Source organism: Schistocerca piceifrons, chromosome 5, assembly GCF_021461385.2.
Source record: "Schistocerca piceifrons isolate TAMUIC-IGC-003096 chromosome 5, iqSchPice1.1, whole genome shotgun sequence".
Lineage (NCBI taxonomy): Eukaryota > Metazoa > Arthropoda > Insecta > Orthoptera > Acrididae > Schistocerca > Schistocerca piceifrons.
This window is the reverse complement of record NC_060142.1, coordinates 180288384-181441816: the sequence shown is the minus strand read 5'-3', so window position 1 is coordinate 181441816 and position 1153433 is coordinate 180288384. Positions and strand designations below refer to the sequence as shown.

At 43.1% G+C, this 1153433-nt stretch overlaps 1 protein-coding gene and 2 pseudogenes across 3 annotated transcripts; all 3 read right to left on the bottom strand.

Moving 5' to 3' along the window:
- Positions 1-193597: 193597 nt before the first annotated feature.
- LOC124797986 (lachesin) lies at positions 193598-1064799 on the bottom strand. 3 transcript variants are annotated; one of them, XM_047261164.1, is made up of 12 exons: positions 1064320-1064799; positions 696332-696442; positions 514056-514256; positions 426718-426839; positions 410122-410272; positions 374686-374783; positions 338586-338657; positions 294971-295145; positions 265571-265698; positions 255812-256046; positions 200349-200473; positions 193598-194000 (listed from the first exon to the last, which is right to left on the bottom strand). In XM_047261164.1, the coding sequence occupies exons 1-11, from the start codon at positions 1064402-1064404 to the stop codon at positions 200352-200354; spliced, it is 1500 nt and encodes a 499-aa protein (XP_047117120.1). In that variant the 5' UTR covers positions 1064405-1064799; the 3' UTR covers positions 193598-194000; positions 200349-200351. The 3 variants fall into 3 exon arrangements, with proteins under 3 accessions (XP_047117120.1, XP_047117121.1, XP_047117122.1); XM_047261165.1 differs by having other exon boundaries at positions 255842-256046; XM_047261166.1 differs by lacking the exon at positions 338586-338657.
- On the bottom strand, positions 502333-502450 carry LOC124799786 (annotated as a pseudogene).
- Positions 513241-513358, bottom strand: LOC124799680 (annotated as a pseudogene).
- Positions 1064800-1153433: the final 88634 nt, after the last annotated feature.

Below are 1153433 nucleotides of genomic sequence, written 5' to 3'. Positions count from 1 at the left end.
CTAGCCCTGTTAATGACGTGCAGCCACTTACCCTTGGTCCCGGCCATATTTACATTGAAAGGAATAATTTATTGTTCTGGCCTTACCCTTTTCTGCGCTGAAGCTCGCAGTTCTCTTGTTAAAAGGGGTTTCCTGATGCCATTAATCACTTGCTTGGTTCTTCTCCAAAGTGTGTTTCACTTTAACTTGTTTATTCACGCCCTTGCCCATATGGTGGTAGATATCTTTTTGTTAGTTTTCAGTACATGACATTAACTGCAATTGCCTTTTGTTAAGACGATATAGTCATTATTTTCTGAGGATCTCATATTGTATCGTACAGTCATTGTACATCAAGCTTATGTAATGTCCATAAATTCCTGCCGCCTTCCGACTTGAGTGCATGTGTATTGTTCTTTAGTGTGTGCTACCACAAGTATTGTACAAGTGTCGGTCTGAGAACTTTTCAAAATACAATTTCTCATAAACGACTAATTTTAGTTTCTAAGCATTATTACAATCTGTTGTTTGGATAACAGTAGAAGCCCATGACTACCAATTGATTCTCTGAAAACCGCACATCAACAGCACTTTCTACATCCACAATATTTGCGGAGCAAGTTTTAAGTAAGTATACTATCGATGGGTAATTGTGGTATCTTAACACTCGCAAAACCTTGCGAAGTCAGGGCATGTGGCCTGCGCCCATAAAATCGACACGTCAGTTGTTGTGTATATGTGCATGGACAGACACGTGACATGGCTGGTCATCTGTCGAACCTTGTTCCGTTTCTCAGACTGGCACGCTGCTATTGGGAACGCGCTCTCGCACACAGTCCAAAGAGATATTATATTATGCCACGTACCATTTGCAAAGGGAACAGGATTTATTTTGGGTTATCGAAATGTAGAGACCTGCCACGTATTCCTTTCCTGTGCTAACGTTTTCGTGTCAGAGTACAACACGCACGCAACGTTCTCAAATATTTCTTGGGTGTATTCTAATGTCTGTTCCGCCTACAGTTCGTTCAGATACCATAGATGCTGTTGATTGATGTTTTAATGTATGGCTTATATTCTAGACGGTGTTGTCAACATGTTACGTAACTTCTTCTCCCCTCTAATTCTTCGGAGAACCTACTCATTTCTTACTTTTTTAATACATCTAATTTACCAACTCATTCGGATGTATCACTTCTCGAACGCTTCTATTTACTTCTTTTCCATTGTTCCTACAGTCCAAAAGTCACTTTCATGCTATTCTTTGCTGTAGGTGTATATTATTAAAAATTTCTTCCTTAAATTAAGTCTGGTGCTGGACACAAGGAGAATTTTTGCCAGGAATTCATAGTTGCACGTCTTAGGCTGTTTTTGCATGTCCTCCTTGCTTCATCTGTTATGTGTTATTTTCTTTTCAAGGCAGTCAATTCCCTCCCTTTGTGGTCTTTGCTGTTCCTCATTACTTACGTGTTTCTTCGGTTTGCTCACAATGTACTCTCTGTACTCGTTAGACTGTTCATTTCATTCAGTTTGTCCTGTAATTTCCTCTTGGTTTCACCAAAGTTAGAAATGTCGTCAGCGAATCTTATTATTAATGTCGTTTTCTGATGACTTTTTATCCCACTTCTGAACCTTGTTTTATTTTCGTCATTATTTCTTCGATAAGTAGACTGAACTGTAGAGACGAAATCCTATCTTATCTCCATATTCATTCAAGCACTTCATTCTTGGCCACCCAGTCTTATTTCTCCCTCTTAGTTCTTGCAGATACTGAATTTTACCGGTCTTTCCGTAGAGCCTACACCTATTTCTCCCCGCATTTCCAATATTTTGCTCCATTTTACAGTCTATGAAGCTTTATCTATGACGACAAATCTTACGAATGTGTCTTCTTTCTCTTAAGTCTTGCTCTCATTACAGTCACAAAGACAAAACTGTATATGTGAAGACTTCACCTTCTCTATATCGTATCTGATCGTTGCCTAACAGATCTTCATCTTTTGTATTATTTTTGTCAGAAAGTTGCATGCATGAGCTGCTAAGTTCATTACGCAATAGCCGACAGACCTATCTTTCTCGGAATAAGAACGGCTGGAAATTATAATGGCACCAGGAGGACACTTCAGCACCAGCACCGAGTGAGATGGCGCAGTGGTTAGCACACTGGACTCGCATTCGGGAGGACGACAGTTCAATCCCGCGTCCAGGCATCCTGATGTAGATTTTCAGTGATTTCCCTAAATCGCTCCAGACAAATGCCGGGATGGTTCCTTTGAAAGGGCACGGCCGACTTCCTTCCCTGATCCGACGAGACCGATGAGCTCGCAGTTTGGTCTTCTCCCGCAAACAACCCAACACCAGGAGAAAGATTGTTTGCAGAGCATAGACATATATGTCGGTATGGATGCTCTGTTGTTCAGTACATAAGGTAAAAAAATATAATAAATTGTTGTGATTCCTGACAGTTGATTAAAACATCCGCATTCCATTTTGAAAACTATCTTGGTACAGCGAGACTCACTGCCCATCTTTCTCCCGAGCCCTTTTTGCTAGGGAGTCGCCGCGCGGGATTAGCCGAGCGGTCTCAGGCGCTGCAGTCATGGACTGTGCGGCTGGTCCCGGCGGAGGTTCGAGTTCTCCCTCGGGCATGGGTGTGTGTGTTTGTCCTTAGGATAATTTAGGTTACGTAGTGTGTAAGCTTAATCAGTGATGACCTTAGCAGTTAAGATTTCACACACATTTGAATATTTTTTTTTTTTTTTTTTTTTTTTTTTTTTTTACTAGAGAGTCATGACTACTTACAAGTGTTAGCGAATGTCTCATTTTGTGTTTAACTGTATCTGTGATTTCTGTTTCGTAACAGAGAGTGCGTTACAGCATCAAATACAAGGACTACTTGTGCTGGCAGAGACCGCATGCTGCCCTGGACGAATGGTTTCCACGTTACCAATAAATTTTTCCTGGTCCGGCGCGTAAAACTGGGATTTAATTTCGTGCGCTGAGTTTTTTAGCGCCCTTTCCCACGAGCTCGTCCACAGCAGACGGCGACGGCCGGAGGCGGCAGGCAGGCTAGGGCAACGCGCGCGGTGTGGCTCTGTCAGCAGCAGATGCCGCCGCCCGGGGCGCCGGCGTGGTGGGAGGTCGGTGTGGGGGTGGGGTGGGGGTGGCACCGTCGTGCGCGGGTGCCGGTCGCGGCGACGCGCGCCTGAAAAGCTCGCAGCGAGGGCAAGGGGAGGGCGACGCCCTGACAGGGCCACGCCGCGCCCACGGCTACTGCCGCCCGTAATGGAAACTACTTGTCATCCTCCGCAGCCCGGCCCACGTGCCGCAGCGACACAAAACATACATTTAAATTCCCGGCAACACAGTCTTCATCAGCTGAAAGTTGTCGTGGATAGACCAAATGAGGGTAAAACATTACACAGAGTTATACGCGCAATGCGTGAAAGCCTTGCAACCATTTGTGAAGAAGCAAGACACAAGAGAACAAACTGGTAGGTTTCAGCGTATATGTACAACGGTTGCTCAACTTAACGGAGGTCTCATCACTTCGTTGGCTTTATAACAAATATTTTACTGACAAACTTACATCTTAAGTTATTATAAATAACAGCAGGTGCTGGAAATGTAGTCCATTCCTTTCTAAGCACTTGTAGGCACGTTTCACCATGTTCCTGGCTACTCTTGTTAGCTTTAAAATGTCTGTTTCATTGATGGTGTTATTAATGTTCGTCTTAATTTCCTGCAGGGTATATAGATCGCCCATATAAACAATATCTTTTAATTACTTTTGAATACATTGTGGGACTGAACAGTGATCGAAGTGTTACAAATATTTACTATCAAAAACATTCTTGATCAAAATTTATTTATTACGGCGACCGGTTTCGACCACTACTGTGGTCATCTACAGACCAATGAGTAAGGACCTCCTTCTGCTGGAGAACCACTACAAATATTTACTATCACTACAATATCAAATATTTACTATCACTACAAATACTTACTATCAAAAACAGTCTTGATCACAATTTATTTATTACGGCGACGGGTTTCGACCACTACTGTGGTCATCTTTAGACCAACGAGTAAGGACCTCCTTCTGCTGGAGAATCACTACTGGTCTGAAGATGACCACAGTAGTGCTCGAAACCGGTCACCGTAATAAATAAATTGTGATCAAGACTGTTTTTGACAGTAAATATCTTTTAAGTAGCCCTACAGAAAGAAGTCTATACTACTAAGATCAGGGGATCGCGCGGTGGCCACAACCCTGTCGAAATGATTCTAAAAAAAAAATGCTGTGTCATTTCTATGGTACAGTGAACTGTATGGCAAGTGGTGTTGACCTCTTGTAACTAGCGGTCACACTCTTCCTCTTGCAGTAAAACTGTGTACTGTTTGATAAAGTCTTGGTAGACGGCTGCATCCATAGTTGCTTCAAAAAGCAAGGTCCTATTATCCGTCGCCTTGAAAACATACAACATACGCGAATTTTTTGTAGGTTTAGGGGAAACTTAATGAAAGTATGTGGATTGTCAGTAACCCAGGTCGTGTACATACGACTATTAACATACCCATCTGTGAGAAACATTTGATTTAAAATGTCAATGTTGCCTGTAATGAGAGTCTGATCTTTGCCAGTAGTGTATTCTCAGACAGAATTAGCACTGTTCAGCTCACGGAAAAGCTGCATGCTCTATTGCTAATTTTGCAGTTTCCTGCTCACTTTAGTGTCGGCTGAACCAAGTGAACTGTGTTTTTCCCGGCTTAATCTACGCAAAGATTTTTGGGGAGATGTAACTGCTGCTCTAATATCCTGAATGACCTGCGTCGTTAAAATTGTCCCTTCTCTGGCACGTGTCTTGTTTAGCACTTAATCTCTTAATCGAAATTCTTTAGTTAAGTGCGGAATATCACTTTTCACTAGTGTTTCCTTTTTAAATTCCTCCGCGAGCTTTCACCGGCAGACATCATGAGATTTCATAACAAAATAAGTTTCAATAACGAATATACATTTTTCAACAGTTAACCGCATTTTTACGGACAACAAGAGACGATTACGTTCAAAACACATTGCTCAACAATGACTGACTAAACTTAAGTGTGCAGGCAACACACAGCCCAGTCGTACCAATAATATAAACATTATTTGGCCTACGTCACGCCAGTACATGCATTTCAGCAACAGTATTCACTTAGCCACTGAAAGATGGGAGCCTCTTTTAAATTGAACACTATATGAACGATGGACCTTGCCGTGGTGGGGTGACTCCCGTTCCTCAACGATACAGAGAGCCATATCCTGACTACAACCACGACGGAGAGATATCTGTCGAAAGGCCAGACAAACATCCCTGAAGAGGGCCAGATTCCTTTTCAGTAGTTCCGGGCCTGGGGGTGGGGGGTAACTCATCTGGCGTTATAACACCAGCCAACATGGCATCGCTGTGCTGGTACTGCGAACGGCTGAAAGCGAGGGGAAATTATTGCCTTAATTTTTATCAGTGACTTGCAGCTCTACTCTATGGTTAAGTGTTGAAGACATCATCCTGAGTTAAATATTCCACAGGCAAAATAGTCCCCCGTTCGGAACTCTGGGCGGGGACTGCTCAGGACAACATCGTTATCAGGAGAAACTGGCATTTTACGAATCGGAGCGTGGAGTGTTAGATCCCTCAGCTGGGCAGGTAGGTTAGAAAATTTAAAAATGGATGTGAGTAGGTCGGCGTTAGAGATAGGAGAAATTAGCTAAGTTCTGTGCAGGAGGAATAGGACTTCCGGTCAGGCAGGTACAGGGTTAGAAATACAAAATCAAATGTGGGTAATAATAAATAATAAAACAGGAATGTTGATAACCTACGATGAACAGCATAGTGAACGCTTTATCATAGCCAACATAGACAAGAAGGAAGCACTCACAACAGCAGCAGAACTTCGTATGCCCTCTAAACCCACAGACGATGAAGAGATTGAAAAAAAAATGTATGACGAAATAAAACAATTTATTGAGATACTTACAGGAGAAGAAACTTTATTTGTGGTGGGGGATTGAAATGCTATTCTCGGAAAAGAAAGAGAATAAAAATAGCTAATAAATATGGACTGGAGGAAAGGAATGAAAGGGGTAGTCACCTGGTACAATTCTGCATAGGGCATAAATTAATCATCGCTAAAGAGTCAACGAAGACGGTTGTATACGTGGAGGAGACTTGGAGATATCGGAAGGTCTCAGATTGGCTATATAATGGTAAGGCAGTTATTTCGGAACCAAATTTTAAACTGTACGACGTTCCCAGGGGAAGATAAGGACTCTAATCCAATTACTGGTTACAAACAGTATATTAAAACTCAATAAATTGCAAAAAGGAAGGAAATTAACAAAGCAGGACATGGATAAGTTGAAAGAAAAAGTTGTTGTTGAGAATTTCAGAGGGAGGATTAGGCAACGGTTTACTGAAACACAGGAAAGGAATCCAGTGCCTTTAAGGGCAAAATAGTGAAGGTAGCTGAGGAGGAAATATATGTAAAGACAAACCTTGGATATGACAGGAGATTAATTGATGGAAGGAGAAAATACAAAAATTGAACAAATGAAGTATGTTGAAGGGATTTGGATTTAAACGTCCAAAAATTTGGTCGATGGTAAGTGCAAAACGGCTAAGCAGGAATGGATAGAGGGCAAATTTAAGGATACAGCAACATATACTCACTTGACAAAAGTCAGTGGATACTCCCTAATATCGTATCGGACCTCCTTTTGCTCAGCTCGTCAAGGCATGGACTCAGCACGTCGTTGGAAGTTCCATGCAGAAATAGTGGACCATGCTGCCTCTACAGCCGTCCATAAACGAGGGAGTGTTGCCGATTTCGTGCCTTAAATGTCAAATGTGTGGTCAGAGCATTTGCTCGAATTGTCAAGATTAATCCCCAAATCGATCGCGAACAATTGTGGTCCAGTGACGTGGAGCACTAATGATCGATTCAGATGGACCGGAGAAGCCAGTCCGTGCCATGTAAACACAGCCCACACCATTATGGGGCCACCGCCAGGTTGTCCACGGCTTTGTGTGGGCCTGCGCCACTCTCGAACCCAAGCATCAGCTCTTACCAGCTAAAATCGGCGCTCATCTGACCAAGCTACCGTTTCCCAGGCGTCACATGCTGCGTGAAAGTTGCTGGATTTGGACGGGTTACTCCTGTAACCAAAATATCAGATCTGAAGGTGGTGCTAGATGAACCGAAACCGGTCATATGAATAAAAATTTTGCAGTGGAGACGGATTATAAGTAACATTATAAAATTCACTGATTGCTGCTATCCTATCAGACATTATGTCTGTTTTTACAAAATTAAGAAACAAAAATCGATAGACCCGTTGGGTAACCATGGGAGACTCTCATACTTAAAACTGGGTTAAATACAATGATAAGTATATAAATAATTAGCAAGAGAAGTTCGGGGTTTTGGCACGTAGCACCCGAATGCGCCGACCAATCAGAAGAAAGGTCAGTACAATTGGCGGACTCTCCCACTGACCTGGTATGTATTGTACCATCTATCGCTTTACCTCAATCCACTTTTGTACCGTTTGCTACTTCGCTTGTATCAAACTGCATCAAGGAGAGCTTGTAGCAAAATAAAACATTGGTAGCCACAGCTAGGAATATCACAGAGTGTTAAAAGCGAATAGGCAAGTATTGATATTGTTGTTGTTGTTGTTGTGTTCTTCAGTCCAGATACTGGTTTGATGCAGCTCTCCATGCTATTCTATCCTGTGCGAGCTTTTTCATCTCCAAGTACCTACTGCAAAATTCAACTTTCTGAATCTGTTTAGTGGTTTCATCTCTTGCTCTCTCTCTACGATTTTTACCCTCCACGCTGCCCCCCACTACTAAATTGGTGATCCCTTGTGCCTCAGAACATGACATACCAACCAATCCCTTCTTCTAGTCAAGTTGTGCCACAAATTTCTCTTCTTTCCAATTGAATTCAGTACCTCCTCATTAGTTACGTGATCTATCTATCTAATCTTCAGCATTCTTCTGTAGCACCACGTTTCGTAAGCTTCTTTTCTCTTCTTATGTGAACTATTTATCGTCCATGTTTCACTTCCATACAGGGCTACGCTCCATACAAATACTTTCAGAAAAGACTTCCTGACACTTAAATCTACACTTGTTGTTACCAAATTTCTCTTCTTCAGAAACGCTTTCCTTGTCATTGCCTGTCTACGTTTCACTTCCTCTCTACTTCGACCATAATCAGTTACTTTGCTCCCCAAGTATCACAACTCATCTACTACTTTAAGTGTCTCATTTCCTCATCTAATTCCCACAGCATCAACTGATTTCATTCGACTACATTCCAATTCCTTCGTTTTGCATTTATTGATGTTCATCTTATATCCTCGTTTGAAGACACTATTTATTCCCTTCAACTGCTCCTCCAGGTCCTTTGCTGTCTCTGACGGAATTACAATGTCATCAGCAAACCTCAAAGTTTTTATTTCTTCTCCATGGATTTTCTTTTGTTTCCTTTACAGCTTGCTCAGTATACAAAATTGAATAACATCGATGGTAGGCTACAGTCCCTGTCTCACCACCTTCCCAACCACTGCTTCTCTTTCATGCCCTCGTCTCTCATAACTGCCATCTGGTCTCTGTACAAATTGTAAATAGCCTTTCGCTCACCGTATTTTACCCCTGCCACCTTCAGAATTTTGAAAGAGAGTATTACAGTCAACATTGTCAAAAGCTTTCTCTAAGTCTAAAAAATGCTATAAACGTAGGTTTGCCTTTCTTTAATCTATCAGTTTCGCCTCAAGTGTTCCAACATTTCTACGAAATCCAAACTGATCCTCTCCGAGTTCGCGTTTACCGGTTTTTCCATTGGTCTGCAAAGAATCTGTGTTAGTATTTTGCAGCCGTGACTTATTAAACTGACAGTTCAGTAATTTTCACACCTGTTAGCACCTGCTTTCTTTGGGATTGGAATTATTATACTCTTCTTGAAGTCTGAGGCTATTTCGCCCGTCTCATACATCTTGCTCGCCGGATGGAAGAGTTTTGTCATGACTGGCTCCCCCGAGGCTATGAGTAGCACTAAAGGAATTTTGTCTACACGAGAGGCCTTGTTTCGACTTAGCTCTTTCAGCGCTCTTCGCTCAATATCATATCTTCACCTACGTCCTCTTCCATTTCCATAATATTGCCCTCATGTACATCGCCCTTGTATAAATCCTCTACATACTCCTTCCACCTTTCTACTTTCCTTCTTTGCTTGGAACTGATTTTTCATCTGAGCTCTTGATATTCATACAAGTGGTTGTCTTTTCTCCAAAGGTCTCTTTAATTTTCCTGTAGGCAATATCTATCTTAACCCTAGTGATATATGCCTCTACATCCTTACATTTGACCTCTAGCCATCCCTTCTTAGCCATTTTGCACTTCCTGTCGATCTCATTTTTGACACGTTTGAATTCCTTTTTGCCTGCTTCATTTACTGCATTTTTATATTTTCTCCTTTGATCAATCAAATTCAATATTTCTTCTGTTACCCAAGGATTTCTACTAGCCCTCGTCTTTTTGCCCACTTCACCCTCTGCTGCCTTCACTGTTTCATCTCTCAAAGCTACCCATTCTTCTTCTACTGTATTACTTTCCCCCGTAATAGTCAGTCGTTCACTAACGCTCTTTCTGAAACACTCTACAATCTGCGGTTCTGCCCCTAGAAATGTCTTACAGTTTAATACTTGGTTCTCAAATCTGTGTTTTACCATTATACAAGGTGTATCCTAATTAATGGCGTAAGCACATACAGTTAAAAGTACACGAGACTAGAAGCAACAAAGTCTCATTAAAAATAGGGTCACAAATGCATACCTTAAGAGCTACGAGCAATTTTTCATCTTCGATAGTGTGAAGCAAATCTCTTCTACTGCAAGCTCTTTGCTTTCCATATTTTGGGAAGAGATAATATGGGCCAAAACAATACAAAAAAGTCTAGTAAACATGTTCTCTAAAATACATACGTTAAGAGCTATGAGCACATGTTCATCTGCGGTACTTTGGAACACAATTCTTCTAATGAACAAGTGTTCGTAACTTTTAACGCATGCATTTTAGAGCGCATGATTACTGGACTTTTTTTCTTGTTTTCGTCCGTGTCATCACTTTCCAAAATTTGGAAAGTAAAGAGCTTGCAGTAGAAGAGATTTGCTTCACAGTATCGAAAATGAAAAATTGCTCGTAGCTCTTAAGGTATGCATGTTTACTGAGACATTTTTGTCTCTAGTATCGTGTACTTTCAACTGTATACGCGGACGCCTTTAATTGTGACACACCCTGTATAATCTATATGAAACTTTCCAGTGTCTCCAAGCCTCTTCCACGTATATAATTTATTTCGTCATACATTTCTTCAATCTGTTCGTCATCTGTGGAGCTTATACTACTGTGGTAGACGTGGGCTACAATAATGCGTTCATTATGCTGTTCACTGTAGCTTACCCGCGTTCCTATTTTTTTATTCATTGTTAAACCTACTAATGCATTAGCCGTATTTAATTTGGTATTTATAACCCTGCATTCAGCTGACCAAAAGTCTTGTTCTTCCTGCCACCGAACTTCACAAATTCCCACTATATCTAACTTCAACCTATCCATTGCCCTTTTAAAATTTTCAAGCCTACTTGCCCAATTATGGGATCTGACATTCCACGCTCCGATCCGTAGAACGCCATTTCTCTTTCTCCTGATAACGACGTCCTCCTGAGTAGTCCCCGCCCGGAGATCCGAATGGGGGACTACTTTACCTCCGGAATATTTTACCCAAGAGGAAGCCATCATCACTTAACCATTCAGTAAAGCTCCATGCTCTCGGGAAAAATTACGGATGTAGTTTCCCTTTGCTTTCAGCCGTTCGCAGTACCAGCACAGCAAGGCCGTTTTGGTTAATGTTAGAAGGCCAGATCAGTCAATCATCCAGATTGTTGCCCCTGGATCTACCGGAAAGGTTGCTGCCCCTCTTCAGAAACGACACGTTTGTCTAGCCTCTAAACAGCTACCCTTCCGTTGTAGTTGCACCAACGGTATGGCTATCTGTATCGCTGAGGCATGCAAGACTCCCCACCAACGGCAAGGTCCATGGTTCATGATCATATTACAAATGACTTTTATTACCTCTCATCTAATCTCACTGTCTCCACTACTCTCGTTACGTTTTTATGGCTGAAAAGTTCAAAGGCTTTCTGGAAACCGACGAAAAGAGGGCGCAGTTTATGTTGGTTGCATCGGCTATCAAAATGACGGCTCTAATTTCAGAAGTAGTTGACATAATAATACTTCTGGAGGTGTAAACCTTGTGTGTTTTGACTACAGTTTTAAGCAACAGGGTCAGCCTGCTGTAAAATTTCTGGCGATTATTTTGCAGTCTATATTCAGCAACGCAGCTGGCGTCAATGCAATTGGCTGTGGATTTCACCGCCTTAGGTCCAATTCAGCTACGATATATATCATTTAACATATCAGTAAAAGCAGTATCACAGTTTGTGATAAAACACTTCATGAATTCCGTTCCTGGATCTTCGCTGGCTGATGCTGCCACACGTAAGTCAAATACTTCATCCACCATAAGGTCAGCTATAAAAATTATTGTCTTCTTCATCGATTTCTCTCTTTTGCTGCTATACGCCTTCAGTTATCAAATCATCATCCGTGAGACTTACGCAGAAGTGGTTCTCGTAATACCTTCGTATCTCATACTCTATGACGTTTGCAGTTCGCTTAGAAATGTGTTTCTGTGGTCGATCTGATGTTTCGATGAGGTGATACAAGGGCACTGTTTCGGTTTCTGCTATGAAACTGACCTTATATTTGATCTCCAGGCCATTTAACTAAAACATTTTGATGGTAATGATTTTCAGTTTAATTCTCCTTATCTGCGTGAGCTGGTTTGTAAGATTGGTTAATTCTTTTAGTTCTCTAAGGATAATGAAATAAAATTCCATGGTTTTGTTTACTTGATTGTGTTGCTGTCACTTAATTCTTCACCGTCTAGGTTGGAGGGGTTTTACATCTGTTGGCCTCAGTACATTGTTGAAGGCTGTTCGTGTGGGTTTAACGCCACAGATAACGCACAGTGATCTGAGACTGGAACGTAGGTTATATCTGTAGTACGCACTCATTGAATAACGTTATCTGATGTGCACATCCTATCATTTCGGCTGGCCAAAGTCGACGTCAGTTTCTCTGCATCCTTGAGCCGCAAGATTTTCTCAAGGTCGAGTAATTCTTTAAAGCCATTAAAATTCGGTCAGTGGTCTTTCGAAGGAAGCACATTGCTAAAGTCGTTTGCCATAAGTATGCGACATTTTTTTAGAAAGATAAATTCTTTCATTTTTGAAGCAGGTAGCTCGCACCATCTTTTTGCTGCTATATGGTAGGATAGTTTCACAATTACAGCCTACTACGTGCGAAGCAAAAATAGGGCATGCAAATAACATTTTCGTTTTTAATAAGAAATTTTTATGTTAATTAAATATTCCTGTTACTTAATTTTAAAGAAGTAAATACTACAAAAATGCTGATACTACAGCTACTTCTACTACAAAACTGCAATAAAATAATTAACCGATTACCCAACTAGAATTTTGTAAAAACGATTAGAAAACTCCCTTATGTGGACAGCGTTGCGGATGCCAGAATTAAAAACCAAGTTTGCTGAAGTCAGTAACACAATAACACAAATTAAAACAAAAAATTTAAGAAAAACATAACGTTAATTTCCCCTTGATATCTTGTTCATAGTGACAGGTATTTAAGAAAAAACTCCACCACAGAACAGCAGATTTAAATTCCCTAAAAGCTGTTAATTTACGTACGGTCGGTGCGATAAAATTTTATCTTACACAGCCTATTATTATTTTTTTAATTCCATTAACTTAAGTAGTAAACTGTTGAGCTTCTCGCATGTGGGCGTTATGTTTTACTGTTCTGACGGCACAGACGCTGGAAGAAATATAAGTCCTATATGTGCTGTATTACACTCTATGTCAAGAAAAATTCCAAATCATTATGATTATAGCTCGTGTGATGATAAACCATAAGCAGAAATACGTGAATGGCTTCCTCAGCTACTGCGCACTTTCTCATTTCCATCAATAATCTATTGTCCGAACTGTCTTTTTTTCTCTCTCCTCCAAAGTAGTGGTACAAATAAATCTTGCAAACTACAAAAGTAAATTGTGGCGTTTATTTGTTCTCTGTAAAGGTTCTCAGAAGCGTTGAGATTACCGGAGTCAGTTATTTAAGACCAACATATCTAAGGGGTCCATACCAGCATCATGATCTCTGTAATACCTTCCTCATCGGCAGTTCGTAGGTAGACTAACGACAACATATTTCAGTGAAGCAATCCCTTTTATAAAACCACATATTATTCATATGTGTTTCATTTACTGGGCGTCTCGAAACTCAGGTTTACAAGTATCGTCGCAGTTTGCTGTATCACATAAATGCTCGTTTCTGTTTTACAGGTTGTTGATTGGCAAGTGACGTTGTGAACTCTGGAGAAAAATAATATAAAAGAGATCTTCCAAGGTATACAATTGCATTACTGTTGTTTAACCACATTCGTGGTGCTTTACAATTTGCTAGACCACTTCATCATATATCTTGTTACGTGTATAATTTTATTGCAGCTGCACAGATCCAAAAATCATCAATGAGCATTCAGACGACTTCATTTCGCCGATATACTGTTTATGAAGCACACCGTATATCTGGGGAGACGAGAGCAGGTGTAAAATCGGCGTGGGTATACTGTAATAAATCTCACATAATCCACCACAAGCTTACGGTGCTGACATTTTTATGTTCCTCTCGTTTATCTCCGCATTCGACAGCGAAAGCTGGCTGTCGAAGAAGGATTCACAGCCAATTTTTTGATGAATTTATGGAGGCTTTATTAATTTAGTACGGATATAAATCATTACAGCTAAGATTTCACTAGAGTCAATCACTGGCAAGTATTAGGGAGCTGTGTACTACCAGAGTGACAAAATTAAAATTTAAAGTGAAGAAATAATTGGAGAAAATCAATATAAATAACGTTAGCAATGTTGAAACAAACTTTTTAGAAATGTTTTGATATTTCCTTATGTTTCTGTTCTTTCGATCTGTCTGTAGCCGTCTAACCGATAGAAATACCAAACCTAGGACCATCACCGTGGGAGATACTGGCATTGTAGTAGGCAATCGTAAAAGCAGTCACTACCACAGACACGAAAACCGTCGTTAAGCCGCTTCTGAGAAGTAATAATCCATCAGTCTCGACCGACAAGCCACACCTGAGCCATAACTATGGAAGTCAAATTATAGCTGTAGTGACATGCAACGACGGAGCCATATACAGTTTCCTCCTCATAAATTTGCTTCAGAGACTCATTTACTGTCGTAAAGGCACTGGCTAGTGATATCAGTAGCCTTTACAACCACCAATAACGCACCTGTGGCTCAGATGGACGATTATTTTTAATTGAGTTGCATTGTTTTGATGGGAACTGTCATAATTTTAAAATGGGACGCTATGTTTCGGTGGTAAAATCTAATACTGATTTTTGTGGGGACTAAATAACACTTTCACAGTGCGATTATACATTAAATACCTCTACGCTGTGATATGGTCTCATAATGCGCCTACACTAATCTGTATAATAAATTGTCATATATATGACGCTCAACCGAGACGCATAAAAATAAGGTGTTATGCGTAGCTAAGAACTAATGGCGTGTTGCCTGTCCATAAATTTGGAAGCAGTGGAATAAAAAATATTTTTTAAAAATCGAATTGTGTAACACCATAAGATCCTGCTAAAGACATTCTTTAATAAACAACCGGTTTCAGTGAAAGAGAACCTTCCACTGCGGCTTGGGTTAACAGGAAGACTTCCATGGAGTCCTGTGGAGTCACTGGAGGAGTACAGTTTCAAAAAATGCTCTGGAAACTCTTTTGTCTACTTTTTGACATTATACTCCTTCTCCTGCCTCCAAGATCCTCTGAATTTTACCTACGTGGCACGCTGAATGTTCGCATGCAATCAATAATTTTCCAGACACTGGAAGAGAACACTGTGGGCAAAACTGCCGACAATCCTGAAGCTGAGTAGCTACGCAAATCTCAGTTTGGTAAATAGAGCACAGCTCTATACCAACGTCAGTGGTGGCCATCGGCCATACTGAATAGAAGAGATATGAGATCCAGCATTTGAACCAGAATTTAAAAGAGCTTTATTAACTGTCAGTCCATATTCATTGCTCGTTAGATGTTCATTCTATTCAACGGGTTGTGTGTGTGTGTGTGTGTGTGTGTGTGTGTGTGTGTGAATTACACTGAGGACAGCATTGTCATCGGCGAATCCTGTGAATGATACCGTCTCATAATGAAATTTAGTCTCACTCCTGCACCTTTCTCTTATTTTTGTCATCGCTTCTTCGATGTACAAATCAAAGAAAGCAGAGGACACTACGTCTGTTTTCTATTTAATCCTTTTATTGTTCCGTCTTGCTTTTTGTACATCTGTATACATGTGTTGGCTAAAAGATAGTAGAAGCATGGTTATGATTCATACTAGACTACACTGACAGACGTTCCCCGCATTATGTGCCCTCGATATAATGGACCCGTGTCTCAATCACCTTCTCCCACACAGAGATGGACAGTGTCGTATAGCGTCAGGGCATCCAACTTTGTCGATGTGTTTAACGTTCACACTATGGCACGGATGATGTGTTTTCTTGTGTTGTAGCATGTATCACGAAGTGGTTCCTTTACATTGGCGAGAATGTCATGATCGCACGGACACATGTCGAGTAAATAAGGTGAATGTCCAGTATCTCCTACCCCACGTAAGCAGGAGCCTCTTCACACGTTCGCCGTGCGGCATTGTGCATTGTCATGTAGGATGACGGAACACAGTACCAGAGGAAACATTATTGTGCGCTCCGACAACGTACCCCTTCAGTCTTGATCCACCCACGTGGTTCATGTTTCCAAAACTTACTGCCAGGGTGCTCGAACTGGCCTCCCGCTCTATCAGGTAATACACACAGCAAGTGACCCTAACACAGCCATCGCCACTCTGTTTAACTGATTTTCTGCTTTCAGATACAGAGAGAGGATATGCCATATGATGCGCTTCCTTCATGGTACGGCAGTGCTGCAGCTACTTTTTATCCACCCAAATTATTACACGTCTTTCCCAACAGTTTATAGGTCGCAGTATCTTGTATCTCTTTACGCTGAACATTTGTTTTAGAACTGCCTCTCTGGTGCCTTTACCTTTTTTAAAGTCAAACTATACTACTGGCCATTAAAATTTTTACACCACGAAGATGACGTGCTACAGACGCGAAATTTAACCGACAGGAGTAAGATGCTGTGATATGCAAATGATTAGCTTTTCAGAGCATTCACACAAGGTTGGCGCCGGTGGCGACACCTACAACGTGCTGACATCGGGAAAGCTTCCAACCGATTTCTCACACACATGCAGCAGTTGACCGGCGTTGCCTGGTGAAACGTTGTTGTGATGCCTTGTGTAAGGAGGAGAAATGCGTACCATCACGTTTCCGACTTAGATAAAGGTCGGACTGTAGCCTATCGCGATTGCGGTTTATCGTATCGCGACATTGCTGCTCGCGTTGGTCAAGATCCAATGACTGTTAGCAGAATATGGAATCGGTAGGTTCAGAAGGGTAATACAGAACGCCGCGCTGGATCCCAAGGGCCTCTTATCAATAGCAGCCGAGATGACAGGCATTTTATCAGCATGGCTGTAACGGATCGTGCAGCCACGTCTCGATCCTTGAGTCAACAGATGGGGACGTTTACAAGACAACCACCATCTGCACGAACAGTTCGACGACGCTTGCAGCAGCATGGACTATCAGCTCGGAGACCATGGCTGTGGTTACCCTTGACGCTGCATCACAGACAGGAGAGCCTGCGATGGTGTAACCAACGACGAACCTGGGTGCACGAATGGCAAAACGTTATTTTTCCGGATGAATCCAGGTTCTGTTTACAGTATAATGATGATCGCATCCGTGTTTGGCGACACAGCGGTGAACGCACAATACAAGCGTGTATTCGTCATCGCCAAACTGGAGTGTCACCCGCCGTGATGGTATGGTGTGTCATTAGTTACACGTCTCGGTCACCTCTTGTTCGCATTGACGGCACTTTGAACAGTGGATGTTACATTTCAGATGTGTTACGACCCGCGGCTCCACCCTTCATGCGATCCCTGTGAAACACTACATTTCAGCAGGATAATGCACGACCGCATGTTGCAGGTCCTGTACGGGCCTTTCTGCATACATAAAAGGTTCTACTCTTGCCCTGGCCAGCACATTCTCCAGATCTCTCACCAATTGAAAACGTCTGGTCAATGGTGGCCGAGCAACTGGCTCGTCACAATACGCCAGTCACTACTCTTGATGAACTGTGGTCTCGTGTTGTAGCTGCATGGGAAGCTGTAACTGTACACGCCATCCAATCTCTGTTTGACTCAATGTCCAGGCGTATCAAGGCCGTTATTACGGCCAGAGGTGGTTGTTCTGAATAGTGATTTCTCAGGATCTGTGCACTCAAATCGCGTGAAAATGTAATCACATGTCAGTCCTAGCATAAAAAATCTGTCCAATGAATACCCGTTTACCATCTGCATTTATTTTTGGTGTAGCACTTTTAATGGCCAGTAATGTAGTTTTCATTTGACGTATCCTCTATTTTCATTTCCTTTTTTCAACATATCCATCTAGTCAGCATGGTGTATGCATGGGATCCACTACAAACAGTAAGATTGCTTACCCAGTATAGGATCTACGTGCAGCTGCTTCTCGCATTTGTCTCCCTTTCAAGTCTTCGGGATTGTCCGCGTGATATTCTGCCAAGTCTTTTGTTGGGGTCCTGTTCAGTGGCAGCCTGCATTTAAGGAGCAAATACATAGCGCTGTGTGCTTCTTTTGTCCATACCACATTTGTCTTGTCACATCACAACAGTTATTCTGGCAAGTGACTAATGAATTACTACAGGCCGCAAATACAAGCTCATCAACGTAGGCAACAATTCCATTCACGCCAGTAGGAGAGAGAGCGGCTGTTTAAACCTATTGACAGATTTTAAAATCACATGAAGGAATGTACACCACATACCACAATAAGCATTCTCTACCTTTTTTGTTTTTGCGATCCAAGAGATTGTGTTTTGTGCAACGTTTGTAAATATTCTAAACACTTCAGTGCTTTCTAATTCATCGAAGCTATGTGGGGGCTGTTGTTAACTTCTCAGTGACAGAGTTTTGTTGTTTTCGTGATCTCCTGTACTAAGAATAGTTTGTTGCAGCTTTCAGTGCTACTCTATCCTGTGAAAGCCTCTTCGAGTAATTACTCCAACCTACATCCTTCTGAATCTGCTTACTGAATTCACCTCTTGGTCTCCCTCTGCGATTTCCACCCGCTACACTTGCCTCTCATACTAAATCGGTGATCTGTTGGTGTCTCAATACGTGTCCTATCAACTGATCGCTTCTTCTAGTGACGTTGAGCCGCAAATTTCTTTTCTCCCTAATTCTACTCAATACCGTCTCATTGGTTACACGACCTACCCGTCTAATTTTTTGCATTCTTCTGTAGCACCACATTTCAAAAGCTTCTATCCTCTTCTCCTTAAAAATTGTTTATCGTCCATGTTTCACTTCCGTGCACGGCTACATTACATACAGAGACTTTTAGAGAAGACTTCTAAAGACTTAAATCTATATTCGATGTTAAAAAATTTCCCTTCTTCAAAATTGCTTTTCCCACCGTTGCTTGTCTACATTTTACATCCTGTCTACTTTGGCCATCATCAGTTATTTTGCTACGCAAAAAGTAAAACGCATCTACAACTTTTAGCCTCTCGTTTCGTAACCTAATTCCCTCAGAACCACCTGGTGTAATTCGGCAACATTCTATTTTCTTTTCTTTACTACTGTTGATGTTCATCTTGTATCCTCCTTTGAAAATAGTCTTTTCTTCCACCTGCTCCTCCAAGTCCTCTGCTATCTCTGACAGGATTACAACGTCAGCAGAAAATCCCAAAGCTTTTATTTCTTCTCCCTCGACTTTAATCCCCACTCCAAAATTTTATCTGGTTTCCTTCACTGCTTGCTCAGTGTACAGACTGAACAAACTGGAGATAAACTACAGCCATGTCTCACTTCCTACTCAACCACTGCTTCCCTTTCATGCCCCTCGACTCTTGTAACTGCCATCTGGTTTCTGTAAAAGTTGTAAATAGCATTTTGTTCTCTGTTTTTTACCCCTGCTCGCTTCAGAATTTCTTAGAAAGTGTTCCAGTGAACACTGTCAAAAGTTTTGTTTACGTATACATTTGCTATAAATGTAGGTTTGATTTCCTTGACCCATCTGCTAAGAAAATTCGTGAGGTCAATATTGCTTTGTGAGTTCCTACATTTCTACAAAATCCAAACTGATCTTCCCCGGAGCCGGCTTCTACCAGTTTTTCCAGTCTTCTGTAAAGAATTCGTGTTTGTATTTTGTAACTATGACTTATTAAACTGACAGCTCGGTAATATTCACACCTGTCAGCAGACAGAGTCTTACAGTGCGTAAAATTCACTATATCTTGGAAACTATGAGGGTAGAATGAAAAGTGTTGCGTTCACCTTTATTAACTGGGTTTGGATGGGAATATTTTAATAAATCAAACACATAAATAATCCTTAGAATGTGATCTTTATTTACCAAAAGCACGTTTCTACAAAATCACCAGCCAGTTGGATACATTTCTGCCAACGATGAACGAGTTTACTGAAACCGTCACCGACGAAGTCCTTACACTGTTTCCGCAACCATTGTCTGGCAGTTCTCTCAACGTCTTCATCAGAAGCATAAAGTTGTCCCCGCAGATCGCCTTTCACTATCGGGAACAGATCGACGTCAGACGGTGCTAAATCTGGACTGTATGGAGGATGCTGTACGGTGGTGAGATTCAGTCTCTGAAGTTTTGCTGTGGCGGCACGTGAAGTGTGTGGTTTGATGTTCCCGCCTCAACATCTTTCAACTTACTCGCCCAACGGCGCACAGTACTCACATCAACACAATCACCATAAACTGCTTTCATTCTCTAATGAATCTCCTTTGGGGAGACACCTTCTGCTGTCAAGAATTCAATGACTGCACGTTGCTTAAATTGCATTGACCGACCGTCTGCGCAGGGTTCCATACTTTTCATTGAAACAACACAACCGTTCAATGTTAAGGCTTCCCGCCAACTGGAGCTGTAGGGAAGAGGCTACTGAACAAGCCAGTACCTGCCGCATACCAATGCTGCCAACCGTTGAAGAGTTAAGAAGGTGGAGGCGTTACTTTTCAGTCAACCCTTGTAGAAATGTAAATGCGGATGGTTAAGGCATACTTCGTCTGTCAAGCACCATCTTGTACATTGAAACGGAAGGAGGTCTCCTGCCATGGAAGATATGAACTAATTTTCTTTAATGTTCCAGCTATTTCCCCTGTCTTGAAAATGTAAATTTCTGTTACCTACCAATAGCTTGTATTTCATAACGGTTTTAACCTGTAACTGATTTCTAATAATGTTTCTTCTTAATTCGATTTTACTTACCGATAACTGGTGTGTAACTGATTAATAATTTGGCACACAGACTGTTAGATGCAGTACTGACTAGATTTTTTCAATTGCAACAGTATTAAATTTAATACGATATTTTTCCTAAGTATATGAGCATGTTGTACCTTGAAACAGATTTCCACATCTGTAAGAAACTTTACCTTTGCGAAGTAATTTTTGTAATTTTGAAAAAAAGAGAATGCAACATACATAAAGGGAATGCCGTTATTTCAAAATGGAATAAGAAATTAACGTTCAGCTTCTATTAAAAGGTTGGACGCAGGTGCAAGTCAGAAAAGCGGCCCAAGGTGCCACACCCTCCCCCTACTGATGGACGTGAGATCGTCCCGTAACTGGTACAACTTCATTTCCGATCAGAATGTCAAATCAAACATCTTACAGCCGTTTTGGTAGCCCGACAAAATAACAATTTATAAATTCAGAAGGCTGAAAGGCGTTTGATTTGACATTCTGTACTGAACAGCCGAGGTTCTGCAACCATTTGTGACAAGATGGACGTATAGAGTCATTTCCAGGCAAGTGCTGAATAAATATTCCGTACCAAACTCCCTCTACTTAATGCCGAGTGTTTGAGGATACTACAGATTAATTACTCCAGACTTTCCATATTTAAAATAGAGATTAATATCCCCATGCACATATCCTAATCTTTACTATAGCCGACTTACTCGTCATAAGAAATTTAGCAACTATATTAATACTTAAGATAATTCTCATTTTTAATTAGGTTACATGTTTCTATCAGTCAGGATCATCTTCAGATCTAAGTAGCTGAGGGGTGATCGAGGCCTGTAACCTAAATAAAACGTGCAGCTGAGACGAAACAATAAATGAGAATTATCTTAAATTGTCATCTATATTTAATGCATTCCTGAATTGCAGCTGAAGATGAATATTTTTTGCAGTAAACTAGAAGATCATTAGGGCTATTACAACTGAACACCTCCTGGGTGTGTATCGCAAACGTGTTACTTTCCACCATCATACTGGTTTCGCAGACACGCTTTTGCGTAGGAAGACTTTTTTTCGCTGGGTTGTCCAAGTGGCATCACTTCAGAGCAACTAAGGTAAGAGTCGGTGAGTCGTCTTCGCCCCACCACCTAAAAATCAGTAGCGTGGCCTTCTCAGAGATTAAAGTTGGCTGCAGGAAGTACGGAGGAAACACACCATTGAGGCGATAAAACTAAAAGAGACACGCGCTCCTGCCCACTGTGACAAAAGTTCTCATTGAGGCCTTACACTTTTTAGATCTCTAGAACAGTTGGTCGCCACCTTTGTCTGGCAAATACTTGTCTCTGTTACACTGGAGGCAGTTCTGCACAGAATCACACCAATAAGAATCTGGTAGCAACTTGAGTGGTTGCACGTGAGTGCCGGGATCACCGATATTAAGCGTGCAAATAATGCACTGTATGAGCAGGCTGCGCACCAAATGGTGACGCTTTTAGGTAAGTTTCGCCACTTATGCCACCCGCTGCATTTAAACCTCGTTTCTCTCACGGTCAACGATATCTGCCACGTTCCTCTCAGGTTTTTTCCCATAATTTTACTCTTTAGAGCTCCCTCTTATTCTTATTTGGCAATTTTCTCTTCTGCATTATTTTCCCTTGGAGGTTTGGAGATACTACGAATTAACTAGAATTTTGATTGGTGTTATATTTACCATTCTGTAAGGACTACCTCAAATTTTATTGTATTTAATGGTTCATATGCACTGTCCTGTGATATTAATGTAACCACCTGTCAGAAGCCTGAATAACAAATTTCTGCAAAGCAGACTGCTGCAAGACATGGAAGACGAGAGTCAATGAGGCTCTGAAAGGTAACGACAGGGATGTGTAGGCGTGCCGACTCCGATGCCATGATCAGGTGCGCTAGGTTTCTCTGTTGAGGATCCACGGTGCGCACAGATACATCGAGGTCGTCTCACAGATTCTAGATTGTATTTGGTGGCCAGAAGAGTACGGTAATCTTATTTTGATGCTCTTTGAAACACACATGTACACTGGGAGCTGTGTGCCACGTTGCATTCTCCTGTTCGTATATGCCATCGAACCAAACGGAAACAAACTGCATTTAGGGGTGGACTAGTCCCCAAGGATACATACACATTTGTTTTGATCAGCTGCGCCTTTCTTAATGACGAGACCACACAGGGAACCCTACGAAAACATTCCCCAGACTTTAAAGGTTTCAGACGTTTCAAGCCGTAAACCCTAACGGCAATCCGTCCGATGGAGCATGAACGTGATTCGAATAAAAAGGCCACCTGCCTCCACTCAGTGAACACTCATTTGTATCAGTGGCACGCAAATTCCAGACTTCGTCGCCGATGAAGTACATTCTGCATAAGTGCACGAAGTACGCATCTTCTGCGCTGGCCCATACGCAGCAACGTCCGCTGAACAGTCGTTGCAAAGTGTAACGCTCTTTTAAAATATATTTCTGTCTTTTGTTTGCCAATGAATATGAAATGCGTAATGTTAGTTTTGCACAAATTTACTGTCTGGTGTGTTGTTGATCAGTTGGTGTGCTTAATCAGTTTTCACCGTAATCCAAAAAATTAAAGAACTTGGCCTGGAAAACCAGTATGCAATGCTTATAATGAAATCAATTCCTCTGAAATTTACACAGTCTCTCGAGCGCCGAGTCCTATGACGCTGCACAAAAAAACTGACAAAATTCTCTATGCAAATAAACACTGAAATAAATTTTCATTAGCTCTAGAGTCGCAAAGGATGTAATCTTGGTATCCTGTTCTCTCCACAGTAGGCATAGAAAATATTCAGTCTCGTTACAGCGAAGTGCAATAATGGCTGTAAAATAGTTTCATATCAATAATATTAGTAGATTGGTTGATAAATGAATAACCTTGCAGATGTTTAATGAAAATACTGAATATTGGCTCAGCGCTGTGCAGTGCTGCCCCCATTGAAGTGTTACAAACATTAATGCTTTTTCTGATTCTGGCACATTAATAACTTTTTTGACTCTGATTGAAAAATGATTTATTTAAAAAAAATATTCATTGGGTTCAAATAAATACGACATGGAAGAGGATGAGCCACTGATAAAGGAATATCCTCAGACTAAATGCTTCAGTTTGAAAATTGTGTTCAAAATTACGTTTCTTCTTGACAAAATCTGATAAGAAACATTTTACATTAACTTCAATATCAGTGAACTTATCAGCTGTTCTACAGCCCTCACTTACTGTCGTAATCAAAAACACTTGGATTGTTACATGGCAAAAGGTCTGACATTGTTTGACAAAATAGATTCCAGAATTTAACTTCTCTGTATCAGAATTGCAAAACACAGAAAATATTACAAATCGGCTGCACCTAAAAAACGTATACATTAAATATGATGGAAAATACTTAGTTCCTGCATTCAAGGGTCAGCACTGTAAAAATCAGCGAAAGGCACGTTCCGTTGCTCGTTCTTAAAAGTAAATATACAAAATTTTATTACCTTACAGATTTTACCTTTGAGTTACAATGTAAATTCATCACTTCATCTTATAAAAACTTTATTATGCTGCGTCCATAGACCAACAACTAAATTCTACCAGCTAGCCACTAGCTTTAAATCTTAGATCTTACTATGACAGAGTGCAGAGGCAATTACTACTATGCTCCGTGTGCCCCTACTTAAAATCGATTCTGCCACTCAGGCAACACCTTTGGTTCAGTGTTGTCCAAAATACAATCTCTTCTACATATGACAATCGTTTCTGGTAATTTTTCATTAATTATTTTACAAAATTGGGCTCCACGTGCAAGTGGACCCTCAACACAACCCTCCAGTGGGGTTTGTTAAATTTGCCTTACCATTTGGATGTGTACCGGACATCAAACGTTGGGAAAATTTGTACATCAGTATTTGCAATATGAATAACTGGTATTACATAGTCATTACTATGTAATCCTGAAGACAGTACAAATCATTGAGCTCTTGAGCAAACTGGTGCTCTGGTTCATAAGTACTAAATTAAAGTCAGGTCTGTTCTAAATTCATGTTTCTAGGAGATTCATAACAACAGTGAAACTAAGAGTAAAGTATGTCCCTAGTTGTCAAGAAATAATAGGGAAATGGTCAAGAAAAGACTGGTGCATTGCTGAAGCTTATAACTGTGTAGATGTGGCTGCATTATAAAGTCCAATTCTTTGCAGTCTCACATCTGAGTATTAGCTATAGAGGCTGGTCCAGCGACCAAGAACAGTTAAACAAGTCACTGTTGTCTCATTCTGGTGCAATCGTACAGTTGTTACCTGGGACCAATTTATTGACATCCAAAGTTGGTTGTTCTCAGTACATCAGTATTGTGACGATCATCATCATCACTACATTTGAAATTCAAGGTCCTTCGTCTATCTATATTATGGATAGCCACACTCAAAAATAAATGCTGATGTCCAATAGCTCCAATGCCATGAGCAGAGGGAGGAAATTGGATGATGGAAGACGGGAAGCAATAAGGCAGGTAGGGTAGCAAAACATTTCCTAAAAAATGTAGAAAATGTCTGTGTAAGTTCTAAATCAGCCTATAATGAGTGTAGCAAAATGACAACTTCTAGTAAATGGGATAACAGTGAACAGTAAAGATATAATATCTTAATAAAACCATACGTTGGATTAAGCCATAATGCTGTACATTATGACATGTCACATAACTTTATATGGCTCTCAGAGGCCTATGCATAATTCATAATGAGAATACGTAATTCAACATGGCTTTTACAAGAACAAAGTGGATAAATAGCAGTATTATAGAAAAGTATGGCTCTGTGTAGCCTGTTTGAGTACATATTAGACAAACAGCGTCATAAAATCGAAGTATGGCATTGTATGAGTAAAGACACAGTATTTATAGGTTGTATAACACCCTCAGGGCATTATAAATTTCAGTCTAGCAAATGACCTATATCTATAAGAATCAGCATGCCTACAGAGAAGAATATGGGAATGACTGATAAGGGCGGTGCTCTTTAACTGCAAACAAAATTATTAACAGTCAATCGTCATTCGTCTTCAGTCAAGAACTGCTACAGCCAAAGCAAAGAAAATGATTATAGTAAATGCAAGCATAAAGACCAGAGTACTAAGTGCAATATAGCTTATTGACTAGGTAAATTTAAGATCACAGTAAATCATGAGACAAATATGCAAAGATGAGGGCGAATTGCAGAAATAGTGGAACATGGAAATGTGATTATTAACATGAAAAGGAAAGAAGTAGTCATGCATGCTAATGTAAGAAGGCAGTAGCATATGCAATATCATATGAAGTGATGGAAAAATATTTTTAGTTGCATAGCTCCTGTGAGAGTCTTCCACTAACGTCTCCAACCATCTCGAACAAGGTACAACAGATCTTCCTAGAAAGGACACATCATACACAAAACACATATTAACATCATACAATATCATTATAGAAGAATCATCAATATATGAGTATAGTCCTCATATCGTATTGCAGCTCAGGGCATGAACACTCATTATATAATCTAACAATATTCTTATACCTAACACAAAATGAAGAGGAAAAATCCTTAAGCCTAAATCTTTATAGGTAAACAGTCTAATTTACCTAGTACACTAACAGGAAAATGTTTATAAACGCCTGCCAGGAAACAGTGTAAGAAGTGTCAATGGTGTTCAGTAGAGACTTCAGTACACTGGTTCTGCAAAATGTGCAAACCAGATGAGTATATGCAATGGACATGAGTTACAAGGTACACTGATTTCTTAAATATGTAGATGAAAGCAAGTAAACTATTGGCATCATCAAGTGCAAGAGATACATCAAATTACAGCACGACACTGGGCGTAAATGAAACGTGGAAACATTATATAATACGAAGAGTGACTAAGATAACAAAAAATTTAATAAGACCTCTTGAGTCAATAGCATACATTTCCGTATAGCATCATAAAAACAGCACATTAAATCGTATCAGTAAATACAAAATGGCTTCATAAATAAATGCAAATAAGATGTAGAGGCTGTATACAAAAGACACAAATTCTTATTATAAAAAATGTTTGAGTTGCCGTTTGTAGTGGTCAGACCACGCAAGGGATGCGATCCGCTGGACACACACATCAAAATAAATGTTGTTCCTTTCAGCTGTTGTTTTCATGTACACGCGTATGAAATCAGAAAAATGTGCAAGGCCTAAACTTACGGTAAGAGAACGGACCTGCAAGATTCTCCCTACAGGGTTCGTCGCCACTTAATAAAATGCTGAATAAACAAGGAATCGTGTGAACAGGATACCAATAGAATTTGTATAAGAATGGGAAATGCATCAGATAAATAAATCTGTGTTGTGACAGATTATTATGTTCACTCATATGTAAATCAGAATAAGCATATGGAAGCTGGCAATATAAATACGCGCATATGTAAAAAAATTGGCAATTAGCATAGTTCCTGAAAAATATCAAAAATAATTTATACAAAGCTGAAGGGTGGAAAAATAACTAGTTTCTATCTAGCTACTTGAAATGAACCAAAGCAAAAGTTATTCTATAAAACTCTTGACGTTGCTGATGTGATAATTGCATCGTGATTTTCTCGTCTGTAAAGTTTCAGTATCAACCACATTGGGATGGGGAATATTACGTATCCTATAAGGTCCAGAAAATAAATTTACTGCAACGACTTTTTCTTTTGTTGAATAGATAGTGAATGCGTAAAAGTACTTCGCCCTATGCGATATTCCTGGAGTTTACTCACCTGTTTTTGCTGACATTTGCGGCGTTGTGCTGTACGCTTTATATTGTTAAGTGCGATGTCTGTAATTTCATGGTGACGTAATCTTTTTGTAGTAGGAAGAGAAACAAGTTCACAAATTTTGTTAGGTGGATTTATGTTTTTCTACGCTAGATACGGCGAAAGCATGGTAGAGTCGTTAGGTATGGAATTGTTGACGTCCTGAAAATCTGAAATGTTCTTGTCCCCACCAGTGTGCTTGTTGTGACAGTAGATACGACAATATACTCCAATCCCTTTCATGATGGCCTCTAATGTATTGGAAAAAGCATGTTGTCTGGAAATAAAAATGGGTGTAATGTTTCTAACTTCCAGTGTGCGTATCCATGTTACTAATCGAAATTGCGGTCCATTAACGGAGATTACCTTCTGAACATGTCCAACATGAGGCAAAAAATGTTTAGTAAAAGCACTGGAAACGGTCCTAGTAGTGGGTTAAGGTAACTGAGTGAAAAATACAAATTTCGAAGTTAGTTCTACTGCAAGGAATATGTAGCGAAACCTTCATAGTTCCTGGGATGAATCTAAATAGATCAACAGCTGCCATATGTCTTAATTTCATGGGTACAGTGGGGTACAGAGGGTCAATGTGAGGTACTGTAGAGGATATAGCTTTTGACAATTTTTGCAAGTCGTCGAATACGCCTTTTCATATTTGTGAAACAACAGTTCTGTCGTAGTATCAAAAAGCATTTGAGAGGACCGTAGTGGGCGTAGCTCAAGTGTGTATACCAGATTAATTTATTAACAAGTTCTTCAGGTATGCAGGAGTCCAATTATCACTGTCAGGGTGAGCGCGGTGAAACCGAAGTTATTGTGCACCGTATAGTAAGTTCTGATTGTTGTCTGGCTCGTGTCACGCCACATAAGTTTGATCTCTTTCTAGACATCGTCTTTGCTCTGCTCATGGCCATTTCTTTTAATGATGCTGAAATAAAATTTTCAAAAGCTACCTGTTCAATATAGAGAAAGCTGAAATTTGTTTGACGGACATTAGCGGCGATTTTTTGTTGTTTACTGCACAGTGAGCTTGGAAGTACATCTGCTACAGTATTCTGGGTTCCCTGGATGTGAACAATCGTAAAATCAGATACCTGCAAATATAGTGTCCAACGACTAAGTCTGCTCTGTGTGAATTTAGCTGACAAAAGAAACTGAATACCTTTGTGATCTGCGTAGACTGTTGTGTGTCTGCCGTAGAGAAAGTGACGAAACTTAGTGAAAGCCCAAACAACACTTAATATTTCGAGTCCGGTAACAGAATAATTTCTTTCAGCCGATGTGAGGATGCGGCTAGCACACGAGGTATTTTTCTTCACAATTGTACCATTTTTTTTTCTATTTCCTGAAATACATGAACAGCAGTCTTGAAAATGTCTGTAGCAATCGAAAAATTCTTTATCGGCTCAGGATGTGATAGAAGTGGAGCGTTAAGTAAAGCATATTTTAGATTGAGAATATCGGAGTGAGCTTGGTCATCCCACGACCAGATAGTATTTTTACCAGTAAGATGACATAGTCTAGAGGTATCTAGTGCAGAGTGGTGTATGAAAGGCAAAAAAAGTTGATCAAACCGAGGAAGCTGCGAAGTTGTTTTTTGGTAGCAACAGCATGCGAAGAACAGAATTATATTCTGACTAAGAAGATTCTGCAATTAGAATGTCGTCAATGTAAGTGGTGATTCTGTCTTTTAATTCATTTGAAAGAATGGTGATCATCACACGGATGAATGCAGCGGAGGTAATTGTTGTACCAAAAGGCAATTTACAAAATTTGTAGCAGTTACCGAAACAAAGGAAAGCAGTTTATTTTCTACAATTAGGATGCAGTTGAATTTGCCAGAATCCATATTTTGGAGCCACAGTAGAATAGACTGACTTCCCGTGAAATTTTCGCAACAGCTCTTCCAGCGTTTGCATGTTGCATGTTAGTTTGAAAGTGATTACGTTGAGAAAATTTTCTGATATTGTTTACTCCTTGATGTAAACTATTAATTTTCCTGTGTAGCGAACTGTCACGTGCACCAAGCTTCTTTAATGTTTGCTGCACGGACTGATATTCTTGAGATTCAGTAAACGGAATAGGACTTGTATCGTCTGATTTATTTTCAATTTGGTTTTCAAGTGTTTTTGATCTTGCCGATAGCTCATCATATCTTTCGCTGAGCGCAAGAATGTATAAGGAGGTGTTTGAATATAAAGCATCGAGTTGCTTCTGTAGTTTGCGTGTGCTTTTTGTTCATTTTTTTTCAAATCTGCTTTAATTATGTCAGGGCTCTGCACCAGCTGTGTTTGTTGAAGACGGGAGCTCAACGACTCAGTGCCATCTGTGCACCTTTCTTCAACTCTCTGAATTCGTGTGTCAACAGTGGTTTTGATACCAGTAACATCTGTCTGTATTTGGTTCTGTGATTGCTTTACTCCGTTAACCTCGTCTGTAACGGAATTTATACTAGCGTCAATATGGGTTCTAAGACTTGTGAGCAACTGTTGTTCTACTTCCTGTCTTTGTACTGATAAATACTGTAAAAACTGATTGATCTCCTCTGTTTGTTTACGGAGTAAGTCTTTGTATCGCCTTTCTGAGCTCTCAGCGTGAACGTTAACCGAGTGTCTTGCTGACCTACTCTTTCATTAACTGATTGGATTTCACGTGTACGCTTTTTATAGGTTTCGCTACATTGATGTCATATAGCATTAATGTCATCTCTCAAAGGGTTCGTACTGTCTGCGCGTTGCCTGGCCATAGCTTCGGCGAATTTTATTGCAAAGATGTTCTTCACTGGCTTTAATATCTGCATCTACCTGTTTAAAACGGTTTTCAGTCGTTTCTGTGTACGATTTAAGCTCGTGACGTATGCTGAAAAATTGTTCATCGAAATGATTATCAAGTTTAACCATCATTTGCATAGTATTTTGAAGCGTCGCTTCCGGATTCTTTTCAACTGCTGCGTCGGGCGACACTTGTGTAGTGTTTTGTTGTGATATACAAACATGGACGCCTCGTTTGTTGTATTACCTGCATAATTATCGCTTACTGAATCTGACGGATTTTTAAAAACAGATTGAGTACTTTGAGCTACTGTGTCCTCTGACATTCGGACGTACTCTTGGAATTCTGATTGACTGTACAAGCACTGGGAAGTTCATTCACCTGATTCGGTAGAGAATCGTTTTCTGACATCTGCGTGTTAGCAATATCGACCTCAGCGTTTTCCGCTATGCCGGAATCGACAGTCTGAGCAGATGGTAAATTAGGTGAAATCATATTGTCAGGAAACTATACATTACTCCGGGAAGCGGAACTCACGTTTTCTGTGGTGCTTTGGAGCTGTTGCACCGCAGAGTGGTTACTGTCCTGCTCAACGTTGTTGTCAATAATAGGAAAATCGTTTGTTTCGGTACCTCTAATCGTCATATTACGGGCCAGAACGTTGTCACTTTGGCGCGCTATCGTAAATCAAATAAAGAGGACACCGCCAAAGACAAAAATTCAACACTTGAATCAATGAACCAAAAAAAAAAAAAAAATAACAACGCGGAGCATACGAATGCCAATGAACTGCGGAAAAATTCGGTATGAGTTAGCATATTGCTTTGGTCCAAAAAACTTTAACTACTATTATCGCTACAGAGAACAGAATACATATACCTGAGTATTTTGATCTAATAAATTTCACAAAGCAAATGACTCAGAGCTGTCGCCAAGTGTAACGTTCTTTTAAAATATATGTGTGATTTTTGTTTCCCAATGAATATGAAATGTATAAAGTTAGTCTTACGCAAATTTACTGTGTGATATGTTGTTGAGCAGGTGGTGTGCTTAATCAGTTTTTACTTAAACTCAAAATAATTGAACAACTTAGTCTGAAAAACCCGTATGAATTCTCTATAATGAAATCAATCCCTTTAAAATTACGCAGTCTCTTGAGCACCAAGTTCTATGGCCCTGTACAAAAAAACTGACAAAAATCCCTATGCAAATAAACAATGAAATAAATTTTCCTTAGCTCTAGAGTCGCAAGGGATGTAATCTTGGTATTCTGTTCTCTCCACCGTAGGCATAGAAAATATACGATCTTGGCACAGCGAAGTGCAATGCCGGCTGTAAAATAGCTTCATAGAAATAATATCAGTAGTTTGGTTCATAAATAAATAACCCTGAAAACGTTCAGTGAAAATACTGGATATTGGCTCATCACTGTGCAATGCTGCCCGCATTGAAGCTGTTACAAACATTAAAGCCTTTCTGATTCTAGCACATTAACAATTTTTGACTGTGATTGAAAAATGTCTTCTTTAAAAAAATATAGTCATTGGTTTTAAACAAACGCTAGATGGAAGAGGATGAGGTACTGATAAAAGAATGTGCTCAGGCCAAATGCTTCAGTTTGGAAATTGTATTCAAAACAGAATTTCTTCTTCACAAAGTCTGATATGAAACATTTTACATGAGCTTCAAAATCAGTGAACTTCTCAACTGGTCTCCAATTCTCACTTTCTGTCGCAATAAAAAGCACTTGGAATGTTACATGAAAACATGTCTGACATCGTTTGACAAAACAGATTCTGAAAGATTTGTGCTAAGGTCTGATCAGGGTACCAGCTTAATGCCATTGCACAAACGGCATTATTCTCTTAAACTTGATTGCTGAGTCAAATACATGTTTCATTACTGGCAAAATGGAGGAGTGCACGAAACAAGTTCGCAGACGCATTCAGATGCAGGTTTGTTGAATAATTATTGCGGAACAATTTTATCTTTGATACTTTCACTAATTAAAAAGGAAAATATTTTGGTTAGATACTTTCACTTTTAAATATAATTTTATCCATTATACTTTCAATTCCAAAACTCAACTTCTCTGTATCAGGATTACAAAACACAGAAAATATTAAAAATAGGATGTACCTAATTAACGTAGACATTAAATCCGATGGAAAATACTTGGTTCCTACATTCAAGGGTCAGCACTGTAAAAATCAGCGAAAGGCACTTTGCGTTGCTGCATACTTAAAACTAAATATACACAAATTTCATTACCTTACAAATTTGTTGCAGTTGCTTTACCTTTAAGTTACAGTATAAATTCGTAACTTCATTTTATAAAAACTATATTATGCTGCGTCCATAGACCAACAACTAAATTCTCCCAGCTATCCACTACTTTAAGTCTTACATCCTATCTGTAACAGAGTGCAACGGCAACTGGTACTGCGCTTCGCACGCTCCTTCTTACAGTCGATTCCGCCACTGAGGAAACATCTTTGGTTCAGTGGTGTGAAGAATACAATCTCTTCTACAAGTGACAATCGTTTCAGGTCGTTTTCATGAATTATATTACAAAATCGGGCTCCACTGTTGGTAGCCGCTTGATTCAGCCGGGCGGTTAGCTCCTCAACAGTTGTTCGTTTGTTCTCCCGTATCCAACACCGCAGCTGTCGTTCACCGCTGTCATCTATGGTCCATGGTTCACCACAATAGCCTTGGTGTCGGTTTGCGATAGCGCCATTATGCCATGCAAGTTATACAGGTCTTTAATCAACTGTTTCGGAACTGCTTCCACCCTTGCCCCGAAAGCCAACGATCATGTCACCTAGGACGGCAGGTGAATCGCTCCATTTTCGCAAAGTGACAATGGCTGCATTTTTTCCGAGTACCCCCGACACGCGTTACATACCATTCATTGCTATTGTTGCCACTTCCATCTGTGAGCGGTTATTGCACTGGTTATTGCAAACTGACGTCGGACGTAGGCGACCGTATGTAACTCATTGCCTTTTCACCTTTCTGTTACGTGTATGTGGCCTTCCCCCTGTTCTTTAGTCCACAAAAATTTCAAGCCAAAACTCTTGCTGTATGTTCGGTCTATGATTTTGCCAAGACAAAGAGTGGGGAATGAAGCCTGTCTGCCCAAATTATCCGATCTTAATCCGTGTTTCTTCTGGCTGTGGGGTTATGTGAAAGAAATTGTGTTCTGTGCTCCAGTTATGAACGTAGCTGAACTGAAGGCACGCATTGCGCAACGCATTCTGAACGTGACTCCCCGAGACACTCCGATCTGTTGTGAATCATGCAGTTTCTCGATTTCAGCTTGTGGCAGAAAACGGTGGACAGCATATTGAAGATGTCTTGCGCAAATCTCACAACAGAAAAGAATGTAATTTGGTCTTTTATGCGGTTTTCGGTGTCAGGAAAACTGAAGAGAGATATTACCCATCCGATGTGGTACGACTCTGCCGTGGTAAATGGGCTTAACAACAGTGCCATAAATGAAACTTCCTGACAGATTAAAACTGTGTGCCGAACCGAGACTCTAACTCGGGATCTTCGTCTTTTGCGGGCAAGTGCTCTACCATCTGAGCTATCCAAGCACGACTCACGCCCCGTCCTCACAACTAAGCCACGTCTCCGCAATATCCTTCCTTTCAGGAGTGCTAGTTCCGCAAGGTTCGCAGCAGAACTTCTGTAAAGTTTGGAATGTAGGAGACGAGGTACTGGCAGAAGTAAAGCTGTGAGGACGGGGAGTGAGTCGTGCTTGGGTGACTCAAATGGTAGGCACGGTAGCTCAGCGTATTCGGTGAGAGGGATAGCTTCCCTCTGTAACAAAAAAAACTGAGTGAATGGATGAACAATTAACTTGAATAAATGTCTTTGGACGTCCGCCCCGAACAAATACAACGACCAAACACGAACAAAATGAGAAGCCGGCACGGTAACTAAGTGTGTTCGGTCAGAGGGTTAGCTGCCCTCTGCAATAAAAAAACTGTGTTAATAATGGATCATCGATGAAATGAAACGGGTGTCTTGCGACGTCCGCACCGAGCAGTTGCAACGAACGAAAACGAACAAAAGGGTAGAGCACTTGCCTGCGAAAGGCAAAGGTCCCGAGTTCGGGTCTCGGAGCGGCACACAGTTTTAATCTGCCAGGAAGTTTCATATCAGCGCACACTACGCTGCAGAGTGAAAATCTCGATGTAGTGCCACAAATGTTCACTGTGTGCATATTGAGTAGTATTGATGGTGTAACGTGCAACTCGAACCATAGCCATCGTATTGCGATTTATCTGTCATTTGTAGCCGACGTCATTTACGCTAAGACGCTTACAGCGACCTGTAATGGTCAAATTTTCGTTAACTTATTTTTTAATTTCATGACGTTTCCTCCAACTTCAATAACATGTTGTTCAAATTTGACGTCATTGTGAGCAGTGGTACTCTATCTACAGCATTTTGAAACTTGAACTTAAAGTGTAGATACCATGTATAAGGTTTCCTTCGTATTGCAGCCAATCATGTAATTGAAATGTCCACGCAGCGCAATGCAGTGAAATATTCATCTTCTTTTACAATAAGTAGTAGTTGGATTTTACTATCGCTGTAAATGAGACAATATGTAACACTGTGCCAACTACGGTTATCGTATGATGACAACTGTATCTCGAAACGAACCGCTTAGTGTTAATTGTAGACATCCACTGCGGCAGGCCATATGGTCTACCATCGTCCCGCCCCTAAGTACTGGGCAGCGCGCTTGGCAGGGTTGCAACTAGAAAGGAAAATGGAGGCAAAACAAAATTCGTGGTATCACTTAATTTGCCTTAGCTTTAATCTTGGTGGTTATGCAAACAAGTCCGGGAATTAACATATTTCTGGAGCTGAACAGGGCGCGCAGCGAAAGCCACTACTGGGTCGCCATTACGGGCGCGATGTCGGTGGGGCCGGCGCCCGCCCCCCTGCTTAATGAAGCGCTACATTACCTGCAACAAGGGTCCACGATATCGCCGCCGCGGCGCTCTTTTTTAATTAAACCCCGCTTAGATCGCTTTGTTTTGCGATGCGAGGGCCACGCCGCCATACAGTTCTGTCCGGAGGCTACGGTTCAGTCTCATTGTAGGTAACAGCAGTCTCCCAACAGAGCACACCAGGAGAAAATTATGCGAACAGTACTTTTCTTATTCATTAAACTCTTTCAGTTCATTGCCTTGCTGTAATAGCCTTCTGGTACATCTGGGTTGGTTGTTGTTAGAGATTCCTCATAGCTTCCTATATAGAGTGGGTAGGTATTTAACAGATAGGAAGAAAGGATCACGCTAGTTATCAAGATCAACCTACTTGCAGCGGAGGACAATTTATTACTGATATATCACAGGATTTAATATTGGGACCGCTCTTGTTCTCGATATAGGCCCTATACAATTGCCATCGATAAAGCAGAATTACTGCTCTTTCCTGATTATACTAAACTCGTAATCAATAGTGCAATAGATGTGCAAAAATCAGATCGAACAATCAAACGAACCATTCAGAAAAATTATGGACTGGCTATTATTTTTCTGCTACTAGGAGTTGATGTTCAGGTGGCATAACGAGTCCGTGTTTTCATTGCTGTCAACCTGTCAAGAGCAACTAGTTCAGTGGTAGAGTACCTAACAGAGAAGAAGTAGTTCTAATAGGACAAGTGGTTAATATCATGAGAGGTGTGTGCTGAAGCTCACTGTCAGATATTCCCATGAGGGAAAATATACGCAAGTGCAAATTTCACGTATAACAAAGACTGTTACATTGCAACAAATCACTCTCAAACTGTGACGCTTTACATAAGTAACACGTCAGTGTTATATTCTGAAGCGCCAAAGAAACTGGTATAGGCATGTGTATTCAAATACAGAGGTATGTAAACAGGCAGCATGCGCCGCTGCTTTCGGCAACAAGTGCCTAGCGCAATTGTTAGATCGGTTACACTTGCTACAGTGGAAGGTTATCAGGATTTGAGTGAGTTTGAACGTGGTGTTATAGTCGGCGCACGAGTGATGGGACACAGCATAGGCTCCGAGGTAGCGATGAAGTGCGGATTCTCCCATACGACCATTTCACGAATGTACCATGAATATCAGGAATCTGGTAAACATCTAAATTCCTACATCGCTGCTGCCGGAAAAAGATCCTGGAAGAACGGGACCAATGACGACTGGAGACCATCGTTCAACGTGACAGAAGTGCTACCCTTCCGCAAATTGCTGCAGATTTCAATGCTGGCCCATCAACAAGTGTCAGCGTGCGAAACATTCATTAATATGGGCTTTCGGAGCCGAAGGCCCACTCATATTCCCTTCACCACTACACGACACAAAGCTTTATGCCTCACCTGGGCCCGTCAGCACTGTTGAGTGGTACTTAAGATAAGTAAATAAATTAGTGAAATCAAAGTGAAGTAGAAACTAGAAAATAAATGAAAAACTTGGTTTAGTTTAGAGAGTTACATACTGGCAAATAGTGGGCAGAGCAGAAGAGACAATGACCGGAATTCAGCAAGTTCAGAAGCCATCGCCCTCCCCACGTGTTTCTCAGTTGTCACATGTGAGCAAAGGCCCTCGCCTGCATTCCAAGAGCCAATGACCGACGTTAAGAAGATTCCTCGAGAAGCTTTTCAACGTGACAGAAGAGGCAATGAACGTGAAGTCGTTCACCTCCAGTGAACTGAAGTGAATAAATACGAGAGACGCAGTGGGCCTGACAAGAGAGAAGAGTAGCAGTGGTTTTCAGTCAGTTTCGGTGCTGAAGACCGTCATGCAAGAAGAGACTACATCATACACAAACGCACCAAGTCCGCCGCTGTAATGGAATAGCAAGCAGCAGCCTCGGCGCCAGAAGACAGATGTTAAAAGGTATTTGAAGTCTGATTTTTACAAACCCGGGTGACTCGTGAGTATGGGAAGGAGACGGCCTCACATCAGCAGTCACCTGTGAGCTGGGATGAAGATCTGACAGCAGAAGACTGGCAAGTGGGAGTCCGTTGTTCGAGTCCGGGACACTGGCCTTCCCCCACCGCACCACTCCGCTGGCCAACGCACAACACAGGCGGCCGCTTAGAGAAGAGAAACACTGGGACGCCACATCCAAGGTATCACCATCCGATGCACGACTTTCTCTCAATAATTAAACGGGCCACAGCACGATGCGCGTCTCCAGTCAACTGGGCGAGACGGCGACACGGGATACACAGCGTCAGGCGTAATCAGACGCCGCCGCTGCCGCAGAAGAAGGCTTCGCAAACGACACAGCTGCCGCTCTCCGAGCCACAACATCCAGTGTGCAAACAGTTGTACAAAACTTTCAATAAAAGTTATGTTATGTAAAAATGCTGTTTCATTCTACCTCATACCCGAGCCAAGAAAGAACCCACCCTGCCCACATGTTGTTATGAGAGAAAAATTAATTTATTTAGTATTTTCACCCCGACATAACGCTTTAGAATCAAATGTCCTTTGCAGTAATGCTCATCCTGACAATTGACTAGCATCAAAAGAGAAAACCCAGTTACATTTAGTGACAGAAGTGTTACAGCGCCGACATTGGACTGCTGATGACTTGAAAAATGTTGACTGATCGGACGAGTCTCCTTTCAAATTGGGTGCAACGGATGAACGTGTACGGGTATGGAGACAACCTCATGAATCTAAGGAATCTGCATGTCGGGAGGGGATTGTTCATGTTGATGGCCGGCCGCGGTGGTCTCGCGGTTCTAGGCGCTTCTGTCCGGAACCGCGCTGCTGCTACTGTCGCAGGTTCGAATCCTGCCTCGGGCATGGATGTGTGCGATGTCCTTAGGTTAGTTAGGTTTAAGTAGTTCTAAGTTCTAGGGGACTGATGACCACAGATGTTAAGTCCCATAGTGCTCAGAGCCATTTGAACCATTTTCATGTTGATGGACGCTCTGTAATGGTGTGGAGAGTGTGCGGTTGCAGTGATATGGAACACCTGATACCTCTAAATACGAATCTCATAGGCCAGGATCCTGCTGATCACCTGCATTCATTCATGGCCATTGTGCATCCGACGGACTTGAGCAATTCCAGCAGGACAATGAGACACCCCAAACGTTCAGAGTTGTTACAGAGTGGCTCCAGGAACACTCTTCTGAGTTTAAACACTCCCAAAGCTACCAAACTCCCCAAACATGAACATTATTGAGAATATCTGTGAAGTCTTTCAACGTGCTGTTTAGAAGAGATCTCCACCCCACGTATTCTTACGGATTTATGGATAGCCCTGCAGGATTCATGGCGTCCTCTCCAGCAGTACTTCAGACATTAGTCGAAAACATGCCACGTCATGTTGCGGCACTTCTGCGTGACCGCGGGGGCCCTACACCATATTAGGCAGGTGTACCAGTTTCTTTGGCTCTTCAGGTTATTTGAAGTTTGCTTATAAATGTAAGCACAATAATCCATAGTTAACTTCTGATGATTATACGCTTATCAAAATAGTAGCTAAGGAGCAACTATACATTGCGGTAGATGTGGAATGTTTCGTCATCACCTTAGCATCACGAGTAAAGTAAGTTGGTAACAGTATTAACGCTGGTAACGAGAAATTTTCACGACAGATAATCATTGAGTCACAGTTGTAATCAGCACTCTCCTACAAATACACTTCCGTTTATTGGTATGGTAGGGAAATACCAACATTGTAGAAATGAGATTACTTGAAAATCACTGGTGTGATGCACCCTAGAATATTGCTCAAGTGAATGGGGTTCCTATCAGATGGGACTAGAGTGCGATATTGAACATGTACAGAAAAGGGCAGCAAGAATGGCCACATGTTTGTTTGATCCCCTGAGGAGTGTCACTCCTATGCTGACAGAACTGAATTGGCAGACTCTTGAGGACTACTAACAAGTTACAAAAACCGGTTGCAAAGAATGGTTCTAGAAATATATTACAAACCTCTACGTCCCTATGAACAGCTCCCAGAAGGAGCATGAGGATATTAACTACGGCAAACACAGAGGCATTTAGACAACCACTTTTTCCGTACTCCACACATGAGGTGTGTGGGAGAAACTGATAATAACCATCACAATTGGACGTACCGTCTACCATGTACTTCAAAGTGGTTCGTAGAATATAGATGAAGGTGTAAATGTAGAATACAACCACATCAAGGTGAATACTGCCGTTGTTAGTAGCTCGTTTATAGCAGACCTCCACGTTAACAATATTCGTGCATTTGTCGTTATATTAGTTACCCTCTGCGCATGTTCTTCTCAGATGATAACTAAAACAAAACTTCAGCACAAAGGTAAAAGTCTAGCTTTAGAAGCCAGTGACACCAGAAACGGTCAGGCCTTGGTAGCAGTTATAATACATCATTGCATTCCTGTAAAATGTAGTAAGAGTACCCAACTGGCAGTTTCGGCGCCTGCAGTATAACAGCGTCTGCTGCAATTATTCCTCTCGTGTTTCACCGAAGCTGCCGTACTACGTAATCCGTTCTAAGTAATTGAATTTTATTTGGACTCTTCCTTGTTGAAGTTATAGCTCAGCGATCGGATTCCCATTCCATTACTCAATCCCCAGAATGGATAGGTTTAATTTCTTTTAAGAGTATCGATTGGCTGGGTCGAACGACCTCTCGCCGTTTCCCACCTGAGATTACGTACAGGATGAATACAGAATACTGCACCACCCGATTTCTCCGATTCAGTTCGAACGACTTGTATTAAACTGGAATTCCAGCATAGCGGAGGGGACAAAGAAGATACCTACACAAGATTACGAAAGATGTATTACGCTTTTGATAAAAAGCCATTCCCCAGAAATGCAAGAATGTGGTTTACATTATCGTGAATATAGAATATTCTGGTTCTTACAAATTCCAATACGTATAGGTTGTTCTGGTTCTTACAAACTCAAATACGCCTGTACCAAATGTCGCTGTGTTTAAGTGTGATGCTATTATTGTGGATACGGCAACGTAAAGGATTTTTGGTTCTCAAGCTAAACACGTTTACTACAAAAATGAACTCTTAAAAGAATCACTAACAAATATAGTATCTGAAATAACATACATGTGAGAAATTTCAGACGCTTTTAATATTAAGACGGGAGTCACTTTAGGTTGACTCCATTCTTGTTTAATTATTTACCTCAAAAGGTGATCAGAGAATGGAGAAAGTGGCTTACAAATTGGATCGAAAAGCGATATTCGATTTTTTACATTTGCTGATGTTTTGTTAAAACTGCCAAGCAGTGCAGAGGTAGCACGAAAACAAGTACAAGGACTTAAATAAAAACGAGGAAAAGCGGAACGACTAATTCCCCATCGAAAAGCAAAGATAATGACAAACGTTAGAACTGTATTACCAAAATTAGCTTAATATACGGAAGTATCAGAATAACAGGCAAATCTGTGAATATAGAATAATCCGGGCTAGTGGAGGAGAGAAAGAATACACCAGCGCAAGATTACGATAGATGGACTTAATCCAGTTTACATAAGATGTTTATGACAGACAGTGATTCTCTAGAAAAGCACAAGTTCATCATTTCCAGATATTAATTGGGCTAGAAACCACGAGAAACACTAATTTTACGATCAATAAAAAAATGAAAAAGAAACAGGAAAAAAGGAACAAAAATTTGTCAGGAAGTCGTTAGGAAATAGGAAACAGTAGAAACATTTAAAGGAAGAAGGAATACAGAAGTATACAATCATGTAGATTAATTCACATGTTAAATTAAACAAGATTAACGTTCTGCAGGTTCATCCGAAATACTATTCCCAGCAAACTGGCAAATAATGTTGTAAACCATTTTGAAAATTTAAAAGGGAAACACAACCACCTTAGGAATGTTCATTACGAAATTGACATAAATGAGGAACATATTTAAGCAGAATAAAATACAGAAGCACGATGTTTCCAAAGAAACACAGTTCCAGAGAGACAGAAAAGATAACAACAGCAGAAGACAGAAAATAGAAAGTGGTAATGTGAAGGAGTATTGAAGAATTTAAAAAGATAACTTAGTGGCTCACACACAGTGGCTCAAACTTAGTGGCTAAAAGGTGGTCTATAGCTGGAGTGCAAGTTTTAAGTCAGCGTCTACAAGGTTGATGAAAATTCTGTGATCTCTTCAGTGAATCCATTCAGAGTGTAAATCTTTATGTACTTACGTATGGATAGGTGTATGTTTCCAGAAGAGGTACTGGCAGAAGTAAAGCTATGAAGACGGGGCGGGAGTCGCGCTTGGGTAGCTCAGATTGTAGAGCACTTGCCACCGAAATGCATAGGTCCCGAGTTCGAGTCTCGGTCCGGTACACAGTTTTAATCTGTCATGAAATTTAATGTCTGTATGTTCCACATCTCCTCCTAAATCGCTGGACCTATTTCAACCAAACTTAGTGCACATATTACTAACTAGAGAAAAGGGGCGGAAGTGGAGTGAAAAAGTAGTTTAGATCACGACATGCGAATTCAGAGACTGCACTCACTTAATAATTGAGAATGAGAGCACTTAATGACTTGCAACGAATTTTACACCTCATTTTAAACATTTACGAAACATTTTCTCGCTGGCAACCCCAACAAAAAAAAATAATAATTTTACCAGTTACTACATTTTCGCTGTTCATGCAGTAAGACTGCCAAAAGTAAAACGTTTTATTACTCCTTTACTCCTAAGTCTACTCACGAGACATTTTGCAGACAGTATTCACATATGCCACTGACTGTTCCTGTAAAATTGTATCGTTATACGACACATTGTTCAGGAAACACACACATCAACAAAGTTTCGCATCACCACGTCCGCAGAACTCCTGAAGACATATGTTGACTGTGGATATTATATCACAGACACGGTCCCATTGACTTTTCAGAGATGTCACTAAACCCGCACAGAGATGTAAACAACCAAGCATGAGCAGCGCCTATTAGACGGAGAGGGTCCGACAGCCGATCAGTCATTCCACCAGGAAAGAAGTACACGGCTCGTGTTGTCCGAAGTTCAGGCATGCCTAGACGGTCAATACCGCGGTTCCATCGCTTCCGCATTGTTACTCTGTGCCAGGAAGGACTCTCAACAAGGTAAGTGTCCAGGCGTCTCGGAGTGAACCAAGGTGGAGGTTCCCTGATGTTTTGGGGTGCGATTATGTGGGGCCGACGTACGCCGCTAGTGGTAATGGGAGGCGCCGTAACGGCTGTACGATACGTGAATGCCATCCTCCGACCGATAGTGCAACCATATCGGCAGCATACTGGCGGGGCATTCGCCTTCATGGACGACATTTCGCCACCCGACCGTGCTTATCTTTTGAATGACTTCCTTCAGGATAGCAACATCTCTTGACAACAGTGGCCAGCGTGTTCTCCAGACACGAACCCTATCGCATATGCCTGGGATAGATTGAAAAGGGCTGTTTACGGACGACGTGACGCACCAACCACTCGGAGGGATCTACGGCGAACCGCCGTTGAAGAGTGGGATAATCTTGACCAAAAGTGCCGTGATGAACTTGTGGATAGTTTTCCACGCCTAATACAGGCATGCGCCAATGCAAGAGGACGTGCTAAATGGTATTAGAGGTAACTGTGTGTACAGCAATCTGGAGCACCACCTCTGAAATCTCGCAGTATGGTGGTACAACACGCAATGTGTGGTTTTCATGAGCAATAAAAGGGGCGAAAATGTTGTTTGCGTTGATCTCTATTCCAATTTTCTGCCAATCCTGAGCGGTCCATTCGGTATGTTGTTGGGCCCACCTGTGCCGCGTTGCATAATGTCGTGGTTGCAAAGATGGACCTCGCCATGGACGTCGGGAGTGAAGTTGCTCATCATGCAACCTATGGCTCACAGGTTTAGTCGTAACACGACGTCCTCTGGCTGCACTAAAAGCATTATTCAACATTGTGGCGTTGTTGTCAGGGTTCCACCGAGCCATAATCCGTAGGTAGCGGTCATCCATTGCAGTAGTAGCCCTTGGGCAGCATGAGCACTGCATGGCATCGACAGTTGCTGTCTCTCTGCATCTCCTCCATGTCCGAACAACATCGCTTTGGTTTACACTGAGACGCCTGGACACTCCCGTGGCTGAGGGCCCTTCCTGGCACAAAGTCATAATGCGGACGCTATCGAACCGCGGTATTGGCCGTCTAGGCACGGTTGAATTACAGACAACACGAACCGTGTACCTCCTTCCTCGTGCAATGACTGGAACTGTCGGACCCCTCCGTCTAAAACGCTCTGCTCAGGCATGGTTGTTTACGTCCTTGGGCTGGTTTAGTGACATGTCTGAACAGTAAAAGGAACTGTGTCTGTGATGCAATACCTCTGTCAACGTCTATCTTGAGGAGTTCTGGGAACGGGGTGATGCAAAACTTTTTTTGATGCGTGCATCATAGTAAATAGCAGTGAAATCTGTATACATTGCTTCCTTGCAACCTGGAAAAGAACTCCGAATATTGGTTCCTAAGCAGAACTTTATCTATTAAGTCCCCTCTGCAACCCCGAAGTCGAGGCGAAACAAACGCTGCATCGTTGTGAGAGGTACAGAGGCGAGTGAAAGTACCTGCGCTTACCCCAGCTGACTACTGCCAACGACACATCATCATAACACGCCTGTCCTTAAACTTCAAAAGATTCCACCATATTCTAAGAGGGATATTAAAAATTAAAACTTTTCATACTTTGTCAGTGTTTGCTTCAGTATGTTAATGTCAACATTGTAAGGTCTCAGAGTGATCAAATGAATGTGTTATGCAAAATATTGAATTTAAGACCAAATAAGAAGCGCTAAATAATAAACCTCGAAAGCTAAGAATTGGTCAGAATATACAAAAGTATGTCACAATCAAAGCTTCAGTTTCACTTTGATTGGTGTGATGTTTTGGTCAAAGTCGGCGTTTTTACAAAAAACTGAAGGCGCTAAATATTAGACTCAGAGAGATGAAAATTCGTGTGTAACCTCAATTACATACAGGATGAGTCAGCTAACGTTACCGCTGGATATATTTCGTAAACCACATCAAATACTGACGAGCCGATTCCACATACCGAACGTGAGGAGAGGGGCTAGAGTAATTGTTTAATACAAACCATACAAAAATTCACGGAAGTATGTTTTTTAACACAAACCTACGTTTTTTTAAATGGAACCACGTTAGTTTTGTTAGCACATCTAAACATATAAACAAATATGTAATCAGTGCCGTTTCTTGCACTGTAAAATGTTAATTACATCCGGAGATATTGTAACCTAAATTTGACGCTTGAAACCTCCGACGTTCAGTTGCGTGTTGTAACAAACACGGTCCACGGTCGGCGAGCAGCATCTACAGGGACATGTTTACGATGACGACCGTGTTTACGAGTGTGGCTGTAGTGCACTGTTGTGGTTTGGTCTAGCTGTCGCAGTGTCTGCATGTAGCGCTTGCTGCTATTGTTATTCTGCATTCGTCTCCGCACGCAGACCAACTGTAGTACACCGCGTTACCAGACGTCTGTGATAGTGTAGTGTTGTAGGAACTGTGACCATGGTGTATTCGAACTCTGAAAAGGCGGAGATGATACTCATCTATGGCGAGTGTCGACGAACGAAATGCAGCTGAAGCCTGCAGGTTGTTGCAGAACGGTACCCGGACAGAGAGCATCCAACGTGCCGCACATTGCAAAACATCTACCGCCAACTGTATGCAACAGGTATGATCGTAGCACGCAAACGGGTCCGTAACAGGCCCGTCACAGAAGAAGCGGGTGCAGTTGGTGTGTTAGCTGCTGTTGCCATGAACCCACACATGAGTACACGGGACATTGCGAGAGCCGGTGGACTGAGGCAAAGTAGTGTCATGCGCATACTGCATCGTCACCGCTTTCACCCGTTTCATGTGTCGCTACATCAGCAATTACATGATGATGACTTTAATCATCGAGTGCAATTCTGTCAATGGGCATTAACAGAGAATGCGTTGCAGTTCTACCTGTTTACCGATGAAGTGGGTTTCACAAACCACGGGGCAGTGAGTCTACGGAACATGCATTACTGGTCCGTGGACAATCCTCGCTGGCTCAGACAGGTAAAGCGACAGCGACCGTGGACTGCATATGTATGGTGCGGAATCATTGGCGACCACCTCATTGGTCCTCACTTCATTGCAGGGGCCCAAACACCTGCAACGTACATCGCGTTTCTACAGAATGATCTGCCAACGTTGCTCGAAAATGTCCCACTGGAAACGCGTCGACGTATGTGGTATCAGCATGATGGTGCACCTGCACATTCCGCAATTAACACTAGGCTGACCTTTGACAGGATGTTCGACGGGCGTTTCATAGGACGTGAAGGACGCATAAATTGGCCAGTCCGTTCTCCTGATCTTACACCTCTGGTCTTCTTTCTGTGGGGTACGTTAAAGGAGAATGTGTACCGTGATGTGCCTACAACCCCAGAGGATATGAAACAACGTATTGTGGCAGCCTGCGGCGACATGACACTAGATGTACTGCGGCGTGTAGGACATTCATTACGCCAGAGATTGCAATTGTGTGCAGCAAATGATGGCCACCACATTGAACATCTATTGGCCTGACATGCCGGGACACACTCTATTCCACTCCGCAATTGAAAACGGAAACCACGTGTGTACGTGTGCCTCACCCCTCATGGTAATGTACATGAGGGTCAGTGAAAATGACCAATAAAAAGGTGTTAGCATGTGGACGTATTGTGCTGTTCCAGTCTCTTCTGTACCTAAGGTCCATCACCGTTCCCTTTGGATCCCTACGTAATTTGGTGCTCTCCGATACACACGATCGAACAGCGGAGTAGTGGTACTCAAGCGTCAACTTTAGGTTACAATATCTCCGGATGTAATTAACATTTTACAATGCAACAAACGGCACCGATTACGTATTCGTTCATATGTTCAGATGTGCTAACAAAACTAACGGTGCTCCATTTAAAAAACGTAGGTTTGTGTTGAAAAACATACTTCCGTGCATTTTTTTATGGTTTGTGTTAACCAGTTACACTAAACCCTATCCTCACGTTCGGTCTGTGGAATCGATCCGTCAGTATTTGATGTGATTTACGAAATATATCCAGCGGTAATGTTAGGTGACTCACCCTGTATAAAAACCTGATATATGTGAGACCAATAATCTACTTGTATTACGTTTCAAGTTATTTAGTAAAAACTAAATTTGCAACGAAAATGTTCTTATTCAGGATAGTTTAAGTATCTTTTATACTTGTTATAAAAGGTTCTAATTACAGCACTCAATAACAATAATGCTACAACACACCCGTACGAAGTTTCAAGAATGTATCGTAATTAACTATGAAGACAATGAATCTTGAAGAGGCCGTTCAGTGGCCATATTATACTGTCGGCTCCGTCCTAAAAATTGTAGCCGATAAAGTTTAAGTGCAGTCGAGCTAAGACTTTTTCAGTAAGTAAAGCAAACTTAATTCTATTTATATAAAAATTAATAAGATCGTAAATTGTTAAACGACATAGGTATTACTTAATACGCGTCCGAAAAAGGGGCCATTTAGAAACCACTACCTGTGCCTAGAGCGGTATGTTCCATTTGGCGGTCCGCTGCGCCCACAAATAAACACGGCCAGAAAGGCACGTAGAAGAGACACTTCGCGCCGGGATACCAATCTGTACGCGTCAGTCAAACGCCTGTGTGCTCTGTGCCTCGGATGACGACAGAGCCGGTCACCTGCCGAAAGTGTTTTTAGTCAACGCACGAAGTGAACTCGCTTCTGGCCGACTGAAAAAAAATTATTCAGGCTCTTGTAAACAGAGATGGTCGGTGTAGACCACGTGCAGACAGTTTAAGCGTCTTTTCGTAACGACATGACAAAAACACCGACCAATTTGATTGTTTACCTGTTGGCTCGCAAAGTTATAACATGAATTGAGAAACACCTTCATGCTATATAAAAATGTATATAATAATATATAGAGATAAAGGAAAAATTCTCGCCCCTCCACGACCTCCAACCTCTAAAAATGTGTAACATGAATTGTAAAAAACCTTCATGGTTTATAAATATATATCCACCTAAGACACAAAAGTTAAGGCATAGTTCCTAATTCCACGCCAGACCTCTTTTTGTCGAGCATAGTGCTGCACGTCGACATATAATGGTCTCAATAAGTCGTCGGGTGTCCCCTGAAGAAATTACGCTGCCTCTTTTTTTTTTTGTCATCAGTCTACTGACTGGTTTGATGCGGTCCGCCACGAATTCCTTTCCTGTGCTAACCTCTTCATCTCAGGGTAGCAACGGCAACCTACGTCCTCAATTATTTGCTCGACGTATTCCAATCTCTGTCTTCCTCTACAGTTTTTGCGCACTACAGCTCCCTCTAGTACCATGGAAGTCATTCCCTCATGTCTTAGCAGATATCCTATTATCCTGTCCCTTCTCCTTATCAGTGTTTTCCACATATTCTTTTCCTCTCCGATTCTGCGTAGAACCTCCCCATTCCTTACCTTATCAGTCCACCTAATTTTCAACATTCGTCTATAGCACCACATCTCAAATGTTTCGATTCTCTTCTGTTCCACCTAATTTTCAACATTCGTCTATAGCACCACATCTCAAATGTTTCGATTCTCTTCTGTTCCGGTTTTCCCACAGTCTATGTTTCACTACCATACAATGCTGTACTGCAGACGTACATCCTCAGAAATTTATTCCTCAAATTAAGGCCGGTATTTGATATTAGTAGACTTCTCTTGGCCAGAAATGCCTTTTTTTGCCAGTCTTTTTTGCGAGTCTGCTTTTGATGTCCTCCTTGCTCCGTCCGTCATTGGTTATTTTACTGCCTAGGTAGCAGAATTCCTTAACTTCATTGAGTTCGTGCCATCAATCCTGACGTTAAGTTTCTCGCTGTTCTCATTTCTACTACTTCTCATTACCTTCGTCTTTCTCCGATTTACTCTGCCTCTATAGCCGTCCTGAAATACTTTAAGTGTTCCCAGTGCAGGCTTTTGTGCACGAACTGACCTTTCGACCATGTTCCATAAATGTTCGATGGGCTTCATGGCGTACGATCTGGGTAGCCAGATCATTCGCTCCAACTGTCCGGAATGTTCTTCGAACCAATCACAAACAATTTTAGCCCAGTGACATGGCGCATTGTCACCCATAAAATGAAGTTCATGAATGGCAGCAAATGGTCTCTAAGTAGCCGAACGCATCCAGTTCCAGTCAACAGTCGGTTCATTTCGACCCCTTTACAACCCTGTCCATTCCATGGAAACACACCCCACACTATTACGGAGCCATCACCAGCTCGCACAGCGCCTAGTTGACGACGTGGATCCGTGGCTTGGTGGGATCCGCGTTACATTCGAACCCTACCATCAGCGGTCACAAACTGAATTCGAGACTAGTCTGACCCGGTCACGGTCTTCCAGTCCCTGTGGTCTAACCGTTAAGATCACAGACCCAAAAGAGGCGGTGCAGGCGATGTTGTGCTTTTAGCAAAGGCACTCGCGTCGGTCGCCTTGCTGTCAACGTAAAAATTTATCCGCACTCTGCTAACGGCTACATTGGTCGTACGACCCACATTGATTTCAGCGCTTATTTATCGCAGTCTTGCTTGTCTGTTATCATTGACAACTCTACACAAACGCCGCCGCTCTGAGACGTTAAGTAAAGGCCCTCGGCCACTGCGCTATCCGTGGTAAGAGATAATGCCTGAATTTAGGTATTCCAGCACAGTGCTGACACTGTTGATATCCGAATATTGAATTCCCTAGAGATTTCCGAAGTTGAATGTTCCATGCGTCTAACTTCAACTTCTGTTAATTCCAGTCGTCTGGCCATAATCTCGTCGGAAACCTTTCCGCATGAATGACGTGAGTTTCAATGACAGCCCTTTTGCACCTTGCGTACGTAATATTGTCGCCATCTGTATATATGCACACCACTAACCTACGACTTTTTTCACCTCAGTGTATGATAATATATATATACAGGGTGTTACAAAAAGGTACGGCCAAACTTTCAGGAAACATTCCTCACACACAAAGAAAGAAAATATGTTATGTGAACATGTGTCCCGAATCGCTTACTTTCCATATTAGAGCTCATTTTATTACTTCCCTTCAAATCACATTAATAATGGAATGGAAACACACAGCAACAGAACGTACCAGCGTGACTTCAAACACTTTGTTACAGGAAATGTTCAAAATGTCCTCCGTTAGCGAGGATACATGCATCCACCCTCCGTCGCATGGAATCCCTGATGCGCTGATGCAGCCCTGGAGAATGGGGTATTGTATCACAGCCGTCCACAATACAAGCACGAAGATCCTCTACATTTGGTACCGGGGTTGCGTAGACAAGAGCTTTCAAATGCCCCCATAAATGAAAGTCAAGAGGGTTCACGTCAGGAGAGCGTGGAGGCCATGGAATTGGTCCGCCTCTACCAATCCATCGGACACCGAATCTGTTGTTGAGAAGCGTACGAACACTTCGACTGAAATGTGTAGGAGCTCCATCGCGCATGAACCACATGTTGTGTCGTACTTGTAAAGGCACATGTTCTAGCAGCACAGGTAGAGTATCCCGTATGATATCATGATAACGTGCTCCATTGAGCGTAGGTGGACGAAACCAAAATGAGCTCTAACATGGAAACTAAGCGTTTCCGGACACATGTCCACATAACATCTTTTCTTTATTTGTGTGTGAGGAATATTTCCTGAAAGTTTGGCCGTACCTTTTTGTAACACCCTGTATATAGATAAATTTAGTTAGCAACATTCTCGTATAAGTTCTGGACCAATTTACTTCAATTTTTACACGATACTCCCATAAGAATGCAATAATATATAGAGATAAATGTTGTTAGCAAAATTCTGGTAAAGTTCTGGACCGATTTGCCTCATATTTTTACCTGATACACTAATAAACATTTAGGTGCACATAATCTATAATTTGGTGGAACAGCGTTGAACAGATTTTCTAGTAATCTACATCTACATCTACATCCATACTCCGCAAGCCACCTGACGGTGTGTGGCGGAGGGTACCTTGAGTACCTCTATCGGTTCTCCCTTCTATTCCAGTCTCGTATTGTTCGTGGAAAGAAGATTGTCGATATGCCTCTGTGTGGGCTCTAATGTCCCTGATTTTATCCTCGTGGCCTCTTCGCGAGATATACGTAGGAGGGAGCAATATACTGTTTGACTCCTCGGTGAAGGTACGTTCTCGAAACTTCAACAAAAGCCCGTACCGAGCTACCGAGCGTCCCTCCTGCAGAGTCTTCCACTGGAGTTTATCTATCATCTCCGTAACGCTTTCGTGATTACTAAATGATCCTGTAACGAAACGCGCTGCTCTCCGTTGGATCTTCTCTATGTCTTCTATCAACACTGTCTGCTGCGGATCCCACACTGCTGAGCAGTATTCAAGCAGTGGGCGAACAAGCGTACTGTAACCTACTTCCCTTGTTTTTGGGTTGCATTTCCTTAGGATTCTTCCAATGAATCTCAGTCTGGCATCAGCTTTACCGATGATCAACTTTATATGATCATTCCATTTTAAATCACTTCTAATGCGTACTCCCATATAATTTATGGAATTAACTGCTTCCAGTTGCTGACGTGCTATGTTGGGGATCTTTCTTTCTATGTATTCACAGCACATTACACTTGTCTACATTGAGATCCAATTGCCATTCCCTGTACCATGCGTCAATTCGCTGCAGATCCTCCTGCATTTCAGTACAATTTTCCAATGTTACAACCTCTCGATATACCACAGCATCATCCGCAAAAAGCCTCAGTGAAATTCAGATGTCATCCACAAGGTCATTTATGTATAATGTGAATAGCAACGGTCCTACGACACTAACCTGCGGCACACCTGAAATCACTCTTACTTCGGAAGACTTCTCTTCATTGAGAATGACATGCTGCGTTCTGTTATCTAGGAACTCTTCAATCTAATCACACAATTGGTCTGATAGTCCATATGCTCTTACTTTGTTCATTAAACGACTGTGGGGAACTGTATCGAACGCCTTGCGGAAGTCAAGAAACACGGCATCTATCTGGGAATCCGTGTCTATGGCCCTCTGAGTCTCGTGGACGAATAGCGCGAGCTGGGTTTCACACGATCTTCTTCGAAACCCATGCTGATTCCTACAGAGTAGATTTCTAGTCTCCAGAAAAGTCATTATACTCGAACATAATACGTGTTCCAAAATTCTATAACTGATAGACGTTAGAGACATAGGTCTATAGTTCTGCACATCTGTTCGACGTCCCTTCTTGAAAACGGGGATGACCTGTGCCCTTTTCCAATGCTTTGGAATGCTACGCTCTCCTAGGGACCTACGGTACGTCGCTGCAAGAAGGGGGGCAAGTTCCTTCGCGTACTCTGTGTAAAATCGAACTGGTATCCCATCAGGTCCAGCGCCCTTTCCTCTTTTGAGCGATTTTAATTGTTTCTCTATACCTCTGTCGTCTATTTCGATATCTACCATTTTGTCATCTGTGCAACGATCTAGAGAAGGAACTACAGTGCAGTCTTCCTCTGTGAAACAGCTTTGAAAAAAGACATTTAGTATTTCGGCCTTTAGTCTGTCATTCTCTGTTTCAGTACCATTTTGGTCACAGAGTGTCTGGACATTTCGTTTTGATCTACGTACCGCTTTGACATAAGACCAAAATTTTTTAAGATTTTCTGCCAAGTCAGTACATAGAACTTTACTTTCGAACTCATTGAACGCCTCTCGCATAGCCCTCCTCACACTACGTTTACCTTCGCGTAATTTTTGTTTGTCTGCAAGGCTTTGGCTATGTTTATGTTTGCTGTGAAGTTCCCTTTGCTTCCGCAGCAGTTTTATAACTCGGTTGTTGTACCACGGTGGCTCATTTCCATCTCTTACGATCTTGCTTGGCACATAATAGGACTGCAAGAAAGAAAATTCTGTACTATACTGTGCTGTTACGATGTGCATTTTCCTATTCTTTCATGCAGTCAGGTTTAACTATGTTAGCAGGACATTTAAACCAATAGACAAATTATGCGTCCCACATATATTTTTTTTCCTTATATGTAATTTTAAACGAAAATTGTAATCACAGTTGTGTGTTATTCCGTATTATTCATCACAGTCGGTTTCACCAAAAAGACTCGAACGTTGTGTTAATGGCTTATCGCTTTATTACTACAACGGAACAGATATCGGTCGAAGTTTTGTAATACTGCTTGTTTGCAGCTTTAATTGTGAAAAATACTGTCGTTGAAACTTTTGTTCTCACAGATTCAGCAAGTGGAGGGATTCTTCATACCTCTCATACTAATGATCCCAACCGATTTCCCCATTTATTGTACGTGACTTCAATTCTCAGTGTTTTCGTTGCCAGTAACAAAACACAAGGCTCAAGGTCAGCGAGAGGGGGAGAGGCAAGAGTATATGGACAGAGAGGAGAGGAGAAAATTGACGTAGGGAGAGGGAAGGAGGAAATGGACAGAAATTGGAGGGAGGAGGAGGTGAAGAGAGATGGAGGAGGAGATAGAGAGAGGGGGGGGGGGCGGAGGAGGTAATGGACAGAGAGAAGTGGGGAGAAGGAAATCAACATATATCTTGCAATTGTGAAACGTTGCTGGGTTCGCTAGTACCTGGAATGTACTTGTACCACGATTTAATTTGTTGTACGAGGTGGCCTGAAACATGGAAGACGCAACTAGCATAATGTACGGTTTACTGTAGTACAAGCACGCTTTGTTGTTTCATTGATCGTAAAAGTTGTATGGATCGAAGTAAGAAACGCATTAGAGTGGACATTGTCAGTCCGTAACCGCACTGTTATTTATATCTCTCGTCGCACAATAAATGTATCACATTTTCTTATTTCTCAGGAAAAAGATTTGTTGCCTAAACGACTTTGTGTAGTGACAATGGATAAAATTGTGGAAATTGTACTTTGTTCCTCATATTGAGAATTTTGTGATCTCTTCAAATTCTGGAAATGTATGGTTGGAGAACAGCACTATATGTAAGTTAATCATGGAGTGTGTTAACAGCAGAAAAGAGAGCTCAAGTGTTTGAGATGCGGTGCTACAGAAAGATGTAGGAAAGTAGGTGAGTGATAAGGAATGAAGACAGTCATTACGGATTCGTCGAGGAGAGGGACATGCGGCAAACAAACATTGACAAAACGAAGAGACAGCAGAATGGTAGGACGTGTATTCAGACATCAAGGAATAACTTCAGTGGCACTTAAGGGAGCGTAGAGGGACACAGCTTTGAGGAAGACAAAGATTGGAATAAACTCAACAACAATTGAGGACAATTGGTGCGAATACCACTCTGACAAGAGTTTACATCTACCTCACATCTGGGAAAAGAACACATTAGCAACTATTGCACTGGTGGTCGTCATACCACCATACTACCCTATTTATTATTGCATACTTTATTAAATATCAACGATTCTTGCTAAACAAAATATGCTACATTACAACTACTCACACTGCTCCAATCCGTTCACTATGCATATCTTACCCTAACAGTTTATTTAATCTATTCTTTGTACGCTATTCACTCTCATTTCAACAAATTTCATCGGAGTCTTGATGGGCGGCAGTGCGTACCCTATTACATTACACTGTGTACCTGTTACCAGATTAAATGATTCGACATTCGGCCTCTACAATATGCTACCGCAGTATACAGGGTGCTCCACTGATCGTGACTGGGCCAAATATCTCACGAAATAAGCATTAAACGAAAAAACTACAAAGAACGAAAGTAGTCTAGCTTGATGGGGTAAACCAGATTGCGCTATGGTTGGCCCGCTAGATGCCACTGCCATAGGTCAAACGGATATCTACTGCGTTTTTTTTAAAATAGGAAGCCCCCTTTTTATTACATATTCGTGTAGTACGTAAAGAAATAGGAATGTTTTAGTTGGACCACTTTTTCGCTTTGTGATAGATGGTACTGTCACAAACATACGGCTCACAATTTTAGACGAACAGTTGGTTTAAAAGGTAGGTTTTTTAAATTAAAATACAGAACGTAGGTACGTTTGACCATTTTATTTCGGTTGTTCCAACGTGATACATGTACCTCTGTGAACTCATCATTTCTGAGAACGCATGCTGTTATAGCGTGCGTGAGCACTATGGGACTTAACATCTGAGGTCATCAGTCCCCTGGAACTTAGGACTACTTAAACCTAACTAACCTAAGGACATCACACACATCCATACCCGAGGCAAGATTCGAACCTGCGACCGTAGCGGCCGCGCGCGGTTCCAGACTGAAGCGCCTAGAACCGCTCGGCCACCGCGGCCGGCGTGATTTCCAGTAAATAACACATTAATGCAATAAATTCCATCAACCTCAATGCATTTGGCAATACGTGTAACGACATTTCTCTCAACAGCGAGTAGTTCGCCTTCCGTAATGTTCGCACATGCACTGACAATGCGCTGACGCATGTTGTCAGGCGTTGCCGGTGGATCACGATAGCAAATATCCTTCAACTTTCCCCACAGAAAGAAATCAGGGGACGTCAGATCCGGTGAACGTGCGGGCCATGGTATGGTGCTTCGACGACCAATCCACCTGTCATGAAATATGCTATTCAATACCGCTTCAACTGCACGCGAGCTATGTGCCGGACGTCCATCATGTTGGAAGTACATCGCCAATCTGTCATGCAGTGAAACATCTTGTAGTAACATCGGTAGAACTTTACGTAGGAAATCAGTATACATTGCACTATTTAGATTGCCATCGATAAAATGTGGGCCAATTATCCTTCCTCCCATAATACCGCACCATAGATTAACCCGCCAAGGTCTCTGATGTTCCACTTGTCGCAGCCATCGTGGATTTTCCGTTGCCCAATAGTGCATATTTAGATAATAAGATAATGGTTCAAATGGCTCTGAGCACTATGGGACTCAACTGCTGAGGTCATTAGTCCCCTAGAACTTAGAACTACTTAAACCTAACTAACCTAAGGACATCACAAACATCCATGCCCGAATAGTGCATATTGTTCCGGTTTACGTTACCGCTGTTGGTGAATGACGCTTCGTCGCTGAATAGAACGCGTGCAAAAAATCTGTCATCGTCCCGTAATTCCTCTTGTGCCCAGTGGCAGAACTGTACACTACGTTCAATGTCGGCGCCATGCAATTCCTGATGCATAGAAATATGGCACGGGTGAAGTCGATGTTGATGTAGCATTTTCTACACCGACGTTTTTGAGATTCCCGATTCTCGCACAATTTGTCTGCTACTGATGTGCGGATTAGCCTCGACAGCAACTAAAACACCTACTTGGGCATCATCATTTGTTGCAGGTCGTAGTTGACTTTTCACATGTGGCTGAACACTTCCTGTTTCCTTAAATAACGTACCTACCCGACGAACGGTCAAGACATTTCGATGATGTCGTCCAGGATACCGAGCAGCATACATAGCACACGCCCGTTGGGCATTTTGATCACAACAGCCATACATCAACACGATATAGACCTTTTCCGCATTTGGTAAACGGTCCATTTTAACACGGGTAATGTATAACGAAGCAAATACCTTCGACACTGGCGGACTGTTACGTGATACCACGTACTTATACGTTTGTGACTATATTGGGCCATCTATCACAAAGCGAAAAAAGTGGTCCAACTAAAACATTCATATTTATTTAAGTACTACACGATCTGAAGTAGTGCAGCAAGGTATTTGGTTGTGATCCTTCTATTACCTCGTATGAGAGTCTCCGCGCGTTCCAAAATTGCAGGAGCACACCAATACGCTTTCGCCGGCATGCGGGAGATCAGACAAGTTTGCACGACGTCGTTGCGATAATGACAGAGGCCTCGACCAACGTTCACCGAGCTTTTGTTCACTACGAGGCCTTGTAGGTATTCAGCAGGCTCCTATAAATATCTGTGATCATCTGGTTGATCGCCAAAAGAATCAGAACGGCAGCTCTCTACTTTGAACCTACCTCCGTTACAGACGCCATTCTGAAGGCCATGTGTAGTACCGCCATCTATTTAAAATGTAACGAGAAATTTATAATTTCGCGTGCTGTATTAGTCCGATTAGCGCTATGTTTTTAGTCACTGTCTTCGTGAACATGTCTGAAAAGTATCTGTACAATGCTGTGCATATTGGGTATTTACTCTACTGTCAGCTGACAAAAAGGTTACATGGGTTTAGGTACTATCAACGATTATTTGTTTTGTATATAAACAGACTAGATATTCCGCATTATATTTTGTTATAAGAATGGAATAAAATGTATCAAATTTTGACAAATGTTAAATATTACTTTTGGTGAGTGTACTGTGAGTAAAACAAGGGCTTACAAGTGGTATAAACATTTCAAAGCAGGCTGACAGGGCAGCGGTTTTACGAGGACAGATGAGATTGGAAATGCATAGTTAATAGAAGTATAAACTATCCCGAAGAAGCAGTTCCAAAAGTGTTTCGGGAACCGGAGAAAGCACTGGCGTAAGTGTATTTTATGTAATAGGGAATGTACACTACTGGCCATTAAAATTGTTACACCAAGAAGAAATGCGAATGATAACCGGGTATTCATTGGACAAGTATATTATACTAGAACTGACATGTGATTACATTTTCACGTAATTTGGGTCCATAAATCCTGAGAAATGAGTACCCAGAGCAACCACCTCTGGCCGTAATAACGGCCTTGATACGCCTGAGCATTGAGTCAAACAGAGCTTGGATGGCGTGTACAGGTACATCTTCCCATGCAGTTTCAACACGATACCACAGTTCATCAAGAGTAGTGACTGGCGTATTGTGACGAGCCAGTTGCTCGGCCACCATTGACCAGACGTTTTCATCTGGTGGGAGATCTGGAGATTGTGCTGGCCAGGGCAGCAGTCGAACATTTTCTGTATCCAGAAAGGCCCGTACATGACGTGCAACATGCGCTCGTGCATTATCCTGCAGAAACGTAGGGTTTCGCAGGGATCGAATGAAGGGTAGAGCCACGGGTTGTAACACATCTGAAATGTAACGCCCACTGTTCAAAGTGCCGTCAGTGCGAACAAGAAGTGACCGAGAAGTGTAACCAATGGCACCCCATACCATCACGCCGGGTGATAATGCCAGTATGGCGATGACGAATACACGCTTCCAATGTGCGTTCACCGCGATGTCGCCCAATATGGATGCGACCATCATGATGCTGTAAACAGAACCTGGATTCATCCGAAAAAATGATGTTTTGCCATTCGTGCACCCAGGTTCGTCGTTGAGTACGTCATCGCAGGCGCCCCTGTCTGTGATGCAGCGTCAAGGGTAACCGCAGCCATGCTCTCCGAGCTGATAGTTCATGCTGCTGGAAACGTCGTGGAACTGTTCGTGCAGATGGTTGTTGTCTAGCAAACGTCCCCATCTGTTGACCCAGGGATCGAGACGTGGCTGCACGATCCGTTACAGCCATGCGGATGAAATGCCTGTCATCTCTACTGCTAGTGATACGAGGCCGTTCGGATCCAGCACGGCGTTCCGTATTACCCTCCTGAACCCACCGACTCCATATTCTGCTAACAGTCATTGGATCTCGACCGACGCGAGCAGCAATGTCGCGATACGATAAACCGCAATCGCTATAGGCTACAGTCCGCCCTTTATCAAAGTCGGAAACGTGATGGTACGCATTTCTCCTCTTTACAGGAGGCATCACAACAACGTTTTTCGAGGCAACGCCGGTCAACTGCTGTGTGTGCATGAGTAATCGGTTGGAAACTTTGCTCATGCCAGCACATTGTAGGTGTCGCCACCGGCGCCAACCTTGTGTGAACGATCTGAAAAGCTAATCATTTGCATATCACATCGTCTTCTTCTTGTCGGTTAAATTTCGCGACTATAGCACGTCATCTTCGTGGTGTAGCCATTTTAATGGCCAGTAGTGCATTTGAAGAGGATAACATTGCTGTAGAATAACAAGTAAAGTTCTTCCCAAAAATTAATATGTGAACACACACTGTATAACTTCATCAAACTTGTAGGAATATTCCACGATGTTGCACACCAAATTCGACAGTTTTTCAACCGAAATTGGCCTAGAAAGGAATATATAATTAGTCAGAGAAGGCACGTAGTATTTAACTTGCTAGTTTCACATCATGCAAAAGTTACTTTGGCCTTTTAGTTTAGCTCAGCAGCGTATCTATTGTATCATATCATGTATTTTCACTGAAGACACTTGGATAACGCTCGTTGCAGCAGAATTATGTCGAAAAAAATAAGCAGAATTTTTCATATATAGAACCCAGGAAGCGTGGTCGCAGCCACCTGATATTTCATCGAAGCCCGGCAGGTGTCGTTATATCTCGTGGGGTTGTCTGCTGTGGCGAACGGCGACCCCTGTCCCCCTCCCCCAGGCCCCTCCTCTGACCCCCCCCCCCTCCTCCCACCACTGCCAGAGGGAGACGGCGGTGGCAGCCAATAACGTCCAATCAGCGCTCCGTGTTTGCCAGCAGGGCTGCGCTCCTGTTGCTCCGGGTCTCGGCTTGCAGCGGCGGCGACGACCAGAGCTCCGCCGCGGGACCTGAGCCGTGAGCCGTGAGCCGAGATCCGCTGTTATCCCGGCAGCCGGGCCGCCACTGCCGCCCACTGCCGCCCACTGCCGCCGCCTACGGTCGGCTTAGCGACGTCCCGTCGTCGCTGCGGCGAGTCGACTCTCGGGGACAAACCTCTGCTCTGAGTCAACACCGGCCGCTGCCTTTTGCTCCCTGCAACGTTTGCTCAGTAAACATCAGCACGCTGCCAGGCCGCAACAAGGAAATCAAGTAAAACAACGACGATTGACAGGGTCTGGGGTTAGAGAAGCACAAGCTGCATCTTAAAATGTTTGGGAGGACGTATCAACATACAAAAGGCAAAAAGTTATAAACTGCGTCCGAGCACAGGAAGGGAAGTGTCGTAAAACCTGTGTGGCCATATTGTCCGCAGATGCTTTGTAATTGAGGAATGTATTTTAATTCCGTCTTTGCAACTACAAGAAAATGGTTCAATTTTGAGAATACTGAAGGGCGATCTGTTTTAATAGTTAAAAACCATTCAAAAGCCAAGACCACACTTTTTTTTTGGTTCAGGACAACCAGATTCAACAGTCTTACCTTCCATCTTAAGGTCATTAAGAAAATGCAATACATGTTACAACTTTAAACATGGCTGACGTTTGCAGCAACCCTATACACAAATTCGAAAAATATGTAAAAATCTGCCAACAGGTTGCATAGGTTTTCTATATACCTTGGCCAGGTTTCGTCACATCTAAGGGTGACTTCTTCAGAAGGCAAAGTAATTACCTAAAATGAATGTGTCAGATTAAACATCTTATCTAATAAAAGTTTACATTAATGTGAACGAATGTAAAACAAATAGCACTTACATGAAGAACATATCGTCAAAGATGTACAGTGATTTAAGGTATGAGTTGCTCAAGTCATACCTTAAAATATAAGATATAATGTTCTTCAAAAAGTCAAACATTAAAACATAAGTAAGACCGGTGTGGTGTGAGGAGACTGACTGTATGGCAACTAATCACGCTGCCAAGTAAACGTAATGTAGGGCATGCCACAAGCGGGCCACTAGTCACGAGAGCAAAACATATTTGTATATTACACATTTTCTGAAGTAAATCATACGTATAGCCAATAAAGCTTTTAACAAAAATTAATTTTACAAATTATTGAGTTGTTCTTGTTGTTGTGGTCTTCAGTCCTGAGACTGGTTTGATGCAGCTCTCCATGCTACTCTATCCTGTGCAAGCTTTTTCATCTCCCAGTACCTACTGCAACCTACATCCTTCTGAATCTGCTTAGTGTATTCATCTCTTGGTCTCCCTCTACGATTTTTACCCTCCACGCTGCCCTCCAATACTAAATTGGTGATCCCTTGATGCCTCAGAACATGTCCTACCAACCGATCCCTTCTTCTGGTCAAGTTGTGCCACAAACTTCTCTCCTCCCCAATCCTATTCAGTACCTCCTCATTAGTTATGTGATCTACCCATCTAATCTTCAGCATTCTTCTGTCGCACCACATTTCGAAAGCTTCTATTCTCTTCTTGCCCAAACTATTTATCGTCCATGTTTCACTTACATACATGGCTACACTCCATACGAATACTTTCAGAAATGACTTCCTGACACTTAAATCAATACTGGATGTTAACAAATTTCTCTTCTTCAGAAACGCTTTCCTTGCCATTGCCAGCCTACATTTTATATCCTCTCTACTTCGACCATCATCAGTTATTTTGCTCCCCAAATAGCAAAACTCCTTTACTACTTTAAGTGCCTCATTTCCTAATCTAATTCCCTCAGCATCACCCGACTTAATTAGACTACATTCCATTATCCTTGTTTTGCTTTTGTTGATGTTCATCTTATATCCTCCTTTCAAGACACTGTCCATTCCATTCAACTGCTCTTCCAAGTCCTTTGCTGTCTCTGACAGAATTACAATGTCATCGGCGAACCTTAAAGTTTTTATTTCTTCTCCATGAATTTTAATACCTACCCCGAATTTTTCTTTTGTTTCCTTTACTGCTTGCTCAATATACAGATTGAACAACATCGGGGAGAGGCTACAACCCTGTCTTACTCCCTTGCCAACCACTGCTTCCCTTTCATGTCCCTCGACTCTTATAACTGCCATCTGGTTTCTGTACAAATTGTAAATAGCCTTTCGCTCCCTGTATTTTACCCCTGCCACCTTTAGAATTTGAAAGAGAGTATTCCAGTCAACATTGTCAAAAGCTTTCTCTAAGTCTACAAATGCTAGGAACGTAGGTTTGCCTTTCCTTAATCTTTCTTCTAAGATAAGTCGTAAGGTCAGTATTGCCTCACGTGTTCCAGTGTTTCTACGGAATCCAAACTGATCTTCCCCGAGGTTGGCTTCTACTAGTTTTTCCACTCGTCTGTAAAGAATTCGTGTTAGTATTTTGCAGCTGTGACTTATTAAGCTGATAGTTCGGTAATTTTCACATCTGTCAACACCTGCTTTCTTTGGGATTGGAATTATTATATTCTTCTTGAAGTCTGAGGGTATTTCGCCTGTTTCATACATCTTGCTCACCAGATGGTAGAGTTTTGTCATGACTGGCTCTCCCACGGCCGTCAGTAGTTCCAATGGAATATTGTCTACTCCGGGGGCCTTGTTTCGACTCAGGTCTTTCAGTGCTCTGTCAAACTCTTCACGCAGTATCGTATCTCCCATTTCATCTTCATCTACATCCTCTTCCATTTCCATAATATTGTCCTCAAGTACATCGCCCTTGTATAGACCCTCTATATACTCCTTCCACCTTTCTGCTTTCCCTTGTTTGCTTAGAACTGGGTTTCCATCTGAGCTCTTGATATTCATACAAGTCGTTCTCTTATCTCCAAAGGTCTCTTTAATTTTCCTGTAGGCGGTATCTATCTTACCCCTAGTGAGATAGGCCTCTACATACTTCCTGTCGATCTCATTTTTGAGACGTTTGTATTCCTTTTTGCCTGTTTCACTTACTGGATTTTTATATTTTCTTGTTTCATCAATTAAATTCAATATTTCTTCTGTTGCCCAAGGATTTCTACTAGCCCTCGTCTTTTTACCTACTTGATCCTCTGCTGCCTTCACTACTTCATCCCTCAAAGCTACCCATTCTTCTTCTACTGTATTTATTTCCCCCATTCCTGTCAATTGCTCCCTTATGCTCTCCCTGAATCTCTGTACAACCTCTGGTTCTTTTAGTTTATCCAGGTCCCATCTCCTTAAATTCCCACCTTTTTGCAGTTTCTTCAGTTTTAATCTACAGGTCATAACCAATAGATTGTGGTCAGAGTCCACATCTGCCCCTGGAAATGTCTTACAATTTAAAACCTGGTTCCTAAATCTCTGTCTTACCATTATATAATCTATCTGATACCTTTTAGTATCTCCAGGGTTCTTCCATGTATACAACCTTCTTTCATGATTCCTAAACCAAGTGTTAGTTATGATTATGTTGTGCTCTGTGCAAAATTCTACCAGGCGGCTTCCTCTTTCATTTCTGTCCCCCAATCCATACTCACCTACTATGTTTCCTTCTCTCCCTTTTCCTATACTGGAATTCCAGTCACCCATGACTACTAAATTTTCGTCTCCCTTCACTAGCTGAATAATTTCTTTTATTTCATCATACATTTCTTCAATTTCTTCGTCATCTGCAGAGCTAGTTGGCATATAAACTTGTACTACTGTAGTAGGTGTGGGCTTCGTGTCTATCTTGGCTACAATAATGCGTTCACTATGCTGATTGTAGTAGCTTACCCGCATTCCTATTTCCCTATTCATTATTAAACCTACTCCTGCATTACCCCTATTTGATTTTGTGTTTATAACCCTGTAGTCACCTGACCAGAAGTCTTGTTCCTCCTGCCACCGAACTTCACTAATTCCCACTATATCTAACTTCAACCTATCCATTTCCCTTTTTAAATTTTCTAACCTACCTGCCCGATTAAGGGATCTGACATTCCACTCTCCGATCCGTAGAACGCCAGTTTTCTTTCTCCTGATAACGACATCCTCTTGAGTAGTCCCCGCCCGGAGATCCGAATGGGGGACTATTTTACCTCCGGAATATTTTACCCAAGAGGACGCCATCATCATGTAATCATACAGTAAAGCTGCATGCCCTCGGGAAAAATTACGGCTGTAGTTTCCCCTTGCTTTCAGCCGTTCGCAGTACCAGCACAGCAAGGCCGTTTTGGTTATTGTTACAAGGCCAGATCAGTCAATCATCCAGACTTTCGCCCTTGCAACTACTGAAAAGGCTGCTGCCCCTCTTCAGGAACCACACGTTGGTCTGGCCTCTCAACAGATACCCCTCCGTTGTGGTTGCACCTACGGTACGGCTATCTGTATCGCTGAGGCACGCAAGCCTCCCCACCAACGGCAAGGTCCATGGTTCATGGGGGGAATTATTGAGTAACATTTATAAATTGAGCTTCAAACGGGATAAAATAGTAAAAAGTTTGCTACGTTATACCTAGCACAGGTAGAACCAGATTTAAATACGACTGGAATTACATACGTAATGAAGAACATCAGTTCATTATACGACACAAAATTTGAAAAGAAAGCGTGCATAACTAGGGCACAGAGGTCATCTGGTGTCTTAGTAAGGAGCGTAACTTAACAGACGTAAAATAATGTTTCTGAAAAGGAGGAGAGAACCTAGATTATAAGTATCGTAAAACTGAGAGCACTGGTTTAAAAGCATTAAAGAAATTTCTATTTTTCAACTGTACTTGTTCATTCAACATATCATCTTTATTTGGTGTGTGCCCGAAAATTTCAAGTTCTTCCAAGACATCAAGTTTCTTTCTTTCCTCTATGCAAAATCGTCATTTAGTTTAATTCTTTGGGGTTATGCCCTCTGATGAAAAGATGCTCTGTAAATGTTGAATTGTGCACACTAGTGCTTTTATTGCCTAAAAGATGTTCTTTGTATCTGACGTTGAAAGCTCTGCCTGTCTGTCCAATATAAAATGCTGGACATGTATTACAGGAAATTTTATATATCCTGAGCCACGGAAAGGTTCGTTTGAAGCTTTTAGATTATGAATTAAATTCTTTTGTAAATTATTCTGCGTGGAGAAAGCAACCTTGCAGCCGTTTTTTTTTAGTTAACAGACGCTGAATCCTATACGATATGTTACCTAAAAAGGGTATTGACATGTACTTTTTACCATTATTATTAGTTTGACCAGTACCTAGAGTGGTGACTCTTTCTTTAGTTTTTTCTTTAAGGATGTTTTCCACTAGTGAGGGTTCATACATTTCAATACATGGTACATATGTCACTCGAAATGGAAGTTTCTTACAAGAAAATGCCTCTTTTTGTCAGCAAACCCGTGTCCTTCTACTGAAATAAAACATCGTCTGTGACCTCTAATGATATACATTCACAAACCACACTGCGATCCACGCCATTCTGTCCATGATACTGGCCGGGGTACGTGGATGACATGTTGCTCATATGGTCACGTGTCGGGGTCAACGAGGTATACTGGCCCTGCAATGAACTTGTGACGTCACACTAGTCGGTTTGTCAGCCACACTTTATGACGCTCGGCTCCGTGCAGGGACCGCGGTACACCAGCATGTAATTGAAAAGGTACCCACTGAAGCTACACAGTAACATACAGTTCGTGCTAGAAACGGAAAGCTGGCCAGGGTGGCCGAGCGGCTCTAGGCGCTACAGTCTGGAACAGCGCGACCGCTACGGTCGCAGGTTCGAATCCTGCCTCGGGCATGGATGTGTGTGTTGTCCTTAGGTTAGTCAGTTTAAGTAGTTCTAAGTGCTAGGGGACTGATGACCTTAGAAGTTGAGTCCCATAGTGCTCAGAGCCATTTGAACCATTTTTTTTAGAAACGGAAATCAGCTGAGTGACTCTTGATGAAATAGTATCCTTCCCTTCCGTCTCCTTTCATCCAAGGATCTTTTAAATTCCGATTCTAATACTAGATCCCCTATCCCTTTCATATCGACACCTGTTTCTTCTTCTGTCACGTCATCAGACACGTCTTCCCCTCATAGAGGCCTTCAGTGAACTCTTTCCACCTTTCCGCTCTCTCCTCTGCATTTAACAGCGTAAGACCCATTGCACTCTTAATGTTACGTCCCTTACAATTAATTTCACCGAAGGTTGTTTTAAAGTTTCTACACGCTGACTCAATCCTCCTGACAATCATTGTTTTATTTCGATTCTTCACATATTTCATGCAACTATTTCGCCTTAGCCTGCGTTTCCTACTTATTTTATTCGTATGTGACTTGTATTTCCTTATTGCAGAACTTCCTAGAACATTTTTATGCTTCCTTCTTTCGTCGATCAGATGACGTATCTCCTGTTACCCATGGCTTCTTCACAGTTAATTTCCATTTTTGGTCTTAGTTCTAATTTCCCAATCGTGTGATTGCCCGGTTTAGGGATGTACATTCCTCTTAAACTGAACCATCTACTGCGCTATTCGTTATCGTAGTATCTATATCCGTAGATATCTGCAGTCGTATCTTTTCATTCTGTAGTACTTCCCTATCGCACTTCTTTGCGCAGTGATGCTTCCTCACTAATTTCTTAAACTTCTGCTCACTCTGCATCACTACTAAAGTATGATCTGAGTCTACATCCTCCACTGGGTAAGCCTTACAGTCCTGTATATCCGCCTGACCATCATATAATCTAACTAAAATCTTCTTGTATCTTCCGGCCTTTTCCAAATACACCACCTTCTCTTCTGATTCTTGAAAAGAGCGCCACGCGGAAGGACCGCTCGGTTAGGCGCGCCATGTCACTAAACGTGCGGCGCCTCCCGCCGCTGGTTCGACTACTCCTCTGGCATGGGTGTGAGTGTTGTCCTTAGCGTTGAGTTAGTTTAAATAGTGTGTAAGTCTAGGGAGCGATGACCTCAGCAGTTTGGTCTCTTAGGAATTCACACATATTTCAACATTCCAACATTTCTTGAAAAGAGTATTCGCTATTATTAGTTGAAATTTATTTCAGGATTGAATTAGTCTTTCTGCTCTCTAGTTCCTACTACCAAGGCCATATTCCCCATAACCCTTTCTTCTAGTAATGCAGTCCCCCATGACTATTAGATTTTCATTTCCCATTACATACAGAATTACATACATACTTCATCTACTTTGTCTCTCTCTTCTTCTTCTGCTTGCAACTCCGGCATGTATACTTCAACAACTCTTGTCGGCGTTGGTTTGCATTCTGATGAGAACAACCCTATCACTGCTCGCAATAAATAGCTCTCTATACTATCTGCGTATTCAAAAGGAAAAAACATTGGAAATTTGTGTTAAGTTCGTATGGGACCAAATATTCATAAGGAATCGTTCTCCTGTTATACTATTTTCTGCTGCTGTTGATATTACCCTACACTCATCTGATCAGTAATCCTGGTTATCCTTCTCTTTCACTTCGATGACCCCCCATAATATCTAGATTGAGACTTAAAACTTCCCTTTTCAGATCTTCCAGCTTCCTAGCACGTTAAAACTTCTGAAATTCCGCTCCCCAATTCGTAGAACGTTATCCTTTCGTTGGTTATTCAATGTTTTTCTCATGGTCAGATCCTCACAAGTGGAGTTCACAGAGTTCGTCTTCGTTTGTGGGAAATATTCCGACTTCAGAGAAAAGAGGGGGAGGTGAGGAGGTATCTACACTCATCTGTTCAGTAATCCTTGTAATCCTTCCCTTTCATTTCGCTGACCCCCCACGATATCTAGATTAAGACTTAGAAATTTCCTTCTCAGATCTTCTAGCTTCCCAACCACATTAAAACTTCTGAAATTCCGGGCCCCAATTCGTAGACTGTTATCCTTTCGTTGGTTATTCAATGTTTTTCTCGTGGCCATATCTCCATAAATGCACTTTACAGAGTGCGTTTGTGGTAACTATTCCGAGTTCAGAAAAAAGAGGGGGAGGTGAGGATGTATCTGTTGAGAAGTCGTACAGTTAATTATGGTCAGTATCTGCGCACCAACTCCTCTCTGTCCAGAACATCACACCAATGGTGTGCCTGCAAGGAGAATCCCATAATGGCGTGACCGGTATTTTAGCTTCATCTTTACTATATCTTACTACGCAGAATGGATGTCAGTGTCAAGATAAGGAGCGCACACCAATCGCCAGACGGCACGTCGGTCGACGATGATATACTCCCCCTCAACCACATTCGGTGACCTGTGCTGTTTCAGAAAGCCACATATCGCCTCCGTGAATGTCAAGCGCGTTTTCAGTATCGTGGTATGGACGTAGCTTAGTTCGAGGAAAACATGGCGGAAGTAAAAGAAAGGGGACGGGACGTTTAAAAATTGGATAGGTGCTGAGGGAGAGTATAGTGCAAAGGCCTCCTCCAGCAACAGGCTGGCAAAGCACGCAGGACAAAGGAGCCACAGCACCGTTGAGAGATGTCGAAAGGGTCTATCGCTCTGTCAGGGAAATGGTACAGGTCTAAACCGACCCTGCACCACGAGAGGGTGAGGGTCTCGAACCTTATATTGAACAGCAAGCCGTAGCAAACAAATGAACTGAATACTGCTAGAATGCGGCGGGCTATGGATGGTGGAATAGAAAGTGTCTGTGACATACATTTAGATATTGTATCCGTTGTAGAAGATCGAAAGCTTGCAAACGGTGATCTAGGAGCCCAGCACCTACTTCAGACAGTAGGCGCCGGCAAGTGAGGGCAATCGTGCTCCACTGATTTCCGGAATCGAGTACTAAGCTTTGGATAGCAGTAGCTATGGAGCTCGATTTGCAGGTCGTTAAGGCAGCCACCTACCAACTGCTTCGCCATAGGTGGTAACCAATGCTTGTTCTTTCTTCATTAGACAGTTTATATGTCATATGACTAAGGTGTTCCATTAACAAGTATGCCAGTCCTCTAATACGCCTTGTGTTTCATGTAACTGAAGATTTTGGTCTTCAGCACCACATTTCATTTTGTATCTGTTTTTTTTAATTCAAGCATGTTTTTTAAAACTAAATAACACATCCAGTCTGATATCTCCTGTGGGCCAATGTGCTTTTTTACCAGTTGCGATAAAGGACTGTGGTAGGTTTTACTTGGTTATTCCCTGAATGTCAGAACTGGAAACCCTCCGATACACTTCCAACTGGAATTACCCCTGCTCCACTTTCTGTCTACTGAGGATATATGGCTGAATGACATATGTAAAAAATTGAATGCGTATGCCACTTTTTTGAAAGATAAGTAAATAATTTCGTTACGATCAAGTTTATATACACTGCACAATAGTACATTTTGTATTAAAATCTATAATATATGTACTGAAATTTAGCGTATGACTAATATGTTTTTATTGATGCATAAATTATTTTGCATTCTGTGGAATAAACGAAAACTATATGTTCAAATGTGTGTGAAACCTTATGGGACTTAACTGCTAAGGTCATCAGTCCTTAAGCTTACACACTACTTAACTACTACATTATCCTAAGGACAAACACGCCCATGCCAGAGGGAGGACTCCAACCTCCGCCGGGACCAGCCCACAGCGATAACTATAGTTACTCGACGCCACTACAGTGTCCGCCCAAGGCAGCTGAGTGGTTGTTCGGTCAGAGGGTTAGCTGCACTCTGTAATAAAAAAAAACTGAGTTAATGGATCAACGACGAACTGAAACGGGTGTCTTGCGACGTCCGCCCCAAGCAGATACAACGAACAAACACGAACAAAATGAGATTAAAAAAAAAAAAGTGGTCAGCGTGACAGAATGCCAGTCCTAAGGGCCCGGTTTCGATTCCCGGCTGGGTCGGAGATTTTCTCCGTTCAGGGACTGGGTGTTGTGTTGTCTTAATAATCATCATTTCATCCCCATCGACGCGCAAGACGCCGAAGTGGCGTCAAATCGAAAGACTTGCACCAGGCGAACGGTCTGCCCGACAGGAGGCCCTAGTCACACGACATTGTTATTATACCACTACAGTTATTTGACGACAGTCATACTGTACGTACGTTGTTAAACTGGTAGCTACAGTGTTGGAATAGTAAGATTTTAGTTTCACTATTTAATGGTTGTTATGATCACAATACTATGGATAGGCTATTTTTACAATACTGATATGAAGAAGATACCGAGTGGTATGGTTTTGATATCGTCGGATATCCTTTTTTTCTGATAGAGGAAGCAAAAATTTAATAGTTAATCACGTCAGAATCTCTCACACCCATAAAATGTCACATTATGCGAATTTTTAGCTGATTTCCCACAGAATGCGGGCGTTCACTCGACAAAATACGTTTTCTGTAGTTTGTTCCAATAATAGCAGTCAAAATATCAAATTTATTAGCTTATTCATTAATTCCTCTTTCGATGCTCATTAACCTAATGGTCGACACGAACAGAGCGCAATTCATTCTGTAACAGTGATCAAATAAGTAATGATTTGTGCAAACTACGGTCAATTGCGCGAAACTGTTTACCAGTAAACGGATAATAATAATGAGCACTCACAAAATCATCCAGCAACAGTAATTTCGTGCGGTTTGTCGCCTTCCTCTGCAGGTGACCATGCGTTAATATAACGCTGAGTGAGCGCACCCGTCGTGCCAAATATTGGTTCATTTGTCGATACGCGGGCCAAAATTAAACTGATTCCCATTTCGTTCCTTCTCCCGCACTTGTTGCTGCCTACTGTACATGTGGTCTTCGTTTTACGCGCAGGGTAATTCCGTGATCATATTACAAACTTTCATGGATGATGCAGAAGGATAAATGTATCAACTTGAGGTAAGGGACCCTAGTCCGGAAACAACCGCTTCGAAAGGTATAGGCGAAAAATCTGTGTAAGTTCCCACTTAAGCCATCGGCACACGGACCGTGCATCCGAACGTTGAGCGTTGAGCGAGCCGAGTTGATGACGTCATAGTGCGGAATAGAACGTGCAGGGCAATATATAGCAGGTCAGAGCGGTGACCAATGAGATGGTGCAACGCCACCTACGTCACACGCACGCCGTCTCCTTTCGGTACAGAGTTGTGAGGCGCCATATTACCATTCATTTCAAGCCTATACGTATATATGCCGTTTCTGAGCACCAGCAAGTTGAGAATCACACGAAATACCGTTGTTAACTGTGTGATTCGTTTCAATAACATTTGTGGCAAAAGTATTATTATAACTTGTGTGTTGTGAGAGTATGACATTTGAAGGCAACGACACACTGAGGATCCACTAAAACGCATTGTTCTTGGTACAATTTGTTACAATTAAATTTCAATTAGTAACATAGTTACAATTAAGGCTTTTAGCAAGTGGCAACATGGTGGGATTGGGTGAACGCTGTTCGTTGTCAGTTTAGCGTAGTGAGTAGCGTTAATGATTCCCATCGAAATCCATGGCGTGCAGATAGTTCGCGTCTCGCCACATTTAATTTTTTCCCTGACTTTCGTGTAATAGGTTCTCATGCATTATTACTAGTTTAATATAAGTATAGTCTATAGTAGTTGTTATGTAAATATAAGTTCACATTTTTTCGTAAGTGAGTCTGTTCGATTGGCTTAATCTACAGGACAGATTGTGCTACTTGTATAACGATATTTTGCTCTTTTTCCTTTTACGTTTCGTAGTTCACATGTTGCAAAAATTCTGCTACTGGGTATTAACAGCGGTCAAAGTAGGAATGACCTTAGAGTTTTAATAAAATGTGTGAATGGTGAAATAATGCGTGTCTTATGTGGAGAACTGCAATGTTTGTAATACAACTTTTATGAGCCTGTGTTCTTACATGTTGGACGTACTACTTTTGTTTTCGTCATGTGCATCGATATTGAAGTTTTTATTTGTGTATATTACATATAGAACAACGTGACTAGCGTATAGGCAATGGAGGAAATGTGCGATTTGATAGAATTAATGTGGGAATTTTACGCGCGTCATTTTAATAAACAGCGTTTTTTACGAGCTAGAAACATCCCGCAACTGCCGCTGGAGTGCGTTGTGATCGCGTATACCACGTCTCGGCCCACGTACCGTATGTACAAGTCGCATCGTTCCTGAGCGTTCTGCAGCACGTTGAACTCAGCACGCTCAGCGATGGCGTTCGACAGCACGGTCCGTGTGCCGACGGAATTAGCCTCGTGCTGAGGTAAAATTAAGAGCCCCAACTTCCGAACCCAGATCATGAAGCAGAGAATTCCCGCTGAATATTCCTCAATACCCTCAGATAATTTCCCCTGTTGATGGTCTACTAATGTAACTTGATGTCAGAGAGACCGAAGATACCAAGACATGGCCATTATGGACTCCACTTACCTGCAAAAGTTTCACAAGGTGCTACATTTACAAGAGTTATTCAAATGGCACCCACCATCGACAGTGTAGGCATGGCATTGTTGCATAAAATACTGTTGTACCCGTTGTAATATCCTAGGTGTCGTTTGAACAGTGTCCCAGACAGCGGGAATTGTTGCGAGGAGGTCCTCTTCAGTCCTGACATGCGTCTCGTACACAAGCCGTGGCCCACAGAAAGAAATAAAATGAGGTGAGATCAGATGAAAGTGCTCGCGACGAAACGGCCCGCTTTTCAGGGCATGTCTGGTCCCGGTTTTCACGAAGTCTGAGTCTGAAATGAGGTGAGGCTCCACCATGTTTTAACCATATCCACTGGAAAATAACAAGTTGGATATATTCCATGTGCCTGGGTAGCACGTTTCTGATAAACGTAGTGTACACTTGTGAGTTTAAGCAGCCCTAGTACGCAATTATCGACATCGTCTGCCCACAAGGTGACAGATAATCTGCGAGGATGGCTCTGCGCAACCGTGGTGAGTGGATTCTCATCGGTCCAGACGTGATCACTGCTACTATTTAGCATTTTGTCTTTAGCGAAGCAGATTTCATCCGTGAAAAGTTCATACAAATGAAAGTGAGGATCGACTGTATGTTTCAACAATAACCACAGACTGAACCCGACAAGAGGTCAGAAGTCAGCAGGAGTCAAAGCACACACTTTCTGTGGATGTTGGTGTAGCTGTATGCCCCGTATATCACACAATCTTATGGCTTAAGGGCACAAACCCTTTCCTTTTTTAAACAGCTGAAGGCCCCATGATTTAAAACATAACTACAAAAATTTTCAAAAGGCAGAAGGCCCAAAGCTTTATCCAGAAAAATATATTTTAAATGAGGTTGAAGGCCCAAACAGTCTAAGACTTAGCAAGAAAGGAATTTTAAATTTTAAAATGGCTAAATGCCCATTATTTAAAACCCAGCTAAAAGCATACAAATTCAAACCATCGGCTATGAGCCATGATAATACACAATCAAACACCACTAAGAAAAGGTAGCACAGCCAGCGGCGCTCAGAAGTTTCCGGGGTTTGGCCTGAACTTGGAATATTAACGTTCTCTTAGGGAAGACAGGTAGTTGGCCCAACTATATCCGATCCGCCGGCAACCCAACCAAGAGACAGTCAACGGACCCACTGACAAGACGACTTGCTTGCCACCAGACCAGTACACAAGGAACTCCTATGCCAAAACGTAAAAGACGTAGCCGCCCACAACCATGTATGCATAAGTGTCAAAACTACACACACATGTTGGATAGCAACAACACGGAAAGGACACTGCCTGAATTTTACGTCAGCAGCCAGGGCCAGTAACAGGAATGCTGACGGCCACAAGGCAGAAAATTATGCTGGTGCACTTGGACTTCAAACAACCAAAATACAGTTAAACTCCACTGGATGGTGGCCAAACTTTCGCCAACTCGAACACTCGCTGTTGCTCACAGGAATAACCCTCCCCCCTCCCCCCCCCCCCAACAGCCAACCATGAAAACTAGTGGCACAAAGTGAACGGACTGGCTTCGGTAATTAAATCACTGCTAAACTGTGATGTCCTGGGTCGGTGAGCCACCAACCTCATAGCAATCGGAACAGCTCCCACACACTCCGACACTGCGTAGAGACCGCCAGGGGGTCTGGCCCACTGCACCGCATGGAGATTTCCTGGCTGACCCACACCAACCGACTGACTCTGGGAGCCAATTCGCCAACAACATTTAAAATAACCTCTCCATTAACATCACACAAACTACACACAGTTTCACGAACACTGCACAAAGAACTAGACAATGCTAATGGCTCTGACTGTAGAACAACAGCGATTAATGGTTCAAATGGTTCAAATGGCTCTGAGCACTATGGGACTCAACTGCTGTCGTCATTAGTCCCCTAGAACTTAGAACTACTTAAACCTAACTAACCTAAGGACATCACACACATCCATGCCCGAGGCAGGATTCGAACCTGCGACCGTAGCGGTCGTGCGGTTCCAGACTGTAGCGCCTTTAACAGCGATTAATCATGAGTTGGCAAACACAGCCAACCCATACGCGATCGCCGGCCAAATATACGTCGTCCGGCCAGACGACCGACCAATGACCAACCAAAGTCGTCGGCACTCCAATCATGTGTGTGCTGGCAACCTTTGGGCCAGCCATAGCGGTCCAGACCTCACTGGTGCCGCGCCCTGACTGAACTTGTGCCGCCTGCCAACTCAAACACTTCCAGGTCAGAACTAACTGATGGCACGTTCCAAACGACTTCAATGCCCGGTTCGAACTGCACTCCTGGCGCACTCCAACTCACTGGCAGATCCGAACTAACTCCAAACACACGCCAACGGGGAAGCAATAGCAGTCAGCAAAGATAATACGCCAGGGCATATATCGATAAGAGCTGCTACTGCCGCTCATGGGCAGGCAAAGCAGCAACTCAGTGACACAAGTAACTGAAAGTAACATAACGAGGTGACAGTACGGTAAAAACAGCATGTTACATAAGAGATGGCATGAACATGAGCCACGCACGGCTCACACTTTACACTGGGTACACTCCTGTTAGTCAATAGTACACCATCTGTATTGGATTAGTCACTATTCGAACCTCTACACGTAAGTATTCTTCAGCATTGCCTACATTACAATCTTAGTAACAAAAGTACTGGTGCATGTACTCCACTGTAAGAAATTTAGACCCAGTTGTTTTCTGGACCAGTGCCTCCTAACTCAAATTGATACTTTTAACCTCCTCCTTAGTCCCTGGTAGTTTGAGGCATTACGTGGAATCACACCGTATAATTAACTAATTATTACTGTGTAAACTTTAATATAAAATTATGAGTTGGGCTTAAAATCGCACAGTTATTTGCTAGAGAACTGTCTTTATTATCATCCCGTTAAAATGAAAACATATATAGGAACGCGAAAAGTAAATAACCTCATTTACAGAATATGAGGTGCTTCTCCATCAAGTGTCAGTCAGTACCTATCTAATCTCCGTTATTACAGCATATTTCCTATCGAGAAGCAAACCTGTCCTTCCAACAGCCTTCAGAGCCTAACTTCATACGTGCAACTTGAATCAACGCCTGTGCCTAATTTGATTCAGGACGTGATGGAGTGCATATTAGATCCTATATTGAAGTGCGCTCTCTTCTAGTATCATAATGTTGGGCAGATTCCTTTGAAAGGGCACGGTGGATTTCTTTTCCCATTGTTCTAGACTGGAGAAATTATTTTGTGACATCACGTACCAATCAGGTTGCCCCATGTTGGGCGCCAAAAGTGTAGTAACCAACTCGGGAAATTATTTTGTTACATCAGATACCGGTCGCCCCATGTTGGGCGCCAAAAGTTTAATGAATTCGAGAAATTAAATGAAATCAAACACAAAGGGTACAAAATTGAGGGGTTCCTGTATGAGTATAAAAGGTTGCTTATATGTTCAAAACATGAAAGAAATCTATTTATTTTCGTGCTGTTTACACAAAACGAAACAAAATTATAAAATTTAAGGGCCTGTTTGACTGGAAATGGACACGTCTCAGCTATTGAGGGGGAGGAGGAGGGGACGAATCGTCTCTCCATTATTCATTATCGTTCGTCTTATACTGCTGTCGGCGGCAGGCGCCGCGTCGGTACGGCGCGTCGGTTCGTAGCTGTGCTGCACGGGTTGGCTGCCCTCTTTAGCATTCGCGGCTTCGCGGCGGGTCCCAGGTAAGATCTCCGCGTTGTCTGCCCGTCGTCGGTCCCGTGGCCGAAGCTGTGCTATCACGGCGTCGGAAGGCGGATGTTGGCGATGGGTGGAAGACCGCCCATGTCCTCTCGTTTCCACAGTGTCTCCACGACTCCCCCACATTTTACTCCTCATCCATCTCTCAGCTAAACTCCTCTCCGAAACATTTTTCCTTTCGGTGTTGTCATTGGCGGACGAAATTTGTAATGTGGCCCAATGACAGGTCGCCGTTTCATCGCCACGCCTCTCCATCATCATCATCATCATCATCATCATCATCATCAGTGTTCTGCCTAAATGCAGGTTTTCACATGGTAGTTCTCCAGGCTGTCCGGTCTTCTGCCATCCTCTTCAGGTCTGCGTAATTTCCTCTTCCCTTTATGTCGTCTATCACCCTGTATCTCCTTCTTCCTCTCAGTCTCCTCCCACATACCATTCCTTCCGAAGCATCTACTAGCAAGCACTCCCTTCTCAGTGAATGTCCCAACCAGTTCTTTTTCCTTTCTGTAACAACCTTCAGCAGACATCTTCTCTCACCAACCCTTTCCAAATACTCTTTCATTACTCACTCTTTCCATCCAGCTTATTCTCTCCATTCTCCTCCACATCCACATCTCAAATGCTTCTAACCTTTTTTCATCCTCTCGTCTCAATGCCCATGTTTCTGCCCCATATAGTTCCACACTCCAGACAAAACATTTGCCAAGTATATCTGGCTTGGGCTGGCGTGTGCCTCGTGAATTGGCATCTTTCTCACATTCTTAAGATGTTTTCCTGCGTTGCGAGGCGTTGAGAGAGCAGCTACACAACACTTCTTTATAATCGCTCTCTCTCCGTGAGACCTGGACTGACTCATGTTTGGGCTCCATCTCACAATCTGCCGGCGACCGTCATTTACAAGTAACGTCCTCACTGTCGAGAAAAACATCTTCTTAAGAATGTTGGCTTCTTTCAAACGCCTCCTTGCGCCAATTCCCCGAGCTTTTTGTACGCTGCTCCCTGTGCCCGTGGGGTGCTGGAACTGTCAGCAATCCCTGCTTTCTAAGGCACGTAACATGACTGCCACCAGCTCAGAAAAACTCAGATGCTTTTGCGCGGACATTCTTGGCGTTCTGTCCTAATGACTGCAGAAGTCCACGCTTCTCGTTCTCAGACTGGCCTTTTGTATCGTGTCCGTCCTTGAACGAGGTGCGGACGTCGGCGCGAATTCTCACTGTGTGCTTGCAGAATGACTGCACCCGTGGGCTCGCCCCAGCGAATCCGGCCCCTTCCTCCTCCACGGCCCTTCGTATCTATTTGGCGAAAGTGGCTGCAGTATTACACAGCTCCTTGCCATGACTATTAAGCTTCCGATACAGATGGTTGAATGTCATGGCAAAGTGGTCCATCTATGTTCACTCGGCCCGTCGCACACACATTTCAAAACAAAACGAAAATCTTCACGCCCTAATAGTTACACTAACACTTCATTCACTGATGTGGGTTACTGTGATTTTATTACGTTCTCAGTCGTGCCCCAGAATGTAGAACCCAGTCGATCATTTACGTATATGGTTTCCCTTAGTATGAAGTACAAGACATGCCCATGTTTCTGCCCCATATAGTTCCACACTCCAGACAAAACATTTGCCAAGTATATCTGGCTTGGGCTGGCGTGTGCCTCGTGAATTGGCATCTTTCTCACATTCTTAAGATGTTTTCCTGCGTTGCGAGGCGTTGAGAGAGCAGCTACACAACACTTCTTTATAATCGCTCTCTCTCCGTGAGACCTGGACTGACTCATGTTTGGGCTCCATCTCACAATCTGCCGGCGACCGTCATTTACAAGTAACGTCCTCACTGTCGAGAAAAACATCTTCTTAAGAATGTTGGCTTCTTTCAAACGCCTCCTTGCGCCAATTCCCCGAGCTTTTTGTACGCTGCTCCCTGTGCCCGTGGGGTGCTGGAACTGTCAGCAATCCCTGCTTTCTAAGGCACGTAACATGACTGCCACCAGCTCAGAAAAACTCAGATGCTTTTGCGCGGACATTCTTGGCGTTCTGTCCTAATGACTGCAGAAGTCCACGCTTCTCGTTCTCAGACTGGCCTTTTGTATCGTGTCCGTCCTTGAACGAGGTGCGGACGTCGGCGCGAATTCTCACTGTGTGCTTGCAGAATGACTGCACCCGTGGGCTCGCCCCAGCGAATCCGGCCCCTTCCTCCTCCACGGCCCTTCGTATCTATTTGGCGAAAGTGGCTGCAGTATTACACAGCTCCTTGCCATGACTATTAAGCTTCCGATACAGATGGTTGAATGTCATGGCAAAGTGGTCCATCTATGTTCACTCGGCCCGTCGCACACACATTTCAAAACAAAACGAAAATCTTCACGCCCTAATAGTTACACTAACACTTCATTCACTGATGTGGGTTACTGTGATTTTATTACGTTCTCAGTCGTGCCCCAGAATGTAGAACCCAGTCGATCATTTACGTATATGGTTTCCCTTAGTATGAAGTACAAGACATGTACAGACAAATAAAAATCATTACAAATAAACTGTTCATGAAGAACTCTGCTACATTGAACTTGACGATAACGGCGCCTATGTACACAACACAAGACATGCACAAATAAATGAAGATCAAAACAAGTAAACAGTACATGAGGAAAACAAATAACATTGAATCCAATTAACATGGTCATACCGTCACATATGTATATTAGACAAGTCATGCACAAATGTATGAAGACCTAGACAAGTGAACAATACATGAGTAACACAAATAACACTGAACACAATGAACATCATGATAATGTCACAGACGTACGCCAGATGTATGCAGAATAAACATACATTCAAGACGAGTGAAAATCAAAACTAAACCGCTCACATTAATACTGTTTATTATATCGCAGCTGACAATACTATTCATCCATACGATACATAGAGTTAAGACATGTGAAACTACTCGTAAAATGCACTTTTACACAGCAATAATGTTTATAAAAGGCTTGTTTGTCAAAAATCCCAACATGGAACATACATAAGACAGAATTAACTCAAGTGACATAAGAGTTAACCTTAAGTGGCATTGTTTTCTGAGGCCTCCTTCTCGTTTATCAGGTTGCGTAGTGTCAGTTGTGCGAGCCGCGTGGACGGACTCAGATGTCAGAAAGAAATTTTTCCTGTGATTAACTTTCTATTCTCTTAAATGAAGCATGCATTTTTTTTACTACATTCAATATTGTCAGTTGTGCGAGCCGTGAAAACGATCTCGAATGATAATAATGTAAAAACTGATCTTCCGTGTACCTAGCTTTGTAACTCATGACATTATACCCATCCCTTAAATTACAACATGCAAAATAATCCTGACATGCATCAATCAACGGTTCATGCACGGATCCATCGCACTGCATTACAATTAAATACATACAACAAATAAACAAACAAAAATTGAATGACATGGAAATGGCAATGCGCTGGTGCGAGCTGCATGATAATTCCGCTCTAAGGCAAATGTCATTCTGTCAAATGAGAGCGGCTTCTCTCAGCCTTGCCAGGCACGCTCATATCCAACCGTCATATCATCTCTCCTTATTTATTCACACCAAGTGGCTCACAGTCCAGACACACTCAAAAATGACTATCTAAGCACAGAAACTACGTATTAATTAGCAACAGAAAGTCTGTTCACAAGATACAGCGCACTGTCAACAGACATCTACAGTTTTCAAAACCACTACTGCCGTACATTTACTGAGTCACGTACGCTATCAGGCTGCGAGCGTTAAAAAATCCCAACCTCGCTCTCAAACATCAAAAATAGCATAAGAAATCGTTGTTGTCTGAGGCCTCCGCTGCTTCCGAGCGAGACGTGAGTTTTTCTCTCCACTTGAAAGCATGGAAACACCTGCGATCCTCCGAAAACCGTCTTACTTTTCCACATTTTGTGACCGTGGAGGGAATATCATCTTCTACTGCTGGCGAGTAGGCATTAGTACTTCTGTGGCGCACTTTACAGTGCGTATCTGCCACTCCGCAATCACTTTCGCATTTTATACTCCACTTGAGCTTCTCTGCTGGTGTGGGGGCTTCATCCTCAAAGTTTTTCATTGTGTCGGCGCTCTTGTCACGTCATTTGATTGTGGTCTCTTTCCGCGTATCATTATGTTCCTTTTCGAGGTAAAATGGCCTCGACCAGACCAGTAGAACTCAGATGCTTTCTTGCGTAAATTCTTGGCGTTCCGTCCTAATGGCTGCAGATGTCCATCAGTTCTCGGCACGGCACGCTTCTCGTTGTCAGACAGGCCTTTCGCATCGTGTCCGTCCTTGAGGAAGGCGCGGACATCGGCCCGGTTTCCCGCTGTGTGCTTGCAGAATGACTGCACCCGGGGGCTCGCACCACAGAGTCCGGCCCGTTCATCATCCACGGCCGCTCGCGGCGACTTGGCGAAAGTGGCTGCGGTATAACACCATCCTTAAAACAACCTCAGTTGGTACTTCGTTTCTAATTACCTTGATGTTGATGAGACGTTGGACCCTAATCTGCCTTTCTTCCTTTTTCAAGGATTTCAACCAAAAATGCAGACACAGCAAATTATGAACATCACAAATTATGGTCGTTGTTGTTGTTGTTGTTGTCGTTATTGTGGTCTTCAGTCCTGAGACTGGTTTGATGCAGCTCTCCATGCTACTCTATCCTGTGCAAGCTTCTTCATCTCCCAGTACGTACTGCAGCCTACATCCTTCTGAATCTGCTTAGTGTATTCATCTCTTGGTCTCCCTCTACGAGTTTTACCCTCCAAGCTGCCCTCCAATGCTAAATTTGTGATCCCTTGATGGCTCAGAACATGTCCTATCAACCGATACCTTCTTCCAGTCAAGTTGTGTCACAAACTCCACTTCTCCCCAATCCTATTCAGTACCTCCTCATTAGTTATGTGATCTACACATCTAATCATCAGCATTCTTCAATAGCACCACATTTCGAAAGTTTCTATTCTCTTCTTGTCCAAACTATTTATCGTCCATGTTTCACTTCCATACATGGCTACAGTCCATACATATACTTTCAGAAACGACTTCCTGACGCTTAAATCTATACTCGATGTTAACAAATTTCTCTTCTTCAGAAACGCTTTCTTTTGCCCCTGCCAGTCTACATTTTATATCCTCTCTACTTCGACCATCATCAGTTATTTTGCTCCCCAAATAGCAAAACTTCTTCACTACTTTAAGTGTCTCATTTCCTAATCTAATTCCCTCAGCATCACCCGACTTAATTCGACTACATTCCAGTATCTTCGTTTTGCTTTTGTTGATGTTCATCTTATATCCTCCTTTCAAGACACTGTCCATTCCGTTCAACTGCTCTTCCAAGTCCTTTGCTGTCTCTGGCAGAAGTACAATGTCATCGACGAACCTTAAAGTTTTTATTTCTTCTCCATGGATTTTAATACCTACTCCGGATTTTCCTTTTGTTTCCTTTACCGCTTACTCAATATACAGATTGAACAACATCGAGGATAGGCTACAACCCTGTCTCACTCCCTTCCCAACCACTGCTTCCCTTTCATGGCCCCTCGACTCTTATAACTGCCATCTGGTTCCTGTACAAATTGTAAATAACCTTTCGCTCCCTGTATTTTACCCCTTCCACCTTTAGAATTTGAAAGAGAGTATTCAAGTCAACATTGTCAAAAGCTTTCTCTAAGTCTACAAATGTTAGAAACGTAGGTTTGCCTTTTCTTAATCTAGCTTCTAAAATAAGTCGTAGGGTCAGTATTGCCTCACGTGTTCCCATATTTCTACGGAATCCAAACCAATCTTCCCCAAGGTCGACTTCTACCAGGTTTTCCATTCGTCTGTAAAGAATTCGCGTTAGTATTTTGCAGCCGTGACTTATTAAACTGACAGTTCGGTAATTTTCACTTTTGTCAACGCCTGCTTTCTTTGGGATTGGAATTATTATATTCTTCTTGAAGTCTGAGAGTATTTCGCCTGTCTCATACATTTTGCTCACCAGATGGTAGAGTTTTGTCAGGACTGGCTCTCCCACGGCTGTCAGCAGTTCTAATGGGATGTTGTCTACTCCCGGGGCATTGTTTCGACTCAGGTCCTTCAGTTCTCTGTCAAACTCTTCACGCAGTATCATATCTCCCATTTCATCTTCATCTACATCCTCTTCAATTTCCATAATATTCTCCTCAAGTACATCGCCCTTGTATAGACCCACTACATACTCCTTCCACCTTTCTGCTTTCCCTTATTTGCTTAAAACTGGGTTTCCATCTGAGCTCTTGATATTCATACAAGTGGTTCTCTTTTCTCCAAAGGTCCCTTTAATTATTCTGTGGGCAGTATCCATCTTACCTCTAGTGAGATAAGCCTCTAAATCCTTACATTTGTCCTCTAGCCATGCCTGCTTAGCTATTTTGCACTTCCTGTTAGTCACATTTTTGAGACGTTTGTATTCCTTTTTGCCTGCTTCATTTACTGCATTTTTATATTTTCTCCTTTCGTCAATTAAATTCAATATTTCCTCTGTCACCCAAGGATTTCTATTAGCCCTCGTCTTTTTACCTACTTGATACTCTGCTGCCTTCATTACTTCATCCCTCAAAGCTACCCGTTCTTCTTCTGCTGTATTTATTTCCCCCATTCTTGTCAATTGTTCCCTTATGCTCTCCCTGAAACAACCGCTGGTTTAGTCAGTTTATTCAGGTCCATCTCCTTAAATTCCCATCTTCTTGCAGTTTCTTCAGTTTTTATCTACAGTTCATAACCAATAGATTGTGGTCAGAGTCCACATCTGCCCTGGAAATGTCTTACAATTTAAAACCTGGTTCCTAAATCCTTGTCTTACCATTATTTAATCTGTTTGAAACCTGTCAGTATCTCCAGGCTTCCTCCATGTATACAACCTTCTTTTATGATTCTTGAACCAAGTGTTAGCTATGATTAAGTTGTGCTCTGTCCAAAATTCCACCAGGCGGCTTCCTCTTTCATCTCTTACCCCAATCCATATTCACCTACTACGTACCCGTGGTCTAGGGGTAGCGTCTTTGATTCATAATAAAAACGTCTTCGGTCCCGGGTTGGATCCCCACCACTACCTAAATTATGATAAATAATCAGCATTGGCGGCCGAAGAGTTCCCGCATAATAAGTCAGCCTCATTCTGCCAACGGCCTTGTCAAAGAGGGCGGAGGAGCGGATAGAGGTTCAGGGCACTCTCTTGTCCTAGGGGTGGGAAATTGCCCCTAAAGCCGGAAGAATCAGCAATGATCAACGACATGAGGATGCAGAAGGCAATGGAAACCACTGCATTAAAGACACGTAACGTGTATCCACAGGACATGTGGCCTGTAATTGAAGAAGTGTCATGATGATCTCTCCATTGGCAAAAGATTCCGGAATAGTCCCCCATTCGGATCTCCGGGAGGGGACTGCCAAGGGGGAGGTTACCATGAGAAAAAGATTGAATAATCAACGAAAAGATAACGTTCTACGAGTCGGGGCGTGGAATGTCAGAAGCTTGAACGTGGTAGGGAAACTAGAAAATCAGAAAAGGGAAATGCAAAGGCTCAATCTAGATATGGTAGCGGTCAGTGAAGTGAAGTGGAAGGAAGACAAGGATTTCTGGTCAGATGAGTATCGGGTAATATCAACAGCAGCAGAAAATGGTATAACAGGTGTAGGATTCGTTATGAATAGGAAGGTAGGGCAGAGGGTGTGTTACTGTGAACAGTTCAGTGACCGGGTTGTTCCAATCAGAATCGACAGCAGACCAACACCGACAACGATAGTTCAGGTATACATGCCGACGTCGCAAGCTGAAGATGAACAGATAGAGAAAGTGTATGAGGATATTGAAGGGGTAATGCAGTATGTAAAGGGGGACGAAAATCTAATAGTCATGGGCGACTGGAATGCAGTTGTAGGGGAAGGAGTAGAAGAAAAGGTTACAGGAGAATATGAGCTTGGGACAAGGAATGAAAGAGGAGAAAGACTAATTGAGTTCTGTAACACGTTTCAGCTAGTAATAGCGAATACCCTGTTCAAGAATCACAAGAGGAGGAGGTATACTTGGAAAAGGCCGGGATATACGGGAAGATTTCAATTAGATTACATCATGGTCAGACAGAGATTACGAAATCAGATACTGGAATTATAAGGCGTACCCAGGAGCAGATACAGACTCAGATCACAATTTAGTAGTGATGAAGAGTAGTCTGAAGTTCAAGACATTAGTCAGGAAGAATCAATACGCAAAGAAGTGGGATACGGAAGTACTAAGGAATGACGAGATACGTTTGAAGTTCTCTAACGCTATAGATACAGCAATAAGGAATAGCGCAGTAGGCAGTACAGTTGAAGAGGAATGGACATCTCTAAAAAGGGCCATCACAGAAGTTGGGAAGGAAAACATAGGTACAAAGAAGGTATCTGCGAAGAAACCATGGGTAACAGGAGAAATATTTCAGTTGATTGATGAAAGGAGGAAGTAAAAACATGTTCCGGGAAAATCAGGAATACAGAAATACAAGTCGCTGAGGAATGAAATAAATAGGAAGTGCAGGGAAGCTAAGACGAAATGGCTGCAGGAAATATGTGAAGGCATCGAAAAAGATATGATTGTCGGAAGGACAGACTCAGCATACAGGAAAGTCAAAACAACCGTTGGTGACATAAAAAGCAACGGTGGTAACATTAAGAGTGCAACGGGAATTCCACTGTTAAATGCAGAGGAGAGAGCAGATAGGTGGAAAGAATACATTGAAAGCCTCTATGAGGGTGAAGATTTGTCTGATGTGATAGAAGAAGAAGCAGGAGTCGATTTAGAAGAGATAGGGAATCCAGTATTAGAATCGGAATTTAAAAGAGCTTTGGAGGACTTACGGTCAAATAAGGCAGAAGGGATAGATAACTTTCCATCAGAATTTCTAAAATCATTGGGGGAAGTGGCAACAAAACGACTATTCACGTTGGTGTGTAGAATATATGAGTCTGGCGACATACCATCTGACTTTCGGAAAAGCATCATCCACACAATTCCGAAGACGGCAAGAGCTGACAAGTGCGAGAATTATCGCATAATCAGCTTAACAGCTCATGCATCGAAGCTGCTTACAAGAATAATATACAGAAGAATGGAAAAGAAAACTGAGAATGCGCTAGGTGACGATCAGTTTGGCTTTAGGAAAAGTAAAGGGACGAGAGAGGCAATTCTGACGTTACGGCTAATAATGGAAGCAAGGCTAAAGAAAAATCAAGACGCTTTCATAGGATTTGTCGACCTGGAAAAAGCGTTCGACACTATAAAATGGTGCAAGCTGTTCGAGATTCTGAAAAAAAGTAGGGGTAAGCTATAGGGAGAGGCGGGTCATATACAATATGTACAACAATCAAGAGGGAATAATAAGAGTGGACGAACAAGAACGAAGTGCTCGTATTAAGAAGGGTGTAAGACAAGGCTGTAGCCTTTCGCCCCTACTCTTCAATCTGTACATCGAGGAAGCAATGATGGAAATAAAAGAAAGATTCAGGAGTGGAATTAAAAAAAGGTGAAAGGATATCAATGATATTATTCGCTGATGACATTGCTATCCTGAGTGAAAGTGAAGAAGAATTAAATGATCTGCTGAACGGAATGAACAGTCTAATGAGCACACAGTATGGTTTGAGAGTAAATTGGAGAAAGACGAAGGTAATGAGAAGTAGTAGAAATGAGAACAGCGAGAAACTTAACAGCAGGATTGATGGTCACGAAGTCAATGAAGTTAAGGAATTCTGCTGCCTAGGCAGTAAAATAACCAATGACGGACGGAGCAAGGAGGACATCAAAAGCAGACTCGCTATGGCAAAAAAGGCATTTCCGCCCAAGAGAAGTCTACTAATATCAAATACCGGCCTTAATTTGAGGAAGAAATTTCTGAGGATATACGTCTGGAGTACAGCATTGTATGGTAGTGAAACATGGAGTGTGGGAAAACCGGAACAGAAGAGAATCGAAGCATTTGAGATGTGGTGCTATAGACGAATGTTGAAAATTAGGTGGACTGATAAGGTAAGGAATGAGGAGATTCTACGCAGAATCGGAGAGGAAAGGAATATGTGGAAAACTCTGATAAGGAGAATGGACAGGATGATAGGACATCTGCTAAGACATGAGGGAATGACTTCCATGGTACTAGAGGGAACTGTAGAGGGCAAAAACTGTAGAGGAAGACAGAGATTGGAATACGTCAAGCAAATAATTGAGGACGTAGGTTGCAAGTGCTACTCTGAGATGAAGAGGTTAGCACAGGAAAGGAATTCGTGGCGGGCCGCATCAAACCAGTCAGTAGACTGATGACCAAAAAAAAAAAAAAAAACCGTTTCCATCTCTCCCTTTTCCTACTACCGAATTCCTGTCACCCATGACTATTAAATTTTCGTCTCCCTTCACTATCTGAATAATTTCTTTTATTTCACCATACATTTCTTCAATTTCTTCGTTATCTGCAGAGCTAGTTGGCATATAGACTTGGACTACTGTCGTAGGCGTGGGCCTCGTGTATATCTTGGCCACAACAATGCATTCGCTGTGCCGTTTGTAGTAACTTACCCGCATTCCTATTGTTTTATTCATTATTAAACCTACTCCTCCATTACCCCTATTTGATTTTGTATTTATAACCCTGTATTCACCTGACCAAAAGTCTTGTTTCTCCTGCCACCGAACTTCGCTAATTCCCACCATATCCAACTTTAACCTACCCATTTCCCTTTTTAAATTTTCTAATCTACGTGCCCGATTAAGGGATCTGACATTCCACACTCCAATCCGTAGAACGCCAGTTTTCTTTCTCCTGATAACGACGTCCTCCTGAGTAATCCCCGCCCGGAGATCCGAATGGGCGACTATTTTACCTCCGGAATATTTTACCCAAGAGGACGCCATCATCATTTATCCATACAGTAAAGCTGCATGCCTTCGGGAAAAATTACGGCCGTAGTTTCCCCTTGCTTTCAGCCGTTCGCTGCACCAGCACAGCAAGGCCGTTTTGGTTGGTGTTATAAGGCCAGATCAGTCAATCATCGAGACTGTTGCCCCTGCAACTGCTGAAAAGGCAGCTGCCCCTCTTCAGGAACCATACATTTGTCTGGCCTCTTAACAGATACCCCTCAGTTGTGGTTGCACCTACGGTACTGCAATCTGTATCGCTGAACCACGCAAGCCTCCCCACCAACGGCAAGGTCTATAGTTCAAGGGGGGGGGGGGGGGGAGGGGATTATGGCCGTAGAAAGATAATTTAGCAGTAATTATGTCCTATTTCAATTACATAACCCTTTATGAAGGGAAGTTATTTTTAAGATGATAAATGGCATCTGTAGATTCATACACTGAAGAGCCAAAGATATAGGTTCACCTGCCTAACACCGTGTAGGGCCTCCGTGAGTACATAGAAGTGTCGCAACACGACGTAGCATAGACTCAACTAATGTCTGAAGTAGTGTTGGAGCGAACTCGCAACATGAATCCTGCAAGGCTGCCGGTAAATCCGTAAGAGCATCAGGGGGTAGAGATCTCTTCTGAATAGCAAGTTGCAGAACATCCCAGATATGCTCAATAATGCTCATGGTTGGGAAGTTCGGTGGCCAGCAGAAATCTTTAAAAACAAAAGAGAGTTTTTGGAGCCACCCTGTAGCAATTCCGAATGTGTTGGGTGTTGCAATGCCCTGCTGGAGCTACTCAAGTCCGGCGTAATGCGTAAGGAATATGAATAGATGCAGGTGATCAGACAGTATGCTTACGCGTCACCTGTCAGAGTCTTATCTAGACGTATGACACTTGGCCCATATCTCTCCAACTCCACACTTCCCACACCATTACAGATCCTCCACCAGCTTGAACAGTCCCCTGCTGACATGCTGGTTCTAAGGATTCATGAGGTATCCGCTGGATACAGTTTGAAACGAGACTCGTCCGACCAGGCGACATGTTTCAAGTCATCAACAGTCCAATGTCGGTGTTGATGGACCCAGGCCGTGCAGTCATCAAGGGTACACGAATGGGCCTTCGGCTTAGAGAGCCCTTGTCGATAATGTTTCGGTAACACTTGTTGATGGCCCAGCATTGAAATCTGCAGCAGTTTGCAGAAGGGTTGCACTTCTGTCACGTTGAACGATTCCCTTCAGTCGTCGCTGCTCCCGTTCTTCCAGGATCTTTTTCCGGCCGCAGTGATGTCTGACCAGATTCCGATATTCATGATACACTCGTGAAATGGTCGTACAGGAAAATCCCTACTTTATCCCTACCTCGGAAATGCTGTGTCCCATAGCTCGTGCGCCGACTACAACACCACGTTCAAAGTCACTTAAAGGGGGTTGTACTATCTTTCGGTAAAAAAAATCGATTTTTTTTAAATTACACAAAAATGTTGAGCATCCACCCTGCAACGGTTTTTCCGAATACAGAACGTAAATATTTGTTATTCGCGGTTGAACAAAAAAATGCACCTGCCTCAAATCGGCCTTTCTCACATAACAGTTTTTTTCTTTCGGAGGACGAGTTATTGTACCGGTGCTTGGGAGGAAACACACAATATTCAAATAAAAGTTTGAACGCGTGTGTCTGGAAGTTAGCCCCCAAACATTTGCATTCTGCTCCGAAGACTGCGGAGATTGCGACTTTCCTGGCAATGAGCAGTTCAACGAAGGGTATTCAGCAATTCTGAAGACCATGACAACGATGGACGTCACCCTGGGACTCTATGGGACACAGTTCGCCAAGCATTCGGACGATCACCGGATTCAAGCGGCCGAAAACCGCTTGTCACCGGTCGTACGAGCGGCTCTGGAGCAGCGCAAGATAGCCCAGATCAAGTAGAACGCCCTCTATGAGGAAGAGGAAGGACTAGTTTATGGACACGGAATAGCAGATTGAAAGTAAGTTGCATAATGCATTTGTATGTAGTCAAAACTACGAAAGCGTTTTTCTCGAAATGACTTTTTTTTATCGCACGGTATGGTAACTTCAAATCTTCTGAACCGACGGGCATTATTCTTTGTTTCCGACGAATCTAACTAAATTGTCAAGGAACTGTACCACTCTTATTCCGACCCATCAACTAAAAATATTTTTACTTGGCCGACGAATTCGAAAAATCGTTAAAAAAACACCCTTTTCTCAAATGGCCGCCATTTTGTTTCTCATGGTCCAAATAACTCAATTTTGATTTCAGACGAGCCGGCTGACCTGTGACATACCGCGCGTGGAGTTCCACATCGAAATTTTGTTACGTTCCGACGGTACTTGGGCCTTTGGTCTTCGACATATCCGGTCGAAAAAATTTCAGTTTGTAGAAGAAATATCAATAAAAATTTTGATCAAATTTGATATTGGTATCTATAACACATACCGAGAAAAAAAATTCTCAAAGAACATGCTTTTTCGGGCCAAAGACAGTAAACCTCTCCTTAAATCTCCATAACGTGCTATTGTAGCAGGAGTAACCGATCTAACAACTGTGCCAGACTATTTTTATCTTACATAGGCCTTGCCGACTGCAACGTCGTATTCTGCCTCTTTACATATCTCTACATATGATAACGCATGCCTACTACAGTTTCTTGGCGCTTCAGTGTGATTGCTGCTAGATTCTGTATGCAGGACTCACAGGCCTTTGTGAATAGAGCAAGAAAGATCAATATATAATAATTTTAAAAAATTGGCAATTCTCTATTGATTTGTCTGTAGTAGACTGAGACCTGCTTAGCATCAGTAAGGATACAGGGATTAGTGAATACAGGGTTGTCGTGGCAGCATTGAATATCGTAACCTAAAATTCTCCAAACATAAACGACAAATATACCTATTTGAAAATGAAGATAAAAATTGACTTGACGCCTAACTGAGAGACAATCGCCACTCCTTCCAAATTAACAATGTAAGTTTGGTCAGATGTGGCTAGAAGTCAAAGAAACAGTATCAGCAGGAATTGAGAGATATATACGAAATAACGAACGACGGAGCTGATTCCCCGTGGTACACAAAACGGGTCAGAACACTGCTGCGGAAACAATTAGAAAAGCATGCCAAACTTAAAGGAACGCAAAATCTCCAAGATTGTCGATCTTTTACACAAGCTTGAAATTTGGCGAGGACTTCAGTGAGAGATGCTTATAACAATTCCCACAACGAAATTTTTATGTCGAAACCTGGCAGATAATCCAAAGAGTTTCTCGTCATATTGAAGGATACTAGTGGCAAGAGACAATCAATGCCTTATCCGCGTGATAGCAATAGTAGCACTATCGGCGACAGTGCTATCGAAGCAGAGTCGCTAAAGATAGTCTGGCTAATTTCCTTCACAAAAAAAGACGAATCAAATATTCCAGAGTTTGAATCAAGAACAACTACCAATATGAGTAGATATCCTCGGAATAATATAGCAACTTCAGCCAGTTAACAAAAACAAGTCTTAAGGTCCAGACTTATACCAGTTAAGTTCCTTTCAGAGTATGCTGATACAATAGCTCCATACTTAAAAATCATATGCAACCGTTCGCCAAACGAAAGATCCGTACCGGAAGACTGGAAAGTTGCACAGGTCAAACCAATATTCAAGAAATGTAGTAGGACTAATCCACTAAATTACAGGCCTATATCATTAATGTTGATACGCAGCAGGAGTTTGGAACATGTATATGGTTCGAACATTGTGAATTGCCTCGAAGAGAGCTGTCTGTTGACGTACAGTCAACACGGATTTAGAAAACATCGTTCTCGTGAAACACAACTAGCTCTTTACTCACACGAAGTGTTGAGTGCTATTGAGAAGGGATTTCCAATTGATTCTGTACTTCTAGATTTCCAGAGGACTTTTGTCTCTGTACCACACAAGCGGCTTGTTGTGAAACTGCGTGCTTACGGAGCATCAGCTCAGTTATGTAACTGGATTTGTGATTTCCTATCAAAGAGGTCACAGTTCGTAATAACTGACGGAAAGTCATCCAGTAAAGCAAAAGTGATTTCTGGCGTTCCGCAAGGTAGTGTTACAGGTCATTTAACTAAATGTCTGTCAATTACAATTACAAACAAACTGGAAAGAACACATAGTTACCGTTGTAGGGGAGGCAAACCAAAGACTGTCTATTATTAGCAGAGCATTAGAAAATCTAACAGATCTATCACAGAAACTGCCTACACAACGCTTGTCCATCCTCTTTCAGAACACTTATGCGTCATGTGGGATCCTTACCAGATACGATTCATGGAGTACATCGAGAAAATGCAAAGAAGGGCAGCCCATTTTGTATTATCGTGAAATATGGGAGAGAGTGGCACTGAAATGATACAGGATTTGGTGTAGACATCATGAAAATAAAGGCATTTTTCGTTGCTCCGTAATATTCTCACGAAATTTCAATCAGCAACTTCTCTCTGAAAGCGAAAATATTTTCTGATGCCGAGCTATACAGGAAGAAACAATAACCATAATAAAATAGTGGGTATTAGAGCTCGCCGTGAAAGATATAGGTGTTCGTTTTCTCCGCCCGCTATTCTATATTGGAATGATAAACAATCACTGTGAGGGTGGTTCGCTGAACCCTGTCTCAGACACATAAATGTGATTTGCAGAGTATCCTTGTAGATGTAGTGAGAAATATACTAGGGCAATTAAGCGTATTATTCGGCCAAGAAATCGGCACTCTAAAAATCCGGTATCTGCCCCACAAGAAATCAGGCTGAGTGCCTCATTTGCTCATTTTATTCTTTAAATGGAACCGAGAACTTTGCCTTTGAATGGCGCCGTGTGTCTTGTCAAGCAGGTCCGAATTTGTTAGTCTCTCATGCCCTCCTCTGTAATTCAAATGGTTCAAATGGCTCTGAGCACTATAGGACTTAACTTCTTAGGTCATCAGTCCACTAGAACTTAGCACTACTTAAACCTAACTAACCTACAGACATCACACACATCCATGCCCGAGGCAGGATTCGAACCTGCGACCGTAGCGGTAACGCGGTTCCAAACTGAAGCGCCTAGAACCGCACGGCCACTCCGGCCGGCTCTCTGTAATTCGACACTGTTTACAGTTTTAGTGTTCATCTGTAGTTAGACAGTACCATCTCCAGATTGGTACGATATGGCAATAACATACCATAGAGATAGAACAACAGATTTCGTCAGGACATTTTTTCGTTGGTTGTCGTTCAGATACAGTTTAATGTACCTTGCTGTGTAGTGCGTCTTACTAAGTTTAGATTACCTGCAAATTCCGAAGATGTGTACCCAAGAAATGTTTCACTTCGCTCCATATGTCCACAAACAACTACGAACGGGAAGTTTCTCAGGTCAACGGTGTCACGTTTATTGATCTGTTTGTCAGAGAAGTTGTAGACGGAGTTACGAGATTAGATAGACTTGGCAGGCCGTTGTTTTCAAGCAGTGTACAGTCTTGCTTGTTTTTCTGTTATTCTGATTACGTTAATACACCAATGATCGGCAAAGACCACATTCACCCTCTCCTAGGCAGGCAAACGGAGATGTACTAACGAATTGTATTAAGCCTCTCACAACAAGGCAAACCAAGTTGTATTAACGAATGGTGTTCAAGAATCACGAAAGATGAAATTTTTACATTCATTAGTTGGAGGAAATTCTTACACTACTACAAAGCATTATCAGTGGCTATTTTTTCGATTACGCTTTTGCTTGGAGTTAACTTTAAAGAGAACGGTAGCGATCGTTATGCTTTGTCTTACCTTCACATTACTCACAGTACTGACCTCATTGAATTTTATCGATCACGAATGGTCTGCTAAAACAGCGATAAAACGTATCATTAAAGGATATGTCGTATGGTTATGTGGCTTTACGTTATTTATAACTAATTAGCTGAGTGGCCACGCTCTCGTTTTTACAGTAACTACAACAAAATTAATTTCGTAATCATATAGTAGACCTATTGAAAAATTAATTTATTAAGTAGCCGTTTCTTTTCGTACACAATTCAGACAATGCCAATTTTTCGTAGTGACTGTTAAATAACTTTCTTCGATTTACTTCACAAAATGCAACACCTTCTATACTTGTCTCGCTAACCAATGTCCTAGAAGCATGGTCTTTCCGAATGTATCATAACAGCACGATCTTTCCGAATATTCTGAGGTTTTTATTAAAACTGCCATTTGAGTTCTTCTGCTGATATTTCCATAGAAACTTCCATCACCTAACATATATTTCTTTATTTCCAACCGAGCAGTTAGATATCAATTTTCATCGATTTAGCTTTAAAATACGTATATTGAATACAACGAAATATTTCATAAAAATTTTCATCCTGTATTTCATCCTCTTAGGAGTGAATTTTCAAGAATTTTGAAAAATCGTTTTTTAAACCATGATCAACACCCTTTTCAAATTGCAAGTTTCTATCCTTGGCGGTTTGGGCTGAGCGATGATGAGTCAGTGAATCAGTAAGGACATTTCCTATTACGTGTGGGGTTTACAGGAACACAAATAACATCATGTCGATTCTTTTGAGTGTTCTTATGCTATCATGAGATACAATCGATTACTAGATTTGTTTAGCAGACAGTTATAGTTAAAGACTGAAGAAGAAGCATGCTGTTTACATCTTACGTGTTTTGTTACCCTCAATAGCGTATGGGAAACAATGTTCCTTTGATGGTGTATTGGCTCCTGTCACCTATTATACTCATTTGTTTCCGGTTTTTAGTCAGTTTCGTCTCTAATACTTCATCAGTGACAAAAGTACATACGTTAGCAGGAATAATGTTTGCTCATTTGTTTCATGACGTACTCCGTTTCCTTCTGGTAATCTAGCACATTGATAATGCTTTACAAACTCTTTTGCATATTCTGTTGCGCTAGTGCATTAATTCGTAACGTTTTTCCACAAGTGTAATCAACTCAACAGATGAACATAACCGAGAATTTAGTTATCAATAATGTATTCTCCTTGAGTATTCACAGCAACTGCCAACGCCAGTATAAATTGTCGATTACGCGATTGTAGAAACCAAATGGTTTTGAGGCCAAGAAATCGTCGATCCATGTTCGGAACGCATTTTCATCCGGAAAGGAAGTTACTTGAATGTTGTCCGATAGGGAGCCGGGAAGCTGACAATCTGATGCCGCAAGATCATGTAAATAATGTGGGTGCGCAATGACTTCCTAACGCAGTTGGTTCACTGTATATTGCTCCTTCCCAGTCTATCAGAATTTGGGAGGGCATTATCGTGGATTAGGATCACTTCACGCAGCCTTCATTGTTCTTGGAGTGCCTCTTCAAGACGTCTCAGTTGTTGATATCAACGGCTATGGTTACACCTTGAGGTAGCACTTCGTAGTACACCACACCGTCACTGTTCTACCAGGTGCACAACATCATCTTTGTACGGATAGTCGCTGCTCTCGGCTCAACCATTTCTTTGTTTCTCTTATGTTAGCATAAGGACGCCATTTCTAGTCACAGCTACTTATGCAGGATAGGGAAAGGTCGGTGTTGTTGACGAGCCAGTTGATGAGCAGCAAGCAGAGCATGTATGGCCACCCGCTGATAGTAGCGCGTTTGCCTTAGTGCATTTGATACCCAAACATCCGATTTTTGAACCTTCTCCAACGCATGAAAATGTCGTACGGTGGTGGAATGGTCACAGTGCACCGCATTTGCAACTTTTCGAGTACACCGATGTGTGCCATTGTGAATTAATTCAGTTCAACGATCGTCATCCAACCCTGAAGGTTTTCCTGAACGAGATGTTAAGATGATCCTCCTTAGAACAACAAAACCATTTCCATGCCGTGCTCTGTCCAACGGTGTTTATCTCCATACACGGTACAAAGGTTTCTCGCTGCCTCCGCTGATCTCGCCCCTCTACTAAATTCAAACAGATGTGTATGTCGGGACTGTTCCGTTCTCCACTTGTCACTCAATTTAGAGTCCACAGCTCCAGTCCCTATCTCCAAATGACAAAATGACAAGCACAGTTAAGTACAAATAAAGGATGGCAATCAATAAAGAAACCCATTTCAACCGGAATACCATCACGCGAAACGAAAACGCTACTAACTCAAGCACCAATTTAATAATATGTTGGCGACTCTGTATGTTCAGTCTTCTGTCTATTTCCAGAGGCTGTTTAACTACTTGTAGATACGGAAGTAATCAGTTCCTTCTCCAGATTCCGTTATGGTTTCGGATTCACTGTGAACTGAATGTCAGGAAGACACCCATGATCTAATAAACTGTCTGAACATCGTAGCCTCATGGGGCAAGAAGAGTGGAACTTTCGAGGGAGGTAAGGTTAAAAAGCATGCATCTGGTGGCTTCTATGTAACTTTAATATTCGGTGACAAGTGAAAATAAGATAAAAACAAAATGATCGATAGACTTTTTGTAATGAAAGTAAAAGAAAAAGTAAGATTTGAAACAGAAAAATATTGTGATACGTACGTTGCAGAATTGTCACTAGCAGTATATGTGTACAAAAGATCACGATCAACATGTGGACTGTAAAGTATTCAGAGATACGAGTTACGTCAGCCATCGAACGGCAAGATTTTCTCTTGGCCGGCACGCATGCCATCGAAGCCGTGCTCACAACGTGATAAATTCGCCTGATGAACAAAGTACGTTGTAAATAGACTGCGTATGTATGAAGACAAAGATAAGAAGTGTGAGGTAATCCATATCAACAGTGGTTTATCTACACTGATGAGCCAAACCATTACGACCTCTGCCCCGGGCGACATTGATTGCCGCATCGTGGTGTCGCGGGCACGTGATGCGGTAAAAGTATGTAGGCGGAGCAGCGACGAATATGGACGATAGTGAACTAACCAAATTCGTCTGATATGAGCGTAATGGAGCACTTATGGAACGCAGTCTAACGCTATTTTAGCGGCCACAGATACTGGGCCAGGCATTTATAATAATTGTGTGACCTCTGGGGACACATCTTGTGCCACATCCCTACAGATACCTATCAATTACTTCTCGCAGCCATGCCACTCACAATAGCTACTGTATTGTGTCCCAAAAGTGGATCAACACGCTTTTCAACTGTTATTAATGTTCTGGGTCATCATTAAATATCGACAAAACATTCTGAATGAAGTGTGTTTTAATATGTCATAGACCTGAAAATAAATACTGATGGAAGTGTGTATAATTAATGCTATATGGATTTACCACAATGAATGGTTGATGCCATAGTATTTCGAAAACCGTTAATGTCTCAAGATGGGTTCAGCTCATGGCTCGAAATATTTAATCCGATACGATAAGCTTGCAATATTCTAGTTTTGGCCAACAAAAGCTCAATGTGGGACCAGGACAACTGCACAATGTCAACGCTAGTCAGTAAAATAATACTCGCAGTTTTATCAGTAACGAAAAAGGCTGTTTGATCATGACTTAAATGCAAGTGATTTTGACTGACTTAAAAAATTTAACTGCTCTAACTAGCCGCTTCTTTTCTTTGTCGTTCCAATGTTTATCTACTTCTGCAGCTACAGGAATACTCTGCAGGCCACCTTACGGTGCCTAGCCGAGGTTACCTTACACCACGGCTAATTCTCTTTCCTGTTATACGCTCAAATAGAGCGAGGGAGAACGATTGTCTACAAGCCGTAGGAGCCCTACTTTCTCTTATCTTGCCTTCGCTGTCTCTATGTGAGATGTATGTTTGTGACAGTCAGTCGCAAGACCTGCTTGTCTAAACTTTTTCAGTAGAATTTCGTGAAAGAAATGTTGTCTTCCCTGAAGGAATTCGTTTTTAAGTTCACACAATATTCCCGTAACACTCACGTGTAGATCGAATCCACCAGTAACAATTCTAGCACCATGCCGCTTCACTTCTCCGATGTCTTCCTTTAATACGATCTTGTGGTTAACCTAGACACCGTACCAGTACTCAAGAATTGGTCCCCAAAGTATTCTAGCCCGCATCTCGTGGTCGTGCGGTAGCGTTCTCGCTTCCCACGCCCGGGTTCCCGGGTTCGATTCCCGGCGGGGTCAGGGATTTTCTCTGCCTCGTGATGGCTGGGTGTTGTGTGATGTCCTTAGGTTAGTTAGGTTTAAGTAGTTCTAAGTTCTAGGGGACTGATGACCTAAGATGTTAAGTCCCATAGTGCTCAGAGCCATTTTTGAACCCAAAGTATTCTACAGGGGTAGCATTGACAGATGAGCCATATTGTCCTAAAATTCCCCCAATAAAGAGAAGTCGATCATTCACAGTTCCTACAATCCACTTCATGTCGTTTCTCACCCTAGTGACGAAATATTTGTAATCGCTGTGACTGTATCAAGCAGCACATCACTGATGCGGTATCCAAACATTACAGGACTGTTTTGACTATGCAGCTTTTTTCTTCTTCTGTTGTCATGGTCTAGGCCAAAGACATGTTCCCACATCCAACCATCCAGCCATCATTTTCTTGGTCTTCCTATGGATTTTGTACCTAAAAGTCTGAAATTTACGGGTACTTTTGGTAGTTTTGAATATTGCATTCTTTGTAGATGCTCTGGCCAGCTCTGTCGGCTAGATTTGATTTTCTCATTTGTAGGATGTATCCTTAGGTCTGCTCTTATGGCTTCATTGCTTAGTCTATCTAATCTTGTACAGCTCTTAACTTCTTTTATAAATTTCAATTTTGCGCTTAAATTCCTCTTTCTTGCTTTTTAGTAACTGTCCAAGTTTCACTTCCTAATAGCAAATGCCAAATACCAATAACTATTAGTTTATCAAACTTGATTTTTGTGTCTTTTCTCACTTTATTTCTCAACGTTCTGTTGATTGTTCTGAATATCATTTCAGATCAGAGCAGTTTTTTGTCAGTGTCAATTTCACTGTGGTGGCTTATAATACAGGGTGATTCAAAAAGAATACCACAACTTTAGGAATTTAAAACTCTGCAACGACAAAAGGCAGAGCTAAGCACTATCTGTCGGCGAATTAAGGGAGCTATAAAGTTTCATTTAGTTGTACATTTGTTCGCTTGAGGCGCTGTTGACTAGGCGTCAGCGTCAGTTGATGCTAAGATGGCGACCGCTCAACAGAAAGCTTTTTGTGTTGTTGAGTACGGCAGAAGTGAATCGACGACAGTTGTTCAGCGTGCATTTCGAACGAAGTATGGTGTTAAACCTCCTGATAGGTGGTGTATTAAACGTTGGTATAAACAGTTTACTGAGAATGGGTGTTTGTGCAAAGGGAAAAGTTCTGGACGGCCGAGAACGAGTGATGAAAATGTAGCACGCATCCAGCAAGCATTTGTTCGCAGCCCAGGAAAATCGAGTCGCAGAGCTAGCAGAGAGCTGCAAATTCCACAATCAACTGTATGGAGAGTCCTACGAAAAAGGTTAGTTATGAAACCTGAACTACCCGAGGCGATGGATCGGTCGCCAGGCAGCCCGTGACAGAGCACTTCATCACTGGCCTCCAAGAAGCCCTGATCTTACCCCCTGCGATTTTTTCTTATGGGGGTATGTTAAGGATATGGTGTTTCGGCCACCTCTCCCAGCCACCATTGATGATTTGAAACGAGAAATAACAGCAGCTATCCAAACTGTTACGCCTGATATGCTACAGAGAGTGTGGAACGAGTTGGAGTATTGGGTTGATATTGCTCGAGTGTCTGGAGGGGGCCATATTGAACGTCTCTGAACTTGTTTTTGCATGAAAAAAACCTTTTCAAATACTCTTTGTAATGATGTATAACAGAAGGTTATATTATGTTTCTTTCATTAAATACACATTTTTAAAGTTGTGGTATTCTTTTTGATTCACCCTGTATTTCCATGGTAAATTAAGTGACTAATTGGTTCAGTGGTTTCGTTTCCGTTTCTGTTATGGATTGTTTTATATAATATTCCTTCGAAATTTGATTAAGTGTATAGATGGACGTCCTATCGAAGTCTCGCTGTCCAATACAACTGCAACGGCTTCTGAGAAAAGCATCGTATTAAAAAATATGTCAAATTATAATCTCAGGCCCGGGTCAATTTGTTGTTTCCGTGTTTAAGTCTTATCACCAACGTATATATGAACAATGATGGGTGATAAGCTACTCGTCGCCAAAACCCTTGGTTTATCGGTATGTCTTTACTCTTAATTTACTACCTCTAAATAGCCTTTCTGTTACCTTCATTATTTGCAGAAGATTTCTATTTTTATAGAATATGTTACACAAAATTTTCCTATCCTCATGGTCGAAGGCTTTCTTTAAATCTATAAATTCGATGGGTTTTTCCTTTTTTTCTATAACTTCTTTAAGTTTGAAGACATTATCAGTAAAGGCTTTTGCTTTCCTGAAACGATTTTGTTCATGGGATAACAGATTTTCGGCTATAATTTGTAGACGTTGATTTATTATCTTGGCATAAGTCTTATACGCTGTGTCCGCTTATGTTACACCACTATAATTACTACATTCTTTTCGTTTGCCTTTTCTTCATTTTGATGAGACATCTGCTGTCTGCTGCTGTCCATGATTTTGGGATTTGACGTCTTTGGCAACACATATTGCATAAAAGAAGAAATCTAAGCTTTAAAAATAACTCCATATTTGAGTAACTCTGCATTTATGCCGTCTGGTCCTGCAGCTTTCTGGTCTTTTGTTTTTTTCAGGGCCTCATTTAGTTCTAGGATTGTTATGAGATCTCTGCAATATGTTACCCCTTCCAGGGAGTCCTCCTCTAATTCTTTGTTTTCATTATACCAGAGCTGGTTATAGTGTGAAATCCATATATATTCTGGTGTTAGATTTAGGTTTTTTGTCTGTTTTTCAGTTATATTTAAAAGCTTAACCATCTGGTAAGCTATAGGCTGTCTTCCATGGATGTCGGGTTCAGCCGGCCGGAGTGGCCGTGCGGTTCTAGGCGCTACAATCTGGAACCGCGCGACCGCTATGGTCGCAGGTTCGAATCCTGCCTCGGGCATGGATGTGTGTGATGTCCTTAGGTTAGTTAGGTTTAAGTAGTTCTAAGTTCTAGGGGACTGATGACCACAGATGTTAAGTCCCATAGTGCTCAGAGCCGTTTTGATACTTGCCTAAACTAGACAGGCAGAAGTCTTAGCTTACATTTGCAAAGAAATAGAGACATTTGATTTTTTTACTACCTGAAGCTTCACTTTCAAAGTATGTCAGTACTGGTACCATAATCCCACTCCCCAAGTACTATTTTATGACTGCGACAAAAATGCCGATTAGTTTGCTTATGAGATAACTGAGGCTGAAACGCTGCTGCACAAGGCATGGGGTAACTGCTCAGCTGTTGACTGGTACCATAGATGACTGGCTGATGAGGAGTATAGAGAGGAAAATGACATCGCCATGCAAAGTATAACTTTAACCACACCAGTGCCGGGTGTACTTTACCGTTAAGATGAGGTGTTAGCTGCACGAATGACGCAAACACAGGAGAATGAGGTTCTGGAACCCTCCAGTCACTTGGTCATGTCAACAACTGTCCACGGAACAGGTATATCGTCGGACAGCACTGTATACCAACATCGAACGTCCAAACATTTCCTTGGCTGACTGTATACCCGTTGAATTAACAAATTGTGCGTCTCAAGAAAGAAATCATGTTCCCATGCAAATAATTCTGTGTACATACGTAGTGTCCCCTGCAAGTCCAAAATATTTAACATTCTCAGAATTAATTTAAATTACGAGTAAATTAATACTGCCTCATTTACGTGTATTATCATAGACTTCTGACAGTGAAAATGATAAAAAGCTTGTTCAAAATATTCAAAAGTGTGTGAAATCTTATGGGACTTAACTGCTAAGGTCATCAGTCCCCAAGCTTACATACTACTAAACCTAAATTTTCCTAAGGACTCGAACCTCCGCCGGGACCAGCCGATAAAAAGCTTGTTCATGTTTTGTAACAAGTGTTTACTGATAAGAAACGTACATTACATTATTATTTTGTCATTATTTATAGATAAATTTTTCATTATTTTACTGTTAATTTTATGTGTTGTACGATCACTGAGCTAGTTTATGTAGAAGCAGGCCCTTTACAATTTTAAGAAAAACCATTTTTCTTATTAGATAATTCTACCAGATGGTTTCCCTCAATGACTAAAATCCAGAATTTTTAAATATCTGAATATCTGAATCTTTTGTGTGTGTGTGTGTGTGTGTGTGTGTGTGTGTGTGTTTGTGTTTGTGTAGGATATTATCACTGTCTCATTCAGGTTTTAATATTTTACTTAAAACTATAGTGTACAACGTTGCATGTATATCGTAAGTAATTAATTTCAGTCCTAATTATAAAGGATTCCCTAGGTCAGTCTCTGTTTTATTGGCCTTAATTTAAAATTTGTTCAGCGTATGAATCTATTAGCTACCCGAAATAGTTCACTTCTTTTAATGTGAGGCAGCTTATATTGGAGCATTTCATTTTCTTTAATGAACGGTTTTATATTTTCTTTCACTGTCATGTAATTCATTATCATAATCATTGAGAACAATGAAACAAAACACAACTAATTTTGCCTAATTAACAAGCTTGGAGGCTTTGACATGATGTTAATTAAATATTACGCTAGGATCATGAAACTTATTGTGAGCATGAAAACAACAGGCTCTGCCATGAGTTGACCCTGACAGATCTATTAAAAAACAATTATTTTAATTGTTTCTTTATTAGACACAATTGGTTTTACAAATATGTTGTGATACTTCGTCGCAATTTGTCGTTCTATTTTTGTCTCCTGCACAGCACGTCACAATTCAGCAGCAGTTGACAAAGAAGTGGTGATGAAAATTGCCTGTTCATTTGAACTCTCATTTATTGTCCACAGTATTCTTTCTTTTCGAAAATCATGATGTTGTCTTTGCAATTCTATGCGTGTTTGTACTATGATCAGTTTCGAGTAACCAAAACAAATTGTTAGAGCGATCTCTTTATGGCTGTACTGATTACGTTTTTGTCTTTGGAGGCCTGTTTGGGCCCTAAGCCAACGGGAAACGTTCGCATGCGTCGAATGCCGAGGTGTGTTAGCGTCGCAAGATTGTTCACCATTCTCTGCGTGGCTTCTTTCCTTGGTTTTCTTTTTTGGAGGCAGTCAGATCTGTTCTGCTTCTTGCTTGGCTTAGTATCGATTCGAACTGGTTTGGAGTTCCTACAACGATGAAGATTGTGGGCGAGATCTTTTCAATTACTTGCCGTGGTGTCCCATAGGTGGTCGTGCATTCTAAATATGTGAACAGTAATCGTGAGATCACTCAGGCATAGAACTGAAGTGGTTTCCTTCGATGTCGTGAAACGAGGGTTCATCGTTTGCTCAGTTTTCATTAAATGGATGCTGATTCTAGAATTGAACAATATCTTTTCAATCCATTGTATGGTAAATTCAGATTTACCAACTTCCCTGCATTAAACTTATTACTAGAAGCTATGTAGTTCAAATATGTAATTTCATTAGTATTTCCCGTAAACTCACACTGTGTTAGCTACACTAAGAACCAATATGGGCTTGTTGAATGGCTGCACTGTTTTGAAATGAATGTGTTTAGTCCGTTTTCTCTGAAATATTTCGTTCAATAGAAGTAATTTAATTTATTATCTTACGTTATGTAGTTACATGATGACGTTCTGCTCATGTCTGCTGCTGCATATTTCTTCTCATCTATACTCAGATATGGCATGAAACAATTAAGTTCATAATCTACTACTATAGCAAACCATTAGCAATAAACATTCTGTGCTTTGCATGGCTTGAAGTTACAGGTGAAGGAAATTAAGTTGTCGGACCTGTTGTGGAAGAGTGATGATTTCTGAATACAATACGCAGTTTTCTTATATATCAGTTATATGTTCTGCAAATGAGATTACAGCGACGGCCTCAGTATTTGCAATAGTAAGAGGAAATTTTGTTCGTGAATCATATCCTGACCTATATAGTTTAGTGAAGTGTTTAAATAAATATTCTTTTCAAGTCTAAATTCAGTAGCTACGCATACGAGGGACCATTATAACAGCAGGGTATTTGACAACAAACTAAAATCAGTCACAGTATATACCTTTTGGACACGTTTGTGATGAATGATTATCTACCGTTCGATGTTCAAATATCTAGCTATGTAAAATTCATTTAAGTTGCGCCCTCATTATTTAATTGTGTGTGTGGTTTGTGATCACATCGCATTTCGAACATTTTTCAAGGGCATAAATATTAATGTATGATAGAACAGCTTTACCTGACTGCTCACGGTAGACATTTCCATTACACAATGTACGCCATCTTGTGACTTATCATCACAACAGACCAAGAAGCACAAACTTAAAAGAAAAAAGATCATATATATGTGAGACTATTTTTGTGCAATAAGATAACTTTAATTAGTAAGTTCTACAACAATTAAGACTAACACAACACAGAGCAGGTGACAACGAACATTGAAATATTAATTGTTCCCATCACTGTTTCTTCAGTGTTGCCCACAGTGCAGCTGTACATCTTGAGAGAAACCAATTACTTACGTAAAATATACTAGTGGTTTTTTTCGTTTAAGGTCCGATCTGTTAAAATCAAAAATGTTTTATTTGCAACATTTAACAGTCACCGCTCCAACTTGTATGTTTTTCATAAATTTGCACCAACTTTCCACAACCCTTAGCCGCCTGTGTTTTCCGTCAGTTCTCTACGGTAGTTTCCAGTGCGTTGTCTGTGCCAAAATACTCTCCTCATAGCCTAGTCATGAGTGTAAAGAAATGAAAAGCAGATGGAACCAAGTTTGGCCTTTATGATGGGTGACCAAACACTTCCCATCGAGAACGCTGTTGGAGTGTCTTTGGTGCAGCTGCAGTATGTGTCCCAGCATTCTCATGAATATGGACTAGGCCCCACGAAAACATTACGCTTTTCTGAACTGCCCTTTGTAGGCAATTTTATCTCTCGTTTCCTTCCCTGAGCGCTTGCTTCATGAACGAATGTGCGTCCTGCTTCAGAGCTACTGCGCCATTGCTGCACTTTGCTCTCACGCACGACAGTTGCATCATTCTGATTCTCTCTTTATTAAATGACAGCCAGAACTTCACACTTGGTGGGAGAAACTATGGTTTAGGCATCTTTGCGTGCTCATTGTCCTCTCGGAACTGAAACGTTAAGCGATCAAAAGGCATACTAGAGACACCGAGCAAGATATCTGCATACATTTTCGTATGATTTTCACTTTTTCTTCGAGATACTTCGTTTGATTCAGAATGACTCAGTTTTTCAACTTACTTGATATACAATAAGTGAAATAACGTCACATCCTGGTACAGTTAAAACAAATTTCCATTGTGTAAACACATCCCATAAGACCAAGAGATTTGGGAGTAGATATAAGAAAGAAGCAATTTGATACGACATTTTTTTTAAACGGAAGCCGTTATACGGAACGTAATACGTTCCCCTCTGAGCAGCAACAAATTCGTTTACTATGCAGGAAGCATTGCTGGCAGCCTGTTTATAGCGGATTTGTATGCAACTTAAATTATTCCACAATTTCCTCTCTTCCAATTACTGTAATTGGCGTGCCATTTTTGAGGACAGTGTTATTATTGTTCCAATACAATGCTTTAAGCAGAACAATTATTCCATTCCATCCTGATAATTATATTCAGATTTCACACATCTTGCGCACGTGAGAATACATTAACGGAAAATTCGGTTAAAATATAGTACAGATTTTGTTCGGTCGTTTCTGACCAGCCTGTGACCGACTGTACATGTTACAGAGTTGCTGCATAAAGGGTCACCATTAAATGAGTACAAAAACCTATTATGGCAACATACCGAGCATCTCATTTATGTAAAGAATAATTTACACTTCTCACAACTTTTACCGCAGCAACATTTTTCACAAAATAAATTCGTTAGTGTATCAGGTCTCAGTGAAGAGTTGTTTCTCAATCAGTTTTCTTACTTTTGGCTTACCTGCGTCATACACTATCAACGATGTTATATTATCCGTACTTTGAGGAAACACTAGTGGAAACGAAGGAGCAATTTGGAAAAGCGGTTAACTTTCAGGGATGATAATAAAAACTGTAAGGTTAGCCGATGACACTGAAAATCTGTCGAACGATAATGGACTTAAAAGAGCAACTGGCCGGTATGGACTGCCTTGAAAAGATTTTATACGATGAAAATCGAAACTGAAAGATGGGACTCAAAAAGCAGCCAATTGTATTAAGCGATGATGAGGAAATTAGGAAATAAGGGACTATGAGGAGTAGATTAATTATTCTTTTTGGGGAGAAAAATAACTGACGATGGCCGATATAAGGAGGATAGAAAATGAGATGCAAATTGAGATTATATGAGCAAAAAAGTGGTACTGCGTCGATGTGGGCTTGAAGAAAGAACTCCATTGTACTGCTTGACTAAAGGGAAGAACATGTTAATATGACACATCCTGACATATCAACGAATAGTAAATTTGTCAGGACGATTGTAGAGGGTGGTCAAGGTTTCACAACAGTTAGCAGCTTCAAGTGTATGTAGGTTGCGATAGTTGTGCAAAGATAAACAGCTTTACACCGTATAGCCTAGGGTGGAGAGCCACATCAAATCAGTCTCTGAATTGCATACCACAACAATAATAACACGTGTTGCAAAATAAAACAATCAGAATTAATTTTGTTTGCTTCCACGCTAAATCTTCAAACAAAATGGGAAATATTATAGGAATTTATACAATTGCAGACTCGACGCTAATGGTTCACGCTGAATTAGAATACCTAACGTGTTGCAGTTGCAGCCCTTGTAGTCCGCAGTTTGAAGACTTTTTCATGCCACTCTACTCAAGTCTTGATCTCACTCTAAAATTTTTGTCTCCCACAGTTCCCATCACTGCCAAATTGACGATTTACCGATGCTTCAGTAAGTATTCTATTAACAGATTCCTTGCTTCTGTCAGGTAGTGCCATAAATTTCTTTCCTCTATACAGCGTTACTGTACCTGCTCTTCCGATTTTTTGTGTATCCAGCTAATATTGAGCAATTTTTTGCAGCGTCTCACTTTAACACTTTATGTTTTCTTCTTGTCGAAACATTTTATTGTCAATCCTTAGCTTCCGCACGGGACTACAATACATGCAGATATCTTTAGAACAGACTTCCTAACACTTAAATTTGTATTCGATATCAAAAAATTTCTTTCTTAGAGAAACACGTTTCGTGTTATTGTCTAAGTACATTTTGTGTTCTCTCGTCTTCAGCCATTGTCAGTTACTGAGTTGCCCAAATAGCAAAACTCAGTTACTGCTTCTAGAGTCATGTTTCCTAATTTAATTTCTTAAACATCGCTTGATATAATTCAACTACACTGTTACGAAGAACTTAAGAACCGAAATAACTTTCGGAGGATGTATCACAGCTAAGCAACATACCGGGTGATCAAAAAGTCAATATAAATTTGAAAACTGAATACGTCACGGAATAATGTAGACAGAGAGGTACAAATTGACACACATGCATGAAATGATATGGGGTTTTATTAGAACCGAAAAAATACAAACGTTCAAAAAATGTCCCACAGATTGCGCTTCATCTGATCAGAATAGCAAGAATTAGCATAACAAAGACAAAGCAAAGATGATGTTCTTTACAGGAAATGCTCAATATGTCCACCATCATTCCTCAACAATAGCTGTAGTCGAGGAATAATGTTATGAACAGCACTGTAAAGCATGTCCGGAGTTATGGTGAGGCATTGGCGTCGGATGTTGTTTTTCAGCATCCCTAGAGATGTCGGTCGATCACGATACACTTGCAACTTCAGGTAACCCCAAAGCCAATAATCGCACAGACTGAGGTCTGGGGACCTGGGAGGCCAAGCATGGCGAAAGTGGCTGCTGCGCACACGATCATCACCAAACGACGCGCGCAAGAGATCTTTCACGCTTCTAGCAATATGGGGTGGAGCGCTATCCTGCATAAACATCGTACGTTCCGACAGGTGTTTATCATCCAGGCTGGGGATGATGCAATTCTGTAACATATCGGCGTACCTCTCACCCGTCACGGAAGCAGTTTTGCTGTCCAGCGCCATCCATTGGACATTTTGTGGACTTTGTTTTTTTTTGTTCTAATAAAACCCCATGTCATTCCAAGCATGTGTGTTAATTTTTACCTCTCTATCTACATTATTCCGTGGTTTATTAAGTTTTCAAATTTATACTGACTTTTGAATCACCCTGTACTTCGATGAAACGTGGACCATACATAAGAAGAGTTGCTACAGTATAATACAGGAGAAATCTAAAGGAAATGTCCACTGAGACAAAAGAAAATGACGCTATTGTTGAAAGACAATGACTACACTAGAGTCACTTCAATTCAAGATGGCCCCATGGATATTACAAAAGACAGGATATCGTATCTAACGTAAGGGTCAATCAAGAAGTTTGCAACTGGGCTCGTTGTTGCAGTATATAGGCAACGTAGCGTGACTCCGATTCGAGTATATAAGCACCGACACATAGGAAAGGGATTAGTGTGTCATTCGTGTCTTTCCGATGCGCGTTGGTAAATAGGGAAACGTGAACGATGACGGCGTTATTACCAAATGCATACAAACAGGTCCTACAGCTATTGTTTTTTTTGTTGTCTACAGCAGAACAAACACTGACAAACGTCCATCGGAGAATGAAGAATGTATCCGCATGTATCGGGAGCAGCATATGTGTCGAAAATCATAGTTGTGCAGTGTTGCGCCAAGTTCCCTGTTGACCACGATTCGACCCAAGAAGCCGGTCGATCTTGGAGGCAAATGTTGTAACTTAAAAGTTACACCAACTCAAGTAGGAGGCACTAGAGTACCGCCCCTATAGTCCTGATCTCTCTCCCTGCGATTATGACGCCTTCGGTTCCTTAAAAATGTCTTGAAAGGCCGATGATTCCCGTCAGACGATGATGTGCACCAGGCAGTCACGGACTTCTTCACGCAGCAGTAAACGGCGCTTTACCAAAACTGTTGCAGGTTCGAATCCTGCCTCGGGCATGGATGTGTGTGATGTCCTTTGGTTAGTTAGTTTTAAGTAGTTCTAGCCCTAGCGGACTGATGACCTCAGATGTTAAGTCCCACAGTGCTTAGAACCATTTGAACCATTTTTGGACAAAAACTGTGTTTTACCAAACGGGTACCTTCAACCTGTTGCGTCTGTGAGATTAATGGCTGATAGGCATTCCAGTTCAGGACTGTACAGCCTTCGACCGGAAACTTTTTGATCACCCCGTATAGCTTGCTCTGCAAAGTGCTCCCACGCAGGCACGAGGTTGGTAAGGAGGTCTTGTAGTGGAGCGTTTCATTCCTCCACCAGCGCGGCTCATACTGCTCGATGGACGTTGGCGTACTAGGACGTGCAGCAATACGTCTTCGCAATGTGCCCTACGACTGCTCGATGGGATTTACGTCTGGGGGACGGGCAGGACAGTCTATTCGCAGGATATTCCACCAAGCTCTTCGATGCCGATGCCGATGGTCATCCATAAAAATGAAGTCAGTGCTGAATGTACTCCTGAAAAGACGCACGTGTAGAAGGGATATAGTGTCACAGTAAAGTAGACCACAGAGAGTACGGTGTTCAAAGATTATGTGATAATTAGGTCCATACCGTAACACCTGTATCACCAAAACGTTCGTGTTCGACAATGGTCCACGTACTCCGCATATGGCGGCTTCACAGTTGTCTCCATTGTGTCTTGACTCGACGTCGATCTTTTCTTCACCACGGCTTGTAATGCAATGCTGTCTTTTGAAGTCTGGTATTTCTCACACACAGTAAGTGGTCGGTCCGGTTGTGTGTGTTATTTAAGATTTTATCATGTGCTTGTAATGTAGCAACTACGTTTATAAATCTTCTGGCTTTGCGCTCTACCTGTTTCTTGATAACACAACTTCTAGTCCTGTCACAGAAAAGCCAATTATAGCAAATGACTCATATGGCTCTGAGCATTATGGGACGTAATATCTGAGATCATCAGTCCCCTAGAACTTAGAACTACTTAAACCTAACTAACCTAAGGACATCACACACATCCATGCCCGAGGCAGGATTCGAGCCTTCGAGCATAGCGGTAACGCGGTTCTAGACTGAAGCACCTATAACCACTCGGCCACTCCGTCCGGCCCAAGTACAACACTAGCGAACAATGTAAAATACCAAATGGAACCTTAACATGCAGTAAGCGTTACCCTCTGGAAGGATTTTGAAAAGTTTGACCGTGCATTAACCTAACACACAGAAGGTATCGAACCTGAATTCTGTACTATAGCAATTAGTAGAAAGAAGAAAGATTAATTATGTAAGAAATGAAAGCAATAACGCTTCCTTAAATAAAATATTAAATGGTCGCCAGTCTAATCAGACGTAATAAGGTGACAACCTTATTCGCGATGGATTTATTTATGCTCTTGCAAAAGGGACTTCATAAATTCTCTCTTAGTAATGTGCAATGAACACCTACAACAACCTAATGGACTACACAGTGGGTTGCGGTAATTATCAGCAGAGTAGGTTAGCAATCACAGAAATGTAAAAGGGATTTTACCCCTATTAACTACAATCATCACCTCAACCTTTAACTAATTCAACACAAAAAATGTTCCCAAAGACAACACGAGACTACGAGGCACCTGACAAGAGTTCAAGTTTGACTAACACACATATACACATCACAAAGGCAATAGTGTGACACTGAAATAACACATTTCATATTCATTCCACAGTTGTAATGTTTCAGAATCGTGAACGAAAACCAGATTCAAATATATTTTCTCCTGCTGGCAAAAGTTGGGGCCCTTGAACTGTTCCTCCTTTTACTATCAACTATGCACATCTTACAGAAACACTTTTCATTACAATAATACTGTTTCCTCATTGCACTTGATATTAATTATCTTGCAATGCTCTATAACCATTTGCACTGACAATATATTTAATTAACTTCAAAGTGATTTCAAGTTAAAGTTAAATTTCAAATAGGATCAAAATTAAATGCCTTATAGCACCACTAGCGAGGCAAGTGATTTTAACTAACCACAATTATATTCATTAGTACAATAACTTCGATATTTTCAAAGTAAAAGCAGTTTGTAGCAAATTAAAACTTTTCATAAGTTTAATATTATGCGCCTCTTTTACTGGTTGTGAAACAAGTGGTTTTAACTATTAACATTTATGCTCGTTAGCACTGAAACTTAGACAATTTTAAATTAAAAACAAATTATTAGTTCTTCACAAACAGGATACTCGGTCTTAGCATTTTTAGGATAGGACCCTACTTGTGATACCATCAATTGGACAATTTCAGTGGTAAAACAAAAATTTAGCAACACTTGAATTGTTATTGCAAAAACAGACGCAAGCACACTGGTTCATACTGGTATACGTATCTGTTTTCAAAAGCAGTTGAAGCAGTGGCGCAATGGTGGTGACAAGCACGTGGCGGCTATCTGGTCTCTTCTCTCGTGGTTTAATGCTGTATTTCATTTCTTCTTGGCGGTCAGTTAATCACTTTTAAAGCAATTACAAATACAAGAGCACCATTTTACAGCCGGAACCACATCCGAGGCCATTCCATCATAGATTTGATTTCAGGACACGTCACTCGGCACCTGCGGTGTTGACTAAGCGGCTGCTGGCCATTGACTGCCTACCGTGCTCTCTCGCTTGCCGCTCAGATTGACCTCCACTTTCATCTTTTCTTGCGCGCCAAGCCCCTTCCGTAATGGAAGGGGTTCCCTACGCCTTTTATTTCCTTACAAAACAACTTCCTAAGTATGAACCACTTATTTACATACAGTTTTGTTTTAAGAAACAGACATGTTAAATAAAGTTTCATTATTTAAGCACATTGTTAAGTTAAACAGAAATATACACCACACATTTCCATTTCCCTCCAACAATTCAAAGAACGCAACTCGTAAAGCCGAAACACTTATTACACTTAATTACACTGTACCAAGTACTCAAAATCGATAGTGGTGATACACGTACACGTTACGTCTCCCCTCCTGATTTTCTGTTCACTTTTATTTAAAGACACACGTTATTTTTTGGTAATACTTATAATCTAAGAGACTTCATTTCACCTCAAAGAGAGGATCACTCACTGGCTGTCGTGGATAAACTATTTATTTTATAGTTAAATTTGTATACGCGAGAGCACTCGAAATGACGTCACGGGGGTAGACGCTCGGACGTTACGTATAGGAGGCGATGAGTCGATACGGGCGGGAACGCTCGATAGTTAAAGTGGCCGGCAACCCAACGGTTGCGTCATTTGCGCGGAAAAGCAGTGGGTAAGTAGAATGCTCTGGAACAATCTAGGCGTAGGTAGACCTTCCGCCAGTTAAAATGCATTCGAAACGACTTTGTCGAAGGGAAAATCCCCATACTGGCCTACTGAGCGATATCTCGATATCATGAATGGCGTAAAATGGTCCCTGTAGTTTCTTAACCATTCAGGTAAGGAACCACTTATTTCAATATGAGTAGAGGACAGAACCTAATGAATTAGTTTTCTCAGATTTAGTATGCCTATATTCATTTGCAAGAGTTTGCTACTCAAGGAGTGGAGGGGTGTGCCTAGTGGAGAGCCGTATCAGCTTCGGTACTGGCGGGCTCGCAGCAACGAGTCGCAATTGTACTGCCTGCGGCGCAGTATCTACAACACCACTTAGCTAAAAATGTTCATTTCGGGGTTAATTTAGTTCTTTATCAGTATTAATGCTTTTCAGACACTTCTCCGAGCGTCCGATAGAGCATCTGAAAATGGACAGATTATTATTCTGTACTGCTTGCACGAAAGCTACGCGTCGTGTAGGAATTTACCATTGACTTTATGTGCAAGTGCAATTTCTAGGCGCTTCAATCTGGAACCACGCGACCGCTACGGTCGCAGGTTCGAATCCTGCCTCGGGCATGGATGTGTGTGATGTTCTTAGGTTAGTTAACTTTAAGTAGTTCTAAGTTCTAGGGGACTGATGACCTGAGATGTTAAGTCCCATAGTGCTCAGAGCCATTTGAACCATTTTGCACTTTCTAATTGTAACGATTCTTCGAACGCCGGTAGATCCACGCTCTCAAGTCAAAATGCACACAATCGGTACGTGAGTCCTGCGCATGGCCTTGCATTTACTAGAATTTCTAATGTTGTGTCTTCATAGCTTAATCGCACGGATAACGGACTCGTCGCATGTTCGAAGTTCTGATCTTTTGTTCGATGTTATAACGCTCAGGCTAGTTAGTGTTTCTTTCAGCCCCGTATGTTTGTAGCCCCGTATGGCAGTGAAACTTTCATAACGTATTGCTTTCCATATTTATGCATTATTTAAATGTTAAAATGCTTGTGTTCTAGAAAGGGTTGACGTCTGTTGTAGTTCTGTAGTTCTTTTGTGGAGTTCCTGTTTCGTGCTAATGAGAAATATGATTTATTGAAGTTCCTTTAGTAACGCAGAAGTGAAGGTATTCAGCATATGGAGATGACTTCGTGTACTCTCGTCGAAAATAGAAGACGCCAAACACGATCATAATTACCAATCCCTTGCTAATGTAAGATGTCGTATGTAAGAGGACAATGTGTCCCTTAATTAGTTGGAAGAAGATTTCTTACAGGTTCAATCTTTCAGTTTATTGTTAACTTTCTTCTTTCAAACTCTCCTCGTTTTAATATTTTTACTTTTCAATAATCATAGTGTGTCGTAATGAGAATGCGACAACAGGTGTATCCTTCAGTTTTCTGGGATGTACCAGCGGAACGTGTGCACCAAGAAGGTAAATCCACGTTATCGTATAAAATTATGGTCTATTGGGGCCATCAGACAGCGGTCTGATTACTTTACACATGCCGAGCAAGTCGACAAACCTATATGCGCGCTAAACAAACACTTATAATACATATACTCCACGATAACACTATGTGGAATAAGTAATGTGTAGCTATTCACCAATGTTCAGTCTGGGTGTAGCTACTATACAGCAGTCAAACTTATTAGATACGCCAATGCATTAACTGAGAACCGATTTATGCTGGAAAAAAAATTAATTTCAATTATTGCCACCAGGTGTAAATCTCGAGCTGTACACTGTTTGATAAGCCATAACGTGCGTGATCAGTATGGTTATCGAGAAGGGAGACCTTTTGCAATTAATGAAACTGTTTTATTTGATCGGCAAAATTTACAGTGCTGCATTGAGAAAGTATCACCAACTGGAAGAAATGAGGAGAGGCCCGATCTCATCAAATGCGTTAAAGAAGACGATAATGAAATTCGGAAACACCAGAAAGTCTTGGTGTGGAACCTGGGAGAGGAAGGAGTCCTACTACGTTGGACTGACAAGTAGCTGTTGCTTTAACAGACTGTGGGGTTCGTGCCTCGGGTTGTGCCATTGTCATGAGAATTTTCTATCTCACGGTCAACAGCACGGAAAGTTTTGGGGTCTATTTTAACCTGGCACCTGTACAAGATCCAGACGGTGCAGCAGATGAAACCTGATGACCTGTAGCAACTTCACGAATTTGCTCTTCGGATTCTATCACCATCGAAATTGATGACATATGGGCGGACTATATTCTATGGAGTGGTGAGGTTCAAATGGCTCTGAACACTATGGGACTTAACTGCTGAGGTCATCAGTCCCCTAGAATTTAGAACTAATTAAACCTAACTAACCTAAGGACATCACACACATCCACGCCAGAGGCAGGATTCCAAACTGCGACTGTGGCGGCCGCGCGGTTCCAGACTATAGCGCCTAGAAACACTTTACCACTCTGGCCGGCGGAGTGGTGAGGCACATTTTTCGGTACAGTATGCTATGAATACACAGAGTTGCCGAACTTGGGGTACTGTTAAAATGTGGGTTGTGCACGAAGACTATGTCACTGTGTGGTGTGAATTTTTAAGCATCTTTACTCTTGGTCCGTTCATCTTGTTTCGAATACATCCAACGGGTCTGTCAGGTGTTACGTGGCGTCTGCACGTTATCGAGACCTGCTTGTACACAATCAGATTCTTGCTTGGGAGTAGCGCAACTGTGTGGAAACCACATGTCGCCCTCCCAGTGAAAGGTCTGCTTAATGCAATCTTCTACGAACTTGTTAACTCCAGAGGTTTTACAGATGCATGGCCTGCAAGATCACTTGATCTGAACCCATATTTTTGGCTCCGGAGATATTTAAGAAACGCCTTTACCAGGGATAGGTTCCGGCTCTACCAGATCTGAAGGCCAGTATACAGGAACACGTTGCTCCGACTCCACAGACAGAAACTTTTGAGAGCAACTGTTGGTCACGTTGTTTTGCGGATGCAGCATCTCGTTAACGTGCCCATATTGAACAAACTATGTGAGCGGTGGTCAATAATAAAACGAACATTACGCCTTTTTCACTTACTTGACCTTTTCTGGCCAAGTCCCATTCCCAGCCCATTCCACATCGGAACATTTCTATACGCCATTCTTGCATCGATGATGAGCTCCCACACTCCGAGGTGCGTAGGGGGCTATGCGAGAGACCCGCACCGCCGTACTAGGCAAGGTCCTAGCGGAGGTGCTTTGCCATTGCCTTCGTCCGACCGTAATGGGGATGAATGACGATGATGATGAGAGCGACACAACAACACCCAGTCATCTGGAGACAGGAAAAGTCCCTGACCCCGTACGCGGAAAGCGAGAACGTTACCGCAAAACATTCGCATTCACAGCCCCTAATTAGCACTTGGTCGCCAAAATTGCAACTCAGTTTTCCTAGAATAAATCAGTACTGCATTAACGCACTGGAATATCTGTCAAGTTTTGCTGCCGTACGATAATTACAGCCCACACTTGACTTCTGCGAGTAGCTGTATTTTAATTATAACCACCAGATACTTTGTCTGGCACATATTGTATCAGAAGTAAATGTAGATCAGTCGTCGTTCCCTTGTTCCGACCAAGGCTTTTGGAGGACAAACCTCAACATTCTCAGTTTTTCCTTTACTTGACAGTATCGTTTGTTTGGTGTATTATGCCCTATATTTCGGATAGCAATCGTCAACGCAGAGGCCAGGCCATGCTCAAGGACAGGATATCTCAACAAGTTTCAGCTGTTATATCAGCAGTCGGGCGAGGGTGCCGTATCTGAGCTGGTTGCTTGTTTCTGCGGCGCCTTAATGAAACCCTTGCTGCTTAACCCCGGGTGCTTTCGTGAGGTAGGTTCAAATGGCTCTGAGCACTATGGGACTTAACAGCTGAGGTCATCAGTCCCCTAGAACTTAGAACTACTTAAACCTAACTAACCTAAGGACATCGCACACATCCATGCCCGAGGCAGGATTCGAACCTGCGACCGTAGCGGTCTCGCGGTTCCAGACTGACGCGCCTAGAACCGCACGGCCACACCGCGTGAGGTAGGTGCTGTGGGTTAGCAGGACTGCGTGGATGCGTGAAATCTTTACTACATAGTCAACCAACATGTATAGTTTCAAGCGTAGACTACACATTGGGTGATCGTCTTCGCGATCTAAAAGAGGTCTTCCTTAAGCTCAGTTACTCAGTCCAAGGATTTCCAGGTAGATTTGAATCTTGTCGCCATAGATGACGTAGCGAGTGTAAGTGGTGGCGGTGGTGGGAGGGCTGGTGGGGGGAGAGGGGAGGGGGGAGGGGAAAAGTGTAGTCGATAAACTGCGGCCTCAAGAGATCGAACAGCAAACCGAGGGGCCAGTAAATGTAACGTCCTCTAATGCTATTGCTAGATTTACTAACCCCATCTGGCATTTGCTTTGGGGGATGAAGCAGTTTTCTAGTGAGCAGGTTAAACAAGTTGAATTTGTGTTATGGTTGACGGGACGATGTGAATTTGATGCTGATGCATTGTGCATTTCACACACCATTGTATTTCGGTTTCTTTATCTGTTAACCTGTAGAATTTTGAACAAGGTTTTTTCCAAGGCAATGCAGTGGAGGGATCGCCTCGCAGTGTGAGGCGGCTCATTATTCAATTAGAAATTGCCACTCCTGATTAGGCCTGAGTTGGAGCGCAAGCGTTTCTGGCCGGTGCGACAGCAGCACGAGACCTTACCTACGTAAATTGATGAGATCAGGACCTTGGAGTTGAATGTAGCGTAATGTGATGTACTCAAGACTTTATTGCAACATATGAAACCTGAGGATCGATTGCATGTGACTTTTTCCAGAACATCTACCAGCTTTATGGAATTAGATATTTCAGCTGTCGAAATACAGGGGTTGAGATCTGCCGATGGGGCGGGCAGTCGATTAGTTTTTTCAACTCAGGGGTGTCAAAAGGTAGCCGCGGACCTTGCGTTGTGGGAGGTTTAGGCTTGGTTTGTTTCAGGTGTTGAGCTAGCAAGCATTTCGTGCAGTCATGTCCCTTGATGCAGGGTCAACATCCGACCACTTGACGCCACCGATCACCGGCGAGAACGTATACCCCGTGCCCTGCTAAGGGTTGCGCCTACTTTACAGCAATGCGGAATGTGGTGCTTTCTTACTTCTATGCGCAGTTGAACAGTGAGCCTGTATGCGCTCTTCTGAACTCCGAGTGCTCGATTTCACTACTTGATTATAACTGGTAACTCGAATTTAGGAATTTGTGTAGACTGTCTCCATTTCACCCCCGTCACAGAGTTGCCGTGTGGCTAATGGTCAAGAGTTGCTTCGCAGTTACGTTTCATTGTACGTATGTTTTACTTTCCAGCTTCTGTGATTGACCTTCAATGGAAATGAATACTGAACTACTTCCTTCTGGCAGTACCTATAGCTTTAGAGAACCTCAACCATATTCCTTACTTCCTTTGTACTTCCGTATTTAACTTCTTTGCGTACTAATTTTTGCTAATTAGTCTCTTAAGCTTGAGGATAGTCTTCATCAATACTAAATTATGATCTGAGTCTCTACCCGATGTGGGGTGCGCCATAAATCTAGTATATGGTTTTTTAATATCTGCCTGACCGTGATGTAATCTAACTGAAATTTTGCAGTAGTTTGCGGCATTTCCAAGTATAGCCCTCCTCTTGTGATTCTTGAACAGATTATTTACCATTACTAGTTGATATTTATTACAGAACTCAATTAGTCTTTCTCCTTTCTCATCCCTAGTACCAGGAGCATTTTCTCGCGTCACCTGTTCTTCTTCCTCTACAATCGCATTCCAGTCAACCATGACTGTTAGATTTTCATCTCTGTGTACTTACTGAATTACCCGTTCAGTATCCTCATATACTTTCTCTATCTCATCATCTTCAGCTTGCGACGTCGACATATATATCTGAGCTATCGTCATCGGTGTTTGTTTGCTCTTCACTGTTTTGCTGCCAGTTTTGATGAGAACAAGCCTGTCACTGACCTGTTCACAGTAAACACACTCTCTGCCCTGCCTTCCTATTCATAATGAGTCCTGCTCTGCTGCTGTTGGTATTATGCTACACTCATCTGACCAGAAACCCTTCTCTCCGTTCCATTTCACGTCACTGTCTCCTAATATAGACTTCGCCTCTGAATTTGCATTTTCAGATTGTCTAGGTTCCCTACGAAATTTCTGAAACTCCTAGCCCGACTCGTACAACGTTATTCTTTCGTTGGTTATTCAATCTCTTTCCTCGTGCTTCCTCCCTTCTCCCTCCTCACTCGTCAGTTCACTCCCGGACATCCGAATGAGGAACTATTTCAGAAACTTTCGCCACTGGAGAAATCATCACGAACCTTTTTTCAGTCTCAGGCAAAATTTTCCGTGGATACACATTATGGGTCTTTAATGTAGTGGTATTTATTGCCATCTGCAACCTCATACTATTGGTCAAAGCTGATTCGTCCTCCTTCAGGTGTAGTTTCCCACACCAAGGGCTAGATAGTGAACCTATGTCCGCTCCTCCCCCTGTTTGCAACGCCATTGGCAGAATGAGAGTGATTTCTTATGTTTGAAGTTTTTGCCCGCCAATGATGAACGCTTTTTTCAAAATTGAAACTTTCTGGGAAGTTTTGATTAATAATGAATAACGCTACACTTAGACCTTGGCGTAGACCATCGTTGACGTTTCCCTGTGCTGTGCGTCTACCATGGATTGCAACCAAATGGGGTCCTGAAATGAAGTTAAATGGCACCTACCGCTGTCCGGGGTATGAATTGACACGTCTTTGCTGGTCTTCGGGCCTCACTTCGAATTGTGCCTGATCAATGAAGGCAACTCTACTCCAGCCATTGAAATTACAGGCAGATGGGCCTGAAACGCCCCAAACAGCGGATTGATAGAAACCTGAATATCGCCTTCCACATGGGGAGACAAAAAAAATGGTTCAAATGGCCCTGAGCACTATGGGACTCAACTGCTGTGGTCATCAGTCCCCTAGAACTTAGAACTACTTAAACCTAACTAACCTAAGGACATCACATACACCCATGCCCGAGGCAGGATTCGAACCTGCGACCGTAGCAACAGCGCGGCTCCAGACTGGGGCGCCTAGAACCGCACGGCCACCACGGCCGGCTTGGCGAGACAACCACCTTACGTCATTAATAAGTTGTACTGTTCCTCCAGTGATCTGTTTCGTTGCTGTTCGTACATTGATGGCAGATTACGCTTTTGGCGTCGAAATTGGTAGCATGTTTTCAGTAAACGACGTTGGATTACCAAAGAACTGTTGGTTTTAATCGTCATTATTCATGCCGACCAAGGTCGCCAATGTGAGGGTCTTTCAAGCACTGAGACCAGCAGTGTTGGTGGGTGTTATGTTGCTGAAATGGTATCCCAGGGTTCCATGCCATGAAGGGCAGAATATCGTTGACGTACAGCTGTGCTGTAAGGGTTGCTGCAGATTACAACCAAACGGTCCCGCTATCAAAAGAAGTGACGCTCCAGGCCAGCACACCTACTTGTCAGGCAGTGTGGCCAGGTTTGTATATCCCACCGCTGTCGACAGCGTCTCTAGACACGTCTTCGTCTTGTAATCTCATTGATTGGAATAGAATTACCTTCAATAATGAGTCATGTTTCGAACAGAGCCCCGATGACCAGCAAAGTCGTGTATGGAGATGACTCAGACATCGGTGGAATACCAAACCGACTGTCTACATCTACATCTACGTGATTACTCGGCTATTCACAATAAAGTGCCTGGCAGAGGGTCAATGAACCACCTTCAAGCTGTCTCTCTACCGTTCCACTCTCGAACGGCACGCGGGAAAAACGATCACTTAAATTTTTGTGTGGGACCCCTGATTTCTCTTATTTTATCGTGATGATCAGTTTTCCCTATGCAGGTGGGTGCCAACAGAATGTTTTCGCAGTCGGAGGAAAAAACTGGTGATTGAAATTTCATGATAAAATCCCGTCGCAACGAAAAACGCCTTTGTTTTAATGATTGCCACTTCAGTTCACGTATCATGTCTGACACGATCTCCCCTATTTCGCTATAATACAAAACGAGCTGCCCTTCTTTGTACTTTTTCGATGTCATCCATCAGTCCCACCTGATGCGGATCCCACACCGCACAGCAGTACCCCAGAATATGACGGACAAGCGTGGTGTGAGCAGTCTCTTTAGTAGACTTGTTGCACCTTCTGATTGTTCTGCCAATGAATGGCACTCATATTATCTATGTGATCGTTCCAATTTAGGTTATTTGTAATTGTAATTCCTAAGTATTTAGTTGAATTTACAGCCTTCAGAATTGTGTGACTTATCGCGTAATCGAAATTTAGCTGATTTCTTTTAGTACTCATGTGAATAAGTTCACACTTTTCCTTATTCAGGGTCAATTGCCACTTTTCACACCATACAGAATCTTATCTTTCTTTTGCTACTGCCTGTATCCCGCACTGTGCGCAGGGTCGGCAGGGTTAAGAACGGATTTGGCATGGTGAATTTTAAGGGGTTGCCAGATGCCCTTCCTGCCGCCACCCTATACCCCCCAGGACAGAAGTAGTGTACCCCTGCTGTCTGCGTCTAGCGTCAATCGGAAATAGTGTGAATGTGTTTCGGGTGTATGCGAGTCATGGAACTGAGGAGGGACGTGGGGACCAGCCCGATATTCACCAAGGAGGATGTGGAAAACCGCCTAAAAACTACATCCAGGCTGACCGGCACAATGGCCGTCGTCGTTAATCCGCCGGACGGATTCGATCTATGGGCGGCGCGCCTAACCGAGTCCAGGAAAAAGCGCGTTAGCGTTCTCGACCATCCGGGCGGATTTTTTCGCACCATACAGATGTCTTATCTAAATCATTTTGCAAGTCGTTTTGATCATCTGATGACTTTACAAGCCGTTAAATGGCAGCATCATCTGCAAACAATCTAAGACGGCTACTCAGATTGTCTCCTGTGTCGTTAATATAGATCAGGAACAATAGAGGGCCTATAACACTTCCTTGGGGATCGCCGGATATTACCCGATGACTTTCCGTCTATTACTACGAACTGTGGAAATCTAAAAATTTGGAACCAATTTGACATCCCCTGTCGACAGCACTTATTACTTCACGATTATAAAGAGCTAGTGGTGTCTCACAAGAACTATATTTCCTGACACCATGCTGACTGTGAGTCAATAAATCGTTTTCTTCGAGGTACTTCATAATGTACGAATACAGTACATGTACCATAACCCTATTGCAAATCGACGTTAGTGATTACTCCTACTTCCCTTTTTGGGTATTGGTGTGAACTTGAGCAATTTTCCAGCCTTTTGGTACGGATATTTCTGTGAGCGAGTGGTTGTATATAATTGCTAAATATGGAGCTATGTTATCAGCGCACTCTGAGAGGAACCAGACTGGTATACAGTCTGGACCGGAGGCCTTGCCTTTATTAAGTGTCGGCCGTCCTACAGCCCGACAACCAGGTGTGATGGTCTAGGGTGCCATTTCGTTTCATACCAGGACCAATTTGGTTGCAATGCGCGGCATCCTAACAGCACAGAAGAACGTCAAAGATATTGTACGTCCCATTTTGATGCCCTGCTTGGCATGCCATCCTTAGCTAACATTTCAGCAAGATAATGCCCGCCTGCACACTGCGAATGTTTCTAGAACTTGTCTTAACGCTTGCTAAACCATACCTTGGCCACGAAGGGCTCCGGATCCCTTCCTAACTGAGAAAGTTTCAATTATTATGGGCAGCGTCCTCCAACCTGTTCGGTATTTTGGCGATCTAACGCGTCAGTTTGACAGAATTTGGCACGATATCCCTCAGGAAAGACATCTGACAAGACTATCAACAAATACAAAGCAGACTAATTGCTTGCAGAAGTGGACCAACGCATTATTGAACTTGTTCAATTTCTTGAACTCTCCTTTTTAATGAAGCATCTATTATTCCTGAAACTGTAATCATTTAATCATTTGTTTGTCTGTACGTGTACATCACATCTACCGATTTCCGTCCCATTCAGGTAATTCCTTCGTGGAACGTCGATTTTGTGTGTGTGTGTGTGTGTGTGTGTTATAGTGTAATTCAGCAGAATAATGAACGTAGGGAAGTTCCAGCAGTGAAAGATTCCAAAGACGTCCATCTCGTAAAATCAGCAGAAAAAGTCGAAACAATACCTCTAATTGCTTACTGCAACGTCGAAGAGAAGTTTTTTTTCATCATGATGAATGTTTATTGTGAAAAGGAAGAATCTGAATTTGAAAATGGTATGCCTCCAAGTCCCCTAAACGAAGAGAATATATCAGTGAACACGGATCTGTTTATGACTTTGTTGAACAATCACTTCATTCCTAGGACTTGAGTGGAATCTGAGAATCACCTTAATCTCCTCCGCCTGTCTGGCTATTCTAAGCGCTGCTTGCATCCCCACACTAGTTCGCGCTTCCTTCAAGCCCTTAAAAAATTTTGGCAACAGTCTACTTATAGTTTAGTTCCCCACAGTTCCCTACCATCGAGGCGTCAAAGCTACTCGTCTACAGAATGGGCAATCGCGGCTCAGACGGTAAAAATCGAACTTCGTGCACAAAAATACACTCTAGCCGATGGCTGTTGAAAGAGGACTTGGAAGAGACTAGTTTGTTTCAGTATAACAAAGGAATTTTATTTCGTGAGACATGGTCAGCCAGCCGAAAACACACGATCAACGCCAAGATAAATGCACACAAAATGCATGTTTTCCAAAACGTTGCACAGAAAAGTATGCTCCCCCAAACACAATAACTCCGCAAAGACATCGGGAATACACCCATGCGGGGATGAGCGGACGGTGGCTGGAGGGGAGCGGGGGAAATCGTTGTATATAAGAAGGAAAAACGATTGCCCTCTCGTATATATTACAATCTTTCCATATATACTTGAGAAACATGCTTCTCTCCTAACTACAGAGCCCAACTGTCAACCGAGTGAGGAAAGAATACAGCTTGTCAGGGAACGGACTTTTATTGATACTTTAATATGTCACTATATGATGTAAGAATAACGTCAAACGTCTATCTGATTTAATTGAATCAAGTTAGCGGCCTGACCTCGTCTATCCTCTGTCCTCCTAAGAACAGCAGGAGATGTCGTCGCTCGGCCGAAGTCACCAACAGCAATCAGACGCACCGGCAGGGCGTTTCTCCTGCATCCGATAACTCTCTGTACTCGCTTCTCACTTGACGCACTCTGTCCCGGCAGCACCTGCTCAAGCGAGTGATTCTGCAATCAGTAGGAGTGGGGGATATCAAACTGCGTTAAATCTGAAAGTGACCAAAGGTACACTCTTCCTTTGCTGTTTTTTTTTTTTTTTTTTTTTTTTTTTTTGTCATCGGTCTTCTGAATGGTTTGACGCGACCCGCCACGAAAACCTAACCTCTCACGCGCCAACCTTTTCATCTCATAGTAGCACTAGCACTAGCATTCAGCCATTAATTATTTGTTGGATATATTCCAGTCTCTGTCATCCACTACAGTTATTATCCTCTACAGGACCCTCTAGTACTATGGAAGTTATTCCATGATGTCTTAACAGGGATTGTATCGTCCTGTCCGTTCTTCTTGTCGGTGTTTTCCATATATTCCGTCCCTCGCCAGTTCTGTGGAAAACCTTCTCATTCCTTACCTTACCAGTCCCCTAATATTCAAAATTTTTCTGTAGCATTACATCTCAATTGATTCGAGTCTCTTCTGTTCCGGTTTCTCGAAAGTCCATGTTTCACTACCATACAATGTTGGGTTCTAAGAGTACATTCTCAGAAATTTCTTCCTCAGATTAAGGCCTGTGATTGAAACCAGTAGAGTTCCTTTCGCCAGGATGCCCCTTTTGCCAGTGCTAGTCTGATATTTAAGTCTCCCTTGTTCCGTCCGTCACGGGTTATTTTGCTGCCTTCATCTGCTTCGTCATCCCCAATTATGGCGTTAAGCCTGTCACTGTTTTCATTTCTGATATTTCTCTGTGCATACTCTGTACCAATAAGACTGTTCATTCCATTCAGCATATCCTTTAATTCTCTTTCACTTTCACTCCGAATCTGCAAATGGTTATACATTGACTCTGAATTTAAATATTGCAGTTGAGTCTTGTCTCTATTTCTGGCATTTCTTCTCCGATGTATAGACTGAAATGTAGGAAGACTAAAATCCTGCCTTACACCCTTTTTAATCCGAGCACTTTGTTCTTGTTCTTCCACTCTTATTGTTACCTCTTGGTTTATGTACACACTGCATCCTGTTCGCCTTTCCCTATAGCTTATCCCTACGTTTATCAAAATTTCAAACATCTTGTCCCATTTTACATTGTCGAATACTTTTTTCAGTGATCGTGCCTCGACTTTTCTTCAGTCTTACTTTCGATATCAACTGCAACATTATAACTGCTCCTCTGATGCCCTTACCTAAAGCCATACTGATCGTCATCTAACATTCTTCTGGTTTCTTTCCTATTCTTCTATATATTTCCTATAGTGCTCAGAGCCAGCCATTCTATATATTATTCTTTTCAGCAATTTAGATGCATGATTTGTTAAGCTGATTGTGCAGGAATTTTCGCATTTGTTGACTGTTGCCATCTTCGGAATTGCGTGGATGACATTTTTCGGAAAGTCTGATAGTAGATCGCCAGTGTTATTCATTGTACAAACTCACGCGAATACTAGTTTTGTTACCACATCCCCAATGATTTTAGAAATTCTGACGGAATGATTGCTATTCGTTCCGTCTTATATTATTTCAAGTTTCACAAAGCTCTTTTCAATTCTGTTTCTAATACTGGGTCCCCTATCTATCAACTTCTCTTTCTTCTTCTATGACGTCATCAGAAAAGTCCCTCTCATATGACCCTTCAGCGTCCTCTTCACACCTATCCGCTCTCTCCTCTGCATTTAACGGTGGAGTTCCCATTACACTGTTCGTGTTACTGCTCATGCTTTTCATTTCAATGAAGGTTTTTTTGACTTTTCTCTACGGTGAGTTTATGCTTTGGACAATCATTCCTTTCCCAGTTTCTTCAGATCCTTCATGTGTCCATTTCACGTTTGCTTCCCTGCAATTTCTGTTTATTTCTTTCTTTAGTGACACATTTCTGTTCTTCCTTCTTTTGTCGATCAGCTGAAGTATTTCCTCTGTTAGCCGCGGTTTCCTCGCAGCTACCTTTCTTGTACCTACATTTTTCGTTCCAACATCTGTGATTGCCATTTTTAGAGACGTCCCTTCCTCTTCAATTAACTGCCTACTGATTTATTCGTTATCGCACTATCTATAGCCTCAGAAACCTTCAGGCGTATCTCTTTATTCCTTTGTAGTTTCGCATACCACTTCTTTACATATTATTTCTTCCCGAATAACCTCTTAAACTTCGGCCTAGTCTTCATAATTACTAAATTTTGATGTGAGTCTATTTGCTCCTTGGTACCTCTTACAATTCAATATCTGATTTCGGAAGTCTGTCTGAATCTTATGTAACCTGAATAAAATCTTTCCGTAAATTTCGGCCTTTTCCAAGTATATCTCCTCCTGTTGTATTTCTTAAGGAGAGTATTCGCTATTACTAGCTGAAATTTATTCCACATTTCAATTAGTGTTTCTCTTCTCTCATTCCTAGCACCAAGACCACATTCCAACCCTTTCTTCAACTCCTTCCGCTACAACCACGTTCCTATCCCATGACTATTACATTTTCGTTTCCCTTTAGGTACTAAATCTCCCTACCTGTTTCTTCCTCTTCTGCTTGTGACAGCGACATGTATGCCTGAACTATTGTTATCGCTGTTGGTTTGCTGTAGATTCTGATGAGAACAACTCTATCACTGAACTGTTCACAATAGATCACTCACTCACTACACTACCTTCCTGTTAATAACGAATCCTACTCCCGCTATATTGTTTTATGCTTCTGTTGATATTACTCTATTCTCATTCGACCACAAATCCTTGTCTTTCTCCCATTTCACTTCACTGACCATCACAACACCCAGACTGAACCTTTGCATTTCCCTTTTCAGATATTCGAGCTTACCTACCACGTTCAGATTTCTACCATTCCGTGCTCGCATTCGTATAACATTATCCTTTCGTTGATTATACCATTTTTCTCAGAATCACCTCCTTCCAGGCAGTCCTCTCCCGGTGATCGTAACGGGGGTCTAGTCCGGAATCTTTTCCAATGGAGAGATCATCATGACTTTTTCAATTACGGGTCACATGTACTGTGGATACACAATACGGGTATTTAATGCAGTGGTTTCCATTGCGTTCTGCATCCTCTTGCCTTTGATAAGTCCTGATTCTCATGCTTTTTAGGAGCAGTTTCTCACCCCAAGGAAAAGAGTGTGCCCTGAACCTCTCTCCGCTACTCCCCCCTCTTTGACAATGCCATTGGCAGAATGAAGGCGACATCTTATGTCAGAAGTCTTCGTCCGCCATTGCTGATTATTTTTGTTCAAAATTTAAGTGGTTTCAGGGTTCGAACGCAGGACCAATGACCTTTTGATTAATAATCAAAGACGCTACCGCCTTTTTTTAAATTCGTTTTGTTCGCTATAGTTCTCTGCATGTGGTGTGGGCGAACGTCATGACCCCTCTTAAAATTCTTCGTGGAATCTTTCAATCAGTTTTCCTTATTACTGCAGGTAGCCAACAATGTGACCAAACTGGCTGAGCTACCGTATCAGCAACCTCTGGACCACGGGTAGGCCCACAGAATGGCTGCAGAACACTCCTGCTACAATCGCAGGTTTACCATTCTCTAGTGAAACTATGAATTACTCTGACAATATTCTTTGATAACGTTACATTACCTGCCCACAGCAACTAACTGTTACAGATTTATGCCTACATTCACAATCTAATACTTATATTCTGTCGATTAGATGAAATCTGAGAGAACCTTTATTGCTCATGTTACATCCAGATGGGCCTTGACTCAACACGGCACACCAAAGCGGCTGTCCCCTCAAAATCGTGTGAATGTTAATGTAATAACGATCGTTACGTAGCCACTTCTTTATTATTATTATTGTTAGTTTTACTATTGTTGCTATTGTTATAAGCCGAAATAGGACTTATGCATTACTAATAACTTTCTAACTCTAATTCACTGTGGAAAACAGATATAATTACACGAATTTTAAAGTGAATAACGCTGCTCATATCCGCAATGTGATACGTGAGCCTGCTTCGCCGAGAACAGACGGTTGGTTCGTGTCAGAATCGTTGACAAAACAAGCCTAATTCCTTCATCGATGGATTTTAGACTCTCTCTCTTTCTATGGTATTTTAATTTCATTCAACGTCGAGAAGTTCGGTCACACGAATATGTAGTCGAAAAATTTGACGTATGTCATAGCAAGTCTAAACCACAGTTCAATAGGTTTGACTTCTGGAGGCGCTCGAGATGATGGTACGGTATATAAACAATATTAGTTCACTTTCTGTAAATCACTTTAATAGAGAATAGATAACTGGAGTTGGTATCGGGATTAATTGCAGTATGTATCTATGTCCATATGAGTTACAATACATGTTTAGTACTGTCACTGAACACAGTGATAACTGTTTATTACTCTGAATAGTACTGAAACAGTCAAATATCATGTTGCATTTTCTATTAACTTTCGTGCACAGCTCTGAGAAGTGGCACCAGCTCGCTGCTGGATCTCAACTATAGCGGTGTTACTATCAGACAGGCTATCGAAGTGGGCTATCAAAGGCGAGGGTGAGCGCCACTCTGCCGTAGACTTGCAGCACCGGCGGCCTACGGAACCACTTGAGGGCGTTTCTTCCTTGACGCTTCTCATTCGTGGCTTCATCTGACAGCGACTGTCCTTAGCTTGTGGTTCCGTCATATATTGCCAACTTTAACATGTGACGCCACTCTTTGGACGACAGCACGATAATGTTAATGAATTGCCATCTCAGAGAAAACAGGGTATTCACTGCCTCTCGACTGTCAAAATGTATCCAAAGGGACTTCGAAACATTTTGATTTCAAGGTTCTTTCTTTCTTTCGCTTACGCCATAGTCCCGCAGCGATCGCAGGGTCAGCTTGGTTACAAAGGATTTGGCAGTGTTAGTGTTAGGGATGGCCGGATGCCCTTCCTGCCGCCACCCCGTACCCCCAGGACGGAATCAGTGTACCCCAACTGTCTGCAGCTAGTGTGAATCGTGAAATAGTGCGGACGAGTTTCAAATGTCTGCGACGCGTGTAACTGAGGCGGAACGTGGGGACCAGCCCGGTATTCACCTAGTTGGATGTGGAAAACCGCCTAAAAACCACATCCAGGCTGGCCATCACACCGGCCCTCGTCGTTAATCCGCCGGGCGGATTCGATCAGGGACCGGCGCGCCTATCCGAGTCCAGGAAGCAGCGCGTTAGTGTGCTCGGCTACCCTGACGGGAATTTTGATTTCAAGGTTCAGTTTGCTTATAAATCTGCCAGCCTCTCTTGTAAGCCAAAACTTAAAGTATTCGAAAGATGTTTAGAATCCACAAGTGGATCATGAATCCAATCCAAAACTTCAACATTATTTCCAAAATATGTTTTGAAATTCTGCTGCAATAGTACTAAAAGTTCTTTAAAGACATACATCAATATGTTATTATTGTCAATTAGCGATCATACTGTTGGGGCACCTCCTACGATTCATTTCCAATTCTGTGTATCCACAAATTGAAGTTATGAATAAATCCTTCAGTATTAACAATACTAGACACTTTATTATCGTTTTTACCCTGCATTTTCTGCTTAGTTCAATTGAGTGATCGGAAATATCGAAAAGACATGCCAACTTAGATAGTCACTTATCATCTGCAAACAAATCTGTATAGTCATGTCCTCAATAGCAAGAAAAATTCAAGTAATTCATCAAAGTTCGAAGTTCGCGTTAACAATTTTCCCCAAGATAACCATCGTAGTTCTGTGTGTAGCAGAAGTGAAGTGTGTAGTGTGTTGTGATCACATATCGTAAAACAAAATGTTAAAAAGCTCTATATTTAGGGATCACAATTTTATGAAGTTGGCCGACCGGAGTGGCCGAGTGGTTCTAGGTGCTTCAGTCTGGAACCGCGCGACCGCTACGGTCGCAGGTTCGAATCCTGCCTCGGGTATGGATGTGTGTGATGTCCTTAGGTTAGGTAGGCTTAAGTAGTTCTAAATTCTAGGGAACTGATGACCTCAGATGTTAAGTCCCATAGTGCTCAGAGCCATTTGAACCATTTTGAGCCATTTGATGAAGTTCATTTCTCTCACTACTTCGTTGATCACAATTTTCAAAGGAGATGGCGAAGACTTAGCAACAATGCTTCCACGGTGGGTGAGACAATTTGCTTTGTGTCCTTTTCCCACAAATCCGTTCACGCGACCTCTTACTGAAGCGTTTCCATCTGCACAAACACTAATGCAGCCATCCGACATTAATTCATTTTGGATCAAATAATCATTGGTTTCACAATATGGTAGTTATCTGCAAGAAAATAAAAAAAGTTGTACATGACTTGACATGAGAATTTACGATGGCTCTTTATTTTCTCAATCAAAATGTTTTTGCCACTAGACTTGTCAATACCTCCGCAGCTGATAACGTCACTCTTCGAGGACGCCGTGAAATTTCAGTAGCAGCGTCTGAACCAAGGACTATTTTAACCATTTCTTTACACACGGGTATCAACAATGTTTCTGCTGTTTTGTGTGACTTTTTGCCCTTCACAATAAGTTCAGCTACTTTATAGCTAACTTGCTGTACTTTTTATGAATTGCATGCTGACGTAGTCATGACCTTCATTTGCTTTTTATTTTGTTCCAACAACCGAAGAAAATAATTCATATCTTTACTGATAACAAGGGAATGTTCTTTTCAGATATGTCGTTTCAGTTTACTTGGAAAAACAACAGCATTATTGAATTTTTACCTCCAACAACATACCTAGAGATTGGATGTGTTTTGTCATTACAACAAAAATATCGTAAGGTAAACAATTATCACTATACTGCTTTCGAAGTACTGTCTGTTGGTTTCACTTCTTGTGCTCGAGGATGGACCACTTCGAACAATTAACTTATCCATAGCGAAAAACTAATTTAATATTTTAATAGAAAATAGTGGTGTACCAATATTCGCAACACCGCAGCTGTGATAAAAGTGAACTGAAATATTCAAACAGTGGGAAGTCCAGAATTGAATACCAACAATATTGTTGAACTGATATACTGTGTTGTTTTACACTCTGTGGATTCTTTAGCAGCGAATGAAAAGAGCAACAAAGCTTCCGAAGTCGTTATGAACTTAAACAAATTTCAAAACAAGGAATTGTAGGGAAGAACAAATACAGCCAGCCGAGGATACATACGATTTGAATCGTAGGAGAATTACAAAGTAATCTCACCCTAGAGGTGTACTCGGTGTAGTTGTATAGGTGAGAGTACAATTAACTCAAAAAAAGTATAACAGTAATATTGAGTAAATAACTTAATGTTATCAACGTGTATTAAATAATGAAAGAATAAATAAGCACGTTCTTACTTAATGTCGAACAAAACAAATTACATTTAATTGCTTTAAAAACATAAAAGATCGCATTATTTCTAAAATCTAAATCCATTAATTTCTTAGAATAATATCTAAATATTCGCGTCACACCCTTTACTTTGTGGCCTTACGCTAGAGTGCCACTGCACACCGGTTGTGGAACACTGACTTTGGTGTCCAAGGCTAGCTTCAGTTGTGAGAAAGTGAATCACTGACCAATTTCCAATGTCAAAGAATATCCGTTGAATGAAGTAGGGACCTGTGTGACGAATTACACCCGCGGACAATCGGACGTGTGATAAAACTGTGTCCTTTGAGACTTCATTCACTTTGCTAAGAGAGCATCTTTCACTGAGGTTGGATGAAGTGAAACTTCAACGTCGACCATTACGAATTCTAATTTCCTATTATTTATGGATACTAAACAATGACTACAAATAGATTCCATGTAGAAATTAGTCTAATATTTTAGCAGATCAGTCAGCAATTTAGCAATTTAGAATCATAACTGGAATTTCCCCGAAATACTTGAGCTCTTTTAGAAAAAGTGACAGTAAAACAATTTTAAAATATGAACATCTTATCACTTCCTTTAGGCATAGTCATAAAGCACGTTTACTATCGACACTAGTTTCGGTGTTCAATGGCATTATTAAGAATCGGTAATTTTTGAGTGGCAAAGACTGAACGAAGTGTCTATGATATGCGTTCTCATACTCGCTAACGTACTGAGTCTCGCAGACGCCTTATTTTCAACAAGCGTTCATGATCTCACAGCCTCAAGATGGTCAGTTTAGTATTGAAACCCCACTGCAGAAAAAGTGTTCTGTGATTTTGCCAAAAGTAAATAAAAGAAGTGTATCACTTGCTAATCAATTAATTTGCTTCTCTGGTCAAACCAACAAATTATCTCAGAGAAATATATATTAGCAAGAATGACATATCGAATACCACCAGATCAAGTCTGAAACAAATATGTGGATGTAGCAGAAAAGTAAGAAGCTGGAACATCAGAATTAAAGAAATGTTCCTTCGTATGCCTACTACATATCAGGTATTTCCATCATTTCTCGTAGATTTCATGTAGGCAATGGGACTATCTGTAATGAATACAGAAAAGAACGCGATATGAACAAGTTAATGGGGAAATGCATTTAATGAAACCAATTTGAGTAACAGATTAAGAAATGGCAGAATTCAGAAATATTGCTTCGTATTCCTACTTTATATCAGGTTTTTCCATCCTTTGTCATAGATCTAATTTAGGCAATAGAGGCCAGCTGCAATTAACATAGACAGGAATTAGATATTAAGTTAATGGGGAACTGCACTTTATGAAGCTAATTTGAGTAACAGATGAGATTAAGAAATGGCTTCTGCAGCACGTAGAATTAATACTAATTAGTCAAACACCAAATAAATGTCGGGAAGCCGCAGATGAAATCAGACGCTTTCTGTATTCTGTGCAGCTTCCCATTATTTGTGAAAATTCTCCTAGCTGCGTAATGGTGAAGGATTCGTCAGCTTTGGCGTCTTGTTACAGCACTGACTGGAAAGTGGTGCTGCTTTTCAGTGCTTCTAGTCGTCGGGAATATTACACGCTTTGTATAACGTACAAGTGGAGCCGTAGCTCGCGGTGGAGGCTACAAAGGGCTGTAAACGCCCGCAGAGGTGAACTTGCGCCAGAGCGTCAGGCCACCCGGCGCACAGGCGCGCTCGCTGGGCTTCGCGCCAGGTTTATTAGCGGCGCATCTGTTCGCCGCGGGACAAGAGCGACCCCACCGTAAATCTCGCTTTATACCGCGGCTCTCGGTGCAGGATAGCGCTTTCCATTTTGTAGTTTTCGTTCTCCTGTCGCAGCAGTACCGTTAATACTCTTTTTCTTCGTTTCTTTCACAGCGTATGCTCTCTGATCTCCAGCAAACACCAATGTTTTCATTCTGCAGCAGTGTACAGTATTCGCATTTCACAGAGGGATGGGAAATCCAGTGACGAATTTAGTATCTTGACGGAAGATAAAAATAATTTTTAATAAGATAAAAAAGAAAAACATATCGATGACTTCGTTTATTCCCTTGAGGCTATACTTCTACAACTTTGATTTGACATTTTATTATTTTTCTGTTCGTGTCAGGTAACTTTACACTAGTTCATTTTATACAGGGTGTTTCAAAAATGACCGGTATATTTGAAACGGCAATAAAAACTAAACGAGCAGCGATAGAAATACACCGTTTGTTGCAATATGCTTGGGACAACAGTACATTTTCAGGCAGACAAACTTTCGAAATTACAGTAGTTACAATTTTCAACAACAGATGGCGCTGCGGTCTGGGAAACTCTATAGTACGTTATTTTCCACATATCCACCATGCGTAGCAATAATATGGCGTATTCTCTGAAAGAAATTACCCGAAACCTTTGACAACGTGTCTGGCGGAATGGCTTCACATGCAGATGAGATGTACTGCTTCAGCTGTTCAATTGTTTCTGGATTCTGGCGGTACACCTGGTCTTTCAAGTGTCCCCACAGAAAGAAGTCACAGGGGTTCATGTCTGGCGAATAGGGAGGCCAATCCACGCCGCCTCCTGTATGTTTCGGATAGCCCAAAGCAATCACACGATCATCGAAATATTCATTCAGGAAATTAAAGACGTCGGCCGTGCGATGTGGCCGGGCACCATCTTGCATAAACCACGAGGTGTTCGCAGTGTCGTCTAAGGCAGTTTGTACCGCCACAAATTCACGAAGAATGTCCAGATAGCGTGATGCAGTAATCGTTTCGGATCTGAAAAATGGGCCAATGATTCCTTTGGAAGAAATGGCGGCCCAGACCAGTACTTTTTGAGGATGCAGGGACGATGGGACTGCAACATGGGGCTTTTCGGTTCCCCATATGCGCCAGTTCCGTTTATTGACGAAGCCGTCCAGGTAAAAATAAGCTTCGTCAGTAAACCAAATGCTGCCCACATGCATATCGCCGTCATCAATCCTGTGCACTATATCGTTAGCGAATGTCTCTCGTGCAGCAATGGTAGCGGCGCTGAGGGCTTGCCGCGTTTGAATTTTGTATGGATAGAGGTGTAAACTCTGGCGCATGAGACGATACGTGGACGTTGGCGTCATTTGGACCGCAGCTGCAACACGGCGAACGGAAACCTGAGGCCGCTGTTGGATCACCTGCTGCACTAGCTGCGCGTTGCCCTCTGTGGTTGCCGTACGCGATCGCCCTACCTTTCCAGCACGTTCATCCGTCACGTTCCCAGTCCGTTGAAATTTTTCAAACAGATCCTTTATTGTATCGCTCTTCGGTCCTTTGGTTACATTAAACATCCGTTGAAAACTTCGTCTTGTTGCAACAACACTGTGTTCTAGGCGGTGGAATTCCAACACCGGAAAAATTCTCTGTTCTAAGGAATATACCATGTTGTCTACAGCACACTTGCACGTTGTGAACAGCACACGCTTACAGCAGAAAGACGACGTACAGAATGGCGCACCCACAGACTGCGTTGTCTTCTATATCTTTCACATCATTTGCAGCGCCATCTGTTGTTGAAAATTGTAACTACTGTAATTTCGAAAGTTTGTCTGCCTGAAAATGTACTGTTGTCCCAAGCTTACTGCAACAAACGGTGTATTTCTATCGCTGCTCGTTTAGTTTTTATTGCCGTTTCAAATATACCGGTCATTTTTGAAACACCCTGTATGTCAGCAGTACGTTTGGCTCTTCAGTCAGTTTCTAAGCGTGTTCAATGAATTCCAAAATCAGCAGCAAACCCCATTTCTTTCAAAAATCGAAATGCTATGTGTAAAAAGGCTTCACATGTATGATTACAAATGATTCAAGGCGTTGAATATTTGCCTTTAAGAATGTGAGCAACAAACAGCTTAGGAAAAATTTTAAATTATTTTTTACGTTTGTTAGAACTTTAAGTACTGTCATTATGAAGCACTGGATGAATATAAACTGGGTAATTAGCGCTCCATTTTAATCGAAAGCTCATTGTTCTCGCTTCTAAATGTATATGACGTCATATCTCCTGGACGATGTATTGTAAAATGATACAATTTTGCAGGCACGTTCATTGGTGTATCTGAATACTGTCTGAAAATCACGTTACGAATACAGTAAGTGGTAAAGAAGGAAGAGATTAAAACGTCATACCTGATGCTGACATTTACTGCAGAAACAGCGAAATGTAGTAAGCGAAAGCTTTTTCCATTCATCGTTATGGTGGTAATTTGAGCGATAAAAAGTTCCGTTAAGGTTTTCAACTATATGCAAACATACTTGGAGGTGGCATAGTGTTCAGATTTCTCCAATACTGTATGAATGAATGCGGCATATTCGATGGGAGTCAGTTACGTGTCTAAAGACAAACACTCTGTCTCTAACTATAATACTTGTCTTATTGTGTTAAGCATTTAACATAATATTTTACCTTTTAATCAGTGGATTATGATAGCATTTTAAATTCTCAAATTCAGTAAATGCACGAAACATCGAAAACAGATTTTTGTTGCACATGACCCGGGGTCCAGGTCCTGCGTTCGAGGTTCCGGGAGAGCGTTTTAGTAATATGGATTTAAATTTAATATATAGATACGCGAAAATATGGTTTTGATTTTTTTCATTGTTATTGTCATGACCCTCGGTCCGAAAATTCGTCACTTCTTAACTACTGCAAACTACATCCATCTGAACCAGTTTGCTGTGAGCAAGCGTTGATCTCCCTCAAAAAAGGTTTTCTCTCACTCCTCACCCTCTAACATCAAGCTGAAGATTCCTTGCTGCCTCGAGATATGTGCTACTAACCGATTCCTCATATTTATCGAACAATGACATATATACAGGGGGAATCACCTAAAATTTGCTCTGCAAATATTGTGGAAATCGATTGTGCTACTGACGTGTGGTTTTCACAGAATAAAATGGTGGTCAGGTATTCGTACTGCTAGCCAATGAACAGACTTTAATAATATTTATAAACTGCAGTTTTTTTGTGCAAACAAACATTTTTAATATGGAGTAATGCTTGTTGACATCAACAAACAAGAAGTAGGGTACATTCAAATGTCAGTTGTTTTTGTTGGAGGATTCTATTTCGTTTATGTGAGATCGTGTTTTGGACACAGCGGTACTTGTCTGCGCCATGCTTAGTTGCTAGGTACGATGTCGTAATGCTTACTGTGTGACAGTACTAGCAGTAGGTCGTGAGTTTGCGGTGTGATTTACCAGTGCAGAAAAAGGCGACCTGCTTATGGTGTATGGAGGGTGTAGGAGGAATGCAGTTTGTTGTTGTACGGTGTATGCGGCAAGAAATCCCAAAAGACATCAACGATCTAGGAAGTTATTTATCTGCCTCTTCAACCAATTACGTGAAAGTGGTAGTGTAACACCTAAACAACGTAACAGAACGAATCGAGTGACGACATAAGAGGCGGAAATTAGTGTTCTTGCCACTGCTGCAGTTGGTCCGCATTTTAGCTCTCGCGCAATCACACGACAAAGTGGCATGAATCAATCAAACGTCCTAAGCATTCTCCATGGACATAGGTTCCATCCCTATTACATCTCTCTCCGTCAAGAGCTGCATGGAAACGATTATGAGAGCCGTGTTAGCTTATGTATATGGGCGTTAATACGGAATACTCCAGATATAGTACATATCTTGTTTACTGATGCAACCATATTTACCAATCATGGCGAGATATACCGCCGAAACATGCACTATTCGTCTGTCTCGCTTCATCGAGAGTAAATGTGTAGTGTCGGATAGTGAACCCTCAGCGCATTGGTCGGTTTGTCATGGACGTATCAAATGGTTCAAATTGCTCTGAGCACTATGGGACTTAACATCTATGGCGTTACTCCCCTAGAACTTAGAACTACTTAAACCTAACTAACCTAAGGACATCACACAACACCCAGTCATCACGAGGCAGAGAAAATCCCTTCTCGTACAAATTACTTTTAAAACATTTTCTGCAGGTCACACCTCATGGCTTGCAAATATTTGAAAAATGTCAAGTTACGGCCGAAGCTCCTCATAAAATCCTTAATTTACACAACCAGTTTCGTCGACTGAGCACCATCAGGTTGATAAAAGTATCACAGTATCATTTTAGGTGAAATATAAAATTATTAACGTCAGATGATGAAGCCATGAATTCAACATTGTTGCCACATCGTAATATAAATTTCATCGTCAATATATGAAAACTATGCTGGGCAGTGAACTCAGTTATGTTACAAATGCAGCAGGTGTTAACGCTGTGAACAGATTCAGATGATTGTTTATACAGAAAAAAATGGTTACTTATCATCCCGAATGCGACAAGCCAATTATTTGTCTTTAGGCCCTAAACACTTAAGATGTTGATGGAAACTCTCAGAGGTAAGATCAAGGAATTTTCTAGATCGTGATGATAAATTTACGGATGACGTCGAGGAATAAAAATTGAGCTTAAAGGGATTCTTTTCCCGCCGAGAAAATAAGAAATAGGTAAAAAATTATATTTATACCGCAAGCCACATCGGAGGCTGGGTCGGGAAATCTTCTCCGCCCAGACACTGGGTGTTGTGCTGTCCTCATCATCATCCTATCATCTCCATCCACTGCATGTCGCCGACGTGTCGTCAAATTGAAAGACCGGCACCCGGCGAACGGTCTGCCCGTCGGGGTGCCCTAGCCATGCGATTAAATACATAAATAAATAAATTTGCAGTGATGAATCTCGCTGTGCCCTGTGGCAATCCGATGGAAGATTGTGGTCCAGCCAATGCCTGGAGAACGATATATGTCATCAGCAGTAACGCCAACAGTGAAGTACAGAGGAGGTAATGATACAGTATGGAGAGTGTTTTTCGTGATTTGTGTGTAGTCCCCGTAACAAGTACATATTACCAGTCAAATAAATTACAAGAATACAACGCTATTAGAAATGAAAATACGTTTATTCTTGTAGATGTCTCCCAAGTTGCACAAAACACGCGCGAATGGCGCTCTTGGATGGCTGAGACATACGTCCGTTGGCTACAGTGTCTCTGAAGTAACTTTATTCTAACAAATGTATTCCGCTCATTGCTGTTTTTGTGTGGCTTGAGAATTACTTCTGCTCGCTACGATGTCTCGGTAACCACCTGCTCTCTCTTGAAAAAGAGACTGGATGTTCCAGGTACGCGCATCCTCACAGTTACCGAGTGCCTGTCTAGACTGGCCAAACTGAGCTATCCAGAAGAGATCAGGAACGGAGCGAGTACGAGTCTGCTGTTCGGGTTGCATATCCACAACTCCAGGCTCCGTTGTTGGGTTGGGTTGGTTGGGGGAAGAAAACAAACAGCTAAGTCCTCGTTCTCATGCGCCGTTTTTACGTTAGTGCTAACGGGCTTCCTTCATTCCCGCTATAGTTTCGCAAGTACGACCCGCTTGAGAACTGTAACGCTTCGGTCGCTTCGTACTCGTCGACTCGTTGTCTCTTACTGAAACACTCAGGAATACAAGGGGAGTTAATAGAGGAGATGAGTAATCGATGTTGGTGTAAAGCGGCACTAACAGGGCGAAATACCCGTCTGCTGGCATCAGATGTGTGCAGTCCTAAAGCATCGACTGCACAAAGACCGGCGCAGCGCCGCGAAAAGTCATCACGCGCCAGTGGATACAGTGGGCAGATCCACACCTCCAGGAAGACAGGAGTTCAGCACTCCTGACAACGTTGACTGAACAGGTCGTCCATCGCTCGTCGGGCCCAGTTCGACCGCAGACTTCGAGAGCATCAGTCTTGAGTAATAGGAAGACAATACTTAGCCTGTGTTCTGCGAATAGTACTACCGTAAAATTCCACGTAGGAGGCACAAGAAGCACCTCAACGCAGCTCATAACAGGAACTTATGTGTCTTTACTTTTTAGAAACAAAGTTTCCTATTAATTTGAATGTTTAATGTACTGATCATTTTGGATCCCTCCCACCGGCCATCGCAAACTCTCTCCTTCCTTATTTGTATCGCGCTGACTCCCACAGTAGCCGACACAACAAAATGGACTTAAACGAATCCGTGATTTGTGAGACAGTGGACGGCTTCAGACGAAAATTAATTCATGCAAAAAACCGAGTTGTAAATGTGTTCCATTATAGTGAGGAGTGATCTGGAACACGTTTCTCGCTATAGTCCACGCTTTGCAGGAAAAACAAGTAATTTTCGCCCAATGCAAACAATGTGGTTCTGTTCTTGTTTATTCCACCTCCACCATGAGAAAATGTATGTGCTGCGTCAAACGAAAACTGGGCTCAGAGCAACGTCACCGTTATATCCTTGCGACAAAAAAGAGCGCTATTTCCGAGTTCATTTGGTCGTGGAAACTTGCGTTTACTTGCTAACAGCCAGTTGTGTAGATTATCGTTCATTTCTGTAATTTATTTTAATAACTAATTCCATTTAGAGACTGACTTTCATCCTCGTATTTTCTGGTACTGCACTCGGTAACGCATTGAAAGTGTTTATACACTTAAATAGAACAATATTCACTGCTAAATGGTCCGTTGTTATATAACTTGCTTCTGTCATTTAGGCAGCTCGGGTATTTTGTGACATTTCAACCTGCGTTTGTGAATGGCTTTAACGCCTAAATCATGAGTTTCTGAAGTAAATGAATAGTAGTTCAGAGTTTAATAGCAGAAATATCTTGTGAATGCAGCAGAAATGCCACGAGTCTGTGGTTATACTTGTGAACGCTTGTACTCGCTCTCCTTTCTGAACGTATGAGTCCACTTGTACCTGACAACAGGTGACGAGTGGGCAGCGCTGGAGACTTACGAGCCGAGTCTATGTGCACATGGAGACGGCGAGTTCGGAGATGACGTAGGCGTGGTCCATGAGAAATACGGGCACCACAACCAACTTGTGACGTCACAGTAGTCGCCTTGTCCGTCATACTTCGCGAATGCCCTGTTCCGTGCCGGGCCCACAGGTTAAGAGGTACCTACTAAAAGTCCTTCTCGTGTGCTATCGAGAGCTCGCAAGTACTTAAACGCTCAGTTAACAATAATTAAACTCTTCTGAATAGCTGTTCGCGCCCCACCGGAAACGGCTGCTGACACTCGTAAGACTTGCAGTGTCACGTGCTGTGACGTCTGTGCGCGCTGCTGCCTGTGTTTCTCGTGGACCTCGCCTCGCTGGGGAGCTTAACCTGAGTACACGGATCTCATTTCTGAACTCCGCTGTCGCACTGCTTCCACATTTCACTAAAAGTGGCAGAAGTGAGTCAGAGAACTCAGCATATTCACACATCTCCTTGAAAGTGTCCTTAACAGGCTTTTAGCCACCGTAATGATGAACGCTGGACATACACCGTACAAATGTCTGCTGACACTTGTCCAGATACTTGTGACGGTCTATGAGACATTTTGTTAAGCCTCACGGAGACTGGATCCAAGGGGCAATGTTTTTCCATTGTCTGCATATGATGAATGAGATGTGTAAGTCAATATTGTAAATACCATGAAGGCAACATGCTACAAACACAAAATTGCGATGATGTGCGCTATATACAAGGATATTCACGAGATTTCAGGTCGCCACAATATGTATCACGTGTGAAGGGGAAACGCTTACCAGCAGAACAGCAGCAGGATCGTGGACTATCGAGTGTGCGATTTACTGTTCCGTGATACTGCTGCTCACATTGTCTCGATCCCACGAATGTCATGCTAATAAGAAATCGATGGGTTCATTAGGAACATACTCCATGCTGTGCAGGATCTCAACGGCCCCACGCGACCTGCGCCCCAAAAACATCACGACGATGTTCAAGCAGACGATGACTGTTTTATCCGAAAAGTTATTTTTTGACGTAATAACCTTTTTTTACGAAACAATCACAACTGATTTCACCCCACAATGGCATTTGGTGAAGAAATGCTTATGCCTTGTCGAATCCAACGACGATCATTTGTTCACCAAGTGCCACCCATAACATTTGAAGAGGACTATTGTAGGCTGAAAGCATTATTATGTAATATAAATGATTGTGTGAAAAATAAACCAATCTGAACAGAGTGTGGTTCACTCAGCTGCACAGTATAGTACCACTACGTCACATACCTTGAGTCAGGGAACGTACTTACTTGCAGCAAGACGAGTATCCATTCAGACAGGGCAGTGACGTTAGGCGCCTTAAGATCTGTCGGTAAAGCCTCTCAAATACGCGCTGACTGATCCACCCACCCACTCACCTGCGTGTGGGCAAGGTGCTCGCGTTGGGGTCCGTGGTTCGGGTACGTCGGTTCCACTCGTGAGCCACTACCTGCTTGCTTCAGCAGCCACCTAACAGCCCACATTCCGTCAGTGCTGACAACTAGGGTCCACTCCACACACAATTGGATGGGTCGCAGCTATGGCTGGCGAGCGTGTCGGCTGTGAATGGGCGCGTTAAAACGTTCATTTTTGTGACTTCTCTTGATGCGATAACAGGGAGAGCAGTGCCCATAACTATGTGCCCGACAACAGCCCTTGCGAGCGAGTGGCTCCATGTCGTCTTTCCAGACGACAGTTGTTCTGAGTACGGCATCACAATGGACATACACGTATCTGGATACTACGAGGAGAGCGAACGTTTCCATATCACACTTGACATTCTAATAGATTCCGAGCACGAGGTGCTATGGGTACACTTGGATCGCCTGTCGGTTGCATAATCAGTTATTAGTAATGGAGACGTTACATTTATAACATGACAACACCAGTATTTCTCCGCGTATTCGATGTGTACGTGACGTAATCTTTGGAAAAGATAAGGCAAGAACCAATATTACCTGTCTCGTCATCGCTTACCACGACGCAGGCAGTATCTGATTTTGACGTAGTCAGAACTTTCTCTACATCTCTCACCCACTGAAAACATCTGGTCATGGATTGTAGGGAGATGGTCGCATTACTTCTCATCAGCGGCTACGATTGATGATCTCCGGCAAAGGGTTGGCGCAATGTGAAATGATGTATCCGTATCTGTCATTCAAGCTCAGTTTCGTACCAAGCCTCGTTGCAGTCGTTGTTGCTGTCGGAGGGACTATCTCTGCGTGCCATACAGGATGATCCAGTTTCTTCTACTTACGAGTTTTATGCAGGTTTCCCCTACCTATGAATTTTATGCAGCCCACAACGGCTTCAGGAACCACGAGCGAAATTGTGTTCTCTCACTCGCTACGCACTAATTATTGGCCTTAGAGAAAAAATGAGCAGGATGTTCCTACAGGAAATTTAATGTAATTAATTTTTGTACTGTGATACGTTTTCGCTAGAGGCCAGTTCTCCAGCAACAAACGCATTTCTACAAAATTCATACAGAAATAACTCCCAGACACGTTTTTCTTGAATAACTCAAAAACAGTGGCCTCCTAGTACACAAGTTAAATACATTAAGTTTCCTAGGAAGATGCACTGTTCTTTCTTTCTGTGGGACTAATAGTCTGCAGGTAGAGAGCGAAAGAATATGAAAATCTTGAGGGTGGTTTTGGAACCACTGTAGGTTGCATGAAACCAATGGGTAAGACAGCTGAATCACCATGGATGTCGCACCTTATATATTCCACAGCCACCAACAAATCTAATCATGTAATCCTCCTAAGTAAAATTTCGAGATCTGCTATGTTTCCTGCTGTTGTGCCTTTAACAACCAGTCGTGTACCTTGCTTAGCCGAGAACAATACAGTGCAGAAACATAGGGTGGACGATGTTGCGAACGGACCACTTGCTGCACGAGAGCCGGGCTGAAAGGGGCCGGTAACCGGCGGTCAACGGGCGAGTCCACACGCCAGGTGAGAGCTGGGTGTAGGGTGACCAGGCCAGCGCAAACTGTGGCGCGGCCGAAACCCGAGCAGCGGCAGAGTGGCCGGAAGGCGCGCCCACCCCTGGCTAACAGCGCCCGCGCCTGTGCGGCACGCTACCTGCGGCACACGGCTGAGCCACGCTAGTGCGCAAGTCTCTACAACGTCTGCTGAACGAATTTTTCACTCTGCAGCGGAGGGTTTGCCGCTATGAGACTTATTTACTGATTAAAGTGGGAGTCGAGATAGAACGGAGCTATCCAGGCATGAGTCTTTAAACGCACTCGTAGCTCGTTTTCCAAGCTTCCTGCGTTTATGGGCTGTTTCTTACTGACAACTAGCAACTTGCCGAAAATTACACTCACTGTACCCGTGGATGAGGCTCGTAACTTAAGATGCATTAACAATGCACGGAATGAATCAACACTATTAGTCAATAATTATTAGGAGAAGGGAACTTCTCTGCTCACCTCTCCCTCACGCCATACACTCTCAACAGGAGTAGACGTACCACGTACACTGAAAGAAAGAAAAGAAAGAACATTATATGTAGCGTAGAGGGTTGTATCTCGGTACACTATTGAGAATGTCGTCTCTAGCCGTTACTGTATAAGATGTTTAAGATATTTTCTTATTCCACTTTAAATGACAGCATTCACTTTTCATGCACTGCCTTCTTTTTCTGAAACTACAAAAGTTTCTCCAGAAAATTAAGGTTTTTCTAAAGGTGAAAACATGTACCAAGGTACAACATTGCCGTGAACCTACGAACAAATATTCGATAGAAATTTAGACGCGCTGTAATTGAGAACATCTTGTCAGCGCTGCATTTAATAGTATACATTACTACTTCTCAGCAAACTAGTAATAAATTAGTGAAATCGAACAAAGCAGAAGCATTATAAGCCAGTTACAAGTGAAATACATTTTGAAATAGCAGCTGTTGGAAACTAACACAAATGCCCCTTTTGGAGACATGTAAAATTTTTGAGGCATGAATAACTAAGTTCATGTTCCTTGTTCTAAAAATATGTGTTGTTTTACTCACCAAAAAATTCCTTGCCTGAAGAATTAATAATAGCTTCTAAATAACTTTGATATATTATACAGCACTTGTGTCGAAAACGAAATACTCGCAGAAGCTGCGAAAAACACAGGCACATGTATAACAACAAACAAAACTAGCAGAAAATGACGGTGGTCTATAGTCCGCATTCCATCATGTGATTCTAAAATAGGTCACTAGACTGTAGTATCTACCACTAAACATCTTGTATTCCTCGGTACACTATCCTCTATGTACCAAACTCTTCGCTATCTTGTGTGTGTGTGCAAGGCACATAGATCAGTCAGTTGCATGAAGGCGAAACAGTTACTATGGAAAAGATAGCCCGAGTATTACGGAAGATTGTACGTAGGGTATCAAATTAGTAACAATAACTTCAAATAAAACTACATTGAGTCGAAAATAGCGACTGCAGTGGGGGTTTCAATCACAATATAAACACGTGCATAGCCAAACACTAAAGTTGAACTAATTCGTGAAAACGTGTTACCGACGTTACAAGGCCCTTGAATTGTTGCTTTAACTGCAATCATAAATACACATTAGGAAAGAACATAAGAGAATACAATGATAGATTATGAGAAGCAAGAGTGGTCGTGTCGGCCAGATCATGTGGCGAATTACCGATTGGTCGTTATGCATATTAAATTCATGAAAACCAACTACGCGAAACTCTGCGCCCACCATACACCCAGTATGTCGCTTTAATTTTGACTTCTAACACTGAGCCGGCCAGGGTGGCCGATCGGTTTTAGGCGCTACAGTCTGGAACCGCGCGATCGCTACGGTCGCAGGTTCGTATCCTGCCTCGGGCATGGAAGTGTGTGATGTCCTTAGATTAGTTAGGTTTAAGTAGTTCTAAGTTCTAGGGGACTGATGATCTTAGAAGTTAAGTCCCATAGTGCTCAGAGCCATTTGAACCATCTAACACTGACAGGAGTGATCAAAGCCGTTTCGCAGGCCATGTACACTCCTGGAAATTGAAATAAGAACACCGTGAATTCATTATCCCAGGAAGGGGAAACTTTATTGACACATTCCTGGGGTCAGATACATCACATGATCACACTGACAGAACCACAGGCACATAGACACAGGCAACAGAGCATGCACAATGTCGGCACTAGTACAGTGTATATCCACCTTTCGCAGCAATGCAGGCTGCTATTCTCCCATGGAGACGATCGTAGAGATGCTGGATGTAGTCCTGTGGAACGGCTTGCCATGCCATTTCCACCTGGCGCCTCAGTTGGACCAGCGTTCGTGCTGGACGTGCAGACCGCGTGAGACGACGCTTCATCCAGTCCCAAACATGCTCAATGGGGGACAGATCCGGAGATCTTGCTGGCCAGGGTAGTTGACTTACACATTCTAGAGCACGTTGGGTGGCACGGGATACATGCGGACGTGCATTGTCCTGTTGGAACAGCAAGTTCCCTTGCCGGTCTAGGAATGGTAGAACGATGGGTTCGATGACGGTTTGGATGTACCGTGCACTATTCAGTGTCCCCTCGAAGTGGTGTACGGCCAGTGTAGGAGATCGCTCCCCACACCATGATGCCGGGTGTTGGCCCTGTGTGCCTCGGTCGTATGCAGTCCTGATTGTGGCGCTCACCTGCACGGCGCCAAACACGCATACGACCATCATTGGCACCAAGGCAGAAGCGACTCTCATCGCTGAAGACGACACGTCTCCATTCGTCCCTCCATTCACGCCTGTCGCGACACCACTGGAGGCGGGCTGCACGATGTTGGGGCGTGAGCGGAAGACGGCCTAACGGTGTGCGGGACCGTAGCCCAGCTTCATGGAGACGGTTGCGAATGGTCCTCGCCGATACCCCAGGAGCAACAGTGTCCCTAATTTGCTGGGATGTGGCGGTGCGGTCCCCTACGGCACTGCGTAGGGTCCTACGGTCTTGGCGTGCATCCGTGCGTCGCTGCGGTCCGGTCCCAGGTCGACGGGCACGTGCACCTTCCGCCGACCACTGGCGACAACATCGATGTACTGTGGAGACCTCACGCCCCACGTGTTGAGCAATTCGGCGGTACGTCCACCCGGCCTCCCGCATGCCCACTATACGCCCTCGCTCAAAGTCCGTCAACTGCACATACGGTTCACGTCCACGCTGTCGCGGCATGCTACCAGTGTTAAAGACTGCGATGGAGCTCCGTATGCCACGGCAAACTGGCTGACACTGACGGCGGCGGTGCACAAATGCTGCGCAGCTAGCGCCATTCGACGGCCAACACCGCGGTTCCTGGTGTGTCCGCTGTGCCGTGCGTGTGATCATTGCTTGTACAGCCCTCTCTCAGTGTCCGTAGCAAGTATGGTGGGTCTGACACACCGGTGTCAATGTGTTCTTTTTTCCATTTCCAGGAGTGTATAACAATAATGACTGTTTCGTCACCCATAGCCCGGAGTGCAGCGCATGTGGAGCAGGTTCTTCCGGTCTCGCAGTCACCAGGTAAGTGCGGCCACAGAATAAGAGTATTTCTGATATACTAGGAAACGTTTGAGAAAAAGTAACACACGTGTGCTCTGTGCCCAAAGAAATTCGTTTTTCAGATGTAACGCTACTGGTATCAGTATGAAAATTATTGGACGACTGTTCGTCGCTGTACTTACGAGCAACATAGCCATACTTCCCCCAGTACACTGTACTTTTCACAAGTCACAGAAGTTCTTCTACAAACCTTGCTGGACTAACCGTCATGCAAGAAATGAAGTTGTGGAAGCTCGCCTTAGTGGCAGCCTAGGGCATTGTTTCCAGATTCTTGGTTCGAATTCCGAATCGGTGCAAAGTTTTAATCTGCTAGATAGCTTCATAACGACGTACCCTCCACGGCGCAGTGGAAAATTGATCCTGGAAAGCCGGCCAGGGTGTCCGAGCGGTTCTACGTGCTACAGTCTGGATCCGCGCGACCGCTACGGTCGCAGGTTCGAATCCTGCCTCGGGCATGGATGAGTGTGATGTCCTTAGGTTAGTTAGCTTTAAGTAGTTCTACGTTCTACGGGACTGATGACCTCAGAAGTTAAGTCCCATAGTGCTCAGAGCCATTTGAACCATTTCATCCTGGAAACAACCACAAGGCCACAATATCCTTTCCTCCAAAGCTATTAGTCACTCAAGAAATGCCATAGAACTTCAGGTATATTAATGGTGTACGCCTTCGAACTCAGCCGAGTTGTTGTTTCCGCTTTACGCGCAATATCTCGACAATCAGACCAGCAGCATTGTTGTTTTTATGTGTATTCGCTGCCTCGACTTCGGCCGCAATGTCGACCAATGTTGTCTCACCATTTATAGATGATTAGCTTAGCGCCTGCTGCTTCACTGAAATATGCTGTGTGGTCTGCACAGATTTTTGTTTTTCTTCGATCGAATTTTTATGTCGTTCACAAATTGCAACACTTTCATAACTTTTCACGCTAATTGAGGCCATACAAGCATGGTGCTTTCCGAAGGTACTTCTGACCAAAGCCAATACTAGTAGCTGAGGTCCTAGGTTCTTGTTAGCCGTGCCTCTTGCGTTCTCGTGGTGACATTTCCACAGAAAATTTCATCGCTTAACACGTATTTTATTATGTCCACTGAGAAGTGAAATACCAATTTTCAAAGATATAATTTAAAAAAAATTTAATACGAGTATTACGAAATATTTTCTTAAAAGTATTCGTCCCCTAATTCACCCCTTAGGGGTTGAACTCCCAAAAACAGTGAACACTTTTTTTTTTCTCTAATCGAGAAACCATATACCAATCTTTAGCTGCGTGGAGTGGGCGCGTGGTTTGAGGAGGCATGTCACGGACTGTGTGGCCCCTCCCGCCGGAGGTTCGAGTCCTCTCCCTTGGGCATGAGTGGATGTGTGTTCTTAGATAAGTTAGTTTAAGTAGGGTGTAAGTCTAGAGACCGATGACCTCAGCAGTTTGGTCCCTTAGGATTTCACAAACATATGAACACATTTGAACCAATCTTCAAAGGCTTAGCCTTATTAACGCTTTCACAATGAAACATTTTCGTAAGACATTCCACCCCATTAGGGGCTGATTTTTCGTAAAACTGTGAAAGTATATTTTTTATTTGTAACAGAGAAGCCATATAAAATTTTTATAGATTTATCTTCAAAAATGTTTAGAGAATGAAATATTTCCATAAAAACTTTCATCCCCTATTTTACCCCGATAGAGGTTGAATTTGCAAAAACACTGAAACATGCATTTCCTTATTTCTAACCGAGAAGCAAAATTCAAACTTTCATAGGTTTAGCTTTAAAAATGCTTTCATAACGAAATATTTCATAAAACATTTCATTCTTCATCACCACCTTAGGGCTCAAATTCCCAAAAATATTGAAACACGTATGTTTTTATCTGTAACCGAGAAGTCAAATACTAGTTTTTTACAGATTTATCTCTAAAACTGTTTTAGCAGGTCTTCAATAATGATTTATTTTCAAAAAAAATTTCACGCAGTATTTCATCGCTCTAAGGGCTAAATTGCCAAAAATGCTTAAAAACTTATTCCTTTATTTCTGACTGAGACCAAATACTAATTTTCACAAGTATAGATTCCTAAATGCATTAATAGTGACATATATTCAAAAAACTTTTAATCCCTTATTTCACCACCTTAGGGGTGGAATTTTAAAAAAAAGTCCCTTCTCAAACGACGTCTACAGCACAAGATCAACACTTTCACCAAATTTCCAGTTCAAGTCCCTAGCGGTTTGGGCTGGCCGATGACGTGTCAGTCAGCCAGGACATTGCCTTTTATATACGCCCTATGAAGCGGCTTTGTCTTTCAGAACTCGCACTACTATTGAAAGAAATGCACAGTCTCTCAGCATTAAGAAGATAAAAGGTTTTGGTAACTTCATATGGGGCCAAACTACTGAGGTCATCAGTCGCTACTTAATCTAACTTTAACTTACGGTAAGGACAACAGAGACACCCTTGCCCTCCGCCGGAGGGAGCCGCACGGACCGTGACAAGGCCCACTAGACCGCGTGGCTACCCAGCGAGGCATTAAGAAGGTAGTACAGCGATTAAGTAAAGGACTCCTATTATGCAACGCCATCGTTACTTCCAAGGTTTAATTGGCAAACAATCCTAAGAAATTTTGGCGTTTTGTTAAATCAGTAGGCGGATCGAAGCGGACTGTCAGACACTCTGTGATCATAATGGGATTGGAACGTAGAATGACACAGAATAGGCCGAAAGTGTGAAAGTCTTTTTCCAAAGCTGTTTCACAGAGGAAGATTACAGTATAGTCCCTCCTATAAGTCGTCGCACAAACGACAAAACGACAGGCAGCGAAATAAGTGACCAAAAGCAACTGAAATCGCTCAAGAGAGGAAAGGCTACTGAATATGACGGGATACCAGTTCGATCCTGCACAAGGAACGCGAAAGAACTTGCCCACTTCTAGCAGCAGTGTACTGTAAATCCCTAGAGGAGCGAAGCCTCCTTAAGTGTTTGAAAAAAAAAACACAGGTTATTCCCGTTTTCAGGAAGGGTCGTCGAACAAACGCACAAAACCGTGGATATATATCTCTGACGTCGGATTCTTGCAGAATTTTGTAACGTGTGTTAGTTCATGCGTTATGAGGTTTCTGGATACCGAAAATCTCCGCTATGTGAATGAATATGAGTTCTGAGAGCAAAGATCGTATGAAAGCCACCTGGGTCTTTTCGTCCAAGAGACCCAGAAAGCAGTAGATGCAGGCGCCCAGTTATATAACATGCTCCTTGACTTTCGGAAGGTCTTCGATACAGATGAGCACTCCAGCCTAATGAGCTTAGCACGAGCGTGTGGAATAGCAGACCAAACGTGTCATTGGACTGAAGAGTTTCTGGCAAACAGAACGCAGCACGTCATTCTGAACGTAGATGTCTTCAGACGTAAAAATAGCTTCTGGCGTGCCCCAAGGAAGTGTTATAGGACCACTACTTTTACAGTACATGTAAATGGCCTAATTCTGAAATTCAAAAAATGGCTCTGAGCACTATGGGACTTAACATCTGAGGTCATCAGTCCCCTAGAACTCACAACTACTAAAACCTAACTAACCTAAGGACATCACCCACATCCATGCCAGAGGAAGGATTCGAACCTGCGACCGTAGCGGTGGCACGGTTCCAGAACTGTAGCGCCTAGAACCGCTCGGCCACTCCGGCCGGCAATTCTGAAATTCCATGAGGCTTTTCTCGAATGGTGCTCATGTGTACAGAGCAGTCGCAATGCTGGAAAATCGCAGCGAAATGCAGGAAGACTTGCAGAGGATCGGTGCATGGTGTGATTAGTGGGAATTAACCCTCCACATAAACTTTCTCGTGTCACGAATATGTAGACAGAAAGACCCTTCATCCCCGGTTGCGTGATTGCAGAACAATCACTGGAAAGAGCTACTTCCGTAAAACATCCAGGAGCCTGCATATGGAGCGATTTAAAGTGGAACGACCACGTAAAATTCATCGTAGATAAGGCAGAGGCCAAGCTTATGTTAATGGGAAGAATCCTCAATAATTATAGTCTATTAACAAAGGAGGTAGACTAGAAAACCCTCACCCAAACAGTACAAGAAAATCATTGGTCAGTATGGGATCCGTAACAGAATCGACAGAGGAAATAGAGAAAATCCAAAGAAGAACAGCACGTTTTGTCACAGGTTCATTTAGTGAGCACGAAAGCGTCACGGAGATGCTCAGCCAACTCTACTGGCAGACGCTGCAAGATAGGCGTTCTTCACCACGGAATGGCCTCCTGTAAAGGATCCGAGAGCATATGTTCCTCCAAGAGTCAACCAGTTTACTACTTCCTCCGCAATATATCTATCTAAAAGACCATGGAGATAAAATCAGAGAGATTCGAGCTCACATGGAAGCTTACCAGCAATCGTTATTCCCGTGAACCATGCGCGACTGTAACGGGAAAACGGGGAAGTGACAGAGGGACACGAAGTACCCTCCGCCGCACACCCTAAGGTGACTGGTAGAGTATAGATGCTAAGCTCAAGACAAACATAATTATTCTCACACTGCAATGTGTTTATAATGTATCCAGTACAAGATCGCCTATAGAGTCAAGTTCAACATTAATCTGCTGCATCCAGCTCTATGGTTACAGTGTATTAGGGAATCTCACTGATCTTCATTTGTTTCTCAATATTCATGTCTTAGACTGCTGCTTGATTGGCCCAAAAGATAGTTTTCTTTGTTATGTGTCGATAGTTCCTTACATCTTGCTATAAATGTTCTTAGTCTCTTTATCGTGTTTCAGATTTCTTGCTTCACGCATAAATTTGAAGTTTTCCTTTCCTTCTTTATTTGGTAATTCCCTTTCACCATATTCATAGGTAACAACTCTGCCTTTCTCAGATGGCTGTTACGTAGGATGTGATAAAAGTCCAGAAAATACGTCTGGAGCAGCGAGAGCGCTACGGTCGCAGGTTCGAATCCTGCCTCGGGCATGGATGTGTGAGAAGTCCTTAGGTTAGTTAGCTTTAATTAGTTCTAAGTACTAAGGGACTTATGACCTCAGATGTTAAGTCCCATAGCGCTCAGAGCCATTTGAAGAAAATACGTTAAAGGTTCGAACGTTTTTTGGGATAGCATTATGGAGATAGTGAAAACAAACGTCGTAGCTAACATCATTTGAAATTATAGTCAGGTTTTATAGAGGATACGTTACTCATATTCCGGAAATTTCTATTACTTTTTCGTTCTCCGATACTGGAAACCTGCCTCAGAAAGAAACATAGTGGCATTGATAAGAGGAGGGGGAAGCAGAATGCCATGGATACTGACAGGGGCCAGGGAGTCTGTAGGGTGATTCAAAAAAGAAATAACAGATTTCATTTGTTTATTACACAAACCATAAAAGATAGAAACGTATTCCACATGACACAGGATACAGGAAAGTTAAAAGTTTTGACATAGCTGCGCTGTTGTTTGTTTATAGCAACTTGGTGAGTACACTACAACAGAAATCATTTTACACGTTGGTATTTGCGCGAAGTCAGTTCTTTGTTCAAGTACAACGTGCATTCCACCGTCGACTCAGCAAGAAGCCGCCTCTGCTAAAGTAGATTTATGACTGGCATAAATTCTTGGAACTTGGTTGCATATGACAAGGTAAGAGCACTGGTCGGCCACACACGTCTAACGAAAATGTCGAGCGTATCTGATATCGTTCACACGGAGCCCTTGAAAATCCAAAAGACGGGTAGGGCAGGAACTTCAGCTTACTGAAGCAACGGTGTGACGTGTTCTGAAGCGATGCCTACATATGAAGCCTTAAAAGTGGCAGTTACTGCAGCAATTACGTCGCGGCGACTGTGACAAAAGGCACGAATTTTGCATTTTATTCTTCAGGATATGGTAGAAGACACGTTTTCCGAACGACTGAACTTTTCGAACAAATCGAACTTCCCAAATGGCTTTTTTATTCCAGTCTATGATCACAAATGAATTCTTTAGTAGATGACCGGTTTCAGTCTGTAATGATCATCCTCAGATCTTTTTTTTTTTACACCATGTCCTAAAGTGATACGGCCATGGTTTAAAAAGATCTGAGGATGGTCATTACAGTCTGAAACCGGTCGTCGTCTAAAGAATTCATTTGTGATCATAAACTGCAATAAAAAAGCATTTTACAGTATTGGATAACTGTTTGTACACGCGATTATGTCGCAGTTGGTCAAATCGAACTTCCATCTATCGGGGAAAGTAAACCTCCATAACGTAAGATGTTGAGGGTCACAAAATCCTGACTTCGAAGTTGAACTTGAAAGAGACTCACAGAAACTGAATGCGTTTTGTGCCGTTCTGTTCACAAATTTTATCGACCTTTCTTTTTCGCGAAGGAAACTGTGACAGGAATGTCATACTTGGACATGCCACAAACCTGGTTGTTGCGTCAACTTCACAAAGAGCCCAATGATTTCATCTTTATACATGACGGCGTTCCTCCTCAGTTTCACCTTTATGAGTGGCGTCAGCTTCACAACGCCATCCCACAACGCTGGATTGTAAGAGGTGGTCAATAATTTCTTGTTCATTGCTTTTGGTCTCACAGGTTACCAGACTTCACACCTTGCGGTTTTTTCCTGCGAAAGTACATAAAATACAGGGTCTCTGTCGCGCCTACGGCAGGTATTCTTCAGAATCAGAGAAATCGAATTATTGAACTTGTCGATTGAATAAATTCGTGTGTTGAATGAAAGGGACACCGTTCTGTGCGGACATAAAACTCTGAACCTTCCTCTACACAATGACATGTGCAATTTGTTTCAATTTTAATAGTTTGTCTGCAAAATACAATTGAAGTCAGTTCTTTATTTTTAAATCACCCTGTATTCTACCACAGCATTAACGAGCCCTAGCCTAAAGCCAAATTTCTGGGCAAGAGCCACACGTGTGACGCGTTATTTAAAGCCCCTGGAGCCTGCGAGGAAGATGCTGCAGAAGTGCCCCCGCTGGGTATTGGGTCGCGGGATGCCGGTTCGTTTACTCACCTGCTGCGATGCCGCAGGCATGGAGGACCTGTCACCGCAGCCGCGGTTCGTTAGCCAATCAGTGCAGACGACGGCACCGAAGTAACGTGTACTGCAAGGAGCCACCCATTCCTTCCCGAAAGACAACTGAAGTCCCCCTGGACGTGTTGTCAGAGAGATGCCCCGAAACACTAGCATTTAAATTTTCTTCCAGTGCAAAGTTAGATGTACGAGGGACGATCGGAAAGTAACGCACAATAATTTCATCACCAAAAATGTTAATACGTAACTAAACAGAAAAATCATGACTGCATTTTACATCTTTTACCTACTTTTCGAGATAATCACCACTTTTTTCAACACATTTCTCCCGTCAGTTTCAAATTGGCCAGTTCGTACAAGTCGGTTTGGCTGGACTATAACCATCTGTGGACTGCTGATTTCACTTCCGCATCTGTCGCAATCCGTTGACCGCCCAGGAATTTCTTCGATACAGTTCCGCACTGTCGCCTGATAAACAAAGTAAGAGTCTACGGAATATCAGACCAGCTGTGTGTCTGGATTGAAGAGTTTTTAGCAAACAGAACACAGCATGTTGTTCTCAATGCAGAGACGTCTACATACATTAAAGTAACTTCTGGCGTGCTACAGGGGAGTGTTATGGGACCATTGCTTTTCACAATATATATAAATGACCTAGTAGATAGCGTCGGAAGTTCCAGGTGGCTCTTCACGAATAGGCACTTGGTGCAGGGAGTGGCAACTGACCCTTAACATAGACAAATGTAATGTATTGCGAATACATAGAAAGAAGGATCCTTTATTGTATGATTATATGATAGCGGAAACAAACACTGGTAGCACTGGGAGTATGCATGCGGAACGATTTGAAGTGGAATGATCATATAAAATTAATTGTTGGTAAGGCGGGTACAAGGTTGAGATTCATTGGGAGAGTCTTTGAAAATGTAGTCCATCAACAAAGGAGGTGACTTACAAAACACTCGTTCGTCCTATACTTGAGTATTGCTCATCAGTGTGGGATCCGTACCAGATCGGTTTGACGGAGGAGATAGAGAAGATCCAAAGAAGAGCGGCGCGTTTCGTCACAGGGTTATTTGGTAAGCGTGATAGCTACGCAGATGTTTAGCAAACTCAAGTGGCAGACTCCGCAAGAGAGGCGCTCTGCATCGCGGTGTAGCTTGCTCTCCAGGTTTCGAGAGGGTGTGTTTCTGGATGAGGTATCGAATATGTTGCTTCACCCTACTTATCCCTCCCGAGGAGATCACGAATGTAAAATTAGAGAGATTCGAGCGCGCACGGAGGCTTTCCGGCAGTCGTTCTTCCCGCGAACCATACGCGACTGGAACAGGAAATGGAGGTAATGACAGTGGTACGTAAAGTGCCCTCCACCACATACCGTTGGGTGGCTTGCGGAGTATAAATGTAGATGTAGATGTAGACCGAATAGATGAAAGTCCGACGCTAAACGGTCCGAACTATACGGTAGATGCTGGACCACCTCCAACCCAAAATTTCGAGATTTTAAAATGAACTGGAGCAGCGACATGGCTGCGCCATAGTTGTGAAGAAATTTGACATGGTCAGCGTAAGGTTGTGGTGTTACTCACAAATGATACGACGTAGCTTAACCGAAGCTTTAATGTAGTCTGCCGCATCACAGTGGTCCCATCGTCAGCAAATTCCACCAGTATCACACCATGCATATCCCTAACACTGTCACAGGCACTTTCCTAGTAGATGGAGTCACTTCGAAATTTTTTCGTACTGGGGAAACAGCATGTTTCTGCTTCATAAAGGCATGCCTGGTTGCGGGCGTGCGGTTGTATGCCGTCAACTCATCACCATTAACGATTCCTTTCCGAAAGTCCTTCTGCGGCGTATCACGTTAAGTGATCAGAGCTTGTCATCATTCCATGGCCCTTGTGATTGTTTGTTTCTTAGGCACCCGGCGAACAGTATCGTATACTGCAGAATGGAAAATGTTCAACTGCTGTTATCAGGTTTGCAGTTGTGTTTGGAGGTCGTTCGAAATTGCTGCCTCAATGCCTCCGACATTCTGCGGGGTGGCAGCTGTTACCGGCCGTCCAGAGCGTGGTGAGTGACTAAGGGTCACAAGGCACACCATCTGGAGACCTTGCTACTGTCCAGACAGTCATCTTCAAATACGCCACGCACGTCCCTGTGAATTTCACTCGGTTTATGCCCTTTGGCCCACAAATATCGAACTTCACTTTGTTGCTCTTCACAGGTTAACGACAATAACATGTGCGCCACGCTTGTTTCGTAGTTCAGGCTTCTCTCGCTAGAGCTGCACATGTCAGGTATGTAGCGTACACTTCAAACAATATCGTGAAATTTCAACATTCCAGCTGCAGTACTAGGGAGATAAATTTATGGTGCCTTGCTTTCCGATCCTGCCTCGCATGATATAATAAGGTTGTAATTTGTATTGTTTAGCCTGAGGCTTATAGGGGTAGGACACAAAAATGGCATTATTGCGGGAGGTGCATGCTTGCACATAAAGGTACATGATATCCAGGTCTGCCGGTTGCGCTATTGTATTTGAACCGGAACGGCCATTGTGAAATGTATCCAATACAATGCAAATATCAGTCGTCGTCGGATCAATGTTTGAGTGCATTATGTCGGAGCTAAGTTTATTCGAACGTGGGCAAATTGTTGGTAATCGTATGTTGAGTGCTTCCGTAACGAAGGTAGTCGAAGTGTTTGATGTTTGAAGACGCACCATATCGAATATTTATGCCACAGACATCGAAATGGGAAAAACATGATCCGTTTAGTCACTACGCGAACGGAACTATGGGTTAGTGATCATGACGGACAGTCATCGAAGAGCACTCTGACGAAAAATAAGAGGACGGAAGCTTCAAAAGTCACTGAGAATTAAATGTCGCTAACACTTCCAGCATCAAAAAGACACGAAGGGTGAGCCATAAACTGGGACTTGCAGTGCAAGCATAATTCCCAAATCACTCATCACTGATGTAAATGCCTTTAACGGGTAAATATGGTGCCCAAGAAATGAAACCTGGATTGTGGACTAATACACTCACGCTCATAAATTAAGGTAAATTGCAGAATGTGGTGCCACACAACGTGGCACAACACAAAACTGTCGCTAATAGCATAGATACATAGGGAACACACACGACACTGATCTGTAAGTCCACGGTATTGGTGATAAGTTGAGAAAACCGTACCGAAACACATGTGCTACAATACGCCACTGTTTCCTGCGCATGTGCCCCGATATCAATATGGGATATGATCACCATACACACGTACATAGGCCGCACAACGGGTTGGTATAATCTGGATCAGGTGGTCCAGCAGCTGCTGGAGTATAGCCTCCCATTCTTGCACCAGTGCCTGTCGGAGCTCCTTAAGTGTCCTCGGGGTGTGAAGATGTGCAGCGATACGTCGACCGAGAGCATCCCAGACGTGCTCGATGGGGTTTATTTCTGGAAAACCGGTAGGCCACTCCATTCGCCTGATGTCTTCTGTTTAAAGGTACTCCTCCACGGTGGTAGCTCGGTGAGTCCGTGCGTTATCATCCATCAGCAGGAAGGTAGGACCCACTGCACCCCTGAAAAGGCGGACATGGTGGTGTAAAATGACGTCCCGATACACTTGACCTGTTACAGTTCCTCTGTCAGAGAAATACAGGGGTGTACGTGCACCAATCATAGTCCCACCCCAAACCATCAAACGACGACCTCCATATAGGTCCCTTTCAAGGACATTGAGTGGTTGGTATCCGGTTCCTGGTTCACGCCAGATGAAAACCCAGCTAGAATCACTGTTCAGACTATTCCTGGACTCGTCCGTGAACATAATCTGGGGCCACTGGTCGAATGACCATGTACTGTGTTCTTGACAGCAGGCTTTACGGGCTCTCTGTGACCAGGACACAGTGGAATGCACTTTGCAGGTCTCCGGGCGAATAAACCATGTCTGTTCAGTCGTCTGTAGACTGTGTGTCTGGAGACAACTGTTCCAGTGGCTGCGGTAAGGTACCGAGCAAGGCTACCTGCAGTACTCCGTGGCCGTCTGCGGGCAATAATAGTGAGATATCGGTCTTCTTGTGGTGTTGTACACTGTGGACATCCTGTACTGCAGCGCTGGGACACGTTTCCTGTCTGCTGGAATCGTTGCCATAATTTTGAGATGACACTTTGTAGCACACGGAGGGCCCATGCTACGACCTGCTGTGTTTGACCAGCCTCCATTCACCCTAGTATTCTACCCCTCATAACGTCATCAGTATGTGTTCTTTGAGCCATTTTCAACACGCAGTCATTAGTACTTCTGATAACGTCCGCACACATAGTAGCTGCACCGTACTATGACATGCACAAACACACCTGTGCGTATGTGGACTGCTGCCAGCGCAACCGTGCGACGACCGCACGTCAAATACACTGCATGTTCATACCCGGGGCGATTTAAAGCCGCAAACCGCCCATCAGAGCGTTGTTTCACCATGTATCAGCATCATCCTTAATTTATGAGCATGAGTGTAGAACGAACTCCTTTGGCCGGAAGAGTATTGTTGGAGTGCCAACGTAGTTGCCGCTGCCAACCGACCGCGTGGTGAAGTGATGCCGGGGCTGGACTTCGGCTAAGTAGTTTTAATTCGACTTGGTACCACGGTACTATAGGTTTTAGTTTTTAATGTTGACTGTGCCTGACTCTGGCATGTTATAGAAATTTTATGCTTCTGAAGAAGGCTAGATTAATCTCGCTGAACCTGGGTCAAGACCAGAAAATTTTCGCAACTGAGGCGGATTTTTCAATATATTAGTCTGTCACAGTTGCTGACGGGGAATGCAATATGCTAACAATTCTTAGTATTGTTGCACATTGTTTCCGACCTCTGGCCACGTTTACGTCCCGAGAGTGAAACATGGCGAAATTTGGTGATGATTTCTGCAGCCATATCGTGGCATTTATGGGTCTCATGGTTACTCTGCGAGCTCGCATTGCTGCCAATGATTATGTGACCATTTTGGCTGACCAAATCTGTCAAATGCTACAACATTTGCTCCACAATGGTGATTATGTGATCCAAGATTACACGGCGCTCGTTCACACAGCTCGCATCATCCTGGACTTGTACTGTGATCTCGAGGGTGATTTTTCGCATCTTCCCCGGCTACCACAGTCACAACTTCTCAATAGTATTGAGTCCTTGTGGTCTACATTGGAGAAAATGGTGGGTCATGGCTGTCCATCTCCACTGTCGTTATCTGAACTTGCCACTATTTTGCGAGAAGAATTATATAATACTCTCTCGATAACCATACAGGACCCGCAATTATGAATTCTATTTATCAGTTCCGAGACAACTTGCATGGGGGCTTAATTAAATAATGAATGCAAATACTTTTAAATATTTTCGCTGTCTGTCCGGTTACGCGGTCTCGTAACCAGTTGTCCCTGACTGGTATTAGTACGCAATCTGACTGCACAGAATAACAACAAGAAATGAAAGAAAACTTCCGTTAACACAATTAATTAATTAAGTCCCCAGCAACTATAAAACCTACGAAACAACAAAACACAAATGTAACTGTTCTGTGTGTGGAAGTGTAATTCAACGTACACATCTGGCACGGTTCTTCCTCAACAAAACAAGGTAATTTAAGCACCATTTACACTGAAGTAATTTAAAAAAAAAAAACAGAAATACTATAATTGCACATAGAAACCAGAATTACACTCTAATACATGAACACAAGCCAGATGCTTTGTTGACTGAACCTGTGACCAAGAGGCATTGTTATTTAGCACATTTGAAATAAAAAATAAAAGAATTTATTATCTTCATATATATTGACGAAACATACACTCTGATCATTACAACATCCGCAATCGAACAGCATCGGCTGTCTAGCCCATCAGAATAACTGCATACAACATGCTCACAACTAGTCACGGCTACATCGGAACTCCTACTGCCCCCTTCTCAGTATGCACTCTCCACGACGACTTCTCGACAAACACTCTCCACTACCACATCTCAACAAGCACTGCCAGTGGAGGCGGCTGAATAATACTCTTTGGCGCAATCTCTGGCGCTGTGACTCAGTGTAGCTACCTTTCATATGCCCCTCCTCCACGGGCTAGAATTTGATGGTATTTTTGCCAGCATTGGTGGTGAAAATACCACCAAATTCGTCCAAAAAATACAGACAAAAATTAAAAAGTAATATTAATAAGTAAATATCACATAACTAAATACATTTTGGCTTTGCACTAACCCTTCAATAACCTAATATATAAAATACAGTAAGGAATACAAATGCTTGCATACACGTGATTTTACATAATAGTTTACACAAGTATCATTCAATCAATACCACCACGAATGACGAAAAGGTGTAGGTAAGAGTGTCATAACATTTCACAAACAGTAAATACACAAAAAATTAGTTTATACAAATATTCACATAAAATCTTGTCAATATATCGATAAACAAGTAGTTGACAGTTCCAGCAGTAGCACCCAGCAATGGTCATCAGGTGCAGACACCAACGAGTGACATTATTTCAGTAGAAACAGTTCCATCAGTGGCACCCAACAATGTTAAACAGGTGCAGACACCAACAAATGACATCATGTCAGTAGAAGCAGTTCCATTAGTGGCACCCAGCAACGTTGAACAGGTGCAGACACCAACAAGTGACATTATTTCAGTAGAAGCAGTTCCATCAGTGGCACCCAGTAATGTTGACAGGTGCAGACACCAACAAGTGACTTATTTCAGTAGAAGCAGTTCCATCAGTTGCACCCAGCAATGTTGACCAGATGCAGACAGCAACAAGTGATATCATTTCAGTAGAAGCAGTTCCATTAGTGACACCCAGCAATGTTGAGCAGGGCCAGACAGCAACAAGTGACATCATTTCAATAGAAACAGTTCCATTAGTGACACCCAGCTATGTTGACCAGGTGCAGACAGCTACAAGTGACATCATTTCAGTAGAAGCAGTTCCATTATTGGCACCCAGCAATGTTGAGCAGGTGCAAACACCAACAAGTGACTTTATCTCAGTAGAAGCAGTTCCATCAATGGCACCCAGCAATGTTGAGCAGGTGCAGACACCAACAAGTGATATTATGTCAGTAGAAGCAGTTCCATCAGTGGCACCCAGCGATGTTGAACAGGTGCAGACACCAACAAGTGACATTATGTCAGTAGAAGCAGTTCCATCAGTGGCACCCAGCAATGTTGAGCAGGTGCAGACAACAACAAGTGACACCATTTCAGTAGAAGCAGTTCCATCAATTGCACCCAGCAATGTTGAGCAGGTGCAGACAGAAACAAGTGACATCATTTCAGTAGAAGCAGTTCCATCAATTGCACCCAGCAATGTTGAGCAGGGGCAGACAGCAACAAGTGACGTCATTTCAGTAGAAGCAGTTCCATGAGTGGCACTCAGTAATGTTGAACAGGTGCAGACAGCAAGAAGTGACATCATTTCTGTAGAAGCAGTTCCATCAGTGGCACCCAGCAATGTTGAGCAGGTGCAGACAGCAACAAGTGACATCATTTCAGTACAAGCAGTCCATCAGTGGCACCCAGTTATGTTTACAGGTGCAAGTAACAGTCCATAATATTCACTATCACTAATCAGACAGTTCTTCAGAGTTTATCAGCAGAAATTAAACATTTCCAAGTGGCACCCTGCAATGTTGAATAGGTGCAAGCACGAACAACAGTTTGTATGCACACACAATTGTTTTTACAAAATTATTCTCAATGCTCTTACACTAAACATACAAATTATAATAAACACACAAATGATATCAGATAATTGTCATATTAACTATTACAATACACAAATGACAGTAAACCTATAATATTTATGGGTGTCAGTGCGAGCCACAACAAACAAGTAAAATAATATTTAGGAGATAGGTCGGTACCAATTATTTGGGATTAGGAAAGGAAAACACACAAAACACACTCACTCATCTTTCATCCACATTAAGTACTACTGTGTAATTGAATAGTGTTAACTGTGTAAATGCAATTCTGTCCAAAATTTTATGTTCAACTTGTGTATCAAGTAGTAGTGGCAGCAACGTATAACAGTCAATAATAGTTAGTCGACGTCATAGTCATCATGTCAAGACCAATGTTTGCCAAGCCAAATCAAAATGTACGGTTGCTGAACAACTGTCAGTGTGCCAAGATATGCAATTACTTCCTCTCTCCAAAAAAAAAGTATATACTGCTTAGTGATTTAACAAAGTGTGTGTGTAGACAATCTTCCTTCTACTTGAGTGTTCTAGTCTGCCACCTTCATCCTCCTTGTTCCATATAGACCAACAACAACAACAAAAAAAATGCTCCTCACTTACTTCACCTCTTATCCACCAAAACTCAAATAATCATTATTATCACATAATCTTAATACTTCAATAATACCTCTTACGTCGATACATATAAACATCGTCAATATCATTTACCTTACCTCTTGTCCACCAAAACTCCAATAATCATCAACTTCACACAATCTCAATACCTCAATAATACCTCTTCAATACGTCGTTACATATAAACCTTATCACCAATATCATTTCACTTCCATAACAACTCTTTCCTCCAGTCAGTCTCCTCGAACAAGTACAGATAAAATCCTAGTGCAAACCCCAATCCATCATCCCATACAATCCGAAGACACACCGTCCACACACAACCTCTGTGTAATCCATCTGACCCATATCTTCTACCCATTATGAATCAATGGTCTAAACCTAGTGTTGGTATGTCATGTTGTTAGCTTCCTTTCTGATAGCATAAATTTATACAGCTTCCATAAAACCTCCAGCTCATGTGACTTCAATGAAGTTTCTTGTACCAATGTCGTTCGTCGAATTATAGCAGTTTATTTTCTTATCTTAGAAATATAAGGCAATGAGCGTAAGCAAAACATCCAATAGCGAGTAAATATACCAGTAGAGAACAGAATGTCAAGCACAATCCCTACAACGAGGCTCTGCCAAGCAAACAATCGATAATTAATACCATAGTGTGACCTAAACTCCATGTTCGTACACCGCATATCAGCATTTCTATATACCAAATTAAAGAGTAGTTATGACAATAAACAGAATGGAAAAATATGTAATCCATACGCAAAGCAGCAAATATGTATCTTACATAATAAACAGGTCATTAGCATCATATCAGCATAAGCAAATAAATGTTCATATGTAATCTTAATAAGTAAACATGAAGGCGCAAGCAGATAAATCACAAAGTATAGCCTAAATACATAACCATATCAGCACAACTAATCAGGTGACAATTATAATTTAAATAAATAAGCACAGCAGGCACATAATAAAAAAATATGACATCAGTGAAAAAGCAGTGCAGCCAAGCGATGCATAATATACATAAGTAACAACCCTGTTCATTAATAAAATATTGTCAAAATCAGCAAATGTAAGCAAGCACGTCGCTTCACAAGTAAATTCATAGAACATAAAATTTAGCACAAAGTATAAATCACGTAATCGCGAGCAGCAAATTACGTCGAAAATACGTACCTAAGTGGAAATATGTTACCTGAAAAATAAGCTCAATTAATCGTTACCTTTTTAGTTTATTTCTTTCTTCTTCGTAATTACATTCTTCCTGAAATTTTCTCGATAGCAAGTCCTCTTAACGTCGCACACACACAGAATTTACCCGAAGTTCTTAAATATTTTATACAACTGTATCCTGAAAAATACTGAACGTTAATAACATAATTTATCAAGTCACTATAGCTTTATACTGAATTTAATCAGAGAAATGAGACTGTGTACTTGTTTACGGCTGTCAGTGCATTCGCACTGAGCGCTCGATCAGCTGTAGGTACGTTGACGTAGGAAGTAATTGTTTGCGGTCAACGACGGCGCGCAGACTTGACTGTTGCTTTGAGTATGCGCCGCCGCCAAACCACAGCGCGGTATCCTTGTATTCTCTGCATGTTTACTTGTCGCTGTTAGTTTCTCAAAAGTATGTCATTCCACAAAAATTTTAACGTTCAATATATGATATATTCCCTTAGAGCGTCGAGATTTAAGAGTTTCTACTTCGACAGTGTTATCATGACTAATTTTGCGAACTCTATATGGACCGTTATCAAGCAGAAAAAATTTCCGATACAAGCCTTTTCCTTTGCGAGACAAACGGTGAGACTTAATTAGCACCTTTTGACCAACTGACAAGGTTTTTAAACGACCAGGACGTTTAGCTGATTTCTCTCTTCTAGCAGCCGCAGATGCAATATTTTGTAGAGCCAGGTTGACAACTTCCGAATGCCGCAGTTTTCGTGAAGGCGGAAAAGGAACGATTTCAGAAATGCGATTTGTCGGTGCTTTATTTTTTAATATCAATATAGGCGGTAAAGAAGTTGAATCATTAGGGAGTTCATTCAGAATGTCTTGAAAAATATGAAGATACTGATCCCCAAGTTCTGTGATTCTGATGACAATAAAGTCGACACAATTTATTGATTTCCTTCATCCATCTCTCTGAAGCGTTAGATTGAGGGTGAAAAAGTGAAATGAAAATTGGTTTAATCTTACGACGCCGTAGAGTACGAAGCCAAATTTTAGAGCGAAACTGTGATCCATTATCTGATGTAACCTTATCAACATGACCCACTTCTTTAAGAAAATGTTTGATGAAAGCATTAAATACTGAACGATCTGTTGCTTTGCGTAAAGGTATGAAACACACATACACTCCTGGAAATGGAAAAAAGAACACATTGACACCGGTGTGTCAGACCCACCATACTTGCTCCTGACACTGCGAGACGGCTGTACAAGCAATGATCACACGCACGGCACAACGGACACACCAGGAACCGCGGTGTTGGCCGTCGAATGGCGCTAGCTGCGCAGCATTTGTGCACCGCCGCCGTCAGTGTCAGCCAGTTTGCCGTGGCATACGGAGCTCCATCGCAGTCTTTAACACTGGTAGCATGCCGCGACAGCGTGGACGTGAAACGTATGTGCAGTTGACGGACTTTGAGCGAGGGCGTATAGTGGGCATGCGGGAGGCCGGGTGGACGTACCGCCGAATTGCTCAACACGTGGGGCTTGAGGTCTCCACAGTACATCGATGTTGTCGCCAGTGGTCGGCGGAAGGTGCACGTGCTCGTCGACCTGGGACCGGACCGCAGCGACGCACGGATGCACGCCAAGACCGTAGGATCCTACGCAGTGCCGTAGGGGACCGCACCGCCACTTCCCAGCAAATTAGGGACACTGTTGCTCCTGGGGTATCGGCGAGGACTATTCGCAACCGTCTCCATGAAGCTGGGCTACGGTCCCGCACACCGTTAGGCCGTCTTCCGCTCACGCCCCAACATCGTGCAGCCCGCCTCCAGTGGTGTCGCGACAGGCGTGAATGGAGGGACGAATGGAGACGTGTCGTCTTCAGCGATGAGAGTCGCTTCTGCCTTGGTGCCAATGATGGTCGTATGCGTGTTTGGCGCCGTGCAGGTGAGCGCCACAATCAGGACTGCATACGACCGAGGCACACAGGGCCAACACCCGGCATCATGGTGTGGGGAGCGATCTCCTACACTGGCCGTACACCACTGGTGATCGTCGAGGGGACACTGAATAGTGCACGGTACATCCAAACCGTCATCGAACCCATCGTTCTACCATTCCTAGACCGGCAAGGGAACTTGCTGTTCCAACAGGACAATGCACGTCCGCATGTATCCCGTGCCACCCAACGTGCTCTAGAAGGTGTAAGTCAACTACCCTGGCCAGCAAGATCTCCAAATCTGTCCCCCATTGAGCATGTTTTGGAATGGATGAAGCGTCGTCTCACGCAGTCTGCACGTCCAGCACGAACGCTGGTCCAACTGAGGCGCCAGGTGGAAATGGCATGGCAAGCCGTTCCACAGGACTACATCCAGCATCTCTACGATCGTCTCCATCGGAGAATAGCAACCTGCATTGTTGCGAAAGGTGGATATACACTGTACTAGTGCCGACATTGTGCATGCTCTGTTGCCTGTGTCTATGTGCCTGTGGTTCTGTCAGTGTGATCATGTGATGTATCTGACCCCAGGAATGTGTCAATAAAGTTTCCCCTTCCTGGGACAATGAATTCACGGTGTTCTTATTTCAATTTCCAGGAGTGTATTTTGATGTCAATTCCACTGCTACCAAAATGTACGCAAAACCATTAGTAGAACGAACTACTGGACCGAACAAATCGACTGCAGCCATGTCCTTTAATTTTGCTGGAATGATAGGAAACAACGGTGCTCTGTGAGAAATAGTTGGCGGCTTAGCATTTTGACATAATTTGCATTTGGCAAGAACAGATCGAATACGTTTTTCCATATTACTGAAGTAGCAATTTTCTCGTAATTTATGAAAGCATTTTCTGGGACCAAAGTGTACATAACTAAAATGTGTGTACCAAATCAATCTATTAACCCACTCATCAGGAATACAAACTAACCAAACAGAGTTGTCGACCGATTTTCGTTTAAAAAGAATATCATTGCCAACTAGATAATACTGTCTAATCGCTACGCTTTCCTTTCTCCTCCACTTCTCCTTAATGTCCTTCCTGATTGGATCCTTATTTTGCTCGTTAGCGATGTCCTGGAGCGAAGATCAAATAAAATTCTCAAACGCAACACCTTGAATATACATCAAACAGTAATTGTTTTCCTTGCAGTCCTCTTCAGCACTTTGTTTCAAACCCATAGGTGCACGTGATAAAGCATCAGCAATAATATTTGAAGAACCCTGTATGTAAACAATACTAAAATAAAATTCCTGTAGATACAGCGCCCATCGTGACAATCTTCCATTTGTTAATTTTGTCGACATAAGAAATTCCAGAGCTCGGTGATTGGTGTAAACCTTAGTATGTCTGCCAAACAAAAAGATGCGAAATTTTGTGAAAGCCCATACAACAGCCAAAGCCTCAAGATCCGTAATCGAATAATTCTTTTCTGATTTAGAGAGAACACGACTTCCAAATGCAATAGTTTTTTGTACTACAACGCCGTCTTCTTCTATCTCTTGAAATAAGTGTGCACCTAGGCCTTTGTATGATGAGTCCGTCGCCAAACAAAAATCTTTAGATAAATCCGGATGTGACAGAAGTGGAGCAGCAACTAAAGCATCACGAAGTTGTTCAAATTCTGACTGAGCTTCCTCATCCCAACACCAATTATATTTCTTTCCAGATAGTTCACATAAACGAGGTGTGGTCAAATCGTCCAATCTAACAAAGCGTCTAAGAAAATTACAGACACCAAGGAAACTACGAACATCGCGTTTTGTGGTAGGAACAGCGTCTAGTTTCTCTGGATCAGGAAGAATACCCTCTGTAGAAATAATATGACCAAGAAATTTCACCTGAGAACGACCAAATTCAGATTTTTCCAAATTCACTGTAATGCCAACTCTTGCAAAAATACGTAATGACGAATCCAAAATTTTGTTATGCTCGCTCCAAGAACGTTTAGCAATAAGAATATCGTCAACATATGAAGTAATATTGTCACGAAGATAAACAGGTAAAATTTCGTTTAAAGTACGAATGAATGCTGCTGAAGGTACATAAGTCCAATCGGTAATTTCCGAAATTACTTTTGGGTAAAATAGTCATATCCGGTTATTCTTTAGATAGATTGATAGTCGAAGAGTTGTTTTTATAGATGCAAAGAATAGTAAAAGAGTAGGCAGCAGTGCAGAAAACTAAAAGGGAAATAGCACCACAACAGCTCGGGGCCCTGTGCACTCTACGGCACATATTCACTTTGTGTAGCGAATCCCCTGAGGACATTAATAGCCGCACATAATTTCCAGTCTGTGACTTAGTAGCCAATTTGGTGGAAGTGCGTACATAAATTGATCTAACCATGAACATGGATGTATGTCGTTCTTAGAACTGCGAAAGATCTTAAATTTCCGAACAGTTAAGGAGTGTTTATAGTCAAAGTTTTCTCCTCGTGGCGACAAAGACCTACCGCGTCTGTCCCAGTCCGAATGTCGATTATTGCATCTCGTAAATGAAATAAATTATTTTCTTCAAACCCCTCTGCTATCTGTGATTCTCAGTTTCTTCTGCTGTCTTTTCCTACGATTTCGCTTTCAATATGTTTGACTTGCTTTTGTAATGCCTCAAATTCCCTTTTAACGCGTTCATTAAATTTTCCCTGATTTTCAATATGCTTATTTATATTCTTGTACTCTTCGGTTTCTGCAAAGGGCAATGGAGCTGTATCATCTGAATCTCTGTCCCCATTTAAACTAAGACTTGTCAATTTATCTGAAATCTCTTCAACTCTTTCCGATAAGTCACCTATTTCTTCTTTCTGTTTATTTACGTCTTCCGTAAGTGTCGCGACTCGGGTTTCAGTATTGACACATTTAGTAGTTAACTGTTCACACTGTTGTGTTAGGCTATTTATTTTGTCATTTGGTACGGATTCCTCGATTCTTTAAAGTATTTCTTCCTTATCGTGTGCATGTTGTAAATTTAACTCTGAAAATTTCTGTACTATCACGCGATCCCTTTCTTCCTGTTCTCTGTCCTGTTCCTCTTGTCTAATTTCTATTGAAATTAAACTATTATTGTGAGCATTCAAAATCGGTTGTACTTCTTCTCTAATTTCTTTGTTTGATTCATCTTTCACGTTTTTGAAACATGTCCCTATTCGTCAGCTTAACTGTGTTTCCATTGTTTCCATCTCGGTTTTAATTGTTCCTATTTGTGAGTCTAACCGTGTTACCATTGCTTTCATCTTGGTTTTAATTGTTCCTATTTGTGAGTCTAACCGTGTTGCCAAAGTTCCCATATCAGTTTCTAACCGTGATCCCAAATTTAATATCGCACTCATTAACTGCTCCACGTTAACTTGTTCGAAATTCTTTTCGCCCCTAACATTTCCCGTAAAACTAACTTCCTTCGACATAGCCGTAAAGCTATCTGTGTTCGATATTATTCCAGAATCTTCTGTCGTTAATCTCGAATTCTGAAAACTTTTTGATTGTGAAAAATTTTGAACTGGATCCCGGACTATTTTCCTGACTCACTAAATTGGTTTCTACTTCATTATTCATTATACTATTCTCCTGTGTTGGCGAGTTCGCCATGTTAACAATTTCGTCATTCTCAGTATTCATCATTTTTGCCTTTTTCATCGATTGCGTAATCATTTACAAAGCATACAAAACTCATCACTATACGAAAATTACACTCAATGACACTTTATCTCCAACCATACCATTCACACGAAATGCTTCCCGACAAACACGATTAACGAACAATTGAAATCTTCATAATTGCACAAAATTGTCAAACCCGTATACATGACGACAAAAATTAAATTCTGCAAAAATACCATTAGAAGAATGACAATTACCAAATCTACACATGCAATATAGACTACAATTACTAAATTACAAATTACTTCAACAATACTACTACTGTCTGCTATTTTTACTATCAGAAGATTCCAAAGGACGATCCGAAGTAGCGGTCGCCACGTGCATGGGGGCTTAATTATATACTGAATGCAAATAATTTTAATTTTAGTAGCTGACTGTCCGGTTACACAGTCTCGTAACCGGTTGGCCCTGACTGGTATTAGTACGCAATCTGACTGCATAGAATAACAACAAGAAATGAAAGAAAACTTCCGTTAACACAATTAATTAATTAAGTCCCCAGCAACTATAAAACCTACGAAACAACAAAACACAAATGTAACTGTTCTGTGTGTGGAAGTGTAATTCAACGTACACATCTGGCACGGTTCTTCCTCAATAAAACAAGGTAATTTAAGCACCATTTACACTGAAGTAATTTAAAAAAAAACAGAAATACTATAATTGCACATAGAAACAGGAATTACACTCTAATACATGAACACAAGCCAGATGCTTTGTTGACTGAACCTGTGACCAAGAGGCATTGTTATTTAGCACATTTGAAATAAAAAATAAAAGAATTTATAACCTTCATATATATTGACGAAACATACACTCTGATCATTACAACATCCGCAATCGAACAGCATCGGCTGTCTAGCCCATCAGAACAACTGCATACAACATGCTCACAACTAGTCACGGCTACATCGGAACTCCTACTGCCCCCTTCTCAGTATGCACTCTGCACGACGACTTCTCGACAAACACTCCCCACTACCACATCTCAACAAGCACTGCCAGTGGAGGCGGCTGAATAATACTCTTTGGCGCAATCTCTGGCGCTGTGACTCAGTGTAGCCACCTTTCAAACTCTAGGCTTGTTTCAATTCCTATACGTTTCATATATCGTTTATCCATTATAACGCGTTGTGATTTTAGTGCTTCCATACGTTTTTTCCACCCCTTATATTTCATCTGCCTTACAGATTTCACCGGAAAAATTAATGTCTGAATGCGATCACGAATAATGAATGTACTCATTAGTTAGTTTCTATATTAGGACAAATTATATTTAAACTGCCCGGTCTGTTTGTAGACAGCCTGCCAGTCACGTGCTCAACTTGCTATTCTGAGTTTGTGTTTCCCGTGTTGGGCGTACTTTACTACCTGTATGACTACCAGAACGGCATTCGTCATTTTCGACGTCATTATACTGTACATGTATTTCGTATGTACTTGCATATTTCACAGGTCGTTTCATCAGCCGTTACTTAGCCAAACTACAATTTATTCATTTATCTTCCATGTGATTTTTGTTTCGAATAACATTCGTTTCTTCCTCGTCTTACAGCGGATCATTTTCCTCTGACAGGGAAATGGTCACACTGTCTTGCACCTTCCTTAATTAAAGGTACGTATTGTCGCCTTTCCGTGACGATTAATGCCTATACTTCTGTCTTCATAATTTGGTACATACTTATGCCAGCAAGAATCACTGAATTTCTATCTGATAGACGGGAAGATGTTTACGTGTAACTAGCTTTGGTAGCTAATGCTTCTCCAAAAAGCAACGAAACTGATATGTGAATATTTCTGTTATTATTTTACGTTATGTTTTCGAATATCATATCTTCCCGTCCACAGAATGTGACCCGTATAGCAAGAGGAGTGGTGTCGTTATGCTTAAAACGATTTCAGTACATTTCGATCATATTTTTCTAGAAGCAGAAGCGAATTTCTTCTTTGACAAACGCGAATTCTGTTCTGTTCTGACTACAGTACTTTGGATATTTATTTATCCGTAAACAGCCGATATAACTTATTAAAAAAACATAGCGTAAGTTACTTTAAGTTTAAGTAGTGTATAGGCTTATTGAAGGATGACTTCAGCAGTTTGGTCCCATAAGACCTTACCACAAATTTCCAAATTTGTGTGTATGTGTGTTTGTATGTGTGTGTGTGTGTAGAAGTTTCATGATTACATTTCACATATTTTGATGAGTTTGTAATAATTAGTGAGATTATGAGCAATTCTTACTAGAAGATAATTAAAGACAAGTGTATTATCTAAACAAGTACTCTTTTACAACAATCTTTCAATAATAAGCTATGTTACAGACTTTATTTCCTTTTTTTGTGTGTCGAATGCACCACAAAATTAGTCCACACAACTGTTATGTTCTCTGTAAATTCCGCATAACACTGCTGCACTCGGTAAAATCGATGGGACCTGGACGGGAGCCACTTCGCTATGAACTCGAGTTTATCGATGCCGGCAGAATATATTTCTGCAGACACCAGGGAGTTCGTAAGCGCGTGAGAAAAACTTAGGTATGACACAGCGCGTTGCTCTCCTTCTTCAGGCACTTTACAAGCTTGCAGCAAACAGAGAGCGATATTTCTCGAGCAACTGATGTCTTATAAGACGAGCACCACACAAACAATCGTAACGCGCCCTATTCACAGGGAAATGCGCAGATGCGAGGGCTATGACTTATGGGCAAGTAGGTATTCTTGCGCCAAGCCTGCGTCAAATAAATTTCTGGAAAGATGTGAATGGCTCCATAAATCGCGGGCAGACTTTGCAGTGGGTGGAGGAACACTGCCGGTTGGTTACGAGAGAAACTTTTACGTCGGCTGCAGTCCCGGGCAACTTGGTGGAGTCACTCGGTGGTCGTCTGCTGTGTCAACACTGCCGCAAACCTACCCAAGGGGTGCCCATCCGGTGAAAGAAATGCCTCCATCCGTGGTAGACGACTCTCGCTTCCGAAAGTTATTTAGCAATGCGTCAACCTGTCTCCAAAAACACCACATTCAGCAGAGTACACAGGTACAGATGTAACGCATGTAGGTGTAACCTGAGGCGTACCCCAGGGAAGTGCGCAAGAATCTATCTGTTCATGTCATTTATTAACGACCTAACAATCAACTATTACAGTAACCTGAGATCTTTTGCAGACTGTACAGAACTGTATAATTAGTGCTACCTAAAAGACCGAGTAAGTGATACTACGACTTGCGCACCAAGGGTTCCGTAAGAACTTAATTACATGTAGAGGTAGCTTATCTATTCAGTGAATCGAAAATCTCGACGATTGTTGCCTTATCGATATCGATACGGGTAAGGTAATATGTCGACTCATTCCAGAGAAAAAGGGATCTTAACAAGCGTCCACACAGGTAGTCGGTTAATAAATTGTAAAAACTATATTTTTTCGTTTGTATGATTACAATTAGCAATTTTCGGATTTTTTTCCTTTTCTTGTACTCTGAAACCTTAATGTTTGCCATATTTCTTGATTGTAGGTCAACGGGAAGTACCCTAGAGGTTCTGATGAGTGAGTCTGCCAGTATCAAAATACGTGACGTAAATAACCGTATCTTTTGAATGCATAGATTTAGAAAGTTTAATTTCTTACGTCCCCAAGTGTTCAAAGACCTTACTACGTGATATAAATTTCAACTTGATACGTCAAGACTAACCTTAGAAAAAGGTGTCAACAGACGGACAGAAGGCAGTCGGATAACAAACGACAAAAATTACTTTTCGTTTGATATGATTACCGATTAACAGTTTTCAGATTTTTCCCTAACCTGCACTATGAACTCTTGGTACTTGTCAAATTTCTTGATTCTAGGTCAGCGGGAAGTATCCTATAGGTTTTGATGAGTGAGACTGCGAGTATCAAAAAGGGTGACGTAAAATGCTCTAGCTTTTGATTGCTATGACTTAGTGTCTTACATTTATGACACCGCAAAGGGTTGTAGACCATAGAAAGCGACATAAATTTCAAATTGATACGTCTACACTTTCCTGAGAAAAAGGGGTGGAGAACACACAGATAGTCAGGAAACAAATGACCGAAGAAAATGCTTTAGTGTGTTACAAATTAACAGTTTACTGTAAATCACACTTCTTGTCAAATTTCGTGATTCTAGGTCACTGGGATGTATCCTACAGCTTTTGATGAAAGACTTTGGGAGTATCAAAATATGTGACGTAAATGGCCGTATCTTTCAACTGCATTGACTTAGAAGGTTAAATTTTTTACACTCCCAAGTTAGCGCGGACTTTAATATGTGACATAAATTTCAAGTTCATACGTTTATCCTTTCATGAGAAAAGAGGTTTTAACATACAGATGGACGGACAACAAAATGATCCTACATGGGTTCTGCTTTTAACGATATAGGTACGGAATCATAAAAAAGCAGAACAGAAGATATTCACGCAGGTCTTGATAACGCTTCCATGTGGTCGAGTGACCGGCAGCGTCCACAGACTGTTCACAAATATAAAAGTACTCACTTCTTAAAACCCTGTGACATTCGTTATAATAAGTCACAGTTGGAATCAGTCACCTCATTCAGTGTAAGAAGTGGTAAAAAAAGTGGTTTGAGATCATAGGCATTACTGTAGGTTGAGCTGGTGACAGACTTCATTTCATTGGTTTCCTCTCTAAGTGCCAGTTACAATTTTCACACCTCACTTGGGTCACCCGTACTAGAATACTGCCCAGGTGTGCAGGATTCACAACAAACAAGATTAACAACGCGAAAGCTGATTGTATACAAAGAATGCACCACAGATTTTATTGAGTTACGAGACAGCATCAGAGAAGCTCTAAGGAACCATAATTAGAGGACCCGTGTCACTGTACCGCGAAACCCTGCACCATAGTGTTTTGAAGTTTACATGCAGCAATCTCATGACGATCTGTTGTTCGGTCATGGAGGACGACGTGCGACAGATAGACTTGTAGCACAGCAATTTTGGTGGAGGAACAGGAAGCGCGATGTGGAGCAGTATGTTGGGGATTCTGTCCCTTGCGCGTTTATGGTCGGCATTATGGATCAGAAAGTACCACTACAAAGATTACAGGAGGCGACCAATCCGTTCCCTATGTTGGGGATCGATTTCTTCGGACCATTTAATAAAACATCTGCAGAAGATAGGCGTGTTTCCATGGTAATTGATCATTTTTCTCGATTTTTCACAATGGTACCGACGCTTAGTTATTACTAACATGTTTGAAACTAAATTCAAATGTTACGTCTTATATTCATGTCAATTCATGTACAACATTCGGTCTGTTTCCTTTATACAGATAACAGATTAAAAGAAAATAGCAAATAAATAAATAAATGATAATGGTACCGAAGCGAGACTAATGGGCTAGTACCGTGGCGCTGGTGCAAGTAAATAACTGGTGCTAGGTTCCTATGGGACCAAACTGCTGAGATCATCAGTTCCTAGGCTTACACACTACTTAATCTAACTTAAACTGACTTACGCTAAGGACAACAACATACCCATGGCCGAGGTAGGACTCGAACCTCTGATGGTGGGACGAGGGGGGTTAGGGTGAGGGGGGGGGGGGGGGGGGGGGGAAGCCGCGTGCACAAAATATGGCAAAAATCTTGAGTTATTACATTAATTCCCTGTACAAAGACTGGGGCAACTACCTTCCATGTATCCTGTGCGCCTATAAATCCGAGGTCCACACTGAAAGCCGGCCGCAGGTTCGAATCCTGCCTCGGGCATGGATGTGTGTGATGTCCTTAGGTTAGTTAGGTTTAATTAGTTCTAAGTTCTAGGCTACTGATGATCTCAGAAGTTAAGTCGCTTAGTGCTCAGAGCCATTTGAGCCGTACTGAAACGGGCTTGTTGCCATTTGAGGTGGTGTGTGGTAGGAAGATGCCGTCTCCCTTTGACGTCTTGACTCCTAAATTAAGGCCATATAAGGAGGCGGTAAGCAAGTTTTCCAGCACAATGTGAAAAGTTTGGAGAAATGTACAGAAGGCGGATACGAAAGCGCTAGAAGGGGACCGATGGACATTTCGGCAGCGTGCATTGGCAATCGTGATACTAAACAAACGGTTCTGTGAGGCAGGTTTACGACGCTGCTCGCAAGCGAGGAAGCGCAGCCTGGCGGGCACTATAATCAAGTGTTGAGAAGGGTGTGGGGTAATCAGACGCCATGCAGGACACTGATGTGCTGTGGAAGACCCGTACGTTGAACTTAACAACAGTTCTTGGCAACCTGTACTTGGGGGGCCAAAGCAGGCTAGAAAAACCTCACGTTGTGTCATTTTTGTAGTAGAACAGATCATTTTTTGTGATTCCATGGTAAGATACAATAACAGTCGTTCTTCATTCGAGACGGAAATAGCAGAACTTGATCACAGGTAGCTACAGGTTACGATTGTTGCAAGGCTCTCCTTTTAAGCTATCACGACTGTCCATTATAAGTGATATATTGTTAGCAACCTGTCGCATGAAGTTGTGACATATGCTGTTAAACGTGTGAAATAATTTTATGTCAGCCATAGTAGAATTCACAGAAGTTGCACTTGATGCTCTTGATAAAGATGAGTGTGTCACAGGCATATTTTTGGATCTTTCTAAGGCGTTTGATACAGTCGACCACAAAATTCTATTAAATAAATTAGAAGCATTAGGAATAAGAGGGGTGGCTAACGACTGGTTTCGATCATACCTAACACATAGGGTAAAAAAGTAGAAATAACACATACCACAAACAGATCGAAACATTTTGTACAACACTTATCAGAACCAAAATATATTAATATAGGGGTTCCGCAAAGTAGCATATTAGGACCAATACTGTTCCTGATATACATCAATGACTTTCCCAGTTGTGTTACTCATGGTGAAAAAATCCTCTTCGCTGATGACAGCATTATTATAGTCACTGAGAAAACAAGAGAACTCCTTGCCGATAAAGCAAATGAAACTCTCAAGGAAGTTTATGACTGGTCAATAAGTAATAAAGTAACATTGAACGTAAAGAAAACTAGTGCCATGAATTTCAGTTGGGAGAGGAAAATGACAATGTTACATTAAATGTAGATGGCACCTCTATAGACTGGGTAACAAATGCAAAATTTCTAGGAATGAATATTGATTCTCAGTTGAAGTGGTGTGAACACAGAAAGGTACTTCCAAACAGAATGACATCAGCGTATTATGCCCTTAGAATCCTATCATCAGTGTCTAACATGCAGTGTCTTTTAGTTACATATTATACACACTCAATTCTTAGCTTTGGAATTCTTTTTTGGCGAACAAATGCACAAAATATGAACACAATTTTCAAACTCCAGAAAAGAGCTATAAGAATAATAACCAAAAATACTTGTCGAGGTCATTGTAAAGATCTGTTCAGAAGACTGGGAATTTTAACTGCTCCATGTGAAAACATTTCCCAGTCAGTTGTACACATCAAAAATAACATTGGTAATTACTGCACAAACAGCTCGTCCCATGACCATGCAACAAGAGATAAACTCAACTAACATTTACCATGAAAAAATAAACATAAAACTCAAAACAGCATTTTCTACCAAGGAATAAAACTGTTCAATAAATTACCAAAAGAGATTAAAGAAATTGCAAAAATACACTTATTTCAAAAGGCAGCTAAATAGTACCTGTTATGGAATATATTTTATACATTGAAGGATTTTTTTATCTAAAACAGAGTAGGGGTTTGATAAAAAAATGTTATACAAATAAATAATAATAATAATGATTATAAAATATTCAACATTCCACATAACACCTGCACTTTATGTTTTTTCCGTTCTTTTTTTTCCTTTCTAGAAATACTTACCCCCAAGCTCTGCATAGCACAATACTAACACCTCTTCCTCTTTCTGAGCTCAACATCCCACTGATTATGGAGGGATACTGACTCAGTTTTTCAGGCTAGCAAATGGGAAGTTGCGGTACAGAAAATGGCCCAGATATCACCATTGTGTGTGTGTGTGTGTGTGTGTGTGTGTGTGTGTGTGTGTGTGTAGTGAGTGAAGTGTTATGAAACAATGTGTGTATGTTGTGTGCAGTGACTGATGGTGAAATATGAGTGAACAATGTGGCATTACATTGTTTAATAAGTTATTTGTAAAAAAAAAAAAAATATTGTATACCAGGAGTAAATCTTATGATTTTCTCTAACTAGAAGTCGGGAAATATATGCTTATTTTAAATTTATCTAAATTTGTAAATACTTTGACATGTCCTATATCCTTGTAAAAAAAGGTCTACGGATGAATAAAGCTACTACTACTACTACTACTAATGACAGAATCCCAATGGTTTTAGGTTGAGCTGGGATAAGAGGGAATACACCAAAATTTAGACATCACCATAACACTTACTAAAATCCGACCACTAGCACATTCCAAGAGCGTTTGAAAACGTTACTTGCCCCCGTAAGTCAACTTTCATTCAGAAACTACCAAGCTTCTACAAAAGCCAAAAACAAATGATCATATCTTCAGTCACGCATCAGCAACTAGCATATAACCTGCTCCACTTAGCTAGACATTTACCAAATGGAATATACACATAAAGCTTCAGTAACAGGTCTTCTATATTGGTCTGTTTCTCTTCCGAATCTGTTAGTTACACGTTCGTCTGAAACGTTACATTCATTCACATTCCTCCGAAACTTAAATAATTAACACAACCACACAGACATTTAGAATGGTAAACATTTGTTCACATTTAGTTAAAGTAGCAACTACCGGCGTTGTAGTCCAACAAAATCATTTAGTTCTTCACCTTAGTGATAACAAATCACAAGAATGCGGGTAACGGGCAAGATTAGTTGCACAAGACTAATGCAGATCTCAGGACTGTCGCCCATAAACGAAGAAAAGTATCCAAATATATAGAGAAGAATAAGAAAATTGTGAAACGGTAATAAGCCGCCCCCAGTTTTTAACTGGCTGATGAATATCTGTAAAGAAATTAGCGTATGGAGTCAAGCCACACTTCCTAGGCACTACCTAGTTCACGTTCGGCGCTCCATGGGCTCAAAATTTAACACACATAAATAGAACTCCTTAAACTAAATTAAACCAGTGGAAATAAAATGACAACAAGAAAACATTCATGAATACCAGGCGCTCAGACTGACCTCTTGTCTGAAGTTTAATTACACCAAATAAGCAATCGATGAAGTACCGTTAGCCCTGCGTTTACTCTGTTTCGTATGCTACATGTAAATGCAGAAATCCCCGAAACTCCGCAATTCCTATTCCACACTTCGCTACAACACACAGTCTCTGCTTTACTCCGACCAATTGTGAAATAAAACTGACCAAATGCACACTGAAGATTCCACCACAGCACCACTGCCGCGTACCCCGATGATCACCTCCTCTCCACTCGGTTAGTCAGAATTCAAGAACAAGAGACCTCTGTCTGTTCCCGGTGAGTTCCACAGCTGGGCACTGAACGTCATCTATCAGGCGTGGGTGGCGTGGACTCATGCAGCAGAGGCGCGATGTGTGCAGTTGCCCACCGCATAGGGAAATTTTAGCGGTGGTGCGGAGGGCGTCGTTCAAAAGGCACATTTGGATTACCTCGTACTCCAATTCACTAAGTTGAAGTTCTCACCTATTTAATGTACTAGATGTATCTTTCAAACCAATCTACCATTTCAGTCAGGCACGGTCTCTGAAGGCCTTAAACCACTTACCATACACGTAACATCGAAAATATGACCGCCAACATATCTTTCTCAGATGCTGAGTACTTAAACTAGGCCTTGCTTAAATGCCTCAAAGCATATTCCACCGGATGTTCCTGCGTCATTTGACACATCTCATGACAGGATAAAATCTTTCGGGGAAATCTAGAAAAACTAATACTGGATTTGAAACTAACATTTATTTCAATTTTTTGAAGTATCTGGTTCAGGGGTTGGGTTGTTTTTTGCTAAGTTCCTCACGAACCTTCTATAATAATTGCAAAGGCCAATGAACGACTGCACTCCTCATTCGTTTGTGGCAGGAAAATTTTAAACTGTATCTGTAAGACGAGGACCAGTTTGTACGCCACCTTCACTAATAACGTATCCCACATAGTTTACAGGTGTTTGCACAACATGGCGCTTGTATATAGTTAACGTGAAACGTGCCGAAAAGTGTGTATTAAAGACAAACTCCAAACGCTTCACAAGCTCTGGCAAATCCTTTGAATAAATTATATCATCAAGATACATCACATAAGTTTTTGGTTTAATCCTCTCAGTTCCCCATCTAACAACCGGCGGGCTGCCCAAGTTTGTTCAGCCCAAACGGTATGCGGTTGTAATGAAAATGGTCACCCGGCGCCGTAAATGCTGTTTTCAGTCTATCCTTAGGCGCCACATCCAGTTGATGGTACCCACCCCTGAGATATATATAAAGAATCTACACTGACCCAGATTATCCAATCTTTCTATGGTGCTTGGAGTTGGATAATCACCCAAAATGATTCATGCATTTACATGTCTGTAGTCAGAGCAAAATCTAGGTTTCCTTGTTCCATCCACCTACTTCTTCGGCACGACCACTATATTGGCACTCAAGGACTATCATTCGGTTCTATCATCCCACTCTGTAGATGCTGTTCAATAAACCCTTCTACTAGCGGTTGCAATTGTCTTGCGATACCGGTAAGACTTTCTATAAACTGCCGCACTATCGCCTTTGGGTATTCGACGTTATGTCATGGAGGTTGCTGGTAGCCTTTTGCCTGAACAAAATTAATCGCTTAACCTCAACAAGTTTCCCATAGCCGTTCGATGACTTCCGTTGAAGAGACCCCCTTTCTTCGTAACACTTCCGTGTCGATGGTTTGCTTGTGTCTTGTCTCTAGTCTCGACGTATCGAATTCCTTATCTTCCAAAACATCTAGAGTAGCTGTTACTACGCCCTTTGACAGAGTCACCTCTCCTCTGCCCAAGGTATCCACACTAACTGGAATCCTCCAATCCCCAACAATATTAATGACACTTGCCAAACTGCCGCGGACAAAACAATGCGAACTATTCAACTTTGCAATGCCTTAGAGTGGTTCAACCACAAAAAATGTTTCTCTAGGAAAATTGGTATTCAATGAAAATCACGCTATCTTCCCAACACCTGCTGCTATTTCGTCCTGCTGGTCGATCTTTGCTGCTAATATATGTAGTTCAGCTGATCTCACCCTCATGATAGGTGAACCTTGCTCCACTGCCTCAGTTGCAAATGCTTCCCCCAGTAGGAACCAAGTCCCACTGAGCTCTACTGTGTGTCATCAAAGATCAACCCTAGCGTCATGTTTGTCTAGAAAGTCTTGGTCGAGCTTCATTGAATAACCTCCGACTATACATTGCAATACCCCAATGCGTTTGTTGAACTTAATTTCCCCCAACAGAAAACTCCAGTATTACTGTACCCAATGATTCCACGCTATTATCGCCAATTCAACGTAAGCTTTATATACCCTAATTTGTGCAGTGTTACAGTCTATTGGGAATGCCTTTCGGGTGGTTGAGGCACTCCCATTAAGGTTCAACAGCTGCTTCAATTGCCTGTCCTTACCACCTTTCACACTATAGCCTTCTCACGGCCCCACACGCATAGACTCAGGTTGTTCATATTGCTTCTCTTATGATCCTCCCAACTATAGCACCTGATTTCAGCAGCAAACCACCGGTGGTCCATTCTTTACTTTTTTGCAATATCCTCCTCCTCTGTATGTGCTGAGATGTTAAGAGCGACGCCAAGTCCTCAGTGTTTTCCATTCATACCCTCCCCCCCCCCCCCCCTACCCCATGACATCTCTGCAGGTATATCAAGCAGAAAAACGTCTGCTGTCTCTTGCTGCACCACCATTTTAGCTTCTGCATTCTAGGTTTGTACATGAGTCTTTGCATTCAGTTTAGGGATTCTATCCGAGAATACCTCGACGCTCTCGTTGTGCTGCATTGACAACGCATTTAGGTTCTCTGGAAAACACTGTGCACTAGTTTGCTTTTGGTACCGCAGGCATAGTCCAGCGGTTCACTGTTGAAAAAAAATGGTTCAAATGGCTCTGAGCACTATGGGACTTAACTGTTGAGGTCATCAGAACCGCTCGACCACTCTGGCCGGCCCATTGTAAAGGTAGTCTCACCTGTCAATAGGGTGGATGACAGATTTCATAGCACTGTGGTGGCCAGCAAAGTAAAACGTACCATTTCGCGGCTAAATTAGAAAAGAATTTGAATAGCGTGGACTCCAGAAATCCCAGCGCTGGCGGCAGGTAAAGGAAAACATACCATTTCGTGGTTAAATTACAGAACATACGGGAATTTGTAGAAAGGGAGATCCGAAAGAGCTTCACAGAAAAGGAAATTAAAAGACAATGAAACGTATCCTATTGTTTTTCGAGCTAATTGCATTTCATCTTATTCAATGATCAGTTGGTGGCTTCCTGTTAAAATTTAGCTACATTAAAGAAGGATATGGAGGATATATTCAATCAGCAAAACCTACAGACTCTCCGGGAACACACGTCGGTACACAGCACAAACACACAAATTCAGCTAATCAAACCTTCTGAATCGCGTCCTATGAAGTTCATTGCCCTACCAGGTAAATGAAAGGGAAGTCTACAACATTGGTAGCTTGCCGACAATATGATCTCGAGAATTCTCTAAAAGGAGCTACTGCAATATGCATTATGGTCCAGATAGAAGCATTGTCCGTACTGGAGGAGTGTTAGTGGGTCTCCGAGAAAAACGGAGCGTTTTTCAGAATAGTAGATGAATCGGCGCCTACGTCTCGTTCATGTGCGCTCCACGTACAATTCTCTTTGCAACATTTTACTCTGGCTTGTCATGCGTGGGTGTTTACCACCAGCCACCAGGCTCTTCGTCTCTCTGATTCTCCTTTATTCAAGTAATTGACTATCAGACTTACTTAAATTTTTACATCTACATTCACGCCGTGCAATCTCATGTTTCGTGCATGACATAGAGTACTTCACATTGTACCACGTTTAAGGTTTCATTCCTTTCCATATGAGTGTGGAGCGTGGGAAGGCTGAATGCTGAAATGCCAGCTGAGTACGCTATTATTAGTCTAACCCTGTCTTCGCGCCCCCTACGAGGGTGATACGTAGGCAACATACATTACTGGCTATTAAAATTGCTATACCAAGAAGAAAAGCAGATGATAAATGGGTATTCATAGGACAAATATATTATACTAGAATTGACATGTGATTACATTTTCACGCAATTTGGGTGAATAGATACTGAGAAACAACCACCTCTGGCCATAATAGCGGCCTTGATAGGCCTGGGCATTGAGTCAAACAGAGCGTGGATGGCGTGTACGGGTACAGCTGCCCATGCAGCTTCAACACGATACTACAGTTCATCAAGAGTAGTGACTGGCGTATTGTAACGAGCCAGTTGCTCGGCCACCATTTACCATTGGTGAGAGATGTGGAGAACGTGCTGGCCAGGGCAGCAGTCAAACATTTTCTGCATCCAGAAATGCCCGTACAGGACCTGCAACATGCGGTCGTGCATTATCCTGCTGAAATGTAGGGTTTCGCAGGGATCGAATGAAGGGTAGAGCCACGGGCCGTAACACATCTGAAATTTAACGTGCACTGTTCAAAGTGCCACCAATGCGAACAAGAGGCGACCGAAACGTGTAACCAATGGCACCCCATACCATAACGCCGGGTGATATGCCAGTATGTCGATGACAAATACACGCTTCCAATGTGCATTCACCGCGATGTCGCCAAACACGGATGCGACCATCATGATGCTGTGAACAGAACCTTGATTCATCCGAAAAAATGACGTTTTGCCATTCGTGCACCCAGGTTCGTCGTTGAGTACACCATCGCAGGCACTCCTGTCTGTGATGCAGCCATGGTCTCCGAGCTGACAGTCCATGGTGCTGCAAACGTCGTCGAACTGTTCGTGCAGATGGTTGTTGTCTTCAAAAGACCCCATCTGTTGACTCAGGGATCGAGACGTGGTTGCACGATCCGTTACAGCCATGCGGATAAGATGCCTGTCATCTCGACTGCTAGTGACACGAGGCCGTTGGGATCCAGCACGGCATTCCGTGTTAACCTCCAGAACACACCGATTCCATATTCTGCTACGTCATTGGATCTCGACCAACGCGAGCAGCAATGTCGCGATACGATAAACCGCAATCGCGATAGGCTACAATCCGACTTTTATCAAAGTCGGAAATGTGATGGTACGCATTTCTCCTCCTTACACGAGGCATCACAACAACGTTTCACCAGCCAACGCCGGTCAACTGCTGTCTGTGTATGAGAAATCGGTTGGAAAGTTTCCTCATGTCAGCACGTTGTAGGTGTCGCCACCGGCGCCAACCTTGTGTGAATGCTCTGAAAAGCTATTCATTCGCATATCACAGCAACTTCTTCCTGTCGGTTAAATTTCGCGTCTGTAGCACGTCATCTTCGTGGTGTAGCAATTTTAATGGCCAGTAGTGTATATCGTCATTCTTAGATTCCTTACTAAATGCTGTTTCTTGAAAACATTGTAATAAGGCTTTCGCGAGACAGCTCGCTTTTGTCTTCAGGCGCAATTTCAAGTTTCCAGCCTTTCCATGGCCCTCTCCGGTGGGTCATACTAACCAGTAATCATTCGTGCTGCTCTTGTTCTGTCTCCCAGTATCACACCAGTTAATCTAAATTTTCCTTCTGCTTGACCTGTGATTAAGCCGATGTCATCAGTCCGTTTCATATTCCAACAAACTGTTAATTACATCTTGGTGTTTGCATGATTCGACACATTCCTGCTGTGACTCCTTGATATTATATTCATAACATATTACTTTTTATCTTTTATGAAGTACAGAAAGTTACATTTTTGAATATTTAAAAGCAGATTACTATCATTGAACCCGTTGGACTGAATGTTTGTGTTGCTTTTTCCAGACAGTTTTTAATTATAGGTTACTCCGTTATACTTAAAATGTCTGACGTCACTATTAATACTTCCAGCTCCTTAAAAATTCGACACGAAAAGGGAGTGTCCAAACACATTCACCTACCGGAGAACTCTCAGTCCAAGGTAATATGATACTTCCTTCCTATCAAAAAAATTCTCTGTCCATTCATAAATTCCATTAGATGGCTCATTAGATCGTTCACTCATACTGTGGTGTGCCTCTGACTCACGTGCTTTTTGAAAGTCAGGAAATAAAGCCTTCATCTGATTGTACCGATCCAGTGCCAGTAGTGGACAACAAATTCCATAAATCGAAATATGTTTATCCTATTACTCCTCTTAATTTCTCTTAACGTTACTAATATTACTGAATGCGTAATAACTAGGTGTGTGCTTGTGTGCGGATATGTGTGTGTGTGTGTGTGTGTGTGTGTGTGTGTGTGTGTGTGTGTGAGCGCGCGAGCGCGCGCGGTTGTATGTGTACGTGTGTTTCAGGGAGGGAAGACGATAGAAAGAGAGAGAGAGAGAGAGTGAAAGAGAGAGAGAGAGGGAAAGGCAAGGAGAACGGTTGAACATACTAGTTACGAAAGTATGAGTTGCCGTACTTAGTGAAAAAATAACTTGCGACAATCGACTTACTGATCACCTTGATGCCACATTTTCCACTGAGAAAACAATATATTCCATTATGATTATGGCTTTATCTACCGTTGCACTTCAAAATAATTGGGAACGAAACGTAGTTGACACACTACCGAACTGCAAGGTCTTCAGTAGCTGCATGACAAGCTGGTAGTTCTACATATTTGGTAATAGGTGCCGACAAGTGATGATCAACGAGACTGCTGTGTCAAAAATCTACGGCTACCGGTCATTGACTACTGGCCTCATTTTGACTAGATCAGACGTGAGAATGTTCTTGCACGTCGGTCAGCGGGTCTGAAGATGGCGTAATGCATCGCCGAAACCGGTTGCTCAACAAAGTAACAATTCGGAAATTTAGCGGCTCAAAGGTGTTTTGGTTCGACATTCTGTACTGAACAGCTGAGGCCCCGTAACCATCTGTATAAAGATCGACACGCTGAGTTTTATGACTTACAGCTGCCAGATAACCAGTTTCAAAACAAAAAGTTATATATAGTAACACCTTTGCTTGTAAAATAGTGCCGTTTTTAAACTTCACGTAACTGGTACAGAATGGGGAAGGATGCCTACGAAATCCTTTCGTTGGTGGACAAGTGGTTCTTGGTGGCGTCCATTTGTGATATGTTAGAAGTTATAGGTAGTGTGTGGAGCTGGCAAGTGTAGACGGAACACCTACCTGAGTAGGAGAAACGAGTGAATTTTCAAAGGGGATGCGACAGGTAAGCTATAATGAGACAGTTCCTGTTATGGCAAGCAGTTCGTAACATAATTAAAATTCTTACGTCCTTTAAAAGGAATAAAAGAGCGATAAGCATGACTGGAGCCCAGTGGACCATTATCGCTCTTGCTTCTACAAATTCGTATTATCAGCGTTGGCAGATAGTGCGTCATCGAGAAAAGTATTTGACTGAGTATGGAAGTCACCCTTCAGCTTTGGTTTTTACCTGTAAATATCGAGTATAGTCAATTTGTAATTAGTTGCACGTTTACTGATTTCCTGCGTCACTCAGCCGGCTGCGTTAGCTCTGCTACGGCATTATCGTGTCGATTGGGAGTGCTGTCTGCAGTGTTTGCAGAGTTGCTGGAGCCACCCCTAGCCTCGGCGATCAGCACGAGGTTAGACACTTGCTCCGCTTCGAATGCAATACATTTGCCGATGCCGTGACCACGGTCGGATAACCTGCAGGGCTTTGCTAGGCGTCAGTGAGCGGAGCGAAGGGCCATGGGGTGGCCTTTATTAGCGGCATTGCGCAGCACATGACAGCACCAGAGCTGGAAGAAGCGCGGAGGTGGAGTAGACAGTTGCTGCTGAGCAAGTTGTGCGCAGAGCCAAGGGGAAGAGTCTCGAGAAGTTGGTGGGCTGAAGTACGTCCAGCCTTACGCCACGAACAATCAGCGCGGGGCGTGGCCGCTATGTACTCACAATAGGCTGATAGGCTCGTGATGTGGATGCTGTCTTTTCCCAGCCGAACAGAACTGTCATCTTAGTGGAGCCCAAGAAAACGGCTTCTACCTGTCAAGAGGAGCATTGGCTGACTGCCACAGCAGCTGACGGTTGCACTCCAGATGTTTAGTGCTAAATACAGTGCTCTGCGTTGTGTATTGTGGGAAAGAAAACCAGCTCTAATGATGAGAGCAAATTTTTATTTTTTCCCTATAACTTGGCAAAGGTCAGTCCCACAGAGCGCCTCACATATGCTGTGAGCTGGTAACAAAGAGATAGTCCCATGTAAATAAAATTAAATCTTTAAATACCATTTAGAATGTGGTCAGATATACAGGGTGTTACAAAAAGGTACGGCCAAACTTTCAGGAAACATTCCTCACACGCAGATAAAGAAAAGATGTTATGTGGACATGTGTCCGGAAACGCTTAATTTCCATCTTAGAGCTCATTTTAGTTTCACCAGTATGTACTGTACTTCCTCGATTCACCGCCAGTTGGCCCAATTGAAGGAAGGTAATGTTGACTTCGGTGCTTGTGTTGACATGCGACTCATTGGTTTACAGTACTAGCATCAAGCACATAAGTACGTAGCATCAACAGGTTAGTGTTCATCACGAACGTGGTTTTGCAGTCAGTGCAATGTTTACAAATGCGGAGTTGGCAGATGCCCATTTGATGTATGGATTAGCACGGGGCAATAGCCGTGGCGCGTTACGTTTGCATCGAGACAGATTTCCAGAATGCAGGTGTCCCGACAGGAAGACGTTCGAAGCAATTGATCAGCGTCTTAGGGAGCACGGAACATTCCAGCCTATGACTCGCGACTGGGGAAGACCTAGAACGACGAGGATACCTGCAATGGACGAGGCAATTCTTCGTGCAGTTGACGATAACCCTAATGTCAGCGTCAGAGAAGTTGCTGCTGTACAAGGTAACGTTGACCACGTCACTGTATGGAGAGTGCTACGGGAGGACCAGTTGTTTCCGTACCACGTACAGCATGTACAGGCACCATCAGCAGCTGATTGGCCTCCACGGGTACACTTCTGCGAATGGTTCATCCAACAATGTGTCAATCCTCGTTTCAGTGCAAATGTTCTCTTTACGGATGAGGCTTCATTCCAACGTGATCAAATTGTAAATTTTTGACGATCAGCATGTGTGGGCTGACGAGAATCCGCACGCAATTGTGCAATCACATCATCAACACAGATTTTCTGTGAACGTTTGGGCAGGCATTGTTGGTGATGTCTTGATTGGGTCCCATGTTCTTCCACCTACGCTCAGTGGAGCACGTTATCATGATTTCATACGGGATACTCTACCTGTGCTGCTAGAACATGTGCCTTTACAAGTACGACACAACATGTGGTTCATGCACGATGGAGCTCCTGCACAATTCAGTCGAAGTGTTCGTACGCTTCTCAACAACAGATTCGGTGACCGATGGATTGGTAGAGGCGGACCAATTCCATGGCCTCCACGCTCTCCTGACCTCAACCCTCTTGACTTTCATTTATGGGGGCATTTGGAAGCTCTTATCTACGCAACCTCGGTACCAAATGTAGAGACTCTTCGTGCTCGTATTGTGGACGGCTGTGATACAATACGCCATTCTCCAGGTCTGCATCAGCGCATCAGGGATTCCATGCGACGGAGGGTGGATGCATGTATCCTCGCTAACGGAGGACATTTTGAACATTTCCTGTAACAAAGTGTTTGAAGTCACGCTGGTACGTTCTGTTACTGTGTGTTTCCATTCCATGATTAATGTGATTTGAAGAGAAGTAATAAAATGAGCTCTAACATGGAAAGTAAGCGTTTCCGGACACATGTCCATATTACATATTTTCTTTCTTTGTGTGTGAGGAATGTTTCCTGAAAGTTTGGCCTTACCTTTTTGTAACACCCTGGATAGGACTATAATAGGATTAAACATTGTGAATCACAATATGGTTTACCAGTTAGTTACTTCCGCAACCCACTTTCCGTACAATTCTAAGAGATACAAAATACTAAAGCTGGAAAATTCTGTATTTGGAATTGGATGCAGTTCACCTTAAATTTATGGCAGAAATTTTCTGGGATCTACCTCTTTCACTTTTTGAAATATTACACTTTTTCGAAATATTAGAAGCACTTAATATTAAAGTCAGAGTTCTACTTCTGGATTTAGACTATCTTTATCTTAAAAACAGATGCCAGAAGTTTACATGAAGATACCTCGTCCCCTGTTTTAATTATTAAAGGAAACCCCATTTTCTTACTTACATTTTCCGAAACGAATTGGATTAACTGATCTTCGTTATTAAGTCACAAAGCCAAGATGAAAGCATTGTATTCGTTATATGTAATAATGAAGGCGCACCAAGTTTCGAGATAATATTGTAAATTATAAAAGGTACAGAATTAATATAGAGACAGTGCACAGGCCATTATCTATCGTCGCTTCCATTTAGAAAATTCTTGTGTTAAAAATTTAAGAGCTGAGATTGTTGTTAGTCTTTGACTGACAACGATATTCATATTTTTGTAGTCATAAAGGGTGCTGACTGGACCATTGTTGTCAACGCTTGAAGCAGTTTTGAGGCAAGCGTTCCCTTCGCCGCCCGCACCGAGAATATGTAAATAACTGGTTGTCTGCACCTGGGAAGGTGACTCGATCGCTGTCAGTCATATGGGAATGTGCTACGCTCCTCTAAAATCTCAGATGGCATTAATAACGATTGACATTATTGTGTTTCTATAGAACGATATACCGCATATAATAATGAAACTGTGTAACATTGAACTTACTTGAAGTATGATTTTATATGAAAACCCCTTGTTTCGTTCTCCGTCTTCTGTTTTGTGTGCCACCCATCATATTATAGAAAACCGCGTTGCAAGAATCAGAGATAATTCCCCACTTTTAAGGCGAGTAATTACTTTTTTTAGATGGAAACAAAGAGCACATATCGTTTCTGAACTGTTTCGAGTGCTGAGTACAATAGGAAGATTAACTATTGGAAGAACTAATTTCCTGTGTGTTGAACAATGATCATTACTGTTCCATTAAATGAAACCGACTTCTACCTATCGTCCTGATTCCCGACCCTTTTGCATTATTCTTGGGGAGTTAGAACATCGTGTCTCAGTACAGGTGAAATCACAGATGGGACTATGGAATGAGTACTATGGACAGTACGTTCTCCATTACTTACCTGCTGTCCGCAAAACTAGTTTTCAGTCCCTTGTTAAAGGCTGCGATGTCTAAAAATTGCACAAGTCTATCAAACACTTCAACTTACACAAATAGCATAATGTTTTATATGCCATTCCACAGTGTGCGCAGTGAGCTGGGTGTTTTAACCAGCCGCGCTGAATGGCCGCGGGTTTAGATGCGCCATGTCACTGATTGCGCGGGCACTCCCGCCGGAGGTTCGAGTCCTCCCTCGGGCATGGGTGTGTGTATATTGTTCTTAGCGTAGCTTAGTTTAAGTAGTGTGTAAGTCTATGGACCAATGACCTCAGCAGTTTGGAACCTTAGGAAAAAAATGGTTCAAATGGCTCTAGGCACTATGGGACTTAACATCTGAGGCCATCAGTCCCCTAGACTTAGAACTACTTAAACCTAACTAACCTAAGGACATCACATACATCCATGCCTGAGGCAGGATTCGAACATGCGACCGTAGCAGCAACGCGGTTCCGGACTGAAGCGCCTAGAACCGTTCGGCCACAGCGGCCAGCGGTCCCTTAGGAATTCACGCACATTTGAACATTTGTTTTCACCAGAAAATATAATGGCCGGGTTCATTGTTTGAGAAGTTTTGGTTGTTAGTTAAAGGATTGCATGCGGCATGCGCGAATGTGTGCTCTGTGAGTGACAGCAAAACATTGTTAAATTACACTATGTGATCAAAAGTATCCACACACCCCAAAAACATACGTATTTCATATCAGGTGCATTGTGTTGCCACCCACTGCCTGGTACTTCCACGGTAGTCATTAGACATCGTGAGAAAGGAGAATGGGGCGCTCACGGACTTCGAACGTGGTCATACGTCTGTACTCAAAATTTCCAAACTCCTAACCGACCCTACGTCCACTGTTTCCAATGTTATAGTGGAAAGGTGAAGGGACACATACAGCACAAAAGCGCACTGGCCGACCACGTCTGTTGACTGACAGAGACCGCTGACAGTTGAAGAGATCCGTAATGTGTAATAGGCAGAGACCTATCCAGAGCATCAGACCGGAATTCCAAACTGTATCGGGATCCACTGCAAGTACTATGGCACTTAGGCTCATAAGCCACACATCACGCCGGTAAATGCCCAACGACGCCTCACTTGGTGTAAGTAGCGTAAACATTGGACGATTGAACAGTGGAAAAAGGTTGTGTGGAGTGACGAATCACGGTGCACATTGTGGCGATCCGATGGCAGGGTGTGAGTATGGCGAATGCCCGGTGAACGCCATTTATGTAGTGCCAACAGTAAAATTCGGAGGCGGTGGCGTTACGGTGTGTTCGTGTTTTTCATGGAGGGTGCTTGCACTCCTTGTTGTTTTGCGTGGCACTATCAACGCACAGGCCTACATTGATGTTTTAAGCACATTCTTGCTTCCCACTGTTGTAGAGCAATTCGAGGATGGCGACTGCATCTTTCAACACGATCGAGCATCTGTTCATAATGCACGGCCTGTGGCGGAGTGACTACACGACAATAACATCCCTGTAATGGACTGTCCTGCACAGAGTCCTGACCTGAATCCTTTAGAACACCTTTGGGATGTTTTGGAACGCCGACTTCGTGCCAAGCTCACCGACCGACATCGATACCTCTCCTCAGTGCAGCACTCTGTGAAGAATAGGCTGTCATTCCCCAAGAAACCTTCCAGCACTTGATTGAACGTGTGCTTTCGAGAATGGAAGCTGCCATCAAAGATAAGGATGGGCCAACACCATACTGAATTCCAGCATTACCGATGGAGGACCCCACGAACTTGTAAGTCATTTCAAGTGTCCGGATACCTTTGATCACATAGTGTACATGCTGCGAGTGTTATTTCACTGTATTAACCAGAAAGTTTTATTTTTGGTATACGTTGAGCGTAACTTGTACCAAGAATTCATCCTGTCACTTATCCTGTGTGACTTCAGTTGTTTGAGTTACAGTACAGTGTGTTTCATCTGCCCCTAGCTATGGGATTTATGCAACCCACACCACCTTCAGCAAAATGAAGTCTTTTTATAGGAAATTTAAGGCAGTTAAATTTTGTGCTGGGGTACGTTTTAGCTAGCACCTGTAGTTTTCGAATTATTCTACAAAAATGTACAAAGATGACTTTTAACACGTTTCTCTTGAATAACTCGAAAACCAAGGCCTCCAGGAAAAACATATTCCTGTACAAAATTTAACTGCATTAAATTTCCTACAAAAAAAGTCCCGTTCATTTCTTCTGTAGGACTAATAGTTTGTGCACAGTGAGCGAGAGAGTATAATAATGTCGCCTATGGTTTGGAGAGGCATTGCAGGTTGTATAAAACGCGTAGGTAGGGACCGCTGCAACACGCTGTGGAAGAATTTTTGGGATATGTCCATAGGCACTTTGATAGAGCATTGTGAGCTGCATGTTGTAGTAGCTCTCTGGTGATGTTAATAGTAGTAGTAGTAGTAGTAGTAGTAGAAAATCAGTCTGTAGTTCTGTGTTATGTAGCTGATCCTCTCCAAGTCTGAGAACTATTTTGGCATCTAATGTTCAACTTTGGAAGTGGTAACAATAATAACCTCTGTTTATGGCCGAGTATCAGGCATTGTAAATTATTGATCTTGTTGATCAGTTATCTACCCTAGGACAAAGGTTCGATTTTATGTTTATTGCATGGAAGATGTTATGGGTATTAATTGTTTTAAGACCCGCATAAGGATCTTTACTGGTTACAAAACGGTATATCGTGTTGCTGAAGTTGTATTAGAGTTCTGTTACCCAGTAGTATTATTATGATTAGTAAATTAATTGTTAAATTTAGCTCCACGTGTGCTAAAGTCCCTGACCGAAACCCGCTCCATCTAAGTCCTACTCAACAATTGTTTGTATTTAATTAATCTTATTCACTGTCACCTGCTATTCCAACTTACGCTTTCCTAACTGACTCCTGAATACGTTGATTAACTAACTCATACAAAAGTAAATTTTTGACAGTGATTTAGCTGTTGACTCTGATGACCAGTTACACACTAAGGTGACAAAAGTCACGGGATACCTTTTAGTATCGTATCGGACCTCCTTTTGCCCGGAGGGGTGCAGCAACATGACGTGGCATGGACTCTGATAGTCGTTGGAAGTCCCTTGCAGACATATTAAGCCATGCAGCCTCTATAGACGTTGATAACTGCGAAAATGTTGCTGCTGCAGGATTTTGTGCACGAATTGACATCTTGATTATATCCGATAAACGTTCGACTGTTTAAATGTCGAGCGATATGGGTGGCCATTTTATTCGCTCGAAATGTACAGAACGTTCTTCGGACCAGTCACGGACAGTCCTGGCCCGATGACATGGTGCATTGTCATCCATGCAAATGAAGTCCATGAATGGCTGAAAACGGTCTCCAACCAGTTGAACATAGACATTTCCAGTCAGCAATTGGTTCATTTCGACCAGACTATTTCATGTAAAGACAGCCCACACCATTACGGAACTACCATCAGCTTGAACAGTGCCTTGTTGGCAACCGTGGTCCATGCCTTGTCGTGGGGTGCGCGCAACACTAAAACCCTACGACTAGCTCTTACCAACTGACATCGGGACTCACCTGACGAGGACATGGTTTTCCAGTCGTCTAGGGTCCAACCGATATTATCACTAGTCCAACAGAGGTGCTGCAGGCGCTGTTGTGCTTTTAAGCGAAGGCATTCACGTCGTTCGTCTGCTGCCATAACACATTAACGCCATATTTCGCCACATTGTCCTAACGCAAACGTTCGTGTAATGTCCACATTGACTTCTGCAGGTATGTCACGCAATGTTGCTTGTGTGCTATTGCTGTAACTCTGCGCTAACCACACTGCTCTCGGTCATTAAGTGAAGGCCATCGGCCACAGTGTTATTAATGGTAATGCCTGAAATTTGGTATTCTCGGCATAGCCTTGAGCCTGTGGCTCTTGGAATAATGAATTCACCAACGAGTTCCAAAATGGAATGGCAAATGCGTCTAGCTCCTACCATTCCAAATTCTATCCATTCCCGCCGGGCGTTCATAATCACGTCGGAAACCTTTTCACGTGAATCACCTCAATGCAAATGACAGTTCCGCCAACGCACTGCCCTTTTTTCTTGTGTATGCGATAGTCCCGCCACCTTTATATGTACTTATCGCTATGCATCACTTTCATCAGCTCAGTGCACTTCAGCAATAACATTACAGCACCGAAATATTCTCTGTACACGAATTCATTAAACTAACTTCAATCAATTTTGCGATTAATGCAATTTCCAAGGATTAACTGCAGCACATTTTCTTCAGTTTTGACTATTGTCTTACATGCGTTTGTGACTGACTATGCTTACCTTGTGATGGTTTACCGTGCAGTATTCCAGAGCTGCTGCGAAAATTTGAGTGCTACAATGGGTATAATAATTAATTACTCCAAGCAGTTATTTTTATAATTTTTATTAGTTAAGGCAAGGCATAATTACATGTATAATTGGGCATGTCATCCACTGGATGTGCATTGTGACTGTGTAGTGTTTTATTTTCATTTATAGCGCTATTTAAGTACCTTTCCCAGCTTACTGGTTTGAGTATTTTCCCATGAAAATTAAAGTGCAGAGGGGATTGTTAATTATGAACTGCCGACTGTGTCATGTGTGTTGTAAGTTGGTAAAAACACTGTAGCGGTGTAAGTAGCGTTGAGTGGTTTTCAGTTTGTTTATCGTTTGACTGGAAGAGAATATAAATACTGTTCTGCAGTTACCTTTGATATTGGCTTGTGATCTCTGATTCTCAGTAGACGCCGATTATCGTCCGTGGGGAACATAAGTCCGTGTTTCGCCGTGGCGTAGCTGCACTTTCTTACTATGTACACATCCAAATTCTATATGTTGTAGGAGCAGCGATGTATCTTTCATTGCACGACAAATATTAAATTAATGAGAGGTTGTGAAGATACACCTGCCCTCCAATCTCTCTATTATAGTTTTGATTCAAGAATGGTCGGACTCCAGGAAATTAACATATCGTGAGAGTAAGGCCAATTTTGCAACAATCGCGTCGTTTTCACATAAACTAATACATCTACATCTACATCTACATTGATACTCCGCAAGCCACCCAACGGTGTGTGGCGGAGGGCACTTTACGTGCCACTGTCATTACCTCCCTTTCCTGTTCCAGTCGCGTATGGTTCGCGGGAAGAACGACTGTCTGAAAGCCTCCGTGCGCGCTCTAATCTCTCTAATTTTACATTCGTGATCTCCTCGGGAAGTATAAGTAGGGGGAAGCAATATATTCGATACCTCATCCAGAAACGCACCCTCTCGAAACCTGGCGAGCAAGCTACACCGCGATGCAGAGCGCCTCTCTTGCAGAGTCTGCCACTTGAGTTTATTAAACATCTCCGTAACGCTATCACGGTTACCAAATAACCCAGTGACGAAACGCGCCGCTCTTCTTTGGATCTTCTCTATCTCCTCCGTCAACCCGACCTGGTACGGATCCCACACTGATGAGCAACACTCAAGTATAGGTCGAACGAGTGTTTTGTAAGCCACCTCCTTTGTTGATGGACTACATTTTCTAAGCACTCTCCCAATGAATCTCAACCTGGTACCCGCCTTACCAACAATTAGCGTACTCATTAATCAACGGTAAATATTAGCAGCAGCAACGGCTTTGCTATGTTGGCTACACTAGTTTTCAGCCCATCACCAAAGTTAAGCAGTGTCCGACCCGGTTAACGGCTGGATGACTGACTGCCTGGGAACACTGACTGCAGTTTGCTCAGGGATACGCCCACCGCCTTAGTTGTGTCCAATTGCTGTGTTTGTCTTGATAACCAGTAAGTATGTAATGGAATGAAGTGATAGGTAGAAACCTATTGCCGTCACTTACCTTGCTGTAGAATTTCATTAAGGAAGCAACTGAGCTTAACATTGCCAAGCCTAGGTCGCGTCGCCAGCAATTCATGTCCGTGTTCCATGAGAAACTACGGAGGTTTATTCCATCAACAAGAGTATCTCCAGATTGAGTACCGGAGCTCTAGTCTAAGTTACTGACCACTTCTAAACAGTAAAGTAACTTTACGTTACGCTAATTCTTCATGGGTTTCAATCAGTAAGCTCATTAGTGGTTACTTATTTTGTTGGAAGTCCATCTGAAGATACTATGATACATCTAGCACTGAACTTCTTTGATGAATTGATTCAAAATGAAAATGGAATCACTAATTTTCAAAATATTTATTTTACATATTAAACACATTTTATCACATACATCGTTACAAAAATTAATTAAAGAATTACGAATGATATAGTAAATCAGCTTATGTGCATGGAATATTGAAATTTATCAATCTTGAAACAGTGTTGTGATAAACAATATTTGTTTCTTTTCATGCTAGTAACATCAACATCTCAAATAAATAAATCTGGATCACACACTATATTGATTTTATGGAATTATGTTATTTATGAAAACATTCTTGCACTTCTCGTAATGGGTTCATTGAAGTGATTTAAAAAGGGACTCTTAAGAAAAATATGTTGATTAGTCAGGGAATGAAAAGTGGACTATTTTAGTACTTAACTCTTAGCGAAATTTCCCGATCTCAAGAACAATGCACGTTTTAACAAAAGTAACTCCTGCATCACACAAAAACAGGCAGTGCTACTGTACACACATCAGAGTTCAATACGTTCAAATAAAATGGCGATCTAAAAGTAGACTGTGATGTGGCAGAAAAAACTCAAAGAACGAAAATGCTAAGGCACAAATGTCTTCAACTGGTAGTCTCTTGCCCAGGGAGTGTATGACGTAGCATGCAAAAACCTACTAAATTAAAGACGGAGAAAAGCTATTTTTGCTAAAACACTTTTGTCGTTCTTGGATTACAGATGATACAATTCTTCCACTTTCTGCAGAAATATTTTGGGTACACTGTTAGTCTGACAAATGGAGGTTCACAACTTTTACGATTCAGACGACACTGTTATTGTCTTCCTAAGCCATACGATTCAGCACTCGACGAGAAAGTAAACACCACTCTGGTTAGGTACTGCGAAGTGTCGCCGTTATGCACAAGTAGATGGATGCAGGCAGCGGCGGCCGGCGGCGGTGGGAGAGAACACGTAGTTGACCAGCGCCAGCCGCGGTCGCCCCGCTGTGGTAACTATGGATCTTCCACCTTACGTGTTTACCTGCAACAACGAAACCAACCCATTGGACTCACCTCTTGTTGTTGCTTTGTACAAACATCTGAAGACAATATTCGAGGCTGTTATTAACATTAAAGTCGTGCGCTGTAGCTTGCACGGAAAACATTTTGTTGTATAATATCAGCACAAGGCTGCTAAAAGATATTGTTTTACTACATCGAAATTCCTTTAGACACATCGGTTATCATCTGACACAACCTACGTACGGTACAGCAACATCAAGGTACGATGGGCGTTCAATAAGTAACGCAGCACTTTTTTTTCTGAAACCGGGTTGCTTTTCTACATCTACATCTACATTTATACTCCGCAAGCCACCCAACGGTGTGTGGCGGAGGGCACTTTACGTGCCACTGTCATTACCTCCCTTTCCTGTTCCAGTCGCGTATGGTTCGCGGGAAGAACGACTGCCGGAAAGTCTCCGTGCGCGCTCGAATCTCTCTCATTTTACATTCGTGATCTCCACAGGAGGTATAAGTAGGGGGAAGCAATATATTCGATACCTCATCCAGAAACGCACCCTCTCGAAACCTGGACAGCAAGCTACACCGCGTTGCAGAGCGGCTCTCTTTGCTAAACATCTCCGTAGCGCTATCACGCTTACCAAATAACCCTGTGACGAAACGCGCCGCTCTTCTTTCGATCTTCTCTATCTCCTCCGTCAACCCGATCTGTTACGGATCCCACACTGATGAGCAATACTAAAGTATTGGTTGGTGTTTTGTAAGCCACCTCCTTTGTTGATGGACTACATTTTCTAAGGACTCCCCCAATGAAACTCAACGTGGTACCCGCCTTACCAACAATTAATTTTATATGATCATTCCACTTCAAATCGTTCCGCATGCATACTCCCAGTGCTACCAGTGTTTGTTTCCGCTATCATATAATCATACAATAAAGGATCCTTCTTTCTATGTATTCGCAATACATTACATTTGTCTATGTTAAGGGTCAGTTGCCACTCCCTGCACCAAGTGCCTATCCGCTGCAGATCTTCCTGTATTTCGCTGCAATTTTCTAATGCTGCAACTTCTCTGTATACTTCAGCACCATCCGCGAAAAGCCACATGGAACTTCCGACACTATCTACTAGGTCATTTATATATATTGTGAAAAGCAATGGTCCCATAACACTCCCCTGCTGCACGCCAGAGGTTACTTTAACGTCTGTAGACGTCTCTCCATTGAGAACAACATGCTGTGTTCTGTTTACTCAGGATTCCAGTACACCACATTATCCACCACTCTTTTGCCTACAAATCACTATTTTTCAGCATAATCTCCGTTAAATGTGTCGGTGTTATGCCACCTTACTGGAAGGGCCTGTATACCCGCGTAGTACCATTTTATTGGTCGAAGTCGGAGCCAACGCCTCTCTGCATCAATAACCTCCCCATCACCCATGTAATGATTCCCGCGGAGTGCATCCGCTTTTCAAAACACAGGTGGAAGTCGGAAAGCGAGGAACCCAGCGGGTACACATCTTTGATTACCCCAACTGGTGGACAAGTGTATCAGGACTACCAACAGAGGCGTCCAGTTTAGCAGAGAGATGTTTGATTGTGATCTGTCGATCACCTCGAATGAGAGTGTCCGCACGTTCCAACACTGCAGGAATCACAGCTGGGTGCGGCCGGCCGTCAAGCGGGAGATCGGACCGATTTGCGCGACATAGTTGCGATCACAGACGCCCCGCCCAACGACTCACTGTGGTTCTGTACACTCCCATAGACATTCTGCAAGGGCCAAGGTATTTCCGCCAAAAGAAACGCGGTGATAGCTTCTCCTTGGAAGCCATCTTTGCTATAGCCACCATTATGAAGCCTACTTACAGCGCCGCCACAATGCCCCAGAACAGATTGCCCATAGTCTCATCCCAAACTGGCCGAGAAAAAAATGCTTTGCATTACATACAACGCCTCTCGTACAATTTTTTCTAAGAGCAAAGACATTAGATGCAATCATGAAAACCTGCAATCATGAAAACCATTAAGCTCTTACTTTAAAAGTTTTGATTCTGAATATTATATGTCTATAACTTTAAAATGTAATTCATGATTACTTATCGCTATGTACATATGTGGCCTTAGGATTACAAAATGGTTCAAATGGCTCTGAGCACTATGGCACTTAACTTCTGAGATCATCAGTCCCCTAGAACTTAGAACTACTTAAACCTAACTAACCTAAGGACATCACACACATCCATGCCCGAGGCAGGATTCGAACCTGCGACCGTAGCGGTCGCGCGGCTCCACACTGTAGTGCCTAGAACCGCTCGACCACCACGGCCGGCTTTAGGATTACAAGTACGATACAAAAATAAACGAGTGTTACATATGACAATAACTGCATTTCACATTCAGTCATATCATACCCAGCGTACGGCATTACATCGTAAGGTTTGGAACTGAATTTAGGCTCCACATTCCTTCTGTTTATGTACTACTATGCAGAGTTCATAGAACTGCCAGTGTCTGTATGAGTCGCATTACGATATTTACAGTCAGGAAATTCACTCTATACTACAGGGTGATCCAAAAGTCAATTAACATTTGAACATGTAAGACTTCACAGAATAATGTAGGTAGAAAGGTGAAAACTGACACATACGCTTAAATTAGATGGATTTTCATTGAAACCAAAAAACTCCATAGAACAAACAACAGATGACGCTTTTTATGTCACAACTATTTATCTTTTGCAAAGATGATGGCTTTTATAAGGAGTTCTTAGCATTTTGGCTATCATTCATCAACAACTCTGGACAGCATATCAGAATTTAGTATGACAAACAGATCCGAAAGTGTAGAAGAGCATATTAGGAGGACAATCACACAAAATCTATCCTTCAAAAAGAAGTGCGAAGGAAGTTAAATGAAAGAGAATGGCGGTAAGCCATATTAAAGATTAAGCGTAATCCTCGACAGAGTACACCTAAAACTGCAGTTCAGTCGCTGCAAGATTGCGATAACTAATAATTCAATCATCCGTGCTAGGGTTCACTATAGAAGGAGAACGGCAAGGAGAAAATATACGTGAACGGATAGAAAAGGCTCCGTTAGCCAAGAACCACGTTAACAAAGGGTCAGAGTGGTGCAATGATGCTGTATTTAATACTGAGACCACATTCACCGTCTCTTTAGAAGATAGGGGAAATTTATTCGTAGCTACGAATGTGAAGCACGTTCATTTCCGTATTAGAATGATGACAATCAAAATTTGTGCCAGACCGGGGCTCGAATCCGTCTTCCCGCCTTATGCTTAAGCGCTTCGGCTATCCGTGCAGAAATCACAGCCACAACCAAAGTTCCACACGACGTCGTCCTTGCGTCATAGCCTGCTACTCGTACTTGACGTACACTGATGAACATAACATTACCTCCACTGCCCATAGCGAGGTTGAATGCCTCCTGGTCGTGTTACGAGCAAAAGTAAGAAGCGGAAGAGAGACGAATGTGCATTCATTATAGCAAAGATAAGGGCCGGAAGTGCTGAATGCAGTGATATAAGCGGTTCTGACAATTGGCACATTGATGTGGCACTGCTACTGGAAACGAGAATCTCTTAAACGGCGGAGTTTGTCGGCTGTTTGCGTACATTCATTGAAATTTTATTTCGTTGTTAAATTTACATGCGGAAAACACCACTGGAAATATGAACGTGAACGAATATTAACGACAACCTTCGTAAAAGGCTTATTTAGATTTCACAAATATTGAACACGTGGAGTGCGTCACATTGTGTACGTTTTTACGGGTAATATTAATGAACTACGTGAAACGGGACAGACTGGTGTTAGGGAAGACGAATAGAAGGTATAAATTTCTTTTCAAATGTTCTCGTAGAACTGTAGTATGCTCCTTGAGCGCATAATGACTGATACCAGTCGTAGTTGCACATATGTAACTGAACTGTTTGTCTCAACCCCAATTATTTTATTCATTTCCCGGCGCATTACAAAAGAATACGCCGATATTGTCGGTACAAAGAATAAGTGCGAACTGATAGGATTGAGAAAACTATAGCCCGTTAGGAAATAATTTGAACACGAGATGACACAGTAGATCGTACGACCTGTTTACATGGTATCTACTAAAAGACAAACGTTTGCTACATTTTGACAGATTCAAATGTATCTGCTACAAATACAGCACCGAATAATGTTGACTATATCAGTATACTGTTTTAAAGGCAAACGCGACCCCATCAGTGCAACAACTATAACGATATTGTAATTTAAAGCACATAGGTCCGATATGAACTTATAATAAAGAAGCTCACTCGCAGTTATGTAAACACCCAAACAAGTCCTCAGAAGTAAGAGTAACTTTGGGCGTGCCCCAAGAAAGTGTTATAGGACCGTGACATTTCGTAATGTATGTAAACGATACTGTAGGCGCCGGCCGCGGTGACCGAGCGGTTCCAGGCGCTACCATATGGAACCGAGCGACCGCTGCGGCCGCAGGTTCGAATCCTGCCTCGGGCATGGATTTGTGTGATGTCCTTAGGTTAGTTAGGTTTAAGTAGTTCTAAGCTCTAGGGGACTGATGACCTCAGATGTTAAGTCCCATAGTGCTCAGAGCCATTTGAACCATTTTTGATACTGTAGACAACATCGGAAGTGCCATGAGGCTTTTCACAGATGACGCTACGCAGGAAGAAATGCGGAGGATGGAAACTTGCTGCAGAATGTGGCAATAGACCCCCAACATAAACAAGTTGAATGGCCACATAAAACTAATAGCAGGAAAGGTAGATGCCGGACTGAGATTAACTGGAGAAACCTCAGGACAAATAGTCCACTAAAAAAGCAGGTACCTTGCAGAACTCTCGTACGACCAATACTTCAATATAGATCGTCAGTAGGGGATAGATGGAGGAAACATGATGCTCAGAAGAATAGCAGCATATTTCGTTAAACATTCTGTTGGTAAGCACGAAAGCGTCACAGAGGTGACCAATCAACTTCAGTGGCAGACGCTATAACAGAGGCGTTCTGCCGTGCGGTGTGGTTTACTGTTAAAGTTCGGTTATCGTACGTTCGTAGAAGAATCAACAAATATAACTCTGCCTCCAATGTATACCTCGCGAAAATTACAGGAATTTAAAATTAGATGAATTCGAGCCAACTGGGAGGCATGGCGGCAATCGTTCTTCCGGCGAACTATTCGCAACTGGAACAGGTGAGGGGAGAAAGTGATAGTAGTACACAAAGTATCCTCAGCCACGTACCGCAGGGTGGCTTGCGGAGTATAGGTATAGATGTGGATGTAGATTTAAGATATAGGAAGAGAGGGAACGTGAGCAGAGTTATTTTCACTTTGCACTACATGAAGATTTGCAGGACAGAAAAGAGCTAATATTTCCGGCAAAAGCACACATCGAAAATGTTTTACATCACCTCGGTTCCGAGATTTCCGAAACCTGTACAGAAAATTGGAGTTTGTGTTCAACTTACTCGTATAAAATACTCGTATAAAACACAGATGGAAAGGACAGCAACAGGAAGAAGTTGATGATGGCATCTAGACACCCCATAGATCGATCACTACAAAAAATTTGGGTTCCCGTAAACCACCACTGCGGGTACGCCGTCAACCAGATCTGCAGCTAATCTGCAGTTTTCACAGAACGAAAATAGAGGTGTGGAAGTTAATTACATAATACTGCAGCCAAGAATGAAAGGGGATTTTAAAGCACCGCGTGTTTAGTCTCATTAGTATGAAATGAACAGTCAACATATTTTGAATCACAATGTCGTCTTTATACGGCTCTACTGGAAGATTTACAATATGATTATCGTATGCCACACAAGAACTATAAAATGTGTGGTATCTCCATCCACAGAAATTGCGAGTGTGCGTGTTTCTTTCACCAGGTACATTCAATATGATGACCATCAGTTGTAAATTTAGTTTACAAGCTTCTTTGTTTAGCACATAACGATCGAGGCACATTCAGAGAGCGTTTGAGAGGAAAAGTTTGTACAGCCTATTTAGTACCGTGTCTCACATAATCGGGTACAGTCGGTATGTAGTGGTAAACAATAGTCTTTGTCTTTCTCCGCTCGTGGTATTATAAAGGGACAATATAAAGCAATAACTGGATAAAGCTATGCGGACGAAACATGTGGAATATACATTATATACTGGCTGCTACAAAGGATTTCTCGAATCTGGCGGAAATAGTTTTCTGGGAACGAGTATTTGGAAAAGAGGAATTAGATATGTTTGAGTGTTTATGAATCTGGAAGAGGGAGAAGTAGAGGGATGGGGTGAGAGGGAGTAGCTGATAATGGAGAGTAACTGGAGAATTCGCTCTCACCTGCTATACAAGGATCAGAGAGCACGCGGCACCCATTAGGACGACTGCTGCACCCAGCCGGTGCCACAGAGGAGCCGCTTCGCTGTTGGCGTTTGCGATGAGTCCCAGGTCCTGGACTTCAGGTTCTGCAACAGACACACTGTAATGTACCACCACAAACTTAACAACAACTTCCTTTCCTGATGAAATTACAAAATCTGCCCACCACAATTGTGAAAGAACTGTATGATGCTGACCATCATATTCGTATTTATTCATTTGATTGTTAATAGAGGGACAAGCAATTTATTTACAGCCATTTGTTTGCTGTGTAGTGATGTTAACTACAACAATGTCAAAATTTTAAGAACTTGTTTATTCCTTGCAAGACGTCCAAGCATAGGCCTCAATTTGCGAAAGAAATTTCTGAGCCTGTATGTGTAGGGTACAGCATTGTATGCAAGTGAGTAATTTTTTTTGCGGGAGAAAAGAAAAGGTAATAGAATGGAACCGTTTGGCTTTGTAGAAGGACGCTGAAAATTAAACGGTTTAACAGGATAAGAAATTCGGAGGTTCCCCACAGACTCGTCAATATTAGAAACTGAGGAAAAGTACTCTCTAGATGAATGGACAGTTTGTAAAATCTATTTAGACGTCAGTGAATAGCTGCAGTGGTACTAGAAGGAACCGCATAGGGTAATATCTATAAGAGAAGAAAGGTATTGGACTGCAATAAATAATCGGGGGGGGCGTTAGATGTAAGTTCAACACTGAGACTAGGAGGGTGACACAGGACATTAAAATGTATGTTTTAAATGGGTGTCGACGTTGGCGAAGTGGAACATTTGGATTCCATAAATATTATTTTCATTCTTTTAAAAGAAGTTTAGATACGAACAACGAAACACTACGTCTTCAGGCCACGAGTGGCCTACCGGGACCATCCGACCGCCGTGTCATCCTCAGTGGAGGATGCGGATAGGAGGGGCGTGGGGTCAGCACACCGCTCTCCCGGTTGTTATGATGGTATTCTTGACCGAAGCCGCTACTAATCGGTCGAGTAGCTCCTCAGTTGGCATCACGAGGCTACGTTCACCCCGAAAAATGGCAACAGCGCATGGCTGCCTGGATGGTCACATATCTAAGCGCCGACCACGACCGACAGCGCTTAACTGCGGTGATCTCACGGGAATCGGTGTCTCCATTGCGGCAAGGCCGTTGCCCACGAACAACGAAACGGAATTTAGATTTATCATGCATCGGCTCCGGGTACACTTGCTATCGGTCAGTATCTGGTACAGCTTCCAACTTTCCTGAGACTGATTCTGGACCAATAGTTCTGTCAGTGGTGCGGGACAAGCTCGTAGTTATGCCTACGGAGAACGTAACTTCTCTCTATTCTAAGTGCGAAATACACACATCGCGAAGGCGTTACGCAAATTGGTCACAAACTGATGTTCATACAGCTACAGACGAAAAATACACACTTGTGAACTTTGCTGGACAGTGCCTAAATATGTGACACTGCAACGCAATTTCTCTGCGCAGCTGGCACGGGTAGTAAACAGTGGACATGTCGATACCAGGATATAAAGTCTTTGCAAATCTCATTCCTTGTGCTAAGATGGACAGCAACTACCCTTCGTAGACAGGTGTGTGAACAGTGTTCGCAGACGTCGGCATTTCAGAGACGGTATAGACCTCATATCGAAGGAAGGATGGGAGATTAGGGTATATCGTCCGGCCGACACGAGGTCTTTACAGACAGAGCAAAAATCAGCTTTGGGATTATCCGGAAGGCATTCGGCCTTTTCTTTTCAAAGGAACCATCATGGCATCATTTGTCTTATCGATTTAGGGAGACAACTGAAAACCTGAATTTGGATAGCCATCCTCCAGAATACGAGTCCTGCGTCTTAATCACCCTGCTACCCCTGCTGGGCCCCTGTTTGTAGCTCAAGTCATGATCCAAATCCAGAATGGGTCGATAACTAAATGTGGTAAAATACACAACAAATAAAGCTGAATACGGTACGGCCTGACGTTCAGAAGCAACAAATTTAACTGCAAAAATTTCTTAATAAAGTTAGTGAAGTGCAGCTTTGTCTGATAAAGTGGACTCGCAATCCGGAGGAAAGAATTTCAAATCCCCGACATACCATCCAGAATTAAAATTGCCGTGTTCAACCTAAGGCGGTGATCACTGTTGGCACCGACGTTGGAGTTTCCTCCGACAAGCGACGTCGGCCGCGGGTGGCCTGTCTATTTATCTAATGAGTACTGCAGTAAGTGTGCTGTCCCAGTACAACCGATTTCGGTACCCGAACATTAGACTTTGGGCGAACGGTCGGCGGAATTCAAAACAGTTGGATTGTGAGAAATTCATAAACTCACAGTGTTAGTACAGGGAAACGGAAATTGTGGGATCCTGAGGACGGTCAATATATAACAGCGTATATCTCGGAATACATTGTCTGAAATGGCTACTTTATCGCGAACTTGAAGTGCTAAATTGTGAAATAGTTTGTAAAAATTATTTCGTTATTTTTATAATGAAATGTTGTCATCCTGCCGGCCGGAGTGACCGAGCGGTTAAAGGCGCTACAGTCTGGAACCGCACAACCGCTACGGTCGCAGGTTCGAATCCTGCCTCGGGCATGGATGTGAGTGATGTCCTTAGGTTAGTTAGGTTTAAGTAGTTCTAAGTTCTAGGGGACTTATGACCACAGCAGTTGAGTCCCATAGTGCTCAGAGCCATTTGAACCATTTGTTGTCATTCTATTGTCATTTCAGATCTCGAAAACTATTTCTTTATCATCTGGGAAATATATCTGAAGCACAAGAGGTTCGAGTACACTCTCGGGCATAGGTGTGTGTGTTGTTCTTAGCATCAGTTAGTTTAAATTAGTGTAAGTAGTGTGTATGTCTAGGGGCCGATGACCTCAGCAGTATGGTCCCTTAGGAAATTCACACTCATTTGAACATTTTTTTGCGTAATACGATCTGATTGCATTAATAGAAGGATGCAGATGGTTTGCGATCGAATTCAGTTTAAAAACTGTACCCTGCTCATCATACTAGCTCACAGGCCTAGTGTAACGTCCTGTAGCGAATGGTACTCTGCTAGAACTGAAGTTAAAAAGAGGTGTAGAACAACTTCAGTTTTTTGAACAAGGAACCAGACGGTTATAATCAGAGCTGCTCAGAGAGATCCGACGGGAGCTGTAATTATTGTGTGGGAAGGAATCTAGGTAGATATTCTAATGCGTTAATACGTAGGTCCAATTTTGGCCACCAGGTTCAAATCTGGCGTTTTGGATGCAAGAAAGACCTATAGAAATGTTTCCATACGTAATCGATTAGCAACGCGTCCGGGCAGAAAGGTCAAAAAAGTGCGAAAGGTACAATGTTGATTTTGTTATTTACCGCCGCTTACACAGTTTGTTCAATGCCAGCACTGGAGACGCTGACGAGATTTTGTACAACGCCAGATTTGCTCCTGTAGAACTATTTTTTCCATTGTAAATCGGATGCGCATTAACGAATTAGCGTATCTGCCACGTTTCACTGCCATATGATAACAACAACCCACACTGGACCTCTATGAATAGCTGCACTTGCGTTAAAATCACCTGGAACCTTGTTCAAAAAATTTAAGTCATTCGATGTTTTAACTTCAGTTGTATTATAGCGCCACTCAGTAGATGATCTGGCAATGGTGAGGTAGTGTAATGAGCAGGATGCAAGTTTTAAATTGAGCTCGTTCGCAAGCCATCTATATTCTTCAAGAAATTAAGAAGGATTAATTGAATTATGTTATTGCCAGGTTGCAAAAAGCACTTTTCCAAGCTGGGTTTTTTCTTAGTGTCACCAAGTGTCATTTCGAGTTCGTAATATAAGGTTTCTTTCTTCATTCTCATGTATTCGTGAGACTGGTCAGGTTGTTCCAGTAACTGAGGAAAGAATGTATGGCTTTCGTCACGTTCTTCCCGAGGCACATGCAGTAATACATGCAAAATAGCAAAGACCGGGATGAGTGGCTCGTCTCTAAGAACAGAAGCGTTGTAGCACGCACCCCGTCACAAGCTTACGAATGAGGTCGGAAGCAGCGTGACCAAGCTGCCAGTCGATGTTTCCGCGTGACCTCTGGCGATGGCGTCTTGCGATCGTTGCCGGAGCCTTTGTGTCCGCAGCCTAAATCGATTAATATGAATACTGGGATGACTGACCCCTAAAGGACGCAAGCGATTTCCTCCTCAGCACTAGTCCTGATAATCTCGACTTCGAGGGCGCGGTTGAAATCCTAACCGGTTTTTTTCACTCAGTTTCCTATCGCAATAAACACTTGAGAGGTACTTTCTTTGGCACCATTACTGACCAGAAGACGTGAAAGAATCATCTCGAATGTGACCAAAGGAAGCATGGAGCTTCAAGGAACAATTGAAAGAGAGCAATCTGGCAGGTTCGCATACAGAACAGTACATTTTAATAACCATTAGACGTATTGGCACAGATATATTTTTTCGTAGTTGCGACTCCCCTGACAAGGCTCCTAGAATAATTGCTCCCATTTCCGGCTTTGCGGTTAGAGAGTTATACAGCCATCTGGACGGGTCGGTTTTAATTGTTGCGACCAGAATTTATTCCTTGGTAGAAGCACCGAAATGAAGAACGTGCAGTCACGTTTCATCAAACTAAACTGCTATCCCAGAGAGGAGTAGCGGCTTTCGTCTGTTAATGCTGCTTTAACGAAAAGGTTATCGACCTAATGACCACATGCCACTGCGGTATTGTCGGAAAGTTTTGAATAACCTACAAGCTGCTTTCAGTCTAATGAACACATGCCACCACGGTACTCCCGGGAAGTGGTGAATAATCTAGAATCTGCTTTCAGTCGTCAGAGCGAGGTCCTCCGTTCACTGTAACTTTAAAAAACGCAGTCTTCATTTGTTGTTCGCACTTCATAATACACACTCTTATACATTCGTTGTATACATAATAACAATATTATTCGCCAGTAATAAACACATTAATATGTATACTATATAAATATATCAAAATGTACAAAATATATATCTGTGCTTCTGGCTAAAGCATTACTTGAACAATATGTATGAATTATTTCAAAGTATTTTTCTTGCGCTAATGTGTTCTTTTATTAGAGAAATATTTTAAACTGTCAAAAAAAATGTAATAAAACTTGCGTGAACTGTAGCCGGCCACTGTGGCCGAGCGGTTCTAGACGCTGCAGTCTGGAACCGCGCGACCGCTACGGTCGCAGGTTCGAATCCTGCCTCGGGCATGAATGTGTGTGCTGTCCTTAGGTTAGATTTACGTAGTTCTCTAACTTCTAGGGGACGATGGCCTCAGATGTTAAGTCCCATAGTGCTCAGAGCCATTTGAACTATTTGCATGAACCGTAATTTCATATCAACGATATTACATAAATCCGTCTATGGCTGAAACGAATCGGTGTATTTTCACACGTTTTAGAAAAGCAAGGAGCGAAGCTCCTCTCAGGTAACTGAATCTCCCCACTTCTCTTGTCTCCACGGAACGGAGCAGATAATTTGTATAAGTGTGTCTTAGTATATGTAGACATGAGTTATAATTAAATATGTTAAAAATGGATCACATTCTTTTTAGCATTTATAACTAAAAGTTCTCGGCGCAATTATTAAGCTGACATTAATTATGATTTTGTAAAATTTGTTTCAGAAAAATTATCTGGAACCGCGAGCTCAGCAGATCATCGTAAAGAGCAACATTGTGCCAATTGCAGATCTAGTTCATCCAAGGATTTCGTTCTGCTGAAATTATTTCGTACTATTTAACAGTTACCTGAGATTATTTTGAGCAAGCGCAAAGTACGTATGATCTGGCCAATGTCTCCGGACTCTGAATCAGCTGCTTTCGCTTCTATCAGATACAGGCCCCCCAAAAGTGACACTGGTGTTAAATTACGGCTCCTAAACGATAAAAACATCAGGAACCAATTTTCTTCTAATATCGTGGTGCTCTTCTTAGAAGCGTATCAGATGCAGTAGGAATATTGCGCGCTGGCATCACCAATGACCACTGCCCCTCTGCTCTATGATGTAAGAACTAAATTCTTTTAGCAATTTGACTTTTACAAATTTTGCTACTTTATTCAAATACTGAAGCATCAAAAAGAAGAAAAAACGCGTCTGGTGCACTCTTAGTAAACGTTCAGTGGTTTAGAGAAAACAGTAATTGCGTAACATTACGAAACTTATCTGGTATTGCAATCCAAAAAAGAAAATAATTTGTAAAGGCCCCAGCAAACCCAAAACTTGGATTACCTCAGGGATCAAAGTATCATGTAGAAGGAAAAGAGAAATTTTTGTACTATCAAAAACAGATAGCAGCCCTGAATTTGATCACTACTTCAAAAAATACAAGTTAACTCTGAGTCGTGTAATAAGGGAAGAAAAATTAAGGAAAATGACAAACTTATTATGGAATCATCAAACAAAGCTAAGAAAATGTGGAAAACGGTACAGACACTTACTGGAAAGGCGGAAACACACAAAAATATTGTATTGTCACAGGCGGGCAACAAGATCACTGTTCCAAAATTAACTGCTAACCACTTAAATCTCAAAATATGGCCTATCAAATCATTTTTCTGTGAAGTATATTTTTCAATGTGGACTTCTTCCAATCAACTGCTTCAGAACCTCTTTATCAGCTACTTTTATGTCCGTTTTACCTTTTTTAAGCCTTCAACCTCTACAAATATTACCTATCAAATGTCTGTGTGATCAGTCTCATTCTTACTCTACCACTCTCCTTACGCAATTTTAATCATATTCCTTTGCAGTCCAATATTACTGTTGCTAAAACTCGTTCAAATGGCTCTAAGCACTATGAGACTTAACATCGGAGGTCATCAGTCCCCTAGGCTTAGAACTGCTTAAACTTAACGAACCTAAGGACATCACACACATCCGTGCCCGAGGCAGGATTCGAACCTGCGACCGTAGCAGCAGCGTGGTTCCGGACTGAAGCGCCTAGAAGCGCTTGGCCACAGCGGCCGGCCTACTGTTTCTAGTCAGCAGATATTTTTACGTGAATGCTTCTTTGGCCAAAGCAAGTTGGTACAGTAAAGTAGTGCAGAAAGTGTCACTTTCTGTGAGACTTTCCAAATTTTAGAACTGTATAACCCCTTTCAGAGTCTTTTATTGCGTTCTTACATTTTACAACGTATCATTATGAGGTATTATTACGAGCCTACCCCTTTCTGCATTAAATTTTAATAGCACCGACAGTTTCAAAGACGACTAAGTGCTAGCGCTGTTAATAAACTTAGAAGAGGCAGAAACGAAATTTCCATCTTTTCACTATAAATGGTCTCAGACAATTTTAAGATACAGTACAACAGTAAAATAAACTAGCAACAGATTCCTATGATATAAATCTGACAGGAAAGTGAATAGGGTGGTTTTATGCAAAGCTGCTATGTACAATGCTTGATGGCACCACAACACAAAATTCTATAGTTTGTGTAAATCAGACTTGCGGAGCACATGCAATAAAGTTCCAGAAAACCCCTCTATAAATTATTGTGTTTGTCGAAACATATTGGAAAAACTTGAAATAAGGTTATACTCTTCGAGAAACTCTAGATCCCTTTTAGGGAAAAGAATTCGAAATGAATGTCTGCCGCTCTCGAGGACATGCGCTGTGCTATTACATCTCACAGTATCATGTACTTTCAGCTGTATCCGTTTGAGCGATTAATAACGATACACCCTGTACCCCGTATCTATGGGGGGGGGGGGGGGGGCTGTAGTTGATATTGCACAATTTTCTTCAAAGAGGTACGCATTGTAAGTCAAGTAGGCCTACACCCTCTCAAACATCACTCTACACTGACTAAGGACAGCTGTGGCTTACAACGAGCTGCTCGACCACTGAAACTCTTTCTTTCCAACTTCCTACGTAGTTTTTGTGGTAGTTGGTGTGCTGCTAGCACTTCGGAACTCACGAGTTTCATGTGAATTTTTATAACCTCCCTCTGCAATGCTCAACGGTCGCTTCTCATCTGTACATGATGTCCGACAGGTCTTGGTTAAACCGTGATTTTTGCACTTCACAAAAACATCATCAACAGTCGACGTTGACAGATTTAGAAGGTCTTACATGCCTCTGATGGATTTGTTACTCAGATGACATTCATTGACTACTCAAAAAAAAAAAAAAGTTCAAATGTGTGTCAAATCTTATGGGACCTAACTGCTAAGGTCATCAGTCCCTAAGCTTACACACTACTTAACCTAAATTATCCTAAGGACAAACACACGCACCCATGCCAGAGGGAGAACACGAACCTCCGCCGGGAACACACGGGAAATTCCATGACTGCAGTGCCTGAGACCGCTCGGCTAATCCCGCGCGGCATTGACTGCTCTACGTTAGAAGTCAATGAGCGCTCGTGACCGGCCCATTCTGCTGTCTCCGCTTCTCTACTAAAATGTCGTGTGACTAGGGCCTCCCGTCGGGTAGACCGTTCGCCGGGTGCAAGTCTTTCGATTTGACACCACTTCGGCGACTTGCGCGTCGATGGGGATGAAATGAGGATGGTTAGAACAACACCACAGCCAGTCCCTGATCGGAGAAAATCTCCTACCCAGCCCGGAATCGAACCCGGGCCCTTAGGACTGACATCCTGTGGCACTGACTACTCAACTACCCTGGGCGGACTGCTTCTCTACTGACAACACAATACTCTCCGCCTCCTTTAATATAACGGATCTGCCTTTCGTAATATCGTGTGGTCATTCCCGCGTTACGTACGCGTGTCCAGAAATTTTTGATTGTACTATGGATACGTTTGCCTAGCCCTTTCCGTAGCAGCTACCGGTCGATATTTTCCGATCAGTTGCTCCGGCGAGTAGCGTGTAAATAATGCGGTGGGCCTTCAAATGTCACATATAGCGTCTCCTATAAATACAGTAAGTAGCTGTTGTTGATAAATACATGTTGGTTACGGTATGTCCGTGTTTTCCAGTTATCCGTAAGGTTTCTGGTCCGTATTAACCGAGATTATCAGTCGCTTCTCTTTCCGGTATATGTCTTACAACTGAACTCTCCGATACCTTTGCTTGAAACCAGAGGACTGCAACTATTTTTAATTTTTTTGTAGGCATAGTTCGTGTTTATGTTTATGTTAATAAGAATGTGAAGATGACCCACTCAGCATGTTTAGTGTAGCTGTTGTTCGTCCTGCAAATGAGGTTTCTTTCCAACGTTTGTTACTTCCTAAGAAGAGCGGGCTTTTCACGTTATGACCCATTTTAGAGTGAGGCACAGGAGCTAGCAATGGGGCGCACGGAGCTGCAATTGGAAATATTTGGCAGGACATATCCAATTCGAGCAGTTGCCTTAAGACCATGAGAGTCATGCCGTAAACCTTGGATATAAAGGAGGAAGTGTAACTATTTTTTATTTAATTCTGGATAAATATGTCTCAGACAAAATTTTATGTATATCTGGCATTGCCTCAGTCGTTTGGGGTGATCTGAAACTAACGTTATTCTTGAAGAACCAAGTGTGCCGAGATCGTTATGTACGAAATCCTAGTGTATGAGTAAGTATATTCGATCCTGTGTACAAGCAGTGAAGTCGTTACTTTGTTCTACATGTGCAGTTAGCCCATTTCACTCTAATTTAAGATGTAGAACAGACAAGCAGCAGTGAGACGTTTGCCCGATCACACCTTACCAAATCTTTGTTCTTCATCAGTGCGAAGTCTTAGAAGGAGACAATCAGACAAGTTAATCACGGCCCATGTACAACGTATCTAAAACTCGTCGAAATCCTCGATTAACAGGTCTCACGGCCCCCTTGTTAAAAGACGAAACGTGAAATCTCTCATGGCTTGAGAATGCGGGGAGCACTGAATTACCGTATTTCTATTCGAGGCTGTGTGGTAAGAATCCAGCAGCTGATGAACCTTTCCATTTCATCTGTTTCTCTTGCGACATGCAGAACAACGATGCAGCTATCTTCCCTAATGCCGCTATCTCCTTTCCTGGCACAGTTCTTTATACCGTACTTCCGTGGTTCCCCAGCTGAATAAATAGCTTCAACTCAGCAGAGTCAACAGGAGTTAATTCTGCCTGGCGATCGCGTGTAAGGTGCCTTTTAATCATCGCAGACGGTAAAACGAAACGACGGGTAGACGTAGCCAAATCTAAAGCCTGATAAGCGAGTGTGAAAAAAGAATATATTTGTTCGACGAATAAATTTTTTTGTATGAAGTGAGGTGTTCTCCTCAGCTGTTCCGCTGATATTTTAGTGACTAATCTCACCTTTGTTATTCATCAATTATGACTCACCGATTACAGCATTATGTGCCGTAAGATGGAGCCTTTCCGCTTCGAAAGCGATAGCACTTAAAGTGTAAAGTAATAAATACCAGCAGTCAGAAACTAGAAATATCAAGGGAACGAATAGTATTCATTTCCAGCCGAAACATGTTTATCAGCCAATTCCCAATCTCTTTCATCACTATGGACTGATTTTAATTTTTATTTCAATTTTTTTCTTCACATTAATATGTGTTTCAGTGTTAGGCCACTATTGATTATGTAGTATAAACCATGAAAAAGTTGAAGAATGCCTCCATACTATAACAATATCGAAATCCAAGAAATGATGTATCTAACGACAACGGGAGATAAAAGCAATGTATCGAGTCAAAAATACCTACACAATAGCGAGAATACCGACGGTAAGCGCTGTGTCCCTTACTTGTCAGAAAACGTGTTCCAATTTCTCACGATACCCTCTGTTGACAACAGCAATAACGTACAATTTTCCCGTCACCCTCAAACATGTTTTCAGTACAGCTTGGTCCTGTCTCTGCTTTGTTTTTCTGATAGTGTTAGATGTACATCAGCTCTGACACACAACAGTACTGATGAAGAACTTCAAAAGTTGAGTGATATTGACAAGGGATTTCAGCTCGATTCCGTATCTCTGGATTTCCGAAAGGCTTTTGACACTGTACCACACAAGCGGTTCGTAATGAAATTTCGTGCTTATGGAATATCGTCTCAGTTATGTGACTTGATATGTGATTTCCTGGCAGAGAGGTCACAGTTCGTAGTAATTGACGGAAAGTCATCGAGTAAAACAGAAGTGATTTCTGGCGTTCCCCAAGGTAGTGTTATAGGCCCATATGAACGATTTGGAAGACAATCTGAGCAGCCGTCTCCGGTTGTTTGTATATGACGCAGTCGTTTATCGACTAATAAAGTCATCAGAAGCTCAAAACAAACTGCAAAACTATTTAGAAAAAATATCATAATGGTACTAATAGTGGCAGTCGACCCTAAATAACGAAAAGTGTGAGGCCATCCACATGAGTGCTAAAAGCAACTCTTAAACTTCGGTTACACAATATATCAGTCTAATCTAAAAGCCCTAAATTCAACTAAATACGCAGGTATTGCAATTACGAACAACTTAAAGTGGAAGGAACACAGCCGGCCGCGGTGGTCTCGCGGTTCACGCGCTCAGTCCGGAACCGCTTGACTGCTACGGTCGCAGGTTCGAATCCTGCCTCGGGCATGGATGTGTGTGATGTCCATAGGTTAGTTAGGTTTAAGTAGTTCTAAGTTCTAGGGGACTGATGACCACAGATGTTAAGTCCCATAGTGCTCAGAGCCATTTGAACCATTTGAAGGAACACCCAGAAAATGTTGTGGGGAAGGCTAACCAATGACTGCGTTTGAATGGCAGGACACTTAGAAAATGTAACAGACCTACTAAGGAGACTGTCCGTCGTCTTTTAGAATACTTCTGTGCGGTGTGGGATCCTTACCAGATAGGACTGACGAAGTACATCGAAAAAGTTCAAAGAAAGGCAGCACGTTTTGTATTATCGCGAAATATGGGAGAGAGTGTTATAGAAATGATACAGGATTTGGGCAGGACATCATTAAAAGAAAGGTCGTTTTCCTTGCGACGGAATCTTCTCACGAAATTCCAATCACCAACTTTCCCCTCCAAGTGCGAAAATATTTTGTTGACACCGACCTACATAGGGAGAAACGATCACCACGATAAAATAAGAGAAATCAGAGTTAGTACGGAAAGATATAGGTGTTCATTCTTTCCGCGCGCTATACGAGATTGGAATAATAGAGAATTCTGAAGGTGGTTCGATGAACCCTGTGTCAGGCACTTAAATGTGATTTGCGGAGTATCCGTGTAGATGTAGATGATGTAGTACAAGTAAATGTGTTGTGATGTGCTTACCGTCTCTGCCTGAACATTTCAGCATAGCGCCATCGTTACAGTTGTAACGTTATTGGCTCTAGGGAGATGTGGCGTTCAATATCTTGTGTCGCTGCGTTATTAGAAAGATTGATTTTAACTGATGATGATAGTGATGGAGAAAGAGGTATGGAGAACACATTTATTACCATAAAAATAAGCTGGTCAGACAATCTGAAAAGCTTGTAGGGGTGTTGCAGAGTAGGCTGTGCTGAGAAATAATTGTTAAGAAAAAATCCGAAGCTTTGCGCCGTTTCCGAGTTAATTAGCATTGACGTCACCCAAGCAGGCCGTTGCACGCGCAAATTAAAGCGACCCTGCAGAGACGTGTGTCGCGAAATGTGTTTTTCGTTGAGTTTCCCTAAAACCGAAGAAGAAAGTGATCCCAATAATCGACATGGGATGGTAATAAGGATCGAACCCGAGTCAAAGGCAGAGCAGTTTCTGGTACTGTCATCTACTCTACCAGAAGAACTGACATTAACTGTATCTGGCGGGTCGCTTAATTTGCGAGCGCAGCGACCTGATTAGCTAACTTCAATGTTAATTAACTCCGAAACAGCGCAGTGCATCGAATATTTTCCTTAACAATTATTTCTCATCACACCTTGCCCTACAAAACACTTACAAGCTTTTCATACTGAGCATCCTGTATATTCAGATTCAATTGATAGTTACAACTCACTAATAAAAAGGCATACATAATATTAATTTTTTCATTTCATTATTTTAATAACAATATTGTTATGAGGCAGTGCAGAGGGAGCACTCGTGCATCTTTGGCATGGAAAAACAAGTAGAGCCAAAGATGTGTTTCGGATGTGATAGTTGGAGTCCAGAGTGGTAAGTCAACAGCTGAGTGCCCGCTTAGCAGCGGCCATGCGTTTCGGTATAGCCATTGCCGCACGCTTAAGATCTTATTTAATCACCAAGTATGTAAATACTTTGTGAATAACGCAGAGCATATTTCGGGTAGGCGTAATTTAGTTCTGTGTCACATATAAAGTCTTGTGAACTAAACTGAAGTGCCAGAGAAACTGGTACAGGCATCCGTGTTCAACTACAGGGATATGTAAACAGGTAGAGTACAGCGCTGTGGTCGGCAACCCCTATATAAGACAGTGAGTGTGTGGCGCAGTTGTTAGATCAGTTACTGCTGCTACAATGCCAGGTTGTGAAGATCTAATTGAGTTAGAACGCAGTGCTATAGTCGGCGCCCGACAGCATCTCCGAGGTAGCGATGAAATGAGGATTTTCCCGTAAGACCGTTTCACGAGTGTACCGTGAATTTCAGAAATCCGGTAAAACATCAGATCTCCGACATCGCTGCGCCCGGAAAAAGATCCTGCAAGAATGGGACCAACGACGACTGAAGACAATCCTTCAACGTGACAGAAGTACAATCCTTCCGAAAATTGCTGCGGATTTCGATGCTGGGCCATCAACAAGTGGGGTGCGAAACATTCAACGAAACATCATCGATATGGGCCACTCGTGTACCCTTGATGACTGCACGACTCAAAGCTTTACGCCTCTCCTGGACACATCAACGACGACATCGGACTGTTGATGACTAGAAACATGTTGCCTGGTCGGAAATGTCTCGTTTCTAATTGTATCGAGCGGATGGAAGTATACGAGTATGGAGACATCCTCATGCATCCATGGATCGTGCATGTCAGCAGGGGACTGTTCAAGCTGGTGGAGGTTCCGTAATGGTGTGTGGGGTGTGCAGGTGGAGTAATATGGGACACCTGATACGTCTAGATACAACTCTGGCAGATGACACGTACGTAAGAATCCTGTTTGATCACCTTCATTCATGTTCATTGTGCATTCCGATGGACTTGGGCCATTTCAGCACTACAATGCGACACCCCGCACGTCTACAATTGCTACAGAGTGGCTCCAGGAAAACTCTTCTCAGTTTAAACACCAAACCCCCCAGACATGAACATTATTGAACAAATATGGGATGCCTGTTCACAAGAGATGTTCACCTACCTCGTACTGTTAATGATTTATGGACAGCCCTGCAGGATTCATGGTGTCAATTCCCTCCAGCATTGCTTCAGAAGTCAGGCGAGTCAAAGCCACGTCGTGTTGCAGCACCTTTGCGTGCTCGCGGTGGCCATACACGTGTACCTACAGGTGTACCGGTTTCTTTTTCTTTTCAACGTACACTCCCGGAAATGGAAAAAAGAACACATTGACACCGGTGTGTCAGACTCACCATACTTGCTCCGGACACTGCGAGAGGGCTGTACAAGCAATGATCACACGCACGGCACAGCAGACACACCAGGAACCGCGGTGTTGGCCGTCGAATGGCGCTAGCTGCGCAGCATTTGTGCACCGCCGCCGTCAGTGTCAGCCAGTTTGCCGTGGCATACGGAGTTCCGTCGCAGTCTTTAACACTGGTAGCATGCCGCGACAGCGTGGACGTGAACCGTATGTGCAGTTGACGGACTTTGAGCGAGGGCGTATAGTGGGCATGCGGGAGGCCGGGTGGACGTACCGCCGAATTGCTCCACACGTGGGGCGTGAGGTCTCCACAGTACATCGATGTTGTCGCCAGTGGTCGGCGGAAGGTGCACGTGCCCGTCGACCTGAGACCGGACCGCAGCGACGCTCGGATGCACGCCAAGACCGTAGGATCCTACGCAGTGCCGTAGGGGACCGCACCGCCACTTCCCAGCAAATTAGGGACACTGTTGCTCCTGGGGTATCGGCGAGGACCATTCGCAACCGTCTCCATGAAGCTGGGCTACGGTCCCGCACACCGTTAGGCCGTCTTCCGCTCACGCCCCAACATCGTGCAGCCCGCCTCCAGTGGTGTCGCGACAGGCGTGAATGGAGGGACGAATGGAGACGTGTCGTCTTCAGCGATGCCAATGATGGTCGTATGCGAGTTTGGCGCCGTGCAGGTGAGCGCCACAATCAGGACTGCATACGACCGAGGCACACAGGGCCATCACCCGGCATCATGGCGTGGGGAGCGATCTCCTACACTGGCCGTACACCACTGGTGAACGTCGAGGGGACACTGAATAGTGCACGGTACATCCAAACCGTCATCGAACCCATCGTTCTACCATTCCTAGACCGGCAAGGGAACTTGCTGTTCCAACAGGACAATGCACGTCCGCATGTATCCTGTGCCACCCAACGTGCTCTAGAAGGTGTAAGTCAACTACCCTGGCCAGCAAGATCTCCGGATCTGTCCCCCATTGAGCATGTTTGGGACTGGATGAAGCGTCGTCTCACGCGGTCTGCACGTCCAGCACGAACGCTGGTCCAACTGAGGCGCCAGGTGGAAATGCCATGGCAAGCCGTTCCACAGGACTACATCCAGCATCTCTACGATCGTCTCCATGGGAGAATAGCAGCCTGCATTGCTGCGAAAGGTGGATATACACTGTACTAGTGCCGACATTGTGCATGCTCTGTTGCCTGTGTCTATGTGCCTGTGGTTCTGTCAGTGAGATCATGTGATGTATCTGACCCCAGGAATGTGTCAATAAAGTTTCCCCTTCCTGGGACAATGAATTCACGGTCTTCTTATTTCAATTTCCAGGAGTGTATATCAACACTGTTAACTGTGAACAATCTAACGTCTGCCTCTGTTGTCTAACACTTATTACATCGGGTGTATGCCGTTTACAGCTTTGTCCGCTAATTTATTTCGGTTAAGTAAATGTGTTGGCGTACCTGAGCTTTAACTTGGGCTGCCCCTCCGGTAGTTACAGAGCCTTAGACCGCTCATTAGTAACTTTTATTACAGGCTGACAGCTAGAGAGGCGGACACCACGACCTACGTGATGCTTCTGCACTGGGGGCGACATCACCTTTATCAGTCGTTGGTCCCATTCTTGCAGGATCTTTTGAGTGAACTACGTTGACGTCGTAGGATACAACTACAACTACCCCGTGCACTCTGCAACGTACGAATTTTTATAGGCGTGCGTAATTTGTAGCAACACAGAGGAGGGAATAAGCAGAGCGCTAGCGCATGTTTTCGTTAGGCTGCAATCTTAATTAATTTCCGAAACAATTAGTGCCTACCCCAGTAGTGCCCAATATTGTTCAGGCGTGCGCTCTTCCATTGAACCCAAACACAAGATTGGGCAGTTCTTCATCAGTCAGCTTACTACTCATACTGCTGGTGTGTAACACTGTTAACATACATCTGTCGCTGCCGGAAAAACAAACCCCGAGACTGGGGTAAGACTTGCTCAATTTAAGCTAAATAGCTAATAGTAAACTGGTCATTAGTATTGTCAAAAGCAAGTAGCATGAAGAATTGTTCGGAACATTGTCGTCAGGAAAACAGCGATCAACAAAATTATATTAAAATTACTTCAGTAAAACAATCTTGATCACATATGAGTTGTATATGATTCGTTTGGTGACCAGTTTCAGTCTTTTGTAAGACATCATAAGATAATTTTTTTACTCCTTAGTGATATCAGGAGCCGGTTGCGTGTGGAACACAACTCCACAGCAGTAACAGTTTTACAAAATATGACTGTTCACCAGACGGAGTATAGACAACACATGCAATCTGGACTGTTTTATCGAGCGGCCTGCTCCACGCCACAGGCTTCTGCTGTCACCAAAGAACACAAAACTGTGTGATGGTAGTCTTATAAAAGACCAAAATCAGTTACCAAACGAAATTTATGTAACTTCATGTAATCTGTATTGTTTTATTTAAATAATTCTAAAGCAGTGAATGGAATACTTTTCTTTCCAAACAATGGACAAACACATATCGTCTATGTTTCGCTATTGTGTAAATAAATTGACGGCTATATACTACGAGGGTGAGTCAGATGATAACCTTAAATATTTTTTTAAATATTATTTATTGTGCAGAAGTGGCACAAAGCTGTATCACTTTTCAACATAATCTGCCCCATGCTCAATGGAAGTCCTCCAGCGCTAACAAACTGCATAAATTCCTTTAGAAAAAAATTCTTTTGGTAGTCCGCTTAACCACTCATGCACCGCGTGGAGTACCTCTTCGTCAGAACGGAACTTCTTTCCTCCCATTGCGTCTTTGAGTGGTCCAAACATATGGAAATCACTTGGGGAAAGATCTGGGTTGCTCGCTCTCTTCGTTTCCGGTTGGTGGAAGTGAACCCAGGTTTAGTCCCCAGTAACGATTCTTGAAAGGAAGCCACCACCATCTCGTTCAAAGTTCCGAAGAAGTTCTTCGCAAGCATCAACACGTCGTTCTCTCATTTCAGGATTCAGTAGCCGTGGCACCCATCTTGCAGACACTTCGTGAAACTGGAGCGGATCATGCACAATGCGGTGTGCTGACTCATGACTAATCTGTAAACATGCTGCAATGTCATTCAGTGTCACTCGGCGGTTTTCCTTCACTATGGCTTGAACTGCTGCATTGTTCTGTGGAGTCACAACTCGTTGTGCCTGACCTGGACGATGAGCATCTTCCACTAAATGCACACCATTTGCGAACTTCCTACTCCAATCGTAGACTTACTGCTGTGACAAACATGCATCACCGTACTGAATCTTCATTCGTCGATGAATTTCAATAGGTTTCACACATGCACTACGCAAAAACCGAATAACAGAATGCTGTTCTTCCCCAGTTCAAGTCGCAAGTGCGGCGGCCATCTTTATACCGATACTGCGACGGTATGTGTGCATCTCCACGATGCTGCCAATTACAGGCCATTCTGCAAGTTGTTTGTAGCACGCTTACCAACTTACAGGACAACAGCGCGAAAGTTCGATTTGTTAATACAAATTTAAGGTTTTCATTTGACTCACCCTCGTATATAAAGAGAAGTGGGTTAACAATCAAACGGAATGGTAATCCTCTGTTCTGGACCACGAGAGACTATGGGTTTCCTACTCCAAAATACATCACTGGGCATTAAAATTGCTACACCAAGAAGAAATGCGAATGATAAACGGGTATTCATTGAACAAATATATTATACTAGAACTGACATGTGATTACATTTTAACGCAATTTGGGTGCATAGATCCTGACAAATCAGTACCCAGAACAACCACCTCTGGCCGTAATAGCGGCCTTGATACGCCTGGGCACTGAGTCAAACACAGCTTGAATGGCGTGTACAGGTACAACCGCCCATGCAGCTTCAACACGATACCACAGTTCATCAAGAGTAGTAACTGGCGTATTGTGAAGAGCCAGTTGCTCGGCCGCCATTGATCAGACGTTTTCAATTGGTGAGAGATCTGCAGAATGTGCTGGCCAGGGCAGCAGTCGAACATTTTCTGTATCCGGAAAGACCCGTACAGGACCTGCAACATGCGGTCGTACATTATCCTGCTGAAATGTAGGGTTTCACAGGGATCGGATGATGGGTAGAGCCACGGGTCATAACACATCTGAAATGTAGCGTCGACTGTTCAAAGTGCCGTCAATGCGAACAAGAGGTGACCGAGACGTGTAAGCAATGGCACCCCATACCATCACGCCGGGTGATGCTCCAGTATGGCGATAACGAATACACGCTTCCAATGTGCGTTCACCGCGATGTCAACAAACACGGATGCGACCATCATGATGCTATAAACAGAACCTGGATTTATCCGAAAAAATGACGTTTTGCCATTCGTGCACCCAGGTTCGTCGTTGAGCACACCATCGCCGGCGCTCCTGTCTGTGATGCAGCGTCAAGGGTAACCGCAGCCATGGTCGCCGAGCTGATAGTCCATGCTGCTGCAAACGTCGTCGATCTGTTCGTGCGGATGGTTGTTGCTTTTCAAACGTCCTCATCTGTTGACTGAATGATCGAGACGTGGCAGCAGGATCCGTTATAGCCATGCGGATAAAATGATAGTGATACGAGGCCGTTGGGATCCAGCACGGTGTTCCGTATTACCCTCCTGAACCCGCCGTTTCCATATTCTGCAAACAGTCATTGGATCTCGACCAACGCAAGGAGCAATGTTGCGATACGATAAACTGCAATCGCGATAGGCCACAATCCGAACTTTATAAAAGTCGGAAACGTGATGGTACGCATTTCTCCTCCTTAAACGATGCGTCACAACAACGATTCACCAGGCAACGCCGGTCGACTGCTGTTTGTGTATGAGAAATCGGTTGGAAACTTTCCTGATGTCAGTACGTTGTAGCTGTCGCCACCGCCGCCAGCCTTGTGTGAATGCTCTGAAAAGCTAATCATTTGCATATCACAGCATCTTCTTCCTGTCGGTTAAATTTCACGTCCTTACGACGTCATCTTCGTGGTTTAGCAATTTTAATGGCCAGTAGTGTAGAAACTGTACCTAATCATCGGCCAAAATGTTTTTGATGCAATTAATGTTCTGCCTGTACACCTGCTTAGATCTCGGTAGAAGAACAGCTTCTATAAATACTGGATAATTAAAGGAAAAATAGCGTCACATGTTGTGTCCTGATAAACGGAGTTCGCCGCCACCCCGATGGCAAGCGCGGCACTGCTAGCGACGTTGGAAGAAGGTGGTCCCGGTCGTGTGAGGCCGTCATGTCGAAAGCTGAGCCGCCCCTCACCCCTCCTCCGGCCTGCGGCGCCGCCGCCACCTCCACCGCCGCCGCCGCCACCGCCAGTCCCCCGGGAAGGCCAAGTTTTCGGCAAATAGTGCCGCCGAGGCCGCCAGCTCGCCCTGCCCGAGTCGACTTCTGCCAGACTTCCACCCTTGATATCTTACGGCGCTTCACCCCTGAGACCGCCCCGGCAGATTCCTGTGGAAAATATACTTCACTCTCTTCCTTTGTTCCGTCACCGAGAATGAGAAAGCCCGACAGCCAAGAATGTAGCAATGGGAGGATGTAGCGCAGATGTGCCATCTTCAGCGGCGGCTCGCGGGCGGCGGAATTGGAAAGCTCCGAAAACATGACTGCGCCCTCGTTCCCCCTACCTCAGCAGCAGAGTTTTATGGTGCCCATAACGTAAAAACTCACGTTCCAACTCGTAGAGTTATTGGTACCAAAGTAGTCACGAGTTCGTCTCCTGCCACGGGTATGTACACAAAATTAAATTAAGCGTCCTGCTTCTTAACTGCCACGAAGCAGGGTGGTAGACGTATTTGACCACCACATGTATGACCCACGCTCTGTTCTCAGTACTGTCCCCTGGTGGTAGTTGTAAAATGGGGTCCACCGAGCAACCAGAGGACCGCTAAGGGGGTTCTTACGGCTCTAAGTTAACGACAGAGTATCTTGCTATGTACATGCAATCTCCTTCTTCTTCGCTTGTCCCTCCCTACGCGTAGTCCGCATAGCTATTAACGGATGTGGAAGTTAGAAAGTGGCCCGATAATCTTCCCGACACCAATCCAGTACACTATGGGATGGAACACGTGTACCCCCCACTATCTGCGTGTAGTGTTAACCATGTGAAAGAGTGCAAACAGTTTGTTAGATCAGCCACAACCTAAAATAGGCTTCACTTTTTACAGTTTTTCAATAAACAAAAACATCCGATGGCGCAGAGGTGCCGAAACATGTTTGGTAAACATGAAAAACGTGTTTAGCTTAAAAGGCGGAACCTATATCGAGTAATTTGCTTCTTATATGAAGTCTTCACAGGTTGTCAGCCGAGAAGCATCGTCGTCTCGTAGCAACGTTTCGACGGAATGCGTCTCCATCATCTTCAGGCGAAATGTCGGGATATCGCTGCTCTCATCTTTTACTTTCCCCTCTTTGGGGAAGTGTGAGGGGGAGTTTTTCGGCTTTTTCTCCCTTGTATACGTGTGTATGTGTGATTATTTCTGTAGTTTTTTGGTGTCTGTGATATGATTGTTCTGTTTGTGTCCGGTACTTGCCTGAGATAGGCGAGATGATTGGTGTTATATAGGAAGGAACAGGATTAAGGGATTGGGTGTTGGGATTTTCTCTTCGACTTAATCGTCGAAGATCGTCACGCGGCGCTTGTGCTTGTCGCGGGGCATGTCATGCCGACCTAGGGAGTGGATGAGTGCGTTTCCCGATCTGGAAGAACGTTCGTAGAAAGTCCTTGCCAGATCTTGGAAACGCTCTCTCAGGAATGGGATTTCAGCTGCGGCGTGCAGATCGTCTATGGGGATGTCGGGATATCGTCGGTCGCGGGCTAATATCTCTGCTGGACAGCTCTCCGCTTCCCGCCGCCGGCCAATCAAGCGCCAGCGGAAACTCCCGATGCGCCTGGAGCGGCCGCTGGTGGTGGTGGAGGGGGGGGGGGGGGGGGGACGTGTGTGCGGGGTTCGTGTCCCGGCGTCCGTCTCTGTCTGCTCCGTCCGTGGCCCTAACGGAACGTTCTTCTCTGATTTCCATGATTGAAGGCTCCCAGACTGTGCTGAGATGGTAGCCACTGACGCGGTTGATTAGGTTGTCGTGTAACCGTATTTCTATGGACTCTTTGATTACTGAGAAAACTTCATATATGAAATTCGTCGATAAAGCCTGCAATCACATAAAATTTGCTTCGTGTTTGTGAATGGTGTAATTGAGGCAGGACACGGTATTCACCCAGGCACATGTGTAAAACCGCCTAAAAACCACATTCAGGCTGGCTGACACACCGGCCCTCGTCGTTAATCCGCCATGCAGTTTCGATTTGTTGTTAACGCACACGCCTTCAGTTCTCAGTTTTCTGACTGGTTTGATGCGGCCCACCACGAATTCCTCTCCTGTGCCATCTCTTCATTAGCAGATACGATATCCACATCATCATTCTGCTTTGACAGAGGCTGATCCGTCTACACTGCGTTAATTTAATTTGATCGTACAAAGTGTCCTCCCTTGATATCAGTACCTCCATTGTCTCAGCCTGAGAGGTCACGGACGCACCAACGGCCCCTCGTAGCAACAGTATAGTACATTAGGTGCTACATCCGTGGACACCCGCATACCTGCAGCCTTCTCCCAAAGAATCTGATTCCAGTAACGAAAATTTTCTCTAAATCTTCTTAAAGGGCCAAATTATAATCGGTAATGACGACCTCTTGGTCAAACGGTGTCCAGCAGGACATCAAAGATTGATCATTTTCATAGAAAAAATGTCTAGTCATCTTTTAGGTCATACCAGGTGTCTCTCCAGAGAGTTCCTGGGCACAGTTTCTCTGGTATCTTGGCACATATTTGCAATTTAGTTTTTGCATTATGCAAGTTGGAGTGACCCCGATCAGCTACTGCTCGCCACGTCTCTCATGCGACGACCATTGTCAGCAGAATGCCTCTTTTTACTTCCCACTACAAACAAAATTATTTTTAAATCGGAAATTTCTTCTTATTCTATTGTTAAATTATTAAAATAATAGAATTATTTTAGAATAATAGAATGAAATTAAAAAAATATATTCTTTTTATCGATAAGTCTTAATACAGACAGTAAAAGATGAAGAATATAATCAGTATTCCAGTAGCGCTGCATGCTTGGCGGAAGCAATCACCGTGGTTATTCTTCGAGTTTTAAGACTCCTGTTAACATATATCGATAAAAAACATACGTCGCCCTGGACTAACATGTGACCTCTCTGTCGCACAGGCGCGTTCAGGATGACAATCATTGAACTGTATGAAAAAAAAGAAAAAACGTAAATTAGTTACAAACTACGGCGTGCACGCACTTTATTTAGCATGTGTACCACACTACAGATACTGAGATTTAGGCTGTTACATGTTCGATATGCCTGCCATTGTTGGCGATGATGTGGCGTAGACGAATAGCGAAATTCCGCTTGACCCGCTGAAGTGAAGGGAAAATCGATGCTTTCGATAACATCCTGAAAAGCTGTTTTCAGCTCAGCAATGTTTTTGGGGTTATGACTGTACAATTTGCCTTTAATATAGCCCAACAAAAAGGAGTCGCTTGTGTTCGGATCGGGGAAATAAGGTTACCTATGCCAGTGGCCCCAGAGCGATAATGCGGTCCCTAAAGTGCTCCCCCAGGACATCAACACTCTCCTGCTTCCACGGGATCGAGCTCCGTCTCGCATGATGCACATCTAGTCTAAATCGGATTGCTTTGGAGAATGGTAATGATGAAATCATCCTCCAAAACCTTCACGTACCGTTCGGTAGTCACCGTGCCATCAAGGAATACCGCACTGATTATTCCGTGACTGGGCGTTGGACACCACACAGTCACCCGTCGAGTGTGAAGAGACTTCTCTATCGCGAAACGCGGACCCTCAGTCTCCCAAATGCGCCAATTCTGCTTATTGACGAACTCATCCAAATGAAAGTGGGCTTCGTCGCTACACCAAACCATAATATGCATATTAAGTTCCATCTCGCCGTGCGAGCTACCATACGGTTTGAATGTCCTCATGCAACGGTTTAGAAATTATGATGATTTTATGTCATATAGTTCAATAACTGTCACCCTGTAAAATTCTTGTTTAAAAAGCATTTTGTTCGTAATGGGAAACAAACGGACGCTTTTCATCGACAATGGGCGTCTCATGAAAGGCGTGATGAGCACTACTGGTTTCGGCTGACTCCAGCTACACAATACAAATACGAAATCACATATATATGCTGAAACACCAGGGAAAATGCGCTGTATATACCGGTATACTGGGTACAAAGGATATAAGCGCAGAAATTTTTGAGTGGCATCTTCTCCCTCCCCCCCCCCCCCCCCTCCAAACACACATCACCTACTATACGACTTGACATTTGTGTTCGGTCGTAATGGAACCACTAAGCGGACCACCCCAGTTAGTATAGAGTAACCGTTTCGCCTCCTCGCATCAACACTTCAACATCTGACGTACGACCCAGCATTAACGGCTTGCTCTTGCCAGATGTACTTGGAGGTACACCACAACATACAATCAAGCGGCTTGTAATAACAAATGAGGTAAATACTAATTTAATGTTTTACAGTTCACCGTCATCAGTTGCCAATAGAAGTATGTGTATTTATACCCGTTATAGCCATTATGTTGTCTGATACAGTTCGAAAACGTACACAATATCTGTAGGAATGTAAATGATAAGACTGGCAGTTCTCTGGGAGACAGAACTGCCAGAAGAGCGGATAACCGTCGCTCGTGTTTAGCGTTATTATCAGGCCTGGCAGGATAGATAAGGGTCGCGAATAGTGCCAGATGCTGAGTGATCAATGTGGACGGCGTGGAGATGAGACAGCATTATCACATTATCAGCACCTCACAGAGTTTGAAAAGGACCTCGTTGAGGGAGTCTCCTTTTTCCAGCTGGTCAAGTTGTGCAGCATTCAGATTTCGAGGGGCAGGGGAGGGAGGTTACGATGTGAGAATGGCCTGTTGTTGGGCTGTGTGGGGACGTGAGGGCACACATAATCGTCATGAAGATTACAGTCAACCACATCAGACCAATGCCGTCGTCTACTGTGCACGAAGCACATCTCAATTCCTTCACACATGCTTAATATATCCGAAGACAAGTAACGAACAACCTGCAGTTTTCTGTGCCATTCCATGGCATTGTTCGGAGACTAGGGAATTACCTTCTGATGTTAGGCTGCCTTTAACACCGCAACACCAACGGCAGTGGTTCGAGTAGTGATGTTACTCCTGGCGTCCTGATATGGCTGGTACCTTAGGTAATGGCTGGAACTTTACGTAATGGCTGGTAGTGATCGAGGAAAACCTAAAGGCACAATGGTACGTCATGGGGATGTTGCGTCCACAAGTGTTACTTCTGATGCAACAGTACCGTGGTGCCTTTCTGCAATAGGACAACGCTCGTCCACACTACGCACATTTCTCCATGAACTATCTGCGTGAAGTTGTGGTATTTCCGTGACAAGAAAGATCCCCAGATCTGTCCCTGACAGAACATGAGGATGACCAGCTCGAACGTCTACTCCGTCCCACTGGCATTATCCAAGGGCCAGATACAACGGATGTTGGCCAGTTTGCCTCAGAAAAGGGCACAACGTCTTTTTGACACCCTGCCCAAATGAGTCAGTGCTTACATCCAGACCGCAGGCGATCAGCCTTCTACGGCGAAGTGTGCTACTACTGCCAAGTTCTTCATAAATTTGACTCGACACTGTAAACAGTGAAATAAACTTTACATCCTCTCTGAAATCTGGAAGTATCATTTAGTTTCCTCCCTTCCCCCTTCTACCAATACTGTGGCGACAGTGACGGCACCATACTGAACTGGGCCGATATGTTTTATTGCAGAGATTGGAAATTTGTGGTAAGACCTTATGGGATCAAACTGTTCAGGTCATCGGTGGCTAAACTTTCACACTGCTTAATCTAACTTAAACTAACTTACGCTAAGGACAACACACACATCCATGCCCGATGGAGCACTCGAACATCCGACGGGGGAAGCAGTGCGGACCGTGACAAGGCGCCATATACCGCACAGCTACCCCGCGTGGCGATATGATTTAATTTTGCACTGGATGATAATAAACGAAAATTACGCAAGGGATGTTTTTATTTAATATCTTTTAAGTCACTTAACATGAGAAACAGTGGACCAGTAACCCTGAATGAAACAAATCTAGGTAAGTAGTAACATACCCAGGGGAGCTGCAGATTTGAGCATCGACTGATGGATGCTCTCATTATATGCCAAAAGAATGAAATATAACTGCTGCAGTTTGCAAGAAAATGCTGTGAGAGGAAGCAGCCATTTTCATACATTTTAATAGATTTCAGATGTATTGATCATACTTACTATAATTTCCAAAATCGCTGTACATGTTTTGACATTCTCTCATTTTCATATGCTATAAAATTTTATTTACATAGGACCACAGAAGAGCTTATGTACATTATTTTAGGTGTGCCAGTTCTAATACTATACCCCTCCAACCACCTTCTAATCTCTGTATTTTAATATTGGTTAATTTTTTATCAGTTGTCGTAAGTACAATTACAGCTTTATTCTCTACGCGTTATCTTTAATTCCTAGACAAAAGTGTGACATTTAATATAAGTGAAATGGAAATGAGTGAATGGCATAGTTGGCTGGGAAGCCCCAGTCGAAGGAAGTTGGGCCGCCAGGTGCAAGCCTTTTTTTTAGTTGACGCCACACTGAACGAACGATGGTGATGAGGACGAAATGATGATGAGGACAACACAACACCCAGTCCACGAGCGGAGAACAAAACTCGGGCCCCCTTGCAAGGTAGACAAGCACGTTACCATCCAGGTAAAGAGGCTGACTAGTAAAATGGAATAAGTTGTATAAAGTTGCAACTGTACCATTAGCGATAATATTGCACTGGTTTTTATTTGGCTGTATTTTGAATTGTGCTGTTTCTAAAGTTCAGGAGTTAAGGAGCTTTTATTAGATAAGGCAATCTGGGGTGGTTGCCATACATACACATCAAAAAAACTTTTGCATCACCCCCGTTCCAAGAACACCTGAAGACAGATGTTGACTACGGATATTGTATAACACACACAGTCCCTTTGACTGTTCAGAGATGTCACTAAACCCGCCCTAAGATGTGAACAATCGTGCATGAGCAAGGCCTATTAGACGGAACGTGCCCGACAGCCGATCAGTTCCAGTTATTCCACCAGAAATGAGGTACACGGCTAATGTTGTCTGTAGTTCAACCATTCCTAGATGGTCAATACCGAGGTTCGATCGCGTCCGCATTCTTACTTCGTGCCAGGAAGGGCTCTCCACAGGAGAAGTGTCCAGGCGTCTCGGAGTGAACCAAAGCGATATTGTTCGGACATGGAGGAGACACAGAGAGACCGGAACTGTCGATATGCCTCGCTCAAGCCGCCCAAGGGTTACTACTGCGGTGGATGACCACTACCTACGGATTATGGCTCGGAGGAACACTGAAGCAATGCCACCATGTTGAATAATGCATTTCGTGCAGCCACAGGACGTCGTGTTGCGACTCAACCTGTGCGCAATAGGCTGCACGATGCGAAACTTCACTCCCAACGTCCATGGCGAGGGCCACTTTGCAACCACGGCACCATGCAGCGCGGTAAAACAACAAGCCGAATAGACCACTAAGGATTGGCATCACGTTCTCTTCACCGATGAGTGTCGCATATGCCTTCAACCAGACAATCGTCGGAGACGTGTTTGGAGGCAACCCGGTCAGGCTGAACGCCTTAGACACACTGTCCTAGCGAGTGCAGCAAGGTGGAGGTGGCATTATGTGGGACCGACGTACACCGCTGGTGGTCATGGAAGGCACCGTAACGACTGTACGATGCGTGAATGCCATCCTCCGACCGATAGTTCAACCATGTCGGCAGCACATTGTCGAGGCATTCGTCTTCATGGACGACAATTCGCGCCCCCATCTTGTACGTCTTGTGAATGATTTCCTTCAGGATAACGACATTGCATGAGTGGCCATCATGTTCTCCAGAGATGTCCGCCCCGATAGCTGAGTGGTCAGCGTGACGGATTGCCGTCCTACGGGCGCAGGTTCGATTCCAGGTTGGGGACTGGGTGTTGTGCTGTCTTCATCATCATTTCATCCCCATCCGGCGCAGGTCGTCCAATGCGGCGGAACATGCCCTGCAAGGGGCCTCCCGGCAAATGACGCCAAACGCTCATTTCCATTTATTCTCCAGACATGAACCCTACCGGACAGGCCTGGGATAGATTGAAAAAGGCAGCTTATGGACGACGTGACCCACCAACCACTCTGAGGGATCTACGCCGAAACGCCGTTGAGGAACGGGACAGTCTGGACCAACAGTACCTGATGAATTTGTGGATAGTATGCCACGGCGAGTATAGGTATGCATGAGTGCAAGAGTACGTGTTACTGGGTATTAGAGTTAGCAGTGTGTACATCAATCTGGACCACCGCCGCTGAAGGTCTCCCTGTATGATGGTACAATATGCAATGTGTGGTTTTCATGAGCAATAAAAATGAGGAAATGATGTTTATGTTGATCTCTATTCCAATTTTCTGTTCAGGTTCCGGAACTCTCGGAACCGAGGCGATGCAAAACTTTTCTTGGTGTGTTACTATTGATGGAACTGATGGATGGCGCTCCAAGTTTATGTCTTACATTGTTTGCATTACCTAAATGGTGCTTATGAATTCGCTCCCACTGGCGGAAATTGCAATGCATGGTCGCTACCTGTCGTTCATAAGTGGGTGCTAAGATTCTTAACTAGTGTTTCTACACTTTGTAAATTGTTATGAAATGGTATTTATGAACTGAAGCTAGTAATTTACAAGCACTTAATTGCCAAAAAATGTTTGTTACTAGACAATTTGCCTCACGTACCCTAGCGTCATTCAGGGGGCTGTTACAATGTATCACCTTCGACCATTTAAAAGATCAACTCAGAAGTGTTTTGCAAGAAAAGTACTTTTTTAAAAAACATTGTAAAGTGACCTCCATGAATTGTTTACTGATGGAATTGAAACTTCCTGGCAGATTAAAACTGTGTGTCCGACCGAGACTCGAACTCGGGACCTTTGCCTTTCGCGGGCAAGTGCTCTACCATCTGAGCTACCGAAGCACGACCCACGCCGGTACTCACAGCTTTACTTCTGCCAGTATCTCGTCTCCTACCTTCCAAACTTTACAGAAGCTCTCCTGCGAACTGATGGAATTGTTTTACACAATGTAACGATGAAAATGTAACTGTGAACAAGCAAACGCAGCGTGCAGGACGTATCCAGCGGCGTCTAGCGATTTAGTCACTTTGGTTTCTAATTTGCTTCTAGGTGGCAATTTGCACATGTCTCGTGATTGAGAATTTTGCGAGATACAATGTAGCTATTGAACAATTTCATATGAGTGAAATGACAGTGGTGGACTAGGAAAGCCTATCGTACTCGTTATGCTCTTTCTCTAATCAATCGTGAAATATAACAAATTTTCGTATCTTTTGAGACCAGTTTTGTGTTGTATTTTATAGCGTTTGAAACTGACAGAATGTCGAAATGCATAATGCCGTCTTGGAATTAATAAAATGCGTGGTCAAGATATCTGAAAGGCATTAAAGTGAAAAATACGAGGGCTATTTAGAAAGTAGAGAATGATCCGTGACGAAATGGAATCCACAGTGAAAATGCGATGAAGCTTTGCACTGATGTGATAGGGAACCCCACACAGAGTACTTGTAAGTAGGCTGTTTAGGTTGTTATGTTGGTAACGCCACGCAGCGCTCTGTATGAAAATCACTGACTGTGCTGTCTGCAGTCTGTGGCTGGTTGAACTCATTGTTGGAATATTCGCTAGTGTAGTGTTAAGCAGTTGAATGCGAGGAGCGCGTAGCGTTGCGCAGTTGGAGGTGAGCCGCCAGCAGTGGTGCATGTGTAGAGAGATGCCAAAGTTTTGAGAGACTACTATGTGAGCACGATCTGGACGTGTGTCCATCAGAAAAAGGAAATTTGTTTAATAGGATGTCACAAAATTATATGTATATTATTAAGGTAAATACATTGTTTGTTCTCTATCAAAATCGTTCATTTGCTTACTATGCCTGTCAGTAGTCAGTGCCTTCAGTAGTTAGAATCTTTTATTTACCTGGCAGTGTTGGCGCTCGCTGTATTGCAGTAGTTCGAGTAACGAAAGTTTTTGTGAGGTAAGTGATTCATGAAAGGTACAGGTTATTGTTTGTCAGGGCCAATTTTTGTAGTGATTATTGAAAATCAGATTGAGTTGCGCTAAAAGATATTGTGTGTCAGTTTAGTGATGATCAGAATAAGTAAAGAGAAAACTGTCTGAGAACGTTGAGTTTTGCTTAGCTGTTTGAAAATCAAATAAGGTAGAAGTTGACCAGCACAGTCCTTCATAATTTTTCAAAGGGACGTTTCATACTATCCTGCATATCGTACTTCACAAAAATTCTCGGCCGCACACCACAGGAGAAATAAGGACGCTTTGTAAAATTTTCGATGGGAAGCGTGTGATCTGCGACTATGCCGAAAAGTAGGTGGAAGGTCTAGTTAACTGCTCCAAATAAAAGATTTTTGCTTTTTCTGTGGCTTCCATTTCTTGACCGATAGTTCCTTACTTTCCGAACAGCCCTCGTAATTGGTTGTTGGCGGATGAGTCGTGCTACGACTGCAACGCGACTCGGTGGGCACCGTGTAGCACCGTCCGTCTGCCCCACGGAATCCAATGTGAAGGCGATGCCGCGCAGACTCAAGGTTCCGACGTCGGGACGAGAAGACGTACGCACAGAGGCGGCTGCCCAGTGGCTGGAAAGGGGTGGCAGGGGGTGGGGGCAGGGAAGGCGGGGGACTGGAGAGCGGGTGCGGAGGCGGCGGAGGCAGAAGAAACCGAATAAAACGAGCGCCGGCCTGTCGGACGCCACATAACGCAAGCACGTGCGATTAAGCACGAGCCGCTCGCGGCCGGGAAAAAGTCGCGGCAGCGCGCAGCCACGGCTTCTGCCCACACCGCCGCATCACGCGCGCCGTTTCCCTCGCCGAATATTCGCTCAGGGGCGCGCCGAGTCGCGCCGCCTGGCCCGGACCGTATTTCTTTCTTGTTTACTTGCGACATACGGCGCTTCCCGGTGCCGCCTCGCGATCGTCGGTTGGAACTTGGTACACCCTGTTACATCTTGCTAAATATGCTTATACAGGGTGGCGCACGAAATGTGTTACCATTTTGTGTTTGAATATAAATGTTATTGTCAATACAATCTGAAAGGGACATATGCTACAATGAAGAGCCGTCCATGGAGATTTGTTCTAACTCAGCACATGCTCAATATGTCCACCATTTCGTTTCCTAGCTTCCTTCAAACGAACACTGAAGTTAGTGAGTACCCTACGGCACATGTCTTCCGTAATTTCGTTGCAAGCTTGGAGAATAAATCTTCTGAGCTCCATTAAAATTACGTGGACGTTTCGGGAAAATTTTTTCCTTTAGGTACCCCCAAAGAAAAAAGTCACATGGATTGAGATCTGGACTATTGGGGGGCCAATTTTGTCCGTCATTGAAGAAACCTGGAAACCTGAGTAAAATGATCCGCTCGTGTAATAACTCCAACACAGTGGCCTTGCTCCATCTTGCATGAACCACTGCGTGTTGAAGGGCAAGGCAGTAGCAAGAAGCTGTGGAATGAAGCTATTGCGAAGTATGCTCAAATAACGCTCGCTGTTTACAGTTTCTTCAAAGAGAAAGGGTCCAATAAGACCGTGACTGGAAGTTGCTGCCCACGCTCTAATCCTCGGAGCATAATGTTGTCGTTCATGAAGCACTTGTGGGTTTTCAGTGGCCCAAAAGCGTACATTTTGTTTGTTAATCACACCGTCTTAATGCGCCTCGTCTGAAAACCAAACGTTGTTGAGAGTTTCTTCCCTATCCTCCGCCCACTGAGCAAACAGTAGTCTCTGCTGCTTGTGTTCTTCAGTGAGCTTCTGTGCACAGGTCATCTAGTATGGGTACATATGGAGGTCACTTTTAAGAATGCGTTGAACGGAGCGTCTAGATATTCCCAGTTGCACTGCTGCCTTTTTACACGATTTCCCGGGACTTCTCTGTACAGCAACTCGTACTGCTTCAATATTCTCCGGCGAACAAACAGGCTTAGGCAGAGGACTTCGCTTCCAATACTGTTCCTTTCTGTTCAAATTTATCGTACAACCTGTGGATGATCTTCTTGCAAGGGACCCATCGTGTGTTAAACTATTGTCGAAAACGCCTCTGAGTGACAACAATGCTTTCCGTTTCATGAAAAAGTAACACAATCGCCGATCGTTGCTGTGTCGTCAGTCTTCCATTGTCAGCCATTGCTGCTTACTAGTCTCCTAGCGGCAGTATCCTGAATGACACATCATTTCGTAACTCATTTGTTTTTCCAAGCTCTGATGGTACTGCTGTAGAGATCCCAGCGGGATATCAAATGTGCGTCGTAAATTGTGAAAGAAACAATTGGTAACACATTTCGTGCGCCACCCTGTAAATCCAGCGAGAGATGCACGATGAACGACGTATCCAACAGTAAGGTTTCTCTTTGCTCTTTGTTACCACTATCTACACGTATGAGTTGTTTTATTGTTCTTGTGCGGTAACACTTGTATAAAGTCCTCAACCAAAATATTAAATAGATATCGTTTATTTTCCAGTCTTACACGGGAGCATTCCCCAGTGTAAATAAACGGTCTGGATGAAAGCTAAGGGACGTAGGGGGTGCGTATAGGGGGCAAAATAGTGCAGTATATATTTTTTTCTTTGTTGGAATACTTCCGATAGGATGACAGTCAGCTAAAAAACTCCGTCCTCGGAAGGCCCAACAGTACCGACCGACCGCTGTGTCATCCTCAGCCAATTGTACCCACTGGACAGTGATATGAAGGGAGCATATGGTCAGCACACCGGTCTCCCGCCCGTTGTCAGTGCTCGTGGCTGGAGCCGCTATGTCTCAATCAAGTAGCCTGACTTCTTAAGTAATAGAACCCAGTACGTTGTCCTCGATGGTGAGTGTTCATCGGAGGTGAAGGTATCATCTGGAGTGCCCCAGGGAAGTGTGGTAGTTCCGCTGTTGTTTTCTATCTACATAAATGATCTTTTGGATAGGGTGGACAGCAATGTGCGGCTGTTTGCTGATGATGCTGTGGTGTACGGGAAGGTGTCGTTGAGTGACTGTAGGAGGATACAAGATGACTTGGACAGGATTTGTGATTGGTGTAAAGAATGTCAGCTAACTCTAAATATAGGTAAATGTAAATTAATGCAGATGAATAGGAAAAAGAATCTCGTAATGTTTGAATACTCCATTAGCAATGTAGCGTTTGACACAGTCACGTCGATTACATATTTGGGCGTAACATTGCAGAGCGATATGAAGTGGGACAAGCATGTAATGGCAGTTGTGGGGAAGGTGGATAGTCGTCTTCGGTTCATTGGCAGAACTTTGGGAAGATGTGGTTCATCTGTAAAGGAGACCGCTTATAAAATACTAATACTACCTATTCTTGAGTACTGCCCGAGCTTTTGGGATCCCTATTAGGTCGGATTGAGAGAGGACATAGAAGCAATTCAGAGGCGGGCTGCTAGATTTGTTACTGGTAGGTCTGATCATCACGCAAGTGTTACGGAAATGCTTCAGGAACTCGGGTGGGAGCCTCTGGAGGAAAGGAGGCGTTCATTTCATGAATCGCTACTAAGGAAATTTAGAGAACCAGCATTTGAGGCTGACTGAAGTACAATTTTACTGCCGCCAACTTATATTTCGTGGAAAGACCACAAAGATAAGGTAAGAGAGATTTTGGCTCGTACAGAGGCATATAGGCAGTCATTTTTCCCTCGTTCTGTTTGGGAGTGGAACAGGGAGAGAAGATGCCAGTTGTGGTACGAGGTACCCTCCGCCACGCACCGTATGGTGGATTGCGGAGCATGTATGTAGATGTAGATGTAGCTCCCCAATTGGCCACATAAGGGCTGAATGCTCCCCGCTCGCCAACAGCGCTCGGCAGACGCGGACGGTAAGCCATGCAAGTGTTCGCCAAACCCAAAAGCATTTATACTCGGTTAACTGACGGGAACCAGAATTAAGATGTACTAGAAAGTCTATCTAGGAAGAGGTTCAAGATATAACTTATCAGTATTTCACTTGCAATGAAAATTTATGTGTGCGGCAAGATCAAATGGTTCAAATGGCTCTGAGCACTATGGCACTTAACATCTGAGGTCATCAGTCCCCTAGAACTTAGAACTACTTAAACCTAGCTAACCTAATGGCAACACAAACATCCCTGTCCGAGGCAGGATTTGAACCAGCGACCGTAGCGGTAGCGGGGATGGCAAGATCGTAGGTGCATTATATACAGCGTTATTCCAAATGAGTTAGCTAAAAGAACTAGTAAATAATTTTGAAACCATTGACCGATTATTATCCAGGAGCTCTTCAAGCTCGTCCCTTATCCTCAAGTTTCGATCCTACACCTCCGGATATTCCTCCATTTGCGAAAACAGACCGTGACCGCAGTAATAGTGCAAACGTATAGCGGTACGGAACAGAACGTGCTAAGTGCTGCTTGTTCTACCACGAAACGCACCCACCGCTTATTATAAGAAGACGTTTCACAACAGTGTATCACAAAGCTCCGTCTCAGGCAAAGACTATAAATGCATAGTATGATCGGTCTGTGGAAACAGGTTATGTCGCTCAGGTCGCTGTCTGAGATACATGCTGCCGTGCATCTGAGAAGTTTGCTACACACGGGATATTTGTAGAACAAACTTGATGCTCTGGAAATTCCCCGAGCAGGTTTTACACTGTGTACGGAAGACAGTCGGCACGCCAGCTTTAATATTTCACGACATATGGCTACATAGATAAATTAAAGAATTACATACAATACGCATCTATTTCTTGTAAAAATAACAGCCAGTACACACATTTACTATGTTTTTAGATGTGAAGATCATGCACTGAGATAATAACTAGTCATTATGTGAAAGTTTATATATACACGGTGGTCCATTGATAGTGGCCGGGCCAAATATTTCACGAAATAAGCGTCAAACGAAAAAACTACAAAGACCGAAACTTGTCCAGCTTCAAGGGGGAAACCAGATGGGGCTAAGGTTGGCCCGCTAGATGGCGCTGCCATAGGTCAAACGGATATCAACTGCGATTTTTTAAATTGAAACCCCCATTTTTATTACATATTCATGTAGTACGTAAAGAAATATGAATGTTTTAGTTGGACCACTTTTTTCACTTTGTGACAGATGGGTCTGTAATAGTCACAAACGTATAAATACGAGGTATTACGTAACATTCCACCAGTACGAACGGTATTTGCTTCGTGATATGTTACCCGTGTTGAAATGGACCGCTTACCAATTGCGGAAAAGGTAGATATGGTGTTGATGTATGGCTATTGTGATCAAAATGCCCAACGGACGTGTGCTATGTATGCTTCTCGGTATCCTGAACGACATCATCCAAGTGTCCCGACCGTTCGCCGGATAGTTACGTTATTTAAGGAAACAGGAAGTGCTCTGCCACATGAGAAACGTCAACCACGGCCTGCAACAAATTATGGTCCCAAGTAGGTGTTTTAGCTGCTGTCGCGGCTAACCCGCATATCAGTAGCAGGCTCTGTCTCAGGCTGATACTGATCTTCGGCCGGACATGGCCACTTGTCCTGTTCCGGAGGTTGCCCCTCAGTCTGTAAGATCAGGGCGGTCACAGAGGGTGGGCTAACTGGTAGTTGGGAGCTCCAACGTCAGGCGCGTAATGGGGCCCCTTAGGGATATGGCAGCAAGAGAGGGGAAGAAAACCAATGCGCACTTCGTGTGCAAACCAGGGGGAGTCATTCCAGATGTGGAAAGGGTCCTCCCGGAAGCCATGAAGGGTACAGGGTGCACCCACCTGCAGGTGGTCGCTCATGTCGGCACCAACGATGTGTGTCGCTATGGATCGGAGGAAATCCTCTCTGGCTTCCGGCGGCTATCTGATTTGGTGAAGACTGCCAGTCTCGCTAGCGGGATGAAAGCAGAGCTCACCATCCACAGCATCGTCGACAGTACTGACTGCGGATCTTTGGTACAAAGCCGAGAGGAGGGTCTGAATCAGAGGCTGAGACGGTTCTGCGACCGTGTGGTCTGCAGATTCCTCGACTTGCGCCATAGGGTGGTGGGGTTTCGGGTTCCGCTGGATAGGTCAGGAGTCCACAACACGCAGCAAGCGGCTACACGGCTAGCAGGGGTTGTGTGGCGTGGACTGGAAGGTTTTTTAGGTTAGATGGCCTCCGGCAAGTACAGAAAGGGCAACAGCCTCAAAGGGTGCGGGGCAAAGTCAGGACATTCGGGGACCAAGCAGCAATCGGTATTGTAATTGTAAACTGCGGAAGCTGCATTGGTAAAGTACCGGAACTTCAAGCGCTGATTGAAATCACCGAAGCTGAAATCGTTATAGGTACAGAAAGCTGGCTGAAGCCAGAGATAAATTCTGCTGAAATTTTTACAAAGGCACAGACGGTGTTTAGAAAGGATAGATTGCATGCAACCGGTGGTGGCGTGTTTGTCGCTGTTAGTAGTAGTTTATCCTGTAGTGAAGTAGAAGTGGATAGTTCCTGTGAATTATTATGGGTGGAGGTTACACTCAACAAACGAGCTAGGTTAATAATTGGCTCCTTTTACCGACCTCCCGACTCAGCAGCATTAGTGGCAGAACAACTGAGAGAAAATTTGGAATACATTTCACATCAATTTTCTCCGCATGTTATAGTCTTAGGTGGAGATTTCAATTTGCCAGATATAGACTGGGACACTCAGATGTTTAGGACGGGTGGTAGGTACAGAGCATCGAGTGACATTATACTGAGTGTACTACCCGCTCGAGCAATTAAACAGAGAACCGACTCGTGGAGATAACATCTTGGACCTACTGATAACAAACAGACCCGAACTTTTCGACTCTGTAAGTGCAGAACAGGGAATCAGTGATCATAAGGCCGTTGCAGCATCCCTGAATATGGAAGTTAATAGGAATATAAAAAAAGGGAGGAAGGTTTATCTGTTTAATAGAAGGCAGATTTCAGACTACCTAACAGATCAAAACGAAACTTTCTGTTCCGACACTGACAATGTTGAGTGTTTATGGAAAAAGTTCAAGGTAATCGTAAAATGCGTTTTAGAAAGGTACGTGCCGAGTAACTCTGTGAGGGACGGGAAAAACCCACCGTGGTTCAACAACAAAGTTAGGAAAGTACTGCGAAAGCAAAGAGAGCTTCACTCCAAGTTTAAACACAGCCACAACCTCTCAGACAAACAGATGCTAAACGATGTCAAAGTTAGCGTAAGGAGGGCTATGCGTGAAGCGTTCAGTGAATTCGAAAGTAAAATTCTATGTACCGACTTGACAGAAAATCCTAGGAAGTCCTGGTCTTACGTTAAATCAGTAAGTGGGTCGAAACAGCATATCCAGACACTCCGGGATGATGATGGCATTGAAACAGAGGATGACACGCGTAAAGCTGAAATACTAAACACTTTTTTCCAAAGCTGTTCCACAGAGGAAGACCGCACAGCAGTTCCTTCTCTAAATCCTCGCACAAACGAAAAAATGGCTGACATCGAAATAAGTGTCCAAGGAATAGAAAAGCAACTGGAATCACTCAACAGAGGAAAGTCAACTGGACCTGACGGGATACCAATTCGATTCTACACAGAGTACGCGAAAGAACTTGCCCCCCATCTAACAGCCGTGTACCGCAAGTCTCTAGAGAAACAGGTTCCAAATGATTGGAAAAGAGCACAGGTAGCCCCAGTCTTCAAGAAGGGTCGTCGAGCAGATGCACAAAACTATAGATCTATATCTCTGACGTCGATATGTTGTAGAATTTTAGAACTTGTTTTTTGCTCGAGTATCATGTCGCTTTTGGAAACCCAGAATCTACTCTGTAGGAATCAACATGGATTCCGGAAACAGCGATCGTGTGAGACCCAACTCGCTTTATTTGTTCATGAGACCCAGAAAATATTAGATACAGGCTCCCATGTAGATGCAATTTTCCTTGACTTCCGAAAGGCATTCGATACAGTTCCGCACTGTCGCCTGATAAACAAAGTAAGAGCCTACGGAATATCAGACCAGCTGTGTGGCTGGATTGAAGAATTTTTAGCAAACAAAACACAGCATGTTGTTATCAATGGAGGGACGTCTACAGACGTTAAAGTAACCTCTGGCGTGCCACAGGGGAGTGTTATAGGACCATTGCTTTTCACAATATATAAAAATGACCTAGTAGATAGTGTCGGAAGTTCCAAGCGGCTTTTCGCGGATGATGCTGTAGTGTACAGAGAAGTTGCAGCATCAGCAAATTGTAGCGAAATGCAGGAAGATCTGCAGCGGATAGGCACTTGTTGCAGGGAGTGGCAACTGACCCTTAACATAGACAAATGTAATGTATTGCGAATACATAGAAAGAAGGATCCTTTATTGTATGATTATATAATAGCGGAACAAACACTGGTAGCAGTTACTTCTGTAAAATATCTGGGAGTATGTATGCGGAACGATTTGAAGTGGAATGATCATATAAAATTAATTGTTGGTAAGGCGGGTACCAGGTTGAGATTCATTGGGAGAGTCCTTAGAAAATGTAGTCCATCAACAAAGGAGGTGGCTTACAAAACACTCGTTCGACCTATACTTGAGTATTGCTCATCAGTGAGGGATCCGTACCAGATCGGGTTGACGGAGGACATAGAGAAGATCCAAAGAAGAGCGGCGCGTTTCGTCACAGGGTTATTTGGTAAGCGTGATAGCGTTATGGAGATGTTTAGCAAACTCAAGTGGCAGACTCTGCAAGAGAGGCGCTCTGCGCTGTAGCTTGCTCGCCAGGTTTCGAGAGGGTGCGTTTCTGGATGAGGTATCGAATTTATTGCTTCCCCCTACTTATATCTCCCGAGGAGATCACGAATGTAAAATTAGAGAGATTCGAGCGCGCACGGAGGCTTTCAGACAGTCGTTCTTCCCGCGAACCATACGCGACTGGAACAGAAAAGGGAGGTAATGACAGTACCCTTCATGACACACACCGTTGGGTGGCTTGCGGAATGTAAATGTAGATGTAGAATGTAGATGTAGAAAATTGCGCGAGAATCGGGAATCTCAAAAACGTCGGTGGTGAGAATGCTATATCAAAATTGATTGCATCGGTACCATTTTTCTATTCACCAGGAATTGCATGGCGACGACTTTGAACGTCGCGTACAGTTCTGCCACTGGGTACAAGAGAAATTACGGGACGATGACAAATTTTTTGCACGCGTTCTATTTAGTGACGAAGCGTCATTGACCAACAGCGGTAACGTAAACCGGCATACTATGCACCACTGCGCAACGGAAAATCCACGATGGCTGCGACAAGTGGAACATCAGCGACCTTGGCGGGTTAATATATGGTGCGGCATTATGGGAGGAAGGATAGTTGGTCCCCATTTTATCGATGGCAATCTAAATGGTGCAATGTATGCTGATTTCCTACGGATTGTTCTACTGATGTTCCTACAAGATGTTTCACTGCATGGAAGACTGGCGATGTACTTCCACATGATGGCTGTCCGGCACATATCTCGTGTGTGATTGAAGTGGTATTGAACAGCATATTTCATGACAGGTGGATTGGTCGTCGAAGCTCCATACCATGGCCCGCACGTTCACCGGATCTGACGTCCCCGGATTTCTTTCTGTGGGGAAAGTCGAAGGATATTTGCTATCGTGATCCGCTGACAACGCCTGACAACATGCGTCAGCGCACTGTCAATGCACGTGCGAACATTACGATGGCGAACTACTCGCTGTTGAGAGGAATGTTGTTACACGTATTGCCAAATGCATTGAGGGTGACGCACATAATTTTGAGCATTTATTGCATTAATGTGGTATTTACAGGTAATCACGCTGGACCTCAAGCGTACTCAGAAATGATAAGTTCACAAAGGTACATGTATCAGATTGGAACAAATGTTCCAAATGGAAATGTTCAAACGCACCTACGTTCTGTATTTTAATTTAAAAAACCTACCTGTCACCAACTGTTCATCTAAAATTGTGAGCCATATATTTGTGACTATTACAGCGCCATCTATCACAAAGCGAGAAAAGTGCTCCAACTAAAACATTCACATTTCTTTACGTACTACACGAGTATGTAATAAAATATTAGGGTTCCTTTTTAAAAAAACGCAGTTGATATCCGTTTGACTTATGGCAGCGCCATCTAGCGGGCCAACCTTAGCGCCATCTGGTTTCCCCCCTGATGATAGACAAGTTTCGTTCTTTGTAGTTTTTTCGTTTGACGCTTATTTCGTGGGATATTTGGCCCGGTCACGATCAATGGACCACACTATATATATCGTTCACTCGTAACGAGTATGTCGGCCAAAGCGGTTATGGAATAAGAGCAACATTTTTCCCTGACATCTCCATTAACTTACATTTTTTACACATTTAGTGCAACCTGCCGGACATTCATCACACGAAATATATATTCTATTAAGGTTTTTTTACGATACCCTCCTACAGACACACTATAATGTCACAAGCAAAGAGTCGCAGATTGCTGCTCATCCAACCCGTCCCATCGTTTATGCATATACTGAAGGGAGCAGTGCTATAAAGTTTCTCTGGCCCACTCCTGACGATATCTGTCTGCCCTTCTCTGCTTTTATAGCCAGCCAGAGTTCACTTCTCTGCCGGCGCGATGCCTCCATCTGGTGTGGCTCCGTCTCAACTCTCAGTTGGTACTCTCGATACGGACTGCTCGTAGCGTCGGCTCTGGCGCTGCACGGCTTTCTCACCCCCATAAAACCGTTCCTGCGCCCCCTCCCCCTCCTCTCGTTGCCCCGTCTCCATCCCCACAGCCGCTCTAATCCGATGCCACCGGTCCAGCAGTTTCGCTACGCCGAAATATCCCTCCCACGCGCCCGCCTCGTGGACGTTGCGAACGTCACTGCAGAGTGTCCGCTGCATTTGGCAGGTAAATAAATGGGAAGGCTGCGCGCGAAAGCGTCAAGAGTTTAGACAGCACAAAGTGCGCAGGCGGCGGAAGGGAGGGGAGAGAGCAGAGGAACAAGCAGAGGCGAGCGGAGAGAGAAAGAGAGAGAGACGGACAGAGTAGGGGGGATGAGGCGGTTAAGCCTCTGTGCCACAGCCTTCTCACTCTTCCGTCTTCGTTGCACGCTCGTCAAGACGCAGACACGCTAAGCTACTTAGGGAATTCAAACAAGTCGTCCCGCAGTCTCGGCCGTGTCGTTAAGCTGCCGCTGCTACAAGGCCCCGTCGCCGATGTCATCTGGCATTCCTCTCCAGCTCCCTCTTCTTCCGGGTGCTGCCATTCCTTCACAGCTTCATCTAGCGACTTCAGTCGGCATTTTCCTTGCAACCATATCACAGGATTTCGTTGCTTCTTTCACAATGTCCAAAAGAGTCTGTCAAAGCAAGCCTATCATCTGAATTGTCGTTTGACGAGACCACACTCCATGTACCTTCATAACTTATTTCTCTATTTACCAACCCGTTCAGGCGGCGCCCTTATACTGTACCAGAGTTTCAGATGTAGAACATTAAGCATTGAATAATTACAACATTATTATGGTACTGTCACGTGCTCTACGTCTTCCGTCACGGTGTGCCATCTACAGTCAATGATCGGCGACATGCGGATCACCAGCTTGATTCACACAAACACTTATTTCTCTTTTAATAACTTTAGTTTCTGGAAAGTTAGAGGATTTCCTTATTTTTCGAGCGTCGTAATTTGATGGAGCATTCTATATATGTCTATGAGATATAAATCCTTGCTGAGGCATTTAATTGCCTTTAGCGTGGAGTGTTATTTCTTTCTCACAATCCTGGTGTCAAAACAAGGAACTGATTCCTGAATTCACTTGACAATGTCACAAATAATAGTAGTAGTAATAATAATAACTACGAATAGCAGCCTATTTGGCCCAACGCCAGGAGTATCTTGGGGAAAAAGTAACTACGTCAATCCCACCGGCAATATGATATCAAATTTTCTAAAATGAAGTTCTACCAACGATGAGGTCCAGAAGATCGTCAAACAATGGTCCTAAGAAGCGGCGGCCGACGTTTTTTCGGCGAAGATAACAGAAAGCTCCTCCTTCGGCTCACAAAGTGCATTGAGAACAAAGGCGAAAGTTAATACACTACTGGCCATTAAAATCACTACACCAAGAAGAAATGCAGATGATAAACGGGCATTCATTGGACAAATGTATTATACTACAACTGCCATGTGATTACATTTTCACGCAATTTGGATGCATAGATCCTGAGAAATCAGTACCCAGAACAACTACCTCTGGCCGTAATAATGGCCTTGATACGCCTGGGCATTGTCAAACAGAGTTTGGATGGCGTGTACAGGTACAGCTGCCCATGCAGCTTCAACACGATACCACAGTTCATCAAGGGTAGTGACTGGCGTTATGTGACGAGCCAGTTGCTTGGTCACCATTGACCAGACGTTTTCACTTGGTGAGATATCTGGAGAATGTGCTGGGCAGGGCAGCAGTCGAACATTTTCTGTATCCAGAGAGGCCCGTACAGGACCTGCAACATGCGGTCGTGCATTATCCTGCTGAAATGTAGGCTTTCGCAGGGATCGAATGAAGGGTAGAGCCATAACACATCTCAAATGTAACGTCCACTGTTCAAGGTGCGGTCAATGCGAACAAGAGGTGACCGACACGTGTAATCAACGGCACCCCATACCATCATGATGCTGTAAAAAGAACCAGGATTTATCCGAAAAAAATTAAGTTTTGCCATTCGTGCACCCAGGTTCGTCGTTGAGTACACTATCGCAGGCGCTCCTGTCTGTGATGCAGCCTCAAGGGTAACAGCAGCCATGGTCTCCGAACTGATAGTCCATGCTGCTGCAAACGTCGTCGAACTGTTCGTGGACATGGTTGTTGTCTTACAAACGTCCCCATCTGTTGACGCAGGGATCGAGACGTGGCTGCACGATCCTTTACAGCCATGCGAATAAGATGTCTGTCATCTCGGCTGCTAGTGATACGAGGCCGTTGGGATCCAGCACGGCGTTCCGTATTACCCTCCTGAAACCACAGATTCCATATTCTGCTAACAGTCATTGGATCTCGACCAACGCGAGCAGCAATGTTGTGATATGGTAAACCGCAATCGCGATAGACTACAATCCGACTTTTATCAAAGTCGGAAACGTGATTGTACGCATTTCTCCTCCTTACACGAGGCATCACAACAACGTTTCACCAGCCAATGCCGGTCAACTGCTGTTTGTGTATGAGAAATCGGTTGGAAACTTTCTTCATGTCATCATGTTGTAGGTGTCGCCACCGTCGCCAACCTTGTGTGAATGATCTGAAAAGCTATTCATTCGTATATCACTGCATCTTCTACCTGTCGGTTAAATTTCGCGTCTGTAGCACGTCATCTTCGTGGTGTAGCAATTTTAATGGCCAGTAGTGTATTTATGGCTACATCTACATCTACATGATTACTCTGCAATTCACATTTAAGTGCTAGGCAGAGGGTTCATCGAACCACAATCATACTATTTCTCTACCGTTCCACTCCCGAACAGCGCGCGGGAAAAACGAACACCTAAACCTTTCTGTTCGAGCTCTGATTTCTCTTATTTTATTTTGATGGTCATTCCTACCTATGTAGGTTGGGCTCAACAAAATATTTTCGCATTCGGAAGAGAAAGTTGGTGACTGAAATTTCTTAAATAGATCTCGCCGCAACGTAAAACGTCTTTGCTTTAATGACTTCCATCCCAACTCGCGTATCATATCTGCCACACTCTCTCCCCTATTACGTGATATTACAAAACGAGCTGCCCTTTTTTGCAACCTTTCGATGTCCTCCGTCAATCCCACCTGGTAAGGATACCACGTCGCGCTGCAATATTCTAACAGCGGACGAACGAGATATCAATCATTGCCGAGGCATTTACTTGCCCTTAGCGTGGAGCGTCATTTCTTTCTGACGATCCTGCTGTCAAGACAAGTAACTGATTCCTGAATTCACTTGAAAATGTCATCAATAATAGTAGTAGTAGTAATAATAATAACTACGAATAGCCTATTTAGAGCAACGTCAGGAGTATCTAGGGAAGAAATAATTACGTCAATCCCACGGGCGATATGATATCAAATTTTCTAGAAAGGTGTGCTACCAACGATGAGGTCCAGAGTATCGCCAAACAATGGTCCTAAGAGGCGGCGGGAGACTTTTTTTGGCGAAGCTAACAGAAAGCTCATCCTGTGGCTCATAAAGTGCATTGATAACGAAGGCGAAAGTTAATATTTGACCTACACTTAGGACAAAAGTTAGTACGCCCGGAAAGACGACACAGATTCGACGTCGTCCACCATCAGATAGCTTAGTGGCATAGCTACCAGAGCGCCATCTGCGCCTACCATTTGACAGAAAATGCTCTCAGTGTGGTGCAAATGTTTTGAACAAAGAGGCGGCTACGCCACGGAGATGCACTCGTGCTTTGTACAACCAAGTGAGCGAGTTTGAAAGTAGTCAAATTGTGGCCCTCTGAGTGGCTGGATGGTCCTTTCAGAGAATTTCCACGCAAGTTGGACGTGCTGCATCAGTTGTGCAACGATGCTGGTATCAGTGGTCACGTGAACACTCTCATACCAATAGACGAGGTTCTGGACGTCCAGGCAGCACAAAAATCCGCCAGGATCGTCGTATTGTAAGGACAGCAATGGCAGACCGTACAGTTACCACAGCATAGATAAGAGTCCTTGTGAGCCCGGACGTGTCAACACGAACTGTGGTCGATCAGTTATTAGCACTGGGACTAGGAGCACACAGACCTCTAGCCCATCTTCCACTCACGGCACAGCATCGACGTGCACAGTTCGACTGGCACCGTCAGAAGATCGCTCGGAATGGCGCACCAGGATCTGCAGCGATGAAAGCAGATTATGCCTGCACGCAAGTTATCGCCGTTTGCTGGTACGACGTATGTCTAGTGAGTGCCGTCTCGTAGAGTGCTTTCGTCCAAGACATACTGGTCCCACGCCACACCTTGCGGTCTGGGATGTGACAAGATAAAACTCTCGTTCACCTTTGGTATTCCTGGAGCAGACGCTACACAGGGCTCGGTACGAATAGAATGTTGTTAGATTCGTTTTTTGTAGTTCTTGCAACAGGAAGGTGATTTGTTGTTCCGACAGGATAATGCTCACCCACTCACTGCCCATGAAACTTGAGCTGCTCTGCATGATGTGCATTAACTTCCCTGGCCAGCACGAACCCCGGACTTGTCTCCAATCGTGCACGTGTGAGAAATGGTGGGACGACATGGGTTTCGTGCAACTCGTCAACCAACAGCTTTTACATAACTAAGTGAACGGTTGGAGCAGAATTCGCCATCTGTACGATCGACTGGATGTCAGGATCAGCGCCTGCATTGTCTCCCGTGAAGGCTATACCATGTACTAATATGGATGTTTCAGTATGGGACGCCACCTGGTACTCCAGATCTTCTTCTGAGGTTGATCTGTAAATTTGACCATTTCATGAACTTGATATGCACTCTTGCAACGATAAATCTTGAATATATTGCAAACCTCTAAAAGGCAGTACCAATTTTTGTCCAGCAGTGTATACTATAAATCATTTCGATTTCTAAACAACTGACTGCTATTAATATCTAGATATGTCTCGTACTTACCACAGGACCTAAATGGCGAGACGATCATTTTGTGACTTAAATATGGAACAAGTAATGTAAACTGACCTAGTTCTCAACGTGAGTGCGTCGCCACTAAAGTGAGTTTTTATGGTTGTAGTAGATATGGTGGAAGGAGAGCTAACATATACAACATATATAATATAAAACATCTAAAATATATCAAGTGCTGTTCCTCTCAGGTAATTTTCTATAAAAATATTTTTCCCTCTAAGGAATCGTCTGTTTCATGAAACTGTGGTGATCGTATGTTCTTACGAAGGGAGTACAAAAGCATGCTACCCTGTCAGATCAAAAAATTATACAAGCTAACGGAAGAAAAACCTGTAACTCATAGTTTTACGCCTAAAATAACAATTTAACAGTATATCAGGCATACAAGCAATCTTCAAACAGAATACAAGGAGATGATACTAAGCATGCACAGCTACCATATAGAAAGCATACATTTTGTATTTTTTTGAATGTAGAGTAACAAAAACCATTTTTGCTATGCAGACACAGGTAACGACTAGGGCGAGGGTTCCAAAATTCAGCAATGATGTATGTGCCATCAGCGTTACCTTCAGGATAAATCGCGGATTTATTTTAATTTTCTTTCATTTTCACACTACAAATAAATTATTGCAATCTATGTCCGTCTGTAATTTCGAAATTTGTCGCACTACGAAAAATTTTGTTAAATCATCGATTACGATTTCACGATTGTGAAACGTACTGCTTTGAGACACATCTTGAGTAATATGGTGGGCATCCAAAACCTTATCAGATCCTTGTGATGTATTAACGATTTTTTTATAGTCCGCAGTCTAGTCATTTTGAATTTTTCAGGATGTTGTATACGCATAGTTAAGCGAATGCTTATGTATGGTATAGTTTCCTGCCCCAAATGCCTTGTGACTGTTCTGTAAAACGTCTTTTCCCCCCACTCTGTTTATGCAACAGCATTTATTGATTATAATTTGGTCTGTGCTATAGTTGCAATAGCGCTGGAAACGTGTAAATCCGTAGTTAGGGGAATAGTTCCGTTGTAAGTGTTGGCCGAAGCGAATCCTTTTTTCGTGCAAGTTAATCGGATCTGCCAGAATGAGGAAAGGCGAATATCATTATCTTCTGCACAGTTTGCTGTGTAAGCTATGCAGTGAATTAGCAAGCAGCCCGTGGTTTAGTGCGTCTGGTGCGTAAATTGGAGATTCTACTGCCCATTGCTGAGATCTCTCTTTCTCCAAAATATGGGCATTGCGAAACACTTTGAAGACACAGATCAACTATCAGGCGCTTCGAAACTCCGTATTATACGCCTGATTTGCGTTTCTAGCCAAAAGTAAATCGAGAAAATGGGGAAGGTGCACACTAACCACTTACACTGATAAATTAATAACCGTTCCCGACCGTGAATGTTTCCCTCCAATTAGAGATAACTGCATGTGGAGTGACGAAGAACGGTCAAGCATACTACTTCTTCCTCATATCAGATTCAGGAGAATCACAACATGTCGTTGACATTATTCTGAACAATAAAAGATGTAAATTGCAGATTATTATGAAATTGAAACTTTTGAATTTAGCGCAGTCATGCATTAATATGTCGGAGCCGGAACTGTGTCAGTGGAATGAGGGCATCGAAATCGTGTTAATTAATAAGCGTCGGATTGAGATTCGAGAAATACTTGCATTTATATTCATTTATTAAGCTGAGTCTGAAATTGTTCTTCTGAACTTTTTCTGCAACGACCTGTGGGGTACCAATGTACACTCTTTGTACATGATATGCTACTGCGGTTTACGCATTTGTGTGTGCCAAATATCAAGAATGGAGATGTTATTCGTTGGCTAGCGGATGGAAGACTACGTTACTTTCCCTTAGTAATATCTAACAATCGCTGCCAGAACAGTAGTTTAACGAAGGTGTAATGTGACCATAATGTTGGTAACAACCAGTCCTATGCGCCATTTCATGCAAAGTAAATCATTTGGCATTCATATGTGTCTGCATGTGTATGCATTGTGTCTGTTCTTCCGGACACAGCTTTGATTCTTTATATGTAAACTGAAGGTGGAGGAGGGGGGGGGGGGGGGGAGAGAAAATAATGGGGACGGAAGGGACTAGTGATGGCAACTGTATCGGGATTCACGCGGAATCAGCGGGCAACGAGTGAAAATGAGTACTAGATAGGGATTCGAACCTTAGACCTCCTGCCTACTAGGGAGCTGTTTTAACTTACTGCGCCACCGAGACACAGAGCTTATCGGAATTGCTCGGACTGTCTCGGGGTACCCACATTTCCACCTAGCGCCATTTATCCGCTGTTCCTGTTAGTTTCCTCCGTGCTCGTTGTGCTGGGATTCCCGCTCAAGGTTGGACGTATTTGTGGAACCACACCGAATAAGATGGATTCTTTGTCCATTGAGGAAAATCAGTTACATAAATGCGTGGTGTCTGTTCTTTCAGACATGTCTGAAAGAACAGACGGCACACGTTCATGTAATTGTTTCGCCTCAATGTCCGAAAGAACAGACACGACACATTCGTATAACTGATTCGCCTTGATGGACAACGAATCCATCTTCTTCAGTGCGGATGCCAAATACATCTGACCTTCTGCTGGAGAGTAGCGATCATGGAGGGAGTAGACAAGGACTGTGGATAGATGGCGCTGGGTGGGAATGTGGGTCAGCTCAGAGGCGGGCCGAGATGGTCCGCACACTTCCCTTGAACATTATGTCCGGGTGGCCTGGTAGGTCAACGCGCCTGCCTAGTAAGCAGATCTCAGGTTCCCATATCAGTCCAGTACACATTTTCACTCGTCGCCGCTGATTCCGCCTGAAGTGCCGATGCAGCTGACATCACTAGTCGACCCCTCCCCTTTTCATTTTTGCCCCCTCCGACTTTGATTTACATATCATTTGGCACTTCTGAGGGCTCTCATTTCTGACTGTTTTGGATTGCATCTAAATACGTATTCTATGTTGTGTGACATTGTCTCGTAATGAACTATTCTACCCTGGACTGAAATTGCTACATTATAATAAGCCTCTAATATAACTCTCTTTATAGTGAGAATTAAAGTAACAAAAATTTACGAAGGACCAAACTGGTTCCATAAAATGCAATTTAAATTCTCTGAACCTGACAACAGAAGGTAGCGAATTTTTGATGCACTGTTAAAGAAGTAACGAAAGACAAAGTGTTAACAACAGACAATATTTTCCAAACTCTTCTACACTATTCATTACTTGTGAACACTTGTGCTCTACTGTCTAAGGATTATCACAGTTAAAAGTATCATGCATAGCGTCTTAGTGTTTAGAGATGCGCCATCACCGGGGTTGTTTGTGAGGATAAGGTGCTACTCTAAGCTTAACTACACTAACACATATAATGTCGAAGTTTAGTTTGCAGCTCAGCAAGCCTGTAGCAAGTAGATTTAAAGTTCAAACAGCTTTACAGTCGACTTGCATTTCCGTTGACCAACGTTTAGCTACAACGAGAGACTACCGTAATAATCAATGGTGTTAAGAGCGAATCCATTCGTTCCGAAGTCTATCGGTGGGGAACATGATGATTCGAATAAGGTATACCGCCAAAAAGTTCGTGAAATTAGAAGCACAGAAGTTGAAACTTGCTAGAAGATGAAGACTGGGTGCCGGACCAAGACTCGAACTCGGGACCTTTGCCTTTCGGGGACAAGTGCTCTACCGACTTCGTTTTTCGTTTTATTTGGCCGTACCGGACGTCACTGGACATCCGTTGAAGTTTGTTCTTGATCCCTTCACTCTGTTTTTTTATTACAGAGACCAGCCAGCTGTCTGATCGAACACGCTGAGCTACCTAAGCACGACTCAGGAGCCGTCCTCAGAGTTTCAATACCGCCAGTGCCTTGTCTCCTACTGTTCAAACTTGACGGGACAAGGAAGTTCTTATAAAGTATGAAACCGGCCTCTACCAACAAAATTTCAGGGGTCGTTCAGAGATATTTTCTATTTGTTTTGGCTTCAAATAAATAAACGTCATTTGACTTGGGCCTCCCGTCGGGTAGACTGCTCGCCGGGTGCAAGTCTTTCGATTGGACGCCACTTCGGCGACTTGCGCGTCGATGATAATGATATTATGACGATTAGGACAACACAACACCCAGTACCTGAGAGGAGAGAATCTCCGACCCAGCCGGGAATCGAACCTGGTCCCTTAGGACTGACATTCTGTCACGCAGACCACTTTCTTTTTATTTTGTTCGTTGCGTTTGGTCTAAGCCGACGTCACAAGACATCCGTTCTAGTTGATCGTTGATTCCTTTACTCAATTGTTTTTTATTACAAGGGCGAGCAGCCCTCTGACCGAACACGCTGAGCTACCGTGCCGGCATAGCTACCAGGGGCGGACGGCTTCAAATGAACCGTTGTCTCCAGTGGCTTGTTACAAAATACCTGGACTTCGTTTGAATGTCTTAACCCTGTCTGTCTTTACATTTCTACTGAACTAGAAATATTTGAACATCAGTGTAGATGACGTCCGTTTGCGCAATGTGTCCGTTTAGGAAACTGTGCCGGTGGTATCATCGCCACATGCCCGACGCCTTTGAACGCCGCTCGCAACCTTTCCGCGCCGGTACTACAGTGTGGCGCGACCAGTGCCGGAGCCAGCAACTGAGACAACGGTTGCAATCAGGGAGCGACACGGAACAGCGGAGCCCCGGACTGCGTCAAACTATTGCACGACGTGTTCCGGACAGAAGATGACTGTGGTCGCTATCGGTGACACCGATCATCAACCTTTTTGACTTACAGTGAGCTGTGGTGATTGGAGCGGTCGTCGCCCAGGTGAATGAAAACCCGGCGTGTTGTATGTGGCTCAGCTGTGGCGTATATTTAACTAAAACTCTGCGGGAGGGGGAGTTCGAAAACTTGTCATGCTATTCATATGTACTGAATTTAGATGGTTATTTTCGTGTCCCGTCCTGAGACAAATTCTGATAGTTGTGTTTTCTTTGATAACAGTTTGCATTGAGCAAAGATAGAGGAATGAGGAACTGCAGTAATATTAATAGGATCAGTCCATGTGTTATAGTCATCTGGTTGTAAGGCTTTTCTTTGTCAATATAACACATTAAATTCAAATTTCATTGTAAAATTTTTTGGACATATTGTTTTAATTCAATTGTTTCGTGGTTTTAAAAGTGTCAATGGTTATAACAACAAAACGATGCTTAGATGTGTTGTATTACGCCTACCTCCTCACACCCCCAGCCCCTCCACTTATTGCTCTGTAGCATAAACGAAACTGTTCCACTCACTCAGGCTATGTGCTGTTGACAAGAGTAATGCGGACTCTTCTCTCCATCCGCTGGCTTGCATTAAGTAATGCTCGGTTCTGTCTCTGGTTATTTTTTCCAGCTGTGTTCGTTGTGTGTCAACAGTAATGAACAGGAATGTGGATGGCTTTACCGATAATGAGAAGACCGATATGTGCCCCATGTACGGGGTCACTTAATGCAATGTAAGGACGGCATAATGACACTGCCTTGAAAAAGAAGGAATGAAGATTAGGATTTAACGTCCTGTCGACATGGAGGTTTTTAGAGACGGAGCAAAAGCTCAGACTGATCAAGTATGGAGAAGCAAATCGGCCGCCGCCCGTTCAAAGGAACCATAACGGCATTTGCATGGTGTGATTTATGGCATTCACAGAAAACCTAAAGCAGAATGGTCGGACGCGTATTTGAACTGTCGTCCTCTTGAATGCCGGTCCAGTGTGCTAACAACTGGGTCAACTCGCAAGCGTGAGTTGGTTCCGCAAACTCATCACAGTGCTTTTCATGGTCTGAGGATTGCTGCATTTGTCTGTGTTTTGTGTTGTACGTTTTTTCACTGTCGTGAAAGTATTTTCATAGTAACAGCGGATAATAATAATTGTATTATTACCTTGCGACGAGCCACTGGGTTCCAGGGGTCCATTATAGCAAAATACTAGGCAAGTATCTCTGAAAAGTAAACTAAATTTTGTAAGTGGAGTTCGAATTTCTTGTACGTACACGGCGTTCCATTTACCTAGACTACCCTTAATGATTTTTTGTCCAGAAGAAAAATGAAAAAAACGTGTTCAGCGCGTGTTGTTTACCTACCAGGGGCCCATTAACCCATTAGTGGTTGATGGGGCACCTACTTGCCACTAAAATAATATGAAGTTTTGAGCGTTGTAACGTCTACATCTCATACCTGTCTAGTGCTAGCATATAGTGAGTTTCTTTTGGCACTTGTAGAAAAATGCCACGGACTGTGGGGTGGATATATAGAAGGCTGTGAGCGATCAAATGGGGCGGCGTCTATTTATAGTTTCACATAAAATCAGATCTTCTCCATCCAACAACCTCTGAAGTAAGAAACTGTGTTATCTTATCCATCACAGCGATTGTTTTAAAGTATTACTGCACACCTAAGTAATTCTTCTGATCTGCACACAATTTATATGTAGTGCGACATACATTCCTGGAAATTGAAATACGAACACCGTGAATTCATTGTCCCAGGAAAGGGAAACTTTATTGACACATTCCTGGGGTCAGATACATCACATGATCACACTGACAGAACCACAGGCACATAGACACAGGCAACAGAGCATGCACAATGTCGGCACTAGTACAGTGTATATCCACCTTTCGCAGCAATGCAGGCTGCTATTCTCCCATGGAGACGATCGTAGAGATGCTGGATGTAGTCCTGTGGAACGGCTTGCCATGCCATTTCCACCTGGCGCCTCAGTTGGACCAGCATTCGTGCTGGACGTGCAGACCGCGTGAGACGACGCTTCATCCAGTCCCAAACATGCTCAATGGGGGACAGATCCGGAGACCTTGCTGGCCAGGGTAGTTGACTTACACCTTCTAGAGCACGTTGGGTGGCACGGGATACATGCGGACGTGCATTGTCCTGTTGGAACAGCAAGTTCCCTTGCCGGTCTAGGAATGGTAGAACGATGGGTTCGATGACGGTTTGGATGTACCGTGCACTATTCAGTGTCCCCTCGACGATCACCAGTAGTGTACGGCCAGTGTAGGAGATCGCTCCCCACACCATGATGCCGGGTGTTGGCCCTGTGTGCCTCGATCGTATGCAGTCCTGATTGTGGCGCTCACCTGCACGGCGCCAAACACGCATACGACCATCATTGGCACCAAGGCAGAAGCGACTCTCATCGCTGAAGACGACACGTCTCCATTCGTCCCTCCATTCACGCCTGTCGCGACACCACTGGAGGCGGGCTGCACGATGTTGGGGCGTGAGCGGAAGACGGCCTAACGGTGTGCGGGACCGTAGCCCAGCTTCATGGAGACGGTTGCGAATGGTCCTCGCCGATACCCCAGGAGCAACAGTGTCCCTAATTTTCTGGGAAGTGGCGGTGCGGTCCCCTATGGCACTGCGTAGGATCCTACGGTCTTGGCGTGCATCCGTGCGTCGCTGCGGTCCGGTCCCAGGTCGACGGGCACGTGCACCTTCCGCCGACCACTGGCGACAACATCGATGTACTGTGGAGACCTCACGCCCCACGTGTTGAGCAATTCGGCGGTACGTCCACCCGGCCTCCCGCATGCCCACTATACGCCCTCGCTCAAAGTCCGTCAACTGCGCATACGGTTCACGTCCACGCTGTCGCGGCATGCTACCAGTGTTAAAGACTGCGATGGAGCTCCGTATGCCACGGCAAACTGGCTGACACTGACGGCGGCGGTGCACAAATGCTGCGCAGCTAGCGCCATTCGACGGCCAACATCGCGGTTCCTGGTGTGTCCGCTGTGCCGTGCGTGTGATCATTGCTTGTACAGCCCTCTCGCAGTGTCCGGAGCAAGTATGGTGAGTCTGACACACCGGTGTCAATGTGTTCTTTTTTCCATTTCCAGGAGTGTATAAGCCTCAGAAAATTTCATAGAATGTAGAAGACAAAAACATATGATATGTAATAGCCACCTTCGAGTGTTATGTTGAAAACTTATGTGCAATATCTCATGTTTTTCGTTGCCAGGAGGATAAATGCGTTTTATTACTGATTTGAGTCACTTCCATTCACAATCGCAATTCCGATTAAATCCTTCTAAAATTAAATTTTTAACTCTGAAAATCCTAGGTGCGAATGAAAACATGGATCTAGTTAGGTTCAGGGGTTACATGTGTACCACTTCGCCGATTTTCAAAATCGGTCAGCTAAACATTTTTGGTGGCGAAAGTGTATTGTTTACACAAAGAAAGACAGGTTTTGATCTTCTGTACCTCATATATGTGCTAAATAAATTTTAACCATGAAACGGTTAATCAACATATTTGAAATTCTCGCAATTTTGTTCTTTTCTAGGATATCAAGAGAATACGTGCTTTTCGAATAACAAACTATATTTTTTATTCAGATTAGACCTATTCCGTGATTGTTGTGTACTTTTTGCAGCCGGCCGTGGTGGCCGTGCGGTTCTAGGCACTTCAGTCGGGAACTTCGTGACTGCTACGGTCGCAGGTTCGAATCCTGCCTCGGGCATGGATGTGTGTGATGTCCTTAGGTTAATTAGGTTTAAGTAGTACCAAGTTCTAGGGGACTGATGACCTCAGATGTTGAGTCCCATAGTGCTCAGAGCCATTTGAACTTTTTGCTTTTTACGTTTATTTTTATTCCGTAGTCGACTTTATCTCCTCAGGACCCGTTCAGAAACATACCACGCTGTACCACTCACTTGCTGTTATTAAGACCATAACAGGAAACTGAGTCTGACTCTTTTGTACTAGCTTCACAGTGCATGCACCCCAGGGTGGTGTAAACTGTCCACTTGCTGGACGTGACAATAAACAAATGGAAACCTAGGAACGTAAGGGAACATTTTTGCACATTTTCCGCATTTCTACCTTCTCTTTGCTGGCGCATATTGTACTCACACGAACCTTCCACTGAAGGTGGCTGACTGAATGACCGTTGTGTTAGTACAGGACTCTGTGTCAGTTTGGTGTCACTTTTTTAATAATGTCATGTGTACATAAACTGCGCAGTGTGCCACGCTTTTGATCAGGGGTAGGAAGTGGAATATTGACTAAAAAATATAGGACGCTAATTAAAAAAGACCGCTGTTATTCCTTTCTTCGTAACGAAAAGTTTACAAGAAAGGCGTTCGTGCTGGTTAACGTCCCCTTCATAGCTAACCAACATTTGCCTGCTACTTTGTCCCCGTCACAGATAACCAACATTTGCTTGACAGATTGCCTATTTTGCTTCTGGACAAATATTTGCTTGCGTGGGGTCAAGATAAATATACAGGGTATTTCAGAATAGTGTTTTGAAAGTTTGGGGACGGGTTCCTTGCAACAAAACAAGAAAAAAATATCCCTTAAACATCGGCTCTAGAATGCATAGCTACGAGCACTTGTTCATCCTCGATACTGTGAACCACAGCTTTTCTACTGTAAGTTATTTTCTGCCCGTATTTTGAGAGGAGTTAGTATGTAATGAAGCAAGGAACAGAAGCTAGTAAACATGGGCTCTAAAATGCATACCTTAAGAGTTGCAAGCCTCTGTTCAACTTCGCTACAATGAAATACATCTACTGCACAAGTGCTCATGGTTCTTAAGGTATGCCTTTTAGAGGCGACGTTTACGGGACATATTTTTTTTCTTGTTTTGGTGCAAGGAACCTGTTCCCAGATTTTTAAAACTTCACTCTGAAACAACTTTTATAAACCGACTTCCTTAGTTTCCTGCGAAATTCTGGCCTGATCGGTTCCATTACTTATTTATATAAAAATTCGTTATTAGCTTTCAATACCAACGCAGAAAGAACAATATCTGTATCAGGACAAAGTAATTTCCCTCACGACCTCACATTTAGATTGGAATATACAACGTGACTACTGCGTGTGCCTAAACGGCCGTAGGTTTCTGGGTATACCTGCAGCTCACAAACTAGCCCCGTGATAGCGCGCCGTAAGCCAACTATAGGATGGGTGCGCATGCTTTGCTTGTGCCACGCGGCGTTTCCGTTGTTAGTGTCGTGCCAGTACCGATTCCGTAGGCCTGGAGGCGATGCTCACCGGCGCCCCTGGTGTGGAACTGGAACATGTCGGACACCTCGTTCCAGCCGTACCGGTTCTTGGCCTGCACGATAGCCTCGAACATGGAGCCGTGGCTCAGGCCGCGAATGTTGTACGACATGACGTGGGTGAACGTGTCCGAGTCCTGTGGCGGCCGCAGCGAGATGTCATGCCACTTGTCCGGCTGGTTGTACGTGTCGTTCACCTGTGGGCAAAAACGAGAGTTTGGTACTGATGCTATCAGGTAGTAAAATAGAAAACTCACTACCAATAAAATTCTTTTGGGCTGTTGACCGCATTATTAATATACAAGTTTGCCCGACGTTTCGGTCACTGGCCTTCCTCATGGCTTTGTACTGAGACGACGCAACCCAAAAGAATTTTATTGAGAGTGAATATGGCCACACAAGCCTACACTTACATTTAACAGAAAACTAAGTATGAGTGAGTACTGTAGTTTAATATAACGGATGACGTAAAACCGCAGAGTACCGCGAGTTCTTCCTATGTATCCTCCTCAGTCAGTACATATATACAAGGTGGTCCGTTGATCGTGACCGGGCCAAATATCCCACGAAATAAGCGTCAAACGAAAATACTACAAAGAACGAAACTTGTCTAGCTTGAAGGCGAAAACCAGAGGGCGCTAGGGTTAGCCCGCCAGATGGCACTGCCATAGGTCAAACGGATATCAACAGCTCTTTTCTGTAAATAGGAACCCCCATTTTTTTAAATTACATATTCGTGTAGCACGTAAAGAAATATTTTGTGATAGATGGCGCTGTAATTGTCATAAACATATGGCTCACAATTTTAGACGAACAGTTGGTAACAGGTAGGTTTTTAAATTAAAATACAGAACGTAAGTACGTTTGAACAATTTATTTCGGCTGTTTCAATGTGGTACATGTACCTTTGTGAACTTATCATTTCTGAGAACGCATGCTCTTACAGAGTGATTACCTGTCAATACCACATTAATGCAACAAATGCTTACAATGACATCCGTCAACCTCAATGCATTTGGCAATACGTGTAACGACAGTCCTCTCAACAGAGAGTAGTTCGCCTTCCGTAATGTTCACACATTCACTGACAATGCGCTGACACATGTTGTCAGGCGCCGTCGGTGGATCACGGTAGCGGATATCCTTCAACTTTCCCCACAGAAAGAAATCCGAGGACATCAGATCCGGTGAACGTGCGGGCCGTGGTACGGATCTTCGACGACCAATCTACCTGTCACCAAATATGCTATTCAATAACGCTTCAACCGCACGCGAGCTATGTGCCGGACATCCATCATGTGGAAGTACATCGCCAGTCTTCCATGCAGTGAAACATCTTGTAGGAACATCAGCAGAACATTCCGTAGGAAATCAGCATACATTGCGCCACTTAGATTGCCACTGATAAAATGGGGGCCAATTATCCTTCCTCCCATAATGCCGCACCATACATTAACCCGCCAAGGTCCCTGATGTTCCACTTGTCGCAGCTATCGTCGATTTTCCGTTGCCCAATAATGCATATTATTCCGCTTTTCCTTACCGCTGTTAGTGAATGGCTCTTCGTCGCTAAACAGAACGTGTGCAAAAAATCTGTCATCGTCCCGTAACTTCTCTTGTACCCAATGGCAGAACTGTACACGACGTTCAAAGTCGTCGCCATGCAATTCTCGGTGCTTAGAAATATGGTATCGGTGCAGTTGATGTTGGTGTAGCATTCTCAACAACGACGTTTTTGAGAGTCCCGATTCTCGCGCATTTTGTCTGTTACTGATGTGCGGATTAGGCGCGACAGTAGTTAAAACACGTACCTGGGCATCATCATTTGTTGCACGTCGTGGTTGACGTTTCGCATGTGGCTGAACACTTCCTGTCTTCTTAAATAACGTAACTACCCGGCGAACGGTCCGGACACTTCGATGATGTCGTCCAGGACACCGAGCAGCATACATATCTCACGCCCGTTGGGCATTTTGTTCACAATAGCCATACATCAATACGATATCGACCATTTCCACAGTTGGTAAATGGTCCATTTTAACACGAGTAATGTATCACGAAGCAAATACCGTCCGCACTGGCGGAATGTTACCTGATACCACGTACTTATACGTTTGTGACTATTACAGGTCCATCTATCACAAAGCGAAAAAAGTGGTCCAACTAAAATATTCGTATTTCTTTACGTACTACACGAATATGTAATAAAAAATGGGGGTTCCTATTTTTAAAAAAACGCAGTTGATATCCGTTTGACCTATGGCAGCGCCATCTAGCGAGCGAACCATAGCGCCATCTGGTTTCCCCCTGCAAGCTAGACGAGTTTCGTTCTTTGTAGGTTTTTCGTTTGACGCTTATTTCGTGAGATATTTGGCCCGGTCACGATCAATGGACCACCCTGCATATGTTACATCCAACTTTTACCTTTGTTGTAGCTCAGGGAATTAAGTCTACAACGTGAGTCACTTGTTTTCGTTTCTGCAAGCTCCCAGTACGTTTCAAAATCTGCTTGAAGAAAGCTGTATACGGTAGTGGCAGCGTGGGTTCACGATATAAAGCGAATTTCTGTTTGTTTTTAGTAATTTTGAACTAGGATATAACTAAAATATGCTGTAATATGCTAAGATACCTCAATTTGTCGAATACGTTGTTATTTCATCACAAAAAAAGCGATACATTTTTTTCGACGGAGCCCTGCGTCTCCATTCGGCAACGAACTTTACGTTCATAACGTACACTACTACATGAATGTGGGAATGAAGAAGACGATAAGGAAGTTGATGACAAAGATGGCGAAGTTCCAATAAGGAAGCTCTGCCATCATCAACAGCCATCATGAATAAAGCCCAGAACACTCGTATGCCTGAACGTAATATTCTAAATATACCTCTCTTTCACAGAAAATATAAAACTTTTTTGAAATTCTGTAAAAAGTAGGAAAAGAAAGAAAAATATTCTGGTCATGTTTTTACATATGATAATGAAATAATATTTTGAGGTATTTACATAAATATACTTATCAAATGGTTCAAATGGCTCTGAGCACTATGGGACTCAACATCTGAGGTCATCAGTCCCCTAGAACTTAGAACTACTTAAACCTAACTAACCTAAGGACATCACACACATCAATGCCCGAGGCAGGATTCGAACCTGCGACCGTAGCGGTCACGCGGTTCCAAACTGAAGCGCCTTGAACCGCACGGCCACACCGCCTGGCCTATACTTATCCACCTCAGGTGTCATATTATGAATAAAATCCTTCATACAATGCCCTGAAAACATTTTATTAGTAGGATAAGAAACGTATTTGAGTCGAGATGCAGTACATATGCCGGCCTGAGTGGCCGAGCGGTTCTAGGCGCTACAGTCTGGAACCGCGCGACCTGAGAAGTTAAGTCCCATAGTGCTCAGAGCCATTTGAACCATTTTTTTTTTTTTTCAGTACATATGTTACGTGCCTTAATATTTTGGTGAACCACACTAGTTTCTTTTTAATTGAATATTTTATTTGCATTTTCCCAGGGCAAGGCTCTGATCGCCAACATAAACATTTCATTCATAAAATCTAAAATGTTTATAGAGAGACCAACATCATGTAGACCAGTTTTTTATTTTATTGTATAACTGGTTTCAAACAGTTTTCTAGGCTATCCTCGGACCCATTAAATAATTACTGTGCAGCAGTCGTCATTTGGCAAAGAGTTTTAACAGAAAGTTTGCCAACTGCAACCTCAGCTTCGCTGTTACTCGTAAGTGATATATCTGCGAGTGACATAAAAACTGTCGAAACCAGTAATACAATGAAATAAAAACTGACCTGTACTATGTTCGGCCTCTTGCACTAGCATCATTTCCTTTCGAAATACAAATCCATTTCTTAACAGTGAGTGAGATACGTCCATACCTGTTCTACAAGAGACAGTAGTAAAGTTTTAACTATCAGCTCGGAAAAACAAAATTACGTTATTATTATTTTTCTTTGTCTCGCAGGTATATAACGGCAGTTCTAGTACACATTCAAAGGCCCATGCCACAGTACCGCAGCATACCGCTAGAGGGCCCAAAATAAAATGGCGCCGCTCATTCATAAGATGGATTGTCCTGTCGTTATTCGATTTCGACAGCAGATGATGGCGTCCTAGTGGAGTAGGTTCGCCAGAGGCAGCTGCAGCATTTTCACTGCTGTCGACAACGAATTTCCTAACTTCAGTAATAAGGACTACCTCAGTAGACAATTCAGTTGAAGAGGAATGGATATCTGTAAAAAGGGAGAGAACAGAAATTGGAAAGGAAAACATACGTACAACGGAGATAACAGTAAAGAAACGATGTATTACATATGAGATACTTCAGATAATGGACAAAAGAAGGAAGTACAAAAATGTGCAGAGAAATTCAGGAATACGAAATTAAGTCACTTAGGAATGAAATCAACAGGATGTGCAGGGAAGCTAACGCTAAAGCTGCATGAAGAATGTGAAGAAATCCAAAAGAAAATCACTGTCGGAAGGACTGGCGCAGCATACAGAAAAGTCAAGACAACCTTCGGTACAATTAAAAGCAAGTATAGTAACATTAAGAATGCAATGATAATTCGACTGTTAAATGCAGAGAAGAGAGCTGATAGTCTTCTCCCTGAGGCTTTCAGTGTGGTCTTTCCACCGCCAGGTGAAGGCCTCTGTGAGGGGGAATACTTGTCCGATGACGTGTTAGAAGTAGAAGCAGGGATCGAATAAATGAGATAGAGGATCCAGTATCAGAATCAGAATTTAAAAGAGTTTTGCAAGACTTAAGATCAAATAAGGCAGAAAGGACAGATAATATTCCATCAGAATTTCTGAAATCGTTGGGCGACATGGGAACAAAACGACTATTCACGTTTGAGGGTAATATATATGGGTCTGCCGATGTACCGTCTGACTTTCAGAAAAACATCGTCTACAGAATTCCGAAGACTACAAGATCTGACAAGTGTGAGAATTAGCGCACGATCAGCTTAACGGATGACGCATCCAACACACTTCTGACGACAGCGTGGTGGCGATCTGAATAAATTTTCAACTACCAATAACGCTAAAATCACTTATTCATATACGAGTACATGATCGATTTCATCAATTCTCTGTTGTCATCTTGGGATCTAAGTTTAAGTCATTACATAATCTCCTCCTTCGGTATAAGAAGTGGTGGGTTGGGAATTTTCTCTGCCCGCGGACTGGGTGCATGTGTTGTCCTCATCATTTCATCATCATCATCATCATTTGTGACAGTGGCTAAATTGGGCTGAGTAAATAAATTGGACTCTTTGAAAAACTGGGAATTTGTATGGGCGCTGATGGCCGCGCAGTTGAGCACCCAACGAAACCAAACATCATCATCTTCATAGGAAGTGGTGCTCTACAATGCTTGTCCATGTTGGTATCGTGAGTTGTTCTAGAGATCAGCTTGTCAATTTTGAAGGGACAGCTACGTACACACATATTAGTGCACCTATTATAAGTGCTCACTCATCACCACTTTACAGTAAAGAGGTGATGAATGTGGGTACATGTAATCGGCGCAATAATATATGTGTACATTTAAAAACTGACAGGCCGACTTCTATTGTAGCTCAGGATATCAGCTTGGACATGCATTGTAATAGCACTACTTAAGAGAAGATTATGTAGTAATGTAAACATAGATGCGTACATAACAACAGAGAATTGCTGAAACCGATCATCTATATGAGTAAATGATTTCAGTGGTCTTGGTAATTGAAAATTTAATCAGTGTTCATGCATCCAAGTTGCTAACAAAAATAATATACAGAAGGATGGAAAAGAAAACTGAGTTTGTGTTAGACGACGATCGGTTTCACTTTAAGGAAGGTAAAGGCACCAGAGAGGTAATTCTGACGTTGGGGTTCATAATGGAAACAATACTAAAGAAACAGCAAGACACGTTCATTGGACTGTCGACCCGGAAAAAAGCATTCGACGATGTAAACCGGCGTAAGATCTTCGAGATTCTGCGACAAGTAAGCAATAGGGAAAGAAGGGTAATCTACAATATTCACAAGAGCAAACACGGAACAATAAGAATGGAACACCAAGAACGAAATGCTCGGATTAAAAAGGGTGTAAGACAGAGATGTCGTCTTTCGCCCTTACTTTTCAGTATATGCCTAAAAGAAATAGTGATGAAAATAAAAGAAATGTTCAAAAGTGGAATTTAGATTCAAGATAAAGGATATCAATGATAATATTAACTGATGACATTACTATCCACAGCGAAAGTGAAGAAGAATTACGAGATATGCTGAATGGTATGAATTGTCTGTTGAGTACAGATTCTGGATCGAAAGTAAACCGAAAAAATACGAAAGTTATGAGAGGCAGCAGAAATGAGAACAGCGAGAAACTTAGCATCACGGTTAGTGATCACGAAGTAAACGAAGTAAATAATTTTATTTCCTAGGCAGTAAATAATCCATGACGGACGGAGCAAGGATGACATAAAAGGCAGAGGTTCTCTGCAGCAATATATGGAAAACACTGACAAGAAGGAGAAATAAGACGGTAAGACATCTTTTAAGACATCAGGCACTTCCATGCTAGTTGAGGGAGCTGTAGATGGTAAAAACTGCATAGGAAAGAGAGACTAGAGTGTCGGACCGCAGCATACTTGTCGGAAGACATGAAAAGACGAAGGAGGCGGAGTACTTCGTTGTGTACAAGTGCTGCAGTCATGTACCAACAAACAAAAAGAAAAATAATATATGTCTTTATTTTTTTGAGACAACTAAACCTCTACGAATACTCTGATAATAAGTGAATAGTTGTTGTAGATTTGGTGAAAGTTTAGCAACAATACATACTATGTATCAGAGTGATTTACTTCAACATAGTTAATTTTACAAACGCAATTTCGTTCCAAAGTGACATTCTATTCCCTTTTAGAGGCGGCGTAAAAATTAAGTATGAATGAAGTTGGATTTCCGCTACAGAGAAAAGATGGGTAGGTCTCGTGGAAGATACACACTCATGATCACTTGTAGATGCTGATTGCATTTACGATCAGAATACTGCCCGCAACCACTACCAGTGAAACATTTAACACCGATTGCATCTTTATTGTCTACAGGCCCGGATTCAAGTTAAACGCACTTTCACACAGTTGGCTGAATATATCAGCCTAAAACAACGACAAAAATGTTATGTATGTGACTTCAGCAATTTCTTACTTATTCACGTTCGTACTTTTAATGTAAACACGAAACCTCTCTTGAGACTAATAAATATATACAGCAAAGCTGGCAAAATCTTTATTGTATTTGTTTTTCAGTATCTGAGTACCGATACTGTACCGAAAGTCGACCAAACATTCACCAGTTATTGTTGATGCTCTGACTGGATGTTAGACACCGTTATTATTAGGTTTAATTAATTCTACATCCGGCGTCTTGCTTTGGGTTCCCATGGTTTTGCCACAATATTTCAAGTGACTTGGTGCAGCTCCTAACAGGTTACGGCCACCGTCTCACCAACTAGCTGTACTTTGACAGTTATTGTACAATATTGATATAAATCTATGAATAATCATTCTTAATTTAATAACAGACTACGTGATAATACACCTATACTTTCCCAGCGCTCAGTTATCGTACTGTATTATTATAAAACTATGAATAACCATTCTTCATTTACTTACATACCGTTTGTTAATAATAAACTGTCGATTTCTTGTATGTAATTTTCAGAAGAGTGGTTTTGAGAGGGAGCAAGTCCCAAGAGTGGCCACCTTAGGAGTGAACGTGTTTCACCGTTTGCATCACAGTTAAGAACGGCATAGATGTTCTTTTAATTGTTGGGGGGATATTCCTCTGATCATAACTGTGAAGCTCTATCGTATACGAGCGATTTTTTATGTCTTTCAGTCTAAGTAAAGATGGATGACCTCTTCGATAAATGTTCAGCTTTACCAGTTTCCGGCCACTCAATTAGAACAATAATAGACTCTTGCAGGTGAAATGATGAACATAAAATACTTAAATTATGGCGGAAAGCCAAGATTAAATTTGCACCGTACTATCCAGTGTCAAGTACTATCATGAGTGTTAATTATTAGGTTTCCTGCTTATTGGGTGTAAATCGTTATGTTGCTTCGCTCATTGTAAATAACAGATGGCGATTGAAACACTTGCGTTGCAGTCTGTGAGAGGAGTGATTAGCCCGAGCGGTCTAAGGCGCTGCAGTTTGAACTGTGCGGCTGGTCCCGGCGGAGGTTCGAGCCATCTCTCGGTCATGGGTGTGAGTGTTTGTCCTTAGGATAATTTACGTTAAGTAGTGTGTAAGCTTAGGGACTGATTACCTTTGCAGTTAAGTCCCATAAGATTTCACACGCATTTGAACATTTTTTGAGTGATTAGCAGTGGGTGAATTGTGGTTGCAGTACCTCTCCGTTTACTGAGCAGCAGCTTCGCTCCATCGGTTAGTAACATACTATCAAAATCATTGTTTTCTATCTGTAACAAGTATTTTTGAGACCCTTGATGCAATCACATTTATCACGTAAACGCGACGTAAGTGTCTGGGATTTGTGCACAGACATACGTTTATGCAGTCACTTTCGTATTCGTTTTCTCTGAATTATCGACTGGTATTGGTTAACTATCGACTTAACGTCGACAGTTCGCATAACAAAGAACAGCTGTGAGAGATAACAGCTGCAGAAAAGTTGCTGGCTGCCACAGAGAGGAACAAGCGTCGTCCTGCCGTACATAATACATGAGTTCGGCGTTAATTTGAGGCCGCCACTAATTGACTGAAGCTACAACGGCTGTTACCTTCTACAATGACCACAAAAAAGGAAATTTTAACAATTTCTTTCTGAATATTGAATGCATTGCAAATATGTAATTGTCACCATAATTTTCGACGACTGGCGCGTCTTGCCGTTATTCAATGACTCCATTAGTGTCATGCAATCAACCTTCACAACACTGTCGAGAGACAATTGCCCCAGTACTACGAACAGCCAAGTACCTACGTAGCTGGGATGAGACTGCATCAGTCGCGACCGCGTGTGTGAATGTGTGTGTGTGTGTGTGTGTGTGTGTGTGTGAGTGTGTGTGTGTTTTATCAGTTCTTGGAACTTCCTGAAACGTAAATTTCTCTAATGTCATTTGCAATGGAAAGAGAACACCCAGGAAATCTGTGATTAAAGGTACATACTTATGAATCAAAGTCTCATATACCTGGTGGAAAGGGGGGCGTGGCGTCCCCTAGCTCTTAGAGAATGGAAAATATATATTGCAGCCAGATGGTGTTCTTTCAAAAAAAAAAAAAAAAAAAAAAAAGAAAAAAAACGATTTAAAGTCGTTATTAAGTAGGATTTTAACAAGGTCAAGCTAAACAGAAAAATGATCCTTGGAGGATTATCACGTTTTAGAAGGAGAAGTGTGACATGTTTCAATATTTCGTGTTTCTGATCCTGAAGGTTTACTTCACGCCCAAAATTCATGTAAATATGATTCTTTCTGATGCAACACGGACCATTGGTTTCAAAAATTTCTAGACTGCTCTAGAGACTGTTCCCTGTGTCATTGTCATAAGAAAAAGAAAATTTATGACTTGAAGTAAAAGAAAGCTGGTGCTGGTACAGCTGGTGGTTTGCTAGGAATTATTTCACGTACATGATAACTGCAGGCTGTTGCTTCTAGCGAGTTATGACTTACCATGAGGCGACGGTAGAGCACTCGCACCTCCTCGAGCGGCGGGTAGCTCTCGACCTGCCAAGTGAGGTTGTAGCTGTCCCAGGAACGGCCGAAGGGCGAACTGCGGTACTGGGCTGGGCCCGGCCTCCCTGCAGACACACGGAACAGGTGGAATAACACCACACCACGCCTCCACCACCTGTTGAGTCCCGTGTTGTTCTTCGCGCCCTCAAAGCTCCTCCTTTGTTTTCAGAAAGAATTAGGGCGTGAGCGCTGTTCTCCGAAAAAAACGCCTGTCGTGGCGTTTGAGATAGCTTTGGTTTGTGGCTCCCGTTGTCTGCCTCTCGAATCACTGCCGTACTTAGCCGACAGGGCTCTCTTACACTGACAGTAGCAAGATGGTTGGGGGGCTGATGGTATTTTGCGATCACTATTTGAAAATACTGTAATCTAATTAGTAACATTACTTTTCTAGTTTTTGAAAAACGTTTATTGGTTTTAAAGCATTCTTCTACCAGACTCCATAAATGTTTTAAAGTTCTCAGTTACAAGTAACCGAAAATTTGAGGTCTTAATAGTAGATGTCACATTCGAAAATGAATCTCATACTCAATATTTCCAGATTCAGGACCACGTTTAGACTTCAGTATTTCTTTAAAAGATATATTGTGTATAAAAGTCAACAGCAATTAAGGCAATTGACTTTGTTAAATTTGTTTTTGTGTTTATACAGGTTGCTCTAACATTCCCCTTGCAGACTTGTAGGCCGGCCGTTGTTCGAAATGGTTCAAATGGCTCAGAGCACTATGGGACTTAACATCTGTGGTCATCAGTCCCCTAGAACTTAGAACTAATTAAACCTAACTAACCTAAGGACATCACACACATCCATGCCCGAGGCTGGATTCGAACCTGCGACCGTAGCAGTTGCGCGGTTCCGGACTGAGCGCCTAGAACCGCGAGACCACCGCCCGGCCGTTGTGGCCGAGCGGTTCTAGGAGCTTCAGTCCGGAACCACACGTCTGCTACGGTCGCAGGTTCGCATTCTGCCTAGTTCATGGATGTGTCTGATGTCCTTATATCAGTTAGGTTGAAATAGTTCTAAGCCTAGGGGACTGATGACCTCAGATGTGAAGTCCCATAGTGCTCAGAGTCATTTCAACCATTTTTTTTGCAAACTTGCAGAGGGAACTGAATAGACAACATTTTGAACTGGAATCCAAGTCCAGAAACGTACCGTTTCCGTGCTGCAGCAGATCAACATGGTTGAGTACAAGTTTGTAGAACACACCGTCATGATCCTTCTATGTGGCGAAGCTGCCCGTCGACTTTAAGATCGTTATCAGAACCGCCCGACTCCATAGCGTACCCTTTTCGCCATAATCAGCAACGGCTTCGAGAAAGGGCTACCTTCATCCTCTGAAGGCGTGACTGTTGTGCTCCAAGAAGACGGCGCACCCTCGAACAGAAAGAGGTCGTTCTGCATGTTGAAGAGAATCCGTCAAAGAGTACACGAGCACTTTTGCGTGCAATGGATGTTGCTCCCAGCACCGTATGGTATATTCTGCACGACCAACAACTACCTCCACACCACCTCCAAAGGGTACAGTTACTAATGCCAGCCCATTATGCACCATGCGTTGAGTTTGTACGCAGCTCTTACGCCGCTGCATCAGCGAGCCCTATTTGCATGGCGCAATCTCTTCACAGATGAATGTAAATTTACTAGGGGTTTTGTTTTCAGTTCTTGAAAAAGTGAGGTCTGGGCAGACGAAAACGCACATGCCATGCATGTTCATGCATCACAATAAAGATTTGGTACCAAAGTTTGTGCAGGTACTTTGGATGGTCATGTGATGGGACTGTACATGCCTCCTCCCAAACCCGTGGGTCCCATCTACTTGACCTTTCTACAGCAAGTATTGGACGTGTTGTTGGATGCTGTGGCACTGAATGTCCGTCAAGGCACGAAGTGTCAGCGTGACGGCGCATCCGCTCACTTTCACGTCATGTTCGGGAATATTCAGACCATTGATTCGGACACAGATGGATACGTAGAGGTGGTCCAGTCGCGTGGTCTCCACGATCACTGGATTTTACTCCAATGGACTTTTTCCTTTGGGGTCGAATGAAGTATGGTCTATGACATTCCGTAGAGACAGAAGAGGGTCTGATGGCACGATTTATGGTCGCTGTAGGGCAGATTGCAGAGACACCAGCTGTGATACAGGGTGTTACCACAACATTATTCGTAGTTACAATGTGTGTATCGAACTTGGTGGTTGTCACATCGAACCTTACTTGTAGTCGATCAGAATACTAACCCGCCTTTGAAAAGGACAAAAACGGTTTAAGTTCAACTGTACACAAGAGCGTTTGTGAAAACAGATAAAGTTTCCTTTTTGTTTCTTTGATTATTAATAAGTGAAATTGCAAAACAGGTGACGTACTGGGGCACGCCCGCCAAATTAACTACTTGTAAAATTGGTGGTGTTGCCGACATGTATTAAAATGGTTGCAGCACGGAAACGATACGTTTCCTGGCATGGGTTCCTATTCGAAATATTATTTACTCAGTCCCCTCCAGAAGTGCTAGAGGTTTGTAAGGGGAATTTTAGATTACCCTGTATATTACCCTGTCCCCATTAGCAAGTAGTAGACGTTATTGAAATTGTGTTGATATTGTTAAGAGTGTCTTGAAAGGTATTTCTGGACTCTGTTTACACCTATTTAAAAATTATCTTGGTAATATGTCAACAACAATCAACGAATTTTAATTTTTTATGATGGGCATAAAGTAACCCCCTCCCTTGGTAATGCACGTTATGGAAAATGCATTGGTGTAGCTAGGGTTAAGCCTGGAAATTATTTCAGGAAAGTCTAACTGAATAACGGCTGTTGACAAAGCCAACAAATGTCAATTATACGGCATCCTAGATCCGCTCGGTATAAATTGCTGTACTTCGTGCCTTGTCTCACAGCTGCCAATCCTAGCGATCTGTTGTTTGGTTCGAAACTTGTTACTGAAATGCATTCTAGTAACCGTGGTGCCAAATCTTGCACTTGAGCTGTGTGCGTGTTGCTACAGCCATTTTGTATAACATGTGCATGTGAGCATCTTTTAAATGCGCTTTCATAAATTGTACTCGTTACGTGTGATATTTTTATCACAACAGATGATTGGTACGTAAACTAAGAAGTCAATAATACACAAGACGCTCCCACTGCACCGCCGTTCCAGCTCGGAAGTTAACGTTGTCTTTTCCCTCTCCCTGCAAAATACTATCTGTATAAGACTTAGTGGTACCCGCCGCCCTTGTTCCATTCCGCAGAAGTGGGAAGAGATCGATAGGCCTCGTGTTGCTTCTCACTGCTGCAAGTGTTTGCGTATTTGAACTCTTCAACAGGTTTAAATTAAATTCGTATTCATTATTATTTATAAGTACCAGATCTGAACGTGAGGGAATTAGCAAGGTGCTAAACCTTATCACTTCCATGTGACATTTATACCATAGCAGATGATGGTAATGAAACATGCGTTACCAGTTATGCTGCAACTGTTTTCTCCTGTTACCGCGACCCCTGAGCAAGGCTTTGCGACACCCCCCTCCCCCCCCCCCCCCGGGGGGTCGCGACCCACAGGCTGCAAACAACCCTGATGTACAGAATTACGTTATGATTCAGTGAAGAACTGAGAGCGCTACAGACAGCAAAGTGCAGTCCTTGCCATTGTGTTATCGACGTTCAGCGGAGGGGCACAGTAATGTGGGAATACCCAGTACTGTCGGCAGAAACTTCGTAGTACCGTTGAATGTCTTTAATGGGTTCCGTAGCGGAAGCTACTGAGTGCACTTCAAAGACAAAGAGAACAGTTATTGACGTCCATTGCCTTTCAATAATTCTCTCTCACTCGCACTAGGTTCAAGGACTGGCTGGGCGGCACAGTTCGTGGGAAACGTCAGTGATAAAGGTTCCGGAGATTCGAAATTACGTTCTACGATAATTACGCGAGTAAAACGGCGGCGTTGCGGAAGAGTCAGTTACTTGGCGTTTGGAGACCCACGGTTGAAATTCCTGTTTCTCCTCAACTCATCTAGGACTGTGATACGTGTAGGAACTGAAACGTTTCATACTAAAATATTCGTACAGCGAACATTAGATAAGAGGTCTGCACACTAAATCCATCTTGTTGCTAAAACTCTTTCATTGTTACATGCTTCATGTAGAGTGGCATCGGCAGACGTTATATTGAGATAACACATGAGGAAATTAAGCCGGCATTTCAAATGTTAGTGTTAATTCCCGTTGTAATGATTTCTATATGCCCAATGGGTTGAGGATTCATTTTTAATGCCCTTTTAGTGCTCGTATTCAACCTAGACAGGTATTGAGGAGCCACAAAAAATTGTGAGTAACGTTAAGATTTCTTTTCTTTTCGGGTGAACCTCTGAGAGTGCGCTCCGTATCGCTCCTTCTAGAGCTGTGTATATCTGACGAAATAAGCAATGCCTCGGAGTATAGATTCAAGAGTTTTTACTTTTTTCGCAAATGAAGATAGAATGAAATTTTTGTGTATGCCTACGTCCATTATAGTCTGATTTACAATAGTTGGCAACTGACAGGCAAGTACCAATGTAGCGACCAAATAGATTCATACGCACTATGCATCTCTACCCTGTCACGAAGTATGTCAAAAATGTATTCTTAACTTCAGTTAGGGCCGAAGATAACTTTTTTTTAACGAATGAAACCGGGGAAAAATTTCAGACCCGTTACTTCATACCTGAAAAATTACAGAACCCTGAAAAATTTGTACATTTGGTTGAAATGGCTCTAAGCACTATGGGACTCAACTGCTGAGGTCATAAGTCCCCTAGAACTTAGAACTACTTAAACCTAACTAACCTAAGGACAACACACACATCCATGCCCGAGCCAGGATTCGAACCTGCGACCGTAGCGGTCGTGCGGTTCCAGACTGTAGCGCCAGAACCGCTCGGCCACCAGCGGCCGGCCTGTACATTTATTGTCGTTGAATATCAAAATACTTTGTTTCCCTGTAAGTCGTTCCAAAGTTTTGTACCGCATTGCGTATGCTATGTGTATGATAGGCAGGAGGCAAAGGTGCGCACTTAACACTTTTCAGTTTTTTCCTCCTGATTTTCTGGTTACATAAGAATGAAAATTGTGCACAATGCGCCTAGGATCAACTTCACACGATACCATAAGTTCAAGATTGATTGTATGATGTACAAAATTTATATTTAACAAAATGTTACATAAGAAAATGGATCTTTGTCCCCGGCCTGTGGGAAACATCCTATGAGTATGGGTTCAAATACCACACAAAAATAAATTATTGTAAATGTATCAGAGTAAGGAGAAGTACAGCATTAGTCAGGTAATGCCATTATTACCTTGGGAATGTTTTACTGCAGAAAAATCATCACTATCATCTTGATGATCATCGTCATCATTACCTCCATCATCATTATCGTGCTAAACATCAAAACATGACCCTAACATTTCAATGATTTAAATATAAAATACTTTAACACAAGGAAACACATAGTAGGAGTATAATTATTAGTAGTTTACCCATTACACTCTGTATTCTAGTTTCGTCTTCACTGTAGACTCCATGGAGGCGGCAAGTTATAGTTAGATAGCAAAGTTTCAAGTTGCTCAAAAAAAGTTTCATTTGTGCGTTACTGAACCGCATTATCCTCCTGACATTGATTTTCTCCGGTTGCCTCAGCGATGAATGAGCGAACCCAGTATTTTCCGGCCACTTGGTTTCTTTAAGAAACAGGTGTTTTGCTTTTTGTAGACTGATAAGCTAATGTCGGAAGGCCATAGAACATAGAATCCAGATTGATACAATGTTTCACCAAATATGTTTCCTCTGTGTCAAATATTCTCTTAAAACACTCTAATGATGCCACTCATGGGCCGCTTGAAGTCTTTTACGCAAGAGATTATTTCATTAAATCCAAGCCTTTTAGCTACCTTTCTAAGAGAAGATCTATTTTCTATTAGCTTCTTAACCTCCATTAACGTTTTCGAAGGCAACGGCGTAGAGGACCTTTTTCTCTCAATCTCCGTCAAATGAAGCAGAACTGGTCTTATTACTACTGAATAATTCGATGTGAAGTAGTGACCTGTAAGTTAAGATACGTTCAGTATTAAAACCGAAGACAGAGAAGACAAACGTTCTGAGGCAAAGGTATTCTAGCGGATATTTGCCCCAGATAGTTCGTAGGATCTTTTCCCCGTGACGCTTATTTCGGAACTTCTAGTATCAGCTGCCAGATATGACAACTTGTTAAACTAATAACTAAGCTTAAGGCGTGAGTTGTTCTATGCACCTCTACAGGGCCGTCTTTAGTAGAGGGTGCCTCCCGGCGTAGGTATCTAGGGGTTACAAGCCGAGCGCTTTATACCACTTGTAATACGCCAGACTTGAAAATTATTGAACAAACATTCATGATACCTGTAAAAATACAGCCATCAATATTGTTTACAAATACGTCTCATGGAGCTTTCGGCAGAGTTGTGACTTGCGAAGGAGAAGTGGCACAAAAGAAGTCGTTTCGCGTAGGTGGGTGGCGGAAAGAAAGGAATAACTTCACTGCCGTTGCGAAGAGGGGAGATGTGCTACACGAAGTGTTAACGTAACTCATGCTCGGCGTTGCCAGCACAAATCGCAACGCGTAAGTTAACCATGCAGTAATGATACTTTAACTTCTAGCCCGCTGCCTTTGGAAGTAATCGAAAAAAAAAAACAAGTAATTCTGCTTCTGGGTCACAGATCTCATCACTGGTTGTGAAATGTACCGAACATACCATTGAAACAGACTTTCCTTTAGCACTTCATAAACTTGACTTTCAGCTGCAGAGAGTCATTCTGGAACGAATGATAGACTACGTCGGTACATCTACACCTACGTGATAACTCTGCTATTCACAATAAAGTGCCTGGAAGAGGGTTCAATGAACCACCTCCAAACTGTCTTTCTACCGTTCTACTTTCGAACTGCGCTGGGAAAAAACGAGCACTTAAATTTTCCTCCCCATGTGGGTGTGTGCAAACGGAATGTTTTCGGAATCGGAGGAGAAAACTGGTGATTGAAATTTCAAGAGATCCCGTCGCAGTGAAAAAGGCCTTTGTTTAAATGATTGTCACTGCAATTCACGCATCACTGCTGTGGCACTATCTCCCCTATTTCGCGATAGTACAAACGAGCAGCCCTCCTTTGAACTTCTACGATGTCATCCGTCAGTCCCACCTCACGCGGATCCCACACCGCACAGCAATACTCCAGAATATGGCGGATAAGCGTAGTGTAAGCAGTCCCTGTAGTAGACCTGTTGCACCTTCTAAGTGTTCTGCCAATCAGTCGCTGTCTTTGGTTTGCTCTACCCACAACATTATCTATTTGATAGTTCCAATTTAGGTTATTTGAAATTGTAATCCCTAAGTATTTAGTTGAATTTACAGACTTCAGATATTTGTGACTTATCGCGTAATCGAAATTTAGCGGATATCTTTTAGTGCCCATGTGAATAACATCACACTTTTCTTTATTCAGGGTCAGTTGCCACTTTTCGCACCATACAGATATCTTATCTAAATCATTTTTCAATTTGTTTAGGTCATCTAATGAGTTTACAAGACGGTAAATGATGGCATCATCTGCAAATAATCTAATAGGGCTACTCAGATTGTCTCCTAAGTCGTTAATATAGATCAGGAACAACTCTTGCTTGGGGAACGCCGGATATTACTTTCATTTTACTCGATGACTTGCCGTCTATTACTACGAACTGTGACCTTTCTGACAGGAAATCACACATCCAGTCGCACAACTGAGGCGATATTCAATAGGCAGGCAGTTTTGTTAGAAGACGCTTGTGAGGAACGGTGTCGAAAGCCTTCTGTAAATCTAAAAGTATGGAATCAATTTGACATTCCCTGTCGATAACACTAATTACTTCATGAGTATAAAGAACTAGTTGTGTTTCACATGAACGATTTTTTCTGAATCCGTGCTGACAGTATGTCAATAAATCGTTTTCTTCGAGTTAATTCATAATGTTCGAACACAGTATATGTTCCAAAATCCTACTGCAAATCGACTAGTGATATGGGCCTGTAAATAAGCGGATTACTCTTGTTTCCGTTTTTGGGTATTGGTGTAGTGTTATGTTCCCCTACAACAGCTAAGCATTTTAAGACGATACCCAACACCGCAAAAACAACAGAAACTAAACCAATAACTGACAATAACATTCCTTGTCACGCAACTCTCACAACGTGGAGCAGCGTGCTCCTCGAGGCCTACGAGAAAGACAGACTCGGAGCGTACGTCACGAAGGTAGGCCTGAGCTCGCTCGCTCGCTTAACTCAGCAGACTGAAAGGGTACAGTACCGCCCAACATTGAAAATAGGTACAACATACTTCATTATTTCTGTCAGAACAATACATTTTTTTGGTAAAATAACTCAATTTCAATTAATACAGCAAAGCCGGATAGCAGTGTGGGAAAGAATGACAATTTATTTATTTAATTGATCATATGTGCACACCCACAAAGTAAATCCCTACATCCAGTTTGGTGAGATCTGTGAAATGAATGAATGTATGGTCGTCTGCTAACCGCAGATAGTGTATGTGAATATATGATCATCTTTGAGACGATCCTTTGGCCACCTTTGGTGGGACCAAAGAGATGAAATTTACCTGAGCTTTGAGCGCCTGAAATGTGGCTGACCAATACGGTAGCATGGTCTTCCCCCACCTCGAGATAGGTGCGAGATGACCTAGAGAACGGCCATGTTTCAGCACTCTGCCGCTGGATCTTGTGCTGTTAAGACCTGTTTTAGTTGTGCTCCGTAATGACGAAAGAGTGGAGACATGGTATGCATGTGGAATATTTAAGAGTAGTTTGAAATAATAATTTCTCTATTTCAGGAACTTTTGTGGGGAGAATTAAATGTCAGGCAGGTAATATTAATGGGATTGGAGTAATCTTCGGAAGTGACCAACGGTCACAATGAAACCACGTGTAGCAATAAGTTGAAATATTTCCGTGTGCTTAAGTTAAGCTGAATCACTAGCGTGTGTACAATAAGTTGAAATATTTAAGAAATAGCGTGTGTACCATAAGTTGAAATATTTAAGAAATGGCGTGTGCAGGACTTGAAATTAGAGACGAGTACTTCCACGTGGTGAGTACTGTGTGAGTCTCAAACTGTGTATGAGACAAAAGATAAAGAGAAGTACTCGTCCATGGTATCAGTTGAGGACTCGCGTGTGTGATGAATACGTTCTTAATATTTCTTTGCGTGATATGATTCCGTGTGACGCTAGATTTAAACTCTGAGAGAGAATCAAGGTGAGTCGGCCGTCTATCCAGCAACGCCACTTGGCTTGCATTGCACAGGAAGACGTGCATATATCTCCAGAGTTCATAGTAGGAAAGTAGAATTACAAAGTAGGGCAGTGTCGTGTGAAACTGGGATAAATATTAATTGCAGTGGGAAAGCTGAAAGCGATAATGTTGTGACTATTCCCTGTGTAGTATTTCACATTGTAGTGTGGTGTATGTCATGTAATTTGGGTATGTGTGGTTTGCATGGGAGAGTAGCAAGGTAGTTTCAAAAGATTAGTGGGTTATGCTTGTTCCTTCTGTACTGCTCGGTCTGGAGGAAAGTTTCGTGATGATAATTGTGAGAGTCGAAGTGCACTGTAGCGTTAAATAATTACGAGACCATAATATACAGATTCACCAATGTAAAGCCATGCCCACTGGGCGGAATTTCTCATGTGTTATTGTTGTAGATTATAGAATTTGTGTGTTTAGGTTAGAGAATTTATCGGAATAAATAAGGTAGTGAAAAGAAAAAGATTGGTGGACTTTTCCTTCGAATTGTATGTTGTCATAATGTCCCGAATTTATAATGTGTGCGCCATTCATATTCAGTGCGGTGCCCACGTGTTGACAAAAGCCGTTAAATAAAAAACAAAACGAAAATGTGGTATTGCCAGTGCGTAGTGTACAATCAGAGTTCTGTAAATTACTGATAGTCAGATGCGTGTTTCCGTTGCGAATTAATCATATAGGAGGATAACTTGTAACTTAAGTGTGAGTACTAGAGTTCATGTTACTCGATAAATAAGAATGAATCCACTCGCTTGGCAGACCACTCATCTTGCAGGCCTGACTGCTTGATGCCACAGTATGAGCAAGGCATGTGGGTGCCTCTCAAGACAAAATGCGTTTCTAAACCTGTTAACTCGCAGCTGGGCATGTACGTGTTAACGAGAATTTCCTCTTTTACTGGAATCTCGTATTATAAAGTGTTGTTAATTGCTACTCGTACAACAAAATTTAAAATCAAATCTCGACATAAATGGTATAACAGCTTATTTGTAGCATTTAGTCTCTTCTGCGTAACAGTCATCATTTCGTACACGATGTGGTGCCTTATGCAATTGATAGTCATTTTGACATTATTTTAATTTTATTGTACCCCCGTACAGCCCTTAAAAATTATTAGTGTTCCTACGCACTTTCTATCATTGTTGGACTAATAACAGTAAGATTCCAAATAGTGGATTCCAGTAGAAGATGCAATTCTCGTTTGTACATACACACGCAGTTACGAGTTAACAAATGTAGAAGCGCAGTTTATCTGCTGAGATGAGCGAGCGAGCTCGGCCTGCCTTCGTGACGTACGCGCCGCGGCCTGTCTTTCTCGAACGCCTCGGTGCTCCTATGATGACGTATGCGCAGAAAGACAAACAGTTTCGCGATCTACCCATACCACTTGAACTCCCCTGAAATAGAAAACAAATACAGGCGGTACTGTCAGAGAGAGTGTGCAGCTGCGTTGTTAATCACCTGTTGAAATTTGGACTGCATCGTTCGATTGTATCTCCTTATGTACTTTATACTGAAAGAAACTTGCTGAATTCGTGTGGTGGAATGTTAATTTTGTGGAAGGAGTTTGTGTAAAACTATTGTTTCGTGGGAATTAACTGCACGTTACCAACGCGAGTCTACTATAATTTCGAAGATTAAGTGTTGCCTATCAGTGAGGTGTAGAAATAAAACAAAGATTATTTTATTATTTTACACAGTCCGTTATAATAACATTGGGTTTTATTTATAATATGTGTGGAATATTTTATCATATTTTGGTTAGTTGTTATTGGTAGATGTCTGAATCTGCTGGAGGTAAAATGAAACTATCGGGTACTCAAAATTAAAAAAAAAATAAAAACAAGAAAACTGGAGAACGAAGAAGGATTTAAAAAGCTCACTAGCCCGATTGACAGTTTTTTGACTCCGTAATTTCATTTTACAGGTAGTTAACTTCAAAACACACTGTGTGTTATGTGTGCTTCATCTGGATACATTTGTTTCTGGTCGGCTATCAAGGACAACTTGATAGGTAGAGAGACATTTTAGGTGATTTTCCATTTGAGGAAATAAATATGGCCCATGTGCGCCTTTTTTATTGCGATTAGCGCCCCGTCTGCGACAGTCTATTACATGTTCCATGGATCATTTTGCAGTTTAGTAATTCCTACCCATCACCTTTTACACACTGCAGTAACAGAAATTCTTCAGCGGAATAGAAGGAGTGGTCAAGGAGTTACATTCTCAGTTTGTTATCAAATTTTACTGTGCTGTCTATCAGACGCTTTATATCACTAGGTAAGTGATCAAAAATTTTTCTTGCAGCATTGTGCTCTCATTTTTGCGCTAAAGACCACTTTGATGTGGTGTAATGTATGTCATTTTTCCTTCTTGTAGTTACGTATCTCATTGTTTCTTTTGAACTGTAGTGGATTATATACAATAAACTTCATTACGGAATAAATATATTGTGAAGCAATAATCAGAGTGCCTAACTCCTGAAACAGATGTCTACAAGATGATCGTGGGTACGCACTACACATTATTCTTACAGCACGTTTTTGTGCAATAAAGACCTTTTCATAAAGATTACTTTTCCCAAAACACTATTACATATGAAAATATTGAATGAAAATGTGGAAAATATGCCAATTTACTAATGTGTCTACCCCAAGATTTGTAGTAAATCTATGCACAACTGTGGCTGAACTAAGCTGTTTTAGGAGTACCAAAATGCGCTTTTTTTCACTTTAAATTCTCATCAATATGGACCCTAGCAATTTTGAAGTTTCCACTCTATTTATTATTTCCTCATCATGTGTTACACTTATCCTTAGTGTAGTAACTCTAGACGTGCAGAATTGTATATGTTGTGTTTTATTAAAAGGGAGGGTGAGATCATTGGCAGAAAGCCAGTCAATGATACTTTTAAGAACTTCCTTTACCATTCCTTCTGTTTCTGAATGTCTGCTTGAGTTGTTTACAAGATTAGTATCACCTACAAAAATAACTAATTCTGCCTGTTGTATACTAGACCAAAGATCGTTTACATATATGAGTAATAGTAATGGACCTAAGAAGGAACCTTGGGCAACCCCATACGTGAGTTCTCTCGTCAGAATTATGTCCCTGCTTGAAATATAAAGTACAACTTTGTGTATTCTTTTGGTTAGATTTTACGTTATCCATTAGTTGGCTATACCATCATTCCCGTAAAACGTCAATCTGTCTAGGAGAACATTGTGATTCAAATAGTCTAATGCCTTAGAAAGGTCACCCAAAATACCAACCGGCGCAATTTTACTATTTAATGCTTGTAAGATGTAGTGAATGAACGTGTAAATGGAATTCTCAGTAGATCAACCCTTCTAACACCCAAAATGTGATTTGCGAAGTATACTATTGTTGCTAAGATGAAACGGCATTCTAGAAAAATCATCTTTTCAAATTTTTGAGAGATTTATGTTTCATATTAGTAAGTGTTACTGCTTTATATGTTTAATCACAATGAAACAATAACACTTCGTATTTTAAAACAAGTGTAGATGAGGGCGCTAATCGTAATATGAAAAGGACGCATATGCCCGGGCGCAATTTTTAGTTCCTTGAACTGGAAAATTACTAAGTACGTTTAACAAACAGCTAATTATGTAATATAATGTTACACCTATGTAATTAGGTAGCACGCTTGCCAGACGGTACATCTCGATCGTACGACTATCGTGCTGCGAGATATCGATTGTTTCGCAGCGCGCGCAAGGTTATCTACTCTCCCGGGCGATGCTGTTGTGTTTTACATAAAAAACTTATTTTAATCAAACATATGTTGTAATAACACGTTTTAATGTGCGGGGAGTTAATTCTGAGGTAAAACAAATGCTTACGAGCAGGTGCGGTTCTTTCTGCCAAGGTAGAGTTCACTTAAGGGCCATAAAAAATCTATTTAAATTAAGTGCAGCTGCCACACAACACTAAGTTAAAAAAAAAAGCTATCGTGAATAGTACCCTGCTAATATTATCGAGTATCTAATACCGCACCCGGGCTTCAAGGAAAAATCCAGCGAAGGTCCATAGTGCCATCTCCCTTTATTATATCTGCATGGAACTAACACAAATATGAATTTTTTTTGTCATTAAATGCAGTCGAACAAGCCGTTTCTTGTACATAAATCGTTCGCGGTGCAGGTCGGAAAGTGCTACTTAGCAAATGTAAACGTAAACACTCAAGCCTGTGCGTGATAAGATTTTACGCTTTTGCAGTAAAACAGCTTAGTACTTAATAGAGAACCAAACAAATTTATAAGTTTGACTGAAGTGTCTACTTAATCTTTGAAGTTATTCTCTCAGACATAAACATATGAAACGTCCGTTTGGATCTCTGCGAAAGAGTTGCAAGCGTATGTTACGTAAATTCCCATTCTCTGCAATCTTTAAATGAAATTCCGGAATTTTTATAGATGGACCTGTACTGTGTGATACCAGATACCATTTGTAACTCATTTTTACAGCGTCAATTCCGAATGAAAGCACTACTGTGTATCGGGTTTGCGTCTACAGTAAAGATAGAGCCTCAAAAAGTTTCGTCACAGGCATCATGTGACGCAAGGGAAGCTTTTTTTGCAGGCTTTCAAACTACTTTACTTTCATTTTCGATTTTTGTTCTAAATACGTACAGTTATCAGGGAAAAAAGTTGATTAGGGGCATAAAAAACCTAATTAACCATTTAAGATGATTTCCAGAAAAAAGCCATACACAAAATACGCAATCATATTTTGGCTACTTGCCCAAATTGTTGATGTATGGTGTTTTGCATTTTACAGACATCGATAACTTCAACTGGACAGTCACAAGACATGCCTTCTTCAGAAGAGGCATCTGCTTTAGAAGAGAAATTTCCTTCAGGAGAAAAGACTCATACTTCAAATGATATTGTCTTCATTAGTGCCTCGCCTGCCCCACATGAATTAACCGCGACCTTTGAATTTCCACTGGATATAAGATTTTCTGAAAATACTGCGAATGATCCTGCTCGCTGGCCACAAATAATACCCGATAAATTAAGATTATTTTAAACGGAAAATGGACCAGTTCTGATTAAAATATCTATATATCCTGTTGATTGCAACAATACGTCGTTTAACGATACTTATTGTACCAAAACGTTACAAAAAAACGAAATTATTCGCCGTGATTGGCTTGTTTGTTCAAAAACCACAGATTCAGTAAGCTTTTTAATAGAAACATCATTGCTTTTAAAGGTCAGATTGGTTTTAAATATGGGGGGTATTTATAAAGAAATTTAGGAAGGCATGAAATGAGTTCAGGTCACATACTTTCCATAAAAAAATTTTAGATCTAAAAAATAACTTACTAAAAGGTCAAACAGTAGACTCTGTCAATCAACCTCAAACAGATTGCGAGCAAAAGAAGTTGCAAGGTCGTTTTGGAGAGAATGATCATCGAGTTTTTGGCTGGTCAAAAGTTAGGTTTTGGAGGATCTACTGAAAAATTATTCGAATCAAGTAATGGAAATTTTTTAAAGTTAGTTGAATAAACTCCTAACTTTGAAAATATACTGTCAGAACAGATCCTAGGAATTCAAACGTCTCAGCAACGCTTTCTCCATTATCTTGACCATAATATTCAAAACGAATGAATTAATTTACTTTCTGAAAAAATTAAAACTACTATAGTTGACCTTTTAAAACAGTCTTAATGCTATTGTGTGATTCTAGATTGCAGCCTGACATTTCACACATAAAACGACTTACGGTTGTGGTACGGTTCGTTTATTTTAACCTGTCAAAAAAACTTGTTGAGCTAATTTTTTTTAGCTTTTTACCTGTAACTGATACTACTAGACGAAGGTTATCAACCTATTTGTTGGATTTCTTAATATCATGAAATACTGAACTAGAAGATTTACGAGGCTGAGAATATGATAATGGGGAAAACATGTGACGGAAAATATAGACCTCCAGAAGAAAATGAGAAATAAATTCTCTTGATTTTTACGTTCCATGTGCGGCTCATACTCTCAGTTTGGTAGTAAATGATGGCGCCAGAAGCTCATTGCAAATCTCAATTTTTATTACATTGGTCACGAAATATACTTTTTTTTCGACATCAGTTTCACGTTGGGATGACATTAAGAATCAAATACCTATTTCGACATTAAAGCCTCTTTCTAACACACGATGGAAATGTGGAATTGATCCTTTAAGAGACCTTCGCTGAAATATGGATAAAATTTACGATGCATCATATTCTTTTATTGTCAGTGACAAGTACGACAGTGACGCGAGAAACATGACTAGTTCATAGACGTCAAAACTAAATATTTAAAGGTTCATACAGTCAGTTGTAATATGGTAAAAGGTTTTATCAAAAATTAATACTGGAAGCGAAACTCTGCAAAGGTCAGACACTATCCTTTCATAGGCAGTCCAAACGATCGATCTGGTCAAAAAAGATTTAGGCGTATACCACATAGACAGTGCATTTGGGCAACTACTAGTTGATTCAGATTTAACTGCTGAAGATTTAGAATGTCAACCTGAATTCACAGCAACTGCTCGTCCACGTCCTCGGAAACGATATTTTAATCACAAAGCTGTGGGGGACACTATATTACACACAAAAACGAAAATTAAAATAAATTTTTATTTTATTGTTGCTTGTCACAATGATGTTACAATTAAATGAAAAATTCGATTTGTTAACAGAACAGAACAGAACAGGTTTTCATTTTTGTAAAACATTGAAAGATAGAGGGAACTGGAGAGAGACCGAAGAAAAACACGATGTCTCAACCTATATTTATTACAGTAATTTAATATTTGTGTTTCCAAATGTTTCATCATCTTTAAGCATATACACTATGTGATCAAAAGTATCCGGACTTACCCAGAAACATACATTTTTCATATAAATTGCATTGTGCTACCACCTACTAACAAGTACTCCATGTCGGCGACCTCGGAAGTCATTAGGCATCGCGAGAGAGCATAATGGGACGCTCTGCGGAACTCACGGACTTCGAACGTGGTCAGGTGATTGGGTGTCACTTGTGTCATACGTCTGTAAGTGAGAATTCCACACACTTAAACATCCATAGGTTCATTGTTTCTGATGCGATATTGAAGTGGAAACGTGAAGGGGCACGTACGGTGTACAGAGGCCGTGGTGTTATGGAGTGGTCGTGTCTGCCATGCAGGGAACTTGCATCCCTTGTTGTTTTGCGTGCCATTCTCACAGCACAGGCCTACATTCATGTTTTAAGCACCTTCATCCTTGTCACTGTTGAAGAGCAATTCGGGGTTGGCGATTGCATCTTTCAACACGATCGAGGACCTGTTTATTATGCACGGCCGGTGACTGAGTGGTTACACGACAATAACATCCCCGTAAAGGACTGGCCTGCACAGAGTCCTGACCTGACTCCTATAGAAGACCTTTGGGTTGTTTTGGAGAGCCGTCTTCGTGACAGGCCTGACAGATCGATATCGATACCTCTCCTCAGTGCAGCACTCCGTGAAGAACGGGCTACCATTCCCCAAGAAACCTTCCAGCACCTGATTGAACGTACGCGTGCGAGAGTGGAACCTGTCAACAAGGCTAAGGGTGGGCCTACACAGTAATGAATTCCAGCATTACCAATAGAAGGCGCCACGTAGTTGTAACTCATTTTCAGTCAGGTGTCCTGATACTTTAGATCACATAGTGTATTTAACACTTCCTGTGAGGGTAGCAAAAGACGAAAGGTCATTTTCAAAGGCAAAAATTATAAAAAAACTATTTAGGATCAACCACGACCCAAGAGAGACTGAGAAATTTGGCTATCTTAAAGAAAAGTATCGAAGAGAAAGTAGCTTTCAAAACAAACGATATCATTAAAAACTTTACTGACCCAAAAGCCAGATAAATTGAACTTCATGTTTTAAAATGTAAGAAACTTTTCTTACAGTAGGCACTAAATAAAAAAAAATGGAACATAGAAATTAAATGAAGTTGGTTTTTTTTTCCCGGCGCCCAGTACCGTTAAGACGACCCTGTGCCTGTATAGCAGGTATTGCTAATTCCTTGGAATTTTTTCATAGCAGACAGCCGTCGATTACGTGGTAAATACTTTGATCGGAAGACCCTCACGTCTCGAAAACTTCAAAGCGCAAAACTCTAACACGATACATCTGTCTCTTCCACCATAAAAAACCTCTGTTGAAGATACAGGGCTACCACACTACATTCACAAGTAGGAAGAACACGAGATTCGTATCTTTGCCCGAGTGTTCCTTTGCCCTCGCCAATCCTAATCTTCGGAAATCAGCATTTTATTGCAATTAAGTCAATATTTAACTTGTAAAAAAAGATAAAAAGAAAAAAATGTAAAAGTTCTGAAATTCACATGTAGTATTGTTTGCAGTGTTTCTAAGCATGTGAAAAATCTTTTTCTAGTATTAATTGTGGTCGGAATATTGCTTTTTTCCTTGTTGTAGACAAATTACTCGGTCTGAAGAAGTCCACTACTTGAAAGGTAGCACACACACTGCTTTGCGCAGCCGAAGCGCCAACGCAGTGCAGCTCCCATAGTTGTATTGTGGGCGTTATCAGCCCGGCGCATTCACTGACAAATGCCAACTTCCTTACATCGGATTACGGCAACACAATGAGACACTAATACACGTAAAGGTAATAAATATGCAATTAATCAGATGTAACAATACCCTATGTTCGATCGCTGCAAGCACAGAAAGGTTCTTAGTGTGACGTCAGGACGATTTTCGTTTTGTTCTAGACCACATTGAGAACGTTGACCAACAGACAGTTGTCAATAATTTTATTATACCTGCATATGTTCACATAATCGCAGACGGTAGTAAATATAAGGACAATATTGATAAAATAACATAACATATTTACTTCTCGGGGGTAAATGCATGAAAGTGCGGGAGCTTGTCACCAGAGCCCCCCCAGTCATGCAAAGAAAGCTGAGCGCCACATGGCGTGAGGTCAGCATGGCCACACCGCGAAGTGGGGCTGAACCCGCGACACGAGGCAGTTGGAGGAAAGGGCAAAGACGATTTTTGTCAGTCAACGATCAGTTACGGTGCACTGTGGTGTTGTTCTTCATTCCATCAACGCCTGGAGACAACGTTCAGATGACTTCATAAGGGGATGAATCACCGGGAAACTGGAAGATGGGTGAAATAAGAGTGTAGCCGAGGAATTTCATATTGGTCACAGCGTGTTTCACGTGAATGGGAAGCGTTCCGAACAGCTTCTAGAAGAAGAAGAGTCGGTCGATCACTGTCAGTTACCGCAGCAGATAACCGCTAGATTGCGCAACACTGAAGAAAGGACCGAGATCAAGCAGCGGGGGCAATTGCAGCCACATTTAACAAGTCTGCAACGCACTCAGTCTCAGGATCCACAGCCCGCGGGGTAGCCGCGCGGTCTGAGGGGCGCTTTGTCACGGTCCGTGTGGCTTCCCCCGTCAAAGGTTCGAGTCCTCCCTCGGGCATGGGTGGGACTGAACCAACGAGATGTGCGGTCGATTTTAGTCTGTAATGATTCAGATTTGGTTGGAACTGGGAACACGTAAATCTCCTAGGAATATTGTTGAAGATGATCGTTTTGGTGGTCCAGGTGTTACGGTGTGGGGACGGATAATATTGCATGGGTGGCCTACAAATCTTTGAATACGTTATACTCACCGGTCTGCGTTGTTCTGACACTGTATGCCTTCCCCATGTGCTTCTTTTCAGAAAGGCATTAGCCGATGACTTAATTTATATGGCTGACAATGGGCGACTGCATCCAACATCGCAGATGGAAGACGGGGACAAGAAGATATTGGGCCAATGGAGTGACCTGCCCGTTCCCCCGACTTAAATCTCATCTAGCGCATGTGGGTCGCGTTGCGGAGACATTACAACACGCCCACATGCATCAAGGACCATCCAGTAGTTGCTGCCATTATGTATCTTTCGTGTAGTGGTATGTCATACTAACAGTACACATGAAAGCGTCGCAAACATCAGTAGTAAGTCATAACCGGGTATTTATGTTAATGAATTTTAATAATCAGACAAACACAACCCGGTAGCAGAAATAAAATAAAACTAGATATTTAGTCAGCTTAAAGAGTTTTCGCTAGACATTTTATATTGAATAGCCTATGTCTCGCACCCATCCTGTATAAAGATGGCCTTACAGAGACTCAAGTGCAGTTATTGTCTTTGAGTCGAAGTATCATATTTGTTTGACCCGTTGAGTATTTCTTTCAGTTACTTATTGGAGTGGAAGTATCATATTTGTTTGACTCGTTGAGTATTTCTTTCAGTTACCTTCTGTACCATACTGTACGAGTTTTTCCTATGTATTACCCAAATATCATCGAGCTATGTTACTTGGCAGCGAAACATCATGCGAAAGACACTTTCGTCTTTGCTTTGGCACACCTTAACCCCAACAGTCATTCTTATAGCCTCTGTCACCCAGAGAACGGCATTAACTCGAGCCTTTCGTTCATCCGTGAGCGAACACACATCTTCAGAGACTGTCATTTCAGATCGATTTTATATTTAGAGCATTTCGTTATCGTCACATGGTATCCTTGAACTATGTCGGAAAGTACAACCATTTCAATCACATATCCATATCACAGATGAGACAAAAATCCGTCACCACCAAATTACGAGGCGTTGACGGCTTTCTTTCACTGCAGAGTAGAGTTCGAGAAAAGTGACTCCAAAACTTCCGGTCCTAGTTAACAGACGAAGCGGAAGAATGAAGAACTAATTCTGGAAGTAAGCTATTTACGTGTCCACCATTTTATTTGGAGTGTAACACTATTTTCTCTGTTTGATAATCGAATATTTTCACCTCTCAGAGAGTAAACGGATCATTTTCCTTCATTTGACAAGCCTGTAATGAATTGTTTTTCACTATTCGAACAAGTGCTATCTAAATGCTAGCAGCAGCGTCTTTTACATTTTCTGTTACTTTTCATTAACGGTCGACATCGGCCTACACAAAGGCACTCTTTCAAATTCTTGATCAGATTGTATCGGAGTGACTGATGACGTGCGGACCGTTAATCATTTCGTGACTGCAGTCATTCCCCCCTCTCCCCCTCCGCGCTCCCGCTTCCCCTCGGTAGCATTCCTCGGAGGCTAGTTAACGGAACGAACCCCGGACATTGTCGGAAGTCCGTACACGGGAGCAACGAAAAAAATGCCACTGCCAGCGTGAGCGTTCGCTAAGCGAGAGTTATTATTGTCGCCGAAGCCCCTACTAGTACCACTGCCGAACACCGGGCATACATCAACATGACGTCTACACGAGCAGCATAATACGATACGCCGTGGCGTTCATTAATCATCGACAGATGGGTACGGTCGGCCGTTCCATCAGCCGACGTCCAATTATTTTGGTGATAGTGTCGGTACATATTGAAACACGTATTGACGTACGCGCTGCTCCCGCTGTATTGACAAATGCACACACACACACACACACACACACACTTAGCTGAAACGCAAATATATACGCAGTCACAAACACATGCAGATTTATACGTAAATTGCAGTTCTCTTTAGAGCGAAAAGAATTTAGGAGGTGTGAACGGTACAAAATAAGAAGACACTGCGTTCGTAAGTATCGATTCTTTAAAGAAGCTCTATAGTTGCATTTATTCTACAGCGTATCGTACGATATTATCATCCCGAATCTTCCAGATCCGGAGAAAATTATAACCCGAAACTGCACTGCAGTCAAATGACACCACACGATCATGAGTAGGGCCCGGATTTTAATGACAAGTCATATTTTTTTCTGAACTATAGGGTGAATTTTAGAACAATTTATACACAAATCAAGGCACTTTAGTGTCGAAAAATGTATTTTGATTGTGCATATAAGCTCATATTTCAACAAATTTTAGTAATAGGTCACATTGCGGCTAACTTTTGCCAAAAATGCATATACCGTTTTTCTCGTATCTTACGCGACACACAAATAAGAAAATGAATATGTTGCTCATGAGACAATATTTAACATGCTATATATAAAGATAAACAGATAAATTAGTAAACAGCTTTATTTCTCAGGACTGTAGCAGAAAATCGGTGTACCACAACAGTCGTTTCGCGAACATAAAACATTGTTGCGCAGATTCGACATTACGCTCTCAGAGCCAATAAAGGCGGCTTCTGCCGTAATAATCATCGCAGCCGCACAGGTGCTCCCAGTAACCAGTTTGAATACAGGCTTTGCCTTGTTCAATATGCCCAAAGCGAAGTGCTCCGACAGCGTGAAGCTCCGACGATATGTTCGAGAATTTGGAGAGACGTTCTTTAGTACGGATGGGAAAATATTATTTTGTAAACTGTGTGACGATAAAGTTAGTGCAGAAAAGCGCTTTAATGTGCAACAACACTCTAATACCGCTAAACACAACAGCTGTGTGAAACGAAGTGCTGAAAGTAACAGCAGGCAAACGCTGTTATTTGAACAGACAGGTCAATCGTCAACCGTGCAATAATTTTGCAAAGATTTGTGTGAGATGATGGTGTCCTTCAACATCCCATTGGAAAAGCTGAAGAATCCACGCTTCAGACGGTTCTTGGAGAAGTACACAACACATCCAGTTCCAGATGAATCTACACTGAGAATCATTTATCCGTGTGCCACAATGATGTGCTCAACAAAATACGAATTACTATTGCTGAGCAAAAGATCTGGCTGTCGATAGATGAAACTACGGATATTAGTGGGCGATATATTGTAAATGTTGTTGATGGTGCTCTAAAAGTTGATGGCCCTGGAGATATATTCCTACTAACGTGTGAAGCTCTCGATAGAGTAAGCAATTCGACGATTGCTATTTTGTTTTACTACTCTCTGCAGCTACTTTGGCCCGATGGTGTGAAAATAGACAACGTTTTGCTGCTTGTAACTGATGGTGCTTCATATATGGCTAAAGCAGCCAAATGGCTTCAGATTCTCTACCCCAATGTGGTGTACGCCACTTGCCTTGCACATGCGTTGCACAGAGTTGCCGATGTGCAGAGTGAGTTGGGTCGAACTCGTGGTCATCTGGTTGACAAAGTGAAAACCTAATTGCAAAGTGTTCTCCAACGGAATGCTGGGTATTCTACAATGTGCAAAATTAGTGACAGTCTATCAGGGAATGCCTCAACATTTGAAGATACTGAAACAAAGCTGAACTCCAGTGACCTGACTGCCTTTAAGTACGCTCTAGTGACGTCTTGTAAAGTGGAGAGGAGCTTTTCCAGGTACAAAACTAACCTCAGCGACAACCGTAGATCTTTGACTATGGAAAACCTGAAAATGCACCTTGTGATCTAGTGCAACTTTGCAGATACTGAAGATTGACATACGGTATTAAATAATGTAAAACGCTTTAAATACTATGTAGAAATAAAAACATTGTTTTACTGTTTCGATAGATGATCTTTTCACTGTACTTTGTTTTTAGAAAATAAAACATTCAGACATTCAAAAAATAGGTGCAAATTAGCCACAAACCCTACAGAAAGAAAGAACTATACTTACAATATTTTGAGAAGTGAATTTTGTATTACTTTATTGTGATTAAAAAATTAAATAAACACAGAAGAATGCTTTAAATAAACTTCTATTAAGTCATATTTTATTTTCAAGGTCGTATTTATGAAAGTTTTAGGTCATAAATGCTTGCATATTTCACTGTTTTTTATGTAATTAAAATCCGGGCCCTAATCATGAGTTACCGCGAACGCGCTTTGTCTTCCCAACAGGATTCGACGGTCACCAAAATATTACAAGAATTCGTGACAACAGTCGCTACTCAACCTTACACTGAAGCCCCCACGGCTTTTCCACGTGAAACAGACTACTGTCATTCTCCATCAACTACATTCATTACACATGAGTTGGAAGTAGCTATGAAAACTTCTGCGAATATCTCTCCAGGAATTGGTTAAATTCGTTGTGGTATAATGAGAAACCTGCGACACGATTGCCTAACGTCAATGCTAAAAACTCAGAAACGATTCAACGTATCGATTTTTTTTTCTTCACAATTGGTCGTCAGCATTACTTCCCTGCAACACCCATACATGCTTTCCATACATTTTCTAACAACACTAACATGTCACCATAGAGACCATTGGGATGTGTGCTGAAGTAATGTCTGCCTTAAAAATGCTGTCAACGTCATTGTTCTACCTCACTCACTTTTCCTGATGAAAAAATATTCTTGATTTTGACCATCGTTCAAATGTGTCCATATCCTTTTCTAATGTCTAGAGAAGTGATTTTATAGAACATTTGTCGGGCTTTCTTCAATGTCGTTCATAAATAACCAGTGCTTAAGTAGACTCACATCTACATCTACATCCATACTCCGCAAGCCATCTGACGGTGTGTGGCGGAGGGTACCTTGAGTACCTCTATCGGTTCTCCCTTCTATTCCAGTCTCGTATTGTTCGTGGAAAGAAGGATTGTCGGTATGCTCCTGTGTGGGCTGTAATCTCTCTGATTTTACCCTTATGGTCTCTTCGCGAGATATACGTAGAAGGGAGCAATATACTGCTTGGCTCTTCGGTGAAGGTATGTTCTCGAAACTTTAACAAAAGCCCGTACCGAGCTACTGAGCGTCTCTCCTGCAGAGTCTTCCACTGGAGTTTATCTATCATCTCCGTAACGCTTTCGCGATTACTAAATGATCCTGTAACGAAGCGCGCTGCTCTCCGTTGGATCTTCTCTATCTCTTCTATCAACCCTATCTGGTATGGATCCCACACTGCTGAGCAGTATTCAAGCAGTGGGCGAACAAGCGTACTGTAACCTACTTCCTTTGTTTTCGGATTGCATTTCCTTAGGATTCTTCCAATGAATCTCAGTCTGGCATCTGCTTTACCAACGATCAACTTTATATGATCATTCCATTTTAAATCACTCCTAATGCGTACTTCCAGATAATTTATGGAATTAATTGCTTCCAATTGCTGACCTGCAATTTTGTAGCTAAATGATAAGGGATCTATCTTTCTATGCATTCGCAGCACATTACACTTGTCTACATTGAGATTCAATTGCCATTCCCTGCACTATGCGTCAATTCGCTGCAGATCCTCCTGCATTTCAGTACAATTTTCCATTGTTGCAACCTCTCGATACACCACAGCATCATCTGCAAAAAACCTCAGTGAACTTCCGATGTCATCCAAAAGGTCATTTATGTATATTGTGAGTTGCAACGGTCCTATGACACTCCCCTGCGGCGCACCTGAAATCACTCTTACTTCGGAAGACTTCTCTCAATTGAGAATGCCATGCTGCGCTCTGTTATCTAGGAACTCTTCAATCCAATCACACAATTGGTCTGATAGTCCATATGCTCTTACTTTGTTCATTAAACGGCTTTGGGGAACTGTATCGAACGTCTTGCTGAAGTCAAGAAACACTGCATCTACCTGTGAACCCGTGTCTATGGCCCTCTGAGTCTCGTGGACGAATAGCTCGAGCTGGGTTTCACACGACCATCTTTTTCGAAATCCATGCTGATTCCTACAGAGTAGATTTCTAGTCTCCAGAAAAGTCATTATACTCGAACATAATACGCGTCCCAAAATTCTACAACTGATCGACGTTAGAGATATAGGTCTATAGTTCTGCACTTCTGTTCGACGGCCCTTCTAGAAAACGGGGATGACCTGTGCCCTTTTCGAATCCTTGGGAACGCTACGCTCTTCTAGAGACCTACGGTACACCGCTGCATGAAGGGCGGCAAGTTCCTTCGCGTACTCTGTGTAAAATCCAACTGGTATCCCATCAGGTCCAGCGGCATTTCCTCTTTTGAGCGATTTTAATTGTTTCTCTATACCTCTGTCGTCTATTTCGATATCTACCATTTTGTCATCTGTACGACAATCTAGAGAAGGAACTACAGTGCAGTCTTCCTCTGTGAAACAGCTTTGGAAAATACACTTAGTATTTCGGCCTTTAGTCTGTCATCCTCTGTTTCAGTACCATCTTGGTCACAGAGTGTCTGGATATTTTGTTTTGATCCACCTACCGCTTTGACATAAGACCAAAATTTCTTAGGATTTTCTGCCAAGTCAGTACATAGAACTTTACTTTCGAATTCATTGAACGTCTCTCGCATAGCCCTCATCACACTATATTTCGCTTCGCGTAATTTTTGTTTGTCTGCTAGGCTTTGACTATGTTTATGTTTGCTGTGAAGTTCCCTTTACTTCCGCAGCAGTTTTCTAACTCGTTTGTTGTACCACGGTGGCTCTTTTCCATCTCTTACGATCTTGCTTGGCATATACTCATCTAACGCATATTGTACGATCGTTTTGAACTTTGTCCACTGATCCTCAACACTATCTGTACTTGAGACAAAACTTTTGTGTTGAGCTGTCAGGTACCCTGTAATCTGCTTTTTGTCACTTTTGCTAAACAGAAAAATCTTCCTACCTTTTTTAATATTTCTATTTACGGCTGAAATCATCGATGCAGTAACCGCTTTATGATCGCTGATTCCCTGTTCTGCGTTAACTGTTTCAAATAGTTCGGATCTGTTTGTCACCAGAGGGTCTAATATGTATCGCCACGAGTCGGTTCTCTGTTTAACTGCTCAAGGTAGTTTTCAGATAAAGCACTCTACATGAAGTAGAGTCAGAGCAAGCGAAGAGTAGTATGAGTCTTGCTAAAGAACCATATCATTGAAAGATTATTTTGGTCATATTCCCCCAACATATCTCTTAATCCACCTACAGAAATGTAATAACAGTCACTGTATTACTTTTAATTAAAAATGTTGAGACACATAAGAAATTACTGACATGAATATGTTCGTACCGCAAAGTCGTGAAAGAACGGTAGCACGAAAATTTTACTAGGCTCTCCGAATACATCCAGAATATGGCTGCCATCGTAAGGCTCCAGTCGACTGGAAAATATATTACTCCAGTCGTTGGAAAATCCTCTTCGCAGCCAGGGCACTCTGCTATCGACTTTATGGTAATGTTCCTTGGCAGGGATAGCGGTCGGAGCTATCCGACGGCAATCGACGCGATGTGTCTAGCCCAAAACCATCGAGCGGTCGATAGAACGGAAGTGTCTGGCGAAGCGAGCGACAATATTTCATTCATTTACCACTGAGGCTGCTGTCAAGCCGAGCTATGAAAGTTAACTAGATTCCCGAATGGTACGCGCGAATAATTCATTGTTATTGCCAGAACCTGTTGCCCTAGTACCTGCCGTCTAGCTTGACGGTGAACGGAAGTCTCAAAGGTGTTGTGGTCGCTACGCCTCTCAGTGACAAATAACTAACTGACTTCTTGGAGCCCAAAAACGAAAAGAGCGTCTCCTACGTCTGACAGCAGCTGCCATTGTGCCGATTGCTTTCTCCCGGCTCTTTCGATCAATTTAGCGTAAAAGGAGATACATCGAGAGCGCCTTTTATAATCGTACGTCATCAGTCTTTCTGCCTGACTAACAGTTAATCAATGTCTTGTTAATATTCTACCACAGCAAAAGTAATTCTCGCCTGCCCGTCCTGAAGTGTTCACAGTCACCTGTCTTCCGTCGGAGTCCATGAGCGTTTCACCAGTCCACACTTGTCTTACTTTGCAAACATTTCTTCAGTTCATTCATGTGCTTTGAGATAACAAGGGTAAGCCGCTAAAAGAAACCCTCTGTAGGCCGAATAAGTAACAAAATATGCACATGTCTAACTATGACTAGGTGTTAACCATTATTTCAGGCGTGCGTATTTGTAACACTACAAAAGTTATCAAGAAAACTGAATCACTGCAACGATTATCAGCTTAAGAGCACATGTCTAACTATGACTAGGTGTTAACCATTATTTCAGGCGTGCGTATTTGTAACACTACAAAAGTTATCAAGAAAACTGAATCACTGCAACGATTATCAGCTTAAGAATCTAACATGCCGTTAATAGACGCTTCAAATTATGATTCAGCAGAAGCTCAACAATTTCGTTCAGAAATTATGCTTTAAATAGAGTTATGTCAGTAGAGAGAGATGCGTTAAGATCTCCCTTATTCTTGCTGCAGCTGCAAGGTAGCTTCCATTTCTCACACGAAATTTTACACTGGCGGAAAAAAAATCCACCAACTAGAAGACAAACGAAAGTAGGTAGGCGTGCACCTGCATCTGAATGATGACCTCTATTCAAATTTCGGGCTATTCGCATAAGCGTTGTCCTAGAAGCACCACTACGAGGATGCAAATCAGGTTTGCTTGATATACGGGCTGTAACGGTAGAAAGCGTTGATTACCTTTGAGAATGGACGTATGAGCTGATGTTAGTCAAGAATGCCTTTAAGACAAAGAAGTCGCCATTATGAACGGTTCTCTGAGTTTGAACGGGGTCGTGTAATAGGTCTCCGAGAATCCGGATGTTACTTTTGCGATATTGCAGAAACACTTGGCAGGAATGTAGCCACTGTGCACGACTGCTGGCAGCGGTGGTCACGAGAATAAACGACCACAAGAAGACCGGGATGCGGTGGGCACAGGATTAAAGGTTAATCTTTGTAATTTATCCACAGTAATTAATTGACACGCGAAGTCTTTCGGATTCTTTATTAAACGAATAAAATATTACTGATAAAAGTATGTTTACGTTTGTTTTCTGTCAAGACACAACAAATGCGGCATGCATACAGCTTTCTGATTTTTCTGTTTAATTTCTTAACAGTTGTGACTTAAGGAGAGGAACCCCTTTGAACCATCAACAACGATAGTTGAATTTCACTTACGTTGAACTACCGAAAATGAATAGGCAAATTTTATGACGACAAGATATTACGGTATTTCCATTAGAATGGAACGCTTTGAAACTTTTTTCTGTTCCACAGTTTCAATAAGAGATATTTTTTATATAACCCACATAGAATCTCTTAAATAAAAAGTTATTTTGCTGCAGTCAATCTCCATATTTTTTCAAATGCACGATACTGTTATGAAGAAATAAATGCGTGACACTTATGTTACGTTGGCTGCACAAAATCAGACATAGCTCATCAGCAGGCATTTCATATTTGACGGAAGATACTATGGCCCTAGACATCCAGGTGCTCAGAACTGGAAAGTGCGACGTGACGCGACAGACGAGCAACACATCTGCAAAAAGCTTCACAGAATTTTCACTGTGATTTTAATCTCGCGGCCGATCTGAGGTAGAAAAAACAATAGCCCTTGTAATATACATTAAAACTGTACGTAATATAGCTATTAAAACAGGTTTATACTGAGCCTGTGAACTTCAGTGCTACACGTTATACACATTGGTTCTACATTCCTTACCTGGTACATAAAAAGACGGCACACTGAGTCCAATTTCAGTTGTGTTTCGGTGTTCAATGGTGTCATGTCGCACACCAGGCTGATTTGCGAAGACAGTGTAAACCGTCTGGTTAGCATACTTTGTAATCACAGACGTGGTTGATACCGCTTTGAGCTGTTCAGTTTGCCAGGGGATGAAAAAAAGTCGAAACTAGTTGCACAATAATAATAGTTTATCTGATCACAGCCCATGTGGCGATATGAAAAAAGTTCTTTTAAATAGCGATATAGAATTATTCCAAAGGTAAAACTGCTTCTTCACTTACAATATTTTTCAGTAGGTATAAAGACAGAAAAATTTTTAGACCATACCAGTGATAGATATTTACTTGCTATAATAAGTGGATATGCATGACTTGACACAATGTTTACATTTTACCCTATGTCTAATTTGGGTCTGACGAAAACGGGAAGTATTGGCATTTAACGTAAGGCTGAGCTCTCATTTGCCTTGTTTGTGAACGAAACAATGTATTCAGAATATCGAGTCCCTTGGGAGTAAACAAGTATACTTCATCTCAGGACATATTTAAGCATAGGATGTAATGTAACTAGGGCAAAACGAGCAAGTATGTCGAACAACAAGTAGAGAGACTCACCCGAGAGTTCCATGTACTTCTTTGCGCGGCCGAGGGAGTTTTCCGCGACACAGCTGTAGTTGCCGAAGTCGGTGGCCTGCACGTCTCGGATGGTCAGCGTGTGTTTGTTGCCACGTGTCTCCATGGAGCGGCGCTCCGTGGGGTCCAGCATCAGGTTGTCCTGGTACCACATCAGCTGCAACAGAAACCCAGTACGTTACTGGCGAATCTGGTGTAACTGTCAGCTGCTGTACGTTGACGATGACTTCATAATAGGTCCATGCTTGCGTGTGTAAAGGCAACAACTATGAGACACTTCATATGAACACCGCAATTTTTATTGGCTGAACAACCGAACTCTACAATTTAACCAAAACTACCCTTTCCGCTAGTACCATTACTCCGCAACTAGCAGCACTGTTAAATTATAGCTGTAGGGAGCATATACAGGTTGTTTGGAAATTCCCGTTACAGACTTCTTGGACCTGTAGAGGCGAATGAGTTCATAATATTTTGAATAGGAACCCATGTCCGGAAACGTCCTGTTTCCGTGCTGCAGCTGTTTGAAAACATGTTTGATAGGTAGGTATGCAACAGGGTAGTCATTGTGGAGGGTGGATGCGCGGGATTGGCTAATGTCATTTGACCTGGTAACAACCTCATTCACGTGTCAGTGAGTGTTAGAGCAACATGGCTAAGTTTGCAGAATACACCGACATGATCCTTCTGTATGGCGTCCGCAACTCGTTGTCTTGGGGTAGCGTTCTCGCTTCGTGCTCAGGGGGTCCCGGGTTCTATTGCCGACGGGGTCAGGGATTTTTCTGCCTCCAGATGACTGGGTGTTGTTGTGTTGTTTTCATCATCATCATCATCATTTCATTCCATTACGGTCGGAGGAAGGCAATGGCAAACCACCTCCGCTACGACCTTCCCTAGTCGGCGATGCGGGTCTCCTGCATCGTTCCCTACGCTCTTCGGAGTATGGGACCTCATCACCATCTGTATGGCAAAGTTCACGTTAATGAAAAATCTGCTCGTCGCCTTTATCAAGATCATTCTCGACAACGTATGACTCAATCGAATACCCTTTTCGCCACAATTACGCAACGGCTTCGAGAAACGGATACCTCCACCGTGTAGGTGTGACTGTTGTGCCCCAAGGAGACGCCGCACACCCGAATTGGAAGAAGCTGCCCAGCAGCAATTTGAAGAGAATTTTGAAGAAATTGCTTTGGCTATAATGAGTGTAATTGTAAACCAAGTTATATAATGAATCACGCCAAATCAGTTACTTGTAAATGGTGGTGGCGTTACCAACGTGTTTTCAAATGGTTGTAGCACGGAAACAGAACGTACCGCAACATGGGTTCCAATTCAAAATACTATGTCTTCACTACCCCGTATAAGTCCTAGAAGTCTGTAACGGGAATTTCCGAACATCCTGTGTGAATAATTTTTCCTTATTTTATTTTGATATATTCATCATGTTAAATGATAAATGTCAGTACCTTTTTTGAGCAAATACGAGGTAGAGCAGTGACAACTACGAAGGCTGATTATTGACTTGTGGCACGGCTGCTACGTTGGCTTTCGTGTGTATAGACATGGATAAAACATCTGAATAATTTTGTGTGCCGTATAGTGTGGGCTGCGAGAGACAGTGACTGATACGGGGGAAACTAAGTCTGATCTCACCTGCGCAATGGATGCAGATCGGTGGTCTCCTGGTGAAACATTGTGTGTGCCCGATATGAGGCTTGAACACTTCGAGGACTATGCTTTGATCTGATTACGCCTAGAGCAGTGTCTTGTCAATGAAGCAACTGAAACTGCTTCGCCGGTGTTCCGGAATAGGGCATTGCGTAAAGTAATGTACAGCACTCCGTAATTACCTAAGTGCGGAGTATTTCAAATTGGGCACACACTGTTACTGAAGTCCCGCGACATCAAGTTCACTACAATATCTGCGAAAATAGAGAATTCTAATCATTACCCGCAACATATTTTTAACTGATTTTGGGACCTTATTTTCAGCGCAGCGTCTGCAAGTACCAGCATTACGCGTCATCGACACCATAGAATCACGGAATCCTGCAACCAGATCTGGTGCAGTCAAGGCCGATTCTGCTTGAAAAAAAAGGTACGACCAAGCTTTCTGTTACTGATGTAACTGACCATTTATTTTCTCCTTAAAATAAAGTTCTGTTGCAGTCGTAGGATTGTAACTGTAGTCGAAACGGTATTAGAATATCCCTGACAGCTCGCAGCACTGTTGTATACTTTCAACCGACAAGCGCTAATGGACCACAATAAGGAAAAATTGTCTAGTAGACATCAGCTCTAAAATGCATAACTTTCGAGCTATCAATACTTGTCTAGTAGAAGACACGTGTTTCACAGTAGCGAACAGCAACGAGTGCTCTTATTTCTTCAAATATGTACTTTAGAGTCTTGTTTTCGCATGTACTGCCACCTATCAAAATATGGAAACCAAAGACCTCGCAGTAGAAGCGACAGGTTTTACAGTATAGAACTAGATGAACTACTTATTGCACTTAAATTATGAATTTTAGAGCCCATGCTAATTAGACATTTTTGCTTCAATGATCGTTCCGATCATGTACCTGAATACTGATAATTCAGCCGGCTGAAATGGCCGTGCGGTTAAAGGCGCTGCAGTCTGGAACCGCAAGACCGCTACGGTCGCAGGTTCGAATCCTGCCTCGGGCATGGATGTTTGTGTTGTCCTTAGGTTAGTTAGGTTTAACTAGTTCTAAGTTCTGGGGGACTAATGACCTCAGCAGTTGAGTCCCATAGTGCTCAGAGCCATTTTGAACTGATAATTCCTGCTGGGACGCCGTGTATAAGGATGAACAACAACAGCAATGCGTATTTTTCCTCTTACTAATCGATTTTAGATTTATTATTCCATCGTGAGAAAACAAAAACTACCAGCTGATTATGGCCTAACAAATCTAAAGTTCGTTAGAAGTCTACAAAAACAAAAATGTAAACGTTCGCTTGTTCAAAATCATATATCTTCGAGAGCTCAACGTCGATTGCTTTGAAATTTTGACACACTTTACACACGAATACGTGCGTTAAAACTACCAGCTGATCATGGCCTAACAAATCTAAAATTCGTTAGTAGTCTACAAAAACAAAAATGTAAACGTTCGCTTGTTCAAAATCATATATCTTCGAGAGCTCATCGTCGATTGCTTTGAAATTTTGACACACTTTACATACGAATAAGCGCGTGAACTTTTATGTCTATTGGAGCGCCACATGTAACATACACTAAGGTACTAAAGAAACTGGTATAGGCATGTGTATTTAAATACAGTCACATGCAAACAGGCAGAAAACGGCGCTGCGGTCGGCAACGCCTGTGTAAGACAACAAGTGTTTGGCACAGTTGTTAGATCGGTTACTGATGCTAAAATGGCAGGTTATCGAGATTTAAGTGACTTTGAACGTGGTATTACAATCTGTGCACGAGCACTGGGACACAGAATCTCCGACGCAGAGATGAAGTGGGGATTTTCCCGTTCGATCATTTCACGAGTGTACAGTGAATATCAGGAATCAGCAAAACGTCAAATCTCCGACATTGCTGCGACCGGAAAAAGGTCTTGCAAGAATGGTACGAACGCCGACTGAATAGAATCGTTAAATTTGACAGAATTGCAACCCTTCCGCAAATTGCTGCAGATTTCAATGCTGAGTCATCAACAAGTGTCAGCGTGCGTAACATTCAACGAAACCTCACCGATATGGGCTTTCGGAGCCGAAGGCCCACTCGTGTACCCTTGACGACTACACGACACAAAGCTTTGCGCCTCGCCTGGGCCCGTCTGTTGGTGACTAGAAACATACTGCCTGGTTGGAGAGTCTCGTTTCAGATGGTATCTAGTGGAATGGACGCGTACAGGTATGGAGATAGCCTCATGAATCCAAGGACCCTACATGTCAGCAGAGGACTGTTCAAGCTGATGGGCGCTCTGTAATGCTGTGGGGCGTGTGCAGCAGTAGTGATATGGGACCCCTAGATACGATTCTGACACGTGACACGTATGTAAGCATCCTGTTTGATCACCTGCATCCAATCATGTCCATTGTGAATTCCGACGGACTTGGGCAATTCCTGCAGGACAAAGCGACACCCCACACGTCCAGAATTGCTATACAGTGGCTCCAGTAACTTTTCTGAGTTTAAATACTTCCGCTGGCCACCAAACGCTCCAGATATGAACATTATTTAGCATATCTGGGACGCCTTTCAACGTGCTGTTCAAAAGAGATCAACAACCACCTGGTACTCTAACGGACTTACGTACAGCCCTGCAGGATTCATGGCGTCAATTCCCTCCAGCACTTCTTCAGACGTTAGTCAAGTCCACGTCACGTCGTGTTGCGGCACATCTGCGTGTTTGCGTTGGCCTTACACGATATCAGGCAGGTGTACAACTTTCTTTGGCTCTTCAGTGTACACGTAATAATTGTTGGGGAATTCTATTTAAAAATGTAAATGTTGATTTGTTCAAGAGCTTAATTCTTCGAAAGTTCTTCATACCTTGCTTCAAAATTTTGACATGACGTTGCATTCGAATAAGCCGGCCAAAGTGGCCGTGCGGTTAAAGGCGCTGCAGTCTGGAACCGCGAGACCGCTACGGTCGCAAGTTCGAATCCTGCCTCGGGCATGGATGTTTGTGATGTCCTTAGGTTAGTTAGGTTTAACTAGTTCTAAGTTCTAGGGGACTAATGACCTCAGCAGTTGAGTCTCATAGTTCTCAGAGCCATTTGAACCATTTTTTTGCATTCGAATGCGCTTATTTTTTTCTTAATTCATCTAATATACAAAGAAATTTGTAACATATAAAGGGGAAACGTTATTACCAAAAATCTCGAAAAGTTCTCTACCGCTTTACTTCTAATTCCTAAACAGTGCTCTAATGAATTTTAAGTCAGATGTATCTATAAATGATATATAAATATATGTGTAACAAGTAAAGACGAGAGATTGTTAGCAAAAGACTCAGAAAATACTGGACCGATTTACTGCAAATTTTTACACGTTACTCTAATAAACGTCTGTAAATAGTGAAACCCTGTTATCATATAGGATGTTTCTATTTATGGCTCATCAGGTCTGATTAGAATACTACTACAGAATCTGAATTTGCGATAACAATAAACAATGCTGAAGGTGAGAAAGAGAGGAGGGGAGAGGAGACGGGCGGAAGGAAATGGCTATAGAAACCGGAATGAAGGAAATGCATAGAGAGGGGCCAAGAGGGTATTGAGAGAAAGAAGATGAAGGGGTGAGGAGGTGATAGGGGGCAGGACGAGAGGGAGAGAGAGGTGGGACGAGAAAATTGATAGAAAAAAGAGAGATAAGGTGTTGGACTGAGAGAGGGGGAGAGGGAGCGGCAGGAAGATATACAGAGAACAGGAAAAGATTGTCTTAGAAAGGGGGAAGGTTGTGACGGACGGAAAGATGGGTAGAGAGAGAGGGAGCAGGAGGAGATGGAGAGCGAGGGAAGGCGGAGAAGATGGACAGAGGAGGATATAGGAGAAGAGAGAAAAAGAGACAGGGAGAAGGAGATGAGCAGAGATGGGGGTAGAAGGAGATTAGGATGTACTCCTGTACATCCACTTCCCATTCAAATTAGAAATGTTGCTTTCCCTTTCCTTTCTTTTCCAATTAAGCAGATTGAGTGACGGAATATTGCGACCACGAATAGCTAGTAAACCAATAAAATAGAATAAAGTGTATTTATTTTTATTTTCACCGCTACACCAAAAAAAACCATCGATAATGAAACAGTAGCTTCGGAAGCTTTACTAGTCCTCTCGGGATATTTTAATTTGTGGGTGGACCACATATGAGTACGTTGTATTTCTTGTATTAATTGTTGTTGTGATTTACTTTAATAGAAAGAAGATTTTTGTTTCAATACGGGAAAATGCTGTCCACTACGTTTTTCGGATTCACAGAAACTAAGGAGGAAGGACAGAGGCAAACCATAGAAAATGCTTAACGAGTGCCGAACGGAGCTGGGATTTAAATTGGTCAAGACGTCTTCTCGTACCATTGTCCGAAGCACTTAATATCAGTTTTATTATAGTGACAAATTTTGAAATTATGTCACCGATGCCTTCGTTGACTTAATTATGTGCTTTTGTGATAAAGACTCATGCAATCACAAGTGACGTTGTTCTCGATGAATATTTATTTTGTCCAGGTTGAAGTACGGAATAAGGGAATTGCAATACGGAACGGAATGTAGAGTATGCGGCATAAACCTGCTTTTTCTGCAACAATATATCTGACCAAACAGTGAGACCTGATGATTTACAACTGCGTGGATTAACAGATTTTGTAGCGGTATTTGTTCCACTGGATCCTTAGAGCACGTCTTCAAGGTCTCATACTTTAACTGTTGCGCCCTAGAATTAATGTCGTAAATTAATGTCGGCGAGTACAACGCCACGTGAACGTAACCTAGTTTTCGTATTCTCGTCGCTGATAAAGTGCGTGACGTCGACTGCGTCAAAAGTCTGTCTTCACAATTTTACATGTCCTGAAGTTACGTCTACCTAAAATAGAACACAGACCAAGTCGGGCCATTATGTTCAGCTGCATGTGCTACGCCACTTTTTCAGTCTCGTCTGTCTGAATGCCATAACCTGCAAGTTTATTTTTCGTTTATGGTCTCACAGTGTTTCCTTGTTCCATAAAATCTTAGACGAAATTGAGTTCATTGTCGTCGAACTTAAATTAGAGTCCCTGAACTTGTCTATCGTCTTGTAGAAAGGTCGTTACATTATGTAATACTCGATCCTCAGCTCTTCTTTTCTTCTGGAGACTAGAATCTGGCAGGTGCAATTTAGGAAATTCTGGAGAAATATTGCAGCAGATTAGTGCTATAATGTGATTTGTCAGCTGCGTGCACATGATTCAGTTGGAAGACAGTGGACGTTACATTTCAGATGTGTTACGACCCGTGGCACTACCCTTCAGTCGATCCCTGAGAAACCCTACATTTCAGCAGGATAATGCACGACCGCATGTTGCTGGTGCTGTACGGGCCAATCTGGATACAGAAAATGTTCGACTGCTGCTCCGGCCCGCACATTCTCCAGATCTGTCATGAACTGAAAACGTCTGGCCAATGGTGGTCGAGCAACTGGCTCGACACAATACGCCTGCCACTACTCTTGATGAACTGTGGTATCGTGTTGAAGCTGCATGGGCAGCTGTACCTGTACACGTCATCCAAGCTCTGTTTGACTCAATGCCCAGGCGTATCAAGGCCCTTATTACGGCCAGAGGTGGTTGTCCTGGGTACTGATTTCTCAGGATCTATGCTCCCAAACTGCGTGAAAATGTAATCACATGTCAGTTCTAGTAAAATATATTTGTCCAATGAATACCCATTTATCATATGCATTTCTTCTTGGTGTAGCAATTTTAATGGTCAGTAGTGTACAAACCAAACTGGGCCTCCATGAGTAGCTGCACATTAATTATAACCAGCCGGTATGCTACCCATGGTAAGTTCCCAGACAACAAGTGGGAATTTGCTGCATGACATCGCTGTATATCATGCCCCACGGGTAAAGGGAAGGCTGCTAATGGTTTTCCGTATTCCTATGATTACAGGGTGCAGCTACAAGTTGAGCCGTCTTCACGTTTCATTATCAACCCTCCGTTCCGCATTGTCGTATCTAATTAGTTCGTGCTTGCAGACAAGCAATCCAAAGATCAGATATGCAAAGCCGTCGAAACTCCCTGGACAATACGTCAGGGAGTAGCACGCCGTATTGGAGCACCTTGACGTCTGGCGCGTCATGAAGGGTGCCGTTACTCATTACCTGTACTGGGACTTACAAACTTCAGAGCTGCCCCGGCTACTGATGTGTGTGTTTTCTGTACGGCTTGTAGAGCTTCAGCACTCGTCTTCTGAAACCCATAAGGTATACCACGCTTCCCTGCAGTGGGATAGTGGGAAAGAACACAGCGCTAAATATATATTCTTTTTATATTCTTACTCCTCACATTGGTTAAAATAACCATACATTGACGTCTTTCTCTCCAAAACATAAAAATTATAAAAATAAAAAGTCGTAGTGAAAGGTTATACTGATTGAGTCAAAATTCAACTGTCTAGACGCCTTACTCCCTCTTGTCAAATTTCCGCTGGCATTTGCACTGGTAAACTGCTACGATTTCTAAAAGAATTGTGTCAGTCTGATATGAGTTCAGATGCGTGGAAAGCCTGCTTTTTCCATACCTTACTTCATCCATATAAGAACCCACACAACGTCAAAAACTTTTTTTTCCTTATATCGTTTTCGTTCTATGAATGTACCTGTCACTTATGATCGAAACACTAATGCAAAAAGGTAATTTCCAAAACAGAAGTTGTTACAAAAAAACAGGTATCAAACCTTCATGTTAGAAGACAAGCTCATGGTCCTGGAATCGTACTGAAAGTGCTTTTTTAAGACAACTAAATTGGAAAAATATAAGTAAATGCATTAGATGTAGGTGAAAACCGGTTAGTAAAGAAAATTAAATAGAAAACATAAATGTGATTCTGTCTTGATCGAATACAAATTCTGTTTATAATAGGCAAAATTTTCCGGCGAAGTTTCGCCGTCTTCAGTAGGTTCATTTATTTCCTCCGAAAAACATGTCAAGAAATTTTTCTTGATGAAACATAGTTTGATATCATGATATTTGCATTTATAAAATTATTAACAGAAAAAAATATCTATGTTAGTACCAAATGCTACTGTTAATGTGACTGTCTGATAGTTTCAGTACAGCTGGTTTTAGCTCCAGTCATCTACAGTTGATCAAATTTTTTCAGTACTATTTATGAAAATGTTAGGCATAAAATTGAAGTGTTGTCGTTCTTGATTTGCTACTGTTAGACTGTAATAGTGTCGTAATATTATATTCTCTGCCTCGACTGAGTTGGTTGTTTTTTCATTGGTGAACTCCTGGTTATTGTGTTAAAGTAAAAGGTTTCGAAAGCGTTGTGAGCATCTATGGATTATCAACAACCTTTGTAAGCTGATGAGTAGGGCGGGGGACTCTATATGTAAATGTCCCGAGACCATAACGAAAGACGTCAGTACAAGTAAATATCTGACAAACTGTGTTACAGTGCAAGTTAGAAAGCACGGTTTACATATATTATATAGTCTTGAAGAAGCTGAATTAACAACAATTAGGTACTTTCAACTTACATGCACGGGTCCCCATCAGAGGCCTCCGTCCCACTCGCTAATTTACAAAGTTCATTCATGATCAACATATCTCCACAACATTTTCGAAAACTATTACTTTAACCTAACAAATGATCGTTATAGAATAAAACAACAAATCTGTGTTAACAGGCGTTATTATATGACAACAATACTCACACTCTGACAAAAAATACAATAATTTCATTTTAGCCCTAACCTTTTGAAAAATATACGTACCATTGTACTGAAACTTCCTGATCAACTGAAGAAGACAAACTGGAGCGAAATATTAGCTCTACGGAAAATGTGAGACACTCACAGAAACAATATTGTGTAATACTGATTTTTCTGTTAATAATTTTATAAATGTCAGTACAATAATCTCAATATTGCATGTGTTATCGTGCAAATTTTCTTCACATGTTATTTGACAGAATGTATACGAACCCACACACAATGGGTTAAAGAAGAGGAATTTGTGTTTGTTCAATGCAGACGCATTTTTACTTAATCATATAATAGGGAGCAAACACGGTCATAAAGAGAGCTTCAACCACAAGATGAATAAGCCTATTGGATCATTTGAAATATGGTTATTTGAATAAATATCTACTTGATTTCAGTATAGGTAGAGCGTTCCCTAACCAACATCTCTGCTTATTCCTCGTGTATCCCGTTATGCAGGCTTAACAAATTATATGAAATGCTCAGTGTTGTGGTAATAATACAGCAGGGCTACTATTTTATATTTTATTTAGCTGTACCAGTTTCGAGCCATGGCTCATTCTCAAGCAGTACCTAGATAAAATCAATTTATCAGCGCACACACACACACACACACACACACACACACACACACACACACACACACAAAGACAGACACACACAGTGATTTCCCTAATCGTTTCAGGAACATGCCGGGATGGATAATTTGAAAAGGCAGGGCCGATATCCTTCCCAACCCTTCTCTTATCCAATGGGGCTGATGACCTTGCTGTTTGGTGCCCTCCCCGAAAACCACCAGTCAACCAACTCACTCACACACACACACACACACACACACACACACACTATTACAACGACAAACTTCGAGTGGATGTAGAAGATGTCTCGAAGAACAAAATGAGGATAAGAACCAGTGTCCGGAAATGTCATCCAACGACGCTACAGATTGTTGGAATTATATATTATATGCGTCAGCGCCTACATATATGAACTCGTGTCCGGAAACGTCATCCAACGACGCTACAGATCGTCGAAATTATATGCGTCGGCTCCAATATATAATGACTCGGTGATGATATTACAATCAGTCCGGGATGATGGAGAATGATAAATGTATCAGTTTGAAGTAGGGGATCGTGATCCGGAAACAAATGAGTAAAAAATTATAATCACAAATCGTTCTGATACCTCTGAAAGTGGGATACATGTATCGGTACTATCGTTGCTAAGATTGCAGGGTAGGTAACTTTCAACTGTGTGCTGGACCAAGACTCGAACTCGTGACGGTTGCCTTCGCGGGCAAGTGCTCTACCATCTGAACTACCCAAGCACGACTCACGACCCGTCCTCATAGTTTCAATTCTGCCAGTACCTCGTCTCCTACATTCCAAACTTCACAGAAGCTCTTCTGCGAACCTTGCAGAATTAGCACTCCTGTAAGAAAGGATATTGCGGAGACATGGCTTAGCTAAAGCTGGGGATGTTTCCAGAATGAGATTTTCACTCTGCAGCGGATTGTTCGCTGTTATGAAACTTCCTGGCAGATTAAAACTGTGAGACCAAGTTAGAGTCTCGGTCCGGTACACAGTTTTAATCTGCCAGGAAGTTTCATATCAGCGCACACTCCGCTGCAGAGTGAAAAAAACTTGGTCCCAAATTCGAGTCTCGGTCCGGCACACAGTTTTAATCTGCCAGGAAGTTTCATACCAGCGCACACTCCGCTGCAGAGTGAAAATCACATTCTAGGTAACTTTCAACTTTCAGAGGTAGTAGTATTGACCATAAAAAAGTGTGCAGTTATCATGGACTCTAAAATGCATAACTGAGGAGCTTGGAGCACTTGTTCTTGGCTGGCTCTAGGCGCTTCAGTCTGGAACCGCGTGTCTGCTACGGTCGCAGGTTCGAATCCTGCCTCGGGCATGGATGTGTGTGATGTCCTTAGGTTAGTTAGGTTTAAGTAGTTCTAAGTTCTAGGGGACTGATGACCTCAGATGTTAAGTCCCATAGTGCTCAGAGCCATTTGAACCATTGGAACTTGTTCTTGCTACTGTGAAAGACACTACTCTAGTAAACAAGTCCTTATCACTTTTAAGGTAAACATTTTAGATCCCATGTTTACTGGACATTTTTTCTTGTTTGGATCCGTACAACCTTCTCCCAGAATGTGGAAAGCAAAAATCTTGCTGTAGAAGAGACATAGAGGCGTCTGAGCGTCTATTGTCGACGCTCTGTTGTGTCGTTTGGTGTTACGTTTCTGGACATGGGTTCCTTTCATCATACCTTTCCTCAAAACACCTACGTTCCCTCGAATTTTTGGAGGTGTTTTTGAAACATTATACATATGTAATTTTTGGTTGCAAATATCTTTTTATTATAAGATCTTAAATGTTATTTTTTCAGTTACGATTAGTTTTGCCATATTTGTGCATGACTATTACAATGTCGATTTATGTGCCAAGAATATGGTTTCTTATTAATCTTATATCTTTCAGGAAAATCGATTAATACCACTATAAAATTTAGGATTTTCATTTGTTCTGACTTGCTTATCATTAATAAGAATCTGAACAATGTCCTAAATATTGAAGTTTCGTTTTGGCATTTAAAATGTTATCTGCACTTTTTCGTCAAATGCGTGTAGACTTCAATATATTCGAAGAAGTGGCAAGATTAGTGCTACGTCTGCTGTAGTCTGTCGGTATTCTCGAAGGTAAAACAGATCATAGTTGAAATTTTTGTACAGCGCTCTTAAAATAAAACCATCATTATTTAAATTCTTTTCATTTTCTAACCTCTTCAGTTCATTGAAACATAAATTGTCCGGTATAATTTTATAGTATTGATCTATAAGCGTCAATCGCTTCATTAGAGGCATTTATTTCAGAAATTGTTCTTTCCTTTGGTAGGGCCCTCAGCACATGTTCAGCCTAGGTGTGTATAGATAATAAATAAAGTCCTAGATCAGTAAATCATAGTCTGATCAAGTCAAACCACACTAACCTGCAAATTACACGGACTGCGATCGTCCAGTACATATGGTTCTCTAATTCAATAATTTAGCAGGCAGGATGAAATAATAATACGCATTAAATTACTAGAACGTAGCAGTATTATAACACGCAGTATCTAAACATGTATATTCCTTGGCCGCTACTTCAACGTCACTGAAGTAAGAAGCATATTCGGCCTAACCCCTTGCCAAAGAGATGCCCATTAAAATTATTTCTCGTATTATTCTTGATGGGACAAGCCATAAAACTAATCTCATTTAAGAGGCTCTGAATAAATTTTCATTTTTAATTGCACCACTCAAATCTGTTACAACAGACACAAGACCATGTTCGCCGAATTCATGATATTTTTAAAATTAACAAATTAAACAGCTGAGAATTAAATCCCTCCGTCTCAGCTTGGGCCTCATTCCAGCACAAGGAAAAAAAATGACGAGGGACAAAGGTTCTAGCTTGTAATCAATTTCATTCTGGTGAAATGAACAACGCGCACATTAATTATTCGCCTTTAATCAGCGACTAACTTCGTTGCGAGCAGGCGGTGCCCTTTTTCCCTACTCTCCTTATTTAGTTACAACTGAGGAATTTTTGCAGAAAGAATACGAGTGACGGATTAACGAGAGATCCGGGAATTAGCGGGGTAAAACGAAACGACGGCAGTACCTCAAGGCTACCGGGTGCTAGCTTGCCACTCTCATTACGGCGGATTTTCGCGGAAGAAAGAGCCAACTGGCTTGCTACCCGTCCCTGAACTTGCAAGAGACAAGGGGGGACCCTACAGCTCTTCCAGCAGGTACAGTAGCTACATATGATGGTCTCGCCTTTTGTTGACTGCCGTTTTTTATTACGCATGGGGGAAGTACGTGATATACAAATGGGAGCGCGGGACCAACAGAGCGCATAAATTTAATAAGTGAGAGATCAAAGGGCTGCCAGTTAGCTGAAACGAAGTGGTGCTACTTCTATACAATAAAATTAAGTCTAAACATTTCTCGTTTGACTCTGTACTTATTTCGATTGCGTTTTGAACGCACCGAAATCTAAATTAATGGTTGTACTTTAATGTCTTTACGATGTCGTTCAAGGTGGATGCAGATAAATTAGACTTTCAAATACAGTCAGTCAGTCAGAAATATGTAAACTAAGATGAAGTGACATGTGCTAGAGCACATAAGTAAGTTCGTTACGAGTGGTGTTAGCACGCAGTGTTTCTGATATTTGCAATGAGGTATGATTTAAAACATTATATGAGATTTGTTTTTAAAAAGCCTGTTGACACAGTGCCAAACATATGTCATACGGAAAACATTACGAATAATTACAGTCATGAGAAAGAACATATTAAAGAAAGGCGACCTTTTTATAATGCGTCATATTTTAACGTTGTTTCAACCATCGCACTGACACCAAAACAACACTAGACTAATTCGGTACCGCTCTGTCGAATGGGCACGTAAAATTTCCGTGTCAAAATCATTGTGTTACTAACGGGAAACAAATCGTCGCGGCCCGTTGACAACGGGCGTCACGCAGATGACGTGATGAGAAGTATGCAGGAACAAAGCATTGCAAGTGATTGGGAAATCGTACAGGTGACTCCTGTTTTCTCGAGGAGACGAACAGAACTATAGGCCTATATCGATAATACCAGTCTGTTCTAAAATACTGCAACATGTATTACGCAAACTTCTTATGATCTTTTTGGAGTGGTAGGTCACCCCAGAATGAACAGATATGGATTCCTTAAAGAACTATCATGTGAAACTCAGCTCGCTCTGTTCGTTCACAAGATACCGAAGGCAGAAGAACGAGGCGTCCACGTAGTGATTTGTTCCGGGACTTCCTTATGGCTTTCGAGACAGTTCTGCACTTCTGCCTAATGAACAAAGTACGATCATACGGAATGACAGACCAGCTCTTTGACTGGACTGAAGAGTTTCTAGACAAAACTAGTTCGCGTAATATATGTTCCAGTATTCTATAACAGATTGGTATTATCGATATAGGCCTGTTCGATAAAACAGGAGTCCTCCTCAACGGGGAGAAATCCTCATTGTAAAAGTAAGCTCGAGAGTATCATCAGAATCTCTGTGAAGCAGTTCGTGGATTAAGCTGCTGTATTTGGAGAAGCTGCAACGTTAGAAACTCCAAGTGCCACCAACACTCCTAGGCAGTTCTTCGCCCTCCAAAAAACCCGTGCATACAGCATGGTCGTGGTATTTAGGACGTGTGCCACATTGTACAGGATACCTGACTAATAGCGACGTCCTGTCTCAGACTGACAAAACACAAATACGCTGACGGAGAAACGTAGCAACATCAAGGAGTAGTTGGTAGGCGTGTTTTGACATCTGAAAGACGATTTCTATTGAAAAAAAATGGTTCAAATGGCTCTGAGCACTATGGGACTTAACATCTATGGTCATCAGTCCCCTAGAACTTAGAACTACTTAAACCTAACTAACCTACGGACATCACACAACACCCAGCCATCACGAGGCAGAGAAAATCCCTGACCCCGCCGGGAATCGAACCCGGGAACCCGGGCGTGGGAAGCGAGAACGCTACCGCACGACCACGAGATGCGGGCATTCTATTGAAATTTCGCGCCAGTCGCATATGAGTGAGGATAGTAGCGCCACCATGGGGATGCAATTAAAGTTTACTTTAAATGCACGGCCTAAGGGTCGTGAGCGTTAGCTACTTTTGAGACTGGACGTGGTGAGCTGATTTTAGTCAAGAATGCCTTTAAGGTGACAAACATGCCATTACCATCACCTCACTGAGTTTGAACGAGGTCGTGTAATGGAGCTACGAGAAGCAGGATGTTCCTACCTCGATAGAAAGATTTGGCAGGAATGTAGCCACTGTGCGTGATTGTTGGCAGCGGTGGTCACGAGAATGTACGGTCCCAAGAAAACTGGGGTGGGGAGAAACACAGTATGGAAGGGGGAAGAGAGAGCCCAGGGAAAGAATGGAGGAAAGGAGGGGGGCTGAGGATCAGAGTTCATAGGAGGGATAAATGGAGGGAAAGAGGGCATCATCCAGGAGGGGGAGTTGATGGAAGCCACCTTGGGAAAGGAGATGAAGGGTGTAGAGATGGAGGGTAGGGGGGGGGGCACAACAGTGAAGATGTGGCAGGGCGCGGGGATGGGAGAGGAGAGGAGCAACCAGGGGGATCAAGGCGGCGGGAGATGTAGAGTATGCGGATATGTTCGAGGAATAGGAGCAGATGGGCGAAAGGAATGAGGTCATAGAGGATCCGCACGGGGGACAGGAGGCGTATACGGAAGGCGAGGCAGAGTGCATGACGCTCAAGGATCTGGAGGAACTTATAGAATTTGGGGGTGGGGGGGTGGGGAGGCAGGTATCCAGGCGGGACTGGCATAACAGAGGATGGGACGGATTAAGGATTTGTAGGTGTGGAGGATGGTAGAGGGTTGCAACCACCATGTCCGGCCAGAGAGGAGCTTGAGGAGTCGGAGGCGGTTGTGGGCTTTGGATTTGATGGGGCGGAGGTGAGGGATCCAAGTGAGGTGACGGTCAATGATGAGGCCAAGGCAGGTGAGGGTGGGGGTGAGGCGGACAGGACAGGCGCAGACGCTAAGGGAGAAATCCAGGAGTCGGAAGGAGCGAGTGGTACGACCTACGATGAATGCCTGGGTCTCGGAAGGATTGATTTTCAGGAGCCACTGGTTACACCATGCGGCAAAAAGGTCAAGCTGATTCTGGAGAAGGCGATGGGACCGTTGGAGGGTAGGAGCGAGGGCAAGGAATGCGGTGTCATCGGCATATTGCAAGAGGTGGACTGGGGGAGGGGGGGGGGGGTTGGGGCATATCTGCCGTGTACAGGAGGGCAGGCTGAGCGACAGGCAGGCGCTTAAGTACTCGATCGGGGACACCGCTATTGGCCGCTGCAACCACGTGTTCCACTGTGGCGCCCTCACTCTAAATGTGGGCCAGGAGGCGCGCGCCGCCACAGCTTACGGCGCGATGGTACAGAGACCTCTATGGGTCTTCGACGTCCATGATGTCTGGCGGGGATTCAAATTCCGCAGCGCGTGGTACCAGACTGATGAAAGCTGTTTCTGCCTCTGTGCTATTGATGACCATGTATTGATTAGAAGGAGGCCATTTCAGAGGATGCAACCAAGCGTTATGGACTCACTGGAACTACGCCTGTAGTTAGGATCTGGAGTGTGATTTTGTATGACAGCAGGAGCACTCTCGTGGTTATCCCACGTACCCTGAATGCAACATTTGTACTTCAATCTGATGATTCGACCTGATGTGCTGCCATTCATGAGCAGCATTCTTGTTTTGCAATCTGGATAATGCTCGTCCACATACTACTGTTGTAACCCAACATGCCCGGCTCAGCGTCGACATGTTGCCTTGGCCTACTTGATCTCCTGCTCTGCCTCCAATCATCGGACGACAACTCCAGTATCGTGCACAACCAACATTAACCGTCCCTGTATCGATCGTCCAGCTGCAACAGGCATCGAAAACCATGCCACGAAGTGACATCCGGCACCTCACCTCTGTAACACACTTCAGGCACGTTTGCATGACTGCGTTCAACAATCTGGCGGGTACACTACTTACTAATGTGCCAGCACTTCACATCTGCAGTGGCTTATTTCGCATTACATTACATTAAATATTTCTTGGTGCTGCGATTTTTTTTCGTCAGTTTGCGGAGGAGTTTATGTTTATTTTTTAGTTACACAGATTTAACACATTATTTGCGGAACAGACTTCCGTCTCACAATTTTGTGAGGTTACAACAGTATTCTGTACTCATTTCACGGAAGATATAATGAAGGTGCATTAAATTATCTGTGTAGGTGAAAACGAGTTCCCCTTTACTCGGCTTCCGCTGACGCTGTCAGTCGGTCATTTAAGTGGGTCACCTTTAATCAAGAGTCTGAACAAGCCGTCTGATGCAGTGACCACTTTTCAAACATCCACTCTGTTAATGTGGAGCCTCTTCTGTTTAAATGAAAACCGCGTCGTACGATATGGAAGAGATCGACAGCGCATTCTGAAGTGATAAATGGCTCTCCATGTTCGACATGGAGCTCTCGTATCGTGCGTGCCACGTGTCAACTTGGAATCATCGTGAATCTCAGGCACAATCCAGAAACGTTATGCCGGCCGGGGTGGTCGAGCGGATCTAGGTGCTACAATCTGGAACCCCGCGACCGCTACGGTCGCAGGTTCGAATCCTGCCTCGGGGATGGATGTGTGAAGTCCTTAGGTTAGTTACTTCTAAGTAGTTCAAAGTTCTAGGGGACTGTTGACCACAGTGCTCAGAACCATTTTTTTAACCAGAAACGTTATGTTTTCAGCACACATGAACAAATTCAACACAGTCCTTGTTTCATTAGCGTTCCGTTGAAGCCGCATGACTTGATGTGAATAGTATGCTCATGCTCTGCACGATTCTAGAGGGATTCATTCTTTACCCGGTCAGATGAGAAATGCAGAAAATCTTAGTCTGCCACCACTCAGCGTTTCACGTACATGGTGATACAGAAATCGGTGTGCTCACTGAATGATAAAACTGAAGGTACGTCATTCAACAAACGCATTGCCATGTGTGCTCTAGTTTGTTTACTCATCTTGAATCAGCCCTCCACTTCCCTCAAAGACTAAAACCAAATTTTAGGGGAATGATCGCTGACGAAAGATAGTGATTGCACAAAGCAAAGAAACACAACTATTACATTTAGTGAATATTGATCACTGTGACGATAATTTTACTATCATGAAACTATATCATAACCATCAAAAGAAAAACAAAAACAACGGCATTGTCACGTGGATACACCGGCCCTCGCCAGATCACTGAATCTTAGCAAACGTTGGGCCTGTTTAGCATATGGATGAGTAACTGTCTGGGAGCACAGGTTATCGTTGGCTCATAGCTCAAGGAAATGCAAGTGGCTGAAATGGGGTCCATTTCAAAGACTTACACCAGGCCGTGTAGCCATACGAAATATTATTATCGTTATTATTATTATTAATTTTTATAATCAGACTTACGATTTTACCTGTTAAACTTCCTTTCTACCAACTGTCAACAGATGACAGTGCAAAAACGTCGGAAAACACTGGCGTGTACCAAAGAAAGAGTTCCAATATTTTCGGAATAACTGGAAATGATAAAACAGCCGTAACTAAGAATAAGTCGCACACTGGAATAGAGACACCAGAGCACCGTATACCAGTCTGAAATTTATTTTCAGCGCACTCCCCCTGTAAACTTAAACGCTTATCCCATCGTTAAAAAAGGCGTTAAAACCCTGCAGGACAGAATTCTGGTGGCAGCGTTTGAATCTAATGAGTGGGCCTCGGAATATAGCAGGCCTATTTGGTTCCTTACACTTCTGCAACTCATAAGACAGACGTGTGCTGGAGGTAGAGAAATACCCATAGAGAGGGAAAAGAAAGCCATCACTGGATAACCAGATGACCAGAACGTTACTTGTTTGTGACCCATAGCATCTGCCACGTTGGTCCCACTAGATCATTAAACATTGACCGAGAAATACTGTGTATCAGCCACATTCCGTTCGACATGTGGTGCCACCAACCGGATACGTATAGGCGCGAAATTTAAAGCGATATGCGGTATTCCGGCACTTGCGATTTGTTTATTGACTCAGCTTCATATAAAGCGACACGCGTGTTTCCAATTATTCTGCTTCGGCATGGTTTTAAGGACAAACAGATTATTCTATTGCATCTGGGTGCTATCTAGCTCTCTCGGTAAGGATGGCTGATCAGGAAAATTATTGATTCGGTTATTTCCTCCTGCATTTGGATGGGATACAGGAAATATAAAGGCTTCCAGTAGCTTCCAGCATTTTTAAGTGCGCGGCAGAAAAAAAGGCACTCGGTTAATCTAGGAAACCTCCTACGTATAATTCATAGAACATTTATTACTGCACATTTTTGTGAAAGCATTTGTCTCTAATTCATATGTGTACAGTCATCAATATAAGAAGAAAAATTTGATTTGAAAGTGTGATAGACGTCAGTTCCTCTTATGATAACTTTTAAAAAGCTCCAAAGACATATTGCATTGGTACGTGTGACATGTTATGCTGCTGAAGTTATGCTGCTGAACTGCTATTCCGTTGAAGTTACCTTATGAAAGTTGTCTTGCGAAACGACATTTATCCCATAAGAGCTGGTAATGAAATATCATTTGGTCTTTCGGATCTGTATTTTGTCTCATCTCGACTGTTAGTAGTCAGAACTCTTACTTAAAATCAGTTGCTGTCTGAGAAGTACGAATTAGGATGTAAATTTGCAGGCCTTCATGGCCGTTGTCATTAACGTTGCCCGGCCGGGTGGCCGAGCGGTTGTAGGCGCTACTGTCTGGAACCGTGCGGCCGCTACGGTCGAAGGTTCGAATCCTGCCTCGGGCATGGCTGTGTGTGATGTCCTTAGGTTAGTAGGGTTTAAGTAGTTCTAAGTTCTAGGGGACTGATGACCTCAGAAGTTAAGTCCCATAGTGCTCAGAGCCATTTGAACCATTAAAGCTGAAATCTTCTGGGATGTTATGTCGCGTCATACTTCCGTCTAAAATAATCGACGTTTCGACCCCTTTGCTGGGATCTTCTTCAGGATGTTTCAGTGTCCACTATTGGGAGAACACAGTGTTCAGCAGTTGTGGACACCGAAACATCCTGAAGATCCCAGCAGAGGAGTCGAAACGTCGATTATTTTAGAAGAAATATGAAGCGGTCTAACATCCTAAAACATTTTAACTTAACATATTAGGACTAACAGAGGGAGAGCAACAATAATGAGAAGGGAACGTAAAAGTTCAGAGTCTCTCTTAACTGCATTAAATGCAGCAACTAATCACAGTGTGTACAAATGGACAGCAGACCTACCTGTGTGCTGTCCATGCTGTTGTGGGTAGTAAATATTTGTCAAAACGTGACGGCCGCTCAACGTCTAGTAAACAAGTCGGTGAAATAATATCGAGTGGTCGTGCTGGCAATGCTACCTATGTAAGTTTTCCAGTATTCTCATGAACACAGTATTTCTTGTCTTCCGCTAGCGAACAAATTCCTGCCGGTATGTGTCACCGGTGTCGGAGAATAGAACCTGAACAAACAACGCAACAATGTTCTACAGCCATCGTAAGTAATTTCGGTGTGTAGGTAGACTGGCAGGGGTTACCGTGCCACAAGGAATCCTGTTTTATGTGTAGTGACACAGCACGACTCCAGGAAGAATGGTGTCAAAAGCCAGCGTACAAACATTTTCCAAGACTTTGAAGTGCGCCAACAATGGGGAGGCAGTCTGTAATATCGTTTCGTGGCAAATCTAAAGGATAGTTAATTAAATTAAAATGTAATATTTCGTTCCCGTGACATTACAGAGAGAGGGAGAGACAGAGGTACCAGAGGTACATAGAGAGGGAGAGAGAGAGAGAGAGAGAGAAAGAAGATAATATTATTCGTCAGATACTTATCAAGACCTACCTTTAAGAGAAAAAATGTAATCAAATGAAGTTTTTTGATGATTTATTGCAGTACAATCATGCGACAAAACAATGCCGTAAGTGCGGAAATGCATTTTTCATGAGACTATTGGAAAATTTACGTAAGTAGCGTTGCCAGCAGAATCGCTCGATATTAATTCACTGACATGCGCACTAAAGACAGCAGAGTAGTCACGTTTTGACAAAGATGAGTACCTTAGAACAGCATGGACAGCAAATAGATAGGTTTGCCGTCTACTTGCCTACAGTGCGATTAGTTGTCGCATTTAATGCGGGAATACCCCTACAAATGCCAACTGCATTTCTCATGTAAGGTTCTCATATGCTTTCTGTTAATAATTCGCTACGGTCGCAGGTAGGAATCCTGCCTCGGGCATGGATGTGTGAGATGTCCTTAGGTTAGTTAGGTTTAAATAGTTCGAAGTCTATGGGACTGATGACCTCAGATGTTAAGTCCCATAGTGCTCCGAGCCGTTTGAACCATTTGTTAATAATTCTGTACTGTATTAGTACAAGGATGAATCAGCATACTGCATGTGTAGTGAAGAAGATCCTTGAGTCTCTGTTTAGTTTTACGTGTGGTTGATTTGCTCGTCTGTCTGTTGTGCAGCGCTGGACATTCTTATTTGAGGCATAGTAGTGTGAAGTTCAGATCTCCGGAGAAAGAGATTTGTATTTGTGAATTTGGTAGAAACTATCAACAGTATTTTATTATGGAGGGGGAAGCTGATATTTTTCTTCTTCGTATTGACGAAGATTTTGGAGAAATTGTAAATACACTCCTGGAAATGAAAAAAAGAACACATTGACACCGGTGTGTCAAACCCACCATACTTGCTCTGGACACTGCGAGAGGGCTGTACAAGCAATGATCACACGCACGGCACAGCGGACACACCAGGAACCGCGGTGTTGGCCATCGAATGGCGCTAGCTGCGCAGCATTTGTGCACCGCCGCCGTCAGTGTCAGCCAGTTTGCCGTGGCATACGGAGCTCCATCGCAGTCTTTAACACTGGTAGCATGCCGCGACAGCGTGGACGTGAACCGTATGTGCAGTTGACGGACTTTGAGCGAGGGCGTATAGTGGACATGCGGGAGGCCGGGTGGACGTACCTCCGAATTGCTCAACACGTGGGGCGTGAGGTCTTCACAGTACATCGATGTTGTCGCCAGTGGTCGGCGGAAGGTGCACGTGCCCGTCGACCTGGGACCGGACCGCAGCGACGCACGGATGCACGCCAAGACCGTAGGATCCTACGCAGTGCCGTAGGGGACCGCACCGCCACTTCCCAGCAAATTAGGGACACTGTTGCTCCTGGGGTATCGGCGAGGACCATTCGCAACCGTCTCCATGAAGCTGGGCTACGGTCCCGCACACCGTTAGGCCGTCTTCCGCTCACGCCCCAACATCGTGCAGCCCGCTTCCAGTGGTGTCGCGACAGGCGTGAATGGAGGGACGAATGGAGACGTGTCGTCTTCAGCGATGAGAGTCGCTTCTGCCTTGGTGCCAATGATGGTCGTATGCGTGTTTGGCGCCGTGCAGGTGAGCGCCACAATCAGGACTGCATACGACCGAGGCACACAGGGCCAACACCCGGCATCATGGTGTGGGGAGCGATCTCCTACACTGGCCGTACACTACTGGTGATCGTCGAGGGGACACTGAATAGTGCACGGTACATCCAAACCGTCATCGAACCCATCGTTCTACCATTCCTAGACCGGCCAGGGAACTTGCTGTTCCAACAGGACAATGCACGTCCGCATGTATCCCGTGCCACCCAACGTGCTCTAGAAGGTGTAAGTCAACTACCCTGGCCAGCAAGATCTCCGGATCTGTCCCCCATTGAGCATGTTTGGGACTGGATGAAGCGTCGTCTCACGCGGTCTGCACGTCCAGCACGAACGCTGGTCCAACTGAGGCGCCAGGTGGAAATGGCATGGCTAGCCGTTCCACAGGACTACATCCAGCATCTCTACGATCGTCTCCATGGGAGAATAGCAGCCTGCATTGCTGCGAAAGGTGGATATACACTGTACTAGTGCCGACATTGTGCATGCTCTGTTGCCTGTGTCTATGTGCCTGTGGTTCTGTCAGTGTGATCATGTGATGTATCTGACCCCAGGAATGTGTCAATAAGGTTTCCCCTTCCTGGGACAATGAATTCACGGTGTTCTTATTTCAATTTCCAGGAGTGTATATGTTTGTAATTTTTGTAATGAATGAAGTTTATAATTCATAGAGGCTTCTCATGTTGTGCTATCTATTTCTCTATAATCAGAGTTTGATTTCTTAAAAGTAAAACCTACCTTCATGATTCACAGTAAAGTTGTGAACATTTATGGTGTGAGCATTGCACCTTGCCCCACACGAAGAAGCAGATTGGGTGTGACAAAATGAATTTAGAGCAGATTTTGATCCTTAGCTGCTGCAAAGGCTGGTCTGTATTTGCTTTCGAGAACAGCATTACTGCACACACACACACACACACACACACACACACACACACACACACACACACACAAAACGTGCTGAGCAGGAGGTACGTCACTTTTGTTTCAGAGCAGATATCATCTTGCATTCTTGGCCATCCAGTCCGTAGTCAGGCGTCATGTTAGTAAGTATATTAATTTTCAATGATCAGTGTTGCCAATTTCAGACAGTTCCTTTTTCCGACTAGAGCAGCACTTTATTTTTGAGGGTATTCTAAGACTACACCTGATATTAGGTATCGTTCATAATGTGTTTCGGTACTGAGTTTTAGTTGTATAGTTTTCACTGAGCGTACAGTTGATTTCTTTGGCAAGTAATTAGATTCACTTGCTTTATTTCAAAATTTTGCATGTCATTAAGTTTTAAGATTTATTTCACGACACTGCTCAAATGTTCAACACAGGGCCACCCAGCAGTCAGTTTCACTCATCAAGTGAATTCGCTATCTAAAGTACATGTTACATGTCTACATTAGCACCTCCTGGGCTTCTGGAATGCGGCTGCATAACCGATCGGGTCTTTAACTGCCCAAGCTAACCTTCGGATAGAGGATAATAGTATCAGGAAGTCACTGGATGGTTCAACAGTTGTCATTTTCACGCACATTCCATTGCTGGACCATAAATAGGAAAGAAAACTAAAACTACTGTAGAGACCATGCGCTCTTTATCGTAAGTTGCCTTGTAGAACACGCATTTAAACCTTCGAAAAACGGAGGTTTTTGCCTAAAACCAGTGTTCTACTAATTTTTTGAAGCGCTAGTACCTTCAGCATGTCGTTTGAAGACAGAGAGGTCTGGTGGTACTCTGAGATGCCTCTACGAATGTAGTGCATTATAGCAACCACGTACAGCGTTCAAAACAACAATCGGCCTGGAAGTTATGCTACGTGATTGTAGGAGATAGTGAAATGCATTCTTTTTTTATAGTAGCCATGTTGAAGAGACCACGGGCAGAGAAATTAAGTATACCTAAAGCTATAGCAATGTAAATTTCAGTATGTACTACTGCCTTTAGGATTGGTTTCGAAATGAAGCCACTGAAGCACAACGTGGTTTTGACATAAAATTCTTTATGTTTTAGGCCCGTTTTTGCTTGGTATTTTGGACTATAATTAGTTTTAGGCGTTAAGAGTTCATAGAAGTTTCGAGATGCGGGATTGTGATACATCACATGAAATAAAGAGTGGTTGAAAACTGTACTTTTTAGTGGTTCTCCTTAAATCAGTTGATTGTTTACTTTTTACTAATTTCTTTTTGCATTGGTTGCTTACTATGATAATAAAGGCTACTTTTGTGAAAAATTTTAAAATTGTGTTTTTTCGTGTTGTTAAGACTCAATGCGTTAAATGTAGAAAGAAGTACCGTATGCTGATATTTTATCTCGAGAGGTGTAATAACGTTGAGAAACTCTAACGTCGCGTCCACAGCAGCTGAAACCTCGTTTAGGATGCTACGGTAGTGGTATTGTTAGAGAGCATCTTCTCTGTACTACAAGGTATATGGTTGAGATTTCTGACAAGGGTGTCCTCTGTAGTGGACCATAACAAGCGGTGCTCCGTGAACTAGTTCTGCGCAGCTTCTCAGGTTGCCTATTAACGTGTAAAAGCGGCGCTTCGCTTACTGCAGCACAGAAGTGCAATACGCCACAGGTGCTGGGGAGGAGGGGCGAGGTAGGCGGGAGACGCTCGCCTCGGATGAAGTAGCACAGTGTCCAGGCCGACCTCGCTGAGTCAGCGGCGTCCTCTTACCAGCTGGTTGCGCCCATTTCCGGGACGCGATGGGCGCGAGGCTCCTTCGGATGTTCCTCTTTTCCCCTCGGCGTGCTTCAACGCCCGCGGTCGCGGTCGCCGTGGCAGACCGCTCTGGCCGAGGGCGTGGGACAAGGGGCAGTCGAAGGGTCGGGACGGGAGGCTGAGGAGCCGCCGCCCCGAGGATAACGTCCACACCGCCGGACGACAGCTGCCGCTGATGGATCCCCTTCCCGGTGGCTGCGACAGGCCCACGGCCGAACGCAGTTTCCACTGAATCAGCGAAATGCGCCGCGCCGAGAGAATAATCTGCAGCTGACGCACCAGAAACTTGTTCTCTCTGTTGTTGTTGTTTCTCCCTAAATGTAATGGTAATCTCTCACACTTTTTTCTACGTCTACTCTTCTCTTTATCGTAGCAGTAGTCGTTCTCTGCTTGGCTCTGTAGCCAACAAGAAGAACACGGCAAGTACTATAACCCGATATCCCAGAAACCTCGCTCGATGCAAGGGTGATTAAAAATAAGTCAACACGTGTCTCTGCTTATCTGCAGATGCTCCACCGTTTCTGATCAAACTACGGTCAATGTAGACGCCTTTATTGCGCTGAATGTTCAACTGAGGCATTGCAGCTTCACACCTTGGCCCCAGGGTTCGAAACTTGATTATTTTTTTCGTTTCTTGTTATCTAGCCGGCACGAGTGGCCGAACGGTTCTAGGCGCTTCAGTCTGGAACCGCGCGACCCCTACAGTCGCAAGGTTCGAATCCTGCCCCGGGCATGGATGTGTGTGATGTCCTTAGGTTAGTTAGGTTTAAGTAGCTCTAAGTTCTATGGGACTGATGACCTCAGATGTTAAGTCCCATAGTACTTAGAGCCATTTGAACCATTTTTGAACTTGTTTTCTCATTTGCCTACCTACGTCTGTAGAAGTTTATTAAAAGATTTCTTCCTGTCAAGTTAGGGGATACAAGGACGTTATATTAATCGTAAAATTATGATTTCTTTTACATTTGTTGCACAGCATGTAACACACAATACACACTATAAAAACATTATATAATAGATTTATTATATGTGTTTTATGGTCGACTGCTGTTGCTCGCTTTGAGAGCTATTTCGGAAATGATGTGTTTCCCTTACTGATTACCTCAAGAGGACAAAATCAGTTGGGCCGGACATAGCCGATTGAATGCAAAATCCTCCGTGCAGGCTGCAGGAATAAACAGCTATACTTGCTGCCCGACCGAAACGCGCTTCTCGGGATTAAGTACACAACACCATCAACATCATCGGCAAGGCACGCAATAAGAATCAGACTGAAAACAATTTCAGATTTTTCCCATTAATTTTTTGTTTTACATATTTGTGTAGTAATCTTCGGAGGCCATGTGTAGATAGATAAAAAAACTATATAAAACGAAAAATAATGGGTACAATGAAAACTGCAGACGGTTGGAAAATAAGAAGTAATGAGGAGATCTACAATAATATAGAGAAAATATCTAAAGTAGTGGCCAAACGAAGATTAACCTTTCTTGGACATCTCTGCCGAATGGATGGAAATAGACTAACAAAACAAATACTCCTATATTTCTGGAAGAAGAAATCGACAATTGCGTGGATTACAGAAGTAAGAAAAGATCTTGAAAGAAGCAACATCAAAGAACCAGAAATAACAGAAACAGTTTTAAAAACGAAATACTAAATTTGGAAGGCTTTCATAGCAGAAGAAATAAAAAATCGGGAACAACATGGACAGAATAAACGAAGAGACTTCATGGGGAGAAAATGAGGGAATACTGGAAAAATAGGAAACAACAACAAAGGAAGAAGAGGAACTGAAGTTGTTAACGTGATCCTAGTTGGTCAATACGACTGTAAAAAAAACTAAGACCGGGTGCAAAATTATGAACCGACGACGCTAGCCGCTGTGCCAGCACTTCTGCTGAACTAGTTACGTGCTGAACGACATAAAGTACCTTGAAAACTACGACAGTCGTATTCTCAGAAATGGTCGAGCGTCTACGGATAAACCAAAACACGTGTTCCCTTATTTTGACTACTCTTCTACTGGGCTAAGTTTCTGGGACATCGGTGTTATGGGACTAGCGATGTTCTTCTGCTAAGTAGATAACCGGTTAACGACAAAAAGATTCGAGGTACAAAGGTCAGGCTGTCCTAAGATATTTACTTCTTTTATAACTCATCGCTTCTTTCACGTTCAGCAGTGATATGTTAATGAGGAAGAGGCCGAGTTGTACCGCGTGGGAAAGCTACGAAAACAGCAGATTCCTTTAAAGCAGCACTCAGCACCAGTCAAGACAGACGCGGATAGGAAGGGGATGGCGGAGGTGGGTGGGTAAGGAGGTGCCTCTTCGTCATTTGGTCACAAATGCGTATGATTTGAAAACATTTCGTACATTTTGAAATTGAGAAAATTTCTGGCGTGTTCAGTACTATTAATATCAGCATCAGATGTCCAACAATGGAAACGAAAGTTCCCCTTCCCGTTCACACACCATTCACCTACCACTGTTGCTGGCTGCTGGCGTTTCTCACTACACGTGGGCGTGGGGGCTAGCCGCGCGTTATAGGGCGCCATCTCACGGTCCGTCCGGCTCCCCCCATTGCAGGTTCCAGTCCTCACTCGTTCATGGGTGTGTGTGTTGTGCACAGCGAAAGTTAGTTTAAGTTAGATTAAGTAGTATGTAGGCTTAGGGAACGATAACCCCAGCAGTTTGGTCCCGTATAACTTTCTCTACAAGTGCCCAGTTTAGTTGAGTTACGCAGTGAAGCTACTGAAGCAGTTCAGTTCCGTTTATCATAGATGAGTGAAAAGTCTGTATTCATACAGTGCCTGTAATTTTACATCATGCATGCACGTCTGAAGGACATTGTAATGTAAAGATACAGATACTGCTTAAAGGCAGGCATTTTAGTGTGTTCAAAAAAAAAAAAGTTCAAATGTGTGTGAAGTCCTATGGGACTTAACTACTAAGGTCATCAGTCCCTAAGCTTACATACTACTTAACCTAAATTATCCTGAGGACAAACACACACACACCCATGCCCGAGGGAGGATTCGAGCCTCCGCCGGGACCTGCCGCACAGTCCATGACATTTTAGTCATATATATATATATATATATATATATATATATATATATATATATATATATATATATGTGTGTGTGTGTGTGTGTGTGTGTGTGTGTGTGTGTGTGTGTGTGTGTGTGTGTGCGCCTCGACAGCCCTAATTGACGATAATATAAAAATGTTTGTCTCTACCTGTGGGGTAGTCACGAAATGTGCGAGCATAATGGCTCTGGACACCGTGATATGGGGATTTTTGGTTGGTCCCTGGAAGCGCGCATGGGTAACCTAATGGTAAGGTGACCGTTTGATACGGCACAGATGTTATGTGTCACAAATAGCGGACCTCAATACGTATCCGCAAACTGCGAATCAGTTCAGTAATAGCTCAGTTTGTTGTATTACGTAGTGTTCCTTCTTACTCCCTTTTATTATTTGCTGTAAATTTATTTCTGAAGGAGTCACATCAGAAGTGATGACGAGGATGGAAACTTCGACACGTCTCTGCAAGGAATGGTAGGATGTGTCTCACACACAGTTTAGGTATTGAGATCAGTACTGTGGACGATGATGAAGATTTTGACGTAGCTGAAAAAACAGTAAGTGTCTCGAAACCGGCTAGTTGTTGTTGTAGGTCAAGATGTTGATCCCCTCGTGCTACTTGTAGTTCTTACTCCAGACCACAAACACATTGTAATGATGATGGTAGCGAAGTCATCATCAGAAAGATTACATTATTCATAACTCCTCACTTACTCAAGACTGCAAGGAAACAATTTATTTCTTCGTGCAGTAAATGGCTGCGACAGCACTTCAGCCTTGCCGGTTTCTCAACTGTTCAATCTATCCCCGTGACATCATAATGTTCCACGAAAATTCAGTGACCCAGCCGCGTCTCCTAAGGCCATTGCAGAAACAGGAGAAAAATTCATCCTCTCTCTCTACACAAATACAGGAAAGAGTCGTGGCGATGAAACCTTAAATGATATCAGATTTCAGTGTTTTAATGTACTTGTGAGTCAGGCAAGTGATGCTGTCGTATTTGTCCTTGGCACCCACTACTCACATAGCAAGCTTCTAACACTACCGATCACACTCGCGTCTACAAGTTACTCTCGTGTAAAAGTCCAGCTATTGTTAGGGAACAGCTTGGAACCCAGAAACTGGGGTTGTAGAGAATCAAACTCATCCTTCATTCCAGTTCCCTACATACGTCCACCAGCCCCAGACAAGGTATTACTACTGATTTCATGCAACTGTTCTCTAACTAGTGTATAAAAATCCAAGTGTGCGAAGGCTGACTTACACCGCACAATGTGTTAAAGGTGTCGAGGGTAAAGCTGCACTAACGTGACTTGCACGTATTTGTTAAGGTTGAAGGATTTTTTCTGTAGTAATTACATACAAATCTTGTTGGTTCAACATATACTGTGCTATACTAGTTGTGCGGACGTAGTATTTATGTTGATTGTACATTTATAGTAAAGACAAAAATTTTCGATTAATTCAACAAAAGTTCGGAATTCCCCTTCTGATTTCTCATATGAGTTGTATAGGTGTTGTATTTATGATGATTATATAATTATATTTTTGATTAATTGTAAAACAATTCCTAATTCTCATGACAAATGATTTTCACTCCCATACAAACATTAGGGTACATAACACTGAACACGAAACTAGAATGCAGATTTGTTCTGCATCAGCGTCAGCTTTAAACGGTAATTCACACTTTTTATTTACCTTCATATTTTAGTTCTAATCTTAGATTTTAGTGTCAGGAAGTCTTTTCTAAAAGTATTTGTATAGAGTTTAGCCATGTATGCATGTGAAATATGGACGATAAATACTTTAGACAAGAAGAGAATAGAAGCTTTCGAAATATGGTGCTACAGATGAATGCTGAAGATTAGAGGGGTAGATCACGTAACTATTGATGAGGCACTGACTAGAATCGGGGAGAAGAGGAATTTGTGGCACAACTTGAGTAGAAGAAAGGATTAGTTAGTAGGACACGTGCTGCGGCGCCAAGGGATCACCAGTTTAGTGATGGAGAGAAGCGTGCACGGAAAAATTCGTAGAGGGAGACCAAGAGATGAATACACTAAGCAGACTTAGAAGGATGTAGGTTGCAGTAGTTACTCGGAGATGAAGAAGCTTGCACAAGATAGAGAAGTATGGAGAGATGCATCAAACCAGTCTCTGGACTGAAGACCACAACAACAATACATCTTCCCATATGTACAAAAGGCTGTTAGTTCTGGAGAAACAGAAGAAAATTTTAACTGAATTACTATCGATGTTAAATATTATCTTACATCAATGGGCTAATGGTCTTTCGATCTTTCAGATACAATGTCTCTAAAATTGGTTATCTTGCTTAAAACATGCATATCGCCTGCTTTGAGCAAATATTCACTAGAGCTGTTTTTTGCCATAATAGATGTCTTCAAAAAATGAAGCATTTTTGTAAAAACTTTATAATTTAATTAACATTTAAAAACGCACTTGTATTTTCCTCCTTTTTTTATTAGCCTGTAATACTGATTTGTTTCATACCTGTTTATCAGATGTCACCAATGCCCGCAACTTCCTTTTTTATAAAATAGACCTTGTGTCTGAATATTAAGTTCTTGTGTTCAGAGAGTTAGTACCAGATTATTTGCACTAGAAGATGCCGAAAATTTTGGTAATCATTTGGTCAGGACCAAGCTAGTCATTTCATGATTACTAGTAACCAATTGTAACACAGAATCGCTTGCTTTCCTCTTTATATTGTGATCACAGGTAAGTGCCACTTGTCCGCTAACTTAATGGTTAAAGATTGACTTTCTCTTCTCTGTCTCTCATATATATACACTCCTGGAAATTGAAATAAGAACACCGTGAATTCTTTGTCCCAGGAAGGGGAAACTTTATTGACACATTCCTGGGGTGAGATACATCACATGATCACACTGACAGAACCACAGGCACATAGACACAGGCAACAGAGCATGCACAATGTCGGCACTAGTACAGTGTATATCCACCTTTCGCAGCAATGCAGGCTGCTATTCTCCCATGGAGACGATCGTAGAGATGCTGAATGTAGTCCTGTGGAACGGCTTGCCATGCCATTTCCACCTGGCGCCTCAGTTGGACCAGCGTTCGTGCTGGACGTGCAGACCGCGTGAGACGACGCTTCATCCAGTCCCAAACATGCTCAATGGGGGACAGATCCGGAGATCTTGCTGGCCAGGGTAGTTGACTTACACCTTCTAGAGCACGTTGGGTGGCACGGGATACATGCGGACGTGCATTGTCCTGTTGGAACAGCAAGTTCCCTTGCCGGTCTAGGAATGGTAGAACGATGGGTTCGATGACGGTTTGGATGTACCGTGCACTATTCAGTGTCCCCTCGACGATCACTAGTGGTGTACGGCCAGTGTAGGAGATCGCTCCCCACACCATGATGCCGGGTGTTGGCCCTGTGTGCCTCGGTCGTATGCAGTCCTGATTGTGGCGCTCACCTGCACGGCGCCAAACACGCATACGACCATCATTGGCACCAAGGCAGAAGCGACTCTCATCGCTGAAGACGACACGTCTCCATTCGTCCCTCCATTCACGCCTGTCGCGACACCACTGGAGGCGGGCTGCACGATGTTGGGGCGTGAGCGGAAGACGGCCTAACGGTGTGCGGGACCGTAGCCCAGCTTCATGGAGACGGTTGCGAATGGTCCTCGCCGATACCCCAGGAGCAACAGTGTCCCTAATTTGCTGGGAAGTGGCGGTGCGGTCCCCTACGGCACTGCGTAGGATCCTACGGTCTTGGCGTGCATCCGTGCGTCGCTGCGGTCCGGTCCCAGGTCGACGGGCACGTGCACCTTCCGCCGACCACTGGCGACAACCTCGATGTACTGTGGAGACCTCACGCCCCACGTGTTGAGCAATTCGGCGGCACGTCCACCCGGCCTCCCGCATGCCCACTATACGCCCTCGCTCAAAGTCCGTCAACTGCACATACGGTTCACGTCCACGCTGTCGCGGTATGCTACCAGCGTTAAAGACTGCGATGGAGCTCCGTATCCCACGGCAAACTGGCTGACACTGACGGCGGCGGTGCACAAATGCTGCGCAGCTAGCGCCATTCGACGGCCAACACCGCGGTTCCTGGTGTGTCCGCTGTGCCGTGCGTGTGATCATTGCTTGTACAGCCCTCTCGCAGTGTCCGGAGCAAGTATGGTGGGTCTGACACACCGGTGTCAATGTGTTCTTTTTTCCATTTCCAGGAGTGTATATGACGAACGCCAGACGAAGGCGAGGAGGTGACTTAAAAATAAATAAATATATAAATATATATTATTTATTTATTTTTAAGTCGTCTGTATGTGCACGCTAATTTCAGGAGCTACTAAAGGTATTTTGACCTGGTTTTCACTAATAGAACCACTGATTCGTGAGGAAAGTTATTGCATGCAATTTGTAAACATTTCGTACAAATTATCAGAATTACCACGAATTAAATTTAAGATGTGAAAGTGACGCCTCTGCCACTTAGCGAACAGCTGCCATAACTCGAGAGAGTATCAATGCCTTGAGACAGCAGAAGGCGTGAACAAATTCCTGTCTTGTGTGATGCTCTCTTTGTACAGTAATTAGACACCGAAAAGTTATAGGGTCGAATCCCCACTTTGTCACTTTATTTTCACTCGGCCTTTTAATCTAGCATTCACCTCTCGATTAAGTGAGATTTCACCAGAAACGAAACGTGGATCCAGTTCTAGGATACAATGTAGCTTCCCTTGCCCCGACTATATAACTATATAACTGACATCCAGTTGATTACAGTCACTTCAGAACAGCTCCACAGAGATAAAACATTCAAGTCCAGAACATGTGGTTTTCAATTATTTGTGCATAGAGTGATACGCAGCTTGTGATGCAGCTTTAATTCATTTATTTAAAGAAAGTTTTGCAGCAGCCCAGCAGATGACTCGATTTTCAGCTTTCCTTGAGTCATACTTAGATGCGAGAACGATTTTCTGCGTGGTGGCGTAAAAGATATTATTTGTTTGAGCACTTTTACGTTATAAACCAGTCCTCACTGGCGAGAAACAGATGGTCTATTAAAGATCATAAAGACATGAGAACGATATTCTTGAACGACATTGACAAATTTGTTGTGGATGAATACACTAGATTTATAAATACTTCTACAGATGGTTTCAGGATGCATTTCGGAATATGATGACAGTTTGAGACTGTCAGTTTCTGCTTCCCTCAGATTCGCACTATTGGATCACTTCTAATTCTTCTAACAAAGTGCACTGAGTAACTCAACTCTGAAGTATCGTAATAATATGATCAATAACGAAAAGATATCCAGGTTACCGTAAGCCTGTGATGTGAGACTTAGAGTTTGAAATAATCAAATATTTTTAACCAATGGTTTCCTTGTAATCGTTTGAGAACATCTGCATAGCGACGAAACATGCGAATCCAGAATATGTGGTATTTTACTTTTATGCTTCAAGTAAAATGTTTTCCGAAAAATTACTTCAGAAACTTTGCTTTGTTTGCATATAATACGTACTTTCATAAGCGCTGCATATGACAACTTTCAGCTTTCTGCTTTTCTTGAATCAAATCTAGTTGTTGACACAATTCTTGGCGTGGCAAGCGAGAAAGTCTACCATAAAGAGATCACGATAAAGAATTGCGGCAGTGAGTCAACAATGTGTCACTGTTCAAAAAATGTTCAAATGTGTGTGAAACCTTATGGGACTTAACTGCTAAGGTCATCAGTCCCTAAGCTTAAACACTACTTAACCTAAATTATCCTAAGGACAAACACACACACCCATGCCCGAGGGAGGGCTCGAACCTCCGCCGGGACCAGCCGCACAGTGTATCACTGTTCCTACGAAGCTTACCGAGAGGACTGTTGTAACATGAACTACTCATGTAGATCATGTGCGTTTCTTTCTTATTTTTCTTTTTCTTACCACCGCTATCAGCCTCTGATACATACTGAATGAGCCACACACACACACACACACACACACACACACACACACACACACACACACACACACACACACACAATCATGATTCGCATATAATAGTCAGGTTGGATATTTATCGTGTCAGAAGTACAGAAACACGTAAAAAAATGTAAGTGTTGACATAATTTTACACAAAAGAAAAGCAAAAACTGGACACTTCAAGTGCCTTTGGTGTGGCTCTCATAAGGTCTTGCTTGGTGCAGGTGGTTGGTGATGAGGAACACTGAAGGAAATGGCTGTTAGTCTGCTCAACGCCACACTGGCAGAGAACTGAGTCCACAGACAAACCCCAAGTCCGCAGATTGGTCTTGCATCTCGTTCTGTCTGATCGTAATCTTTTGAGAATCTCCATATTGAACACTTCTCCGAATCCCCAGGGAGTAGTTCTTCCTTTGGAGCCATCCATTCTCCCGAATAACGCCATGTTACTGACATAACAATATGCTCCCATACTACAGTGAGATGTTACTCCAAACGCCAGTTCTCCATTCAATACATAATATTCATGCCTCCAGATAACTTTCCTGGCATGTGCTGCTGACATTACGTAATTTATATGACAGTGATGATATTCACTTTCTTGACCTCTGAATTATTTTATTCGTGGCCCTCAAACAAAATAAGTTACGCCAGTGAAGTCGTCTGGTGCTATATACTTAAGGCTACCCGCGTGGAACCGAACCCGGTTGCTAGTATTTACTCAGTAAACTTACACGTATATCCATTATCCGTCCGCTGCATCTGTTTATTCATTATCAGTCCATAACCCTTTTATATTAAACATCAGTCAGGTATGTTTTCGTAATCAGTCTTATTTAAATGTACTTTTGTAATAAGTGTCGATCAAATGTGCACCTATAATCAATCACTTGTCAGATGCGTGTAAATAACAGTCTTAATCGGTTACAATTGCAATCACACATACATTTCGTATATTTCTAACCAGGACGCAAAACTCTTTCTTGGTACTCTTGACTATTAACTCTTCTATTATCACTATGTTACGAAATTCATCTTTGCATTCTAAACTTGACAGTTTGCAATGTACTAGAATATACGTTACGTATTACATGTGAAAGGAGATCGACATAAATTATGTTGTAATCCTTCTCACTTTATTTGTGTTTTGGTATGTCATGGTATGGTTTCGTAGCTGACGGGGGTCATCGTCCAATGTTCATGAAGAAAATACCTTTACACAGTGATGGGCATGATTTCGAGCTTGTTTCCTTAATGTCTGTAAGGTACTGATAACCAGTGGGCAAGGAACATATATGGCAAATCAGTCTATATTTTATGCTGTCCCAAATTAGTGTGGAAACAGCATGTACCCTTTCTGTTCATCCTTAAATAGGTCGGTGAATATGCAAGTCTTTATCTTACATATCGGGAAAGAGCTTAAGTGGGCAGTGTAACACGGATGGAAGAATTTTTTTCCTGTTGTAACTACATTTTGTTTTTATCGCTTGGTGATTAATGGTGCTTCTTAATGTCTCCCCCACTTATTCTCACTCACGCAAGCGAAACTCGGTTCTTACGTGTCGTGCAGTAAGCGTTAATTGCCTGGACTACACGCATGATGCTTAACTTGACCAACTTCGTGCTGCGCGAATATCCTTAGACAACCTGGTAACAGGGAAATGTCGTATCCTCCGGAGCCCTTCGTATCCTACATAACAAATTTATCGCTGCCTCTCTCCAAGTTTTGCAAGTCCATGTTTTGCAAAGAAATATTTGTTGCATATTTAAACAAAATCACACAGTTAGAGAAGATAAGAATTTTTCATTCTGAAAAATTTGATACTTTTTAAAAGTGACATACAATTAAATATGCATAAAGAAAATGTAGTTGGAAAAGGGATATTTACATACCCTCAATTGAATGATTATGCAGCTACACAGAAAGATACATTTGGGTAACAATCCACTGACGTTCCGAGATGACCATAAAATTAAAATCTACTCATTTACTACCGAATCCTTGTAACATACAAAGGTACTGCAGGATCGTCTATTATGCGCCTTAAATACAATTAATTGCAGCCCATCAACATAAATATTACAGACCTTCTAAAATTGAGGGGGAAATTAATTCGTTAGAATCTAATAATTCCATATTAACATAAGGACATTACAATAAAAACAGAATGAAGGACTTCCACAAAGCCGTAATTAAAACAATAGGAATTATTCTGCACAGATTTTAGCCCCCTTGAAAAAATGTTGTACAACCTTAACATATACACAGTGAGGAAAAACACATATGAATAGTTTTGTAATGAAGAAGCGTTCTGCAACCAGAACTTACTCAAGTGTTTGTAATACATATAATTCATAATGTGTGTGAACTGCTACCGCAATAAGTATTGGCACCCAACAACACTCGTTTACCTATGACCATTTCTCTAAGAACCTCAACTACGGCGCTGTCTTCATCTTTTCTTCAATCTTCTTCTTTCAACCATTTATAGATCATTACTATATGGTCTGAACACTGAAATGTTTAAAACAATGTAAACAATAAAACTACCATAACAGTTCTAAATATAAAGCTCTATATGTGAATATCACGCATAATTTTGTGTGACAGAAGTGTCTATATTGCTAGTGAATTTACAGGAGGACGATGTGTGCTACAGTGTTTCTCATAGTTACATCAAGAACTAATGTGGCAGAGCATATTAGGACACGAATACCGTTTTCTTAAGACGCCATATGCTATGGTACATGGACTCTGAAATACTGCCAATTTTATTTCTTGTCGTATCTCTCCTCTCTGTTTGCAGGTAAGTCTTCCTAGCGCATTCAGCGGACGCCGTAGATGTTTCCATCATCTCGACAGGCCCAGAGGGACCAAGCTTCGCCAAACCTCTTTAATTGTCTGCAGGCTGAGTGCTACCACTGCGTACAATTGCCGATCAGTGACAGAAATGTTGAAAAAAAGTCAACAACAATTCCGCAGAACGTCTGATTCAGACAAAGTAATTAGAATCGTTTCAGAATCATTTTATTGGACAATTTTTCTTTGCAAAAATATGTCAGAAGGATAGATCTTCTGCGCTACGATTACTTTTTGTTTACTTGGATTCATAGTCCTGCAATATTTTAGAACTGACGTAGACTGTTCTTAAATGTGTTTATTCATAGTCGTAAGATCTCCATATTATGCCATTCCCAAGTTACAGTTCACAATGAACTGCCTCAATGCATAGCATTTCCTTTTAATTGGACATTGTCCTCAAGTAAAACAGGTTATGCATGAGACATGTAAACACAGTTGAGACAAGGACAGTGCCCACTTATAAGGAACTACTATGCACTGACGCAGCTCACAGTCAGCTGTCACTTAAGAACTGTGTAAAGCAAAGCTATGACCAGGCCAAACATTGGTGTCTTACGTTTGGCACGTGACTTGAATGTCATCACATGTTGTACCTGATACGGTCGTGACAGTCGAAAGTTGTATGGCAACGCACACGATCTCAGTGCACTTTCTCACAATCAAGTCGAGGGACCCAAACGCACGAAACGCAACATCTCCAGGTTCCAATCACTGAGGTTTCCACGTACAACTACCTCACGACACGCAAGTTGCAGTCGTCTCCAGCTGAAAACTGCGATAAGAATAAAACCAATGCGGCCAAAGCGTTGTGTGTAAAATTAATTGACAGGATTTGCCATCGACTATCGTGAATCGTAGTGGCGGATAGATGGGGGAAAAGCTAGCAGATCACTCGCATAGTCCGCTGCTGATCACCAAGCGATAAGCGTCCATTTCATTCTGAATCACAGCCTAGCTGCTAGGCACAGAAGGCAACGTACCAAGCATGTACCTCTGCCCACCGTCCTCCACAGGGAACAGGAAAGGCACACCAACACTGAAAATGCAAACCATGGAGTAAGGTTTGGAGTGATTAGACTCGGTGCGCGTAGAAACAAGCCAGTGGCAGGAACGAGAACGTCGCAGGCGTCATGGAGCGTTGCTTACCGCTTGCCAAAGGGCAGCGTGGAGTATGGAGGTGAAGCGTCTGCCTGGCGGGCGAATGTTTACGCGGGGTGAAATGGTACTGCTGATAAACCTACCGTCGTTTCTCAGTAGTCAAGAGAATGGTAACAAAGTGGCCAATCAGGTGTATCCGGTTTCTCCCGTAGGACAGGTGATCATCAGCAAATAAATAAAACACACTGTCGCCCACGATTCATGTTAGAATGGTTTGCGTATTAGTTCAGAGACATGAAAGTATTTGTACGGATGGTTGATGCCCATATTTACAAAGGCATGAAGACAGCACTAGCGAATCACCATGTTTTATGGGAGGCGATTGAGCAATCATGGATCTGGATTACTGTTCAAAACTTTCGTTGTTCGGTGGAGCTCTTGCACAATGCACAGCTATCACTTCAGCAAAACGGGATACTGCACGCAGCTGAGTGGTCCATTAATGTAGAGCTGGAACCGGGAGAAGAAACATTCTGCCGGCAATGAAGTCATTACAAACGAAAGGAGAATGTCTGGTAGAAAATGAAGCAGCACGACTTGAGATGTTTCATTGCAAAAGTAAAAGCCTTGTGATAAATACCTGGGCCACCATTGCACGTGCCCAAATTTTGAGGATGCCGGCTGCAACAAGGTGTGTCCACCTCATAGTAGCTTTCTTTATTTCTGTTTGGAGGTTTCAAACCTCCTCTGTCACTGTCACAAGACACTAAAGTTCCTTGTGTCATACGCTGACTCATTTATGATGACATTACCATTCTACGTGTACAATTTTTAAAGCACAAGATTTAAGTGCAGTACGTCTCGTAAGAGGAGGACCTCCACACATGTGTTAGTGCAGCCCTGCAGTGGTTAGAAGCTTAGTAACGAGAATAGGGGACTCGGAGACGAAATGACGAGCTGTCAAAACACTTCTTTCGAAGCTTAGTTCATCAGCAGTAGTAGAGAACACCATCAAATCACGTGATTTTTATCTATTATCCTAGTCCAAACATGAATGCACAGATAGAATTCCTAAGAAGGATATACAAGGTACAAGGGCATAATTATAAATATTTTTATATGTAGTACCTTAGTACGCATGCAAAACAATGTGTCGATTGTTTTTTCTCGGTGTGTAACAGTCTTCCGAAAGATGTGTCACATGAGTTACTACTTAATGTTTTCCGTACGGTCACCACTGCGCCACTGAGTGGACTACAACAAGTGTCAGTGTAGACTAACCGTTTTGCATACACTCGTCCACACTTTAACTTCTGACCTGCTGCCCAGAGGAAAATAAGAATTAATGACTTGCTTTTGCTACATGTATTTTGGAGGTACTAACTAACCTAAAAACGTACTACTCCTAAAATTCTTAATCATTAGTCTTCATACGAAGTTAATACTGTTGTTCAGTACACTATCCTCAGTCACAGATTAGTATATCTGTGCTCATGCCTGTTAGAGCCTGCATTTGTTCACCCGGAGGGAAAACACAAAGTTGTATGTAGCACACAGGAAAACAGCTTTGCAAGCTACGTGTAAGCTAAACAATCAGTTAATACATAATAGTGGTTCGTTGGTAGGCCTAACTCGGAATAAAATATTATGTATTTTGAGGTAGGAGAGTACAGAGGGTACATAGAATGTCCACCGACGTGCCTCGAGCAACGTGGAAGTTGGAGCACTGCCAGGTGATGAATTCCAGGTCTCCCTACTGCTGGTAACTGTAGCGTCATGTGACCTCAACATATATGGAAGTCACGTTCACACTCATTCTGTCTCGTATCTGTTTCATAGTTGGACACTGTCGCATTGCGTCTTTTCTTCTGCTGTATGGAGGAAGATCTGTGTCTTGGAGCTGCTTTCAGTGAGATAGCATCTATTCGCCTTAGTTTGACGTGACTGTCTAGGGAAATTTTCTCCAGAGGAATTTACGAACATACTTCTCTCTGTGAAAGCGTACGAACTGTGAATATCATATGATGCGATAAATCTCGCTGTGGTAAGTAAAATAACATGTCTCTTTTCAACTCGAAATACTCTGGATCAATTATTAAGATCTAGGGTAAGCAACGAGTCAATAAAAGATTTGTGGATTAACAAAAATTATTTTATTTTTGGCTGAAAAAATCACATGTATTTCTAGAGCAGTGCCCTCTATTAATAGCAAAATTTCTAAGCACTCAAAGGTTCCATAGTAATGGTGATTTATAAAGTTGAGAAGTAACTTCCAAAATATTTCTTTGCAGAACACCGACTTGCTAAGCTGTGGGAAACGGATAGAGGCACCGATAAATTTGTTGTGCAGGATACGAAGTGCTTTGTAGGACATGTAACTAAAAAAGCAGAGAATTAAAGGATTTCGTAATGATTACTCACCTAGTACTTTACGTAAAAATTTCTTGAAAACTTAATGAAAATGTTTCTAAGTCCCACACCACCTATCACCCACCATGATAGCTTTAACGTCAACTAGTGGGTGGTAGGGAACAAGCTGACTACCTGTTCTAGAGCAATCGCGATTTGCGTTTTAAGTCGAGAAATCTCGTTGCTAGAAAACTGATAAACTGTCGCTCTTTTTGTTTTAAATTTTCCCCCTATTCTGCGTCAACATATGAAACAGAAGTACTACATAAGAGGTACTAAAACTAAAAAATAGCGCCGCTATTAATTTTATATTGGTACTACCTATTGAAGCAACTAATAGAATGAGACTTCAGACATAATAAATAAATGTTTTTCATGAGATAGAGACATCGGTAAAGTTTTCCTCTTTTAATAGACCTAGTTTATGATATCCTCCCAAACGAATTTAGAAGCTTTCCGATGTGGAAAAGTTGTGTTCCCCATCGGCATTCCATGAAGTGAAATGTCTTGTGGTTAGGGCCTCCCGTCGGGTAGACCGGTCACCTGGTGCAAGTCTTTTGAGTTGACTCCACTTCGGTGACTTGCGTATCGATGGATATGATATGATGATGACGACAACACTACACCCAGTCCCTGAGGGGAAAAAATCTCCGACCCATCCGGGAATCGGACCCGGGCCTTTTTGCACAGCATTCGGCCGCGCTGACCTCTCAGCTATCCAGGCGGACATCGGCGTTCCATCATTCCTGCTTTTCGCAGGCAGGTCGTTATCGAATGTGCTGTTGGCACTGCTCGTCACACGAACACACTCTACGCTTCAATGATCTGTAAGGCATGTTCAGATAAACTAAACTGCACTGCACTGTTCATGAAGGCGGGCACTAAACTTTACTACAGTAAAGGTAGAGACTTATCATCTCAAATATGCGTTCTGGACTCCATCTACTTTTGTAGTGTCTCCCATAAATAGATCAAATGCCTTTCCAGTTCACTTTATATTCTTTCTACTTGTTTATTCCTTTATACCAAGAGAAGAACAACTATAAAACGAATTCTTATTACAGCACGTGAAAGGTCCCTGTCATGTGACACTGACTCAGTAAGAGTTTAAAATTAGATTGGATGTGATATTTTAGCTTTCGTATCTATTTCAAAGTAAGTCACATGAACATCGGCGAGCGAAGAGAGAGAGAGCTTTCGATGTACCGTAGTGACTCATTTCTCACGCGCAGCCTGGTGGCAGAAGATGGCTCTTTAGCTGCTGTTCACTATGGCAAATGACTGTCGAACTGAGCGCAGTCCACGACCTCTGATCAAGTGAGATAACGTAGGCTCTGATACAAAGGACTTAGGGAGGAAGCGGTGAACAAAGGGCCACTACAAAGACTCGTGGAGACTCCCGTGAAGACTCATGTATCGGAGCCGTTGCCTGTGACAGATCCTGCCGCCGCTTTTGTTAGAGTACCTCTGGTGACACATTGCTAACGCGAGAGAGTGACAGTTAACTTCATGACTTTTGCCATTACATGTCCTCTCCCAGTTTAAGTATGGGAACCAATTCCATAAATTACTTCACGATATTTATAACTAATATCTTTTCTGGAGTGAGGTATCTTCAGTACACTCGTGGTTCCCTGCCAACTAGGCAGTTTTAATATTATCTTGATCACCCAATTTTCCGTAAATTAACAGATCAAGGCGTCGACTGGAGTTTCTGACCATCTTATTTTGTGTGAGTTCATATGCGGTTTACTATGGTCGTTTATCGGCCGCGTAACAACAAACATTTGGGATATTTTTGCGTTGAGTTGTGTGGTAAACCGTAACTTCCTGGAAAGGAGATCCTTGGTAAATTCGCGATACTGTGCACCACATGGTGGCATTTGAGCCCTGAGCTCTTCATCTTACCAGATAGAGGTGAATAAGGCCAGAATCCGTGCGGCCTTCACGCAATAAGAATACTCTCTCACATGATGTCGGAATGCATGGTTATCAGAGTCAGCATCGAGCAGTGGGAAACCGAGGATTTCGTGGCAAATGTCTGCGTAATGCGTTAAGAGTGAAGCGCCATGTTAGAGTACTAACTGTACAGTGTGAATCGTGTAATGTCTGTTGTTAATTTTGGTCTTTCGTGTAACGTAATTAGAGCACACATTTTTCTCTGTGTGATTAATGCACTCGTATTTTGCTCCTTGTTTGTTTTATTAACCTGCCGTATATTGAAGATGTTTTATGCACTTATTCACCACTATGTCCGCAGTTTTGATTCCGTATTGTTACAACGGACCTTCTATCTAAAGATTAATTTATGAGGTCGGTCACAAAACCATATAGGAAATGCGTAGAACGGATGACACAAGACCTTAATGACCGCGTGGCCAAGACCAAGTTTGTCTATTGCACTATTGTTGGTCACACGGCATACCACAGCATTACTTTCCATCAGGCTAACGAGCCGGTACGAAATGCTCTGCAATCTAGATCACAGGTGACAATTTTCCGCTAACTCCCTAGGACTGCTCGAATGTAGTAAGATGTAGAACGATGGAACACATATTATAGTGGTCTGATCCAGTCAGAAATGTTGTCTGTATGTGCACTTTTGTTTTAACAACAGCAAAATGATTTTTTGCGCTTAACGATCATTATAGTCATATATTTATCAGTCCTTTGCGACTGTATATTCAACATTAGTCACAGATGGTTAAATAATCAATCGTTGTAAGATGTGTTTATGCAGTCAGTATCACTCAAATGTGCTTCTACATTCAACAAATGTGCGTGAATACCAATGTTAACGACTTGTACTTAGATATTCATGTTGTTTAAATAAGAGTAAATCTGGTGTTGGCTCCTGAGGGAGTCACTTACCCGAATGGGGTTGTGGAGACAGGTTTTACAGTGGACGCTACGGCTGGACGGTGATGACTGCAATGTATGACCCTAGGAAAAATATACCTCACATCTATTAGATGTATGTACACCAAGTGCATTTGAGGAGTGGGCTGGTAGCCCCAAAATCGATCGTGACACAGTAAAAATAAACTTAAAATCAGTTTTGTAATCAGAAGCAATTTTATTCCTAATCTCAACTTACGATACGACTGCGTTCCCACTTTCCATCAACGATGGAAAGTTTTAAATTTAAGTAAATCGATCATGCATTCATACACACGATTACAGTCTTGTTAGCATGTGAATTGTTAGACTTGTAAATACGTTTAGTACACCATATCCTCACTCTTAAGGGATTATGTCTCTCTTGAAGAGAATGTCACCGCCGAATTTCTGATTAGGGCCAGTTTTCTATTTCAAACCATTGCACCTGAAATGTAACAAAGATATCTATCTTACGGTATTGTACCACTTTCTGCTGTGTTGCAAGAGATCTTTCATTATTTTATTAAAACTAGATACTATAAGCAATCAGTTGTATTCTGTATGATGTAAATTTCCCTACTTTGTTCAAACTGTGTTTCTCGCAATAAAAATTAGCTGTTTTACTCTTTTCATTGAATATATGTGATAATAATTTCATGCATGTTCTGTGGATGAGATGTGGGGAGCGTTTCGTTATCTGTTCCCGAAAAGAATCATGTTAGTAATATATTTCAGAAGTTATGTCCTTTCACTCAACGGGGAGGGGGGAGAGCAGCTGTGTTGAAAAAGTGTCAAAATGTAGATTCACTGAGATGAAATACCGGTTTCATTTATTGTGTAACCTATTAGGCATCTGATAGTGCTCGTTTTGTAGACAGCATGTTTAGATCGTAAATGTAGTGGTTACTGCTAAAAATAAATATGACTGAATATTTCAGTGTAGATTTTTCCCTCATCTGTAGGTCTGCATGGGAGTAAATTGATAACAGCACTAAGACTAATGTAAGAGAATCTTGTTATTTTGACGGCAGTGAATTGATGACAGGGAGATTTAAGGCGCAAGTCCGGTACACAAGAATGACACTGAAGAAATTCTATCTATTTTTAAAACAATGAAGAATGGTTGTCATGACAAATCTGATGCGGCCATCGCCTACAGTGGCTTAAAATATTAATCGAAAACAGAAATAAGGAGATTTGGACCAGGAATTACATTTCGCCCGCTTTCGAAGAAGAACTAGTAGTTCTCTCTCATTACATATGTCTGTCATCTACAGTATTTGCAGCCTCTATAATCCACCATTTTTAATTCTAATTGGGCTTCAAACCTGAACTACAAATAATATCTGAAGAGTTTGAGTAACACCTAAGAAGCAAAAGCAGAAGGTCATCCTGTATATATAGTGCAGCATGGAAGCTATAGTACTTCTCCATCTGAAAGTCACTTGAGTGTGTCCCTCCAGTGCGGTCCGTGAGGATAAAAGGGTTGTACGCGGAACTGGGAGACACGTGTAGTGAGTCAAGTACTTGTTCCAGCATCCTCTTAGTTCTCTTTAGCTTATATGATTCTCTTCATGTGAGACTCGACATGTACGGGGCTATTCGTTTATTAAGGTCCAGTCGGTCTTGAAATGGAAACTACAGTAAAAAAATCCCATATTTTGGGTAGTGTCTCTAGTATGCCCGTCGATCGTGTCACGTCGTTTTTTAAGTTCTGAGTGCACAATGAGCACATAAAGATTCCTAGAAAATAGCGTCTCCCGCCAAGTATGAGTGCCTGCTGCAGATTCCGCTTGATCTCATGTAGTTCACACAAGGAAACTGTCATGTGTTCTTCTTTCTCGGTCACAAATTGCAGTGACTATGAAGACGCTCCTGCAGCGTTTCCAATGGGAAGTGATTGATCACCGACCTTACAGCCCCGTAGTTTTCATCTCTGGTCACATGAACCGCTGGCCATGAAGACATTTTAGCTCCGACAACGAGCCACAGACTGGCGTAGAGAACGGACGGAAAGCACAGGCTTTTGCCTTAAATTACGAGGGTACTGGAACCTTAGACAAATGTGTAAGTCGGAGTGGCGACTATGTAAAGAAGTAGCTGGAAGGTTTAACAAACTGTTGCAAATAAAATATTTTTTTTATGTTCACTGTGGTTTTCATTCCACGACCGATCGGACATAACAAACGAAGAGCGTTCGTACCTTGGAATAAGGCCATATCCGATTCCTAACGAGTTCCTGCTCAACGACACCAGTGTTAATGTTCTTCCTGATAATTTCATATCATTGTGAATCTTCTCTGTAGTGATTAGTTACTGCTTTAACAATTACTTTTTTAACGACAGTTCTGAAATTTCTGTGTAAATGATTATTGTGGTAAGATTTCTTTCGCGAATCCATAACTTATAATATTGTTCTGAGGCCACATGTCGTCGTCAGTTTATCTGTTCAGTCATTTCATGGTGAGCTCAAATTCATAATGAGTGCAACTGCCTGAAACTCTGATCAGCTGTATTGAAGTTTTTCATATTCGCTAATGATTTCGGCTGCTGACGAAAATTGGCTCTTCGTTTCACTTGTAATGTGTATGAACTACCCGGCCAGAACACATACAAGAACACACGAAACATAGGTTTGCATTACGTACGTCGCTAATGATCCTGATCTCGAAGGGATATTAAACCCAGATTTTTTTTCTTTTTTTTTTTTTTTTTAGCTTTGAGAGATCGCTGCTGCACAATTTGAAGCACCTTAAAGTCTAAATCAATTTAAGGCACGAAAACGTCGATACTACCATACAAGATGTACGGTTACCAGCCGTCACTAACTTCACTATGAAATATTGTCCTTTTTGGAACAAATGTATCTGAAATATGATGTTTCTGAGTTGGTCTACCTCTAACTGGACTCAAACTTCGCCCATTACCTACCGTAAAAAGAAATACAGTACAGCGTCAGCACTTACTTGCTACACTCTCCTGTCCACTCGCACAGTATTGGTCAAAGTTTTCAGTCACCCATGACAACAACTATATATTTTATTTTCATGTACAAACGCATCGCAAAAACTAAATAGACCAACAATATGGTTCAGGTTTTAGTCTCATCGAGTATCCAACATTTCCCCTCAGAAGAGCTGCACAAACTCTTGTGATTCTGGACGTAAGATTTTGTAATGTTTTTCAAGATATCGCAGTCCAACAGGGCAGGAAATCATTCCGTACGTCTTCAACACTAGAGAACCTCACGTTTCTGACCTCGCTGTCAATTTCATAGCGTAAGAGTTTAATGGGATTTAAGTTAGGTGACTAACTTAACCAAATCATATCCTTCGGTTCGCCACATTTCTCTTTTGTATTGAAATAACCTCTGCGCAATTTAGAAACAAGTTTTGGATCATTGTTCTCCTGCAGAACAAACCCACAACCAATAAGTCTCTTGCCAGATGGAGCTGCGTTGTTCATCAGTGTTCTTTGATATCCTTCCTTCTTTAATGTTCCATTAATTCTTATTAGATCACCGACTTTATCACCCGAAAAACATCCCCACACCATGACCGACCCTCCACCATACTTCACCGTTGGCGTCACACACTAATTCTTCATACATTCTCCACGAGGCTGAGGAACTAACACTCGACGATGGCTTCCAACTATTTCAAACTTAGATTCGACCTTGAATAACGCCTTGGACGATTGTTACACGTACCATTTTTTATGTTACTGTACCGATTACAATCTTTTCAGCTTGTCTGTGTAAGAAAGGTTTTTTGACCGCTATCCAGACCCTTAAATTTATTCACGAAGACGGCGTTGCAGTGTTGGGACAGAGATTAGAACCGCTGGCTTACTATTTACTTCCTCGCGAATTTCAGGTGCAGTAAAAGTATGATATTATTCGGAGTTTACCAGATGCCGAACACTTGCAATGACACCAGTTTACTTTATCCGCTGCAACGTATACATCACTGTAGACTGGGCTACGCTACCATTTGTTGCTATTGTCTTATTAGAATAGTCTTCCTGATGCATAGCTACAATTACAGCAGGTTTTTCAAATCCATTCTCCTACTTTCGACCCATTAGTACTTTCGGAGTATTCTGATGCATCAGCTCCATACTTAACAATCATATACAACCATTCGCTCGACGAAATATCCGTGGGACTGATGACCACAGATGTTAAGTCTCATAAAAAAAAAAAAAATATCCGTACCCAAAGACTGGAAAGTTGCACAGGTCACACCAATATGCAAGAAAGGTAGCAGGAGTAATCCACTAAATTACAAGCCCATATCGTTAACGTCGATATGCAGCAGGTTTTTAGGACATATATTGTGTTCGAACATTGTGAATTACCTCGAAGAAAACGGTCTATTGACACACAGTCAACATGGGTTTAGAAAACATCATTCTTGTGAAACGCAGCTAGTTCTTTATTCACATGAAGTGCTGAGTGCTATTCACAAGGGATTTCAAATCGACTCCGTATTTCTGGACTTACGGAAGGCTTTTGACACTGTACCACACAAGCGGCTCGTAGTGAAATTTGGTGCTTACGGTATATAGTCTCAGTTATGTGACTGGATTTGTGATTTCCTGTCAGAGAGGTCACAGTTCGTAGTAACTGACGGAAAGTCATCGAGAAAAAGAGAAGTGATTTCTGGCTTTCCCCAAGGTAGTGGTATAGGCCCTTTGCTGTTCCATTTCTATATTAACGATTTTGGAGACAATCTGAGCAGCCGTCGTCGGTTGTTTGCAGATGACGCTATCATTTATCGACTAATGAAGTCATCAGAAGATCAAAACAAACTGCAAAACGATTTAGAAGAAATATCGGAATGATACGAATAGTGACAATTGACCTTAAATAATGAAAAAGTGCTAAATGGAACTCGTTAAAGTTCGGTTACACGATAAATCAGTCTAATCTAAAAGCCGGAAATTCAACAAAATTCCTAGGTATTACAATTACGACCAACTTAGATTGGAAGGAAGACATAGAAAATGTTGTGGGGAAGGCTAACCGAAGACTGTGTTTTTTTGGCTGGCCACTCAGAAAATGTAACAGACCTACTAACGAGACTGCCGACACTACGCTTCTCTGTCCTCTTTTAGAATACTGCTGCGTGGTGTCGGATCCTTACCAGATAGGACTGACGGAGTACATCGAAAAAGTTCAAAGAAGGGCAGCACTTTTTGTATTATCGCGAAATATGGGAGAGAGTGTAACAGAAATGATACAGTATTTGGGATGGACATCACTAAAAGGAAGGCTTTTTTCGTTGCGATAGAATGCTCTCAAGAAATTCAAATCACTAACTTTCTCCTCTGAATGCGAAAATATTTTGTTGACACCGACCTACATAGGGAGAAACGATCACCACGATAAAATAAGAGAAATCAGAGTTAGTACGGAAAGATGTAGGTGTTCATTCTTTCCGCGCGCTATACGAGATTGGAATAATAGAGAATTGTGAAGGTGGTTCGATGAGCCCTCTGCCAGGCACTTAAATGTGATTTGCAGAGTATCCATGTAGATGTAGATGGAGATGTAATATGGTACGAACCCGACCATGTACACAACCACACTGCTAGATGCAAACAATGCGAAATGATTGCCACACAGACAGCTGAAGGAATGAGGTATATTCGAAAGAAACCGTCCTAGGTAAAAGGCACGTCATTGTTATGGATATTTTCCAGCGCACCTCTTTGCGAACAATCAGTCAGATACACAACAGAGGCGCTTAGACTTTACATGTTTTATTCTAGGAACGAGGATATGATAAATATTCAAAATGAATTTCTTGTTTTAGCCATAAATCAGTAGTGGTGATAGGTGATCGAAAACTTTTGACCTGTAGAGTACTTGTGAAAGAAGATATTCATATGTCGTCCTCGCATTTGAATAAAATATTTCTCTCGTCTAAGCAATGATTTATGGTTCGTCGGACACCCCTCCAATCGTCTTGCACATGTAGACAAATTTTCACAATCCACTGCTCAATTTCTTCACTTTACAGTTAGACGGGAAAATCCAGTTAATTTTCTGTTGAGTTTCTAAGTGCGACGTTACTCACTGGGATGTGAACGCTAATCCTTCATGATTTCGAGGGCCTGAAGGTGTGGTGGGTTTTTCATACTAACTGATGGTTCGTCCTTGTTACACAAAATATCAATAGCTACAACACAGAACGCTAAAATAACATTTCATAAGGCTTGAAAACACTGCACTTAACAAACGCGTTAGAAGGAGGCAGCTGGCGTTGACGTGGACTGCGTTCTCCAGCGGCCGGTTATCGGCTTTATTTGGCTCGCAAGCCGCACAGGCCCTTCACTCAAATGGACGCGCGTAAAAAAGCTACGTTATCTGCAATAGCGACTGTCGAAGAAGAACGGAGATAATCACGAAAGACATTCTACACTCGTCGATGGTTTAAGCAGTGAATTGCTGGTAGAAGAACATTACCAAATGCTGTACAACGGTCTGAGATACATCATTCGTTACCTCAATTGAATTTTCATCAACAAAAAAAAAAAAATTTCAAATCTGTGTGAAATCCTATGGGACTTAACTGCTAAGGTCACCAGTCCCTAAGCTTACACACTACTTAAATTATCCCAAGGACAAACACACACACCCATGCCCGAGGGAGGACTCGAACCTCCGCCGGGCCCAGCCGCGCAGTCCATTACTGTAGCGCCTAAGACCGCTCGGCTAATCCCGCGAGGCGAATTTTCATCCCATTTTTGGTTTTGAATGGATAATAGCTAAGATATAGTATCCAATGTCAGTTATCAATTGCATAATATCCATATTCTCGATGTTGCATAAACTACGAACATTCTGAAGTAACACACAGGTTTCAAGTCGAGATTCGTTTCACAAATTTATTCGAATGGAAGGGGAGATTGTTCTGAAGCTGCTTACCATCAGTGTAAAAGGTATTTCCTAGCACGAACAAACCTGAATTAGACCACAACCCCAGAGATAGGTACATATATTTGTATTTTACAGAAAATATCACAGTCACATTAAGGTTTCTAACCAGTGGAGGAACATTCCTGTCTTTGTAACATTGTAATTATAATAAATTACTTAGACTGAATTTTCTCATTTTGAGAATACTGAAGGAGCGATCTGTTTTTCTTACTAGAAACTTTCAACAGCCGAGATCGCATAGAACGTTTCTTTATCTGAAACAATCGGTTTCGACATAGTTTTCTGTCATCTTCAGATCATACGAAGTGTTTTGTTGTGAAACGTGTTTATTTTACATTAGATCTAACGCCAAGTTGTCATATGCATAAAAATCAGCACATTATAAGAAGTTTGTGATAATTAAAATATTTACAAACATGAACCACCTTGCGCAAAACGCCATGTCCGTACATTATCGCTCACAGGTGCTTGTTGCAACAAACAAACGCTGTACACAGTAGCACATCCGTCTGCATTAGCTCGACATATTCATATGTCAACGAGGCAAAAATCTGATATGTGAGAGTCTTTATTTCACGCTCCGCAGTGTAGCGTAACATAGAATTTCACGCTGCGACGTAACTAGTTTCTTGTCCACGTGCGTCTCATTCTCCCGTGAGAGGATGGGTTAAAGTATTGACGCAGCACGAGAAATGTCAAAAATTCGTGGAATTGAAGTCTCTGAGTCTATAGATACTGCGACAACGAACGAACAGCTCAGCAGGCAATTCAGTTGAAGAGGAACGGACATCTCTTAAAAGAGCAATCAAAGGAGGTTTTACAGATAACCATAGGTACAAGGAAAGTAACTGCGAAGAAACCATGGATAACAAAAATGGGTGTGAAATCTTATGGGACTTAACTGCTAAGGTCATCAGTCCCTAAGCTTACACCCTACTTGACCTAAATTATCCTAAGGACAAACACACACACGCCAATGCCCGAGGGAGGACTCGAACCTCCGCCGGACAGCCGCACACTCCATGACTGCAGCGCCCTACACCGCTCGGCTAATCCCGTGCGGCCATGGATAACAGAAGAAGTACTTTAGCTAATGGACGAAAGAAGAAGATACAAAAATATTCAACGAATTAAGGAATATAGAGATACAAGTCACCTAGGAATGATATAAATAGGAACGTAAGACAAAATGACTGCATGAAAAATGTGAAGAAATCGAAAAAGAAATGACTCTCCGAAGGACTGACTCATCATTCAGGAAGTCAAGATAATATTCGGGCAAATCAAAAGCAAGGGTGGTAACATTAAGATTGGAATGGGAATTTCCACCTTTAAAAGCAGAAGAGAGAGCGGATAGGTGGAAAGAGTACATCGACTGCCTCTATGAAGGGGAGAACTTGTTTTCTGGTGTGATACAAGAAGAAATAAGGGTCGATAGAGAAGGAGGACTTAAGATCAAATAAGGCAGAAGGGATAGATAACACTCCATGGAAATCTCTAAAATCGTTGGGGGAAGTGGCAATAAAATGATTATTCACTTTGGTGTCTAAAATCTATGAGACTGGTTTCTGGAATGTATGAGACTGGCGATACACCATCACACTTTCGGAAAAACATCATACACACAATTCCGAAGACAGCAAGAGTGGCCAAGTGCGAGAATTATCGCACAGTCAGTTTGACAGCTGACGCACACAGGTTTCTGACAAGAATAATATATAGAAGAATGGAAAAGAAAATTGATGATGTGTTAGATGACGATCAGTTTGGCTTTAGGAAAGGTAAAGTCACGAGGCAGGCAGACGTTTCGGTTGATAATGGAAGCAAGACTAAAGAAATATCAAGTTACGTTCATAGGATTTGTCGACCTGCAAAAGTGTTCGACAATGCAAAACGATGCAAGATGTTTGAAATTCTGAGAAAAATAGGGCTAAGCTGAAGGGAGAGACAGGTAATGTACAGCATGTACAAGAACCAAGAGGGTATAAAAAGAGTGGACGACCAAGAACAAAGTGCTCGGATTAAAAAGGCTGTAAGACAGGAATATATTCTTTCGGCCCTGTTGTTCAATGTCTACGTCGAAGAGGGAATGACGGAAACAAAAGGAAGATTCAAAAGCGGGTAAACGATATCAATGAAAAGATTTGCTGATGACATAGCTGTTTTCAGTGAATGTGGAGAAGAATTAGAGGACATCAGAATGGAATGAACGGTCTAATGGATACAGGATATGGACTGAGAGTAAATCGACTACAGTCGAAAGTAATGAGTAGTAGCAGAACTATGAACAGTGAGAAACTTAATATCAAGACTGATGGTCGCGAAGTAGTTGGAGTTAAGAAATTCTGTTACATAGGCAGAAAAATAACCCTTGACGGACAGAGCAAGGTAGCCATAAAAAGCAGACCAACACTGACAAAAAGGGCATACCTAACCAAGGGAAGTCTCCTAGTATCAAACATAGGCCTTAATTACACTACTGGCCATTTAAATTGCTACACCACGAAGATGACGTGCTACAGACGCGAAATTTAACCGACAGGAAGAAGATGCTGTGATTCGCAAATGATTAGCTTCCCAGAGCATGTACACAAGGTTGGCGTAACCTACAACGTGCTGACATGAGGAAAGTTTCCAACCGATTTCTCATACACAACGAGCAGTTGACCGGCGTTGCCTGGTGAAACATTGTTGTGATGCCTCGTGTAAGAAGAAGAAATGCGTACCATCACGTTTCCGACTTTGATAAAGGCCGGATTGTAACCTTACGCGATTGCGGTTTATCAGATCACGACATTGCTGCTCACGTTGGTCGAGATCGAATGACTGTTAGCAGAATATGGAATCGGTGGGTTCAGGAGGGTAATACGGAACGCAGTGCTGGATCCCAACGGCCTCGTATTACTAGCAGTCGAGATGACAGGCATCTTACCCGCATGGCTGTAACGGATCGTGCAGCAACGTCTCGATCCCTGAGTCAACAGATGGGGACGTTCGCAAGACAACAACCATCTGCACGAACAGTAGAACGACATTTTCAGGAGCGTGGACTATCAGCTCGGAGACCATGACTACGGTTACCCTTGACGCTGCATTACAGACACGAGTGCCTGCGATGGTGTACTCAACGGCGAATGTGGGTGCACGAATGCCAGATCGTCATTTTTTCGGATGAATCCAGGTTCTGTTTACAGCACCCGTCTTTGGCGACATCGCATTGAACGCACATTGGAAGCGTGTATTCGTCATCGCCATACTGGAGTGTCACCCGGCGTGATGGTATGGGGTGCCATTGGTTACACGTCTAGCTCACCTCTTGCTCGCATTGACGGCACTTTGAACAGAGGACGTTACATTTCAGATGTGTTACGACCCGCGGCTCTACCCTTCATTAGATCCCTGCGAAACCCTACTTTTCAGCAGGATAATGCACGACTGCGTGTTGCACGTTCTGTACGGGCCTTTCTGGATACAGAAAATGTTCGACTGCTACCCTGGCCAGCACATACTCCATATTTCTCACCAATTGAAAATGTCTGGTCAATGGCGGCCGAGCAACTGGCCAGTCACTACTCTTGATGAACTGTGGAATCGTATTGAAGCTGCATGGGCAGCTGTACCTGTACACGCCATCCAAGCTCTGTTTGACTTAATGCCGAGGTGCATCAAGGCCGTTATTACGGCCAGAGGTGGTTGTTCTGGGTGCTGATTTCTCAGGATCTATGCGCCCAAAAATGCGTGTCAATTCTAGTGTACTATATTTGTCCAATGAATACCCGTTTATCATCTGCATTTCTTCTCGGTGTAGCAATTTTAATGGCCAGAAGTGTAGTAAGAGAAATTTTTGAAAAGATATGTTTGGAGTACAGCATTGTATGGCAGCGAAACATGAACTGTGGGAAAACGAGAAGGGAAAGAAAATCAGAACAACGTTGAAAATTAGGTAGATCTATAAGGTTAGGAATGAGGAGGATCTCTGCAGAATCGACGAGGAAAGGAATAGTGGTAGCACACCTGCGAAGATATCAGTAAATAAAACTCATGGTACTAAAGGGAGATGTAGAGGATAAAGACTATAGAAGGAGACATAAATGATGTAGCATGCAAGTGCTACTCTGAGATGAAAAGTTTGGCAGAGGAAAGGAATTCGTGGCGGGCCCACCAACCAGAAGACCGATGACTGGATAAAAACCTCGAATCTACGTGGACTTGCGTCAGTAGAATAGTCTGATAAGAAAAATAATAAGACACAAAACATTTTGTTCCACGTTTACATCCACAGCCGACTTCCGAACCTTACCTCCCAGGGTGCAGCGGAGTTCAGTAATACTCCAGTGCATGAGGAAAGCATGATAATATTTCAGACGACCTCGAGATTACCATACGTCTCCGAATGAGAAAGTCTATAATGACTTCTCGTTGGTGTGGCATTGTCAAGGGATAGTGGTGCAGGAGTAGGGTTCGTTTTAGAACACGTCGGCTCTCGAAAGGCGGCTGCCTCCCAGCAGTGAAGCCGTGTCGGCGACGCCCAGCTGTGCGGCCGAATGATTCACACGCGTTTTGCGGCCTCGGCCTGGAGGAGCCGGCCCGCTTATTTATCTCTGGTAATCGCCGGTGGGACATTAGCACGGCGGCCGCGACGCGCCGCACAAAACACGGGGCCGCGTGAAATATTTAGCCCGGCGCCGCCACAAGGGAAGGCGGGAAGAGTGTTTTCAGGCGATCTGCTGGGGGCGTGGCGCCCCGCTGGGGAACCCCGCGGCGTTCTGTGTTCGCCGGGGGGCCGCGTTTCACGCGCAGCACAATGGCCGGGACAGGGGGCGCGCTTGTTGCGGCTGAGAGGCCGTAGAGCCGCACGTGTGACCCAGACTCTGCTCTCTTCGCAGGTCCAAACTTCCAACACATCTGCTTCCGGGGCTTCTAAAACGTAAATTTATAAAACGACACTTTTTCCAGCTTCATTCATATTTTATTCCAATATTTATCTTCTTTATGTTCTTGAGGACAATATTATGGAAATGGAAGAGGATTTGGATGAAGATGAAATGGGAGATATGATACTGCGTGAAGAGATGGACAGAGCACTTAAAGACCTAAGTCGTAACAAGGCCCCGGGAGTAGACAGCATTCCATTTGAACTACTGATAGCCTTGGGAGAGCCAGCCCTGACAAAGCTCTACCATCTGGTGAGCAAGATCTATGAGACAGGCGAAACGCCCTCAGACTTCAAGAAGAATATAATAATTCCAATCCCAAAGAAAGCAGGTGTGGACAGATGTGAAAACTACCGAACTATCAGTTTAATAAAGCAGAGCTGCAAAATACTAACGCGAATTCCTTACAGACGAATGGAAAAACTGGTAGAAGCCGACCTCGGGGAAGATCAGTTTGGGTTCCGTAGAAATGTAGGAACACGTGAGGCAATACTGACCCTACGACTTATCTTAGAAGAAAGATTAAGGAAAGGCAAACCTACGTTTCTGGGCCGGCCGGTGTGGCCGAGCGGTTCTAGGCGCTTCAGTCTGGAACCGCGCGACCGCTACGGTCGCAGGTTCGAATCCTGCCTCGGGCATGGATGTGTGTGATGTCGTTAGGTCAGTTAGGTTTAAGTAATTCTAAGTTCTAGGGCACTTATGACCTCAGATATTGAGTCCCATAGTGCTCAGAGCCATTTGAACCTTGGAGAGGAAATAAAAACTTTGATGTTCGCCGATGACATTGTAATTCTGTCAGAGACAGCAAAGGACTTGGAAGAACAGTTGAACGGAATGGACAGTTTCTTGAAAGGAGGATATAAGATGAACATCAACAAAAGCAAAACGAGGAAAATGGAATGCAGTCGAAATGAGTCGGATGATGCTGAGGGAATTAGATTAGGAAATGAGACACTTAAAGTTGTAAAGGAGTTTTGCTACTTCGGGAGCAAAATATCTGATGATTGTCGAAGCAGAGAGGATATAAAATGTAGACTGGCAATGGCAAGGAAAGTGTTTCTGAAGAAGAGGAATTTGTTAACATCGAATATAGATTTAAGTGTCAGGAAGTAGTTTCTGAAAGTATTTGTATGGAAGTGAAATGTGGACGATAAATAGTTTAGACAAAAAGAGAATAGAAGCTTTCGAAATGTGGTGCTATAGAAGAATGCTGAAGGATAGGGTAGATTACATAACTAATGAGGAGGTATTGAATAGAATTTGAGGGAACATAAATTTGTGGCACAACTTAACTAGAAGAAGGGATTGGTTCGTAACACACGTTCTGAGGCATCAAGGGATCACCAATTTAGTATTGGAGGGCAGCGCGGAGGGTAAAAATCATAGAGGGAGGCCAAGAGACTAATACACTAAACAGATTCAGAAGGATGTAGGTTGCAGTAGATATCGGGAGATGAAGAAGCTTGCACAGGATAGAGTAGCATGGAGAGCTGCATCAAACCAGTCTCTGGAGTGAAGACCACAACAACAACAATTTATCGGCCCGATGAGTTTAGACACAAAGCTGCCCTCCTCATGTGCCCAACTGTTATTTTCACATCTTTTGTTATGTTACACGTACCTGTAGATTGCGAATGAACATTTTAAGCAGAGGGTGGTACTCAGTTTGAAAAATTCTTTCGTACTTCATAGACATTTTCTAATGTAACATTTGAGATATGAGTAACAGGCACATGATAATGGCAGCATGCCGCCGAAACTCATCTTTTTCATGAATATTTGAATGAATTACTTGAGTTAGGGAGAAATACCCAGCAGTTTCATTTTGTAAACTTTGTATTGCAGTCGCAAAATCAACGGATTACATTCATCGTCGACCAGTTTCAGTTTAATCTAAGTTTTAAGTGATGTCGTATGTAAAAAGTGCAAAGTTTTTCGGTAGCACTGTAATATTGTCGGAGACGTCACAAAACTTTCAAAAGCAGTTGAACGAAATAGATTGTGTTGAAGAGAGGCTATAAAACGAATATCAATAAATGTAAAACAATGATAACGCGATTTTGGCGAATCAAATAAGGCGATGTTAACAGAATTTGAATTGAAAACAAGATAATAGAAGTAGTGGCTAAGTTTTGGAATTTCGTCATCAAAATAACTGACGATAGACAGAGTTGAGAGCATACAAAACAGACTGACAATTGCAAGTAAAACGTTTCTGAAAAAGGGAAATTGGCAAACCGAATACAAATTTATGTATTAGGAAGACTTTTAGGAAGGTATTTGTGTGGGGTGAGCGAAACGTAGACGATAAGCAATTCAGAAAGGAAGAGAAATTCTATTCGTGAACAGTGCGTAGCGTTGGGCAGTTGGAGGAGAGCCGCCAGCAGTGGTGGATGTGGGGAGATAGATGCCAGAGTTTTGAGAGGTTACTATAAGCGGACGATCTGGACGTGTGTCCGCCAGAAAAAGGAAATTTTTAAAGATGGATGTCATGAATTAATGGATATATATACATGATGACTTTTGGATATTATTAAGGTAAATAAGGGAAGGCGGGGCAAGACGGGGAGGTGGGGTAAGACGGGGAAGAGCTATAAGCTACAGTTAGAGTATTGCCACCTGTGGATAGCTACGTCAACATCATCAGTACTTGAATTTGTTTATTTTTATCCCTTTTGTAAGGGTTTAAAGTTAGCTTCCCCATCTTACCCCGCCTTCCCCTACATTGTTTATTCTCTGTGAAGATCTTTCGTTTGCTAACAATTCCTATCAGCAGTTAGTGCCTTCAGTAGTTAGAATCTTTTATTTAGCTGGTATATTGGCGCTCGTTGTATTGCAGTAGTTCGAGTAATGAAGATTTTTGTGAGGTAAGTGATTCATGGAAGGTATAGGTTATTGTTAGTCAGGGCCATTCTTTTGTAGGGATTATTGAAAGTCAGATTACGTTGCGCTAAAATTATTGAGTGTCAGTTGAGTGATGATCAGAATCAGAGAAAATTGTTTGAGTACGTTGAGTTTTGCTAAGCTGTGTGTATCAAATAACGTAGAAGTTTAACAGGACAGTCATTTATAATTTTTCAAAGGGGACGTTTCAGGAGGTACAGAATCTAACTGGGAAAGAACAACTTCACTAAAAGAAGAAATCGCTTGAGAAGACGAATCCTGAGACATCAATTAACTGTCGATTTTGTAATGGAAGTGCAAGTAGAGGGGTGGGGGGGCTGAAACTGTAGACGGAGACCAAGGCTTGAATACACTGCAGCTCTACTGAGCTGGAGAGGTTTGCACAGGATAGAAGGGCGTGGAGAGCTACTTTAATCTAGCCTTCAGACGGAAGACAAAACAACAACTATAACAGCAACGTGTGTGTGGGTGTGGGTGTGTGTGTATGGTAGTCTTCTGCCTGGTTTGATGCGATCTGCCACGATTTCCTCTCATGTGGAGTCCCACATCCCAAAGTAAAACTTCTTTCTTCCCCCTTCACTGTTCCATTTGCGAATGGAGCATGGAGCGAATGATTCTCGGTATGGTGCAAGCTTTAACTTCTCTGTTTTCTCGTGGTGTACTTTTTGTGTGACGTGTGTGAGATGAAGTAATATGTTGCCAGACTCCCACAAACATATTAATCTGCCTGAAGACCATTCTTGGAATGAGAACGATGTGTATTTCCACTGTTCAACAATTTTAGTTGGTTTTCTGCCCTGCAGTCAGTTAAAGTAACAATATCTTCCATTATAGCGTTCGTGATGGGGAAGAGGTACAGTATTGCAGTCTTCTGCAGTTATACCATTTCGGAAGACCTAATTCTTTCTCTCAGTAGCCGGCCGGAGTGGCCGAGCGGTTCTAGGCACTTCAGTCTGGAACCGCGCGACCGCCACGGTCGCAGGTTCGAATCCTGCCTCGGGCATGGATGTGTGTGATGTCCTTAGGTTAGTTAGGTTTAAGTAGTTCTAAGTTCTAGGGGACTGATGACCTCAGCTGTTAAGTCCAATAGCGCTCAGAGCCATTTGAGCCACTGCCTCAGCCTTTTTTCAGTATGGTCATTAAGCAACTGAATATATGAATTTCTTCTGCTTTCTGACTCAATATAAGATACAATTTTCTTATAATTCTTGTCAAAATGGTTCAGATGGCTCTGAGCACTATGGGACTTAACTTCTGAGGTCATCAGTCCCCTAGAACTTAGAACTACTTAACCCTAACTAACCTAAAGACATCACACACATCCATGCCCGAGGCAGGATTCGAACCTGCTACCGTAGCGGTCGCGCGGTTCCAGGCTATAGCGCCTAGAACCGCTCGGCCACACCGGCCGGCCAGAATTCTTGTCATTTCCGTTAGCAAAATTTACTTTGTATTTCACTGAACGCCTCTAGAATTGTTCTCCTTACTCTTAGTTTTTTTTTTTTTTTTTTTTTTTTTTTTGCTGACTAGGCTCACACATTTAAAAACTGGAAGTGTTACCTGAATCGCTTATGGCGAATGACGGGGTGGTTGCCCGTCTCCTTCCCTATCTCAGCTGTGACTTGTACATCATTTCCCCGGACATCGTCTTCGACAGGGCACTAAACCTTTCCATTTCTTTTACTATCACGCGGGTTAATCCTTGTTACATTTACAATCGCCCTACTACCATATACCTTATTCCAGTTAATTTTTCTTGCAACGTCACATGTAGGATGCTTCGTTTTTCTTCTTTTCCGCATTTTGGACAGGGTAGGATTCATTTGCATTTAACACTGCTCTCCAAATGTATTATTTTCATAAACATTCTCAATTTTATGACTATGGTTGATTTCAGAAGACACGGACGTTCTAGTTTCCTGTGTTACTTGCTTCTTAGATACTACATGTCTCATCCATCTAGTGTTATTCTGCTTTCAAGCCGAACTATTTCACTTTTTCGTGAACGATAAACAAACAATCTGAACGTGGTTCGACGAACTCTTTGGCAGACATTTAAGTGTGAACAGCAGAGTTGTCATGCAGATGGTACCGTATGCCGTTACTTTAGCTAACTACTGAATATGAACAGCGAATATCGGTAAAAAACGATGACAGTCTCTTACCTATGATGATATCCTCTTCTGAGAATAAGTTCTCTTTTTTTTTTGTTTTTTTTTTTTCAGTCAGTCTTCTGACTGGTTTGACGCGGCCCGCCACGAATTCCTCCTGTGCTAACGTCTTCATCTCAGAATAACACTTTCAACAAACCTCTTCAATTATTTGCTGAATGTATTTCAATCTCTATCTTCCTCTACAGTTTTTATCGTCTACAGCTTCTTCTAGAATCATGGAAGTCATTCCCTCATGTCTTAACAATGTCCTATCATCCTGTCCCTTCTCCTTATCAGTGTTTCCACATGTTCCTTTCCTCTCCGATTCTGTATAGAAACTCCTCATTCCTTACCCTATCAGCCCACCTAATTTTCAATATTCGTCTGTAGCACCACTCTCAAATGCTTCCATTCTCTTCTGTTCAGGTTTTTCCACAGTCCATGTTCATTACAATACAATGCTGTACTCCAGACGTACATTCAAGAAATGTTTTCCTCAAATTAAGTCTGATGTTTGGTATTAGTAGACTTTCTTGGCCAGGAATGCCCTTTTTTCCACTGCTAGTCTGCTTTTGATGTCCTCCTTGCTCTGTCCGTCCTTGGTCATTTTACTGCCTAGCTTATCAAAATGCCTTAACTTCATCTACTTCGGGATCATCAATCCTGATGTTAAGTTTCTCGCTGTTCTCATTTCTATTCTTATTACCTTCGCCTTTTTTCGATTCACTCGCAATCCATACTCGGTACTCATTAGACTGTTCATTCCGTTCAGCAGATCATGTAATTCTTCTTCACTTTCACTCAAGATAGCAATGTCATCAGCGAATCGTATCATTGACATCCTTTCACCTTGAATTTTAAATGCACTCCTGAACCTTTCTTTTACTTCCATCGTTGCTGCCTCGATTTACAGAATGAACAATAGGGGCGAAAGGCTACGTCCTTGACTTACACCCTTTTTAATACGAGCACTTCGTTCTTGGTCGTCCACTCTTATTATTCCCTCTTGGCTGTTGTACATATTGTATATGACCCATCACTCCCTATGGCTTACTCATACCTTTTTCAGAATTTCTAACGTCTTGCACCACTTTACACTGTTGACAGGTCGACAAATCCTATGAACATGTCTTGATTTTTCTTTAGTCTTGCTTCCATTATTAGCCGCTACGTCAGAATTGCCTCTCTCGTGCCTTTACCTATCCTAAAGCCAAACTGATCGTCATCTATCGCATCCTCAATTTTCTGCTCCCTTCTTCTGTATATTATTCCTGTAAGCAACTTGGATGCATGACATCTTAAGCTGATTGTGCGATGATAATTCTCGCACCTGTCAGCTCTCGCCATCTTCGGATTTGTGTGGATGATGGTTTTCCGAAAGGCACATGGTATGGAGCCAGACTCAAACATTCTACACACCAACATAATAGTCGTTTTGTTCCTACTTACCCCAATGACTTTAGAAAATCTGATGGAATGTTATTATCCCATCTGCCTTATTTGATCTTAAGTCCTCCAATGCTCTTTTAAATTCTGATTCTAATAATGGATCCCCTATCTCTTCTAATCGATTGCTGTTTCGGCTTCCATCATATCAGAAAAACCTTCCCCCTCAGAGGCTTTCAATGTATTCTTCCACCTATCCGCCCTCTCTTCTGCATTTAACAGCGAAATTCCCGTTGCACTCTTAATGTTACCACAGTTGCTTTTAATGTCACCTAAGATTGTTTTGACTTTCCTGCATGCTGAGTCTGTCCCTCCGACAGTCGTTTCTTTTTCGATGTCTTCACATATTTCCTGCAGCCATTTCGTCTTAGCTTCCCTGCACTTCCTATTTATTTCATTGCTCAGCGATTTGTATTTCTGTATTTCTGAGTTCCCGCAACGTTTTTGTACTTTCTCTTTCCCTCGTTCAATTAAAGTATTTCTTCTGTTACCCATGGTTTCTTCGGAGTTACCTTCTTTGTACATATGTTTTCCTTTCCAGCTTCTGTAATGGTCCTTTTTAGAGATGTCCAGTGCTCTTCAACTGTTCTGCCTACTGCGTTATTCCATATTGCTGTATCCATAGCCTTAAAGAACTTCAACTGTATCTCGTCTTTCCTTAGTACTGCCGTATCCCACTTCTTTGCGTATTGATTCTTCCTGACGTCTTAAACTTTAGCCTATTCTTCATCACTACAATTCTGTGATCTGAGTCTATATCTGCTCCTGGATACACCTTACAGTTCAGTATCTGATTTTGGAATATCTGTCTGACCATGATGTAATTCTGGCTGACCATGATATAATCTAACAGAAATCTTCCCGTATCACCCGGTCTTCTCCAAGTATTCCTCCTCCTCCTTTAATCATTCTCCTCCTTCATTCCTGGTCCCAAACCCATATTCTCCTGTAACATTTTCTTCTACTCCTTCCCTTACAACTACATTCCAGTCCCCCATGACTATTAGATTTTCATCCCCCTTTACATACTGTATTATCCTTTCAATATCCTCATACACTTCATCTCTTCATCTTCAGCTTATGACGTCGGCATGTATACCTGTACTATCGTTGCCGGTGGTGGTTTCTTGTGGATTCTGATAAGAACAATCCTGTGACTGAACTGTTCACAGTAACAGATTCTATGTCCTTCCTTTGTATTCATAACGAGTCTTACTCCCGTCATACCATTTTCTGCTGCAGCTATATTACCCTAATCTCATCTGACCAGAAATCCTTGTCTTCTTTCCACTTCACTTCACTGACCTCTACTAATCTAGATTGAGCCTTCGCATTTCCCTTTTCAGATTTTCTAGTTTCCCTACCACGTTCAAGCTTCTGATATTCCACGCCCCGACTCGTAGAACGTTATCCTTTCGTTGATTATTCAATCTTTTTCTCATGGTAACCTCCCCCTTGGCAGGCCCCTCCCGAAGATCCGAATGGGGGACTATTCCGGAATATTTTGCCAATGGAGAGATCATCATGACACTTCTTCAATTACAGGCCACATGTCCTGTGGATACACGTTACGTGTCTTTAATGCAGTGGTTTCCATTGCCTTCTGCATCCTCATGTCGTTGATCATTGCTGATTCTTCCGCCTTTAGGGGCAATTTCCCACCCCTAGGACAAGAGAGTGCCCTGAACCTCTATCCGCTCCTCCGCCCTGTTTGGCTAGGCCGTTGGCAGAATGAGGTTGACTTCTTACACCGGAAGTTTTCGGCCGCCAATGCTGATTATTAATGAAAATATAAACAGCGGTGGGATTCGAAACCGGGACCGAAAACGTTTCGATTATGAATCGAAGATGCTGCCCTTGGACCACGGGGAGTAAATCTTCCGACGTTTCGGTCCCTGCTACATGTGACCATCTTCAGGGTGTGTGTAAACAGTAACACCCTGAAGAAGGTTACTTGTATCAGGGACCCGAACGTCCGTAGTTTTATATATTGACAATGTGGTCACAAACCCAAAAAAATTGTATTGAATGTGGTACCTTATATTAACTCTTACTGTGTCGACAACAAAGTTTATTACTTTGTCCATACACTCGCTTTCTCCTCTTTGTATCTGACTGGTACGGTAACGAGTACAACGCGGAAAGTTTAGCTGCAATCACTTCGAGCAGTGAGTGAATGCAAAAAATGTTTCCCATTTCACACTGGACAAAACAAAACCCAGTATGTGGCTTCACGAGGAAATTTCGTGCCTGGTTTCTGCTGTGATGCTTGCCAACGAACAGCGGCGTGGTTTAAAGTTTCGTCACTTGGCATTCGCAGACCTTCCGGCATGCAACTGTCAAACACCGGTTCCGCAGTAATATTTGACGCTTCGTTCACTGCTGTCACAGCACAGCGCTCGAAGCAATGTACCTGCAGCCATGTCGCGTGAAATGTTAACGAAGTCTTTGGCGGCAGAGCGACTTCGAATTGTGCCCTGTCCTGCGTGTTCACCCGAGTTCGCAACTCGAAATGAATAAACAATGTTTACCCCGTACTTCGCTGCAGCGTGTCACTTCTCTGGTCACCACTGTGAACGATCAATGCTGCAAGCTCCTATTTACTTTCAAAGTTGAACATTCTGTGTCCATTTTGACGTTCCATATGTAAAAAGCCACGAATCGTGATTGATGCTGACAATATCTATAGAATTATGAAAATATGTTCAGTTTTTGTTCCTAACATTCCATAACAGTCAGTAAAATAAGTTTTGAATATATGTGTGTACAGAGTACGATCAGTTCGGATAGCCGAGCGTGCTGCATGTTAGCTCCAGAGACAGGAAGGAGGGGCAGACGTTGATCGAATCAGAGTCACGGATAAACGGCCATCGTTCCTCGTGCACCCACCAAAGTATGATTGTTTGGTAGTTCTCTACGCTCATCGACGCTTGTGCTAGGCTGACGCTCAATTTCCGCGTTGGAAAATATTATTCATAAACAGTTCAAATACGATAACACAAACAATAAAGTTTCTACTATTTACTCCGTTAAGTTGACTGGCGACTGTGGTGAGAGGAAGGGAAACCGGCCAAAATTAAAATAAACTTGCTAAATCCTGAAACCAGTGAACGTCGTTCAACGAGATTAACCATAAGAAAAATACATAAACTTCATTAACTGTGCCAGTGCTAACTAAGTGCAGGAGCTGTGACTGTGTGATATAATTATTTGTATTTTCTGCAACCAGTCACTATAATCTGGTTCGTTTAACTTAACAAACTGAAAAGCGTTTTAAGAAAGTTTTGCACAAGATAGGCGTTTATTCACACAGAAAATTGTTACTAAAAGATGAAATAGGAATGCGAGGTATCTGTTCTTTCAGGCATATCCGAAACAACAGACAGCACACAAAATCCGCAGCTGTCATACATATTATACAAGGTGGTTCACTGATCGTGACAGGGCCAAACATCTCATGAAATAAGCGTCAAACGAAAAAACTACAAAGAACGAAACTTGTCTAGCTTGAAGGGGGAAACCAGATGGCGCTATGCTTGGCCCACTAGATGGCGCTGCCATAGGTCAAACGGATATCAACTGCGTTCTTTTAAATGAGAACCCCCATTTTTATTACATATTCATGTAGTACGTAAAGGAATATGAATGTTTTAGTTGGACCAATTTTTTCGCTTTGTGATAGATTGCGCTGTTATAGGCACAAACATATGGTTCACAATTTTAGACGAACAGTTGGTAACAGGTAGGTTCTTTAAATTAAAGTACAGAACGTAGGTACGTTTGAACATTTTATTTCGGTTGTTCCAATGTGATACATGTACCTTTGTGAACTTGTCATTTCTGAGAAAACATGCTGTTATAGCGTGATTACTTGTAAATACCACATTAATGCAATAAATGCTTAAAATGATGTCCGTCAACCTCAGTGCATTTGGCAATACGTGTAATGACATTCCTCTCAACAGCGAGTAGTTCACCTTCCGTAATGTTCGCACATGCATTGACAATGCGCTGACGCAAGTTGTCAGGCGTTGTCGGTGGATCACGATAGCAAATATCCTTCAACTTTCCCCACAGAAAGAAATACAGGGACGTCAGATCCGGTGAACGTGCGGGCCATGGTATGGTACTTCGACGACCAATCCACCCTGTCATGAAATATGCTATTCAATACCGCTTTAACCGCACTCGAGCTATGTGCCGCACATCCATCATGTTCGAAGTACATCGCCATTCTGTCATGCAGTGAAACATCTTGTAGTAACATTGGTAGAACATTACGTAGGAACTCAGCATACATGGCACCATTTCGATTGCCATCGATAAAATGGGGGCCAATTATCCTTCCTCTCATAATGACGCACCATACATTAACCCGCCAAGGTCGCTGATGTTCCACTTGTCGCAGCCGTCGTGGATTTTCCGTTGCCCTTTAGTGCATATTATGCCGGTTTACGTCACAGCTGTTGGTGAATGACGCTTAGTCGCTAAATAGAACGCGTGCAAGAAAATCCGTCATCGTCCCATAATTTCTCCTGTGCCCAGTGGCAGAACTGTACACGACGTTCAAAGTCGTCGCCATGCAATTCCTGGTGCATAGGAATATGGTACGGGTGCAACCGATGTTGATGTAGCATTCTCAACACCGACCTTTTTGAGATTCCCGATTCTCGCGCAGTTTGTCTGCTACTAATGTGTGGATTAGCCGCGACAGCAGCTAAAACACCTACTTGGGCATCATCATTTGTTGCAGGTCGTGGTTGACGTTTCACATGTGGCTGAACACTTCCGGCTTCCTTAAATAACATAACTATCCGGCGAAAGGTCCGGACACTTGGATGACGTCGTCCAGGATACCGAGCAGCATACATAGCACACGCCCGTTGGGCATTTTGATCACAATAGCCATACATTAGCACGATATCGACCTTGTCCGCAGTTGGTAAACGGTCCATTTTAACACGGGTAATGTATCACGAAGCAAATACCGTCCGCACTGGTGGAATGTTACGTGATACCAGGTACTTATACGTTTGTTACTATTACAGCGCAATCTATCACAAAGCAAAAAAAGTGGTCCAACTAAAACATTCACATTTCCTTGCGTACTACACGAATATGTAACAAAAAATTGGGGTTCCTGTTTTTAAAAAAACGCAGTTAATATCCGTTTGACCTATAGCAACGCCATCTAGCGGGCCAGCCATAGAGCCATCTGGTTTCCCCCTTAAAGCTAGACGAGTTTCGTTCTTTGTAGTTTTTTTCGTTTGATGCTTATTTCGTGAGTTATTTGGCCCGGTCACTATCACTGGACCATCCTCTATAACTTGAAAGTGGAGGGGGGAGGAAGGACAGGAAAGGAGAGGAACTATTGGCATCAGCTGCATCAGGGCTTAATGGAGAATCAACGGCGACATGTATAAACGTGTACCAGACTTGGACTTGAACCCGTGATCTGTTGCTTACCTTTCTTAGGGAGTCGTGGATCTACTTCTTGTTGGCCCATCTCCTTATCTGACTAAATCTAATTTCAAAAACAAAAGAAACGAAAATCAAATCCGACCCTACTTGGGACCACCACTTTAACCCTGCCAAAAATAAAAGAAAACTAAACTATCCCTCTTCAGGCGTTGACCCTAACTATTGCCAAATATTCTCCCGAGGCTATAGGATCCACTAGTCCAAAATTCGTTTATATTTATTTATCGAGACGATTATAATCAGTAAATGTGTACAAATGAAAACTATATAAAACAGAATGTTACAATAAAAATATGATTCAAAGGGTAAACTAAAATAACTTTGTATAATGAATGCGCTACTGCAACTAAAGGAATATTTCTTCATAAAATTGTGCAACTGGCGTTTCCTATCTCCAACAATGCCGTCTAAAGTATGTACTACAGATTCATGCTGCACTGCTAATGCCTGAATGAATGCAGGGTATGTTGAATTAGCCAATCGCTTTACTTTCGCATTGCCTACAATTCAGGTAATTCCGTCTTCGATGTGATCCTGCACGGTACGCTATACTGAGCGTGGCTCTCCCCATCTAACAGGGAGGTTTACGATAACACAGCGTAAATAATTTGCCAAAAGTTCACGGTACCCTATAGTGCGTTCCAAAGCGTTGTGAGCGTTTTATAGGTACCACCAGTAGTCAAACTCCACTTTCTCCCCTTCACCGAAGATGTAGTCGATTGTCATTTCCTTGAACCATGTAAGAGCATGATATTTGGCGAGGAGAAAGTAATAGTCATGCGGACAGAAAAGAGACCAAGGGTCCATCATGTGTTTACGAGGCAGCTGCGTTAACCACAGTGCACTCAGACACAGTGTTTATCGAAAATACGCCGACTATCCTGGCACTCTCCCTGGCTAACCAACATTCCCACCTAGCGCCACCCATCCACAGTCTCAGTCCATGTCCTCCCGTACGAGGTCGAAAGAAAAGGGCATTCCCACTGAATATTGTACCATTTTCTTCCTCCCCGCTCCACCTTCAGCGCGGATGCACAATCACGTTCGACATCCTGCTGGAAGTTCAAAGAAGCGAGCATGTATGACATATAGGTGGCGCTAGGTGGGAACGTAGGTAAGCTGGTGAGCGTGCTGTGATAGTCCGAGCATTTACGATAAACACTGTGTCCGAAAGCGAAGTGGTTAACGAAACTGACTAGTAAGCAGGATATTCAGAGTTGGAGTCCCGGTCTGGCACACATTTTCACTCCTCGTCGCTGATTGTGCATTAGTTCCCGAAGCAGCTGATAGTTCCTCCCCTTTTCTTTCCTTTCTCCCCCTCCACCTTCAAGTTACAAAATAAAGTATCTTAATCTAAATTAATATAGAACTATTTTATTCACCGTTCGCTGCTGGAGTGGCTACTGGGGTATTGGGGGAGGGGGGGGGGGAGTGGGGGAGGGTAGCTTGGAGCAGAGTCCTGACACCAAAGCCCGTGTGGGATCCAGACAGTCTTGCATGAGTGAGACAAACGACAACCAAACTGTCAGTATCCTTAAAAATGCTATAAATTAGCGATAGACGATACTCATCCACAAGTTGCTAGTCCTCCGTATTGTTTTGAGCGAATACATTACATATATGCCGAAACATTTGTGCCATGAATTACGATCAAATCAGTGAAAGATAAAGCAGTGCAGCAGTATAATTTAGAAGTATAATATTATACAACAGCTCCTCCAGTGAACCAACGATACAAATTAAGCTTTTGGCCATCAAAACTGTAAGTGAAGAACTGACGTATAAAAAGTCTGTCACACGATTATCGCACCGTGGCAGTTGCTGCTAAATTATCTGCATCCCACACAGGTTGTGGTGTCACTCACAACAAACAACGTCACACAGCTCAACGCCAGCAGAAGAAACGACTGGACGTCGATTTTTGGCCAACCACTGACCCCACTTCCTCCTCACAACAGAACAGAACAGTGCAGTTCTATATTACTTCAGCGTAAGATATTTTATCTTTGCATAATAATTCTTGTACGCATAAACGCCTGTTCGAAATCGAAAGATGCTTAAAATGCGTTTCAGTATGTTAAATTAAACGATATATACAGGGCGAATCGCCTAAAACTTGCACCGCAAATATCGCGAAAATAGAAACCACTATTGACGTGCGGTTTTACAGAACGGATTGGTAGTCGGGGACTCGTATTGTTAGCCAATAAACAGATTGTAATTATACTTAATGAATGTATTTTTGTGTGTTTATACATTTCTTTAAATGGAGCAATATTGATACTGACAAATTAAATGTAGGGTAAATTAAAATATCTGTGGTATTTGTTGGAGGAGATATCGTCTGCGAGATACAGTATTTCCAAAAGTTTCCACACCTACACTTGTAAAGAATACACTTGGTAGCACACAGTAAAGAACAACACAAGTTATTACATTAGTTATATGGATTCTCACCAGTTACGAGACAACTGACCATCACAGATCGTGTTCAAAATTACCTCCGGCAGTGGCTATACATGCTTGCAGTCTTGTATGCAACGACTCCTGCACACATGCCGCCATTTCAGCGCAGATGTTTTATCAGGTTGCAGTAATACGTCACTGCATCAGATAGAGTGTAGTTGGTATGTTCTTGTAGACAGCAGCTTTCAGCTTTCCCCTCAGAAAAAAACCTCCAGGCATCAAATCTGGGGAACGGGCCGGCCAAGGTACAGGTCATCGGCCTCCAACGGAACTTTGAGCACTATGAACCGGACGGTCATCTTGTTCGTACCACAGGTTCCTGCTAGTCTGCAAAGGAACGTCTTTTAGTACCTGTGGAAGATGGTCTGTTTGGAGGCTGCGATACTTGTGCATTTTCATTGATCCATCTATGAAACATGGGCCTCTGAGCTGATGGTTCACTATACCATATCACATGTTTACACACCGTTGACGTCGACGCTCTAACCGACAAAGCCAATGGGTATTGTCAACTGACCAATACTGCATTTTTAGGCGGTTTACTTTGGCGTGACTGGTAAATGTAGCTTTTTCACTAGACCAGGTTCTGTACGTGATACATCTGGAGCATTCTGTCTTAATGCCCATGTACAGAAGTCAACACGAATCGTTTCCATGCAGCTCTTGATCGAGAGGTATGTGATGAGGGTGGAACCTATATCGATAGAGAATCCGCAGGTCACTTGCCTGACAACAGAAACAAGAGCATTAATTTTCCCCTCTTCTGTTGTCCTTGTTTCCTTCTGTTACGTAGCACTAGGGTTGTAGTATCACTTTGACACAAATGGCTGAAGAGGTTGGAAAATAATTTCCGAGATGGTTGACGTCTTTTGGGACATCTTGTTGCACAGGTGTCGAAGTTGAGTGACTGTAGGAAGATACAAGACGGCTTAGATAAAATTTCAAGTAGGTGTCATGAGAGGCAGCTACCCCTAAATGAGGAAAAATGTAAGTTGAGTGGGAAGAACAAACCTGTAATGTTCGGTTTCAGTATTACTAGAGCGCAAGTTGATTCAGTCAAGTCTTTTAAATATTTGGGCGTAACGTTGCAAAGTGATGTGATGTGGAACGCACATGTGGTTTGGTAGGAAAGGCAAATGGTCGTCCTCGGTTTATTGGGAGAATTTTAGGAAAGGGTGGTTCACCTGTAAAGGAGACCGCATATAGGACGCTAGTGCGACCTATTCTTCAGTATTGCTCGAGTGTTTGGGATTCGTACCAGGTCGGGCTGTAAGGAAGACATCGGAGCAATTCAAAGGCTGGCTGCTAGATTTGTTACCTGTAGGTTCGAGCAAAACTTAAGTGTTACGGAGATGCTTCGGGAACACAAATAGTAATTCCTGGAGGAAAGGTGGCGTTCTTTTCGGGAAACACTATTGGGAAAATTTAGAGGACCAGCTTATGAATCTGAGTGCCGAACGAGTCTGCTCCCGCCAACATACGTCGCACGTAAGGACAACGGAGATAAGATATTAGAAATTAGGGCTCATACTGAGGCGTACAGATAGTCGTTTCTCCCTCGCGACTGGAAAAAGAGGGGATGTGACAAGCAGTAGTATACGGTACCCTCCGCCATGCACCTTACGATGGCGTGAGGAGTATCTACGTAGAACAGATGTAGAGACATGTACAAGAACGAGCTGAAATCTTCCTAACCCTCCCTACTCCAAGATCACGTCAGCTCTTTCTGCGTTGGTAAATCCCATTGCCCAAGCATGACATACTGGTTGGACTGTCACACACTAACTGACTATGAAGTTGCATTGCACTGAAGGAACACACAAGCACACCGTAAGCAAACATAACAGTACCATACCTAGCAACTACGCAGGTTGAATGGCACAAACTGCAGTGTGGAAACTTTTCAAAATACGATATCTCCTAAACGACTCGGACTAGAATCATGCAACAAACAAGAATGACAATCTAATTCACCCTACTCTTAGTTTGTTAATGTCAGTAGGCATGATTCCATTTAAAAAGTGTATGTTTGCACAAAAATTCTCCTTATTAGTATTATTACAATCTGTTTATTTATTGACAATACGAGCCCCTGACTACCAATCCATTCTCTGAAAACCGCACATCAATAGAACTTTAGATTTTCGCAATATCGGAGGTGCAAGTTTTAAGTGACTCACCCTGCATATGTATTTCAATCCATGTTTTTGTTATAGATATACACACACACACACACACACACACACACACACACACACACACACACAGTTACATTAACAACCAATGTAAATACCAGAATACTGAATTCAAGCATGCAAAAATTCATTCATATATGGTGCTTGTACAGTTGCCGGATGTCAGTTTGTGGGATGGAGTTCCATGCCTGTCGCATTTGGTAGGCCAATACAGGGATGGTTAATGCTGTTTCTGGATAATGACGGAGTTGTCAAAGAATGTCTCACATGTGCTAGACTGGAGACAGATCTGGTGATCGAGCAGTCCAAGGCAATATGTCGACAGTCTATAGGGTATGTTGGATTACAACATCGGTATGTGAGCGAGTGGGCCGGCCGGAGTGGCCGTGCAGTTCGAGGCGCTACAGTCTGGAGCCGAGCGACCACTACGGTCGCAGGTTCGAATCCTGTCTCAGACATGGATGTGTGTAATGTCCTTAGGTTAGTTAGGTCTAATTAGTTCTAAGTTCTAGGCGACTGACGACCTCAGAAGTTAAGTCGCATAGTGCTAAGAGCCATTTGAACCATTTTTGCTAGCGAGTGTTATTCTATTGGAAAATACCACCTGGTATGCTGTTCGTGAATGGGGGCACAAGAGGCCAAACTACCAGACTGACGTACAAATTTGCAGTCTGTGTGCATGGGATGTAGATGTGAAGAACAAAGACATAGAATGTTAATAAATTTTTATTTAGTAAGCCGTAACAGTTTTCACATAAAAATTCGGAGCCATTACTTTTCAGCGCGCCCTCATATATTAAGAACAAATTTTGAACCGGACGAACACTATAACCATACTCAAAAAAACGGAAAAATGGTGGTACATAATTCTCCTAAGTCGACAAATTCTATGAAAGCATCATTTCTCAAGTCTTGCTTCCCTTATCAAGTGCAACGTCAGAATTACCTCTTGGGGCGGAGTGGGGATTGCCTTTACTTTACCTGAATCGATAAGATCGTCGTCTAACAGATCGTCAATTTTCTTTACCGTTCTTGTGCGTGTTGATCATATCAGCAGCTTGGATAAGTCAGTTTTTAAGCTGATTATGGCAGGGTCTCACATTTATCTGCCTATGATAACTTCGTGGTTAGCAGATAATTAAAATATGTAGAACAAATAATTGAAGACAGTGGGGTGCAGGTCTTACTCTAAGACCAATTGTCACAACCTAGAAAATCATAGGATCTGCCTCAACCCAGACGTACGTGGCGTAAGTAATAAAGTAGAAGCGTTTCATCAATTTCATGACGATAGTAAACTTTGACAGCCGTTTACATAGAAATATGTCCCAAACAGTTTCTTATATCTACACTAATTATTTTCCACCTAATCAACATTTATAGTATATTATGAAAACTACCGCTCTGAGTCATCTAGTAACTGCGAACTCTAGGTAACAAAGAGACACGCTATAGAGGCAGCTTAAAAAATCACATTTTATTCAGGTTGGTTGGTTGTTTCGGGGAAGGAGACAGACAGCGAGGTCATCGGTCTCATTGGATTAGGGAAGGACGGGGAAGGAAGTCGGCCGTGCCCTTTGAAAGGAACCATCCCGGCATTTGCCTGGAGCGATTTAGGGAAATCACGGAAAACCTAAATCAGGATGGCCGGACGCGGGATTGAACCGTCGTCCTCCCGAATGCGAGTCCAGTGTCTAACCACTGCGCTATTTTATTCAGGAATGGATCTTGTGAAGGATGCTGCCTTTTCTGGGGTGAAAGCGTATGTCTACTTTCCGCATTCGAAAAGGACACATTTATATGTCTGAATGTTATCTATGGGTGAGCACGCTAACCCCAAATGTGATAACACTCTTCCTGTTTCTATCATTCAGAGTACGTTTATACCCCATTGCTTAAATAAATATGTGAGTATCCCGTGTAAGAGGATCATTTTACCTCATTTTTACATATTTCTGGGTTTACTAATGTTTTACCGTAAGAAAAGTGAATGGTTACTAGTATCTCTGTATGTAAATCGTTGTCATTCATAGAACAATATAGCATGGAGTGCTGCTTAGGACCAGTCTTAGCCGGCCGCGGTGGTCTAGCGGTTCTAGGCGCGCAGTCCGGAACCGCGCGACTGCTACGGTCGCAGGTTCGAATCCTGCCTCGGGCATGGATGTGTGTGATGTCCTTAGGTTAGATAGGTTTAAGTAGTTCTAAGTTCTAGGGGACTGATGACCACAGATGTTAAGTCCCATAGTGCTCAGAGCCATTTTTTTTTTTTTTGACCAGTCTTCGGACCAAAGACCCAGATAACAAGAAGTGGGTGCTTGGATTTTATTGAAGAATTTTCGTAGCAACAGTGTTTCCTCATCAAGTGTTGAGGTTTCTAAGAAGTCTTCTTATAGTATCCTGAGAGGCTGATAATCCCGTGACCCTGGGCGCACCTTTCTGTGCGTATGCTTGTTGTCTCCTGTTACGGATACCTGATATGGATGCCGGAAAGTTTCTCGGGATCCTGCGCATGGAGTTACTTATTCTGCCTCTTCCGCAGACAAACTGTTGTTTTTCAGTAAATTTACAAAACATTTATTGTAAACTGAAGCCTCCCATTGCTTATAGAGACGAACACGGTAAATATTACGACGAGTTAATCAATAACACGAAGACCACAGTTATGTCACTGTCGTTATCCCTTTCAGGAGGAAAATATCGTATACACAAACATCAAGAAACACATTAGCAGTAAACTGTCTCGTTAACAATATTCAATAAATGAGAAAATTTTAAGTAAGATGAAAATTTCATTGTCCCATCAGCCGTCTCTTAACAAGTATAAGTGTTGTTTTGTTCCTTCAAGCACATGCTGACATCATATATCAGCTACAGGATACTAATTACTATAAGTTACTCCGACTGTCACATGGCTTGCTGTGTGCTGCCTTTAGGGTATCTCCTGGATGTGGGATACATCAAACCACTCCGTAAACTTCAAAGAACAGCCCTGAACCCTGTTGCGTGTAAACTTAAACTAACTTAATTATATTATTCGGGCAAATACGTTGAACAGGTCTTAATTAGCATAACAGCGAACAAGCTGCATAATTAAGCTTATTTGGCTTAGACCTCCTCATCGAAATTGTAGAACCTCGTTGAAGTAGTAAAATCTCTTGCTCCCATTATACACCGTATTCATAATTCAACTGAGAGCCACAAAAGGACCTACAATAAAATTCTAACCTCATTAATACCATTCACAGAAACTATTTTGTTCAAATGTGTGCGAAATCTTACGGGACTTAACTGCTAAGGTCATCAGTCCGTAAGCTCACACACTACTTAACCTAAATTATCCTCAGGACAAATCACACACCCATGCCCGAGAAAGGACTCGAACCTCCGTCGGGACCAGCCGAGAAACTATTTTAATAGTACACATAGACAGTATCACCATGAAGCCTTCAGCGAAATGAAAACTTACTGTCTTTTCAAGTGGAGTTTCAGTTCTCTTAGAAGATATGGAAGATGAAAGATTAAATCAATCTCATACGAGATATTCAAAGTGGTTAACAATCTTTCCATAAATTAACTATTATATAGGTCACTAATACATCACAGACTTTGAGCGATTCTATGCGCTACAGTCTCGAACCGCGCGACCGCTATGGTCGCAGGTTCGAATCCTGCCTCGGGCATGGATGTGTGTGATGTCCTTAGGCTAGTTAGGTTTAAGTAGTTCTACGTTCTAGGGGACTGATGACCTCAGAAGTTAAGTCCCATAGTGCTCAGAGCCATTTGAACCATTTGAACCATCAGAAACTGTAAATAGTTTCAGTTCCCTCGTGACATTACTGTCACATGCGCTAAGCGATCTCGTCTCATTTTCCTGCTGCTATTTTGTTGTTATTTTTATTCTGAGCACTGAACATAATTACTCTGGAGGAAAACTCTGTGTTTTTCTCGCTGTCAAGGTTCGCTCCCGCTGTCGTCTCAGGTACCTGTTTGTTAGCAGAAAGCCAAGAGTCGAGCCTCCCAACGGAGATGGACAGTTTTCGCGGAAGTGGAGCTGTAGCCAGCACTGTTCTTTTGTGAGGGGAGCTGACGCCTGTCCTTGCTGAGGCAGAGGACACTGTGCCGTTACTGCTGTCTCCAGAGGATAACTGAGCTTGACATTTCCGCATTTTCTGCACAGATATCACAGGACGAATCGCCGCAGCGCCGCCCAGCCAGCATGGGAGAGTTGGATGCTTTCTCTCCAAAAATTCTAGTGTATCTGATAGAATGAGTCGCCTCCACCACTATGACCGGCATGAAGAAGCCGACCAATCGAGGAAACACAACTCCAAGCCTGTAGGAGCCTCATGTTTGTGAATGTGCATTTTTTATGCCAAGAGTGGGAATCCTCTGCCGCGTACACCTGTTTTTTTTTTCGAGAAATAAGCGATATTCTCGTCCGTCACGTTAGAACAGCATCGACTCGTCCCTCCTTGTAGAATTGTTTGGAAGGTAGAGAACTGAAGAATGAGAACTAAGATTCGTGGCTATTTATTTCCCTGGCACCATCTGGTGCTCATGCACGCATGTTTTGATGATTTTGGCGAAATGTAATGGCCGCAGTCCGTGGTAGCGCGATCCATATTTTAAGCAGCTAGGTACTTACTTGTCCTGATAGAAAGCCTGAGCTGTCAATTTCATTTTAATTAGTGATTTGGTCTTATTAACTTTGAATTTGGGAACTCCCCATACAAGGATACCTTGTAGGGTTCCTCCATGCAGTCTTCCATATAATTTGGTACCCCCTCCCACCCCCCTCCCCTCCCCTGCCAGTGTTAGCATTGTTAAATTCAGTCGTGATTTTAGAGAACCTTGCTCTGTTTCGATACGTTGTGAATTGTGTCCATCAGCTGGGCAAATAAAAATTCGTTATAAGTAGACGTGAGCTAAATTTCCAGATCCTTTAATTCTCTTACAAATTTTTTAATAGCTAGGCAATTCACTAATAACAAATATATCCTCTTGTATACTGTGATGGTGTTATTGTTGTTAACAGTGGCCATACACACCGATCAGTTGCTCATAATTCAGTGAAGGTAATGAAAATAGAAATCGCTTGTCTTGAATGACTATAGATCTGTTTATTGATGAGGGAGAGTTGTGTCGATTTCCACTAGGATTACAACTTTGCCTTGCGTTGTTTCATGATACTTTGACTAACAATCCAACAGTGTTAAAACGAAAGAAGCGACAACATTTTTTATAGCAACGATATGTGATAATGCAGGTCCTCCCGATGAAAGACGACAAACACGGATCTTTTACCCTAAATGGAGTAATATCCAAAAATTAAAAAAAAAGCTTTTCCTTAAGAAAAAGTACCTAATATTTACGCGCACGGAACCATAATTACATAGTGAAATCTCTATTCTTGAAAATAAGTGAATACAATTATTGATTCTGAATCAGACAACATAGATATGTTGCAAAGGGTAATAAACTGTAAGGAACATTACGGTCTAATTTCCCATCGAGCCAAATCAGTAAAGAAATTTCACTCAGCTAGGATGAAGAACGAAAGTAATTTCGGTGGTGGGCTTTTAAAGAAAGGATCTCTGCATTCCGTTAATCGATTTAGGTCAACTATGGAAATCCAGAATGTCGATTTATATAACATAATTGCCCAGTATTCAACACACACACACACACACACACACACACACACACATACATATATATATATATATATATATATATATATATATATATATATATATATATGTATGTAAAGGAATTATTTATCGTTAGACGTTCCGACCACTGACCATCCTCAAAGATTATGGGCCGCAATCGGTGATAAATTCGACACGTTTACAGATACCAAAGCTAAGCATGAGTGGGAGCTCAGATATCAGGAACTCTTTGGAGATACTTTATCTATTCGAGTTCATGTCCTCTGCAGAAGGCCAGTTGCTAAAAGGTGAAAGCCGAATATATTCATCAAAAAATGTAGTCAGTACAGGAGAAACGCATTATGTTACTACAAACTTGAAAGGTGCATCTCATGTCAGAATTGTAGAGTGTCTTTTCCGAATTCATTCATACCGAACGTACATTATGTGCACTAACTGCTGGGCCAGATCGTGCAGTGAAAAACTGCAACTGCATTGTTACCAACAAAGAAGATGGAACATAGCCACTACATTCAAACGCATGATAACAGTGAGAGTGTATTGTAAAATGATAATAGTTTTTGGTGTGTGTATATATATATATATATATATATATATAATGACAGGCCAACAAAATATATGTTAAAGAAAACAAAAAATAACGAATAAACACAGTAACAAAGAGGCGCTATAAACCTAATTAGAAGCGTGTTGACGTAGTTGACTATGGGAACAGGTATCAACGTCCGAATAAATAAGGAAGTTAATAAATTAGTGGAACCATAAATAAATAAATATAAGTAAATAAATATAAACCACTGTTCCAACAAGAAAAGAAAATATACGCCCTGTCCATATAATGATGGACAGCATGTAGACTTTATACAACTGATATCACTAAGCTAGAGTGAAGGTTTGTCATCGATATTTACAGAACAAAGTATTACGATTGTTATGCACCGTTACTACCGTTGTGGTACATACAGAAATTCATTGCTGTTAGAATACCTGTGAACGAAGGGATATTACCTTAGCTCCTTGTATGTCACTAAACATGGTTAACTCAGAAGTAACACACGTAACTGCTCTTGTCCCACGGATACCAATATCTAGATTAGAGTGCCCGATAAATAACAATACCATAAGCTAATGAGTTTTTAAATATGAACGACATCTGTAATAACTTTAACCTAATTGTATAAACATGGCGCGATCACTTTGCGTTGCATTATCGTACTTGTAACTTAAAAACCCTATAGACACCGCGACGATTATTCTTCAGATAATTCTCTATATGGAGATTCTCTTTATCAGTTGGTCTCCGTTTATAAGAGGGCTCTGCAATTTAAATTTGACATTGCTATATCAACTGGGTAGGTACAGTAAAAGTGTATCTCAGTTTTCACGCATGGGAACTGAAATTTTTAGTTTTTCTCACGAAAGAAACTAAAAGCTCTGAATAGATAAATTTCATTATTATTCATACCATACGGAACAGTACGTTATAAAAACTGTCTTGTAACAATTATTCTGAAGGTAGTAATTCCAACATATATTTCAGGGTGAAAACGGAAGTTTGGCTCGTTAGTAGTAGACAACTAATGTCTGTGAACACAAAGAAGATTCATCAGCAATATGGAATTCTACCATTTTCTTACAGTATGTGTTCACAGATTGCATAAATTTTTAAAGCATTTTTAAAGAATAAATTTATGAAGCACTCTTAGGGGAAAGAGCAAAAGCATTCGTCAATACGTAAAGGCATTCGGAACAAGGAATCAGTAAGAAATTTTGTAAATCAGTTGTGACACTTATGATGCAGGAATCATGAAAAAGTATCCATGAGTCCAGCAAATGATATGTGGTCTACTTAAGACAAAACACAAAACAGTAACACTAATAATGTCATACAAACCTCCGGCTGCGGTTCTCCGTGGACGATGCAGACGAGCTGAGCTTCGTAGCCCTCACCAGAGTGAACCCAACTGCGCTCTACCTCGATCTCAGGTGGATCTGCAAAGCAACGGGTACACATTAACGCGCGAATCGATGCGTATGTGTCCTCACTGTGGGCTATTCATCATTCACGTTTTATAAGTACCAAATAACTGGAAACTTTTAGTCCCCATATCAAGAGAGTATGGTTTGGTGCGTAAATGTTAGACGGCAAATCCAAACGTTCCGAGTTCACAATCCTCACATGCAGGAAGTTTTTTTTATTCCCATCACTTATCGCTTCCTACACCTGTGGCAACAGTCTATACATGTGGTTCGATTCCATCTATAACTTGCTATGTAAGTCAGTTTATAGGTATGAAGAAGTCAAGGCATATCGTTGCCTTCAGCCGAACTTTGAACTGACTTACCTAAATAGTTACAGGCAAACCCACGATTTAACGTGTAATACGTACCACAGTGCAACTCGGCATTCTTCATATCAACAAACATCACCAGATGTGAAGAAACTGATAAGTGACAGATAAAAATCCTAGGACTGACCAGGATGGAACCCGATACCTTTGGATTTGCAGTCTGCCACTACATCAGTGAGCTACTGATCGGAGAAATTAAATGCTTTAAGCGAATGTATTTTAGACAGATTCAGTTTCGTTTTAATAGACGTACATTTTGTACCTGTGAAAAGTGTTCTGAAGTTTAAACTTCATAAGGCGCCAGAGACCGTTAATAACTAGAACCATTTCGTGACCCTTGTGCGCAAGCCAGCGCGCCGTTACTTTGCAACAGAGAGGTTTTCCAGCCACCGAATTTCAACACAAGGACCTGTCGAGTAAACCGCCGAAGACTTTCACATCGTTCTGCACACAGACGCCTGCTGAGAAATTCGTGTCGTCCTCGCATCCAACATACCCGTGATAGTGAGGAGCGTCCAAGTGGAAAGAGGCGTGGGCATAGTATTCCTCGTCTCAGACCGTGTCTTCTCAGTATTCTGATGCACAACGTGCACCACGAATATTCCTACATTTATGTAGCAGCGATTGTGTCTAGAAAGTATTATGTTGTGGATGAGATTGGAAGAGGAAGGGTAGGAGGAGGATGAGAAAGAGGAGTAAGTGTTTTTTGTCTGCAGTGGGGGGGGGGGGGAGGATGTAGGAGGAGGAGGGGGGGAGAGAGAGAGAGAGAGAGAGAGAGAGAGAGAGAGAGAGAGAGAGAGAGAGTGGTGGGGAAGGGGAGGGGAGAGAGACAGAGAGATAGAGAGAGAGGGGGAGAGAGCGAGAGAAAGAGAGACAGGTACTGTATACGTTTATTAAAAAAAAACGAGCTTTGCCGTAGTGAAGGCCCACCTGGCGGCGATATAGAGGAGACTGGTTAATCCAACATTATAAGTGGGAGATTATATGACACTTAATATAGTTCAAAATACACTCCTGGAAATTGAAATAAGAACACCGTGAATTCATTGTCCCAGGAAGGGGAAACTTTATTGACACATTCCTGGGGTCAGATACATCACATGATCACACTGACAGAACCACAGGCACATAGACACAGGCAACAGAGCATGCACAATGTCGGCACTAGTACAGTGTATATCCACCTTTCGCAGCAATGCAGGCTGCTATTCTCCCATGGAGACGATCGTAGAGATGCTGGATGTAGTCCTGTGGAACGGCTTGCCATGCCATTTCCACTTGGCGCCTCAGTTGGACCAGCGTTCGTGCTGGACGTGCAGACCGCGTGAGACGACGCTTCATCCAGTCCCAAACATGCTCAATGGGGGACAGATCCGGAGATCTTGCTGGCCAGGGTAGTTGACTTACACCTTCTAGAGCACGTTGGGTGGCACGGGATGCATGCGGACGTGCATTGTCCTGTTGGAACAGCAAGTTCCCTTGCCGGTCTAGGAATGGTAGAACGATGGGTTCGATGATGGTTTGGATGTACCGTGCACTATTCAGTGTCCCCTCGACGATCACCAGTGGTGTACGGCCAGTGTAGGAGATCGCTCCCCACACTATGATGCCGGGTGTTGGCCCTGTGTGCCTCGGTCGTATGCAGTCCTGATTGTGGCGCTCACCTGCACGGCGCCAAACACGCATACGACCATCATTGGCAACAAGGCAGAAGCGACTCTCATCGCTGAAGACGACACGTCTCCATTCGTCCCTCCATTCACGCCTGTCGCGACACCACTGGAGGCGGGCTGCACGATGTTGGGGCGTGAGCGGAAGACGGCCTAACGGTGTGCGGGACCGTAGCCCATCTTCATGGAGACGGTTGCGAATGGTCCTCGCCGATACCCCAGGAGTAACAGTGTCCCTAATTTGCTGGGAAGTGGCGGTGCGGTCCCCTACGGCACTGCGTAGGATCCTACGGTCTTGGCGTGCATCCGTGCGTCGCTGCGGTCCGGTCCCAGGTCGACGGGCACGTGCACCTTCCGCCGACCACTGGCGACAACATCGATGTACTGTGGAGACCTCACGCCCCCCGTGTTGAGCAATTCGGCGGTACGTCCACCCGGCCTCCCGCATGCCCACTATACGCCCTCGCTCAAAGTCCGTCAACTGCACATACGGTTCACGTCCACGCTGTCGCGGCATGCTACCAGTGTTAAAGAGTGCGATGGAGCTCCGTATGCCACGGCAAACTGGCTGACACTGACGGCGGCGGTGCACAAATGCTGCGCAGCTAGCGCCATTCGACGGCCAACACCGCGGTTCCTGGTGTGTCCGCTGTGCCGTGCGTGTGATCATTGCTTGTACAGCCCTCTCGCAGTGTCCGGAGCAAGTATGGTGGGTCTGACACACCGGTGTCAATGTGTTCTTTTTTCCATTTCCAGGAGTGTATGTACAAATGTGTGTGAAATCTTATGGGACTTAACTGCTAAGGTCAACAGTCCCTAAGCTTACACACTACTTAACCTAAATTATCCTAAGGACAAACACATACACACCCATGCCCGAGGGAGAACTCTAACCTCCGCCAGGACCAGCCGCACAGTCCATTACTGTAGCGCCCTAGATCGCTCGGGTAACCCCGCGTGGCACTTAATACAGTTCATTGTGGTTAACTGAACTGGGAGGCCTCGTTCGTCTTGCAGTTGCTGCGTCTGGATAATGACTGGAACCCCCAGTTTGTCGTTGTTAAAGAGTTTATTGACCGGCCAGGTTCCCAATGTTCACCACAATTTATTTGAAGGCTGCGTCAAATGCCGTGATTAGAAAAATCTATAAAAATTTCTTCGTATTTTGTTATTTTCCTTGTCTTCTCATGTTGGCCCCATAGACAGGCTAGAAACTAATTTTTCGGTGTGTCGCATGTGACAGATGGAGTGTGCTGTGTGGACGACTGTCCACGTGCTGGCAGATCTCGTGCAGACAAAGAGTGGCTCAGTGGGATCCCCTGTTGGTAATAAATGTAAGCACTGGCATGCGTCCTACAATCAAGGGGAGCCCCCTAACATCTTGGTGAAAATCGATGGACTGGAACCATATTAATTAAATTTTGCGACTACGTCCTTCGCTGAGAAAAAACATAGTATAAGTATATATCTGTTACTGAACAATTACAGTGCCGTGGTTGTTGCTGTTGTGGTTAAATGGCTTGGTGCGGTTCTGTTAATCACGCTTAGTATTAATTTACTACTTTTTTAGAAGTCTGCGCTCGTTCGACAAAGAGTCCTTTGCTCCGCAGTGTCTGGTCAACTGTTCTGCTTGTTTTTCGTCGGCAGGTATGGTCCTGTTAACAACCTTGACCCACGTGCTGCGGACTTAATGGTGAGAAACAACACACGCCGGAGCATTTTGTCACACGACGTTCCAGCGATACTGCTAAAATTTCGACTCGAGGGCGTTACTGACTGGGTTGCCTCTGACTGCGCCATGTATTTTCTTTGCAGTCTTCTCTCTCTGGGATTTAGGGAGCTTCCTAGTACGTAGCTCTTTTGCATATATCATATTGTTATTGCATGTAGCGAATTGTAAATGGATTTTATGTGGTCAATGTGCACTATTTCGGATGATTGCCTGTATTTGTCGAACAAGAGCGCTGCGGACTGGTTTTGGATGTTTACGTATTATGAGAGCAGCGCACATGTAACGATGCACGTCCGAAACAACACGCACTGCGGCGACTACAGCCGCTGTGAATTACATGAAATGCATTCGCAGTTGGGTCTAGCTCTGAGTCGTGCACAGATAGGCAAAACGATTAGGGCGACCACTCGTGTAAATCGGTAAATCCGTGTTCGATTCCCGGCCTTGCACAAATTTCCCATATACAGCTGATGGTTGTTCATATTCGCAACTGCGAATACATTTCATGTACCTTTGAAATCGATTAGGCCGAAGCCTCCTTCCGCTGATTTCAGGTGTATATGTGGTGTATACAACCTTAAATATTTCTCCACGCCACAATAGCCAGGAGACCGCTTGTACTATAGCTTGTCGCAATTCTTTGGGCGGTTTGAGAATTTTATCCCTAAAACACGGTTTTGATAGCAAATACACTACTAGAAAAAAATTAGTACACCGGGAAATATGACGTCGATTTTGATCAGATGATGACATACGCCACCTGGAGGATAGTAAGATGTTCGTGTGACTAGGGCCTCCCGTCGGGTAGACCGTTCGCCTGGTGCAAGTCTTTCGATTTAACGCCACTTCGGTGACTTGCGCGTCGATGGGGATGAAATGATGATGATGAGGACAACACAACACCCAGTTGCTAGGCGGATAAAATCTCCGACCCACCTGGGAATCGAATCCGGACCCTCAGGATTTACATTCTGGCGCGCTGACCACTCGGCTACGGGGGGCGCATCCAGGTATCGTAGTGGCATAGCTACCAGAGCGTCATCTGTGTCTGTCTTTCAATAAGGAATGGTCACAGCCACGAAGCTCAGTGTGGTGGTGCATACGTGTGAAGCAAGCAGCAAATATGTCACGGAGACACACTCCTGTTTCCTACAGAGGACTGAGCCAGTTTAAAGGGGTCATATTGTGGTCTTGCGAGTGTCGGGATGGTCCTTTCGGAGAACTGGTACGCAAGATGGACATTCTCACACCCGTACACGACGTTCTACACGTCCACGCAGCACTGACGCTCGCCAGGGTCGTCGTATTGTAAACGCAGAAGTGGCAGACCGTGCAGCTGCCACAGCATAGGTCAAAGGGCTTATGAGCCAAGATGTCTCAACACGAACTGTTGCGAATCAGTTATTAGCAGTGGGACTACTCGTACGCACAAATCTATTTCCGTCTTGCATTCACGCCACAGCATTGACGAGTACGGCTCGACTGGTGCCGTCAGAGGACCGCTTGGGACATGGAATGAAGCGCCGTGGCCTTCAGCGATGAAATCAGATGCTGCCTGCACGCGAGTAATGGTCGTTAGTCCGTACAACGTACATCTAGTGAGCGCTGCCTCGTAGAGTGCATTCATCCAAGAGGTACTAGCCCCACCGCCTTTCTTCTGGGGCGCTAACCAGCGCTCGGTATGTGCAGAATGTTGGATCCGTTCATTTGCCGATCTTGCAACAGGAAGGCGAGGTTCCAACGCTCGGTCACACATTGAAACCTAACACGCTCTGTAAGACGTGCAGCAACTTCCCTGGCCAGTATGATCTCCACACTTGTCTGCAATCGAGCTAGTGTGCGATATGATAGGAAGAGAAGTGACTCAATTGGCTCGTTATCCAACCACTCTTACAGAACTACGTGAACAGCTCGAGCAGGTGTGGCGTAACGTATCCCAGAACAGTATCCGGCATCTGTAAGATCGACTGCATCTCAGAGTCAGTGCCTGAATTGCCGCTAGTGGAATCTACACCATGTACTAACGTGGGTGCTTCAGCGTGGGTTGGTAACTGGTACCTTAGAACCGCTTGTGCCGTCGATCTGTAAACGTAACGATTTCGTGAACTCCACATGCACTGTTGCAACAATATATCTTGAGTGAGCTAGAAACATCTGCAAGGAATTAGTAATTTTTTCGGTAGTGTTTATATTTATTAACTTCATCTTTTCTGCCAGTGTCATATATCTCGTTGAGTTCTCTTTAGTTAGTTACTCTACTTAGTTAATTACACAAACAGAATACAGTATTGCTCTGCAGTAGTACATTGCCATTTTTTGAATACTGGTTTCGACGTCTGATCCAAGGATTTTATTTCTCTTTTATTAGGAACCAAGGCCGCATGTATTGTGTTCCTCTCTAACCGTTGTGATCACATGTCTGTTAGGGTTTATCGTTGCACACGGTGCTCTTTCGCATAGATCTACATCTTCCTTTAGCTTCTTCAAGTATTGGACGTCTGTAATAAATATTCCAAGATCATCTGTCTAAGCTTTACAAACTGTGCATGTGTGTCTAACATTCAGACCCGAGCAAGACGAAGAAATTTTGCGGGGTAACGGGTCGGATGATATGAGGAAGAGTGCAATAGATAATAGTCATCCTATATTCCGACATAATGTCTTGGGACAGAATGGGATACCAGGCAAATGTAGCAATGTTATGTTAGCAAGTTAGTAGTGTGTCAGTCCCACATGATTAATGACAAAATTAAAATTTTCTATATTAAACTGGAGGTACATATATCTGAGAAGTCACTATGGAAGCAAGCTGGGCCTTACGGAGAACGAGGGAAGCTCAATAGTGGCATGAACGTAAGGAGACAGTCCCCACGCCTGTTCACAGAACAGCCGCCCGCCCCTTCCCTGTGCAAAGGGACCCGCCAGGCAGTTAGAGAGAGGGCCGGGTTGTGTTTTGAAAGGAACCCTCCTGAAGCTGATCGTCCAAAGTCATACTCTACTCGTTAAATTTCCACGCAGTAAGGGGACAGCAGAGACTGTTTTCAGAGAGCTGTGTGCTTGTGGTCATGAGATGCGTAATGCTTAACGTCAGACTCTCTGATGAACGACCATTGTGGGAAGGAAAAGAGGTAAATTAAAATTCTCTCAAATACACAGGCTGTTAAGGTAACGTGTTATAAAAGTTGAATGGAAACAGAAGCATTAGGGCCCCTTTTGAAGACCGTAAGTCGCCGGTTCCTCACCCTGGTGCTGCAACTGAAAATAGTTAAGGAAATGTAAAAACGGCTGTCACTCGTTGACGTAAATAATTTAGGAGTGGGATTTGTTTGTTGTTGTGGTCTTCAGTCCTGAGACTGGTTTGATGCAGCTCTCCATGCTACTCTATCCTGTGCAAGCTTTTTCATCTCCCAGTACCTACTGCAACCTACATCCTTCTGAATCTGCTTAGTGTATTCATCTCTTGGTCTCCCTCTACGATTTTTACCCTCCACGCTGCCCTCCAATACTAAACTGGTGATCCCATGATGCCTCAGAACATGTCCTACCAACCGATCCCTTCTTCTGGTCAAGTTGTGCCACAAACTTCTCTTCTCCCCAATCCTATCCAATACTTCCTCATTAGTTATGTGATCTACCCATCTAATCTTCAGCATTCTTCTGTAGCACCACATTTCGAAAGCTTCTATTCTCTTCTTGTCCAAACTACACTCCTGGAAATGGAAAAAAGAACACATTGACACCGGTGTGTCAGACCCACCATACTTGCTCCGGACACTGCGAGAGGGCTGTACAAGCAATGATCACACGAACGGCACAGCGGACACACCAGGAACCGCGGTGTTGGCCGTCGAATGGCGCTAGCTGCGCAGCATTTGTGCACCGCCGCCATCAGTGTCAGCCAGTTTGCCGTGGCATACGGAGCTCCATCGCAGTCTTTAACACTGGTAGCATGCCGCGACAGCGTGGACGTGAACCGTATGTGCAGTTGACGGACTTTGAGCGAGGGCGTATAGTGGGCATGCGGGAGGCCGGGTGGACGTACCGCCGAATTGCTCAACACGTGGGGCGTGAGGTCTCCACAGTACATCGATGTTGTCGCCAGTGGTCGGCGGAAGGTGCACGTGCCCGTCGACCTGGGACCGGACCGCAGCGACGCACGGATGCACGCCAAGACCGTAGGATCCTACGCAGTGCCGTAGGGGACCGCACCGCCTCTTCCCAGCAAATTAGGGACACTGTTGCTCCTGGGGTATCGGCGAGGACCATTCGCAACCGTCTCCATGAAGCTGGGCTACGGTCCCGCACACCGTTAGGCCGTCTTCCGCTCACGCCCCAACATCGTGCAGCCCGCCTGCAGTGGTGTCGCGACAGGCGTGAATGGAGGGACGAATGGAGACGTGTCGTCTTCAGCGAAGAGAGTCTCTTCTGCTTTGGTGCCAATGATGGTCGTATGCGTGGTTGGTGCCGTGCAGGTGAGCGCCACAATCAGTACTGCATACGACCGAGGCACACAGGGCCAACACCCGGCATCATGGTGTGGGGAGCGATCTCCTACACTGGCCGTACACCACTGGTGATCGTCGAGGGGACACTGAATAGTGCACGGTACATCCAAACCGTCATCGAACCCATCGTTCTACCATTCCTAGACCGGCAAGGGAACTTGCTGTTCCAACAGGACAATGCACGTCCGCATGTATCCCGTGCCACTCAACGTGCTCTAGGAGGTGTAAGTCAACTACCCTGGCCAGCAAGTTCTCCGGATCTGTCCCCCATGGAGCCGGTTTGGGACTGGATGAAGCGTCGTCCCACGCGGTCTGCACGTCCAGCACGAACGCTGGTCCAACTGAGGCGCCAGGTGGAAATGGCATGGCAAGCCGTTCCACAGGACTACATCCAGCATCTCTACGATCGTCTCCATGGGAGAATAGCAGCCTGCATTGCTGCGAAAGGTGGATATACACTGTACTAGTGCCGACATTGTGCATGCTCTGTTGCCTGTGTCTATGTGCCTGTGGTTCTGTCAGTGTGATCATGTGATGTATCTGACCCCAGGAATGTGTCAATAAAGTTTCCCCTTCCTGGGACAATGAATTCACGGTGTTCTTATTTCAATTTCCAGGAGTGTATATGTTTGTAATTTTTGTAATGAATGAAGTTTATAATTCATAGAGGCTTCTCATGTTGTGCTATCTATTTCTCTATAATCAGAGTTTGATTTCTTAAAAGTAAAACCTACCTTCATGATTCACAGTAAAGTTGTGAACATTTATGGTGTGAGCATTGCACCTTGCCCCACACGAAGAAGCAGATTGGGTGTGACAAAATGAATTTAGAGCAGATTTTGATCCTTAGCTGCTGCAAAGGCTGGTCTGTATTTGCTTTCGAGAACAGCATTACTGCACACACACACAAACACACACACACACACACACACACACACACACACACACAAAACGTGCTGAGCAGGAGGTACGTCACTTTTGTTTCAGAGCAGATATCATCTTGCATTCTTGGCCATCCAGTCCGTAGTCAGGCGTCATGATAGTAAGTATATTAATTTTCAATGATCAGTGTTGCCAATTTCAGACAGTTCCTTTTTCCGACTAGAGCAGCACTTTATTTTTGAGGGTATTCTAAGACTACTATTTCCAGGAGTGTATTTATTGTCCATGTTTCACTTCCATACGTGGCTACACTCCATACGAATACTTTCAGAAATGACTTCCTGACACTTAAATCAATACTGGATGTTAACAAATTTCTCTTCTTCAGAAACGCTTTCCTTGCCATTGCCAGCCTACATTTTATATCCTCTCTACTTCGACCATCATCAGTTATTTTGCTCCCCAAATAGCAAAATTCCTTTGCACTTTGGAAATGATATTTAGTCCACAAACAAAACAGGAACGCAAAGGAAACAGAAAGTTTCAGTTAAATAAGTAGAATCTTGCAGGTAGTGTCCTTGGAGTCTTTTGCGGTGACAAGGTCCAATAAAATGTTCTCGGTTCATAAGCCGTGTCACTTCGAATAAACGCCGGCCGCGGTGGCCGAGCAGTTCTAGGCACTAAAGTCTGGAACCGCGCGACCGCTACGGTCGCAGGTTCGAATCCTGCCTCGGGCATGGATGTGTGTGATGTCCTTGGGTTAGTTAGGTTTAAGTAGGTCTAAGTTCTAGGGGACTGATGACCTCAGCAGTTAAGTCCCATAGTGCTCAGAGCCATTTGAACCATTTTGAACTTCGAATAAACCACTCGAGCTTTCTATAGTGTCTGCGCCATCGCCATCAGGAGTTAAAACCACAGGCAGTACTGAAGAATATGTAAGGATAGAAGCCCTAATGCCTTGCTATAGAACAGTGGCAGTACCATACGCACCGCATGGCAGCGCGACATAAATAATAAGAGCAGCGAGATGATGCTTTTAAGTGGAGGAAGCCACATTCTGTCATACAGAAAGCTAAGGCAGCAGTCAGAGAATAACAGGGAGCTAGAAGAATTTGCGAATAGATTAATGTCTACAGACCGTAATGGAGAGTCTTTGTCGCAGGAATGAAAGCAAAGAATAATTATGTAAAGACGGTCAGACGCAAAATTAATTAGAGAACAAGAGAAGAACTTTAAAGTATGCACAATAGAGGCGTACCATGAGAGAGTACAAAAGCGCGGACAGATGAACAAGAAAACAAAAATTCGCACATGTACACGCACGCACACACACACACACACACACACACACATACACACACACACACACACGAACAGAGAGACATTAACAAGACTCCTCCACTACGCATATCGCTCGAACCAAAACAACCACGCTGAACTATCGCTCACGTAAATCTATAGTTCCTATGATCGTCACGTGACCCTGCCGCAAGTGTAAGTGTAGTGTGAACATTGCGAACAGTTCGAACGAAAGATTTGGACACGCAGATCGCCAGCATGAATCGCATCGAACATTTGTGGGACATGATCGAGAGGACAGTTCACTTACGAAATCCCGCACCGGCAACGCCTTAGAAATTACGTTTGGCTACAGAGGCAACATGGCCCAATATTTCTGCAGCGGACTTCCTTCAATTTGCTGAGTCCATACCACGACGAGCTGCAGAGCTATGTAAGACAGAAGGTGGTGCGACACTTCAAAAAATGGCTCTGAGCACTATGGGACTTAACTTCTGAGGTCATCAGTCCCCTAGAACTTAGAACTACTTAAACCTAACTAACTTAAGGACATCACACACATCCATGCCCGAGGCAGGACTCAAACCTGCGACCGTAGCGGTCGCGCGATTCCAGACTGTAGCGCCTAGAATGCGCTGCTTCACTGTAATGTTATCTAAACATTTTTCTGTAGGAGCTACAGTTTCATTTATCCACCAGTAGTTTTCCATTAATTATTTTTTTTAGCCTTTTACAGTTTACACCCTGTGTATTGCGGCATCTCACGACGTAGCCTTTGTCTGTCCTTCTCCCATGCTGGCTACCTCCTATAGTGCCATGTACGAAACTGGATGGCCACGCTTCGCTTACGTTAGCCGGACGCCTACGGCGAGCATGTCGCGGCATAACAAATGCCTCCACCAACTGGTGCCCGTCCGGCGGGTATCGACGGGCGGCCAGATGTATGTCCTTCCCTCTCCCCCGCTGCCCAACACACCTCCAGCCGCCCCTCATGCGCCGGGACTTATTCATGAGGAGGCGCCTGCAGACGCGTGTATGAGTAATGCGCACTGTCACGGCGGGAGTCTGCCATGCGTGGGATGGGATGGGACGGGACGCGACGGGATGTAGGTCATGTGTGTGCCAACGGTACGTGACGCTAGGCGGCGACTCCGTGCCGCTACCTGCGGGACGCCTATGTTGTCTCTCAGGCTCTTTCAGCTTGAAACCACTGCAAGAAAATTCATTGTTGAAACACCAGCCAGCTATTAGAAAATATCGGAAATTATATCAGTTTCAGCTTCCAGTCTTCTGTAGTATTCCAGAATCTCTTTTCGGCGTTGGCACTCATCACATACTCTATACGATCAGAGGTACCCGTACAGGTATTAATATGCGGTGTGTCCACTCTTCGCCTATCTTAGGCTTTGCTGGGGAAGCTTTCAACGTCTGTACAGGAATGGCAACCCATTTTTCCTCAATGGTCAAACCAGAGAAGGTAGCAAAGTTGTACGCATGGGTCTGAAGTCGACGCTCCAATTCTTCAAATGAGTATTTCATTGGGTTCAGCACTCTGGCCTGGCCAGTCCAGGAATGTTACTGTCCACGACCATTTGGATCGCGATTTTGCTTGATGACAGGATCCGCGTCATGCTGTTGCAGTCACTCCCTCAGAACAGATCCTCTACTGCTGTGCTCACAGCTTATCGACCGCTGGAATTTGAACTACCACAGCTCACCATGCGCTTCGCTACCGATCGCTGTGGCGAGTCCTGGCGGCTTCCCCAAACGTTCTCAACTGGGGAGACATCCGAAGACCTTGCCGGCCAGGGTATGGTTTGGCAAGCACGCAGACAAGTGGCCGGCCTCAGTGGCCGAGGGGTTCAGGGCGCTACAGTCTGGAACTGCGCGAGCGCTACGGTCGCAGGTTCGAATCCTGCCTCGGGCATGGATGTGTGTGATATCCTTAGGTTAGTTAGGTTTAAGTAGTTCTAAGTTCTAGGGGACTAATGACCTCAGCAGTTAAGTCCCACAGTGCTCAGAGCCATTTGAACCATTTTGAAGACAAGTAGCCGGCCGTGGTGGCCAAGCGGTTAAAGGCGCTACAGTCTGGAACCGCGCGGCCGCTACGGTCGCAGGTTCGAATCCTGCCTCGGGCATGGATGTGTGTGATGTCCTTAGGTTAGGTTTAAGTAGTTCTAAGTTCTAGGGGACTGATGACCAGAAGTTAAGTCCCATAGTGCTCAGAGCCATTTGAAGACAAGCAGTAGAAACTCTGGACGTCTGAGGGCGAGCATTATCTCGATGAAATGTAGGTCCACAATGGCTTGCCACGAAGAACATTAAAACGGCGTGTAGAATATCGTCGACGTGCCGCTTGGCTGTAAGGGTGCTACGGATGACGAACCAAGAGGCCCCGTGACGAAAAGAAATGGCACCCCAGACCATCACTTCTCGTTAGGCTGTATGGCGGGCGACAGTGCGGTTGGTATCCCACCGCTACCCGGGGTGTCTCCAGACGCGTAGTCGGCCTGCAATCTCATTGACTGGAGTAGAACTTTCAGTCATTTGTCCCGCTTAGAACTGAGCCACGATGACCTACGAATACATATTTACCGACGCCCCAGACAGTTTTCGGGTAGCAACCCTATTGTCGCTCGTAACAAAGCATAAAAACCAGCAGTAATGGTCTGGAGCGTCATTTCTCTTCATATCAGAACGCCTTAGGTTGTCATCCGCTAGAACCTTACAGCAAACAGGCACGTCGACGATATTCTACAGCCAGTTTTGTTACCTTCGTGATAAGCCATCCTCGGCTCACATTTCAGCTATATAAAGCCCCCCCGCATACGGCGGGAGTTTCTACCTTGGTCACCAAGGTCGCCAGACCTCTTCCCAACTGAAAACATTTGGAGCATTAGGGTCAGGGTCCTCCAAAGAGCTCGGGATCTTGATCTAACACCCCAATTGGGCAGAACTCAGCCCGATATTCATCAAGAAGACATCCAACAGCTCTATCAATCAATGCCAAATCGAATAACTCTTTGTAATGGCCAGAGGCAGACCAACGCATTACTGACTTTCTCAATTCGTGGAGCTCTTTCCCTCAAATAAAGCATATATTTTTTAATGAAACTCGAATCACTTGTTTGTCTGCACATGTACATCACATCTACCGATTTCCGTCCCATTCGGATAATTTCTTCGTGGTGCGTCGATTTTTTATTTTTTTTAGCGTGTAACTCATACCCAAACTCCAGTGTTATCAAGATGTAGAAACGTTAATAATCTTGATCTGCACCGTGTAAGGTGTTTTAACGTTAAGACACTGAATTCGGATTAGAGAGAACGAGAACTGAAATCATAGGCCGACCATCTGGACATAGGCTTTCCATGCGTTCCTCAAGACAAATGCCCGGAAATGGATACAGCTATTTTCCTTCTTTGTTCGTCCTTGGTCCTTGCTTATGTTCCGAATCTATAAAACTAGGCGTCGACGGAACTTAACACCTTAATATCTTTTCCTTTCCGATTAATTTTTGTTATCCTCGATTTTCGCATATCTTCCCACGTGAATGGTGATATGATCGATAGTAATACGTCATTAGCAAGGCAGTTCGTTACGCACTAATAAAATGAATAAACCTTATTATATATGTTTTAATATTACAGTTACTGTTCTGTGATTTCCATTTTGGAAATTCGTGCCTCTGTAATTAATTATAGTTCATAATTTGTTTTTGCAATTTATTTGTGTATTATGACACATTCAATGTTGAAAGAAATCTTGAGTCTAGTTTCAAACACGTACCCAACTCATACAGTTATAGCTGGTGGCGATTTCAATTCGCCTTGGGTACGATGAGGAAAATACATGTTTAAATCCTGAGGTACGCATAAAACATCATTCAAAATTGTGCTAAACTCACTCTCTGAAAAGTGTTTCGAGCAGTTAGTCGAAGAGCCCACTCGAGTGTTAAATGGTTGTGAAAACACACTTGACCTCTCAGCAACAAGTAGTTCTGAGCTACTACGAGCACCAAAGCGTATGCAGGGATTAGTGAACACAAGGTTGTCGTAAGGAGAATGAATACAGCAACTCCCAAACCATTCAAAAATAAACTAAAAATATATCTATTCAAGAAAGCTGATAAAAATCGCTTGCCGCTTTCCTGAGAGACAATCTCCATTCCCCCAAAATAACATTGTAAGTGTAGACCGGACGTGGCTTGAATTAAGAGCAATTGAGAGATTTTTACCAAATAAATTAACAAGCGACTGACTTTATCCCCCGCGGTACACAAAACAGATTAGAACACTGTTGCATAAACGATAGAATTTCGAAATTCTGGGCGGACTTCAATGCGATAATAGCAGTTTCCACAATGAAACTTATGTCCCTAAGCCTGGCAGATATTGCAAAGCGATTCTGGTCGTATGTAAAGTATGCTAGCGGCAACACACAATCAGTGCCTTCTCTGCGCGATAGAAATGCAGGCACTATCGATAACAATGTCGCTAAGGCAGAGCTACTAAACACAGCCTTCCGAAATTCCTTTATCAAAGAAGACACACTAAATATTCAAGAATCCGAATCAAGAACAGCTACCAACCTCAGTAGCTTAGAAGTAGGTATCCTTGGAGTACTGAAGCAACTTAAATCATTTCATAAAAACCATTCTTCAGGTCCAGACCATATACCAGTTACGATCGTTTCAGAGTGTGCTGATGCAATAGCTTCTTACATACTAAACAATGACATGCAACCTCTCGTTCGACAAAAGATCCGTACTGATCACACAAATATTCAAGAAAGGAGTAATCCACTGAAAAACAGGCCCAAATCATTAACGTCGATATGCAGCAGGATTTTGGACTGTACTCGTGTATTGCGTTCGAACATTTGACCGATTGTCAGAACTGAGTGGAGAGGAGCCTGTTTTAGCTGTAAATGTAGGAAACATGCAGCAGTCCTCAGCAGTTAGGGAGCCTAAGTCAGTTGCAAATTCTAACAGAACAAAGACGGTTCTGCTGCTACTTAATTCGCATGGCAGAGGTGTGGGCCAGCAACTGCAGAAAGTGTTAGAGAGTGAGTACTAGGTCACCAGCATTGTGAAGCCTAGTACAAGGTTGGCTCAGGTGACTATTAACATAGGAGAGGATCAGGTAGTGACTGTGGGAGAATTTGGTGATAGTCTTGACAGATACTGGGAGTATGATGTAGGTGGTTACCTGGTAAAGATAGCTACTAAAACTGGTGGCACTAATGTGCACTTCGTGCAACTGTTTCAGCGTCATGATCGGCTCATCGTAAAGCTGCAGTTAGGCGTGTTAACATGAGGCTGAAGAAAGTACTCATGGCGAAGGGCATGGCTCACATTGGAGTGGTACCAGATGAGTGAGTCTATCATTAGATTGGGTTCACAAGGCATGGCCTGCACCCCAATAGGCCTGGGAATGGGAGGCTGGCAAAGCTTACAGGTGACGGTGTAGTGGACGGTGGTGGGATCATTCATGGAAAAGTCCCTGTAGTATTTGGCGTTAGAGCTGCCCGTTTTTATAGATTGAAGCCAGGTGATAGGTATCGTTGCTTAAAGGAAGTCCCTCTAACAAAGGAATCACCTTCAGAGGAGGTCAGGTATGCAAGTAGTGAAGGAAATAGCATATTTCATCAAAATATAAGAGGTATTAGAGATGAAGTTAGTGAACTGCTAATAGGTGTTGACTCTGACATTGATATATAGGAGACCACTTAAATAATTTGACAATTTAAAGGTTTCTTTTACCAGGATATAGACTAGCTGGCTGTTTTTCAATGAGTTCCTTGTGGAGTGGGGGAGTGGCCACGTACGTAAAAAACATATTCCATCTGAGTTCGTAGACTTATGACCGTACTGGACTAAACAGGTACCTGAATGTTGTGCAGGGCAGTTGACTTTAATGAAACTGAACTTCTATCTGTTGTTTTTTATAGGTCCCCTAACTCTGACATCAGAGCATGACCGCTGAAGCCCGAGGGTTCATGATTCACTTTAGGAAGTACCAAAAACTAGTTATATGTGGTGACTGTAATATTAATTTTGTATGTCATTGTGCAATAAAAATGATGTTGGAAGGTCTCCTAAATTGATGCGATCTGATGCAGACTGTGTTTTTTTTCCAACCAGGGTGCAGGGGAACAGTAACATATGTACAGATAATATTTTTATTCATTCTTCATTACTAGATGGGCATTCTGTTAGTAAAAGAGTGAATGCCTTCCAGACCACGTGGCACAAATCTTAGAAATGAAGGTTTTTGTACTCAAACAAATGTTACATGTAACTAGAAACTATGTAGAAAAGCTAATCCAACGGCAGTAGAACGCTTTTTTAACCTAGTTAAGGAACAAGAATGGCAGGATATTTATAGTGCCGATAACATAGATGACAAATGAGGACGTTCTAAACAGGGTGCTAGCATCCAAAGGCAGCCTGCGTGACAGACTAGCGGGGTAAGGATACCATGTAGAACAAAGTGGGAATCGTACCAGAATGTTGGAAGTAATCACAATCAGGCTGCAGTAGCCCGTTACAAACGGTATTTTAAGGTGCTCGGAAATGTTATTATGAAGGAAAAGAGGATGTGGTATGCAAATAGAATAGCTAATTCACAGGATAAAATTAAATTCATATGGTCAGTTGTGAAGGAAGTGTCTGGTCAGCAGCATAAGGTCGATGATATACAGTCAGTTCGTAGTAAAAATATTTCTGTTACTGATCAATCAGATATATGTACAGTATTTAACAATCATTTTCCTAGCATTGCTGGTGAATTAAATAAAAACTTACTTTAAGCAGGGATAATATAACTCTCAAGGAAAATGCCTTTCCGAGATTGATGTCTGAAATACACCTCTCTAAGACAGACAAGGGGGAGACTGAGTCAATAATTGAATCACTGAACACTAAGAACTCTTGTGGTTATGATGGAGTGCCTAGCAGACTATTAAAGTACTGTGCTACATATGTTAGCCCTGTGCTTAGCCATATTTGTAATTTTTCCTTAGAACGGTCAGTTTCCTGAACGATTTATGTACTCAATAGTAAAGCCGCTGTATGAAAAGGGATAAAAGGGATAATGTAGACAATTTTAGACCTATTCTATGCCATCAGTGTTTGCTAAAGTTATTGAAAAGGCTGCTTATGTAAGGATAATTCATAATTTTATCACATAATTTGCTATCAAATGTACAGTTCGGTGTTAGGGGTAGTTTAAGAGCTGAAAATGCTTTATTCGCTTTTCTCTGTGGCGTACTGGAATCTTTTTTGATTTAACGAAGGCAGATGTTCTACTATTTTGGAATAGGTGGAGTAGCTCACAACTGGTTCACCTCTCACTTTAACAACAGACAGCAAAAGGTCATTACCCACAGAGTAGAGAATGGCTACGATGTGAACTCTGACTAGCAGGGGGGGGGGGGGGGGGGGGGGCGGCGACTAGGGATCAGTGCTGCGGTCACTCCTATTCCTTATTTATATAAATGGTATGCCCTCTAGTATTACAAATGATTTTAAAATATTTCTGTTTGCTGATGGCACCAGCTTGGTACTAAAGGATGTTGTGTGCAACATTGTCTCGGTTTCGAATAGTGTAGTTCATGACATAAGTTCATGTCTTGTAGAAAATAAACTAAAGCTACATCAGAGTAAGACTCACTTTTTACAGTTACAACACATAGTTCAACAAAGCCCGGCGTTTTAATTTCACTGTATGGGCGTATTATTAGTAACACTGAACAGTTCGAATTTCTAGGTGTTCAGATAGCTAGTAAACTGTTGTGGAAAGCCCACGTTCAGGATCTTGTTGAAAGACTTAATGCTGCCATTTTTACTATTATAACGGTATCTGAAGTAAGTGATACTTCGACACGAAAAGTAGTCTACTTTTCTTGTTTTCATTCACTTACGACGTATGGTATTATATTTTGGGGTAATTCTCTCCAGTCTCAAAATACATTTTCGACTGAAGAACGCTAGGTTCAGGTAATAAGTGGTGGAAGTTCGCGAACCTCTGGTCAACGCATGTTCATTAGTGTGGGTACCCTGACATTAGCCTCTCAATATATATATTCTTTACTTAATTTCTTGTTAACAATATGAGCTTATTCCCAAGAATTAGCAGCTTTCACTCAGTTAATAGTAGGCAAAAATCCAATCTGCATTTGGATCGCACTTCCTTGACTCTTGTACAGAAAGTTGTGCAGCGTAGTACGTAGGGTAATCCGTTTTCAATAAGCAACAACAAGAATTCAAAAATCTTAGCAGTAATCCACGCGCTTTCAAATCTAAACTGAAGAGTTTCCTCATGGGTCACTCCTTCTATTCTGTCAAGGATTTCTTTGAAAAATTAAGTTGATTCTATTGTTATATTGTTGATTGCGATTACATAAACTTATTGCTTATCTTCCTTTTGGTTTAGTAAACATTTTCTTTTATCTGTTATTACTTTTATTTTGTACTTTCAGGTAGTGAAGCTTCCATGACCTTGGAGATTTCCTTTTCATTTTGATATTTCGGATTTAGACGTGTAAAACTAATAAAATAAGATTATGAATTACCTCGAAGAGGATAGTGTGTTAATGTACGGTCAACACTGATTTAGAAAATGTTCTTGTGAAACCCAACTACCTCTTTACTCACAGGAAGTGTTGAGCGTTATCGACAAATGATTTCATATTGATCCGTATTTCTACATTTTCAGAAGGCTTTTGACACCGTATCTCACACGAGGCTTGTAATCAAATTGTGTGCTTATTGAATATCATCTCATTTATGCGACTGGATTCATGATTTTCTGTCAGAGAGATCACAGTTCGTGGTAACTGGCGGAAAGTCATCGAGTAATACAGAAGTGATCTCTGGCGTTCCCCAAGGTCGTATTATAGACCCTCTGCGGTTCCTTATCTACGTAAACGGTTTAATAGACAATTTCAGCAGCTTCTTAGGTCGTTTTCAGACGATGCTGTCGTTTAGTGTCTAGTAAAGTCATCACAAGTTCGAAACCAATTGCGAAACGATTTAGATAAGATATCTGTTTGGTGCGAAAATTGGCACTTGACCCTAAATAATGAAAAGTGTGAGGCCACACATCAGTGCCAAAAGGAATCCGTTAAACATCGGTTACTCGAAAAATCAGTCAAATGCAAAAGCAATAAATTCAACTAAATACCTAGGAATTACAATTAAGACGAACTTAAATATAAAAGAACTCATAGAAAATTTTGTCGGGAGGACGAACCAATCACTGCGTAATATTGGTAAAACACTTAGCAGATGCAATAGACCTATTAATGCGAATGCCTCGACTACGCTTGTCCATCTTCTTGGAGTGCTGCTGCGCGGTGTGGAATCTTTACCAGTTGGGATTAGCGGAGTACAACGAGAAAGTTCAAATAGGAACAACACTTTTAGAATTATCGAGAAATAAGGGGAAGAGTGTCACGGATATGGTACAGTATTACCTGTGGACATCACTGAAGCGAAGGCTTATCTCGTTTAGGCGGGATCTTCACACAACATTTTAACCACCGGCTTTCTCCTCTGAATTCGAAAACGTTTTGTTGACGCCGATCTACATACGAAACAAAGGTTATAATAAAATAAGCGAAATCAGCCATCGCATGGAAAGATATACATGTTCGTTTATTCTGCGCGCTGTTTGAGAGCGGCATAATAGAGAATTATTATGAAGATGGTTCGATGAACCCTCTACGAGGGTGATTTGCAGAGCATCCATGTAGATGTAGATCCTGAGTTGGCAGAGACGTCTTATTGAAGAAAATATTAAATTTTACATAACCTTCGTGCCTGCGTAACCTTAAGAGAGCACCATTGCCCGTGGTATTTAACCCTTTAATTCAACGAATCACTGAGTGGTGAAGGTTCAGTGTTGTTGTTGTGGTCTTCAGTCCAGAGACTGGTTTGATGCAGCTCTCCATGCTACTCTATCCTGTGCTAGCTCCTTCATCTCCCAGTACTTACTGCAACCTACGTCCTTCTGAATCTGCTTAGTGGATTCATCTCTTGGTCTCCCTCTATGATTTTTACCCTCCACACTGCCCTCCAATGCTAAATTTGTGATCCCTTGATGCCTCAGAACATGTCCTACTAACCGGTCCCTTCTTCTCGTCAAGTTGTGCCATCTAATCTTCAGCATTCTTCTGTAGCACCACATTTCGAAAGCTTCTATTCTCTTCTTGTCCATACTATTTATCGTCCATGTTTCACTTCCATACATGGCTACACTCCATACAAATACGTTCAGGAACGACTTCCTGACACTTAAATCTATACTCGATCTTAACAAACTTCTCTTCTTCAGAAACGCTTTCCGTCCCATTGCCAGTCTACGTTTTATATCCTCTCTACTTCGACCATCATCAGTTATTTTGCTCCCCAAATAGCAAAACTCCTTTGCTACTTTAAGTATCTCATTTCCTAAGCTAATTTCCTCAGCATCACCCGACTTAGTTCGACTACATTCCATTATCCTCGTTTTGCTTTTGTTGATGATCATCTTATATCCTCCTTTCAAGACACTGTCCATTCCATTCAACTGCTCATCCAAGTCCTTTGCTCTGACAGCCGGCCGCGGTGGTCTCGCGGTTCTAGGCGCGCAGTCCGGAACCACGCGACTGCTACGGTCGCAGGTTCGAATCCTGCCTCGGGCATGGATGTGTGTGATGTCCTTAGGTTAGTTAGGTTTAAGTAGTTCTAAGTTCTAGGGGACTGATGACCACAGCTGTTAAGTCCCATAATGCTCAGAGCTTTTTTTTTTTTTTTTTTTTTTTTTTTTTTTGTCTCTGACAGAATTACAATGTCATCGGCGAACCTCAAAGTTTTTATTTTTCTCCATGGATTTTAATACCTACTCCGAATTTTTCTTTTGTTTCCTTTACTGCTTGCTTAATATACAGATTGAATAACATCGGGGAGAGGCTACAACCCTGTCTCACTTCCTTCCCAACCACTGCTTCCCTTTCCTGTCCCTCGACTCTTATAACTGCCATCTGGTTTCTGCACAAATTGCAAATAGCCTTTCGCTCCCTGTATTTTACCCCTGCCACCTTTAGAATTTGAAAGAGAGTGTTCCAGTCAACATTGTCAAAAGCATTCTCTAAGGTTCAGTGCAATTTTAAATTACAATTGCGCAAGGTTGTTAAGCGATTAAGACACTGCTGGACTTGCATTGATTTGTAATACTCAAATTTTAGTCCATCTGCCTAATGTAAGGTTTCCTGAGCTGTCACTAACACCTTCAGGGAAGTCCAGGATAGGTTCTTCGAAAAGACTGCGACTGATTTCGCATCGCTCATTCTATAGGGGCCATAAAAAAAACCGTCCGAGTCTTGATATGTCCAGAAGACCACTTACATTCTACCAGGAGGCTGAATTCGCACATATCTACTTAAGTACAGCTACAGGAAATGTTGATCACGGCCTGGTGCCCATATTTAGTGTGTCTCGCTGGAGCTAGGCATAGGTGCATCGAATGTGAGCGCGTAATTGTAATCGCAGTCACAAGACAGAACTCTGAAAGCCGGGACTATGTCTACGTTTATGGCTAAGTTAGGTGGCTGGAAGTCGCTTTGGTAAACGTCATGCCTATAGTAATCACGCTCATACGGAAGGGTGGCTGGTGAAACATTTACGAAACTTGTTCCGTATGCGATCACACTAATTTAGGTTCTCCACATCGATGCTTCCTTCGGCAAGGACATCACCGACTCCTTCTATTATACTACAGTTGAGCTGATGCTATATCATAATAACCGACAAAAACAGAAAAACAGAAAAATTTAGTGACAAGAATGGAAACTGAACAAAGAACGTATAAGGTTGTATGAAAAATGTAGTGCATTTAACTGTTTGACTTAAACATGATAACATGAATCAAGTAATTTGTAAAACTGTATGCGGACATGAGATGTGACGACATCGACTCAGCTGCAGATAAAGCTAAAACGAAGATTCAGTTTATCAGCAGGATACTAGGTTACTACGGTTGGCCTGCAAAAGAGATTGTATGATGCTTACTGGAACAGTGCCCAAAAGCCTGGGCTCTGAAAGACAAACAGCGAACTCGATGATGTTCAGAGAAGGGCGGTGGCACTGATCACACGTTTGTTCCCATCTCCCATCCCGAGCGCGTAAAGGAACTTCTAAGAAAAATTCAACCAACAGGTCCTCCAGAAAAGACTCCTAATATCTCCTGAAACCTTGCCTAGTAAATTCCCCCCCCCCCCCCCCCCCAAACAATAAAAAAATAAATGAAAGAAATTTAAAAAAATAATTTGTTGTGAAAGAGTAGCTTTAAATGTAAGTTTAGGGTCTACTGTTGACGAGTCAAACTCTAAGATTTTATTATCTCATGGCAGGATTCGGAGGAACAACAAGGTGGTTAAAGGAAACGTGAGTAGCTTCGAGACTGAGGCGAAAAGTTGTCTCCCTTTCGATACAACCGAGACAGTTAGCAGGAAAATTATTTTTATTATAAGTATATTATCATCCTTTCTTGTCGTTGTGCAGAACCCCAGCTTAACAATGAAGCAGCTACAATGCATTGTCACCACGTTTCCCATTCGCATGAGTACAGTGAGGAACACTCTTAAGTGGTAGTGAAGAAAGTGTTCCAGTTACATTAATGTATTTTTCCACACACAAAAATAACATAATAAAAAGTTATAAATAATATTTACTGAGTTCGTTTCTTGTTTCCACTAAGTTATAGATGTAGCAGATTTACCAAAATACGTGAATGGTTCGTTGAACATCTAGATGGTTATACCGCCGTACGAAACACAAAATTAAAACAGTTGCGTAAGACACTGTTGCAGTATACGGATAAAATTTCCGCTGCAAGTCATTTAGGTCCATAATTTATAAGACAATTTCCTATTCCTAGGTGGTAACTCCTTGTTATAACGTGTTATATTCATTTGCAACGATTTTTCTGCTTTACGAACCATAACAGCAGCCAGTCTCTTCAAAAAACAGAACTTCTCTCTGTGTTTATTTTCACGCTGTTGTGTGAAGTTTTAAATTTATTTCAAAATAGAAGGTAGGAGCATAAATAAGAGATGATGAGCTAACGTAAAACATCAGCATGTGAAGTCTGATAACTGTTGCTACATTTGCGAACAAGTTACCCTGAAATCGCAAAGGTGGCAAATAACGCAATGTATTAGGAAGGCGTACAGATTGTACTTTGGCTGTGAAATCGGGAACCAGGACAAGCCTTGGACTCTTCATGTGTGTTACACATCTTGCGTCTAGAGTCTTCATTCGTGGTTGAATCGCAAAAATTCTTCCACGGGCTTTGTTACACCAATGATCTGGCGGGAACATCAAACCACGTGAATGATTGTTAGTTTTGAATGACAAATCCATCAACTCATGGTATTTCCTAGAAGAGAAAGTCTTCCATGACGTATCGTAGCATACCGTAGCATACCGCCGGCCATGCGACAAGTCCGTTATGGAATGTGACTGCCTGTTCCTGTCCAACCTCATAGAAGTAGTGACGGGGGCGGTAGTGAAAGTAATGTTGCACCATCGCCTTCAAAATGCAGTTCTTTGAAAGGTCCCGATTCTTTGTGTAACGATGAGTGTACGGACATCCACAAAATAACATTGTGTGAACGTAGTGACGTAGAGGGAGATCCGGAATCGCCGAAAGGTAAGGCTGAACTGTCGGCGTCAAAACTACAGAAATAGAATTGCCTTGATAAGACGGTAAATGTGACTGCGTCCCCTGACCATGCCATTCCTTCCACTATTCTAAAGCGAAAAGAAGTTGGTATTTTGTAGTGATGCACAGGGACTAATGGCAGCTGTGGGCACTGACTACAAAAGTTATCAGTGGAGTTCGTTCATTGATGCTTCCAGAGTAATTCTAAAGTGTGTGCTACTGCATGATGTGATTAGATACGCACCACAAATGAAAGAAACATGTGATAAAATGAAACAGTTTTTATTGTCATTGAACTACGATAAGCTTAAATGGCAGACTTCCGGGGATCTGAAAGTCATCGGCCTAGTCCAAATTCCGTTGTTTTCTGTGCCTCTATATATCCGCGCCAAAGCGCTTCATTGTAAAAAGCGTCAATCACTTGAACCAGGAACCCCCAACGTTATTCAGGAAGCACTTGTTTAATCTAGGAACATAGTTCTCCCTCTTCTTCATGTAAAATTAGTTCTAATGAAAATCTTCATTACTGGCCATGTACAAAGCTGGGGAAGCATTTGTCTACTTATGTTAACTTAAAAACAAGAGCTAATCTGGTATTTTCATTAACATTTTCGTTTTCAGCAGACCCGGAAGCAGAAAGATCAGTTGTTTTTTATGTCAGTTACAGAAAAAAGTAATATTCTACTGGTTGCATTTTCCTTTTTTACTTTATTAAAATTTTATACATAACAGAGACAAACATCTCAGGTTCGCTCCCCGACCGCTAATCACTTCACTACCATACAATGGTAGTGAAATTCTCGGAAATTTCTTTTTCAAAATAATACCGTTATTTGATGTCATTAGACATCTTTTGGGAAGGAATACTGAACAACAAATCCAGCGGGAAATCTCTGAGAGCTATCACTGTGGGATTATTCCTCGAATAGTGCAGGTTCGTGCAAGTAGCCTCGTGGTTTGGGATCATTAATCCGCGTGAAAGGCACACATGATTAGCTTAGTTGCAGATCCATCACTCTAGGTTAATCCATACGTTCACTTGATTATTATCAACGGAAGTTTCAAAAGGTTCAAATGGCTCTGAGCACTATGGGACTTAACATCTATGGTCATCAGTCCCCTAGAACTACTTAAACCTAACTAACCTAAGGACATCACACAACACCCAGTCATCAACGGAAGGTACCTACCTTTTAGCAATGTTATGTACACTGACATGCTGTTAGGATCGATAAAAGACAGGAATAGCATTTGAATCTTCAAAATATTTCGTTTGGTCCAGAGATCCCCATCCTCGTTCCACTGATCATGTTAATCCTTCGCTGAGAACACTTTTGAGCTATGGGGATTACTGCAATCACCTTGCTGCCAAATCAGATTGAGATCTTTAATAGCCTCAGTGAGCCTCATCCACGACATCCGGTTACTATGTCTGACCCAGACTACTTTTTTTACCCACCGTCAGGTCGTCATAAAAAGTGAGTAGGCTGTCTAGAATCGTTGTGCCATATTAAAACCGTGGTCCGTTAACACTCTGCTGAAGAGTGAAAGAATCATTCTGGTAAACCGCCAGTGCGATTAAATCATCGTAATAATTAATAGTGACATTTCAAAAGTCATAGATATGCTGCACCCAGAGGTAGTGCAATGAGACTGGAAGTGTATAAATTTACAGAAGTTTCACTTGCATTCGGTAGTGTATTTATTGTAAGGTGGTTATATGAGGAAAAGGGAAAGAGTACATTAAGTGCATATCATATGCGAACTGCTTACAATACCCCTGTCCACAAGGCTCGGCGTGTACCACGTGCACTTCCCAACAGGCATCGCCTTCCATTATTGACACCGAAGAGCTAGAACACATCTGCGTAACGAGCTCTAACGACCGACATCTGGCTAAAATCGCCCTCACAAACAGGGAAGCGACACAGCGTCAGTCATACAACATTCGCCCTAAATGAGGGACATATGCGAGGCGGTCGATTGGACACGAGCAGCGGCACTTGGCGGAGATGGGAAATGGCAGCACAAAATGGACGAACTGTCTCCCTAAAGTCGCCAACACGGACATTTGATGTTGCAGGGTGTCCCTAACAGAATTTGCTGTTTCGATCGGCATTAATAATACCAATACAGGAAATAAACTATCGAGGAATGATGAACCAACTTCTAAAAGAATTTATCTATATGCGGCAAACTTTGGCAATACGGAACCGCAGTGGTGTGACATAAAACGACAGTAATTGTCAGTTAGTCACCGAAAAAAAAAAGAAAATTATTGCACCGGAAAAAAACTATCCACTGGTATATATTCTATATTAAATGGTCTCGATAGAGTTCTCTCGTAAATTCATTGCAAAAATCCGAGAGTACGACAATATCCACCATTGCATTCGTGAAGAAAGCAACTGATTGTTAAACATGTAACGGAGGAAGCACACTGGTACACGATGTACTCCACCATTCGTCAGACAGTATAAGATGGCTTGCAAAGCCATGTTGGCACAACATGGAGCTGTCCCTGTGTCACAGTCTCTCTCTCTCTCTCTCTCTCTCTCTCTTTCTCTCTCTCAATTATCACCGCACCACCCAGCCCCCGACTCACCCCCATTACCAACATTCAATCTTATACAGGTGGCCCCTTATTTCAGGAAAAATATACTAATCAGCAATTACTGGATAATAAGATTTTGAACATGATTGCGCTTCGGTCACTGTGCATACAAGAGCTTCAAAGGATTGAAAATAACAGCCACGCGGCTGCAAAATGTATTAAACTTATACCACGGTTTCGACAGTTTCAGAACTGTTTTCTTCATAAAGTATTGTACGCAGAATCACATGTTATCTATATTTGATGTGGGAGTCGTTGACCCTGTCTGCTAATGAGTAAATCGTTATGCGAAACTCTGACTTATTTTGTGCTGGCGAATGGACATAGCTTTTCTAGCATCTTGGATGAGTACCGGGTGATTATAATTAAACTTTCAAACCACTGCAAAAATAACAACACTGGTCAGAATGACGTCAAAATGCCGCAGAATATTATCGGAGAAGGGGTAAAACGTATGACAGAAGAAAAATATACAGTTACAAAATGCCGGCCGTTGTGGTCGAAAGGTTGTAGGCGCTTCAGTCCGTAATCGCGCTTCTGCTACGGTCGCAGGTTCGAATCCTGCTTCGGGCATGGATGTGTGTGCTGTCCTTAGGTTAGTTAGGTTTAAGTAGTTCTAAGTCTAGGAGACTGATGACCTCAGATGATAAATCCCATAGTGCTCAGAGCCATTTGAACCATTTCTGAGCTACAAAACGTAGCAATAGATGGCCGCCGTAAGCATGATAATCTAATAGTGGCCTACTACAGTTGTTTACATTTACGTATTCTGACACATACAGCGTCATCTCAATTTTCACTCTATTTTTTTTTTCTTCTGCCATACGTTTTCCGCCTTCTCCTACAATATTCCGTTGCAATTTGACGTCATTCTGAGCAGTAGTGTTATTTCTAGAGCATTTTGAAAGTTTAACTTTAATTATTATCACCCTGTATACAGGGTGGTCCATCAATCGTGACCGCGCCAAATATTTCACGAAATAAGCGTCAAACGAAAAAACTACAAAGAACGAAACTAGTCTAGCTTGAAGGGGAAACCAGATGGCGCTATAGTTGGCCCGCTAGATGGCGCTGCCATAGGTCAAACGGATATCAATAGCGTTTTTTTTTAGATAGGAACCCCCATTTATTATTACATATTCGTTTAGTACGTAAATAAATATGAATGTTTTAGTTGGACCACATTTTTCGCTTTGGGATAGATGGCGCTGTAATAGTCACAAACATATGGCTCACAATTTTAGACGAACAGTTGGTAACAGGTAGGTTTTTTAAATTAAAATACAGAACGTAGGTACGTTTGAACATTTTATTTCAGTTGTTCCAATGTTATAAATGTAGCTTTGTGAACTTATCATTTCGGAGAACGTATGCTGCTACAGCGTGATCACCTGTAAATACCACATTAATGCAATAAATGCTTAAAATGATGTCCGCCAACCTCAATGAATTTAGCGATACGTCTAACGACATTCCTCTCAACAGCAAGCAGTTCGCCTTCCGTAATGTTCGCACATGCGTTGACAATGCGCTGACGCATGTCGTCAGGCGTTGTCGGTGGATCACGATAGCAAATATCCTTCAACTTTCCCCACAGAAAGAAATCCGGGGACGTCAGATCCGGTGAGCGTGCGGGCCATGGTATGGTGCTTTGACGACCAATCCACCTGTCATGAAATATGCTATTCAGTACCACTTCAACCGCACGCAAGCTATGTACCGGACATCCATCAAGTTGGAAGTACATCGGCATTCTGTCATGCAGTGAAACATCTTTTAGTAACATCGGTAGAACATTACATAGGAAATCAGCACACATTGCACCATTTAGATTGCCATCGATAAAATGGGGGCCAATTGTCCCTCCTCCCATAATGCCGGGCCATACATTAACCAGCCAAGGTCGCTGATGTTCCACTAGTCGCAGCCATCGTGGATTTTCCGTTGCCCAGTAGTGCATATTGTGCCGGTTAACGTTACCGCTGTTGGTTCGTCGCTAAATAGAACGCGTGCTAAGAATCTGTCATCGACCCGTAATTTCTCTTGTGCTCAATGGCAGAACTGTACACGACGTTCAAAGTCGTCGCCATGCAATTCCTGGTGCAGAGAAATATGGTAAGGATGTAATCGATGTTGATGTAGCATTCTCAACACTGACGTTTTTGAGATTCCCGATTCTCGTGCAATTTGTCTGCTACTGATGTGTGGATTAGCCGCGACAGCAGCTAAAACACCTACTTGGGCATCATCATTTGTTGCAGGTCGTGGTTGACGTTTCACATGTGGCTGAATCACTTCTTCCTTAAATAACTATCCGGCGACCGGTCCAGACACTTGGATGATGTCGTCCAGGATACCGAGCAGCATACATAGCACATGCCCGTCGGGCATTTTGATCACAATAGTCATTCAACACGAAATTGATATTTCCGCAATTGGTAAACGGTCCATTTTAACACGGGTAATGCATCACCAAGCAAATACCGTCCGCACTGGCGGAATGTTACGGGATACCACGTAGTTATACGTTTGTTACTATTGTTGTGTCACCGCCAGACACCACACTTGCTAGGTGGTAGCCTTTAAATCGGCCGCGGTCCGGCAGTATATGTCGGACCCCCGTGTCGCCACTATCAGTGATTGCAGACCGAGCGCCGCCACACGGCAGGTCTAGAGAGACTTCCTAGCACTCGCCCCAGTTGTTCAGCCGACTTTGCTAGCGATGGTTCACTGACAAATTACGCTCTCATTTGCCGAGACGATAGTTAGCATAGCCTTCAGCTACGTCATTTGCTACGACCTAGCAAGGCGCCATTACCATTTGCTATTTATCTTGTGATGCATGTACCGTCAGACCGATGTTCACCAATTATGGATTAAAGTTAAGTATTCAAGAAGCCACGTACCTTTTTTTTTTTACTAGTCTCACCTCCTTTAACTGTTCCAGACCTCACGCCAGCCTGCGTGAGCTTAAACGCGTGCCTTTTGGCTTCACCTCCTAGTGGCTTGGCTGTCTTGCCAAGTCACAAACTATTACAGCGCAATCTATCACAAAGCGATAGAAGTGATCCAACTAAAACATTCATATTTCTTTACGTACTACACGCAGTTGATATCCGTTTGACTTGTGGCAGCGCCATTTAGTGGGCCAACCATAGCGCCATCCGGTTTCCCCCTTCAAGCTAGACAAGTTTCGTTCTTTGTAGTTTCTTCCTTTAATGCCTGTTTCGTGAGATATTTGACCCAGTCACTATCAATGGACCACCCTGTATACCTTGGGGATTTTGCTACCAATTTTGTAAGGCACTTCACTACTGTAAGAACATGAAACATCTACAACCGTCTTTATGAACTCATTTATTTCTTAAGTTATATTTCTGTCTGTATTTTAATTGGTAGTCGTATGACAACCGCACGTTTATTTGAGATTACTTTCTTGAATAAGTATTATTCATATGGATTCTCTGCTGTTGTGCACATCACTTTCTGATGGTAGAATAGAACCATTTTCTTATTCACTCAATTACCGTATGTAATATTTCTGATTGTTTTGTAAGAGTTCGAAACTGTAGCCACTGCAACAGTAACAGGTTATTACTTGCAGCGAGTTAGCTGCTGAGCTTGAAAACAGACATGTACGGCTCGGTCCTGTGACTTCTCCCACTCTCTCTCTCTCTCTCTCTCTCTCTCTCTCCCTTTTTTTTTATCAGTGTAGATGTAAATATAGGTGTACAGTAGAATAAAGGCAGCACGAAGCTCTGCCGCACCTAGTCTATTCTACGCCGCGTGGTAAATATTACTTGTGGCTGCAAGCATTTTACAAGCATGAACCGTATCAGTTCTTTGAATTACTACACTGCCGCCGAATTGCTAAGTATAGCACGGCCAGAAGAATAGCGTCACAAAAATCTAACGAGGAACACACTGGTTTTAAGGGTACAGGAGAGTGACAGTGAGTGAAGGAAGAGGGGGTAAGAAGAGTTTTTGTACGTCCATCGTTGTTACTGGATGTCTGGGGGACCACTTGTCATTCACTACTGTAAGAACATGAAACATCTACAACCGTCTTTATGAACTCATTTATTGTGTGGCTACCAATTTCGGCGCTTCAGTGCACCATCTTTAGGTCTAAGCTGATGTTGAAGGTGTTAACACCATCCGTATACACGAGGCACCAGTGGCCAACATAATTGGTTGAAAATGGTTCAAATGGCTCTGAGCACTATGGGACTTAACTTCTGAGGTCATCAGTCCCCTAGAACTTAGAACTACTTAAACCTAACTAACGTAAGGACATCACACACGTCCATGCCCGAGGCAGGAATCGAACCTGCGACCACAGCGGTCGCGCGGTTCCAGACTGAAGCCCCTAGAACCGCTCGGCTTCACCGGCCAGCAAACGTAACTGGTTTACGCAGACTACCTGTACCTGTGATGTCTCTCCTTCAACTGTCAACTCAACAGTGATGATTGGAGAGAACATCACAGTTACGGGTAGTCTGCGTAATCAAGTTATGTTGGCCACTAGTGCATCGTGTATACGGGTACTGTTAACCCCTTCATCATCAGCGAAGGCCTGAAGATGGTGCACTGAAGCGTCGAAACCGGTGGCCATACAATAAATGACATTCATAAGAAGGGCTGTACGTGATTCATGTTCTTACAAGGGTAAGAAGAGGCAGCGAGAGCAGATGGCCGCCGTGTAAGGCGGGTAATTTGTGTAGAGAGGCGCGCCACGGGGCTCGCCGCCCGCCTATCGACCGGGGCTAATTCGGAGACTTTGTAACTCGCGCACTCTTCGGCAGCGCGGCGTAGCAAGGCGGCGTGAGCGCCGACGTTGATGGATGCTTCATTCTTCGCAGCACCGGGAAGAAAAATTACTCGCTACTAGATTAATGCGACCTCTCGCTTGTGGCGCCTGTTCCAGAAAGTACGGATTTCGCCACCTCCAGTGTGTCAACTTTTTCGTTACACACTCACCTTATTCGTATTCCAATGAAATTAACTGTATAAAACCGCACAGAGCTTCTGTTAGAAAATCTACTTGCTACAGAAAATCAGTACATAAGATAAACATAAGTGTGCAATAAGCGTGCCGCTAAAACCCAGAAAGGTGTCCGAGTACGATCAAGGGAGTTTTTTTGGTGTGGTAGCCCTCTGTCCCCCATCCATGAAGAAGGTTCCCGTTTTTACCTGAATGGCGTGCTTCTGAAGATATAAGGGCTGCGAAGTTTCACTCTCTACATTTCACAACATTCGAGAACATTTCAGAACATTCGAGAGTATCCGAGAGCATTTCACAGCATTCCAGAATGTTTCGGAATGTTCCACGACGATCCGGGATGTTTTAGAATGTTCAGAAATAGTCTGGAACATTCGGGAAGATTCCAGAATGTTATTGAACATCTCGGAACGTCCCAGAACATCCAAAATCATTGTGGTACATTCCAGAACACTCTCGAATGTTCTGAAATGTCCTGGAAAATTGTGGACCATTCAAAGCCTTTTTGGTATGGTTTGGAATTCGCCACTGGTGGAGCAACCCATTGGTAGGAGCATATAGTACATTAAGCATGACCCGTCGTGGATTCGAACAAAAGGAACCGAAAAACAAACGTCGAAGTACGAGCAGTCAAAGTGGTACGACTGAATATAAGTTGAAAATAAAGTGCGAAAAGTGTATGAAGTGTACTTGTTAATAAAGAGTTGACTTGATTTACATTTTAGATGATGCACAAGCGTAAAAGAGGAGAGGAGTAATCCATGCATGTTACACATATAATGTGTGTTTGTGTGCGTGGGGAGGAGGGAGGGGGGGGGGCGTTTTCTACACCTGTCCATATACCTTACTGTCACGTGACAATCACTGCGGGGTAAGAACCACATCCCTATGAAAGGGGAGGGACGGTGGCAGTAAAAAGGAAGCGTAGTCCGTGACACAGGAATTCCCAGACTTTATTCATCCACTATTTGAGAAAGAGAGCACTTAGCGACTTGCATTATTTCAACCCTTTACGAAAAAATTTCCCGCTGATAACCCCTACGACATAGTGAATGGAAATATGTTCATCTCTTTCTATCTTTCCGCTAAATCCACACCTGAGGCATGACGTTATTGTTTATTAATTCCTTACTACTAACTGCATGCACGACGCATTTTACAGACAGTGTTCACATATACCACTGAATGGACGTGCAAAATCACATCATTTTAATATACTTAGTTCAGGAGCTATGATGTCATAAACAATCAGGTCCATGAAAAAATGCCGCATCATCGATGACGTTTAAATTTATTACTTCATTGTTACTAATATATTCCGCAATGAATTTTGCAGACAGTGTGCACATATGCTGCTGTATGTACTTACAATATTATATCGTCCTACGACACACAGTTCAGAAGATACAACGCCATAAACAGTAAGGGTGTGAAAAACTGCCGCATTGTGCATGACGTTTAAATTTATTTCTTTGTTGCTACTCGCTCCATTAGCAGCACATTTTTCAGAGATATCTGCATAGGCCGATGAACATTCCTATAAAATTATATCATTGCACAACACATACTTCAAGCCAGATACTGCGTGGTAAGGGTGTGGATGGATAAACAGCTGTAAATAAAGGTGCTGACAACGTCGGGTTTCTGCGCTAGTATATCATAAAACAAAACAATAAAAAGAATACGCACCATGTAGGAATCATCCGAATGTTACGGAAATCTATAAAGGTACATTTACAGACAAACAAAGGACTACTACAATTTGAGAAAAATGGATGATTTATGCAAGAATTGGTTGCGTCGCCAGATAAGTCTTCACTGGTCGTCGGGGCTCAGTTGGAACCGGGGCTCGTCACTGGAAACAATTTTACCCCAGTCAATGAAATTCTAGACCTAAAACGAGTCTGTGTACACCCCGGACAGCTGTGGGACACCAACCTGAATGTCGTCCGCCAAACAGCCCGATAGCCGGAAGTGACGGTGTGGGGTGAGATTTGTTTTCATAGTTTGACTTCTTTGGTTTTCATCCGCGACACCCTTACAGGACAACAGTACGCCCAGTTTTGTAGTTTTGTTGCGAACGCGTTATTGACTTGCTCACTATGTGAGGCTCTTTGTCTTGAATAAATCATCCAATTTTTCTGAAAGTGTAATCATTTGTTTGTCTCTACATGTACATCAAATCTAGCGATCTCCGTCCCATTTGGTTAATTCCCTCGGGATACGTCACTTTTTTTGTCTTAGAGTATATTTAGGTCGCTTGTACTGGGTTAACCAGAACTACGCCGATATCGAAGGTCACAGCACGGAGCAAGACAAGGAAGGGCTCTAGAATGCGTACCTTGAGGTATAAGAGCACTACTTCATCTTCAGTATTGTGTGACATATCTTTCTGCTTGTAAGCTCTTTACTTTCAATACGTTGGGACGACATACTGCGGAACTAAACGAGAAAATAATGTCCAGTAAACATGATCCCTAAAATGCACACTTTAGGAGCTATGAGCACTTGTTTAACTTCATGTCTTGTCTACTGGACTTTCTTCCTTGTTGTGGCCCATACTATCACCTCTCAAAATACGGAAAGCAAAGATCTTCCAGTAGAAGACATGTGTCTCACAGTACACGAAGACGGTCAAGTGCTTGTAGCTCTTATGGTATGCACCTTACAGCTCATGTGTAGTAGACACATTTTATTTCTTAACTTACTGTTTTGTTCAAACTGCCATCTCTGAAAGTTTGTCGGTGGATTTCTCGGTCACCCTCTAAATTTTTACAGTACGTTTATATCTTCAGTTGCTCATGTTTTATCATTACATCTTGTTTTAATATACACGTTTTCGTGGAGAAACCATACGAGTGTTTAGCTTGCTGTGTCAATAAAATACAATCGACTTTGATAAACTGGGCCTGTCCACAGGCGTCGACGATGGAAAGGAGGAGAGGTCACTTGTTACCCGCCATCCTCTCCCGGAATCTGTAGTACAGAGCTTCTATTTATTACAGGACACGGGTACACTTTTAAGAAGTGAGTAGGTAACCATCAAAACTGTGGTAAGAAAAATGTTTTTTGTGTGAGACGTAAAATTTTGTTCTTGTGACATGACGCAGCTCGAAACTGGCCGACTCGTTTGTGTCAATTCGCCAATTTTATTGTCTAATCCCAGCCTCCCTGGATAACATTATTCGCAGTTAGGAAAATAGAAATTGCTTCATTCTATAATTAAATGTTTTTCATTTTCCTGTAACACGATTTGTGGTATAATAAAGTGAAGAGTCTCGCTCAAATTCTTTTTTCCTAACAAATTATACGACTGCCTTCCCCATAGTCCCATTAACGTTGGAAAGTTTAAGTATCTTCGGGCATAACGCATCTGGTAAGCAGAATAGACTGTGAAAACTCATAGTAACTGAAGACAACAGCACCTCCCTGAAAAGATATTTTGGGTTCGAACGGAGGGATGCGGCACATAAGGTGAAGCAACGCCTACTAATCTCATTTGGATGTAGAGGTTTCCATAATGGGTACAAACTGTCTGGTGGAAAGCAGCTGTGTCGGTACTTACAGAGGACATCCAGCGTCATGTCGACGGTGACAGGGTCGCCGACCCCGTTGTTGGCCGTACACTGGTACACGCCCGCTTGGTGCCGGTCGATTTTCTCCAGCGTAATGCTGAAGCCCTCAACGGACTTTTCTCCTGTCGGCAGGGTGTTATCCTGCAACAGTGAAGTCGAGTAATACAATGAGAATTCACAGGTAATCTCGAGCTCATGATACTTTAGAGTACATGTTCTTACAGATATATACACATTACGCTATGTAAAAAAAGACTGAAGTCCACCAATACTCTCTCAGTCAGAGGATGGTTGTACGCCTATATGAAACTTGGTGACTGCCTACAACAGTGCGCCGCAGTGGGGTTCGAACCTCAAACTTTCCACTTCACATGACGACTCTTGCGAGAAGAACACGGCAAGTGTCATCATAACCTGATATCGCAGAAACTTCGCTCAGTGTAAGAGGGATCAAAATAAGACAACACTTGTCCGGATTATCCGGAGACACTCGACCGTCTCTGAGAAAGGGCAGTCGGACCTTCCAAGGTACTGTAGGTGCCCTTTAGCGCAGAGCAAAATCAAGCGAATCAGTGGCAGGGCGACTAGCGACCTCACACTTTTCATTTTTCTATGTTTTTCTTTTCTGTACCCATGTCCATAGAAGATTACTACACGAATGTGTTAAACAATATATGAATACATCAAAGCTTCATGAAGAATAAACATAAGAATAAAATATAAATATTAATATTCGAATTGATATAAGAATGAAATATAAGAAAAAGAAAATGTAAAAAGATTGTAACCATTGAAATCACTGTCCGCATGAATATTATATAATAAATGTCTGAAACATACTCTGAAACAAAGCTCTAGTTTTACAATTAGTATAGTGGCCTTGTATCCCCTAACTTGATAACAAACATAACTGTATTGACCTTCTGCTGACATCGGTAGATAAATGAAAAAAATAAAATTTAAGAACACAATAATCGGATTTTGAATATGGGCGCTAGCTAAAGTATCACCGCTTCGGATGAAGTAGCGCTAAATGCCATTGAAAGCGCATCTAAAACTTTGAGCGTTGTTTTCACAGAAGCGATAGAGTATCTACGGATAGGCCAAGGTATGTGATCGGTTATTTTGACCCCCCGCCCCCTTCGACTGGGCGAAGTTTCTGGGAGATCGGGTTACGGCGCTTGCGGTGTTCTCCTCGTTAGCTACCTAGCCAAACTTCGCATCCTATATGACAGCCTCATTCCCTCAGTACATCTCTCCCAGTTTAGAGCTTCCTGGAAGTGCGGAGGCCCAGTTCATGATGTTATGAAAAAGAATTGTGGTGGATGGAAGAAAGTAACTGAGATATATTTTTGGACTTCAATAGATTGCTGAATGTCCAGATGAGAACAACAAGGCCAGTTAACGCGAAAATGAAGTGCTTTTTTCCCAAACAGAAATGGGAGCTTAATGTAAAAATTTCATTGATGTTAAGGAAAAAGTAATTTTTTATGTGACGTAATTACGCTCGGAAGACGAAAGAATGCTCATGCAATACTAGGAAACGAGGCACCCTCAGTCGCAGTTCGAGGAACACCTTCCGGTCATATATACTTCCAACTAGGAAAACAGTTTTCTTTCACATTTTTTTATGACTGATATAGTTTAACGTTTCTCTTTCCCCTCGATATATTTTAGATTTTAAGATGTAAATACGGTACTTAATTGATACTTAACAGACCGTCATTAATTACTTCCTATTGCAGCTGTTATAGCGTAACCTTTGTACTCCAAGACAATGTTTGTCTGCAATGACGTCGCCGTCGACAAGACGTTCTTCCTTATATTTCTTTTATTTCATTCTTCCGCACATTTGTAGCATTCTGTTAAAATATCTGTGTCCATTACAGTATTCTGCAAGCATAGACTAATGAATAACCAGCCAAGTGGCTTCAGCACAATTGGGAGTGGACCCGCAAAGAGCTTGTTGAAGACCTTTAATACTTGTAGTATTGCAGCAACAATATTGAATTGTATATTAATAAACTAGTTAAGAACAGAGAAGTAGCTCCTCCAGTATTAAAGTTGTTTTCGTTGTGATTACTGACTGTAAGCTGTGTACGGTAACTGGTTTTGATGGTACAATCACCTTCACACCAGTTTAATAGCAACAGAGTCGTAGTAGCGTTGAGAACTTTGAGAAGTAATGCGTTGTAGTAAGTACCATCCAGTTACACTGCTGGCCATTAAAATTGCTACACCAAGAAGAAATGCAGATGATAAACGGGTATTCATTGTACAAATATATTATACTAGAACTGACATGTGATTACATTTTCACGCAATTTGGGTGCATAGATCCTGAGAAATCAGTACCCAGAACAACCACCTCTGGCCGTAATAATGGCCTTGATACGCCTGGGCATTGAGTCAAACAGAGCTTGGATGGCGTGTACAGGTACAGCTGCCCATGCAGCTTCAACACGATCCCGCAGTTCGTCAAGAGTAGTGACTGGCGTAATGTGACGAACCTGTTGCTCGGCCACCAATGACCAGACGTTTTCAATAAGTGAGAGATGTGGAGAATGTGCTGGCCAGGGCAGCAGTCGAACATTTTCTGTATCCAGAAAGACCCGTACAGGACCTGCAACATGCGGTCCTACATTATCCCGCTGAAATGTAGGGTTTCGCAGGGATCGAATGAAGGGTAGAGCAACCACGGGTCGTAACACATCTGAAACGTAACGTCCACTGTTCAAAGTACCGTCAATGCGAACAGGAGGTGACCGAGACGTGTAACCAATGACACCCCATACCACCACGCCGGGTGATACGCCAGTATGGCGATGACGATTACACACTTCCAATGTGCGTTCACCACGATGTCACCAAACACGGATGCGACCATCATGATGCTGTAAACAGAACAGGATTCATCCCAAATATGACGTTTTGAAATTCGTGCACCCAGGTTCGTCGTTGAGTACACCATCGCATGCGCTCCTGTCTGTGATGCAGCGTCAAGGGTAACCGCAGCCATGGTCTCCGAGCTGATAGTCCATGGTGCTGCAAAAGTCGTCGAACTGTTCGTGCAGATGGTTGTTGCCTTGCATACGTCCCCATCTGTTGACTCAGGGATCGAGACGTGGCTGCACGATCCGCTACAGCCATGCGGATAAGATGCCTGTCATCTCGAATACTAGTGATACGAGTCCCTTGGGATCCAGCACGGCGTTTCGTATTACCCTCCTAAACCCACCAATTCCATATTCTGCTAGCAGTCATTGGATCTCGACCCACGCGAGCAGCAATGTCGCGATACGATAAACCGCAATAGCGATAGGCTACAATCCGACCTTTCTCAAAGTCCGAAACGTCATGGAACGCATTTCTCCACCTTACACGAGGCATCGCAACAACGTTTCACCAGGCAACGGCGGTCAACTGCTGTTTGTGTATGAGAAATCGGTTGGAAACTTTCCTCATGTCAGCACGTTGTAGGTGTCGCCACCGGCGTCAACTTTGTGTGAATGATCTGAAAAGCTAATCAATTGCACATCACAGCATCTTCTTCCTGTCGGTTACATTTCGCGTCTGTAGCACGTCATCTTCGTGGTGTAGCAATTTTAATGTACAGTAGTGTATGTAGTTCAAAGAAGCTACACTTCAAACGCTAAGGACTGTTGGTAAATGTTTCTTCCCCCGCAACCAGTCTGGATGTAGTTCACCAGGCATTGTGTTTACCAAGGGAGAGAACACGTCAAATGTATTTCCTATTTAACTGTCAATACAACGCTATCTGGTGTACATGGTGACAACAATTCACATAGTGCGGTGTCACATGCATGTCATTTGTAACAGAACACTTGACAAAAGGTACGCAACAAATGCATCATACACTCCTGGAAATGGAAAAAAGAACACATTGACACCGGTGTGTCAGACCCACCATACTTGCTCCGGACACTGCGAGAGGGCTGTACAAGCAATGATCACACGCACGGCACAGCGGACACACCAGGAACCGCGGTGTTGGCCGTCGAATGGCGCTAGCTGCGCAGCATTTGTGCACCGCCGCCGTCAGTGTCAGCCAGTTTGCCGTGGCATACGGAGCTCCATCGCAGTCTTTAACACTGGTAGCATGCCGCGACAGCGTGGACGTGAACCGTATGTGCAGTTGACGGACTTTGAGCGAGGGCGTATAGTGGGCATGTGGGAGGCCGGGTGGACGTACCGCCGAATTGCTCAACACGTGGGGCGTGAGGTCTCCACGGTACATCGATGTTGTCGCCAGTGGTCGGCGGAAGGTGCACGTGCCCGTCGACCTGGGACCAGACCGCAGCAACTCATGGATGCACGCCAAGACCGTAGGATCCTACGCAGTGCCGTAGGGGACCGCACCGCCACTTCCCAGCAAATTAGGGACACTGTTGCTCTTGGGGTATCGGCGAGGACCATTCGCAACCGTCTCCATGAAGCTGGCCTACGGTCCCGCACACCGTTAGGCCGTCTTCCGCTCACGCCCCAACATCGTGCAGCCCGCCTCCAGTGGTGTCGCGACAGGCGTGAATGGAGGGACGAATGGAGACGTGTCGTCTTCAGCGATGAGAGTCGCTTCTGCCTTGGTGCCAATGATGGTCGTATGCGTGTTTGGCGCCGTGCAGGTGAGCGCCACAATCAGGACTGCATACGACCGAGGTACACATGGCCAACACCCGGCATCATGGTGTGGGGAGCGATCTCCTACACTGGCCGTACACCACTGGTGATCGTCGAGGGGACACTGAATAGTGCACGGTACATCCAAACTGTCATCGAGCCCATCGTTCTACCATTCCTACACCGGCCAGGGAACTTGCTGTTCCAACAGGACAATGCACGTCCGCATGTATCCCGTGCCACCCAACGTGCTCTAGAAGGTGTAAGTCAACTACCCTGGCCAGCAAGATCTCCGGATCTGTCCCCCATTGAGCATGTTTGGGACTGGATGAAGCGTCGTCTCACGCGGTCTGCACGTCCAGCACGAACGCTGGTCCAACTGAGGCGCCAGGTGGAAATGGCATGGCAAGCTGTTCCACAGGACTACATCCAGCATCTCTACGATCGTCTCCATGGGAGAATAGCAGCCTGCATTGCTGCGAAAGGTGGATATACACTGTACTAGTGCCGACATTGTGCATGCTCTGTTGCCTGTGTCTATGTGCCTGTGGTTCTGTCAGTGTGATCATTTGATGTATCTGACCCCAGGAATGTGTCAATAAAGTTTCCCCTTCCCTGGACAATGAATTCACGGTGTTCTTATTTCAATTTCCAGGAGTGTACCTAGGTATTTAGTTATATGTGTGAAGACTGTCAGCCCCGTTACGTCATGTTCAGCACTATTAATAACAGTGACGTAGGATGGACATTATGCTACTTGACACCACAGCTTTAATATTAGTGTGTAAGCTTTTATATATAAATGACTTTGAGTATATTAGACCGTATTACAAGAATTTTTTTGAGTATGTACACCAGATGGTGTTGTATTGATAGTTAAACGCTAAACGTTTATCATGTGTCCTCTCACTTGGTTTACAGGCAGCTCTATCCGACTGAAGTATTTAGTCACTTATTTTAATTTCTCATCTTATTTCTTGCAGAGAGAGCAGGTTGACGACTCAGCAGCAGAGGAATACTATAAAAATTGCTCAATCGGTAGAAACATAGACGTCATCTAAACGAACTAATTAGATGCTTCAATACAAAAAATTGAAGAACACAAAAAGCAAGAGGGACGGACGTAATAAATGCCGGACTGTTTAAATTTGGAGATGTTTCAATGAAGGAACGTATGCTATGTCTCGTTAACCTAAGTTGGACTGCGGTAAAGGTATTTGAGGAGTTGAAAGTATAAAATTGCTCTATTCAAGAAAGGCAACAGAACGATTCAAACAACTACACAGGTATAAGCTTCGTTAACGCAGGAAATAAAATCTACGGAACTATTTTAAATAATAAGTTGCCCTCTCGGTCTGATACCATTTTATTAGCAGAAAAATAGGTTTCAGGAAGGGACCAACTTGCGCTCACTGTATTTTAGTCTAAACCAACTGGTGGAGAAAAGGAAAGAATTTAACTCAGAGACGTACAGAGCGCTTGTAGAATATGATAAAACTCTATCCAAAGTCAGAAACCACCTAGTGTGCAGAATATGAAAAAATGAGGCTTCCCAACGCATCTAACCAACTTTATAGAATCTCTTTACATAGAGACATAAATTATATCATATGTCCAAATGTTGAAACAATTAACAACAAGGGGAGCTAGAAAAGGATGTGAACTATGTCCATCTTTATTCAGCATCTACACAGATGACCTAGTTACAAACAGGTAGCACTTACGGGATAAAAATCAACAGGAGAGATATGTTTTAACGAGACTGAATATCTAACACCCAAATATTCCAAAAATAAACGAGAAATACACCTACTCAAAAGAGGAGATAAAACGTCTTTTAACACCTTCCTGAAAGACAATCTCCACTCCAAAACATTTATCCATTCTGGATTTGGATCACTGCGACTGTCTTGTTACAGGTTTCAGGAATTACTGCAACCACTACGTGTTAAGTGCTATTAACGGCGATTGGTTGCAGTAATTCCTGAAACCTTTAATCTCCACTCCTTCCAAATTCATATTATATTTGTAGACCAGGTGTGTCTTGAATTCAAACAAATAGTATTAACAGCAATTGAGAGATTTATACCAAATAACTTAAAAAAGGATGGAGCTGGTCACCCTTGGTGCATAAAACTAAAAAGAACACTGTTGCTGAAACAACGAAAACAGCGTGCCAAACTTAAAAGAACGCAAAATTCACAAGACAGGCGATCTTTTGCAGAATTTCGTAATTCAGAGCAGACTTCAGTGCTTATAATAGTTTTCACAACGAAACCCGGTAGAAAATCCAGCTAGCGGGAAAACACAATCAATGCCTTCTCTGCGCAATAGCAGCGGAAACACTACCGATGAGAGTGCTACTAAAGCAGAGTTGCTAAACACAGCCTTCCGAAATTGCGTTACCAAAGAAGTAGAATTAAATATTTCAGAATACGAATCAAGAACAACTGTCAACTTGAGTAACTTACAAACAGATATCCTTGGAGTAGTGAAGCAACTGAAATCACTTAATAAAAGCAAGTCTTCTGGTCTAGCTTATATAACAATTAGGTTCCTCTCAGAGTATGCTGGTGCAGTATCTTCTTACTTAACAATCGTATACGACTATTTATTCGCCGAAAGATTCGTACCGAAACGCTGGAAATTTGTACGGGTCACACTAGTATTCAAGAAAGGCAAAAGGAGTAATCCACTAAATTACAGGCCTATTTCAATAACGTCGATATGCAGCAGGAAATTCGAACATGTACTGTGTTCGAACATTATGAATCATTTGACACACAATGAATAAGGATTTAGAAAACATCGTTCATGTGAAACCCAACTGACTCTATACACACACTACGTGTTAAGAGCTATTGAGGACGGATTTCACATTGGTACCGTATTTCTAGATTCCCAGAAGACTTTTGACAGTGTATCTCAAAGAGGCTTGAAATCAAATTGCGTGTTTATGGAATATAGTCTCAGATATGCGACTGGGTTCGGGATTTCCTGTCAAAGAGGTCGCAGCTCGTAGTAATCGACGGAAAGTCATCGAGTAGCACAGAAGTGATTTCTGGCCTTCCCCATGGTAGTCTTACAGGCTCTCTGCAGTTCCCTATCTGTTCAAACGATTTAGGAGGCAGTCTGAGCAGCCATCTTAGGTAGTTTGCAGATGACGCTGTCGTTTACTGTCTGGTAACTTCATCAGAAGATCACAACAAACTGTAGAACAATTTAGAAAATATATTTTTATGGTGCGAAAGTTGGTAAATGACCCTAAATTATGAAACGTGTGATGTCATTCACATGAATAGTAAAGGAATCCGTTAAAATTCGGTTACACGATAAATCAATCAAATCTAAACGCCGTAAATTCAACTAAATACCTAGGAACTACAATTCCGAACAACTTAAACTGGAGATAACACACAGAAAATGTTGCGGGGAAGGTGAAACAAAGACTGCAATTTATTGGCAGAACACTTAAAAGATGCAACAGATATACTATAGGGACTGCCTACACTACGCTTGTCCGTCTTCTTTTGGAGTACTGCTGCGCGGTGTGGGATCCTTGTCAGATGGGATAAACGGAGTACATCGAGACAGTTAAAAGAAGAGCAACAAATTTTTTACTATCGAGAAATAGGCGAAAGAGTGTGACGGACATGATACAGAATTTGGGATCGGACATCATTAAAAAATAGGCGTTTCTCGTTGCGGCGGATCTTCTCACGAGATTTCAATCACCAACTGTCCTCCCCGAATGCGAAAATACTTTTTTGACGCCGACGTACATAGGAAGAAAGCATCATAATAATAAAATAAGGGAAATTAGAGCTCGCACAGGAAGATATAGGTGTTCCTTTTCCCACGCGCTGTTCGAGAGTGGAATAATAGAGAATTATTGTGAAGGTGATTTGACGAACCCTCTGCCAGGCACTTAAGTATGATTTGCAGAGTATTCACGTAGATGTAGATGTAAAGGAGATCTGTACGGCCAACAAAGCAATTAACCACTCTGCATTGTATCAGAGTGGATTGAGGAGCACTCCACAGGTACAAGGGTGCTTGGGTACTACCTCCTCATAGGTCACCTGACTCTAGGTCACATGACGTCAATGCAACTGCGAGCACCTGGGGTGCCATACGGCTGGACGCGTGCTCCTTGCACTCAGCTCAGATTAATCTCCATGAATTATTGGCAGTGGTTGCGTGGTCATCTATCTGGGTGGCTCCCTAATGCTTCTGTCTGACGGTATGAATCGTTGCAATCATAGTCGTCGTCGTCGTTCAGTAGAGAATGCTACAAGTTGTTCCGTAGGTGTGCTTGTGAGTCTACCTTACACCGGTGACTTTATAAGAAATATGCCCGACGTTTGTGATAGAAAAACTCGTATATCGCAATGAAATAAATTATAAGTGAATGAAACTGCGTTATTGTGTTACTCTTGGGTGCGATATGGAGTAGGAAACGCATATCGTTTCTCTCACATTTTCTTTCCTAAACAAATTGTTGTTGTTGTTGTGGTCTTCAGTCCTGAGACTGGTCTGATGCAGCTCTCCATGCTACCCTATCCTAGGCATGCTTCTTCATCTCCCAGTACTTACTGCAAGCTAGGTCCTTCTGAATCTGCTTAGTGTATTCATCCCTTGGTCTCCCTCTAAGATTTTTACCCTCCACGCTGCCCTCCAATGCTAAATTTGTGATCCCTTGATGCCTCAGAATATGTCCTACCAACCGGTCCCTTCCTCTTGTCAAGTTGTGCCACAAATTCCTCTTCTCCCCAATTCTATTCAATACCTCCTCATTAGTTATGTGATCTGCCCATCTAATCTTCAGCATTCTTCTGTAGCACCACATTTCGAATGCTTCTATTCTCTTCTTGTCTAAACTATTTATCGTCCGCTTATCACTTCCATACATGGCTACACTCCATACGAATACTTTCAGAAACGACTTCCTGCCACTTAAATCAATACTGGATGTTAACAAATTTCTCTTCTTCAGAAACGCTTTCCTTGCCATTGCCAGTCTACATTTTATATCTTCTCTACTTCGACCATCATCAGTTATTTTGCTCCCCAAATAGAAAAACTCCTTTACTACTTTAAGTGTCTCATTTCCTAATCCAATTCCCTCAGCATCACCCGACTTAATTCGACTAAATTCCTTTATCCTCGTTTTGCTTTTGTTCATGTTCACCTTATATTCTCCTTTCAAGACACTGTCCATTCCGTTTAACTGCTCTTCCAAGTCCTTTGCTGTCTCTGACAGAATTGCAATGTCATCGGCGAACATCAAAGTTTTTATTTCTTCTTCATGGATTTTAATACCAACTCCGAACTTTTCTTTTGTTTCCTTTACTGCTTGCTCAATATACAGATTGAATAACATCGGGGAGAGGCTACAACCCTGTCTGACTCCCTTCCCAACCACTGCTTCCCTTTCATGTCCCTCGACTCTTAAAACTGCCATCTGATTTCTGTACAAATTGTAAATAGCCTTTCGATCCCTGTATTTTACCCCTGCCACCTTTAGAATTTGAAAGAGAGTATTCCAGTCAACATTGTCAAAAGCTCTCTCTAATTCTGCAAATGCCAGAAACGTAGGTTTGCCTTTCCTGAATCTTTCTTCTAAGATAAGTCGTAAGGGCAGTATTGCCTCACGTGTTCCAATCTTTCTTCGGAATCGAAACTGATCTTCCCCGAGGTCGGCTTCTACCAGTTTTTCCATTCGTCTGTAAAGAATTCGTGTTAGTAATTTGCAGCTGTGACTTATTAAACTGATAGTTCGGTAATTTTCACATCTGTCAACACCTGCTTTCTTTTGGATTGAAATTATTATATTCTTCTTGAAGTCTGAGGGTATTTCGCCTGTCTCATACATCTTGCTCACCAGATAGTAGAGTTCTGTCAGGACTGGCTCTCCCAAGACCGTCAGTAGTTCTAATGGAATGTTGTCTACTCCCGGGGCCTTGTTTCAGTGCTCTGTCAAACTCTTCACGCAGTATCGTATCTCCCATTTCATCTTCATCGTCATCTTCTTCCATTTCCATAATATTGTCCTCGAGAACATCGCCCTTGTATAGACCTTCTATATAATCCTTCCACCTTTCTGCTTTCCCTTCTTTACTTAGAACCGGATTTCCATCTGAGCTCTTGATATTCATACAAGTGGTTGTCCTTTCTCCAAAGGTCTCTTTAATTTTCCTGTAGGCAGTATCTATCTTACCTTTAGTGAGATTAGCCTCTTCATCCTTACATTTGTCCTCTAGCCATCCCTGCTTATCCATTTTGCACTTCCTGTCGATCTCATTTTTGAGACGTTTGTACTCCTTTTGCTGTTTGTAGTAGCTAACCCGTACACCTATTTTTTATTCATTATTAAACCTACTCCTGCATTACCCCTATTTGTTTTTGTATTTATAACCCTGTATTCACCTGACCAGAAGTCTTGTTCCTCCTGCCACTGAACTTCACTAATTCCCACTATATCTAACTTTAACTTATCCATTTCCCTTTTTAAAATTTCTAATCTACCTGCCCGATTAAGGAATCTGACATTCCACGCTCCGATCCGTAGAATGCCAGTTTTCTTTCTCCTGATAACAACGTCCTCTTGAGAACTCCCCGCCCGGAGATCCGAATGGGGGACTATTTTACCTCCGGAATATTTTACCCAAGAGGACGCCATCATCATTTAATCATATAGTAAAGCTGCATGCCCTCGGGAAAAATTACGGCTGTAGTTTCCCCTTGCTTCCAGCTGTTCGCAGTACCAGCACAGCAAGGGCGTTTTGGTTAGTGTTACAAGGACAGATCAGTCAATCATCCAGACTGTTGCCCCTGCAACTACTGAAAAGGCTGCTACCCCTCTTCAGGAACCACACGTTTGTCTGGCCTCTCATCAGATAACCCTCCGTTGTGGTTGTACTTACGGTACGGCCATCTGTATCGCTGAGGCACGCAAGGCTTCCCACCAACGGCAAGGTCCATGGTTCATGGGGGAAGGACACAAATTGTACCGATGGGTATTTCTTGTAACGCTATTCGATATTGTCAGATATGTTAAGTTCTACCCGCCAGGGTAGCCGAGAGCGCTGCTTCCTGGATTCGGGTAGGCGCGCCTGCCCCGGATCGAATCCGCCTGGCGGATTAACGACGAGGGTCGGGTGTGCCAGGCCGCCTGGATGTGGTTTTTAGGCGGTTTTCCACATCCTGCTAGGTGAATATCGAGCTGGTCCCCACGAAAATACCACCAAATTCGTCCAGAAAAAATACAGACAAAAATAAAAGATAATATTAATACCTAAATATCACATAATTAGTTAAAATTTTGGCTTTGCACCGACCTTTCAATAACCTAATATATGAAATACAGTAAGCAATACAAATTTTTCATACATGTGGCTTTACATAATACACTCCTGGAAATTGAAATAAGAACACCGTGAATTCATTGTCCCAGGAAGGGGAAACTTTATTGACACATTCCTGGGGTCAGATACATCACATGATCACACTGACAGAACCACAGGCACATAGACACAGGCAACAGAGCATGCACAATGTCGGCACTAGTACAGTGTATATCCACCTTTCGCAGCAATGCAGGCTGCTATTCTCCCATGGAGACGATCGTAGAGATGCTGGATGTAGTCCTGTGGAACGGCTTGCCATGCCATTTCCACCTGGCACCTCAGTTGGACCAGCGTTCGTGCTGGACGTGCAGACCGCGTGAGACGACGCTTCATCCAGTCCCAAACATGCTCAATGGGGGACAGATCCGGAGATCTTGCTGGCCAGGGTAGTTGACTTACACCTTCTAGAGCACGTTGGGTGGCACGGGATACATGCGAACGTGCATTGTCCTGTTGGAACAGCAAGTTCCCTTGCCGGTCTAGGAATGGTAGAACGATGGGTTCGATGACGGTTTGGATGTACCGCGCACTATTCAGTGTCCCCTCGACGATCACCAGTGGTGTACGGCCAGTGTAGAAGATCGCTCCTCACACCATGATGCCGGGTGTTGGCCCTGTGTGCCTCGGTCGTATGCAGTCCTGATTGTGGCGCTCACCTGCACGGCGCCAAACACGCATACGACCATCATTGGCACCAAGGCAGAAGCGACTCTCATCGCTGAAGACGACACGTCTCCATTCGTCCCTCCATTCACGCCTGTCGCGACACCACTGGAGGCGGGCTGCACGATGTTGGGGCGTGAGCGGAAGACGGCCTAACGGTGTGCGGGACTGTAGCCCAGCTTCATGGAGACGGTTGCGAATGGTCCTCGCCGATACCCCAGGAGCAACAGTGTCCCTAATTTGCTGGGAAGTGGCGGTGCGGTCCCCTACGGCACTGCGTAGGATCCTACGGTCTTGGCGTGCATCCGTGCGTCGCTGCGGTCCGGTCCCAGGTCGACGGGCACGTGCACCTTCCGCCGACCACTGGCGACAACATCGATGTACTGTGGAGACCTCACGCCCCACGTGTTGAGCAATTCGGCGGTACGTCCACCCGGCCTCCCGCATGCCCACTATACGCCCTCGCTCAAAGTCCGTCAACTGCACATACGGTTCACGTCCACGCTGTCGCGGCATGCTACCAGTGTTAAAGACTGCGATGGAGCTCGGTATGCCACGGCAAACTGGCTGACACTGACGGCGGCGGTGCACAAATGCTGCGCAGCTAGCGCCATTCGACGGCCAACACCGCGGTTCCTGGTGTGTCCGCTGTGCCGTGCGTGTGATCATTGCTTGTACAGCCCTCTCGCAGTGTCCGGAGCAAGTATGGTGGGTCTGACACACCGGTGTCAATGTGTTCTTTTTTCCATTTCCAGGAGTGTATATCTTGAGCCCTGTCCCTCGTTTACGCAGGATCGGCCATGATTTATATATATATATATATATATATATATATATATATATATATATATATATATATATATAACTTACAACTTAAAGTAGATAAATTACTTAAGCCAAAAATTACGATTTGAAAAATGCTATTTCTATGCCTGAACTTAATTAAATAAAGTTTCACTTACATTTTCTTTTTCCTCATCTTCATCACTGTCAAACACTATATACTGAGTTGCCACTGTCACTGTCAATGTCACTGGTTCAGTGTTTACCAGCTGTAAAAACAAACATGGCGGGCAGTGGAACAGTTGAAGGTGTAAAAACAGGATGGCTGACAGTCGAAGAGTTTAAGGTGTTCCTGGCGGTTACGAATCTTTCAGAAGTCGCTGTGATTTTGTGTGTGTTAGTGTGTGTGTGTGTGTGTGTGTGTGTGTGTGTGTGTGTGTGTGTATGTGTGTGTGTAAAAAGGGAGGGAGAGAGAGAGAGAGAGAGAGCGACTGTAGGTTTTAGGATTTTTTTGTGCATGTGTGTGTGTGTGTGTGTGTGTGGAAGGGGGGGGGGGATGTTGGAGGGGTGAGGTGGTGGTGGGGGATGAGAGCTCTATATGTTGGTCTTGTCTAATAATTCTTTGAGGGCAGAGAACAGAGTTCCATTGCAGAGGGCTGTGTATTCATTTATATGGTACGCTTGTTTCCTACAAGGAGAGCTACATCTATATTGCGAAGCATGTTTGAAATTTGGCTCATAGGTGCGTACAACCTTCCTCTCTGACGGTGCAAAACCCGTCGCCCTGCAACGACACTCTAGGAGTCTAGGGCTCGACAGCGCTTCAAACAGCAATGCGCGGAAGTATGGGACACAAGGCCACAGCTCAGAAGCTCGTGTGCCGCGTAATGTGATTTAATGACATCACATTGCCACCAAACTTCACCACAGTTCTGCCCAACGGTACCGCGGACGTGTAACAGGATGAGTAGGTCGTCTCAGCGACCCCCACCAACACCCCAATCCTTCTTTTCACGCCATACGATGGGGGCTACAACCGCGACGCCCAGTGTTGAAAGCACATGGTTTTCTTATGATACCTCTACAATGTCCCTGGAGAAGGGTGGAGACTTCCGAGGATGTCAGCAGTGTCAAAGGTTGTGAAGAACATCTCCCTCTTACTCACTGCAATGCGGACTGTCGATTTCCACCGCAAAATGTGTGGGAATCAACGTCCCAAGGAAGTGAGTAGTTTCATTGACGCCCTTTATGCCAACCAGTGAGGTCTTCCCATGTCGATTCTGAGCAGTGGTGTGTCTGGGAGGTTTTCCTTGCCAACACATAAGGAAATCGGGTGATATCGACGCTGGGCGTTGCGGTTCTAATATCCAACGCAGAAACGTCAAAAAGAAGGAGTGATATGTGGATAAGAGCGTCTGCGACGACTTTTCCATAGCTTGATACGTCCACGGAGGCTTTGGGCAGAAATGTGTTGAAATGTGATGCCAATGTGACATCACCATCCAACCTTACACGTCACGTTAACTTCTGAGTTATGGCCTTTATCTCGCATGTGTCGATACCTCGTTGTTTGAAGCTCGTCGTGCCCGATGGTGACGTCGCAGGGCGCCACGATATTGTACCATTAGAGAGGAAAGAAGTACTCGTCTTTGAGCCAAAATTCAAACTATTCGTCGCAATGGCAAACAATTAAGAGGTTTAAAAAATGTTCAAATGTGTGAGAAATCTTATGGGACTTAACTGCTAAGGTCATCAGTCCCTAAGCTTACACACTACTTAACCTAAATTATCCTAAGGACAAACACACACACCCATGCCCGAGGGAGGACTCGTACCTCCGTCGGGAACAGCCGCACAGTCCATGACTGCAGCGCCTTAGACCGCTCGGCTAATCCCGCGCGGCTAGGGGTTTAGAAAACGTGATTTTTTAATTCCGTTGCGCACTGTCCACTGATAGGCAGCATTAGGACGATTGAAGTTCTTGATTGCTACTTATCTTCCTTTAATTTATGTTAAACGCCCTTATATCCGTTTTGTTGCGCTCTGAAGAATTGCTTACTGCCTCATATTTCTTTAACTCTAGCTTTACCGCTTCGCTGTTCATTCATGGATCAAATTTCACCCAAAAGGGACCAATTTGAGGCCTTATTACTGGAGTAAAGCAGGGTAACAATTATTGAACTATATGAAAAAAAGTAAATTAGTTACAAACTACGGCGTGCACACACAGTTCATTCAACATGTAAACGTCACTACAGGTATTCGGATTTAGGTTAGGGGTGTTCGATATGCCTGATATCATTGGCGATGATGTGGCGCCGACGAATAGAGAAATTCTGCATGACCCGCTGAAGTGAGGGCTGTTTTCAGCTCAGCAATGGTTTTGGGGTTAATGCTGTACACCTTAACACATCCCCTCAAAAAGGAGTGTCATGTGTTCAGATCCGCAGAATATGGTGCCGAATCGAGGCCCATGCCAGTGGCCCCTGGGTATCCTAGAGCCAGAATGCGGTCCCAAAAGTGCTCCCCCCAGACATCAAACACTCTCCTGCTTCGATGGGGTCGAGCTCCGTCTTGCACGAACCACATCTTATCGAAATCAGAGTCACTTTGGATAAAGCGGATGAAATCATTTTCCAAATCTTTCAATCACCGTTCGGTAGTCACCGTGCCATCAAGGAATATCGCACCGATTATTCCATGACTGGACATTGCACACCACGCAGCCACCCGTTGAGGTTGAAGAGACTTCTCGGATTCTCAGTCCCCCAAATGCGCCAATTTTGCTTATTGACCAGATGAAAGTGGACTTCGTCGCTAAACCAAACCACGCATTCGCACACTATTTCCGATGATGCCCCGTGCTAACCGTGCAGTTTCAACGTCCTAACGCAAATCATTCTGAAATTATGACGATGTTATTTCGTATAGTTCAATAATAATCGTCACCCTGTAACTTGCTGTGTACTCAGTGTGAACTACAACAGGTAGTAGCGGCTTTTAGGCTGTGGGAGTAGAAGTACTCTGAAGGCGAACCAGAAGAGGGCGTCCCAGTGATGGAGCTGCGCCCCGCTACGGCAGCTGGGCACTCACCTTCCTGGTCCAGATGATGCTGGGCACGGGGTTGCCGGAAGCCTTGCACTCCAGCGTCACTGTGCCACCCTTCCGCGCCTTCAGCTCTCCGTCCGCTGGCGACATGCGGATGCTCGGCGGAACTGCGACACACAGACCAAAAACACATATAACAATTCGTCTGTAAGTAATAAGTAACAATTCTTACTTTGCGCACTGTTGTAAGAGACGATGTGAAACAATTTCAAAATGATAGTATGAATAGACAATATCGACATGCGATCTGAAGTTTTCGCGGCGTATTTCCAATTTGAACAGTTCTCGGGTATCCGACCGGGTAGCGTCGCAATTTCTCCACAATATTTCGGCAGGCGTACACACTGCCACCTTCAGGTGCGGCCGGTGCGGCGGCTACTGGAGGTGGTGGGAGAAGCGGCGCCTGGGTTTGAACTGGGGTCTGCAGTCTCCCTGCTGCGGCCGTCCGGGGCGGTCCTCGATCTCTGGGACCGCATCTTTCTCTCCAGGCTGAGTGCAGGTTTCCAAGCCTGACTAAGTTGAAGGCCGCGGTCTTTATTAATTACATCGTCCTGTAGTCGAATTTCGGTGGCCTCTTTAGTAATTAGTATTAATTAGATCGTCCTGTAGTCGGATTTCGATGGCCTCTTTAGTAAAGAGGCCATCGAAATCCGACTACAGGTCGATCTAATTAATAAAGACAGCGGCCTTCAACTTAGTCAGGCTTGGAAACCTGCACTCAGCCTGGAGAGAAAGTGCGGTCCCAGAGATCGAGGACCGCCCCCGACGGCGGCAGCAGGGAGACTGCAGACCCCAGTTCAGATCCAGGCGCCGCTTCCCCCACCACCTCCAGTAGCCGCCGCGTCAGCCGCACCGAAGACACCAGGAAAGGAACGGTGGAGGGGGTAACGGCTAGTACATATAGGGCGCGGAGAGGAAGAGCACAGCATTCGTCAGGAACCACCTGACGATGACAGTGTGTACGTCTGCCGAAATATTGTGGAGAAACTACGACGCTACCCGGTCGGATACCCGAGAACTGTTCAAATTAGACAAAATCGACCTTATTGAAACAGTAAACAGGTAAAAGCCATCAGTTCACTCAGTCAGCATAATCACACTGACATAGACAATGACTAGCAGAAGGTCGAAGTACTAAATTCCTTAGTAGTATGCTTCCGTGTGTTAGGCTCTGTTGTTTCCATTTTATGCACAATTAGCTGCAGAGCCCGGCGTTGTCCAGGGCGTTTAATACCTGACACACAAAGTAATGGTCACTGCGGCCTGTTGACGCTCAGACGGAATGCAAGCTGCCAGGGAAACGGCAGTCACCTTAAATCGAAGGGCATATTTCAATCACTGGGCGACAACGAAATGCGACGAATGAATACGTCTTCATTTGTATGAAAAGATTGTTAGTTGGGCCACCTATTGTTACATTTTGCTGTAAGCATCTCGCTGTGGTTTTTGAGAATTCGGCATCTGTTGTTTCACTTCAGTTTTCGCTGTTTCAAGTAGAGCTGTGTTTGAGCACGACTCGGACTGTTCGAAGAGTTTTCGTCACAGTTCGAGAAATCTCGATCTTTTGATCGGTACGCGACATAATTACTTTTGTTGTATTATGTCCACGATTTGCCATAGCGTTTGTGTGGCACAGTCTATTTTAACAGTAAAAATAACTGTGAAAAACTAACTAAATTATCTTCTAGGGTGTATGTAACGACAGCAACCTATCAATAAATAACAGTTTGCAACCATGTTTCTGTCAAATTCCTGAGCTTTCGCTCGTCTGACAGTTGATGGTACTGCATCCTAGACTGGTTCTGCCAGTGTAATTTATTCTCCCGATAGGAATAATAGTTTACCACGATACATTCTGTTTGTCAGGCATTTAATGTTTAATTAATTTTCATCCCTGCATTACAAGTTGATGATTTTTAATGCATCGGAATGTGTTCTATCAAGCGATCTCTTTTCTGATCACGCTGTGCTACAAATTTCAGGGATGACACAGATTAAACCACTAGTCGGCAAGTGTCAAGTTTTTGGAATGTGTAGGATATCCGAAGGTGTTCAGAGCGTACGACGAGTAGCAGCAATGTTACAAACTTATACAGAATTCGCGTGAGTGGTTGGTGCATGTGGAAAACGAGAGTAAGAGCATTCTGTTTCGTTTCAGAGACATTCCCGGTGGTAATTTTATGGATAACATATTTCCGATGCTGGTACAAATAATAACTAATTTATGGGTTCACTTACATTAATTGAGTACACCGTGAAAGCAAAAGAAAAACAAATTCTACGCTGCTCTGCAAAAGTAATGGACACGACAGATATAGGAACATAATATATTACCTACCAGGTGGAAATAAATGAAAGTCCGGTAGAAAGATGCCAGAGGTCTCCCAGTCGTGCCGAGAAAATTGGACGTCGCATGGTGTGAGGTCAACGTAATTAGAGCGCTAAATGGGGCAGGACGCACAGCACAAGTAAGTTGAAGGAACAGAAAAAGACAGTGTGTGTGTATATTAGCGGGTAGTTACGGTTCACTGTGGTGGTGTTCGCCATTAAAACACGGCTCGCGAACAATATTTGGACGACTTCACACTAAGACGAACCATCTGAAATCTGGAAGAAGGACAAGTTGTGACTAGGAGTTTGATGTTGCTCACAGAATTGTTTCACATGACATTTGGCGAGGTTCTACGCTACAAATAAAGGTAAAGTCCTAAATTGTTAATTTTTAATTATAAAACACGGAAAAGGACTTTTGGAATTTACAGCCTGACTGACGGTTCCTCCATTGGTTAAGACCAAATTTCTCAGTAACAGGTAGACGTATCATACTGAAATTAATGTCACATACTAAGGTTACGGCCCTTTGGTGTTGTAAAAAAGTTAAGCCTTCTAAGTCAACGCAGCCAAAACAACGGCCATTTATGTCACATATTTTAGTACTCAGAAATTCACTCAGTAAAACCTGTATAGTACTTCCTGTTGACGTACGATCATGAAATTTGGTAAGAAGAAAGGTTTCTTCACATAAGAAAGGGAAAAAATTAGAATACTGTTCGCAATTACGTCACACGATAAGAAATTAGTTTTGTGATTTGTATCCGACTTCAATTTTGACTTTAAAACGTTTATACGTACTTACAATCCCTAAGACCGATATGTTGCGAGTATTACTGTCGATAACAGGCAAAAACCGTCGAGGTTCTCGCTTCCCGGAACAGAAGAACAGCCTACATACACACTCAAGTTTTTACGGAATCCTTACTGTGCGGGTCCTGCTCGTACCTGGCCAGTTTATATCGATTACAACGGACTACTTCATCGATCAGCGTAGGCCAACGAGTTCTTGACACGAGAGGATATTCAGCGAATTTAGTGTCCTGTCCGTTCCTAGGTTTTAAATCCCACCTTTGGGGCGCGGTGGGGTGACGTATTTCAGCACGTCCACGTGCACTAACGACCGTACAGCAGTTCTCAACTGTGCTGGAGGAAGAATGGAACGCCATACCGTAAGAACTTACCAACCTCGTAGCCAGCATTGAAGCACAGTGCAGAACATGCACTGCCGTCCGTGGTGATCACACACATAACTAGGAACCTATTCCCGACACTTGTATACTACTGGCCATTAAAATTGCTACACCACGAAGATGACGTGCTACAGACGCGAAATTTAACCGACAGGAAGAAGATGCTGTGATATGCAAATTATTAGCTTTTCAGAGCATTCACACAAGGTTGGCGCCGGTGGAGACACCTACAACGTGCTGACATGAAGAAAATACACAAGCGATTTCTCATACACAATCAGCAGTTCACCGGCGTTGCCTGGTGAAACGTTGTTGTGATGCCTCGTGTAAGGAGGAGTAATGCGTACCATCACGTTTCCGACTTTGATAAAGGTGGGATGGTAGCCTATCGCGATTGCGGTTTATCGTATCACGACATTGCTGCTCGCGTTGGTCGAGATCCAATGACTGTTAGCAGATTACGGAAACGGTGGGTTCCGGAGAGTAATACGGAACGCCGTGCTGGATCCCAAGGGCCTCGTATCACTAGCAGTCGAGATGATGAGCATCTTATCCGCATGGCAGTAAGGGATCGTGCAGCCACGTCTCGATCCCTGAGTCAACAGATGGGGAAGTTTGCAAGGCAAAAACCATCTGCACGAACAGTTCGACGACGTTTGCAGCAGCATGGACTATCAGCTCGGAGACCACGGCTGCGGTTACCCTTGACGATGCATCACAGACAGGAGCGCATGCGATTGTGCACTCAACGACGAACCTGGGTACACGAATGGCAAAACGTCATTTATTCGGATGGATTCAGGATCAGTTTACAGCATCATGATGGTCGCATCCGTGTTTGGCGACATCGCGGTGAACGCACATTGGAAGCGTGAATTCGTCATCGCCATACTGGCGTATCACCCAGCGTGATGGTATGGGGGTGCCATTGGTTACACGTCTCGGTCACCTCTTGTTCGCATTGACGGCACTTTGAAAAGTGGACGTTACATTTCAGATGTGTTACGACCCGTGGTCTACCCTTCATTCGATCCCTGCGATACCCTACATTTCAGCAGGATAATGCACGACCGCATGTTACAGGTCCTGTACGGGCCTTTCTGGATACAGAAAATGTTCTACTGCTTCCCTGGCCAACACATTCTCCAGATCTCTCACCGATTGAAAATGTCTGGTCAATGGTAGCCGAGCAACTGGCTCGTCACAATACGCCAGTCACTACTCTTGATGAACTGTGGTATCGTGTTGAAGATGCATGGGCAGCTGTACCTGTACATGCCATCCAAGCTCTGTTTGACTCAATGCCCAGGCGTATCAAGGCCATTATTACGGCCAGAGGTGGTTGTTCTGGGTACTGATTTCTCTGGATCTATGCACCTAAATCGCATGAAAATGTAATCACATGTCAGTTCTAGTACAATATATTTGTCCAATGAATACCCGTTTATCATCTGCATTTCATCCTGGTGTAGCAGTTTTACTGGTCAGTAGTGTAAAATCCAGAGGACCATCATGAAAAGTGATGTGCGTTGCAATATTTGTCTGCGAATAAAAATGTCATTTCTTTTCGTCTCATGCGTATTTCTTTCAATTACCTTCTGTAATATACTGTAGCAGTTCTTTCTATGTGTTGTCAAAGTTGAGAGAAAAGTAGTGAGAGTGATTTTATCTACCAGAGTCTTTGTGCTTTTTAAACAACAATATTGTTCTCCTGAAAATAATTCCTTCGGATGCTATAGACTGGTGGAGTGGTTGTTACCATTACCGGTAGCAGCACTGAAAGGCTCCAAATGGTAGGGCCTTAAACATGTCTGTCGTATTCTTTTGAATGTTCTCCAGATTGCCAAAACAACGTCCGTTAAAAATAGATTCCAATTTGGGAACAAGAAAAAAGGCACAAAATCGCAGATCAGGTGAACAAAGGGGATGTGGAACAACAGGGGTGTCATTGAGGTAAAAATTCCGCGATGGAAGTGGCCGTCTAACATGGGGCGTTGTCACGATGCAGCACCCACCTGTCTGCAATATCTGCTCTTCCTCGACTCACCCTTTTAGGAGTGTTTCAAGTGCGTTTATGTAAAACACTTGGTTGACAGCTTGTCCTCGAGGAAGAGAACGCCCACGTTCGACGTTATCGTCGGATTTTGAAGTTCTCGCTGAGCGAGGTTCATGTTCAACGCTATCTCGGCATTCCAAAAATGATTTGTGCCAGCAAATAATCAGGTTAAGGTATCTTCCCCCATAGGCATGATTCAAATTTTGAAAGGCTTCACTCGCGGACTCCCGAAGTTTAACACAAAACTTGATATCATAACGTTGCTCTAAATACCGCTGTACAATTTTGTGACACACAACAAAAACACCGTTTCGCTGACTGTTCTCTCAAAAATCGTTTGATGACTGTACGGAGCTGAAACTCGGCTGCGCAAGAAGAACAACACAGCGTTGCCAGGTAGTTCGCGGTGTTGTCAGTGCCACCCACCTCGTGCGTCACTTGGTAGTGACGCGTCATGTTAAAGTTACTTTCGTCCTTACTGGTATACTTGAAATGGATTTCGTGCCGTATTAGTGCGCAGCGCCGCAAGATGAGGAGCGGTAGGTACACTACGCCCACTGCTCGACAGCTGTTCTCGGGCGCGCGACTCCTTGCCAGAGCGGTGAGCGGCGTCTGATAGACAGAACCGCGTATCGGTGAAGTGCGCCGAGAGCGACCGACACTCTTCCTAATTATGTTAATGAGGCGCGGCGTCGGGCGGCGGCGACGGCTGTATCATTAGCGGCCCGCTAATGAGGTGGATTATCTCGCACACAAAGCCGTGAGCCGGCGGGCTCTCCACGCCTACCTCGCGCCGCCTACTCGCGTATGCCCGGCCCGTTCCCCTCTGTGTGCGCCGCAGACGGAAATCACGGCCCGCTACCTGACTAATGAATGTCACTGACCGCGGCGACTAACAGCGTCAGACACCGATTCAAAAAGTACCTACCAGGCTTACGCAACGGCTGATGGCACACTGTTCCAAGAGGATTTCGTGGAGCAGCGTTCAGAGATCTGCGCTCCGCGCTCTCGTATCGGCATTGGATTGCTGATGTCAGGTAGCAAACCAATTGCGGTTACGTTCGTAAGGCTATCTGTAACCCTTGGGAATGTGCATTTATTGTAATCGCATGGACAAGAGAGACAACTTCTTATACAGGGCGATTCAAAAGTAGCTTTGCACAATTCGTGGATGCAATGTACGCATCAAAACAAGCACAAAATGCTAAAGTCTGTTGTAAAGTGCCCTCCGCCACACACCGTTGGGTGGCTTGCGGAGTATAAATGTAGATGTAGATGTCTGAAATTGCTTGATATCCGGTTTATGCAGTAAAGTAGATATCATAGCTGCAAAACAAACAACACAAAATTAATTCTTTTCCAGAAAACAATGGCACGAAGGGACTCGAAATTCGACAACTACGCAGAGTACATTCATCCCAGAACATGTTCAAAGTGATGTCCATGTAGACGAAGACAATGACTTACTCAAAGTCTTACAGCTCTCGGAGTATTAGAGGCTCCGTTCATTCCATTCCGCATAGCTTCACAGCCATTATCAGTTCGCTGCTATGGTTGTGCTACACTATCTCAGTTGCAACACCATACACGAGCTCCTTAGCATGGAGTCAAATGTGTAAATCCAGGCGATTAAGATACGGGTCCTGTGCGACCTTGGGCCGGCCGGGGTGGCCGAGCTGTTCTAGGCGCTTCAGTCCGGAACCGCGCGTCTGCTACGGTCGCAGGTTCGAATCCTGCCTCGGGCATGGATGTGTGTGATGTGATTAGGTTAGATAGGTTTAAGTAGTTCTAAGTTCTACGGAACTGATGACCTCAGATGTTAAGTCCCATAGTGCTCAGAGCTATTTGAACCATTTGAACCTGTACGACCTGTCCACTTATCGGGATAAGCAACATTTGAGATAATCTCTTACTTCCCGACTGAAACGTTCAGGGGCACCATCGTCCATATGCCATAACTTGGTTCGGGTGGTGAATAGCACATCATGAAGCAGTCCACCCAATTCATGCTCCAACTACTGTCCAACTGCCCGTCGGGTGCTGTAGAATAACTGATTGTCCACTATACCCCACCAAGTGTTCACTGCAGAACGCTGTTGTCATCACTGTACTGTAGTTAGACGAGGAATCCCATACGTTCAAATGGCTCTGAGCACTATGCGACTTAACTTCTGAGGTCATCAGTCACCTAGAACTTAGAACTAATTAAACCTAACTAACCTAAGGACATCACACACATCCATGCCCGAGGTAGGATTCGAACGTGCGACCGGAGCGCCTAGTACCGCATGGCCACTCCGGCCAGCCCCATACGTTCACACGTGCAGCACGTTATGAGCATTTACAATACCTGCACGGATAAAGAGATTGTCATTTCTAAACATTACCCGACGACCGTCCGCCCCCGGTAGCTGAATGGTCAGCGTGACAGAATGTCAATTCTCATGGCCCGGGTTCGATTCCCAGCTCAGGGACTGGGTGTTGTGTTGTCCTAATCATCATCATTTCATCCCCATCGACACGAAAGTCGCCAAAGTGGTGTCAAATCGAAAGACTAGCACGCGGCGAACGGTATACCGAATGGAGGGCCCTAGTCACACGATATTTATTTTACCCGACGACCGAACATTAGATCGGCAGCATGGGTGCTCGAATAAACACTGACAGAAATCCTAACTTCTAGGGTAGTCTCTAGGTGTTAGCTCCTATATCTCCTTCAGGTGAAATGGGTGAATTTGTGGTCTCCGAAGCAGACGCCATACGGTTGACTGAGGATCCCCTTACAGTGGCACTTATACGGCGGGTATTTGTGGTCGGCTCTTCATCTAATATATACAGGATGATAGTAACACCCACTCCCTCCATTTGAGGCCAAACTGCGAGGGTGGTTTGAAAAGTTCTCGGAACGGAATAGGAAAAAAGTACTTACATCACTGAAACCATTTCTATTTTCCAGTGTAGTCTCCTTGTAGATTAATGCACTTGGTCCAACGATGTTCCAGTGCCTTGATCCCATCTCGAAAACGAGTTTCCTCCGGGCCTACAAATTAGTTGTCAATTACGGCTATCAATTCTTCGCTTGAAGTGCATCTTAGACCACCAGAAAGATTTTCAGTTTTGCGAAGAGATGGAAGTCTCACGGAGCCATATCACGTAAGGCGGGTGTAGCAATAATTCATACTTTAGTATTTGTAATTTTGCCATGGCGACGGCACATGTGTGCGGGCGCGGGAAGAGTCGCGACACCCATCTCGCAGATAATCTTTTCTTTTCTAATTCTTCAGTTAAAATATGATATCCCCTTTCAGGTGACATATGGCAAGCGTGAACAATTTCATGCGCTTTCAATCGGCGATTCTCCATCACCATTTTGTGCACTTTTGCAATATCTGGAGTAGTCACACATCTTAGCTGATCATTGCGTGGATCAACATCTAAACTCTACCGACCAAATTTAAGTTCATTTGTCCACTTTGCACAACAGTTCAATATGAAAGTGCAGAGCGCCCCCCCCCCCCCCCTCCCCGCTCAGTGTATTCTGGAAATCAGCATGAATGTCCTTAGCTTCCATACCTTTCCCTACGAAATACCTAATCACTGCACGAATCTCGATTTCTTCCATCTTCGCAAAGCACTGCGCGGGAACAACAACAGAGCTACGTCACCGCCACAGCTCTCTTCCAAGAACACTGACGTGGCACGCGTTTACAGGCAACCCCCAATGAATATTACGTGACCAACTCGTTGCGCTAGCGCTGACCTCTCGTGGTGATTCCGAGAACTTTTCAAACTCCCCTCTTAACTTAGGTGCACCAAGAACGGCGTATTCCCGTAAAGGACTGCCCACAGCTGTGAAAGCCTGATGGTTTAGTACTCTTCTGTTTGGAAACATTTTCATATACCGTCATCTTGTTGCTCGCGCTTTGGTTTCTTGTGCGCCATAAAGGAGGTGCCCACCCGCTTATTTACTGTTTGAGTACGCCATCATAGCGTACACAATGACTGCAGTCAATGAATCGCCGATAGACTGAATGTACGTCGTACGTCTGGCGCCATCGTACTGCAAGAGCGCCATAGAACACAACGGAACACACCGAAGTAAAGAAAAAAAAGGCATTTCATGGCAGAATCAATAGAGCACTGTGGAGGGGTGAACAAATCAACTTCAGTCGATACGCAGATGAACACGACATGGCGAAAAGCCTGTACCGGCCCACAAATGAAATAAAGCGTCATAATAAAACAGCTTCAGGGAAAACTTAGTTTAACATTTAAGTCCCACTTTCATGCTTACACTACACCCACGAAGTGTATACAGTAACTTGTTAATCATCCTGTATAACTGATTCGGTGATTTCGGAAATCAGGCAATAATACTGACAGGATGTGCCAAAACTTATTTTCTCTTTAACGATAGTGGCAGAAGTGGCCAAAATGAGAACAGCAAGAAGCTTAACATCAAAACTGCTGATAATGCAGAAGACGAAGTTAAGGGAGTCCTGTTACCTTTGAAGCAAAATAAACCATGACTGACGAAGCATGGAGGACATACAAGGCAGACTAGTACAGGCAACGTGGGTAATCCACTTCAAAGGAAGTCTACTGGTAATAAACATAGGCCTTAATTAGAGGAAGAAATTTCTGAGAATGTTAATTTCGAGCTCAGCATTGTATGGTAATGAATAATAATAGACAGTACAAAAACCGGAACAGAAGCATTTGAGATGCGTAGATTGAACAGCAGGGATGGCAGAGTACATACCTATCTTACGCCTTTTTTAATCCGAGCACTTAGTTCTCGATCTTCCAGCTTTAGTGTTCCATCTTGGTTCTTGCACATATTTTATGTTATTTGCCTTTCCCCATGGCTTACCACTATTTTTCTCAGGATTTAGAATGTGTCGCTACATTTGGCAACGACGAACAATTTTTCCACGTCGACAAAACCTGTGAAAAGTCTTGATTTTTCTTCGTTCTGTTTTCCATTACCAACCGCAACATCAGAACGGCCTTTCTGGTGCCTTTACTATTGGTAAAGCCAAACTATAGTGCACCGAGAGAGGTTGCGCAGTGGTTAGCACACTGGACTCACATTCGGGAGGACGATGGTTCGAACCCGCGTCCGACGATCCTAATTTAGGTTTTCCGTGATTTCCCTAAATCACTTCAGACAAATGCCGGGATGTTTCCTTTGAAAGGGCACGGCTGACTTCCTTTCCCATCAGTTCGCAATCCTATGGGATCGATGACCTCGCTGTTTGATCCCCCCCCCCCCCCTCCGTCACCCCCACCCCACCGCTCGCCTCCCACCCCCCCCCCCCCCCCACTCTCCACGAATCAACCAACCAGGCTGATAGTGCGATAATACTAAAAATTGTCGGCTCTTCCAATCCTGGGAATTATGTCAGTTATTAGAAAATTTCAGCCAACATCTTCTTCGCTGCCCCAACGGCTCTGTACTACTGCTGGGATATATCCAGTGCTTACCTATCTGACAACCTAGGATATGTCCCTGCTGTTATGATGAAACGTTGAAGGAGAAGGAGAAAAATGGTGAGGACTGGGATGAGAATGAGGATGAGGGTGAAGATGGAAGATAATAATAATGACTATGGAAAACAGAAGGATTAGGGTAAAAGGAGAGAGAGAAGGAGAAGTAAAGGAGGGAGAAGTAAAGGAGGGAAATAATATGCAGTCTAAAGAAGCCTTGAAAATCCGTAAATCTGTTAGACAATTGTCAGTACTCTTCCTCAAACCGTTTCAGACGTTTCCTTCCCATAGTTCTCTGTCTTCGTTACTCCTCCTTATCTGATACTCTCATCAATTATGTAACATCACATTACAGTGATTACACAGGCACACATTTTCAACATCTCCCCAATGAAGAACATCAACGCCTATATGCAGCTAAGGTGTCCATTTAATTATCATTTCATTTCTAGCAAAGCTGCATGGTCATCAACGGTAACTGTTCTTTCCGGAACAGATACTACCGCAATATATATAGTTTAAATATGGCTTCCCAGCCATTGACCTTCTTGTGCGAACGCACACGCTATGCCGGAACTCGTACGGGACTTGGTGCATTAATCTGTCACGAGTAATGAGTATGATGGGCAAACATCTATTAGGCGCACTACGAATGTAGTGGTGTGGACATGTTGGGAATGTGGGTCGCAAGGGGAGCGTGCAAGGGATAAGTCCCTGCAAGCGCTCTATCTTCTGTGCCCTCGGCGGCTCAGATGGGTAGAGCGTCTGCCATGTGAGCAGGAGATCCCGGTTCCAGTCCCGGTCGGGGCACACATTTTCAACATGTCCCCAATGAAGTACATCAACGCCTGTTTGCAGCTAGGGTGTCCATTTAATTATCATTCCATTTCTAGCATACATAGTCACATTACAGTATTACTTACCTTTGTATCTTTGGGAAAACTATTTACGGGTATTTCACTTAGGAGGCCAACTGCCAATTTAATGATAGGAAAGAAGGACTCGCAAAACAACGCAGTTCCCCAGTGGGAATAGGATGAAATTGAAGACGGACAGGTTCTCTCAAGGATCCTTAAATGAGAGCAGTTGGGCATAAAATAACGCTACACAGCGTTTACTTTTTACGCGCGGTGCAAAGAGCTTGTAAAATATTTAACTCCCACTTAGGCCGAGAATTGCCCGCAGCGTTAAAGAAAGTGGCGGAGTCGTAAGGACCGGCGCGGCAGTATACTGGCCCCTGAACACGCGGGACAGGCCGTTAAATTAATCCCATTAGGTGGGAGGCGGCCTCTATAAAAGGGCGGTCCGGCTCATAACGCGTGGGTAATCGCGCCGCTGTCAATTACCCGGCGCCGGTATCGACCTATCAGCTGGCCACGGCGCGCTGTGGACGCCGTCGACCACGCGTAAGTACTGACATTGCAGCGGTCGCCTTCCCGCAGCTGCAACAGCCTCGGCAATTCTTCTCACCGGAGGGAATGCCCTACATACCTCCACCATAGGTGTACGTATTTTACTTTTAACCTAGCCGTGCTTGCCTGTTGGCCAGGCAGGGAAGCAGCCGCACGTTAGCGGCAGAACGGGCAGGCTGTTTAAGTCCTATCTAGGGCAAGCTGTGCCAAAATCAAGCAGGCTAAATGAATCTTTAAACTTCCTGGCCGATTGAAACTGTGTGAGTTAGCAGGAGAGGTTCTGTGAAGTTTGGATGGTTGGAGACGAGATACTGGCGGAAGTAAAGTTGTGAGGACGGGGCATGAGTCGTGCTTGGGTAGCTCAGATGGTAGAGCACTTGCCTGCGAAAGGCAAAGGTCCCGAGTTCGAGTCTCGGTCCGGCACACAGTCTTAATCTGCCAAGAAGTTTCATATCAGCATACACTCTGCTGCAGAGTGAAAATCTCATTCATAAATGAATTTTGCTTGTCTGCCTGTCTTCCCGCTGTTATACGCTACGAAGCATTTTATTCTGTACTCTTTCACTGTAGCCTTATGAGTAGTGTTCGAAAGTTGATGAAAACTCATTTTTTCTACTCATTATCACAAGTCGAAAACAATGGTTCAAATTGATCTGAGCACTATGGGACTTAACAGCTGAGGTCATCAGTCCCCTAGAACTTAGAACTACTTAAACCTAACTAGCCCAAGGACATCACACACATCCATGCCCGAGGCAGGACTCGAACCTGCAACCGTAACGGTCGCGCGGTTCCAGACTGAAATGCCTAGAACCCCTCGACCATCACAAGTCGAGACTCAACGAAATATATATTCGTTTTGAGTCATTGCAGGTCAGAAAATAATGGATATTATTTGCTCTTATTTTCCTTTTCGGCGTATTTCGGGCTTACTAATTTATTTCGATACGAACGGTTTTCTCTGCAACTCCATCCTCTCTCGACTAGTGCTGTCTAATCCCAATTCGAACCGTCTTCAGGTCACCTTAATTCACGTTTTCTGTATTAACCATCTTTGAAAGTCGAGATCTTTTGCACCCAACAACCTGGTTGGTTGGTTGGTTTGGGAATGGAGACCAGACAGCGTGGTCATCGGTCTCATCGGATTAGGGAAGGATGGGGAAGGAAGTCGGCCGTGCCCTTTCAGAGGAACCATCCCGGGCCCAACAACCTGGAGACGTTTGTTATACTGTAACACCACCTAAAGTAAGATTTTGGAACCTTGGCTGTGGATGTGTGTGTTGTCCTTAGGTTAGTTAGGTTTAAGTAGTTCTAAGTTCTAGGGGACTTATGACCTCAGCAGTTGTGTCCGATAGTGCTCAGAGCCATTTGAACCATTTGAACCTTGGCTGTGTTCCAGCCAAACATGACCCCAGTTATATCAATTTAATATCTTTACCCAGAATGGGGATTGCGTGTTTGCTAAATTTATTTATAGGGCAAAAATAGTTCATTCTAAATATCTCAAATGCATTTTAGCAGGCACGAATTTGTTTTTCAGACTACACTAATCGAAAAGGTAAATGCCTTAAAGAAGATGCTTTTCTTTCATACTGAACTTATTTCACACTACGTTGCGTACAACAAGAACGTGCATTTAGTATGCACTGAACCATATATTTTTCCCTGTTTTGGTCACTGCTTGCCCTAAATTTATAAAGTCTATAAACCTCTAAATGTCCTCAAGTTCTTTGTACTCATTTCCACTCAAATGTCAACTACAAGTCTCTGCCCTCTTTCAAAATATTTATGGAATTAGGAAACTGCTAGTCAAATTTAAAAATGTGTCATAATGTACTCGAGGTTCCCAGATGAATGTTAATTAACTTCTTCTACAATATGCTTTGCTGGACACCTATCGATTTATTTGAAGATCCTCGTAAACACGCAACTTTTTCCCTGCTGGACTTGGGCTGATTTTGGTGACTGGCATGTATACCCCAACTCTTAATTTTTTCTCAGTCTCCTGTAAGTTTGATTTGTTCATTTTACTACTCCCACCATTACGATGAATGAGCTGCACAAACATATACCTGGCTAGTCACGTTGTACTGAGGGCGCAACCTGTTATCAGGTGTATGAGGTTGAATGGGACATTTGAAGCTTGACAGGCTTGCGGAAGCCCACTGTGCTTTATTGCATATGTACTCCTGAGTCACCATTGTGGCAGTTTTAGTTGCTTTAATGGTTACAGCGGAGATAGGGGCAGCATCAGGCCTTCTCAGTCGGCTGAGTTGTTGAGAGTCACACCCGTGCACAACTTGCCAACTCATGGGAACACCTTGATTTCCTCTTTATTCGCTGAATTACAACACAAGCTGCGTCCTAGCCGGGGTCGCTAACATGTGCCTACTGGCTGGCGCTCGAATCGCAGGTGGCCGATTCGAATACTGGTGGTGGAAGAACCGTCAATATTTGTGTGTCACCTAAATACATACTTCGCGGTCAACATACGGTGCATGGCGAAGGGTATCTTTCACTACTATCTTTTCGTCCTCAGCTCGCAAATGAAGCGAAGGAAAACCGACTACAATTATATGCATCTGTGCAAGCCCCGATTTGTCTTGCCTTCGCGGTCCTTACGAGAGATGTACTAGGCCGTGCTGAAAAGTAATTCTCAATATCGTTTGATGTAATGCACACTACTGGGTCGACTTTCCCGCTTGCTGATGCGAATTACAACCCTCTGATGCTAGACGGCTCCGAGTTGCATCCTGTAATTACTTGCCGCTGTGTGTCGTAACAATGTTGGATAGCGCGCTGTAATGGAGTAAAGTAAGACCGCGAGTTCGACCACACACGGAGAATCACCTCCTTCAGCATAACAATGCCAACCCACACGCGAGCGCTGTGACATCTGCAACTATCCGACGTCCTGGGTTCACTGTTTTCGATCATCTTCTGTACATTCGAGACTTGGATACATCCGATTTTCATCTCTTTCCAAAACTTAAAGAATACCATCGAGAACTTCACGTTGATAGTGATGAAGCGATGCTAGCAGAGGTGAGATTCTGGCTCCGTCAGCTAAGTAACGGTATTGAGAAAATAGTCTCCGTTGGAGAAATGTGTTCCTCGCCAGGGTCACTATGCTGAATAACGAATATGTAGACATCAAGAATAAAGATGTAGAATATCAATAAAGTTAGTTTTATTTACTGAGCTTTAAGGGTATTCACACGAAAAATTCGGAGGCATTAGTTTTCAGTACGTCCAAGTACAATGATGGCAGAAAAATATATCTGTAGTTTGTCGCAAATATCGCTTATCTGAAGTGTCTGAAAAGTGTTTCGCCAAAAAAAAAAATCTTTGCTCTAGGGATCCCCATTGAGTTCTCAGAGCACTTCCGTTATTTTATAGTGCTGATCGAATTTAGCGGTAACTAACCTAGCAGGAAGTTGCATGGGGGCTTAATTAAATATGATTGAAAATATTTTTTTTTTGTTTTTAGTAGCTGTAAGTCCGATTACGCAAGTCTCGTAAACGGCTGGCCCTGACTAGTATTAGTACGCAATCTGACTGCATAGAACAACAACAAGAATGAAATGAAATTTTTCGTTAACACAATTAATTAATTAAGTCCCCAGCAACTATAAAACCTACAAAACCAAAGCACAAATGTAACTGTTCTGTGTGTGGGAGTGTGACTCAACGTACACATCTGGCACGGTTCTTCTTCAACAAGACAAGAAATTTAAATACCAATTATACTGACGTGATAAAAGAAAATTAGAAAAACTATAATTACGCAAGAAAACCAGAATTACACTCTAATACAAGAACACAAGCCAGATGCTTTGTTGACTGAACCTGTCATGACGCATTATTTAAAACATGGAAATAATGAAAAAAACACGCAATATTTTACCTTCATATATATTGACGAAAAGCACTCTGATCGTTACAATATCTTCATTAGAATAATATCTGCTATCTCTCCCATCAAATAACTGGATAAAACATGGAACAAGCACTCCTTACTACAACATCTCGACAAGCCTTGCCCACTCGCACATCTCAACACGAACTGTCTTCTACGAGCTCTGTCCAAGCACTGTCCTCTACGAGCTCTTAACAGGCACTGACTACTACGAGCCCTCAACAAGCAATGTGGAGGCGGCTTAATAATACTCTTTGGCGCAATCTCTGGCGCAGTGGCTCAGTGTAGCCACCTTTCAAAGTCTTTGAATTGCCTCGATGTATTCTTTTAATCTGACCTATTAGAGATTACAGATACTCGAGGAGTGTTCAAGAATGCGTCTATCAAGTATTTTGTACGCAGTCTCATTTTTAGATCAGTTGCACTGTCCTAGAAGTCTCACAATAAAACGATGTCTACAGTTCACCTTCTCTGCAATCTACCTTACGTACTTCTTCCACTTAATGTCACTTTGTAACGATGAGCCTAGATATTTAGTGGACGTGACTGTATTAAACAGCACTCCACTAACACTGTATTCGAGCATTACACGATTGTTTTCCCTACTCTTCTGCATTAATTTGCATTTTTCCCACATTTAGAGCAAACTTCCATTCATCTCATCCTGTATCTTTCTTCCCCGTGCACTACAGCGTTATCAGCACACAGTCATAGGTTGCTGCTTAACCTTTCCGTCAGGTCACTTCTGTGCATAGGTAACAACAGAGGTGCTTCTACATATCCCTGTGGCACTCCCCACGATACCACTGTCTACGATGGACATTCACCGTAGCGCACAAAGCACTGTGTTCTATTATTTAACAAGACATGAGACCACTCACATGTCTGAGAATATATTGCGTATGCTCGAACCTCCGTTAACAGTCTGCAGTGTGGCACTGTATCAGACGCTTTTTTGAATTCTAAGAATATGGAGTCTCCTGTTGCCTTCATCCATGGGTCGTAGGCAATCGCGTGGGAACAGGACAAGCAAGGCGAGACGAGGAAAGAATGTAGCGTGATGCTCCTGATACGCAGACGTTGCACAATCGTGATTCTATTGTGGTCTTCATTTCGAACACTGGATTGATGCAGCTCCCCTCGCTTGCGTATCCTATGCAAGCCACTTCATGTCTGTATAACTACAACAACCCATATCCATTTCAATCCGCTGCCTTGATCTCCCGCTACAGTTTTTCCTCCCACGTCACCGTACTTCACTAATTTCCATTTAAGGTAATTTCTTTTTTCAAATTCTCTTCTCCATACGCCACACTGAGGGATTTAAAACAGCACGTTGTGATCTGTAGAACAGCAGATATGCTTTTCTCCACGACGATACCCTCCGCTCGGATACGCGAGTAGGGAACTATTACACCACAAAAATGGTTTACTAAGAGTCTGCTATTATCATCAAATCATATGGTGGAGTTCCATGTCCACGCGGCATTTAATGGCTGTAGTTTCCTCATGCTTTCAGCCGTTTGCAATGCCAACGTAATCAAGTCCATACCGGGTAGCGTGATAAGTTTAGATTAGGCTATCATACAGACTTCTCCTACTCGAGCTATTGAAAAGACTACCGCCGGCTTTCCGCAATCAGACGTCAGTCTTGTCTCTCTATAGATATCTCTCTTACGTGCTTGTCAACATTCGTTCATCCCGCGCACCATTCCGCACTGGCATAGGAATGGTAGGAAACGACTTTGCTACTTGAAGTAACCTTTGCGACACAACCAAAGATGGTTTTCAGTGTGTACCTAGACGCAGATATCGATTCAAACTACGATTGCTTAAGTAATGCACTGTTTGAAGAATTTTTGAGAGGTGCCTACATAACGGCTTTTGGTATGTTCTCTGACGCAGGCCAGCCTCTGGAGAAGGTCCATCTTTTCTTAGTGGTGGGGGGAGGGGGGGAGCGGGTGACAGTGTACTGAATTAAACGTCAAACCCCTCCAAAGTGCCACATAAGTCTGGCCACGCGTCACTGTTGGCTGTGATCCGCCCGTTGGATGATGACACTAAGCGTGGTACTGTTTACGCTGATCGACAGTACTACGTTCCATCTTCTGCCTTCTCTCATCATAATTCAGACGCCACACTATAAACACAAACCTTTAAGTCTCCTACACATAAAAGACTAACACCATTTATCATACACGACGTGGAAAGGAACCTTAGTGCACGCAGGAAATAAATCTTTTCAAAGTAGGCAGCTAAGCCTATCCCTCTTAACTGCTTATATTTTATAACATTCAGGTTCCCGCCAAAACGACGGTCTCTCTATCCCTTGAAAACGTCTACACATCGTCTGTGATGTTATTGGAAAGTAAATACCTCATTCTATGCGCTGTTCATGTGCGAATGACCTACAGACGTTTAGTACAGGAATCATCTTTGGACTGCCTCCAGCAACCTGCTTTATGTGTGGCTAGTAACTTGCCGGACCTCAATAAATTTTAACGTCGGTGCATGCTGTGTGTGAGTAAATATTACCAAGTTAGTTTCGTAAACTATTTTTGGAGATATTTTACTTTATAGTAAATTTAATGGAAGCTGCCTACTACGTTTATAGAATCTGTACGTACTAAAATGAAAGCATCGTCGTAGAGGAATTGGGAAATGGTAAAACCTGCAGCATCTGCACATGTCAACTTGAAACGTGTGTTTTCTTCTTGATTCTTTATGTCTTTCATACGGGTATCTGTATGCTAACTTTTTTTCCCATTTCACTGAAACTGAAATTGAAGTGGAATATCGTCAATGTTCGTCAGAGTTTTAGTTCGTACACCATTCATTATAGTACTCCATGAACTAACTTACTTTTCAAATATCACTTGTGGTATTTAACACCGTAAGTACCTAAGCTCCAGATTACACGTTCAGAAAAACTTCCAGATGAAAATCACATAAAATGTAGCCAGGAACCAATAGAGCAAGTAATGGTACTATTCTCATATGGATTGATAACATGTCACAACAGTATTCTATTCTACTCGAGATTGAATCGTGCCAGTCACTCATACAACTCCGTATCTGCCAGTTACTCACACAACTCCGTACTGATTCGGGACAGTTTTTTGACGCTGTAGCCTCTCCTTTTCATAAGGTCTCTTGTAGATGCTTCTAAGAGTTCTTAACAGGCACTGACTTCTACGAGCTCTTAACAGGCACTGACTACTACGAGCTCTCAACAAGCACTGTGGAGGCGGCTTAATAATACTCTTTGGCGCAATCTCTGGCGCAGTGGCTCAGTGTAGCCACCTTTCATATGCCCCTCCTCCACAGGCCAGAATTTGATGGTATTTTTGCCAGCATTGGTGGTGAAAATACCACCAAATTCGTCCAAAAAAAATACAGACAAAAATAAAAGATAATATTAATACCTAAATATCACATAATTAGTTAAAATTTTGGCTTTGCACTGACCTTTCAATAACCTAATATATGAAATACAGTAAGCAATACAAATTTTTCATACATGTGGCTTTACATAATAGTTTACACAATACACAAAAAGTCAGTTTATACAAATGTTCATATAAAATGCTTTCAATGATTAGTTTATACAAAAAAAGACAGCAACAGGTGACATCTTTTCAGTAGAAGCAGTCCATCAGTTGCACCCAGCAATGTTGAGCAGGTGCAGACACCAACAAGTGACCATCATTTCAGTAGAAATAGTCCATCAGTTGCACCCAGCAATGTTGAGAGCAGGTGCAGACACCAACAAGTGACATCATTTCAGTAGAAGTAGTTCCATTATTGGCACCCAGCAATACTGAGCAGGTGCAGACACCAACAAGTGACATCATTTCAGCAGAAGCAGTTCCATCTGTGGCACCCAGTAAAGTTGCAGAGGTACACACAGCAACAAGTCACATTAGTTCAGTAGAAGCAATCCATCAGAGGCACCCAGCAATGTTGAGTAGGTGCAGACACCAACAAGTGACATCATTTCAGCAGAAACAGTCCATCAGTTGCACCCAGCAATGTTGAGCAGGTGCAGACAGCAACAAGTGACATCATTTCAGAAAAAGCAGTCCATCAGTTGCACCCAGTAATGTTGAGCAGGTGCAGACAGCAACAAGTGACATCATTTCAGTAGAAGCAGTCCATCAGTTGCACCCAGTAATGTTGAGAGCAGGTGCAGACACCAACAAGTGACATCATTTCAGTAGAAACAGTCCATCAGTTGCACCCAGCAATGTTGAGCAGGTGCAGACACCGACAAGTGACTTCATTTCAGTAGAAACAGTTTATCAGTTGCACCCAGCAATGTTGAGTAGGTGCAGACAGCAAGAAGTGACTTCATTTCAGTAGAAACGGTTCACCAGTTGCACCCAGCAATGTTGAGCTGGTGCAGACACCAACAAGTGACATCATTTCAGTAGAAGCAGTCCATCAGTTGCACCCAGCAATGTTGAGCAGGTGCAGACAGCAGTCCATGATATTCATTATCACCGATCACTCAGTTCAAGCATGAACATTAGTTTGAATGCACATACTAATCACACTGTTCATCAGCAAAAATTAAACATGTCCTAGTGACACCAGAGAAAAAGTACAAGTAACAGTCCATAATATTCACTATCACTGATCACACAGTTCAACAGCAGAAATTAATCATTCCTAAGTGTCATACATTACGTTGAAAAGTGCAGGTAACAGTTCATAATATTTACCATCACTAATCAGACAGTTCAGACATGAACAATAGTTTGAATACACATACAAATGCTTTTACAATGCTCTTACACTAAACATACAAATTCTAATAAACACACAAATGATATCAGATAATTGTCGTAGTAACTATTACAAATAAACAAATAGCAGTAAACCTATAATATTTATGGGTGTCAGTGCAAGCCACTACAAACAAATAAAATAATATTTACGAGATAGGTGGGTAGGATTAGGAAAGGAAAACACACAAAACACACTCATTCATCTCTCATCCACATTAAGTACTACTGTGTAATTGAATAGTGTTAACTGTGTAAATGCAATTCTGTCAAAATTTGATGTTCATCTTGTGTATCAAGTAGTAATGGCAGCAATGTATCACAGTCAATAATAGTTAAGTCAACGTCATAGTCATCATGTCAAGACCAATGTTTGCCAAGCCAGATCAAAATGTACGGTTGCTGAACAACTGTCAGTGAGCCAAGATATGCAATTACTTCCTTTCTTCCAAAAAAAAAAGTATATACTACTTAGTGATTTAACAAAGTGTGTGTATAGACTATCTTCCTTCTACTTTAGTGTTCTAGTCTGCTATCTTCATCCTCCTTGTTCCATAAGACCAACAAAAAAAATATGCATCTCACTTACTTTACCTCTTATCCACCAATACTCCAATAATCATCAACTTCACACAATCTCAATAATACCTCAATAATACCTCTTCAATACGTCGGTACATATAAACCTCATTGCCAATATATGCTCCTCACTTACTTTACCTCTTATCCACCAAAACTCCAATAATCATCAACTTCACACAATCTTAATAATACCTCAATAATACCTCTTCAATGCGTCGATACATATAAACCTTATTACCAATATCATTTCACTTCCATAACAACTCTTTCCTCTAGTCAGTCTCCTCGAACAAGTACAGATAAAATCCTAATGCAAACCTCATCATGCCATACAATCCGAAGACACATTGTCAACACACAACCTCTGTGTAATCCATCTGACCCAAATCTTCTACTCATTATGAATTATAAACAAAGAAATGCATACATGACCTCTAACAGACTTAGTTCGAATAATTCTCAGTAATTGAGTACGATTACGGACTGTGAATGATCATTATATTTCACAGTGTGTACACCACTTCAAGAATTATGGCAAACAGAAGCAAACATGTGGAGTATTTCTTGTGTCAAGTGTCACTTCCTATTTCAATTGCTCACGAAAAATGCAGTGTAATAACTGTCAATGGTCTAAACCTAGTTTTGGTATGTCATGTCGTTAGCTTCCTTCCGATTAGCATAAATTTATACAACTTCCATAAAACCTCCAGCTCATGTGACTTCAACGAAGTTCTTTGTACCAATGTCGTTCGTCGAATTATAGCAGTTCATTTTCTTATCTTAAAATATAAGGCACTGAGCGTAAGCAAAACAAGCAATAGCGAGTAAATATACCATCCACGCGTTCACCTGAAGCAATTTAGAGAAATTGGAAAAACTACATCAAGAGGGCAGGATGCGGATTGTACTGTCGTCCTCCCGAATGCGAGTCCAATGTGCTAGATATTACCGACACCATGCAATAAGGAAGGGATAAATAGAGATGAGTGTTTAGTCCGCCAGAGGTGGTGCCGAGGACTAAGTGAGCGCTTAGTAGAAAGCAGGAAATATTTAAAGGACACCTAATCTGAAGGGCACGGTAGCTGTACTTAAATTGGAATAGCGACTCCTAGAGAGTCCGTTAATGACAACCAAGTCATCTCAGATAATCACAATAGAAAGACGTTGCTATAAGCTCTGCTGAGACTACGGATGATTCCGCCAGAGGACTGGACTGGCCTTGCGGCCTGTTCTGATGCCGGCTTATTGGTGGCGCTACGTGCGAGTATAGCAGAAGGTCTGTATTCGAACCGGCCGCGGATTAGCATGGCTGTCATATGGGTTACTGCCAACCTCCGGGTGTGATCTGCTTGGTGTGGTATCGATACTGCACTACATCACATAAAGCATGCCTGGTTTGACTGTGTGCTGAATATTTACCTAAACTGAACGTATGTTTGTGCAGCTGAAGATTAAAATATTTTTGTATGTTTGGCTAATGTGTAATTTCGCTCCATTTACTATTGTTTAGTTTGCGTGGAAGTAGTTCTGTAAATATCTTCTTTGTATGTTACTTACACTTTGGTTTCTTAGCGTATTTCTGTTAAAACTTACGGACTGGAAGACTGTCGTGTACGAGCTTTCTGTAAGTAATGTAGTACATTTTTTCTCGGCCTTTTTCAGTTAAAAATGCGAAATTTTTCAGAGGACATCGTGGATTTTTCTCGCTTCAGTCTCTATAGTTTCATGAGGTTTCGATATGTGACGTCGCTATACATAGCCATCAAAATGGTGTCTGTGAAGGATGCGCGATCCAAGCAGAGAGCTGTCATTCAGTTTCTTTTGGTGGAAAACCAGAGGAGTGCAGTTGTTCATAGGAGCGTGCAGAACGCCTACGGAGACCTGGCAGTGAACAAAAGCACGTTGAGTCGTTGGGCGAGGCGTCTGTCATCAGAGTATCAATACCGTGCAAACCTGCCCGATCTCTAGTGTGACGCCGATCGCACACAGTTGCGTTCTGACGTATGGACATTCTCATTCGAGGTGACAGAAGGATCACAATGAAGGATACACTGCGCGGGATGCAGTACGTGGATTAGTGGGAAATTAATGACGCAGTAAGAGGTTGGTTCCGACGCCGACCGGTAGAGTGATAGCATGCGAGCATACAGCGTCTCCCAGTAAGGTGGCATAAGGCCGTCGCATTGCACGGAGATTATTTTGAAAAAAGGGGTTTTGCCGCCAAAAGAGTGGGAAATAATATTACTTAGCGAACGTCCCTCGTATAAAAATATTCCCTAACGTTTCGTCTCCGACTGCGGGTAACTTCTTCGAAGATAAAACGACGACGGCTGATGGTCCACGACTTCGTAGAACTGGATAAAGGAGATCACAATCCTCCAAGAATACCGAATGTATGACTATCCGTGGCTCTGTTACCGTTATCAATTAACAGTAATCAATCGTCGCATCTATATTTTATTTAAAATAAAACCCTTTCCTTTAAAACAATTCAGAAATAAAAAAGACGCCCTTCTTTGGGAGAGGCCGACCTATTATTCCGTGGTGGATATTCATTTCATTGTATCCCAGGGTGACAGCTTCATCCTTTCTAAACTGGCCTAGTTACACGCGTCTGGAATTGTCGCTTGCAACTGGGCCGCCACGCAGAGTAAAAAAGGAGCAGACAGCTTTGTGTGACTAACAGCTAAATCCTCTTCGATGCATCCTAACGTTGTAATAGATCACCAGCGCGGCAGAAAATTTGCATCGGAACTCAATAAATATGCAAATCTAAACTCCCTGGGGGAAATAATCACTACCGGTAGAGCATACGGTAGGTTTTCCAGCTCAGTGGTTAGCTTCCAGAGGGGGCAATAACCGATGACAACGAGTCTCACACATTCATTTGAAGAGGATTTGTGTTTCATTGCAGTTCAAATACTTCGCAAGAGGTACGTTAATAACATGTGATGTAGAAATCGATAGTCGAATTACTCCTATCCACTGAGGAAGTTTTAGTGAAACAGTGACGATCATAAATAATTTCACTGGTGAAATAACGTTGACTAATTGGAAAATTTATGGCAAACTGTTACTATCCAAAGATTGAAGATATAATAAAATTATCTTTCTATTCCATTTCGAAATGATATCATTCATGATGTGCTGTTGTCTTTTTGTGAAATTACTAAAATTCCTCGAGAAAAGTAGAATTTTCCTAAATGTGAGAAAGTACAACATAGCCATCAACCTGGGAACAAATATTCTAGTCACATTTTAAAATGTTGCAGTCGGGAAAATCTAGTCAGTACTGTATTTAATAGTCTGTGTTACGTTACTACTCATCTAGACACCAATAAACAGGAAGTGAAATCAGTGTAAGAAGTATTACCAAAAACCAGCTACAAGTTAAAAATTGTTCAATCTGAAGCTAATGGCAACTAACAGATGTTTTCATTTTGAAGACAAGGGAAGCTGTTAAGACATCAAAGAAACTCCGTTCATTCGTGTATATCACGTTTTCACGGTAGAAGACATTCTGGCCTTTCAAGGTGTTCCGGCGTAACGAAAGCGCAGGCACGAAGATGAAGTAATATCCGGCGTTCCCCAAGGAAGTATTATAGGCCCTTTATTGTTCCTGATCTATACTAACGACATCGGAAACAATATGAGTAGCCGTCTTAGACTGTTTGCAGATGATGCTGTCATTTACCGCCTTGTAAAGTCATCAGATGATCAAAACGACTTCCAGAATGATTTAGGTAAGATATCTGTATGGTGCTAAATGTGGCAATTGACCCTGAATAAAGAGAAGTGTGAAGTTATTCACATGAGTACTAAAAGAAATGAGCTAAATTTCGATTACGCGATAAGTCACTCAAATTTGAGGGCTGTAAATTCAACTAAATGCTTTGGGATTACAATTACAAATAACCTAAATTGGAACGATCGCATAGATAATAATGTGGGTAGAGCAAACCAAAGACTGCGATTCATTGGCTGAACACTTAGAAGGTGCAACAGGTCAACCAAAGAGACTGCTTACACCACGCTTGTCCGCCCTAATCTGGGGTATTGCTGTGCGGTGTGGGATCCGCATCAGGTGGGACTGACGGATGACGTCGGAACAGTACAAAGAAGGGCAGCTCATTTTGTATTAACGCTAAAATGAGGGAGATAGTGTCACAGACATGATACGTGAATTGGAGTGGCAGTCATTAAAACAAAGACGAATTCCGTTGCGACGGGATCTTCTCATGAAATTTCAATCACCAGTTTTCTCCTGCGATTGCGAAAACATTCTGTCGGCACCCACCCACATAGGAAGAAATGATCATCACGATAAAATAAGAGAAATCAGGGCGCGCTCAGAAAAATTTAAGTGCACGTTTTTCCCGCATGCCGTTCGAGACTGGAACGGTATAGAAACAGCATGAAGGTGGTTCATTGAACACCCTGCCAGGCACTTTATTGTGAATAGCAGAGTAATCACGTAGATGTAGATCAAGAACGCAAGAGGAGACGAGGCAGTAAGATGACGTCAGCCAATAGTTAGCTCACTAGGACCGCAACCCCAACAGGAGTGGCCTCCACAAGAAGAGAATATAAGCGCCGCCTCTGCCAGGCTCGGCCGGGCAGTAGAAGACGGACACTAGAAGACCTGTAGTAGAAGAGAGTCCTAGAAGAGCAGTGATATTAACGATAACAGTGACTTATGAGTGACTGTGAATAACTTGCCTGGACATAGCGAATCACTTTGGTTATTTGCATGTCACCCATCGCTTACGACAACTCGTTGTGAATAGAAAGTTAAGTAGTGTCAATCCACTTTATTGTAATAAATACTATTGACGTAATTTGCTTAAACTGTAGTATAGCAATCCTAGAGAATAGAATCCTTTAGACACGCTATAAGTGACGAGTGGGCAGGACCTCGCACTGGCGACGAGCTGTACGACGACCCCTCGCCTGACGGCCACAGAATTTTTTTCGTATTTTGCTGGCGCCTTATTTCTCTCTTGTCTTTACCTCGAAGAGGCGCTTACTTGCTTTAACAGTTTCTTGTCGTTTTTGCTAATCAGTGTTTGCAGGTGGGCGCTGCAGACTTTTTTCTTGCTTGCCTTGTCTGTTTGTAGCATTTGTCTCTTCCAACACGCCCACTCCACGTATCCAGCCCCCTGGTCAGGCGCCATAGCCGCAAGCGCTAGATTCCACAGAGCTAATGCAGATGTTTCAGTTCTAGTCCTATCAGATATCTACAATACTCAACACGGTGCAGCAGCTACTGGGAGCCCGACAGAACAAGCACCACTTACTACAGCTGCTATGGCAGTTTTCCGACCGAGCGAAGTGGCAAGGTGGCTAGCACACTGGACTCGCATTCGGGAGGACGACACATTCAGCCTTCCTGATATAGGTTTTCCGTGATTTCCCTAAATCGCTCCAGGCAAATGCCGGGATGGTGCCTTTGAAAGTGCACGGGCGACTTCGTTCCCTGTTCTTCCCTAATCCGATGAGACCGATGACCTCGCTGTCTGGCCTCCTTTCGCAAGCAACCCAACCCAACCCCACTTTTCCTTCAGTTTAATGAAGAGGAATGGCTCAAGTGGTTGTCCAAATTTGAAGCGCATATCATCGCTCACAAGGTACTAACTACTGTGAAACTTCCCTACCTGTTATCAACGGTAGGAAGTGCAATGTTCCGATTAATTCAGAAGTTGTTCCCGAACGCAACTCCGGGTGAACTTACGGCTGGAAAAACTATCGATTCGCTAACTAACTATCACGACCAACATGTGAATGTGGTTGCAGTTAGGTATCAAGTCCCTAATTGCAAAAAATGGTCGAAACAAACTTACCGCGAGTGGGTAACTGATTTGCAGGGTATGGCAAGGAACGAGCTGCAGGATGGTGCACGAAGTACTTTTTGACCTTCCACATTTTACGTAATTGCTTTTAAAAACATACATATTTTATACTCATAATGAAACTCTGTTATTAGCAGTATCCACCAAATAGCAGTGATATGTGATACAACTCTTAAATATATAGATCTCGCATCTCACAACATCAACTTTACAAATTGCCGAAAGGTGCTTAAGCGGTTTTTAGGGCACATAGTTTCATGTGTTTGTGAAATCAGTCATTAGAGTGAAGCACTGGGCAGGAAACATTATGTGTTCCTAGGTACACTACCCTCCAGGTAAAATACTCTCCCCTACTATATTAAAGATTTTTTAGGAGAACGGCAACCAGCTAGTAAAGGCCACTCTCGACAACTAACCCAACAATTTACTTTATTAAAATAATAGTTCTTATACTTATATGTTTTAAGTATACACTATGTGATCAGCAGGATACGAACACACGTACTTAAGTTTTTGTTTGTCCATCCTTTTGGCAGGATGTCTCTGGGACGACGGCCGTTTACTATTGTGACAAAATAAAACACCTACAGCCATCCTTATGACTTTATTTTATTTTGTTGCAATCAGTTTCAACGTTTCAGACTGTTGTTGATGCGGTACGGGTTGATATGATCCCTATATATATCACATCAGTTGCAAGCATTACTGGATATGCAGATAATGTGTCAGCATCCAGTAATGACGGCAACTGATGTGATATATATAGGGATCATATTAACCCGTACCTCATCAATAACAGCCTGAAGATGACGCATTGAAGCGTTTAAACTGGTTGCAACAAAATAAAATAAAGTCATAAGGACGGTTGTAGGTGTTTTATTTTGTCACGGCTCGTATTTAATGTGGAAATGGCCACTAAATGTCACGAGAGCCAATCCCCGCCAGTATTAAATGAGGCGTGGAGTATTGTCTTTTCTGTAGAGAAATTGTAACAGCAGAACAACTCGCTCAGGAGAGCTCATTGACTTCGAACCTGGGATATTCACTGGATGTTACCTAAGAAACATCCATCAGTGACATTTCAACCCTTCTAAAGCTGACAAAGGTGACTATTGGGTTTGAGGTGGAAACGCGAAGGAACGAACACAGTAAAATCAGTACACACCACATGCACTGATGGGTATGAACTATAGAGCACAGCGGGAGGTGGTTGTAAAAAAAAATTGCATGAAATCAGCGGAATAAATCACCCGTGAGTTTCTGAGCGCTACCACCAGTCCAGGTACAGTGTGCTTACTCAATTAAAAAGAACGGTGTACAGTGATCGAGCAGCTCCTCGTAAGACACACATTTCTGTAGTTAGCGTTAAGGTGTAAAGGACGACGCCAGTGGACATTGGATGAATGTAAACGAGTGACTAGGAATAATGCATCACTTTATACCCTACGGTAATCCTGTGGAAGAGTTCGAGTATGGCTAATGTCCAGAGAACGTTACCTGCTATGATGTGTAGTGTCATCAATGAAGACGGAGAAGGTGGAGTTACAATATGGCGATTCCTGAAATGGACACGTGTACCCAGAATTCCGATAAGAAGGCAGTGGATCAACTTTGGAGTTAGTTAAACTGTCGACTTCGCTCCTGACCTCAGTGTCCAATATAAATAACTTCTCTCAATTTCCCTCCGTCGATCATCGTGTAAATTTTCTGTTATTTCCACAAATTGCTTGAGGCAAATGCTAGGTTGCTCCCTCTGAAAGGGCGTAGCCCTTTTCCTTCTCCTTTCTTCCCCAACCAGAACTTGTGATCAGCCTCTAATGACCTTGTTATCCACTCTAATTTACTTTCTCCTGATTTTGGGTTTTGCGGACGAAAGGACTGCCGTTTCTTGACAGGCACTTAGGAACATCATGGAAAGTGTCCCCAGCAGAGTTGAAGCCCCCATAAAGGCGAAGGGTGGACACGCCCAGTATTATTGCCCACTAAGCGGTGTGCAGACACTTTTGATCAGATACTGTATCAATCGTTCCTGTTAAGGGCACGTCCTGCTTCACCCAAGACAAATCATTGCATTGTGTTTTATTATATCGACCAGTATTATATCGATGAGCACATATATAATAAGTATAGCTATGTCTTTCTGGAAATAATCTTCTTCTAGGATACACATGCAAATGGTGTCTGGCAAAGAAACCAAAATGAATATTTGAATTCTTCCAGTAGCACGTCCCACAGCCCTAATGCGAAAAGCTGTATATTTTTCATGATAAGAGAGAACGGAGAGGGTGAAAACAGCAGTAGCATTTAGGCTACCGCTCTCCAATACTACCAAGTGATTCGCAAGGTTTAATGTCTCTGCTTGACGGACGGACAATTACCGACAGTGACCGATGCCTTTATTCCATGAAACAAACGTGGAGAGTTATGGAATTTGAAACAGATCTGTGGAGATGTGTGCCACTGCCACATTTCTTCTAGCCGGCCAAATACTGGTCGCGGTATTCTTTTCTTGACACCAAGATTCCAACCAACTACTTCAAAGTCGAGGGCCACAGCGTAGGCATACGTTTCCAAACTCGGTTACGGAAGCGCGTATGCAACTTCGTCGCAACTACTTCAATCTTCCTGCGGATATTTCCACAGAATTTATTTCAATAAGCATAAAATATACTCTCTCAAGGCGTGATAAAAGTATTAAGTACAACAGTACTCCAAACGCAGCACTGCGTAAGTTAGATTAGAATTTGTGCTTTTATCTGCATCTTGTACAACTTAATTGTTGATTCTGTATGACAAAAGTCGAAGCAGAACTTAAAACAAGAGGAGACACGAACGAATAATTCATACACCAATAGATTCTGATATACAATGTATATCACTATTAATAGTGGAAACAGAGACGGGAGAAAGTATATTACAGTAGGAGCAAAGACGTACCAGAAACATGGATCCTCAAACGATCCGTTTCCGAGATAAGTGCGGACGTGGGCTTATGAAGTCACTGACTTCAGTATGCAATACCGTCCTACTTTAGTACAAACGTTTTCGGAATGTAATTTCTTCTGTTATACCCCAGTCTAAATTGCGGTGACTTCACCCACGCTGTACCTTAACAAGGAACACAGTATGTTACGTGTTACACAATTGTCCTTACATTCACGACTCTTAAAGGAGGTGTTGCACGTGTCGATCTTGCTCTTGGTTGCAATATTCAACTGCGCAGTGCACTTCGAATAATTTCAAACAGCCATGTATCATTTAATAAATCTTGACATTGGTCTCAGGTCGAGACTCTTGGCATGCTAGTCCATTTCAGGGAAGTTACTGTCCACAGGCCAATATCTCAAAGATTCTGCTTCGTGACGGGGTGCATCGTATTGCTGATTCGCTGTTATACGTCTTCAACCGCATCAACGAGTGTAATACACTTTACTTTTGAGATGACTCCACGCAGAAAAATACTGTTGTTTAAGATCAGGTGATCTTGGAGGCCGGATGCAGACTCCACTCTATCTGTACAACGGTGACCACATTCGCGCGTTGGATGTAGTCTTACATCAGCAGCAAAATGTGCTGTGCCCCACTATGCATCTACCACATAATGTACCTGTAGCCTGACTTAAATTTGAGTCAGATACGGACTTAAATAGAAAACTATGTATTTCAAATACGCTTGCACCAACAAAAACAACTCTCCAACTGATCAAAATTATTCAGACAGCTGTTGCTGGACATTAATATGTGATCTAATCACCACTCACTTTCTTGACAGCATGGAATCTCCAGAGGAAGCTGTCAGTGAGGTGTCTGAAACTCTGTGGAGGAAAATCAGTCCATTCATCCTCTGATCCGAAACCAGAGAAAGTTAGTGATGTTGGACGCTGGTGCCTGGAACGAAGGCGACGTTCAAACCCATTCCAAATGTGTTCCACTGGGCTGAGGTCGCGACTCTTTGCAGGCTAATTCATTTCAGGAAAGTTATTGCCCACACACTATTGCCTCATGGATGCTGCTGAATCGATCTTCGACTCAGAACTGTTCCTCTACTGTGCGCAATACAGAATGCTGTAAAACGTATTCATACCCTTCAGCATTTAACGTTTTCTTAAGCGCAATGAGGGACCACACCTTATCCATATCGTAACACCCCTCCTACTGTTTGCAGTGACAGGTGGCGTTCTCCACGCATTCGCCAAAGGTTAACCCTGCCCTCGGATTGCGTAAATGTATGCAGTGACTCATCACTACAAATTACTCAATTCCAGTCATCCACACTCATTACAAAAGAAGTGTGAATTATGAGAAGCTGATCGACCATTGTACCCTATTCTCTTCAACCCTCTGCGCACAGTCATTGTAATAGCTGAACTTCTGGTAGCAGTTTGGAACTCACAGATGATTCCTTCCGCTGATTCCATGTGATTTATTACAACCATCCTCCTCAGTGCTCGACGTTCTCTGTCTGTTGCTACGAGGGTCAGGCCCAGTCTTCCTTTAGATATGGTTATTCCATCGTATTCGCGCTTCACAGTTACATCACCAGCAATCGATTTAGGCAACATTGGAAGGTTTGAAATCTCCCTGATGGATCTGTTACTCAAGTGACATCAGTGACTGATCCACGTTCGATGTAGCTGAGCTTTCCTAACCAAACAATTTCGCTATCATAGCAACTCTGCCGACAACACAGAACTCACCGCCGTCTTTTATACAGGCGGGTTCGCCTCTCTTGACATCTAATCGTCAACACCGCATTGTATGGCGGTGTCCGGATACTGTGTACAGCATACTGAAGGCAGCGACAGCCCGTAGCCACAAATTCACACTTATTCGCAAACAACGCGTTTGTGGGCCAAGGTTTCCTGGATTGTATTTGTTTCTACTATTATATACATTCGTAAGTATCACTTTCCGCTATTATTTACGGCACACCTTGTACATTCATGCAAACAACCTACAAATTCTTGTCCACAGCCAATCGCAAGGAACTGACATTGATGCAAAATCCAACAACCTCACCAATAGTCTTCATCACCATTCACGAGAAAATAGCCTTAAAATGGAGTGAATAGAAATAGTTTTGAACTTTAAAAACAGATAATTTTAAAAATAAATATGAGGAGCAAAATTATATCGGATTACTGATCTTGTGATAAACGTTAAACTTATAACTAGAATCGGAGACCTAGCTCATGCTTTTACAACATAAAAAATAAAAATTTTGTATTACTATTGAGTAGTGTTTATCTTATTTTTTTCTACTTAGTGATCTTCTGGTCAATAGGGACATGTCATGATTAGTTTTGGATCAGGGAGAATAAGAAACAAAATTTATCTGATTCCAATACACTTTTATTCAATAAAAAACTAGTAATATAGCATGGGTTGTGGTTTTTTATTCTGGCTTCCAAATTAAAATTCTTATACACCTAACTACTTTATTGTTACTTCAGATTGATTAATTTGGTTAGCTTGTTAGTGCGTTATGTCACAGGCATAATGTTTAAAAATGATGTCTTTGAGTGTATAAGTTGTACTCTCAGAAGTAACAAACAGCTTTCGAACAATATCTGCTTGACTAAGAAATGACTCCTAACCAGTCAATTGAACGTGTTTAATGGGCCTTGTTCTTTCAAAATAACTTCAACATAATTTTTGCCTTCTCAATAATAAATTTTACAGGCATGCAGTGTAACTGACTACTTACTTTTTCCGTATACTTTAACCATCGCATAAACTCCCAGGTTGAGAAAAATTCCAAGTGGCTCTTCATTTCCGCTTACTTCTTCTTCTGAATAAACATCGCCGATTGCTGATTCTATTCAATCCTCAAATTCCTAGTCAGATTAACGTACATTTTAAAACTGAACTTTTGATTAAGGAAATGAAAACTCAATTTTCTTAACATGTACTTAAATTAAAACAACTGAGACTGGAACTTACAAAGAGAGAAGTAAACAAATCAGCATCACGTCCGCTGTTTGTCATAGAGTGAATGAAACATCAAGTGACAGTGTCGCCAACTTTGAAATCCCTGATACTTCTGTTAACTGCTTTCCTATTACGCTAACCGAACACATATTTGAATGACATTCTCACTTGTCTTCCAACAAAATAACATGGAAATTTTTGAAGCTTAGTTTCTGTTCACCCGATTGTTCCAATTCACCACGCCATTGCATCTGGTACCCGATGTTTTTGGAAACAGGAGGCGAGATTACTGAGACGTATTGCGTATACACCTTAGAGATATTGTTAAATTATGCCTCTGACGTACATTCTTACTTCCATGCCGAATTTCTTTCGCTGGAACATTACCAGTATGAGAACCGGAACGCACCCTGAATTCGCTGCGATTTTCACATTGTTCCAGTTGGAAGCGGAGCTTCTATTTTCGCAGTACATCGGATATTCTGGCACGAGGACACGAACAAGAAAGTGGAACACTTTTCTCGAGAGCCGAGTCAAATTGCAGGCCGAATGGAGGCTACTGTTTCGTCACAAAGAGCTCTCCGCCACGGAAGATGTTATCCGACCGCTTCAGAAATAAACAACGTGATATTAAACGCGCCTGAGATCTCTGATACGGGCAGCGATTTTGCTGAGAGCTACTGCGGCAGAACTTTCTGGTGCACCGCGAAAGCCGACGACGCACAGGCGTTTACCTTGCCTTATCTTCTGAAAGCCTCGCATCCAACTTGGAAAAATTGCGACGAAGCGCTTCGGCCTAACAGCCCTGTGTCTTCGCGATACTGACGGTGGCTTCAAAAATGGATCTGCCTCGTAAAGAAAGCTGCGTGGTAAGTCGGCACATTTCCATGTAGTCATGCCGGTTCTATTCTGGCAACAGACTCCTGAAGAAACTTGTTTTCAACAACTTACAACTGAGACTGCGAACGATAACAGTGTGGCAGAGCCCTTAAAAATCTGCATTTCAGTGATGTCACTTAACCGAACAACAAAATCTCAGTCCTCCTACAGTACTGTGTTAGTAGGTCATTTCGCAGGATCTTCTGCATAGTGCAGCCTAAAACCGAGTGTACTAGAATATGATATGAACGGTTTTCTAGGTATTGTGTTCAAGGCAATATAAATTTTCACCATGTGAAGGAACCTTAGCAAAAGCGTAATTATGACACCACATGCCATAACAGTGTCATAAAAGGTACGACAATAAAGTAATGAGACTGATTTTCTTTGCAAGATGTAGCAACCTTGCAGGGTTACGTAGGCACAATATCTATGACCTTGGTCTATAGGCTGCTTCTAGTCCAACAGGCACATCGATGCAACTGCTCAGTCGTTAGTTGTGCTGTAATAAGTTAACACATATTTGTGTCTTTCGTCACGGAAATGGAACTCGATAATGTAGCGCAACGGTATGCCATTTCTTTTTGTGTTAAATTGCTTGAAAACGCGACGACAACTTAACGGTGAGCTTCAGAAGGCTTTTTGAGGTTATGTCAAGAGCTCAAGTTTTTCGTTGGCATAAAATGTTCACTGAAGGTAGAACGAATGATGAAGATGAAGACCGCAGTGGACGACCATGCATGCTTGTGTGCTTCTTTGATTCCAAGGGAATGGGTCATAAAGAGTGGGTGCCTCCTAGAGAAACAGCTATTCAATATTACTACAAAGAAATTTTAGAAAGAATTATACGTGTCCGTGCCAACGTTGCTGATAATTCAAATGGTTCAAATGGCTCTGAGAACTACGGGACTTAATATCTGAGGTCATCAGTCGCCTATAGCTTAGAACTACGTAAACCTAACTAACCTAAGGACATCACACACATCCATGCCTGAGGCAGGATTCGAACCTGCGACCGTAGCGGTCGCGCTGCTGATACATGGATTCTGCATCACGATAATTCTCCATCCCATACTGCTCTGTCAGTACAGCAATTTTTAACCTCAAAACAAATTTCAGTACTACCACAGCCACCTTATTCACGACATATCGCTCCGTGCGACTTTTTTCTATTTCCAAGAGTCAAAATGACGGTCAAGGTACCCCATTTTCAAACAACATAAGATGTCCAAAAAGCTGTGATGAGGGCTTGGAGGATAATACAGATGAGTTTCAGAAATGTTACCATCAATGGCAGAAGCGCTGGAAAAAGTGTGTGCAATCAGAAAGGAACTGCTTTGAATGAGACAGCACTAAACTTGACTAAAACGGTAAGCAACATATTTTTTCACACCAGTCTCATTACTTTATTGTCGCACCTCGTATGTAAACACTGATCAAGACTTTTACCATGCAACCAGGTACGTGTAACAAAATCATAACTTTGTGAAGCTTCCATTATCTGAAACAAGACGCATTGTTAAGTAAGATTTTCAATAAAAGAAACGGCAGACATGTTTTGAGTGTAACTCACCAGGCCAGATTACATTAATTTTCGCCTCTGGCAACGTTAGTGGTTCGTTTACTGAGCAATGTTACCCCCAAAATTCGACGGGCGCTAATTAAGTAATGCAACACATTTTATTTCTCTGCCAATTTCAGTTTAAAAAATGCAATATTTGTTGTGGAACATAGTGGAATATTTTGGCTTCAGCCCCTAAAGTTTCATCAAGTTCCGACAGGTTGTGGCGCTATATGTAGCCTTCAAAATGGTGAAGGTACTAGAGGTGCGTTCCAAGCAGAGAACTGTCATTGACTTTCTTTTGGCGAAAAACCACAGCATCGCAGATATCCTTAGGTGCTTGAAGAGTGTATACGTAGACATGACAGTGAACAAAAGCACGGTGAGTCGTTGGGCTAGGTGTCTGTCAACATCGCAACAAAGTCCTGGGAATCTGTCCGATCTCCCGGGTGTCGGCCGGCCGTATCTCTGCTGCCTGCTGTGGCTACTGCAGTATTTGAACGTGTGGTCATTCTCATTCACAGTGATCGACTGTTCACAATGAAACACCTCGCGGCACAAGTGGACGTCTCTGTGAGTAGTTTCGCACAAAACCACAGTAGACTGTTCTTCCTCATCCAACCCACAGCCCGAATCTCGGACCTTCCGGCTTCCATTTGTTTGGGCCAATGAAGAACGCATCTGTGAAAAGTAGTACTTAGATAACGGCGATATAATTCATGTAGTAACACGTTGCCTCCAGCGTTGACCAGTAGAGTGGCTGGCTCTGAGCGCTATGGGACTTAACATCTGCGGTCATCAGTTCCCTAGAACTTAAAACTACTTAAATTAACCCAAGGACATCACACACATCCATGGCCGAGGCAGGATTCGAACCTGCGACCGTAGCGGTCGTGCGGGTCCACCAGTAGAGTGGTACCACACGTGTGTACAGGCCCTCCCACTAATGTGGCGTATGGCCGTCGCATTGAACGATGTCGTAAAATAAGAGAAAGATATGGTCTATTGGAATCCTGAATAAGACCAACTTGCCTGCAGGAAAGAAGTGTTCCATTAGTTATTAAACGCTCCTCTTACAAAGTGGTGTATGAAGCGAGAATAAAGGAACTTCTCTGATACATCTACATGGATACTCTGCAAATCACCTTTAGGTGCCTGGCATAGGGTTCATCGGACCACCTTCACAATTCTCTATTATTCCAATCTCGTATAGCGCGCTGAAACAACGAACACCTATATCTTTCCATACTAGCACTAATTTCCCTTATTTTATCGTGATGATCGTTTCTCCCCATGCAGGTCGGTGTCAACAAAATATTTTCGCATTCGGAGGAGAAAGTTGGTGATTGGAATTACGTGAGAATATTACGCCGCAACGAAAAACGCCTTTCTTTTAATGATTTCCAGCCCAAATCCTGGATTTATGTAACCCTCTCTCCCATATTTCGCGATAATACAAAACGTGCTGCCTTTCTTTGAACTTTTCAATGTACTCCGTCGGTCCTATCTGGTAAGGATCTGACACCGCACAGCAGCATTCTAAAAGAGAACGGACAAGTGTAGTGTAGGCAGCCTCCTTTGTAGGTCTGTCACATTTTCTAAGTGTCCTGCCAATAAAACGCCAATAAAACGCGCCCAAGAATAAAATAATTGAACTCACAACTTTTTCTATGTGTTCCTTCCAATTTAAATAGTTCGTAATAGTAATATCTAGGTATTTAGTTGAATTTACGGCTTTTAGATGAGACTCATTTATCGTGTAACCGAAGTTTAACGAGTTCCTTTTAGCACTCATGCTGACATCGGCTCTCCCTCCGGTGACACATGAAATGTAACATTAGTTTTATCACTTGCAGTAACGAAGGTGGACAAGCAGCAACGAGAAGTTTCACGAAATATTCATTACACTTGGTAATTTAGAGAGATTAGCCCGAAATGTTCGTCTGTTAGTCATATGCTGCTTAATGTTCAAGCATTTCCCGAACTGTAACAATATTTCTGGACAGGATTTCTCATTAAAACTGAAAGCTCAAATGTTCCGTGAAGTTTTCGACATGTCTGTAGGAAGATGAAATATTTCCTAGGTTTAGGTTTAGTGAACGATTTAGTGCGGATAATTAAGCTTATCTATAATCACTAGATGCTTTTAAATTAACTCAGTTTTATTTGATTGGTTGCATGCGACAATGCTTTCGTCATTGTGGTTTCGGACTCATTTTTACGCGTAGTTAGTGGTACCTCTTCCACCGAAATGGGCAGAACGTTTCGCAGGAACTGTGGATAGTTATTGCCATTTAGTATAACCGGAATGACGTACGGCCCCACAATGACGTTTTCGACGATGCAGCACCACACGTTAACACTCCACGGTTGCTCATTCTGTACCTGTCAAAGCCAATGAGGGTTCCCTATTGATCAGTAATGTATATTATGCAAATTCACATTACCGTGGTTGGTGAAAGTCGCTTCATCAGTAAAAAGCCCCCGTTGAAAAAACGTTGGATCATCTTGTAGGCGCTGCAGAGCAAACCGGCAAAATTCCTGGCCCCGTTCGAAATCCACACCGGAGAGTGCTTGATGAAAATAGAGGTGAAACGGGTGAAATCTATGCCGGTGAAATATGCGTAGAATACGTCTCTGACTTATACTACGTTCCGAGGCGATACGTCGTGACGAAACAGTAGGGTCATTATGCGCCAACGCTAGAACACCCTCTTCATGTACCTCGCCAGTGTCTGATGCAAATGATGTACTTTTCCAGAAATAAATAGTAAACAAGGTGGAAAATTCCACGTTCTTCGGCGCATGTATCAATGAAAACTTAAACTGTAAAAACTCATTTACTATAACTGCTAATAGTTGCGGTTCAGCATATTTAGCAGTCATAACTGTGACAGATTTAGAAATTTATTAACACATTTAGCTCATAGGGGTTTCTCCTGCCACTCACACTGCCATATTCGGTTCGTAAGGAGCCGTTTCGCTATACATCATACTACGGTGCGCGCGATTGCATCTTGTAATTGCGCTGCGCTAACAATGCCTGAAAATTTCTTCGCGAGTCCTTCACCTGGAAATCTGGAGCGATGTTCCAAAAGTTTCGGAAAATCTGCACAAAGTAGGATTAATACAGAAAAGATGGCGAGTATCAGGTATTTCACACAGAGAAAGCGGATGTGGAACCTGTAGCAGACGATATAGAACGTGGGCTAGCAGCGGTAGCAAAAATCGACGGGGGTGGACGCTATTTAAAAATACGCAGCTGGAGAGATCTGTATGGCATAATATGACATCGATGAACTTCTTGTAAAGACACTTGATAATGATCTAAGACTGCAGCCGTGCAATGGTACAACGAACAAAGAATGAAGTGACAGCAGCATTCGGCATTAAATCGTTTAAAGAATTCATCGCAGCTGCAGTTCTTGTCTCAATGAAGATTGTCTTGCAACAGTAGAACTACAAGCGTGGTATTCCTTCAGAGAACCACGTGGCGTTCAGCTGAGTGACTAAGTAAATTTTGAGCGCTCTCAAGTTTTTGATCAACGCTATCAATAGTACAGTCATCGTATGTGTAAATATACGACTTGAGAATTTACGATATTGAAGTTTGCAACAAGTGCGTGGTACTGAAGTTTCTCGAAGGGTTGCTTTAGGTGGGTTTGTGTGGCCTCCGTCACGATCTCATGGGCATTGCACTCCACAACTATAGCAATTCCTTGTAGTACCTTTCTAAGTAATTTTTTTGGGGAAGAGATATTGTCAAATTCAAGTTTACATATTCTGTAATCCTTATGTAGTGTTGTACACTCACTCTTTGTATAGTCAGGCTGCGCGTTTGAGAATCTGTAACACCAGCACTTTGTGTCATTAACATTAATGTTACTGCATTATTGGTGTCTGTTCGTTTATTTATATATTATTTCACTATTTCTAGTGATGACGAGTGTTTTCAGTGTATGGTTTATGTATGAAAAATTGTTGGTCCTGTTACAAATGAATGCATAGAGGCTGATAAATAGAAAAAGCTGGAGGAAAGTCGGGGTGACCGAGCGGTTCTAGGCGCTACAGTCGGGAACCGCGCGACCGCTACGGTCGCAGGTTCGAATCCTGCCTCGGGCATGGATGTGTGTGATGTCCTTAGTTTAGTTAGGTTTAAGTAGTTCTAAGTTCTAGGGGACTGATGACTAAGAAGTAAGTCCCATAGTGCTCAGAGCCATTTGCACCATTAAAGAGAAAGGAAAACTTCACGGACAAATAAATCATGAACCAAGCGAACGTGCTAACACTGAATGGAACAGACTTTATACAAATAAAAATATTGCAATTCATAGTTTCTGTGTGCAAAGGGAATCACACGGTACTTTGAACGGTACTTGGAACAGTGGACGTTAAATTTCAAATGTGTTACGACCCGTGGCTCTACCCTTCATGCGATCCCTGCGAAACCTTACATTTCAACAGGATAATGCACGACCGCATGTTGTAGGTCCTGTACGGGCCTTTCTGGATACAGGAAATGTTCGACTACTGCCCTGGCCAGCACATTCTCCAGATCTCTCACCAATTGAAAACGTCTGGTCAATGGTGGCCCAGCAACTGGCTCGTCACAATACGCCAGTCACTACTCTCGATGAACTGTGGTGTCGTGTTGAAGCTGCGTGAGCAGCTGTACCTGTACACGCCATCCAAGCTCTGTTTGACTCAATGCCCAGGCGTATCAAGGCCGTTATTACGGCCAGAGGTGGTTGTTCTAGGTACCAATTTCTCAGGATTTACGCACCGAAATTGCGTGAAAATTTAATCACATGTCAGTTCTAGTATAAATATTTGTCCAATGAATACCCGTTTATCATCTGCATTTCTTCTTGGTATAGCAACTTTAATGGCCAGTAGTGTAGTTTCAGAACTGAAAGACGTGTGGAGACTATTGCTTATTCTTCCTGAACATCGCAGGGAATTCTACAATAAACTATCGGACTCCAAGAATGGGCCTGTGTAAGAAAAATACTCAGTCTCAAGAGATTTTTTCTTGAATTTCTGATATGATCCTGTAAGAAAATTAAAATATACGAGAAACGGTTTTTGTTGACTACAGCCCTACTAGTTAGATCATCACAGCTGTATTTCTGTACTTACATATATAAAACGCAGTGACTCATAAGTAATGGCTCTTCAAACAAAACCACAGTTACTGGCACTTCGAACCAATCTGTTCACTGGCAGGGCACCTCGAACTTCTTTAATAATTATTTATTTTCCGATTTGTCTCATAATTTTTTACAGTGATGAATTATCAAATCAGTTTCTCAATTTTTTGGTAAAAATGAGTTATGTACAAAAATATATACATTGTTTTTTGATTCTTGTGACAAATGTAAGGTTTGGCACTTTGTACGTTTCACATCCCCTATGTCAGTAGCATTTTTCAGCGGGTGTAGACTACCCTTTATTCGGTACGTTCAACTCAATATTCTTAGGAAATTCCACAATACGTATGATAACGAGAACTAGGCAGGAACACCTTCACGATAATACGAAAACGGTATGAGACCAGTTTTCGTCGGAGTAGCACAAGTGCACAGTAGTGTGTAAACTGGGCGTCCGACAGGGCGCCGCAGACTGAGCAGAAGCAGGGCGTCGTGTTGACAGAAGGGATCGCCAGCTGGAGCCACTAATGCTTCGGCCGGGTTGCTCGCCTGCGATTGTTTGTCCTCAGTTCCAACAATCAAAATTACGCCAGCGCCTCGTGCGTGCCCTGTCCAGTTACACTGGAGTGGACTGGATATTAAAGTAACACGGAAACATCATGTGTATACTGAGTATCCTTGCTGATTATTCGGTGATGTAGAAGGGCACATTTATGATTTAAAAAAAAAAAAGCTTTGTAGAAAATTTCAACAGAGATCCGTTGAAGAAAGGGAAACGAGAAGACACTGCTAGTATACTACGAGAATTAACAAGTAATTGTTTGTGAGATGTATTATAATGATTTTTACTTTACTTACAAGGGGAGGTCACGACGTTGGGATCACGTATTTACTTCAGACTTCGTACACCTTTAGTAGGCCATTAGAACAACGTAATGTACAACTGGTAAGGTGCACTATTCTGCAGTTTCGAGAAAATCACAAGAGGAGTTTTACGCGTCTGCTATGTAACTGATGTATCTCTGTGTAGAGGACGGACGTTAGAATTCATGGTGGTCAAGTGATTACCGTTCGAGCGATGTGTGTGAGGCGACCGTTCAACTCTCGCTCAAACCTTCGTTTTTGTGGTACAAGTGTAAATTCTGTGATATTCAAAAAAATTGCACTTACACTATTCGTTCTTACTATTAGCAGCGTCTCACCGCTACGCGGGGTAACTGCCAAATGGGGCCTGCCTCTGTGTCTGCAGATCGAAGCGTCCAGGTGCAAAGTAGTTCCGGGTGCTTTCACAGATTGCATGTATAAGGGACTTCGAAAATGACAAAAGGCATACCTTTTAAGGAAAACTACGTGTTTCTTCATTTACTTATCGATAGTTATAAACTTGACCAGAAGAAGGGATCGGTTGGTAGGACATGTTCTGAGGCATCAAGGGATCACCAATTTAGTATTGGAGGGCAGCGTGGAGGGTAAAAATCGTAGAGGGAGACCAAGAGATGAATACACTAAGCAGATTCAGAAGGATGTAGGTTGCAGTAGGTACTGGGAGATGAAAAAGCTTGCACAGGATAGAGTAGCATGGAGAGCTGCATCAAACCAGTCTCAGGACTGAAGACCACAACAACAAACAACAGTTATAAATATGTTTGTACTAGTAATTAAATTTAATTAATGATAGTAAATAGTCAAATAACACGAAATTCACTAAAACTTCGTCCAAATGCACGTGGATTTTTTAAATTATGTTATCTTGAATATGACGTTCATTATAGAAAGTGACATCTACCGTTGAAGTTAAATTTTTGTGTTGATTTTAAATGACAAATTTAAATCATTTACGGAATCTGGATGCAGGACTCATTAAAATATGAAGTAATTGACTAGATCAAGTTATTTCGACGTGGCATGCTTTCAAAAAGTTGCAATTAGATCCTTGCAGAAATATCGAGCTATGCTGGGTCTATAGCCGTCCATATTTGCGGAAGCGCTTCAGATGCAGGATTTCGTGCACGAACTGACCTCTCAATTATGTCCCATAAACATCGAACGAGATTTTTTTATCGGCCGATCTTGGAGGCCTAATACTTCGCTCGAATTGTTCAGAATGTTCTTCAAACCAATCGTGAACAGTTGTGGCCCAGTGAGATGGTAAACAGTTTCCTAGTAGCTGAACATAACCATTTCCAGTCAATGATCGCTCAGGTGGATCAGAGGACCCAATCCATTCTATGTGAACACAGCCCACACCATTATCGAGCCAGCACCAACTAGCACAGACCCTTGTTGACAACTTGGGTCCATGGCTTCATGGAGTCTGCGGGATACTCGAACACTACTATCAGCTTTTGCCAACTGAAATCGGGACTCATCTGGACAGACCACGGTTTTCCAGTCGTCTAGCGTCCAACCGACATGGTCGCGAGCCCCAGAGAGGCGCTGCAGGCGATGTGGTGCTGCTAGCAAGACACTCGCGCCGGTCGTCTGCTGCCATAGCCCATTATCGGCTAATTTCGCCGCACTGTCGTAACGGGAAAGTTCGTCATACGTCCCCCATTGATTTCTGCAGTTATTTTACGAAGCGTTGCTTGTCTTTAGCACTGACAACTACACGCAAACGCCGCTGTTGATCGTTAAGCGAAGGTCGGCGGCCACTGCGTTGTCCTTGGTGAGAGGTAACGCCTGAAATTTGGTAATCTAGGCACGCTCTTGAAACTTCAGATATTGGAATATCGAATTCCCTACCGATTGCCTACATGGAATGTCTCTTGCGTCTAGCTCTAACTACCATTCCTTGTTCATGTCGTGCTGTCGTAGTCACGTCGCAGACACTGTATTTGTGCGTATTGCTATCCCATGACTTTAGCCACGTCATTGTATACAGAATGGCATCAGCTTGCACCGTCTGTCACAAAAATGCACTATACTCTGATCTAATTAAAGCACCGAACCAAACCCGTCTCAGGGACCGCAAACCTGCCAAAACTGAATAATTCAAGAGAAGTCTGCCTTGAAAACGTTTACAGTCACCTAAAGATTTCGGAGTTCAGAACAAATCTTTTTTACAGTGAAATAAACTTTGCAATTACTTTTGTATGATCTGGTTTGAAAGCAAACGAAATCTCTTACAAATCTAACGGTCGTTCACATACATTAGATCCACAATTGTGACAATATGGAATATTAAGTTGTTACGGTGTAACTCGGTGTCTCAGATGGTACGGATTATACTACAAGCCAAAATTTTCTATGTTCAGTAGGTTCTAGGGCCTTATATGTCATTTACTGAAAGTTTCATCTGAGTTAATGTTTTGGTAATATGAAAGAAGTGAAATATACGTAGCTGAACGTTGATTTGTACTCAGTGTTGAACCTGTAGCTCGCCATATAGCTAGTGGTGTAAGATTGGTTGGTTGGTTGTTTTGGGGGAAGAGACCAAACAGCGACGTCATCGGTCTTATCGCATTAGGGAAGGATGGGGAAGGAAGTCGGCCGTGCCCTTTGAAAGGAACCATGGTGTAAGATTGTTTACAGGTATGAGGAAAAGGAGAATATAACACTTCTAATAGACACTACAGAGTTCACTAGGGGTGGGACGTTCGTGAAAGAACGAGACCTAACGCACGGTTGGGTAAACCAACTGATTATCGGTCGTTCGAAAGTTGTCGCTGCACAGACCGTACATTCAAACACCAACGGTAAGCTTGCCGAATTTCTGACGTTATAGCGTGCAAAAAGCGCACTGCAAAGTTTTTCAAAACATGAAGAGCAACATTAAGCATGTCAGATATTCCAAACGCACATATGAAAGATCAACAGCATGGAAGAACGTCACCTATGTCACATGCAGACCACCTCTTCTTTTCAATACAGAGTTTGGTGACGTCATATTCGATTTCAGTTGAAACTCATATTTGATGGGCGTTACATTATCACTTACGTCCTATGAATGTACGCCATTTCAAAGTACCAGCACAGGATATATCGAAAACGCTTCGTTATCGGAACCATTTGTTTTAATAATCTAACAGGAAACATCATATTCGTGGTTAGAGAATTTTTCCATCATCACTTACTTGTTATGAAAGTATGCCGTTCCCGGGCATCAGCACATTGAAGAGTCATCAAAATCGCGTTGTTCCTGGTATCTTTTATAATTAAATTTTAGTTAATAATATATCAGTGATTAAAGGTTCCAGGACATGGTAACGTACAAGACATGATAGCATTATTCAGAAGTTCAGCGTAGTGTAATATACAGGATGAACTAGAAATGTTGCGAAAAACTACATGAGGTTGTGCAGGTTGTCTTGAGGAACAAATCGAGGATAGGCAATCTCGTCTGGAAACGTCATTCAATGACGCTACGGAGTGTCGAAGCTGCAGGTACTGGCGCCTGCCAATTGGCCACCCCATCACGGTAAACATAACTTTGTACGCTGACGGATCGTAGGCGCAACATCTCGCAGTGTCTGTTGGGAGTAGCCATGCATTTAGGGCGCCGGAGGTTCGAGTCCTCCCTCACCGTAAGTTAGTTTAGGTAGTATGTAAGTCTAGGGACCGATGACCTCAACAGTTTGGTCCCTTAGGAATTCACGTAGATCTGAGACCTCACAATGGTGCTTGTTATTCAGTGATAGCGACTGACTGGCTCGGTCGCCATTGCAAAGAGATGGGGCTAGCTGCCGCGTAGGCAAGCCTTGTCTCCTATGAATGGGATGCTATTTTGTCCCGGTGGATGAAGGTTTCGGACTCGTCTTTCCACTGCAGTTTATTTTTCACATGTATACCGAAAAAGAATGGACAATGTAGAGTATTCCAGTAGAAAAACAAACTGTTGATGGAAACTCATGTCCGAAACCTTTATCCACCGCCGCAACAGCATAGCATTCACGGGACCAAGGACTTTTTACGCAACTGCTAGTTCCATTTCTCCACTGGCTATTGTGTCAATCAGTCGCGATCACTGAATAAGAAACAACATTGCGAGACGTTCCGCCTATGGTCTGTCAGCGTACTAAGTGACGATGTCTGCCGAGGCGGTGGCGTAGCGGCATGTGCCGTCCCACATAATTTCGACGCTCTGTGGCGTGGTTGTATAACGTTTCCGGACGCGGGGGCCTATCCTCGATTTCTTGTTCGAAACACTCTCTACAGCTTTGTAAAGAGACGTGGAGTTATGAAGCAATGTGTCAAGTGTGTAGTGGTTCGTGGTTTGCTAAAACCAAAAAAAAAAAAAAAACAATTTATTCAACTTCTTGTTTTCTGCAAGGTTCTGAGACTTCCTTATTATGTTACTTGAAGTATGTTCTATAGTGGTCACGGTTTAGCAACCGTAAGTGCACTCTCAGGAGTGATTTTCTTCAGTTGCCATCATCTACAAGAGAACTTGCACTATTGGCAGTACAATAATTTTCACATTCGTCCATATACTCTTCTACTGTAAAGATCACGTAAGAATTACGTTGAGGTTTTACTAAAAAGTGAGAATGACGAAAGAATGGCTATGCGGAAGACAATTGTACACTAGTATCACACAATTTGCAATGGAACCTCTTTGAGTTGACCTTCTTACTGACTGGACATGGACCATCCATTTGGCCTTCTAATGTTCCTGGGTACTATAGCATTTATTTATATGTACTACAGACAGAACAACATTACTAGCATGCGGGCAACAGAGGAATGCGCGTTTTAATAGAGCCAACTTAGGAATATTATGCTGTCCATTTTCGTGAAGAAACTGTGTAATTTACGAGCCAGATGCAGCTAAGAAATGCCTTTGGAGCGCGCAGGATTCGCTGTTCCATTTGGAGATCTCATGTGTTCCGTGCACTCCGCGAGCGTCGCTCGTAGCTCCGAATTGCCGCTGGAGCGCGCAGCGCTCCGGTATACCACGCTGAGGTATACGTAACTAATGCACTAGCCGGATCGTTTCTGTGACACGAGGTCCATTGATTCCCTTGAGATCGGTCTCGTCGCACCTTGGCCTATTCCTAGTTCCAGCTCCAGCGTTGTTTGATAAGTACTAGAGATGGGCAAACTCGTTCATCTGCTGATAGTTCTTTTTTGAGAACCGTTCATTTTTACTCGTTCACCGTTCATTTGTGCTTGGTATATGGTTCTTGTGAAAAACTGAAAACAAGTAGTGTAGGTGACTGAAGGATGGAGGGCACCAAGAGGGGACACTTGCCTCCCCTGTGGAGTATAGAGTTTTTATTCATTACAGAATTCTTACACACTTTTAGAAGTAATTTCTGTGATTCTGCAGAACCTCTCGTTTAGCCAACTGTAGCGTTGTGTGGCTTATCGCAGGGAAATAATATAGGGTGGCGCACGGAAAACCGGCCCCGAGTACAGACTGCTCGGTAATTACGGACGATGTGTTGCCCGTTACAAGCAGATACAAGAAACAGACACACATGTAATAATTAGGCAGTGAAGAAATAACAAGCTAATGCAAGCAACAAAGGCGAAACAATTGATGACGATGTGTAGAGAGCTGGAGAAGAGAACATGAAAATCTCACTCGACGCGCATGGGCTATAGCATGTGTAGTCTTCTAAAACTGTTGGTGGCTGTTTCCCAACTTGACAGACCACAAGTGTCTTCTATAATATTCTTCGTTTCGACTTGCACTACATAGCTATCCTACGTTGTAAACAATAATCGTTTACACCCTATATATACTTCACGTTGTCTCTGAGTTCGTAGGCGAAGTAGACTTTATGGAAGCAAAAAATAAAGTGTGGTTTTCTCATCATGCCTGCGTCATACGCTTAGTAAAAATTAGGTTTTTATGTTGCATTATTAAAGTTAATGCAGCAATAACAATAATAATAAAGTTCGCAGTAATAAAGTTTTTAGTTTGAAAGCTCCTTCTGAACAAATGTTTTTGAGATAGTAAGTAAATACGGTTTTATGGCCATCTATGTCTTTTCAAAGGGAGAAGCACTACTTTTGCTACTGAGCCAAAACGACCCACAACTCACTTTTTTTTAAAGAAACCAAACTAGCAGGTAATGCAAATTAGAAACATAGAAACAACCAAACTTAAAAATAATTAGAGCCTTCCTAAATGTAATGTTTTGTATATGAAAGATACACGAAAATCGTTTTATATGAATTTTCTTGCACTAAAAATTAAGCAAATTATTGAAAGTTAGTTACTAAATCAAGTTGATGAAACCAAAAAATATATGAATAACAAAAAAAAAACTGCCTTTTTATAAGTATGTCTTCTGCTGTTCATCGATATAATGAAGTGAGCTGATATGCCCTTTTGTTACCTGAAAAGACGTACCTGTTACATACAACGTGATTTTTGTGTAATTTACGTAACTATAAAATACTTTTTGATTACCGGTCGTGGATGCTAAATAGCCAGATCCAAGTGGAAGAACAGTTTGGAACACATGTAAAATGGGTGAGCGCAGTGAACGAAACGAACAACTGGATACTGAACTAACTAGGAGCAGTCGGCAGTGGAACTGAGACAGGTGGTCATGCGAAGAACGACGAGTGCGGCCGAAGGAGACCGAGACTGAGACGAGCACGCGATCGAGGCTGGAACGAGAACTGCCGAAGTGACCGCCGCGACCGAAGTGAACTAGTGAAGTATGAACCGATCGTTCCTCGTTCCCGGGAACTATAAGTAGACCGCCGCGACCTGAGTGAACTATGAACCGATCGTTCCTTGAAATTCGTTCCTCGGTCCTTTCGTTCATCTTGGTGAACCGTTCCTTTGCAGCCATTCGTTCGCGAACTACCCACCTCTAACCAGTACCGATTTTTTGTGCTTTTCAAATGGTTCAAATGGCTCTAAGCGCTATGTCACTTAACATCTGAGGTCATCAGTCCCTTAGACTTAGAACTACTTAAACCTGACTAACCTAAGGACATCACACATATCCATGCCCGAGGCAGGATTCGAACCTGCGACCGTAGCAGCCGCGTGGTTCCGGACTGAAGCGCCCAGAACCGCTCGACTGTTGTGCTTTTCACTGATCGGTTTGCCCAGTCTTCTTCAATTACAAACTCTTCCGGAAATCTCGACTTCTGGTTCTTTGCCTGCGCCATTCAGCGTCCAAGGCGGGGAATTTATAACTTTATTGAAATTATGAATTACAATGAATCAGTAACTTCCTATTCGCTGGAACTTGCTTTTCGACATATTTTCCGTGTTTCGAAAACAAGATGTCCACAATTACCAGTTTATATTCCATAAATGATATTTCTCAGTGGAAGTTTGAATACTTATGTTGGGTGAGTTTAAAAATAAAAGTTAAAACGGAGATTACATGAATTCTCACTCTACATAGACCCAGTTCTTGTCACTAACTCTTTAAGTTTGCATTTCGATAATTGCTGACCTCATTTGTGGTTGATGTGCATACGATATTTATCCAACTACTTCAACTTTTAAAATGCCAACTTTTCTATTACAAATCCATTCTTACTTTTTTCCCTTTTTCGAATCGAATATGTGTCACGACAGAAAGAGCATTTATTACAAACCTGTTGTGAATTTTCATTTAAAAAAGTCTCTTTATCGGCGAAAGTAGTGGGTAGTGGACGGATATGAAAAAGGGTAGGTGAGACAGGATGGAACATGTAGTATTACACAGTTAGATAAGAAAAGAAGCGATGAAGGAGTACGAATAATGGCTGCCGATGGGACCGGTCACCAGTCAAATACTGCCCAAAGACGAACGAGTTTGCCAATCTCTGGTGTCCACAACTACATGCGGGTTGAAGACCGCTTCCCCTTTCAATTTTTGAAAGAAAACAAAGCGTATTTTGCCAAATACACGTATCTTTTAATTCCATCCTCCGTTTGACAAATGTGGAGATATACAATGGAAATGCAATGAACACCGTTTTTGATAGTGTGAACGACATTTGAAATTCGTGAGACTCGTCTGTCGACAACGAGCGAATCAGATTTCGCACGTATCTGTCATTGTAAAGCCGTAACCAGTTCGACGCGCTACACCCACTCCCGTTTCAGCTGTTTATTCGGCACGCAATAACAGTGAAGTTAATTTCTCGAAATGTAAATTTTTAATTGGCTGGCGGCGGTAAAACCCGCATTCATTACGCTGTAAAACTGAATAAACAAATAGCGCATCATCTCCGGTGCTAAAAACCATCGGTGTCGATTAAAAATATTGACTGTGGGCGACATATCAAAATAATCTATCAGTTCAGAACCATGTTACCAGTAAACAATTTTTCAAACAGTGTGAAGTTAGTACTAGCTGAAATTTCATAATTAACGTCGAAATCCGGTAGTTTATATTAAGTTTCTTTTGTCAAACGACGGTGGCAAGCCTAGCATATATCTCTGCTTAAATTACTGGATGGGTTCATTAGCTCTATTGTTTAAATACCACCGAATACAATCGTAACTTTTCTATATAATAACCGTGAAAATATTACAACATATTTTTCTGTAAAATAACCACTAAAATCTGACTGTATGTTTAGCTACAATCGGGATAATATCTCGTATATATAGGGGAATTTATTGTCAAATACGAGAGTTTTACTATGGTTCTAAAACGTGAACATAACAGAAGCTTTTTTATTAAAATAGAAGTGGACATTGATAGGTATCTAACACATCAAAAAGCATCGCTGGTGTTTGCAGCTATTATATATTTGATCACGAACTAGTTTTCGGGTTCTTAGTCCATCGTTACGCAATAAATGAGTGTCGCAACTATAGCGTAGGTATATCTGTGGAAAGCCTTTTAAAGAGGTTGACCTCCTCGATGGGAAGCGTTCAATGCGCATAAGATAATTTTTGACACTAAAATATATTATCTCCAAAGTCACATGACTTAGTATTGTCTGCCCATGAAAAGTAACTGCTTCTCCTCTCGCAAATTTCGATTTGCAACCGCAGATGTTACAATGACTCAGCGTTGCCGTTACTAACGTGTGAAAATAATACACAATTTTTGTCAAATTGTCCAAAATGAAACAAAAGCGAATTATCAAAAGTCACATGACATTTACCGTTTAACGTTGGCGATACGCGCAGTACGCTAAGCTCACACCATAGATATTTTTACTCTGCTGAGAATGGGAATATCTCTGGAACCAGCATAGTGTACTGCGCTTGTGGCCAACAAGGAACGGAAATAGTAACGCGACTAATGTGTAATGCTGTTTTTTCACGTGTTGAACTAAGACTGAAAATATAGCAACGCATTTATTTCATCTGTTTCGTCATATTCATTAGTGACAGCAGTGGTGAGTAATCGTAGTTGCTACGCTGTCAAGTCTAAACACTTGGAATGAGAAAAAGTTACTTCACATAGGTAAGTACTTAAAATTATTGCATGAGCAAGAAGCGCATTAAGTGTTGATTAATATCGAGAAATACAGTAATAAAAAACTTATATCATAGTGATAATATTTATGTGACTGTATTTGCCATAGGGCAAACGCTAGATAAATTCGAAAGTGCGAGAACATCCTGCCAGTAAATCCACTGAATGTAAACACACTTCGAGCAATTTGTACATGATATCTGTGTCTCGTAGCATCTCAGTGCTTACTCCTTAGACATTCTTACTTTAAGGTCCATCCCATAGAGCTAAAAAAAGAATGGGGATGCACTTAAGACTTACACTGTACTTATTTCTGAAGCCAGAATGGGAGGGACCTGCCGTCATTTTAAGTAGCCCAAAACATTAGCAGACTACAGTTTAAGATTGATTCTTGTTCATTATTTATATCGTGCGAATGAAACATCTGTCTTAAATAATAAAAATTAAAGTGCTTACATGAATAACATAATGTCAAGAAGGCAATTTCGAAAGTTTTTCTTAACTGCGTATTTGCTGTATTAATACGATACATTTGGTCTCGTTAATGTAACTTGCGTTTTGTCAGTATATTTAGAATAACCAAGAAGAGAAGGAAGTGATGTGAAAACCATGGTGTTGTAATCCATTTAATTGTAATTCACTGTATTTGTGTGGATATCAAATGAACCTGGAACTCCGAAATCAATGCTTGTTTGCTTACTGATACTGCTTCTTATTCAGTACATTTCCAGCTTTCAACTAGTATGCACAACATTTTTAATGTTCACATTTGAAAGAAACGTACGTACGTGTGCGTCGTTAGCCTATAAATGTGTGCAACGAGGAAAGAAGCAAGGGGTGCAATTGTATCTTGTGCATGTCAACAAAGTGAACGATTATTGAAATGCCGAAGAAACAGAACTGCATAGAAGTATACCTCCATGCAGAACAGAGTTCTTGTTTTATTAGATTGCCTGTGCGTTTGTCTGTCTGTAGTTTACAAGTCTTCTCACTCTGAAATCTTATCTATGATGCGTCATTAAGTGTGTGGCCAGTAATTATAGTTTATAGAGTAAAAAAACCATTTAACTTTTTAAACATGTTCCAGCATTGTGCAATGCCACAAAAGTGATTAGGGAAATCATCTCAAAGGCTCGGCAGTAACTTTATCAGTTATTCAGGAATAATCAAACATATTACAATTCGAATGTACGTATAGCTTGATCATCTGATTGGTTTTACCTCTGTATTCACTTTAAGGTTTTCAAAGTTTAGAAGTCCATACCATGCTTTTTAATATACCACTTGTGAGTTTCATGTTCCATGCATTATTCGCACGATAAAGCGTAATGACATGGATCGAGTCAATTTCTTTTTGTAAATATGCCTTCATGCTGATCGTTACGTTTTTTAATTAAAGACAGACATACGTTAATCAGTAATTCCCACCCATCGCCGTTTAGACGTTATAGTAATAGATAATCTCCTGCAGAATAGGAGGAACTGTCAAAGAGAAACGTTTCCAGTTTAATTTCAAATTTTACTTTGCTGTGTGTCAGACTTTTATATCAGTGTGTCAGTGATGAAAACTTTTGGTTGCAGCATTGTGAAGTCCTCTTTGCGCTACGGACAACCTTATTGTAGCGTAGTGAATGTCATTTTTTTCTGCTGGTGTTGTAATTATATACATCATTGTTCCTGTTAATTGCAGTGGATTGTTTACAACAAACTTCATCAGGAATAGCTATACTGTGAAACGGTTGGAATGCTACTCACACGCCGAGCACAAGGCACGAGCGTCGTAAATTGTGTTCACACAAATTTTCAGCCAAAAATTTATTCAGAAAGGAAGCAAAGCACACATACACATTCATCCAATCATACACACAAAACTCATGCACACGTGACCGCTGTCTCCGGCTGTTCTAGCCTGAATCTTTTTTGAAGCGAGAGGAGATATAAACGATGAATTACAATTATTGGCGAGAGGATTTTAGGGCACGAGATGCTGCCACAAACAATCAGCGAGATTACGTTGCCGTTCGTTGTGCGCGGACGAGACCGCTGGCTCGGATGTCGAAGTGTTTGCTATTTGGCAGGCAATGAAAAATACGTGAAAGAAGAGAAAGAACGGACACCGAGCAAAATATGGCAAATCTAAAGTCAAATGACAGAAATGAAACCATTACCATAAAAAGTATACAATGCAACAATAATTCATTTAAACAATAGAAAATACTGCTTGAACGGCTCCACGTACGAAAGAAATGTGATTCCTTTAAACTTTTGGATACAATTGTATCAATTAGTACACCCGTAAACAACACAAACCGTCATTTTTGATGAAACAACTACGCCTCCGCACAATCAAAGCACCCAATACGGTCCAAACTGGGTACGGGCACGTCAGAGTGACGTCACTGGAATGTATCACCGCAGTGAACTATGAAGGAATGTGTGGTGTGCGTACTGTAAGACCTTCGGTACACACACCATCAGATTATTTGACTTGTCGCTCTAAGATGTAGGCGAGTGTCAGCAATATGTCTCGTGGTCTTATCGTGGCGTGTTTATCTTCTGCCGTTAGGTCAGACGCTAGAAATGCCACTTGCACGCTTAGAGTAGCAGGTTGACGGTGTCCAACTTTAAACAGAACTTGATTAATTTTCACACACATTTATTAAAATAATAACAAGCATAAAAATAACTTAACTTGGTTCTGGATGCTATTTACAATTGACAATCTGAAGTTCCTTTGTTCTTGGTACGTTAATCTTATTGTCACATATCTCTGATACTTGACAAAGTGTCTATACATTTCTCTTCATGGCTATGTACAGGAATATGATAATCTTATTAGGCGCAGACTGAAACTTGACTGCAGACTGATGCAGACTAATGCAGACTGACTAATCGGAGGTCTGTACACTCGTAATACCTCGCGCGTTCAGGTACCACTCCGCGAGTGTGATACGCGAGGAGAAAAGGTTCTACGTTAGCAGCAATCTCATTGGCTGCGTTACATATTAATACGCCGATCGGCAGAAGCAGAATTTGGTCCGTCTTTATGGCAGCGCCATCTCGTAGAGCGGAGACGGACGAGCGCTGCGTCTGCGCTGTTGTGCTTAGCGGGGCGCTCTCTAGTGGGAAAGTTGTGTACGCGCTGACTACACGGAACTATGTACACAACAGAGTGAATACGGCGAACCTAATGTTTTGGACTAGTTAAGACGGCGGATATCGGCTTCGAGTTTGTGACGTAATGACTATCTTCATTTTTTGTCTCCTTGTCGCAAGCACAGATAAAATGAGGTGAGACATACGGAGATATTAACTAGTTACAGCGTGTTTACAAACAGGCGCCTCCGATAATTGGTCGTCGATGAGCACAATACGTAGTAGGTTAATTAAGTTACGTCACTCGGCACTAATGAGGTGGACGCTTTAAACTTATACTATTACTAGCTGAATAAACGCTGCAGGCGAATAACACCTAAAGCGCAATTTGGATTGAATGAAGAATGTAATACATGTAGTAAGAGTGTATGACGAAAAATTCTAATTACATTCCACAGTGTTTGGGAATCTAACATAATTAATCATCAGTCAATTATCTACATTTACATCCACAGACATACTTTGCAAACCAGTGTGAAGTGCATGGTTGGGCGTACCTCCCAATGTACCAGTCTTCTTCCGTTCCATTCACATACTGAGCGAGGAAAGAATGAACTACGTTTGAATGCCTAGAGCGCGCTGTAGTTAATATAATTTTGTCCTCATGATCCATATTGAAGCGATACGTAGGGAAGTATAATATATTTCAAGAATTTTCATTTGCAGCTGGTTCTTGGAACTTTATAAGTAACTTTTCTCGGGATAACTTGCGTTGTCTTCGTGTATTTGCCGGTTCAGTTTCTGATCATCTCCTTTACACTATCCTCGGGTCAAAGAAACCAGTTCCCTTTCATGTTGCCTTTCTCTGTATATGCACAATATCCCCTGTTAGTACGAGTCAGACACACTTGCACAATATTCTAGAATAGTTCACACGAATTATTTGTAAGCAATCTCGTTCGTAGACTGATTGCATTTCTACTAATAATCTTAAGTCCGCCACCTGTTTTACCCACGACTGAGCCTATGAGATCATTTTAAACCCCAACAATGATTGATGCCGGCTTTACCGTTGACAACACGGCGACCAACCCAAGTCCTGTTCTGGGTGCAGCAAAGAAGGCCGCTTCCGGTCTGAGTGCTTTCAACGGCTCTTCGCCCAATTGCCTTCAACTCCAACGATGGTTTTACCAGTCACCTACGTATCGGTGCTCTCTTATCCTCCTGCCGTCCGTCGTCAGTCGGATCACGAAACTGGGTCCCAAAGAGCTGCTATGGAAGACGTCGGAGTCGACGCGTCACGCTTACGACCTGACTCGACTCTGGTGCCACAACAAACAGCGACGACTACCGATCCTCTCCCAGCCGATGATACGGACGTCACGTCGCGAACCGTCCCCGCGACGGCCGTCCTCCCGTACCGCTATGACTCCCAACCGCCTACCGATACTGAGGGACGGACACGAAAACGACGTTCACGTAAACGGTGCAAGAGGAGGCGTCGTAGGGTCTCGGAACGAGACACCTTCTCCTGAGGTTCCAGAGGCCATTCGGCCCGACGAGGCCTCGGAGACACTGCACAACGACAAGAATGAAGACGACGCGAGATCTGGCTGCGCCGGTTCCTACTCCACTGGATCGCCTAGGGTCACCTGAACCGATGGACTCCACCGTTACGACTGCCGCCGAGACGTCCTCTGCTCTTACGGACCACAGTTACCTCGATGATTTAAAGAGGAGGCGTTGACTACGTCCTCAACCCCACACTAGGGACTGAGCTACCCCAGACAGAGCCCTAGTTACGCCGACGCCAACGCCCTCAGGTAGCGTACGGCGTAGCTCCCTCCCCCTCCCCTCCCCCCCCCCCCCTTGGCCCACGACTACAAACGTACCGAACAGCGACGATAAACACCAGTTCCTGAGTGGAAATTCAACTGCTGCGAGAGATAATATGGGCATCAGACGTCGACATCGCACTACCACAGGACTTGGCTACACTTCCGGACGTCGCGGGCAATAACACTTATCCCTCCCCTGGTTACCACCGGGGACGTATTGCAGCCGTCTGTGGCGGCGAAGGCATTCCGACAGCTGTGGTCACATACTTTCCGTGGCACAGCGACACGCTTGTTGTCACCACCCGTCCAGACATGACAGACCACGCTTCTACTCAGAAGAAATCGCTCCTTTACTTCTTGGACGCTGTGACCATTACTTGCATGGTGGTGATTTTAATTGTATTCTGCACCCTAAGGATCAAATGCTCCTCTACACTTGGGAAGTTCGGCACCGCGACGCGCCTGGACGTAACTGACAGACAGGTCACTACGCGGGCCGCCTTGACAGGATTTACGTCTCTCGGGACCTCACACCTGCACTCCAAGTGCACAATTTAGCCCCTTGGCCTTTTCCGGCCACTGCGCTTACTTCTGCAACATTCTCCTGCGGCAACAAGTGGTCTGCCGTAGACATAAACTGTGGAAGTTAAATACCCCTCATCTCCACGATCTCGAATGTCTTCATCGCGTTACTGAGACATGGCCCACCAGTGAACCTCGCTTGCCTCGGTACTGCACAACCCTGACTTGGTGCATGGAATGCGCAAAACCTGCCATTCGACGCACATTGATTCAGACAGCAAGGAAGTAACTGCGTAGTGCCAGCACACTACCAACAATTTCTACGCCGTTCTCCGCAGCCTGGTCACCCAGCCGCTCACCCCTGAAACCCAGAGGGAATGTAGCAGGATTAAGGAAACAATCGTGACGCTTACACGCCGTATACTGTGAGAGTCGGTGGTGAGGGCCAGACATGAAGATTCGGCTGCACATGAAGACCCCAATATATATTGTATCGCCTGCGATGGGAAACAGTGACGACAACGACTCATCACTGAGATCTACACTCGTCGCGTCCAGCACATCACTTGTCAGGCCGAAACCGTCGATGCCTCTGTAGACCACTACCTCACAATGTACTGGGAGGAGCCAACCGACTCCCGTGCCGAGGGAGTTGTGTTACCACACGCGCCGGCGATGAGGCAGACAAGCTGATGGAGTCTTATTTTCGACGAGTTCCACGGTGCAATCCACAAAGGTGCTTTGAATACGTCACCTGGCATCGATCAGATGCCGATAGAATTATATCAGTTCTTCCTTGCACTAATGGCGATGGACGACAATGTTTGGTGAACTGTTGACGACTGACAATTATTACAGCAATCCCCAAACGGACACCTGGAGCGAAGACAGCACATTACCACTCTCTCTCTGCTAAATCTCTGCTAAATGTAGACTATAATATTTTTGCACAACTCCTGTCGACGCGTTGCCGCAAGGTACTCCATTGCATGCTTTCCCCAGAACAAACAACTAAAGGTAGCTCAGTTAATATACAAAGGGAATGACGCGATTTCAACGCACTGGGAGCGGCATGCTGATTCCTCGCCGCAGTGGTTGCCATTGATTTTGACGACGCATTCGACAAGCTGCAGCATGGTCTTTTTACTCTCCATAATAAAATGAACGACTTTTCCATCCCTCTTTACTGCTACCATCCAGCGCCTGTACAACAGCACCGAATCCCTGATTGAGGTCAATAGCCGTGTGGCGGGACCAGTGACCATAGGCCGTTCCACTCCGGAGCCGAGCTGCTGCTACGGTCGCAGGTCCGAATCCTGCCTCGGGCATGGATGCGTATGATAGGTTAGTTAGGTTTACGTAGTTCTATGTCTAGGGGACTGATGACTTCAGATGTTAAGTCCCATAGTGCTTAGAGCCATTTGAACCATAGGCCGTTCCATAAGGCCAGGTTGCCCACTTCCGATACTACTCTATGCCATACCATAACCCTGGAGCCACTCATATGGTCTCACATTGCGACAGCACACTTCTCACTGTCGTGCGTATGTGAACAACTTCCTCCTCGTAGTCCGAAACGCAGATGGTACTCGATTTGATATTAACGTATGGAACTGCAGCGGGCAATACCATGAATGTGGCTAAATCCTCGGTGATGCCCATTTGACACGGCCTATCGGAAGACTACTTAGCACTCCCCACCCTTCCCCTCTTTGTACAAAACCTAACCTATGATATCTTGATATCATTTTCGCCTCCACCGTGCGCCGCTCCGCTGTCATTAACTTTCGGCGTACTCTCCAAATTATCCACACGGCAGTGCGACAAACTCTCCACCGCCAAGTCGATTCTTTACAAGGTGTCGAAGACCTCAGTCAGCATGTGGCGTGTAAGGTGGTCCACATCACGCAAGTACCCCCACAGCTAATAAATATTGTACGCACCTGCCAGGCCGTGTTCGATACTTTCTCTGCGGCCGGTATGTTCTTTTAATGTCCGTTACGAAACACTCACCTCCCCCCCGCGAGCGGGAGGCCTCCGTCTTGTCGATGTGCGACTCCGAGTGGTGTCTTTGTACATGGCCAAAGGGGGCACATTTCTGATTTCATCGCAGAATGCTGCTACGCTCACAGTCACTGACCAAGCACTCCCTTTCCTCGAAGCAAAGATTTCTACACGCCACTACTCCGTTGCAGTCCCGCAACACCGTCGAACTCAAACATCCATCGAGCCGATGGCCCACGGTTTGGCGTCACATCCACCAGCTTTTCCTTCCCTCTACCGTCCGGGCAACACGGTTACATGTCGCATATGGAAAATTCCCTGTAAATCAACGTCTTCACGCAGTCGGGTGGTCGGACACTTAGCTTTGTACAACCAGCCAGCTCATGCTACTGTCAGTGACATCTGGAAACTGGGTCGACAGTTCGTTGCCTGCTGTCTCTGCATTCCGCCGGATTCGATTCACTGATGGGCTTTTATCCATACATGCGATTGTATGGGTCAAGTGGTAGACGATCATTTCTTTGTATGCTCATGACGAAAAATCAAGATTTGACTTGGGCCACATCTTACAAACCGCCCACATTGAAATCGAGCAGCTACAACACTAGTGCACCTTGTTCGCCAATTTCTTTCTCGCGACCTTTACGTCACACCCGCTCAGCTGGATGGTGATACACACGGTCGGCATTGCCGCACCTCCTGCTGACGCCTGCGACTCCCCGCGCTACATTTCAAATCGCACCCCACAACGGGTAGGCCCATGGACTCGCGCCCCTTTCTTTTACGCGTTACAGCAGACCATCCCGGTCATTCTCCCAACTCTACTGTCCCCTCCTCCTTGGCTTCTGCCCACTTCTGCCCGGTAGTGATGTAGGGAACACCATGGCCAGGCCTCGCATGTTGATCACTGCCCACGCTGTTCCCAATCCCCATCTGCCGAAGAGCAGGGTGCGTGCAAGTCTTACTATGCCCCCACCTTTTCTTCCCTCTTTGCACATGGCGTCCCACCTCTTAGCTTACTGTCAGCTTTTCTTTTCTTCCCATACTCGTTAATAAAGACGTTTGCACGCCTTGTTCGAGTGTTCTGTATAATGTTCGTTCCACCGGAAGGACGGCACTTGCGTTGTATTTATGCTTGTACGAATAAAGTTATTTTGTTTAACTTGCTTCTTGTTTCTCGCAAAAAAAAGAAAGAGAAAGACGGAGGAAGGGGAACGGTTCAGGGACGGAAAGGGGGAAGCATTGTGCCCAGGCCTCGGGTTTCCACCCCTCCCGACCCTGTCTCCACCGACCTGAAGCTGACCAATCCACATCCTGATTTAAAAAAAAAAAAAAAAAAAAAAAAGGAGAAATAACAGGGGGAAAATTATTGATAAGAAAGGATCGCTAATACCTTGTGCCGTGTCGCTCGACCCCGGGGGTAAGCCGGTTCGAATCCTAGGGGTGGAAAAAATGTTCACTTCCAATATTTAGCCGTCAAGGGAAGGGGAGATCGTGTCGTGAAATTCCTGATCACCAGCCTTTGCACCAATGCCCTGGTTTAAATACTAAACCTCTCCGCAGTGTACCTTGAAGTAATGCCATGTGACACTGTTGGTGATCTGTCTGTCGGATGGAGACATTAAAATCAGCCTCTTCCTTCTCCCATCATCATCATACAACACAAACATTGCACTACGCTCCACACACACACACACACACACACACACACACACAATACATATACGTAGTAATACATGAAGTTGTAATCTAGAATGTTTGCAAATAAAGAAGCTGAACTTTGGGACATCGCAGCTTCACGGCTGGTTAACGGCTGTCATTGCATCACCTGAGGATACATCCGTAATTGTGCGAAACAGTAAACGACTGAAAAACAGCTAAAGCGGCTTTAAGAGACTTCATTCACGGTGGACTCCGTTAATTCATGCGACCTTTTTTAGTTAAAATGGTTTTGAATATTCATAAATATTAATTCTACAACGTATTACTCTCAGTATTTGTATGAGTTGATCGTTTCCAGTTGTGACTCGTTCATGTTGTGTTAGGAAACTATGGTTTTTTTTTCGTTTCATGATGTGACAATTTTACATTTCTTAAGATTTAAAGTAAGTTGCCAATTTTTGCGTCACTTTGAAATCTAATCAAGATCCAACAGAATATTTGGCAGCTTTTCTCAGACAGTAGTTCTTCGTAGTTTACTGCGTTACCTGCGAAAAGTCTGAGGTTACTATTAATATTGTCTGCATGGTAAGTAATATACAGTATGAACAGTAGTTTCCAACTCACTTCCCTGGGGCATACCGGAAGCTGCTTCTGCATCTGTCTATCACCCTCATTACAAAATAACATGCTGCTTCCTCCCTGCCAAGAAGTCCTCAATCCCGTCATAAATTTCGCTTCATACTCCATGCGATCGTACTTCTGGTAAGAAGCAAGGGTGAGTTACTGGGTCAAATACATTTAGGAAATTGAGAAATACTGCGTCTTTCTGCCTTCGTAAATGGCCTTCATGTTGTCATTTGATGTGAGCTAGGTTTCACATGACAGACGTACCCTGTTAAGTTTGGGCTTAGAATATGTTCTAAGATGATAAAATCAATCGATGTCAAGAATACTGGACTAAAGTTTCGTGGATCACTGCTCCTATCCTTCTGGTAGACGGATGTTGATCTGTGATTTCTTCCGAACTTTGGGATATGGTTCTTTGTTCAAGGGATTTACTGTAGATTATGGTTAGAAGAGGTGCTATCTCAATTGTAAATTCCATATAGATCCTGATAAGAATTCCATTGGGCCCTGCAGTTGCGTTCAGTTTTATCGTTTTCAGCTGTTTCTCAAAATCACTGACACTAATATCTATGTCACTCATCTTTGCAATGCTGTAAGAATTAAATTGGATTTTTATTTGGAAAGGAACATTTGAAGGCGGAGATCAGTGTTTCTGATTTTGCTTTACTATCCTCAATTTCAGCCACTGTCTCGACCAAGGCACCACTAACAGCATTTACATACGATCATAATTTCTTAGGGTTTTGATAATATTCTATTACAATAGTCGTTGAGGGCTTCATTGCCCTCTTGACCGCCAAAGCCGTTTCATTCAATATTCCCTTATCTACAACTCTGAGCCTTGTTTTACACTTATTATGTAGCAGTCTCTGTTCTTTAGCAGTTTCTTTAGAGTGACTGTACACCACTGAGGGTCCCTACCACATTGACTGTTCCTCTAGGTACATATCCGTCAAGTGCATGATCACCTGTACTTCTAAAGAACTTCTTTATTTGCCGCCAAGAGCTGCTGATAAAACTTCTATATTGAATAACCAGTTCCCGTCCTGGCACCATCACTAGATTCATAAAACATATACGTCATACTTGGTGATATAATATCAATGGCTTCGACTAATAAAATTTATGGGTTCGTCACTGCTGTCAAACAAAAACCTAAATTATAAAGTCAGTCACAAAAATGTTTCAACTCATATTATAACATGAACGAATGCACTGTTTCCCAGATATTTATGACTGACTGTGTAATTCTGAATGAATGCACTGTCTGACGCATTTTAAAATCTGGCCACAGGCCTTTGGAAAAGGTGAAGTGATAATTTTAGTGTTTAATTAAAAATGGTAAATGAGAAATGCTGGTACCTTAATAACCAGCGTAGCCATGCGTTGTGTTTTACACGTGCTGATTATCAGTTTGTGGGATGGAGTTGCGTGCTTGTTGCACTTGCTCGGTCAATAGAGTGAGATTTAATGCTCTTTGTCGTCCGATGATTCCCCATATATGCTCGAGTGGAGACAGATCTGGTGGCTGAGCAGCCAGAGCAACATATCAACACCCTCTGTAGCATGTTGTGTTTCCACAGAGGTATTTGGGTGAACGTTATTTTGTTGGAAAACATCCCCTGGAATGCTGTTCATAAATGGCAGTGCAAAAGGTCGAATCACCAGATTGACGTACACTTTTGTTGCCAGGGCGCTTGGGATAACAATAGGAGTTCTGCTGTTACACTAAATTACACCGCAGAACAAAAATGTATAGACGCAACGCGTATATCACCCACATGTTGGAGGTAATCCTCAACTGACCTAACAAACGCACGGATATCACTGGCAACGCAGCAGAACCAGTTTTAATCATAAAACACAACACAGCTCCACTCTGACTTCCAATGAGCAATCACTTGACACCACTTAAGCCGCAAATGGCGGTGGCTCTGGGGCCAGTGTTCAAATGGCTCTGAGCACTATGGGTTCAAATGGATCAAATGGCTCTGAGCACTATGGGACTTAACAGCTGTGGTCATCAGTCCCCTAGAACTTAGAACTACTTAAACCTAATTAACCTAAGGACATCACACACATCCATGCCCGAGGCAGGATTCGAACCTGCGACCGTAGCAGTCACGCGGTTCCGGACTGCGCGCGTAGAACCGCGAGACCACCGCGGCCGGCAGCACTATGGGACTGAACACCTGCGGTCATCAGTCCCCTAGAACTTAGAACTACTTAAACCTAACCTAACCTAAGGACATCACACCCATCATGCCCGAGGCAGGATTCGAACCTGCGACCGTAACAGTTCCGGACTGAAGCGCCTAGAACCGCTCGGCCACCGCGGCTGGCTTGGGGTCAGTGTAAAGGACACTAAAGGACGTCTGGCTCGGAGACGTCTGACCTGTATCAGTTCTTTGTGTCACTGTGGTGCCAACTGCTGCTCAAATTGCTGCTGCATTTGCAGGACGATGCGCCAGGGCGATATGTCTTACCCAACTGGGTAGTGTCACGTGGCCGACCGGAGCCCTGTTTTCTTGCGACCGTACATTCTCGCAAACATGCAGTCATGCATAGTAGCTACATCCCTGCCAAGTATTTCTGCAGTATCGCAAAAGGAAATGCAGCTCCTTGATGCCCTATTACATTAACTCGTTCAAACTCAGTGAGGTGTCGATAATGATGTCTTTGTTGCCTTAAAGGCATTCCTAGCTAACAGCAACTCACCGGTCCAGTCGCAAAGGTAACTAACGGTCACGACCGTTACAGCGTCTATATGGAGCAAACCTGATTTCCATCCCCATAGTGGCGTTACTAGCGCCACTCTTATGCGACTGGGGCGTAACTTAAATAGACATTTTATTTCAGATGTGGAGATACACCTATCAACTTTAGTTTGTGTTGCATAAATTCTTCTTAGTGTTACGACTTTTTTTCGTCAGTGTGTATCGCCTCGGACAACTCTTCAAGTCTCAAACATCTATACACAGACTGAAGCGACCACTGAAAATTTGCACCAAGGCCAGGATTCGAACCCGGGTCTCCTGCTCACTGGGAAGATGCGCTAACCAATACGACACCATGGCAAAGTGACTTAGCGTGGACGAGCTTAGGACGCCTCTCTCTTCAGTTCAGATTTGCATTCACCCACCAACTCACTTGGTATTCGCCCTAATCTCGAACAACGTTGCGTAGGCCGTAATTGCCATCTACCCTCAACCTTTACATGAGTAGGATCATCGCTTCAGCGAAGATTGTTTCTTCCTGGTGAACGTTGTGACAAACAAGCCCACTATGCACCATTGTAGGTAACGAATAGGGAGCGTAGGACAGGAATCGCTTATTAGCTGGGCCATCATGTGCCCGTCTAATGAATATAGCCAGTTAATTCAGAACTAACTCTATTGGAAATACGTTGGAAGTCGTTGTACTCTCCATAGCGACTCATTCTGCTGTTCTGCCTCTCTACTGACAACTCATTTCATAATCATGGACCTCCTCTCGTGACATCTAGTAGTCCTTCCCGCATTAAATATGAGTATCCGGTTGCTTTTGATCAGACAACACGTCATAGGAAGAACAAAGAGTGTCAACGAGCAGATCAAAGGCTTGAATAACAGAAGTACTGTTGGTTTGGCCATACGTAGAATTCTTGTCTAATTCACGTTTCCTACTAGTCTGAAATATGCCGCTCAAACTCGCTCTACGAGTGCTGCTCAGACTCAATAATGCGTATTATATACATGTTTATGTAGCGTAGACTCAGAATTTGTTTAGTCTTGTTTGATAAACATAGTTCCTTTCGCTGAATAATGGCGTGAGACACGATAAAAACGGCGAGAATGGCGGGGGGGGGGGGGGGCGGAGGTTGCTGCACGGGCTGCCTATTGATTCTACTGCTCTATTGAATGTGTTTACGATTAATATCTGGAAATAACATAAATGTTATCGCTCTCTTGGTTTTGCTGCGCGCGACCGCTGGAGAGAGTAATCGCATTTCGTAAATGACTGTTATCGGTAGGCCTGCATACTGTATCCACAATTTGCAGGGCGGAGTACGTAAGTGGAGTGTGCAGTCTATGTTTTGCACGAGTAAACGGCATGACTTATACATTGCGCACCATAAACAGTGATCGGTGGAAAGAGGTTGTTTATCGTTCCTGATGCATAATTTAAGTTCCATTTCAGGGAGGAACTTAATTTGACAGCGCGTGTGTTTTCCGAAATTTCCAGCGATAGAGGGATTTGTCTGACTAATACGCTTTCTCTAGAAGCAAAAGAGGCTGAAGTGAGAGAGAAATAACTCCTATGAACGCCTAGAAATAATAAGAAGCTAAAGAAGTAAATTATTGTTTAATGAATTTAGCTCATAACCTATAAGAAACACAAACTATTGATATCTGAGCGATGTTTATGTTTTCAGAGCTACAGCAGAACGTTTGAAGTATCTGAAACATGAAAGCCAATTTCTTGCCTCATTCCGATGTACGGTGATAGATCCGTCTCCGAGACGTCCAGAAACAAAAAATTGGAAGCATTCTTTATTTCAGCAGAGATTGTGTGCTGTTTGGGAGGTAGGAGAGAGTTTCTGGGACAGTTGCAATTGCGAGTACAGGACTACACCGTACCTGGATAGCTCACTGGGTAAGAACCAGTAATTGTAACATCGTTCTTTTTTCCCAGTAAGTTATAACAGTAGTAGGAGGACTTATTGGTTAACTGGTGGTGGACAACGAACCACAGCGGAAGTTGGAGTATCTCAGATGTAAAAATCATTGCCAGAGGTGAAATAAGCGATAAACTTCAGAGATAAGGTCTTCAACTTACTGAATAGTGAAACACGAAACATTGCATGTGCGGACTGACACACTTATTACCACCAAGTAACACGTACTAGAATACATGTCCGTAACTTAATTTTCGTAACAGTGCTGAGGTCACGACTGGCAACTCGAATTATGCAGAACCGAGGCAAACGCTACAGACTTGAGTATTGCTGTGAATTTAGTACAGGAATGAGCAGTCTAAGACTACAAGATTCGATGGTTATTCTAAAGCTTCCACCCCGTCTCCATCCTATTGGCAGTAATAAAAAGGGGAATCGCAGTATGACCTCACAACCATGTTCATCTTTCATGCCACCTACATCTACATCTGCATGAATACTCTGCAAATCACAATTAAGTGCCCGGCAGAACGTTCAGCGAACCACAGTCACAATAATTTTCTCGAACAGCGAGCGGAAAAAATGAACACCTATATCTTTCCGTGCGAGTTCTGATTTCCCTTATTTTATTATGACGATCGTTTCTCCCCATGAAGGTCGGCATCAACAAAATAGCTTCACCTTCGGAGGAGAAAGTTGGTGATTGAAATTTCGGTAGAAGATCACGTCGCAACCAGAAACGCCTAGGTTGTAATGATGTCCACCCCAAGTCCTGTATTACGTCCGCGACATTCTCTCCCCTATTTCGCGATGTTACAAAACGAGACGCGCTTCTTTGAACTTTTTCGATGTACTCCGTCAATACTATCTGTTAAGGATCCCACACCGCGCAGCGGTACTCCAAAAGAGAACGGACAAGCGTTGTGTAGGAAGTCTCCTTAGTAGATCTGTTACATTTTATAAGTGTCCTGCCAATAAAACGCAGTCTTTGGTTAGACTTACTCACAACGTTATCCTCACAATTTAAGTTGTTCGTAATTGTAATTCGTAGGTATTTAGTTGAATTTACGGCCTTTATATTTGACTGATTTATCGTGTAATCTAAGTTTAACGGATTTCTTTTAGCACACATGTGGATGACCTCACACTTTTCGTTATTTAAGGTCAACTGCCAATTTTCGCACCATTCAGATGTCTTTTCTAAATCGTTTTGCAATTTGTTTTGATCTTCTGATGACTTTACCAGACGACAAACGACAGCATCATCTGCAAACAACATAAGACGGCTGCTCGGGTTGTCTCATAAATCGTTTATATAGATAAGGAACAGAAGAGGACCTATAACACTACCGTCTTTGACAACGGACCAATCTTCTGTGGTATACAGACACATAATATCTGTATGCATGTTTTGTGAGTTTCTTTGAACCGGGGTCTAAATTCGCTATGCATTTTTTAAAATAATTCCATGAACTGCAACTGTCATATTTCTTTTATTTTCTGTACTGTCGTTCGACTTCGATCTTGAACCATTTTCAAGTACTTAAATATATTTTTGACACTACGATATTTCCACGAGTCGGGGAGTGGAATGACAGAAGTCTGAAACTGGTCGGGACGCTAGAAAATCCGAAAAGGGAAATAGTAAGTCTCGTCTAGATACGTAGGGCATCAGAAAACTGAAATGGAAAGAAGACAAGGATTTCTTATGAAACGAGAACAGAGCAATATCAACAGCAGCAGGCTATGGTATAAAGGGAGTAGGATTCGTTATGATTAGAGAGGTAGGACAAAGTGAGTTGCTGCGAACAGTTTAGTGATGGGGTTGTTCTCGTCAGAATCGACAACAAACCAACACTGAACATAGTAGTTTTAGGTTTACATGTCGACGTTGTAAGCCGAAGATTAAGAGACAGAGGAAGTACATAAGGATATCGAATGGGTAATTCAGTACGTAAACGGAGATGAAAATCTAATAGATACGGGGGACTGGAACGCGGTTGTAAGGGAATGAGTAAAAGAAAGGGTTACGGGAGAATATAGGCTTCGCACTAGGAACGAGAGAGAAGAAAGACTAATTGAGTTCTTCAGTAAATTCCAGATAGTAATAGCGATTACTCTGTTGAAGAACCACGAGAGGAGAAGGTAGATTATACATGGGAAAGGGCGGAAGATACGGGAGGATTTCACTTATTCACTTAAATTACATAATGGACAGGCAGAAATTCTGAAGTCAGATTTTGGATTGTAAAACGTAGCCTGGAGCAGATATAAACTTAGATCACAATTTGAAAACGATTAAGAGTAGGCTGAAGTTTAAGAGACTAGTCAGTAATAATCATTGCGGAAAGAAGTGGACCCAACTTGTCAACAAGGCAGGGTGAAAGCTGTTAGCGGTTCCAAATAGTGTGGGGTGTTTTTGCATGAAGTGGACTGGGTCCTCTTGTTCAACTGATTCGATCATTGCCTGGGAATGGTTTGAAGAACATTCTGGACAATTCAAGAAAATGATACAGGCACCCAGCTCGACCGACATTCCATCAAAAATTTATGGAACATCATCAAGAGGCCAGTTCATGCACAACATCGTGCATTGACAACATTTTCGAAATTGTGGACGCCTATAGATGCAGCATGGCTCAGCATTTCTGCACGGGTCTTCCAACGACTTGTTGAGTCCATGTCATGTCGAGTTGCTCCACTACGCTGCGCAAAAGGAGGTCCCACATGAAATTGGGTTGTATCCCATGACTTTCATCACCTCAGTGTACTACACAATGCAAATAAAGAGTACTGTTGTTAGGTGCATTCAGCGAAGCTCTCACGGCATGAAAGTAGAACTTTGCAAAGTTTACATTCCAGAGTGAGATTTTCAATCTGTAGCGGAGTGTGCGCTGATATGAAACTTCCTGGCAGATGAAAACTGTGTGCCGGACCTAGACTCGAACTCGGGACTTTTGCCTTTCACGGGCAAGTGCTCTACTTGGTAGAGTTCGAGTCTCGGTCCGGCACACAGTTTTAATCTGCCAGAAAGTTACAAAGGTTACATTGTTTTGCTTTTTCCCGATCTGATAATTTAACTGCAATTGCTTCCACTGCATGGACTGTGAATATGATGTGAAATAAGCGCTAACATTTGTTTTGAAATGCTCAAACAATGTTCAATGTCAGGAAACAACTTACTGAGGGAGAGGAACTAATGATGGGACCAACAGAAAATCACTTAGATGATGGTGAAACGTAAAAATTTGGGAATTAAAAATCAGTGGGATTTAATTGTCTCTTCTGAGAGTCGTAAGGCGTATTTTCCTTGGTACTTTGGCAGGCACTTGCGATTTAGTTTCTGCGTGTGATGTGGAACCAGCCCATTGAAATACTGTTCATCACGTCTTTCATAAAATGCCCACCGATGACGGGAAGCGTATGTTAGTTAACCTCATTTGATAGAGCGGTCTCATACTGATCCAGCGCGACATTTCTTTCGTCGGTATGTATTAAGGAGCTGGAATGCGTATGTACCGTCTGTTTGTGTAAAATGATCATTCATTCTTCTAGCCAGATGTGATGAACACGTCTACGCAACAGAGAAGTTAGCGTTTTAACTGATAAAGCGTTGCGCTACAAGCAGAAATCAACAGTAAGAAGAATACTTTTGATTTTTGTTTTAGCGTTTGCCCGTTAGGCCTGTCTTTAAGTAAATTAACTCATCATCATTCTCTGTCTTCTTCTATTCCTTTTCTCATTGCATATATATTCTGCACTTTCATCTTACCCATCAAATGCTACCTTTCTACATATCTTTTTCTTTCTCCTGTCACCTTCACTTCTGGAATATCCGTCAATAACAACTGCCTTCTTAGACAGTGTTCTAACGAGTTATCTTTTCTCTTTAACACGTCCTGCAATTTTCTTCTTTTCTCGACGTCTCTGGTGCTCATACTGAACAAACTGTGTACGCGGCAGTTAATAAAAAGTCAACATTTTGTCGTACTCACTTGTTTGACATTTTCTGCCGACGTCCCGTTCCTAGCCATTACACCTTCTTGTATTCACAATATCCGATTTCCACTTGTTGGCCAAAACTGGAGCTATTTTTTTTTTTTTACCAGCGTAAATCGGTTCCGCATTAACATATTAGAATATCTATCAGGTTTCTTTGTCATACTATAGTTACAGCCCACACTGGATCATTGCGAGTATCTGCACTTTGATTATAACCACTCGGTACTATGTTCTTTCCCGATCTTCTTCATCTTCCAAAGCTCTGGTCTTCATATATAATGCTTCTACTTATGTGTATATTTTCCTGCTCAGCACTCTCAAAAAGACTTACACTGCGCGTGGTATGAGGGTTATGGTTATGAATTCTTCACATTTTTCTTTTTCTTATTGAGTATCATTATCGCCATTAAAACATCTTCCGCCCACACCGCACAGCCAGAGACGACTACGAAAGTATACGAAGAATACTGACTCCAAGTTGAAATAGAATATTATTAAGTGAATGCATAAAATTTGAGTCTTAGGAGAAGTGTGATACGGCCAGCTGTAAAGACACAAGTGGCAAGTCAGGTCGGTGGCAGTGAAGTCGTAAAGGAAGGGCATATGGGAAGGACTCGAGTGCTTCCTCCTGAGTGTTTGCGTCCATTAGGTCAAGCGACGTCACCCAGGACGAGCCCGCCCAGCCAGCCACGGCAGGCTCCATCTTCAACTCATTATGTTTTATTGTTCTTTTACAGCGCCGTATTCCGAGTTATAAACTCGCGGCCGCACCGGGAGATCAAAGTTACGGCGCGGCGCAGGGGCACAATTGCGTAACTCGCCAGCTTGACGAGTCCGCCCGTAGCAGCCGGAGTGGGAGACCGAAGCACAGAGGAACTGGGCGTCACACAGCGAGGGCTGCGGCACAAAGAAACTTAGCCCCACTTCTCTCTTCTCTTTCCCTTTTTTCCCCGGTCTCGCTTTTTTGTTCTTTTTTTCTCCTGACAGCAGGGAGGTCTCCGAGAAATGGGGCAGTGCACTGCGCGTTGCGCTGTCACTGATGCCCGCCGTGGTCCTCACAGCTGCTTTTTCGTCCTTGCTCGACACTTACAGCAGCTGCTGTTTGCTGTTGCGTGTCGCAGTGTCAGAAAGCGGAGGCGACGCTACTGTGCAAATAGAGCTTGCACTTCACTCCCTTCGCCACCCGTGCCTGTGAAAGCCGGTGAGTTCTGCCCAGTTAGAGACGGCAGATGATACACCTAAAATGTGCTCTCGATTTATGATTGTACCCGCAGCATACACTGTGAAGGTTTCAAAGCAATAAATGCGACCTGTATCTCATTTAAACTGAATGAGGTTTCTCAGCCAATCGCTCCGTGGCATTCCTCGCGAGAACGGTTGCATTGCGTTGCTGTAACAGGTGGTACATTACATTGGTGCAAATGTTCGTAGCGTTTTTCCATAAATTTAATAGTCATCAATAACGTAATATTCTCGTTCACTACCTACAATAGTCTACCAACGCTGGGGTAACTTTACGATTCCGCGATTGCAAAAATCACGTTCTTTTGAGGGGAAGAACTCGTCGACCCATGTTCGGAGCTCATTTTCATCTGGAAAGGAAGTTCCTTGAAGGTTGTTCGACAGAGACAGCAAGAGACGGAAATCGGAGTTCGAAAGATCAGGTGAATAAGGTGCGTGCGGAATGACTTCTCAACCTACCTCCTGTATTGGTACAGTGCTTTTTGTCACTTTAGCTGATTGCGTGGTGGAGGGAGGGGGGCGAGGGGGGCGCTATATTGTAGTAGCAGCACTTCACACAGTCTTCCTTGTCGTTGTTCTCCGACTAATCACATGCAAGACTATGTAGCGAACAAAATACTCAACGAATAAGGGGTTACACGTGTTCCTAGGACCGCTCCCGACTTCTCAATGGTGTTATTAACTTCATTATGACGTTTTTATTAATTTATATTTCCTGTACATCTCTTGTTATCCGTTTATATGCTCCAAATGACTTTGAGTTTTGGACGGTTATGAATCAAATGACAGAACTGCCATTCTAGTTAAGACAGTCAATTATATATATGTTTGCGTTTTGGTTCTATGTCTCTGTCTGGACTGAAGAGGCTATTGTCAGTTTACTATTTTTGTTCTATTTTGTAAGCTCACAAATGGAAATATATTGAAATGTGTTCTTCAGTCTATTGTAGGACACAATTCGTGTTGAAACAGTTCCAGCCCTTCATTATTTTGTTTTTGTGCTAATGTACATATATGGTTGTTTTAATAAAGGAAAAAAAACTGGCGAATGCAAGACGTCAAAGTTGTCGCAGTGGCGATTACTGCTCGGGGGAGCAATTCGTAGTACCCCACACCGCCGGTGTTCCACCAGATGTATAGCCCTGTCTTTTGAGGATGCGCTAAAGTCTTGGTACGGGGAGTTGCTGCTTTGTTTTGGCTCAACCATTACTTGCTTTTCCTCATTTTAGCATAAAGACACCATTTCTCGTCACCAGTAATGATAAAGGATCGGAAAGGTTTGAGAGCCAATTGATGACGAGAAAGCAGAAATGCACATACGATTTTTGTGATTCTGGAGTAGAGCTTGCGTTAACCATTCACCAAATTTTTGAACTTTCCCCATTGAATGCAAATGTCGCACGTAGGTGCAACGATCACATTTCTTCACATTTGCCAGTTCTCGAATAGACTGACGTGGATCATTAGAGATTAATGCGTTTAAACGATCGTCATCACACCCCGACTGTCTTTCTAAACGTGGAGAGTTACTAAAGTCAGTACGATCCTCCTTAAAATAAAAAGAAACATTTTCTTGGCATACTCTGTTCAGCGACATTATCCCCATACGCAGCGAAAATGTTTCTGGAGGCCTCCGCCGCTGTCATCCCTTTATTGAACCGAAACAGAAGAAATCGGAAATGTTCCGATTTCTCTAGTTTGCACCAATAGCTCCACTCACTATCTCTAAATGACAAAATGACAACATGTAACCTCAAAAACCAACACTGAACTGCAAATAAAAAAATAACAATCTCTAAATAAACTCGTAGCACCCTGAATATCAACATGCGAAACAAAAGTGCTACGAATTTATGCACAAACCTAATATTTGCTGTAATATCCCAACCTCTCTCTTGCTCTATACTTTTTACGCTTTACAGCTCCCATCAGTATTGCCAGGGTTTCCCTAACATATTCTTTTCCTCGCCAATTCTACGGAGAAACTCCTAATTCCTTATCTTATCAGCCCTTCTAATTTTCAACACTCTTCTGTAGTGCCACATCTCAAATGCTTCTATTCACTTCAGTTCTAGTTTTCCCACAAGCGCCGGCCAGTGTGGCCGAGAGGTTCTAGGCACTTCAGTCTGGAACCGCGCGACCGCTACGGTCGCAGATTCGAATCCTGCCTCGGGCATGGATGTGTGTGATGTCCTTAGGTTAGTTAGGTTTAAGTAGTTCTAAGTCTAGAGGACTGATGACCTCCGATATTGAGTCTCATAGTGCTCAGAGCCATTTTTTCCCCACAATCCATGTTTGTCATACAATGTTCTGCTCCTTACGTACATTCTCAGGAATTTCTTCCTCAAATTAAGGCCTATCTTTGATACTAGTGGACTTCTCTTGGCGAGAAATGCCTTCTTTGCGAGTGCTAATCTGCATTTTGTGTCCACATTGCTCCGTCCGTCATGAGTTACTTTGCTGCCTAGACAAAATTGTTCAAATGGCTCTGAGTACTATTGGACTTAACATCTCAGGTCATCAGTCCCCTAGAACTTAGAACTACTTAAACCTAACTAACCTAAGGACATCACACACATCCATGCCCGAGGCAGGATTCGAATCTGCGACCTTAGCGGTCGTGCGGTTCCAGAATGAAGCGCCTAGAACCGGCTGCCTAGACAGCATAATTCCTTAATTTACTTCGTGATCCCCAAGTTTGATGTTAATTTTCTCGTTATTCTCGTTTCTGCTACTTCTCATTACTTTCGTCTTTCTTCGGTTTTGTCTCAATCCATACTCTGTACTCACGAGACTGATCATTCCATTCAGCGGATCCTGCAGTTCTTCTTCATTTTCACTGAGGTTAGCAATATCATCACCAAATTTTATCACTGATCGCCTTTCACCTTGAGTTTTAATCCTACTCTTGAACCTTTCATTTATTTCCGTCATTGCTTCTTCGACGTATAGGTTCAACAGCACGGACGAAAGACTACATCCCTGTCTTACGACTTTTTTAATTCAGTTCTTGGTCTTCCTATCTCATGGTTCCTTCTTGATTCATAAACATTTAGTAAATTACTCGTTTTTCCTTAAGATGTTCTTATTTTTCTCAGAATTTTGAACATCTTGCGCCATTTGACATTGTCGAACGTTTTTTTCCAGGCCGACAAATCCTATGAAAGAATCTTGATTTTTCTTTGGTCTTTTCCATTCTTAACAGCAATGTCAGAACTGTCTCTCTTGTGCCTTAACCTTTCCTATAGCTAAATTCATCGTCATCTATAAACATCCTGGTTTTTTCGATTTTTTTGTATATAATTCTTGTCAGCAACTTGGCTGCATGAGCTTCTAAGCTGATTGCGCGATAATCCTCGCACTTGTCGGCTCTCGCAATCTTGGTAGTTGTATGGATGATGTTTTTCCGAAGGTCTAATGGTACATACGCTCTACACACCAATGTGAGTAATCGTTTTGTTGCCACTTCCCCCACTGATTTTAGAAATTCCATTTTATTGTTTTCTGTTTCTTCTGCCTTACTTGATTTCACGCCTTGCAAAGCTCTCCTATATTCTAATATTGGATCTCCTATCCCTTCTTTATTGACTAATGTTTATTCTTGTACACGTCATCCTGTAAGTCCTTTCCCTTATAGAGGCCCTCAGCGTACTCTTCCACATACCCGCTCTCTCTTCTGCATTTAGCAGTGGAATTCCCACAGCAGACTTAACGTTAGCGCTCTTGGTTTCAGCGAAGGTTATTTTGGCTTTTCTATATGCTGAGCCAGTTCCTTTCGACAGTAACTTCTTTTCCAATTTCTTCACATTTTTCGTGTAGCCATTTCGCCTTAGCTTTTCTGCAATTTCTATTTATTTCATTCTACGTGTCTTGTATATCTGTATTCCTGAATTTCAATGAAAATTTTTGTACTGATATCTTCCATAGAACAACTAAAGTATCTATTCTGTTACCCATGCTTTCTTCGCAGTTACCTTCTTTGTACCTATATGTTCCTTTCCAACTTCTCTGATTGCCCTTTCTAGAGATGTTCACTCCTCTTCAGCTGTACCGGCTACTGAGCTACTTCTTATTGCTGTATCTATAGCCTCAGAAAAGTTCAAGCGTATCTCTTCATGCCTTAGTACTTGTTATGTTACAGCATGTTTTAAGCAATTACTGGCGCTGTTTGCGACATATTTTCTGTGTTCTTTCTTTTTCTATTGCCGCAGCGCGGCTGCAGACGACATGATGTTCGCTAAGTAAAAAACGGCAACAGAAAAAAAAGCAAAGCAGTCCGTCTACAGGGCGCAAGTGGCCCATCGGGGCCATCCGACAGCCGTGTCATCTTCATGTGAGGATGCGGATAGGAGGGGCGTGTGGTCAGCACACCACTCTCCCGGTCGTTATGATGGTTTTCTTTGACCGGAGGCGCTACTATTCGGTCGAGTAGCTCCTCAGTTCGAATCACGAGGCTGAGTGCACCCCGAAAAATGGCAACAGCCCATGGCGGCCCGGATGGTCACCCATCCAAGTGCCGGCCACGACCGACAGCGCTTAACTTCAGTGATCTGAAGAGAACCGGCGTATCCACTGCGGCAAGGCCGTTGCCAACAGGAAATAAGAGCACAGAAAATATGTCGCAAAGAGCGCCAATAATTGCTTAAAAATGCTGTAACATACAATAAATTAGGTAGTATGAAAGTATCCATAGAAAACTATATTTGAAAAGACGAATAATAAAAATGTAATAATGTTTTACTGTGTTTGTATAATCATGCTATATTCTGCATGTTTTAGATTAAAAAACCCCACCGATGATGGTGATATTTGTCGCCGAAACTAGTTTGGGATAATAAAGAAATAAACGAATAACAAAGTGTTTTGCATCAAGGCGGAGTCAATTTCTGATGTTACTGTTTTTCTATGAAAACACGGACCAAATGGAAGAGTTCCCAGATAAAATCATTGTTACGTACAAAGATTTTAATCGCTCTAGTTCATTTTACAACTGACTATGCATATATTGCATATCTTTTTACGCCACTTTATCGATATTTTCAGGTCACTGTAGCGATAATTTGTAAGGTATCTTGGGTCATTTAAGTCTAGGCCCTGCTGTTACAGGTCCTCTTCCACATTTGTTAACTAAATGACGTCTCACCAGAGAGGCAGCTGCCCCTGCTATCAACCTCCCCCCCTCCCGCCCCTCCTGGCGCCCTGATTGACGCATCACCAATCACCATGGCAGGGAATTAACAGACCACTAATCCCTCTACCATTACTGGTATGTTTATCGAAATACTATGTAGCCAGTGTTCAACGGATCACGCAAGCTGCGACATAACCTCGAATACAAATAGTGATCCAGGTACTGCCAGATGTTTTTTATTCCAGATTGGAGTAAAAAACATTCCACGGATGAGTAGTGATTTTACCCTCACGGGCGGGTGTACCAAGCGTCACATTATGTGTCTCTTGCGAACTCTAAGAATATATATTGTTTCGCTACGACTAATAAGAGACCAAATAAAAGTAAAATATAAAGAAAAGGGAAAGTTAATTCTGAGAGCACAAATCGTAAATATCAGTCGCAACTCGAAGGTTTTGAATACTACGAATAATAGTATCGCGTAGTTAATTACAGTTAGGTCTCCTCTTGAGTCATTTGACTTGCAGGGGATGGAACAGAGCCTTTGTCCTCAAACGTTTCTGAAGCTGAATGCGCCTCTAATATTTGATGAAAGAGTAGTTGCCTGCAGCGACCACCATTGCCCAGTTACGCAACAGACCAGTCGGCATTACGGGAGTATCAGAATAGAACTGACGTTATTCCTTTAATTACAAGTCGTGTTATTTCTCACTTGGGTTTCTAATTAGAGATTGAAAAGGACTCGAATTTCACTCCTGTGTTAATTTCTTTAGATGTACACCGTCGTTAATCGTGCTAGCGTAGACAATTTTCGAGACAGACTCCCACATCGTCATCGAACAGGTGTTTGATATTTAAAGGGCGATCAAAAAGTTCCATTTGAGGCGTTGCTGCAACGTAAATGCAATTCAGTGCGACTCCGATGCGAGTACATATGCGTTGACATGTAAGCAAGGGATTAGTGGAGCATTCGTCACTTCTGACGTGAGTGTGGTTAACACGGAAAAGTGAAATATGGCAAAGTTATTACCAAGTGCGTCCAAACAGGACGAATTTGGTTTTATTCTTTTCTCGTCTGTCGAAGGACAAACGCCGGTAGATAGCTCTGAGCACTATGGGACTTAACATCTATGGTCATCAGTCCCCTAGAACTTAGAACTACTTAAACCTAACTAACCTAAGGACATCACACAACACCCAGTCATCACGAGGCAGAGAAAATCCCCGACCCCGCCGGGAATCGAACCCGGGAACCCGGGCGTGGGAAGCGAGAACGCTACCGCACGACCACGAGCTGCGGACAAATGCCGGTAGACATGCATCGTTGAGTGAAGAATGTGTATGGAGCAGTACGGGGAAAAGTGTGACAAGGTGTTCTGATGCCTTAAGATAACACACTTCCCCATATTGCAAATGTCGTGACGCGTAAGTTACGCCAACTCGAGTAGGATGCATTCGAGCACCGGTCCTATAGTGCTGATCCATTCCCATGCAATTATTGCGCCGTCAGTTCCTTAAAAGAGGCCATGAAGTGTCGACGATTCCTGCCTTACGGCAGGAAGTGCAGCAGGCAGTTAGGGGAGAACTTCTTCACACAGTAGGACATGTAATTTTACTAAACGGGTATCTTCAACCTGGTACGTTGACGGGACGTTTGCCGTAATGCCCAGGGGTTTTTTTCTGACTGGCATATCGAATCGGGACTGTACGTCTTTCGAACGTAAGCTTTTTGATCGCCTCTTTGATGTATGTATATATACAGGGTGGTCGGAAATTCCCGTTACAGACTTCTAGGACTTCTAGAGGGAAGTGAGTACATCGTATTTTGAAGAGGAACCCATGTCCGGGAACATCATCCAACGAGACTACAGAGCTTTGCCGAAAATGATTCGGCCAGTGATCTCCAATCAATGACGTTGTCGATCATTTTCAGCAAACACTGCACGAAAATTACTGCAAGATACTTTAAATGACTGGTGAAGTACATCAGGGCCGCTTTGTATTTTATTCAAAAGCATTTCAGTGCCGATTTCGCTGTTGTAGCCGCTGAATGTTCTGAAAAATTGTGAATAAATACATATAAATTTCAAAATTCGAGGAAAAGATATTAGTGCATAATAATGACAGTAGAGTAAATTACATCAATGAGTTTAATCTTTCTTAAAGCCAGCAAAAAATTGATCCAGAATAGCTGAACTCTGCAGCGCAGTATATGGAAAACTAGATAGAAGTGATTCAGAGCTCAAAAAACAATCGAAATAGCTTTACATTTTCTTGTTTTAGCAACGAATTCCACACATCTCTGAACATCTGGAAATAACTGATGTGAAACACATATGGCTGGAATCGTTCATAGGATATCTGCGTTTTACAATATCGACTCAAACAAAATACATATTTACTAATTCAGAAAGGGAGACGCATATATGCACTAGAGCTAGGTTATATTCTTAATACTGTACAAACGCTAGAGATTTGAACATGGTAGAGAAGCTAAAAAAATCTGAAATGGGAAATGCTAAGGCTCGATATACATATAGTAAAGTGGAAAAAAGACAAGCATTTTAGGTGCGACAAATATACGATAATGTCAACAGCAACAGAAAACGTGTAATGGGACTAGGGTACGTTATGAATAGAAACGTAGCACCGAAAGTGATTTACTGAGAACAGTTCAGTGATAGGTTTGTTCTCATCAGAATCAAAATCAATCCATCGCCGACAACAATAGTTCAGGTACAAATGTCGACGTCGTAAGCAGACGATAAAGAGACAGAGAACGTGTATGAGGAAGCGGGTAATTCAGTACGTAAAGGGAGATAAAACCTAATAACCATTGAGGTGGGAATGCAGGTGTAGAGGAAAGAGTAGAAGAAATGATTACGAGAGAATATGGGCAACGTAGTAGGAGGAAAAAGACTAACTGAGTTCTGCAATAAATTTTAGCAAGCCGTAGCTATTACTCTGTTCACGAATCCCAGAGTAGGAGGTTTACATGGTAAAAGCCCGGAGAAACGAGGAGATTTCAGTTTGATTACCTCATGGTCAGGCAGAGATACCGAAATCAGATATCGGATTGTAAGGTGTACCCAGGAGGAGATATAGATTCAGGTAACAATTTAGTAATGATGAAGAGTAGCCTGAAGTTTAAGAAAATCGTACAGAAGAATAACTATGGAAGGAGGCGAGGTACTGAAGTAGTAAGGTATGAAGAGATACGGTTGATGTTCTCTGTAATAATGAGTAGCTCAGTCCCGGCAGTTCAGTTGAAGAGCATTCACAGATGTTGGAAACGCAAACATAGGTATCACTAACGTAACTGCGAAGAAATCCTGGGCAAGAGAAGAAATACTTCAACTGTTCGACAAAAGTAGGAAGTAGACAAATGTTCAGAGAAAGACAGGAAGAATGTGAAGAAAGAGAAAAAGAAACGACTATCGGAAGGTCTGACTCAGGGTATACTAAAGTCAAATCAACTTTCACTACAATTAAAAGCAAGGGCGGCAACATTAAGAGTTCAACGGGAATTTCAGTTTTAAACTCAGAGGAGGGAAACTGTACATTGAATCTTCTACGAGGGAGTCGACGCCTGATGATGTGACAAAAAAAAAAAGAGGCGTTCGTAGAGAAGAAATAGGTCACCCAGTATCAGAGCAGATCTTAAGAGTTCCGGACAGCTTAAGATAAAAAAAGACAGAAGGGATAGATAACATTCCATCGGAGTTCTAAAATCATTCGGAAGAAGTGACAACACATCGACTATTCACGCTGGTGTGACTTGCGGTATACCGTCAAACTTTCTGAAAAACATCACACAGAAAATTCCGAAGGTAGCAGGATAGTTTTGTCATGCTGACTGAGATTAGGCTGTCAATCTCTGTTTGTATCCGGTTTGATGATCATTTACATAGTACTTCATTGGGTAACAATTGTCATGGTTTTTTGCAATGTGAAGTAATAGTTATTCTGATTGGGTGGTACGTATTTTGTGCGTTAGACTTTGAATTTTGTGACATGCATTAGCTGTTTAGTACTTTATGTTGTTGTTGTTGTTGTTGTTGTTGTTGTTGTTGTGGTCTTTAGTCCAGAGACTGGTTTGATGCAGCTCTCCATGCTACTCTATCCTGTACAAGCTTCTTCATCTCCCAGTGCCTACTGCACCCTACATCCTTCTGAATCTGTTTAGTGTATTCATCCCTTGGTCACCCTCTACGATTTTTACCCTCCACGCTGCCCTCCAATACTAAATTGGTCATCCCTTGATGACTCAGAATATGCCCTACCACCCGATCCCTTCTTCTAGTCAAGTTGTGCCACAAATTTCTCTTCTCTCCAATTCTGTTCAATACCTCCTTATTAGTTATGTGATCTACCCATCTAATCTTCAGCATTCTTCTGTAGCACCACATTTCGAAAGCTTCTATTCTCCGCTGCAGAGTGAAAATCTCATTCTGGAAACATCCCCCAGGCTGTGGCTAAGCTATGTCTCCGCAATTTCCTTTCTTTCAGGAGTGCTAGTTCTGCAAGGTTCGCAGGAGAGCTTCTGTAAAGTTTGGAAGGTAGGAGGCGAGGTACTGGCGGAAGTAGAGCTATGAGGAAGGGGCGTGAGTCGTGCTTGGGTAGCTCAGTTGGTAGAGCACTTGCCCGCGAAAGGTCCCGAGTCTCGGTCCGGCACACAGTTTTAATCTGCCAGGAAGTTTCATATCAGCGCACACTCCGCTGCAGAGTGAAAATCTCATTCTTCTATTCTCTTTTTGTCTAAACTATTTATCGTCCACGTTTCACTTCCATACATGGCTACACTCCATACAAATACTTTCAGAAACGACTTCCTGACATTTAAATCCAAACAAATTTCTCTTCTTCAGAAACGCTTTCCTTGTCATTGCCAATCTACATTTTATAACCTCTCTACTTCGACCATCGTCAGTTATTTTGCTCTCCAAATAGCAAAACTCCTTTACTACTTTAAGTGTCTCATTTCCTAATCTAATTCCCTCAGCATCACCAGACTTAATTCGACTACATTCCATTATCCTCGTTTTGCTTTTGTTGATGTTCATCTTATATCCTCCTCTCAAGACACTGTCCATTCAGTTCAACTGCTCTTCCAGGTCCTTTGCTGTCTCTGACATAATTACAATGTCGTCGGTGAACCTCAAAGTTTTTATTTCTTCTCCATGGATTTTAATTCCTACTCCGAATTTTTCTTTTGTTTCCTTTACTGCTTGCTCAATATACAGATTGCATAACATCGGGAATAGGCTACAACCCTGTCTCACTCTCTTCCCAACCACTGCTTCCCTTTCTTGTCCCTCGACTCTTATAACTGCCATCTGGTTTCTGTACAAATTGTAAATAGCCTTTCGCTCTCTGTGTTTTACCCCAGCACATTGTTTCACAGGATGCTTTGATAATGGGTTACGAATGAAAACCCGAAACTAGTCAGTATCAAGTAACAAAAAGAGCTGTTTATCTTATTGAAATAGTATCACAAGCTGCTGACGCTTCTGCATCCCAGCATGCTGCAAGTGAGTGAACGGAGGCTGTGATGAAAACTAGAAATCTGTAGCAAGAAATGTGGAGAATAATATGGTGCATTGGAATCGTGAATAAAACCAACCGGCTTTCAGAAAAAAAACGTCCCTCGTATCATCGTTATTTTTATGGTTAATGTTCTTTTCTGAAGAAACATGATTCTTGGCAGCTTTACTGATGTTTGAGGGAAGATTTAAAAAAGTGACATGGCTCGAATGTCGTGCGTGTGAAGTACTAGTCTGCCACCTTCACGGGTTGTGCTTACGTCACTGCTCGACAGCCGGCAGCTTCCTAAATTTTGAACCTCGTCTTGTATTACTAATGGCTCTGATATCGATATGAAGACCGCACGTTCGCCGACGTACGCCGCGGTCAGCGCTAGGCGGTGCTCGCAAGGCACTGCGGTGTGCTACAGGAGCGGGGAAGGGGGGGGGGGGGTCCTAGTCTTTAGGGGCCGGTATCGGACAGTGTTTCCCCAGCCTGGGGGTAATTACCACCTGAGGGATAAAATGAAATTTTCTGAGGGATAAAAACTAATTTCACTCACTAAACCAAATTATTTTCAAAAGACCACTTCTATAATCACAATTTTGAAACACTCTAATATTTATTATGTAAGTTATTAATAATTACTTTTTCTCAGTTATTAGCATCAATGCAGCGAAGGTTAGAGGTTCCTCACATAGTCCACCCACTACACCAATTATTCCGAACCATTCTGAAACCATTACCCCTAAGTGCAGCTAGAGATTAGCTAGAACCCCCCCCCCCCCCCCCCTCCTCACCCCATTCCACAACATCATTAACTTGAGCTCCCATGTAAACTTTAGAACGGGAACGAACCTTCTTTGAAAGATGAAAGATAAATGATATTTTGTTATTATTGCTTCATTAGCGGTCTTGCCGCAGCGGTAACACCGGTTCCCGTCAAATCAGGAAAGTTAAGCGCTGTCGCGCTGTGCTAGAACTTAGATGGGTGACCATCCAGTCTACCGAGCGCTGTTGGCATGCGGGGTGCGCTCAGATCTTGTGAGGCTAACTGAGGAGCTACTTCATTGAGAATTAGCGGCCCATGTCTCGTAAACCTACATACCGCCCGACGGGGGGGGGGGGGGGGGGGGGGGGAGGGGGGTACTAGGTAATTCTAGTTCCACTGAGGGGTAATGGTTTAGGAGTTCGTGCCTCTGGCGGACCGCTGTTTTGGAAAAGTTCGCTCACTGCTACGACAACTTGGCTGTTGACTCCTGGATTTACGGTTGAACGGTCTTGTTCTATTTCGACTGTAATGGACTCTGACTCGGTGTGGGCAGATCGTTGCACAATTCTCCGAAACCGATGGCCACGAACAGATTTATTACAAACCGATTGCTTAAGGTGAAAATTTTCTCTATCTCTCTCTCTTTTTTTCTTCTTTTTTTTTCCTCTCTCCTTGTGCAACGTAACAGACACATTCAGCCAGTACACAAAATTGCTTGAAGTCATCCGCCCCATTTCATATTGATCCTTTTACTTATATTTACCTCATCACATTCCTTCGTGTGATTGAAACTTTCGTATGTTTCTGTGCTTATAAATTAGCCCCGGCCCTAAGAACATATACTGGAAGTCAGACTCAATTCTTACTCACAGTCGCGTAACAGGTTCTGTGGCAGATGGCTACCGTATCTGCAAAGCCCGATAAAATAAGTGTCACCTCAATTTTGACACTGTTTTATATAATCCTTTTGAAGCAGTTTATGTATTTCAGTGGAAGAAGGAGATCCAAATACCTCGATCCTAACAACTACTTTCAGTTAAAAGGTAATGTAATTATTGTTAATTAATTGAAGCACTGATGAAGACATATTAAGAAGTTTCAAATTTAACCTGGACCAAATCTAGTTACCGCTGAGGAAACGAGATTCTTTCATGTACAGCATTATGAACATTCTGTTAAAGTTTTATTTTGACTTTTCGCTAGAGACATTTGTTCTCCTGTTTTTTGCCCTTTCTACCTTTTTCTATCCGGTTCAGTCAAAGCATTGGTTGCAATAACGAGTGCTAGCTAAAAAAACTAACATTTATGCAAGAAAACTCAGAGAAGCGATTGAAATTTCTGAGAATATATCAACATCACTGGAGAGGATGGCTGTAATATTCCGGCTTCCTGGCAGCCCGCCTTGAAGGAACTGAATACTCGGCCGCAGTGTGTGCGGGCAGGAAGTCGCCTCTGTGGAAAATAATATTGTTGATACATACTCCCCCTCTCTTACTCTGCCCGGTCCACTACTAGCAGCAGGAAGAATTTTAGCCAGTAACTCTTTTCCAGCATAAGTGCATGAAAAATCCCTTTGTATCCAATGAGCATGTCCCACCAATGATAACCACAACAATTTAGCTAGTAACTCCCTCCTCCGTCATTAGCGCGGGAAACTTCACTTACAATCCAACGACGATGGCCCACCAATGGAGTCCATAACCCCGCTTCTCCATCATTAGCGTGAGAAAACTCCCCCTTTATAAGACAACGCGACGCTAATTTTTGGCAGTTCTCGGTCAACCATGGGCACCAACAAGATGCTGAAGACGGTATCAGCAGAGGGATCGACACGTCGATCGTCTAAAAAAATTGTGACGCTGTCTAATAACCCACAAGATTGTATCTGTATTATAAACAGTTTCCATATGACCAGAACCAGCAGTTTTTGAGGAATTCCGAGTGTCATTTGGATGCACTGAAGTATCTGTGTTATTTCCAATCGACTTAACTTAAATTTACAAGGTGATGAATGTGAGTCATACGACACATCGTAATTGTGACACTCGCATTGTCTGATGTCAACGGAATGACGTCACTAGCCATCAATAAAAGCAGCAGCCTCAGCTGAAGGGGCGTCGTCTTTGGCAGTAGCACATGGCGTGGTCTGTTGTTGCGGTGAGAATCTTGACACACGCTTCTGCAGATGGAACTGCGTATGTTTACGACTTGACGGTGCATTTTCTTTTCTTTACCTAGGATGAAGGTGGAAACACTGCTCTTTAGTGGTTCAGTTCTTTGATCTGATGTTGGTTATGTAAAGACTAACAACAGACCTGTTGTTTGTTGGTTATGACTCTAAAAGAACCTGCAACACATGTGTGAAGCTATGAATGATCGAAGACGCCAAATGAGCGACTGAAGCGTTGTTAATGGTGACACGACTTAATATTAATGAAAATAAAATGCGAGTACACCTCGAGACTATGATTTATTCTATTTACTGTAAGTCTTTTCGCTTGCGAAAGAGTCGATTCGTCAAATTGAATACTTCACCTCGATGTTTCGAAAACGCTTGTGAAGTACATGCTACTAGACCAGTATTTTTTACCTACACAGAGGTGACAGAAGTCATGGGACAGCGAGATGCACATGATATACAGCTGCGGTAGTATAGCGTACACAAGGTCCAATAGTACAGTGAATCGGCGGAGCTGCCGTTTGCACTCAGGTGATTCATATGGAGAGGTTTCCGACAAGATTATGGCCTCACAACGGGAATTAACGGACTTTAAACGCGGAACGATAGTTGGAGTTACACACATGGGGCGTTACATTTCCGAATTCGTTAGAGAATCAATATTCCGAGTTACACAGTGTCAAAAGTGTGCCGAGAAAACCGAATTTCCGGAATTACCTCTCATCACGGACAACGCAGTGGCCGACGGCCTTCACTTAACTACCGAGAGCAGCAACGTCTGCGTAGAGTTGCCAGTGCTATTAGACTAGCAACACTGGATGAAATATTCACAGAATTCAGTGTGGTACACAGGCGAACGTGTCCGCTAGAACAGTGCGGAGAAATTTGGCGCCGGCCGCTGTGGCCGAACGCATCTAGGCGCTTCAGTTCTGAACCGTGCTGGTGCTACGGTCGCAGGTTCGAATCCTGCCTCGTCCATGGATGTGTGTGCTGTCTTTGGTTAGGTTTAAGTAGTTCTAAGTCTAGGGGACTGATGATCTCAGATGTTAAGTCCCATAGCGCTGGAACTATTTTTTAGAAATTTGGCGTTAACGGGCTAAGGCTGCAGATGACCGACGCTAGCGCTTTTGCAAACAGCACGACATCGCCTGCAGTGTCTCTCTTACGCTCTTGACCATTTCTGTCGGACCCCTGGACGACTGGAAAACTCTGGCCTGCTCAGATGAGTCCCGATTTCAGCTGTTAAGAGCTGATGGTAGTGTTCGACAGTGCGCAGACTCCACGATGCCATGAACCCAAGTTGTCAACAAAGCACTGTCCAAGCTGTTGGTGGATGCATATGTTGTAGTCTGTGTTTACATGGAATGGACTGAGTCCTCTGGTCCTACTGAACAGATCATTGACTGTAAATGGTATTTTAAGAACAGAAATAATCAGCTGTCAGCTTCACAGTCATTTACTAAATTAACTTCTTGACTGGCTTTGGCAAATTAATTTGCTATCAACAGATCATTCAATTAAGGTTTCATCGGAAAGCAATCGTCAAGTAAACTCTGAAAGATATAATACTCCTCCCGAACAGGCCATGAAGGCCCAAAGGTACCGACCGGCTGCCGTGTCAACCTCAGCCCACAGGCGTCACTGGAAGCGGATATGGAGGGGCATGTGGTCAACACACCGCTCTCCCGGCCGTATGTCAGTTTTCGAGACCGGAGCCGCCACTTCCCAATGAAGTTTCTCCGCAGTTTGCCTCACAAGGGCTGAGTGCATCCCGCTTGCCAACAGCGCTTGGCAGAACAGATGGTCACCCATCCAAGTGCTAGCCCAGCCCGACAGCGCTTAACTTCGGTGATGTGACGGGAACCGGTGTTATCACTGCGGCAAGGCCATTGGCTGAGAGATAGAATCCTTCGTTAAAAATTTTTAAGTAGTCCTGTCAAACTATTAAAAAGTAATGTAACAAATACGAATGTAGGACGACAAAAAGAACTTCCCATCGCAAGTAAAATATTAAAAAACCACGAGATATATGATGATTAGCACCAGCAGAGTGGAAATGGTTATTTTCGGCTACTTGGAGACCATTTGCAGCCATTGATGTACTTCAGTTCCCAAATAACGACGGATTTTTTTATGGATGACAATGAGCCATGTCACCGCGCCACGGTTCTTCGCGATTGGTTTGAAGAACAGTCTGGAAATTTCGAGTGAACGATTCGGGATATATTTGAGAGGTCTGTTATGCGCAAAAACCTGCACCGACAACACTTTGGGAATTATGGACAGCTATAGAGGCAGCATGGCTCAATATTTTTGCAGGTAACTTCCAACGAGGCCATGCCACGTCGAGTTCCTGCTCTGCGCTGGGCAAAAGGCGGTTCCATACGACAGTATGAGATGTCCCATGAGTTTTGTCACCTCAGTGACATGTGCTCCAATCGCGCGAAAGATGCATAAAAGCGGCGACGCGATGGTTGCATGGTTCCTTTGGTCAGCGGTGAAGTACTCGCCAAGGAACGCACCACTGCCGTTGCAGACCTGAGGAGTAAAGAAAGAGAAGTGTGTGTGTGTGTGTGTGGGTGGGTACTGACCGAGAATCTCGACGGTGTGGATCTGGGTGCGGTCGGCGTTCTCGCTGATCTGGCAGCCGTAGTCGCCGGCGTCCTGCGGCCGCACGTCGCTGATCTGCAGGTTGTAGCCGTCCACCAGCCGGAAGCGCGGGTCGCGCGTCACCATCAGCGTGGCCGCCGTCAGCACGGCCGTGCCGCGCCGCCACAGCAGCACGTAGTCCCCTGTAGGCAGAGATAGTCGGCTCTCGCTAAACCCAGTATCGATTAATCGAACTTACCGCTAAATCAAAGTTATTGACTTGGACAGGATTTGTGATTGGTGTAAAGAATGACAGCTAACTCTAAATATAGATAAATGTAAATTAATGCAGATGAATAGGAAAAAGAATCCTGTAATGTTTGAATACTCCATTAGTAGTCACGTCGATTAAATATTTGGGCGTAACATTGCAGAGGGATATGAAGTGGGATAAGCATGTAATGGAACTTGTGGGGAAGGCGGATAGTCGTCTTCGGTTCATTGGTAGAATTTTGGGAAGATGTGGTTCATCTCTAAAGGGGACCGCTTATAAAACACTAATACGACCTATTCTTGAGTATTGCTCGACTGTTTGGGATCCCTATCATGTCGGATTGAGAGAGGACATAGAAGCAATACAGAGGCGGGCTGCTAGATTTGTTACTGGTAGGTTTGATCATCACAAAATTATCCTATGTGTTTTGATACCCTCGACAAATAAGGGCAAGTGTCATGACAGACTCCACCATAAAAAACTACAATTCAACATCAGCAGCTATCCAACACTGGGTAATTCGAATTGTTTAGAAACCACTCAAAAAATTAATTGAAATGCATGTGACTGATCACAACGTTTATCAGGCAAGACGTAGTGAAAAACGCATCTGAAATTCTGACCGCCTACTTAGTAGATGGTAAGACCACCCTTAGCAAGGATGAGAGAGGCGACGTGCTATGGCAACGAAGCAATAATGCCTTGGAAGATCGCAGGAGGGAACTGGCACCATATCTGAGCTCAAGTCACTCAATTCCCGTAAATTAAGAGGAGGGGGACGATGAGCTCTGACGGTACCTTCAATCACATCCCAGATGTGTTCAAGTTCAGATCTGGCAAGTTGAGGGGCCAATACGTTAATTGTAACACGCCACTGCGATCGTCGAACCACGCAATCACACTCCTGGCCTTTTGCCATGGCGCATTATCTTGTTGAAAGATGCCTCCACTGTCTGAAAACATGACCGTCACGAAGGGGCATACTTAGTATGCAACCCGTGTACGATTCTCCTTGGTGCCATGCACGAGCTCCGCTGGACCTATGAACGCCGACGTGAATGTTCCTCAGGGCTTAGTGGAACCTTCGATAGCTAGGCTCCATCCCGTACTAAAGGTGTCAAGAGGGTGTTCCTCTGGAAGACAACGGATTCACCCCTCACATCGGTGTGATAAAAAAGGTGTCGGCATTCATCAGACAGGGCAACGCTCTACCACTGTACCAACGTCCAGTACCGATGATCACTTGCACATTCCAGTAGTGGTTGCCGGGGTCGTGGTGTTAATATTGGCACATGCATGGATCATTGGCTGCGGAGGCACATCTTAAGAGTGTTGGGTACACTGTTCAGACACGCTTGTACGCTACACGGCATTAAGGTCTGATGTCAGTTCCGTCACAGTTCATCGCCTGTCCTGTTTTACCAGCCTGCCCAGTACACCACGTTCGACATCTGTAATGAGGGATGCCCGTCCACTCCCACGACATCTGGGCGTAGTTTCACCTTTGTTTCGTCACAGCATTCCTCGAACACCCGACAAGTTATGCAGTTCCAGAAATGCTCGTGCGGAGCCTCCGGGTCATCACAATTTGCCTTCGATGAAATTCAGATTGATCGTGCTCCTTCTCCATTCTACACACGGACAGCAATCTCACTGATACGACATACTCCTTGCGTGTGTCTGCCTAGCAGACATTCCTCGCCAGATAACGCTGCCATCGCCTGGACGGGTTTACATCGATACTGGGTAGATGGTTATGATGTTCTGGGGGTGCAACGCAAAAGACTCAGTTGTCGCATGGGTAACGATTATTCAGTGCTGCAATAATTATTAGTGGAACTAAGGGAGTGCACAGATTATGTGTGTTAGAGTGCAATAAAATTAGCCTTATAGACGATCTTACGTGCAGAAAATCTGAATCTTACTTAAATTCGATAACTCATACCTCTGAACGCATTAACTAGAGCTATTTTCTGAGCATTCAGTGAAAGTTTGTCTGCAGCGTATGCTGGCAGCGCTGCTGCATTTGTCGTTAGTCTGCTGTACAAATACTTACCCAAAAATGCTGAATAATTACATGAGGTAAGAAACACTCATAGTGTAATGAAGTGTACGAGATATTTATCATTGACGGTGCAATTAAATAGGGGAGGTGTTATTATGTGGCTTGTTCCAGAACTTAATAAATAATTATAAATCCAAACCCACATGGCTGAGAGAAGTAGGAAGAGACATCGAAAATGCAGGAGTCGGCTTGGACAGAATAAAAGAACACAATGCTTTTTAAAGAACCAGTAGAAATGGCTGGCTTTCAGGACAAGAAAAGAATCAAGAACTGGAAGAAAGGAGACACAATAAGAGTACGAAAAATTTTTCGAAGAATGAAACATACGGGCCCGAAGGAAACTGCCTTTGCAAACAAACTAGTCTAAGCAATGCGTTGATTTGTCGTTCCTTCCAAAAGGATTAATTGAAATAAGAAAAGAAAAACAACAAGCATCGAAAAATATTATGATTTAGTGAACCGTTTAGTAGGTATTGCTAAGTGTATCTTCCAGCGTTTCGTGAATCATCACAGTATTCACATACCATAGCTAACAAGTATCTCTAAAAGAATTCAGGTATTCAAACTAAAACTGAAATGAAATTTTAATGGGTGTTTTGTAATGGAAACTGAATTTCTAAGTATCTTTAAGCAAATGGGGAAATAGGAACATTCCTATGGGCCAGGATTAAACGAGAGCTTCCTATGAAAATACACATGAGGAACGTTCAGGAGGATAACCAACAGAATGCTAACATATAAATGGAAAGTTCCGGGTAAGCAACAAACAAAAATTATAACTCAAATTCATCACAATAGTTTACAGACGTTATATTCGCTTTGGGAGAGTGATAAAAATTTTCTTCTCGTTTGTGGATTATTTTGTACAATAACCCGTTCTTCAGCGAACAAAGTGTGTAGACCTATGTGAAACCAGAAAAGAGTCAGCGTTCTTTCTGGATGCAGCGTTCTTTCTGATGCATCATCACGACAAAACAGAGTGTTTACGTTATCTTTCATTTACCAAACTGGAAGAATAATTTAGTTATGTGGCTGTATAGTAATTCTGTGCACTACATTATATGCTGTGCAGGCTGGACATCACTGGTGAGTATAATTCCTATACTGGAGTGAAGTTATAAAACGATAGGATTGGAATACCTTGGCGTTTTGGTATGTGCATACCTGATATGGCACAGTTCATCTGTAAGAGTTCTTTTACATCGCCATATAGTTTTTCTGTTCATTATACCTTTATCTGTTCCCCATTTTGTTATGCCTTGTCACAAACTATCACAAAATCATTTCATCATAGCTGCCGTTTAATACAACCGGTTACCTGTTTCGGACGTTACGAAATATCTACATAATTTTCAGCTGAGCTACAGTGTAACACATTAGCTTCGTCGACGAGTATAGTTGCGTCAACATTAAACAATATAAAAAGTAAGACTACAAGCATTTGATATGTAACTTTTAAGATGATGATATAATTAGATGCTATGTCATCCGAGCTGGGCAGATAATCAAGTATACTTATGAATAAATTAATGAGCTGCCAGCATGAAAGCCTCTTTGTCTGTAACGAAACGAACACGACCGTCTTCGCAGGCCAGCTGTTTTTGTAAAACTAGAAGAAGTGATACCAGTTAATTCCAGCTAGATAGAGTCAATAGTTCAATTGCTTAATATCATCCCACATATTGTATTTTTAATATTAAAAAAGACGATTTGTAACATTGAGGTTTTAATATGTCTGCCGGATAATTAATCCAATGGTTTCATTGCATGACAACTCTACTATCAAAATTCTAAAAAAAGATAATGTATCATCAGAGTGTGATTTATTTGCGCTGCTGCTACGGTCGCAGGTTCGAATTCTGCCTCGGGCATGGATGTGTGTGATTTCCTTAGGTTAGTTAGGCTTAAGTACACTGCTGGCCACCGTAAATGCAACACCCTGAAGGAAGCATCCGAATCAAGTGAAATTTACACCATGGGTTTGCAGCGATGAGATATGCAACTGATTAGAATTTCAGCGCAGACGCACATCACGTGCGCCTGTGGCGTCACCTCATAGCGCCATTTAAGGCTTGGCGATTTCGACGAGTGTACGTTCGGCACGTGTGTTTACCTTGTGGTTGTTTCACAAGACGATCAGTTATGCCTCGTAGACAACAGCGAACATCGTTTGATCAAGTATCCGAGTTCGACAGAGGAAGGATAGTGGCTTACCGAGATTGTGGATTATCATACAGAGAAATCGCTAGTCGTGTTGGACGAAACCAAACAACTGTAATGCGGATATGTGACCGTTGGATGCAGGAGGGTACGACGGACCGACGTGGTCGATCGGATTCACCTCGGTGCACCACTGCACGTGCTGATAGGCAAAAGCTTCTGTCTGCAGCACCACGATGGTCGGATTCGAGTGTGGAGACACCGTGGAGAGAGGATGCTGGACAGCTGCATTATGCACCGCCACACTGGTCTTGCACCGGGTATTATGGTATGGGGCGGTATTGGATATTACTCTCGCACGCCTCTAGTACGCATTGCCGGTACTTTAAATAGCCGGCGCTACATATCCGAGGTGCTGGAGCCAGTTGTCCTTCCTTACCTTCAGGGCTCGGCCACAGCCATATTTCAACAGGATAATGCGCGACCACACGTGGCACGCATTGTCCAAAAGTTCTTCGTCAATAACCAGATTGAATTGCTTCCCTGGCCTGCTCGCTCTCCGGATCTTTCGCCGATAGAAAACATGTGGTCCATGGTTGCTCAACGAGTGACCCAGATTACATCCCCATCTGCCACACCAGATGATCTTTGGCAACGTGTGGAAGCTGCTTGGGCTGCTGTACCCCAGGAACACATCCAACGTCTCTTTGACTCAATGCCGAGACGTGTGGCAGCGGTGATCTCCAACAATGGCGGCTACTCTGGCTACTGATTCTGGCAGGAACCACATGTCACAGACGTCTGTAAACGTAATCATTTGATACTTGGTCAACATGTTATCTACAAAATAAATTTTGTTGTGCTACCTCTTGTCTTTCTTGGTGTTGCATTTACGGTGGCCAGCAGTGTAGTTTTAGGGGACTCATGATTTCAGATGTTGTCCTATAATGCTTAGAGCCATTTGAACCATATCACTCCAACTGCAGACGCCTCACACCATTACAGAGCCTCCACCAGGTTGAGCAGTCCCCTGTTGACATGTAGGGTCCATGGAATCATGAGGTTGTTTCCATACCCGTACACGTCCATCCTCTCAGTACAATTTGAAACGAGGCTCCTCCGATTAGGCAACATGTTTCCAGTCATCAACAATCCAATGTTCGCATTGACGGGCCCAGGCGAATTGTAAAGACTTGTGTCGTACAATGATGAAGTGCACATGAATGGTCCTTCGGCTTCGGAAGCCCGTATCGATTATATTTCGTTGAATGGTTCGCACGATGACACTGCTTGATGGCCAAGCACTGAAATCTGCAGCAATTTGCGGAAGAGTTGCACTTCTGTCACACTGAACAATTCTCTTCAGTCGTCGTTGATCCCATTCTTGCAGGATCTTTTTCCGGCAAAGGCGATGTTGAAGATTTGATGTTCTACCGTATGCCACGATATTCACGGTATACCAGTGAAATGGTCGTCTGGGAAAATCCCCACTTAAACGTTGCCTCAGAGATGCTGTGTTCGATGACCCGTGCGCCGACTGTAACACCATGTTCAAACTCACTTGACTCTTGATAAGCTGCCGTTATGGCAGCCGTAACAGATCTAACAAATGCACCAGACACTTGTTGTCTTTTATAGGCGTTGCCGACTGCAGTGCCGTATTCTTTCTGTTTGCATAGTATTTGAATATGTATTCCTTTATCAAATGGGGTGCACTCAGCCTCGTGATGCCATTTGAGGAGCTATTCGACCGAATAGTAGCGGCTTCGGTCAAGAATACCATCATAACGACCGGGAGAGCGGTGTGCTGACCCCATGCCCCTCCTATCCGCGTCCTACCCTGAGGATGACACGGTGGTCGGATGGTCACGGTAGGCCACTCGCGGCCTGAAGCTTGAGTGCTTTTCATGCCTTTACCAATTTCTTTGGCGCTTTAGTGTAGAAAAAAATCAAGCTGAACCCAATGATGTGTCTGGTCAGAGTGGTTCTTTATGCTCTCGTAATTTGGCGAAGTACCTTTTAACACCACTGGCCGTATCGAAAGTAAGTGGATGTCTGTGCAAAGGAAATGAAGTATTTTGCTTGAAAATGTTGTGTGAGCTGGTACCCCATAGATTCCTGAGTCTACCACCCGATCACTTTGTGTAAATTACACAATAAATAAAGATATACATCCCCATCTTCGGGTAATCGCTTCTGTTGACTACTGGCAGGTAGCAACAGCTGTTGTCGAGACAGTGTAGGAAGTTACCTCGCAGCGCTGTTGCCAACTTTCGACTGCGAAGCGCTAACGACTTCGCGAAAACAGTAGCCGTCTACGACGCTGTGAAAACACTGAGGCGTTGCCATACAGAAATTTATAAACTCGAGTTACGTTATTGCTCGACGTCGGAGTGCGAAGCTGCTGCGCCCAGCCCACTGCAGCTGTCTGGAATCAACTTCACCTACTCGGGCATAGTTTCCACGCCTGGACACTCTGCAGATTAGCTACTGCATGGCAACCAACTCTCTAGCAAGGAAGGAAGAGAAATTAGGGCTGAATGTCTCGTTGACAAATATGTCATTAGAAACGAAGTGCAAGGTCGGAATAGAGGAGAATTAGGAAAAAAGGCGGTATTCTATTTAAACGAAACATCTCATCATTCTCCTTAATTGATTTAGAGAAACCAGAGAAGATTTAAATCTGGGTACGCGGCCAGGGTCTGAACCCAGACTTACTGAACGCGCGTCTACCTCCCTAACCACTGTGTCATCTATGCGATTTTCTGGGAGTTAGTTAGAACGCTGCGAAACCATTATTACCGAAAATAAGAACAATTTCAGCTCCACTATCTCTCCAAAAACAATTCCTGATTGCAAGAATGTCCATCAAGATCCTCAGCTAAATCTCCTACAGTGTATAATGGAGTGCTGACTTGACCATCGCCGGCCGGAGTGGCCGTGCGGTTCTAGGCGCTACAGTCTGGAACCGCGTGACCGGTACGGTCGCAGGTTCGAATCCTGCCTCGGGCATGGATGTGTGTGATGTCCTTAGGTTAGTTAGGTTTCAGTAGTTCTAAGTTCTAGGGGACTGATGACCTCAGATGTTAAGTCCCATAGTGCTCAGAGCCATTTTAACCATTTGAACTTGACCATCTGTTTGGGAAGTGAAGCTTGCCAGTGACTTCCATTTTTTAAATGAGTGTCATCGTTAAGTTTTAGTCATTTTATGTTGCCTTTTAATACCACAGACAAACTGGAGACACATTGTTAACCATTATACACGAATGGCTGGTTTCTTCATGAGTTACTGAACAGCGGAATTATACTAACGAAGCCTTTTACTTGTACCCATTATAAACTTCGTTGGCTGCAGGTCGTTATGCAGTATATAGCATTTTCTGCTGTGTCACACACTCAGAAAGAAATTGGTTTTTGATGTCTAAGGTTCGTGCAGCAATAAAATTCAGTTATTGGGGAGCTAAACTATCATATATGTAACTCATCATCACTGCACTGCTACGTGGACAGACGAAACAATACATAAAATTCCGTTACTGGGGAGCTAAACTATCATATCTGCAACTCATCATCACTGTACTGCTATGTGGACAGACGAAACAATACTTTATATACTTCAACACAGAGCGTCTGGCGAAAGGGTAAATGTAAAAACTTGCTTCGAACGCAACATTTACATTACAGAAAGCAGTCAAACTGACACGTAAGGTAGCTCGAAAGTGTTAAATTCTATTCGAATTAGTGAATACCTACATTAAAACATTCTAATTACACCTGTATATCCGGTATACGTACTTATCGCATGGAACGCCAAGCACATTTTGCACAGTATTGTATGGTATCAGATATATAGTAGCGTAAAGATACACTTCGTGTCTTCCAGATAAGTGGTTGTAAAACAGGAAAATATCAACATGTGAAAAACTATCTGTCCCTTAGTTTGTTTTTCGTGTTGCAGTTTCGTTGTCTATCCAGTGTACTGTAACAGAGTTCTAACATTTGAATAGTCATGATTTCCTATGTTCGTGCTCATCGTTTATTTCTGCCTTTCACTTATTTATTCTCAGGCAGGAATTCAACTATACGGTCCATAAAATATTCCCTGCCACCTGCTATAAAATGTCATTGCGTAATCACAACTGAGATATCGTTCATTCTCGTCTTTTTTCAGATTTTTTAAACATATGAGACTGTATCTACAATATAACAACTAATCTACAAATTGCAAGAAGTAAGCGTTTCGTGAACTGAATGCAGTAAGTTTTTGCGGCGTGTACATCGAAACCAACGAAACAATGTTGCTCAGGAGTCTCTGGCCCCAACAGAGAACTCAGACAGAACAGAAATAAAAGACATGAACAGAACTCGTCAGAATTCCCGTAACAGATTTAAGGATTCTCTTGATATGCTATACGTCTTGGGTCAGATGCAGACAGCAAGGTGGCGTAATATTTGAATTACTTCCCAAGTGAAAATTAACATTCTCTATGATTTTAGAAGTAATGTAAGTCGACCAACTAACCTATACATTACGGAGTAATTATAATCTAATACCCACCAAAAGTGTCACATAACACAGCCACAGACTTCGGTTTCATAATACAAACGTTTTAAAATCCATATTTTCCTGCCGCGCGGGATTAGCCGAGCGGTCTAGGGCCCTGCAGTCATGGACTGTGCGGCTGGTCCCGGCGGAGGTTCGAGTCCTCTCTCGGGCATGGGTGTGTGTGTTTGTCCTTAGGATTATTTAGGTTAAGTAGTGTGTAAGCTTAGGGACTGATGACCTTAGCAGTTCGGTCCCATAAGATTTCACACACATTTGAACATTTTTTGAACATATTTTACTATTTCTTAATAACAGCCGGTTTGCATTTGGAGATGATATGTAGCGTGCCGTAAAACAACAACAGTCATACAAATGTGCAATGGCAATTACGCACAAAGGTACTACACGATTATTCTTCGACATACCTGGAAGCAAACAGTACAGCACATGATAAGGCTTTTTATAATGTAAAGATGTCAATTTTCAAGTTTAAGATTTAAGAAATCCGCTGAAGATGGAGGTATTTCGCAGACATTAGTTTGAGAAACTCAAAAACAAAACGTTTTGCCCCAAGGTGGACCCACAATCACATACTACGGACTTCTTACTTCCCTCTATCTAGTTTCTGATAGTCGTTCCGTGCCCAGCTATCATGTCCCTGGGTTTTATGCAGGTGCTCCAGCATTTTGACCCTGTAGCTACAGTATTCAGGACAGCCCCCTCCACTTGAAAAGACAAGGAGCAGGAAGGAGTTTCTTACCGCTAGCTACCATGGAGTACTGAAATCCGTGGGAATGAATTAACAATGTGCCAACAATGGAAATTATTACACTACTGAACGCGGTATACTGGCTCACCTCCACGACGTGGTTTAGTAGCTATTATTTCGGGTGACAAACATCCAGCGTCAAGTACGCTACGAGAAGCCAAAATGCAAGGTAACTATCATTTAGAACATTACAAGAAATTTACTCGTAATTAAGAAATCGATTTCGTAAAACGCTTAGAAAATCTGATGAAATTATCGCTTTGAGATACAGATTTTAGGAAGAATACACAGAGGTTTTTCAAAAGGTTTACAATGAACTTACGTTACATCATGTGCTACTTATATGACGTGTTTGCGCACTCAAATTGAAGGAAAACTTATTGTTTCTCTAGGAAAGTAGACTCGTACGCTGAGCTGACAGAAGTCATGGGATAGCGATATGCACATATACAAGTGGAAGTAGAGTCGCATGGACAAGGTATAAAAGGGCAGTGCAGTGGCGGACCTGCCACTTGTACTCAGGCGATTCAAGTGAAAAGTCTCCGGTGTGATTATATGCCCTGCACGAAGGAAATTAACACTTTCATAGTGGAATCGTATTTGGAGCTAGACGAATGGAACATTTAATCTCTGAAGTCGTTAAGGAGTTCACTATTCCGAGATCCACAGTTTCAACAGTGTACTGAGAATACTAATTTCAGGCATTACCTCTCATCACGGACCTTCACTTAACTACCGAGAGCTATGGAGTTTGCCTAGACGTTGTCAGTGCTAACAGACAAGCGACACTGCGTGAAATAACCGCAGGAATCAACGTGGGACGTATAACAAACGTATCGGTCAGGGCAGTGCAGAGACATTTGGCGTTAATGGGCTATGGCAGCAGACTATCGACCAGAGGGCCTTTGCTAATAGCACATTACCTGCATCGCCTCCCCTCGGCTCGTGGCTTTTTGGTTGGACCCTAAGCGATTAGAGAACCATGGGCTGGTCACAAGAGTCCCTATTTCAATTGGTAAAAACTGATGGTAGTTTTAGAGTGTGGAGCAGACCCCACGAAGTCGTGAACAAAAGTTGTCAAGAAAGCACAGTGGAAGCTCCGTAATCGTATGGAATATAATGGTCCTCGGTCCAACTTGCAGACCATTGACTGAAAATGGTTATGTTCTCTTCCCTGAAGATCATTTGCAGCCATTCGTGAACATTTTGTTCCCAAACAACGGTCTCATGTCACTATCCCGCAATTGTTCGCGATTGGTTTGAACGTTCAGGACAACTGGATGGCATGATTTGGTCATAAAGATCGCCTGACATGATCCCATCGAATATTACGGGATGTACTAGAGAGGTCTGTTCGTGCACTATATTGCGCACCGTCAACACTTTCGCTGTTATGGACGGCTATAGCGGCAGCATGGCACAATATTTCTGCAGCGGACTTCCAACGATTTGTTGAGTCCATGCCACGTCGAGTTAACCGCACTACGCCTGGCAAAAGGAGGTCCGACACGATATTAAGACGTTTCCCATGATTTTGTCACTTCAGTGTAATGCTCGTCCTGTTCACAGAGTAGTAATTCAGATTATTGTTTCGTTTTGACGGTAAAAATTTCCATATCCTCAAGTGGCATCAAGTAATCTATCTATATGCTTCCTAGTTTGCGTATAACTTATAAATTACTTTTCATGCTTCAACTTGCGTGGCCTATTTTCCTGAGATGGCTACCTTACATAGGTTTTTCAGCTTCAATACTCTCCGTGGGTTCATAGTATCGTGCTCTAATGTTCCTTCCACACTGGACAAAACGTATCATGAGGACGTATTGAATTTTACACCGTACACCACCTATGTGCTTAAAAACATCGTCATTTCTTTCTTTGACAGCATTCCTTAACCTGTTTTATAACCGGTCTGATGTGGAAAGTACAACTTCTACATCTGCTCTTCTAAATTCAGTATGCAATCAAGAACCACAATAATAAAATAAGTATAATATAAACTTTCAGTAAACTGTTCGGAAAACCTCAGAGTATTCTTTATAAAACCTTTGTGCAAATTGTAGCTCCATCATGATTTGTTAACATTTTACGATGTCGATTTGTCAAGTGTGTTTCTTGTAGGAACTGAACTTTGTTAATAACCTGACAGTTAGTAATTTTGTGTTAGTCCGATATTTGTCACCTGTAAATTATAAAGTGCAGCTGTGACTATATACTAGATTCTCACCACAGGCTAAATTTAAGTACCAGTTCAACAACAAGGAGAGTTGGCCAGATACTTTCTAGTCGCCAGGGATGTAGCTCCATCCGCTTTGGATACTTGTCATAATGGAAAATGCTCTCAGCATTGTGCTACCCACAGCAGAACTGTCGCGTGTCATTGAGACGAAGAACAGTTACAGATTACGGACAACAGGTGAGATAAAGATAACTGTAAGATAGAGGCGAACGCTCTACCAGCTCCTGGGTGTACTAATGAGGGCTCGTCTTTCGATCTATGCCCCACTTGCTGCCCTGGAGTGAGGAACCACTATTTTGGGAGCCTTGCAGTGTACACGTCACGGTACGTCACGTTTTGAGATATTACACTTTATGTCTTTGGAGCAGAGGTCAGCAATTGCTTTTCGCCAGATCTAACTTCACTTTTATCTGATGAAGCGGCAAATGTGTTGTGTCGTGCCTGATTTATCTATCTTGGTAAATGGAACTCCATCTTGAAATTTCAGAGTATGGGACTGCGCCGGGACGAAGAATTATGAAAATAATATATCAACAGTGATTATTTTTATAGCTTTTTATTTAGGCTATCCGCTCAGACTCCTCTAGAGAATGATCTTCAGGCCTTTCTTTTTAGTAAAAAGACATGGGACCCATAAACAATAAAATGTCGTGCATAGTATTACATGAACGGAACAAAGGATAAAAATTAATATCTATATGTAAAAGGAAATCAGCAATGAAGTAATAGACTAAGGGTACAATCAAGGATATACTATAGTTTGCACACATAGTGAACGATAAGTCACGTACCAGAAATAACTCACAAAAACAATAGCATTATTGTAATGTAAACATAAGTCTTATTCGTTCATTGTCCAAAAATATGTGAGGATATAGGCGACAAGGCTCTTTTTTTCTCTAATGTAATAAGATAAATAGCTTCAGATACCTAATGTAAAATTTTAAGAAACACAGCGAAAAATAATAAATTTTCCCAGTACGGCTGTTTATTATTTTACGTGTTTTCTTACACTCCTGTCGTTTTACACTAGTTATCTGATGCTATTAATTTTATTCCATTCAGAACTTTAAAAGGAGCCTTGTCGCCATTGTCCTTAGATATTCTTGGATAATGAAAGTGTAGCATTAATTTACCTTGAGTGTATTACGTCATTACTTCTTCTACTTAAATATGTTAATTTGTACCCTCCATTTCGTTAATATAGTAGTACATATGGCATCTTATTATGTACTGGTCTGATGTCTTATAATTTTTGTTGTATAGTACCTGAAACTGACTATTCAGTAGTCGAAACTGGTGGCCTAAATAAAAAGTTACAAAAATCGGCTGTCCGAATATTATTTTTGGTTTAACTAATTTAGTAAATAGCAAACATTAGTTAGTTTCTGTGGTGGCTGGTTCACACTTGCATTCAGCAAGTGGTCGTTCACTCACATACGTATACACGTATTTTAAGTATAGATATTGAGCCAATGACCATAACGGCACTTCCAAATTTTTTTTACGTGTGACATTAGGTTTGCGTGTGTGTGTGTGTGTGTGTGTGTGTGTGTGTGTGTGTATGATTGCGCACGCGCGCATTTGAAATGTTTTACCCACTAACGTCACAGAGCGCTTTTATTAAGGTTATGGCTCTGAGCACTATGGGACTCAACATCTGAGGTCATCAGTCCCCTAGAACTTAGAACTACTTACACCTAACTAACCTAAGGACATCACACACATCCATGCCCGAGGCAGGATTCGAACCTGCGACCGTAGCGGTCGCGCGGTTCCAGACTGAAGCGCCTAGATCCGCTCGGCCACACTGGCCGGCCGATATTAAGGTTATAATGACGGTTTTGTTACAGGAGTAAAAATCGAGAGGGGAAAAAAATATCAATGTGACAAATTGTTACTGCTATTGTTTGCCGAATAAGCTTTCGAAAACATTTCGACAACATCGTAATCACTCGAATATTTGGAACGGTTACCCACTGCAGCAGTCGGTGGACATATTTCAAATTTCGCAGTGTAGTACGGTCATACAAGAACGTATACGATGTCCAGTAACCAGGCAGTCCCAGAATGTGGCTGTCTGCCACATTGTATATGGTGGCTTGGCGATAAATGTGCCTCAGGAACGCCGCCGCCTGCATGTTCCCACAGTGACAAACAAAACGCATAATTTTGCACACTAACCGTACTGCGAAGAGCTTTGAAACTTATGTCCTGACAGTGGTTGTACTCGTACATAGTAAGAGCACTATATATTTTATGCACGACTCATCTTTGAGCAGTGGAGAAAATTATCACCCTGTAGCACTCGGGCTGATGGACAGCGCGAGAATTACTGATGAAAGGCACGAATGGTCCCTCTCTCCCACAGAACGCACGGGACATGTTGTGTATTGCCGTATATTTCTGAGGCAGCATGTGTGGTTGTCATAGAAGCAAAATTACTGCGCAAACAGTACGGTGGTCAGTGTGTGTGTGTGTGTGTGTGTGTGTGTGTGTGTGTGTGTGTGTGTGTGTGTGTTGTGCGTGTGCGTATGTGTACGCCATGCTATAGGCTGAATAGTCTCATTAAGTCCCACCAGCCGACATTTCGTAGCTGTGCTGTTTTCATTTACTGTACCAAAAAGAAAACGATGCGCACTGAGCAATTTGTGAGCCTCAGTGGATGTGCCAAATAATCTCCATTCTTGTTGAATGAGTCCCACTTCATACAGTAAGTCTTTTTTCACTTTTTTGTGCATTGGACGCAATACTGCTACTCATGTCTGTAGAAATTTTCTCCCTCTACATCACAGTTGTTTTATGATTTCAAAATTCGCATATTTTGTTCATCTCCTGAATATCATTTCTCAAGGGTAGTTTGTTTGTTTTTGATTCCCTCATCATTTCTTTGTTTATTCTTTACGTAGTGCCCCTTCGGTACATTCATGTATTCCATTTTTGTTCTCGTCCTCCTTTTCTTGCCCTACTGCATCCAACTGTGTCTTTGTTTTTTAAGCATATAGTAACCCCTTGCTTATGATACTGCGTGAAGAGTTTGACAGAGCACTGAAAGACCTGAGTCGAAACAAGGCCCCCGGAGTAGACAATATTCCATTGGAACTACTGACGGCCGTGGGAGAGCCAGTCCTGACAAAACTCTACCATCTGGTGAGCAAGATGTATGAAACAGGCGAAATACCCTCAGACTTCAAGAAGAATATAATAATTCCAATCCCAAAGAAAGCAGGTGTTGACAGATGTGAAAATTACCGAACTATCAGCTAATAAGTCACAGCTGCAAAATACTAACACGAATTCTTTACAGACGAATGGAAAAACTAGTAGAAGCCAACCTCGGGGAAGATCAGTTTGGATTCCGTAGAAACACTGGAACACGTGAGGCAATACTGACCTTACGACTTATCTTAGAAGAAAGATTAAGGAAAGGCAAACCTACGTTTCTAGCATTTGTAGACTTAGAGAAAGCTTTTGACAATGTTGACTGGAATACTCTCTTTCAAATTCTAAAGGTGGCAGGGGTAAAATACAGGGAGCGAAAAGCTATTTACAATTTGTACAGAAACCAGATGGCAGTTACAAGAGTCGAGGGACATGAAAGGGAAGCAGTGGTTGGGAAGGGAGTAAGACAGGGTTGTAGCCTCTCCCCGATGTTGTTCAATCTGTATATTGAGCAAGCAGTAAAGGAAACAAAAGAAAAATTCGGAGTAGGTATTAAAATTCATGGAGAAGAAATAAAAACTTTGAGGTTCGCCGATGACATTGTAATTCTGTCAGAGACAGCAAAGGACTTGGAAGAGCAGTTGAATGGAATGGACAGTGTCTTGAAAGGAGGATATAAGATGAACATCAACAAAAGCAAAACAAGGATAATGGAATGTAGTCTAATTAAGTCGGGTGATGCTGAGGGAATTAGATTAGGAAATGAGGCACTTAAAGTAGTAAAGGAGTTTTGCTATTTGGGGAGCAAAATAACTGATGATGGTCGAAGTAGAGAGGATATAAAATATAGGCTGGCAATGGCAAGGAAAGCGTTTCTGAAGAAGAGAAATTTGTTAACATCCAGTATTGATTTAAGTGTCAGGAAGTCATTTCTGAAAGTATTCGTATGGAGTGTAGCCATGTATGGAAGTGAAACATGGACGATAAATAGTTTGGACAAGAAGAGAATAGAAGCTTTCGAAATGTGGTGCTACAGAAGAATGCTGAAGATTAGATGGGTAGATCACATAACTAATGAGGAAGTATTGAATAGGATTGGGGAGAAGAGAAGTTTGTGGCACAACTTGACCAGAAGAAGGGATCGGTTGGTAGGACATGTTCTGAGGCATCAAGGGATCACCAATTTAGTATTGGAGGGCAGCGTGGAGGGTAAAAATCGTAGAGGGAGACCAAGAGATGAATACACTAAGCAGATTCAGAAGGATGTAGGTTGCAGTAGGTACTGGGAGATGAAAAAGCTTGCACAGGGTAGAGTAGCATGGAGAGCTGCATCAAACCAGTCTCAGGACTGAAGACCACAACAACAACAAACCCCTTGCTTGATTCTGCCCAACGAATTAGTAATGCTTTCCGTTCTAGCATTAATTCTTTCTATTTTTAAATAAGATGTTTCACCTCTTGGATTCTGCTAATTCTTTGTTTGCCAGATATATCAACAAAATGTACTTTGATTTGCTGAGATTTCTAGTAAATCCAGTCTAGATTTAATTATCACTTTTGGCTTTCTTCGAATTACATTTACCTGCCTCCACATTTCATTACATCTCTCACAATTAGTTCTTGTACCTACTTGTAGCATTGCTCTTCTGGCTTTGTCTTCTTTCTCGCTGTTTTACTCTCTTCATCAAAGCAGTTCTGCTCATTTTTCACCTTAATGTATCCTATAGCTCCACTAGCTGCTCTTTTTAGTTGCGACACAATTTACTGCTATCTGTCATGTATGGAAATATTAGCTTGTACTTTCCTCCCTTTCTCTGTTGCTTTGTGTCTTGTTGGTATTATGTGAAATTGTTGTTCCATTTTAATTTTTCCTGTGTCTCATTTTTCTCTCCCATACTTTCAAAGATTTCTCTTGTGGTACTACGCCAAATGAATATAAGGCTTTGTCCTTGCAAACAATTAATGAAATCTGCACATAAGCGTAACAATTAACTTTTTTTATAAACTTGACACATGACCACAGTTATAATGTCACACAGACTGTGACAGCAAAAGACCATCGCAGGCCGCGGTGGTCTCGCGGTTAAGGCGCTCAGTCCGGAACCGCGCGACTGCTACGGTCGCAGGTTCGAATCCTGCCTCGGGCATGGATGTGTGTGATGTCCTTAGGTTAGTTAGGTTTAAGTAGTTCTAAGTTCTAGGGGACTGATGACCACAGATGTTAAGTCCCATAGTGCTCAGAGCCATTTGAACCATTTTGAAAAAGACCATCTCCACACGATGATTTATGATACAAAATACACAGAAAGGCTTAGATCATGTTAAAGAAAATGGAAGCAATGAGTGACTGGAAAGAGTAAGCCAAATAGAGGAAAGAAAGGAGGGAAACAACAAAGAAAGTTACAATCCTCAATGTGCTGTAGAGACATCCATTACGTGATAATGTCAAGATCTCCAATTCCGTTAGGTCTCACATGCGTTTATGGATCTGTTGAGAGAGTATTCCAGAAAGCTAAATGAAGATTTTACGCTGTTAGGGAACACAAAGTCGCAGTTAAAATATTTTATACATGTTGTTGTTGTTGTTGTTGTCTTCAGTCCTGAGACTGGTTTGATGCAGCTCTCCATGCTACTCTATCCTGTGCAAGCTTTTTCATCTCCCAGTACCTACTGCAACCTACATCCTTCTGAATCTGCTTAGTGTATTCATCTCTTGGTCTCCCTCTACGATTTTTACCCTCCACGCTGCCCTCCAATACTAAATTGGTGATCCCTTGATGCCTCAGAACATGTCCTACCAACCGATCCCTTCTTCTGGTCAAGTTGTGCCACAAACTTCTCTTCTCCCCAATCCTATTCAATACTTCCTCATTAGTTATGTGATCTACCCATCTAATCTTCAGCATTCTTCTGTAGCACCACATTTCGAAAGCTTCTATTCTCTTCTTGTCCAAACTATTTATCGTCCATGTTTCACTTCCATACATGGCTACACTCCATACGAATACTTTCAGAAATGACTTCCTGACACTTAAATCAATACTGGATGTTAACAAATTTCTCTTCTTCAGAAACGCTTTCCTTGCCATTGCCAGCCTACATTTTATATCCTCTCTACTTCGACCATTATCAGTTATTTTGCTCCCCAAATAGCAAAACTCCTTTACTACTTTAAGTGCCTCATTTCCTAATCTAATTCCCTCAGCATCACCCGACTTAATTAGGCTACATTCCATTATCCTTGTTTTGCTTTTGTTGATGTTCATCTTATATCCTCCTTTCAAGACACTGTCCATTCCATTCAACTGCTCTTCCAAGTCCTTTGCTGTCTCGGACAGAATTACAATGTCATCGGCGAACCTCAAAGTTTTTATTTCTTCTCCATGAATTTTAATACCTACTCCGAATTTTTCTTTTGTTTCCTTTACTGCTTGCTCAATATACAGATTGAACAACATCGGGGAGAGGCTACAACCCTGTCTTACTCCCTTCCCAACCACTGCTCCCCTTTCATGTCCCTCGACTCTTATAACTGCCATCTGGTTTCTGTACAAATTGTAAATAGCCTTTCGCTCCCTGTATTTTACCCCTGCCACCTTTAGAATTTGAAAGAGATTTTATACATACAGTGAAGAATAGGAGCCAGCAATTGCACCTATTTCCTTCATATATTTTTCTGCCTATGTCTCTCCTCCTCCTCCTCTTGTACCAACGTTCGATGCTCTTTAACTGCGCACATAAAGTTTTAATTCCAAATATACAAAATAATTACGTCCACTACCGGAAAATAATTGTTCCTTCTCGCTGTTTCACTATTTAATTTTGGTGCATCCTCCTTTCGGCCTGAGTTCGTTGTCCACACCGTTGCGGGGAATTTTAAACTCTTTCTGTCACTTTGCTGCAAATATTTACGTCAGCTGCAGTCGAAGTCGTGAGCCGTCGCGGGTGATCAATCATACGTCAAAGAGCTTTCGGATCCGGGTAGTCAAGGAAATTTTCACACTGGATTACGCTGGTACTAAGAAGATGTGTGGCAGCGTGCAATTTCCGATCAATAAACTGGAGGACAATGTCGCGAGTGAATCAACCAAATGGCATATGGAATGATGGTGGAGGCAGCATTTTTAGTAATCGTCATGAGGAATGCAAAGCTCGATTATCCCCTTGATTCTAGATCAGGCCAATAAACTAAATTTCACTTTCCAATCTTTTTTGACTTTTTTCAAACGAACAAACGTTAACATTTGTCTGGAGTTCTTATTGTTGATGTGTTGTTGTTGCGGGTGTCTTCAGTCAGAAGACTGGTTTCCATGTCTCCACGTTACCATATCCTGTGCAAACCTATTCGTCCCTGAGTAACTATTGCAACCTACATCCATTCAAACCTGCCAGCCGTATTCATCCTTTGGTTTCCGTCTATAGCTTTACTCGCACACTTCCCTCCGTTACAAAACGGAAAATTCCTTCACGCCTCAGGAGGCATCATATCTACCGACTCCTCCTTGTCGAGTTGTGCTATAAATTTCTTTCCCCAGTGCGGTTCAGTATTTCCTTATTAGTTACTCGGTCTTCTCATCCATTTCAGCATCCTTCTGTAACACCACATTTCAAAAGCTTCAAGTCTCTTCTTGCCTGACGATTGATGACCTCAGAAGTTCAGCTGCATAGTTCTCAGAGCCTTTTGAAATCTTCTTGCCTGAACTCCTTGTCGTTCACGTCTCACTTCCGTAGAAGGCTACACATCAGAAAACTACGAGTACTTTTAGAAAATATTTCCTATAGCTATAGTTTATATTAGATATTAACGAATTCCGCTTTTTCAGAAATGCTTTTGGGCTATAGCCAGTCCGTATTTTACATATTCTATACTTGGCTATCATCAGTTTTTTTCTCAAATACCAGCCTGTTAACGTTTAGTTTCTTAATCTAATTCATTCAACATTACATTACTTAATTCAACCACATTCCGTTATCTTTGCTATAATTTTATTCGTGTACCTTTCGTAATCTCTTTTAAAAACTCTATCCATTCCATTCCACTGCACTTCCAAGTCGTGTACTGTCTCTCACAGTGTGTTCACAATGGAAGTTTCGCTTCATGAGAGAGTCCTCATAAAAACCGAGTGGTCGTAGGACAGTCAAACTTAGTCGCAACATCTGTAAGAACAGGCTGAAGAGAAATAAAGAATAAGCCGTTGATAGAAACGCATTTCAGTATTCACTCGCGAGGGTAATTTTTGTTATCTACGTACCATGTTTACGCTTCAGGTTACAAATGTTGCTCATTGTGGCGACTATACGCATCCACGACAGAGTGAATACCATTTCTCAATCGCTCACAGCACTTTTCGAACGCTGGACCGCAGGATGTTCAGTTGTAGTGAGACAGCTCTTTGACTGCTTATGATCACACGCTGTGTCCAGCATTCTCAGCCATGGCATCAATGGCCTTCGGTGTGTCTCAGGAACAATTCCCAATTCGCCAGTTGATTCGAACTGTCGGATTATGTACTTCCACCCCAGTGCGGAAAGAGGAACTCTCCGTATTCCTTTACTGCGTCGATACTCGCAAAGAGCAGCGGCGTTATTGCTGTTGCTTTGAAGAAACAGCTTTACTAGTAAAGCCATGCGCACCTTGTCGAGACCCATGTGTAGTGTCTGCAACTCTATTGCACAGGGATGCTTGTTTTTCTGTCTTACGTCACTGTACCAGTACCGGCACCTAAAGGCAAGTCATAACATTAACACTATTAAGAAAGCTAATCCTGCTCTCCATACGGTAAATAGTTTTCCTTCTAAAATGGTTCAAGTATCCAAAGTTTGACTATAACTGCCCTGTACAATGTCATCGGCAAACAGCAAAGTTTTTATTTCTTCTCGCTGCACTTTAATTCCTTCTCCAGATTTTTTTTTTTATTTTCCTTTATTGCTTGTTGAACGTACAGTCAGAATATGGTAATAAAAGAAACGTGACTGAACCAGCTCTTCACCATCTGTCTACTACCGTTGTTGTGGTAATCTGTAAAGTCGTTGCTTTGTTAAGGAACTACGAATCTACCATAGTATTTTATTTTCTTCATTTGATCATCAGTCTTCCTACTGGTTTGATTTGATCATCTACTACCTCCCTTCTGTGACAATGTCTTCGAGTCTGGGTATCAGTTTCAGCCAGTGTTCTCAATTATTTGTTGTATAGTATACATTATAATCTTCCTATACAACGTTTCACTTCTACAACTCCCTCTGGTACAATGGAAGTTAACAATTGTTCCTTGTTATAGACATGCCTGAAAGATCGGACGCCACACGGAATTCGCGGATGTGAAACATATTATGTAAATTGCAGGAGGAGGCGAGGAAAGGAAAGGAAAGGGAAAGGAAAGGAAAGGAAAGGAAAGGAAAGGAAAGTGAAGGAAAAGGATTATTGATATCAGCTACATCAGGATTTCGTGAACATGTGTACCGGGCTGGGATTCAAACCGAGGATCTAATGCTTACTAGGAAGTTGCATTAACCAGTGCGCCACTCGGACAGTATTTATTGCCACTGCGCCAACTATCTCGGCACACCTCTCGGCCAACCCACATTCCCACCTAGCGCAACCCATCCGCAGTCCCTGTACACATCCTCCATGCTCGCTACTTACAAATTCCCCCAGGAGGTCGAACGTAATTTCCCGTCGAGGCTAATCAATTACATGAACGCGTCGTATCTGTTCTTTATGAAGCGTCATGGCGTTAGCATGCGAACCACAACCAAAATATCTCAGAAAATACCACAGTTGTATGAACAAGCAATATCTTTCAATCGTTTTATTATTCAAATGGCTCAAATGGCTCTGAGCACTATGGGACTTAAGATCTAAGGTCATCAGTCTCCTACACCTTAGAACTACTTAAACATAACTAACCTAAGGCCATTACACACATCCATGGCCAAGGCAGGATTCGAACCTGCAACCGTAACAGCAGTGCGGTTCGGGACTGAAGCGCCTAGAACCACTCGGCCACTGCAGCCGGCCTTTATTATTCAACATCGAAAGTAAACCAGTGTGGATCTAAGCCAAATAGCGAAAACGGACGAAAGTACTCTGACATTTGATGTGACGACTAACGCAACCGTTGCCATGAAAGGTGCTAAAACCGTAACTTTAAAAACCACAGGACGTGAAAAAATGCAAACTACTCTGTTGTTCTTTCATGTTGTTCTGACGACACTAACCTTAATCCGATGATCATTTTCAAGCGCAAAACAATGCCAAAACCTTCTGATGGCGCCAGGTGTTGTTGTTCAAGTACATGACAATGGTTGGGCGGACGAAGCTGTTATGAAATTATAGAGTAATAGAGTAACAGACTGTAGGAGAGAAGGCTAGGTGCTTTATGGAAGGAGAATTCTCTTCTTGTGATAGATCAGTATAGCAGCCATTTGAAACATTCTGTGAAAGAGAAAATGAGGCAGGGAAATACATACATTGCTGTTATTCCGGAAGGACTGACTTGACAATTGCAATCTTGATTTATCAGTAAATAAACCATTTAAAGTTATATGAGAGAGTAATGGAACAAATGGAAGATGGATGAAACCCAAAGTGAATTCACGCCGAAATGTATAACTACGAAGAGGAAGAAGAAGAAGAAGAAGAAGAAGAAGAAAAATCACATGGTGATTTTCAGGGATTTTAAAGCTGAATTCGGTATTACAAACCACGAAATATATAGTCTGGATTTGTAACCTAATAAAAGAATGGTAAAAATGTTATGTTTTTAAAAGAATGCTTAAAAATTAAGGTGTGTCTTATAGTCTGTCGCGTCTTATTGTCCATAAAATAAGGTAACTTTTTTGACAGCTGACAACAGACGAAATATATGACGTGGCTAATGTGTACAGATGCGTCCCACTACAACGGAAAACTCACGGACTCGTTCTAATGCAACATCCGAAGTTACAAAATTGTTGTCCGCAGCTCGTGGTCGTGCGGTAGCGTTCTCGCTTTCCGCGCCCGGGTTCCCGGGTTCGATTGCCGGCGGCGTCAGGGATTTTCTCTGCCTCGTGATGACTGGGTGTTGTGTGATGTCCTTAGGTTAGTTAGGTTTAAGTAGTTCTAAGTACTAGGGGACTGATGACCATAGCTGTTAAGTACCATAGTGCTCAGAGTCATTTGAACCATTTTTTACAAAATTCCCGATATTTTTTCAACAGACGTGTTCTCCGCTGTTCACGGCGCTTCACTGGCTGTATCTGAGTAATTATTTTCGGTGACGAAGTCACGATATTTGCCATCTGCAGCCCACACCATTATAGAACCACCACCAGCTTGTACAGTGCCGCGCGACCGCTACGGTCGCAGGTTCAAATCCTGCCTCGGGCATGGATGTGTGTGACGTCCTTAGGTAGTTAGGTTTAAGTAGTTCTAAGTTCTATGGGACTGATGACCTCAGCAGTTAAGTCCCATAGTGCTCAGAGCCATTTGAACCATTCGAAGCTTGTACAGTGCCTTGTTGACATGTGTTCATAGTTTCGTGGGGCCTGCGCCGCACTGGAAAATTACCATCAGCTCTTATCAACTTAAATCGGGATTCATCTGAGCAGGCCACTGTTTTCCAGCCGTCTAGGGTCCAAACGATGTGGTCACGAGCCCAGAAGAGGAGATGCAGGCATTCTCATACTTTTAGCACAGGTACTCGCCTTGGTCAGCTGCCACTGCCCATTAACGTCACATTTCGCCGCACTGTCCTAACACATACGTCGCGCAATGATTTCTGCCCTTATTTCACAGTGTTGCTTCTGTTCCGGCGTAACATCAAGCGCCGGCACGTCGGCCTGGAACGTAACAGCGGAGAAGACTGTGAGACGACGTCAGCCAATGGTACGCTGACTAGGACCGTACCACGACAGGAGCGACACTATAAGACGAGCCGTGACTCGTGATCTATATTAATTGCTTGCATGGAAATTGTGTACATCGAAGGACACTGATTATTTGAATGTCGCCAATTGCTTGCGACACTGTAAATCCGTTGAGTTAAGTGTTGTCAATCCAATTTACTGTAATAAATTCCATTAATATGATTTGCTCGAATTGTTGTCTAGCAATCCGAGAAAACAGCTTCCTAGGCACCCTATATTAGACGAGTGAGCCGGACACGACAGCTTGTCTGTTAGCACTGACAATTCTACGCAAAGGCCGCTCGTCTTGGTCGTTAAGTGAAGGCCGTCGGCCATTGCGTTGTCCGTGGTTAGAGCTGATGCCTGAAATGTGATATTCTCGACACACTCTTGACACTGTGGATATCGGAATACTAAATTCCCTAACGATTTCCAAAATGGGATGACCAATCTGTCTAGCTCGAAATACCATTCCGCGTTCAAAGTGACAATTCCCGTCGTGTGGCCAGAATTACCTAGGAAACCTTTCTACAGTGCAAATGACTGCTCCACCAACGCGCTTCTTTCTTAAAAGTTGTGTATGTGATACTACCGACATCTGTGTATGTGCATATCACTATCACACGAATTTTGTCATCTCAGTGTACGGGCTGCATTTTGTTCTTTATTTTTTATTATAATTTGTTTAAATACGTCTACTAAGTGCAATTTCGTTTTTTCAGTTTTTCTTCTCTACCAGTGGTGATCAGAACGGCAACAGTGAAGACACTTGGTGCTAAACGTAGGTTTGATAACAGCGTTTACAGCTGCAGCAATTAACATTAACGTCGAGTAAGAACGATCAGTGCAACAATAGCGCTTTTAAAAGCAAACTTTCTTATGCATGGAGACTGTAAAGTCCATGAAGTCCATATAATAATACATACAGCAACAAGCGGCAGGCACGCTGCGATAACAGTATAAAGACAGTAACAGGGTTTATTTGTAGGAGGCATTAGCTCAGGGGCGGGCAAACGTTGCACGCGGCTCACGAGCGCACAGCGCTGCACGTGTGCTGCTCGCGTGCAGGCGTCTGCCGGGGCTGTGGCGACAGGCGGCAGGTTGCGGCAGTGTAGTGTCAGGCTAAGCTGCGGACGTTGATGCGAAGCGAGCACTATGTAGTGAACGTTGTATTTCAAGAAACGGAGAAGTGGAGATTTGCTATCTTTTAAAAAGTAATGGGAGAATCATTTTTTCTTTGTGCAAAAACGTGAAAATTCGAAATGTTTAATATGTGGCAGTATTCTCCCTGGTCAGCGGAAGTTTAGTATTGAAGGCCATTATAATAAATTTCACAAGGACGAGTACAATTTATTGTCGGATTCTGAGCGGATGGGGAATTGACTGAGCTTAAGAAGAGCGATCTGACGATACCAGATGAATCTGTCGTAGTTGGCCGGCCGGAGTGGCCGAGCGGTTCTAGGCACTACAGTCTGGAACCGCGCGACCGCTATGGTCGCAGGTTCGAATCCTGCCTCGGGCATGGATGTGTGTGATGTCCTTAGGTTAGTTAGGTTTAAGTAATTCTAAGTTCTAGGGGACTGATGACCACAGCAGTTAAGTCCCATAGTGCTCAGAGCCATTTGAATTTGTCGTAGTTGCTGTTGTCACGAGAGATCTGCGACTTTCTCTCGTCATGTCTCTCATCTAACTGATCTAACATTTTATGGAGCACTGATTTCAAGTTTTCAGGACGACAACAATAATAGCCCAGCGGTATGTGCAAGTTATAAGACTGCGCTTAATATAGCGAGAGCTGGAAAACCATTTGCTCTTAACCGAGACTTATTAATTCAGCAAACATCAGTGATGAAAATTTACGTAACTGTTTGCGTTTGTCTGTATGTAGAAATTTTGTTCCAGATATTAAACGTATTGTAAACTTCACCTGTGATAATTAAATAAAACGCCGGCCGAAGTGGACGTGCGGTTAAAGGCGCTGCAGTCTGGAACCGCGAGACCGCTACGGTCGCAGGTTCGAATCCTGCCTCGGGCATGGATGTTTGTGATGTCCTTAGGTTAGTTAGGTTTAACTAGTTCTAAGTTCTAGGGGACTAATGACCTCAGCAGTTGAGTCTCATACTGCTCAGAGCCATTTGAACCATTTGATTACCAAGAGAGAAGTAGGCAATCGGACTCTGTGTTATAGGCTTGCAACGAGTAAAAATCCTGACGTTCTGCAGAGCATAAGAAAAGCTCTACGGGCAACCAGTATAATCATGGACTTTCCATGCCTGCCAATGATATGGAGGCAATTAAGTCAGGACAAACAATTCCTGAACATTCAGAATTCCTTGATGGGTGTCTATATGGCTTCTCTTTAACAGGAATGAGAGTTTGTATAGCTGCGTGTGGCTGCGACTTGTTCAGTTTCGTTGGCTAATTCTTAAAGTAGGTGCGATGCTTGCAGTTATATAACAGCAAGCAAGTTACATAACTGTTTGAATGTTGATGTGATTAGCATATCTAAAGTAATGGACAAATAGACACCAGTCATCACAACAGCTGTGATCATCATGGATTATTCGTGAGTAACCGCAGTCACAGAAGTCAATAGTGCGCAATTCAAAGTAAGAGAGAAAGGACGAAATTGTTGGCTGGTCAGCATGAACAAGCAACTGGAATGTACGTAAGGCGTATGATACGTTAACCTCACAATGAACTTACTTCTCGAAATATCCAGAAATTGCATTTCCAGAACGAATGTTCATCATATCCGTTTTAGGTATGTTAATGAAAATTCTCTCAAATGAAGTTTTTCGTGGCATATTTGTACTACGCCTAATCTTCTTCTTCTCTTCTTCTTCTTCTTCTTCTCAGCGATCACAGGCCCTGTAGACCAGGCGCTGCATCAACGATCTGCTTCCACCGCCTTCTGTTTCTCGCAGCCTCTTTCCACCCTGCGGAAATTCCTAATGCCGCGATGTCCTTCTCTATGCCATCTTTCCACCTTGTACGAGGTCGGCCAAATGGTATTGTTGCCTGGAGAGTTCCTTCATATGCTTTCTTGGTGACCCTGTGGTTTTCCATTCTGGTCACATGTCCAACCAATTGCAATCTTCTACTTTTTAATTTCTGGATGATAGTGGGTTGCTTCATTAACTGATAAATTTCATTGTTCTTTCGGATTCTCCATGCGCCATTCTCCAACACAGGTCCCTAGATTTTTCTCATTACCTTTCTTTCGAAAACATGCCTAATACTCCCTAAAAATATGCCGCTGTGGTTATATTGTGACCGTTGTTTGGGGTATCTTCTAATTAAAATAATGATTAGATGAGACTATTTTTTCTCAGATACGCTCAGAAATACTAGACTTTTGACGTAACATACTTCTATAGACGATGGCAGCAGTCCTATAGTATGTTTACTAAGCTCATTTTATAGAGAAAGCCTTCAAATATTTAAAGTGTCATTGCTAAATAAATGTCTCAATACAGTATTTTTTTACCATTCAATAAACGTACAGTCACAAATTCCTACGTGTTTTTGATCGCTCCATCTACGGAACCAGCTCTCCGAAGGTGCACAGAATTTCTTGTGGAAAAAAGTTCATCTGTGCTTCTTTACAGCTAACACATGGAACCACAATGAAAGCGGCAGTAGTACTGAAGTTCTGTAAACAGCATCAACAACCCTTGCAAAGATTCTCAAAGAGAGAAGCCTGCATCCTTTTTCCAGATTAGTTTTCCAGAAGATGTTTCTTGATTTTTTAATGCCATAACGAGACCTATACGTTCATACTAAATTGTGATATTTTTAAACCAACCTCATTAATCAAAAAGCTGTTTACAGACTGTTCGTTAACGCGACTGCTGAGCAGAAACAGCTGCAGGAATCGGAGTATATATACTTTGGCAGCTCTGTTGAGGGCACCTCCTACCTATAAGCAAGAAGCGAAAGAAGTTTAACAGCCTTCTTCAAAGGAAATAAGAGCGGACCGGAGGGAAAAGAAATGGCGGAAGCAAAGTTTTCCAGAACTGCTGATAATGCCCGCCTGGTCGTAAAGCGGGCGGGCGCAACTTAGCATTTCAGATTCGGCGCCGCGCGTCTTCTCTCGCAGTCGGGAACGCTGCCAGTTTGTGCCCGTTTTGCGCATGCGCGCGCTTGTCGTCCCTCGGCCCAGGGGCGGCAATGTGTTCTGCCGTGGCTGGCGCAGCTGAGGCCAGTCGGTAGGTGTTATTGTGATGGACTGGAGCCAGCAGCTTGTACGGCAGGCGGATCGCAGATGCTAAGTGCGATCTAACGCGCAAATGCCGGGCGCAGGCGCGTCTCCGACAACGCCTCAGATCACACGGATGCTGCAGCGATTCTGGATGTACATCTTCTCCCGTACACGGGCGTTATCCGACGAACAGAGGACGAGGCATACTTGTTACAAGGTGTGGAACGGCAAATGCTATGAATACATCAGTGACCTTCATTTGAATAGCTTAGTTACAATGGTTTCTTAACGCAGCAGAAGAACATGTAGACATAATTCTACTGACATGCGAGAGGACAAGTAAGCATAGCTCCTCATTCTGGTCCAGACGGGCAATTTGGGATCGACCGACCGCCGCGTAATCCTCTGTCAATGGCGTTACTTGGACAAGGTATGGATGGTCATGAGGTCAGCACACCGCTCTCCCCGCCGGCGTCGTCTTTTTTGACCTTAGAGCCGCTACTTCTGCATCAAGTAGCTCCTCAGCTAGCCTCACCAGGCTGAGTAAACCCCGTCCCAGTCCTAACAATGAAAAATCACTGCCCGTACCTGGAAAAGAATCAACGCTTTCCGCATAGTAGCCATATTTTGCTGCGGGGGCAGACTGGGACTGGATGGCAAAGACAATATTCAGAGCACATTGCTGTAGGAACCACATACATATCATGAAACCGAGCTGACAAGGAGACTACACAGTGAGCGGGATTTTTGTAATGTTTTGTATTTATGAGACGTGAAGTTCAGAACACAGATATCAATCCCCAGAAGCAGATAGATGCAACTCTCAAAAATTCTCACGAAAATCTACTTTGAATTTTTCCGAGCGTATTTAATATTTTGGAGTAAAGTCAATTTTTCGTCACGCAGTGTGGCTCTGAGATAGAATGGTCATCTGCTGCGTGGATTGCCTAGGTTCGATTCCTTGTTAATGCAGATTTTTAATCAAAGTTGCATCTTCTTCAAGCATTTCCGTGAAGCGAAATATACATAAAGGGAATAATCGGTAGCACTCGAGAATGGTGGTTGCCGGTTCGAGTCTCGTTTTGTCATTATTTTTTTCGTTTTTTCCTTTCAGTTCGAATATCTACGTCATTTAAATATAACACCTCCCTGCTAATTAACATGAATATAACTGTCATTTGCATGAGAAATTAGCATCCAGTTTTCATTGCGAACATAAATTTAGTTTACCGATTTCATATCAAGGATTGTTAATAAAGTTTGTTTAAAGTAACGGACATTTCACATTATTATTTTTTCATCTTTGTGTATCTTACTTATAACGGAAATGCTCGTAGAACACTCAAGTTGTGCAAAAATTCACTAGTGCCAGGAATCGGACGCAGACCACCAACGTGGCAGCCTACAGGATCCATCGAATAAAAGATGTTGCTGTAGGGTATTACAGCGTGCCGTGTGGTCTTCTTGTTAAGACCATAACAAGTCTGCGTTAACTGCCAAAAGATTTGTCTGCTCGTGCAGTAATCATACCGGCAGAGAGGGCATAACAGTCGCTACCTACACGTTCCCATTTGATGTTGAAGTTACACTATTGAGCCGAAACATTATCACGACGTGCTAAATAGTGTGTTGATCGACCTTTGAATCGCACCACAGCAGTGATTACTTGTGCCATGGATTCGAAAACTCCTTGGGAGGTTTCCTGAGGTATGTGGCACAAGATGTCGACGGACAAATCTCACCGTTTCCATTAACTACGGGCCGTTGGTTTGTGGCTCCGGAAATGATGCCTTACAGCATCCCAGATGTTATTCATTGGGTTAACATCAGCTGAACACATTGGCCAAGACATTACGAACCCTCATTATAACCGTCCTCAAACACTTGTAATACGATTGTGGTCTTGTCACGCGGACCGTTATCCTGGTGGAAGATGACGTCGTGAAAACCATCAAGCATGAAGGAATGAGGTGATCGGCAATTATTTTGTCGTAGTCCACAGTAGTCACAGTTTCTCTGACTCCCATGATGGCCCAGTTGAATGTCGCCTGTAGCGTAGTACTGTCCCCCATGTCAAGAATGCGTGTCGCGGTGCATGGTATTTCGAACGGCATATCTGACCACGATCATCGACCTGTTGAAGCGAGTAACGTGATTTATTCAACGAGACGACAGTCTCAGTGATCCTGCCCTCGCTGCAGTCGTAACAGATGATGTCCTAGGATCAGCACAGGAACACGGAGGTGTCTGCTACGCAGTACAGTGGTCAAGAATGTGCGCTGGGCAATGTGCTTCGAAACATCCATGACGGCAGCAGCATTGCTCTTTGTAGCGGGTTGTCACCTGTTCTGCTTTACAGAGCCGCTGACCTCTTCCCCAGTAATGAGGCGTGGACGTTCAGCACCTTTGTCGCCCACTCGTAGCCGCACAGTTCGTCAACTGCTTTCCATGAAAGGGATCGACGACAGTCAAACGCGAACAGCCGACTTCCTTTGCCCTTTCCGTGGTTCTCGATTCCACCAGGTGCGGGGCCGTAAAAAAAAACCCTCTTCCAAAGTCGCTTATGTCAGTGATTTCCCCATTTGCGGCCTGTTTATCGCTAAAAAATTAAATCGTCATACATGATGCTGAAGGTTATCTGCATGAAAGGGTAGTTAGTTGGTTAGTTTAGTTTCACTGATCATTTTCCATAATTAACCGAAATGGTGAGGAACTAGTCATTTTACATTCACCTGGCAAATTAATTTGTAAATATGGCTACACGTTGAATATTTTTATGTTTTTATGCATTATTATTATTATTACTATTATTATTATTAAATATGCAGATGTGAATTAGTAATTACTGCCCGCAAACTTTGACACATTACAATAATAGAAATTGGTATACGGGATAGAAGGAGTTGTCAAGGAGAAACTTTCAAATTTTACTTACTGTCTGTTAAGCGTCTTATATCACTGGGTAAGTGAGTCAAAATTTTAATTGCAGCATTATGTACACCTGTTTGTGCTAAAGATAACTTCAGTGTCGAATAATTAACGTCATTTATCCTTCAGGTATTTTAATTGTGTTATCACTGTTTCTTTTGAACTGCAGTGGATTACTTACACCATTCTGCGAAGCAGTAAAATAGCCTACTCCTTCAACAGATGTCTACAAAATGAAGACGAATATAGTTCGGGTAATTTTCAAGCCCTGAGTTACACTGCCTCGAGACATACAGCCAGTTTATAACTTTAGTAGTTGAGTTACTGTGTTAAACCTTTAACGCAACATTATATCTCTTATTGTGACAGCGTTTTAAATTATTAAGTTCGGTCAATAATCATACTGAATTAGCCGGGTACCCCACAGTGCCTGGGTATGTATTCATTCCAATCTTCTATTAGTCTGTCTCCTCCTTCCCCGCTCTCTGTCCAACTACGCCTGTCTGTCCGTCTCTTCCTCTCCTATCAATCTGCAATTTGTACAACTCCTCTGCCCGCCACTCTCTGTCCGCCTCCTCATGCTCTTCTCTCTGTTCATCTGCTCCTCCCCAACTCTCCCCCCCTCTTTGTCCACCTGTTCCTTCCCCGTCTCTCCATCCCGTCCTTCACCCTGTAACTCCCTCTTCTTCTGCCCCCTCTCCTCCTCACCCCCTCTATTTCCTATACACTTTTCTCCGTCCATCTCCTGATCTTCTCTTTCTCTGTCCATCTCCTCCTTTCCCTCTCTTGTGCATTTCCTCCTTCTCCTCTCTCTCATCATCTCTTCCCCTCCCTTTCTGTCCATATTTCACCCCCCTCTACTCCCCCCTTTCTCTGTCTCTCTCCTCCTTCCCCCTCTGTCTACTCCTTCTCGCCCCTCCTGTTACGCGTTACCCCCCGATCCCAAGAGGATAGTACTTCTTTCGAAAAAGTAAGTAATATATGTACCACGATTGTTTGAAGTCGATCAAGTGGATTACGAGAAGATGTGGAACATACATACATACGAACATACAGACAGGCGTACACACATCCTTTTTTTTATATATTAATGGACATTGAAAATCAGTTGTTTGTTAGCAGGTGAAGCAGTTAGATAGGCGACCTGCCACGTGAAAGGTGGGTTAGCCATTTACTATTATGCAGGAGTCGGAGAAAAATATGGAAACACTGCGAGAAACGCATTTCTGAACACTGCACTGTTGTATTTGACCACAAATGGAACCCGTGCAATATCCTCAGTATGTTGCAAGTGTATTCTTGGACAGAAAAATGGTTAGTTGTGAGTTCATTTGTCGGCTGTAAGTGAATTCTAACATGGGCCAATTGTTGGTGCTCTTATTTGTGGGTACTTCCGCAAATTGGAACTAAGGGAGTCGAAGTGTCTGATATTTCAAGAGATTTATACCGCATACAGAGAAAGCGGAAAACCATCACACGCCAAGTCACTACGCGGACGAAAGCGTGCGTTGGGTAAGCATTACAGACGATCATTGAAGATAATGTAACAAAAAATTAGAGGAAGAGATCTGGTAAAGCCACTGAGGAACAGAATGTCAGCCCCAAAACAACACGAAGGGAGCTCCATAAACAGAAAATTGCAGAACGAGATGCCAGTAACAGGAAAACCTGGTGCCGAAGCCTTAAAACCTGGACTAAGCAGCGATATAACAAAGTAATTTGGTGGGTTCAGTCTTGTTTCACTCTGCTTCCAACCCCTGGCCGAGTTTACGTATCAGGAGTGAAACGTGGCGGGGGATCGGTGATTATTCTGGCAGCCATGTAAAGGTTTTCCAGAGGTCTCACGGTTACTCTGTGCATTACTGACGAATATTATTTGACGACTTTGGCTGATCGGTATGGTACAATGCTCGTTCGTTCCTCAATGGTGATGCTGTATGCCCCCGTTCACACCTCCCATCGTCCAAGATTGGTTTTGTGAATACGAGTATGCATTATTGTATCCTCCGTGCCACCGGTCACCAGATCTCAATATTACTTAGCCTTTGTGGTGTACTTTGGATAGTAGGATAGTAGTCCGCCTCCATCTTTGCTACCTGAACTTAACACTATTTTGCAGCAAGAATGGTATAAGGTTCCCTTGAAAACAGTACAGGGCCTACACTCGTCCATTCCGAGACGACTGGAAGCTGTTGTGAATGCCAACGAGTTTTCTATACCGTATTATTCATTGCAATGTGTTGTGTTTTTGGTGTCTCCATATTATTCTCTAACCCCAGTGTCCGTCTCCGTAGCGTAGTGGTACTGTTACCGCCTGCCACGCAGGGGGCTCTTGTTCGATTCCCGGCAGGAGGCGTGGTGTTGTGTGTTCCTCATCATCATTGACTCGCAAGTCGCCGAAGTGGCGCCAACTATGCCGGACGTGCAATACGTCGGCCGAACTTCCCCGAATCGGGCCTCCCGTTCAACAATACCATACCATTATTTCGCCGCGCGGGGTAGCCTAGCGGTCTCAGGCGCTGCAGTCGTGGGCTGTGCGGCTGGTACGGGCGGAGATTCGAGTCCTCCCTCGGGCATGGGTGTGTGTGTTTATCCTTAGGATAATTTAGGTTAAGTAGTGTGTAAGCTTAGGGACTGATTACTTTGGCAGTTAAGTCCCATAAGATTTCACACACATTTGAACCATTATTTCATTTTCTAGTCCCTGTGTATGTCGCTAGGTTATTTGGCGTCAACTTGATTATACGGTCCGTTTCTATGTTTTTTCTCAACAGATATTTAATCGAGTTAAAATGTAAGGTCTGGCTCTGAAATATCTGCTCTGTAAAGGTGATACCTGATAATATAAGAAAAATAATGAAGTTCCAACAAATTCTTCTGGTTTCGTAGAACTCGCTGTTTGCACCACTATGGCAGCCACTTTTCTGAAAATGATATTTTGTTGTTCTCTTTTCAACTCTTCGTAACTTCATTTCGTGGAAGGCTGTTTTGTACCATTCTGTACAGTTTCATAAAGCAGCACGTAACTGGAAAAGATTGTTAAGACATGCTGTAAATAAAAAGGGCTGTTTCGTATCGATAATCTTCATACACACGATGGCGGCCTTTATAATTTGAAGAACTGTTAATCAATTTCAGTTACGCAATTATTTATGGAATTAAATGCTATTAAGGTGTATTTTTTCTTACGTAAATGAGTCTCTAGTTGACAACGGAAATGTAAAATCAGCAAAACTGTTGTCAGGAGAGCGGCTTGTAATGATTTTACAAACAATGGGATTTTTCAGATCAGGAACCTAAGAGTTTAATAGAAATTTAAGAATTTTCTCTAGAGTTTACAATTATTTGTTTGTGTTTTATAATATAAATCCAACTGATACATGCTCATTTGTTTTCTGTTTTGTTTTAGATACTAGCAGTCTCATTACTGTTACGAAATGTTTCCAACGTGGTGTCAGGCTCATTGTAAGGTGAAATGCGACATTCAGCCTAATTTAACGATCAAATTGCCTGAGTCTACGTTATGCACAAAGGAGGCAGAAAAAGAGGCTCCAATAAAGAAACATTTAACATAAAGTTTCACTTTTAAAATCGTTATTAACTCTGTTACCGCTTCGAAAGGCTCATTACATTGTCAACTGCAGAAGCCAAATACTTTTCTCTTCAGTACAGTGGATTACAGTTATTTTTATTATTATTTCGCATAAATCCATTTCTAAAATAAATTCACTCTCGCTGTGGAAAGTAAACACAGCGATCGGTCCCTGTAGTTTCAAATATTCGTAAATGCCTTTCAGATGATTTCAGACCATAAGTATATCAAAGTTTTAGCTAAATCACTGCATCTGTGTTGGTAATTTAGGGAACAACACATGCTTTGTAAGACGTCTACCTATATTGGACACAATCGTGCTGTTCAGTGACATCGCTGTTTCCCAGTGGAATGGAATCAAAAGCAAATGAACTGTGATGTTCTTGATAGAAATACAGCACAGTGAAAAGGATCTCTGATGACCGTCATGACAACATTTGGAATGCTTCAGTTATAGGATGGGAAGGAAGGACGTAATAAATCGGTTTGATGCATTGCGCTCTCAGACAACAAAAGTTTTTTTTCCGCGGCAGCAGCAGCTCGTTTAAATCAATTGTGACAGCGGAGAGAGTTAAGTGCCGGCATCGCAATCAAATATTTCAATTTAGGAATTGTTCTTCCCCGCCTCCCGCAGGCAATATTCATCAACAACGAGATATTCCGGCCCTGAAACTTTTTCCAAGTTGCCGTCTAGCCTGCTTTGCATTGTAAAACATTCTCTGTGTTGTGCCAAGGCGCTTTAGAGAATTCACAAGGCTTTCTGTGGCTCTTCCAATGAAATTCGAGGGAGAATGCAAAGTCCAGCGTTGGCGCGGAAGTGGCGGCTGAGATACCCAATACTGCTAACAGAATTTGCGGTTTTCGACAGTGCATACATTACTTCCAGTTTTAGCAACCAACTTCCGCCTTTATGCCTTGCATTTCGTGCAGTCCCTTATCAGGTTCCGCTGCGTCGCTTCTCCATTAAGTGAAATTATGCAGTACACTTGATCTCCTTTACTTAGGTATGCAGTCTAATTTCTTCAGTACATAAATTACTTTTTCACAAAATTAAGCGTATATTTTCTGTCAAGAAATGCGCTAGAATGTATTGCGCTTTAAATACGAAATAGAATGACTTGTTACAACTGGAACTACACAGCTATATATCTCCGGACAGTTTGTCAGTTTCGCTTGTCTGTTTCCTCATATTCGGAACAACGACCTCAATTATTGTCCGAAGGTCAGAACTATTTTCTCCACCACAGGCTGTGTAATTTATCGGAAGACGCTGAATTTTCACGTCGAAATGTATTTTGCGTTACTAATTAGTTCCAACAATTGACCATTTTCAACTGGAAATGTACTTCGATGACGTTTTTGTCATATGAGTAGGTTAGAAGCGTAACTCACATGCTCCAAAAACATAAATTTTCACAAATGACTAAGAACGTGTTTTACATGCGTCGTGCGCATGTTTCATATATTGACATCAGTATGTGCAAGAACAATGGCTATAAATCATTATACTTAGATTATGTTTGCTTATTGAGAAATTACAATTATTTAAGGTTATATTATGGATCATGTGAGTTTTGTTAATTAGCTATGGAACATGTAAGTTTTGACAATCCCCATTTTGGATCTTGTGAGTTTTGGTACCGAGCTGTTTGGACGATGTTGGTTTCGCGGGAACTATCGTGTTGCGACTCGATATGCAAAACTTTTTGGTTCCGACCGCAAGCCACTTTCTCTTCTACAGTGTATTATTATATTCCCCAAAACAACTGAACAGAAAACACACTCCACTGGCATCAATATTTACTATTACACAAGAAAATGGCGCCGTGTGAGATAATCGATGATTGGTCAAGATGAGGTACGGGACAAAACTCACAAGATCTCGCGGATCATGAGACTTTTGAAACTAACCATGAAGTTGAACACTGGTTTTCTCAAGGATCTTGTGGCAAATGTGAATAAATGTTTCGTGAATTATGTTCTATGTATAAAGCTATATGAGAATATGTCGGCATCTCAATTTTCATTATTTTGGAGCATGTGAGTTGTGACTTTAACCTACACATATCTGAAGCCAACTCGTGTGGGGAGGGGACACGAATTTCTTCCCATGCACGTCGAATACGACGAAATACGATTTGTTCCAATAAATTAAATATCTGTGATCGTCGTAATGGATTTGACTATTAGAAAATTGTGTTATATCTTTTGAAAGAACATTCAAAGAAAATGTATGTAATATAAGGGGCGATAGAAAGTTTCCTTCGGATGGCCGTATAGTCCTGAAATGATTTTCCCATCAGTCAAAATCACCCATAGCACTGAGGCAATCATTTTATAATAAGAGATAAATACTAATATGTTGAAATAGGTATTGCTTTACCATTACAGTGTTCTCCATTTTCATACACCCGACGCAAGGATGCAGCTGCTGTGCTTCGAATGCCAAACGGAAAGTCGTGGATGTTCGGTATTGAGTAAAGTACTTTGGCTATGATGCTTGCTGTATGGTGAGCCCGATTACGTATTTTCAGATTCATGAACGTGAATGAAAGTTTCATGCCACATCGACCGGTGTCTTGTGTCGAATTGCGAGCAGCACGGAACTTTGTGCACCGTTTCACAACGGTGATCTTCGAGAGACATCCTGCCCGATACAACTTGTTCATTTTTCAATGGATATCTGACTCTGAGCACTATGGGACTTAACATCTGTGATCATCAGTCCCCTAGAACTTAGAACTACTTAAACCTAACTAACCTAAGGACATCACAAACATCCATGCCCGAGGCAAGATTCCAACCTGCGACCGTAGCGGTCACGCGGTTCCAGACTGAAACGCCTAGAACCGCACGGCCACACCGGCCGGCGATGGATATCTACCGGTGTTGGTTCTTCAGCAGCTAAGGAAAGAATAACAGGTCCTGTCTGGATGCATTTGGTGATAATGTCGCATTTGGTCACGTTTCCGCATATAGCGCATGCGCATCGGAAAGATGATAATGACGCAATAATACGTCGCCCACATGTTGATCTCTACAAGAGTCGTCAGGAGCATTCTCTCTGTTTTTTCGACAGATATTTGCAAATATCTTATTTGTAACGTGTAGGTGGAGTCAGCCCAAACAAATGCTGCTCATCACGCCTTTTAGGTCATGCCGGCGTCGATGGAAAGCGTCGTTTTTCTTTCCCATTACAAACAAAATGATTTTTAAAGTGAAATTTTACGTGCCCATTCGATCGATATGTCCCAAATTAGTCTAGTGCGATATTCTTTTTATCGAATTGTGATAACAAAATGGTTCAAATGGCTCTGAGCACTATGGGACTCAACTGCTGTGGTCATAAGTCCCCTAGAACTTAGAACTACTTAAACCTAACTAACCTAAGGACAGCACACAACACCCAGCCATCACGAGGCAGAGAAAATCCCTGACCCCGCCGGGAATCGAACCCGGGAACCCGGGCGTGGGAAGCGAGAACGCTACCGCACGACCACGAGATGCGGGCAATTGTGATAACAGAGACATTAAAACACGAAGAATAATCAGTAACCCATCAGCGACAACACCGCTTCTGCTCTTGCTAACTGCTACCACCATGTGGAATCGCTGCTGAGTCACTGGAGGAACGATTACTCTTCGTGTTTTACTGAAGTGTTAATACATGTCGATAAAATGAATAACACGCTAGACTCAACTGGGACCGCTGTATCGAATGGGCACGTAAAATTCCACGTTAAAAACCATTTTGCTTGTAATGGGAAGCAAATGGGCCGCGCGGGATTAGCCGAGCGGTCAAAGGCGCTGCAGTCATGGACTGAACGGCTGGTCTCGGCGGAGGTTCGAGTCCTCCCTCGGGCATGGGTGTGTGTGTTTGTCCTTAGGATAATTTAGGTTAAGTAGTGAGTAAGCTTAGCGACTGATGACCTTAGCAGTTAAGTCCCATAAGATTTCACACATATTTGAACATTTTCTTGGAAGCAAATGGACGTTTTCCGTCAACGCTTGGGCGTCGTGTGAAAGATTTGATGACAAGGATTTGTTTCTATGACTCCAGCTACACGTGCAAAAATGAAACTGTAAACTGGTGTTTTTTTGGTAGTAAATATGCAACCAGACGCTTTTTTATGATTCAGTCAACCACGAACATGACTTAGAGCATCTTCAGATGGAGGTGTTAAAACTGCTTTCTTCAGATCATCTGTAAACCGTATGCTCCGCACCCCTATTAATGAAGAAGATGTATGTAAAGAAATCAACATACCTAAAAGTATAACTCAAAATAGTGGTTATAATGCCTCTTTGATAAACACCCTATTTGAAAAAATCCAAAGTAAACTCAGGCAACCACCAACACCACTACAAACTAAGAAAGAAATGGCAAAATTTGTCTGTCTCCCATTCCTTGGTAAACTGTCATATAAACTAGAAAATCTTTTCAGACCACACAACATAAAAATATTCTTCCACACTGACAATAAAATACAAAATGAAATTGTTCACAATAATAAATTCACTAGAGCTTGGCATAAAAATTCTGGCATATACAAACTCACATGCTCCTGTTCTTCCGTCTACATAGGCAAAACAGGGAGAAATTTTACAACCCGCTACAAGGAACATATCGACGCCTTTCGACTCAGAAACGTCGATAAGTCCAGTTTTGCATCAAATATTGCTCATCGTGAGCACTCTGTTGATGATATCAATGACAGTCTTTCTGTGCTACACATTGCTGAAAAAGGACTACAGATGGACCTCCTTGAACAATTAGAAATTTTCACCCACAAACTAAAATCAGCCCAAAAAATCATGAATGAACAGACTGAGTCAACGCAAAATCTTTTCTTTCAGAATTTCCATGATGTCCAGACACCAAAAAAACAACAAAAATGACAATAATTCATCTTCCTGCATAAATCTTGTTCTTCTTGGTGTGTAACAACTGTGGTGTTCTGTAACTTACAAAAAGTTTTTAATTATGTATTAAATATTCACCTCTAGCAGTTAACCTTATTTATGCAGCTAGCAACATTTACTGAAATGTAAAACCCGTAGTAGTAATATTTGTATCATAATACAATGCATCTCTTGACAAAGACTATTATGTTGTAAAAGTGCTGTATCTGTCATATCTGTATTCTTTCTAAAAACATCGAAGAGGAGGACTGACAGAGGGCACCCTCGTTGCACTGAGCGCTCAGTAGTAAACGGTCTCGAGCGGTAGCTATTGACCAGGACTGTGGGAGGGGCTACGTGGATGAGACGGAGAACCACACCTGCCCATACTGGGGACAGCCTGCAAGAAATGGTGGTCGACTCGTTCAAGTGCGTGGTGCAGGACAACTGCCACGAGGGCGCCATCTAAGTGGCATGCCAACATGAGCGCCACCACATCTCTATAGGAGCTTAACGCCGTGTGTATATTACCACCACCTCCCAGATATGTTTGGTCGGCATGAATGGCTTCTTGACAGCAGCGAGGAGGCGAGCACGAAGTATGCGGGCGAACAGTTTGTAATCCGAATTCACTAATGTCGCCAGCTGGAAGTCTTGTGGTCTGTACCCCCCCTCCCCCCCACCCACCATGACGATCATTCCCTCCAAAACGTCGGGAGTGACACTACAGTGTGGATGCCCCATCACGTCAGAAAAAGTGGTGCAAAATTCAAGCGGAAGACCATCAAGTCCAGGGGATTTGTTTCTCACGCCCCTCGACTGGGCCATGCCCATTTCTTCCGGCGTGTTGGCCTCCAAGAATGTGGCGTCACCATGTGCCCTACCCGAAGGTTGCAGGTCGTGCACGACGTTCTGAACGTCATTGTCGGTCCGTTTATCTGTTACGTAGAGAGTGCAGTAATAATCAGTGAGGACATGGGAAATGGCGATGTGTATTCCTGCACGTTGTCCATCCGCCTAAATAACTGCGGGATGAGTCGCCTCTTACGATCTCTCCGTTCTATGACAATGTGATAAAGAGAAGCGCGTTCCTCTGGGATGGAATTTTGCAGTCTCGCTGGAACCCACGGGCCGCCCAATCTGTGAGCCGTGATTTGCAAAAGCCGTGCCTGTGTCCGGTGGACGGCTGTTTGGCGCTCTGGCGAATGTTGTTGCGACGCTAGTTCCCTCAAGACCCTGCTTGTAATGGGAAGCAAAGGAATGGGAAGCAAGGAATAGAAAAGCAACTGGAATCACTGAACAGAGGAAAGTCAACTGGACCTGCCGGGATACCAATTCGATTCTACACAGAGTACGCGAAAGAAATTGCCCCCCTTCTAACAGCCATGTACCGCAAGTCTCTAGAGGAACGGAAGGTTCCAAATGATTGGAAAAGAGCACAGGTAGTCCCAGTCTTCAGGAAGGGTCGTCGAGCAGATGCGCAAAACTATAGACCTATATCTCTGACGTCGATCTGTTGTAGAATTTTAGAACTTGTTTTTTGCTCGAGTATCATGTCGTTTTTGGAAACCCAGAATCTACTCTGTAGGAATCAACATGAATTCCGGAAACAGCGATCGTGTGAGACCCAACTCGCTTTATTTGTTCATGAGACCCAGAAAATATTAGATACAGGCTCCCATGTAGAAGCAATTTTCCTTGACTTCCGGAAGGCGTTTGATACAGTTCAGCACTGTCGCCTGATAAACAAAGTAAGAGCCTACGGAATATCAGACCAGCTATGTGGCTGGATTGAAGAATTTTTAGCAAACAGAACACAGCATGTTGTTATCAATGGAGAGACGTCTACAGACGTTAAAGTAACCTCTGGCGTGCCACAGGGGAGTGTTATGGGACCATTGCTTTTCACAATATATATAAATGACCTAGTACATAGTGTCGGAAGTTCCATGCGGCTTTTCGCGGATGATGCTGTAGTGTACAGAGAAGTTGCAGCATTAGAAAATTGGAGTGAAATGCAGGAAGATCTGCAGCGGATAGGCACTTGTTGCAGGGAGTGGCAACTGACCCTTAACATAGACAAATATAATGTATTGCGAATACATAGAAAGAAGGATCCTTTATTGTATGATTATATGATAGCGGAACAAACACTGGTAGCAGTTACTTCTGTAAAATATCTGGGAGTATGCGTGCGGAACGATTTGAAGTGGAATGATCATATAAAATTAATTGTTGGTAAGGTGGGTACCAGGTTGAGATTCATTGGGAGAGTCCTTAGAAAATGTAGTCCATCAACAAAGGAGGTGGCTTACAAAACACTCGTTCGACCTATACTTGAGTATTGCTCATCACTGAGGGATCCGTACCAGATCGGGTTGACGGAGGAGATAGAGAAGATCTAAAGAAGAGCGGCGCGTTTCGTCACAGGGTATTTGGTATGCGTGATAGCGTTACGGAGATGTTTAGCAAACTCAAGTGGCAGACTCTGCAAGAGAGGCGCTCTGCATCGCGGTGTAGCTTGCTCGCCAGGTTTCGAGAGGGTGCGTTTCTGGATGAGGTATCGAATATATTGCTTCCCCCTACTTATACTTCCCGAGGCGATCATGAATGTAAAATAAGAGAGATTCGAGCGCCCACGGAGGCTTTCAGACAGTCGTTCTTCCCGCGAACCATACGCGACTGGAACAGAAAAGGGAGGTAATGACAGTGGCACGTAAAGTGCCCTCCGCCACACACCGTTGGGTGGCTTGCGGAGTATAAATGTAGATGCAGATGTAATAAAACTCGGAGGTCGATTGGAGCCAGAGCGCCCTGTCTTGCCCATACATTATGACCCTGCGGCGAATGTATGGTTTGACGCAGTGTGTCCACCATCGTGTCTCGGAATCATACGTATGACATCGTCGTTCACATTTGTGCCAGGTATCAGTGACGGTTACACGGCAGGTCTCTTCCCCAAGACTACTGACGTTAAGTGCCCAAGGTCCTCTACTACAGATCGTCTGTTGTTGTGCAGGGTCGCGACCCACATGAAGGTCTGATGGTCGCTAAATGCAGTGGGCCACAGTTGGGAACTGACTGTCACTGCCCGAAGACCTCGGGAAACGTAATCCTGTCCAACCTACTGGCCGACCGGCTGGTCAAGTGTGTATCCGCGTCGGTCACCGTGGATTAGTATCTATGTAGCGTACAAAGCGACGTCCCTGTCCATAGTATGAAGGGCTGGACATGGGACATGGTGAGGGATCCTATCCTCAGGCCGTAAAACGCTGTTAAAGTCCCCGCCATCACTAAGTGTTCTTTAGTGCGTTGACACAATGGACCACCCTGTATATGCATTAAAATACAGATTTTATTTCTGCTACGAGCCATTATTTCACTTCTGGCAATGATCTGATAATGCCAAAACAGCCACGCTTACGGTTGAGGGTCGCTTTTATTATACACTACTGGCCATTAAAATTGCTACACCAAGAAGAAATGCAGTTGATAAACGGGTATTCATTGGACAAATACATTATACTAGAACTGACATGTGATTACATTTTCACGGAATTTGGGTGAATAGATCCTGAGAAACTAGTGCCCAGAATAACCACCTCTGGCCGCAATAACGGCCTTGATACGCCTAGGCATTGAGTCAAACAGAGCTTGGATGGCGTGTACAGGTACAGCTACCCATGCAGCTTCAACACGATACCACAGTTTATCAAGAGTATTGACTGGCGTATTGTGACGATCCAGTTGCTCGGCCACCATTGACCAGACGTTTTCAGTTGGTGAGAGATCTGGAGAATGTACTGACCAGGGCAGCAATCGAACATTTTCTGTATCCAGAAAGTCCCGTACAGGACCTGCAACATGCGGTCGTGCATTATCCTGCTGAAATGTTGGGTTTCGCAGGGATCGAATGAAGGGTAGAGCCACGGGTTGTAACACATCTGAAATGTAACGTCCACTGTTCAAAGTGCCGTTAATGCGAACAAGAGGTGACCGAGACGTGTAACCAATGGCACCCCATACCATCACGCCGGGTGATATGCCAGTATGGCGATGACAAATACACGCTTCCAATGTGCGTTCATCGCGATGTCGCCAAACACGGATGCGACCATCATGATGCTGTAAACAGAACCTGGATTCATCCGAAAAAATGACGTTTTGCCATTGGTGCACCCAGGTTCGTCTTTGAGTACACCATCGCGGGTACTCCTGTCTGTGATGTAGCGTCAAGGGTAACCACAGACATGGTCTCCGAGCTGAGAGTCCATGCTGCTGCAAACATCGTCGAACTGTTCGTGCAGATGGTTGTTGTCTTGAAAACGTCCCCATCTGTTGACTCAGGGATCGAGACGTGGCTGCACGATCCGCTTCAGCCATGCGGATAAGATGCCTGTCACCTCGACTACTAGTGATACGAGGCCGTTGAGATCCAGCACGGCGTTCCGTATTCCCCTACTGAACCCACCGATTCCATATTCTGCTAACAGTCATTGGATCTCGACCAACGCGAGCAGCAATGTCGCGATACAATAAACCGCAATCGCGATAGGCTACAATCCGACCTCTGTCAAAGTCGGAAACGTGATGGTACGCATTTCTCCACCTTACACGAGGCATCACAACAACGTTTCACCAGGCAACGCCGGTCAACTGCTGTTTGTGTATGAGAAATCGGTTGGAAACTTTCCTCATGTCAGCACGTTGAAGGTGTCGCCACCGGCGCCAACCTTGCGTGAATGCTCTGAAACGCTAATCAGTTGCACATCACAACATCTTCTTGCTGCCGGTTAAATTTCACGTCTGTAGCACGTCATCTTCGTCGTGTCGCAATTTTAATGGCCAGTAGTGTATATGAAACCCTTCTTCAACAACCCATTGTGCCATTACGCAATGAATGAGCAAAAAATTAAAATTTTGTTGACACAGAATGTTCGTAGTAATAGAAAGAACAGATGAAGCGTACAGAGAAAGAAAGAGATATTACGTTTGCAGGATCACTATTATACGGAGTGTAACAAGAGACCCTAGGGCTGCAGCAGCTAATGCGCTGAGGAATAATTCAAAACAGCTTCTCGACGATTCCAGTACGAGCTCAGCTGGCCACAGCGAGCGCGCATCCAACCGTTAGTCGACCAACTAAATTTCACACAAGATAAATGGGCGACACTTTCCATGATTAAGACCGGCAAGAACATGCCCATGTCGTATAGATCAGTATTGTGAATGTCCGTTGCCATATTTGGCTCCGCATTATTCCGTAGGATGAGAACATCAGGAATACGCTGCGAAGGGGATAGCGCTCAGGGCTTTACAAGTTAAGTAACTTTCGATAACGTGCGTGGCACAGCAGCCAGCACGTAATTATGTCCAATAATGCCCATGTAATCAACACAAGTGTTTGTAGGGCTTGAGAGATCATTGGAAAGGACTGATCTATGTCAATCGGCACAGCTATAATTATAGGCTATAACCGAGATGTTTGACGGATAGGCCGATTTATTTATCTGCGATCATGGATAATTTGCACGAAAAATACACGCGCACACACCACGGCATTGCACTGTGGGGGCAGAGATGGAAGATATTCTGGTAAGATGATAATCTTTCGCAATACCACCCATGCGATATGACACAAAACAATAAATGTGTGCTGGAGGACACTGTACGCTCACTATCTTGCTGGACTTCAATCCTGGAATTCTCTCGAAACTAATGAAAATGTTAATCCCCACAAAGACAATGCGACTTACAGAGACTCTCCCGACATATAAATGCTGCTAAGCATAAGTACTCGACAATGCACCAGACGACTGATTTCTTCTCAAGTCGGGTTTGTTCTAGATGGTAACCTTTAATCTTTATTCCATGACGTCTCTCCAAAGAATGTCTCACTAGCCAACACACTGATCATAATGGCTGATTAACAGACAGATGAATATTTTATGGGGCTGGTCTCAATAGCGCGTATCAGTCTCAACCCTAAGGCACCAAAGTATATTCGAAACATCGAAATGGTGTCGCAAAGAGAAAGACGCTCTATGGGGGAGTTTAAATTTGAGCCTACCAAATATCAAGTTGTACACTTCGAATATCACCTAGGTGCCATACCCACATAGAATAACAGACCTAATCTGGTTGATAAAAGAAGGATGTCTTGAGGAACAAATCGAGGATCGGAACCAGTGTTCGGGAATGTCATCGAAAGATGCTACAGTGCGTCAAAGTTATACACTCCGGCGCCTGGCACTAGGCCACCCCTTTGGCAGCAAAGGTGACTTTGCTTGCTGACTGACCGTAAGCGGAACGTCTCGCAAATTTGTTTGTTATTCGGTGATCACGGCTGATAGTCACGATTATCGGAGGAGAAGAAGGACCAAGCTGCTCCGTATAAAATCCTTGTCTCCTAAGAATACGATGCTCTGTTGCCTCGTAGGATGATGGTTTCGGACACGGGTTTCCATCTGCAGCTAATATTTCTCCTAAACTCTCTAAAATCTCCAAATGAACTGCAGGTTGACACCTATGTCTGAAACGGTTATGCACCAAAGCTACAGAGCATCGCATTTATTGGAGAAAAGACCTGTCTACGCAGTAGCTAGCTCCTTCACTCGACTAGCGATCATCACTGAACAAGAAACAACATTGCTATACGTTTCGCCTGCGGTCCGTCAACGTATAAAGTTACGTTTGTTACCAAAGGAGTGACCTAGTGGCAGACTCCAGCGTCTATAACTTCGATGCACTGTAGCGTAGTTGGATGACATTTCCAGACAATGGTTCCTATAGAGTTCCTCAAAACACTCTCTACATCCATTTGAAGTTTCTAGAAGAATTTCTGGGACGCTCTGTATATGCAACGTGCAACGGGTATAATTGCTGATATTTTTATATATGGTGCCTTAATATGTACACACATCGGTGTGTTGGTTGGTTTTTCTCTGCATTAAACAGTCTTCTCACAAACACGTCACAAATTTTACGTTCTGCTTTATTCATGGCTCTAACTGCACCACTAAGTGGATTGCGCCTGTCATTATGAACTAACGGGTCTGCGCCAATGTCTCCACACATCAACACCTGACCTACGGCCTGCAGGAGACTAAGCAATGCTCTTAACACGCCCGGCTTTCCGGATTGGGAAGGAGCGCATAGCCCCCAGCACGATCCGCCCGGAGGACTTGTGTCGAGGTCCGGTGAGCCGGCCAGTCTGTGGATGGTTTTTAGGCGGTTTTACATCTGCCTCGCCGAATGCGTGCTGGTTCCCCTTATTCCGCCTCAGCTACACTATGTCGGCAACTGATTCGCAAACAAGTTCTCCACGTACGCGTACACCACCATTACTCTACCACGCCAACATAGGGGTTACACTCGTCTGGTGGGAGACGTTCCCTAAGGGGGTCCGCCGGGGGTCGAACGGCACAATAACTCTGGGCTCGGTGTGGGCCGGCGGAGGGGTGAGGTGGACTGCGGTAGTCGTCGTCGGGTTGTGGACCACTGCGGCTGCGGCGGGGACGGAGCCTGTCCGTCGTTTCTAGGCCCCCGGTTAACATACAATACAATACAATATAAGCAAGGCTCAGGCCACATGTAAGTAGAGATACTAGCCAACCTAAAAGATATATAGCTTTAGTTATTGGTCTTCAAATGACGTAAATACTGATGAAATGTTGTTAAGTTCACTGTCCTCAGTCACCAACAGAAATATCTGCACTTATACCTGTCATACCCTGTGCACAGACCTTTGTCGCACCAAGTGAAGGACTGTCACCATTAGCTGGATGACTTGACGTACTATTAACAGAACTGTAGAATGACATCTTCTGTGCAGTGAACTGAAATTGTACATTGGTCCTCCAAGATTAAAATACAGGTACAAACAAGTCCAATAAAACATGAAGTTACACAGGTAGACCACTTTTTAAGTAATCGAACTGTCATGAAGACTTCGTAATGCCGGTCTCAAGGCGACTACACTGTCACAACCTCACGACCTGCCATCCCCCCACCCCCTCCCCAACCATACAGTAATACTGACGTGCACCTTGGGTGAGAATTCTGATGAAACACAAGGCAGAAATTTCAATTAATCCTGGAAACACTTACACCACAGTTACTAAACTCCGATGAGCCACACATATCTGAAAACACAGGCAAAACCAAGATTCCACAAACAAGCAAATTCCAAGGGAAATAGAAGATCATAAGATCAAAATTAAATGTAGGCTAGTGCTAGTAACGAATTAATAAATCTTGTAAAAATAAATAAACAAAAATACCAAAGTAGGCTTATACTTTGTGAGTAGGCTGCTTAGGTTTTTATGTTGGTAACGCCACGTAGCGCTCTGTATGAAAATCACCGACTGTGCTATGTGCAGTCTGTGGCTGGTTTGCGTTGTTGGAATATTTGCTATTGTAGCGTTGTGCAATTGGAGGTGAGCCGCCGGCAGTGGTGGATGTGGGGAGAGTGAGGGCAGAATTTTGAGAGCGAACGGTCTGGACGTGTGTCCATCAGAAAGAGTAAATTTGTAATATTGGATATCATGAACTGATATATATATGATGACTTTTGAACATTATTAAGGTAAATACATTGTTTGTTCTCTATCAAAATCTTTCATTTGCTAACTACGCCTATCAGTAGTTAGTGCCTTCAGTAGTTAGAATCTTTTATTTAGCTGGCAGTATTGGGGCTCGCTGTATTGCAGTAGTTCGAGTAACGAAGATTTTTGTGAGGTTAAGTGATTCGTGAAAGGTATAGGTTATTGTTTGTCAGGGCCATTCTTTTGTAGGGATTATTGCTGTTTAAAAATCAAATAACGTAAGGGGTTTACCAGCATAGTAATTCATAAAGGGGACATTTCAACTCTACAAAAGTAATATTCACCAAAATCCAAAAAAATTGACATTACGCACTTTAATTTAAGAGGGAAGATTAATACGAGGATGCAATAAGTTAGATTGTGTCGAAAAATCATTTTTAAAAATTACGAAATGTTATAAGAGATGTAGCTAATCATTTCCCATCTCCAATCTATTCATTACCAAACATACATTTATTTGTGCACGAATGGAGAGTTTTGGCTCTAAGCCATTTTTAAATGCTCATATGTTCGTGTACAACTCACGGCTAATACAGGACCGTTTGGCGATACCCTAAAGCCAAAAATGGCAGGTCGCACATAAAAAAGAGATGGAAAATGAATGCGGCTCTCAAACATGTTCGACAGCAGAACTAAATACGAAAAATAAGTGAATAAACGTCAGTTTTAACAAATAACACAAGAGAACTGGAACTCTGTTGCTTGCCTAACCCCCTGAGAGCTGGAGATGAAATTTCAAAATGATGTGACATTGCTTCAGTGTTTTTGCAACTAGCGAAGGAAACGACCTACGTCACCGAGATATTGTGCCAGCAAAAATCACAGTCCCAGATGCATGCGACAGAACTTATTTCGCAGATATAACGCCACTAAAACATGACGAGGTTAAATTGAGGCTTATCGTTAAATTTATCCCATGCTGCCATAATGCTCAGGTGTGTTTATCGTTTCGAACAGGTCTGTCAAGAATCTAGCAGCGTACAGCAGCTTGGTACGTTGCTACTGACGTGTTTAATAGTCAGGGGAAGCGTTCCATCAAGTAATGACACGCTGAAGTTAGTATGTTTCGTTATTACGGAAGCATTTTCAATAAAAAAATTTGATTTTCGGGTATGTAACCGACGTTGATACAAAAGATCCTAGATGTACTTTCGGCTAGGGTTCAGAACTACATAGTGCACCAACTCTATGTGGCTGAATCGCTGGTCCGTACCTTATGGACAAAAGCATCATGTTAATACACACCTAAAAGACCTGACACACTACAGAAAGTACGCAATGGGGTAAATTTTCATGTAGGCACATACACTGATGAGCCAAAACACTACGAACACTTGCTTAATAGCTTTTCTGCCTGTCTTCAGAACGAAATACGTCGCATGGTTGAACCTGTTTTATTATGCTATTCCACCGACTTGGCCTTTAGAATACAAATTATAATTCATCTGCGGTTTTCTTGGAAGTGAACCTGCTGTAAGAATGCGAGACCTTCTTAGCGAATGTCGTCTTAGCAAGATTTTTGTAACTCTTTTTCTCTCGGTGTATTGGTCACCAGAAAAACCGGACCGTATTAAACATAATCATGTTGCAAAACTTCGAAAAATCAGATTTTTATAGCCCTACACAGTACGTTGAAGATATAATCAGACACCTCAGTACCCCTGAATCGATAAGAATTTGTTTAATAAAATTACCGGCATATTTACGCTAAATTATCACTACATGTAGATGGAAAGACAACACTGACAACTTTCGTAACTTATTACAAGAATTACAGCTTGACAGTTACAGTAAACTGACTGGGAAAGAAGCAGCAGAAAAGTTTGACAGTTATGAGAACGTGTATTCACGTTATCATAGCAGAAACTACGGGTCATACAGTAGGTTTACCAACAAAAGAAATTTCAGACACAACCGACAACAGCGCCCACAAAACAGGAACATCTGGCACCCAGGAAGCTATCAAAATCGTCAACATTTTCAGAGCCATGACCACCAGCATTTCAATCGAAACAAAAACCAGTACGGTAATGCTAATAAGTATGATGACAAACAAAACAACGCTAACAGACATATATGCAATCAGCACTGTAACCATTCAAACAAAGGTAATTCCTGGCACAACCAAAACCATTCAAACTTCAATCAGAGGTCGGGTCAATACAAATAGCACAATCTGCAACAGTGGCAAAATTCAGGATGATTCAACCAAGAGAAGCAAGTAGAGATCGTGGAAGTACGTAATCCCAAGCCAAACGATAACCAGAGCAACTAGAGAGGTAGAAAGGTTTGCATCATATTTCACATGTTAAGCATTTTATTGCGTAGATTTTCTTTCTTCATGTCATAAGATATATTGCACTTGTCTGATTATAATTCACTGGAAAGTGAAACATAAGACTTACACCTTTCTATTTCTAGGTTAACTTTAGTGACATGTTGGTATATTTCTGAGGCGTGATAAATATTCCTGCAGTTCAGTCAGTACAGTGAAAAATTTTATGACCTGCATTGAAAATATATTAAGGTGAGTGCGGAGTATAGAGTGAATCGATGAAATCATGTAGAACAGTTGGTTTTGTAGAGTATAGTAAAGGAAATACAGTGAATGAACAACTATAATATTGCGAGTGTGCATTCCGACGGAATTGGGCAATTCCAACAGGATAATGCGACACCCCACTCGTCCATAATTTCTACATAGTGGCTCCAGGAACACTCTTCTGAGTTTAAACACTTACGCAAGCCACCAAATTTCCCAGGCATGAACGTTATTGACTATCTCTGTGGTGCCTTGCAACGTGCTGTTCAGAAGAGATATCCACCCCCTCTTAGTCTTACGGATTTATGGACAGCCCTGCAGGATTCATGGTGTCAGTTCCCTCCAGCAGCACTTCGACATTAGTCGAGTCCTTGCCACGTCTTGTTGCGGCACTTCTGCCTGTTCACGGAGGCCCATACGATATTAGGCAGGTATACCACCTTCTTTGGCTCTTCAGAGTAGAATTGTAGTACCCTGAGAACATATAAATAGCAAATTTTGTTTTTAGGAATTTAAGTATTGCTTTCAAAAAATTTTATGAATTTCTGTTTCCATGGTAGGTTATAAAAATATAAAATTTTTTCTTCACTGGGTGAAGGGTGACGTAAGATGGCTATTTTTCGATGATGTTATTGGATGTGTTAACGTGTGTAAAGGAAAATGATATATTTGAATAATTGTGGTCAGAGATACTGTTGTTAAGTAACGGTAACTGTGTCTGCGATGGCAAACACTGTGGAGTCGTGTCTGCGATGTGCAGCAGGCGAGGATTATTTGATTATGTATTTAAATAAATCATGGACGTAGTTTTGGGACGATGTTAGTTGTAAATTTATGACGAGGGGAAATGACGACTCAGAACAATGGTTGGATAACATACGGATGTAAAAAAGGTTTTTAAATGAAAGTCAAGTTATTATATGATGAGGTAAAAAGTTTATTTTTATTTTTGTTGACTTGTATTGTTGGTCCACTTTACCTTCGTCACAGTCGAGTTTTTGATAATTATTCTATTGACTGATCTTCGGAGTTAATTTACTGTACTATAAAAGTTAAGGATTAAGTGAATTTTCATACTACGGTCTACAACTGTTTTCTTTGATTGTTGCGGTACTTAACGGTTGGGTCATGTGTTTAACTGGAATTCTATGTAAAGATTATCAACCTAATTTACCTGGACCAACTGTGTTCAGTTTTTAGCAGTACTTTTTTTAGCTGTTGCGGTGTCTTGCTGTGTTGCTGTTTCTGCCAGTACTTCATTTTACGAGTGAGATTCATTTTATGTAATTGTTTCGTTTTCTTTGCGCAATGTAGTTTGTTTATTTTACCAGGGCCATATGGCAGTGCAGAAATTTTCATATGTTTCAGATTACATTCTTATACAGGTCGACATTACAGTTTTTTTCGTACAGTTTTTGTTTTGTTTTGTTTCAAACCGTTCGCACTGACCAAGTCTACTGAACGCGAAATTACTGGCTTGCTTATTTATTTTGTAATGAATGAGATGGGTTTTCACACACACACACTCACACACACACACACACACACAAAGCGATGTGGCTTTGAGCTGAGTAGCACATTTAGAGTTTAGAGGAAGTTAACACCACACCGGTTCTTGAAGCAACAAATAGATTACCCTAGTCCCTCAGACCTGTGAAGAATAAATGCCATTCTCTGTTGGCATGCGAAGTATCGATATATAAGATTTCAAGTATGTCTGGTAACATCCACATTGTAGCTACAAAAACAAGCGTGAATATCCACCTGAAGGAAAATAAGTCTTTACTAGCAAGGAAAAGTAGAAAAATATGCTGTAGCTGTTTGCGCTCCTCAGTCAGGCAACCATTAAATGAAGTTCTTCGAATGCAAAATGTTACCACAGTTTAAAACAATTTTAATATATCGTTTACCTACAATGATTAACTGTTATTCACGTTTCAACAGAGAAGCCAACGAAATATATAAACACGGGGCCGATGTTAACAGAATAGAATAAGTCGTGGAACTTAGTGATAAATGGACAGTTGCTCTATGGAATCAATAAATAAGTATTATCTTTGACAGCCGACAGCGCAACGGTTAAATTTTATCTCTGAAAAGGATTATCTCTACTTTTAACTTTGCCGAAGATGTATGCGACGCCTTTCCACCGTATTTATTTGTTTTCGACGTCCGACCCATCTGTCGGCAGGACTCAGAGGAACCAGGAAAACCTCTGAAGACGTCTAACGCAGTTCTGGACGAAACGTCACGAACAATAGAGTTTCATGGACCACAACTGTACAACTTCGAAGTTTCATCAGAAAGTGACCGAAAATTGCTTTGACTCTCCTGTACTAATACACAGTGCAATTACGCGGGGTAACTTAACTCGCCCACTCGCTGCAGTTGACATCAGACAAATGGAAACTCAAGTAAAATGTACATTGGTCTTCCAGTCAGTCCTATGAAGATATAGTTTTTATTAACATAATCTTCACGCATATCACAGGATCCTAGGTTCGGTTCCCAGCCGCGTTGGAGATTTTCTTTCAACGGGGACAGGGTGTTTGTATTGTCCTACCGATTTCATCTCATCTTCATCACAAAGACGCTGAAGTCGCCGAAATTTGCATCAAGCAGAAAGACTTGCACCAGGCGGGAGAACAAACCCAGACGGGGTCTTCGGACCAACAGTGCCATTGGATCATTTCATTACACTTGGATAGTACAGAGTGACAGATTGTTGAACAGGTGTTGAGGAAAGGAAGTAGCTAAGAGAATAAAAAATATAGGGCGTTATTTAAAAATGTATTGCTCATCATACTTTCACAAGAAAGAAGGCAATCATGCTGGTTTATGTCCCACTGTGCACTAAACATTTGCTCTATACCTTTTCATATTTTACTTCTGGACAAAAGTTTGTTTCAGGTGGTCGAGATAATTTGGCTGGCATGTATTAGTTTAATTCCTTCTAACGTTCTGCTATATCTTGAACTAACTGCAGCAAAAATTTATTATACGCTACTGGAAGAAGAAATAGTACACCTGGACAAATGACGTCGATTTTGATCAAATGACGGCGTACGCCACATGGCTGATTTTAGATATACTGATAGATTTCAACGTCGCCGGCCACAGATATCGTAGTGGCATAGCTACCGGAGCGCCATCTGTGTCTACCATTTAATAGGGAATGCAGATGGCCGGATGACTCAGTACGGTTTAAAAGTGTGAAGCAAGCACGCAGCCATGCCTTGGAGACGTACTCGTGTCCCTACTGCCAAACGAGCGTTTTCTACAGGGATCGACTTGTGGCCTTCCTTGTGGCAGGATGGTCCTTTCGGAGGACAGCCACACATTTTGGGCTTGCTGCGTCGGCTGCGCAAGATGCTGATATCTGTGGTCACGTGAACAATCTCACACCTGTAGACGAGGTTTTGGACGCGTACGCAGCACAGGCGCCCCCTCCCCGGATCTTCTTGCCGTAAGGACAACGGTGGCTGATGGTACCAGAGCACAGATAAGAAGGCTTGTGAGCCCATTACGTGTCAACACGAAATGTAGTGAGCCGGTTACTAGCAGTGGGACTACGGCAACGCACACTCACGCCACAATGTCGATGCGCAGGGATCTACTGGTGCCGTAAGGGATGACGTGGAAGGTAGAATGAGGCGCCGTGGTCTTCAGCGATGACTGCAGATCCTGCCTGCATGCAAGTGATGGTCGTTTGCATGTACGACATCGCTCTGGTGAGAACCGACTCATAGAGTGCATTCTTCCGATACACAATGTCCCCACCACAGGCCTTATGGTCTGGGATGCGATGAGCTACAACTCTCGTTCGCTTTTCTAGAGGGGACGCTAACCAGCGCTTGGTACGTGCGGAGTGTTGACAGAGCCATTGGAGTATTACTGAATCGGGCCGTAGTGTAACAGCGGTGGTGTGAACGCCTGACTGAGCTGGAGCAAGCGAACGGCGGTCGACCTCTGCGAGTGATCGATGATCGAGAGGCAGCGGGCGATGCCGGGGGCTGCTTACCGCGGTGCAATTACCGGGCCGAGGCCGGTACCGGGCTAATACACGGCCAGGGGCGGGTCCCGGCAGAGGTCGCCTTTCAGACAGTGCTGCGAGAACAATGAGAGGGCGTTCTCGATGTAGCATCCGAGAAGGCCGACCGATCGAGAAAATACCGTCGTTAGGCTGTTAGACGCTAAAATGACATTGCGAACGCATCTGTCATCTATGAATTAAACAACTTATTCTTAAGAGATTTTTCGTTGCTTGTAAACGCGTCAATAAAAGTGCGGCACCACCCTCATCTCATGTACATTATGTAATTTTCTCATCAGAATCCTTTCTTATCACCGAAAACCGATACGTAGAGCATGATTCGAACTAGTTGAAACTTGCCGTGGTGCACAGGAGACCTCGTCACGCATTGAATGTCCTCGGGATGACCACCATCGAAGAGTGAGACATGCTTGAGGAGTGACATTTCGAACACATTATGGGCAGCAGGTTGAAGGGAACCCAAGCAATTTACGGTGCACGGAGTGGTGCAACGCAGTATTGAATATTACGCAGCAGCAGATTTTTATTTCACATACCTGGAAAGAGGTATATTCTGCTAATCCATTACATTTCGGGCATGCAACCGAGCAGACACTACTTCTTCAACTGATATTTCGGTCGCGTATCTTCCGGCGGTCCTCAGAGTGAGTCGCAAGACTGGCAACAAGGGCCAGCCGCTGTGGCCGTGCGGTTCTAGGCGCTTCAGTGCGGAACCTCTCTGCTGCTACTGTCGCAGGTTCGAATCCTGCATCGGGCATGGATGTGTGTGATGCCCTTAGGTTAGTTAGGTTTAAGTAGTTCTACGTCTAGGGCACTGATGGCCTCAGATGTTAAGTCCCATAGTCCCTTCTCTACTCAGTTCTCTTCCTTCCTTCTTTCTAAATATTTAATTTCGTTTTGTTTATTAATATCTTACTTGATTTTGTATTAGTTATAAGTTTTTCTAATGCTGCACAACAACAACAAAAAAAAGATATCAAATGAATCTAAACAGAGCCCGCCTCCACGTGGCGGGACACTGGCAACGGTGTGAGTGGGGACGGGAGCCGGTGTGGTGTTACTTTCAGTCACTCCGGACCCCGAACCCAGTCACAGCGGCTAAGTGGCAACATACGACCCACCATAAGAAATTAGACGGTGGGACATAAAATATAAGCAGCTAGTGAAAAAAATAAGTGCTTAGTGCCATTGAAACTATTTTGACAACAAGTTTTCTCCTTTGTTTATTGTTATTCCAATTCTCCATGTCGGGGGCGGGCTGGCAGCGGATAAAATCCGTTCTTCAGCCAAAGGTTACACATAATGTATTTAAAAACCGTTAAAATATGCACTGATAATTTTGTAAAAGATATATAGGAAGATGATATTGACGACTTGTACACAAAAAGGAATGAAAATATACGAGGATTTTATAAAATCCACATAGATGGAAAATACTGACGGTATTTAAAACTCGTTTGACTATTTTATATTGCAGTTAAATTTAGTCACTGATGAACTTGGATGACAAGTGTCCTGCAAGAGATCAGGATGGGAGCTGACGCTTTCTCCAGTTGTGAAGTGGCTCGTCCGACTTGTAGCCCTTGCGCCTGAGAATACAAGCTAGAATATTTTCAGATAAAGAAACTCGGTGAAAAAAGAACGAGGAACTCTGAAGAGTGACAAAGTGAACAACAAAGTAGGACTGAAAATTACTGTCAAGTCCTACGACGCACTAACACATTGACTATATTGTCCAATCCTGCATCTGCCCTGTGCAACTCGGTGGAAAAAGGAGGAGGAACTCTGAAGAATGACTGAAACTGAGCAACAAAGCAGGACTGGAAACTAACCAAGTGGCGTCCCGGGGGTAGAGTAAAGCAGGTCCAGCGTGTGAGACAGACTGAGATCAGAACCGGATTCTTCCAGCAGCGCCGGCGGCGACGCTTATTCAGGCTCGCATGAAGCGCCTCCTGCGCGATCACGCGCTGTCTTCCTGACTTCGGCTCCTTCCAGAAGCTTCTACGCTACTGGTCACGTAATCCACACTACTCTTATCACAAAAACTCAGTTCCTCCTGCTTCATAGCGGCCCTGCTGACGTTAGGTTACTCCTTTACTGGAACACCTTGTGCAACATTATACCCTTGGCTATACATTTCACGCTACCCATTCGCGACACATATGCGACATGATGCCATGGTGTAATGGTGATGATAGGTGACACATGAAAAAATTGTCATGATAAAGGTGCGATGATGAGTATGGCTATGGGGATCTGTTCAAATGGCTCTGAGCACTATGGGACTTAACATCTAAGGTCATCAGTCCCCTAGACTTAGAACTACTTAAACCTAACTAACCTAAGGACATCACACACATCCATGCCAAAGGCAGGATTCGAACCTGCGACCGTAGCAGCAGCACGGTTCCGGACTGAAGCGCCTAGAACCGCTGGGCCATACCGGTCGGCTATGGGGATCCGTGATAATAAGTCAGCAAGGTGGATGAATGGGGGCAGGACAAAGAGGAGAATGGTGTGAGGTGGAGCATTGTGATTAGGGTTGGAAAAATGGGTATATTTCTAGACCGATTTTGTCACTGGGGAGTGGGAACTGGGTAAAATTCGAGGATGGAAAGGCTGGAGGTGTGTGGAAGATGGCCTTATGTGCCTTATGTGCTCCACCGAGGCGGTACTGTGCATGCCGGTCACAGATGCTGATTGACGGCAAAGAGATACACTTAGACTTAACCCACATTCTCGAGAAACACCATGTTAAGGTGATCTTCCGGCCGCCTAAGAAGTTAAATCTCACTCTGTTCTGTGAAGGGTAATTTATTTCTCCGTAAGGCGGACGTGTATCACATTCCTTACAGAATATATGTCATAAATAGGTCAGGCAACATGCATCGTTCCTGAGACGTGCGAGGAACACCGGAGATACACATGCTTAGTACAGCCAGACAAGTTAGCTATGGCAAAACATTGTATAGATACGGGTCATTCGATGAGCTCCTCGAACGACATGCGGTCTGCTTCGCTTTCCGCATCCGTTTATCTTCCCCCACAAAGATCTTTTATCAGCTCATCACATTCCCGCTTCTCTTCACTCACACTGAACACCTCCCTACAATCCACACCATCGGCAAACTCGACTCCAGTAATCCCATCGTTTCCCATGTACTTTCTAACCCTCATACGCTGCCGCGCCTTTACCAACCCATCCCTCCAATCCTCCATTTCCACACCCTCCACATGCTCTCCCAAAGTGACTTCAACAGTCTCCCCCTCCCACATAATGAACCTTACCACGATATTTACTCATCCTACCAGCTATAGGTCCAGCCAGTCCATCTTTTCAGGGCTTCCTCTCCCTCCCGTATCGACATTTCCTTATCCCCTTTTCTTCACTTCTGCCTTTCTTCCCGGACCCTCCTTTCCCCAACAACTATTAGCGACACCATTCTCCCGTCCCCCTCTTCTGTCGCAACCTCCGCTCCTACTCCGTCTCTACAATGCACCAGTAGTCCATCCTTATACCTCCACATTCCTACCCTCTTCACTGGCCTATCTTTCCCCCTTCAACAACTGACTCCTTATCCCATGGCAGGTCCCTGCAAATTTCTAGCGACAGGAAAGTGCTTCTTTCACATACTAGTGTTTCAGCAACATGTTTCAATGTGAGCTTATAGTGTTTCATTTTGCCTTTTATTATTGCTGTTTTTGACTACCAGTGAAGAAAGTCATCCATCGTACATCTCAAAACTTCATTTTTCGCCTTTAAAATGTTTTAAGTTCAGTGTATACATGTCCGCTATCTGTTTCTTCTTTTTTCATCTACTTTACTTTTCTATTGTTCATTGGCTGAAGAGAGGGTTGCCTGTCCCGCTGACAGCCCATCCGCGCCCGCCCATATGGGGCGCGTCGGGATGAAGTAACGATAAAGGATAAAAAGAACCTCGTCGTCAATCGTGCGACTCTTTCTGAGGATGGCCGGACGCTATGCGGCCGAAATATCAGTTGAAGAATTTGGCCTAGTATTTGCACCACTGCATGCTCGAAATTTAAATGTATTATTCATTACGCCGCGAGAAGTTAAACATATACAAGTTTAATTAGATTTTTTCCTTGGTTCTATTTCAAACTGAAATTATTTTTTATTTTCTTTCAAAAATTTTATTGTTTCAGGGATCGCGCTCCTTGAAACTAAGGCCACACACGTTGACTACTATGCGAGTTGTTTATGTTCTTCATAAATAAAACACGTTCTATTCCCTTCTTCACCCTCTTAGAGGTCGATTTTTTTTCCTTTCTAAAGCACCTGACGTTCTTCCTCACGGTTCAACCTAACTCCACATCAAATTTATTCGAAGTCAGTTCCGTGGTTTGGTCGTGAAAGGGTACACTTGTTACACTCGTATTTATAATATTAATAATGGTGTAGTGACAAATGTGTCAGTTGTTATGACTGGAGAACGAGGAGCCTGACGAAAGACCGTGAGGGCATGCTGTGTCCTTTAAACTGAATTGTTCGTGCACTCAGCACAAATAAAGAGTGAGTGAAAGTGCAAAATGTTCCAAGTGCCAAATCTCACATTTTTCAGGAGAATCCAAAAACAATGTCTCTCTTTTTGTGCACAACCTACCCCAGAATAATGCTGCCCACAGCGTCACACAAAATAAGACAATTTAGCAAATAATTAATTTATCAAGACCGCTGTAAGTGCCATTACAGGAAACTAATTGGTTCTGTTAGTAAAGTTTTTATTTCGAGTACCAGTAACATAGAGGCACTATCTCTTATTTGTGGTAAGTACAGAAATACAGCAGGAATGTTTCAGCTACTGAAAATGTAGGCAACAAAACAGTTCCGCACAATTTTACATTTTTTACAAGAGAATAATAAAATTAAATTCGTGAAAATTTTGTAGTCTTTTATTTTACAGAACCCCACTGTTAGGAGCAGATGTTGTGAAATTTATTGTAAAACTTCCTTTTTTTTAGGAATAAATGGAAACATCGTCGACAGGTCTTTCTCTTTTGCAACTGATGAACATGGTTGGCCTTTCAGATGATGTGTGGCACACATACATCACTCATGGTCCTTCTTCTTTCGACTACATTGACATTTTTTATGCTTTTGTTCCAGAGTAAGAATTTTTAATAGAGGTTTCACATCGATGAGAATGAGACACTTTGGTCATATTGCATTTGGAGATCGTACACACCTTCACTGACAACAACGTTTCAGCAGCGACTTTAAAATGAAAGAAATTAGCTCTGTGCACTGAAGTGGCACTTAGAACTCCTGAGGGAATCACTGCTTGGCATGAAGACGATTCGTCCTCTAATGATGAATGTTTGAAACATTTTCTCTGTGATCTGACACTTTGAACTAGCCTATAGACATGCAACATACTAGGGATAATTCAGTAGCACTGAGTACCCATTTTTGAAAAAAATGGCACCTAGAACTTCTCCATTTTCTCTCTTCAAATTCCAACTCAAAAAAGAACTATAAACTCAGACCTAGGGATATTCTGCAGTGGTTCTGCTACTGGATGGTTTCAGGAGGAACTGGCTTTAAACACCTATATGACTATTTACACTGAGGCTTACTGCCGTTTCTAAACATTCAGCGGTAACTATTATGCTACTTTTTTTCAAGTCTGAGTTTACGCCCGTTACTCACTCGTCATCAACCTAAATCTTCCTTGTAACTCCCTTTCGCAGAATCAGAACGAAAAGACAGTTGCACGTCAAACAATGACATAGTCATACGTAGCGTATGAAACTTCCTGGCAGATTAAAACTGTGTATCGGACCGAGACTCGAACTCGGGACCTTTGCCTTTCGCGGGGAAGTGCTCTACCACCTGAGCTACGCAATCACTACCCACGCCCCGTCCTCACAGCTTTACTTCTGCCAGTACCTCGTCTCCTACCTTCGAAACTTTACAGAAGCTCTCCTGCGAAGGTTCCTAGGAGAGCTAAACGTGTATCTAAAGGTGAAAATAAATAACTAAAATACAAGACCTCCAGTGGTGGTCACAGGTTCCTTTCACTGTCGTATTTTATAAACAAAGATGGCGTCTGGAAACTTCTATTTGCAAGGATAATATAGCAAAAGAGAAACACTGTCAGAAAGTAGAAAGAATATACATCATAACAACATTATTACGGACTAATTTTTAAAGGGTTTGGGGATCTTTGTTCTGAGGTGCTGAAAACATGCGTTGGAATAAATATCTCAGGTGGTATATAAATGTGGTTCTGTCAAGTTTTATAGCTTAAATTTCATACTCGTTTCTATACTCAGGTGACATGTTGCAAACTTAAAGTACAATAATTATGTTGGCTGAATTGGTAAAATTATACATGATTAACGGTTTTGATTGGGATTCAGAGATAGGGGTGAAAGACTGAAGGCAGACGGAGAGGAAGAGAAAGAGAGAGAGTGTGGAAGGAGTGATTGAATGAGAGCAAACATTCTAAAGCAGGGGGTTCTAATATTATATCTGTTAGATGTAATAACTAACTAAAAGTTGGGCAAATACGTTGATTATTTTATTACGATGCTAATTTCTCCCTATCTAGCAGGGCTTCAACAGAATATTCGGAGTACAGGGCAACCAAGCGTAGTGCAGGCAGAATCTGAAGTGCATTTTTTTTGCAACTGCACTGAACTGGGCACAGAATAAAAGGTGTGTTACGTGTGGTATGACTCACCCTGACAATCGTTACGTAGTTATGCAATACGTGCAATTGCGTGTGTTACGTTTAGTTAATTATCCCTGGTAAAGGTGACTGGAAAAGCGTAGCATATTGGCGGCAAGCAACAGCCCCACTACGCAGACGCGTATAACGAGGGCTGCTAGCGCACAGCCGGCGACCGCGGGAATGCAGCGCCGCTTCCGGCAAGCGCCGCCCGCGGATCGCTTTATGCAGGCGGGGCGGCGCCGCCCCCCACCTCTGCGCCGCAGCAGCCGGCGACTGACCGGGGGCTAAGCCCGCCACTTTATTAGCCGCCAACCGGCGCGGCGTTGCGCTAACAAGGCGGCTGTTGTTGCTGCTCCAACTCTGGCCAGCTAATGAGCCAGCCACGGCCCGTATCTGCCGGCTGATCCTGCCAAAGCGATGCACTCCTACAACTGTGCCAGCCGCTTTGTTACGGCCAGCTGCCGCTATGTCTAATTTAGTCGAATGCCAACGGGAGTTTATTACGCAACGAAAACCTAAAATCTCTGCCAATTGCTACACTAGATCACTGTGATACTGACATTTGATACTTATCGAGATATATCACTGTGGATTAGGTCTAGCTAGACATAGGTAATGATAAAAACTTGCATATTTATCTCATTTTTCCATAATACTACGCCCGCACTCTGCTATGGTAACTTCGACGTCTGTCAACGTCACTGTGCCCTAGTGGCCATTAAAATAAAATCTAAGGCAAAAAGAAAGGAATTATACCAAAATGCAACGGAAATTGGTAGGTGTGACATCCATGTACAGACAAATAAATGATTACAAATTCAGAAAAAACTGAATGATTTATTTAAGAGAAAGAGCTTCAAAAAACTAAGCAAGTCAATAACGCGTTGGCCCACCTCTGCCCTTTATTTTTTTTCGGTCATCAGTCTACTGACTGGTTTGATGCGGCCCGCCACAAATTCCTTTCCTCTGCTAACCTCTTCATCTCAGAGTAGCACTTGCAACGTACATCCTCAATTATTTGCTTGACGTATTCCAATCTCTGTCTTCCTCTACAGTTTTTGCCCTCTACAGCTCCCTCTAGTACCATGGAAGACATTCCCTCATGTCTTAGCAGATGTCCTATCATCCTGTCCCTTCTCCTTGTCAGTGTTTTCCACATATTCCTTTCCTCTCCGATTCTGCGTAGAACCTCCTCATTCCTTACCTTATCAGTCCACCTAATTTTCAACATTCGTCTATAGCACCACATCTCAAATGCTTCCATTTTCTTCTGTTCCGGTTTTCCCACAGTCCATGTTTCACTACCATACAATGCTGGACTCCAGACGTACATCCTCAGAAATTCCTTCCTCAAATTAAGGCCGGTATTTGATATTAGTAGACTTCTCTTGGCCAGAAATGCCTTTTTTGCCATAGCGAGTCTGCTTTTCATGTCCTCCTTGCTCCGCCCGTCATTGGTTATTTTACTGCCTAGGTAGCAGAATTCCTTAACGTCATTGACTTCGTGACCATCAATCCTGATGCTAAGTTTCTCGCTGTTCTCATTTCTACTACTTCTCATTACCTTCGTCTTTCTCCGGTTTACTCTCAAACCATACTGTTTACTCATTAGACTGTTCATTCCGTTCAGCAGATCATTTAATTCTTCTTCACTTTCACTCAGGATAGCAATGTCATCAGCGAATCGTATCATTGATATCCTTTCACCTTTTATTTTAATTCCACTCCCGAACTTTTCTTTTATTTCCATCATTGCTTCCTCGATGTACAGATTGAAGAGTAGGGGCGAAAGGCTACAGCCTTGTCTTACACCCTTCTTAATACGAGCACTTCGTTCTTGTTCGTCCACTCTTATTATTCCCTCTTGGTTGTTGTACATATTGTATATGACCCGTCTCTCCCTATAGCTTACCCCTACTTTTTTTCAGAATCTCGAACAGCTTGCACCATTTTATATTGTCGAACGCTTTTTCCAGGTCGACAAATCCTATGAAAGCGTCTTGATTTTTCTTTAGCCTTGCTTCCATTATTAGCCGTAACGTCAGAATTGCCTCTCTCGTCCCTTTACTTTTCCTAAAGCCAAACTGATCGTCACCTAGCGCATTCTCAGTTTTCTTTTCCATTCTTCTGTATATTATTCTTGTAAGCAGCTTCGATGCATGAGCTGTTAAGCTGATTGTGCGATAATTCTCGCACTTGTCAGCTCTTGCCGTCTTCGGAATTGTGTGGATGATGCTTTTCCGAAAGTCAGATGGTATGTCGCCAGACTCATATATTCTACACACCAACGTGAATAGTCGTTTTGTTGCCACTTCCCCCAATGATTTTAGAAATTCTGATGGAAAGTTATCTATCCCTTCTGCCTTATTTGACCGTAAGTCCTCCAAAGCTCTTTTAAAATCCGATTCTAATACTGGATCCCCTAGCTCTTCTAAATCGACTCCTGTTTCTTCTTCTATCACATCAGACAAATCTTCACCCTCATAGAGGCTTTCAATGTATTCTTTCCACCTATCTGCTCTCTGCTCTGCATTTAACAGTGCAATTCCCGTTGCACTCTTAATGTTACCACCGTTGCTTTTAATGTCACCAAAGGTTGTTTTGACTTTCCTGTATGCTGAGTGTGTCCTTCCGACAATCATATCTTTTTCGATGTCTTCACATTTTTCCTGCAGCCATTTCGTCTTAGCTTCCCTGCACTTCCTATTTATTTCATTACTCAGCGACTTGTATTTCTGTATTCCTGATTTTCCCGGAACGTGTTTGTACTTCCTCCTTTCATCAATCTACTGCCCTTTATACAAGCAGTTATTCGGCTTGGCATTGATTGATAGAGTTGTTGGGTGTCCTCCTGACGGATGTCGTTCCTAATTCTGTCCAACTGGCGCGTTAGATCGCCAAAATACCGAGCAGGTTGGAGGACGCTGCCCGTAATGCTTCAAATGCTCTCAGTTAAGGTCGGGACACACATGTCCGGACCGCGTCCGTGCCGAGACACGTCCGAGTATCGGCCGTCACCCGGGCAACGAAATAATCCTGAAAGAAATGTAGCGTGGCGGGCCCCACTTGACCGGGTCGTGCACGGGGAACGTCAATGGGCCGGGGCCGGGCCGGGCGGGATTCGCCGTGTTTAATTTTTCACGTGACGGACACGGCCTGACCGTAGAATTGTCTTGTGAGCTGTGCAACTGCGCAAGACTTTTCGGTGTACAAAACATGGATGTGGAACGACTAATAGAAGAAGTTCGTAAGTTTCCTGTTCTTTACGATCAGGGAAGTGAAAACTACGGGAATACCGAGTACAAAGACAGAGTTTGGAAGAAAATTGCAACAGATCTACAAGCAAAAGGTAAGATAAAAACTATACAAGTTTTAATACCCGAAAGATATTTATTTACTTTTTATTTTACAAACAGATGTTTGGTTTATGTCATTGTTATATCGCCAAGGCGACATGTTCTTGCCATTCCACAGTCCCTTGTGGAGAACTCAGGATTTTTTTTTAGTTGTTCTCGTACAGCAAATGCAGCATCTGTTGATCTCTCACGAATTCGAGGTAGGTTTCGAAGATTTGATGATCTACCGGATCCCTCAGCAGTTTCATTTTGATCCATCCTCTGTTCGGGCACCCTATAACATTCCATTTTTTGAATAAAGTTGTACAGTACACACGAAGCCGTCACAATCATTGTAAGGTTATTAGGATCTCCCTGAAGAATTCTTCTAAATATTCGAAATTTCTGTTGCAATATAAGGAATGCATTTTCGGATATTCTTCTTGCCCGATTCAAACGATACTTAAATATAGCCTTGTCATTTGTTAAGTTCCTGCCAGGATATGGTCGCATCAAGTATGTTTTGAGAGGAAAAGCTTCATCGCCTACAACTACCATTGGAAGTTCAACATCAGTTCCGGGTAAAGTTTTACCCTTTGGGACGCTAAGCGTATTGTTTTCCAAGGTTTGAATTTACTAGAATGCCTCAATCAGAGTTTTTTCCGTTCGCTCCCACGTCTATTGCAATAAAATTATAACATGGGTCAACTAGAGCAAGAAGCACAATGGAATATGTTTTTTTGTAATTCGAATAGACACTTCCTGAGTTGTTTGGAGCCTGTATTGTAATTCGAATAGACACTTCCTGAGTTGTTTGGAGCCTGTATTGCTACGTGCTTTCCATCTAAAGATCCAATGCAGTTTGGAAACTGCCATTTTGTCCAAAACTCCTCAGCTATAGCATTCCATTTTTCTTCATTCAGCACAGGCATCACCTCTTCTAACAATAAATCGATAACTGCTTTAGGGGTGTCATGGACGATAGCCCCAAGTGTGGATTTTCTCAACCTGTATCTGAAGGAAATAGTTTTAAAGGAATCTCCTGTAGCAAGAAACCTGAAAAAAATTGAATTATATAAGATGAGAAATATTGTATAATCTATAAAATATTTGCCGCATTTTAAACCTTGTAATATAAATACGCGATTTAAAATATTTTTGCTACAGGTGGAATAGAGGAAGGCAAAAAAATGGGCATCTGTTCGTGACCAACTAAGGAAGACCCTGCAGAAAAGGAAAACTGTTTCAGGACAAGCTGCTATTCATCAACATAAATATAAGTATGAAGATCTCTTAAAGTTCCTGCTACCTTACATGGTAGAACGAGAAACAGTTTCCAATGTTCCTTACACGCAAGACAATAATGAGCATAAACAACAATCAAATACAGATTCCCAAGAGGAGCAGTCTATTGTTGAAAACGAAAAAGATTCTATACAAGAAGACATTGCAGATAAAGAATCGATCATTAAAACCCAGGACAGTGAAACAGAGAATTTGATAGAGCGCACTCGGCATTCCCAGACGCCCTCAGCTCATTCGTCCGTCACTTCAAATAAGAACACGTTTATGAAACCACCACTGAAACGAAAATTTCAGCGTGAGTTTAAACCGCAAGAATCTGCATCAAGCCAGTTCATGGCTTACATTTTGGGAGAAAAAAAAGCTGAAAAACAGAGAGACATACAAAACCCAGTTAATGCTTGCTTGGCTGGTATAGCACCAGCCCTAAAATCGTTGCATCCACTACTTTCTCATCAAGCTAAAAGTAGGACTCTTTCAATTGTACAATACTTTGAACAGAAGCAACTCATGAATGACGTATCAGTCCATCAATTCACTCCATCATCCTCCAATTCCTCAGCAAAATCTGTTTCAACACCATATGCTTCACCTGTGGAAAACGGGCAGCAGCTTTTGGATCTGCAAAGGGATTCCCACAATTCGTATATATATAACCAAATCCTCCAAGTTCCCCTGCATCCTCATCAGCTTCAGAAACTAATTCACTGAATAGTTCTCATTTGTTTTTCTTAGGGTAGTAGAAATTTAACTGTATTATTTACTAACTTACGTATTTACCTTTCAATTACTAAAGTAATAAAATAAAAATGCTGTCATTAATACTTCTTATTTATTTGTGTTCTGTGTACTTTTCTTTAACCTACCTTAAAAATACAGCCAGTCGTTCTTTGGGTGAAACTGATACTCTCCAGAAAGTGTCGTTTATTCTCAGTCTTGGTTCCAGTTTCTTTAAAAGTTCACAGAAGATGTACTGCGTCATCCTAAAATATTCATAAAACTTAGTCTCATCATCTATGAGGTGAGAAAATAATGTTCGAAACTCTCCCTGTACTGGTCTTGTTTTCCAGGCACTGTGGATCCATAATTTTCTTCTTCTTGTTTGCCTTCGTTCTTTTTCCTCATCGTCTAAAGCAATTGCTATAAGTCCTAATTCAAAACTGGTTCAAATGGCTCTGAGCACTATGGGACTCAACTGCTGAGGTCATTAGTCCCCTAGAACTTAGAACTAGTTAAACCTAAGTAACCTAAGGACATCACACACATCCATGCCCGAGGCAGGATTCGAACCTGCGACCGTAGCGGTCTCGCGGTTCCAGACTGCAGCGCACTATTACGAAAATTAGTGAACATGTTTTACATCCTCTACACAGAAACGCAAATCACTACAAGGAACAACAGAGACACGGACGTGCCCCGGTCACGTGTGGCCCCTGCAGGAACGGAGCGCAGCACGGCCGTCACTCGTCCGACGCTCGGCCCTGGCACGGCCCGGACGTGTGTGTCCCGACCTTTAGAAAGGGATCCGGCGATCTTGGTGGACAAGGATTGGTTTAGCAAGCATTAAGACAAGCTCTAGAAACTCGCCGTGTGCAGGCGGTCATTATCTTGCTGAAATGTAAGCCAAGGATGGCATGCTAAGGAATACTACAAAACGGGATGTAGAATGTCGTTGATGTACCGCTGTGCTGTGAAAATGCCGCGGAGGAGAACTAAAGGAGACCTGCTATGAAAAGAAGCATCACCGCAGACCATAGCTCCCGGTTGCCGGGATGTATGGCTGGCGACAGTTTCGTTGCTATTCCGCCGCTGACCAGACACGTCTTCGATGGTCATCGGGGCCCAATTCGAAGCGGTACTCGTCACTGAAGACAGTTCCATTCCAGACAATGAGATTCCGGGGATTCTAAGCAAAGATGTAAAAGAAGATATGGAGGCACCTACTGCAATGGCGTTCTGGCCCTATTTGGGCAACATGTCTTCAAAAATAGAAAGAATCCGCACGGTATCAAGTGTGTTTCTCGGAAAAATTTGAGGAATTTATTGTGCTCGGTCAAAAACAACATTGGCCTAAGGAAACGTGGCGTGTATAAAATTCCATGCCAATGTGGAAAATCTTGTATAGGGCAGAGGTGCCCAACCAACAAGAACGCTACGTCGAACATTATCGTCGTACTCACCTGGGGCAACCTGATAAATCTGCAGTAGCGGAACATTGCCTGGACACGGGACAGGGTGTGTTTTACGAAAAGACTGAAATTTTATCCGCAGCGTCATCTTTCTGGGACTGTGTTGTTAAAGAGGCCATACACTCATTTCGGCAGACAATCTTATCGACAGGGATGCAGGTTTTCAACTACGTGCCGCTTGGAATCCAGCACTAGCTGCCATTAAATCAAAAAGAGGAAAACAAGAACTTCCGATTCATCACGCGACGCAACGCACTACTGAGATTTTTAATTCAGGAGTGGCCGGCAGCCCAGTCATTGCCCATAGCAATGCCCCATGGTGCTCATAACAGGGGGCACCAGGAGCGCCTCCTCCAACGACAGCCTAGTTTACACGACTAAATTCGGTTGCGCCACTCGCTGCGTGGAATGAGTTGCACGAAAGTGGTTTCATACGTGATTGTAGACACGCCGACACCAGTATGCACTTCAGTTTCGTCGTTTTGTGGGTCCCTGAGTCGTGTCTGAAATGCAACTTTTGGCAGCTGCACGTCGCACGAGTTGCGATGGAGTTAAAGCTTGTTGCATTGAATCGCTGCATAAGAAAAACAAATACAGGGTGTATACGACCCGGGACAACCGGGAAATCCGGGAAAAACCCGGGAATTTTTGCATCCGGGAGAAAACCGGGAAAAACCCGGGAATTTTTAGCTTTCAGTTAAATTTTTGTAATTTTGACTGCAGAATTGATTCTCTAGCAAAGAATGTTTTTGTATCCTGCTACTGGAGAATGATACTGCAGCAATAAAATATAAACGAGAGGTAAAAAATAAAACTTTAGTGGCAAAGGAAATGTGCAATTTTCAACAACAAAAAACCGTGCACGCACAAGCGTCTGCAAATAGCAAAAATATGTCAAAGGCCTTAGGGCGAAGACTGTAATTCTTCGTAACAATAAACTGCTTGCTATGAGCATGACGCCACAACTGTTCACATTAGGTTCGTTTGACCAATTGCCAGCGGTCTGTTGCGCATGCGCATTTGACTCGCGTGTAAGCAGTACCTTCTCCCGCTACTTGAAGTTTGACTGTTTAGCTGTATCGGCAGTAGCAGCAAGCAGCCAGATGCAAACGAGAAAATTTTTTCTCGCGCGCCCTAGCTGCCAGATTCACGCTTGCACAGAGTTGTCTGAGTTGTAGTGGGGAGGGGGTTAACCTCCACATGGCCCGTGTTTACGTTAAGTTCAAAAATGGTTCAAATGGCTCTGAGCACTATGGGACTCAACTGCTGAGGTCATTAGTCCCCTAGAACTTAGAACTAGTTAAACCTAACTAACTTAAGGACATCACAAACATCCATGCCCGAGGTAGGATTCGAACCTGTGACCGTAGCGGTCTTGCGGTTCCAGACTGCAGCGCCGTTAACCGCACGGCCACTTCGGCCGGCGTTTACGTTAAGTGATTTCGCTGCTTCTCTTCGTGTACTGCTCCCACGTCAAATGTAAACAAAACAGATTTCTGTGGCTGGGAGCTATCAAGTGAATTAAAAAACATTCACATAATTACGGAGGGCAAAAATATATTATTAATTTCAGTTTTCTGATTTTATTTTATTTCCAAGTTAGTAGCAGTCAAGCATTAATCTCCTTGCAGAACAGTGAAGTTATTTTTGCAAGTTTGCTAAAGAAATTTGGCTTTATTAATCTTTCCGCCGAGGCGATCATTTTACAGTATTGGCTAGTTCCAACTGTTCGCTGAATTTCAAGTGCAATTTCAAGTGCATGTTATCATCTTCTGCCATATATGGCATTATGCCATAATAAAGAACCAAAAATGAGATCGTAGAGTACTGGTACTGCAAGAAAATTTACACTGAAAAGATGGGACCTACTTCACTGTGAATCTGGAAAAATTTGCACTTGAAGCCGAATTATGCATTTTAGTATGGTTTACTAAATTCCGATGCTCTTTGGAGTATCCTCTGATGCACTATTTCTTTTATAGTGTAATGTAAGCTCTCTTAGTGCTTTATACACACGAACATACGGGCTTCCTACACCACTGCAGTTGTACACGCACAATTATGCCTGTTTTCTGGTGCTCTCTGGCAACTGGTAAATCGAACCTATTTCTAACAGTCTCCGGATAGTATTGCGAACGGTTGTTAGAAAAGCGTTACATTCAAAGTAAATTTCTTTTTACGCAAGATGAATTATGTTACGTGTGAGAAAGTGGGATGGATATCTAAATCACAGAGCATTCGAAACTGAACAGTTTGAGGACCAGCCACTTACAAGAATTTCGAGCCGGGACATTTATGTCGTAATTTTAAATTTACTGGCACATTTGTGTGATGTGTCTTAAAGTATAATACACGCAAAAAAAGATCAATGTTATATGTGAAAGCTTAGCTTCTGTTGTAGCGTGTTAATCTTAGAGACTAACATATGTGAAAGCTTAGCTTTTCTAGTAGATATACGGTACTGCGTACATTAATGTAAACCGTTAACTTTTCCTCTCGCGTGTTCGCGCTATGTGACCAGTGATCTTGCTATTGGCTGACTATAACGCGTGTCCTCTGCTCTGAATAGCTGCTGTCATCGGCTGACGAGATCTCGTGGCTTGCGATATGATTCGCTTACAAAAGGACATCGCAACCTCGGTTTCAACGCTCCGGAATCTAACGCGCTGTTTGGTGCAATTCAAATTTATACTTTCGTAATACGAAAATATGCAGCGTATATGTTGCTACAAATCAAAGATCTTTCCAAAACTTCTCTCCCTTTTTTATATTTAAAAGTCTTTCTTTGCCCCGTCTTTTCTTTTTTTTCGGGAAGTTCTATGTGATTGTATAAAACGTTAACCATTCAAAGGATTCATAAGTTTTACAGTTCCGAGGGAAAATCTACGGAAAACCTACTGTGACTTAGCACATAAAAAGTGTATTTTCGCCCGGGAAAAAGTATATTTTTTAAACGGGATATCCGGGAGAAATCCGGGAATAATCCGGGAATTTTTTTTCCTTGTCCCCGTATACACCCTGAAATAAGAAGAGTGTTTCAATTCGTGACTGGATGAAGAAAAGACGTCAGCTCGGTTGCTCAGCATCCTTGCTGAAATAATTTATAACGGGAGATCCAAGAAGTTCTTTTAATTATCTTAGAATCTCACCACAACTGTTCACGTTTCTTCTAAATAGAGTTGGTTATTCGATAAGGAATAAAGGTACTCTAAAGCATGAAGCACTTTCGCTAGAATTGAAGTTCATATAATATTGCATGCATTACAATCGAGAGCACTCGGCATGCTGTAAGATAAGCTTTTAGTTGGTGATGACGCTTTTTCGTTAACACAAATAATTATTAACATTAACAGTAATAATTATTAACATCAGCAACAATAATTATTCGAAACAGGCCGTATTAAGAAGAGAATGGTTTGCAAACTACTCTCTTGAACATATATCTGTACAGTGGCAATGTTTCAAAATTCAAATATATAAGAATGGGGAGCACTACAGCGACGTCTTAAATAGATTAATACTAAATAAAGAGTGCAGCTTCTTGAATTTGTATAGCCTTCTCTCCTGCCGACAATATTCCTTAACATATAGGTGGCCAACTCGAACGATGGGGTTTTAATCTTGCAGACGAGAGCATTGCCACAGCTAGAATTATACTTGCTTGTATTTTTCTTAATTCAGTTCTATATCTGCTCCTAACTCAATAAATTTTGCCCTGCAACTCAGATAAAGTCAAACCATCTATGCTACGATCGCACATGGCGGTCTCAGCGGCAGCAATATGTTGCTTATTTTTGTAATCAGCGTCACTGAAATCACACAAACAGCTATACAAAGCATAGATATCCAAAAAGCGAACGTTATTCTCCGTTCCCCACTTCATATTTCAGTTTGTCTGCCCTCTACGAACACACATAATCTCAAAACTCATGCAACTAGTGTCACCGAGTTGGAACGCGCCGAAAGTGTTTAGTTCGTCGTTTTGTGGGTCCCTGAGTCGTGTCTCAAATGGAACTTTTGGCAGCTTCACGTCGCCCGAGCTATGATGGAGTTAAAGCTTGTTGCAATGAATCGCTGCAAACGAGTTGAGCAAACGCGCGGCGCGCATGGGCAGTGGCCGGTAGCGCAGTTGCCTGCAACCTGGTGTCGTCGTGTAAACTAGGCTTACGAGAGTCTTCCGACGCACGCGTAATGCCTGCTTCCGGACGCACGCGCAATGCCTGCTTCCGGCATGATCAATTTCGACGCCGCCGGGCGTTTATCATCAGTCGCGCCTTGCAGCAGTGACAGAAGCTGCTACCGCCACCTGATTACGTCGATCAGTTGCATCGATGAAATATTGTCCGAGCTACACAGTACGATCTGGCGGCAAACGCGAGAAGTGTATTTGCAACAGATCCGTCGGGAAAGCATGAAAAGTTACAATGAGATTCCAGGCCGAAGACGTGTCTGAAGACGCCCTCAGGCCACGGTGGAATACCGGCCTGACTGTCGCCCTCTTTACGCCCCGACAACCAGGGATGCCATTTCTTTTCATAGCAGGATACCTTTGGTTGTCATCTGCTGCACCCTTGCAGTGCAGCAGCGCGTTGACGATATTCTACAACCCATTTTATTGCCCTTCATAGCAAGTCATTCTGAGCTCACATTTCAGCAAGATAATGCCTGCCCACACACTGCAAGAGGTTCTGCTGCTTATCCACGTGCTTGCCAAAACCCTAACTTGGCAGGCAAGGTCACCGAACCTCTCCTCAATTGAGAATGTTTGGAGCATAATCGGCTGCTCCCTTAGAACCAAATTGTTATTTTGACTATCTAACGCGTCAGTTGCACAGAATTTGGCACGATGTCCCTCAGGACGACATCCGACAGCTCTGTCATTCAACACCAAGCCGAGTAGCTGCTTCCAAAAGAGCCAGAGATCGACCAACGCGTTATTGATTTGCTCAATTTGTAGAGTTGTTTCTCTTGAATAAATTATGCCATTTTTTTGAAATTGAAATCATCTACCGATTTCCATCCCATTCGAATAATTCCTTCATGGTTAGTCGTTTCTTTGGTCTTAGAATGTAGTAACACCAAAAAGGAACGCAAATAAAGACATTTTGTATATTGCGCATATACAGTATTTCCAGACAGAACGTATGGTTACATTTAGGTGACTGGGAAGTACATGGGCTGCAAAGTTTGGTACACACAGCTATTATCCCTGCCAGTAACAATGGTTCAGCATCGAACTGAGGTGAGCTTGAATCACAGATACGGTGTAAGTAGCATGTTTGTATGTTGGCAGCGCTATAGACTGTGTTAATGTCGCTGACAGCGCTCTGCGCCCTCAGCAAGAGATTCTGTGGTTGGACGGAGTGGACAGGGATGTGTATGTACATGATTTTCTTAGTGGGGACTCTGTGTTGGTAGGACACTCAATGTAAAGTGAGATGAAACGATATGTTTATAAGAAAATATGCAAGGAAATGTATGGTTATGAATGTTGTTGATAATTTTTGGGCGGTGGAATTATTGACAAATATAAATTTTTTGGAACTGGATGTCACATGAAATAGGTAAAATTTTCTAAATACATTATTTGCTCTTCAACAAACTCTTTCTTTTTGCTAACCGTATGCCTCCTAGTAGCTACAGTTTATAGTAGTTAGAATCTTTCTATTTAGTTGGCTGTTGTTGCTACTTGCTGTTACTGCTGTAGTTTGTGTTATGAAGATTTTCTGTGAGGTAAGTGACATAAGAAAAAGAATGGGGTTTCCACTATTGGGATTCGTGATTGAAATGAGTTTAGGCAATTAATAGAGTTGGAGGTAGTTTCATATTTCTTTAATTTCAAATTTTTTGGATTTGTATTATTGTTAGGATTTCTTGCAACTCAGGGCCATTATTTTGTGTTGATTGTTGGAAGTCATGTTGGCAATGTATAGCAGTCAGATTGCGTTGGGCTTGTATATTGTGGGTAGTAAATGAATAAGTTAAATTTGAGTTGTCTTTGTCATGGAAAATTCCGTTGGTTGGTGTTTAAAAAAATAATAATTAATGAGTTAGTTTCAACGGGTACGTTCTTCTGTGCTGTTTGAACTCCATGGCAAAGTATTTCACTCGTAGTGGCTGAAGAGTGCTGGCCTGCCAGTCTCTCGGCAACCTGTGACTGCATATTATCCGTGGCAACAGATCTGGGGAAAATGCCAGCTAGGGTACTCACACATTATGCGTGAGTTTGTTGCTCTTGTGAGTGGTGAAGGATATGGAGCAGATGCTGACCAAGGCACAGTCAATCACACCCTGTATCGAAATTTTGCAGCCTGGATACTCTCGAATCACCTGCACTCTCACATCGTGCGGGCCTTCGTTATCCTGTTGGAAGATAACGTCCCTGGATCCTGTAGTACTGGGCACAAACACCGTCGTAAATGTAGCGCCTGCTGCCCAGACAGCTGGGTGAACCTGAAGTCATCGTGTTGTGTACCTCATGGCACATCATACCATCATCCAAACTGCTGGGTCCCTGTGACGATGACGAATGCAGTCTGGCAACTTTCGTTCTCACTGAAGACTCCACACAAGGCTACGTTCATCGTGATGGTGTACACGGCATCGGGACTCGTCTTAGTAAAAGGTTGCGTGGAGCCCCTCCTGGAGACAATGTTGCTGTACAAACCACTGTTGGCAAAACTGGGCTGAAAAATTTAGCAACAACAATATTCGCCATGTTGGCAGACAGCTGTGCTGTAGAAGTCCCCATCCAGTCTGTATGGGTACACGTCTTGCAGCAAAGCTCATTCTCTGACTCAAGGTTCATAACAGCCGAACAAACCCTCTCGGGCTCTAGTCCCGAGGTGCCGTTGGGGTTCTGCCAGGGCCATTGTATATGATCGTCATGAATCCATCGATTAGATGTTCGCATGACAGTCGACGTATTATAAAAAACGCGAGCAGTACTAACGATAAACACCTCTCTCGATAGCCGGCCGGTGTGGCCGTGCGGTTCTAGGCGCTTCAGTCTGGAACTGCGTGACCGCAACGGTTGCAGGTTCGAATCCTGCCTCGGGCATGGATGTGTGTGAAGTCCTTAGGTTAGTTAGGTTTAAGTAGTTCTAAGTTCTAGGGGACTGACGACCTAAGAAGTTAAGTTCCATATTGCTCAGAGCCATTTCAACCATTTCAACCACTCTCGATAGCCAACGATCCCTCTGCTCTCGAATTCAGACAAATGTTGACCGACGTTTATCCTTCTGACACGTGGCGTAACTCGACCTTCATCAAAAAATGTAAGCGTTCTCTGAAGGGGAAACTAGCTTTGTAATCTTTCCACACACACTGTTTGCCATTGGGTTGAAAAGACTTTCATTAGCATATTCAAGCATGTAGTAAACTCCGTGGCAGTTCCTCATTTCCATGGCACCTTCATTCTATAGTATCGATATTGCAGTGTGCGATGTCTGTGAGTGCAGAGGAGGGAATAAGAAATATTAGAGTTCCACGTCTCGTCGACGAGAAGGTCATTGCAACGAAGAAAAAGCCCGAATAGTGGCAAGACGGAGGAGGAAACGGCCGTGCCCTGTGAAAGGAAACTAGAGATAAACGAGTTCGTGGAAGTCAGTGGCGCTGTCTGTTATCGAGGTCCGTGTTAGTGTATTATGTACGACAGACGGCGTTATGGTAAATTCATGCGAAGATTAAGTTCGTACTATTGTTAAATACATACATCAACAAAGCAATGGTAACATGCAACTAATGGATTTAATTCCGTATTTTTTCAATCAGCGTCGTAGTAAGGAAACTAACTTCGTGTTAATGTAAAATCAAAGTTAAAAAGTGAGAAAGACTGGAATTCAGTCTTTCGCCCCTATTGTTGATTTCGTACATTGAAGAAGCAATGACGGAAATACAGGAAACGTTCAGGAGTGGGATCAAAATATAAGGTGAAATGATCTCAATAAAAAGATTCACATACGATTGTGCTATCCTCAGTGAAAGTGAAAAAGAATTACAGGATCTGTTGAATGGAATGAAGATTCTGATGAGTAAAGAATGTGGACTGAGAGTAAATCGAAGAAAGATGAAAGTAATGAGGAATAGCAGAAACGAGAATAGCGAGAACCTTAAAATCAAAACTGCTGATCTCAAAGTGGAAGTTAAGCAATCTTACTACCTTGGAGCCAAATAACCCATAAGCGACGAAGCAAGGAGGACATAAAAAGGAGACTAGCACATGAAAATAGGAGGTTACAACTACTAGTATCAAGCGGAGACCTTAATTTGAGAAAGAAATTTGTGAGAGTGTACGTTTGGATCACAGCATCGTATGGTAGGGTATCACGGACTATAGGAGAAACAGAGAAACGAACCGTTTAAAACGTGACTGTGATGCTACAGAAGACCGTTGAAAATTAGGTGAACTCAAGGAATGACGAGGATCTCCTGAGAATCGGCGAAGAATGGAACATACAGAAAACACTGACATGAAGGAGGGACAGAATGATACGATGTCTGTTAAGACATCCGGGAATAATTTCCGTGGTACTACAAGGAGCTAAAGAGGGTAAAATTGGTAGAAGACAGAGATTCGAGTGTATCCAACGTGTCCGTCGTACAGCTTCCTAAAACTGAACAAGAGAGCGATACAAAAATCGCACACGGGCTGGTAGTTAGGATCGAACCCGATCCAAAGGCTGGGAAGTCTCGTGCTCTGTCAACGACACTATAAAAACGACTGACATTTATTGCAACTGGCACGCCTCTTGAATCTGCGCGGGCAACAGACTGATTGGCTAACTTCAATGCTGGTTAACTTGCAGTGATGCAACATATCAAGTTTTTTCGGAACCACGAACTGCTAAGAATCGCCACATCAAACGAGAGTTCCCGTTCACTCTTTCACATTTACACACAGGAGCTCCGATTTTTTCGTTAGTCAAATTACGATCTGGTCTGCCGGTAACACGTATAAATAATTTCAGAAAATGCAAAGTGCCTTCACGTCTGCTGTTGTAATGATAGACGGAGTAAGCTTCTAGGCACACGGGGACCACTGACCGTAACGAAAATTATCGGATTTCACAACATTTCGTTGAATACCATGAAAGGATTGGCGACGCTACAGCTGTAAATTCGAAAACTTCTGATCAGGAAAACAGTTTCTGAATTCTTAAAGCAGATGATATGCTTTTGATACGGTAAAATCTCTTTCTTTGTTTCGCAATTTTTTCCATATACTGTAACTAAAATGAGACATTATAAAAAATAGAATGTCATTGTTGGCTTGTACACTAAATTATCAATAGTAACCGAAATCCGGCAGCGAGATGGCCTCCATAGAAATATGACCGTAGCTCATTACCGTACCTCATTACAGTTCCTACATAAATGTCTTTGTGACTTGCTTAATACATTACCTAATAACTGAATACCTGTGTAATATCCTGAAAGGGAATTTTTCACCGGCTTTATATTGCCTCCAATCAACGAAATCTAGAATAACGGCAAAATATTATTCAATAGAAAACGTGTTCGCTGTAGACGGCATTTGCTGTTCAGGGAAATAAAATGCATATTCGACAGCCTGTTTGTGGATTCAGCGCCATTTGTTAGTACGTCAGCTCTGAGCAGTTAACAAGACGGAACAAGGGCCTTGCCAGCAAACCCTGCATCAATCTAGAGCCTTTGTTGATTCTCTGAATGTTGGAGCAATGGTGACTTCAACTTCTCCGTTTGATTAACAGCCAGTTGGCCTGTCAGTAACAGATATTGTAAGCCTGCCTTTCACACCTACACCATTCGTCAGCAGTGGCCATGCCGTGATAAACGGTGTTAAGCTGTCAGTCTCGAGATATATTGCTTCTGATTCAAGTAGGCGTCGTGTTTACCTGTTTGGTGGGACGAAATTGTGATAGTCTTAGTAACACAAAAAAAACAGTGATGTACATAAACTGATATGAGGTCGGTTAACACCTGCATATTTCCCTCTGCTTCTCGGTATAAACTAAATACGTTTTTAAGGAATAAACATTCAAGGACCGCAATACTTTGATTCCGAATGTTTTCAGATTGCTGAATCGGTATTAAATTCTGAAGCAAAATTTGTTTTAGAACAATAAGCTGCCAAATTTCTTGGGTACCAACCGAACTGACACAGCGGCACGACACATGGCACAATCTGGAGAAGGACTATTATCTTGGGCGGTAACCATACAGCTGATTAGGTTAAGGTTGTTACATTGTTGAAAAAACTATTCAGGGAAATGTACAGGGAGGGAAAATCAGCTGCTAATAGTGCCTGTGTGTTTCCCATGACTGAAGCTGCCATCACTTAAATGGCCGACCCTGGGCAAAGACTTGAAAACCGTGGACTTTTGGGTCAAATCGGATTATTTTCCTAAAGTCACGCGGTCTGTCGACGAAAAGTTCGCCGACCAAAAACCATGACGATTTAAAAAAATTTAACGAATATAAATGATGCGAATTTAAGTCAAGTCGATGTACTGCACTATCGGGATGATATGTTTGCGCCACCGATGTCTGGAGTGGAAAATACACTTGTACAATTCTTTTGCCTGCGCACAACTGTTTGATTGGCGATACAGTTACACGGTCCATGCGATCGTTGATTGTCAGTGGCTTCTCATTGTTCTCAATAAGGAAGTATGGACAATATGTGGACAGGGGAGCGAGCAAGTGTGGCTGCCGCTGTAATTTAAATATCAAACGAACAAAACTAGCTAGCTCCAGACCATATTTAGTGCATATTAACGAAGTTTTGTTAAAATATCTTTATTAGCAATCGATCGAATTTCTTCAGACAGTTTTATAAAAACCTTCCAGGAGGCCTGCGGAAGCCCTACAAACTAGGACAAAAAGAATGGCTCTGAGCACTATGGGGCTTAACTTCTGAGGTCATCAGTCCCCTAGAACTTAGAACTACTTAAACCTAACTAACCTAAGGACATCACACACATCCATGCCCGAGGCAGGATTCGAACCTGTGACCGTAGCGGTCGCGCGGTTCCAGACTGTGGCGCCTAGAACCGTTCGACCACCCCGGCCGGCAAACTAGGACAAATCCGGTGAAATACGGGCGTACGGCAACTCTTCCCATGATCAATCAACTATGAGGAATTGTAACAAATGGTTTCTGACATAAAAAATAAAGCGTCTTAGCGCGCTAGTAGCCGCGCTATAAGCATGATAATCAGGCTTGCTTTAAATACACGCTGTACGGTTGTGAGCGTTAAATATCTTTGAGATAGAGGAGGTGATCTGGTGTTAGTCAAGAATGCCTTTAAGGCGGCAAAGACGGCGTTGTAAGCACCTCACTGAGTTTGAACGAGGTCGCGTAATAGGGCTATGAGAAACTGTATGTTCCCTCTGAGATACTTTAGAAAGTCTTTGCAGTAATGTAGCCACTGCACGTGATTCCTGGCAGCGGCGGTCACGGGAAAGTACGGTCGGAGGAACACTGGGCTCCGGACGGGCACGTGACGCTAACAAGAGGGACGGCCATCGTGTTCGGCGCATGGCTCTGGCTCATCCTATGTTGATCTTCAGCAGCACTCTGAGTACCAGTTGGCACCAAAGTGATACAACTAACTGTTAAAAATCCCTTTCATCTAGAACAGCTCCGAGATAGACGCCATGTAGTATTCATTCTACTGACGGTAAATCACCTCCCGTTCGCGACGTCAGTTGTGTCAAGCGAAAGTTCATTGGAGGGCAGGGTGGAAGTTTGAGCTGTTTTCCGATTAAGGCAGGTTCTGCCTCGGTGCCGGCCGTGTGTTGATTAGCAGAAGGCCAGTTAAAGGCCTACAATTAATCTGTCTACGAGCTGGGCACACTGGATCTATAGCTGGAGTTATGGTCCAGGGTGCTATTTCGTATGACAGCAGGAGCACTACATCTACATCTACATCTACATGATTACTCTGCAACTCACATTTAATTGCTTGGCAGAGGGTTCATAGAACCACAATCATACTATCTCCCTACCATTCCAGTCCCGAACAGCGCGCGGGAAAAACGAACACCTAAACCTTTCTGTTCGAGCTCTGATTTCTCTTGTTTTATTTTGATGATCATTCCTACCTTTGTAGGTTGGGCTCAACAAAATATTTTCGCATTCGGAAGAGAAAGTTGGTGACTGAAATTTCGTAAATACATCTCGCCGCGACGAAAAACGTCTTTCCTTTAATGACTTCCATCCCAACTCGCGTATCATATCTGCCACACTCTCTCCCCTATTACGTGATAATACAAAACGAGCTGTCCTTTTTTGCACCCTTTCGATGTCCTCCGTCAATCCCACCTGGTAAGGATCCCACACCGCGTAGCAATATTCTAACAGAGGACGAACGAGTGTAGTGTAAGCAGTGTAAGCTGTCTCTTTAGTGGACTTGTTGCATCTTCTAAGTGTCCTGCCAATGAAACGCAACCTTTGGCTCGCCTTCCCCACAATATTATCTATGTGGTCTTTCCAACTGAAGTTGCTCGTAATTTTTACACCCAGGTACTTAGTTGAATAGACAGCCATGAGAATTGTACTATTTATCGAGTAATCGAATTCCAACGGATTTCTTTTGGAACTCATGTGGATCACCTCACACTTTTCGTTATTTAGCGTCAACTGCCACCTGCCACACCATACAGCAATCTTCTCTAAATCGCTTTGCAACTGATACTGGTCTTCGGATGACCTTACTAGACGGTAAATTGCAGCATCATCTGCGAACAACCTAAGAGAACTGCTCAGATTGTCACCCAGGTCATTTATATAGATCAGGAACAGCAGAGGTCCCAGGACGCTTCCCTGGGGAACACCTGATATCACTTCAGTTCTACTCGATGATTTGCTGTCTATTACTACGAACTGCGACCTTCCTGACAGGAAATCACGAATCCAGTCGCACAACTGAGACGATACCCCATAGGCCCGCAGCTTGATTAGAAGTCGCTAGTGAGGAACGGTGTCTCTGTTGGATACCCCACGCACTCTGACCGCAAAATTGTGCGTCAGTCTGGTGATTCTACCTGTTGTGTTGCCATTCATGAACAGCTTTCCAGGGGGTGTTTTCCACGTACCACAGTTGTAACTCAACCTGCTCTGCAGAGTGTCGACATGTTGCTTTGGCAATCCTGATCACCAGATCCGTCTCCAGTCGAACACGTATTGGACATCATTGCAGGACAACTCAAGCGTCATCCACAAACAACACTGACAGTCCCTGTACTGACCGACCAAGTGCAACAGGTATGGAACTCCATCCCAGAAACTGACATCTGACGCCTGTACAAAACAATGCATGCACGTTTGCGTGCAATTAAACATTCTGACTGTTGCGCTGATTATTAATGTACCAGTATTTATATTTGCAACGGCCTGTGTTCTACTTACATTAACCTGTGATCTTGCAATGTTAATATCTTAAATATGTTACCTAGACAGCTGTCTTCGCGAATATTCATTACTTTACCTTAATTATTTTTCGGAGTTGCGATTCTTTTCCATCAGTGTATTTGCTTCTTCTATGTGGGTGTGTCGAACCTCACGCCAGCTACACGTATGGAAGGAATTGATGATCACCAGACTAAGAAGACGACATTGTCGACCGAAATACAGTTCCTTCACCTGGCGGTATCTTTCAATACGAGAAGCTTGTGGAATACCACTTCCAATACGACATATTTTAGCTATATGCGTCTCATGTGCTGACTTCAGGGTAGCCATGAAAGCTGTCCACCATCTTAGGCTGCAACAGCAGTAGCAGAGTGCGACACGTTTTAAAATTTTCTAAGGTGTCAGCTTGCTACCTAAAGCGTTGGGGAGAGAAATGGATGGTTCAGTCCCTGTTCATTGATAAGTGGTTATCCACTCACGTATGAGTCTTATTATTTCTACTCGGCTGCTCTTTGTTTCATTAATTAGCATCTCAAGTCAGTATCAGTCCCTTTTTATTTCAGTAGAAGATAACATTGTGAGTGGAGCTACTAATATTCTAGTGACATTTTTCAGGTAACATGAAACGCGTCTCTGTGTGCATCTACTCCTTTCACTCCTCTATCAAAGAGGCACAGTTATGGACGCACTTCCATACTCTGGCAGTCTGTCGCAGCTCTGTGCGATGCACGAGTGACATACCTCGCACTGGTCAGGCAGTTCGAAAAGTTCGAGCCAATCACGCGGGTTGCGAATAATTTTGGGATGGTTCGCAGCATGGCGCGTCGCCAGCGTCGCCAACCGTATCTTATGGATCGTATATGAACGATAGTATAGGATGGTGCATGGACATACGAGCCACCCTTCGCATCACCCGCCGATTTTACGATCTTTTGAAACGCTTACTATTGTTAAGATTTCATCTTGCTTATTATTTTAATTTTTATGGTTTATTTAAGTCTTGACAATTTAGTTCACAAATACGATTTTGAGCGCCTACGTTCTAGTCTGTCCAGCCTTGGGATTCCCCAATTTCTTTACGCTGAAGCTGCGTAAGTCAGCTTAGGTTATTCCCCGAGATGAATCCCCTGGGGAATTCACCCTACTGACTACTTTGCATCCAGCGCGGTGCTCATACATACGAGAGTTGGAACTTAATTGGTGGCAACTATTTATTCACAATCGATACAAAAGAGTGACATGTTTGCCCCTTTTACTGTCCTTCAAAGTAGTCACCACCGTTGTGTAGAACCCATTCCCAGCGATGTGATGCTCCAAAAACGAACAGTAATAATGTGCATCGACGGTCTGCCGTGGAGGAACGTAATGCGTTAGGATAACACCATCAGAGTCGTACACGAGAATCACCATAACTTTAGACCGCTCCATTCGCACCATCAACAGAACAGGCACTGCTAACGGTATACTACGCCTTCCACACTGCTGGCAACGGGTTTTTCACAACGCTGGTGACTACTTTGAAGGACAGTAACAGGTGCAAACACGTAACTCTTTTATATCGGCTGTGAATAAATAGTTGCCACTATTTAAGTTCCAACCCTCGTAAGTGAAAACGATCCTGTTAACTTGTTGGCTCAGGTGAGGACAGTGAGCGATTTAAAAGGTGTTAAGTAATGCAAAATTGTGTCAGTGGAATCAGAAGATAGTGATATTGGTCCAAGTACTCCCAAGAAATCTACAGATGTCGTGTTTAAATGTAAGAGGCGAAAACAAAATTATAGAAAAGGCTGTAAAACTGATCCTGAATTTAAAAGTTGGTTTTTCGCTGATGAATCAAACTCTGAAAGGGCTATATGCAGAATCTGTAACTTAACTTTCGTGTCTGGATTGGGATCCGCTAAAAACAAATTCTAAAAGAGAAAATCATGTCAGACAAAAGAAGGTAGTGTCATCTAATAGCCAGACAATTCTGAGTACATTTGTGAAATCAGCTACAACTGATGTGTCTTCAAGTAGTCAGGCTCACGTTGCTGAGATTAAATTGGCAGCATTCTTGGCAGGAGACAATCTTACTTTCAGTGTTGTACATCTTTTGGAGGGCGTAGTTAAGAACTACTATCTTGCTTCTATAAGTAGCCGACGCTATACATTTGTGTCCCACTAAATGTTCCCAGATCGTAAAGAACGTGACAGGAGAGAGACATAATGGCGAACGTGAAGAAAAAATGAGATATACGAAATTCAGTGTTCTGACTGATGAGTCAACGGATGTTGAATTTGTTAAAACGTCACGTGTCATGGTTGGATGTTTTTATAAAGATACAAATTAAATTGAAAGTTGAGTTTGGAATCCTTGCGAAATTTTTAAGCAGGGTGAATATGATAAGGCAAACGAAGGTGCAGCACGTAAAAACCTTTATTCTAATATAAAGCTTTCGTTTTCTGAGTACAGTGTTTCTGAAAGCAATATTATAGGATTTGCTTCTGAAAGCTGTAATTCTATGAAGGGGTCAAGAAAATCTGTTGCTACTCAGTTAACTTAAAAATGTCCTGGACTAATTATTCTGAAATGTATGTGACTTGCTTCACATGTGTGCCCGTTAAGCTTGTAAATGTCGTCCCAGTCATTGTGAAAACCTAGCTAGGAACATTCATAACCATTTTAAAGCTCGCGCTAAGAGACAGGCGCAACTGCATGAATTTTAAAAGTTTTTAGATATCGAAATTCATATATTGCTGCATTCATCACAGGCGAGATGGCTATCTTTGCGGGCCGTTTTAGTGAGAAGTTTTGAACTATGGAATGCTTTTCGTCTCTCCTAGCGGAAAGGCTGGTTGCGGCACAAAGAAATTCACCGATATCCTTTAATGACAATTTCTTACAATTATCTAACTTAATTTTAGCCTATGTTTCACCGAAATTCACGCATTTGAATAAGTTTTTACAGAGTAGTAATGTTATTATTGACCTACATGAAAAGATAGTAGAAGAATTCAAGGAAATTTTGCTTTGTTTAATGGACCGGCAGTATGTCGTAACCAATATGTTGGATGCCATTGACCCCATCAACAGGTCAAAGTTTCTTGCTGACAGCCAAATGTATTTAAGAGTTGAAGTTCTGACAGCAGTTATGAAACCAAAAATATATAATGAACGGGATACCATTAAAGACTTTTACCGCAGATGTAGGGATTTCATACAGACAGTATGTTCTAAACTGAAAAAAGAGATAACTCTCATGAGCATTTATTGCCATTACTTACAATTTTTGATGCCTAAAATGGCTGCTTCAAACGAAGAAAGAGGAACACTGCCCTCTCTTATACCTCTTTTCTCAAAGTTGCCAAGGAACAGCATCTACAAGAAATCGATGATGCTGGAGGAAACTTCCTATCATAAAGATAGATGAGAATACTAAGAACTGTTCAGAAGTGGACATACTTTACGGGAACATACTCAGTATAAAACTTTATTTGGCAGGAGAGAATTCCCAGCCCTTGCTGAGTTAGCGCTTCCATACTCAAATCTTGAATGCGAAAGAGTTTTCAGTAAGACGAATCTTAAAAAAATGAAAAGAAGGAATAAACTCGTTACTTCCACAATGAATGGAAGTTTGCTTACCAGCCAGTGTGTGAGGAGCAGCAGCTCATGAAAAAATATTGTTCCTACTGGAAATGTGCTCCGTAGCAAGAAGAAAACGCAGTTATATTCGTTGCCATCCACTTCCAGTTCTACTGTTCTTGACTTTGAAGAGGAGGTTCAAATGGTGCAAATGGCTCTGAGCACTACGGGGCTTAACATCTGAGGTCAGACATCATACACATCCATGCCCGAGGCAGGATTCGAACCTATGACCGTAGCGGTCGCGCGGTTCGAGACTGAAGCGCCTAGAGCCGCTCGGACACAACGGCCGGCTCCAGAGGAGGAAGATGATGATGATGATGATGATGCACTCCATTTTTAAGTGTTCTTCGAGGTAAGCAAATATGGAAGTAATTTTTTTCACATAATTTTATGAACTGTATTTAATTTTTCTAAATTATTTCCTAACAAGGAAAAAAAAATAAAAAACATAAAAATCGGTTTATTAAATAGTGGAGAAGTTAACGCGAAATAATTTGACAAACCTATTTTTATGTGGTACGAGTATAAATCCCGGTCGAGGTCGGTCACGAGTTCTTCCCAGTGCACTGCAACAACCATAATAGTGTTCTAAATCCATTATTTTTGACGATAAGCAGAAATGTGAGAAAAGGATTGAACTTATGTTTGAAGTTCGTTGGAAGCTGCTAAGTGCTTTCATTATGAAATACTGGGTGATTACAGGAAATGTAATTTGCGCTCATTATTTCTGACGTCGTATCTCATGTGCTATTTACTGTACAGTGATATTACGTTGCAGGTGCATTCAGTGATATATGTCTGCGAAGTGCGTTGCGAATAGCATTAGTAGTAGAGAAGTGACAAATCAAAGCTTCACACCTGATGTTGAAGTTTTACTGCACGACAATGTAAGCAGAAACTAGTTTTCCATACGTGTAATTGTCTCTGAACTATGTGCCGTACAGTGATGTAATTTTTCAGGTGCCTTTGGTGGTATATGTAGGTACTGCCTGTAAAGCGTGCTGCGAATAGCGTTGTAGCTAGTAAAGAAGTAAAAAACCAAAACATCATGGCAGATACTCAAGTCTGACTTCATGAACAGTGATATTGAAATAAGCGCTAAACTTTTTTCCTTCCGTCATCTTGCGGGAGCAGTCACCGAGAAAAGTTTTGCCTGAAGCTATACATGAAGTGTGTTGGAAGTCGCTAAGTGTTATTATTTTCCAGTAATGAATGAACAAAGTTAGAATATTTGAACGCTATCAGCTTCATGACAAATACTTAGTTTCTAATTGTAATCTTATCTTATCGTGTTAAACTTAACTTACTCTTAATGATTAGAGTGCGATAGCATGCTAAATTTTTAAATCCGATCAATAATCACGCGAAATATTGAAAATGAACATTTTGTTGTCCCTGGAAGCCGTTAGATGGGCCACCTGCAATTAAACGTCCAGGACAGGCACCCAAAAACGGGTTATATATTGTAGATCGTAAACATGTATGATCCCTTAACGAAATGAATGATAATTTCCATGCAGTTATGCGATCCAGTAACGGTGCGTGTGGTGGAAAGCATCTTCCTGGTGCAGCATCTTGCGCTTTTCTGACGCGTGGTCGCTGCTCCCGTTTCACGTCGTGTTGCTTTAAGGTTGTTGCATGAGATTGCTCCATGCTCTTGGCTTTAAGTGGCGCTGTGAAAATGCGTTTTTTTACGTTGCGTGTCGTGATTAGGATGTGTAAATTCTTCGGACTGGCTACAAGTCTCAATTGAAACGAAAAATAGCGTTCCTCTGTGGTCAGATTCGAATTGTGCGTCCACGTGGATAGTAATATCGGCACGTACTTTATACTTGCGTGAGCATTTATGGCATTCAATAAAACGTGGACACACTGCTTCGGTAATATTATTTTGTGAATACCGACCTTTTATGTAATGCCCAAGACTGATTGTGGTTCTGTGTAAACGGCCGTATCTGTAATCCTTACAGTAGGTTATATTTGTAACTAGAGACCGCATTCGTCTGCGTATGATACAAAAACGTCCACTGTCTGCACTTAGAACTGCGCAGCTACGCATATTACCCACCTACACGGGTAACATCATAACCTTCTTCCATCGTTTCCCAGACTGTTGTTCGCGAAGGTTGGCAAAATGTTTCAGGGAGTCCGCCAAATTCTTTTCCATGATGCTGGGTTTCGAGGTTAGGCCTATCACTGTTTCCTTATATTCTGCGACATTCTCACAATAATAATAATAATAACAATGATAATAACAATCATTATAATTATTTTAAAATTAAATTAATCTCATAATGCCCCTTGTTGCATATGTGTGACACTGGGAATATATTACATTAGTTCAACAATAAACCTAATATTTAGAGTTATGTAAGGGTTGTGAGAGAAATGCATTTCATTTCACCGCAATCTAAACTTAATCTGACTGCTTCTTTGTGTTCTAACAATACTAACAACAGTACCGCCGGCAGGGCTTTGATTTTCAACGACAGCCTACCTCTTCTTTCCTTGTCGCAAAATCAGTAACCTGTCAGTTGTGTATCAGAATCGTGTCCGTTCACCCTAAAATGGATAACTGGTTGAAAAGTGGAAGTTTGAAGGGAAAACATGGTTTAAAAAACTGCAAGTTAGTGTTGTGTCAAGAAGTTACTCAGCTTCTAGTGACGTGTGTCAAGCCGAGACAAGTGAAGAGTGTGTAAAGAAAAGAAGATACGATGATAATTACATTTGGTTTGATATTCACATGTCGGTGACAAAGACTGTCCAAGACCACAGTTTGTTATTTGTGACGACATTCTTGCTAACAACAGTCTGAAACCTTCTCTACTTAAACGCCATCTAGAAACTAAATACCCGATCCACGTAAACAAATCTACTGATTTTGTTTTTTGCACGCAATACTAACGAGAGAAAAAATTGTTTGCCTCCTTTTGTATCCGCTACAAACAGTGACAATGAGAATGCTCTTGAAGAGTCTTGTCGCGTTAGCTAAATGAGAGTGGTTCACCTGTTAAGGCGAACGCATGTTGGACGCTGGTGCGTCCTATTCTTGACAACTGCTCCGGTGTCTGGGATCCGTGCTAGGTCGGATTGAAAGAAGAGATCGAAGTGATTCAGAGGATGGCTGCTAGATTTTTTACCGTTAGGTTCGAACAACCATAGTAAAGTCGCTTTCAGGTAAACCAAACACAGCATACGTAATTAGCCACAGTGGAAACATTGATCGCAGTACTTCTTGGGTGACAGATTTTTTTTTTCCAAACGGTTGGTGGAGTTTGGTAGTTGACAAGGTAATTAACAAACTTGTTTTATCAATAACGTACGACATATTTGCGTCGATATCATCATACTTTCAGGAGAAGACAGCTGGGCAACAGCACTTTCGTTTTTAAGGACAGACGAGTTTCCAACCCCGATGCACGTACCGTGATATGCTGTAAGGCTACCTGTGAGCTCCCAGTTGAGCACCTAAAATCAAACATCTTCAGTTATGTGAGAGAAATGTGTGACGTAAGATTGGTCGTACATTTTTTGCGGTTTTGAAACATCTTGACACTGCGCGGCGAACCGGATAGGGATCGCAGATCTGCCTTCCGCGGGCAATGCCCTTGTCGACTGAGCTAACGTCAATACCCGGAAATCGATTTGTAGCTCACCTGATAAGGGGCTTGCTCACTGAAGACAACTACCGTGGGTTCGAGTCCCAGCTCCGGACATACTTTTTACGATATCGCCAGTGCTGGACTCAATACTTAGTGCAGTAAAAGAACTGCTGGTTTCTGTATATACGCCTCTTCTCTAGGTCCTGTATGACATAGCGTGTGGACGGAAAAGAGGGACGAAGAAAACGTGTAATGACTCGCACAAAGGCGGGACTTGCTTACCCATTACGGTTATTTGACTGCTAATAGCAAGCTATTGTGCCAAAAAAGAAAACGAAAGCGTTATTGCAAAGGCTGACTCTTTCTACTAACGTTTGCTTGGAACAAACGGAGTACATTTCTATAATATTTGTCTTTGCGCGGGCGGTAATTTGTGTCGATTGATCGGGCGTTTTGTTGTCCAGCTATTACTGCGGTAGTCTGTATATAAGTACACTCGGGCCGTTCAACGCTTCGGTCAATTAGGCTAACAATGCGTACAGGCAGCGTGCCGCGGTGGGAGCAGCAAATTCAGCCATCGCGCCGGTCGGAATTAACCACGCCCACTGACCTCGCTGCACGCGCGTAATGTCCACTGATCCCTGCGACGCTACGCAGACGACAGCCTGCCGTAAGTAAACACACTGGCAGTTTCATGTTCCACACATTAGCTCCGCTTATTTTCGCTTGTAGACTAACTACGAATTATACTACCATTGTTCCTGTTGTGTGCGTTTCTCAGAAAAAAAAGTGGCTCGAAGATGTAATGTGTGCAGTGCAAGTTCGTAATAAAAGTCGTTGATGAGAAAGTCGTCATAATACTGGAGCTATGATGAAAGACATTCAATGCTGGGGCATAAGATGCGAGTAGATTTCCTTGGTTCAAAATCGTTTTACAAGTCTATCTAAAATTACTGACTAATCTTTAGTCTGTGTCGGCTGTGTAGAGAACCCAGATACTATTATTCACTGAGGTGACAAAAGTCGGGGATAGCGATATGCGCATATACAAGGTGTAAATTTTAAATTGACAAACCAGAATAACTCGAAAAATATGCCTCACACGAAAAAAATGTGTAAAATCCGAAGTTGATTATTTTCGAGGGGGACATCTGCTGGTGCTAAAATTAGGCCGCCACCCCAGACACGTGGGGGTGGGGTGGGAGGCAACTTTAAAATTTAAAATAGGAACCCCGATTTTTAATTGCAGAATCAGATTCTACATAAAAAACTACGTACATTTTGTCTTAAACATTTGTTTTGATTCTTGGTACTTGGCGCTGTAATTCAAGAAAATCCATCTCATTTTTGCGTGGAAAATGGTTACGGATAAATAAAAAAAATAATTACTTAGTAAATTTTGATTCGCTAAAACTAAAACTCTCGCTCTCTTCCCATAGGGTGGGGTTTGAGAGATATGAATTAGAGTTTTACAAAAGTTGACCCATATATTAACTTTTTCCGTCACAGTTCGACGCCTGTTCTGTTCTACCTGTCTATTCAGCCTACGGCGTACATCTGTAACGAATGGTGGCAGCCCAACCTCACGACGTCTAGACTTAGTTTTTCCTTGTTTTATCCACATGTTGAAGACACTCAGCATAGCACTGGTCGGACACCCGAGAACTCGTGCAGTTTCCTAGATGCTTGCACCGAGCGTCTCGGTCATCGCAATCTGCCCTCGGTCAAACTCCAATAGATTACGCGCATTCCCCAGTCTAAACGAAGACAGCACGCTCACTGATACTGCATGTACGGTGCGTGTGTCTGTCTAGAACGCATTCCTCACAAGGTGACGCTGCTGTCACCTGGACGAGTTTACTTCGACGGTATGTCGGTGGTCATGGTGTTCTGGCTGATCAGTGTATACTCATGCTTCAGCGCCAATTTCTTTTTTTCTGTGCTGAGAATTTCGAAATAAAGAGGTGATGCGAAACTTCTTTTGATGTGTGTAAACGAATGTCAGACCACTGCCCTCCCCCCCCCCCCCCCTCTCCCGCCTCCATGCCTCATTTAAACTGGAACCTCGGTCATGGTGTGTTAGGTTTTACGATCTGTTTATTACAACATTCTTCGTACTTACGTTGTCGCTAAAAATTGGCCTGTTAATTATGATTTCTGTCTCATCGTGTTTTATTTCATGATAGTATTTGAGATAACTGACTTGCTCTCTGTTGTTTTAGCGTGAAGGATATTCCATAGGGGAGTAGTTTGTCTGACACTGACCACCTAAAAGGACAAGTGTGTTGGGATACACTGAGCTTCCATACGTCACTGTGGTTCAATGACAATGTCACAAAGCAGCGCTAATGTCAAGCCTACAAAAACAATGAACAGAAAGTTCACGAACACATAAAACGTTTATAAAGCACAGAATTAGACGCGTGATGTAAGCAAAAACTTCTTGAGCAGCTCGAGGAAGACAGTTTCGTTAAAGATCAACCCAATGAATTCGGTAGACTGTGGACGACCTTCAGGTGTCTAAAGCAAATGCGCGTGACATTCTCAAACGATAAATGATGTCGTACGTGTATGAAGTACAAACCCTGTTGATGAGGGTACCAAGACAGATCGCAGTGACATGTTTTTGGATGGGACGTTCTGAGACAGTAACCTTTCATAAGCCTCATGTTCCAATGTTAGGCTGCCAACAGCACATTTTATCCACAGAAACACGAGAGACAGCCCGAAGGTCAATGCGGTGTGGACCGAGAAGGGAAGCTTGTAATACACATATAGATGTAACAAATGCTGCTCTAGTATGATATACTTCTCAAGCGCTTTCGAGAAATCGGGGTTCAAACTTTTACAGGACCTTTCCTTTGAATACCATACGAGGGTGCCAGACATCGAACAACTGTTAAGCCTACCGGCTATGTCGACAGCTTACAAGTCCGTCTGTACTTCGATCAGGTTTCATTATCTTTTTTTCCGTAACCTTCCAAGTAATGCTTGGTTCACTACGGTTATGAGCTGTTGGGTAACATCATGATCACTTGTACCATGGAAATAAAGTGGTCTGCATCACAGCAGGTAGGAAAGTAGGCAACCCCCTGCTTTCCATTGATGCTCTAACTGCCGCACAAATACTGTGGAACCTCGTTTATAAGGCCTTCATTAACCCGACTGATACTAATTTTTTTGTAAACTGTTAGTATGCTGCACTTCAGAAACATAACCGGCAGCAGTAGATTGTGAAGAGAATTATATTTAAATTCATCCATCCATCACAAAAGGATCAAGACACGGTGTCAGTTAATAAGCCAACACTGAGTTGTGCTGTTTTTGAATTGGCTCTGTATGACGGTTGAAGTTTTGTAATGAAGGACGAAAAGTTATGATTTCAGGTGGTGAACTTTTGCCGTTTGCTCATTTACAGAAAATGTCATTGTGATGATTGGCTGATGAAGTTGGTGCTGAAGCCGAAGACACACACACAGTCAACAAAATAAAGATTTACTAGCATTTAGCGAGCGGACTGGTCCACACGCACATATGACACATATGCTGCACACATCTCCTCCTCCCCTAACTCTCTGCTCAGCCATGCTCATCCGCACACATACCGCTTGTAACATGTTCTGATACTACCCGTACAACATGCCAATCCTGTGGGACAGCCTATGTGACCGTTCCAGAGGATTGGAATTAAGGGCACAGGTTATCTCCGTTTTCAAGAAGGGACGTCGAACAGATGTGCAGAACTATAGACCTATATCTCTAACGTCGATCAGTTGTAGAATTTTGGAACACGTATTATGATCGAGTATAATGACTTTTCTGGAGACTAGAAATCTACTCTGTAGGAATCAGCATGGGTTTCGAAAAAGACATCGTGTGAAAGCCAGCTCGCGCTATTCGTCCACGAGACTCAGAAGGCCATAGACACCGGTTCCCAGGTGGATGCCGTGCTTCTTGACTTCCGCAAGGCGTTCAGTACAGTTCCCCACAGTCGTTTAATGAACAAAGTAAGAGCGTATGGACTACAAGACCAATTGTGTGATTGGATTGAATAGTTCCTAGATAACAGAACGCAGCATGTCATTCACAATGGAGAGAAGTCTTTCGAAGTAAGAGTTATTTCAGATGTGCCGCAGGGGAGTGTTGTGGGACCGTTGCTATTCACAATATACATAAATGACCTTGTGGGTGACATCGGAAGTTCACTGAGGCTTTTTGCGGATGCTGCTGTGGTATATCGAGAAGTTGTAACAATGGAAAATTGTACCGAAATGCAGGAGGATCTGCAACGAATTGACGCATGGTGCATGGAATGGCAATTGAATCTCAATAAAGACAAGTATAATGCGCAGCGAATACATAGAAAGAAAAATCCTTTATCATTTTGCTACAATATAGCAGGTCAGCAACTGGAAGCAGTTAATTCCATAAATTATCTGGGAGTACGCATTAGGAGTAATTTAAAATGGAATGATCATATAAATGTAAGCGTAGGCTTCTGCGGCCGTTGTCTTCTTCAATAAAATTCTTCAGGGTATCAGACCGCATCGTCATAATTATGACGATGCGGTCTGATACCCTGAAGAATTTTATTGAAGATGATCATATAAAGTTGATCGTCAGTAAAGCAGATGCCAGACTGAGATTCATTGGAAGAATCCTAAGGAAATGCAATCCGAAAACAAAGGAAGTAGGTTACAGTACGCTTGTTTGCCCACTGCTTGAATACTGCTCAGCAGTGTGGGATCCGTACCAGATAGGGTTCACAGAAGAGATCCAACGGAGAGCAGCGCGTTTCGTTACAGGATCATTTAGTAATCGCGAAAGCGTTACGGAGATTATAGATAAACTCCAGTGGAAAACTCTGCAGGAGAGACGCTCAGTAGCTCGGTACGGGCTTTTGTTAAAGTTTCGAGAACATACCTTAACAGAAGAGCCAAGCAGTATATTGCTCCCCCCTACGTATATCTCGCGAAGAGACCATGAGGATAAAATCAGAGAGATTAGAGCCCACACAGAGGCATACCGATAATTCTTCTTTCCACGAACAGTACGAGACTGGAATAGAAGGGAGAACCGATAGAGGTACTCAAGGTACGCTCCGCCACACACAGTCAGATGGCTTGCAGAGTATATATATATATATATATATATATATATATATATATATATATATATAGCGTTCGCTCAATAGAAACTTAATGATTATTACTGTGTATAAAACTCAAGTATTTTTCTTTCAGTACAGGGTTTTACAAATGATTGAAGCGATTTCACAGCTCTACAATAACTTTATTATTTGAGATATTTTCACAATACTTTGCACGCACATACAAAAACTCAAAAAGTTTTTTTAGGCATTCACAAATGTTCGATATGTGCCCCTCTAGTGATTCGGCAGACATCAAGCTGATAATCAAGTTCCTTCCACACTCGGCGCAGCATGTCCCCATCAATGAGTTCGAAAGCATCGTTGATGCGAGCTCGCAGTTCTGGCACATTGTGTCTGTTCACTTCACCATTAAGAAAAAATGTTGCTTCATCACTGAAAACAAGTTTCGCACTGAACGCATCCTCTTCCATGAGCTGTTGCAACCGCGCCAAAAATTCAAAGCATTTGACTTTGTCATCGGGTGTCAGGGCTTGTAGCAACTGTAAACGGTAAGGCTTCTCCTTTAGCCTTTTCCGTAAGATTTTCCAAACCATCGGCTGTGGTACGTTTAGCTCCCTGCTTGCTTTATTCGTCGACTTACGCGGGCTACGCGTGAAACTTGCCCACACGCGTTCAACCGTTTCTTCGGTCACTGCAGACCGACCCGTTGATTTCCCCTTACAGAGGCATCCAGAAGCTTTAAACTGCGCATACCATCGCCAAATGGAGTTAGCAGTTGGTGGATCTTTGTTGAACTTCGTCCTGAAGTGTCGTTGCACTGTTATGACTGACTGATGTGAGTGCATTTCAAGCACGACATACGCTTTCTCGGCTCCTGTCGCCATTTTGTCTCACTGCGCTCTCGAGCGCGCTGGCGGCAGAAACCTGAAGTGCGGCTTCAGCCGAACAAAACTTTATGAGTTTTTCTACGTATCTGTAGTGTGTCGTGACCATATGTCAATGAATGGAGCTACAGTGAATTTATGAAATCGCTTCAATTATTTGTAATAGCCCTGTATTTAGTCACAAGATGTGAAAATAATTTGCAACTCGTGTTCTTACGTGAAACATGTGTGTCTGTGTGTCTATGGCATTTAACCAGTTTCACTCTGGTTTGTTTCTCTGAGTTTCCGGACTAGCCGCCTTTTCAGTAACTCGGATGACGCACTGTACTGCTTATTTCGGATGCATGAGGTTCCACGGTAGAGTGTACATTATGTGAAGCAAGTGTGGCCCAGCAACTTTACTGCGACATATCCTTGAAAGTGTCAATGAATATATAACATTTCAACACAATTCCTTATTGAATATCTTTTACATCTCGCCATGAATTTATCTCCATGGCTGTCATTATTATTGTTCCTTTACTTTGATACACGGTTCACCTCAGCGATACAAGTGTCCTACTGAGGCTTAGAAGAAAAACGACGACAGGCTTACGCAGTACTAACAGACATCTAGGTTACTCCCTAGATGGCTGAGTCGAAGCCGCTGCTCGAATCCAGGCACTGTCGTGTGGTATTCAACAGATTCGTAAAAGTAAACCTCGACTTAGCAAAAGCGCTTAAGAAGTGCTTCGTACTAAAACAATATTATACATACGTTTCTACTACAATCGTGTAAAAGGTGAGCAAAATCAATGATCCATGTAGTGTACGATTGATTTGTGAGAAGTGTCTCGACAATTTGACAATTTTTCTTCTGTATTCGTAGAAATACTCTGTGAACCACCTTACTATGGGTAGTAGTAATTAACGTATTGTCATAATTCCTGTCCCTTTTTTTATTCACAAACAGTGCGATATGAAGAACTGTGGTAGGTAGGTCCCCACATGAACTCGAATTTCGTGGGCAACGAGAGGAAAACCACACTTGTGGCCACGTTCCTTGGAAATCATGCTCCTCCATTGGTTATCCCACAGTTTGACCATTCATCGGTTTAACACTATTAGAATTACAGTCTTCAGGAACATGGGATCTGGACTGTTGACGCTATAGGCACCACCATTCCAGCCATATTGGAACGGGAGTGGCTACATATGTATGGTCGTAATGCTGACAGAGCAAAATTCATCTATAAACATCAGAATAACTACATGCGTTAATATAGATTGTACTCCATATACACTGCTGGCCACCGTAAATGCAACACCCTGAAGGAAGCATCCGAATCAAGTGAAATTCACACCATGGGTTTGCAGCGATGAGATATGCAACTGATTAGAATTTCAACGCAGACGCACATCACGCGCGCCTGTGGCGCCACCTCATAGCGCCATTTAAGGCTTGGCGATTTCGACGAGTGTACGTTCGGCACTTGTGTTTACCTTGTGGTTGTTTCACAAGACGATCAGTTATGCCTCGTAGACAACAGCGAACATCGTTCGATCAAGTATCCGAGTTCGACAGAGGAAGGATAGTGGCGTACCGAGATTGTGGAATATCATACAGAGAAATCGCTAGTCGTGTTGGACGAAACCAAACAACTGTAATGCGGATATGTGACCGTTGGATGCAGGAGGGTACGACGGACCGACGTGGTCGATCGCATTCACCTCGGTGCACCACTGCACGTGCTGATAGGCAAATTGTGCGCATGGCAGTGACGGATCGCTCAGTGACATCCCGAACCATAGCACATTGCGTCTGTAACGCATCATCCAGTGTCTGCGTGTACCATTCGACGCAGTTTACAGCAGAGTGGTCTGTCCGCAAGACGTCCATTGCTTCGTCTACCATTGACGCAGAACAACAGACGTCTCCGTCGCCAATGGTGTGATGACAGACGGATGTGGACGGCAGAATGGAATGACGTTGTCTTTACTGGCGAGGCACGCTTCTGTCTGCAGCACCACGATGGTCGGATTCGAGTGTGGAGACACCGTGGAGAGAGGATGCTGGACAGCTGCATTATGCACCGCCACAGTGGTCTTGCACCGGGTATTATGGTATGGGGCGGTACTGGATATTACTCTCGCACGCTTCTAGTACGCATTGCCGGTACTTTAAATAGCCGGCGCTACATATCCGAGGTGCTGGAGCCAGTTGTCCTTCCTTACCTTCAGGGCTCGGCCACAGCCATATTTCAACAGGATAATGCGCGACCACACGTGGCACGCATTGTCCAAAGGTTCTTCGTCAATAACCAGATTGAAGTGCTTCCCTGGCCGGCTCGCTCTACGGGTCTTTCGCCGATAGAAAACATGTGGTCCATGGTTGCTCAACGAGTGACCCAGATTACATCCCCAGCTGCCACACCAGATGATCTTTGGCAACGTGTGGAAGCTGCTTGGGCTGCTGTACCCCAGGAACACATCCAACGTCTCTTTGACTCAATGCCGAGACGTGTGGCAGCGGTGATCTCCAACAATGGCGGCTACTCTGGCTACTGATTCTGGCAGGAACCACATGTCACAGACGCCTGTAAATGTAATCATTTGATACTTGGTCAACATGTTGTCTACAAAATAAATTTTGTTGTGCTACCTCTTGTCTTTCTTGGTGTTGCATTTGCGGTGGCCAGCAGTGTAGTTTCAAAACTAATATCGATGTTAGACTGTCTACTCTTAGCTTAATATTCAAGGAACTGAAATACACTAGTCTCAGGCTATAACGAGCTTGTCGAAAATATCGATCGTCCATTAAAAAATGAGAAAACGGAGGTGAGTAGACGGATCGATATACGCGCTGTATTTCAAAGCACACAGAAGGGTACTCAGAGGTTTTAATTAATTTTTCTTCTTACACCAGTAACCATTATTGCAGGGATTGAAAATATAAACACAGTAGCTTTCGCAGACACACGTCAACATGCCTTCCCGCTACGGCACTCAACTACATTCCTGTAATGGAGAAACTCGCTAATTAATTAATCATTACCTAAAATTCGCGTGCGGGTTGGATTGCCGATAACTTGGCAATTAGCGAACACTGCTCGCTTTGGCTTTATTCTCCGCGGATCGCTATCGGGTTGCGGTAATTAGTGCGAGAACGCATCAGCGAGCTTCGATGAAAACGTGCTGGCTTTAATCGATCTTCTGGACACCTTGCCTTCATTCCGAAAGTGGCTCCACAGTTGAGCTAGCCAATGATTAATGAGTCTGGCGGACAATTTGTTTCGGTTAGCGCACTGCACTGATGCTTCCTGCATTGACGAAGGGAGCATCGCTGACGACTATTTTCGTCTTACCTGGGGTATTTATCGCCAACTATCATGGCTTGTCGAACGATGTGCAATTATAATTATAATTGTGAAAATCGAGTTGCACAGGCGTGATCAGCAAAGTAATTTCTAATTTCCATGGTTTTGATAAACTATTTTGTATAAAAATCTGGGTGGTCACTTCGTAAAAATCACTTCTACTGGTCGACACTTCTCCAACTTCTCCAACTAAAGGTCGAGTATTCCTACTTACGTTCGTTGTGCTTTGATTAGTCTTCGCCGGCCGGTGTGGCCGTGCGGTTAAAGGCGCTTCAGTCTGGAACCGCGTGACCGCTACGGTCGCAGGTTCGAATCCTACCTCGGGCATGGATGTATGTGATGTCCTTAGGTTAGTTATGTTTAATTAGTTCTAAGTTCTAGGCGACTGATAACCTCAGAAGTTAAGTCGCATAGTGCTCAGAGCCATTTGAACCATTTGATTAGTCTTCTATTCAGAATAAAGCCATGAATCATTACAAATTAAGAGTGGATATTAAGCTTGGGAAATAGTTCACGATTTTACTTGCACGTAGCAGGAAGGTTGGCCTGCCGGACGTCGGACTAATGTCGCTGACTCAAAAAGTGGATGGCGTGAGTTCGAGACTCAGATATACCCGGGTGACTCTCTTAGTAGTCATAAGACGCATTTTCTCTGGTGTTATGGCACAAAGGGTAGACAAAATCACCCAAAACTGGTCGGTGTGTTTTTCATTAAAAACAAAATGATTTTAATTGGAATTTTATGTGACGTTTGATAGATCAGTTCAAATTACTGTAGTGCTATGTGCGTTTTAACAGGGAGACGTATCGAAATAAGACTATCACAAATGTACGTACAACGAATAAACCTATCGAGGAACGATTTTCGGTAAATTGTGGAGAAAAATGTGACATTTTTAGTGGCGTATGAAAATAATTTTTAACCCTTATAGCTGTCGAAGTATCATAGCGACTTCCCCATACTTTCATCTATAATGAAAGTAAGAGCCATCGAAGGAGACGTATAAGAAGTGTCGGACTTGAGCAGATAGTAACAAGTAAACACCGACGCCAATCACTATCCCATCAAGAGGAGTCGGTGTTCCACCAACTTGTGCCGTGCTGTACAAAATGAGGGCTAATTCACAACATAGGTGCGGTACAAGAGTTAATTTTTATGAGATGTAAAATGCTCAAAATGTGTAACTTTGGCAATGATACATGCTACAAAGCAATTTCGAACAGACGAGCTGCCTGCTGAATTACATCTCAACTTATTTCGGCACAAGAGCATTTAATGTCTTCGAGAGTGGCCGGCGTCACCTTATAGACCTCTTGTTTAAGTTATTCACAGTTAAAATCCGCCAAATGCACTGTTAAGGAAGTCTATAATTATTCCTGCAAAATGGCAGGACATCAGTAATATTGGTACCACACAAATCGTCTTACGCGGAGTGCGGTGCCCTCCAGTAACTGAGGCGACATATCTGTTAGGCTAAGTTAGAATCGCATCAATTAGTCGTTTCGTTTTGCTTTTATCTCAGCCAGAGTGGATGTTAGCTGACTAGTAATTGATATTGCGAAAATCGATACGCCGATGGTTCGTAAACGATGCTACATCCATAGGAAAAATCTACATCTACATTTACAGAAACACTCTGAAACCTACCTGGTGGTGTGAGAAAGTGGGTACCTCTGTTACCATTAACTGATACCCCCCTTTCATGTTCTATTTGCGAAACCTCCATATTAGCTCTAACATCTCGTATGTTTTCTTTATGGCCATTTCGCTAGATGTACAGAGAATAGGTAAAACAATGTGAGCAGTGGTTGTAATGGGATGGCTGTGCTTGACGGTCTACAACGCGCCCGTCTGTGCGTGTTCAGTACGGACTAGGCATCAGTGCAGGTTGTTTAGGAGTACTGCACACTTCGTATTTGCTTTCAGAGGCCGAGGTCGACGTGCATTGAAAGACCTAACAGAGTTCCAAAGTGTGCAGACTGTGGACTCCCGATTAGCTGAAGCATCAGTAACCAACACAGCCAAATTATTGAAGGTTTCAAAAGCAACTGTTTCAACATTCATGACAGCCTACACGAAACTTGGAAAGACATCATAGTGTAAAAGCAACAGTGGGCACAAATCAAAACTGACAGAGATCGTCGTACGCTAACACGAATTGTGTCAAAACAACACAAAACTACGGCGGCTGAAGTGAATGCAGAGCTCAACAGCCATCTTTGAGACCCTGTATCTATCGACAATGTCCGCAGAGAACTCAACAAAGCCAATATTCATAGACGAGCTGCTATACCGAAACCGTCAGTGACGACAACCAACACAAAGAAGCGTAAAAAATGGTGTCAGTAGGATAAATACCGGACGGCTGATCAGTGGAAACACGCCGTACAGCCCGGTGAGTCATCGTTTTCGTTATACGTCGGGTATACGGTTGGAGAACGCCAAAAGAAGTCCACAATCCTGATTGCCTAATTCCAACGGTTAATCACTGAGGTGGAAGTTTGATAGTGTGGGCAGCCATAACGTGGTATTCTGCAGGTCCCATCATTACTGTCAAAGGCCGTATTACAGCCAACTATTATGTGAATAGTTTAAGTGATCAGGTGGATCCCAGGATCCAAATGTTGTTCCCCAACAATGATGTCATATTTCAGGGCGATAATGTACCCATTCACACACCAGGGACAGTACAATCTTGGTATGAGGAGCATGCAACTGAACCACAGCGTCTTTCCTGGTCAGTACAGCCCCAGACTTGAATATTATCACCGGCCGGAGTGGCCGAGCGGTTCTAGGCGCTGCAGTCTGGAACCACGTGACAGCTACGGTCGCAGGTTTCAGTCCTGCCTCGGGCATGGATGTGTTTGACGTCCTTAGGTTAGTTAGGTTTAAGTAGTTCTACTAGGGGACCATTTTTTTGAATATTATCTAACCCTTGCTGGAGATATTGGAGTGCAGGCTCCGGAATAGATTTCCGCCTCCCTCGTCACTACAGGAGTTAGAAGAAGTTCTCATCAAAGAGTGGCGTAATATTCCACTGGAGACTATACAATGATTATATGCCAGTAGTCCCAGAAGAATCGCAGCTGTATTACAGGCAAATAGGGGTCCAATCCCTTACTAATAAACCATTCCCAAGTAAGTAGAGGTGCTCACATTATTTTGCCTATCCCCTGTATGTGGGAGGGAGTAACTTGTCCGAATCTACCCGCAATTTAATCATTAGAAATTTCAACTGGTAACCTCTCCGATTCATTTCTTCACAGTTTTCGTAGACTTCACTCCGAGAACAGCAACCGATTTTGAAATTCATTAACGTGTAGTCAACAATGTAGTGAAATCTGGGAAAGATGAGCTGGAATGAAAGTCTCTATAGCTAAAAATCGAAAGTACATAACTGAACAGTAGGCTTCTGTATTATTAGGCAGTAACGGATGTGGTAGACGTTCATACACATCCCCATTTGATCCCCAATCCACTCCACCATCAACCTGAACGGTGTCTTGTGGGTGATTACAGGGCAGTATTTATGGACAGGTTGTGTAGGCTGCTACCTACGAACTCGCAGTACAGAGTGGCCCACACTCCAAACATCTTCTTACGCGAGAAAACGTAAAGGGTGTCTTTCCTATGAATCGTCAGGCTCAATTTTTCGTTTCGGCAGATTTTGCAATATGGTTTTGCAATGGGTGGCTGGAGTCATCGAAAACAAATAATTTTCTTCACGTCTTTCATAGGATACCCATTTCAGTGGAACCTGTCGGTTTTGTTTCCTGTTACAAACAAAACGATCTCTGAAACGGAATTTTAGGTTCGCATTCCTTAGAGCGGTTCCAAAAGTAGTGTATTGTGATATTACTCTTATGCATATGTAATAACAGGGACGGTGAAACGCAAAGAGTAACCAGCACTTAGGTAGTGACACCACCGGCTGGGCCTGCGCTGAGATGTGTCCGAGCAGTTCTAGGCACTTCAGTGCGGAACCGCGCTGCTACTACGGTCGCAGGTTCGAATCCTGCCTCGGGCATCGATGTGTGTGATGTCCTTAGGTTATTTAGGTTTAAGTAGTTCTAAGTTCTAGGTGACTGATGACCTCAGATGTCCGCAGCTCGTGGTCGTGCGGTAGCGTTCTTGCTTCCCACGCCCGGGTTCGATTCCCGGCGGGGTCAGGGATTTTCTCTGCCTCGTGATGACTGGGTGTTGTGTGCTGTCCTTAGGTTAGTTAGGTTTAAGTAGTTCTAAGTTCTAGGGGACTGATGACCATAGATGTTGAGTCCCATAGTGCTCAGAGCCATTTGAACCATTTTTGACCTCAGATGTTAAGTCCCATAATGCTTGGAGCATTTGAACCATTTTGCCTGCGCTGACGGCTACAGCCATGCCGCAGCGCTACTCATGACAGGCGTGACGTGCAGTACTTGTCTGGCCTGACTCCAGATACACGCTGCACAAACGAAATTGCAAATGTCTCGCGGAACACCAGAGAAAATGCTCCAGGCGACCCTTTGGAGAGACCCGGTATCAGTGAAAGTCCCCGGCGTGTGTTTCTACTTTCTGGCTAATCTCAGGAATCCCTCCAGGGATTTTTATACAGTTTTCACTAATACATCGACTGATTCTCAAGGATAGTTTGTGTGTATAGTTTGTAAATATTTCATGCAAATTACCTTGGCTGCGATTAACTCGATTTACTCGCCGCTTTGAATACGGTGCCCTTGCAGCCTAGGAGTGAAAGGCAGAACTACTTGGAATCAATCATGCATATTACGATCCTAAGTCCCCCATCTCATTTTCCTATCCGTATGTGAAGGCTAGTCACTAAAATTGCTGTAAGGTATTCTGATAATGTTTTCATCAACAGCTAGACTGTTTCACGAGGAGGGTTTTTGGCCAAAGTAGATAGACGTAAGGCCACCGGACAATAGCGCTTAGACTGGCATGAGCTACTTCTACAGGGGGCCCGACGCAAGCTTCAGTCGAATTCCTAAACAATCTGTGATGCAGGACGTACCAGATTTTAAGCCGGTGCTTAGTTATACCCTTGCAAAGCTGGGGCGGGTCACCTGTTTAAACCACAGACGTCTTTGCTTTAGTAGTGCAGAACAGTTCCACTTATAACCGAAAGATAAGCGCACGCAATTTTTCGGTATGGTATTATTTGTCGTGAGTTCCTCATTGGACAGCGGATACGAATTAAGTCACGAATCAGTTTTCAAACCTCGTGGTCCCTCATCTCGAATTCCGGCCACGCGGCTTCATTGCGCAGCCCCTCCCGATGGAGATTCGAGTCCTCCCTCTGGCATGGGTGTTTGTGTTGTTCTTAGCATAAGTTAGTAAGTAGTAGGTAAGTCTAGGGACCGATGACCTCAGCAGTTTGGTCTCTTAGGAATGCACACACATTTGAACATTTCCGGATTCCCTGCGGCAGCAGATAAAACGTGCGGCACTATAGGTGCCACGTGACTAAGCTTTTACAAGAATGGTAAACGCGGTTTTTGCAAAGTGAGCCAGAATTCGCGAAAAGCAGATTTTTTCCACTCGTTATGTCATTCAAACGAGTACACATAAAAATTGTTTTCCTAATATCGAGATCGCCCACTTACGATTACAAACAGTAACAGAAAATTTTCATTCTCAAAAGAAAGTTAACCAAAAACAGGCTTACCATGTCCGTGTTTAGAAAATGGGTTCAAACGTTTTTCACTCAGTAATGGAAGACAACTAAGCTATCAAGATATTATAAGGAGCTTCATTAATATCGAGAGTAGGCGCAAACAAATTATCCAGTAATGTTATCTAAAACTTTTATTTTAAATTTGACTGTTTGGGTAAGATAGATAAATTAGTTTGGTTGACACATTCCTTTTTATCTTCCAATTGCTTCAGAAAGCTGTTTCATTATAGCAGCAATATGTTACTCTTATTTTTTGCATGGAGCTGAATTCGACAGTTTGTTCTTTTTTTACAAAAATATGGTAGTTCATAGTATGTTGATGAACTGCGTTGCGCTCATTAATGATCTTAGTGTCCTAATCTCATCAATTAATGCAGCATGAATTGAAAAATAAAATTTCATACTATTAAGTTATATTCCTTAAATGCAGTTTTATAGGATTTCAATTCGAAAAGCGCTCTAAAATGCTATTTTTTCGGGTTATTTATCATAAAATTTCCCCTAGTAAGGCGCACGTTACAGGTTCCGCCTATTGGTTTCTACATTTTAAGTACGGCCCTAGTTGAATACTGACGTATAATCGTGACCCATCATCAGCCAAGGTGATCTGCTTTTTGGGTTTGTATCGCCTATGGCGAGGATCCTCCTCTAGTGGTAATCTCTGTGCCTTGTTGATACGAGCTGAGGAGAAGTGTGTGGCATGCTCGTACGTGTTCGACCGGGCGAGGAGCTGAGTCTGGATGGTGGGGCTTTTAGCTGTTCTAGAACACTGAGTAGGCAGGTTGCTGCTTTGTGACCCGTCTATCTACTGTTAAAGACTACGATAACAGAGATAATATCCCCGAATCAAGGTCCACGCGATGGTACCTTCAACGATTTTCCATCTGTGAAAATCAGAGATATGTGTTGTCCAGTGTTTACGTGTTGTCCAGTGGGTGTTATGGTAACACTTAATTCAACGGAAACTGACAGCGTCTATGAAACAACTTGTGCTTTTGGTGACGCAGGCATTAAATCCTAAAATGATGATGTCCTCCTCTGGACTGACAGAAACATCCAAAGTTAGTTGCAAGAGGAAGGGGATAAAAATTCCTTTCCTCGCCTCCAGAATACCCGGAATACCCGGAATTTATCATTACTAAGCCACTAAATTGAAATAAACAGTTACACAAAGAAAAACGGAAAAATTCTGGTTTTAGAGGCTATAAAAGCAGTATTACGAAAATATGTGCCAGATAGTATACAGTCTCATAAAACAATACTGTAAGATTGTCTCGGAACCAGTCACCTTCGTTCTTATCGTGTTGCCACTTATACATGTGGAAGTGGCTAAGCATCCCTTTAAGAAACTCACGAGTGGAGTGTAAAATATGGTGCCCAGAACAGAGATAAAAAATCGATAAATAAATAAAAATAATGAATAAAATTTTTCGAATACTTTATAATGAATGTCATGTGATACTACTTTGAAATGTTGTTAAACAACACAATACAGGATTGTAATTGAACTCCACAAAAACACACAGTTACTGTGAAATACTCTGTTCAACACATTCGGTATTAAATCTGATTGCTCTTCTGCACTGTTTGAAATTAGGTCCTGCAATTGTTTTCGTGTACTGAATGTTCGCTCCACGAATGGTAATTTTGCTCAGATAATGACACAATTAACAGAGCTTGTAAAGCACACACAATTACATTTCCTACATACTTGGCGCAGAGTATAGCTGTATGTAATAGTTAATATGCAAGCTTTAGAAAAAGAAATAGGAGGTGAGTCTGTTTGAATACAAATAGCAATTGATTTACAAGCATCATTCTGTATAACCATACTCCTAACGGATGGAACTGGTTACGAGGAATTTAATTTTTGTTATGACACTCTAATTGTACACCATGAACTTGTAACAATCCTTGAGCTACTTCTGCTTGCTGCGACCGACCAAATAAGAAACACGGCGAATCTCTTCGTCCGTCGTCTTCAGAAGTTACTGTTCTTTACGCAGATTAGGAATATTGATAATGTACATGGATAATGGAGTAGCATGGCTGCTCATTAGCAAATGCAGTGCAGCTGATGTTCCAAATGAACTTTTGTACCTTTCCGAAACGTACAGAAATATTTGAGGGTATTTTAATTGAACTTGTCTACTGAATACAAAGATAGCCGACAGAAGATGTTGCATCGATGTGGATGGATATAAAGATGGTTCCGCCACAGTGTGTGACGAGATAGAAGGCGAATCTCGAAGTGCCTCCTGTATTCGGCTCGCCCGATAGTGCTTCTTGCAGTGCTCACTGTCAACCGTTCCTCCACTTACTGCTGATCATTTGCTGACCCCTGTATACAGCAGACGGTCCTTGAACCGGGGCACCGCCATGACACGATATAATTTTTTGCATCACAACTGCAGTTCTGCATCTACATACATACTCCGCAATCCACCATACGGTGCGTCGCGGAGGGTACCTCGTACCACAACTAGCATCTTCTCTCCCTGTTCCACTCCCAAAGAGAACGAGGGAAAAATGACTGCCCATATGCCTCTGTACGAGCCTTAATCTCTCTTATCTTATCTTTGTCGTCTTTCCGCGAAATACAAGTTGGCGGCAGTACAACTGTACTTCAGTCAGCCTCAAATGCTGGTTCTCTAAATTTCCTGAGTAGCGATTCACGAAAAGAATGTCTCCTTTCCTCCAGAGACTCCCACCCGATTTCCTGAAGCATTTCCGTAACACTCGCGTGATGATCAAACCTACCAGTAACAAATCTAGCAGCCCGCCTCTGAATTGCTTCTATGTCCTCCCTCAATCCGACCTGATAGGGATCCCAAACGCTCGAGCATTACTCAACAATAGGTCGTACTAGTGTTTTATAAGCTGTCTCCTTTACAGATGAACCACATCTTCCCAAAATTCTACCAGTGAACCGAAGACGACTATCCGCCTTCCCCACAACTGCCATTACATGCTTTAGACTGATTCTGCCTTTCAGCGTTCAGTCTGGAGCATAGCCCCCCTTATAAAATTCCTCCATAATCCCCTATTCAGTACTAACATTGGTGCCTCTTCTGATGTTAACCGAATCCAGGTACCTTCTCCTAGGTCTGCCCCGACTCCTCCTACCCTCTACTGCTAAACCCATGAGTCTCTTGGGTAACGTTGCTTCTCCCATGCGTGTAACATGACCCCACCATCTAAGCCTGTTCGCCCTGACTGCTACATCTATAGAGTTCATTCCCAGTTTTTCTTTGATTTCCTCATTGTGGACACCCTCCTGCCATTGTTCCCAGCTACTAGTACCTGCAATCATCCTACCTACTTTCATATCCGTAACCTCAACCTTGTTGATAAGGTAATCTGAATCCACCCAGCTTTCGCTCCCATACAACAAAGTTGGTCGAAAGATTTAACGGTGCACAGATAACTTAGTCTTGGTACTGACATCCTTCTTGCAGAAGAGAGTAGATCGTAGCTGAGCGCTCACTGCATTAGCTTTCCTACACCTCGTTTCCAGTTCTTTCACTATGTTGCCATCCTGTGAGAATATGCATCCTAAGTACTTGAAACCGTCCACCTGTTCTAACTTTGTTCCTCCTATTTGGCACTCAATCCGTTTATATTTCTTTCTCACTGACATTACTTTCGTTTTGGAGATGCTAATCTTCATACCATAGTCCTTACATTTCTGATCTAGCTCTGAAATATTACTTTGCAAACTTTCAATCGAATCTGCCATCACAACTAAGTCATCCGCATATGCAAGACTGCTTATTTTGTCTTCACATATCTTAATCTCACCCAGCCAGTCTATTGTTTTCAATAGATTGCAGTGCAATAAAGCAGCTGGGGTGGATGAAATTAAGTCGGAACTCATCAAATACAGTGGAATGTCAGGTCTTAAATGGCTACACAGGATAATTGAATAGGCCTGGGAGTCGGCACAGGTTCCATCAGACTGGACAAAAGCAGTAATCACACCAATCTTTAAACATGAAAACAGAAAAGATTGTAACAGCTACAGAGGTATCTCTTTAATCAGCGTTGTGGATAAAATCTTCTCTGGTATTGTTGAAAAAAAAGTGCGAGTATTAGTTGTGGACAAATTGGATGAAAATCAGTGTGGGTTTAGGCCTCTTAGAGGTTGTCAGGACCAGATCTTTAGCTTACGGCAAATAATGGAGAAGTGTTATGAGTGGAACAGGGATTGTATCTATGCTTTATAGATCTAGAAAAGGCATATGATCGGGTTCCTAGAAGGAAGTTATTGTCTTTTCTACGAGATTATGGAATAGGAGGCAAACTTTTGCAAGCAATTGAAGGTTTTTACATGGATAGTCAGGCAGCAGTTAGAGTTGACGGTAAATTGAGTTCATGGTTCAGAGTAGTTTCAGGGTAAGATAAGGCTGCAACCTGTCACCACTGTTGTTCATATTATTTATGGATCATATGTTGCTCTGCAATGTTACGCCCAAATATTTAATCGACCTGACTGTGTCAAGCGCTACACTAGTAATGGAGTATTTACAAATTACGGGATTCTTTTTCCTATTCATCTGCATTAATTTACATTTATCTATATTTAGAGTTAGCTGCCATTCTTTACACCAATCACAAATCCTGTCCAAGTCATCTTGTATCCTCATACAGTCACTCAACGACGACACCTTCCCGTAACCCACAGCATTATCAGCAAACAGGTGCACATTGCTATCCACCCTATCCAAAAGATCATTTATGTAGATAGAAAACAACACTGGACCTATCACATTCCCTGGGGCACTCCAGATGATACCCTCACCTCCGATGAACACTCACCATCGAGGTCAACGTACTAGGTTCTATTACTTAAGAAGTAAAGTTCGTCGCAGCTGCCCGATCCTCGGCATTTTATCCAACCGTTAAACTAAAGCCTTATCTCCCTGACGTAGCAGAGGTCCATTGCTTAATCCGATAATCTCTTTCGCAGTCTTTCTGTGATTTACACGTACTCATTTTAATTAGGAGTCTTTCATATGAATATGCAACAATACATTCTAAAAAGAAGATAAAAGAAAGAAGGGAACAACGTACTACGGAGGAATTCTCCGAATGGGACAGAAATCTGTTGATGTAAAGTTCATGTGCAAATGAACAAATGATTATAATTTAAGAACAAAAACTGTTGATTTCTTCAAGACAATGAGATTGAAATTGAGCAAGTCAACAACGTTTTGTCGAATATAAGGTATTCTCTATCTCAGTCACCAATAAAAATATTTGCACTTGTACCCGTTTTGCCCTGTATCCAGGGACGGATTCCTGACGGAAAATGTAGCAAAAAGGTCCTATGAATGTGTGTCCAAAAATGCACCGTTGCCACATTAGACGGCGGTGACAATTGATAGCTCCTCTGATCATCTGCCTTGTGTTCCATGTTTGTTGCAAACCGTGTGACTGACGCAGCGTAGTGTGAGCAGCAGAACGGTAAGGTATTCATGTCGGGACCAGGACGAGATGGTGTTTGTGTACGGCCAAGCAGATGGAAACGATCGAGAGGCACCATGGCTATACGAAAACAAGTACCTTTACAGACACAAACCACGTCTCACAAAATTTCAAGCTCTTTTTGGCGTTTTTGTGAACATGGGTTCGTTGAGACAGACGGACGTGCAGGGAGCGGCGGACTGTGCGTACACTAGATTTGGAGGACCAGGTTCTACCGTACATGGTGACGAACCCTAATATATGCTCCACGAAAGTGACCCGCCAACAAGGTATAAACCAACGTACTATTATGTGTATTCTGCATGATAACGGCTACTATCTCTGTCACGTGCAATCCCATGTCGTGAACCATTCCTTTACTTACGACGTTTTCGAATACCTATCTTAAAAATTTCCGTTGTAAGATTCTCCAACAATGTTAATAAGAAAACAATGTTTGAATCACGTAAATAAGTGTAAATATCTGAAGATGGGATGCTAGATATAGTGAAATGTCACCATTGGAATATAAACGCCTATAAAAGCAATTGGCTGGTTACAGCTAATTAATTACTTATTATCTTCTCTTTGAACAATTGCACATTACCATTAGGTTAACAGCGAAAAAGTATTATTTTCCAATGTTAACGCGAGGAAGAACAAAACAAAATACCCCACTGAGATAGGCAACCCTGTCGACAAACAATTAGGAGTAACTTTGCGAGTTTGGGCGTCATGCATGTCATTCGTGGGTTTGAAATGTATGGTGCTCATATTTACAAACACTGTAACCGCCCATTTATTAAAATATTTGTCCGTGAATGCTTTTTATTACCGATCACATAACCATGGGTTGTTTATGTAACACCAATTAAACTGAGCTATCATTTCTTTGTTCCTTTTAAAAAGTTTAAAAGTCTAAATCGCTTTAACTTCTCATATCTCGGCTGTATTATACGGAAACCAAATTAGAAAAACGCAAACTTTCAATCGCAGCCCATTGCCCACCCGTGCTCTAGACGGAAGGTGGTGAAATACTCTCTTTTCCAAAGATGAAGCTCTTTCGGCAAACTCACGCAACACCTTCCAGAAGAAACCCAACGCCTCATCTGTAACAGCCATAGATGGCGTTAGCAGCTTTCTGCTCTAAGTACATGAAATGTTGTGGTCCGTACTGCCGGAGTTAGAGGACTTGTGTGCATGAGGTGTGCTTGATTGAGTGAATGTACGGTTTGAGTTTCTCTTTTTACGACAAATTTTGTGCCGAAAGCTTATGAATAAGTGTCTTGTAATTAGCGTGTTATCTTCACGTAAAGTAGTAGTAAATCTGTTCCTACATTGTAATTGTTGGGTTAGGATATAGTTTCGAAAGTTTAATTCGCGAAGAGAGACGCCAGGACTCAATTAACGCTACGACTGCATCGTAAAAACTCTTCGCCGCGCTAGTATGTAGGTCTCGTTTGGTTCTGTGGCCACCTCAGCCAGTTTCCTGTTGCGAGAGGAAGGGGTATTTCCCTAATCGCTTAAATGCGTGGTGGTCGGGCACGACTAGGGTCGTTTCAAGAGCGAGTAATTCTCGTGAGTGTGCGTTTCCCGACATCCTCGCGGGAAGTTCTAAAGGTCCTCACTGGACGCAGTACCTTACAGAAGTACTGTTAGTTCGAACTGGGAACGACTAGTGAAACTATCTGAATGCGACCGCTGAGTCCGATTGTCCAGAAGACCTGACTGTTAAATAAATACGTGCAGTGAATGCTTTGGGGTTTGGGAAATTGAAGAGTCGGCCTGCACTCCTCGTCAGGTAGAGTGGCAAGCCAGGAAACATCTGGGGCGGTGTCTGTGTTGTAAATTAGAGGGAGGCCCCTTGGCAATCGGGTTTTCGTAATATTTTATATTAATGGTATGTGACGATGTGACGTTCAGAATTCAAGCATCTCTAGGAAAGCACTTCCATGCAGCTCTCAAAGAGTCTAAAGAAATCGACTCTGAAATTTCCCGTGCGCCTTTAATACCCTAAAGTATGACCAGTTTATCGACAGGCAGCATCGGACTACAGTAGAGAATTCACGCCTACCACATGGGTGAGTCTTGTCCTTGGTACCTTTTTAAAGGAAGATATATGTTGCAAAAGCGTTTCTGCAAAGCGTAAAATACATGAAAATGAAAAATTATTTTAAATGATTTTTTAAATTTAAACTATGTTTATTAACGATCTTTTACAAAAGACCTGTAATTAATACACGGTTAGTGGCGATGGATCTCCGAGATCCACACTTTGCATTTCTGGCCGCACAGCTCTAGTGTTCTGGAGCGAGGAGCTACCCTCCTAACTAGTAACGCTTCACATTCCAGTGTTGGTTCAACATTCCGAGTGGTATCAGATAGTGCTGTAGGTAACTGATGGATCTGTGAGATCCGTATTCACTAAATATTTTAAGTATTCGGATTCATGTATGTTTTCCATAGCTATTTTTGCACATATACACTACTGGCCATTAAAATTGCTGCACCACGAAGAAATGAAGATGATAAACGGGTATTCATTGGACAAATATATTATGCTAAAACTGACATGTGATTACATTTTCACGCAGTTTGGGTGCGTAGATTCTGAGAAATCAGTACCCAGAACAACCAACTCTGGCCGTAATGACGGCCTTGATACGCCTGGGCATTGAGTCAAACAGAGCTTGGATGGCGTGTACAGGTACAGCTGCCCATGCAGCTTCAACACGATACCACAGCTCATCAAGAGTGGTGACTGGCGTACTGTGACGAGCCAACTGCTCGGCCACCATTGACCACACGTTTTCAATTGGTGAGAGATCTGGAGAATGTGCTGGCCATGGCAGCAGTCGAACATTTTCTGTATCTGGAAAGGCCCGTACAGGACCTGCAACATGCGGTCGTGCATTATCCTGCTGAAATGTAGGGTTTCGCAGGGATCGAATGTAGGGTAGAGCCACGGGTCGTAACACATCTGAAATGTAACGTCCACTGTTGAAAGTGCCGTCAATGCGAGCAAGAGGTGACCGAGACGTGTAACCAATCGCACCCCATACCACTACGCCGGGTGATACGTCAGTATGGCGATGACGAATACACGCTTCCAATGTGCGTTCACCGCGATGTCTCCAAACACGGAAACGACCATCATGATGCTGTAAACAGAACTTGGATTCATCCGAAAAAATGACGTTTTGCCATTCGTGCACCCAGGTTCATCGTTGAGTACACCATCGCAGGCGCTCCTGTCTGTGATGCAGGGTCAAGGGTAACCGCAGCCATGGTCTCCGAGCTGATAGTCCATGCTGCTGCAATCGTCGTCGAACTGTTCGTGCAGATGGTTGTTGTCTTGCAAACGTCCCCATCTGTTGACTCAGGGATCGAGGCGTGGCTGCACGATCCGTTACAGCCATGCTGATAAGATGCGTGTCATCTCGACCGCTAGTGGTACGAGGCCGTTGGGATCCAGCACGGCGCTCCGTATTACCCTCCTGAACCCACCGAATCCATACTCTGCTAACAGTCATTGGATCTCGACCAACGCGACCAGTAATGTCGCGATTCGATAAACCGCAATCGCGTTAGGCTACAATCCGACCTTTATCAAAGTCGGAAACGTGATGGTAAGCATTTCCCCTCCTTAGAGGAGGCATCAGTACAACGTTTCACCAGGCAACGCCGGTCAACTGCTGTTTGTGTGTGAGAAATTGGTTGGAAACTTTCCTCATGTCAGCACGTTGAAGGTGTCGCCACCGGCGCCAACCTTGTGTGAATGCTCTGAAAAGTTGCATATCACAGCATCTTCTTCCTGTCGGTTAAATTTCGCGTCTGTAGCACGTCATATTCGTGGTGTAGCAATGTTAATGGCCAGTAGTGTAGTAATGCTTCACATTTCAGTGTTGGTTCGACATTCCGAGTCGTATCAAGTATTGCTGTAGGTAAATGATGAACCTGTGAGATCCGTATCGACTAAATGTTTTAAGTTTTCGGATTTCTTTATGTTTTTCGTAGCTATTATTGCACATATACATCAGTGTATTCACTTCACTTCTAGCAGTAGTTTTGCAGTCGTATTATTTACTTACGAAATTTAGTGGTAGAACGTCATAGATCTGTAGAGACTGTTTCTGTTTTGCACTCGAACCCTGCACTTATTTTTTTCTCTAAACTCTCATTTTATGTATTCTTATCTTCATGGCTGTTTTTCATGATTGGATTACGATATTGTGATGTTCCTGGCGCTACATGGCGACATAACGATTTGACCCTTATAATCGAGCAGTTATTGCAGAACTACATAAACTTCTAGTTAGTGATAATTAATCCATGCTAGACTTCAATGCTCTCACGCTGGGGACCTCTGCAAGTGATCTACGAAAACCTTTGTAGGACTTGTATGATGAGAATTACGACAAAGATTCGTAAGGGGAAACAGAAGAGCAGAAGGATTCAAAAAATGACCAGAATAACTCCGTATCAGACTCTGATTCTGACCAGGAAAAAGACGCTGACTTCTACATCTGTAATTGGAGAAAAAATACGAAGAGCGTCGTAACGTTTTGACGATAGAAAACTCGGCACGGTACATGTCAGCAAAAACACGTTCACACGATTTGCTGGTTAGGCTCTCAGGTGCGACGGGGAAAGCGAAAACGATATAGGGCATCCTGAACACATGGCAATTTTTATTCAGTGGTGCGATGTTGGGCACCACTGTCATGTTCACTAATCAAATCGATTCATGACAAATTTTCTCGAGAAAGGGATGCAGAAGCAACAGCCAAGACAGAAATATAACAATTCTGCCATGTACAAGGGACTCAAGTGAATTCTTAGAGCAAATATTTCGTCTATGAGTCTAAAACATTCTGACTTCTATTTTGTTGTCTGAGAACTGATAACAAACTCGCTAACAACGAAGAGGATTCGATCAGTTATCTCCAATTCCAGATTTCTTCGAGGAATCCGTGACATATTGGAAGAACTATTACACAGTTGGGGCAGATGTCCTTATTGATGAGACATACAATATATTACGTCCAGATCTGCCAAGTACGGAATAAAAATCTTTTCCGTCGTGGACTCGTAAAGGTTTTATTCTCGCAGCCCCGAAATTCACGCGGTCAGACCGCCAGAAGGGCAATTTCACGTCACTAATTGCAGCGTAAAGGTAGTGAAAGAGTTGATAACCACTATACCGCGATGTAACTGCGAGCAACCTGTTTTCAGATGAGTCCCTACTCCAAGAATTGTCAGCAAAACACCGCATAACCTTTGCAAATACACCAAGAAAACAAATGGCAGATACTTATGGATCAGAAGGAATTAAGTAGAGATTTTAGCATTCAGGAAGAAAGGAACAATAGTCTTCTATGTGCCACAGAATAAAAACAAAAAGAAAAATGTGATTACGATCTCCAGTATGCGCACTAAGGACGCAGTCTCCAAAGTAACCTAGAGATATTCACATACTACAACCGTCACAAAATTGGATTGTTCGTTGTTGGTAAGATGTTCTCATCCTATAACGCTCAAAGAGGAAGAAGGAGGTGGAGTGTGGATGTATTTTATTCAATCCTCAACATTAGAGAGATCAGTTTGCAAGTAATTAATTTGCTGAACGGGAATGAAAAAATACGACGTCGACTTTTTCTGAAGCAGCTTGGAAAATTTTGGAAAAGTTCATATGGGAACAAACTGCTGAGGTCATCGGTCTCTAGGCTTGCACACTACTTAATCCAACTTTAACTAATTTGGTGCAGCTGAGAACTAGTGGCGAGATTGTGATCTTGTTTGCTCCAACAGGCCAGAGCAGCAATACAGTACTCCTTTCTCAGTGTGCGGCGCTGTCTCGGGTGACGGCCGTGGTTCAAATGTCGGCAGAGCAGTGATGTGCGGCGCCTGTAATTCCTTATTTCTGGAAAACATGCGAAGTCGCGGCTAGCAGTCTGTGAGAGAGATCGCATTTACTTTCTAACAGAGTCCTGAGATCTCGATAGATACCAGCGTGTGACACTCCAATTCGCCAGTCGTACCATGGACCAATGTGACTCACTTGTACGGCAGTGCGCACAAGGAGATCAAATATCAAAGCGGCATCCCTGTCAGTAATACGTCTACTCTCGGCACAACGAACTGTCCAAGATGAGCGAGGTCTAAACTGTCAGTATAGCTAAGTCCTCACCACAGGCTCCCCAGTCAAGACCATGGTAGTGTGGAGCCACGCTAAGGACAAGTGCCCCAAGTACACCCGACTCATAACAGGAGTCAACACCAGGACCCTCTCCAGACTGGAATCTGAATCAGAAGACCCACTCCAGATGGGTGTGTGAATCCAAAGGTCAAGTATCTTCTCTCCTCACTTCCTATCAAACCCTAGTAAACTCCACAAAAGCACTCCCGCAACCACCCTCACAAGGATTTTCTGCTATTGCAAGACTCCACGAGCTCCATGTATCCCCTCTAACTCGTCTGCTCTAAACATCGGCCAATCGTAATCAAAGATAACAATATTCTTCTCTTTTCAGGAGAAGCGTCCAATCTCAGATTCGCTAATTCCTGCGCAGAGTGCACGAGATGTTGTGTTCCCGAATTATCTTTATCCCATGGCCACTTCATGCAGCGTGTTATTTTGGGTTTCCATGAAGCTCTAAAATGAACAACACATTTATCATGGAGATCATTAACTGGACAGCTTGAACGTTCCCGCCTGTCCGACCAGGAGCCCCGGCTAAACTAAAAGAAATGCTTTTGTGTTTCAACATGGATCGTTTTAGAGCAGCTATAAATGTTTTGTTCCATCTAGAACTGTTTTAAAGGCTCAAGGTTTCCCAAAAACTCTGCAGATCAAGGGACACCACCTGACGGCTCCCTCAACAGCATCCTGGCCATGGTAACATGGATATCCTCTTGAATTTTTATGACCACCGTCTCTGTTCACAAAGGCCTCTTCCGACACTGTCTTAACACATTAGCCAGGCGAGCTAGATTTGTCTCACACACCCTGTCCCCACTGTGGCAAAAGGCGCTGTCCAGGTAGGCTGTTATTGTGTCTCTTCAGCTGAGTGCATTGTCTGCAAAGCGGTGCGAGAAATTCAGTCACTGGTAACTGCTTCGAGATATATCTTTCCCTAATAGCTGCACACTGCTTTTAAGTGCCAATTATCCACTGAAAGATTTTCTGTTAAATGACCAAACTGCCTGCTTGTTCTCAACTACAGAAAAATACTATTTGTAGGAGACCCATCACAAAGACCCCGCATGCATTAATACTGTAAAAGCTTCCGTCAATGCCTGCTCATGCTCACAACTACCTGTCGACTCGCAAAAACGATGTATTAGGTGAAAAATAAGAATAAATTGTAGCCTTGAATATGGAGAATAGCGAGAGAGTGACTCGTCCTCTCTCAGTATCGCCAGATTCATGTAATCTACTCACCAGCGTGAATAGTCGTTTTTTGGCACATCCCACAAGGTATTCTTGAGATTCTGATGGAATATTATCTGTCTCTTCTACCTTACTTGATATTATTTCTTCCAAAGCCCTTTTAAATTGTGATTCTAATAATCTACTCCTGACTAAGGTACGAGCACATGGGATAGGTTCCCAAATATGTGAGTTGTTCGAAGACTTCTTAAGTAATAGAACTCAGTACGTTGTCCTCGATGGTGAGTGTTCATCGGAGGTGAAGATATCATCTGGAGTGCCCCAGGGAAGTGTGGTAGGTCCTCTGTTGTTTTCTATCTACGTAAATGATCTTTTGGATAGGGTGGATAGCAATGTGCGGCTGTTTGCTGATGGTGCTGTGGTGTACGGGAAGGTGTCGTCGTTGAGTGACTGTAGGAGGATACAAGATGACTTGGACAGGATTTGTGATTGGTGTAAAGAATGGCAGGTAACTCTAAATATAGATAATTGTAAATTAATGAAGATGAATAGGAAAAAGAATCCCGTGATGTTTGAATACTCCATTAGTAGTGTAGTGCTTGACACAGTCACGTCGGTTAAATGTTTGGGCGTAACATTGCAGAGCGATGTGAAGTGGGATAAGCATGTAATGCCAGTTGTGGGTAGAATTTTGGGAAGATGTGGTTCATCTGTAAAGGAGACCGCTCATAAAACACTAATACGACCTATTCTTGAGTACTGCTCCAGCGTTTGGGATCCGTATCAGGTCGGATTGAGGGAGGACATAGAAGCAATTCAGAGGCGGGCTGCTAGATTTGTTACTGATAGGTTTGATCATCATGCGAGTGTTACGGAAATGCTCCAGGAACTCGGGTGGGAGTCTCTGGAGGAAAGGAGGCGTTCTTTTCGTGAATCGCTACTGAGGAAATTTAGAGAACTAGCATTTGAGGCTGACTGCAGTACAATTTTACTGCCGCCAACTTACATTTCGCGGAAAGACCACAAAGATAAGATAAGAGAGATTAGGGCTCGTACAGAGGCATTAAGGCAGTCAATATCCCTCGTTCTGTTAGGGAGTAGAACAGGGAGAGAAGATGCTAGTTGCGGTATGAGGTACCCACCGCCACGCACCGTATGGTGGATTGTGGAGTATGTGTATATGTAGATGTAGATCGATCCACTATTTCTACTCCTGTTTCTTCTTCCATCACATCGTCAGACAAGTCTTCCCCCTCACAGAGGCCCTCAACGTACTTTTCGCCCCTATTAGCTCTCTCCTCAGCACTTAAGAGTAGGATTATCATTGCACGCTCTACGCTACCACCTTTACTGCTTAGTGTGATAGATATTTCACTTCTGAACTTCACGTACCATAAATATGCTGCATTTTTATTTTTAATAATGTTCAGAGGCTGGGAGCAGAGACTTATACGTGCTCTCTTGTTCGTACTCCGTGCCCATGACGCACTGAACATTGGGCGGCAAGGGAAAGGGGTGAATGGCGTTGCTGAGGGCACGACCCTGAATCCCTGCAGTCCTGTACGCCTACTGTTCATTATCCGGGAAGAAGAGAGTGGCGGCATTGTTAACGACACGCACGAAATAAAGAAGACGAGGAGCAGCGGACGAGGTCGCACAGCTCGTCGGGGAACCGTTATTTGCGGAGGCCGGAGCGACTGGGTCCCCGGTCCGCTATTGAGGCGTGGACGTCGGCTCTGCTCTTCGCCAGTGTCGGCCCGGAGAGGCAGTCGTTATTATGGAAATGCCGCGCGGCCTTCTTGTAACAAGGAAATTACTCGAAAATCCAATTAAAACGCGCGGAAGCCGCGAGTGGCGTGTGAAAGACGACGCGACGCGCCCCGCGCCTCTTTTGTTTGGCGCGGGCGGCGCCGGCCCCAAGTGTCCGCCCGGTCGCAGCGGCTGACGAGCAGAGGGCGCGCCGACGCCGCTCGCTTCTTCGCCAGGCCAACCAGCTCGTCAGACTCCTGTTCCGAAGGTAAATCTGTGCACACGACCATGTGTGTTTATGTTCTGCATTTCGTCTCCTTCACTGCTGCCGGCACGGTAGCTCAACGCTTTCGGTCAGATAGTTAGTTGCCCTCTGTAATAAAAAAAACTGAGTGAATGGATCAATAATGAACTTCAACGGACGTGAAGGGACGTCCGGCACGAACGTTTCCAACGAACTTTAACGAACAAAATGAGATTAAAAAAAAAACTGCTCGAAAAGCGATGGGCCAGATTAATATCGGCTAATTTCTTCCTTGAGCTTTGTCATTTGTTCTGAGCTCAAGCATATTAGAATGACACTGTTAAAAATTTCATTTTCATCGCGGCTAGTGCAGCAAAACGATGGTCATAAAACAAAAGCGTTATACCGCCACAATTTAGTGACTGATGTAATCAGTATTTACGTTATTTCGTAACAGAGATCACCGTATACACAATTGGCCATTAAAATTGCAACACAACGAAGAAGACGTACTACAGACGCGAAATTTAATCGACAGGAAGAAGAGGCTGTGATATTGAAATGATTAGCTTTTCAGAGCATTCACACAAGGTTGGCGCCGGAAGCGACACTTATAACGTGCTGACATGAGGAAAGTTTCCAACCGATTTCTCATACACGAACAGCAGTTGACCGGCGCTGCCTGGTGAAACGTTGTTGTGATGCCTCGTGTAAGGAATACAAATGCGTACCATTACGTTTCCGACCTTGATAAAGGTCGGTTTGTAGCCTATCGTGATTGCGGTTTATCGTATCGCGACATTGCTGCTCGCGTTGGTCGAAATCCATTGACTGTTAGCAGAATATGGAGTCGGTGGGTTCAGGAGGGTAATACGGAACGCCGTGCTGGATCAAAACGGCCTTCTGTCACTAGCAGTAAAGATGACACGCATCTTATGCGCATGGCTGTAACGGATCGTGCAGCCACGTCTCGATCCGTGAGTCAACAGATGGGGACGTCTGCAAGACGACAACCACCTGCACGAACAGTTCGACGACGTTTGCAGCAGCATGGACTATCAGCTCGGAGACCATGGCTGAGGTTACCCTTGACCCTGCATCACAGACAGGAACACCTGCGATGGAGTACTCAACGACGAACCTGGGTGCACGAATGGCAAAACTTCATTTTTTCGGATGAATCCAGGTTCTGTTTACAGCAGCACGATGGTCGCATCCATGATGGGCGACATCGCGGTGAACGCACATTGGAAGCGTGTATTAGTCATCGCCATACTGGCGTATCGCCCAGCGTGATGGTATGGGGTGCCATTGCTTACACGTCTCGGTCACCTCTTGTTCGCACTGACGGCACTTTGAATTGTGCACGTTACATTTCAGATTTGTTACGACCCTTGGCTCTACCCTTCATTCGATCCCTCCGAAACCCTACATTTCAGAAGCATAATGCACGACCGCATGTTGCAGGTCCTGTACGGGTCTTTCTGGATACAGAAAATGTTCGACTGCTGCCTTGGCCAGCACATTCTTCAGATCTCTCACCAATTGAAAATGTGTGGTCAATGGTGGCCGAGCAACTGGCTCGTCACCATACGCCAGTCACTATTCTTGATGAACTGTGGTATCGTGTTGAAGCTGCATGGGCAGCTGTACCAGTACACGCCATTCAAACTCTGTTTGACTCAATGCCCAGGCGTATCAAGGCCGTTATTACTGCCTGAGGTGGTTGTTCGGGGTACTTATTTCTCAGGATCTATGCACCCAAATTGCATGAAAGTGTAATCACATGTCAGTTCTAGTATAATATATTTGTCCAGTGAATACTCGTTTATCATCTGCATTTCATCTTGGGGTAGCAATTTTAATAGCCAGTAGTGGATATGTTTCTGTTAACGTGGTACATGTGAATACAATGGTAGGTGATGCCGATTACAGCGTTCGAGAAACGCGATATTCGCCGTAGATGTAGTATATATATATATATATATATATATATATATATATATATATATATGTGTGTGTGTGTGTGTGTGTGTGTGTGTGTGTGTGTGTGGCCGGTACTGTAGCCTACATTGTCGACCACTAATGTGTTGTACAACGTATAAGCCGAGTGTGAATACTATGGGAGCTGATGCCAGTTACAACGTTTGAGAAACGCAACATTCGCCGTAGTCGTAGTATATATGAGGTGCGACAATAAAGTAATGAGACTGATTTTCTTTGCAAGATGTGGCAACCCTGTTGGCTTGTTTAGGCACAATATCTTTCACCTTGGTCTATAAGTTGCTTCTAGTCCAAGCAGCACATCGATGCAACTGCTCAGTCTTGAGTTGTGCTGTAATAAGTTAACATATGTTTGTGTCTCTCGTCACGGAAATGGAACCGCATAATATTGCGCAACGGTATGCCACTTCTTTTTGAGTTAATTTAGGTGATAAAGCGACGAAACCTTATGGTAAGCTTGAGAAGGCTTTTGGAGAGGAAGTTATGTCAAAGCTCAAGTTTTTCGTTGGCATAAAGTGTTTAGTGAAGGCAGAACGAATGTTGAAGACCGCAGTGGACGCCCATCAACCTCACGGACGAATGTCAGCTTGGCCAGGGTGCGTGAACTCGTACAATCTGATCGAAGATCATCCATGAAAATGATTGCAGAAGAACAGAACATCAGTCGAGGAACGGTTCGTCTAATAATAACCGAAGGTGAATGTATGAGGAAGATTTGTGCAAATGCGCCATCCCATATTGCTCTGTGAGTACAGCAATTTTTAACCTCAAAATAAATTTCAGTACTACCACAGCCACCTTATTCACCAGATATCGCTCTGTGCGACTTTTTTCGATTTCCAAGAGTCAAAATGGCGGTCAAGGGACACCACTTTCAAACAACACAAGATGTCCAAAAAGCTGTGACGAGAGTCTTTGAGGATATTACAGGAGGTGAGTTCCAGAAATGTTACCATCAATGGCAGATGCGCTGGAAAAAGTGTGTGCAATCAGAAGGGAACTACTTTGAAGGAGACAACACTAAACTTGACTAAAACGGTAAGCAACATTTGTTTTCACATCAGTCTCATTACTTTATTGTCGCACCTCGTACATGTGTGGCCGGTACTATAGCCTACATTCTCGAGCACACATGTGTAAACAACATATATGTCGAATGCTGAGTTTCTCGAACGTTGCAATAGACAGCAGATCCAACACTATTCATTGTACTATGTCACAGAAACATATGTATATATATAGTGATCTCTGTTACGAAATAATGTAAATACTGATTGTGTCAATTACGAAGTTGTAACGTCATAGCTCCCTTGTTTTATGAACATCGTTCAACTACACAGACGAGGATGAAAATATAATTTTTAATTGTGTAATGTTAAAAAATGTTAAATATGGTCGAAATCTTATGGGACTTAACTGCTAAGGTCATCAGTCTCTAAGCTTACACACTACTTAACCTAAAGTATCCTAAGGACAAACACACACACATCCATACCCGAGGGAGGACTTGAACCTCCGCCGGGAGCAGCCGCACGGTCCATGACTGCAGCGCCTTAGACCGCTCGGAATTATGTAATGTATGGATGTTGTTATTTTATGAAAGATTTTACCAATGTGTGACGCTTTAATGACACCAACACAAATCAAGTGTGTTTTATGATATGAAGATGTCAGGATTATTAACCGAAACTAGTAACCTACCCGAATGAAGAACGTTTCCTGAGAGATCTTGACTACGTGCGTTTTCAATCGCTACCATAAAATTCTTGTGCCCACATCTTGCTTCTTTCTTCTTTACGTCATGGCTGGAAGTTCAGTTGCTCCCAATATTCGTCCCAAGCAACCTTACGAAGAATTCCTCTATTTTCCTACAGTAATATCACCATTTTCTCCATTTTGTTGTCTTGTTAGTTTCTCGACGGGACCCAGCATCCTTTGATTTCGTTATAGTTGCTGATTTGAAGAACTGCGGCCAGACTTCAATTTCCTAAAGCAATACTACGTATTCCTCGAAATAATGCAGAAAAAATGACTATTTCTGAGCTATAATAATCCTTTCCAATAGATTTTCGACCTGCACTGCCACTGCAATCGTAATATTTCCACTGAAAATAAACTCTTTTACATACAACGAAATTATGCCCACGCTAACTATAAACTACACAATAAAACAAATTACACACGTATTAAAACACGTCACGTTTTGTCTTTCATTTCAAGTATTTCGCCACTTAGCCCCTATATTCCTTCAAGATGTCGTACTTCACGCCGGCCGCGGTGGTCTAGCGGTTCTAGGCGCGCAGTCCGGAACCGCGCGACTGCTACAGTCGCAGGTTCGAATCCTGCCTCGGGTATGGATGTGTGTGATGTCCTTAGGTTAGTTAGGTTTAAGTAGTTCTAAGTTCTAGGGGACTGATAACCACAGATGTTAAGTCCCATAGTGCTCAGAGCCATTTGAACCATTTTCGTACTTCACGCAGCATTCAAACGGATGGAGTCCTGGTTTTCTGGAACGTATTGCAGTCGTAAAGAGTTTACCGTCCTGTTACTCCAAACAACACCATCCTTACTGTGGTGTAAATGAAATGTGGCTCCTTTGATAGTCTCTCCTCATCATCGAAAGTAGATGGTCTTCCCCTCTTTCTTTCGTTTGTGTTCCTTTCATTTCCTTCAAGAGCTTTCAAAGTGTCACTCTGTATCTCTTGTCGTTCGACTTGGGCTTATTCTTGAAAACAGCATACAGATTATACAGAATGAAGCTACTGAGTACTGCATCCTCCAAGAGCCAGAAGAACGTCTTCTGTCACCACTTTTTTGATGTCCTGATGCAACTGTAGGATGTGCAATATTAGTATGACATATTCACTCCATAAAAGTTTTTATTATAGTCACAAATGACCCTCGGCTTTAGGAATTGTTCCTCTCTGCACAATTTTATAGTTGTGCGAAGAACTTAGAATGACAGCGCTGCACTTGTCTTTACACACCACTGCCAATATTTTTCTCTTATTTATTGTAGGTTTCATGCTATTTCACTTTCAATCGCTTCTTGGTCAATTCAGCTGGTAGTTTTTTCCTGCTCTATTGAATCGTACCAGTTACGTAATGTCCTATGCCCAGGAGCTGCTCAATGAGATCATACCCACGTAGAATCTGTTCACATAAAGATGCTATCCACTTGGATAACCCGTACAATCTATAAGTTTGTCACACAAATGCATAACTATCCTACTTCTAAATGAGATTTTTGACCTTGGCATTGCCTGTGTTGCAGTCGCTCCAGAGTATGGTTCAAATCTCGTGATATATGCTGTTTGACTGTCACCCAAAACATAACCCTTCATGCTCCCTTTCGTTGGCTTGTTCTGATTGTAATATTTGATAATGACACTCGCCTTGAACCCAATAATTATCTCGTCTGTGCTTATACACTTTCCTGGAGCGTGAAATTCGCTGGAGTTGTTGCCCAGGATTGCTCTTGGCTTTTCATTGTAGAACCACTGTGACAGCTCAGCTAGAGATCGTCTTGCAGTCGATCCGTCTTGGAACATCCAAAAAATCTGTAAATATCCTCCTCTACTGACTATGCCTTCGTGGTCATTCTTCAGTGAAGTAATTCTGAAAACCGAGCTAGGGATACATGTCATTATTCAAAATTACGCCTAACAACACTTTCATTACGCTTTTATTTCGTTGAAAGTAATTTTTCCAGACCGAACTCTGTTTCATTGGTTCATTTTTTTCTATTTTAACCTACAGCATGCTCATTGTGTTTTTTGGTATCTCATTTGTCAGTCTACGTGCAAAGAAAAAACATCCCGTGTCATTAGGACACCGAAGAGAATGTTTGAAACGATTTACAACAGTAACATTGGTTTTCACAAAGTCTGGTTGACTTCCGTACCTTCGCTATCCGTCATAAGCATGCTGGTCGTCAGTGTCACTAATTGTAGACTCTGTGTGTCCATCTCTACCAGTTACTGTGCGATATTTTTCACCTTCACTATCACTATTTTGTGAACTACACTCCTGGAAACTGAAATAAGAACACCGTGAATTCATTGTCCCAGGAAGGGGAAACTTCATTGACACATTCCTGGGGTCAGATACATCACACGATCACACTGACAGAACCACAGGCACATAGACACAGGCAACAGAGCATGCACAATGGCGGCACTAGTACAGTGTATATCCACCTTTCGCAGCAATGCAGGCTGCTATTCTCCCATGGAGACGATCGTAGAGATGCTGGATGTAGTCCTGTGGAACGGCTTGCCATGCCATTTCCACCTGGCGCCTCAGTTGGACCAGCGTTCGTGCTGGACGTGCAGACCGCGTGAGACGACGCTTCATCCAGTCCCAAACATGCTCAATGGGGGACAGATCCGGAGATCTTGCTGGCCAGGGTAGTTAACTTACACCTTCTAGAGCACGTTGGGTGGCACGAGATACATGCGGACGTGCATTGTCCTGTTGGATCAGCAAGTTCCCTTGCCGGTCTAGGAATGGTAGAACGATGGGTTCGATGACGGTTTGGATGTACCGTGCACTATTCAGTGTCCCCTCGACGATCACCAGTGGCGTACGGCCAGTGTAGGAGATCGCTCCCCACACCATTATGCCGGGTGTTGGCCCTGTGTGCCTCGGTCGTATGCAGTCCTGATTGTGGCGCTCACCTGCACGGCGCCAAACACGCATACGACTATCATTGGCACCAAGGCAGAAGCGACTCTCATCGCTGAAGACGACACGTCTCCATTCGTCCCTCCATTCACGCCTGTCGCGACACCACTGGAGGCGGGCTGCACGATGTTGGGGCGTGAGCGGAAGACGGCCTAACGGTGTGCGGGACCGTAGCCCAGCTTCATGGAGACGGTTGCGAATGGTCCTCGCCGATACCCTAGGAGCAACAGTGTCCCTAATTTGCTGGGAAGTGGCGGTGCGGTCCCCTACGGCACTGCGTAGGATCCTACGGTCTTGGCGTGCATCCGTGCGTCGCTGCGGTCCGGTCCCAGGTCGACGGGCACGTGCACCTTCCGCCGACCACTGGCGACAACATCGATGTACTGTGGAGACCTCACGCCCCACGTGTTGAGCAATTCGGCGGTACGTACACCCGGCCTCCCGCATGCCCACTATACGCCCTCGCTCAAAGTCCGTCAACTGCACATACGGTTCACGTCCACGCTGTCGCGGCATGCTACCAGTGTTAAAGACTGCGATGGAGCTCCGTATGCCACGGCAAACTGGCTGACACTGACGGCGGCGGTGCACAAATGCTGCGCAGCTAGCGCCATTCGACGGCCAACACCGCGGTTCCTGGTGTGTCCGCTGTGCCGTGCGTGTGATCATTGCTTGTACAGCCCTCTCGCAGTGTCCGGAGCAAGTATGGTGGGTCTGACACACCGGTGTCAATGTGTTCTTTTTTCCATTTCCAGGAGTGTATAATTAATGTTGTCATCGGTAAAATCACTCATGACACTCACACTTTCATCCATTATTTCCAACACGATTTTAGGATTGTCACGTAAATTCGCCATTTTTGGTCTTATGATTCCGAACACCGCTTGCGGAATGAAATAGAAACGTGGAAACAAAACAATAGCGGTACGCGTTGGACAGATGCGTTTCCTCCTAGTTATATCGCTTGCTGAAAGATGTCATAACACTTCCGGACTAGAAATACGGCGGTGACAGCCTCGACATACGTCCTTCGAGTCTATCGCGACATTTACGCGGCGGGGACTGCCCCACTGGTCGACCGCTACGGGTTAAATGCAAGGCAGTCCGAATATTGTAATATAGCTGCCGATAGCTGAAGAGGGGATACGTTGAAGCAGTGCTTGTCATGAGTCTATCAACATTTAATCCAACAAGCTCCTAAGCATCCTATAGCAATCAAATATCCTCCACGTGGTGACAAGTTTGTCCAAACAACGGTATAACCTGCAAATATCACAGCTACTTGGTTGGGTGCTCCCATCAGGTAGGCCGGTCGCCTGGCGCAAGTCTTTTTAGTTGACGCCACTTCGGCGACTTGCGCGTCGATGAGGATGAGATGATGATGATGAAGACAACACCCAGTGCAGAAAATCTCCGACTCAGCCGGGAATCGAACCTGGGCCCCTTTCTATGACATTCCGTTGCGCTGAGCACTCAGCTATCGAGGTGGACTAAATACAGAATGAAACTGATCCCTCACTTTTATGTGAAGCTCGCAGCGTTGTTGAGAACGCGAAAACATACAATGCGAGTCTTGAAAGTTAGGTGGTCTCAGAAAATGAAGGAAACAAGAGTTACAAACAAAATGCCCGTACTGGCCTTCAAAGGTATGACACACTTTTGACATCGGTTGCAATTTTTTTTATTTTATTTATTTATTTATTTTTGTAACAGTCAGCAAACGCGTCTTGTGGAGTCGACTGAAGGCCGTGGATACGCATCTATGGATATCCGCAACGTCTGCCAATTATCGTGAATTATATTGCTTACACCGTCTTTCGTCATCATCACCTCTTCTGCTCTCATTCTTCAAGAAAGCCGTCGATCATCCACAAGCATCCGTTCGATGTTGTCTGGGATTTTCCGTGTTGACCCGACAGCGGCTGTTGCTCGACACAGTCCTTTTGCCTCTAAGATTTTTAAACCACTCTGTGACAGACTTTCTAATCACTACTTAAACACCTTACACTTGCCTTATCATACCGTGAGTCTCTGTCGCCGTTTCCCTTCATCTGAATCGAAACGTTAACACATTGCTCCGTTCTGCACTCCGTTTTGCAATGACGCGAGTGCGACGATGTTTGCGGATGATTGGCGGCTGTCTTTGAAAACGAGAGCAGAAGAGTTGAAGACAGGCAAAGCCAGTGTAAGCGCTATTGGTCACGAGCGTTCGCAGACGTTGCAGATCTCCAACGACGAGTGAACACGGTGCGTCGAGGATCTACTTCAATTTGGAGGATCTACTTCCATTTGAACGATTTTTTTGCTTCTACAGTAAATCACCAATGCAAATGTGAGGAAGTTTTCTAAATGTTTGCGTAGCGTGTGTCTGAGGCGGGACGTAGGTACCTGCTCGGTATTCAGCTTGTGGGATGTGGGAAACCACCTAAAAACCATATCCACGCTGGCTTGCTCACTAGCCCTCCGTAGGGCGAATTCTGTCCAGGTCAGTCACACCTTTCCGTATGAACAGATTATAAATTTTTCCCTGTCACTGAACACAGTGCCAATCTGGCTTGGATATTTGACAAACGTTAGGACACCGATATAGAGGAATTTGTTGACTACTTCTCACTGCAGCATTTGAGCTAAAATCTCGTATCGAAGCATGCTAGGCTTCGTACCAGGCCACTTGCTCGCTCCCTCTGGTTTACGATGTCACCTGATGCACTGCGTTGCTGGAGACAGGTAACCCTCATTCTCATACCACTGCACTCTGTCACCACTTACGACTCTATGACCTGTTTCATAAAAAAAAACCTCAACATCACATCGGAAAGTTAAAAAAATACACAGTTATTGGACATAAATGAGGCTAGCAAAACAATGCTATCGCCAGCTTTGAGGTATACCATCACCAACCCTTTACACAATGAACGTAAGCTACAATTAGCGTAAGATACCGATTAAAAAGTGGCTCCCAAGAGCAAATAGTCACCAAAGGTAACACATTACATAAAATAGAAATCGAATAATGAACAGCTGCCAACATGAGTGACTTGGAACTAGGTATCCTCAGTTAAGTGGAACAATTTAAATCAGCTTATAAAGGGAAGTTTTCCGGTCCAATTTGTATACCAGCTACGTTCCTTTCAGAGTCTGCTGGTGAAATATTTTCAGTTTTCTCAACAGCACTTGCTCAGCGGAAGATCCGAAAGTAAAGATTAAAAAGCTGTGTAGGCCGCATCAGTTGACAAGACAGTAACAAAATAAACGCGCTGAACTGTAGAGCCACGTCACTGAAATCGATTTGCTGCAGGAGTCTGGAACATGCGCTGTGTTACAACATTATTAAATACCTTGAAGAAAACTATCTACTGATAAATAACCAGCACGGCTCTTTATTCACGAGACGTAATGAGTGCTATCGACAGGAAATCTCAAATTTTTATCTAATCCTTCTCATCAAAGTAACTGCCTCCGGCGTATGGTCTCAGCTGTGACACAGGATTCGTGGTTTCCTAAGTGAAAGGCCACACTTCGTAACAGACACAAATTCATCTTGTGAGACCTTCTTTGTATCCGGGATTCCTCAAGGAAGCTTTATAGGTCCTTTGGCTTTCTTTATATAAATGATTTAGGAGGCAATATAAGCTGCCATCTTAGATTGTCTGCAGACGACGCTGTCGTTTACTATCTAATAAAGTCATCAAAAGATCGAAAACAATTGCAAAATGATTCAAACAACATGTCTACACGTTGTGAATTGATCATGAACAGCAAAAAGTGTGAGGTAATCAACAGGAGTACTAAAAATATTCCGTTACATTTCGGTTACACGATAAATTACACCAAGTTATTGGTGGTCAATTCAGCTAAACAAAGGCGTTTTTCGTTGCGGAGAAATCTGTTTAACAAATTGTAATCACTAACTTCCTCATCTGATGCCAAAAAAAACATAAATCACAGCTCACGCGGAAGGATTTGGATGTGTATTTTTACCGCATGCTATTCGAGAGTAGAAAGGTAGACAAGTAATCTTAAAGTAGATCTATGAAACCTCTGGCACACACCTAAGCGTGAATTGGAGAGTAATCATGTAGATGTAGAAAACACGTACTGTAGAACGAAGTGGTGTCTCAGATAATATTATGGACGCGTATTCGGGAGAGTCGGAGTTCAAATCCTCTTATGGTCATCTATACTTAAGTCTTCTAAAGTTCCTTTAATTAGATTAATAGGAGTAACGGAAAGGTTCTTTTGAAAAGGATACGGCCCATTTCCATCCCTATTCCTGTCCTACCTTAACTTCTGCTACGTTTATAAAGATACTAGCTTGATCATAAACCGTTATTCGTCCTGCCATTAACACAACACGGTCTCCGCACTTAAGTAAAACCTTTATCGTGGACTAAAATGGAAATTTTCGACCCAATTACCGACATCTAACCGGGTTTTTTTTTATTGTGAAATTATATGGAACGATACTCTCTCTAAATCTAAAATCCAAATGAGGAGGAAGTTGATTTGGCAAGTAGTGAAACTAATAGGCAAGTGGCGCAAAATCTAAGGGATAGCACCACGAAGGCGGCATTTTGGCATTCTTACTCAATCAAATCTCGTTAAGAAAGCAGCCATACTGTGCAGAAATTACAAAATTCGTTAAAAATTTTCAAAAATGCCAACGTTTGTACATTTCAAATCAATAAAAAAAAATCAGTCTCGATCGCACAGTCATTTACTGAAAATACGACCGGTTTCGGCGTATAATAGTAGGCCATCTTCAGACAGTACACCACCCGGCTGTCGATGATGACGCTTGGGACAGCTGTGATGATCCTACCCACCAAATTGATAGATTGCTGTTCCCAGTAATGTTACTTACAATATTATGTTTATAGATTTGTTCTTTGCTCTCGACCATGGCAAACATTGGTATCTAAATGGCTTAATCAAAGAACTGAGTTTACTCTTATTATATAGAAGTATGATGGTGCAGATATGCATGCAAATGATAAAAAAGCATCACCTGGAAAATTATCCATACTTTATCCAGAACTCGGCTTACAGGTTGTTACTAAATGTATAATGTGGTACGTCCGAGACTTCGCTCGTCACCGGGATGAATGGATTTCGGGATATTCTGGTGAATTTAATTTTAATGGCGAGGTTGTTCTGTTTCATTTTAATCCTGAAAGTAGCTGCTCACGCGTAATTAAAATTATTAATTGTATTGACTTCGTGTCAGCGGCGCTCGCCATGCAAATAACTTTACACCGCACGCATTTATGCTTTGTGTTCTCTACTACGCAGTACTACCCTCAATGGCCCTGTTCTCTGGTTGTGGTTGGATGGTGGATGTAACTCTCTAAATCAAAATGCTGTAACATTCGCTCTGTGTTTGTTATAAGGTGATGTGAGATGTTAAGCGCCCACTGAAAATGAATTACATTTCTTATTTCACGTCACAATAGACTGAGTTTTATTGACAAAAACCAGGTATGAAACACGTATTTCCCGGGAGCAGTAAAACTGTTGCGCATAAACAGGGGAAGGTCGGGTAAAGTGGCCACTGATACGCAAATGAGAAACGGAGTTTCCAACTAAATATGGTTGTTAATGGAACCTTGACCCTTCAATATTTTGATGCTGCATACTGTATTACACAAAATATTTTTAAATGAAAAGGAAAATAATGTACAGGAACTACACTAATAATATCACTTTTCCCTACACAAGGGCGTGATATTGGCAGGACAGTCACAAAAGGATCCCATGGCTGTTGTTCTGATTTCCGTACATATTTTGGACGCATCTTGGTGCGCTAGTACCTGAAAGAAATCGAAGCGGATGTAGTAGAACGTCTGGAATCGGTTTTTTTTTTTTTTTTTTTTTTTGCGTTGGGGCAAATGTAACAGAACAGAGACAGTTTTAAATAGAATAAATTATTTACTTCGGAATCGCCACAAAGGGGTAGAATGATGAGTGAGACCTTTCTATATTAAAGGGTTTAGAAGTCCATCGTATCAGTAGTAGTATGCGTGATACAGGGAAATAACTAACTCTTGCTTGGATAAAAACCTTGGCCATTTACATCGACGAATATTGTGGCACTATTCCCGATGTGACAAAATTTCGTCATTAATGGTTCACACATTAAACTATTAAACCGACAGAAAGAACAGGGAACTATATTTATTGGCCAAAAGATGTTGTTTAAACACTGATATTATAAAAAGAAAGTTCTGCAAAACATATAAGAGAATTAACATGAGTAACATAAATCACTTATCTGACATCATACGACTGAAGATCGGAAGAGATTGTAATAAAATATTACGGGCAAGCTTTTGTGTAAACCTCACAAACAACAACGGTGGTGTGCGTTAGAATGGGGTTTGAATACTTTTCGGCATGCAGCAACACTGTTCTGGGAAAATGAAAAAAAAAAAAAACACTGGCCACTTTCCCCACCCTGTCCACATTATATCCTATCTTCCCTGTTATGTTATTTCTGTATCTCCTATATATAGAATTCACGAAGATATGGATAAACAATGCAGTGAGCTCTACCGAAAGGTAGAATGAAGAATATTACGAACTGAAAATATAATTCAAGAAGATTAGACTATTTACTTACTTGATATAACTCAGTATTTAAAGTCTTGAGAAATTTACGTCTTTAAATGAAAGAAAACGAATCTCATGCAAGTGGCTTACACGGAAATGTGTGATGTATATAACAAAATTACTAAATACGCATTGGAGGTGGGCACTGGAGAGTAGCGGTGAATTGCTATTAGACATTTTGGTAGCCAATATGGAATGGGATGAAATGGAAGACCAAGAAACGAGTTCTCAGATCAGGAAGGATATAAGACAGGGATGTAGCCTTTTGCATCTACTAATCAAGCTATACTTCCGGGCAGCAATGACGGAATTAAAAGGTTGATGACGAGAGTAAAATTCAGGGCGGACAGATATCGACAATAATATTCGATGATGACATTGTTACACCATCACTCAGGAGGAATTGCAGGATCTGCTGAAAGGAAGGTACAGTCTAAGTGAGTGCATTTTATGGACTGAGTAAAGTGATGAAAGAAGAAAGTAATGCGAAGTAGCAGAAACGATTAGTGATAAATTTATTATCAAAATAGTAGACCACGAAGTAGAAGTAGTGAAAGAATTCTGCTAACGTGAAGTAAAGTAACACTTGGTGGACGAAATAAGGACATAAAAAGCGTACTATCGAAGACAAAGAGGATATTCCTGACAAACAGAAGTCTTCATTTATCAAAGACAGGCCCCTCTGAAAATGTGCGTTTTTAGGAGAGTGCTGTACGCTAGTAAAGCGTGCTGTGGGAAAACTGTAAAGGAAATTAAAAGCAAGGGCGGCAACATTAAGAGTGCAATGGAAATTTCACTGTTAAACGCAAAGGAGAAAGTGGATCGGTGGGAAGAGTACATTTTAGGCCTCTATGAGGAACTGCCTGATAACGTGATGGATGAAATGGAAGTCCATATGGAAAATATAGGTTATCCAATATTAGATTCAGATTTTTACAGAGCTGTAAAAGGCTTGTAGTGAAATAAGGCGGAAAGCATACATAACATTACTTTCTGATTTCTGAAAACATTGGGGAAAGCGGCTGCCAAACGACTATACAAGTTGACATATAGAAAGTGTGTGACTGGAGATACACCACCGGACGTTCGAGAAAATATCATGCACACAATCCCGAAGACAATAAGGGCATGTTAAGTGCGAGAACTTCGGGCCATCTGTTTAACGATTATAGTGTCCAAGCTCCAAGCCGATGACAAGAGTAGTATGCAAAACAATGGAAAAAATCTGAGGACTGGAATACATCGAACAATGGCAGAGCAAGTTTCTACTGAAATGACATTGGAGCGGGAAAGGATTTCGTGGCTGACCGCATTAAGCCAGTCAGAAGTCTCATGACTACAAGAAAAGATATACCTAGCATTAGTATGTGATTTTACGTGAAAACTTGTCAACGACATGCATCTTTGCTCTCGCTTTATATCTGTACTTTGTCGCATGTTTGACGGAACAGGATGTTATTTAATAAGCTGCTCAAAATGCCTTTCGCTGTTATTAAATTCCTTAGACAGTATTTCCAGGAAAATGCTGCCTCTGACTTCATGAATCTTTTATTAGAAGACTCTAGTATCGCCATATTGCTAGCGGAAATAATGCAGAAATAAATACATCAAAGTAATTTTCAAAATATTTTATTTTAACTGTACTGCACAGAGACATATTTGTTTCCGGCCGTGATTCCTTTGAACAAAAGTTTTATTTTTTAAAAATTTCGACATTTCTTAAGGGGAAGATCCACAGCGCAGTTCCCAGAATGTGTCTTTCGCTCTGCAACGTCATGTACGTGTCTATGAACCTTCATTGTAACTGGATGTAGGGCCGTGCCTGCCATGAGCAACATTATAACCAGCTGCGCTACGAACGTATCAGTAATGACCTGCCTTTAAACATTTAATTTGAAACTCTCCTCGCCCTTGGCTTGTAAAACCTGGAATGCCTGGATTTATCACTTTGTAACAGCACTACCTGCGGAAGTTTAAGAGCTGGGCTCGAGTCCTGCTACTGATACAATTTAAACGTGCTAGGACCGTCCAAGGTCTCGTTCACTGACTTTCTACTGGCTACACAGTGTTCCAGACTTCATTAGCTTACATCATATATTCCGTTATAGATTGAGTGAATACTTTTGAGTGAATGTCATGTTACAAATATACTCTGTCACTGCAATAATTCGCCATGATGCTGTTCTTTACTGTCTTTATTATCGTGTGAAGTACAAGGTATTTATAAATTTATGCAAAAGCAACATTTAACTGGGAAACGGGTAAATAACTTACATAAATGTTTGATGTAGCACTGAATGCAGTGATCTTAACGTTCATTCCCGCGTAACACTGTAATTTCCCGATGTTCCGCTAGGCGGCATGCACGTATGAGTTATTCCAACAGTCATCGCCGAGTCGTAGTGTCGCTGAAGACGTCGAGTACTACAGTCACCGTTGTGTAGTTATTATGATATTAGACTGTTCATTGGAGGGTCGTGAGTTCAAATCTCGGCTGAACTGTAAAATTTTAATTTCTGTGTTCGGTTCGAGTACATTCTAGAAGTATCCACAATAGTCAAGAATCATTGTACTGGAATGTTCTGTAACTGTATATACCGTATGTGTTCTGGCCAGAAGCAGTTCGCTCCGCGGTTTTGTATGTGCAAGTGCTGAATAAACCTTTGTTAAGTGAAGTTAGTGTTTGTCATTCATCTAATTACACCTTCTTCTACGTGACAGTAAAATTGTGCAGACTGTGTGCAGTGTTGTTTATGGGTTCATGAATCCAAATCCGCTATTACAGTTCAGAGACCATTCAGGTCTAAATATCACAAGCCGCCACCTCAAACACAAAATGTCATTAATTGGTACAATCACTTCACCGAAACTGGCTGTGTGTCTCATAGAACGCTGGGTCAGGTTCGGCCAGCAGTCTGTGACTTAGCAATTGAACAAGTTCGGCAGCCCTAATTCTTAGTCCTGCCAAATCAACGACGCGTTCCAGCTTACAACTGGATATGCCTAGCACTACAGTGTGCAAAGTATTATGGAAACATCTGTCCTTCAAATCCTATAAATTGGAACTGTCGCAAGCTTAAAGAGAAAGTGACAAACAAACACGAGCAGCGTTTTGTGTAGAAACGCTTAAAAAACGCAGAGTGAAGATGGACTTCTGTTTAGACGGTTTCTTTAGGGACAGTGTGTTTGTTCTTCCGCTTCCGGGAAACGTTGAGGATCTGCGACAACGTTTGAAAGATGCAGTTGCCACCATACACCATCACTTGCTTCACTGAATTTGGCAGGATGCAGATGGGCATTTGTCGTGTTACAAAAGGTAGCCACTTTAGACATTTGTAACATAAACACACTTTACTTTAGCGCAATGATTTAGGCCTCTTCCTAAATTAATTATTAGTAAGTAATATACCTCTCTTTCCAACCAATAACAGAATAGATACCATAAATAAAAATAATCTTCAGAACTGATATCTGCCAGGACTCCTAAATGTTTCGGATTTTAGAAATCATATTAAACTCTCGGTGATGTGAGATTTCAGCAATAAACTTTTTTCATATTTCCAGCTTTTTAAAAGTGTCTATATTTCGTTTAAATATCATATCCCTAATCCAAAGTACGACGACGCGTCGTGTAATGAAATGTGTTCATACGATCCACGTGATGATCCATTCAAGTTCCAGGTATTCAATATTTGCGCTGAAGGTAGTATTACTGAACTGCATTTGCCTAGCGGTCACCCTAATCCTTTCATATGTATTTCGTTGGCGTGAGTACGGAAGGACGCGTAACACAGCTAATAGGTTCTTCATTTAATTTGTTCAGACTGCAACCAACGCCACAATCCCCGAACGGCACTACATTTTCATTTCGGAATTTTAGAAGAGGTAAGTAACGTATGCATAATCCAATGTCGCATACAATGACGATGTAACTCTATTTTTAATTAAATCAAATTTAGGCAAATATATTATAGAATTTATTTACTTTTAAGACAGGTATCAATTCACAATAAAGAGAGTTTGGAATTCTATGACTTCTTAAATTTAAAAAGAAGCAAACATTTACTGCATCAATCTCATTCATTACTTAAGAATGGGGGCATGACCATCGGAGTGTTAAAAGCTGTGTGTAGCTACCTAAGCGGGTAATGTGTCCTGTTTACAGACTTTTAGGGTTTAAGTGTATTATAATTATGGAATAACTAGTAATCTACGTATGTTTTAAGTTATGTTTGTTACATAATCCGTCGGTGCCCACTCTTCACTCGTTGTAAATTTTAATAATGTGTAACAATAACAGAGTATTATTGTATTTCGAGGAGAGAGCAGTTATAAAATTGGTCCCAGCTTCCATTCATAGTATGTGGTCACCTAATCGCAGAGGAATTTCGTGGAACAAACAGCTGACTGTAAGATGTGTATATGTCTCACATGTCTGAATTTCGAATTACTTTATTGAGGATGTACCTATAAAAAAACAGAAAATGTGGTCAAACAATCAATAAATAATGTGCAAAAAGGTTTACGTTGTTTGCTTCAATTATCTTTCAAAAAAACCGTAAATATCTCTTACTTTATAGGCTGACTGAGGAGAATGGACCCTTAAGCCATCGCGCCAAGTATGAGCTTGGACTCCACGAATAGTACCAGACTTTGGATCAGCTTCTGTGTATCTGTGTAATATATCTGACAAACTGTTTTATGTTTTGACGATTATTGGTTGCAACAGCTCGTAATCATCTTGTGGAGTTTGGTATGTAAACAATGAAATTTAAATAAATTTGAAAATGAAAAATGTTGGAAACCTTTCGGCCATCTGCAAGTTCTTCGGCACTAGCTCACTTAAGGCCTATAGAAGAAAAATTTGCTCAGCAGTTTTTATGTAAATACGTATCTTTTGTTTTCCCCACATAATGCACACTCTGGGATCTCCTTACTATGTGCTACTGTACGAAAAGAATTGAGAATCTAATCAAAAACTAGTAATACTTGTTGAAACGTTATTTTATTTTACAATATAAGCGGTTACATATTCATAATAACGTTACTGAAACTTATTATTTCTATCACAGCCAGTATTCACTGACGTCGGGTAGACTGCCAACAAAATGAGGACTACCTCACTGTAAGACCTTCGCTGTATGGTACTGTACTGGCAGTTGACCATCAACGTAAAGGACGCTGATAACCTTTCCTTGAGCGCCCATATGCCGCAGAAACAACGTAAATAAATTTAATGTAGTGCTCATATATAGGTGAGAAGTTCCGGTCTGTTGTATAACATTATTGGCACCATATCACTGAGAACGTCCACTAAATAGCTAAGAGTAAACAACCGAAATCAGCTAAAGTGGAATGACCTCATAAAAAATTTTAGCAAGGCCAGCTGCGCACACCATAGTTCATCCATGACATTATTCGACCGGTTATTGAGTATTGTTCACCAGTCGGGGGCCGTTGCTAAATTCAATTAATTGAAGATATAGAGAAGATCCAATTGAGAAATTCGCGTTTCATCACGGGATGAGAGAGCTGCGGAGATGCTCAACAAAGTCAAATGGCAAACACTACAAGAGAGGTATTGTGCGTCACACGGAGGTTTAATATTCAAATTCCATATGAGTACGTTCCGAGAAGACTCGGGAATATTTTACATCCTCCCACATGAATCCTTCCTCGTGAAACGAGCGCAGCGAGAGAAATTAGAGTAACTAGAGCCCATACGAGATTTATCGATAGTGTTATTTTTCGATGCAGCCATTCACAAATGGAAAGGGAATGAGGAAAAGACTTTGGTGGCATCAGTGCTCTCGCCTTGCATCGTAAGCTGACTTGCGGAGTATGGATACCTACCGGGCGGTTATAATTAAAATGTAGCTACTAACATAGATCCAGGGTGGGCTGTAATTATTGTATGGCAACGAAACTTAACAGACATTCTAAGGCATTGATCCGCAACCGGCTTATGCTGAAAAAGAAAGGTCTTGAAAATATCCGATTGTTTGTTGTTTCCTTCTAGCTCTTTTCTTACTTTGTATCAAATGCTGTTGTTGACTCCTTTTTCCAGAAAAACTGGACTGCTTGTTTCAGTAGCCTGTTCTTCATCAGAACTGCCCAAAGAGGATTAATCCTCGCTTTGCCTTTCCTTTATGTACCTACTCTATTTTTGTAGATCTCCTCGTTACTTTTCAATTTAAAATCATCTGTAGTTTGTACTGCCCCCGTTGCTTTTCTTACAACCCGCCTTTTAAGTATCTCTGTACTGGTCAGCTTATAGTTCATCGCCAAATTTTCACGTCCATAGAAACATTCCAGACATTCATCTCTTGCTGTAAATATTTTTTATCAAGACATATGCTCTTTCCATTTTATTAACTTTTACGTATACCACATTTTTTTTTTCTAGTCCATTTAGTAGTATAGTTTCTCCAAGATATCCAAATTTATTAATTTGCGCTATTTACCTATTACTGTTTCTATGTATTTTGGTGCTTTTTTGTATTTGTCAAACATATTGTTTCTCCAGCGGCAACTCCATCGCTTTGTTTCCCAAGCTCAACTGATATGAAACTAGAGACCCAATGCAGTTCACAGTGAGGGCTTCGCAGTTCATATAGAATGACAAATGTTAGGATTTACCTAAAACAATACCCTCTAAATAATTATTCAGTGATAACTTAATAATTCTTGTTATTGGTGTACGTGAGCGGTTGGATTTCTGCAATTCTGCCTCTGCTGTCTCTATGGTCAATACCTCGAACAAGAGTAGAATACACCGCGCGCCACGTAAGTACGGTATAAAATGTCATGTGTTTATTAAAACTGGAAAAATGCATTGCAGAATTCTAAAGCCAAGTAGACCCTCATTCCTAAAAGAACCAGTTTATTATTAGGGTGTATTAATACAATCGACTGACACAGGCATACTTTTTAATTTTTTGAAACTATTCGCTGACAAAATATAAAGTTCTCGAATATGGTAAGTCAATCTACTTTACTTGCCAAGTCGAATCAATACTGGATGTCCCATATGAAACTGGTACACCTCAGGCACTGGTTAATCACCTCGAGTCGAATTGCTTGTGAAGTGACAACACTGCCTCGAAAGTTGGCTGCGTTGCACGTTGTCGGGAAGTTGAATGCAGCTGTGTGACCGTGGGTCAGTTGTGTGAAGCTCGTGTTGTTGAGTTGTTGCAGAAATATGGCAGTTTGTATTAGAACAGCGAATTGAGATTATGGAGTGATAGATAAAGACAGGATGCATCAAGGCATGTAAAGAAATGTTTCAAGTGAAGTATCCCCGTAGGAAACTCACCGCGACCAGAAATATTCATGAGGTGTACAAATATGAAGAGCTGCAGGATCTATTAAGAATGCGCAGAGGAATAGGCGAATGACAGTGGGGACCCCTGAAACTACACAGAGAATTCGCATGGACATTACGAGAAGGCCCCGTAAGCCATAGGTTGTTGCAGCTGGTTGGAGTATCTTGTACATCATGTCGTTGTGTACTAAAAGATATGGAATTAAAAGCGTATCGTGTGAGTGTCGTGCAGGAGTGGAAATTTGAGGATGAGGATAAAAAGGAGTTCAGTATTGTAACTGGCTGCTAACATTAACTGCTTACGGTTACTTGGTCCCCTTGCTTTTCTTTGTGTCAGGTGAGGTCTGGTATTATTTGTGAAGTTATGTCAGTTCTCAGAATTGCACATACTGGTCGTAGGTCAACCTACATATTCTGGGAGGAGGATCGCTTCACTCAGAGAAGATAGGTGTTCAGTGTGCGTTGTCCGGCATGTTCATTACTTTAATTACGCCTTAAACAGTGCCAGATGTCTAGTAATCTTTGACTCTTTCTACGCACAATTAACAGATGCAGAGGATCTGTATGTTGTATTCCAACAACATGGAGAAACCGCTCAAACATTCAACCAATGAATAACCCACATCACCAACGTGTCGCCTGAAGACAGTCTTGTCAGTAGAGACCACTGACCCCAAGATCCCAGGATTTAACATCTTTTCATTTTTATTTATGACCCGTACTAAAAATCAAAGTGTATGCTGACAATTCTTGCACAATAGCCGATCTTAAACGGAACATTAATAGAGAAATTAACATCATGCTTGCAAAATTACAGCGTTGCTGGTAACTTCATCACACGAGGCCAGAGATGCCTGGAGCCCGCGGCAGCCGCTTCTAGCATCTCTTGTAAACAGGTAACTATATGTTTTTACACGTTGCTATTATCTTTTCTTTTTTTAATTAATTAGTTGTTGTATTGGTTTTATGTGGGATTCCCCGTATAAGATATCCAGAGAAAAGCTGTGGGTCATATCAATTTTTTTCTCTTAACATGAGAAAGACACAAATATTGTCAATCAGTTGCAATGGGAAAACCCACTTGAGAGGGTCTGCTCAAAATGAGTTAATTTGTATCAAATCCTCCATTCATGCATCACATTCTCAGTGCGAGGGAACAATTGGAGTCAGTGGACCATATACTGTGGGATACAGATAATTTTTTTTTCACGTGCTAAACACGTGAATGCAACAGGTTGAAGGATAAATAAATGTTACGAGTATCCTTCGCCACAAAAAGTACTGTCGTTCTCAGAGAACCACGTGTAGAGATATAGAGATATACACTTCTATCAGAAATCGGTAGCTAAGGTAGAATATTCAAAATTTCTAGGTGTATACATTGATGAGGGGTTGAACTGGAAAAAACACACTGAAGATCTGCTGAAACGTTTGAGTTCAGCTACTTATGCTATTAGGGTCATTGCTAATTTTGGCAATATGCATCGCAGTAAATTAGCTTAGCACGCCTATTTTCATTCTCTATTTTCGTATGGTATCATACTCTGGGGTAACTCATCATTGAGTAAAAGAGTGTTCATCGCACAAAAGCGTGTAATCAGAATAATTGCTGGAGCTCATCCAAGATCATCCAGCAGACACTTACTTAAAGAGCTAGGGATCTTCACTGCAGCCTCACAAAAAAAAAAAATATATATATATATATATATATATATATATATATATATATATATATATATTCACTTACGAAATTTGTTATTAACAATCCGAACGAATTCAAAAGTAATAGCAGTGTACATGGCTACAACACTAGGAGAAAGGATGATCTTCACCACTCAAGGTTAAATCTAACTTTGGCTCAGAAGGGGGTAAATTATGCTGCCTCAAAAATCTGTGGTCACTTACCTAACAGCATCAAAAGTCTGACAGATAGCCATATAGCATTTAAAAGGAAAATAAAAGAATTTCTGAGTGGCAACATCTTTCTACTCATGAGATGCATTTTTGGATATAGTAAGTGGGTAATTCCACCCCCCCCCCCCTCTTCCACCCCCAAAAAAATATATTAGGTGTCATGTAATATTTTGTTTAATGTAATATCTTGTATAGACACCTTTTATTAACCTGACACGTTCCACATCATTACGAAGTGTCGTATTCATGATCTATGGAACAAGTACTAATCTAATCTAGATGTAGAAATGTAACCGATAACATCCCAGAAGAGTCTAACTCTCCAGAATGAGATTTTCACTCTCCAGTGGAGTGTGCGCTGATATGAGACTTCCTGGCAGATTAAAACTGTGTGCACTCGAACTCGGGCAAGTGTCCGCGAAAGGCACAAGTCCCGAGTTCGAGTCTCAGTCCTGCATACAGCTTTAATCTGCCAAGAAGTTTCAGTCTAATTCTTATTTCTCTCCTAGCTGCAGTGGTGATATAATATTTTCATGGCGAGGAGCAAAGCGTGTGATTAATTTCCCTTTTTTTGTTACATTTTCGACGCTCTTTCCAATTTGCAGAGGAATCTTGATTTCACATGCGAGAGCATATGGGCTACGATCCAGGGACTGCCAGTGCCCTAATACTTATTAGAAAAAAAAACTATACGTATATTACTTTTGTAGTGTTGGGTTAAAACGGAATCGCGCTCACTCTTCACATTACGATGAATTTTTTTGTATTGGATAACGGAGTGTCGTCATCTCTGTCCAGAGCTTGTAACAGTTTCTGTTGGTGGCAAACTTCAACAAGAAAACAATACCAATACGAGAGGTTGAGAAATTACTTATAAAATGTGCTGCCAGAGACCTATAAAATGATTTTTATATTTTTCACCCTCATTCACTCTTACGCAGTTCAAAATGTGCAACCTATTTTCATATTCCCCTTGTTATATTTATTAACAGATGCCACACACAGATGAACACTACCTACAGGCACTATAATCAAAATGAAGCACTTTGTGGGTTAAAAGCGATCGCGATCAAAGTGTTAGACACACAAAAGGAAAAATAAATCCCCCTGCCGGAGTGGAGAGGGGAAGACATAACGCTTTCATTCACTTATTGGAGTCGAGGATAACCTCTCGTCTTCTCTGATGTACGCGGCCATGTCGCATAGGTCTGTTGACATTTAATTGAATAAATTGAATTGGGTCGCTCGCCGAGGGCTCTTGGATGACGAGGAACCGGACGAAGTGGGATAGAGAGAAGAAGAGGGCGTTCTGGCCAATCACAGCCCCCCCGTAAACGTGCCCCGACTTTTACTGCGGAACTTGCAACCCCCCGTGTCTAATCAGACAAATGTGTTTTCGATATCGATGGAGCCCGGCGCCCGCCGCGATACGCTACGCTACAACATCCAATTAAGATTTTGTGCCTCCTCACCGTACGCTGTGCAGAGCCGATGAAGTGCTGTGACGGTCCTAATCTCCGAGACAGACTGAAAACTTCGTTCGCAAAGTCGTTGCTCGCGTGGATGGTCCACAGACCCGTCGCTAAAGTTAACTGCCGCAAAATTCTTTTGTGGAAAGGCAGGTAATCAGCTTCCATCTTAAGAAGATATAATTTGCGATCTCAATAAATGTTCACCAGGGCACCCTGGGATCTTAGTTGGCATTAAGGCTAACGGTAAGAAATCTTTTAAATTACATCATTCAATTTTTGAGTGTTGTCAGCTGCTTGACTGCGGATAGTGTTATGATCAGAGTGTGTACTGGAATAGTTATTTGAAAACAATATTTTTTGCGTTATCACTCTCATACGGAAGTTCTTAATAAACCACGCCGTGTAACATATCCTAAGTTGTACACAGCAGACTATTAGTCACAAGAATTCTACCTTATTCACTGAACACAACATTCGTTATTTATCGCCGGTTGCACTATACAATATATCACTGCATAAATGTTCCTTAGATTGTTGTTACCGTGGAGACGTCAGATTTTTGCGAATTTTTTTACTAAGCCCCGAAGGTACTCTCTCTATCTCTCTCTCTCTCTCTCTCTCTCTCTCTCTCTCCCCCTTCCTTTCTTATGTGGTCATATTGAGACAGTCCGAGAATAATCTTCATTTATAAGGTATGGAAATGTTTATGGTTATTCGTCATTGGACAACATTCGGGACCATAAACGGCTGCTGGGCGTACCATGGTCTTGTAAATATTTTTCCTCTAGATGGTGGGGCATCATTTTATCGCGGACAAGTCTGGTGATTTGTCTGAACTCGAGCCAAGGTGCGTCTACCTTCACCTATCAGAATTTGCATCACAGACTGGATTTACAATTCATCGTAGGTACTGAAACCCCTGGTTATAATTGACGCTGATGACACCATTGTTTCGGCGTCACATTCCAGGTATTCGATCTTCTGGGTATTAACGTGCAGCACATTCTCAGATAGCCTGTCCGCCCAAGTTCGTGCACGACGCAGGAGTGCAGAGCGTGTTTTCAGCTATCGCATCAGCTGCGTTAAGAATTGTTCAGGGATATGCTGTCTCTACGTAACAAGTTGCATAAAAACAAGAAACGTATAACATTATATCAATAGTTACTGTTTATCCTTTCGCAAAGAGGATGGGATCAGTCATGCCGACTTTTTTTTTCACATTACCGTTGTATGTGACCAATGATGTGTTGTTTGATACTTCTTTCTCAATTCTTCGTAATCCGAGCACTTCGTACTTGGTACTCGTACCTTATTTTTCCCTCTTGGTTCTTGTAAATATTGTACATTACTCGTCTACTGTGCATTGTCGGACGCTTTTTCTAAGTCGACATGGCCAATAAACGCGTCTTCATTTTTCTTCGATCTTGCTTCCTCATTAAACGCAACGTCAGAACTGCCTCTTACCTTTCCTAAAGCCAAAATGATCGTTATTTAATAGTCAATCAATTTTCTTTTCTGTTCTTTTCTGTATTTTTCTTGTCAGCAGCTTGGATGAATGATCTGTTAAGATGATTGTGCGACAGTTCTCACACTTACTTGCTCTTGCTATCTTCGGAATTGTGTGGATGATATTTTTCCGAGAGACTGGTGGTGCAGCGACAGTCTCGTAATTCTACAATCAGTTTAATAAGCGTCTGGCTGTCACTTTCTTCAGCGATTTCCGTGAAATGTTATCTGCTATTTCTGCCTTATTTGACCTAAGTCTTCCAGAGTTCTTTTAAAGTCTCACTCTAATACTGGACCGCTATGTCAACCCTGTCGACTCTAGTTTCTTCTCACACGTCAGCAGACAAGTCCTCCCCATCAGGGCTTCAGTGTGTTCTTTCCACCTATCTCTCTCTTTCTTTTGCGCTTAGCAGTGGAATTCTACTGCACCCGTAATGTTACCATCGTTGCTTTTAATTTCACAGTAGGCTGTTTTGACTTGTTCTACATGCTAATTATTTCTTTTCCCCCCACGAGTATTTGTTTATCGATTTATTCACGTCTCTCCTACAGTCATTTCACCTTGCTGCAATGAACTTGTCTTATATTTCATTCCTAAGTGATTATATTGCTGTATTCCTGTGTTTCCATGAACATTTTTGTACTTCCTTCTTTCGTAGATCAGTTGTAGTATCTCGTCTGCCAATGCCAATCAAGGTTTCTTCACGGTTACCTTGCATGTACGTGTGTCTGAGTTTCCAGCATCTCTGTTTGTCCTTGTTAGAGATAATCACTCCTCTTCAGCTGAACTTCCTACTTGGTGTTCCTTCTCCAGTATCCACATCCTTAGCGAAATTCAAACGCACATCATCATTCCTCAGAACTTCATTATCCCACTTCCTTAGACAGTTATTCTTTCGGACGATTTTCTTAAACTGCAGTGTACTCTTCATCATTCCGGGTATACCTTACAAACCACTATCTGATTTCAGAACCTCTGTCTGACCATGATGTAATCCAGATCCAATCTTCCGTGTCTCCTGGTGATTTCTAAGTACACGTTTAACTTCCGTGATTCTCGAGCAGAGTATTCGTTATTATTACTTATTCTTTTTACAGAACTCAGTTAGTCTTTCTCCTGTTTCATCCTGCTGCCAAGGAGATATTCTCCTATAGCAGTTTCTTCTATTCCTTCTCCTACAGTCGCGTTCCAGCCACTCATGATTACTAAATTTTCAACTCCTTTCATATGTTAAATTCTCAAACTACTCATATACTTTATCTCTTGATTTTCTGCTGACTACGTCGGCATGTATACGTCAGCTATCATTGTGTGCGTGTGTAAAGGCGCATGGTTGAGGAAGTCGAATCCCCAATTTGATGGGTAAGACGGATATGAGGACAAGGTTTCCAGACTCCAGGAATAGTACCAGAGAAAACCGCAACAATTTTGTTCAGTTGATAAATTTCCTAAACAATTATTCGGAATTAGTGTTTGTTTTAGTGTGCTAAGATTTTTCTCGGGGCTTTAAAGGGATTTTATGTCTGGCTGAATCAGTCAATGTTCATTCCCTAAAATATTGTTCAAATTATTGAAATTACTGAAAAGGCTGTGTCGTTTCTGACGTGGCCAAGAATCTGAATATTTTAGCTGACCAAACAACAGCTCTATTGTGGCTGTCTTTGGTACTGCTACAGAATTACTTAATCTTTAGAGAGGTTGTAAATGTCGTCTGTTGTAGGTGAACCGTGAAATGACGTATACTAACTAAAAAGTGTTTCAAATTTATTATTTCCATTTTTTAGAATATGGTTTTGGTAAAACGTTATTTACTTTAAACGTTTGAATTTTGCCATATTTGTATGTGGAGAAACTTGGCAAAAGCAAAGCTATTTTTTTAAAATGCTCTGGTGAAACTGAATGTTTTGGCCTTTTGTTAATGAAACGAACCTGTAGTAATTAATAGAAGAAGAACGATTGTGATCCTCATTGGCGTTACAAGATAACAAGTAAAACCAAACTATACTGATACAAGACGAGCTAGTGCAATGTCTGTTGCCTTTACAAAATAATACGGAACTTATCCTTGTAATTTGCCACTGTCCATAAGGACAACACCTACACAGTGGAACCCGTTGGGTTTGCAACTGGTTGGATTTAATTTTTAAAGGGTCGCATGACCACGAGAAGCTGTAGGGCAAATTAAAGGATCTTGAAACCGAAGTCAAGACTGAGATTATCTGTTATTTATTTGCTATAATCATTGACATAAATCACATTGAAACTACATACAGGAAAGTTCTATATAACTAAAATCAAATTACTTGTACAAAATGACGCCAACACAATGGGGGAGGGGTCGGCAGACAGTGTGGAAGACTTTATGGAGAAGACGTAACAATACCGCTAATCTGGGGACCTTACGAAATCGGAGTTAACGTCACAACAAGAAACCACATATTTTAAGCATATTATCAATACGAATTGCGTGGCAAAGTAAGCAAGCAACGAGCTGCACATAAAATGGATCGCACTACCGAAACTGCTACACTTACGTTCCCGTAAACAGCTAGCGCGCGCCGATCACCACCAGACGGCTGAGATAACTCCCTCTCTGCTACAGTCCAGAGCAGAATGCCCAGAATCGTAGTTCACAGCCCTTAACTCTCCCAAAAAATTCTGCATCAAGGGGGCGAATCTATGCGGTTGACAACGGGATGGGCGAGGCCATGCTATTACATTCATGAAAAACCACTTGACAGCAAATGTAACTTCCCTCCTTTTCGCACAAGACACACGTTTTTTAAGCAAGAAGTTGATACCGGACCGACCCATTCACCAACCATTCACGTCAAGAACACTGTCTACAGCGAGAAAATACTAACGACAGAATACTAACGACAGAATACTAACGACAAAATACTAACGACAGAATACTAGCGACAGAATACTAACAACGGAATACTAATGGACCAAGTTTTTAGAGCAACCACGACTGACTCTCCCACACTGGTCGGAATGTGGCACAGCATCTCGATCCATGACGTACACCCAAAAAGACAAAAACGTCCTCAATTATTCGTTTGGAAATCAGGAATTCAAATGCTTACTTACATTGAAATAAATCAATAATGAAGCTGAAAATCTCTGCCGGACCAGAACTCGAAACCGGTTGCTCCGCTTCTCTAGAACGGTTGTCGTAACTGCCTCAGCTGACTGGACGCACTTGCTGTCCGACACAAATTCTCAACCTGTCAAGCGCAAGTAGCTACTCCATCATGAGCCCCACTGCTCACAGTATTCGCAACGTACCTCAAGGGTTCAGAAGGTTTTAACTGCCTCAGCTGATCGAACACACTTGCTGTCCAACCCAAATTCTCAACCTGTCAAGCGCAAGTAGCTACTCCACCATGAGCCCCACTGCTCACAGTATTCGCAAAGTACCTCAAGGGTTCGGAAGGTCTTAACTGCCTCAGCTTGTAACCTCCCCACAAAGAAACTTTCGTAACCTCCCAACAGCAACAGTAAAAACAATATAATTATTTATTTCATTCACATTCAGCGTAACCTCCCAATTAATGAATTCCGGAACCTACCAATAATACAATGTGACTAATCTCTGAATAAAATTGTGGCTCACTTATAACCTTTCAATAATTGACTCTGAATTTAAACTGTTAAATTTTGGACGTCAGCAGTGCTGCGTCATAGCCCTGAAAGATCATACTGCATAAATTGAAAATTCTTACCTCAATGAAGTCGCCGCATAACGCATATACATCTGCTCTTATAATAAATTTTTCTGGCACAGCCCAGTGCAATGCTGGCCGATAGATTTGTAATGTATAAAAGGAAACAACTGATTTTTCTTTACAGTAACCGGGATGACCATGGATTAGAGAAATCAGTAAATTCTTTAAATTGAGATGAATGATTGTCAAAAGTTAATTTTTATAAAAAAGATTATTATTAAGAGATTTTTTTTAAAAAACATTTACATGGGACTTGATATAATAATACTACATATGCGCGAGGCTGCTTTTACCTTATATCGCTCAGGCTCCTCCGTCGCTCCCCACGACCGGCCCTGCCAACTTCATACACACGACTGCTAGCTAGCAACAACTTACTCCTACTGCTACACAGTTCCTACTGCTGACAACGCCGGCCGCGGTGGTCTAGCGGTTCTAGGCGCGCAGTCCGGAACCGCGCGACTGCTACGGTGGCAGGTTCGAATCCTGCCTCGGGCATGGATGTGTGTGATGTCCTTAGGTTAGTTAGGTTTAAGTAGTTATAAGTTCTGGGGGACTGATGACCACAGATGTTAAGTCCCATAGTGCTGAGAGCCATTTGAACCTACTGCTGACAGCACTGCCTTCTGGTCTGAGATTCTCTTATAGCTTACATATCGCAAGCAGCGCGTGAGCAATCCATCGAAATTTCATCTGCTCGAGTGCGCTAGCAACAAATTACTTAATCATGGACCTCTTACAAGCTGACCGAACACACTTCCTGTTCGACCCAAATTCTCAACCTATCAAGTGCAAGAAGCTACTCCACCATCAGCCTCACTGCTCACAGCATTCACAAAGTACCTCAAGGGTTGTTCGGAAAGTCTTAACTGCCTCAGCTAACCGAACACATTCCTGTTCGACCCAAATACTCAACCTGTCAAGTGTAAGAAGCTACTCCATCATGAGCCCCACTGCTCACAGTATTCGCATAGTACCTCAAGGATTCGGAAGGTCTTAACTGCCTCAACTGACCGGTCACACTACCTGTCTGACCCAAATTCTCAACACTGTCAAGTGCAAGTAGCTACTCCATCATGAGCCCCACTGCTCACAGTATTCGCATAGTACCTCAAGGGTTCGGAAGGTCTTAACTGCCTCAGCTAACCGAACACACTTCCTGTTCGACCCAAATACTCAACCTGTCAAGTGCAAGTAGCTACTCCATCATGAGCCCCACTGCTCACAGTATTCGCATGGTACCTCAAGGGTTCGTAAGATATTGTGCTTCAGCACAGAAAGTACCTGGAGCTATATATGGTGTCTGTTTTATCGGGAATGCCCGACGAAACAAGACAACACATGTTAATATTCTCAGAGGGCCTTGAGGCTGGTTGTTTATCGAGTTGCGCGAAACTGCCCGTATCCCCAGTTGAGGCCCTCTTGTCCTAATGAAATACACAGACTGTCCTCTACTGACCTAAATGGCCACAGAGAAGTTTCCGGCATCACACCAACCCAGCGTGGCAAGTGTGGCTGACTTTCCACACTGCTCCTCTATTCTCATTAAAATAATAGCGGAAGAGGGGCAGAAAATGGGTCTCGTGGCCATAGTGGTACACTCAGGCCTCTTCCATGATGATTACATGGGTAAACAAAATAGATAACAAAACTCAGAAACCTTTTTCAGTTTTCTCCTACGGTGTCATAGTTCCGTAATGCGACAGTAAGTAGCACAATACTTTTTTTTTCTGAAAGCAGGTTAATTTTATTCATGATTCCAATACACCATATTATTCGCCACTCTTGTAGATACAAAACCCCAGTTTTCAACATGATCTGCGTTCAATGGAACGGCCGTACGCCACATCTCTGGCAGGCCTGTATGACCGCATGCTACCACTCTACTGGTCGACGTATTGCTTCCCGCAGAGTCCATCCTTCATTGGGCCAAACAGGTGGGAGGTGCAAAATCCGGGCAGTATGATGGTTGGAGAAGGACAGTCCAATGAAGTATTGTGACCTTCACTCGGTTGCGGAGACTTGTGTGAGGCCTTGCATTGCCACGGAAAAGGAGAAGTCCGTTTGCTGTTTGCGGCGACGCACATGCTGCAGTCATTTGTTCAATTTCCTGAGGGGAGCACAATAAACTTCCTAGTTGATCGTTGCATCATGAGGGAGGACATCAAACAGAATAACCCCTTCAAGGTCCCAGAAGACAGTCGCCATGACTTTAGCGGATGAGGATGCGCCTTGGAATATTTCCTCCGGAGGTGTGGCGCCACTCAATGGGCTGCCGGTTTGTTTGCGGTTAGAAGTGATAAACTCGTATTTTACGGGCTGTGATGATGTTCGACAAAAGATTCTCCTGATCAGCCTCATAACACGCGAGCAATTCCTCACTGAACGTCCTCCATTGCTCATTATGGTCTTTGTTAGGTGGCGATGGACCCAGCGGGCACACACCTTTGAGTCCCACACCTGCTGGACGAGTTTGCCAACACTACCAACAGAGACGTCCAGTTGAGCAGCGAGACGTTTGATTGTGATCCGTGGATCACCTCCAATAAAAGTGACCGCACGTTCCATCACTGCAGGAGTCACAGCTGTGTGCCGCCGGCCGGCACGCACAAGATCGGACAGGTCTGCGCAACCTTGTTGCAATGTTTACAGACGCCTCACATAACTACTCACACCACGGTTTTGTCCACTGCCAGGTCTCCGTAGACATCCTGCAAGCGGCTATAAATATCTGCACTGCTCTGGTTTTCCGGTCAAGAAACTCAATGACAGCTCCCTGCTTGTAACGCACCTACGTTCGTATAACACCGCCAGCTGTCGGAACTTCGTGAAAATATAGGGGCTGAAGCAGGAATATTCCACGATACCCCAAACAAATTCCGAATTTTTTAACGTAAACTAACCAAGAAAAAAGTGTTGCTTTACTTACTGATTCCCCCCCGCCCCCCTTCCAAAGATACACTACTGGCCATTAAAATTGCTACACGCATAAATGACGTGCTACAGACGCGAAATTTAACCGACAGGAAGAAGATGCTGTGATATGCAAATGATTAGCTTTTCAGAGCATTCACACAAGGTTGGCGCCGGTGGCGACACCTACAACGTGCTGACATGAGGAAAGTTTCCAACCGATTTCTCATACACAAACAGCAGTTGACCGGTGTTGCCTGGTGAAACGTTGTTGTGATGCCTCGGATTGTAGCCTATCGCGATTCCGGTTTATCGTATCGCGATATCGCTGATCGCGTTGGTCGACATCCAACGACTGTTAGCAGAATATGGAATCGGTGGGTTCAGGAGGGTAATACGGAACGCCGTGCTGGATCCCAACGGTCTCGTATCACTAGCAGTCGAGATGACACGCTTCTTATCCGCGTTGCTGTAACGGATCGTGCCACCACGTCTCGATCCCTGAGCCAACAGATGGGGACGTTTGCAAGACGACAACCACCTGCACGAACAGTTCGATGACGTTTGCAGCAGCATGGACTATCAGCTCGGAGGCCATGTGGCTGCGGTTACCCTTGACGCTGCATCACAGAAAGGAGCGCCTGCGATGGTGTACTCAACGACGAACCTGGGTGCACGAATTGTTTTTCGGATGAATCTAGGTTCCGTTTACAGCATCATGATAATCGCATGCGTGTTTGGCGACATCGCGGTGAACGCACATTGGAAGCGTGTATTCGTCATCACCATACTGGCGTATCACCTGGCGTGATGGTATGGGGTGCCATTGGTTACGCGTCTCGGTCACCTCTTGTTCACATTGACGTCACTTTGAACAGTGAACGTTACATTTCAGATGTGTTACGACCGGTGGCTCTACCCTTCATTCTATCCCTGCGAAACCCTACATTTCAGCAGGATAATGCACGACCGCATGTTGCAGGTCCTGTATGGGCCTTTCTGGTTACAGAAAATGTTCGACTGCTGCCCTGGCCAGGACATTCTCCAGATCTCTCACCAACTGGAAACGTCTGGTCAATGGAGGCCGAGCAAGTGGCTCGTCACAATACGCCAGTCACTACTCTTGATGAACTGTGGTATCGTGTTGAAGCTGCATTGGCAGCTGTATCTGTACACGCCATCCAAGCTCTGTTTGACTCAACGCCCAGGCGTATCAAGTCCGTTATTACGGCGAGAGGTGGTTGTTCTGGGTACTGATTTCTCAGGATCTATGCACCCAAATTGCGTCAAAATGTAATCATAGCCGGCCAGTGCGGCCGAGCCGGCCGAAGTGGCCGCGCGGTTCTGGCGCTGCAGTCTGGAACCGCGAGACCGCTACGGTCGCAGGTTCGAATCCTGCCTCGGGCATGGATGTGTGTGATGTCCTTAGGTTAGTTAGGTTTAACTAGTTCTAAGTTCTAGGGGACTAATGACCTCAGCAGTTGGGTCCCATAGTGCTCAGAGCCATTTGAATTTGTAATCACATGTCAGTTCTAGTATAATATATTTGTCCAATGAATACCCGTTTATCATCTGTAGTTCTTCGTGGTGTAGCAGTTTTAATGGCCAGTAGTGTAATTTCAAGGAACGTAAGCACACTGGCCGGTCCGCTGCAGTTACTAACAAGGGCCGTGTTCTCCCTGGACTCGCCCTCGCGTGGCCCGCTATTCTACCGGCTGTGGCGGCTGCCCGCCACGAGCAGAGCCCACGCCTCGTTGCCCACCCGCAGCTGTCAATCCGCTGGCGTGACGTGCGGATCGTCGCCGCCCTGACAGCTGCCACGCCATGCCATGCCATGCCACGCTACCGGCCGGTGCATCCTTTTTTTCTGGTCGCTTTTTGTTGCGTCCAATTGCCGTCTCTGATTTTCGGGAAAATAAAGCCCTGTCCTGTTCGATACTACGGTCCTGTATCCTAATAAATTTTTTTCATGGCGCCCAGGAAATTATGAAAATTCTGCAACATGTGTACGCTTTTTTAGGTATTGTTAAGGTAAAAAAAATTGGCAAATTGTGGGTGCGACTTGCGCCCTGAGAGCTCCACACGAATTTAATTGTGTATATAGATAGTTCATCTATCCCGGGAATCTAGAAGCTCGAAGATTTTTGCCTCTTTCTGATGCTCATTCTGGCAAGATATTGGTTCTGAAAACTCCAAGACTTCCAAAACCGTAAGTTCTAAATCTCAAATTTTAATTTTTTAAATATTTTATTGTTTCCAACTGTAATTCCTGACAAAAAGGTTTAGCTGACAGACTACCAGTCGGATACGAAATTCTTTTTCTGTGATATAATTGCAAATTCGGAGTACGTATTAAAATCCATGGAGAAGAAATAAAATTTTTGAGGTTCGCCGATGACATTGTAATTCTGTCAGAGACAGCAAAGGACTTGCAAGAGCAGTTGAACGGAATGAACAATGTCTTGAAAGGCGGATATAAGATGAACATCAACAAAAGCAAAATGAGGATAATGGAATTTAGTCGAATTAAGTCGTGTGATGCTGCGGGAATTAGATAAGGAAATGAAACACTTAAAGTAGTAAAGGAGTTTTGCTATTTGGGGAGCAAAATAACTGATGATGGTCGTAGTAGAGAGGGTATAAAATGTAGACTAGCAATGGCAAGGAAAGCGTTTCTGAAGAAGAGAAATTTGTTAACATCGAGTATTGATCGTCAGGAAGTCATTTCTGAAGGTATTTGTATGGAGTGTAGCCATGTATGGAAGTGAAACATGGACGATAAATAGCTTAGACAAGAGGAGAATAGAAGCTTTCGAAATGTGGTGCTACAGAAGAATACTGAAGATTAGATGGGTAGGTCACATAACTAATGAGGAGGTATTGAATAGAATTGGGGAGAAGAGGAATTTGTGGCACAACTTGACCAGAAGAAGGCATCGGTTGACAGGACATGTTCTGAGGCATCAATGGATCACCAACTTAGTACTGGAGGGCAGCGCGGAGGGTAAAAATCGTAGAGGGAGACCAAGAGATGAATACACTAAGCAGATTCAGAAGGATGTAGGCCACAGCAGGTACTGGGAGATGAAGAGGCTTGCGCAGGATAGAGTAGCATGGAGAGCTGCATCAAACCAGTCTCAGGACTGAAGACCACAACAACAACAAACATTTTCAGATTTTTTTCCCTTACCTTTTGGCCAAACCACCGCAGTTCAGTGTTGTCGGCCTTGGCTAACACTTGGATAGGTCACCCTCCGGGTCTGTCTGGTGCTGTTGGCAAGCGGGGTGCAGTCAGCCCTTGAGCTCTTGTGGGGCGAATAGAGGAGCTACTTGACTGAGAAGTAGCGGCGTCGGTCACGAAAACTGACAACGGCCAGGAGAGCGGCGTGCTGACCACATAACCTTCCGTATCCGCATCCAGTGACGGTTAACGGCTGAGCATAACCGTTAGGTCTTCAAGGCCTGTTCAGGCGGTGTTTGTTTGTTTTCCTTACCTCTACTGTAAAACTTTGCTTCTTGCCAAATTTCGTGACTCTAGGTCAACGGGAAGTAACCCACAGGTTTTGATGTGTGACTTTGGGAGTATCACGTGTGACATCAATCGTCGTTTCTTTTGATTGCATTGGCCATAGAAATTAGCATGCAAAACAAATTTCGAGTTGGTACGCCTAATCATTCCTGAGGAAAAGGGGCCCTAACAGACGGACTGACAGACGGATATCAAATGACCAGAGGAGAAACATTTTGTCGTGCGATACACGTACAAATTAACAAGTTTGGATTTTTTCCCCTTATCTGTCTTGTGAAGTCTTGCTTGTTGACAAATTTAACGTCTATAAATCAACGGGAAGTAGCCTATAGGTTCCGATGGGTGGTTTTGCGAAGATCAAATTTCACATTAATTGCTGTTTCTTTTGATTGCTTTGACTTAGAAGCTCAAATGTTTTACATCGCCATGGGACCATAAACCCTAGTTTGTGACATAAATTTCGACTTGATTCGTCAACATGTTCCTGTGATAAAGGGGGTCTTAAGAGCTGGGCAGTGAAACAAGAAGGACATCGGACAACAAAGGGACCTTATAACGCAGGTGTAGTCAACCTTTTCCACCTACCGCCCACTTCCGTATCACTGCTAGCAGTAAAATTTTCTAACCGTCCGACGGTTCCACAGTGATGGTGATTTACAAAGTAAGAAAGTAGCTTTATTTTATATAATATATGAAGCAGATTTATAAAACATTAAACCATATAACAATAATTACTTACCGGATACTTTATGTCGGAATATTACGAAATATAACAACACACGGCGTTGGGTACCACCGTTACAAAGGTTGCGTTTTTAACGAATAAGTCTCCCACTTTAATGATACTACTTAATAAAGGTCCTCAAATGTTCAAATGGCTCCGAGCACTATGGGACTTAACATCTGTGGTCATCAGTCCCCTAGAACTTAGAACTACTTAAACCTAACTAATCTAAGGACATCACACATATCCATGCCGGAGGCAGGATTCGAACCTGCGACCGTAGCGGTCACGCGGTTCCAGACTGAAGCGCCTAGAACCGCACGGCCACACCAGCCGGCAAAGGTCCTCAAGAGCTATTTCCTTGCATCACGAAGAAAATGAGGTTTTCAGAAGAAATTTTTCCTACACCTAATCTTTAGGCCAAATTTTTATTCCTTCATGCGTACTTTTAGTTGTGTTATATACAGTCACTAATGTAATGACACACAAATTCTGTCAGAAGCGGCGAAGTTCCTAGAAGACCAGTTCAGTGGAAAGTACAGTGACTTGAAAAGAGTTTGCGAGGTAAGTTATCAAGGAACGTAAAACAAGGCGTATAGAATAAAGCCGAATTAACTCAGACGTTGTTGAGAAAACTAGATAACGAAATGGGACGCTAGAATTAATAGATGAGCTCAGCCATTTCAATAACAAAGCACTGACGATATCCAAAGCAGACAGGGTGTAAAATGCAGACTGGTAATTAGCAGAAAAGCGTTTCAGAAAAAGAGAAACAAGTCAGCACCGAATGTAAATCTAAGTATTAGAAAGTCTTTTCTGAAGGTATTTGTCCGGAGAGCGGCCTTGCACCGAAGTGCATCGTCAGTGATAAGCAATTCAGACAACCGAATGTCAAGGTACTGTATCGAACTTTGGAGAAAACAAATTTGTGGCTACTCTTCACCAAAAAGAGGTGGGGGGCGGTCCGTTAAGAGGACACGTTCTGAGGAGGCATCAAAGAATCGTCAATTAGCATGTGGAAGGAATCACGAAGGGTGAAAACTGCAGAAAGACGCAAAAGCATCAGCACGTTGAACATGGTCAGATGAGTGTAGGCTGCAGTAGTTACGGAGCGTGAAGAGACCTGCTCAGGACAGACTAGCGTAAAAAGCGACATCACATTTACCTCACCAAAACTAGACCCATTCGCCTTCATGGAGTGACCGCGATCGTTACTTATACAAAATTGTCTAAATTCGGTCTCCAGATCGCTTTTCTTGATTTCTGTATGACCTGTTTCGGCCAGCTGTCCACCTTCGTATCTACACTCCTGGAAATTGAAATAAGAACACCGTGAATTCATTGTCCCAGGAAGGGGAAACTTTATTGACACATTCCTGGGGTCAGATACATCACATGATCACACTGACAGAACCACAGGCACATAGACACAGGCAACAGAGCATGCACAATGTCGGCACTAGTACAGTGTATATCCACCTTTCGCAGCAATGCAGGCTGCTATTCTCCCATGGAGACGATCGTAGAGATGCTGGATGTAGTCCTGTGGAACGGCTTGCCATGCCATTTCCACCTGGCGCCTCAGTTGGACCAGCGTTCGTGCTGGACGTGCAGACCGCGTGAGACGACGCTTCATCCAGTCCCAAACATGCTCAATGGGGGACAGATCCGGAGATCTTGCTGGCCAGGGTAGTTGACTTACACCTTCTAGAGCACGTTAGGTGGCACGGGATGCATGCGGACGTGCATTGTCCTGTTGGAACAGGAAGTTCCCTTGCCGGTCTAGGAATGGTAGAACGATGGGTTCGATGACGGTTTGGATGTACCGTGCACTATTCAGTGTCCCCTCGACGATCACCAGTGGTGTACGGCCAGTGTAGGTGATCGCTCCCCACTCCATGATGCCGGGTGTTGGCCCTGTGTGCCTCGGTCGTATGCAGTCCTGATTGTGGCGCTCACCTGCACGGCGCCAAACACGCATACGACCATCATTGGCACCAAGGTAGAAGCGACTCCCATCGCTGAAGACGACACGTCTCCATTCGTCCCTCCATTCACGCCTGTCGCGACACCACTGGAGGCGGGCTGCACGATGTTGGGGCGTGAGCGGAAGACGGCCTAACGGTGTGCGGGACCGTAGCCCAGCTTCATGGAGACGGTTGCGAATGGTCCTCGCCGATACCCCAGGAGCAACAGTGTCCCTAATTTGCTGGGAAGTGGCAGTGCGGTCCCCTACGGCACTGCGTAGGATCCTACGGACTTGGCGTGCATCCGTGCGTCGCTGCGGTCCGGTCCCAGGTCGACGGGCACGTGCACCTTCCGCCGACCCCTGGCGACAACATCGATGTACTGTGGAGACCTCACGCCCCACGTGTTGAGCAATTCGGCGGTACGTCCACCCGGCCTCCCGCATGCCCACTATACGCCCTCGCTCAAAGTCCGTCAACTGCACATACGGTTCACGTCCACGCTGTCGCGGCATGCTACCAGTGTTAAAGACTGCGATGGAGCTCCGTATGCCACGGCAAACTGGCTGACACTGACGGCGGCGGTGCACAAATGCTGCGCAGCTAGCGCCATTCGACGGCCAACACCGCGGTTCCTGGTGTGTCCGCTGTGCCGTGCGTGTGATCATTGCTTGTACAGCCCTCTCGCAGTGTCCGGAGCAAGTATGGTGGGTCTGACACACCGGTGTCAATGTGTTCTTTTTTCCATTTCCAGGAGTGTATTACAAAAAATTATTTTATAATTACAGTTGCTTCAAAGTGCGAATAGTTTATAGTTTAGTTTGCAAAGCTTCCAGATTCTTAAGAAATTGGTTAGAATAAAAATCTGTGCAACATACCCTTTGTTCAGTTCCATATTGGGCAGCTTACTCTTTAGTTGTAATATTTGGTATGTTGCACAAATTTGTATTATAACTAATTTCTTAAGAATCTTGAAGTCTTACAGACTTAAATAAGAAACCATTTGTATTTTGCACCAACCGTAATTATAAATTAATTTTTTGTATTATGTCTGAAGACACGCTGCTGTTCCGAAACTGGTCACATTGAAATACAGGAACGCGATTTGCTGACTGAATTTGCAGTTTTTTACACTAATATTCAGTCTGAGGACAACAACAAAAATAACAGCAACACGTTTAAAAGCAAATTTGCACAAAATATTACTCGTGTTCCCTTTCAATACAAAAAAAACTTTCTTTCTGGGAGAAATAATGCTTAAACAATAATTCTTAAACACGTTTGCGATTTGTAGTATTTACAATATTTTAAGGAGTTACAGCTGCCACTTCTAATCATTGTGCAGTAAACAGTAATACAGTGTTAAGTACTAGTAGTCGTTATTTTTAACTCATCTTAAAATAGTCATTTGTAGTAGAAATTTGTCATAACGATGTATACAAGTCCGTTGTAGTTGCACAGCAAATTCACTGTGAAGCTGTGGGTACCGATCATTACAACATCCGGCAGACATTAGTTTATGAAACAACGAACTATGCCATTTTTGTTTCTGAATTTTTTTTATTTCTTATCCGTAGACATCATTTTTCACCTGCACTCAGCGTGGTCTACTCGTATTCTAGTGTAATTTCTCAATGAAATAGAGAGAAATCTACAAAATATTATCATGATATTTAAAAGTCCCAAATAGTCTTCTTATTTACCCACGGCACGGTTTTTAGTTTGGAAGTCCTCTGCAAAGGAACTCAATTGCTAAAGACTATAAATTAATTTCAGCAATATTTTCACGTAAATTGTTGGTAGCTATACCGTTTTCGACTGACTGCCCCTTTATCAACATGTCTGCGTCAGAGCATGCTACGAATCAACATTTCCATGAATTCTCTTGAAGGACTCTCCCGCAAATATTGACCCCTGGCGTGCGTCTTCTAACAGAAGTCCCGCTGAAATATTGACTCCGAGCATGTTTCCCAATAGGAGTTCATGGAAATACTGACTCCTAGCATGCTTTGACGCAGACATCGTTCACACAGTGTTTAAATGTTATTTGTAATAACTAGTCACTATATAGCCGATAATAAAATTACAACAACATTGTTTAAATAAAATATACAGTTAAAATAATGTACTCACTAATCGTCTGTGCCAGTAAGATGGCTAATAGCGAATGTAGTGCAGTCCATGTAGTTTTCGAACATATTACCATTTTTCGTTGTAAATAACGACACAAAACTGCTACATGTTTTTGTTTTATTGTTCTACAACGCATTTCAAACTTGAGATCACCATTTGGAAGAACTTTAAATGTTGACACGGACATGAACTGAAATAAATTTATCTTCGGGGTATTTGTTGTTAAAATGTATTTTAAATTAAGCCGTCGATATTCCAGCATTGAATATCTAGCTTGGTCAGACGAAGTACACAAAATCTTCTTAAAATCGTGCTGACAGCTTGCTTCAAAGACATTTTCTTGTAAATAGCCACATCACTAAACTAAAAGTTTTTACTATAAAGTTTACCGGTTTACGCCCGTGCCGACATTAATGTTCTGCCTGATGACGACCTTTAAGTCAGAATTGGTGAAGAATAATGAAAGAAAAATCCTTTAGTGCCTTGGTGCGGTACTTAAAATGAAACGTCTTTTATGCAAGCTGCGGTGCACGATGTTAAGAATATTCTATCAAAATGTTTGAGGATTGCGTTTAGATGTATTTTGTATCAAATTTAAAACTTCCCTGTAAAGGAAATTAATTTTCTATATCTGATATCCGAGATGAGTTCAAAAGCGAGGGAAAGAGACAGTTGAATACAGTGGGTTCAGCGACTAAAAGAGATACGTGTGTTATAAAGGAAACAGAAGTCAGATTAAGGTCCTTTTTTTACTGACGTTTCGTTATAGCAGGACAGCTGGAATTAATCAAGAAACTGATGAATCAAACAAGCCTACGAGATAGTGTTCTCTTTGGAGTGGAAATCAGTGCTGCTTTGTTTGCTTTGGGTACGAGGAAAAACCGGAGTAACTACCTTTTATTGCAATGTCATTGCGAGGAAGTAAACCTGTAGTTTAGAGTATTGTTGTGAATTAAGTGCGTGGGTCCAAATTATAAAATTCATTGTCTAAAAAAGTACCAGCAACTACAACATACGTGAGCCATTAAAATCATTACAGGAAAATTTCCACCTGCCGCGATTATCTCAGATTGCTTTTCTGCTTTCAGAACAACCAAATAGTCTGCAGAAAGCTTGCGCCCGGCAGACAAATTGAAATAACAACTAGCATTTTCCGCCTGCTGAAAAGCAATCGATTGGCAGAGGTAATTATATGCAGATGCCTGCAAAGTATGGACGTAAAAAAAGAAGTGAGGTGGCGCTGTAGACTTACGCAGTAAATTGTTTTGAAACCAGACTGGGAGGGCCCTACAGCAATTTTAAATAGCCAAAAATATTAGCGGACTATTGCTTCGTGTTCATTAAGTCTGTCTTTTGTACGAAATTACTTTCTGAAGTACTAAAAATTACAGTGCTTACGTGAATAACATAATATCAGGAAGGCAATTTAGAAAGTTTTTGTGTTCGTGAGTGAGCATTTGCTATGGTAATACGATGCATTTGGCCTCTTCAATTTAACTTGTTTCTCTTTGATATATTTTTAATGACCAAGAAGAGAAGTATGTGTTGTGAAAAAGATGCTTTCATATTCCATTAGTTCCACTTCTGTTGTATTTGTATCGATAGAAAATGAAGCTAAACTCCGAAACAAATGTTTGTTTGCTTACTGGCACTGCTTCTTGTTAGTCACATTTCCAGCTTTCAGTTCGTATGCGCAACATTTTTATGTCCACTTTTGCAAAAAAAACTTACCTACTTGTTCTCTGTTAGCCCATAAACATGTGTAATGAGGAAAGAAGCAAGGCATGCTATCGTATCTTGTGCGTGTCAACAAAGCGAACGGTTACTGGAATGTCAACGGGACAGAACTGCATAGAGATTGATAGGAAATCTAACGTCAAGGGACAGGAATAAAACCACTATAATAAACGTAAACATAACTTTAAATTACAAACAGATCGATGAAACAACTACGTCGCCACACAATCAAGGCACCAGATGCTATTTGGGATACGATCATGACAATCAGTAGATATTCCCAAAACTCGGAAACGGGCGTGGGCACCTCAGAGTGACGTCACGGGGAAGTATCACCTGCGGTGAACCTACAGTTTCTGGGCTACCTAGGATGTCGGACGTTGGCTTCAAGTTAGTGATGTAATTACAACTCCCCTCTTTCTTTTTACCTCCATGCTGCAGAGCGTGGGAGGTAAATCGTTGATTCTGCTCTCGTTTAAACAAAACTGCCTCACCCACTGCATACAAAATACAACGCACAGACGCGTAGGAGTACATACGTGAGTGGTAACTAATTGTCCAGAACCTCGGTGAGGACTTGGCATAAACTATTAACTTAAAGTACGAAGAGTATTTGATTTACAAATACATAAGAAGATAGTTTGAATTCAGGAACATATTATTCTGTCATTGTTCAATTCCGTCTGACAGTAATTCTCGCAGTTGTGTTTCTGTGAGAGATATACTTGTCAACAATAGACAGCCAGACTAATGAATAAAATAAGTTTAATGTCACTGGTGAACCAAAATGTGAAAGTGAAGCCGCATTTGCTCAGCCGCATCCAGCTATGCAGTCGCAAGCACCCTGATAGCAAATTACAGAGAAACTACCTTGATCAAATCTCTCCGTCTGACTAGTAGCGATACACCTCCCTTTATTCTGTCTGCAATCCGTAAGGGCAAATGCTTGGCATCTGCTCAGTAATATTTATATTTTCAAGTTGCTCGCATCTTGTAGTAACGGGCTCCGTAGCTATTCAGTCCCTAGTGGAAGTTTGCTTGATATCAGTGTGCTTCGATTCATCCATCTAAGTAGCAACAAAGATTTAGCCTGCGAGCTCAGTGTTAGCAGTTGCTGGATTAGTTTTGAACAAATTATGGACAGTCGATATATACTCACAGCCCCAAAACATACGTGTGGGAGACAAAGGGGTCTCGCTGCTGTAAATACATTACAGTGCGCGGAGGTATTGAACAAATGTTAAGCTCAGTGGAAAAATCTAAAATTTTTTTGGTTACATCGGAAAGCATATTGAAATGAGCACTTTGCACAGTTGAATCACTGCTTTAGAGACTATGTTCTATGTACTAATAAGTTGTGCAGCAGCCGTTAGATTTAACAGCGGCATAAGGAGATTTGGTCTTCATGAGCTTTCGGGCAAGCTTTCTCGGTCGTCTTTCAAGTGGTAACTAAACTAAACTACTACCGTCGTTTCCCACGTACAATGACGCTATCAATCGTGACGTTACAGATACCTTGACCATTCTGTTTCTTCCGAGTTCATGTCGCAAAGCAAAACGATTGCACAAGATAATAGATGAAAACACTTGTACTCAAAGAGCAGGTACTATGATCTAGAAATGGTGTTCGACTGTCTGAATTATTACAGTTCCACTAGAATATTTTCAGTCTTTTCTTCATGCTAGAAAATCGTAAATTATAAGAGTGCATGTTTCCGAAATCCGTTACCTGTACCTCACTGCACTTTTTTTGCCATCAACCACACTCACGAAAATTTTGTTTAATGCCTACTGCGCTACAAGTTTAGAGATTCTTTTAGACGCAACACAGCTAGGAATACATCAAATTGTTCGTGAAAAATAGAAAATAACAGTGTAGTGATATTCTCTCATATAAATCAATGAAAAAAGATCAACTTTGCAACACTGTGTAATGCCACAACCCCGCAAACTCTAAATGTATTAAATAAAATAGCAACTGTTAATTTCAGAAATGTATGCGAATTCAAAACTGGATTAAATTATGCTATTTACTACGCGTCTAATATGTCCTATTCAAAGGTTTGAGTGTTAAGAACGATATACGATGGGAAATCAACTGCCTGAAATTATAGGAATTTGCGCACGGCATACTGATTCTTAGGCTTGTGCTATCCTAGTATGATCTCACATTGTCTGACGATTTATCTGAAGATTAAGGATATTGTCCTGCTGGCACATATTTCGGAGACGCCCTCCACGAATGAAGGTAATGGGAAAACTTTCATTCTAAAACTGTGGCTAGATAGGAGATGGTGGGGGCTTACAGTACTGATCATAAAGGCGTATGTCAGTGTCAAAAGCTAAATTCTAAAACCTGCCCAGAGTGTCTCATGGAGTAAAGTTTGATTTCTACAGGAAATAGTCAGTCACGTGGCAACGATAAACTAGGTGATCCATTTCGTTTCTAAATCTTTCAGAAATGCAGAAGTAACATGTTTAACCCAATTGAACACTTGGCTCTTACACTAAAATTCTCATGGGCTGCAGACAGTATCAAATTGTGAAGTGATGAAAGAACATTTCGACTAATACTGCAAGTGACCTTATCTCGGTACGTAATAATTTACTACTCAGGCAATTTTAACAGTAGCCGAAACATTCGTACATCATTTTATAATTTTAATATGGCACGTTTCAGAATCCAGAAGACTTTTATGGGAACTGGTTCCTTTTGTAAAGGCCTATTAATTTACGTAGACCTCATTTACTTCAGCAGTTTCAAATATACATGCATCGACTGACCAGTAGTAGTCTTTCCCGTGCACTATTTGCACTTGGGTTAGGTGAGGCAAACATGCTGATACACGATGTACTCTCCGTCAAATGCCATACCGTGGTTTTCGGAGTACCGATCTAGACGGAAGCCATGCTGTATGCATCACTACGGCGATTATTGCAGGTCTGCTTGTGACGTAACATGGTCGCTGAAATACATTACATAGGGCTATAGCGTGAGGTGTACATTATGATTGGCAAGTTCAGCGCTGTTACGTATTTTATCGCAGCCAAGTTCATTGGTGCTCGACATATGGACATTCCACTGAGGCTCTTATGAGGCTTAGAATATTTATTTAGCGGTCAGAAATGTGATCAAGCCAATCGGAAATCATTTACTTGGCGTGGCTAGGTTACATATATGTAGAGTTACTGACTCAAAATTATCGAAAGCTTCACTAAGAACAGAACATTTTCTTAAAATAATACCTGCAAATTTATTTTAGAATCAATCAATAGTTTGTGTTTTACACACTGGAGTATAACCATCTTCCATTCTCAGTGTGAACAGAAAATAATACACCGGAAATCTGCTGTAGTATTAACGAATGCTATTTAATTGTTACAAATACAATGCAGTTACCCTGAAGTAATTGTCAGTCTTTTCCGAGGTATTTCCTTAGAGAGCGTGTTTTTCAACAGAATGTATTTTTGAGAGAAGAGCTGAAGTGTCGTCTTTACAGCTATAAAATTCGTCATAAGACATAAATTGGTAGATTTTCAAAATGTTTCCACATCTTGACACTTTTTGAACAAGGAACAGCACTGTTTGTCTAGTGCAGAGTTTTCATCCCGTATTGTAGATTTAAGACAGTTCTTGCTTGCAGAATTTGTCAAAGAGTTTCGCATCATATATTTTTACACCTTTGGTTTGTTAATACTGAAGACATGGAAGAATGGCATCAAAGCAAAGGTCCTTCAAGTTTTTGAGTTTAAGCCATGTGAAACACTTGAATTCTACCATTACTTCATTCATTTTTCGAGGTATTTAATGCAAGTTTTATAAAAGCAAGACACATTTTCCATGTAAAACTGGCACTATTTTTTTCTGAAAAGGAATTCATAGCCTGTCCAGCTTTGAGAGGGACGAAGTTACTCTTAAATCTCTTTTTCAATGAAATTAATGCAATTTCTAATAAGTCATGCACTTCTACAACAGAACTGTTTTCCTTTTCAACAGACATAATTTTGGAATGAAAAATGTGCACAGCTAATGAGCGAAGCAGAAGATATTGTTCCGAAGAGTCTTGCAGTAGAAAATTCCTGATTGTTATACTCGTAAGCACCGATTATCTACCGTGAGAGAGGGAGTAAGATTTAAGTACTGGGTACAATTGCTGAAACCTTTCTATTCCTGGGTTCAACGAGACCCCTGTGGTCTTGGAATGGTTTAGGAGTTGTTGGTAGTTGATGTCCATAAACTCGGAGAAATCTTTCAGTTCCTCTGTGCATACTGCATGCACTCGAAAAAATTAAACGCTTTCAAAACAAAAGATTACATATCTAAAGGGAGAGAATCAGTTCCGTGTTGCTGGGTATTATGTAATAAATGCGCAGCGCATCCAACTCCTATGCTTTCCTCTAACTCTGTTTTGGGAACAAAACAGTTCTTACTCCCCTGTGTGGCCATCGAAGTTAACATTTGCATTGTCGCCAGCAAAAGCAATACGTGAGAAGAAGTAAGCTCCATGTCGAGCGGTCTAAGGCGCTGCAGTCATGGACTGTGCGGCTGATCCCGGCGGAGGTTCGAGTCCTCCCTCGGGCATGGGTGTGTGTGTTCGTCCTTAGGATAATTTAGGTTACGTAGTGTGTAAGCTTAGGGACTGATGACCTTAGCAGTTGAGGCCCATAAGATTTCACACACATTTGAACCTCAAGAAGTAAGCTTTCCAACGGTCTATAATGTAGCTGACAATATTTTCCGAAGTTTCGTTCAGGCACCTTTTAAAGTCAAAGACCTTTCATAATGAAAATACTGAATTAGAATTGGGGACATTTCCATTGCACAGTGACTATTTGCATCTGTCACCAGATCAGAATATGAAAATTTGTCATTCAAAGTTTTGACAGTAAAATTTATTGTGCGAGGTGCAATGACATTGTTTATAATGGCCTCTCTTTTACTTCTCCCACAAGATAAATTAACTGCAACCTTAGATTTTGTAAATAGTTTTCTATTTCATTTGCTAGTACAGTCCATCTATTTGTACGAATGGTAGTGGGAAACCTTGTGGTACAGCAGCGTGGCTACTGTGGCATGAACGTTTCTGACTACGGGGGTACGTTTTTATTCACAAAATAGAGCATTGAGCCAGATGTCGAGCTGGTTCGAATCATTGTTTATTGTTTTTCTGCCCATAGCACTCATATACGCCGTGTTAAAACTCTCACACACTTCACATTTAGCCTCATTTTCGTTTCGTCCAGATACATAACACAGGTAGAATGATCAGCCAAAACAGTGTGACCTCTGACCACCGCGAGACTGAATGCCACCTGGTGGCGTTGGCGGTCACGTGACGTGGTAAGAAAAGTATATAAGCGGAGCGGAGACGAATAGGGAATCATTCTAGAAATGTTATGGGTCTCTGGTGGGGAAATCAGCTAATGCAACGACTTTTTTTGTTCAGATTATTATGACTCGGCCGTGCCACTTCAAAGGAGCCGTCCCTGCATTTGCCTGTAGCGATTTAGGGAAATAACGAAGAACGTAAATCAGGACGGCCGGACCCGGTTTTCAATCATCGTCCTCCGAAAAAGCCTTACTGTTGGAGGCCCTACACACAGTGGACAAGGAAAGGTTATGAGCTGCCGCAATGTGCCCATTACCGTAAATGAAATGTACTCGCAGCTGCGAACACGAACACCAGCACCTGCATAAGAGAACGACGACAGTGAAAATCTGTACCAAACCGTGATTTTATGCTTTACGTGTACGGTCGCCGTAACCGCGCTTTGGCCAACCGTGCACGACCCACCACCAGACCCAAGAATCCATGTTGGCGTTCCTGCGTCACAACCTTTACTCGTACACACTCATGTAATTCCTATACAAGGGAGAACATTTTATTTGAAGTCTCTGTTGATCCATTGTGGAACTGGGACAGAGGCTGGTCAAATATTTAGCAAAGAAATTCGCCAAACAGCTCTGCAAATTGAGAATTCCTTTTATTTTATTTTGGCTACTAGTTTCGGCAATTCATTACGCCATCTTCAGGTCCCATATGCACCTCTAAAATATAATCGATATTGGCGTATTGGGGGTCGTATGTTTCTGGATGTCGGGAATTCTCAAGTGCTCTGACATCCAGAAACATATGGCCTCAGTACTCCAACACAGATTATTTTTGAGAGGTGCATATGGGGTCTGAAGATAGCACACTGAATTGTTGAAACTAGTATCGGAAATAAAATAAAGAATTTTTCTATTTTCACGGCTGTTTCGAGAATTTCTTTGTTAAACAAAAATTTTATTTGAAAATCTCTGCCCGGTATCGCAGAATAAATACGACATTGCACACGTGTCCGAATGAACATTGCATCACTCCTCTAAACAATACAGGCGCCGCAATGGTCTGCCGCGCATTTTAACAATCTTACATCCGTGTTTCGATCTTTTCAGAGACAAACGGCATTGTCCACTGAAATTTAAACATAGCATAATGTCCAGCGAAAAGCTCCGCCTCTCTGACCACAGATGGGCCACTCGCGGCAGACCGACGCCAATCTCATCCTCATCAAATGGGTCTTCCACTGCGGTATTGAGAGACGTGGAGTTAACACACTGCTCTTTCGGCCGTTGTAGATTTTGCAGACTTTGGAGCCGCTACGTCTTGTCCAGGTAGATCCAGAGTTGGCACCACAAGGGTGCATGCGTCCCGATCCAGCTCTACCACCAAAGGAAAAATCTCATACAGTATCGGGAATTGAACTCGGATCCTCCCACACGATGGTCATCTACGCTCACTACAGTTACGCAGGCAGACAGAAAATCTTCAGTTATCTCTTTATAAACACTCAAGTGCCAAAGAAACTGGTATAGGCATACGTATTCAAATACAGAGATATGTAAACAGTCAGAACACGGCAGTTGGCAACGCTTACATATGACATCAGTGTCTGGTGCAGCTGTTAGGTCGGTTTGGGCTGCTGCAATGGCAGGTTCTCAAGATTTAAGTGAGTTTGAGCGTGGTGTTATAGGCGGCGCATGAGCCATGGGACATAGCATCTCCGAGGTAGCGATGAAATTGGGATTTTCGAGTACGACCATGTGCCATGCATATCAGGAAACACCAAATCTCCGACATTGCTACGGCCGTAAAAAGATCCTGCAAGGACGGAACCAACGACAACTGAAGAGAATCATTCAACGTGACGGAAGTGCAACCCTTCCGCATACTGCTGCAAAGTTCAGTGCTGAGCCATCAACAAGTGTCAGCGTGCGAACCGTTGAACGAAGCATAATCTATATGGCCGAAGGGCCACCCGTGTACCATTAATGAATGCAAATACAACGCTTTACGCCTCACCTTGGCCCGTCAATACCGACAATGGACTGTTGATGACTGGAAACATGTTGGCTGGTCAGACGAGTCTCGTTTCACATTGAACTGAGCGGATGGACGTGTACGGGCATGGTGCCTATCTCATTAACCCATGGACCCTGCTTGTCAGCAGGGGACTGTTCAAGCTGGTGGAACCTCTATAATGGTGTGGGGCGTGTGCAGCTGGAGTGATACAGGACCCCTGATACGTATAGATACGATTCTGACAGGTGACACGTACGTAAGCATCCTGTCTGGTAAGCTGCATCTGTTCTGTCCATTGTGCATTTCGGCGGACATGGGCAATTCCAGTAGGACAATGCGACTCCCCACACGCCCAGAATTGCTACAGAGTGGCTCCAGGAACACTCTTCCGAGTTTGAAAACATACGGTGATCATCAGACTCCCCAGAGATGAACATTATTGAGCATATCTGGGATGCCTTGCACCGTGGTGTTCAGAAGAGATCTCCACCACCTCGTTCTCTTACGGATTTGTGGAGAGTCCTGCAGGATTCATGGTGTCAATTCCTTCCAGCACTACTTCAGACATCAATCGAGTCCATGCCACGTCGTGTTGCGACACTTCTGCGTGATCGTGGCAGCCCTAAACGGTATTAGGTAGGCGTACAAATTTCTTTGGGTCTTGGTGTAGAAGGTAGTGTCCTGACTGACTGATTGACTCATAAACGCCCAGCCCGAACCGCTAAGGATAGAAAGTTGAAATTCGGAGGCGTCGTTTATGAAGGGGTGTTTCGAAATTCCAGCCCTAAGGGTGTGAAATAGGGTATAGTTTAAAAAATGTGGCTATTAGGGCAATTTTGAAGCTAGACCTACGAAAATTGGTATTTGGTCTCTCGGTCAGGATTTCAGTATATTTGGAAATTCAACCCGATGGGGGAGAACTGGTAGGTGAAACATTTTTTTGAAAATATATTCTTATGAAAGAAATACTATAGCATTTTAAAGCTTCATCTATGAAGATTGGTACTTGTCTATGCGGTTACAAATATAAAAATCCGTGTTTCAATGTTTTTGGACACTGGACTCTAAGGGGGGGGGGGGGGGGGGGGGGGAATTAAATTATTTTATTATGAAAGCATTTTTAAAGCTAAATGAACAAAAATTTATGTTTGGTTTGTCGGTTAGAAATTAAAAAATCGTGTTTCACTGTTTTCGAAAATTCAGCTCCTAATGGATGAAATAGGCTCAGACTTATTCATTGACGCATCATCGCCTAAACCAACCGCTAAGGATATAAATTCGCAAATTTGGAGAGGGTGTGGAACTTCTGCTGTACCCATAATTTAAAAAGGGATAGTCCAAAATTCCACTCCTAAAAGAATGAAACTGGGATAAAAAGCTTTGTGAAAGTATGTCGCTGTTAAGGAATTTTGAAGCTAGAACTACGCAAACGGGTATCTGGTTTCTCAGTCGGAAAATAAAAAATTCGTGTTCAGCATTTTTGGAAATTCAACAACTGAGGGGGTAAAACAGTGGGTGAAAGTTTTCCAAAAAAATAAGTAATTACTAAAGAACTACTAAAGGATTTTTAAGGCTACATGTATGACAGTGCTTTTTACTTGTCAGTTACAAATAAAAATAGAAATTCGTGTTTCAGTGTTCCTGGAAATTGAACCACTAAGAGAGTGCAAAAAGGGATGCAAATTTTTAAGAAAATATTTCAATACATTAAAAAAATTTAAAGCCAAATTTATGAAAATTAGTGTTTCATTTCTCGGTTAGATATAAAGAAATATTTGTCAGCGGATAAAATTTGATATGAAATATCTCCACAAGAACGCAAAAGGCGTGATTAACAATAACTTAGCTCTCCAGCTACCAGAACGGTTTTTGACCAGAAGTACATTTGAAAAAGACCACGCCTACACGACCTTCATTAGCGTGAAATGCTTGGACCAAATGGTTCAAATGGCTCTGAGCACTGTGCGACTTAACTTCTGAGGTCATCAGTCGCCTAGAACTTAGAACTAATTAAACCTAACTAACCTAAGGACATCACACACATCCACGCCCGAGGCAGGATTTGAACCTGCGACTGTAGCAACAGCACGGATCCAGACTGAAGCGCCTAGAACCGCTCGGTCACAACGGCCGGCGATACTAATTAATGTCGAACAGAGTAACATCGGCTTTATATGCGTTGCAGAATATCACGACTGACTCACTGACTGACACGTAGTGATTTTGATCAGCGCAGCAGAGAATTCCCCGAATGAAATCCAACACTTCTGAGGCACTTGTATCAAATTGAGGAATCCTAGGCATGCACACGTGTATAGAATTGTGTTCAGAGGGGCCACAGAGATCGGTGGCCACTTTTTTGCTGTCTGTGTTTATCATTACTTCTATAAAACAGACAAAATATTGTCTGTTTTAATAATGAATGTTCTATGAATTAAACTGTTCACGTGCGATATTCGTTACCTTTCGGAGCTCCCATAATTAATGGACGTCCCCTTATTCTTAGTTAGTATCACTCTGGAATATTCCTCACGAAAATTATTGAAGCTCGAATCAATCACCAGCTAAGACAATTGCCATTCTTTCGTCATCAGCACGCGTTTTTTAATGTTAAACATTTACACCACTTAAATCCATTGCAACTTCCTTCTTATAACGTTACCTTCTTCTGACTTCTTCAGTTAATATGCTTCTTTTTACCGCAATTCCACATCTTAACATCAGTCGAGAGTCATCGCACTTTTAATAATCACAGTAATCAGGAAATACTTTTTTTTCGTTCAATATTCTCTTTTCCTTTCTTCTCATCCTCCGCACGCTTAGCTCCAAAAAATCGCACTGTCGACCCGAAAATACCCAATGAATGGTCGATTGGCGTACTTACAGGGTATACCGCACGTACCTCGATTTGAGGGAAACTATGGCCGCGTGGCTCAACTGCCATGGACAACAAGGTGTTACGGATAGCGGTGGCTGTAGAGTTTCGCGCTTGTAATAGGGGAACAGCGAAGCAATTTGCAACCTATTTCAGTGTCTGGTAATAACACCCGACGAGCAGCTGTACCAACCAGCATCATCGCCATGCTATGGCGTAAGGAAGTCTTCCTCACACGCTTATTCAGCACATCACAAGGAGACGGATTAGCGCCGGCAAAGGAATCTCTTTACTGGACGCTCGAGGCATAGAAATATATCGCCTGGACGGATGAGTCACCGTACAAAAAGACTGCATATTACGAGTACGTCGAAAGCCACTGAGACGATATATAGACTCTACATGAAACTGTTGGCGCAGGTCGTGAGACATCCTAGTCTGAGGGAATAAATAGAAGGAGATGGTACCCGAGTATTATCTGCCACCTTCTCCCACTGGCAAAAAGACCTCGTTATTTTTTAAGTAAATTTAAACCTTGCTTCTGAACTTGAGCACTACTCCAAATACGGGATAAACCATTCGCCATACCCAATGGATTTGTTGAAGCTATTATTATGTTTCCTACGAAGAGCACGCAGCGCTTCTATACTGGCAAATTCCACTGAGTACAATATCGTCTGCAGTTGGTAACAGAATATAATGAGATTTGCTCTTATGAAACATTAAATACCAAAACAGTCGCTACAAAGGTGGAACGAAGACACTAGAAGATAAATTCAGTAAACAGTTCAGTCAAACTAGACTTCTGACCATTCAGTCTGCTCACGAAAATCTGTAAAGCACAGTGGAAAAACCCTGACACTGGCGAATAATGAAAACTAAGTTTAAAATCGATAAAATTTACACCACTTGCTTGATAAATGAGATTAATTACTCCAATGATTACCGACATTGTGAAACAAAACGACTAACCTGATACTCTGCCAAAATGTTTTATTCAAAGTGCACTCGAGACCAGCACCTGCTACTCAACACACCGTCAGACCGCGACTTAACTGTTCTGTAACATCCCAGACGCTGTGCTCTGGTGCTACCTTCTTCAGTGGGGGAGGCCGACTGCCTCGGGCTTGGATGTGTTTGATGTCCTTAGGTTAGTTAGGTTTAAGTAGTTCTAAGTTCTAGGGGACTGATGACCTCAGTTGTTAACTCCCACAGTGCTCAGGGCCGTTCGAATCATTTTTTGAGGCTGACTGTCAATATTCATGAAAAACGATCCAGCAGCGCCAAAGATTTCTCCCAGTTGGGTAGGTTCCCGTTTCTGAGACTCCCAAAAGTTTACCGAACAAAAATTCGAACAATAATTCGATGGAAAATTCCACTTTTAAAAAGGGCCAGTCACGCCAAAAGCAAGCCAGCTCTGAGCGCTAAAAGTTCAACGGACTTCCCCACGTCTTCGTCGTGAGATTTCATTGGCTGGAGTATAACTGGCTTCAGTCATAATTCCCGCATCGAACTGAGTCCTGATGACCAGCGAACATGTGTCTGGAGACGACCGGATAACTGTAGGACAGCAACTTCACTGTCTCCCGCCATAAGGCCCGACAACTGGCGGTGATGGTCTGGCGTGCCACTTCACTCCGTAGCAGGACCCCTTTGGTTGTCATCCGCGGTATACTTACAGCACAGCAGTACGTCAACGACATTCTACGCCCCGTTATGTTGCCTTCCATTGCATGCCAAATTGGGCACACATTTCAGCAAGATAATGCCCACCCGCGCTCGGCTAGAATTTCTAATGATTATACTCGTGGTTGCCAAAACCTACTTTGGCCAGCAAGGCTATCAGATCTCTCGCGAATTGAGAACATTCGGAGCATTATGGGCAGGGCCCTTCAACCAACCCGGTATTTTGAGGTTCTAACGGGCCAATGGGACAGAATTTCTCACGATATTCCCGAAGAGGACATCCAACAACTCTGTCAATCAGTGACGAGCTGAATAAGTGCTTACATAAGTGCCAGAGATGGACGACAGTTTTATTGGCTTGCTCTGTTTGTGAAGTTCTTTATTTTGAATAAATCATCCAACTTTTTGAAATTGTCATCCTCTGTCTGTCTATACATGTACATCACATTTACCGATTGCCGTGCTATTCGGATAATTCATTCGTGGTGCATCACTTTCTTTTCCTTAGAGTGTACTTTCATGAAAGTTGGATGACACTGACACCTTTCAGATACACGACGTAATCACTCTTGAAATAGGCCGAAGTGTGTAAGCATCGCTCTGCAGACAAGAGAGTGCTTGACACTGCCTAGCAGATAAAAACTTCAGGCCAGGTTGGGACTGGAACCCGGAAATTGGCCTGTACTCTCTTCGAAAAGGGCTAGTATCACGGAGTTTTCGGAGAACTGTGAGGTTTGGAAATTAGTAATGAGATACTAGCAGAATCGAAAGTCTGATGACAGGCCGCGTGTCATGCCCCGATAGCTCAATCGGTAAAACCATAACCCACAGAAGGTATGAACCCAGTTGTAGTACTTTAAATTACATTAATACTTGTTCCACAATTCACGAATATAACATTTTGTAATGATGTGGAACGTGTCAGTAAAACAAATTTTCTTTACACGACCTAATGAATTAATTTTTTTACAGTTTCTGCTTCATATCTAAAAATTCATCTACTGAATAGAAGGAGCAGTCATTCAGAAATTCTTTTCATTTGTTTTTAAATGCTGTTGGCTATCTATCAGACTGTCAATGCAAAATGGTAAATGACCAAAGACTTTTGTGAGAGGATGAAGCACCCCTTTCTCTGCCAAAGTCAGGTCTAACCCAGAGGAGTGAAGATCGTCCTGTCTTCTAGTGTTGTAGTTATGCGCTTTACTAGTGTTTTTGAACTACTGTGGGTTGTTGATAACAAATTTCATAAGTGAATATGTATACTGTGAAGGTGTTATGAATATCCTTAGTTCCTAAAAGTAAATGTCTACAAAATGATCCTGGGTGGGCTCCAGCTATTATTATGATTACACGCTTCTGTCGATAAATACTTTTCTTGATAAATTACCCTATAACATGAAACCACATGAAAGAGTGAATGCAAATAAGCACAGTATGTTTATCAATAAAACTTGCAATAACCATAAGTAGGTGAACTCAAACGATCATCAACGTTTTTATTTTTTAAACCTTTACCTTAGCACCAGACATCTGTTCAAAGTCTATATTTATCAATGGTGTTACGTCATTTGCTGTACAGAAATGTATACGTCATATTTTCTCAAAATTTAGTGAGAGTACATTTGCAGAGAACCACTTAACAATTTACTGGAAGACATTATTTACAATTTCTTCAGATAATTCTTGTTTGTTGTGCTCGATTACTACACTTAAATCATCAGCAAGAAAACTAGCTTTACATCTTCATCAATATAGAGTGGCCAGACGTTAATATTTATTAAAGACAATAAGGGACCAAAGACTGAATCATATTGGACACCATTCTTGATACTTCTCCAGTCAGTGGAATCTGCAGATTTTTGCAGGACTATCTTTACTATTAATTTAAACCTTCTGCATTCTTCCAGTTAAATACGATTTAAATCCTTTGTGCACTGGCCCAATCAAGGCACAATACTCATGCTTACGTAGAAGAGTTTCATGATTCATGATTCACATAGTCAAAAACCTTTGAGAAATCACAAACAAAACCAATGGGTGATGTTTGGTTATTCAGAGCACTTAATATTTGATCAGTGAAAGCATGTATAGCATTTTCTGTTGAAAAGACTTTCTGAAAACGAAACTGACATTTTGTTAGTACTTCATTTTTACCAATATGTGAAGCTACTCCTGAATACATTGCTTTTTCAAGATTTTACGTAAAAATGTCAGAAGTGAAATTGGACGGTACTTCCTAGCTTTAGACCTATCGCCTTCTTTGCTATCATTTAACAATAACATCTTTCAGTCTGTCTGGTTTCAGTGAGATACTGCGTATGTGGCTGGGAACCCTACTTGTCTGTTGGGAACAAGCTTTTAGTACTCTGTTGGAAATTGCATCAATTCCATACAAGATTTTACTTTTGAGTGAATTTATTAGTTTTCTAATTTCAGTAGGAGAGATGGATTGAATTCTGATTTATAAAACTGCATAAGTATTGTCTCTTCCATTTATAGCCTTGCATTTTGTAATAAACAACTGGGTCTTATTTTATCTACAACACCTAAGAATGATTGTTAAAAAGATTTGCTACTTTTGACTTTTTGTTGGCAAACTTTTCATTGTGTTTGATAGAAGCACAGTCTTTCTGTGCTCTTGGTTGCTGTGTTTAACTTTTAACAATATTTCAGATTGTTTTATTAGCAGAGGTGCTAAACTCAGACATAATGTACATGGGCCCACTTCCGGATGCAGAGAGGGTGTAAGGTGTCAGGCAAATCCAACACCTTCCATGAAAACCCTGACATGATAAGCAAATCCAGTAGTATGTCACATAGCTCCGAATAAATCGTGACATTAAATTAACCAAAGTAATACGAGTAACGAGTGAGCAAATGGAATACCACAGACTAACACAAGAATGCCTAAATGCATGTCATACCTTCCCACCGTGAGACAGACGCAGTTCCGAGGGGAGAAACGAGAACAGAAGCCGAGAGCAGAACCGTGTTAAGCTAGAAGGCCCTACGATAAGGGACGGACACCCACGTCTCCAGCCAACCGCTAGGACCACCCACCCAGCCCATGTTAAAAGCTAGAGCCCTCCAGAAGAACAGTATAGCTCTTACGATAACACTAAAAGGGCCACACCACCCGCAAGTTTTAGCGTGAGACTTTTTCGCGTCTCTGTTACGTTGCAAACGTTAAAAACATTGCCCCACCACGAAAAGTATAACGTTTCTCATTGGATAGACAGAATTTTTGTAGGCGGAGCTTAAGGTTAACATTGAGACCCTGATTGGTCAGATGAAAACACAGCCAGATAGTTTTTTTTTTTAAACCAACTTCGGTAAATTGTAGTAAGGAGAAGTTAGGAGGGAGTTGCTTCGGAGACGGCGAGCTGTATGAAGCTGCGTCGGCCGCCGCCCCCTGACGAACACTGACAGGGTAATGAACGCACGCGATGCCGCATTTCTGAGCGCATAAGGCTTCACTCAGAACTGCAGAAGTCTCATCTGTTACATCCCCTTTTTACGTAATACTAGTGTCGATCGTCAATTAAATCTCATGGTATTCACATTTGCTACGTAAGTTAAAATGAAAGGCGATGATTTTTCTGTCATATAATTATTGAGAAGCCACATCAGCCACTGTAATTTACGACAAGTTAGATAAGTAATTAAAGATAATTGAGGGTCACTGTAGACCATTTTGATAGTTTTCTCTTCTGTGAAACTTTATTTAAACCTAGATTATAGATTTGATATGGCATAGGTCATCCTTCGATCCATTGTAGAACTTGGAAACCCATTCAGGGAATATTCGTTCACATTTTTGTTGAGCGCAGTTAGTTTTTATCATCCTGTATTAAAACTTTTCCTTTTATCAATAGTGCAATTTGTAAACAATGTTTTGTGAGTAGAATAAAATTTCCAATGCTAAACTTAACTGCTTTTTCGACGTTATTTTACCAGCTAACTAAAAATAGGAAAGCCTTGAACCCCTTCCACTAAAGTTAGTTAGTATTAAGATTCCTTTACAGGGAGTGCAGTGGAGCTGACGCTGAAATCGTTAAGTATTTGGTTATATCATCGCAAGTCTCACTGAACTCTTCTGAACTCTACATGTCTTGTGTGGCCTGGCGTCTCCTTACCAGCAACAGGTCCCAGGTTCAAACTAGTCAATTCCCTAAAAAAACACGCACAGAGCGTCGTTGCGTGAAAGTGGTAGGGAGACACGACATAGGACAACAGACACCACGCAGAATGTTAGAAGGGAAAACCATCGTGTTCGCTGTATGGCTATGGCGCATCGTACTGCATATGCAGCAGCAATCAGAGCAGCAGTTGGCAACATGCTGACACAACGAACTGTTGTAAATCGGTTACTTTAGCGACAGCTCCGAGCCAGACTCCCTGTAGCGTTCATTCCGCTGACCCCAGACCCCCGCCATTTGCGACTTCAGTGGCATCAAGCGGGAGCCCACTGGACGGAGGTCTGTTGTGTTTTCTGATGAAAGCTTGTTCTTCCACTGTACCAATGATGGATGGCGCTGTGTCGGTTGGAAGGATGCCGGTTGAGAGCCGGCGACCAACCTGTCTTCGTGCTAGACATACTGGGTATCCAATTGTAGTTAAGGTATGGGGAGTGATTTCATGTGACAGCAGGAGCACTGCCGTGGTTATCCCATGCAACCTGACCAGAAATTTGTACCTCAGTCTTGTGATTAAACCTGTTGTGCTACCATTTCGAACAGCATTCCAGTGGATGTTTTCCAACAGGATAACGCTCGCCCACGTACCGCTGCTATAGCCCGACGTGCTCCTCAGAGTGTCCACATGTTGCCATGACCCGCCACTATCAACGCATCTGTCTCCAATTGAGAACTTATGGGACATAAGTGGACAACTCCGGCACCATGCACAACCAGCATTAACCGTCCTTGTACTGACTGGCCAAGTGCAACGGGCATGGAGCTCCATCCAACAAATTGACATCTGACACAACACATGGCATGCAACTTTGCATGCTTTTATACAACATTGTGGCGGCTTCACCGGTTATTAATGTACCAGCATTTCACATCTGCAATGGCTTATCTAGCGTTTGCATTGACCTGTGATCTTGCAGAGCTAGTAATTTAAATATGCTACCTAGACAAATGTATCCGCGAAATTTCATTACTCTACATTAAACTTTTTTTTTGGTGTTGAGTGTATGATTTGTAAAAATTGTTATTTCACAAATAATGTTCACAGGCATTTTATGTCTACTTGCTTTAGTTCGACGATTAGATAGGACAATAACTAAGTAAGTAAAGTTGAAAACAGCGTCTGAGATTAAAAGAAATATGGTGGGCAAAACACGTTGGTTATTTCAGCTGCCACGGCACGTCCACGTCGAGTAAGTTACGTGTGCAAAACTGACAGCAGTCTGTTATGAGCTGTCACAGAAGGCATAGCCAAGGATGCTGTGATGTTTTGCGGACCCGCATTAAGGTCCGCTGAAGGACTGGCAGTACTCCACAGCAGTGATTAAATTTGCTCAGTGGATACGCTCTGAGTATTCACCCACCGGCACCAGTGAGCATAATACAGTTACGTACATGCGAGTTGTGTGGGGTAGTAAGAGGACGGCAGTACCAATAGAAGCTCATGGCCGCCCGTAGATCATTACATTAAGGCAATGTAGTACCACTGTTTGAGCCAACGGATCAGTAAACGCATTAAGCGTATAAATGTACTTACTACAAATGAATTTAGCAGTACTTCGTTTACCTAGACTTACTCTCTCTTTAATAGGGTCAAAAATCTGTTCCACAATTGTACCGAAGTTACAACTAAAGTAAGTTTATATACTAAATTTCGGTTCAGAGCTTATCCACAGTGTAGATTACTAATATTGGCAAAGAGTAGTTTCAGTTCATTACCATCAATAATTTACTTTATTTGACATTGACACTCTGTAATATTTCCCAATACATTAACGCCGCTTCTAACCTGTTAGAAATTTTTAATGTTTCCTTTTGTGAGTTATTGGAAACGCCATTGTAACGACGTTGCTCAATTTGTCTTTACGCGAGGAACATTAGTACCAAAGCGCTTTAGGGTAAGGATAACGGCTTGGTTGATTCTGAGTAACCCTTGGTAATTTGTGGTTTAACATAATCCAAGATAACGTAATTAATTTTTCTTACGATGGACTTCTAGTCAGTTATAAGCTACTTTCAGCGTAGAAGTAAAATTTAAGATTAAATTTCAGTGCTTCTCACGTATATTACAAATACTGAAAGTTTGGAACAGTTTCCGCGGTGTTTATCTTGTTTCAGAGCCCAATCCTTTCGTTATAAGTGAACACCGTTTACGACAGTAACCACTAAGTCGAACACAGCGTATATCCATGTGGACTGGTGGCAGTTTATATTCTGTTAATTTGAAATCATACGGAATAAATATTTCACATTGTTCCATTTCAATGCCTTTTTTTCTGTGCGAGTCCTGATTTCTCTTATTTTATCGTGATGATCATGTCTCCCTATGTATTTGGGTGTCAATAGAATGTTCTCGCAATCGGAGGAGAAAACTGGTGATTGAAATGTTATGAGAAGATCCCGTTGCAATGAAAAGCGCCTTTGTTTTAATGATTGCCCCTCCGATTCACGTATCATGTCTGTGGGACTATCTCCCCTATTTTGCGATAGTACAAAACGAGTAGCCCTTCTTTGAAATTCTTCGATTTCATCCGTCAGTCCCAGCCGATGCGGATCCCACACCGCACAGCAATAGGGCGGACAAGAGTACTGTGAGCAGTCTCTTTAGTAGACCTGTTGCATCTTCTAAGTGTTCTGCCAATGAATCGCAGTCTTTGGTTTGCTCTATCCACAACCATCTTCTATGTGATCATTCCAATTTAGGTAATTTGTAATTGTAATACCTGAGTATTTAGTTGACTTTAGAGCCTTCAGATTTGTGTGACTTATCGCGTAATAGGAATTTAGCGGATTTCTTTTAGTCTCATGTGAATAACTTCACACTTTTCTTTATTCAGGGTCAATTGCCGCTTTTCGCACGATTTAGATATCTTATCTAAATTATTTTGCAAGTCGCTTTGGTCATCTGATGACTTTACAAGACGGTAAATGACAGCATCATCTGCAAACAATCTAAGACGGCTACTCAAATTGTCTCCTGTGTCGTTAATATAGATCAGAAACAGTAGAGGGCCTATAACACTTCCTTGGGGGACGCCGGATATTACATCAGGTTTACTCCATTACTTGCCGTCTGTTACTGTGAACTGCGACCTTTCTGGCAGGAAATCACGAATCTAGTCGCACAACTGAGGCGATATTCCATAGGCACGCAGTTTGATTAGAAGACGCTTATGAGGAACGGTGTAGAAATCCTTCTGGAAATCTAGCAATATGGAATCACTTTAACATCCCCTGTGGATAGCACTCATTACTTCATGAGTTTAAAGAGCTAGTTGTGTTTCACAAGAACGATATTTTCTGAATCTGTGCCGTGTGTCAATAAACCGTTTTCTTCGAGGTAATTCATAATGTTCGAACACAGCATATTTTCCAGAACCGTACTTCAAATAGACGTTAGTGATATGGGCCTGTAATTCAGTGGATTACTCCTATTTCCCTTTTTGGGTATTGGCGTGACTTGAGCAATTGTCCAGTTTTTAGGTACGGAACTTTCTGTGAGCGAGCGGTTGTATATAACTGCTAAATATGGAACTATTGTATCAGCATACACTGAGAGGAACCTGGCTTGTATACAATCTGGACAGGAGGCCTAGCGTTTATTAAGTGATTAATGCTGCTTTGCTACACCTAGGATATCTACTTCTACATTTCTCATCTTGGCAGTTGTTCTTGTTTCGAATTCAGGAATATGTGCTTCGTCTTCTTTGGTGAAGGAGTTTCTGAAAACCGTGCTTAATAACTCTGCTTTGGTGGCACTGTCATCAGTGGCTTCACCGTTGTTATCGCAGAGTGAAGGTATTGATTACGTCTTGCCACTGGTCTGCTTTATGTATGACCAAAATCTCTTTGGGTTTTCTGCCAGATTCCGAAACAGAGTTTCATTGTAAAAATTATTAAAAGCATCTCGCATTGAAGCAGGCATTATGTTTCGAACTTCTGCAAAACTTTATCTATCTTGGGGATTTCCTTTCTTTTAAATTTGGCATGCTTTTTCGCTGCTTCTCCAACAACGATATGACCCGTTTTGTGTACCATGGGAGATCAGTACCATCACTTATTAATGTATGTAGTATATATCTCTCAACTGCCGTCGATACTGTCTCTTTGAAATCATTCTACATCTTTTCTACGCTCACGTGATCAGATCGGAAGGAGTGGAGACCGTCTCTTAAAAAGGCGTTAAGAGCTTTTTTATCAGCTTTTTTAAATATGCGTACTTTGCATTTCTTTTTGATGGTTGTAGGTGTTACGGTATTCAGCCTAGCAGCAACTGCCTTGTTGTCGCTAATCCCTATATTCGTCATGATACTCCCTATCAATCCAATATTATTTGTTGTTACGAGGCCAAGTATGCTTTCGCAACCATTTACGCTTCGAGTGGGCTCATGAACTAATTATTCAAAGCAATTTTCTGAAAAAGCATTCAGTACAAATTCGGGTGACGTTTTATGACTGCTGCCGGCCTTAAATGTATAATTTTTCCAGCATATCAAGGGCAGATTGAAGTCACCACCGACTATAATAGTGTGAGTGGGGTAACTATTTGAAACGAAACATCATGTAGATGTAGATGTTAATGTTAATGATCACTGTTTAACCTTGGGTACTGTCACAGCGCTGAAAAAAAAACATCCATTTAATTAAGCAAAACCCGCTTAGTAATATTAGTTATAGCATGTCCTAAGAAGTTAGGGACGTTGCAACACCATATTACTTTTAAGATGTTGCTTGCTAAGCTGTTAACCAGATTAAATGAACGCTGCATTTTCAGTGACAAATGAGAAACATGCCCCAGCCTGGATTCTCAGGCAGACACCTGAATGTCGGAGACAGTGTTACACTAATTCGGCAATCCAGTAACGCGTAACGTGCCTCTGTCCGCCATGAAGATGTAACATGTCAAGAACACTGTGACCGCTGTGAAGGTTTGTTAACCTAGTGCCGACAGCGGATTCTCAGTACTTACCGAGGTCTTCGACTTCGCACGGCAGTACGAGCGTGTCGCCAACCACCGAGCGGAAAGTCTGGCCGTGCGACAGGAAGTGCGGCGCCACAGTCGCAGCGTCCATAGAAACTCCTGCAACAGCAAGAAAGAGAGAGTTTTTATTTTCTTTATTTTTTAGAAAAGTGCCAACTTTGATTCTCATGTGAGTCTCCAGATAGTTACTTGATTAATGTACTTATGCATAGTGAATAACATAATCAGAGAATGTGAGGTTATCGTTGAACAGTATGGGCTATATAACTTGGTCTCAGACAGTATGATCACATCCCTAGTGTGAATTTTAATGGACAGTTGGAGCAATGTGGGTGCTGAACAGAGAATACAAATTTAATGACAAACGTTGGGAGTTTGGGAGAAACTGGCGGTCACGCGTCTATAACACGGACTATATCCCAGAGTACGGCTGCTGCTCATTCCTGATACTATTTAAAATGCGAAGGCGAGTGTGGAGAAATAGGGCGGTAGACAAGGGCTGTTATTTTTATATATTTTATATATTTATATATTTGTATATTTTTATACATGTCTCTGGACAATCGGGTGATCTCATTACAGAATAGGGCCGTGTATAGAGTGTTGACATCAATGCACCCAACAAAATGTTGTCCCCAAAATTCACTGCCTCCAAAGTCACTTGGCTTTGGTTTGTCCTAAGGCACCCTGTAGGTTGCGAAAGTCATTACGTCATTAGGGCAGACACATCCATTTCAAAAGTGTCACGTATTTCGTACACGTGACACAGGCATCTTAAAAATTTGCATCCTGTATTTGGAACGAACTTGGCTTAAAGTTGAAGAGACACAGCATTTCACTTGTTTGCAGTAAGTGCCACAATTCAACTGTCGAGCTTTTTTAGTGTAGAGACAGACAGGCTATTTTTTCGAATTTCTACTATGTTTTATTGTATTACCTGTCCGTATTTTGATTTGTTACGTTACGACGACATTGCAGCATGGTTCCATAGTACGCGAACGCGAAAAATGTCCCAAAAAAATTCTTCCGATTTTTTCCTTACATAAAATATTTTAATCTTCATTTATCATAAGGGAAAATAAAATATTAATCGCATGTAAGCATTCTAAATGTCATAGGTAATGATAATACTTTCCTACAGTGAATACTTTCAAATGAGCCTAAGAGTTTGAATATATAATCTGGAGGAAATGATTCGGTTTATCACATATGAAGCTGATCTGCAAAATTACATTGCTCGAAACAAGGCACTGAGAATATGCCGCATACCCGTCGAGTAGTCGCACATCGACTCCTGGAGAAACTGAAGACCTACTATGAGAAGACTGCAATGGACAATCTTTCCAAGCATATTATTTTATGAGCAGAAACATGAGCAACGGCAGTGAAATACTGGTTAAGATTAGCAAATTTTTTTATTGGTTTTTCTTCCAATATCGAGTGTACAACGTAAGACGAAGGAAGAAATGAAGTTAATGGGGTAAGAAGTTATATGAGTCACGAATCACACAGCAGTTTGAAAAGGTGTGGCCACATGAGGGAACTGAGTCAAGCCAAGGAAAGTATGTGTGTGACAATCACAGGAAGAAGTTGTTCAAAAAATAACTGGAGAAAACTAGTGGTCAGTAATGAAAAACTGATGTAATGTTGCAATCAGCCATACACAGCGATGAAGCTGAAGAATGTCTGAAGATGGTCAAAACAGCCGAAACCGGTTAACGCCTAGGCTAAATCGCAACTATTACTGTAACAGAATGATATTTTCACTCTGCAACGTAGTGTGCGCTGATATGAAACTTCCTGGCAGATTAAAACTGTGTGCCCGACCGAGACTCGAACTCGGGACCTTTTCCGGGCACACAGTTTTAATCTGTCAGGAAGTTTCATTACTGTAACAGATTATTAGTTACGGGAACAACTCGATCGATCTCCTCCGTGATTCAGTCTGCGAGACAATTTGTGGCGTAAAACTGTGAAGAGCAGCCTCTCTCTCGAATTTTAGTTCAAATGGATCTGAGCACTATGGGACGTAACATCTGAGGTCATCAGTCCCCTAAAACTTAGAACTACTTAAACTTAACTAAGGACATCACACACATCCAAGCCCGAGGCAGGTTTCGAATCTGACGGAAGCGCCTTGAACTGATCGGCCACTCCGGCCGGCGAATTATAGTTGATAAAGTTTCTTGTGTCATCAAGATTCGATCAGGCAGTCTTTCGCGGTAGCGCTCTGAAGTGGTGGAAACACAATCAACAGCATCGGATTTTAACAGGAACGCTGAGACGAGGAGATGGGCACACGGGATTAATTAACTAAGCATTTCATCATAACTGTTGAGAAATTGATGATAATCGTTTGAAGTAGAAGCGAGTCATTTAGTTGAACCATTACCACATGTAGATTCGGTATTGTAGTGGTAGCGACTCTCGCTATTCAAACGCATTAGTCCTTTGTTGCTTAACAGTTTTAATTGTTATCGGATCATATCCTCCTTGATCATATGCTTCTTCAAGTGCAGGAATCAGATGATGGGAATACCATGAAGAACAATATTTTTTAGGAGAAAATTCATTCGGTGCATGATGGAATATGTATTATACGTGGTGTCCATAATTAAAGATCCAGTTTCAAATCGCTGTAGAAGGAGAACCAACCCTCAGAACGAAGTCAAATTTGAACAGAATTTAATTGATGCAAGGGGTAACGCCATGAGAAAAAAAATGAAATTTTCATCAATACACCAATAAATGTCAGAATACGCACACCAGATGTCAGAATATGCACACCAGAAGACGCATGGCAAAGTAGTTGATTCGACATATGTCGAAGTTGTGGCCACTGCACTGCAGCAGGGGTAGAGCGGTGGTGTGGAAACACGAAGTGCACCGGGAATGGGCCCAGCGTTGGACTTACCGGCGAGCACGGAGAATAAAATCCTATGAAACATCCTGCACAGCCATCCGTACAAAATCACCCATATTCCGGAGTTCTTCATGCTGACCTGCCAGCAAGACAAATGTTCCCTCTGGAATTTCTTGCTCACGTGGACAATGAGTCGCAGTGGAACATTCTGCAGACGGACGAAGCCCATTCCCATCTCCAAATATATGTCAATAGGCAGAATTGCAGAAATGGGCAACAGAAAGTTGCCGGTATACTCCATTCTGCAAACGTTACTGTGTTGTGCTGGTCGACGGCATCGTTTATTGTAGGGCCATATTTTTTCGAGCAAGTGAATCCTCTTGCGCACCAGCGTTATTCCAGCCCTTCAGTAGCTTGGATGTGTGGACAGGATCATTTTTGTGCAAGATGGAGCTCCTCCAATCATTGCACAACCAGCGAAGCGGCTGCTGCAGAGGCATTTCGAAAATGCTAGAATTATCAGCGGCCATTTCCCTAGAGCCTAGCCGTCGATATCACCTGGTCTTAAAGCGTGTTACTTCTGGCTGTAGAGTTGTATGAAAGATATTGTGTTCAGTGCCCCACTTGCTAACGTAGTTGAGTTGAACGTACGCCGCATTGCGCAACATATTCTAAAGGTGAACGCCGAGTACTCCGATATGTAGTGGGACAGGCTTTTTCTCGATTTCAACTCGTGGCAGAAAACGGCGGACACCATACTGTACATGTCTTGTGCCAGTTTCACGACGATTAGGAATCGATGTCATTTTGCTTTCGCTATGCTTTTGATTTCTGCATATAACACCTCGAAAACGACAGCTTAACCGAAAAGGTCCTAAGCCGCTTAATCTGTGCTAGAGAAATGTGTGGAACATTTCGGAAAACATTGGCGAATGAAACTTCTAGTGACAAAGTACTGTTCTCGCTGTGTTTGTACATTCAGTGGATGTAACCGCCTACTGAGCTTTAGAACCTATTTCTTTCTTCAGTCCGTACCATGATGCCTTTGTTCGCAACGGAAATATTCAGAGCATTCCAGGCCTTGTGTTAAAGCCTGTAATTAAGACCCAGCGAGTGCTGCCGCAGGCTTGAATTATATGTCGAAGCCTTGAGGCAAACATTTTGTTTCTTGGACTAGTGGCCGTGGGAAACATGTAGCTGAAGAGAGGCAACCCTATAATGACTTTATTCTGCTCTCTGACCTGTGTAGCACATAAGCCCTACGGCGGTCCACTTCTCAAGAGTCATTCACTAATAACCGTGGCTGCTGTTGCATGCCGAAGCCTTTTTTAATAACAGCCCGGCAAACTCCTCGGAGCCATAACGGACGAAGTAACTCCGCCCTCTCGCCAAGGCTACGGAAGGGACGAGATCGCGAAGTAAACGCACACCAGAGTTTCCGCTCAGTCGGTCAAACACCTAATGATTAACCGTTACATAACTACATGTTCAAGTATCACATAGTGAACTGCTCGTCTCTCGATAAAGCTGCAGCTTAGTTACAACGACACTGTGGGACTTAACATCTGAGGTCATCAGTCCCCTACACTTAGAACTACCTAAACCTAACTAACCTAAGGACATCACACACATCCATGCCCGAGGCAGGATTCGAACCTGCGACTGTAGCAGCCGCGTGGTTCCGGACTGAAGCACCTAGAACCGCTCGATCACAGCGGCTGGCCGTTTCATATTTTTAAAAGCTAGTAGCTGTATTTCCGTTACTCAGCCACGCGCTATCGGCTGATTTCGAAGTTGTGGAGAATTCTGTTTACATTGCCGTATTTTTTCAAGTGCTCCTGAGTTTCGTAATTATCCGCGTAAAATTATATTTTTCAACTTGTGTCAGAACGCGGTATTATAGAATCTGGGTTGTTGTCTCAATTTTTAGTACAAAAATGTTGTTGTTCGTTGTGCACGATGCGCGAGAAACCACTTGATAACGATGTTAAGTGAAATGCTGGTAAAACTGATTAAGAGTCCAGTTTGTCACGTTATCTGTTTTATTGTAGTCGCTCAGAGACGGTGCAACCGGTTTCGTACCATCCAGGTACATCCTCAGGTGTATTTAAGCTCTAGTGGCCCATATTATTTAAATCGCTTAATGTAAGATGCAATGAGGAGCGCCAGTTGACGTTACCCCTGTGACGGTAGTCGAGCTTCATGAAGCCAGTTGTCATTGATAATTTACGTGCGGAGAGCGCCAGACGTCCTCTTTTCAACAGTTAGACGGTTTACCACTTGGGCGTCTATCGCTCTCAGAACGTAAATTATCAGCGATAACTGGTTCTATTAAGGTGGACTACCGTTCGTGGTTGAAACACACATTGAGCCATTTAGATAACTTGGAACATTAGACATTAAATACAGTCCTATTTATTTGAGCTTGGTGGTTTGTTATAAAACGTCATACAGTTTTGGTGAAATATCTTAACAATATGGGAATTGAGGAGTTTCCTTTTGGAAATATCTGTGTAGGAAATCCGGCTTTCACCTAATAACGTAGGAAAACCACCCGAAAACCACATCAGGAAGAATGGACCTATAAATCTATATTTGGCAAATTGTTCGAGAATAAAAAGTTCTCTCATTCTCACTGTCTCCCTTTATCTCCATATCTCTCTCTCTCTCTCTCTCTCTCTCTCTCTCTCTATCTATCTCTCTGTATTTGTGTGTGTGTGTGTGTGTGTGTGTGTGTGTGTGTGTGTGTGCGTGGGTGTGAGTGTAGGAACTGATAAGGCATATCCTATATTACTAAGAAATAAATGTGATGAAGGGGACACATAGGCATGATGTTTGCAAAGTTTATCTCACTTATGATCCGCAAGTGGTGTTGACCAGCAGATCTCGCCGCATCCACTGCTAGCATCTCTATTGAAACCAAAACGAGCCGGCCGGTGTGGCCGTGCGGTTCCAGGCGCTTCAGTTTGGAACCGCGTGACCGCTACGGTCACAGGTTCGAATCCTGCCTCGGGCATGGATTTGTGTGATGTCCTTAGGTTAGTTAGGTTTAAGTAGTTCTACGTTCTAGGGGACTGATGACCTCAGATGTTGAGTCCCATAGTGCTCAGAGCCAAACCAAAACGAACGGAAGCTTTGAGTCAGTACGTGAGGCATATTCGGTTGGGTCACTTGGAGAACTGAACAGCTCATGTTCACATTTGAGTCCTGGAATACCTTTGCACGTCATACGTAAATATACTAACACAAAATGGCTCTGAGCACTGTGGGACAACTTCTGAGGTCATCAGTCCTCTAGTACTTATAACTACTTAAACCAAACTAACCTAAGGACATCACATACATCCTTGCCCGAGGCAAGATTCGAACCTGTGACCGTATCGGTCGGGCGTTTCCAGACTGTAGGGCCTAGAACCACTCGGCCACACCGGCCGGCTATACTAACACACTCTTTGTGAAAATTCATAGCTTTCTTCTTTCATTAAGGTGAAATCAGCTGTACCCACACTTGGTAAAATGCTGAATGCTTGAGGGAAGGAAGCGGGCCGTGTAGTGTGCACGCCGTTAATGGGGAGATGGAGGGGCGCCACTCGGCCTGCCGACGACACGGTCGCCTCAGCACACACTGGCGCTATACTGCGCCAGGGCCGTTTTTACTTGCACAAACACTTGCCGAGATTGGTTTAGAGAGCGCGGAGCGCCGGCCAGGTTCTTATATTAACGGCGCTGCGCCAGCGGCCCCGGAGGCGGAAGGCGCCCTCCTCCGCCCTCGCCGCCGCCTCCGCAGCCGGCCTGCCGCCGGCGGGCACCCCTTTGTCCGCGCCACGACCAGACAAGCGCCTGCTGTTTTATTAACTGCTGCCACCCCCACCCGCCGCTCCCCGGGGACTGTTTGCAGGTCCACCCGCCGCTGCAGCCTATCTTCCGCCTACTGCCGACTTCTTTTGATACGGCGCGGTCTTTTTCCGTTTGATGCAGAGGCAGTCTCCGGGCCAGCTAGCTGTAAACAACGCGAGTGCCTACACCCGCGCTGGCTGCGTACCGAGCGTCAGCTGCCTGCCGAAAGCGCTCCACTGAAGTCACAAGTTCGATGAGCCGGCGATCTTTGTCCACCTTCTAGAATTTCTAATACCACCTGCTCCAGAAAGCAGACTCGAAATTGCTTGTGTGTCTGCCTTTCTTTTGCGTACTACGTAAATAACACCCACTTCGTCCTCTATCTCAAAGAGTTTACGAAGACTTCTCCGTTGTTTTACGTTCTAGCAGGTACCACATATGTGATACAGTACAACTACGTAGAAACCATCAAAGAGCAGCAGAAGGAATCACCGACGTTATTTGCTCGCTACAGTTATGGCAGGAAAAACAGAACGAATTAACACATTTTTCAACTGAATTAAAGAATTTATGAATGTTGTAACAATTATTTATATCCACCATAGGCTGTTATGAATTTTTTATACAAATGTACGTCATTACAACATATATTACATGATTGGTCAATCGTGTCACGTATCCATTTTCAAATATCGAGAGCTACGTCTGTCAAATGCATGTTGCTGTATTTAAAAACTATTTAATGTGTAGGAAGAGGTGTCTGTTCTCACATAGCAATATATATACATATCGAATGCTACGTCGGTGAAACCTATGTCAGTATAAATTTGTAAACTTAATAAACCACGGAATAATGCAGATAGAGAGGTAAAAATTTACACACATGCTTGGAATGACATTGGGTTTTATTAGAACAAAAAACAAAAAAGTTCACAAAATATCCGACTGATAGCGCTGGGCAGCAAAATGTCAGTGACTGCTACCGTGACGGGTGAGAGGTACGCCGATATGTTAGAGAATCGTATCATCCACAGCCTGGCTGATAAACACCTGCTTGAACGTACGATGTTTATGCAGGATGGCGCTCCACCCCATATTGCTAGACGCGTGAAAGATCTCTTGCGCGCGTCGTTTGGTGATGATCGTGTGCTCAGCCGCCACTTCGTCATGCTTGGCCTCCCAGGTCGCCAGACCTCAGTCCGTGCGATTATTGGCTTTGGGGTTACCTGAAGTCGCAAGTGTATCGTGATCTACCGACATCTCTAGGGATGCTGAAAGACAACATCCGACGCCAATGCCTCACCATAACTCCGGACATGCTTTACAGTGCTGTTCACATTATTCCTCGACTACAGCTATTGTTGAGGAATGATGGTGGACATATTGAGCATTTCCTGTAAAGAACATCATCTTTGCTTTGTCTTACTTTGTTATGCCAATTATTGCTATTCTGATCAGATGAAGCGCCATCTGTCGGACATTTTTTGAACTTCTGTATTTTTGTGGTTCTAATAAAACCCCATGTCATTCCAAGAATGTGTGTCAATTTGTGCCTCTCTGTCTACATTATTCCGTGATTTATTCAATTTTCAAATTTATACTGACTTTTTTTTTTACCCGGTATATATATTACCCGGTATCACGGAATAATGTAGACAGAGAGACATAAATTGACACACATTCTTGGAATATATATATATATATCGACAGAAATTTCACCTATGCAGCATTCGATATATGATACCGCAGGTATCTGAAAATGGACACAGGCCGAAACTGATCAGCAGCGTAATAATTCATGATGTAACAAAGTTCGACTGTTTAGAAAAATTACGACAGCCTACGGTCGCTATTAAAGTTGGTTTTAACAGCCAGGAGTTGTTGACTCATGTGTGAGGAAACTAATACAATGACGGAAAAAAACTTCGCTCACCAAGAAGGAGCTGTGCGACATAAACGAAAGTTAGTGGACGTGTTTCGACATCTGAAAAATGATGTCTGTTCAAATTTGGCACCAGTCGTATGAGAATGGCGCTAATAGCGCCGTTATGACAGTGGATATCAGGTTTGCTTTAATTGTCACGAACGCTAGTTACCTTTGAGATTGGACCTGGTGAGTTGATTTTAGCCGAGAATGTCTTCAAGATGACAAAGACGCATTATCAACACCTCACTGAGTTTCGACCAGGTCTTGTAACAGGACTACGAGAAGTTGGATATTGCTTCTGCGATATTGTAAAAAGACTTGTTAGGAATGCAGCCTATGCTCATATTGCTCCCAGCCGTGGTTACGAGAATTTACGGTCGCAAGAACTGCAGATTCCGGACAGCCATCGTGTTCTGCATATGGCTCTGGTGCGTCGTATTGCATCTGCAGCAGCAATCTGAGCAGCAGTTTGCAACACAGTGACACCACGAACCGCTACATATCGATTACTTCAAGGGCAGTTCCGAGCCAGACGCCCTGTAACGTGCATTCCACTGACCCCAAACGACCGTTATTTGCGTCTTCTGTCATGGCAAGCGAGAACTCATTGAAGGTCTGTTGCGTTTACTGATGAAAGCTGGTTCTGCCTCATTGCCAATGTTGGCCGTGTGTTGGTTAGAAGGAGGACGGTTGAGGGCTTGCAACCAGCCTGTCTACGTGATAGATACACGGTATCTACCCCTGGACTTATGGTCCAGAGTGCGATTTCGTGTAACAGCAGGAGCACTCTTGTGGTTATCCCAGGCACCCTGACTGCAAATCTGTACGTCGATCTGGTGGTTCGACTTGCTGTGATCCCATTCATGAACTGCATTTCAGTCGGTGTTTTCCAACAGGTTAACGCACGTGCACACACCGCTGTTGTAACCCAACATGCTCTACAGGGTGTCGAAATGTTGCCTTGGCCTGCTCTATCACTAGATCTGTCTCTAGTCGATCACATATGGGACATTATTTTACTAAAACCTTAGTGTCAATCACAAACAACATTAACCGTCCCTGTATTGAACAGCTAAGTGTAACAGGCATGGAACTCAATCTCAAAAACTGATATCAGTACCCGTTCAACGCAATGCATGTCCCTCTGGATGCTTGCATTCAACATTGTGACTGTTACACCGGTTATTCTTGTACCAGCATTTCAGATATGTAGTGGCTTAACTCGCACGTACATTAACCGGTGATCTTGTAATATTCAACTCCTAAATATGTTCCCTAGACGAATGTATTCCCAAAATTTTATTACTCTACATTAATAAATTTTTTTGTTTTGCGAATTATTCCCCTCAGTGTAGGTTCAATAGCTCCTCAATTTTAATACCCAATTCAGGTAATACGAACCACATTGCACGTAATAGTATATCTGTCAATAGTTAAAAATAGTGTATATGTTGTAAGTAATAATGCCCAAATAAAGCAATTTACCAAATACGTAGCATAATATTTGCGGCGTACACGCATATGAATAAACCGATAATCCATTGCGGACTACAGGTTACCACTCTCTTCTTGTTTCGGATATAGAAGGGAAGCCTGAGAAGGGAATATTGGGTTTTGGCAGCAGCCTGCAAGAGTAGCAGAAAACTGTGGCTGCGTAGAGATGGACGCAGTATGCGAGCTCACACCAAGAGACGGTAGTCCACGTAATGTGCAAGGCAATCATTAAACTATACCTCTATAAATACAAGAGTGCGGTCATTATAGAGCAGGAATATCTGATATGCTGTGACAGGTAGCACACCTTAGAACAGGCAGCATCTATCACAGAGAAGCTGTGCATCAGGCTGTGCATCCATAATCGGGGATGCTACCCGAATTCATTGATGGTGTGCGTTTAGAATCAGATTAATACTCAGACTGTTTTAAGAGAATCAGTTTTTATAGCGATAATTTATTTGGTACGCAATTAATACCCCCCCCCCTTGATATTCATAAGACAGTACTGTAGTTGCTATGTTTGCTTTTTTTCTAGGCAACAAACCACAGATAACGTAGGAAATAAGCTTGGCACACTATCCACAAGTTCATCAAGGCACTGTTGGTCCATATTGTCCCACACTTCAACGGCCATTCGGCGTAGATCCCTCGGGGTGGTTGGTGGGTCACGTCGTCCATGAACAGCCCTTTTCGCTCTGTCCCAGGCATGTTCGATAGCGTTCATGTCTGGAGAACATGCTGGCCACTCTAGTCGAAGGATGTCGTTATCCTGGAGGAAGTCATTCACAAGATGTGCACGATGGGGGCGCCAACTGTCGTCCATGAAGACGAATGCCTCGCCAGTATGCTGCCAATATGGTTGCACTATCGGTCGGAGGATGGCATTCACGTATCGAACAGCCGTTACGGCGCATTGCATGACCAACAGCGATGTACGTCGGCCACACATAATGCCACCCCAAAACACCAGGGAACCTCCACCTTGCTGCACTCGCTGGACAATATGTCTAAGGTGTTCAGCCTGACCGGGTTGCCTCTAAACACGACTCTGATGATTGTCTGATTGAAGGCATAAGTGACACTCATCGGTGAAGAGAACGTGATGTCAATCCCTAGCGGTCCATTCGGAATGTTGTTGGGCCCATCTGTACCGCCCTGCATGGTATCGTGGTTGCAAAGATGGACCTCGCCATGGACGTCGGGAGTGAAGTTGCGCATCATGCAGCCTATTGCGCACAGTTTGAGTCGTATCACGACGTCGTGTGGCTGCACGAAAAGCATTGTTCAACAAGGGGGCGTTGCTGTAAGGGTTGCTCCGAGCCATAATCCGTAGGTGGCGGTCATCCACTGCAGTAGTATCCCTTGGGCGGCCTGAGCGAGGCATGTCATCGACAGTTCCTGTCTCTCTGTATCTCCTCCATGTCTGAATAACATTGCTTTCGTTTATTCCGAGACGCCTGGATACTTCCCTTGTTGAGAGCCCTTCCGGGCACAACGTGGACGCGATCGAACCACGGTATTGACCGTCTAGGCATGGTTGAACATCAAACAACACGAGCCGTGTACCCCTTTCCTGGTGGAATGACTGGAACTGATCGGCTGTCGGACACCCTCCGTCTAATAGTCGCTGCTCATGCATGGTTTTTTACATCTTTGGGTAGGTTTAATGACGTCACTGAACAGTCAAACGGACTGAGTCTGTGGTACAATATCCACAGTCAACGTCTGTCTTCAGGAGTTCTGGGAACCGGGGTGATGCAAAACTTTTTTTGATGTGTGTACAATGACCAACGGGACTGCCGCAGTTGTAACGCCGGTTCCCGTCAGGTCATCGAATTTAATCGCTGTCCAGATTGGCTAGCAGTTGGATGGATCACCGTCCGCGACTGCCGAGTGCTGTTGGCAAGTGGGGTACACTCAGCTCTTGTGAGTCCAATTGAAGAGCAACACTAGTCCCGAATACAGACAAAGGCCTGGAGAGTAGTGTGCTGACCACATGCCCTCCGTCTTCTGAGGGTAGCACGTCGGCGGGTCAATGCTGTTGGGCCTTCAAGGCTTGTTCGGACAATGTTTTTTGTTTTCTTTGTATAAGAGAGTAAGTATCTTGTGACTGTAGTTATTAGTTTCGTAACTGTAGTTATTAGTTCATTTGACATATTGTGATGATGGTTCGATGTACCTAAAAGAAAAAAATAAATTCTGTGGTTAATATGAAGATTATTTCTAAATGAGCGATGGGTAGATAATTCTTTCGTGTATCCAATTTAGTTCAACATTCTCCACAGATTTATTTCAAGCGTCACAGTTGTGTGTACCGCAGTTTTGTGCATCCAGAAATCTATTAGGTGATTATAAATGGTTAGTATGCGTTACACCTACTACTGAATGTGTAGCGGAGCGTAGCAATTCGCTCCATAAATTTTTATGCATATGCCGCCATAAATTTCTTAAAGGAAGTCTTTCTTAACGGTATGCTGTACTTCTAATCGAAATACCCGCCTTACTTCATTATTACCACTATTTAATTTCATTCCTGAGCCCCTTACATAAAGTACAGCGTGGTGCGATCCGCATCGAATCCACTAGCAGAATTAAGGCCAGTGAACTGATACATCGGTCAGCCAGAGTGTGGTATATCCGGCTGTTTCCCACCCTCGCTTAGGAGAATGCGAGACTGGTCCTCAGATTCCACCTCAGAGGACACGACACATGAAAAGTTAAAACAGGAAAAATACAGAACCAAGTTTACACAAAAAAAAACACAGATAAATATTAGACGGGATAAGCTCTATGGGAAAGAAGAAGTTGATTTGGTCCTGTCCCCTCTTGCACGATATTATGCTACATCACATCAAAAAATTATGTTTCAGTCACACCGTCTTACGAGCCAGACGGCAGTGTGAGAAGAATATGTGATGTTATCTAAGAATTCAGCACATCCATAATACATACGGGCTGAACTGTCACAGATGTGAAGTTCTTATTCAAAATGAAAACCCATGTATGTGTTGGTCTTTATTTTACATATGAATTTCACGTTTGTGATAGTTTCGTCCGCATCTACCATCTATGGGCAGAACTCTTACTAGGGAATCCGCCACATATTGTTTTTCCGACACTGTTGTGTGCGCCATAACGTTCTGGAAGCATATGTTGTTTAGTGATAAAGCTTGATAATCTCAAGGGGCTCAAGTTAACTACTCGCTAACAGTGCTATAAAGTGATTATTTCAAATATAAAAAAGTTAGTCTAAACAGGAAAACTGCTACTTTCAAGAAACTCACTCCCGGTAATACTCCGCGCATGTGAATCATTTTAGATGAATGATGTATATCAAAATTTATTTACGTAGTGTTTTATCTGTTACAGATACATCTAGATGTGTTAGTTTATAGTAGAAGTGTTGCCTTGTCGCTTTTCAAGAGTATTATTATGATAATCAGTGTAATACTGCCAATGGCAGCAGATTTGTAGCACCATTTGCAGTTGGTGAAGTGTATATTAATTATTAAAATCCTTATAAACTAATGACGTCACTTGCGTAGCTAGTGTTAATGTTTATATATTTTTTATCTTAAAGTAACTTCGCTTGTTCTTCAATTTTTCGCGTTATATGTTTTTTAATTTCACTTTCGTCTTGTTGCAACAAGAGACAATGGCTATATATTCACTATATCATTTAGGGTCAGATATAGGTTGTCTTCTTGTCGATGTGCTCGTATCTTAATAAACAGAAAGAGGAGAGTACGTTGATTGAAATGAAAAAAAATAGTTGAATGAAAAATTTTAATGCTTGACATGTTTATGACTGAAGAAAATTCGAAGCTGCGCATGTACCTTATGAAGGCCTTGAAATGTGTAATGCATACGAAACACATTGTCACATGTCCCATTGACAGTAACGAAAACGGTCTGGTATTCCTCCACAAATTGCCTCAGACTCTGACAGATTTTCAAGAACCCTCGATTTTCCAAGAATCACTACACTATTTGTGGCTGTTCCCTTCGCACGCATCACTCATTCCAGTCCTCTGCCAGACTAGAATGCAATTCCGTACTGAATATTGATGAAACGAAAATAGTTAGTGTGATTTTCTTACATGAATTGTAGCTGAGTGCAAATAAATAGTATATACACGAGCTCACCACTAGCATGAGTTCCAGAAATACGTTACAGAACATAATGCAATGTGGCGGCGTGAAGGGAAACTCATCCCCTGACAAGCTAAGTGCGTGGTTCGAACGCTTGAGAGGTGGCATGAGCCCCCTCTCATATTTCTATCTCACGATTTTCCTCTGTAATTGCATGCAGTGAAAAGTCGCTATTCCTTCACACATGGACTTCCCACGCAGCGTGTCTCGTCACCCGGGTGGTCCGGTGACAGGCGGGCTCTGCTGATCTGGAAAGGGATAAGCCGATGGGTGTGAGGAAGTCGAGTGAATGCTTTGCAGACGCCAACATTGTCAAAAGACACGCCCGGAGGGGTCTGAAGTAGCGGCTGGGCTAGAGGTTCTGTTACTTCGCAGAAACTTAGCGAAAACACTTTCTGGCGGGCTACCAGCGAGGCGTGGGAATGACTTGTGTACCCAGGCAGTTGTGGCGGGAAAATTCCCGCGCTTTCTGCAAAATAGTAACTGTGATTGGCTTGCTCAGGGCATAGCTCCGTGACGTAGCAAAATCAGCGCAGAAAGTGGCGCCAAGAATCTCCATTGGTGGAATGGTAGTGCTCCGGCAATAGAGTGGAATTTTCCGCCGGTTTTCGAGTTGCTGATTGGAACGTTTAACCACGGCCACTGTCGTGGGGGCGGGAATGTTGTGTGTTCGGCCTGTACGGGTGCTCTAGGTAGTCGGCTCTCGCCTTTCGGTCGAGGACGTCGAAGCAACCAGCCATCGCCTCCGGTACGCCAGATCGTGTTCTTGCTGTTAAGAAGACAGACTGGTAAGGTATGTCCGCAGCACCGGCAGACAGGGATTTTCCTAGGTGATAATCAGAGCTCAGCAGAGCGCGCCTGTTCGTCTTTTTCTAACTTTGTTCTGTCTTGGGTAGCAGCAATTAATGTTGGGTTGGCTATGTGTTTTCTCTTAAGATTTGAGTTGCAAGGAATTGGCTCCACATACCACTTCGTCATAATCCTCACAATCTAGTTTAGGGACAACTTCACATTCACAACGTTTGTTTGAGTATCCAATTTGAGCCAATTTGATGTATTGTAAATGTTTCATGTGTTTTTGTTTATTATTTTGTGTTTAGTCTTAATAAATCATATTGTTATTTTGGACAGAACTTTCATTCTGTTAATCGGTAGAACAACCCTATCATTCCTCACTATGTTAATGAAACCTTCGTTTATTTAACTTAATTTATCAAATTAAATTATTGCAGGTGCCAAACTCTCTTCTACTCCACTGGCAGGGTTGATTAGAGTCAGTTCGCGTATTTTTTTTAATCCTTGTGCAACAGCAAAAGTCGGAGTTAGAATAGGGGGGGGGGCTTAGAGCATCATTTACATATGTAGATTCTAGAAGAATTTAGTGTTAAATACACTGCTAGGCCCGGCACCTCGCACGCTCAGAGCCACGCGCGCATTTGCTGAGAATACAAACCGCTGATCGCAAAAAAAAAGTGGTTTGAACCACTCGGATGCAAAACTGCCAACGCCTAACCATGAGAGACATTTGGATAATCGCTCACTCAAGGTCAAAGAGAGGAATCTTAAAAACGCAAAGAAACAAAGTATCGTTACTATAGTACCAAAAATACGTCAAAGAGAGTGATATATTGCCAACCTCTTGATGTATATTTCTTTCCACAACATAATCTTTATTTGAGAAGGATCACTGATTTTGTAAGACTACAATTCGAAAAAGCACAAGTGAAGTTACACGTCTGTCATTTTAATCTGTGCTTTCTTCACCGAAGTACAGGTCTACGGTACAATATACATGGAGAAAGGTAGATTATGTGTCTGATACACCAATATTATCGTTTGAAAATGTAATTACTGTGACGCCTGAAATTGAACTCCTCGAATGCGGAAGTGAATTCCACTTCTTTAAAATCCCACACTTACAGTTTAAAGTCATGAAGCATAATTATTTTAACTGGAGGCAAATACTGCAATAAGCCGTGATGTTGAAATATTTGTGCTTTTGGTCCTGTTATATCGAAATTGTGTTTCTTCGCGCAACCAAAGTTCCTCTATTAGAGCTCGAACAGGTGACCATTGAAATTGCTGTCGTGGCAAGACTCGCAGTTGTGGATGTAAATAGCTCGTACTACCGTTTTTTTTTTTTTTTGTGGCAGGAACAACTTGTTTTCGAGGCACATTTCCGTGGCGTTGTATGCTTCCGAGCTCTTGCACGTCCATTGTGAGCAAGTATCCCAAAACACCACGCATTTACGTAGCTGATTCAGCCCCTGATAAGTGGATTCTGTCGAGAAGATGTTGGACACTTCCATGCTGCAGTGGCCCATGACTTAAATTTTCTGGGTACTAGTATACGTCCCCACAAATAGGTTCATGTTTCTGAGGAAATCAGAAGATCACCAACGGCGTAAGTCAGGGGATCAGATTTCCATAGAACATCTTAATTAATACGCTCTTGGGTGGGCAAGGTGCCAGCACTTCAGACAGTTTGTAGGACCTGTATGTCCTGAACAGTTGATAAACGTGTTTTGCACTTTGCGGTGAAAGCATAACGAATATCCTTCTTAACCAGGAGGCAATGACAGCTACTCTTATTCACTTTACCTTTTTCACGAAATTTTACAAAAAGATATTATTGTCATTGTTTTCCAACCAGTGTATTATATTTTTAATGGGTAATATATCTATTAAAACAATTACGATCATAATATAAGTATAAAATTTAATTATATCTACGTTACGTCCAATCACACAGTTATATAACTCACGTAATTAGTTTTGCGTGTAGCTCTGCACATCAAACAGACGCAGTTAACTAGTTTTATTACACTATTATATTTTGCAGTAGTGGTCAGCAGTATACACAGAAACCACATTTGGAACACGCAGTCGGCTCCGATGAGGTTAAATGTGTTAAATCCGAAACGAGAGCAAACTGTGTTTCGTCCAGATACGTGCAGAATTGCAGCTGCGATTTTGAACCGTAACAGAACTACAATTTTATGAAGTATTCTCCAAAGTGAACCTTCCTGCAAGATATAAACAGTGCAGCGAACTGTGCTGGAATCTAGACCCGTGCCTATTACGGACATGGTGCTCACCCTTGACAATTTAATGCCAACACTCCCCTCTGCGTCACGAAGCATTTTGATTATAACACACGATGCCACCTATGGATTTCTTTAGGGTTTCAGTCGAGAAACCATATCAGTATCACAAAAGTGATAATAATTCACGATTGACTGCACTTTCACTATGAAACGTGTCTCATGATATTGAACGGGTCATTTTCTGGTCTTCACACCAAGAGAGAGAATGCCAGTACATGCCACTTCATACTGATGGTCACCTGAATGTGTGAGCCCAATCCATGGAAAGAGAAACAGCCCCAAACCATCACAGTACCACCTTAGTCTGAACCATTCCCTCCACGCATTGTGAGTTAACTGCCCCATTGGCCCGTATGTACACTCTGCACCATAGACCATTCAATGAGAGACCAGTTCAGACTCTTTACAGCAGACTTGGCATCCCCAGTCGGCTACTGACTGGGTTCTGTCTTGTTTGGCCCACTGAAGGAAATCAGAAATCATACCGCAGCCAGCATCACTGTAATTTCGTAGCCAGTCACTTACATCATTAACAACCACGCACATGCAAATGTTTGCAGATGCTTCAACGAAATCGTTTTACGTCGGTTCTCCGTTATCTATCTTATGCACTACATCTATTTTTTTGTAAGTCGACATGATCATATCCACGTTTATGCCCACTTCAACATATTCACGGTAAAAAGTCATTTGACACTCATTTGAAAAATAAAACGGGAAAAATAGTCTACCTTTTTGATCAATATTACACGTCAACAGCAACAAAGTTTTAAGTTGGCCGCTTTTGAAAGCGAGTGACGTGGGACATGTGAAGATGATAAACACGAAAAAAGTATAGCACGGCAGTATCAAAAGCACATTTAATCTCATGGCAATGGAAACCATGACGTCCTACATACAGTTATACCACTTAAATTTGAAGTTTGTTGATACTATCAACCAGAAGACACGAGATCTGTTGTAAATTCTTTGTTTACGTTAGGGATTGAATGCTCATGAAGTCAGCATCGCACCTGAAATAATCTTTATTTGGATGGATTACAAATTTTGGCTAACAATCTAGCCATCTTGATGTCATGGTGCATTACGAATTCATACATCGTTAAAATCTTTATCAGAAGACAACATCCATACATGACACAATTAAAAGCAGCTTCTCATCGTTCGCGGTAACTGTAATTGAACGATATTCGAAAAACAAAAGCGTTGTGCCTTTACAACTTAGTAACTGACAGAATCAGTATTTACATCATTTCGTAACAGAGATCGACCATATATATCTTACTGTAACGTAGTACATTGAATAGTATGGCAGCACATGTACTACGATGCAGCAGCATACATATGATTACCTCTGTGGTGAAATGATGTAAATATTGATTGTGTCAGTTAGTAAGTTGTAACCACATAACGGGTTTGCTTTATGATTCATTCACACTGGCCACAAACGACGAAAGGCGCCTTATAATTATGTGCTGTACTGATGTTATCTTTTTAAGAAACGTTTTAACGATGTGTGAAGCCATAATGGTACCAACACTAATCAAGAATGATTTATGATCTAAAGATGGCTAGATTTTTAGCCGAAACTAGTAAGTAATGCAAATACAGACGACCTTGACTCCATGAATTCTCAATCCCTAACGTAAACACATAAAATTGGAAGATGATTTTGATGTATTACAAACCAACGCTTTTTTTCTTCTTTTTAATTATTTGAAATTTTCTGAGACGTGTACTTCCCTCTATGTACAAATTAGGCACAAACCAGAGAACCACTGCTGAGTGTAGCAATGTTTCAAAACAATGTACGTAAAGAATAAGGAAACTCATTTCAGATAGTCTTGGAATATTAATTAGATTTTTATAAAATTGACACATTGAGGCAGCAATAGACACATGCAGTCCCACATGAAAGCTCATATTGTATTTATCCAGTCCACGGTCGAATTGCTCCTTGCTAAATGACAGCACCAAGCAGTTAGGGGACGTAAAAATCCCAACCCTCAGATCAGTATTACTTTAGTGGGAAATATGTGTCCCAACAATCTAGACAGGATTACACTCTTTAACACTTTCAACACTGCCCTCTTTACACCCAGCACTTGGCTGTGAACTGGCATATTTAATGGATGTTTGAAATTAGATTGCGAAGAACAGAAAAATGATAGGAATATGGTTCTTGCATCATTTAAAAGGAAAAGTAAGAGCTTTACATGAATGTGAGTTTATTTTACAATATAAAATACAAATGGGTGTTATAATTAAAAAAAGAAAACACAAAAATATTGTGGATAAAAAGTTTTACATGATCTCCCTCTTGAGTAATGCCCTTATTACTGTATCTAAATTTAAAACAAAATATCACTGGACTGTCTAACTGCAGGTACCTGTAAACTAGAGTATTTTAATAGTTCAGATGTAGTTAGCCTTTGTGTGAAAATCCTGGAAACACTGTGGGACGCAAAGGCCAAAGCCACAGTCCTTACACCTTCATCTACTTTCCTTCCTGATGCGCTTACCCGTCTCTTTCTTCCCCCTGTCTGAACATACTTTGCAATACCCAGTAGTGTTCACCTTGGTTGCAGTGGGTGGGACCTTCTCTGGAAAGTGCCTTGCAAATGTCCTCTCAATTTGTGAGGATGAAGCGGCTTGTTGCCCTTCTCAGCCAATTTCATCTCCACTCTGTGAATAAAGTCTACTAGGGATACATTCTTCCTAGTGTTCTCTTTATATAAAATAAAACTGTTGACACGATAAACAAGTGGAAAAACAGCTTTTACCACCACTTCAAAGTTTTTCGAGCAAACGGATAATAGCTGGAGAACTGATCTGCTCTGTCAACCCCAGATTTATTCTTATTGTAATCAATAATAACGTCTGGCCTTACAATTTCTGCTATTCCACCTTTGGCCCTCACTTGAATACTAGTGCTGGTAGACTTATGCTTTGTGGAAAGACAAAAAACATCTCGTTTTGACTTCCACTTCACTGCCAAGTGATGGTGTTTTCTTTGAAAAACTATCTTTCTTTTAGCTTTAGTGTTCTGAATATTCGTCGCAAACCTTTCCTGTTTTTTATTACAGTTTCCACTCCAAGAGCTTTATTTTCCCACAACATGTCGAAAAGAGATGGACTGGCGTGGTACCTATCCATATAAATGCAATGTCCTTTGCCAAAGTACTGTGAACACAACCTTTTTACAAGGGCCTGGATACTATTGTCAACACTGCCTGCAGAATCTGTATATACATCACAGTTTAGCATATAACCAGTTGATGAATCGCAGAGAGCATACAATTTTATTCCATATTTATTGGGTTTGTTTTCCATGTATACTCTGAAGCTTGTTCTGCCACGAAAGGGACACATTGCCTCATCTATTGTCAGATTCATGCCTGGACGAAAACTAATTTTGCTTTTATTCACAAAGAAATCAAACAAAGGCCTCACTTTGTGAAGTGGGTGGAGCTTTTCTTCGCCTCTGCTAATGAACGTAGCATTGCCATTCAAGTGTAATATCGACAATGTAGGGCAAAATTTACTCGCAAATCCTGTCTGTGGAAACGGGTCTTTTGACCAATAATCACTGATTTTCGGCAGTTTGACGACGCACATATGCAAAATAATACTGAGAGACCAGTACATCTCTTGCAGTTTTACTGCAGACCACTTACGCCAAACAGAGTTTATTTTCAGGCTACCTTTGCGTTTCATAATCTTAACAAGGTTACCAGCGTACAGATTCGTTTCAGTTTTGATGATGTGAATAAGGTCGTCATCAAAGAAATAACTAAAATATCGAAGCTCCTCAGTGGCATCTGAAAAATGCGATGCTACGTCGACTACTTTCTGGATATCCGGCAGTGCTGGCTGATCGTCTAGTTCCGACCAATTTTGCTCTTTGTGCTCAGTGAGCCACACACGAACAGGTACCACAGATGGTGACTGATGGGCTGTACCATTGTCTGTATAGAAAAAAATAATGCTAAGTTTGGTACTAAAAGGTACTAAATCCAAGTGAAGTAATGAACATTACTCACAATACAAAATGCGGTAATGAACTCTTCACTTTCTGAACAATTGAGACATATACGTATCTGAATCGTCACTTGTACTTTCGTCTGTAGAGTACGAATCCTCTTTGTGAGAATCGTCAGTTTCAGATCCTGCATCTCCATGAAGAATATCTAAGATCTCTGACTCCGTCAACTCGCTGCGCGTTATTTTCACGATCTTAAACACCTGTGAATGAACTGCAGGTAACTTCGTCTTTGCAGTGCTCACAGCCGCTCCCAGGATGAGATAGCCGACAAATTCTTGCCTCTCGCAGAAGAAGAATGAAATACCTCCACATTAGTTGACGAAACTGCTTCGGAGACGCGCTAAACGCGCGTACGGAGCCAAATAAAGGCTCGTCCGTACGGTATACGGGCGCCGTCGCCAACGTCAAGGAGGCCGCACCCGCATGGCGTACGGGCACCGTGCTGTAAGTGTTAACCAATTGGGCCATTCAGTAATGTATAGCTTAGTGTCAACTTGTTAGCTGACACCGCGGCAGGAGCCATGAATCCCCGTTGGCTGAATTTAAATTTAATAATCAACGATTGTTGCCGCTTTTACCTCATGAGTAAAAAAAGGAAAACGATGCGGATGAACCTGAGATCCGGGTTAATGAGGTTCACTGTAGGACTCTTCACCGAGAATGTAATCTTCTAATGAAGGTAGAATTCATTCCCTCGGATGCATTGTCTTCGGCGGGAAAGAAAGGAAAGGGCGGAGAATTATATCCAAATGACGACAAGCGTGCTGAATTTGTGTCATTCAGGGAAGACAGTGGGAGAGCGTGAGGATTACTCGCCGGCCCATTTGGTAACAAAGGCCGCACAGTTGGCAGAGGGGGGCGCCACTTGGGACAGGAGTCGAGTGTCAACTGCGTGGGGCCCACGACAGTTGCCGCCCGCGGCGTGTTCTCCCCCCTCCAGCCGCCCCTCCAGAAGAGGGAGCAAGATCGGCTCCTGGCGACCTCTTAAGGAGGACAGCTGCGGCCGGCCGCGGGCAATATCTGTGATTACTTGAGCGTCAGCGGCACAATGGGCCGCTACAAAGGCAGAAACGGGTCCACGCCTCTGGCGATCCCTGTCCACAATGGCAGCCGATCCGGGCCGAGCGCCGCCCCAGGCTGTCCCCACACACACACACACACACACACACACACACAAACACGCGCGCTCGCGCGCGCGCACACCCTCACATGTACACACTGTGGTGGCTTTTGTGCGAAGGATCGAAGGATCAGGCGGTCGCGCGTGGGCGACCCCCAATACAATCCGCCATCTCCAGCCGCAACATCTGGTATTCCAACCACGAAAAATACCGCCCGCTGGAATGCAAAATATGTTGTGAAACTCGCTTACAAGTATTTCAGCTGCACTACAGAGCTCCATAGAGATAAGAAAAATCTTAATGGGCTCTTACAGCTGCAGTCTGTAACGAATATATACAATAGTACTTAAACGGTGAGCGTGTTACAGTGGTAAATGTTTCAGCTTTTCAGCCAGTAACCCAGGTGGGCTTCATCGGAATGAGAATGAATACAAAGTGCGCCTAACGATGATTATCCCAGAAAATGGCCTAAGTGCTGGAGAAGGCCACACAATAACAAAATCATACAGCAACTAAATATTTTCATGCACTGCTGTACTTGCCAGCAGTGACGACAGACATGGAAGTTTCACGCACGTATATCCTGCAGGGATATTCAGCAAAAACTGCTGCGGAAGCAAAGGGAACTTCACAGCAAACATAAACATAGCCAAAGCCTTGCAGATAAACAAAAATTACGCGAAGCGAAACGTAGTGTGTGAGGAGGGCTATGCGAGAGGCGCTCAATGAATTCGAAAGTAAAGTTCTATGTACTGACTTGGCAGAAAATCCTAAGAAATTTTGGTCTTATGTCAAAGCGGTAGGTGGATCATAACAAAACGTCCAGACAATCTGTGACCAAAATGGTACTGAAACAGAGGATGACAGACTAAAGCCCGAAATAATAAATGTCTTTTTCCAAAGCTGTTACACAGAGGAAGACTGCTCTGTAGTTCCTTCTCTAGATTGTCGCACAGATGACAAAATGGTATATATCGAAATACACGACAGAGGGATAGAGAAACAATTAAAATCACTCAAAAGAGGAAAGGCCGCTGGACCTGATGGGGTACCAGTTCGATTTTACACAGAATACGCGAAGGAACTTGCTCCCCTTCTTGCAGCGGTGTACCGTAGGTCTCTAGAAGAGCGTAGCGTTCCAAAGGATTGGAAAAGAGCACAGGTCATCCCCGTTTTCTAGAAGGGACGTCGAACAGATGTGCAGAACTATAGACCTATATCTCTAACGTCTATCAGTTGTAGAATTTTGGAACACGTATTATGTTCGAGTATAATGACTTTTCTGGAGACTAGGAATCTACTCGGTAGGAATCAGCATGGGTTTCGAAAAAGACGATCGTGTGAAACCCAGCTCGTGCTATTCGTCCACGAGACTCAGAGGGCCATAGACACGGGTTCTCAGGTAGATGACGTGTTTCTTGACTTCCGCAATGCATTTGATACAGTTCCCCACAGTCGTTTAATGAACAAAGTAAGAGCATAAGGACTATCAGACCAATTGTGTGATAGGATTGAAGAGTTCCTAGATAACAAAACGCAGCATGTCATTCTCAATGAACAGAAGTCTTCCGAAGTAAGAGTGATTTCAGGTGTGCCGCAGGGGAGTGTCGTAGGACCGTTTCTATCCACAATATATATGTAAATAACCTTGTGGATAACATCGGAAGTTCACTGAGGCTATTTGCGGTTGATGCTGTAGTATATCGAGAGGCTGTAACAATGGGGAATTGTACTGAAATGCAGGAGGCTCTGCAACGAATTGACGCATGGTGCAGGGAATGGCAATTGAATATCAATGTAGACAAGTGTAATGTGCTGCGAATACACAGAAAGATCCTTTATCATTTAGCTACAATATAGCAGGTCAGCAACTGGAAGCAGTTAATTCCGTGAATTATCTGGGACTAGGCATTAGGAGTGATTTAAAATGGAATGATCATATAAAGTTGATCGTAGGTAAAGCGGATGCCAGACTGAGATTCATTGGAAGAATCCTAAGGAAATGCAATCCGAAAACAAAGAAAGTAGATTACAGTACAATTGTTCGCCCGATGCTTCAATATTGCTCACCAGTGTGGGATCCGTACCAGGTAGGGTTGATAGAAGAGATAGAGAAGATTCAACGGAGAGCAGTGCACTTCGTTACAGGATCATTTAGTAATCGCGAAAGCGTTCGGAGATCATAGATGAACTCCAGTGTAAGACTCTGCAGGAGAGACGCTCAGTAGCTCGGTACGGGCTTTTGTTGAAGTTTCGAGAACATACTGTTGTGGGTTGGCTGGAGAGCCAACACCGGGTTACAAGAGGAAGCCGAAAGGCACGCGTTTTAGCTCACGCAGGCTGGCGTGAGGTCTGGAACGGGACAAGGAAACTAGAATTTAGAAAAAACGGACGTAGTTGGTGGAATACTTAACTTTAATCCATTAATGGTGAACGTCGGTCTTGACGGTACGTTATTCACAGTATCAATAGTAACTGGTAATGGCGCCTTGCTAGGTCGTAGCAAACGACGGAGCTGAAGGCTATACTAACTATCGTCTCGGCAAATGAGAGCGTATTTTGTGAGTGAACCATCGCTAGCAAAGTCGGTTGTACAACTGGGGCGAGTGCTAGGAAGTCTCTCTAGACCTGCCGTGTGGCGGCGCTCGGTCTGCAATCACTGATAGTGGCGACACGCGGGTCCGACGTATACTAACGGACCGCGGCTGATTTAAAGGCTACCACCTAGCAAGTGTGGTGTCTGGCGGTGACACCACACATACCTTCACCGAGCAGTCAAGCAGTATATTGCTCCCTCATACGTATATCTCCCGAAGAGACCATGAGGATAAAATAAGAGAGATTAGGGCCCACACAGAGGCATGCTGACAATCTTTCTTTCCACGAACAATACGAGACTGGAATAGAAGGGAGAACCGATAGAGGTACTCAAAGTACCCTCCGCCAAACACTGTCAGGTGGCTTGCGGAGTATGGATGTGGATGTAGATGTAGATGTAGATGTAGAAAAGATCCTCTCAGTTGGTAGATCACTTGGGCGCGAAAGGCAAAGGTCTTGAGTCGAGTCTCGGTCCGACACACAGTTTTGTCCTCCAGGAAGTTTATATCAGTGTACACTACGGTGCAGAGTGAAAATCTCAAAATGGTTCAAATGGCTCTGACGACTATGGGAATTTACTGCTGAAGTCATCAGTTCCCTAGAACGTCGAACTACTCAAACCTAACTAACCTAAGTACATCACACACATCCATGCCTGAGGCAGGATTCGAACCTGCGACCGTAGCGGTCACGCTGTTCCCGACTGTAGCACCTAGAACCACTCGGCCACACCGGACGGCCCGAAAATCTCATTCTGGAAACGTACCCCAGGCTGTGGCAAAGCCATGTATCCGCAATATGCTTTCTTCCAGGAGTGCTAGTTCTGCAAGGTTCGCAGAAGAGCTTCTGTGAAGATTGGAAGGTAAAATACGAGGTACTCGCGGAAGGAAAGCTGTCAGGACGGGTCCAAGTCGTGCTTGGGGAGCTCTGTTGGTGGAGCGCTTACCCGCGAAAGGCAAAGGTCCCAAAAGCGAGCCTCGGTCCGGCACACAGTTTTAATCTGCCAGAAGTTTCATATCAGCGCACACTCTGCTGCAAAGTGAAAATCTCATTCTAAAAAGATCCTAACCATCGAGAACTGTGCCCATGTAACGGGACTAACATTGCTCGCTACACACATAAATAATGATATTATTATACCAAATGGGTTTAAACATTAGTGCGGGAAGAATAAAATAAGACTGCCCTCAGTCTGAAGGTTGTCCTAGTGGGCAACGTTCTATTGAAGATAGTACTCATATTCCCTTGTTTCCCTCTGGCCTTGGAACTGATCCACCCAGCCAAGTATATGGGTTCCTATAATTTAACTTAAACAAGGTGCTACTGAGCAATTCCACGTCTGCAGAGGCGATAGAAGCGATTAGTGGCGGACATATATCCTGGGACTGACTAGGATTCTAGGCGGTTCAGTCTGGAACCGCGCGACCGCTACGGTCGCAGGTTCGAATCCTGCATCGGGCATGGATGTATGTGATGTCCTGAGGTTATTTATGTTTAAGTAGTTCTAAGTTCTAGGGGACTGATGACCTTTGATGTTAAGTCCCATAGTGCCAAGGGCCATTTGATTTCTGACAAGGATTCAAATTCCACACTTTAGGACCTGCGTTATATACACGCTTAGCCAAAGGTATTGAGCACCTTAGGTGTCTTTGGGTGTTTCGATAATTAAGAAAATTAAATAAATAGAAATGATTTGTTCGAGTTTATAACGTTTATTAATAACACAAAATCTATATTTCGTGGATCCACCTTTTGCCCTTATTACGGCAGAAAATCTTTTTGCAATAGAGTACACTAGGCTTCTACTATATTGGGCACTTACATCATTCCACTCAAAGCGCTGGCGTTCTTTTAATTCCGCTTTTGACTTAATTGTGCTCCGTCTGACTTTGCGCTTCAATCAAACTCATAAATGGTCTCAGTGGGTCAGATCTGGTGATTGGAAAGGCCAGACGCTCCATGTTATTTTCCCGAAGCCAGGTCATTGTGAGGGCAGATTGCGTTATCGACCTAGATTTAACACCGCCCATATCTGTAACGCCAAAAAGAGGTGTAAAAGAGGGTACTAAAATAGATTCTAGGACGTCTACGTACTTTGTGGAGTCCATGCAGCCTTCACGTACAACCACTGGGCCCACTTCTGCTCATGCAACCCCATGTAATGACTCACCCTCTACCGTGTTTTACGGTAGGTACCATACACCTTTCCTCGCTCATCCGGCATACGTCAAAAATCTGAGACTTGAATAAACGTTGTAGAGAATACTTTCATGAGATTTTAAATTAATACATTGGTAAGTGTTATTAGAGCATCAAGTTGACATACCTACCAGAATGTTTGCATCGTCAGACCACACGATATATGACCAAATCCTGTTCTGTGAACGTTTGGTGTTTTAGAGCCCACTGATACCATGACTTTCTGTTCTTGTCAGTGAGCCATGGCCTCTTCCTGGGTTTACAGCCGTTTAGACCACCTTCTTGAATTCGTCTATAAGTGGTGCAAGCAGACATTATTTTATTAAAACTTCCACATAACTCAACATCGAGATGTAAAGAGGTTTTCTTCCTACTTTTGTATTTTTAACGACTCTCTTACTGTCATTCGGTCCTCGTGGTCTGTTGTGATCTGCTTTCGACTCGGCCATGGCGAATTGCTCAATAGCATATTGTACAGATCGGCATGAACATTTCACAGTTTTCGAAATCTCCACCTGCGATTTCCTTTGCTCATGCAAAAGTTTTATTTGCACTCGTTTCTCTAAACTAATTTCGTTTCTTTTAGACATAATTCAGCAATATCACCGATGTCACAGATCTGAACAGAAAAAGAGCACTAGATTAGTGAAGTGCTTCCACAACTAGCGGACGTAGCGAACTGATTAGCACACAGAAGAACAGTCAAATGACAAATTTCATTACACGAGATGTTTTTTTGGTGGCCTTTAGTTGGATAGATATTTTTGGCCTTTTTCGATGCCGGCAAAGCGTTTTGTATATAGCACACGTGCAAAATTTCTACGGTACTCAATACTTTTGGCCAAGGCTATATGTATATATAAGTTTGAGTGTGTGTGTGTGAAAAAATTTGGAAATTTGTGGTAGGGACTGTTGGACGAAACTGCGGAGGCCTTCGGTCCCTAGGGTTACGCACTACTTAATCTAACTTAAACTAAGTTACCCTAAGAACAACACACACACCCATGTCCGAGGGAGGACTCGAACCTCCGACGGGGAGGGGGGGAAGGGGGAGGGGGAGCCCGCGAACCGTGACAAGGCGCCTCAGACCGCAAGGCTACCCCTCGGGCTGTGTGTGTGTGTGTGTGTGTGTGTGTGTGTGTGTGTGTGTGTTCTAAATCACTGGAGAGATTCCACCAAACTTGGTAAACATATCCTCTACTGTCAGTCAATAATCGCTGTGGGGATAAGAACCACATACTAACACAGTTCAGGAGATATGACAGCATAAACAATGAGATGCGTGGAAAGCTGCCGCGTCATCCATGACGCTTAATTTATTACTTCCGTGCTGCTAACCGTATTCCCAATAAAATCTTCCGACAGTATCCACATACGCTGATGCATGCGCCTACAAAAGTATATCATGCTACCACACATAGTTCAGGAGTCATGACGTCATAAACACTGAGATGCGTGAAAAGCTGAATCACTGTGCACGACGTTTAAATTTATTACTTTCTTTCTACTAACTTTGTTCTCAACACATTTTGCAGGAAGTATCCACATATGCCGCTGCGTATACGTACAAAGTTATGTCATTTTATGGCTCAAAGATCAGGAAATATGACCTCATAAATACTGCCGCATTATCCTTGACGTTAGCTACTAACACTGTTCGCAACATATTTCGCAAACAGTATTCGCATAAGCTGCTGACTGTACCTACATAAGTACACAATTGTACGACAGATAGATTATGAAATATGACGTCATATACGATGACATGTGCGAATAAGAGCCGCATCATGCATAAACTTTTAATACATTTATTCATTACTGCTAAGAAACACGTATAGTCGAGGCAAATTAAGGAGAATTCTGACACCTGGAGGCGCTCTGACAGCCTTCAGCTGCGATGTGTGGACTACTGTAGGCGAAAACAATAGCAGTGTATAGAGCTACGAAGAGGCGTTCCCGTACAGACGTTTACAAAATCGCATTGCAGACACTCAAAACAGTGGCGCCTGCCTACAGAAACTGCCCGGGATCATGTTTCTTAATCTCGATGCTGTAATTACGCATTTGTACAGTATGAACATTTCTCTGTATAACTGTTTCATAATTTCAGAGGTGTTTTCATTAATTTGACACTTCAATATGAACACATTTTAGTTTTTGTTTTATTTCTCAACTGAAAATTAACAAAATGAATACCTGGGCAATGCCGGATTTCTCAGCTTGCGTACACACAGTAATTCAGCTGGTACTATCGATGGGTTTTAGGCAACCCACAATCCCTTCAGATACAATGTGCAAAATTTTCATACTGTCTCACTCGCTCCGTGCAAACTGTTGGTCCTACAGAAAAAGTGAACAGGACATCTGTTGAGTCCTCGTCGACAAATGTGGGGTCTTGCCCACTCGTCTCGTATTGGGTGCCTTAAGGATGCTGCGTTATCGGAATGCAACACAACAATAGAAGCAAATAACATTAGTAGTTTTATTTCAACAAAGCAGTTGTCAATACTTAACTTGAATGTACAAAGGTGTCGCAAGTGATGGGCGACATGCTACATAAATCCGAGTCCTTGCTGTACACAACGTTCAAACAATCAACGGATATGGATCGCTACAATCTGATATCGCAGCACTCTCTGCTGTGCCGTGCTAATACTTTACACATCCTGTCCGCTAATGTCCGTCCGAGGCTGGCGGTAGCGGCGCTTATATTCTCTTCTTGCAGAGGTCGCTCCTGCCGTGGGGCGGTCCCTAGTCAGCGGACTGTGGGCTGACGTCGCCTCACCACCTGCTCAGGTCTCGCGTTCTTCCTCTTCGTTCCAGCGCTTGTGGTTGCTCAACATCTATGTAAGAAATGTGGTTAAATTTAACACTGGGGTACTTTTACGCTAGAGGATTTCGTTTTCGAATTATTCGAGAAAAACGGAGAAAAGTTACCTTCAAAACCGTTTTTCTTGAACAACTCGAAACTAGTGGCCTCCAGCGGAAGCCGACCCCAGTATAAAATTTAAGTACATTAACTTTTGTAGGAGACGTCCTGTTCATCTCTCGTGTAGGACTAATGATTCGCGAGTAGCTAGTGAGATAATATGAAAAATCTCGTGAATGGTTTTTGAAGGCATTGTGTGCTGCATAAAACCTATCGGTAGGACAGCTGAGCACTATGGGACTTAACTTCTAAGGTCATCAGTCCCCTAGAATTTAGAACTAATTAAGCCTAACTAACGTAAGGGCATCACACACATCCATGCCCGAGGCAGGATTCGAACCTGCGACCGTAGCGGTCGCGCGGTTCCAGACTGTAGCGCCTCGAACCGCTCGGCCACCTCGGCCGGCATGACCGCTGAATATTGTCTTTTTTTCATTACTTTTTGTTTTTAGTCATTCAACAAGGAACATAGTACGATGTCTACCAGAGATCACTGAAACTATCTTCCACATCACATCAATGTGCCGATGGATCAAAAAAATACGGAAGAACTCATTCAAAACTGACCAGCAGACTTTTACGCTGACTTGGAGGGCTGCATATGTGCAAGAGGGCTGCCGACCTGCAAGTAGTTTCCACACATTTGTACAAAATGCAAGGTCTCGTCCGGGATTTGAAGCGCTCTAAGCACGTACCATATTCCCCTTTTTTATATATACACCCTAATTCGTGAACACCACTGAACTTTGCTTACTTGTGGGTGGGTTATACAGGGGGTGAAACTTAGTACGCAACCCTTATTTCTAAACATTACAATAATAAAACATTGCATCACCATTCAAAGTAAAATTACTGGCAATACTACCACCACCTTTACACCTAACATATACAGATTCAGAACTCTCAAGCTTCCGACAAACACGACTACGCAAAACCATAGGCTCATCACTGCTTAGATAGAACCCTCCGTAATCCTTGTTCGACTGCTGAATAATATTAAAAGTCTTCGAAGCAGTTACATCACGTGTAGGAAACGAATCCAAAGACGATTTCTCGGCATCGGAAGAACGAACGAGAGCAACAGTAATCCATCCACTACCTACAATATGAACTGTACTCTTCAAAGAAAACCTTGCAACAAATTCCATCCGCCTATGAGCCCTTGACAAAATGTGGGCCTCACCAGTAGAACTCGGGACCTTATTAATACTCTTAAATGCCTTAAAAACACTCGGACGCAAACAACGACGGTAATAACGTCGTGCGGCTGCAGAATGACACATTCTCACAGGATTCGCCTTTAAACTCAGCTGGGCACCCAGTCAAACAGATCTGGGGATGACAGACATGGGTCTGTCATCCCTTGCTACTTTAATCTTATGCCAGAATCAATCAATCATAGCGGCTGGCGAGGATGTCATGCTGGCCTACTGCTTTGTTTTATCACTGAGTACACCATCTCAATGATAAAACAAAGCATTTGGCTTTTACCAGAAATATTGACCCTTAGACAATCTGTCCAATAGTGTACTTTAAATACGACAGTATGCCATCTTAGGCACTGTATAACATTAAAACACTTGATAATAGCACTTTGAAGCCGAAATCATGATCGTGTAAATGTAATACTGGAAATGAAAAGCAGTCTAATGGCGGAACTGACTTTATACAAAAGGCAAGTTCAGGTGCGGAGCGAGCTTTCTGTGTGTTGGAGTACGACAAAAACAAGTATGCTACAGCTTTTCAACGGATGTTTAGAACCAAGTACGGTAAGAAGTCACCAACAAGCAAGACCATTTAGCACTGGCGCAACAAATTCGTTACGACGGGTATCTTGTGCCCGGCAAAGAGAAGCGGACGTCCCAATGTGACGATGCCATGCTGGGACGGGTATGGCAAGAATTCGATTACCCTGTTGACGTCTGCCGAGTCACTCATGGTTCGCATATCGAATGTTTGTAAAGAAACAATGTGTCTAATAGTCTCTTCAAAATGCAATATGTATGACATCCGTACAATCTATAGTACTTGTGTAATAAATAATTGGAAGTGTTCCCGGACTTTTTGTGCACCCTGTAGTTCACAAACAGCATGTCGTTTATCTGCATACGTCATTAATACGTCATGCTGCCAGAGATTGTGTCCATGTCTGCACTTGCGGCAGCGCCGCTCTCATAGGAATATAAACCAGACTGCGCGTTTGCACCCACCGCTACGATGGCATCAGTTGCCCCGATCGATATTCTCACACATTCTAATTTCTACTGCTTCGTCAGTAACAGACTCCTCGTATGTACAAACCTAGCATAAGATATTGTTTTCGTCACACATTATTTTCTGTGTATTTGTGAGACTGTGTTCAGCAACTGCTGACCTCTGAACTTATAGATTTTTAATGTTTCTGAAGTGTTGTCATCATCGACGACAGTCAGCTGTTCTGACGAACAACATTGAGGATTTCGTCGAAAACTCGAGATTTTAAGCAGATTGGACGCGACAAGCAAGTTGAGAATGTTCTTTCTGTGAACAGTGTCGCTACATCTTCAATGTATTTAACGAACGGCTCCGCAAAAGCACCAAAATCTGCTTGTAATACACATTTATCGATAACGACATCTTTTATGATGTGAGGATTGTTATTTCGCCGAAAAGGTTGTCGGTAAATGTACATTAAAAAGCATCTTTCTGCTGGTTTCACGACGCTATCAATTAAGTACACCAAGATTGTTTTATGGATTAAAAAACTGGTCAATATGCTGTGTTCATGAAAGCTCCACTAATTAAAATTCGATTCTGCCTCACTTGCCTTAATGTAAGGCGAGTGGTTAGGAGGTTAATCTTCCGTCTTCATGCTTATGGCTTTGGACAATTTTGCTGAATGACAGAGAATGGAATACCAATCTCCAGTTACATATGCCATGGTACCAGTAAGGCCAGAGAGTGCCTGGACCGTTTTGGATGGTTGTCCAGCATACTGCATCATAATCGCAAAATGCTTTTCAGAGTACGACGGCCTACATAGCCTATGGTTGATGATCCATTCTAAGTCATCTGGCTAAAATGGATGACACTGGACGATTAATCTGTCTGAACGGTTTCTTTTAATAGACGAATGTGGAACAGAAACGAATTTTAGTTATTGCGGGAACTACGAGTAATAGCTGTATTGCTTCTCGAATGGATTAGCTTATGTTAATTTAAGACTTACTAATACCTCCACCTGAGGCAATTTAGACACCACTGTATGAATTTTAAATTAGCAGAACGATTGTGATCGTTGTGAGACCGAGAATAAACCAAATTATCGTACCAATCAGCTATCTCCACCAGAAAGGTAACATTTTAATTTTATGTCAGACATACGCAGCAGAATTGCCATTCTAAGCGATTATATAAAAACTTTTGGCCCTTGCAAGGTGTTCCACTGCTCGCAGTTGGTTGAAAAGAGTAATCTCCACAGTGGACCAAAACTCCAACAGCTCGCTCTAGTGCTGGGCGCATGAAATTAAAAAATAGAGAAATAAAAAAGGAAAAATTCTACACATAAATGCACGCACATATATGCGCAAACACTCTTATATGTCTCTGGGATAATGGCCAAAATTCCCACTGATCTTTTGTTGTCAGGCAAGAGACGTAACTGTAAATCCTGTCCCCAGTATTGCCAACTGCGATCCTTTTTACTTACACTCAGCTTTATGGGAATGAATGATGTAAAACTAAAGTCATTAACTGTGCTCTGTTTAGTCGGTTACATCCATACACAAGATACTGTCCCATCAATATCAACGCGCACAAATACACCACCGACAACATTGTTTCAGAGACAATTTGAAACAGCTTCAGTAACCTGGTTTTAATCAAGTCTTTCAGGAGGTTCCATTGCTTATTACTCAGACACGCATTCTGGCAATTAGCTCCTAAATCTTCAGAGTTTTACTCCTAGTTTTCTGTAATTTGGCTTAAAAAATTGTATTATGCAACAGCCCACCATGTCCTTATGAATAAGGAATCAAACAATCAAAAAGAAAGCCGAAATAGGGAATACCTCTTGAGTAGAATCAAGCGATATTTCTATAAAGACCTTAAGTGGAACGAAAGATGAAGAGTAAGGGTGCATCAGTTCTCGACTCAAACTAGAAAAGGTCGCTTTGTTGACTGCTTTGACACATTTGTGCTTGCGTTGTACAACGTTATGAAACTCATGAGGGTATTATTTACTTCAAAGACGCTATCCTAATCAATTTCTTAAGATTGTACAACACAAGTGTAACTATGTCAAAATGGAAATGCTGTGTGGCTAGGGCCTCCCGTCGGCTAGACGTTTCGCCTGGTGCAAATCTTTCGAGTTGATGTCACCTCGGCGACTTGCGTCTAGATGGGGATGAAACGATGATGATAAGGACAGCACAACAGCAAGTCTCTGAGCGGAGAAAATATGCGACCTATCCGGGAATCGAACTCGGGCCGTGAGGCATGACATTCCGTCGCGCTGACCACTCAGCTACCAGCGGCAGACTGTGTCAAAGTAATCAAGAGAGATTACTTTTATAGTTTAAGTAGAGAACTGCCAAGATAAGGGTCGTTACCAACAATCGAATATAATTTCTTACAGTCGACAGAAATCTCTATGGATCGAAGACAGTCTCGATTGTGACACACGAACTATACAACCACAATATTCGACAGAGGAAATGCCCTACACAAGTATTTAAAATATTACATATATTTACATGTATTCACAACAACCGTATTCAAACTAGTATTAATATGAGTTCATATTATGGTAATTTTTATGTGGTTGCGTTTTTTCATGCACGAATTGTCCATGTGGATCGGAAGCAGCGTCGGTCGAAGGTGCATCGATTGTAGCTCCTATGTTGATAAAAAATATCTTAACTTTTCCGGAGTAAATATTTTACCTGTAACCGTAAAAATTAAGTTTTCATCTACATGTACATTCACACTTAAGTGCCTGAAAGAGCGTTCATCTAACCACTTTCACTCTATTTCTCTACCATTCCATTCTCGAACGGCGCACGGAAAACACGAACACTTAAACATTCTTGTGCGAGCTGTGATTTCTTCTATTTTATAACAGTGATCATTTCTGCCTATGTAGGTGGGTGACAAAAAAATATTTTCGTATTCAGATTTAAGCGTTGGAGATTGAAATTTCGTGAAAAAACCTCGTGGCAATGAATAACGCTTTTGTCTTAGTTACTCGTATTGCCACCTCAACTTGTGTATCATATGCATGACACTCTCTTCCCTGTTTCGCGATACTACCAAACGGGTCTCCCTTCTCTGAACTTTTGCGATGTCCTCCGTCAATTCTATCTGGTAAGAATCCCATACAGCACAGCAATACTCTAGCAAAGGATGTCCAAACGTAATGTAGGTAGTCACATTAGTAGACCTGTTGCATCTGCTAAATTTTCTGCCAAAAAAAGGCAGTCTTTGGCTTGCCTTCCCCACACCACTATTTATGTGATCGTTCCAGTGTTAGTTGTTCGTAATTGTAATTGCTAGGTACTTGGTTCATTTGACAGCATTTAGAATTTTGTGATTTATCATGTAACCGAAATTTAACGAAGATCTTTTAGTACCATGTGAATCACGTCACATTTTTCACTACTGAGGGCCAACTGCCACTTTCCGCGCAATACAGATATTTTATCTGAATATATTCTGCAATTAGTTTTGATCTTCTGATGACTTCACTAGACGGTAAATGGCAGCACCATCTGGAAACAGTCTACGACGGCTGTTCAGATTGTTTCCTGAATCATTTATGTAGATTAGAAGTAGGAGATCGCATATGAAAATACATTTCGGAACGCCAGATATCACCTGCTTTACTCAACTACTTTCCTTCTGTTACTACGGACTGTGATCTTTCTGGCAGGATATCACGAGTCCGGTAGCACAATTTGGATGATACTCCATAGGCTCGTAATCTGATTACATGCCGCTTTCTAGAACGATGAGTGAAAATGTATCTCAACTGGCTATCGTTACCCACACAGAGCAGCGGCGGTCATTACGTCTTGTGTTCATCAGGCCACTGAATCGATGTACCATTTTTAACAGTGATTAACGTAAGTACAGTAGACAGGTGCTTCTGAATGAGATTTTTCGATAAGGCGGACTCTATTGTGTGTTTACAGCACTACAGCAGTCGTAAGTAATTATTCTGCACTATATGATAAATTAGTTCCGCTTACCTCTGGTGTTCGATTTCTACGTTCGAAATACAGATTATAAACCAATTATGATTTATATCAGCCATTCTTCAGAGGACGCATGCGTAAGCCGTATTTTACTGCCTGCAAGAACCGCTTTCCATTTAGCCATCCAAATTATTCCATGTGCGGAAACAATACAGTTTATCTTGATAGATGTGGCGTTCCACAAGCTACGACTGTGTTTATGGTACGGCATGTGAATCGCCAAAGAAATACAACGACGTTTGTTGGTAAAGCGGCAGTGATTCAGCAGAGCCCGTCGCCAGCAGCTGCGGTGGCAATATTTACACAGTAACGCACTTGTTGTTCTTTACTGGCGCAAGTAAAGTTGAAAACACAGCATGCTTTGCCACCACGCAACCAGTACAACACAGCTGACCCGCAGCATGCAAAATAATTCATTTGCAAACGGGGAGAGTTTGCGCCGCATTAGGTTTGCGCCGTATTAGGTCAATGGCAGTCGCTGAAAGTACTTGATCTCGTTGTATGTAAACCATCTACTTATACAGCATGACCCAAAAACTAAGTGTCCCAAGTCTTTGCAGGAGATAAATTAAAAATTAAATCAGTCATCTATCCGAAGGTTGTTTTAAATACAGCAGTGTTTTAGCAGGCATTGTCCTGTTAGAGGTGGTATGCCGTGAAGGCGGATTGACCTGGGATCGAAACCAACACATTTGAATATGTAGACTGGCCAGCGAGAAACACGAATCTGTACACGTGTGTCCAGCACGAAGCACCTGCTGAGGTATGGCCAATATGACCTTTGACAGCCACTTTTCCTGTTGACACTACAGGAGACGCTCAATGTCGTTACTACGACCCCGTGTACAGGCAGACATGGCAAGATTTGGAGGAGGTGAGACAGTGTGCCTAGTACCACTCTTAAGTCGTGTGAATGCATCTCGACTGTGATTAACTTAAATTACAACAGAGAATAATATGCTCATAGTCATTATCAAACAATTATGTATGAATAAAATACGCTAACACAGACATTGTTTATTCGACAAACAATGCTAACTTATCAGTTCCAGTTTGCACCTGTACTTGCACTCGTCACTATTGTTACCATGTGATTTTTACTATGGTCATTGTCATTATGGCTCGTTCTCTATAAAAGACACGAACATTTAATTTAGCATAGAATATAACAATATCTGTTACTTGTTATTCATGTATGACTGATAAATTTAACTACATGAGGTATTTTTAATTAGAACACTAATTCTTTAAAAATTCCAAATCTTACACTGAGTTGAAAAAATCACGGGTAGCGATATATACATATTCAAATGGCGATAGTATCGCGTACAAAACGTATAAAATGGCATTGCACTGGCAAAGTTGTCATGGTACCTGGAGCTAGATCGATGGGACACTCCATTTCCGAAATCGTAAGGGAACTCACAAGGGGAGGCCACGACGTTTGGAACGCGCAATTACTGCAAACTTCGTACAATAGTAGTACTCCATTAGGACAACAAAATGTGTAAGCAGTAGCGCGTACTTCTCAAGTGTTATTGAGAAAATCTCAAGATAATTTCGGTCATCAAATACACTCCTGGAAATGGAAAAAAGAACACATTGAAACCGGTGTGTCAGACCCACCATACTTGCTCCGGACACTGCGAGAGGGCTGTACAAGCAATGATCACACGCACGGCACAGCGGACACACCAGGAACCGCGGTGTTGGCCGTCGAATGGCGCTAGCTGCGCAGCATTTGTGCACCGCCGCCGTCAGTGTCAGCCAGTTTGCCGTGGCATACGGAGCTCCATCGCAGTCTTTAACACTGGTAGCATGCCGCGACAGCGTGGACGTGAACCGTATGTGCAGTTGACGGACTTTGAGCGAGGGCGTATAGTGGGCATGCGGGAGGCCGGGTGGACGTACCGCCGAATTGCTCAACACGTGGGGCGTGAGGTCTCCAGTCTCCACAGTACATCGATGTTGTCGCCAGTGGTCGGCGGAAGGTGCACGTGCCCGTCGACATGGGACCGGACCACAGCGACGCACGGATGCATGCCAAGACCGTAGGATCCTACGCAGTGCCGTAGGGGACCGTGCCGCCACTTCCCAGCAAATTAGGGACACTGTTGCTCCTGGGGTATCGGCGAGGACCATTCGCAACCGTCTCCATGAAGCTGGGCTACGGTCCTGCACACCGTTAGGCCGTCTTCCGCTCACGCCCCAACATCGTGCAGCCCGCCTCCAGTGGTGTCGCAACAGGCGTGAATGGAGGGACGAATGGAGACGTGTCGTCTTCAGCGATGAGAGTCGCTTCTGCCTTGGTGCCAATGATGGTCGTATGCGTGTTTGGCGCCGTGCAGGTGAGCGCCACAATCAGGACTGCATACGACCGAGGCACACAGGGCCAACACCCGGCATCATGGTGTGGGGAGCGATCTCCTACACTGGCCGTACACCACTGGTGATCGTCGAGGGGATACTGAATAGTGCACGGTACATCCAAACCGTCATCGAACCCATCGTTCTACCATTCCTAGACCGGCAAGGGAACTTGCTGTTCCAACAGGACAATGCACGTCCGCATGTATCCCGTGCCACCCAACGTGCTCTACAAGGTGTACGTCAACTACCCTGGCCAGCAAGATCTCCGGATCTGTCCCCCATTGAGCATGTTTGGGACTGGATGAAGCGTCGTCTCATGCGGTCTGCACGTCCAGCACGAACGCTGGTCCAACTGAGGCGCCAGGTGGAAATGGCATGGCAAGCCGTTCCACAGGACTACATCCAGCATCTCTACGATCGTCTCCATGGGAGAATAGCAGCCTGCATTGCTGCGAAAGGTGGATATACACTGTACTAGTGCCGACATTGTGCATGCTCTGTTGCCTGTTTCTATGTGCCTGTGGTTCTGTCAGTGTGATCATGTGATGTATCTGACCCCAGGAATGTGTCAATAAAGTTTCCCCTTCCTGGGACAATGAATTCACGGTGTTCTTATTTCAATTTCCAGGAGTGTATATACCTGCGCGTGGCCATGAAGCGGCGGCAGCCGAATGTCAGATGCCTGGTTGGCATATGTGATAAAAGAATGAATGGACGGATCAACAACGGACAAAATGAAAAAAAGTTGGTTAGCGTTCAAGCCCCGTAATCGGTGGATCGCTGAATCAAGTCCCGCTCGTCAGTTTTTATTTTATTTTCGACACAGTCATTTTCTTTACTATTTATGTGACGACTGATATAATGGGAAAAACACGTGTAATCTAATGAACTTTTATTAAATTTACAATGTTATTTGGCAGTCTACAAATTTTTATTATCACAAATAATATAATATTCATAACTAGCGATCAGTAAACGACCAAACGCATAAAGTGATATTGAAAATGTGTGCTTGTTCGTTATTTGAGGAATCCCTTATACCTGGAAGAAGCCCGAAACTACTTGCTACCTCCAAGTCTTGACCGGCACAGACGGCTTTCGAAAGATATACAATTAATCATCGCTTTCGACATTAGGAGTACAAGTTGCAGGATGGTAGTTTTCGTAAAAGCATGGAATACATAAAGTTAAACGGCACCAGCTGCATTGAATAAATGCTGTCTTTCCGCATACGCAAGTTCTTTTGAGGTTTTCGGTGCAAAAACAAACTTCGTTAACATTTTCAAAAACCTCTCTTTCAGCTGATAATTTGGAAGCAAACCATACATAACGCAGTATTTCCTTACATATCGGCGCTGATAATTGGTCATGCAGTATCGAGTGTATTTTAATAGCGTCTTCCCGAGAAGCAATTTCTCGTACTCTTTCGATTAAATACCAATAATTTTGAAGACACGGACAAGCATACATTTTCAGTATCACTTTATGCGTTTGGTCGTTTACTAGTCGATAGTGCTGAATAATATATTATTTGTGATAGAAAAAATTTTTAGACTGCCAAATAACATTGTAAATTTAATAATAGTTTATCCGATTACACGTATTTTTCCCGTTATATCAATTGTCATGTAAATAGTAAAGAAAATAACTGTGTTGATAACAAAAATAACTGATGAACAGGACTCGATCCTGCGATTACGGGACTTGAACGCTAACCACTCGGCTGCCGCCGCTTCATGGTAAAAATGGCCACGAACAGGTATATTTTTGACGACCGTAATTAACTTGCGATTTCCTCAATAACGCTTGAGAAGTACACGCCACTGCTCACAGATTTTGTTATCCTGATGGAGTACTGCGAGTGTACGAAGTTTACAGTAAATCCGCGTTCCAAACGTTTTGGCCTACCCTTGTCAGTATTCCGGGAATCCACAGTGTCAAGAGTCTGCCGAGAATACAAAATTTTATGCGTTACCTGTCACCACGGGCGACGCAGTGTCCGACGACCTTCACTTAACGACAGATAGCAGCGCGTTTGCTTAGATTTGTCACTGTTAAGAGACAAGCAACAAAGCGTGAAATTTAATCGTAGAAATAAATGTGGGATCTATGACGAACGTATCCCTTAGGACAGTGCAGCGCAATGTGATGTTAATGGGCTATGGCATGAGACGAGCGACGCAAGTGCCTTTTCGAACAGCTTGCTGCACATCTCCTGGGGCTTCTGACCATATAGGTTGGAAACTAGACGACTGAAAACCATGGCCTGGTCAGATGCGTCCCGATTTCAGTTGGTAACAGTTGACGGTGGGATTCGAATGTGGCGCAGACCCCACAAAACCATGGACCGAAGTTGTCAACAGGGGACTGTGCGCGCAGCTGGTGTGAACTGTGTTTGCATGGAATGGACTGGGCTCTCTGGTCCACCTGAACCGATCACTGACTGCAAAAGTTTATGTCCGTGTACTTGGAGACCATTGGCAGTCATTCTTGGCCTTCATGTTCCTAAACGACGATGGAATTTTTGTGGATAAACGCCATGTCACCAGGCCACAGATGTTCGCGATTGGGTTTAAGAGCATAATGGCCAATTCGAGGCAATGATTTGGTCACTCAGATCGTCGACATGAATTCCATAGAACATTTATGGGACGTAATCGAGAGGCCAATTCGTGCACAAAATCTTGCACCAGCAACATATTCGCAGTTACAGAATGCTGCAGAACCAGCACATCTCAATATTTCTGCAAGAGACGTCCAACAACTAGTTGAATCTATGCCGCATGAAGTTGCTGCACTATGCCTGACAAAAGGAGGACTGACACTATATTCGGAGATATCCTGTGACTTACGTGATTTCAGTGCATTTCTATCCAAATTTCAATGAATATTCTTTCTCTCATTGCATAATGTAGATTCATCTCATACTAGTCTTTTCCACATGGCTTCACCTGTATATACATTTGGCACGTGTACTGAACACACCTACTTCTCCCTTCTCTGCGTTAAACTCATCCTCCCTCTGTCTGTCTACCTCATCCTCTCATCTCTCTCTCTCTCTTCCTCCTCCATCTCCCTCTCTCCACTCTGTCTCTTCATTTCCTTCTCGTCTTTGTCTAGTTCTTTAACCCCCTCCCTCTCATCATATTATCCTCCCCTTCCTCTTTCCATCCCACCTTCCTGTCTTTCTTTCCAATAATGTGCTGCCTCATGCATACCCCCTCTGCCCCTCAGTCCGTTCCCTCCTCCATCTCTCTCAACCTATCCTCAGCTATCCTCAGAGCAGGTTACATAGCAGGTGCTTGGAAACCATTTAGTTGTCCCTGATATAAAGGCACATGCAAAGCATGTCAATAAAACAGACTTACAGTACAATAATACATCACTCCTTTCATGTAAAGCAGCTACATGTTGGGACCTGGAAAACCATTTTCTACCTCTGACATGTAGGCTGCCCTGCAAAGCAGGTTGATTTGCCAGGCCAATGCTGTTCCCCCAAAACATACTTGTTGTGCAGGGCAGCTTGTATGGCAGGCGCTGGAGAAAACATGTTTTTACCGATAGCCTAACTTGTTCCTACTGGAGTTAGGAAGTTATAAACCTGATGATACTGATACTCACAGGGCCTGCTGTTTCTATAGCAAAATTGTCTGAAATCAATTCAAGGGTTTGGAAGAAGATCCCAGATATACACACATACACTATGATGTATATAACAGGTTTCCCATTTATTTCTATTATACGTAACATCGCTTATCTCAGTCGGTCCCCAACTACTCACAACTTACTTCAAAACATATGATCACTTAAACTGTCAACACGATAATCTTGAGCTACTGCCTTCCAAGTCACTGAAGATGCTGCAATTGGTACATATGGCACAAAAACGAAAAGTAGTCATTTAATTTCATTCATCATCCCGAAAACACTCCAGTGAGGACCGTGAAACCTGTTGATGATCATAGTTTTTCTTTACAAATGAACCCTTTAGAGCAACACAGTTTTCCCAAACATAATGCAAACTGTCACTGTAGATCTCTGCATTTTGGCCATTCAGAATATGTTCCACTTCGGAAATCACCTCATTAACATTCCAGAAACATCATATACGCAGTGGTTTCGTCATTCAGTCACATGGGTACCAAATCAGGAGAAAGGGTTGGGGGAGGCACAATATGGTCTCCCAAAGAAGCAGCATGCATCACTGTGTCCTGCACAGAACGAGTTACCACCATACAATGACAGTCCAGAACAATACTCAGCATCACCATTTCCGATGATGGTTCGATATTCGAATTTTTCAGAGGTAGATAGTCTACGTTTTCCAGGGTAGCTATTCCCAATTGTCTCAGGTTAGTTGCGAAATACCCAGCGCTCATGAGTGGTAGTCAGACGGCTTAGGAAATTATCGGGGTTGACCTGACACAGCTTCAGCTTCCTATGGAGCCTTAATTCAGCTCACATTATGAATGGACGTGAAACTTTATGAAAAACAAGGGAGCGGCGACCTTTGTCATGTTAAAAATTCTGAAAACGCATTAATGAAAGATTTTCACACTTTCTGCTGTTTCTCAATTGTGATAGCCAGCCTCGAGCAAAGGCCTCCTCTACTCTCAATCTTCTCTGTTCTTCAAAGGTAGATGCCACTTGTTTCATCCTCTTCCATTTCCTGAGCACATTGGAATCGCCGTCGGCACCTAAACACTGTCTCGTATGATCGTGTATTTCAGCCATGTGCTTCGACCAATTCAGCATGGAATAATCCTGTTAAAAATCAGAAAACAAATTACAGCTTGATATTCTGCATCGTTGCTCTTTTCTTCTTCTTTTCCCCGGCCTTCTCCCCCCCCCCCCCCCCCCCCAAAAAAAAAAAAAGGTTCAACTGGCTCTGTGCACTATAGGACTTAACAGCTGAGGTCATCAGTCCCCTAGAACTTAGAACTACTTAGACCTAACTAACCTAAGAACATTACATACATGCATGCCCGAGGCAGGATTCGAACCTACGACTGTAGCGGTCGCACGGTTCCAAACTGAAGCGAATAGCACCGCTCGGCCACTCCGGCCGGCGGCCTTATCCCAGTTCTGCGTGAGGTCGACATGTTAATCTGGATTCAGCAGTTTTAGGGTATTGGATGCTTAATGCCCTTTCCGTCACCAGCCCCTCTGCCCCAGGACCGCATTTCTGTGACGCATCTGTGTGAGTCGAAAACGTCTACAAAATGTTTGCGAGGCGTGTAACTGAGGCTTTCATCCTAGTGGAATGTGGGGAAAGCGCGTAAAAACCACACTGAGGCGGGACCGCACGCTGGCTCTCATCGTTCATTCGATCCTGGGGCGGCGCTTCTCACAGAATGCGGGAGGCGGCGTCATATCAGATGTGGCTGTCCGGGCAGCCCTCTGAACTTTTGTCAGAGGGCTGGACCGTTTTCTTTTTTGATCCAATAGCTGCGTGCTACTGTATTGTGCTTCAGGGATTTGAATCTGTACCTGGACGGCAAAAATGTGCTGGTAAACAAACAAAAAAAATTATGTAAATTTATTTTTTAGGGATGATAATATAAATTTTACGACTACCTCTGGCGCAAGTTGCGATGGCACTATCTGCAAGGGCACTCGGGTGAACGGAGGATATTTCCATGCAGTAGTCCTGTTGTGAGTGACACATTTCGCAGTGAAAGAACAGCCTCCCAGGGAGTAAGTTATCCAGCGTCCGGGTGGTGACTGGCAGTAAAGAAATAAGACCCGAGATGGATGCCTCACTTCACGCGTCAGCGGCCTTTCCGCGGCAGACGGGGTGGTGGCCGCACTTGTTTGTCAGCAGATCTGGGGACTCGAAATAAGCCCCGGGCGCTGAGTGGCAGGTCGACGCGCGCGGCGCGTTGTCCGGCCAGGGTCCGGTGGCTGCGCCAGCACCCGCTCCCGGCTCGTACATAAATCGATTGGCCGGACAGCAGAAGGAAGGCCCGGCATAAAGCTGGTGGCCGCCATAAAGCGCCGCCGGTCACGCCGCCGCCCACCGTCGCCCACCGCCGCCCACCGCCGGCCACACTTAACTGCAGACCCCCGGCGCGCCGCTGTCACGCCGCGACACTGCTCCCGCTGTTTTACGACCTCCGCCTGCGGCGCGTTCTGAGCCAGCTTTGCCAGTACGTCTCCTTCAGCTGGCTGCAAACAAGCGGCCGTCCAGATCGCTCTGAATCAACGCACGCGAGCGTTAAGGCTTCGTTAGTTTTGTTAACAACTAATAAGCATTACACTGGTATCAGCAAATGAGTGACAAATTACAGTGACGTTACTTAATACTGTGGTTTCGGGTGTTTAACACAGTTGTTGACCACCGAGCTAGGTGGCCCGGTGGTTAGCACACTGGACTCGCATTCGGGAGGACGACGGTTCAATCCCGCGTCCTGCCATCCTGATTTAGGTTTTCTGTGATTTCCCTAAATCGCTCCAGGCAAATGGCGGGATTCCTTTGAAAGGGCACGGCCGACTTCGTTACCCATCCTTCCCTAATCCGATGAGAGCGATGACCTCGATGTTTGGTCTCTTCCCCCAAACAACCCAACACAACCCTAGTTGTTGATTTCATTTTTGTGACCGATATTTCGTCGACCGATCTAGCCTTCTCCTTCGTAAGTTGATGAAAACTGCTTTTTCAGTCTACTGGTTACCTGAGCTCCAACCAGAAAGGGGACATGTCCACAATGCTGTTGGTTCTTATGACAATGAATCGTCGTAAAGTAAATGACTCAGAGTCTATGTCCGTATGGGTTAAAGGTGCACTCAGTTGAGCTAAGATGAAAGTTGTAGGATATGTAACACATTAATATAGAAACTGAAATAAAGTACCTGTCCTTTCCCTGAGAAAATAAAAAATAATAATAAATATTACACGACACCAAAAAAAGAAACCTATTGGGCCATGGTAAATGAGCCATCCCAAATCATCCAGATACTGATTCACCAACAGAAACTGACATCTCAGAGGGGGGAACCATGGCAATGGGAGGAACTGTGATTTTATATATATATATATATATATATATATATATATATATATATATATATATTTATTTATTTATTTATTTATTTGCTGCCAGCTACTACGATATATATCTTCGATATGCTAGTGTACTATGCGCGTGCTTGTCCGTCTCGGAGGCCGGGGCCTCTAGGTTATCTAAGGTTTGCGATATTTTTAGGTATGTTCAAATTATTCTACGAACCCAAAAAAAAAAAGTTGTACAGTCAGTCTATCCCATCATGTGAACAATTTTTTTCATACTCGTTAGACTAAAGGAAGCATCGAAATAATCAGTAATTGTAAAAATACGCCGGCCGAGGTGGCCGAGCGGTTCTAGGCGCTACAGTCTGGAACCGCGCGACCGCTACGGTCGCAGGTTCAAATCCTGCCTCGGGCGTGGATGTATGTGATGTCCTTAAGTTAGTTAGATTTAAGTAGTTGTAAGTTCTCGGGGACTGATGACCTCAGAAGTAAAGTCCCATATTGCTCAGAGCCATTTGAACCATTTTTTGTAAAAATATCCGAGTGGCTATTGTTTCCGAGAGCGTACTCACAGAGTAAAAAATTAGTTATAGTACAAAATGGACAGGGTACTATGTTGAGGCAATTGCGTCCAAACCAATACTGAGAGAGAAAAAACTTAGTTACAGTACAAAATGAACAGGACGGTGTGTTGAGGCGAAAGTACACCACTGGCCATTAAAATTGCTACACCACGAAGATGACGTGCTACAGACGCGAAATTTAACTGACAGGAAGAAGATGCTGTGATTCGCAAATGATTAGCTTTTCAGAGCATTCTCACAAGGTAGGTGTCCGGGCTGTAACTAAGCATAATAATACAGCTCGCAGCGCTTGATGAAGGCGACTGCGTTGGTCGTCGAAATACACTGCAGGAAAATACTACAGTATCTCGGACGAACACACTACAGCATACTATTAATCTGTCTCTCGGAGGAAACCTGAGAGATCACTCAACAAAGCCAGTAACTGAAACTGTTACGTGTCGAATATGATGTACCAGAACTCTTGTGCATAACTTTTGAAATGCGGCAAGAAGACGATGGAAACGAGGTTCCATGCATTCTTTTTATGTTCGAATTTCGTACACGTTTCGAACGCATAAAACTGATGTGACTGTTTGTCAACGGGTGAGTGTCCCGCGAATCTAAAAAAAAAAAAGTCCCCCTGCGAAAAGGGTTAGAATCTAAATCCCTGTACCAAGTAAACGTGGTTCGTAATGGTTACATATTATTTGTAGTAGGCTGTCAGCGCATGCTTTTATTGCCCACGGGATACGTCCAAAATTCTTAAATAAATAAATTTGTTATGTATTAATGTAGTTTCGTGTGTTATGTATGTAACAAATAAGTTCGTCAAATTCGCTTGTTGTTAAAGAGTTGGGGATTTAGTCGATTTTAGTAATCGATGAATTTACCTACATCTTAATTTCGTGTTATGTCACTTTTTCAGAGTACAGACGTTACTTCTTCTCAGGCAGTCGAGGTCCACTAAGAGATGAATTACTACGTTTGGTGCATTAACTGGTGCTGTGTAACTCTAGCGGTGGGAGACTCGGACTCGCCCCTGGGCCACAGAGGAAGTGCGGCGGGAAGCGTTTAGGACTGTAGCAGGCAACGGCTGAATATTTCACGCCTGCTTGGTCGGAAGAGTCCGTCTCTCCCCCTCTCTAGCCACGTCTACGTGAGCTTGTGCGCACACACCCGCGCACACACGCACACACACACACACACACACACACACACACACACACACACGTACACACGCACACAGAGCCATGGGCGCGGCTCACTTATTGGATTACGGTCTGTTTAACAGAGCAGTGCCGTTACCGCCGGTGTGGCCCCCGGGCGAAGGGCCGCTGGCGGCGTAGGGGCGGGTGAAGGTCTGGTGGAGGGGGTCGTAGGGGCCTAACGAAGCTGTGCTGCGGCGTGAGCAGAGCGCTAGCCAAGGAGGGGGAGGGGCAGGACGGAACTGGAGTGATTCTGCCTCATGCTGTCCGCTAACACTTGTTAGGGGCACTTCACGTTTATTTCTCTCACCGAAAACTTGAAAGGTGTCGGCCGATTATTGGCACGACTTGTTCCATACGGCGAGAATTATTAAACCTCCCTTTGCTAAAAACGAGTAACATACGGAAAAATGAGGGAAGTAACTGACACCTGTAGACAGACCACGTGTTTGTCTCGTTACTGTCGGTCAGGCAATAGTGATAATCATCAGTTAGCAGCAGGTTTCACAATCCGTGCGGTTTGCAAAAGATGTAAGACGCGAGATCTTTGGCTCTGTGGGTAGACAGGAATATCACTGTCGTGACAGGTCAAGCGGCTTTAGTTACAGGAGTTGTAAGGGACCGTTCAGATTTGGTGTGCTGTACGTGCGAGGGAGAAAGCTGCAGCCGAAAAAAGAAGACAGACGGTCTTTTGTTGACGCTGGTCATTGTGTGCTAGACTGCCCACGTAATTTGACCTGCTGCACTGGCTTTCAGAGCTGTTAGGATGTGACGCTAGTTAGGTGCGCTTAACAGTTTTCGAGACTTCTCTGTTCAATAGCCTGTATTCAATGGTGTTACCATTTAGCAAAAATGGTTCAAATGGCTCTGAGCACTATGGGACTTAACATCTCAGGTCATCAGTCTCCTAGACTTAGAACTACTTAAACCTAACTAACCTAAGGAAATCGCATACATCCATGCCCGAGGCAGGTTCAAAATGGCTCTGAGCACTATGGGACTTAACTGCTGAGGTCATCAGTCCCCTAGAACTACTTAAACCTAACTAACCTAAGGACATCACACACATCCATGCCCGAGGCAGGACTCGAACCTGCGATGTAGCGGTCGCACGGTTCCAGAGTGAAGCGCCTAGAACCTCTCGGCCACTCCGGCCGGCCCTGAGGCAGGATTCGAAGCTGCGACCGTAGCAGTAGCGCGGTTCCGGACTGAAGCGCCTAGAACCGCTCGACCACAGCGGCCGACCATTTTGCAAGAAGTCGTAAATATACCTATAGTCTTAAGGAAGCCACTCGTATATGACGCCAAGTGGCAACTAAGACAGTCTGGCAGCATCGAGCCAGACTGTGCTTAACATCATTATGTTAACAGAAACAGTTGAAAATCGATAATCTTTGCTGAGGGTCAAGTGTTGATAAACACATGTTAAAGAAGCTGAAGGAGTAAGATATTGTTCTAAAACATGGATTGAGATCATATCAAAAAGTTTTTTTAAGATCTGAAGATGACAATAAAGTCTGTTGAAACTGGCTGTTGTAAAACATATCGCTCCTTCTGCCTTCTCAAAAACAGAAAATTCAGTTATTCCTGCCACTTGGTACTATCTTGTTAGATTTTTAAGGATTTAAAATTAAGCTTAACGACAGCACAGTTTATGTTTCCATGTCTCAGTAAGTGAACGATTAATAATTAATCATTTGCCATTTAGCAACAAACTGTAAATGTACGTGTGATTTTAAGGAAACCATTCATATATGCATGATGCCACGTGGCAACACACACGGTCTGGCTGCATCGAGCTACACAGTGTCTTGCGTCATAATGTTGGCAGACAATGGTGAAAATCGATACTCTTTGCTGAAGGTCGAGTGTACGGAAACACACGTAAAAGAAGCTAAGAGAGTGAGTAATGTCTGCGACTTATGTGCCATATAGTTACGTATTTAAGGTATTTAAAATCATGTTTAATGATAGCACACATTATGTTTCCATGTCTCTGAAACTGAAATTAATAATTAATCAACATTTTATGTTTGTTGTCATATGCCAACAAGCCTAAAGTATTTTTTAAAATTCGTGAAATAGAGGGTTAAATTGCATTTTCGGTTATTTTTTAGATTTTTAATTCTTTAAATTCGTCGATGTCTCTTTGTCATTCGGACACTGTGCGACTAGGAAAAAATAAATAAGTAACCCCCTTTTAGCGTTCTTCTTCAATATAAATTGTTCCAATAGCGTATTCCAAAAATTCTGATGATTCTCTTATTTAAATTTTGATAATTAAACAATCTTTCTTTGTAATCACTTGCACATGGTATCAGGCAGTGCTTGAATGTCTCGTGTTGTTCTGTAATTCTCAGCATCGGTCTCTTCTCAACATAACCTCATTAAACGGTAATCTAATTTTATTCCCATGATTTTGTATGTGTAATTTCTCAATCTTTATCGAGTTTTTTTCTGTCAAATGACCCATGTGTTATGAGACTGACCTTTCAATGGCACGTAGCTTATAGACTACGTCCATTTGTGATTCCTACATTTACAAAACTATGCAGTAAAATGCAGAGAACTGGCGAAGATGCAATATTAATTACCTACCTCCGAGCTTACGCTCATTGTCAAAACATCCAATCAGCTGTGCAATAACAAACATTTTAAGAGCCACGTGACTGTTCGCCGGCCGGTGTGGCCGAGCGATTCTAGGCGCTTTAGTCTAGAACCGCGCGACTGCTACGGTCGCAGGTTCGAATCCTGCCTCGGGCATGGGTGTGTGTGATGTCCTTAGGTTAGTTAGGTTTAAGTAGTTCTAAGTTCTAGGGGACCGATGACCTCAGCAGTTAAGTCCCATAGTGCTCAGAGCCATTTGAACCACGTGACTGTTGTTCATTCTAGTTAAATACATCTTGGAAACCAGTGCAGGGCTGAACTTGATTCACCTCAGCTTCCTGAATTTCTGTTTTGTTTCAATAGCGCTACAAGATCATTCATGGTCGTTCGCGAGCAGAACGGCCACGATTTAATTTGCGTTCCTTTATGAGGTCTGCCACATGGGAATTGTATGCTGGCTGCCAGACAAACTGATTTCTATAATGTACCATTGCACATTCACCACGTTCGCATTATTCAAGTTGTATGATGAGATGAGTCATTTCTCTGTGAATACGTTAGATGATTGGACACACAACGATCCTTTCATTATGCCTGTCCTCCAACACACAGGTAATTAGTTGAACTGTTACAAAAAGTACGATGAGCTCTTGTGGTCAGTAAACAAACAGCTTGCAATTTACAGTTATGTCAATAAGATCAGTGTGTGCCTTATTCGTACGAATGAATGGTTGCTTCCACCTACGCCTTTTATTGACAGTTTATCTTTGACAGTTTATCTTTTCCTTGTCTTAACTGGCCTTAATGAGTAAACACAATGTGCACATAGGCGGACCCGGAATTCTTGTATGACTGGGTCTATAACTAAAATAAATATTCTTTGCAATCACGTACGTGAATAATAGAGAAATGGACATGCTATATCGTTCTTTGTTTTTCGCCTCTTGCAATCTTTCCTAGTATTAAATGCTTTTCTGTTTGACAACAAAGTTTTTAACAGTACAGATGAGAGAAGGGTATTTAGTACCTAAAGATTTTATTCCTTTCATTCGGATGTTCTGTTCGTAGAAGGAAAGAGCACTTAAGCACCTTAAACTCCGTTCATTCATAGGTAATAACTATTACGCCTGAGTCTTTTACTGAAGTGAAAGAAAGCTACGTAACAATTTGTAACTGTTATCATTGTTATTCGTCTTATGCCTGTAGACCATACAACATTCTCATAGTGTTTTAGTAGCATTAGTATTTAGGAACGGTAATTTATCAGATCCGCATAATTAAAGACCAAAATCCGTAACATCGGTCTGCTGCAGAATCTTCACCATATTCTTAGTTCGTATATAATAAATTTACTTGACATCGAAAAGCTTCTGTCCACTACTCAGAACGGTTTTAGAAAGTATAGCTCGTCCGAAACTCAACTTGCCCTTCTCTCACATGACATGCCGCGAACCGTGGGTGAAAGGCAACAGGCAGATTCCTTATTTCTATTTCCGACACACATTTGTCACAGTGCCCCACGGCAGGCTGTTAACGGCGGTACGAACGTATGGAATAGCTTACCAGATATGTAAGTGGCTTAGTATCCAGTACGTTGTCATCGACGGTGAATGTTCATCAAAGACAAGGATATCGTCAAGAGTGCCACAAAGAAGTGTGACGGGACCATTATTTGAAGGGGCAGCAATCTGTGGTTGTTTGCTGAGGATGCTCTGGTCTACGGGAAGGTGTCCTTGAGTGATAATAGGAGGATACAAGATGATTTAGAAAAAAATTCTAATTTGTGTAATCAATGGGAGCTACATTATGTGATGAAAAGTTTTCAGAAACATCCAAAAACATACGTTTTTCATATGTGCATTGTGCTGCCACCTATTACCAGGTACTCCATATCAGCGACCTCAGTTGTCATTAGACGTCATGAGAGAGCAGATTGGGACGTTCCGCGGAACTCACAGACTTCGAACGTGGTCAGGTGATTGTGTGTCAATTGTGTGATACGTCTGTACGCGAGATTTCCACACTCCTAAACATCCCTAGGTCTACTGTTTCCGATACGATAGTGAAGTAAATATGTGAAGGGACACGTACAGAACAAAAGCTTACAGGTCGACCTCGTCTGTTGATTCACAGAGACCATCGACAGTTGAAGAGGGTTGTAATGTGTAATAGGCAGACATCTGTGCAGACCATCACACAGGAACTCCAAAATGCATCAGGATCCACTGCAAGTACTATGACAGTTAGGCGGGAGGTGAGAAAACTTGGGATTTCATGATCGAGCGGCTGCTCATAAGCCACACATCACGCCGGTAAAAGCCAAACGACGCCTCGCTTGGCACAAGGAGCGCAAACATTGGACGACTGAAAAGAGGAAAAACGTTGTGTGGAGTGACGAATCACGGTACTCAATGTGACGATACGATGGCAGGGTGTGGGTATGGCGAATGCCAAATGAACGTCATCTGCCAGCGTGTGTAGTGCCAACAGTAAAATTCGGAGGCGGTGGTGTTAAGGTGTGGTCGAGTTTTCCATGGAGGGGGCTTGCACCCCTTGTTTTGCGTGGCATTATCACAGCACAGGCCTACACTGATGATTTAGGCACCTTCTTGCTCCCCACTGTTGAAGAGGAATTCAGGGATGGCGATTGCATCTTTCAACACGATAGAGCACCTGTTCATTATACACAGCCTGTGTCGGAGTGGTTACACGACAATGGCATCCCTGTAATGGACTAGCCTGCACAGAGTCCTGACCTGAATCCTATAGGACACCTTTGGGATGTTTTGGGATACCGACTTCGTTCCAGGCCTCACCGACCGACACCGATACCTCTCCTCAGTGCAGCACTCCGTGAAGAATGGGTTGCCATTCCCGAAGAAACCTTCCAGCACCTGATTGAACGTGTGCCTGCGAGAGTGGAAGATGTCATCAAGGCTAAGGGTGGGCAAACACCACAATGAATTCCAGTGTTACCAATGGGGCGCCACGAACTTGTAATTAATTTTCAGCCAGGTGTCCGGATACTTTTGATCACATACTGTAGCTGCAAATGTAGATAAATGTAAGTTAGTAAAGACAGTAGGAAAAGCAAACCCTTAATGTTCGAATACAGTATTAGTAGCGTCCTACTTGACACAGTCATGTCGTTTAAATATCCTGTCGTAGCGTTGCAGTGGGATATGAAATGAAACGAGAATTTGAGGACTGTGTTAGGGAGGGCGAATGATCCACTACGTTTTTGCGTCCTATTCTTGAGTACTGCCCGAGTGTCTGGGATCCGCACCAGGTAGGATTAAAACAAAAGGCGGGCTTCTAGATTTGTTACCGGTAGGTTCGTGCAACACGTGAGTATAAGGAGATGCTTTGAGAACTCAAATGGGATTCCCTGAAGTGAAGGCGGCGTTCTTTTCGAGGAAAAACTTGGCGAAAATTTAGAGAATCTGCATTTGAACCTGACTACGGAAAATTCTACTGCCGCCAATATATTTCGCGTACGGCCCACGAAGATATGAGAAATTACGGCTCATTTGGACGTCTTTTTTCCCTCGTTCTGTTTACGAATGGTCGAAGGAAATGACTACAGAGTACGCTCTGCTACGCACCGTTAAGGTGGCCTGCGGAGTACGTATGGAGATTGTAATGGTACTTGAATTACGTAACCATTACGGCACCTCACCTCAACCTTTCGATACCAGCAATATTCTACTGTGTTTCTGTAAAATAGTTAACATATTTCTGTGACAACATTCAGATTTGATTTCATTAATGTAGAGGCACTTTGTTACATCGATATGTATATATTGCAGTGATATTATTCTTATGTGTATTCTTTCTTTTGTCACTATGATCTTTGACGTACTTGTAACTCTGATTTTTGGGCGCGTAAGCGGTTATTGGAGAGTCAAGCTTTGGTCGTCATGTTAAAAAGACGCAAATTGTAGTCAGTTTATGAAATGTGAACTTTAACAGCGAGGAAGATATTTTCAATTATGTTTTATATTGTGAAGCGATCTGGAACGAGTTACGTGATATTGCAACAAAAGTAATAAAAAAGAAGTGTAACTTAAATTCGGAGTGCTGATTACTTTTTACTACACCACTGTCCTAACTTGCAAAAGTTTAATCTTCAAGAATGGTTTATGAAGCACATCTATAAAACTTTTGAATATCGCAGAATAACACCTAGCCCTCTTTGCATCCGAGCTTGGAATCATCACTACCTAGATTTTTGACGATTGAGCCATGAGTCACAACGAGACCAGCGTGGGAAACACGAAAATATGATTGCCTAGTTTATCCATTATTTCAAGGAATGCCTTTATTAACTGTGCTCTAATGACACCTGCCACATAATATAACTTTGTTGTTGCCCGAAAATGCAATATTTAGAAGCGTGAGCAACACTATGATCATAATTAATTTTTGACTTTTGTTGTCGTAGGGTTGCTAGAAGATGTAGATGCAGATGTAGGAAGTTTTGTAGATATTTACTAAGTACGATTATATTTACTTACAACTTTATTTTTTTCAGAGTTGATACATAATTTTGATGAATGAGGTTACCATGTTAATGGGTAATTGTTAATTACATCTGTGGTAATAATTTCCTCTGCTGGTTTTCGTACATCATACATGCGAAAAGGCGTGATTTATACCGCCTACCGGTAAGGACTCAGCGTAAGTATCGTGTTATACTTGGAGTTCTTAGTGTGGGTGGGGAAAGATCCACCATTTGAATCTATTGAGGGTTATGGGATTTATAAATCCATAATATATTATTGCCTTTCGCCTATATTTGTGCACAATATCTCCCTCTGTTACATTTTGATACTTGATATTCGTCTCTCCCTTGACGTCCAGCTCTTCTGCATAATGTAGTCTTAGTGTCTTGGTAAAAACTGGATGAGGTCCCGCAGTACACAGCAGTACCTGTGCTTTCCACGATTTCGGAACTACAGGGCGGCCACAAAAATTCGCCAACGGCCCGGCCTGCGTTAAAAAATTAGTCGCAATGCTTCCCTACAGACCCCCGCCACTCGTCACCCGTACCGCAGCAGCCGGTTGTCGCGTGGCCGATTCAACGTGTATGAGAGTTTTCGCTGTACATTTTGCACAGACTACGGAATGAACACTCGCAGCACCGGGTGACAAAACCACAGTAACAACAGGCGGAGCAGACAGGCCGGTACCAAACACTGGAAACAGCTACGCGACACAAACGGGAACAGCAAGTAACAAGGCCGCGCGTCTGTTCCAATTAGGAAGAGCAAGCCGGGCGGCCGGCGCGCGCGTCGACAGGTGTCAGCGCGCACCTGGGGGATTCCCCCCGCGGACGCGAGGCGCAAAAAGCGCGCGTCCGTCGGTGGCGCGGCTCTCCGTTGACGTGCACCACTGTCGTGCGTTGCCGCGTACGTGGTTCGCGCGAGGGAGCACCACGCAGACGGGAAGTGTCTCGTTGGCGCTGTTAATGCCTCGCTCGTGCGACGTTGCATGCAGCCATCGCCTGACAGCGAAACGACTAGGAGGCACCGCGTGGCACTTGGGTCTAGAGCCTGTGGGTAACTCTCTCAATGGCACCGAACGAAGTGCCGCAGCTGTTAAGCTGGCATTCAGGGAGAAGGGCGATCCAGATGCCTGTCGGCCCATCCAGATACTGTGCTAAGAATGCCTGAATATGAAGCCGCAGTTTGTTCGAAATCAGTACGAAGTAAACAAAAAACAATAAACACACCTGTGTGGATGAAAAAAAAGAGATATTAACCTTTATTCTAAGAAATCCTGCTGTAGGTTCACAGTGGTTTCCCCTAAATCGCCCAAGTCAAATGCCGGTTCATTTCCAATTGTATAACTGTGAAATTAGAACGTCTGTTCTGCCACGTGCAATATCGGTGTTTACGGGTAATTATATACTTGATTTATCCAAGGTACAGTATGGTATGTATCTACTAGAAGAATCCGTTTGTATTTATACCGGATCCCACTACAGTAACCTTACTTTACGTAGAAGCCGGCCGGGGTGGCCGAGCGGTTCTAGGCGCTACAGTCTGGAACCGCGCGACCGCTACGGTCGCAGGTTAAAATCCTGCCTCGGGCATGGATGTGTGTGATGTCCTTAGGCTAGTTAAGTTTAATTAGTTCTAAGTTCTAGGGGACTGGTGACTTCAGAAGTTAAGTCCCATAGTGCTCAGAGCCATTTGAACCATTTTACGTAGAAGAAATCAATAAATACTCACTTGCGCTCGTCCATATGTCACGCACATAACAGTCATGAATTAAGCAAAGCCTGTCCTCATACGTAGCAAAAGTCACTAATGCATGCTCGACTCGGAGGTAAGCTCTTAGCATCCTGATGGTGGAAAGTGTGAGCTAGACTGCGAGAAGAAGCTAACCCACAAACTGTTAAAAAAGTGAGTTTCTGATATATTTATTATCTCACACTCTATGAATAATTATTTACTTTTACTCTTCTACTGCACGAAAGAAAGCTTTTGCAGCTAAACCAGGCTCTATCATTACATCATCTAGTTGTGACCAATAGGACACACATTGCTGTCAGATGTTTTAGTAACAACATGTCACGCAGAAAGGTTGTGATCACATGAAAACACTTTTACTCGTAAGTGGTGACCAGTCACGACCCAATGTGGATCATCATCGGACCATACTCTGTATGGTTCAAATGGCTCTGAGCACTATGGGACTTAAACTTCTGAGGTCATCAGTCCCCTAGAACTTAAACCTAACTAACCTAAGGACATCACACACATCAATGCCCGAGGCACATACTCCATAGTTTACATACAACAGAATAGCGGGAAACATGTAATAAATTTTCAGTTAAACACAAATTGCGTGATGTTATACCCAGTGTGACGAGTGGAGACGATTGCACGGAGCAGGAACTCTGGATACCATCCATTGATGGAGTTAAAGAGCAGAAGCCTCACCCCTTTCCTGTCACAGAACATCATCTTTAGCCAACGTATGTGATGCATGTCATAAAGCATGAGTATAAACCTTAATACTATGGTTATGGGAACATCTTTGAGAATGAACCAGCAAGATATGAAAAATTCACCGTACTGAGATTAGAGACACCACGAACCTGCGTAATTAATTGATCTTAATTGTACGAGTGATCGTTACTTGCAGGAGTCTAAAAATGTGTTATCATGGAAGTAAGGAAATGTTTTGGAAGCAAAGTCGACGACACGGGCAGTGACAAGAATTCCGGGACGGGTGGGCGTGCTTTTGTGCTTCTTCGGAGAACGAACCACGAGGAAAGGGGCTCACGCAGTGGTCAGGACCCGGCAGGACCTTTTCTGATGCCCTGCAGCGCCGCCACCCAAATTCCGCAACAGGGAGAGCTTCCTGCAGCGATCACTTGCAAAAAAGTTTTGTGATTTGGAGTGAGGAAGAACCTTAGTAGAAAAACTGCTATTGTCTGCTGAAAGCAGAAAAGGCCTTTGGGATGGACACTTGAAAGCATTACCGGCCAGGTGAAGAGATAACCCTGAGTCTTTTAAAACCATGGGATACCGCTGAATGTGCAGTTCTTAGACAGAAACATTTTTAAGAATATAAGAAGGACATCCCAATGTTATCTACACCAAAAAAATATACACTATACTACAGTATCACTCATTGCAGTCGTTACACAGTACGTAGACTTGTGAGCCACACGAGTAAGTAGATAACCCAATGTCTCTCTCCTCTGTTGCGGTCTAATAGTGATTTATACAGCCCATTGGAAAGAAACGACGTCAATGTCGAGCAGGTGTCGGTTGTAACGCCAACGGAAGTGTTTGCCCAGGTTAGTCCCGTTACCTGTGGGCGGGAACGGTGTGACAGACCTGTTACTCCGTACGATTCATTGGCTACTACTTGTTTTCTTCGAAGTGCTACATGATCGCAGGGACTGGCTTTATGCTCTCTACAGATATAATTGACCCATCTCGAAATAATAACATCGATACGTTGATAGCTGACACAACAAGTACACTCTGCTGTAAACAATTGTATCACAACATACAGTGGTAGAAAGATTGTTTCCGATGAAGACGTACACCAGCATCAAGTTATCTGATCAGGATGGGAAATACGAGTAATTTTGTATACAAAAAAAGGAAAAAAAAGAAAAAGACGCTTGCTCACTTCATTGCCCAGGGGGGAAATTCAGTTGTTGTGCTATACGAAATGATACAGTTAGTGCTAAATTTTAAAATCTTGAACGTGTTTATATGCAGCAATTGTAGAATGGAATCTTCATGAGGATAACATGAAATACAGTCAGTCAGTTATGGAAATAAGAGATTTATTCAAACTCTTGATCTAGGTTTCGATGTCTTTAAAAACGTCTCCTTCAGAAGGATCAGTGATTAGCTGGTTACTTAATGTTGTGCAGATACTTTGAAGCTATAGCCATATGATACCAATTAAAGATAAAATTCGCCTCCACAATAGTGAAGCATACAAATCATGCTGAACATGAGACAATCTGGAAGGGGCGGGATGGGCTGTGAGGATGGAGGGAGGTATTCTAGGTCGATACTATGGTCACCAGTCTAGCACTGCAGGATTACTTTTGAGATCGTTCTATTTTATCTTGATTCTATGAACAGACTACACAAGGTGTCTCTCCTAAGAGTATTCAGCCGCATTTCCTCTGTTTCTTCGGTAAATGCTTGCAATTTCCTTTTTTTGCAATGTTTAGCTGGAATCAGTACAAACAAATACTGCCTGCTCATCTACTCTTTCATGCTACACCTTGCGTCGACGCTGAGCTTCGGTTTGTTTCCATAAGATTTTTAAGTCGGAATTTTATGCACGCATTCCACGGAGCGGTCTCAAATTAGTCTAGTAAGAAATTAGCTTTATCGGCGTATATCAACAGCGACAGTGAAACACAAGGAATAACCAATGCCTTATCTTCGACAGCTCCGCCTTGTTCCGCACAGAAATCTACCGTCATGCAAAAGTGCTGCTCAGTAGCTGCTGGAGTACTGCCTATTCTTCTTGTTTTACTTTCCTGTTAATACATATCGACAAAACGAATGACACAGTAGAACAATTTCTGACCGCTCTATCGAATGGGCACGTAAAATTCCATATAAAAAATAAAACAAAAATTGTTTGTCATGGGAAACAATCCGACATTTCCTGTCGTCGCAGGACTTCATAAGAATTGATGAGTAGGAATTGTTCAGGCTGACTTCAATACCCGTTGCGAAAACAAAATTTCAAATTCTGGCGTAACACCTGGAAAAATACACTTGGCGATCCGTATGAGACACACCTATATAGTAAAACGTATAACCTGTCATATAATGATGTCAGCAGAATACCTTGTTACTCATAAGTTTATGTAAGGTTACGTATGTACTCCCTCTCACTAGCTGAGTAGTCACCATAGCTGACTGCCATGCGGAGGACCCGGCTTCGATTCCCGGTGTTACCAGGGGTTCTTTCTTGGTGGAAAGACTGGAATGTGGTGCCAGTTGAGGAACTATGTGAACGAGTAGCAGCGACTTAAAGTCACAAAAACTGAGAATGGCAGGGAGATCGGTGTGCTGATATCACGCTCCCCGATGACGCCACGGGTTAAGGATGACATGGCGGTCGGTAGGTACCGATGGGCCGCCAGCGGCTGTGGACGGATTTACCCGTTTTAAAGTAAAGTAAGTAGTGTACCTAGAAACACCGGATTCAGCAGATAAAATTCAAGTATGTAACTATCTGCCATGACGTCACGATCGTAGTACAGCGACAATGTTTATTTTATCAAGGATGGCAGCGTCTGTGGAGTGTCACCACAGCAGTTTACTGTAACGGCTTTCCCAGATTTCATTTCCAAACTCAGAGAGTACATCGAACATAGACATCAGTTCTAATACTACGATTTGGGCCGAGTATTCCCCTGTCGGAGGTTCGAGTCCTCCCTCGGGCATGAGTGTGTGTGTTGTCCTTGATGTAAGTTTAAGTTAGATTAAGTAGTTCGTCAGTTCAGGGACCGATGACCTCAGTAGTTTGGTCCCATAGGAGGGGGGTTGGGTTGTTTTGCGGGAAGAGACCAAACAGCGAGGTCATCGGTCTCATCGGATTAGGGAAGGAAGTCGGCCGTGCCCTTTCAAAGGAACCATCCCAGCATTTGCCTGGAGTGATTTAGGGAAATCACGGAAAACCTAACTCAGGATGGCCGGACGCGGGATTGAACCGTCGTCCTCCCGAATGAGAGTCCAGTGTGCTACCACTGCGCCACCTCGCTCGGTGGTCCCATAAGACCTTACGACAAATTTCGAATTTTTTATTCCGTGAACAGTCAACAACTAGCCATTTATCATGAAATCTTCACAAAATTTTATAGATCTCTTAATGTTATTAACGTAGGCGATAGGGCCCAGCGGTTCTTTAAGAATTTAACGAGTTGCCACGAGAGCAATGAATGGCTGATGATATTAGTGCTTTATGAGCGAAACTAGTAAAATTAATGAAATACTACAAGACCAGTGGCAGTTCGTCTCTACCGTAACCAGAATGGTGGCTGCGTTCGCTACAGGCGATCCCACCGTTCGCTACCATAGACTTTTTCCGAAATTTAACTGCAATATTCCCCACATGAATTCGTGCGTTCGTATTTCGCAGTCATTGGAGTTGTTAGTTGTTAACGGAAATACTCCATCGAAATTTACATTGTATTCCAGAGCCACTTAACAGTAGAACCTGCAGACTATGTTTCCACAACCATCCGCTGCACTCAACCTCAAACAATGATATGTGAATTTCCTATTCTATCAAAGGATGATTAATTTTTTATAACTACTGTTATACCGTGATTAGGAACCGCTTGTACAAGTACACTGAGATTGTCTCTGAATTATTCAGCAGCTTTGCCTAGTGAAGTTTGTGGCCAGTGGATGGAGCCAATTATAAGTTTCTGCAGCCTTCACTAGTTCGCCTCGCTTAGTCAAATACCTTCGCGTATTGATTCAATTGCTGTTTCATAGACACAGCATCAGCATTTATCTTTCGCAAAGCTGCTTTTAAGTAGTTGTTATATGCTGTTCAAAATGGATGTATTTCATCTGTGCATCGCGAGACTGCTGAATAAATTTCTTATTCGTCGCTGTGACTTAAAAGATCTGCTAATCGACTCTGTAGAAAACCTAAACTGAGCATCTGGTAATTTCGCCATCTATCAGATCATTAACCTTCCTTCAAAATAATTAATTATGTTAATAATCATAAACTTTTAAAAGAGAAAATTTTACCCTCGTGGTTAGAGGCGCCTTGCCACGAGTCGGGCGGCCGCTCCCTCCGGATGTTCGAGTCCTTCCTCGGGCATGGGTGTGTGTGTTCTCCATAGCTTAAGTTAGTTTAAGTGGTGTGTAAGCCTAGGGACCGATGACTTCGGCAGTTGGGTCCCATAGGAATTCACACACATTTGAACATTTGATTTGAACATTTTAGATTGGGCTTTACCGTGACTGTTATTGATATCGAATGAAACAACAAGTTTACAGTTGTTTATTTGTTACATTCGGAATCATAAATTCATTTCATGAAACAGAAACGTGTGTGACAATAAACAAAAAGAAAGTACGAGACTGGAAAATGTGTCATTTCACAGGGTACCACTTACGAACAGAAATTCTATGCATTTCGCACCTCTACATTCTTATTTCGGCTGATAAATTTGTTAGCCGTGTGCCCCAAGGAACTGTATGAGTCAGTCACAATAGCGACGTGTAAAAGCTCTGTCACTGAGCTACAGATATTCAATTTTTTCGGATTAATTACTGTTTAAGAAAGGCAGAGAGTTCCATCGAATTCAATGCAATGACGACAATCGGGAAGCTGTTTAGCAGGACTGCATTACTCGATATTGTTAGTCGACGAGATATCCGTCAGACACCTTACGTTTGAAACCTGCAGAACTATCCCGAATTCAGCTCTCATAAAATTAAGATTCGTATGGCTTATAGTTCGTATTCGTATTTTCGTTGGCAGCAGCTGCAGGCTACTCTCCTTACTTTCTCAATATCATTTCACGTAAAGATGTAAGTGGACAATTTTTCCAAAAAGAGATTTTCACTCTGCAGTGGAATGTGCGCTGATATGAAACTTCCTGGTAGATTAAAACTGTGTACCGGACCGAGACTCGAACTCGGGACCTTTGCCTTTCGCAGACAAGTGCTCAACCAAGTAAAGTTTGGAAGGGAGGGGACGAGGTACTGGCAGAAATACAGCTGTGAGGACGGGGCGTGAGTCGTGCTTGGGTAGCTCAGTTGTACCGGCACGGTAGTTCAGCGTGCTCGGTCAGAGAGCTCGTTCGCCTCTGTAATAAAAAAATAAAAAAAAAACTGAGTGAAACGATCAACAACGAACTTAAACGGATGTCGTATGACGTCCGTAACGACCAAACACAACGATCAACAACGAACAAAACACGGAAAAAAGGTTGGTAAAACATTTGACCGTGAAAGGCAAAGGTCCCGAGTCCGGCACACAGTTTTAATCTGCCAGGAAGTGTGGACAATTTTTGTTTCTGGATTATACTGTAAATACGTAACACACACAGAAGTTAGGTACATTGTCAAAGGTAATTGAAGACATTGATATCCAAATACAAATGACCGTTCTACGTTCTCTCTTATCTGTTGTTTCCTTTGTTAAGTGCCAACACCCTGCTCTCCATGAAATTATTACATATGAAGCCTAATTGGGTTTTCGTGAGAAGCGGAGGAGAAATAACCAGCGATCTACTCAGACAATTTGAACGCATCATCCTCTTGATCTCAACTGCTGTAACTGAATCAAAATACTAGGGTTATGGATGGCTGCAAACAAATATCTGATGGACGACATGGCAATTACAAAACCGTTGACGATGACAGATGTTTTAATGTTGTGTGGTAAGCGCGAAATTTAACGTACCCTCTGTCATGTACTTCTCAGCTGTTTGTACAGTGTGTTTAGATAGCGTAAAGTATTCTTTCACTAACACAGACCAAAATTCTCAACCTAAAAACAATATTCTAGATTTTCGTCACCAAAAGAGGGAGCGATAGAGTTTTATTCCAAAACTCTCCGAAACGCCTTTTGGGGCGGAGGTTCAAGATACTGTCGTTGGTGACCAGCACATAGGTTCTTTTGAGATAAATAGCCTCTGACTGCATAGGCTTTCACCTTCTTCTCTTAGTTGACAGTTGAAACGTAAAACTAATACATACTCATTCCCTAAACTCAACACGCCATAGGCGGAGGAAAGAAGAAGCAGTATATACTTGCATCTTTTTTCTTTTTCTTTTCGCTTTTGCCTGTTATTTCAGAGTTCACTTTCGCTATGCAGGTTATTAGGAGTATGGGTGCAGATAATATCATCATTCGTACCTTAGTACACACACACTTAGTGTGTTACTTGTTTCGTCTCTGCGTCTGACAGTCTTCCCGCAAAAAAAGCCTCACATAATTCACTACCTGATGTTTTCTGCGTGGTCGTTGCGGCACTAAGAAATGGACTACGCCTGGGAGTATGGACTATACGTTTTGCGTCCATGCATCAACACTTCAGTACGTGACGTGCTGGCCAGGGGAAAATAAACATTAATGACTTGCTTGTGCTACGTGTACTTGGAGGCACTGAAGAACCGAAAAATATACTACTCATTATAGCTATAATCATTAATCTGCAAATGAAGGAAATATTAATGGTTCAAATGGCTCTGAGCACTATGGGACTTAACAGCTGTGGTCATCAGTCCCCTAGAACTTAGAACTACTTAAACCTAACTAACCTAAGGACGTCACACACATCCATGCCCGAGGCAGGATTCGAACCTGCGACCGTAGCCGTCGCACGGTTCCGGACTGCGCGCCTAGAACCGCGAGACCACCGCGGCCGGCGAAATATTAATGTAATGTTGTTCAAACGCTGTTCTGTCATCAATACCCCTGACACCCTGTACGCTGGAATTAATGTTCATAGCTTGTCATAAATTAAAGTAGATGTGAAGTGACAGAGAAGGGAATCATAGAGGCAGACATAGATGAATTAAAAATCTTAGGTAAGGAGACGCGAAAATAAAGGAGGAGAAGTTAAGGGGGGAAGTGTCAGGTGTGTTAAAAGTGCTGCCAAGATTCGAATAGTCCTGAGAGAGCAGTGAGATTGCGTTAGTGGAGTTGCAAACGGCTTGGTCACTGACCGTTACGCTGTATCATGTTACATCTGTTATATGAATCTAACAGGACGATTATACGAAGCGCGTTCGAATATTTCTTTAATACGCTATAGTTCACTAATGAAACAGAAATCGGACAACAATTAATGAGACTGTAGGCCATTTTCTTTATGAAACATTTCCGCGGCAAGGTTAGTGCAAAATTCTACATATCCGAAAATGAATATCACGTGGAAATGATGCGCTAGTGATAGAGTTAATGGAATAGAGTTAATGGAAACAAGAGAAGACGTAGGTTATCTGTGTAGAAAGACGATGTTTGGTATTAGGAACAATTCACAAGAAAGGGAAGGTAAGATGTGCAGATCTGTAGGTATCTTAGGGGTAAAATTTATTAACAATCAATAAATGAAACGATACAAGAGAGATGCAAAAGAATGGTTATGAGGAACGACGCGCTAAATTAATATAAGCGAATAGACGTGACAGATACGAAGCTGAAAAAAAAGTCATATTTCGGGATAGCTGCTTGTAAATTAAATGTTATTTACTACTGGTTTCTATCATCTGGCATCTTCAGGTACCATAATTATTTACATCAGGCGGTGTGGCAACGTTCTTACTGTAGAGTATAATGAAATAAAAACCATCTCGCTTCTCTGCCGACAAAACTAAAATGCAGTAGTATGGAACCTGGCCATGACGGTAGACGTAGGTTACTTGTATCATAGCATTTTACTGTTCACTGTGTTATATATTTAATTTGATACAGTTTATTTTATTTAGCGGCGTAGTAAGAATGGATGGCAAAGAACGAATTACTCCGATTAGGAATGATACTCGGAAGACAGCTCTGTTTCTTTCACTCCCTACTATTCAATCTATACATCGTAAAAAAACGATGGACGTAAGAGAAATGTTCAGGAATTAGATTAAAATTAAGGGTCAAAGTATATCAATTATGAGAACGGCTCATTACGTCGTTATCCTCGATGTAATTGAGGAAAAACTGCAAGATCTGCTGAATGAGATGGTCTAACGGACTAAGAGTAAACTGACAATAATGAAAGTCGTGAGGAATAACAGAAATGAAATCAGCCATAATTTAACATTAAAAGTGAGGACCACACAATATAAGAAGTGAAGGATTTGAGCTACCTTTGAAGCAAAATTAGACGTGACGAACAGAATAAGGGGGCATAAAAAGCAGACTAGTACGGACAAAGAGGGCTTTCCTGATCGAAAGACGTCTACTAATATCGGCCTTAATTTGAGGAAGAAGTTTCTGATGCCGTACGTTAGGTGCACAGCATTGTATGGAAATAAGTCAAGGACTGTGAAGAAACCGGAAAAGAACAAAATCGAAGCGTTTTAAATGTGGTGCTATACTTCAATGTTAAAAATTAGATGGACTGGTAAGATCAACATTTTCCTCGCAGAATCGGTGAGAAGAGGAACACGTGATAAAATTTGAATAAATAAATCGAGTTTTTCAGCCCACCTAGCATAAAACAGTCATTTAGTTATAGACATTAAAACAAACCTGATTATTGTGCAAGCAATAAATAACGATGAATTTCTTGGAAAAACCAGTGATTTTCACCCGTAGCAATGAATCACCCTACACCATCTTAAAGGAACAAATGCACGTAGCAAGTAACCATTTTTTCAAAACTTCAACGGATCTTTAACTTTGAAGAACTACACAACCCAGGACTAACCACAGAAACATGTACACACACACACACACACACACACGTACAGTTTTCTCTCCCGTCGTAAACCTCCATCCGAAATGCACACATTACATGAAAAAAGAAACCATCATGCAGAGTTCTAATGTTTATTTCGTAACTAATGATCAGTGTTTATTAAGCGGGAAGATAAATGTCAGACGTAATTTCATTGCTAAAATAGTAGATGAAGTAACATTATTGTTTGATAGATTCTCTAAACAACACATATATTCCCTATGAAATTACGTGTTATTTTGAAATTACATCTCCAATGTGCGGTGCGAGTGCTGAACAGAGAAACTCTCTGTCCCAACACAAACTCTTTGAACGCAACTTCAGTCATTGTCGTTGGTACATTTACGTATTGTAAAGTTCGTGGAAGTTGTTACCTGGGGCAAAGTTTGTGAAGTGATATAAAATTACCGTCACAGGAAGACATACGTTATATTTTTCATAACAGTGTGCACACCAAGAACAAACCAACAGACACAAATAACTGTAGGTAATGCATCTAAATCGATCTTATAATGTAAATAATTCTCGCCACATTCAGTGCTTACATGTTTAGTTTAAAAACTTGCCACAGGTACACGACCCGGAAAACGCTGCAAATATCTACTAAATATAAATCATCTGGTGATGGAATCACTAGGCGATTCGAAACCAGTAATGGAAAATAAGAATTGAAGAATAAAACAAAAGGCGACTGGTTACAGTAATTTCTGGAAACTATGAGTTAGGACGTCTGAGAGTAACTTCCCTGCTACCTGAGGATGGCGAAAGAGTTAAAAATTGTTTGAGAAGACAGAGATTCTAATATACCCACCAAATAACTGAGGACGCTGGGAGCAAAAAATGGTTGGTTCAAATGGCTCTGAGCACTATGGGACTTAACATCTGAGGTCATCAGTCCCCTAGAACTTAGAACTACTTAAACCTAACTAACCTAAGGACATCACACACATCAATGCCCGAGGCAGAATTCGAACCTGCGACCGTATCGGTCGCGCGGTTCCAGACTGAAGCGCCTAGAACCGCTCGGCCACACTGGCCGGCCGCTGGGATCAAGTGGTACCCTGAGGTGGAAGAGTATTCATCGTCGACTACATTAAGCCGACGGCAAAAAAAGGAAGAAAGTGAGAACATTGCAATACAGGTTATTTCAAACAATTTTATGATACCTTAAGATGGTCAACAGTTGAAGAATATTTATTTGTCAGCAACTTTTGGTGAGTTAAAGGTACTACTTTTATCAAATTCTCACTAGCTGTGCTGCCCTACCTGTACGAAATACAGAGTCCGCCAGAAAAATGTATACACTCTTTGTCAAGTTCTATCGAGATATCGATATAGTCGTTCGATTTGACTTACGACTGTGTTGTGGTATGGTCTTTGGCTCAACGGATGTTAGTATTTTCATCTCGGTATTGAGAAAACAAGATAGCTGGAGCACAGTTGACATTTGGGCAACAAAATTGTATTGTGGTTTTTCAGGTTTGATAATGCCGCTGAAGCGCAACGTCAGTGGAGGTGGGAGTTTGAAACAGAACCGCCAACCCGCCTAACAATTACATGCATCATTGACAAGTCTGAATTCCATGGGACGATTTATGATATTCACAAACGAAGATAAGGAAGACAGCGTAAAGCTATAAGTCCTGTTTCGTCAGCTCTCGTGCTGGAATCGTTTGTTAATTCTCCACAGAAGTCTGCTACGCAATGTGTACGTGAAGTGGAGGTTAGCAGTACAGTGTACGAAGAGTTTTGAAATCTGAAAAGTGGAAAGTTTACATTTCACGATTACTGCACGCGATTAATGAAGACGATCCTGATCACCGAGTGCAATTTTGCGAATTGTATCAACAAATGGTGACTGATGACGAACAATTTGTGACAAAGGTAGTATAGAGTGACGAGGTACAATTTAAACTTAATGTAACCGTGAATCGACATACTGGGCACCGGAAAATCCGGATATTTATGAGGATAAAGCGGTCATCCCACCAGGGGTTCATGTGTGGTGTGGATATAAGGATCAGAGATAAGGAAAGGACGGAACATTTACTGTCTATAACACAGCATACAGTCACCGTTGATCTTGATTATGCCATTGCCGACTTTTGCCCACAAAAAGAGGTACTCATCACCATTTAACTTCTTCTTTCTTCTAGTGGACAATACAAATGGCATGCTTGGAACAAGAGTACCATAAGGAACTTCAGCCAGAAGTCCAGTTGTTTCAGATATACTCCAAGTTTTACACGCCGAAATATTCCACGCCAAAATATTCCTTATGGTACTCTTGTTCCAAGCATGCCATTTGTATTGTCTGCTAGAAGAAAGAAGATGTTAAATGCTGGTGAGTACCTCTTTTTGTGGGTGAAAGTCGGCAATGGCAATTCTAAAGTCAAGATCAACGGTGACTGTATGCTGTATTATAAACAATAAAGTGTGTTCTGTCCTTTCCTTATCTCTGATCCTATCTCTCTCCCTTTTTTTCTTTCAAAAAATATATTCACTTTTTATTTTAGTGGCAGTGCCGCTCTTGATTGCTCGCTAGGCGGGTGATCTTGAACGGGACTAGGGGCTTAGTAGGACCCTTTTTCTTTGATATTCTTGTCACTGGAGAAGTGACCTGGAAATTTTATGCACATCAATTTTGCAAATTATATGTGCGCTTTATGGAGCTGATGAAGAGGTCTTCCACGAACAGGATGGGGCGCCACTTCACTACCACCTAGCCGTACGAACTTCCCTGAATGATAATTTTCCGGGGCACTGGATTGGACAAAGAGGGCACAGGCTTTTACTTGTGGGGAACTGTGAAAGATAACGTTTATCGATGTAAGCCATGCCACCAAGAGGAACTTCTCTAGGAGATTACAGCGACACGTGCAGTGATCTCCAGTGTAACAAATGGTTCAAATGCCTCTGAGCACTATGGGACTTAACTTCTGAGGTCATCAGTCCCCTAGAACTTAGCACTACTTAAACCTAACTAACCTAAGGACAACACACACATCCATGCCCGAGGCAGGATTCGAACCTGCGACAGTAGCGGCCACGCGGTTCCAGACTGAAGCGCCTAGAACCGCTCGGCCACCCCGGCCGGCTCCAGTGAAACACTGACTGACGTAGTTGCGGCGACCGCTCGTCATTCTGTTATATGTATAGCCGCCAACGGTGAACATTTTGAACATTTAAAGTAACCATGTGCTAAACTGAAGGTTTGTACAACATGTGTGGTCAATTGTTAAATCTAAAAGAAAAACATACATTTTTCTGGCGGACTCTGTGCAATAGGTAGAAATTGTTCGTTGATAAGTGTTTGCTTTTCGCGTAATTTTAAACTTACTGTCGCTACGAACAGGAACGGTCCCCGCGTACCGGAAGAACTGAAGGACACAAGTGGTCGCAGCCACTTGTTGTCCGCGGTCGCGCCATCCCCCTCTCGAGTGGAACGCTAAAAGCCGGAGGGGTCTGCTCGGCTGCTCGCGAGCAGACAACGAAAGATGAAGAGGGGGAGGCCACGCCGAGGAAACTGCCGTAATTACGGACGCTATCGATCTGGGATTAAGTCAAAGCGGTAATTATGCCGAGGAGCGTGCGAGATAGGGCGCGGGCGAGCCTATGATTATCATGTACTAATTGCAGTCGTCAGCAGCAGCAGCGGCGGCAGCGGCAGCTAGGGCTGGGCCAGATCCCACCCCGGCGGGCAGCCACCAACTTGTTTGTGCCCTCGCGGCTCCGGGCGGCGGGGAAGGAAGAGCCTCCAAGGTCGACTGCCTACAGCATTAAGGATCTTTTATTGCTTGCTGCGCCAGGGGAAGGACTTAGCTTTATCGCTTTAAGATCTCCACCCGCCCAGAATGCTCTCCATTCTGCCACACAGTGGAAGGGGCTGGACTAATTCCACTGCCCGGCGTGCACCATTACAGTGTTTTTAAATCCACATCTGCACTGACTTCAATAAGGTACATGTAACAATTATTGTAAATTTTAATGGTCTTGATTACAATGTAATAACAATAGCTAGGTGATAACTATTTTGGTTGTCTAGAACTATCCTCCGATCTAGGGAAACAAACTCAGAAGGTGCCTTTCACTACATGCGAAAACCTAACAATGCCTTAAAAAATAAGTTCTTATAAAAGTTTTAAAATGGTGAAAACAGTATAAAATCTATCTTGTTTACATTTTCATTGGTACTATACGGACACTACATCGTGGCTGTCTTAGGTGGGGCGTGTTTTGAACTATGGTTGCGTAAGATATCGGTAGAGGTCGGAGGTCGGGTCTCACTTCCAACAGCAGCAAATAACTGCGCATTAGCCACTATCAAATGTTTCCTGTACTCTAATTTGTTTTGCATTGTGGTTTGCTTCTTTTTTTTTTCTTTTTTTTCTGATTTTGTGATTTTGAAACGAGTGAAGACACTAATCCTGGTGCATAGAATGTTTCGAACGAGACTCTCAGCATAAGAAAATGAATCAGCGGTCCTTATGATCGTTATGCCAGCACAGAAACCGGACGTAGGATGGCAACTCTTCGAGCGGGACGCAGGGCTTTTTCCCCCGCACCGCTCCTCTCTCCTCGGACTGCCCAAGTTCTCGTCTGTTTACGGTCGCGGCTGAGTACCGCGATATATTGTTCTCCTAGAACTGAAATATATTCGTAATCGCCGCGCGGGATTAGCCGAGCGGTGTGGGGCGCTGTAGTCATGCTCTGTGCGGTTGATCCGGGCGGTGGTTCGAGTCCTCCCTCGAGCATGGGTGTGTGTATGTCCTTACGATAATTTAAGGTTAGTAGTGTGTAAGCTCAGGGACTGATGACAATAAGACTTCACACACACTTTTTATTCGTAATCACCGTAACGTCGTTACTAGAAGTAGCTTGTCAATAACCAAAGGCTGGTCAGAGCATGACTCCTAGAGAATAAAACTAGCAGGCGGTTAATTTCTGGGCATGCTCGCCCGCGATCACAGTGGTCTGCCTGTTACAGCTAAAAGGTGGCGCACAACAGCACACACTTGCCATTTTGAGAGACAAACAATGAGAAAGAACAGTCACGATTGCATTTAGAAAGTTGTACATCTAAATCTACATAAATACTCCACAAGCCACCGTACGGTGCTTGGCGGATAATGCCCTGTATCACTAATAGTCACATCCTTCCTGTTCCACTCGCAGACAGAGCGAGGTAAAAGACGACTGTCCAAATGTCTCCTTACGAGCTCAAATTTCCTTCGTGGTCCCTACGCGAAATGTACTTTGGCGGCAGTAGAATCGTTCTGCAGTCATCTTCAAACGCTGGGTCTCTAAATTTTTTCAGGTGCGCTCCTCGAAAAGAAAGTCGGTGTCCCTCTAGGGATTACCATTTCAGTTTGCGCAGCTTGTCCATTAGGCCTGCGCGTTGTTCAAATCTACCAATAGCACTTCCAGCAGCTCGCCTCTGAATTCCTTCGATGTTTTCGTTCAGTCTGACGTGGCACGGAACCCAAACACCCGAACAGTACTCAAGGATGGGTCGCACTAGTGTCCTACAACCTGTCTCCTTTGCACTTGAACCACATTGTCCTAAAAGTCTCCCATTAAACCGAAGTCGACCATTCGCCTTGCTTAGTACAGCACTACATTCTTACATGCTCGCTACATTTCATATCACTTTGGCTATTTAAAAGCTGTGACTATCAAACAGCACGCTACTAATGCTGTATTCGAACATTATGGCTTTGTTTTTCCCACTCATTCGCATTAACTCATATTTTTCTACGTTTACAACTGACTGCCATTGATCACACCAACTAAAAATTTTGTACACTCATGCTTATAAATTAAGGATAATGCTGATACATGGTGAAACAATGCTCTGGTGGGCGGTTTGCGGGTTTAAATCACTTCGGGGTATGACCATGCGGTGCATTAGACCTGCGGTTGTCGCACGGTGGCGCTGGCAGCAGTCCTCATACGCAGAGGTGTGTTGGTGCATGTCAGAGTACGGTGCAGCGAGTAAGTGTGCAGACGTTTTCAGACGTGCTAATGGAGACTGTGTGTAGAAAATGGCTCAAAGAACACATATTGATGACGTTATGAGGGGTAGAATACTAGGGCGGCTGGAGGCTGGTCAAACACATCAGGTCATAGCACGGCCCTCCGTGTGCCACAAAGTGTGATCTCAAGATTATGGCAACGATTCCAGCAGACAGGAAACGTGTCCAGGCGCTACAGTACGGGACGTCCACAGTGTACAACACCACAAGAAGATCGATATCTCACCATCAGTGCCCGTAGGTGGCCACGGAGTCTTGCAGGTAGCATTGCTCGGGACCTTAACGCAGCCACTGGAACAGTTTTCTCCTGACACACAGTCTAAAGACAACTGAACAGACATGGTTTATTCGCCCGGAGACCTGCAAGGTGCATTCCACTGACCCCTGGTGACAGGAGAGCCCGTAAAGCCTGGTGTCAAGAACACAGTACATGGTCATTGGAACAGTGGTCCCAGGTAATGTCCACGGACGAGTCCAGGTTTAGTCTCAACAGTGATTCTCGCCGGGTTTTCATCTGGCGTGAACCAGGAACCGGATAACAACCCCTTAATGTCCTTGAAAGGGACCTGAATGGAGGTCGTGGTTTGATGGTGTGGGGTTGGATTATGATTGGTGCACGTACACCCCTGCATGTCTTTGACATAGGAACTGTAACAGGTCACGTATATCGGGACGTCATTTCGCACATGTCCGCCTTTTCTTGGGTGCAGTGGGGCCCACATTCCTCCAGATGTATGATAACGCACGGCCCCACCGAGCTGCATTCGTGGAGGAGTGCCTTGAAACAGACGATATCAGGCGAGTGAAGTGGCCTGCCTGTTCTCCAGACCTAAACCCCATCGATCACGTGTGGGATGCTCTCGGTCGACGCATCGCTGCACGTCTTCAAACCCCTAGGACGCTTCAGAAGCTCCGACAGGCACTGGTGCAAGAATGAGAGGCTATACCCCAGCAGCTGCCCGACCAGCTGATACAGTATGCCAACCCATTGTGAGGCCTGTGTACGTGTGCATGGTGAACATATCCAATACTGATGTCGGGGTACATGCGCAGGAAACAGTGGTGTTTTGTAGCACATGTGTTTCGGGACGGTTTTTTTCTCAACTTATCACAAATACCGTGGACTTACAGACCTGTGTCGTGTGCGTTCCTTATGTGCCTATGCTAGTAGCTCCAGTTTTGTGTAGTGCCACGTTGTGTGACACCACATTCCGCAATTATCCTTAATTTATGAGCATGATTTGTATAAATCATTTACTATACTCCTACAGCCACTCAACTTCGACACCTTCCTGTACACCAATGCATCATCAGCAAATAGCCGCAGATCGCTGGTCACTCCTTATCAGATCACTTAAGCACATAGAAGATAACAGCGGTCCTGTCACGCGTACTTTCGTTAACAGCGTGCAATACGAACCGTGTCAAATGCTTTTCAGAAATCTAGGAATATTTAATCTATACCAAAACTGATTGACCATTCATACTGTGTTGAGATATAGGTGTCAAAACTATTAAAATATAAAGCTGAATGAAAAGTCTGATAGTGCACTGTAGCTGTATTTATTTAATCGATTAGAGACTCACCCAACCGGTTTCGCAACTTGTTAAGTTGCAAGTTCTGGTGTACATAATGCTATGTCATATATATACAGAACTGTCACAGAATGCGGCAGAGTAACAGTTGGCCTGGCTAGGAAAAGTTCTCAGCTTCCTTCAATTTATAAAAACCATCATCAGTGATGAATGTCCAGTCTCTGTTAAAACACGAATTGTCATCAATTTACAGATTAAAATATGTTCCTCCGGGCCTGTGTCAAGCGAAAGACGATGCTTGTTGCCCTTCATCCATAGTCCGCATGATATCACGTGAGACAAGGGTAAGTTGAGTTTCGCATAAGCGATGTTTTGTAAAACTGTGCTTATTCGTGTACAGAATCTTTCCCGTCTCGAGGAAATATATTATTTTCGGACTAAGCATATGTTCAAGAATTCTGTAGCATACCAACGTTAAGGATTTTGGTCTGTAAATTGCAGGTCCTTTCTTTTACCCATCTTATGTACAGGCGACACCTACGCTTTCTTCCAGTGGCTTCGGACTATGCTCTGGACGAGAGATTCGCGATAAATGGAGACAATCTCACTTACATTTACGTATATGTAACGACTTACGTACAGTGTACTCGCAGTTTCCTGTACCCTCCGCTACAAAGGAGATGCTTCACATCTAGTTTATGTCATAGCCGTAGTGAATGTATATAATTCGTTAGCCAGAATAGACTGAGCGATAATGTGGTTTCGCTAACGTGTTCAACAAGACAAGAAACCTAAAAATGGTTGAAATGGCTCTGAGCACTATGGGACTTAACTTCTGAGGACATCAGTCCCCTAGAACTATTTAAACCTAACTAACCTAAGGACATCACACACACCCACGCCCGAGGCACGATTCGAGCCTGCGACCGTAGCGGTCGCGCGGTTCCAGACTGTAGCGCCTAGAACCTCTCGACCACCCAAGGCCGGTCAAGAAACCTATACTACAATTTTTTTTTTCGTTGATGTTATTACACCCCATCCATCATTCAAGGGTTGAGTTTAGAGTTTTAACGATATTGGTTACGTAAGATCCTCAGCGTAACGATTTAAAAACTACTAAAATACAGTTGCAATAAATCTTTAGAAACCGCTGATATAACAATAATAGATAATTCGGTCTCAGCTTCCAGATTGTCCTCTGCCCTTTTTTTATAATTTTGCACGAGATTCGGGTGTTCTGGATTATTTTGTAGTATTGTGGGTGTTGACAAGTGACTTTCATTAAAAAAAGACTTATATTTAAGCTTAGAGAGTACAGAATGAAATGAGTGGCATATTGTAGGTTTGCAGATAGAAGTGACATGCAGCTGTGAAATTAATGTACAGTAAAGGTGAAGATTATGGTACATATGTTATTATTGGGAGCTGACGTGGTTGGTTTAACGTAGAAACAAGATGTCGAATCCGGCATTCGGAAAGAGAGAATATTGAGAGAAGAGGGACGAGCCCAGATATTGAGAAGAAATGGGCTATTCAACTACTCGTGGAAGAACGGATAGCTATGAGGATACATTTCATTGTGAGATATACGGATGGAGCTTGAATTTACATTGACACAAGATCTCTGCGAGTGTTAGCTTGAGGAATGTGCTGATGTAAGCGTTTACCAGGGAAAAGGTAAAACCATGGAAAAATTGCTGGCTATTTGGGGAGATTGGTTTGAGCACCTCGTAGAGATGCTCCACAAAACTAATAGTATGGATCCCTGGACAGCAATCGTAACATTTCTTTAACTTTTCAACGTATGTTACCTCTGCCTGGACACGGTTTCGCTTGCTGAGGACGAAATGGTCAGCTGAAACCTATGCACGAATCCTGACTGTATGGCTTAAAAGGAAAAAAATTAAGTTTTTTTCCCGATTCACTGTGAAGACTTGCTGGTTCAGTAGACAGTTTTAATCTGCCAGGAAGTTTTTGTAGGAGATGCCCATCGGCTACGAACAGAGTGGATACATCTTACACAAACTATGTACAAGCTTAATGCAGTTTCAATAACAGAAGAGTATACCAGAACTTAGACCAGAACTGTCAGTTTCTTTCGCTATAAACTTAATGTACACTCAGGTTACTCCGTGGATTGATATTCAGGTCGGATAATTGAATGCGTTGGTGGCAGAAAGTGCTTACGCACAAGAAATTGTTTTGGCACAGTTAATGTTAATGATGTGAATCGAGTCATTTTACATTCACATCGCAAAATAATTTGTACATGCTGAATATTTATAAGCTTCTTTATTTTTTGTTTATTTTTTAATATACAGATGTGAGTTAGTAAATACTACCAATCACCTTTTCAAATTTAAGGTATAGAAATTCTTCTACGGAATAATGAGTTATCAAGGCCAAAATTTTGTAATTTGTTTTCATATTCTTCTTTTCTATCTCTCAGACATTTTATGTCGCTTGATAAGTGATCTAAAACTTTTGTTGCAGCATTGTGCACCCCTTTTTACCCTAAAGAAAACCTTGGTGCGGAGTAATTAATGTTGTTTCCCCTCCTAGGTTTGTAATTATTTACATCGTAGCTCTTTTTGAACTGAAGTGGTTATTTACAACAAACTTCATGAAGAAGTAAATCTACTGCGAAGAAGTAGTCGGAATGTCCAATTCCTTAAAAACATATTTGCAAAGCACTACATCTTTTTGAGCGATGAAGACTTTCTTTCTTAAAGATGAGTCATCCCAGAACATTACAGCATATGACATTATCAAATACGTCACCATGCTGATTTGTCTCTCCCCAAGATTTGCAATGATTATATGTGCAAATGTAGCTGAACTAAAATGTTTTAGGAATTCAGAAAGAGCATCTCAGAATTTTAGGGTTTCCTCCATATTTTTTTTTTATTTCCTCACCATATGTTACGCTTATCATTAGTATAGTGTCCCTAGATGTTCGCAACTACCAATGTTGTGCCTTTGGTTAACTGAGGATGACACCATTCGCAGATAGCCAGTCAATGAGACCTACAAGAAATTGTTTATAATTTTTCCTGTTTCTGTATGTATGTTTCGATTGATTACAGTACCTTTGTCATTTGCAAAAAGAACTGGTACTGCTTGTTGTACTGTATATTTGTTGGAAGGTGTTTTATATATGTGCGGAACTGCAGTGGACCTCAGGCCTTGGGGAAGCCCATACGTGATTTCACTCCATTCAGAATTACGTACCCAGACTACATTGGTTGAATTACTAAGTACAGCTTTCTGCGTTCTATTGGTTAGATAAGACACACCCGATAGGCAGGAATGAACCGATAACGTGATAAGGTTAATGGGTATTAGACCGAGGGTTACATTATCTTTCGCCAACCCCTCAGTTACACTCTAGAAAAGGCCATTCGTATATACTCAGAAAGCAGTTGTTACAAGTTACCGTGTGGTATTTCTGGACACAGCCTGTTGCTTACAGGCTTAGTTTTGACGTCTTGCTATAGCTCTCTCGCCAAGCCTGGTCAGCGACGCTGGAGAAATGCCGAACACGATTACCCCGCGCTGCAGGTAAGACCTCATTAACAACAAATGAAAAGAGAGCGCTGGACCGTAAACTCGAAGCGGAAAAAGGCTGTACGACTGCGTTTATTTTCTGGCCGAGTTCGGTGATTTACTGGCACGGACGTTTGGTTTGCCGCAGCCCTAATCCACTGGCGGAGTCCGCTGTGCGGCTGTCGGCAAACATCAATCAACGGGTGGCACCGTGCCGTTCGACCAGCACGATCGCTGTGTTCGGCCCACCATGTCTCATACCGAGAACGCAGGCCCCTCTCGCTGCCGGCCTTGGTGCCTGCTCGGATGCTCTCCGCCCAGCCACCCTACACGGCGTGTTGTTCAGCCGGCAGAGGACGATTTACGAGCGCAGAAATACAGCAAGCGCACTTCGAATATCTGCTAGGTGCAATAAAAAACTCTCAGTGATGATCTAGAACATTGCATAAAGAAGAAACAAATATCCTTGTGGAAATTCAAAGAAGATGCGCTCTTTGGCATTTCTTTCTAGCTGCGACTGCAAAAGTTCTTTATGAAAATCTAATGTTTTGGGAAGGCACCAGGAGACTTCTTTTAGACAGAACACTTAAAAGATGTAACAAATGTACTAAAATAAATTTCCTTTACTTCACGTCTATGGTCACAAATTTTTTTCCTCGGACTACCGGTTTCGGTCTATAATGACCATCTTCAGGTCTGCCGCAAAATATGTGAAACACACAGGTACAACTAACAGATTGTCTACAGCTTAAAACAATAAAACAGACCACGATGGAAAGTATTACTGACATACATGTTCATTTGTTCATTTTAAACATGATGAGACATACTTGTTTTTTAAAACCATGTCCTAATATACTGGACCCATAGTGGCATCGTCAAATGCTGAAGCAAAATCAGCGCCAGCATCGTCAGACATATGTAAATAATAGAATAAAAAAGAGCCATCTTGTCAGCAGCACAAAATGTTTGTGTTGCAAGTTCGCCAGACGTCACTACTGTAGGAGTACACATATTCTTCAATGATAATTGTACAGTATATAATAAAGGGGGATACAATCAGTAAATTCTGCAATAGAATTGTAAGATGTAAAAGACATTACAGTAATAAAAAGCGATGAAATAAAATACGACAAAAGTTAGATTGTAAAAAGGAAAGGGTTAAGAGACAGTAATTGCCATACGCTCAAGTGGCGCTATTTTAGATAATGATATAATTAATAAACAGCTTTCTGAGCACACAAATTAATATAAAAATTACAAAACAAATAGCTAAAGAAGCCTAGTAAATGGATACAGACTCCGCACATAATCAGAGGCCGGTGCTGACGCTGACGCCAGAACGCCGCTTAGACGAGAAGTGGTTAAAGGAACGTGCCAGCTACAGGGCCCCAAGTATCCTGCAGCATGCCGTTCCAAGAAAAGAATGATAAAACGACTCTCCAGTACATGTGCATGAGTGTCTAGTTGATGGTATACACTGAAGAGCCAAAGAAACAAGTACACCTGCCTAACATCGTGTAGGGCCCCTACCAGGTAGCAGAAGTACCGAAACACAACGTGGAATGGTATCGACTACTGTCTAAAGAAGTGCTGGGGGGAATTGACACCATGAAAGCTGTAGAGCTGCCCATAAATCCGTAAGAGTACGAGGGGTTGGAGATCTCTTCTGAACAGCACGTTGCAAGGCATCACAGATACGCTCAATAATGTTCATGTCTGAAGAGTCTGGTGGCCAGCGAGGGTGTTTAAACTCGGAAGTGCGTTCCTGGAGATACTCTGTAGCAATTTTCGACGTGTGAGGGGTCGCATTTCCTGCTTGAATTGCCCAAGTCCGTCGGAATGCACAATGGACACGAATGGATGCAGATGATCAGACAGGACGCTTACGTACGTGTCACCTATCAGAGTCGTATCTAGACGTATCAGGGATCCCATATGAAACCAACTGCACAGCCGTCGGCTTCGAAAGCCCATATCGATGATGTTTCGTTGAATGTTTAGCTCACTGACACTTGTTGATGGCCCAGTATTGGTATCTGTAGCAATTTGCGGAAGGATTGCACTTTCGTCACGTTGAACGATTCTCTTAGGGGCTCCGGAAAGGCTCAAAATCATGAAAAGTTCAATTTTTCCTTTTTTGCGTTTTCTGAATCTGTAGACTATTACCTTTTAATAGATATATAATTTATTCAATTCGGAAGACTACAACTATTTTTAAATTTTTTTTGAAATGTGTTCTACATGGGCGTGGCCCACTGTGGCGCTGTTAAACTGCTGTCAAATGGTGTTATTATTAACGTCCGTGTTCATCAGGTACATTTTAGTGATGTGAGATAAAGTATGTGTTGTGGCTAACCTGTGATGGTTCAATATATATCGCTGGTGTGATTGTCGATTGTTTCATGTTTATTTACTCTGTCGTTTTCTCGAAAATATTTGTAATTAATTCTGTTTCTTGAGTCTCTGTTTTGTTGAAGTATAATAATGAGTAAAAGTAAAGTTATTAGAAATCCTCTGAAGGCTTTTAAGTAAAGGAGAAATGTTGGAAAGCCAAAGGTATGTGTTATTACTGTAAACAATAAAGACGATAACCAAGTGAGTGAACCTAACCTCTCAAGTACACCTGACCATAGCAGTCAAAGTGGGAAAGAAAATACTTCACAGAAGAAGCTTGGTTCAATGAGTGAAAACTATGAATGTTTTATGGGCGAATCGGATATGAATGAAATATTTGATATGTCGGTTCTCAAAGAAATTTTTTCAAACTGTGTAAGATGTATTCATTGTAGTGAAGTTGGTCTGGAACTTTCCATAATAAAGCACGTGGGACTTGCTAGTGAAATACAACTGAAATGTGATAAGTGTTCATACATGACCACCTTTTGGAACAGTGTTGCAGTAACTGCAACTGAAGAAAATGGTAGCAAAATCTACGAACACAACAACGAGCGATGCTTGCTTTAGACAAGGAACGCCTTCGGGCTGCAGACAGGGCAGTAAAGAGTCTAGAAATACAAGAAAGAGTAAACAGGAGGAGGAACAATAGGAAGCTGGAGGAGGAGTTTGCAGAGGATGAAGATAATCCATCCTGTGGACCTGGAATGCATTAAAAAGTTAATCCAATCTTTGTCGCTCGATTCCAAAACTTTTATTTTCTCATACTAATTACATGTTTTCTAAGGATCTTCCAAACATATTTGTTTCAAACTTTCCGTAAATGCTACACAGTACCTTCTGCATAATTTAACACAGCCTTTTTCCAAAAAACTGTATATTTTTGAATATATAAATAAAAAATTGCAAAAAAATGTTGTGAATTTTCATTACGATTGAAAAAAAATCATCTTTAATAACTGAACTAAAATTTTGTAAAATCCCTGTGTTAAGTTGTAGCCCATATTCCAATAAATAATCTGTAAAAAGTTCAACTTCCTACCTCAAATACTTTGTGAGGAAAGATGTAATTTATAAGCGTTATTTTAACATTGCAAGTATAGGGCGTTCCGGAGCCCCTTAAGCGGTCGTTGATCCTGTTCTTGCTGGAGCTTCTCCCAGCCGCAGCGATATGACAGATTTCATATTTTACCGGATTCCTCATATTCACACTACACTCGTGAGATGGCAAATGGCTCTGAGCACTATGGGACTTAACATCTATGGTCATCAGTCCCCTAGAACTTAGAACTACTTAAACCTAACTAACCTAAGGACATCACACAACACCCAGTCATCACGAGGCAGAGAAAAGCAACGTAAGAAATCGAAGTAGTTGTATTTGGGGGTTTCCCATATTTTTCTGCAGGTCTCAATATGATCATTGTAGGCCCAAACCGGTAGTCTGAGAATATGAAAATTTGTGACGATAGACGTGAAGTAAGGGGAATTTATTCTACTTTCGGGTCACTGTTCAATTCGCGACCATGTCGCAGCTTATGAAATATACTAAAGCAGTTCACACTATCTCTCGCGTAATGCCGCGCAATTTATGATTGATTCAAGATAGGGCTGACGAAGGGCAGCTCGTTACGTATTATCGTGAAACAGGGAAGAGAGTTTAACGTATGTGTTGGCAGAGTAGGAGTGACAATCATAAAAAAGACATTTTTCGTTGCAGCGAGATTTTTTCCCTCAGATCTCATCACCTTTATCCTCGAAATGCCAGATGTTTTGCTGACTCCCACCTACATAAACAGAAATGACCGCTTTCATGAAGTAAGAGAAATAATACTGACCAATTTAGGTACTGAGTTCCCCCGCGTGCTATTCGACAGTGGAACGATTGAGAAATAGTCTCAAAGTGGTTCTATTAACCCTCTGTTTAACATTAGAACTGCAGTGTAATATTGTAGATGTAGATGTAGATCTTCACTGTAATCTCGTTCAATTGTTTGTCTGTGAAAGTAATTACTGTACGATTTCCTACTTGATGTCTTAGCTTTGTGCGCAAGCGAAGAACGTTTGCTTTCCAGCACGCAGATGTTTTAGGGAATAGATTGCTAACACATTTTCAGAAGTGTAATCCATGGAGTTGAAAACATGTGGATGCAAGTACACAAAAATCGTTCACTCGCACAAAAAGCCGTGAAAAGAAGTCGGAATCATTATGGTAAGAATTCTCACTCACAGACTCCTGGAAGGACATCCAGTGACGATGCTTGTTGCAACGAGTTTCGCGCTCACTCCTGAAGTGATACAGTCACGAGATTACGTCACTTCCCTGGAACGTGTTGCAGTACCGTTGTCACAGGAAGCAGCAAAGTAGTTTGCAAGTAAACCTATAAGCAATAACGCTTAGATTCCACATGTAAGAGAACCAGTATAGTGTGAGTTAACGCGAATTTCGCTCTCATTTCAGCATATGGCCGAAATAGTCAGCCCTCAGGAATTGTGAAACGAACTCTGTCGTCCAGGACCGTGTGCCACAAAGAGTGCAGATTCGCCACGAAATATGGAAATGCACAGGTGTCTGTTGTGCTGGATGAGGCCTAGGCAGTATAAGGCGCGAGTGAGACAGACGAGAGCCCACGTCATAAGGAAATCCCGTAAAAACCATTTGTGTTAGATATGTCGAACCTAAGATCGGCCATAAAGGGAAGCATTTATGAAAACTATTTCTGTAGTAATTCAGGGAATAAAGACACAGTAATTGTAATCTACCATCCTTCATTATTTTTCATGGTGATCCCAATAAGATTTGAATACTGATTATATCTATGAAAGTTTAGGATTTACTGTTAAAGTGAAATTAACAACTTTTGTAACACAGACCTGAACGTAAAAATCTGAACGCCTTAGTCGATATTTACGGTCGACATTTCATATAGAAGCGCATCATTAACATGACAAATGTTGTAAACTCTGTAACTTTATTTGTTTAAAAGATACAGTAAATTTAAATAATCGGTATTTTCAGTTAAACATCAGATCATCATTTCCTCCACACAAATCACATTGAACGATGACAGCATGACACCTTGTAGAATCATTAGGTAATAGAATATTTGTTGTAAAGTTTAGTGCGTAGTAGATACTTCCAGAAGCACATTTGTGCAAGGCTACTGGCCGTGGTATTCTTGTATATAAAAGAGTTTAACGTTTATTATGTAATGGATATTATTGTTAATTTATTTAGACCGTGAAAGTGGTCAAGCTTTGGTTATTAAAATATGTTAAAATGCAAAATAATGTAGAATAAGCTGTAACCAACAAAAGCAAAACGAGGATAATGGAATGTAGTCGAATTAAGTCGGGTGATGCTGAGGGAATTAGATTAGGAAATGAGACACTTAAAGTAGTAAAGGAGTTTTGCTATTTGGGGAGCAAAATAACTGATGATGGTCGATGCAAAGAGGATATAAAATGTAGACTGGTAATGGCAAGGAAAGCGTTTCTAAAGAAGAGAAATTTGTTAACATCGAGTATAGATTTAAATGTCAGGAAGTCGTTTCTTAAAGCATTTGTATGGAGTGTAGCCATGTATGGAAGTGAAACGTGGAAGATAAATAGTTTACACAAGAAGAGAATAGAAGCTTTCGAAATGTGGTGCTACAGAAGAATGCTGAAGATTAGATGGGTAGATCACATAACTAAAGAGGAGGTATTGAATAGAATTGGGGAGAAGAGGAGCTTGTGGCACAACTTGACTAGAAGAAGGGATCGGTTGGTAGGACATGTTCTGAGACATCGAGGGATCACCAATTTAGTACTGGAAGGCAGCGTGGAGGGTAAAAATCGTAGAGGGAGACCAAGAGATGAATACACTAAGCAGATTCAGAAGGATGTAGGCTGCAGTAGGTACTGGGAGGTGAAGAAGCTTGCACGGGACAGAGTAGCATGGAGAGCTGCATCAAACCAGTCTCAGGGCTGAAGACCACAACAACTACAATCAGATGGACGGCTTCAGGAAAGGGAACTGCCCTAGTCAGTTGAGCGAGGGTATCGGGCGCGCGGGAAACGCGACTTGGGAGGGGCAGAGGGAGATTGGCGGGTGCACACGCGAAAGCGGACAGTTCTCGTCTGGACACCAAAGAGTACAGTTCTGGTCCAGACGCTAAAGCGGACGGTCGGTCTTTAGGTAGCTAGGACGTGAAACGACTTAGAAAATTTCGCGTTTAGTGGTATCGCGGGACTTAAAGTCTCTGAGCGGTGAGCAGCCGCGCGCTTGGTGTGAACTCTAACTTTTCGCATAATTAAAGAGGTGGAGTACTGAAATGGTAATTCGCGATGAGATTGTGAATGATCGAACTGTGTCAAATGCATATGCGCTCGAGTGTAATAGTAATTCTAAATACGACCACTTTCGGTATTAGTTTGCTTTCTGAATAAACATTCTAATAAAATCGCAACTGTGTGGGCTACATCATTTATGGGTCGTTAATTTAGCTCCCGATATTATTACTGTTGTTATATGTTATATTAAATATACAACTTCACAAACATGCCATCAGCCAGACAGTTTAACCAAAAGGCCACAAGCGTTTAATGTAGGGCGTGTGATGCGACACGTGCGGGTCAACCCATAGAAGAGTTTGAGCCAAGACATTTCCACGAAGCGGAACCGCATGTGAGCCGGAAGATCTTTGGGATGTTAGCTCGCAATAGGTAATAATAAATTCAGTTTAAGAGATCTGTTTTGAATTGGATATAGTGTCTGACATGTAGCGCGAACCGGTTGCATTTGAAATGACTTCGTCCGGTTGTGAGAGTTTCTGAAGGCCAGCATCAAGTAATAACGAACAGAAGTGGAAGGCGTGGTGGGAGGGGAAGAGGGGACTGCTAAAGTTTGATGAAGACAATACCGACGTAGGGCGTAGCTCCGTCCTTACGGCCGAATAATTCCACGTCTGTTAAGAGCGTTTGATGCCTTCATACAAGATGAAATCTCGCTGAATATTTGATGGCATCAACAGGAAAAGTGGTGCGGCGGAAGCGCCCGCATTCCCCCAGCGCCGTCGCTACGTTATTATTTGATATCTAATCCAGCGGAGCCGACTCGCTGCACGGTGAATGATTCAAAGGCGCTAATGCAGATTTTTTTCCCCTTTTATTTTATTTTATTTTTTTAATATGTTGCCGCTGGAGGCTGCCATGCACGCCGCCACTGGCCAACTGGCAGTGAGGGATAGGGTGGGGGGTGGGGGGGGGATGGAAGAGAGGGGAGGGGGGGGGGGAGGAATGGCACGAACTACTTGCTGGTGGCCGTACATTGGGCTGTATGAAATCGTTCTGACGGGCCCGACGGATGACGGAAGCTTAACGGTAGATGAAGGGGTGGTAGCAAATTCCGGTGACGAGTTCCGAGCGGATTACAAACATCAAAGGATGGAAGAGGCTGCTTGTTACAACGCAAGGGAGGGGTCCGGCTCCAGGAGGGACACGCTACAAAGTAATGTGATTACAAATAACGAGCCCTGTAAGCGAGCCCCGCCATAAAGTCAAGACGTAATTACTGCCAATTTGGGAGCGGGCATGAAGCAGGCGGCTGCTCCCCCTCGTCGGACAGCTCATTGGGCGGAGGGCGCAGGAAGAGGCTAATTGCTGATCAAATAGCTCAGGGCGTAGCAGGCACCGATATGGATGCGAAGGAAATACACGGACGCCTCAGTGCATCGCCGCAGCAAACTTTCTCTCTTCATCTCAGTCTCTCGTCGTCTCGTTTCTTCTCTACACCTTGAAAGCTACCTGTTCACTCGGCAGATTCATCTCTTCCCATTCAACAGGGTGTCCCACATAAAACCGGTACGCGCCGTGTACCGGTTAATCATCTCTAGTCGAATTGCTTGTGAAGTGGCAACGCTATCTCGAAAACTGGCTGCACTCCATTTTATAGGAAAGATGAGTGCAGCTGAGAGTTCGTGCGTCAGTTCTGAGAAGGTCGTATTGTTGAGTTGTTACAGAAATGCGGCAGTTTGCATTAGAACAGCAAATTGATATTGTAGAGTGTTATGCATAGAGAGTCTGCAGATCGTGGTCTTGCGGTAGCGTTCTCGCTTTCTGCGCACGGAGTCCCGGGATTGATTCCCGGCGGGAACAGGGATTTCCCCTCCCTCGAAATCACTGTATGTTGTTTTGTTGCCTTCATCATCATCATTCATCCTCATTACGGTCGCAGGAAGGCAATGGCAAACCACCTCCGCTACGACCTTGCCTAGTCGGCGGTGCGGGTCACCTTCATCGTTCCCTACGCTCCTCAGAGTATGGGACCTCATCATCATATGGCAGGCTCCATCCAGAAATGTATAGAAATGTGAAACTTCTTCATTTAAATAAGTGCTGCTGTTCTTAATTTGCTGACTGAACTGAGAAGATGAAACTTCAACGTTATTTGATTCTGAAACAGCTAAGTAAAACTTAACATACTGAGCCTATTTCCTCTTTACTTTTTCTTATCATGTCAACACTGAACCCAAATATTCTAGCTCAACGCAATCTGACTGCTCAAAAAAATTACATCTGACTTCAAATAATCAATTCAAAAGAATGGCTCTGACTAAAAAGAAATCTTAACAATAGCCTATAAATTTCATTAAACACTTACAAAAATCTTCATTACGTGAACTACTGCAATACAGCGAGCGTCAATATTGCCAGCTAAACAAAAGATTCTAACTACTAAAGCCACTAACTACTAATAGGCATGTGGTTAGCAAAGGAAAGATTTTGTTGCAAACCAAATAATGTATTTTTCACTTTAATAATGTGACATCCAGTTCAAACACTAATATAAATCGTCATTGACATCTAGTACAAAGATATATAATCATGAATAGTTTTCAATTTACAAGTCGGATACTTCCAGATAGTTAGCCGTCGCTAACACTTCACACATCTACCCTCCATCAATGCTAACTTTTCTCATCTAACATCCATTACTGCTGGCCGTTCACCTCCAACTGCCCAACTGCACTTCCATCTCTGCTGGCAACCAACTTCCAACTGCCGAACACTACTGGCGATTAACTTCTAACAACGAGTCCAGCCAGCCACAGAGTCTCTTACAAAGAAAGCGCAGTCAGAGATCCAATGCAAAGCGCTACACAGCGCTGCCAACACAGAAGCAGCCCACTTACAAACGTTCCAAGTTAAGCATCTTGGTAGGTACTCCTAACGATCAGCACTGTTGTACAACAACTGGTGGACTGCAGGATTTGTTCGGAATGTGCAGAGGAATAGGCGACCGACAGCGAAGACCCTTGAAACTACAGGCACAATTCGCGAAGACACTATCAGGACTCCCCGCATGTAGGTGAGGAGCTACTGCAGCGGGTTGATGTATCTCGTACATCAAGCCATCATGTACTAAAACATATGAAATTAAAAGTCTATCATGTGAGTGCGGTGCAAGAGTTGAAATTTCAGGATCAGGAAAAAAGTTCATTATTGTAACTGGCTGTTAACATCAGTTGCTAACGGTTAATTGGACCTTCATGTCAGAAGAGACCTAGTATCATTTGTCGGGTTATGTAAACTCCCAGAATTGCAGATACTGGTCGCAGAACAACACACACATGTTACAGGAAAAACCTTTCCACTCAGAGTAGTGTGCGTTGTGTGGCATTAGCGTTATTGGCCCCATATTTTTCAATTACACCTTAAACAGTGCCAAATATTTAGAGATCTTTGACTCTTTCTATGCACAATTAACATATTCAGAGAAGCTGTATGCTATATTCCAACAAGATGGAGCAATTGTGGGATTTTATTTATGGAGCCCACTGAAAAGCACAGTGTATGCTACAACCCTCGCTCGATAGGCGATCTTAAACTGAACATTACTGGAGAAATTAGTAACGCATCTGCAGAATTACAGTGTTGCTATTCATTTTTTTTAGGTATTTCATTGCTATTGGAACGTCCGGCGTGAGGCTTACCGGTTTTACGTGCGACATCCTGTATTTTTCTTTTAGTAGATCGCGCATCTGCTCTACGCAGCTTCAACTGATCAGTATAAGACCTTTGAGCAACCACTTTGCATGGTCACTGAGGCGATTTCGCATCCTTGGGGAATCAGTTTTTCTTTCGATCCATGGGAAGTGTCCGCGGTTTAGAAGCTTGTCTTTGTTCGAAATAGCATAGGCCAATCTAGTTCCTGGAGCCGTATCGTTGAGTTCTGTCCTGTGCTTGGGAGGACGACTGGTTTTCTATGGAGGCGACCTGTGCTGCTGTGGGTGATCATCAATTCGATTATTTTCATAGGTTGAAATTTAGACAAAGTTATTAGGTTATTTAGGGGACTGCCGGCCAAATTTCTTCCTTATTGGCTCGCTATTACTCCGTGTTTAGCTACGCGACATTATTCGTCCGCTCGGTAAAGTGGAATCTCTTAGGTTGCTTTGGTAGCTGATTACGGGGACGTTCATTATCTTTTCAATCCGGCATCCTGTAGAATCAATCATCGTTTCCTGAATTATGAAAGAGTTACTGCTTTGTTTAAAGGCTGTACTACGAACGTAGTATCCTGATTACACATTATGAAACTGAATTTTATGTCTTTTGCTTGCAAAACACTTCCATTCGTCTAGTAATAATATATATGTTCATTTACCAACTTCATTCTGGATTATTTCGATCTAAACCGAGCAATTCTGTATTACATGTGTACGACAGTGCTATAATGCATGGTCTGCATCTTATCGTACAGCGTGGATACGACACATGGTGCGTGTATATTTTACTGTATTTGAAACCACGTACTATAATCATCAGCGCGTAAGAAGTGAGTCACATACTTTATCGCAGGCCTATATTTCAGCTGCACTGGTGACAGCTATACTGTAGCTGAAATCTAAATCTACAATAAAGTAAAGATTGAACCGAGATTGATTGTTGACTCCCTTCCTGTTTCAATTACATAAAAGTCGGTTCTAATGTAATCTAAAATGATGAGTAGATACTGAGCTGAAGCGGGCAGTAGTATGGAGAGTCTCTTGGCATGCTATCAGGCTACAGACAAAGACAAGGCAAGTCGACGTAATGCTGATTCGACGGTCGCTGCTTGCTAAGAGTGACATTCATTAAATAATGCAGCATATTTATTTCATGAAAGCAGGTTGATTTTACGCAGGATTCCAATGCATCACATTATTCCCCACTCTTTTGGACACAAAACCCTATTTTTTTAACATAATATCCGTTCAGTGCGACTGCCTTACGCCACCTTACTGAGAGGGACTGTATGTTGGAATGGTACCACTCAACTGGCCGACGTCGGAGTCAACGTCTTGTTGCGTCAGTAACATCCCCATGATCCACGTACTGCCTCCCGTGGAGTGCGCTCTCCACTGGGCGGAACAGATGGAAATCGGATGGTGCGAGTCCGGGCTGTAGGGTGGGTAAGGAAGAATAGTCCATTGAAGTCTTTCTCTCTCACACAAACTCGTGTGAGGCCTTGCGTTGACATGGAGAAGGCAATGTTCGTTTCCATTTTTGTGGCGACAAACGCATTGCCGGAGTCACAGCTGTGTGCGGCGGGACAGGTTTGCGCGACCTTGTTTCGAAGATGACGGGCGCCTCGCCCAACGACTCACCGTGCTTCTGTTCACTGTCAGGTCTAAGTAGACTTTCTGCAAGTGCCTGTCGAGATCTGCCAAAAGAAACTCAACGACAGCTCTCTGCTTGGAATGTGCCTCCATTACAGACGCCATTTTGACGGCTACGTATATTGGCGCCACCTATCGGAACTTCATTAAACTACAGGGGCTGGCGTGGGAATATTCCAGCGAAGTGATCACGCATATTACTGTGATGTTAGGTGTAACGACATCTATAAATTATATATTGATTCTGATGACTTACTTATTCCTTTCTATTTACATTCAATGATATCAAAACTCAGCAAACATTCTCATTAGCACAGCTGGATGCTATAATCAGAAAACACTTGTCCCATTGTTTCGGGATCAGTCATTACTCATCGATTTGTATTCAGATTGTAACTATGGAAGCCCGTTTTCCACTTGTGCTGGTTTATGGAAGTGAACTTCTGCATGTGTGTGTGTGTTTGTGTGTGTGTGTGTGTGTGGGTGGGTGGGTGGGTGGGTGGGTGGGTGGGTGGATGGGTGGGAGGGAAGGGGAGGGGTGAGGAGGGGAGGGATTTGGGAGAGAGAGAGAGAGAGAGAGAGAGAGAGAGAGAGAGAGAGAGAGAGAGAGAGAGAGAGGAGTGACTATTTCTCTTAAAAACTGCGTGTCAGACTGCGCTTTCCAAAGTGTTTTCAGAACCATAAGAATTAAAGTACAGGGTTTAACTATCGTAACACATAATTTTCACCCTCTTTTGTAGTCCCTTTTCCATCTGTTTTGATGTCCAGCTACTTATTTCTATGGTGATAGAACTTAGGCTTGAACGTTGCTTGGAGAGTGAAATTGTAGCTTTTCAAGGTAATCAATCTACCCGGACGGTACGGTAGTCGCGCAGTTAAGCCTGTTTCGCACGAGCGACTTTCTGATCAAAATGGACTACCGGGGGTGACTGCGCATCAAGTAACCGCAAGTGAATCAGCTGCTAAGGATCAGTGAACAATTGACTGTTCCGTGTTCTAAACCGCCGAGTGTGCTGAAAAATGCATGCACAGAAACATGAGACTGTCATCGTCAGCTAACACTACAACTTCCCACAATGTGTGGTTTCAAATACAGTAGAATAATCATGCAACGCTAGTCAAAGCTAAGCTGTAGGATAAGATGGCGACCATGCAACGTAGCACTATTGTACACATGTAATAAAGAATTGCTCAGTTTCGATCGCAATAATTAAGAAAGGAGTTGGTACATAACGATATATATTGTGGAGGTAGGCTGTAAAGGTTTTCTTATTGGTAACGCCACGTAGCGCTCTGTATGAAAATCACTAGCTGTGCTGTGTGCAGTCTGTGGCTACTTTGCATTGTTGTCTACCATTGTAGTGTTGGGCAGCTGGATGTTAACAGTGCGTAGCGTTGCGCAGTTGGAGGTGAGCTGCCAGCAATGGTGGATGTGGGGAAGTGAGATGGCGGATTTTTGAAAGCGGATGATCTGGACGTGTGTCCATCAGAGACAGTACATTTTTAAGACTGGATGTCATGAACTGATATATATAATATGACTTTTGAACAATATTAAGGTAAATACATTGTTTGTTCTCTACCAAAATGTTTCTTTTGCTAACTGTGCCTATCAGTAGTTAGTGCCTTCAGTAGTTTGAATCTTTTATTTAGCTGGCGGTAGTGGCGCTCGCTGTATTGCAGTAGTTCGAGTAACGAAGATTTTTGTGAGGTAAGTGATTTGTGAAAGGTATAGGGTAATATTAGTCAGGGCCATTCTTTTGAAGGGATTTTTAAAAGTCAGATTGCGATGCGCTAAAAATATTGTGTGTCAGTTTAAGCACAGTCATGTATAATTGTTCAAAGGGGACGTTTCAATTGTTACCAAACGAAAGGGGTTGCTCCTCACAGCAACAGATTTAAAATTCAGTGTCATAGTGAACTATCAGGACACTACGTTTTTAGTACAGGACTTTCAGCAAAGAAATAACTCTTTCGTAATTCAGGAAACTTTGATAGCTTCGAATCTACAGGACGCCGGGTTGAAAAGATAATATATGTACCCATACGTTCCTCACACTACACCAATGGATTTTCCACTTTTGCCTGACGGCCTTACACTTCTTCTGTGAAAATTAGCCGAGCGGTCTAAGGCGCTACAGTCATGGACTGGAGGCTGGTCACGGCGAAGGTTCGAGTCCTCCCTCGGGCATGGGTGTGTGTGTTTGTCCTTAAGATAATTTAGGTTAAGTAGTGTGTAAGCTTAGGGACTGATGACCTTAGCAGTTAAGTCCCGTAAGATTTCACACACATTTGAACATTATGAAAATTGAAACTTCCTGGCAGATTAAAACTGTGTGCCCGACCGAGACTCGAACTCGGGACCTTTGCCTTTCGCGGGCAAGTGCTCTACCAACTGAGCTACCGAAGCACGACCCACGCCCGGTACCCACAGCTTTACTTCTGCCATTATCTCGTCTCCTACCTTCCAAACTTTACAGAAGTTCTCCTGCGAACCTTGCAGAACTAGCACTCCTGAAAGAAAGGATATAGCGGAGACATGGCTTAGCCACAGCCTGGGGGATGTTTCCAGAATGAGATTTTCACTCTGCAGCGGAGTGTGCGCTGATATGAAACTTCCTGGCAGATTAAAACTGTGTGCCCGACCGAGACTCGAACTCGGGACCTTTGCCTTTCGCGGGCAAGTGCTCTACCAACTGAGCTACCGAAGCACGACTCACGCTCGGTACCCACAGCTTTACTTCTGCCATTATCTCGTCTCCTACCTACCAAACTTTACAGAAGTTCTCCTGCGAACCTTGCAGAACTAGCACTCCTGAAAGAAAGGATATAGCGGAGACATGGCTTAGCCACAGCCTGGGGGATGTTTCCAGAATGAGATTTTCACTCTGCAGCGGAGTGTGCGCTGATATGAAACTTCCTGGCAGATTAAAACTGTGTGCCCGACCGAGACTCGAACTCGGGACTTTTGCCTTTCGCGGGCAAGTGCTCTACCAACTGAGCTACCGAAGCACGACTCACGCCCGGTACCCACAGCTTTACTTCTGCCATTATCTCGTCTCCTACCTTCCAAACTTTACAGAAGTTCTCCTGCGAACCTTGCAGAACTAGCACTCCTGAAAGAAAGGATATAGCGGAGACATGGCTTAGCCACAGCCTGGGGGATGTTTCCAGAATGAGATTTTCACTCTGCAGCGGAGTGTGCGCTGATATGAAACTTCCTGGCAGATTAAAACTGTGTGCCCGACCGAGACTCGAACTCGGGACTTTTGCCTTTCGCGGGCAAGTGCTCTACCAACTGAGCTACCGAAGCACGACTCACGCCCGGTACCCACAGCTTTACTTCTGCCATTATCTCGTCTCCTACCTTCCAAACTTTACAGAAGTTCTCCTGCGAACCTTGCAGAACTAGCACTCCTGAAAGAAAGGATATAGCGGAGACATGGCTTAGCCACAGCCTGGGGGATGTTTCCAGAATGAGATTTTCACTCTGCAGCGGAGTGTGCGCTGATATGAAACTTCCTGGCAGATTAAAACTGTGTGCCCGACCGAGACTCGAACTCGGGACCTTTGCCTTTCGCGGTTGGTAGAGCACTTGCCCGCGAAAGGCAAAGGTGGAAGTATTTCCGAAAGTGCTAGGTTTACAAATCATTCGTGTGCCGCTGCGGTTAAAATATACTGTCCGTGGCAAAATGCCATATCCAGAACCGGCACCGAGGCATCTATGGTGCACCGTGGGCCATAAACAACAGGTGTGAAAGGCGGCTGCATAGATGTGTTCGGGTGAAGGACGTGCATCTGTTGAGCAAATGACCATACACATGAACCAAAGGACTACCAACAGTGTCTCTTCAACAACGATTCAGCGAACGTTCCTGCGTATGGCCTCTGCATAATGTGCCTGGTTTGTGGGTCTATGATAAACGTCATCCATTGGCAACGAAGAGTGGGAGTGGCTTGCGAGTACCGCTGCTGGATGTCACTGGGGGCTATAGATAACCTGTTCCGATGAATCACGTTTTATGCCCCTTCGTACAGACATCCTTTGGTATACGGCTTGGAACGTGTGATTGCAAACAGCCTGTTACTAGGAGTGAGTGTTATACAATTATTTTGTATTTCCCCGGCACGACGGCATCTACCAGCAGGACAATGCGACATGTCTCACAGCTCACAGTGTACATGGGTGATCCTTACTCCGCTGGCCACCAAATTCCCCGGATTTAAACTCAATCGATCATTTTCGAGGCTACTTTAGTCGGGCTGTTCGTGACATCAATCATCAGCCGAGAAAGCTGGAGCAATTGACCACGACACTAGTCAGCATGACTCCATATCCCAGTCGGTACCTTCGAGCACCTCATGATTCTCTCCCTGCACCTCTCGCACTGCAGAAGTTGCTTATTTAAGCTTCTAACAGGAAGTTACATTAATGTGACTGGACAGTGTTCTTATATCCTCGAGCAAATAAAATAAATGTTTATGTTTCGATACGTTAGAACTTGTTTTACTGTTCCTTCAGTTCTACGCTTGTGAAAATTTACCACACTACCTTTGTGAAGAACATCAAATTTTGCTTTTGGCATTGATAATAATCTGTGCTGTCATGGCTGGTTCCTAATTTTCTTCTGTCTTATGACTGATTCGATGCGGCCCACAACAAATACCCCCTCCCCCACTCCCCCCTGCCCCCCTCCACGTGTGTCAGACTTTTCATCTCAGAGCAGCAATTGCAATCTAAATCTGTAATAATCCCACATTAACAGTTCAGGTGCCGAACTTCATAGCAGAAGAGCGCTTAGATCATGCACAGTTTTAACGACAACGTGTAAACAAAAGCGTCGAATCGTGAGCAGCGATTCTCGGCACAGAACCAACACTCCAGCGGGGCAGCAATATACCAACTTGTCACGAGTAGTCGATTGAGACAAGAAATTTGTTATGTAAAAAGGGCATTATGCCGCATAGTAGCTTGTCAGCATGGAGCAATGACGTGCACAGGTGTTGATGGTGCTAAACACTTGACGGTCACTCCCAAAATGCAGAACTATGCAACTGTCATCATAAGCGGAGATAAAATTGATTGGAAACAGGAAGCAACAGAGTTTTATACTGCAACTATTACTGTACACAAGTAATTGCCTTTAGCAATTGACAGATAACAAGCCAGCGTATCTGTAAGATAGCTAACACGACGACTCGTCGCATCAGATAACTTATCAGGCAACTTGTTGACAGAACATTTCGTTCAGTGGCGTAGTATTTACCACATCGATAAACAGAATCGATAAAGTAAACGCGCAAAATGTTATCGGAAGCTTATGAACGTTCAGGAAACGGAGGAAACGTAAAAGTACTTGTCCTGTAGGTGAAGGTAACACCGCAAATGACAACAGCATAAGCTACAAGTGAAACCAGGCTATGAAAAGTTATGATTAAACTAACTGTATATAGAGTAAATAAGAACAGATCATCCAAATCTAAGGAATGACTTCAGAGGCGCCCCCGGATGAAAAATCTGCTACAGAAGCAGCACCTAAAACTAATCTTTCTCTCCAAGACGAGCCCCGTTTTGCTCATAGCCTGTCCTCGTTCCCTACTAACAGCAGAAATTCCTAAAATGTGAAAAAGATTCATGGATACAATGAAAGCACAGTTCTATCTACTCGGTCGGAGCAATGGAGCAGAACACAAACTAATCTATACTGATGAGTTAAAACATTACCACCACCTTCTTAATAGGTTGCTTGTCAGTCTTTGGAAAGAAATACATCACTGATTCTGCGTATCGGGGATCCGACAGTTGGTAGGTTTGTGGAGGGATGTGCCATTAGACGTCTTCGCACAGGTCATGTAGCCGGCTGCGGTGAACGATCGGTTCTAGGCGCTTCAGTCCGGAACCGCGTGACTGGTATGGTCGCAGGTTCGAATCCTGCCTCGGGCATGGATGTGTATGATGTCCTTAGGTTAGTTAGGTTTAAGTAGTTCTAAGTTCTAGGGGACTGATGACCTCAGATGTTAAGTCCCATAGTGCTCAGAGTCATTTGAACCACAGGTCATGTAATTCGCGTAAATAAAGCGCCTCTGATTTGCGTACGTGGTGATGGCGCCCTGTTGTCAGATTCAGATGGGTTCCAAAGGATTTATATCAAGCGAATACGGTCGTCGAGACATCAATTTGAGTTCACTATAATGCTCCTCAAACTACTGTAACACGGTTATGGCTCCGAGTCACGGACAATTACACTACTGAAGGATGGCATGGCCTTTGGGGGACACACCAAGCATGAAGGGATGCAGGCCGTTCGTAGCTTCAAGCGCGTCTTCGATTACTACCACAGGTCTCTCATACCGTACTACTGCTCCCACCGGCCTGTGACCGTTGCACGCTGCACGTTTCGAGGCGCTGTTCACCTCCATGACGGCGTTTGTGAAGACGACCATCGACCTAATGCAGCAAAAATGTGTTCACCCAAAAGGCCGACACATTCTCATTGATGGACGGTGGAATCCCTATGGTCCAGTGGCCACTACAATCGGATGTCGTGGGGTCATCATTGTGAACACGTAACGGTGGTCAGATGTAGAACTCCATGTTCAACACTGTACAATGAACGGTGTGCTCCTTAACACTGGCGTGTGTACCAGCCTTGTGTTCTTTCACCAGATGCCACAGATCACCGTCTATCCTACACTACTGGCCGTGAAAGTTGCTACACCAAGAAGAAATGCAGATGAAAAACGGGTATTCATTGGACAAATATATTATACAAGAACTGACATGTGATTACATTTTCGCGCAGTTTGGGTGCATAGATCCTGAGATATCAGTACCCAGAACAACCACCTCTGGTCGTAATAACGGACTTGATACGCCTGGGCATTGAGCCAAACAGAGCTTGGATGGCGTGTACAGGTACAGCTGCCATGCAGCTTCAACACGATACCACAGTTCATCAAGAGTAGTCACTGGCCTATTGTGACGAGTCAGTTGCTCGGCTACCATTGACCAGACGTTTTCAGTTCGTGAGACATCTGGAGAATGTGCTGGCAGGGCAGCAGTCGAACATTTTCTGTATCCAGAAAGGCCCGTACAGGACCTGCAACATGCGGTCGTCCATTATCCTGCTCAAAGGCAGGGTTTCGCAGGAATCGAATGAAGGGTAGAGCCACGGGTCGTAACACTTCTGAAATGTAACGTCCACTGTTCAAAGTGCCGTCAATGCGAACAAGAGGTGACTGAGACGCGTAACCAATGGCACACCATACTATCACGCCGGATGATATGCCAGTATGGTGATGACGAATACACGCTTCCAATGTGCGTTCACCGCCATGTCGCGAAACATGGATACGACCATCATGATGCTGTAAACAGAACCTGGATTCAACCGAAAAAATGACGTTTTGCCATTCGTGTAACCAGGTTCGTCGTTGAGTACACCATCGCAGGCGCTCCTGTCTGTGATGCAGAGTCAAGGGTAACCGGAGCCATGGTCTCCGAGCTGATAGTCCATGCTGCTGCAAACGTCATCGAACTGTTCCTGCAGATGGTTATTGTCTTGCAAACGTCTCCATCTGTTGACTCAGGGATCGAGACGTAGCTGCACGATCCGTTACAGCCATGCTGATAAGATGCCTGTCATCTCGACTGGTAGTGATACGAGGCCGTTGAGATCCAGCACGGCGTTCCGTATTACCATCCTGAACCCACCGATTCCATATTCTGCTAACAGTCATTGGATCTCGACCAACGCGAGCAGCAATGTCGCGATGCGATAAACCGCAATCGCGATAAGCTACAAGCTGACCTTTATCAAAGTCGGAAACGTGATGGTACGCATTTCACCCCCTTAGACGAGGCATCACAACAACATTTGACCAGGCAACTGCTCTGAAAAGCTAATTATTTGTATATCACACCATCTTCTTCCTGTCGGTTAAATTTCGCGTCTGTAGCACGTCATCTTTGTGGTGTAGCAATTTTAAAGGCGAGTAGGGTACTTTACAGAGCAGACATGCCTCAGAACCCCACGTTCCGTAAGAGTCGTGGACGTCCAACCATGTAGCGCCTAGAGGTAGTTTCACTGTCCTTCTATCTCTTTCCGTAGACTCTGACGGGTGTAGCCTTTCGTCAAAGTCGGGTATCTCAATGTATTTCCCTATTTGCAGCCCATATCTTTGTCAGGGTGATCCTCCGTTCATGTCTGCCACGCTTCCATACCTTTATTACCGCGTCTCGTGCTCGTGACGCCACCGGGCGGCATCTGACGTCACTGTGGGCAGTGGTCACAATGTTTTGGTTTATCAGTGTATAACATAAGCTGTATAACTACACTGGGTGGACAAAAATATGGCAACATCCAAACACAACACATCACCATGCGTAATACGGAATGGATGAAGAGATGGGTAAGTACAAGTACTGCATTGTTTTCAAGGGAATTTTATATCATTCATCCTGCAAAATAATGGCAAGCTCAGGTAACAATTCATATTCGTTCTCACAAAAGCAGCATTTTACGATGCGGTCTGTGTGAACAGCGGCCTGTCATTCTGGAAAACAGAATCACGATTTGGGAACAAACATTGTACCGTGGAATGGAGCTGATCAGCTAAAATGGTCACGTGATCTTTGGCGGTAAAGCAAACTTGTGAAGTAACCTTGAGTCCCACGGAATGCCACGATATGGCTATCCAAATCACCGCCGAACCGCTACGGTCCCAGGTTCGAATCCTACCTCGGGCATGGATGTATGTGATGCCATTAGGTTAGTTAGGTTTAAGTAGTTCTAAGTTCTAGGGGACTGATGACCTCAGATGTTAAGTCCCATAGTTCTCAGAGCCATTTTTTTGAACAATGCCGTGTTTCACTCTTGGTACATAAAAGTCGGGCAGAAGCTGGAGGCAGTGTGATACAAACTGATTCAATCAAATGACTTTTTTACAATGCTCCACAGTCCAGGCTTTATGGCCTCTCCACCACGTTTTCCTGTTGCGGACATTTGCATCACTGATGAGTGGTTTAGGAATTCTACCTGGGACTGCAATTCTCCGTTTACGGAGCCCCCTCCTTTTGTGTTGATACTGAAAGGGTTCGCGAATGTGACAATCAGTTCTTTTGCAGCTGTCGTCCTTTTATTTCTGACCACAATCCTCTTCAGTAGCAGTCCATCACGATCACGATTTCCCGTTCGCGTTCAGACTTAGCGGACGATGTTTGCCTTCTTTCCGTATATACTATATAAATATTCGATGGGAGCCTTTTGAGCCGAGCAGTTTAAGGCGCTGCAGTCATGCACTGTGCGGCTGGTCCCGGCGGAGATTCGAGTCCTCCCTCGGGCATGGGTGCGTGTGTCTGACCTTTAAGGATAATTTAGGTTAAGTAGTGTGTAAGCTTAGGGACTGATGACCTTAGCAATTAAGTCCCATAAGGTTTCACACACATTTGAACATTTTTAGAGCCTTTTGAAACACCAAACACTTCGGCTCCTTTGGTTACAGAGCTACAGACACACCCACAGTACGAACACCAAAAGCTTTCCCGTGTTCGAATTCACTTATCTAGCGATATAATGCACTCACTACACAGAACACTGTTCTCACCGCGACTGACAACTGCAACGTATTGACGACATTCCGCAGGCACCGTTTGTGGTCTAAAACAACGGCGCAATCTGCCGGCTTGACTGGAATCTGCCTTCATGTCCAGACACGGAGTTTCATTAATTTTCGCAAATGGATCAGGGCGTATACCAGAATCAAAGGACTGATATCTTTGTCCATCCTTTCGAAATCTGACACTGTGCTCCTTCTATACTGACATCGATGAGACGTAAACGAAAAACTTCATTTTTCTCAAAAGATGATGATGCAGGGATAAAATTCATACTACGTGCGTGGTGTGGCTCGTCAGGCCCCTGTGGACGGAGTTTTTAGCAGGTTCTCCACAGAATCATCGAGAGAAGGGACATTCGGAAAACTTAACTAGAAGAAAGGATAGCATTATAGAACATACGTTAAGACATCAAGCAATAACTTTATCATGGCACCATAGTGGCCACAAATGGCAAATAGTGTAGGTGAATACAGAGATTGGAATATATCCATAAAATAATTTAGGACATTGGATGAAAGTGCAACTGTGAGATGACGATGCTGCTACAAGAGAGAGGAAGTCGTGGCAGGGTACATCAAATTTTTCAGAAGAGCGATGACATGCAAACCTGTATCTTTCGCACAAACGGTGGCAGTACTAAATTATAGGAAATAAATACCACGGTGAAGATACAGAGTTACATTTTCAGTTCATATGAGGAACATAAAGAAAAATAGTAGAGCTAAACATCACGTCGGCGGCCTGGACGTTTGAGGCGGAGGACATACTGTTACACAAATCTATTGGGTATTGCAGTGTTTAGTTTAAGTGAGGGGCGTAACCGGTGCACATGGAATGTGGTAACTTTCTAGCACTGGGAAAGCAAATTATTCAATAAGAACACATTCGTCAGTGCACTGAAACGGAAAGCAAAATGGAAGAGAGTAATGTACACGGAGTGCGGTAGAAATAATTCCGTCGTCGCTTTAAGGGTTAAGCCCCCGCGTGCTATGCAGACCCTTCGGGAGCCGACGTGTGTCTCCTCAGGGTAGCGGTCTTGACCCATGGGATCGAAGTTGCGACCTCGGAGTGCGCAACTACGGCGAACGACATGAATAATGGAGTCGCTGTGAAAGAGTCGCTCCCGCTTCCCGGTCCGGGTCCCGTTCCAGAGCGTTCCCTCGGGAAGAGCCACTCCAGCAGGCCGCGCCGAGCGGTTCGTGCGGCCGTAATTAAAGGCTGGCCAGCCAGTGGCCGGCCGGCGTAGCTTCCCCCGTCCTCGTCCTCGTCCTAAAATCACCCAACCAAACCCGACCAACGTGCCTTCGTGACCGTCGCGCTGTCCTGTTACAGGTAGCAGCACAACTAATGACCATAGCAGAGAAAATTCGTGAGAGGATTTCAGGTTCAACGGAAATATACGACAAAATAATTTGCAATTCAGAAAACGCCGATATTATTGTTGTGGTCTTCAGTCCAAAGACTGGTTTGATGCAGCCCTCAATGCTACTCTATTCTGCGCAAGCTTCTACGTCTCCAAGTAACTACTGCAACCTACATCCTTCTGAAACTGCTTAGTGTATTTATCTCTTGGTCTCTACGATTTTTATCCTCCACGCTTCCCTCCAATACTATCGTGGTGATCCCTTGATGCCTCAGAACACGTCCTACCAACCGATCCCTTCTTCTAGTCAAGTTGTGCCACAAATTCCTCTTTTCCTCAAATCTATTCAATACCTTCTCATAAGTTACGTGATTTACCCATCTAATTTTCAGCATTCTTCTGTAGCATCATATTTCGAAAGCTTCTATTCTCTTTTGGTCGAAACTAGTTATCGTTCATCTTTCACTTCCATACATGGCTTCATTCCATACAAATACTTTCAGAAAAGACTTGAATCTATACTCGACATTAGCAAATTTATCTTCTTCAGAAACGATTTCCTTGCCATTTCCAGTCTACATTTTATATCCTCTCTACTTTGACCATCATCACTTATTTTGCTCCCCAAATAGCAAAACTTATCTTCTATTTTAAGCGTCTCATTTCCTAATCTAATTCCCTCAAAATCAACTGATTTAATTCGATTACATTCCATAAAGCTTATTTTGCTTTTGTTGATGTTCATCTTACATTCTCCTTTCAAGCCACTCTCCATTCCATTCAACTACTCTCCCAGGTCCTTAACTGTCTCTGACAGAATTACAATGTCATCGGCAAACCTCAAAAAAATGGCTCTGAGCACTATGGGACTTACCTTCTGGGGTCATCAGTCCCCCTGTAGTATTACGGGAATTACTAGGTTACTACAGTGTCATAGATTAAGGAACGGCAAACCCACGTTTCTAGTATTTGTAGACTTAGAGATAGCTTTTGACAATGTTGACTCGAATACTCTCTTTCAAGTTCTGAAGGTAGCGGGGGTCAAATACAGGAAGCGGAAGGCTGTTTACAATTTGTACAGAAACCAGATGACAGTTACAAGAGTCGAGGGGCATGAAAGGAAAGCGGTGGTTGAGAAGAGAGTGAGACAGGGTTGTAGCCCATCCCTGATGTTATTCAATCTGTATATTGAGCAATCAGTAAAGGAAACAGAAAAATTAGGAGTCGGAATTAAAATCCAGGGAGTAGAAATGAGAACTTTGAGGTTTGCCGCCGGCCGGAGTGGCCGAGAGGTTCTAGGCGCTACAGTCTGGAACCGCGCGACCGCTACGGTCGCAGGTTCGAATCCTGCCTCGGGCATGGATGTGTGTGATGTCCTTAGGTTAGTTAGGTTTAATTAGTTCTAAGTTCTAGGCGACTGATGACCTCAGAACTTAAGTCGCATAGTGCTCAGAGCCATTTTTGAACCTTATCTTACGTGTGCACCTAATTTTCAGCATCCTTCAGTAGCACCACGTCTCAAACGCTTCGATTCTCTGCTTTCCCGGTGTTCGCACAGTTTATGAGTCACTTCCATACAACGCTGCACTCCAAACGTAAATGCTCACAAATTTCTTCCCCAAGTCAAAGGCTACGTTTGTTATTAGTAATCTTCTTCTCGTTAGGAACTCAGTTTTCAGCTGCTGTTTTACACCATGTTGACTTCGTCCACAAGGTGTTATTTTCTTTTCAGTGCAGCAGAAGTCCTAAACTTCGTGAACTTCGTCGTCCTCAATTACGACACAAGTTTATCGACAAGTTCGTTTCCGCTACTCCTCATTACTTTCGTCATTCTTTGGCTCACTCTCAATCCATATTCTGCATTCATTACACTGTTAATTCCATTCAATTGTCCCGTTGATTTTTCTAAGAGAACAGTAACGTCACCAGTGAATCTAACAGCTGATTCACCCGCCTCCGCAGCCGGCACGGTGTCTCACTGTGTTTGGTCAGAGGGTTATTAGCCTTCTGTAATTAAAAAAAAAACTGAGTGAATGGATCAACGATGATCTTTAACAAGTGTCATGGGACGTCCGCCCCCGAAGAAATGCAACGAAAAATAACGAACAATATGAGATGAAAAAGAAGGCAGCTAGCTCACGCTTGTGTGGTGGCACTCCACAGGTAAGCTGGTTCGAATGCTGGTGATGGATGAAATTTTCACTTCCAGTATTTGGCTGGAAAGTGGAGAAGAGGTGATAAAAAAATGTAAACGTCGTGTACTAGGGTCTCCCGTTGGGTAGACCGTTCGCCGGATGCAAGTCTTATTTAACGCAACTTCGGCGACTTGCGAGTCGATGGGGATGAAATGATGATGATTAGGACAACACAACATCTAGTCCTTGAGCGGAGGAGATCTCCGATCCAGCCGGGAATCGAACCCGGAGAAGAGGTGATGACTTAAGGTTACTGATCACCAATCATTACGTCAATAACTTGTGTTAAAATCCAAACCTGTCTGCAGTGTTTCCTGACGTGAGGGCATGTGACATTGTTAGTAACGACGCGTTCTTTCGGATGGGGCGTTAAAATCGCCGGTCCTCTTGGTGCTTTTCGAGTGGAGTAGCTTACGTGCGCGAGTCGAGTTTCACCCTCTCCCATCATTTCCAACACAAACATTATGCCACATTATAGACATACACACTCATTATAGTCATTTACACTTAGCACTTACATACACATCTCATACTTCGCGAAGGAAAGATGTCTGCGGGCACGAAGGATAGGGAACACCTGTTGGAACCTGCTCTTCGGGTGTTCCCAGCCATTTATGCCACAAAACTTATGTTGCCATAGTTGATATCCTTTCATACAGATCTTTAATTTCTCTCTCTTTAATCTTTCTTTTATTTCAGTCACTGAGTCTTCGACGAGCGGATTGAACAGCAATTGGAATATATTGCACCAGTGTCTTATAACATTATAAAGCTAGCACTCCTTTGTTGGTGTTCCACGCTAAATGTTTCCTCCTAGTTCTTGTATATACCCGTCTTTCCCTGCGGCTTACACCTATTTTTCTCTGCATTTCGAACGCCTTGCATTATCTTTCACTGTCGAACGCGTTTACTAGATTGACAAGGCTTGCTTCCGTTATCAAGCACAATGTCAGAACTGTCCCTGTTTGCGAAAACCAAACTGTGTCTCAGTTTCGTTTTCCATTCTCGGATAAAATTGAAACAGAAATTAGTGGGTCCACAACTGATTATATTGAGACAGGTTGCCAATGATCAGAATTTCATACTTATCGTGTCATTGACATACACAGCGTACACCGTGTAACAATAAGGTAGTTCATAATAACTGTTCAAAACGACGACCGCCAGTCTCGACGCAAGCATTTGCAACGCAACAACAATGGTGTGAGGACAATCCCCAATGTATCCACGACGATGGCTACCAGAAAAAATTATCTGTCAACAAATGTACGGGCATTGTCCAAAATCACTTAGTGAGTCCTTATTTACTGCCTCCCCATTCGAGTGGTCTACATTACCCGGTGTTCCTGCGAGATGTGCTGCGACGGTTCTTGGAGCGTGTGGTTTAAACAAGACTGTGCACCAGCCCACTTAGATGTTAACATCCTTGAGCACCTGAACAACACGTATCCTCATCGTTGCAAAGGCAGAGGGAGTCCTGTCCCATTGCCAGCTTGATATCCGTGTCTCACACCGCAGGACTTTTTTCTCTGCGGTTACGCCAAGACGTTGGTGTATGAAACTCGCGTGGGAACGGGTGACAATCTTCTTACTAGGGTCCAAGCTGTGTGTCTCCTGATACAACCTAACAAACTTCATGCGCCTTTTCTATGCATGCACGGAGACTTTGAACAAGTACTATGAGCTACGTTGTTGTTATATGGTGTATTTTGTGAACATCCAAAACACATTAACTATGTGAGCCATGGTAGAAATTTGCTGTTTTGAAGAGCGCGTCGCAGCGCATAGTGTAAAGCAGTCACCCTCCGTTTCTGGCGGTGGCGCCGCTGTGGCAATCGCAGCTTTGGTGTCTCCCTCTGGTGGGAAAGGGGAAAAGTTGCCTGTTCACGTGCATTTAAGGGGCGCTATCAGCTCGGCATTTGGTTAGTCTGTCAGTCTGTGGCAGTCAGTCGGAGGCAGTTGGTCAGCCAGGGCAGTCTGTCAGTCTGGGCGAGTCTGGTCAGTTGGTCAGCCAAGTTATTCTGGGTCTGTCTCTCATCAGCATTGGTGGGGCGGTTAGTGTGTGTCGGTCGTCCGGAGTGCTAGTATGTGTTAGGCCGCCAGTCTGCTCGAGTTTTCTCAGGCAATGGGCATGGGCGGTTGGATCGATCGGTTGGTCGGTCGCGCACTGAGACACAAGATGACTGGTCCGCCTGGAGCATCGGCGCATATGAGGTCGCCACGTGAGTCCAGTGGCCGCGCTGTATAGCGGGGCGTAGTGGCTTCGCGGCCGACACGAGAGCAACAGGAGTCAACCCCACGACATCGGTGTGGCCGGGGCGGGCTGCGACGCCGTGAGACGGGAGATCGGCGCGCCTTCCTGGGTCCGTTGAAGCGGCTGGCAGCGGACGGTTCGGGAGAGCGTTTTGGGGGTGCTGCGCCAGGTCTTGATAGAAATTGCAGTTATTAGAAGTTAAGTGATTAGTGATATGTTGTTTCAGTTACTTGTTAAATTCTACTTGTGTTCTTGGTCAAGTCTCTCGCCCCCAGCTTGCTCGCCTGCCTCTAATCCGCATTTGTTAGGCAGTTAGTGTCTGTCTGTCGGTCTCCCGTACGTTAATAGCTGCCTCTGTCAAGTTTGTCGGATTCAGTGTTAACGAATTTATTGCTTAAAGGCCGAATTCTTGAAATATGTTTCTATCTCGCTTATCATCTTGCGAGATGGTATATGTAGTGTTGGCAGAAGAGCCAACACTGTGTTTCTAGAGGAGGCCAAAATGCACGCGTTTAATTACACGCTGACTGGCGCGAGGTCTGGAACAGGACAATATCTTGAGAATTGCAAATAAAGTAAGTAGTTGATATAATACTTAAGTTTAATCCACAATTGTAGAACATCGCTCTTGATGATACATGCTTCACATAATAAATATCAATTGAATACGGCGCCTTGCTAGGTCGTAGCAAATGTAGCTGAAGGCTATGCTAACTATCGTCTCGGCAAATGAGAGCGTATTTGTCAGTGAACCTTTCCTAGCAACGTCGGCTGTACAACTGGGCGAGTGCTAGTAAGTCTCTTTAGACCTGCCGTGTGGTGGCGCTCGGTCTGCTGTCACTGACAGTGGCGACACGCGGGTCCAGCGTATACTAATGGACCGCGGCCGATTTAAAGGCTACCACCTAGCAAGTGTGGTGTCTGGCGGTGACACCACAGTATATGTGTAATGTAGAGCATATTGTACATTTTATGTAAGTCTGCATTTTATGGGTTTTATTTAAATAGTCATTTAACAAGCTTGCCCTCCTTCCATCGTAAGAGTTCTTAAAAAAAAAGGAAAAAAATATTGCACTTTCGGTGGCAAAGAATTTAAGGGTAGTGCCATTTCCATTCCTCTTACGGGGTGCATAGTTTACATGTTTGTGTGAGTTGTTAAAAATTCAAGTCTAAAGTAATCTGGTGTGTTGCAGATTTGCACCAGTGTACTCTGTCAGAGGTTGTTGTGAGCGGTCATGACTACGGCCGTGTTGAACGGGAGCAGACAAGCTTCTCAGCCCGAAGGCTCCTACTGTTAATATTCTTCTTTGCCTCTAAATAAAACTGTAACTTGATATTTCGAGGGTGCTTCTCTACTTATAATTTTAAATCTGTTTTGGAAAGGCTTTTACGAATGAAATTCACATTTGTTAAACAGTGACTTGATATTTCGAGTGTGCTTTTCTGCTTATAATTTTAAATCTGTTTTGAAAAAGCTTTTAGGAATAAATTCATATTTGGTAAAAGTAATTTTCCATCTGTCACTTCCTGAGAACTACTTCCACGCTCACCTAGTGTCATTAAATGTGTCAATGTTCTTGATGAATCCCCAGTAAATAAAGTGAATTCTTTAAGAAAAGATTTTGAAAGTAGTCACGGTTCACTATGCATTTCCCTGTCACAGTGTAATCGGTTTTGGACTCTGTGTTATCAGTTTCAGTGTGCTCCAGTAAGTTTGAGACACGCCATGTTATTAGGAGAAAACAGAAACAAACCACTCAGTAGCACAGAATGTTACATCCGGCAAAGACGCTATTCCGTGCACTCTCCGCCACAGAAACCAGATACTTTCTCGGCCAGTTGAAGTGGTTACTCGCAACCTGCTCCTTTTGACTGTGTGCCGCGAGAGCGTATGCCGCCCCGCTAGCCGGGTATCATGCGTGCGCTGGCAGGGGACGGGTCGCTTGTTGACACAGCCCTGCCCGCCGGCCCTCGCTTCATTATTCAGCGCCGCCACAAAGGTGGCGCCAGTTACGGCGCCGGCGCCAGCGACCTGGCCGTCTGGGGACTGGCGCCGAGAGAGACCAGCGTTCGGTGCGCTCTCCGGACCGTGCTGTTGAATAAAGCGCATGATGATTTTAAAATGGCGGTTGCAGACATATATATAGATTCCGGAGGTCATCTGTTGCTCACGAAAAGATTTACATGGCTACAACTGACGGCAGCATATTTGTAACCAAGCGCGCCATTGAAGACTGAAGAAGACTTATTTGTAACTGGAATTACATATTAATACCTTCAGCTGCTGACGGGCGTTGATATATATCAACGAGGGCAGGAGAAAATGTCTATCACGACCGGCACTCGAACCCGAGATCTCCTGCTTACATGGCAGACGCTCTATCCATTTGAGCCACCGATGTCACAGAGGACAGTTCGACTGCAGGGACTATCTCTCGCCCCCCCCCCCCCCCCCCCAGCGAGACCACATTCTCATCTTATATGCACACACACTACATTCGTAGTGTCCCTACCCAACACACTCATTGCTCGTGGAAGACATTCTTACCTCGTCCGGTAAGAGTTCGGGTAATATGTGTGCATCCGCACAGAAGATGAAGGTCATGGCCGGTATTACCAGAACTATATATTTATATGGATATGGTGTCAGTTCTTTCGGACATGTCTGGAAGAACAGACCCCATATCCATATAACTATGAAGTAGACTTCCTCTGTCCCACAATTTAGTAGCGCGCTGTGTGTGTTCCGTGCATTCGTTAAGACAGCAGACTGACCACACTATCTGGGCGTAGCTCCCTCGTAGATCGAACTGCGGAACCCGACCTTCCTCATGGTCGTAGCCATAAGCGTACTTGGTCCTCTTTGGGGCAACTGGTAGAAACCCTGTTGTTCCACGCAGTATTCAACTGTTAGCGGCTGTTGCGGTTCATTAGAAATTCCTTCGTGCGTTTTTCCACGAATTCTTAAATAATGAAGGCCGATAACGATTTTGTTGTTGTGCTAATTGTTGCTTTATTATACGCCATCAAATATCAGATGGACATATAATATTCAGCAGTATCAGACTAGCCTAGAGTTGAAGTACCCGTACTCTTGTCATGCAATTTTTGTGCGAACTGACGCCGAGCGTATCAGAGCTACTGTTACTGCCAGTGTGCTGCGTACTTTGTTTAAGGTCACCAGTCGTCTGACTGGTTTGATGCGACCCGCCACGAATTCCTCTCCTGTGTCAACCTCTTCACCTCAGAGTAGCACTCGCAACCTACTTCCACAGTAATTTGCTGCATGGATTCCAATCACTGTCTTCCTATACAATTCTGCAATTTTAGCCCTTTACAGCTCTCCCTTGTACCATGGAAGTCATTCTCTGTTATCTTAACAGATGTCCTATCATTCTTTCCCTTCTCCTTGTCAGGATGTTCCACATGTTCCATTCCTCTCCGATTCTGCGCAGAACCTCCTCATTCCGTACCTTATCAGTCCACCAGATTTTCAACATTCATCTGTAATACCATGTCTCAAATACTCCTTTTTCGGTTTTCCCACAGTCCATGTTTCACTATCATACAATGCACTGCCCCAATCGTTTATTCCCATAAATTTCTCCTCAAGTTCAAAAATGGTTCAAACGGCTCTGAGCACTATGGCACTTAACTGCTGAGGTCATCAGTCCCCCAGAACTTAGAACTACTTAAACCTAAGGACATCACACACATCCATGCCCGAGGCGGGATTCGAACCTGCGTCCGGAGCGGTCGTGCGGTTCCAGATTGTAGCGCCTAGAACCGCTCGGCCACACCGGCCGGCACTCCTCAAGTTACCGCTCATGTCTGATTCTAGTAGACTTCTCTTGGCCAGCAATGCCCTTTTTGCCAGTGCTGGTCTGCTTTTGATGTCCTTGCTCCGTCCGTCATTGGTTATTTTGCTGCCTCGGTAGCAGAATTCCCCAGCTACATCTACATCGTCACCATCAATCCTGATGTTGAATTTCTCGCTGTCCTAATTTCTGCTACTACTCATTGTTTTCGTCTTTCTTGGATTTACTCTCGATCCACATTCTCTACTCATTACATTGTTCATTACATTCAGCATGTCATATAATTCTTCTTCACTTTCACTAAGGATAGCAATGTCATCAGGTAATTGTATCATTGATATCCTTTCACCTTGAATTTTAATTCCACTCCTGAACCTTTCTTTTATTTCCATCTTTGCTACCTCGATATACAAATTGAACAGTAGTGGCGAAAGACTATATCCTTGTCTTACATCCTTTTTAATCCGATAGCTTCGTTCTTAGTCGTCCACTCTTATTATTCCCTCTTAGCTCTCGTACATATTGTATATTGCCTGTCTCTTCCTAGAGCTTACCCCTCTTTTCCTTATAATTTCGAACATCTTGCACCAATTTAAGAAATCGAACGCTCTTCCCAGGCCGACAAATCATATGAACGTGTCTTGACTTCCATTTACTCTTAGTTCCATCATCAACCGCAACGTCAGAATTGCCTCTCTGATGCCTTTATCTTTTCTAAAGGCAAACAGTCACCCTCATTTTTCTTTTCCATTCTTCTGTATATTTTTCTTGTCAGCAACAGCTGTTAAGCTGACTTCGCGGTAATTCTCGCACTTGTCACCTCTTGCAGTCTTCGGGATGCCGTGGATGATGATTTTCCGAAAGCCAGATGGTATGCCGCCAGATTCATACATTCTACACACCAACGAGAATAGTCGTTTTGTTGTCACTTCAAATGTCTCTTCTAAATCGACTCCTGTTTCTTCTTCTTTCACTTCAGACAAATCTTCTTCCTCAAGGAGGCCTTCAGTGTACTCTTTCCATACATCCACTCTCTGCCGGCCGCTGGTGGCCGAGCGGTTCTGGCGCTACAGTCTGGAACCGCGCGACCGCTACGGTCGCAGGTTCGAATCCTGCCTCGGGCATGGATGTGTGTGTTGTCCTTAGGTTAGTTAGGTTTAAGTAGTTCTAAGTTCTAGGGGACTTATGACTTCAGCAGTTGAGTCCCATAGTGCTCAGAGCCATCCACTCTCTCATTTGCATTTAACAGTGGAATTCATGTTGCACTATTTATGGTATCATCCTTGCTTTTAATGTCACAGAAGGTTGTTTTGACTTACCTGCATGCTGAGTCAGTCATTCCGTCAATCATTTCTTTTTCGATTTTTTCACGTTTTTCGCGCAGCCATTTCGTCTTAGCTTCCCCACATTTCCTGTTTATTTCATTCCTCAGCGGTTTGTATTTCTGCATTCCTGAATTTCCCTGAACATTTCTGTGCTTCCTTCTTTCAACGCTCAACCGAAGTATTTCTTCTGTTACTCATGGTTTCTTCGCAGTTACCGTCTTTGTTCCTATGTTTTTCTTTCCAACTTCTGTGAATGCTCCTTTTAGACATACCCACTCCACTTCGACTGTACTGCCTAATGAGCTATTCCTTACTGCGTACTGATTCTTCTCGTCTAATCTCTTGAACCTCTTCCTAGTCGTCATCACGACTACATTGTGATCTGAGTCCATATCTGCTCCTGGGTACGCCTTATATCCAGTATTTGATTTCGGAATCTTTGGTTGACTGAAATATTCTCATATCACCCGGTCTTTTCCAATATATCTCCTCCTCTTGTGATACTTGAACAGAGTATTCGCTATTACTAGCTGAAATTTATTACAGAACTCAATTACTGTTTCTCCTCTATCATTCCAAGCCCATATTCTCTTGTAAACTTTTCTTCTACACCTTCCCCTACTGTTTTCCAGTCCCCCATGACTATTAGATTTTCATCTCCCTTTATGTACTGTATTTCCCTTTCAATATCCTCATATATTTTCTCCATCTCTTCATCTTCAACCCTTTCAATATCCTCATATATTTTCTCCATCTCTTCATCTTCAACTTAGGACATCGGTATGTACACCTAAACTATCGTTGTCAGTGTTGGTTTGCTATCGTAATCTGACAAGAACAACACTGTCACTGAACTGTTCACTGTAACACACTCTTTGCCCTACCTTCCTGTTCATAACGAATCCCAGTCCCGTTATACCATTTTCTGCTGCTGTTGATATTACCCTATTCTCATCTGACCAGAAATCCTTGCCTTCTCTCCATTCTACTCCGATGACCCCTACTATACTTTACCTGTATACCAAATTCCTTCAAATCACGTCTACGAGGAATGCATACTAGAAGATAAAGATAACCTATCCTGCAGGTTGCACTGTTGTATTTGACCACGAATGTTTCTGTGCAATGTCATCAAAACGCTGCAAGTGTCAGAACATTGTTCTTTGTTGGTGAGATTGCATTATAACGACGGTAATTGGGCAAATTGTTGGTGCTCTTGCGGTGGATGTTATCGTAACGTAGGTGTTGCAAGAGGCACCGTATCGAAGCCTTACATCGCTTACAGCAAAAGCGGAAAAACATCATCCGCTATGTCGCAACAAGGACGAATATTTGTGATGGGTGACCGTGACGAGCGGTCGTTGGAGAAGATTGTGGCGAAAAATATGAGTACGACAGCTGCAAAAATCACTGCAGAACTAAATGTCTCACTCGTGAGTCCTGTCAGCAGCAACAGAACACGAAGGTGGTTCCATAAACAGTGAACTGCACAAAGAACTACAAATCCAGTACCACCCAACCCCCTATGAAAATGCCGGTAACGGGAAAACTTGGTACTAGTGGTGCAAATAATGGAATAAGACTATTTGATTGGATGAGTCTCGTTTCACACTTAAAAAAAAAGGCTATCTGCGGCATGATGCTCCGCGGTCCCAATCAGTTTAGTTATGCAGACAATGAACGATGGACTTGGCTCTTTAACTAGTCACTTCTCCTTGGCATGAGTGTTTAAAAATAATATATCCTGAAGATGCATTTCTACTGATGCGAAACCATAGTGACTACTTGATAAAATCGTATTATCAGCCAGTGCGGAAGATTTTATTCTCCACTGATTCATACTGTTTCCGACTTCCAGCCGTATTATTTCTCAAGAGTGAAACACAGCTGGAGTCTATCTGGGCAGCAATATCGTGGTACCCCTTGGGCCCCAAGGTTACTCCGGAAGCTCGTAATACTGCCACAGGTTACGTCATCGTTCTGGCTGATCAGGTCCGTCCCATGGTACAAAGTTTGTTCCCTAATGACGATGCTGTGTACCAAGACAAAATGGCCACTGTTCACACAGCTTACATCACCAAGTGGAGAATCTTCGGGTCTCCCCTGTCGACCACAGTCACCAGATCTCAATATTGTCCGGCCCTTCTGGTCTAATTTCGAGAGAATGATGCGTGACCACTAATCACCTCCATCATGGTTATCTAAACTGGTCATTACCTCCAAGGAAGAATGGTACAAGATTGCCTTAAAAACTATACACATCCTTTTTCTACCCATTCCGAGGCGAGTTTTCACTTCTAACAGGTTTCCTACACCGTATTAGGCATGGTTATGTGTTACGTTTCTGGTCTTTTTAAGTCCCTACAGTCGCGCTATATGTACTCGGTGGCTCAGAAGGATAGGGCGTCTGCCATTTAAGCAGAAGATCCCGGGTTCGAGTACCGGTTGGACACACATTTTAAACTGTCCCCGTTGACTTACACTATCGACCATTAAAATTGCTACAGCAAGAAGAAATGCGGATGATACACAGGTATTCATTGGACAAGTATATTATACTAGAACTGACATGTGATTACATTTTCACGCAATTTTCGTGCATAGATCCTGAGAAATCAGTACCCAGAACAACCACCTCTGGCCGTAATAATGCCCTTGATACGCCTGGGCATTGAGTCAGACAGAGTTTGGATGGCGTGTACAGGTACAGCTGCCCATGCAGCTTCAACACGATACCAAAGTTCATCAAGAGTAGTGACTGGCGTATTGTGACGAGCCACCATTGACCAGACGTTTCCAGTTGGTGAGAGATCTGGAGAATGTGCTGGCCAGGGCAGCAGTCGAACATTTTCTGTATCCAGAAAGGCCCGTACAGGACCTGCAACATGCGGTAGTGCACTATCCTGCTGAATGTAGGGTTTCGCAGGGACCGAATGAAGGGTAGAGACACGGGTCGTAACACGTCTGAAATGTAACGTCCACTGTTCAAAGTGCCGTCAATGCGAACAAGAGGTGACCGAGACGTTTAACCAATGGCATCCCATACCATCACGCCGGGTGATACGCCAGTATGGCGATGACGAATACACGCTTCCAATGTGCGTTCATCGCGATGTCGCCAAACACGGATGCGACCATCATGATGCTGTAAACAGAACCTGGATTCATCCGAAAAAATGACGTTTTGCCATCCATGCACCCAGGTTGGTAGTTGAGTACACCATCGCTGGCGCTCCTGTCTGTGATGCAGCGTCAAGGGTAACCGCAGCCATGGTCTCCGAGCTGATAGTCCATGCCGCTGGAAACGTTGTCGAACTCTTCGTGCAGATGGTTGTTGTCCTGCAAACATACCCATCTGTTGACTCAGGGATCGAGAAACGTGGCTGCACAATCCGTTACAGCATGCAGAAAAGATGCCTGTCTTCTCGAATGCTAGTGATACGAGGCCGTTGAGGTCCAACACGGCGTTCCGTATTACCCTCCTAAACCCCTCGATTCCATATTCTACTAACAGTCATTGGATGTAGACAAACGCGAGCAGCAATGTCGCGATACGATAAACCGCAATCGCGATAGGCTACCATCCGATCTTTATCAAAGTCGGAAACGTGATGGAACGCATTTCTCCTCCTTACACGAGGCATCACAACAACGTTTCACCAAGCAACGCCGGTCAACTGCTGTTTTAGTACGAGAAATCGGTTGGAAACTTTCCTCATGTCAGCACATTGTAGGCGTCGCCAGCGGCGCCAAACTTCTGTGAATGCTCTGAAAAGCTAATCTTTTGCATATCACAGCATCTTCTTCATGTCGGTTAAATTTCGCGTCTGTAGCACGTCATCTTCGTGGTGTAGCAATTTTAATGGCCAGTAGTGTATATGAACGCCTGTATGCAGCTAGGGGTATTCATTTCATTGTAAGTAATAAATATGGTGTTTAGTGCAAGTCTGTTGTCGATTAGATTACATCACTCTCGCACGACAGGCACTAATCGCGGAATTGACTCGTGCAACTACGGCATTTTCCTAAGCGACAGAAGACTTCACTTGCCGACCCACAAAGCCGACGCGTCATGCGATGTTAATCTGGACGGAGGAGATTAAAGCGGACTCCGTCGCGGGCGACATTAACGTCCGCGATAGAAAATACGACGCTCCCCCCCCCCCCCCCCACCCCCACCGAGTAAGCAGCACGGCTAATTCAGAGCACTGGGCGCCGCGCGCAGTCCGCTATTTGCAACGGCGACTCCGGCAGCCCGCGCGCGGTGAGAGCGGGTGAGCTTGCCCGGCTGGCGTGCCGCGCCACTCTTACCACGTGGGGGCGGCCGGCAGACGGGCGACACATCACGCCGCTTTTTAAAGAGATTGAACCTCCTCCGGGGCCGTTCCTCAGCTCCGTAACGGCTTCGGAGCACGCTGCGGCCTCGCGCACGCGCTGGGTCCGCCGCAGGAGATAGCGGCCCAGACGCGACGCCCCCTCTGCAGGTTTCTCTCCTGGCGCTCGCTCACTACTCACCGCGTTCGTTAGCTCCGTACTTCAATAAAACCTGCAATACACCAAACTTCAAGACTGTGGTGGTAGAAATCATTGTATAAATCCGATTTGCATTTTAATGCCGGTAGCGATTTTCCTATAACAGTGGAATGACAATTCCATTGTTCCACAAAAAGGAGAAGTGTCGTGTCTGTAGTTTCCTGCTAACCGATCAAGATGGCAGCCAGACGGTAAATCCAGTAATGAGGTGGCTCGTTGTGGTGTGCGTACTGTAAGACCTTCAGTACACACACCATCAGATTATTTGACCTGTCGCTCTAACGAAGTAGGCGAGTGTCAGCAATATGTCTCGTGTTCTTATCGTGGCGTGTTTATCTTCTGCCGTTAGGCCAGACGATAGAAATGCCACTTGCACGCTTAGAGTAGCAGATTGACGGTGACCAACTTTAAACAGAACTTGACTAATTTTCACACACATTTATTAAAATAAAGCATAAAAATTACTTAACATGGTTCTGGATGCTATTTACAATTGACAATCTGAAGTTCCTTTGGTATTGGTACGTTAATCTTATTCTTACATGTATCTCTGATACTTGACAAAAGTGTCTATACATTTATCTTCATGGCTTTGTACAGGAATATGGTAATCTTATTAGGCGCAGACTGAAACTTGACTATAGACTGGATTGGGTTGGGTTGATTTGGGGAAGGAGACCAGACAGCGAGGTCATCGGTCTCATCGGATTAGGGAGGATGGGGAAGGAAGTCTGCCATGCCCTTTCAGAGGAACCATCCCAGCATTTGCCTGGAGTGATTTAGTGAAATCACGGAAAACCTAAACCAGGATCGCCGGACGCGGGATTGAACCGTCGTCCTCCCGAATGCGAGTCCAGTGCTATAGACTGGTACAGACAAATGTAGAACTCGGACAGACTGGTACAGACTAATGCAGACTGGTACAGACTGGTGCAGACAAATGCAGACTGGTACAGACTGGTGCAGACAAATGCAGACTCACTAATCGGAGGTCTGTACACTCGTTATAATACCTTGCTCGTTCATGTATCACCGCGCGAGTGTGATCCGCGAGGAGAAAAGGTTCTGCCTTAGCAGCAATCTCATTGGCTGCATTACATATTAATACGCGGATCGGCGGAAACAGAATTTGGTCCGTCTCTATGGCAGCGCCATCTCGTAGTGCGGAGACGGACGAGCGCAGCGCCTGCTCTGTTATGCTTAGCAGGGCGCGCTCTAGTGGGAAAGTTGTGTACGCTCTGACTACGTGGAACTATGTACACAACACTCGTCCAACTCGAAGTCCTGGTGCTGTAAAACAAGCTGGAAATTCTTTGCAGATAAGGGAACTCGGTGCGATAAAGGACGTATACTTCTGATAAAATAACTGAGACGAAACACGAGGTAGGATAAGACCACTGTCGAACCCTAAGAGGCTCCAACACATTGAGTGTAAGTTGTGCAGCTAAGTGCCACGAGAAACTAAGTCCCGTCCCGAGGGCAGAGTAACACAGGTCCAGCATCTGAGGCAACTGTCGAAGGAATCTCCCAGCAGCACCAGCGGCCCTGCTTATATAGGCTTGTCTGATGCAATCCCCCGCGATCACGCGCGTCTCCCGTGTCCTGTGGTCCTTCCAGAGCATTCTGTCGTAGCTGGTCACGTAGCTCCAGTGTCCCTTACCACAAAAACGCAACCTCTCCTGCTTCCCAGCGCCCTGGCTGACGTTAGGTTGCTCTCCTACAGATTCATCTTATGCAATCATGCATTTCTCCTCACATCCACGACCCATTCGCGACAGAGGGCGGATAGGTGGAAAGAGTACACTAGAAGCATTTATCAGGGGGAGGAACTGTCTGACGACCTGAGAGAAGAAAACATTGGAGTTGATATGAAAGACACAGAGCATCCAGTATTAGAGGCAGACTTTCGGGAAAACATCTCCTACGCTGTTCCGAAAATAGCAAGGGCAGATAAGTACGTGCTGTATCGTACAACCAGCCTAACACCTCATGTACCCAAGTTGCTGACGAGAATAATGTTCAGAAGAATGGAAAAGAAAACTATCTGTTAGAAGACGGTTAGTTTGGCTTTAGGAAAGGTGAAGGCACCAGCTTGTCACCCTTATCTTTACAAGAATAAATGATTTACGTGTTAAGATAAAATGTTTAAACTTCCTGTCGATGACAGTCATGAATTTTAATGGTTCTTTAGCAACGGATGGAACACATTAATGATTCGTATTGTCACGTGGTCACACTCCTTGCGAAACTGCGAAAGAGTTTGAGACTTTAATCTGGACACTGTCGCACTGAGTAAAAAACTGTACCCCCCTTACGCGGCATAAAAACGTGGAGAAATATCCTTCGATCACCGCGACTGGAGTCTGGTGCCCTGTGAACTAACGCACAATATCGATTTCGTTCTTGCACAAAATAATCAGGCCCGAAAAAAGTTTTCGGAATTTCACGTAGTAATCCAAAAAGCCAATATATCATCAGAAAACTACCTGAAACCAAATAACAGCAGGTATATCACTTCAACACAAGGAAGTTCGACGACATAGTACCTCAGTTATATTATCAAAAATGATCCTCCTCTTTATCTTTACAATTTTCAGGATCTTTGTGAGCTAAAGGCTCCTCTGGTGTTTTGTGAATCATTTGGTTTCAAACTCATCTGCATTTTCTGTCTTCATTTCTTTACATGAGGTCTGGTTCAGTCTGATCAGGTAAGTGAATTCACAGAACGCATTTCAGTATGCATTAATTAACCCAGTGCTCTAAACAGGCGTTACCTGGTGTTAATACTGGTGTGTGGCGCGAAAATTCAGGACCCCTTTTTCTTTCGCGACAGTACTAGGTATTTAACGATTGTGTCTGTTTCCAGTAATTGGACAACAGTCGAGTAATCAAGCAATAGTAGTCTTTTCGCTTCTGTTGTTTATGCTTATGGTCAAACGCCAGTCCCTGCACTAGATGTCTACACTACGTGATCAAAAGTATCCGCACACCCCCAGAACATACGTTTTTCATATTAGGTGCAATGTGCTACCACCTACTGTCAGGTACTCCATATCAGCGACCTCAGTAGTGTGAGAGAGCAGAATGGGGCACTTCGCGGAACTCACAGACTTCGAACGTGGTCAAGTGATTGGGTGTAACCTGTGTCGTACCTCTGTACGCGAGATTTCCACATTCCTAAGCGTCTCTAGGTCCACTGTTTCCCATGTGACAGTAAAGTAGAAGAGTGAAGGGACACGTATAGCACAAAATAGTACAGCCCGACCTCGTCTGTTGACTGACAGAGACCGCCGACAGTTGAAGATGCTCGTCATGTGTAATAGGCAGACATCTATCCAGAACATCACACAGGTATTCCAGACTGCATCAGCATCCACTGCAAGTACTATGACAATTAGGCAGGAGGTGGGAAAACTTGGATTTCATCGTCGAGTGGCTGCTCATAAGCCTCACATCACGCGGTGAATGCCAAACGGCGCGTCGCTTGGGGTAAGGAGCATAAATATTGGACGATTTAACAGTGGAAAAACGTTATGTCGAGTGACGAATCACAGTACATAAGGGCTGTCCGATGGCAGGGAGTGGGTAGGGCGGATTCCCGGTGAACGTCATCTGCTAATGTGTGCGGTGCCATCAGTAAAACTCGAAGGCGGAGGTGTTCAGGTGGGGTCGTATTTGTTTTGCATGGCAGTATCATAGCACAGGCCTAAACTGATGTTTTAAGCACTGTTGAAGAGCAATTCGGGGAGGCGCTTGCATCTTTCAACACGATCGAGCACCTGTTCATAATGCACAGCCTCTGGCCGAGCTGTTAAATGACATTAACACCCCTGTAATGGACTGTCCTGCACAGAGTCCTATAGAAAACCTTAGGGATGTTTTGGAGCGCCAACTTCGTGCCAGGCCTCACCGACGGACATCGATACCTCTCCTAGGTGCAGCACTCCGTACACAATGGGCTGCCATTCCAAACCTTCCAGCACTTGGTTGAACGTAGGCCTGCGAGAGTGGAAGCTGTCATCAAGGCTAAGTGTGGGCCGACACCATATTGAATTCCAGCATTATCGATGGAGGCGACCACGAAGTTGTAAGTCCTTTTCAGCCAGGTGATCGGATACTTTTGACCACATAGTGTACCTTCTGCAAGTCTTCTTGCATTTCGCTACAAACATCTAATGTAGCGACTTTCTCTTCCACAACAGTGTCGCCCGTGAAATCGTCATGGAGCAACCCTGAATATCCTTAAGGCTATATCAATGTATCGTGGGGAAAAGAAATCTACTTTCTCTTCTGAAATTTCTAAGAATTACATTCCGAATTCTACTTGCTGGAAAGTAGTCATTCCAATCACAGAATATTCCCTACGCTCGTACTGTGTTCAGTAGGCAACCTTCCAGAACTAAACAGAATGCATTCCGAAAGTCAAGGGTTGCGGTATTAAGCTAACCGCATTCTACGCTCACGAATAAAGCAAGCTAATCAGGACTACACGTCTTTGCGAAGTTAATATTGATTCTTAAAGAAGAAATTTATCAACTCCAGTAAAGCGTAAACGTAAACCAACAGAGAAGATCACCTAATAAAATTTCAGCGTTATTTACTCAATAATTTAGTAAAACGATTTTTTTCGATTCCGCAGCCGCAGTTTTAGCAAGATTTGAAACGAGAAATAAGGCTTGAGCAAATGTATTTGACTTTCGTAATATACCTTACTGGAGCGTAATGATTAAGAAAAACGCTCCTCAAACGTCTTCGTGAAGAAAAGACTAGATGAATTTGTGTATGAAAATAGCTCCCGGCCACATATTTGTGATGGAAGTGACTTGGAACACAATGGAGAGATTATTTTAAAAACTTTTTTTAATAATGGAAATGTAACTAATTATTTGTACGGAATGGTTAAATCAGTTAGATTCCATTGCGATTATGCGTTATTATTTCCGTATAGTGGAGATATGCAAGATGCTGTACACAATTCTCTCATCGTTTTATTCTTCTGACGTGTCCTGAAAGCCCTCTGTGCTTGAAACGTTTTCGTCGAAAAGCAATAATACGCTAGGTGATGCAAAATATTTTTTCCAGTAACTTCTAGATGTATGATTAGTTTTAAGGAATTACATAAAGGGAAATGTTAGAGTCTACCTGTACTAGTCAAAGTATTTCGCCTGCCGACGATGCTGAGACAAGAAGCGAATTGAATTTTTCTCGCGTTCTGACGTCTTTCCTGTTGTTGGGAAAGGAAAGGCAAAACATACCAGCAAACGGTGCAGGATACTGCTTCTCTTTGTAAGCAGTGCAGCATTATGAAATAACAAAAAGCACGTGCGTTTTACAGATCGCTGCGGAAAACGTCCCAAGCAATTACGAGGCAAGTCACAATTCAACCGACCACTCCAACAACACAAAGGCATTATGGTTACTACATTGTTTCTTCTCTTGTCTTGTGTAAGAAAAACGTTGTATTCCCAGGTCACGGTAAAATTTTTTGTCATTCTGCATAAGGTTTTTCCTTCTGTGCGATCCTGTTAGCGTACATTTGTGGAAACGCAGTTTTTTCGACGAAGGAAAGCGACTAAAGGAATGAAGGTTACACTTTGCTATCCTGTGGGCATCAGGGTAGCAGTGCAAACGGGCAAGAAAAGCAAACGGTGGGGGTTGTTTTGAATAAAACGTCCCTTTATTTGCTTGAAACAATGAAGAACATTCACGAGAAAATAAATTCGGATGGTCAGCCTGGTATTTCACATTTGCTACTCAGGAATATTTCGTATTGCTTGCACTGCCGATGGCAGAGAGTGAAATGCTTTCAAATTGTATATAGTTCACCTTTAGTAATTTTTCCCAGTGTCTGCTATCTCATTAATCGTATCCTGATGTACTGCCAAAACCCTCGCAGAATTTTTGATGTATTCTACGACGGGGTGCTTCGGAATTTCTTACGTGAAAACTCTTAAAGCTTTGTAAATAAGACAGACGCTATTCTTTATTCTACATGTCTAGGTATTTATTTCTCAAACAATAGAAATTCCAGGTGGGAATGCGAACAATATTAGGATAAGGATGACCTGTTGAGTTGCAGACAGGCATGACGAAAAGACTGTTACACGTTATATGTTTCCGCCAAAGCCCGTCTTCAGCAAAGGAAACACACACACATACACAAGCACGCACGCCTCTTGCACACATGACCGCTACCACGACATTCAAACGATTCTTTTTTCTTTCTTTTTTGTTATTAGTTTTCATTCCATGATTGGTTTGACGCGACTCGCCATGAATTCCTCCCCTGTGCTAAAAATCTGCATCTCAGAGTAGCACATGCAACCTACGGCCTCAATTATTTACAGAAATTACTCCAAACTTTGTATTCGTCTAAAGTTTTTACCCTCCACAGCTCCCTCTAGCACCATACAAGAATTTCCTTAATGTCTTAACAGAAGTTGCACCTTACCCTCCCTTCCTTTGGCCGGCCGGAGTGGCCGAGCGGTTCTAGGCGCTTCAGTCTGGAACCGCGCAACTGCTACGGTCGCAGCTTCGAAGCCTGCCTCGGGCGTTGATGTTTGTGATGTCCTTAGGTTAGTTAGGTTTAAGAAGTTCCAAGTTCTACGGGACTGATGGCCTTAGCAGTTAAGTCCCATAATGCTCAGAGCCATTTGAACCATTTTGAACCTCTATTCCGTCGCTCATTGTTACCCATATAACCCTTTCCTCGCCAATTCTGCCGAGAAGCTCCTCACTCTTTACCTTAATAGTACACCTTATGTCCAGATGCTGAGCTGACAGCCGGCGCGGTAGCTCAGCGTGTTCAGTCAGAGGGTTAGCTGCCCTCTATAATAAAACAACTGAGTTAATCGATCAACAACGAACTTAAACGAAAGTCTTACGACGTCCGCCCCGAGCAGATGCAATGAACGAACACGAACAAAATGAGATAAAAAAAAGACTGGTAACGTGCTTGCCTCCCACGTGACAGCACCGGGTTCGATTCCCGGCCGCGTTGCAATTTTTTCTTCGCTCATAGATTGAATGTTGTGTTGTCTTCATCACCATTTCATCCTCATCACCGGCACGCAAGTCGCCCAATGTGGCGTCGACTGAAATAAGACTCGCACCCTGCGGCCGAACATCCTCGAATGGGTTCTCCAGGCCAGCAATGCCATACGATCATTTCGACATTCTTCTGTAGCACCACACCTCAAATGCTTCGAGTCTCTTGTGTTCCGGTTTTCCTCAGTCCATGTTTCGCTACCATACAATGCTATGCTCCAACAGTACATTCTCATAAATTCCAACCTCAAATTAAGGTCTATATTTGATACTACTACACTTCTCTTGGCCAGGAATGCCATTTTTTCTAGTCCTTGCTCCAACCGTCACTGGTTATTTTGTTGCCTTGGTGATTGAATCCCTAACTTCGTTTACTTCATGGTAACCAATTATGACAAGTTTCTCGCTGTTCTCATTTCTGCAACTTGTCAATACTTTCAGCTTTCTTCGATTTACTCTGAATCCATATTCGGTACTTATTAGACTGTTCATTCCGTTCAGAAGACTATGTAAGTCTTCTTCACTTTTACTGAGGACAAAAGCGTCATCCAAAGATTGGGGCCGAATATCATGTAAGTGACGTCGAAAAATGGTTCAAATGGCTCTGAGTACTATGGGACTTTACATCTGAGGTCATCAGTCCCCTAGACTTAGCACTACTTAAACCGAACTAACCTAAGGACCTCACACATATCCATGCACGAGGCAGGATTCGTACCTGCGACTGTAGCGGTCCTGCGGTTCCAGACTGCAGCGCCTTTAACCGCACGGCCACTTCGGCCGGCTACATCACTCCCTTTTCACTTGAAACAACTCGGAAGCTCAAATCGAACAGGTGCGAAACCTCCATCTCCCAGAAAACCGATCCGTGACCGGAGAGCTCTACTCGGTATGGCCAATCACGCGATCACGCTTGCTCGACGAAACTGCGCGGAAAAAATTGTCTCGATCCCGACTGCGATCGTTGTCCACGAAATGCGAAACGTTGGTTTCGAGACGATTTAGTGCTGTTATACTCTGCCGGCGCACGACACAGACATCGGTACCAATTATTGCGGCACGTAATCTACCTGGCGACGCCGACTCCCGTCGTAGCGGCCTTTCCGGACAGGTGGCGGCAGTATTTATACGGCTCTAGATTACATATCGACCGCGGGTTAAATGAAAGGGTATTAATTTCGAGTATCAATCACGACTGCCGTGACGAGGGCAGCAGGTGAAAGGTGGCGGCGGGTGGGCGGACGAACCACAAGATTGATGGCGCCGACCGGCGCGCAGAGGGGCTCCGGGCGCCCCCTGCTGGCTGCCGGTTGCATTCACGGCGGCGAGACCGTCTTCTGCGCGGCGCGACGCTCCGCGGCTCGCAATTAATCAAATTGGGTCCCATTCGGGTTCTGTCGCTCAGAGCAGTGTGAAATTCTCACAGCAGAGGATGCGGCCGATTCGCTGAAAGTGCTGCTGTCTTAATGGCAGGCGTCGACGGAACTAGCGGCTTGACGGCTCACATGCCGTCTCAGACACCGACTGTTAGGACCACAGCATATGTAGCGAAAGTGTGCGCCTTCTTCACGCCTATTATTATATTAATGTGGAAGCCCTCAGCAGTCCTGTCAAAGCACAAAAAGAAGATGGCGGAACACGTGAACATCTAATAAACAAAGAGGCAGAGCGTGCTGGAAAGTACAGTTTAATGTTTATTTTATTTGTCCGTCTTCTAACTGGTTTGTTGCGGCTCGCCAAGAATTCCCCTTTTGTGTCAATCTCTCCATCTCAAAGTAGCACTTGTACCCTGCATCCTCAATTGTTTGTTGAATATCCCTCCTTTTCCCAACATTATTACCTTCCACACCACTCTCTAGTACCAAAGAAATTATCCACTCACCAATTAACACATGTCTAATCATTCTGTCCCTTCTTGTCAGGGTTTTCCATACAGTCTTTCCTTCGTTGATCTGGCGGAGAACCTTCTCACTCCTTACCTTATCAGTCCATCTAATTTTCAACATCCTTTTATAGCATCAGATTTTAAACGTTCGATTCTCTTCTCTTCCGCTTCTCTCACTCGAATTAGGGCACTTTACGAACTCGGAAATTCAGTTCGGTATGAGACTCTGTAGGTCAAAGTACACCTCATGGGTGTCCACCCATAACAGTTGTAAGGCGCGCTAGCCACGAGATTACGAGAAAAAGGGCTCTAAAGGCTTAGATGCGGCTCATAAAGCTATCAGTGTGTACACATTGGAAGCACAGCAAAATGACTGCGCCTATAGTGGCCTCACTTGCCAAGCGGGCGATCGAGGTTCGAGCCTACCTTTAGATACTTTTTTAATTTGTTCATTTAATTATTTTAAAAATTATAACAACTTACACATTAATCTAATGACGTCATATATTTGCAATTAAATCATAAAGTATTATTTTTAATTTGTGAAATGAATGTTACAGTTAATTAACTTAAAATGTGCATTACAGTCAAATTTCCTTTTTAAAATTTTCAGTAAATTAATTACCACTGTAACAAAATTTTGGCCAGGGTTTTATTTATGTGAAAACTTTTACCGTTTCGTCCTTGTCTGTCAATTTTACGTACAGGCAACAGAATGATAATTATCCTAAAAACGTTGAAAACAAAACCAAAATTCGACGTCTTGCACAATTTAAGCAGCTCGACTGTTTACAGGAACAACCTTTTTTTAAAAGATCTGTTGGAGAACATACTCCGTTAATATTCGTGAAAACTACAATCAGAAAGCCAGAAAGCGTAACAGTCACACCGGCGATATCATTAAAAATACGCGATGACAGTCGATGGTGGCCTATCGATTGTATTTTTATACGGGCTCAACGGGATTTTATTCTTGTATTACTTTCAATCAGATAAGCACAATTTTGTATACACCTTATTACACATTTTACCTGTCTATAAAAACAGACGTCACAAAGTTGAACAAGAGGAGTACATTTTGGATGAATCACTTTAAATGTACATGCCGGTGATTTCTTTTCATCCTGAAAGATTTCATTATACCTCATCCTTTGCTTCTCCACTCCAAGAGTCTACATTTAATAGAAACTGTCCGTTTCCCACATAAGGCTTCAAACGAAGGTTGAGAAAGTTAATACACAGTCCCGTCGTTAGCTTCTCACATTAACTGTAAAAGTCAATCTGTAAATAAAATAAAGTTCTTTACGGCTTAACTGACGTCAATTTAGATCATTTGTTTTATTTAAAAGTTGTTATAATTTTTAAAACAATTAAAAAAAAACAAGATAAAGAGTTTACCGAACGTAGGATCGCACATAGATCACTCGCGTGGCAAGCACGTCCTCTACAGGCGCAGCCTAATCTCTGTACTTCCGGTCAGTGGCGGATGCATACGGGGGTGATGGGGGTCTCACCTCCCCCCCCCTCCCCCCCGCCGCCCAGTTTGCGGGGCCGACCGCATTGGCACCCGCGCCACCCCCTTCAATCAAACCTCAAGTTATTCGTTCGTTTCTTTCCTCATTCGACTCGACTGAGTCGAGTTACTGTGTAGCTGTGCTTCCCTGTGTAACAGGTGCATCCGCGTCATCTTATTTTATACGTTTCTGTCTGGCACATAGAGAGCTAACACATACGTACGAGAAAAGTCGCGGCGGTTCTAGTGATCTCGATACGTTATTCTGTCTGGCATTTGTTCGAGAAAAGTCACGAATATTCTACCGTTTCTTGTACAGAGAACCTTCGATACGTATCGTAATAAATACGGACTATTCGCCAAACAGGAAGCTAGTTTACATTCAGAAGCAGAAATATTGAGACTAAAGAAGCAATAAATAAAAAGTCCTCGTTGTAGCAAGTGCAAGTGTGAAGATTAGTCAAGAGTGAGAGTGAGCAGTTGATTGTGAAGTCTTAATAATAGTAATTCATAGCAATTTCTCAGTAAAAATATTCTTACGAGGCTCGTAACAATATTTTTACTAATAACGTAACAACAGTTTTCCATACCTAACTTGTATTACGAGTTTGGTGTGGAGGGGAAACTATTGATGGGTATATCTCCGGTAATAGTGACTTTCGAGGAGATTCCAAAAAGTACATTCTTACCATATAGGTCCTCTATCGAATGCAGTAGAAAGGAACGGAATAAAAAAAATGGTTCAAATGGCTCTGAGCACTATGGGAGTAAACATCTGAGGTCATCAGTCCCCTAGAACTTAGAACTACTTAAACCTAACTAACCTAAGGACATCATACACTTCCGTACCCGAGGCAGGATTCGAACAGGCGACCGTAGCGGTCGCGCGGTTCCAGCGCCTAGAACCGCTCGGCCACAGCGGCCGGCGGAACGCAATCGACAATAAAGTTATGTAGTAAGAAAAAGAAAAATAGAAACATCTGAAGATTCCGGTCACCATTCAGCCGCAAAAACAACACCAGATGTACAGGTAGACCCCAGCACTTCGTCGAAACTTCCACAACAAAGTTCGTCGACTGATTCAAAATGTTCAAATGTGTGTGAATTCCTGCGGGACCAAACTGCTATCGACTGACGAAGGATTCATTTAAGGAATGTGATGCTACTCTTGAAAAAGATTCATATCTCAGTGTCTTCTACATGAATAAAAGCAGGGAGTTTGGCTGGATATTAGATTTCGCATTCGAGTGCAAGTTTTTATTTTCTAAGGAACCAACGAATTTTATAGTGGTATATCATATACCCTGGGTGGTACATTTTACAGTATCACAGTTTTCATTTTCCTTTGACAAACGTTCAATATCTCATCCTCAGGATGCACACTACTCCAGACGGTAATCAGAGTCACCTCATACTCTTTTGCGACCACGACTATGTCTACAGTTACTTGATTCACTAATGCTACAATGCGGCATCGCAGTACGCCGTAAGTTGTTCAAAGATGAGCCCTATAAGCAGACTGTTTGATGCAGCCCTAAAAATAAAGCACTTATCACCATGTGGTAGCACTTACCACGATGTGATCTGGTTTCCATGTAGGCCAATAGCACGATGCGAGTTTCGTACGCACCCATACGACTGTTGCATGGAGAAGCTCATTATTAAGAAACGAGCTCACATGCAGACACCACTGCGGTGGGGCTCCTTTCAGAAGGTGGAATTTTCGGCATATTCCAGTTGCCGTTACCGTCTCTCCGCAAAAAATGGACGGACTGGAAATCTGTTATCGGGAAACAGCACAAAGCTCATGAAGCTTTGGAGAGCATTTCCTGTTTTCCACTGCCGTGTGTCTTCTGTGTTCCAAATACAGCTACGTTGTGTAGGGTCACTTTTCTTCTTAAATGGATAAGTGAGGGAAGTTATTTTCCACCTTCACACTCAGAAATAATTGACGTAACTCAGCAACTTATAGTTGAACCCCATTACGTAGGCTTCTAGCTACACTGTCCTCCATCGCTCGAGTGTCAAATGTCGCCATAAAACGTGCCCGACAGACGTATGTCAGATGGTTAGTTTTCGGTTGGCACGGCGAGCAGAAGTCTGAGGGTTACGTGGAAAACTTCGTTACATCTCCTCCATGTCTCGAAGGTCTACACGGTGGTGACCTGCACCTTTCTTCACACATAAACAACTACCGTCTTCCATCTGTTAGTGACACTGACGAATGCTTTGAACTGTAGGAACTGTAGAGACGCACCCCGGGCGAAAATTATAAAGCACAGACTTAACTGATTTGCTCTTGTTGAATTGAATAACGTTCAACGCCTTTATTGCTGTATTATCCCCATCTTGACACGTCGCACAAGTAAAAGAGCGAGCTAGTTCCAGCTGCTGGGGCTCAAATGTTTCAAATGGCTCTGAGCACTATGGGACTTAACATCTGAAGTCATCAATCCCCCTAGACTTAGAACTACTTAACCGTAACTAACCTAAGGACATCACACACATCCATGCCCGAAGCATGATTCGAACCGGCGACCATAACAGCGCCTAGAACCGATCGACCACCGCGGTCGGCAGCAGCTCGGGTCCCGGCTCCGATTCCCGTACTGGTTGGAGATTTTCTCTGTCCGGACACTGGGTGGTTGTGTTGTCTTCATCATTTCATCATCATTCGTGAAAGTGGCTAGACTGGAATGTGTAAAGATCGTGACTTTGTACGGGCGCTAATGACCGCAGCTGAGCCTACCAACATCGACGTGAACCGACAATTTACAACTGCAGTCATCATAAACTTTCAGATTCTATGTGAAAGTTGAAATTCATCCCCTACTCCTACCAATCGGATGTATCTAACTGATCCAGTTATCTTACAACCATAGGAACAAGATCCTCGGATGACCTAATATTCTTGTCCACGCTGTTTTCTTACTTCCGCAAAATGCCTCTCACTCTGTTATCACACTGGAATATACAAGATACGTGGTACATCGACACTACTATCGCTGCAGCAAGGAAGCCATGTGCCACTATTGTTTAAAGACTTCCAACTGTTATGATCAAGTGGACGTGTACTTCAAGTACTGGAAGAAATGAAGTTGTGAAGGTGGGTTATGAGATGAGTCTGGATAACTCAGTCGGTAAGGTAATGAGACGTGAAGGGATAAGGTTCCAATTCGAGTACACTACCTGATCAAAAAAGCTCCGGACACCTATAGTGGATATTAAAACGGAGTCTGTTCACCCTTCGCCTTTATGACTGCTTGAGCTGTGTTGGAGATACTTTCAACGAGATGTCTGAACGCCTGTGGAGGAATGGCAACCCGTGCTTTCCTCAACAGCTTAAAAGGGAGAAGAAAGTAGTGATGTTGGATGCTAGGACCTGGAGCAAAGCCGACGTTCTAGCGTATCCCAAAAATGTTAGAACTCTGGGCCGGTCAGTAAATTTCAGGAACGTTTCTTTCCACAAAAGATTGCCTCTCAGATGCTTATTCATGACAGAGAGGATTGTCATGTTAATACAAACAATAATCGTCTCCGAACTGATCCTGCAGGCAGTACATAGTCTCGCAAAAGTGTTCATATCCCTCCGCACTAACCATGAGAAACACCCCCATACCCTAAAACCACTTACTCCATACTTCACTGTTGGGCATTACTTACTTAATTGTCAGCCATTATACATTACGGCAGGCGACGTTCTCCATGCATACGCCAGCCCAAACCTTTCCATCGGTCAGGCACGGGGTGTAGCTTGATTCGCCACAAGAAATCACTTGTTCCCAGTCATCCACTGTGCAGTGGCGTCTCTCTTTACATCGCCTCTAGCTTCTCTTGGCAATGGCTACATTACAGTATGACGTATGAGCAGTTCCTCGACCACTGTATCCCACTATTTTTAACCCTCTAAGCACAGGCATTGTGCTGGCTGGATTTCTGGTAGCGCTTTGGATCTCACGGCGTATTCTTTTCGCTCATATCAAGCGATTTTTTACAATCACTCTCTGCAATGCTCGACGGTTCCATGTCTTCAATCCACGAGGTCTTCCTGGTCTTGGCTTAGTTACGGATGTTCCTTTGCGTTCCCACTTTGCAAACACATCACCAGCGGTCGACTTGGCAGGTTCAAAAGAGCTGAAATGCCCTTGATGGATTCGTTACTCAGGTGATATCCAGCGACAAGTACCGACCAATCCATTGTGCTATTTCTATTTCTCTACTGCCAACCAATACCCCGCCTCCCTTTTCACCGGTGAATCCGTTTCTCATGACAACTAGAAGTCAATTACGTATTTCGTAGGCGTGTTTCGCTTAAATCACATAATGTACTTATCAGGCTCACAGTTTCATTATGTAAGAAAATTTGAAAACAGCGCACACTCCGCTGAGAGATTCACTCCGGAAGTAACTGAATATTTTTCTTTTGCCGAACGGTGTACGACTGGATGCAGTTAAAAAAATTTGGAGGGAGATATTTCAAACTTCAGTTCACGGCAACCCACGTGGTGAACGGTTTTCTTCGGGGGAAATGGACAGCAGAGCGCGAGTTCGTTCTGTCAATACATTTTATGGAGGCAAAACAACGATCGCGCTGCAGATGTTAGCTCGTGCTTGCAGTGGCGCATAGGTGGTCATCGGTTCCCTGACTGACCCTCGGGCGTTTCCGTTACGAGAAGCTCGCAAAACACTTTTCTTTCATATTTTTACTTTTAAACACACACGGCATGGACGTTCGCCCGCGGCGTTAGTGACGGCTGCCTGGACTGGCCACACCGGGACGGTCTGTTTGTTTGGTGCGCTGAGTGTGCGCTGTGTTATTCTACCACGGACGAACGCCCTCGCCGTCGCGAATCACAGTGCCATGTTCAACGGACTTGGATTCAGAAATGATATTTGCAGAAATATTTTCAATAAAAATATTGAAACTAGTTGAGTACCCACCGTTGACCGGACATGTACATATTACACCCTTCTATTAGTTCGTCTTCACCTTCTGCCTCTGTCCATCTCCTCCTTCTCTCCCTCTCTCTGTTCATATCCTCCTCTACCTCACCCTTCGTCCACTTCCTCTATCCGTCTCTGACTGCTCTCTCTCTGTCCATCTGCTGCTCTCACCCTCGTATTCAATCCGCTACTTCCCATACCTCATTCCATCTTTTCATCTCCCTTCTGTCCAGCTGCTCCTTCCATCTCTGTCCATCTCCTCCCCCTTCCCTCACTGCCCATTTCCCCTTTCCCTCTACATCTCGCCCTCCCCCCATCTCTTGCCATCTCCTCTTACTTTTCTGCAGACGACCTCCGCTTCCCCTCTCTCCCTGTCCATTTCCTCTTTCCTCCTCTGTGTCCTCCACCCCCTGTCTCTGTCTCCTTTTTTCCCTGTCCGTTCCTTTTCTATCCATGTTCTCCTCTGCATCTATCCTCCCAGCTCCCTCTATATTTTTCCTCCACCCCCATCTTCTGTCCATCTCCTCTTTTTTTTTTCTCTGCCCATCTCCTCCTCTCCCCTCTCTGACAATCTTCTCATCTCTTTCTGCATTTCTCTCTCCTCTGCTGCTATCTCTGAGCATTATCACCCCTACCTCAATAGGAGGTCGCTGGTTCTTACCCCCAAAGTATCTCTTTCTAGACAGTAAGTAATGTGTACGAAGCTTGGTTGAAATCCATCTAGGGACATAGCAGAATGTTTTTACAACTTTGGCTGCGTAAGCACTTGTCACATATACACTCCTGGAAATGGAAAAAAGAACACATTGACACCGGTGTGTCAGACCCACCATACTTGCTCCGGACACTGCGAGAGGGCTGTACAAGCAATGATCACACGCACGGCACAGCGGACACACCAGGAGCCGCGGTGTTGGCCGTCGAATGGCGCTAGCTGCGCAGCATTTGTGCACCGCCGCCGTCAGTGTCAGCCAGTTTGCCGTGGCATACGGAGCTCCATCGCAGTCTTTAACACTGGTAGCATGCCGCGACAGCGTGGACGTGAACCGTATGTGCAGTTGACGGACTTTGAGCGAGGGCGTATAGTGGGCATGCGGGAGGCCGGATGGACGTACCACCGAATTGCTCAACACGTGGGGCGTGAGGTCTCCACAGTACATCGATGTTGTCGCCAGTGGTCGGCAGAAGGTGCACGTGCCCGTCGACCTGGGACCGGATCGCAGCGACGCACGGATGCACGCCAAGACCGTAGGATCCTACGCAGTGCCGTAGGGGACCGCACCGCCACTTCCCAACAAATTAGGGACACTGTTGCTCCTGGGGTATCGGCGAGGACCATTCGCAACCGTCTCCATGAAGCTGGGCTACGGTCCTGCACACCGTTAGGCCGTCTTCCGCTTACGCCTCAACATCATGCAGCCCGCCTCCAGTGGTGTCGCGACAGGCGTGAATGGAGGGACGAATGGAGACGTGTCGTCTTCAGCGATGAGAGTCGCTTCTGCCTTGGTGCCAATGATGGTCGTATGCGTGTTTGGCGTCGTGCAGGTGAGCGCCACAATCAGGACTGCATACGACCGAGGCACACAGGGCCAACACCCGGCATCATGGTGTGGGGAGCGATCTCCTACACTGGCCGTACACCACTGGTGATCGTCGAGGGGACACTGAATAGTGCACGGTACATCCAAACCGTCATCGAACCCATCGTTCTACCATTCCTAGACCGGCAAGGGAACTTGCTGTTCCAACAGGACAATGCACGTCCGCATGTATCCCGTGCCACCCAACGTGCTCTAGAAGGTGTAAGTCAACTACCCTGGCCAGCAAGATCTCCGGATCTGTCCCCCATTGAGCATGTTTGGGACTGGATGAAGCGTCGTCTCACGCGGTCTGCACGTCCAGCACGAACGCTGGTCCAACTGAGGCGCCAGGTGGAAATGGCATGGCAAGCCGTTCCACAGGACTACATCCAGCATCTCTACGATCGTCTCCATGGGAGAATACCAGCCTGCATTGCTGCGAAAGGTGGATATACACTGTACTAGTGCCGACATTGTGCATGCTCTGTTGCCTGTGTCTATGTGCCTGTGGTTCTGTCAGTGTGATCATGTGATGTATCTGACCCCAGGAATGTGTCAATAAAGTTTCCCCTTCCTGGGACAATGAATTCACGGTGTTCTTATTTCAATTTCCAGGAGTGTATTTCAGATATTTTTAACATGTTTCATTCTTTGTGCACATATTTCGTCCGCAGCTCGTGGTCGTGCGGTAGCGTTCTCGCTTCCCGCGCTCGGGTTCCCAGGTTCGATTCCCGGCGGGGTCAGGGATTTTCTCTGCCTCGTGATGACTGGTTGTTGTGTGATGTCCTTAGGTTAGTTGGGTTTAAGTAGTTCTAAGTTCTAGGGGACTGATGACCATAGATGTTAAGTCCCATAGTGCTCAGAGCCATTTGAACCATTTGCACATATTTCAGCTGTATCTCTAACGAGTTTCGCACTGCAGTTCAATTGTCACGTAGCTCAATGTTCATGACATCATGTCTCCTGAACTATGGGCTATACAATGACATAGTTTTGCTGGTACGTCCTATGAGGATACAGTCTGCGAAATGTGTTTCGAATAGAGTTAGTAGTAAGGAAACAATAAATTAAAATGTCATACATGACGCGGCAGAATTTTACGCGTCTCAGTGTTTACGACGTATAACGGATCTTTTACGTTGGGATAAATTTATTTTATTTTTTGTTAGATGTTTTCGTTACATAGCTGAATAAATTGTAATTAGGAATAATTTAACTAAGCAGAGTAGAGAAGATAAAGTCAAAGAGATGTTCAATGGGCGGACATTGTCGTAATGTAACGTCATTGCATTGTTCGGTTGTTAAAACAAGTCGTTTGTGTTCCGTTCTGCTGTACGGTCGTGCGCGTATCTGAAAGGAATTAATTCGGGGGCTAGAATAAACTTTCACATAATAGTTACGATTCGATGTTCCGACAAAAGGGGTTAACGTCAGTGTTATTTTGAATTGTGGGCGACAGGATTAATTTTAACAGATACGTGAAAACGGACGTAACGAAAGTTGTTCATCCTTTAACGTGACTTTTTATTTAATTAACGATTGTGGGCTCATTAAAAGATATTATCTCATGATTAGGATCAATCCCTCTTTCCTCCTAGATAGTGATCATTCATTAACATTTACGTCATAAGAAAAAGGATTATTGATAAAAGTAATGTTAAATGACAATTACGTGTTATTCCGTTAGTGTGGAACCGACCTAATATCTCTGAAATGACACTGATATATAACTTGTGTTAAATACTGAATTGAGATAGAAAGTAAATTGAAATTAGTGAACATTTGATACTGAGACTATAGAAGCGGAAGCCCTTAATGTTTCTCTTCTCTAAAATGGCAAAATTGGTGCGAACTTTAACTCAATAGTCGACATTATGTATTGCAAAGACATTAGCATTTCACACTTATTTCGACGAGTCGCTATTAAACAAAGGAACGTTGAGTCTCTGTACGAGTAATAAAATTAAATATAAAAAACATAATTAATAACGGCGAACTCTGCTTTAACAAACTGTATTGCGTGTCGTCATCGGGCAATAACTGCTCAACCCAGGAGACTTGGGTGGTGAAATTAGAAGTCGGGCATATAAAACAAACTTAAAAATCCATTCAAGCTACAGTGGAGTCGGCACAACACGACATGGGCAGTTGTCATATATCTTGAAGTCGTACAAACATATATTTCTCCAGGTACATCCACAGTTGTATATCAATAACGTATGCAAAATTTGAAGCGAACAAAGTTAAGAGAAAAGAAATAGTGAATTAAAACGTCATACCTGATGCGACAGTCCTACTGCATGAACAGCGAAAATGTAGTTTGCGATGAACTTTTTTCCTTTCATCATTTTGTGAGGGGGTTTCAGCGAGATAAATTCTTGTAAAGGTTTGATATTTTATGTACATTATATCCATAATTCCAATCCCAAAGAAAGCAGGTGTTGACAGATGTGAAAATTACCGAACTATCAGTTTAATAAGTCACAGCTGCAAAATACTAACATAAATTCTTTACAGACGAATGGAAAAACTGGTAGAAGCCGACCTCGGGGAAGATCAGTTTGGGTTCCGTAGGAATGTTGGAACACGTGAGGCAATACTGACCATACGACTTATCTTAGAAGAAAGATTAAGGAAGACAAACCTACGTTTCTAGCATTTGTAGACTTAGAGAAAGCTTTTGGCAATGTTGACTCGAATACTCTCTTTCAAATTCTGAAGGTGGCAGGGGTAAAATACAGGGAGCGAAAGGCTATTTACAATTTGTACAGAAAGCAGATGGCAGTTATAAGAGTCTAGGGGCATGAACGGGAAGCAGTGGTTGGGAAGGGAGTGAGACAGGGTTGTAGCCTCTCCCCTATGCTATTCAATCTGTATAATGAGTAAGCAGTATAGGAAACAAAAGAAAAGTTCGGAGTAGGTATTAAAATCCTTGGAGAAGAAATAAAAACTTTGAGGTTCGCCGATGACATTGTAATTCTGTCAGAGACAGCAAAGGACCTGGAAGAGTAGCTGAAAGGAATAGACAGTGTCTTGAAAGGAGGATATAAGATGAACATCGACAAAAGCAAAATGAGGATAAAAGAATGTAGTCGAATTAAGTCGGATGATGCTGCAGGAATTAGATTAGGAAATGAGACGCTTGATGAAGCAAATGAGTTTTGCTATTTGGAGAGCAAAATAACTGATGATGGTCGAAGTAGAGAGGATATAAAATGTAGACTGGCAATGACAACGGAAGCGTTTCTGAAGAAATTTGTTAACATCGAGTATAGATTTAAGTGTCAGGAAGTCGTTTCTGAGAGTATTTGGAGTATTCGTATGGAGCGTAGCCATCTATGGAAGTGAAAAATGGACGATAAATAGTGTAGACAAGAAGAGAATAGAAGCTTTCGATATGTGGTGCTACAGAAGAATGCTGAAGATTAGATGGGTAAATAACATAACTAATGAGGAGGTATTGAATAGAATTGGGGAGAAGAGGAACTTGTGGCACAACTTGACTAGAAGAAGGGATCGGTTGGTAGGACACGTTCAGAGACATCGAGGGATCACAAGTTTAGTATTAGAGGGCAGCGTGGAGGGTAAAAATGGTAGAGGGAGACCAAGAGATGAATACACTAAGCAGATTCAGAAGGATGTAGGCTGCAGTAGGTACTGGGAGATGAAGAAGCTTGCACAGGGTAGAGTAGCATGGAGGGCTGCATCAAACCAGCCTCAGGACTGAAGACCACAACAACAACAATAATCCATTCGAGTCAGGTAACCGTCACTGCAGTTTGTAACTTCATTAAGAGTCACCATGCGAACAGAGGTTGCGCAGTGGAAGATGGGCTTTTCTTTTGTGCTGGAACGTCCCCAATCTGAAGAACGGAAATACAACGGAGGATAAAAAAAAAAGGACAGCACCTGCTTTTCCTAAACACAGAGAAAATTGTTCCCCTACAAACATGATCTAGAAGTGGGGAACAGGTAAAATACGTGACGTACAACATACCAGGGGCGTCTGAGGAATTTCGTGAAAAACACCCCCAGATGAACGCGGCGAATTTTTTTACGCCAGCGAGTGGGCGTGGCGGTACCCAGGAGACGTGGCTGCGACTACGGCCGCGCCGACGACAGCTGGAGGCCGCGGTGGACGCGGGCCGGCTGTTCCAGCGGCCAAACATGCACGCCCGCCTCGCCGGGAGAGCAATTTATCTGCGGAATTAGCAGCGGCGGCGGCGGCGGCGGCAGCAGGGGGGCGGTCCGGCCGACTGGGAAAACAGCGCCGCCGCCGGCCGCCCCCGCCGCCCCCTCAATCAGGAGCGCTGGCCGCAAACACGGTCTTGCACGTAGCGCAGGGCGGCGAGCCAGCGCTGCCGCCCCGACGCTGGAGGGCAAACGCGTCGCGACGCGAGCTGTCTAGCTCGCGGCAGTCTTTCACCTGCGCCGCGGTCCGGATATGCCGACCGGGACCGTCGCTCGAATTTTTCTGTAAATACGAGTATCCGTTCCCTTGTAAAAATACACAACGTTAACAGGACGTTTCTGGGTGTAGCTGTTGGTTAACGTCGCAACGTGTTCTATCTCCATAGCTGGAAGTTTCTTCCGGGCGTAGGTACATCCTGTTGTGTTGGCAGGAGAGCCAACACCATGTTACTAGAGGAGGCCGAAATGCACGCGTTTTAGTTCACGGAGGCTGGCGTGAGGTGGGAAGAACTATACTGACTTGAGGTATGGAACATGACAACGAATTAGAATTCAGAAAGCGGACGTAATTAGTTTGATACTTAACTTTAATCCATTAATCAAGAACGTCGCTCTTGATGGTACAAGAGTCGCAATATTATCTGTTCAGGAGACATAGTAACAGAATATGGCGCCTTGCTAGGTCGTAACAAATGACGTAGCTGAAGGCTATGCTAAACTGTCGTCTCGGCAAATGAGAGCGTATGTAGACAGTGAACCATCGCTAGCAAAGTCGGCTGTACGACTGGGGCGAGTGCTAGGGAGTCTCGCTAGACTAGACCTTCCGTGTGTCGGCGCTCGGTCTGCAATCACTGGTAGTGGCGACACGCGGGTCCGACGTATACTAACGGACCGCGGCCGATTCAGAGGCTACCACCTAGCAAGTGTGGTGTCTGGCGGTGACATCACACATCCATAGCCCTCCTACATGGGCACGGGTGGGTACGAACCCCACGCTAGCTGCACCGGAGGGTGACCGCTCTCAGGACACATTCCACTGATTTTCCAGCTCCACTTATTATGTCACATCTAGCCTCCATAAAGGCGTCAATTTAGCGAGGAGCCGGACGCTGTTGCCGAGCTGTTCTAGGCGCTTCAGTCTGGAAAGGCGCTGCTGTTACGGTCGCAGGTTCGAATACTGTCTCGGCCATGGATGTGTGTGGTGTCCTTAGGTTAGTTCGATTTAAGTAGTTCTAAGTTCTAGGGGACTGATGACCTCAGATGTTAAATCCCATAGTCCTTAGAGCCATCTGAACCATTCTGAATATAGCGAGGAACACCCTAATCAATTTTGAAGTACTTCACATACGGCTTCAGAGGTGGTTGTGTAAGGTTTTCATATGTCTGTGCCACTGTAAATAATTCATCTGTGCTGTACTGAGACAAAGATGATCAGGGTGCTGCACGAGTAGTGAACAAAATCCTTGGCTACGTGTTGAATGTAATCTGTGGTGCGCTTGGTCGCCAGTCAGTTGTGCAGCGCTGGGGCACTGTTATTTGAGGCATAGTGACGAGCGGTTGAGTTTTTATAGATGGACATTTGATATTTGTGAATCTGAGAGAAATTATATGGAATATTTTATATTGACTCTAGTGATGGAGGAGATGTTTTAGAGGGTTTTTTTGAGGTAACCAATGCATGCGCAAGAATGTAATGTTTGTTTGTCAAAAATAAAAAATTTTGAAAATCTTTTTTCTTCTGGTAACTATACTGCTTAACAAAAGTTTGGAATGCTATCTTGAAAGGGAGACAACGATACTAGATGTCTCACTCACCTAGACACTTCATGCTCTGCCCAATTTCAGCCCACATACTAGACGGTGTTTACTGCTAACATGCTTTGGAGCGCCGGCCGGAGTGGCCGTGCGGTTCTAGGCGCTTCAGTCTGGAACCGCGCGGCGCTACGCTCGCAGGTTCGAATCCTGCCTCGGGCATGGAGGTGTGTGATGTCCTTAGGTTAGTTAGGTTGAAGTAGTTCTAAGTTCTAGGGGACTGATGACCTCAAAAGTTAAGTCCCATAGTGCTCAGAGCCATTTGAACCATTTTTTTGCTTTCGGTCCGTTCCCATTCATGTACACATACCGCTGCCGCAGCAGCACAGCGAGAGCAGTCCAATATCAACAACAGCTTCATTCATTTTGCGTCGAGAACTACAGTAACTTGCGATGCAGAGGCATACTACACTCTGATAATGTCAGGATGTGGTTTTACTTTCAGCAGGTCATACATAGCAAGATGTTACCAATAGGTTACATGTCATTCAACGTGGTGCGTCTAAGGTGTCGAGGGAGACCTGAGAGACGTGAAATGTGAACGATAGACCGCGCATTGGCCGTTTTGGTATGACAACACCAATACAGGATTGTTTCCTCCAACAGTCGGCTCTCAGGCCCCAAATATCAACGGCCAAAAATATTGGAAATGACTTCTCCCGGGCAACAAGGATTCGTATCTCAGACCAAACAGTGCATAGAAGATTGATCCCAGTGATCTTAATTCCAGAAGGCCAAATAGAAGTTTTGCACTGAACCAACGGAACTGGCGCAGTCGAAGGACCTGGACTGTTGCACATCAACAGTGGACCGTTGCAGAATCGGGTAATGTCATGTTTCCTGACGAGGCCGGGATTGGTTTCAGACCGGGCACTAGACGTATTATCGTATGGAAAAGCGATAGATGATACCATGAAGGCCGTTACGTTCAGGGAGTCCATCGGTTTGCAGGTCGAAGTGTAATGTTATGGGCAGCAATAACGAAGGGACAGGGCACCCCTCTAATTCCCATATACGGAAATTTGACTTATCCCCAATACCTCCAAGAGGTCCTACAATCGATTGTAAGGACCTATAGACGTGAAATTGGTGACATCTTTATCCTAGTCGATGACACTGCAAGACCACACCGTACTCTCGCAATGTCTCGGTATCTTCAAATGTGCAACATCAATCGAATGCATTGGCCAGACATGAAAGCAACAGAATATGCATGGGACATGTTGAAGGTGGCCATTGCACAGCACCCGGTTCCACCTGACAATCCCAGGAATTCACTGAGGTGCCATTGAGGAGTGCGACTTCATACGCCAAGATAATCTTCATGGTCTCATCCAAAGAACTCATCCGTGTGCGTGGAGGAGATACTCGCTATTAAAGACTAATTATCATCTCCATGGCAAAAAGATTTTCACTGTTTTTGTTTTCTAGATGTAAACTTAAGAGAGAGACTTCTTTGTTTTATAATAATTTTTTGTAACTAATCAAAATCGTTGTTTTCAATAGGAATTATGTTTATTTTGTTAAAAAGGTACTGTACAAATCTCAACGGTGTACTATAAGATATCGTATAGAAAACTCTGTGATACTTGATTTCTTTGTTTTCATTATGTCACAAATAACGCAGCTGGTTGCAATGTCAGTAATTTTTGTATTGAGGGGATTACCTAATTGTTAGGGTCTTCTGATGTTGTACAGTCTTATTTGACAATAATCAGAGTTTAATTTTCCAAGAACGTCTTCCTTTATAGTAAAACCCTCCTCCACCATAATTAGTAATGTTATGACAGTTTGCTTTCCAGAACGTCGGTACACCAGATGCTAAACAGAATGCTGAGCACGACATAAGTTACTTTTATTTTACAGCACATCTCACTTTGAGTTCTTCTGAGAAAACAGTAAACAGTCAATATTTTCAAGTATTGTGCTTATTAAGCAGATTAATGTACGTTCAACAGTGTAGATAATATTAAAGAGTTATTTTGTACCGAGTTCAGGAGAACTTTACTTCGTTGATAAGAGCACCTATACAATCATTTGTAAGAGGGAAGGTAGACAAGAGGGTATGGCATATTTTTAATTTTTGGAATTCGTATATAACCTTGTAAAAAGCCATAAAAATTTTCAGATCCGACCATGTTAAAAAGCAGTGTAATACTGACATAAATCGTATTCTCGAAAGACAAGCACCTGAATACACCGCATTTTTTTTCTTTCCCTGAGAGGTACTGTGGTGGAGGGGGGGGGGGGGGGGGTGGAGGAGCGGGAAGCTGGGCTGTTGGGCCCCCTTTCCGATATGTATGGGCGCCCTTGGATGTTTCAAGTCAAACTTTGCAGTTCATGTTATGCAACTTTCATAACGAATTTCAATACTGAGTTACATTTAAATAGTTTTCATTAAGTACACTATTCGATTCTATTGGGATTAAGTTAGATTTATTCTCTTTATCTCAAATTCAGCATTTCTTGTACGTTAATGTTTTGTTTCACGACACTGTTCATATGCGCAACACAGGGCCAACCAACATTCAGTATTGCTTAGCAGTTGAATAAAGTATATGAAGCACACTTTACACGAGGAGAATGTTTTTCAAAGAAAGTATTTAGTATTTTCATTTATAGATAAAATTTTACTGAAAGTTTACAGTTGTAGTTTTCGTTATGAATTCATCTACGACACCACGGCATTAGCTAACGTCAGCTAACTCAACGGAAGAGCTTTGTATGTGAATATACTCGGAAGCTTTGTATGCGAATATACTCTTGGGGTAGACCTCTGTGACAGGCTTCACGAGTTCTGTAATAGCTGAAGTCAGACGTCTTCCGGCCTAGTTAACCGAGAGGCAGACTTCGTCGGTGGCACACCCTCTCTTCGGTGACGCTGCTTTGACAGAACAGGCACTGTGTCTACTGCCTACTGCTTGCTGAGTGTGGCAAAGTGTACGTAAGCTTTCGCAGGCGTTGTGATCTGTAATATTCTGTAATATGATTAGGGCAGAATAATAATGTCGTGAAGTACTGTACCACGCATTTATTAAGCGGTATATCACCGCTTCGATTGTCTGGTGATGATATTTTAAATAAATATTGCTTTATGCTGATAATCTTTGAAAATGAGACTTGTCTCCAAAATGCAGGTTGGATGTTATAAGACAGAGTAATAATAGTTACAGATTATTATGAAAATTAATTCCATTGCATAGCATGGAATGAGTAGCTCATTACGGAATCTACTATTGAGCTTTTTAAACATACGTAAATCAATCTACAGATAAATATGATCTATCTTGAAATGAAATATCAGGAATTTGTCCAGTCATGTACACGTAAACGAAAATTAATTTTGGTCTACAACACACATTTCACAGTACCTGGACTTACAGTATTTTTCCTGATGATCGCTAGGACAAATCGCAATCCAAAACTCTCATTAGCGAAACTGCAGACATATGAAGTTCGATCAGAAGTCATACCAGAAGCTAACTATGAAGTGAATCTTTTTCAGTCGTCTCGTAGCACAAATTTTTCTTCATTGATATTACAGAGCAGCAAGGAACCCTAAATTACCGGATGCACATATTAACTCTGGCCAGAGGGTAACTGACCAGCAGATTGTATTTCAGTCTCGGTTAGACAGTCAAGCACCCTGGTGTAAATTACACCACGGGAAGAATTCAAAATGCTATGTGCCTGGCCACGAACAGGGTAGCCGTGAGAAGCGAGGCAGCAAGTAGTTGTTTTTTGAGCATCAGAGGCCGTCTCCAAAAGCAAAGTGCCATTCCGTAAACGAGAGCACGATTTCACAGGGCCAACAATTGCATCAACACCTTTCTGAATAATAAACGGATTGACCGTGGCGAATGACTGACCACCTTCAGTGTGATACCATAAGGAACCGCGGTGCAGCGGGAAGAGTCTTCGAATCAGTAGCCTCATAACGTTTACGTTCCGTCGACGTTGATGGAGAGAGTGAGTGACTCATCACAAGGAACTCCTTCCAACTGGGGGCCCCCTACGCAAGGGGTGATTGTTCACACCTCAGGTCTCACCTCCCGAACATCTGACGGAGCGACCAATGGGCAGTCTGGGAAGGTTACAGCTCAGGTAATCACACCTCCTTGGGCTTGGCCTGTACCAGGAGGTACGTGCGAACTCTACTTGTCGACCTGTAGCTGGGAATTACGCATTACCCAGTCGCCTTTTATGCGTCAGACGCGTGGTCCGGAGTTTAAAGAGCTCACAGGGAGGAAGAAAAAAAAGAGGATCCTCAAACGCCGAAGCGGAGGAACTAGAGGAGAAGCGAAACAAAGAAAGGAAAAATGAGCGGAAAAGAAAGTTGAGACTGTTCGCAGGTCATCAACAGAATGTAGAACATTCCCAGTAATAGCCCAGACATGTTTCTCAAGGGAGGGGAAAAGGAATAGCAAGAGGATAGACATGCAGCACTGAAGGGAAAAAGTGCTGCAAAGGCTGTGGCCCCGTGGTAGCCAAGCATGAACCCGCCAAAGAGTGAAGAGCCCCATGGGGGGATTAAGGTCAGTGATTTAGCAACCCAGTCGAGGTGTGATAGCTTGTCTGTAGGTTCGTCACAATCACGAACGTGTGTGAACTCGGCGGTTGTCGTTTTGGAGCAAAGCAGTATAAGAAAAAAGAAAGATCAATAATTGGCAGCCGAAAATGTATAACTAATTATGAGCTTAGCGAAAACTTTCTGGTTTGGAAGACACTTGCAGCCATAAACTGTCTAACGAAGTACCATACTTTGTTGGATTCTAAGCAAAAGAAATGATCGAGAATATAATGAAAAGCGATCAGATGACACCGTAAAACCTGCGTTTACAACATGGTCGCAAAATCCGAAAATAGTGATGCGTGCAAAACTTCAGAACAGACCTACATCTGTCAGCGGAAGTCGCATTGTTGATATTGATTATGATGATCTATTGTATTCATTTCATATTCTGTACGTTTTCGGTGAAGAAAATCACACCTGACCTTGTTAATTAATGCTAAGGATGAACCTTGTAGAGGCCTCGCCAATGATGGGAGGGGGGGCATGTTGTCGATTTCAATTATTCTACCTCTCACAGGAAGTAAGTCCAGCTCTCCAGCTCTCCAGCTGTACAGCTATTAAGGAAGTGCCACGGTGGTTCCACTGTGGTGGGCGAAGAACTTTACAGGGTATGAAAATGTTTCAGTTTGTTGTATGATAAGGTCGGATGGCTCTTAATTTCGGTATCGAGGCACATTCATAGCGCTTTTGCGTTGCCGTGTTGGCTGGAATGTTCGTTTGTTCGTTGCATGGATCGCAGGCAGTACACCTTTCTTTATGTTGAGACTAGTGTTCATACTTCTTCCGCAGCGGAGCCACGTAGTTTAATACCGCCCAGGTTTATAACTAGATCAGGAAACGTGATGGTTTTCTGTAATAATGTTACGGAAGATTTTCTCTCAGTGGTTCTACAGGTGGTGTGGTGAATCCGAATTTAATGTTTGCTGCCTTGTAAGATATCAGCTTCAAAACAAAAACGGCAAAAAACCTCAAAATTTTACACGTTTTACAGTTTTTCTGTTATACCTCGAAAACTATGCCTTTTTCGAAGATGACCACCCTCCATAAAATTAAAGTAGACGAAGTTTCCTGTTGTGTTGTTGTACGTTGTTGAGCCGCAGCTTCAGTGGGAGATATGGAAGTCGTCCTTGCTGATATCTTATAGACTGCTGTAGCCTATTGTTTAAACCTCAACTTGTTGGGTGTTGTAGTTTTGTGGTTTCCATCATAAATGTCAATGAGAAATTTCCCACTAGCTCTATTATTTGCTTAGAGGAGACTGAAGTATGGTTCAGCATCCGGATTTTTGGAGAGGGTCTTGAGAATTTTAACATTTGTTTATTTTGAATAACGCGGACGTAGGGTCGCAACCACTCACTGCGTTGAGGGAAAGGTGGTTGGCAACACTGTTCTTCACTGCACTTCCCGATTGTGAAGGAAGTGAGGGCTGTATGTCTCCCTGGTCAGAGGAAAAACACGTTGAAGGGAGTTTGGAGACCCATCATTGACCAGAAGATCAAGATTTTTTTCCCAGAAATTGCGATTCTCTTGTGATCCAGACTGCTTGTTTGTCGACCTCCTCAAACTCTCAGGGGACTTAATAGTCTTTTGTCTGTTCGAAAACCATGGAACATAAATGTCGCAGTCTGATTGTAATTACTTCGTACATAATGGATATATGAGGCCACAAATATATTTGAAGGTACGCCCAATCGAGCATACGAGAAGCACCCAGCAATCGCGTGTACTGTATGCGACTTGGATACAGAGCAGGGGGGTTGGAAGTTGGCAAAAATGGGTTGGCACCCTTTACCCCCCTGCGGCCTATTCAGCTTATATCTTACAAGTGCAAGACAGATGCAATGTGAATGGTCGAGCTCTATCACAGACGAGAGTTTTCATATAAACTATCAAAAATATCTGGATGAGCCACTTTCAGTATCATTGAAGCAGCTGTTGCGATAGGAGGCATTAATTCACGTAATATTTTGCAGCATTATGTATGTTTAGTGACCAATTTTTCTCGTAACATCAACCATTAAACTACAGTTTTTTCAGCTGAAAAACGGTAACAGCTCAGTGCTCAACCTGGGCCTTTCACAGCCTTTGAAGCTTTGCCTGGAACTTCCATTGTCCACGACCCTGCATCAAAACGTTCTAGTTCCCAAGAAACATTGCCTGGGCCATCTGCCAGACAGAGCGAGTTAAAAAGCTCCGCACATGTACCCAAACAGGCATTTCTGCATTCATCGATAGGTCACTATACATCTGTCTTTTGTATCCATATTCTATCGCTAAATGCCTTCTTACTTTTCACGGTGGAGAAACTACTCGAAGTGATAACCCAACTACTGCGAGACATTCTCGCATTCCATGAAACATGTACTTCATTTACTACATACAGATTTCATTATTCATCATTATTTTCAGTGTCATATACCTAATATGTTGTAAACATAACTTGTTAATGTTTTCATCAAACATGATCTCCCCTAAATTCGTTTAAAGCAATCTTTTAAGCGTAATACACGGAAGGTATAGCGCCGAGACGGTGGGATAGGGGTCGGTTTGCTGTAAGGCTAAGAAGCCATGTTTGTTAATTTTCACACTGCTACCTCACTCTCTTATGAGAAAAATTGTATGCTACAGACTTCACTTGTAGTAAATTTAATAAACTTTCAGATGGTGTAGGGGATTTTATTGATAACGTGTATATATTTCGAGTTGTAGGCACTGGCAGAGGGTGTTTCAGAACGCCTTAGCGCCGATACCGCTCGTTAGAAAACCAAACCTGCCTAATGCACTTCTTAGGAAATATTGTCCACTTTTATGCTGTGAGGAATGGCCATCTTCGAGAAGGTGTAATTGTCGAGATATAAGCGAAAATCTGGAGAGAGTGCTAAAATTTTGAGGTATTTTGCGTATTTTACTGTGATGTTGACCTCGTACAAGGCAAAAAACATAAAATTCGGATTCAGCACCCCAAAAAATATGAAACAGTTGGGATAAAAGCACCTCGGAAATTTTGTTACGAAAACAGCGGTTTTGAACTCTGATTGATTGGACTAGATATAGACAGCTCTAGCATAATTTCCTTATGCGCTGAGCTCTGTTGTTCCGTAATCTGTCAAACTTTGTGTCAGATGGAAACTGTGTGGTTATCGTTGGCTGTTTGCATTAAACTGCTCCGGATCGTTAGAGTAGACGAGGCTGAAATTGGCAGGTGACAGCTACAGAGGGTGGCGAGAAGGCGGAATAAACAGGGGCGTTTGTTTATGTTGATGTTTGCCTGCCTTCGACTACCTCTGGCGCCGGTATTTGTGTTCGTATTTACATTTTCTTAGGCTGTCAACTAAAGCTCCCGCCATTCCTGTACATCAAGTTCACGGGCGGAAAACACTCCGCCGGTAATTTGGAGCAATTGCTTAAAATTACGCAGGGGTTTCGACAACTCTGCAGCTTTTCGCACGTGGCTCTGCCACGTCCATAATTACTTAGCGAGAAAACAAAAGTTTGCAAACTATTTGCCCATTTCCTGTGCTCTTCGGCTTCTCCGGAGTTTGATTGCTGTTTTAAGCGGATGTACAGTTCGTGCAACTATTCGCTCCCAAACAGCATGCACGTGTTAGACAAGCGCAAACGTCGTGATTAAACCTGGGTGACATACATAAACGAAATATTCAAGCAACACCATATTTAAGAATGAAGCATACAGCCACTTATTGCGGTATGTTACACTCGTCTTAATAATACGGGTAGTCTGAATGGTACTACGGTGTTGTAGAATAGCGCAAATCACAGCGCACGATTACCTTAGCTGATGACGATGGGGAAAGCTCTTCAGGAAGTACATTTATGTCGACAACCAAGGGGGAATGTCGCTTCCGTCAAGGAAAAACTGGTGGAGAGTTAAACAAGGATACTCCTCAGCGGAAATGGGGAATGGGGTGCATCTAGTTCAGCTTACATTTCATCTTAGTGTATCCCTAACTTCAGTCTCGTGTATACTATCAGTTTACAGCGTCAGTTCTGCTAAGACCCATCATATGTAGGATCACAGATTGGTGAATGTGGTCTTCAGTTTATTATTACTACGGGGTAGCAAATCAGTTGTAGGAGAAATATATAAATAATGACATCAGTACCCCTCATAAACCAAAATATAGTTTAAAGTTTTATAATTCACGGCTATATACAGAAAGAAATTTTCTACCGAAAAGTAGCAAACATCACCGCAGTGTCAAAAAAATAATTTTAACCAACTTCGAATAAAATACTTGTTGGCGATTAGGCTATACGAAAAGGCAGTTTATGTGGCAGAGCGGTATTAAAGATTTTTATCCGGAGTAATACTTCATACAAAACGTTGCCTTACACAGTTTCTACATACCGAAAAATATAAGATTTTATTAGAATTCCTACTTACATGAGCAGTTTGTCGTCAGTCTCAGGTTACTTCGAAATTTGTATGGTATGCAAAGATCTGAAGTAAGTACTATATTCATAACTGTAATGGATCGCACCTGTACTAATAATAAAGCGGTCGTTTTTTAATTGTGCTACGAATATAGCGAAATAATTGCCGCACTGATCTTTATGCCTCTGTCTTTATTATGAATATCGTCCGTGATATTTTCAGTGTCTTCTTTAATCGCACTGTATGAGTAGACGCTAGTGCTAGAAACGTGGTGTTATTAAAATCGATACGGTGTTTTAGAGAGGTGCTATCACTTCAAAACATCTGCTGATGCTGAACATTTTCTACAAAATGGTATGAAATAGCCGTCTGGTATGACTGTACAAGCGGTTTGCTTCTGCAACTGATAACGCGATCATTGATACAAGTAAGGCATTCTGGCATTTAATCATAGTTAAATTAGCAGCGAAGCAGAGAAAAACGTATTTACACGTTTCCTAGAACAACTCAAGCAATATGTCACTAATTATCATTATTTCATTCCACAATTATACGGAAATTAACTGCCTATTTTGATTTCCGCTAACAGGCTTCTCTACACTAACACGATCCGATGGAATTTACCACTCCCGTGCAAGCATAGTTTAACACCGTCGACCCTTTAATTCCACATTGTTATCCAAAGATTTCTTTTATTCAAAGTTCATCCACCAGAGGTGGTGTACACACAGAAACGAATATATCCGCTATCACTGCACACCATACATTTAAATAATATGAAAATTTCCGAAATGCTCCAACTGTAAGAGTACTGAAACCTCACAGCAACCTCTGTCATGGTTCGCACTAACGGCTTTTCGGGCAGCGCAATTAAGAGAAAGAACTTAAATGAAAATCATGGACAATACACATAACAGGCACGGGGACTAACAGCTTAACGCAGCGGAAACTCCATCGTTTAGTTTAAGTTGTTACATAAAGTGGTTGAATACCGAGCACGTCATTTCCATTTGTTTGGTCGCTAACACCACAGTCAATTTGTTAAAACTTGATTTATCTACGCATTTCGGGTACAGCCAATAATCTTTCATATTCTCTTGATGGAAAATGCCCGTAATGTGTAAATGAATGAAGTGGACTGTTGCTATTAGTGGCCAAAAACTGCGCGGAGTAGCCGAGCGGTTAGAGGCGCCATGTCACGGACTGCGCGGCTCCTCCCGCCTGAGGTTCGTGTCCTTCCTCGGGCATGGTTGTGTGTGTTGTTCTTAGCATAGGTTAGTTTAAGTTAGTTTCAGTAGTGTGTAAGTCTAGGGACCGATGGTTCAAGTGGCTATGAGCACTATGGGACTTAACTTCTGAGGTCATCAGTCCCCTAGAACTTAGAACCACTTAAACCTAACTAACCTAAGGACATCACACACATCCATGCCCGAGGCAGGATTCGAACCTGCGACCGTACGGTCGCGCGGTTCCAGACTGTAGCGCCTAGAACCGCTCGGCCACTCTAGCCGGCAGGGACCTCTGCAGTTTGGTACCTTAGGAACTCACACACATTTGAACATTTGAAGTGGCCAAAAAGCGGAGGGAAATATGTTCTCAGGATCCGAGAAGTTAATTTGAAGTGGGCACATAGAACGTGGAAGCAACTTGTTTCCAGATATGGTGATAACATGGACATTGGATGATGTCTCAGCCAGCACCCTAAATACGTATATATATATAGATTTAGCAGCTGGTCACAGCAGTCACTTCACTTCAAGGAGGATAACTTCATTGCTCGAAGGCCGAGAACATTTTATTCGATATTATCGCCTCGGCCAAAGATACCATATAAAGTCAGTCTCAGACATAAGCGCTGCTTCAGTGGGCAAGGATAGAGTGCAGCTGCTGCTTTTGCGCTACCTGATATACTATAGCCTGCTTCATGCGGCTGTTTGTAAAATATTGGTTGCTTATGTATCAGTATGAATCAATGAGGAATAGAATATGGAGAGATTGAAACCTAGTGTATGCACATAATTGGTCCGAATATTTTGTTATTTCTTCTTTCTTGGTGACACCAGGAATCAAATTTTCGTGTTTCACACCTAATGAGTCTTTGCCAATTGCTCTCGACAGTACGTATGGGATTACCAGACTTAACATCCCCAACCGACGAAAGAATCAGAATTAATTGATGTTGCAATAAAATTAACTATTCCAAGAATAAATGAAACACCTGAAGATAATCTTTTTCCACCAGTCTCAACGTCCTGAGAAGAGCATTGCATCTCTTCCCAAGCCTGCCTGTCAAGAATTTTATTTCACCCATTCACCGATCCCCCTACCGGTACATGCCCTACACTGGCGATGCTTTTCATCACCAAATTTTCACAGCTTAAACCAGGGTGCGTTAGCTATTTCGATGTTGAAGTATGTATCAGCTGAACACTACTGAAAATTTGGAATGATATCAGATCACAGGGAATTTGAAGCACATTTCCAGCGTCTGCTACTTACTGGATACGTCAAGTAACTGAAAGGTTTACAAATAATGTAACAGACCTGCAATTTATTTCACTTTTATTTAAAAACATGTTTTCTAATATGTCCTCACAAGCGATTCCAGGACCAGCTACGCTTTGGTTCTCTTAAAGTTTTTATGTTGTGTTGGTTAGTCTGTCGCTTTGCTTGCGTATTCAAAATTAAACAGCATTTGGTGTTCCATATACGCAGTACACCAGTTTACTGCCGGAGCTGCTGCATATAAATGACTTTGTATTTTAATGGTATTCGCCGTATGTCTTTATTATTTATTTTAAAATAGAAACAAGTCTTCTCGCTTTTGCGTAAGGTACAGTTCATTTCGAAATGCCTCTGCCTGAAAACCAAATAAGAAATATGTTTGGAGTTAGTCAAATAAATGAAGGCAGCAGTGTGTTTATAAAACTGCACAAAATGTATATTTGTATGTATACATAGATTTTACTTTCATGTCAACGTTACTATAGTATGAAAAAATTTTAAGCACATGAAGACTGTTTTCCAACCAACAATTACGTCCAGTAGAAGCAGAATATGTGACACAATTTGCTATTTCGTTGTATGAGACTCCAAATGTTGCGAAAAACGCTCTTCCACTGGCTGTTGAAATGGCATATGTATTGACAACATCAACGATGTATTTGACAACTGTAGGTTGCTAAGCCTGTAGAACTGTTCATTCGATCCGCAAGATGTTTCAAAAAATAAGTATGTGTTATCATACTCTACGAGTTAAGTAAATATTAGAGAAAAATCGGAGGAATTGATCTACTAAGCGTCGAACTTAAGTGATTATTTGTGGGTCAGTGAATCCATTTGCGACATCGTTTCCACCAGGATGCTAATGTAAATGAGTGATTTACTAAGCACCACCAGCTAATTCCGAGCATGTACTTATTTTCAAGTGCGCAACAGATGTGGATAAATGCCACACACAGTTAACTAAGGGATGCTCGTCAATGGACACTACCTCGGAAAAGCTATACACTAAGTGGCGTGTGCATACCTACTCCGACGTTGTGTCCATCGTCTATCGTCTTGTCTATTGATGAGCATGCATTGCGTAACAGTATGTAGTATATGATTTTTGTTATATGATGTTCCCATATTCAATGTTCGCTTGAGAACAGCCACACGCTCCAAACTAGCGTAAGCAGCAGTGGTTACGATTTCTTTCGCGACGGAGTTCTTGGATAAAAAGTAATCAGTTAACTAGCAGTGTCAACAAATTCATATAAAATACCAAGCTTCCGTTGACTGTCTCCGGCCTTCTCATGAAGCACAAAGTCTATCATGAAACTTGCGGGGCTCATCAGGTTAGCTGGATTATGTCATGACTACGGTAAAGGCGCATACTGAGGTTGGATACTACCCGTGTGTTTGCTATTGTGGGACGTTTAACTGATAGGCAAGTCAGGGGGCAGAATATGGATGTTATGTAAATCACACCCAAGGAGGTTTATATTGAATTTGCACAAGGTGTTTAGCGCGGTCTTATATTGGCTCTGATACATAAACCCTACGTTGGGTGGATAGCCCCTCATATAACTTATTCATTAAAAAAATTGATCGAAGTTCTTCCCTAAGAATAATGATGGGAAAGTATCGTAGTGAGTGTGACAATTTAACAGATAAATGCCATACTAAAAATTTATAATTGCTTTTATTTTCTCTAAATGGAACTCACAAGGAACAATTACGTGAATGAACGTAAACAAAATAAGTAAATCTCGCTTGGTGGACGAGTTGGCAAGAACCTAATGCAAACGACACTGCATGGAATCTAGCGTGCTTCGCTACTACGAGAAAGGGGACCAAATAGAATGGGTGAAATGTACAACAACAATAAATAAGTGGGTAGTCGTACCACGATATCACCTAAGGAGACAAAGTAGTTCTATAGATGCGACTGCTCAGAAACCTCACTCCGAATTTTGGACGGCTGCAAAATCAGCTGAAACCCTACAGGCCGGAGGTGCGTATATTATCGAGAGGTACAGCGCGAGGCGCCGTGCTGACGACTTCTGTTACTCGTCGTCGGCCGCCGCATGGACATGGGGTTCACCTTTGAGACCGATCGAAGTGCGAGAGCGAAAAGACTTAGTAGCTAGGTGGCCGGACAAGCGAAACTTCGATTGAAATTACTCTGCAGAAAAAGCCTGCAGCGGCCAGGAACCAACTCCTTTCAAAATTCTCTTTCGCCCCGCGCCCAGACAGCGAAATCTCTGCTTGAGACAGAACTTGGCCAGTCGTCGCGGATAAACTACCCTTTCACCAATTTTAGCCTTACAATAAATTCGTCTAGACTCTCACTACCGCATTCCGTCAACCTAGGAGCCAATACAGCTCCTTCCCGCCAAATCCCGGGGTAACTTCAAACGTGTGCTGATGTAACAATCGAGCAGTCTCCGCCAGGACCACGCGGAAAGTTTACTGCCGACAGGCTCCAACGGAATGCGATACCTCAGGTGTTAGAGGTGAGCCGCCCTTCTGTCAGTTATGCCGTGGAGCCGGCCTATCATTTCTTCGAAACGTCTGAAGCAACAGCACAGCTGTTGTGTCGACATGTTCCTGCCCAATCGACGAGGCTTTCCCGGGAAAACTGCCATCACCCATTGTAAAAATAGCGATCATCCATCGCTCTGCCCCTGAGACCTGACATCAAAAGAGAAAGCCGCTAGCCACTGGCTGGTCAGGACTCCGCGCGCAATTTCCAGTGACCGGATGTCCCTCCTCCCCCATGCCCTTATGCAGTTGAGAGCGGTTGATCTCCTCATAGGCCAAAAGCTCCCACTCGTCTCCTACATGATGTGCTGGCGTAAGCAGTCGCCAGCACAGCGGTCGGCTAAGACGTAGCACGAAAATGAACAGGGCAACACCCGGCATCATGGTGTGGGGAGCGATCTCCTACACTGGCCGTACACCACTGGTGATCGTCGAGGGGACACTGAATAGTGCACGGTACATCCAAACCATCATCGAACCCATCGTTCTACCATTCCTAGACCGGCAAGGGAACTTGCTGTTCCAACAGGACAATGCACGTCCGCATGTGTCCCGTGCCACCCAACGTGCTCTAGAAGGTGTAAGTCAACTACCCTGGCCAGCAAGATCTCCGGATCTGTCCCCCATTGAGCATGTTTGGGACTGGATGAAGCGTCGTCTCACGCGGTCTGCACGTCCAGCACGAACGCTGGTCCAACTGAGGCGCCAGGTGGAAATGGCATGGCAAGCCGTTCTACAGGACTACATCCAGCATCTCTACGATCGTCTCCATGGGAGAATAGCAGCCTGCATTGCTGCGAAAGGTGGATATACACTGTACTAGTGCCGACATTGTGCATGCTCTGTTGCCTGTGTCTATGTGCCTGTGGTTCTGTCAGTGTGATCATGTGATGTATCTGACCCCAGGAATGTGTCAATAAAGTTTCCCCTTCCTGGGACAATGAATTCACGGTGTTCTTATTTCAATTTCCAGGAGTGTATGTAATGAACAGTATTACGATAAGCATGCATCCTACTCCCAGTCATGTATATTCCAGTACATAACATCTGATTATCTGCTTTGCATGACAGTTTAAGGCGGTAGCGAAATGACATAAATTTGCATGTATGCAAATTCAGATTTTGGAAATGCAAGACCGGCTAGTTTCATGGTCCTGAGTAAGTGCATTAAGAGACCAGAGGTCCGGCCATTTTGCATTACCTAGCCGCTCACACTAGATTTGTATGCAGTGTGTGTACCTCACTTCAGAAATGGATACAGTGTGGCGTAATACCAAGCAAAAATTACACCTAACTCAAGCATTCCACAACATGCCCGAAGGAACCAAAGGGTTCAATAAAGAAACACAGGTTAAGAATAGCCAATCCTATACTCAATCATCACAATTAAGGCAGATAACATAGAGATGTCCTCTGGGACACCAAACTTATCCACTCAGTTTATGACACACGTTCGGAGAACTGGACACCAAACCGTTGCCCACAATATCTGAAGTGAGTGTGCTAGATTGGACCATACTCCTTACAGTTACTTTGCACAAATAACAAATTACGGGAATCTAAACGACTACTTGTGCTAGTAATAAAACGCCACGGACGTCCACAAAGAAAAAAAATGGTGACCAGAATGCAGCCCAGTTGTATCTCCTACTAATGAAAGTACCACCCAAAAACATGTGTATTGTTGCCTTTCAAGACATTGGTCCAGATTCCATCTACCGTACATCGTCAACAATACCATTCCTTCCCACTAATTACGGACGGTGACTGCAGGTACAGAGGTAGTGCCGTCTGTCTTCATAGCTTGTGCCAACTCTGTATCAAGAGTCGCTTGCGCTCGAATCAGGTGGAAAACTCCGAGAAGTTTTCCTCTGTGGTCATTCTTTAGTGTACGCTTTCAAACACTGCGGAGTGTATATCCGGTCTCTCCATTGCAATACTTATAGTATTTAAAAACGGACATAAAGAGTCACGACCGCAAGAAAATAATTTTTTTATGAGGTTGCCGGTTTCAGTCTGTTTTAGACCATCTTCAGACCTCACACTATTATGCTAGACGGAGGCTGTGTACGTAACAGGTGCTACGACTCCATGTACGCTAACTTCAACAGTAGTAGTCAATGTGTAAAAGCGACAACAGTCTGTCATTGCAAGTATTTGTTTTATTCACTGACTGGTTTCAATCATGATAATTGCGTCGTCGTAAACGTCACAGACACCAGTTTCAGAACTAGCATTTATAATTTTAATTACATTTTAATTTATCCTATTTCGATTCATGCAGACTCCGTTAAGACACCATTATCAACGGTGGTTATGGTCAGTGACACCTAGCGGCCAAGATACCGAAGCTGTTTGTACTGCAGCGAAGTACAGTGTGCTAATGACGGTCCTACATAACGGGCCAAGAGTGTTTACCTTTGATTATCATGTTTTTATAACATGTGACAATACCACTGATGGACATATATTTCATTTTCTTCTTCTGTTAACTTCAAGTACACAGGTATCTTTGCAAGTTCCCTCTTCGACAATGCGAATCAAGCAACAGTCACTGAATGAAGCAAATACTTGCGGTAATTGACTGCTTCTTTTCTGTTCTGTCTTCAAAGTGACCATGTCACCTATCATCTAGCTGGTAGTGGCTACCAAAATAGTCTTTTAAACTTTCTGGTGCCAACGATGAAGTTCTTTAAATTTATCGCCGGCCGTGGTGGCCGAGCTGTTCTAGGCGCTACGGTCTGGAACAGCGGGACCGCTACAGTCGCAGGTTCGAATCCTGCCTCGGGCATGGATGTGTGTGACGTCCTTAGGTTAGTTGGGTTTAAGTTGTTCTAAGTTATAGGGGACTGATGACCTCAGCAGTTAAGTCTCATAGTGCTCAGAGCCATTTGAACCATCTTTAAATTTATCAAGCCTCTTCTGCACACCTAGAAGAAGAGAAAAAGTCGACCTCCGTATGTCTTTTGGAAATACAGAAACCCTGTCCATCAGGCAGAGGATATTAATGCTGTTTTGTAGTCCAAGTTTTTTCTTCACACAGCTACATGTAAATAAGAATAGTTTTATTTGTACGGCTTTTTAGTCTTCTGTGACTTCGTTCGGCTATGGTCGGTTAATTCGTCTACGGAAATTTGTTCGAAGTAAGTTCAGAATTATAAAGCGTCTGCTTGTAATTTTCAAGCATTAAACAGGTGACAGCATTCAAAACAGGATGTGCTTATCTTGACAACTACGAAAATGAAAGACGACCGCAAGAGAAGTACTCGTTTTGCTAGTGGTTGATCGGCGAGTTAACATTTATATAACAGCTGGTGTTATAGTAACGTGACGAAAAATTAGTTACCAGGAAGCGTTCAGCAACACGAGTGACGCATTTTCTTTTATATGCTGACCGAAACCTTATTAAAAAATAAATGTTGCAGAAATCTGTGAAGGTATTTATAAAGAATTCTGCTGATTTATTACAGTAAATTAAAAGGGTAGAAAAGTCTTCGGAACGTGAGACGAGGCCTTGATTCGAAAAAAGAAAAGTCACACTTGATTTGATAGTAGGGATATTAAAAGATCAGGCGCTCTTTGAACTTTTCACCTTTTCCATGCGTAAATACATTCGTGGCTGCGAAAACCTTTGAGTAAGATGGCACAGTAGATAGACATTTTGCTTACCCAGAACGGCACTTCAAGTTGACATCGATCGATTCGAAAAAGGTTAGGCAAACTTAATTGACCTAAAAGAGGACTGAGTCGAAAATAAACGGATCTGTTCACGCAAACAACGCGCAATTCTGTTCCTCACAGGAACTACGGCATTAGACAGCAGTAGTGTGCATAAGACTTTCCTTAAAAATTGATTATTTAAATGATGAATCGTGTTTGTTAGTTGCAAGTAAATAAATACACCAAATGATTTATCTCTGAGAGAACGGTGTGTGCCTTGCAGTAAGTATGAATCTTTGCATATAGGCGCGGATAAAACAGAGCATACACATGTTAACATGAAATGTGTGTAGTGTTGCCCAACCCTAAGCGTCAACTCCACAGAACCGGTCGGTATTTAACGTTTGGAACGAACTCGAAAATAACAAAGAAAGTTATTAATTTGATGAAAGCAATGCCTCTTATAGCATCTATTTTAGGATAGCTGTAGAAGTACATCATAGGAATTTTGTATCCATTTACGACGGCGATACATGAGTTTATTAGTCTTCACATACTGCATGAAAACTTCCATGTGAAGAGACGTCGAAGTTTGGTTACATTTTTTCATAGCGTTTGGCAGCGGTCTTTCTGTTTTCAGAGGTACGTCATGTGAGATATTAAAGGCCGTTACACATCACTCCCCCTTTTGTGGCTATGACTAGTGTAGTGGAAACAATGGGTGGAGCCAGAACGCGGAAGCGGTTTTCAGCGATTGGCGCCGCGCCTGACGATGGACGACAAACTGAACGCGCTTATTTGCGTGGTCACAGCCGGCTGCTCTGTCAATTGTGATAAAACACGAATGCTCAACTCACGGAAAAAGCAAAGTTTTATCTCAGGGGGGAACAATGTCAGCTGAGAGGCAGTAAACAAGACAGCGCACGGAAGCAGGTAAATATACTCAGAAACGTCACATTTGTCAATAGCTTTTCACACTAGTCAAAGGAGTATCGATTTACTGGCGAAGAAAGCACCTGGCCCTTGAGCTCTAGGACGTTGGCGTGTTCGGCAACGACGCAACGATGTGAATTGTATAGGGTTGTTGCAGAGCTTTAGAAACGACTTTTTTCGCCAAAAATTTCCACCGGTACTGATATCAACTGGCAGCATCAACCGAAAAGTGCGTTATTAGAGAAAACATCAGGCCATCCGTTAGTAAAATAAATCCCACAAAATTCATTTAGTAACAAACCAGGTGTTTAGAGCAATGGCGAATAACTTTCATTGTAGATTTATTTAAAATACAGTCCAAATGGCAAACTTTACGACGAGTTTCCTTCAATAATTATTTAAATATTATATTGCTGTCTGCGATTAGAGATCTGCACATCCGCATCCTTCGATGTTGAAATCCTGTCGACCCATGTATCCCATCCAGTAAGTCGGAGCTATACACACTAGCTTGCATTTCGCCTAAATTTCAGTCTACTGAAATCAGACCTCGTAATGTAGATATCACAAACTATATTGGCCGGTCATGAACATATTTTAATACACTTTAGCATTTTATATTCAGTTTCACAGACGCTCGTACGACAAATATGCATCACTTCACGGATATATGAAAACATGTTAACGAGCTACGCTTCTCAATGTCACAAGCATTGCATTGCCTAAATATATTTCATATAAATCTTCGAGGATTCACTAATTTCAAACCGCACATGATTTATGGCGTACGTGATGGACAAATATTAGTCACAATATAGAGCGAATACCCTTCATGCTCCATTGTGTCAGCTTCAGGCAATTTCTTGATTAGTGCTATTGTAAGGGGAAGAGGAACGACTGAGACAAGACAACTGCCAGAAACTGGGAAATTGGATACACATTTAATTGAGCGGAAAATCAGGAAGAATGGCATGTCGCCATCTTACAAATACGACAACTGTAATACTGACAACATTCTTTAAATTTAAATTACAATAGAATTATTACTGAGAAAATCGGAATCCACACAGGCCTCCATTTACAATATATTATATGAATGATGAGAATAACCATTGGCACAGGGATAAATTACTAGATTTGTCTAGAAAGTAAGTTCTGGCCAGTTGTGAAATGGAAAACGCAATGAAAATCAGAATTGTTTTATTTGCGATAGTTTGTTACAGCTTCCAGTTACTTCTCTATGTGATTGCCACTCTGACAGACATTTCTCGTAGCGTTGTACCAGCTTTCCATATCCTCGTTATAGAAGGGAGCAGCCTGTGTTTTCCACCAGTTATCTACGCTCGTTGTCTGCACCAAAATATTGCCTTCATAGATAGCAGTTCGTATGAGCACAAATGAAAATCAGAGGGAACCATGTCCAGGGTGTACAGTGGGTGATCAAGCACTTCCTATCGAAAATGCTGAAGGAGCATTCTCATTGCACCTGCAGTGTGCAGCCGAGAATTGTCATGGAGAAGGAAATGCGTTACAGCGTTGTAAGGTGGGGTTGCATGAAATCAAGCGAAGTCTCTCAGCAGAAACCCGTACGTGGTGGGAGATTTTGTCCTCCAGCCATCTTTATGTACTCATTGTGAGCTGCAATCGACAGGCCTATTAGCGACACTGTCCTACATAACTGTAAAACTTCATCGGATTTTTCACTGTTATTTCCATTTCGCAACCATACAATGGGAGCCCCACAAGGTTCGATAACAGATTCATTTCTATATTTGATCTATAGTAATGCTCTACCATTGTATCAGAATTAGTCCATTCTGCAGGTGATACAAATACTGATTTGAAGCTGAGCAAAGAATCATCAACAGAGAAAAGAGTGAATTATGTTTCTGTAAAAGTTACTGTGCTGCACAGATGGACAGGCTTTAAATCTTGCAAAAAAAAAAAAAAAAAAAAAAAACAGCTCATCTCATTTTGTACTGTTAAAGATATCCCACCTCCTATTAACGCAGCATACGAACAACAAGTAATATTGATGGTTTTTTTGTAAGATCCTAGGTTACCCATGGTCTAGGGGGTAGCGTCTTTGATTAGCAATCAAAACGTCCTCGGTCCCGGGTTCGAATCCCGCCAATGCTAACATTTTGATTAATAATCAGCATTGGCCATCCAAGACTTCCGGGATAAGAACTCACTCTCGTTCTGCCAACGGCCTTTTCAATAGTACGGAGGAGAGGACAAAAGTGTAGGGCACTCACTTGTCCTAGGGATGGGAAACTGCCCTAAAGGCGGAAGAATCAGCAATGATCAACGGCATGAGGATGCAGAAGGTGAAAGGGTCCTGTAGCCACTTTTCATTAGTCCGGTAGCCCAATTTCATTAGCATTTCTCTTTCTTTTTCTTGTTCCTCTTTCCTCATATCTCTCATAGTAGTGTGATTGAATGAATGTGGTGGTGTGTCACGTTGCTAGACGGTGGCGTAGTCTGCTGCAGAAAGTCTGCGATAGTCATACAGATTCAGCAGCAGTTGCACAGAATAGCCAACTCTCGTATTGGTCAAGTCGGCAAAGAGGTTTTCGCTACTTGTGAGAAATCCACCTGCGTTAGGTTGGTGGCGGAAATGGCATCTTTGGGCTTTCCGGGCCACGCGGGGAGTGGAAGAGGCTGGAGAAGCGGGAGGCAGTCTGCCGCCGGTACGGGAAGCGTCCACAGCTGTGCTCCAGTCGAGGAAGGGTGAGTTAGACTGACCGCGTGGCGCGCTGTTACTTGGCGAGGGGAGAGCTGTTAGCTTTTGGTCTCGCTTTTCAAATCTGGAAGATTGCTTTGCCTTGTCACAGCAAGGAATGCAAAACTTTGGCAGATTTTTCTTTTAGCAACTTTCTGTAGCAGACTTGGATCCGCCGGAAGAGCGCCACACAAAGGTGTCGATACGAAGTGAGCACTCGCTTCTGTATGAATGTCTGTTTGCCTTCAGCTGTGCCTGCATAAGCTTTCACCTTTCTAAATATTTGGAGCTTTGCCTTCTCGTAAATTTTCCTTGCTTTATGTGTCTTTCGTCCGTGGGGAGCTAACCACATGGTAGAACATTATAGTAGTTGGGCTACCGGCATCACTAACTGTCCGATCGCATGTTTGTTTTAGATAATGTTAACATGATTGTGTGGTGTGATATTGTTGGAATTTGGCACTATACCTAGAAATTGTGTCTCCACAAACCATGTGTTATCAGGAATCGTGTACATGCCTCACATCCTTATCTTAGGAATAAATGATTTTATCTACAATTTTCTCTTGTGTTCCGAGATTACGTTTTTGCACCTAACCCACTCACCTCGTAGCTTTCCCGTTAGCACATCCAATGCGTTTCCTTATGCACAGGTCCAGTGATTAGTCTCCCCTTGTATTTTATAACAAATGCTTTAGATTAAGTCTTATTTTCAGGTGTGTTGCTGGGAGCTGATCTTCTGCACAGTGTTCTTGCATGTGCTATTTTATTTTAAATGTTTGATTGTCGTGAACAGTGCACGGGGAACACTATTAATTACATCGTATCCCCTATTAGCGACATCACAACGTATGCATTTTTGTGAGTTTTTGGTCTGTGATCAAATTAATTTATTTTCCGACTCGACCAAGTCTTTGATTAGTTGTATGGTTAGAGTCAGTGGCGACCCTACTCTTCTCACGTTAATTTCATAAGCAATAAGTATTTCCATCCCCAATAATAAGGAATAACCCGTAGTAACAGGTTAGTTACAAAGGCAATAGAAACCACAGCATTAACTGCACGTAATGTGTATCCACAGACATGTGACCCGTAACTGAAAAAGTGTCATGATGATCTCTTCATTGGTAAAAGTTCTATAATAGTCCCGCAGTAGGATCTCCGGGAGGACCATGAAAAAAGACTGAATAATCAACGGTAGAATGACGTTCTACGAGTCGGGGTGTGGAATGTCAGATGTTTGAACGCTACACGGGAACTAGAAAATCGGAAAAGGGAAACGAAAAGGCTCAGTTTACATATAGTGGGAATCAGTGAAGTGACATGGAAAGAACACTAGGATTTCTAGTCTAATGATTATAGGGTAACATAACAGCAGCGGAAAACTGTAAAACGGGAACAGGATTCGTTAAGAAAAGGAAAGTAAGGCAGAGAATCGCCAGCAAAACAACACCAACAACGATAGTACACATATGCATGCCGTCGTCGGAAGCTGAAGATGAAGAGATAGAGAAAGTATATGAGGATATTGAAAGGACAACACAGTACGTAAACGGATATGTAAATGTAATACTCATGGGGGACTGGAATAGAGTTATAATGAAGGAGTAGAAGAAATGGTTACTGAAGAGTATTGCCTTGGGACAAGAAATGATAGAGGAGAAAGACTAATTGGGATCTGTAATAAATTTCAGCTAGTAAAAGCGAATACTCTGTTCAAACATCACAAGAGGTGGAGGGATACTTGGAAAAGGCCCGGTGATACGGACAGAGTTTAGTTAGATTACACCATGGCCAGACAGAGATTCCGAAATCAGATACTGGATTGTAAGGCGTACCCAGGAGCAGATATAGATTCAGAACACAATATAGTAGTGATGAAGAGTAGGCTGAAGTTTAAGACATAAGTCAGCAATAATCAATACGCAAAGAAGTGCGATACGGAAGTACTAAGGAATGACGAGATACGCTTGAAATTATCTAAGGCTATAGATAGGCCTACAGCAATAAGGAATAGCTCAGTAAGCAGTGCAGTTCGAGAAGAATGGACATCACTAAAAGGACAATCACAGAAGTTGGAAGGAAAAACATAGGTACAAAGAAGGTAACAGCGAAGAGACCATGGGTAACAGAAGAAAAACTTTACTTGATCGATGGAAGAAGAAAGGAAAAAATCTTCAAGGAAATCAGATATACAGAAAAACAAGTCGCAGAGGAATGAAATAAATAGGGAGTGCAGGGAAGCTAAGACGAAATGGTTGCATGAAAAATCTGACGAAATAAAAGATATGATAGTCGGAAGGACAGACTCAGCTTACAAGGAAGCCAAAGATACCTTCGGTGACATTAAAAACAATGGTGGTAACATTAAGAGTGCAACGGAATTCGACTGCTAAATTCAGAGGAGAGAGAGGGTAGGTGGAAGGAATGCATCTGAAACCTCCATGAGGCTGAAGATTTGTCTGATGTGATACAAAAAGAAACAAGAGTCGATTTAGAAGAAATAGGGGATCCAGTATTAGAATCAGAAGTTAAAAGAGCTTTGGAGGACTTAGGATCAGATAATGCGGAAGGGACGGAATAACATTCCATCAGAAATCCTAAAATCATTGGGGAAGTGGCAGCAAAACGACTACTGACGTTGGTGTGTAGAATGTATGAGTCTGCCGACATACCATCTGACTTTCGGAGAAATATCATCCACACAATTCGGAAGACTGCGAGAGCTGACAAATGCGAAGATTATTGCACAATCAGCTTAACAGCTCGTGCATCCCTTTTGCTGACAACAGTAATATACAGAAGAATGGAAAAGAAAATTTAGGATGTGCTATATGATGAGTTTGGCTTTAGGAAAGGTAAAGGCACGAAGAGGCAAACTTAACGATGCGGTTGATAATGGAAGCAAGACTAAAGGAAAATCAAGACACGTTCATAGGATTTGTCGACTTGGAAAAAGCGCCCGACAATGTAAAATGGTGCAAGATGTTCGAAATTCTCAGAAAAAGAGGGATAATCCATAGGGAGAGACGGGTAATATACAATATGTACAACAAATGGCTCTGAGCACTATGGGACTCAACAGCTTAGGTGATAAGTCCCCTAGAACTTAGAACTACTTAAACCTAACTAACCTAAGGACATCACACACACCCATGCCCGAGGCAGGATTCGAACCTGCGACCGTAGCAGTTCCGCGGGTCCGGACTGCAGCGCCAAAACCGCACGGCCACCGCGGCCGGCTATGTACAACAGCCTAGAGGGAATAATACGAGTGGACGACCAAGAACGAAAAGTGTAAGACAGGGATGTAGTCTTTCTCACCTACTGTTCAATCCGTACATCGAAGAAACAATGATGGAAATAAAAGTATATCAGTCATACGACTCGTTGATGACATTGCTCTCTTGAGTGAAAGTGAAGAAGAGTTACATGACGTGCAAGTGGAATGAACAGTCTTATGAATACAAAACATGGGCTAAGAGTAAATCGAAGAAAGACGGATGTAATGAGAAGTAGCAGAAATGAGAACAGCGAGAAACTGAACATCGTGATTGATGGTCACGAAGTAGATGAAGTTAAGGAATTCCACTACCTAGGCAGTAAAATAACCAATGACGGACGGAGTAAGGAGGACATCAAAAGCAGACTAGCAATAGCAAAAAGGACATACCTGGCCAAGAGAAGTCTACTAGTATCAAACACAGGCCTTAATTTGAGGAACAAATTTGGCTCTGAGCACTATGGGACTTAACATCTATGGTCATCAGTCCCCTAGAACTTAGAACTACTTCAACCTAACTAACCTAAGGAGATCACACAACACCCAGTCATCACGAGGCAGAGAAAATCCCTGACCTCGCCGGGAATCGAACCCGGGAACCCGGGTGTGGGAAGCGAGAACGCTACCGCACGACCACGAGCTGCGGACGAAGAACAAATTTCTGAGAATGTACGTCCGGTGTACAGCATTCTATGGTAGTGAAACATAGACTGCGGGAAAACTGGGACAGAAGAGAATCGAAGCTTTTGAGATGTGGTGCGACAGACAAATGTTGGAAATTAAGTGGAATGATAAGGTAAGGAATGAGGAGGTTCTGCGCAGAATGGGAGAGGAAAGAAATACGTGATAAACAATGAAAAGGAGAGGGGACAGGACGATAGGACATGTGGAAAGACATGAGGGAACGACTTCCATGGTACTAGAGGGCTTTGTAGAGGGCGAAAGCTGTACAGGAAGACAGAAACTGGAATTCATCCAGTAAATATTCGAGGACGTAGTTTGCAAGTGCTACTCTGAGATGAAGAAGTTGGCACAGGAAACGAATTTGTGGCGGGCAGCATCAAACCAGTCAGAGGACTGATGACCTAAAAAAGGTTGGCTGCTTCTGGCATGAGAATAATATACCAGTCTCCAGGATATATAAGTAAGTAAATTAGTACATTATGCATAATTTCATTGAGTGAAGTCTGACGGGTAATATTCTGGGGCACGTCCTCACTCGGGCAAGGAATATTAATTGCACAAAAGATAGAAATTGGTATTATGTGGGGGGTTCACGCAAGCTCGTCTTGGATGCATCTCTAAAAGTTACTGGGAATACAGTTTTTACCACAACGTCACGGCATATTTAATCATTTATGTAATTTCCTATCAACAATCCGTCTGAAACACATGTTCACAACGCTAGAAGGAAGAATGGTCAGCATCACTCTTCAATGAAACGTGCAGCTGTAAAATGTTCTCAGTGTCTACTCACGAGAATAACGTTTTGAAATGTAGATGACAGACGTTTCGCATTAACAACTCCTTCCATATCACAAAGCAGCGTTTCTGAAACTGTGTGCAGAGAAAACCTGAGTTCCCACAGTGATCACTTTAGTGATCCCCGAAACTTAAGTGACTTTTTTTATAATGAAAAAAGTCAACGAAAGTTGAAAATATGGAAAAGACACTAACCCTCGCTTCTACTCATTAGTTTGAACACCAAGTACGAATGCGACACTGCAACGAATGAAGCTGTATTTATCGGATACCAGACAGTAGCTTTGCAGACGGCAAGCTCTACAGTGAAGTGCACAGAGTCTGACTGCAGCAGGCCACTCAAAATTCCATCCTTCTCACAGTTCACCCTATCCACAGAAGTTCCATAAGTCTTCCATCTCGACTCCGTGTTTCTCTGTTATAGAAATCTTCAGTTGTAGTCCTAACGCCAAAAAATTTTGCGAACTTGACAAAAAAAGTTGAAGGGCACATTTTGGAAGCCCGCTCCCCTTCACTTTTCCTATACCATTAAACAATGTTAAGAAATATCTATCTGTATTAACAAGTTTGGATTATTAGCTTGTTTTTGTTGTATATTCCACTTTTAACGACATTATAAGTAACCATTTGAACTTTATCAGCATAAAGTAGCTGCCAATTTTTTGACCTTAAATCGCTTTTCAATATTTAATCGAACGGTGGAGTGGTTGCTTATAAGGGTACACTATTTATTTTCCACGTTAGCAGAAGAATACGAAACCTTTATTGAACTGACCCGTGAGAAAAATTTAAATTAATGCCATTTGTGACATACTGCTACAGTCCCCAAGATGATATCTTTAATAGTTACATATTACTATATTTACATAACATTGGATTGCTATATTTAAGAGTATATATATAAATATATATTCTCAACTTAGGTTTCGATGAAAGAAAATATAACAGCACATTGATGCAGAACCAGTCGTGTGAATTCAACTTTCCTCCGTAAAGCCCAGTAATAAGTACACCTGCACAAATAAGAATTAATTAGACCTCCGCAAATAAGAGTTAATACCACGCAGTTCGTTAAAATACACTCCTGGAAATGGAAAAAAGAACACATTGACACCGGTGTGTCAGACCCACCATACTTGCTCCGGACACTGCGAGAGGGCTGTACAAGCAATGATCACACGCACGGCACAGCGGACACACCAGGAACCGCGGTGTTGGCCGTCGAATGGCGCTAGCTGCGCAGCATTTGTGCACCGCCGCCGTCAGTGTCAGCCAGTTTGCCGTGGCATACGGAGCTCCATCGCAGTCTTTAACACTGGTAGCATGCCGCGACAGCGTGGACGTGAACCGTATGTGCAGTTGACGGACTTTGAGCGAGGGCGTATAGTGGGCATGCGGGAGGCCGGGTGGACGTACCGCCGAATTGCTCAACACGTGGGGCGTGAGGTGTCCACAGTACATCGATGTTGTCGCCAGTGGTCGGCGGAAGGTGCACGTGCCCGTCGACCTGGGACCGGACCGCAGCGACGCACGGATGCACGCCAAGACTGTAGGATCCTACGCAGTGCCGTAGGGGACCGCACCGCCACTTCCCAGCAAATTAGGGACACTGTTGCTCCTGGGGTATCGGCGAGGACCATTCGCAACCATCTCCATGAAGCTGGGCTACGGTCCCGCACGCCGTTAGGCCGTCTTCCGCTCACGCCCCAACATCGTGCAGCCCGCCTCCAGTGGTGTCGCGACAGGCGTGAATGGAGGGACGAATGGAGACGTGTCGTCTTCAGCGATGAGAGTCGCTTCTGCCTTGGTGCCAATGATGGTCGTATGCGCGTTTGGCGCCGTGCAGGTGAGCGCCACAATCAGGACTGCATACGACCGAGGCACACAGGGCCAACACTCGGCATCATAGTGTGGGGAGCGATCTCCTACACTGGCCGTACACCACTGGTGATCGTCGAGGGGACACTGAATAGTGCACGGTACATCCAAACCGTCATCGAACCCATCGTTCTACCATTCCTAGACCGGCAAGGGAACTTGCTGTTCCAACAGGACAATGCACGTCCGCATGTATCCCGTGCCACCCAACGTGCTCTAGAAGGTGTAAGTCAACTACCCTGGCCAGCAAGATCTCCGGATCTGTCCCCCATTGAGCATGTTTGGGACTGGATGAAGCGTCGTCTCACGCGGTCTGCACGTCCAGCACGAACGCTGGTCCAACTGAGGCGCCAGGTGGAAATGGCATGGCAAGCCGTTCCACAGGACTACATCCAGCATCTCTACGATCGTCACCATGGGAGAATAGCAGCCTGCATTGCTGCGAAAGGTGGATATACACTGTACTAGTGCCGACATTGTGCATGCTCTGTTGCCTGTGTCTATGTGCCTGTGGTTCTGTCAGTGTGATCATGTGATATATCTGACCCCAGGAATGTGTCAATAAAGTTTCCCCTTCCTGGGACAATGAATTCACGGTGTTCTTATTTCAATTTCCAGGAGTGTATAATCTAATCAAAAGTATGCGGTCACCTCTGTGGTGTGTGTCCTCCATACGCCCTTGTGACGGCTTGAAGTCAGAAGCGGGCACTAGCAATTAGGTGTGTGAAGTCTGTGGAGGAATGGGAGTCCATTCTTCCTCAAGAACTAAAGCCAGAAAAGGTAGTGATTTTCGACGTTCGGGTCTGGAGCGAAGTCGACTCTCCTTTTTTTTTTCTCTTTGAGTTACCAGTCTTCTGATTGGTTTGATGCGGCCCACCATGAATTCCTCTCTTGTGTCAACCTCTCCGTCTCAGAATGGCTCTTCCAACCAACGTCCTCAATTATTTCCTGGATGTAGTTCAATCCTTGTCTTCCTGTACAGTTTTTACCACCTAAAGCTGCCTCTAGTACTATGGAAGTTATTCCACGATATCTTGACAGGTGTCCTATCATCCTGTCCGTTCTTCTAATCCGTGTTTTCCACATATTAATGACCTCTTCGAGTCTGTGCAGAACTTCCTGATGCCTTGCCTTACCAGTCACTGTAATTTTCAATGTTCGTCAGTAGCATCACATCTCAAATGCTTGGATTCTCTTCCGTTTCGGTTTCCCCACAACCCTAGTTTCACTACCATACAATGCTGTGCTCCAAACCTACATTCTCAGTATTTTCTTCCTGAAATTAACGCCAATGTATGACAGTAGTACACTCGACCAGGAATGCCCTTTTTGCCAGTGCTAGTCTGCTTTTGATGTCCTCCTTGCTCCGCAAGTCATTGGTTATCTTGCTGCCAAGGTAGCGGAATTCCTTAACTTCATCTACTTTGAGACCAGAAGACCTCTTCTTAAGTTTCTCGCTATTCGCATTTCTGCAACTTCTAATTGCTTTCCCCTTTCTTTGATTTATTCTCAGTCCATGTTCTGTATTCGTTAGACTATTCATTCCATTCAACACTTCCTGTAATTCTTCTTCGCTTTCACTGAGATAGCCATGTTGTTATCCAATCTTGTCACTGTTATACTCTCACCTTGAATTATAGCCTTGAAGCTTTCTCCTGTTTCCATCATCGCTTAGATTGAACAGCAGGACCGAAAGACTACATCCTTGTATTCCACCATTTTTAATCCGAGCGCTTCGTTCTTGGTCTTCGACTCTCATTTTTCACTCTTGGCTCTTGTACACTTTGTTATTACCTGTCTCTTCATATAGCTTACCCCTGTTTTCCTCATTATTTTGAACGTCTTGCGTAACCTGACATTGTCGTACGCTTTTTACAGATCGACAAATCCTATGAACGTGGCTTGATTTTTCTTTAGTCTTGCTTCCACTATCAACCACAGTGTCAGAACCCTCTCTCCAGTGCCTTTACCTTTCCTAAAGCCAAACTGTTCGGCATCTAACACATCCCCAAATGGTTCAAATGGCTCTGAGCACTATGGGACTTAACATCTGAGGTCATCAGTCCGCTAGAACTTAGAACTACTTAAACCTAACTAATCTAATGACATCACAGACATATATGCCCGAGGCAGGATTCGAATCTGCGACCGTAGCGGTCCCGCGGTTCCAGACTGAAGCGCCTAGAAACGCTCGACCACAACAGCCAGCTAACACATCCTCAGTTTTGTTTTTGATTCTTCTGCACTTTAGTCTCGTCAGCAGCTTGGATGCATGGGCTGTTCAGCTGACTGTGCGATAATTTTCTTACTCGTCAGCCCTCGCAGTCTTCGGAATAGTGTGGATGATATTTTTCCTTAAGTCAGATGGAGTATCGCCAGATTCATAGATTCTGCACACCAACGTAAACAGCCGCTTTTTTTTTTTTTTTTTTTTTTTTTTGCCACTTACCCAACGATTTTAGAAATTCTGAGGAAATGTTTTCTACCCCTCTGCCTTATTTTATCAGGTCTTCCAGAACACTTTGAATTTGATTGTAATATGGAACCCATTATCTGTTCCCCATCGACTCCTCATTCTTCTTCTTTCACGTTATCAGACAATCTTCCCCATCACTGAGGCCTCCAATGTACTCTTCACAGGTATCCGCTCACTCCCTTGCATTTAACAGTGGAATTCCCATTGCAATTTTAAAGTTACGTTGCGTATATTTATTTTCATCCAAGGTGGTTTTATTTTTCTGCATGCTTAGTCACTTATTTCAACAATCATTTCTCTTTCGATTTCTTGATGCAGCCATTTTGTCTTAGCTTTGTTTCTTTTCCTGTTTATTTCGTTCCTAAGCGACTTGTATATCTGTATTCCTGTATTTCGCTCAACATTTTTATACTTACTTCTTTCACCGATCAACTGAAGTATTTCTTCTATTAACTGAAGTATTTGCGCTAGCAGAATAGAAATGAGGGAAATGCAACTCCGAAAACATTTTATTGGATTCACCAAAACGAAACAATAATACAATATCCAAAAGGAAAACCGACTCGATCCCAACTGTGGATCGACACAAATACAAAATAACAAATAATAATAATAATAACAATAAAGACTCAACTCCTCACGGGGAGCGTACACAAACAGTTCTACAACGTTCAGAGGTTCGTCGACTACACCAAGACATCGGCCAGCTAGAAGAGGCTGTGGTAGCAGCTTTGTGTCCTACTGAGTGGTGCTTCGAACTGCCTTCTGCCGGCAGTGCGCCGCCTTGTAAAGACCGTTGGCGGATGTATCTGCCGGAACTATTTGCGATCACGTGCCTGGCGTAGTAAAGTAGTTCCTAGGCTAGCTGTGACCTCTGTTGAAACTGTTCTACAGGCTCCGCGAACGGGTAGCGGTCCCTGGCGACCGTTGGTGGAGACCTGGTTGTGTGTTGTGTTGCGGCCGCCAGTAAGTCTATGTTTTGATAAAACAGACGACGTAGGTTTTCCTGGTGAATATACATCTTGTGATGCAGGCATCCCGTGATGGTTGAACGTAAAATGGGATGCCGATGCGTGCTACCACAGCACTAACCATGGTTTCTTTGTCGTTACCTTCTTTGTACACACGGTCTTCTTTCCAAATTCTGTGACTGACCTTTTTAGAGATTTCAGTTCCTCTTCAACTGAACTGCCTAATGTGTTATACTTCATGGCAATGTCTACAGCCGCAGAGAACTTCAAGCGTGTCTCTTCATTCATTAGTACTTCTGCATCCCGACGTTCTGACTGATCCCAGAGATGTTTCACATGGCTCAGATCGGGAATTGGATGGCCAACACATTAGGCGAATGTTACTGACCACAAACCATTGCCTCACAAATGCTGCTATGCGAAAGGCTGCATTGTCATGCTGTTAGAATCATCGTCTTCCAACTCTCCCCTATTGTACTCAGTACACAATGCTGTAAAATAGGTTCATATTCTTAGCGTTTCCTTAAGCGCCATAAGCGGACAACAACCTAATAACAACAAACACCCATGTACTGTACTAGTACCTCCTCTGTACGTCACTGTTGTACCTAAGTCATACGATTTTAGTAATGGATTGTCCAGTGGCGACGCTCTTTAAATAAGCTCAAACATCGCTTGGCACTGTCTTCAGGTACGGTTCGCCACCTTCTCTTCTCCTTCCCCCTTTCCCTATTGCCATTTTCAGTTACATACCATTTTACGTTGGCAACATTATATGAGTAATGTCTTTCATAGTATACTAAAAAAAAGCACTTCATCTTCAGGCCACGAGTGGCCTACCGGATCCATCCGACCGCCGTGTCATCCTCAGAGGAGGATGCGGATAGGAGGGGCGTGGGGTCAGCACACCGCTCTCCCTATCGTTATGATGGTATTCTTGACCGAAGCCGTTACTATTCAATCGAGTAGCTCCTCAGTTGACATCACGAGGCTGAGTGCACCCCGAAAAATGGCAACAGCGCATGGCGGCTGGATGGTCACCCATCCAAAATATCTTTTATAGTACACTTTTAAATTTTAATACTAAGATGTGCATTTTATATATAACCATTTTGTATTATTACAATTTATTTAAAGTCGACTCATGGGCTAGGGCGTAGCGTCTTTGACTACTAACCTAAACGTCATGGGTCCCCGGTTCGAACTTCACCAGCTGCATAAATTTCCAACAAAAATCATCAGTAATAGCCACCAAAGACTTCCGGCATAAGAAGTCACCTTCATTCTGTCAATGACCTTGTCAAAGAGGACGAAGGAGCGGTTTGAAAAGTGTTGCTCAGAGGCGGAAGAATCAACAATAGTCAACAGCATGACGGTGCAGAAGGCTATGGATACCTCTGCATTATAAACACATAATGTGTATACAGGTCTTGTGGTCTGTAATTGAAAAAAAAAGTGCAGTGATTATCTCTACATTGGAAAGAGATTCCGGACTAGTCCCCCATCCGGGTTGTGGGAGGGAACTGTCAAGAAGGGGACGGGGGTTGGTGACTAGAAGAAAGAGACTGAATAACTAACGAAAGGATAATGTTTTAAAAGTCGGGGCGTGGAATGTCACGAGCTTGAGCGCAGTAGAGAGCTAGAAAATCAGACAAGGGAAACGCTAAGGCTCAATCTATAGCGGGCATCAGTGAAATGAAAGAAGACAAATATTTCTGGTGAGGTAAGCGTAGGGTAACATCAGCAGCAACAGGACGTGGTATAAGCGGAGAAGGATTCGATATAAATAGGAAGGGAGGGTAGAGAGTGAGTTAATGTTAACAGTTCAGTGAAAGGGTTGTTCTCATCAGAATCGAAAGCAAACCAACAGCGACAAAAATAGTTCAGTTACAAATGCCGACTTCACAAGCAGAAGATAAAGAGACAGAGTGAGTATATGACGTTATTGAACTGATAATCCTGTACGTAAAAGAAGATGAAAATCTAATAGTCATAGGGGATTGGAATGCGGTTGTAGGGGAAGAAGTAGAAGGAAAGGTTGTGGGAAAATATGGGCTTTGATAGTAGGAAGGAGAGAGGAGAGACTAATAGAATTCTGCAATAAATTTCTCTTCAAGAAATAAAAGAGGAGATATACTTGAAAAATGCCTGGAGAGAAGGGAAGATTTCAGATAGTTTACACCATGCCCAGACAGAGAGTCTGAAATCAGATACTGAATTGTAAGCCGTACCCAGGAGCGGATATGGATTCAGATCACAATTTAGTGATGATAAGGAGTAAGATACTAGTCAGAAGAATCAATGCGAAAAAAGTGGGAAACATGCAAACGAACGAAGAGATACGCTTGATGACATCTGCGGTTGTAGATACTGAGATAATGAATAACTCACTAGGCAGTTCAGTTGAAGAGGAATGGACGTCTCTTAAAAAGGGCCATCACAGAAGTTGGAAACAAAAACATAGGTACAAAGAAAGTAACAGCGAAAAAACCGTGGGTAACAGAAGAAATCCTTCAGCTGATCTCCGAAAGAAGCAAGAAAAAAAAGTCCAAAGAAATTCAGGAATAAAAAAATAGAAGTGACGTAGGATTGAAGTAAAATGGAGGTTCCTGGAACTAAAGCAGTATGGGTACATGATAAATGTGAAGAAATCTAATAAGAAATGATGGTGGTAACATTAAGAGTGCAATAGAGATTGCACTGTTAAATGCGGAAGAGAGAACTGTAAGAGTACATTGAAGCCTTTATGAGGGGAAGACTTACCCGATGACGTGACAGAAGAAGAAAGAGCAGTCGACAGGGGAGAGATAGTGGATCTCTCATTACAAACAGAGTTTAAGAGAACTTTGGAAGACTTCAGGTGAAATAGGGCAGAAGGGATAGATAGAATTCCAACGGAATTTCTAAAATTATTCACGTTGGTGTGCAGAATATATGAGCCTGGCGATATACCATCTGACTTTCGGAAAAACGTTATCTATGCAATTCCGAAGACAGACAGAGCCAACAAGTGCGAGGCCTGTCGCACAATCAGCATAACAACTCATGCATACGAGCTGCTGACAGGAATAACCCACAGAAGAATGGAAAAGAAAAATCGAGGATCTGTTACATGACGTTCCGTCTGAGGAAAGGTAAAAGCACATTAGAGGCAGTCTAGACGTTGCACTTGATAATGGAAGCGAGACCAAAGAAGAACCTAGATTCATTCATAAAATATGTTGACGAAGAGAAAACCTTCGACAATGTGAAATGGTGAAAGATGTTCGAAGTTTTGAGAAAGGAGTAAACTGTAGGGAAAGACGGTTAATATACTATACGTAGAAGAACTAAGACGGGAAAATAAGAATGGAAGACCGAGAACGAAGTGCTCAACAAAAAATGTATGTAAGACAGGGATGTTGTCTATCGTTCCCTGCTGTTATATGTAAACATCGTAGAGGCAATGATTAAAATAAAAGAAAGATTCAAGAGTAGGATTAAAATTCAAGGTGCAAGGATATCAGTGATGCTATTCGATGACGACATTTTTATCGTCAATGAATGTGAAGAGAAACTACAGAATCTGTTGAATGGAATGAACAGTCTACAGAGTACATGACGTGGAATTAAAGTAAATCGAACAAAGACGAAAATAATAAGAACTAACAGAAATGAGAACAGTCTGAAACTTAGTATCTGGTTTGAGTATCACGAAGTAGACTTTGTTAAGGAATTCTGCTCCCAGGACAGCAAAATAATCTATGATGTACGGAGCAGGGTAGAAATAAAAAGTGTACTAACTATGACTAAAAGTGCATTCCTGGTGAAGAGAAGTCTACTGGTATGAAACATAAGCCTTACTTGAGGAAGAAATTTCTGAGACCGTAGTTTCTGAACGCAGTAACGTATTATAGTGAAACATGGGCTGTGGAAGAGAACTGAAGCGTTGGAGATGTGGTGCGTACACATTGATGTAGTGTACAGAAGAAAATAAAATCTAGCAGCTTGCTCCCCGTCTCTTAGCATCCAGGTGTGTTCAAAACAGGAGTAGAAAACGGGGCCAACGAGGTCAAGCGGCTGAGCTACTGGCCTCCCCTCATACAGATAATTCACGCACCAATACATTATGAGGCAGTAGCAGGAAAACAAACCCTCAATTAGTCCTAATGTATTTTTGAACTGCGTTTTCAAAATCATAAAGGAACATCGAATTTATAAATTCCTTTCCCCGTTTAAGCTTTCATCATTCATTCAACGCGTTGGAAGCTACAAGTGGAATACCAAACGTATATCATTAACGCTTTAAACCTGTTGATTCTTTGTTCGATACTGTAAATATGGCAGCAAGCCCAGTTTCACCAGAAAGTATTTTCGTTTCTTGACCTACGTTAATATTTACGAAGCCATGACCTAGTGTATACCAACATTATTTACCACACATTACCGATTCAGTTTGTAAATTATTTATATGAAACACTTGTATGCTTGTGCAGGCTCTTCAACCTACCATTTTCACGAATATGATCCTCGTGTATTAAATGCCTGAGGTATGGATGGAACTTATGCACCCTTAAATGGAAGTCGATAAACGTTTTCTTAATTGGAAATTACCATTCATGAAGGTGTAGCTGTTATCACGTAGTCTCCACATTGAAAATTATTTTAGGAAATTCTCCCATGCCCTGTCGCTGGTAAATCCAACGTGAAATGTGTGGTTCTTCTTCGCATTATTTTACTTACTAAGTAATTCACAGTTCATAAGGTTCTCATAATTACATTACCGAATCTATGTCTTTCCCAGAGGAATTAAATTTCTTAAAAAAGAAAAAAGAACAGCTCAGCGCTCTACAAGATTTGTGTGCTTATTTATGTCCCTTGGAGTGGTTGTACTAAGAGAAGAAAATAATTTACTAATGAAACTTTACACACAAATTACTACGTGTTTTGTCTTTTTAAGTAAACTACACTCTACTGTATTAGAGGTCTGGCTAAGCAAGACATATTACTTTCTTGCAAATTAAGCAGAGCTCCATAATATAACATCATTCATGATGCAGTCTGTAGTCTTTATCATGGACATTGGATTCTAGCAACAGCAATAGATTTCAGGTAGTTTAATTTCACAAAAGCAAGAACCAAAAACAACGTAAAATGTTTGAGGTTTTAATCAACAGTAGCAAACAATTGTGTTATTAATCTTCAAAAAAAGAAAGAAATGAGGATCTCTAACCAACAAGATGAGTCTTAACACGTAACAATGGTGCCACCTCCACCAGGTAGCAATAATGCCATCCAGGTATTCACGTGTGTGTTACACAGTTATCAGTGTTTAACACAGAAAAATGATGAATTACTACAACTTTGGTTACATAATGCATGAAAGTTTTATGAGGTGTGGCACTCATCTTCTGCACTTATAATAAAACTCTCGTCTTGGCTGCAAATATTTATTTTACGAGGGTTGTCGAGAAAGTAAGTTGCGATCGGTTACGAAAAGGAAACCACTGAGAGAAATCCGGTAAAGCTTTGCACACATATGTTGGGCGGTGTCTGTAGTATGCCCGTCGATCGTGTCGTGTCGCTCTTTTCAGCTTTGAGTGAACAGTGAGTACCTAAAGATGCTTAGGGAATAACGTCTCCCGCCAAGTATGAGGGCCTGGTTAGACATTTCGCCTGTGTCATGCAGCCCACATAACACAACTGTCGAGCAGTTCCTTCTTCATCCCAATTCTCGGCAGCACACTGCAGGGGCATTGAAGACGCTCCTGCAGCGTTTCCGACGAGAAGTGTTTAATCACCCAAAACACAGTCAGTATTTGGCTCCTCATGAGTCTCATCTCTGCTCACAAGAACCGCTGGCTATGAAGACAAAATTTTTCTGTTATATCCTAGCCAGTAATGCCACCCGAGCCCGCTGCCAAAAGGTTGGCAGCATCAAAGTCCGGACGCCGTCCGCATAAGCAGCGCCAGCGAGACAGCAAATCGCCGCAAGTCTGCGCGCGCCACCGCTGGCTTCTGGGTTCTTAAGCGCTGGAGTCGCGAGCGCTAGGACAGTTCTGTATTCGCCGCTCAGTTGTATACTCGCCACCGAAGTGTGTACTTGCTAGTCAGTTGTGTGTTCATCGCAGCAGAGTTGTTGTTTGTCGTCACCCGACGCTGACCTAGCCGCTCCGACTCGAACTAGACAGATCTCTGTAGACATGGAGTTCACTATTGTGTTTCTGTATCTTCATCAATAAAGATAAGTACCGACTTTTATTTAATCAGAGTGTTTGGATTTTCATCTTTCTGTTCACTGTTCCAGCGGACCGGTTGGCCCGCTATTAAAAGTGTGGCGGTGACTTCGTAAGCCGTTTCTACAGCGAATTGTTTGTCGCTACGAACGCCGCCACAAAATTTTCCACAGACAACGAGCTGCAGACCAGTGCAGATAGCTGGACGAAAGTACAGGCGGCTGCTTTCTATGACGAGGATATTGGAAAGCTGATGCAACACTACGACAAAACTCGAAGTTTGAGCGGTAACTATGTAGAGAAGTATGTCGAAGGTGTACCTAACTGTTGCAAATAAAAGGTTTCTGGTTTTCACCGATTTCGCTACCGATAGGAACTTACTTTCTGGACATCCCTCGTATTTCTTTCATCCTTTTATGTTTCGGCATTATGCTATTTTCAAAGGAATAAAATCCTGATGTCCAGCTTCATCGAAGTAAGCTTAAATTAGCACTTGTGTTTAATACAATGAACTTCGACACGATGCTTTGTACAAGCACAATTTTATTATATTGAAAATCGCGTAATGCCGAAACGTGTATGGCTGAAATAAACAAAATAAATATTTGTGATCAGGAAGAGAATTTTATTATACAGGGTAGGGCAAGTAAATGTAGCCCAGAGAATAGAGTTCTAGGGTAAAAAGAAACAAAGCAGAGGAAAGGAAATACAATATTAATCTGACTATAACCGATGTTGAAAGTGCACACCACTCATCTCCTGTCACTTTTTGCCCCTGGCCAGCGAGCTGCTGAAGGAGTATCGAAGCTGAACTGCTGAAATTGCTACAATCTTATTCGAACTGTTCTGCTGCAGTTCTTGAAGACTGTGAGGGTTATTGCGATACACCTTAGATTTGAGGGCTCCTCACACAAAGTAATGGCAAACTGACAGATCAAGTGACTTGGGTGGCCAGCTGCTCTGCTAACAACTTTGTCAGATGTGAAGATTGTGTGAATGTCCTCCGAGGAACCGGCGTGGATCACGTGGCCGGCATACACACGGTTTGCGCGCCACGTGGTGTGGTTATATGCTTACATTCACTTCCACTCGTATCCTCTCGTCCGGGCCACTTTTATTAGCCCCACTCTGTATCAACTATTGTTATTTAGCCAAGGACTATAGTATGGGTGCCGGCCGAAGTGGCCGTGCGGTTAAAGGCGCTGCAGTCTGGAACCGCAAGACCGCTACGGTCGCAGGTTCGAATCCTGCCTCGGGCATGGATGTTTGTGATGTCGTTAGGTTTAACTAGTTCTAAGTTCTAGGGGACTAATGACCTCAGCAGTTGAGTCCCATAGTGCTCAGAGCCATTTTATAGTATGGGTAACTGCCACTGCACTAATTTAGAATTAAGCAGAGTTATATTCAGCAAATATGGTTGCTTTCTTTGTAAATAAGTTCTATTCGCAATGTGATTTAGTAGATGGTACTTCAGTCCATTATGAAGAAGCCTTAAAATTCGAAGGCACTCTTGAGAGATAACAACGAACAATTCTCTGCTACTCATTCAATCGATTATTGTATGCGTAACTAAATTTGCAGCAAATAACACAAATATTTAGTGCACTAGTAATTAAGGAACAGATGGAGAAATGGCATTTATTTGAAAAGGTTTGAAAAAGAAAGCAATTTAATATAATTAATAATGATTGCATTTCCAGTTATCATGAAAGGGTGCACCTCCGTATTCGTTAACCTTGCAGTTTTGGTAGTCACTCCCTCACAACTGGGAAACAGAGAGCGTTATGCTGCACGGGGAGAATGCTGGTGACTCATTACAGGCCACATCCCTAACCGGCAGCACTTTCCCAATGAACGACCGTCACTTGTAATTGGAAGACACAAAGAACGGCGCGGAGGGACTGCAGTGTCATTGAGGCTGAAGGCTTCTTTTTGTCCTTGTGCAACGAAATAAATTCTAATCAACATCAAACTTTTCATGAAGCAATCAGACACAGTTACATCGACCGCCGAAGAGAGATAGTTGACGTATATTTAAGGTCTAATAGGCACACTGTGTTATGGCGTTTTGCAAACGCAATGGATGTTATTGATCGAGCTGTACATCAATTGTGGTTTCAAGACCGGTTCCATCGAAGACCACTGACATGTGGCCAGCACAAAGAAGTGTGTAGTGGTAAAAACACCTATGTAGTTTACAACGTATTGAGGTGCTGTGTGTCAAGGCGCCTTTTTTTCCTTTTCTCCTCTATTCCTTCTGTAAAGAGATGATTAATGTGAACTGATTATACATTTTATTCAATTTATCATCTGTGCTGCCAACACAAACCATTTCTTTTAGTAGGAAAGCAACTCAGTACAGACCTGTCTTCATTGTTAAGCACCCGCTACGCCTTAACGCCCTATATAGCTTATACAATACCCAGGAAGAGTGCATTCGCGACGGAACTGACTCTGACACCTTCACCATAGTTTAGCGGGAGATAGAAAATCTTTACCACGTGTCCATTGTGACTAAAGGTGAATTTTATGTAAGTTAGATCTTGTGTCAAGTAGCATTTCCTCTTGAGAGCACAAGTGCTGTCGATATGACGATTATCACGGACGGCAGAGATAAAATATACAGCCCACTTGAGATCGGGGTCCAGAACTCCCAAACAGATAAAACCATAGTAAATACCACATCTGAACAGCAGAGAGACTAGGAGGTTCACCGGCAACCCTAACCGATGCCGCAGTTCGTGAATCGGATGAGAGCATTCTCTGCAGAAGAAACGTAGGATAGTTCTGTCATAAGCGGATCACAATTCTTTTGCACCATTATTAACAGCAGTAACATTTCTTAACAGATACAAATCTGTGGTTGACGGAATCTATCACAACACTTCTGAAATACACGAATGAATGAATGTCGTGTGATTAGGGCCTCCCGTCGGGTAGACCGTTCGCCGGATGCAAGTCTTTTGATTTGACGCCACTTCAGCGTGTTGCGCGTCGATGGGGATGAAATGATGATGATTTGGACAACACGACACTTAGGGAGTGACAAAATCTCCTACCCAGCCGGGAATCGTACCCGGGACGTTAGGATTGACATTCTGTCGTGCTGACCACTCAGCTGCCGGGGGCGGACTTCTGAAATACATTACCTGACCAAAAAATTAAGCAAATAGAAGTGTTCGTATGTGAATGTACCTTTCTACGCATACGCACCATCGGTTGGTATATTAATGGTTAAGAGTCGCAGTTTTGTGACTGGCAGAACGGCCACCAAAGTGCATCAGTGTTGTTCATGTTTGGGAACATGTAGATGGGAACATGAGCGCCAGCAGACTCGTTGACAAGGTTCCGGTCGACCACGTATCACCACCACAAGCTAGGATTACCATATTGTGCACTAAGCACATTGTAAGCCATTCACATCTGCACCGGCCAACCGAGGACAACTAATTTACTCCCTGCAAAATTCTGCGTTCTGCCTCTGGGCTAGGGAATTACCTCCCTTGTGTAGACCGCCGTTAACACCACAACACCAATGGCTCTGTTTGGAGTGTTTACGTGACCTGAAAGCATCGTCTGCTGATGAATGGCACTGTATTACGTTCAGCGATGAATCCTGATTCTCTACTACCCTAGATGACCATCGTTGGAGAGTAAGGGGCGACCAGTGGAAAGGGGGGGGGGGGGGAAGGTCGCATTCTTACTACGCTTTGGTAAGCCACAGTAGCGATATTGTGTTGAGGTACCAGGTATAGTTTCAGGTCCGGGTGGTGGTGATTGACGGAATCAGACGTCACGAAGGTAAGTCAGCAACATCCTAGGTCGTCAAGTGTTAACTCTCATGGCTCTGTTTTTCAACAGGACAATGCTCCTGCATTCACTGCATATTTCTCTATGAATTGTCTACTTGATGTTGAGGGGCTCTCGTGGCCAGCATGGTCTCTAGCTATATTTCTGACAGAACGTGTGTGGGACCAGGTCGGACACCAACCCCGTCCTAGTAGCCCGCAGCTCGTGGTCTAGTGGCTAGCGATGCTGCCTCTGGGTCACGGGGTCCCAGGTTTGATTCGCGGCCGGGTTGGGAATTTTCTCTGACCGGGGACTGGGTGTTCGTGTTGTCCTCCTCCTCATCATCGTCAACATCATCATTCGTGACAGTGGCTACATGGGATTACGTAAAAAATAGTGGTGTAAAAACTGGGACTACGTGCGGTTGCTGATGACCGCGCAATTGAGAGCCCAACAAACCATACATCATCATCATCATAACAACTCCGTGCTAGTGCCACTACTGAGGATATCAGGGTCCTGTTACTATAATTGAGTGCAAGCTTGCCTCAGAAGAGGATACGATGGTCTTATGACACCCTTCCCAAGCAAAATAGTGCATATACTTTGGCCAAAGGATATGCAACGTCATAATGGTAAGTGGGCTCATACTGCCAAGTTCCCTGTAAATCTCACCCGATTTTGTTGTCACTGAAACAACATAACACGCCTTGTCAGCAGGCTATGTTTCTCACGCATCCACATCAACTTTCAATTTCTTTCATGCAGTGTATTTGATCGCAATATATGTTAATATTTCAGAATGTGAGTTTCATTAAGAATTTTCTACACTCAACAGGCGTAATTTAGTAAGTGGGAATAAGAGACGCACATCAAAAAAAGTTTTGCATCTTGTCGGTTCCGAGAGTTCAGGAACCTGTACCGAAAATTGGAATCGAAATCAACATAAACATCATTTCCGCCCTTTTTATTGATTTTAATTCCTTTGTTATTGCCCATGATTCGGAACCATATGCAAGAATACGTACAGCCATACCTTTACAGAATTTTATTTCTGTTTCCTTCGTTGTGTTTCTTCCCAAAATTCTTCCAACCTTTCCGCAGAGAGTTTGAAATTCATTACCGTTCCTCTCGTGTCTTGGTCAAAGTTAAAGCTACGAGGGGCGTTCAGTAAGTAATGCTACACACTTTTTTTCTGGAAGCATGTATTTTTCAACATAATCTCCGTATAATGCGATAGCGTTACGCCACCTTACTGGGAAAGGCCTATATGCCTGCATGGTACTATTTTACTGATCAACGACAGAGGAAAGATGGTTCAAATGGCTCTGAGCACTATGGGACTTAACTTCTAAGGTCTTAGAACTACTTAAACCTAACTAAGGACATCATCACATTCATGCCCTAGGCAGGATTCGAACTTGCGACCGTTGCGGTTGCGCGGTACCAGAATGTAGCGCCTAGAACCGCTCGGCCACCAGGCCGGCACAGACGAAAGATCTTGCTGCATCAGTTACTTCCCCACCATCCACGTGCTGCTTCCTGCGGAGTGCATCCTTCACTGGGTCAAACAGATGGAAATCGGAAGGTGCGAATCAGGGCTGTTTGGTGGATGAGGAAGAACGGTCCGTTGCAGTTTTGTGAGCTCCTCTCAGGTGTGCCAGCAGTATCGACAGGGACGTCCAGCCGTACAGAAAGATGATTGTGATGCGTCGATATTCTCGAAATGGAGCGTCTCCGCGTTCTAACATTGCAGGAGTCGCAGCTATGTGCGGTCGGACGGCACGCGGGAGATAGGATAGATTTGCGCGACCTTGTTGCGATGATGACAAACGCCTCGCCCACCGACTCATAGTGCTTTTGTTCACTACCAAGTTTCTGTAGACATTCAGCAAGCGCCTATGCCATACTCTGGTTTTGCGCCAAAATAAACTCAATGTCACCCCTCTGCTTCGAACACACCTCTATTACAAATGCTATTTTTAAGGCTACATATAGTGCCGCCACTCATCAGAATTTATGAAACTATGGGGGATGAAGCGAGAATATTCCACAATATCCCACAGGAAATTCGACGTTTTTACAACCAAAATTGACCTAGAAGAATAATGTCGCGTTAGTTATTGAACGCCCTTAGTAACATCACATCCTAGAAAACAGAGATCAGCTATTTGTTCTAAAATTTTCTCATTTATTATTATTGTCGATCTGACTGGATTCTTTCCTTTGAATGCCATTGTCTCTGTTATATTTGCAGATATAGTTAAACTGTAGTATACAGCGCTTTGCCTCTATCTGAACACTGCATTTGTAAATTATCTTCTGTTTTTTGTGTAATTATCTGCAAGGTAGCATGTAATAACTTAACAGTAAGCTGGATCCTATTTTAATTCGTAACTGTATTTCAAATTTCCAGTACATAACTAGGTCGTCAGTATATAAATTAAATAACGTGGGCAGTAGACTACACCTTTGTCAAACACATTGGTTTATTGCAATTTAGTCCAATATTTTCGAACATGAACTGATAGCTTCTTTCGCATTTACGTATAGATTCTTTATGGTATCAATAAGGTGTTTACAAGAACCTTTCATATCTAAGATTTTCTACGAAAGGGGATTTTTACAGAATCAAAAAGTTTCTCGCAATCGTCAACGCTAAAAGTGTTTCTATGCCAAATTCCCAACATTTGTCAACAATTTGTCTTATTATAAATATATTATTACCCAACAGTTAAAGACCTCATATTCAACAACAGCATGCAAATAATCTGAATGAGAGTCATGCATGAAACCTATTACGTCTTAGCGTGGGCATATGGTTGTGAAACACGGACCATGAGAAATACAAACATCACAAGATTCAAGCAGATGAGATGATGTTTGTTCGTAGCATGACAGTAAGGACACGGAGTGATAGAATGCGGAATGAGAAAATCGGAATACAAGTTGAGAATACTCGACAAAATATTCTCGCATCAACTGAGATGTTATGGAGATATGAGACACATTGATGCTAACAGGCAACCTATACTAATACATGATTTAAAATTCAGAGAGAGAAGATGAAGAGGACTACTAAGACTCAGGTACAAAGTTATACAGAGGACATATCAGGAACAGCGTGAAACAGGGAGGGGAGTTTAAGGACCGTAATTGCGGGAGAGGCCTTGTTCACCGCCCCATAGAATAGGATGGAACGACGTGAGAGATGAACGTATGAGGACGATGTTAGTCGTCAATTTGTACAGAAGGCATTACATTCTTTACGTGTACGAAGTCTCCATGATGTAACCTTTCAGTATTATAACGCAAGATCAGTTTTTGTTTATGCTCTATTGAAATACGGCAGTACAGAGGGCGTTCGATAGCTCCACTGACCAGCAGATCTCTGATAATGGGCTGCCGATAGTCTGTCAGGCCACTACACACCAGTACTACTCTGCGGTTGAAGTGGCGTGGAATGATACACCCGTATCTGTCATACAATCTTTGTTCCCACTAATGTCCAAGAGGATTACAGCCATTGCTGCTGCCACAGTGCTGTGTACTAAAATCCTCCAAATCACATATAAACGTATACAGGGTGCTCCATTGATCGTCACCGGGCCAAATATCTCGCGAAATAAACATCAAACGAAAAAACTACAAGGAACGAAACTAGTCTAGCTTGAAAGGGGAAACCAGATGGCGCTATGGTTGGCCCGCTAGGTAGCGCTGCCATAGGTCAAACGGATATCAACTGCGTTTTTTTTTAGATAGGAACCCCCATTTTTTTATTATACATTAGTGTAGTACGTAAAGAAATATGAATGTTTTAGTTGGACAACTTTTTTCGCTTTGTGATAGATGGCGCTGTGATAGTCACAAACATGTGGCTCACAATTTTAGACGAACAGTTGGTAACAGATAGGTTTCTTAAATTAAAATACAGAACGTAGGTACGTTTAAACATTTTATTTTGCTTGTTCTAATGTGATATATGTACCTTACCATTTCTGAGAACGCATGCTGTTACAACGTGATTACCTGTAAATACAACATTAATGCAATAAATGCTCAAAATTATGTCCGTCAACCTCAGTGCATTTAGCAATACGTGTAACGACATTCCTCTCGACAGCGAGTAGTTCGCCTTCCGTAATGTTCGCACATGCACTGACAATGCACTGACGCATGTTATCAGGCGTTGTCGGTGGATCACGATAGCAAATATCCTTCAACTTTCCCCACAGAAAGAAATCCGCGGGCGTGAGATGCGGTGAACGTGCGGGCCATGGTATGGTGCTTCGACGACCAATCCACCTGTCATGAAATATGCTATTCAATACCGCTTCAACCGCACGCGAGTTATGTGCCGGACATACATCATGTTGGAAGTACATCGCCATTCTGTCATGCAATGATACAACTTGTAGTAATATCGGTAGAACATTACGCAGGAAATCAGCATACATTGCACCAGTTAGATTGCCAGCGATAAAATGGGGGTCAATTATCCTTCCTCCCATAATGCCGCACCATACATTAACCCGCCAAGGTCGCTGATATTCCACTTGTAGCAGCCATCGTGGATTTTACGTTGCCCAATAGTGCATATTACGCCGGTTTACGTTAGCGCTGTTGGTGAGTAACGCTTCGTCGCTAAATAGAACGCGTGGAAAAAATCTATCACCGTCCCTTAATTTCTCTTGTGCCCAGTGTACACGACGTTCAAAGACGTCCTGGCGCATAGAAATATGGTACGGGTGCAATCGATGTTGATGTAGCATTCTCAAGACCAACGTTTTTGAGATTCCCAATTCTCGCGCAATTTGTCTGCTACTGATGTGCGGATTAGCCGCGGCAGCAGCTAAAACACCTACTTGGGCATCATCATTTGTAGCAGGTCGTGGTTGACGTTTCACATGTGGCGGAACACTTCCTATTTCCTTAAATAACGTAACTGTCCGGTGAACGGTCCGGACACTTGGATGATGTCCTCCAGGATACCGAGCAGCATACGTAGCATACGTCCGTTGGGCGCTTTGATCACAATAGCCATACATCAACACGATATCGACCTTTCCCGGAATTGATAAACGGTCCATTTTAACACGGGTAATGTATCACGAAGAAAATACCTTGCACTGGAGGAATGTTAGTGATACCACGTACTTATACGTTTGTGACTATTACAGCGCCATCACAAAGTGAAAAAAGTGGTCCTACTAAAACACTAATATTGCTTTAGGTACTACACGAATATGTATTAAAAAGGGGAAGGGGATTCCTATTTTAAAAAAACGCAGTTGATATCCATTTGACCTAAGGCAGCGCCGTCCAATGGGCCAACCATAACGCCATCTGGTTTCCCCCTTCAATCTAGAGAAGTTTCATTCTTTGTAGTTATTTCGTTTGACCCTTATTTCATGAGATATTTGGCCCGGTCGCTACCAATGGACCACCCTGTACACGCACAATAAGTGAAGCTTCGTTATTTGCCAGCCTTCCTGATGTTGCAACTTTTACGGCCAGCTCTGTTTTTATCATCATCCTTCAAGTGTTTCCGCTGATAATCGGCAACGGTGCTTCAGTCAGCTCAGTGATAGCAGTGGAGGTCGTAGTTGCCGCAAGGTCAAAATTTTTCTCGAAAACATCCACTTCACTGTGAGACTCTCAAATCAGGTGCAAAAAATCGTGAATCAGTAAGAATACATTTCGAAACCCAGTCTTCGACAGCGGTATAAAGAGATCGCTGTGCTTGCCTTGTGGCCCACACACTGTGGAGATGCTGCGCGCCGCGGTGCTAGCTTGCCTGCTGTGTTGCGGCCTCGCTGCTACTTTGCGGGGCCCCCGCCCCACAGGGAGCGGTCGCATCGTCGGCGGCAGCCCGGCCAACATCTCGGACTACCCGTGGCAGCTGTCGCTGGAATACAGCGGTTCGCACGTCTGCGGTGCCTCCGTCATCAGCTCCACGTGGGCCATGACGGCGGCGCACTGCCTCTACTACTACGAAGCCACCGCCATCACCATACGCGCCGGCACTTCCACTCGTGGCAGTGGCGGTACTTTGCACCCCGTGTCTACCGGCTTCACCCACGAAAGCTATGACGATGTCTATAAAGACTACGACATCGCCCTGCTCCAGGTATGCTACAGATCTGGGAAGTCCTGTAGAACCAACTACTGTAATAAATTGAAACGCGAGTACTTAATTTATGTTTTTAATGTTTTACTCCGCCCTCCCCCCCCCCCCCCTCCCCCCCCCCCAATGAACCATAGACCTTGCCGTTGGTTTGGAGGCTTCCGTGCCTCAGCGATACAGAACAAGTGCCTCAGCGATACAGATAGCCGCACCGTAGGTGCAACCACAACAGTGGGGTATCTATTGAGAGGCCAGACAAACGTGTGGTTCCTGAAGAGGGGCAGCATCCTTTTCAGTAGTTGCAGGTGACGCAGTCTGGATGATTGACTGATCTGGCCTTGTAGTACTAACCAAAACGGCCTTGCTGTGCTGGCACTGCAAACGAATGAACGCAAGGGGAAACTACAGCCGTAATTCTTCCCGAGGGCATGCAGCTTTACTATGTGGTTAAAAGATGATGCCGTCCTCTTGGGTAAAATATTCCGGAGGTAAAATAGTCCCCTATTCGTATCTCCGGGCGGGGACTACTCAAGAGGACGTCGTTATCATGAGAAAGAAAACTGGCGTTCTACGGATCGAAGTGTGGAATATCAGATCCCTTAATCGGGCAGGTAGGTTAGAAAATTTAAAAAAGGTTCAAATAGCTCTGAGCACTATGGGACTTAACTTCTGAGATCATCAGTCCCCTAGAACTTAGAACTACTTAAACCTAACCAACCTAAGGACATCACACACATCCATGCCCGAGGCAGGATTCGAACCTGCGTCCGTAGCGGTGGCGCGGTTCCAGACTGAAGCGCCTAGAACCGCTAGGCCACCCCGGCCGGCATTTAAAAAGGGAAATGGATAGGTTAAAGTTAGATATAGTGGGAATTAGCGAAGTTCGGTGACAGGAGTCTTGAAAGGAGGATATAAGATGAACATCATCAAAAGCAAAACGAGGGTAATGGAATGATGTCGAATTAACTCGGGTGATGCTGACGGAATTAGATTAGGGAATGAGACACTTAAAGTAGTAAAGGAGTTTTGCTATTTGGGGAGCAAAATAAATGATGATGGTCGAAGTAGAGAGGATATAAAATGTAGACTGGCAATGACAAGGAAAGCGTTTCTGAAGAAATTTGTTAACATCGAGTACAGATTTAAGAGTCAGGAAGGCGTTTCTGAGAGTATTTGGAGTATTTGTATGAAGTGTAGCCATGTATGGAAGTGAAACATGCACGATAAATAGTTCGGACAAGAAGAGAATAGAAGCTTTCGAAATGTGGTGCTATAGAAGAATGCTCAAGATTAGATGGGTAGATCACATAACTAATGAGGAGGTATTGAATAGAATTGGGGAGAAGAGGAGTTTGCGGTACAATTTGACTAGAAGAAGGGATCGGTTGATAGGACATGTTCTGAGGCATCAAGGGATCACTAATTTAGTATTGGAGGGCAGCGTGCAGGGTAAAAAACGTAGAGGGAGACCAAGAGATGAATACACTAAGTAGATTCAGAAAGATGTAGGCTGCAGTACGTACTGGGAGATGAGACAGGTTGCACAGGATAGAGTAGCATGGAGAGCTGCATCAAACCAGTCTCAGGACTGAAGACCACAACGACAACAATGTTTTAGTAACCATACCGGTATATTTTTAAAAAGCTTTCTGCTGAGAAATGGCACTGTACTGCCTGCTGTACACACTCGGGCTGACACCCGTGGAAATTAAATAGTATCAAAGGAAATGTAATTGGTGACCGTGTCATATTTTACAGTGCATGGCTCGCGGATTTTGTTATATAGTCACGAGGATAAGAAGTCCACATACACGTTATATTTTTGAGAAAACACCGAATCCAGCTCAGTCGTAGAGGCTTTTATGTTTGACTTCATATAAATTCTGGTGTGTTATTATTCTGGTGTGTTAGTATGTACATCTGGGAATCAGAACACGCTCCGAGCTAGCCATAGTTGGTAATAAAGTACACATTTTAAGTGACACCATGGTAAAAATTATGTCTTTCTTTTATGTGTAATTTTTATTCTTTTGCACTTTCAGTTTCTATTGCTTGAGTGTAGCTGCTGATTTGCTCAATCTTCATGTTATTTGCTAAATATGAGAGGAATGCAGTGAAGACTGCTTTTCATTTGAATTATGTTTTGTTGTCACTTTTAAGGCATTAGCCACCCTCTTCAATAAACGTTGTGGTCAGATAAGGTGAAAAGGGACAACCCTCTCTGATGCCTTTCACAATTTTAGCTGTTCTTTCACTTTTATTTCTTTGAATTTTCAGATTAACCCTCTGTCATGACAGGTGATTCCCACTCTCCACACAGACTAAAACTTCACTTCCCAGTTCCGCAAGCAAATCAATAAAACGACAATAGTCGTCCTGTTCACTTTCTGGCTTCTCTCAAGTATCTTCAGCAATGCTAATAACGCTTCCCTAGTACCTGCTCAAAAAACTGACGTTTGCTTCAGTAAGATTTTATCTTACTTTGAGTACTGTAATTTGTTTCATTTGATAATACCCTTATCTCACGCAGTGAGTGAAACCTAGCTCCTACATTCACCCATATTTGATTCTTTTAGCTATGCAGCTATTTAATTCTAACTGAAATCCTCCGGCTGTTTCTCGTACCATCCGATAACTGTCCGGAATTAGGAATTCTACTATTGTTTACCAGCATTTTATAAAGAATTAGACTCACATTTAATCGGTCCCAATCGGTTTTCTGCCGCTTATTTCCTTCATTCTTGTAAGTCAACGATTACAAATAGGTCTATGATGCAGAATACGTGTGAGATAGGTGGTAAAAGACAAGACCGAAAAACAACAAAATGCAATGTTTCGCTGGCATGTGACTTAACAATGATGACAGGAACAATAAAGCGCTCGTGTCGATAGCACTGAGCTGACTGCACGATGACAACTAGTGTGACGCGGACAGGAGTTGGTATTTATACGCACCAAGGTGGAGGTTCAACCGGATCACGTCATGTCGTTCCTGTAGAAGTTCATGTTTCTCTCCATGATTTCCGTAGTGACACTAAGCCTTTCATGTGTACTAAGAAGTCTTAAGGTTAAAGTAGTAACAGAAAAGCAAGAACATGTCGTGTAGCAACCGTAATTGTTGTACCAAGAACCTACCATCTCACTGGTTACATTCTGTAAATATTCTATTCCTAAATCAGTCTTACCTCCACCTCTTCTCTTGTTTATGACCATGACGTTTGTCTCCTTGGCATTTATTTTTGTAGTTTTGTTACATCTTTTTTAAAGATCGTAGGCATTTAATTCCTTCTCTGAGTCTGAAACTATTGCAATCATCAGAAAATCTGTTGCGATGTATATGCATATCATTATATTATATTCCAGTCACGTTTTCTTTCATGGTTGTTACTGCCTCGTCAATGATCATATTAAAATATGAATAATGTGATAGATAGTATCACTGCTTCAGTCACTTTCTGTTGTTTGCTTGATTCTTGCTTAATACGTTATCTGACCAAAGACACAGCAAGGCACTGTGACACGAATCGGTCGTCCTATTTGAGCAGTCCTGGTAGTAATGGGTTCCTGGTGCCCCACATTCAAACCGGCGGCGATTTTATTCACAAAGTAGCCTTCGCCAAGTCGCGTGGCTCTGCCGAAGCGACGTCACGCCCGTGGTGATCCGATGCGGTGGCTTATGCGAGTGGAACATTGGAGTGTTGATGATCCACCATAGTCAGTTTTGAGCACGGGAAGCAGAATTCTTTTTTGTTATCTGAGGTATGCTGTGAGGCACGTACCTTCCATCGTTTAACACACCAGATCGAAGGCGGTTAGGTCGCAAGTTCCTGCTGCGTCCACAACTGTCTATTTCGTCGTCACACGAGGTATGTTCATTAAGACACACATGTGTCCCACTAAGCACATGAAGGCCTTGTTGTTGTCGTTGTAGAATGAAGTATACAGAACTGCGACAGAATCAGCCAGCGAAGTATACAGTGTTGCAGTTCGTTGGTCCATGTTCCTTGGCGCACTCAAAAAATCGAAGCATCTCTCTCCTGGACGGAACGTGCTCGTATTTATAATACACTGACGGAAAAAAATCACTACGCCAAGAAGGTGTAGTGTGACATACGAGAGAACTGGTAGGTGTGTGCTACATCTGAAAAATAATGTCTGTTTATACTCTTACCTCGCGTAGTCTCGTAAGAGTAAAGCTAGTAGCGCCACATTGTTTGATTTAAATACACTCTGCAACGGTCGTGGGCATTAGTTAATTTTGAATTGGACGTCCTGAGATGATGTTAATCAAGAATGTTTTTAAGGTGACAATGAGGTCAATATCAACACCCCACTGTGTTTGAACGAGGTCGTGTAATAGGACTAAGAGAAGCTGGATGTTCCTTCTGCTATAATGCAGAAAACCTCGGCAGGAATGTAACCACTGTACACGGCTGCTGGTAGCCGTGGTCACGAGAATATACAGTCGCAAGAAGACCGGACTCCGAATGGCCACATGACTCTGCCGAGAAGGCGACCATCCTGTTTGGCGTTAGGCTCTGGCGCTTTGTTCTGTATCTGCGGCAGCAATTTGAGCAGCATTGGCACCACAGTGACTCAACGAACTGTTTCAAATCGGTTACGGCAAGGACAGATCCGAGCCAGACGCCCTGCAGGGTGCATTCCAAGTAGCCCTAATTACCGCCATTTGCGACTTCAGTGGTGTCAATCGTAACCTCATTGGAGGGCAGAGTGGAGTTCCGCTGTGTTTTCTGATGAAAGCTGGTTCTGCCTGGGTGCCAGTTACGGCCGCGTGTTGGTTAAAAGGAGGCCACTTGAGGTCCTGCAAACAACCTATCTGCGTGCTAGACACGCTGGACCCACTACTGAGGTGCGATTTCGTATGGAAACATGAGCATTCTTGCTGTTATCCTACGCGCTCCGACAACAAATCTGTATGTCAGTTTGGTGATTCTACCTGTTGTGCTGCTATCCATGAACAGCATTCCAGGGCGTGTTTTCCAACAGGCTAACACCTGAACACATAATGACGTTGTAACTCAACAGGATCTACAGCGTGTCGATTTGTTGTCTTGGCTTGCTCGCTCATCAGCTCTGCCTCCAATCGTCATCCACAAACAGCATTAATTGTCCCTCTATCGGCAGACCAAGCGCAACACGCACGGAACTCCGTTCCACAAACTAATATCCGGTATCTGAACAACACAATCTGTTACGTTCGCGTGCTTGCATTCAACATTTTGGCGGTTACAACGGTTATTAATGTACCAGCATTTGACGTTTGCTATGGTTTCTCACGCTCACACTTGCAGTGTTAATCACTTAAGTACGTTACCTAGACCAATGTAATCCAGAAATTTTATTACTCTACATTAATTACGTTTCGGTGTTGCGATTCTTTCCATCTATGGATGTAACGCTCTGTGTTGCAGATGGTAGTTCTAAATTAAAAGTTCTAGAATCTTTTAGAAAATATAGGGTGAAAACAACTGAAATTTCCGGATGCGAACCTAGCACCTTTCATCTATATCTACATGGATACTCTAAAAATCACATAAGCGCCTGGCAGAGGGTTCACCGAACCACCTTCACAATTCTCTATTATTCCAATCTCGTATAGCTCTCGAAAAGAACGAACACCTATATCTTTCCGTACGAGCCCGGATTTCGCTTATTTTATCGTGGTGATCTTTTCTACCCTATGTAGGTCAATGTCAACAAAATATTTTCGAATTCTCTGGATTTGAATACGCGTGCCTATTCGAGTTTCTATGGTGCTTTCATTGGCTTTTACTCGTGTCATGCGAAGCATCTTCGAAGAAAAGACTCTGTCCGTTACTTTTCTCCTCTCCGTCTATACTGAATAATTGATGAGTTCTGTTATTCAGAAGTTTTTTTGTCAGGTCTAATGATATGAGGTTCTCTGTTTGAAAGGTGTCTACGGCCTTCACGTTCGGCACCAACGTCCAGCCAGTGGAGCTGCCGCCCGCTGGCAGCGATCCCGAGAAGGGAACTCCGGTGGTGGCGACGGGCTGGGGCATGGAGAAGCACAACGGCGAGCTGAGCACGCAGCTGCAGCAGGTCGAAAGCTTCATCATCTCGCGCGAGGTGTGCGACAGCGTCTACGACTTCTGGCCGGTCAATGAGCGCATGATCTGCGCCGGCGACCACGGCATCGTCTGCGACGGTGACTCCGGGGGCGCCCTGGTTAGCGGCACTACCCAGCTGGGCATCGTCTCCTGGGGGCTCGTCTTCTGCCAGGTCACGCCCGCCGTCTTCACCAACGTGGGCAACCTGCGCTCTTGGATCTCTGAGAACGCGGGAGTTTAACTGCATACCGGGCCCCATTGTACACTCCAGTTTATGAATAAATGCAAAAATATTGTTTCGTAATTATTGATCCAGTTGCTATGCCTTTAAGGTCAAGATTTTACGGACGGTAGAGGACTCAACTGAATATTCTCAGATGCGGTAACACGAAGGTGGACAAACTGATCCTAGTATTACCATCCATAGGGCATTCCTCTGCACGGGTTTTATGTGAAAGAGGCAACAGACTATGCTTTCAGTGTACTTAATTCACCAAACCACATTGGAGTATCATGATTTTTGTTTTCCACTAAAAAAGCAGTGATTTTAACTAGGGAGCACTGTCCCTTGACATATTTTATTTGGTAACGTTGGGAGCCCAGTGATTATCTCAGAAAGTTGTGTGACAACGTACCTCCTTCCTGAGGGTCATTTAAACTCGTACAACAAGGTCAAGCACCAGTGTAGTCAGCGTCAGTGGTGACATGTTGTTAGCATTATGAGGTGGTGAAGTCGGTTAACTTGATGACTGGATTCATTCTTAAAATTGAAACTGTAAAGTGGTGAATTAATTAGTTGTTTATTTTCGAACAGGGTTGGGAAGAGCTGGTAGGTTTCGTTGTGCTGCAGTTACTCGTTATCATCTGTAACATCACCTGAAACACACATATAGCTTAGTTCATGAACGACCATTAACTTCCTTAAACAGTTTCCCATTGATCTTAATTGGTGCCATGATCAGTCATAGAAATATATACTACTTACGCTATTTCATTTACGTCACTCCCGTACTTCAGATTTTTTTCCCGCATTTTTATTCAACTTTTTAAGACACACGGTAATTACATCATTTTGGGTTTTATTTGTGTTTGTATGTGTGTGTATTTTTGTGAGTGTGTATGTGTATGTGCGCTGAAAAAAAGATTAGCATGACTTACGTCATGATCACCGTCCTCTCGTAAGACTACACACAAACTACGTCATCGTGACTCTGAAAGTCCATTTGCATCAACATACTACACAAGGCGTACGTATTAAAATTCATGGAGAAGAAATGAAAACTTTCAGTTTCACCGATGGCATTGTGATTCTGTCAGAGACAGCAAAGGACCTAGAAGAGAACCTGAACAGAATGGACAGTGTCTTGAAAGTACGATATAAGATGAATACCAACAAAAGCATAACGAGGATAATGGAATGTAGTCGAACTAAGTCGGGTGATGCTCAGGGAATTACATTAGGAAATGAGACACTTAGTGTAGTAAAGGAGTTTTGCTATTTGGGGAGCAAAATAACTGATGATGGTCGAAGTAGAGAGGATATAAAATGTAGAATGCCAATGGCAAGGAAATCGTTTCTGAAGAAGAAAAATTTGTAAACATCGAGTATAGATTTAAGTGTCAGGAAGTCGCTTCTGAAGGTATTTGTATGGAGTGTAGCCATGTATTGAAGTGAAACATGGACGATAAATAGTTTAGACAAGAAGAGAATAGAAGCTTTCGAAATGTGGTGCTACAGAAGAATGCTGAATATTAGATGGGTAGTTCACATAACTAATGAGGAGGTACTGAATAGGATCGGGGAGAAGAGAAGTATGTGGCACAACTTGACTAGAAGAAGGGATCGGTTGGTAAAACATGTTCTGAGGCATCAAGGGGTCACCAATTTAGTATTGGTGGGCAGCGTGGAGGGTAAAACTCGTAGAAGGAGACCAAGAGATGAATACACTAAGCAGATTCAGAAGGATGTAGGTTGCAGTAGGTACTGGGAGATGAAGAAGCTTGCACAGGATAGAGTAGCATGGAGAGCTTCATCAAACCAGTCTCAGGACTGAAGACCACAACAACAACAACTACAGAAGGCAACATCTTGTTGTGAAATGAATGTGTAATTCTGAAAGCATCGGTATCTTAATTATATTAATAATATTAGTCCAGCCGTGCCAGATTGTGAAAAAGCGTGCACTTGAATTGTATACAGCGTCTATCACAAATTACTAGGGAAGATTCTGGAAAGGCACCTTCCTTGAAACCATAAAAGAAAGTCTGTCGTGAGTTTTAGTCAACAGAACCGTGTATACTAGCCAGGAAAGTGGTTGTACCTGACTGAGACCTGAGGTCACTTCTCACTTTCTAGAATAACGACATACCCTATTACTGAGGGATATGCCAAATCCTTTTTCTGCACACGGGTAATCTAGACTATTTCCTTTAGTAATCTAATGAAATCCAATGATTCAATTATTTATGTCAATCCAGTCACTGACTTCAGAACTGTGTGACTTTCCTTTGCATACAGTATCGTGAATCGCCAACGCGAGGAGAATACGATGACCTTACAAACCAAGAGCTCGTATGCTACGACGCAACTGTGTAAGAAGCAAAGTTACGATCGTAGCCCAAAAAAATTTCATAAAATGACAAGGTGGAAACGACGAATTAGTCTTTTGTTCTTTGAATATCGTCAAATTTAATGTGATGTTATGTGGTGTCGAAACTTCTACTAACTGGTTAACAGGGTCACCTAGAGCTACATGAAGTGTCTGATTATGACAAATATTGTTCAGAATAACTTCAGCAGTACTTTCATGGTAGGTGAAATATGATTCCTACGCCGACTAATTTTTTTTTATTTGTCCTCTATATTCATACACAGATATATGACGCAGTAAATGTACCATACCTCTGACAATTATTTTGATTCTGCCACATGTGGAAAGAAAAAATGTTATGAAGTACTGTGACGAGCGTATTTATTTTATATTTCGTTTAATTGCTACAATTACTATGCAAATTTGAGCGGAGTTCTCTAATTTCATGTAATTGATTACATAGGGCTCAGAATCATTTTACGCAGAGCACAAAAGCATTTAAAGTCATGCAACAACATCAAACATCAGTGTAGTCAGCATCAGTGGAGACATACTGTTAGCATTATGAGATGGTGAAAATAGTTAACTTGATGGCTGAATTGATTTATAAAATTGAAAATGTAAGTGGTGAATTAATTAGTTGTTTATGTTAGAACAGGGGTGGGAAGAGCTGGTAGGTTTCCTTTTGCTGAAGTTACTCGTTATCATGCGTAACATCACCTGAAAAACAGTTATAGCTTAGTTCAGGTAAGGGAATGTGATGCATTTATCTTGACATTCTCGTGAACTGTCTTATGAAAACAACAGCTCATAACTAATTTGGAACAGTATTATACCACCCTTAGACCTTCCTAGTCCCAAGCAACTCAATAAGTCAGGGTGGGAGACGGAACTATTTCTGTGCAAAAAAGACTGTAATAATATCGATAAATATATAGTTACTATAACAATAACGCAGGGCACCGTATTCCAAACAATGACTCTTCCGAACAGACCTATATTACAAGTAAAAATTACTCGAGAATACGAGAAAGAATGCGAGGAAAGGAGAAAAAATTAGTGTGTTGAGGGAAGGTAATCGTCCATACAGACGATAGTGGAAGTTTTCATTCAGATTAACACTGAATAAAATTTGTGGTCATATTCTTGATTTTCCCCCCATCCTGCTTCTTGTAAGGAACAATGTTCGCACGCTATATAAAACTATAATTTTCTATTTTTGTTTTATGTGACATCATTCGAGACTGACATCTCTGCAGAAGACCATTCTTCATATAGATAGAGGCTGCAGCGGATGGCGAGTTGCCACAACGAAGACGAAAGGATTGTATTTCTGTCTGTAATTGTACCTGTGCAGGTTACAGAAAATGATACTATTATTGAACAAAGACATTCCGTGAGACAACAGACCGTAAGTTACTTACCCAAAGCCCCGCCGAGAGGCCGCGCTGTTTGAGGTGCCATGTCACGGATTGCGCGGCCCTTCCCGCTGGAGGTTCGAGTCCTCCCTCGTGCATGTGTGTGTGTGTATTGTTCTTAGCATAAGCTAGTTTAAATTAGTTTAAGTAGTGCGTAAGTCTAGGGACCGATGACCTCAGCACTTTGGTTCCTTAGGAATTCAAACACACACACACACACACACACACACCCACACACACACACACACACACACACACACAAATCGACAGGACGAAAACAGCTTTTAATTAATCCATGCCATTTATGGCTTTCTGTATCTGTTATTGGCCGGCCGGAGTAGCCGTGCGGTTCTAGGCGCTAGAGTCTGGAGCCGAGCGACCGCTACGGTCACAGGTTCGAATCCTGCCTCGGGCATGGATGTGTGTGATGTCCTTAGGTTAGTTAGGTTTAATTAGTTCTAAGTTCTAGGCGACTGATGACCTCAGAAGTTAAGTCGCATAGTGCTCAGAGCCATTTTTGTATCTGTTGTTATGGGCTTACCGACGGATGTACACGGTTGAAAAGCAAAGCATGGAATACTTTATCGATCCTTGGTGTCGTCAACCGTGCAAAATTCACAATAAAACTACGGCTAAGAGACGGTTATGATACGTTAATGATATAACGAGTTTTGGACGTTGGTGCGGCACATTGCAAACAACGTTTACGTGACTCGACCACTTTGTATTGACATGAGATAAGCATTGGTCATTACACTGCGCGTTACAAATAGTATACTTGGATCTACCACCATTGGACCTATTCCGATTAATTTACACAGATTATTTCAAAAAGAGTCATCTTATTTAAAAAAAACTGAGTCTGATACATTAATGAAGATAGGAATTTCGTGTGCAACTACTTAGTTTCATGTTCAAAAGAACAGTTTACTTTCACAAAGGTACATGTTTCACGTGCATCCTCATACAATCTTAGAGTACTTCGTGTCGTACAATGGTATAATTTTGCAGGTACGTTCAGTGAAGCACTTGTATGTCTATACTATCTAGAAAGTATATTGAAAATAGATTTTGTAGTAAAGAAGTAATCCATTAAAGCGTCTTGCTTCATGTAGTTTTACTGCGCTCCATTTTCAGCAACAGCCAGGTCTTCATGCATCTAAATGTCTGTGACGCCATATCTCGTGAACTATGTGTTGTACAATGATATAACTTTGCAGACACATTCAATGATATGTGCAGATACTGTTCGCACAGTGGGTTGCGAATAGAGTCGTTAGTTAAGAAATACTAAATTAAAAAGTAATGTCCGGTGTTGAAGTCTTACTGCATGAACGATAAAACATTTTTTCCTTCCACTACTTTATGGGCAGTGTCAGCGAGAAGCTGCTACGTAGAGGTTTGAAATTATGACTAAAGTTTGCAGATTGTCGCTGAACGATCTCATTCTCAAATACTTTACGAACATAGTCTGGGTATCTTCGCGTGGTGAGTTAGGCAACCACAAACTTTCTAACTGTAATACCTGCCTTACTATGTTAAACTTTTAATGTAAGAGTACACCTCTCAATGACTGAAGTGTGACAGCATTTTAAGTTTTTAAATTCAGTCAATAACCACACAAAATGTTGAAAATCTAATTTTTGTTGGCCTTGGAAACCAATAGGTAGGTAACCTGTGACCCGCATCGGGTTCCCGTATAGTCGGTTTGTAATGTAGAATGATGGGTTTCATGAAACGTAACAACGGCGACCTCTTACTACGACGAGGATAATGTAGATTTCAGAATTAATACATTTTCTCGCTGAAGTACACAAGTTGCGTTATTCCACGATGATTTCCTGCACCCCCACCTTCATCCTCTCTCCCTCCCTCTCTCTGTCTCTCTCTTTCCTGCGTGCACACAGAATTGTAACAGATGATTTTCTTGTTATTTGTTACCAGTTACAGTCATGAAGGACCATCTTAAGGATAGTATTATCGCCAGTCACAAAACCAACTACAGTTGTAAAAATTATTTATTTCTGTAAAGGAAAGCACAGCACGGTTTCAGGACATGTATCCCATCTTCAGGTGCATGTGCAAAATTATAAGTCAATAATAATACCGCTCCAGGAGGTTAAGAAAATCACAGAAAAATAGAACCAACCTGGAAAAAACCCACTACACGTACAATAAGACTGTGAGTCCACGAAGGATGTACAATTCTAGGCTTGCCTGAAAAACTCTCACAGAGGATGACCTATGCAAAAGGACAAAGGTGTATTAAAAGAGCTGAAACCAATCTTAAATGGAATAAAATACATGAATTATTAACAGCGTGAAATCCCAAAACCCTATGGCAAAACTTACAATGGTCTGGGCTTAAGGGCGCGCCACACGGGTCTGATGGGTGCCTATGCAAATTTTACTCAGAGGGTTTTCACACGTGGTGTTGGGGCGCAGTCTGTATAACTGATCTTTTATATTTATTTATTTATTTTTTTGGACAGTTTAGTGCTCGAAAGACCACCTTTCTTTCTTCATGCGAATCCATGTGTGGTGCGTCCCGAAGCCCGGACCATTGTAAGTTTTGTAATGGAGGTTTGGTATGTCAGGCTTTATACGTTTTATTCCATTTAATAAGGGTTTCCGCTTCTTTTAACAGAAGACCTTCATCCTTTTATGTAGGTCCTCTTCAGCGAGAGGCCTTCTTGCAGGCCTAGGATTGGAGGATATCCTGTACATGTCATGTACCAGGGATGTAATATTTCAACTACTTTAACCTAGTTTGACCTCAGTTATGCATCCTTTGTGGACTCACATTTTAACTGCACGTACAGGTCTTTTTTTCCTAAGAATTATAGTTGGTTACGTTATCTTTGATTTTTTTAGCCATGTGGACAGGTTATTGTCATGGGTTTTTGATTTTGCAGCTGCACCCGAAGTTAGAATATATGTCCTGAAACCGGAATGTGCTTTCCGTTTTAGAAATAAATAATTTTTAGAACTGTAGCGGATTTTAGGATTGACGATGAATAACAGCTGTGGATGTTCAGTCAAGAGAAACATGTGATAATGCATTCACCATTCGACAGTCGTTTCACCACCGTCACAAAACTCTACTACAACCTCGGCCTTGCAGTCACCGTCAAGTGACTGACCATAGTCGCAACGAAGTTAGTATGCTGCGTAAAATTGTTGACAACCTATATGAAACACTTCACGCTCTTACATATCATGCAAGAGGCGTTAACATACTAGCTGGACGACCTAATACTACATACCATATTCTTGACTTGTACGATATACTGTGTAACTGATTTCAAAAGGACAAAACTAAATCACCTGACAAAGGCCACAGAAGCCTAAATTACAGCAGCGCACAGAGAAGGAGATAAAAAACCAGCAAAATGGCAAAAGCGTTATGGATCGCTAGTTCTGAAATCATGTTAGAAAACCCCGTACTTACGATTCATACTCGAGACCTCACGTGGTTAATCAGCTGATGTAGATGAGACCTTGATCCGCCACGTTTCTTCCTCAGCAACAGCGTAGTTCGATTGCCTGATAATCCGGTAATCAGTTTCCAGCATCAATATCAGCGGCGTAACTACCTATATCAGTGAACGACTCTGTTGACAAATTTTCCGTCTGATTTTATAAGGAACAAATTAAAGTTTTCCACTGAAGCGATTTCAGACAAAGGTTAACCTTCCCGTATAATCGTATGAAAACTGAATCTGAAACATTCTCGATTATCGAACCACTCTACTCGCGCGTAGCGCGGCACATCACGGGGATATAAAGAGGTGTGGGCGACGCCCTCCGGACCAGACGGGCCGTGGATATGTTGCACGTCGCAGTCTTCGTGTGCCTGCTGGGCTCCAGCGCCGCCGCCGTCTTGCGGCCACACCCTTCCAGGTCCAGCGGGCGCATCACCGGCGGCAGCCCAGCCAACATCTCGGACTTCCCGTGGCAGGCGGCGCTGGAGTTGGGCACTTCACACCTGTGCGGCGGCTCCGTCATCAGCGCCACTTGGGCCATGACGGCGGCGCACTGCATCTACTTCAGTGACGTCACCTCCCTCAGTGTCCGCGCCGGCACCTCGGCGCGTGGCAGCGGCGGTACCGTGCACTCCATCACGGCCGGCATCTACCACGACAGCTACGACCAGGTCTACACTGACTACGACCTCGCCGTTCTTCAGGTACTCCACACGTCTAGTTCAGAGGCAAACTACTATCAGCTTTGGGAGACACTTGATAAAGTTGCTACTAACACTAAGATGATCTCATGAACGTCTATTTTCTCCCAAAAATACAGCTCTCTGTACACTACTGGTCATTAAAATTACTACACCACTAAGATGACGTGCTACAGGCGCGACATTTAACCGACAGGAAGAAGATGCTGACATATGCAAATGATTAGCTTTTCAGAGCATTCACACAAGGTTGGTGCCGGTGGCGACACCTACAACGTGCTGACATGAGCGTTTCCAACCGATTTCTCATACACAAACAGCAGTTGACCGACGTTGCCTGGTGAAACATTGTAATGCCTCGCGTAAGAAGGAGAAATGCCTACCATCACGTTTCCGAATTTGGTAAAGGACGGATTGTAGCCTATCGCGATTGCGGTTTATCGTATGGCGACATTGCTGCTCACGTTGGTCGAGATTCAATGACTGTTAGCAGAATGTGGAATCGGGTTATCCGCAAGGCTGTAACGGATCGTGCAGCCACGTCTCGATCCGTGAGTCAACAGATGGGGACGTTTGCAAGACAACAACCATATGCAAGAACAGTTCGACGACGTTTGCAGCAGCATGGACTATCAGCTAGGAGACCATGGCTGCGGTTACCCATGACGCTGCATCACAGACAGGAGCGCCTGCGATGGTGTACTCAACGACGAACCTGGGTGCTCGAAAGGCAAAACGTCATTTTTTCGGATGAATGCAGGTTCTGTTTACAGCATCATGATGGCCGCATCCGTGTTTGGCGACATCGCCATACTGGCGTATCACCCGGCGTCATGGTATGGGATGCCATTGGTTACACGTCTCCGTCAGCCCTTGCTCACATTGACGGCACTTTGAACAGTGGACGTTACATTTAAGATGCGTTACGACCCGTGGCTCTACCCTTCATTCGATCCCTGCGAAACCCAACATTTCAGCAGCATATTGCACGACCGCATGTTTCAGGTCCTGTACGGGCCTTTCTGTATACAGAAAATGTTAGACTGCTGTCCTGGCCAGCACATTCTCCAGATCTCTGACAAATTGAAAACGTCTGGTCAATGGTGGCCGAGCAACTGGCTCGTCACAATACGCCAGTCACTACTCTTGATGAACTGTGGTATCGTGTTGAACCTGGATGGGCAGCTGTAACTGTACACGCCATCCAAGCTCTGTTTGACTCAATGCCCAGGCGTATCAAGGTCGTTATTACGGCCAGAGGTGGTTGTTCTGGGTACTGCTTTCTCAGGATCTATGCACCCAAATTACGTGAAAATGTAATCACATGTCAGTTCTAGTATAATATATTTGTCCAATGAATACCCGTTTATCATCTGCATTTCTTCTTGGTGTAGCAATTTTAATGTCCAGTAGTTTACATTCAGTATTTGACCGCTGTTATGGCTTAAGCTATGATACAGAAATCCGAGAGAGATAATACACAGAAGCATTTCAGTTGACGTTCGTGGAGCCACGACACCTGTTGCTTTCACCGCCACCGCCTACCATCATGCTATAAATGGTCTGAAGAGGGTCACATTCTGACAAACAAATATTTTACTGTGGTCAAGACTGTTTTTAATCGATTTTTAAGTATTTACGTTTTCTGGCGTTTAAGCGAGGCCTCTCTGGCAGATACATCCAAATCTACAACTCCCACGGATTTGCTTATCGTGACTGATGATGTCTAGTAACTGGGCTACTCATCACGGAAACATAAGATTACTCGTGATTCCTCTCCCTAATCCATATCCAACTGGATTAATGCTTGGTGTAATGCAGCTGTGAAGGATACTAGATGACGGAGTAGTTCCGACAATTTATTCACATTTTGGCCAAGCGTATGTCTACATTATATTAGATTTTCTGTCATTGCTCTACATCACCCAAAGTTGCCTACACGCGCTCAATATTTATTGTGCAAAACTGAATATTGCGCAATAATATTGTCTACCTGAGATCAGTATTGACAGTTTAAGCAATATGTTGAAGCCTGCATAGCTTTAAAAATATTGACCTCGTTCAGTATGACCACACAATGTAAGCTGTCGTGGTCGGTACTCAAATCGCATAGACTTTCGTGTTCCATTTATAAAACTTTCTCCTAATGTGTCATCTCTGACTGCGGGAGACATCTTCAGGGGCAAAGTGGTGAAGTCAATTTACCTCTGGAGATGTCTCCCGCTGTCGGAGAGGAAACGTTAGGAGAAAGTTTTAAACATCGACCACGGCCTGTTAGCCCGAAAGTTGTAAGTGATGCTCGTTCAGTATGTTGTGTAGAATACACAGAGACTCAGCTGTCCCTACCGCTGGCTTTCATGCAACCTGAGACACTTCCAAACACCATATACAGGATTCTCGTATTCTCTCTGCTTGTTATATGCAACCTGTTAGTCCAACAGAAAAAATGAACTGGACCTTTATGCAGGAAATTTAATGTAGTTAAATTTTGTACTGGGAAACGGTAGTTTCAGAATTATTTAAGAAAAACTTACGAAAGTGACATTCAAACAGGTTTATCTTTAACAACACGAAAACCATGGCCTCCAGTGAAAATGAATCCCAGTACGAAATTTGACTACACTGAACTTCTTGCAAAGGGTCCTATGCATTTTTTTCTCTAGGACCAACAATTTTTATGCGAGAGTACACAAAAATATTGCTCGTGGTATTTGAAGGTGTTACGGGCTGCATAAACTCTAGTGGTAGAGCCAGCTGAATCACCATGTACTGAAGGGAGTAAGAGTCGTATTGCACAGTATATGTTAATTCCTATCGAGACTGAGAGCAATTCAGTTCACTCAGAACGAACTTCCGAAAAAAAAGTAAAGAAGTAAACGACAGGAGATCGAATAGTTGGCTGAAAGATGTATATCAGAGTGCAGTATCGTACTTCCAACAAATTAGGTTCCTGGCTGATCAGGAAACGCCAGGTACCTCGTTGACTACAACAGTAGAGGAAACTGAAGATCGTGATGTCGCGACAGTACGAAGAAATGTTTATTTTACTTGCAGCAGTTGTCACATCACAGACCTAAAATCTTGAATCGGTAATATGATTTCTATTTCATTATTTTGCAACAATTCTCAAAAAATGCTCAAATGTGTGTGAGTTCCTAAGGGACCAAACTGCTAAGGTCATCGGACGCTAGACTTACACACTACTTAAACTAGCTTACGCTAAGGACAACACACACACACCCAAGCCCGAGGGAGGACTCGAACCTCTGGCAGGAGAGGCCGCGCAATTCGTGACATGGTGCCTCTAACCGCGCGGCCACTCCGCGCGGATGCAACAATTCTAACACTAGAAAAGTACACAAAAACGGCGTAGACACACCATAAATTATTTAGTTCACTTGTTTCATTTACGATTTTTAGCTGCTGGCGTTTACAAATCTCTGGAGATAAGAAAAGGTCTCTGCTCTATTGAATTTTTCACAGAAAACTTCTCGGACTTGGGTCGCCCGTTCTGCTTGAGGGAAGCTACTCAAAAAGGGATCGTGCGAACGACCGATATGATTGGTATTGACAGGGTATGCTGAGCTCGAATAGGACTACAACAAATTTAAACCAGAAGACGTAGCTCTGAATCGCTTTCGAGTCTGTTCATGCTCAAGCAGCTGTCACAATAGTGGGAAGACGATACGACATTAAGATGGCTTTCGTGTCAGTAATGACAACACAAGATGTCAGTAACGACAACACAAGACCCAATCCCCACAAGGAGGAATCTCCGATCCGGCCCGTAATCGAACGAGGCTGACGTTCTTTTACACTTCTCATGGTCGCTAGGCCTCAGGAAGTCCGCAGCCGAGTGAGTAAGCTCTTAATTTCGTAAGCGCGAGGTCTGTGGATCGAATCTCTATGTCGTTACTTATTCTTTCATTCCCGCATAATTCTAACAACATACAGTATGTGATCAAAAGTATTCGGGCACCCCCAAAAACATACGTTTTTCATATTAGATGCATTGTGCTGCTACCTACTGCCAGGTGAGAGCAGAATGGGGCGCTCTGCGAAACTCACAGACTTCGAACGTGTTCAGGTGACTGGGCGTCACTCGTGTCATACGTCTGTACGAGAGATTTCCACGCTCCTAAACATCACTAGGTCTACTGTTTCCGATGTGATAAAGAAGTGGAAACGTGAAGGGGCACGTACAGCACAAAAGCGTACAGGCCGACCTTGTCTTTTGATTGACAGAGAGTGCTGACAGTTGAAGAGGGTCGTAATGTGTAGTAAGCAGACATCTATCCACACCATCACACAGGAATTCCAAACTGCATCTGGATCCACTGCAAGTACTATGACATTTAGGCGGGAGGTGAGAAAATTGGATTTCATGATCGAGTGGCTGCTCATAAGCCACACATCACGCCGTTAAATGTCAAACGACACCTCACTTGGTGTAAGGAGCGTAAACATTGGACGATTGAAAACGTTATTTTGAGTGACGAATCAATGTACACAATGCGTCGATACTATAGCAGGGCGTGGATATGGCGAATGCCCGGTGAACGTCATCTGCCAACGTATGTAGTGCCAACAGTAAAATTCGGAGGTTGTGGTGATATGATGTGGTCGTGTTTTTCATGGAGGGGGCTTGCACCCCTTGTTGTTTTGCGTGGCACTATCACAACATAGTCTTACATTGTTTTAAGCAACTTTCGCTTCCCACTGTGGAAGAGCAATTCGAGGAAGACGATTGCGTCTTCCAACAGGATAGAGCACCTGTTCATAATACACAGCGTGTGGCGGAGTGGTTATACGACAATAACATCCCTTTAATAGGCTGTCATGCACAGAGGCCTGACCTGAATCCTATAGAACACCTTTGGGATGTTTTGGAACGCCGACTTCGTGCCAGGCCTCACCGACCGACATTGATACCTCTCCTCAGTGCAGCACACTGAAGAATGGGCTGCCATTCCCCAAGAAACCTTGCAGCAACTGACTGAACGTATGCCTGCTAGAGGGGAAGCTGTCATCAAAGCTAAGGGTGGGCCATCACCATATTCAATTTCAGCATTGCCGATAGAGGGCACCACGAACTTATGTCATTTTCAGCCAGGTGTCCGGGTACTTTTGATCGCATAGTGTATTTCTTATGACTGTTCAAAAGAGAACAAGTTTTTCTTAAGGAGATTCGATATATAAAAATAATACAGGAAAAAATTCGATCAAATTTGTATAGTCGTTTTATTTAAGTTTTGTAACTACACTGTTGGCAAGTATGATATGTAGCCTGTGGAGTACTGACCGTTTGAGAATGATACGAAACATAGAAACATGGAAAACAGTAATTATTGTGGCATGCAGTTTCTGTGATTATCGCCTTATTTTTGCATGCGCATGGTTTCTTCAGTGTGTCTTCTAAAAAATCAACTAGGTTCACATTTGTAAACGGTTCTCTGTCGTCACACAATTCTGCGGCGTACCGCGTATATCTAAATATATCACCGAATACTGGTGCAGAGAGCTCACAAAATAATAATAATAATAATAATAATAATAATAATAATAATAATAATAATACCGGATACGAGATCCGTCGTCGAGACCTTGCGCTTATGAAACCAGGAGCTTACTCGTTCGGCTTCAGACACCTTAACTACTCACAGCAGAACTACATTTTTCAGACTCGATTTACTCGAAAACGGCTGAGAGCTGCGTTTTCCTGTTTACGTACTTGGAAGACCTAGCCGTGCCCTGCACATCCTGTCCGTATGAATCAGATCGGTTGGGGGAAGTTCGAACAGTCCTCTGGACAGTCGGAACACACATCCACATGGTCAAGCGCCGACATGTTTGCTACGAAAGCAGAGTTCCAACTGATGAGTCCTGGACATTAATATTGCCCGATAACGTTACGTCGGTCACAGCTTAGCACCTTCGTGTGATGGAATGTCGCAACATTATCGTAGCAATAATATTATCATATTAATAATATTGGGGGCCTCAAAGCTAAGAAAGTGGCTTCTAAGTGCAACGTAAATAACAATTTCGGTATCAATAATTATTTGTATTCGTACAGTTTGTTTTTAAATATAATTTCTGTATTAAAGTTAATTTCGGATCCTTGAAGGCCTCATTTCAATTACTGTATTAAGTTTATTGTTTAGTACAAATTTAATGAAATTAATCTGTACCAATAAAAAAACGTGAATTCTATACGACAGCCACTATATATTGCAATGGTGCAAAAAGAATCGAAGTGACAAATGTTTGTATGACGATAACCATTAAAGAAAACTGACTAAATCCGGCACTGCATGTTTCAATGTGTTTTGTGCTGCGACGGTACCTTACGGTCACTTCTCGAGCAGCTGCTCTTCCAAACAGCATGCCATACAAGCAAACCAGTTGCGACGTTGCCTGGTATTGCTTGTAGCTTAGGCACCTGGGCTGTGCACGATTCTGTTTAAAAAAAAAATAGCTCAATGTAGCCATAGGGTGGAGCCACGAACTTAAGCTTTCACGTTCCGTTGCTAATTCGCTTCAAATAATAACCTGTAGCTGGGACACAGTTAGATGAATAATCTATTCTAGCGTCTGTAATTGAGATAGACAATGGAGAATTATGCTGATTAATGTTTATTCAAGAAAGGACGTCTCAAATAAATGGAATGTGGTCCTGCGACGTTCATTGGAAATACAGAGAGAAAACCCTCATCAAATGCAGTAACGTTACGTTGTAAGCATTAGAGAATCGTAGCAAAATTCCCAAACAAAATAGTCGTCAAAGATAAATGAAAACGAAGTCCATTTCGTAATATTCACCAGCTCAAAACAGTTCGGTGTATAATATGATGATTTATAAATCATCAAACATGATAGAAAGATTGGTAAATCATACTCCATCTATGCTCAGCTCTGTAATACAAGAGGAAAAACCTGGGACTCTTACTCTGGAGCACACTCAGATCTCTCTAAATACAAAATGCCTTGAGAAATTGAAGTATGGTAGCCGCTTTTCACCGCTCAAAATCAAACAACTTTATGTACGAATCATGTACGTTACCATAAGCGGGTCTGCATTCTTCCCACAATCAACACAGAGTATCCAGGATCGAACCGTTGGGATCGTCACTTGAAAAGACCCACTCTCCACTTGACTCCCTTAGCGTTCCACGACTGTCTGCTTTCCTATTGACTGAAGGCTGTCGGCACCAAAATACGTTCTCCTTAAGCACTGCAGACATGATATGATTCAACTTGACCACAACCCAGGCTAAATATATTACAATAATATTTAAATAGCCGGCCACGGTGGTCTCGCGGTTCTAGGCGCGCAGTCCGGAACCGTGCGACTGCTACGGTCGTAGGTTCGAATCCTACCTCGGGCATGGATGTGTGTGATGTCCTTAGGTTAGTTAGGTTTAAGTAGTTCTAAGTTCTAGGGGACTGATGACCACAGCTGTTAAGTCTCACAGTGCTCAGGGCCATTTGAACTAATATTTAAATACAAAAATGTTATAAATATTTGGTCTCACTCAGGTCATCCACAATAATTACAAATAAATAAGGTAGTATTCTTGTGCAAGTGTGCTCACGTTAAATGAGGACTAATTGTCATTTAATTTCTTTTCAACAGATACTTATGTTTTCTCGACCAGAGCTTTTTGTTTTCGTTTCAATAGTGGTGCCCACTAACACTCGCAATTGACCATTTCTAAATTGGCACAGTTTTTAATATCACCTGTAGTCAACATTTAAACAATGTTACTGGCGAAAGAGTAAACGATTCATTAAATAAAAATACAAGTATAACATAATGTGAAGTACTGACGCAGTTCTCAATTGCTGTATAACTGCAGAGAAAGTTCTGAGAAACATTTGCATAATAAAAAGGTATGAGTCACGTAATAAATAAAGGAATAAAATAGATACAGATATGTAGCCTTCGTGGGTGGTAGCTCTAATGCAATGCTATCCTCTGAAATATCGTCTATGGAAATCGAATGAAGCGATTTAAAGTGCACCAAGGATGGGCTTGACTTTTGAAAACCACCCATACGCTGTTCTAGGATTGAGGACCACGTTTCACAATGTACGGCCATCCACCTTTCTGGATCCTCGTTTGCGAAAATAGTTTCCTATGAGACACTGATACCTTAAAAATACATTATTGTACCCAGTAGCTCAGCAGAAAATTGGCTGAGGCTCTAGATTCGTAAGCTACAGAATGCATGTTCAGTACTTCCAGAAATATATACATACTTTAAAAATTCTTATAAAAATAATTGTGACAGCTATTTGTATTCGTGCAATTTGGTTTTAAATATTATTGTGTAAATGTTTATTCACTGTGAAATATGAACTTCTGTAGCTATAAAGATATTGTAATTATTCTAGTGTCATCGGACGAGCCTCATTTACCCGATATCACCAATGGCTATTTCAGAAGTAATATCTAGCGTTCCCCAAGGAAGTGTTATAGGCCCTTTATTGTTCCTGATCTACCGGGTGATCAAAAAGTCAGTATAAAATTGAAAACTGAATAAATCATGGGGTAATGTAGACAGAGAGGTACAAATTGACACATATGCTTGGAATGACATGGGGTTTTATTAGAACCAAAAAATACAAAAGTTCAAAAAATGACCGACAGATGGCGCTTCATCTGATCAGAATAGCAATAATTAGCATAACAAAGTAAGACGAAGCAAAGAAATTTACAGGAAATGCTCAATATGTCCACCATCATTCCTCAGCAATAGCTGTAGTCGAGGAATAATGTTGTGAACAAAGCATGTCCGGAGCTATGGTGAGGCATTGGCGTCGGATGTTGTTTTTCAGCATCCCTAGCGATGTCGGTCGATCACGATGCACTTGCGACTTCAAGTAACCCAAAGCCAATAATCGCACGGACTGTGGGGACCTGGGAGGCCAAGCATGAGGAAAGTGGCGGCTGAGCACACGATCATCACCACACGACGCGCGCAAGAGATCTTTCACGCGTCTAGCAATATGGGGTGGAGCGCCATCCTGCATAAACATCGTACGTTCCAGCAGGTGTTTATCAGCCAGGGATGATGCGATTCTGTAACACATCGGCGTACCTCTCACCCGTCACGGTAGCAGCTACAAAACCAAAATCACGCATTTCCTCGAAGAAAAAAGGCCCTATAACGGTAGATGTGGTAAATCCAACCCGTACCGTGACTTTCTCGTCGTGCAATGGAGTTTCCACGACAGTTCTAGGATTTTCGGTAGCCCAAATTCTGCAGTTGTGGGCGTTGACACACCCTCAGAGCGTGAAATGAGCTTCGTCGGTCCACAACACGTTACTCAACCAATTGTCATCTTCCGCCATCTTTTGAAACGCCCACACTGCAAATGCCCTACGCTTCACTAAATCGCCAGATAACAGTTCATGATGCCGATGGATTTTGTACGGAAAGCATCGGAGGGTACGCCTAAGTGTATGGAATGCCGGTGCGACGTGCGACTGCACGAGCGCTGACTTCCCCGTGCATGGATGAACCCGCTACAGTCTCCATTTCTTCCTGAACTGTCTCAGCAGCATTACGCCTTGTGCTCGGTCGGCCGCTACGGGGTCTATCGTCTAAACAACCCGTGGCTTCGAACTTCGAAATCATTCTCGCCACAGCTGCATTTGTCAACGGACCTTTACCCATTCGAATCCCCTTCCTATGGCGATAGGATCGTAACGCTGAACTAGCACATTCCCCATTCTGATAATACAGCTTCACTAAAAGTGCCTTTTCAGGTAACGTCAACATGCTGCGACTGCTGGCGCATCTGATTCTCTCTCTCTTTTTTTTTTCTTTATTGTAATTTTAATCACCTCATACAAGGCGGGCTGGCAGCAGCATATTACGCTGCTCTTCAGCCTTGAGTGGTACAAGAACATGACATATAGGTGGCACAGATAATACAATAAAGACGGCGGGCAAAAAATGTGGATACGAAAAACAATAAACATGAAGCCGTTCACGCTGGACGAGAAAAAACACCAACACTTGTTGACACGGCGCACAGAACACGGATGACGGCGACGGCACACGTGAACAGTGGTGGCGTGACGGCGAAAGAACACTAAACACAAAACGAAGGCACACACACGAGACACTGATGGCGATGATCTCCGGCGCGCGAAAGTCCACTGAGCGTGTACGAGTACGGGGACCTGCCAAGAGAGGAGGAGGGGGGGGGGGCGGAGAGGGAGAGGGGAGAGCAGAGATGCCACGGGCAGGGGCGATAGGGGGAAGGGAGGAGGGGTGGAGGGGAAGCCTGGGGGAAGAGGGGTGGAGGAAGGGGGATGGGGGGAAAAGGAGAGAGAAGGGAGGGAAGGTGCCTAAAGGAGAAGACACAGGAAGTGGGGGGGGGGGAGGATCAAAGTTGATAGGAGGGGTAGATGGAGGGGAGGAGGACATCATCAGGGATGGGTAGCTGGCGGAAGCCACCTTGGTAAGGAGGGTGGAGAGATGGAGACCAGGTGGGACGTGGGAATACAGGCGCGGCAGCGGGCGGGGGTGGGAGAGAATGGGGGAGACAAGCGGTGAGGAGGATCGAGTTTGCGGGAGGTGTACAGGATCCGTATCCTTTCAAAAATGGTTCAAATGGCTCTGAGCACTATGGGACTTAACATCTATGGTCATCAGTCCCCTAGAACTTAGAACTACTTAAACCTAACTAACCTAAGGACATCACACAACACCCAGCCATCACGAGGCAGAGAAAATCCCTGACCCCGCTGGGAATCGAACTCGGGAACCCGGGCGTGGGAAGCGAGAACGCTACCGCACGACCACGAGATGCGGGCTATCCTTTCAAGGAAAAGGAGAAACTGGGGGAACGGAATGAGATCGTACAGGATCCGTGTGGGGGAGGGGAGACGGATGCGATAGGCGAGGCGGAGAGCATGGCGTTCAAGGATTTGGAGGGATTTATAAAAGGTAGGGGGGGGGGTGGGCGGAGATCCAGGCCAGTTGGGCGTAACAAAGGATAGGGCGGATGAGGGATTTATAGGTGTGGAGGATGGTGGATGGGTCCAGACCCCACGTACGGCCAGAAAGGAGCTTGAGGAGACGGAGTCGGGAGCGTGCCTTGGCTTGGATTGTCCGGAGATGGGGGGTCCAGGAGAGGCGACGGTCGAGGGTGACGCCAAGGTACTTAAGGGTGGGGGTGAGGGCGATAGGACGGCCATAGATGGGGAGATAGAACTGATTCTCTCTCTCATTACAGCTCCTTTTATACACGATTGTCATGTGCAGTCACTGACGTTTTGCTGTCCAGCGCCATCTGTCGGAAATTATGTGAACATTGTTTTTTTTCGGTTCTAATAAAACCCCATGTCATTCCAAGCATGTGTGTCAATTTTTACCTCTCTATCTACATTATTCCGTGGTTTATTAAGTTTTCAAATTTATACTGACTTTTTGATCACCCGGTATATTAACGACATAGGAGACAATCTGAGTAGGCCTCTTTGACTGCTTGCAGAATGATGCTGTCATTTACCGTCTTGTAAAGTCATGAAATGACGAAAACGAATTGCAAAATGATTTAGTTAGATATCTGTGTGGCGCGAAACGTGGCAGTTGACCTTAAATAAAGAAAAGTGTGAAGTTATTCACATGAGTACTAAAGGAAAACCTCTAAATAGCGATTACGCGATAAGTCACACAAATCTCAAGGTTGTAAATTCAGCTGAATACTTAGGGATAACAATTACTAATAACCTAAACTGGAACGATCACAAAGATAATACTGTGGGTAGAGCAAACTAAAAGACTGCGATTCATTGGCAGAACACTTATAAGGTGCAACAGGCCCCCCTGTTCTGGAGTATTGCTGTGCGGTGTGGGATCCGCGTCGGGTGGGTCTGACAGATGACATCGAAAAAGTTCAAAGACGGGCAGCTCGTTTTGTACTATGTTGAAATAGTGGAGACAGCGCCACAGACATGATACGTGAATTTGGGTGGCAATCAATAAAAAAAAGGCGTTTTTCGTTGCGACGTGATCTTCTCACGAAATTTCAGTTTTCTCCTACGATTGCGAAAACATTCTGTTGGTACCCACCTACATAGGGAGAAATGATTATCACGATAAAATGCGAGAAATCAGAGCTCGCACAGAAAAATTTAAGTGCTCGCTTTTCCCGCGCGCCGCTCGAGAGTGGAAAGGTAGAGAGACAGCTTGAAGGAGGTTCATTGAACCCCCTGCCAGGCACTTTATTGTGAATAGTAGAGCAATTACGTAGGTGTAGATGTATTTAGATTTGCATTAATACTTGAAAATTAGGTGGACTGATAAGGTAAGGAATGAGGAGGTTCTACGCAGAATCGGAGAGGAAAGGAATATGTGGAAAACACTGATAAGGAGAAGGGACAGGATGATAAGACATCCGTTAAGACATGAGGGAATGACTTCCATGGTACTAGAGGGAGCTGTAGAGAGCAAAAACTGTAGAGGAAGACAGAGATTGGAATACGTCAAGCAAATAATTGAGGACGTAGGTTGGAAGTGCTACTCTGAGATGAAGAGGTTAGCACAGGAAAGGAATTCGTGGCGGGCCGCATCAAACCAGTCAGTAGACTGATGACAAAAAAAAAATACTTGAACTGATAATTAAATGGACACCCTAGCTGCAAAGAGGCGTTGATATACTTTATTGGGGACATGTTGAAAATGTGTGCCCCGACCGGGACTCGAACATTTTCAACATGTCCCCAATGATCAACGCCTGTTTGCGGCTAGGGTGTCCATTTAATTATCATTTCATTGTAGCGTAGCTGCATGGTCGTCAACGGTTAATGTTCTTTCGGGAACAGATACTACCTTCATATATTGCATTAATACTTGACTGTAAATTATAGATTCTCAAAGAACCATCAGAGGCATCCTTCAGCTTGTCTGACACTCCGCCATTTCGTGAGGCGTTATCTTCTGCAACCATCATGCAAGTGACAGCCGTCGAAATTACCGTCTTCGGGATTTACCCGATTCCGCTGACGCTGCTCATCTCTGCACCTGGCTGGTCTGATCCGGTCAACTAGCCGGCTTGGCCGCGATGCGCCCTGTACGCTGGCATTGCTATAGTGTTCATTCGTGCAACAAATTCATCTCCCTTCACTGCCAATACCGGGCGGCCGAGTAGCTCTCCCACATACACGTAAAGCCGTCGGCACACGGACCGTGTTGTCGAATGTTAACGTTGAGCGTGCCAAGTTCAACGTGCTGCTGAACGCTCAGGAACGATGCGACTTGTGCATAGGGTACGTGGGCCCCAACGTGGTATAGGCGATCGCAACGCACTCTAGCGACAGTTGAGGGATGTTTCTAGTTCGTAAATCACACAGTTTACTTAACGGGCGCGCGTAAAATTCCCACGTTAGCTCTATTAAAAAGCACATTTCCTCCATCGTCCACGGAAAGGAAAGTACCATGTCCAATCAATAAGGACACACGTTTATAAAAGTTCCATTACAAACAGTGCATTACAAATTTGGAATACTTCTGCGCATAAGATAAACATTATTTCATCATTACCACATTTTAGTAAGGCCCCAAGGTCAGTCTTACTTGATCACTATTCCCACACAGTAGCAGAATCATTGCAACATGGGAATTACGAAGCGTAAAAGAAAAAGGAGCAAAATATCTTTATACAAGTAGCGCAAACTGTCCTGTAGATTAAGCCAATCGAACAAAGTCACCCCTCAAAAAAAGGTGAACTTATATTTACATAACATCAAATATTATAGTATACACTTATATTAAACTAATAATAAAGTATCAGAACCTAATAAAAACGTGAATGTTAGGAAAAAAAACGGAAGTGTGAAGATGCGAACCACAGCCCCACCAAGCAATTCTAATGAGGGCAGTGACGCTACTCTTTACGCTAAACCAACAGAACGCCTCGTGCAGCTAATCATTTATATTACCCTTTACTGACAACCTTATTCGTAGATATGTTACTAATTGAAATTTAATTATAACAAATTGTACCAAGAACAATGCATTTTGGGTGGATCTTCAGTGTGTCGCTGCCTTCAAATTGCTACTCTCATAATACTGAAGTTAGAATAATTCTTTTGCCACGAATATGATGTTTCTCATCATTATTGGAACGAATCTCACAGTTGACAACGGGTTTTCCAGTGATTCTCAATTTGCTGGTGCTCAGAAACGGCATATATACATACAGGCTTGAAATGAATGCCAATATGGCGCCTCACAACTCTGCACTGAAGGGAGACAGCGTGCTTGTGACGTAGGTGGCGTTGTGCCATCTCATTGGTCAACGTTCACACGCACGCTCAGAATATCTGACGTGCCAGATATTGCTCTGCACGTTCGGAAAGACTCCCGAGCGTGCTATTCCACGCTATGACGTCAGAAACTCGGCACGCTTAACGCTCAACGTTCGGATGCACGGTCCGTATGCCGACAGCTTAACGTTACCGCACGGACACGCTGAGCCGGCGCCGTTTGTTTGGCAGGTATCTCCGGCCTTTACGTTCGGCGCCACCGTACAGCCGGTGAACCTGCCGGAGGCGGGCAGCGATCCCGAAGTGGGCACTGCGGTGGTGGCCACGGGCTGGGGCTACACCCACCACGACGGCGGCCTCTCCAGCGAGCTCCAGCAGGGCACCAGCTACATCATCTCGCGCTCCGACTGCGACACCATCTACGACTACTGGCCGGTCACCGAGCGCATGATCTGTGCAGGCGACCAGAGCGTCGTCTGCAACGGCGACGGTGGAGGCCCTCTGGTGAGCGGGGACACGCAGCTGGGCATCGCATCGTGGGTCGACATCCTCTGCGAGGGCCCTGCCGTCTTCGCCAACGTCGGCAACATGCGCTCCTGGATTTCAAACATTACAGGAGTTTAGCAGCGCAGTGCTTTTAACCATTTCGGCGCATATGTTTTCTCGCTTGTGAATCTTAATATTCTCACGCAAACGCGCTTCTTATTTCGCTACTACCTCCACAACTTAATACAGGGTGACGTTTCCACAATCCAATAAATTTGAAGTGATGAAGGAAAGAAATTGCATTCATAGTAATTGAAACCTTACAACTTTGTCATTTACGAAATATTGATGGCATTTATCATTTTTTTAAAAAATACATCCTTTAGATGGCGTCCACCTGTACGAATACGGTTCAAATGACTCTTGAGCACTATGGGACTTAGATTCTGAGGTCATCAGTCCCACAGAACTTAGAACTACTTAAACCTAACTAACCTAAGGACATCACACACATCCATGCCCGAGGCAGGATTCGAACCTGCGAACGTAGCGGTCGCGCGGTTCCAGACTGTAGCGCCTAGAACCGCGCGGCCACTCCGGCCGGCCTGTACGAAATCTGCTGCTGAGATTCGTCATTGACCGCTGCAACATCTCAGCTGTGATACTGTGAATTGCATCCCGAATTCACTGTTCTAACTCATCCAGAATTCTTGGTCGAGTTGTGTACACTTTGCTCTTGAGGTAGCCCCATAAGAAAAAAATCACAAAGGGATGAATCTGTTGATCTATGGGGCCACGGAATGTTAGCGATCGTGAGATTACACGGTTGCCAAACAATTCTCGCACATGTGCCATTGACTGCCGTGCGGTGTGTTATGACGCTCAGTCCTGTTGAAACCAGGCTTCTTGAACGTATGGAAAGTGTTCAATGCAGGTCTAACGAAAGTTGGTAACATCTCCAAGTAACGGTCGGGACTCAAAATGGTTCAAATGGCTCTTAGCACTATGGGACTTAACATCTGAGGTCATAAGTCCCCCAGAACTTAGAACTACTTAAACCTAACTAACCTAAGAACATCACACACAGCCATATCCGAGGCAGGATTCGAACCTGCGACTGTAGCGGTCTCGCGGTTCCAAACTGACGCGCCTACAACAGCTCAGCCACTCCGGCCGGCCGGTTGGGACTGACAGTTATTGTGTTTCCCTGTTCAATTGCGAAAAAATACGATCCGATAATCCGATGTGCTGAATAAACCGTACTGCCACTTTACTAGCGAGTAAAGGGCGCCCATGAACGTCATTAGGATTTATGTTTGCCCAATAACGGTAGTTCTGTTTATTCACATAACCTATGAGATGAAAATGTGCCTCATCTGACATCCACAACTTGTTTAGAAATTCATCATCATTGTTTATTTTTGTTATCATTTGTTGACAGAACCTAATTGTAACCGGTAGTCGTTGTCCTTCAATTGTTGCGCCATCTGCAGTTTGTATGAATGAAATTTTAAATCAAGATGAAGAATTCTGCGAACACTCTCCCACAACATTCCAACCACTGCTGCTGATCCATGATTACTGTAATGGCGGACTGTTTACTCGCTAACTGTCACGAATCCGCAATGCTGCCGCGTGTCCATGGCTGCCACTACCCATTTCAAACATTCCCGTTATTCTGTGTCACCCTTTACCTTCATAATTTAAAACCATATATGCTACACCACACCGTGGACTCCGTAAGACAGACTCACCTAGAACATAGATGTTCTCTGGAGAACCCCCACTTCTTGGTCGTCCTGTTGGTTTCTTCTTGAGGGCAGATCCAGTCTCTTCAAAGTTATTAGTCCATAATTTTGTCGTATGTTTCGACGGAACGATATCATGACGTCCTAAATTATAAAAACGTTGAAACTCCGCTACCAAACTATCGTTATTTTTATAAAATATTTTTATGGCTAACGCGGGCTGTTGTCAGTTCCACTGATCCATAATTACTGAAATGGCGGACTGTTTACTCGCTGTCACGAACCCGCAGTGCTGCCACCTACCCATGGCTGCCACTACTCACTTCAAACATTCCCATTATTCTGTGTCACCCTGTACCTTCATACTTTAATACCATATATGCTTCACTACGTGCGCAGCCTGTATATGGTGCTCTTCGGCAAGCCGCAGTAACAGTTCGTTTGTAAGAACCTCTGAGCTGTTACTCAGCATCGCATACTAGGTAGCTGAGTACCTCGGAAAATGACGTGCATGTGTCGAAGGTGGTGAAGAGTGGTCGAAGAATACGTTAGGGGAACCTCCACAGTCCGCATACTCTTTCTGAGAAGAGCTAATTAAAATCGTATTGTAAATGAGTCACTCGTTGCTTCATACTCATACTGAACTGTCCACTTATTTTATGTAAGACTGTGCCAATACTGGAAACATTCATTCGTATGCTGGAGTTGACACAAGACAATGAGGCGCTGCGTTAGTATATTTAATAGAAAATATACCAAGTGTTTACCTTCCTTCCATATCTTTCCATTTGATGAAATACGTACATTAACAGATAAGAAATGAATGTTTACAAAAGCAGTATTTTATAAAAATTGAGGTAACGTTCTAAATGAAAAATCACAACTAACATTTATTAGCCGGCGCTCTTATTTATTCTTTGGAATTAGAAATTACAATTCAGTTGTTTAGAGGAACAGCGTAACTCGATAATGCCTTGTAATGAACAGTCAGATGAATTTTTGTGGCGCCAGTAACTTATTTTGTGCTACTAAAGATAGTTTTTCCAGGAGATATTTTAATCAGGTCTCTTAGAAGAAGTCGTTCATCTGAGCATAACTGTAAAAATACATTTACAATTTACTCAGCATAATTGTACAAATATATTTATAATTAACCCAGAACATTAGCGCATGGAATCAAAGCTGTCTGTTCCTTTGAGGTAGGCGAAGCGAAGCGCCGAAGGTGTTTTCTGTTTTTTTATTTACATGTTGTCAAGTTTATCCAGATTTCGTTGCGGTCTTCAAGTCATCGCTTATGTCGGAACCAGGATTAAAAACTCGAAATCCTTTTTTAAAATTAATTAGTTTCTCAGGCTTCCAATTTCTATCCTTTTTTGGCTTTCCTACGTTTCTGTATACACTGAAGCGGCATTTATGGTCACATAGTTCTTCATTTTACCTGGAATTGAGGTCATGTTTGTGAAACTTCAATAAAACCTTAAAATTTGGTTCAACCGCACAAAATTCGTGATAAGGCCGCCAATACAAGATGTGTATAATTCACTCCTGGTACTAGTAGAATATGTAGAAGACCGAATGTAATGTAAAACGGAGACAGCCTAGTTCGACTGTCTACTGTTCTTCACGATGTTAAACAACGTTATTTTATTTAGGTTCTTACGAATTTTATCTAAGGTAGAGATGCTGCTGTCGAAATGTGTCGTGTGGCTATTGATCTTTACACGAATTTTATTCGGCTGACCCAAAATGTAATAATTTACTAGTTACGTCTCCAGTTACAGTTGTAGAACTAAAAACGTAATAACAGAAAAAGGAGTGTTGGAAAGGCGAATAAGAGGCAAAAACAAATTTAACGACCTCAAAACGTTTGAAACAGTACAGTTACTGCCTTTGTATGAGTAATCATGAGACGGGAGATAGGACGTAACTGACAGAGGTACGTTAAGGTTGACAAAGAAATGCAGCATGTTTCAGTAGAATGTGAATAATGAAAGAAATGAGGGCAATTTAGTTGAGTGATCTGCAGATGAATGAGTAGAACTGACTGCTGTCACGATCGAGATAGACTGTTAATGCCTAACAAAACTGGAAATGTCTGCAGTTTCTCTGCTTTCAGTTTAATCTTTTCAAGTTCGTTCTCAATATGGAGAAAGATTATGAGAATGTGTTACAGAGTTGTATAGAGAGAATTTCGCTCATTGGAAGGCAATGAAAATATCTGCAGTGGTATTCAGATTCAAATGTAAAGCAAAAAGAGTACGGAATATTTTAAGCTTGTCTTCATTAACCAACGTACTCGTACGTTCGACTGCGTGATGTGGTAGAACATACAAATGTCCTGTTTGTAACTGTCTGCACTTGCTTGTATACACTTCTTGTTAAATAAACATTCATATTCTAAAACGAAAACTTCAGTATGTTAACATGCAACCTGGCTGAATTTCTGCTCTCTTCATGATATGTATAGTATTTGTGGTTCATTTCCGGTATGGACGGCCTATTTGCGCAGGCACTCTGACGAACACACAGCTGACATTTATTTAAATTAATTTGCCTTCTCACTAGACAACAAGGTTCAGGCCTGTTATAACTTCGAACCATGAGCTGCATTTAATTAAGATTCGATGAATGGAACCAGGAGCTATATTTAATGAAATTCAACGAATGAAGATTTCAAACTTCCAAAAGGAAATGTGTTACACATATGCTAAATTATGACAGCACGAATAATAATAGTGAGAAACATGAAAGTTGATTTTAATAACCCACATTTTTTTGAAACCATTTTCACTAGGAGCACAACATTGAGCTAGATCATTACTGCACCTTTACTTTCAATTAAGCATTTTGAGGCGATTTTCGTGGTTCAGCCTTACTCATGCCGTCTCTTCTTGGAGACTTCCCTTCCCATGTGGTGCATATTTAGTAGCTTGTCGTAGTAATCGGTTCCCTGGCATTCCTTTCATATGGTCCTTCAATGCTTCCACTATCACCGCGGTGTCAGAACTCTCTCTCCAGTGCCTTTACCTTTCCTAAAGCCAAACTGTTCGGCATCTAACACATCCCCAAATGGTTCAAATGGCTCTGAGCACTATGGGACTTAACATCTGAGGTCATTAGTCCCATAGAACGTAGAACTACGTAAACCTGACTAACCTAAGGACATCACACACATCCATGCCCGAGGCAGGATTCGAACCTGCGACCGTAGCGGTCGCGTGGTTCCAGGCTGAAGCGCCTAGAACCGCTCGGCCACACCGATCAACCATGTTATTTCCTTCCATATGACTCTACATTTACAGGTCTCAGCTTTTCAATCTTTTCTGATACCTCCTTTTCTGTGTTAAACAAGAATTTTTGTAGCCAGGATTACTTGTTGAAATATTCATATTTCCTCAGTGACCGGTTCCGTAACTGTAACGGCTACATGTACGAACTCGCCTCCAATCCGGAACACGCTGCTGGTGCAATGGACTTATTATTTACTCTGTTTTATGTGTTTGGCAGGCCAAGGTGGTGCCTTTGTTTTATAAAAGTAGTGTGATTTAATTATCGTCCTGCGATTGATGCACGGAAATTTTATTTCCAGAAGATCCGAAGACGACAGCTAGACACTGTAGAGACCGGTCAGTGATGAAATAAAAATATTTCAACACTTTGGCTGCAAAAATTCTTATTTATTACCACATATCAAATCGCAACCAGCAATATGAGCACTTTATACCTTTATTTTTATTTTGGTAACTTTGTACATCCCGTAAAAGCTCTTAGGAATTTTATCCCAGACATAAATTAAAATTGCTCTAATGTCAACGATTCTGTTAAAAATTTTCAGAATGGTTTCCCTAGAATCTCAGGAACGCACTACCAGCTCGTGTGGTATTTAACTGTGATAAACCGAAGCCCTGTAATGGACTGGATCTCAAACAGCCGAATCTACCCTTTGAAGCAGAGAATGAAAAAAAAAAAAAAAGAAACATTCAATCATGTATTTAGTCTAAACGACAAACATTACTCTCGCAAATTACACATAGATTTACAAGCAGAGGAAGACCTCTTCACTCAACAAAAAATTTAGATTTATTTGTTCGCCATGTTCGCTCGCGATGCGGTCTGTCTGGTAAATCAACATTGCATACGCAAAGCATTTAACGCGCTTTCGCCGTATGACGAAGATACCTAATATGCAAAAAAATTATATGTCGTCGCCTGTATATGTGCGTAACATCGAAAATTGTTACGGCTGTATACATCGTGCCTACGACACTGAATTTATTATCCCCATCATTAACTAACTGATACAAACGAACGGTCCCAAGAAGGGCTTGGTTTCGAAAGATAACGCAGGAACATACACGTGTTATTTATTGCTTCTGAATAACGTCACTAATGCCTCGCAATGTAACAAGTTAATTTTCGGAAAAAAATGTGGGCCGAATCGTTTGCGTGTACACGACGTAATAAACTAATATTCGTTTCCGCCAATCGTTAATCTGTTCCATACATTTCAGCTGCGTGGAAAAATATCTGTAAAATGTCCAAAAAGACTGTCATAAGGAAGCGAAAATTATATAAGGTATAAACACGGATAAAAGTTGTAAAGACAATATTTTTCAGCAACTCCAAGCTACAAAGAAAGAAATAGCTATAGACACAAAGTTCAGCTGCATATTTTTCTGAAGGAAGGCGAACAATGACCGAATGTTTCTTAAAACAAGTGTCTTACTGCTTCTGTACAATGAATCTATAATGCAGACGACAAACATACACTTGCTCCAGTGTGTTCTTTCCTCACAAACGTATTATGTGAGGAAAAACATAACATCTCAGTGTGATCAAATTACACACCGATAGCAGCAGACCAATTTTGCTAACTAGGGCGTAAAATAACTAACAACGATATAAATTGTCGACTGGGCCGGCAGGTGTGGCCGAGCGGTTCTAGGCGCTTCAGTTTGGAACCGCGCGACCGCTACGGTCGCAGGTTCGAATCCTACCTCGGGCATGGATGTGTGTGATGTCCTTAGGTTAGTTAGGTTTAAGTAGTTCTATGTTCTAGGGGACTGATGACCTCAGCTGTTAAGTCCCATAGTGCTCAGAGCCATTTGAACCAAGAAATTTGTGATTTGTGGAGCCTTATATGGAGGAGTGGCAATGAACAGTCCTCAGCAGAACAGGAGCTTTCGTAATGTCGTGCTGCAGAAGAATGCTGACAGCTAGACGGGGAAATCGAGTAACTAATGAAGGGCGATAAGAGATACATGGAACGGATTGTGGTTACAAGGTTTTATTTTCTGAAGTTGTTCATTTAAGCAGTAGCTGTGTAGTTCCAAATCATTTAGTAACATATGTGTATGAGTAACTGCTATGGGTTAGATGATAGGAAACATCCTGACGCATCGAGTAATAGATAATTGACAGTGCAAGGAGATCAAGGCTAGGATATAGTAAAGAAGTTCAAGTGGATACAGAGTGCTGTAGATACGAGTACGTAGGTCTGGAAAGATATGTTCAGGTTAATCGTGGGAGAGCGCATGAAATTACTTTTCGGACTGATATCTACGATAAGAGAGACGATGAAAATCAATCTGTTGCAAGACCTACTTAAAGAACAGCTTCTGATGTCGCTGATACTTGTTCATCTCAAATATTCCATTCAGTTTCGTTAGCAGCAAATGAAAGCGATACTGCGATAGCCATTTCATCACTTCTGTTAATAGCTCAAAGGCAAGCGTGTACATGTATAACGGTTTATGCAAATAATTTTGTGTAGGAATGCAACAGATACAGGAAAGCAGTTGTCATTAAAATCTTAGAGTCGACAGTGTTACGGATAAAAATCTGTCAAATTTTCGAGTGGTGTTCAACGGTGAGGCAAATTATAGTTCTACGCAGTCCCTCAGAGTAATATGGCGAAGTGTCAGATGTGCAACTAATCTTTAGAACGTTGCTTTGTGTCCATGTATGAATTGGTGCTGACAGAAAGTAATATTCGAGATTAACAGACTTCATCGCTTTGTCCAGACGACAATTTTAAGATAGCTTATTGCGTTGAAGTACAGTGTCTCAAATGGTTCAAATGGCTCTGAGCACTATGGGACTCAACATCTGAGGTCATCAGTCCCCTAGAACTTAGAACAACTTAAACCGAACTAACCTAAATAAATCACACACATCCATGCCCTAGGCATTCAGAATGGTCACGAATCGCATATATCATTGCAGGACTTTGTAACTAACAACTGCTGTTCGCTATTCGTCTAAATAACCTCTCAAGTGATTGCTTTATTCCCCTCATAAATCATTTACCGTGAGTTCAAAGTGGACAGTCACTATATCACTACTTTACTTCTAGCAGCAGTGAGGGAACTTACAACACTTTGGGTTCATCATGCAACACATATAGCTGAATAAGTTATCGACTCTGTTTCACAGCCGTTTAAGAGCTGACCAATCTGTAGTATGTATGTAGTGAGGAAGACGTAGGAGCTTCTCAAACGGACATCGCTAGTAGAGAGTGTTGTTAACAACCTCCTTCTCAGGTAACTAGATCAACAATGTTCTACCATCTACCAAAGGTACATGAGAAGGATACGCCTTTAAGGCCTATAGTGAGCGCCGGCCGGTGTGGCCGTGCGTTTCTAGGCGCGTCAGTCTGGAACCACATGACCGCTACGGTCGCAGGTTCGAATCCTGCCACGGGCATGGATGTGTGTGATGTCCTTAGGTTAGTTAGGTTTAAGTAGCTCTAAGTTCTAGGGGACTGATGACCACAGATGTTGAGTCCCATAGTGCTCAGAGCCATTTGAACCAGCCAACCTATAGTGAGCACCGTCTGATTGCCGACCAGTAGACTTGTGTAAAGTGTTTCGCCAGCTCCTCTCGACTCACTTTGGACACTGTGCAAGCCATATAAGGAATACGGCTGCCTTCATCGATCGAATTAAACTTCTACGCCTTGTTGAAGGGAAATGTTACTGTTAGTTTTTATGGGTTTTCCATATTGACGTGTGTACCTATCACAGACGCTACAGACTTGCTGTCCTGGGTCTTTGAAGACACCACCGTGGATTTATTTAAACGTACTTCATCGTATTTTTTACATGGCCCAGTTGGACGCCGTCCCAATAGGGAACTAGTTAGCTGCAGTTGTAACCATTCTCTATATGGGGCATTTTGAGGACCTCGCCTTCGACATGGCTCCCGCAAAGCTTCGTTGTTAATATCACTCTCGTTGACGATACCTTCCTCACATGGCCTCGTGGAAGAGTTCCTGAGACACATCAACAATATCCATCACCACATAAATTTCACTATGGAAGTAGAGGAGGACGGTTTCTTGCCGTTCCTGGACGCGCTTGACTGCCGTAATCCCAATGGGTGCCTCGGTCACAGCATATACCGCAAGCCCACAAACAGGGATCGGTATCTGCACACCACCAGCTACCACCATCCAACGCAGAAACGGTATGTTCTGTCGACGAAACGACTCAAAACCGTCTCAGACACCGAAAGCACTCGATGGGAAAAGGGCCACTTACGTAAAGTTTCCGAAGAAAGCGGTTACAACACGAAAGCAACTAAGCAACGAAGGCAGACCCCTGTTGAAGACACTAAGAAGTTGGCGTTATTACCTTTTCGTGACTCCTGAAGAGTCATCAAATCGACACAGTCTTCGAGCTCCCGACAGAGCATCGGCAACTAATGAAGCCTGTCAAAGACGATGTAGGCCTCAGAATACCCGCAATATACAAAATAACGTGTGAATATAAGCAGTTTTATGTCGGTCAGAATGGCCACGCTATTAAAGTGTCGCACAAAACATGAATACGCAGGCCGCTGTGGTCGAGCGGTTCTAGGCGTTTCAGTCCGGAACCGAGTGGCTGCTATGATTGCAGGTTCGAATCCTGCCTCGGGCATGGACATGTGTGATCTCCTTCAGATTAGTTAGGTTTCAGTAGTTCTAAGTCTAGGGGACTGATGACCTCAGATGTTTTAAGTCCCATATTACTCTGAACCATTTGAGTGTGAGTAAGCTATTCTGAAGAATCAGCTGTAGCGGAACTTGTACTGGAAAACGGCCACTGAACTGAATTCCACGAGATTTCTGTTATTAAACGAATGAAAGGCTTCCGGGATAGCGAAATAAACGAAGCAATAGAGATCAAAATATCGGGCAACAGCCTCGATAAAGACGGTGGATTGCAACTGAGTAAGGCGTGGGTTGCTATGACTGGGGAGTTGAAGCGGGCACGGCGGTCACGCCAGCAAAACATTACCATATATGATACTGGACTGAGTACCAGTGACGTCACTGACGGTGGTACGGCTATATAAGCACGGCAGAGAAATCCTCACAACAGTCAACTGCTTCACAATGGCAGACGAGATCTGTGACCAAAAGCTCGTAGGCAATTAGCCATTTGACGCTGTTTAAAACCCGAGAATATTTTATGAATGAAGTTATACACTTTGTAGTTCATAACATTGTCTAGCACTGAGCACAGAATAAAATATTGTAAAATTAACCGTATAACATCTCTATCTTTTTTTTTTTTTAGAAAACTACAGTGAAATATGGTATTTGACTCGATACGGAAAAATTGTTTCATATACAACTTCAAGTTAACTCACAAATACGTCGCCATCTCTGATGATGATTTATGTTCGTTATTGTTTTGTAGCGGAGAGTGGCATTCGAAATACTCATACTTCCTGGTGAAACTAGGTGAAACTAATGTCTTTATTTTTATCATTTAAACACTGACCTACAGAATTTTCTCTGACGAAGACAACTGAAGCTTAACCTATTAATTTGTTACCCACAATATACAAGGCGAACTCAATCTGACAGAGACAACATGACTTCCGATAAAAAACACAAAAGAATGACCCTGAATTTCAAAAAACCCTAATAATAATAGAAGTCCAAAAAATTTGAAATTGAAGGGACATGAAACTACCTCCAACTCTGTTACTTGCCTAAACTCATTTCAATCACGACCCAAGTTTTTTTATTTTTATAAGTCACTTACCACACAGAAAATCTTCATATCGCGAACTACAGCAAATACAGCATGCAGCAACTACAGCCAGCAAAATAAAAAGATTCTAACTACTATAGACTCTAACTAATAGGAGGCATATGGCTAGCAAAAGAAAGATTTTGTTGAAGAGCAATCAATGTATTTAGACAATTTTACCTTATTCGTGTGACATCCAGTTCTAAAAATTATATAGTTGTCAATAATTCCACAACCCAAACATTACCAACAACATCTATCCTCCTTTTGCATTTCCTTGCGTCTCACTTTACAATGTATGTACTACCAACACATAGTGTCCACTAAGATAAACATGTCCATACACTGCTTTATCCACTCGCTAACTGCTAGTCCGTCCAACCACAGAATCTCTTGCCGAGGGCGCAGAGCGCTGTCAGCGATATTAAAAAAAATGGTTCAAATGGCTCTGAGCACTATGGGACTTAACATCTATGGTCATCAGTCCCCTAGAACTTAGAACTACTTAAACCTAACTAACCTAAGGACATCACACAACACCCAGCCATCACTAGGCAGAGAAAATCCCTGACCCCGCCGGGAATCGAACCCGGGAACCCGGGCGTGGGAAGCGAGAACGCTACCGCACGACCACGAGATGCGGGCAGCGATATTAACACAGTCTATAGTGCTGCCAACATACAAACAGGCTACTTACAGTGGTTTAATGTATAAGAGTTACAGTCGCTTCAGGTATACCAACAAGAACTCATTTATCCTACCCAAGTTTCAAACAACTGCATTAGATTCGAACCCAGTATCACGCACTGGTCACACAGAAAAACACTTGTCCGTTTACAAGTTATCTGTGGCCGAGAACCGTGATTCAGTATCTTAACCGTTTCTACGTGATGTTCCTCATTACATTGTCGACGGCGATTTGTTCCTCCTCATGGGACGTCAAGTTCAGTGGCTCACCCTTGTACTAATGGATACGAATGGATTTTGTACCAAAACCACGTTTCGTCCATAATGTTTCCCTTCATTGAATCAATATCCATGGCAGTGCAAACACAGGGTTACAATACTCACTACAGTCGTTCGGACGAAACAAATATGTATACATATCTCCTAACAGGCCTAACGAACACGGAAATGATTCTTCAATCAAGGCTCCGGATTCATACACTCAAATATCGAGGTTCAGATTCCGTACGACTGTCGAACTGTTTCTGGTGGTTTCTCCTAAATTCTGGAGCCCTTCCCGCTAGACATCGCGCTCCACTTTCCACCGTATAATTGTCTAATTCGAGCATGTACTTTGTCCATAATGGTCTCGTCGTATATGGAGCATAAAACATTAAATTTCCCTTCTTTTTTGTTCTTATAACATATAGCTCCGATATTCTGAAATATTCGATTATAGATATTGTTATTGCCGATTATTATTTTAACCTAAATTGGATGAGATAATTAAGTACGTGAGCTGCCTGAGGATCGAGTACATTCATGTGAATTGTTGTGTTTCGGTTTTTTTTTAAGAAGAGATAGTGAAACGGCCCAGCATTTGCTAAATGAGTTTTGGAAACCGTCTAAATGAAAAATCACTTCCAACCTGGGGAGGATAACTGAGGAAGAGGTTCACACAGCTCTCAGGTAGGGAGTGGAACCCACTTTGAGTAGGTGTTGACACGGGTCAGGATATTTGGTCACAAGATCACATGGAACTGCTACGTGGTCCTGTTTCTGACTACATACTGCTTCAGTATAGCGCGCTGGCTTCTAAGCAATAGACTGTCGTTGGAAGTAACTGATTTCTGGCGGATGTTAGTTCGGCACGCGGAATCGATTTGGATTTAGTTTATCTACCTGTCTGGTAATTTGTTGCTCTGTACATTAACTCGTCCGAGCAGCCACTAACTTCTTCTGTACACTATCCACAGGATTATGAACTTCATCAGAAAGAATTGATTGCGTGGCACTGACTTCCGTCTACATCGAGCAGCTGCTAATTGTGAAAGTTGTCACAATTCCTGAAGTTATCCCACACAGATCCGCATTAACGATATGTATGCTCTTTCTCGAGCTGCTGGCTGGTGATCGGTGAAGCAAGAATTTTAAGAATGGAAAGCCTGAATACACTATATGACGGTACTTCCAGAGTGATTACTTCTTCGCATAAGCATAAGCTCTTGATTCTTTATTCCTATCCGTTTGTTGTATATACTGGTAGAACATGAAAAGTATTGTTATACAGTCTGCAGCCGTTAAGTTCTTCTCAGTGAAGGGAAATGTACAATGCTACGTTAAAATCAAATGAAATTAGTTGAAATCCATCACCAAATTATGAAGTAAAACTGGAACCTCAAATATAATAAAAGATGTTTATGTTAGATAAGGGTTCTATGGTGTCCTGAAATGGCTTCGATCTCTGCAAATCGCTCGTCGTACTTTCTCATCTCGAGAACTGTAGCTAATGTAATCAGTACCCCGCAACAGTTTCGTCGCACTAATCCAACATTCAAAACTCCAGACGGTTTTCTGTGAATATTTGTAATACGACCGACATCTGTGCAGTGCTAGTGCGAACAATTCTACAGCAAATACGTGTTGACAATATTCGCATATATATTAACATAGTAGGCTATTTAAATAAAGGCGACTAGAATACTTTGAAACTAGAAGAAAACTCCCATAATTATATGCCCAGTAACTAAAAACTGTTGAGATATCGGCCATTTTCCTGTGACATATGAGCTAGGATCCGCAAGAGATGATATTGTAAATCCCACGATGCGCACATGCGGGCAGACGCAAATCCTCGAACAATCAAGGAGGACAGCCATAATTATTGCTTCACGATCAATGTATATGCAGCGGTTGTTGGTAACACACTCGTTGTACTTTACAAACCAGATTAACAGCTGCTGTGAATCATCGATTTCTGTGCCATGAATTAGCAGCACTACTGGATAACTTGTTCCCTGTATAAAGACAACAACTATGTTCTGTTCGCGACAGGTCACCATTCCGTTTTCTAAGGATCACGTGGTAATACCTCAGTGCAGTGTTTCTTGGGCGATGAATTTGTCGAGAAGATTCTTCCGTATGGTTTTCCGGTTCGCCGGACCTGAAACAGTAGCATTTTGGCTGTGGGAATATTAAAAGTCATTGTTGTATAACCAACCCAGCGGCAATGTGCAGACATTACGGGAGCGTGTGAGCAATGCATGTCATGCAATCTGAAGAGAGCCAGGGATGTTTGAAAGAGTGCAGGATTCACCGCAAAAAAATGCTGAAGAATGTGTCAGGATGCGTGCTAACCAGTTATAAAACTACTTATAGGGTCTACTGCTACGTAAAAGACAGAGGGAAATAGGAGGAAATATTTGCCCACATCTCAACGGTTTTGACCAATACCGTCTCCTGTAGAAACACGTGACACTTTTTTAACACTGTATATCGAAGAAGTAGCTTTTATTCAGACCTGCAGTCCCCTTCGTGTCAAATAACTCCTCGTAATCCATCGTAATATCCCTGTGTTTTCGTTTTTCTTGCCTAAATTGAACTATTCACCAACCCTTCACGAAGATTTTCGTCACCAGAATGGTAAAGAGTAGTTTCTCAGTTGCATGAAGTCAAAAGTGACATTAACAAAGCGTTGCACATGCAAGCTGTCTCTCACTGGGGGGCATAATAATACTACCTTTTACAAAGTTATAGAAAAATCTCGAAAGAGTGTAGATCCCAGCATCTATCATCAGTCTACACACTGTGTGCTCGGTTTGCTCATTTTGACAAAAACTGCTTGTACATGCCGTCGCCCCTGAGGTAGCAAACCATTGTTTCATCAATGTAGGGGGATATACAGAGTGATCAAGGAATAATTGTCAGTAGTCAGGGATAAGACAGGAATGCTCATTTGAAGCCGTATGGTTTCCGAGAAAGGACACATTGATAAGAATGAGAGTGACCCAAAATTGAATCCTTTAAATTATTATTATTATTGGTTAGTTAATTAAAAATATTATTTATTGATTTATTATTATAAATATTCTATATGTTTGCTTTTATTTTAATTACGGGTTTAGTTATTGGTTTTAGTTGGTTTAGCTTATTTCCTCAATTCCTTTTCATTTTTACTCTCCTGAAAACCTGAAAAATACAAATATTTCGTTTTAAATACCAAAGGAGAGCAAGAGCAGCGGCGATCCAGTGGAAATTCCTCGTCGTTATCTGCTCCATCTGAAATCTCTAAAAGCTTTATTCGCTACGCGGTTCGTTCAGCACAACTATGTGCTATGTTGTTCGATGAGTCTGAATTTAGTAAGATATAATCTCGACGAATTACGACCGTGGAAAATGCAGGTTCGCTCTATCGTTCCGAATTTCGCCTCCGAGCTATCTACGTCTCGTAATATCTGTACCGTGATAATTGACTAATTGCGGTATAGAGAAATACACAAAACTATTTGAACATTTACTATATACCGTTACGGCGTCTCACAACAATACAATCTCTCGCTTCCTCTCACACTTCTGATTAGTCCATTTTCTTCATAAACAGTTCCTAAAACAAAATCTTTGGTTCGGTAAGACGCAGAGATGCGTTTGTAGCACATCATCAGTGGTGCTGATTTTCGGTTGATTTCTCGCTTACATCGGAAAATGCCGTCTGTTAGCACATCTCAATAAAGCGAAACGCGTCTGGTGAGAAAAATTACCCATATTTGTAGTTGCAACAACCGAAACAAAAATACCCTCAAGAATTAGAACATTTATTTTGAAGTGAGCAACAACTGCAATATGACGTATTCGATAATGCTTAGAAGTGAGAGATGACTGGGTGTTTGTGTTGTCCTCATCATTTCATCATCATTCATGACAATGGCGAGATTAGGCTGAGAAAGGTTGGGACTTTGTACGGGCGCTGCTAACCGCGCAGTTGAGTGCCCCACAAACCAAACATCATCATCATCATCATCATCATCATCATCATCTTAGAAGTGAACTTTAAAACTAGGTATGATTTGTAAAACGTATGTTGTACATGGGTAAACGAAACAGTGTACTGAATTATAAACAAAATAATGAACAAAGTGCTTTAAATGATGTGTTCTGTCTCGGCAACCACTCGGAATAGGGCGTATGTCTAAAGAAGCTTTTTAACTTCAAATTATCGTCCCTGTGATATCCCTTAATACTGACCATTCCTCCTGAGATTTTTCTCGCTTCATCATGTTCTCCTCTGTCGCGATGAGACTCGTTTGGTTGCCATAGTTGCAGGATGCCTTTATCCGTCATTCTGCGACCTACCATTGCATGGGCTCTGTTTATGTCTCGTCGACGTAACCTATGCGACGTCAGCATGATGTATCACACAGCTGCATCGAACGGGCAAACTCAATGCATCAGACATTACGCAGAGCGACCGGTGGCTTGAAACGTCACTAGCGCAAAACAGAATTTCGAATTCCCTTCGCTGGCGGAAAGGAGAGGCAAACATGTCGAGCCAAGTGCTATGCAGAACAACGGAATACGTTCGCCTGTTAGTACTGCACTAAGCCTTTGTTATTTCTGACAGGACACATTGCAAGAAGACAAATGCCGTTTCCATTAGGTACGTCATTGTGGTCGAGACCTGTGGTGGCCGCTGCCTTAGACCTCCTAAAGCCACTTCCCACTATCAGACGATGGCAGTCCCCGCAATACACTGACAGTGGCGCAGAGAATTTCATCGTTTCTTATATGTTATGTGCTATGTCGCTCAGTTTCTTGACTAAATCATTCGTCAACAAGACAAAGTGGCCCGCTCTCGTCCATGCCTTTATCACAACTACTCCACCCAGCAACTGTGGAATTCTCAGCTTCTTCTTTTGTGACTAATGGTTCTGTTATGTACTTTTGCAACTCAATTTTCATTCTTTTTTTCAGCAAGCACAGAAGTAACGCATATCTTCATCAATGTCAATTTTTTCATCCAATCAGGTAAAACTGGGCTTTAATCTTTAACTACTACAAACGCGAAAATGATATGCATTTTCTCGTGGCTGTCAGCTGCAATTTGAGGACTAAAATTCCAGTCATTTTGCTGACAAAAAGACTAAAGAACTCGTGAAAGACTAAATGTAATAGAATTACTTGAACTGGTTCAGCAGGAAAGCATTACCAGAGCATGTAATTTTTTTTAAATGTATGCCATATTTATCCAGTGCAATGTCGTATCAAAAGTTTTTCCTCTCACAAATAAAAATACATGGAGGCTTGACGAATAAACAAGGTCTTCTGTAAGAGATATCCCTGAACTGTTCAGGGAAGAGTATATACACTCCTGGAAATTGAAATAAGAACACCGTGAATTCATTGTCCCAGGAAGGGGAAACTTTATTGACACATTCCTGGGGTCAGATACATCACATGATCACACTGACAGAACCACAGGCACATAGACACAGGCAACAGAGCATGCACAATGTCGGCACTAGTACAGTGTATATCCACCTTTCGCAGCAATGCAGGCTGCTATTCTCCCATGGAGACGATCGTAGAATTGCTGGATGTAGTCCTGTAGAACGGCTTGCCATGCCATTTCCACCTGGCGCCTCAGTTGGACCAGCGTTCGTGCTGGACGTGCAGACCGCGTGAGACGACGCTTCATCCAGTCCCAAACATGCTCAATGGGGGACAGATCCGGAGATCTTGCTGGCCAGGGTAGTTGACTTACACCTTCTAGAGCACGTTGGGTGGCACGGGATACATGCGGACGTGCATTGTCCTGTTGGAACAGCAAGTTCCCTTGCCGGTCTAGGAATGGTAGAACGATGGGTTCGATGACGGTTTGGATGTACCGTGCACTATTCAGTGTCCCCTCGACGATCACCAGTGGTGTACGGCCAGTGTAGGAGATCGCTCCCCACACCATGATGCCGGGTGTTGGCCCTGTGTGCCTCGGTCGTATGCAGTCCTGATTGTGGCGCTCACCTGCACGGCGCCAAACACGCATACGATCATCATTGGCACCAAGGCAGAAGCGACTCTCATCGCTGAAGACGACACGTCTCCATTCGTCCCTCCATTCACGCCTGTCGCGACACCACTGGAGGCGGGCTGCACGATGTTGGGGCGTGAGCGGAAGACGGCCTAACGGTGTGCCGGACCGTAGCCCAGCTTCATGGAGACGGTTGCGAATGGTCCTCGCCGATACCCCAGGAGCAACAGTGTCCCTAATTTGCTGGGAAGTGGCGGTGCGGTCCCCTACGGCACTGCGTAGGATCCTACGGTCTTGGCGTGCATCCGTGCGTCGCTGCGGTCCGGTCCCAGGTCGACGGGCACGTGCACCTTCCGCCGACCACTGGCGACAACATCGATGTACTGTGGAGACCTCACGCCCCACGTGTTGAGCAATTCGGAGGTACGTCCACCCGGCCTCCCGCATGCCCACTATACGCCCTCGCTCAAAGTCCGTCAACTGCACATACGGTTCACGTCCACGCTGTCGCGGCATGCTACCAGTGTTAAAGACTGCGATGGAGCTCCGTATGCCACGGCAAACTGGCTGACACTGACGGCGGCGGTGCACAAATGCTGCGCAGCTAGCGCCATTCGACGGCCAACACCGCGGTTCCTGGTCTGTCCGCTGTGCCGTGCGTGTGATCATTGCTTGTACAGCCCTCTCGCAGTGTCCGGAGCAAGTATGGTGGGTCTGACACACCGGTGTCAATGTGTTCTTTTTTCCATTTCCAGGAGTGTAATAAATGTGACGGCTATTTTCAATTTGGTTGCAGAAAGTGTATAGTTACAAAAGAAGGAGAAGTCACTATAGAAACATTGGTCCAAGGCTATTAAGGTCAAAGACTAGATGAATGCTTCTGCTTCATTGATTAAGAACTTCAGATGGTTTATGTGTTGCACTCTGGAGAAGGCTTTCCCATAACGGCGTTAACTGTTTTCTGGAAGATCGTGGTCCAGCAGAAATGTCAGTGCATCTGACACCTCTAATAAAAGTAAGCAATGAAATACCTAACAAAGTTCAGTTCGGCATAGCCAAATACCAAGTATACATACACTCTGTCACTTTCTGTGAGAATTAATCTAATTACTAACGAAAACTGCACTGAGATAGTTTTACACCGCCTGAAACGTGAACGTAGTTGACTTAAATTGAAGAAGATTCTAAACCGGATTGTTTGCTGTAAAGTAATAAAAAGGCAAATACGAAATGCTTTCTCGCCGCGGCAGCAATACAAATACTATCGATGACAGTGCTCCTAAAGCAGAGTTGCTAAGCACAGCCTTCGGAAATTTCTTCACCAAAAAAGACGAAGAAATATTCCAGAATTCGAATCAAGAACAGCTGTCAGCACGAGTGACTTAGAAGTAGATTTCGTAGGAGTAGTGAAGCAACATAAATAACTTAATGAAAGGAGGTCTTCCAGCCAACAGTGTATACCAGTTAGGTTTCTTTCAGAGTATACTGAAGCTGTAACACCATACTTAACAATCATATACAACCGCTTACTCGACGAAAGATCCGTACCCAAAGACTGGAAAGTGGCACATCTCACAGCAATATTCAAGAAAGGCTATAGGAGTAATTCACTAAATCATGGGCCCGTATCATCAATGTCGACGTGCAGCAGGATTCTGAAACATATATTGTACATTATGAGTTACTCGAAGAAGACGGTCTGTAGTCACACAGTCAACACGGATTTAGAAAACATCGTTCTTGTGAAACATAACTAGCTCTTTACACACACTGAGTGTTGAGTGCTTTTGACAAGGGATTCCAAATTGCTTCCGTATTTCCACATTTTCAGAAGGCTTTTGACGCTGTACCTCACATGCAGCTTGTAATCAAATTGCGTGATTATGGAAGATCGTCTCGGTTATGGGACTGGATTCTTCATTTTCTGTCAGAGAGGTCACAGTTCATAGTAACTGACGAAAAGTCGCCGATTACAACGGAAGTGACATCTGGCGTTCACCAAGGTAGTGTTACAGGCCCTCTGCTGTTCATTATCTATGCGAACGATTTAGGAGACCATCTGAGTAGCCGTCTTACGCTGTTATCAGATCATTCTATATCCAAATTCTCGGAAGATCAAAGCAAATCGCAAAACGATTTAGAAAAGATATCTGCATGGTGCGAAATTTTCAATTCACACTAAGTAAAGAAAAGTTCGAGGTCATCCACATGAGTAGTAAATGGAATCCAATAAACTTTTACACGATAAGTCAATAAAATGTAAAGGCCATAAATTCAACTAAATACCTACGAATTACAATAAATAACAATTTAATTTGGAAAAACACATAGAAAACGTTGCGGTGGAGGCGAACCAAAGACTGTGACATGTTGGCAGAGCGCTTAGAAGATCCGACAGATATCCAGGTGGAATAAAAAACTTAGTTCCTACACAATGCACTCACCACTACACAGAAAACTTTTATGACTACGTCTGATGCTTGCAATACATTGTGGACATTGTAAATGTGCTGTCTCTGGTTAAATACAACAGCGCCACTTGCATACTTGACTAGCGTTTGCGTTTATGTTCACGAGCAAATTTCTCACGAGGCTTCAGTATTTTTGTCCAACCCCTGTGTGTCTTAAGCACGCTACCGAACTGTGAGAGCAGTCAGCCAATAAAATTGCTGGGAATGAGAAAAATCGAGGGCTCCTATGGCTTATGGGCCAAAGGAACACGTCTTATTTCGCCTGCGAGCGTGAACACAATTCTCTTTCCTGGTCGTGGATGTGCAGAACTGTTTAGTATAGACATCTGCCTTTTGATACTGTAATGATCACATTGTCGTGAGAGGGTAGCTCTCTGGCAGTGTCTTTGTGTTACGATGTGTTACCTTAAAAAATGGCTCTGAGCACTATGGGACTTAACATCTGAGGTCATCAGTCCCCTAGAACTTAGAACTAATTAAACCTAACTAACCTAAGGACATCACACACATCCATGCCCGAGGCAGGATTCGAACCTGCGACCGTAGCGGTCGCGCGGTTCCAGACAGTTTTGTAAGTGTATAGTGAAATAAAATCACATGATCTGCTTTAGGGTACTTTTATGGAAGACATTACCCTTTGCATTCTGTTTTTGGATAAAAAATAAACGTTTATTCAATGTTCACAAAATTTACTGATTTCTGGGGTTCCGTAACGGTAAAAACGGAACCTTTATACGATCACGTAGTTGTCCTGTGTCTGATCGTCTGCTAAAAGCCAATTTTCTCAGGGTCGGATAGGAGTACCACGTTGAAATTTGTGTCAGATACTAAGATCTACAATCGCCTGGCGCTGTAAAAGATTTAAGCCTTTGAGTGAATGTAAGCAAACTTTGATATTTCGCGAACACACTCGTAAAAACTTATGGAAGTCCGTAGATACTGTGATCCCATTCTGTTGATGAATGAGTCTTCCAGAAAGTTCACGAGAGGATGCGGTTTGGTCGTACGTTATTGTCTTGAAACCACATGCTACATGACTTTAGGGCTGGACAACAACCTGTAGGATTCTGTCCAGATATTGCCCAGCGCTGGAACCTTCATCGATACTGACCTGGAGCTTCTGACATCAGTACATGATACCGGCACAAAACATGACTAACGGTGAACTGTCTCCATGCTGAATCTATGGGACTGCATGACCGAGACATGCTTGCTTGGACGCCTGCGTAATGGTTCTACTTTCATCCAGAGAAGTCAGATTCTTCACTCGTCACCGAAGAGAATCCAGCATCATTAATCTTGATTCCATTCCATCTGTTATCTTGCCCATCTTCTTCACGTATCGAAGTAGCTGTTAACGGTCGAAGTGGGGCCAAACTGGTACTATGGTCTCGGTTGTGTGCTGTCTAGGTCGACAAACACTTCCCATTACCTCCATTAAAAGGCAACGCTTGGTTCTGCTGCGTATTTTATGTGGCACCGGCAAGCTGTTATCGTCGGCGGTGATACTAATCGCTGGCGATCATCAAGAAACAAATCATCTTTGTTTTGTGCCTCATGATAGCGGCTGAATGTTCGAATTTGTTTGTTACTGAGTACGTAGTTTCGGCGCAGCTTTCTATTCTTCCTATAGACGATATAGGAAACAGCCTACATAGAGGGCTACGGTCGCAGGTTCGAATCCTGCCACGGGCATGGATGTGTGTGATGTCCTTAGGTTAGTTAGGTTTAAGTAGTTCTAAGTTCTAGGGGACTGATGACCTCAGAAGTTAGGTCCCATAGTGCTCAGAGCCATCTGAACCATTTGAACCTACATAGAGGAGCACCAAACTGCCTGCGGCTTAGGCAAATCACATTTTTGGTTAGACTCCTAGAGAGACTGCACCAAGATAAAGACTACGTTATGCGTCCGCTTTGCGTCACACGAATAGCTCCCTGGTGAATGCTGAAGCGCCGTACACGATACCGGCCTAAAACACAACAAACGGTGAACCATGTCTATGCGGAACCTGTGGGACTACGTGACAAACACATGCATGCTTGGACACCTGCACTCTGGGTCTGCTTTCATCATGAGAAATCAAGCTCTTCACTCGTCAGTCTTTACAAACCTAAACTTAACTCATCAAAACCTATGAAAGAACAGTCTATATACGTAATTAAGTTTATACGGAGTCCTCAGAGTGCGAGTCGTCCTCACACTTGTTCGGCTTTTGGTTGAAATCTCACCTGTGCTTCGTTCGCAAGACAGCTAAAATCATTGTCATTATACTTCAAAAGTGAGTTACCTGACTTCAGGAGAGGTATTATTTTATTTCTTAGCGCAGTTATTCAGGTAAAAAGTAAGTGACTGCTGCAGTGGAAATTCAAAGCACCTGTTTGTGGTGACAAAGACGTCAATATTCAACTACCATACGAGTTACATTTGCATTGCGCAAATTCCGGCTATAAGGAGGGAGTCAACAACGCAGATTTTGAGTAATTACACGAAATTTAGTATTGCTTAACCTTTCGCTGCCAGATTCAGTTGACATAAAAGCTTTCTGAGTATCGTACAGCGTCATAGTGTAAAAAGAATCTATACTGAAAGAGGCTACTGTATCCGTGGCCGAAGCGTTGGATTCTTCAGTAAAGCTTCTTTTTTCTTCTTTCTTTCGTACATTTTGGCGCGGTACGATACACACGAAATTTTCACTCAACAAGAAATTTGATATAAATGTTATGAATTCAAGGTTGCTTGCCTTAACATTATTCCTTTATGTTATACGGAAGTTTCTCATCACTACTGCATATAAAGTAAAAGTCCAATTGTGCGGTTGTTCATTTTTTGGTTACATTTCCATTAAAAAGAAGAACGTTTCACGGCATTAAAACCGGATACAGTTTATCTTTAGATCTCACAGATTGTATTTTAAAAGGTGGTGTCCGCCTTTCAAAGTGGGTACATAAACAACTGCTTATACAATGACGTGGAAATTTAGTGATGGGATAGCGGTATGAACACATACAGATGGCGATAGTATCGCGTCCACAAGTATTGAAGGGAACTGCAATGGCGAAGATCTATTTTGTACTCAGGTGATTCATGTAAAAAGGTTTCCGTCATCATTATAGCGGCTCGACGAGTATTAATAGACTTTGAACGCGGAATGTCAATTGGAGCTAGACGCATGGGACACATGTTTGACTGGAAATGGTTATATTCGGCTACTTGGACACTAGTTACAGCCATTCATGGACTTCACCACAGCTGTTCGCGATTGAAGGGCATTCTAGACAATTTGAACTAACGATTGGGCCACCCAATCACCCGAAATTATTCCCATCGAACGCTTATGGAAAATATTCCAGTGGTAACTTCCTGCATAGAATCCTGAACTGTCAACACTTTCATAATTATGAACGGCTATAGGAGCAGCATGGCTCGATATCTCTGCAGGGGCTTCCAACGAACTGTTGAGTCATGTCACATCGAGTACCAGCACTACGTCGGGCAAATGGGGGTCCGACACGAAATTAAACAGAATCCTATGACTTCTATTACCACAGTGTGATGTGTAAAGTTTCATGACAGTTGGCATTGTATCGTTGTAGTTGACCAGTATCACCTAATTACTCTGACCAGAAGATGAAATGTCTAGCGAAAGTAGTCACAGAATCATACTGCAGCCTTCTAAAGCTTTGTAAAGTGTAGACAGGGATTTCCGATCCAAAACCACGAACTGTACAAGACGTGAGAATACTGAAAATTCTTTTGGGCAGTTCTAATTAAGCTTCATGCTAAAACCAGACATATATATGGTCATCATGTTTCCATATTATGCTCTAAGAAAACATATTTTAAACCATTGGACGCGTTCCACATAATAACAGGAGGTCCCAATTAAAGGGCAATGAAGCATCCAAATAACTGACATACAGCCTAAGAAGGATGATGTCGCCGATTGCAAATAAGGTGTATGTTACATATGTTGCACAAACAAATATATTATGAACATGATGGTTTTTGTAACTGTAGAGAATGCGCAAGAGACTCCGCTCTTTCGTTGTATCGAAGGGGAATTCAATATTTTTGTTACATACCAGGATGAAATAGTAATCCAACTAAGAAACCCGGACGTATAGCAACGTCTTCACTGAGACATTAGACTAATTGTCGAGCAGAGCTGATTTTCATCCATCTTGAAGTAAAGGGTACTATCATGTTGGTATCGCATTCGATGCCACAGTATTCGAAGGCAGATGGTATTAATTTAGTAAACTGCTGAACTATGTAGAATTGTTCCAGTTAAACGCAGACAAAATTGTTTTATTTTTCTTGTGAAATAGAATTTTGTCTCTTTGATATCAAACATGAATTAGGTACAGTCATAAGTCCAAATAAAGAAAGAACCGTAAATTACTTTTTGTTCAGTATCTTCACGGATATGAAGACTTTTTAGTATTTCATTCCTTTCTAGTCCTAGCTCCATGAAAATTATTACTTTAGTGTCACACGCGTTTGAAAAAAGGTAAGCGACTACCGCTGTGAAAGCGTATACTTCGAAATTTATGTCAAAATGCAAGACCAGCACGAGAACGTTCTTCATCGATAGACAACAGCAAACAGTGAAACCTTACAATCGACCACGTTCAACCCTTTTTACTTAGGGTATCAATATTGAAGTGAATTGATATCCTACTTATTCATCCAATCACATGTATTCCCTAACTGTTCTGCATTATTCATTAAGAAGCATTCTTACTTAAATCAGAACCTTCTGTTGGTGGTAAACGGCTACGGTTTTTTTAAATGGATTTTTAAATCGCCGTACTAAAGGCAACAGTTGAGACAGACTCTTACGCCGAACATCACCTAACTTTATGTTCATGTGTACGCTACGGCTAGTTGCAAAGGTTTATGTTACTAGAGCTCAGCGGGAGAATAAAATACGCAAAACCTATGGTGAAACAGGTTTTATCAAGAGGAGAACTGCTGCACAATCTTCCGTGCGAACGTAAACCTTCCCATCCTCATTCGTTCGACTGGATAACTAAAAGCTATATTTTTCGAGTCTGTTCGTCACGAAGGATATAGTTACGTTGCAGTACAGCGTCACTGAAAATAGCAGATCGCTGGTCCACGGTATAATCTCCGCGTGAATGATTTATTTCCTTCATAAATTTTATTGAGTACAGGTTCATTGCGTGCAGTATATCACCGGTTTGCCTGTCAGTAGAGATGGCACTCTCAATACTCCGAATACATCATGCAAGAGTTCCCCGTATTCCTGAAGGCGAATACGATGCTGCTATTTCCGGTTCATAGTAACATATTTGTTCGTACAGAGTGTCCAATGAAATATCATACGAAACAACGACATTTGTTCTTTCAACTTAATGCTTGAGCATATATTTCCGACAGTGTCAAATTAGCAGAGATAATAACTTAAAAGTTGTATTAAGGCTGTAGTTCACTACTACACGATTCACTTTTTTCGTTTCATGTACTCATTATTGACGAATTGCCGAACGCAGGAGTATACGAATTGTTGACAAAGAAAAGATTACTATTTACTTTACAGTTTGTATTGCTATTATGTAGATGAACTAAGTGGAATGTTACGGCCATTGCATTGGTGTACTTTGTGCTGCCTCTAGTATCATGGAAGTCGCTCCCTAATGTCCTATCATCCTGTCCCTTGACGTTGTCAGTGTTTTTCACATATTACTTTCCTCTCTGATTCTGAGCAGATACTTCTCATTCCTTACCTTATCAGTCAACATTCGTCTGTAGCAACACATCTCAAATGCTTCAATTCTCTTCTGTTCTGGTTTTCCCACAGTCCATTTTCACTACCATACAACACTGTGCTCCAAACGTACATTCCCAGAAACTTCTTCCTCAGATTAAGGCCTATGATTGATATTAGTAGACTCCTCTTGGCCAGGAATCTCCTTTTTGCCGGTGCTTGTCCTCATTGCTCCGTCCGTCGTGGGTTATTTAGCTGCCTAGGTATCAGTATTCCTTAACCCCTTCTACTTCATCACCATCAATCCTGATGTTACGTTTCTCGTTGTTTTCGTTTCTGCTACTTCTCATTACTTTCGCCTTTCTTCATTTTACTCTCAATCTGTATTCTGTACTCATTAGACTGTTTATTCCATTCAGCACACCAGGTAATTCTTCTTCACTTTCGCTCAGGAGAGCAATGTAACCAGCCAATCTATCATTGATATTCTTTCACCTTGAATTTTAATTCCACTCCTGAACCTTTCTTTTATCTCCATCATTGTCTCTTAGAGGTACAGATTGAAAAGCAAGAGGAAAGACTAAATCCCTGTCTTACACCCTTTTTAATCAGAGCGCTTCGTTCTTGGTCGTCCACTCTTATTATTCCCTCTTGACTCTTGTACATAATGTATATTATCCGTCCCTCCCTATGGATTAACCATGTTTTTCTTAGGATTTCGAAGTTCTTGCACCATTTTTCATCGTCGAGAGCTTTTTCCAGGTAGATAAATTCTATAAACGTCCATTATCAAGCGTAACGTCAGAATTGCCTCACGGGTGCCCTTACCTTTTCTAAATCCAAACTGATTGTCATCTAGCACATCCTCAATTTACTTTTCCATTCTTCTGTATGTTATTCATTACAGCAACTTGGATGCATGAGCTGTTACGCTGATAGTGCTGTAAGTCACTCACTTGTCAGTCCTTGCAGTCTTTGGAAATGCGTCCACGATTTTTTCCGAAAGTCGTATGGAATGTCATCAGGCTCATACATTCTGCTCACCATTATGAATAATCGTTATGTTGCCACTTCTCTCAATGATTTTTTGAAATTCTGATGTAATTTTCTCTACCGCTTCTGCTTTATTTGATCGTAAGGCGGCAAAAGCCCTCTTCAATACTGATTCTAATAATGGATCCTCATTCTCTTCTAAATCGACTCCTGTTTCTTCTTCTATCACATCAGACAAATCTTCCATCTCATAGAAACCTTCAATGTACTCTTTCCACCTATCCGCTCTCTCCTCTGCATTTAATAGTGCATTCTTAATGTTACCACCCTTGCCTTTAATTTCACCGAAGGTTGTTTCGAGTTTCCTGTATGCTAAGTCAGTCCTTTTAGAAAAGAATCTGACTTTTGTTCATACGTTCCAGAAATGAAATGAAATGTTCATGTGATTAGGGCCTCTCGTCGCGTAGATCTGTCACCTGGCGCAGGATTTGACGCCACATCGGCGATGATCATGAACACAGCACAACACACAGTCCCCGAACGGAGAAAATCTCTGACCCGACGGGAATCGAACCCAGGCCTCTCACATGGAATTCTGCTGCGGTCACCACATAGCTACGAAGGCGGACATATGTTCCAGGAGACCCATAGTCGTCCTTCACTGTTGGTTAAATGAATATGAAGTTTTACTTTAGCTGCTGTAAAGAGAGTGTGTATCTTTCTGAAACAGAGATAAAATGCTAAGTAGAGTAAATATGAAGAACTTGTAATTGAATGTGATGTGAACTTAGCCGTTTTCTCGTCCCCTCCAGAAGCGCCAAAGGTGGGCGAAAGTTGTACCTCATCGCATCCCCGACAGTAAGGCGAGTGTCTTGAACGAATGCACTCTACGAGACATCACTCAGCGGCTCTACGCCGTGCGCGCAAACAAGCATCGTTTGGTGCAGGCTTTCATCGCTAAGAGCCACGGCGCGCCATTCCATCTTCCAAGTCATCCTCTGACGGCTGGTGAGTCGAGTCGTGTGGGTCGATGCTGTGACGTCAGTGGAAGACCGGCTGGAGGTGTGCCCGTAGTTCAACTGCTAGTAACTGGTTCGCAATTGTTCGTGGTGACATCTGTGCTGGGGTGTTTATACGATCTGCCACTGCTGCCCTTATAATACGACGATCCCAGCGGGCGTCTGCGCTGCGTGGTGGACGTCCAGAGCCTCGTGCACGGGTGTGTGAATGTTCACGTGACCACTGATAGCAGCATCGTTGCACTACTATCAGCACGTACAGCTTGTGTGGCAATTCTCCGAAACAACCATCCAGCCACTCGGACGGCCGCAGTTTGATCCCTTTAGTGCTCGCTCACTTCGCTGTGGGAAGAACGAGTACATTTCCACGGTATGGTTGCCTCTTTGCTTCACATGTTTGCACCACACTGAAACTTCTGGGTGTGTGCATTCGCTGTTCAAGGGTAGACACAGATGGCGCACTTGTAGCGTTCCCAATATGCAGTCTGTTGGCGGACGACGCAGTAACCGTTATCAGTACATCTAATGTCCCCAAGGTGACATATGCCGTCATCGAATCAGAATCGACGTCGTCTTTCCAGGTGTACTAATTTCTTACTCCAGCAGCATACTTCATCGTAATTCCATACGTTTATAGTCCTTACACACAGTGTTTAGCGAAGAATTCGTGAAATGGGTAACTCTTTTCCTTCCTTTTCCTTCAGTACTATGACTGATGGGCTATCCTTACTCAGATCAATACGTCCAGCTCACGAAAATGCCAAAAGATATTGTTCATGGACCATATTTCTTATATTAAGAAATTCGTTCCCTGTAGTCTGATGTCTAAAACTATTGTATAGTCATGTTTATCTTTTCCTCCATATCGAACGAGGTGGCACAGTGGTTAGCACACTGGTTTCGCATTCAGGAGTACGGCGATTGTGATTTAGGTTTTCCGTGTTTTCCCTAAATCGCTCCAGGCATATGCCAGGATGGATCCTTTGAAAGGCCGCGGCCAATTTCCTTCCCCATGATTGACACATTCCGAATTTGTGCTCCGTCTTTAATGACGACGTTGTCGATGCGAAGTTACACCCTAATCTTAGAAACCTTTTACTTCGTATAAGCAGATCAAAGGGCTCTATTCGTCCGCAGTTATCTTCTTAGTGCTTGCATATAGATTTTGATTCTGAACTTTCACATACTTGAGGCTATGCTTGAGCTCAACCCAGTTGTGTGCTCTGGTGGGTTTCGAAACCGCATTTGTTCTCTTCTGACTTATCTACGGGGTTTTTGAGGGGAATACGTAGCCAAGCTAAATCTTCAATAATCTGTTGTCATTCAGGCTATAGCGTTGTCAGTAAATGTGTACGTAATATACTCTACGTTTTTGTATTTTAGTTCTTCCTCTTTATTCATTTATTCGTTTAATTGTTTTGCAAGAGCAATATCTCTTTCTCCTCCAACTTGTTTGAAGCTTGCACCCTTATTGTTAGTTCAGGAGCACATTAAGTCTCGAAGCCATTTAATGATTAGTATAAACCGTTGAGTTTTTCCTTTTTTATCCACTGTCATTAGCTAACTCCATTCAATGTGAAACTTCCCTGCTTGTTGGCTGTTGGCTCTGATATATATAGGATGATGGTACAATCTTTCATGGATGATGGAGAAGGATAAATGCAACAATTTGAGGTAAGGGATAATGGTCCAGAAGCTGACGAGTCGAATTCTGACACCTCTGGCAGTGGAATACATGTACTGGTAATGATTGTAGGGTAATATATATAATAGGGTGAGTTTTCCGAACACTCGTTCCTATCGTTTTGTTCCTTAAGACACTTTTCTACATCCCTTCGAAGTTTGTCTTTCTATCGTTTATAACGCGTAGCAAATGTATTTGACTTTCAGTCCGATGGAGGACCTGTACTACGGTTAATTCGACATATTCAGTGTAGATTCCAGTACTGGATGTAAAATGTCGACCTTAAGGATTTGTGGACTAGAGTACAATGAAAGCGATCAGAGTCCCTCGACTGTTGATATCTATACATGTACAGTGTGGGCAAATTGGAAACCGACGTGGGAAATATTTCATGCATCATAAGACAGGTAACTCTATGTACATTATACACACCCGGGTGCAGATTAATTATGTTAGGTTACGTATCTTATTGTGCACGATATAATTTCTGGAAGAATTGTATCAACCCTGTACGATTTTCCTCTCCGGAAATAACCACTAGGTTGTAGCGATCGCAACAGTGTGTGAATTTTTTTTTCTGTCTCGATCGCATAGCACTTTTATTAACACGTGACTGGTGGCAATTGTTTATACACCATAATCAGATATAACAGAGGTGACAAAAGTAATGGGATATCTATTAAATTAGTATCTCACTTCCTCCTACCCGGCGTAGTGAAGCAACTCGACGTGGACTCACAAGTCACCAGAAGTTCCCTGCAGATATATTGGGTGATGCTACCTCCATAGCTATCCATAATTGCGTATGTGTTGCCGGAGCAGAATTCTGTGCACGAAATGACCTCGTAATTATGTTCCATAAATGTTCAACATGATTACTGACGAGCGATCTGTGTGGCCAAATCATTGGCTGTTCGTTGTCCTGAATATTCTTCAAAAAAGTGTCAAACAGTTTTGGTCTGGTGACAATTCCATCGTAGTTTGGGAACATGAAGTCCATGAATGGCTGCAATTGTTCTGCAAGTAGCAAAACAAACATTTCCAGTCGATGATAGCCTCAGTTGGACCAGAGAACTTAGTCCAGTCCATGCAAACACAGTTCACACCATTATGGAGCCACCAACAGGTTGCACAGTGTTTTGTTGACAACTTGGGTCCATGGCTTCGTGGTATCTGCGCCACACTCGAATCCTGCAATCAGCTCTTACCAACTAAAATCAGGACTCATCTGATAAGGCCACAGTTTTACAGTCTTCTATGCACCGACCGATGTTACAGCGAGCCTAGGGAGTATCTGCAGGCGATGTTGTGCTGTCAGCAGGGGCACTGGCATCGGTCGTCTGCCGCCATAGCCCAGTAACGCCTAGTTTCGCCGCATTGGATGCATTCGTCATATGTCCAACTTTAATTTCTGCTGTTATTTCATGCGTTATTGCTTGTGCGTTATCAGTGACAATACAACGCAAATTCTACCACTCTCGGTCGTTAAGCGAAGGACGTCAGCCACTGCCTTGCCCGTGGTAAGAGGTAATGCATGCAACTTGGTATTCTTGGCATCCTCTTCCCACTGAATCTCGGAATATGGAACACCCTAATGGAATGTCCCATGCATCTAGCTCCAACCACCATTCCGTGTTTAGTCTATTAATTCCCGTCGTGCAGCCACAATCACATGAATCACCTGAGCAAAAATGATAGTTTCGCCAATGCCTTGTAATTTTATACCTTGTGTTATACCGGAGCCAAGGTAGCCCGTGAGGGCCGGCAACCTATATTACACCACTGAGGACGAGGTTGTCTATGCCCAAGGGGTACCAAAAGCACCATGGTAAACACCGGCTATTTACATACAAGATAATGGAAACAGACATTCCGAGCATTACTTCCTGCAGGGGGAGCGCGAGCCACGGCCTGCAGGAAGTATCACTACGCCAAAACCTGATTGGCTGGAGACAGCTATTTAGGGACTAGAACCAGCCACGAACTTCAGTTCACGCCGCATGCCGACCTCGTGTACTGCAACCGTGGAACATTTTGTTTTCGTCTCTGAATTGGACTGTTAGTAGTGTGTGAGTGTGTTCCCTGGAACCTTTGCGGAAAATTAGAAGATAACTTTTGTTTACCTAAATTAGGAAGCTTTTACTGGCATCGTTATTGTTACCTTTCGTTTGTATGTTCAGTCGTCAACCTTGTGAACTTACATCAATAAAAGTTATGTTTGTGAAAAATTGCGAATTGTCAATCACAACACCTTGTGTACGCGATACAAACGTCATCTGTATGTTTCTATATCGGTATCCCATGACTTCTGTCACTTGAGCGTGTAGTGCTCGTATACGAATAGCATGTCACTGTTGTAAGTAGGCTGTTCAGGTTTTTATGTTGGTAACGCCACGTAGCGCTCTGTATGAAAATCACTGACTGTGCTGTGTGCAGTCTGTGGTTTTCATACAGTGCGCTACGTGGCGTTACCAACATAAAAACCTAAACAGCCTACTTACACTGTGAAATGCGGTAACACATGCGGGAGACTGCGTAGCCTCGTCGTCGACACGACGTTAAACTTCCTTTCTTATACTGATGAGTGCGTCAGACGCAGTAATATCTGATTCGTTAATGCTGGATAAGCTGGAACATAAATACTTCATCAACAGATGCTTGCTATCGGATACTCGATACAATTTGTGGCTGCAATAAATTCGTAACCGCCAGGTAACAGCTACTTATCAGTGGCGCTCTCTAAGCTGCAGGACGAGTACTGTGTGAGGGTCGAGTGCGACACAGGGCCATGGGCCGGCTGCTGCTGCTTCTGCTATTGCTACTACCGGCGGCGCTGGCGTCGCCCAGGAGGCGGGAAGCGTCGGCGCTTATCGTCGGCGGCTCGGCGGCGGACGTGGCGGACTTCCCGTGGCAGCTGAGCCTGCACTACGGCGGCGCCTTCTCGTGCGGCGCCAGCCTGCTCAACCAGCTGTGGGCGCTGACGGCCGCCCGCTGCGTGTTCGAGGCGCGCGTCGAGCTGCTGAGCCTGCGTGGCGGGACCAGCTACCGCGACACGGGCGGCGTCTCGCGCCAGGTCGTCACAGGTTACGTGCATCGCGGCTGGGACCCCAGCACCGCGGACTACGACGTGGCGGTCATCAGAGTGAGTGACGGCCGGGCGCGCAATCTCTCTCTGTTTGTTTTGGTCTTCAGCTCTCAACACTACTCTGCGTTAACCGCTTCATGTCTGCCCAACTACTGCAGCTTACACCCATTTGATCCTCTCTCCTGGAAATCTGCAGGCTTTGTGGTTGTTGTCATCAAAGTTAAAATCGTCCACATTATTAGGCCGCATCATGTTCTTCTTCAATTTCGAACCCTCCTGCTGGGATCCTCTTCAGAATCTTTAGGTGTTCACAGTTCTGGTGTTCAGCTAACTGTGGACACGAGACAACCTCAAAAGATGCATGTCCACGGTGAAAGGTACACTACTGCTCATTAGTTTCAATACACCCAATAAATTCCCTATTTGTACAGATGTGGCAAAGAAAGAATGGTATTCGGAGGACGGGATTACGTTGTACTGACATATGTCGTTTTTCATATACGTGGCAATTCCGTACTGGGCATGGTGATGAGTTGACAGTATTTTATACCCAGGAATCCTACCTCGAGCTAACAGCTGTTCGTCGCTTTCAGTGCGTGTTTCTTGCAGTACTACAACGTCCACTTTGTGTTCCTCTAACATCTTAGCGAGGTAATCACTCTTGCCTCTCCTGATGTCTTCGATGTTTAATTGGCATATAGTTAGTTGTGGGCCTATTGTTCGTGTTTGGAACTGTACGTTCTTAGAAGTACTATTTAGTGTTTTCGTCTCTCCGTTGCCGTGAGCCCAGACGGGCATTACGGTGGTATCTTAGTCATTGTTGCTTACTTAGCACCACCCGGGGGTCACGTGTAGGGGACTTTAAGGTAAAACCTACGGACGTGAATCAACATTCAAGACCAAGATCATTGCTATCTTGAAGCCAGGAAAATATCCAAACTTACCTCAACAGCCTTGCTTTCTGTCACGTACAAGTTTTTGGAAAGGCTGATATTGAATAGAATAGCACCAGCAATCGAAGAATTAATTCAAGCTGAACATGCAGGATTCCGTCCCGGTCGTGATTGCAGTGATCAAGTCCTTTTACTGACCAATTTTGTGGCAGCTGGTTTTGAGAAGAAGCTGAAGAGCGTCTCTGTCTTCCTTGATCTTAACCGTAGCTTACGACACCATTTGGAAGAAGGTCTTTTATTAAAACTGATCAGCATGGTTCCCTGTGTGAAGATATCAACTTAAATCGAATTTGTGCTAAGTAACAGACTAATTAAAGTTTACTCAGAAAACAGCAGAAGCCGATTGCGCAAATTCAGTAATGGTCTACCACATGGTTCGGTCCTCTCTCCAGCACTTTTCAATTTATACACTCGTAATCTACCTAACACACTTTCCCGCAAATTCATATTTGCGGAGGATATCAGCCTCACTGTTCAACGCACTAATTTTGCAGAAGCAGAGAACGTCCTCAACCAAAACCTTGTACTCCTGGATGAATACTTTAAGAAATGGCGTTTGAAACCGAACTCTCACAAAAGTGAGGTATGTACTTTTCACCTGGACAAAAGGCTCTCAAATTACCAACCAAGAGTCAGTTTTAGAGGAGAAGCATTACGGTTCAGTGGCACGCCTACATACCTGGGTATGACTTTGGAAAGGACCCTAACATATAAAGCCCAATTACGTAAATCTTCTGCAAAACTGAAGAGCTGTTATAATCTTCTTCAGCGTGTAGCTGGTACATCATGGTCAGCTGACGCCAACACATTGAGAGCATCTGCTTTAGCACTCGTCTATTCCTCAGCAGAGTACTGCTCAGAAGCATGGCTTACTAGCTGCCATACTCACCTTGTAGACACTCAGCTTCATCACACTATGCGTAACATATCTGGAACATTACTTGCTACTCCAGTCCAAAGGCTGCCGGTGTTGTGTAACATACCACCTCCTCACATCAGACGACAAAAATATCTTGGTCATCTGTGGTAAGAATACCTAATAACTCGTCACTCACAACTCTCGAAGATGTGAGACAGCTAGAATCATCCAGGTTGAAGTCCCATAAACCGGCGTTAAAAAACGGCCATGGAACTGTTAAGCAACCATTTCGACACCAAAGACAGCTGGTGAAAAGAATGGACATCTTCTACTCCATTCTTGAAAGTTGAAGATCCAACAGTTTGAGCTTGCCAAGATGCACTTGGAGCAGCCTTAACCGTTTCAGATGTGGTGTGGGAAGAAGTGCTTCGATTATTCATAAATGGGGTTAGGTGGACACCCCATACTGTGACTGTGCTGACGTTCCACAATCAATGAAACATACCGCAGTGGACTGCCCCCTCCGTGCCTTTCGTGGAAATCTAGTGGATTCGAACCTGGTTACTTCCGAAGTGGTGGATTGGATCAATGGCTTAGATATAAGGATATAAACTGTATTTTAATGTGTCTGTGGTACTGAATTTTATGTGTTATTGTGATTGTTATGTATCATACGCCAAATAAATAAAAACCCAATAAATGACATCAACTTTTCTGGAGATAAGGTCTAATACCGTGGGTACGGTTGAGGAAGCAAAGGAATAGTACACCAGTTGAACACATGTCAGATTTTTGTTTGTGGTCATCGAGATACTATAGTATCTAACAAACAATGTTGTGTACATAAACGTTATGTACCTGTCTGATATGTTTGTTTGTCTATTTGCCGACGGACGCTGTATTTGGTGCACCTGTGTTGTTGCCTGTAGTGATGTGATGTCCGCAGTGAACGGCAAGCATTGCCACGATACATAACATGTGGTTCCTGCAAGTCAGTTCCTTCGTGACACTGAAGTGTCTCATCGCTAGTATGGCTCCACGAGTAAATAGATACATAGAAAAACGTGCTGCAATTGTAGCAGTTAGCCAAGCATATTTATCTATGCGCCAAATTGCGAAATGGTGTAGTGTGTCTATAAGGGGAGACAATAGGTAGCAATAAAGACTTACCACGACCAAGACGACCACGTAAAACAACTAAAATTGATGAGAAATATATCAGAATTACCAGTAAGAGAAACAGATTCAAACCAGTGCCCCAAACACGTGCAGAATTTGTATAAATGAACACGACAACAATGTCTGTAGCAACAGTAAAAAGGAGACTGACTGGTGCCGGCTTGAAAGGATGTGTCACAGCACGAAAACCCCTTCTAAGGCTCATAAATAAACAGAAGACACTGGAATGTGTTGGAAAACATCGCAACTAGCCATCGAAAGAGAGGTCGATGTTGTTATTCACCGATGAATCGAAGTTCGAGATTTTTTTAACCAGAGGGAGAACATTTGTTGGCCGATTTGTAGGGAAAAAGAGTAGCCCAGCAGTGTGTTCTACGTACAGTTAAACACGGTGGAGGTTCTATTATTGTTTGGGGATGTTTCCAGGAGATAGAGTGTGTGACACTGTGAAAATAGAAGGATGTGTGGGTCAGAAGCAGTACCACCGCATAATTCAGTATCCTACAACCCGAAGTGGATAGCGCTAAATAGGGAAAAGGTTGACCTCACAACAGGACAATGGCCCAGAACATCGGTCGGCATACTGTACGAACTACATTGTATCAAAGGAATAACTGAACGTACTGAATGATATGGTATGACCTCCCAGAGCCCCGATCGTAATCCCATTGAAATGGTCTGGGATGAAGTAGACAGACGTATCAGGGAATTTAACATATCCAGCAAGGAACATCTCTGGAATGTTGTTAAGGATGTCTAGCATCATACAGATCCACGAGACTTACAAAATCTGATTGACAGCATGCCTCACTTTGTGAGGCAGCCATTAAATCCAAAGGAGGATATATGGATGAAACTAAAATTTAATGATTGTGATTGTATGACACATGTTTAAGTAATATATTTTGTGAGAAATAACGTTATATTTGTGTTCTAAATCTGAAATACCAGGATGTATTAACATTAATGAAACATAGAAACATAGAAGAGAACTGTATTGTTTCGTTCGAAGTTAAAATCTTCTAGGTTGTTGGATCGCGTCATGTTCCTCTTTAGTTTCTTCCATGGTCGACGTTTCCATCCTCCTGCTGAGATCCCCTTCAGGATCTTTTGGTGTTCATAGTTAGTTCTTCTGGTGTTCTGCTATCTGTGAACTGTAGAAGGTCCTGAAGACGATCCTTGTCCACGGTGAAAGGTACTGCGATTTGCAGAACAGAATTTTGTTGTTCCGTTCGAAGTTAAAATCTTCCAGGTTATTAGGCCGTACTGTGTTCCTCTTTAATTTCTTCCATACTGTCGACAATTCGACCCTCTCGCTTGGGTCCTCTTCAGCATCTTCTGGCGTTCACGGTTAGCTGTACTGCTGTTCAGTTTTTGAACATGAAAAGATCCTGAAGATGATCCATGTCCACGGTGAAAGGTACTGATATTTATTGAACAGGATTGTGTTGTTCCGCCGGCCGAAGTGGCCGCGCGGTTCTGGCGCTGCAGTCTGGAACCGCGAGACCGCTACGGTCGCAGGTTCGAATCCTGCCTCGGGCATGGATGTGTGTGATGTCCTTAGGTTAGTTAGGTTTAACTAGTTGTAAGTTCTAGGGGACTAATGACCTCAGCAGTTGAGTCCCATAGTGCTCAGAGCCATTTTTTTGTGTTGTTCCATTCTGGGACGTTAAACCAGGTTTCTTCCACACGATCAACGATCCTCCTGGGATCTTGTTTAGGATCTTTTGGAGACCACAGTTACATATTCTAGTGTTCAGCTAACGACGCACCCTAAAAGATGATACAGGGCTTGCCATGTTTTGCAAGGTGTCACTTACGTGAACCTTGTCGTATTTGTGGCAGTGTACAAGGCGCATCCTCCTTCGTCACTTAGCTTGTTACGGGGGCCAGAGTCATGTGCTTAGTGGACACAGTCCTCCTCATAAGTGTGTAATTTGTAGTCGGGTTGTGACCAGGCTGACGCCGTACACGTTTACTTAAATCTATCTGCTGCCTTTCGAACACAGCTCCTGCCTAAAACGCGAATTTTTTGCCAGTTTCATTTCCCTTTATCGATTCCACGATATGCCGAAGAATATCCATGTTCACAGTGGAGAGTACTGCTATTTGTAGGACAGGACTGCGTTGTTTAGTTCGATGTTAAATAATTCTAGATTGTTAGGCCGCGTCATTTTCCTCTACAGCTTCTGCAACAAAATCGACGTTTCGACCTTCCAGCTAGGATCCTCTTCAGAATCTTTCAGCGTTCAGAGTTAGTTCTTCTGGTGTTCAACTACCTATGAACACGAGAACATCCTGAAGACTATTTATGTCAACGGTGAATGGTACTAATATTTACAGAATACGTGTTCTTCAGCTCGAACTTAAAATCTTCTAGATTGTTACGTTGCGTCATTTACCTCTTTAGTTTCTTCCATACGGTAGATGTTTCGACCTCCCTACTGCGATACTCTTCAGGATCTTTTGCCATTCACGGTTATCTGTTCTGGAGTTCAAATAACCATGCACATGAAGATCCTTATAGCTCTGAATTGCACAGGGGTCACTTGCCTGAACTTTTTCATATCTGCAGCAGATGACGAGGAGCATCCTTCTCTGTCATCCAGTTCGTAATGGGGCCAGAATCACGTGTTCGATGGGTGCCCCCCTCATGTGTATGTAGTCCGTGGTCGGTTTGGCGCCAGGCTGGCGCTCTTTGAGTGAACGGTTCCGAAGACGGCTCCTAGCTACAATGTGAACTTATTGCCGGTTTCATCTCTCAATGTCGATTCCACGACATCCTGAAGAAGACCCAAGTCTACGCCGGAAGATACTGCTTATTATAGGACAGGACTGTGTTGTTAAATTCGAAGTTAAAATCCTCTAGGTTGTTAGGCTGCGTCATTTTCCTCTTCAGTATCTTCGACACGATCGACTTTTCGACCGTTCTGCTTGATCTTCTTCAGAATCTTTTGATATTCACAATTAGCCTTTTTCATGTTCAGTTAACCCTGAAAGCCGCGCGGGATTAGCCGAGCGGTCTTAGGCGCTGCAGTCATGGACTTTGTGGCTGGTCCCGGCGGAGGTTCGAGTCCTCCCTTGGGCATGGGTATGTGTGTTTGTCCTTAGGATAATTTAGGTTAAGTAATGTGTAAGCTGATGACCTTAGCAGTTAAGTCCCATAAGATTTCACACATATTTGAAAATTTTTGAGTTAACCGTGAAAAGTATTACTATTTATGTACTTCATAATGCTCCATTTTAGAGTACAATCTCGCTATAAATGGATCGAAAGTGGAGACCGAATCACACGGCCATTGCATTCCCCCTATCTCACTCATGTGCTATATTTTTTATCTCTGTGGCATTAAAAGAAGTCAGTCATTTATGTAACCTCAGTACAGTACACAACTGGCTGCCTTTGCCATAACAGGTATCATAAAAAGCTCGCACCCATAGTGAATGTGGATATTGGATACTTCTTTATACTGGCTGATGCGAAAGCAGCCTGTTCTAATCCTTTCTGCCGGTACTCGGCAAGTGAGAAGGCTGAAGTTGATGATAATGAACTCCCGTGTATCATATTTAATTGCGTAAATGCATACAGTTGAAAGTACACGATACTAAGAGCTACGAGCAATTTTTCATCTTCGATACTGTGAAGCAAATCTCTTCTACTGCAAGTTCTTTGCTTTCCATATTTTGGGAAGTGATAGTATGGATCAAAATAAGAAAAGAAGTTTCCCGCAAACACGTGCTCTAGGACACAGACTTTAATAGTTGCGAGCACTTGACCATTAGACGAGTTGTGTTTCAAAGTAGCAAAGATGAACTAGGGCTCGTAGCTCTTGCGGAATGCATTTTTGAGCGCAAGTTTACTGGAGTTTTCTTCTTGTTTTCGTCCATACTACCACTTCCCAAAATATGGAAAGCAAAGAACTTGCAGTAGAAGAGATGTTTCGCAGTATCGAAGATGAAAAATTGCTCGTAGCCCTTAAGGTATGCATTTTCGACCCTATGTTTACTGAGACTTTTTTGCTTCTAGTATCTTGTACTTTCAACTATATGCGTTTACGCCATTAATTATGATACACCATATATATATATATATATATATATATATATATATATATATATATATATATATATATATATAGGGTGTGTCACCTAACAGTACCGCTGGATATATTTCGTAAACCACATCAAATACTGACGAATCGATTCCACAGACCTAACGTGAGGAGAGGGGCTAGTGTAATTGGTTAATACAAACCATACAAAAATGCACGGAAGTATGTTTTTTAACACAAACCTACGTTTTTTTAAATCGAACCACGTTAGTTTTGTTAGCACATCTGAACATATAAACAAATACGTAATCAGTGCCGTTTGTTGCATTGTAAAATGTTAATTACATCCGGAGATATTGTAACCTAAAGTTGACGCTTGAAACCTCCGACGTCCAGTTGCGTGTTGTAACAAACACGGGCCACGGTCGGCGAGCAGTATCTGCAGGGACATGTTTACGATGACGACCGTGTTTACGAGAGTGGCTGTAGTGCACTGTTGTGGTTTGGTCTAGCTGTCGCAGTGTCCGCATGTAGCGCTTGCTGCTATTGTTATTCTGCATTCGTCTCCGCACGCAGGCCAACTGTAGTACACCGTGTTACCAGACGTCTGTGATAGTGTAGTGTTGTAGGAACTGTGACCATGGTGTATTCGAACTCTGAAATGGCGGAGATGATACTCATCAATGGCGAGTGTCGACGAAATGCAGCTGAAGCCTGCAGGGTGTATGCAGAACGGTACCCGGACAGAGAGCATCCAACGTGCCGCACATTGTAAAACATCTACCGCCAACTGTATGCAACAGGTATGGTCGTAGCACGCAAACGGGTCCGTAACAGGCCCTTCACAGGAGAAGCGGGTGCAGTTGGTGTGTTAGCTGCTGTTGTCATGAACCCACACATGAGTACACGGGACATTGCGAGAGCCGGTGGACTGAGTCAAAGCAGTGTCATGCGCATACTGCATCGTCACCGCTTTCACCCGTTTCATGTGTCACTACATCAGCAATTACATGGTGATGACTTTAATCATCGAGTGCAATTCTGTCAATGGGCATTAACAGAGGATGCGTTGCAGTTCTACCTGTTTACCAATGAAGCGGGTTTCACAAACCACAGGGCAGTGAATCTACGGAACATGCATTACTGGACCGTGGACAATCCTCGCTGGCTCAGACAGGTAGAGTGACAGCGACCGTGGACTGTAAATGTATGGTGCGGAATCATTGGCGACCACCTCATTGGTCCTCACTTCATTGCAGGAGCCCAAACAGCTGCAACATACATCGCGTTTCTACAGAATGATCTGCCAACGTTGCTCGAAAATGTCGCACTGGAAACGCGTCGACGTATGTGGTATCAGCATGATGGTGCACCTGCACATTCCGCAATTAACACCAGGCTGACCCTTGACAGGATGTTCGACGGGCGTTTCATAGGACGTGGAGGACGCATAAATTGGCCAGCCCGTTCTCCTGATCTTACACCTCTGGACTTCTTTCTGCGGTGCGTTAAAGGAGAATGTGTACCGTGATGTGCCTACAACCCCAGAGGATATGAAACAACGTATTGTGGCAGCCTGCGGCGATATTACACCAGATGTACTGCGGCGTGTACGACATTCATTACGCCAGAGATTGAAATTGTGTGCAGCAAATAATGGCCACCACATTGAACGTCTATTGGCCGGACATGTCGGGACACACTCTATTCCACTCCGTAATTGAAAACGGAAACCACGTGTGTACGTGTACCCCACCCCTCACAGTAATGTACATGTGCGTCAGTGAAAAAGACCAATAAAATGGTGTTCGCATGTGGACGTAATGTGCTGTTCCAGTCTCTTCTGTACCTAAGGTCCATCACCGTTCCCTTTGAATCCCTATGTAATTCGGTGCCCTCCGATACACACGATCGAACAGCGGAGGAGTGGTACTCAAGCGTCAACTTTACGTATTTGCTTATATGTTCAGATGCGCTAACAAAACTAAAGTGGTTCCATTTAAAAAAACGTAGGTTTGTGTTAAAAAACATACTTCCGTGCATTTTTGTATGGTTTGTATTAAACAATTACACTAGCCCCTCTCCTCACGTTCAGTCTGTGGAATCGGTTCGTCAGTATTTGATGTGGTTTACGAAATATATCCAACGGTAACGTTATTTGACTCACCCTATATATATATATATATATATATATATATATATATATATATATATATATATATCGATTGCCTTTGACTCTCCAAGAATATTGACGGGGAGAACTGGCACACACATTCTAGAATAAGCGACAGCAGTGTTTGGAGACTAATGTTTCGCAGTGCCATGTACCAGCGCTAACTCGAACGAGTTAAGTTTCTTATTGACACGACTCTGGTCCTAGACTACCGTTCCGTCCGCGGATGCCACAATAAGTTGTGGGTAAACCTACTTTGACAAGAACATGCTGTTTACACAGGATGTAGGGATCACCCGTGATGATGTGTCAAATTACCACAATTCTCGTTCTGGAATCGTCTCCAAACCACGTGACTTGCATAACTCTCCACATCAGCTACGTTTCTCAGTGAAAATGTGATTAGGTGTAGTAGACGGTTATCTTCTGGGCGATTCACGTTATCAAACGAGCCCAGTGGACGGAATTACCTTTCTACGGCATCATCCTGCAGCATTTCCCGAGCGTGTTCTCCCAGAGCGACCCCAGAGAATATGCTCCATGCATAATGAAGCAACAGCAAATTCTGCTGCTACAATGGGACGACATCTAATGCACCAACATGGAAAAGATGGACTGTTTGTTCTGAACCCCAAGGGTGTCTGTGTTTGGGGCCGCCTTAAAGGTGTGATGTACATCACTCTGGTTAACATAGTTGAAGAACTGGAACGAAGACTTGTCACTGTTTCGTCAAGAATTTCAAAAGGATTTGAAACACATTGCACCGACGGGTACAGGCCTGCACCCAGATATGACTACATTCATGTAAACTGTTGTTATATTCATTCAAAACACAAACTTCTACCAAAGTATATGTTTTCACTGATCTGTTTAACCTTACGTCCAGTGATAATGGTCTCTGACCGAAAACGGTTGATAATACATTGATGGTTCAAATGGCTCTGAGGACTATGGGACTTAACATCTATGGTCATCAGTCCCCTAGAACTTTGAACTACTTAAACCTAACTAACCTAAGGACATCACACAACACCCAGTCATCACGAGGCAGAGAAAATCCCTGACCCCGCCGGGAATCGAACCCGGGAACCCGGACGCGGGAAGACACTGATGGTAAAAGTGCATTTTTAAAGCAATACGTACACTATTCGCTGACGTTTTGTCCCCATCTGCGGAACACGTCTTCAAAGGTTAACTGGCGACAACTGGTCTCAGAAGATGTCTCCCACAAACAGGGACGAAACGTCAATTAATGGTTTAATGCACTGACCGAAAAACAGTCACAATAGCCAAAAATCATCTATATGGAGTAAAGAAGTTTCTGGAATACATTTTTCTCGGCAACGGATTTAAGTAATTAACATTGCAAGATCACTGGTTAACGTAAGTGTGAGGTAAGCCATTGAAAATGTGAAATGTTGATACATTACTAACCCGGTGTAACAGCAAGAATATTGAATGAAAGCATGATATAGTGCATGACTTGTGTTGTACAGGTCACGTATCGGATTTCAATTTGTGTGATGGAGTTCCATGCCTGTTGGACTTGGTCTGTCAATACAGGGACAGTTAATGATGCCGCGCGGGATTAGCCGAGCGGTCTCAGGCGCTGTAGTCATGGACTGTGCGGCTGGTCACGGCGGAGTTTCGAGTCCTCCCTCGGGCATGGGTGTGCGTGTGTTTGTCCTTAGGTGTACATTTTTTTGAACAGTTAATGATGGTTGCGAATGACGCTGGAGTTGACATCCGATGACACCCAATATGCGTTCGAGTTGAGACAGATATGGTGACGCAGCAGGCCAAGGCAAAATGTCGAAGCTCCGTAGAGTAAGTTGGACTACAACAGCGGTATGAGGGCGAGCGTTATCCTGTTGGAAAACACCCCCTGGAGTACACTTGGTGAACGGGAGCACAGTATGTCGAATCAAATTTGCCGTCAACATTCTGTAGGATAAGAGTCCTCCTGCTGTCATACGAAATCCCATCCCAGACAATAAATCGAGGTGTAGTTCCAGAACGCACACGGATTTGTTGTAAGACCTCTACTGGCTTCACTGGCTTCACTGGCGCCGAGGCAGAACCAGCTTTCATAAGAAAACACAACTGGCCTACACCCTGCCCTCCAATTAACTCTCGCTTGACACCACTGAAGTCGCAGATGGCGGTGGTTTGAGATCAGTGGAATGCACGCTACAGGGCATCTGGCTCGGAGCTGTCCTTGAAGTAACCGATTTGTAACAGTTCGTTGCGTCACTGAGGTCCCAACTGCTGCTCGTATTGCTGCTGCATATGCAGTACGATGCTTAAAGTTTTAAACATCGCTGCGTTGTCAGCGATCGTTGCAAGGTAAAATTAAAACAACTGCAGCCCGCGGTCGCGAAAATGAAGTCTCCTTGACCTAGCTTTCGGCCACTTCTAAGAGTACCTTCATCAGAAATAAAACATTTAAAACTGGCAAGTCAGGTGTAAAATGAATATGAAGCGATAACGCTTTAGTCACAAAATATTCAAATATACTATGTGATCAAAAGAATCCGGACATCCCCAAAAACATACGTTTTTCATATTAGGTACATTGTGCTACCGCCTACGGCCAGGTAATCCGTATCAGCGACCTCAGTAGTCATTAGACAGAGAGAGCACAATGAGGCGCTCCGCGGAACTCACGGACTTCGAACGTGGTGGCTGGATGTCACTTGTGTCATAAGTCTATACACGAGATTTCCACACTCCTAGACATCCCTAGTCCACTGTTTCCGATGTGATAGTGTAGTGGAAACGTGAAGGGACACGTACAGCACAGGAGCGTACAGGCCCACCTCGTCTGTTGACTAACAGGGACCGGCGACTGTTGAAGAAAGTCGTAATGTGTAATAGACAGACATGTATCCACACGATCACACAGGAATTCCAAACTGCATCAGGATGCACTGAAAGTACTAGGCAGTTAGGTGGGAGGTGAGAAAACTTGGATTTCACGGTCGAGCGGCTGCTCATAAGCCACACATCACGACGCTAAATGCCTAACGATGCCGCGGTTGCTGTAAGAAGCGTAAACAATGGACGATTGAACAGTGGAAAAACGTTGCGTGGAGTGACGAACCACGGTGTACAATGTGGTCATCCGATGACAGGGTGTAGGAATGGCGAATGCCTGATGAGCGTCATCTGCCAGCATGTGTAGTGCCAACAGTAAAATTCGGAGGCGGTGGTGTTTTTCATGGAGGGGGTTTGCACCCCTTGTTGTTTTGCGCGGCACTATCACAACACAGGCCTACATTGATGTTTAAAGCACCTTCTTGCTTCCCATTGTTGAAGAGCAATTCGGGGATGGTGATTGCATCTTTCAACACGATCGAGCACCTGTTCATAATGCACAGTGCTCACACGACAACAACATCCCTGTAATGAACTGGCCTCCACAGAGTCCTGACCTGAATTCTATAGAAGACATCTGGGATGTTTTGGAACATCGACTTCGTGCCAGACCTCACCGACCGACATCGTTACCTCTCCTCAGTGCAGCACTCCGCGAAGAATGGGCTGCCATTCCCCAGGAAACCCTCCAGCACCTGGTTAAACGTATGCCTGCGAGAGTGAAAGGTGTTATCGAGGCTAAGTGTGGGCCAACACCATACTGAATTCCTGAATTACCGATGGAGGGCGCCACGAACTTGTAAGTCATTTTCAGGCAGTTGTCCGGATACTTTTGATCACATAGTGTAGAAAACATAGAGGGAGCCCACTAAGAGCTGCACCATATGTCGAGCTGCGATAGCATCATACGATGCGCCAGAGCCCGTACGACGAACACAAAAAATGGTTCAAATGGCTCTGAGCACTATGGGACTGAACTGCTGTGGTCATCAGTCCCCTAGAACTTAGAACTACTTAAACCTAACTAACCTAAGGACATCACAAACACCCATGCCCGAGGCAGGATTCGAACCTGCGACCGTAGCGGTCTTGCGGTTCCAGACTGCAGCGCCTTTAACCGCACGGCCACTTCGGCCGGCACGACGAACACAGTGGTCTTCCCTGTCGGTAGTGGCACGTGGCCGTGCAGAGTCCGGTCCTCTTGCGACCCTTCATTCTCGTGACCACCGCTGCCAGCAGTCATGTACAGTGGCTACATTCCTGCCAAGTCTTTCTGCAATAAGGCAGAAGGAACATCCAGCTTCTCGTAGCCCTATTATATGACCTCGTTCAAACTCAGTGAGATGCCCGAGGCAGGATTCGAACCTGCGACCGTAGCGGTCGCGCGGTTCCAGACTGTAGCGCTTAGAACCGCTCGGCCAATCCGGGCGGCTAGATGTTTTTAATGGCGTCTTTGTCGCTTAAAGGCATTTTTAACTAACATCAGCTCACCACGTCCATTTCAAAGGCAACTAACGCTCACGAACTTTACAGCGTATGTTTGAAGCAAACCTGATTTCCAACTTCGTAATGGCGCTAGTAGCGCCACTCTTATAAACTTGGCGCAAAACTTGAATACATCTTTCAGATATAGAAACGAGCGTACCAACTTTCGTTTACGTCGCACAACTCCTTCTCTGTGTTGCGAATTTTTTTCCGTCAGTTTATATCGACCATGGCCCGGGACTCTTAGCTGAACGTAACAGGTTCTACGAACATGCCCAGCATGATATCGCTGAATTACGCATCAGTGCTCAACGCTCAATTCGTATTGGATTGACTATATTATCGGTCCAACGATTGTTGTAACTGCCTTCAAAGTCTGTTAAAGCCTTTAGACAAAAAAAGTGGCTCTGATTGTGAAGACGCCTAAGTGTCCGCCCGCCGCTGCTCCAGGCGCTGTCGGCCTTCTCTTACGACGCTCAGCTGCGTCCGGCGTCGCTGCCGGGTGCCGGCTTCGAGCCCCCGGCGGGCCTGGCGGTCACGGCGACCGGCTTCGGCGCCACCGGCAGCGGCGGCGCCCTGCCCATCGGCCTGCAGCGCGTCGACGTGGCGGTGGCGGCGCGGCCGGCGTGCGCCGCGGCGCTGGGGCCGCTGACGGCGCGCATGCTGTGCGCCGGCGAGCCGGGCCGCGGCTTCTGCAGCGGCGACCACGGCGGCCCGCTCGTGACCGCAGAGGGCGTCCAGGTCGGCGTCGCCTCCCGGGCCGCCGACGCCTGCGAAGAGGCGCCCGCCGTCTACGCCAGCGTCGCCAGCGTGCGCGAGTGGCTCGCAGACGTCACGGGTGCTTGAGAACCGTACTAGCTGTTCGATCCGGATGACGCTAAACAACATTAATAATAATTCCTTTTAATAGTCTTTACGATTACCTGTTGTGAATGTTCCTTAGATGAAATAAAATTAAAATTATTATTTTCATTGTCATCTAAAAGGGAACACCTTTTCCTTGGCTTTAGACTAATACTTCCTGTCAGTGACTGTTTAAAGACTGTAGATGGAAAGTAATTCTCATTCACGAAAAAGGTGCCGTCCGCCCTTCGGGTGGTGTCAGGCGCTGTCGGCGTTCTCGCGTTGGTACTGCGTATCGCTAATAATACTGACATTACATGCAGCTTCGGTAGTAGAGAGAGGAAAGAGCAGGATGAGGAGAGGCAGATGTGGAGAGGGATGGGAGAGAGGGGGGAAGATAAGGAGACGAGAAAGGGAGAGCGTGGGAGTGTAAAGGACTGAGAAAGAGAGGCAAAAATGAAGGTAGAGGGGGGCGGGGGGACAAGAGGTACGAGAGACGTCAGGTGGAGGATAGAGAGAGAGAGAGAGAGAGAGAGAGAGAGGGAGGGAGGGAGGGAGAGAGGGAGGGAGAGAGGGGGGGGGGGAGAGAGAGAGAGAGAGAATGCGACGATAGAGGGGGCAAAAGGGGAAATAATGGGAGATAGGTGGTGAAAAAGAGAAGTACTGAGTGAGGAGAGAGAACTGGGACACACAATGAGAGAGATAACTGTGGAATGGGGGGGGTGGGGTTCAGATACAGGGCGATGGAGAATGGGAGAGTCAGGCTGTGTGAGACGAGTGACAAAGGGCAAATGAGGGGCAGACAGGAGTAAAGGTGGGAGAGAGCGAAAGAGGGAGAGGGAGGGAGAGAGAGAGAGAGAGAGAGAGAGAGCTCTTATCGCTAAGAACTGTTTGCCCTGTGACAAAGACATAGTCGGACGAACTCGGCACGACGACCAGGCGTAATAGCGCATTTTGGGTTGGACAGGTCGGGACGCTCGACCCTTGAGAAACTCTTTCTCCGATGTCATGAAAGCAATGCTATTTCTGATACTAATGGTTAATGAAAACCACCTCAGCAGCTTTTTCGCTTATAGAATTCATCATTTCCGGACCAGGGTACCGTAACTCAATATGATATATACAGCTTTCTCTCATTATTCCTTAAAATTTGTAATATATGTGAAGACAGTGCAGGAAACACATGATACGGTTGGTATGCGATCCACCCTACCCGAAAAACGCACAGAATATTTTCATCTGTCTCATAGCCGTTGTCACCCTTTCTACTCAGCTGTACAGTTCGTTTTGTACCTAATGAAGTATTTTGTCCTTCATAAGACCCACTCTTTTTCTCACTGTCTTCTGGGTATTTAGCTTTCTACGTTTGCACATTTCAGGGACTATTTAGGCATCCTATTGGCGAAGATAAGAGGGGAAAAAAATGATGCGAAATTTGGTTAATAGTGGATAATTTCATGCACGTGACATCGATGTCTCAGTTGCTGTGCTGTCACACTATTGTATAATGGAACATTTGATCAAAAGATGCGGCAAAACGGAAGAGGAGACAATTTCATAGAAAAAAATCCACCCTATCTCTCAATCTTTACTTCTCAATGCGGACGAAATCACGTTATGCCTGCGACATTGCCTTCGTATCTAGCAAATCCTGTGCCTCTTTTGGCGTAATATTCGACGGCAAATCATAACAGATATAATGTTTATAGCAGGTAATTCATATTACTTGTGTTGCTTCCTGACATAGTGACTTTGGAGATAAGCGATCTCTAAATGTTAAAAGTTAAGGATCATTATAAATAATCCTTTATCAGTCAATATAATTATGATAATTAGTTTTGGCTAAAACATTTAGCCATCTTTAGATCTGAAATCTTGTCGAAAACTGCACGTGAGGTAGAGCGGCGTGACACAAGTGTCAATATGACAAAAGTTACCCGAAGTCAATAGGTACCAAATAATGCATACGTTGCTGTGTCTAATTTTCAGACCGGTTGGAGACACTTTGTCATCAGTAAATTATGTACTTGTGCTTAGCAGCATTCGTAGGACAATCTTCTTGTACATGCACGGCTACTTGAACATTAATATAAATATGAGCCAAAAAATAAACAAAGTAAATAGGAAATATGATGCAATTTTTCATGTCACCACTACAAAGTTGAAACCATATAATTATTACCCAAATGTGTCTTCAGTTAAACATGTATGCGACGGTTTATAGTAATAAAACAGCGGCTTGCTGTAGCGAAATAATTGCGCTCGCTACGTGAAGGCGCGAGCGAGTATTGTTCCGGACGCTGCCGGAAGACGTCGGCAGCTGTTTTGACAGCCATGCGGTAGGCGCCGCTGATGTATTATGTCAGCGCCGACAGGGCCCGTCTCCCCAGAAACATTAATTAAGCGAGCGTGTGCCTGTCCTTAATAGCATGCAGACGGCTGTGGCAAATATTGACTCGAGCGCGGATGGATGCACAAACTTCCTCGTATGGAAACGCCTTACACTAACTTGCGACACACAGATTATGTCAAGGTGCTGCTTCAAGGCTATTAGACGTTTCACCCTTCAAACAGAACGATTATCATACATTTGTTGTCCAAATATGTACGCCGTACGCTATATACATTGAAATTCATCAATAAAAGGAGCTACTTGCCTTGGGAATAGTATAAACGCGAGATGATTAATATATGACTAACTTCCTCCCACTTTTTGTTCAGATTCTTCGATTCACGGGTGTTTCAAGTGGCCTAGTGCTGTGCACTATCTCTTTCTTTGTTCAGTCTTCTTCACATTACTATTTCATTTACTTTATCTCTCGAAACAGCTGTCCTGAAAAGCGTGACATTCAGCTGGACTGATTTCAATGACTAAAATTGAAATCTGATGTACACTGTTTTCATGTTGTAGTTCTTCTCAATAAGTGTTACTGCTTACGGATATTCAGTTGAAAAGAAATGGAGACTCATAGTCTCAGATCTACGTCTATTGTTTTTCGATGTAAGCACATGTCAAAGATTTCAAAAATTCCAATAAAGTCAGAACTACAACGTATTACACCGAGGTGATGAAAGTCGTTGGATACCTACTAACATCGTGTCGGACTTCTTTTTGCGCTACGAACTGGAGCACTTAGACGTAGCATGGACTCAACAAGTCGTTGAATTCCCCTGCAGAAATACTAAGCCATGCTGCATCAATAGACATCCGTAAATGCAAAATTGTGGGTGGTGCAAGACTCTGTGCACGAACTGACCTCCCAATCACGTCCCATAACAGTTCGATTGCGTTCATGACGGGCAAACTGGGTGGTCAGGTCATTGTATTGAACTGTCCTGAATATTCCTCAAACCTATCGCGAACATCTGTGGCCTGGTGACGTGGCGCACGATCACCCATAAAAATTCGATCGCTGTTTGGGAACATGAAGTCTGTGAATGGCTGCAAATGGTCTCAACGTAGCCGATCATAACTATTTCCAGACAGTGATCGGTTCAATTGGAGCAGACGACACAGCCAATTGCATGTACATACTGCCCACACCATTATGGAGACCACCAGCTTGCTCAGTACCTTATTGACGGATCCATAGCTTCATGGGATCTACGCCACACTCGAACGCCACCATCAGTTCTTACCAACTGAAATCGTGATTCGTCTGATGAGGCCACGGTTTGCCAGTTTTGTAGTGTCCAACCGATGTGGTCACGAGCCCAGGGAAGGCGCTGTAGGCGATATCGTGCTGTTAGAAAAAGCACTCTGGTCGACCATCTGCTGCCATAGCCCATTATCGCCGAATTTCGAAATTATTTCATGCAGTGTTGCTTGTCTGGTAGCACTGACAACTCTACGCAAACGTCGCTGCTCTCGCTCGTTAAGTAAAGGCCGTCGCCCACTGCTTTGTCCGTGGTTGCTCTCTGAATATTGAAATCCCTAACAATTTCCGAAATGGAATGTCCTATGCATCTAGCTCCAACCCCTATTCCGCGTTCAAAATCTGTTAATTCTCGTCGTGTGATCATAATCACTTGGACACCTCTTCATGTGAATTTACATAGCGCGAATGATAACTCCGCCAATGCACTGTCCTTTTAAACCTTGTGATGGTACGCTATACTATCGCCATCTGTATATTCGTATATCGCCATCCTATGACTTTTGTCACCTGAGTGTAAATCTTAGGACATTATTAAGAAGTATTAGTGACCAGGTATCGATCATCTGAAAAATTCTGCTGTGTGCTCACTGCTTGTGTGACGAAACCCGACACTTTCCATTCACTTTATCCTTGATATCTTATGTTAATGTTATCAGTTTATCTGTTATCGCGTTTCCGGCGTCGGTTTCAAAGGAACGTTGCCTGTCATTAGATCACCCTAAAATGTTGACTGAATGGTGACCTTTAAAAATTAGCTTTACGACCATCCGAGATGATTTTTTCAACTGAGAAGTAATTTCAAAGTTACCACAATTCATGTTTCTAGAGCCTCCAGCTGTAAAAGAGACGTCGCTATATATGGCTAGTTAGATTGAGCTCTAAATCGTTCCATGAAAGATATTCTGATGTACCAGACAATCATTTGTCTATTACTACAAACGAAATTTCGTGATAGTTCTCTCTAAATTATTGGTACCTGGAGTCACACTGTGTACAGTTTACCTCACGGTCATGGGAGTTTATATAAGAGGCAGAAATACACTACGGACAAGACGGTCCAAACGGCCTTAAAGATGCCCAACTGGATTGAGATATTGAGAATCTGAGGCTAAGGGAGATCTTTCTATCCTGTCAAATTCTTGAAGACACGTGGGTCACTTCGAACTTTGTATCAAGCGTAAACACCATCTCCGAGAGTTCATTCGTTAGCAGTCGGTATTATTTGCATAGGAAAATATTGTTTTGTCTACCTATTCCTTGAGGTTTCATGTCAAACACATTGACTTCAATTCGTGTTATGAAGCAGACTACGTGGCACTGTGTTACCATGAACGGACAGCAATCAGCAAATAGATTTAGCTGTGAGCGGTAAAGCAGCTAGCACCCTTCTCTCTCTTTGCAATGGCTTACTACATCGGCACTGCTGTTTTCCTAGATTTTTTTCTGCTTGAAGAATGGACTGTTATTCTCACGACGAACTTGGCTTGAGTTTCAAGTCGTATATTGGCTCTCAAAATGTTCAGAACATGTGATACCTCTTGAGATCCTAACTCGAATGTGACTTACAATCAGCGTAACGTAAATGCTCTCATCAGGCACTCATTTAAAGAACTCACTATTGTAGTACCCATGTGGTACTGAGGCTCAATTACTGTCCGACTGGTTCACATCATTGGAGAAGTTATTCCAAAATCGTTAAAATGAAAAAATTGGAGTGTAAAAATTAATTTTCTATCCCACATTGTCAGTAATTTTTTTCTGTACGCGTAAAAACAGATTATTTCAAATTTAATGCTATGCAAGACGACATTTTGTCTGTTACTATTATTTATTTGAAATGTGTATTTATTAACCTTTAGGGTTATTACGATTTATTTACTGCCAGTTATTTTTTCACTGTTTTTCTTTGTTACACTTTGTAAAGTATTTATATGATATTTTTCTTTCAATACATGCGGCGTAGATGTGAATAGGCTGTCAGGAAAAATACGTGTAAAAAAATAAGATACACAAAGTTGACGACATAACCCAATGTAATAACTTCACTAGCAACTTACAAAGAAAGATATACCTGAGAAGGTGCAGTGTTCTGAGATTCATACTGTTCTTTAATTCATCAGAAACTAAATGTAACTGGAAATATTGACACACTGATGGAAAGATGTACAACCAGGCCACTTTTCATTATTTAAAATACCCCTAGCTTACTTCTTTTTATATTACAGTCTGCTACGCTGCTGTAATACAATGGGATTACGATGACTGTCAGAAAAACAGGGAAACACAAACTCTGGTATGAAACGGTAAACACGGATTAGTATCAGAAAACAAGGAAGGGACTGACTAATATTATACTGCGCATATTGAGCATTAGAGAAATAAGAGCTATATCAATAGTACTAAATATATAATTTCGGAACCTAAGTGGCATAAAATGAAGTTTCCTTTTTAATTATTAGATATACAGTAGGGCACTGTACCTAAAAACATATTTTTCAACGTATAACATTAGTATAATGGTATCGTGCAGTTCTAAAATCGCCAATTGAAACTATTTCCCAATATCAAACTTTACTTAGTATTTTACAATAAGAGCACAAGGCTGTCTTAACATTTGACGATGTTTTAGTGTAACCAAAACGACATATTTCCTTTTGCAGATAGTTCCGTTCTGGAAATAAACGTCATCGTGCGTCTCGTATCCGGAATCTGATAAATTTATACGCCGGTTCTGTTTGATGTTGTTTGGTGTGCCTACTTTAAGCCGCGTGATTGACATGATCGGTTTTAATGGCATTTCTTTGATCTTTTACTCAAAAGGTATCAATTCGTTCCTCTTAATAGCGGAGTCCTTTAACGACGAACGCCAATCACTAAACAGAGTAGCGTCTTTAGATGGTCCGAGATTCTTCGACAGACGCTCCTGGTCTACATTTACCTGTTACAAAAATGTTAGAGCTCTAATTTTTAAATTTATCAGCGCTACCAAAGTGAGATAAACCAGATAACTAAGACATACCCCACACAGACACAAAATTTCGTGCATTTAAAATTGCGATCTCGACCGCAAAACAGGAAATATATCACTTCTCTTTTCCATTTTATGAATGCTTTGTGCGTAACCACTTTCTAACTGATAAAATATGTTTTAAAATTTAACAAAAACTCCTGAAATCTTAAAAAAACTTTTGTAAGCTACTGTGGAAGGCAGCAGCGACACAAACAAGAAAAAAAGGGAAGTTGCGATCATCCATGCGATCCGTAGATTAAACTTTCGAATTAATAGAAAACTTTATTTCTGTTGAGGGAAGAAACAGTACTTCCTCTGCTTCCTGTGCCTCCTGCATGCAGTTTCATTGACAATCTATTACTGCTTGCAGAACGCAGGTTAAGCGTCGTCTTACAATTACTCAGTACCAATGCTCTCGACTTCAGCGACCGAAATGGGCAGGACTAGCGATGGGCGACTGGTTAACTTAGCGTTGACAGGGAGCGCAGGCCGGCCGGAGTGGCCGAGCGGTTTTAGGCGCTACAGTCTGGAACCGCGCGACCGCTACGGTCGCAGGTTCGAATCCTGCCTCGGGCATGGATGTGTGTGATGTCCTTAGGTTAGTGAGGTTTAAGTAGTTCTAAGTTCTAGGGGACTGATGACCTCAGAAGAAAAGTCCCATAGTGGTCAGAGCCATTTGAACCATTTGAACAGGGATCGCTGAACTCTGTCTTCCTGGAGGTGTGACGCTACTCGCTCTTTCCATTGGTGCGCGGGTCAGGGTCTTCTTGATGCCATTTCGCGGCGCTGCGCTTGGTCGGTGTGCAGTCGATGTTCAAGAACTGCACAGTACCCACTTTAGCCGTTAGTGGTTGTTTTATTACAGGATCATATATGTTCGGACTCGCTATGATCTAGTAGCATCGTCAGATGTCTCTTTACAACAAAATTAACATGTGTTCGTTAGAAACACAGGGTGTCCCAACTTTCGGATGGGTTTCAGATTGCCAGAATCATGTAAATTGGCTGGTCCCAAGATGAAGCATTAAAAATGGCAGTGGGTAGGAGACGTAGGTAGAGTTCGTGAGAACTGCTAGCCGAAGGGGTTATTGAAAACTACTGAGGTGTTAGGTGGTCTGGCCTCCCTACTTCAGACAGTCTTTGCGTCTTTGCGGGCATTTGTTTATTTTTCATCACTGGTCAATACCTGCTGCTCACGGTGCTCATGTACACTGCCCGCACCAGCTACCCACTGGAATTTTCAATGTTTCATTTTGCAACCATCCAATTTAGGTGGTTCTGCCAATTCGAACGCCGTCTAAAAGTTGGGAGACTGTGTATTTTTAGCGAAACCATGTTAAAGCAGTGATACACTAAGCCACAACATTCTGACAACTACTCACCACGACATTGGATGCCACCTGGTGGCGCTTTGCGCATGCGACGCCGTAACAGACGTGGGTCACGCTAGCGAAGCTGTGGGCTGCAAATGAGGAAATCCATTGGGATAAGCGCCTTTGACAAAAGGCAAATTATTATTACGCCTGTAAACGAGTATCTCAAACACGTCGAAGCTCGTCGAATGTTCAGGTGTTACTGTCGTTAGCATCCACGAAAAGAGGCAGAAGGAGAGTGAAACTACAACTAGGCGCTAAAAGGTTGAACGTCCACGAATCTTCGTAGAACGTGGGGTTCGGAAGCTTGTCTCCTCAATAAAGTAGGGTAGATGGTGATCTGTAGCAACTCTGCAGATAGAGTGCAAAATGTTTGTGCACTCACAAGAGTTTCGAGACTCACCTTGAAACGTCCCCCTAGAAAAATTATGAATGACTGTGCTGGTGAACGTCTTACGTCATTTGAATTTCAAACAGCTGAGCAAAACAGGACGTACTCAGACAGTACTCTCTTTAGTTATTCTGATCATCACTGAACTGAGTCACAATATTTTAGCGCAACGCAATCTGACTTTCAATAATCCCTACAAAAGAATGGCCCTGACAAACAATAACCTATACCTTTCATTAATCACTTGCCTCACAAAAATCTTCGTTACTCGAACTACCGCATTGCAGAGAATGCCAATACTGCCAGCTAAATGAAAGATTCTAACTGCTGAAGGCACTAACTACTGATAGGCATAGTTAGCAAATGAAAGATTTTCATAGAGAACAAACAATGTATTTACCTTAATAGTGTTCAAAAGTATATATATATATATATATATATATATATATATATATATATATATATATATATATATATCAGTTCATAACATCCAGTCTCACAAATTTCCTTTTTCTGACAGACACACGTCCAGATCGCTCTCAAAACTGAGGCATCTCTCCCTCCACATCCACCACTGCTGGCGGCTCACATCCAACTGCCCAACGCTACGCGCTGTTCACATCCAACTGCCCAACACCACAATAGCGAATATTCCAACAATGAGTCCAACCAGCCACAGATTGCTCACAGCGCAGTCAGCGATTTTCATACAGAGCACTACGTGGCGTTACCAACATAAAATCCTAAACAGCCTACTTGCAACCTTTCACTATACATTGATGAACATATTGACCCAATGACATTGTCAATGAAGATTACAGTGGGCACGGGACCATCGGGATTCGACCGTTGATCAGCGTAAACGTGTCGGCTCTTTGGGTGAATTACATTTTTGCTACACTAGGTCGCTGATCATGTCCACAAACGCCGTCATCGAGGTGAACGGCGGCTCGAGACGTGCAGCGCGCCACGGACACAGGCTGGTAGGAGCAGTATTATGCTGTGGGAGACATTCTCCTGCGCTTGCATAGGGCCTGTGGTAATAATCGAAGACACGACGACAGGTGTGAACCACCTACATACCTTCACGCGTGATGTCTTCTCCGACGGTAATGTCACCATTCAGCAGTATAATAGTCCGTGCTGCGGAGCCAGAAAAGTGCTACAGTGGTTTGAGGGGCATTATAGTGAACTAAACACTGAACGTCTTGAAGACGAAATTCGCCTGATGTAAATCTTATGGAGCGCATCTGAGTCGCCATCACCGCGTACGCAAATTAAAGACCCGTTATTTACATGAATTACATGATCTGTGCGCAGAAAGTTAATGCCGCTTCCTCCAGAAAACTGCCAACAATATATCGGGTCCTTGATACGCAGAATCTGTGATATATTTTGTTCCATAAACGGACAAGCAAGCTGTCAAGCAGGTGGTCATAATGTTTTGGCTCATTAGTGTATGTATACACCTGATGATGCGAAACTGGTTGTGTATGTCCCTGTAATAAAGAAACTACTAACAGATGATGCGACTACCAAAAAGTTTTTTAAAAAATATTTTATCATGTGTCGAAGCTGTGGATGCCATAACCGTAAAATCATACTTTTCAACTGATTTGCATATTTTAAGGAACTTCGTCTTTAAAAAAGTGTTATGAGTATGTGCCTACGAAAGAAGAACGTAATCTTCTGGAAATACTTACTTTAGTATATAGTCTACCTCTTTATAATGATAAGTGTGGGGTGATCAATAACTCATACGTAAAAGTCATTTGCTATTAATTAATCAACGGGTAGGATTGTAAGGATTCCATAACAAGGGCAGAGTTGTGTGAGTCAGAGATAAGCATGTTTAAAAGAAAATGGAGGGTAGGAAACTGTAACGCAGATTCAGTTTCTCTGTTCTTTTCCTAAACAAATACAGTGAACGCCGAGATGGAAAGGACATGACCTATACACTTTCCCATCCTCTCCTATCTGAACTCGGGCTGCAGCTTTAATGATTTTGTTGTTGACAGGAGTCAGTATGCTGATCTCCCTCACCTTTCCGTAAGTAACACTATCTGGTTTCCGGGCACAAGCTGCTTTTCCCGTATGTAAGGAAGGAATGACACATTTTGAACGGAATGGCTGACGCACAATTCCGTTTTGCACCCTGCCTGATAAAAAAGAAAAGAAGTGAAGCACCGTTAAGGTGAGGATGTAACGAAATGAAACTTGACGGGTTGAGAGGGTATGTGACGTTGATTACAAAATAAAGTCGAATTTATAAAGAACGTGGCACTTAACCCTGTGACCAGGATGCATGCACTGATTCGGTAGGAAAGTACGTCTTCTCCTGAGGCAGTCTCAGCCACATTTGTTGTCAATAACTTGGATACTTGTCGTAAGTATCCCGGATACTGGCGTTGTGGCGTCAGAGCTTGTGTCTCAAATGTTCTAAGTTTCCTCAGTCACCATCAGCGTGACCTAAAATCATACCTGATGGCTCCCGAAGCCATGATACCAGGAATAACATCGTTATGCCTCTAAAAAAATTGGGAGGATGACACCTGTTACCACATATCCGCCATACTCGACAATGGTCATTCAGAGTAGTGCCGGAACCACACTTCATCGTTGAACGCTGTGCGATGCGATTTATCAGAATTCAGTGCTTCCCGATCGTGGCACCGTTCCAAACGCAACGGTTTTTGTTGTGGTGTCAGAGGCAGTCTACGCATGGGACGCCATGAAACTAGTGTGCCTGCTGTTAGTCTACAACTAGGGGCGTGGGATGCCACAGAATATTACAGGAAGTCCATTACTGGTTCTCGGATGACAGACGCGTTGGGATCGGATTACGAGGATCTAGCGGTCATCAGACATCGTCGACTAGAGCCTTGACCCTCCTGTTCCCATACAGTCCAACATTATAATGCCAAACTGCTCTGGATATTGCATGATTCAAAAAGCTGACCAGATGGACACCCACAATGAAGCCCCCTTCAAACTTGTGAGTTGCTGATAACGCTCACAAGAGCAGGCGGTATCTTCGTGTCCTCCACAGCGATCACTCAGCCTTTTCATCATCATCATCATCATCATTTAAGACTGATTATGCCTTTCAGCTTTCTGTCTGGAGCATAGCCCCCTTATATAATTCCTCCATGATCCCCTATTCAGTGCTAACATTGGTGCCTCTTCTGATGTTAAACCTATTACTTCAAAATCATTCTTAACCGAATCCAGGTACCTTCTCCTTGGTCTGCCCCGACTCCTCCTACCCTCTACTGCTGAACCCATGAGTCTCTTGGGTAACCTTGCTTCTCCCATGCGTGTAACATGACCCCACCATCTAAGCCTGTTCGCCCTGACTGCTACATCTATAGAGTTCATTCCCAGTTTTTCTTTGATTTCCTCATTGTGGGCACCCTCCTGCCATTGTTCCCATCTACTAGTACCTGCAATCATCCTAGCTACTTTCATATCCGTAACCTCAACCTTGTTGATAAGGTAACCTGAATCCACCCAGCTTTCGCTCCCATACAACAAAGTTGGTCGAAAGATTTAACGGTGCACAGATAACTTAGTCTTGGTACTGACTTCCTTCTTGCAGAAGAGAGTAGATCGTAGCTGAGCGCTCACTGCATTAGCTTTGCTACACCTCGCTTCCAGTTCTTTCACTATGTTGCCATCCTGTGAGAATATGCATCCTAAGTACTTGAAACCGTCCACCTGTTCTAACTTTGTTCCTCCTATTTGGCACTCAATCCGTTTATATTTCTTTCCCACTGACATTACTTTAGTTTTGGAGACGCTAATCTTCATACCATAGTCCTTACATTTCTGATCTAGCTCTGAAATATTACTTTGCAAACTTTCAATCGAATCTGCCATCACAACTAAGTCATCCGCATATGCAAGACTGCTTATTTTGTGTTCACATATCTTAATCTCACCCAGCCAGTCTATTGTTTTCAACATATGATCCATAAATAATATGAACAACAGTGGAGACAGGTTGCAGCCTTTTCTTACCCCTGAAACTACTCTGAACCATGAACTTTTCACTCCAGATATATATGGGAAGATTTCAATTATACTACATCATGGTCAGGCAGAGATTACGAAATCAGGCACTGAATTGTAAGGTGCACCCAGGAGAAGATACAGGCTCAGATCACAATTTAGAAGGTTGAAGTTTCAGAGACTAGTCCGGAAGGATCAATGCGCAGAGAAGTGGACGCGGAAGTACTAAAGAATGAGATGATTACACATGGAGTCCTGTGAGACTATACAGCAATCTTAAAAGTTGGAAAGAAAGACATAGTTACAAAGAAGGTAACTGTGAAGAAATCACTGGTAACGAAAGAAATACTTCAATTAAACGACGAAAAAAGGAAGTGCAAAAATGTTCAGGGAAATTCAGGAATTCTGAAATACGAGTCGTTTAGGAATGAAATAAATACGAAGTTTAGGGAAACTAAGCCGAAAAGGCTACAAGAAAAACGTGAACAAATCGAGAAACAAATGATTGTCGGAAAGACTGACTAAGCATATACAAAGGTCAAAACAACCTTCGGTGAAATTTAAAGCATGGATAGTAACATTAACAGCGCAGTGGGAATTCCAGTGTTAAATGCTGCGCACAGGACGGATAGGTGGAGGCCTCGATGAGTGGAAGACTTGTCAAAGCGATAAAAAGGAAACAGTAGACGATGTATGTAGAAGAGATACGAGACCTAGTATTAGAATCTGAATTTAAAAGAGCTTTGGAACAATTAAGAACAAATGAGGCAGACGGAATTGATAAATTCCATAAGAACTTCAGAAATCATTAGGTAAGTGGCAACAAAATGGCTATTCACTTTGGTATGTAGAATTTATGAGCCTGGTTATACACCATCAGGCTTTCGGAAAAACATCATCCACACTATTTCGAACACGGCAAGAGCTGACAAGTGCGAGAATTATTGCACAGTCAGCTTAACAGCTCATGCATCCAAGTTTGTTACAAGAATAATACACAGAAGAATGAAAAATATAATTTTTGTCTGTTAGATGACGGTTAGTTTCGCTTCAGGAAAGGTAAAGGCATCAGAGAGGCAGTCCAGGTGTTGCGGTAGGTAATGGAGGCAAGACTGAAGAAAAATCAATACATATTCATAGGATTTGTCGACCTGGATAAAGCGTTGTACAGTGTTAAATGGAACAAGATTTTCGGAATTCTGAGGGAAATAGGGATAAGCTTTAGGGACTGACGGGTATACAAAATGTGCAAGAGCCAAGAGGGAACAATAAAAGTGGAAGACCAAAGAAAGAAGTGCTTGATAAGGATGTAATCTTTTGCCCCTACTGTTCAATCTGTACATCGAAGAAGCAATGACGGAACCAAAAGAAAGTTTCAAGAGTGGAATTAAAATTCAAGGTGAAAGGAAATCAATGATAAAATTCGCTGATGAAATTGCTATCCTCAGTGAAAGCGAAGAAGAATTACATGATCTACTGAACAGAATGAACTGTTTAATGAGAGTAAAGTACACTGCTGGCCACCGTAAATGCAACACCAAGAAAGACAAGAGGTAGCACAACAAAATTTATTTTGTAGATAACATGTTGACCAAGTATCAAATGATTACGTTTACAGACGTCTGTGACATGTGGTTCCTGTCAGAATCAGTAGCCAGAGTAGCCGCCATTGTTGGAGATCACCGCTGCCACACGTCTCGGCATTGAGTCAAAGACGCGTTGGATGTGTTCCTGGGGTAGAGCAGCCCAAGCAGCTTCCACACGTTGCCAAAGATCATCTGGTGTGGCAGCTGGGGATGTAATCTGGGTCACTCGTTCAGCAACCATGGACCACATGTTTTCTATCGGCGAAAGATCCGGAGAGCGAGCCGGCCAGGGAAGCACTTCAATCTGGTTATTGACGAAGAACCTTTGGACAATGCGTGCCACGTGTGGTCGCGCATTATCCTGTTGAAATATGGCTGTGGCCGAGCCCTGAAGGTAAGGAAGGACACCTGGCTCCAGCACCTCGGATATGTAGCGCCGGCTATTTAAAGTACCGGCAATGCGTACTAGAGGCGTGCGAGAGTAATATCCAATACCGCCCCATACCATAATACCTGGTGCAAGACCAGTGTGGGGTGCATAATGCAGCTGTCCAGCATCCTCTCTCCACGGTGTCTCCACACTCGAATCCGACCATCGTGGTGCTGCAGACAGAAGCGTGCCTCGTCAGTAAAGACAACGTCATTCCATTCTGCCGTCCACATCCGTCTGTCATCATACCATTGGCGACGGAGACGTCTGTGGTTCTGCGTCAATGGTAGACGAAGCAATGGACGTCTTGCGGACAGACCACTCTGCTGTAAACGGCGTCGAATGGTACGCGCAGACACTGGATGATGCGTTACAGACGCAATGTGCTGTGCTATGGTTCGGGATGTCACTGAGCGATCCGTCACTGCCATGCGCACAATTTGCCTATCAGCACGTGCAGTGGTGCACCGAGGTGAATTCGATCGACCACGTCGGTCCGTCGTACCCTCCTGCATCCAACGGTCACATATCCGCATTACAGTTGTTTGGTTTCGTCCAAAACGACTAGCGATTTCTCTGTATGATAATCCACAATCTCGGTAAGCCACTATCCTTCCTCTGTCGAACTCGGATACTTGATCAAACGATGTTCGCTGTTGTCTACGAGGCATAACTGATCGTCTTGTGAAACAACCACAAGGTAAACACACGTGCCGAACGTACACTCGTCGAAATCGCCAAGCCTTAAATGGCGCTATGAGGTGGCGCCACAGGCGTGCGTGATGTGCGTCTGCGCTGAAATTCTAATCAGTTGCATATCTCATCGCTCCAAACCCATGGTGTAAATTTCACTTGATTCGGATGCTTCCTTCAGGGTGTTGCATTTACGGTGGCCAGCAGTGTATAAGTACTGACAGAAAATCTCAGAAAGTCGAAAGTAATGAGAACTAGCAGAAATGAGAACAGCGAGAAACTTAAAGTTGTTATTGATGGTCACGAAGTAGTTGAAGTTGAAATACACCATGGTGGATGGAGCAAGAACGACATCAAAGGCTGACTAGCGCTGGTCAACACAACATTCTTGGACAACGGAGGTCTACTAGTATCAAACATGGGTCTTAATTTAAGGATTTCTGAGAAAGTACGTTTGGAGCAGAGCACTGTATGGTAGTAAAACATGTGCTGTGGGGAAATAGAACAGAAGAAAATCGAAGAATTAGACATGAATGTTGAAAGTTATATCAAATGGTAAGGTAAGGAAAGAGGAGGTTCTCCGGAGAATCTTGGAGGAAAGAAATTTATGGAGAATATTGACCAGACGAAGGGACAGGTTGATAGGAAGTCACTTAAGACATCAGGGAACAACATCCATGGTACTAGAGGGACCTGTAGAGAGAAAAAAACTGTAGAGAAGACAGAGATTGGAATACATCCATTGGAAATAATTGAGGATGTAAGTAGCAGATGCTCGTCTGAGACGAAGAGGTTGGCAAGGGAGAGGAATAAGTGGCGAGTCGCATCGAAACAGTCACAACACTGATTTTTTGAGGGGCATTGTATACCGTCATTTGTATCCCGATCAACTGATTTTGACAGTATGCTATTTTCAAATCTTTCAAACGTACAGGAATGGATGACATACTTTGCTCCAGCTATCTTTTAACAATAAAAGATCTATACAAACTAGAAGGAGGTGGCTTAGTGGTAGTAGCAAGGGGCATAACGAACGGTTAGTATAAACGGCTGGTAACTGTGCAAGAATGGAGGAAGCGCAAGAATTCTTGTCTAGGGTGTAATGATACACAGAAAAATGGAAGCCAGAAAGAGATCAGAAGTAGAACCGACAGGTGAAGGAAGCGTTTTTCATGTAGAGTGCTGTTCTGGAAGGAATATTGGAAAGTTTATGCCTGGAGCACCGCACTGTAAAAATGTAAAACACGGACGATTATAAATCCGTAGAAGAAGAAACTAGAGAAACTTGAAAGCAAAGGAAAGTTAAAAATTATATATGCGGGTAAAGAATGAAACTATTAGGAATCAAAAAAAGAGAATCTGAAAATAGAAGTCAAAGGAAGATCCTCATAATATGAAAGGAAATTTAACTTTGTGTTAGAAGAATGTATGGAGAGGAAAAATAATGGGGGCAGAGAAGGATTAGACAATGCAAAACTGGTTACTGCGGATGTAGGGCTGTAGGTCAGAGTGTTGCACTTTGCCGGCCCGTATGACCGAGCGGTTCTAGGCGCTTCAGTCTGGAACCGCTTGACCGCTACGGTGGCAGGTTCGAATCCTGCCTCGGGCATGGATGTGTGTGATGTCCTCAGGTTAGTTAGTTTTAAGTAGTTCTAAGTTCTAGGGGACTGATGACCTTAGAAATTAAGTCCCATAGCGCTCAGAGCCATTTTTGAATACATAGACATTATCTTACGATACTATGTGTCAATGACGTGGACGGAAATGGTCAAGTGACAAAGTAATATAGCGGAAGATTTACTGTTTTTTTTTTTTTTTTTTTTTTTTTTTGTCGCTGTTTAAGAAGAGGGAGGTGCCTGTCTCAAAGTCTGCAGAATAATTCAGCCAGCTCAGTAACAGTGCGTACGTCGTAATTAGACGACCGTACGGCGCAGCGCAGAGGTCAGCAGACTGGACTCGCATTTTTAGGTTTTCCGTGTTTTCTAAGTCTCTTAAGGAAAATGCCGGGATGGTTGCTTTGCAATGGCACGGCCGATTTCCGCTCCAATCCTTTCCTAATCCGAGCTGGTGCTCCGTCATTAAAGACTTCGATGTCGATTGGACGTTGAACTCTCATGTTGCTCTTTTCTACTAGAAGACAAAAGTAAAGATCCTAGTACACTGCCAGCATTTCATCATAGAGAAGCAGAAGTCAAGTGCTGTTACAGAATGAACGTAAGGCGGCGGCGTTCACTGTACATAACTTGTACATCAGGCATTCCGTGCACCACTTCTGCGTTGCTGCGTATAAAACGAACAGTGAGCAGCCAGGAAAAACCTACTCATACCCCTCCTCCCAGAATGGCCGTCAGGAAATAATTAAGGTTTTATCACAGGAGAGAGTAAATCAAATTTTCTGGTTACAACAGTTTCGGAAATGAAACACTTCTGAAACAGCTGGCCGGTGCATATGCACTGTTGCTTACGCTATACTTTGTCATTCGATTTTAGAAATATGGTACAAAAAGGCTGTGACATCCGCTAGGGTGATGGCAGAGTGGTGTTTGCGGCAAAGAAACAGAGAAAGAGAGATGAAAGGAGGGGGAGAGAGAGAGAGAGAGAGAGAGAGAGAGAGAGAGAGAGAGAGAGAGAGAGAGACAGAGAGAGGAAGGAGGGAGGAACAAGGGGAGAGAAAGAGAGACACAAAGCCTGAGAGAGAGACAGAAATTTCAATGTCCCTGTGCATGAAAGAATTTTCGTCTAATAACTATCAAAAAATTTTTGAAATGACATACTGCTTTTCTTCAATATTTATATGCACAGTAACAGTAAAACCAGATGCTAATTTTTACAGCTTCGAGAGCGACATACTTGGTATGTTGCGACAACGGATCTTACTGCGGAGGATTCCAAGTTGCATAGGGATTAGTTATGGATGATATGGCAGTAGCTGAAGAAAAGATCTTTGCTTCTAAACATTTATTTACATAGCAAACATAAGAAGTATGGTGCTCCACAGCTGCTAGCTAAGTCAGCTGAAGACAGTAAACGCAACTCACAAACTTCAAAGTAGTATCGGCATACACAGTGGACGACCTGGTATATAGGGTCTCGACGGTACATCTACATCTACATGGTCACTCTGCAATTCACACTTAAGTGCCTGGCAGGGGGTTCGTCGAAACATTTTCATACTACTTCTCTACAATTCCACTCTCGAATGGCTCGTGGGAAAAAGGACCACCTATATCTTTCCGTTCGAGCTCTGATTTACCTTATTTTATTATGATGATCATTTTTTCCGTACATAGACTGGTGTCGACAAAATATTTTCACATTCGGAAGAGAAAGTTGATAATTGAAATTTCGTAAATACATCTCGCCACAAAGAAAACCGCCTTTGTTTCAGTGACTGCCACCCCAACTCGCGCATCACATCAGTGATACTCTCACCCCTGTTGCGCTATAACACGAAACTAGCTGCCCTTCTTTGACTTCTTCGATGTCCTCCGTCAATTTTACCTGGTAAGGATCCCATACCGCACAGCAACATTCCAGCAGAGGACGGACAAGTATAATGTAGGCTGTCTCTTTAGTGGGATTGTCGCATCTTCTAAAAGTTCTGCCAACAAAGCGCAGTCTCTGTTTCGCCTTCCCCACAATATTATCAACGAGGTCTTCCCAATTTAAGTTGCTCGTAATTGTAGTTAATAGGTATATAGTCGAATTGACAGCAGTTAGATTTGTGCGACTTATCGTATACCCAAAGGTAGAAAGAAACAGCGTGATATTACATAGAAATGTCTTCAGCAGATGAGAACAACGTATCAGCAGTGACTGTGATATTTAGAAATGTGATTGAGATATACAAGATTGGTAGCATTATCGTCATGCATGTCAAATACAACTTGATGAAGGCATAACAGTCCACCTTAGGCAATAGTGAGAAACAGTCGACAGCGGTAATGTTGTCATTTCACATAATAAACGACTAATTTTCGCCAAATTACTAGCGGTCCTCAGGACGACGACCAACTTTGCAGCTCGTAAACAAATTGTTTTTGAACAGTCGGAAAATTACCTTTTGTTTTATAGAAACAAAATTAGCTATGCTTACGGAAACCTCAGGAAGACAAAGTGGGATTTCCTACAAAGAGATGGACATATCTTCCGGAAAGAGGCAGACGGCTAATTCATAAATATGAATGAAATGATGATAATAACTAAATTAAGACATAGAGAAACATAATATTTCTCAGTTGTAGTTTACAGACTACGTTGTTCACAGAATATTTCTCGCAGATTTGCAATTTGTCCGGACCTCTCCCTTGTGCCACAAATGTGGGTAGCGCAAGGGAGACATGTACGTCTTACAACATAATTAAAGCCTCTGAAATGATTAATGCGCGATCTGCATGCTGATCCAAGCTATTTGGGAGACCAGATAAGAAACATCAGCATGAATTCATTGCGTGCTACCCTTTGCGGTGCATTAAATCGAGACCCTCAGCAAGGTGAAGCCGGTAAGATGACGACACTGTTTCGCACAGTTCACAAATTCCGATGACATAGTAGCCACACGTACCTGAAATCGAGAACCTCAGACAAAAAAATATTGTGCTTGTATTCTAAAACTAGCACAGCAGCAGTTTTCAAATTAGTATATTTAGTGTTATATTCATGGTTCACCAGAGGAAAAAATAATACTTATACAGTTTCGTGCGAGAAGTAGTTGATCGAATTATTCGCTGTCACGCGAGCAGATGCTTGATAGATATTCACAAATTTCGCCCTGAAAAGCCTGTTTCAAGAATTTTTAAAACAAGGTATCGCACTATATCTGGAATATTTATTCGCCCGTTCACCAACCACTCCCTGGCCCGAGGTCTAGAAATATAAGCTCACGCTGCGCTTCCTTCTATATAGACAATATTTCTGTTAGTGTGCTCTGTTAAGATGCTATGGACATTATCTTCTTCAGTACAGGCTGGTCAGGCATTACGTGGTTCATATCCTCGGTACCAAACTCAAGCCTACCATTTGCTGTAACGTCAGTTGACTTAGAGGCTCAGGCAATGTTGAAACCTCCCTCTACACTGATATTTTGTCAAGGTATTTCTGGATATTCTAAAATTTATCAGATAAAAAGTACGTAAACGTTTTGTTCTCGAGATGTTTAACACTATAGTGGAATTAACAGAGACTGCAAGAGGATCGGTAGTTGGAGCTAGACGCATGGGATATTCCTTTTCGAAAATCGTCAGGGAAGTCAATATTTCGTGATCCACTGTGTAAAGTGTGTGCCGAGAATATCAAATTTCAGGCATTACCTGTCACCACGGACAACGCAGTGGCCCATGGCTTTCGTTTAGCGACCGAGGACAGCGGAAATTGCGTAGAATTTTCGGTGCTAGCAGACAAGCAACAGTGCGTGAAAAAATCGTAGGAATCAACGTGAGACGTCAGACAAAGGTATCCGCCAGGGCAGAGCGGTGAAATCTGGCATTAAAGGGTTATGCCAGCGGAAGACCGGCGCGACTACCTTTTCTAACAGCACAACATCGCCTGCAGCTTTTCTCCTGAGCTCGTGACCACACTAATTGGATCCTAGACTACTGGAAAACCGTGACCTGATCAGATTAGTCCAGATTTCAGCTCACAAGAGTAGATGATAGGATTCGATTCGTGCAGACTCCACGAAGCCATGGATGCAAGGCACTGTGCAAACTGGTGTTGGCTTCATAACAGTTCGGGCTGTGTTCACATGGAATGGACTGCGTCCTCTGGTGAAACTGAACCGATAACGACTGTAAATGGTTACATTCGACTACCTGTCGACCGTTTGCAGCCATTCTTGGACTTTATGTTCCCAAACAATGTTGAAATTTTTATGGATGACAATCACCGGTTTGAAGAACATTCCGGACAATTTGAGGGAAGAATTTGGTCACCAAGATCGCCTGATATAAATCCCACCCAACATTTATTTCACATGCTCGAGAGGTGGGTTCGTTCACGAAATCCTGCATCGGCAACAATTCTGCAATTATGGACGACTAAAGAAGTAGCACGGCGCAATATTTGTGCAGTGGACTTCCAGCGACATATTGGGTTCATGTCAGGTGTAGCTGTTGCATGACGGCGGCAAAAGAAGGTCCGTCACGATATTAAGAGGAATCCCATGGCTTTTGGCACCTCATTGTACAGTAATTGTCTTTACCCCCAAGGAGGTTTCGAAATAGTGCAAACTTCCAATTGTCGTTAAAGATTCAACTGGAAATAATGGTCTTATTGAGCTTTTTCGTGGCATACCAAGAAGATATTTTCACTTTGTTAATGTCACTGTATTCATCATAATATATTTTGTGTTCTGTCGCAAACCTTACTAAGCACCTCGTGTGACCATATTTGCACAGTCAATTGTCAGTGTAACACTGAGCTGAAAGATTTTCGAGTGAGCATAAATACGAATCCACCCGGTTATCTCAATTTATCGCTCGTAGGACATCATGTCTGAATACAGTGACTGGATTTCATAGACTTCTGTAGTGCTTGTCCTTTTCTAAACGGTTAGTAACACTTCAGGAGGAGCACCATCGACATCGTAGCATGACAATGTGATTTTGGCTCAACCTAATCCTCTTGGTAACAAGCGGTTACGTGGAAGTTATTCTGGAGGATGACGATGTGCAAGTACTTGAAAATTATTTTAATTTTACAGGTGAACGCTTTACCTATTTTCTGAGATTCTAAGACACACAGATGCCAAAAAAAAAAAAAAAAATTGTACACCTGGAAAGACGATTTTGATCCGATGACGGTATATGCCACCTGGGGGTGGGTTAGTAGATATCCTCACAATGGTTTCAACATCCTTAGTCAACAGATAGAGCAGTAGAATAACTAACGCGTTGCCATAGGCAATGCTTTCAGCCGGAAGGATCAATGTGGAGGAAACGTATGAAGTAAGCAGGCAAGCATGTCCTACAACAAACTGAGCGTGTTTGAAGGGGGTCAAATGGTGGCCTTTGGAGTGGTCAGATGCTCCTTTTCAAAGATTGCAAGAGAAGTTACACGTGATGCGTCAGTTCTCCAACGATGCTGGTATTAGTGGTCACGTGAACATTCACACACTGGTCAACGAAGTTCTGGACGTCCACCCAGCACAGACGGTTGCCAGGACTGTCGTTCTGTAAGGGCAACAGTGGCAGATCATACAGCTACGGCAGCAGAGACGTTTCAGCACGAACTATTGCGAACTATTAGCAGTGGGACTACGGGCACAAACACCTCTAGCCTGTCGTCCAATCACGCCACACCACCGATGTGCGCGGTTCCACTGGTGTCGTCACAGGATCACTTGGAGGATGGAATGGGGCGCTGTGGTCTTCAGCGATGAAAGCAGATTCTGCACGCAAGCAAGTGATTGTCGTTTGCGCGTACGACGTAGACCTGGTGAGCGCTGTTTTGAAGAGTGCATTCGCCAAATGCACAAACTGATCCCAACCTAGGCGTTATGGTCCGGGGTACGATAAACTACAACTCTTGCACACCTATGGTGTTTCTAGAGAAGACACTAGCCAGCGCTCATTACGTTCAAAATGTTGTCAGAGCCGTTCTTGCAACAGGAAGGTGATGTGTTGTTCCAACAGGATAATGTTCGCCCACCCAATTGTGCTGGCCAGCTGTATCTCCGGACTTGTCTCCAACCGAGCACGTGCGTGATATGATTGGACGACAATGGACTCGTGCGGCTCCTCCACCAACAGAGGCGGCACCACATAATAATATGGGTGTTCCATGTGGGGTCGATACCTGATACTTCAGAACCACCTTTCCTATTGATCCGCAAATGTAATTATTCGTGTAGCCCATACCCATTGCTGCAACAGTAAGTCTTGAGTAAATTGAAAAAAAAAGTATGTACAAATATTTTTATTAGCAGTGCATTCAGATTTCGTTATTGGCTACTTGGTATTTAGGGTGTAGCGTAGCATCTGCAGAACTACAGCCGTATTGTAGGTTTATTTTCTCTGCCGGTACTGTTATTTGTAACGAAGAGGTAAAGCAACAGAAATCGTGAGCAAGAGGAACAAAAATATCATATAAATTTTCTTCTTGCTGGCAAATATCACCTCGTTTCTAACGAGCTCAACGAAAATAAAACTAATTTTTCAACGTAGGTCATAAATTAGCTACACAGTAGCATTTTTCATAAAGTTCAGCAGTTTAAACATAATACTTCACTCTTTACTGCTTGGTCTCATTCCTTGTAAGGGCTCCCTGAGCACTGGGAGTTATTTCATTACTTTTCAGAACAAACTGTGCGGGAATGTCAGAGGTGCGTGTCATTTAACTTTACCGCAGTGGCAGAGAATGAAACGAAGCGCGAACTGTCATATAGGCGGCCGCACGCCACGGCAGCCGGCGCTCGAATGACTAGTTCAAGGAGCGGCCGCCCTCAGCTGTGGCAGCGCCACTGTGCGGTGGCGCTAGCGGCGCACCGCTGCCATCAATCTTCCCGGCGAAGTAGGACACTCCTGAGAATAACACGCTGTTTCGCACTTCCCACTGCTTCTTCCTCGCGAGCAGGCGTTGTTACACACATAAGTGTGAAATAGCACCTCCACACTGTAGTGGAACACAGGGCGAGGCGTTATAAAGGTAATTCACAGGGCACAAGTTTAAACCACCATCGTAAGTTTTCATTTTTTGTCGCTGTAGCAGAATGAAGCTAGTAATGCACGGTGGTAAACACGTTCTCAGTAGTGACTGAGATTTTGCCTATGGTAAGGAGAACTTTCTTTCCTCCAAAGCTAATTTAGATATACATTTTTCTGAAGCTGTTCCGGCAGTACATTTTAAGTGTTGTATCGTAAAATACGTTTTAAAACAGTTACGAACCATAAAATTAATCAAAATATGTTTATTATTAGTTTCCCTATTGCCGTTTTCTAACCTGCAAGGAGAGCTAGAGCTACAGGCACCATTACCTAAATAAATACCGTTCCAGCCTGAAATCTTTCCACAATTACCCTTGTCAGGGACGGCAAGTTGACAGTGTGACTGCGATAAACGAAATAAGAAAAATTATGTGCATCTTGTGCATCAACGACGAGCGACAGACTTTTTAATCAAAGCCATATTTCAGATGACATTTATCTTCATTGTTTACCAGAATCGGTCGAATGAAAAATGGGATTATGCCGAAATCTAAAACGTAGGAGACTGTTTGAAAACAGGTCGTTTGGAACTGTATTGGTCGTAGATGGTCAGTCTGCATTCACAAGGTGCATACCAAAGGAGGACCTAAGTCTGTGCAGATGGCTGATTCAATGGGCGAGCTTTTAGAAGCGTAATGTGGGGAAATTTTTATTCGCCAACTGCGTTTTACAAACTGACGTTCATCAGCACAAGGAGAACTGTATGTCAGCAGCTACGAGCGTGTTTATGAATTAATAAAGGGAAAACCAGCAAGATTGGTTGGAAAGAACTGCCGTCTTATGAATGGCAGAAAAAAATTATTGTTCTCTACCTCAGTATTTTTTTAGCATTTCACAAGGCTATCGATTTTATTAGTGTGGCTCACATAATGCTATCAGATATCTTGTACCGACAATATCGTGTGTAACATACTGCATACTTTATCATAGTTGCTGATGCGGGAGTGTAATTTATAATTGTATTAGACGTCGTATGGAGTTTTGTTCACTACCGCTGTTTCAACTAAAAATATCACATAGGAACTATGAGAAGCTGCATAAAGTAAGCACCAGTACCAAATACCTGACAGCGTTACATGATGCAGAATAACAAGAAAACCACTGAAGGTCGCACATGTAGTGCTGAGGCATGTTACGTGTGCAAGGAGGAGAAATGAATTTTGTGTTGCATAAACCGTAAATTTCCTCCAGTTTTTCTTTCTAAGCGCGAAAATTTCGATAAAAGCAGCACAGGAGGAAGATCACAATGCGGTTCATACAGTACTGTCAAGAATGAAGAGAAGTATGTTTATCTTTAATGGCAATGCATATTTTAGGACCGATAATATTTTTAAATCGATCCATTACCAAGGTTCAAGCCCCCTGGGTTGAGAGTGCTGAAGTGCATATTACAATCACTCGGCACTGTACACGGGAGTTGATTGCGAAAGAGGAACGCGAACTCGTTTGCATCTCACGCAAAACGCAGCGCTCTGATTTAATTAGTATTTTAACAGCTGTAGTGTATCGCACCTCAAAGAGCTGCTAGTTTTCAATAGATGAACTTTGAAACATGGAACATAACTTGCTATGGAGAACACCATTAACTTGACCAACTTTTCCAAATGCATTCCTTCTTTATTCTACCTTTATCACGCGTTTCTGTTATGTGATTACTCACATTCGACAACAACATAATGAGGAAACTGGTTAGTGTTCATAATACTGTCATTTCTTAAATTTGACGTTTTTTAGTATAAATATTATTATTATTATTATTATTAAATATCGTTAATATATAATACAAATTGTTATGTTAACTCACTAATGATGCCTGGTTAGGATTAGAGTACGCCCGAAGTATTTAATCTTATCAGACAGAATAAACTCATAAAAATAAAAAAAGACAAATATCAGTTATAAGTAATTAGCAACATTGTAGATGAAACATATTAACATGCTTCCAGAATGAAATTTTCACTCTGCAGTGGAGTGTGCGCTGGTATGAAACTTCCTGGCAGGTTAATACTGTGTGCCGGACCGAGACTCGACCTCGGGACCTTTCCTTTCGCGGACAAGCTAAGAGACGAGGTACTGGCGGAATTAGTGCTATGGGGACGGATCCTGAGTCGTGCTTGGGTAGCTGAGTGGCTAGAGCATATGCTCACGAAAGGCAAAGGTTCCGAGTTCGGAACGCAGTTTTAATCTGCCAGGAAGTTTAATATTAAGATGGCTCGTGTCTTTTTACTTTCATATAGTGTATGTGTGTGTGTGTGTGTGTGTGTGTGTGTGTGTGTGTGTGTGTGTGTGAGGAGAAAGAGAGAGAGAGAGAGAGAGGGAGAGGGACAGAGGGGTGGGGGGTAGGGGAATGTATTCTTTGCATTCACATGCGAAACCCACCTCGCACTTCCGTCACGTGCCATTCTGCAATCCTGCAGTTCATAGATGAAGGCAGTCAGGTAGACGCAGTATTCAGTGACTTCAGATAAGCATTAGACTCAGAACGACACTAACGATTAATAACGAAAGTATATCCATGAGCAGTAATAAACAAAATTTCTGAATGGGCTGAGGATTTGTCGGTAGGGAGGATGTAGCGTGTTATGTGAGATGGAATACATTCGAAAGATATAGAAGAAACATCAGGTGTCCCTCATGAAACTGTTTGGAACCCTTGATATTCATGCTGCATGTTAACTCTATGACACTAAAGGGGGAGAATATTACCTAGTTACTTATCCAACGTAAATTTTACTACGCTGTATTTGTAGTTACAAGGTCTCCAATAGTGTGTCACGTACAAAATAAGTGCAAAATGTTCCGTTTTGTATCCTTAAGTGACAATATCAGATTGGCGGGAAATGCGAATGGGTACCAACTGCAATCGTATCTTTTATGAGAGATTTGTAATCTAGGGTTAATGACGTGGGGGAGTATATTTGCTGATGATGTAGATACCTATAATGAACTAATTTCTCAAAGAATAAAAAATGGTGAGATATTTAGTCAGATAGTGACAGGATCTGGAAAAGTTTGAATGACTAGCCAATTTTACACTCCGTGAAACTTCCTCTGATTATAGTGTCAATGAGTCACAACTGGAATCAGTCAACCGCTACAAATATCTGGGTTTAATAATATGTAAGGATATGATATTGGATGACCACATACGCTCTGTTGTAGATAAAACAGGTAACTGACTTCCGTAAATTTTTAAGATACTGGGCAAAGGTAATAATTTTACTACGGACATTGCTTGCAAAACATTCGTGAGACCAACCTAGAAGTGTGTAGGGCCCATGCAAAGTATTACTTACAGAGGATGTTGAACGTATACACAGAATAATGGCAGAACGAATGGTCACCGATTTGTTTAGCCACGGCTGTCAAGAAGGTGCTCAAAAAACCTGTAGAAACAAACGCTTGAAGAAAGACACGAACTATCTAGAGAAAGCTTGCTCACAAATTGTCGTGAATCAGTACTAAGTGAGGAATTTAGCAACATGCTTCCGCTTGCTTACGAACACGCCTACAGGGACCGCGAAGACTAGTTTCGGCGTAATTACAGCGTGCACAGACGCTTTTAAGCAAATTTCCTTCAGACACTTTACGCGAGAATGTAATGGTAAGTTATGAGTGTTACAATGACAAGGATCTTCCGCCACATAATTCACGATGGTAGAGGCATTTTGTGTGCATGGGCTTGTTGAAAATGTTGAGAGGAATTTGATGTAAAAGGGGAAGGAAGGAGCGTTAGACTTTAGCGTCTCCTCTGAAATGAAATTGTCAGAATTGTCTGAAGTAATTTATCGAAAATACACCACTGGCCATTAAAATTGCTACCCCACGAATATGACGTGCTACAGACGCGCAATTTAACCGACAGGAAGACGATGCTGTGATATGCAAATGATTAGCTTTTCCGAGCATTCACACAACATTGGCGCCGGTGGCAACACCTACAACATGCTTACATGAGAAAGTTTCCAACCGATTTCTCATACACAAACAGCGGTTGACCGGCGTTGCAATTGACCGGCGTTGCCTGCTGAAACGTTGTTGTGATGCCTCGTGTAAGGAGGAGAAATGCGTATCATCACGTTTCCGACTTTGATAAAGGTCGGATTGTAGCCTATCGTGATTGCGGTTTATCGTATCGCGAGTTTGCTGCTCGCGTTGGTCGAGATCCAATGACTGTTGGCAGCATATGGTATAGGTGGGTTCAGGAGGGTAATACGGAACGCCGTGCTGGATCCCAACGGCCTCGTATCACTAGCAGTCGAGATGACAGGCATCTTATCCGCATGGCTGTAACGGATCGTGCAGCCACGTCTCGATCCCTGAGTCAACAGTTGGGGACTTTTGGAAGACAACAACCATCTGCACGAACAGTTCGATGACGTTTGCTGCAGCATGGACTATCAGCTCGGAGACCATGGCTGCGGTTACCCTTGACGCTGCATCACAGACAGGAGCGCCTGCGATGGTGTACTCAACGACGAACCTGGGTGCACGAATGGCAAAACGTAATTTTTTCTGATGAATCCAGGTTCTGTTTACAGCATCATGATGGTCGCATCCATGTTTCGCGACATCGCGGTGAACGCACATTGGAAGCGTGTATTCGTCATCGCCATACTGGCGTATCACCCGGCGTGATGGGGTGGGGTGCCATTGGTTAAACGTCTCGGTCACCTCTTGTTCGCATTGACGGCAGTTTGAACAGTGGACGTTACATTTCAGATGTGTTACGACCCCTGGCTCTATCTTTCATTCGATCCCTGCGAAACCCTATATTTCAGCACGATAATGCACGACCGCATGTTGCAGGTGACGTACGGGCCTTTCTGGTTAAAAAAAATGTTCGACTGCTGCCCTGGCCAGCACATTCTCCAGATCTCTCACCAACTGAAAACGTCTGTTCAATGGTGGCCGAGCAATTGGCTCGTCACAATACGCCAGTCACTACTCTTGATAAACCGTGGTATCGTGTTGAAGCTGCATGGGCAGCTGTACCTGTACACGCCATCCAAGCTCTGCTTGACTCAATGCCCAGGCGTATCAAGGCCGTTATTACGGCCAGAGGTGGTTGTTGTAGGTACTGACTTCTCAGGTTCTATGCGCCCAAATTGCATGGAAATATAATCACATGTCAGTTCTAGTATAATATAATTGTCCAATGAATACGCGATTATCATCTGCATTTCTTCTTGTAGCAATTTTAGTGGCCAGTAGTGTATGTATAGCCTGTATCTCAATGTTCATACTCATACCCGTGCACCCCGCTACCCATTCATAAAGTGTGCCACTTGGCTCGGAGGAAGACCTAAGGTAATCAGCATTTTCAGAGAATTCTACATCTACATCCATACTCCTCAAGACACCGTACAGTGCGTGGCGGAAGGTCCCCTGTACTACTGCAAATCGTTCCCTTTCCTGTTCCACTTGGCCGGCCGGTGTGGCCGAGCGGTTCTAGGCGCTTCAGTCTGGAACCGCGCGACTACTATGGTCGCAGGTTCGAATCCTGCCTCGGACATGGATGGGTGTGATGTCCTTTGGTTAAGTTTCAGTTTTTCTAAGTTCTAGGGGAGTGATGGCCTCAGATGTTAAGTCCCATAGTGCTCAGAGCCATTTGAACGTGTTCCACTTGCAAATAGAGCGAGGGAGAAACGACCGCCTACGTGCCTCCGTGTGAGCCCTTATCCTTGTGGTCGTTACTCAAACTGTACTTTGGCGGCAGTACAATCGTTAGACAGTCAGCTTCAGGTGCCGTTTTCCTAAATTTCCTCTATAGTGTTCCTCGAAACGATCGTCGACTCCCCTTCAGGGATTCCCATTTGAGTTCCCGGGACATCTCTGTAATACTTGCATCTTGTTGTTGGAAACTACCGGTAATAAAGGTAGCAGCCTGCCTCTGAATTGCTTCGTTGTCTCCGTTTAGTCCGAGTTGGCAGAAATCCCAGACGCTCGAACAGCACTCTAGAATAGGTCGCACTAGCATCCTGTATGTGGTCTCCTTTACTGATGAATCACACTTTCCCAAAATTCTCCCAATAAACCATAATCTTCACAAGCTGGTTCCATTTAGTATCGCTTTGCGACGTTACGCTCAGTTATTTAAACGACTAGAAAGGGGTCAAGCAGGACGCTACTGATGATCTGTCCGAGCATTATTGGTTTGTTTTTCCATTTCATCCTCTTCAACTTACACTGTGTCAAATGCTTTCCGGAGATATAGATTTATTATATACTTATATAGATATGGTGTCTGTTCTTTCAGACATGTCCGAAAGAACAGACACCATAACCATATAAGTATATAGTTCTGGCAATACCGGCCACGACCTTCTTCTTCTGTGCGGATGCACACATATTGCCCGAACTCTTAAAGGACTTGGTAAGAATGTCTTCCGCGAGTAAAGAGTGTGTTGGGGTGGGACAATACAAATGTAGTGTGTGGACATACAAGGTGAGAATGTGGGTCTCGCGGGAGGTGTGCGCGAGATAGTCCTGCAGTCGGACTATCCTCTGTGCCCTCTGTGGCTCAGATGGATAGCCGGCACTGTAGCTCAGCGTGTAATAAAAAAAACTGAGTGAAAGGATCAACAACGAACTTCAACGGATATCATGTGACCTCCGCAACGACCAAATACAACGATCAGACACGAATAAAAAGATGGATAGAGCGTCTGCCATGTAAGCAGGAGATCCCGGGCCCGAGTCCCGGTCGGGGCAGACATTTTCACCTGTCCCCATTGATATATATCATCGCCTGTTAGCAGCTGAGGGTATTAACTGAATTCTAATTTCGTTATAGATTTATTCGTCGTGAAACTTCTGTTATGTCTGTTGTTTTCAACCACAAGATGTCTGTATCTACAGAAATTATCATGGTTGCACGATTACTATTTAAATTCATTCTGAGGAAATTTGGCCGAGTTGACAGTGATGTAGAGCCTCATGAACTAACTCGATGTAGCAGAACTGTTACCGAACGTAATTAAGGAAGTTTAATTGTGTTACGATCCTACTCAAAAACAGGTTCTGCGCTCGTAAAATCTTCATTGCCGCGCCACTTCTCGGAGAGATGGGTAGCCTCGTTTTATGACTTAAGAGGCGTCGTTACTGGCGCTGAAGCAGGCAGAAATTGCGAGGGCTCCTCTACGGTAGTGCGTGTCCAGGGGCGCCGAGACAATTTTATTACTCCTTGCTGCGGGCGATCCGCCCTGCGGGCTGATTACGGGAATTTCGCTTTACACGCTGCACCGTTCAATCAACGGCAGCAGTAATTATCAATTAAAATCTTCTGTGGCGAGATGCTTTGAAGGCGAGTGTAGATTGTTATTGTGAATAACGCAGCCCCTCGGGGATCCTCTTCGGATGCCAAGTGAAAAAAATCCAATTAACCATTAACTGCAGGCAGTATTGCATTCAACATGGTCTTTCCACCAAAACGCGAAAATTAATGCAATAGCGTTTCCTTGCTAAAAATACCACTTGGTACTACATTAAATGGCCGAAATTAGGAACAATCATTATTTTGAGAACAGAATATGGGTACAGTGCACTACGATTTGAAACAAAATTACATCGTAGCGGAAAGCATCGTTACCTTCGGGTGCAAAGACTGTGGTTCGATTCCCGATACGTCTAGATGTTGCGGATATCGCCGAAAAAACCGGTTTTCGGTTATATTGTTTAACTTTACTGTTAAAACCGCTCAAAATAGCCGGATTCTGAAATGACCTGTTTTTGGTTTTTTATTACCATTATTTCCTGTGGTGCATGTAGAAATCGAACATTTGAAAAATTTTGAATCTCTCGTTTTCAAGATGCAAGACTCAAAATATTAAATTAAACAGGCATATCAACGGCCGCTGGTTTCCCGAAAAGTGATAAGTGGCTGATTCCCACCAAAAAATCAGCAGCAGCCTCCTATTGATTCTAATTTTTTGAAACTCCGCTCAGAAACCATTTTGCAATTGGTGTTCATGGCACTATTTTGGCTCATGACTAGTCAACTGAGGTTGAAGAACTGTTCTTTCCGAATCGGTTTGTCCGCTTCCAGTGGGTAAAGGCATGTTATATATACACAGGCAACAGGTCAGCCACTTTCTATATGTTTTATTGTATACAACGAAAAATTGTTAAGTTTTTAATTTATTACTGTTACCATAATTTCCTTCTTCTTTTATTATTTCATAGAAATTTCAGACAAAGTTTTCATCTTTTAAAGCAAATGAAGAACTGTGCCTCATTGCTACGTCATTTCGTAAAATTATATCCAGAGTAGGGTTGATGCCATTCTGCAACACAGCGCATGACCGGCGGCGACAACGAGAAACGATCGTATAGACCAGGTGAGCGCAAGTCTTGCAGAATGCACCTACACGCTGTCTTTAAGCCACGATACACGGAGGCAAGGACATCTTTGTCTCAGCAATGCTGTATCAATTCTTATGCAGTGCATTTGTTGCTCTCACCTGTCGGCGTTGTTGTAAAACTATCACTGATTGCTTTCATCATTTTCTGTAACATGCTACACTCCTAACCAATGCAAATTGTAGTAATAAAAATCATTCTTTTTTTTAAAAAAAAGTGTTTATTTAAAAACGGAAAACTTTAGGACTTCTGTGGCTAATTGATATTTCGGCTTTTCACTCGGATATATGGAAAAAATAATAAACGCCTGTTATAAACGAGACCACAAAAACACCGAGAAGTACCGGTTAATCATAACCAGAAGACCGATATCGGTTGTAACCGGACGGTTTTTTTCCACGTCCTTAGAAATTTCTGAGGTACAGAGGCCTGGAACGGGGTGTACTCAGCCTCGCCAGACCAGATAAGGAGCTTGCTTGAATAAGTAAGCTGCTGCATTATCAGGATTCATCTACTGAGAATAACGAGTGGATATGTCCCACAAACATAGCTCGCTCCTCTGCTGCCTGGTAGGCAGCAATCAGACAGCTGGGGTACCCCAAAGGCCTAATCCGTAAGTGGTGTTTAAGTTTACGTTAATATCAGTTCCTACAATTAATAACTCTACTCCTGAACCAACACTGCTGGTTGTTACAAATAGGTCAATGCATCGTGACTACAACTCCCTAGACAATGTTGAGGCAATCCCTTAAGATGACACATGGTGTAGAGCAGTTACGAGGCACCGGTGACGTAAGCCATGACAGTGAAGTGCTGAGTATGTACCAGTCGGGTGCATGGAATCATCACAGAAAGATGGTTCGACATGTGGCGTGGCAGCACGGAAGAAAGAATCTACCGTGTTTGGACGAGCGCTTGAGCACTATGTGAAAGATGATTCCCTATTTGTTTGTGCATCAACATGAACTGTCCAACGTTTCTACAAGGGATGGTATACTACTCCCAACCATGTGTCACGGCGTAAACCTGTAGCTGAAAATGGTGTTAACCGACACGGGCCGAAGGCTTCATTCAAATGGCTCTGAGCACTATGGAACTTAACTTCTGAGGTCATCAGTCCCCTAGAACTTAGAACTACTTAAGCCTAACTAACCTAAGGACATCACACACATCCATGCCCGAGGCAGGATTCGAACCTGCGACCGTAGCGGTCGCGCGGTTCCAGACTGAAGCGCCTAGAACCGCTCGGTCACAACCGCCGGCCGAAGGCTTGTGTCACATCTTGTCAATAACAATCGATTTCAAACCGGACAGGAATTGGTGAACTCTGTGGGTTCAGGCCCATGTCAACTAGTTTTTACCCGAAGACTGAGAAGGGAGAACGGAAATTTAAGGTCGTGTACCTTAGAAAACGCTAGTGCTGACAGCAGCACATACAGATGCACATCATCAATGAATTACGACGATAACTTCAATATTTTCGGCGACAAAGTGTCGCCCATTCTTCGACAGGAATGGAAGCTGAAACAATGAACTAAAAAGGCCTGGACTTGAACCCGGGTTTCCTGCTTACCAGGCGAATGTGCTATCGACTTCAGCACCCTGGTAGCGTGTCTAACGCAGTTGCGATTACCTTAGGCCAATGCCCTCCTTAACACCAACTCCAGTTCCCATCTCAGCCCATCTGAGTTTAAGAAGGGGAAACTCAAGATGGGCTGGGGTGTGAATTGAGGTTTGTGCTAGGGAGGGCATTAGCCTAGGGTAATCGGTGCAACTGCGTTAGACACGCTGGCAGGGTGCTGAAGTGGACGGTACACCTGTCTAGTAAGCAGGAGGTCTGGGATCCACAGCCTTGGCACAAATTTTAGTTCATTACTTCAGGTTCGATCCTTATCCAAGATAAAGTCGAGACTCAGTATATCTCCAGGAAAATGTAATTACATCAGACCAGTGTTGCCCATCCACCTACGTGTTTAGTGTGCTGCCTTCCAAGGCACGATAGCTGTGTGCGCAGATACTCTGGCACCATATGGCACCTCGACTGACCCGCTAAATCACCAGATTTTAATCCCATAAAAACCTATGGTACACCGTGTCCTGAGGCACTTCGGAGCATTATTCATCTTGCAAACTGACTTGTGGAGGAACGGTAAGGGCTTCTCAAACATGCTTCATTTGTAAACGACATCTTGGAGTGAAAGAGTAAACTGAAGTGAAACTTCTTTTTTTCCTACGAACTTCTCGAGTGATCGGCCAGTTCTACCAACAAAATAAGTGTGGACATGGCTTAGCCGAAAGACGCAATATACACACAAAAGCTTGTATAGAGTCATTATTTATGTGATAATCGTAAAATGATTGCAAGAAAGAGTTTGGCAACATAACGAGTAAGCAGGACTTGTGAAGCAAAAAGCGGTGGTGTCTGCAAAACACACTGAGTTCTACAACGATACTTCCATCAAGGTGGAATCCAGTGAACATTTAGTTCTGCTACCGCCCCTACAAAACCGATTGAATTAAAAGTTCGTTTCACTGGCTGTAATTTGCTTACAAAAACCGTGGACGGCTATGCTTTAAGTAGGGTGTTTATTGAAGGGCCACAGAAGATTAAGTTGCAGCTGACCCGAGAAGTTAATTGGCAGTAATTGCTCCACTTGCAGCAAGGCGAAGTCTTCCCACGACTCAGAGGCGGTAGTTGCTCGCGGCTTTTGGGGGCTCTCGAATTACGGACAGCCACCGAAGCAGGCGGCTCAAGTTGCGGAGCGGAGGGAGCGAAACGCCACGAACACCTTTGGCGAAACTGACTTATTTGTAAACATCATTTATCGATACACTTTAGTATCAGAATGTATCAGATACCGAACTGTACGAGGACTATCCAGAAAGTAACAGACGTTTTGAAATAAAAAAATGAACAATGTGGAAAAACCAAATTACATTACATACACTCTAAAGGTACACTCTTCATACTGAGGGACTTATCACATTGTCGCACAAGTTTTTCTATACCGTCTCTGTATATGAGCATAATCCCAAAAGTAAGGACTCCTATTTTTTATAAGTACATAGACCTGTTTATTTCTACAATGGTTCACATCAGTTTACAGCTTGAACATTTAGCTATTTTTCGACAAAATCACCATTTCTGTCGATGTGTTTTTGTAGACGCTGTGGCAGTTTTTATATTCCCATTTTACACCGGCTCACCACCATACTGTTCTTTCACCTCGTCGTCGGAGCTGAATCGCTTTCCAGCCAAATGTTCTTTAAACTTAGGGAACAGGTGATAGTCACTGGGCGCCACGTCAGGACTATAGGTTGGGTGGGTGATTATGTTCCACTGAAACTGTTGCAGGAGAGCAACGGTTTGCCGAGCGATGTATGGGTAAACGTTGTCATGGAGAATGTGTACGCCCTTGCTCAACATTCCTCTTCTCCGGTTCTGAATTGCCCGTTTGACTTTTTTCAGAGTCTCACTGTACCTGTCAGCGTTAATTGTGGTCCCAGTGGGCACAAAGTCGACCAACAATACCCCTTTCCGATCCCAAAAAACGGTTATGATGACTTAACTGGCAGACTGTGTTTGTTTGAATATCCGCGACTTTGGCGAAGAAGGATGCCGCCAATGGCGTGATTGTTGCTTGGTCTCAGGTGTAAAGTGGTATGCCCAGGTTTCGTCACCCATGACAGTTGAGTCCAGAACGTTGTCCTGTTCGGCTTCAAGGCGGTGAAGAAATGCGCGGGAAGCATCAACTCGTTGCTGCATGTGGTCCTCAGTCAGAATGTGTGGCACCCATCTTCCGCACACCTTCCGGTAGTTCGATGTTTCAGTTAAAATTCTGTGAGTGGTGCTTCGGGAAACCTCGGGAACCAACTTTCAGAGATCATCCAGGATGATTCGCCGATGTTCACGCATGCTTGGCTCAACCTTCAACACTGTCTCCTCAGATATTGATGGTCTCCCACTTCTTTGTTCGTCGTGAATTTCGGTCCGACCAGCTGCAAAGTCTCTACACCACTTACGAACATTTTTGACATCCATGCACGACTCACCGTACACTTCCGTCAACTGGCGATAGATTTCAATCGGCGCAGTGCCCTTTGCGTTCAAAAACCGAATAACTGCGCGCATTTCGCACTTGGGGGTAACATCGAACGGGAGCTCCATTCTGAACGGCTTCCAAGCCAAGACTCAGCGCCTCAGCCCGGCGTGCGCATGTTTACACACAGCGCGTGAAGCATTATTCATAACAGTGTGACCAACTGCCACACGAACAGAGTTATGTGCTTATAACCAAATAGGAGATCTTACTTTATGGATTACCCTCGTAAATATGCCTACTGGGATTGCAACCACTATGTTATACCGGCACGCATTTCGACGTCAGTATCAAAGCGTTGAGCAGCGAGCCATGTCTTCATTGCTGGGAAGAGGCAGTAGTCACTCGGCACCAAATACAGGCTGTATAGCGGGTGATCGAACACTTCCAATCCAAAACCCCATAGGAACTCTCAGGTATGATTTGCAGTGTGTGGACGTGCGTTGTCGCGAAAAGACAAAACATTTGCGCTAAGTTTTGTATCGCTCGTCTTAACTTTGTCAGTGTTAGACACTACCTCTGTGCATTAACTGTCGTGCGACGTTCAAGGAACTCAACAAGAACCACTCTCTTAGTATCCTAAAACACAGTAGGCATGCTCTTTCTTGCTGACAGCGTTTGCAAACAATTCCATGGTTTCTTGGGAGAAATTGTGTCCCGAATCTATCGACTGCCTTTCTGTTTCACAAGTGGCATGCTTCATCCAAGTGTCATTCCAACTTACGATCCGATCGAGTACTTGTTATCTTCAAGAAAGGTCAGTGCTGTAGCCATTCTCCGTTTTTTTGTGGCCCTTCGTCGGGGTTTTGGGAACCCACCTCGAACAAATTTTGTGGTAATCGAGCTTCTTCTCCACAATTTGATATACCAAGTGTGGTTTGCGTACTGTAAGACCTTCGGTACACACACTAGCAGATTATTTGACTTGTCGCTCTAACGAAGTAGGCGAGTGTCAGCAATATGTCTCGTGGTCTTATCGTGGCGTGTTTATCTTCTGCCGTTAGGTCAGACGATTGAAATGCCACTTGCACGCTTAGAGTAGCAGATTGACGGTGACCAACTTTAAACAGAACTTGATTAATTTTCACACATATTTATTAAAATAATAAAAAAGATAGACATTACGTAACTTGATTCTGGATGCCGTCTACAATTGACAATCTGAAGTTCCTTTGGTCTTGGTACGTTAATCTTATTCTCACATTTCTCTGATACTTGACAAAGTGTCTAGTCATTTATCATCATGGCTGTGTACAGGAATATGATAATCTTATTAGGCACAGAGTGAAACTTGACTATAGACTGGTACAGAGAAATGCAGACTGGTACAGACTAATGCAGGCGGATGCAGACTGACTAATCGGAGGTCTGTACACTCGTAATACCTCGCGCGTTCAGTTATCTCTGCGCGAGTGTGATCCGCGAGGAGAAAAGGTTCTACGTCAGCAGCAATCTCATCGGGTGCATTACATATTAATACGGGGATCGGCGGAAGCAGAATCTGGTCCGTCTCTAAGACAGCGCCATCTCGTAGTGCGGAGACGGACGAGCGCTGCGCCTGCGCTGTTGTGCTTAGCGGGGCGCGCTCTAGTGGGAAAGTTGTGTAGGCGCTGACTACGCGGAAGGAACTATGTACACAACACCAAGCTCCCTGAAATTCGAGGAAAATGTTGCGAAAGTAATGTAATCGTGAAACGACGATTTTCACGAATTTTGTCGTTGATTTTCATCACCATTTCGTCAGTTGAAAATCTAGGCCTACCACGGCGGTCCTCATCGCGCACGTTGGTAAGGCCATTTTTAAAATCAATGTAGCATTGCCTCATTCGGCTTCCACTCATTATTCCATTCCCGAACACATCACAAGGGTCTCAGTAAGTTTCAATTAGTTTACAGGTTTTTACCAACAAACGCCTATTTACAGAACGGGTCTCACAAGTGGTAGAATTTTTATTGCAGCATACATTTAACAAGTCACAGAAAGCAGAGTAGCTGGGACACATACCACACGCTACCATCGTTGGATGTACACTCAGTGTAGAAAGGTTATGGCACCAAGATAGCGGTCGCGATAGACCTAGATGTCTCTTACGTTCTGTATAGCTCTCGTAGCTAACATTATACAAAAGACGATATATGGCTTTAGACCCAAGTTAGAGGTCAATCAAATTGTTTGCTGCATACCTCGAACACAATGCCGGTTGTATCTAATTCTTCCAAACCATGTGGGGCATGAATCAGCAAACGATGCTATGGCGCCTTATGCTACCTACTTAAGCCCCATCTTATTCTATTATTTGCTGCTGTGAACGTGTACGCGCTCTGCATGTCTTGGAGTCACTCACGTCCATCTACAAAGGTAAGGCCTTATGATAAGGCTTCGGCAATTTGATTGCATTTCTGAGTCTCCGATCATTTGTCAGTTCTCTTATCCGTTTTTACTATTTTATATTTCTAGTATTTACTGAGGTTAACGAAGACGATGTTGGCCTGATGTAGTCGACGATGCCCTTCAGCTACACTGTCGATAGTATCGGCCTAAGAAATACCAAATTAAGGTATTTGCTTTTACAGTATTTGATCTGTTTGTACATGCTTTTAGGTTATCCAAGTCTGTACAACGCCATCGCGATCCTTAAATAGATGTATTTCTTCTCTGTTTTCTATGTAGATCAGCCTGAAGATGCCTAAATAAGGTGAAACGCTTAGCTGAGAAATAAAACAACTAAAATTGCAACCAAGACTGTTTTTAACTAATACCGGTCGTATCTGTCTTCAACAAGTTACATGAATAATTTTCATTTTGACTGGAGTCACAGTGATCGTAAATTTTTTAAATATTGCTGCCGCGTTTTGACTGTAATAATTTTTAATTAATTCTTATAAAATCCAAATTTCGACCTAAGGCCACTTTCAAGTTCAATTTTTTTTATGTTAGAAGATATCAGACTAGTATGAAATACAGGTCCCTGTGAGAAAAGCAAACGTCGTCTTGTAGCCCACATCTGCCATTACTAAAAGTGAGAACATCTGGAAAACGCCTAGATAACTTGCACACTTTCATTTATGGACCCTGTAGCGCAGCAGTTATATGAAAATGCTAACCAATAAACAGGTGTGCGTCACACTTTTCGTAACAGTCTGATGTCATTTGACGTATAAATAGATTTTTGTACCTGAAAATGGCCTATGGTCGAAACGAGGGTTGTATAGCAATAAAATGTAAATTATTACAGTCAAATGGCGGCAACATTATTAAAATAATGAAGGAAGTTAGAAGCAAAACCTTAGTAGAACGTATACTCATTCTTGTTTCCATTGGAGCTATTCCTACAGACAATTTACTACAGGTGTTGACGAGACATTTGATGGTATGTGAAAGTCTTTAATTAACTTCCAGGCTCCATTATGTGGAAAGAAATGTGATTATTTGCTTACCGGTGCAACGCAGGAAAAAATTTGGAAATTTTCGATAAGGTCTTATGGGACCAAACTACTTAGGTCATCGGTCCCTAAGCCTACACACTACTTAAGCTAACTTAAACTAATTTACACTATGGACAACACACACACCCATGCCCGAGGGATGACTCGAACCTCCTAAGGGGAGAGCCGCACGGACTGTGACAAGAAGCCCTAGGCAACGCGGCTACCTCGCGCGGCAACGCAGGGAAACAGAATTATCCAACACGCTATGTAACAAAGTAAACGCAACAGTTTTTTCTTACATTATCACTGATATAATTTCTTTTCATAGCTGTTATTCTGTTAATTGTGCTCGTAAGCTATCTAACGAGTAAGTTCTTTTTTTTATGGTTTCCCACTTCAACAGACAAAAACGGAACACCTATAAGATCCGTCTGTCAAGACCCTTTTTTCTCAGGAACGATTAAAGGTTAGAAACTGAAATATATGTCCAATACTAGTGTCTACTGTCCTTTGGTCGAGTAAACAAATTAAGGTTCTAAGATAACGCTATCAAACGATACTGCCATTTATGTCGCACATTTTGAAACAGGTGCAACTATCTGTCTATACAGATAATCAAGTTTTTACGGAACCTCAGGGGCGAGTCCTACTGGCAGCTGTCATTTCCATTTTTTTCCGTAATGTGTCAACAGCGTAACAGTGACTTGCTGAAGCGGTGCATCGAAAAGTATCCTTTTCGTAATGCTCTCGCGAAATTTAGCTCGACTTGCTTATAGCTCAAACGATCATTGCAAGTTGGAGAAAGTTTCATCATAAATTGGTCCCTCTGATTCGAGGTCGGGGCATACGGATTTCACGTGAAGCTGACGACTGAATTCCCCCGAAACTTCGGTTCAAGACTACGTTGATACCCGGCTGATTTCTCGAGATGCTTTTCTCATCGTTTCCGTGTACTCTGCATAAATTCCTGATAAAATACGTATGTGTTCGATGCATTTGTGCACATTGGCCACATACAAGGTCACTTAAACACATTAGGTATTTCAAATTCGTCTTTGCAGCTACTAAAAATTACCTTAACCGCTTCGTTTAGCACATTCAAAAGACCAGTGGTTGCATCTTCTACGAGTACTTCTGTATCCCGAAATCTATCTTGTGTTGTGTGGCGTAGGGTACTGCATTTAGCGCTGTCACTTCCACTCTTTACTGTTTCAGTACCGAATGATTCTTGGGAAGAACGATTGTTGGTGAGCCTCCGGGTGAGTTCTAATCCCTCTAATTTTATCTGCATGATCTTTTCGTGAAATATACGTAGGTAGAAATAGTACATTGGTTGATTCTTCTAGGAACGTAGGCTATCAACGTGACGCTTAGTAAATGAACCTGTAACGATAAGCGCGGAACGTCTTCGGATCTTAGTTTACTGTGTCACTCGTCTCTGGTACAAATCGCAGGCCGTCGATCAATATTCAAGTATCGCTCCAACAACTGTTTCGTAAACAGCCTCTTTTATTGATGGATTACACTTACTGAGAATTCGTGCAATGAATCTCAATCTGGAACATCTTAAATGGCTCCGTACGCTTACTCCTAAGTATTTTATCGATCAGTCTGCTGCCAGGGATTGTTCTGCAATAGTGTGGTCATTAAATAACTTGTATTTTCGCTTTATTTGTTCACTATACGGTACACTCGTTTATACATGAATTGTATTCGCAATTGCGAATGCGAACAGCCATCACTTGTAAATGGAATAACGACAATAAAAAAGTCGTGCCGGACTGGGACTTCTAACAATACCACCACTTGCAAAGTAGGTTAGAAATCAGATTAATAATGTTGTCACGCAACATATGTTCGCTTCATGGGCAACAACAAAGCTATTGACTGAGGATCGTATCGTCAGAATGGAAATAATGAAGTCACTGTAAAAAAGTCATTAATTTTGGCACTTATCTTGAATGTATTCCCACGGAGATTTCGTCGAAGTTGTTATGGCTCATCTTGTAGGTTCTAGGGTGATTCCACTTTGACTGCTAGAAGGTCCAGATCTGTATTTTAGCAATATTTGAAGAGCTAACAAATGCGTTTTTCAGGAAATTCTTAATGATCAAACAATCCCAGATCAGAACAATGGTATGGTAGAAATAATTTTTGACTTGGTGTTCACGATCCACATTTTTATTAAACTTCTTGTAAATTCACATATACTTCTTCTTAATTGTCACATCATCAAGAAAGCAGTTTTGTATCGATTTTCATATATTTAATTTCCACTTTAATCAAACACAAGACTTGACTGTCCTTTTACAAAGCGAAATAACAACTTAACTTCTGAAAAGTGAAACAAAGACTGCTCTCCGAGCGCATTCGGGCCTAAACGGTTACAAGTAAGTCAAAGATTATGACAGTCTAACAGAAATGAATACGCACAAGAACCATATCACTGTAATATATCGATTCATCGGAGTACCTATACAGTAATAAAACCAAATGTGAATATTGTCACAAAAATATGTCTGTTACTTCGCAGAAAAGTAGTACGATATTACTGGTATCGAGAACTGGGGTTGGAGTGCCGTAATGGTCACGTAAATAAAGAACCATTACAGACTCAATCCCGGATTTCTCGTTTTACGGGAGCGGTCGCCTTAACCGCCTTGCCCATCCATGCACGACCCACAGCCAAATAAAATCTTCCACATGTCGTCGTTCCTACGTCATAACCCGCACTCGTACACATGTCATGTAATTCCTGTACAGAGAAGGATATGTTATTGGCGGATAAGTACGATATTGTAATGCCTGTGTTGTTAATAAGAAAACAAAAAAATAAAAAAAACGTAAAACGGTGCACCCTTCCTTTGGACATGCGTGCATCATAAAACATATTCCCCAGTGCTACAACGTACTGACGTCACCGATATAGGTTCATAGTTTCTGTGCTGCTCCAGGAACCATCTTGAAAACTGTAATGAACTGCGCTTTCTTTCAATCACTAAACACGCTTCACTCTACAGTACAGTACTGCTAGAGCAGGAGCAAGTTATTTCGCATCATCTATATCGAATCTCGCACGTATCCCATCAGGTCAGTGGCCTTTTCCCCGCTGAGCTTTTTCATCCGATCTTCTATTGAGAAGTCAGTTATTTCTAGTGAAACTGTTTTGCAAAAAGGAGTTTAGTATTTTGGCCGTCCCTCTGTTAATGTTTCGATACCATTAAAGTCTCAGCCTCACTCAGCATAAGATCAAAACTTCTTATGATCTTCTGTCGGATAAGTAAATTAAAATATATTATTGAATTCGCTGAATACTTCGAGTGTGCCTCTCCTTACACCAATTTTTGCGTAGTTCAGTTTTTGTTTATGAGTCTATGGATACGTTTACATCTATAGTGATGGTCTCTTTGTTTTCGGAGCAGCTTTCCAAGACGACAATCGAACCGCAGCGGGCCTTTCCTATCCATTATCTTCGTCCAGTTTCCACTTGAATCTTGAAGTGATGCCTGCATACATATTTTGTCATTAATGTTTTTGGTCTGAATTCACTTTGGCTTGAAACACTACGCATTCCTTGATGTAAAAATCCAAAATATTGCAGCCGTGGCCCGCAGCTCGTGGTCGTGCGGTAGCGTTCTCGCTTCCCGCGCCCGGGTTCCCGGGTTCGATTCCCGGCGGCGTCAGGGATTTTCTCTGCCTCGTGATGGCTGGGTGTTGTGTGATGTCCTTAGGTTAGTTAGGTTTAAGTAGTTCTAAGTTCTAGGGGACTGATGACCATAGATGTTAAGTCCCATAGTGCTCAGAGCCATTTGAACCATTTTTATTGCATCCGTGAGGTTTATTTACGTTCTGCTGGTGTAACATCAGTACCAAAGATGAGAAAACCTGGAAAATACGAGCGTAAACGTTATTTTCTTACGTAAGCTTAAACCGTGGAACATGTAACCACTGATGACATTTCAGATGAATATAACGAAGTACTCACTTTTAGGTAGCTGGAAAGACAGATTAGAAATAAAATTTTTTCCAACTCATAGCAGGGACTGTACATCATCCAGTGATATACGATGAGGAAACAAAGAGTCTTGGTTGAATGGTAGTAATTATCGTTTATATTATAGTATATTATGTATAAATAATAATTACAACCCTGTAAGCCTTTTTTTCATCAGACTTGAAATATCTATTCGAATAGCAATAAGAGACACTGTGGCCATAGAAATATAAAGAATTTAACTTCCTTTAAGCAAATAATCTTTACGAAGTTGAAAGCTGCTGTTGACGTTTTCCGTGTTTTAGAATTTGAGTTTAAACCTTCGCCTACTGCAAAAGACAACGTATGTCTTTTTGTACTTTCCCTAAGTTTGGTTCGACACTTGTGGGCCATCTTCTGTGGGTCTCGACTTATTTGTGTAAAAATATTATATACAGTTAACTGCTGTTTTTCTGTTTTACGTCTAACAACTATAACATGTACTTCTTTTATGTAGTTCGGATTGATCGACCGGCCGGAGTGGCCGACCGGTTCTAGGCGCTTCAGTCTGGAACCGCGCGACAATTACGGTCGCAGGTTCGAATCCTGCCTAGGGCATGGATGTGTATGATGTCCTTAGGTTAGTTAGGCTTAAGTAGTTCTAAGTTCTAGGGGACTGATGACCTCTAATGTTAAGTCCAGCCGGCCGGTGTGGCCGTGCGGTTAAAGGCGCTTCAGTCTGGAACCACGTGACCGCTACGGTCGCAGGTTCGAATCCTGCCTCGGGCATGGATGTGTGTGATGTCCTTAGGTTAGTTAGGTTTAATTAGTTCTAAGTTCTAGGCGACAGATGACCTCAGCAGTTGAGTCGCATAGTGCTCAGAGCCATTTGAACCATTTGTTAAGTCCCTTAGTGCTCAGAGCCATTTGAACCATTTCTTGGACTGATCGTCTGTTTACATTAATTGAAAACACGAGTGTGGACATGCCGGATAGCATTTATGGCGTTTTATGGTTCTACAGCATGCTACTTGAAAAGCGGTCACTAGTATGTTTTGTTTGTTAGGTGTAACTACGTACACTTTTTAACCTCTTTCAAACTTCAATCTCACCTAGTATCACAAGTTTATGTAGATAGAACAACATTTGAGCGTAAACGTATGTCACCACACTCATCGAGAGGCAGTGTGTTATTGTCGCCGCTCATATGTTTCTCGTTATATTTTTATGCAGTGTGGCGTTCCTTTAGAATCTTGGTTGCGAGTTTTCGTGATGCATCTACTAGCGGAGGAACTTGATTTGTGTGTGTTTGTATTTTGCAGTAAGCGGAGTTAAAATAAAAAGAAAGGAATTTTCTTATGTTATGCATTTGAATTCCTTAGGCTGATTCCAGAACAGCGAAGATTCAAGACGGAAATATTTTGTGCCGCACGCAGCTTGATGTTTGATAAGAAGGAGAGTACGTGAAGCAGAACGGGAGAGCGATAAAAAGGCACACCAAGTTTGGGGGTGGGCAAACGAAGCACTCGGAAGCCGCAGGCCACCATCTCCGAAGTCGCGCCTATCTCGGCGGAGATCTCGGCCGCGCCGCCGTAGTGCCCGCCGGAGCGTAGCGTGTAGCCGGCGGCCCGAGTTGCCGCAGATACCCTCTCCGGCTAGGGTCGACTGCCTGACGAACTAGTACGGCCGCCGCTGAGCCGTTGTTCCGCTGCGCAGAACAGCTTCCAGCTTCCGGAATTCTCTAACAGCACAGTGGCAGCGGTAGCGGCGGTGCGGTGGCGACCGTGCAAGGACACAGGTTTGATGCGGAGCTCTTCCGCTCACAGCAGCTCCAACAATCAACGTCTTCAGTTAAGTTTCGGATGTATTCCAGTCTGTCTCTTTCTGTACAGTTTCTACCCCCTGTAGCTCCCTAAACTACTGTGGAAGTAATTTGATGTTTGTATGTGTTTAGTCTTGATAGATATCACGTCAGTGCCCTATGTTTCTTTCCTGAGCAAACCTATGAAGAACTTACTCATTTCTGGCCAATTTTCAATATCCTTCTATAACACTGAAACTCACCGATTCCGGTTTCCCCACGGTCCATGATCCACTTCACTTCTATACAATGCTAACGTAGGTTCCTAGAAATACCTTCATGGAATTGAGACCCATGTTTGATACTAGTAGGAGCTTTTCGGCTAGAGACTCTCCCGCTGGCTGTGCTAATCTGCTTTTTATGTCTTCCTTACTTCACCTGTCGTATGTTATTTGGCTTGCAAGGTAGCAGAATTCCTTAACTGCAACTACATCGTTTTACCCAAATTATGATTTCAAGTTCTACCTCTGACTTCATTTCGGCTACGCCATCTTTCTTCTGGGGATAGTCAGTCTGTATTCTATGCTAAGCAAACGGTTCATTCCATTCGGTATCTCCTGTAATTCTTCCTGAATTTCAATGACGATAGGTGTTCCTTCAATTATCTTGTCTTTGTTGTGTCACCCTGAATTTCAATCTCACTTCTGGAGAAACTGTCTTTGTCTTGTCTTAGTTGTGTCACCCTGAATTTCAATCTCACTTCTGGAGAAACTGGCCGGCCGCAGTTCTAGGCGCTTCAGTGCAAGTCACGCAACTGCTACGGTCGCAGGTTCGAATCCTGTCTCGGGCTTGGATGTGGGTGATGTCCTTAGATTAGTTACGTTTAAGTAGTTCTACATTCTGATGATCTCAGATGTTAACTCCCATAGTAGTCAGAGCCACTTCAACCATTTCTGGAGAAACTATTTATTCCTCCGATGTACAGATTGAACTGCAAGAGAGAAACACTGCATACCTGTCTTACATAATTTCTAATCAATGCGCTTCTTTTATTTTTTTGTGTCCTGTTTGCTGGACAGTAGACGGTCAGTGAATTTTATTAGGAGAGGCATAGGTCTCCTGGGAGATGGACAGCTTTTGCAGAAGTAAGGCTGCGGCATGCTTTGTGCTTTTGTGGTCAGAGCCGGTTCGTGAGCTAGCTAAGTGCAGTTAACGTTTGCCGCCACTGCCGTCAGCAAAGAATGAGTGAGTTTGACATTTCTGCCTCTTTTGCATGAAGATCAAAGGTCGAAATGCTGCGGCCCGGTCCACACAGCGTAAGAAAAAACGGTGCTTTTAGACCAAAATTTTGGTCACCCAGTCGAACTGAGTCTCCCCGCCACTGTGCTTGGCGCAAAGATGGCAACTAATCGAGGAGATACTACCACATCCAAAAGTGGTAATTCTGTAATTTGATTTGAGATTTAGAGAACTTTGTTAATTTCATTGGAAATACTATCAGTCATTAGATCAAACAAATATCTGTTAATCTCAGTCCTGAATTAGATTTCGGTATCGTATAAATATTTTGCGTGGTTAAGTGACCTAGTAATAATACACTGAAGTGCAAAAGAAACTGGTATAGACATGCGTATTCAAATACAGGGATATGTAAACAGGCAGAATACCGCGCTGCGGTTGGAAACGTCTGTATAAGACGAAAAGTATCTGGCGCTGTATTTAGATCGGTTACTGCTGCTACAAAGGCAGGTTATCAAGATTTAAGAGAGTTTAAACTTGGTGTTACAGTCGGCGTACGAGTGATGGGACACAGCATCTCCGAGGTAGTGATGACTTGGGGCTTTCCCGTACGACCGTTTCACGAGCGTACCGTGAATGTCAGGAATCCGGTGAAACATCAACTCTGCGACATCGCTGCGGCCGGAAGAAGATCCTGGGAGAGTGGGACCAACGACGACTGAAGAGAATCGTTCACCGTGATAGAAGTGGAACCCCTCCGCAAATTGCTGTAGATTTTGTAAGTAAGCTGTTTAGATTTTTATGTTGGTAACGCCACGCAGCGCTCTGTATGAAAATCACTGACTGTGCTGTGTGCAGTCTGTGGCTGGCTCGACTGATTGTTGGAATATTCGCTTGTGTAGTGTTGGGCAGTTGCATGTGAACAGCGCGTAGCGTTGTGCAGTTGGAGGTGAGCCGCCAGCAGTGGTGGATATGGGGAGAGAGATGGCAGAGTTTTGAGAGCGGACGACCTGAACGTGTGTCCGCCAGGAAAAGGAAATTTGGAAATTTGTAAGACTGGATGTCATGAGCTGATATATATATATATATGACTTTTAAACACTATCAAGGTAAATGCATTGTTTGTTCTCTATCAAAATCTTTGATTTGCTATCAGTAGTTAGTGCCTTCAGTAGTTAGAATCTTTCATTAGCTGGTAGTGTTGGCGCTCGCTGTATTGCAGTAGTTCGAGTAACGAAGATTTTTGTAATGTAAGTGATTCATGAAGGGTATAGGTTATTGTTAGTCAGGGCCATTCTTTTGTAGGGATTATTGAAAGTCAGACTATGTTGCGCTAAAAAAAAATATTGTGTGACAGTTTACTGATGATCAGAATAAGTAAAGGGAGAAACGTCTGAGTACGTTCAGTTTTGCTCAGCTGTTTGAAAATCAAATAACGTAAGAGGTTTATCAGCACTGTCATTTTATAATTTTTCTAAGGGGACGTTTCAGTTTCAGTGCTGGGCCATCAACAAGTGTCAGCGTGCGAACCATTCCACGAAGCATCACCGATACGGGCTTTCGGAACCGAAGACCCAATCATTTACCCTTGATGACTGTACGACACAGAGCCTTATGCCTTGCCTGGGCCCGTCAACACCGACATTGGACTTCTGATAACTGGAAACAAGTTGCCTGGTAGGACGATTCTCGTTTCAAACTGTATCGGGCGGATGGAAGTCTACGGGTATGGAGACAACCACATGAATCCATGTTTCAAATGGCTCTGAGCACTATGGGACTCAACTGCTGTGGTCATCAGTCACCTAGAACTTAGAACTACTTAAACCTAACTAACCTAAGGACAGCACACACATCCATGCCCGAGGCAGGATTCGAACCTGCGACCGTAGCAGTCGCACGGTTCCGGACTGCGCGCCTAGAACCGCTAGACCACCGCGGCCGGCCATGAATCCATGGACCTGCATATCAGCAGTGGACTGTTCAAGCTGTTGGCGGCTCTGTAATGGTACGGGTGAATGAAGTTGGAGTGATATGGAACTCCCGTTATTTCTAGACACGACTCTGACAGGTTTCATGTACGTAAGCATCCTGTCTGATCACCTGCATCCATTCATGTCCATCACTATGCATTCAGACTGACTTGAGCCATTCCAGAAGGACAATGTGACACCCCACACAACCAGAATTGCTACAGAGTCGCTCCAGGAACATTATTATTAGTTTAAAGACTCCCGCTGGCCATCAGACTCCCCAGACATGAACATTATTGACCAAATCTTGGGTGCCTTGCAACGTGCTGTTCAGAAGAGATCTCCAACCCCCCCAACCTCCCACGTACTCTTACGGATTTATGGATAGCCTGCAGGATTCATGGTGTCAGTTCCCTCAAGCACTACTTCAGACATTAGTCCATGCCAGCTCGTGTTGCGGCACTCTGCGTGCTAGTGTGGGGCCCTGCACGATATTAGGCAGGTGTAACAGGTCCTTTGGCTCTTCAGTGTAAATAAAATCTGGTGCTCGCCTATGTCTGCTTGTCTCGCTCTGACAGCATTGTCGCTGTGCACAGTGACCATATTCAACGGTATAGTGTAGTGTACAGTGGCGTGTGACGAGGGCCTCCCGTCGGGTAGACCGCTCGCCTGGTGCAAGTCTTTTGATTTGACGCCACTTCGGCGACTTGCGCGTCGATGGGGATGAAACGATGATGATTAGGACAACCCAACACCCAGTCCCTGAGCGGAGAAAATATCCGACCCAGCCGGGAATCGAACCCGGGCCCTTAGGGTTGACAGTCTTCCGCGCTGACCATTCAGCAGCTACCGGGGGGGGGGGGGCATTCAACAGTCATTCCCTTATTATTCAGTGAAGACACCAACCATTGCGCTCACTCGTCTTGTTGGATTATAAAATACCGCGTCGACATTCCCTAGGATTATGAGTTTGCTGTCCCTAGTTTCATGACTATTTGGTTAATAATCTTGCAGTATTCAGACGTAATAAGCAGCAACATTGAAAACAAATTTCGGTCTTAAAACTGTTTGTTACTCTGAAGATTGCCGCTGCAAGGGCGATTGAAACGTCGATTGTATAGTTTGTTTTCTAATAACGCGGCCTATTGCCGAAAACGATTTATCCTCTAAACTCTCTGGAGAACGACTAGAAGAACGTCGGCTGCGATTTGCAGGCAGAGCACAGAGCGGCGTATTTCACACACAGGGCGAGGACGTCCGCGGCCGAGCGTGAAGGCGGCTATCTCGGCACTGGATCTTCTCCGGGCCGGGCCGGGCCGACCTTTTTATTATTTATGTATTTATTCCGTTCGCGCTCTCCGGGCGGCCGGGCGACCGGAGGGGCACCGGGGAAATTCGGCGGGCCGAGGTGGGGCGATGCGGGCCGATTGCGCTGCCTGTCCGTCAGCGCGGCACAGACGAATGACCGGGAGCGTGACCCGAATACACGACGGCGCGCGCGCGATTATACGTCGACACCCGCCGACACCGGCGTCGGCAGCGCGTGCGGAGCGTCGCTCTTAGCAACGGCGGCTCTGCTAACGAGGGAACCTCCCTATCGCGACCCCCTCAGATTCAGTTATAAGTTGGCACAGTGGATAGGCCTTGAAAACCTGAACATAGATCAATCGAGAAAACAGGAAGAAGTTGTGTGGAACTACGAAAAAAAATAAGCAAAATATACAAACAGAGAAGTCCATGCGCAAGATAGGCAACATGAAGGACAGTGTGAGCTCAGGAGCGCCGTGGTCCCGTAGTTACTGTGAGCAGCTGCGGAACGAGAGGTCCTTGCTCCAAGTCTTCCCTCTAGTGAAAAGTTTACTTTCTTTATTTTCGCAAAGTTATGATCCGCAGCAGATTGCAGTTATAAGAGTCGAGGGACACGAAAGGGAAACAGTGGTTGGGAAGGGAGTGAGACAGGATTGTAGTCTATCCCCGATGTTATTCAATTTGTATATTGAGCAAGCAATAAAGGAAACAAAGGAAAAGTTCGGAGTAGGTATTAAAATCCATGGAGAAGAAATAAAAACTTTGAGGTTCGCCGATGACGTTGTAATTGTGTCAGAGACAGCAAAGGACTTGGAAGAGCAGTTAAACGGAATGGACAGTGTCTTGAAAGGAGGATAAAAGATGAACATCAAGAAAAGCAAAACGAGGATAATGGAATGTAGTCGAATTAAGTCGGGTTATGATGAGGGAGTTAGATTAGGAAATGAGACACTTAAAGTAGTAAAGGAGTTTTGCTATTTGGGGAGCAAAATAACTGATGATGGTAGAAGTAGAGAGGATATAAAATGTAGACTGGCAATGGCAAGGAAAGCGTTTCTGAAGAAGATAAATTTGTTAACATCGAGTATAGATTTAAATGTCAGGAAGTCGTTTCTGAAAGTATTTGTAAGGAGTGTAGCCATGTATGGAAGTGAAACGTGGACGATAAATAGTTTACACAAGAAGAGAATAGAAGCATACGAAATGTGGTGCTACAGAACAATGCTGAAGATTAGATGGGTAGATCACATAACTAATGAGGGATCACCAATTTAGTATTAGAGGGCAGCGTGGAGGGTAAAAATCGTAGAGGGAGACCAAGAGATGAATACACAAAGCAGATTCAGAAGGATGTAAGTTGCAGTAGGTACTGGGAGATGAAGATGCTTGCACAGGATAGGGTAGCATGGAGAGCTGCATCAAACCAGTCTCAGGACTGAAGGCCACAACAACAACAACATGATCCGTCCGTTCGTTCATTGACGTCTCTGTTCACTGTAATAAGTTTAGTGTCTGTGTTTTGCGAGCACAGGGAAAACTGTGCGACTGTGAAACTGTTGCAGTCATTTGTTGCAGTTTATGTGACAAACTCTTATGTTTTCATCACTTTTTTGGGAGTGATTATCACATTCACATGAAATCCTAAATCGGGCAAGGCAAGGCAGAAGAATCGTTTTACCCATTCGCCAAGTGTACAAGCTAGGTGGGTCGACAACATATTCCTGTCATGTGACGCACATGACGTCACCAGTGTCGTATAGAATATATCAGACGTGTTTTCCTGTGGAGGAATCGGTTGACCTATGACCTTGCGATCAAATGTTTTCGGTTCCTATTGGAGAGGCATGTCCTTTCGTCTACTAATCGCACGGTTATGCGGTGCGGTCGCAAAACACAGGCACTAAACTTATTACAGTACACAGAAACGTCAATGAACGAACGGACAGATCATACGCCGGCCACGGTGGTCTAGCGGTTCTAGTCCCTCAGTCCGGAACCGCGGGACTGCTACGGTCGCAGGACCGAATCCTGCAACGGGCATGGATGTGTGTGATGTCCTTAGGTTATGTTTAAGTAGTTCTAAGTTCTAGGGGACTGATGACCACAGATGTTAAGTCCCATAGTGCTCAGAGCCATTTGAACCATTAGTGGAACATGTACTGTGGGAAAACTGGAACAGAAGGTAAGCAATTTATTTGAGATTTGGTGCTACCGAAGAATGTAGAAAAATAGGTGGACTTACAAGGTAAGCAATGGGAACCTTCTCTACAGAATCGACGAGGAAAGAAATATATGGAAACATTGACAAGAAGAAATGACAGGATAATAGGACATCTGCTTATACACCAGAGAAAAACAATGGGAGCTGCAGAGCGTAAAAACTGTAGGAAATGACAGATTGGAATACATCTACGGAATAATGGAGGACAAAGCTCGCAAGTGCTACTCTGAGAGGAAGATCTTGTCACAGGAGAGTAAATTCGTGGCGCGCCGCATCTCACCAGTCAGAGGATTGACGACACGAAAAAATAAAAAAAATATCCCGACTTCCATATCTTCAAATCGGGTTACTTTTCCATATTTACCACGTGAAACGTCCCCTTAGAAAAATTTATGAATGGCTGTGCTGATAAACCTCTTACATTATTTGCTTTTCAAACAGCTGAGCAAAACTGAACGTACTCAGACATTACTCTCTTTACTTATTCTGATCAACTAAACTGACACACAATATTTTTAGGGCAACGCAATCTGACTTTTAATAATCCCTACGAAAGAGTGGTCCTGACTAACAATAACCTATACCTTTCATGAATCACTTACCTCACGAAAATCTTCGTTACTCAAACTACTGCAATACAGCGAGCGCCAATACTGCCAGCTAAATAAAAGATTCTAACTACAGAAGTCACTAACTATTGATAGGCATAGTTAGCAAATGAAAGATTTTGATAAAGAACAAACAATGTATTTACCTTAATAGTGTTCAAAAGTCATAATATATATGTATATCAGTTCATCACATCCAGTCTTACAAATTTACTGTCTCTGATGGACACACGTCCAGATCATCCGCTCTCAAAACTCCGCCTTCTCTCTCCCCACATCCACCACTGCTGGCGGCTCACCTCGAACTGCGCAACGCTACGCGCTGTTAACAGCCAACTGCCCAACACTACAATAGCGAATGTTACAACAATGCTAACCAGCCGCAGACTGCACACAGCACAGCCAGTGATTTTCATACAGAGCGCTACGTGGCGTTACCAACATAAAAACCTAAACAGCCTACTTACACACGTTGCATCTTCGCGTCTAACATTTTAACAACATTCACGGAATGAATTCGCCTAGGCTACCGACGTACACTCTTCGCACTCCACGCGACAGTCGAGCATTCCAAAAGACGGCTTCGTACTGTCAGTGCAGGTAGAACATGCCATCTTCACGTGGAGCTACCGCACAATAGCTGCGTTGTGCGCGCGAATCGCTCATACCACTGCTTTTGGGAAGCACGGTCCGCGTGCTTAGCTGGATGGTAACGTGTTCGCCTCCCATGCAAGCGGGCCCCGGTTCGATTCCAGGCCGAGTTGAAGAGTTTCTCCGCTCGTGGACTGTATGTTATGTTGTCCTCATCATCATTTCATCTACATCACCGGCGCGCAAGTAGCATAATGTGGCGTTTCATGAAATAAGACTCGCACTTGGCGTCCGAACTTCACCGAATGGGGCCTCCCGGCCAACGACACCATACGCTCATTTCCATTGGGGCGTCAGAGTTTCCTGTCTAATAAATCTACCCTTGTCAGTCATCTCTGGAACTCTGAATCATCATCACGGAAAAAATATGTTTATTGCCACTAGGAGTTGGGTTGGGTTGTTAGTGGGAAGAGACCAAACAGCGAGGTCATCGGTCTGCCACTAGGAAAAACAAAATATCAACATTTCAATTAAAGTCCATGACAAAGGAACTTACGCCCTATCGTAGAAAGCTTGGTGTTGAGTCTGGCGAAATTCAGGCAGGAAAGAATTACTGAAGTGGGATGCAGTGGATCACTGAGGAAAGAATGTGTTGCGCAGGAGACTGCTCGTCGCAACCTGTTGCAGATGGGGCGAACTCTACATGTGCTGCTGTTGACCCGTGACATTGCCGGTTACGACTGCAGTCCATTCAGGAGTATCGTGATTCGCCTGTCGAACGGAAACCAGCTGCCAAGTCAAACCAATCGCGCTTGTTATTACATCACGGTGACAGTGTTGTCAGTCTTGTTAGCTACGCCACCGCCTGTTAACACATACATCTCACGAAATATATAGCCTGCTGGAATGTCCTGTACGCTGTAGTTTTACTAAAAGCATCATGAGAATCGAGATCCGACCATTCAGTTCCCACTTCTTCTTTCCTGAACTCGGCCTTTTGCATTCTGTGTTATTCCACAGGCCACAAACATATTACAGTGCTTCTAGGTGTATAAAAATATTTTCAGTCCTGCTCAAGTGCATTAAAAACTCTTGGATAATGTCGAGGATAGTTTCGTAATGACAAAATAATGATAACGTGAAGCTGAAAGAACTTTGGTAATGCCTGGTTTTGTAGCGATTATTGAAATTTATGTATATCATGTATTCCATAAGATAAACTCCTAGAACAGTCCCATTGGAGCGTATGTACGACGCCGACCGGCCACCGTATCATCCTCTGCGATATGACATTACTCGGGTACGGTGTGGAGGGCACGAGTTTAGCACACCGCTCTACCAGCCGTGTTTAGCTTCTGGGAGCCGTTAGTTCTCAGGCCAGTAGCTTGGCAAGTAGCTTCTCTGTTGGCATCAGAAAGATGAGCGGATTCCGTTCCAGCAAGGAAAATTCCCTGGCAGAACCGGGAATTGAAGCCAGATCCTCCGTATGGCAGGCAGTAGCGCTGACCACTGATGTACGGAGGAGGACAGACGTATTCCATGAAGTCTAATTTTGACAAGAATGTATAGCCTTAAACATATCTTCACGCCACACAGCCTTATATACGCCTGCATCAGTCGACGGTTCACGAGAAGGATGGAAATGTATAACGGCCGATCAAAAAGTTTCCGTTTGAAGACTGTACAGACGAGAATCGGTATGCTAGCAGGCAAAATCGCCGTAAACACTGAGGCAGTCATCTCACCAATGCCCAGGTTGAAGATACGTGCTAGGTAATACACCGTGTCCTTTTACGTGAGTAAGTCCGTAACTGCCTGCTATACATTGTCATCCGACAGGACTCGCCGACCCATCTAGGCCCGACCGAAGGTTTGATAATAGTATGGGGGGGGGGGGGGGAGATGTAGACTGTAGGCAGGTGCTCGAATCTCTCTCACTTGCGATGGTGTAACTTCTGCGTTACGACATTTGTGATTTGGAAATGTGCATTATTACCACGCAGCAGCGCAGCCTGTCGCACCTTTCTCGGAAGTTTCGCATTGATTTTCGACACATGTGCTCCCCCATACAGATTTTTCATTCTGCGATGGATGTCTAAAGCTGTTTGTCTTTCTGCAGCCAAGAATCTAATAACAGCAGTTTGGTCCTGTTTGGACGGTTTTGGTAATAACTTCGCCATAGTTCACTTTCAGTCATTTACCACACGCACGACCGAAGGACACGAATTCCACACTTATCCAGTGTCTATACGTCGGTGCTTGTATACACTCATCGGAGTAGCACTACGGTGGACAAACGCAGTAGCAGCGCCCCCAAATGGAGCATTTTGATTGCTCCGTATAGGTCACTGGTAAATCAGTGTGCTCTTGCAGCACGTCTAAAAAAATATGTTCAGAGTCTCAGGCTCACCCTTTCTGACATTCCATTGAAAAACCCCCGAGTAACGAAAGGGATTACAAGGTTTAGGCATAATGATGCTCCAGGTATTTAGTCACATTGTCGGAGGTGTAATATCTGAGACCTACTGCGCACTATTTCCGTCATACGACTGTAGTTGAAAGGATTTTTAAGTTGCTGAGAATTTTTCCGGGTTGCATGGCCGTGGTCCATGGAACTCTTCAATCCCTGACGTTTCGTCCAAGGCTACGTTGGACGTCTTCGGAGGTGCTCCTGGTTGTGCTGAGTCTTGCCGACAACCAGGAGCACCTCCGAAGATGTCCAACGTAGCCTTGGACGAAACGTCAGGGATTGAAGAGTTCCATGGACCACGGCCATACAACCCGGAAGAATTCTCGGCAGCTGAAACATCCGGTCGTGAAAGCCTTCATTGTATGATTTTTAATTTTCAAGAAAAGAAATTGAATTATTTATGAAATGTAAAATGAATTTCTTTTATTTCACGTCAATGGTGACTGACTTGTAGATCTTCACGCTAACGGTTTCGGTCAGCAATGATCATCTTCAGATCTGTTTGTCACTGCTGACCGAAACCTATAAGTTCGCGACCATAGGCGTAAATTAATATGAAACATATTCTAAATTCTCGGGCCATTGTTCCATTCGCGACCGTGTCGCAGTTCATGAAAAGTAAATTTTTTACACACATGTGTTGTAACTATGTGTTTGGAAGTACATCGAATCACGACCGTATAAAACAATACACATAATGGGGCACGGGGATGTTATTTTGTACATTTTATATGCGTTTCTTTGAGTTGAAGACATCTTAAAAAGTATGACGGGACAACTGTGTAAATGCTGTTGAACAATATTCATTAAATAATATAGAAAAAAGAGAGCAGTTTTCGGTGTATGGATACAAGGCAGTTTTTCCTGGTTTTTAATTAAGAAGTTGCACTCACTTGGTCTAAGAAACTTTGAAACAAGATGTACATTGTTCACAGTCCGAAGCTTGGGGCCTCTAGACCTTAGGGATTTAGGGACATAACGGAGAATCTAAATTTGAATGACAGGAAATACATTGGAGTCAATCTCCTCGTGAATGCTAGTCCACCGTCTTACCACATCGCCACCTCCGTCGTTGCACCTGTTCTGATTGTGAAAAGTAAATCGATACGTCGTTATATGAATGTCCATAACGTACTTGCATATCAATACCGCACGAAACTGACAGAAGACCAGCCTCGACGTGAATTGATTACTTCCGCGATGAATATATTACAGTGACAGCCGTGAGGCATCACGCCGACAGTGTCAGATTATTGACCGTGCGTGTCTCGTACGAAATGTACATTTCGTACCGACCTTTGTCGGTAATGTTAGAGGTACATTTACGCACTCTGGCACTAATAGTGGCAGAAACGTTTCTACGTCGTAAGCCCATCGATATTGCACAAATATCAATGACAAAAGCAAACAGAAAATGCTGAACAATGTCAAAATAAGCTTACGGAGAGCTTTGATGCCGGCCGGAGCGGCCGAGCGGTTCTAGACGCTACGGTCGCTGGTTAGAATCCTGCCTCTGGCGTGGATGTGTGTTACTTCTTTAGCTTAGTTAGGTTTAACTAGTTCTACGTTCTAGGGGACTGATGCCCACATCATTTAAGTCTCACAGTGCTCAGAGCTATTTGAACCAAGAGCTTTGATGGAAGCGTTTCTCTAGAAAGAAGTAATTTGCAAAGTGAGATGTCAGAAAGAAGCAAATATTTGTGAATAATTTATATGGAAAATTAAATAAAATTAGCTAAACAACCTCATCTTCCGTTGAAATGATCGTTGATAATCAAGGGACCAAAATGAACACCTTGCCGTGAGGAGTGGCTGCACGCTTTGAGGCGCGATGTCACGGATTGCGCGGCCTCTCCCGCCGGAGGTTCGAGTCTTCCTCGGGCATGGGCGGGTGTGCTGTTCTTAGCATAAGTTAGCTTAAGTAGTGTGTAAATCTGGGAACCGATTAACTCAGCAGGGGGGGGGGGTGCTCTTTTTTTTTTTTTTTTTTTTTTTCCATCGAGATCAAGATGTCACATTGCATGTGCTCGATTGAATACATTGGCCACAGATTACAACCACCATATTTGCACCTCACTACAAAACAGAGGGACACAGGTACTCACTTCTTTTGGGGGGTCACCTGACAGTGTAATGCGTAACACAGCCAATAGATGGCGAATTATTTTCATTGTGGTCTAAACTGAAAACGAAGATTCAAGACATGTAGTAAGACCTTAGGTATCACCTGTATCAAAATAGAATTATACCAGGCGTAGATACACGGGTTCCCCTAACGCTTTTGTGCAGTGTATATAGCGGGACCGCAGCTAAAAACGGGCTGCAGCACTTGACGTCGCTCGAGGTATTCCCTGTGTGTCGGCCGCGTCATCGTGTGAGCGGAATATTCACTGTAATCGGCCCTTTATTAAGAAGCCAATTATGGAATTCACAACAGTTAGGAACGCTGAGGGCGCACGCTGATAGCTTCTGCCAACAAAGTCTCCCAGCGAGAGCTGACGTGCTTCGATAATAGAAAGCAGGCCCTTTATAGGGCCGCAAAGCACAGGCCAAGCGCGGCGCGGTATTGCATTTCGGCCAGGAACTTTCGTCTAAGGGTTATCTGGATCGCAAGCGAACTAACTTTAGCCTCGCTTGCCGTTCTTCGCGATCTTGCCGTTAACGGTATATGATACTCACTCACGCTTGTTGTTTTGTGTGGTGAGGATTCTCTTTAGAAACACCGACAACATGAGAGAAAACAGCGGTTTTCACATTCCGTATAGCCTTGCAAGAGATGCGGAACTTCATCAACAAAGTACTAACCCTCTTACCGACGATGGAATGAATATAGGTATTGTATGCACCGTATTCAAAGCTTTGAAATGAAGAGAAAATGTAGATTGCTAAATTATACCAGTTGAATATCGGAATCATTCCCTCAATACAGAAAAGACTGATTCCATCTCTCTCTCTCTCTCTCTCTCATTTCTTTATAGCCTGTTTACTGGTTAGCAGTTTCATGTAAAGCTATGCTATAGGTCCAGAAATGGAAGTTTGTGATTGATTTAGCCGTTTTAGAGATATTCTCATTTTTACTATTGACAGATCTGGCATATACGACCAGATATATTCTTTTTGGACGAGTACTTTTTATTTCATACCAGCCTGAAGTCTTTTGACATACAAATAAGTACTTGAAAATGGCCTAAGGCCGAAATCTGGATCGTTTAGCAATAAAATAAAAGTTATTAGAAATGGCGGCAGCGTCATTCAACAAATTTACCATGGTTCTGGCTCCAGCCAAAATAAAAATTTTCGGCTCCATCTTTGTTCTACGGAGCTGAGGTTCCATCTTTAATGACCTAAATATCGACTGACTGTTTCTTACCTTCCACTTCTTCGGGTACCTAAATTCTGCTCATCAATCATCCTTTATATTCTGAGATGGGATGTAAAATGCCTTAATGATAAAGCGTTGTAGTTTAATTTCCTTCCGCCACAATTCAGCGTGTACCAGTTTTTATACATTAACCTCTTCCTCGAAGCTCTGGATGTTCGCTTTTAGTACTAAAAATGAAAATGAGTGCTTATAAATCGTGCTCGGCATTTTCTGCTTTCCATCCTTGTGTTCCCAGGTGATAATCTATAGCTTTTCTTTCCATAAAAGGAATGGAATAATTAATACCCTGTGAGCTCGATTTACATCGGCAATAACTACTGCACTATCAGAATTGTTTGTTGGCCGATTTAATTCAAGGAACTGGTGATCAGCAATTGTTCATTAGAGAAATTCGTTAGAGTTGCGACCTGTCGTGATTATTGCATTCTGAATCCTGAATAACGCTTGTAAAGAAGTAGTTCTGTATGGTTTTATACTGTTCTGAAATTCTTCTTTATCTGATGGTCATTTGATACTGTACATACGTTGTCAGATCTCAAGCCGGGCCATATAACTGTTTCCAACAGGAAGCAGGCTGACTAGACAAACTTTTCATTTCAGTCAATATACATATTTTGTAGAAGATAGATTTGTGTCCAGGTATTCTGTACACAATATACTCACTAAGTAGATTAATTCGTAACGAATGGCTGGAACCTGAGAGGTAATAATATCAAAACATTCAAACAACGCCTTTAACCATAGCTTGCTGTGTATAGTGCCTGGAAATGAGCAGAATTCACTCATATAATCACCAGAATATACCATGTTCCTCAGTAACATAGTCCTATATACACGTTATCTCTCTCACTCGGTTCATTATGTGTTGCTGTAGTAGTAGTAATAGTAGTAGTAGTTGTAGTTGCTGCTGTTGTGGTCTTCAGTCGGACAAATGATTTGATGCAGCTCTCCTCGCTAACCTATTCTTTGCAAATCTCTTCATATCTGCATAACAACTGCATGCTACAGCTATCTGAATCTGCTTGCTGAATAAAAGTGTTGGTCTCCATCTACGACTTTTATCCCTTACACTTGACTTCATTACCGAACTACTTACTCCTTCTTATAGACAGGTTTTGTCATTAATTTCAGTTGTCCTCCACTTGATTCAGTACTTCGTTACTTATCCAATATGCCCATCCAATCTTCAGAATTTTTCTGCACCACTACATTTCGAAAGCTTCAGCACCCTTCCTGTCTGCAATGTTTGACCTCCAGGCTAGACTCCACTACAAGATTACACTACATAGAAACACTTCAACAAAAAGACTCGTTAAAACTTAAAAGAATCTACTCCTTTTTGTTCAGTTTAGGTAAAAGAGCATAATATGGACTTTGGACAGTACGTGATGCGTTTAAAGCACAGCCCGTACATATTTTGTCCCGACTGCTTGTCTTCAACCGACAAATAAAAAATTATTTATATCTCTCCTCATTTTACTGAGAATAAGAACCCATAAATTTAATCCGACTTTTGATCTAGTCTTACGTTGATTTCGAACTAAAATGCAGTCTTTGTAGGCTTATGAATTGATCATCGGCAGTTTCATTAGTAACCGCTCACGTTTCAGACATTTGAAAAAAAATTCCATGAAAGGAATTTAAAGAGTATTTTCAGGTCTACCTTTGATTTGGGGACTATTACATACTCCTCACGGGACGACATAGCTATTTCTCACGCTATCAGATGTTACTACAATGGCTTCTCACTTTCGACATCGATAGTTTTGATCCTGCTGTGTATGAGTAGCAGCTGAACGCTATCTGGGAAGAAGCTTCGTTAACGCCTAGAGGACGTTATACGCCGAACAGTGCTTCTATCAGCTAGGAACAGCTTTGTACTTGGAAAAAGAGAAAACCTGTAGAACGATTCTCGTCGCACATTCGTGTGTAGGGAATGTGGTAGCTATTACAGTCATACAAAAGCTTCCAGTCTGGTGACGGTGAGATGTTCTTGATGGAAATAGCCATGTGAGGAACTTCACGTCTTCGTGTCTGGTCGAGGGACTACTGTTAACGCTTCACAGGTCGCGAGAAGGGGGGTAGTGAAAAGTTTTCAGAGTCACGTTTGGCTCAGAATGCCTCTTCCTGGACGATTATGCCCGTCCGCATTGAAATACTTTGGTGGCGAACTTGTCGTAGGAGACAAATGTGTACAACCTCAATATTTTGCAGTGCTGCTGATGTATATAGAGGAGACCAACTGCAATCAATCAGACGACACTAAGGACTATTTTAAAGCCCTGCGTAACTCTTGCTCACAAGGGAAACTGCCCATCGCAACCCACTCCGGTTTAGTGGTAAAGTGTCCCAGAGGATAGCCCGTCAGAAACGGAATACAGATCAGTCATGAAATCAGGAAGAAGGTGTACTGAACTCTGAAAACAGACGCAAAATAAAGAGAGTGAACGGTCGAAGTTCAAAAAGTGCAACATCGAGCGAATTGCCAGCACCACTACGTCGTGGTTGTGTGGTTGCGGTGTTGGATTGCAAAGCGGGAGATTAGTGTTCAAATCTCCTTGGTGTCCCTTTTTCCCGCCAAACTATGAACTTCCAGTCCGGTCGTTGACGTATCTTTTCTCCTTCTGTAGTCTTGGCAATTGTCACACTATACGCTGGGTACAGAATATGACTAACTTGGTAAGAATATATTACCATCGCAAGTGGATGTGATGAACGGTGAGAGTAGACGAGATGCCGCATTCACACCTCAGCGACATGAAAACAACAAATAAATAGGTGTTAACTATCTTACAACAAAGGAATTGAAGAGTCGCGTAGGAACCCTTGGGTAACAGAAGAAATATTGAATTTAATTGATAAAAGGAGAAAATTTAAAAAAGCACTAAATGAAGCAGGCAAAAAGGAACACAAACGTCTCAAAAATGATATCGACAGGAAGTGCAAAATGGCTAACCAGGGATGGCTAGAGGACAAATGTAAGGATGTAGATGCTTATCTCACTAGGGGTAAGACAGATACAGCCTACAGGAAAATTAAAGAGACCTTTCGAGAAAGAAGAACCAATTGCATGAATATCAAGAGCTTTGATGGAAACCCAGTTCTAAGCAAAGAAGGGAAAGCAGAAAGGTGTAAGGAGTATACAGAGGGTCTATACAAGGACAGTATTATGGAAATGGAAGAGGATGTAGGTGAAGATGAAATGGGAAATATGATACTGCGTGAAGAGTTTGACAGAGCACTGAAAGACATGAGTCGAAACAAGGCCCCCGGAGTAGACAACATTCCATTAGAACTACTGACAGCGCTGGGAGAGCCAGTCCTGACAAAACTCTACCATCTTTTGAGCAAGATGTATGAGACAGGCGAAATACCCTCAGACTTCAAGAAGAATATAATAATTCCAATCCCAAAGAAAGCAGGTGTTGACAGATGTGAAAATTACCGGACTATCAGTTTAATAAGTCACAGCTGCAAAATACTAACGCGAATTCTTTACAGACGAATGGAAAAACTGATAGAAGCCGACCTCGGGGAAGATCAGTTTGAATTCCGTAGAAATGTTGGAACACGTGAGGCAATACTGACCCTACGATTTATCTTAGAAGAAAGATTAAGGAAAGTCAAACCTACGTTTCTAGCATTTGTAGACTTAGAGAAAGCTTTCGAAAATGTTGATTGGAATACTCTCTTTCAAATTCTGAAGGTGGCAGGGGTAAAATACAGGGAGCGAAAGGCTATTTACAATTTATACAGAAACCAGATGGCAGTTATAAGAGTCGAGGGACATGAAAGGGAAGCAGTGGTTGGGAAGGGAGTAAGACAGGGTTGTAGCCTCTCTCCGATGTTATTCAATCTGTATATTGAGCAAGCAATAAAGGAAACAAAAGAAAAGTTCGGAGTAGGTATTAAAATCCATGGAGAAGAAATAAAAACTTTGAGGTTTGCCGATGACATTGTAATTCTGTAAGGGACAGCAAAGGACTTGGAAGAGCAGTTGAACGGAATGGCCAGTGTCTTGAAAGGAGGTTATAAGATGAACATCAACAAAAGCAAAACGAGGATAATGAAATGTAGTCGAATTAAGTCGGGCGATGCAGAGGGAATTAGATTAGGAAACGAGACGCTTAAAGTAGCAAAAGGAGTTTTGCTATTTGGCGAGAAAAATAACTGATGATGGTCGAAGTAGGGAGGATATAAAATGTAGACTGGCAATGGCAAGGAAAGCGTTTCTGAAGAAGAAAAATTTGTTAACATCGAGTATTGATTTAAGTGTCAGGAAGTCATTTCTGAAAGTATTTGTATGGAGTGTAGCCATGTATGGAAGTGAAACGTGGACGATAAATAGTTTAGACAAGAAGAGAATAGAAGCTTTCGAAATGTGGTGCTACAGAAGAATGATACGAAAAATAATACTTCTGATGCAATGAATAAAATTCTCACCGTAATCCAATAGATACATCTGGAGGGTCCTTCCCTACACATCGCTGTTACAGACAGACGTTACACCACGACGCAGACACAAATTTGAATACAGCGAACCGACTCGTCACTGACCCGAATGACACTTCATGATTTTGTGATAAAATGAGGGGACACGAGGTAAATTTGAACACACAAGTCCCGCTTTTCGGTTCAACACCGTGACCACACACCCGCGACGCTGTAGTTCTTGCAGCTCGCTCGATGTTGCACATCTTGAGCTTGAACCGTTTGTTCCTGTTTTGCATCTTTCTTTACAGTTCAGTACACCTTCTTCCTGTTTTCATACTTGATCTGTGTTCAGTTTTTGACGTGCTATCCACTGGGCCATCTTACCAGTAAATGTGAGGGGGATGCGATCGGCAGCACCCCTTGCCAGGAATGCGATCGACTGAGGACCAGACCTCTCGCATCACAAAATAATAGCAGTAAAGGTAGTAGTAATTTTATTAAACCATGGATCACTTGAACAAGGACTTGGGACATTTCGTGTTATGAAAGCTCAAAAAAGAAACATTCAATGATACAGCCATTTGCATAATTAATGATGTAGCTTGAATAGCATGGGACAGAAAGTCAGTTCTAGACTTACAGTGGGTATCATCCCAACAGATGGCTCTGAGCACTATGGGACTTAACTACTAAGGTCATCAGTCCCCTAGAACTGAGAACTACTTAAACCTAACTGACATAAGGACATCACACACATCCATGTCCGAGGCAGGATTCGAACCTGCGACCGCAGTGGTCGCGCGGTTCCCGACTGTAGCGCCTAGAACCGCTAGGCCACTCCGGCCGGCTATCATCCCAACATTTACGTGAAGTAATTTGGAGTTAGGACGTGTTGACGTGGGAGGAGACCAAACTGCGAAGTCATCGGTCTCATCGGATTAGGGAAGGATGGGGAAGGAAGTCGGCCGTGCCCTTTCAAAGGAACCATCCCGGCATTTGCCTGAAGCGATTCAGGGAAATCACGGAAAACCTAAATCAGGATGGTCGAACGCGGGATTGAACCGTCGTCCTCCCGAATGCGAGTGCTAACCACTGCGCCACCTCCCTCGGTAGTAATTTCGGAAAATCATGGATGGAGATTAGATAGTGTGTCATCTGCAATACAAGACTGGTCTGTTCAGTTTAGCCATGGAGTAAACTATTGTTTTATTTTCACTTTATTCAAAAATGGCTCTAAGCACTATGGGACTTAACTTCTGAGGTCGTCAGTCCCCTAGAGCTTAGGACTACTTAAACCTAACTAACCTAAGGACATCACACACGTCCATGCCCGAGGCGGGATTCGAACCTACGACCGTAGCGGTCGCGCGGTTCCAGGCTGTAGCGCCTAGAACCGCTCGGCCACTCCGGCAGGTTTTCACTTTATTCCCAATAAATTATTAAATAAACTGAAAAGCTAATGCTACACTGTTCATTGACTCCAAAAACAGTGTGCCATGTCGCTGCTAAGTACGTGGAGCAGCAGCGGGAAAATCTCGTGTTAGAGACTGAATGTAGCTAGAAAAGACATTAGAGACTTACGGACTCATAAAAAGTCCACATATACTGCCTTTGTATTCAAATGTACTTGGCCCTTTTTTAAAACCATGCACCCCTCTTTTTCGCCAGAAATTCCCCATTTCCCAAAATTCCTAGCAGCAACGACATATCTCATTGTTCCTTTCAAAGATCTCTCTGTGTAATATCACCCGACTTTTATACAGTTACTCATGATTGTAATCGAATTTTAAAATGTCACTATTAGTACAGTGATTGTGTTAATACTAACAGTAGTAGCAGCAATAGCGGCAGCAGTATTGGTATTATTATCCGCCATTGGTTAGTATCATTACCCGAAATCTCCTTAGATGTATACAAATTTGGATTCAAATCTTTCTTTCACTAATGTTAGTCCTGTTATTTATAATGTTATAAATATTACCAGGATTTAATCAATCTGTGATGCAAAAGTTTTGGCTGTGTAAAATTTTGGTCCATGGGACGAAATACCACAAACAAAGTTTTTATGTTACGGAAGAGTTTTTTCGGTTGCACCGCTTGTTTTAATAATGCTCTTGGGTTCAGAGCTTTTCTGATTACCTATTTTGGTACGGTCTACGCGAAAAATGACTTGTGATTAAGCCGAACCTTGATTTCTTTAATAGAAGTAATTTTCTTGCATGAAGCAGTTTTTTCTTTTACTGAAACTTACATAATTTTACTATTTTGCTTATGAGCAGTATCGTCGAAAAGATATAAATATGTTAGAAGCTTCCGTTTACTAGACTATCATGATGTAGTGCCGAATTTATCAACCCGTCGAGGTGTACCGTACAACGCACAAAGTATACAGTCAATTTTGATCTTGAACTGTAATCGTTCAGACATTCTATTCAGCGAAAAAGCTCTTCTTTCTAGTGTATATTTCTGGTTCCGTCACGTTTATGATATGTAAACCGGATCCTGAAGCTCTACTTTCTACCTTGCGTTTCGGTTTCCTCTACTACTGTACATTTAGGATACATAAACAAGAACCTAATTCATTGTGATATCTGCTCACTACATGTAAGAAATGATATATTTTTGTCTTCCAGAAACATGAATACTTGAACTTCAAGTGTTATGAATCATCATTCCATAGGAGCAACGGAAAAAAACTTCCGTGGCTCGTTTTCACTAAGCACAATTTCGGCTGTGTATTCATTTTCAAGTGGAGGATACAAACCGTCATATTCGGGTTACAATCAAAACTTATATTTGTCACATATTGTTTAATGCAGTTTTTTGACATGGCATGCAATAAACTAAAAGCCTCTAGGCTAAGAGAGTAGTAAATACGAATTCCCTAAGAACGCTGCGGACTGACTAAACGAATACTAACCCTTCTTTCCTTTCGTGCCATTCACACATGTACTATATCACTTCCGTATGTGAACGAAGATTTCTTAAAATTGGAAGAATATCCAGAGCGAACCTTGCAGCCCAGTTTTATATCTAATCAAAAAGCTACTGGATGTCGCTGGGATAGAACGCTATTATACTTGCGACTGGTATATTACATACAGATGTTCAATCTGTTCAAGTAGGTCAGTTAATGCAGTAATATATCTTACCAAAGATTTGTTACTCCCTATGCCGACTACTTTTTAATTCCATCTATTGTTTTGCATACCAGACCACCCGATAACACTTTAAAACTGTATGATCAAAGTACGTTTCGATTGTGACCTACACGTACCCGTTTACCGGGTTATACAACACACTTCAAAATGGACACACAGCCGAAATTAAGCAGTAATAAAACAGACGAAATGATATGATATGCTACTCCTGTGTCCGACTCCCGTGAGTGAACTGGACATGAACCTTGGGTCCTTTGGCGTTAGCCACCGGGGGGGATAATCACGTTGATGATATAAACTTGTTTCGCACAGCTTTTCCGGTGGCGCACCTAATAATTAATAAAGTTACCACTATTAGAAACAAAAGAAAATCACTTCAACTGGTGTACTGAAATTATGTTTAGCAGCACACTTTATAGATGTGCAGTGTGTAATTATTAAACTTACAGGACATAATGAGGAATGCACTTTGGAAGGTAAAAATACCTTCGACCAGCAGTTTAAAACAAATAGTGCAGTGACCTGTCTGCACAGTTTTAATTTCGAGTGCTGCTGAGTCTCAGAGACGGGGCTTCCGTTTTATGCACATTGTGTAATGGTTTGAATAAGTAGGAATATTTTGCAGCGTTGCGAGCGTAGCAAGAAATCTCAGCTCTTGAAGTTCTCTGAAAAGTTGGGAGAGAGAGAGAGAGAGAGAGAGAGAGAGAGACCTCCAAACGCTACGCTCAGATAATCTCGCTTTCCGCGGGGATTTCCACAGCTCGCTACCCACGCTGCGGCACCCTGCACCTCTAAGTCGGTCGACAACATTCGAGCGCGAAGACGCGCGAAGGATCGGGAACTCCTTTGGAACACTTCATACGGATAGTAAAGTGTAGTATTAAGTAACGTTGTTATTAACACGGAATATGCTAAGTATTTTCTGAGAGATAAAGGAAATGCTGCTCCCAGTTCTTCGTTCTTCTTCAATAATGCAATTCTCGGGTGTGGCGTGGCACATCCACGGATTGGCAACAATTTGCATCTACATCTGCATCTATGTGATTACAATGCTATTCACAATAAAGTGCCTGGCAGAGGGTTCAATGAACCACCTTCAAGCTGTCTCTCTACCGTTGCACTGTCGAACGGCACGCGGGAAAAACGAGCACTTAAATTTTTCTGTGCGAGCCCTCATTTCTCTTATTTTATCGTGATGATCATTTCTCCCTATGTAGGTGGGTGCCAACAGAATGTTTTCGCAATCGGAGGATAAAACTGGTGATATTTCATGAGAAGATCCCGTCTCAACAAAAAACGCCTTCGTTTTAATGATTGCCACTCCAATTCACGTATCATGTCTACGACACTATCTCCCCTATTTCGTTATAATACAAAACGAGCTGCCCTTCTTTGTACTTTTTCGATGTCATCCGTCAGTCCCACCTGATGCGGATCCCACACCGCACAGCAATACTCCAGAATAGGGCGGACAATCGTAGTGCAAACAGTCTCTTTGGTTGACCTGTTGCACCTTCTAAGTCGTCTGCCAATAAATCGCAGTCTTTGGTTTGCTCTACTCACAAGATTTGTGTGACTTAACGCTAATCGAAATTTAGCTGACTTCACACTTTTCTTTATTCAGGGTCAATTGCCACATTTCGCGCCAAACAGATATCTTATCTAAATTGTTTTGCAAGTCGTTTTGATCATCTGATGACTTTACAAGGTGGTAAATGACAGCTTCATCTGCAAACAATCTAAGCCGACTACTCAGATTGTCTCCTATGTCGTTAATATAGATCAGGAACAATAGGGGGCCTATAAAACTTCCTTGGGGAACGCCGGATACAACTTCTGTTTTACTCGATAACTTTCCGTCTATTACTACGAACTGTGACCTTTCTGACAGGAAATCACGAATCCAGTCGCACAACTGAAGCCATACTCCGTAGGCACGCAGTTTGGTTAGAAGCGCTTGTGAGCAACGGTGTCGAAAGCCTTCTGGAAATCTAAAAATTGTGTTTCTGTGCCGGCCGGGGAGGCCGAGCGGTTCTAGGCGCTACAGTCTGGAACCGCGCCACCGCTACGTTGGCAGGTTCGAATCCTGTCTCGGGCATGAATGTTTGTGATGTCCTTAGGTTAGTTAGGTTTAAGTAGTTCTAAGTTCTAGGGGACTGATGACCTCAGAAGTTAAGTCCCATAGTGCTCAGAGCCATTTTTGTGTTTCAAATTTGTGTCCAGTTGCTGCAGACTTCACGTGACGAAAATTGCATATGCCACATGTGTGAGAGTCGCCTACGTATATTGTTCTTTTACCCATTTATCTCATAATTTTAAAAGTGAAATGGAAAATAACGAATACAACAAATTCCAAAACAAATGTGCAGAACATCCAGAAAGTATCACTGACGCCAGACCGTCATTCCTACACCGAACAAACTCGATCCATACTTCTGCAACCTCGCAATCTAACAAGGCAGCACAACGTGCTTTAAGTCACTGGCTGAGGTACTTCCGGTTTCCTTTGGTCTGTTAATTAAACCGAACGACCTCCACTTTAAATTTTTCCATCATTTTTATGTATATTCCAGTATCGTAGTTGATCTTATGCTTTGAGAGTAATTTGTAGAGAAGAAAATTCATTATGTTGGTGAACTCCCATAATGGATATAAGGTGATTCTGATTCAATGCTACTTTTATAAGTGTTCCATTTGGTGGAGTGGGTGCTACTTGGACTTGTACGAGAGGGGAGTAGAGTTCAAATCCCGTCTGTGTTCCCGGTTTAGGTGTTTCCTGGTTTACTTTAATTAGTACAGAAGAGTGGAGGGAAATTTTCTTTCAAAGCGGTTGTGGTCGATGATGATTGCCTAATTCACGCTTCTTACGCAGCGAGCGAGGTGGCGCAGTGGTTAGCGTATTGGACTCTCATTCGGGAGGATGACGGTACAAACCAGTGTCCGACCATCCTGATTTAGGTCTTCTTATTGTTTCCCTAAATTGCGTGAGGCACATGCAGGGATGGTTCCTTTGAAAAGGCACCGCCGACTTCCTTTCCCATCCTTCCGTAATCCAATGGGACTGATGACGTCGCGGTTCGGTCTCCTCCCCCCGAATCAACCAACTAATCTACTTGAAACTTCCTGGCACATTACAACTGTGTGGCGGACCGAGACTCGAACTCAGAACCTTTGCCTTTCGTGGGCAAGTGCTCTACCAACTGAGCTACGCAAGCAAGACTCACTGCCCGTCCTCACAGCTTTACTTCCACCAGTACCTCGTCTCCTACCTTCCAAACTTTACAGAAGCTCTCCTGCGAACCATGCAGAACTAGCACACCTGAAAGAAAGGATATTGCGAAGAAATGGCTTAGCCACAGCCTGGGGGATGTTTCCAGAATGGGATTTTCACTCTGCAGCGGAGTGTGCGCAGATATGGACGGGGAGTGAGTCGTGCTTGGGTAGCTCAGTTGGTAGAGTACTTCCCCGCAAAAGTCAAAGGTCCCGAGTTCGAGTCTCGGTCCGCTACACAGTTTCAATCTGCCAGGAAGTTTCATATCAGCGCACACTCAGTACTGTTAAAAATATTGTGTTTACGCCTGAAAAAAATTGGAATATTACAATGAAACGTTTGACAGCCATTGCCAGATGGAGGTTCGTCCGGACATCTGTATATGGTCTTCAGATATAAGTATAGAGATCTCATAGATATACAGCCATATCTTTTTACAATCTCACTGTTTTCGACCACATGTAACCTTCTTCAGATATAAAAAAAAGCAACGTATATAACCGTGAACAGCATGTACTTTCTGTTATTTTAAAGTAAGTAGCAAAGTTGGATTTGCTTATGTAGTGGTGCAAGCGATCCGCCGTGTCATGCTGGAACTTCTCATCATATTTATCTGGTCTAAAACTGTGATCTGTAGTTTGAATTTCATAAAACGATGCATAAATTTTTAAATACTAATACAACTGCTGCATTCTCTCGCGGTAGATATGTCGGCTACACTAAATGCACAACTACGTTGATGCTGCGCTTTTCCTAAACTTACCTGTCCACCTCCCACTACGTAATTGTACTGCTCTTTCTAGGAATCGAGTAAAGTATTTCCTTGGTCTGTCTACCAACGATTCGTCCTCTTGTATGCAATGCCCATCTAGAGTTTGATTACAGCCACAATATTATCTTTTTCTCCAGTTTGGTATCTGATCCATTTGTTTACCTCTCTCTTTTGTATTTTGCATCACACGTCTCTCTGCTGCTTGACGAACATTTATGGAATATTTTCCGCGCCTCTGAGTGTCAAACCGGTGAATTACGACGATTGGAAATTTTCTGTTTCAGACACAGGGCGCGAAACACAGATCCGAAACATCGCAGAACGTCCAGAAATACGTCTCTCTTACACACTGTGGCCACTTCTAATTGGTCCGTTGTTGCACTCGACGCCTTGCGTGTACAGGGCCAGTCACATTAATGTGGCCACCGCCTACGTTTGACGTCACGACAGGTGGCAGCACTGGCAGTAGAGAGTATATAAAGAGTGGCGAGGGACCACGGACAAACAACGCAGTGCGGAAACGGCGTCATTTATCAGAGGTCCAAAGGTGCATGATCATTGACTTTCGGGCCAAGGGTGGAAGCATTTCCGAAACGGCTAAGTTTTAAAGCTGTTCACGTGCAGACATGTTTACGGTATTCCGTGCATGGCGAAACGGCGCTATCCAAACCCGACACCGAGGTAATTATGGTGCACCACCGGTCATGGGGGTGAACGACGGCTAGAGAAATGTTTAAAGGCGAATAGACATGTGACTATTGTGGAACTGACCGCCCATATGAATCAAGGGGCTGTCAATAACGTCTCCTCAGCGGACGTTGCTGCGTATGGGCCTCCGCAGCTGGCATCTGGCTCATGGGCTCATGCCGACTGCCGTTCATCGCCGACGAAGGCTGTAATCTGCACACCGTTACTGTAGCTGTACCTTCACAGAGTTGCGACGTGTGGCCGTTTCAGATGAATCACGTTTTATGCTCCATCGGGCAGATGGCCGTTGGGGTGCAGGGCGTGAAACGTCTGAAAGCAAACGCCTGCAATCAGGTGGGAGCGACAAAGTCTGGGGAATATTTTCGTGGCATTCCTTGGATGATTTCGTCATTCTGGAAGACACTATGGATCAACAAAAGCATGCATCAAACCTTGGAGACCATGTCCACCCCTACACGTAGTTTTATTTTCGTCTGGACGATGGCATCTACCAGCACGACAATCAGTAAAACCCAGTTAATTCAGTTCAGGGTCGTGAGTTGTTTGAAACACATTTCGATTGCTGAAAATTCCCTGAAAAACGATCTATGTCAATGAAAAGTGTCAGACAGCACGCCGTGTACGAGTGTGGTTCCAAGAACATCAGCCCGCATCTCGTGGTCGTGTGGTAGCATTCTCGCCTCCCACGCCCGGGTTCCCGGGTTCGATTCCTGGCGGGGTCAGGGATTTTCTCTGCCTCGTGATGGCTGGGTGTTGTGTGATGTCCTTAGGTTAGTTAGGTTTAAGTAGTTCTAAGTTCTAGGGGACTGATGACCATAGATGTTAAGTCCCATAGTGCTCAGAGCCCCTCCAAGAACATCAGGATACGTTTACAGTACTCCCTTGGCTACCAAACTCCCCGGATTTGAACCGAGTCCAGGATCTATGGGACAACATCGATAAGGCTATTCCCACCATGCAGCCTCACCCGGGAAACCTAGAGCAGCTGGACACCGCACTGGAGTTGGCATGCCTCCACATCCCTACCGCTTTGAGTAGCGGTCATTTTACAAGCAAGCGACTCCAAATGTACATGGTGGGCTAATTGAATTGGTTCGTTTTATTACACAAGTACGTACTTACGTATTAAGTTTCAAATATTTTGGTATGTCTCCAATCATGGTGTAAACACATTTCCATATGCCCCCATGTTCTTATCGCCATATTTTGGAGCATGTCTGGTTTTACAGTGCGAAATACATCAACAGCTATGCGCAGTTATTCTTTCGTAACATAACGACGTGCAAATACATGCGCTTAACCACTTGCGATAACGAGCTGTCGGGTGTGGTGAAGGCAGGACTTCTTGGTGGACGTTTCAAGGGATCTGGTGGTGTTGACGAACCAAGACCTATCCTTTGTCCTGGAAAGTGTTCACTTAGGAACGTGCGCACTGCAAGAGCGTAGTGAGGAGTCCCTCTGTCTTGCTGCAACCATAGGAATGCTTTGAGGCCCCTTTATCAAGCTGAGGTATTACTTATAACTGTAACATGTCTAAATAATTCACGCCATTCACAATCTATTCAAAGAAGTACTGCCTACGTAGATGTGATGCCGTCGCTGTCAGTATCATACATGAGTCGGTGTCTTTTCTGAGACGTCTGTTTAATGAGGATTCCCTTTGCCCCTGATGACTATATTTCTAACATGTGGGCTGAAATAGACGGCACATTGATCTGAGAACATAAACTTCGCATGGTTCTCTGCATTTGTGAATTGAGATAGGTCGGCCGGTGTGGCCGAGCGGTTCTAGGAGCTTCAGTCTGGAACCGCACGACTGCTACGGTCGCAGGTTCGGATTCTGCCTCGGGCATGGATGTGTGTGCTGTCCTTAGGTTAGTTAGGTTTAAGTAGTTCTAGGGGACTGATGACCTCAGATGTTAAGTCCCATAGAGCTCAGAGCCATTTGAACCATTTGGGAATTGAGTTAACAAAGCACGGCATTCTAAAACGCGCATATTCCGATCTGTATCCGATTACTCGTTTACGAATGTCGGTCGAAAAAGTCTGACGTTAAGGTCCTTTTTCATGTGATCTCGCGGTGATGTCCTCAATGTACTGAGTTCCGAAGGATGTTTACTTATCGACTTCACGGAACATTGTTCAAACCAAGCAGAGACTCCGCCACATGTTTCTTATCGTGTCTTCTTCCTACCAACCAGCGGCCTATCTTTACACTGCCAAAAGCAAGAGCACACCTTTACCAAACCAGAAGTGTTTCCTTTCGAATGCAGCCTTGTTAAATCTTTAGTGGAATGCTCCCGTAATATATCTCACTATTTGCCCTTTGTGTTGTCATTCATGCAACGAAACACTTGTCCCTAAGTGCTCCTCAATGACCATGTACTACCTGCCACAGCTACAAATTTAAACTCGGCTGCGACTGCGAAAACACGGAAAGATAAATTCCTACAATTGATAAGACACAACATATCTACGAAACAGCATAATAATATATGATACTAAACAAGGATTACAGGGGCATGGGGTCTTCTTGCCCACATAGTACATCTCACCCAGTTCCCTCCTCAGTACAGCCTCGGAGATTGGTCGAGACGGATATGCGTTGGCTGACAGCAGCAGCAATTCCTGCCGGGTTTCAGACACACTGCCCGTAACAAAGCGTGACTAGTATGTGGTCGCTGATATTTTTACGACCACAGTCCTTACTAAACGATACATTGCTGCAAGTGACGTAGCATTTCCTCTGGACTCGTTCGAGTATCTGTTGGTACACCAACAATTGGGGCAATTTGACATGTCCCCGAGTCCCGTCGTCTTATTGTACTGATATTGTACACCCGTCAGTCCCATACACGCAGTTATCAGCTCTGGAGGACCACATGACCCACCATTCCATACGAAGTGAAGCGCTCCAAAACGACCGGGGTGCTGTTTTAGTTCGTCTTTGTGATGTTGTAATCCTTATTGCCATTGTCGGCCTTGCTTTTCCTCTTGATGTCTTTCTTGCTGAATTTTATCTGAACCGGAAGAAACCCCTACAGAGTCATGAAAGTGTTTCAGGTCTTCTCTATTAACACGAAGCTCTTCTTGTTTTTTCTCCCAGTGTGAGTCAAATACTTCCGTTGGGATATTGAGAATAGTTTTGGTAAAAGCCATTGTCGTTAAATGTCACATCTTACAGTTCATAATGATTCAGTATCATAATGCTACTTAATGGTGACTGTAGCAGTGATGTATGTTTCTGTAGTGCCGCTAAACTAAAAGTAGTTCGACCTACGTCCCTATTTTTCGAAACTAAATCACAAGATTGCTCGAAATGGATTCTCGGCAGAGTGGGAATTCCTACTAACTATTCTGCTTCTTAATTTCCGTCTCGATTTGCCAGTTGTTTATTGTACTCTATCCACTTGTGAAGCCAGCTTGTTTCTTTACCCCAATTATCTTTAAAAATTGTGTTTGAAGATGGTTTTACTAAATATGTTATACATCGCGGAGATTACGTCTATATGTCCCTTTTGTAACTTTTCCTGAATCCTTGCTTGTCAAGCATAACACGTACAGAGCCGACATAGATTTGGTAATTGTCTTTTTTCGTAGTTTTACAATAAATTATATGATGTTCCTTTTGTACCACATTTACCCTACCTAAAATCCTTTCTGTTGGAACATCATCATATCAAGAAACTTTCTTTTCATCTTAGATCCAAAGGTTTTATACAACTCACCTGGCACTCATCATTAGCAGTCACTCTTGATTCTGGTACAAACGCTTAAATAAATCCCCGAATATCTCTACATTTCTCTCTATGATGACAGGTCGGCAACCGTAACTGACGAATCGTCATGTCTTCCCAATCCATGTTCCTGCTTTTGTGTTTTAAATTTATTTTATTTCCAATAGGCCATACTAGATTTTCGTTGCACTATTTAACATTCAAGTTTCCTAATACTTTGTTCACTTCAGAAGTTTCAATTATCTTCCTACAAAAGTTTACCTGAGATTCTCTTCTGTTCGTCAATAGAGTCATTTTTACATTCATAGGGTTTCCTTGCCTTCTTCACGACTACAATACCGTCGCTGTTTCTCTGACAACGTTAGTTATATTATCGCCATTTTATTTCAGCTCTCTAGGGGTAAACATGTTATTATTCTCGGAAATATATATTAATGAATGAGAACTGACATTTATGGCAGAGCACGATACACTTCTCATATAGCAATCATTCTATGGTTCTGTTCCTAACTTTTCACTAGATTCCCCATCATCATCTCCCCTAACAGGCAGTCACACCATGAGGAAGAACGCTATAATAAAGCCGAAACCATTATTTTAGTAGTTAAACGAAGCATTCGTTAAATGTAATTTTATTGTGTCTTGATTCTGTTATTTAAATGGTGTAATATTTAATTGGTACTTTTCGACTCCTAATTACATTTGCTCTTATAGGTAAACGTTACATTGAGCTTCAGACTAGTGTGGAACAGGCATCCATATTAATTAAAGAGAGTCTGCATTAATGTTTTTAATGCTGTGAAACTATAGTAATGTGGCTCTTTAAACCTCGTGTGTGTCTACCCCTGACATATATCAAAATTACCTAATGCCCAAGATGAAGGTATTAAAAAGTGTTCAGAGTGATGAGAGGCTGACTGGTCAGGAATTCTCGACAGGCCGTTAAAATATTCATAATCTTAAATGAAATTCTCAAGAAATGCAGAGAACGAGATAATGGCAAATAAATTATTTGTTCCTGTTAAAGAGCTTTAGACGACGAGATGCGTTTTAGGTAACTATAGCTGAACGTTCCTTCCCGTCTGCTATCTAGGGGCTTCCGTGGCGTCTGCCAGAGACCTTTTCGCACAGGATCTCAGCAGTGTGCGGCACGCGAGATAAATTACGACGTATTTCTTCGCAGAGACGAAAAGGTAGCGTAGCATTTACTCGCCGGTAGACCCCGTGTGCGATTGTTTGCCAGTCTGGTGCATGTATTTCTATTTGACGCCACTTTGGTGTGTTGAGAAAGACGAGACGAAATGATGAGGACAAGCCCCCAGTTCCAGAGCGAAGAAAATCTACCGGGCTGGGAATCAGACCCGGGATCTAGAGACAGTGAAGTAACCACTATACCACGAGCTGCCTAATCACTTCATAGACTTTTTAGGGAACTTTTACTAGAGGAACCGGATTATTTCTATGCAGTGCCACTATACTGTTTCAGCCTAAATAAATGTTGGCAGTTTCGCTTTGACCGGCGAGACAGGTTTAAAGTAATCACCTCTTCTATACCTGTAATCAGTGGCTTCTAACAACTAAACTGATTCAAAAGTTTGTCGTCTCCAAACACTGGGTTGGAAAACGAGCTCCGGAAACTGTCACTACGAAGTGCCTATCGGATTTGTAGTATCACTTCCGTAAACAAAAATAGGATAACAGTTGAACGGGAGAAAGAAACACACGGAAACACCACGAGTTTTCTCTGCTACAAAGCGATGTCTTCTACAGGGTGTTACAAAAAAGTACGGCCTAACTGTCAGGAAACACTCCTCACACACAAAGTTAGAAAATATGTTATGTGGACATGTGTCCGTAAACGCTTACTTTCCATGTTAGAGCTTCAAATCACATTAATCATGGAATGGAAACACACAGCAACAGAACATACCAGCGTGACTTCAAACACTTTGTTACAGGAAATGTTCAAAATGTCCTCCGATAGCGAGGATGCATGCATCCACCCTCCGTCACATGGAATCCCTGATGCGCTGATGCAGCCCTGGAGAATGGCGTATTGTATCACAGCCGTCCACAATACGAGCACGAAGAGTCTCTACATTTGGTACCGGGGTTGCGTAGACAAGACCTTTCAAATGACCACATAAATGAAAGTCAAGAGGGTTGAGGTCAGGAGAGCGTGGAGGCCATGGAATTGGTCCGCCTCTACCAATCCATCGGTCACCGAATCTGTTGATGAGAAACTTACGAACACTTCGACTGAAATGTGCAGGAGCTCCATCGTGCATGAACCACATGTTGTGTCGTACTTGTAAAGGCACATGTTCTAGCAGCACAGGTAGAGTATCCCGTATGAAATTATGATAACGTGCTTCATTGAGCGTAGGTGGAAGAACATTGGGCCCAATCAAGACATCACCAACAATACCTGCCCAAACGTTCACAGAAAATCTGTGTTGATGACGTGATTGCACAATTGCGTGCGGATTCTCGTCAGCCCACACATGTTGATTCCGAAAAGTTACAATTTGATCACGTTGAAATGAAGCCTCATCCGTAAAGAGAACATTTGCACTGAAGTGAGGATTGACACATTGTTGGATTAACCATTCGCAGAAGTGTACCCGTGGAGGCCAATCAGCTACTGATAGTGCCTGTACACGCTGTACATGATACGGAAACAACTGGTTCTCCCGTAGCACTCTCCATACAGTGACGTGGTCAACGTTACCTTGTACAGCAGCAACTTCGCTGACACTGACATTAGGGTTATCGTCAACTGCACGAAGAATTGCCTCGTCCATTGCAGGTGTCCTCGTCGTTCTAGGTCTTCTCCAGTCGCGAGTCATAGGCTGGAATGTTCCGTGCTCCCTAAGACGCCGATCAATTGCTTCGAACGTCTTCCTGTCGGGACACCTTCGTTCAGCAAATCTGTCTCGATACAAACGTACCGCTCCACGGCTATTGCCCCGTGCTAATCCATACATAAAATGGGCATTTGCCAACTCCGCATTTGTAAACATTGCACTGACTGCAAACCACGTTCGTGATGAACACTAACCAGTTGATGTTACGTACTGATGTGTGTGATCCTAGTACTGTAGAGCAATGAGTCGCATGTCAACACAAACACCGAAGTCAACTTTTTTTTTTTTTGGTCATCAATCTACTGACTGGTTTGATGCGGCCCGACACGAATTGCTTTCCTGTGCTAACCTCTACCTCTCAGAGTAGCACTTGCAACCTACGTCTTCAATTATTTGCTTGACGTATTCCAATCTCTGTCTTCCTCTACAGTTTCTGCCCTCTACAGCTCCCTCTAGTACCATGGAAGTCATTCCCTCATGTCTTAGCAGATGTCCTATCATCCTGTCCCTTCTCCTTATCAGTGTTTTCCACATATTCCTTTCCTCTCCGATTCTGCGTAGAACCTCCTCAATCCTTACCTTATCAGTCCACCTAATTTTCAACATTCGTCTATAGCACCACATATCAAATGCTTCGGTTCTCTTCTGTTCCGGTTTTCCCACAGTCCATGTTTCACTACCATACAATGCTGCACTCCAGATGTACATCCTCAGAAATTTCTTCCTCAAATTAAGGCCGGTATTTGATGTTAGTAGACTTCTCTTGGCCAGAAATGCCTTTTTTGCCATAGCGAGTCTGCTTTTGATGTCCTCCTTGCTCCGTCCGTCATTGGTTATTCTACTGCCTAGGTAGCAGAATTCCTTAACGTCATTGACTTCGTGACCATCAATCCTGATGTTAAGTTTCTCGCTGTTCTCATTTCTACTATTTCTCATTACCTTCGTCTTTCTCCGATTTACTCTCAAACCATACTGTGTACTCATTAGACTGTTCATTCCGTTCATCAGATCATTTAATTCTTCTTCACATTACGTTCCTTCAATTGGGCCAACTGGCGGTGAATCGAGGAAGTACAGTACATACTGACGAAACTAAAATGAGCTCTAACATGGAAATTAATCGTTTCCGGACACATGTCCACATAACATCTTTTCTTTATTTGTGTGTGAGGAGTGTTTCCTGAAAGTTTGGCCGTTCCTTTTTGTAACACCCTGTATAAGACTTCGGCAAGCCTACCTCATTTTTATCAAACAACAACTCCTGTTAACAGACACATCCACATTGTGAGACTTCTGTCCACCTACAAATTCTCAGTTATTAAGTCACTCCATTTCTAACAAGAAGCAGAAAACGACTTTATTCAGTACGGAAATTGAAGTGGAGTAGGGAGAAACGAAAGGAAAAGGAAGGGAAGAAACTACTGATGTCTTTTGCATAGGGACTTCAATGCGGAATCGGTGGCGACGAGCGAAAATGTGAGTCGTACCGGGATTCGAACCCGGTTACTCTTGCTGCTAGGCAGTGGCGTTAACCACTGCGCCACACGCACACAGCCGGCGGAAGTGGCCGCGCGGTTCTAGGCACTTCAGTCTGGAACCGCGAGACCGCTACGGTCGCAGGTTCGAATCCTGCCTCGGGCATGGATGTGTGTGATGTCCTTAGGTTAGTTAGGTTTAAGTAGTTCTAAGTTCTAGGGGACTAATGACCTCAGCAGTTGAGTCCCATAGTGCTCAGAGCCATTTGAACCACACGCACACAGGAAGGAACAGGCACCTCGCATTCACCTAATTGATTCGCCTCGATGGGCAATGAATCCACCATCTTCAGTGTGGATGCGCAATTGCGTTTGGCCGCCTGCGGCTATCTCAATGAGCATGGAGGGCATGGACGGGAACAGTGGATAGGTGGCTCTAGGTGGGAGTGTGGGTCAACCGGGACGCGTGCCGAGATAGTCTGTTCACTTGCGGTAAACACTGTGTCCGGGTGGCATACTGGTTAACGGAACTGCCTATCAAGCGGGGGCCCCGGGTTCAAATTGCGGGCCGTCACAAATTTTCGCTCGTCGCCGCTGATTCAAATTCCGATGCAGCTGACGTCATAATTCTTTCCCTTTTCATCCCTTTCCTTTCTCCCTCGCTCCACCTTCAACTTACATATTATATACCACGTCTGCGGATTCGAGGTGGTGTCTGCCCTTTTGGACGTCTGAAAGTACATATACCATGCATTCAGATAACTTTACAGACCACTGAGAATCACTCACTGACGATTTGAGACACACGAAACTAGTCCGGTGAAATAAAGTACCACCCCCAAAGCAGCTTTTTTTTGAATACTTCATTAATAAGAGGCCACGTTTGCAATTTTAAAATTACTCATTAACAATGCAGCACAGAATGCGATGTTTAATACCCAGACAAAAATGTTTATGAATTTTTGAAAAATCATCTAGGAAGCTAGCTATCCTTATCTACAGAAATTCTCGGGTTTTGAAGAAGTCCTAGTCGGGATGCATACGAAGTCACAGCACAGGAACGTGGTAGACCACGGAAACCCCTTGGCTACCATTTGCGGTCCCGCAACAACCACCGCGGGACTGTCTAGCGAGTAAACACTCTCCGTCACTCCATTTGTCACATCCTTCCCTCCTTTCCAGCCTCTGAACACACACACACACACACACACACACACACACACACACACACTTGCCTTGCACACGACACGAAACACCGCAGCAGGAATTTTAATTGCAGCTGCGGTAGTGTTACTACGTCTTCCCCGTATGGAGGGAGCGAGCTATTTGTCTCCGCTCTCTCAAATTTTTTGTCTCATTGTCGCCCAACGCATTTCATCTTCCCTTCTGGAGTCGACGCTTCAATCTGCCGGTGTACTAAAGGGGACATTCAAAACGAGGCCTGGCCAATTGAAAGAAGCAAAAGCTCTCGTTCTGCTCCCTGCCTGGATTTTACTGAGGATTTGTCGTTTATCTCCCTCTCGTCTGTTTACATCTGTTGTTCATTTGCTCATTCATGAGTCTACGCATCCTGCGGACAGAAAATTCTAGAAATGCTTCAAATGGCTCTGAGCACTATGGGACTTAACATCTGAGGTCATCAGTCCCTTAGAACTTAGAACTACTTAAACCTAACCAACCTAAGGACATCACACACATCCATGCACGAGCAGAATTCGAACCTGCGACCGTAGCAGTCACGCGGTTCCAGGCTGAAGCGCCTAGAACCGCTCGGCCACACCGGCCGGCTATTCGAAAGACGGACCGCCCGGATTCTGCCGATACCGCAACGACGAGATCTTCGAGGTGGAGCCTTCCACAAACAAAGTTCTCCAAAATGTCGACAATCGCTGAGGAAAACATGGGCCTTATCTAAGGCTGAGCATGTGGAGGAGGAAGTTTCGATGTCGTAGCCTAACTGTCTTCGAGTAGATAATTTAAATTTTATACCATCCGCCGCCCCCCCCCCCCCCCTCGTAACATGAAAAATGCCTGTCAACAGCGTTCTTTTCATATTAGGAAACTGTCTAAAATGGAACTGAATTCGCATTACGTCATCCTTTGCCCTAAAAATGTTGATTCCAGTAACTGCAGCTCTATTTTACTTTTTCCAGGGAACGAGTAAACACACGAGGTACACTGAAAACTGTCCTGAATGTTGGTTAAAAATCAACCCCTTCTTCCACAGGGGGGATGGCAGGTGGCGAGACGCAACCGCATCGCATAAAACAGCCGCCATTGTGCTGTAAGCTGCCGTGAATGCGAGTCTACTCGCGGATTACTTTGTCCGCCAGAACAGCGCCACAGCACGGTAATCAAGGGAGCTGGAAATGGTCCGCACACACAACGCAGTCAGTCGCGCCGAATGCAGTGCCAATGCAGATTCCACTCTTGCAGCATAAAGCATACACGAGAGGGGTACAGGTTGATGCAAAAAAATACATGCCTTCCTAGCAGTTCTGATGTTCAGTCAGCGCACTGTAATTCTGTATTTCTTGCGAGATTTTTGTTTCTCACTTGTCCACAGTCATTTGGGCAAGTGTTAGGCGTGTCCCCAATTTCCGCATCAGAAATTACAAACAAAATTTGCCAGATCATGAAAATTACTAACGTAGAAAGCGCTTTTCTACTTATGTTTCAGCTTCTCGTTTATTTACTTCCAGGATTACCTAACTGCTACGTGGAGCACGAATTAAAAGCAAATATACGGTGCCTCTAGCAATATTTCAGTCAATTCTTACGGATCACTCAACCGTGCGTCTAATATGATTAAGAATATGGTCAGTAAACATGTCTTCTACGATGCACTGAAAACAACTAGAAACAGTACGCTAGTAACAGGTTGTATTGCATAATTAGATTAACAACGGAAAAGCCGCTATGGTCTTAAAAGTACAAATCCAGCATCACAATAGACTCCTTGGAGAATGCTGAAAAAATCACTCCATTATGCTCAGTTCCTAAATTCCGATAGTACACATTTTAAAAAAGCAGCTTCGCGTACACATGAATCTCCGTCGTTTATCATGTTAAGCATGTTACCGAAATAATAAATAATTCTACAAGTAATTTAAAAAATTCGATGTCATTATAATGTGTGATTAGAAGTAGGGACGCTCACAAGTTACGTAAAAGTTAGCTATTACTGTCATGCGAAGAAACAGAAAATGAAAGTGGTCATTGATGTTATTCTACGTCTCGGTAGGAGACTCATTACGTTTCCGATTTCATTGGGTAGAACAGACCACAGCAGGCTAGCGGAAAAGGTGCAAGATTTTTCACGCAAAAGGAGTGAAATGTTTCCCAGTAATCAGTTATTGACAGATTGGAAACGAATGCCACTAGGTGTCTGGTATCAAAATTCGATGGAACGTCCTAAATAAAATGAAACGAACAGTTAAACTAAAGCCTTAATGTTCAGTGTAGTCCAAGAAAAATCCAAAGCCATTGTTACTAAATTAGCGAAAAGTTATGCCACCGAACCGAATTTGTCATTATCTTCTTCTCATATAGTGCTATTCGTGAAAGACTTTTTTTAATTAAAACTTTTTCCACTCTTTTTAATATCCATTGAAAAATTGTAAAATTTCCAGTGTGGCAGCTGCGTCATCTTTCCAATCGTTTGAAGTGCATTTCATTTTTTGGTACATTTTCATTTTCGAACTCTGTCAGTCACTTTTCTTGACGCAAGTAGCTGTTAGCCAAATGATCACAGGTTGAATTTGGCGTTGATGTCAGATTTAATGTCACTTCTTTACGTACTTTACACCACATTCAAGCACTTTAACTTGTAGTGTAGGTAATCTCGGGGAAAAATGTAGGACTATTGCTTCTGGATTTTTTCGCCCGAGCGATTCTTGAACGCCGTATGTTGGCCTCGTACGGTTATGCAGATGGATGAACGAATGAGACGATATACAATGTAAACTACAAAATCCTCCCTTCGGAGGCAGATGTAGGTGTAAATTTTCCACCGTCACTCTTTATTTCTAGAAAGACTGGAGCACAAATGAGTAAACAAGTATCTTCGCCTGAATCCTTTTCGTGGATGTGTCGTAAACGCTTTGTATGAGATTAGGTTTCACTTGAGACGTCGCATGTACAGCGCACATGCCTAGTTAGCTTTATTCGGTGAGAATGATCAACACAGTGCGAAAAGAAACTAGTGTTATTTTGAGTATTTCGCTAGTCAGTCTATGTGAACGAGTTACGAAGGGAAATATTACAACGAAATGAGTAATAACACAGCCGAGAGAGCTACAGCATTATTAGCTTTATAGACTGAACGTTGGTCTTGTAACGACGCGGCTCGGCGTAAACCCTAGAGTCCTGTTGCAGTATCCAAATGTCCAGCCAGCATTACTAATGCATATTTCCTGGATATCATTATATTGATTTAGAAATAGGCAGTGAAAGTTCCTGCAACAACACGATCGATACCCTTTAATATGTTTGTCCAGTCGGAGCTTTATTTTCATATGTTACTACATAGACGTAGCTGAGACCTTACTTTGCTTTACTTCCTCATTTCATAATGCTAGAAATATTAGTAATAACATAGTAGTTGCGTTCTGGCACACTAAAAATTGGAGTCATTGGTGCTAGGAGTTTTTCTTTATTTGCCCGCGTCTGCGTCAGTCGGGATCGATCGACCACCTTTCCCTCCTCTGCGTGTGGCATAGGCATAGTATCACAAGAGGAGGTGGTATACTTCGAAAAGGCCGGATGATGCTGAAATATTTCAGCTAGATTACTTCATGGTTAGACAGAGATTCCGAAATCAGATTCTGGATTGTAAGATGTACCCAGGAGCATAGACTCAGATGACAATATAGTATTGATGAAGAGTAGGCTGAAGATTAAGACACTAGTCAGGAAGAATCAATAGGCAAAGAAGTGGGATACGGAAGTACTAAGGAATGACGAGATATGCTTGAAGTTCTCTAAGGCAATAGATACAGCAATAGGGAATAGCTCAGTAGGCAGTATAGTTAAAGAGGAATGGACATCTCTGAAACGGGCCATCACAGAAGTTGGGACGGAAACGGAGGTACAAAGAAGATAACTGCGAAGAAACCATGGGTAACAAAAGAAATACTTCAATTGATCGATGGCAAGAGCAAGTACAAAAATGGCCCGGGAAACTCAGGAACAGAGAAACACAAGGCGCTGAGGAATGAAATAAATAGGAAGTGCAGGGAAGCTATGACGAAATGGCTGCAGGAAAAATGTGAAGACATCGAAAAAGAAGTGATTGACGGTAGGACAGACTGACTTTCGGGGTGATAACATTAAGAGCGCAACGGGAATTCCACTGTTAAATGCAGAAGAGGTAGCGGATAGGTGGAAAGAATATGTTGAAAGCCTCTGTGAGGGGGAAGATTTGTCTGATGTGATGGAAAAATAAGCAGGAGTCGATTTAGAAGAGATAAGGGATCCAGTATTAGAATCAGAATTTAAAAGAGCATTGGAGGACTCAATATCAAATAAGCAGAAGGGATAGTTAACATTCCATCAGAATTTCTACAATCATCGGGGGAAGTGGCAAAGACACGGCTATTCACGTTGGTTAGTAGAGTGTATGAGTCTGGCGACATACCATCTGACTTTTCGGAAAAGCATCATAAAAACAATTCCGAAAAAGGCAAGAGCTGACAAGTGCGAAAATTATCGCACAATCTGCTTAACAGCTCAAGCATCCACGTTTCTTACAAGACTAATATACTGGAAAATGGAAAACAAATTGAAGATTTCCTAGATAACGATCAGTTTGGCTTCATGGAAGGTAAAGGGCACGCTAGATGCATTTCTGACGTTACGATTAATAATCGAAGCAAGACTAAAATAATCAAGACAAGTCAATAGGTTTTGTCGACCTGGAAAAAGCGTTCGACAATGTGAAATGGTGCAAGATGTTCGAAGTTCTGAAAAAAATAGGGATAAGCTAGAGGGAGAGACGGGTCATATACAATATGTACAACAGCCAAGAGACTGGACGACCAAGAACGAAGTGCACGTATTAAGAGGGGTTTAAGAGAAGGATGTAGCCTTTCGCCCCTACTGTTCTATCTGTACATCGAGGAAGCAACGATGGAAATAAAGGAAATGTTCAGCAGTAGAATTAAAATTCAAGGTGAAAGGATATCAATGATGCGATTCACTGATGACATTGCTATCTTGAGTGAAAGCGAAGAAGAATTACATGATCTGAACGGAATGAGTACAGAGTACGGATTGAGAGTAAATCGGAGAAAGACGAAGGCAATGAGAAGTAGTAGAAATGAGAACAGCGAGAAACGTAACGTCAGGTTTGATGGTCACGAAGTAGATGAAGTTAAGGAATTCTGCTACCTAGGCGGTAAAACAACCAATGACGGACGGAGCAAGGAGGGCATCAAAAGCAGACTAGCAATGGCGAAAAGGGTATTGCTGGCCACGAGGAGTCTACTAATATCAAGTATCGGCCGTAATTTGAGTAAGAAATTTCTGAGAATGTACGTCTGGAGTACAGCATTGTGTGGCAGTGAAACACACTGACTCTGGGAAAAGAGGAATAGAAGAGAATCGAAGCAGTTGAGTAGTGATGTTACAGACGAGTGTTGAAATTTGGGTGGACTGATAAGGGAAAGAATGAGGAAGTTCCTCGCGGAATAGGAGAGGAAAGGAATATGTGGAAAACACTTATAAGGAGAAGGGACAGGATGATACGACTTCTGTTAAAACACGAGGGAATGACTTCCTTGGTACTACAGGGAACTGCAGAAGAAGAATTCGTTGCGGGCCGCATCAAACCAGTCAGAAAACCGACGAAAAAAAAAAAAAAAAAGAAAGAAATCGGTCAGCAGACCGATCTCTCGGCCGTTGTCGAATTTATCGGCCTTGGAGATCTGACTCAAGTAGCTCCTCAACTGACATCACGAGGCTGATTCCACCCTGTTCCGGTTCTGTCAGCAAGAAAAAATTCCTGTAATTAATTAACCGCAAATGAAAGGGGGACATTACAATTTTTAAAATTACTTACCGAGTTATTACTTCATTACCAACATAGTAAACGACGGCGATGTATGTGGTGCGAAGCAACTGTTAAAATGTGCACTTCAGAAAACGTGTATGATTTACATAACAATTTTTCAGCATTCTTTCCTTTTGAAGACAGTTACTTTCAAATTAATAAATGTTTTATGTAAATAAATGATACTTATGTGACATGAGATAGAGATTCATACAACCTAAAATTTGTGTTGTTTCAAACTGGACGGTTCTCAGGTGACCGTGTCGTAGAGAGTGCCGAGTTCAGAAGGTTCTTGCTGATAACGGAGCACATGCTGTTGACGAACACATTAATGTGGTGGGAAACATTAGCCTTCTGAAAATTGGTTGACAGCCAGAAAAAACCATTTAAATAAAGCATTTTAAAAGTTTTTTGTGGCTGGTTGCGTCACTCACGAGCAATCATTAACGAACGCAGAGTTCATGCAATGCAGCATGGATGAAATAATATTAATCATTTTGCTGAAACTTCTTGACGAATTTGAACTTTACTGGGAATCGAATCGTTGTTCTTTCGTGGGCGACGCTCGTTGCTTAAATCTTTTGATGGGGGAAGCGCGAGCTTATAGCTTGCCTGTATGTGACTGAATACAACAGCACTGCCATCTATATGAGAAATTTCTTTAGTCGCCATTCAGTGAACATGCTGAGGTGACAGGTGACTAAGATCGTGCGGAGTGTTTTGGTATAACAGTTTCACTAGCAAAGTAGCGAAACTGTTCACTTTACATAAGCACCTCGCGATTTCTTTGGCTCTTCGCCACCTGTCAGCTGAGGAAGTTTAATGAACGTAGCCTGTAGCGGAAGTTAAAGCATTTCTTAACACCCATAGCTGTCGTACTTTATGTATACCTTGAAGCATTATTAACCGTGCAGCACAATGTGAACATACGTGAATTTATTTAATTACTCGTACTAAATACTGGACGATAAATTTGTGTAGTTACACGTTACGTATGACGCAGGATCGATAGTGCAACCGATCTCCTAATATCAAACATATCCTACATATACGTACATATCCATCTGCATTTAGAGCTGCATCTACACTTGTGGTGTGTGGTGGAGAGTACTTTTTGTACCACTGTCACCTCCCACGTTTACACTTCTAGTCACGAATGGTACGGGAGAAGTACGATTGCCAGCAAGCCTCCGTGTAGGCTCGGCTCTCTATGACTTTGACTTCGTGGTCTTTTCGCGATATGTATGTAGGAGAAACTAATATATTTGATGGCACTTCTAGGAACGCATGCTCTCGGAACTTAAACAATACCTCACATGGTGATACAGAACGCCAGTATTCAGCGTGTGCCACTAGGGTTGGTTGATCATTCCTGTGCCGCTTACGCGCTTACTAAATGAACCTTCCTAAAGTCCCATCTGGTAATCATCCCATATTGATGAGCAATATTCAAGCATTCGTCGAGTGAGTGTTTTGTAAACTACTTCCTTTGTTTATGGGACACATTTCTTGAGATTTCTTCCAATGAATCTCATTCTGACATCTGCCTTAACCGCAGTTAATTTTATGTGATCGATCCACTTCGAATCGCTCCGTATGCTTACAACTATACATTTTACGGAAGTAACTGCTCCCAGTGATTTTTCTGCAATTGCTAAGTCATGCAATAAAGGGGCAGACACTGAAAAATAACAAAGCATCAGGAGAAGACCAAGTCATCGCAGAATTATGGAAAAATGCAGGAAAACTCAAAGAAATTATAGGTGCAAAACTCAAAGAAATTATGGATGAAATCAGGAAAATTGTAAAAATCCCCACAGTTTGGAAGACAGCAGTCATACATCTTCTGTACTAAAAAGGAAGTAAAACAGACCCCAGCAACTACCGTGGAATCTCTTTATTGTCAATAACATACAAAATTCTGTCTAAAGCTCTACTAAACCGAGCAGAATCTCAGCTGGATTCAAAACTAGGCGAATACTAAGGTGGATTCAGGAAAGGTCGATCATGCGTTGAACAAATCCTTAACTTGAAAAAATCGATGAAATATTTGCTTATCACTTTCAAACAAAAGTTATGTCATCACGTTTGTCGACTTTAAAGAAGCATATGACAGTATAGATCGAGAATCCATTTTTGAAGTGTTTCAGAATTTGGACTAGATCAAAAGACAACAAACATCATAAAAGAAACACTCACGGACACCAAATCCAACGTAAAATTTATGGGAGAATTGTGAATAGAATTTGAAATAGACACCGGAGTACGACAAGGGGATGGACTGTCCCCAGTGCTCTTCAACTGTGCTCTTCAAAAAGTTGTTCAAGAATGGAGAAAAGCAGGTGCACACAGACTGGGACCAAAACGTAAGGGAATAGAATGAGACTGTTTAGCATTTGCTGACGGCATGGCACTGATAGCCCAAGACATTACCGATGCATAGTAACAGCTAGAATTATTACAAGAGCAGGCAGCAAAAATAGGATTAGAAATTTCATTTGAGAAAACAAAATTTATGACTGACATCAAGGATGTAGCTTCTGATCTCAAAATATGGTAATAACTACATCTCTCGAGTAAAAGAAATTAAATATTTAGGTGAATGGATTGCAGAAAATTGTAATGAAAAGAAATTTGTCATATGAAGAGTCCAGAAAATGGAGACGGCGTTTAAGTTAGCAAAAAACGTTCACAACAAACAGAGTCTCTCGTGGAACTGCAAAATACAACACTACACAACAGTAATTAAACCCGAATCTCTCTACGCATCTGAGACACTAAATCTTCAACACAGAACTCTAAAAGGGGAATTAGAAGTGAAATAACGTAAAATAATGATGAAAATCCTAGGACCAAGAACTAAAGATGGCTTGCATTATCCAAAACCCAATGCAGAAAAATATTAAAATATCTCCAAAATAATAGACACAATGCGCATGAGAAGAATCCAATTCATGGGGCATTTAGAAAGAATGGACTCAAACAGGTTAACGCAAAGAATCCATATATTTTTAAAGAACAAAACTACATGACCGAACTGATACTAACAGACATGAGAGAATTAGGGTCTCCAAATCTACATGACAGAAATGAAATCAGAAAAATCACAAACACTCGGCTTTTTGAGAAGAAGACAGAAAAACTAACCGACATACGTGGTCCACGCAACGAAAGCTAACCCATTCGTTGCGTATGAAGGAATACTGGGCGAAAAGGAAGATCAACAATTATTGATTACGTGTGGTCCTAAGTGATCCATCCGCGAAGAAGAAGAATAAGAAGAAGAAGAAGAAGAAGAAGAAAGGGTCTTTCAGCCGATGTGCTCGCAATACGTTACAATTCTCTGCGTTGAAGGTGAATTGCTAGTCCTTACATCTAGCGTCGATTCTCCGCAGGTCTTCCTGCATTCCGAAAAACTTTTCTATCGCTCCTTCTTCTCCGTATATAACATCATCATCAGCTAAAGGCCTCATGGAATTTCCGTCGTTATATACTAGGTCATTTATATATATTGTGGAAAGTAATGGTCCTATGACACTGACTTCTCTCCGTTAAGAATAACGTGCTGTGTTGTGTTTGCTAGAAAGTATTCATTCGAATCACACTGCTGGTCAGATATTCACGATCGTGTACAGACGGCACTATAAGAGTAAAACTTAGTAGTAACGTGAGACCACTGCTTCATATAGTAATCCTAGCATGTATTCCGCTAAAGTTATGGAGAAGAAAGTAAGAGAAGGAGCGTAACACTTACCAGGTGCTCCTATACAAGTTCCTGAATCAGTAGCTTTTGTAGCCGCACATATATTTTCGTGTTATCCGACAACACAGTTTTCTTAAAGTTTCGATGACGCCAGTAGCCATAATCGTTAAAGGCAAGTGAGATACTGTATACGTGAGATGCTGCCTGAAGACCGGTGCTGTTGCAGATGCAAATCGTATTGAGGCTATTTTACGTCTGACGACGTTCCACAATGTACATCACATGTCTATTATTTAAATACGCTTTAAAATGGTAGAAGCTCTCAAAACATTAATATGCTGGTCCAGAATAATGGATAAGTAGCTCCTGGACTTCTTTAACTCCAGAAAGAACATACCAGAACTTACAAGAGCCTAGAATTGGGAAAAAGTGTCTTCGGTTTAATAATTCAAGTCCGTGACTGTTGATCGGAAAATAACCAAAAAGAAAAGAAAAAACTTAAGTTGACAGCAGTGTCTGCCTTTAATTATGTTTTACAAATAAACGGATGACCTCAGATGTTAAGTCCCATAATGCTCAGAGCCATTTGAACCATTTGTATTAGTACGCGATTGTATGTGGACCCTCATTCTATTCCCTTACGTTTTGGTCCCAGTCTGTGTGCACCTGCTTTTCTCCATTCTCGAACAACTTTTTGAAGAGCACAGTTGAAGAGCACTGGGGACAGTCCATCCCCTTGTCGTACTCCGGTGTACTGTAAGCTAGGCCCAATTGACTGTAGAGCTATTATTGTGCTTTTCTACAAGCCGATGGTGTGCGAGTTCGAAGGTAGGGGAATACAGACTGGTAACGGTAACTGATAAAGTAGGATTGGTTGGTTGGTTAGTTTCGAGGCGGGGTGGTGGTGGTGGTAGGGGAGGGAGGACCTAACAACGAGGTCATCGGTCCATCGGATGAGAGGGGAAGGATGGGGAAGGAAATCGGCCGTGCCCTTTCAAGGCAACGATCCCAGCATTCGCCAGAAGGATTTAGGGAAATCACGGAAATCTTACATCAGGATCTTCGTTGATCCATTATGGATCGTGGGACGAAGGCTGGCATGAACTTCTTGATGCAATAATTTACCAACAGCCGTATGATTTGTAGAAGTTTATTTTATATTATTAACTTCTATGTGCTACCAGTTTCGGCATTACATTGATGCCATCTTCAGGCCCCACTCATCATAGTCGTAAAATCGCTATACACGGAAGGAGCCATATAACTGGATCCGTGAATCAATCGTCCTGCAACAGCTCTTGGTGGCCAGGCGACAGACTAGAAAAAAAAATCAGGATGGCCGGACGTGGCTTAGAACCATCGTCCTTCCCAATGCGAGTCCAGTGTGCTAACCACTGCGAAACCTCGTTCGGTAATACAGACTGAGGTTGTGCATTTGTGTAGTTGGAAAATGTATTCAGTTGTTAATGGTCGTTTAAGGAATGTGAATGTGTGTTCACATAGGTCTGCATTGGTTCCCACTATTGCTCGAAACTCTCCTGCATGTCGTTACTCCAAAGTCTGAGCAAGAGCTGCGCCTTATGTTTTCTTCCGTCAGGGCGCAAGAACACACCAGTATCAGTCCTGCTAGTCCTTGCTACTGAACTGACGGAATTTTAATGGAGCTTGTCACAGCGTAACAATCAGTTTCAGAATCGTAAAGCTGTCGCGCTTTAATATGCCTCGACGAATAGGTTAATTCAGCAACCTCACTTGTTTTTTTTGTGTGGGTGTATTTAAACTGAACTGGAAAATGGGTTTCCTGGTATTCGCAACGGTACTATTTTGTGAAAAACTGATACAGCGACGTGTAAAAATACAGGTTAATCCTCACAACTAGCCACTGTTAGTAATGTCATTTATTAATGGCAAAGAGCGATCTTGTGTTTTCAGAACCGACAGGTGTCAGCGCGAAAGGTGAGGTTTCGAGTTTCAGTGTTTATCCTGCACATAGTTTTAACCTGCGAGGAAGTTTCATAGGCGCTCATTCCGGCACAGAGTGAAATACCCACTCTCGAAGTTGTACGTTTTCTTTGTAACAGGTTACAATACATTCATATTAGTAACAAATATGAAAATTTGTAATGCCACTGAATATTATTATCGTTCCTTAACCCAACAGATACAAAAGAGCGAAAAACATTAATTTACATGTTTTTCTTATAACACATAAGGTTACCGTACGTGTGTATCCATTCAAAATAACTCGAGTTCAGCACTGCGATCCATCGAAGTGTGTTCTAGATTTTTCTTTCCTCCTTTATTGCATTTTACCGTAACGCTGTTCAAATGGTTCAAATGGCTCTGAGCACTATGCGACTTAACTTCTGAGGTCATCAGTCGCCTAGAACTTAGAACTAATTAAACCTAACTAACCTACGGACATCACACACATCCATGCCCGAGGCAGGATTCGAACCTGCGACCGTAGCGGTCGCTCGGTTCCAGATGTAGCGCCTAGAACCGCACGGCCACTCCTGCCGGCTCGTAATGGCGTTATCAAGATCATGAAGAACATACAATTCACAAAAACGAGGGGAATATGCTGTAACAGGCAATTCTGCCAGAGTTGATCGGTAGCATTTCTTTGTCAAAATAAATCTCGGTAGACGGACTTAGCAAAGAAAATGCATTACCTAAACTGACATAATTGTTTATTAATAGATACAAATACTTGAGGACGGTATTAAATATCTGCTGGCCGAAACGAAGTTTTTCTGAAGAGATACGAATGATTTTGGAGGTCATGCGATAAACGTAGCTAATTATTGCAACTTTACAATAATATGTACAGAAAGTTACTTATGTTGGTACTCTGTGTTACCTACATAAACATGAAGAAAAGCTGTTGACAGCACTCTCTCTTAACAGTACCGCAGAAAATGACAGGTCTGTTGCTTCTGCTACTACCCAAGTGCAATTTTTATTTAGGCTTTTATTTAGGCTTTTAGAGCGATTAGCGTTCCATTTTCGAGAAGGTGATTCGGGTCCATTAGGTTTATAAACGATAAACTTTCGCGTCTAGCTAAACAATTCGACAGTACCGATGAAAGTGGAATACGTTGATTTAGTCTATCGGCAGACAGTTGTGCGCAAAGCTGGTGATGTTCTTGCAGTATTTGCATGATGTTCTTGAGAAGTAACGATTAGACACACAAGACAAGACAAATGCGGCCAGGTAAATAGGAAAGCCTGCAAGCAAATACAGTACAGCAGTGCAAAATGGAGAAACACTTGTTTCAAAGCGTATTACACTGAAAAATTGTACCACGTGAAAGAAAAGTGTACAAATTTATATATAGTCCACAAGAATTTGAATAAATAGTTTCAGGTTTTCATAAAAGCCGGCCGCGGTGGCAGAGCGGTTCTAGACGCTTCAGTCCGGAACCACGCGGCTGCTACTGTCGGAGGTTCGAATCCTGCCTCGGACACAGATGTGTGTGATGTCCGTAGGTTAGTTAGGTTTAAGTAGTTCTAAGTTCTAGGCGACTAATGACCTCAGAAGTTAAGTCGCATAGCGCTCAGAGCAATTTGAACCATTTAACCTAAGTACATCACACACATCCTTGCCCGAGGCAGGATTCTAACCTCCGACCGTAGCGGTCGCGCGGTTCCAGATTGAAGAGCCTAGAACCGCTCGGCCACAGCGACCGGCAAACAATGGTGGCCGCGAGGGATTATCCGAGCGGTCTTAGGCGCTGCAGTCATGGGCTGAGCGGCTGGTCCCGGCGGAGGTTCGAGTCCTCCCTCGGGCATGGGTGTGTGTCTGTTTGTCCTTAGGATAATTTAGGTTAAGTAGTGTGTAAGCTTAGGGACTGATGACCTTAGCAGTTAAGTCCCATAAGACTTCACACACATTTGAACATTTTTTTGAAACAATGGTGGATTTCTGTCGAGGGGTGAATGTTTTTGTGCGCCTTTTATCTACGTACTGTACGTGGAAATTAGTTACCGTATTTGATTTTCTACTGGCGGATAAAATATTCAAATAATTTACGGGAATGTGTGAGTTGAAGTCTTCGACAACCGCCGATGTCTCGACAGGTGTACACCCTGTCATTTTCAAGGCAATAATGCAGCAAGGAAGCGCAAGGAGACCTTATAAACATAAATGGACCTTCTCTGAAATTCTGTGTGGGATCCTCCTCTTTCGCCTGTCAAAAAACAGAGGATGAGAGTTAATGTTATCGCAACTATTGATTATTTATATGCACCATCGATAACTTCTGACGTCGCCCATCATTGGTTGTGAGGTGGCGCTAGAGCCGGATATCTTCACAATTCTAAGTTGTCAACTTTCCTCGCACAGCGCTCCCTTGCTGCCTTTGTGACTTACGGGGGGTAGGATGTCAAACGGGCCGACTTGGAGCAGGAGAGGCACCACTGAACATTTTAATTTCCACTGTCTATACTTTTACAAATAAATTCATAAAACTTTGTCAGCATGACCGGGAAGGATTCAGAATTCAGACTCTTAGCAGTGGAAGTTCGAAAACATACGAAATAATTTTTTTTTTTACTTGTGAACTTTCTTCATTTCTTTCACTTACTAATGGCAGCATTTGTTGCTGTAGGTACACTTTTCTTCATAAGTAAGAGAGATTCTTCGATGAATTTTGCACAGCATACAAACCATACTTAAAGGTGTATGACACTCATGAATTATCCAAATCTATTAAAAACTGTGGTAAAAATTAAGGTAATTAACTTAAAAACAAACTTATTACATATACGGGTCACTGTGTTTTTTCGCGACGATGTCGCAGCTTATAACATTTGTGTATTTTCTAAACATGAAGTTTAAAATATAACAGTTCATTCGTTTTTTCATAAATTAAATAAATTCTAGAGTTTCATACACCTGTGGGTATGGTATGTATGCTGTGCAAAATTCATCGAAGAATCTCTCCAACTTATGAAGAAAAGTGTACCTATAGCAACAAATGCAGCCATTAGTAAGTGAAACAATGATGAAATTTCGCGTGTAAAAATTTTTATTTTGTTATGTTTTCGAACTTCCACTGCAATGGGTGTGAATCCTGAATCCTTCCTGGTGATGCTGACAAAGTTTGATGAATTTACTTGTAAAAGTATAGACACCGGAAATTAAAATGTCCTGTGATGCCTCTCCTGCTCCAAGTCGGCCCGTTTGACGTCCTACCCCCTTCAAAGTGACACTGTGTGCGCCTGTCGCAGTATCGGCGGTTGCCGGAATCGTCACGCAGCTGCATTCTGGCAAGTTATTTGAATAACCAATGTCTTTAACGTGCCAAATGTTTCTAACGCGGAAGGAAAGTGCGCGGAGTTGAGAACCATTAACGTATCGAGGGGTAAGTACCTTTGTTGGTTCCCTTTGTTTCTAACCGTACAAGAAGAGCAAGAGCAACAGACAGGGGACTTAGAGCAGTCGGCGCAGGGCGGCCGGATTATTGTAATTACGCGCTGGCAGAGAGGCGATAGCGGCCGCGTGCCGTCGCCGGCTGCGGCGCGCATTGTTCGCCACAATGGCTGGCTGCGCTCCGCAGCGTGGGCGGCGGCGCCGTCGCCGAGGCCCGCCAGCGTGTCCGGCGCCGCCCCCGAGTCGTCTCCCCCGCGGTGGGGGCTTTGGAGCTCGGCGTGCCGCCGGCTGCCGCGCCTTCACTTGTCTGACAGCCGCGGGCCGGCGCTCCCTGCGCATCTGCGGCCCAGTGCAGCTGCCGCGTGGGGGCGCTGCGCTGTTTCTTTACAAACTGGTGGCGCACAGTACGTCCTTCGTATCTGACTGTGACTAAAGCGGAGTTAATGAACCAAACTTTCCGAAATTCCTTCACCAGGGAAGACGAATGGAATATTGCAGAATTTGAAACACGAACAGCTGCTAGCAAGGGTTTCTTAGAAGTAGATACCCTAGGGGTTGCGAAGCAACTCAAATTGCTTGATACGGGCAAGTCTTCAGGCCCAGTTTGTATACCGATTAGGTTCCTTTCAGATTACGCTGATACAATAGCTCCCTACTTAGCAATCATATACAACCGCTCGCTCACCGATAGATCTATACCTACAGATTGGAAAATTGCGCAGGTCGCACCAGTATTTAAGAAGGGTAGTAGGAGTAATCCATCGAACTACAGACCTATATCATGGACGTCGGTTTGCAGTAGGGTTTTGAAGCATACACTGTATTCAAACATTATGAATCACCTCGAAGGGAACGATCTATTGACACGTAATCAGCATGGTTTCAGAAAGCATCGTTCTTGTGCAACGCAGCTAGCTCTTTATTCGCACGAAGTAATGGTCGATATCGACAGGGGATCTCAAGTTGATTCCGTATTTCTAGATTTCCGGAAAGCTTTTGACACCGTTCCTCACAAGCGACTTCTAATCAAGCTGCGGGCCTGTGGGGTATCGTCTCAGTTGTGCGACTGGATTCGTGATTTCCTGTCAGGAAGGTCGCAGTTCGTAGTAACAAACGGCAAATCATCGAGTAAAACTGAAGTGATATCAGGTGTTCCCCAGGGAAGCGTCCTGGGACCTCTGCTGTTCCTGATCTATGTAAATGACCTGGGTGACAATCTGAGCAGTTCTCTTAGGTTCTTCGCAGATGATGCTGTAATTTATCGTCTAGTAAGGTCATCCGAAGATCAGTATCAGTTGCAAAGCGATTTAGAAAAGATTGCTGTTGGTGTGGCAGGTGGAAGTTGACGCTAAATAACGAAAAGTGTGAGGTGATCCACATGAATTCCAAAAGAAATCCATTGGAATTCGACTACTCGATAAATAGTACAATTCTCAAGGCTGTCAATTCAACTAAGTACCTGGGTGTTAAAATTACGAACAACTTCAGTTGGAAAGACCACATAGATAATATTGTGGGGAAGGCGAGCCAAAGGTTGCGTTTCATTGGCAGGACATTTAGAAGATGCAACAAGTCCACTAAAGAGACAGCTTACACTACACTTGTTCGGCCTCTGTTACAATACTGCTACGCGGTGTGGGATCCTTACCAGGTGGGATTGGCGGAGGACATCGAAAGGGTGCAAAAAAGGGCAGCTCGTTTTGTATTATCACGTAATAGGTGAGAGAGTGTGGCAGATATGATACGCGAGTTGGGATGGAAGTTATTAAAACAAAGACGTTTGTCGTCGCGGCGCATGGCGGCCTGAATGGTCACCCATCCAAGTGCTGACCACGCCCGCCAGCGCTTAACTTCCGTGATCTCACGGGAACCGGCGTATCCACTGCGGCAATTATCCTCCACACAGTCCCAAATTTGCCCCATCGAATTTCACGTTTCCAGAACTTAAACAACACCTTCAAGGGTTACACTTTGATAGTGATAAACCTGTGCAAACAGGAGAGAGGTTGTGGCTCCCTCAGCAAAGTCAAACATTCTACACTGACGACATCAACAAACTGGTCTCTCATTGGGAGCAGTGCATTTGTCGCCAGGGTGGTTATGTTCATAAAAGAACATGTAAACATGAAAAATAAAGGTGTCGAAAGTTAATAACGTTTGTTTTACTTGTACAGCTTTGAGTGTTTTCAGATAAAAATTTCCACGTATTAGTTTTCAGCACACCATCTAAGTTTTCCAGACGAGTGACACATCATTTTGGGCCTCCATTTCCCTCCCCTCCCAATCCCCCCGCACCGTCACCCGATCACCAACTACCAACGCCACCTCTTTCCGCGAGCCAGCCATTCGCGACTACTATATTGGTCATTTCTTATATATCACGCTACTTTCGCTTTTCATGTTACACCATCCATGTGTCGAGTGTAATAATGAATAATTTCGCTAATAATATTCAAGTTGAGCAATGTAATTGTTCTATGGGCCCCTTTTGAGTATGTGTGTAGGTGTAACCAGTGTCTTAACAGGATTTCAGACGATGGAGCAAAGTGCGCTGAGTTGACGACCATCTTCATATAGTTTTTCACTGTTTGTGGAATGTGAGGTAAAACAACTTTCATAGTCTTAGCTTGATTTCAATTTTCTATCTCTCCTTTTCGCCGGGCGTTGTGACCGAGCGGTTCTAGGAGCTTCAGTCCGGATCCGCGCTGCTGCTACGGTCGCAGGTTCGAATCATGCCTCGGAAATGGATGTGTGTGATATCCTTAGGTTAGTTAGGTTTAAGTAGTTCTAAGTCTGGCGGACTGATGACCTCAGATGTTAAGTCCCATAGTGATCAGAGCCATTTGAACCTTCCTTTTCATTTTCGATAGTACGCATGATATAGTGTCACTTTTCTTCAAACTTTTTCGTCAGTTTGAGGTGTACTATGGAAAATGGGTTTCCGGAATCAAGAGTTGACATCACACTGTGTCGGCTGCGGCACGTCTTTCTGTGTCACGGTAAGAAGTTTATTCCTCATGACTGAGCATTAACGAAGCGCTCCGAGTTTTCCTGTCAAGAGCAGCTGCAATTTTCTAGTCTAAATGCCCTAACGTCAGTAATATCCAGCTAGAAGCAACGTACTCATGTCATCAATAGAAGAGACTATTCTCCGTAGCTGCATGGTAGCCATCGTGGTTTTCTCACGGTGAACTTGCTTTGATTATTGGTGGCCGCACCACGTTAAAGATGACACCCCAGCACTGAAACGATTTCAGATGGAAATATTTCCACAAAACGGTGAGCTGCACGAAGTTTACTATTTTCATTCTACAAACATTCTAATAAAAGTTTTATTTTTGCAGATACAGGGTAGTACAATTAACAGCGAAAACTGTACGATTTCTTGTGAAGGGTTCATTCTCCTCAGTCAGCCTTAAATACAAGCGATTTTTAACATTTTTTTTGAAAAGACTAATGAAAGAGTCAAGGTAAATCTTTTTGCAGATTGTTTATTCAAACTTCGACAGCATTTTCTGATTTTTTAAAACAGAATTCAGTCATTACTGAGCCCCTCCCCCATCCGAGGAGTTAAAGTTGTTCTGTGCAAAATGAGGTGTGTCCATTACGGAATTCCTGCAGTCTGCACATATTATCTGGAATCAGCAAAAAAAAGTAAATAAATAAATAAAAAATAAAATAAAATAAATTCTTAGTCTTTGGATGTTGTGCACGGGATACTAACAGTTTTTTTAAATTTGACAAAATAATAAAACGACTGGCGTGTGAAACAAAGAAGCAGTTCCGTCGCGTGTTTTTAGTCACTATTTTTTTAAGTAACTGGTGAATAAATTAAAATAAAACAAATTAGACTCTCACTCTTTGCGAATGTGCCCGACGACTAACTCAGGCAAATTTGAGAAAGATATGTCTGTTAGTGTGCCACCAGTCCATTCTGTCAGCTTGAAATGCGCTGTCTCTCAAGCTGACGGAATGTTTTGCTGGCACAGTAATAGACATATTTTTCTGAATTCTGCCTGAATTACTCGTCGGGCATATCCCAAGGAGTGATAGTACAATTTCTTTTATTTTAGTTTATTCATCAGCTACTGCAAAAGAGACTTGACCAAAAACGCAGGACAGAACTATATCTTTATTTCAAAGTCCGTCGTTTCATTATTTAATAAAATTTCAAAAACAGTGTATTATTACTCTGAGAACAATATCCTATAGCTTAAAAAAATTGTCTTCTGATTTCAGATATGATATGCAGACTGCAGGATGTCCGTATGGAAACATCTCAATTTGCACAGAGTCACTTTAAGTCCTCAGATGGAGGTGGGACTTGTTGATAACTGAATTTCTTTTAAAAAATAGGAAATAGTGTCCAAGAACCAATAAACAATCCGTAGAAAGGTTTATGATGATTGCTTCATCAGCTTTTCTAAAAAAAAATGTATAAAGCCCTTCTTTAAAAACTAACAGAGAGCTACAGTGCATTTGTAATCGCTATTTGTGAAACTGTAATGGAATATATATTTATAAAATTATACAATAATATATGTAGATTAGTCCTAAAACTTGTCGTTAATTTCCTTTCTGTGACGTTACAATGAATTAATTCCCACATTCAGATGTCATATACGAAGTAAATCAACAAAATTCGTAGGTATGCTATAAGTGTTTTCTAAATGTGTATGTGTTCTTCTGTAATTCTTCACATACCCCACGATTATTTCTAAAACTGCAATTAAGCATTCAGTTCTTATAGATCGGCGTTTCTGTAGTGTTGATATCGCAGTCAACGTCTACACATGTAATCACAAGTCCTGATTTTCAAGATGTGACTTCGAAGTGTTCACTGGCACTCTAAATATGCCATAAAAGGCTTCTAACTAAATATATTATTATTGCTTCCAAACTGGAAGTATTAAACAGATGAATCACGAGAAAAATATTAGTTCCAACAAGACGCACAAAGGCCAGAAAATTAGCAAGTAATGAAAATCATAAAAGAAATAATGAGTGGTATCTCTTGGACAAGATGGATGACGATGGACTGACAAAATGAAGCTTCGAGTGTCTCTGGCAAATGAAATTGCTAACAATCGGGATTCGAGAAGCTAGTAAAGATTTAAAAATACGCAATGTGAAAGAAGAAGCAACAGAGAAAGATATTTACAAAAGGAACGTGCTAAATTGAAAATGTTTCCGAGGTGAAAACGGTAGGAAAATAAGTACTAAGTCCAAAGAAAGATGTGTAAGAAGAATGGAGGAAAAGAAAACAACAAATGACAAGTAACTGAAACTATCATGTGTTCCCCAGGTGATCGAGATGAAACGGAAAAAAATAGATATATGTTACGTTCAATAACTTGTGATTTTAGGTCTTTCTTTCGCGGATGTGCAGTGAATATGATATTTTCGCCCAGAGCCTGATGCTACTATACACTCACGTTATTAACAGATATTTCGCCATGGACTGTCCGTTCGTGACCGCAAACGAGTCGCAATATTTTATTTTTCTGATTCAGTCGAACGTTTTTCGGCGCTACAGCTCGAGTTTCAACGACTACGTTTACGCTTTTGGGTGTTACGTCTGCTTCAGTTTATGAACTGGCAGTAAACGGCCGACAGGTCACACGAACAGTAACATGACACGTGTCGCTTTCTGAGTCATTCATCTTTAGATGACCTAAAAACGAAGATGAAAAAGAGAAATGAAGGTAGTAAAATAATAAATTATAGCATGAAACCAACCTCTAAACGCAACCACGAATATTCAGATAACCTACGTGTGTAGATTTTTTTTTGTTTTTGTTATTTGCTTTTCTAGTGTTGTATTTTCCTCTGCTATCCTTATGTTTCTCCTTTTTCTTTTCTGTTTAATCAGATTTTCTGATGACACACCTCGAAGCCTAAACCGATCGTAACACGCTTTTGTTTCACCTGACCTAAAATGAGGTGAAGATTTCGTCAACCAGCACTACTACATTGCGACTTTTGAACTAACTTACCGTGCCAATCATTGGAGAACTTACGTCTTAAAATTGACTTTGAATCACAGTGCAACTCGGTATTTTTCATATTAACGAACACTGACAGAAGTAGTAGATGACAGACAAAAATCTGTAGACCGCGCGGGAATCGAAGCCGAGATCTTCAGTTCCGTAGTCTGGCACTTAATCACTTAGCTACCGCGAAACTGCAAGACTGAAATTCAAAATTGAAAAAAAGTTATAAAGTAGTCATAACTCTTAAGACAGTAAGCGTTGTCCACGTAATATTTTTATTTCTTCGCTGTTCTCATAAAATTGAAAGCGACGACTTTCGTTTATTGCTGTGTTACAAACCGAAGCAGATATAACGACCAAAAAAGTCAATGCATTCACTGGAAACGGAGCGTTTTGGACTGCGTAACTCGCAGGAAATGGCCGGAAGCCTGAAATGACCCATATACCATTTACAGTAAATCGTATAGAACTTTCTGTAAAAGAAGTATGCAAGTACGGAATAACCAAATTTGTTGAGAGAGACCTCATCTTACATTTAGATATTTTTATGGTTTCGTTATAATTTATTATTGTTAACACACATCAGAAATGCGTAAGTACTAAGATACGGAACGGACAGTCTTGAAAAGAACTTGTAAGATGAACATAAAGAAAAGTGATGGATTGTAGGCAATTAAATCAGGGGCAGCTGAGGGAATTATAAGAAATGGGCCACTGTAAGTAGTAGGTGAGTTTTTCTATTTGAGCTGTAAAATAACTGATGATGTTCGACGCAAAGAGGCTATAAACGTCACGTTCACAATAACATGAAAACCTTCCTGCAAAAGAGAAATTTGGTAATATCGAACATAAACTTGAATGGTAGGAAGTCTATACAGAAGGTATTCAGCTGGAATGTATGATACGTGAATGACGAAAATTTCATAGAAGAAAAGATGGTTTTGAAATATGATGAAACAGGGGTCTGGTGGAAATTAGACAGGTAGATCGAATAATTAGTTAGGAGGTAAAGAATCTAAGTGGGGAGTAAATGAATTTATGGCACAACGTGACTAAAAACAGGGATCGGTTGACAGGACACGTCTGGAGGCGTCAGTGAATCAATCGTTCACTTGGCAATGAAGGAGGTAGTATGAGGGCTACGAATTGTAAAGTGAGACCAAGTCTTAAACTCAGTTAGGCTCGAATGTATGTAAGTTGTAGTAGTTATGTTGAGTTGAAAAGGGCTTCTAACAGTAGACTGGCATAGAGAGTTGCATTAAAGTGGTCTTAGGACTGAAGAAGCACACTGGGTGTCAAGTGCCCCAAAGAAAGAAGAAAACAATGTATGAATCAACCAAATGCAAATTAATCCAAGGCGAATCAGGATGTTTCATGCCACACAGCCGTACCTGCTGATCGGTACGAGCCCAGTAATTTCACAGAGGTGCCTACTTCAAACCTAAGTATCTTTGCTTTCGACACCTAGATGGGTAATATTGTACCAACATTATTGATACGTACCAATCATCAGTGTAACTAATAAAGAAACGCGAGGGTGCGTTTAATCTCTGAGGAATGTTTGAGGTTCAACTGCTTTGCTCCTCTTTTTCTCAGCAAGCAGTGCAACGAGCGAAAACGAGGTCGTCGCGTTTCGTGCACCTTTTATTGTTTTTTAAACGCAGCGTCTAGTGAATAGGCCGTCATAGCACTGTACGTGTAATATCTTTGGGCGCCATACTGCCACCTATACTTCAACATATTTATGGTACCATAGAGGTGCCTAAGGTAAGTGTTGTAGATACTGTAACTACTATCGTGGATGTGGGTACTTAAGTTTCACCCTCATCTTTTGGTGGAATATTCTTTGTTGCAGTAGGAGGATGGTATATCAGTAATTTAATGTGGAGAACACACAATTCATATAAATAATAAGGTGACAGAAAATTTGACCAAGCTTCAAAGAACAAATATGGAACACATACAGATGGACGACATAATAAAATATTCAGTTGTTCATTCCTGGTATTAGTAAGTATAATACTCAAATTTTAACCTACTGTAGAATAAACATTGTGCGTCTTCACAGGTTTCAATGAATGTGCAGTTTCATTTTATTTAAAAACGAAACTGAATGCGAAATGGAACTATACTACTCATTTCCGTGGGTCTCCGAAAGGAAAATAATCTTCCACAGACGGATAACTATTTTTTTGTGAAAACAGGTTTGTTAATATCGGGAACGTAACTCGATATTTCATTTACGTACTTCCGCGGTCATCGAGCTTCCTATTTTTAAGCACAAATACAATTATCTGGACGAATAAAATTTAGAAAAATCTTTTTAATATTTTTTACACAAACCTGTGTTACACTACCACTACACGACAGACAAGATTGCGACAAATGAATTGCAGCGACGCGTCACGATTTCTCATACGGCAGTTGGGGCTATGTCCTTTAGGAAAACGGTTGGGACAGAGGAAATAGCTGCTCGTCAATCAACAGGATGCAGTAATAAGTTTCCTGAAAGAAAAAAAAGACTTCCCTCCGTATTCAACACCGCTGAAACGTTTATGATACGACGATAGTGTGGGTTCCAGGATGGATTCCCTTAACTAAATAACCCACTTCAGCGATTGGATTAGGAGACAGGTCGGGAGAAAGTGACCCGGCCACTAACAGTAAAAAGCAATGGGCCTCTTCCACCCTATCAGATCGGATCTTTCCGCACAGTTCCCTTGGTCCTTGCTTATCTTCCTGCGCCGAGGTAATTTCAGCGCAGCCCGGGAACAGTAGAGGGTAATGAGAAACCTGACAGATTGCCCGATCAGGTCGCAACGACACATATAAGCAGTTTACAACCTGGACGGCGACTACTTGAAATTTTTTCTAACAGTCGATACTGTGCGTCGTTCCCATAAAACAATATTTTACTTCAAAAGTGAAGGACAGCGAAAAAGTTTTTATATCTGCGTTTCGAGTTCTTTCATAAAAGAGAAAGTAATGGGGGTACAGAACAGAACGTACTCATTTTTCTTTTGAGTTAACAAGTAAGACAGCATAACAATAAACGTAATCCGCCGCTGGGTAATTCAAAATTCATATGTACAAAAAATTATATTGATGTAGAATGCTTTGTTCGAATAACACGTAATTGTTGCAATTCGAATTTTCTTCAGCATCATTCATAAAAAATTGTAAACTTTTATACAAGGAGTGTCCTTACGACACACTTGTTTCTCTTTGTCTTGACCGAATGCAACGACGGATATAACGGAAAAGCGAAGAAGACGAACAATACAGACGTCTAGTTAATAAATGTCCAACTCAGCACAATTTGATTCACTTCATTTCTCTTAAAAATAAGATAGAAACAAATTTAGTGTCCTCTTTAGAATAAATATTCTGATTGTGACGTTATGGGGTGGTGGGGTAATATATAATGAGAACCTAGCCGTAAAAATCTGCATATTACGTTCAAGTTCCCTGTAACTCAAACATGTACCAAGCTGTCTTGTCGTCTTACTTTCCCTTGCTTACTTCTCGGCTGCAAAGAAAATTTTGTTCTGCTACGATCAGTGTAGTATTACTTATGTGAGGTCTTTTATGATTAAAGCATTAAAACTAAACACTTTCTCCGGAGTCAAAGATAGACACATTTGGTATTACGAAAATATTCATCAAAGTCGAAAAATAGACTATGTAGCAGAGAATAGGCATTCATTTCGCGAGAGATGAGAAAGAAACCAAATTAAGTGCTGTCATATTCCACTGTCTCATCTAACTGTTATCGTACATTAGACAACAATAGTATTTCAAATAAATGTAATGTCATAGACACCGAATTAATTTGCAGTATTGTTTCTCGAACTTACATGTCATTAACGTTATAGAGAAGATATTTTAAGAGATAACATTCTACTCTGTGAAACACTTCTGAATATCTAGTAGCTGTAACGAATTGCTGTATATTATTCAAGACAAACGCAGTAGATATCGATATGCTAGTAGCATATAATATCAGCTGTTTAAGGTAGCTCCTTCAATATTGATTCCTCTTTCAACAGTCTCAGTCATATAGAACGCTGATAGCTGAACATTCCGCTTTTCTCAATGAAAGGCGGGTGTATGTACGACGGATTTAACTTAAAGACCTGCCCCAGATACAGCTTTTTTTCGTGAGATGCCACACTGATATTTCTTATAAGAAAACTTTCAGTCTTTCGTCACAAAAAACTATAAGGATGTTTAGCTTTGCTTGGATAATAAAGTACTCCCTAATCCGGTGACACCTTTCGCCACCAAGACGGATAGCCCCGTGGCAACTAACCGTAGAGCAAATATATAGATATTTCCGCGTAGCAAGAAATTTAGTGTGTAAACAATTTTGTTTCGACCACAAACTTGTGTCAGTGCTACCCGTTTTTCATCCTACAAAAAAAAAAAAAAAATACTTGTTTGCAGGATAAATTATAGGAATCGGTTCCTTTATTTTCGTTTCAGTTATGTGAGCTGCCCATACAACTTGATACGTACGTAGTCACAGACACGTCCCTAAGACGTTATCATTCATCGTAGCATATGTCACGACTCTTACACTCGGACGGCATAAAAGACAGAAGTTTGCTGATGTAATCTGTAGCCTGTGTCGTTGTAATTTATTTGCGAAACTCGAAATTTTAATAATAATAACAGACGATTAGTTTTGAAATATGTGATCAGCCATGCATGGTACCTCTAATGTTCAATCTTGGCCTTATAAATAAACGTGTGTATGTTGCATGCCAACCGCTTAAAAATCGCTGTCATCAACAAAACAGGTACATATGGAAGGTAGGTTCACGTCATAAAGTGGTTTGACAAAAGATCCTTCCGGGTCATGACGTATGGCACTGCAGACACCAATTGTCCCCTTCAGAGCATGGGACAATAATGAGGGGATAGCATTGTTCAAACAAAACTCACCCCTCGAACCGATGGCACCTCTCGCCCACACGACAGCCGACATCGTGGCGACAAACTGTAGGATGACTGCTGCAGATATTCCCATATCGGCAAGAATTTGTTGGCAAGTTTATTTTTTTATAAAATCAGCGTCAGTAAATGGCGCTTCAAGTTCTTCTCAGTACTGAAATTGTCACTGAGTGTGGGAAAGTATCTCAATCTTCACGGTAAAAGTGTCAAATACTTGTCGAAGAAAAGGGGGCGGTGCTCCTAAGGGCAGCGAATTTCTGTCGGAGGGTGGTTGCCACACTACCCGCTGCTGGTAAGGCGGCCAGCGACCGCAGCTGCCATAGCTGACGAGACCAGTAGCCGGACGGCAACACGCACGCACGCAGTGCCGTATACAGAGCGCGTCCCGGAGATTGCAGCGCCGATGACTTTCCGGGAGACCCGACCTAGCGGCAGGAAGCGCGCAGAGCGACTGAGGAGGCTCGTCCGTTCCTTCCGGGGAGCGCGCCAAACTGGCCGCCGGACGCGACGGCGCATGCGCCGCGAGCGGAGAGCCGGGTGCCGGCACCGCGCATGCGCGGCGCACCAGCCAGTTCAAGGCACCCCCTTGCGGCGGCCTTCTAAATCTGCAGCAGCGCAACAGCAGCGGCAGCAGCAACCGGCCGCGTCGGTTGGCACCCTTAATGACTGCCCCATTAAGTCCGATTCGCTGCGAATGCTAAGGTCGCGCAGATTGCTCGCCGTTAGCGCCTAATTGAATATGGAGACCGTTCTTGGGATGTTCGGAGAGCACACTCCGGCTCCGGTGCGACCTGCTATCCGCGGCGGATATTAGGCGATAATGGGCAACGCTATTGATGAGCAGTTACCTAAAGCAGAACCAGCGGTATTAGTTGAGCGACAACAGCAGTTATAGTCTCCCTAGTGAAACAATCGTGCTCAGGTTGGCAGCACCTCTTGATGTTTTCCCATGTATGCGATTTAAAATTTGGTTCTTTCTTAAATACACCTGACGCAAAACTCTACTTGTTACTTTTTTATTCACTAACGTAAGACATGTTTCGATATGTATGTATCATCTTCTATTGGTGAAATTTATTTATGTGAAGTATAATACAAACTTTCTATTGTAGGGCTAAAATTATGTATAACATTTGCATTTTTAAGTTCATTTCGATTGTTCAACTAAAATTACATTGCTAGTGAAATTGCATTTTTACATATCTGTTTTCGTGCTTTTTTTTTGTCGTTTTGACCGCTGACATTTCCAAAGTACCCATGAAGAAAATGTGTGCAAAGTCCCTTTCTTTGGGTAGTGGTTATGCGTGTTAACGTACTTACTATATCCATCCTTTTGCGTATCTGTTGTAGATAAGCCGGTGGCTGTGGCCGAGCGGTTCTAGGCGCTTCAGTCTGGAACCGCGCTGCTGCTACGGTCGCAGGTTCGACCCTGCCTCGGGCATGGATGTGTGTGATGTCCTTAGGTTACCTAGGTTTAAGTAGTTCTAAGTCTAGGGAACTGATGATCTCAGATGTTAGGTCTCATAGTGCTCAGAGCTATTTGAACCATTTTTTTCTTGTAGATATCTCTCTCTCTCTCTCTCTCCCCTCTCTCAGCTGCTGTTAAGTTGTTAAGTACACTGTTTTCACATCTTTTTTATGTAATGTCACTCTCACCTTTATTTCACACGTGTTTTCCACGAACCGTGTTTTGAGTAGATTTTTTTGTCTGCATACTAACTGAGATTTGCTTTGTTACTGTCGCTGCTTAACCGTTCACTGTTGGCCTTATGTTTAGGGTGGCGCTAATTTTTAATGTTTCGTAAGACGTTTTTCTGAAGGTGGAGAACTTGCATGATTTTGTGTGTGTGTTTGTGTGTGTGTGTGTGTGTGTGTGTGTGTGTGAGAGAGAGAGAGAGAGAGAGAGAGAGAGAGAGAGAGAGAGAGAGAGACAGAGAAACGTCCACATCATAACTGAACTGTAGCGATTCACTCTGACCTACAAAAGTCATGGGATAGCAATTGCACATGTACAGATGGCGGTAGTAACGCATGCATAAGATATAAAAGGGCTGTGAATTGGTGGCGCTGTCATTTGTACTCATCTGATTCACGTGGAAAGGTTCAATGGTTCAAATGGCTCTGAGCACTGTGGGACTTAACTTCTGAGGTCGTCAGTCCCCTAGAACTTAGAACTACTTAAACCTAACTAACCTAAGGGCATCACACACATCCATTCCCCGAGGCAGGATTCGAACCTGCGACCGTAGCGGTCGCGCGGTTCCAGACTGTAGCACATATAACCGCTCGGGCGCTCTGGCCGGCACGTGGGAAGGTTTCCGGCGTGATTATGGCCGCACGACCCGAATTAACAGACTGAACGCGGAATTGTAGTTGGAACTAGGTGCAAGGGACATTCCATTTTGAAAATAGTTGAGGAATTCAATATTCCAAGGTCCACACTGTCGAGAATGAGACAAGAATACCAAATTTCAGGCATTATCTCTTACCACGAACAACACCTTCACTTAGTGACCGAAAGCAGCAGCGTTTGCATGTAATTGTCAGTGCTAATAGACAAGCAATACATCTTGAAACGACCGCAGAAATTAATGTGGGACGTACGAAGAACGTACTTTGTGACAAATTGTCATGTGAGTAATTAAGTATTCCTGGAATTACTCTCCAGATTCACAAATATCTGATCTACTCTAAATCACAACTGCTTGCTACTATGCCTCTAATAAGAATGTCCTAACCCTGCACAACTGAGTGGTGACCAAGCGCACCACAGATTGCATTAAAGGCAGTGTCAAGGCTCTTTCCATTACCCGTGCAGGGCGCTGGTGTATCTCTATCGCAGTACAATAGTGGTGAATTATTTACAGTGGCAGAAAACATGAAAATCCTTACGTTAAGCGCTGTCCCCCCTCCCCAGCCTCCCAAGAAGAAATTACATACAGAGTGTCTTAGGCGTGTTAAGTAAAGAGAATTAAAATGTAAAAGGAAAAATTACAAAGTTGTAAGTACAATATGCTAGAGTTATTCATAACGTATCTTAGAAGAAAGATTAAGAAAAGGCAAACCTACGTTTCTAGCATATGTAGACTTAGAGAAAGCTTTTGACAATGTTAACTGGAATACTCTCTTTCAAATTCTGAAGGTGGCAGGGGTAAAATACAGGGATTGAAAGGCTATTTACAATTTGTACAGAAACCAGATGGTAGTTATAAGAGTCGAGGGGCATGAAAGGGAAGCAGTGGTTGGGAAAGGAGTGAGCCTCTCCCTGATTAATTCAAATTAAATCGGGTGATGCTGAGGGAATTAGATTAGGAAATGAGACACTTAAAGTAGTAAAGGAGTTTTGCTATTTAGGGAGTAAAATAACTGATGATGGTCGAAGTAGAGAGGATATAAAATGTAGACTGGCAATGGCAAGGAAATCGTTTCTGAAGAAGAGAAATTTATTAACATCGAGTATAGATTTAAGTGTCAGGAAGTCGTTTCTGAAAGTATTTGTATGGAGTGTAGCCATGTGTGGAAGTGAAACATGGACGATAACTAGTTTGGACAAGAAGAGAACAGAAGCTTTCGAAATGTGGTGCTACAGAAGAATGCTGAAGATAAGGTGGGTAGATCACGTAACTAATGAGGAGGTATTGAATAGGATTGGGGAGAAGAGAAGTTTGTTGCACAACTTGACTAGAAGAAGGGATCGGTTGGTAGGACACGTTTTGAGGCATCAAGGGATCACAAATTTAGCATTAGAGGGCAGCATGGAGGGTAAAAATCGTAGAGGGAGACCAACAGATGAATACACTAAGCAGATTCAGAAGGATGTAGGTTGCAGTAGGTACTGGGAGATGAAGAAGCTTGCACAGCATAGAGTAGCATGGAGAGCTGCATCAAACCAGTCTCAGGACTGAAGACCACAACAACAAAACATTCATAACATTACCATTGTTATGACATCAAGTCACAAAATGTACAATAGCATGTTCTGATTTGTGTTTTACATACGAAGATTGTCTTTGCACCTTCCGGGCGGTTCTAGGCGCTTCAGCCCGGAACCGCGCGACTGATACGGTCGCAGGTTCGAATCCTGCCTCGGGCATGGATGTGTGTGATGTCCTTAGGTTAGTTAGGTTTCAGTAGTTCTAAGTTCTAGGGGACTGATGACCTCAGATGTTATCCCATAGTGCTCAGAGCCATCTGAACCATTTGAAACACACTGTTTGCTGAGATCAGTACATTATAGGCAAATATTGCAATACTTACAACCATAAAGATCTGCTTCATCGTCTCATGTCATTAATCCTGTGAACAGTATGGGAATACAACTGGAGGTAAAATGTTGAATCACTGTTTAATGACTCCTGTCATTTTGTGGATAACAAAGGGAGTGCAAGTAGCACAATATGAAACACTGATGAAGTCATATCAGAGGTAGACTCAGTAAGGCAGCTGATTTTCCATCACTAAGAACACTCTGAAGATTTATGCGAATTTAGACTTCCTCGGCGAATCTCTGCTATGAAGTCACCTCTGGTTATCCGCTGAGTTAAGTCGTCACAGAACAGCGGAGCATGACGCCTTGACCCGGCTGATAACCCGAGAAGACTTCATCGCTCTGGAGATTAGTAGTAAATGTAGGATTAAATATGAGCAGACTCAGGGAAGCAGCTTTTCACTGACAATTCAAATGTCCGTTTGAAGTCTCTTAGAAATGCTTTTGGTAATTGCTGTAGTTCAGCAGCTGCAGAATATTTCAATAAACATTGAAAAATCAGTCGTCAGCTGCACAAGAAACCCGTTATTTGATTTCAACTCTCATCTTCAGAAGCGAAATAGGCTCAAACACTAGCAAACCAACGTCAAAGTAAGAATTGGACGGTGGTGTCCTTTGCTACAGAATCAATGAAAGAGAGTGAAATCGCTAAAAATACATGTTAAGTGCAATGAATGGCAAAAAATTAACTATCAAATTTCAAATCGTGCATAATATATATGACAAAGGTCAACCACAGGCTGCAAACCACGTCACAAAGTAATGAGTCATTAATTAGCCCCCAGCTGCTGTGGTCGAGCGGTTCTAGGCGCTTCAGTGCGGAACCGCGCTGCTGCTGCGGTCGCAGGTTCGAATCCTGCCTCGGGCATGGATGTGTGTGATGTCCTTAGGTTAGTTAGGTTTAAGTAGTACTAAGTCTAGGGGATTGATGACCTCAGATGTTACGTCCCATAATGCTTAGAGGCAGCTAATTAACCAAACCAGACAAACACAATAGTCGTTGCACGTGAATAATTTATTTGAGGTTTCAGATAATGTGGATAACTTTCCAACACAGATGAATTCTGTATCAGTAAACACAACAGAACAGATATCTAACTGTCAACAAGTAGCTTCAGAAGACCAGTCGGTAGGCAGTAAGTCGTCTATGCCATGCAACCTTTTATTGGGACAGTCTATTCTGGTTTAGCTTCCACTTCTTTCAGCCAAATTACACAAGCCCGCTTCAGTTACTGACAATAAGCACTCAGGCGTTGAAAATTTGGTAAACATGAATACGAAACTCAATATTCCGACTTTGTTAGAGCTGCTATTAAATATGAATAAAACACTTGAACAAAATACAAAATTGTTTACGAAGATAAACGAAACACTTTGTGGTATCACATACCCATACCACCCCATTGGTGTGCCACAGTGCACAACGGAATTACAAGTTCCCCTGTCTGATGCCGACGGCGGTCACGCAGAACCTTGCGGACCCAATGGCGCACGCCCACTGAGCCACGGCTCCCTTGAGCGGTGTCTGCCGCAGCAATACAGGACGGCTGGCGGCGGCCGCTAAGCCCAATCGTAGTTGATGTCTCTTCCTTCTTACACTGTCATAGCAGAACTCTAATCCTTGCTGCTTTACTTGTAATGTGTGTCTGTACACTTTGAATAATACAAGTTAAATAAACGTTCTGTTTACTGTGTTATCTTGTTCGCTAATCATTTCCGCTTCTGGTCATCTTTCCTACAACGATACTTGCTACACAACTCTGTAGCCCACTGGTCCTTACCGTTGTATACGAAGTTCATCCCCAACACGCTTGAACAAAACTCAGAACAATGTCAGAAAATAGACAAAACACAAGAATAAAACACAAAATCACAAGAAGAAATAAGTCAAGATATCAAGAAACTTGGGGAAAAACGGCATAAACGTTCTGTACAGACCCGACAAGAGATTAGAAATGTAACCTATTATAAATTATGTGTGCTTTGGAGGTCAGATCTGGAAGCTGGAGAGATCTGGAGAGATTGAATAAGTGTCTCTAACCGTTCTTTCTACCACTCTGTCTTCTTCTAAAGTTGTGTCCCAAGCGCAGAAGACAGCTCGTCGGTCGTGGGATCTTCTTCCGCGGAAACTGTTACACTGTTAACTTGAATCTGTGATTGTGCTTCCTATGGGATGCCACATGCTCAGGTTAGTCTCTGTGTCTACAGAAAGCAAGATGTATGGTACTGTCAATGATTGTGGGCGACACTTCTCATTAATGTTTCCTGTTCGGTTGCTATTTAAATATTCACACATTTTACACTGTCTTTTACAAACTCGACATAGCTTTCTTAATTGTATGGTAACTTCTCCATACACTTCCGATACAGAGTACGACACAGCCGCTCGAAACAGAGATACATGTCTGGTTCTGATGAACGCGCGAAACAGAGTTACGCGTCCGTCCTTCTAGAACGCCCGAAACAGTGACTCGCGCAGCCGATATACTTCGTCTCCCAGGCGCGCCAAGGCGACTCGAAAGTGTCCGGAGCACTTCGGTTGCAATATCATCACTCTTATGTTTCTCAAAACTGGTGAAATTTAATAAACAAAAGCGATAGACTCATAGGGTAACCATGAGAGATTTTAGATTTGCCACTGAAAATATTTCTGCTCCGCGTAGTAGATTTGTCACTGAAAATATTTCTGCTATGCGAAGTAGAAATCTTTTCAGTGACAAATCTGAAGTGTTCGGTGAGAAAAATTTACGTGCGCAACAATAAGAATGCAGTGGGATTGTATCCACATCTGTTGGACGAATGTTATGGAAACAAACACTCCAAACCGACATTTCACGTAAGTCACGTCCAACGAAAATCTGTAACGCAACCATCTGTGTGTGGCGTGCTTACAATTATGTGTTATTTATATTTTAGGACAATTAAACTGTAAAAAAACGAACCACATGTTATAAGGAAAGCGTGTAAACCGTCTGAAGTTGAACCATAACGATTCGAAACCGGTAACGGTACCCTTTGAATAAAGGAACTGAAAATAAATTTGTGGCTGGTTGCTGTCCCAACACCAACATTTCTCTTCAAATAACAGCCACGGTCTCCAGCCATGTCATCATATGACAAAAGTGCATTAAGGGTTTAAGTACTTACTTTTATTTATTGAAACAAGCTATTTAGTTACAAGCATTCTTGCAGGCGAATTTACATCAAAGTTTATTATATTTCCTTGGGAATCGTGAAACACGTTGATCGAAAAGTTTCAAGTCATAAACTGTTCTCTGCTCATAATAGTATGTTGGGTGTATGTTATTAGGTTGTTGTGTTAATACATGTCGTAACGCAAGCTGTTAGTGGAGCATAAGTAGCAAACTTTGCTGCTACAGGTGCATAATCTCCGTATACATACATCGTAATTTCTTGGGCAAACGCAGATTATCTCTTTATAAGGTGAATTGCTGAATAGAAGTGTAGTTACGTCAGTCGTACATGACTTGTTTGTAATACCTGTTTTTATATATTAAGTGTTCATTTGCCTGCCCACAGTTATCGAAGTCGGAGGATATGAGGCGTGTAACGCATCTTTGTACGTACCTGTTTGCGTAAGAAATCATAAACTGCTACCTACACATTGTTTTCAGTTGTCTTCACGATAATAGTTTCAGTGTGCACGGGAATTATCTCGTTATTTTCATGTACTATTCTCATTTCATAGCAAAAACAGATTCAAGTTATGTAGATTTTGATGTGTCGTTGATGAGTATTTGGACAAAATTTTGCACTTGTTTTCGGCATTCGATACACCGCAAAGTTTAGCAACGAGAAGCCAATAATGAGGAAAAAATATAGTTGTAAGAGAAAACCTACGTAACACGCCGCGATTCAAAACTTTCGGGCAAAATTCATCTCGACGAGTGAAGTTAATTTCAACAAGAAAAAAGAAAACGTTATGCAAAAGCTATAGTAACTAAAGTGATGTCGCATGACACTGAAAAAGTATGGTTTTTAATTGTTTTGTTTTTAGTCTACCCCTGCAATTTATTTATTTTTCCTACAGGCTACTGATTTCAGTACACAGTACCACCACAGGGCATCCTATGACCAAAATGGCCTGAGGATCGTACTGGTAACAAAATCGGTAGCCAGTAGGGAAAATAAACTATTACTATGCACTAAAAGATGTACATTTTTGATATTGAATTGTTCACTGTTCAACCGACAGTATGTCTGGAATTTTCCGTGTGGCATTGTTGGCTGGGAGACCCCAAGGAGTAGGCTTAGTAGCCTAGTCGAAAAAAAAAGTTTCTTTTCTTTGCACACAACGGTCCCTTTCCGGGCAGATACGTGAGATATCTGTCTTATCTGTGTGTGTTAAGTGTAGGTAAAAAGAAAGACAAATTATGCGATTGGCTGGATGACTCTGAAAGGCAGTTTCAGGAGCCTGATTACAAAATGTGTTTTGTATCCTTCGCAACAGTAGGCATCTTTCCTTCGATAAGTGTGAGCATTGTGTGTTGTTTAAGTGTAACTGCTAAGTGCAGATGACTGTAATGTGTGTGTGTGTGTGGGGGGGGGGGGGGGGGGGAGGTTAGGAGTTTAACCGAGGACATTAGTGCAAAAATTGGCGATCAAGGATTTTACCCCACCGCCCCAACTTCGCGCGGCGTACTCGAACGACCTACCATTCAAGTATCGGTTGCGCCCGTCGGTGGTTAACTTCGGTGATCTGACGGGAAACGGTATAACCAGCACAAGACTCCCGTGCGTGTAACTAAGTGCTGTGGGGGTGTATTCTGTATATAGAGTGATGTTGCGCAATGACAATGAGAGAAAGCAGAGGGCGAAGCCCTGAAAGCAGAATAGGAAGTATACAGAAAGGAAAGCAGAAGGCGGCTCCTTTGATTTGTATGAAGTCATGCGTTGTTCTCGACGCGATGTTGAAACCGAGTAAATGCGAAACAGTAGCTGGTTATTATAACGGCTCGAAATAGGCGTTCTTACGAAACGGAAGTACTCCAACCGGCTAAATGAATATTTTTACGAAATCCTTGCCGCGCGTGACTAGCCAAGCGGTCTAAGGCGCTGCAGTCATGGACTGTGCGGCGGTTCCCGGCGGAGGTTCGAGTCCTCCCTCGAGCGTGGGTGTTTGTCCTTAGGATAATTTAGGTTAAGTAGTGTGTAAGCTTAGGGACTGATGACCTTAGCAGTTAAGACCCATAAGATTTCACACACATGTGAACGAAATCCTTTTACGAATCTTTAATGAAACATGTTGGTGATAAATCTCTAAAAGTTTATAAGCATTCATACAAACTGTAAACTACATCTATTTTTAGTATCAGATAACAATGAAGTTACTTTGTTTTGTAAATATCGGTTTTTTCCTTTCAGACTTGGGACTTGGAGCAGATAAACCAGTGAGCCGTAGTAAAGTTAGCTTTGAAAAGCACGCCACAGCGCGTAGCGTGAAGCAGTCGCCATCCGTTTTCTGGCGATAGTGCCATTGTCGCAATTGAAGGCTTCGGTGTCTCCCTATAGCGGGAAAGGGGAAAAGTGGGCTGTTTGCGTGGGTTTAAGAAGTGGCTATGTGGGCTCTCGTGGGGAGTTGGCAGTCGGGGCATCAAGAAGCGACTTCTCTGCCGGTACTAGAGGGACAGCACGCAGACCACGGCATCAGCGCAAGCGACGCGAGCACCGGCTCCGTGGTATGGGGCATTAACTGTTCGTCGCGAAAGGAATCTTCCTTGAGCGTGGGTCCGCGTGGGGCTTAATCTGCAGTTCGGCCGTATGCGGTCGACCGGCGAGGAGGTTCCGAAAATCGGCGCGCCTTCCTGCGTCCGTTGAAACGGCTGGCAGCAGGCGGATCGGGAGAGCTGCGTTGATTCAGTCCTGGGAGTCGTAACGCACCAGATGTTGAGTATTGATTGTTAACAGATTTTATGAAGTTTAATTGAATTCAATTTACTTACTCTTGTTAATTATACCAGCCGTATTTTTAGGGGGGGGGTTTCCCGCCATTCATTCTCATCTGCCCACCAGCAGGAAGGTGGTAATATTAGAAAGGGTGGTCCGTTTGTCCCCTTTTGAGGACGAAAGGGGGGGGAGTCAGAGTAAACCTGTGGTTCGGATTGCATCTTTTCCCTCCCAACTTACCTACGGGTTTATTCGACTGTTAGCCTCTGCCATGTCTGTGAAAGTCTAAGGCACCAGTGACTGTACTGTTTAAAATACAAGGCACTAAGACCTGATCCATTCTCTCGCCTTCTATAACTAGTATTACTAGACTCACGTGTAAAAGGTACTCTAAGAAAGAAGAAAACTTCCTTCTGCCTCGTGGTAAGAACTAGTCAATTGCATGACGAATTCCAGCTCATCTGGAAGCTGCAAGTTACATAAATTTGTGTTTATGTATATTTTGCTATAATCAAGCAAGGTTAATATACGCCGAAGTGGATTTTTTATATTGTTTCTAGTCAGCAAAAACTGTTGTGTGTTTTTCCAGTTCAATACCTTTTGAGGCTTTTACTCGACGTGCTTATGCGTTTTATACAGGTAGTTGGTTTTTAGTGTGTTTTCTTGCCATGCAAAGGTTTGCCATTTCATTACGGGTAGATACTGTTGCCTTGAAAGGAGAATGTTGTAAAAGTTCGCAAGTCCTACCTGGCGAGCGTGTGTGATTGCCGTAAGTTAACTGGCAGAAATTTGTAAAATTTATTTTTTATATATTTTGGAAATGTTAATGTTATTAACTGTGAATGTCCCCCCGTGTGCATGACTCATGCGTTTTGGTTTTTCTATTTTGAGAACTTTTGTAAACAGGATTGTCTTTATATGTTGCAGACAAGTTACATTGTGAGACATTTAATGAATGGAGTGAAATTCACTTGTAATTTAGCTGACCTTGAAATATTATACAGTGTCGCGTTGTATACGTTAAATTGCTTGCCATTACTTGCCTTTTACTGGCGCGAAATTTTTTTATAATAATTTAAAAGTCCTTTCCTTTCGTAAATTGTGACTTATTTGTTAAATGATTGTTGGTTTTTTAATACCGCAAAGTCTTGCACCAAATTTGAATAAAGAGTGTTACTGAAAATCGTGTGTAGCTTCACCAGTTATGCCTTGGCACCTACTTCCACTTTACATTTTGTGTACTGATTGATTAAGAACCTTTGATGAACCAGTAGTAATTTTACGGCTCAACCAGCTTCACTTCCAACAGAGACAGCTGTTATGGACACTGTTTGCAGAAGTTTCAGTATTTGTATCAGAGCTGAAACGTTCGTTAATGTTGTCAACCCGAAAGTAACTCGTAAGTGTTACTTATTTGCATGTATGCATGAATAGTAATTAATGACGACTGACAGCTGTTCGAAATTAATCCAAAAGAAATTGGTGTGTGCGGACAGCCGAAATGGTTAAGGCGATCGCTCGCGAAAAGCGGGGAACCTGGATTTTAATTACGGTCTGGCATAAATTTTCACATGTCATTAGTGGGTAGTATATCGATACCTAACACAGCTGATGCCAAGATATGCGTAGTCAGGTAATTTATCAGTCGGCCTTTGATTGAGGAGCGGTAGGGTACATACCGGCCGCTCCGCGTCGCGTTTCCGAACCTGTTACTGTTTGCCGCGCCACCACGCTAGCTGGTGTCGAGTATCATAGCTACATTCCTGACATCCCATAGCGCTTTCGTATCGGAAAGCCACGACCAAGTTGCAGTTTCACGCAACGTACTCAAGACCAAAAGCCCAAGAAGTGGAGAGATTTTTGCGAGACCTGAGAAACATGGATCCGAAGGAGCTACTGGGTATCCACTTGTCTCTCGTTTCCACCGTTGACATCTCAATTGACGCAAGGTACTCCAGACCCACGGCAAAGGACGACGATGAGAGATTTCTCCGAGGCGTGAAAAACATTGATCCGAAGGAGCTACTGGGAATCCACTTGTCTGTCGTCTCCAGCATTGATATCTCAATTTCACTGACAATGAGGCAGCTCGACGACATGTTCTGGCACTCCGTCAGAAATGTGTGTGTCGTAAAACTTGAACGTGCTGAACTGGGAACACAATACACGTGCACGTTTGAGCTACCATTTGAAGTACCAGCGGATTCAGTTACCCATGCTCTTCGACGCTATGGCACAGTCCTCGGCCATACGGCTGTAAAATGGAAGACCTTCGAAACTTACCCTGTCCTTCTGCTTCGCCATATACCTTCGAATCTCGCGATGATTGGTTGCCGGACGATAATTATTTACGACGGTTAACCGAGGACCTGATCCGAATCTGGACCAAGAGTCCATTACGTACGGAATGCCTAACGTCGTCTCGTGCGGACACCTCTGACGAACGGATTGGACCGTTGGTAGTGACCTATCCCGATGACGTATGTTGCGGCGGCGAGATGGGAGACGCCAGCCATCTATGACGATCTTTCCATGTTGGTACAAGCCTTGCAGACTCCTTCAACAGCTCCTCAGGTGCCCCAGAGTCTTCTAGAGCTCCCTTGTCGAGCCCTGGTGGCACGCATACATCGCTACATTGTGGTAGCAGTTAAAGAACAAGGCGCCGCATTCATGCCCAGCCCTGCGATGCACACACAGGCCTGATAGCGTAAGCAGAAATCTCCGAAACGACATAAGGAACGGCGCATAACGGACGAAGCAGTAGACAAGCCCGAGGAAGATACGATGGATGATGAGTTGCGTCAGCCGATATATCGGTCGGATTCGGCCTATTCTGTCACATGGTTCATTTTCTTCCCCCACTACCGGCGAGACCGCGCATTGTGGGGATGCGGGAGAGCAGCGAAGCCCCATCCCCGTGGATGCCTCCTCGACTATGTCTGTCTCTCGAGATCCGGCTGAGACGTGCGCGGTTCGCGGTCATGCCGCTTATTGCTCGCCATCTTGTCTTTATGGTTCTATCGCCTTTTTGTTATTCATTTTTTTGCCGTCGCAAAGTTGCTGGTTTGCTTGCCCGTGAGTGGTAGCAGCAGCAGCGCTTATCGATAAGTGCACTGTCGTACTGTGAGGGTGGGGTTGCTATTCTGTAATTCTGCGCAACGGATTAATTTGAGATGTACCCTTTATCCTGAGGCTCCTGCAAGATGCAGTTTCCACCCCCACACTACTACAGAAGTCACACAGACGCTCCTAACGTTCTAAAGAGAAATGCCTGAAAAACTTTCAGCAATAAATATCATCTGGAGTCGCCCGCTGTAAGGAAATGACACAAAAATTTCTTACGTATCTACTGGGATACTTGGGTACTGGAGTAGTGCTACTTAGTATAAGAAAAACATGAAACTAACAAAAATTATTATTTATTTTGCAAAAATTCTGAGAAATCACAATGGCACTTTCAGTTATGAACTGAACACGTTATTTCCTGGTTCTTTACGGAATGTGAAGTTACCTCTCAAGGACAGGATTCGCTAATGAAATTTCTATACAAAGTTTAAGATTGTTATTGACTTGGCAGAATGGCTGAGAGCTGCGCCTACTCAACTTGAATAATTGGACATTAGAATGTTGCTTGGTACAGTCGAGGCTGTCGCGTGTGAAATGCAGTGAAGTGTACTGTTGTGGAGGAAATATGGGGCTCACAAAAGCTGTAGCGCACAATACCGTAAGCTGCGATGGCTGCTGTCTGCGCCGCTCGCTGCTGACAAATAACATAACTCTCATTGTATCTGGATTGAACTTCACCAATCGCAGTTTAGACGCTTCAGTCTGGAACCGCGTGACCGCTACGGTCGCAGGTTCGAATCCTGCATCGGGCATGGATGTGTGTGATGTCCTTAGGTTAGTTAGGTTTAAGTAGTTCTAAGTTCTAGGGGACTGATGACCTCAGATGTTAAGTCCCATAGTGCTCAGAGCCATTTGAACCATTTTTTGAACTTCACCAATCAAACTCTCCCTACGCCTTGATGCAGTCAAGGACTCCTATTTGCCCCTAGACTAACGGCGTGGTACAGTGGTCAGATAACCAGTCCACTGCGATGCTACTCAAAAATTCGCTCGCAGGCGTTTAACTATAACTCTGTCCATTCACACCGCACAATAAGTGTGGCGGTGTGAACAACGCTTAATTGCAAGTACTCGATATAGAGCCGCACTCCAATTCGCTCTCGACAGAGGTTTTCTCCCAGTGAAGTACTGCGGAGAGACTTGTTCCTCGCTCTTTGAGTACACGTACGAGCGCACACTCTCTCGTTTCGTGTTCTCGCTCCAAGAGCGACAACGGAACGGCTCTGCTCCACGCCAGACGTGAGGTCTCTTCCATTACTCCTTCAGATCAAGGCGTCTGAAATACCGTCTGCCAATCAACATTGCTCTTCTAAAACAGGAGAATGACGTTTCGTTTAAGGTGACCAGTCCGGAAATCTGTAGCATCAGCGTTTGGCGTTTGCTGTCTCCCTGTGAAAATCTCTGAAACTGTGTGCTCTGTTTGTAAAGAATGCATAGGCTGGGCGCTCCCACGCAATGTAGCGGAATTTGCTTTTAGGCCGAACACAGGGTCGTTCCCCCTTTCACTCGGGCAAATGCTGTCCGCTCCATGGGTGGTCACTGGCCGATGTAGATAGGTTTGGACCAGCCTCCTGGCGTGCGGTTGCTCTCCCAAACTAAAAGCTCCTGTGACCGTCATGTCTGGAATGTATGTATGTACGCCAGCCTCGAGTATTTCAACCACAGTGCACTTACTTGCTATTTGCATATCGTTTACATGAATTCATACACCATTGACTTTATCTAGTCGAGTTTGGGTTCGAATGAAGCGTCTTGATGTGTGGAATATGATTCTGAGGGCGGAATATAAAAGCAATGAAGGTCAGGAGACCACGACGTCTTGCAGTACCATCTCTGCAGCGACCGTTAGTAGGCCCGTGTCGTTGTGTGTCTGGAGTTGAGTCGGGGTACGTTTAGCCAGTGAGGAGTGGACAGCCATTACTTGTCGAGGGCTGGCCACACACATGAACTGTCCGATGGAAGGAGATTGGAGCGGGAACGACCGCCGGTTGGCCGTTCGGTTGGTATTCTCGTTGGCGACGTGTATTTGGTCTTTTGACCATTCCTGGGCCTTGTCAGTTGGTCAGCATGCCGGACGTGGGTCGATTTCTTCCTCGTGCAGAAATGTCGTCGCTGATGGGCAAGAGTTACCTCTGCATGGGTAGGTCTGAGCCAGTGTGCCAAGGTCACCGTGTCTCCGAGTTCCAAACGGACATCGAGTTGAGTTGGGTTGGAGCTGCAGTGAACTCCGGACAGCCAAGATTCGCCCGACCGTTGCCGGCACACATAATTTGAGTGCGGACGACCTTGGTTGGTCGTTCGGTCGGCCGTCTCAGCGGACGACGTGTGTTGGGTCGCCGACTGCTTATGGAAACTTAAGTATGTCGGCTTGACATTTCTACTTGTTGTTCCACAGTGATTGGTTGTAGGATTGTCGGAGTTCTTGGTGCAGGTGTTTACATGGAACTGTGTGTAGATTCTGTGATTTCCACTGAGCAGTTATGAACGCTGTCTGCATACTGGAGTAGGCAGTCGGTCGGTTGCGACAGAGCAGCGAGAAAGTCTCTGCAGTGTGTTGTCAGGCTGGGACCACTGGCAGCGTGCACACATGCTCGGAGTTGTGCGGCACTAGCTGCGAGAGCTGCGAAGTTCGTCGCCAACCGAACCTGGGTACTGGAGTTGAGTAATCAGTTAACCTGTTATGAAACCTCAACTGCTGTGACATCTCTTCTTTCGTTGCTGGTTGTTGCTTCCTGGGCTATTCCTGCAAGCAGCAACGTATGGTGTGCTGGAGTCGGCAAATTTTGCAACCGTCTTCCTGTGTGGTGTTTAACTATTGGAAAGATTGTAACTTATTAGTGAAGTGCACCAGCGGTATCTTCTGCCTTGTGGCCGTGCGTAGTTTTCCGGCAGTGTGTTTTCCTCGCCATGTTGATGCTCTCCGGCACAGCGTGTAGTTCGACATCTTGTGATTCTCCCTTTTTGTGGTTATTGCGCCTTGACTGTGAATGCTAATTATCAAGACGTAGTGCTGCTACGACCTTCGACTTCGCTTATATTTTAGGTTGTCGTGCCGCTGGTTGAGTGGAAGGGAACTGATTAGGCTGTTGGTTGGTTCTTCGGCCGTCCCTATGTCGTGCTCCCACTCGATTATTTAGTGTTACGCTTGGCTGCCTGTCTCACCTAACCTATTGTTAGAGTTTCCTTCTCAGGCCTACCCTTGGAACACTTCTGAGCACCATTGTTCTGTTGTTTGGGATTGTGATTTTCTTTAGTCTCAAGTGCTGTGCGAGGCCTTCAGCTGTGTATTAATTTACTGTTTTGATGTTCTGTATATGGCTTTCGGCCGAACCTTATGCGAAATATTTTAAGATACGGCCTTCAGCCGTATTGTTTCTGAATTCTTTTAAGCGTATGTGTGATTGTTTTTAGCAGATACAGTTTGTACGTTTGTGCAACTAGGAGCAACTGATTTGGGCCCTTTTCCACAGCCTGATCCGCTCTATCCTGCGATACCAGATTTTAACTGTGTTATCGACCTCCCTGGAAGACTGAGCGCAGGAGATGCAGATTCAGGATGTGTTTCAGGTCCTGGAGGATGCATCGATGCCGCTTGCCGCGTCCACATTGAGGGCGACAGACGCCTAGGCCGGTGTGACCTACACCAAGCGCTTCCTATCTTTTCGCTCTGAAGACGCTCCAGACCGTTAATACTGTTCACTTTTAATACCAAGAACAGCCCCCCTAGATTTGATGGAACATGTATGCCACCTGGCCACGATCAATGTTAACGGCATTATTTCTGCTCTCTAAACCCTTTTGCTTTCGGATACATCACAAGCTACGGATCTGCATGTTGTTTTCCTTCAAGAAGTCCGACCAGGACTGTGTCTCAGTATCTACGGATATGACGCCTACGCCCTGCCTTCAGATGTGGGCAGAGGAGGCACGGCTATTCTGTTCAGGTAAGGGATTTTGGCAACTGAAGTGTCCTATCAAATGTTTTTTATTCCAGTCTTTGATCACAATATAAAATCCTTCGACGACATTTTGATCAAAGACTGGAATAAAAAACATTTGACAGTACCTGGATCACTGTTTGTATTCGCGACTATGTCGCAGTTTGTGAAGTGTCCTATTTGCGGTCGGCCCGTGTGTTCGCACTTACGTATGCTCCTTCCGGAACCGACCGACGGAGAGAACGCTGCACCTTTTATGCCGAAAACCCAGCATTGCTCTTTCAGGGCAATGCCGACCATTTGCTAGCGCACTAAGATTTCAGTTGGGTGCGTAGACCATCCGTCCCGATGCCGCCCTATACAACATGCCCGGCACTTCAGGCGCTTAGCTTTGTTGGACACACAGATCATACCACACGGCGATCTATGGGAATAACTATTTTACTAGCCATTCCGCGAGCCGTTTGGATAGAGTTTACGTCACACGGGGGCTGTGATCGGCGGTTGTAGCCGCTGAGATGTGGCCGGCAGCGTTCACGGACCACCTAGCGTATGTGTGTGTACTCCCATCGTCCCTCGTCTGGTGCAGGAGGGGTCCGTGGCCTTTGAATGTGGTCTTTGTTGACGTGAAGTTGAGTCCACTTGGAGCAGATGCCAACGGCGTTTATCCCTGTACCGTTCCACACTATAGTGGTGGTTATGGTCTGTCAAACCCGTCTTGTGCCGAAAATTAGCCAACCATAGACGTGATAGAGGGTACTGGTATCCGCAACCACTGATTTCTACTACACGGCGCTCCAAGAACCGGCTGTGCTACCGCTGTCGCCGGAACGACAATCGGCAGAACATCACATCAAGGCACACGTGCTGCGTAACTTCGCGACACGACTCGCAGGTGTGAGGGCGCGGGAGAAGACAACTGATGGTTTCACTGAAGAACGACTTTCCCTCCTCCATGTCATTAAAGACAGAAGACGACGCGAGAGGCAGCTCATTACGGATGTCGAGAAGGAGTATGGAAGACGCGCTGAAACACAAATGGATATCCTCCGAGCGTTCACACGGCCACATACAGTTCACGACCGAGATTACAACATGGACGTTGCACTCAGGAAGTCCTATTCGACCTATCCGTTTCTCGGAATCCACTAGATGATGCTACGCTCTTGTCAGAGATGAGTCTGGAAGAACTAAGAGCAGCTACACAGTGCGGTGCTCCCGACGAGACACGAGGCTCTGACGGAATTCCTCTTGAATTTTAGAACCAGTTTCTTGACCTTATGGGCCCTTGATCTTAAGGGTCAGGCTGAACCCCGCTTTTCAAGTACCACCTGAGTTCACTGAGGGCCGCCTGATTCCGTTGCCCAAACACGGAGGAGGCCGTCGCCCGCTTGGTTTTCGCCCACTGACAATGCTAAACACCAGCTACTAACTGTTCATAAGCATCCTCCGTGAGAGGCTGAAATCTAAGGTAATGGCAGCCATTCAAACTGATCAAACCTGCCTCGGAGGCAATGCTAATGTTATGACAGCGAACCAATAGTTCTGTACTGATAGGTTACTTTGTAACTTCAATATATGATCTGAAGATGGGAAGCTAGCCTGAAACCGGTCATTGAAAATAAAAAATATCGATGGAAGACTGAAATGCCATATTTTTATTCAAAGAACGATCGCGGCAATCCCAATAAGACAGTTATGTCTATTTTTGATGATGCTAATGTGTTTACAACCTTGAGCACCTATAGATACGTACTGGCGCTGATGCAGACACACCGTCACCACGGAGCTCTTGTTGCGCTGGATTCTGACCGTGTTTTCGATCGCGTCGATCATGAATACTGCGAGCAGTTATGGAACACACCGGTATCCCGCGCGTAACGACATCTGTTGTGCTTCGTTTGATCCATGGGGCTGTGTCAGCAGGTCCGTCAGGCAGGTCTGTTTTCTTTCTGTCAAGCTGTTCGCCATTGCTTTCGAATCAGCTCTTCACGGACTGCGGCGACGCAAGGAGGGACTTAACTTCTGCTCGTGATCTGTCGATGTGGCTCATGCGCCGATGATATGATGTTCGTATCACGGACGGGTGAAGAAGTCGCTTTCCTGGTGTAACCTCCCCACAAAAATATATAATTAAATTTTTAAATATTATTTGGTTAATGATTCTAATTTTAGTGTAACCTCACAACAAAATTGGTTCCCATTTAATGTACACACAAAATTCTTTTCTCATTTAATATAAGCTCGAAACAGAAAAATTCCTAAACCTCGTAATAAAAAATAAATTCAGTAACCTGGTAAAATTTGGACGACGGCAGTGCTGCGTCATGGCCCAGTAAGATCATTCTGAATAAAAAAGCAAAAATTCTCACCTCGATAAAATCGGCAACTATCTGCTCTTACAATAGCTCTTTTCCGGCACAGCTCTGTGCAATGCTGGCCTATACATTTGTTATTTATGAAAGGAAGCAAATGATTTTTCTTTTGCAACAATCGGAATGATCATGCATTGAAAAAAAATATTAAATTCTTTAAATTGAAATGAATGCTTGTTATTATTAGGACATTTTTAAAAGATATACATGGGAGTTTACATAATATTACTAGATATGCGCGAGGCTGGTATTTTACCTTATACAATAATACTCAGGCTCCGGCATCGCTGCACCGCGACCGGCCCAGCCAACACGATACGCCAGACCAGACCAGACCAGAGCACACACTGGCAACAACTTACTGCTACAGCTACACAGTTCGTACAGTCAACACTGCTCTCTGGTCAGCGATTCTCTTATACCTTGCATATCGCAGGCAGCGCATGAGCAATACATCGAAATTACATCTGCTCGGACCTCTTACATAAAATTACATCTGTATTACATCTGCTCGGACCTCTTACACTGGCTCCAACAGTATGGGGCGGCGGTGGCCAGTGTGATTAACTTACGGAAATCACGCTACGTGGAGACGGGACAAGGGATGCCTGCGGAACTGAATGCAGACATGACATAGGTCCCAATGTTCAAATGCTTCGGGATATCGGTCCATCGAAAAATACAACAAACGGCGGCCTTTACGTATCGTAAGGTCTTACAACGACTCCGAACATCTTACGGAATCTTATGCAACGAGCTTGGTACGTCAATGTGTACATGGCTTCTCAAATGGCTGTGAGCACTATGGAACTAACATCTGAGGTCAACACTCCCTAGAACTTAGAACTACTTAAACCTAACTAACCTAAGGACGTCACACACATCCATGCCCGAGGCAAGATTTGTACCTGCGACCGTAGCGGTCGCGCTAACCAGACCGAAGCGCCTAGAACAGCTCGGCCACACCGGCCGGCCATGGCTTCTCGACTTAACCAATACTCCCACGTATTACCGATGACAGACACGATTGCTTCCAGGATAAGGACAGTGTTCGGACACATGGTGAACGCTGGTGCTGATTTTAATGGCGCAGTTTTTAATATCTTACTTTACTGTTTCACAAAGGAGGATTTGAACCGTCTCACATCAAGCGCGGAGCGCTGGCGTTGTACCTTCGCTCAGTGCGGCGACTCTGGCTTTCACCAGCAGACAGTCTTACTGGCACCCTGACGGCAGAGATGGTCCCGCACACGTTGTGCCCACCGGCACCTGTTTTGTTGCCCTCGCTACCTCATGTTAGGACGTTTTTCGTGGCCGTCATACGGCAGACAAAGATTTATTGTAGTTTCCTCCAACGCTGGAATCCGACTAATGACATTGTAAGACGACTGGATGCGGGTTTGGCGAGCCATACTCGCCCCCTTCTTGTCCATTCTTGTGCGATCAACGTGGTATGGCATATTTTAAATATCTTTCTCTACTTCCCTGTTTTTAGCTATCTTCTCTTTCGTCGTTTGGGATTAACGTGTAATCGTTTTTAACTCCTCTTTTGTCTTCGTTTTCTACAGCTCAGACCCTAGTTGTTTTTGTACCCTAAAACAAAACGAAACAAGCTGAGGAGAAATATGGGACCCGATGAAGGCTCCATGCCATTTACTTAACTGACTATTCCATGTGCCCCCGTAGCGCGACAATAGACACGGACTAACGCAGATTGAACTGTCGCCCGCACTTGAATGCTGGAAACTGACCCTCCAGATACAGGCTTCCCTCCTATGCCACCCCTTGTTCAAGCGGGAAATCTGGGTTCGAATCTCGCTCTGGCATAAATTTTCACGTGTCACTAACGGTAGAACGTCTGTACCTAACACAGCTGATGCCAAGATTTGCGCAGTCAGCGAATCTATTTCGAATTAACACATTAGGCTGCGTAGAATCACTAAAGAAAGGCAAGTCCTCGAGTGGTATACCAATCAGATTCCTTTCAGAGTATGGAGACACAATAGCGCCTTTCTTAGCAATCATGTACAACCCCTCACTTGATGAAAGGTCCGTTCCTAAAGACTGGAAAGTAGTACAGGTCACACCAATATTCAAAAGAGGAAATAGGAGTAACCCATTGAATCACAGGCCCATATCACTGACCTACTTGAAGAAAATGACTTATTGATACATAAGCAAAATGGATTCAGAAAATATCGTTCTTGTACAACATAGCTAGCTCTTTATTCCCATGTAGTAATGAGTGCTGTCGACAAGTGATCTCAGATCGATTCCATATTCCTAGATTTCCAGAAGGTTTTTGATACCGTTCCTCGCAAGCGACTATTAATCAAATTACGTGCATATAGAGTATCGTCTCAGTTGTGTGACTGGCTTCGTGATTTCCTCTCACACTGGTCACAGTTCGTAGTGATGGACGGTAAATTATCGAGTAGAACAGAAGTGATATCTGGCGTTCCGCATGGTAGTGTCATAGGCCCTCTGCTGTTCCTGATTTATATAAATGATCTAGGTGATGATCTTATCAGCCCCCTTAGATTGTTTGAAGACGACACTCTAATTTACCGTCTAGTAAAATCATCAGACGATCAATTCCAATTAAAAAATGATCTAGAGAGAATTTCTGCATGGTGCGAAAAGCGGCAATTGGCACTAAACAAAGAAAAGGGCGATGTCATCCACATGAGTACTAAAAGAAATCGGATAAATTTTGGGTATACGCTAAATTGCCCGAATCTAAGGGCTGTCAACTCTACTAAATACCTAGGAATTAGAATTACTAGCAACTTAAATTGGAAAGACCACATAGATTATATTGTAGGGAAGGCGAAACAAAGACTGCGCTTTGTTGACAGAACACTTAGAAGATGCGACAAACCCGCTAAAGAGACAACCTACATTTCACTTGTCCGTCCTCTGCTGGAATATTCCTGCGCGGTGTGTAATCCTTACCAGGTACGATTGACGGAGGACATCGGAAAAGCGCGAAGAAGGGCAGCTCGTTTCGTGTTATCGCTCAAGAGGGTTGAGAATGTCACTGATATGATACTTGAGTTGGGGTGGCACTCACTGAAACAAAGGCGGTTTTCTTTGCGGCGAGATCTATTTACGAAATTTCAATCACAAACTTTCTCTTCCGAATCCGAAAACATTTGTTGACAGCCACTTACGTAGGGAGAAATGATCATCACAATAAAATAAGAGAAATCAGAGCTCGAACGGAAAGATTTGGGTGTTCCTTTTTCCCACGCGGCATTCGAGAGTGAAATAGTAGTATGAAAATGGTTCGATGAACCCTCTGCCAGGCACTTAAGTGTGAATTGCAGAATAACCATGTAGACGTAGATTTATATGTGTAGAATTAAATTTATACAAATGTTTTGAATCAGGCCCAGACCTGTTAGTTCACAGTAACATATTGTGTAACACGAAGCATATTCGTTTAATAAGTGATGACTGATAACTGTCGCAAGGAAATTTCTTTCAAGCTTTAAATATGAGATGTGTTTCAGCTTTTCCATTATGTAACTGTTGGTATGCAATGTATTCTTCATCATTTTCTTCCAGCATTAAGAATAAAAATTAATCGCTATCACTAATTTGAGAAACGTGTATCTACTTCCACTAACGGTTAACGATAGATTTGCAGGCCATTTGTATGTTGCACCAGTCACGCAGCGCGCTCAATTAAAATTAATTCCTGTTTTGTGCATACTGTAGCGAGAAGTGGCTTTCTTTCCAACTTTGTGAACAATTTCGATACGCAGCACCGTATCACCTAAAAAGAGCCAAACATAAGGTAAGCAGAGACCATATATTTCATTGCAAACCCTTCAAATTTTCTGCTGAAGAGAATTAGGAAATTAAGCACCTCAATTACTGTGTCCAAAATCGAAAACATAGATATCGTGGTGCTACATGAAACTATAAGAAAAAAGAACATTTTTGTGCACCTATTAGTTTCGTCTCAATCGACACAGTAGTGAAGGAAACTCACAAATGCGAAACAAGTCGTTTTTAATTTTTTTTACTTGCAGAATTTTTTGCAGTTTAGCGAGATTTTGTTGTTCATAGCAAGAAAATCTGCAATATAATTTTTCTCATGTACTGCTGTCAGTCACCGTGTGGGAACCACTTGTTACTTTCTTGCGTGATCTTTTCTCATACTACTACTTGTTATATACTCCTTACTTTAATAGAACATCAAACAATAGTTTACTTGTAGGTAATCCCAGCACCTAAAATGCATTATTAATTACGGAAACAAACTGTATCCACTTACCTTTTGTTTCAGACACAGCTATTTACTCGATTTCAGCATCGCAGACTTGGCGCATGCGCACTGAATTTTGGCGCATGGCTTGCAGCTGTTTCCGTTCTGTATACTCTCTATTCTAGACCAGCATGTAACCTATTCCTCTCGAACAGCGCTGCAGCTTGATAGAACAGGCAATGACGGCCGGAGCTCAAGAGGAGAATGTGATTCCCGTCAATAAAATAATATTCTAAACGTCACACACCACTGTATCGGATAAGCAGCATTAGAAGCTTTTAAATGTTCTGAATACCATTGTATTGCTACCATTAACTTTCCATTTGAGTGCTACCGACTGCAAGCAGACAAATGCAAGTTATTACAATTTCTGGTCGATTGGAGACGACTAGATTCATCATATTTGCTTCTCAGATCAATAGAAGAGGGAATATACCAAATGAGTCCATGAAATTTGAAAATTCCAGGTGAACTAATGCCATAGTCTACCTCAGCTCCGAATTATACTCATATGATAATTTGCACGTGTAGTGGAATGAAAATGAATACAGTCTATCATATGACATGTATGTGAGGTCCCATGCTTCATACCACGAAGAGGTATGCCCACAGGATTACAAGGAGCTGGCGCCAATAATCGTTATAAACTGTTCAAAACAGCACGAGATAGTTCAATGTAGACCTATAGATGTATGAATATAATTTTAACCATCAGCAAATTTCCCAGAACATTGTGCAACAGATGCTATAGTTCTACATGACCAAGTGATAAACTATTGCCATCTCTCTGGTGTTGTGAAACGAGCTGTGTAAATGAACAGGTACTGAGCCATACCCAGAGCATTTCACAATGGCATCTCATTGTGAACATCATTTCAGACGCTCGGGGTTGCTATGATGATGGGCGTGGACAGTTCATATTTAAAGATGTTGCTTTCATAGCAAACCCAGCGGATGCTGGTACAGTGAAGACATTCTCAGCAAGCACTGAATCGTCGCATACTTTCATGGATGTGAAGTTTGCTAAAACAAGGAGGAGTGCAAAGTGGTTAACATGTTCCTTCTACGGAATTCACTGAGATGATCCTGATATACTCAATAAAGATATCATGACATCGCTTCAGTTATTCAACCACGCAGATGCCAACAGCTATGTCAAAGGCGGGGATAAGATCACGTGGATGCGTCGAATCTTGAAGTTTGCTGCTATTCTAAACCTGGAATTCTATGAGTGTCCTGGTCCTCATCGACACAAGAACAGGATGTGTGAAAATAGTGTTGCGTCATGTCTGCTTATGAGAGTCTAAGATTACAATTTATGTACTTATCTTTCACACTTCATTAGCGTATAGCTTCATCCAGATACAATACCTAATACCTGTGATTCTCCTCGAGCACAGGGGATACAATTGTAGATATGTCTGGTATGTTTCTCTGGAAGTGGACGCGGTTACATGCTACCTGCTCCCATAGCAAAATACATGCTGTACAATAGGCACATTTCCTTGCAACCATTCAACCATTACATATACTGTATTTTGTCATTCTCCATATTAATTTCAGACTCATGATTTAAAACTCACGTCATTCGCGTCATGCACTTCATATATAGCATCCACTGTTTTATTTTTGTTATTGTGTAAAGAAATATATATAATCACTGCCATACATATTTGCTGTTGTAACGGATTTTTTAGTTTTAGTTTTTTCAATTCTCACAGATACAAATTGATTCCTGAGTTTCAATTTCGTTCTTGAGGTACAATTTTGTTCTTGAGGTGCAATTTGGTTGTAATATTCAGTGCAAAGATGCTTTCTGTACACAATAAAAAAAACAGTGGTTGAAATATTTACAATTTTCAGATATATAACTCTACTTTAAAAATTAATACAGAGGTAATTTTATTCGTGTACTATAGCTAAATTCCAACAATAATTCTGATGGGCTGTCAACTATGTTTATATACATCTACACATAAAAACTAAATTATACGACTATAATTTTTGTCGACGAACGTGGTGTACAGATTTTTTTTTACAACGTATGTAGTTACAAGTGTACACAGTACACAATGCCTATGCATATGGTATGCATAATAAGCAAATACATTAATATTTACATGACACACACACACTCACACACACACACACACACACACACATACACACACACACACACACGCGCGCGCGCGCGCAGTTGCTTGTAGTATGGTACAAGAAAGGGTGCTACTCCAACATTTACATCCACTCTCATTCTCTCCCACTTACTCAATCAGAATCTACCTACCCTCTATCTCACAACAAGTGAATAGTGTGAGTGTAGGAGACTTTCAGTCCCCTCATCGCAATCGACCCTTTTAGCATCACGAGGCAAAAGATCGACTTCAGACTGCAGCAGTGTTTAAACCTCATGTCCTCTCAATCGAATACTAATTTAACGCACCATTGCTGTAGGGGATGTGGAGCACCACGATCACTGCTGTACAGGCACTGCAGATAATCTTCGATAGAGAGGGCTCTAGATGCCACACGATGCTCACCCTTAGCTTGGCTATGAGTGCCACCTTCCAATGTGTGATACAAACACATTTTTGCTCACAGACCTACAAACTCCACAATCGCTGAACGTTTTAGCCCATATTTCATTAAGCCAATAACCTTCATGCTCTGTGGAACAATACTGAAAGGATTGTAAGACATTTATGAAGACGTCTCCAGCTCTTCACTGTAGTACCTCAATACTTCGGATGGACTGTTACCTTTCACCCAATAGATGCAGCTATCCATATAAATGACATTGGATCAGCAAAATTGAATTGGTACATACGGAGTTTGGACAGGTCTAGTATGCAAATTCCAACATAGATAGGTTTTATGAACTCTACCTCATACCATCGCCATCTTGACAACAACAAAATTCTCACTGAAGATTGTGACCCTTTTACAGTTTCGTCTGACGATGCATTTTCTGACGCCCCAACGCCCATCCCATTCATTTGTAATCAAAATGTCATCATGTTACCTCAAATTTTCCAATGTTTAGCTGAACATTCAATTATTCACTATTGCTTTAAAATCTTCTCCCATGTGACGGAAACTCCCTATTTTGTATTCGAACCAGTTTACACCTTCACCCAGATGATTCCAATCAGCCTCGTCCTCAATTTGAGACCCTGCTGGAGATTGTGCTTTTGAATAATGTAGCTCTGCCTATTCGCAAGCAATGTAATCAGTTCTGAGTTGGAGCTTCCTCACGGAACTAGTTGCTCTGGACACAGTGACATATCGGCGTGTGCATAATGCAAACTAATAGGCTATGTGATTCTGTCTCCACCACATACCCTACATCAGAATCAACCGCTATTCCCTTGATTTTTTCACCTAACCCCTTGAATTCTCACTGAAACTCACCAATGGGCAGTGATTGTTACATGATGTGCCTATATAGGTTATTGACACCCAAGAACATGATGTAATTCGAATTGAGGGATGTGTTGAATCTCTGAACTATATACGTGGTTTATTTGCCTTGGCGTGCCTATGGACTCTTTGACGAAGTCCCCCTGGATCCCTCGCACAAAGGCAAGAAGTATGTCAGCATCGGTCAATAGTTCCATACTGTACTTCACTTTCTCGAACGTAGCATCCCAGGACGCGTAATAAAGGCGGGATCTATAGGATATGTGGTCACGCATGGACTCTGGAACTTCTTGAAAACATCCAGGAGCAAGTGCACATCTGTGTCCATGTACAGCTATGCACACTCTCCTTGAGATGTTGAATTCCCACTAGACATTCGCAGCATGCTCAAACTATGCATTTGTTATGGAGTTGCCTGTAAGGTTGCTGGAAACGCAGTTATGCTGTGTAACCTGGTTTCGTTGACTTTTGCTATGCAGTCGAGAAACTCATTTGGAGGAAACCCCTTTCCTAGTCACAAGTTGAAACTTTTCGTCGTCGCAAAATCAGAGTTTCAACAAATCTCTGGAGTGTTGCGTGTATAAAAAGTAGCGAGTCAAGGAAGCAGACCACAATCCTTGGCGTCATCCGTTTTAAGAATTGGAGAATGAAATACATATATCAACACTCTCAGGCAGGGCATTGACCTGATCATTCTTCATACCGAAATTTACCAAGTGTTCAACAAGAAAGTGAGCATCATACCCACTACAATTACGAAAGAAAATGGATTTTTGTTGTGGTAATTAATACTTCAAGTTGCAAGTGTTGTGGGTGGTGCCACGGAAATTCCCCATGAGATGACAATGGTCCCTTCATGGAGTTCTGCTTTTCTGTCTAATGGCATCCCACAAATATGGCAGTAAGCCGCTTTCCTGTATAAATCTTCATCCTCCTTCAATTTGGTCCTGTGAATTTCATAGCTGTAAAGCTCGCCAACCTCCTACGAAAGTTCTTCAAGCTTAGTGAGAAGCCAAACCCAAGGATTACCCTCAATATAAGGTTTATATGCGTTGAGATTGTATCAGTTGAGACTCGAATTATAGGACAATACCACCTGATACGCTGCCACATAGGGTACGTGTTTGACTGTGAAGCTATTATGTGAGGCTGTTGGGTCACCTTCACAGCAGGTCACAGGAGTGAGGAGGCAATTGTAGTCGGCATACACAACAAATCGGCATCGCTCCTGATGGTGAGCTCCCGGTGGTTATTAATCAACCCCCAGGGGGTCATAATTCAATTAGCATAACAATAGATTAAGAGGAGGGGAAGGGGGATAACTTTCCGCTGAATGAATATTTGCCACGGAATGTATGCAGCCTGCACAAACAAAATGTGCCACAATCTGCCATACTCCACTGCTGTTAAAACCTCTCCTACCCTTGCAGGCCGAAAACTGGAGGTGAAAACTTCATCCACCGCCAACTCGGCTGTGGGAGAGATCCTGTTGTAATGTGACATACCTACATGCCGTACAGGAAATGTTGCCTGCTGTTCTGTTACCACAGTTTTCTCTCCACTACATACTATATCCATATTTCTTACATGGTCTGTAATCGTTCACAGTTTAACATAAGAAATAAAATTTGTCCCCGCAATCTTAATCAACACTAAACATACCAACACTGTGATCCAAAAATTACACACAGTAAAACCCTTTGAAATGTTTCCAACTTTGACAAACAATGCCATAGTAGCAATAACACACGGAAAATCCAAGACCTAATAGAAGAAAAATGCTAAAGAAAAAGACTTGTTAAATTAAACGTACCAGCAACATAAATTACACTTTAACAATTTTAAATTATTTATTGTGATCTGGACCCAGTTACCGATCATTGTATTTGTTCGGATTACAACCCTAAAATTTGATGTTTATGATGCTGTTTTATGCTTCAGTGGTAGTGTAAAATGAAAACTGTATGTTTTGGAAGTATCGGGCATAAAATGTAGTGGAGATACTGCGAAGTCCTCGGTGCACATAGATACAGAGAGAATCCGCAAAGCAGAAATTGCTCACTTAAAATGCACAAAAGAAGCTAGACAGAAAAAAAGGGGTACTAAGAGAAGAAAAGAAGATCAGTGTGATTCATATGATGCTCGGTATGGTACAGGAAAATATTGGTGGTAAGTAATTCTAATCAATAACCATATTAAAACTGCATTACTAAACTTTAAATAGACTTTTCTCAGAACTCCATTTTTTATTTTACTTTCAGGTCTATTATTTTCTAAACTAATTGGATCAGAAATACGAAATTTGGTCAATTTGTACTCAGGATGGTAGTGAGTAATTAGAAGTAAATTCAGAGCCCCAACCGAACATAAAGTGTCTTATATTAATCAGTGAATTGAAAAAGGGAAATTTTTTTAGTGAAAGAATAAAAAGTTTCTTTAAATTCAGAAGAGGTATTTTGTTTATTTTACTCTTAATTGCAGGCAGATATCTTGTATGCATTCAGTAAAAACTTCACTCTTTTAACACTCATAGTTCTTTTGAAAAGTGTACCTGTCAAAGCGTGAAGATAGTGTTGGTAGAATAGGGATAAAAACTGCCTTCCGTCTCCCCTTAATATACTATTAGAATAAAAGAAAAGACAACTTATTAACATTGAGAAAATATAACCGTGTTATTGACCTGTTTGAAGTCCCACAAGGAAGAGATCAGGGAAGTTTTGACAGTCGTCGTAAGCTCAGTCATGGATGAGCCCTCCACCACAAAACGAAATATCAACTCGCAAAAGAAAAGAATCGAAGACACCTAATCATTCTCCTCCCGTGACAGCCCACACTGCAAGCCGTTCTCACCAGAATTGACGGTTCAGAGCGACCAGAGCCTGGTATCCCGATCCGACAATTCTGACAGCCCGCCAGAAGGCATGGTCGTACGCGGCAGCCACTCGGCGGCGCCCCTGTAACCTGCGAGCGCTGCTGTCACGCCCGCGGCGCCTGCCTTTCGGCACTAACTGCGGTCCTATAAAGCCGGTCGCGCTGGGGCTCATATCAGAGTTGTGTTCCGACAGCGCTTTTGATCGTTTCGCTATTCGTCGTTGCTGTGGTCACTGATGGTTACTACGTCCTGGTATCCGATTTGGTTTTGCTCTCTGGTGTTGGTATTTCTCATGCTGGAATGTGTCGTCAGTCGTCGCTGTTGTGTGTGTCTGCGTTGTACCTACGATTCCCCGTTGATGCCGTCTGCCCCTGCGCTCCTGTGTCGCTCGATTCCGGATACTAGACAGAGTTACGTCCGCTGCAGCACCAACTCGTCCGTCATGGAGTGACGAACTGAATTCTAATGCAAGTCTGCTCCTCTCATATATGTCATCCGATGCCCTGAATAACTCCCTCTAATTTTTTACATTCTACTTCACTAATCTAAGCAATTTTTACTCCAATTACTGTCCAATGAAGTTTTAGAAATTGTGCTTCAACAGTCTACCTATCTTTTTCCCAGGACGGCATCCTCCATCTTCCTAGGAATGTCTGTAGACGAAAAACAAACTGTAAAAAAATTCTTTTTAACAAGGATAGAGACTCGTAAAGTAATTTATGTTGGATTCACCAGATGCACAACATTTTTACCATACAGAGCCTTTTAGGAAGTCTGCTATTCCGTGGCGGATGAAGTTTACACTTATAAGGACTCTGAGAGACAAACACAGCCGCTTGGAACTACCGTGACGTAATGGAATGGCGGACACATTCCACCTGCCATTAAGTCATCAGAACACTGAGCTCTTCTTTGGTCTAACCCCCTTCAGAAATCGTTCCGTCCCTAGAAATACGCCCGCCGCCAGGAAAGGACATTCAAGACCGTATGTACTACGGCACATGCGTATCTTCTGCGGAGACGTGCGACTAAGTCTATAAAGAAACAAACGACTTCATAGTTCGCTAAAGAAAACAGAACACGAGATGAGTGTCAAAAGCTGATGGAGCCACAAATAGTTATCACTGCGCATGAAACTAACAAACATACACGACTGGCCATTAAAATTGCTACACCACGAAGACGACGTGCTACAGACGCGAAATTTAACCGACAGGAAGACAATGCTCTGATATGCAAATGGTTAGCTTTTCAGAGCATTTGCACAGGGTTGGCGCCGGTGGCGACCCCTGCAACGTGCTGACATGAGGAAAGTTTCCAACCGATTTCTCATACACAAACAGCAGTCGACCGGCGTTGCCTGGTGATACGTTGTTGTTGGTTCGAATGGCTCTGAGCACTATGGGACTTAACATCTGCGGTCATCAGTCCCCTAGAATTTAGAACTACTTAAACCTAACTAACCTAAGAACTTCACACACGTCCATGCCCGAGGCAGGATTCGAACATGCGACCGCAGCAGTCGCGCGGTTCCGGACTGCAGCGCATAGAACCGCTCGGCCACCGTGGACGGCGATACGTTGTTGTGATGCCTCGTGTAAGCAGGAGAAATGCCTACCATCACGTTTCCGACTTTAATATACACTCCTGGAAATGGAAAAAAGAACACATTGACACCGGTGTGTCAGACCCACCATACTTGCTCCGGACACTGCGAGAGGGCTGTACAAGCAATGATCACACGCACGGCACAGCGGACACACCAGGAACCGCGGTGTTGGCCGTCGAATGGCGCTAGCTGCGCAGCATTTGTGCACCGCCGCCGTCAGTGTCAGCCAGTTTGCCGTGGCATACGGAGCTCCATCGCAGTCTTTAACACTGGTAGCATGCCGCGACAGCGTGGACGTGAATCGTATGTGCAGTTGACGAACTTTGAGCGAGGGCGTATAGTGGGCATGCGGGAGGCCGGGTGGACGTACCACCGAATTGCTCAACACGTGGGGCGTGAGGTCTCCACAGTACATCGATGTTGTCGCCAGTGGTCGGCGGAAGGTGCACGTGCCCGTCGACCTGGGACCGGACCGCAGTGACGCACGGATGCACGCCAAGACCGTAGGATCCTACGCAGTGCCGTAGGGGACTGCACCGCCACTTCCCAGCAAATTAGGGACACTGTTGCTCCTGGGGTATCGGCGAGGACCATTCGCAACCGTCTCCATGAAGCTGGGCTACGGTCCGGCACACCGTTAGGCCGTCTTCCGCTCACGCCCCAACATCGTGCAGCCCGCCTCCAGTGGTGTGGCGACAGGCGTGAATGGAGGGACGAATGGAGACGTGTCGTCTTCAGCGACGAGAGTCGCTTCTGCCTTGGTGCCAATGATGGTCGTATGCGTGTTTGGCGCCGTGCAGGTGAGCGCCACAATCAGGACTGCATACGACCGAGGCACACAGGGCCAACACCCGGCATCATGGTGTGGGGAGCGATCTCCTACACTGGCCGTACACCACTGGTGATCGTCGAGGGGACACTGAATAGTGCACGGTACATCCAAACCGTCATCGAACCCATCGTTCTACCATTCCTAGACCGGCAAGGGAACTTGCTGTTCCAACAGGACAATGCACGTCCGCATGTATCCCGTGCCACCCAACGTGCTCCAGAAGGTGTAAGTCAACTACCCTGGCCAGCAAGATCTCCGGATCTGTCCCCCATTGAGCATGTTTGGGACTGGATGAAGCGTCGTCTCACGCGGTCTGCACGTCCAGCACGAACGCTGGTCCAACTGAGGCGCCAGGTGGAAATGGCATGGCAAGCCGTTCCACAGGACTACATCCAGCATCTCTACGATCGTCTCCATGGGAGAATAGCAGCCTGCATTGCTGCGAAAGGTGGATATACACTGTACTAGTGCCGACATTGTGCATGCTCTGTTGCCTGTGTCTATGTGCCCGTGGTTCTGTCAGTGTGATCATGTGATGTATCTGACCCCAGGAATGTGTCAATAAAGTTTCCCCTTCCTGGGACAATGAATTCACGGTGTTCTTATTTCAATTTCCAGGAGTGTATTTAGCATGTCTGTTCCTGACCCGTGTGAACCGTAAAATTACTAGTGGTTCACAAAAGGTTATTAATCACAATTAATACACAAAATGTAAAGTGGAAGTAGGTGCTAACGAGTAACAGGCGAAATTACCCACATTTTTCAGTAATACTCTTCATTCAAATTTGGTGCGAGACTTAACGATATTTTTTTAAAAAACAACAAACATTTAACGGATAAGTCACAATTTACGAGAGGAAAGAACTTTTAAATTATTAAATTATTATAAACAATATCACGCCAGTAAAAGGCAAGTACAGGCAAGCGAATTAACGAATACAAGGCGACGCTGTATAATATTTCAACCTCAGCTAAATTGCAGGTGAATATCCCTCCATTAACAAATGAATACAATTTGAATATATGACTTCACGTTTGGGCAGACAAATTTCCCATTTGGTTACAACAGCCGTAGCTACGGCCGCCCACAACAGCCTCACTCAGGTTCATAAAATGGCGCAGAATCTAACTTACCTGCAATATATAAAGACAATCCTGTTTACAAAAGTTCTCAAGATAGAAAAACCAAAACGCATGAGTCATGCACACTGGGGGGGGGGGGGGGGGGGGACACACTCACAGTTAATAACATAAACATTTCCAAAATATATAAAAAAACTTACGGCAAACAAATCCGCTCGAAAGGTAGGACTTACGAACTTTTACAACATTCTCCTTTCAAGGCAACAATTCTATCCGTAATGAAATGGCAAACTTTTGCATGACAAGAAAACACACTAATAACCAACTACCTGTATAAAACACATAAGCATGTTGAGTGAAAGCCTTAAAAGGTACTGAATTGGAAAAAAAACACAACAGTTTTTGCTGACAAGAAACAATATAAAAAATCCACTACGGCGTACATTAACAACCTTGCTTGATTATAGCCAAATATACATAAACACAAATTTTCGTAAGTTACAGCTTCCAGATGAGCAGGAATTCGTTATGCAATTGACCTTACCAAGAGCCAAAAGGAATTTTTCTTCTTTCTTAGAGTACCTTTCACACGTGAGTCTAGTAATACTAGTTATGGCAGGTGAGAGAATGGATCAGATCTTAGTGCCTTGCATTTTAAACAATACAGCCATTGGTGCCTTAGACTTTCACAGATATGGCAGAGGCTAACAATCGAATAAACCCGTAGGTAATCTGGGAGGGGAAAGAAGCAATCCGAACCACAGATTTACTCTGACTCCCCCCTTTTGTCCTCAAAAGCGGACAAACGGACTACCCTTTCTAATATTACCACCTTCCCGCGGGTGGGCAGGCGAGAATAAATGGCGGAAAACCCCCCAAAAATACGGCTGGTATAATTAACAAGAATAAGTAAATTGAATTCAATTAAACTTCATAAAATCTGTTAACAATCAATACTCAACTTCTGGTGCGTTACGACTCCCAGGACTGAATCAACGCAGCACCTTCAAATGTTCTGCCGAGCCGCCCGCTGCCAGCCGTTTCAACGGACGCAGGAAGGCGCGCCGATTTTCAGAACCTCCTCGCCGGTCCACTGCATACGGCCGAACAGCAGATTAAGCCCCTCGCGAACCCACGTTCAGGAAGATTCCTTTCGCGACGAGCAGTTGACGACCCATACCTTGGAGCCGCTGCTCGCGTCGCTTACGCTGATACCGCGGTCTGCGTGCTGTCCCCCTAGCACCGGCAGAGAAGTCTCTTCTTGATGCCCCGACTGCCAACTCACCACGAGAGCCCATGCAGCCACTTCCTAAACCCAAGCGAGCAGCCCACCTTTCCCCTTTCCTGCTAGAGGGAGACACCGAAGCCTTCAATTTCGACAACGGCGCTACCGCCAGAAAACGGAGGGCGACTGCTTCACGCTGCGCGCTGCGACACTCTTTTTCAAAGCTAACTTTACTACGCCTCACCATGTTTTAAGCTGCCTGTCTACTGCGCTCTTTCTGTGGTAAACTGGCAGATAGACAGATGTCGCTTTGTGAAGTTGTGCTTCGCAGCATCTGGTAAGCCCTAGCAGCAGGAAATTAACAGCTGTGGAGTTTGCGCTGTGGAAATAACCCGGTCTGCTGTCCGTCGTAGAGCGACTCACGTCGGAGGGAGAGAGAGAGAGAGAGAAGCCCTGTTCCGCATCTGCGCGCTGCCCGGCATTCCGGACAGAGCAAGTATGCCGCGGAGAGTACTGCTCATTCTGCACCGTCTGAGGGAGCCAGCCAGCAGAAGCAGCGACCAGCAGTACGAGAGCCCTCCCATCCCCAGCCTTGTCGCCGCCTGCTCCTACCTGACCCATACAGCATCCAGTAACAGGTCCTCAGCAACACTTATTTCATTTCTCTGACGCAGCAGAGAATAGCGCTGTTCATCAAAACTGCACCACCATGACGGCAGGAACCAACAAGGATCAAATGGACATAAAGTGTACTACGTGATCCTAACATGTATACATATGATTAGCAATTCAACGTGACCTCACAAAACAGGCGCCTTACATAAACTGTGGGGCACCCAGAAGGGAAACAGGAAAAACCATGGCATTTCATGGACTAAGATTATACGTGATGTTACTTCAGTTATTACAGAATCGACTCAAATTTAGAAGGAACTTAGCAGTACGAGCCATTTAGTACTATGAAGTTGCACCACGTCTGGCCTGGATGAATGCATTGATTTGCTTGGGAAGCATGCTATACACTGAGGTGATAAAAGTCATAGGATACCTCCTAATGTCGTGTTGGACTGCCTTTTGCCAATCGTAATTCAGTAACTCGTCATGGGATGGACTCAAGAAGTCGTTGGAAGTCCCCTCCAGAAATACTGAGCCATGCTCCCTCTATAACCGATCATAACTGCGAAAGTCCATAATTCTCTCTAACAGTCCAGAATGTTCGTCAAACCATTTCCGGACAACCGTGGCGCAGTGACATTGCACATTGTCGTGGAAACATGCAGCCCATTTATGGCTGAAAATGGTCTCCAAGTAGCCGAACTTCCAGTCAATGATCGGTTCAGTTGGAGCAGAGGATTCAGTCAATTCCATGTAATTACAGCCCATTATGGAGCCACCACCAGCTTGCACCGTGCCTTGTACACAGCTTGGGTCCTTGGCTTCATGGGATCTGCACCACACTCGAATCCCACCATCGGCTGTTATCAACTGAAATCGAAACTCATCTGACCAGGCCACAGTATTCCAATTGTCTAGGTCCAACCAATATCGTCGTGAGCCAAGGAGAGGAGCTGCAGCCGATATCGTGCTGTTAGCACAGGCATTCGCGGCATAGCCCATTAATGCCAGATGTTGTGACTCTGTGCTAATGGATGCGTTCATCGTACATGGATTTATCACTCAGTGCTGCTTGTCTACTAGCACTGGCAACTCTATGCAAACGACCTGCTTTCGGTTGTTAAGTGAAGCCTGTACGCCGCTGTTTTGTTCGTATTGAGCGGTAAGGCCCCACATTTGGTATAATCGGTACACTCTTGACACTGTTGTGGCGGCTTCTGCCACCCAATGTATCAGGATGACGAAAAGTAGCCGGAAGACACCAAATACAGTGGATGAATGCCAGGAGGAGACGTATTAAAACTCGGCGAGAACTTTCGAGTTGATTTATCTGTTTTCACTACAGTGCTCAGTTCACCTCGGTCAGTGTCACAGGGCCCCGCAATGCTGAGGAAGCACCCCAGCGGCCTGTGCAACGCAACACTGTGTGGTGCCGGCCTTGGCCGGCCCGCTGAGTTCCGATGATGTAAGGATGGCTCAGCGGTCAACATCCTCAATGACTCCGCGCTGCTCCACCGGGAGCTGTAGGCCAGCTGCACTGCTGTTTCTTCCTCACTGGCATAGCTGAGAACGTGGTGGCAACGACCGCCCGTGATCTGGCGTCCGAATCTGTGGCCCTCGCCTCGGAAGTCTCCAGCGTGTGTCAGGAGCCGAGACGACTGCCCACAGTAGTGAGCCGAAGAGTGGCCCGCCGCTGGCTGGCTGCAGACCCCGCGTTGGCCTAAGAGGGTCGAACCAACGACCTGCTGTGAATTGGCACTCTGTCGCCCCATCTGTTGCTGCGTGTAGCCCAGCGGTGTGACACACCCTGCCGTCCAGGAGAGCTGCCAAACTTGAATGAATCTCGTTAGAACCTCTTTATACTCGGCTTTGCGCCTCTATTTTGCCAAGTGTGCCGCTTCACGCCACGTGTGCTCAACACTTAGATTCTTCTGCCTGTGACTTGCGCCATGGAAACTGCTGTGTGCGCCCTCTCTGGCAGTTCAACCTGTGGCCTCTATTTGCCTTGGCAACTGCTGGCATGCATAACTTAATGCAATTCGGCCTGCCCCTGGCTGTAACTTGCGCTCTGAATATCACACAAAAGTAACTTCCCTATCCTAAACGGTGGTGCCGCTAAAACACTGTGGAACTCAGAATATTGAACTTCATAACGATATCCGAAAATGGAATATCCCAGTGCGCCTACGTCCGACTACCTTTCCCCGTTCAAAGTTTGTTAATTTCCGTGGTGCGGCCATAATCACATCAGAAACGTTTTCAAATTAATCACCTGAGTTAAAATGACAGCTCCACCAATGCACTGTCCTTTTATACTTTTCATATGCGATACTACCGCCATCTGTTTATGTCCATATCGCTGTCCCGCGAATTTTGTCAAGTCAGCTGAATGCTGTTGCATCCTCTCCTAAGGTAAGCCGCCACATAGCTGTTGGAACTTGTCCTTGACACCCTGGACACTGGTACTGGCACATACTTAATGTCCGAGCTATTTCCATACAGATTCTATCATGGATGGAACCGGAAATCTATCTCTCAGCAGTACATAGACATTTCATAGAGATACTTACTATGTGAGGACAAGCATTGTCACGTTGAAAATTTGTGTCACAACATTGTCGCATATCAACTACACATAAGGACGTAGGATGTCCGCGGTATACTACCGTTGTACAAACGTAGTTCTCTTGATCAATATCAACCATAATCTGAAGTAATACACAATGGTTCCCCAACGCGATGACGGTAGGAAAGACACCGTCGTTTTCTTCCAAAACATTGAACGAATGGGATCTCTATCCAGGTCTCCATCACTTTCCACGATCGTCTGGGCTACAGCAAAACCATGATTTATCGCGAAACACAATGTGACGCCAGTCATCAGAAGTCCATGTTCTCGGTCACGACACAATTCCAAACGTAACCGTTCGTGTGGTGTTAATTGCAGCCTACGCATGGTATGGTAATTCAGCAGTCCAGCTACCGCTAGCCTACAACTAGTGGTGTCGGAGTCAATCAGTTGTTCTCTTATATCTCGGCAGATGTGAAGGGGCTGCCAGGTGCTTGGCGCACAATACGGCGATTCTCGCTTTGGTTGGCAGACGTGGCTGACAGGGTAATTGAAGACGAGCATGCAGATAAACAGTGGGCTACTATCACATCCGAATAACCCTAACATCTGGATGTTTGCACAATTTAACCAGCAGCCAAGAGGAGACATACAGAGTGGCGCACATAAAACCGACCCGAACCGGAATGCGAACGCGCGTGAGCAGCATTACTAGCTTGACAGTTTCTTTACCACCTGCAACAGCAGTAGCGTGTGAGTAGTTCATACGGAAAGTAGTCGTTATAAATCGTGTACTTCATTGTCATGCCTTACTGCATTGAAGAACGTGTGCTCATTGATGAGGAATATGTGCGGTGTGAATCCATTAAAGTTGTTCGTGACACTTTTCACAAAATGTTTCCTAAAAGTAATATTACTGCAAAATCTACGATTAAGGATCTAGTGAGAAAGTGGCGTTTGACAGGCAGTGTTGTTAATTCAAGGAGAAATAAAGCACCGACTGTACGTACACCTGAAGTTGTGGCAAACGTGATGGCACAAATTGAAAGAAGTCCCTACAAGTCAACACGACGATTATCACAGCAATGTGGAATATCTCGCAGGTCATGTCAACGCATCCTTCATGACTTATAAATGAAACCTTACCGTGTGCGTGTTGTTCAGCAAATGAAAGAGGTGGATAAGAGTAAGCGCACACGTTATTCTAACTGGTTGCTGGAAAATGTCGCTGGGGGACATCTTGATCGGTTCCTCCTTTTTTCGACTGATGAAGCATGGTTTCATCTGTCGGGTTACGTTAAACACAATACACTGGGCTACAGAGAATCCCCATGGTATACTGCAAAAGTTGTTACACGATTTAAAAGTTGACGTATGGTGTGCCGTATCTGGTAACAGAATTATCAGACCATTGTTCTTCAACGAAACTGTCAACACACATGTTTACTTGCAACTCTACAGTAAATTCTCGGCTTGTTCACTCCAAACGAAAAATGTTGTGCATATTTACAGCAAGATGGGACAACTTCTCATACGTCGGATTTGTCCATAGCTCGTATACATACTGATTTTACAGAAGAGAGGACCATTAGTAACGGCTTGTGGCCACACCACTCTCCCGACTTGTCACCATGTGATTTTTACGTCTGGGGATTTCTAAAGCCAGAGTCTACCGCAACAATCCCAGAACACTTGACACATAAAAAACAACATATGTGAAGAAATTTCGAACATTCCTCAAAGTGTTTTCCTTAACATGCTTCGACGTGCACAACTTTGCTTGGATGTTGGCGGAGAACATTTTCAACACAGACTTTAAATTCCATTCTAAAATATGCTTATTAAACTAATATAAGTAAATCTGTTATTGAAACTGTTAATTACATGTAAGCAAGCGATGATGTACGTTGCTTTTCTTCATTCATATTCCTTTCAGCGCAGGGGCCGGTTTCATGTGTGCCACTCTGTACAATGACTCCGTTTTCAGACTTTGTCAGGTGCTGATAACAATCACCCTCGCCAGTACGAGGCTTGTCCGTGTCCACACCAGCAATCACTCAACATATGACACTGTCCAGGCACCCTAAACTAAGATGCCAATTGTCATGGGATAGCAATACGCACATATACAGATGACCGTAGTATCGCTTACACAAGGTATAAAAGAGCAGTGCATTGTCAAAGCTGTCATTTGTACTCAGGTAATTCATGTGGAAAGGTTTTCGACGTGGTTATGGCCACACGAATTATGTCCACAAGACAGGAATTAACAGGCTTTGAACGCTAGCTGGAGCTAAACACTTGGGACGTTCTGTTTCAGAAATCGTTTGCGAATAGAGTACTCTGAAATTCACAGTGTCTAGAGTGTACGGAGAATATCAAACTTCAGGCGTTACCTCTCACCACGGGCAATGCAGTGGCCGACGGCCATCACTTAGCGACCGAGGGCAGCAGCGTTTGGAGTTGTCGGTGCTAACAGACAAGCAGGACCGCGTGAAATAATCGCGGAAATTTTTCCATATGCAGTAAATTGGGAAAGGTCAAACATGTGAGAAAGGCATGAGGTTTATTTTATTATTAAGCGCCACTAGCACAGTGTTTCAGTATCAGCACCAGAGACGTCGAAGAGACGCTGCATACATAAAACGGCCTGATCATCAGTTCCTCGCAGAAGATCTGCTGGAATCTGAGCAACATGTTCCTATATACGGACCCTCAGATCGGATAGAGACGGAACGTGTCCCTGATAAAAGCTTCATTTAGATATTCCCACAGCTAAAAGTCACTTGGATTCAGGTCATTTTATCTTGCCGCCGATGCATTTGGAAACCTCTGCCGAATGTTTCATTGCTGGAGCTACATTACGTATAGCCCCACCTTGAATGAAAACAATGGTTTCGACACAGTGCTCTCTTCCAAAGCGGCATTCATATGTTGTATAAGGAGGTCTCGATAACGGGAAGACTTCACGCTAAACCCGACAGGCCGTCTGTGTGTGTTCTCTTCAGAAAAGAACGGACTGAAATTAATGTTGCCAGTGAGTCCACACCACAAAGTCAAATAAGGCGAGTGCAATGGGTATTCATGCACGACACATGGATCACCAGGACCCAAAATTTGACACTTCTGTGTACTCACTGCTCCCTGTAGTGTAAAGTGTACCTCGTCATCCCACAGAATATTGCCCGGCAACATGTCATCAACTTCGATCACCGTGCGACTGCTACGGTCGCAGGTTCGAATCCTGCCTCGGGCATGGATGTGTGTGATGTCCTTAGGTTAGTTAGGTTTAATTAGTTCTAAGTTCTAGGGGACTGATGACCACAGCAGTTGAGTCCCATAGTGCTCAGAGCCATTTGAACCATTTGAACTTCGATCAGTGCCAGAAACCAAAGAGCAAATTGACAACTTTGCTGCGGCTCGAGTACCAATGTGAAACTGACCGTAAAACTTTTCGTACTGTTGACCATAGGGCCGACCCAAGCACCAGCACTACGCTGAGTACGCGCTATGTGGAGAGTTACTGCAGCAGAAATCTCGTCAGTAACTACTGGCGGAATACGGTGATTTTCTCTTCCAGGTGCCACACCAAGTTGAGCCTCGTTTTCGAACTGACCTTGTTTAAAGCATCTAATGGCATGGGGCCTGTCTTCAGACCTTTCAGTGGCGATACTCTCTCAGTGCAGCACAGTAATTGCTGCCGTTCACGTAGAACAGTTTCGCTAACACTTGCAGTCTGTCTCCTCGATAGCCGTACTTCTCATTCGCGTTATGACTTGTCAAAGGACAGCGTGGATGTCATATTGTCATACAAACAATTAACACCGCCAGACCTGCACCTGGTGGCCAAAATTATAGCAACAGCCAACTCGTCGAAAAATTCTACTGGGATAGGACGCATTCCTCATCCAGGTGTCACACCGATCTCCGTAATTTGCGTTCCAGCGTAAATCGGTTCCGCATTAACGCATTACCATATCTATCAAGTTTCGCTGCCACACATTAATTGCAGTCCTCACGGGACCTCAGAAAGTAGCTGCACTTTAATTACAACCACTCAGTATAATCCGCACCACTGCACTGCTTACGAACCCGCAGGACGATCATCCACAACAGTGAGCGTGGTTCGGCATTTACCAGTGGTGATGGTTACATAGTCCACCTCTGGTCAGCAAGGAGACCAACCAAACCTAAAGAGAAACATAACAAGAAAAACCACAAGTAGAATCGGAGGACTAACCGTAACGTTCAAACAACATAAGATACCAAAAACATGAGAAAGTATCCCAGTGAAGCCTATTGTCCGTCCCCCATTCACTGCTCTCGTTGCCACGACGAGGAATTGCAACAGTATCTGGATTACGGACTGGTACCTCCCTTTCCTGGACTTGTACCCGATAGTTTCATGCTCTTACGCGCTTAGCAGTTTGATAGTCGGCGATAGACTCGTATTTTGGTGCCTTAGCAAGTATAGTTAATTGATTGTATCTTGTTTTTGTAGGTTTAATGGGGTAAAAGACGTAGTGTCCACGTACAAGCATATGACCTACGTTGAGTCAGGAAAGTGGCTTGTTGGCTGCGAAGCACTACCCACAATGACAATGCGACACCGTCTGCAGCACCACGGACAGTGGTTACGCTTTACTGGTTTCGCGGCTACCGTTGACGCGGCAGCAGAAAGAGAGGTGCGCCAACAGTGGTATGTGCAACGAGCCCAGACACACGATATTCGCCACATTGTCCCCTTCAGACAAGTTCCGCTTCTCTGCACAGCATAATGATGGACGTATCCCTAAGTGGAGGCGCCTTGAAGAACTCTCGGATACGTTCTTCGTCATCTTAGGGGCCCAGTATTGGCGTGATTACATGACGTGCTACTGTGGACACAGGATGATCGCCTCTGATTCACATAGCCGGTAAATCGGCCAGAAAGCCGCTGGCCGTGTCTGACCTTGGAGACCTTTGTGATAACGCTCCACCACACGACCGCAACACTGTATGTTGCCTCGGCTGTCCACATCAATAAAGACTGTTTCCAGAATGTAATTTTCATTCTATAGTGCGTTGTGTGCTGATATGAAACTTTCTGGCAGAGTAAAGCTTTATGCCGGATCGTGACTCGAACTCGAAGGGAGTGAGTCGCGACGTTTGTTTGGGTAACTCAATCGATAGAGAACTTGCTCGAGAAAGGTCCCGAGGCAAAGGTCCCTAGTTTGAGTCTCGGTCCGATAAACAGTTTTAATCAGCCACGAAGTTTCATATCAGCACACAGTTCGCTGTACAGTGAAAATATTATTTTGAAAACAAGCCCCAGGCTGTGCCTAAGTCATGCCTCTGACTTGGTCTTCCTTCCAGGAGTGTTAATATTGGAGAGTTCGCAGGAGAGCTTCTGTCAATTTGGAAGGTAGGAGAAAGGTACTGGCAGAAGTGGAGCTGTAAGGACAGGTCGTTAGTCGTGTTTTGGTAGCTTAGTCGGTAGAGCACTTGTCCACGAACGATAAAGGTGCCGAATTCTAGTCTCCTTCCGGCAAGCAGTTTTATTCTGTCAATGTTTCAATAAAGACGGTGTTCACTGTCGCCAGTTCTCCAGATTTCTTAGCCATAGAAAATAACTGCCCATGGATTGCCACAAAACCACTCGTCGGTCACTACGTTTCATGAATTCTGCCACAGAGATGAATCTGCAGGGAATGAAGTACCCGTAATTCAAGATCCTCTCTACTCGATGCTCAGAAGGGCTAGCGTCATTGTTTAGACTGGCGATGGCAGCTGTGTGTACTTAACTTCGCACCATATGTACCTCCTAAATAACCTACAAATTTAATCAGATAAATGTGCTTGTGTGCTGTACCAGTACAGACCCAGAGAGAATTAAATAAGCGACTAAATTATAACACTGTTTACATAGCAAGACATGTGGCCATATATCGTTAATGAATAAATAAGAAACCTTAGCGCCCTCATATTCTAATTCCTGTATCCTTTCAGGCTTATCTCAATATAGGCCTATCGGGGAACAGCGGGAGAAATCTATGCTTTAAATTTGCGGTCCGACAGAACAAAAACCAATTGGTCGTATCAGAAAGAACGAGACAGCACTATTGAAATGTTCCCCTCGGCTCGCTCTCGAAGTTTCTGCAGCGTAATGTGATGTCCGGCCAGAATCCACACACTCGTAACCATGTGTGGAACGCATGAGAAATTACGCGACTTACTGCTTTGCAGATTTACTCTGAAATGTTTATTGGTGTACCCAGATTAATCCGATGCAATGCTACAGTATTAAAACAGTCTAAATTAGGATCAGCAGCCTAGCTTTGACCAAGAAGATCTTGTTAAAATTACCATTACTCCTACTCCAACAAAAAGTCTCCCGTAGCAATTCAACAACATTCTCAGAGATTCACAGATATGAGAATTGTACAGATAACGTTCACCTTAAACAGTCAGTATACCGGTTACAACTGATGTAAACCTGCTCATACAGGTAATGTTCTAATTAAACAAATACGATAACCGTTAAGAGACAAAAGCGAAAAAGAAGCAAATATTAGTACCACAATTCTAGTTTTGATTGGCGCAAACGGAATTTATTGTTTTCTATTAAATACGACGGTAATCCCAAAAGTAAAGTCTCCTATTTTTTTATAAGTACATAGACCTGTTTATTTCTACAATGCTTTACATCAGTTTACAGCTTGAACATATAGCTATTTTTCAACATAATCACCATTTCTGTCGATGCATTTCTGTAGACGCTGCGGCCGTTTTTGTATGCCCATGTCATACCAGATCGCCGTCATGCTGTTCAGAAAGTTATGGACCTCTTCTTTCACCTCGTCGTCGGAGCTGAATCGCTTTCCGGCCAAATGTTGTTTTAACTTAAGGAACAGGTGATAGTCACTGGGTGCCAAGTCAGGACTATAGGTTGGGTGGTTGATTACGTTCCACTGAAACTGTTGCAGGAGAGAAACGGTTTGCCGAGCGATGTGTGGGCGAGCGTTGTCATGGAGAATGTGTACGCCCTTGCTCAACATTTCTCCGGTTCTAAATTGCCCGTTTGAGTTTTTTCAGAGTCTCACAGTACCTGTCAGCGTTAATTGTGGTCCCAGTGAGCATAACGTCGACCAACAATACCTCTGTCCGATACCCAAAAACGGTCATCATGACTTTACCGGCAGAATGTGTGTGTTTCAATTTCCGCGGCTTTGGCGAAGAAGGATGCCGCTACTGGCGTGATTGTGGCTTGGTCTCAGGTGTAAAGTGGTATGCCAAGGTTTCGTCACCCATGACAATTAAGTCCAGAAAGTGATCCTGTTCGGCTGAAAGGCGGTAAAGAAATGCGCAGGAAGCATCAACTCATAGCCGCATGTGGTCCTCAGTCAGCATGCGTGGCAACCATCCCGCGCACACCATCCGGTAGTTCAATGTTTCCGTTAAAATTCTATAAGTGATGCTTCGGGAAACATCAGGAACCAACGTGCAGAGATCATCGAGGGCGATCCGCCGATCTTCATGCATGCTTTCCTCAACCTTCAACACTGACTCCTCAGAAACTGACGGTCTCCCGCTCCTTTGTTCGTCGTGACCAGCTGCAAAGTCTGTACACCACTTACGAACATTTTTGACATCCATGCACGACTCACCATACACTTCCGTCAATCGGCGCAGTGCTCTTTGCGTTCAAAAACCGAATAACTCCGCCGGTCGCGGTGGTCTGGCGGTTCTAGGCGCGCAGTCCGGAACCGCGCGACGGCTACGGTCGCAGGTTCGAATCCTGCCTCGGGTATGGATGTGTGTGATGTCCTTAGGTTAGTTAGGTTTAAGTAGTTCTAAGTTCTTGGGGGGCTGATGGCCACAGATGTTAAGTTCCATAGTGCTCAGAACCATTTGAACCAACCGAATAACTGCGCGCAATTCGCACTTGGCGGTAACATCCAATGGGAGCTCCACTCTCAACGGCTGCCAAGCCAAGACTGATTGCCTCAGCGCGGCGTGTGCATGTTTACACACAGCGCGTGAAGCACTCTTCATAACAGTGTGACCAACTGTAACACAAACGGAGTTCTGTACTTATAAAAAATAGGAGACCTTACTTATGGGATTACCCTCGTACCTCCCAAAGTCCGTCTAATTCAATAAACAATATTTCCGCCTAGCTAATGGATCCTCTCCCTGGTGACCATGTAGAAGCAAACTACTACACAGCAACATTCGCCGATAAAACCGGCAGTATAAGCAACATTCCTCTCCCGCGCACGTGAATGCACATGCTAACTTATTTCGGACATGTCTGAAAGGACAGCGTTTGGGCACTGAAAAGAATCAATGGTAACAGGTAAAAAATTTGTGCAAAATCGGGATTTAAGAATCCTAATCTCCCGCTTAACGCTGAGTTGCCCTAAGCACCTCGACCATCCTAGTACACTTCCCACCCGACCGAAATTCCTAGCCTTGTATGCACTAATAGCATAGCGTTACCGACCCAACAACCCATCTCTCTCCATTTAGGATACTCGCAAGAGACCAGGCTTGGTCTGCATCCGTACTGAAAGAATGGATCTTCCGTTGTCGCATATACGAGGGTTGAGACTTAAATAGTGGCAACCATTTATTCACAAACGATACAAAATAGTTACATGTAGCACAGTATTACTGTTCATTATTGGAGCAATACCTGCGACCATCTTTACGAAAGAACCGGCGACACTTTCTGCACAACCCACCCATCATTTTGCACGACAATGCGCGGGTGCATACAGCGCAAGCTGTAGCTGCTCTGTTCGGTCGATGGGACTAGGAAATACTGCACCATCCACCGTACTCCCCAGACTTAAGTCCTTGTGACTTTGATTTAATTCCGAAGGTGAAGGAACCAATTCGTGGCTTTCGCTTCAAATGTTCCAGAGATTCGACAGGCAGTAGACCGCTCCATTCGCACCGTCAACAGAACAGGCTCTGATAAAGGTACACTAAGTCGCCTTCCACATCGCTGGTAACGGGTTCTACACAACGCTGGCGTCTACTTTGAAGGACAGTAACAGGTACTAACATATAACTCTTTTGTATCGGTTTTGAATAAGTAGTTGCCACTATTTAAGTTCCAACAGTCGTATATACTGGCGTCAAAAATTAAAGACACAAACCTCTACTTGCCTTCTATGCCTGATTCACAATATAATCATACAAATTGTCTACTGAGGTCATTACGATCGTGTTCTGCACGGAAGATTACCTTCCGGTCAATGAAGAACCACGCCAGCAATGACGTCAGGCGACCTATCAACCGGGATTGTGTTTGCCGGGTAGTCAGGCATCCAGAATCTCTGTGGACACAGTCACAGACGGTTAAGTATGGCACAGAGAAGAGGCCTACCAGACTCTCTGCAGTGGAGGGCCATAGCAATAATGGAAGCAGGTCAAAAGCTGATGTGGCCCGATAGAGTAATAGAAGGCAGATTTCAGACTACCTAACAGATCAAAACGAAAATTTCTGTTCCGACACTGACAATGTTGAGTGTTTATGGAAAAAGTTCAAGGCAATCGTTAAATGCGTTTTAGACAGGTACGTGCCGAGTAAAACTGTGAGGGACGGGAAAAACCCACCGTGGTACAACAACAAAGTTAGGAAACTACTGCGAAAGCAAAGAGAGCTCCACTCCAAGTTTAAAGGCAGCCAAAACCTCTCAGACAAACTGAAGCTAAACAATGTCAAAGTTAGCGTAAGGAGGGCTATGCGTGAAGCGTTCATTGAATTCGAAAGTAAAATTCTATGTACCGACTTGACAGAAAATCCTAGGAAGTTCTGGTCTTACGTTAAATCAGTAAGTGGCTCGAAACAGCATATCCAGACACTACGGGATGATGATGGCATTGAAACAGAGGATGACACGCGTAAAGCTGAAATACTAAACACCTTTTTCCAAAGCTGTTTCACAGAGGAAGACCGCACTGCAGTTCCTTCTCTAAATCCTCGCACAAACGGAAAAATGGCTGACATCGAAATAAGTGTCCAAGAAATAGAAAAGCAACTGGAATCACTCAATAGAGGAAAGTCCACTGGACCTGACGGGATACCAATTCGATTCTACACAGAGTACGCGAAAGAACTTGCCCCCCTTCTAACAGCCGTGTACCGCAAGTCTCTAGAGGAACGGAGGGTTCCAAATGATTGGAAAAGAGCACAGATAGTCCCAGTCTTCAAGAAGGGTCGTCGAGCAGATGCGCAAAACTATAGACCTATATCTCTTACGTCGATCTCTTGTAGAATTTTAGAACATGTTTTCTGCTCGCGTATCATGTCATTTCTGGAAACCCAGAATCTACTATGTAGGAATCAACATGGATTCCGGAAACAGCGATCGTGTGAGACCCAATTCGCCTTATTTGTTCATGAGACCCAGAAAATATTAGATACAGGCTCCCAGGTAGATGCTATTTTTCTTGACTTCCGGAAGGCGTTCGATACAGTTCCGCACTGTCGCCTGATAAACAAAGTAAGAGCCTACGGAATATCAGACCAGCTGTGTGGCTGGATTGAAGAGTTTTTAGCAAACAGAACACAGCATGTTGTTATCAATGGAGAGACGTCTACAGACGTTAAAGTAACCTCTGGCGTGCCACAGGGGAGTGTTATGGGACCATTGCTTTTCACAATATATATAAATGACTTAGTAGATAGTGTCGGAAGTTCCATGCGGCTTTTCGCGGATGATGCTGTAGTATACAGAGAAGTTACTGCATTAGAAAATTGTAGCGAAATACAGGAAGATCTGCAGCGGATAGGCACTTGGTGCAGGGAGTGGCAACTGACCCTTAACATAGACAAATGTAAAGTATTGCGAATGCATAGAAAGAAGGATCCTTTATTGTATGATTATAAGATAGCGGAAGAAACACTGGTAGCAGTTACTTCTGTAAAATATCTGGGAGTACGCATACGGACGATTTGAAGTGGAATGATCATATAAAACTAATTGTTGGTAAGGCGGGTACCAGGTTGAGATTCATTGGGAGAGTGCTTAGAAAATGTAGTCCATCAACAAAGGAGGTGGCTTACAAAACACTCGTTCGACCTATACTTGAGTATTGCTCATCAGTGTGGGATCCGTACCAGGTCGGGTTGACGGAGGAGATAGAGAAGATCCAAAGAAGAGCGGCGCGTTTCGTCACTGGATTATTTGGTAACCGTGATAGCGTTACGGAGATGTTTAATAAACTCAAGTGGCAGACTCTGCAAGAGAGGCGCTCTGCATCGCGGTGTAGCTTGCTCGCCAGGTTTCGAGAGGGTGCGTTTCTGGATGAGGTATCGAATATATTGCTTCCCCCTACTTATACCTCCCGAGGAGATCACGAATGTAAAATTAGAGAGATTAGAGCGCGCACGGAGGCTTTCAGACAGTTGTTCTTCCCGCGAACCATACGCGACTGGAACAGGAAAGGGAGGTAATGACAGTGGCACGTAAAGTGCCCTCCGCCACACACCGTTGGGTGGCTTGCGGAGTATCAATGTAGATGTAGATGTAGATGTAGCTTAATGCTGTTTCTCGGATGAGGCTGCAGTTTGTAGAGACCGAAAGTGTATGCCAAAGGCCAAGTCAGGGCCGGCCACGTTTGACATTAGGAAGAGAGGACTGTTATGTGGCTGTAAAGGCACAACGGTACCAGCTTACCACTGTAAGGAAATTTGGTCTGATCTCGTAGTTTACACTTGAGGTATTGTATTGAGGCAAACGGTGCGCAAAAGGCTTCGTACACCAGCTGTATGTGTTACTCTGACGCGTCTTCACAGAAGGGAACTTCTAGAGTGGAGTCGTCAACATGCCACCTGGACGGTCGAAGAGTGTGCAAGCCGTCGCTTGCTTTAATCATAAATACAGGGCTATTACAAATGATTGAAGCGATTTCATAAATTCACTGTGGCTCCATTCATTGACATATGGTCACGACACACTACAGATACGTAGAAAAACTCATGGTTTTGTTCGGCTGAAGCCGCACTTCAGGTTTCTGCCGCCAGAGCGTTCGAGAGCGCAGTGAGACAAAATGGCGACAGGAGCCGAGAAAGCGTATGCCGTGCTTGAAACGCACTCACATCAGTCAGTCATAACAGTGCAACGACACTTCAGGACGAAGTTCAACAAAGATCCACCAACTGCTAACTCCATTCGGCGATGGTATGCGCAGTTTAAAGCTTCTGGATGCCTCTGTAAGGGGAAATCAACGGGTCAGCCTGCAGTGAGCGAAGAAACGGTTGAACGCGTGCGGGCAAGTTTCACGCGTAGCCCGCGGAAGTCGACGAATAAAGCAAGCAGGGAGCTAAGCGTACCACAGTCGGCGGTTTCGAAAATCTTACGGAAAAGGCTAAAGCAGAAGCCTTACCGTTTACAATTGCTGCAAGCCCTGACACCCGATGACAAAGTCAAACGCTTTGAATTTTCGGCGCGGTTGCAACAGCTCATGGAAGAGGATGCATTCAGTGCGAAACTTGTTTTCAGTGATGAAGCAACATTTTTTCTTAATGGTGAAGTGAACAGACACAATGTGCGAATCTGGGCGGTACAGAATCCTCACGCATTCGTGCAGCAAATTCGCAATTCACCAAAAGTTAACGTGTTTTGTGCAATCTCACGGTTTAAAGCTTACGGCCCCTTTTTCTTCTGCGAAAAAAACGTTACAGGTCACGTGTATCTGGACATGCTGGAAAATTGGCTCATGCCACAACTGGAGACCGACAGCGCCGACTTCATCTTTCAACAGGATGGTGCTCCACCGCACTTCCATCATGATGTTCGTTATTTCTTAAACAGGAGATTGGGAAACCGATGGATCGGTCGTGGTGGAGATCATGATCAGCAATTCATGTCATGGCCTCCACGCTCTCCCGACTTAACCCCATGCGATTTCTTTCTGTGGGGTTATGTGAAAGATTCAGTGTTTAAACCTCCTCTACCAAGAAACCTGCCAGAACTGCGAGCTCGCATCAACGATGCTTTCGAACCCATTGATGGGGACATGCTGCGCCGAGTGTGGCAAATCACTAAAGGGGCACATATCGAACATTTGTGAATGCCTAAAAAAACTTTTTGAGTTTTTGTATGTGTGTGCAAAGCATTGTGAAAATATCTCAAATAATAAAGTTATTGTAGAGCTGTGAAATCGCTTCAATCATTTGTAATAACCCTGTATATGTCCGAGTGATGCTAAATGTTATTATTTTATATAAAGAAAAGGGTTAACTTCTCAATAACTTGCAAATCACGTGCAACACTCTTAATTTTTGAATATGAATCAATGAATTTACTCATGGCACTTTGGTTACCTACGCCTGTGATCACTTTCAGAACTCAAATTAATAATCAAATTTATTAATTTAAGAAGATTGAACCTTAAACTGCTGGTGTACACATATACCACCACAATAAAATAAAACAGTGAATAGTTGCAGAAGTATGAATGACGACAGTAGCGTTTTTACGTTTAAAAAATAATTACAAGTTTTATTCATCATTTTGTAACTACAACTAGGTGATCTTACACAAAAATGACAAACACAAATCAGATAAGGAACGATGTTCAATTGGCAAAGCATACATTGGAGTGGAGGCTATACGCATTCTCCCCTAAATTAATCCCTTTTTCAATGCAATCCGCCTTGGCTCACGTACATCCACTGTAAGACCCAACTCTTTTCTAATGGAATCAACTATGATCAAGCACACCACAAACTATCGTTCATCGGAAAACAGGGAGTTGTGAATATCATTTAACAACTCTGCGCCGGTGCAGCAGTACTTTAACCTTTCACCTTGATTCAGGTGGCAGCAGAAAATGGCGTGCTGTGTGCGCTGAGCGGTGCACAGCGGCGGCTGTAATGTTATGGTGTGTCCAGGAAAATGCGCAAACTACGCGGTCTGGCGTTCTCATTATCAGAACGCTGGAAACTTCCCTATCAGAGCCCCGAGATGATAGTAGATTTCAGTGTGACGTGCACCCGTTCCCTGGGCTGGCCAAATCAATTTGACTCGCAGACACTACGGTGCATGCTGGAACTGTCAAACGTCAGACGGCTTACTCAGGAAGATAGGTTAACCCTTTTACCACGTAATATGTCTGAGATGATATACAGCTCCACTGTCGGTAAAGTTGGAAACTGCCACCACAAGATACAGACAACTAGTCTCACCCACTAGGGACAAACCTGCCGTTCTCCACTAGGGGAGGACCAGATGACGAAGAAGGCAAAGAATCACAACCAACTTCCACCATATCTCGGTACAGGAGCCGAAGTAACAAAACTGAATCTATCACCCCACTATACAAACCAATCGAACTATCTTCTACTCATTGATTCTCCCGTCTTGACTGTCCCATTGGCCTGATAGCCAATCCAGACCCAGCACCGATGTTCACGCTGGGTAAGCAAGCCTCCACTTTTCTGAGAGGAGCCCATCAGAGGTTCCAAACATCTCTTGTCTGTAAACAGAAGATTTTAGAGTACAGATGCATTGTTCACACAGTAAGCATGGCCACATTTTGACAAGAACAGCTACTAGATTGGACCACAGTCTCTCATTTATGGAGAGGCACACTACGTGATCGAAAGTATCCGGAAATTCCTAAAAACATACGTTTTTCACATGAGGTGCATTGTGCCACCTACTGCCAGGTATTCCATATCAGCGACCTCTGTAGTTATTAGACATCGCGAGAGAGGAGACTGGGGATCTCCGCAGAACTCACGGACGTCGAAAGTGGTCAGATGATTGGATGTAACTTGTGTCACACGTCTCTATGCCAGTTCCCACACTCCAAAACATCCCTAGGTCCACTGTTTCCGATGTGATAGTGAAATGGAAACGTAAAGGGACACTTACAGCGTAATAGCGAACAGGCCGACCTCGTCTGTTGACTGACAGAGACCGCCGACAGTTGAAGAGGGTCGTAATGTGTCGTAGGCAGACATCTATTCAGACCAACACACAGGAATTCCAAACTACATCAGAATCCACTGCAAGAACCGTGGCAGTTAGGTGGGAGGTGAGAAAACATGGATTTCATGGTCGAGCGGCAGCTCATAAGCCACACTTCACGCCAAACGACGCCTCGCTCGGTGTAAGGAGCGTAAACATTGGATGACTGAACAGTGGAAAAACGTTGTGTGGAGTGTCGAATCACGGTACAAAATGTGACGAACCGATGGTAGTGTGTGAGTATGGCGAATGCCCGGTGAACGTCATCTGACAGCGTGTGTAGTGCCAACAATAAAATTCGGAGGCAGTGGTGTTATGGTGGGGTCGTGTTTCTCACGGAGGGGGCTTGCATCCCCTGTTGTTTTGCGTGGCACCATCACAGCAGAGGCCTACATTGATGTTTTAAGCACCTTACTTCTTCCCACTGTTGAAGAGCAATTCGGGGATGGCCAATGCATCTTTCAACACGATAGAGCACCAGTTCATAATGCACAGCCTGTGGCGGAGTGGTAACACGACAATAAAATCGCTGTAATGGAGTGGCCTGTGCAGAGTTCTGACCTGAATCCGATGGAACCACTTTGGGACGTTTTGGAGCGCCGACTTCGTGCCAGGCCTCACCGACCGACATCGATACCTCTCCTCAGTGCAGCACTCCGTGAAGAATGGGCTGCCATTGCCCAAGAAACCTTCTAGCTCTTAATTGAACGTATGCCTTCGAGAGTGGAAGCTGTCATCAAAGCTGAGGGTGGGCCAACACCATACTGAGTTCCTGCATTACCGATGGAGGGCGCCACGAACTTGTAAGTAATTTTGAACCAGGCGTCCGGGTACTTTTGATCACATAGTGTATAATCTTTCCAGGTTGACCATTTCCAATTCCTGAAAGAGGGCTGTTAAGTTTCGCAGACCATTAATTTTTTTTCACTGGCTAAAAGAACCCGGAGATTTCCTAGAGTAAGAGTGGTTCCAGTCTTGCCTTCACTAAACACATGGACCAGCCATTCTGTCCGTATTGTCTCAGCTTCTAAGATCAGAATCCACGGAGTTTTATGGCCTTCCCACCACTTGCATAAAAGCTCAACTTACTGGCTTTCCGCCTGCTGGCCGCCTTTACAAAGGACTGCTGCCTTTCCCAGGTAAAATATTTTGTGAAACAGCGCTATTTTTTCCAGACCTAAGTGGAAGGAGGAGAGGGCATTAACCAGAAGTCCCTCTGCAGGTACGATCCACTGAGCACTGCTTCCAAGAATCACTCGCACAACCAGGTCGCTGCGCTCAGCACTTTATATATTCAGTCCGTCTCTGTCCCTGTTCTCCCTCACCTCCACTATAGCCACTCAGGTACGCATCCTCTACGAGTTACACATGTAGTTATCAGAACATTCTGCCCATAACTTCCTACTGTAAAGAAAGTCATAAAACATACATTCGAAATGTGGTACTGTGGAATGCTGAATCATGACCTAAAATATGAATGTCAACCTGACTGACTGACAATGTTGTTAAGTGAGAGAGTGGTGTGCCACCTCTCACTACCTTCCTGTTACCCAAATTTATGCATGGTGAATGTCACACGATACAACGACAATATTCTGTACTAAGCACGGCTCTCGTATAAAAGAAGTTGATGTCTGTACCCAGAAATGCGGTACAGGCTTAGGCCAGGTCTATAATGTGCTACTTCTGCATTACACGGCCAGAAATATCCGTGGTCTCGCTGATGTGGGGCAGGAGTCAGCTCAGCAGCCCATGACATTATGCCAACCCTCAAGTAAGATACCTGCAGATGGCTGTCAAAGGCATGGTCTCATATTGAGCATAGGCCCAAGCAGTTGGCTGGACTGTCAGGTAATGAAATCCAGCTAAAAGTGTCCTTTTGGCGATAGCATTTCGAGACCCAGAACCATCAAGTCGAGCTGGCAAGTCGTGGATCAGTGGCTTCAGTTATATAACGAAGTTGCTCAATGAGATTATTGGTGTTCAGTCACAAGACAACGGTGGGCGTGGAGACAGTCGTGGCTCTGTAGCAAGTCGGAAGTCCGAGCACAAGTATTGCTAACAACTTTGTGGAAGGTACTCATACGCACCAGGCTGGGGGTGTTGTGACAGGAACCTATTTCCCATCACACGTATGGCTGTGGAAGCGCAGCGAGGCGCCAGAGCGGGAAGTAATTAAGCCCACCAGTGTGACAGGTCACTGTGTCGTAGAATGCTACTTGAGCGTTATTTTAGCAAATAGCTGCAGGATTTCGTCGGTGGTGTGTGTGCATGCCCCTAGACTGGTTCCTGTGCCTTGTTTGCGGCTGGTGCAGCAGCAGTTCTTTGATATTGCATACCCGCACATGACTCGGTCCTGAACAACACGTGGCTGCACCAGTTTTTAAGATGATCTGTACCTCAGATCGAAATCAGTTATCAAAACATTTACAAGTGGTGTTCAATAAGCAATGCTACACATTTTTTGCTGAAATCAGGTTCTTTTGTTCGGGATACCTACACATCATTTTGTTTTCCACTGTATTGGCCAAAAATCCCTGATTTTCCACGTAATCCCAGTTCAATGCGATGGCCTCACGCCACCTTACGAGTACTGTGAGGGCCTGTATGCCGAAATGGTACCCCTCTACTGGTCGACGCTAGACCAAACGTATTGCTGCACCACTAACCTCCCCCATCATCCAATTAGTGATTCCCATGGACTGCATCGGTCATTCGGCCAAACGGATAGAAGTGTCAAGGTGCGAGATGTGGGCTGTACGCTGTTTGAGGAAGAGCAGTCCAATGATACTTCGTGACTCCTCTCGTGTTCGCAGTCCGCAGCTCTTGGTCGTGCGGTAGCGTTCTCGCTTCCCACGCCCGGGTTCCCGGGTTCGATTCCCGGCGGGGTCAGGGATTTTCTCTGCCTCGTGATGACTGGGTGTTGTGTGATGTCCTTATGTTAGTTAGGTTTAAGTAGTTCTAAATTCTAGGGGACTGATGACCATAGATGTTAAGTCCCATAGTGCTCAGAGCCATTTGAACCATCGTGTTCGCAGACGTGTGTGAGCCTTGTGTTGTTATCGAGAAAATGTCCGTTTGTGTTCTTGTGAAGACTAACACGCTGAAGTCTCTTCTTCAGTTTCCTCCATGTGGCGGCCGGCCGCGGTGGTCTAGCGGTTCTAGGCGCTCAGTCCGGAACCGTGCGACTGCTACGGTCGCAGGTTCGAATCCTGCCTCGGGCATGGATGTGTGTGATGTCCTTAGGTTAGTTAGGTTTACGTAGTTCTAAGTTCTAGGGGACTGACGACCACAGATGTTAAGTCCCATAGTGCTCAGAGCCATTTGAACCATTTTAAACCTCCATGTGGCACAATACACTTCAGAGCTGATCGCAGCACTATGATGGAGGATGTCAAACAGATAACAACTTCACGGTCAAAGAAGACCGTCATCATGACATAAGGATGCAACTCTGAACTTTTTCTACTGTGGAGAGGTGGTTCGTGCCACTCCATGAATTGGCCTTTTGTTTTTGGTTCGAAGTGATGAACACAAATTTCATCGCCTGTGATGACGTTCGACAAAAAAAAAATGCCACGCTGAGTCTCGCAACGCGCAAGCAATGCCGCACACATGGTTCTCTGTTGCTCTTTACAGTCTTGTGGTAGGTGGCGAGCAACCCAGAGGACATACACCTCTGAGTACCCCAACTGGTAGACGAGAGTGTCAGCACTAGCAACAGAGACGTTGTGTAGTGCAGTGAGGTGTGTAAGTTTGATCCGGCGAGGAGTATGACTGTGATCCGATCCGGCCGGCACGCGAGAGATAGGACGGGTTAGCGTCACCTTGTTGCGATTATGACAGACAGCTCGCCCAACGACTCTCTGTGCTTTTGTTCACTGCCAGATCTCCGTAGACATTCTGCAAGCGCTTCTGGATGTCTGCGATGCTATGATTTTCAGCCAAAGAGAATTTAATGACAGATCTCTGCTCGGAATGTACCAATTTGGAGGCTACGTATAGCATCATGAAACCATATAAACTGAAGGGGGACTATTCCACGATGTCCCACAAGAAGTTCCGCCTTTTTTCTACCGAAATCCACCGAGAAAAACGTGTTGTTTTACGTATTGAATGCCTCTAGTAATCCTCGAAGCAATTTCTTTCACCTAAGGCTAGGATGCATAGTCCTCGCTGTTTCCAAAAGAGGTCAATCTAATTACGGCAGCGCCAGGGAGACTATCGATAACACTCCAAAAGGGGTTAAATAGCAACAGTAGAGAGACTGGGACGTTACACACCACACCAAACGCTAGCCAGAGGAGTGAAAGGAATACTGTCAATGAGGAGTACAACCGTTTTGCTACCAGTTTAGTGACCTCTGCCTCAGTCACCGGGAAAGGTGTATAAACAGCGAGAGGCACACGTTGTTGTTATTTGAATAGCACTCTACCGTTAGCCTAAATATCTAAACCGATTTTCTGGTGTGAAAATAGTTTGTTCTTCATCCTGGAGCTTCTAATCCTGGTTCATTGAACCTTTGCTACCGCACGATTGACGTGTTGAGATGATCACTGAGTAATGAAGTCGATAAAGTGTTTAGCAATGGATGTAGGTGATGGAGATTTGTTTGGATAAATATTATCTATACCTCGGATGGACTGGGATCAGTTGTAGACTATTTATACATGGGAACAGGGGCCACTATCATTTTCGTTATCAGTCTGCCTCTGATGCTCGATTTGTACGTTTGGGAAAATGGGATGTTGTCAGTTGCATGTATTGCAGCTTAGGGCTGAATTATGCATGTCGAGGTATCCTTGCATTGTATGTAGCACACCATTGTCAACTGCAAGCTTCGGGGAGCTGCTATCTATGAGCTGATCTTCGGCCTCCAATTATATGTAGCGTCACCAATTGAGAACCACAGTACTAAAATTTTCTGTATATTATCTGAATAAGAAAGTGGGATCATACTGGCTGCAGATGAGCAGGGCTTTTCTTATTTCCGTGCTCTCTAAATAGACTTTCATTTCCGGGTGATTTCTGATCAGACAATGACAGCAATGACTTAAGGGAGTATCATAGCTAACGCAAGGCTTTCAGTTACCAGTGAACTTCAATAATGTTTGTCTGTGTGTGTATGTGTGTGTGTGTGTGTGTGTGTGTGTGTGTGTGTATGTGTGTGTGTATATGTGTGCGTGTGTGTATGCGCGTGTGTGTGTGTGATTGTGTGTGTGTAACTGTGTGCGCATCGTACATGAGAGAATCTTAGAGAAATAGGCAGGAGGAGAGAGAAAGAGAGAGAGACAGAGAAAGAAAGTGGAGCAAGCGAGGAGGAGAGAGAGAGAGAGAGAGAGAAAGAGAGGAGGGGGGAGAGTTCATGTTATACCATTTTCGGGTGTGCTCACCTTCCTTCAAAAAAAAAAAAAAAAAGGAATCTGAAGTCAATGACGTAGAAACCGATAGCGGACATTCATTCTGAATAGCGTGGTGCTGATCTCGACGGCGTCACAGATTCGTACACGTCGCTCACAGTTCACTTGCAGGCGGATAGTTGTCAATAGGAACTGAGAATAATGATGTCAGTAAAGGTAAAAAATTTACCCCACTCGAATTTTGTATTCTTTACAGGAAAATAGTATTTTTCATGTAAGTATCACGGAAGTTCCGGTAGTTTCTGTTTCCGTATGCCGAGTGGTTTATTGGGCGACGCGCCATCATTTTTGAACTAACAAGGACAGGAACTTGGTATGTTGCGCCAATGGAGGAATGTTATACAGCCCATGGTTCTTGTGACATCATTAAAAAGACTGCTGTAGTTTAAAATCTCACTGGTCCTCTGCGATATTACGAGTTTTTGTAGTACAAAATTCTAGCATACATACTTATAGTGAACCTTTGGCCTTGTATGGCGATTATGTGATAAATAATAAATTTCTGCGTCAATGGCGTCGTATGTTTTAAACTGAAAATAAATGAATGCGACGTATCCAGTCGTTTGGAATCACTATTGAACTCTACCGGGCAGTTAATACAGAATCTCTTGTTATATCGGTCCTATAATCAATTGTCATAAATTTCCTTCATAGTTTTACGTGAGGCGAAAACAGAAAGAAATTAGCTTCGTAATTTTTGAGCTGTCCTGTCGATGATTACAAATGGTTGTCTACTGAGCCACTAGGTACTATTTCCTTCCTTTTGCAAACATGTGACAGTATTTCACCAGCAGTTTTCAAAATCAGTACACAAACAACACAAAGAACCCGATAAATGTTTTCAGTTAAACGCATTGCAAAGATCCATGGTTTAACGTACTGACGGCCTTAATGTAATTTCAAACAAAGCACAAAATCAAGTTTTGACAAAGACAGGATAGGAAACCGCGATGGTTTCCTCAAAGAAATTATTCTAGCATTGACCTATTGCTTGGAAGGCCGGACGTCGATTTTAAGTAGCCCTCCATAATGCAAAGTGCGTGTTATATCCACTGTGCCACCTGACCCCTACCTACACCTAATAATTTCACTTTCAGTAATCATTATCAGTACATACTGTACACCGCCGGCATCTGCTAGAACCAAGAAAGTTGACAACGTAGTCCTAATGTTGGCGTGATGTAATAGGTCAACTCCAATCGAAAACTCCACTCGATTGTTGGAATAGCTCACCCTGACGCCATAACGGCCCTCGCTGCCACTACGGAGAGGGTGAAGCAGATCATTGAACCCCGTCATCCATTGCACCAACATTAATCTAGTCTATGTACTGGGATCTAGAAAGAACTTGGTCGTTAGGAGACAGTCTCTAAGGGGACACCGGAGAAGAATCACGTCACCAGATAGAACAGTAAGCTATCTCTGCATACCTCTTTTTAGATACCATATATTACCTGGCAGGACATCACATATCAGTTCACAACTTTATTATCTAGTCACAGCTATATGAATCACAAAGATTAATGCAGTACGAACACAGTATTTATGTACTCCTCAACAGCTTCGCCACCCTGGTCGATCCCAACCTGTTGGATCTCCAGTGGGATAACCAATTTCATCGGCCGAGTAATAACTCTTCCGTCCGGGGTTCAAAGAAATAAGTTCCTCACCATTCCGTATCTCTCACCTCTTACTTAATAATGGGGGGACTGTTCACATATGTCTTGCAAGGTCACAGTGGCTCCCCTTCGGCATTTAACCGATTTCCCTTTAGGACGCTGTACTTGATGGAAGTTTCTTAATTCTAAAAAATATACTTTCTTCCATCCTTTCACAATATCATTTTCCAGTTCTTCTCATAGTTTCGGCTCTCTTCGAGATCCTCCCGTGGACTCGGTTCGCTGCTGGTGAGTATTCTATTTAACCGTTCTCCCATTAAGAAATGGCTTGGTGTCAAATGCTGGCGGCTTATGTTTCTACTAACAAATTCCTAAGAATTTCTTCAGATACTAGTGATTTTCCCAGACAATTTCTGAGGCAAGGTTTTATTGTCCCTAGCATGCGTTGCCAGCAGCCTCCCCACCGAACCTTATGTGGTATAATACAGTTTCACGAGACGCCTTTGTATACAAAGTGCTGTGTGATCCTTTCGTCCTCTAAGACGTCTTCTGGTTCTGTACTTGCTCCATGCAACTTTTTTGCATTATCCGAATAAATAAAATCTGGTGGTCCTCTTGTTGCAGTAAATCCTCTGAAGGCTATCAAAAATTTATCTGTGCTCATATCTGATACGAGTTCGATGACGAGAGCTCTCCAAAGGTAAAGCCACCAGAGAGACAGCTCTGACGTTGCTGTTGATAATGGAAGCAAGATTGAAGAAAACTCAGCACACTTCCACAGAATTGGTCGACCTGGAGAATGTGGTCGACATTGTCACGTGGTACAAGACGTTCGAAATTCTGAGAAAAAGCGGGGTAGCTGCAGGGAAACACGGGTAATATACAATATGTACAAGGAGAACAATGAGGGTGGAGGACCATGAACGAAGTGGTCAAATTAAATACGGTGTAAGACGGGAGTGTAGTAGTTCGCCCGTACTATTCAGTCTATACATCGAAGAAGAAGTGACGGAAATAAAAAAAGAACGAGAGTGGAAATAAAATTCAAGGTGGAAGGTCATCAGTGATAATATTAGATGGTCACACGTTTTCTTTTTCTTTTTTTTTTTTTTTTTTTTTTTTTTGAGTCATCAGCATTTGGACTGGTTTGATGCTGCCTGCTACGAATTCCTCTCCTGTACCAACCTCTTCTTCTCACAGAGTAGCACTTACAACCTACGTCCTCAATTATTTGCTACATGTGTTTCTATCTCTGTCTTCCCCCTACAGTATCTGTCCTATACGGCTTTCCCTAGTACCGTGGAAGGCATTCCCTGATGTCTTAAGATGTCCTATCGTCCTGTCCTTGTCCTTGTCCTTGTCAGTGTTTTCCACATATGCCTTCGTGCGATAGCGTTCTCGCTTCCCACGCCCGGGTTCCCGGGTTCGATTCCCGGCGGGGTCAGGGATTTTCTCTGTCTCGTGATGACTGGGTGTTGTGTGATGTCCTTAGGTTAGTTAGGTTTAAGTAGTTCTCAGTTCTAGGGATCTGATGACCATAGATGTTAAGTCCCATAGTGCTCAGAGCCACATATGCCTTCCCTCTCCGATTCTGCACAGAACCTCTTCATTCCATACCATATAAGCCCAACTAATCTTCAACATCGTAGCATCACATCGTAGATGCTTTGATTCTCTTAAGTTCCGGTCTCCGCACAGTCCGTGTTTCATTACCATACAATGCTGTGCTCTAAACCTACATTCTCAGGAATATCTCCCTCAGATTAAGGCCTATGTTTGCTAATAGTAGGTTTTCTTGGCCAGAAATGCCGTTTTTGCTAATTAGCGTCTGCTTTTGATGTCATATTTGCTCCGTCCGTCAGTGGTTATTTTGCTGCCTAGGTAGCAGAATTCTTTTACCTACCTTAACTACTTGGTATCCATCTATCCTGATGTTAAGTTTCTCGCTGTTCTCATTTCTGCAACTTCCCATTATTTTCGTCTTTCTTCGTAGTGGGTCACACCGTCGCCGTTCCATCAGATGCATAACATTATCTTCTGTGGATGCGCGCAGGCCTTTGTACTGGAAACTGTTGCTTTGTTTGGGCTCAATCATTACTTTATTTTGCTTATGTTAGCATAAAGACACCATTTTCAGGCGCCAGCAACGATACAGGATACGAATGGTCTGTATTGTTCACGATCAAATTCATGACGAGCATGCAGAGATGCATGTATGGCCACCTGCTGACTTTTAAGATTTTACTTCAGAACACGCGGTACTCATACACTCTCTTATTGAACCTTCTCCATGTAACGTAAGTGACACATGATGGTGAGATGATCACTGTTAATCAAATTTGCCAGTTGTCGAGGGCAATGAGCAGTTCATTGTGTATTAATACTTGTAAACGATCTTCATAAAATGCCGAAGGTTTTCCTGAAAGTGGTGTCTTTAATGTCAAAGTGATTCTCCTTAAAAAGGTAAAACCAACTTCATGCCGTGCTCTGTCCAATGGCATTATCCCCATAAATGGCGCAAATGTATCTGGCTGCCTTTCTACATCTACATTTATACTCCTCACGCCACCCAACGGTGTGTGGTGGAGGGCACATTAGATGCCACTGTCATTACCTCCCTTTCCTGTTCCAGTCGCGTATGGTTGCCGGGATGAACGACTGCCGGAAAGCCTTTGTGCGCGCTCGAATCTCTCTAATTTTACATTCGTGATCTCCTCGGGAGGTATAAGTAGGGGTAAGCAATATATTCGATACCTCATCCAGAAACGTACGCTCTCGAAACCTGGACAGCAAGCTACACCGCAATGCAGAGCGCCTCTCTTGCAGAGTCTGCCACTTGAATTTGCTAAACATCTCCGTAACGCTGTCACGCTTACCATATAACCCTGTGACGAAACGCGACGCTCTTCTTTGGATCTTCTCTATCTCCTCTGTCAACCCGACCTGGTACGGATCCCGCACTGATGAGCAATACTCAAGTATAGGTCGAACGAGTGTTTTGTAAGCCACCTCCTTTGTTGATGGACTACATTTTCTAAGGACTCTCCCAATGAATCTCAACCTGGCACACGCCTTACCAACAATTAATTTTATATGATCATTCCACTTCAAATCGTTCCCTACGCATACTCCAGGATATTTTACAGAAGTAACTGCTACTAGTGTTTGTTCTGCTATGATATAATCATACAATAAAGGATCCTTCTTTCTATGTATTCGCAATACATTACATTTGTCTACGTTATGTGTCAGTTGCCACTCCCTGCATATCCGCTGCAGATCGTCCTGCATTTCGTTGCAGTTTTCTAATGCTGCAACTTCCCTGTATACTACAGCATCATCCGCGAAAAGCCGCATGGAACTTCCGACACTATCTACTAGGTCATTTATATATATTGTGAGAAGCAATGGTCCCATAACACTCCCCTGTGGCACGTCAGAGGTTACTTTAACGTCTGAGACGTCTCTATATTGAGAACAACATGCTGTGTTCTGTTTGCTAAAAACTCTCCAAACCAGCCACACAGCTGGTCTGATATTCCATAGCTCTTACTTTGTTTATCAGGCGACAGTGCGGAACTGTATCGAACGCCTTCCGGAAGTCAAGGAAAATGGCATCTACCAGGGAGCCTGCATCTAATATTTTCTGGGTCTCATGAACAAATAAAGCTAGTTGGGTCTCATACGATCGCTGCTTCCGGAATCCATGTTGATTCCTACAGAGTATATTCTGGGTTTCCAGAAATGACATGATACGCGAGCTGCTGTCACACCACCACTGAACTCAAGCCGAAGGATCTGTCGGAAATGTTCAAATTCCTCCACTTGGCAGTCCATTTTCTAGCTCAATAGCTCCAGTCACTATACCCAAATTACAAAAAGAGAATACGTAAATTCAAGGAGCAACAGTGGAATACAAATAAAAAATGGCAACCGATAAATAAACTATAGCAACCATACTAACAACATGCAAAACAAAAACGCTACGAACTTATACAACAAAATAATATAGAAGTACGGCTGTTGATGCCGCAGAGTGTTACCCAATGTCCTTAGATAAGTTTTCGATGAATATAGTGGTAACACCTCAGTGGCCAGCCGGGGTGGCCGCGCGGTTCTAGGCGCTACAGCCTGGAACTGCGCAACCGCTACGGTCGCAGGTTCGAATCCTGCCTCGGGCATGGATGTTTGTGATGTCCTTAGGTTAGTTAGGTTTAAGTAGTTTTAAGTTCTAGGGGACTGATGACCTTAGAAGTTAAGTCCCATAGCGCTCAGAGCCAACACCTCAGTGAAAAGGGAAAAGCCCTCGATTACTCCTCTTCTTTTCGTGCCACGGACTGTGAATGGCTTAGGAAACTGTAGCCACTTTCAGTCAAGAATGCGGCGGGGTAGGCCTCTGCCTGCCAGAGATCCCTTGCCGGCTAAGGCCGACGCCGCTCCAGGCCTGCCAACTCCGGCAGCCACTTGTCGGCCCTCCCAGGCTGCGAGTCAATAACTCTGTCGCTCACTGCGGCCTCTGTTTCATCTCGGAATATTGGACACTTGAAGGCAAGTGGACACCCCGCCACTTCAATATCTGCGAGTAAATTAAATGGCGCAGCACTGCAGGGCGACACGGGGTGGGGTTGCGCTGCCGGACCCCCCTTCCCTTCCCCTTTTCCCGCGCCCGGAGACCAGTCTGCGCCCATTTCTTGACTTCAAAGGCCTTCCACTGCACGCGGTGCTTCCTGGTCCGAAGATATGACAAGGGAGTAAACAAAACAATAAAACATACTGCCAAGTGCACTTCGGCCTCGCCCATAAATTGTGTACAATATCTTTGATTTCATCCGGGAGACACCCTCCTAAGCTAAGTCACTGTCACAGAGCGACATAAATATTAGGGAAACAAACATAAGATATGTTAAAATAAATATGGACTGGCACGCACAGTTACTCAAATGAATAATCAGGAAAATACAACCTGTACGGTTGGTCTCAGAACCTCAAATAAAATAAAATAAAAAAATAAATAAATGACAAATGTTAAAAAATGTACCAAATCTCACAGAAATACAAATAGTTAAAACAACAAGAGTAAAATCTTTTAAACACAATGTTGGTTTGAAAAATTCCGGAACATTTGTAATTTCGCGCCAGCGGCGTGTTGGAGCGAAATTCGGCTTCGCATCCCTGCACGCGCCTGTGTTTACTGTGCAAATGCCGGTTGTTTCATTGTTGTATGTCTGTTAGTTATTGTTCAGTGCTATATTGAGTAGAACGTTGTGAGCCAGCCGGTGTGGCCGAGCGGTTCTAGGCGCTACAGTCTGGAGCCGCGCGACCGCTAAGGACGCAGGTTCGAATCCTGCTTCTGGCATGGATGTGTATGATGTCCTTAGGTTAGTTAGGTTTATGTAGTTGTAAGCTCTAGGGGACTGATGACCTCAGCAGTTAAGTCCCATTTGAACCAGAAAGCTGTGTCGTTCAGTTTGCGAAGTTCAACATGGCGCCGCGCGTCTGCCTTAAATATCGCGGCAAACTCAAGAAAATTTTTACAGAGACACACCGAATGAGGCATGCAACCTACAACGATGAGTGCTTAATCCGTACTCGGTGATACAAATGGTTCACGCGGTTTAAAAATGGCTGCACGGAAATTAAAGATGACTCTCTTTCAGGACGCCCTCTCGACATCTACCAACGACGCCCATGTGACGAACGTCGACGAAATTGTGCGTACCAGTCGCAGACTGACTGAACGAGAGATTGCAGAAGAATGTAATATTTTAGTTCGATCATGTCATGAAATGAGGCACAGAATTTTGGAATGCATCCTGTTACCACCAATTTCGTCCCACGGCTCGTGAGTAAAGGCCTTTGCCTCACAGTCCGTGAAGAGCTTTTGGATCTCTCAAATGAGAACGAGACGTTCCTTAAGGAAATCATAACTGGTTATGAGGAGTGGGTCTACGATTATAATCTCGAGAGCAATGTTCCAGTTTCAAGATGGACCAGGAAAGGTTTTCCAAGACCAGAAAAAGCTCGTCCTATCGGATCAAATGTTAAAGCCATGCTGATAGTTTTCTTATACTTTGAAGGATTAGGTCATAATGAATTCGTGGCACAGGGACAAATTGTTAATCGATTATACTATGGGGATGTGTTGGTGGCCTGCGAGAAGATGTGTGAAGGAAACTGCGTGAAATATGACAAGGCAGTTCGTTGCTCTCGCATCACGGTAACGCACCGGCACATTGGTCCCAGCTGGCGCGTAATTATTGCACAAATAAACGAAGTACAAACATGTTCCGGGAAAATCAGGAAAACAGAAATACAAGTCGCTGAGGAATGAAATAAATAGGAAGTGCAGGGAAGCTAGGACGAAATGGCTGCAGGAAAAATGTGAAGACATCGAAAAAGATATGATTGTCGGAAGGACAGACTCAGCATACAGGAAAGTCAAAACAACCGTTGGTTACGTTAAAAGCAACGGTGGTAACATTAAGAGTGCAACGGGAATTCCACTGTTAAATGCAGAGGAGAGAGTAGATAGGTGGAAAGAATACATTGAAAGCCTCTATGAGGGTGAAGATTTGTCTGATGTGATAGAAGAAGAAACAGGAGTCGATTTAGAAGAGATAGGGGATCCAGTATTAGAATCGGAATTTAAAAAAGCTTTGGAGGACTTACGGTCAAATAAGGCAGAAGGGATGGATAACATTCCATCAGAATTTCTAAAATCATTGGGGGAAGGGGCAACAAAACGACTATTCACGTTGGTGTGTAGAATATATGAGTCTGGCAAGGCTCAAGAAAAATCGAGACACTTTCATAGGATTTGTCGACCTGGAAAAAGCGTTCGACAATATAAAATGGTACAAGCTGTTCGAGATTCTGAAAAAAGTAGGGGTAAGCTATAGGGATAGACGGGTCATATACAATATGTACAACAACCAAGAGGGAATAATAAGGGTGGACGATCAAGAACGAAGTGCTCGTATTAAGAAGGGGGTAAGACAAGGCTGTAGCCTTTCGCCCCTACTCTTCAATCTGTACATCGAGGAAGCAATGATGGAAATAAAAGAAAGGTTCAGGAGTGGAATTAAAATACAAGGTGAAAGGATATCAATGATACGATTCGCTGATGACATTGCTATCCTGAGTGAAAGTGAAGAAGAATTAAATGATCTGCTGAACGGAATGAACAGTTTAATGAGTACACAGTATGGTTTGAGAGTAAATCGGAGAAAGACGAAGGTAATGAGAAGTAGTAGAAATGAGAACAGCGAGAAACTTAACATCAGGATTGATGGTCACGAAGTCAATGAAGTTAAGGAATTCTGCTACCTAGGCAGTAAAATATCCAATGACGGACGGAACAAGGGGGACATCAAAAGCAGACTCGCTATGGCAAAAAAGGCATTTCTGGCCAAGAGAAGTCTACTAATATCAAATACCGGCCTTAATTTGAGGAAGACATTTCTGAGGATGTACGTCTGGAGTACAGCATTGTATGGTAGTGAAACGTGGACTGTGGGAAAAGCGGAACAGAAGAGGATCGAAGCATTTGAGATGTGGTGCTATAGACGAATGTTGAAAATTAGGTGGACTGATAAGGTAAGGAATGAGCAGGTTCTATGCAGAATCGGAGAGGAAAGGAATATGTGGAAAACACTGATAAGGAGAAGGGACAGGATGATAGGACATCTGCTGAGACATGAGGGAATGACTTCCATGGTACTAGAGGGAGCTGTAGAGGGCAAAAACTGTAGAGGAAGACAGCGATTGGAATACGTCAAGCAAATGATTGAGGACGTAGGTTGCAAGTGCTACTCTGAGATGAAGAGGTTAGCACAGGAAAGGAATTCGTGGCGGGCCACATAAAAAAAAAAAAAAAAAAAAAAAAACGAAATCACTGTTCTGTCTCATTCTCCGTACTCTCCAGACCTAGACCCTGCAGACTTTAGTTAATTCCTCAGTTGGAAATCGCGTTGGAAGTGCGAAGGGTTCCAATGATAGACGAGATAAAAGAAAATTCGCAGACGGCTTACCAAAAACGGTTCCCGAAGTGGAAACGGCGTTGGGAGCGGTGTATCAATTGTGGAGGAGTGCATTTAGAAGGAGACTATGCACAATAGTCTATGTTAGAGAAGCAATACAACAGAACGGATCAGAAAAGTTTGCAGTGGATATAATAGTGAAATACATATACCAAATGGCTTAATTAAAAGTATCTGCAAACAAGAAATGCTTCTATAGAAATATATTGGCCATAATGTTTAGAACGCTTAAATATCAGCTGTGACCTGGAAAAAATATACTTGTCGTAAAATTGGAAAAGTAATAGGTGCCATAGAACGTACATATGGCTGAAAAATTAAAAGATTTGCCAAAATGTTCAGACAACTTTCGGAGTAATGCTAAACAGAATTTGAATTTTCTCTAAACATCCATATCGAATGACTGAGGACAGACTGATGAAACAAATACAGCTATGAGTATACTTACGGAAAAAGAAGTTAGCATTAGCATGAACAGAAGTAAATACGTAAAACAGAATCAATGAACCGGTTGTAACTGAAATATTGCTTAAAAAATTAGTTAATCAACGTAGGATGATATTAAGGCACAAGAAGTTGTCAAATCACAAGCAACATCGGCCAAAGAAAGGAAAAGACAACCAAGAGAGAAAACAAAGCACTATTAGAGAAATAGGAAACAACAAAGAATGAACTTTAATTGAAGTTGTTAAGTGATCCTGGTTGGACCATATGAAGAAAAAAGTAAATATAATAACTAAAAAAGTAAATATGGTTCAAGGAGCTTCTTCAACACTAATGTCTTTAACGTGATCTCTGTCAGAAAGGCTTAAAATTTATCGCAATAAATAACCTACAAAAATGACAAGATTAACTGAATAAAACCTCTTAATTGCACCAACTAGTGAGTAGATTTTTATACTAATGCGAATACCATGAAGAACAAGTGGATACTAATGAGTGAAAGATGTTTTCCAACGCACATCATAGGAGCGCTCGGATGTCCTTTTAGTAACAGAAACATTCAAATAACAGTAGAAACTTATTGTTGTGAGATGCTTAAACCTAACCGACTTATGAGAACTGATAGCCTATCTTTACCGTGTTCAGAGATTCCGTTGAAGTTAGCCACATTTAGGCACTGAACTGAATCAATGTAATGCGTGAAAATCTGTGCCAGGCCGGGACTCGAACCTGGTTTTCCCGCTTCAGGAGAGCGGTTGGCTTAACCGCCTGGCCGTCCGAGAACGTCCGTTACACATACTGACATATCGTCATCTACCCATGAATCCCTTACGTGCAGATCCCTGATTACCGTTAGAAATCGAGCATGGCGTCCATTCGCACTGGAAGAAAGGATCATTGGTCCTCGTCGTCACCTTAGAATTACACTCCTGGAAATTGATATAAGAACACCGTGAATTCATTGTCCCAGGAAGGGGAAACTTTATTGACACATTCCTGGGGTCAGATACATCACATGATCACACTGACAGACCACAGGCACACAGACACAGGCAACAGAGCATGCACAATGTCGGCACTAGTACAGTGTATATCCACCTTTCGCAGCAATGCAGGCTGCTATTCTCCCATGGAGACGATCGTAGAGATGCTGGATGTAGTCCTGTGGAACGGCTTGCCATGCCATTTGGACCAGCGTTCGTGCTGGACGTGCAGACCGCGTGAGACGACGCTTCATCCAGTCCCAAACATGCTCAATGGGGGACAGATCCGGAGATCTTGCTGGCCAGGGTAGTTGACTTACACCTTCTAGAGCACGTTGGGTGGCACGGGATATATGCGGACGTGCATCGTCCTGTTGGAACAGCAAGTTCCCTTGCCGGTCTAGGAATGGTAGAACGATGGGTTCGATGACGGTTTGGATGTACCGTGCACTATTCAGTGTCCCCTCGACGATCACCAGTGGTGTACGGCCAGTGTAGGAGATCGCTCCCCACACCATGATGCCGGGTGTTGGCCCTGTGCGCCTCGGTCGTATGCAGTCCTGATTGTGGCGCTCACCTGCACGGCGCCAAACACGCATACGACCATCATTGGCACCAAGGCAGAAGCGACTCTCATCGCTGAAGACGACACGTCTCCATTCGTCCCTCCATTCACGCCTGTCGCGACACCACTGGAGGCGGGCTGCACGATGTTGGGGCGTGAGCGGAAGACGGCCTAACGGTGTGCGGGACCGTAGCCCAGCTTCATGGAGACGGTTGCGAATGGTCCTCGCCGATACCCCAGGAGCAACAGTGTCCCTAATTTGCTGGGAAGTGGCGGTGCGGTCCCCTACGGCACTGCGTAGGATCCTACGGTCTTGGCGTGCATCCGTGCGTCGCTGCGGTCCGGTCCCAGGTCGACGGGCACGTGCACCTTCCGCCGACCACTGGCGACAACATCGATGTACTGTGGAGACCTCACGCCCCACGTGTTGAGCAATTCGGCGGTACGTCCACTCGGCCTCCCGCATGCCCACTATACGCACTCGCTCAAAGTCCGTCAACTGCACATACGGTTCACGTCCACGCTGTCGCGGCATGCTACCAGTGTTAAAGACTGCGATGGAGCTCCGTATGCCACGGCAAACTGGCTGACACAGACGGCGGCGGTGCACAAATGCTGCGCAGCTAGCGCCATTCGACGGCCAACACCGCGGTTCCTGGTGTGTCCGCTGTGCCGTGCGTGTGATCATTGCTTGTACAGCCATCTCGCAGTGTCCGGAGCAAGTATGGTGGGTCTGACACACCGGTGTCAATGTGTTCTTTTTTCCATTTCCAGGAGTGTATATACAACACTTAGGAACTATTGTGGGGAAGGCAAACCAAAGACTTCGTTTAACTGGCAGAACACATACAAGAGGCAACAGGTCTACTAATGATTCTTCCCTCACTATGTTTGTACATTCTTGTCTGGAAGTTTTCTGCGCGGTATGGTGTCGTCACCAGACAGGACTGGCGGATGGCATAGAAAAAACTCAAAGAAGGGCAGCTAGTTTTCTGTTATAGTGAAACAGGGAATACGTCAGTTGTGGTATCAATCATTAAAAGAAAAGAGTTTTTGTACGGCAGGGCCTGCTCTTCTCCGAAATTTCTGTCATCAGCTTTGTCGCCCAAGTGCAAAAATGTATTGTTAACGTCCACTCACAGACCTACAGGGAGAAATTTAATAATAAAATAAGGAAAGTTAAAGCTCATATGGAAAGAATTGCGTTCCTTTTTCCCATAACCACTCGAAAGCGGAACGATAGAATTACTGTCTGAAGATGGTTCGATGAACTTCCTGTCACACCTTAAGAGTGAACTACAGAGTATTCATGTAGATGGAGATATACGACGGCTGTTCGGAAGTAAGTTCCGATCGGTCGCGAAGTGGAAACCACTGTAAAAATCCGATGAAGTTTTGCACAGGTGTCTTGGGCAGTGTCTCTAGTATGTCCATCGATCGCGGTAATTCTGAGCGCACAGTGAGTACGTAAAGATGGATAGAAAATAGTGTCTCCCGCCAAGTATGAGGGCATCGTGAGAGATTTAGCCTGATGTCGTGCCACCAAAAAAATATAACTGTCACACGTTTTGTTCTTCGTGACAATTCAAATGGTTCAAACGGCTCTGAGCACTATGAGGCTTAACATCTATGGTCATCAGTCCCCTAGAACTTAGAACTACTTAAACCTAACTAACCTAAGGACATCACACAACACCCAGTCATCACGAGGCATAGAAAATCCCTGACCCCGCCGGGAATCGAACCCGGGAACCTGGGCGCGGGAAGCGAGAACGCTACCGCACGACCACGAGCTGTGGACGTGACAATTGTCGGCCGCACTCTGCACGGGAATCGAAGATGATCCTGCCGCGTTTTCGATGGGAAGTGTTTGGTCATCCATAATACAGCCCGTAATTGGCTCGCCCTGAGTTTCATCTCTGCTCACATGAACCACTGCCTAAGCAGACAACATTTTAACACAGTCAAGCGTAGACACGGATTTCTAAGTCGGAGCGTCGAGTATGTAGCGAAGTAGATGTAAGGTGCAGCTTACGATTGCAAATAAATCATTTTCTAGCTTCACAGTGTTTTCCGTTTCACGACCGATCGGAACTTACTTACGCATAGCCCTTGTGGATGTAACTAGCAGTGAAATGAATACAACTGGAACAAATTTGACAACCAGCAGACAGATCGGCCTTCACACTTCCAACCATGTAGAGCACAACGTAAGCCATGCTAGACATGTTATGTGGTTTTCAGTTTAAATGTGTTAAAATTCGCCGACAATTAAGGAGTTCAAGTGCAACGTAACGTTGTGAGGAGAGCAGCGACTACGACTTAGACTTGAGGGGAGATACGGCGAATGCAGGACAGGTCGCTAGAAATGAACTACTCACTTTCTCAAAAACGCAAAAAAGTAAACCCAACAATGCATGAAACATACAAGGTTCAGTTATCGCCCCGATCTCTTGCCTTCCCATGTTATCTTTTCTCCTCCTGCCCTACTGGCCATACTTGAACACTGTATGTTCTATGGACTGAGTCTGTCCTTTTTCGAATTTTTGTATTTAGTTTTATGTTTACGATTTTGTTTTTCTTTAAACTGCTTTCAGTTTTATTATAAAGTTGTTCATTTATTTCTGTGGGCGTAATGAAAATCACTGCACCAGTACAACCTCGCCACCTTGAAGATGTTTCTGGTAGTTATATTTTGTTTGAGTACTGATTGTGAGGACGGATGCCTATGGCCCCAATATGGTCTTGAGCTCAGGAGATGTGCTGCAGGCGATGTCGTGCTGTTAACAAAGGGAATCGTGTCGGTCCTCTGCTGCCATGGCCCATTAACGCCAATTTCACCCCATTGTCCTGAGGCCTAATACTCTACCAATAAACTAAAGTCTACTAAAGTCTACCACCTGATATTCCTACGACTGAACCTGTGTGACCATTTCATTTCATATCCCCACGATGTGTTACACCCAGGTATTTGAATGTCTGTGCAGCATTTTTGAAACAAATAGCATAAAAGAGTTAAAATAGATTGAAGAGCTTGGTAACTGGCTGTAAGGTGACAGACCAGTCCAAGATGAGGAAATTGTCATAGGGAAATTATAGTAGCTAACATTTTTATGAAAGACTTTGAGGACAAATCACTTCAGTCGATGGTTTTTAAACTAACATATTTCTGGAGATATGTAGAAGATGGCTTTTTGACACGACCACGTGGGAGAATAACGCTACCTTCAATTTTGGAAAACCCACGCCTCCGAAGAGACTGGTGCCTGAAACCAGCGCCTTAGACCGCTAGGCCACGCTACCTACACAACACGGTTGTCACATGGGCTGCGTCCTGCCCCACGAGAACACACTGCAGTGGTGCAAAACCGACACGTCAAAATTGGCACACAGTCTATAAAGCCAGCCAATAAGAAGAACCTCCAGAGACAGAGAATAAGTGAAGAAAATAAACACAGAATGAAATTTATATTTTTCCACCATGTTTTGTAACACATTTCTTAACAACGTACAAGATGGCGATGACGCAGCTGATAATTGAAATGGCCTTATTAGCCTTCGGGATTACTTCTGTCCAAACAGTGGTTCTTCATCCGGATCTTCACCGTACAAAATTCCAATCATTATCCCAAGCTTGTAAGAAGGTTATTCTGTTTGGTATAATTATTTTTTGGAAATTATTTGTAATACCTTCTGTATCTCCATTGTTGAAAACTTTTATGAATTACGCTTCTGCATACTGCTTTGTACACTTGTTTTGGCAGACGTTCTGAAGATGGACTGTGGCCCAAAACACATCGACACATAAAAATTTTGGAACAAGTGATAAGTCTTTTCTAGCTACCTATTCAGCATTGATGGTTCAAATGGCTCTAAGCACTATGGGTCTTAACATCTGAGGTCATCAGTCCCCTAGACTTAGAACTACTTAAACCTATCTAACCTAAGGACATCACACACATCCATGCCCGAGGCAGGATTCGAACATGCGACCGTAGCAGCCACGTGGTTCCGGACTGAAACGCCTAGAACCGTTCGGTCACAGCGGCCGGCATCTGCGGACAACTGTGGCGCAGTGACATTGCGCATTGTCATGGAAACATCCAGCCCATTTATGGCTGAAAATGGCCTCCAAGTAGCCGAACTTCCAGTCAGTTAAATTCTTCTGGAAAGGGAAAGTTGCACTCGAACAGACAGAGAAACCAAAGTTAACCCAGGAGAAAATACATCCGCTTCAGCTGATAAAACAAACCGCAATAAGTCATTTGGAAAAAATGTATGAGGACCGATTAAGCACACAGGAGACGTTATTTACATTAATATACACGCTGCATGTAAGTGCAGATATTGTTATCAGTGATACCTGAATATGTACCCACTTTAGTGTGGTAGTTACTTTTTTCTGCCTTAGCACATTACACAATTAACTTCCTGATGTTTACTGCACGGTCGTAACTAGACACTAAGTGGACCGCGCGTCGACATGACCACACTTGAACAGCTGACCTGCTGCCCAGGGGAAGATACGCATTAATCGTTTTGCTCTTGCCACATGTGCTGGGAGGTACTAACCCACCTAAATCATAGCGCTTCTAATATGTATAATTAAAGTCTGCAAATGAAGTAAGTACTGATGAAATGTTGTTCAGTACAGTGTTCTCAGTCGCTATCAAAAGTATCTGTGCGTGTATCGATAGCACCCTGTATATGACAAAATGAATGCTGTCTTTCTGCGATAAGTATGTTACAACTGAATTTTCAGTTTTACAGTCACAGAGGTGCCGCTTTAGACTAGTAACAGTTATTTAAATTTCAACTAAGCATGTTTTGCTAGTATTGCTGCCTTGTCACATTTCTTGATGGGCAATATACAGACGATAATCAACCTTCTTATTCGTATAATATATTATTATATGACTTGTGGAAGTAAGCTGAAGGTTAAAGCTCATTGTTTCAGGATTTTATTTGGTTTTCATTGTTAATTTCTGCTGACACAGCATACATTCACGTAGTATGTCATTTCCGAGTGTTTATGTATGTAGACTGTAGGCTACTTTCCAAAAGTGAAAGTTGCATTCCTCAGAAAAAAATATGGAGATATAATCTCTAAATTATACGAATATAAAGCTGCTGTCATTGGGACAAAAATAGCAGAGTACAGAGGAACATAATTCATATTGTCCCAATGATCCTTGTTGCTTTTTATTGAGCATAAATTCAAAGTAGTAAACTATTTCAATCGTATCTCATCTTCTATCAGTCAAGAAAATTGCCAGTTATTTATGCGGTGGGTGAAGAAGCCATTAAAGAAAATGTAAACAAATAACTTGCCGTGACTTAATGACAAAAAAAAATGAAGTGTTCCTTATCATTCAAGACAATTGGGAGGAAAAAGCAGCAATCGGATGTTTAATCTCTTTCCCAAAGCGTGTATGAATACCTCAATGGCAAACCGACTAGCTGAGAAATGGAAGTTCCTTTGTTTGTATCCTCACTCCATTCTGTTATTTATAAGAAACTAGCAGTTACCTGCAGCTGCGCTCACATATTAGTAGTTTTGTTTTGATTAGTGATAGTAAGTAGGTAAGCTATAGTATAAGGAATAACGTCAGCTGCCCTCATGTGTCTGCTTGTTTAGGTCAGCGTAGCTTGTGATGCTCCCCCCCTCCCCCCTCGTGTATCACACTACCTCAATAACCTCTTGCACAACAATGCGGTGCATACAGATGCACGTGGGTCAAAGCGCGCGCAACTACGCCTAATACTACTGAAGTACAACGTTCATTTAATGTAGCAAATTTAATAATTTTTTAAGATGTTTTCTCTTGTCTGAAGTAAAAAAAGATACGAAATCGGTCCGGCGATTTAGTTCTGAAAAGGTAACAGACGACCACACATTGGCATATATAATACGGCATTATTATGGATGACTGCAGAACAAAAAGGGTAAGAATATCTCGTCGCGAAATAATGGTGCTTTGGTCACCTAATCTGATGTTAAGTTAAATTTTGTACTGACTGAAAGAAATGTTAGTACACCTGCTAACAAGATGTCGATTTTGATCCGATTACGGCGTATGAAACCTGGGGATTACCATGTGTAGTGATAATGATTTCAAAGGCGTCCGTTAACACACAGGTTAGTGGAATAGCTACTAGAGCGCCATCTGCGTTTGCCCTTTGATAGCGAATACTCACACCCAGAAGGCACAATGTGGTTCAGAATTGTGAAACAAGAACACAACCAAGCCACGGAAACTCAGTCGCCCTTCCTAGAGCCAAAGGAGCGAGTTTGAAGGGGTCAAATTGTGACCTTCTAAGAGGGGTGATGGTCCTTTATGAGAACAACCACGCAAGTTGGAGGTGATGTGTCAGTTGTTCAGTGATGCTGGTATCAGTGGTCATGTGAACGTTGTGACACCTGTAGATGAGGTTCTGGATGTCGACACAGCATAGACGCCCGCCAGGATCGTAGTATTGTAAGAGTCACAGTGGCAGGTCATACAGCAACCACAGCGCGGATAAAAGGGCTTGTGAGATCACACAGGTCAACACGAACTGTTGTGAGCCGGTTATTATCAGTGGAAACAGAAGCACGAACACCTATAGCTCATTTTGGAACACGTATTATGTTCGAGTATAATGACTTATCTGGAGACTAGAAATCTACTCTGTAGGAATCAGCATGGGTTTCGAAAAAGGCGATCATGTGCAACCCGGCTCGCGCTATTCGTCCACGACACTCAGAGGGCCATAGACACGGGTTCCCAGGTAGATGCAGTGATTCTTGACTTCCGCAAGGCGTTCGATACAGTTCCCCACAGTCGTTTAATGAACAAAGAAAGAGCGTATGGACTAGCAGACCAATTGTGTGATTGGATTGAAGAGTTCCTAGATAACAAACAGAATGCAGCAATGGAGAGAAGTCTTCTGAAGTAAGAGTGATTTCAGGTGTGCCGCAGGGGAGTGTCGTAGGACCGTTGCTATTCAAAATATACATAAATGACCTTGTGGATAACATCGGAAATTTACTGAGTCTTTTTGCGGATGATGCTATGGTATATCGAGAGGTTGTAACAATGGAAAATTGTGCGGAAATGCAGGAGGTTCTGCAACGAATTGACGCATGGTGCAGGGAATGGCAATTCAATCTCAATGTAGACAAGTGTAATGTGCTGCGAATACACAGAAAGAAAGGTCCTTTATCATTTAGCTACAACATAGCAGGTCAGCAACTAGAAGCAGTTAATTCCGTGAATTATCTGGGAGTAGGTATTAGGAGTGATTAAAATAGAATGATCATAAAAGGTTGACCATCGGTAAAGTGGATGCCAGGTTGAGATTCTTTGGAAGAATCCTAAGGAAATGCAATCCGAAAACAAAGGAAGTAGGTTACAGTACACTTTTGCGCCCACTGCTTGAATATTGCTCACCAGTGTGGGATCCTTACCATATAGGGTTGATAGAAGAGATAGAGAAGATCCAACGGAGAGCAGCGCGCTTCGTTACAGGATCATTTAGTAATCGCGAAAGCGTTACGGAGATGATAGATAAACTCCAGTGGAAGACTCTGCAGGAGAGACGCTCAGTAGCTCGGTACGGGCTTTTGTTGAAGTTTCGAGAAAATACCTTCACCGAGGAGACAAGCAGTACATTGCTCCCTCCTACGTATATCTCACGAAGAGGCCATGAGGATAAAATCAGAGAGATCAGAGCCCACACGGAGGCATACCGACAATCTTTCTTTCCACGAACACTACGGGAATGGAATAGAAGGGGGAACCGATAGAGGCACTCAAAGTACCCTCCGCTACACACCGTCAGGTGGCTTGCGGAGTATGGATGTAGATGTAGATGTAGATTTTCCACTCACGCCAAAGCATCGACATGCAGGACTCGCCTGCGCCATGAGAGGATCACTTTGAAGAGGGAATGGCGCCATCGTGGTCTTCAGCAATAATGCAGATTCTGCCTGCAAGTGACGGCCGTTTACGCATACGACGTAGATCTGGTTAGCGCTCTCTGGTAGAGTGAATTCGTCTATGCTACATTGGCTCCATACCAGGCCATATGGTCTGGAGGGCGATAAATTGCGACTCCCCTTCACCTTTCGTGTTTTTGGAGGGGACGCTAACCAGCATTTGATACGTACAGAATTTTGTTCGACCCATTCTTTCGCTATTATTAGAACAGGAATGTGATGTTCACACAAGACAATGCTCAGTCACACAGTTCTCGTGAAAATCAACGTGCTCTGTAAGAGTGCAGCAGCTTCTCTGGCCAGCGCGTACTTTTAACTTGTCTGCAATAAATCACATGTGGGATGTGAAGGGACGAGATGTGACATCTGCGACTCGTCAACCACCAACTCTTACAGGACTACGTGAATAGGTCGAGCAGGAGTCGCATAACGGATCCCAGGACAGTATTCGCCACCTATTCACTTGGTTCAAATGGCTCTGAGCACTATGAGACTTAACTTCTGAGGTCATCAGTCCCATAGAGCTTAGAGCTACTTAAACCTAACTAACCTAAGGACATCACACACATCCATGCCCGAGGCAGGATTCGAACCTGCGACCGTAGCGGTGGGGCCGTTCCAGGCTATAGCGTCTAGAACCGCTCGGCCACTCCGGCCGGCGCCACCTATTCCATAGACTGTATGTATGTCAGAGTCCACGCATGTATTACGGCATTTGGAGCCGACAGCACGTAATAACATGTGTATTTCAGCGTGGGTCAATACGTGGTACCTCAGAACCACTTGCGCTCTTGATCTGTTATGATTTCGTGTATTCCATATGCACTGTTGAGTGGATTGCAAACTTCTAAAAGTGTGTTCTAATTTCTTTCCGGCAGTGCACAAAACGTCTCATCAAGCTTATTGTTACTACAATTTCCTGACGGCACACAACATATTTGACTGTATGGACCAAAAAGCTGAGACACTAACACGAGAATAACAAAGTTTTGATGTATAAATAAGGAACCGCGTCTAGATCCCTCACAGATGAATATTTACGAACGTCCTGTTATCGACATATCGGGATTCAGCTCTAGGAGTCGTCGAATAGAGCCACTGTTTACGGTTCAATCGCCGTGTCCTTTTTAAATGAGCTACAATTACGTTTCGTAGCAACATATGCTGTTTCCACGGGGACGGTTAATCTGTCGCCGCGATTCATCCGCAAAAAAATGTTCAAATGTGTGTGAAATCTTATGGGACTTAACTGCTAAGGTGATCAGTCCCTAAGATTACACACTACTTAACCTAAATTACCCTAAAGACAAACACACACACCCACGCCCGAGGGAGGAATCGAACCTCCGCCGGGACCAGCCGCACAGTCCATGACTGCAGCGCCTCAGACCGCTCGGCTAATCCCGCGCGGCATTCATCCGCAAATGAAATGTATATTGCTGCTCTCTGTGTTATTTAAAACCACAGCATTGTTAGTGGTTTATAGTCGCATTATTCGATTATTCCGGGGGTTGAGGAAGGGCGATATGAACTCTCCCACAGTTCTGGTATTGGCAGCCGAGCTGCGGCTTGCGAGCCCGCATCGGAACGGATGCATGAATTTCACTTGTACCGCCAGTCCAGTGTGTGCTGCGCCATTTGTTTTATTTTTATTTTTACGGACAGTCAATCAGACCGCCATCATGCGCGGGCCCGCGCGCCTCGAAAAGGCTGCACTTGGAGCGGCCGCGTCCTGTCACAGGACAATGGAGGCCTCGCCAGAGCTGCCAAACAGTGCAGTGCCGGTTTGTCCTGCAGGGTATTCCAGCTGCACGTGCGCTTTGAAATGCTGATTCATGGAATGCTTATATCTTTGAGTAATACGCGAAAAATGTATCCATTATTTGCCTATATGACTGCAAACCCATTTCAGTCTCTGTCGGCTTTATTGCCTCATCAAGTCTGTAGAGGATAATATGAGCCTTTCGATTTACCACGACAGTCCCGATGCCGCTGATCTCCCTGATTTCTACTTCCTAGTTATCTATCGCGATCAACAGCATTTGCAACGTAGCATTTCATTAGATCAGAGGAGTATTGTACGATTTTTAAAACGTAAAGTACAGTCATCGAATCTTAAATACACACTGAGAGAAAAGAAAGGTGCATCTCGAAGGAATGGGGCGGTTATCGGCACATTTGATGTACAATACAGGCCATTAAAATTGCTACACGACGCAGATGACGTCCTACAGAGGTGAAATTTAACCGACCCGAAGAAGATGCTGTGATATGGAAATAATTAGCTTTTCAGAGCATTCACACAAGGTTGGCACCAGTGACGACATCTACAACGTGCTGACATGAGGAAAGATTCCAATCCATTTCTCATACACAAACAGCAGTTGACCAGCGTTGCCTGATGAAACGTTGTTGTGATGCCTCGTGTAAGGAGGAAAATGCGTACCATCACGTTTCCGACTTTGATGAAGGACGGATTGTAGCCTATCGCAATTGCGGTATATCATATCGCGTTGGTCGAGATCAATGACTGTTAGCAGAATATGGGACCAGTGGGTTCAGGAGGGTAATACGGAACGCCGTGCCGGCTCCCAACGGCCTCGTATCACTAGCAGTCGAGATGACAGGCATCTTATCCGCATGGCTGTAACGGATCGTGCAGCCACGTCTCGACCCCTGAGTCAACAGATTGGGGCGTTTCCAAGACAACAACCATCTGCACGAACAGTTCAACGACATTTGCGGCAGCATGGCCTATCAGCTCGGAGACCATGGCTGCAGTAACCCTTGACGCTGCGTCACAGACAGGAGCGCCTGCAATAGTGTACTCAACGACGAGCCTGGGTGCACGAATGGCAAAACGTCATTTTTTTGGATGGATCCAGGTTCTGTTTACAGCATCATCGTGGTCGCATCTGTGCTTGGCGGCATCGCGGTGAACGCACATTGGAAGCGTGTATGCGTCATCGCCATACTGGCGGTTCACCCGGCGTGATGGTATGGGGTACCATTGGTTACACGTCTCGGTCACCTCTTGTTCGCATTGACGGAACTTTGAACAGTGGACGTTACATTTCAGAAGTGTTACGACCTGTGGCTCTTCCATTCATTCAATCCCTGCCAAACCCTACATTTCAGCAGGATAATGCACGACCGCATGTTGTAGGTCCTCTACGGGCCTTTCTAGATACAGAAAATGTTCGAGTGCTGCCCTGGCCAGCATATTCTCCAGATCTCTCACCAACTGAAAACGTCTGGTTCATGGTGGCCGAGCAACTGGCTCGTCACAATACGCCAGTCACTACTCTTGATGAACTGTGGTATAGTGTTGAAGCTGCATGGGTAGCTTTACCTGTACACGCCATCCCAGCTCTGTTTGACTCAATGCCCCGGCGTATCAAGGCTGTTATTGCGGCCAGAAGTGGTTGTTCCGGGTACTGATTTCTCAGGATCTATGCACCCAAATTGCGTGAAAATGTAATCACATGTCAGTTGTAGTATAATATATTTGTCCAATGAATACCCGTATATCATCTGCGTTTCTTCTTGGTGTAGCAATTTTAATGGCCAGTAGTGTGTATGTACAGATAAACAGATAATTATCATTTCATATGGTTCTCTGAGCACTATGGGACTTAACATCTCAGGTCAACAGTCCCCTACAACTTCTACTTAATCCTAACTAACCTAAGTACATCACACACATCCATGCCCGAGGCAGGATTCGAACCTGCGACGGTAGCGGTCGCGCGGTTACAGACTGAAGCGCCTAGAAACACTCGGCCACTTTGGCCGGCGTTTACAATTTCAGCAAAAATGATTTGTTCAAGAAAAAGAACTTCAGAAACAGAGCAAGTCAGTGACGCGTTGGTCCACCTCTGGTCTTCATCCAAGCAGTAATTCCGCTTGGCACTGATTGACAAAATTATTGTACATTATCCTGAGAGATATCGTGTCCAATTCCGTTCAGTTGGCGAGTTACATCGTCAAAATCCCCAATAGGGTCGTGGACCCTGCCTGTAATGCTCCTTACGTTCTCAGTTGGGGACATATGCTGCGACCTCGCTGGCCAGGGTATGATTCGGAGATCACGGTAACATGTAATACCAGAGCGGCTTGCCATGGAGGGCAACAAAACATCGACAGTCCGCTGTGCTGTAAAGACGCTGCGGACGACATACAAACGGATTCTGTTATGGGAAGAAATGGCACCCCATATCATCTCTCATGTTTGTCGAGCCGTATGGCGGACGATAGTCGGATTTATGTTCCACAACTGTCCGCCTCCGTAGCGTAGCAGTAGCGTTTCCACTGTTCACGCACTGGCGCCGGGTTCGATTCTCGGCAGGGGACTGGGTGTTGTGTGTTCTTCAACATCATTTTCATCGTCATTGACCCGCAAATCGCCGAAGTGGCGTCATCTAAAAAGGACTTGCAATACGGCGACCGCACTCCCCCACACGGGGCCATATGCTCATTTCATTTTTGTTTTCCACAACTGTACGTGTAGAGGGAGGGTGGGGGGGAGGCGGGAGTGGAGGTTTCTCCAGACACATCTTCTCCGTGTAATCACATTAGCTGGAGTAGGATTTTCTTGAGTGTGAAGCTCTGCTTTGAAGTGATCCCCGATGACCAGCGGAGTTGTGTCTCGAGACGCTCCGAACGGTGGTGGGATACCAACAACTCTGACGCAAGCCATATGGCCCAACAACCAGTAGTGATGGTCTGGGGTGCCATTTCATTTCACAGCAGTACCTCTTTGGTTGTTATCCTCGAAAACCATACAGCAAAGCGGTCTCGAGACGCTCCGAACAGTGGTGGGATACCAACAAGTCTGTCACAAGCCATATGGCACAACAACCAGTAGTGATGGTCTGGGGTGCCATATCATTTCACAGCAGGACCTCTTTGGTTGTTATCCTCGAAAACCATACAGCAAAGCGGTCTCGAGACGCTCCGAACAGTGGTGGGATACCAACAAGTCTGTCGCAAGCCATATGGCCCAACAACCAGTAGTGATGTTCTGGGGTGCCATTTCATTTTACAGCAGGACCTCTTTGGTTGTTATCCTCGAAAACCATACAGCAAAGCGGTCTCGAGACGCTCCAAACAGTGGTGGGATACCAACAAGTCTGTCGCAAACCGTATGGCACAACAACCAGTAGTGATGGTCTGGGGTGCCATTTCATTTCACAGCAGGACCTCTTTGGTTGTTATCCTCGAAAACCATACAGCAAAGCGGTCTCGAGACGCTCCGAACAGTGGTGGGATACCAACAAGTCTGTCGAAAGCCATATGGCCCAACAACCAGTAGTGATGGTCTGGGGTGCCATTTCATTTCACAGCAGGACCTCTTTGGTTGTTATCCTTGAAAACCATACAGCAAAGCGGTCTCGAGATGCTCTGATCAGTGGTGGGATACCAACAAGTCTGTCGCAAGCCATATGGCACAACAACCAGTAGTGATGATCTGGGGTGCCATTTCATTTCACAGCAGGACCTCTTTGGTTGTTATCCTCGAAAACCATACAGCAAAGCGGTCTCGAGATGCTCCGAACAGTGGTGGGATACCAACAAGTCTGTCGCAAGCCATATGGCACAACAACCAGTAGTGATGGTCTGGGGTGCCATTTCATTTCACAGCAGGACCTCTTTGGTTGTTATCCTCGAAAACCATACAGCAAAGCGGTCTCGATACGCTCCGAACAGTGGTGGGATACCAACAAGTCTGTCGCAAGCCATATGGCACAACAACCAGTAGTGATGATCTGGGGTGCCATTTCATTTCACAGCAGGACCTCTTTGGTTGTTATCCTCGAAAACCATACAGGAAAGCGGTCTCGAGACGCTCTGATCAGTGGTGGGATACCAACAACTCTGACGCAAGCCATATGGCCCAACAACCAGTAGTGATGATCTGGGGTGCCATTTCATTTCACAGTAGGACCTCTTTGGTTGTTATCCGGAAAAACTTACAATAGAGCGGTAGGTTGACGGTATTCTACTCATCCTTAGGTTGCTCTGCACGGAAGGCCATCCTCGGCTTACATTTCAGTAAGATAATACCCACTCGCACATGCCGATAGTTTCTATTGCATGTCTTCGCGCTTGCCAAAACCTGTCTTGGGCAGCAAGGTCGCTGGATCTCTCCTACACTGCGAACGTCTGGAGCATTCTGGGTAGGGCCCTTCAACCAGCTCGGGAATTTGACTATCTAACGCGCCAGTTGGAAAGGATATAAAACAATACCCCTCAGGATGTCATCCAATAACTCTTATCAATCAATAAGAAGCCAAATAACTGTTTGCGTAAGGGACATAGGTGGACCAACACATTACTGAGTTGCTCAGTTTGTGAACTTTTTCGCTTGAAGAAATCATCCATTTTTTTCCGAAATTATTAACACATGTTTGTCTTTACATATACATGTACCAATTTCCATCCCATTTGGTTATTTCCTTCCTGGACCGTCGTCTTCTTTTTCCCTTAGAGTGTGTTTGAGATACACACTACATACAATATATGACAGTACACGTATGGCTGTCGTGCTGCTATATAAACGTTGCACCATGATATCATCTCCACCAAACAGAAACATTATGAAACCAAAAATTCAACCATAAGGGACGTCCTCCTACTTCGTAGTTTCCCGCACCACTTTAGATGAATTCAGAGCTTTTATCCCAATCTTCCGTCGAAACACACCTGACAACATTTAAAAATGGCATTTAATACAGCGAAATTCACAATATTCGCGGTACAGGACACTTCTTCGAACACAATGATGGAAAAAGAAATCACTACAACTGGAAGGAGTTCTGCATCGTAAACGAAAGTTGGTAGAGATATTTCTACATATGAAAGATGACATCTATTCAAATTTTGTGCCAGTCGCACTGGTAGGGCCACTATGAGGATGAAAATCAGGTTTACTTCAAATACACGCCGTAACGGTGGTGATCGCTAGTTACCTGTGAGACTGGACGTGGTTAGTTGATGATACTCAAGAGTGCCTCTACGTTGCCAAAGACTCCATTATCTTCACCCCACTGAGTTTTGAGATCGTGTAATAGGGCTACGAGAAGCTGTACGTTCCTTCTGCGATGACGCAGAAAGGTTTGGCAGGAATGCAGGCAACGTAAATGGTGCTGGTAGTGGTGGTCACGTGAATGTACGGTCACAAGAAGACCGGGTTCCGGACGGCCACTGTCGAGAGGGAAGACTGTAGTATTCGGCGTATGGATTTGGCTCTTCGTTCTGTTGCAATCTGAGCAGCAGTTTTCACCACAGTGACACAACGAACTGTTACCAATCGAGGACAGCTCCGAGCCAGACGCCCTCAGTGTACATTCCACTGACACCAAACCACTGCCATTTGCGACTTCAGTGGTGTCAAGCAGGACCTCATTGAAAGACAGCGTGGAGGTCTGTTGTGTTTTCTGATGAAAGCTGACTGTGTCTGGGCGCCAGTGATGGCCGTGTGTTGGTTTGAAGGAACCCAGCTGAGGGTCTGCAACCAACCTGTTTGCGTATTAGGCACACTGGAACTATACCTGGGGTCATGGACTGGAGTACGACTTCGTATGAAAGCAGGAGCGCTCTCGTGGTAATCCTAAGCACCCCAGCTGCAAATTTGTTCAGTCAGTCTGGTGATTCGTCCTGATGATGAACAGCATTCCAGGGAGTCTTTTCTAACAGGACAGCACGCCCCCAAATACCACTGTTGTAACCCTACGTGCTCTACAGAATGTCAGAATGTTACCTTGGACAGCTCGATCACCATATCTGTCTCCAATCGAAGACATATTGGACTTATCAGACGAGAACTCCAGCGTCATGCATAAACAACATTAAGTGTCCCTCTATTGACTGACCAAGACCACAGGCAAGGAATTCTCTCCTGCAAACTGACGTCCGGCACCTGTAGAAGACAATGCATGCAAGTTTGCATGCTTGCATTTAACATTATGGCGATTACACCGGTTATTGTTTTAGTAGCTTTTACATTTGCAATGGCTCATCTGTGTATATTTGTGTATATTTGAACCTATGATCTTGCAATGTTAATCACTTAAATATGTTAGCTAGACAAATGTATTACCGAAAATCATGACGGCGAGTTAATTGTTTGTTTGGTTTTGCGGCTTTTTTCCGTCAGTGTATGTTAACTATGAAACGTCCCCTTTGAAGAATTATACAGGACTGTGCTTAAACTGACACACAATGTTTTTAGCGCAAAGCAATCTGACTTTCAAAAATCCCTACAAAAAAATGGCCCCGACTAACATTAACCTATACGTTTCACAAATCGCTTACCTCACAAAAATCTTGGTTACTCGAACTACTGCAATACAGCGAGCGCCACTACTGCCAGCTAAATAAAAGATTCAAACTACGGAAGGCACTAACTACTGATAGGGATAGTTAGCAAATGAAAGATTTTAATAGAGAAAAAACAATGTATTTACCTTAATATCATCAAAAGTCATAATATATATAGCAGTTCATTACATCCAGTCTCACAAATTTCAAAACTCCGCCATCTCTCTCCCCACATCCACCACTGCTGGCGGCTCACCTCCAACTGCGCAACGCTACGCGCTGTTCACATCCAGCTGCCGCTGCCCAGCACTACAATGGCAGACAACAATGCAAACTGGCCACAGACTGCACACAGCACAGCCAGTGATTTTCATACAGAGCGCTACGTAACGTTGCCAATAAGAAAACATAAACAGCCTACTTACAACTATACCACTTGAAAAGGCTCTAACCACTGTAACGGTAATCAGAGAATCGTCGCGGATGAACTCTACAAAATGCGACATCGCCAGATAGGAAAACGTTATCACAAAACTGATGTAACCGCGACCGGGACGGTCGCGGGGTTGAAATGACGGAAAGCGTGGCGGGACCCGCGGAGAGGCCCGCGATCGACAACACAACGGGAGGGGACGGACACGACCAACGAGGGACAGAACGGAAACAACAAAATCGAACAACGGAGTTACAAGGAAACCTAACAAACTCGTCCACTCGTACACGGTCTAAGGGGCTGCAGTCATGGACTGTGCGACTGGTCCCGGCGAAAGTTCGAGTCCTCCCTCGGGCATGGATGTGTGTGTTTGTCCTTACGATGATTTAGGTTAAGTAGTGTGTAAGCTTAGGGACTGATGACCTTAGCAGTTAAGTCCCATAAGATTTCACACACATCCGAACATTTTCCACTTGTACACAGACCAAGAAAGTATGTAAGCTGCCTAACGCGAGGCGATGTGTCCACAGACGAACGCGAGATCAGACTGGCTGGCTGGGCGAGAGGCAGGCGCTTAAGTAGTCTATCGGGGGCGCCGCTAATGGCCGCTGGAATCACGTGTTCCACAGTGGCGCCCTCACACTAAAAGCGGGTCAGGAGGCGCGCGCCTCCACAGCTTACGGCGCGATGGTACAGAGACCTCTAGGGGTCTTCGACGTCCATGACGTCCGGCGGGAATTCAAATTCCGCAGCGCGTGGTACCAGAAAAACCATTATGATTAAGAGTACTGACCAAAAAGGATCAGCATTCGTAAGGCAGACTATCATTTAAAATACTTGAAAATCTTAGATGCTGATATTAGCAGGCATGGACACTGTGTTGCCTTTTGTGCGTTGTGAAATTTCGTGAAGGTTCTGACCTATTTCGCGAGAAGTAGACGGGATAGCGGTTAGGCTAAAGTAAGGAGCTAACTGAATCATTTCAAATGGATCGGGGACCTAGTACTAAATCCATCTTTCTGTTAATGGCTCAGGCTCAAATTCTTCATCTAATCCTTGAAAACTTAAAGAAGAGTGGAATTATCGAAACGTTTAATGTAAGTTTCCAGCTAATGGCCGGCCGGTGTGGCCGAGCGGTTCTAGGCGCTTCAGTCTGGAACCGCGTGACCGCTACCGTCGCAGGGTCGAATCCTGCCTCGGGCATGGATGTGTGTGAGGTCCTTAGGTTAGTTAGGTTTAAGTAGTTCTTAGTTCTAGGGGACTCATGACTTCAGATGTTAAGTCCCATAGTGCTCAAAGCCATTTGAACCCAGCTAATGCTCCTGACGAACGTTACGTGACCTATTGATTAACCGTCGTAGTGAATTGTATTCTTTCATAGTATTGGTCTGTGTTGTTGTGGTGCTCTTCAGTCAGAAGGCTGATTTGATGCAGCTAGTCTATCCCGCGGTAGTCTCTTCATCTCTGCATAGCTAGGGAAACCTACATTGATTTGGATTTGCTTACTGTATTCCCCATCGACAATATCAGTCCGCACAATTCCCTCCATTTTCAATCTGTCCATTCGTTGATGTCTCAAATTATCCTGCCAGTCGATTCCTTTTTTTACTCAAGTTGTTCGATTTTGGTCTGTTTGATTATGTACTTCCTCCTTCGTAATTGGGTCTGCATATTTAATCATCTGCCTTTTTCTATAGCACCACACTTCAAAAGCTTCTACTCTATTTTTGTCTGGACTGTTCATCATCCATCTTTTCTGCACTCTAGACAAATACTCCCAGAAAATTTCTATTTGATGCTAAAAAATTCCTCTTCTACAGAAATGCTTCTCCTGCTATGCCCAGTCTCCATTTCATATCCTCTCTACTTAGTCTTTCATCTGCTATTTGGTCGCGCAAACAGAAAAACGTATTTGTACCACTAGCGTCTTATTTTCTAATCTAATCGTATGATTTAATTCAGCTTCATTCCACTACCCATGTTTTACTTTTGTTGACTTTTGTCTTACAATCTTTTGTCAAGACACCATTCGTTCTGTTCAACTGCTCTTCTAACTACTGTATCATCTCTGACAGAATTACAATATCATCACCAAACACCAAAGTTCTTATTTCTTCTCCCTGAAATTTAAATTCAGATATCCCCTTGGCTTAATTTATTCCTCCCTCAACGTACAGACTGAAGTTGGCTGTAACATATGAGTAACAAAGGTG

Bases quoted from the DNA above. Each gene is read 5' to 3' on its own strand.
- LOC124797986 (XM_047261164.1), bottom strand. From the start codon at position 1,064,404: ATGGGAATATCTGCAGCAGTCATCCTACAGTTTGTCGCCACGATGTCG. The intron at 514,257-696,331 runs GTAAGTACTGAG...CTCTGCCTACAG, and splicing joins GTGCGAAGTCGAAGACCTCG to GGGACTACGTGCTGCTGTGG. The intron at 256,047-265,570 runs GTAAGTCATAAC...TTTTGCCCACAG, and splicing joins TGCTCTACCGTCGCCTCATG to GTGAACGACACGTACAACCA.